The sequence below is a fragment of the Cutaneotrichosporon oleaginosum genome, assembly GCF_008065305.1.
Source record: "Cutaneotrichosporon oleaginosum strain ATCC 20508 chromosome Unknown ATCC20508_contig01, whole genome shotgun sequence".
NCBI lineage: Eukaryota > Fungi > Basidiomycota > Tremellomycetes > Trichosporonales > Trichosporonaceae > Cutaneotrichosporon > Cutaneotrichosporon oleaginosum.
Genome location: NW_027072170.1, coordinates 1651330 through 2545699, shown reverse-complemented (window position 1 = coordinate 2545699; position 894370 = coordinate 1651330). Strand labels below are relative to the sequence as shown.

Here is an 894370-nt window from a genome sequence, read left to right as displayed (position 1 = left end):
GAGCATCTCGTCGCGCTCAGCCGCGCCGACGGCAAAGCCAGCAAGGTCGTAGTCGCCGGCGTGGTACATGCCGGGCATCTCGGCGGTCTCACCGCCAATGAGGGCACAGCCCGACTCGAGGCAGCCCTGCGCGATACCGGTGACAACATCCGTGGCGATAGGCACATCGAGCTTCGAGGTGGCAAAGTAGTCGAGGAAGTAAAGAGGCTCGGCACCCTGGACAATGAGGTCGTTGACACACATGGCAACGAGGTCGATGCCGACAGAGTCGTGCTTGTTGTGCTGGAGCGCAATGCGGAGCTTGGTTCCAACACCGTCAGTGCCCGAGACGAGGACGGGGTCACGGAAGCCAGCGGCCTTCAGGTCAAAGGCGCCACCGAAGCCGCCGATCTCGCCGTCAGCACCTGGGCGGCGGGTAGCCTTGACGACAGGCTTGATGGCATCAACGAGGGCGTTGCCCGCGTCGACATCGACACCAGCAGCGGCATAGGTGAGACCCTGAGAGGGGGCGGGGGCCGACTGGTCGGCGGTAAGGGCGCGGTAGGCAATGTCGCGACGGATGGTCTTGCCCTTGAACTCAACGGCCTTGACGCCCTCGTACGCGAGGTCAACGGCAGCGCGGACAGTGGGGGCGGTGGCTGCGACGGCGAGAACACGACCACCCTCAGTAACAAGCTGGCCGTCCTTGAGACCAGTGCCGGCGTGGAAGACCTCGACACCCTCGGGGGTCTCGCCAATAGTCATCGGGACACCCTTGGGGTACTTGCCGGGGTAGCCCTCGGAGGCGCAGACGACCGAGACGGCAAAGCCCTCGCGGTAGCCGAGCTTGACCGAGTCAAGGCGGCGCTCAACACACGCGAGCATAACCTCAGCGAGGTCGGTCTCGTCGTCAAGGAGAAGCATGAGGGCCTGGGTCTCGGGGTCGCCAAAGCGGACGTTGTACTCGAGCACCTTGGGGCCGTCGGGGGTGATCATGAATCCAGTGAAGAGCATGCCGACGAAGGGGTGACCGTCCTGGCGCATACCCTTGAGGGTGGGCTCGAGAGACTCCTCGAGCACCTTCTTCATAATCTCGGGGGGTCGCGACAGGGGCCGGGGCGTACGCGCCCATGCCGCCGGTGTTGAGGCCAGTGTCACCCTCACCGATGCGCTTGTGGTCCTGCGCAGCAGGCATGGGGACAATGGTGTAGCCGTCCGAAAAGGCGAGCACGGAAATCTCCGGGCCGACGAGACACTCCTCGACGACAACCTCGTCGCCGGCGTCGCCAAACTCCTTGTCAACCATGACGGTCTTGAGAGCCTCAAGGGCCTCGGCATCGTCGGCCGGGATAAGCACACCCTTGCCAGCGGCAAGGCCCGAGGCCTTGATGACGCAGCGGCCGGACGAGAAAGGCGCCGACTTGATGTAGGCGACGGCGTCCTCGTACTGGTCCTTGGTGAACGTCTTGAAAGCGGCCGTGGGGATGTTGTGGCGAGCCATGAACTCCTTGGAGAGAGCCTTGGAGCCCTCAAGGAGCGCCGCGGCGGGCGAGGGGCCAAAGGTGGCAATGCCGGCTACCTATCAGCACTGAATAGCAGGTGACGCACCCTTGCGGAAAATAGCCTCAGCGCCGTCAACCAGCGGCTGCTCGGGACCAGGAACCACAAGGTCGACGCGCTCATCCTGCGCGTACTTGGCAATGGTGTCGTAGCCAGCCTTGCCGCCCCAAGGAACCTCGACGTTCTGGGCCTTGCCGCCGATAAGAGCGGTGCCAGCGTTGCCGGGAGCAATGAGGACACGCTTGACACGAGGGCTCTGGGCGAGCTTGAACGCAAGCGCGTGCTCGCGGCCGCCCGAGCCAAGGAGGAGGACGGTGAGGTCCGTGGCCGGGGCGGGGAAAGTGGTTGGCTCTGCCATTGCGGGTGCGCGGATGAGGATGGAGTTGTGGGTAGTGCCAAAGCCGTCCGAGAGGCCGAGTAGACTGGAAATCCTTGCCCCAGTGGGAAGCGGAGAGGCGGAGAAGCGGAGGCCGTTGCGGACACCTCCACTTGCCAAAAATCTAGTCCCTCAAATTCCTGGGTCCAATTCAACGTCACGTGCAGCCAATGACGGAAGCAAATTCGAACATGAGAGAGGCGACTGACTGACGTTCAGGGACGCGACGCGAGACGCGCCTCACACACAACCACAATCAGCAACAAGCCTTCCCCTCGCCAACTCATTCACTCTTGTCTCTCTCGCCCACTTGTCATCCACCTCATCCACCTCATCCACCTCGTTCTCTCCGACGTGGACTAGGCAGCTCCTCCTCTCCCTCTCCCGTTGCCTGCCCCGCCCCATTGTTCATAATGGCGACTCAGAACGTTGGCGTTCTTCCGGTTGCGACCATCGAGGTGCGTCTCACATCTCACGCGCCTTCCCATCTGCATCCATCGCTCACACCAGGTTGACTACGATGAGGAGATTCGTGCGTGCGAATGATGACCGTCTCCTTGCGCTGTCCCGAGACTCCAGCTGACATGCAGGGAAGATCTCAGAGTTCCTCACCAAGTTCGTCTCCGAACGCCGGCAAGCGAACGGCGGAGCCATCCCCGAGAATGATGACGCTGCCGCCGAGGACGAGACCGAGGACGAGTTGGATGATTTGGACGAGCTCCACATGGAGGAGGCGCGCAGCCCCAAATATATGCGCATCATGCGCAAGGTCGCCAACCGCCAGACTGCAGAGGTGGTTATCGACCTCAAAGACCTCCAAAACGTGAGTCACACCGTCGTCACGAGGAGCTGACAGTAGTATGGGACGGATCACTCCCTTCTCCACAACATTCTCAACAACACCCGCCGTTATATTCAGCTCTTCGCTGACGTGCTGGACAAGCTCATGCCTGAGCCAGACAACGACCTCGACACCTCTGACGACATCCTCGACATGGTAATGGCCTGGCGTCGAGAGCACAACGCGGCAGGCGAAGATGAGAACGAACTTGACAGGACCCAGTTCCCGCCCGAGCTCATGCGTCGCTACAACGTCTTCTTCCGCCCTCCACGCGGCACGGACGTTCTCGCCGTTCGCGCTGTACGAGCACAGCACCTTGGGCATCTCATCACTGTCCGCGGCATCGTGACCCGTGTGTCCGAGGTCAAGCCTCTCCTCCTCGTCAACGCGTACACATGTGACTCATGTGGTGACGAAATCTTCCAGGAGGTTGGCTCCAAGTCATTCACCCCCCTCGTTGTGTGCCCCTCGCAGACATGTCAGACAAACCAGACCAACGGCAACCTGCACATGCAGACGCGCGCCTCGCGCTTCCAGGCGTTCCAGGAGGTGAAGATCCAGGAGATGGCCGACCAGGTTCCCGTCGGCCACATCCCGCGCTCCATGACAGTGCATCTGTACGGCGCACTCACGCGCAAGATCAACCCGGGTGACGTGGTCAACATCTCGGGCATCTTCCTCCCCACCCCATACACCGGCTTCCGGGCAATGCGCGCTGGTCTGCTGCAAGACACCTTCCTTGAGGCTATGCACGTGCACCAGCTCAAGAAGCAATACGAGGACATGCGCATCACGCCTGAACTCGAGGCAGCAGTTGACGAGCTTAGCGTCGACCCAGGACTCTACTCTCGCATGGCTCGCTCGATTGCCCCAGAAATTTTCGGGCACGAGGATGTCAAGAAGGCTCTCCTTCTTCTCCTCATTGGAGGCGTGACGAAGAACGTCGGCGACGGCATGAAGATTCGCGGCGATCTCAACGTTTGTCTTATGGGTGACCCAGGTGTGGCAAAGTCGCAGCTCCTCAAGTATATCACAAAAATTGCTCCGCGTGGTGTCTATACCACCGGTCGCGGTTCGTCAGGCGTTGGTCTCACTGCCGCGGTCATGCGCGACCCTGTCACGGACGAAATGGTGCTCGAGGGCGGTGCGCTTGTTCTTGCAGACAACGGCATCTGCTGCATCGACGAGTTCGACAAGATGGACGACTCGGACCGCACGGCAATCCACGAAGTAATGGAGCAGCAGACCATCTCGATCTCGAAGGCAGGTATCTCGACGACCTTGAACGCGCGCACCTCGATCCTTGCCGCTGCCAATCCTCTGTACGGCCGTTACAACCCCAAGGTTTCGCCCGTTGAGAATATCAACCTGCCGGCCGCTCTCCTGTCGCGATTTGACATCCTCTTCCTCATCCTTGACACGCCGAGCCGCGAGAACGACGAGCTGCTCGCCCAGCACGTTACGTATGTGCACATGCACAACGAGGCGCCGGAGCTCGACTTTGAGGTCGTCGAGCCAACGCTCATGCGCCACTACATTGCCAGGTGCCGTACATTCCGCCCGGTTGTTCCTAGGGAGATGAGCGAGTACATCGTGTCGTCATACGTCACGATGCGCAAGGAGCAGAAGGAGGCCGAGGCTGAGGACAAGTCGTTCACCTATGTGTCGGCACGTACTCTGCTGGGCGTGCTGCGCCTTTCGCAGGCACTTGCGCGCCTCCGCTGGGACTCGACCGTTCGCCAGGAGGACGTCGACGAGGCTCTGCGTCTTATGGATGCGTCCAAGCAAAGCCTGATCGAGGACCGCGGTGAGATTGGTGTCGACCGCACCGACACGTCCAAGATCTTCCGGATCATCAAGGATATGGCGAGCGGGCGCGGTGCCGCCGCTCGTCGTCGTGCGCAGCGTGCGGCGGATGATGATTTCGAATCAGAGGAGGAGTCGCTCCAGGAGCTCGCGATGGTGGACGTGCGCGCGCGCGTGATCGCAAAGGGCTTCACCGAAAACCAGCTCATGGACACAATCGCCGAATACGAAAACATGGGCGTGCTCGTGCGTGAAGCCAACGACACACGCCTCCGCTTCGTCGACGAGTAGTTCTAGATGCCCATCTATACAGCTTATCGGGCAGCGGCCTCCGCCGCGCCCTGTAATACCCTCTCCCCCGACTTGCGACTTGTATTTTTGGTATGCATTGACTTGTGACAGTGACGAGGGAACGATCGATCGTGCCAATGCATCACATCATGTTGGGCCGAGAGCCCCAATACAACCCTGCCTGTGCCCCAGTGCCTTCGCAGGCTTCTATCTGCTCGCTCAGCGTGAAACCCGTGTCTCATCCTCCGTCTACCTCACGCTTGGCTTCTGCGTCTATCTCGGGAGGGAGTGAATAGGGTGCGCAGCACAGGCTCGGCGTCGAGCGAGTCTATGTGGGCGGGTGCTACACTTGTAGCATGTTTAGCCGCTGGCCTGCGACGCAAGCAACCCAATCTCCATCCTTGCTGAAGGCGAGGTTGTTGAGCTCGGCGTGTGCCGTCCATGCCTTGTGAGGCTGAATCTCGGCCGCGCGTGTGGAGCCTGGTGTTGGTGTGCGCCCCGCGTTGGGCGTCGCAGGCGGCGACATGCTGTACGGGACGTTGCTGCGCCGTGACTCGGGCTCGGAGGGTATGGGCGACGTGAGATCGTAGATGAGAAGCTGCGCGTCGTCACCTGACGTCAGCCCATCTCTCCAGCAGGTAGATGATGTTCTCAGTCTTCACTCACCACATGACGCGATGTACCCGCCGCCCGTCGCACCAGAGGTGGTACCTGTATTCCCGCCTGACCCCCATGCGATGGCGCCGAGCTGCGCCTTGTGACCTAGCAATTCTGCCACAGGCTGCCCGGGAGAGCGCATGTCAAGGATGAGCGTCTTCGAGTCACCCATACTAAAGCACGCAAGCATGTGTCTTGCATCAGCACGGCCGCATATACACTCACTGTTCGCGGTTGCTGAAGGCGATGCGCGCGAGTGGTGCCGAATTGGGCGTCTCGTACAAGATTGTCGAATGCTCAAGCTGGCGCAGGTCAAAGGCACGCAGCGAGCCGTCCGCGCCGACAGACACGAAAATATCGGGGCTTGATGGAAGCCATGAGAGATCGTACACCGCCCGGTCGTGGGCGATGAGCTGGGTGAGCGCCTGGGAAGTGTTGATGTCCCACAGTGTCGCAGTCGTGTCTGTCGAGCACGTCACAATGCTCTGTGGCGCCTGCGAGTTCCAACTAAAACTCGTGATGGGAGGAAGGTTGGATGGACTCTGCTTGCTCTGCATATCAGCGGACAAGCACACAATGCGAGACCCACGTTGGATAGGAAGGATCTCTGGTGCAGTTTCCAGCCCTCGGCGTCGTTATATCCATTACGCCCATACCCGATGCGGCCAGCGTCCTTGCTACTCCCATCCCATTTCATCTCCCAGATGCGCAGAACATCACCTGTTGTGGCGAGCAGCTCGCCGCGCCCACCATCACGGCTCAGAGACTCTTTCGGCTCCCACCCGAGCTTGGTAGCGGGATATGTGAGGCCAGCAGTCGCAAGCTGCTGGAAGTCTGAGGAGGCCGTGTACGACGAGTTGGGCTCGACGATGGTCAACTTGTTCTGTGGGCCTGTAAGGAACGACGAGAGCGCCACACGGTGAGGGTGCTGCGGATTGTTCGAGAACGCTACGCCGTACAGCGGGACTTGGATCAGCGTGACCCGCAGAGATAACGTACAGCTGGCATCGTACTGAAGCATGCTTGGGAGACCCATCGTTGCGGAGAGTAGGGGGAGCTGGTGCCGGGCCGGCGAGCACGCTGTTCGTCGGCCAGCAGCCCCAGGTGGTCGAGGGCGTTCCCGCGCGGGTGGTTAGCCGAGAGCCACCGAGCGTGGGGGCGGGATGGAGAAGGATGCCCCGCCGTGATGCCGATGGGGAGGAGACAAGTGAGTGAGATGAAGAAGAGACAACGTTGTGAGATGATGAAAGAGAGGTGAAAGGAGGGGGATGGCGGAGGAGGAAGGGGGAGAGGAGGGATGATGCGGTCGCTACCTGGACGCGGGAGGGAAGGCGAGGGCAGAGGCACAGGGTCTCCACCGCACGATCTCTCCACCGTAGCGATCACTCACCCAAGCCACAGGCACACCGAATCCATCAACGTGCCGCGGACAATCCCCTCCATCTCCGCAACTCCGCGCCGCTGCTGTTCGCCACAGGACGCTGAAACTACGCGCCTCCACTCGTGCTCATCCACCACCATCAACTTCCTCGAGCCCATTGTTGACACATCTTCTCGACTGCCCCGCTCAACGCCTGACCAGCGACAATGTCTACTGCAGACTATGTCGCAAAGTATCCTCGCAGGCGCGAGCTCCTCAAGACCGTGGACACGTACTGGATAGACGACCCCTACAGTCCGTCGTCCCCCTCTCGTCTGTCAGTGACTGACCACAGGGCCACCCGGACAGCTTGACTCTTCCCTCAAGAAACACACGACTTTGATTAATCGGCTCAAGGCGGCGCTGCTTATCGGGCCCTCAGATGCCATCATCAAGGAGATTGACGGTCTTGTGCTGTCAAAATACACGGCCGAAATAGTCGCTGCCGTCGTCGACGGCGCGAGCCGCGGGCGCGGTGACCCGGAGGTTGCCGTTGAGGTGTGTCTGTCATATACAAGGCTGACGGAAGATCATTGTACACCTGCACAAGCGGCTCGCGCCTGACTTCCTGCCGCAGCTACTTTCACCGCTGCTTGCCATCCTCGCTCCCGCACCTCCACCTGCCAAAGACGCAACTGAAAAGGACCGCGAGAAAGAGGATAAGGAGCGGATCGCCCGCCAGCGCCCCGTTCTCCGCATTGTTGCTGAGCTCGCCATGCTTATGGCCTGGCCGGAGGGAGCGCTCAAGGGCGCCGCCGAGGTCGGCAAAGTTCTCAAAACCCTCGTGTGTTGGGTGGCAATTTGACGCTGACTGGCAGATGAACAATGACCCGCAGTTTACAAACATTCCTCTTATGTCCACCTTTCTTAAGCACTTCAACCGGGCATATCTCGGGCCTTTGCCGCCCAAGGACGGCATCGCGCCTGAGGCGCTCCCCGAAGGCGTCGAGGAGCTTATCCCCGTCGAGGTGCAGAGGCAGATGCGCGACCTATTCGTCAAGTACTTTGACATGGCGAGCAAGACTCTTGTCAAGGGACAACTTGTGAGATCTGTAGGGAGACTGGGCTAACTCCAGAAACTCTTGGAACAAGATAAGCGTAATCACGAGGCATACATCAAGTCCGGCGAGATCTTCGAGGACCGTCAGCACGCATACGAACGTATGACACGGGCCGTGGAACGCCTTACCACCGGTGTACAGGGTCTCGCTGACCTCCTCGGGCTCGAGGCGCCGGTTCTTCCAACTGCCGCATCCTTGGGCAAGTCTGGGCTTCAGATTGTCAACACGACGTCATCGTTTGCCGTGCGCGATGATGGGGTTGTGCCCGGTGGTATCTGGGACGACGAGGAGGAGCGTCGGTTCTACGAAGATCTCCCTGACCTCTTAGATCTGGTTCCGCCCACTTTGCTGGGCGTGAAGGACAAGAAGCTGGAGAAGGAGGAGGACGAGAAAGGGAGGGCACCAGAGGGGGAAGTAGCGGAGGGCGATGTTTCGGCAGACGCCGAGGCCCGTAAGCGCGACGAAGAGGACATTCGCCGCCAGCTTGAGTTAATGGCGCTTGAGGGTGTCTCGAGTGAGGAAGAGGCTGTGCCCCTGGACCGGGTCGAGTCAACGGTCTCGGACGAGGCAGGCCCTGCGGAGCAAGAGGCTCACGAGGAGGAGCCGCAGCCTGCTGCGGACGCGGCAGCGGACGAGGAGATCCAATCTGGTCCTGCTGCTCGTCTTACTGCGCTTTTCGCCGCGCTTCCCGAGGCCGTCAACCGCGAAATGATCGACAAGCTCGCAGTCGAGTTTGCCTTCCTTAACTCCAAGGCTGCGCGTCGCCGTCTAGTCAGGGTAAGCCGCCGCCCACTCCATGCGCTGACTTCAGTTCATCGCGTCGGTGCCGAAGAGTCGCACTGATCTTCTCCCACACTACTCTCGCTTCGTTGCCATCCTCGACAAGTATATGCCTGACGTCGGCAAGGGCATTATCGAGACGCTCGACGAGGAAATGCGGTATCTTCAGCGGAAACGCACAATTCGCGAGCTCGACAGTATCCGGTTGAAGGTATAGTCCATATCCCAGCACGTGTGACTTACTTCAGAACGTTCGGTTTTATGGGGAGCTGGCGAAGTTCAAGGTTGCGCGACCGTACACCATCCTCCACGTCCTGAAGGTATTCGTTGATAACTTCAAGTTCAATGTTGAGAACATTGCGAATCTTCTTGAGACTTGTGGTCGCTTCCTGCTGCGCTCTGAGGGCACATCCGAGACGGCCAAGAGAATGGTGCGTGGCTTGCCCCGCCTGATATACTGACGCCAGATCGAGCTAATGCGTCGCAAGCAAAGTGTGACACACCTTGACCAGCGCCTCAACATCATGCTCGAGAATGCCTTCTACCAGGTAGGCACGGTTGATTAGAGCCTGCTCACGCAAGTGCAATCCACCAGAACGGGTCGCACGCGAGGTCGTGGAGCTCCCACCAATGCAGCTCTACATCCAGCATTTGCTGTACGACGCGCTCACAAAGCGCACGCAGGACAAGGTCCTGCTTCTTTTGCGCAAGATGCACTGGGAGGATCCGGAGACCGCAGACTTCCTTCTCAGAACATTCACGGAGGTATGGGAGGTCAAATACGAAAACATTGGTCGGATAGCGGCACTCGTATACGACCTGCAACGCTACCACGTTGACTTTGCCGTGGCTGTGGTCGACCAAGTCATGGAGGACATCCGCATTGGACTGGAGGTGGGATGCGCCGTCTTCTCTGCTGACCCACGCAGGAGAACATTTTCAAGTTTAACCAACGCCGTATCGCGAGCGTGAAGTTCCTTGCTGAGTTGTATATGTACCGCGTCGTCAACGCGGCGGTCATCTTTGAGGTGCTCTGGCAGCTTCTTTCTTTCGGACATCGTGAGTTCAGACCGTTTAGCCTTACGACTAACCGCAGCCGAGGGCTTCCCAGTTCCTGGGCGTGACAGCCCCATTGACTCGGTGCAGGACTTCTTCCGCGTGCGCTTGGCTTGCGTGATCCTCGACACATGCGGGAGCTGCTTCGGCAAGGGCTCTCTGCGGCGGAGATCAGACCACTACCTAGTTGTCCTCCAGGTAAACTACCTCGTCTCTCCACAACTGACGACAGCTCTATGCGGTTTGCAAGGCGGACATGCCAATGGACGTCGACTTTATGCTCGACGACCTGCTTGAGACCCTCCGTCCCAAGGGGCGGCCAAAGGGCGTTAAGGACGGCCCTGCCATCAACCGTTTACGCACATTCCAGGAGGCCGCTCAGGCCCTAGACGCGATGCTTGCAGCCAATGTCACTGGTAAGGTGTTTCGCTGATCAGCGCCTGACAGACAGACCAAGATGACGACGATGACGAGGAGGAGGGCGAGAGGAGCAACGAAGGCGCCCTCGAGCGCATCGACGACACTGATGATGAGGAAGAGGAAGAGGAGGAGGAGACAGAATTGCCCATGGCAGACGATGACGACGAGGACGACGTTGTGGTAATCCGCGAGCAACCCAAGGAGCTGGACGAGTTCGACGAGCGAGCACAGGATGAGTTTGAACGCGACTTTGCGCGGATGCTCGCCGACACGACCGTCGAGCGCAAGGCGGCGCCACCCGTGTTCGATCAGGCGGTGCCCATGTTCCGCAAGCGGCCACAGAACGGGGAGCCTGAGGCGGGCAAGATGCAGTTCATGCTGCTGTCCAAGAAGGGCAACAAGCCGCAAGTGCGCTCCGTGGACATTCCCATCGACTCGTCCATTGCTAGCAGCGTGCGCACGCATCAAGCTGAGTCACGCGCCGAACAGGAACAGTTGAAGCGTCTTGTGCTGCAGAATGAGAAGCGGCTCGAGCACGAGGACCTCAGCAACGTCGAGCAGAGCATGTCTCGCCGCGGCATCAAGGTGCGGATTACGAATTCGTAGCGGCACGGTGGCACTTGACCCTCCTCGCAAACCAACCAAGCAGACGGCCGGCTGCGCGCTGCACCCAGCGCCTTGTGGCGCCACATGCGACGGGAGCTAGATCGAATCAGGCTCCCCTCGGAAGCCATATGCCTCTGTGTACAGCGACACCCTTGTGAATTTGATCTATGCATGATAACTGCTGTGCTAAACTACGTCGTACCCTGCGGCCTTGAGGCGCGCGACGGCACGAGGCCCGCCCAGCTGCGCGGCTGTAGTGGCGCGGCGCCGCACCTCCTCCTCGCTAACAACTCCGGTCCCGTTGTCCTTGTCCACGTCATGTGCGAGCACGCGCCGAAGCACGGCATCGCTCCCCTGCGCCAACACGACGACAAGAAGCTGCACGCGCGGACTCGCTCGCTCTGTCTCTGTACCCTTCCACAACAGGCCTGCGAGGTGGTGCGTGGCCACGCGGCCAAGGAATCCCTCTTTGCCGCCCACGACCGCGCGCGCGTAAGCATGGAGGACGCCGCGGTCCGTCTCGAGGGGCGAGAAATACGCTGCAATGGTTCCGCACTCGAGCGGCACGCTGTCCGTCACGCGGAGCGAGCGGAGCGCGCCGCTCTCGGCCCACAGCAGGCGGCGGTAGTCCACGGCATAGTTCATCGCGAGAGGGGGGAGGAGGACGCGTGAGAACGACGCGTCGCCGAACGACACGGCCTCGTAGAGTGCCACGAGGTCCTGGTAGAACTGGAAGAAGGGGGTGTCGCCGAGGAAGCGGGCGGCTTCGAGCGGCGCGGGGGGCACGTCGGCGGGGGCAGGCGGGGACGAAGAAGGCACGGAGACGGCGTCGAGCAGCGCGGCGAGGGACGCCGCGACCGCGTCGTCCCGGAACACGTCTTTGACCGCGTTCGGGGCATCGTTCAGCCCGTGCTCGAGCATGAACACTTTCATGCATCCCAAGATGGCGTCGCTTCTGTTCCGGTAGCTAGGGGAGGTGAGGCGAGCGAGGCGGGCGAGGGCGAGGGTTGCGCGTGCGAGCTGCGGCTCGGACGCGTCCCAGTCTGTCGGGGCGAGGGAGAGGGCGTCGGACGCGCCCGAGCGCAGGAGCTCGTCGAGCGGCGAGAAGACCCAGTCGGGCGACAGCGGGAGGGCTTGCGGCCACGACGGGGGCGGTGCGCGCAGCGTCCCCGTCGCTTTGAGGTAGAGGTGGGAGGGGCGGGGGGCGAGGATGTCAGCGAGCGCGGGCAGGATCGTGGCGTGCAGCAGCGGGCGGAGGACCGTGAGGCCGTCATTGTGGTCGATGGACGCGATGGCGGCGAGGACGGGCGCGGGGTCGTCCTCCTCGTCAGAGTGTTCCGCGTGCTCGTCCGAGTGCTCGTCCGCGGACGCCAGCGGCGTCCAGTCCGTCCGGATGATGTCGTCTACGAGGCTCATGGCGAGCGGCTCATCGCCCGGGCCAAAGTTCAGCGCGAGGTCGAACGCCGAGCGCGCCCACATGCCCAGATCCACGACACCCCGCTTCGCAGTCTGCAGCACCGCGTGCCGCAGCTCGACGTCTTCGCTGCTCGTGGTGGCCAGCGTCCACCACACGAGGCGCTGGAGCGGCGGGCCGACGACGAGCTCGAACCCGAGCGCATTGTTCAGGCGGAACAGCTGCGCGAGCGCGGCGTTGAATCCCGGCCCGTCTTGGCTCGCCGCAGAGGGGATGTCGGCGAGCGCGCTCGGAATCGCCTCGAGGAGATTCATGCTCTGCAGGGAAGACAAGAGAGCAGCCTTCTCGGCTTCTCCCCCTCGCTGCCCGTTGATGCCCGCGCCGAGCGCGTACTCGGCGAGTACGGCGAGCGTGGCGGCAAGCTTGCCCCACTCTTTCTCCTCAGAGGAAATCAGCGTTTTGGTCGCCGCAAGCGTCTCTTCCACCACCCCCAGCGCCGTTAGCTGGGACCACGTCAGGTCGTGCTCCGGCGTGGTACGGTGCGGGTCGATTGCGCACACCACCCAGACCCTCAAGAGGTCGAAGTACGCCGCAAACGTCTTCTCCTCCTGCCCCAGCGCCCACGGACCCAAACGCGACCAGATCTCGCGCGCGCTGGCCGCGAGCCCCGCGGCCATGCCGTACCGCCCCAGGGCGTAGAGAATGCGCAGGACTTCGAGCACGACCTCCGTCCCGGATGAGGGGATGTCCGTCGCGAGGAACTTGAGCAGCGCCTCCGCAGTTGGCCGCAGTACGTCGGCTGACTCGCGGCTGCTCTCGACCGTCTCCCGCAGAAGCACAAGGGCGTCCATGTTCGGCAGCGCGTCTGGCCACGCGGGCCGGAGTACGAGCGCTTTCACGGCGTGTGGGACGATCGGGGTGATCAGCTCCGCCACTTGCGGGGCGGAGGTGGCCGCGCGGCGAAGGATGCGCAGGAGTTGGGCCCGAGTAGAGGCGGGCAGATCAGAGGAGATGAGTTCAGACAAGCGCGGGGCGAGGTCGTCCCAGGCGACAGCGGCGGTACCTGTCCCCTCGCCGTCTTTCGTGGGGTCTGGATGGAACGCGATGGGGGGGTTGTCCAAGTACGCCCATGGCCCGCCGAGGGCCGTGAAGAGGAGGTCAATGGCTGCGGAAACTACAGAGAGCGCGCGCGTCGGCGAGGAGAGGACGGACGAGGCGACAGAGAGAGCCTTGGATTCAATGTCGTCTTCACGGCAGGCGGCGAGCCAGTCAAGCTGCTCGTCGCCCTGTGCTCCAACCCCCTCCTCCGTTTCTGGCTCTCCTGCAACCTTCTTCGCGGGTTTCTCCTTGCCTACACTCTCGGCCCGTGTGTAATTTCGCAAAACCCTCCCCAACACCCCCATCATCGCGACCCGCTGGCTCGCGACCGTGGAGTAGCACAGATGCGTGATCTCTCCGATGGTATAGCCTGCCATATCAGGCGCGTCGCCGTGGTGGTGCAGGCCCAGGTGAGACGGGAGGCTGGCGGCCTGCTCGCGGCTGAGCGGGTTGCCCTGGAGATCGAAGCGAGGGGCATCCTCCTGCTCCTTCGCTGGAGGCTTGGGCTCGATAGGGGCAGAGGCGGAGTTAGTCATCCATTCTAGCTTGGGATCGTGCGCCGGTGCGTCGGGGAAGTACTGCCGCAGCTGTGAAGGTGTCGGCGCGTCGAAGCGTACCTCCTTGCTGGCGCGTGGAGATTTAAGTGGGCGCGGGTCAGGTGTCGGATGCTCGTGCACGGCCTTTGCAGGGGGTGCTGTCGTCAGCAAAGACACGGATAAGAGCTCACCTGGCTTTTCCTCCTTCGGCGTCGGGGAGGTGCGCTTCTGGAGCGTAGTCTTTAACCGGCCGAGAAGTGCCGCGCCGAAGCGCTCTTCCAGGTCGCGCATCTCGTCTTCACGCTCACCGGCGCTCATGCCGGCCACACGCGCGGCATTCTGTGCGCGCTCGTTAGCGTCGAGTTCGCCTGCTCCGCCCGCTTGCATCCTGCGTGCTCTTTCGAGACCGCCGGTCTCCAAGTTGCCCAGATCTGCTGCGGGCCCCCTCTGCGGCCGCTCCACCGCTCCGCCCTCAAACACGCCCATCCCTCTTTGGCTCCTTATGAGGCGCGGCCCGGCACTTGTCGTTGCATCCCTAGCGGCCGCGTCGCGCGCGGCCCGCCGACGACGCATGAGATCAACAATGTCATCGCCAAAGCGTTCTTTCAGTTCAGCGGCCTCCGCTTCCCGCTCAGCGTCGGACATGCTGGAAATACGCGCGAGGTTCTCCGCGTGCACCTGGCGGCGCAGTTGCTCAGCCTCCGTGAGGGCTGGGAGAGGGGCTGCGGGGCGCGGCGCCGCATCCTCCTGGAAGGATTGAGGCTGTGAAGAGGACCCGACGGCCGGCACCGCGTCCACGACCCGCCCTTCGCCCACAGTAAGACCACCGCCGGCGCGCACTTTGGCATCCTTGCGCGCACGGGCGAAGGCACTGCCGCTGCGGTGCGAGGCGATGGGAAACCCCTTGGATTGCGTGGCGGGCAGTTGAGGTGCGCTCGGCGGAGGCGCGTCGCGCTCGACGATGTCTTTGACGAACATGGTGATGTGAGTGATGCTGTGACCGAGACTGAGACCGATAGTAGTCATGCAACTGGGCGACCTCCACCGCAAGTTTATGCTTCCGTCATGACGCATTCGAACGGATTCCGCGTGAGACCGTGGAGGCACTTCCAGGTACCACTTGTTCGACGCATCGACAGACAGAGATACAGAAATCAAGGCGTGCTGCCAAAACTCGAGAGGATGAGATGCATTTCATACTAGAGTAGAATGTCGGTTCAACTGATTAGTCTCCGCGCAGTGGATGCGTATAGACGCGATGACATGCCCAGTTGAATAATTCTTCTTCGCTCGTCCAACCACTTAGGCCGGATATCCCCACCAACAGCATGGCTCGACGAAAGGTCTTACCGCTGTGACGGGGGACTGAGAGCGTGGGGAGGCAAAGCCAGCCCGCAATGACATGGAGGGGAAGGGGAGGGGGTCAGTAATGCTTCACTTCCGGACTCGCAAACGCAGTCGTTGTTCATACTTGCATACCTAAGTGTCAGCTCTTGCTCACATGCGCCGACGAGAGGTTCAGAAATGCGAAGTGAACTCGTGCCAGCCACAGCCTAGCAAGCTAGGAGCGTGGCTGTCGTACTGACGTGCAAATGTCGAAGTTTCATCAGGAGGGGGATGGAGGACTTACGATGGCCTACACCGTCTTGAGGGATGGAGAATGAACAAGGTCGCAGTCGAGTAACTTTCCACAGAGACTTTTGGCGCGATCGGTGAGTAAGTCACGAGATGCCACAACACGTGGTAGTCCACTAACCCCGCTCTTATTCGAGCCACTGGTAGTGCTGGGTGACGCCACAGAGGGGAGGGCGGCGGGCGGGAGGGCAATTGAGTGGAAAAGCTTCACTGGAACACGGAAGCAGATTCTTCCCACTCCACCCCAGGCGCTCCAGAGCGGGGCGCGGGCGCCACTGAAAGCACAGTTGCGTCGCCGCCATCAACAGATCCCTCCCCCTATTCTTCATCTTCACTCTACTCTCTCCCCCTCCTCTACACCCTCCTCTCCCATCTTCTTGAGACACATCCCGTCTCCCTCCTCTACACATTCACATCAAAACACAGGTCCGATACAGACCTCTTGTCATTCTCTTCGTCTTAACACCCTCAAACAACCCAGCAAAATGGTGAGTAACGAATTTCTTCGCCACTCAGGTGGAGCGTCAAGTCGTTATCTTCCCTTCCCTCTCTTCATCCCACAAGCGTCTAGCTAACATACAGTCTTACGGTGGCGGTTACGGCGGCGGTGGCGGCGGTGGCTACGGCGGTGGTGGTGGTGGTGGCTACGGTGGTGGCTACGGCGGCGGTGGTGGTGGCGGCGGCTACGGCGGCGGTTACGGCGGCGGCGGCGGTGGTCAGTTCTCTCGCGGCAGTTACGGTGGCGGCTTCGGCGGCGGCTTTAATGGCTCGTATCGACGATTTGCCTCGTCGCGTTCGGATCATGCTGACTCTGCAGGCGGCGACCGCATGGGCAACCTTGGCTCCGGCCTTCGCAACATCGACTGGCAGTCGACCGAGCTCATCAAGTTCGAGAAGAACTTCTACATCGAGGACAAGGCTGTCTCCGCGCGCTCCGAGGAGGAGATCGCCGCGTTCCGCAAGGAGAAGGACATGCGCATCCAGGGCACCAACGTTCCCCGCCCCATCACCAACTTCGAGGAGGCTGGCTTCCCCGAGTACTGCATGACCGAGATTCGCGCTATGGGCTTCGAGGCACCTACCCCTATTCAGTGCCAGGCCTGGCCTATGGCCCTCTCGGGTCGCGACGTCGTCGCCATTGCCGAGACCGGTTCCGGCAAGACCATTTCGTTCGCCCTTCCCGCCATGGTCCACATCAACGCCCAGCCGCTTCTCGCGCCCGGTGACGGCCCCATTGTTCTCATCCTTGCCCCCACCCGTGAGCTCGCAGTCCAGATCCAGGCCGAGTGCACCAAGTTCGGCAAGTCCTCCAGAATCCGCAACACCGCCATCTACGGTGGTGCGCCCAAGGGTCCCCAGATCCGCGACCTCCAGCGCGGCTGCGAGATCGTCGTTGCCACGCCCGGCCGTCTCATCGACATGCTCGAGTCTGGCAAGACTAACCTCCGTCGTGTTACTTACCTCGTCATGGACGAGGCCGACCGCATGCTCGACATGGGTTTCGAGCCCCAGATCCGCAAGATTGTGTCGCAGATTCGCCCCGACCGTCAGACTCTCCTCTTTTCGGCCACTTGGCCCAAGGATGTGCAGCGTCTCGCAACTGACTTCCTTCACGACTACATCCAGGTCAACATTGGCTCCATGGACCTCACTGCGAACCACAACGTCGCTCAGCACGTCACCGTCTGCTCCGACTTTGACAAGCGTCAGATGCTGCTGAAGCACCTCGACCAGATTTCGCGTGAGAACGCCAAGGTGCTGATCTTTGTTGGCACCAAGCGCGTCGCCGACGACCTTACCAAGTTTATGCGCCAGGACGGCTGGCCAGCACTCGCCATCCACGGCGACAAGCAGCAGGCCGAACGCGACTGGGTCCTTGCCGAGTTCAAGTCGGGCCGTAGCCCAATCATGCTCGCCACCGATGTCGCCTCGCGTGGTCTCGGTACGTACCCCTGCCATTCTAACTTGTCACAGGCGTCAGGCTCTTAGAACTCTGGGCACTGAAATCTCCAAACCGGTTGTGCGCGCAGGCGTCTGGCCGTGATCTCCTCGTCTTGGAAGTCTCTCTCGTTGAGCATTCTCTCTGAGCTCCAGATCACAGCAGCAGACAGACGCCATTGCCCTCCTCTGAGCAGTTAGTTCAAGCGAGGAGGGTAGCGCGCCCGTGACGCAGCAGACACACATCCCATCTGTTCGTCCGGCCCCTGTGTGGTCGGCTTACTGAGTGTCCGCAGCGTCCCCTTCCTGGAGATTCGGCCCTCATTCCGAGTCCCGTCGCGTGCAAGAGGGCACTCCCCGTGTGATTGTGTGTTGACCTTTCTTCTCGTTCCGGATTCTGCTTGTTCATTTTGAATTTGCTCACTGCTCCGTGATCCCATTCCTCTTACAGATGTCAAGGACATTTCGTGAGTACCCCCTCTTCAAGCACCTAGACTGACGCCAGTTACGTCATTAACTACGACTTCCCCAACAACTGCGAGGACTACATTCACCGCATTGGCCGTACCGGTCGTGCTGGCCGCAAGGGTACCTCGTACACCTACTTCACCACCGACAACTCGAAGCAGGCAAGGGAGCTCATTGGCATTCTCCGCGAGTCCAAGTCGGAGGTTCCCCCAGAGCTTGAGGAAATGGCTCGCTACGGTGGTGGTGGCGGCGGTGGCCGTGGCCGTGGTGGCCGCGGCTTTGGCGGAGGTCGTGGTGGCTTCCGCTCCGGCGCCAACTCTTTCGGCGGCGGCGGTGGCGGTGGCGGCGACCGCGGCTACGGCAGCAGGTGGTAAACCATTATCCTCCCCTTCTCATCGCCCTCTCCCTTCTTTGTTCCCTCTCCCCCCCTCCCCCTTCCCCACACTTGATCGGTTCGCGGCGCGGTATGGCCTGGCCCTCACTCGTTGCAATTGACCACATAGACTGTTCATCATTCATTGACTCCCCATCACACATGGATCTATAGAGCGGGGTAATCCGTATCGTACCCTGTGACATAGACATGATTATGCCAGGCCAACGTTACGCGTGCACACGCCTCGTTTTGGGGGAGCGCGTAGCGTCGCCTCGCCTCGCCCGTGTGGTGGAACTGACGAGTCTGTCTGTACCCTTTGAATCCTAGAAGAAACATGTTAGCCGTGGCAATATTGAGCGAGCAGTTCGAGTATGTGTGAATCCGTTAAGTACGCAAGTGCTTCGAGTGTGGACAAGGAGTGGTTGTGTTGGCATGTTGTAAGACCACACAGCGATCAAGAGTTCGCACACAAATACCCAGTTATTAGGCCAATTAGGCAAACACATCGTTCGAGCGGCGTAGGTCTTGATACGGGAATGGTGTGGCTCAGTTCGTGAGATATGCAACTAGGACAGGCCTTCGCTGAATAGCAGCCGGCGCGCCCCTTCTCGAGCTCTCGAGGTCGGTATGACAGCAGGAGGAAAACGTCGAGGTCGAGGCAAGGACTGATGGCGAAGCGTTTGATGTCGCCGCCTCAGGCGCAAAGACTGAGGCTCACTTCTGCAGAGGTCCCAGCCATATCAGAGCGAGGTGACAAGGTGGGGCCATTGTCGGTGCAGGTCGGTCCGCAAACCGCAGTAACCGGCGTCACCATTCCACGCCGGCGGCAGGGTCTCCGTATTCTCGGCGCAACATGCCTCGCTTAGCTACTCGACTGATCGGGGCGCGGTGTCGGGCGACCTGGGGCGGAGGGCGTTGATATAAAATGATGAAAAGCGGTGGTCGCTCAATTACACACGGCGGATTCCCTCCTAATGAAATGCGCATCACATCTCGCCAACTCGTTGCTCGCCATCCTCTGCTCATGGCTCACCACGCATAGGCCGGACGCGATGCACTGATCGTTGCACTGTTGCTCTGATGTGACGACGATGGGAAAGCAAAGCCTAGAGCGAGACAGACCCTGCGGGAGTGTTGGGCTCCATTGGGGTGGATGGGGTGGGGGGGTGGATGTGGAGGGTGGAGGCGGTCCGTGCCATTCCTGAAGTTGACAATAGACGCCTGCGCCGTCTGAGAACAATCCTTCCCTCGGCCTCATCCTCGTCCTCGTCGTCCTCGTCGCCCCCTCTCTCTCTCTCGCACACACCTCTTTCTCTCTCCTCCCCACTTCTCTCCACGCTCTCCACGCTCCTCTTCTCTTAACACTCCACAACTCCCCTCACTCGTTCCCCGTCCCCTCTTCGCCTTCGTGTTACTCCCTTCAGCCAGCCTTGCCTTGAACAACTACCTCCCTATCAGCACTTGGGACAGCCTCACCCTCTTCGCCCCCTCCGCACCTCCCTCATCCTCTCCCCTTCCCCCTTTCATCATGCCAACCACACTCCAGCCTGAGGATCAGCCCCGCCGGCATAACAAGAACAGCATGCACGAGCTCAAGCTTCGCCGCATCCTCGAGAACAACGCCCGTCTCAAGGAGGACCTGAGCCGGCCACGTATTCCAGTGTCGCAGGCTAGCTTAGGGTGAGTTCTAACGCCGAAGCAAAATGGTTGCCGGGCGGCCAGGCGGCAAGAACAGACGTCGGCGGGTACGAGATAGCTGCAAGGCCACGGTGGGAGCCGAGCAGGGCTTCGAGGAGGCCAAATCGAGGTTTCCGCTCCTGGGGCCTAGAGAGCCAGCATCGAGGACCATCTTGTGTCACGCCCCAAGGAAGGAAGCCTCAATTATGCGCCCTTCCATCAACGAGATCACACCCTCTCGCCGCACTTGACGCTGCGCAGCACTCAGCGACAGTGATGGCATGACCGCCCATCGCTAGATAAATTGAGGCCATGGCTGAGCTTGGACCGCCCCCCGTCAACCAGGGCATGCCAAAGTGGCGCATCCAGCGTCCTGGCGGCCATCGGCTGCGCCCGCGCCTCTCGCTGCATCACAATCAGGCTGGTTTTTCCAGCCTCACGCTGCTCGTCGCCCTCCGCATCCGCCTGGAAGCCTGGCAACCTGGCAACCTGGCAACCTGTCGCCGCTCGCTGCGCCCGCGGCTCGGCTGACCCCAGACTCATCCGGTACTGCCAGGACACACGCGACCCCATCCTCCCGAGCGTGTGGGGCGAGCTCAAGCGCGGCGAGGACCCGTACGCGCCCCCCGAGACCGGGTGCGGATGCACCAGTGCGTCGTCTCCAGCCCCCGTCGCTAATCCCAGTCATGTAACCTCGCGCTGGCACACTACCCATACCCCCCACACTCGTTATCCCCTGCTCGCAGGCTACCGCTCTTATAATCGCGGCGTGCCCTCATGTATCCGATCTAGACAGCTGGTGTAGGATGGGCCCACATCCGGGGTCCTCGCTGACAACATGGGGCCCAGGCGGCACAGCATGGTGGCCCATTCCCCTGCCCAGAAGGGCGTGTCCGTGCAACTGACTCACTGACCTGATCCTGACTCGTACCGCTCGTTGGGAACGTGCAACTTGTGGGCAAGAAGCTTCTACCGGAAGCCGGGCATCACGCCCTCTTCGCCGCAGCACGCAGCACGGAGTATGCGTGCGACGCGTCCGCCGGGCCTCTTCACGTCGTGTGTGATCGGATGCTTGCGGGGGGTGGCGCCGGGATGGCGTCGCCCCGAGCACATCAGGAAAGAGAAGACCGGGTGATCGGGAGAACTGCATACAACATGCTACATACATGGGATTCCACTAGATCCGGCAGAAGGCGATGGCTCGAAGTTACTTGGGAGCGAAGAAATCTGTGAGTGTGCGTTTGGGCGGTGGGCCGGCTGGTGCGGCGTGTCGTTTCGCGATGGACAGCTTGGGTGCGGGCGCTGGCGCTGGCGCTGGCGTGGGCGTAGGCTTGAGCGTTGTAGACACCGTTCCCCTCGCGGATGAGGTGGGGGGCTCTGTCGCCCTCGGCGTCGCTTTGACGAAGGCGAGGGGGTCTCTCCGTGCCGACACGTTGCGTTCGGTGTCCGCCTTGCCCTTCCCCTTGTCCAAGAACGCGAGCGGATCCCTCTTCGCACCAGCTTTGACGGATGCGGGGGGTTTCGGCTCTGTCGATGCCTGTGCCGGCGGCAGCTTGAGTACGCCGGATGCTGTTCGCGGCGCCGGCTTGGCTGCGAACGGGTTGCGCTTGGCCTGGCTCCCCTGGCTGCTTGGAGGAAGAGAGGCGGGTGGCGCGCGTGTAATCCACGGCCTCTTCTTGGCATCCTGCGAGCGTGGCGGACTCTGCGAGCTCTCCTGCGAGCACAATGGCGGCTGCGATTGCGACTGCGACTGCGACTGCGACTGCGACTGCGACGGCGGCGCGTCAATCGACACGAGCATGTCAGCGAGCTCATCGCGGCCCGCCGCGCGCCGCCGCACCGTCGGCTGCGCGACCACCTCCGCCCTGCGATACCGCAGCTGCGTCCACTGCGGGTGCACGAGGCGCACCAGCATAAGATCCGGCATGCCGCGCACCTCGCGGTCGACGGGCTCGGCCTCGCGCTTCTGGGGATAGTACGCGCGGCCGGCGACGTGGCTCGACTCGGCCGCGGCGCGGTAGCCGTGCGCGCGCCGCACGCCCTCGTAGAACTCGCGCCGCGCCTTCTTGACCTGCTCCGCCTCCTTCTCCCACCAGCTCTTGGGCGCGCGCCGCCCCACGGCCTTTGCGCGGTCTTGCGCCTCTTCGTGCGCTTGGAAGTTCAGCGCCCACCCCACCGCGTGCCGCCGCCGCTCGGCTTCGTGGTCGTTCACGTGTGCCGCGTTGCGGCCCCACACCGTGCCCGTGCCGCCGGCCACAAAGTGGCCGCGCCCCGTCGTCTTAAGCTCCGCGGACCACTGGGGGCGGTACGCGTCGTGCAGGTATTCGGGGGCTGGCGTGGACCCGGGAATTACGTGCAGTGAGAGATGCCGCCTCTTCTCTTCTTCTGTGTTCTCGTCGGTGCTTGTAGGAATGTCGGGCTTGAGCAGCGTCGCGGTGAGATTGTCGAGCACCTCCTCGGGATCGTACGTCGTCAAGAAGAGCTCCCTCAGCCCTTCGGTGCAGCGCTGGAATGGCGGCTGGTCATCGAAGAAGCCCGCGCTGGCCCTGTTGACGACTTGCAATGCGACTTCGGTGCAGCTCGTGTCCCGCACATCGAGCACGCTGAGCCCGGGCCAGCGCGCCAGCGCTTTCATGCTCTTGTCTCCGATGCGGCGGCATCCGGGGAGATAGAGCGCGCGGAGGCGCCAGCAGCCCCGCCCCTCCTCCCACTCCGAGAGCTCGAGCGAGGCAGCGAGCATGCGGATCCCGTCATCGGTAATCTTCCCGTTGTTACGAATCCAAAGGACAGTGAGGCTATCCGCCCACCGTAGCGACTGGATGCCCGCGTCGTCGACGCTGCCGTCCAGCGTCAGACTCGTGAGGAGGGCGTACCCCGGGTTGAGCGAGTGGAATGTACGCGGGAGGCTGACGAGCGGGTGTTCCTGGTCCTCCGTGCGCGTCGTCGACGTCGCGAGATTATGCAGCGTGTTGACGCACGGCAACGCGACCGTGTGCGAGGGCACCCAGCGCGCGGCGCCCTCGGGGTCGTGCACGGCCGTGAAGCCCCACAGCGTCGCCTCGTCTGGCCGCTCGTAGCTCTTCGCTTCCGAGTACCACCTGTCGTGGTTGACCACGGCCATGAGGCGGCGAAAGAGGAGCGGGGGGATGCGCAAGTCGCCGGGGCGGAACGCGTCAAAGTTCGCGCTGACGATGTTCATACACATCCCTGCGAGCGTGGCGCCGCGCGGCTGCACATTGTGCGCGGGGATCGGGAGCGGCTTGAGGAGCCATAGGGGGCGCGCGGAGCCCGAGCTGTCGTCAGTGGAGGAAGCGATGAAGGGCTTACAATAGCACCCGGTCTGTTACCTCGCCGCCGAGGCCAGAGGCGAGCGTCTCGTGCAGGCTGCGCTCTTGTTCCATGGATGGCGGTGATGAAGGACGCGTCGCGTCTAAAGTCATGGCATGTTCAGGTTCAAGTCAGTCGCGTGGATTTGCCTCCGACCATCCCTCCTGCCCCACTCCCACATTCACATAGGCATATATCACATCACTTGATTTTCTGATCCGACAACGTCCTGCCGAACTCCCAGGCGCCGATGGAATACATAGAATGTCCATATACATGTCCAAAGTGCCGAGAAAAGTGTGTTTCAAATAGCGGACAGAGATGTGGCCTCCTTTCCACCACTCCAACGCCAACGGGCGCCACAAATACTGGGATGCTCTAAGTATCCATCCTATCTGCTTCAGCTGTAGATTGCTGAACACTGAGCGAAATTCTTGACTTTGCAAAGCGGGGGGAATAATCCGTGGTATATATCTCGTCCGAGTGAGATGTACGTCAAGACCTACATCGAGGAGACTATTTTCAAAAACGCAGGTTATCCTTCATTTGCTGTGGAGGAAGGTATCTTCTCTGTTGGTCGGAGCGTTAAAAAGGAAAGCCTTGCGCCGAGACCTCAAATGTCCCGGGAGGCTGCTCGGCATGGTCAGTGCCATATCGTCCTTGCATCGAGAGGATGCAGGACCTCCCTCCACTCGAAACGGATGAGTGCACCAACAACCCGGGGTACGATGCTTCCGGCGAGGCCAGTACTATACTCCAACAAATGCTGAACCACCGGCAGCATGGCCGGCTCCAATAACAGAGCGAGCCCGGATTTCGAAGGGTGTTGCCGCCCACGGCGCCTTCGAGATCCGTCTTCGACAACCGTTGCTTGGGCACCGACAGTATGGGGTGTGGACAGGTCTCACACGGCCCAGAAGCTTGGCACCCGGGCTGATGGCTCTCGGTGCAAGATCCTCGCGACAGGCCTAACAGACGCTCTACATCTAACAGAGTTCACCGTAAACGCCCAAGCTGTGATGGGCGAAAGCCAGTGACAGTGACAAAGAATTGTCCGGTATTTACAACATCTCGCCCCTACACATGCAACGAGGCCAGCTGTCAGGTCCATCTATGAAGCCGCGCCTGTACGGCCCAAAGCCGGGGAGCGGCGGGACCATACTGGGTCTAGGTTAGCTGCAGCGGCGTTCCCTCTCCCAGACTGTTCGTTCATGGTGCCGCCATTGCCTCGAGCCCTCCCCCCTCCCCCCTCTCTCCCCGGAAAGGGCATGCACTGGCTCATCCTGTAAAGTAGGGCATTCGGCGGCTCTCCCCTGTCCCAGAATCTCGGCAAACCCCCTTTCTGCAACGTTCTCACCACGGAGCACGGAGCCAGTTAGACAAAGGAGCGGCAGAGCGTCACCTCCCAGGCACAACACATTCGGAGATTAGCGGAATCAAAGATTTCATTAGCGCCTTAATGATCGACGGATCGGCCTCCACACCCTCCCTCCGTGCTATCTTTTGCATCTCCCGGCGAAGAGCTTTTGTCTAAACACTCAGTGCTTGGGCGGGGCGTAGTAGATCTTGCGGTTCTTCAGGCCAGCCCACTTGGCGCGCTTGACGACAAGAGACAATGCGGTCAAGACGCTGATAATGATAACGGCCTTGGGAGTCAGCGAGGACGTCCAACAACTTCTGCAACACCGCAGGACTCACCTGCATGCCCATCTTCTTGCGCTCGTCGTGCTCCGGCTCGGCAGCCCAGTTGAGGAAGGTGGTGACGTCCTTGGCCATCTGCGAGGTGGTAGCGGGGGTGTTGTCGTCGTACTCGACGAGGCCGTCGAAGAGGGTACGGGCCATGGCGATGCCGCCACCGGGGAAGTAGGGGTTGTAGTTCATGCCCTCGGCAACGGTAACGCCAGGAGGGGGGTCAACGTAACCGGTGAGAAGCGAGTAGATGTAGTCCGAGCCGCCGTGACGGGCCTTGACGATGAGGGAAAGGTCGGGAGGAAGACCACCGTTGTTGGCCGCACGAGCGGCCTCCTCGTTAGGGTAGGGAGCGGGCATGTAGTCGGAAAGCTTTCCTCTGCATCGTCAGTAACACGTTCCGAACCTCGCCCGCCGGTGTGCTCCTTGCACACCGCTGCAATACTCACGGGCGGTCGAACATCTCGCCCTCGTCGTTGGGGCCGTCCTTGTACTCAAACTCGGCGGCCATGGCCTTGGCCTCGTCGGCAGTGTGCGAGACGCCGACAAGGTTGCGCCAGGCAATGCGGTCAAGGGAGTGGCAGGCAGCGCAGACCTCACGGTACACTGTCATGTCAGATAAGATCGCGGCTTTGGCTGCTCCAGCCATGGGGCAGCCGCATCGCGCACGCACCGAGGTAACCACGGCGGATCGAGGCGTGGTCAAAGGTCTCGAAGATACCCTTGTGAGGCCAAGGGTACTCGGCGGGGTGGAGACCGACCTCGGCAGCGGTGTTGGCGCTCGCCTCCTGGAGGCCCGGGATGCCAAAGAGGTGTGCGTACCACGCCGAGGTGCCGACGGCGATGGCAGCCGAGCCGTAGAGCGTTGCCCGGGACGCGAACGACTCAGCGGGCTTCGAGAAGGTCGAGTTGAAGCGGGCCTGCGCGCGTCAGCACACGATTCTGCGGAGTCGCCCCCCTCGGCTCCAGCTGCACGAGCTCCGTTTGCTCGCGCAGCCGAGCCAATGGGGCCGGGGTCGTTTGACGGACCTTGGCAAAGGCCTGGGCGGGCACCCGCGCCGAGGCCCTGGTGGCGAGCCGGGGGAGGGCCGAGGAGAACATCTCGGACAGAGGGAGTGGTGAGGAGGGGGAGTGATGAGAAGGCGGAGATGGGATTGGAGGTCAAACGTCGAGCAGCGAGGAGCAGGCTCGCCTGCGTACGGCCGGTGCGTCCCGACCCCTCGCCTGTGCTGCCTGCACCACCCAACCACCCAACCAGCCCAGGGCTCAATCTCACCCAGGCGGACTTTCGGCATTTCTTCCAGGTGGCTCATGGCTACACTTGACCAATCACCCTGGCGCTAAAGCTACTCATCTTGAGCAGCGACCTCCTCCGAACTTCCGATGTTCCACGTGCTTGCCACGATGTTTTCATGCCAGCTTAGGTAAACACCCCGCCAGTTCTGCCTCCGTGAATCATTGGGTGACATCTTGACATCTTGGCCTGTCTCGACCACAATCCATCACAGCTCCTACTAGTGTTATTGCAAACAATCACATCCTTCCCATCTCCTCTCTTGTCCTGGATCTCAATCACATCTTATCAGCCGACCGAGCTGCATCGTGTTTAAGGCGCAATAGGCGCCATGCACGCCCTCTACTCCTCCCTCCTCCCCGCCTCCGCCGTCCACCACTCGCTCTTCCTTCCTCACTTCACCCCCTCGACTATCTACCAGCTGCCCAAGCCGCATGCCGCCGTCGAGACACCAGATGTCAAGGTGCGCGGAAACCTCGTAGTCGCCGGAGGTGAAGACCTCCGCGTCTTCGAAGTCCGCGAGGAGACGGCGGCTGTGCCCGACCAAGGCGTGGTTGAGGACAGGCAGGACGGGGATGTGGACGTAGGAGACAGCTTCTTTGACTCGGCGCCAGCAGATGTAAGCGTAAATATGCATTTCGTGAAGCTCATGTTAGCGTGCGCCGGTGCGCTTCGAGACGACACTTCGGCTACACCTTCTCACGAAGCACACCTTGCATGGTGTGGTCACCGGACTTGCGCCGTTGCGTACCATCGAAAGTGGTGTGGATGGACTTGACCGCTTGCTGGTGTCGTTCAAGGACGCCAAAGTGAGCATGTGAGCCTGAGAGCTAGCTAACGGTAGATGGCTATCCTCGAGTGGTCGCGCGGCGACATCGCAACCGTTTCGTTGCATACCTATGAGCGATGTCAGCAGATGGTGAACGGCGACTTGCAGGGCTATGTCCCAATGCTCCGCAGTGACCCTCTGTCCCGTCTTGCTATCCTCACACTGCCGGAGGACTCACTCGCAATCCTCCCCATCTTGCAGGAACAATCCGAGTTGGACCACACACAGGATAGCCACTCTCAGTGAGTTCCACAGCGACTTCGCTCACCACAGCGATGTGCCATACTCTCCGTCCTTTGTGCTCGCCCTATCTGACGTCTCTCCGACGATTAAGAATCTGCAGGATCTTCTCTTCCTCCCGGGCTTCCACTCTCCGACGGTCGCGCTCCTCTTCGAACCTTCGCACACATGGGCGGGACGGTACAGATCCAACAAGGACACGTTCCGCCTCGAGATTCGCACGATCGACTTGAGTGCAGGTGGCTCATATCCTCTCTTGACGACTGTGTCCGGTCTTCCGGCGGACTGCCTGTATCTCGTGCCCTGCCCCACGGAGGTGGGCGGCATCGCGATCGTGGCCGGTAATGGCATTGTGCATGTCGACCAGGGCGGGCGCATTGTATCTGCAGCTGTCAACGGATGGTGGGATCTGTCAACGTCCCTCTCGACCAACCGCGACTCGGAGGGACGCAAGCTCACGCTTGATGGCTCCCGCGCGGAGTTTGTTGGCCCCAACGACATGCTTCTCGTGCTTGCAAATGGCCAGGCCCACCAGGTCCGCTTCGAGATGGACGGGCGGGCTGTTGGCGCAATCAAGGTAGACGAGGCCAGCAGCAATGTACCACCTCCATCAACAATGGTCACTGCTGGCGCACAGGGGCTCTTCGTTGGCTCGGCAGAAGGCGACTCGCTTCTCGCAAAGGTCGACCTCGTCCGCGAATACGTGGAGGAAGAGGCTAAGGAAGAACAGAAAAACGAAGACATGGAGGTGGACTGGGATGAGGGTGAGGCATATCCACCACAATCAGCTGATCGCAGACCTGTACGGAGAGAGTGCACCGGCCGCAAATGGCACCGCGAATGGCTCTGCGAAGGCTGTGCCTACGGGTCCCGCAAACGTCAATTTGATAAAGCAGGACGTTTTGAGCGGCGTAGGACGCATCTCAGCGATTGAGTTTGGCACAGCTGTCACGGATCAAAACGTTTGTCACCGAGCCGGAATCGGCTGACGTCAGGCAAGGACATATCCTCAGCTCGTGGCACTTGGTGGCGGCAGCGCCGGGTCCACTATCAACGTCTTTAGGGTGAGCGAGCGCATAATCCCACAGCTGACGACAAGCGAGGCATTCCAATCACCAAGAAGCGCCGTTTTGATCAGCTTGCCAACGCAAATGCTACGTGGTTCCTGCCAATCCAGCGACCGACTGCCCAGAAGTTCAAGGACATACCGGACAACGAGTTGTCAACCATCTTGGTGGCCACCGATACGGTACAGACAAGAGTGAGCTCGACGCGGCACGCAGCAGCTGACGTTAGATCTACGCCTTGTCAACGAAGACGACGCAGGAGCAGATAAAGCGGCTGGAGGAGCCTGCGATCAACGTGGGTGCATTCTTCCAGCGCTCCAGCATTCTTCACGTCTCGGCCACTAAGGTGTTGTTGCTTGACCAAGGTAAGATACTCAGTCATTCTGTCCCGTACTGACACATAGATGGTGAGGAACAACAAGTAGTATGTCCACCCTCTTCCGACCTGGCTCCGATAGTCGATGCCTCCATCTCTGATCCCTACGTCATTATTCGACGATCCGACGGTTCGGTGACACTGTTTGTCGGCGACTCTGTGGCGCGCACTGTGTCACAGGCCAGCGACCTTGGTCCTTTGCCAGAGTGCCAGGCCGCGGACGTGTTCTCGGACACGACGGGTGTTTTTAGGACATTCGAGGCCACGGAGCGCAAGGATGAACCGTCAGCTCCTGCTGCCGCGAGCGGGGGACAGCGCAATGCGCAGCGCGGGCGAACGCAGCTCACGGGCGAGCAGCTCAAGCGTCTGCAGGAGTCCAAGCCTGCCATCGCTTCGGAGGCTGAGACACGCGAGTCGGCGTTTATCGCCGCCCGTGGTACCCAGTGGCTTGCGTTGTTGACAACCAAGGGTGCGCTGCAGATTCGCCGCCTGCCAGACTTTACACTCGTGCTTGAGTCAAACGGTGTGTCGAACTCGGAACCATCTTTCACAGACGACATCGGGGGCGAGACCGACGCGGCAGACACCGAGGACGGTGTGCGGCAGATGATCATGTGCCCAATCGGCAAGCGCACCGTCCGCCCCCATCTGTTGGTAATGCACAACTCGGGACGCTTCAACATCTACGAGGCGCAACCGCGATTTACGCTCGATGCGCGCGATCAGTCACGTCGCTCGCTGGCCGTGCGCTTCCGCAAGGTATACACCCAGCTGTTGGCACAGAACGCCATCTCAAATCTGGGGTACAATATCGTTCCCTTCGCAGACCTCGAGGGCATGACAGGCGCATTCATTACAGGCGAGCGCCCACACTGGATCCTGGCTAGCGACGCGCACCCGGTACACGCGTACGGGTTGAAGCAGGCGGCGTACGCTTTCGGGCGTACCACACACCATGGTGGCACCGGCGAGTACTTCTTGCGCATCGAGGATGGTAGTTTCATCTGTTATCTTCCGCCAACGCTCAACACGGACTTCGCAATGCCGTGCGACCGCTACGCCATGGAGCGAACATACACTGCGATTGCGTTTGACCCGCCCTCAGGACATTACGTTGGCGCGTCCAATATCTCCGTGCCGTTCCAGGCGTACGACGAGGAGGGCGAGATTCAACTGGGCCCAGAGGGTGAAAATCTCATTCCGCCGCTGAACGAGCGCGCGACACTCGAGCTGTTTAGTGCAGGCAGCGATCCTTGGCGTGTCATCGACGGCTACGACTTCGACCAGAACGAGGCGATTTTGACAGTGCAGAGCGTCAACCTTGAAAGCGCGGCGAGCCCAACAGGCTTCCGCGACTTTATCGCTGTAGGCACGGGCAAGAACTTTGGCGAGGACCGGGCATCTCACGGCGCAGTCTACATTTTCGAGGTCGATGAGATCGTGGGGGCAACTCCTGGGCAACCAGGCTTCCGTCTTCGCTTCTGCACGAAGGATCCGACGCGCAATCCCGTCAGCGCGCTGGCCAACCTTGGGCCATATCTGATCCACTCAAACGGGCCAAAGGTAAGTCCATCTCTGTCTTTTCGGAAGCTGACAAGAGATTCTCGCGAAGGGTCTCGATTATGACGACCGCCTGATGGGCCTCGCGTTCCTCGACGTGTCGATGTATGTCACGTCCCTAGCTGTCTTCAAGAACCTCATTCTCGTTGGAGACTTTGTCAAATCGCTCGTGTTCTCGACATTTCAGGAGAACCCATACAAATTCACGACGGTCGCACGCGACCTCACGGACCGCTCGCTGGTCTCTGCCGACTTCCTCGTCATGGAGGGTGCGGCGGCGTTCGTCACCAGCGACAGGCATGGCGACCTGCGACTGTTGGCGTTTGACCCTGCCGATCCGGACAGCTTGAATGGGGAGAAGCTTATCCTCAAGACCGAGTTCCATTGCGCGTCGCCGCTCACGGCGAGCAAGACTATCGCGCGCCGACGCACAGCTGAGGAGGACGTCGCGCCGCAGACGCAGCTCATCTATGGTGAGTTGAGGACGATCGCCATATGCACTTTCTGAAACTGACCCCAGCCACCGCCGACGGCGCACTCACCACCCTCGTGGCGGTCAAGACGGCGCGTGCCAAGCGCCTCCAGCTCGTGCAGGACCAGTTGGTGCGCAACGCGCCCCACGTCGCGGGCTTGAACCCGCGCGCGTTCCGCAGTGTGCGCAACGACTTGGTACCCCGTCCACTAGTCAAGGGTATACTCGACGGTGGGTTGCTGGAGCACTTCGCGCTCCAACCCATTAAGCGACAAAACGAAATGATGCGCCAGATCGGCACGGACGTGGTGACAGTTGCGAGCGACTTGTATGCGTTGGGCGGGTTCTGGTAGACCTATGCATTATACTTTGTCCCCATGCGCTACAAGTCGGCGGGCACTCTACTGCTCAGTCCCAGACAAACCGGACCGTCGCGTCGCTCCGGCCCATTCCCTCGACACCCTCGCCATCGCTCTCCTCGTCCCATGGCATCTCCCCTGGTCGCCGCTCACGCAGGTGGATTTTGAGCTCAGTCAATGCCTGCGGCGTCCATTTCGTTGGGAGTCTGTACGCCGTCCCCCCAACACTGGCAGGGGCCGGCGACGGCCGGGCCGATCTTGACGCCTCACGCGGCGATACAGGGGAGGGCGAGTAGAGCTGGAGTGAGGGGTCGGTCGCGGGCGTGCTCAAGATCGTCGTGTACAAGTCGAGCAGAGCGTGTGCGACCTCGTCGACTGCGCCTGCGGTGGCCGCGTACTCGGTCTCCCACGGCCCCTCCTTGCCCAGAAGTTGGATAGTTGCGTCCTCCTTCGCGCCTTCTGCATGGGGCGTCGTACTTTCGCTACCCAGTAGCGCGGCAGCGTAAATGCTCCCTAGCGCAATCACGTGTGGCGGGAAGCTGAGGGGCGCGGGAGTGCGGTGCGCGTCGACGGCGACGCGCCACGCCGCCCTCACGCTGTCCGCGCCGAGGCCGAGGCGGCGCCCGATCTTGATCACGTAGGGGAAAGGCACGGCGACGCCAAACGCGAAACACAGCGTCTCGAGCACGAGCCGTTCCACTGACAGAACGCGCTTGCGCTCTGCTTCGAGCGTGGCCGGGTCTACGGCGGACACATCCACGGCCGTCTTGCGCACGAGGTGCGGGAACCGCAGCGCGTATGAGGCCAGGATGATGTCGCGCGGCTTCTTGAGCGTGTCGTGCAGCTTGCACGCGACGTATAGTGTCGTGAGGGAGACTTCCTGTGCGTCAGCAGAGCGGGGCCACGATCTCACGATGTAGTGGAACTCCGCGTAGGGGAAGAAGAGATGGAAGCGATGGTAGAGCGTCTGCGCGGTCGCGATCGTTCTACGTGGACTGAGGTTAGCTGCCTGCAGAGTCCGCGAAGCGGGCAGACTCACAATCCGCATCGCACCCCCACCGCGTCGATAAACGCGCACGCTTGCTGGCGCACACGCTCCTCGCGTGAGATGCTGAGTTTGCCTCGCTGTCGAGCGGTCATACGCTCGACCTCGCCGGGGCGGTAGTATGGTCGGTAACGCTTCAGGAGCGATGGCTGATCCATCGTGCGATTGTTGAGCGTCGAGGACGGACGAGAGATGTGTTGTTGAGAGATGCACGTAAAGCTGACTGGATCGACCTCCACTTCTCCCGTCCACCTCCACCCTGTGACTCAACCACCATCGATGACATCTCCACACCGTATCCACAATCCTCCAGAACATGGCAAGCCCTGCTGAGAACCTCCGCTCCCGTCTGGCGCAGTACGCATACGCGGGCGCGGGCGCGAGTCCGAGCCCACGCCGAAGTCCTCGCACGACAGCGCCGCCCACGGCCACCACGAGCGGGTATGTGAGCGATGACGAGGACTCGGGCCCCAGTACGCCGTCCAAGCCCGCCGCCATAAGTCCGAGAACGCCCAAGCGCAGACCCGACGGCAGCCTCGACAAGTTCGGGTGGAAGAAGGCGCGCGGGTACGCCAGTCCGGAGAAGTATGCGCATCTCCAGCCGATCGGGGACTGTCTCGCGCCCGAGTTGAAGCGTGCGTTGCACTCGGAGTCCACGGCATCCGCTGCTGACGACAGTGATATTCTGCGGCATAAACCCTGGCACTCGCTCGAGCAAGCGTGGGCACCACTTTGCGCATCCCACCAACAAGTTCTGGGTGCGCTGCATGCCTCGGCGGAGCTGACCGCAGCGGGCTTTGCATCTCTCTGGCTTGACACCCCGCCTCCTCTCTCCCGAAGAGGACAGCACGCTTCCCTCCGCGTACAGGTACGGACTGACCAACCTTGTTGACCGGCCCACGGCGGAGCAGAACGAGCTCTCGCCGGCAGAGATGCGTGCGGCTGTGCTCCCGCTCGTGCGGAAGTTCAGAGCCTACCGCCCACGAGTGGTGTGTTTCGTGGGCAAGAAGATCTGGGACATATTCGAGAGCGTCGCGGGTGCCGAGGGGCGGAGAAGAGAGAAGATCGAGAAGGCCGAGGAGATCAAGCGCGAGAAAGAGAGAGAGGCCGTGCGCCGCGATGTTGCGAAGCAAGAAGCCAGAGCCGCAACAGTCGTGCCATTCGCACTTGTTAACGGAGATGTCGTCAAAGTGGAAACCAAGCCGGGAACGGAGGAGGGGGAGGAGAAGCTGACCGAGGATGAAGAGGAGAAGGGTCAGCAAGAAGAAGCAGGGAAGGTGAAGGAGGAGTTAGATGAGCCGCTCGTCTCCATCGAGGACGAGCAGCAAACCCCGACCACGAGGCGGTACGTCCGCGCTGTTCCGCACTCCAGCTTTGCATTCGACGCGCCGCAGCGGCTCCGCCTGGTCCTTTCCCGCCATGAGCCAGCGACGGGGAAAGGGGAGTCGGACACTGTTGTAGAGGACCCGCCGTCGCCGTCTCCAGCGCCCAAGACCTCCTCCCCTCCCGCGCACCCCTCGTCACCACTCTCCGACCCACCTTCACCTTCACATTCACCCGCCGCTGCCTCTGGCCTGCCGCAGCCCTCGCCTGGTGTAGGGGTTCCCACGTACACTCACACGTACTTTTGGGTTGTGCCCAACACGTCGGGCCTAGAACGCACGCCGTTGGGCCATCAGGCAGAGCTCTTTGGACGACTCAGGGCCTTTGTAGAGAGCTTTGAGGTAGGAGAGCCTGAGGGCGACTTCGTCGACTTCACCCTCGAGGACGTGGAGGTGGCAGCGGCGGCGCTCAAGTCACCGAAGGCATCGCCTCGGCCACCTAAAACACCACCAAGCAAGCAACGCTAGTCGAGGTCGTCGCGTGGGACTGATTTATCACACTTCTTGTATTGCACATCTTGATAATCGTCGTGTACGTTGTGTATGTGAACGCAAACTGTTCCATCGGCGTCGCAGTGAATGACTAGTCGGAAAACAAATGAGTATGGAGTGGGGCGGCGAGGCTTTGCGAGTGGGGCAGGGTCCTTCCCAATGGGGAGGCAACAGATTTGGCTCCGCCAGCTTCACCCAACTTTTCCGTCCCAAACCTGTCAACCCGCTCTTCACATCTCTCACTCTTTTACCACAAACTGAACAGGTCGCGACATGCAGTCGATCACGCCCAACCGCGATGCTTCGTCTTAATCGAGTCGAGCTACTGACCAGTTTCACCCCTCCCCCTCTTCGCTATCATCCCACAGCCTCCCCTCAGCACCCCCCGGTCTGCCGGTGCTTGATGCACTGGCCCCTGCTTGCTTCCTAGCTGGCGGTACCCGGCCGGGGGGAAGAACAACCTGGCCTTGATATAAGCCGGAGGCCCCCCATGCGGCCTGCCAATCGGTAGTCCGCAGATTCGGGAGCCTTGACTCGGGCATCAGAACATCCGTATCGTACATAGTAATGCATACAACATCTACCCCATCATCTGTGCAATCGAGTCTGGCGGGCGCACCGTCTGCGCGAAGGTCATGAGACTGGTGTCAGACAAAGTCCGCACCCGCATCGCCCTTTTTGCACTCACCGCTTCACCGCCTGGATGTATTTGCGCGACACCTCGTCGTTGAGGACGTGCGCGACATTGTCCGAGATCTTGCCCTGGTTCGAGCGTTCGTGGATGCCGACGGACACGACGCCAATAGGCCACGCCGCGTTACCGATCGAGAGGCGAAGGTATGCGTCCTGCGCCTTTGAGTACAGCCGGCGTTGGCAGAAGTGGACTACCTCCGCAAGATGACGCACGACATCTTCAGCGAGATCGCGGTTCTTCAAACCGCGGAACAAGGGCTTCAGGTTCTGCGCACTCTGGGCGTGGTTTGCGACAGCGAGCTTGCCCTGCGCGGTTCTCTTCACTTCGTCTGCCATCAGCTCAGCGGCTGCCGAGACGCTACTAACCGTCGCGTGCCTCAAGATACTCCTCCCATTCCTTGAGAAGCGCCTTGAAATACCAGTAGATCAGCGGGTGTAGTGCCTTGAAGTCGGTCTTGATCAGATCGAGATCGATCGGCCCGCCCTCCGTGTACTTCTTCATCTTCTCCACATTCTTGTCCTCCGTCTTGACAACCTCACCGCGCGCGCGTCGTTCCGCTTCCTCGCGCTCACGTTCTGCTACAGCGCGTTTGAAGTCGTCCTGCCGCGACTTCTTCTTGTCCCCCCGATCCTCCTCTAGCTCGATCGCGCGCAGTCGTACTCGCCGGTCTCGGTCCGTCTCGCCAAATAGACGGATTGGCTGGCCGTACAATCGCAAACGCCGGATACACTCATCTGGAGAGAGGTTGTAGCGTTCCTTCTCTTCCTCGGGAGCTGGAGAGCCCGCCGTGGATGTAGGAGTTGGCTTGCGCGACTCGCGCAAGCGTGCGAGTGATGCGTTGCGTGCGGCGTCCGCCTTTGGTCAGTTCCGTGCATACTCAAAGTTCGGCTGGCCACTCACTTCCTTACGCAACTTCGACGCGCGTTCTGAGGACCCCGCGTCAGCTTCCTCAGCCCTACGTTTGCGGGCTTCCTCTCGCCGCCGCGCTTCCTCCTCTTCCTTTGCACGCTGGGCTTCGCCGCGGCGTAGGTACTTGTCGCCTGAGGAGAGGTCTTTCTTCTTGTTGTTGATCTCAGCGAGCAGGCCCTCCATGGTGTGTGCTCTATGATGAGGGGCAGCTGACGGTTAGGATGTTGTTGAATTGTGGATGGGCAGAGCGGCGATGGACGGAGGGCGAATGATGGAGAGGGGCAGGAGTATCACGTGAGTGGGGTTTATAATTGGTTCCGCTGGTGGGAGTGACGTGCACGATCGCGAGGTTACAATCGTCATACTCGTCCTCGCTTCCTCTCCCATCTCCATCTCCCATCTCCCCCTCCCTCCCCTCTCCACCTCACGCTCTTTAACTCTTCTCATCTCCTCTTCGTCCACTTGTTTTATATTATCGGAAGCGACCTAGCACAGTTATTCACGCGCCGCCCGTTTCTCGTCATCATGTCCAAATCAAAACCGAGGGCATCTGCTTCCCCTCGCCCTGTTACCAACATCCCAGAGCAGAAGGCCAAGTTCTACGTAAGCCTCACTCTTGGCCGTGGAGAATCACTGACGCCAGGATGGACCGACCGTTTCTGGAGCTGACAAGGCGCGGAGAAAGTCTGCCCCTTCGATTCAGCAGGACGCTTATAAGCCTGCTGTGTCGGCCGCCCCATCTGTTCCGATAAAGCGCACAACCAATATCCCGGAGAGCCAGGTTAGTGCCTTCAACGTCGCCGCAAGCACAACTAACAGCCAGCTCCAGGTGGTCAAGGTCAAGCGCAAGAAGCGCGGCGGGTGGTCGCTTTGGGGCCTTATTACCGTCCTGCCCTTCATCATCTTTGCATCCCTTTTCTCGACGGTCTTGTGCCCTCCGTCTTCCGCCCGGCCGTCTACTTTCTCTTCCATGGCCCTCGGCACTCTTGGTCTGAGAGTCCAGCCCACCGAATCGAGCCTTCACAAGGCGTTGTGCTACCCGGCGAATGTATACCACGACGAGGTCCTGGTGCCCTACATCTACCCTGCTATCGAGGACGCAAAGGTCAAGGTCGCCTCGACGCCCTTCTACCAGCACACTCTCGAACCAACGTTCCAGAAGACCAAGGGTCATCTTCTGAAGATCTGGAACGGCCCCGTGAAGCCGGTTGTTGACCGTACATGCCGGGGTGCCCGGATCGTCCACCGCACGTACGTCGCGCCGCACGTCCCTTACGTCAAGGCCAAGTTTATGGAGGCGACTGCCCCAATCAGGATGCGCCTCTGTGCCCTCTACAAGGCTCATCTTGCTCCCCACGTCAAGGTTGCCAAGAAGCACGGCTATGCCGCGATCAAGAGCTCCAAGGCAACCTACAATCAGGTTGTCGGCCATCCCACGACCAAGCAGGCTGGAAAGCACGCGCACAACGCCTACCTTTACAGCCGAAAGCAGGGTGCTCGTGCGTATGCGTACTCGAGGCCTCATGCGCTGTGGGCGTACAACGAGGGCAAGCGTCACACGCACCAGACTGTGATCCCCCGCACCATCCAGGGCCTGAACTACGCCGGAAAGCAGGCTTGCAACACTTGGGCCCTCATCAAGGCCGAGTGGTCCAAGTTCTACGCCCAGCACTTGGCCGTGCACTGCGACCCGTACCTTGCGAAGGCTCACCAGGTCCTTGCTCCCGTGTGCGCCACCGTCAACAAGCAGGTCTATGTCCCCTTCATTCAACCAGTGGTGCACACCGTCTTCCCGCCACAGGAGAAGCCTCGCACTTTCTGGTCCTACGTCTCCGAGTTCGTGCCAGTTGCTGGTTCGACTGTCGGCCAGCGCGGCGGGCAGACCGTCTTCGAGGCGCCCAAGAAGGGTGCCCGTGACGTCAAGGAGGGTGTGAAGCAGGCTGCTGCCGATGTCGGAGAGAAGGCTGCTGAAGTCAAGCGCGCCGCCGAGGAGAAGGCGGCTGCCGCAAAGAAGGCGACTGAGGCTAAGGCTGCTGCCGCCAAGAAGGCCGCAGCAGACAAGGCCGTTGAGGCCAAGCGTCTCGCCGAGGCCAAGCGCGCTGAGGCCGAGAAAGCCGCTGAGGAGAAGGCCGCTGCGGCCAAGAAGCAGGCTGAGGAGAAGGCCGCAGAGCAGGCTGCCATCGACGCCGAGATTGCCGCCAACGCGAAGGCGGCCTTCAAGAAGGCCGAGGCGTCGCGTGCCGCCGCCTCAGACCCCGAGGATCTCACTCGCCGGGCGTTCGTCGCTCCTACCGGCGACACCGCCGTCGCTGGGACCACCACTGTTGCGACCTCTGTCAGCGGCACCGCTACCGGATCTGCTGCCTGTGACTCGACGACTGGCGCCGAGGCTGCGAAGGACCACCTCGCTGATGCCCGCGCCGAGATCCAGCAGCTGAAGAAGAAGGTCGACTTCCAGGGCAAAGCTCTGTACGCCAAGGTCCAGTCTGAGGTGAGCCGTCCGTCCCGTGCAAGCGCTGATCGCAGACTGTGAAGCAGGCCGAGCATTTCATCAGCCTCCTTCCGGATATGAAGCAGATCGGAGACGAGAATCTCGATCGCGAGATTTCTCGCATGATGGGCGGCCTCGACCGTCTTTACTCCAACTCTCGCTCCCTTACCCGGGACCAGGTTGAGGAGAGCCAGCGCATGTCGGACTCCAAGGTTCTCAAGATTCTCGAGCAGGTCACCAATGGCGTCAAGACCAAGAAGAATCATATCTACGAGAAGACTCGCCCTGCTGTGGACAACGCTCAGGCCGAGATTGAGCGCGTTCTTGGTGACGACTACGCCGCCCTCGGCAAGCGCATGAGCATGATCGAGGGTGTCACATCCAAGGACTGGGCGGCCTACAAGGCACTGAAGAAGGATGTCGACTCGTGGAAGAGCAAACTTGCCGAGGCGCCCGAAAAGAACCCCTCCAAGAAGCTCAAGGACGCTATTCAGAAGGCTCAGGCTGGCGCCGCTGAGCTCATCACTGACTTCACTGACTCTTACGCGGGGTGGAAGACGCGTCAGGAGTACCTTCGCAACCAGGCTCTGGAGCGCATCGCTGCGCGTGAAGCTGTCAATGAGGAGTCAAAGGATGCGAAGCGCGCCACGCAGGCCACTATTGTCGTGCCCAAGAAGGCCGAGGACGTAAAGAAGGCGGGTGCCAAGGGCTCAATCCTCGACATCAAGGAGGAGAAGAAGGGCGCAGGTTCCCCACTTCTCGCCAAGGTTGACAAGCAGGCCGAGGAGGCTAAGGCTAAGTCGTCCAAGGACGAGCTGTAGGCCTCTTCTGTAGCCAGTACATGCATAGACACGCCAATCTTGCTTTGTGTGGCCCGAGATTGACCATAGGGAGGGGCGCCACATTGCAACTGCCACGGTGAAAGTTCCACGTGGTTTTGATTCCGTGATGGAGGGCTCCAGCGCGCCCCGTCACGTCGACATTCAACTCACCGCGCTCACCGACATCAGCCTCCTGCATACCACTTCCGACTCTCCACGCTCTCTCAAGCCCATCCCCCCTCCCCCTCTCCCTCTTTCGCATCTTCTGCGCACCTTTCGCTCCGCTTGACTCTTTCCTTAAAAGGAGCGGCCGGCAAGATGCAGATGCTCACCAAGGTACGCCGGAACGAGGGAAGCAGCGCGATCTGCAGTGACATGTCTCCGAGTCGTACCGAGACACGTCGCTCCGTAGGGGATGCGCTGACATTAGTTTGAGAGCAAAAGCCCACGCGTCAAGGGGATTGCCTTCCGTGAGTAGCGTGACTCCTCATTATGCGCAAGAGGTGCCCTCAGCTGACAACAGACCCCAAGACACCGCTCCTCGCTGCGTCGCTGCACAATGGCACAATCCAGCTGTGGAACTACCAGATGGGTACGCTTGTCGACCGGTATGACGAACACGACGGTCCCGTCCGCGGTATCTGCTTCCACCCGACGCAGCCTATCTTCTGCTCGGGCGGCGACGACTACAAGATTAAGGTGTGGAACTACAAGCAGCGCAAGTGCTTGTTTACTCTCACCGGACATCTCGACTATGTGCGCACCGTCTTCTTCCACCACGAGTACCCGTGGATCATCTCGGCGTCGGATGACCAGACGATCCGCATCTGGAACTGGCAGAGCCGCACCTGTATCGCCATCCTCACCGGCCACAACCATTACATCATGTGCGCCCAGTTCCACCCATGGGACGACCTCGTTGTGTCGGCATCCATGGACTTGACGGTGCGCGTGTGGGACATCTCTGGCCTGCGCAAGAAGAACCAGGCGAGCTCGGCGCCCATGAGCTTTGAGGAGCAGATGTCGCGGGCGAACCAGGGCCAGGCCGACCTGTTCGGCAACACAGATGCCGTCGTCAAATACGTGCTTGAGGGCCACGACCGCGGTGTCAACTGGGCTAGCTTCCACCCCACCCTGCCGCTTATCGTGTCGTGCGGTGACGATCGCCAGATCAAGCTGTGGCGCATGTCCGAGACCAAGGCGTGGGAGGTCGACAGCTGCCGCGGGCACTTCAACAACGTTTCGATGACGTTGTTCCACCCGCGTCACGAGCTTATTCTCTCGGCGTCGGAGGACAAGACGATCCGTGTCTGGGACATGACCAAGCGGACGGCTGTGCAGACGTTCCGCCGCGAGCACGACCGCTTCTGGGTATTGACCGCGCACCCCGAGCTCAACCTCTTTGCTGCTGGTCACGACAACGGTCTCATCGTGTTCAAGCTTGAGCGCGAGCGCCCCGCCTTCTCTCTGTCAGGCAACAGCCTCTTCTACATCAAGGACAAGGTTATTCGTATGGCAGATCTGTCGACTGGCACCAACCAGGGCATTTGCTCAGTCCGCAAGCTCGGCTCGCAGTACATCCAGCCGCGCACGCTCAGCTACAACCCTGCCGAGCGGGCTGTTGTCGTCACATCTACCTCCGACAACGGTGTGTACGAGCTCATTACACTGCCCAAGTCGAGCGCCCCAGTGTCTGGTGACGGCAAGGACACCCCATCTGACGGCCGCAAGGGCACTGGTATCGCTGCCCTCTTCGTGGCACGCAACCGCATGGCCGTGCTCGACAAGACCGCGCAGAACATCGAGATCCGTGACCTTTCCAACTCTCTTACCAAGACGGTTAAGTGCCCTGTCCAGACGAACGACATCTTCTACGGCGGTACTGGATGCCTGCTTCTCTCGTCGAGCAACTCGGTCGTGCTCTTCGACATTCAGCAGCAGAAGGTCCTCGGCGAGATCACTACGCCGCCCGTCAAGTACGTCATCTGGAGCAACGACGGCAACCAGGTCGCACTCCTGAGCAAGCACACGATCACCATCGCCAACAAGGCGCTCGAGCAGACGGCTCTTATCCACGAGACTATCCGCATCAAGTCGGCGGCGTGGGACGACAATGGTGTCCTTGTGTACACTACTCTTAACCACATCAAGTACGCCCTGCCCGGTGGTGACAACGGTATCATCAAGACTCTTGATCAGCCGGTCTACCTTACGCGCATCAAGGGCCAGGTCGTGCACTGCCTCGACCGTACCGCCAAGCCGCGCACCATCCCCATTGACCCCACCGAGTATCGCTTTAAGCTTGCGCTCATCCGCCAGAACTACGACGAAGTGCTGCAGATCATCCGCACTTCGAACCTTGTCGGGCAGAGCATCATTGCCTACCTCCAGAAGAAGGGCTACCCTGAGATTGCGCTGCACTTTATCCAGGACCCTCAGACGCGCTTCGACCTCGCGATCGAGTGCGGCAACCTGCAGGTCGCGCTTGAGATGGCTCGCTCGGTCGACCGTCCTGACGTGTGGGAGCGCCTTGGTGCCGCCGCGCTCAAGCAGGGCAACCACCAGATTGTCGAGACGGCGTACCAGAGGTCTCGCGCGTTTGACAAGCTCTCGTTCCTCTACCTCGTCACCGGAAACACGCAGAAGCTCAACCTGATGCAGACAATCGCCACCAAGCGCGGCGACCAGATGTCTCGCTTCCAGAACGCGCTCTACCTTGGCGACACTGAGGCTCGTGTTGCTGTCCTGCGCGAGACCGGGCAGTACCCGCTTGCGTACTACGCAGCCAAGACGGCTGGGCTCGATGAACTCGCGGAGGAGATCCTCGACGAGGCAGGCATGACCGAGGAGGACGTTCCCCCGCCGCCCCCGAACGCCGGCTCATCTAAACTCGCGCCCCCACCTGTTGTCTTCCCTCAGGCAGAGTCCAACTGGCCCATCAAGAACCTGGGCGAGAGCTTCTTCGACCGCGCGCTGGCCAATGGCGGTGTCGAGGGTCTCATGGCGGCTGGCGAGCAGGCCGACGCTGCTAATGGCGAGCAGCTTGACGCTTGGGCGAACGACGAGGATGTTGCCGACGAGGACGACGAGGAGTTGGACGAGGACGAGGGCTGGGACCTTGATGCCGAAGTGGTGGACACGGGGGCTGCTGCGGACGAGGGCGACGACATCTTGGAGGCGGGCGAGGCCGATTTGTCAGAAGGCGTCGCACCAGGAGTGGATGAGGACGAAATGTGGGTTCGCAATTCACCGCTGGCAGCAGACCACGCTGCTGCCGGCAACTTTGAGAGCGCCATGCAACTCCTCAACCGCCAGGTGGCCGCGGTCGACTTCAAGCCGCTCAAGCCTTTGTTCCTGCAGGCGTACCGCGCGGCGCACACATATGTGCCCGCGAACGCATCGCTCCCTCCCCTCGAGTTCCACGTTCGTCGCAACCCCGAGACAACTGAGCTGCGCGAGGTTCTGCCCGCCATCTCGCTCGACTTTGAGGATCTCAAGGAGAAGGAGCTTGCTGAAGCGTACAAGCTGTTCAGCCGCGGGAAGTTTGCCGACGCGCTCACGCTGTTCCGCGAGATCTTGCAGAAGTTGCTGCTTACCGTCGTCACGAGCGAGGAGGCCGCTGCCGAGGTCAAGGAGCTTGTCAAGACGGCACGCGAGTATGTCATCGGTCTGCGACTGGAGACGGAGAGGCGAACACTCGTGGCCCAGGACCCCGAAAACACTGTGCGCAACCTCGAGCTCGCGGCGTACTTTACCCACTGCGGGCTGCAGCCACAGCACGTGCAGCTCGCGCTGCGCAGTGCGATGAACACATTCTTCAAGGCCGGCAACGTCGCGACCGCCGCCGTGTTTGCCCGCCGTTTCATCGACACGAACCCGACAGACACGCGCGCTGTTACGCAGGTGAGTAGGCAATGCGTCCATCGCTTTAATGGGCTTCTACTGACCCCAGGCTCGCAGCATCCTCGCGCAGGGCGACCGCAACCCCCGCGACGCGCATGAGATTGCGTACGACCAGTTTACGACGTTCACGGTCTGCCCTGTGTCGCTCACCCCCATCTACCAGGGGTCGCCGGCGGCTGTGGCGGCATACACTGGCGCGCGGTACCTGCCCGAGTACCAGAACACTGTGTGTGTTGTCGACGGAGTGACGCAGGTTGGGCTGCCGGCCAGCGGTATGCGGAGTATGGTGTAGGTTTAGAGAATGAATTGTGCATCGAGCTGTGAGTGCGTGGGAGTGGTATGTCAGGAAGCGAAGGAGTGAGGACGTGAGTGTTGTGATGTCGTGCAAGAAGGCGAGTGAAGAACTGGGCACCGAGCGCCCAAAGGCTGTGCGGTAGTTGCATCCGAGCTGCGTAAGTCGTAGAACGCTGCAAGCTGCTGAGTTGCAACGTTGCACGTCGAGGGTGCCGCGCTGCAATTCAGATCGCATACAGTGGCTGCATTGTGAGAGTCATGTGTGAGACTGACGAGAGAAATTAGAACCAGGCACAAAACGGGCCGGACATGGGCGGAATGACGGTGGGGCCGATGACGGCGGGATCAAATTCGGCCCCCGCCCGGGCCTGCCACCGCAGCGCTCCCTGCCCAGCCCGCGACGACGAGTCCCCACTCGCCCTCACCGCCGCTTCGGCCGTCGTCCTCACCATCACTCTCCTCTCCCTCCCTCCCTCCCACTCTGGGACTTTTACATCCCCCTCCACCCCGACTCTCTCTTCCCCTCCCCCTCTCTCGCTCTACGCTCCCTGCCCTTATCGCGCGCTAGCCCGCCACCCCTTCGCACCGAGCCACCGAGCCACCGAGCCACCGAGCCCCAGCCACGAGCCAGCGCCCACTCGGCGCCCATCTCCGAGTCTGACAAACACGCCCCCCACGCCTCTCCACACGCACACGCGTGTACACAGCCACAAGCGATCAGCCTCCCCTCGCCTCCGCTCCATTCTTCACACCCTCCCACTCCCTCCCCATCACCCACTTGACGCCCGATCCCCTCCCGTCTTGACAATCCTCCCATCACCCACACCACCATGGCATACAACCACTACCTGCCAAAGAAGGTCGATCTGACGCCGCGGCGGCACCACGGCTTCAATGTCCTGCTCTTCATCTTCGGCATGCTCCTCCCGCCCCTTGGTGAGTCCGTCTGAGGCTGGCGCTGACAGCAGCCGTTGCGGTGCGCTTCGGAATCGGCAGGGATTTCTTCATCAACGTAAGTGTCGACGGGGAAGGTCGACAGGGGCTGCAGAGGACGGAGTGTAGTGCTGGCAATGCCGTGCGGTGGCTGTGCGCGGTGCATCAGACCTTTGGTTCCCGCAGCTGCCAAGCCTACACCGCCAGACATGGTAGTCTCAGCCTCGATCACTCCGCCTCAATCATCCTGCTGCGCCCTCCACGCCGCCTGGGTAATCACGCGCTGACCTCAGTGCATCCTAACACTCTGCGGCTACATCCCCGGGCACGGGCACAACTTCTACATCCAGAACATCCGTAACAACGCCAACAAAGCGCGGACGCCCAAGTGGGCTATCCGGTACGGACTAGTCAACGATGCGCAGTTCCGCCGCAAGGAGGCCAAGTCGCAGTGGGCCAAGCGCTACGACGAGCGTCTCCCCGAGTCAACGCTCGTGGGCCAGGACCTCGCCGACGGCGAGGAAGGTCCGAACTACGTCCCCCGCGACCCCGATGCCCGGCCAGAGCGCCGCGGCTCTGAAGGGCTGTGGGACCGCGAGGAGGAGCGCTTCTACAATGAAGGTGGGTGTGCATAAGGCAGCCTTGCCTCGGCTCGTCGGCAGACTGTGGATCGGAAGGGTCAATGAACTGGACGGCGCTGACCCCAGACGAGGCCCCCAACCAGCGCAACTGGCACTACCCCGCTAACTTCGAGGGCACCGTCGGTGCAGGCGGTCGCAAGAAGAAGAGCCGCGGCGCTGACCGGTGGGAGCGTACTCGCTCCGTGCGATCGGGCAGCAGCGACAGCTACGGCACATACCCGCCTGGTGGGACAGCCGCGACCGAGGACGACGTGCCCGAGTGGGGCCGCGATTACGGTTCTAAGCGGCGCAGCTCGCGCTCGTCGCGCGGACGCAAGGACTCTTCTGCCTCTGGTTCAAGTGCAGGCTGGGGCTCATCTAGCGCCTCGGGCGCGCAGGGCGGGGCATCGAACGCAGCGCCGAAGCGGAATAACCCGGACGATGTGTTCCGTCACGAGTTTTAAGCTCGTCATGACCGCGAGCTGCTGTGCGGCGAGTTGGCCAGTGAGGAGGTTTAGGCAAGGTGGAGGTGTGGGAGGTGGCGTGGAGTGTAGTAGAGCAGATGGCGGTGAAGAAGACGGAGCGTCTGCGAGGCGACCTTGAGCGTTCGATCAGGTCGATCAAGAGGGGCTCGCGGCTCCGTAAGTTTCGGCGGCTGCGCCGCAGTGCGCGGCAGCCAACGTACAGATTAGTCTGTATCTCGCCTGCACCACGCAGGTGCGCTCGGTAGATTAGTTCGGGCCTCGCCCTTGTATGTGATGTTCGTTTTGCCTAGTAAGACAAGTGATGGGGGATAGCGGACAGCGGGGTCGGAGATAAGCCCAAGATGGTCTGAGCGGTAGACCAAACATCAAGTCCCAAGTGTGACGAGATAGAGAGGCGCAATGCGCATGCGGCGCGCGATATGCAGCACGAACTAAATATATTCGAGCGGAGTGACATCTCTTCACGTTTCCTCGCCGGGCGAAATCGATACGGCTGTGGCGCTCCGCTCCCTCCGCTTTCCGTCTCCGCCCTGATCTGATCTGATCTCCTCCACACCGAATTCTGACTTTTGACTTTGCTCTCCTCTATCCGCCATCTTCCACCCCCATCCACCATGCCCGAAGGAACCTACAAGATCCATGTGCCCGCGACGTCGGCCAACATCGGTCCGGGCTTTGACGTGTGCGGCATCGCGCTGGGCCTATCGCTCGACCTGATCGTCACCGTCCCCGCGCAGTCGAACGCGGACTCTCTCGAGCGCGACCCCGTGATCACCTACACGGGCCTGGACAGCGCCAACGTCCCCCTCTCGCCGTACAAGAACCTGCTGACGCGCGTTGCGCTGTACGTGCTGCGCTCGCACGGCAAAGAGTTCCCCCGCGGCGTCTCGGTTGCGGCGCACAACGAGATTCCCTTCGGCCGGGGCCTCGGCTCGTCCGGCGCCGCCGTCATCGCCGGTGTCCTCCTCGGCGACTTGCTCGGCGACCTCGGCCTCGACACAGAGCGCCTCCTCGACTTTGCGCTCATGGTCGAGCGGCACCCGGACAACGTGACGGCCGCGCTCGTCGGCGGCTTCGTCGGCAGCTACCTCAAAGAGCTGGCGCCCAAGGACCTCGAGGCCGCAAGCGTGCCGCTCGCCGAGGTGCTGCCCGAGTTCCCGCCCGACGCCGGGCCGGACTGGGGCAAGGAGCCGCCCGTCGCCCCTAATGGTATCGGGCACTACGTGCGCTTCGGCTGGGCCAGGGAGATCAAGGCGATCGCCGTCATGCCTCGCTTCGAGCTCGCGACCGCCAAGGCGCGTGGCGTGCTGCCCAACGAATACAGCCGGAAGGATGTGGTGAGTTCCAGCGGAGCGGGAGCCTAGGCTACCGTGGCAGCTTGGCGGAGAGAAGGAGTGGCTGGGTCATTTGTCGAGCGGGCGGGGTGAGCGGACGAGAGAGATCGCGTGCTCGTCTGGAATTCCGCACCCACTGTCAGCCAGCACCAACCGTGCTCTCTTCAACCCCAATCGCGCCCAACCTGGGCAAGGGATTGGAGTCTTCGCCACACTCGCCGCTACGCTGAGCGCTGACCCCAGATCTTCAACCTCCAGCGCCTGGCCGTCCTCACCACCGCGCTCGCGCGCTCCCCGCCCGACCCGGAGCTCATCTACGAAGCGATGAAGGACCGCCTGCACCAGCCGTACCGTGTGCCGCTTGTGAGTGCCTTTTTATGTGTGGATCTATGTTCCGCTTGCGTGGAAGTCGTCGCGACGTCGCGCTTGCCGTCGCCCAGCAAACTCACATCAGATCCCCGGCCTCGACAAGATCATCTCGCTCAGCCCCCAGTCCAACCCCGGGCTGTGCGGCATCTGCCTGTCCGGCGCAGGGCCGACGATCCTCGCGCTCGCGACGGAGAACCACGAGGGCATCGCGCGCGACATCGAGCGGATATTCGCCGAGCACAACGTCGAGTGCGATTTCAAGGTGCTCGAGATTGACACCAAGGGGTCTTGGGTGGAGAAGCAGGCGTGAGTGGCGCGGGGAGGGGTGGGAGAGGGGTGTGAGAGAGAGGAAAAGAGCGATCGACTCCGACGGTCTACTTGGACGCTAGGATGGCTTCGCGACTGGGGGGGGGGGGGGGGGGGGGGATTGGAGATTGGTGCGGCCGATGGAGGGGAACTGAAGGGTAGCGAGAGCCAGAGCTGGTCGGACTGGCTGTGGAGCTGGTTCGGATACTAGCTGAAAAGGCGAGCAAGGAGCAAGGAGCAAGGAGGCAAGGAGGCAAGCGCACGGCGTAGACGCCGCAAGATGCAAAATGGCATCGGACGTCGAGCTGCCGATCGCGTTCGCATCGAGAGTCGATACTCATAGACACTTGCATCCCACCCATAGTGGGTGACTTTCACCCCAGCTATGCATGTATGTAGCGTGGAACTCGTCAGTAGGGGATGAAACTGCCAGTGGCTGCAGAGTTAAGAATACATACTATACATCAAGCCGACTGGGCCTCACGCGCCTGCGCTTCGCGCACCGCACCCTCGAACTGGGGTCAGCTCCAGCGCCGTGTGCTGCGCTGGGCGATGCGCCCCCGGATCACGCACCTGCTCAACTTCCCATAACAACCGCTCTTCGCGGCGGACCAGCACCTCCCGCTTCTTCTTCAACACACCCGCGCGTCGCGTCGCATACTCCGCGGCCTCTTTTGGCGGCAGGGCGAGATGCACGTCGAGCCCGAGGTCGAGGGTGATGGCGGCGGTGGATGGTCTAGGGTGAGCACATGTGCAAGGGAAGCGACGACAGACGAATGGGAAGAATGTGATGAAGGTGAACTGGGAGGAGTTGGATGGCGAGATTGCGGAAGGAAGGAACGCCGCCGGAGAAGCCACTCACACCACCGTGTCGACCCACACGCCGGCGCCGAGCTCGGAGGGTCCCGCGTGCGGCTTGCCGTCTAGCCGCTCCAGCCTGCGCGCGACTTGTTCACTGGTGTCAGTTCCCTTCCTAGGCGGCAGCGGCGAAGCCACCCGCCGTCGGCGCTCACTAATCGCGTATGTCGCCGTCTACCCGCGCAATCTCCTCGCGCACCGCCGCGAGGGCGGGCACGAGCGTATTCTGTATTTGGGCCGAGTACGCTGCCGAGCTCATCTCAATCCATCGTCAATACCCAGATGGATGGCCTCCACCGATCACTGAATTGCCACCCGCACACCGCGCCACACGCACCAACGCCGCAATCCCCGCCCCGCCCCCACTTCGCCAACCACGGCCGAGGCATATCACCACCACACCAACCATGCCCGTCAAGCAGCTCGAGACGCCGTACCCCGTCATCGACGTGGACCCGCACTTTGCGCGCGTCGTGCGCTACATGCGCCCGAACGACTACCTGCTCTGGGGCGGGGTGACGGCGTCCGGGCCCCTCCTCGTCAGCCTGTGGGACAAGATGGACCCGTCGAAGGCTACGCACGGCATCCGGCACGCGAGCCGCTTCGCGGGATGCATGGGCTTTGTTGCGGGGTTCATGCTCGCGTACCAGAACTCGTCTTGTGAGTTTGTCGGGGGCGGGGGTGGGGAGGAATTAGGAGGAAGAGGCTTCGGTGCAGGCCGGAGGTCGAGAGGCGGGAGTGGAGTGAAGGAGAAGGAGGGGAGAGGGAGGGAAGAGAGGGGCGGAGGGTGGAAGGGGAAGGGAGGCGGGGAGGATGGAGCACGGAAACAGCGAGAGCGGCGCCCGACGAGCTTGCGGCGGTCCCATCGATTCTGAGGTCGACAGCGGCGCCGGGCGGACCGCGCCGACTCAACTGCAACCGACCGACACGGACGCGGAGCCTGCGATGTCGGGCAGGGAGCACAGGCATCGAGTCTGACTGCGGAAACGTCGGCGACGTCCTTAGCGTCTGCACGACTCCACCTTTGCGCCTCCATCGCCTCTCTCGCGCTCACGCTCGCGCTCGCGCTCGTGCTCGCGACGCCGGCGTCCCGCTTCTCCACCCTCCCCGCTGCAACCCCTCTGTCCCCCTCCTTTTCCTTCATTCGACATTCTTGAACTGCCGCACTAACACCAGTCCGCTTCCTCGGCCTCAAGGAGAACAAGCAGGAGCAGGAGCGCGACTTTGAGGAGCTCTCGGCACTGGCAAAGGCCGGCAAGCCGCTGTACGGCGACTCGGACCTGTCGCCTTACCTCCAGGGTGTTGCGTCGCGCAACTCGACCTACTCGCAGTTCAAGCTGCAGACTATGCCTTGGTGCGTTGAGCGTGTGGGAGAGGGAGAGGGAGAGGGAGCAGCTGGGGCATGTGGCGATGCTTGAACCAACTTGCCAGCTCTCTCGCCCTTCCGGCAACCGCGCTATCTGACTCTGACCCCAGGTTCAACTTTGTCAACCACAACGACCACGGTGCCGACACCTCCAAGTACCAGAACTAGCTCGTACACCAGAACTAGACCCGATAGGGAATGTATAACATGCATGACGGACAAGTGCAACTGCAGCGGACAAACAGGACAGGAAGGGTACATACATGCATGACGGATATCAAGGACGGGGAAACTACTTCTATGCGACGGCATCAGCGTCCTCGACCTCCGGGGTGGTAGGGGTCGAGCCCTTTTCCACCGCTTCGGTGCGGCACGTGGGACACGAGTTGCGTCCCGACGACAGCCACTGGTCTACACATGGTTTGTGAAAGGCGTGCCGGCACTTGAGCACGCGGCAATCCTCGTCGTCCTCGTAGTCGCAAAGGCAAACCTGGGGTCAGCTGCAGTCAAGCGTGAGGAAGCTCACCATGCACCGCTCAGTGCTCGAATCGAGCACCTGGCCATCCTGGATGGCCTGCGCGAGAGTGTTCGCCTTGATGACTTTGAGACCCGACGCCTCAATCTCCTCCTGAGTGACAGTTGGGGGCTTGGCCGGGCCAAGGAGCTCGGCAAGGAGCTGCAAGTCCTCAGTGGTAAGCGGGCCACCTGAGACCAAGGACGGGATAGAAAGCACGGGGTGAGAGCTTGGGTAATTGCCACCGATAACGTAGATGAGGTACGTGTTAAGGGGCGGAGAGGCGCGCGGCTCACGGCGGGCTCCCAGGCGTTCAAGCACCCGGGTACGCAGGCTGCGGCGAGGACGGCTCTCAACAGTTGTGCCCCCAGCGGCGGGGGCGGCCGATAACTCCTGCTCGAGGTCGCGGTCAAAGTCGTGGTCATCGTCGGGCAGCGCCTGGGTGGTGGCGACAGGCGATGTGGCAGGCGACGATCCCGTAGCAGTCGGAGCGGCAGCGCCGGCATCCTCAGGCACCTGGCCGTCCATGAATGGGAACGAGGGGTGCGCCACTAGATCCTCGGTGGTCATGCTAGGATTGTGCGCAATGGAGCGCACACCTACAAAGATGGAAGGCACAATCGCCTCCTCCTGTCCATCGTTTGCGTTTGGCGTCACTACCGAGCCATCGGCATGGACGGTAGGGAATAGGTGAGCCCGGAAGAAGTTTAGTCGTCGTGGTTCGCCATCCGACCCCCCACTTACGCCAAGTGGTCGGTGAGCGCCCGGTAGGTTCTGCCCGAGCTGGCGGTGGAATGTGGGGATAGTGGAGTTGCTGGGGACATTGGGAGACGGGGGTTCAGCCACGCCCGAGGAGGTCGCATTTGTCGTGGCTGAGGCATCCAGGTCGCCAGTAGGACGCGTCCCTCCGGTTGATGTCTCCTCCACACTGGAAGAGGGCGCCGGAATATCGTCGTCACCTTCCTCGCCCGCCGCGTCGTGAACGGCATACGCCCGAACGGCCTGCATGAGATCTTGCTGTAGCGAGCCAAGGAAATCCTGGAACTCTGCCGGCACGTTTGCCGCGTTTGGAGCCACGGCTTCTGCAAAGCGGCGGTTGTCGCGTAGAACAGTGCGAAGGTACTCGCCAAGGGCAGCTTCGACGCTCTGATGTCGCTGGTTACGCTGGGGACGAAGACGCTCCATAATGGTCTGCATCGCGCTCTGGGCGGTCGACCGGGAAGGTTGAGACGACAAGCTCTCCGGCGATAGAAGGGTCGTGGCGGTGGCGGCTGCAGCAACACTGCTCGTCAGTACTACTGAGATGACTGCCTGCACCAAGAAGCAGCACACTCACGTCAAGAGGTTGCCAATCATACGGGCCTGCTGGTCAATGCTGGGCAAGTCGACCTGGCTATGTGACCCGCCGGTCTCGTCATGGTTGGCGCGTGTCTGTGCCAGACCCTGGATGACAAGCACGGCGCCCACCGGTATCCTTCCTTCCTCCTCGGCAGGTGGAGGCGCCTCAGTGGCGGGCGTGGGAGGCTGCTGGGAACTGGAGGATGGTATTGAGGAGTTGCTTGGGGAACGTTCTGGGGCGGCAAATCCCATGATGGCGCTGAGGCGATGCGATAGTGTGCGCGGTGGTGGTGGTGGTGGCGGGGCTGCGGAGGGTGGTGGGATGGCCGAGCTCGTGCTGGCAGCGCTGCTGACGGCGGGGCTGTCACGTCGACGAAGGCGAGATATGAGACCGGGCTGCGGTGTCCACTCTGGAGCGAGGCTGTCGCGTATTGTGGATACGGACCGCAGTCTATCGGACAGCAACTCATCAGTTGCGGGTGATGCGGGTGTGTCTGGTGATGTTGGAGTGCTGATGCCGCTGGAGGGCATTGTTCTAGGGAATGGGAGGCTGGGTCGAGTGGGGTACTGATGTGACGATGAGGGCCCGGCGATAGGTTCCGAGCTCATAGAATCATCTCCGTCGAGGGCTTCTGCGTCACCGTCTACCCTCCTGCGCTTTGGTCCGGGCGAGTTGATGCTGTTGTGGGCCGAGTTTGAGCGCTCGCGCTTGCTTGCATTCTGACTCTCGTGGTCGCGGCGGAGGAAGGTGGATATGCGGCGACGGAGTGTAGGACGAGGTTCGGCTTCCTCCTGCCGGCGTGCGGGGAGGCTCTGGTTTGCCCCCATGGCGGGAGGAGGGGGGAGGGGGGCTTGGGGGGATGAGGAGGAGGAGGAGGAGGAGGAGGAGAGGAGGAGGGGTGGAGATGGAGGGGGAGGAGGCGCTGCCTGCCTCTATTGTGAGAGGCGTGGGCAGGAGTGATGGGGTAGAGGGAGGAGGGAGAGTGGGACGAGGGAGGGGGATAAAGAGAAAGAGGAGGAGAGAGAGTTGTGGGTGAATGAGGATGTTAATGAGGAGGCGCGCAGTCGGAGGGATGCCAGTTGCCACCGGTGGAGGAGCAATGGGGAGAGGTCGCGTGGGTGGGGGGGTGTTGAGTGTGTGAGCGCAGGAAGTGATGGCGGAGTGTGCGTGAGAGAGAGAGAGTAAGAGAGAAAGAGATGAAAGAGAAAGATCGAGTGCGGAGTGAGAGTTGGAGATGTCGAGATCACTCGGAGGGGAGGGAGCAGTGGAGTAGGCGGCGGCCAGGCGGAGGCTGACTGAGCAGCAGCCAAATCGTCATCCATCCACACTCACTCAACAAGGAGTGGGGCAGCAAGTCACAGTAGGCCACGAGCACTGCAGCGGTCTATGCAGACCTCCTCTTCTCCTCCAGCCCTCCAGCCTCGAGCAGCCTCGAGCATTCTGTCTCACACACCGCATCAATCGCATCATTTCGTCGTCTCGTCGGCCTCCTTGTGGAATCCCACCGAGTAGAGTATCGATCACTCACTCCAGCGCCAGGCTCTGCTTGCTTACTCCCCTCCCAAGCAGTCACCCCACCACAATGACGTCGGCAGACTGTGGCCGTATCATGCTCTCTTAACAACAGTCGCGCTTGTCTCGTTCATCACGATCACTAGGGCATGCATACCACATCCTCACTCCATCCTCAGGAGCACCTCGAGCTTGGCCAGCTGCCACATTCCAGCACCGCGGGAATGATCCGGAACGAGCTCGGCCGCGAACAGCCTCGTGAGAAGAGCAAGACACGCGGAGACCCCATCTACTCCGCCCATCCCCGCACTCTGCCTGCAGATGCCGACGGTAACGTCGCCGTGATCGTCGGCCAGCGCCGGCAGCCGTCAAGTTGTCGACTATTGAGTGGGCATGCACTACGACTAAGACTAGAGCTAGTTGTGCATCGTCTCGTCGTCATCTACACGCCGCGTTACTCACCTCGGTGCCATGAGCGATCGCCCCTCACTCCTAATCACAAACGGCACGGTCATCAGCGGCGAGGAAGATGCGCAGCCCTATGCCGCGGACATCCTCATCATCGGCGGCGTGATCGACACCATCGCCGACCCAGGCTCCATCCACACCCACGCCGATGCGCGCATCATCGACGCATCGGGCCTATACATCTCGCCAGGCTTCATCGACATGCACGCGCACTCGGACCTCTACCTCCTCACGCACCCAGATCACGCCGCGAAGCTCACGCAGGGCGTGACGGCGAGTCCTCCTCTCTTTTGCGCTAACGCCAGACCGAAGTGATTGGGCAAGACGGCATCGCGTACGCGCCCGTGCGCACGGCGGCGCAGATGGACGCGATCCGCGCCCAAATCGCCGCCTGGAACGGCAACCCCTCGGACGAAGAGTGCGCGACGTCGCTCGCGCACCTCGGCCTATTCCAGTGGCGCTCAGTCGCGGAATACCTCGACACACTGGACCGCCACGCGCCCGCGACGAACGTCGCCTTCCTCGTGCCGCAAGGCAACCTCCGGCTGCTGGCCGTGGGGGCGGACGACGTGCCGGCGTCGGCTGCGCAGATCGCGGAGCAAGCCGCGCTGCTGCGCGCAGCCATGGCCGACGGCGCAGTCGGCATGTCCAGCGGCCTCACGTATACGCCGGGGATGTATGCGAGCACGAGCGAGCTGGCCGCGCTGTGCCGCGTCCTCTCCGAGTATCCGGGGGCATATTATGCGCCGCACCACCGCAGCTATGGCGCGCGGGCGATCGAGTCGTATGCGGAGATGTTGGGGCTCGCACAGGAGACTGGGTGTCCCGTACATCTCACGCATGCGACTCTCAACTACGCCGAGAATAAGGGACGGGCACCGGAACTCCTCGCTATGATCGATAGGGCGCGGCAGACCGCGGATATTACGCTCGACACGTACCCCTATCTTCCAGGCTGCACGACGCTGGCCGCGCTTCTCCCCAGCTGGGCGAGTGCGGGCGGGCCCGCGACAACCCTCAAACGGCTCGAAGACGCTGCGACGCGCGAAAAGATCCGCATCGCAGTCGAGGTGACGGGATGCGACGGCGGGCACGGTATCCCGACGAACTGGGACGAAATTGAAGTGCGCTGTCTGTGTGTTCGCTGACGGCAGATCGGGCCGACATCGCACCCCGACCTCGAAGGCTGGGCGGGGCGGCGCGTCGCGGACGTCGCGCGCAGCCTCCGGCGCGCGCCGATCGAGATATTCTTCGACGTCCTGCGGCGCGACCGCCTTGCGACCGCATGCTTAATGCACGTCGGGAACGAGGAGAATGTGCGCGCAATCATGCAGCACGCAACGCACATGGGCGGCTCGGACGGCATCTTGCCCGGCACCCACCCGCGCGCATGGGGCACCTTTCCCCGTTTCCTCGTCTACGGCCGCGAGCTCATGTCTCTCCCCGCGATGGTTGCGCACCTCACCACGCGCGCGGCGCGCCGCCTCGGCGTGTATCCCCGCCGCGGGGTGGTGCGCGCCGGCAGCGCGGCGGACCTCGTGCTCTTCGAGCCTGGGGTGCGGGACATGGCGACGCACGACGCGCCGCGCACCCCCGCGCGCGGCGTGCGCTACGTGCTTGTCAATGGGGAGGTGGCGTTGGCGGCGGAGGGAGAGGTCACGGGCGTGCGCGCGGGGAGGACGCTGCGGCGAGGCGGCGAGGTCGCGCCGCGAGGGGGACGAGATGTGTAGATGCGAATATAAACCGGGGGATGACGCCATCGGACATGGCCGGGCTGCGGATGGCGCCAGATAGCGAGAGGCGAGACGACAAGTGCCTCCGCACGGCCGCAAGAAGCTTGCCCCCCCCCCCCCGCATGAGCACCATGTGCTCGGCGTTGATCTTACTCCCCGCCGCTTGGCTGTGCCTTGTGTCGGTGCACCTACTTGGCGCTCGGTGACGCATGCCGCTTGCAGTCCGAGAGAAAGCGTGATGGAGCGCGCACGTCCGCCCATCCCGCGAGATAACCCCCGACGGACACGCGTGTTCCCTGAATACACGCAGCTCCGCACCACCGCCGATCGCCCGCCCTTCCGCTTGCCTCCGGCGCCGCGTACCGGCGTCGCGCTCGGCGTCTTGGCGGCGAGTTACTCGCAGTCCTTGCCCGGCCAGCGCTCGTGCCTGTTCTTTGTATTGTGTCTATTCACACGCGAACACGCCGCAAAAGTACCATAGTTGAGCGGTGCACGTGTCCGCCGCAAAACAGGTGACTCGTGCCGCACGTGCACGATCGCAAACGCGGCGGGCCCCCGTCGACATGTGCCGTCATGGGGTCGCTCGAAGCAGCGCGGCCGCGAGGCCACAGGGCATGAGCGTTGGATATGTGTTCTGGGATTGGTACAAGCTCTGTTGCAGGCACAGAGGCACAGTCATACGACGGGACGACTGTTCGGCAGCGCGCTGCGTCAGGTGTCTCCCTGACGGCGGCGCTCGGCAGTACTCTAGAAAGCCGAGGGTGGGAATGTGTGCATGGAAGAAAGAGATGAGATGCGGAGAGGAGAGTAGGAGATGGATTGAACAAGAGGGGATTGGAGGAGATCACGGACGACGAGGCAGAGGATATCGAATGTTGGGTGAGGAACACGTGCCTGAGATGCGATTTGCTCCCGCGGCAGAACCTGGAGGCCCAGCCTTTCAACTGAGCGCAGCCATCGCTACGGTAGCAGAAGGAGCGCACCTTCCCTCCCTCCTCCTCCTCCTCCTCTCTTCTCTTCTCCATCGCCTTGTCATCTCTCATCTCTCATCTCTCCTCATCTCTCACCACTCTCTTCTCCAACGCTCTCCCTCCTCCCCCCCTCCCCCCGTGGCATCCTCCCTACATGCGCTCACCATAGGCCATGTCAGCGATCCAGTCGCCGCCTCCTCTCCCAGCGCACATGCCATCCTCCCACACACATTCTCACAACCTCTCCCATTCCATCTCCCTCTCCAACGCCCTCCCCCCCGCTCCACATCAATCAAATGTCTCCTCCTCACTCTTCCAGCCCTCTGGCTCTCCCACAGAGTCTCGCCGCTCCCCTCACGCCCCACGACGCTCCCCCCTCGTCCATCCCGGCCAGATTACCCTCCCCCCCGCGCACATCCTCGCGCACCACCTAAGCATTCAGCTCCAGCAAGCCCAGACTGGCCGAAAACATTCAAAGAGTGCGCCAACATCCCCAATGTCTCGCCCAGCCCGCGACATGGCCCACGGCCTCGCCCCCATGTCCACAATCACGCCTATCGACCTGAACAATGCTGCTGCCAACGGCGCCAACGGTTATGCCAGGCTCAACGGACATGCCAATCACCCCGGTTATTCCCCTGCTGCAGGGCAGCATCTCTCTCTCCAGCCGCCGGCGCACATCGAAACCCGCTCACCTTCACACTCGCCTCGCACCCTGCATCCAAGATTGTCACCAGAGGCGGTTCTCAAGCCACTATCTCAGCTCGCACCGATCAACCCGAATGCCCATGCCCTCGCCAATCCACGACAGAAGGCCGCTCAGCGGGGCGCTACCATTCCTCCAGTGCAGCAGCAGCGCCCTGCCCTCTCGTACTACAATCTTCCAGATCCGGGGCCTTCGTCGGCCGCATCGTCTGGCTCGTCCCGGACTGTTCGTGCCGGCGCCAGGAGGCGAGCCGGCTCCAACCCCCGCCCGCCCTCTTCGACGTCATCAGAAGACACAGAGACAGAGGTCGACTCGGACTCGACGTTTGTGCCCGGCCGCGTGCGCCACCAGCATTCCAAGTCGCAACCCGATCTCACGGCATTACGGTCACGGCTTGCCGAAAGCTGGGCCAACCAGCAGCAGGAAGAACGGCGACTCCGAGAAGAGGCACAGGCCAACTCGATGCTGAGCCGGCGGCGGAGCCATGGGCGCAAGACGCCGCCGATCCGCCCCATGCCGCTCGCGAGCGGCGCACACCCGCACATCCACCCACACCGCCAATCGTCAGCGGGATTTGCAAGCGCAATTCCGCAGAGCGCATTGGGGCTGCGCCACTCGCCTCGCACGAGCACTGTGGCGCTCGCGCATCTGACTCCGATAACCAGTTCACCGCGCGCCGAGTCGAGCGCGGAGGACTCGCCATGGAGTCTGCGCGGCACCACCATTCCGCACGGGGGCATGACCGGTTCCGAGGATGCAGACGATGACCTCGAGTCGACCGACTCGCCTTCGTCCGGCTCGCTCTCGTTCTCGCCCAAGCTGCGCCGGCGACAGCGGCAAAGCAATAAGCGCGACGGGTCTGGCTCGGGCTCGGGATCTGGAGGGGCTGGACCCGTTCTTGGCCTGCTTCTTGAACCCAACTCGGCAGACGAGCGAAGCTCACAGGGCCTTGTTGACCTGCGGCCGGAGAGCATCGAGGCGCGTCTTCGCCGCTCATCCCTCCTCAACTTCCGACTATTAGCCGTGGTGCCGGCGTTATGGGGTATCAGTGTGCTCACGCACGCGCTCGTCACTGGAGCGCTCTGGCACGATGTGTGGCCATGGGGCGTCGACCTCTCGCGGGAGTCTGTCGAGAGACTGGTGCAGGGTCTGCACGTATACGAGGGCATTGAGCGACCGGTCCACCGCGGCGATATGGCGCTGGCGATCGCATGGGTGAGTTGTTTGTGCGCCGCAGAGCTAACTCCAGGCCATCGTCACTGCGCATTTCTGCTTTTGCCTCACGACGGGCCTCACCCACCGCTGGCGATCATACTACTCGCTCCCATCGACCGTGACGCGCCTCGTCTCGCTCCAATGCCTCTGCTGGCCAGCGACGTACACGACGCTTTGGGTCCTGGGCCCAACCCGCCCTCTCCTCGCATGGGTGGTCATCGGCGTAACGACGGGCTGGAGTCGCACCGTGCAGATGTGGGTGACGTCGAATGTGACGGTCGACGACGACGGGGGCGACGTGACGCCCGGCCCGCGCCGCTCGCCGCCGCTCCGCCCGCCGCCCCCGCCGTCGCATGTGACCGGCTGGCGCAAGTTCACGTACGGCCGGCGCTGGGACTGGGACGCGGTTGCGCGCGAGGTGGGTTGGAAGGTTGGGGGGCTGTTGCTCGTCACGTGCGCGTGGCTGTTCTGGAGACTGGACGAGATGTCGTATGGGAAGGTGTAAGCTCGAGGGTAAGTGAGGGACTTGTATGCAATAGTTATGGGCAGTATCTGCCATGTACACAGTGAGGGCGCGTGGGCGAGGGAGGAGACGGCGGGCAGGCAGCTGGGCGAGACGTGAGAGTGTGGTTTCACCTTGATGACGGGAAAGTGTCCCACAACCCACTCTGATGGCTATCACCCATGTATTGACCAAAGAAATGTCCATTTCCGAGAGTTGGATGGAATCAGTGACATCCTCGCACGATCGCACAGCGTGCTGCGACCGCGTCCCAACGATCACAGAACGCGCGCTCGATCTCGCCACAATGCCAGAAAGCCACACACTCGCCAACACAAAACACACCTTGACCTCGCTCCCACCATCCCAAGCATGCACATAACCCAACCAGAACCCCACCAGCCACCAGACGCACTAGCACAATGGCGCCCATCAAGGCCAAGACCTCCAAGCCGTTACGCAAGTACCCGCGCCTGCAAATCAACACGCAGCTCGCCCAGACGTGTCTTGTACGTCCTCTCCCCTCTTCCCCCCCCCCCCCCCACTCACACCAGACCCCCAACGAGCCCCGCGCCCCAACACGACCCACCATGCCCTGCATCCACATTCGCCCGACCACGCCCAAGCCCCCGCCCGCGCCATGGATCGCGCCGTGGAAGCCGGCTGCACGCTACGTGCCGGCCAACGCCGTCATAATCGGTGCGCCGCCGAAGGCTGTGCCGTGGAGGACTGCGACGGCGCCAGCCAACGCGGCCGAGGCCGAGGCCACACTCGCCGCCACACCCGCGCCTGCCGTACCCGAGGCCAAGTAGAGCAGGACAATCTGTCCGGATATCCGGTAGTTCATGCATGTGATGATCGGCAGATCAGGAGATTGACACGTGTGCTGCTTACGCGCTGATGAGATGATGGGATTGAGTGGCCGTGCAGCCAGAAGAGAAGAGCTGATAGAAAACAAGTGCAATCCCAGACACCAAGTGCAGTCAGAGAACAAGATGTGATGATACATGCGACGAAGCACGAGCTACTTGTCCCCACCTCCCTCGGCCTCTTCGCCACCCTCGCCGCCCTTGCTGCCCTCCCCTCCCTCCCCCGCAGCCTCCACCAAATCCCACCCCTCCCCGCGCCACAGCGACACCCGCCACAACGCCACAACAAGCGGCACACCCCCATCCCGCCCACTATCGATTTGAGGGATCTGGACCGCCACGAGCGCAGCCTCCTCCTCAGCCCGGTGCGCCTCGACTTCATCCGTCGGCGTCGTGACATGCCCACCTGCAGCCTCCGCGCATCGCCGCGCGAAAACCCGCTGCGCAGCCAACACGTCCTCCACCAGCGCGGCACACCGCGGCTCGGCACCCAACAACGCATGCAGCGGGAAGAGGGGCACGTCCCCTTCCTTCGTCGAGTTCGCGCCCTCGCGCCGCAGCATCCGCACGGTTGGGTGCTCGCGCTCCGCCTCCGTCAACCTGCTCCTCGCGCCGAACCGAACATCAAGCACGGCGATGGCGCTGCGGGGCGCCGCGCCGTGCGCCACGCCATCGACCTCCGCAGGCGACAGCGGGCGCAGCACGCGTGCTGCGTCCACGCCCTCCCCGGCCGGCGCCGCGGCGACGCGCGCGCGCAACAGCTCGAGCTCTTGCGCGACACGCGTCACAAGCTCCCCCTCGACTTGCTCGAGCAAGTTGTCAGGGATTTTCGGCGGGCCCTTGGTGATGTTCGCCAGCTGGCGCTTACTATGCCCGATGCCTGCGACGATGTCGCGCCGCAGCGCGACCCACGCGCCCAGCCCCGTCCGGCGGCCCGCGTAGCGCGGGTGCCGCAGCCCGTCCGGCGCGGCGATGACGCGCGGCGTCCCGCGCGTGTCACGCACCAACAGTGCGCGCAGGTTGAGCATGTACGCGGTGTGCAAGCTGCAGCGGGAGACGGCGCAGCGTCGCAGCGGCGTGTTCTGCATCACGGCTGGCGTCAGCGCGCCCGGGCACGACTCACCGACAGGGTCGTGGCGCCACGCCGTCGAGGCCGGCTTCGCGCGCCGCGCGGCGTAGTTGACTTTCGTGCGCGTCGGATACTGCCCAAAAAGGGCGGAGCGGGCGCGGCCCTCGCCCGACACTGCGGAGGTCGGGAGGTACGCGGGCTCGGGCGCCGCCGAGCGGCGCAAATGCGCGCCGGGGTCGCGCGCGGCTGCGGGCGCGAGCGCCGCGCCTACGGCCGCCTTCGACGACGCCGCGCGCGATAGCACGCAGCGCGATATCTTGAGCGTGGGGCGCATAGTGCAATGGCTCGTACGTCATGGGCCAAAAGCATCGAATAGCCGGGATTTGGTCCCGCGCGGCGACGGGGTGCCGACTCCCCGAGCGTCCGATACCCCGCACCATCACACTCTCTCCCACCATATTACCACCCCCGCCCGCGGACACTATGGCGGCGACGGGGTGCGTGTGGTCCCGGGCCTGCTGACGACAGGGGATATGACGGCGCCTGGACGCGCCGCGCGCGCACCGTCGACGACTGGCTCGCTGGTGAGTGGAGCGGAGCGCGTTGGGCGGCGCTGGGAAAGCGAAAGCGGGGGAGGGGGAGGGCGAGGATTGGACATGAGCATGGGCATGGGCCCACCGCGGTGTCTGTTGCAGTAGAGAGATCGCCACCGCCGATGCCGCAGCTCTCGACGCATGAGAGCTGCGGTGTTGGTCAGTTACACCTATCAGGAACAGCGCCGAGGATACCCGAGCCGCCGAGGCCGCGTCGCTGACGGACAGGCCACAAGGTCGTCGTGTCCGCCACCACTGCATCGATTGTCTCCACCTTTGCGGGCTTCCCGGTGAGTAGCCTGGGCGGATGGGGATGTTAGCGACTGTTCTTCTGTTGGCGGTCGGGCAGCCGGGGCCGGCCATTCCGCACCAGGCGGGAGCGCATGTTACCGTCAACTGTCACCTACATGCGGCGATGTCGCGGCGTCGTCGTCCATCGTCTAGCGGCGGCCGTCAGCGCAGCAAGGGCGCGGTCTGCAGCCCAGCCAATGCCGTTACCTCGCCGCACAGTACTAGCCGTCGCCTGTGGTTCGCCGCGGCCCGTGCTCAGCGTCACCGGCGACTAACGCCAGCTTGACTCGCTCAAGTCGCGCCTCCAGAGTTCGCGCGAGAACCTCTCCATGGCGCGCCTCGCCGCTGAGGTCGTCCGTGAAGAAGGCATCGGCGGGTAAGTGCGCCCAGGTGGCCCTGCTGACGATAGACTATGGCGCGGCTTTCCATTACCCCTCATCACAATTTCGATCGTCCGCACCATCTCTTTCACAATCTATACCAGCACCAAGCGCATTCTCAACAGTACGGCCGACTCGCCTACCTCCAATGAGGCGCCGTGGTTCGATCTCCATCTAGGCGTGCTGAACAAGAACCGCACCGCCGACGTTGCATTGACATCGCTCATTGCGGGCGGCGCGTCAGGCGCAGTTGTGTGTCTCGGGAGCGCACCATTCGAGCTCGTCAAGGTCCGCCGTCAGCTCGAGTATCAGATCTACCGTGACTCACATCCCGAGCTCTTCGCCCCCTCTCCACCTCCCCAGAAATCCGTCCCTCAACCACCCAAAGTGGTCCCTCTCACCCACACCACTCCCGCCGACGTCGCGGCCGAGGCGATCGAGTGCACCGTTGCCTCCGCCAAGCCCCGGCCGCCCCCCACACCCCAGTTCGTCCCGCCCACAACACTGCAAGCCGTGCGCATGATCGTGCGCTCTTTGGGCCCAATGGGCCTCTGGACCGGCTTCCCGCTCCACTTTGTACGCGACACTCTCGGCACAGCACTATACTTTGCCGAGTACGACGTGATGCGTTTCTGGCTCGGCGGCGGGAGAGGGGACGGCAAGCGCGAGGACAAGTTCGGCAGCACCACCACCCAAGCCGACCTGCCGGCGTGGGCGCGCGGATGGCTGCCTGCGCAACTCGTGCCGTTCCTCTGCGGCTCGCTGGCGGGCGTCACGTCTTGGGCGCTCATCTATCCCGTGGACGCGATCAAGACCAAGGCGCAGCAGCGCGCACTCTCAGGCCTCGCGCCGCGGACGCCGTACACTCAGCTTCGCCGCCTTGTGCGTGGGACAGACGGCACCAAACCCTGGCTCTCCGGCATCGGGCGGTTATACCGAGGGTACGTGAAGGCGCCGAGCAGGAGTTGACAGCAGACTCGGAGTGTCCATGGTGCGCTCTATGCTCACACACGGTCTCCTCTGGACCCTCGTCGACTGGACGAGCGGATACATTGACGGGCGGCCCGTTGAGCGCCTCGCCGAGCGGCTAGCGTAGCTTCGAAGCCACAGGCTTCTCGTACCCTCGCGCCTCACGTCGGCGCTTCCACAAGCACTCCTAGATCTAGCCACACCTACAATGTCAGACCATGCATACGCCACCTGGGCTCTACAGCATGCTGGATGCAGGGTATATACCAAGAATGTGGTGTGATATCTTCTGAGCTGCTCTTGTTTCTCTTTATTGCCGGGCCGCGGGGGGTTTTTTGCCGTTGGTCGGGTGCGCAAGCGCGCTCTCGTCTGCCCACTCCTTGGTCGCCATCTGCGTCAGGCGCGAGACACAGCGCGCGAACGCGAACAGCTCCTCGTCCGAGCTGAAGAGCGACGAGGACCCTACGACCTCGGTGTTGATGCCTAAATCCGTCATCGTCTGCTTGATGGTCTCATCGTCCATGGCCGACCCGTTCTCGTCGGAGAAAATGCTGTAGATCGGCCCGTTGGATGAGATAAACAATTTCGTCTGGCGTTAGCGCTCGACACAACTGCCAACCCACCTTGTTCTCGTAGCACGCGTCGATGAACGTGATGAAGCGACGCGCCTGGTCACGCTCGCTCAAGGTGAGCTTGGGCACCTCCTCAACGAATACAGTCGGGAACTTGGCCGTAATTTCAAGGTAGTCGGCCGCGCTGAGGGGGTGGTTACACAAATCGTCGAATGTGAAGCGCGCGACGTGGCCCGACGACTCGGGAACGGTGAGCTCTCGCCCCCACAGCGGAAGTTTGCGGTTGATCTTGATCTCCGGGTCCGGGTCGGCGCTCGCGAGGCCGTGGAAGAGCTTGTCCATCTCGGCCGACGTCTCCTCGTTCAACGGGTGGTAGTAGACGTGCGTGATCGTCCGCGGCATCTTGCGGTAGTCTGTGTGAGCACAGTCGGCAAAGATGGCACTCACCCGTGCCCGAATTGAGATCGACAATGTCGAAGCGTTCCTTGATAAGGTCAATAGCCGGGATGAATGACTCGCGCTGGATACCGTTGATGTACAGCTCATCCGGGTGGCGGCTATCGTCAGCTCGGACGCAATCTGCACCCACTTGGACGTGATGATGGCCACAACACCAAAGTCTGTCAGGCGCTCGAACAGGTTGCGCAGAAGCATGGCTGTCACAATGTCCGTGACCTGAAACTCGTCGAAGCAGAGCACGCGCCCATCGGCGGCAATGCTACGCGCCACCTCGGGAATGGCGTCGCGCTTTCCATCCCCTTCAGCGGTGTACCGCGCCGTGACCGCATGCTGACGCTGCAGCACCTCGATCATGAACGAATGGAAGTGGATGCGCGTGCTCCCGTACTTGCCGCCAGCCTGGAACTGGTGCGGCAGTGTCGAATGGAACAGGTCCATCAACATCGTCTTGCCCGTCCCCACCGAGCCATACAGATACAGGCCCTTGGGCACCTGGTCAAGCGGGATGATAGGCTCAAGGGTCGAGCTCTTGCGCGTGAAGAACTTGCCGAACTCATCGTTAGCTCAACGCCACAGAGCGACGTACGAAGGAAGGCTGCACCTCTGCCTCAGGCTCGGGGAGCGGTCCCGGGTCGTAGTCCTTCAGTTGCTCCCAGAGTGGCATTAGCTTCTTCACGATCTTTCGCTGGTGCTCGTCGGGTCTTAGGACGCCCTCGTTGACGAGGAACTCGTACCGCGTCATCGGGTCTGGTGTGAGCCACGCCGACGCCTAGCGCACCATGGAAAGACGCGGCTGCCTGCGAATCGTGGATTTTGTGCTCCAAGTCTTCGCGCTGGCCGGGCGAGAGGGCACTCCGCGACGTCGTGACGGTGCGGAATGCTGGCCGGAGATATACCGATGCGCGGGCGCGGGCAAGGGGCGCAAGAGAGCGAGCGGCGGGAATCGCGCCGACCCGGGCACGCTGGACGCCGGCGAGTAGGCGCGGATGCATGATATGAGGTGAGTGGTGAGTGGTGAACGGAGGAATGACAGCAAGCGCGATGAGATGAGCCTCGGAGTAGCAAGGGTCGGAACGTGCGCACGGCATAGCCGGCCCGATGATTCGCCACATCCATCTCGGCCGTGTCTGTTTAACCCCGCCATCCCCACTCTCAAAACGTAATCGCACGTGGCAAGAACAGGGATCAACAACGAGACTGACTTCTATCAACGCGCGATTCACAACAACAACTCTCCCTCTTTCTATCCATCCTCCACAATGTCTCGACGCGTCCCCTCCACCGGCGTGTCTCGAACAGTGAACCGTGCGCCGTCACTTGCTCCCTCCTCCCGCGTCTCTCGACCACCAAGCAGCGCTACGGCCTCGCGGCGTACGACTTCCGCACTTGCCGGCATGCGCGTGCCCTCCGATATCCCAGAATCAAATATCAACGTCGTAGTGCGATGTCGCGGGCGAACACCTCAAGAAATCGAGGAGAACTCACCACCTATCACCCAGACTGATGGTCCCGTGTCCGACGCAATCACAGTCACAACAACACCCGCGGCGTCGGCGACGAGTATCGTCGTCCCTACAGACGCAAACACCAAGACATACAAGTTTGACAAGGTGTTTGGCCCCGAGGCCGATCAGACAACTGTATTTAGCGAGGTCGCCGATGGTATGCTCAATGAGGTGCTGTCGGGGTACAACTGCACTATCTTCGCGTATGGGCAAACGGGAACAGGCAAGACGTGAGCCATTGTTTGGCTTATGCTTACGGCAGGTACACGATGCAAGGCGACATGACGCCTACACCACTACAGGCGCCGTCCATCGAGGCAGGAATCATCCCGCGCGTACTGCACCGCCTGTTCGCGCTGCTCGAGGCGCAGGAGAACAACGAGTACGCAGTCAAGTGCTCGTACCTTGAAATCTACAATGAGGAGCTGCGCGACCTCCTGTCCTACGACTACGGAAAGCCGGGCGCGACATCCAATATCAAGATCTTCGACGACACGTCCAAGAAGGGCGTGAATGTCCAGGGAGTCGAGGAGGCGGGGTTGCGCGACCTCAACGATGGTCTCGCCGTCCTCCGCAAGGGCAGTCAGCGACGGCAAGTCGCGGAGACCAAGCTCAACACGGAGAGCTCTCGCTCCCATTCAATCTTTACCCTCACTGTTCACGTCAAGGAGATGTCGGGGGACAAGACCGGGGAGGACATGCTAAGGATAGGCAAGTTCAATCTTGTTGATCTCGCGGGCTCTGAGGCCGTCGGGCGCTCAATGGCGCAGGGCGCCCAACGCCGCGAAGCTGGCATGATCAACCAGTCTCTCCTTTCACTAGGGCGCGTAATCAACGCCCTCGTGGACAAGTCGGCGCAGCACGTCCCGTACCGCGAGTCAAAACTCACGCGGTTGCTCCAAGACTCGCTGGGCGGGCGCACCAAGACCTGCATCATCGCGACCGTCTCCCCGACCAAGAGCAATATGGAGGAGACGTTGTCGACGCTCGAATACGCCAGCCGTGCCAAGAGCATCCGCAACAAGCCCGAAGTGAACGCGCATCTCACCAAAGCCGGGCTACTGCGCGAGTATCTCGGCGACATCGAACGCCTGAAGGCCGAGTTACATGCCGCGCGCGAGAAGAACGGCGTGTACATCCCTGACGAACAGTGGAAGGAGATGAGCGAGGAGCGCGTGCAACGCAAGCTCGACTACGACGAGGCCAAAACGCGCGTAACGACTGTCGAGGTTGAGCTGCGCACACGGCGCGCCGAGTTCGAGCAGCTTACGACGCGCTTCGTGACGACATCGAGCGAGCTCACTGAGGCACGCGAAGCGGAGCGCCAGCTCGGCGCAGAATTACTGGCTGCCAAGGCCGATCTCGAGGCAACACGGGCGGCGCTGGGCCACGAAAAGGCAATCGCGGACGCGTACGCTGCTGGCGAGGAGCGCCTCGACGGCGTAGCAGGCAAGCTGCACGCTGTGGCAAGCACAAGTATCCGGGACGCTGGCGGGCTCTTCGACAAGCTCGGGCGCGTGAACAACGTGCTCGACGCCAACTCTGCGTCGTCGCATCGGTACAGCGCCGCGGTGTCGTCGCTCTCTCAAGACCTGCAGACGCGCATGTCCAAGCTCCACAACGTGCAGGGGGAGTTTGGCGGCAGCCTGCGCGCCCACCTCGAAGCTTACGCGGCACGGGGCAAGACCGAGTCCGAGTCCCACATGGCCTCGCTGGACGCGAGCCTTGGCGCGCTCAACGCGCTCGCGGCGACCTTTACACACTCAGTCGCGGAAGACAAGACCGCGTTTGCCGAAGCAGGGGCGGCAATCCTCGCGGTCCGCGACGAAGTGCAGGGCGCCGCAAAGGGCTGGGCGCGGGCGATGGACTCGCGCTCATCCCGCATGGTCGAGGAGCTCGTGGCGCACCAGCGCGCGCACCTCTCGACCGTGCAGGGCGTGTTGGACACTACAAGCCAGCTCGTCGACGCGGTTATTGCGGCAGCGCAAGACCACGTCGCGGCGCAAGATGCGCAAGCGCAGCGCGTCGCCGCGCTCGCTTCACAAGCGGCGGCGGACGAGATCGGGCGGCTACGCGCCCAGAATCGCCATCTTGCCCAAGTCCTTGTAGAGGAGCGCAAGCATGGCGCGCAGGCACGCACGGACCTCCTTTCCGGTATCGCGGGGCTTGTCGAGCGCTTCTCGGAGCACCAGGACGCGCGGTTCGGGAGTGCACTTGCGAGCGTGCGCAGCGCCAACGACACGAGCGTGGATAGAATGGAGGCGTTTGCGGCGTCGCACGCAGAAGCTATCGGCAGCATGGCGGAGAACGCACGTACGTTCCGCACTGGTCTCGACGCCCGGGCGGGAGAGGCCGAGGCGCAGCGCGGGGCAGGGCCTGCGGCCGTGGAGGAAGTATCTATCGGCCTACAGAAGCGGCTGGAGGCGTACGGCGCCGATACGAGTCGCGAGGGCGCAGAGCGCGTCGGCGAGTTCAACGCGCTGTGCGGGCGGCTCGGGTCGGGCATCGCGGACTGTGAGTTACCTCGCCGGTGTCAACTGACCTCAGTCTCGAACAAGGCCTCGAAGAGCGCCGACGCGCACCTCGCCGCGCTGGCGGATGTGGCGACGGCCGCGCGCGGCCTCCACGACTCCTCGGCGAGGTTCACGCGCGCCGTGGCGCAAGATTCCGCGGACCTCACGACGACGTTGTTGCGCTCGCACACAGACGCGGCCGCGCAGAGCAGCAGGGCGCACTCGAGCGCCAAGCGCAAGCTGGACGCCATGCTCTCCGCCACGTCCGAGTACGTCGGCGGGCTCGCGGCCGACGAGCCGACGGGTGAGACACCGCGCAAGCGCGCATACCACCTGCCCAGCTGGGAGCGGACTGCGCCGCGCGGCGTCCTCCTCGAGCGGATACGGCGCGGGTCGCCGCTTGTGCTGCCGCGCGCGGAGACGCCCGACGTCGATGCCCCCGTGGCCTCCCCGGACGTGAGTGCCTCGACGTCAACTATCTCCGCCTCTGCCTCCGTAGAGGCTGTGATCACGCCGCCACCCGTCCCCTCAAGAATACCTTCGCGGAACAATAGCGTGTCGTCTTCGCAGGAGGCTGAGCGGCCTGTGGAGCGCGTCGAGCGCCCCACTCTCGAGCGCTCGGCGTCAGACCTTGTCCACATCTCCTCGCGGCGACGCCCGAAAAAGCTCGGGTCAGTGGACATCGATTCGCTCACTGCATCCACTGTGGGCGTGTTGAAAGAAGGGGGGAATATTCCGCGCCGAAGGCGCTAAGTGTACTAGTAGTATCCAATGGTCTAGACGAGGGGTGCATGCATGTATGTGTTAACAGGCTAATACTAGCTGGGGTGAAGTACCACACTACCACATGGCGGGGTCAAATCCGCCACGTCTCCGCCATTGAACCTCTGCCATCATCATCCCTGTTGCTCGCATCATCGCCGGCGTCGCCTTTGCGAGCCTCAAGAAAAACGCAGCATCTCCAGGAGACGTCAGCCTCGTTTGGGCCCCCGAACCCACGACCGAATGATCTGCCGGAAAGCCGTTAAGAGTCATTTAATCTACCGACTGATATAACGAGGCGTTGAAAGCCATGTTGAAGGCACCGACGGGCCCACTCTAGCGGCGAGCACCACTGTACTCGGGAGATAAGCGATGACGATGACGCCTTCATCACAACAGACGCGATGTCAGTTCACCCACTCTTCTGCATGATTATGTACATTCCAACTCCGACGCTACCATCACCTGTATATCTCACGATTTTCCAATGCTAAACTTGCGTGACCCACATCGATGCACACGACAGAAATGACGGATGGGGATACCAGCCTAGGCTGCGTAGGGGTTGCCTGCTTGTCAGTGACGGGCTTCGGGCACAATCAGACGCGGAGACTTACAGGCATAAACCACAAGAACGGGAGGGCTCTTGGACATGTCCGCGGTGACGATGACGGGGAGCGAGCTGAACTCCTTGATATCCTGGATGCGGTGACCGGCGTCCGTCTTGCGCAAGCCCTCAAACTCGAGCGGTGCCCGGCTCGTGCTCTTCTGAACCTGCGAGGAAAGGTTGCTGTCGTCGAGCAGAGCCGAGGCATCGGTGGTGCGCGTGGTGGACGCACCCGACGCGCGGCCATCGGTGTGCTGCTTGATCTTGAGCAGGTGCTCGTCATCGGCCGACTGGGTGAGGAACGAGAGCACGTCTTGTGTCTTCCAGTACAGCGAAAGCAGATTGGTGTGCTCGTCAAACACACTGGTCTCAAGCGGGAGCTTGTCGAGGTGCACGCGCTTCTCGAGGGAGAACTCGGGAATCACAACGTCGAAAGCCTGGTCGTACACGCCTGTGACGCGCGCATGGCGCACGACAGGCCCGTACTTGGCCGACAAGTTGCTGACAAGGATGCACAGGTGCAAGTGCGCCGACTGGTCTTCGGCGAGACGCGCGCTTTGACGCTTCATGTTGCACTGCTGGGCACACTTGGCCACCTGGTCGCGGTCCATGAGGAACTTGACGTCGTTGGGGGATGGGCTCGACAGGCAGGCGTCGAGCATGCGGTGGACCAAAACGTCGGCGTAGCGACGGATCGGCGAGGTGAAGTGCGTGTAAAGAGGCGCATTAAGGGCCCAGTGCGAGTACTTGGCAATGTCCAACATGCCGGTGCAGAAGTAGCGCGCGGGCTGCATGGTCTTCTTCTCAAGAAGGCTGAGACAGAAGACGGCCTCTTTGTCAGTAATCTTGTTGAACGACTTCTGCAAGGTGCCAGCGTTGGTTGGGTCGAGGTCGAAACCAAGACCCTTGGCGCGCTCGACAAACGCAGCGAGGCGTCTGTCGTTGGGAGCCTCCTGGCGGCGCAGCAGTGCCTGCTCGGAGAGACCGTTGGCGATAACTGCCGCGATGGAGGTGTTGGTGAGAACCGTAAACTCCTCGAGGAGCATGTTGGCGTCGTTCTTCTCCTGGACGGAGACATCAACAGGCTCGCCACTCTCGTCCAATGCAAACGTCAAGCGCGCTCTGGCAGAAAGCATCGCGCCGTTCTCGATGCGCTTGTTTCGCAGCTTGCCCGCGATGTCGTGGAGCAGACGGATGCTCTCGGCTACCTTGTCGGCAGAGTGCTTGCCAGTAACCTTGCTCGAGTCGAGCTTGCCGCCAGCAATGACCCCCGCAGCATCGGCGTAGGAAAGTCGGGCCGACGACTTGATAATCGAGCGACGGTAAGACTTCTCAACAGCGTTGCCGTCCTTGTCGATCACAAAGAAGGCCGAGAAAGCAAGCCTCTCAGAGTCAGGGATAAGCGAGCAAAGCTGCTCCGACAGGAGGGGCGGAAGCATGGGCACGGCGCGCTGCACAAGGTATACTGACGCAGCGCGCTTGCGAGCGTCGCGGTCAAGTGCCGTGTTCGCCTTCAGGAAGTACGAGACGTCCGCAATGTGGACACCGACGGTGTGCGTGCTATCGTCATTCGCCGTGATAGAGAGGGCGTCGTCCAGGTCGCGTGAGTTGGTTGGGTCGATAGTGAAAACGCAGTCCTCGCGGAGGTCCACACGCGTCTCGAATTCACGCTCCGGGATGGTCCAGGGCAAAGGAGGAAGGCACTTGAGCGCAACGTCACTGAACTCCTCAGTAGGGAAGTTGCAGTCCTTGAGGATAGCCGACGTCTCGACCTCGGAATCGCCGATGGGGCCGAGTTCCTCGACAAGAGTGCCAAAGGGGTGGAGCGAGGTGATCGGCCAGCGCTTGATCGTGGCAACGAAAAGCTTGTTGGCATGCGCCTCGGGGTTCTCGATGAAATCGGGCGGTGCCTGCTCGGTGGGAATGGCAATGAGCGGCACACGCTTGTCAGTCGGCTTGAACCAAACAATCTTCGGGCGAGGTTCCGGCTCCTTCTTCTCGTCTCTAGGCTTATCGCCTTCGCGCTCGCGGCGCTCGGCCTCTTGCTTCTCCTTGGTCGCGGCCGAAGAGGGGCGAAGAACGCCAAGCTGGCCGGAGAAGAGCTGGCCAGGCATGCGCTCCACAACGGCAACAACGTGACCAGCATATGTGGGCTTGGTTTCGTCATTCACCTCCTCGTCCTCGAACAGGGTGAGGCTTTGGCCCTCGACCTCTATGTCGTCCTTCTTCTTCTCAAGCTTCTTGGCCGTCGAGGGCTTGACGTCGTAGTTCTCCTCCTTCTTGCGCTTCTTCTCCTCCTTGTCCTTCTTTGTACCCCAGACCTCGTCCACGTCGAGGAGCTCAACAGCCACAATGTCTCCCTCCAAAGCACGGTTGCGATCCTTGGAGCCACAGATGTAGATGTCGGCATCAAGAACATCGGTCGCAACGTACGCATCCGAGCGGTTCTTCTTGTTGACACGAAGAATACCAACCACAAGCTTTCCAGCGCTCAGAAGTGGCGGAAGGGACGCCTGAGGAAGGTAGGGGGCGAACAGAGATTTGCGCTGCGGGCCCTGTTGGTTCTGCTGCAGCTGCATCTGGAAAGCCTGCTGTTGCTGCCAGAGCGAGGACTGACCCGCGGGGTTCTGAAGGGTTGTGGCAGCAAGGAGATTCGGAAGCATGTTAGGGAAGCTGAACGAGGCCATCTTCGCGTGGCCCGAGCCAGCAGCAGCACGGAACTGCGCAAGCGAGGCAAGCTGAGCCTGAGCAGAGGCGAGGTCAGCCGTAGCGTTGTGACCACCACCACCGCCATTCACGCGCCAGTTGCCAGACTCAAAGCCGCCGCGGCTGCCCGAGCGATGGTGCTGGAATCCACCAGGAGGAATGGAGATGGAGCCGCCGTCCTCGACGTAGTCGCCAAAGCCCATCCCCGTCCCGGCGCCCTTGGCCAGGACGTTCATGCTATGGCGACGGTTGTGGGGAAGCGAAGATGCCGAAGGGAGAGCGCTCTGGACCTCCTGAAGCGACCGGCCCAGTTTGTCGCCTTCCTCGCCCGGCGAAAGCATAAACTGCAGTTCCGCAGTGGGCGATGTTGACGACATCTGTGACTGGGTTCGGCGGTGACGCGCGGTGGCCTGACCCTTGAGCGCCTCAAGGTTCGGCTTGGAGATGGAGCCGCCACGGGTCATAAGCTCCTTCTGCTTTGCCTGTAGAGCCTCGATCTGGCGTTGAATCTCGAGCTGGCCATTAGTTACAAATGATCCGAGCCAACTCACCTGCTCAGGATCCTGCTGTGCCATGTCACTGCCGCTGCGCTTGTGAGCACGAGCGGCGAGACCAGCCAGCCCGGTTGCCGCAGCTCCTCCCACACCGGCGCTTCGGTCAACGACGACAGGAGGCTTGTCCGACTGGCTCTCCCGCCTCTTGCCAAATGTGAAGTTGGGGTTGAGCTGGGGGCGGCCGGTTGGGCCAACGGGGGAATGCTCGGGCGAGTCCTCCTCAAACACAGGCGCTGTCTCAGGTATGGGTTGCTGCTGAGCAAGAAGCATCTGCTGCTGCTGCAACTCAAACAGGCGCTGTGCCTCAGCCATTTGCGCCTGTTGCTGCTGCTGCTGTTGTTGGAGCGCTGCTCGCTGGGCAGCAAGTGCCTGGAACCGAGGAGCGATGAAACCCGTGTCTCGCTGCTGCTGCTGGCTGGCCATCTGCTGTTGTACCAGCTGCGCTTGCAAAAGCTGCAGTTGTAGCTGTTGAGCGGCAAGGAGCTGCTGCTGTTGTTGGAAGACTTCAGCGTGCTGACTGAACTGAGAAAAGTCGACGCTCTGGCCTGGTTGGACGTCGGCAAGGGGGAAGTGAGGCAGGCCGCCGCCTGGGAAGCCCGCAGGCCCAGCAAAGCTCTGACTGAAGCCGTACGAAACGGACTGCGATTGTCCGCGGCGATTCGTGTTGCCACCTGCTGATCTCGCCTGCGGAGGAGGGGGCTGCGATGTCGGCGCAGTCGGTGACTGACCCGTGCGGAGGGATCCGGGCGTAAAGCTCGGGGCGTCTGCCTTGAGCTTGGTCGATGTCGTTGCAGTGGGCGACGTTGCGCCGGGGATGGCGACGGGGGCTGCAGAGCCTGACGCAGGTGACTGAGGCGACTCGGACATCTTGCCGCTGACCTGGCGGGAGCCCGGGTTCGAGTTGGACGGAGAGATGGCCTTGAGGTCCGAGATCATGCGTTGCAGGCTGCTGAGAGCGTCTTGACCGTGGGTTTCGTGATGCTTCTTCGTGGCGGCTGTGACTGCAGCCTCCATAGCGTCGATGGGGGGACTAGTTGCTGCGTGCAGGGAGCGGACCTTTGGTTGGTCGCTCGGGGTCGCAGCGCGCTCCGGCTTATCGGCAGGCGACTTGTCCGCGGCGGCGCTAGTGGGACGCTGGGGTCCTTGCTTGGTCGACGAACGACGGGAGAGAGAGCGCGATCCAGCGTCGACTGCGCCACCCTTTGTGCGGGTGCGCTTGTGCTCGCCGCCGGTCTTTGCGCCTCCGCCCAACGATGTGCCGCCGCTAATGGTGGTGGTGTTGCCGCCCTTTCTAGGGGCGGTTGAGCCGTTGCCTTGCGATGAGTGAGAGTTGGAGCGGGATACCGAAGCGGATGAGCCGGGGGAGCGATGGCCGCGTCGTGAAGAGGTGTTACTGCGATTAGAGGCAGACGAGTTGCTGCGAGGAGGCTTGGGAGGGGGTGGAGCGAGCTTGTCGGCTTCAGTGGCGGCGGGAGCGTCAGACATGATGGATTCGAAATGCGCGCAGCGTGGAGAGAGCTTTGAGACTGGAGTTGGGACTGTCAGCAAAGCACGCTCGGACCTGGTAATAGGCATGGGCGTCGAGGGAAGGAGGCCTAGGCAGAGGATCGTGCGCGCGCCAGCGAAGGGATAATGACGAGCAGCAAGGGTGGGGCCAGCGTATGTGATTGGAGGAATGTGCAGCTCGAGAGGTCCACAGGCCACAGGGAGCACTCTGGACACGCACATGCATCTAGCGATGCAACACGGACACGAGCTCACCCCACTTGGGATCTCGTGAGCAGGCGCCAGACTTGGGAGTGGGAGGGTTTTGAAGGGAACGAGAACGCGTCGCCGTTGCAAGCTCCAAGCTCGTAGGCTTAGACTCACAGTTGCAATGTCGCACAGCCCCTCGGGGGGGGGATTGTGTGATGGAAGGCTTGTTGAATGCGATGACGAGTGCTGAATGGGTGAGGGAGAGGGAGAGGGGGAAAGGAGAGTAAAGGTAGCGAGTGTAGATAGCGAGCGAAGATGGAGTATGCAGATGAGAGAGGATGAGAGAGGATGAGAGATGATGAACGTCGATGGAGCTGGAGGCCTGGAGGCCGGAGGATGACTGCGGGGCCGGAGGGGTGGGTGAACAAGCGGGAGAGGCGTGGGATTGTGGGATGGGACGGCCGCCTGGATTGCCTGAGTGGGTGGGTGGCTTGGGTGGCCTGGGTGGCCTGGGTGCAACAGGCAGCACTGAGTGAGTGGCTCAGATAGGCAATCAAAGCATCACCTTTCGTCTCTTCCATTTCCTCAACTCGTTGGCCGTTGACCTTTGCTCTCCTTCTCTGCCTTCTCAGCAGCTCTCTGTTGATCCGTGTCAAAACAGTGGCGCACTCGGGGGCGTCAGAGGCGCTCCCATAACAATCCACCTCGACGGCTCGCTCATGATCGCTCACGCGATCGTACACTCGAACATAGCGGTAGAACACCCCCGTTACTCCCTTGTCCCTCTCATCGTGGCATCACTTGTCAAGTGCTCACTACACTCTTGGTATTTAGCTTGTCTCAGCGTTGAAGCGGTGACGCCGATAGCAGCGTGCCATCCTTTCTCCTGACCTCAATAGCACATCGAAGCACATCGAGGCATAATTCGAGTCGTATGACGCGCGGGTTGCCGTCATTCAAAGCGATCAACGCAATCCTAAATGCGCACCCATGTGATACACATCCAATCGTCCTGCGTGCTACATACAGGCATCCTCAATCTCAACACCACAAGCCTGATGTGTCGCGCGCGTGTTCCTCGATTGCATCTCGGTTTGAAGCTACCATTGCTGTGCAAGTGAGGAGATGACCCCTCGCTTGTCTCGGCGGGAGACGGACAGGAAGCGAGCTGTAGCAGGAGATGCCACCGATCCGACCTTGCCACCACCGAGGTAATGCCTAGGGTCCCAGCACTCCGTGGCTCATGTGGCTCAGGCCCTAATCGCATGATCGCAGGATCGCAGGTCCATGCGACTTGCATCCGGCGCTCCTCGCATCTCCTTATCTCGATCAATCGATCAGGCTGCATGCTGGCACATTCTGGTCCATCAACAAACGGTGCAACGGTGGCCTCGCACGCAACACGATCAGGCGCCATGCACATGACAGCCTGTTCGCAAACTATCACATATGTGAAATGTGAAACTTGATCTCACCGTACGAGAGCGCGCTTACATAGTTCAGGAACTCTTGTGTGGAACTCAGGGTTTTCCCTGATTTTCCCTGATTTTCCACAGAAAGCTGTTCGCAAACATTTGTAGAAGTTGTGTGAAACGCAAAAGTGATGTCATTAGCTTCCGCTTCTTCCACACGTCCTACAAACGACAGAATTGGCGCGAGAGCCGTTTTTCTTGTGTGAATGTCAGGGTCCGCGCGGTGATATGCAAGGGTAGTCTTTGACACATCATTTCTAACTTGTGAAGATCCCGTCTTGCCACTCGCTGATCAACTTGTGTACTCGATATCCCTCCTCGCCTTCCCTTCATCCTTCTATCGTACGCTTGACCATGTCGCTCGACGACTTCTCTCTGATTCTCTCTCAAGACGAGACTGTCTCGCCAGCTCAGCCCATGAGCTCTCAACACGACGCCTGGGCGCTTGTGGCGACCAATACCTCGTCCACACCGTTTACTTACCGGCGTCGCTCAACTTCAATCGCCGTCTCTCGAACTGACCGCGGAGACACTGCGCTATCCTGGTCTGCGTCTCCGGAGCCGCGCCTACGTGAGGTTAACTCCACTCTCCCTCCCGTATCACCGTCTTTGCAACTATTTTCCGGAGAGCTCGTCCAGGCCTCGCCCGCCCTCCCAAAGCGCCGACGCGATGCCGATTCAAGTGGCACAGACGCGAAAGGCAACGTGAGGTGGACACCAGAAGAGATAAGTGTCATGCTTGATATTTACGAAGAATTCTTCGTGTATGTTGCTAGCGTTGACCGCGCTGACCAAAGACAAGGTGCAACAGGCGACAATGGTGGCAAAGCGGCGCAATGGCGGCACATCGCCAAGAAATGCAGCGAGTTGTATCCTGACAGACCCGCGCGCAACGCTCAAAGCTGTATCAACAAGTTTGGCTCCACAAAACGCACCTACTTCGAGGTCAAGGAACTTCTTGACTGTTCAGGCTCCGGGTGGGACGAAGAGAAGTGTCTCGTCGCCGGTGACGACAATTTCTGGAACAACGTATGGCCGTGACCTCCCAATGCAGCCTAACGTTCAGGTTAAACCCAGCCTGCGAGCCTATAGACGTACTCCTTTCTTGCCGTACAGGCAGATGGAGCGCATCTGTGCTGACAATCGGGCAACAGGCAAGGGTGTCGTTAGACCTGGGGAGTGGCGTCACGTCCCGGAATCGGAGGCGTCATTCGAGACTTCGCTGATGGTACGTTGATCCTCCCACCTGTTGGCTCATCTCTCAGGAACCCTCTGCCGACGACTCCGGCGAGCAGAGTTCGGCAGCTCGCGCTCGGAAGAGGGTGTCTTCTCCTCGGCGGAAGGCATACGCGTCTGGCAAGATCACACACACGCAGAACCTCAGCGAGATCAATCAATCAATCCTGAGGCTGAGTGAGGCTCTCACCCCGAACATCAAACACTTGGAGCCCGACATGATCAACTGGATAATGTCGCAGGTCGACATCCCCTACTCTACGCGCGCCCAATTCTGCGTGGCGATCATGGATCACCCGGGTCAGTTGAAAGTGCTCGGTTTCCTAGCCGACGAGGCGAAACGAGTCGATATGTTCCATCACCTCCTTAACGAGCACCTCCGATCGACCAACCAGACCGAGCTTTTGTTCGACTGATCCTCCTCTTGCGTGTGTAAGTACACGAGGTGTGTGTCGAGCCGACAACGCAGAATTATCCCCCGAAATACTAGGAATTCCTGGCTGACTCTGCTTGCTGATGCAACGGTGTACGCAGTTCTTCCAACAGCAACTGAATGGGCGGCCTGCTGAGCCTGCTGTGCAGACCTGTCCGTCACCTGACTGCCTTGAGGGCGTCAATATCAAATGTGCTATTCGGTGTTATTGCGCCCTCCCTCGCTTGGGCTCACGCCGATGAGCGTCACTCATTGTTGCAGGCGCGGTTGCGAGGGCAACAGCGCCTGCTCTTGGATACTGACTCGATCCACTGACATGTCCGTCATCCTCATACCTCATTACAGATCGGTAGGCGTCATCACTTGGTGACGGGCGCGTTGCCCCTCGGCCAGCCGATCCCTCTAGGCCGAGGAGCTCGATCTGTCCGACAGCGCATATATATCATGTCTCAAGGCTCTGACACGTCCCCAACTTTCCCATCTCCCCCATCCCCTCATCACCATGGCCCAGCCCACCCCCAACTCCCAGCCACCCCCACCTCCCCGCCGCGATCCTCCTGCGCGCGACAACGACGGCGACGACGACGGCGAGCATGAGACTGAGGGCTTGCTGTTTCGCTGTGAGTGCCACTCTATGATACGACAACTTACTGACATCATAGTCCCCTTTCGCAATGTCGTTGAGCCGTGGCCCGAAGTCCGATACGCCCACGCGAACGTCAACGACGAGTTCGTCAATGAGTCTCGCAAGAACTCGATCATCATGAACAAAGCGGCTCCTTCGCACTGGCGACGCTACATCGCCCCCCCCCTCCCCCCTCTCCCCCTTCACCTCCAAGATCTCGGTCAGTATACTGATCTGATCGAGGAGGAGTGGAGCCTCGAGTATCTTGATTTCCTCCAACAAGATACCGCATACAAGGTGAGCCCGAACTGTGATAAGACTGACATGCAGAACTGCGAGCAGGCGTGGCGCGTGCGGAACGACAACCCAGTACCCCGCACCCACCCCTGCGAGAGCTGCGGCGAACGCCTGACACGCCGTCAAGCATTCCGCGTCGGCTGCCACGGTGTTCCCGGTACGTCGTGTGCCGAATGCGTCGCCCTCAAGACGGGTAGCAAGTGCAGTCTCCGTCGGGAGACTCTCACCAAACAGGCTGTGAGTACCTGATGACACCCAAGCTGACTTTGTACAGTGTCGTGAGATTGGGGGGGCAGACATGAAGGCGAAGGTGATCGACATTCTGTCGACATACGTCGACAGGGAGATCCGGGTCGCCGAGACGCTCCTCGAGCGATATCGTCCGAATGACCCCATGTACATGGTGTACTTCGAGAAGTACACCGCCAAGAAGTACGAGATGGAGGAGCTCATCAAGAAGGTCCGCGACGCCGAGCTGCCCGAGAACCCGGGCTTCAACAAGCAGCTTGGCAAGCGTCGCTGGCTCCGCTGATGGCGCTCCTTCTCCCTCCTTGTACCATACTGTACAGTATAATGCACATGTTCACATACCTAGTTCTATCTAGTCCGAGGTGCACGCCAGTTGTCCCACATGGATTGTGCAATCGCATCACGTCGTGCCACGGCCTCTTTGAACTGCCTCTTGGTCACCACGTCCCTCATCCCAAGGATACCGATACCCCGCGTGCGGCCGAACGCGTTTGAAGGCTCCAGCGGCTCGTCGTCGTCATCATTGTCATCATCGTCCCAGCCTGGATCACCCTCGGCAGGATCTTCAAGAGGCCTCATGGCCGCGGCCTCGTCTACATGTTTGGACCGCAGCATGTTGTGGAGGACACAGACAGAGAGAATCATGAACAGCTGAGTGCGTACGGGGTACTTCGTTCCGTGTGCAACAATTCGAAAGCGATTCTTCAGAACGCCGAAGATGCGTTCGATGACATTGCGGGCTGAAGCATGTCGAAGGTTGTAGAGCTCCTTTGGATTCAAGGGACTGGGGTGAGCCAACGTCGTTGACTTCTTTACTGACGCCTGCCTACCGCGCGCATACTCCTTTAGATGATAGCGCACTTGGCGATAGGGGGTGAGAAGATGGGGGCTCATGCCGAAACCTGCATCAGCGAGGAGAGACCTTCCCTCAGGTATGCGCAAGTCGGTGTTGAGGGCCTCCGCGAAGAGTGTTGAGTCGGCGGCAGATCCCTCAAAGCCGACGAGGAGGTAGATAAAGCGAAGGTCCATAGAGCATACGGCTAGGACATTGAAGCTCAGGTTGCCCTTGCGATCGCGGTATCGTTGGCGGTCCTCGTTCGGAACGTGGGCCGGGATATGGGTACCATCGATAGCGCCGATAACGTCTTTGAAGTAAGGGTGGAACTGATTGCTGTTCGCGAGCTGGCTGGGAACGGGAGTGTTGGCCTTTGGCATGGATATCCACCTCTCGTAGAAGCTCCGCTCGGTAAGTGCGTCGATAACCTGGTATACATGACTGTATGAGCGTTGAATAACGGCAAGAAACCTACTGGCTGATGGTTGAGATGGATTTTTGGAATGTCTCGGCCGCATGACGAAGACCTACGTTGGCGCGGCATATGTAGAGGAAGTGTGCGAGTTTTTCTCCACTCTGAATACCTCGCGTGGACCGGAGGGTAGAGCGGCTCTCAAGCTCGTGTAGAATGAAGCGGAAGGCGCTGGGCTCGACACCCAAGTGGGCGTGCATTGCGCCGGGATGGTCATGACGGAGCCACCACTGAAGTTGTTCGCGAGACCTATCAGGAAATATGATGAGAGGAACTGCTGTGAGCTGTGGAGTATTTCTCAAGGCAGCTTGGATTGCGGTCATGACGAGCACAACGGCAGCAAACTCTTCCGCTGAGTGGTGGGAGTCCGACATGATATGTAAAGCTGAGAAAGGCTGGATCAGATTAAAACCAGCAAGATCAGTATCGCGAGATCGACGACATCAGCAACATGGACGCGCCGCAGATCAGGCACGATTAGGCCCCGTGGAGCGTGGCAATACGTAACAACGCATTTCGCTCGTGGCGTGCATAGCTTTCACACAAAACCCTGATTTCCCTGAAAATACGAATTATTCCTCAATCACTAAGGGTCTGTGAATATTTCATTTTCACAAAAATATATGTGAAAGTTTGCGAACAGGCCATGAGGCGTGAGGACACCACACGTGAAGATTCTGGTCCATCTGTATCCGTATGGCAGCAGCCAACGTGGAGGGAGCTGCTGAAGCGGGTGAGGCGCCTGCGCGGCTAAAGATGGCGGACTTGAGCAGTAGCTGCAGATGGCTGTAAATGGCTATGGTATATGGTAAGATGGTACTGTCAACATGATTGCGCCAGCCAGCAGCCAGCAGCCAGCCGATCAGCCTATCCTTGTCGCCACTCAAGGCGACATCATGATACCACGAGACCATCGATATCTCGGGATTATTTGCGGAAAAAGAGTGGGCCAAAATAAATGCCACGAGGTTGGGGCGTTACCCTGCATACTCGCACCCATCGGTGCTGGCTGAGTAAAAACTCGTAGGCCCGACCGGGTTGCTGGAACTTTCAGTCCATTGTCAAAAGTGTGTGCATGCCTCTCTCCCGCATCGCACGCTCTGCTACACGCTCAACTCGTTCGCTCTCCTCTTTAGTAAAGGTCCACGCTCCTCCTCGCGCGCTCCTTCTCATCCCCTCCAACACCTACAGCTCTTCCCTCGTTGGCCAGAGCTCGTTCCACGTACGCCCCTTCCACTCCACCTCCCCCAGCCTCAAGAAGAAGATGCCACCCAAGAAGAAGGCCGTTGAGGAGAAGAAGGTCATTCTCGGCCGTCCCGGCAACAACCTCAAGGTATGTTTTTGGGTCCTCACGTCTTCAGTGGCCTCCGCTCAAATGCTGACGTGTTTCAGATCGGTATTGTCGGTGTACCCAACGTCGGCAAGTCGTCGTTCTTCAACACCCTCTCGAAGACCGACCTCGGCAAGGCTGCCAACTTCCCCTACGCTACCATCGACCCCGAGGAGGCTCGTATTCCCGTCCCCGATGACCGCTTCACTTGGCTTTGCGAGGTCTACAAGCCCAAGTCGGAGGTCCCCGCGTTCCTGACCTGCATTGACATTGCCGGTCTGACCGCCGGTGCGTCGACCGGTGCCGGTCTCGGCAACGCCTTCCTGTCGCACGTTCGTGCTGTCGACGGCATCTTCCAGATGGTCCGTGTGTTCGACGACGCCGAGGTCATTCACGTCGAGGGTGATGTCGACCCTGTCCGTGACATGGAGATCATCTCGACTGAGCTCCGTCTCAAGGACACCGAGTGGCTCGAGAAGGAGGTTGAGCGCCTGAGGAAGGTTGTTCGCTCGTGTGGCAGCGTCTCACTCGCCGACAAGGCGAAGAAGGAGGAGCTTGCGACCGTCGAGCGTGTGCTCAAGCACGTCGCCGAGGACAACCGTGACGTCCGCAAGGGTACCTGGACCAACAAGGAGGTGAGTTTCACTTTTTGCCCCACCTACCTTTTATCTACCGGATGAGAACGAGCGATACGCTCTACAAACCCAGCTCGTCGATGTGGGAGTAACGCCCCGTTATACACATGAGAAATTTCCTTTTACTGATTCCCCTTCCTTCCCATCACCACTTCCTCAACACAAAGAGTGCTAGTGCTGACATCCCTAGGTCGAGATCATCAACGGTCTTCACCTCCTCACGGCCAAGCCCATCACCTACCTTCTCAACCTTTCGGAGCGCGACTTTGTCCGGAAAAAGAACAAGTGGCTCGCCAAGATCAAGGCTTGGATTGACGAGAACAACCCAGGAGACCAGCTTATTCCCTTCTCGGTTGCCCTCGAGGAGCGCCTCGTGTCACTGTCCGAGGAGGAGGCCGCAGAGGAGGGCGAGAAGCTCGGCCTTGGCAAGAAGAACCCCTCGGTTCTCGGCAAGATCACCACCTCTGGCTACCAGTCGCTCCACCTCATCCGCTACTTCACTGCCGGCCCCGACGAGGTCCGTGCGTGGACCGTCCGCAAGGGCATCAAGGCGCCCCAGGCTGCCGGTGTCATCCACTCGGACTTTGAGAACAAGTTTGTGTGTGGTGAGATCATGTCGTTCGAGGACCTCAAGGAGCACGGCTCTGAGGCTGCCGTCAAGGCTGCCGGCAAGCTGCGCCAGCAAGGCAAGCCCTACGAGATTGTCGACGGTGACATCTGCCACTGGAAGTGCGGATAGACGTGCTTAGATCAAAAGTGTACGCTCGCGCGTTGGCCAGGTTGTGATTGATTGTCATAGCTAGGGCAGCGGAGGGAGTCGAGTTATAGTGTCCGTGTGCCAGCGCGTGCCGTGGACTAGCATCAGCAAACATGCATCTTGTACATTTGTAACGTAAACTACCGAGAGCTCCGGAATGATTGGGAAGCATCACAGGATACCGAGTTCGGCGAAGCTCTGGTGTTCAGAGGCTCGCGAAGGTTTGATAGTGGGGAAGAACTGATGTGGGGTCAGGGGTTGTGAGCGGAAAGCGGTGTCCGCTTGGACCCCTCTAATGACACGCCTGACACGACGGCGATCGGCGATCTCGCCGGCGACGCCGCCGCATTCCCGCTTGACTGACACAATTGCAGCCACCCTGCACCCTGCACCTTGCACCCAGACAGGTCTCACATCGTTCCGCGCCCGGCTGGTGTTGCACTGCGTTTTGCATGCAGCAAGCTTTGCGTGAATCACCTCGCGCGTTGCGGCGTTGACTGCCTGTTGAGGCTAGAGGCATGCGGCAGTGGGCGGCTCGATTGTGCCTGGACGCGCTTGCTCTGGCACCGGTGTGCTCCGACCTTTGACCTGGGGTTGCTTTGCGTATGTGCGGATCAACAATCTCTGCATGGGGTGCCTTCTCGAAGACGCCAGCCCGCCAGCCGACCGGGTGATGATTTTTCTTTTTTTCTTGGTCCCCATCGAAAGCTCTGGCCAGAAGCACCGAAGATACCGAACACGCACCGTTCCGTGCCGCGTGCCGTGAGCCGTGCGTGCCGCGACGCCATGCCTCGATGCCTCGATGCCTCGATGCCAGCAATAGCAAAACGTGCAGCGCGTGCAGAGTGGGCGATCCGAGCGGCGAGGAGGTGCTGCCACGCGCGATGCCGATCATGGTATCATGGTGATACCTTTACTCTGCCCCTTGCGCTTGGCCCATGGCCCTTGAGGCCTAGAGGCTACTGTAGAGGGCGGCTTCCAGCTGAGTGGTGCATAGCTTAAGATCATGTCGTTCCCACACTAGTGCGCGCTCCGGCTCCATGCTCCACCTCACCACCTCGAAATAATTTCACGAGAATGTCAGTGCTGTGACGAGGCATGCGGCATGGGCGGGCGGTGTCGGCACGCACGGCAGCGACACATGAAAATGTTGGCCCGGCCCGTCCCTCCGGCCTCCCCGGTAAAACTGGATGGGTGGTGCTGCCTCGCGGCCTCGCGGCCTCGCGGCCTCGCGCGCGCTACACGCGCCGCAATCCGCCCCTGATCCCCCCACCCCTAGGATGACATGGGGTGCGTGGGGTGAGAGCCTGAAAGCGCAAAGGGAATCCCCCATGCTCCCCCAATTATGATGACACCTCGGTCGCGCCTCCCAGCCTCACTCCTCTGCCGCACTCTGTGCCTCCAGCGTCCGTCGCCAGCCCCGCTCGCATCCTCCTCCATTGGGGCACATCATCCATCTCTCTTCTCTTCTTAATCATCATCATCCTCCTGCTCCTCCTCTCTCCTCCTTTTCTTTCCTCTCCCTCCCCATCAAAAACACTCTTTACAATGGCAACCCTCACCGCTCAGCAGTCGTCTCAGCGCCAGCGCGGCCACTCGTCCATCGTATGTCCCTTCCGCAACGCTGACACGTCATAGGACGTGCTCACCATTCCCGCTCACCTCCTTCCCGCCGTCCACCTTCCCCAAGAGTCCACTTGCTAACATGACCAGGACTTCAAGTCGGCGACGACTGGTGTCGCCGCCAAGGCCATGCGCAACGAGCTCAACCGCATGGTCCAGGGCGTCACTGACCCGGCCAAGAAGAAGGTGCGTATTTCTCACAACACGTGCTACCATCGCGGTGCGAGACGGCACTGCGGCGACTGCAACTGTTGGCACTCTTGGGTTGGGGCGGTTACGCGCCGGGCGCTCTCTTGCACTCTGCATGTGACTACCGCTCTGTGTGTTGAGCGTCTACACCCCGACATGCATCCCCGAGTCGCCGTGTCACGTCTGCGATCCGCTAGAACCCGGCGGAAATCTCGGAAACACGCCGCTGACGTTACAGATGTTCAACGCCGAGATGGAGTCGTTCTTCCTCCTGTTCAACCGCTACCTCACTGAAAAGGCCAAGGGCGAGAAGATGTGAGTGCATCGTGTGAGAAGGGTGGAGAGGTTGCAGCAAGTGCGACCACCCCAGATGTGCCAACGCGAACGTGTGTGGCTGCGGGGCTGTTTCGCGCCGCGTGTTGCGATCCGCGCCAAACATGCGCGTTGCGCATCCTGTGGTGGCAGGTACTTGGCGGGCGCTCTCCGGGCGCTCGCTCTCACTTTCGCCAATGCTTGTCTTGCACTCTGCCCTCGTTGCTGCACTGTACCCCCATATGCTGACTAGTCAGTGACTGGGAGAAGATCCAGCCTCCCAAGCCCGAGCAGGTCCGCCCCTACAAGGTTCTTGACAAGGTCGACCCCTCCATCCTCAACAAGCTTGCCGTCCTGAAGCTTAACGGTGGTCTCGGCACCACCATGGGCTGTGTCGGCCCCAAGTCGGTCATCGAGGTCCGTGAGGGCATGACCTTCCTCGACCTTTCGGTCCGCCAGATCGAGCACCTGAACGAGAAGTACAATGTCAACGTTCCCTTCATCCTCATGAACTCGTTCAACACGGACGACGACACTGCTCGCATCATCCAGAAGTACCAGAACCACAACATCAACATCCTCACCTTTAACCAGTCGCGCTACCCCCGTGTCAACAAGGAGTCGCTCCTTCCTTGCCCCGCCGACGCGACCTCGGACAAGGCCAACTGGTACCCTCCTGGACACGGCGACATTTACGATGCCATCAACAACTCGGGTCTCCTCGACCAGCTCATTGCCGCTGGCAAGGAGTACATCTTCATCTCCAACGTTGACAACCTCGGCGCTGTCGTCGACCTCAACATCTTCCAGACCATGATCGACGCCCAGGCCGAGTACGTCATGGAGGTCACCGACAAGACCAAGGCGGACATTAAGGGTGGTACTATCATCGACTACGAGGGCAAGCCCCGTCTTCTCGAGGTTGCTCAGGTCCCCAAGGACCACCTCGACGAGTTCTGCTCGACGCGCAAGTTCAAGATCTTCAACACCAACAACATTTGGTGCTCCCTGAAGGCGATCAAGCGCGTTGTCGACAACGACGAGCTTAACCTGGAGATCATTGTGAACAACAAGGTCACCGACAAGGGCGAGGCCGTCATCCAGCTCGAGACCGCCATTGGTGCCGCCATCAAGCACTTTGACTCGTCCATCGGCATCAACGTCCCTCGTTCCCGCTTCCTTCCCGTCAAGTCGTGCTCCGACCTCCTCCTCATCAAGTCGGGGCTGTACAACCTTCAGCACGGTGTCCTGACCATGGACAAGTCGCGCGAATTCGGCGGAACTCCCGTCGTCAAGCTCGGCGACCAGTTTAAGAAGGTGGCGGTGAGTGGCAGAGTGGCGTGTACAAGACCATGAGCCGTTTGCTGACATACAGAACTTTGAGAAGCGGTTCAAGTCGATCCCAAACATCACCGAACTCGACCACCTTACTGTCTCTGGAGATGTGTGGTTCGGCAAGCGCGTCCGCCTCGCCGGCACGTGTATCATTGTTGCGACCGAGGGCAACAAGATCATGATTCCCGACGGCACCGACCTCGAGAACAAGCTCATCACGGGCAACCTTTCCATCATCGACCACTAAAGCGCGCCATAATAGGAGGCGCGTTTGCATAGGTAACCATAAGTAGTCACGAACGCTGTTGAGGCGTCGCATTCCAGGGCATAATGCGCGGAGTTGTCATGCTTGCATGCATAGGCTTGGCGTACACGCAGGGGTCGATAAGATGTGCTTTGAGGAGCCTTGCCTTTCCATGAGCTTCTGTCGACGGAGTGATGAAGGCTTCGGCAAGTTGTGTATGGTCAGCGCGGTCAGCGTAATCCGACTAGGGCTCGATTCCAATGCCCACTGAATATTGATCGTACTAATCAAAGTATCAAGTACACCTGTAAATCAACTACACAAAAGGTGCCTGCCTTATTACGCAGTTCCTAACTACCTCTGTGCCTGCGCATAATGCTAGAGCCCACGCGCGCCCAGCGCCCAGGGCCTCGCACGCCGCCGCCGCCTCGCATCCCAACAACTCTCAACTCGTCTCTCTTCTCTCTTCGTCTCATCTCTCTCTAGACCATCGCGCATCGTCCCGGGCTCTTTTCGTTTCCTTCTTCTCGATTCCTATCTCTTCGTTTCGGGCTCTCGTGTTCGCATTGATCAACGCACTTCACTTCTCCAACCCTTACCCAGCAAGCAATTTCCCCCTCGCAACAACAGTCACTCCAACGCTCTCGATCGCACGCGACCAAGAACCTCACCACCCCCTCACACAAGTCCCCTTCTCCCCTTCCCCATCTCACTCCCATCCTCATGGCCGCGACCTTTGCGCCCTATGGCATGACGCCCGGCCAGCCCGCCGAGGCCCCCAAGAAACCTCACCTCTATATTGGCAACCTGAGTCCTCGCGTGACCGACCAGATGCTAGCCGAGATCTTCCAGGTCGCCGGCGACGTCGTCTCCGCCAAGATCATCCAGGACCGCAATTTCCAGCACGGGGGATACAACTACGGCTTTGTCGAATACGCCGATATGCGAAGTGCCGAGCAGGCGCTGGGCACCCTCAACGGCCGCAAGATTTTTGACGCGGAGATCCGTGTCAACTGGGCATACCAGGGACAGGGCAACCGCGAGGACACGCAGCACCACTTCCATGTGTTTGTGGGAGACTTGAGCCCCGAGGTCAACGACGACGTGCTCGGCAAGGCGTTCCACCAGTTCCCGACACTGTCGGAGGCGCGCGTCATGTGGGACATGAACTCTGGCAAGAGCAGGGGCTATGGCTTCCTCTCATTCCGGTGGGTAGCGAGCGAAGCTTTGAGGGGCACCGCGCGCACCGCGCGCGCACGCGCCGTGGGGCGCTCCACCTGACGAGGAGCGAGCCGGCCCGTGTGCAGGCAAAACGGCTGACATCAGGGACAAGGCCGACGCCGAGAAGGCCATCGCGACAATGAACGGCGAGTGGCTCGGCTCGCGCGCCATCCGCGTCAACTGGGCGAACCAGAAGACGCAGACGGGCGGGAGCCGTACGCTTGTGGGCGGCGCGCCGGCCATGGGCAACGGCTTCGCAGGCCAGCTGCCGTTTGAGCAAGTCCTCGCCCAGACACCAGAGTACAACACGACCGTGTACGTCGGCAACCTGATCCCATACACGACACAGGCCGACCTCATCCCCATCTTCCAGGCGTACGGCTACCTCGTCGAGATCCGAATGCAAGCCGACCGGGGTTTCGCGTTCGTGAAGCTCGACACGCACCACAACGCCGCGATGGCGATCACGAATCTGCAAAACACCCTCGTGCACGGGCGCCCCATCAAGTGCTCGTGGGGAAAGGACCGCCAAACAGACGCGCCGGGGTTCATGGTGCGTTGCAGAGCTCGCACGCGCTGACAGCAGATGTACAACCAGGGCAATTTCCAGTACCCGGGCTGGCCGGGGTACGGGGGCATCCCTGGCCAGCCTGGGTCGCTGCCCGTCGGCGGCACGCCCGAGACGAACGGTGACGGCTGGGACCCCGCCGCCGCGCACGCCGCGCCCCCGTTCTACCCCCAGTCGCAGACTTGGGGCGGATACTACAGTGAGTCGGTCGCATCCCCGAGTGGGGCAGGAGCGTGCGCCGAGAGGCATTACTAGTACCTAGTTGACACCAGGTCAAGAGGCTGTCCCCGTTATCCCGACGCCGCCGCCGCAGCCGACCCCGCCGAACGGGCACCCATCGGCGTAGATCGCACGGCGCTTGATCGACGAGCCACTTCTGCCACGTTAGCACGACGTAGACTCACATGCATGTCACGACTAGCACGAGTCTGGCCTACACTGACGGGCGGGGGACTAGGGTCAGAGGCTCAGAGGAAACCTCACACCGCTGACACGCCGTGTCCCTCAAGGAGGGGGACCAAAGGCCCTAGCTACATGTGCAAGGTGGAGTGAGTGCAAGTAAAGCCACGCCCTCGAGCTCGTGCTCCAGCACGACTTGGCATGCAGCTCCATGTTGCAAACGGCGCAGAGCAGGCGTGCCCGTCCCAGCCATGTACGAGGAGATGCGGGACTGATGGCTTCGATACGCCTTCGCTGACCTTGTCGGACGTGGTTCGCCGCTTGAGACGGGAACAGAGGCTTCACTTGTCAGAACAACTTACTGCCGGGTGACTGGTAGATATCACATGCCTCTCAACACAGCGCGTTTCGAGCGCTTTCAGCTGTTCATGTCGGGCCTTTCCCCTCCGTCCTTCCTCCTCCATCCTCGCCATAATCCGCAGTCTGAATGGTCCTAGAGCCCATGCGTGGATCGGGTTTGTGTCCGCCCGCACACTCAATTCAGAGGCGCAAACTGGCCTAGGAAGCCGGCACTGCCTATGTCGGCTTTGCCACACACCGGGTCCGTATGCTGCGCACAGTAATAAACGCGGCGAGTAAAGTGAATACTTCTCTACAGGTGAACCGATCAACCCAAATTGCTCACTCAACGGGGGCGTCCCCCGAGAGGTGAAGTGAGTCTGGTCGACTCAACCCATTTAGTACACCGTCACAGCCTGCGTGCGGACGACAACTCGTCACATTCCTCGATTCCAACGCCACCCATCACTCGACGAGTCAACGCGTCAGCGCACTTGCTGTGGACAACTATACAAAAATGATTTTCCGGTAGAACCGGGGCATCCGCCACTGTGCGTGCACGCACTGGAGCCAGCACAGCTCGGTTCGCCCACAAGCAAGGGGTCTTTGCCACAGCAGCCGCACGGGCCGCTTCCGGTGCCAATGTAATCGGGGGCGTGGTTGCGACTCGGCGCAGATGAAACTCGAGTAATAATGCTTTGAGTCAAGCCGGGGCGATGCATGAGATGAGATAGATGCCAAATATGTAACGGCCGTGCACGTCGGCTCGCGGCTCGGTGGTGCTCCTCACCTCCATGGGCGCAGCGATCGTCTCGGTGTTGACGCCTCGACTCTTTGTCCACCGTCTGCATTCCATCTCCTGGCGCCGCTCCGCCAGCTGGCCCTTGCTAGGCCTGAGCCTCCCCACCAAGTCTCCCCGACAGATGCACGTTCTGTGATGACCGCACTTGATCACAGGTGTCAAGATCACTATCGAGGTAGGATGAAACAAGGTGTCGTGGTCAGAGCTGGGTCACGCGCGGCGGCGCCGATCACGAGATTCCGGGAGCAACAGGGTCGTGCCGAAATTCTGGGCACAGCCGGGCGGCAGAGGCCGGAGTCGATCGAGGCGAGCGTAGGGACAGCTACGTATGAGAGGACAAAGAATGCAGGACGGGAGACGGAGAATGATGAGAAGAGACGAGGTCAGATGAGATTTGTGATGCAAGATGTGTGCCGTGTGGAGGGATTCGAGAGGGGCCCGACGGGGGGCAGATGAGTGCGATATGCCCTGAATGGGCACAGGGACGAGGTCGTTCACCCAACCATCAGGCACCACCAGACCGGCAGTTGGCCCAAAGTGAGACCAACAACACACTCATCCATCAACTCGACATTCGACTTTAATTCATTCTTTCTCCATCTCAGTCTCCGCCGAGTCTCCATCTTCTCATCGCGATACCCCCATCATCCACTTCTACATCTCTCTCCCTCTCATTCGGCCAACTCAAAGCGCTCCTCCACCCCGCACGCGCAGCTCGAGCCTGTACCCGACCGTCAACTAAATGGCGCGTCTGGGCAACGACTCTCCTGCCGTGGAGCCTGATGCCGGCCCCGCAGAGGACCTCTCAGGCGACGATGACCTGCTCAACCACATTCTCGTCAACACGATCGCGCAGAACAGCCCCAAAGGCATCGGGCTGCACCCCCAAACCGTCGGCTACGTCGGGCCCACAGTCGCGTACGACGAAGTCTTGGATATTCTACAGCGCGTAAGTTTATCCCCTTTCCGTCCTCCGCCAAAGCGTCCGCTGACCGCGCGTAGCACGTCATCGAGACCGGAAACATCGCCGCTGCGTCCGATGAGTTCTTGGTGTGCGTACAAGTCCGGTGTCCCGGGATACGCGCGCTGACTTGCAGATGGGGTCCCATCAAGGATCATCTCGAGACGCGGACAACCAATGTCCGCAAGGGACGCTTCATCAAGTGGACTTCCGTTAGACCAGCGCTGATGCCAGACACCTTCGCCGCTACCTCATGATCTACGGTCCCACGTCGCGCGTCGAAATCTTCAAGACAGACCGCTACAAGGAGGTCACACTCCACGACGAGCTGGGCGTATATGCGACGCGCAACCTCGAAGAAGGAGCTATTGTCGACGAGCTGCAGGGCTCGGTCGTCAAGTTCCCGAAGTCTTGGGAGGCCGACCTGGAGCGCGGTCGCTTCCGGGACGGCGCTGCGGACGATCTCGAGGAAGACGAGGACGAGGAAGGGAGCGAGGATGAAGAGGACGACGACGGCACGCGCAAACGTAACAGGAAACCGTCTGCTCCTCAACGGCGTAGTGAACGCACGGGTCGGCGCGACTTCTCCGTGCTGCGCTCGTCTCTCAAGAACTGTTTGCAGCTCTTTCTGGGTCCAGCGCGCTTTTTGAATGTGGGCCTGTCCACAAGCTTCCTCGGCTGACCTGCTAGCATGACTGTGACAATAACGTCGAGCTATATCGCAAAGAGGGCTACGTGACCTTCAAGGTCTTACGCCCCATCAAGATCGGGCAAGAGCTGACCACCTTCTAGTACGTCTGTCCCCTTTAAAAATGCCTGTGACGTGCTAACATCACAGCGGCCCCGATTACTGTACGTGTTTCCACACACCCTCATTGCTAACATCCTAGTCGGTAGAGCCAATCGAGAATGGTGAGTTATGATTGTTTACCAAGACTGACACTTCCAGTATGTGCCTGACATGCGAAATTAGCGGAAGCGGTTACTACAAGGATAACCCATCCAAGAGGACGCTGGCGGAGGCGGCAAAGCGCGCTGCGTCTGAGGGAGCTACGTCCCGTCGCGCTGCGGACTCGGACGACGAGGCTGCTGATACACCTCTATCGACACCACGCAAAACCCGCAGACATCCAGGTTCTGCCATGGACTCGATGGCGGCATCTGAAGACGAGGAGAACGAGGAGCCGGAGCGTCGCTGCCAGCCTAAGCGACGTGCGGTACTGAAAGCCAAAAAGATCGACTGGGGGCTTGGCATCCCCGGGCGTCGCCGCCAGGCTTACCAAGAGGAGACCGAAACGCAGGCTGGTGATTCCGATTCCGATGCTTCGGGTGACGCCACTGATGCAGGTCGCTGCCTCACGTGTGCAGCAAAGACCAAGTCATTATGGGTGCGTAATCAGGAGTTCCTGCTCTGCCAGCGTTGTTGCCGGCACGCCATGATCTTCTTGTTACCGTGGCCCGCCCATCGCAAGGCCGATGTCCGCGAATATCCTCCGCCACACCTTCTCCCTCGCAAATACTATCCGCCGCAGAAGGTATCGCAAGTCGAGCTACCCACCTATCTCCCCAAGCCCCGTGCTCTGCAGCGGGTGGAGCAAACTGCGGCCGCCGCCGCCGCCGCCGCGACCGCCCAGGCAAAGGCGCTACTGCGTGCTGCCTCGAGCGAGATTCCGGACACCAAAGAGCACCGCCTAGCGCGCCACCGAGCGACCGAGACCGCCCGCAACGAGTTCGATTTCGAGATGGCCGCCCGAAGCGCTTGGGACAAGGAAGACGCGAGACGCGAAGCCTTGGCGTCCGTTGCCAAAGCTCGCGAACGCGCCAAGGCCCAGCGTGCCGAGTCCAGGCGTAAGATGGATGAGGGCAAACAGAAGGGCGTTGGCCTCTGGAGCCGGTACACGACCGAGACGCACGAGCAGCGCGAGGAGCGCGAGCGCAAGAGGTTCCAATTTGTCACTGGCACGCGCTCTGGGCGCAAGATTCGTGCACCATCCGAGGGCGAGGCTGAGGTGGAACGGTTAGCTCGCGAGGCCTTGTTGAAGGAGCGCGAGCGCGAGCTCCTGCAGTCTGAGAAGCAGCGCGAATGGAGGGAGCGGGACAAATCGCGCAGGGTGAAGGCTTCGGGCCGCGCCTCAGACAGCGAGGTCGACTCAAATGACGATCTGGCCGAACTGGACGACCTGGACGATCTGGACGAGCTGAACGAGCTTGGAGCCAACGTGGCGCAGATCGAAGCAGCAAACGTAGCACAGATCGAGGCAACAACCACCGCGGTGGAAGCCGAGTTTCCTGAACCCGACCCCGGCATTATTCAGGACAAACTTCTGCTGGCCGGCGGCGAGGAGGGAGAGGAAGACGAAGACGCGGAGAATGAGGCGCTGGGTCGTGAGGCCGGCACTGCCCAGAATCCCTATTATATCGACGACGACGATGACGACGACGATTCCCCGATTCTTTTGTCTGACCCTCCTTCCTCTGTGAAGAATGAAACTTCGCGGAAATCGCCACAGCAGCGACGACGCCGGCGTTCATCTCGCCCGGTCGAGGATGATTCTGACTCCGACTCGTCCGTGAGGCCCGGGGCTAGTCGCCTTGTGACGTACCGGTCTCTCCATACCCCGCTACAGAATTTGTCGAGGGCTCCTCCCCACGACGTTAGCGCAACGAGAGACTCTGACTCCTCGAGCGCGGACGGCAACTCGCCACAGAAGGCGATCACGATCGAGGACAGCGACGATGAAGATTGGCCTGTGCGCCCTCCTAGGCAGAGTCGTCCGCTCATGTCCTCCCAGCACCGTCGGAACGGCCACCATAGTTTGCCCTTACGCGGGACACTCGGCGACACACTTCGGGCGCCAGCGTCCGGTCTGGAAGGAGCGCCAGCTACCTCGGTAGTTCTTGCCGCACTTTCAGAGCCTGCGGAGCCCGCACCCCGCTCGTATTATACTGCATTACAGCATAAGCAGCACGGTGGCACGCTCCGCCACGAGCGGCACAAGCAGGTCACTAGCAGCTCGAGTGCGGCGCGGCAATACGGCCTGACGCGGAACGGGGCACTCGCTCCATCTGGCAACCAGTTGCCCCGCCGTGACCTCTCCGAGATGAGCATCGACGAGGCTTCACCGCAGGACGGGGTGAGCGCTGACGACGACCACGAGGCGCGCTCGGCCGAGGGCGTGGAGCGCGTCGTCGAGTCCAGTTCGCGCTCCAATTGCGATGACTCTGCCTCTGGACCGTCGAATGGGCACAAGCATCACGCTCCACTCAGCAACAACCCGCCGAGCATCACGCCCGCTAAGCGTTCCCAGAAGCACGACCGCCTTTCCGTGAGTGGCCTCCACGGGCCTGTTAACATACAGAACGAGTCCCATAAACCGCGCAAGAAGAGTCGGACCTTCTTCCGAGTTCAACAAGGTACATCTCCCTCTTTTATCCCCTCCAGTATTGGAGAAGGCTCACGCAAACAGAGTTGAAACTTCCCCGAGTTCCCCCTACACTGCCTACCCCGATGACGTGGTCGGGCCGCGACGGTTTCCCCTTCTGAGTACGGACATGCGTTCTACACTGTATCCGTGACCTGGATGCCTGTATCATTATGCACACTTTGTAATTTGACGAGGTGGGAGTAGGCGAGAGCGGTGAGAGCGAGCCTTGCGTTCTAGTGCTGCATCGTTTCTACTGTGCGGGTTGCAACCTCCCCTTCTCCTCCAGCGCGGCCTTGGCAGCGACCTTGGCTTCGGCGACAGCGTTGGTTTCGGCGCGCGCCATGGCCGCGGCATCAGCGTCCGCCTTGGCTTCCGCGAGCTTGGCTTCACGCGCCGCCTCTCTCCTGGCACGGTGCTCGGCGCGCATCTCTCCGACCTTGGCCTTGGTCGCGGCCCACCCCTTCTGGGATTCACGGCGGATGTGGACCCATGCCCAAGCACCTCCTCTCCGCGCAAAAGCGCCGATAAGGCGTAACCCCGCACCAAGCGTGCGCACGCCAGCCACAAACAACGGCTTGGGCTTCCACGTCCCGCTCCGCGGGTCGAGCTGGACCGCGGGTGTGTCCGCCGTCCAGTCGGCCCACGCGGCGCGTGCCTGCGCAAGAGGGTTCAAGCGCGCCAACCCCGCGGGGTGGGTGCTGGGCGGCGGCGGCGGGTCGATCCGCACGAACGAGGCGAGGCTGCGCGCCTGCTCCGTATCCCCTGGTGCGAGGTAGTGCTCGAGCTTGCGGAGGGGGCGCACGTCCGCGGGCTGCGGGAGCGCGGTGGTGAGGATGGCGCTGGCGTGCGCGCCGTACAGCTCGAGGCGGCGCGCGAGGAGCACATCCGTGAACTGCCTGTCGCCGACGACGAGGACGCGCAGCGCCTCGTCTTCGGTCGCGGGCTTGGCTTCTTCGCCCTTCTTCTCCGTGTCGCGCTGCATCTCGGCGCGCGACTTGGTCTCCATCGCCGCGTCGATGCTCGCGTCCCACTCCGTCCCCGGCGGCGGGACGCGATACTGCGCCGCCACCATGCGCTCCTCCAGCGTGCCTTTGAGCAACCGTCCGGCGAGAGGACCCTCTTCCACGCTCCACCGCCATTTGGCGAGCAGCTCCTGCTCCGCCGTCTCCTCTTCGACAGCGGCGTGCGCGAGCTCGGGCACCGTGTCTCGTGTAAGCTTTGGCGCGCCTAGCCGGCCAGCGAAGTACGCTATCACGTCGGCCGCGCATGCCGGCTTGGGCTGGCGGTGTGCGAGAACGGGCACATGCAAGTTCATGGAGAGGGCTTCGGCGCCGATGCCCCCGCGGTCCTTTGCTGATCCAGCGCTGTTGGACACCATCAGCACGCGGCCGGGGAAGGTGGCTTTCAGGTTCGCCCATGCTGATGTGTAGGCTGGGAAGCAGGCGTCGGAGTGCGGGAGGGTCTGGTGTCAGCTGCCAGAGATGGAAAGGAGGGATAGGGGAGCACGCACAACGCAGTTGTCCTTGTCTATCACGACAGCATTGTACCCCGCGGCGCGCAGACCCGCCCAGTCAACTTGCGCTATGCCTGTCGTCAGCTTGATGGCTCGGATGCTGAGAACTCACTCGGAGCGCGCAGGTCGGGGCGGAGCAGGGCCGGCCGGAGCAGGCCCTGCAAGTATATCAAGGGCGCGGGGAGGCGGGCTGGCATGCCTGTATCCCGCGCCAGAAGTGTGAGAAGGGAGGTCGGTGAGGAGTAGACGGAGGAGAGAGGATGGGTAGAGTGGGAAATTCGGGTGGAGGCGCGATCAGGTGATGGACGGAATGGCACAAACACGTCCGTGTCACCGTCACTCCGTCTTCTGTCCGTTCTTCCAACAACTTCATCTTTATCCACTCTTTCATTTATCTCAGCGGTGTTCAGACGCGCAAGCAGTGCGGGTGATATTAGACTTACGCCTCTTCTGCCTTACTCTTCCCGCCCCTCTCCTTCTACACCTCCCCACCACCATGTCCTCCACCGCCGCCCTCGCCCCCGGCTCCAAGCGCCAGAGCATGCTCGTCCAGTCCACGCCTGGCTCGCCCGAGGTGGGCAAAGAGATTGATACTTCGACGACGACGACGGGCGCCGGAACAATCACGGCCAAGAACGTGGCCTCGCCGGGCGAGCTGTGCGGCTTTGTGAGTTTGAGCGTTGAGCAGGTGGCGCGGGCGTGAGGGATACGGAGCGCGGGAAACGAGATGAGGACCGAAATGCGCAGGGCCGTGGAATGGCGGGCGCTGGGAATCCGGGCAACTGGGCAACTGCGGGCGAACGAGACGCGAAGGAAGAAAGGCGTTGTGAAACGCGCTCTCTTAGAAGCTGAAGCAGATGAGACGCGTCCAGACAAATTCAATCACGCTAACATTAGGTCGACACGTTGCTCAACACTCTCGAGAGCCGGTTCGACGAGATGAGTGAACAGGTGCAGTACGTTTGCTGTGCGCTAGATTTGTATTCAAGCTGACAGCAGGTCGAGGAGTGAGTGTCCGCGAATTCAAAGACGCGGCCAACCTGCGCGGTGGCCCACCACATCGCATGCAGCCTGCTGCATTGCGCTACATCCAATCTAGCACATCGCGCCGCCTCTTTGCATCTCACCCGACAGTCGCTGACCACAGTGAACGAAATGGCGGCCCGCATTGACAATCTGGAAACAGCTATCGCGGATTTGATGAACAACGGCGCCGAGAGCCCAACAACCACACCCACGAAGAAGAAGTAGACATGAGTAGCGCTGTGGCACGCGTAAGGACAGTTGTATGCATATAGTTCAGCCCTAGAGTAGACCCATTGATGGCGATGGCATGACGCGCCACCACGATCTGCGCCGCTCTCAGACTACCCCGGCCCAACTGCTCATGCTGCTCAGCTGGAATCTCGCTTGGACATGGCACGTCATGGTCCATCCGAGCTAAGCGCGGTGTTAAGGTTGACATGTCATGGCAACAACATTCCAGCGTGGCATGTGTGGGATCCACTCGGCGTCTGTAGATCTATAAGACTTGTCAGGGCGCACGCAGCACATCCCCGTGCGCTCCGTGAGGCTTCAGCGCACAGCATCTCGGGGCCTCGGCGCAATATATGATGGTCTGATCGCTCGAGGAGCAGACTGGCGAAAGCGACAGGCTGGATGATCAGCAAGAAAGAGTATGAGGTGTTAAGTGGGCGGATGCAAAAGTGCCACATGTGAATGCCACGCCGATGGAATGATCGGCGACGTCACTGTTGGCTGGCTGGGGGTGGGGGGGGGGTCAAACGTCACTCCCCTTGCACCTGCAGCTGGAAGAATCCCCCCCTTCCCCCTGCCGCACCACTTCTCTCCGCACTTCCATCGTCCACTCGTCGTTACCTTTCTCTCTTTCATCCACCACCTCACATCCATCTACTCTACACATCGCCTACTCTCCGATACGACCGACACACCGCTCACCGCCCTCTCGCAGATCGTATCCATCACCCACAAACGCACGCGAGGCGCACACACCTTCTTTGAGATCTCACGATGGCCCCCGTTATTGATCCTCACTTCGTCTGGGCATTTGGGCACGTTACTGTGCTCATCAATGCTGGTGCGTTGTTGGCTGTCGCAGACAGCTCATGGGAGGGGAGGGCTAGGCCCAGTCGGAGCTGGAGGCCAGGTGCCGGATGCCGGATGCTGCATCGACTTGACACTGAACATGCTCACCGGTTACGATCACGCCTGGACTGGGCTGGGCTGGCTGGGCTTTTGCTGATCTCACCCTCCCTGCCCACTTGTCTTCATTGCCCCGCTGACACCAGCCTACATCATCGTCCAGACACTGCTGTTCCGTGGAACCCCAAACATCCCATACCGTCTCTTGTACATGGGAGCGCTTTTGAGCTACTCGATCGTCGTATTCAAGTCGCTCGGCAAGCCAACTGGCATGCCCTGGGTTCGCCGCGCGTTCGTTGACGAGAACGCTCAGTACGCTTTGCTGGCGTTCTACTGGTGAGTCACAGTGCTACCGAGTCTGCGATGCGGTGGAGGGTTACATCAACTCGGAAGAGGCGGGTCGCTGCGGTGAAACTGGCGCGACGGTGCCGGAACGACGGAGGCGAGGTTGCACACTTGCTCAGATGCGCGCAAACCGCCGCGGGTGGATGGATGGTGCCACCCAGACCTGCCAACATGCCGACATGGCGCTGCGCAAGCGTGTCGGCTCTTGCCGCATGACGCAGTTGCGTTATCTGCGGTTATCTTGAGGCGCCGGCTGTGACCCTCCACGCCAGCTTCCAGCACATCATGCGGCAGTCGCCACATGTTTGGCTGGCGGCCTAAGCTGTCCACCTGTCCAGAGCACAGAGCACACCACTAATTTCCAGGCTCATCTCCAAGGCCATCGGCATCACAATCCTCCCCTTTGCGACCTTCTCGCTCTTCCACTGCGCCACTTTCATTCGTACCAATGTCCTTCCCAAGTTTTCCCCGTAAGTTTTGGATGAGGGGATTGGGCTCTGGCAAAGATGGTCGCTGATCTTTCAGTAAAGTCACGGCTGGCCAGCAGCGCCCGCCTCCCAACTGGGCCGATAGCCTTGGACCCAAGATCCAGCAACTGGTCAAGGGCAACTACGACCAGGCGATGAACTTCGTCGCGTACTCCGAGCTCGTGATCCTCCTCCGCGTCTTCGTCGGTGCCATCACGTGGCGTTCGTCCTTCATCGCCCCGATTTTCCTTGCACACTTCATCCGCCTCCGTTACCACGCCTCGCTCTTCACCCGCCACGCCGTTAACACTGTCGGTGCCAAGATTGACGGTCTCGTTGCTGGCAAGGCCCCAGCCGTCCAGAATGGCTGGGCGACTGCCAAGCGTATCCTTGGCCAGTGGGGCGGCGGTCAGCTCGTCCCCGGCGCTCAGCCCGCGGCCCGGCCGGCCGCTGCTGGTGCCCGCGCTCCCGGTGCTGCTGGCACCGCCGCAGGTGCGTCGACGGGTACGGCAACCGGCGCTGCGCCGGCAGCAGGCGCGCCTGGCACGACCGGCGCGACGCGCCGCGCTTAAACGTGTGGCTGGCAATTTGAAGCAGCTAATACACACATACAGCAGAATACGCTGTACATTATGTATAGCCGGCGCAGTTAGCCTATGAATGTTCTGCGTCGAGCGGGGATGATGGCCTTGCACTGACCGAGTTCCCATGACGATCGTAAGGGATGGGAAGGTTAGAGCCGGCCGTTTCACCCATGGCTGGCGACGTGTGGTGATTCATGTCATGTACAAGCTTCAACTAACCATGTGCTATCTATCTAGCCTCCGTTGTCCCGTTACCCATGCAACAGGACGCCCTCAAGGTTCCAGCCCCGCAGCGCGCAGCTTGGCCTCGAGTTCAGCGATGCGCTCGTTCGCTGCATCGAGCTGGGTGCACAGCGAGGTGCTGGGCACATCCACCCACGTCCCGTCGGCCTGTACCCCAGTCCAGTCGACCTTGTCGAGGAACTGAGAGATCGGGTCGTCGTCGTCATCCTCATCTGCACTTTTGTCCTCCACCGCAGCCTTCCTCCCCCTCGACGCCCCGTTCTTGTCCGTGATAAGCTATGCATCAGTCTACGTTCTCGGCATCTAACATGATCTCCGCCCGCGCGCCGGCATGCTGCGGCAACTTTCGGCGCTCCCAGCATGCCATGCCCCGCCACTTACGCGCGCTGGCACCACGCCGGCGCATGCGCAGACTAGTACGGTTGGAAGCGCGCGCCGGGCCCGCCCCCCGATTGGAAGTCGCTCCTCACCCTTCCGCCGGCCGGCTCGTCGGCGTCGTCAAACTGGTCGTCCTCCCACTCATCATCGTCCTCCTCGTCCGCGAACCCGAAGAAGTTGCTGGGTTCGCCCGAGGGCAGCAGGCTGGCGTGCAGGGCGGAACAAGCCGAGAGGGCGTCAAACAGCGGTGTCACTGCGGTCAGCTCAATCTCAAGAGCGACGTGCATTGCTCGGGCGTGACGAATACTCTCATCTCGGCAAGCGAGCTGTACTCGTCCTCGTCGGTGGTCTCGCCCTCGTCGATTTGGCAGTAGATGTGCGCCGGGAGGAGGCCGGCGGGCGTGAGTGCGTGCAGCGTCAAGCTGGGGTATGAGAGCGCGAAGCCCTGCTGCTCGCGCGGAACGAACGCGACCGCCCTGCCGTCAGCGCGCCCCCCTCTCCCACTCACTGCTCAGTCACATACAGCCGCCCCGGCACGCGGTGGCTCACGCCGTGTCCGCTGTCATTGTTATCGCCGTTCGCGTCCCCGTTCGCTTCGTCTCCCGTCTTGGACCATGCGGTCCAGCTCGGCACGGCAAGGCTGACCTCGGCATCGCCCTCCCAGCGCAGAACGGGGGGGATGTCGTCAAAGCTCGCGGGCGTGGACGACGTCAGCTGGTCGTGCTCCTCAGCGCTGATCGAGTGGGGTGGCTGCGAGATCGGTGTGAGTGCTGGCATGGTGGTGAGTGGATGAAGTCGACGCGTGAACGGTGCAGGTCATGTGTGGATTGTGCCGGCCGGCGCTTGCTGGCAGCCTGGCGGCAAGCGGCTGGCGTCAACAAAGTTGGGACGGGCGACGTCACGTGAGCGAGTGTGGAGGTGGAGTCTCCACGTTTGTTCGGATCCGCGGCGTCGTGCCACGGACAGTGCTTCTTGTTGTGTTTGTGCAACTGCTGCTCTGGATCTGCTTCCCAGTGAGTGGGAAGCTGTGCATTGTGTTCAGAGTGGAAGATTCTGGCAGGACAAAACGCGGGAAGTGCCGACTCGAAACCGACTCGACTCCCGGGATGAGAGGGGTGCGAGCTTGGCGCTCCCTGTCATAAGCGGCATGCCTCCCGCCTCCAACGCTCCAGCTTTCTCAACATCGCTGCTCTCCGACTAGATGTCCGCAGAATACTAGCAGCTCGCGTCCGGCCTCCCGGACGTTAATCTCTTCGACGACTACATGCCCTGCACAGCAAACGATACCGGCGGGCGTTGTGCATCGCCATCTGGCGGTAAAACGAACCAGACGTCCCATCCGCGCAACAAGGAGAGTCATGCAAAGACGAAGCACAAGGCAGAGCTCAAAGTGTCGGAGGAGCGACTTACGCCTGCAGGCACGCGCTATCCTTCCGGCGATGAAGTACGACCCCATCCCAAGGGCGCCCTATCCAGGTCTGAGCGCCTCGCCGCTGACCGCGCAACGCTCGCTGCCACCGTCATGGGCCAGCGGCACGACGACGAGACCGCCGGTCTGACAGGGAAAGGTGGGCGCCTGTACGTCCCGCACCGTTGCTACGTCTGCAGCCACAAGTATACTGTTGTGCACGATCTTTACCACCACCTTTGCCCGCCATGCGCTTCGCACAACATTGCGAAACGTGCCGCGGGCGCCGACATGCGCGGACGCGTGGCGCTCGTGACGGGTGGCCGTGCCAAAATCGGGATGTACGTCGCGCTCCGGCTGCTGCGCGATGGCGCACGTGTCACGATCACAACCCGCTTCCCACGCGATGCGGCGCGACGCTTCGTCGCGCTCGCCCGCGCGGATGCTGAGCGGGTTGCCCACGCGGTTGACGACCCAGCGAATACCGCCGACTGGCTCGACCGCCTCACCATCGTGGGAATTGACCTCCGTGACCCACGACAGGTGCTTTCGCTCGCTGCAATGTTCCCCGTGCTCGATGTACTCGTCAACAATGCTGCCCAGACCATCCGCCGCAGCGCAGACGCGTACGCGCCCCTCGTCGAGGGCGAACGCCTCCCACTACACGGGCCAACACCCGAAATCCGCGTGCTTGGAGGGTATATTCAGAGCCTGCTGCCGGCGCTGGACGCGATTGCGCCCCCTTACAAGGTCGAGGCGAGCGAGAATGCTGCAGTCGTAAGGGCCGACGATGTCGTCAAGGACCGCCGCCTAGCATACGCCGTTGAGCCGACCTTGCGTGGAGTGTCAGGCCCGCCTCGCTTAGACGTGCTCGACGCCGCTGGCCTCCGCCCCGACGCTGGGGCAGCGAACACATGGTCCAATCCCATTGGGTCCGTTCCTGCCGCCGAAGTGCTCGAGGTGCAACTCTGCAACGCCGTTGCGCCGCTCCTCCTTCTCAACTCGCTGCGGCCGGCTTTGGTGGCGGCTGCGTGTGCGCCGCCAGTGTCGCCAACCGAGTCCACCTCCCGCCGTTACACTTATGTCGTGAATGTCACTGCTGCCGAAGGGCAGTTCAGCCACTTCAAGACACCGGGCCACGCACACACCAACATGGCCAAGGCGGGACTCAACATGCTCACCCGCACGGTGGGCGCAGAACTCGCCAAGCGCGGCGTGCTTGTGACCTCCGTTGATACCGGATGGGTGACCGACGAGCGGCCTTGGAAGGATAAACGTGCCGCAGCTGCTGCCGGTTTCGCTTGCCCACTAGATCTCGAAGACGGGGCCGCACGCGTGTACGATCCCATTGTGCGTGGCGAGTTGGGCGAGGCACTGCATAGCGTGCTGCTCAAAGACTACGGCGTCGCGTCGTGGTGAGCGGGTGCCTACTTCGGGACTCGCTCTTCGCGCGACAATCTTTCCGATTCCGAGTGCAGAGATGAATTGGCGAGATTACCGCCATGCTCATGGCGACAAGGGCAGTGGGCGACAGAGGCGGAGAGGATGGTTGAGATAACGGGGTCTGTTTTTTTTGCCAAGCACTCTAGTTTTCCAGCTCACGGCAACAGAATAGGAACTGCTGCGCATGAGCTGTGGAGCCGGGGATCGCACCGGCCAACGTGAAGTTTATATCCCGGAGATCGCGGCGTAAGCTCGCGCCGGTATGGACGCGAGCCACAAGGCCTGCGAGATGCCGGAGAGGCTCCGCGGGAACAGGACAACGGGAACAGCACGACGAGGCACCGACTTCGGCCACCACCATTCATCGCTGAAGTGATCTGATGTACGCTCACGTGGGTCACCATTCATCGCTGAAGTGATTGATGTACGCTCACGTGGATATGATGCGCGTACTGCAGATCCCATCGCCATCGAAACAGCCGTTCGGCGGGACACTCTGGTCCGAGGCACGCCATTCCCATCGCCGAACCGTGAAGCTTGCACAAATCTAATCGGCTGAAGTGCGGAATGCTAAGCTATAGCTTGCTAGTGCGACGGGGGACAACTGCAGATCATCATGACGCGGCACGCGACGCACTCTGCCCTGCGACACCCGACGACGAACCCTAAGCTAGTTTGTCGCCACTCTTCGCCGAGTCACCCAAGGTTCCAGTCTGATGTTCCCGGGATTGCTTCGGCGTCGTCCCATGGGGCCCGCAGCGGTCTCCAGTGGCTCGGCTTGCCCCCCCCCCCCCGCGTCATTTTCGTTGACATCACCAAAGACATATTCCACACCAGTCTTCGTCGTGAACGCCCAGCCACTCGTGCCGTCCGCAATGTTTGTGATGAAAAGCACGAGGTTGCTTAGAAACACATCCCGCTGGAGGCACTCACCTCTTGGCCATGAGACACCCAGCCGTCATCGCGATACTTTCTCTCGTCGCTAGTTTCGCGATGTGGCGGAGGTGTTGTGAGGGCATTCTAGAACGGGGTGCACCTCAGCGCGTCAAACACCGGTGACCATCGTCTGGGATCGTTCGATGTTTCCATGGCACTTACGAGCGGCGTGCTAGACTACAAAGATGGGCATTGGCGAGACATAAAAGGCGGCGCTCAGCTCGCTCAAAACCCAGCTTTGCTCAACACATCAGCTTGATCTTCCGCAACACAATCCACATCCAACTCATCCACACAAGACACCTAAGTTTCGCCTCGACATGAAGCTTTCAGCCCTCACCTTTATCCTGCCGCTTTTAGCGTTCGGCGCAGCGGCCCCGGCCCCGGCCCGCCCCGAGCCCGTTTTCGGCGACGACGCTCCGGCCGAGCTCAACGACGCCTTCCACATTGAGGACAACGTCCTTATCGGTCCCGGCGGCTGGTTCGGCTCAGACGGTTTCCATGCCGGCAAGTACGGCGGCAAGTACGGCGGCAAGTCTGGCGGCAAATCTGGCGGGACCAGAAGGTCCGGCTTCGGTGGCTTCGGTGGCTTCGGTGGCGGTGGGGGGGGCGGTGGGGCCGGTGGGGGCAAGGGCTTCGGCGGGGGGAAAGGCTTCGGTGGGGGCAAGGGCTTCGGCGGGGGCAAGGGCTTCGGTGGGGGCAAGGGCTTCGGCGGGGGCAAGGGCTTCGGTGGGGGCAAGTCCCGCGGCGGGAAGAAACGCAGCCTCGAGGAGCGCACCGTCTGCGTCTCCTGCAAGGGTCAAGGTTGGGCCATCCTCGGCAAGGACTGGCGGGTCGACCACGGCAGCCTCGTTGGCCCCCACGGTTGCTGGGGTCTTAACGGCTGGGGCCAGTGCCGTGGCGGCTGCTCGACCGGCCAGTGCGGTGGCCAGGGCGGCGGCCAAGGCGGCGGCGGCAATGGCGGTCAAGGCGGCGGCGGCAATGGCGGTCAAGGCGGCGGCGGCAATGGCGGTGGCAGCGGCGGCAACTCCGGTAATGGCGGAAACGCTGGCAACGGCGGAAACGCTGGTAACGGCGGAAACGCGGGCGACGGCGGAAACGCGGGCAACGGCGGAAACGCGGGCAACGGCGGAAACGCGGGCAACGGCGGCAATGGTGGCAACGGCGGTAACGGCGGCAACGGCGGCAATGGTGGAAACGGAGGCAACTCGGGCTCAGGCGGCGGCGGCCAAGGCGGCGGGAACGGTTCCCCGGGAGGCGGCGGATCAGGCGGGTCGGGTGGCGGCGGTGGAGGCGGCGGGAACGGCAGTGGCGGCAACAACGGAGGCAACGGAGGCAACGGAGGCAACGGAGGCAACAACGGAGGCAACAACGGAGGCAACAACGGAGGCAACAACGGGGGCAACAACGGAGGCAGCGGTGGCAGCGGCGGCAACAACGGAGGCAGCGGCGGAGGAGGAGGCGGTGGTGGTGGTGGTGGTGGTGGCGGTGGCGGGGGAGGGGGCGGCTCCTGCGTCGGCCCCAATTGCCCCGGCGGAAGTGGCAGTGGTGGGCACCACGGTGGAGGTCACGGTTGGGGTCACCACGGTGGTCACCACGGCGGCCACCACGGTGGAGGCCACGGCTGCAAGACAGGCAAGTGCCACGACAAGTGATGAGCCTTTTCCCGCTCGTGCGTTGCAAAACAGAAAAAATGAAGACCAATGTAGCCCGGTGTTTGTGAAAGGAGATGGCTCAGCTCACTGTCATGCTTACTATCATGCTGACTGAACGCTCGAGACTTTAATCGACTAGCGGCTTGCGTGCATTTATTGACTACCACAGCGCGAGACGGTTCACTGTATTCGGTCTCGGAACAACTCTCAAGTTGACTGTGATCTGCGTGGTAGCTTCAGTGCCTTGGGAGGAGGGGCGAGCCTGTCGTCGGTGTGCGTCAAGCAACGTGGAGAACGCCATGGGTATTGTCTCAAGGCGAACTGCGAACAAGGGGTGGAGCACTTCCACGTCACTCTTACCTTGTGTCAGTGTGAGTCATTGTCAGTGGCGAGGGAGTGGCGACGGGGTCGCACTATCTCTCAGCGGCACGATCATCCTCGGCCTGCATGCAATGCTGATGTGGACCTGACTGCGCGTGGCCATTTGCAACGCTGAGAGTCGCGGTTACAATCGGGCCCGATCTTGTGGAGGACTGCGCAGTCAGCACCGTTCCAGCACGAAGCAGCGAAACACATGGGGAACTGCAGGAACCGGGTGTCACGCGCTGTAATATCAACACTCGCTAGAGTGGCATGCCGGCAATGTATCGTACATGTTGTCACTCATCAGCTCCCGTTCCGCTCGGGAGCTAAACCCAGATATGCCAAGACGCTCATATCTGAACTTGTGATATCTCTGACCAAGCGATTGCCCAGGCGCACAATCGAACAACGCGGAAGATGGTGTGCGTATGCGACTATGAGCGACGAGCATCATCATGAACTCGGCGAGCACAGCTGCCGCCACTCTCCCCCTCCCGCCAGCCAGGCACTCGGCGGGACGGATTTGGGTCGGGGCAAGTGAGGCACTGCCATCACCATAGTTACTGGATCTCCCGGTACGTCAGTTCCTGGTTCCAGGCTCACGGGCGCGCCGACACACGGTATGCGCCACCCCACTTTAAGTCGTGTCGCCCAGAGTTGCGGGTGCATCTGCCGACACCCGGTGGCTCGGCACGTGTGGCACACATCATCAGCCGGCTGAGCAACACCCGTGGTCCCTTGGGGTCATGCAAGAAAATGTCGGGGGCCGCACGACGATCATGCGAGCTGATTGTGCAGTCCTGCGAGCCACTAACCCCCGCCTGCCCCCCTTTGTGGGATCCGGGGTACGGGGGAATACGCACTCCTGTTCCGCTCCGATCCGCCGGTCCGCAGCACAACATCGGCTGCTTGCGTCACTTGTAACCTCTCGGCAAGGGGCCTGTTGACATTACCTGTGTGTGTCAGATGCCCATGCCCATGCCCACGCGACCGTGGCCAGCCACTGTCATGTACTATAATTGTTTATTTTGCACGGCTCCAACGTCTCCAAGTAACAACCTCCCGACGGCAGAGGCACTTACATCACGCCAAGAGAGATGACCTTGTGCTTGATTATATTCGCTTTTCCCGAGGGTGGGAACGGGAATGTAACACGTTTCGGATCGTGCTCGCGTGCACGGCGCGCCATCGCGTAGAGCAGGGTAGTGGACGCGCCGCGCGGCAGTAGTGCTCACAACTCGCTCGTCACTGACACTTCTAGACGGGGGTTGTCATGGGCGTTGGGGCCGTCACGAGCGATGGGGACATCGTGGGCATCGTGGGCGTTGGGCCATCGTGGGCAGTGAGACCGGTGAGAGAATGGCCGCCGAGTCGGGGACTGTTGCCTCCCCGAGAGACATAAAAGGCGGCTCACGCACCCCCTTCTCCTCATCCGTCAAGACATCGACAAAGCACCAAACATGAAGTTCACCGCCCTTCTCCTCCCCCTCGTCGCCGTGGCCATGGCCGCCCCCGCCCCCAACTCGCAGGAGGCCCGCGCCCCCGACGTCGCCGACCAGTTCGACATCATCAACGGTGTCATCGTCGGCCCCGGCGGCTACTACGACGAGAACGGCTTCCACGAGGGCGAGTACCCCGGCAACAAGCGCGACCTCGCCGAGCGTGACGCCGACGTCTACGAGCGCACCCTCGGTCTCGAGGAGCGCACCTTCTTCCTCAAGGGCAAGCTCCTCGGCTTCCTTGGCAAGGGATGGAAGTGGGGCAAGGGCGGCCTCCACGGCCCCGGCGGTCAGTGCTGGGGCTCGGGCGGCATGGGCCCATGCAGCAGCTGCGCCGCTTGCCAGTAGAGTGTAACCCCATATACCCGACCGTATGAATCGGAGACCCTGTAGCGTTGCCGCGGTGCATTCTGTTGCTTGTTAGGCTTGGCTTGAACGGGTGTGAGCTACTGCAGTTTAGACGCATGTGTCTTCGGTCAATGCGGAGGATCTCGTCACCCCAAAACAAGGCCCCTGCAGCTGTCAGCCCAAATTTCTGTCGAGTTCGACTTGCACAACATGCTCGATGTTCTCCATATAACCAAGCGTGTGGGCGGATGCCTACTGCCTTGGCTTATGTGAAGGCGGCGGTAGACGGGGTAGTGGTAAATGGCATTCACACGGGTTCCTCTCGGGGAACGCGTCCGCCGCTTTTCCGCTCTGCCACCCTTCGCTCCTCCGGCTCTGTCGATCACCGCGTCTGGACACCTCCTGTGCTGTCAGCTGCTCAGCGCCGTGTCTGCCTTGACACTTCGACCGATATGCTGGGGTGACTTCTTCTGTCTACCGCTTGATGTTAGCCTGCGCAAGCAGTTGCCGCGGTTTCCGGCCTAGTTTGCTCGCCCCCCGTGCCGTTCTGGGAGGGCATTTCACGTCGCTCATTCGTTAACAATTATTTGAAGGTCTGGAGCCGCGAAATTGTCGGTACGCTTCCGCTTCGGACGGCAAGTAGACTCGGTTTCGACTTGACAAAACCATTGCCACACAGTGGGAGTTGTCACAGAGTGGAAAGTTCGAGGGAAGCTTTGGGACAAGGGTGGGGGATTATATATGAGCGTTCAGTAGTTATTTCCACAGCCCAGTGTGTTTTTGCACTCGTACGAGTGGTCTTGACCCGCCTACATCGTGCCATTTCTCACAAGGTGTGACCCCTGATGTCAGACGCCGCAAGTCTCACTCGGTAGTTGGGAGTTCCGAGATCGAGATACGTTGAGTGGTTCCCACGTGGCAATCGGTGATTGAAAGGCGAGTATGCGGATTGCAGGACCCAGAGCAGGTAGGTGGAGGTTGTCGATGACGGTGTCACAGTACACTGAACTGAAGTGTTCTCCCATGAGATTGTATTGGTCGTCTCGTGTGCACGCCCACTGTCATCAGCATTCGACGTACCTGTGGGCACCACAAGGGCTGCTGATTGTGGGCATCTTTTTCAAAAGCCTGATGTTCCTCTCAAAGTGTGGCAGAGGGCCGGATTCCCGCTCGGAAGCGCGCACAGACGTGTCGAGGGCTCCGGCGAGGCCAACATTTGAGATCAGCATCTCGAGATGGCGAGGTGGGCAGTGGGCGTGCACGTGAGTGTTCAAGCAGGTGTTACAGCACAGGTGTGCGGCGGGTGCCTTATCGTCAACGAGCCTTGTTGCAATCGCCGGCTCGATGCCGACGCGCACAGTCAAGCGCTGGATAAACATACCTCGGAGGCATAGAAGCGGATGTGCAGTGAGGCGGCGCGTCACCTCGCGTGACCGATAAACAACGGTAGCGATAATTAAGCCGCACAGCCTACGCCCTGAGTGAGATGGGGCGGCGTGGATCTTGGCGCGCGGTATGAAATGGCATGTCCTATCCGCCGGAGTCAGCTGGACGTGAGTGAGGGTTGAGTCTGGGGCGTGAGAGTTGAAGCGGGGCTCACGTCAGCATAAAGATCTGGGTCGAGGCACTTGGCGCCCATCACGCTGACGTATGTTAATCAGTCGCGTTCCGTCAATCTGAGGGTCGCGCGTCAGCATCATCAGCGCCAGCCTTGAAACTACGAGGAGATCTGGGTTAGCGACAGGCGTGACGCGCCATGGACGTGCAGTGGCTATCGAGCAACACTCAACGCGTCCGCGACGTGTGTCGGACGCGGCGTGACGTGGTCACGGTGACGCGGCGGCGTCGAGCGGCGGCCGCCCAAGGAAGGGGTGCGATGGGACTCAATAGACAACGGAGACCGTACCCCTTGCGCTGCATCCGTCCGGCAGTAATGCCTCACTGTCCAGGCCCGTCACGCACCCGTGGAATGATCACACGTCGACATTACCGCGCGCACGGGCAAGACCTTCGCGGGCCGCGTTTCCAGGTCACATGAGCATTGCGGAGGCTCATGAACACGCAGTCACCGTCACGCATCAGCTGATTATCAATGTTGTTATAGTCTCCGAAAGCTAGTCTTGGCTTGGCGCGCGTTGCGTGACAGGCGTCATTGACCAGGGTCGTTCGTGGACACGCTTGCGGTGAGTTTTATTCGGAATGCAGGGCAGGATTGATAGAATGCAGAGGACGGCTAGCGCCCAAAAGTACGGTAGGGAACGGTGGTTCGCTCAAAGGCGCAAGGACTGGATAATTGGGGATTACTGCTTCCTCTCAGAGAGGAGCGCGCAAGTAGTCGTGTGATCGGCAGAGTAGCTGCGCAACCATCGGGTCGTGAGGTCGTTTCGGGTCGTTTCAAAGTCATGCGCCAATGCAAGTTGATGTATTATTGCGGCGGGAAGAAGTCCAAGAGAGTGGGTGGGTGGGTATTGTAGGCAGTTGCGTGTAGATTTGCCATAGATGCAGGTCGGAAGAAAGATAACATGAGACGAGGACGCGGATCACTGAGCGCCAAGCTGGAGCATCTCGTCGCCCGGCTGGCGGTGCACGGGGGCTTGGGGCACACCTGCAGGAGGTATACCAGCGGGGCCATAGTACATCTGCACCCCAGGCATGCCGTGTTGGGGGTGGACGTTTGGCGCAAACGTGCGCGGTGCCGCCTGGGTAGGGGTCTGCTGGAAGACACCGGGCTGTACGGTGACAGGGCTGTGCAGCGCGGGCATTGGTGCGTTCGATGGCGCGTGAATCGGGGGCGGTGGAATTATGCCGGCCTTGCCGTCGGCCATCATCTGGCCAGGCATCGGCGGGGGGTATTGTTCGCGCCAACCGGCCTCGTACATGCGGGCCGTGTGTGCGGTCCACGTCTGATTGATGTCATGTGGGGGGAAAACGCCCTGATGAGAGACAGGGGTCTGCAGAGTGGGATGAGCGGGCGAGTTCGACGACGAGCCGCTGCCGATGTGCTGCTGGTGCTTGGGTGTTTGAGGCGGCCGGCCAGCGGACGCAACACTGATGGTGGGATTGGAGCTGGGTCTGTGGCTCAGCCCAGGCATGCTGTGGTGCGAGTTGTTAGAAGACGTCGACGGCGAGGCGGACGTATTGTCCTGGCCTACTCCTCGCGTGGAAGGCGTGGCGAACGGTTTAGGAGGCGACGCGGGCGATGGAGACACGCGGCCACCATTCGAGTCGAGGCTGCCTCTGCCCCTGTTCTGTTCGTAACGCCAGCGGTCATAGGTGGCTGCAAGGCCGGGACCCATGCTTTCGAGGTCGGCTCGGTCCATACCTAGACGGTTTTGGATCTCACCAGACCACTGAGTCTGAGATAGAGCCATGACGACCGTCGAAGCGAAGTAGTTGCCATCGCTGGACGGTGGCTGGCTGCCTTGCAAACCGTTGCTTCGAGTCCCCAGGGGAGGGGGCGTAGGTGAACGACGTGACTCTCCAGTCAAAGCCGGGTCGATGGGAATATTGTCCGTTGCAGATTCGGTACGACGAAGGTTCCGGCCTTGCCGCCATGCCTCATTGTCGCCAGCGCCATCCTGTTGCCCGAAGTTTACGCCTAGCCCGACTTGATGATCGCCGGCTTCCGATTTGCGACGCTTTGACGGGGACTGGACTGTCGAGTATCCGTGTACCTCGGCGCCAGAGTCTCTTCTCGAGCCAGCAATGCTGCTCAGCGCGGCGCTTTGACCTCGCGGCTTCGACGCGCGAACAGTAGCGTCGCCGCCTCCTGACAGAGTGAGGGTACTCAACATGGTGTTGTGTTCCCAAGACGAGTCGTCGGACGCAAAGCCGCCCATTGTAGGGGACAAATGGCCAGGCGACGACATATCCGACATCGAGCCGGAGCTCGACATTCCAAAGGAGTGAGACGGGGACGATATGGGGATGGCCATTGGAGGAAGGTTCGAGTAGGTAGTCGACACGGATGAAGGCCCCTCATAGGACGAGACAGAAGTGAACGAACTCCTGTCGCCAGCAGACCGGCCAAGCAATGTGGACGTGGAGGATCCCGGGGGATGATGCTGGTGCTCCAGAGCCTGATGGTTAGTTGGGTGTCTCTTGGCTTCGCGCGACTCACCTCTCGCTTAGCCTTGTCGCGCAAGCGTTTGCGACGTTGGCGCTCACGGCCCATCTCGCGCTTGCGCGCCTTTCTGGCCTCCTCTTCCTCGGCCGTCTTTCCGCGCAGCGAGCTCTTTGGCGGAATTGGGGGCATGGGAGGGATTCCAGGTGAGTACCTCGTTGGCGACATGCGTCCGTCCATGTTGTAGGGATGAACGGCCACCTCGAGGGAAGCGCGGTCTCCGGGACCGCGGCGAGCACGAAGCCTAGTGGGGGCGGAGCCTCCCATGTGGAAGTCGGAGGGGTTATTTGGGTCCATGGGATCGTTCATGGTGTAGTAGCCCTGGTACATGGCCGACTGCTGGGGCGGTGGCGGCGCGTCATAGGTGAAGGGCGCATACATGACCTGGTCAGCCTCTCCTGGCCGGCCATAGGCCATGTTGTGGTCGGGATACGATGGATTCATTCCGTGTCGCGTCGCTCTGCGAGCTCGAGGTGCAGGTCAATAAGAGGTGTCGCAGTCAAGTGTTTCGAAAGAGACGCCCGAGGTGACGTGCGTCGAGGGTCTTGTATGCGTGTGTGCGGTGCGTGTGCGGTGAGGGAGATTTGGTACACCCGTGTATGACTGACTGTTTGGAGAGGCGTAGCAGACGACGCGAGGGCGTTGGAATAAAAGCATGGTCGAGAATCCGCAAGCAATGTGAATACGAGGGAAGGTAATCATGTTCAAAGAGCGAGGTTGGTGGGCGGGCAGGCAAGACAACAGGCAGCCAGAAAGAAGTGTCAGCGAATGCTACCTTGCACCTTCAAGACAACGGTTCTCTTTGGTGGCGCCTCGAGGACGAGAGTCCAGCAGACTGTTGCCGTCGGTAGCACGAGAAGGTTACTCACGGACTGTCCAGATATCAGAACCTAAGGCGTTGACGAGTCCCGAGGTAGTCGCGTTGAGAAGAAAAGGAGGAAAGTGTCAAAGTGTCGCGCCGTGTGCGTGTTGTGCGAGGGTGCGCGACGTTACACTTGACACGAACAGTCGGGCGCGGGCAAGTTACTGGAGTGGCCAAGATTGAGACAGACGAGTTGAGAGCAAGAAGGAAGTGTGACGGTGAGGAAGGGAAGGGTTTGGAGGGGGCGTGTCGTTCAGAGGGCAGTGGGGGAGGGGGGGGGGGGGGGGGAAGGGGGAAAACGACGAGCGGGTGGCAATCAGTGGGCGGAGGCGCGCCGAGAGGCGTATCCTGATGAATGCCGGTGGTGACTTTGAGCAACTGTATTCTGTGTGCCCTTACTTGTCACTCTGTTTTTGATGATGACCAGAGTGTGTAGGTCGTGGGTGGTGATGGATGAGACTGGCGTCTTGCAATGCCGGCGGGTGTGCGGGAGGAGGGGAAGAGGGGAGGAGGGGAGGAGGGGAGGAGGATTGCGGAAAGGCGACGGTGAGTGACAAGGGGAGGGGTAAAGGAGTGTGACGGGTAGAGTTGTAATGCCAGAGTAGTTCCAGTAGTCGTCGAGACCTCTAGTTGAAATGAGCCAAAACCAAACGTCAAGCGGTGGCGCTCAAAGTACCAAAGGGTCGGGAGAGCGGGGTGTTACGGGCCACTGGTCACTGGATCACTGGGTCACTGGCCACTGGCCACTGGCAGGCAAGGGCTAATGCGGGGGGGGGGTGAACGGGCGGACGTGTCGAGGGTCGTGCACTTTGGTCGTTAAAAGGGAACGCTGTGATCGATTGTCGACAGGAGCAAGGATCGGAATAGAATGTACTGTAGAATGGAATGGCGAATGTTGGAGATGGGATTGGGATGAGTGTGGAGGAGAGTGGGGTGTCAACGCGACTTGGAGTGGGGAGTGAGGAGGCGGAGAGCAAGGAGGAAAGGGGGGGGGGATGAGCAAGACGAGTCGCGGACCGAGTAGGAGTAGTAGTGGGATGTATAAGAGAGCGAGAGAGAGAGTGAGAGTGAGAGAAGAGCCGTCGTGAGTGATCAAGACAGCCGCCATGAGCCCAAAGTGGTGGCCACAGGCTGCTGCACAGAGGCGGGAGAGAGACGGAGGAGCGCGAGGAGGCCGAGGGATCGCGAGAGAGAAAGGCGCCGAGGATGGACCGGGGAGGGGAGTGAGAGAGGGGAGAAGAGGGTCATGAGCCATGAGCCCAGGGTTCAGCTACATCTCAATCCAGGTCCATACAGGTCAGGTACGGTCCGAGCCGAGGCGGCGCAGGGGGCACAACAGGCCCAGACGGTCCAGCGCACAGGCAATAACCCCTATATCCCCCATACTTTGGACGAAAATGCGGGAGCACCGTCTAGGGTAATCATCCTCTCACATCCTATACTCAGGGCTTGAGTCTTTGCCCTGCTGCTAGTTGGAGAGAGGCCAAAGTCTACAGTATGCTGGCTGTCTGCCACTTGCAAGGTGCCAACGTGCCAAGGATGCAACTCGACATGCCAGAAGAGTCCTCATCCAACGCGATCCAACAACAACTGAAATTGGACGGCACAACGCGGGCGACGCGGGCAACACTGGCCACGGGGGAGCCGACACGGGCATTGGGGCTTCTGCACGTCGAAAGATCTCCTTTCCTCTTTCGGCCCTCCTCCCTCTGGCCCTCTGGCGCCGCCTCTGGCTTCGTGGCTCGTGGCTCATGGCTTATTAGGCTCGACATGCGACATATTCCATACCGCTCATCTTGCTCTCGCTCTCCGCTGTCTCCGTTGTCTCACCGGTCTCACCTGTCTCACCTCGGCTCCCTCGGCGCTCTCGGGCTGTCCTCTGATCCTCAATATCAAGCCACAATAATGAATCAATGCGTTTCAAACCTCAAACCCATCCCTTTCCCCCCGTCCAGGTCGCTGCAATGCACCTCGGTGCCACCTTCCACCATCACTCCCATCATCCATTCTCACCTCTCCCTCTCTTATCTCTGTACATCCTGCGCAGGCGCCAGACTTGTTCGTCTACACAGTACCCATGCGCACACCCGTCATATGCATCCCTGACCCGCGGCAGCTACGGCGTGGCGCTAACCCTACTCCCCATCTTGCACTATGCACTAGCCCGCGTCGCCGCATTCGGCGCTTTACCAGACGTCAGTTTCGGCCTTGGTCGCTTCCGCCCATACCTACGCGCTATCCCCGGACTCGGAGCCACCATGACGAGAGGATACTGTGTGGCGGCGTACATTGCTCGGATGAGCGGCATGCAACAGGGTCCGATCATCGAGTCGTCAGGCTGGAGGCCGGAGGATTGTCGGAATGGCAACGGCGCACATCAAGACTCTGGATGCCGGGCGGATGGCACATCAGTTGGAGAGTCGAGATCGTGAGTCGCGAGTCGCGAGTCGGACGTTTGCACATGCAATTGCACAGGAGCACGGCTCGCTCGTTGGCCGCAGGTGCGGATCGAGGGATCCAAAGAACGCAGGGATTCCAGCGGGACGCAGCAGGCGTCGTACTTGCGCCCCCAGGCCCAGTGGCCGCGACAGTAGACTGATCGCAGGCCCGCAGGATCGAGGGCCTGGCCCGACATCACGATGGATGTGGGTCCAGCGGCCCAGCGGGGCGAGGCACCGGCGCGACAGGGGCGAGGCAGTGCATGTGCTTGTGCGTCTCCTGCTCATCACACACGTCCTGTCCGTTCGGCCGTTGCTCATGTCACCGTGGCGAAAGCTGGCCGGCCAGCTGGCCAGCTGGGAATTGGCAGATGGACGCCGGCAGCCGAGGCATGCACGACACGACACGGCGGCACGGCGGCACGGCACCCGCAGCGAGGAATGCTCGAATGTCTGCGCACACCGGTGCAGGCGTCCATCCGACGTCGCGTGCTGCACCCGCCCCGGATTCCCGTCGCGTCTGCTCGTCCGATGCGCATTCTGACGCGGTGGCGCATGCCTCTCCTCTCCTACTGTACAATCGCCAGACTAGCCGGTGGCGCACGGGGAGCCGGCACGGGACCGGAAGCAACGGCACGGGAGCGAGGCATGATGCGACGCGAGTCTGCTCTGGCATACGCCGGAAGCCAGAGGCCAGAGAGGAGGGATCCAGAAGATCTCATCGCCATGAAGGCAAAAGGAGAAATGGGGTGCCGGGACATCTGGTGGGACGGATGTGCCTGGTCGTCGCCAGAGGCAGGCACGCGTCCGCATCGCTTTGGCGAGATGAGAATGTCGCGTCCGACATGACGGCGCGCGTCCGAGTCGCCAGGCGTGCCGTGGGCCCGGTGCCGCCGGGATCATGTGCGGGCCGGGCACGATGGCGAGGCGAGGGTCGCGCGAGGGGAAGAGGGTAAGGTGCTTGGAGGAGGCCAAGAATGCACCTGCCTTAAAGCATCAGCTGTCGTGCTATGGCGAGGAATTGCGACTTGCTCCTGCATAGCAGCCATTTCATGTGGCAATTCGCCGGCCGCCACGCCGCCACACTCGCCTGTCGCCGATAAGCATAAGGTTCTCAGTTCCTTCGCCCGCTCCGGCCTCGTGTTCTCGGAGACTAACTCGACCACGACGCCGCCCACGACGCCCGCGCCGAGATACTGGTCGACGTGACGGTCTGCAGTGATGTGAGTGGGTCTCGTGCGGCACCAGTATTCGTGACTTTGTCACGCGATAAGATGAGGTTGCAATCAGCCGGGTGCTTGTTGAGCATAAACAGAGCCTGGGATGACACGGCACTGCAAAACGTTGAGATAATGCCTGTGTATCGCAACAACACTTCCACTTTGCCCATGTCAGGCGAGATCACTCGGGGAAAGCGCCGGCTCACATATGGCCTGCTCCCACAATCTTGGACTTACCCAACATCATATTGAGCCTGACAGCTCTCATGCACTTTACCTAGAGCCTGACGCGCAGTGGACGCGTCGTGACCGCTCGGCCCATCGCACCCAGCTCACTCGGACCTACGGCCGTCACCCTCCATGTACCGCTATACGGGAACTCGCCAACGTCTGTGTGCTACAACACGAGACCGATCGATCACGTGCTGACCCTGCTGCCAGGAGCGCAGGATCAGTGGCAACCCTGCACGGACAATGGCAAGCACATGCTCATCCCCCACCCACTCGCCCAGTAAGGACGGAAGTGTGCCGGTCGGCGTCCAACTGCGTGCGCGCAAGTGGGAACGTGGGCGTGGTCGTGTGCCGAACTGATCGGAAGCTGCCGAGACGCGGATGATTTGTGTCACGCTTCAGGTGGATTGTGGTGACTCGCATTCAGGTGACTAGGGCCAGGGCCGCTCCGCACTCCAGCTGCGCGGTGGCAGCCAGCAAAGGATGGAGTGGACGTCGATAGGTGGTCTTTCACCGCCATTCTTTTGTTCGAAAGCTCGAGAAGAACCGTCCCTCGCAATACACCGTTCCCATACAGTACGGCTCACCCCTCGTCCTCATTTCGCTCGCACCCTTGACATCAGAAGGTCAAACCTGCCTGCCCATAAGCCAAGCCAAGACCAAGCGCTCATCCGCATTCACTGGTATCCTACCGGTTCGCAGGAACGCGCGTGACCGCGGCCCGCCCGTTCACATGCTCGAGGCACTGCAGATGTCCTAGACCGGGTGTAGCCCGATCGATCGCTCTGACGGATCTGACCTATGATTCCTACGCACCTACGACCCCGGCCTGCGGCATACGTGCTCACTGTTGCGCCAATTCCGTCCACTCGAATACCTCATGAACTCATGAAGACACGCCGCCCCGTGCCGCCTGACGTCAGATGGGATCGCGCTTCGTGGGTGCGTGGTCCAGTCTGTGGTCTGTGCGCACGCCCGGTCAACGGTCGGAGGACCCGACATCGCGTACTGGGGTTCAGGTTGCCGAAGCGCACAGCAGCGACTGTGGATCGCGGTACCCCAGCGTTGAGCGGGCGCCCCAAGCGCATCGGCGCCAGATCCAGCTGCCTGATCGCGACGGAGAAGCGGAGACGAGGGTGAGTCTGAGATCAAGGCACGGGAGTAGAAGTTCTGCCAAGAGGCAGGACATTGTGGCAGGAATAGAGTTTGCGGGTGTGCGGGACAAAGGAGCGCTATTTGGACGGCTCGGACTCTTGATGGATAGGGAGGCGAGGATGCATTCAAACTGTGTAAATTTCTCGCAGGATGGCGGACATGCTGGATGGGTAGCGAGCAGGAAGTAGCGACAAGTGGAGAAGAGAAAGAGGAGCATGCGATGAGGCATCGAGGCATGTGAGGTGGATCATTCCCCTGGGCGGTCTCACAGTGAATCCAAGTGGACGCGGGGGGTACGGGTATGCGGGGGAGCGGCCACGTGTAGCCGTAGGGGAGTGAGCTACGAGAGGAGAGGCGGAAGTAAATCTACAGACAGGGTGAATGTGAAGAGGGAAGGGGAACGCACCTGGACTGGCGCCTCACTGTCCCCGCTGCTGTACCACTCGAGGGCCGCACACGCCGTCGACGACACCTTGACCCATCATCCTCTCCACCTCCATCTTGCATCGGCCTCTCCACTCTCCTCTCTCCACTCCCCACCATCATCTTGCCCTCCCCACTCCTCTTCGCCGTCTCCGTCTCCGTCGCCGTCGTCACGCTCTCCCCCCACTCCCCTCCACGCAATACCCCCTCCCCTCCCCTCCCCTCCACACTCGCCATATTCCCCCGATCCCGGCATCGAGCATCGCTCGACCTCCACGCGTTCAGGCCCCTTCTCGACCGACACGACACGCGCCCTCGACGAACATTCACGCTCCCCGCCTTCTCCCTCACATCAATCCCCCATCAACACCGTCTTTGCTCCTTCCATCTCCTCCGGATTCCAACTCTCCTCCGTCCCCTCCAGCACTTACAAACGGCCCACTCTCCCACTGTCGGCCCAAAGCACGGACTCCCCTGTCTTCACCACCACCATCGCTTGGTGGCCACGCATTGCAATCTAGGCCACCATCACCATGGCCACCGCGCCCCCGAAGAGCATTAAATGTGCGTTGATCCCCAATCACGCGCGACATGTCCGCTAACACCTCAGGCGTCGTTGTAGGAGACGGTGCGGTCGGCAAGGTTAGCCTTCCTCACGCGGCGCGCGCTCACCCCAGACCTGCCTGCTCATCAGCTACACGACTAACGCCTTCCCCGGCGAATATGTCCCAACGGTGTTCGATAATTACTCCTCGCAGGTTATTGTCGACAACCAGACCGTCCAACTCGGCCTGTGGGACACGGCCGGTCAGGAAGACTACGAGTAAGTCAAAGTTCGCGCAGGTTCTCCTCGATCGCCTCTTGGCTTCGGAACGCTTCAGCGCTGCGCACCCGGGGCACGGGGAAGGAAAGAGCCTTTGTCTTCTGCTTCCTTGAGGCCTTGGGATCAGCTTTCCCGCGTTGCGGAACCTCGGCGGTGGATCGGCGCGCAGCTCGCGCCTTGTCGACTGTAGCAGCCCCTTGGTTGCCGGCGCTAACACTCAGCCGTCTCCGTCCACTCTCATACCCCCAGACCGACGTCTTTCTGCTATGCTTCTCGGTCGTCTCACCCGCATCCTTTGAGAACATCCGCACCAAGTGGTTCCCCGAGATCCAACATCACTGTGAGTTGCGCGTGTTAGACGAATGACTGACACCAGCGCCTGGAACGCCCATCATTCTCGTTGGCACCAAGCTCGACCTGAGAGATGACCCCGCGGCGCTGGAGCGCCTGCGCGAGCGGCGGTCGCAGCCCATCCAGTATACACAGGGCGCGGCCATGGCCAATGACATCCGCGCAGCCCGCTACCTCGAGTGCTCTGCGCTCACGCAGGTCGGGCTCAAGACGGTCTTTGACCAGGCGATCCGGACGGTCCGTGAGTGTTCAGCTACATGTACAATGCTGAGCGAAAACAGTCAATCCCAACCGTCGCAGTAATGGCCGCAGGAAGGGCAACAATTGCGTCCTCATGTAACGAACGACAAGCCGTGACCCTACATCTCTCTACACCAGCCACTACCACCCCCTCCTGATCTAATACTCTATATCTCTTTTGCTCATTTACGCGCGCTGAGCAATGATCCCATGCGCCAGGGCGCTCGTCCTGTCGCTGGCCCCCCCAATTTCGCGGGGACCACGATATCTCATGTTTCCGTTTGTACCACCAGACGTCCTGCATCACCCCGCCTTCGTGTTTATAGATTGGTCAGAGCGCGATGGAGTCGTGCTCGCGAGTCGCTAGACGGTAGACGGGATGTGACTGACTTGTGATGATGCAGAGGCAGCGAACGAAAAACCCAGTGCATGTACGGGACATTGTCAAGCCATGAAATGGGCACAAGGCTACGGTGCAGAGATGGAGTCTAGAGTGAAGGTGGTGAGTGCAAGCGCGCGTGTCTAGGTGGCAAACCTGGCTGTCAGCTGAAATCTCTTCTGTGCGACCCACACTCCCATCATCTTGAAAGGCGGCAGTTTGGCGCCCTCCTTGCCAAGTACGAGGCACTCGACATAGTGGTCGCCCGCCTCGACACCCTCGTTGATAGTAGTGAGCGTTGGGGTGGGCTGCCCAACGTTTTTGTTGATGCCGTTGAGCTCGACGCGGTTCCCAAAGTCGTCGTCGACCCAGCAAGCGACGCGCCCGCTCGCCGTGCTATCAGGGTGCTGGAGGTAGTAGATAGCGACGTCGCCGGCGGATGTCTTGATGGGCACACGCATGCGGCTCCCGCCGACTTCGGACCACCAGTAGGCCTTGACCTCTGGGCCCTCGTTGACGGGCTTGTACGTCTGCCATCCCGAGCCGAAGAAGTGGCTCGGCGGGATGGGGTTGACGATCTCGTTCGCGATGACGCAGTACGGCTCGGCCTCGCGGAACGTGAGGATGTCCGAGGGGCGGTTGGCGAGGCGCGCAGGCGGCACCCGCATCGCGCGCGCCTTGGCTGCGAGACCGCCGCCCTGCGCTTCGAGGTCGTCCGCGTCGACGTTCAGCAGGGGGTTGACGCCCGACGACTGCCCCGCGCCCATGTACGGCACGTCGAAGGCGTGGCCCATGGTCGTCGCCCAGCCCGCGCAGATCTGGCTCTGGAAGTAGCTGATGAGCAGATCGGCGAGCATGTCGTGGCCCGCCGGCGACGCCAGCACCATGTCCGAGTAGTATGCTTGGCGCGTGCCCTCCGGGTCGGACATGTAGTCGGCGTACAAGGCGCCCTTCATGGAGATGTGCGGGACGTCGTAGAACTGCGCGACGATGTCGTGCAGCATCTCGGGGCCGGTGAACTTGTTCTGCACGAGGACTTGGGGCGCAAAGTGGCCCAGGAGGATGACGGCGGGCTGCTCGGGACGCGTGAGGATCGAGCGCACAAGGAGCTCGAAGTGGTTCATCCACAGTGGGTCGTTCGGGTCCGAGGCGTCAAACTCGAGGATCACCAGATCGGCATGGTCCGGCATATGGTGCTTTGAGCAGTAGGCAAAGTAGGCCGAGTCGGTGAGGCGCGCGGCGCCGTTGTACAGCTGGCTGAGCGGGTGGGGGAATACACCGTTCCACCACTCGAAGAACTTTGACGGCCAGCAGCGCGGCGAGACCGGGTCGTCGCCGGCGCCGTGGCATGCCGTGATACTTCCCCCAAGCACGGACACGGTCACGGGCTGCCCCGTCATGGCCTTGTGGATCAGACGCTGGACGCGCGCACCCGTGCCGAGGTGCAGGCGCGACTTGAGGAGGGCGACCTGGCCGCGCTTGGCCGCGACAGCGTCGTCAGGCCCAAAGTCGGGGCAGAACGCAAAGGGGGCGGGCTCGGATGCGCTGGCATTCAGGTAGTCGGCCGCGGTGAGCAGGCCGCGCGACGTCGAGTAGTGCCCCGTGAGGGAGGAGGAGGAGGGTGCTGCTGTCAGATAAGAGTATCGACCAGCGACTCACGGAAGACGAGGCGCGAGAATATCATCAGGCCGAAACACCCTGCGAGGAGGTACCATACACGCCGGGACAGGCCTGGAGTCAGCGCCGGTGCCGGTGCCGGCCATCACATCGCTGGGCACCTACCGAATACTGGCCGCTCGGCGGGCACTGGCCGCGGGTCGTCACTCTTCTTCTCCATGGCAGATATGGCCGATATGGCAGTCCGAGGTCCGGTCTAATGTCGCGTTTGGAATTTCGTGCCGTCCGTTAGGCCTACTGTCTCACTCTCGAGCGTGCGTGTCAAAGCCGTGCTGTGCCGTCTCCCGTGCGTCTGCCGTGTCTGCCGTTTTTCGCTCCAGGCGGTCCGCTGCGCGTGCTTGTGCAGTCAAGTAGACGAGAAGAAAAAGATGCGGATGGGCGGGAAGAGTGATGTGCTGGACTCTTGGTGGCGGTCACGACGACCAACTCTATCTCGACCCTGACAGAGGATCGTCCGGAATCAATGCCGCCCGCACGTGGCATGCCCTGGCCGCGGCTGCTGTCAGGCAGGCGCAGGCAGGCGCGTCGGACGCGTTCCTGAGGCGTCGGGCTCATGTTGCATGTTGTACACTGCTCCTCGCTCGCTCTGTCTGGTATCTCTGGACAGTCCACTCCGTCGCCGTCTCCGCATGGCCCTCCCTAAACAGCTCCAGGCGGGGCTCACTCCCGACGAGCTCACCTTTCTCGCCGAGGAGGACGCCGTCGACATCGTCCCCCTCTTCTCCATGAGCCGCGTGCGATTACTCTCTGGTGTCTACGGCCCATTCACGCCCCCCGCGCGATCCCGCGTCCCCCTGTGGCTCGCGCTGAGTCTCAAGCGCAAGCGCAAGTGTCGGATTGTGCCTCCAGCATGGCTCTCTGTCGGTGCGTCCCACTTCTAACGCAAAGCGACTCCTACCCGTCCATCAACTCACACCAGAATCCCTCACAGCCGTCATCAAGGACGAACGCGAGGACGGGGAAGGTTTCGAACCACTGCCGAGGCGATTCTACGAGATCTCAAAGGTGCTGCTTGACGTCGCAGCCGACGACCTTACGGAACCGGGGCAGCTGCGCTCTCTGCTAAAAGACCTGCGCGAGATGCGACAAGGCAAGATCCGCATCGGATTGCAGAGCGAGGGCGTGATGCGCAGCAACTATCTCCAGGTAAGCTAGTTGGCTACATCACTGGCGCTGACAAAAGGTCACAAATCTCACGCCCATGGAACTATGCGAGCTCAAGCCGTTCCTCACAAAGGCCATGGGCATGATGCAGGGCCTCGAGCGCGACCCAGACGAATAATGTTGTACATGTACTATATGCCTACACCCTACATAATCACGCACCCCCTGTCGCGCTCGGTGGGGCGCACACCCGCCGCATCTTCGAGGCTTTCGCGCGCAATCTCCGCCGTGGCCTCGAGCTGTTTGGCGCGCACCTCGCGCGGGAACCAGTCTTTCATAAAGTTCATGAGTGTGACATCGAGGCAGCCTGTAGTTAGCACTTGCCTCTCGACATTTCAGAAGCACGTACCTCGATCAGCCAGCAACACAGTATTGCTCCGGCACAGCGGGCAGCTGTCGTTGCCCCGCTGCTGCATCTTAACAAGGCAGCGTACACAGAAAAGATGCCCGCACGTCAGGCGGATGGGTTTGAACGCAATCGACATGCAGATGAGGCACGCAAAGTCGTCGAGCGACGGCAAGATCGGCAACAGCGTCTCAGTCATACTGGCGAGCAGCACGTGCGGGAGCGACGTGTTGTAGAATGTCCACATGTTGACGTTACCGTGCTTGTCGACATGCGTCGCGAGTGTGCTGCGCACAAACGACGCCAGCCCCGTGCTGGCCGTGAGCGCCGTGCGTTTGTCGTGCTTCTTGAGAATCTTGCGCGCCGCGTTGATGTTGGCCAGCTGGAACCGCTTGAGATCCAAGAGGCGCACATTGAGTTTCAGAAAGTCGTCCCAGGCCTTGCGCGTCTTCTTGCCTCGGATCGTGCGCCGATCCCCGAGGCCGCGACGCACTACCTCCGCTGCAAACGCATGCAGCCGGCGCTCGGCCTCGTCCACGCTGCGCTCGCCTCGGTCCCGCTCGCTGCTGCTCTCGAAGATCTCGCTTTCAACCCATAACGCAAAGATGTCGCGCCAAGCGTACAGGTCCTTCTGGCTCGGTGTCGTGCTCTTATACTCGTACTTAGTCACCGTCCCTGGCCCGCCAGAGTTCAGGGGCGTCGGAAGCACCGTGACGCCGTCGCCTGGCGTGATGCTCTCGCCGATGGACCGGCAGAGAGCTTCAACATCGGCGTGAAATTGCGCCTGCTGGGCAGCATGGAACCTGGACAGAGACGTGAGCGCCGCCGTGAGCACACTGAAGAAGGCCATGTCCGACTGGAGGGGGATGATGAACTCGCGCGGCTCCGGCGACGTGCCATGCGACAGGTCATCAATTGGATCGATGGCGGCGTTCCCTATGTCAACAGAGACAGGTGCCGCGCCGCTGAATGGGCGCATCGTCGGTGTGGCATCGAGGTCCAACTCCACATCAGCGCGCCGTCGTGGCGCAGCCGCCTCCCCGAGGTTAAGCTCGGCCATGCCCTGCGCAGCTTGTCCTGCCGAAGCTAGCGTCCATATCGGCGACATGGCAGTGCGCATCTTGAGCAACGCGGGAGACGCAGGCAGCTCGGGCTCGTGCGGAATCTCCAAGATGTCGCTTTCCGCGTCCGTCTGGTCCGTGAGATCAGTGTCGCTGTCCCCATCCCGTGGCGAACTGGAGAGCGCAGTAGTCGACCTCGTCATCGGCAGCGACTCGGCCAGGACACTCAACCGGATCTGAGGGACGGGATTGCTCTCGTCCCCCGCGAGCACGTACTGTGCCGTCACGCCGTCCGCCTTGACCACGCGTCCCAGGTTGGACGGGCTTCCGACTCGCGCCGGCGACATAGAGATCGGCGACGATGCCCGGCCTCGCTCGCTTCGCAACATGAGATCCGCGACGCTTATCGGCGCAGGAGAAGTACCGAGGCTGGTGCCCTCGCTCTCCGACAGCATGCGCACGCGGAATCGGGGTGTCACGGGTGTTTCCTCATCGTCGCCGTCGAAGACTGGGTCAAGCAGCACCTCCTTCGGGCTCGATGGCCCCGCAGGATCAAACTCGAACTCGAAGAACTCCGGCTCGAACTCCGGCTCGGAGGTTGGGTCCGACGCGGCCGTGCTGCTTCGCGAAGGCCCCGGTGCTCCCGGTCCGGACGATGCATCGGTGACGAGGAGCTGGCGCAGAACGGCCGGAGAGAGGCCCATGCCCTCGAGCTCGGCTTGAACATTCTTAATGAGCTTCTTGAGCTTGGGGTCAGCGCGATCGGAGAACGCAAAAATTGCGGGGCAAGCGGGGCGCCCGCTTCCGGCTTACCTTGCGGTATTCGATGGCGCTCGTCTTCCAGTCGTCCGGAAAGTCGGAAGCGTCGAGGATGTGCTGAAACTCTTTGCCGTATTTCATGGCGGACGCGTATTAGGAAAAGATTTAACTGAAAAAAAAAAACAAAATACTGGGAGTGGCTACGGGCGGCGGCGCATGGTAGCGTTGAGAGTGGGCAGGAGCAGATGCAAAGGAGAGGAGTGGCGAGGCCGTGGAAATGGGCGACGAGTATGCCAAGCGGAAGATGGAGAGAGGACGGATCCGGCACGTGCGTTTGATATCCATACAGCATATAGGATATATAGGGCGTTATGAGATGGGCCGATACGAGACGTGGGGCCCATGTCAACCGTGGGAACTCTACCTCCACCAGTGTCCTCCACTTCCATCTCTTCGATCTCTCTCCGCAATCTCGTCTTGGCCCTCTCGCACCATGGACCCCGAGCAGCTGCACAACCTCATTACCCTTGCGTTCAAAAGTGCGCTGCAGGTTTGTTGAGCTGACAGTAGCGCGGGACCGCGCGTATGCACCGTACTCCAAGTTTCGGTGAGTCCCGCGCGTGACCGACGCGGTGTGACGGGCGCGGGTGACTTGACCACAGCCTTGGCCAGCTGACACCAGCGTCGGCGCTGCGCTCCTAACGGACATCGGGCCAGTGGGAGGGTGTAACGTCGAGAATGCGAGCTATGGTGAGCCTCATCTTTCTCAGCTGACAGCAGGCGGGGGCATTTGCGCCGAGCGAACGGCGGTGACCAAGATGATTGTGAGTGCTGGGTGTTGCTGGAGACCTTTATCCACCTTTTCCGCATCGGCCATCAGCCAGTTGTCGGATGTGCGCTGATCTGACCGCAGTCTGAGGGCGGGACCCGCGTCCTCGCCGTCGTCGTCGTCTCTGACGTGCCCGCTCCAACCACGAGCCCCTGCGGAATCTGCCGGCAGGTCCTGCGTGAGTTCTGCGCCCTCGAAGTGCCCGTGTACATTGTAAGCGCAGCGTACGAGGCCACAGGAGCGGGAACTATCACTGGTGGGGACAAGTGGCCAATCATGGACAAAGATATGGGTGTGCGCATGACGCTAGGCGAGCTGTTGCCCCTCAGCTTTGGGCCCGAGAATCTGCAGTGATGTATTCCTCGACAGCAATTCTTGATTATCGTGCTCAAGCCCAGTTCTGACACTACGCAACGCCTGTCTGTACTGACACCCTTATGTTGGCTTGGTGCACGGGCGCCGAAGGAGACCGGCTAGATGGTAAGGCGTGAAACCCGGTGAACACCCGGCGGACTGTCCACGACGTCGCCTTCGGCTTGAGAACTATCACAAACAGCAACGTGGGGGCGGAAGGGATAATAATTGAGAATTCGCACTCGGGAGCTGTCTTGGGGATGGCCGTGCCTTGACACAGTGCCTTCGGCACTCGGCGGCAACAACGTCCTCATGTCAGAACATCCACATGTAGTATGGATGATCTGACTGGGGCGGATATCTCTTTGGCAGCTAAGCCAGGCTCTCTCCAGGAGGGAGGGGCACAGTATCAAGAACCTCCGGTTCGAGGCCATGGCCGGGGGCCCACTGCACACAGCAGATCTCATATTATCGTGACACTGCTCGAGAGGAGGTCATCCATGATTACAGCAAGAGACACTGCCTCAGGCCCGACCACAGATCGATAGCTCTCTGTCCTGTCATCCTGCACTGGCTATGATGGCGTTTCTCACCGATGGCCGCTCCGCTCGGACGACGACTCGGTAGATGATCTCACCAAGTCCACATCTCCGTGTCGATGTCAACTCAAATCCCAGAACAATTCATGATACCCAACAAGGTGACCCAACATTTCAGCTGGTTCCTACGCCATGTCAAACATGACAACCGAACTGAGGCCGGCAGGGCTCACTCTTGGGACGGCCTACTGATAAGACAGCACGTTGCTCAGGCCATGGTGAGCATTCTCGTGCCATGAGTTGGGTGGGTATTTGATAATTGGCGCCAGTGGTCACCGAGTGCCGAGGTACTGAATGCGGAGGCGCGCAGGAGCCATGTTCTCCTCGTTCAGTTGCCTCGCTCCGTGTTCCAGTCCCCTACCAAGGTGCCAGTTCCCACTTCAGTCAGGTCCGAAAATGAAAACGGGCGCGTCGGACGCGTCGCATACCGCACCGGATGCGATTCCTCTGACACGTCAGGGGGCCGCCCTGCCCAAAGCCATCATCCGAGCCGAGGACTCTGACCACAAACAAGCACTTGCTCACTGCAGAGCACCGTCAGAATCGTCAGAAGGGCTTGTTGGCACAAGGCACTAGGCAACTAGGGGAGTCGTAGCGGGCGTCGTCAAGGCCCAGAGCTGATCTGGGCTGTTAAGCTTACGGCGAGCGCCAGATTGAGCACAAACATGGGAGCGAGAGAGTTCATGCATGGAGGCATATAATGAGCTGAGGGGTGCTGTCCTGCTATTCTTTACCTCAAGCTCGACACCGGCCTACTTACGCTCCTTCGACACACACTCCTTTGCATTCGCCTTCTTTCTCTCCTTTCTCCGTTGGCTAGGTTCCCATGTTCGTCACCCCCCTCTTAATTGCCCTGGCTGCCAGTGCCAATGCTCGCGAGCGCCCCGCCCGCCTCCCTCGCGCGGAAGTCAAGCCCGTCGATGTAGGCTTCACACTTAAAAAGGACGCATGGTGCATCTCCCCATCCGGCGGCCAAGCTGGCGACTTCGTAGTTGCCGAGAACTGCACCGAATCGGCTCAGTTTCCTGGATGGAATCTTGGCGGCTCGGCGATCGAAAAGGGACACCATCTGCGCGTCGCGAACACAACGCTGTGTCTCTCAGCTGGAACTGATTGTAAGTGTGGCTGGTGCCCTTATATTCTTTTTATTCTCAGCCTTGCCCGGTTCTTTTCCTCCACGCAAGAACTCGGTGTAGAGGGAAATACTGACCCCAGGGGCACAGTGGGACAACGGTCTCGCGCTTACCCTTGAGGAGTGCGTGTACGCAACAGCCAACGAGACGTGGCGCAACACCCAGGTCTGGCGAAAAGACATCGCCAATGGCCCCGGCTCCTATCGCCTCATGGATCAGGAGACGCTGAGCCCATACGACTACTACTCTTCCGAGTGGTGCATGGACGTACGCGATGGGTGGACGCCCAACGACGACAGCTCGTGGGACTTGCAAATCTGGAAATGGCGAGTGCAAACCCTTGGGCGATGTTGATGGCAGTGCGAGCACCACGAATACCAAACCCAACCCGAACCAGGTCTTCACCGACAACTGGAAGTCTGGGCCCGGCGCGTAAGCCGCGTTCAAGCACATAGGACAGTGTATCACAACCAGTCCAATGAGGGATAATAGCAATGTAGTACAACCGGGCGCTGGCGCCCGAGTAATTGTCCGATGATAGTCATCGCAGTCAGTTTGTCGAATTAGATAAGACGTCAGCAGAGCGGGGCAGAGCGCTGCTGACGCGACGGGAGGCGCGATATGCGTCACGCGACGTGTCCTGCAAATGCACAAGCGTGCCGAGCGGTGAGAGTGGGGGTGGTAGAAGACCAGCGCGGCAGCAGACACAGGTGTATTCGTTGGATTGCTGGCGATGGGCGGGTCCTGATGAAGCTTGTGATGTGGAGGGTCACAGCATTCGATGCCAGCGTCAGCTGCCGAGTCATCAGTCGGACCCGTAATAAGCCGAGACCGTTTAAGGTGTATCCCAAAGACCCACCGGCCTCGCCTCGACCATGTCACAGCTCGACTTTGGTGTTGGCGGGCATGTCGTTGTCGTGCTACCGCGATCGCCGACACATCTGGCTCAGCATCCAGACACTTCATGGGTATTGGTATCTGAGGGGGGCGAAGAAGAAGATTGGGTGAGGATTCCACAGCTGGATCCAAATAGGTTCCGCTACTCCACCACCAGCGTGGCAGCATCTCGGCCCGGCAATCATCTCGAGCTCGACACCTCAATACCACCAAACCATTCGTCCTCGACATCTCGCCATCGACGCGCACACGCGTCCCCTCATCCTCCCCCACCACTTGAAACGGGGCTACGGCCCCACGCCGCTCCTTACCACCCTTTCTCCATCCCCCTCCCGGCCAACATGAGCCACATCGACCTCTCCCCCGTCACGCTCCTCCTCCAGGAGGTGCAGACCGTCACGTCGGCCATGCGGCGCAACATGCGCTGGTCTTCGTCCGTGCCCGCATCAACGTTTGCCTCCTCCGGGCTTCCTTCCCAGCTCTCGCGCGACAGGCGCGCTGGCACCCCCATCGGCCGGCGGCGCGATGACGAGGGCGATCTCATGGGCAACTTCGTCGCGCTCCGACGCGCACTCACCGGCGTCTCTGGTGAGCCTGCCTTACCTGCATTGCTTACAACAGATGTAACGACGCTCGATCCACTCGCGATCGTCGAACCATTCCTTGCCATCATCCGGTCGCCCCTCACCTCGGGCCCGATCACCTCGCTCGCGCTCGTGAGCTTGCACGACCTCGTCCTCCATGTCCTTCCTCTCTACCTTCCTCCTACTCCACCGCCGGCACTCGGGGACGCATCGCCTCTTCAGCTCGCCCTGGTGCGCGTCACGCAGGCATTGGCTGCATGTCGCTTCCCCTCGTCTTCACCTCAGCAGGATGAGCTTGTCCTCCTTCGCCTCCTGCGTGTCATCGAAAGCATGACTGTACCCGTGTTGCAGGCGGGAAGCGGACGCGTACCACAGAGTATGCTTGACCACATTGGCGACGAAGGCGTGTGCGAGCTCCTTGAGGTCGGGCTCGGCATGCTGGCGCGCGGGCGACTCAGTGACGGCTTGCGAGGCACCGCCCAGCTCTGCGTGCAGGCCATAACGCGCGCGTGCTTCCTCCGCCTGCGGACACTGAGTCCCGAGGACGTAGAGCGCGCGCTGCGCAGTCGCATTAGCGTCGGCGTCAAGGACACGGTCAATGTGCCCAATACTGCTGCACCGCGATTGTCCGCAGAGCGCAGAAGCGTCGAGCGGGAGCAGCAACGTCGCAGCGTAGAAAGAATAGAGGAGCAGCGCCGCAGCGCCGAACGCGAACAGAAGGAACATGCTGACGAGGCGGAGGACAAGGCAACGCCTCGCACGTCGCTGGACGACACGGGCAAGTTTAGCAAAGAGTCGAAACCGGACGATGGTCCCCCGCAATTTGCCCCATACGGCCTGCCGACTATGCTCGAACTCCTCCGCGTCCTCATCGCCCTGCTGAATCCCAATGACAAGGCTCACACGGACACCATGCGACTTTCCGCGCTTGCCGTGCTCAACTCGGCTCTCGAGGTCGGCGGGTCTGGCATCGGACAATGGGCGGAGCTCCGTGAAGGAGTGCGCGATGAGGGGTGCCGCTATCTCTTCCAGCTCACGCGTTCTGACCAGGCCGTTATTCTGCAGTCCTCGCTTCGCACTACCTCCTCCCTTTTCGCCACCCTCCTTCCTCATCTCAAGCTACAGCTGGAGCTGTTCCTTTCCTACCTCGTTGACCGGCTCACGCCACCAGCCCCCATGCCTCTCCCGCCTCATCTGCGGGATCTTTCACGGCCCACCTCGCCCAGCCCATATGCCTCCGAAACCGCCTCCGACCACTCGGGTGCCGACACTCCCCCGACCTCGACGCCCAAGCCTTACTCACTTCTCCCCCCGATGACGTCCGAGAGCAAGGAGCTGTGGCTTGAAACTCTTACACAGATTGCCACTCGCCCGAGCTTTATGGTCGACTGCTGGGTCAATTTTGACTGCTCGACCGACTCTGAGGACATCTTTGAGCGTCTCATGGTCTTCCTCACCCGCGGAGTGTACCCTTCGGGGCCCGGCCCACGGGCTGATGGCTCGACTATGCTTGAGGGACTAGATAGCTCTCAGCTGCTCTGTCTCGAGATTCTGTTGACGTATGTCGACTCGATGGCGCAGCGTCTGGAGCAAGGCGATGAAGAGTGGCCAGCCGACGCACCGTCCGTCGAAGAATTGAAGATGAACAAGAGCCGCAAAGCTGTCCTTATCGCGGGCACGACGCAGTTCAACATCAAACCCAAGGTCGGCATTCAGCAGTTGATCGAGTCGGGCATCATTGTGCCCGACAATGGGCCTGGGACAGAGGAGGAGCGTAAGCTGCGCGGAATCGCGCGCTTCTTGCGCAACACTTCGCGATTGGATAAGAAGCTCGTCGGAGAGTACATCTCCCATCCGGAACGTCTGGATCTCCTCAAGGCTTTCATCGGCCTGTTCGACTTCACGGGCAAGTCGATTGCCGACGCACTGCGAGAGCTCCTTGAGACTTTCCGTCTGCCTGGAGAAGCTCAGCCTATCTCTCGCATCACTGAGACATTCTCTCAGCACTTCTTCTCTCTCGACCCGCCAGAAATTGCGACCGAGGACGCCGCCTACGTCCTCGCTTACTCGGTCATCATGCTAAACACGGATCAGCACAACCCGCAGAACCGTAAGCGCATGACTGTCGAGGACTACCGGCGCAACCTACGCGGCGTTAACGATGGCAAGGACTTCGATGCCGAGTACCTAGCCGGCATCCACGAGTCGATCAGGAAACACGAGATCATCTTGCCGGAGGAGCACGTTGGACAGCCCGGCTTCGACTATGCGTGGAAGTCGCTCATGCAGCGGACACGCCTCGCTGGCCCCACTATCTCTTGCAACACAGCTCAGTTCGACGAGGCCATGTTCCGCATCACATGGCAGCCTCTCATTGGTGCCATCGCGTACGCTTTCACCATGAACGCCGGAGATGAGCATGTCATTCAGCACGCTATTACTGGTTTCAGGCAGTGTGCAACGCTGGCAGGGCACTTCAACATGCCAGAGGTATTCGATCGCATCGTGCAGTCGCTAGCTCCTGCGACTGGACTCCTCGATGAGACCGAGGAGGGTTACCAGATGGGCAACTATCCTAAGGCGGAGCGTGACAACCTCTCCATCACTGTGTCACCGCTGGCTATCCGCTTTGGTCAGAGCTACCGCGCCCAGCTTGCGACCGTCGTCCTGTTCACCATCGCCAACGGCAATGGCAACGCAGTGCGGGCCGGCTGGACTCAGATCTTCGAAATGTTCCAGACCCTTTTCCTGCACTCGCTCTTGCCCGCGCCTATGTTGCAGATGGAGGACTTTTTGGCAGGCACCACCACCATCCCGCTCAAGCTCACGACCCCTGCCGCGGTTCCCGAGCGCCGTCCTGAGGGCGGGGGTCTACTCTCCACGCTCTCCTCGTACCTCCTCTCGCCTTACGGCGCGTCCAATGAGGCTATTCCTAGCGAAGTGTCAGACGAGGACATCGAGAATGCGCTCGTTGCGGTTGACTCGCTCGCGTCGTGCAAGCTGGAGGAACTTTACGCCGAGATCCTGTCATTGGATGTCGAAGCGCTCATCCCTGCCGTACGCGCGATCCGGTCGCTCGCCGAAGCTCGCACCACGCACCGCCTTGAGCCCCGTGAAAGCCCAGACGGACCGCAACGATTCGAGGGCCAACTGCCGTATGACCCTGCCTGCGTGTTCCTGCTCGAGATGATGGTGTCGCTCGCTGCGCGTGGCAAGGACCACATTGCTGAGACGTGGCCCATCATCTTCGAGTACATCTCGTCTCTGCTCAACAGCGCCCAATCGTACTCGGTGCTGCTGATCGAGCGGGCTGTGGTTGGGCTCCTCCGGCTCTGCCTCATCGTGTCGGAGCAGCCCACGCTGCGCGACCAGTTGTACCTGGCGCTCGATGTGCTGCGCTCGCTCCCCTCCAGCGTGCTAAACGCTGTCAGTGAGCAGCTCATGGCAGGCGTCGCCAGGATCCTCGAGAAGGACTCGGGTGTCGTCAAGAGCCAGACCGAGTGGGGTCTTATCATCGCGCTTTTCCGCGCAACTGTCGCCCACCCTGAGGCGTCCAAGGTCACGCTGGCCATCGTGCAGAAGATGGCCACTGGTGGTGAGCCTGGCCTCTCGCCCGACAACTTCGCGGGCGTTGTGGCGCTACTGGATGAGTTTGCCACGGCCGCTGGCGCGGCGGCAGCTGGCCGCCTGCAACCCAGTCGCCGTGGGACGAACCCCGTTGCCACAACCCTCGGCCCGACCGTTGAGCGCGGCCTTACCGCCCTCGACAGCCTGTACGAGCTGCGCAACCAGATCCCGGCCCTTATCGCAAGAAGCGGGAAGCCTCCCCGTGATGGTGAGCCACAAGGAATACAGCCTCCCCTGACCGCAGCCTTTGCCGCATTCTGGCTCCCTCCATTGCTCGTCATTTCGAAGCAATGCGTGAATGGCTACCGCGAGATCCGCCACCGCGCCATCTCGTATTTGCAGCGCCTCCTTCTTTCCCCTCAGTTGATGAGTGCGGACGGGACGACACTGCCAATCATCTTTGACCGAGTCCTTTTCCCTGTGCTCGATGAGCTGCTCAAGCCAGCACTGTACGAGCGTGACCACGCCGGCGCTGTCGAAATGCGCCTCCGCGCCGCGACGCTCCTCGTCAAGGTGTTCTTGCAGTACGTCGTGGGGCTTACTGAGCCTTGCGACGCTGTCGGGGTCCAGTTCGTCCGCGTGCTGGACAAGTTGGAGCGCTTCATGCAGGGCGACCGTGACATGCTGGTGTGTACACCCCCGAAGAATCTTGCTCACGTCAGAACGAGGTTTCCGAATCACTCAAAAACCTCGCACTCGTTATGTATTCGTCGCAACTGCTCATCCCGCCGCCGGCGGTGGGACAGCCTGACACGCGCACCCGCGAGCAGCAGGAACTCTGGGCAGCCAGTGCAGCACGCATTGAGCGGATGGTCCCAGGCTTCCTGGACGAGGCGCTCGCACCAGCTCCCGAGCCGCCGCGCTCACCTGCCAAGCCAACTGTGGGCTCAGGTGCAGGAGTTGAGTCGCCAGCACCGCTGGCGACAGTAGGAGAAGAGGCAACACAAGAGGAGCAGTAGATTGTAGACATATGCATTCGGAGCCATGGAGGGCAATTCAAGGCTCTGCCCATGCTCACTCGTCCACCAGCTGGAACTCACGTTTGAGCCTGTCCTGAAGATAGAGCACTCTTGCTCCAACTTTGATCTCCCTAAAGAGAGGGTTGGTCGCTCTGTGAAGCAGTATCTGACTAGCGTCACACTTGCTCTGAAAGCCTCGACTCACCAGATCGCACAGGCGTGTTTAGGTGGCGATTCGTTCCATCTGGTAGCCTCCGAATTACGAGCCTTGGCCCACTGAACCGCACATTCCTCATTTGGTCCGAGTTGTCGGACAAGAATGCTTCCCCTGCGCATCCCCACAAGCCCCCACAACCTCGTCTCGCACGTTTGCGCGATGCTGAGGAGTGATGGGCCGCTTCAGCAGGTGCCCTGACGTGCCAAAGCAGCATGCCTCACCTCGAAGCTGCATGACGGTCTCATCCGGAAGCGATGACAAATTCCACATGCAAGTCTCGGCCTCTAGCCAGGCACTGGCCAAAATGTGGGCCAAAAAGTGGCCATAATCTTGTTTGCATCTTATTATATCTGCCGTAGGTAGCACATCGGCTCGGAGCCTACTTGCCGCCAGCCAGCCGCCGCTCTCCCCGGCGTCTAGCCGGCCACATCAGCCTGCATCATGAACGTTCTGCGCGATCTGTGCATCCTTGTGAGATGCAGACGAACACGAGGATGCACGCAGGGACAGCGGCCGACAGCCAGAACGTTCCATTCGAAGCAAACTCTCCGCGCCGGATGTCTGACTCGAAAACATCGCCGAGGCCGGGTCAAGATTCGAGTCGGCACGGCCTCCCCACATCTCCGGCCCAGGGCCGAGCGATGCGATGCGTCCTTCACCGAGCTTTCACAATGCGCGTCTCATGCCTCATCACGCAGCGTGGACTAAGTCGCCGGTGTGCTGGGGCGCCAAGGGTCGGAAGTAGTTATGGCCAATCTGCGGCAAGATCCGTCACCTCACCCTGGCGTCACTCCACGCGCTCGCTTGTCACCAGATCACTAAGCCAGCCCTCCCGCCCCAGATGCGTGTGCTGCGCGACCCACGCGGCTGAGGCTGGCGGCTGGCATGTATATAACTCTCATGCACCATGCCCCCCAACCCAAGCACAGTGAACACTATGACAACTGCGAACAGCGACAGGACACCCGACATTTCTGCCGCCGTCGGCGGGCAGAAGAACGTTGAGCAGCTGCACAAGACCAGCCGCGATTTCAGGAGTGAGTCGCAATGTGTGTGGCTAAGGCACGACTTTGGGAGAAGCTCGCTCAGCCACTTTTGAACTCTCCTCTGCACTGTTGCAGGGCCGAGGCTTCGGATGGGCTGCTCGCTTGGGCGACTTGAACTGCTACAACAGTGTCTGAGACGCCCAGTGCTGCGGTGGCAAGGCCGTTCAACTGTCCCAGAGATGCAGACGGCGATGCGCGGGTTGTTGTTCAACACTGGGTGGCGTGGCGGCTAGCTCTTGACACATGACCACAATCGAACACATTCCACCTCCTGCACTGCTTCATGTCTTCCCGTCATGAAACGATTCTAGCCGCCATGGCTACACGACACCGCGTGAAAGTGGCCTGCATTGCAATGCGTAGCAGCTCGTTTCCATCACATCAGCCGCGTGCCACATGCAGAGCTCAGACCTCCTTTCAGGCATTGACCCCAGGCGACACCTTCACGATGCCCACGGACGCACAGCTCATGGCGGCGTTGACAGCCTCGCGCGGCGACGATGTCTACCACGAGGACAGCGACACGGCCGCCCTTGAAGCGCGTATCGCCCGCATGTGCGGCAAAGAAGCGTGTCTCTTCGGCGCCAGCGGGACCATGACGAACCAGCTCGCAATCCGGACACACATGAAGCAGCCACCTCACAGCATCATCACGGACCACCGCGCGCACGTGCACATGTTTGAGGCCGGCGGCATTGCGCTGTTCTCACAGGCGACCACGCACGGCATTGTTCCCGAGAACGGCATCCACCTCACCGCCGAGGACGTGCGCGGCGCGCTCCAGCTTGGCAACAACATCCACATCGCGCCGACCAAGCTCGTGTGCCTCGAGAACACGCTCAGCGGCATCGTGTTCCCCCAGGATGAGGTTGAGCGTATCTCGGACCTCGCTCGCGACCATGGCATCGGGATGCACCTCGATGGCGCGCGTCTGTGGAACGTCGCGGCGAAGGAGGTCGAAGCCCGCGGCCTCGATGCTTCCAAGGAGGCCGATGTCACTACCGTCCTCACCCACCTTCTTGAACCATTCGACACCGCCTCTCTTTGCCTTAGCAAGGGTATCGGCGCGCCGATCGGCTCGGCCATCGTGGGGCCAAAGGAGTTCATCGAGCGAGCTCGCTGGTTCCGCAAGGCTTTCGGCGGCGGCTGGCGCCAGTCTGGCCCGCTCGCTGCTATGGCCGACCACGCCCTTACCCACCACTTCCCCCGACTTGCGGGGACGCACGCCCTCGCGCGCCGCCTGGCCAACGGCCTCGAAGCGGCAGGCTTCGAAATCGCGGCCCCCGTCGACACCAACATGGTGTTTTTTGACGCGACGCCCCTTGGATTGACCACGAAGCAGGTCGTCGACGCTCTCGCAGCCCACCCTGACCCGATCACAATTAGCGCCAACCGCTGTGTCCTGCACCACCAAACGTCGCCGCAGGCTGTCGACGACTTTATCAAGGTCGTCACCCTTCTCGCCGAGGGGGTGCCTGTCGACAAGCGCTCACCTCGCGAAGTCGGTAACATTCGCAAGAGCATCCAAGTGCTCACTCCTCCGTCCGACCCCGTCCCGGAGAAGCCCCGCAAGCGCGTCAAGCTGGGCTACTAGACGCTGGGCGTGGCACCAAGAAGGGTGTCGGTGTATATAGACCGTAGAGTCCGGACAAGTCATAATCTGTACAACATGTATTCACTGCCTCAAAAAATTGGACATGGCGCCTCCGGTCACCGGGACGATCCCGACAACGTCCCCGGGACAGATGCAGTTCGAGCGGCTGTGCTCGTTGGCCTTTGGTGTACCCACGCAACCCAACGCCGAGTCACCATCCTGCGCGCGCCTCTGTTCTGCCGTCTGACTGTTGGAATATGTCACGTGATCCCTACCAAATCAGGGCTCGGAATCCGATCGGATAATCAGCCAACCCTTCAGGTACAATCTCCAAGTCACCTCCAATCGCCCGTCATCCGATCCGTCCTGCAGAAAACTTTCTCCTCATCTGCAAACCAGAAAAAGATTTACTCAGCTCACGCTGTGCTCTGTAGGTCACGACGGGGGTCGAACCCGCGATCTCCTGATTGATAACGATGTTAGTCGTAGTCAGACGCGATGCCATTTCGCCACGCGACCTTTGGATGATCTTACAACGGACAACTATGTCCAGCTCGAGAGCTGTTGTGGACATGAGGGTTGAAACCGGTCTGCTTGGCGGATGTGACAGGGGCATGTGTCGAGCAACCGCTCCGGTGCAGTCCCCGTCATCGCTCCTGGAAAAGCAATCTCCAGCTCAGAGCACTTGCTTCCTGCCTCCCTCCTCGCCACCTCAGACTGTCCGGCCCGCTGCCTATAAGGCAGCTTAGGCAATCGAGCAGCGCATCCGATACCTCAGATACAAGCACGTTCCTGCACGGTGTGTCGTGGCGCCACCTCCGGCACCAGCAACATCGACCATGTGACCCACACATGGTCTGCACCAACTAGTCATATGCCTGTGGAACCATGTAACTGCCCATGAGTACACTTCTGTACAATACAATCCATCCAAGGGGCTCATAGTATATATAGCACGGTCATTACCCAATGACAAGCTACGCATGTATCTTCCAGTCTTCTAGACTCGCCTGTCAGCAACGACGCTGACGACTGCCAGACTCGAGTACCTAGCCCCACTGGGTGTAGTCTCTCGCCACGACAGTGGTGGCGGCGGCGGCGGCGGCGGCGGGCGGGGAGGCCGGAGCTCGAGCTCTGCACAAGCTACCGTTCACGCCCCCTTGCGAGGCCGATACCAGTGGGTCAAAAACTCGCGGCGGGGACATAGGGCTGCACAAAGTCAGTAGCTCCAACGCGCTTCGTGTCTCGGTGCACGCGTTGTCGCCACGGAGTGGGCAGCCGTGCATGGGGCTTAGGCTAAGGTTCACCCATCTAACTCATCACACGCAACCAGCGCTGATTCGTCCGTTGTGTCTCGGCATTTGCATGATACATGAATTGTCGCTGCGTGTGCGGACGACAGGGGATGTCGTAAAATAGGGATGTCGTCCGCCACTCTAACAAGCTTGTCGCTCGGGAGCAGGGTTCCACATACAGAAGGGTTTGGGTTCCGCGTCCTGTTGGCGAGTCGTGTTATAAATCAAGTGACTTTCACAGCATTCTTCGCGCAGAGAGCACTGGTGAGACCTGGATATCATATCAGCCGGCGTTAGTCTTAAGGGAGGTCAATGGCGCAAACATCGCCACCCATAAGATCAGAAGCTGATGACCCTTGACGCCAGAGATCTCGAAAAGTGAAGGAGCGTTCTGCGCTCCCGTCGCCCTCGCCATGCACTGCGGTGCCGCGCTCGGCCCTTCAACCAATGTGACTATATTCGGCACCGCCCGGCGCCCTGTGCGTGGTGGAGGATTCGCGCTGAGTATCTCTCTCCACGACAGTCTTGCAGGACATATCATCCCACTCTCAAACTCTCAAACTCTCAACTCTCAGCTCGCACACCTCACAACCTCTTCGAGCAGCCCTTGGCACACCACCTCCGACAATGCGCAAGCTCGCCCTCTTCGCACTTCTCCTCGGGACCTTCGCGGCTCGCGCTGAACTGGTTCGTCGCGATCTCCACCTTGTCGTTCGTCGCCACTCTTCTCAGCTGCCGCTGACACCAGCCCTCTGCAGACCTCGACACCCAAATGCCCCATGCTTCTGAGTCGCGCGACGACTCCGTAGCAGGGTCCTTCAAGGGTAGCAGCGGCGGTGGCGGAGGCGGCGGCGGCGGCGGCGGCGGCGGACGTGGTGGAGGCGGCGGCTCCAGAGGCTCGTCAGGCAACAAGTCCGGCAGCGGTAGCAGCGACAAGGGCTCGTCCTCGAACACAGGTGGTGGCTCCCCCGCGCCGGCAGGCATTGTCGTAGTTGCCCCTCCTGGCAACGGGCGGGGCAGTGCCGCATCCGCCCTCACTCCGGGCGTGCTCAGTGCTGCGTGCGTCGTTGCCGCGGTGATCGCGACCGTGTAACCCTGTTAGTGGACTCTTGTATTACTCTTGTGTATCCCTCCGCTGTGTCTTAAGCGTCCTACCTTTTCGCTCTCACATGCCTGGCTAGAGGGATACGCGAGCATTCCGCGCCATGGCCCCCGCCACCGATCCTTGTCCGCCCAACTATGATCCATGACCTCCCGCACTGACGGCCCCCTCTAAGCTTCTGACCCATCCCAGGTTTCAACTCGCGATCCCATCCCCCTTCGCACGCGCTCACCGCGTGTCGTGACGTGCAGCAGACGCAGACGCAGTGGTGCAGTGGAGCATCGGGCAATCGGACGATGGAGCCGTGGATTCAGGGAACCAAACAACAATCGTCCCGCCCGCCAGCTATCGGCCGACATGGGCTATCAGATAACGTCCACCCAAGCCCCGCATGCCCCTGGCTCGTGTTTTGGTGCTTGGGTGGCGTGACCTCCCAACTTTTTGTGACCGTGTCAACATGGGACCACGGTGGGGCAGGCGCGCAGGCGCGTCGCTGTGACTACATCACACTGTTCACCGATCTGTGCATCGTTGTCTCATCTCCCAACGATTTCTTCCCATCACCAACACCATCACAGTCGGCATATCACGCTCGCTCTTCTTTCATTCCCTTCACCATAGCTCCACTATCCCTCCATCAGCCCCTTCGTAGCCACTATGCGCGCCGCCGTCCTTGCCCTCCTCCCCGTGGCGATGGCGTTTACGCCCATCGTCATCGACATCGAGTTTGACACGCTCGCTATTCCAGATTTCGAGCCAGCAGTCGCGACAGTGAGCCATCTCCTCTCGCCACCCCCCTCCATCCTCCCCATCGAACTCACATCAGCCCGCGACCCCCCTCACTCCGTTTCCCGCATCCTCGTCTCCCGCGCTTCGCGAAGAGGACGAGCTCCAGATCGATTGGACAGGCGAGGGCGACACCTTTGACCCCGTCGCCTACCTCGACGCGCAGGACGCGTTGCCTTCACATACGCGCCAGCGGGCATACACCCATCCCGCGGGGCGACTAGCCCCAGACGGGACACTCTCCGCCGCCGCCGGCGCAGTCATCGACATCCTCTAGCTCTCGCCTGGACATTGGCTGAAACGCTGCTGAAACTTGGCCCTGGGCGGAGATGAGATCTGCATCCCCGGCGCGTGCATGCGTGCACACACCGCCGATCCTACGTCGCAGGCGAGTTCGACCAACCGACGCGACTCCGTCTATGGAGGGCAACCACCACCACTTGAATAGACAGCATTAATCACCTCACTGTATGTATCACAAACACCACCATTGGTTTCGATATCCCAGAGCCTCCCTCCAGACATGCCCCGCCCGCCAGAATTGCCTGTTACGAAGTCAAGCCTACGGACACTCGCATTACAACGCGGTTGCCAGATATGCTGGGATCCATTAGCTGACCCTGCGCTGAGCTGTCCGTACTCTACTCAGATTTGAACCTCCCTTGCCAACGGTATGGGCCGAAGGCAATCCCCAGGCATGTCCACCCACCATACCTGTCTTTGCGGGATGACGATGCCGCGCATTCAGATCTGACTACCTTCGGCGCTCTCAAGACGCCGGCACCGAGGAGCGGAAGCCGATCTCGAAGCCAACGCTCATGAGCGCCAGCACAGCGACCGAACTGCCGTCAGAGAGCTTTGTCAGGACTCACGCGTGGAGGCTGATATTCACGATCATAGAGGAGGAGAATACATTCCGGTTGTGGAGAAGAATGGACAGGAGACCGATGCCGGATGCACCGCAGGCTGCGGCGCCAGCAGTCGTCCTGGTGATGTATGTCCGCCAGCGCAGGACGGGCGCTTCCCGCTCCTGGCGCCTCCAGGCTCTGCTCACCTCGAGGCCGAGCCAAACGAAGTACAAGTCGGGGATGGCGCAGATGGTCAGCGCGATGCCGACGGGCCACGCCGTCGAAGGCTCTAGGGTGCTGGCTGGCATTAGACTGCCGAGGTAAGGAGCTCAGACGCCCGGTAGGCACTGCACGCACGGAAGACCATGACTTGCAGGCCCCTAACGGCGCACTCGATGCCCACGAACTCGGCCACCATTAGCAGGAGTATTTGCAGCGCCAACCACAATTGAAGTATGGTCGCCGCGCAAGGAAAGCTTATTCGACAGCCCGACAGCACTACGACGTACCTTGGCAGGAGTGGGAGAGTCGAAGCCGGTATCGGGAGCCGGGGCGGAGCCGGATCCGGAGCCACATTGGCACCTGAAATCGCATTAGGGCATCCGTGAAGTCATCACAGCCAGTACATGCTATGTATAGGAAGCGCGTAGTGGAGCATGTCAGTCGGGCTTGAGCTTTGTAGATGTCGCATGACAAACTACGAGAGTACTCATACTAAACCATGGCAACAATGGCCGCGATGACAGCGACAGCGCCAGCAGGGCCCACGGCAGGCGCAAGCGCGGGGGCCGCCGCCGTGCTGTTACCGGTCGCCGTGGTATTGGTGCCCGCCGGGGTGGTGTAGGCGTTCGGGTAGGCACTCGCATTGGCGCTCGGGTAACTGGCGGCACTAGCGGCGCTGCCGACCACACTAGTGACAGAGGCGAAGGCGCTGGAGCCGGCCGAGACGGCTGAATCGACGATGCTGGCGGCCTCCGAGATGAGAGACGAGGCGGCCGCCGCAGCGTCCTGCATTCAGCATTCTGGTGTTGAAGCGGAAAATACCTGAGGAGCGGCGAGGGCCGAGGCAACGAAGAGGAGCAGGGCGGCGCGCATATTAGACTAAGGTGGGTCTGTGGAACGGGTAGGAGAGGTGGTGGGCGAATTGCTGGAGCAGATGGTGGTGGTTTGGAGCGGCCGGCAACCCCATTATATGAGCTCTTGCTCAGTGGACGAGCATGCCGCCGCTTCCAAAAGCTGTGCGCTGGTCTTTAGTCGAGGGTGGATCGGCCTGGTCTTGCCTGGCTTCTGAATGAGCGAGTGGTGTTGTCAGATGAGCGTGAGGGACAGTCCACGACAACAGCCGTATCGTGAGGCCGTGTGTCGCTGAACACGACAAAGAGCGGTGCGGTCGTCATCGTGTCCTGTGCAATCTGTGCTCCTGATGCGGGAAAGGAGATTGGCAGCAAGAGGACGACGCATGGTAGCCGTGGCGAGGAAGGTAGGAGAGGGAAGGTGGATGCGACAACAAAGAATGGTCAATCCACGTCCCAGTTTCAGCACGAGTTCTGCCGTTTCCATTCCACAGCATCGATCCGCCAAGGCTGCCGATCCGCCGATCCGTCCCCCTGTCGGAAGCGTATCTGGATCGAGAAGGAAGGCTAATGCTGTGCCAAGGACGGTGGATCGCGGAGGGCGCTCGTTAGATTGTCAGCGATTGGCATGCGACCACCGGCCCAACCCATCATCAGCTAGCTCATACCATCTCCGCTCATCGGCACTCGGCCGTCCTAGGTCTGGGAAAGCAGCGTACCAATTCCACCGGCAGGTAGAGGCGCCCGTCACGCTGAACACCCTTCTCCACCCCAAGATGCGGTAAGCGGAGCTGTCAGATTAGCTGGCATATCCCGTCCGGGGCGCATCCACATACTCCGTTCATGTCTCAGCGGTTTCGACTATCTACCCTACACCATGGCGACGATAGCCGCAACGGCAGCGGCGGCGCCGGCGGCAGGCGCAAGCGCCGTGGCGCCACTGCGGCGCACGAGGCCGTTCATCTGCTTGGGGTTGGGGCTGGGGCCGGGCGGGCGGTTGCCCGTGAGGCCCTTCATGAGGTTGGCGGCGGTGGGCGAGGGCGCCTGGCGCTGGGGTCAGCGGGGCGGACGTATACGCACCTTGTCCTCGGCGGGCGAGGCTTCAGGCGCGGGGGCCGCGAACGCGACGGCAGCGAGGAGGAGGACAGCGGCGCGCATTTCGGTGAGGTCAGAGTGGAATGGGTTGTGTGCGAGAAGGGTTGTGGTCGCCGTGAGCGTAGGGGTGGGGTGCTAATAACAGGAATAGCCGCCACCGCCAGATCCGTCGTCACGCCCACTATGACCGCCGTGCAGCTGGTTCGCGACGAGCTCGGTGCTCTGGCGGTCATAGCGCCCCGCGTCAGATCAGCATGACGGGTCAGTTAATCGTTAGCCGTGGTGAGAAGTCGAGGGGCAGCAGGCAGAATGGAAGGTCGTCGTCGAGAGGCGGCTAGTCACGCCCGGTTCGTTCAGAAACGTGGTGTGGACCTTCATGAGCGATGCCACCACATATCGCGGAGATGCCGGACTGCTTGATGCTGGCATTGCCTCCTGAGGTTCAACACAGAAGGTTTCTTCTGACTTGAGCCCCAGGGGTCGCGACTTTTGAAGGCGCCGGGAGTGGGGTGCAGCTGGACGAGAAGATTAGACACACGTCAATGGGTCACTGGGCAGGACGCGGCGTGTTGAAATGTTTTGATCAGCGATGTTCAAGGTACACGGTGACCAAACGATCACACGACCTCTGACCACTATAGCGTGAGGTTGTGACGCTGCTGCCGCACAAGGTATCAGATTGTGCATCTGCGTAAACACACGTAAGAGGATACGGAAGATCATCGTCAGCCCAGCCTTTAGGCTCAACAAGAAGAGGGGCGATGTGCGAGATGCGAGGCGTCCCGCTCAGTTCGATTTCCACTCGTCGTTTGTCGTTTGTTGTGTGTTTGTAGCAGATGCCGGCAAGCAAGATGTATCCGGGTGTCCCTGAGGCCTTGCCCGCACGGGGGCACAACATCGACAGAGCGGCAGAGCATCGGCCGCCAGGCGTAATATGCACCTCCCCTGACCTCCGCGCCGGCCACGGATATCGTCTGCTTTGGTGTAATTGCGCCACTGTGAGTGTTAAATGGAGAACAGCAGGCGGCCTGATTGACGACGTCGAGATATGAGCATGAGAGGGCGTGTCGACTGAATGGAAGAACTGAAAGAACAACCTTGATGCTGATTGACTCAATATACCCAATTCATTTATACATGGAAAAAAGCTTACTTGGCGCGCCTCCTGCAGATCCCTCGACCAAGTCCTGGAGCCTTAGGTTCACGGGTCTCGAGGCACTCTGTTCTCTTCTCCCGTATCCCGTATCCCGTATCCCGTATCCGACGTCTCGTCCTTACGCTTTCCGCCGCCTCCTCCTTCGCAACACTGCCGACCGCTTCTCCCTCGACCCTCCTCGAACCAGAACGCATTTCCTAATGGTCGTGTGATTAATTTACAGCCCCGCTACCCCGCAGCCTGACATGTTCGGGCGGCAGGGCTGAGGCGCCCTGCGCCACGGCCCCTCCCATTGAATTGACGGCGCAAGCTCCATGTGCTTCAGCCTCAAGGGCAAACCTCGACGCCTCACGAGCCTGCCATGCACACAGGATATTAGCTGTGGTCGTTCTTAACACTCGACTTCACTTCATTGCGCTTGGTCCTTGACACTTGACAATCCACCATGCGCGTATTCACCATCATGCTCGTGGCCGCTTGCGCCGCCGCCGCCGCTCCCGTCTCCATCCCCACTCCCAGCGCGTGCTCGCCAGTCCGCGCTCTCCTCGACTCCGCCGCCGCCCTCGTCGGCGTTACCCTCGACCTCTGCGCCTCCACCCCACCCGTCGAGGAGCGAGAGGCCGAGGAGGAGCCCAAGTCCGCCCAGGAGGAGGAGCTGCACGCTTACCAGCTTGAAGGATACTACCCGAACGGCGTGGATCTTGACGAGACCAACCTTGGCGACTACGACCCATTGCCTGACTTCCATGACGACGAGTACGCCCCATTGCCTGACTTCCATGACGAAGAGCACGCCCAATTCGTGAGTGTCCTGCCTCAGCCCGAGCTCACCGCAGATCTAGAGAGCCAGCTGAGGTAGATTAGAAGGAGGACTCGCGATCCGGCGTGGTCGCGACTGTATAGACTATGGCATTGTATTCCCGCGCCCCTTTGCGCCCCCGAGCGCTCGGCCTCCTTATCGGAATGTGGTATGGGTGCGCTGACCGACACCAAGGTGGAGGGCGTTGCGTTGGTCGCCTTGGAGAGAGCCAGACTGACTCAACCTGACCCTTGATCTCGAGGCCATGCAGCTCGCTCGCAATGCAGGGCAGCATTGGGGCTGGCCGGCGAACAGGTGTCTCCTCTTGAGAAGGAGTGGTCTTGCGTGCTCAACCAAGAAGGGGCAATAGACAGCATTTCGCGTGTGTGCCAGACGCTAGCCACCTCCATTACACAGGTTCGGAAGTCACCAGCACGGCATCCGCGCGCTGCCCACATCGCACATTATACCGCGTCAACCACTGCACTTCTTCTCCCTTCCAAGCAGCACCTCCAGGCCGCGGGAGATTGGCCTCGCTTCCGTGATCGCCAGCATCACCCTGCTCGTCCGGTCGGCCAGCCTCATCCCGTGTCTCAGATCTGGTATTGGATCTCGGACGGCAGCATCGTTCCCGGCCAGATCTAACGCCCGGCATGGTAGATGTCAGGCAACGCTCCCTCCACGGTCCATCATCACTACTTGCAGAACCCCCGCACCTCCCCCGACAGAAAGTGGGCAAAAGAATCGAAGGAGGGCTAGAGATCATGAGGTGCTGTCCCCATCACACAAAGGCTGGGATTTGGGAGGGGTGGCAGGCAGGGGAAGTGAGGAGGAGCGGTCCTAGCTTGCCACTGGTGGCCGTAGAGGCTGAAGTCGTGGTCCATAGTGCGGATCGCAGTACGTTTCACCACTGTACTTGCGCTGTGCTCCACCAAGCCGACAAGATGTGCTGCGTGGACTTCCGAGGCGATGGTTGAGGCAGTGTCGCAGATCGTTTGCTTGCGCTGCCATGCAGAGATGTCTGGGCGTCTATTCCGACCGCCGCCAGTGATGCGCAGGCTTCGAGCAGCCTCGCAGTCGAGTGATATCGCGCGCCAAGGCCCGCTCGAGGATTGATATTGTGGCATAAGTGCCGCATGATCAAGATCGTGGACACGCCCCACAATGCCCTCCACCGACATGACAGTCCCCCGGATACACGCCCGTCAGCGTTAGCCATTCGGTCAGCCTCCTAGTTCGCCAGTGGAGAGTGTACATGCTATGCTACGGGCCGATGCTGCGCTACCTTCTATGCCTTGGTCTTGCTCTTGGCGGCCGTGACCGCCGGTGGTGCGGCCAGCGTCCGCTGCAGCTCGTGGAGCTTCTCGAAGAGCTCGTTCCGCAGCGCGCGGCCCTGCGGTGTGAAGTGCTTCGACGGGCGGGAGAGCTGGGAGGGGGAAGCCAGTCGACGTTTGGAAGAGGTGAGGTACACAACGGAGAGTAAAGTCGGGGGATCAACGCACAGCGAAAAGCAACAGCACAAAAGACAGCGTCAGCACAACACTCCCTCGCCTGACAGCGTTTAAAACTCGGTCCACTTACCAGCAACCCCTCAATGCCACCGGCCTTGAGCACCTCCTTGGACTGTTGCCTGGTCATCTTGACCTTGTTGAGGCGAGGGTACAAATCGCGCTCGTGCACCTTGGCCGCAGGATTGGCATCGAGCGTCTCGCGTGCGGCCTTCGCAGTCTCTAGTGCGCCCGCGATAACGTTGACAGGCCAGGTGAAGCGAGCCGTGTTGGGCTTCCACACGCGCCGCGTCTTGTGCATCGAGTGCGGCACATTGTTACCGGCGCGGACGGCTGGAATGGGAAGAATCGGCGGGTTCGTAACCTTGCCGAGCGCGATGCGCGTGTATGCGCGGGCCACAGGCATGTTTGGTTGTGATGGGTATCTGTGCTTGGGTTCGACTTCGAGATCACGAGGTCAACTTGTCGAAATCGCCCGGCGGAGTGGAGGTGCCACCGGACGGAAATATCGGCGTTACAACAACGGCAGCGAAATCAACCAAAATTGAGCACTGGACCTGAGCTTCACTATCCATCAACTAACCCAAAAACGATGAGCAAGGTGAGCGCGATGGCGCGCGCGCACACTACGGCTCGACGCCAGTTGTGTGGCGCGCGATGCGTACGCAGCGAGCCCATGCTAACCCCCGCAGCTCCAGGCTTCTAGCGTGCGTTCGTCTATCAAGGTTCTCCTTAAGGAGTCCTCGCTCGAGGGCCAGAAGGAGGGCGTTGGCAAGAAGCGTAACTTCGTCGAGACCATCGAGCTCCAGATTGGCCTCAAGAACTACGACCCCCAGCGTGACAAGCGGTGAGTGTGAACGTGTGCGCCAGGAGGCATCGTCCCGCGGGAGATGTGATGTGAGGGAATGAATCTAACCCACTAGTTTCTCGGGCACTGTCAAGCTTCCCCACGTCCCCCGCCCCCGCATGCAGCTCTGCATTCTCGCCGACGCCATGGACGTCGACCGTGCTAAGCAGCTCGACGAGGAGCTCGCGTTCATGACCGTTGAGGACCTCAAGAAGCTCAACAAGAACAAGAAGCTCGTCAAGAAGCTCGCCCAGAAGTACGACGCCTTCCTCGCCTCGGAGGCTCTCATCAAGCAGATCCCTCGTCTCCTCGGCCCCGGTCTCTCCAAGGCGGGCAAGTTCCCTACCCCCGTCTCGCACTCCGAGGACCTTGGCCGCAAGGTCACCGAGGTCAAGAGCACCATCAAGTTCCAGCTTAAGAAGGTTCTCTGCCTCGGCGTCGCCGTCGGCCACGTCGACATGGAGGAGGACCAGATCATGCAGAACACCATGCTTTCGATCAACTTCCTCATCTCGCTTCTCAAGAAGCAGGTTAGTACCGATTTGCGTATCGCAGCTGACGATCCAGTGGCAGAACGTTGGCTCGCTTCACCTGAAGTCGACCATGGGCAAGCCCCAGCGCCTCTACTAAGCGTCTCGTATCTTAGGATCGAACGTCTTTGATTGCACGAGTTTGACCCGACAGAGCGGAGCGCACCAGCAACTGGAGCTGTCGCACGCTTATACCCAAGTCTTGTCTGACCCCTTAACTGGGATATCGGAGGCCGAGGGGAGCTGGAACCTTTGCTCTGTCGCTAGGATTCGTGTGAGAGGGGGCTTAGATATCTGATCATGCAGAGCTTGTACCACATATACAATACTGCGCACGTGTGTGCGCGGTCGACGATGGTGGGATCTTGCTGACTGAGAATGGTGTCATGATGAATGATGGGAGCCGAACTGTGGTGCGGTTCCCGCGTCAGTTATGACCCCGGTAGCTGAGTCGACCAGTGGTGCTGGCTGCGCTGGCCGGGAGATCCAACGCGCTCATGTTCCGCCCATTTTCAACAAGGATGGAGGAGATGATATCTGAACGGCTCATGCTGTTGGCTGACGCCGCGAAGGACCTGTTTTTGGGATGGATGTCGCGAGGCAGGTGCGGGCAAGCGGCTAATATCAGCGTCATATTATGGTCTTGTGACTCGGCAAATTCTGGGTCCAGAACCGTCCATCCATACAAAAGTAGGGTCCTGATTATCAAGCGTTTGGATTAGAACGACTCAACTTGGAGATTGCGACGGGCGTCATGCTGATTCATGTCGCGGCGCCAGCCAACGAACGCCCGGCATTCGCGATGTGCTCGAGCGGCGGGCGACAGCGCCGGGTGCGCTGGCTCTAGCGAGCTGGGCGGCAGATCGGTCGAGCGGCGACCAGTACGCGGCCCGGATGCTGCAATGCTGCCATGTGCTGCGAGTGCGGGAGGGTGAGTCAACCCGATCTCGCCTCCGCCTGCGGCCATCACCGGCCTGGGGCCGATAATGCATTTCCCTACATCTCTGTACCTGTTCAAATGCTCGACACCATGCAGCCTTCTTCCCACCTCGCCTCTTCTTGATCTCCTCTTTGCTGTCGTCGTCGTCATCGTCGTCGTCGTCGACAGAGCGCCCTTGGTCACTGACACTCTTCGCTTGAGCCTCTGCTTGCTGCGTGCGTCTCGGCCCTCGGCCTGCCTCGTGGGCGGCGATCTGCGACACATTGGCTCCGTGCACGCCGCACAGTTCTCGCCACGCGCCAAGCCCATGACTGCGGTGGGCCCAATCGCCTCCCCCATATTTCCCTGCGGCCCCGCCCCCGCGCACCGACTGAGTCCGTCCTCTCCTCTCCTCCTCGCCTTGCTCTCTACCTCTCCACTCGTCTCCACCCGTCACCTCGTTTAACGCACACCCTCCGCGCTCCGTCCTCGAGGCCCGGAGCTTTCCGTCTCTACCTCTCGACACTCGACAGAAACGTCAGTGCGACGGGCGACGCCGCGACATCGTTAGCCGGATTTCTTTTGTCTGTCCATCGGGTCATCAGACCATCACTTTCCCACTCCACTATCCGTGCCTCGATCACCCACTATCCATTATCGCCCTCACCCAGCACCGTCAGACTTTGAAACCTTGGACGGCGATACGTCCGAGCTAGTCCACCAGTCCAGCCCAGTCCGACGGTCCCCCCCTCACAAATGTCTCTCTGGCCAGGCCGACGCCGCGCCGTCTCCACAAGCCAGCAATCAGCCTCCTCGGCAGAACAGCCTCGCCGGACCGGAGGTTTCGGCACATCGTCATCCCCTGCCGCCCACAACAGGCGTCCGTCAAATAATGCTCTCGAGCAGTTACAGCAATTACGTGGCCGGGTGCGCGGCAGCTCGTCTGCATCGCTGAATAGCAACAATGTCCGCTCGTCGCAGTCGAACGGCACGAGATCGGCGCCCGCAGTCCATCTTCCCTCGCACAGCGAAGAGGGCGGAAGATCCAATACCCCTCCCCCATACGCCCACCACTCGCTCGACCGCTCCCCGCTTCCGAATCCCATGGCACTCGACGACCGCCCTCGTGTGCCCCCGCCCATTTATCTGCGGTCGTCGAGTACGCAGCCGCAGAGCAAGGCCGGGACACTCCACATACATGTGCCTGGATGGTGAGTGGCGAAGTGCGGAAGACGGAAGTGCCGGGGCGGACCGACCTGTCTCAGGCTCGCTCAGAGTCGCGGCCGGTCGCTTCCGGCGTCGGATCCTGTGTGGGCCGCTAACAGCAGGGGCATTGCGCTTGTGAGGCCACCTAGACAGTACGATCTGCACCCCCTCGACGTTGGTGGGACATCGCGGGAACCGCCAGCAGAGGACACAGTGCTAACCGGCACGCTGGAGGTAGTCATGAAAGAGAGGCGCCGCGTGCGCGCCATTAGCATTGGCGTACAAAGCGTGTGCCGTCTCAACATGATGGGATCCCGCGGCTGGGAAGAAGATGGCATATTTGAGCGAGGCGTTGAAATCCTCGGCGACGATGACGGGGAAGGCATTTGGCTCGAAAAAGGGAGCCAAAGGTAAGCACCGCCATTCGCGCCAGGCTCACACCAGCTTCACCTTCTCCATCCTGCTGCCTGCGACGCTGGCAACACACGACTACCATGCCTACGGGCGAGTCTCCTACATCCTCACCGCGCGGGTGGAAGGGATGCCAGCGACAGGCCGCCTCAACCAGATGTTCAAGAGCAGGGAGACGCCAATCCAGGGTGCGGTGCCGTTCCTCGCTGACTTCAACATGGTGATCGCTCGTTCTGATAAGATTGCTCTGGAACAGGCGGCGGCCCTCTCCGGTAGCGCGGCGCCGCATTTGAGCCGCGGATCGTCACACGATCGATCAGACTCGTTGTCCAGCAGCATGAGCGCTCTTGGGCTAGGTCTTGACACCCCACCCACACCTGGATCTGACGTGGCTATTGCCTTTGGCGACGAGAGCTCCTCACCGTCGACGCCATTGCGTGGGCTGTATCACCGTCGGCACAGCTCCAACATGCTCGATCCGCCGCAGATGAATGGGTCTAGCTCGCCGTCCGGTTCGCGACCCTCGCCCCTCCGCCGTGATACTGAAGACCAGGCTTCCATACGCTCAAGGAGTAGCAGCGTGGACCTGACTGCGATAAAGAGCGAAAAAGCCGAGAAAGCCGGGTGGTTAATCGGCGACATATGTGGCATCCGCGCTTTCAAGGTCCACGCCAATCCCGCACCGAGCGGCGGCGCGTATCAGCTTGATATCCGCAAGGAGGGTTATGTCGAAGGGCTAGGTCTGTGGCGCTTCAGCGCTACCTCGGACGCATTCAGCGTGGCGAGCGTCATGATGGTCAACCTGACTATACCCGCCCCGTCGCCCAAGTGCTCGATCTTCTTCGTCCGCCTCATCCTCTCGCAGAGCTACGTCATATACTCGCCGCGCACGCCCAACGATGCGCCCACTAAGGCCGAGGCGCCCAAGAACCACGTCGTGTACCAGGTTGGCCGGCCACACCGCCACGGCGAAGCGGTGCTGGGACACAGCGTAGAAGCGCTGTGGCGTGGGCCCGAGGCGGGGGGCAAGTCTACGTCAGCTGGATGGCGGACGCGTGCGGTCGCCCGTCTCCCGAACCACGAGAAGATCAGACCGTCAACCAATCCTGGCACTATCACGCCGATCCGGGTCGCACACGAGTTCCTCCTGCGTGTATTCTACTCGATCGAGGGCGAGAGCGTCGCAGGCAAACCGATCAAGGGGCCGGGCGAGGTACGCATGTGCCAGGTGCGCCTGCCTGTCATCGTGCCATCTTGCCTGTGCTCGACGGCGACTCTCAACCTGCCGACATGTAAGTGGGTGATGTAAGGTGGCTAACGGCAGACGAATGCGCGCGCGAAGCGAGCAAGGGCGAAAAGGAGCTGGATCCGAGCAAGATGTGCCAGTGCGGGACGTCGTTTGCCGAGCTCAGCGCCGCCGCACTGCGGCGGCCTGAAGCGGAAGCTCTGCCAGATGACTGGCAACCCAGCCCCGATCAGCCGTCTAGCCAGACGAACGGCAAAGTGCGGGAAGCGTCGCGTGAGCCACGGGGATCTTTGGGTGGGGGCTGAGTACTTGCTTGGGGACGTCATGGACATGGCTGGCCCGGCGCGATGAAGGTTGGTGTATATTGTACAGTATGCATTCATCATCCTGGGAATGGCTGTGCACCGATGACTGGTTCAAAAGAGAAAGAGATATATGAGGTGCTCTCAGACATGGATCAGCGTGTGTGTCGTAATCCACCTGCCAAGGGGGACGGCTTGCTCGTAACAGGCGCTGTATGGACCTCGACTTGTGCAAGACATTTGCAGTCGAAACGCCGATGTTTCCCCCATGCGCCTCATATACCATGCAAGGCCACCAGTGGTCATCGGTTGAATCGTATAACGGTCAGTACACAAGATTCTGATTTATCTCAGTTCTTGTAGCCTGGGTTCGACTCCCAGTTCGACCTGATGTGTGTGTGTATGAGTGTCTGTTTTTGCCACCTGCACCTTCAGTCTCCTTCCCTCCTTCCCTCCTTCCCTCCGCCCCCCCTCCCCCCATCTTCCCCTTTCGAGCGCAACACCACACCATTTCTCCCCAACTCATCCGCGAGCAGAGGCACGTCACGCTGTACGCGTGTGCCTGCCGTGCAGTACAGTACAACGCGATAGTCAAAGTCAGTCTTGGCGGACCGTGTGACAACCTCTCTTCGTGCCGACGCCGGCCCCCGGCCCTCGCCGCCCGACCGCCCCGATGACGTGAAGACGCAGTGAATCTGATCCTGGAGATTCTCCAAGTACCCAATCTGCATCACATGCCCGTCCGACGTCGCGGCAATGCGGCCGAATGCCAATTGGGAATCGCTCCATCGCTGAACTACTGACATCGTGGTGGAGGAAAGGCACGCCCCTGAGGTTTCCGCCGTGAAACCTGGGATCCGATCTGGCGTGTGCGTGTGCGTGCGGCGGCAGCGCGGCCCAATCACAGGCCCGAGGTCCGGCCCGATGCGGCGCGTCACGCCGAAAAAAAATCGAGACGCGCTTGGTTCAGGGACATCAGGAAATGATCGGCGGGCGACGGATCGAGAACTGGGGGGGGGGGGGGGGCGAGCGGGGCGAGCGGACTGCGGAGCCACGGAAAAGTGCACCGCCTCGTCCGAAATCTCACCACCCTCGAACACTGATCGCCGCCCCCTTTCGCCCTCTCCGCGCACTCCACACGCCCCAAACTCTTAGTCTACGCATGCCACACAATCTGCACACCATCCCTTGTGTAGATCACACGCCCCGCAATACAACGAGATGCCCAGCACATATGCACTGGAGCGCAAAGGGCGCGGGCACGCTGTTGCTATGACCAGAACAGCAGTTCCCAACTGACACGGGCTACCGAGACCTCTGAGGACACGTAACAACGTGGACGTGTACATGGAATGCGATGGGTGTCGTGTAGAAACACCGTCAAGTGCGAGGTGGTGTAAGAAGTTAGGAGTGTGGGGGTGTAAGGAATGTCTCTAGTATGGCCTAGCTAATGTTAAATGATGCGAAGGTCGCTTAGAGGAAGGCGGCAAGGAAGAGGGCAGCGGCGCCAACGAGGCCAGTCGAGGCGGCAATGCGGCCAGCCGACGAAGTGCCCGAAGGCGAGGCGGCAGCGGCAGCCGAGCCCGAAGCGGCGACAGAGGCCGAAGCGGGCCGGGCAGAGCCAGAGCTGGCGGCGGCGGCACCAGCCGACGAGCCGGCGGCAGCGGGGGAGCTGGCAGCGGCGGGCGAACCCGAAGCGGCAGCGGGAGACGAGGCAGCGGGCGAAGCGGCGCCAGAGCCAGCGGCGGCGCCGGCACCGGCACCGGTGCCGGCGTCAGCGCCAACCGAGTCAGAGCCCGAGGTGCTGATCAGTTAGCTGGGGCCTGCAAGGAAGGGAAGAGTAAAAACTCACCTAGAGGCGCCGTCGAGGCACTTGGTGTCGGAGCCGGCACGAACAGAGACGGCCTGGGCGTAGTTGATGGCACCGTTCGAGTCCTTGACCTGCATCGAGATCGAGGTGCCGGCGGGGAGGTCAACGGTCCAGGTGAGCTCGGTGCCGGTCTGCTGTCCCCAGTCCTTGAGGGGGACACCTCCGGGCTCGCCACCGGGGAGGGCCGAGACCCAGTAGGGGGGCTTGCCGCCGGTCCAAGTGATCTTGATGGGCTGGCACTGCGGGGGGTGTGAGCGGGGGGTTGACGGAGGGTGGGAAAGAAGCAAGGAAGGTCTGCGGGGTTTGGTGAACACTAGACTAGGACACTTACCTGGACGAGGGAGGTGGGGGTGTTGATCTGGGGCTCAGCACCCTGGGCGGCGACGCCGAGGGCAAAGATGGTAGCAGCGAGGACGGCCGACTTCATTGTGAAAGAGAGTGATTGGGTGGGTTGGTGGGTGGAGTCGGTTGTGAGGATGGAGGGGGAGATGGAGGAGGACAAGTGGATGCTGTTGAAAGAAAGGAAGAAAGAGAGAGAGAGAGAGAGATGTTAAAGAGGAGGGAGAGGGAGAGGGACACGTCCCAGTTATACCGCACGGGTTGAGAGACGAGTGTGGCAGTTGGGCCATGGACCATGGGCCATGGGCCAGTTGGGGCCAGGGCGGGGGACGAGCAAGGAGAAGAGTGGGCGTGTGGTGGGACGTGGTGGGAAGCAACGAGACACCGGCAGGTCTGTTGGCCTGTTGGCCTGTTGGGTGAGACCACTTTGATTATGATACAGGGACTCGGGAAAAAGGGATCATGCTCAAAGTGTGCGTCAACTGGCGTACGGGCGTATGGGCGTATGGGGCGCATGGAGGCCACCAGGCCATCGGGCAATCATCAGGTCATAATGAGGCAGGCCATCAGGGTGCAACTAGTGCTCTACGTGAGCCTCCCACCTCCTCCATCTCTGCGCCATCTGCCTCTCCTGCCAACTCCTTGTTCCTCTCTCCTCTCTCGTGTGTCCTATTCTCCTATCCTATCCTCATCCCTGGATCACAGACGCCACTCACCACCCGCAAATACTCCCCTTACAGCCCTGTAGCCCTGTCACGACGCGTATCTCTCCTCCAACGGTTCCTTCTTGTGCCAGATCGTTCCCGTTCAACTGCGAGATGTCATGCCTTCCCTCCCCCCCCCCCCTTTGTACCAGATGCAGATATGCAGATACACCTACACCTCTCCGCTCCACTCTGCGCCTCGTTGCTCTCTTATTTCTGATTTCTTAATCTCTCGGATCTCTGCAGATGAACTCTTGCATCTCGCAACAAGGTTTTTGTTCCTTCCATGCCCCATGCCCCCAGGCCAGGGACGGCCGCCGTCCATTATTCGGCCTGGACCCATGTCTCAAAAGCACCTCAGGTCCCATTCACCGTCGCGTTGAACGCGTCGCGTCGTTCGCGTTCTGGCGCAATTCAGTCATCCACTCGTGCGCACATCACAATTCACTTCTCGCCCATCGCCCAGGGCCCATATGCTACAATCTCATCCTCATCGCAGCTCGTCTCGTCGTCTCGTCAGCTCATCAGGCCACATCGGCAGCGTACCCGGCAGGCCTGGCATAACCTATCCCTTGCCCCGAGAGGGCCCTGCCGAGTCCCTCGACCGCCCACCCATTTACTCTATAAACCCACACGGTCAGGCCGGCCATGCCAAACTGGATAGGATCTCGCTTGCATCGCTTGCATCACGTCCCTGCCTAGTGCCTACAGTCCAAAAAGTAAAGTTAGTCATGTCGAGCCGCGATCAGCCGCGGTCAGGACCCCCCGCAGCAGGCCACGAACGGCGCGCGCAAGTGAATTGACAACCTGCGTAGCGTTCCAACGGCATGCGGCCATGCGGCCATGCGGCGGCGCGCGGCGCGGCGGTGTGGTGTACAAAGTGTCATAGTGTCATACTGTAGTGTGCTTCAGCTTCTGCCCGAGCTGCCCGATCGTAACAGCAAGGTGTGCCCAGGAGCGCGTTTCAATTCAGCGCCCTTGTCACTGCGTCAGGCTCGTCCAGCAGGCCCAGCAGCCCACAAAGGGCCGTGGCGGCCTATCGCGTCCCATCGCGCCAAGCTCGTACTGAACGCGACGAAATCGCATTCCGCCCTCCCGAGCGAGCTAGCTACATCATCCCGCGCCTCGAGCCGCTGCTACAGTGTACATGCTACAGACTTGCCCGTCAGGAGGCAGGGAGGCAGACGCGGTCTGTGATCTGTGAGGACTCGCACCTGCGCCGCGGCCCGCGGACGCAAGGCGCACTCCACTGCATACTGGTGAGCTGTGAGGCCGGTGAGGTCAACCTCCTTGCGGCTCCGCACAGACCTGGCGCCCTGGCATGGGGCGGGCGGGCGGGGCGGGCGGGGGGCGTCGGGCGGGCGGGGCGTCCAATTCCGCGCACCTTCACTGGCATCGAGGAGCGGCGTTCTACGACTCCTGCAGTATGTTCTCCCATATCTGGTAGACGGTATAGACGGCCAAACCGCCGGACACGGTACCATGACTTGTGTGATCTGTGATTAGCGCAAGATTTCCAGGGTCGAGGCGGACAAGCTCTCGTGGTAAAGTGATTGCGAGCGGACCACCAAAGGGAGAACGAAGAGGGTCACTTGGGTTGGACCACGGGTCTGGTGCGAGCTCCCCGAGGTCCTGGCTACCAAAGCGACATAACGTACAACGTGCAGTGCACCAGCGCACCAACGAGCTAACGTAGCCGATGTGACACCGATCGATAATGTTCACGCGGTTTCGTCATGCTGTCGTCGCCCGCGTCGCCCCCCCGCCCCCGCTAGCCCCGCTCATCTCTCGCTCATTTCTAATTTTCTGGGGTGGCACATCTGCTGCGACTGCGGATCAGTTCCAACATGCCAAAGAGCTATAGAGCTTCACCGTCGGCTCCGTTCCCGAGACACAAGACACAAGCATGCACGCTCACTCGGCCAATGCTTTAGGCGGCCCATCGGCCTCCGGCTTCCGGTATGGTCGCGCAAAGCGATACTTGATACAAAGACGACGCGATCGACGCGCGTCGCCGCGTTTCATCACCCACAGCCCAAGTCCATGCACCATACATGCGATACAGCATGTCCAAGTCCAAGTCTCCTTGCCTCCATACCCATGCACACACCTGCGCGATTCATCAGCATTGACACATGTATACAGGTTCCAAGTGGCCATGCAGCGCCACTGACGATTGTCTTGAACGGTCTGATTCCTAGGAGAAACCTGCATAAATTGGGCTCGGATAATGGCTCCACGTGCGCGACCAAACCTCCTCGCCTCCTCGCGGCGCAGTGCATTCGAGGTGGCGAGGCCTGTGCAGTTGTTGCTTGCGCACACTCCTCCTCCCTCCCTTATTACTCTACTCGACACAAATAATGGTAAGCACAAGCCAGCAGCGGCACGAGCCGCACCGTTGCTGGCATCTCCATCCCATCTCCCTGCACCTTGTCGCATCTCGTCTCATCATTCCCTCCATCCGCTGACCAAAGGACGAGTATCCTGCTGATCCCCGCGAGTCGTGGGCGCCCACCTCGACCTCTCCCCCTGCCGACCGCTACGCCGAGCGCCCCCCTCCCCCCGCCCACGACGTCGACATGGCTGACGCGCGCCGCGACGAGCGCCGTGACGACCGCGACGACCGCTACCGTGCCGATGCCCCGCCCCGCCGCGATGGCCCTCCTCCCTCCTTCAACCGGTGAGTACGCTGCTGTCTGGGGGAAGGGCGCGTAAAGGTGGATGGATCGGCTTTGGTCATCAATGTGTGCTGCGGACTGCGGGCGTTGCTGGATCGTTGGGGTGCAGTGTGCAGCATGTGCAGTGTGCAGTGTGCTTTTGTCTGCGGATCACGCAAACACGCAGATGCTGTGCGGTGTGCGTCAACTGCGTTGGCCTGGCTCCACAATCACACGGCACACAGATCAACGTTTCTTAGCTCGGGTGCCCTCGGCTTCACAGTCGAGGAAGGTAGTCCAGCGATCCATGGAGCCACGTTAAAGGAGTCGCCCAATTGCCCATGGTTTATTAGTGGCAAACATCGCCCCCAGTCCATCGCTGTTCATCATCCATTCACCACTACCACCCATGACATTCCACGGCTCTTATGACGATGTTCGCATGATCCCGGAGCCTCGCAGCTCCTGGGCTCGCAGCGAGCGTACACCTCCACGTCGTGTCCCTCGCCACGATGCGTATCTGGAAACATCTCTAACCCGTCGCAGTGGCCCTCCCCCTCGCCCCGCCAACGCTCCTCGCCCTGAGGCGAACAACGTCCTTGGCGTGTTCGGTCTCTCGATTCGCACCCGCGAGCGTGACCTCGAGGACGAGTTCATGCGCTTCGGCGACGTTGAGAAGGTCACCATTGTCTACGACCAGCGCGTAAGTTTCGGCGACCGGCCGAGAAGCTGACACTAGACTGACCGCTCGCGTGGCTTTGGCTTCATCACCATGCGTTCGACTGAGGATGCCACGCGCGCCATCGAGAAGCTGAACGGCATCGAGCTGCACGGCCGCAACATTCGTGTCGACTACTCGGCCACTACCAAGCCTCACGCCCCCACTCCTGGGGAGTACCGCGGCGAGAAGCGTCCGCTTGATGACCGTTGGGGAGGTGGCGGTGGTGGTGGCCGTGAGCGCGGAGGATGGGGCCGTGGTGGCGATCGCTATGGCGACCGCTGGGGTCCTGGCTCGGACCGTTACGACGACCGCCGTGGTGGCGGTGGTTACCGTGACCGCCCGTACGACCGTCCCTTTGGCCGTGACCGCGACCGGTATGTCAGTCCTTCTCGCACTACCTCTGACATAACAGTGATGGTCCTTATGGCCGTGGTGGCCGTGACCGTGACGATGACCCTTACGGTGGGCGTGCCCGTCGCGATGAGGACCGCGAGCGCCCTCCCTTCGCTGGCGGCGAGGACCGCGACCGCGAGCGCCGCCGCTCGCCGAGCCCCCGCCGTCGCTACTCGGCTTCGCCTGAGCGCCGTGCGCCCCCGCCCCCGGCCGACGACGCCCCGATCCGTTACTAATTTGTTTCAGCCGTCAAGACGAGACGAGGTAGTGGCAATCTCCTAGCTTGGTCCCTATGTGCAAAACGTCCATCGCAAGCTGCAAGGCTCCTCAGAAGCAATGCTGCGGGCTGGGATGAAGATCCATGAATCCGTTACCTTCCCTCAATGATGTCAACGCTTCAGTGCAACTTCAATACCAGTAGCGAGCGGGAGGGCGAGCAAGAGCAATTCCTTTCCCTGTGCAGCTGCAATCAGCTGTCCGAGCGGTCTCAGCAATGGCCTATAAGCGGCGCATGCGTGGATGCGAAGCATCACGCGAGATTTTAAGCTTCGGTGCGCGCATGCGTGCGTGCGTTTAGGGCACGGTGCGCTGTGCGCTGTGCGGCGCGCGCTTGGTGTCGTGCTCGAGCTCGTGCGTGAGAAGCTTCTTTCTCCTTGGGCGCATGTTCTCAGGCGCAGAGGTGAGTCTTGATGAGCGGGAAGGGGGGTGATGCGCGTGATTAGCGATTGTGCGACGCAGAGTTGGCCACAACGGCCTCAAATTTCATGCAAGCTGCCCGCAACCATGACCGAGCCGCGGTGAGTGCCCAAAAAATCACGATACAACCCATGCATGCCATGCCAATACCTCTCCCTACTCCACCCGCTCGCTGTCGAAGTACGGCAGCAGCCCTGTCTGCGGATGACAGTTGATATACTCGAACACCTGTCCTTCGGGGATGATGAAGACCTCGTGCCACGTGCGCAGCTGATTACTCGCCCCGTAGTGCTTATACCTTGCGACAGCCGCACCAAAGATAGCCGCGTGGGTGCGGTGTCCCTCTGCCCACGCCTCCATATGCCCGAGCGAAGCAAAGTATGCCGTCGCGTGCGCCTCCGGCCGCGGCGCGCCCCGCTCATCCGTGACGGTAAGCCAGCGGAGGGAGAGGCACCCGCTCTCCGGCGTGGACAGGTACGCCATGCCGCGATCGAGCGGCGGCCGCAAGCGGCGCTCGTAGTCCGCGCGCTGCTCCGCGTCCATGAACTGCCATGTATGCGCGGAGCGTATAACCGCGATGTTCTGTGGCACGCGCACGCGCCGCCGCCCGCGTGTGTCCCGCGTCGCGCCAGCGCCGGTGTCCAGCGCTGGGCCCGCGAGCGCGTCGTCCCCTGCAGCAGGCAAACGGTCCCGCATCGCCCCATAGTACCCGCAGTACGGGGTGGGGTAGAGCGGCGTGTCGGCGTCGCACATCAGCCCGCCGGGATAGTCGGGCCAGAAGATTGTTTCGGCGCGGTCGGCAGGCACGCTGAGGACTTCGCGATAGACACCCTCCCCCTCTTCTCTTGCTTCGGCCGCCGCGTCCCAAAACCCCTCGTGCGCCGCCGCCCAGCGCGCGTACGCCGCCGGATCGCGCCAGTACGCCACCACTACGTGGTGCGTGTACCCCGCTGCGTCGGTGTGGCGGGCGTGGTCGGACGTGCATGGCGCGTCGGCGGCGGAGGGGGCGAGGGCATCGCGCGCCCAGCCCAGAAAGGGGCTGTCGGGGACCAGCGAGCGCGCTTGTACCCCGAACGTACCGACTACTAGCGTCGGCGGGAGGAGGGCCGACCAGCGCTGCACGGCCGGCACGAAGCTCTCGGGCTTGCGCGGTTGGATGCGCGCCGTGGCGGGGCGGTAGGCCGATGGCGGGGGGTCGACGCGCGGGTTGGCGGACATCGCGAAGGAGGAGGAGGGGCGGACGCACACGCGGGCGCGGGTGCGGGTGAGCGATGTCGCTCGGAGTGTGCGCGTCAGCATGGCGAGGATGATGGATGCACGATCGCGATGGCCGACGAAGTGGGCCCCAGCTGGCGCACGGTCCGGCTAGCGGCTAGGGCCGGCTCGGTACCGGTACCGTGCCGGTGACGTCGATCGAGATCGGCATTGGACAGATGTTATGAGATTTAAGTACGTTACCGCTCCAATCGTCCAGTCACCAGCCGCCGTCACTTCGTCGCCAGTCACCAGCGTGCGTCGGCGAGACCCAAGGTGCGCGCTGTTGCGTCGCACATATCATGCTGAGGTCGCGGACACTCGCAGTTCTTGCTCGCCCATCACGACTGTTGTTCATCCCACCCACCGCCCGCGCATTCCACAAAACGTGAGTTGGCGGCGCCGACCTGCTTCTTTCGTTGCATCTGCGATCTCCAAGGGCGCAGCATACCTTTGACTCTCGACTCATCTTCGCCCCATCCCCCATCCCACCATTGCTCACACCAGTATCATGGAGCACCACCAAGGCGCCGCCGCCGCCAGCGTCGTTGGCAAGACCAACGTCCCGGGATCCAAGATCAATTCGCCTATCCCAGATTACCTCAACCTCGTGCTCCGCGAGATCGGCGCCGACAACCCGGGCCAGACGGCTGCCTACATCCCCGAGCTGAAGAATGCCGACCCAGACCGGCTCGCGATCGCCGTCTCGACTATGGATGGGTATGTGTACACGGCCGGCGACGCCGAACTCGAGTTCAGCATCCAGTCCATCTCCAAGGCGTTCGTGTATGCGCTCGCCCTGGAGGAGCATGGGCTCGAGTACGTGCTGAAGCGGATTGGCGTCGAGCCGTCCGGTGAGGCGTTCAACGAACTGAGTCTCGAGAAGGGGACTTGCCGGCCGCTCAACCCCATGATCAACGCCGGCGCCATCGCCGCGCACACGCTGGTCGGCGACGCCGAGCTCAGTGAGGGCGAGCGTTTCGAGAAGATCCGCAAGGGCTTGTCCGCGTTCGCAGGCCGCGAGCTCGGCCACGACGAGACTGTGTTCCAGAGCGAGATGAAGACGGCCTACCGCAACTTCGCCATTGCCAACATGCTGCGCAACTACAACATCATCTGCCAGCACCCCGAGGACGTCGTGACGGGCTACACGCGCCAGTGCGCGATCAACGTGACGACGCGTGACCTTGCGCTCATGGCTGCGACGCTGGCTAACGGCGGCATCCAGCCCGTGACCGGCGAGCGCGTCGTGGGCCGCCACGTCGTGCGCCAGGTCATGAGCGTCATGCTCACATGCGGAATGTACGACGAGGCGGGCGAGTGGCTCGCGAACATTGGTTTCCCATCCAAGTCTGGCGTGGCGGGCGGCATCATCGGATGCCTACCCAGCCAGGTGGGCATCGCGACGTGGTCGCCCCGCCTCGACACGCACGGCAACTCGGTGCGCGGCGTGCGCATGTGCAAGCGTCTCAGCGACGACATGGGCATGCACATTATGGACGCGCCTGAGCCCGCGCGCGCCGTCGTCCGCCGCGACTACCTCATCCACTCGCCCGAGGACCACGGGCACGGCGCGCACATCGCCGCCGTCATAAGTCTGCAGGGCACGATCAACTTTACGTCCGCGGAGCGCATTACGCGCATCATGGCCGCGCGCAGCATCGACACGCGTACCGTGCACATCGACTGTGTGATCCTCGACCTGCGGCCCGTGTTCAGCATGAACTCGGTCGCGCGGCGCATGGTGCGTGAGATCGTCCGCCGCCTCCGCAAGACCGGCATGCGCGTCAGCCTCGTCGACCCAGAACACATGCTTGAAATGTACAAGGTTGGCACGCCCGGCGTCGACGACGACATGGTGTGCGACGAAGTGTATGAGGACCTCTCGCACTTCGACCAGTGGGCCCGCAAGACGATCAACCCAGACGAGATGAAGCAGCTCGACTTGGACTAGGATGACAGTAGAGTAATGCAGACAAGGCTAAGCAGTGAAACGTGAGAACGGGATGGTTCTTAGGCGGCAAGACGAATAAGTGCAGGTAGGCACGGGGCCGCGTGGGGATTCCAGCCCAAAGGTGTCGAATTAGGCGCGGGGAGATACGTCAGTAATGACCGCGGCATGGCGGAGTGACTGACTCTCACTCCGCATCCTCTCATCCACCGAACTACGCAACCTCGCAGTTGCTCAACTTCCCAGTTACTCGTTAACTCACGTCTCCACCACTACCCACGTCGCCATGTCCCCCCTCCCGCCCAACACCCCCTCAGTTCCCGTCCTCTACACCTTCGAGGACAGCACCGAGCTCCAGTCGTCGCTCGCTGACTTCATCCTCTCGGCGCAGAACGACGCCATTGCCCAGCGCGGCAAGTTCACTATTGCCCTCTCTGGCGGTTCTCTTCCCAACAACCTCAAGCCTCTTGCCGCTCTTAAGGACGTCCAGTGGGACAAGTGGCAGGTCTTCTTTTCGGACGAGCGCATCGTCCCCCTCGACCACCCGGACAGCAACTATGCCGCTTGCGCAAAGGCCTTCCTCGACCACGTCCCCATCGCCCGCGAGCAGATCCATACTCTCAACACGGGGTTGTTCCGCGAGTCGACGCGCGTAGACCCCACCGCTACGCCGAGCGACGAGACTGACTCCGCCCGGGAGGCCTACGACGTTGCCTATGACTACGAACAGCAACTCGTTGATGTCTTCGCCAACCCCGACGCTGCGCGGTACCCCACCTTCGACCTCATTCTGCTCGGCATGGGACCAGATGGTCACACCTGCTCCCTCTTCCCTGGCCACCCTCTGCTCGCCGAGCAGGACGTCTGGGTCGCCCCCATCCTCGACAGCCCCAAGCCTCCCGCCCGTCGTGTGACTTTCACGTGAGTACCTTCCCTCTACTTGCGATCTGCATAGATTCCCTCTCGGAGCGAGACGTCTGTGTGATGCCGCGACTCCTTTCTGTCCACCAATTGCTCATCTTTCAGCTACCCTGTGCTCAACCACGCCATCCGCGCCGCGTTCGTTGCCACCGGAGAAGGCAAGCAGGAGATGCTGCACAAGATCCTCGACCAGCCCGAGCTCGGCCTTCCCTGTTCGCGCGTGCGGCCCGTCGCGTAAGATACCTTACCTTCGTTCGCTGACATCAGTCCTGGCCGCGTCTTCTGGTTCGTCGACAAGGCCGCCGCTGGACAGACCAAGTACGCGCCGCTGCCGTTCACGAGCTGAGAGTAGGCTGCGCCCAACCCAGCCGCTGAGATCGGCAATGTAGATGAGTTAGCTAGAGATCCGATACGGTGATGTACATGTGTGTGGAAGGCGTTCTTGAATGCTATGAAAGTCGATTGTTCAACGAGTCCAACTTAGGAAGCCGGTTGTGCCGGACCCAGGAAATGCCGAATGACGCCACTTATCTCGGCATCAACGCGAAGCACAACTCCATCAACGCGCCCCTCTTCTACCCTCTTGCTCATCTACATCTACTTCATCAATATCATCCTCTTGCATCTTGCAATCGACTTGCTCCACCAGCCCCAACACTATGGCGAGCGCGTGGAACGCCTGGCCCACGCCGCCCCTATCCCGCAGTCCGAGCAAGTACTGTCCTATGGCACCTCTCGCGACCTCTCCAGTCGACCGATCAGGCGTCCTCTCCGCGCGTTTCGCCACCACTCCTCCTCCGGATCGTGACCTCCCCATCCTCCCCCCAGAGATCCTGCGGCGCATCGTACGCGCTGCGCTGGCCCTCGCCCCGAGCATCCCCGATCCTATCCCACTCGAGTTCCCACCGCGCTCCGCGCTGCCGTCGACCGTGCCTTCCGCCCTCCCAAGCCCAGGGTTGCCCTCCATCTCGTCCCCCTCCTCATTCCCTTTCCACCCTTCACACCCACAGTACACGAACGTCATCAATGCTATCGATGACAACGACCGCCAGCTTCCCGTTGAATGGGACGCGTTCGCCGGGCGCGCCGCACGCCGCCAGCTTGAACGGCGCGTCGCCCTCCGCGCGGACGTCGCGCGTACTGCCCGCTCCATGATTGGCGTGTGCCGCGCCTGGAAGGTAAGCACTGTCATCACGCAAACTCGCCACCGTCGCTGACGCTATCGCATTGCGCTCGGACCGTGTGGCTTGCTTGACGCCCATCACTTCCCACGCTTCCTTTGCCTCGCACGCGCCCTGATACGCAGGCTCTCGTCACGAAGTACTTATACACCGAGCCAGTTGTCACAGCCGATAACATAGCAGCACTCGCCCGCGCCGTCGTAAACGGCGATCGCAAGTGGAGCGACATCAACCTCCACCCGCACTCATATCCTGGACGATGGTTGACCGTGCTCGACCTCTCAAACTTGGGCGGCGGATCGTATCTTGGCGCGGATCCACTCACTATCAGTGGCGCCCTTGGCGCACTGCTCGATCTCACTCCGGCACTCACCCACCTCCGCCTCCCACCGGCAGGGTGTGGGGTGCGCCTCACGGATCTCCGCCACGCCGCGTGTATCCGACGCCTCCGAGCACTTGAGGGCGTACACCTTGCAGGCCGAAAGGCGGAGGACGATGCTATTAGTTTGCTCCGAGTGACGCGCTCTCTCGAGCTCCTCGGACTGGTGTGGGTTGCGTCGGCGCTCGAGCCGGACGAAGAGCTCGAGCTGGAGGACCTTCCGGGCCCTCCAAGCCTTGCAGCTCTCCACACCCTAACCATTGTGGCTGGCGAAGCTGGTCCTCTTCTCGCTGCCCTCACCCGTGCCGAGCTTCCACGTCTCACACGTCTTGTCATGTCCCCTTACGACGAGGGGCTGAAGATGTGGGAGGACGATGCGCTGCGTGGCGGCCCGCGTGCTCTGCAGCTGGCGCACGGACGCAAGATCCGCTCCCTCACCTATGTCGCGACGCCCGGCTGGCCACACCGCGACACCCTTCCAACAGACGACACGCTTACGCTCCACCCCTCTCTTGCCCATGTCCACTTGGCGCTCCCACATGCAGTGCTGCACGATGCGCCCGACCTGGCGCGCACCTTCGCCGACCCGTTCCACCCTCTCACCGTGGTGACCCTGCCGCGCTGGCCACGGGTTTCGCGCCCTGACGCGAGCACCAGTCCGTCTGCGCATCATGCCGTCCCAGGCGGCCAAGGTGACTGGCCGCCCGGCAATCCGTTCCTCGCGACCTTGTTGTCACGACGCAGCCGCATCCGCACCGTCCGGATCGATGGTTTCACCTGGGTCTCGCCGAGTCTGGGACGATGGGCCGCCGAGAGCGGCGACAGCGGAATGATGCGTCGCTGGGCAGTTGCTATGGCGCGCAAGGGCGTCGAGCTGCGCGACATGGACGGCGGTGTGCCGCCCGTTATTGAGCGGGGCCGCCAGCGGTCGTTTGAAGGCGCCGGGATCAGCGCGATTCGGCGGAGCATTGACCAGGGCCGCCGGCCGAGCTTTGCGCGGCGCGGCTCAGACAGCGACGGAGGGTAGGCGCTTGCACACTATTCATCAACTTTGTCACCTTGTCATACTAGTACAACATTATTATATACGCTTTGACGCCCACTACTCATGCATTATCGGACATGGATTCGCTCTCGGCATCTTGCGATGTGGTCATCGGCCCCATGGGGATGTACGTCATAGCCGAGACATGACAACATGTGTCGGCCTCTTGTGCTGCACTGGCCTTGTCATGCCCAGCTCCCGTTCTCTGCATCGTACTACCCACGATGACAGACAAGGTCGCCGATAACGCTGACGCTGTGAGCAGAGTAACAAGGCAGCGCTGACGCCAGCACCGCGAACTCCTCCTCAGCCTCCAGGCGGTGGACTACGCGCCCCCCACCCTCGCGCAAGTGAAGAAGCAGCTCAGTACAAGCCAGACCGAGCTAGAGCAGGAGAAGCGCACCATCGCGTTGCTTGAGGCAAGCACGTGAGTTCTATCCTTTGCGCTTGCCGTCTGACCCCAGCAAGAAGGAGTTCAAGGACTGGAAGGACATCCAACAGCGCACGCACAAACGCGTCTGGACGCGGCTGAAGCATCCGTCGTCACACCGCGAGATCCTCAGCGCGCGCGAGGAAAAAGAGGAGCGGGAGTACGTCGACGCGCTCGCGAAGGAACAGGCGAGCAAGGCGCGCATCGAGACGCTCGAGGTACAGGTCACCGAGCTCGCGCAGCAGGTCAAGGATCTAGAACCGTATGCGCGTGAGCACGCGAATCTTACCCGCCAGCTCGCGCAGCTGTATGCGCGCGTGTTCGATGGGCCGACGCCGGGGTATCCCGAGGAAGACGCGGCGGAGCGCGCATTCCAGGAGGCCGCGCGGCGCTTCGACGGTGTAAGTGGCGGACGGGACCGTGCGGACGGCGTGCTGGAAGAGGAACTGACCCCAGCTACAAGGCGAGATTGCGAATGAGAAGCGGGCGCAGGAACTCCTCCGCGGCGCACTGCAGCGCATGGCTATGGCGGTGCGCGCGTGCGCGTCAGCCGAGAGCTACTCGCAGTGGGACATGTTCGGCGGCGGCACCATGTCGGATATGATGGAGCGGTCGGAGTTGGCCAACGCGCAGCGTGCGGCCGACCAGGCGCGTATGATGGTCATGCAGGCGCAGACGCTGCAGCCTGCCATCCGGGGCTTCGGGCCGATCAACATGCCGCAGGGGTGAGTAGAAGCTGAGCGAGCAATGAGGCCGCGTGGCGTGGCCTGGACCGGAGCATTGATGCTGACGGCAGCAACCTCATGTCCGACGTCTTCTTCGACAACATCTTCACGGACTACGCCTTCCATCAGAAGATCAAGGCCGCCGCAGTGCAGCTGCAGCGCGCATTCTTGCAGCTGCAGGATGTGACGCGGCAAAGCCAGGGACACCTTGAGGGCCTGCTGCGCGACGGGCGCGATCGAGCACACACGCTCGAGGGCGCGCGGAATACACTCGAGCTCACGCGAAGGCAGATTATGGAACGCGCGGGCGGGGTTGCGCCACCAACCTATGCGCCACCCAGCGCAGCGCCAGCGGGCCAGGCTCCGCCTTACCAACCTTAGTGGTGAAGCATCCGCAGAACATTGTAGACCCTCTAATATGCACTGGTCTAAGTCGCACACGTGCGGGGAGGAGGCACTCGAAAGAACGCGACTTCATTAGGTGTCGCGTCCGGCTTCAAGCTCCGTGAAAGGAGAAGAGTGCAGCATGAAATGGACGCTGCGATGCGAATCGCTTATCGCGATGTGATGAGCATATGGTCACGACTAAGGGAGAAAAGTCAAGCGGAGTGCGCAGGGCCCGCCTACAGTGGACCGTCGCGCTCGCCGCGCTCAAAGCGCCCCTCGTCAAAGTATCGCGCGTGCTGCTATCAGCTTACCTATTCGATACTCTGGAAATTGAAACTTACGATCGTCCGCCCGCCGAAGAACCGCCCTTCAAGCGCCTTGATAGCCCTCCACGCGCCAGCCATGCCGGAGAACACAATGAAAACGCGCAGGCATCCCTCTCCCTCGACCGGCGGTTCGGTCAAATGAAGCACAACACGCTCCACGATGCCGTGTTTGGCGGCCTCGACACCGATGTCGTCCGCCAGCGCCTCGTCTACATCCTCCTCAGATTCAGCCACGTTGAGGAGAAGCACGACGCGGCTCGCCTCACCGTGCTTCTCCACCTCAGCCTCGCGCGCCGCCGACGCCGAAGCATCCACGATCCGGCCGCGCGCGTTCGGCGCCTGCACCCACCGCCCGTTGGCTTTGGCGGCACGCGCCTTGGCCGCTGCACGCTTGCTGAGCTTCGAGGTTGGCGCGACGTGCTCGGCGGACAGCGCCTCGGTGATGCCATCGCCACGGGCGCCGAGACCCGAGCCCTCCTTGTGCCCCCACTTGCGCATCATGCGTTCTGCAAAGGTGCCTGAGGTGCTGCTGTCAGCTTAGTCCGCACATTTAAACATACTCTTCTTCTTCCGGCTCCTTTGGTGCTGGTGGCGCCATTCCAAACTTGGCAGCGATCGCCATCGCTGCGGCACGCTTCGCCTCCAGCTCCTTGGCATAATCGTCATCCGGCAGGGGTGGGGTCGAGGCAACCGGCGGAGCTGTTGCTGGTGGTCGGGCCGGGGGAGGGAAAGGCGGGGTTGGCAGCGGACCCGCCACTGGTGGTCGGGTAGGGTGCATCGGCGGCATGGGAGGCGGCGGGAATGACGGGGCGGTCTCTGGCCGCATCGGAGGGACGAATGGAGGTGCAGTGTCTGCCCGCACAGGAGGCGGAAATGGAGGCCGTGGCGGCGGAGCCGTGTGCGTCGGCAGACCTGGTGGAGGGGGAGGGAGACCAGCGGGAAGCGCAGGCAGCCCAACGGGAGGCAGAGGAGAACGAGAAGGGAAGCTGGGTGGTCGTGGCTGGGACATGGCCGCTCGCCTCGCATAGGCGTCGTCGCCTGTGGCGCTCATCGCTGCGCGCCGAGCGTAGGCGTCGTCCCCAGTCGTGCTCAGCGCCGCTCGCCGCGCGTACGCCTCGTCTCCAGTGACACTCATTGCCGCGCGGCTTGCGTGTGCGCTTTCTCCGCCTGGGGACGGCGTCCGCTCCCTCTTCACCCCGTAAGGATTCGCCGCAGCCGGGATGACAGTTTCGGCATACTCCTTTGGCGGGGCCCAGAGACGCGGGGCGTCGCGCCGCGGCGTATCGCTCTCACTGGAGGACTCCCCACGCTCGAGCCGCAGCCGCGCGCGATACGCTTGATACTCAGCGAGATCGTTGGGCCGCGAAGGGTCGTACGGCTCGTCGGGATCGAAGGCCTGATGGACGCGGCGTTTCTAGCATTAGCATTCATCGTCGGAACCGACGCAACCCTACCTTCTTCTTCTTCTTGCGCTGCCCGTCGGGGCGACGTTTAGGTGCCAGCGTCATGGCCGGCGCTCGCGGTTCGGCCTCCTTCGCTTCTGGCTTCACTTCTGGTGGAGGCTTGATGATCACGGGCGGCGCGGCGATGATGGGGGCTGCGGAGTAGACGGGCTTGGGCGCAGGCTTCTTGGCGCGTGGGGCGAACTGAAGCACGGCGCGGGCCTTGCTTGATGGCGGCGGCGCCGGTGATGTCTCAGCCTTTGCCTTAACCTGGGCTTTGGCTGGGGCTGAGGGCGGCGGTGGTGCTGGCGCCGCAGCTTGCGCCGCAGCTGCTGTGGAGGTGGATGGCCCAGCTTCTGCGGCGTCCCGGGCCGCCGACTCGGCCGCGAGGGCCTTGGCCTTGTCGCTCGTGAAGCTGATGCCCGCGAAGAGGGACATGTTGCGATTGCTTTGTTGTGGTGGAGGGATCCGGAAATTGGACGTCACCGATTAGGCGCCGACGCGGTCAGACAACGAAATCGGCTTCCGCCATCTCTTGACTCCTCACACTCCTCAATGCCACCGAAGCGCGCGCGCAAGTCGAACGCGTCGACGCCGGCACCAGCCGCCGACGAGCCGGTGCGTACGCCAGGGTCCTATCCAGCATGTACTGGCTCTCGGTCCTTTTGACTGCCCTTTCTAATCTAACATCAGCTGCCCGCCGACCGGCTCAACTACGCCGACGTCCCGCGCCCGTTCAAAGCCAAGAACTTCACCTCGAAGCTGCCGCTCAGGACGGCGTCGGCCGCGACGACGGGCTTCAAACGTACAGTGAAGCAGATCCTCACGCTTGAGCGGGAGCGCGTGGGAGGCGGTGACGGGTTTCTGAGCGCGGCGCAGACCGCGGCCAAGGCCCGCGGGGAGCCGATAGAACCAGCCAAGAAGAAGAAGAAGGAGAACCCTGTCGGCAAGAAGAAGGTGCCGCGCCGCAGTGGGGTCAGCACGCCGATGACGCTCGACGACGAGAGCGTCATGAGTGGGACCGTGACGCCGTTCGACGATGACGAGGAGATGGAGGTTGAGGCTGTTGAAGGGGGGAAGGAGATCATCACTTGTGAGTTGGAGACGGGAGAGGATCGGGTTAGGGAGAAGGTGGCGGCGGTGGGCTGAGGAGTGCGGAAGCTGCGACCAGACGATCTTCACTCGATGCTTGCGCGTTGCGCATCGGCATCAAGCCAGCCGCGTCGACACCGCTGACACCAGATCACACCCCGACAGCGCCACCCTCCCTCCTCCCCGCCAAGAAGTACTGCGACATCACAGGCCTGCATGCGGCGTACACCGATCCGCGGACAAAGCTGCGGTACAAGGGCCTCGAGGTGTGGGGCGTTGTGCGCAATCTGGTGAGCCTATGCGTACGTGGGAGCTGACAACAGGGTCCCGGCGTCGACCAGTCGTATCTGGCGCTGCGCGGCGCGCAGACGTCTCTCAAGTAGTGTCCGCGTGTATTAGTCGTCTCTCGCAGGGTATCCATTCCCGCATGCCATTGTATATCTAGTATCGGGCGTCCATCTCCGAGCCTCCAGGATGCGCAGTACAGAACATCTACTTGCCTCCAGCCTTCTTGGCGACTTCGGCGATTGCCTCACGGGCCTTCTCGTAGTTGGCCTCGGCGGCGGGCAGAACGGCGTCACGCGCAGCAATGGCCTGGTCGACGGCCGCCTCACGCAGGTCCTTGGCGGCGTCCTGGACCTTGGCGGCGGCGTCCTTGGCCGCATCGGCAGCCACCAGTTCGGGGTGCTTCCGCTCGCGCCCGCCCATGTACCAGTAGTTGGCCCAGCGGCCGACCTGCACTGTCTGCGCTGCCGAGTTTGTGGCGTGGCACGCGAAGAGGAGGTAGTTGCGCGGCTGGACGCGCCATGCGAAGCGCATGAAGATGGCACTGGGGTGAGCCGCATGTCCGACGAGTGCGGATGTGGGCATGCTTCGATGTCCAGTGCGGTGGTTGGTGATCAACGGGCGTGGTTCCCTTCAGAGACGCTGCAGAGGCGCACTGCAGCCACCGTCATAGCCGCACCGCCATGCCGGCGGCAAGCAAAATGGAGATGTGGAGATCGCGAGGCGGCCGCCGACGGCCGGAGCTCTCAACCTAATGTCCACTTCTTGCCGCTTTCCCCGACCTCTCTCCCGAGCACCAGCACTGCGGCACCTCACAAGTACTCACGAGTAGGCAGCGAGCGTAGGGCTCATCACGCCCGAGATGTACTCCTCATCCTTGTTGAAGACGTCGGACAGCGCAGCGAGCGGAAGACCCCAGTTCGCGACCTGACATCAGCATCGTCCGACGAACGCCCCCGAGTGCGCCTTCCAAATGACGCTGCACTTGGGCAGAACGACGAAGACTCACGGGTCCCCAGAAGTGGGTGCCTGCTGTCAGCCACTCTCATCCTATCAAGTCGAGATGGAGGCAGCAGCGCCGCCACTGAGGCAGTGCCGCCCGTCTCGACACACGACTGACTGAAGAAGTACTTGCGCCCCTCGGGCGACTTGATCCAGCTCGCGAATCGGTTAAAGGTGCTGCTGTCAGTGGTGCGGAGCCGTTGCCGGCGGCAATGGCACGACGTACCCGGCGGAGCTGGGGTCAGCCGCCGCCGCGCGCACACCTGCGCCGCGCATGCTCGCGCTGCACGGAGAGTGTACTCACGCCATGGTTGCTTTTCGGTGGTGGCAGGCGAGGTGGGTATGGGCAGTCACGGAATATCGAGATTGAACGAGTCGGTCACCTCCAAGTCAGGTGGGGAATGGACATCCGTCGTCCCTCCGCCGGGCCGCAATGGGGGTGCCACACGGCGAAACGCCGCTGCTGCGGTTTATCCGCTGGGCCCCACCTCCACCTCGCTCGTCCAGACGGGTAATGCAGAGGTGGTGTGTATGCATGGATCTCCCGCGAGGCTGGGAGCTTGGGGGATCATGGGGGAGACTATGCAGAGCAGAAAATTGGCGCTTGATGAGCGAGACATGCGAGACAGCGACAGGGATTGGCGTACGTTGGCGTGGCGGCATCGCAATGTAGTGGCGTGGCGGCAAGAGGATGGGGCGAGGCTCCAGAATTGCTTCTGCAAACCTGAAGACGCTGCACAGCTCACAGAGCATGCAGAGCACTTGCAGATATCAGATTAGATATCACAAAACAGAGACAATCTAAAAGCGCGGTAACAACCTCCCTCTCCTCCGATGTCGGACGTTGAGGGACGAGGGGCCGGAGTCATAGTCATCGGGAAGAGGATGGTACATTTCGAGTTGTGAATCACGGCCAACAACACGGGAATGATTGTGGCTCCTGTCACAAGCAGCAGGCAGCTTGGCAGCTTGGCAGCTTGGCAGGCAGTTTAGACGCTACACTGTACTGAGATACTTAAGCAGTGAAGCTTGTTGTTGCGGCGCCCATGACTGTGTGGGCAACGAGGCGAATGGGGATGGGTACGACATGGCATGGGCCTTCGGCGATCAGCCATCAGCTCGGCTGAGACCCAAGAGACGAGCAACAGGCTACTCCGGAGCGATCAGAGCTCAGTATCCTTCTACAGCGTGCGTGAATGTTGCTTGGACGCCGGGCAGATGATTATCTGCAGACGATCTGACCATACAACCGTGCAGAGGGGGTCAGTGTGAAGGGTGAAAACAGTCGCGACGCGTCACGCCCTGTGCGCCCACGCGCAGCGTCGCGCCCCCCTCCGCACCACTTCTGTGCCCCTCCTCTCCTTCAATACAGGACGTTGGGTCATGGGCAACCCCAACGCCCTTGCCATCAGTGACACCCACGCTCGCGCGCCCAACGCCTCCACGTATTCATCTCATTCTGCTGCTACCTTAGTTGATCTTGAGGAGCTCGACCTCGAACTTGAGGGTGGCCGAGGCCTAGGGTCAGCCATGATGTGCAGGCGTTACTCACGGGGATGATGGGGGGGTAGCCGCGGGCGCCGTAAGCGTAGTCGGGGGTGGCGGTGAGGATGGCCTTCTCGCCGACCGAGAGCTGGGGAACACCCTCGTCCCAGCCCTGGGGTTAGCTGGGTTCGTAGAGGGCTCCGAGACTCACCTTGATGACCTGGCCAACGCCGATGACACACTGGAACGGCTGGCCGCGGTCGCGCGACGAGTCGAACTGGGTGCCGTCGGTGAGGGTGCCGACGTCTGTGGTTAGGCGTGTTCGATGGGTCGTCGGCCTGCTCCTCTCCCCTCTACTCTCCCTGCCTTCTCCCCTCTCCACCTACGCAGACTCACAGTGGATGGTGACCTTGTCACCGGGCTTGGGGAAGGTCTTGCCGTCGCCGCCGCCGAGACGCTGTCGTCAGCTCGGTCTCATCCCTCCAATCCAAAATGTCCCATGCCACAGCACAACCCACCTGAATGTCAACACCCATGATGCGCGAAGTAGAGTGGAAGGTACGGAGAGAGGAGGAGAGAGGAGTGCGGAGGGCACGGAGGGAGAGCATATGGACAGATAAAAGACAGCAGCCCGCACGCCAGCACCACCACCCTCAATTTGGTTCGAGCCAGTCAAGACGAACCCTCAAACGTGGCCCTCCACCCTCCACCGCCGGCCTTTCACACCATGACGTTGTGGCGCCATCTAATCTGCGTCCTGCGTACCGTCCGTCCTCCCGGCCATCCTCTAGCCTGTCACGCTAGATGGAAACATGCAGCTGCAGCGCAACCAAGACTCAGACGCCAAGACCCCACTCCCCACGAAGACCCCAAAGCGTTTATTCCACGCGTCCGGGGTGGGCGAGCACACGCAGCAGGAACGTGGTTCCCATTCCCACCCGCGGTCACCCCGGCCACCGGAACGCTGGCACCCGATCGGCTCACCCGAACCCTGCGTCATACCGCAGTGCGTGCTTGGTGCTCATGCAAGACGGGGTCGACGTCGCCTGCCAGCCTGCCGGACGTCGCGAGTTTCGGGTCGCGCGGCGCGGTGCTCGTGACTCGCGACTCGCGTGGGTGACGAGTGCCCATGAGTTTCATGTGCTGCATCTTGTCTATCTCTAACCTACTCGACCGTGATCGACACCATGCGCACGTCGTCGAGCGGCTTGTCGTTCTTGTCCGTCGCGACGTTCTCGATGGCGTGGATGACTTCCAGGCCGCCCGTTGCGCGGCCAAAGACGCTGCTGTCAGCGCTGCCGTGTCCCTTGTTATACCCCCTACAGGCTTGTGACTCACGTATGCTTCCCGTCAAGATGCGGCGTCGCGACCGTCGTAATAAAGAATTGCGAGCCGTTGGTATTCGGCCCCGCGTTGGCCGACGAGAGCGTGTATGGCCGGTCGTGCTTGGCCAGCGGCGAGATTTCGTCTTCAAACTCAGAGCCCCAGATCGACTCGCCGCCCATGCCCGTCCCCGTCGGGTCGCCGCCCTGGAGCATCTGGAGTCAGCCATACTCTATTCTCAGCAGAGACGCGCCCGCGCCAATGCCGGCCGCCACTCACAAACTTCTTGATGATGCGGTGAAAAATGACGTTGTTGTAGTAGCCGTTCCGGGCATGCGTGGCAAAGTTCTCGACCGTCTTGGGCGCGAGGTGCGGGAACAGCTTGAGGTGGATGTCGCCCTTGTTTGTGTGTATCGTGGCCGCGGTCGGGAGGACCTTCTTCGCCGGCTTGTCGGGGACAACGGCGTGGTCCTCGGCCGTCGGGCGCTCGTTGTACACGTCGCGCTCGGCGTGTTCCTCCACCACACCCCGCCCAAACATGTAGAAGCGCGCCTTGTTGAGCGCCGTGCAGAACAGCGTGGGGTCCCGCGCAGCCTTCTCCTGCAGCAGCGGGTTTGCCGACGCCGCCATCGCGAGCGTCTGCACCTGCTTGCTGGGCGCGCCCTGGAAAAGCGCGAGGTTGAGGAACCGCAGGCTCTCGTCCTTGCCCACTACGCGCACGACCTTGTTCGTGACTGTGTTCACCACTGGCGTCAGCCCGGCCACCGCCTCACCCACCCTTGATGCCTAGCAGCGTCGCGTAGAGGAGCATGTTCCCGCTCTCGTCCCACACGGCATTAGCGGTGCGCAGAGCCCCGCCCGGTCCCGAGTGATCGCGGTCCAGCTCGCGCTCGATCGCCAACCGCCGCCCAAAGTCCATGTCCTCGAGCTTGAACACCGCCGTCCCGGCCTGCTGCATCTCGCTCGCGGCCTCGAGACTCTCGTCGTACGTCCGCGTCAGCTTGCCTGTAAGTGTGTTGAAGATGTGCACTTTGCGGTCGGGAAGCGCGATCGCGCTAAAGTGCCGCTGGTTCGGCGACAGCGTGATGGAGGCGGCGATGGTCCGCGTCTTCTTGAACTGGAACAGGTCCGTCGAGGACTTGTACTGCCACATTCCCGGGAGGGCGGGCACGCTCCACGGCTCAGAAGGCTGCCAGTACTCGACAAAGCCGGCCTCGTCGGCCGAGATCACTAAGTCAAATTTGGACGAGTACTGCTCTTAGCTTCGGTCACTGGAAAGGGGGCGCGACTCACCACCATGAGATGCACCGGCGCGCGATGCACCTTCTCCAACACATGCAGAGGCGTCACGCCGTCCCCGCGCCCGTCGTATATCCTGATCGCGGCGCTCTTCTCGTCGCTCACAGCCAGCAAGGCCTGGCCCGCGCCAGGCGCGTGCACCCAGCATGCGGCCTTTGGCGTGAACCCAAACTTGAGGATGTTGATCATGTCAAAGTTGACAACGTCGAAAACACGGCCTTCGCCGTTCGCGCTGATCGTCGCGCACAGCTTGCCGTCGTCGCTTGCGGCCAGCCCCACCACCGACGACAACGACGTCCGGAAGTGCTTGACGAACTCGATCCCGCTGTCCTGCTTCTTCCAGATCTTCATGTGTCCGTCAATCGACGTCGTGATCAAGTAGCCCGTCCTGCCGTTAACGATCGCTCATCGCAAGGCGCCCACTTCGTCATCACGACATAGTTGAGCGTGTCCCGGTGCATGAACGACTTGTAGTATCGGTCCGCGTCGGGAAGATGCTCGAGATACAGTCGCTCGTGTGGGAGCACCGCGCGGCGCTTCTTGCGCGCCGCCCCGTTCTCCGCTGCCGGCACCGGCATCGGACCTGTGGTCAGATGCTACCCAAAGTTCCGCAACACACCGATCTCGTCGTCCGAGTCGTCATCGCCTGGTGGAGCAGGACCTGGCGACGCCGACGCTGATGCCTCTTCGCGTGCGCGCTTTCCCAGAGTTGCGCGCTCGTCTTCAGACATGGTGGTGCAGTGGGAGGATGTGTTGAACTGAAGAGCTTAGGTTGGCACAACAACCGCCGACTTCTCATATCACGTGATATGTGATCCACCTCCACCAGCGAGGCCAAGCCACCTCCACCTCGCCCTCGACCTAACCCAATCTCCCAATCTCCTCAATGTTCTTTGGCAATGGGCAAGGCAAGACGTTGTCCCGTGAGATCGTAGGCCGCTGGACCGCTATAGGCCGAGTCTCACTCTGATCACAAACATCGGCTACCATTCGAAACAGTCCATACCCTCGGTTCTTCTAAATCGTACATTCCATTTCTCCCCTTGGATCCAAGATCCCCCCACACCTTTCCCCTATCGAGCACATGGGCGACTAGCCCCTACGCGAAGGAGGGCGTGAGAGGATGTAATGTTGTGAAAGTTGGTGTGTGGTGTGTGGTGTAGGAGGCGAAACGTTGCAAGCAAGCAGAGTGGAGGAAGGGAGGGAAACGGGTAGGACGCAGAAGACGACGAGGCGCCATGCTGCGCCGTGTGTACCGCGACCCTCGCGGTGGCGGGATGAATTGTGTGTCGGAGTGCAATACAGTGACGCCTAAAGGGCCGAAAATACAAGTCGCCAGTCCGACAAGCCGTCTAGTAGCTCTGCGCGGTGGGGTTGTTCGGTGGCGACTGGTGGTTCTGCAAGCTCCTCCGCTTGGATTTGGTCATCTCTTTCTTGAGCGCTGCGCCGTCGAGAGGCTTCAACAGCTCAAAGGAACACAACAGATCCTCAGACACGGACATGACCGCGCCGAAATTGTCAAACTCGCCACAGTAGCTGGGTGTCAGCAAGTGTATTGTAACTCGGGAGGAGGAATGAAGGTCGGGGTTTGGGATAGAGGGAGAGGGTGGGATGATGGAAGTTGCATTACGGTGCCCAGCTCGACTCACTTGGGGGCAGAGAACACTGTCACCAGTGTCCTGTCATTGTAGAACTCGTATCCGTCCTCGACTACCATATGGGCACGACAAATGAGGTCCATGTCGTGAGTGGCGAGGAAGGCGTTGATGACGCTCTTGCCATAACAGAATGACACGCCTCGCTCGTTGTCCTCCCAGTCCAGTGCCGTGTCCGATGGGTCGGACCACACCAGGTCGTTGAGCAAACCGTAGTCTGGGACGTCGGTAGGACGCTGAATGCGCCGAATGTCGTCCATAGACTGCAAGCTTGGGCTGAGGCCACCGTGCACGCAGAAGATCTTGCTGGCGACTATAGAGGCGATGGGGAGCGCATTGAAGACGTCGATAAACGTCTTCCAGGTCTTGATGTTGGTGCGACGTTTGCACTCGTCGTAGAAGCCGTACACACGGGTGACATTCGCGCACTCGTGGTTGCCGCGCAGAAGGAAGAAGTTCTCCGGGTACTTGATCTTGTAGCACAGGAGCAGTAGAATCGTTTCGAGCGATTGCTTGCCGCGGTCAACGTAATCGCCGAGGAAGAGGTAGTTGGCCTGCGGGGGGAAGCCGCACATCTCAAACATGCGGATAAGGTCGGCGTACTGCCCGTGCACGTCTCCAACAATTTTGACGGGCGGGCTCAGCTCAATGAGAGTTGGCTGAGAAAGGAAGATCTCGCGAGCAGCCGCGCAGACAGCGGCGATTTCGGCATTCTTGAGAGGAGGGGACTTTGTGACCTTGCCGCTGTAGCCAGCCTCGAGGAGGCGACTAATCATACTGTCGACATCGAGACCAGACGCTGGGACCGCGTTGATGCTCGTACGACTAACAGTCTGGGTCAAAGTGTCAACAGGAGACAGAGAGCCGCCCGAGTTGGTGTGCATGTGACCTGGAGGTGGGGATCCACGGCCGGGCATGGTAGCGGGGGAAGGGGAAGCGCCAAGATGCCCGGCACCACGAGCGGAGACAGGAGTCGTCGGGGTTGGGGTTGCACCGCCGTCGACGCCCGGTGCACTCGTGGTCCTGCTGATCGCTACGTCTGGTTGAGCTGCTCGGGCGCCGTTTGCACTGGGAAAAGAGTCAGCAACAAGGCACGCGCGTAAAGTGTCAGTGGCTAAGCGAAAAGTCGAACGACCGCGTTGTTCGCTTGGACGTGGGAGCGAGCGAGCGAGCGGGCGAGCAAGCCAGCAAGCAAGCAAGGTAGCAGAGCATTGTGAGAGATGGGGAGTGGAGACTAACCTCTTGCCATTCCTTGCATCGACTCCGGGACCCGAGAGCTTTGTGGCGGCGAGCGAGTCGGCGAGGTCATTTGCGGTGAGCTCTTTGGACCGGGTACGCCCCATCTTCTTGGACGGTGAGTTGCCCATGGTGACGGAGGGTTGTGGGGGAAGGTGTAGCCGTACTAGAGGGAGACTAGGGGGGAGGAGGCGGCGGCGAGAGGGGTAGGGGTAATCTCAAGGCGCGTGATGAGTTTGGGGGGGCCCGCGTAGGCTAGTGATGCAAGGGTATGAGGTTAGGTGAGCGAGAGTTGGATGATTGACGAGTGACACGAGTGGCACGAGTGGACAATGGTGAGAGTGGGGACAAAGGAGGCTTGGTGATGACGACGGGGGTACGGGGGTACGGGGGTACGGGGGACCGAGGAGGATTGGAGGTAGGTGCGAGTGAATCTGTGGATGAAGATGGAGGATGGTTGGATGGGCTGGGCTCGAGGGGAAGCTAGCGCGGGGGGGGGGAGGTGAGGTGAGGTCACGCAAGGGGTGGTGGTATCAAGGCGGGGGAATGACGCCTCTTTGGTCTTTGACGGGGCAGAGTGCGCAGAGTGCGAGCTAGTTGAGATGGCTGAGAGTGAGGTTGGCGATTGAGAGATTTGTAGAGAGCGTCCTGCGCGTGGAGGCAGAGGCTGGTGACAAGTAGTGGTGAAGAAGGGACGACGAAGAGACGACGAGGAAACGACGAGGAAACGACGACGAGTTGGGAGTGGGTGTGAGTGAGAGAGAGAGAGAGAGATGCCGGGGTTGGAGAATTGAGTAGTAGTGTGGATTGAAAGTAAGTGGATGGATGGATGTGTGATGTGTAAGGCTACTGGTCCAGTCGAGAGGCGATGAGAGGTGGGGAAGGGAGGAGGAGGAGTGAGGGTGGAGTGAGCGACTAGGGAGTGGGAGCGCGGGTGTAGGCTGACCGTGGCTGGCATCACCTCTCTCTCTCTCTCTCTCTCTCTCTCTCTGTCTCGCATGGCTGGGCCATGGCTGGACCTGCCTGTGGTTGGCTGGTCAGGATCATATAACCCTCGGCCTCTAGGCCACTTGAGAGCCGAGTGGCCACCCACCCAGGCCACCCAGGCCATCCAGCACCCCGCCCAGCACCCCACCCAGCGGTGGGTGTGAAACGACGGGCGGCGTAGCGGGCGCGAGGTCCCGGCCAACCGTGCCAGCCGCCCCTCCCATCTTCCACCGCATACCTCCCCCAACAACAGGGTCAGACGTAAGGGAATCATCTGCGCCGTCCCTTATCCCTCTCCTCCCTTCCTCCCCCTCCCCCCGTGCCATCAAACCCTCCCTCCCCCCTCTTTGATTGATCGACTTGCACTTATCTCATCAAATCTCTCATCCTATTCCGCCATTAGAAATACCGATATTACCCAAACAGGCACTTCAAGGGTGGCTCATAGTCTAAACCACAAACCTCCCTGACTGGCCGTTCTAGACATGGCTCTTCGTCCCGGCTATCACAATGTGGGTGCCTCTCCTCAAAGCTCGCAAGCCTCACGCCGCACTCGTCAGGCGCTCAACCGCGCGTCAAGTCATGTCGCGCCATGTCCGCCTTCCCGCAGTCATTCCGGGAATGGCGGTGCACCGTGTCCTGTGAGCTTGTGAGCTGCGAACCGCGCGTTCTATCTATCGCTGGCAGCAGGTGCGCTATATTCTCGCGTCGGGTGGTTGGCTCGTCTGATCGCCTCGCTCGCGATACCTGACCATTCCTGTCGAGGCTCGGTTCGAAGGTGGTTGCGTCATGTGACGGTGCGCTCAGGAGTGGTGCGCAGATTAGTCGGCACACGTACATCTCCCAGGTTCCTGAGGTCTCAGAGGATGCGACGTCTATGTAGAGAGGGGTTGTATGCAGGCCCATTGCTGCTCATCGCATGTTGCTTGACTGTGCATCAATCCATGACCATGGTTTGGGGGGGTTGGAGCGTCAGGACAGCCTGCTTGGAGTCGAGGCAGTGAGCAAGGGACGGAATCGTGGACATGATGATGATGATGTGACGAGATTTGAAGAACAGTTGCACTTTACACAGGTGGAGTTACGCGGTCTCATCCTGCCTGATACGGCGTCTGTCAGTGTCACCAAGCCTTGTCTTCAAGTTCTCTGCTGCGGACCGGTAGCCACCCATCGTTTCGTCCACACTGCAGAAGCGGCACACGACCGCTCCTCGCTCCTTGGCACCAGGTAGTCACGGGTTAGCGATCTACCGAGAGTCATTGCAGCCAGCATAACATGTATGGCAGATGAGCAGCGATCACCTCACGCTTGGCAGGCACATGGGTCGAGATCTCGCCGAGTCACCGCGATCATTGGTGTAAGCGAGATTGTACGGGGAGCGTCGTATCCCTCCTAGCTCATAGGCATCGCCTACTCACCTTCCGCATGAGGTGATGTCATTCCACATGGAGGAGCATCGAGGCACATGAGGACGCTGATCACTCTGCACACTCCAGTCGTCGCAGGAGTGTTTCAGGCCTGCTGGCCATCAGAGGGCGCATCCCAGTCCAAGTTGTGGGGCGCGGGGCGGCATGTCTGTCGCCTGATCGGCTATCGGATCGTCCACAAGTTCATGGTTCAGTGGATCGGTGGGTGTGCGCGTGCGCGGCGCGTGCGGGACGTGCGTCGCTCGCGTGTCGACCCCTCTCTCATGGCCTCTCGACTGCGTGAAGTTGGATACTCATCCAAGATAAACCGTACGAACCGGGCATGCACATGTGCTCGGATTACTCGGGTCAAATCTCATATAGTCTAGAACAGAATAGAGGCACATCTAGCTCCGTCGCTCTATCTCTGCCACCAACTGAACATCAAACGTTACGGCGACTTACGGCGACCTCGGGGTTGGCCGAGTGGCCGGGTTGACTGATAGGGCGAAGGATGCTATTCGCGCTATTCCGGCATTGCCTGTAATCGCCACCTTCCCCGCATTCCCCGCATCGCTCCCCACAGCATCGTATCGCCCGCCGCCACCATGTGCATGTTGTGCACGTTGTATCGTCCACTCACCACACCTCTCTACCCCTCATTCACTCACCCATCACAAACGCTACGCGTTTACTCTTTCTCTCTTCCCTCTTCTTTCCTCTTTGCTCACTCCTCAACGCCAGTGTCGCAGTCCCAGCCATGCCCGCCAAGGTCCACGTCTCGGACCACCCCCTCATCGCGACCCAGCTTACGCGGCTGCGGCTGCACGACCTTCCTCCTGCCGAGTTCCGCCATGGGATCAAGGCTGTCTCGTGAGTCCGGGTAGAGATGAAAGAGTAGCTATCAGCGATACTCGCTGCAGCGCCTCGTCACGTTGAAGCCAGAGAATGCACCATAGCGTCCTCATTAACCGTGGACGCGTTATCGCTGTTCGCGTTACGCTGTCTTCTCTCTGCCCTTCTGAACATTGCAACCTAACCACAGCTCAATGCTCATGTACGAAGCGGCGCGCGAGTTGCCCCTCGTCGACGTCCCAGATGTGAGTGTCGCTCACCCAAATACTTTCCTTCAAACGGGTTGGTCACCTGGAGCCCTCTCGCTCCCGTTATCACTACGGCGGGTTCGGAAGACGTACCTTCATTTCACCTTCTTGTTTCGCACCGCTCACACCAGCTGCGCTCCCCGGTGGCGGCATTCACCGGCAAAGCGATCGGCACGCGCATCGGCCTCTCCCCCATCCTCCGTGCGGGCATCGGCATGACCGACGCAGCCCTCGAGGTCTTCCCTGAGGCGACGGTGCTGCATCTCGGCCTCTTCCGTGATAAGGCGACGCTGCAGGCGATTGAGTGAGTTTGATGCCGATGGCGAGGAAGGTGCCGGCCAAACCACTCACGGAAGATACTACTCCAAGCTGCCCCGCGAACCGACCGCCGACATCGTCTACGTCCTCGATCGTGTGTCTTTCCTCAGGAAGGAGACCCAGCTAATGTCAGCCCTTATTGCGACAGGTGGCACAGCTGTGGCCGCGCTCGGCATGCTCACCGAGTGGGGTCTGCCTCCTTCGCAAATCAAGCTCGTCAGCGTCCTCGGTTCCAAGGTCGGCGTTGAGCATGTCACCGCCGAGTTCCCTGAAGTCGAGGTGGGCCGACAGCGCGTCCGATGACTGACGCTAGGTGTTTATCGGTGCAATTGACGCCGAGCTCACAAACAAGGGCTACATTTCGCCAGGCCTTGGTGACGCCGGCGACCGCATGTTCAACACTGTCTAGTTCTATTATGCACATATATCAGAGGCCCGTCTTGCGCCGGCGCAGGCCGCGCGCAAGATGATCGCGCGACACCTTCCACGGCTCGACGCGCTCGCTTTTGTTTTTCCCCTCAGTGTCGGAGGCGTCCGAGCCAAGCGGCGTGCCCGGCCTATCATACTGTCCGAGCGAGTGTGAGCGGCGCCCGCGCGTGAGCCAGCCCTGCCACCCGCGCGTGGAGCCTGTGCCGACATACATGACGACACGATCACGCGCCTCGCCGATCAGGCCGTCGCCATGCCCGGCATCAGCATCCCAATGGATACCTGTCGTGACGCCGCCTAGTGTGAGCTCCGCAACCGGTCTGTGCCACACGCGCACTCACTCCTCTCGAGGTATCGTCGCACACGCTCAGCGTCGACGATGATGTCCTTGCCGCCGAGGAAGAATGCCGAGCGGGTCACTTCGCGCGCATTCGGGATCTCCTCGACGAACAGCGTGTTATCGCACCAGTTGAAGTGGCGCTGGATATAGTTGGCTATGCCCACTTCTGACGCGACGAAGTAATACAGCGCGAGCTCGATTGCCTTGCGCGGCTTGCGATACACGAAGGAGAAACAGACATCTGGTGTCAACTGCCGCCGAAGTGCCCTACTCACCGCCCTCCCATAGACTGAACACAACGGGGTCGACAAAGCAGCTGCGCCGCACGAGCTCGGGCGCGTCCTTGAGAACCCAGCCATGGTGAACGCTACCGTTAGAGTGGCTTAGCAGGGAGATGCCTCCGCGGCCCTTTGGCCCGTCGTCGCCGTCCTCGAAGAATCCCCAGCGCGCACATGCGGCGCGCACCATCGCGACAAGCTGGGGACGCGTCCAGGGCCGGAGGTGGCGCGGGTCGAAGATCGCCTGCGCGGTGTGGTGCGCGATCGGGACCAGCAGCGGGTGCGTGGGCAGCGATTGTACGAGATGCTTGACCAGCAGGTGGTTCTGGAGGAGCCCGAAGCCGAGGCCGTGCAGGTACACGATAGGGTGGGCGTTGCGTTCTGTGCGCCCCTTTTCGGGCGTCCACCCCGGCGGGATGCGGAGGAGGTAGCTGGCGTAAGGAGGGCATGCTGTGGGCTTACTCGATGTCGCCCTCGCGATACAGATGCACGCCGCGGGAGGGGTACAGTTGACTGCGGAGAAACCAGTTGACGCTGTTGGCAACAGCGTAGATGAAGAACGGGCGGGACACCACGTTGACGGCATCGAGCGTTAGGCGGCAGATGGGGGCGGCAGAGCGACCGGGCGGAAATGTCGTACCGGTGCGCGCCTCGAGCATCGTGAACGTTCTGTCGAGGAAACGATTCTTCCTCGGCTGCGTACGAACCGCCTCGAGCGGCTCGTTAAATGTGCTCCATGCCAGCCAAGTGAGGACATCATCGGCGCGGATGCTGTCCCACGGCGCGTGATGAAACCTGGTGTCAGCACAAGGCCGAGGGGGCCAAGGGAGGAGGAAATGACAATGACCATGGAAGAAAGGGGTCGGAAAGTTGATCATAGCTGCTGCAAGAGCACTGCCATTCACCCTTGCCACACGTCAAGTCGCACCACTCACCATGTCCGCAGCTGCTCCCTAAACTCAACAGCGAGCGGATCCTCGGCTGCCAGAACGTGAGGATTCCCATTCTCATCGAACAAGGGATCCTCCTCCTCCCCAGGATCCATGTACTGCTCCGCAATACCCATCGTATCCGCCGCAGCAGAATACAGCCGTCCTCGCTTCCGCTGCCCCGCCGACGCGGGACCACCAGTAAGCGTCTCACCGGACGTCGCGCTCTCGCTCGGCGCTGCCAACCCATTGGGCGGCGCGGAGGCAGGTGCCACCCCGCTTATACGCTGCGCACGCTCCCGCACGTATCGGTCCCGTGGGGCACTGTAAGCCAGCCCCGCGTGCAAGACGCGCAAGAAGAGGTCGCTCAGGTCCTCGGGCTTGATGGCCGAGGGCGGAGCGACAGGCTGCACCCGCCGGGCGAGGATCTGGTAGTATATGCCAAAGGCGGCTTCGGCGAACGCCCATACTGCGCCTAGGGCGGCGAAGAGGGCCGGGACATCGGAGAGAAGGCGCCCGCGGAGCGCGTACCAGATTAGGTAGACACTGGGGTTAGCGGGCCCCGAGGCGACGCACTATGATAATGGCGTCACACTCCATACTGCTACACATATGATGAGGACGAGGTAGTACCCCACTGTCTTGTTGTAGCGGGGCGCGGGGCGCGGGTAGATTGTTGGTGGTAAGGGCGGGAGCTTGTCTCCGCTGTCCGAGAACATGGCTGGGACGGGGGAGGGGAGTAAACCGGGGTACGGAGAGGGATTTCACGGTGACCAAGACGTCCGAGATGTAATAAAGAGCGTGTAGACTGGGAGAAGCGGCAGAGAAGGAGGTGCCAGTAGAATGAAGAAGAGAAAAAGGAGCGACGCGCGCTCAGCTGGCGGAAATATCGCGACCGAGTACGGGGAGGAGGAGCCGATCACAACAGGCACCCCCTGGGTGATGTAATGCATCTCAAACCGACGCGTTCAGGACGTGTATCGACTACACGTGTTTCGGTCCGTGCACATTCCGCGCAGCTCTCCAGATCAGCCACTACTACGTACAAAAATATACAAACAATCTCGATGCCAAGCCTTGTCTATCACGTCTACACACCGGCGCGCACACGTGCCGTCGTCCAGTCCGGCACGATGCCTCCAACAACCCATCCGCGCTTCCGCTTACCCGCCAAAGCTCCACGAGCCATGCCCGGCCCCAGCTCGTCAATGTCCAAGCCCACCGCGGCCATCGCAATACCGAGCTCGTCGCGCTCCCGCTCGAGCGCAGCGCGGTATTCCTCTCCACGCGCAACAGACTCATTCACCCGCGCGTCGTAGTCTTCGCGCACGAGCTCAGGCGCCGACGTCTTGAGCGCACTACAGTTAGAATCGAGCACGACTTGAGGAAGCTCACCCAGACAACGATCCGCCAACCCATGCAACGAGGGACGGAGCCCATCTCGGTGCAGTACCACCACTTGCACTAGCGGCCCCGTCGAGCGGCGCGGGGTCGTTGATGATCGCAAGTCTCTTCGACAGACCGTATAACTCGGCATATGGCTCTTTGGAGCGCTGCCGCCACGAGGCGACCTCAGCGAGAGTGTCGGTGAAGTTAAGGGGTATGCCCTCGGCCGGGATGCAGCAGAGGAGCTGATTGCGAACGCGTGAGATGAAGCCCGGTAGGGCAGCAATGCCTCCTGTCACGAGGATGGAGGAGATCATGTCCGGGCGGAGGTCAACGGGAAGCTGAGGTCAGCTACCCAGTGTCGTCATGCAGCCTACCCTCTCAAGTGTGTGGAGGATAAGCTCGGGTACGGAGTCCTCTTCGTCTGGCCCATCGCCGAACAGCGTCTCGACAACGCGCTGCCGAAGCCAGCCCGGTACTACGAGACGCCCGCACGCGCCGGTCCCTCGGGGGGAGGGGATCGACAATGTCCAGTCTTCGGCCTGCGATGAGGCGTACCGCGCCGCCAGGATGTCGAGGAGGGCATCGTCCTCCAAGTCGGGTATCGGCAGTTTTGGCTCAGATCCCTCCAGGTCCATCGTCTGCGATGAGGGGGGCGGTGCTGTCTGTTCGGCAAAGCACGCCTCGGTGAGTACGCGTTCGACAAGCTGGTCAGATAATAAGGCAAGTGGGGGCGGTGTGGCGGGGGACGGTGTGCCCCCCCGTGGGGGGGCCGTGTACCGACCAAAGCGGCGGAGAAGGGCGCGGAGGCGCGAGAAAAGCGTCCGGCCAGCGACGGGACTTGAGCGAGCGTGAGTGTACAGCGGACGTGAGCAGAAGACCTGGAGTCAGATGCAAAAGACCGGGCAGTCTTACCGGGGTGATGGTGGTCTCCAGCCATCCAACGTCAACGACAAGGCCCGTGACTCTTCCGCTCGCCGCGAGTGCTAGGATAGAGCTCGGCGTGAAAGAAATACTGGGGCACTTCAAGTTGTCGAAGAGGGTTGCCGTGATGAGCTCCTTGACATACGTCGGAAGGAAGGTGTTCTCCACGACAATGACTTTGCGCTGCTTGCCATCCGTGAGGAGGTGTCTGGCGTCAGCACTGGCATTTGGGCATAGGCACGTACTTGTGGAACGTGTCGCGAAGGCGACGCTGAATGCGCACCTGGACGAGACGACGAGCCTCGGCGACGATACCGCGCGCGCCTGCTGTCGCAGAGAGGTCGAGGTCCCACACCTCCGATGCGCGGGTACGGTCGGCGAAGTCGGGTGCAAAGAAGCACGCGCGCGCGTCTGGCTCGCCGCTGAAGCCGACCTTCCACACTCGCGAGCCCGGGCTGGGATTAGATCCAACTAGCTAACCTATCTCACTCGATCACGATCCGGTCATCGTGGCCATAAAGAGACTGCCGACGAGCCGCCTGAAGTCAGCTTGATTGAGGGGCTACTGGTCGAAGGAGAAACTAACAGCATGTGCTGGTGAGCTCAGGCGTCGGCTTGGTCCCGGGTCAGCGCGTTTGGGGGTCTTGGAAGGTGAGGGTGGCCGCGGGGCCGCGTGCGTCGTTTGCGACATGCCTCGCGGTGTTGGAAGTTGAGGAATGGGCTCAGATCATGGAGATGCTACATGCTAGCTAGCTTGGGTGTGATCCCCCGAGATCGCGTCGGCCAGGCACGCGTGACTCTTTAGGTTCCGCAAGTGTGGCGCTTGAACACGTCGGTTTCGGCCTTGGACGAGTTGGTAGAGGTCACTGTTGCTCTGCGGCCAGCGAACATGCATACCGCCAGCTCCCCGAAGAGAGTGCGTATCCAACGCTTCGTCTCCCGCTCCACCCCTACCTTGCAGGGACAAAAACACTGCCGAGGGCACAGGGCAGCCGAAGAGCAGAGCAATCAACCTCTGAGACGGGCATTAGACGGTTGTTGCACGAGGTTGCTCTGTGCCTCGCGGGCCAGTCCGAGTCATTGGGAGGATTCGCAAGTCAACGTGACCTCTGAACAAGATTTCACCGCTCGATATGCATCGGTCGCTGCGCTTGTTCTGGTCTAAAGTCCCAGGCCCCAGGGCGCTGTGTCTTGCCTGGCTTGCCTTTGGGACAAACATCTCGTTACTCGTCCCGAAACCCCGAAGTGCCATGTGCCACCAGTTGAGCCGTGCAGGGAGCCACAGAGCGATGCGTCGTGCCGTGTGCCGTGGCTTTCGGGCCAGCGGCCTGTCACTCTCACTCTTGTTCCGATCGTTCACCACAAATAGTGGACAGTTATAAGTAGCGCTGCCCAAGTGTAGAACGAATGTAAAGACCTGGTGTCCTCGTAAGGAGCAAAGATGGGCACGGTGCGCGCGCTGGACCCACCCGAGTCTTCCAACGACGAATTCGACAGGATGTTGTCGCACTCGAGCGGCGAGATCAAGGAAGAGCGGGACGAGTATCCTCCCCAGCCCACCGTCGAGGCTGTGGAGCCTGCACCGAGTGGGGTGCTAACCGACGAAGACCGCCTTCGCATGCTGGGATACGATGTTTCGTTTGGCCGCCCGCTCGGCTTCTGGTCGAGCGCGGGCATGAACCTCTGCCATGTCTCCTTCGTGTACGAGTTCATCTCGCAGATCTCGCTCTACTCGTACGAAGGCCCCCTGTTGTTCGTGAGTCTTGACGAAGCCGCATCGAGGCGAGGCTCATCCACCCAGGTTATCGGCTTTCCGTTTCTCGCTCTCTTGCATTGTTGCCTGATCGGGCCGTTTGCGGAGCTCACGTCTACTTTCCCCGTTGCAGGCGGCATGTCTACCTGGGCATGGCAATGTGCCCGGCACGGCGTTGGCGGGGAGCGCTTCTGGGGATACTTTGTCGGCGGTTTTACTCTCGCCATGCACCTGGGCAAGGTGGGTAGAGCGCATCGGCGTAACGCTCACCCAGACCATCTCGAACATCTATGCTGTCGCGACGAGTATGGTCGTCGTCTACTACTCGACGGACCCCAGGGTCCGCAAGCTCCAAATCAAGAACATAGGTTTTGTGCCCCTCGATTACCAGAAGTGGTGGGAGCCCGTGTTCTATTTGGCTATCGTGACGTTTGTGGCGGTCCTCTGTCTCACCCGAGTGGCGCGAAACGGCACTTTTTGGATCGTTGCAGGCGCCTTCAACGTCGCCATAACGATTGCCGTTTATGGCCTCCTGATTGCATGTGCCGTTAGGCTCAAGTGAGTCTTCCGGTCTGCACTAACTTACATGCAGAACGACGCCGAGCCTGAGGAAGGACATCATGCCACTGAACTGGGGATTCCCAAGAAAGAAGATGTTTCCCTACAGCCTATCCCGCATGATATTTATGGGCATTCCAATCAAAGTGATGGCTGTCGACTGCCCTGTCCAGTGAGGTGCTTGGCGACGAGCGCTGACACTTTCAGCATGGCTGAGGAAACCCGTAACCCGTCGCGCACCGTTCCTCGCGTCCTTTGGACGACGACCATGTTCAACTTCATCAACATTTACATTTGCGTGACGCTGTTTATCGTCATCGTGGTCCCGTGGTCGCAGGGTGCGTATGGTCTATCTCCAATTGTGAGTAGTAGGACTGTCGCCTTCGCGGCTGACGTCGAGGTCCCCATCGGCATGATTCTCAACTTGAGCCCCGGGGCGACGGGGACTCTAGGCATCCTGGCCTCGCTCTGCGCTACGCTGCAGATCGTTGCATCGATCATGGCGACCTCGCGATTCATTTTTGCCTTGGCTCGTGACCATGGCATCCCATTCTCACGATTCCTGGTTAAGACGGACAAGCACAAGGAGCCCTGGGTGGCCATGGTGGTACTTATCGCTTCACTCTTCCTTAGCACCACCTGTTGGCTCGTCAATCGTCAACGTTACTGGGCTCTAAATCAAGCTTGGACCTTCTACTTCATCAACTTCCCTTACGTGCGTCTTGACGCCGAGGTACGGACACTGACGGCAGGTCATGCCCCTAATTCTCTACGTCTTCTCGCGCCTTGATCTTCGCCTCGTCGGCCGCGCAGAATTCTCCCTCGGAAAGCTGAGCAAGCCATTCGCGTGGGTCGCCATTCTCTGGCTCATCCTTGGGATCATACAAGGCAGCCTTCCTGGCACCTCATTCAATGGAAGCTTCTCGTTTGTGGATAGCAGTAAGTGAGCACTTACAGGCTTGCTGACTCGGAAGACGTGAGCAGGACAGTCCTCGCCTACCTGCCCATGATTTTCGGCGCCATGTGCGTCATCATGGTTGTCTCGTGGTTCATTTATGGTATGTTTAGCTTCGGTAGCACTAACGGCAGGCCGGCGCCACTACGTGGGTCCGATCCGCGCATTCACGATCTGGGCGACGGGTCAAGACGTGGACCCGCGCAACATTGACGCGGCCAATCCGCGGGGACAGGCGATCAAGCGCTTTATGGAACTGAAGACGGGCCGGAGCTCAGGCAACGGCTCACCACGTTCTAGTGTCGGGCCGCGCGTGACGATCGCATCGAGCCCGGGACGAGCAACGCGCCTCCCCCGCTTCAGCCGCAGCCCGACCACCCCCAGCCCTCTCTCCAGCCGCAACGAGTCCCATGGCCAAGTGTCAGCCAGTGTTCTCCCGGAGAGCGGCTTGCTCCGCAACACACAGATTGTCTCGGTGCTGCCCGAAAGTGGAATTTTCCCCGAGAGCGTACCCGACGACTCGATGACCGGACACACCACCTCTTACTCACAGATCACGACGGCCGCGCAAGCCGAGTCTCAGCTCCTACCGGAGACCGAGAGCTTCGCGCCCCGCGCGAGCCGCCGTATGGAGCCGCGCGCATCGACCGTCGTCATCGGTCGGGAATCATATTATCTCAATCAACGGTCGCCTTACGCTACACCCGCACCGCGGACCTCGCTGCCGCCGCCACCGCGGACGCGCAGCACCAAGGGCTTGATGACCCAAGGAGAGATGATGGAGCCCGCGCAAGAAGAGTCGCAGCTGGAGCCGCTTCCGCTTGACTCGGTGGGCCGTATTTGATCAAACTGCCACGGGAGCCACCACACTCCTCTTGAACTGTTGTGTGTAGGATCGTAGAAGATCAATAATTGTGCAATGCTAGACACCATGCATGTCATGAAACGCAAATATTGCTGCAACGCTTCGCATCAGCCGCACCTCACAGCTGAAATCAAGGACAGCACGATCGCAGAAGCTTGCCCGATCCGTCGTCAGGCGAAGCAACGCGTAACGAGACATGCCGTAACCTGCTGTTGATGATCGATCCGAGGCGCAAATTGGCTTCCTAGCTTCCATGCGTGGCATGTCCAAGCCGCAGCTGGGCGCCCATATGAAGGCACATTGCTTAGGCTCGCTTGAAACGCGCCTCGGCCGCCCGGGCGCGGCGCTCTCGCTCGATCTGCGCACGCATCTCGGGACTCAGACCCGCGAGACCAGACGACGCATCCAGCCGTCCCCCCAGCTTCTGCGGCCCAGAGGACGGGACGCCGAGCGACGCGAAGCTTGAAGGGAGTGGAGGCGCCTCCGGCTCGGGCTCGGGTTCAGCCTCCGCGCGGGCCCGCTCCCGCTCCTTCATCTTCTCGCGCAGCCCGCGGCGCCGCTCAGCCTTCTTCGCGCCCTGCCCTGCCTCGGCCTCCTCGCTCAGACCCGAGGGCACGTGCGCCGCCTGCCAGTCCCACAGCGTGGGGTGGTCGAATGCGATGCGGCGGAATACGTTGCGTACATTCTTGCTTGGCGCCATGTCGTAGGCGCGCTTGCCGCCCTCAAGCGGGGTGGTTGGGTCCAGCTTGGCTTCGAGAAGGAGGAAGCGGAGGACCTCCTCCTGAGCTGTCATGGCTGCCAATCCCAGCGTCGCAGGGGTAACTTCGGAGGGGTAGCGCATTGAGAAGGTACGCACAGCATCGACGCGGCCCTTCCGCACCATGTCTTCCAGGCGCTTGGCGCGGTCCTGGCGCGCCTCCTCTTCTGGCGAGAGCTTGGGCACGGGTGCGGGTGCAGGAGTGGGGGCAGGAACAGGCTTGGCGATGGCCTGCTTCTTCGGCTGCAGTGAAGCGATGTACGCCTCGTCTTGCGCCGCGAGCGCCTCAGCCGACAGATGCGACACCTTGACGCGCGTCAGTTCGTGCCAACACCGCAGAAGTTCCTGCTGCGTTGGACGGCGGGTCGGGAAAGGGAAGGAGCGGATGCGCGGGTCCGTCTTATCGAGCACAGCCCCATCATAGCCCCAGAAGCTCTTCTTGCCGTGGGTGCTCGCACGGATGAAGATCCGTTCGCACATCTCGAGGTCCTCTTCCCACTCGGACAGGAGCTCGCGGATCTCGTCCTGAAGAGCTTGCTCGCCGTAGCGACGCAACATTGCACCGGCGGACACAGCTTTCGACTTGGCATTGTCGTTCAAGCCCTGCGAGCCACCCTGCTTGCGACGGGCTAAAGTCAATTGCTGTTAGGCGTCACAGACTCACTCGTATAGCGATGGAATGTCTTGTGTTGAAGCACGCGTACGTCGCCCGCACCCTTGACTTCCTGTCGCTCGCTCTTTCCGCGAGGCCGCAGGCTGATGACCATACCCGCAAAGTGGCCGCCAGCAACCATGAAGAGGCCGATGCGCCGCTCCTCGTCCTCGGGCACAGGTGGGCCGAGCTGCAACCGCTTCAGTTCGTTGAGGTAGTCGCCTGCCGTATCATACGACGGGAATAGGCTACGGTAGACGCCGATCTGGGTGTCTGGCTCAATCCCCAGCGCTGGCGGTGTGTTCTTCGCCTGGAACCAAATCACGGCAGTGCGGAGGTGTGCGCGTCGGCGCATATCCGCGAGCTCGGCCTCCTCGTCCGAGTCTACTTGATCCTCCTTGTCCTCAACCTTTGTCTTCTTCAGGAGGCGAGTGATTCGATCTTCTGACGACGCTGATGATGCTGATGCCGAGCCAGATATAGAGGACACGCCTGATGTCAGCGCAGACCCATGTCCGTACACACCATCTACAACGTTGTCAAATTCGTCCGCAGTCACGGTCTTGCTGGCATTCAGTTTGGCCTTGGCATTGTATCGATGCCAATCGGTCTTGAAGTGCGCGCGATGATCTTCTGGGGTGTCGAAGGCGGCGCCTGGACATGTCTGGCACCCGAGCCCGGCGCTCGAAGCGGCTGCTAAGGGATGAGCCTCTGGCTGCGCGTCCGCATTATCCGCTCCAGCTGTGGCTTCTCCCTCGCTCTGGATCGAACGAACCGACAGAGCTTCGAGAAGTTCTGGCGGGATTGAGTAGACATTCAGTGATCGATTGGGATGGAACGATTGAGATGCCATGGTTGGAAGGAAAAGTAGGCGAAGAGATGCAGTGATGTGATAGTGAGATAAAGTGAGGGATGGAGCGAGAGTAGATGCTTTTGAACGTCTTACAGCTGCGCTGAGTGCGAGTCGAGTGGTTATGAGATGTCGGACCCGGACCTGTGGTGATCACAACATTTATTGATGCTCGCCGAGTCGTTGGAACCACGCGTACGTCACCACTGGTGGTGGATCTGCGACAACGTCACGTGATTCAGTGCAGGGGATAGATCTATTGAGCCATGTGGGAGCCATGCGTGTCGTGTCGTGGGATGAGAGAATGGACCGTTCGAAACCCTCGGACCGCCCCTCCCAATTTGCCTCCACTGCCCCTTCCCCTCCAGCACGCACCGCTGTCATCACTGCGCAGCCCTCGCTCCCTCCCCATCCCCGCCGCACCGCGCGCCGCCCCTATCTCACAACCTTCCATCCATTTCCTCTTCCTTTCTCACTTCTCTCTATACCTTACTTCTCACATCCGCATCTGTCGAGACATCGCACACAATGGCCGAGCAGCTGGTAAGCATCTCCGTCGCCCCTCCGCAAACATTGCGCTTCTCGTCGTTGCGTCCTTGTCTGGTGGCGGAATGTCGGACTTCTTCCTCCCCTCCGCGCTTGCACGCTGACCTGCAGACCAAGGGTGTGTAGACTTACTCTTTGTGTGGACACTGTACTGACCTCGCGCGTGATGCGCCGCGCCGACAGAGCAAATTGCTGGTAAGTACGCGCTGTGGCGCGTCGATGCAGGCTGCGTCGAGCGCGAGCCACAAATAGCTCCAGGTTGTGCTTACGTTTCTCAGAGTTCAAGGAGGCCTTCTCTCTCTTCGACAAGGGTGAGTGTAACTCTGCACCTGTTGTTGTTGTCTGGCTGACGCGTCCTGCTCCGATATATACGGCGTCAATGATCACACGGCGTTGCATGGTATCTTCTCTCTACCACTTTCCACCATTTCTACACCTTCCTTGCGTTGGCCGCGGTCTCCGGTGCAGATGGCGACGGAACCATCACTACCAAGGAGCTCGGCACCGTCATGCGCTCTCTTGGCCAGAACCCCACCCAGGCTGAGCTTGAGGACATGATCAACGAGGTACGCATCTCGGCATCGCCATGAACGTGCTTCGAGCTCACGGTTCGCAATTTCCTGGTACTGATGTATCCGACACGCGCCGACTTGCTTGAATCCTTCACCCTGCGCCCTCCTTGCTCATTCCGCTTGATCTCGGCGCCATCCCATCGCAGGTTGACGCGGACGGGAACAACTCCATTGACTTCGCCGAGTTCATGACCCTCATGGCGCGCAAGATGCACGACACTGACTCGGAGGAGGAGATCCGTGAGGCCTTCAAGGTGGGTTTCGCAGCGGGTTGGATGTAGCCAAGGTGGCCGGGCAGTGCTGAGCTGTGGAACACATGATCTGACATCAGGTCTTCGACAAGAACAACGATGGTCACATCTCTGCTGCGGAGCTCAAGCACGTTATGAGTAAGTGTTAGCGATCTCATGCCGCTCCCAGGGCACGTCCGAGCTCACCGGCTAATGCATAGCCAACCTGGGCGAGAAGCTCTCGGACGACGAGATCACCCAGATGATTCGCGAGGCCGACAAGGACGGTGATGGCATGATCGACTACAACGAGTTTGTCACCATGATGATGGCCAAGGTAAGTGGCTGCACGCTGGTTCTGAGTTTTTTGTCGTCGTAGACAAACATATGCGCTCAACTTGGCGCCCAACTTGGCGCCCATGTGCTGGACAGGTCCAAGCACTGGGAGGGCTGTGCCAAGTCATGCTGTGGTGTTATGGATGGCCGACTTTCGGACGGCGACCCTGAGTCATACGCTGACACCGCGCAGTAAACGTCGACCGGTAATGAGATATGTCCTGCCACCGGTGTGCGGGCGTATTAGCAGTATATGTAAACTTGGCAGACTTGCAGTGATATCTGGCAAGGCGGCAAGCTGGCGCTTCGTGATGCGTGACGATCGTGATGGGCTGTTGGAATATTGGAGTCGTTGCTGGTGAGCATTCCGCTGCCGCTAATCTCGAAGGGAGGTGGATGGCGATATGGCGAGGAATGCGAGGAACGGGTCTCGAACTGGATCAGCTCCGATGTGCAGGGCAGCTGGCCTATCCGCATGTGCATGGAGCGCATGCCATGTTCACCAATTCACCAATGCGTGCGCTACGCTGGAGCGCAATTGCGCAAGGTGGTACTGCGCAGCCACTCAGTTCGATCAGTCGCAGACGTGCTGCACAAGGCCCCTCTTTGCATCTTTCAAGTGCGTTTCAGGGGACACATGACGTCACTATGCGTTCCAATGCCCTCACCTGTCAAGTATGATTGATGGCTCTCACGCCCGCGGCGCTCTGACGGCTTACGTCCTCCGGTCTGCATGCTCATTCTTCTTCGCGGCGTGCCCGCCCTGACACCGGCGGCCCGAGCTCCGGCAATTGGGGCGGAAAAGTGAGAAGAGGCTAGGACGGACAGCTAGGAGAAGGAGAAATGTGTGACGTACCTGGGTCCGGCGGCAGATGGAGTGAACCCTGAACACACCCACCGATGAGATGAGAGATGAGGGAGATAACCCCACCATGCACACCAAGGCCACCCCACGCGCTCGCTCTCGTTCCTCGCGCCTCGGCTGACCGGTTGACGCTGGTCGGCTGGGCCCTGCCTCCATGGCCTTGGCTGCCTTTGCTCTACTGCTGTTCTGCTGTAGTGATGCAACAGTGATCCAGGCCAACCAGCTGCAGCGCTACAGCAACGCTCATCCCCTTTAAAAACCCAAGGTGATCGTCATCTTTCCACATCTCCTCAATCTCTTCACTACACACCTCATCTCCCCTTCACGTCCACCACCTCAACACATTTCACGTGAGTGGCCTCAGCCGTGCTGTGTCTGCAATTCTGCAAACAGAGGCTAAGCAGGCCTGTCTATCAGCTATCAAGTACCGACCTCGTCTTCATCGCTGTCATCGCTGTCATCGCTGTCATCGCTGTCAACGATGTTAGCGTCAACCTTCCTTGGCTTGGCTCACCATGGCCGTCCACTCACTTCTGCGCCAGTCGCTGACTCTCAGCAACATGTCCATCCCCAAGACCATGAAGGCCCTCGTCTACGACGAGCCCCGCAAGTTCTCCGTCAAGGAGGTCCCCGTCCCCGAGATTGGCGACAACGAGATCCTGCTCAAGGTCTCCATCTGCGGCTTCTGTGGCACTGATGTGAGTAATTCAAGTCGCCGGCAACGTTGGTCGAGTTGGAGGGCTCCGTCTCAGACATCTTCCTCGAGCAGCGCTGACCCCAGGGCCACATCCACGAGGGTGACTTCAACCCCAAGTTCCCCCTCATCCCCGGACACGAGGCGGTCGGAAGCATCGTCAAGATGGGCTCCAAGGTCGACCAGTCCAAGTTCAAGATCGGTGACCGTATCTGCGCCGATGTTGGCAGTGAGTACCTTCTCGCCGACTTCTGAGCCCTAGATAGGGGATATGCGGCATTTAGAGCCGGCAGAATGATTTCAGCTAACCGCCAGTTCAGTGCACCCGGTGCCACTACTGCCGGCGCGGCCAGACGCTCATGTGCGAGAACATGACCGCCGCCGGTGTGCAGACGGACGGTGGCTTTGCCGAGTACATCAAGTACCCACAGGAGAAGTGCTTCGTGATCCACAACCTGTCTGACGAGGACGCCACTCTACTCGAGCCTGCTTCGTGCGCCGTTCACGGCATGGACAAGCTCCAGATGCCGTTCGGCGCCAGCGTGCTTCTCATCGGTGCGGGCCCCACCGGTCTCATTCTCGCGCAGCTTATGAAGCTCGGCGGTGCGTCCAAGGTCACCATTGCTGCCAACAAGGGTATCAAGATGGACCTTGCACGCAAGATTGGAGCCGCGGACGAGTACATTGACTTGGACCGCGAGAACGCCGACGCGCAGTGGGAGCAGATCAAGAAGGACAACCCGTACGGCTTTGACGTTGTTGCCGAGTGCACGGGTGTGCAGAAGATTGTTGACATGGCCATCAACTATGTGGCGCGCTCGGGCACTCTTCTCGTGTACGGCGTGTACGAGGGCGACGCGAAGGTCAACTGGTCGCCGGGCAAGATCTTCGGTGATGAGATCCGCATCATCGGTTCGTTCTCGCAGGTATACTGCTTCCCGCGCGCGGTCGCGTTCCTCGACTCGGGCAAGGTCAACGTCAAGGGCATGGTGACGGACGTGTACACCATTGACCAGTGGCAGGAGGCGCTTGACAAGATGAACTCGCGCAAGGCGCTCAAGATCGCCATCCGCCCCAACTAGGCGGTAGGCGGCATCGGCCGAGAATCTAGTCGTGGCTAGCAGCAAAACGCATGGACGGAGGCATGTTTCGATAGGGTAGTTGTGCAACAGCAGATGTAGCATTGTCTGGCAGCTGGCAAGTTGGCGATTGGCGAGGGGGCAGGGGTGTGTGATGGAGGGAGGACAGAGAGGGCGAGCGGTGTCGGAGGTCAGTCGAGCCACTTTTGCCCGCCAAGTTCTGCCCGCTTATCACGGATCTCGGGCGCAGGCGGTGATCGAGCCGGCTGGCTGCGTGACGGAAGAGGGCGCGGCAGCACAAGTCAGTTCAGCAGAGAAGCATGTCCGATACCCAATGTGGCATGGAAGTACCAGTAGCGGAACACGACGGGCTGCGGGCCCGGACACCAACCGTCGCCTGTGCCGGGGCGTGCACTGCACAGCTAACGAGCGACGGCCACCGCTCCAACGATATGCGCGTCGTGCCGCTCTCCACCTTGGGGTCGCCCGCGATCGCCGAACCCGCCCATTACCCAGCCCACGGGGCACCGACCCACGCCGACCCGCCTGATCCTTCGAGTGCGTTTCGCCCCTAGCCCACCTGCCCCGTGATATTCGCACGGGGCGCCGAGATAAGCGGGGATGTGTAGACGTGTGCACGAGGGTGGGTGTGCTGTGCAAGTTGGGGGCCGGGGGTCTATGTGGGCAAGTCTTGAGACGCTGTCCGATCTGGGTGGAATGTTGATTTGGAATGTGGCATGTGGCAGCGAGAGGCAATGTAGGCAATTAGGCAATGGCGGCGCAGGCAGATGGCGGCGCAAGACAATGGCGCGAAGCAAATGGAAGGAAGGTCAACGCGCAGCGCGGTCGGTGGCGCGCACAGACGTCAAGCGCGTCCAGTACGCATGGCTGGGAGTATGGGAGTGGAAGTGGCATGTGGCATGTAGTTTGTGGCGGACGATGGACCGCGTTGCGTCTAAACCCCCCGTCTGGCTGCACCCCACCCGTCCAGCCTGCTCGCGGATGCTCCTCCCAAACGCCTACCTCGCTCAACTATGCATGCAATGATATCTAGGCAGCTTGCGCTGCTGATCTTGAAAGTCTATCGCCTCGCCGCCTCCTCGACGCTGAGCACAACTTCTTTGCCGCCGACCGTCCCCGTGCGGCCACTCACGCCGAACGTGAGCGCGTATCCCGGCGGCAACTCGGTGCCGGCGGGCGGGAGCTCGAGGAGCGGCCACGACGCCGCGACAGGCTTGATGAGCGTGATGTCGACCTTTGTGCCCAGGATCCGCGCGCGACACTTGTCCGGAACGATAGGCCCGTAGAGCGTTAGCGTGCGCTGCACGCGCTTGTTGCCGGGGAGGTAGAGGTCGAGTGTGATGCTCTGGCCGGCGAACGACACGCTCGAGCGCTCCTTGTCCGCGCTGTTGTCAGCCATGTCTCAAAGGAACCCACCCTTTCGCATACGCCGACACATGCACCTCCATCGGCGTCTGGTAGTGGTCGACGCGGCAGTCGACGAGCTCCTCGCCGCGCTCTTCGCTGGCAGGCGCGCCCACAAACAGGTGCCGCCCCGTCTTGCACCCGGGTATCTTGAGGAATTGGTCAAACTCGAGCACGCGCGGTTTGCAGCACAGGTATCCCTTCGAGCCTTCGTGGAACACGGGCTGGTGTGAGTGTGAACGTGAGGTCAACCCACCTTCTGCGGGTGGTATGTGCACACGGCGTCGGGCCCGTCGCCGCGGCTCGCGGCGGCGCCCCGCCACGCCGCGCCGCACCCGAAGCGCTTGCACTTCGCGCCGTCCGGCACGGGGAGGGACTCGTCGTCCTCTTCCTCGACGGGAGCTGGCGTCGGCGGCGCTGCTGGCGCGATCGCCGACTCGGGCACTTCAGCCGGCGCCGGCCGCGCCGATCCATACACCTCCACGCCGCCAGCCGTCGTTTTCGGTGCTTCGGCGACGGGTGCCGCCGGCGCCGGCACCTCGGCCTTCGAGTCCGTGTGCCGGCCACGTGCGCACGGCGGGATCGCCATAAACTGGTCGAACTCCATCACGGGCTTGCTTGTTTCATTGCAGCATGCTGGCTGTCAGCGGCGCGCGCGAAGAGACATACACCACGACTTGAGGCCCTCGTGGAATACCGGACCGCCGGGGTGATACGCGCACGCGTCGTCGGCGTTCGACGACTCGTCGTACTCTTTTCCGCATCCCTTGTTTGTGCAGCGCGGCATGGTTGAGTGTTGGAGAGACGGTGACGCTGGTGACGCACGAAGGTGGAGGAAGGTCGGAAGAGTGGAGGATGGAGGAGTGGAGGTCTGGAAATCTCCAGAAGAACACGTGTGCCACGTGGTTGTGGCACCCGTCACGCAACGCTGCGGCGATCGCGAGCCCCACCGCGCCGACAACGCCGGTCCACGCTCCGTAAACTAGGGGTCGTAGTTGTGGCATATGTATCATTCATCTCTGTCAATGGATGCGCTTATCGCCGCCTTGGGCGCCAGATCTCGCGTGTCCCGCCAGGCAGCTGATAACTCGTCCCGAGCCCATTCATGGCTCCAGACCAGAGGCCTCTCCCTCTCTCCCTCTCCTCTCCTGCCTCTCTCCTCCTCCCTACCCGCTCCCAGCACAAACAATGAGCCAAGAGGCCATGCCAGGAGCCAGGCCCCGGATCCCGGAGGCTTATCGCAGACGTCACGGGCACGGATGTGGCGCGCGTATCTCGGCGTCGTGGCTCCACACTGCTGCACGTCAGAGTGATATAAGAATGGCGTTGCGCGATGCAAACCGATCGCCTCGCCATCTTTCTGCACTCACTTGTCACGCACACAAAAATCCCCATATCTCGGTCCAATTCAGCACCTCGGCGTGCAGATAGGAGCACCCCACCGGCCCACTGCGCCGAGCGGCAGCGTGCCCCGGTGAGCGCGGACGCCGCCATGTGGGGCCTCCGAGGCGGATGGAATTTGGACTAGCGAGGGGCTGGCCAACCCCCGACTGGCAGTTGGCCCCCTGTTGCTGGTATTCGTGAGCATATGACTCGCCGCCACCTTTCCAGATCATGGCCCCCCGTTCCACCCACCCAGAATTGTCACCAGAACCCCTCGGAACCCCGCGTCGGCCGAGCACCCCTTATCGCGTGGATCCACGGTCTCTGGGTCGTCGAGAGCATCCATCGCACACCAATAAAACCCGATGATAATCGCCCTCGGGCCGGCGGCACCGCCCAACGTGACCATACCTCCTTCGCAACGCTGTCCCCGCTGTCGTACTCCCGTTCTCCGCGCCGACTCCACACCCTGCGGTTCCAATTCATCGCACGCGTCGGGCAACTGCATCATCACGCGTTATCGATGGAAATGCTGTGGAGACCCCGGATATCGGGCGATCTCCGAAGGCACGTGAGGGACCAGGAGGTGGGCCGGGGTCAACGTCAGCCAATTGTCCACGGGCCAATTAGATTCGCAGGCGGCATCGCGCTGATACGGCGGCGGCATCTGACTGGTGGAGGGCAAGACGGGGCGAGGCGGCGCATAGGCCCGCTCGCAGGGGCCTAATGACGAGAGCGTGCGATGCGAAGGGCGGAGGCGGAGGGCGGAGGGGGGGGGACGGATGTGGCCGGGCCGTTTGAACACCGCGATCCACCGACGGGAGGAGAGGCACGAGGTGGCATGTAGGAGAGCTAAAAGAGGCTAGAGGGGGGGAGAAAAGAGAGATGAGTGGCGCATCCAGGGGGATGGGAGGATGAGATGCAATGGAAACGAGGAACGGGGCCGGAGCGGGGGTGACGGAGAAGTGGAGTGGAGGGGTATGGAGGGGTGATGATTGGGTGGGGGATGTGGGCATGAGCCCCTCGGCGCGATGCCTCGATGGCCTCGAAGCTCGACGGCCTCCACCGCGATCTGACCGGAGTGGAGAGAACACAAATGGCATTTGGGCCGAGGCTCCACAATGGGATTGGCTATTCCTCCATCATCCCTCCATCTCATGCCAGCCAATACAACCTCCAGACGCAGGCAGACGTGCCGTTCTAATGCCCTGGGCGCTTGTGATAACACGGTTCCTCTCCTCCCATTGGCCCACCCCGCTAGCCCCGCTCCTGACTGTCACTATCTCTCGACACGCACAGGCCCGGAAAGAGCCGGCGTTGGCCCCTTTGGATGCCACTCTACCCACTCTCCACCACCCAAAGCGCTTCGGCCTCATCGGCGATCGCCCGCCCCGCCCAGCAAGCCCAGCCGCCCAGCAATCCCACCAACGCACGGCCGAGTCCATACAACCTTTCTTTCTCCCCCGGCTTTGGCCTTCCCTCTCCCCCCCCCCCGCCCCCGCCTCCCGCTCGCCCTCCTCGCTCCATCATATATAGACCTCGCGCAGACATCTCCCACTCCTCTTCTCCATCAGTCTCTCTCTCTTAGAAATCTAGTCTCCCCTTCCCCTCCCTCTCAACACCCAATCTAGCTAGCAACAATGTCCAACCTTCCCGTCGAGCCCGAGTTCGAGCAGGTGAGTCTTTCCTCTTCCGCTGCCTCATCACACGACTACTCCACACACCTTGGCAACATGGTTTTCTCCTCATCTCCCGATTCCGCTCCAACAGCCAGCTAACCCTCTCAGGCCGTCCACGAGATCGCCTCGACCATCGAGCCCTTCCTCGCCACCCACCCCGAGTACCGCAAGGCCTTCGAGGTCGTCCAGATCCCCGAGCGTATCATCCAGTTCCGTGTCACCTGGGAGCGCGACGACGGTTCGGTCGCCGTGAACCGCGCCTTCCGTGTCCAGTTCAACTCGGCTCTCGGCCCCTACAAGGGCGGTCTCCGTCTTCACCCCACCGTCAACCTCTCCGTCCTCAAGTTCCTCGGCTTTGAGCAGATCTTCAAGAACGCTCTCACCGGCCTCTCCATGGGTGGTGGTAAGGGTGGCTCCGACTTCGACCCCAAGGGCAAGTCGGACAACGAGATCCGTCGCTTCTGCTACGCCTTCATGCTCGAGCTCTCCCGCCACATTGGCGCCGACACCGACATTCCTGCCGGTGACATTGGTACCGGTGGTCGCGAGATCGGCTTCATGTTCGGTGCCTACAAGAAGTACCAGAACGAGTTCGCTGGTATCCTTACCGGCAAGGGTGACGACTGGGGAGGTTCGTTCATCCGTCCCGAGGCTACCGGTTTCGGTCTTGTCTACTACGTGACTGAGATGCTCCGCGACCTCGACAACACCGACTGGGTCGGCAAGAAGGTCCTTATCTCGGGCTCGGGCAACGTCGCTCAGTTTGCCGCCCTCAAGGTTATCGAGCTCGGTGGCCACGTTCTCTCGTTCTCGGACTCGACTGGTGCTCTCATCGCCACCGACGGCCAGGGCTTCACCCCCGCCGACATTGCCGCCATCGCCGACATCAAGCTCCGTCGCCAGGCCCTCACCGCCTTCCAGCACGACGGCCGCTTTGAGTGGCACGAGGGCAAGCGCCCCTGGACCCTCTTCGAGAACGCCGACGTTGCCCTTCCCTCGGCCACCCAGAACGAGGTCAACGAGGACGAGGCCAAGGCGCTCGTTGCTGCCGGTGTCCGCTACGTCGCTGAGGGCTCCAACATGGGCTGCACCCAGGAGGCCATTGACGTCTTTGAGGCTACCCGCAAGCAGTGCACCTCGCACGGCGACTCGGCCGGCGTCACCTGGTACGCTCCCGGCAAGGCCGCCAACTGTGGTGGTGTCGCCGTCTCGGGTCTCGAGATGGGCCAGAACTCGCAGCGTCTCAAGTGGTCGCACCAGGAGGTCGACGCCAAGCTCAAGGACATCATGATCACCTGCTACACCAACTGCCGCGAGACCGGCAAGACCTACGTCAAGGACTCGGCCATCCCCTCGCTCGTGGCCGGTGCCAACATTGCTGGCTTTGTCAAGGTCGCCAAGGCCATGCTGTGAGTATTCTTGTTTCTTTCTCACTGCAACGGAGCAAAGGCTGACTTTCAGTGACCAGGGTGACTGGTGGATCTCGGGCAAGTAAACTGCTCGCGAAGCAAAACTGGCAGCTGAGCTGCCCATAATTTAGCAACAATCACTGTAGAGCGCGAGTCACGGGTGTGACTCTGCGCGCATAGCATAGGGCCGCTGCATGATGCAGCATGTGTGTATACCTTACCGCAATACGCAGTGGAGCTGCTTCAGCTGGTGGAGCAAATCGGACTGATTATTCGGCGAACAAAATGGCATAATGGCCCGCCCATGTCAGCCAGGGGTGGCGGTGGCGCAAAGTTTATCCTCCGGATAATGAACCGTGATCGGCTGAGCTGTTCCTGGGCGTCACACGCAGCGCCACCTCCGCATCGGGCGCATTCGACCATCCGCATCTTTTCGCGATAACGACGCGCCCGAGCCACCACGATTTCCGAGTATGCGGGAAAGCGACGAGGAGCCTGCGTCGATCGATTCGATGTAACGGCCAGCGCGGCCAGTGCCAGGCATGGGCAATGTACCTTGCAAACAACCGTCACCAGCGAGGTCGACGGCGGCACGGCGGCCAAGACCTACGCAAACCGTGTCAGAAACCATGATCCAGTCAGGCCGTGGTAGGCCGTCGGAAGATCGCGGAGCAGACACGCCGCGGCCGCCGGGCGCCGCTGCGAGCGGACGCTAGCCCCGGTCATCCCGGCGGCACGTGGTTCCCCGCCTCCACCCGCCTCCACCTCCACTTCCACCCCGACCCTGCGTCGTCGGCCGACAGCCACGCCGATCTCGATGCCATGGCAATGGGAATATATGGACAGCTCCATTCCTTCGCTTTCGTCCTTGGCTGTCCTCGGCGATCCTACATGAAGGGGAGGCCGTGATGGCCTGCATGTATCTCACAGCTCTGCGGTCCTTGGATTACGAGGAGGCTAGTTGACGTGTCTTCCCGACGTGTATGGTCGTACTTGATTATGAAGTGGGCTCATCGTCACAAAAGTGGAGGTGTCGAGCTCACTTGCCATGCCATGCCACACGGTCAGTTCGACCCCTCGGATATGTGCTGCACACCTGACAGGTGTGGAGTTCGTCAGGGATGGTTCCAACTAGAAGCTGTAGCTCTGATTCGGCTGCGATACTCTCACAAACGGTTGGAAGAGGCCACCGGATTCGTGGTTGTGAGACAGCCACGAAGTGGTTGTGGACAAGGCTGCCACGGAACTACAGAGCTCCGCCTGTGGTGTAACTGTAATTTTGTGATCGATTTCTGCATCAAATTATCGAAAGCAGTGGTACTTGGCGTGGTGGTCCTGCGGTCAATGGGAACAGGTTTAAGCAGAGAGAGAGGTAGGCTGGCGCATATGGTCTATTTGTAGTTCACATTCCAGGGATTGGGACGCGTCGACGAAGCCTCATTTCACCTCGTACACTGGGCTCAAAGGCTCGATTAGGAGGCGCACGCCGCGTGCACTGCTCTTGACCATAGGACAGGCTGCACAGCAGATCAGGAAAGAACGCGTCTGGAATAGAGGCGGCATGACGCAGGCACGATGCGCTGGGTTAATTATGGAACTACGCGTGAAATGTGTGGCATGGCCCAACCTTGCTCGCGGCTCGCTTGATGGCTTGCTCCCTGCTCACCTCATCCAGCCATGCTCACGCATGCACGCAGCGTCTCCCAACGCGCACCGTTTCTCATACTGCGCTGCGTTAAAGTTGCTCCCAAAAATACCACGCCGTGGCACCCTGCTTTTGGATCCACAGGAGAATGGGGTCCATTGTGGGGGAGTTGCAGTCGACGCTCGTGTTTGGGTCTCACCAATGCTGCGCCCTCGTCTGTGATCCGCTTGGTTGCTGGTGTCGCGCGCTGGACTCGGATGTGCCATTTCCGTCAAGTCTGCATCGATCTACTAACGCTCTTCCTTTATTGCTTCACTCTTTTCCTCTCGTCAACTCTGGTGTCGCTTTCGTCTGGTACTCCTACATCCCACTCTCTTTTCCTCGCTCCTTACTCCCGACACCGGCCCTTGCCTCTGGACTAGGCTGACGACCACCACAGAACAGTGAGGCCCTCCCCACTCGGCGCCGCCTCTCAGCTAACCCAACAGCCCCGCTCTCCTTCAACATGTTCGCCCTCCTCCTCGCCGCCGTAACGGCCATCACCGTTGTCTCAGGCGCGCCCATCCAGAGCAGCGACTGCAAGCGCTACAACGTCGACAAACTCGAGGACTATGCCACGTACCACTTCCGCTACGTCGCCCTCGACTGCCGCACCCAGCACAACACCACCTTCTTCGACGACTGCTGCCGCCCCCTCCGCCAGGGCCAGAACCTCACCGAGATCCGCCCCGCCCAATGCATCCCCAACGACACCCAGATCGCGTCCGCTTCGTCCCACATAGCCTCTGCCACCGCGGCCCTCCCCACCCCCAGCGCATCTGGTACTGGCTACGACAGCTACGCTGGCCAGGCCAACTCGACCGAGGGTCAGAAGCACGACGACGGCGCCGCCGCCGCTTACTCGTCCGACGGCGCGTCCTGGTCTGCTCCTTCCCAACAGGCTACACCCACCCCCGATGCATCATCTGCTCCCTCGTCTTCTCCCTCGCCGTCGCCGTCGCCGTCGCCTGCAGTCAACGCTGAGCAGGCTGCAGCCCAGTACCAGCAGCCGCCTCAGGGCATTTCGTCCTCGGAGGACGCTACTACCTCGTCATCATCGTCTCAGCAGCCCCCCTCGCCGACCTCATCCTCGGAACAGCCCAAGGAGACCTCCACGGGCGACAACAACCAGGGCAACAGCGGCTCTTCTGACAACCAGAGCGGCGTCAACCAGGGCGGCGAAGCGACGTTCTACGCGCAGACCGACGGCGGCCTCACTGGTGCTTGCGGCGACGTGCACTCGGACAGCGATCTCGTCGTTGCTCTGTCGACCAAAGGGCAGTGGTACCCGAACACGGGCGAGAAGTCACCCTACTGTGGTCGCCAGGTGCAGATCTGGCCCGCGGGCAGCTTTGCCGGCCAAGGAAACGTAGTCACAGCGACTGTTGCCGACGCCTGCCCTACATGCTCAAACGGCAACAGCATCGACCTCTCGTACGGCACTTGGGACGCCATGGGTATTTCGCGCGACGTCGGTGTCGTCCCCATCGACTGGAAATTCATCTAAGGTTGTTCGTTACTAGGGCCGGCTGCGCCTGCCTTGTCTTCGTCACCCTTCTCTCTTATTTTATATCGCACTTTGACTCCTCCTTTCTGCAGGCTGGGCCTGCGCATCCCCCTTCATCTTTGTAGATGCTTGAATGCAGCGCGTTCTTGTGCGGTCAGTTCTTAATCTGATATTTCCGTTGTGAAACTGATCAAACCGGGTGGCGACGACATGAGCGTCATCTCAGTCACGTGCAAAGGAGCCGACGATCCCTTCAACCTCCATTTACTGTCCTCGCGCGTTCAAACGTCAATCCCATTCCCTCATCGCATGTTCGCTTCTCTCCGTCACCTCGTATACCGACGCCTTGTTATACCCACATCCAGCCTATCGCCCAGTGCACAAGCAGTGTTTGAAGGCCTCAACTTGTGCGTCGAGCTCAACGCGGTAGCTCGCGAACCAAACTCACCGAGGAAACGTACACTCTCCGAGGAACGCGACGAGATGTGGATCTAATCAGTCGCCACCGCGCTAACCCCAGGCCAAAGGCGGGCTACTACGCCGTCGCGGTCGGCCGTACGCCAGGCATCTACGGTACGTGGGCTGAGTGCCAGGCGCAGGTCACCGGATTCCGGGCGTGAGTCAACCTTCCTCCTACACGTCCCGTCCCCGGTGCTCGCGTAACTCCAGTGCACAGTTCAAGAAGTTCGGCTCTCAGAGGGAGGCGGAGGAGTTTGTGCGGCGGCATCGCGCTATCAAGTCTGATGCGGCGGTCCCACTCGCGGGGACATCATCCGGCGGTATGGTGTTGCCTAGTCGCGCCCAGTCCAAGCCGGACCGCGTCCCAGCCAAGAACAAGGGACGGACGCGTGGAAACTCTCCCATCGCGGAGTACGCGGCCGCTGACACACTACCGGAGCGGTTCGCCAAGCTCGCCGCGCAGGGATTCATGTTCACAGCGACAAGTCCCCCGCGCCTCGTCGTGTATACCGACGGCTCGGGATTATCAAATGGGACGAGGAGGGCCTGCGCCGGAGCGGGAGTGTACTGGGGGGACGGGGAGGCAGCGCAGCACAACATTGCGGAACGCGTCCCGGGAAAACTGCAGACGAACAACCGGGGCGAATTGCTGGTAGTTTACAATGGGGAGCTAGGCTAATGACAGTCTATCATCCTTGCACTCGAGAACTGTCCCTTCCCTGACATCGACCTCGAGGTCCGCACCGACTCGCAGTATTCGATTATGTGTGAGTACTCGGCAGTCTCTCGCCGTTTGGGCGTGTCTCGCCATTGACTCCAGCCATGACCGTCTTCCTACCCACCTGGATCAAGAACGGGTGGAGGACGCAGGCGGGGCCCGTAAAGAACGTGGACATGATCCGACACCTGCTCGTGCTTATGCGCCGGCGCCAGGCGCCCATGCGCTTCAAGCATGTCCGTGGACATAGTGGGCATGCGGGCAACGACCGCGCCGACGAGCTCGCGCGGAGCGGCGCAGCCATGCCCCCACTCCCAGATCGCAGGACGTGGCTCGATCCGGACGACGAGCCGGTCGATCACAAGTCGGCAACCGACGTGGCGGCTGACATCGACCCGGCATGGCTCATGAGCGAAGCGGAGATGGAGGAGTATGAGCGCTCCCTTGCGGAGGAGCAGTCGGAGTCGAGACAGGAGGCATGACACGAAGCTGAACTCAGACTTAAAGTGGCTTCAGCCGTATTAGATCGGCATACATGCAGCAGATGTGCCATACCGACGGCGGAGGTGCAGCGGTCAATGACAGACTGATACTGACTCGGCAAGCTGATCCTTCTCCCCAGATCGTCGGTTGACCACCGACGATCTACGTTCACGATGCGAATCTCGACACTTGACGGGACGAATATCGATCGCAGCCACGACTGCATGCCCATCAAGTCGCGTCGCCGGCTATGAGGAAAGGGAGACAAAGTACGTGCATGAATGACCAACACTAAATACGTCCATGGGAGGCACCAGGCCGTCGAAGGGCCACGGCGCTAAAAGCCTCACCAACCAAGGAGAGCGCCGACGATCCCGCCGTATCCGTGCTGGGGGGCGTGCGAGTCCTTCGTCTCAGCCGCGTCGTCCTCCTTAGCCTCGGGCGCACGACGCGCGTGCCCGCCCGCAGCCTTCACGCCGGCACACCCGCGTGCGTAATGCTTGTCGCGCCGCCATTTGGGCGGCCCGCCTCCCCTCGCCCTCTTGCCGCAGTGGGGCCCGTTCTGGTCGTTGGCAGGCCCGGCGTGCGCAGTGGGTGGAAGATTCTCGATGGAGGGTTCGCGGCGCCAGAGCGGAATGCCTGCCGCGACTGCGGCGTCTGACGAGGCAGTGGGGGCCGGCTTGCGCGTCGTCTTGGGGGCGGCCGCTGGCATTAGATGTGGGGGGAGGGGAGAGTGGTGGGAGGGACGCACCGGCCACTACGGCGAGGAGGAGGATGGCGAGGAGGCGCATGGAAAGGGAGGTGCAAGAGAGGTGAGGAGATGCAAGTTTAGGAGGAGGAGTGGGGAGGGCGGAGGAGAGGAGACAAGAGGTGTCGGTTGATTGATGGGGAGAGGTGCGACTTTTATAGAGCAAGATCACGCGTTACTGCGAAGCAATCCTGTTCTTCGCGCTCCGTCGTGAGGAGACCATCGCGCCGCGACGCAGCGCACTGACTGTGGATCCCGTGCTCGCCAGTCTCATCACGACCGCCCCTTTCCCTTCTATGCTATGCTGCATCCGCATGCTACAAATCTCACACACGCCCCTCTTTCCCAGGGCTAGATCAGACCGTCCATGGACTCGCGCTTCTCGAGCGCCAGGAGCTCCTTGGCGAGCGTGTCGACATCGACGCTGCTCCCCGCATACCCAATTAGCTTGTGCCACTTGGCGAGCAGCTCGTCGTCGCTGAGCGTGTTGCCTGGGTCGCCCTTTGGCGTCTCCATAAACTTCTCAAAGGTACGCCCGTCCGTCGTCGTGACCTTGACCTGCGCCGTCCACTTGGCGGGGTACGCCCCGTCGACCTTGGGGTCGAGGTACATGTGGACCTTCTTCTGGAAGTCGCGGACGGCCTGGTCCTTCAAGCGTGCGTCGGAGAAGTCGGCGAGCTGCGCGCTGCGCCCGTTCGCGATGGCGCCCAGCACGAAGCCCATGCTGAACTTGGACTGGTGGACGGACGCGGCGCCCTCGGCGGGGCCGAGCACGTCGAGCGCGCTCTGGTGCACGCCGCATTCGACGCGCGCGATGTCCGTGGGGGCGAGGTCGTTCTCGCTAATGATGTCCAGCAGCGCGTCCGCGGACGGGTGCGTGTGCCGGCACGACGCGTGGAACTTGAAGCTCGTCGCGTCGACCTCGTACTTGTCGTCGAAGGGGAGGACGGACGCGTCCGGCGTGCCCTTGCTCATGCCCGCAAACATGCCCTGTGGGCCGAGGAGGATGTCGTGCGCGCCCGTCACGCCGTGCTTGGCGAGGAACGCCGACTGCACGCCCGTGCCGGCAGCGTGCGCACAGTGCACCTGCTTCGAGTCGGCGGCGGTCGCGAGGAACTGCCACAGGCCGGCGGCCTGCGTGCCCGCGCTGCCCAGCGCGTCGAGCGTCTTGTCCGCATCCAAGCCGAGGATGCGCGCCGTCGCGGCGGCCGCGCCGAGCGTGCCCGCCGTCGCGGTCGAGTGGAAGATGCGGTAGTGCTCGCGCCCGAGCAGCCGCCCGACGCGGCACGCAACCTCGTATCCGACGACCGAGGCGGCGATGAAGTCGGCGCCGGACGCGCCGCGGCTCTGCGCGGCCGCCCACGCGGCCGGGAACACGACGGTCGCGGGGTGCACGACGGACGCATTGTGCAGGTCGTCCTGCTCAACGACGTGGCCGGCGCCCGCGTTGATGTAGGCTGCCCAGTATGGCGGGCGCTTGTCGCCCACGAACGTGCTGCAGGCGCCGGAGGCGGCGCCGCCCGTCTCGTCTGCCACGGCTTTCAAGCCGTCGATGGTGCGGTAGCCCGCGCCGGCGAACGCGCAGAACACCCAGTCGGCGAACAGGCGCTTCGTCTTCTCCACCGTCGCCGGAGGGATGTCGCTGTACTTGAGGCGCACGGCCCAGTCCACGAGCTTGCGTGTTTCGGCGACGGACATGGCGTTGGAGGGGGCGGGAGTGGAGTTGGATGGTGCGGCAGACATGGTGAGGTCGCAGAGGATATGTAGTGGTGGGCGATGGAGATGTGGATGTGTGGTTGCCGAGATGCCGAATGCCGAGTCGGACTTGAGCGGGGTTGCGGGGTGGACACCGCGCGCCAGTCATGTTGCAGCCAGCGAAGGGCGCATACAGAGTGAACAGCTCGGATCGGAAGTCCCGAGCATGTGGGAGTCCAGCGGACGAGGTCGAGCGAGGCCGTACATGTCCGAGGCCGACTTGCTCGATAACAAGGCAAGATGCCGACGCCCGAGCCGCCTGCGATTGGGTCAAGCCGCGAATCTCGCCGACAGCTTCTTACAACCTTTATGTCTTCAGATCTTCAGACTCTAAGTCTACAACTTGGCCTCGCGCTGCGCGCAGCACCCCCAGCGCCAGAACCACTTGGCGACTTGCGAAACCATCTCTGGCGTCACGACGTGTCCCATCCCGTCCTGGACGAAGACTTCAAGCGTGTCTGTCTCGCCGCGGATACGAGCAAACTCGTCTTTGGCCAGGCGCACGGGAATCGTCTCGTCGATTGCGCCGTGGACGCTGAGGATCTTCTTGTTTCTATACGACCCGGGCGGCGCCTTCATTTCGAACGCTGCACGTACGGCACTTGGGATGATGTTGTCTGGGTCGTCTGGGGGAGGGACGCGGAAGCGTCGCGTCAGAATGCCCGCGAGGAACTCGGGGGGAATTGAAACGATTGGCGCGCCAATGCGAATGCGGGGGTCTGGCGTCAGTGAGAAGTCAGACGTGACGACGTAAGGAAGGACGTACCGTCTCGCAGCATGCGCCAGGTGAGATGTCCTGCTGTCAGTCCTCTGTGCGGCGACCACAACCCACCGCCGAGCGAGACGCCCGAGTACATCCATTCCTCGATGCGCCGCTCATCTTTTGGCCAGAGGTACGAGGCCAAGCTGTCCATAACGAGCTCGAAGTCGTGGACGCCGCCTACCAGGGTAGCGTGTGCCTGCGAACTGCGGTCAGCGGCCCTCTTTCGTGACATACGTACAGCCTGAGCGGGTTGTCTGCAAACACAAGTCCGTTCGGGTTCCGCCTGCGCGGGCCGTGGTTGCGATGGTCCTGGTGTCAGCTGCACCTCGACGTCCCAGCCTCCTTCAGGCTGCTTCACTCACTAGCGTTACCGCGATCATGTCGCGCAACACCTTCCGACCGCCTTCCTTCTCGAGCCGCCTTGCCTCCCCAAGCACCCCGTATGCCATCTGTTCCATGTGCATGGCCTTGTTTGCCCATCCATGGGAAAGACAGGCGACTGCCACAGGCCGGTTCGACCCTCGGATTTCCTCAAGCCCGTAAACATAGACATCCATGTCCACGATTTGGATGACCGTCTTGGAGGAAGGCTTGTGCCCGAGGTGGAGGTTGGAGAAGTCCATAACATGCGCGGGGTCGAGGTTGCGCGCCGTGCGCGCATTGTTGGCCGACATGCTGCGGGTGCGCTGAGCTGTAAGCTAGTAGTGCAGAGGAGTGGGTGGAAGGAGACGGGGTAGATGTATGCGGGGCGGTCGGCGATGGCCGGTGCGGGGGCGGGGTGGCCGGCTACTTCTCTCGTCCGATAGTAGGCCGAATACCGTCAGCACTTACAGTAGGACGTCACGACATGCTGATAATCTAGACGAAGCTGGGGCAGACTGGGAGAGTACTTGGCGGACGTTCTAGATGCTTAGGCACGCATAGAGGCCAAAAGCACGGATGACAAAAGAGCACAGAGATTTGAGGAGAAGTGTTATCATGTGGAAGGACGAGTGATGAGCAGCAATCAGGGCACCTGCAGCTTCTCCGTTTCCAGATCTGTAGCATCTTCTCATCTTGCTCCAATCTGCCTCTCTCTGACAGCTGACAGGTAGTGAGCGTGTCCAGCAAGCAATGCCTTCTTGAACTGACATTCCCGCACAATGCAATGCTCTCCGCTCCGGAGTGTCCCAGCCGATGTTCCCCTCTCCCAGTAGGTTGCCACGATCGGGTCGCGATATCGACGCGATGGCAGTTGAAATACCACGTCTCTCATCTGACCTTTTCTCTCCCATATCTGACCTTTTGGCGCACAATTTGACCAAACAGCCCACAATCTGACCATGTTGCTGATTTAATCGTGACGTGCGTATCTGACTTGGCAGGTGGGCAGCTGTGGTGGTTCCTTGGCTCTACCTGGCCCAATCTGCCGCCAATAACGCAGCGGAATGTCATCAGCCCCCACCGGGCCGGGCCGAGACTCTGCTCACCTGGTCTGCGGCAACCTCCCTGGCTCCTCGAGATCTGGGGGCACCCTCAAGCGCGTCAGACAACTCGACCTCGTTGTCCTGTACATCTCGGTGATCAATTGTTACTATATCTAGCTCCACTTCTTCACTTCTTCGTCACTCTCCCAGTTTGGCAGCAGCACTCTCCCATCGCCCCAGTCACACTTGCTTTCTCGCCACCTCTCTGTCGCATCAGCAGCAGTCCACCTTAGCCCCTGCGATGCCCAACACAACGGTCGTCGACGAAGCCGGCCCCCTTGGTCTTAGCACGGCCACCCTCAGCGCCGGCATCCTGGGCGCGATCCTCTTCGCCCTCGTCCTCTTCCGTGCACGTCCCAATGTCCCGGCAGTGAAGGTGGCGGCCAAAGAAAAGGAGACGGAGTCCCAGACTGAGATCCAGTCTCTTGACGGCTTCGACTGGACCACCGTCCCGCGCAACGAGTTCCGCCCCTTCAAGCCCATCTACCACATCACCATGGGTGCGTCTTCCCCTCCCTCTCGCCTCTCCATTCTCCCATTCAGACTCTGCCAACGCCGCTTTGTTCCTCCTCCGTTGTACTCTACCATCCCTTCGGCTCTGTCAACCATCCCGCCCGGCGTTCCCTGCACCACTTCCCCCACCTCGGTGCACATCCCTGCCTCTCCCCCACCTAGAGTGACGCGGGGATCGCTTGCGGGGATGAGGTATGCCCATGATTGCCCGGGCGTTTATCCACCTCGATTCGGAGCTGCCGGCACGAGCCGCAGGTTACCGAACTACCTGGAAGTGGTGGCGGCGTCTGCCGATCATCCCGAGGATCACGAGTGCTGCTTTAGTGGCTTCGAACGAACTCTACATTTGGACTGGGGAGCATTGAGCATCACTTGCGGTTGCCCAAAGCTCTTCGTGCGGAGTGTGTGGGTGTGCGGAGCCGCTTTGAATGCCGAGATGTCGGGCCACCGGCGAGCTCCGGATGGCGCCACCGATGTGGCCGACTTCTCTCTCTCCCCCCCCCCCCCCCCCCCAAAAAGGCTAAACTAACACCAGCGCTCCGCAACGTCACGCAGTCCGAGCTCATTACGATTGATGAAGACTACTCCAAGCGCGTTGCTGAGAGGCGGCGTCTCTATGCCCTGCACGGCAAGAAGGTGCACGGTGTAATCCCCGACGGGCGAGGTGCTGCCGCAGTGCGGGAACTGTACGAGTACCTGCTGCGAGACCACCTCCCGCGACGCTTCCCAACGATGTTCAAGCTCTCCCCCGACGGGAAAGAGTTTACGAACCTCACGACTGGCAAGGTGCTCCCTACGTCCGTACCCGTGACGGGTGACGCAGAGGAGGATGACAAGGCTGCTGAGCATGCCCTGGGTGGCCTCACCGAGACGGTGGAGGAGGACCTCTTCTTCCTTCAGAAGGTGGGGGACTCGCACCAGTGTATTGCGTTCTCGTGCTGCTTCCCCTCTGGCTTCGACCCCTCCGAGAAGCTCGGTAAGGGCCTCAGTGCCATTCACGACCCCGTGCCGAACTACGACCGCATCGGGCCTTCTATGGAGCGATTCTTCTCCAAGATGGAGGCCGGCAAACCTGTCCGTCGTCTCAACGTGAGTACGCAGCTGTGGCTTTACTCCCTTCGACCAAGCTGAGACCAGTGGTCGGTGCAGACCCACAACGAGCTGTACAACACAGGCAGCAACCATATTCACGAGGACGAGGACATCGACGCGCTGCAGGATAAGGTTGACATCGACAAGACCAACCTCCGCGTCGAGATGCAGACCTTGAGCCGCCTGCCGGAGACCAACGCACTTCTGTTTAGCTTCAAGACGTACCTCACCCCAGTAACGGACGTGAAGGCGCAGGGCAGTGGGCCGGCATTTGCAGATGCCATTGAAGGCCTCGCGAAGGGCAACGCGCCCGGCATGTGGCGTTACAAGGCTGCGATCCGATGGGGCCCGCCCGTGTGCGAGTACTTGCGGTCGTAGATGCAGGCGATGAGGTGATGAGGCGAATCAGTAGGCAAGGATACTGTACGCAGTAGGTACAAGTAGTTAGAAGGGCCATAGACCGCTTCACAGCAAGCTTTAATGAAGACGTGCACAATTGATGATGCTCTTGGACGACGGATACCATGCGGTTCCACACGGCAATTTGTGCCTCGCATCTACCGGTCCGCATCCGGGCCGAAGATGGCCGACTACCATTCCGCCAACATCTAAACACCACCTCTCCTCACTCAAACACCTCACCGATGTCCGATCTCTCCGCGCCCCTCCCAACGTATGCCGACGTGCAGTCTGCAGCCACGCGCCTAGCGGGCGTAGCACACCGCACGCCGGTCCTCACCTCCTCGACGATCGACGGCGTCCTTGGCGCCCGCCTCTACTTCAAATGCGAGAACTACCAGCGCATGGGCGCGTTCAAGTTCCGTGGCGCATACAACGCCCTCTCACAGTTCACGCCGGCGCAGCGCGCCGCCGGCGTCCTCGCCTACAGCTCGGGGAATCACGCGCAGGCGATCGCCCTCTCCGCCCGCTTACTGGGTATGCCCGCCGTTATCGTCATGCCCTCCGACGCGCCGTCCGCCAAGCTGGCCGCGACGCGCGGCTACGGCGCTGAGGTGGTGCTGTACGACCGCTTTACGGAGGACCGCGAGGCGATCTCGCGTGACCTCGCGTGCGAACGCGGCCTCACCCTCATCCCGCCATACAACCACCCGCACGTCATGGCGGGGCAGGGCACGGCGGTGGCCGAGCTCCTCGAGGAGGTGCCAGACCTCGACGTCCTTTTCGTGCCTCTCGGCGGTGGGGGGCTGCTCTCGGGTTCCTTACTTGCTGCTAAGGCGCTCGCTCCTCAGTGCGAGGTGTACGGGGTCGAGCCAGACGCGGGGAACGACTTCCAGCAGTCTTTGAGGAGCGGGAAGATCGTCAAGATCGAGACGCCAAAGACTATCGCGGATGGCGCGCAGACGCAGGCAGCAGGGGACCTCACCTTTGCTGTTGTGCGTGAGCATGTGACCGATATTCTGACGGCCACGGACGCTCAGATAGTAGACGCGCTCCGCTTCTACGCCGAGCGCATGAAGATGGTGGTTGAACCGACCGGGGCGCTGTCTCTCGCTGCCGCTCAAAATGCCGGGATCAACATCAAGGGCAAGAAGGTTGGCATCTTCATCAGCGGCGGCAACGTTGACATTGCCAAGTACGGCGAGCTGCTGAGCCGGGGGTTGTAACTCGACAGTGCTCGACTAAGTCCAGGCTCAGCCCTCTCTCCAGCTGTATTAGATCATGCATCGCCTACAGACCCCAGCGCCGCGCTACAGACGCTCGCGGAGGTACTCGACAACCTTGTCCATGGAGACCTCCTCGCCGTTGTCGGCACCCGCGGCGCGCTCAACGCCCTGTTCCTTGATGCGCACGATACCCTTCTCGAGCTCGGCAGGCGCGAGAATCGCAACGTAGCGCACTTGGTCCGTGTCGGCCTGAGACCACTGTGCCGGCGCCTTCGGCTTGGCCTTGTACATGAACTCGGCCTGTTGTCAGCTCCGCGTGCCTCCGAACTCACCCGAATACCTGCGTCCCAGAGCTTCTTCGCAAACTTCATGCGCTCCTGCAGCAACCCCCCGCCGAGCGCCATGATGTACACGTCCGTCTCCTTAGACCGGGGCTTGGACTCCTGAGCGCGGCGACGCGCCTCGAGAATGGCGTACACGCGCTCGACGCCAATCGACACGCCCACGCATGGCACCTTCTCGCGCTTAGATCCCGCCGCTTCGGCAAACATGTTGACGAGGTTGTCGTATCGCCCACCAGCCGCGATCGAGCCGACACCAACCGCGCTCTCGTCGACACCATCCTCGTTGACAGTCGCCGCCTTCTTGCCCTTCTTGTCCTTCTTGTCCACCACTGCCGGTGCCGCGGCGTCCGCCAGGGGAGGGGCCGAGAGCTCAGTGATGGCCTCGTAGATGATGCCAGTGTAGTAGTCGAGGCCGCGCGCCAGCGACATGTCGAACGACATCTTGTCGGTGATGCCGAAGCAGTCAAGGTAGTCGAAGAGGACCGCCATGTCTGCCAGACCCTCCTTGGCTGACTTGACGCCGTTAAGCGCCTCGTCTGCCTGTAGCTTGTTGAGCACCTCACGGCCCTGGCCTTGCTGTCAGCTCATGTACAGCACCATCAAACGCACCCTTCAGACCAACATACTGGCCGATACGGTCGGCGACAGCCTCGTCCAGGCCTTTCTCGACAGTCATCTCCTTCTTCACATCAGCCCACGGAAGCTTGTCGAGCTTGTCGACGGCAGACGAGATCATGCGTGTCTTCTCCTCGGGGACGCCCGCGAGCTCGAAGATACCGTCCAGGATCTTGCGGTGGTTGAGCTTGATGGTGTACTCGCCGATCTCGAGCGCGTTCAGAGCTTCACACAGAATGTACAGGATCTCGGCATCTGGAACCATCGGGTCGTACGTGCCGGCAATGTCAAAGTCGCACTGGTAGAACTCGCGCATGCGACCCTTCGACATGACGGGCTGGTCGCGGCGGTACACCTTGGCGATGTGGTAGCGTTTCATGTTGGTGAGACCGTTCATCGCGACGTAACGCGCGAAAGGGACCGTGAGGTCGTAGCGGAGTGAGCACAGCTCGCCGCCCTGGTCTTGCAGGTCGTAGATGAGCTTCGAGTCCTCGCCGTACTTGCCGGCGAGGATGTCCTTGAGCTCAAAGACAGGCGTGTCGATCGTCTCGCCGCCGTGCTTGGCGAAGATGCGCTCGAGGGTAGCAAAGATCTTCTTACGCAGAAGCGCCGCCGCCGGCTTGTGGTCGATGGTGCCCTTGGGCACCTTGAGCTGGAATCCCGAGCCGTCCTTTTTCTCCTTGGACTGCTGCGCCTTGAGAGTCTTCATCTCCTCAACCTCCTTGGATGCATCCTGCTTGGCTACCTTGAGCTGCTTGATCTTATCTTGGAGCGCCTTGATGCGCGCGTCAACGTCCGCCATATTGGGTCGCAATGTTGTAGTGTGGAGGTTGTGGTAGAGGGGTTGGGTGACTTTGGGGATGGAGCGAAGGCAAACGGCTGATCTGGCTGTCCGCACAAGCATGCGCTCTTGTCGAGTCGAGAGCGCGAGAACGTCGAGGTTGTGAGAGTTGCAGAATCTGACTCGTTGAGTATCCGCATCTCGCCGTCATCACCATCCAAAAAGTCGGAGAGCTGGGACTGAACGAATTTGCTTCCGTCTTCAGCTCATCCGTCAAAAGTGTCTGCGCGCCACCAGTGGTGCTCTGCTGTCATTACTCTCTATCGCCACAACAATGGCGGCTCTCAGGACAGACATTGTGAGTTGGCAAGCGTTGCGGAGCTGACGGAAGCGCAAGACGTTCCCCGGAACGGACGAGGTGGTCGTCGATTACATCGCCGGACTGGTGGACGATGTGGACGAGGACGTGGACGACATTGTCGACCAGACGCGCGGGATGCTTCAAGCGGGCCCATCGAGCAGCGACAACAAGGCGCTGAACGACTTTATGGACCGTCTTGTGCAGTACCTCGACTCCCAGAGTTCCAAGCGCGTCCGCAAGGCCGCAACCGCGACCAAGCTGGCGAGCTCGGTGCAGATGCGCTCGCAGCAGATGTCGGCTACCATCGCGATGAGCGGGCGCGTCGATCTTGACTCGGTCAACAAGGGCCAGGCGTCGCGTGTGGACCTCACCAAGCTCGCTAAGGCCGAGGCCAAGCTCAAGGCCAAGCTTGAGAAGCGCAGCAAGCGCTCGCTGTACGAGGGCTCAAAGCTCATCGACAAGATGCAGCAGCAGCAGAGCTACGAGGAGATGTTCATGAAGGTCAACCCGCTCGACCTGTCCGGCGCAGCGAAGGGCAAGTCCAAGGATATCCACCTCACGAACATCGACGTCAGCTTCGCCTCCAACCGTATCCTCAGCGGCGCGACGCTCAACATGGCGTACGGACGGCGTTACGGTCTCATCGGTCGTAACGGTGTGGGTAAGTCGACGCTGCTGCGGCACATCGCACTTCGTGAGGTGGCGATTCCGACGCACATTTCCATCTTGTATGTGGAGCAAGAGATCATTGGCGACGACACCAAGGCCATCGACTCAGTGCTCAAGGCCGACGTTTGGCGCCACAAGCTCATCACGGATGAGAAGGAGATCAATGCCAAGCTCGAGAACATGGAGAAGAACCCCGTGCCAAGTGACGCGCCAGAGGGAGACAAGATTGCGGCTGAGCGGGAGAAGGACGAGCTCGCTGCCCGTCTCGGCGAGATTCAGCAGAACCTTATTGACATGGAGGCCGACACTGGCCCCGCTCGTGCCGCCCACCTCCTCGCCGGTCTCGGTTTCTCCGAAGCCGACCAGCAGAAGCCCACGCGCTCTTTCTCCGGTGGTTGGCGTATGCGTCTCGCCCTCGCCCGTGCGCTGTTCGTCAAACCAGACCTTCTCATGCTCGACGAGCCGTCCAACATGTTGGATCTCAACGCCATCGCATGGTTGGAAGACTACCTTCAGACATGGCCCGGTACTATCCTCGTCGTCTCGCACGACCGCTCGTTCCTCGACGCCGTCGCGACCGACATTGTGCACCAGCACTCGCAGCGTCTTGACTACTACAAGGGTAACTTCTCACAGTTCCACGCAACCAAGACGGACCGCGCGCTCCAGCAGAAGAAGGAGTACGAGGCCCAGCTTGCGTACCGCCAGCACCTGCAGGCGTACATCGACCGATGGCGCTACAACGCCAACCGTGCACCTCAGGCTCAGTCGCGTATCAAGATCCTGGAGAAGCTCCCCGAACTCGAGCCGCCCGAGGAGGAGGACCAGAGCGAGAAGTTCAAGTTCCCAGAGCCAGAGAAGATCTCGCCACCATTGCTACAGCTCGACGAGGCCGAGTTCGGATACACGCCGGACAAGCAGATTCTCAAGGGCGTCAACTTCGACGTGCAGATGGACAGCCGTATCGCCGTCATTGGCCCGAACGGTGCGGGCAAGTCGACGCTCATCAAGCTTCTCACTGGTGTGATCCAGCCCAACAAGGGCTCGCAGAACATCAACTCGCGTGTACGCATCGGTTACTTCACCCAGCACCACATGGACCAGCTCGACGTCACCCTGTCGCCTGTTGCGTTCCTGCAGCAGAAGTTCCCTGGCCAGACGGAGCAAGAGTACCGCGCGCACTTGGGTGCCTTCGGCATTACGGGTCTGACGGGTTTGCAGAAGATGGAGACGCTGTCAGGTGGTCAGAAGTCGCGTGTCGCCTTCGCCGTGCTTGCGTTTACGCGCCCACACATCCTCCTTCTCGACGAGCCGACCAACCACCTCGACGCAGAGGGTCTCGACGGTCTTGCGGCCGCCGTCAACGCGTTCAAGGGCGGATGCATTATCATCTCGCACGACTCGACGTTCATTCACACCGTCGCCGCACAGCTGTATGTGTGCGCCAACGGCCGCGTCGACAAGTTCAATGGCGACGTCACGGACTACAAGCGCCTCATCGTCGAGGAGATCAAGCACAAGAACAGCCCATAGTTTGCTGCATATGCGTGATGACATGAATCTAACGGCGATACAGTGGCGCCTCTACGTCGCTTTCGTCGCTGCTGGTCTCGTCAGAACTCTCCTCGTCCTCCTTAAACTCCTCAGGGTCGTACTCCGGAACAAAGTCGCGGCGCGGCTGCGCCGCGACGCCAATCTCGAGTACCGTCTCCTCTTCACTCTCCGTCTCTTCCTCACTGCCCTCATCTGATCCCTCTGAGTTGAGGAAATCGTCCAGGTCGCGGAACTTGGCGCGCGTTGTGTGAGGCACAGAACTGGCGGGCGAGCTCTCGAGTGGGGTAACTGGCGTTGACCGACGGGGCACAGCCAGCGCTGCGAGATTTGCGGCGGCAGCGGAGGGTTGAGAGCCAAAGTTTGGATGCGAGCTGAGGTTGGGCTGCGAACCGAAGGAGCGCGGGGGCGAGGATGGCTTGGGCCGCTCATACTCTGACTCGCGCAGAGATGCATCTGTCGGGTCGTCTGTCCACTCCGGGAGCGGCGCATACCCGCCAAGCTTGTGGTGAGCAACGCGGCTCATCGAGCCAACCTCCAGTTCGCTCGCTGCTGTCAGCCTGTGCACAAACGAGCAACGTACGCTCAGCCACGATGTCCTGGGTCACTTCCCGCTTCCCAAGGAGAACCACGCGCGCCTGTTCGCTGCGCAGTGTGACCCCACCGACATCCTCGTCCACACCCTCGCCCTCGACCTCCCGCACCCCGCGCAGAAGGGCTGCGAGGAAGCGCGCGCGGTCGCGCACATCATAGTCCGCATCCCACCGCGCAAGGGTGAAGAGGTACTGGCAGAAGAGGTCGAGCTTAGGTGCGTTGGGTGAGAGCACGATCAATTTGGCCGCGAGCGTCAGAATTTGCAGCTTCGCCGGCGCTTCCTCGCCCGTGAACCCCTTGAAACCTTTGCGCAGTATGTCTGGTACCCAAGGTGCCACGCCGTCCCACTTCAGCCCCAGAGTGTTGTCTGACCCGTCATCAGCCGCGTACTGCCCCACGAGCCAGAACACGCTCGCGCGAGCCGAGGCATTGGTGATGTTGTCGAGCTGGCGAGCGAGGCGCGCGACGAGTCGTTCTGGCGACGTTATGCCCTGCAGTATCACACCCTTTAATACGATAACCGCCTGCGCAACGAGGGCGCCTGCTGTAAGTGCAGCACATGCTGAGGTATGTAGACTCACTTCTCGTGCTTTTCAGTAGGCGCATGAGAGAACGCAGCCCCGTCTCGGCGACCGCTGGCTGCGATCTCACGCAGTGTCCGATCGCACGCACGGCTTCTTCGGCCACGCCGTCGGCGGGCAGCGCGGTGTATTGCTTAAACTCGCGAATAGCGGTCGTTGCGTTCTCCTCACCGACCATTGAAACCATAGCCCTAAGCTTGGCGGACATGACTGGCCCAGGGTCAGCTGTATGCAGGAAGAAGTGGCCGAAGCGGCTGGTGAAGAGCCACGGACGCTCTTCAGCCATGCTGGCGATGACGTCCCAAGTCACGACTGAGATCTCGGTCCCGCTGACCGTGTCTGCACCACTGGTCCCCGCAAGGCGGAGGAGTGGCGCGACAATGATCTCTTGGCCGACAGACGAGTGCCCAGGCGGCGCGAGGTTGTAGTACATCTTTGCGGCGGCGATAACAACAGCGCCATTGCGACTCCGCAGCAGCGGTTTGCTGAGGTCGAGCAGCATCGCAAGATCGATGTCGAGACCAGCGAACTCGTCGTCCGACTCCTTTCCGTTCGCCTGCCCGCTCGCTTCCGGCTTCTCGAGCATCGTGCGCGCGTACCGCATCAACACATCCAGTGCCACGACTTGTCCCCACTCGTCTGCATCGCCCAGCAACCGGCAGATGTGCCGGTAGTATGGGTGCAGAAGATCCAAGCGGTCTGGGCAGATCTCAGTGAAGGCCGTCAAAGTCGCGCCGAGCGTGAGCGGTGACGGTGAGGCGAGAAGCGTTTGCAGCAAAGGAAGGAGCTCGGGCTGCGTGCTGGCGTCCATTCTCCTGTCAGCTCTGCCATGTTGCACACTCACTCGTAGACCTTAGCGAGGCCGCCCGCAACCGTCTTGCGCACCCATGGATTCCGGTCGTTCACGAGCTTCTTGAGCCCTAGGGTAACGATGCCTGTCGTCAGCGTCCGAGGTAGCATCCACGTACCTTGGATGACGGGCAGACGCATGGACGTGAGCACGCGCAATGACATGGACCGAATGAGCGGAGACGGGTCGCTCAAATCCTTCTGAAATGTGTTTATGGAGAGCAACAGCAGGTCCGAATTTGTCGCCGCATAGCGCAAGAGGTAGATGTAGACAAGCTTGCGGATTTCGATCGAGCTCGCGACGACCTGCTTGACAACCTGGGCGAAGAAGGCTTCCATGTTGCGCCCCTTGGACATGGCAGCAATGATGCGCTTCATGCCCTCGAGACGCTCACTCTCAGCGCGGCTCTCGAGCAGCTTGGAGACCTCGACTACTTTGTCCTCGCTGACGTCGAAGTAGCCAGCCGCTCCGGAACCGCTCCCACCCGCGAGGAGGGAGAGGTCCCGAGTCGTTTCGTGGAAGTTTTCCTTGATCCTCTGCCCAAGGCGGTTAATCATGGTGGGCGAGAGGTGGTGAAGAGTGCGAGATCCCAAGTTGACGATGTCATGATCCAGCGACATGCGCTTCGCCGGATCGCCGGAATGATTACGGTTACATAGTCGTATGTCTCATTACGAACCGCCATTAGCGGAGGCAAACTTAGCACACACATTCCAAGATGTTACTCGTTGAGATCGACGACGTACGATTGTTGTGGTCTTCCTTGTCAGTCGCTCTTTCGCTTTTAATCCACTTTACAAGCACAACCTTAGCAAGACGCTGCTCGAGAGCTTCTCGGGCGTCTTCTGGACCAGTCACTTTCCTTCCGTGGCTGCCCATTTCGCGGGCGCACGCCTAGCTCAGCAAGATGGACTTGAGCAACGTGCCGTCCGCCTTCCCCCCAGCCCAGGAAGCCGTCGATTCCAACGCCATGGATGTTGACGCGCCGGCTGAGCCCTCCAACGCTGTTGCAAATGACGGCAATGCAGATGCCAGCGGCTCGCAGGCGAATGGCACTGGGTCCCCGTTGCAGCGCCTGCATTTGTCACGGCCGACACCACCGCTCGTAAATGTGGCCAACCCCAACCTCACCCTCTTCTTTGAAGATCCCGACAACGACAGCGACAGTGTTGTCGAGAAGGGGCGTATGGTGCGCACTGGCTACATCTTCGACCCCCTCATGATGCTCCACTGCGCCGACGGGTATACACCGACGGACGACATTCACGACTTGGGCGACGGTCATCCGGAGGAGCCGATGCGTATCAAGCGTATCTTCAACCGTCTCAAGCAGCAGGGACTGATTCGACGGATGAAGCGGCTAGACTTTGTGGAAGCACAGCGCGAGCAAATCCGCCTCGTTCACTCTGATGATCACTGGATGAAAGTGCAGGGGACTGAGAGTGAGCTACTAATCGACTGGGCGGTACTCACCTCAGCATTCACGGATGAATATATCCAGGAGACGAAGAGTTACTACGATCATTTGTCGCTCTACGTGTGTCGAGAAACAGGTCATTGCGCGCGCCTCTCGTGTGGTGGTGTCATTCAGGCTTGCCGCTCAGTCTGCGAGGGTGAGGTGCGGAACGCCTTCGCCATTGTGCGCCCGCCGGGCCACCACGCTGAACCGACGGAGCACATGGGCTTCTGTTTCTTCAACAATGTTGCCGTCGCGACGCGCGAAGTGCAGCGTCAGGGCTTGGCGAGGAAGGTCCTCATTCTCGACTGGGACGTACACCATGGCAACGGCACGCAGCGCGCATTTTGGGACGACCCGGATGTCCTGTACATCTCCATTCACCGTCACGATGGTGGCAGGTTCTACCCCTCCAGCGACTTCGGAGCGCTTGACATGGTTGGCGAAGGCGCGGGCGAGGGCAAGTCCGTCAACATTCCCTGGCCTGGCCCAGGCTTTGGCGATGGTGACTACATTTACGCCTTCCAGAAAATTGTGATGCCTATCGCGTATGAGTTTGCGCCAGACCTTGTAATCAGTGAGGTGCCAGGCCCAGAGACCATATCTAACGAATAGTTTCTGCCGGGTTCGATGCGGCAGACGGGGATCAGCTGGGCTGCTGTAACGTCACGCCCGCTGGGTACGGCCACATGACTCACATGCTGTGCGCACTCGCCGGAGGGAAGGTCGTCGTCGCTTTGGAAGTGAGGAGCACAGTTTGCCGACGCTGACGCGCAAGGGAGGGTATAATCTTCGTGCCATCTCTGACTCCTCTTTAGCCGTCGCCCAGGTTTTACTCGGCGAGACTCCTGCGGAGATCGGTGTCGTGCAGGCATCCGAGCTGGCCACTGAGGTCATGTACGAGGTTGCCAAAGTTCAGTCAAAATACTGGAAAAACATCAACGCGGCATCATTGGCACCACCAGAAATTGGCAAAGAGGAGGGCAACTTCGTAACATCTGTACCCGACCTCCTCAAGCAGCATCGGCTCCAGCACATGTACACTAAGCACAAGCTATTTCCTATCCCGCTTGCCAACACGGACCTCGACGACGCGTTTAGCAACCAAGTCCTTGTCAATATGGAGTTGTACGATTCCGAGCCCCGCACTCTGGTCATCTTCGCGCACGACTTCGGCAATTTGCGAGTGGAGACGGAAGGCGTGGCATCGATCGATGTCAATCTTGCCAACAGCTACCTGCTCGACACGTCGGACGTGATTGTGGACTGGGTACGCGGCAAGGGGTGGAATATTCTCGACATCAACGTGCTGCGCACTCTTCGGCTGCAGTTCGCAAAAGGACCTCGTATGGTGTCGAACAGCGGGGACAAGATGGATGGCCAGCTAATGCGCTACCTGTGGGATAACTACGTGGAGTGAGCGACATCTTTCCTGTGGCCAGAGGAAAGCTAACCGATAGATTGTCGGAGGCCCAGAACATTGTGCTCATCGGGCATGGCACAGCGTGCGGGGCAATCATGGAACTCGTCAATCACAGGGGTGAGCAGCTGAGCTGACTTCATTCATCTAACGGCAGATGTGCAGTCGAAGGTCAAGGCAATCGTGCAGGTCGCTGGCATGCACTCGATTGTGCGCCCAGATCCGACAAACGAGGGTCGTCGCGTGTGGTTTAGAGACGTTTGTCAAATCTACTTGCCGCACATCCACCCACTGCTTGGGGAAGAGCGCCTGCACCGACGTATCGGTGGACAGTTGAGGACAGTGCGAAAATCCAAGGTCGTCGAAGTCTTGGTCTCAGCGCTACCTGAGATCATGGAGTTTGTGGAGAGCAAGCTGGGTGCGTCTGAGGCGAATGGGCTTGCGCCAAAATTGGACGCGTAGATAGACAGGGGCATGTTGTATGGGATGCATCTGGCAGAGGCGTTTTGCGCAAGAACCACGTCGTTTCATGCAAACGCCCAAAGATGCCGGAGGTGGAGGTGTTGCGTCACCACTTCTCCGAGTGCTGTCTTGACACGTCCACCTTGCCCTCCACCTCTACTCCTCGAACAGCAATGAGCTACAAGACTGGTAAGCTGCTCAAGCTCATGTCTTAGCTGACAGAAGGAAAGCTGTACCCATGCAATCCTGCCACTGCGCGCGGCGAAAGCACCAAGCTTAGCGCAGACCCCAAGGGCGAGAAGATTGTGTACACGAATGGTCGCGCCGTGATCGTGAGTACCCACGAGATTCGGTGAGCTCATGTAAGATCCGCGATCTTAACAACCCTTCGAGCGCGCACGCATATACCCGTGAGTAACGGCTGCACAGCGCCCCTGCTTGGTGGTTTTTGCCATCGGGACGTGGTGTTTTGCCCTCTCGACTCCGAAGACTGTACTAATCGAGCAGAGCATACTCAGACGGCGACTGTCGCCCGTTTCTCCCCTTCAGGATTCTACATCGCCTCGGGTGATGTGGCCGGCAACGTGCGCGTGTGGGACACGACCAACCCGGCCGAGAACATCCTCAAGATCGCTGCCCGTCCCATCGCTGGCCGCATCAATGATCTGGCATGGGACTCGGAGAGCAAGCGCCTCATCGTTGGTGGCGAGGGCAAGGACAAGTTCGGTGCCGCCTTCTTCGTCGACTCGGGTAGCTCTTGCGGTGAGATCACTGGGCACTCGAAGGTGAGCACTGCGCCTGCGCCTGCGCAGCCGCACAGCCCCCCATTGCACTCTCAGTTATCCGACAGTGCTTCCATCCCGCACACACACTAACTCCAGCCCATCACCTCCCTTAGCATTCGTCAGCAGCGACCGTTCCGCGCAGTCAGCGGCTCGGACGACAACTCGATCGTGTTCCACACCGCTGTGCCGTTCAAATACGACCGGATCATTCAGACGCACACCAGATTTGTGCGCGACGTGGGCTTTTCCCCCAACGGTGACGTGTTCGCGTCCGTTGGCTCGGACGGCAAGCTCTTCCTTTACGATGGCAAGACTGGCGAGACCAAAACCGAAGCGGATGCTCCCGATGCCTCGCGCAGTCTGGTGAGTTTGGCTCCCTTCTTGTCCGCTGACAGCAGATGGCTCTGTCGTGGGCTCCTGACTCGTCGCACCTGGTTACTGCTGGCGCGGACGGAGTTGTGGCAATTTGGGACGCGTCTGCAGCACAGGTCAAGCAGACATGGTCTGTCGGATCGGCCGTCGAGGCTCAGCAGAATGGTGTCGTGTGGGCTAACCCCAACACCATTGCCAGTGTGTCGCTGAGCGGCACGCTGAACGTGTTTGACGTGCGTGAAGGCAAGACGTGGCGCAAGCTCTACGGGCCAACCAAGGCCATCACGTCGAGCGCACTGGCGCCCAGCGGCAACTCGCAGACGTTCTACACTGGCTCGTTCGACGGGACGGTCAAAAGCTTTGCGCTGGGCGCCTCGCTTGGCGAGCGTGAGGGCGAGTGCTCCGACGTGGAGGGTGCGGGCCACACTGCTCTTGTCGCGGCGATGGCGTCCGATGGCGCTGGTAAAGTCTGGACAGCTGGGTGGGACGACAAGGTTTCAACCATCTCAGGCCAGCAGTTCGCCTCTAGCTCCGTGCCGACCAAGGCGCAGCCGGCCGGCGTTGCGGCGACGCCCCAGGCCGTGTATATCGCTTCGCCAGCTGGCCTCGAGATCTCGACTGGCGGCTCTGCTTCCGTCGTTGGCGCCGCGTGCACCGCTGTCGCGGCCCATGGCGACCTTGTTGCCACAGGCTCGGGGAAGAAAGTGACGATCTCGCGCGCCTCCGGCTCGTCGCTTAGCGAGGTTGCGTCCTTCGAGGACAACAAGGGTGACGTGCTCTCGCTCGCATTCTCGCCTGACGGCGGGCTCCTCGCCGCCGGCGATGCCGCCGGACGCATTGTCCTCATCGACGCGAAGGCCAATAAAGTCCTCGTCACCAGCCGGTGGACATTTCACACTGGCCGCGTTGCAAGCCTCGCATTCTCGCCCTCGGGCAAGCGCCTCGCATCTGGCGGTGCCGACGAGAGCATCTACGTCTGGAACCCCGAAAAGGTGCTGCGCAACGTAGCTATCAAGAACGCCCACCCAGGGGGTGTCAGCGGCGTGGCCTGGGAGGACGAGACGCGTGTCGTCAGCGCCGGCGCTGACGGGTGCGTGCGCAACTGGGAGGTGCCCGCCTAGAGGTGAAGTGTAGATTGAAGGCGTAGATGGGGGTAACATATGCATGTCTTGCAGTCTAATGCAATCTACTAGTGTCATACTCTACAACAAGCCCTGGCGCTTGAGATCCTCGTACGTCTTCTTGTCGTAGACGTTGCCCTCGTCGTCTTCAAACTCCTCCGCCTTGTCCATGGCACTGAGCTCGGCGCGGCCCTCGGCCTTGAGCTTCTCCGCGAGGGCAAGGGCGTCGGCGATCTTAGTGATCTCGTGGAAGTGGCGTGTGTTGGGAAGGCCAAGCGCGCGCATTCCGAAGGCGTGTCGGCTCTCCTGGAAGTGTCGGTCAAACGCCTTGCGACCCATATACACGTGGTCCGAGCAGATCTCGCACTTGAACTCGACGCCGAGACCGTGCAGCTTGTACAGCCAGAACGGGATGGGTTTACCGTCCCAACCAAGCGGAAGGTTGAGGGGGTTGTAGACACGTGCGTCATCCTCATCGTCCTCCTCCTCTCCTGGTGGAGGGAGCACGATGGGCGGTGCCTCCTCCGTGTCATCGAGCTCGGCCTCGCGCTCACGCGCCGTCAACGCCGCGCGCCGCTCCACTTCTCCGCGGGAAGCGGTGATCTTCTCTGGGATCGGTGGGAACACGAGGAGCGCGCACACAAGCCACGTGAGGCGCGCCGCAGGCCGCAGCTTATCCCTCGTGGTCTCCTGCGTTGAGGAGGAGGCGGGCGCATTGCCCTGCTCGACCTTTACGCCAGCCGCCTCCTTCTTTTTGTGCTTCGCCGAGGAGAGGTGCGCGTCGTACACCGTCTGCTTAGCGTACGACTTTGCACAGTAGGGACACCAGATCCCACCACTCCCTGTGGACTCCGCCTTCTTCCCCTCGTCCCACCCCTTGACCTCGCCGGCAGCCCAAGCCTTGTCGAAGGCCTCCTCCTCCTCCTTCAGCTTCTTCTCTATGTCGATCAGCGGCAGTGCCCGCTCGAAGAACGACGTGAGGTACGAGTAGAGCGTCTGGACGTACCTGTTGTTAGCTCCTTCACGATCGTCGTGGGCTCACTGCAAGTACGCTGCGTGGCTCTTTTCCCGCACATCCAGCGTGCGCTCAACTCGGCCCGACTTGAGCATGTCAAGGTAGCCGATGTACGAAAGACGCGTTGAGCCCTTGAGGTTGAGGAACTGCGCGTGCGCCTCGTACAGGTCGAGATGGCGGCCGTACACCTCCTCACCGCTAAACACCGAGTCGAGGGGATCGATGATGACGGGCTCCTCTTCGCCTTCAACCTCAATGGTCTGCAACCCGTCCGAGTTCACCATTTCGTCGATCGCGGTGATGAGCGCGCGCGCGTTCAGCCCCTGGTTCTTGCGGTGAAAGTCCTTGACCTTCTCAAAGCGGGTGTAGAATTCGGCGAGCTCGTCGACACCTTCACCTGGGGGCGGCGCGGAAAGCGCGGCAAGCTCAGCAGGCCGCAATCCAGGCGCGTCCTCGTATAGCACCGCCAGGTTGTGCCGCAGCTCGCCGAGGCGCGCGAGGATCTCAGCCGCCTTGCGGTCTCTTCGTGTCAGGTTGCGTTGCTGCTGTTAGCTCCGCCGCGAGGGGTACTCACCCCGATAGGCTGCTGCATAAGCACGTCCGCGAGCGCCTGCTCATACCGCTCGATCTCCTCGTGGCATGCGCGCTGCGTCTCGATGACCGAGTCCATGGTGGGATGAGTGGTTGTTGTTGCGGTATTCAGCGGCGGACGCTGAAAGAATCGGTGGAGGTCTGTCGCCATGCCACGCGAGCGGAGATTCGGGATTAGTTGCCACCCAGCATTGCGAGTTTCAGAGTGCACGTCGTTGAGTGAAGTCTCGCATCCATCGCCACCAACAACAACAATAACAACTTCCAAAATGGCGGTAAGCAGCTCGCCTGGCAGATCCGACGCGGTACTGACACGCGTGCGCGCTGTGCAGCTCAATGCGTGAGTGGCAGGCTGATGGGAGAATGAGCTTACGGATAGCGGAGATGACAAGCTCGTGTTCGAGTCGTCCGAATCAGTCACTGTCGTACGTACCTCAAGCTGCCGAGGCGGGCAGCGCAGTCGAGAGGGGTGAGAGCGTGTATTGACACTGCGCTTTTGCTCCTCTCGAATACAGGCCCCTACTTGTGAGTTGCGCACTACATCTTGCGCCGGAGACATTTGCTGACGCCGAACTACAGTTGAAGCACTCAACCTCCGTGAAGACCTTCTCCGTGGCGTTTACGCATACAGTGAGGCTGAACGCTGCTTTCAGAACTGATGAAAGACTTCGAGAAGCCCTCGGCAATCCAGCAGCGCGCGATCATCCCCATCATCCGCGGACGCGATGTGATCGCTCAGGCCCAGTCTGGTACCGGTAAGACGGCGACTTTCGCGATCTCGGCGCTCCAGTCGCTCGACTTGAACATCCGCGAGACGCAGGTCCTCGTTCTTTCGCCCACACGTGAATTGGCCGTGCAGATTCAGACCGTTGTCCTCGCCCTCGGCGACTACATGAACGTCTCATGCCACGCCTGCATTGGTGGAACTAGCGTCGGCGAGGACATTCGCAAGCTCGAGGCTGGGCAGCAGGTCGTCAGCGGCACGCCGGGTCGTGTGTTCGACATGATCCGCCGCCGCAATCTCCGCACCAAGGACATCAAGATGCTTATCCTTGACGAGTCAGACGAGTTGCTCAACAAGGGTTTCAAGGACCAGATTTACGACATCTACCGCTACCTCCCGCCTGCGACGCAGGTCGTCATTGTCTCGGCGACGCTCCCTCACGACGTGCTCGAGATGACGACCAAGTTCATGACCGAGCCCATCCGCATCCTCGTCAAGCGTGACGAGCTGACCCTCGAGGGCATCAAGCAGTTCTTCGTCGCTGTGGAGAAGGAGGACTGGAAGTTTGACACGCTCTGCGACCTCTACGACACGTGAGCTCGCTGCACAGTTCCTCGTGACTAACCTCCAGCCTCACCATTACACAGGCGGTCATCTTCTGCAACACGCGTCGCAAGGTCGACTGGCTGACCGAGAAGATGCGCGAGGCCAACTTCACTGTGTCATCGATGCACGGCGAGATGGTGCAGAAGGAACGCGATGCCATTATGGCTGAATTCCGCGGCGGCCAGTCGCGCGTGCTCATCACCACAGACGTGTGGGCGCGTGGTATCGACGTGCAGCAGGTTTCGCTTGTTATCAACTACGACCTGCCGTCGAGCCGTGAGAACTACCTTCACCGTATCGGTCGTTCTGGCCGCTTCGGGCGCAAGGGTGTCGCCATCAACTTTGTCACTGTCGAGGACGTGCGCATCCTGCGAGACATCGAGCAGTACTACTCGACGCGTGAGTTCACCCATCCCGCACGGGACACGCTAACAGACAGAGATCGACGAGATGCCCGCGCAGGTGCAGGAGTTGGTGTGATTGTAGACTGTCTGGTATGTACTCTTAGACCGTGTACCGCTCCGCTTGAGAGCAGAGTATGAGACAATGCGCAGTGGAGGCCCATGTTTCCGCTCGAGACTGGCCGACAAAGCCCGACTGGATCAGTAACTGGATCAGTCGGTCGAGCGCGCGGAGACACCTTGTCCCGCCCCGCTCTCGTTGCGCAGGCCGCAGTGCGAGAAGTGCCTGGGCCCTGCAGGTCTGCCGAACACGACGATCTTGCATGTTGCGTTAGATCAGCCCGCCAGCCAATCAAATGACGAAGCGGGGATTGCAATTGATCTTGATCTTGATCTTGATCCCGCAGGCCATGCAGGCCATTCAGCTGAGCTGCGTGGCTGACGACAGCTGAGTGGGCTGTGGGCAGTGGGCTGACGACAACACACGCACACGCACACGCACCCCGCCCGAGGCCAGCGGGCCAGCGGGTCGGTGTCTCTCAGAGCCAAGATACCGGGGCCTGGCGCTGGAGCAGTGATGGCGGCATGTTTGTGGCACCGCCCTTGTGGCTGACAGCGTGCCGATCGAGCCGGACCTGGCCGGATGAGGCAGTCTCGCCAACCAATATGCCCCCGGCAAACCATCATATCATCCTTCTTCCCCACCATGTCGTCGCTCCATGCCACCGCGCCACCACCTGCCGTTACATGCAAAACATGGTTCAGATCCATCGCACAGTGCATTAGGTACCACGACACTAACGAAGGCTGCATCGATAACTATGGGCGCCAAGCGCCGGGCTACAAAGGAGAGCGAAAACGAAGATGGCGAAGTAAGAAGAGGGACGGCGAAGACGTGGGAAGGGGCTGTCGCTCTACAATGATGGTACACACACTGAAGGCCCGGATACCGATCCCAGCAAGGTCATAGGACGCTTACTTGGCGGCGGCGGTGGCCTTGGCCTTGGTAGCAGCCTTCTTCGGTGCGGCAGCCTTCTTCGCCGGGGCGGCCTTAGCCTTGGCTGGACGTCAGCTTCAATTTCTTTGCGACAGCTCGAGGTGGCTGCACTCACCAGCAGGGGCCTTCTTCGGTGCCGACGTCTTCTTCGCAGCTGGAGCCTTCTTGGTTGCGGAAGCGGTAGAGGTCTTCTTCGCAGCTGCGGGCTTGGGTGCAGAGGGCTTCTTGGTGGTGGTAGACACAGCCTTCTTCTTAGGTGCAGCGGCCTTCTTGGGGGCTACATTCTCCTTGCCAGTGGACGTGGCAGCAGGCGCAGCAGGGGCCTTCTTGGGCTGGATGTTAGCACCGCCAATATGATCAAACGCACCTTGGCAGCGAGCTTGACCTTGCCGCCGATGCCCTTGGGAAGGACGAGGACACCAGTGTCGGCACCACGCTTGATCGCGTTCGAAAGGTTGTTTACGTTCGCAGCGGAAGAGAGGTCAAGCTTGTACTGAGTGGCAAGGTACTTCTTGATCGTAGGCCGCGACACGCCAGAGCGGGCGTCCTCCGGGTTGGCACGAATGCATTCCTGTCCGTTAGTGGTGCCGAACGAGGCGGGCGGGCGGAGTGGCATGATCAAGCGACAAGCTTGGACGGGGGCAAAATCACCCGAATCGGCAATTCGAGGCGGGGCCGCCCTCCAGCCATGCATATACGCGGCGAGAGTGAGGCTCGACATGCATGTGGATGGCCGACCCATCCACCGCTATACCGATTCTCGCGGTGGTACGAGGCGTGGTGCGTGCGGGAAGTTGGCGGGGGTTGGGTTGACTCAACTGGCCAACCGCGAGCGAGGGCGTGCAGCGGGCAGTGTGAGAGCCGTGGTGACGCCGCCACCTGCCCGCCTTGACATGGCCACGTATGCACCTCGCGGAGGTAGCCCGACGTCGAACATGCACACAGTTGCCCGCTGTTGCATCTCAGAACGCGCTGTTGGCTTTGGGTCGTTCACACAAAGCAGACCCAATTGAAGTGGAGCGTGGGACTCAACCCTTCCCGGTGGCGTGGGCGATAGACGAGGACAACCTACCTGGATCATCGCCAGGAAAGTGGGGTGAGCAGCTGGCTTGCGGGGCGCGGCGGCCTTCTTCGCTGTGGTGGTGGCGACCATTGTGAACGGGCTGGGCAGAATCGGTGGGGGTGCTACGAGGTCAAAGATCAGGTCGTCAAGGAGGCATTGGGCACGGCGGCGGCGACCAAGCGGGAAGAGGCGTCAGCTCCGTGCACTGCATGCTTTGGGGGTCTCGCGGGGTCGCCGAGAGGCGATACCCAGCGAGTGGCGAGGGCTACTCACGAGGTCAAGGTGGAAGTTAACGCAAGTCGAGGATTGTTGGGCGAGTGGGGGGAAGAAGAGGAGATGATGGATGAGGGTCGCTTGTATATGTGAGGCGACGGGGGGGTCATGCCAAACATCCGACACCCCGATCATCTTCAATCCTTCATAGCACGCCAACCACATCACTTGAGGTCTTCATCTTTGGGATACAGATCAATGCATATGTTCTTCATGACCTCGCCATCAAATAAAGTGCATGCATGAAGTTCATGCTGGTAGATCATCGGATCAGTGTGAAGGTTGATCCTGGCACGTGATCCTGTGGTCCCGATTTTCGTCAGAGCCTGCTCGTCCACAAACCGGGCGTCCACGCCATCCAGCTTCAGCCTCAGCATCATTCAGTGTTGGGGTCGCTCCGCACAACCTCTTTGCTCACAACACCACCAAAACTGGAATGCATGACCTTCGCTGGCGGTGGTGGAGAGGCGATTCCTCTCTCGGGGTTATAACGCCGCGGCGTTGTCCTCTGCTCATCCGCCTTCAAGGTTAGCTCTATCACCGAGCGCCATGCACAACACCGTACGCGTCCAACGCGGGCTCGGTGGTGGTGCAAGCACCTTGTCCGCGACATCTGCGCACCAACTCGCGTCCGACGCGTGATGCGTGCCAACCGTACGCGATATTACAAGGGTTGGCAGGTCGGCTGGTTTTGCCCCACTGTAGGGCCGCCCGGTGTCCCGGAGCTGGTCGGACGGCAGGTGGACATGTACGCGCAGAAATAAGCACTCCGAGGGGCAATTGTGCAGACCAAAAATGCAGTGGCACAGTCTTGAGGCTCTGCGAGTAGTGTAGCGCAAGATATGGGATGAAACGCGGGTCAACCAATCTGGGGGCTGGATAAGTGGCATATCTGTTCGGCCGGTGGCCATTAGCGCCAGTCCTGACGTCCATATATAGCTGCTTTTGGTGAAATCAGCCAGCAATACCAGTGATACACCTCCCACATACAGCCTCAACTGTTCTGTGCCGCACATGCAGGTGTGGTTGTGGCAGTCTGGCGGGCTGAAGGTGTGGAGACTGGGTTTATTGGGGCCTTGGATGGACATGAAAGTGGAGGCGCGGGTGGAGGTGTAAACAACCAGACACGCGGCTTTGATTCCGTCATCTGTGCACATATAACTGCACCAACATTGCCACAAGAACGGTGACCGTTACCGAAACGTCAGCGCTGCGAGGGATGAGTGTTAGATCGAGTCCGTGTGTGGTGTGGCCTGGCATGTCTCGTAGCTCCAGAAAGTGAGTTGCAACCATGCTAGCACGTCAACACACTTCCGTAGTCGGAGGTGACTGCCCCACTTCATGAGCTGCCGAGTTCATCAATTCGGCTAGCGCCAATTTTCGCTGACGTGTGCATCTATTGAATTTCGCACTCATCGGTTGTCTCCACTCAGGTGTAACCACACGTCATCGAAGTCACAGTCCATGTCATCCAGCACCTCCGTTGAGCTGTTGATCCTTCGAGCTCCTACTCTTCCCCGCTGTCGACAGGTAGGAAGACTTGCTCATATCTCCATTGCATCGAGGAAGTGTTGGATTTGCAAGTTGGCCCAGCAGCAATTTGATTATTGCGAAGGCCGCCCGCCCATGGCAGACGATCGCTCAATCCGCGTGCGCCGACTCGCGCGGGGTGCCAGCGTCTCGTCGTCAGTGAACTCGACGCTAGTAAACTCCGGGAAGGTGCCACTCTCAGGAATGGCGGAAACTCCGCCGGTGTTGGGCTCACTCGACTGATGAAATTGGTTGTGGCTGTCAGCACGCGGACCGTCGTGGTCGTTATTGCCGCTGCCACTCGTTGAGCCCCGGCCCGTCTTGCGGGCTGCAATTTGCTGCAGAGCATCGTCGTGCCGGTTGGAACCGTCGATGGTCCTCAGGTCTATGTCTTGGCCCGTTGTCCATAGCGTGAGAGTTCGGATCGGGCCGACGTAGTGGCGCCGGCCTAGGGTCAGAGTTGAGCCGGAGGCGCAAACGTACCGTACAGGAACCACGTCGCGAGCATGACCACCAGCATGCCACCGAAAACCATGGGGAGGTAGGACAGGACCGCCTTGCTCGCGTCTTGGGTCAACGCTGCCTATATATGCGCACTCACCGCCATCGAAGAACTCAGCGCTGCCGTTGGATACAGTCCCGGGCATGCTTCCTTGAACTGTGCCCAGAGCGAGCCAGAGGATGGTGATCCACGCGCATGGGCGGCTGAGCCTTCCCAGCGAGAATGTCTCGCGCCCAATAAGGCTCAGGTCAAGGCGTGATAAAACATAAAGAATCAGTGGTATGATCTTGAGATCAGCGGGTCCAGCGCAGGACTCACGTAGAGGAAGTTGACGAAATAATAATTGAACGTCTGCAGTAGGCCATTGTAGTGCGTCTTGTTTACGAGCCAGCACATTGTGCTGAGAAGCAGAGAGGCTACAAGGGCCACCATAGCCACCCATGGTTCCTTACGCTTGTCGGTCTTGACAAGAAGCCTAGAAAGGGGAATGGCGCGATCGCGGGCGAGGGCGAAAATGAATCGCGAGGTGGCGACTACTGACGCGAGGACTTGAGTAATCGCAAGGAGCGAACTGATTATTCCCAGCGCACCTCCGATACCTTGCTCCGACCCCAATATAGCTCCCATCGGGACCTGGAGTTAGCGGCGAGCATAACGAAGTCGGCCTACAAGAGGGGAGAGCATATAGTCGCCTTGTGCCCAGGGAGTGACGACGACAATGTAGAGTGTGACAATCAAGTAGATATTGATGTAGTGGAACAGGCAAGTGTACCAGAGCACGCGAGGGACTGTCCGGGATGGGTCGCGTGTCTCCTCCGCCATGCTAGTGTCAGCGTAGCTTGCGCTGAAACTTACTGGGCTGGAGTGTCGACGGCCATGACAGCCAGCGGGAGCGCCATGAACGTCATGCGGGTCATGGAGAAGGGCAACATTGCCTTTCGGGGGAAACCCCGGTTCAGACGGCGGATATCAGCTTTAGCGCTGGGTGATGAACGAAGTTTTGCACCGCAGGCAATGATCAGAGCGTACACAACAACCATCATTGCGATGTTGAAGGCGCCAGCGAAGACCCAAAATGAACTCTTGCGCGTGGCACGAATAACCCACAGCAGTGCCACAAGGCAGATAATCGCAATGTAAAACACGGGCTCCCACCAGTCCTTTGGGTCGGTCGGAACGTAGCCTATACCGTCGACTTCGGTCTTTGGTGTTTTTGGGTCCGCCGAGTAGTAGATGATGGTGAGGCTGGATGTGACGCCGAAAAGGTACGACACAATCTTGCCGAGGTGCATGGCGAGCGTAAACCCCCCACCAGCCAGCCCCAGTATCGCTCACCGCCGAGACCGTGGCGGGCGCACTGCCACGCCCAGGTGGCCATGCCACCAGCCACGGGGAAGCTGGAGACGAGCTCTGCGAACACTCCGATCAGGCAGAGGTAGAGGCACGCGACGAGAGGAAACCCGATGATCTGTATCAGTACGGCATGTGCAAAACCTACGAAGACTGGTGGACCTTCGTGCGCATACAGCGAAACGAATTTTACAGACTCGTAAATGAATGATAGGTGGCAGATGTTCATGCCGCAGCTGCTCCAGAACCCAAGAGGCCGGCCGAGTGTGACGTCGTATCCGAGCATCCGCAGGCGCTCCTCGTCGGAAAGATGTTCATTAGGACGCAGTTCATCGACGCTCGGCTGGGTCGCGTACCCGTCGCCCTCATGGACCTTGATTCCGTTGACCCCGAGTTTTCCGCCAGCGCTAGTGGCGCTGCCCGAGTTATCCGCGTTCGAGTTGGCCAACATTGTACTGAAGAAGGCGTATGAGTGTTGTTGGGGGATGAGCCTCATCGACATTGTGGTGGGGCGTCTTAAGCACTTCCTCGACATATATGTCTTATGTCTAATCTTTTAGCATGCCCGGTGCTTGTGACGTTGCTTTGTGGATAGCACGACAAGGTGTGACCATCTGTAGCCTTGAAACGCCACGAAACACGGCACAGTGCCGTGGCACGGTACCACGGGCTCGAGCACCTGGGGAACGCTGCCAATTGACTCTCATAATCATCCGTCCCTTCACAATAGATCAATTCCCACAATCCTACTAGCCTCCGATCACACACACGACGCGCTGAGGCCCGCTGACATGTGCTGAAACTGTGATTGCCCCCCACCTTGGCCTTGGATCCGGCCAAGGTATCGGATTGACCGCTGAGAACGGGGGTGGAGACCCCCATTGATATTGATAGGAGAGCCCAGCAAGTGAGCTTCTGCGTTGGGTTGAAGGCACAGCACAGTCACAGAGGTTTAGAACATGAATCTGCAGGTATTGGCACGTCAAACAGGTACCCCAAGGAACAAGCAGGCACATGGTCGCGGCCTTCACCCGTGGTTCCCCATCTCGGGTCATGGCTAAGGAGTGGGTGGACCCTCTTCCTGGATACTCTACAGCAAAGCAAACAAGCGAAGGTGTTACAATGACCTCGGGACTTGTCTGAATGACTTGGGAGCCTTGCATCTTCTTGTCAGGCTGCCCTCATCAAACTGGGACACCCGTGCCTGGCTCCAGGCGAACCGCGATACAGGAACTGGGCAAGGCTGCATTAATCACCTGCCCCGAGGACAATTTTCGGCTTGACGATGACAGGAAGGAGGCGCTGACGGAGGCCGAGACATCGGGGCAGACGGCGAGGGGATGGGGCTGAGTCCAGCGGGTGTGGCAGTAATCGCCACACTCCCAAGCGCACTCTGAGGGTACACACACGTCAAGTCCTCCACATTCCTTATGGCTTTGAGCGATCTTCTAATGTCGCAGGCACGGCATATTTTGAGATTTGGTTTTTTTACTTCCGCTATTTCACTCAAGTTAGATACCTCCACATTTGCCGAGCTCCGCTCAACAGTCCTCGATCGACGACCATCATCGACTTGTTTCCATAACTCATTCATCTCCACCTACCGCAATGTTCAACCGCGGTGCACCCAAGCAGCTCACCGCAAACCGCGCGACGTCGAGTACGCGCTGCCAAGTGAGTCACAATGCCATTCTTTCCCTACTCGGCGATGTCGTCGGCTCAATGCTGGCGAGGGCGTGCAGGTTGCGGTGGAGTCGTCAACGGATCCTGCGCGGTACTTGCTATTTTATCTATGGCTCTTAGCCTGCTCACCATTTATTTGCTTCCCAAACATTTGCCCCATCTGCCCCTTTGCTCCACATGCCGTGGTTTGTTGACTCCGCTAATCCCAGAAATGCCTCAAGACCGGCCACTTCACTTACGAGTGCACCGGATCGCGTCCCTACGTTGCCCGTCCTTCGCGGACGAAACAGCTGCGCACTGGTGCCGGTCTCCCAGCCGGTGGGGGGCGCGACCAACCCAGCGTGGAGCTGCCGGACGAGTTCCGGTCCCGTGACGGCCTGGCCGACCGGATCTTGAAGGCGAAGCAGGAGGAGCGGGCCCGACTGCGGGCGCTGGAGGAGCGTGAGGCGCGGCGCGCCGCAAAGCGTGCCAAGAGAAGGTGAGGCTTGCATGGGAGAGCCAATGCTGACGCCAGACGCCGAAGTCCCAGCGACAGCGAGAGCGACGAGGAGCCCCGCCGTCGTCGTCGGTACACCTCAGAGAGCGACAGTGAGCCCAGCCGCGGCCGGAGCGTGTCCCGCACTCCGCCTATCCACCGGCGCTCGGCGAGCCCATCGCGTCCAAGGGAGGAGCGTACCCCGCGCGGCCGATACCCTTCTGACGACGAGGAGCCGACACGGGCTTCGCAGGAGAAGTCACCGCGCCGCCGGGGTTCCCGTTCTCCCCCCGTTCGTCGTCGTGACTCCCCTACTCCTCCGCCGCGTCGTCTGAACTCGCCTCTTGCTCGTTCTCGCGACTCCCCCTCCCCACCTCCGCGCCGGCGCGATTCCCTTCCTCCTTCCCCTCGCAGGCGTGAATCTCTTTCACCCCCACCTCGTCGGCGATACTCTGACTCGCGCTCTCCCTCCCCTCGCGCAAGGCATGACTCTCACGATTGATTGAGCCAAGCGCAATCATTCCCAGTACCTGCAATTTCCGGACGACCCGTGTGGCGACCTCACCTGTGCACATGCCGCTCCGGAAGAATGCCATTGCCGGGGCCATGTTTACGGTACAAGTCGACTGCGTTATTTACATTGATGTACACTACTGCTCTGCTCTACTAGAAACTAGAATTATTCAGCCTGTATAAGCGCGCCCCCTCTCAGAACCCACCGGCCCACGCGTCCGGCGGTGTAACATCGCCCTCCTGCTTGGAGAGGTCAACCGAGTGCGCGGTGAGCGCGACCTCGAGGGGCAGAGGAGGGGTCACTTCGTTGTAGAACTTCAGGAGGGCGCTGCGGTCCGCGCAGAAAGCCATGAAATCTAAGCGCAGAGCCTTCGCTTGCTCCTGTTTGCTCGCCATGGGCGTGATGCCCTGGTCGCCCTGCGCGGACTGGCTCCGGCCCCTCGTCGGGGCGGAGATGAAGGGTCGATTGTCAACCCACAGGAATCCTTCCTCTTTGCCGAGGCACTGCACGAGCGCGAGACCGGACCGGTGCACAAACTGCGAGTACTCGAACTTGGTTTTGGAGCGGTACGCGTAGTCGGCCTCTATCGTCTCGGGGTACCGATCGCTGGCCTCAACATCGAGGACGAAGCCGAACTTCTGCGTGAGGATCGCATACTCGAAAAACTGGGCGCATTGCGCCGGGCCTGTACTCTCGGCCAACCGCAGATGCAGGTCCGGGTAGATGGGTGGTGCAAGAGCGAGGCGGATCTGTAATGGCGCGCGGAAGGCACATTTTGAGCTGACGTCCTTGATCTGCTCGACAGGCGCCTCGACGAAGCGTAGGCCGTACCGCTCCGCCAGAGTGGAGCACTTGAAGCGTAGGTCGTCCAGCAAGCCGGCAGTCACACCAAGCCAGTTAAGCTCGAAGTGGAACGCGTTACGACTGTTGTGGATGATGTCCGCATGGAGCATGGCCACCTCGGCCCGGTCTGACTTGCGGTGGGGATCCAAGTCAATGACTATGCTCTGGGACATCTTGACCTTCTTCTTTTTGGCCGGTTTGTCCGTAAGCTTCAAAGAAGCGCGCGCCACCGGGGACGTGCCGGGGCCACTGGGCGCATCAGGCGCGCGAGGAACGGGCGCCTTGCTGAACCAGCTCTTGGCTGCGCGGCCCTTGACGTCCTTGTCGTACTGCGAACTCAAACGATAGAAGAACATCGTGTCCTGGAACGTATGCGTGCCATTCACGTGCTCAAATAGGCCTTTCTCCAGCAGCGACTGGCCCCACTCGACCGCCTGTTCGCGCGTCTGCACGTCCGAGAACGACGCAATCAGCCATTGGCAGAATTGATCGCCCGTGAACGAGTCCTCGTGCACCTTGACTGTTGTCAGCTGTGGTCTGTTGTGTGACTCACAGCCCCAGTATCGATCGCGAATAATCAATCCGTTATTGGGACGGTTCATCATGTCTGCGAGTGCAGGCAGTGTCATGCCCTCGAGAGTGTGGCCGGTCTCGATCTTCTCCTTGCCACTCGTCAAACGCTCCAGTTCTCCCAACAGTCCCTCATCGAGCACACAAGTGGACGGGTCAAAAGTCGTCGCGAGGAGCCGGAGAGGCGTCGGCTTCTCGCCCGGTCCCTTCCACTGGTACTTGCCCATGAGCTCGAGCAGTTTGACCGCGCCGGTTATCAGGATCTCGCTTGTGTTGTACTCCTCACCCTGACTGCCTCTGGGCATCAGCCCAGCGACAGAGGTTGGCTCGCGCCCCGAGGGGATCAAGAGATAGCGCGCCCGCCAGAAGCGTAAGTTCGACTGCAGGCGGTCCTCCTCTCCCGCGATGAGGCGGTCGAGGTAGTTGAAGTTGAGCTTGGCATCGATGTTGGGATACCGGAACATGGCCGTGGCCTCCTCGAACCCGGCGTGCTGGTATGGCCAGACGAGGGCTTTGTAGGCGTGCGGCCTCGTCGAGTGTCGGATCTTGCGTACGAAGCGCTGAACTGTGACGCTCTGCTTCTGGGGGTCGAATGTGAGGCGATGGATATGGTTCGACCAGGAAAGGTAAATTGCACCGTTAGCGTCCTTGAGCACCTCGGAGGCCCCGCCCACGCGGAGACCCGCCGTCGTGCTGTCCGCCAACAACAAATTCTTGAAGGCAAGACTTGTTGCGCTCTGTGCCTCTTCCGTGAGCACAGTGTTGTGAGGGAGGACGATAAACTGGAAATTCTGCGAGAGGCGCTGACTGGCCATCTCACGCATCACAGCCAGCGGAAGATTCATTGCCGCGGCATCAGTGCGAATCAGGAACGACACCTGGTCCGGGAAACAGGCAATGTCGTAGCTGTGCGCCTCGTAATACGTCGATATCTCCTCAGGGGTGGGCATGAAGTCGGTCGTGAGGGGCAAACACGCTGGCGCGCACAAGCTGCGCCACTTCACGACGTGCTGCTTGCCGGCGCTCATCCGTGGGCGAACGTGCTGCCACCGCCGCCCGTGCCCCCCTTCGATGCCACCATCAACGAAACGCTCGCGAGGGTTGCATGGGTTGATGGTGCGGTGTTGGCCTGTACGACCGAAGGCTGCGTTCGTCTTGTTCCGCCACGAGTCATCCAATGATCGGCCCAAACGGAGAGAGTTGTGCATTGAGCGCGGGATGGATCGAGGCATGGAGCGGGGCACGGAGCGAGCAATGGGATGCTCATCATCAAATAGACGTCCGCCGGCGGCCGAGAGGATGGGAAGCGGCTGAGTAGGACGCTGGGGCACAGGCTTGGGTTTGGCTGGCGAGGGGGCCAGATACGGCCGCTCTCGGGGTACCGGGTCGTTGATGGGAAGCGGAGAGGGGGCGAGGGCAGGAGAGGCGGGCAGCGGAAGATTGGGCTTCTTCAGCGCCGGCGATGACGGCAGACTGCCGTTGCCAACGTCGATGCGTGATGCCGAGACATCCTGTCGCTCAACGGTTTCGGTCGCTGCGGTCGCCTTGGACGGCGACGCTCGAGAACTGAAGGAGCCGAAAAGCCACGTGCTTGCAAAGCGGGAGGCGAAGGACCCGCGGCTGCTTTGATTCTTGAGCCTCTTGGCTGGCGTACCTTTCGGCGTGGAAGCGCCGGATGGGAGCGAGATAACGCTCTGGGACGGCGACGTGTCGATGGACGTCATGCTCGCAATGCGCATCTGGCGCGCCAGCGGAGTCTGCTCGTTTGACGGTCGGCGTCGGTCTGATCGCGGTCCCGGCGTAGGCACCGGTGCGGCTCGCGCATGCGGCACGTCCGGCATGTCCTCGGCAGTAATGTCTGGGAGGGAGGTGTGGTTGTAAGGCTCCTCGACAGCAGGGGAAAGACGCTTGGACAACAAAGACTCGCGAGACTCGCGCGCAATGCGCTCCCTGCTGCCTGTCCTCGAGCCAGTGGGCCGGTTGGGTGTCGATCCTTTGCTCTCGTCCCTGTGCAGCTTGCTAGACTGGTAACTCGTTCCCAAGGAGGTGCTGACACCGGAGCGTGTTGTGCTTGGCGGAGAGAGAGCTTCTTTGCCCCACTCAAGTTTGCCGCTTGAGAAGAGGCTCGCATCGTACTCGTCGTGCATGATCCGCCGGTCCTCCGGTGTGAGCTCCTTTTTGTCCACCGAGTGCGACTCGTCCCAGTCGAGCATGGGCACAATCACGGTTGTCAGGTTGTGGTCCAAAATGCCTAGCATCTGGATCTCGTACATCTTGCAACGGGGGACGAAGCGGTCTCTGCGGAATGGCTTGTCGTGCGTCTTGCTGTAGTATGAGCAGTACACCCAGAATGCGAGCGAGTAGCATTCCGCCATGTCGCGGTCCGACACCTGAGGTGCGTCGTAATACAGGGGATCGGGGGTGGCAGGCTTGTTCTTGATGATCTCGCCGCCATCGTCCATTGTTCGCTTGGGCCGCTCGCTCATGTAACTAAACAGCGGCACGGAGTGCAGCGGCATCTTGGTCATGCACACAAGATCGAGGGCTATTCCGTGGTCGATCATGCGCTCCGTTGTCATTCGGAGAAGATTCTTGTCTACCGAGAAATGCCCGGTGCCCGGCGTGAGGATCATAAGTGATAAACCGGTACGCGACAAGTCGCGGTCAATGTAGTGCTCGTCATATGGGTTGAGGGCCAGATTGATAGCCTCAAGGATCGGCGCCTCAAACGCATAGCTCCACCAACCTATCACTCGCTTGCACTCGCCGTCGTGGCCCTTGCCTGCCATCTGGCCGAGGTTGAACTCGAGAAACACCTCTCGCTCCGCCCGCTGGATAGCGCGCTTGACCTCTGGCAATGCCGTAAGCCAGTCGGAACGGCGCTCGAAGTCCATCACCACGCGGTAGAAATCCTTGCACCATCGCCCGCGGAAGTCCTTCATGAGCCCAAGGCAGGCTTCGTTCTTCTCCATGTACTTGACGTCCTCATCATCGTAGAACGCGCGGGCAAACAGCACCAGTGTCACGAGGTGGGATGCACCTATAGCAGTCCACCGCTGGAACAGCTCGGGAAGGAAGCCTGGACGGTCAGCCCATGACGCCCTCGGATTCCCCCAACGTACCATGCAGGATCTTCTCATAATATTGCTCGCCGTCCTCGTCAAACTCGTACGTCTCTTGGCAAATAGAAATGAAGATGTATGTCTGCGCACTCTTGGATCGATAGATCGTCTTCGTCTTGGATGTGACGATACCGCTTGAGTACCGGTGACGACCACGCCAGATTCCCTGGATATCGGCGCGCACCGCACCGCCAGCAAGCGTCACCTTCTCGCCCACGTGCACGGTCGTATTCTCGAGGCTCATGCCAAGTCGCCACATGTCCGCACGTCCAACATACTGCGAGAAGTGGAGCTCGATGAAGTCAATGTTAGCGCTGGCAGGGTCCGAGATTTTGAGCACTTCGACGTCCTGCCGATGTTGGAGGCGGTACGCGTTGGCGACAGAGTTCGGCACCAGGATCTGATTGAGGGGAACGGAAGGCATGTCCTCGCGGACCTGGAAGACATATCCGTCGCGCCCTTTGTTTGGCTTGACGCCCTCCACGGCTTCTCCATCCCCGGTGCGCAGTGGTGGACCTGCACGCGGTGCTCCGCCGGGGACTCGTCGAATCTCGAGGTAATCGCCGGCCTTCACTGGCCAAGGCAAACTCGCGTAGCTGAATTGAATTCGTGATGAAGCAAGGTTGGCCGCGGGGGCGGGCAACAGGCTGTTGTTCTGAGCAGCAGCTGCGGCCACGCTGACGTTCGGCGTGTACGTGTACAGGCTAAGCGTGGTGCGGTCTGCGGTGCTCGACAGCCCCACTGGCGGCCCGGCCACGCTACTCCGCCTCGATGTCTCAGGACTCGGGTCGCTGGGAAGCTTGCGAGTCGCCGTCAGCGGTGTGTGCGCTATTCCGCGCGAGTGGATGTGTGTCTCCCCAAAGTGGGATGTCTTGAAGCTGCTTCCACCCCGCCGCCGAGGGGAGAGGGGGGAAGGTGGCATATCGACACGGATGGGGTTGACCATCGTCGACGAGCGCACGCGCTGCGTACGTCGAGAGTCAGGCGGTTTGGCTGCGTAAGCGGACAGAAGGAGGGCGAGAGCCAGCTGGGAGAGAGGGATGGTCTCCTGCTTGCCAAGCTGGTTGATGCGAGCGGGACACTCACAAGTCATTCCATCGCCTATGTTGAGGTTACATATTGACCTCGCGGCGGTTGATGGACAGGAACGTCATGTGCATCGATTTGGTTCCGCAGCACCCTTATCTGCCATCCTATGACTACTGGTGCGAGGCGAGGCTGTTTTCCTCCTTTTCATCCTCCTTCTTGGCTCACATGGGCTATGCGGCCTGCCCTCCGGCTTCTCAGATGCAGCAGCCCCTCAGCCCTCCTCGCTAGGCTGGCGCGCAATCCCGAGCTTTCGGCTGCGGACGCGAAGGCCGAGCTTCGATGGATGCGGGCTGCCAAGGGGGACTTGGAAGACATGGTTGAGCGGCGCGCTCGCGGCGAGCCGCTCCAGTACATTCTCGGTAAGTCATTTCACGCAATCATGACATCCTTGCTCCCACGCATGAACCGCCTTTTTCATGGTCTGATAACAGGCGACACCGACTTTGGCCCCTTGACGCTTCTCTGTCGCCCCCCTGTCCTCATTCCACGTCCCGAGACGGCATATATCGTCGAGCATCTCGCGTCTCTCCTGCCTTCCCGCCCACTACGTGTACTAGACTTGTGCACGGGGAGCGGATGCATTCCGCTGCTCCTCGCTCATTTGCGGGCAGACCTCACAGCCGTGGGAGTCGACGTGTCACCTGATGCCGTCTCTTTGGCTAAGGAGAATATCGCGGCCATGGGCATGGAGGGGAGGGTAAGAACGGTGCAGGCGGACATACTCGCGCCCGATTTCTTGCAGAGAATCGAGAAAGAGGTGGGACCGGTCGATCTGGTGACGGCCAATCCCCCGTACATCCCGCAGGCCGAGTACGATGCTCTCCCGCCCTCTGTGCGAGCGTACGAGGACAGGGGTGCCCTCCTTGCGGGAGGGGAGGGCGGCACGGCGTTCTACGCCCACATCGCAGCCATCGCTCCATCCATGTTGAGGGAGGGTCCGGGGATAAAGATTGCGGTCGAAATTGGCGCTGGACAGGGACAGACTGTGGCTTCTCTCTTGCCCGGTCATACCGAAGTCGTGCAAGATCAGTATGGGCGCGACCGCATGGTCACGGCTGTGTTTTAGGTATCCGTCCTGCTCAATGGCTGGGGGGCTGGGTACTGACGCAATGTACTAACGTTTCCATCAGCGCTTGCGCGACCCGAGCTTAGACACGTCGGCAGTCTTCTTTCCCACTGCAGATGTCACAGCTATCGGAAGAACATTCCTACCTCGCAGTGCACTCCCTTCGCCTCAGATACGTCTGTGGCCGAGGTGGGGCGCACACGCTCACAGTCTGGTCCACAAGACTGTTCGAGCATCGCGAGAATGGTACATTTACCTCTCAGTAGTACATACATGCATGAAAATACGGGCCCTCTTCACTCACTCTGCATTACCTTTTGCCGATTTCCTCTTTCCTCGCCGCAGCGAGTAGTGCCCATTAAATGCGATACGTATAGCCAAGAACCGCACGTCCAAATCTGGATGTGAAGCAGCTTCTTTACACACGCTCCCCACAGCATCCTGAAAGCCGACGCCGCAGATGTCGATTCGTTGGCGGATGTCTTGCAGCTTCTTACGCGACGCTTCGCCTTCAGATTCGGCCACGCGTGCGTCGTCCGCGTTCAACCCACGCTCCGCACCCCTGATGCGGTCTAGCCGCGTTGCCTCTCCCAGGCTCCACTTAAACAGTTCCTCCATTGAGGCCGTGAAAGCCAGGATGTGGCCGAGCGCGGTCCTGACGAGATTAAGCAGAGTGTCCTCCTTGCGTGGGCCGAGGAGAAGGATTTTGCGCACCACCCGATCCAAATACGTCCGATGCGCGAAGATGAGCGCGTCCAAGTCGCCGTCTCGTCTGTCTGTTGTCTTTCGTAGGGCGGCCCACGAGCATTCAATCACCTCGAGTTGGCAGAACGCCTGCATGTTGCGCAGGAAGTGAACCATTTCTGCTTGAAGTCGGCGGGACATATGCCAAATTCCATCTACGGAGGGGAGGCTTTCGAATTGCCGGCTGGAGAATGTCGCGCGCTTCCAGCCTTTCGTGAGTGCTGTCTCCACACGCTTCAAGAGCCACAGGTGATTGAAAAGGCGCCCATACCCCTCCATTGCACGTGTGTCGAGAACCGCGTTAAGAGGCGCCTCGACCCGATACTCGAGCATGAAGCATTCCCAGCCAATTTCGCCGCGGTTGTAATGTTTTACGCGCGCGTCAAGGCGACGCAGCACGTCCGGTGAATCAAACTGGGCTGATGAGCCGCGGATCGCGCTCTCCAGGTCGGACGTCAGATGGTGTCGATACAGCGAGATCGCGGGACGGTCCAGGCGCAACGTCATGGAGTCCATCAGGAGGTCGACAAAGTCGCCCGCGCCCAGCATAAGGTACCTTTTGAGCGCCGTCAAGTGGTCCATAAGGTGGTATTTGTCGTAGAAGGTCTCAAGGAGGTGCTTACTCGCCTTGGAGTAAGCCACATCGATGGAATGCTCCAGCCCGTTCAAGTCAGAGTACTTAAGCGCGCTAGAGCCTGAGCCGGCCTGCTCTGCTACCCAGTCCGAGTCATAGCAATGGTAGCGAGTGAAGTTGAGAGAGCGGCCCGTAGAAAATATCTGCTGTCAGCTCTCCCCGTGAAATCCAGTTACCTTCTTGCCAAAGTCCTCGTTGATGAAGCCGGGCATCATGGCCTTGACGAAAATGTATCTCTTCTCCCAGACCTGGTGCGCATCACTTGTGTTCCCGTCGGAGTCCAGACCCTCCTCAAAGCCCAAGTCGGTGGTGAATGCGTTCACGTCGTTGCTCGTGATTTCCGGGTTAAGCTGGACAAAAAATTCGTTGAAAGGGTCGTGTAGTTCGCCTGAGATAATCCAGCGTTGGAGTGTCGAGAAGAAGGGCTTGGACACCTCCTCCAAGATTTGGTCTGTGAACCTGCGCACGAAGGGATCGCCATGCGCTGTGTGCTTGTGAATTTTGGATACCAGAGCGCCACCATGTGTGCTACGCGCGTCACTGACAACGCTGTCCATGAGGCGGAGTTTGAGGCGCATGTCCTCCGTCCACAGCCCCAATCGAATGAGAGTTAGGCCAGATTCTGCAGGGGTGCTCTCGTCGCCTCGGTTCATCTGCGACTCCAGCACCGCCAGCAGACGGTGGTACTCGCTCAGCTCGTGATGAAGAAAGTGACAAAGACTCTGCCCATCAGTGACATACATCGACAACCCGACTCACCTGCACGACCATGCCACTGCGTGAGCTCGGCCCAGCAGCCTGATGCTCCTGAACAAAGCTTGTGATCTGGCGGTACAAGACGCCCAGCTCAGACAGCTGCACAAGGATGTTCCTCGTCGGCTTAGCGATGTATCCTTCCTATCATTAGCTTTGGCCTGTAGACAGCGAAGCCAAGGTGACTCACCCTCGCCTCATCTGCAACTATGTCAATCCCCAAAACTTGCGGCTCAACGTCAGTCGGGATGGTGACGCCATTGGCGCCGAGGGGAAAGCCAGTACCGTTCCCTTCCCTCCCTCGCTCGGTGAGATAGGGATTCAGTTCAGGTGGCGGTGCCACAGCGAAGCGAACGTATCGGCCATCGATACCCTGCAGCAAGTACAATGCGTCACGGAGCAGCAGGGCCTCAGGAAAAGGTTTGCGGGCGCGCTCGGTGCGCCATTCGCGAAGGAGGGCAGCCTTGCTCCGTGCTGGCTTGGATGGCGAGGCGGCGGGGCGCGATGGTTCACCTGACGGCGCGGCGGCTCGTGGTGGGGCAGGAGCTCCGAATCCACGGGAGTCGACTCGATTGTGTGATCGGCGCGGAGAGGCAAAGGTAGATTCAGATGATCGGTTCAGAGCGGACAAAGCCACGAGGAACTGGAGTTGCTTGCTGGGCGCGGAAAGGGTACCCTGGAGTCAGCCGCAAGAATGGCTGAAGAGATGAGATGGGCGTTCATCGCGACGCACATTCCGCTCTATCGCACTCCACAGCGCGTTAAATCGCAGCGCGTCGCTGCTCTTAGGCAGCAGTCGACGTGCGGCATCGGGAAGTGCCCCTACGCCAAGGGGAACGGAGGATGGCAGGCGACTGGCGTTAGCATCAGCCGGCTTGTATCTCATACCTCGTGAGGATGGCTTCTGCATACTCGACGAGCTCATTTACGCGTTCCTGTCGTTGTCGTCCAGGAAGCTGGCTCAGTCCGGGCAGGACTGAGTAGACGAGACTCTCGAGAGGGCTTCCTCTCTCCATGGGTGTAAGAATGAGTGATCGCGACAAGACGCGTGAACGCGCCTGTTTGGTTGTGGATGGTGACGCGTGAGACACGTGGGGCTCACGTGATCTCCCCTGTGCGGAGGGCCAAGTTTCTGAATTCGGAGAAGGGCGCTTATGCAACCAACATCATCATAATCCAACGCCATGGGCAAGTCAGGCAAACCTAACAAGGAGCGCAGCGGCGCGGCGCCAAGAGGAGGAAGTGGACGTGGGCGGGCTCGTGGGCGCGGACGCGGCGCTGCGCGCGGGAGGATGACAAGGAGTGGGCCACGGGATGTGCAGGTGGTTGTGCAGGGTTCGTTGTGGCCACCCCATTAAACTGACAGCAGATGATTCCGACGACGACGAGGAAGAGGAGGACGGCTCTGAGGAAGTGTCTGGGGAGGAAAGTGAAGAGGAGTATTCCAATGAGGACTCCGAAGGCGAATCCGGCGGCAATGACGACGACGACTCCGATGAGGAGGAGCAGAAGGAAGTGCGCATTGCTGTCCCCGTCGCGATGTGGGACTTTGATCATTGCGATCCGAAGCGCTGCTCGGGCAAGAAGCTGGCGCGGCATGGGCTCTGCACCGCAATGCGGGTGGGGCAGCGCTTCCGCGGGGTAGTGTTGACGTACGTCCTAACCCGAAACCATTCAACTGACGCCAGGCCGAAAGGCAAGAAGCCGATCGCGCCCTGCGACGATGAGGTGGTTATGATCTCTGGGCTAGCGGTGGTCGAGTGCTCGTGGGCGCGGCTTGACGAGGTGCCATTCAACAAGATCAAAGGGCCGCACGAACGACTGCTGCCCTATTTGATTGCAACGAACCCGGTCAATTACGGCAAGCCATGGCGTCTCAACTGCGTAGAAGCGCTCGCGGCTGGCTTCTACATCACGGGCCACCCCGACTGGGCCGAGGCTCTTCTTGCCAAGTTCAGCTGGGGTCATGCGTTCTTCAAGATGAACGGTCACCTCATCGCGCGCTATCGGACATGCAAGACGCACGAGGAGGTTGCCGAGATGCAGGAGGTCATCCAGCGGGAGCTACAAGAGGAACGCGATCGGCAGAAGGCAGAGAAGATTGCGAACGCCGACGCCGACCTGCTCCGTGCTAATCCTAATCACGTTGGGGAGGGGTGGGAGGAGGAAAGTGAAGAGGAGGAGATCGAGCCGCCAAGGACAGATAAATTCGGCAACATTATCGAGGACGAGGTGGACAAGTTCGGCAACACCGTAGGCGGAGCCGTTGATGAGAAGTCCAACTCGGACGAGGAGCGAGACGACGTCGAGCAACTGGTGGCTGGTGTGAGAGCATTGTGAGCTATGCGATGTACATGCATGATGAGGAGGTCACTCCACTATTATGTCTCATGGCTGTGGTGACGCAATCTACATTTGCGTGTGCGCGCCTAAGCGGCTGTTGATGACCCATTCTGAACGCCGCGCATCGGTGGTGTAACGCCGGCAGCAGCCCACGCCTCAGGCTTTACTTTCCATGCCGAATCCTTACTTTTCCCCTCCCGAACAGCCACCTCACGGATCTTGGCCTCAATGGCGGCCTTGGTCGTCACTTTGTCGAAACGAATCTTGAGATGCGAGACGAGGTCTGTCATGATACGAGTATTGCCGTCAACAATGCGCAGGAACTCGGGCAGGAGCTTCTCCGGAAACGCGACCTTCGGGGTTCGGCCCTTGGGAGTGATTTTATTCGCAGAGGAAGACGCATCACCCAACGGCATCGACGGCAGGGGACGGGCAGGCGCATAGTGAGGCGTGTTGGTCGGTTGTGCGGACAAGAGACACCGTACGCGCAGCTGGTTGCCCACAGCCGTGTCGCTGAATGTGGTCTTGTACTGAGGCTGCACATCGCTCGACTGGTACTTGAACGGGTCGATGGACGAGGGTGTGTCTACTGTCAGCTTGGGATTGACCAACAACCCCACCGTTGAGCAGCTGGATGCGGTACTCGTCGTGTCCTTCAGCTGTCTCCGCGATAACATTCTCCCAGATCGGCCCTGTCCAGGTAGGTGTGAGCTTCGTAATGCGCTTAACGGGCACACGCTTTTTGGGAGAGGCTGGGTGAGTCGGGTCCGTCAAAGCGGTGTCTGCGTCCGCTCCGTTGAAGATGGGGTCCTCCGTATTGTCAAGCCAGTCATCAAACTCGCCCTCGTCCTCAGGCGGCACGTCGTCGTCTCCATCCTCAACTGGCTCGTCCACGTCGTCGCCACCCTCTTCCTCGTCCTCCTGCCAGTCATCCCCAGAGTCGTAGGAGTAGTCAAAAACGGGATCCTGAGCGAAAGGAGTTCGAGGTCCCACGGCCAGTGATCTCTTCGAGAAAGTGCCCACATAGGGCGGACGGGCCTGCTGGTCAAAGGCAAGCGTTTTCCACGGGAATTTGCGCTTATTTGTAAGCTCGTCCAGCACGGCTCGCGGTTCCTCGGCCCTCTGATACTCCGCCCACATCTCCGCCACAGAACCATACATCGGCTCTGACTTGAGGCCCTGTCCGCGTGCGGATCGTGGATTGCGGCGGCTCTGCTTATGGCGCTCGAGGTGGTCTCGGAGGAAATCTCTCAGTCAGATGTGATACTAGGGTAACTCACCATTCCTGGTCCAGGTCGCAACGTCGGTATGAGATTCAATTGAGGAGGAAAGACACGATTGGAAGCGGTTGATCGGCGCCCAGTGCACGTTCGCCCGCTGAGCTACAGGCGGGAATGCCCGCTCGAAGTCCGAAAGCTCCTTTTCTGGCGAGTCAGCTTCCCGCGCGTCTCCCTCCTGCGCAGACAGTGCGCTTGAACTCACTCGACGGCCCAGCTTCAGGAGCCTTGGCCGGCGACTTCGGAGGCGGCGGCGCCTTCTTGAAAAAATTGGAGAACATGCTCGCCTGCTTCGTCTTGACTTCCGCCTTCTTCTGCTCGGCACGCTCCTTCTCCCTTGGACATCAGCACTAGTCATTCGCTCAGACGTACGCCTTTTGCTCCTCACGGACTTGCCGCTTTTCCTCAAGCTCCTTCTTTTTCTCTTCTAACTCCTTTCGTTTCTCTTCTCGCTGTACCTCCTTCGCCTCCAGCTCTTTGCGTTTCTCCTCCTTCTTGATCTGCTTCTCTTCCTTGCGCTGCTTCACCTCTTCCTTCTGCAAATTAGCGCCCCGTCCAACTCCGGACAGTCACGGCCAGCCTTCTACTTACCTCGGCTGAAGTCAACTTCTTACCACGCCCTGATGGAGACGCGCTGCGATCTCTGGACGAAGTTGCTGAGGTCTCGCGTGTGGCACGATTTAGGCTACCAGAAGTCGATGCGGGGAAGGTGGACGGGCCAGCGGCAGGCGTGGCGACGAGAAGCTTGACTTCTTTGCCCTCCTTCTCGCCCCTCAACCAGTCGTTCCTCTCAATGCTGTCCATAGAGGCAAGCATGCGCTCGACTTCTTCACGTGCCCGCTCCCTTTCAGCGCGGCGCGCCTTCAGCTCAAGAACACGGTCAGCGGGGAAGTACTTGTCAAGGTCGTTGACCTCCCAGCAGCGGATCTGCATGCGCGTGGGAACTCGGAGGCCACTGAAATCAGAGGGTCGGAATCCGTATTGCTTGAAAGAGAACAGCTTCTCGACCAGCGGCGTAAGAAGCTCATTTCGTAAAGTGTCTAAGACATCAGTGACCATTACACGGTAGACTCACCTCTCGATTCCCCCTTCACAAGTTCCGCCTTGATGCTCTTCACCAGGCTGCTGACGGTGATCGCTGATTGCTCGTGTCCCGCCATGGCGACCAAATCGTGGAACTCATCCGGAATAGAAGTAAGCGGCGTCCCCGCCTCCTCGGCATCGAGCAGCCATCCTTCGAAGTTAAGGAGACCTGAGAGTGAGTCCACTGAACCGCAGTTGGCACCAGCACACTCACGTCGGCGCGGAAGGCTGCGCTGGTACGGATCCTGGGAGAGATGAATTGTGAAAGATTTGACCTCGAGGCCGTCTGCGGTTAGCGCGCACGATAACCACGCCGCCATCACGAACCGCTAAGCTTGGGCCTCTTGTCCATGTCATGTCCTATTTCGTCCTGGGCTGTTCCATCAGTGTGTGGCGCGAGATTGAACCCACCGTCCGCCTTGCGCTTGCTGCTTCCTGTCAAGCCTCCTGGTGGTGGTGGTGGGGAGCTGGGGGAGTCCGAGACTGGGCTCAACATGGAAAGATCGATCACGTTCATGTTGGACCCAAGCTTCGTCGATCGTCAACGCGTCGCGCGTTGAGTGCTTGCGCGTGTGGAGGGTCTAGGGTGGGGAGTGGAGAGCGACGGGAATGTTGATGGAGGATTGAAATGAAAAGACAGGAAGAAGAAGGAGAGCTCAGTGGCCAGTGGCGAGGAGTGCGGGGAGTGAGAGAGTGAGTCGCGTCAACCGCAGTGGGATGCGATTTGTGTGGTTCGCCGCGGACCACGAACGGCGCGCGACATGGGGGACAGACGCGTCGAGCCAATATGCGGAATCAAATTTCTCCACCTAATGGCGCCTGGTTTTCATGTCCCGAATCGTTTGAGAGAGGTCACATGCAATCGTGTCCTCCTTCGTACCTACGCACCAGAAGCGCAGAGCGCTTCAAGACAAAGTGCCAAAAATTCAGACTACTTCACGACAGCATGCAAGGATGGCCATTGCTATCGTTAGCGAAAGGCAGTTGGATCATTGGATTTCTCGCGGCCTCTCGGGAGCCTGTGATGCCACATCACTCTAAGCTCGCGTGGTTAACGTGAGCTGAAATAAGTTTTCAGAGTTGATTGAATTGTGTCATGTATTATACTCATTAGTTTACATGTGTGGTAGCATTTTTAGCGGATCCTAATTTCATTAGTAGGAACGACGTCAGAGGCAGTGAGCTCCAGCCCCACCGACCTCCGTGCCCATGTCCTAGCAACCCGGCGACGGCTCAGCGATACAGCTCTCAATCTCCTCCGGTCCTCCCTTCCATCACCTCAGCCCGCTGTCCGCGGTTTAGATCTTCTCTCGCGCATCTGCTATCCAATCCTCAGATTCAGACCGTATCGAGCTGTTCACCCAGCAAGCTACGACTCGCCCGATCGTCCGCAGGACAGCCCTCGTACAACCGCTCCTCCCATCATCCTCATATCCCCCATCGCTCCTCTCCTTCCCCTCCCTACCTCGAGCATCTACGCACCATCAGTCACTCATCTCCTGAGTGAAGTGCAAGTTGCGCGGCTATCCAGGTAGTTGTTTCAATCCAGCACTGGAACGCTACTGGCTTCACTTGTGCGCCAGTCCCGAATTGCCGTTGGCCTGACCTGCAACGCTGAGGTGTCTTCTCGCCGCGGCACCCCCACTTGCTCTCATCCTCCATCGCAGGGACGGGGAACGCGCCCCATCCCGTCTTCGTGGCCTCAACTCTGTCACAGCCCGACACCGACGTCGGCCCACTGTCATTATATCAATATCCCTCGAGCGTCACTGGTGCATCGGGAGAAGCTCCGAGGCGTGTTGCCACTGGCCCCCACCAAGATACGCCTACGATTGTGACGGCAGATACAAGTGTGAGTTGTGTGTTGGCCGCGCAGGTTCCACCCGCTCTGCCTCCCTTTTCTGTCCTTCACTCTCTCTTCTTTCTTCGCTCAACACCTTCCACGCGTCACCTCCACCCCAAACGCTGCAGTGCATGCTCTTTCCCCTCCTCTCTACGCGCTCCACGCAACCGACACCATCCACTACGCCCATACTCTTCCCCGATCCCTCCGTCGTCCCTCCCTAATCGCACTCGCGCACTCCCGCTCCATCCCAGACCGCCCATCGCTGACACCCCGCTCTCCCCCTCCCCCCTTCTTCTCTACGCTTTATTCTGATCCTCCCCTTATTCTTTCCGATTTCACGCCCACGAATCTCCTGGAATCTACCTTCTGCCATTGTCTGGACGCGGCGAAATGCAGCGAGGGACTGTTCGCCGCAGGTCTGTAAGCGATACTGAAGACTCTGCCCAACGCCCTTCTCAACGCCATCGCACGTCGGACACTGTTCCTCACACGTCCACCCCCTTCCCTTCATCCTTCACCACGACCCGTACAACCGAGGCCGCCTCACGCACCATGGGGCCCCCTGTGTCATCGAACGGCACAAGCAATGGTGTCTCTGATGGCTCTCCCTCTGCCCTCGCAGTCAACGGTGGTCCCTACAACCTCACTCCGTCAATCATTGAGCAAGTCCAGTCATACCGCCCCAGTGGCAATCTGGCCTACGCCGATGACAAGGATTGGTCCGCCACTCAAGATGCCGACTTCATGAGGGCGGACAGTTCGGTGGCAAATATCGTTGATTCGTCACGGGCTCGGGCCCTGCAGCGCAGTCAACCACTCGGGCGCCGCATGCCAATCGACCGTGAGGAGCTTGTCCGACTCATGCTCCAAGGCCTTCATGACATGGGATACCAGTGGGTTTCCTCACGTCATTTGAAGCTGACGAGATAGTCAAGCAGGAGAGGTTCTCGCCAAAGAATCAGGCTACACGCTCGCAACCCGCGCGGCGCGTGACTTTGAGGCCGCCATTTTGGGAGGGCGATGGGCTGAAGCCACCGCCCTCCTTCCAGCTGTGGGCATCGCCCCCGCCCCGGAGACCTCCGTCAACACATCTGAACCTGAGTCATCGCGCAACAGCATCTCTTCGAGCAAGACGAAGGCCACAACTCACGAGCACCCCATTGATCGCGCAAAGTACCTCATCGCGCGGCAGAAGTACCTCGAGTTCCTTGAAGCCGGGCATCAGAAGAAAGCGCTTTACGTGCTGAGAAATGAACTCGCGGCGTGTGCCGCTGACTCCTCCTCACTGCACGATCTCTCTGGGTGAGTCGCGAGCTTAGCGTCAACGACGAGTCAGCTGACACTTTAAGGTATATGATGTGTTCAGTAAACGATGACCTCTACGAACGAGCCAAGTGGGATGGTGCAGCTGGCATTTCGCGTCGACAGCTGCTCGAACGTCTCCAGGAAGACATTTCACCCAAGATCATGGTACCACAGCGGCGCTTGGCCACTCTGCTCGATCAAGCTCGACAGCACCAGCAGTTAACCTGCCTCTTCCACGACGACAACGAGCCCATATCTCTATACACCGACCACGTTTGCAGCAGCGGCTCGTTCCCATCGGTGACAACACATGTCCTCATGGACCACAAAGACGAAGTCTGGAGGATCGAGTGGAGCCCGGACGGCTACATGCTAGCGTCGGCAAGCAAGGATAAGACGGTCGTCATCTGGCAGCTCAAACCGCCCTCGGCGGAAAACGGTCAGCAGTATTCAATCAGCTTTTTACACCACCTCAAGGGCCATCGCGGGGCTGTTGACGCGATGGCTTGGTCACCCGACAGCCAGACCCTTGTGACTGCCTCGGACGAGCAGATCTTCATCTGGGACGTTAAGCAGGGTCGGCGGTCGGACGTGACACTCGAGGACACTCCCCACAAGGACGAAATTAGCGCAGTGCAGTGGCTTCCAGACGGGTCGCAGTTCGTCGTATGTTCTCTGGACCCCAGGGTCGTGTTCTATGACCGCTCAGGAACCATCACCCGCAATTGGAGCCTGGGAAACATGCAATTACGCGACTTTGCCATCACGCCCGACTGCTCTCGCATCGTTGCGGCCACGACCTGGCTCCGCCGCGTTCCTGTTCAGAATCAATTAACGCAGTCTAGCTCGCAGCGTCCAGAGGTGGACGTCACGCGTGCACGCCGCAATGACGACTCATTTGAGTATGGCAACATGGACCGCGGCGTTGTGGTCATCCGAATCGATAACCATGAGGTCATCGACTTCACCTCTGACACGAAGCAGGTCGATGTCACGAGTGTCAAGCTTTCGCATGATGGCAAGAGCGTACTCGTCAGCTGCATGCCCGACGAGTTACAGCTGTACTCTCTAGAGGGAAGACTGCAGCTCACTCGCACGTTCGTTGGGCATGTCCATGCACGGTTCCAGATGAAGAGCTGCTTCGGTGCGCCCAGAGACCGCTTCGTGCTCAGCGGAAGTGAGGGTAAGTTGACAGATTGAGCAGCAGTTGACGTCCAGATGGTTACGTGTATGTGTGGCAGAATAATAATACGACCCCCATTGAGGTCCTCTCAGGCCACACCGCGTCCGTCAACGCCGTTGCGTGGAACCCGATCCTCAGCCGCAAGCTCTTCGCGTCATGTAGTGACGACGGTACCATGTAAGATTGAAATGGCAAGTGGGAACTGACAGCGCAGCCGCATTTGGCAGCCGCCTCTGCCCGAGGGTGGGGCAACGGCCCCTTCAGATGGGGATGTTGGTATGGAGCTGTAGGCTGGCAGAGCGCACGTCATCACATGCATGTATTCTATGTTGTCAAGCGCTCGGCTGCGATCGGCGGCGCAACGTCAGGCCACGCACTGACAGGTACAGAGTGAACCGCCGGAAATTTTGCCCCCGCTTGGTGCCCCGCAAGTACCAGAGATTTTTGTGATGGCCACCAACATCTGCCAGTTTGACTCCTCTTAAACAACTCCGGCACGATCGACATCATGGCGTCTAACGTGCTACCCCTGTTCTGGGACTTGGCGTCATCTTCTCGTGAAAAGCGTTTGGGAGCGAGCGCCGACCTTGTCGCGGCTGCCCAGACATTCCAAGCAACCTACTCCGCACCCGAGAAGGCATCCGGAGACGAGGACGAAGACGACGACGATGAGGGCGATGACGGATCCGAATCGGGTATGGAGGTGGACGGAGACGATGAAGAAGAAGGGCCAAGCGCTGTTGACCCAGTTCTTGCCGCCAAGCTCGATGCAGCGCTGGCACGCAATAACGCTCCGGACGTGGTATACTGCATCAAGCGACTGGTCCGCGGATTGGGTTCGTCGCGTGAGCACAGCCGACTCGGCTTTGCTGTTGCCCTGACTGAAGTAAGCTAGTTCAAGGATATGGCTGACAACAGTTGCTTGCGCGCTCTCAGAACGTGACCGCAGCGCAAGTGCTTTCGCTCCTTCTGCGCGCGTCGCAGTGGAGCAAGGGGATGAAGGGGAGTGACGAGCGCGACATGATGTTTGCGCGCCTCTTCGGTGTAATGGCTGTCGTAGACTCAGGGCTGCTCTTCGCGCCATCTGCGACCCTTGACGACTTCTCGACAGTGCTCGAGAGCCTGCTGGCACTCGCAGACTCCAAGGCGTGGCTCGCCGAGGCTGCAGGCTGGGGACTGCTTCGGGCAGCCGAGGGGCTTCTCGCCGCCAGTGTCGAGTGGAAGGATGAGGCGCTCGAGCGCCTCACGGAGCGCGTGTACGCGGACCGCGCATGGTCGCCAGAAAAGGTTGCGCTCACACTCGCGCTGCAGCGGGGCGCACCGGATCTCGACTGGAAGGCGCTGCTCTCACCAACATTCAAGTCAACGCCGCTCCTTACGTCGCCGAACCTCGTTACTCTCGGTCGCATGCTTAAAGAGGGCGGCGAGGACGACGCACGCGCGGGCACGTACCAGCCCAAGCTGCACTTCGTGTGGGATGGCATCTTCGCTGAGTACTTCACGCACTCGGCGACAGGGATTGCGCCATTCGCCGAGCTGTTCCGCACCGTCGTTGATGAAGCACTCTTCGCCAACACCTCCTCCGCTGAGCGCAAATACTGGGGCTTCCAGGTGTTTGAGCGTGCTCTCCCCCTGCTGCCGGCGGACAACGTCCCCCTCGTCTTCACGCCCAACTTTATGCGCTCGTGGATGAACAACCTCTCTTCCACCGACCGCCACCTCCACAAAGCGGCTGTCCAGGTCGCTCGCAAAGTGAACGAGCACGTCAAGGCTGACCCAACCGCCGGTTTCACGCTCCTCTCTCAACTCGTTGGCAAGCACGGCCGCCCTGACTTTGACCGCGTCACGAAGACCAAGACGGTTGAGGGGATCATGAGCTCGCTCTCGGTCGACGGCGTTGAGAAGTACGTCGGGTACCTCGAGAATGTTCTCGTTAGCGAGGACGAGGGCGGCCTCGATGAGCGCCGCACCTGGGCGCTGGACCAGATGCTTGCCCTCGCGCGCAACGGCGCCGTGCCCCGCGCGGACAGCTGGATTACGCGCGTGCTGGAAGCGCTCCTCGTGCACGGATTTTTCCTGATTCGCAAGGCCGACAAGCGCTCGAAGATCGTCGCCCTCCGCGCCATGCCCAAGCCTCCCCTCTCGGACGTCGTCGCGGCGACCGCGCGCGCGCGCTTCTTCTCCGTCCTTGTTGAGGTCACCGCTCACAAGGAGGATGGGAAGGAGGGCACCGACAGCACGGGCAAGTTGTGGCTTACGCGTGCGCTCGACACAATGGCGACTCTCGAGAAGAGCTCGGCCGTCGAGCTCGTCACGGACGCCGACGACGAGATCAAGAAGATCCGCTCTGATGCTCTCGCGGCTCTTGCGCCGCTCGGTGACGAGCCGGCCGCGCGTGGTGCGCGTATTCTGGTCTCCTTCCTCGTCCTACAGACGTATGACGAGGCTGAGGACGCGCTCGACATGCTGGACGAGGCCGTGGGCGCTGTCCGCGCTCTGTTCCCCGCCAAGAAGCGCGGACGCAAAAAGGCCGAGCCTGTGGACGAGGACGCTCCGCCTCCCGTTGACGCCCTACTCGATGTCCTCGTTGCACTACTGGACAAGGGGAGTGCCGACCTCCGCACTCTCGCGAACCAGGTGTTCGGCATGCTTGTGCCCGCCATGACGGCGAGTGCTGTGGAGCATCTTGTGGCTCAGCTCGAGCAGTCGGGCGCGGCGGCTGCTGAGGGCGAGGATGACGACGAAGATGACGACGAGGAGCACGAACACGGCCCCGACTGCGACCACTCTGATGATGAGGACGAGGAGGAGTCGGATGACGAATCGGTCGCATCTGACGACACCGATGCCAACGCTGAGGTCGACCCCGAGTTCCGCCGCCGCGTGGCTGAGGCGCTCAAGGTGTCTGGCGTGCTTGACGAGAAGGAGGAGGGCGGTGAGGACGACAGCGACGACGAGAGCGTGTGGGACGACGAGCAGATGATGAAGGTCGATGAGCAGCTGGCCGCCGTGTTCAAGCAGCAAGCGAGCAGCAAGAAGGCGGACCTGAAGCACGCGGCGACCGAGGCGCTGCACTTCAAGAACCGGGTGCTCGACTTCTTTGACGTCTTCCTGCGCCGGCCGACACCGTTGGCACTCGCGCTCCTCCTGCCTCTGCTGCACGTGGTGCGCGGTGGGGGCGAGCTCGGCAACAAGGCCGCGGGCATTCTGCGCACGCGGCTGAAGAGCACTCTTTCTGCCTCGAGCGACGAGGCTGAGCTCGAGCGCGCAGGCAAGATCCTCTCCGAGATCCACTCTTTAGCGCGCCGCGCCCCCACCGCCGAGTTCTCGGGTCTCTGCAGCGCTGCGTCTCTCTTCGCCGCGCGTGTGGCGCCCGCCCAGGCGCTCGAGGAGTACAAGGCTACGCTGGCCGACTTCGTGACACGCAAGCACTCCGGCGTTCACCCTCCATTCCTGCAGGATTACGCCCGCCGGAACGCGGGCAAGGCATGGCCGCTCGCGAGCGAGATTATAACTCTCCTCAAGGACGGCAAGGCCGCGAACGCATATCGCCACGCCCAGTCATATGCGCTGCTCGGCGCGCTGCTCTCGCAAGCACCCGCATTGGTCAAGGCTGGCGAGATCACAGCAGCCGACGCCGAGGCGGTGGTCAAGGGCTCGATGAGCGACGTGTATACTGTGCTCGAGGCGGCGGCTGAGGGCGGCGAATGGAAGGCCGACCGGCTCAAGGACGCGGCCAAGTTCGCGCTCGTTGTCGCGCGCTCCGCGCGCGCTCTGGACATTGGGGACGCGTGTGATGCCCCACGTCTCGCGACAGTCCTCGAGAGCGTCAAGGCTGGACGGACAAAGGACATGAAGGGCGTGCATGCGCTTCTGCAGCAGCTAGGGGCTGTGCTGTCGAAGAAGGAGGGCAAGAGCAAGGAGGGGAAGGGGAAGGGGAAGAAGGCGGACGGGGCAAAGGCTGAGGTGAACGGTGCAGCGCAGGTGGAGGAGCCAAAACCTGTCACGGGCAAGCGGAAGGCAGTGAAGGAGAAACCGGCCAAGGGCAAGAAGAAGGCCAAGGCTGAGTAGGGCAGGGGGTTCATAGACATGCATTCGGTACATTAGTTGGATTTGTCGGAGGAGCGGACTCTTTGTGGGTTGCCGGGACGAGATGAAAGGTGACAGCTCGGGTAGGCGATATCTGGAGGTAGCACTTGTACGCAGAGTGGCATCACCATGCCGCCTTCGCACAACTGAAATCAATGTCTAACGGTCTGAGCGACGCGCACTGGGCGTAGCGTACTCACTCGTGGCTCTCGAGTGCACGCACCGGAAATCCGGCAGTACGGCTCTGGATCGAACTCCTGCCCTAAGCGCACTGAAAAACCAACTCCCCGTGTGCCCACTTGCTCTCTTCCGAGTTCTTGCGTTTCCACGTCCCGAGCATTGCTAGAGGAGACAGCAAAAGAGAGGCCTTTGCCCGATCCCTGTGCGACTTGAACACACGACCGTCAGGAAGCTCCTTGGAGCGGGTTATTCCACGTTGGAATCTGACACTCTACCAACTGAGTTAAGGGATCCTGCAGATCGCCGCCTCCTTCTCGCTCATTGCCTCGAGTTCTTGCGTTTCTACATCACGAAAACCTAGCAAGGTCAGAAGGCAGCAAAAGAGAGGCTGTTGCCCGATCCCTGTGCGACTTGAACACACGACCGTCAGGAAGCTCCTTGGAGCGGATTATTCCACATTGGAATCTGACACTCTACCAACTGAGTTAAGGGATCTGAAGATCGCGAAATTCCACGTCCCGAGCATTGCTAGAGGAGACAGCAAAAGAGAGGCCTTTGCCCGATCCCTGTGCGACTTGAACACACGACCGTCAGGAAGCTCCTTGGAGCGGGTTATTCCACGTTGGAATCTGACACTCTACCAACTGAGTTAAGGGATCTGAAGATCGCGAAATTTCGGTGGGTACAAGTCGCGCCGCGGGCCTCCAGTGTTCGAATGAACAGGTGGCCAAGAGTGATGACGAGGTCACGAAGGGAGGTCAAGAGGGAGGGTACAGTCTGGTAGAGTGGCAGCTGGCGTCATGGCGTAACAGGTCAACTTATTGTCTGTACAGGTGGGACGAGTGACTATCGATGTTGGAACATGGGCAACGCGTGCGACGGAGCTTCCTCGCTTCTGCGCGCTCGTTGTTACGTTCGTTGGCGGCCCTGGGTTTCTCACTCCGCTTCCAGCCATACCCCGCTTGTTGATAACACTGAGACAACGATGGAGACCACCACGGAAGTTCTTGACCTTACCCACAGTCGATTCAGTTTACCAATCGCGCGTCGCTTCCCAACTCTCTTCGGCCTCCCGCCGAGATCTTACAGGCCGCCTCCTGTACTCATGTTCTAAACCCTATTCGGAACTCTCGAGTGCATTTGTGCGACGCCAACGCTGCCGATCTCAACAGACCCGCTGCCCCACTTCCTAAGTCCATTTCTCTCGTGAACGACGGAGCACGTGATGCGGTGCCAGCCCGCCCCGCTTTGATCTCGACATGAACATGGCATATCCCCTCGCCACACTGCTTCATACAACTGCACGTCTGACCTCTTGACGAGCTGTATCACTCGCCGAGCGTGCCCATGGTGTTCACCGCTGGCCGCCCGCGAGACCCATCTGCTCTGGATCACTTTGACACGCGACCCTGTGCTCGGACAACCCCAGGGAAGGCGATCGCGACGATCATCTGCGATGCGTAGCAGGTGGGGTCGCGCAATCATGGATGACCTCGAGCAAGCCTGAGGGCCGGCCAACTGGGGGAGAGCTGGTCGGACTGTGTAGCTGTGTAGGTGTGGAGAATGAGAGAAGCGCAAACATCGCCTTGCGGCTGGGTGCAGAGAACAGTGCACCATCACAACCACGAACACGAGGACACAGAAGGTAGAGGAGGGCACGTGCAATGCGATGCTGTACCGCATTCGCACACGGGCACACACTTACACGCTTCGCGCCGCACATAGTGCCGACCGTTCTTCCGATCACTTTGACTCTCCTCTACCCATCACTCACACAACCTCAACCACTGACGACGACAAGCTGTAATCCTATCGCGACGATACGCTCTCGGCACTCTCACAACCTTTGCAGATAAAGTCATCACATATCTTTGGTCCGCCATGTCGGTCCAGATCGCACGCCAGATCCGACAGTTGACTGAGGTCGGCGCTCAGATCGAATCACCAGGTTTGATCTCCCTCTGGCACTTACGCTGACTACAGGCAGCATCGTATGTGCCCGCACTATGCATACGTTGACTGACTGCAGAGTCTCGCGGTCCTGACCACAACAGACCTCCCAACGACAATGCAGACATCGACGGCAACCGCCACCGGCTCGACTTCGGAGTCCAACACTTTGTGGGGGAGACCTTTAGCACTGCTGATCCCAGGCCCACTGGGGTGACCGTCGGACTCGCTTTAGTGAGTGCGCGCTGCCTCCGTCGCATATCAAAGCAGAGCGCTCGTGGCGAGCCCAACAGCTTCCTCCCGCCCATCAGCACACAAGCATGGCTTTCCTGCCCAGGGCCAACTATTCATACCCTCCCTCCACTTTCCACCTCTTCAAAACCCACTCTCCACTCCCAACTGCCCGCTGCTCATGGCCCCATGTCTCTTCCACCCGCCTGAAGCCGTACGTCGCGCTAAACCCAGGGTCTTATCGTCATCACTGCACTCGCGATCTTTGCTGTTTACCTCATCCTCCGACGGCGGCGCACCTCTCGCGGCCCCCGAATCGATCCGTACGCAGCCGAGGCAACCGCCATGGCCAACCTGCGGCCGCGGACGTCGATCCTTAAGCGCCCCGGCGGTGTCGGCGTGCTCTCCAGCGTCAACGACCGCGGCACGATGGCCGGGTACGGATGGGTGCGTCTTGACACAGACGATCGCGCGTCGTTTGAATCCACATACGAATATGCCGACTCGACCAACCCGCCAACTTATGGAGAGGCTAGCCACGGAGGTGCGCGAACCTGGACGGGTCCGAGCGATTCTTCTGGTGCGAGCGGAGGGGCGAGCACCCCTGCTCCAGGGGAAGGAGACGCGACTGCTTTTCGCGTCCACGGTACCATCCGCAACTCAGGCGGGTTTCGAAAGGTGCGCGGGGCGCGAGCCGACGCGCAGTCTGCAAGCCAGCCGGGGAGTGAAAGAGGCCATGTTTTGAAGCTGCGCCTCGACCCCGTCCTTACCAACCGCGCTGCACCTCTCTCGGCCGGGAGCCCGAGCACGCCCACGCCTCAGTCTCCGCCAACGCCGCGCGCAAGTCACATGAGTCACATGCCTTCCTTCCGTGGCGGCGAACTGCACCGGTATGACACGTTTGGGCGGAGACGGGAGGATACACCTAGCACGCTGTTCGATGTCGACGACGCAACGGTTCAGACGGCAATTGCGGGGCAGCGTGCCGGCTCCGCGTGGGCGCCGACCCGCGTGTAGCCAGCGGCATGGCGTTGCAAAGACGTCAGGCTGGACCAGGGAGAGTGTGTGTTCATGAGGCGCGGGCAGGTCTGGCCTGTACGCCCAAGCGTTAATGAGATGAAGAAGGTATGCAGCCGACGAAGAGGAGGGAGAGGAGGGAGACGCCGGCGTGACCAGAACATTATGCAGGTATTGCGATGAGCCGAGCGCAGGCACTAGGGAAGTGTGTGGCGGACATTGATGGGATGGGATGGTTGGAAGCTTCCTGGGAGCGGAGATCTGGCCGCTCCGACGTTCCTACGCGCGAGCCAGTCACGCTAGACAGGAGCGCACGAGTCGGGTGGCGGGCTCCGGGGCGTCCGGGAAGGGCTGGTGGCTGGCATGGCTGACCGTCGAAGGGCGTCGGGAGAAGGCGTGCCAAAGGCATGGTCAGAGCGCGCCGAGACACGCGAGGCACCACGACAGCGGCACAGCGGTATACCGGCCGCGGACTAGCGGGGGCGAGTGTCGGATGCGGAGCGAGGCCTCAGTGCTCGCTGGCGGGGGCGGGGCGAACGCCGGAATACGGACGCGTCGCGTGTTCCAAAGCGCGTGTTCGCCCCGTCAGTGGCGCGAAGCTCGACGCGAGACGCGCGGCGCGACGCGACGCATCGGTGCGAGCGGAACCCTCGGCGCACAGCCGGGCCGCGACTCGGCCGCGCAACGCTCCGATCGGGATGGGGTGGAGATCTGCCTCGCGCCGCGTTTCACGCACAGACGCGGGCATGTACCTGTGCCTGCGACATGCGGCACACAGCACTCGGGCCTTGGTTCTCCGCGCGGGCCGGGGGTCTGGAGCGCGTCCCGAGCGTGGGTGTGCGGCCTGCGGACGAGGCTGAAGCGCAGATAAGCGTCGGCGTCTTGCGGATTTGAGCTCTGAGCTTTGACGTTCAGATTGAGTAAGCTGTCACCTTGTTAGTAGAGGTGAGCGACAGTCAGTCACCACTGTCGGGTCGCATGTATGTCCAACTTTGAAACTGCCTTGTCCAAACAAGTTATTTTTCGTGGCCACCGGATCCGCGTTGAACTACCGGCTCCGTCTCGGCGACGGGTACGTACATGCCGAGACGAGCCAAGGAATGGCGCGAGGGGACGCCACTTAACCCGCCGCGTTGTTTGGATTCTGCCCATCGAGTGACGCCTCCGCCTCCGAACCAACGCCTCCGGTCCGCGCGGCATGCGCGCGGCAGGCTGCATGTTAGCGCCTCGCCCTGTTCAACAATGAGCGCGATGGACGCGATGAACAAGCTGTCAAGGCCGTCAAACTCCCCAGGCGTGATGACGACGGCCAAGGCCTGGCCATGTGGAGCGTAGGGCATGATGCAATGGCCACGGCCAGCAGGCGACGCTGCCGCGCACCCTGCAAAATGTGCCGGCAAGCGCTGGACGCTAGGTGTGGTGGTAATGTCCCGCGGTGCGGCACTGTTGATCTGGTGCATGCGAGGAATGGAATGGAGTGCAATGCGATGTCGCCTGTCGCCTGACGCATGTGGACTGGTGCGCTGGTGCATGGCTGTGCGCGGGTTTCAGCAGAAGGGCAGACGCCGCTTTCCGCGGGATCCGCGTGCCGACGTGAAACGGCCTGGCCATGGGGTGGGGACAGGGGGATCGGTGAGATCTGCAGTGCGGTCCGTCGCACATCACTTGCGCCCTCGTCTCGATGCTTCTCCGGAAACGTCGGCGCTCCCACGCTTCCGACTTCGCCTTCGGATCGCCTTCACCCCCATCACCTTCATGCTTCGCATCGCGCTTCAGGCTCGGTATCGCCGTCAGACGCTTCCGAGTGTACAGTATGGCTTACTGACATTGCTTCTGGCGTTACTCGGCCCGGCTGTCGCCGACGCGGCTAACTTTCAGTTTTGCGCAAGGGCGGTGAGGGCAAGCGGGGTGAGAAACAAATGAAAAATCAGGCGCGATGCTCAGCTGGAGGACAGATTGCCAGATTGTCAGAAGGCCATGGAAATTGCAGGATCCACCCTGGGCTTACGAGAGATGGCACTCGCAGCCCACGAATCGCTGGCTGGCGGCTGGCGCGGCTGGAAAGCGATTGAAGCCAATAATGCGTCTGGTATTCAGCGCTGGCAGGGCGTGGCGCGTACCAGTTCTCCGCAACTGCGGGCGGGTCACAAGGGACATGAGACCCATGGCCGGGTGCAAATTGTCACCACGAGGCGTCAATTCAGCCGCCCGTGCTTGACGGCCTCGTCTCCGGGGTTGCCGCACCTGTCGACGCCACCCCCCGTCGGGCAAGAATGCGATCTGATCACAACGGCACCTGACATGACCCAGTAAGCCGGCATGGCGGCGCGGAAGTGAGTACGTCTGCACGTTTGTAGACGTGCGTCATGCTCACTCGCGTCGGTTGTTGGTTTGGTGGGAGCGGTATGCAGAGCTTGTCGGACGCGTTGTTTGGCCAGCTCGGCGCGTCAAAAGCATGATGCGTAAGCGGCGTGCAAGGTGACGCCTGTAGCTTCTGTCACGCTGCACCGGCGTGATGTGGAGTGCAACTTCTGGACTACGGCTGGCGGCGATGACATCAAGCCACAGTGGAATGGGGAGGGGTCAGCTGGATAGCGTTTGCCTAGTAGCAGCGATTGCAGCATTGTATTGCATGACTGACAGACTGACAGACTGAAAGTAGCGCCGCAACGCTACCATGTCCTAGATCAGAGACGTCCCTGGCGATCAGTGAGGGCGTGACAGTGACACGGCGACTGTGGCCGAGATCGGGTGTGAGCTGGTGAGGCATGTGAGGCAGAGGAAGATGAGCGATGGGCGAGATGGGAAGGAGCATGGCATTGCAAAGAGGCTTGGCGCGAGGGTGAGGTACTGGGAGAGACAGCAAGGTTGGTGGCGTTGCCAGTCGCCGCAATGTTCGGAGGCTGGCGATTTCGCAAAGCGGGCGCAGAAGGTGAGAGCGGAATAATTGTGAGGAGTAATAATCCAGGCGAGGCGTGATGGCTAGCAGTGATCCAGCATGCAGATGAGAAGCGAGGAACGGGTGGACAGGCTGACGGGCGGCGCGGGCGAACAGGCGGACGGAAATGAATCCAAGTTCAGGTGTCGTCGGTAGTTGGGACCCTTTGACCTTTGACAAGAGCAAGAGGAGAAACTTGAGGCGAGAAAGCAGTCGCGTCGAGGTCCTCTGGTCTTTTGCCTGTCGAGCATTCTTGGCTGAAGGGAAAACAGCCGCGACCCTGTCGCCTCGCTCCTCTGTTCCCCCTCCCATGGCCCCCCTCCCCCCTTCGTCCTCCACCCTACCTACGTAACATGTCGACAAAACAAGCCCTCGCTCGCACACTCTTCTCCCTCCGCCGCTCCCCGCCGCCGCTCCCTCCGGCTCGTTCGGCTCCTCTCATCGCAGACCGCTACAGTGCGAGATACTGTCCTCTGCACAGTCTGAGAGCAAAGAGCCGGAAGCTGAGAGCTGTGGAAGAACAGACACGCCACGCACACCCTGGGGTGCGTCTCGTCCATTCTGTCCACTCTGCAACTCTGGCTCATCACCATCCGTATTCTGGACACCGCAACCGACACTGCGACACCCCGGCGACACCCCTCTTGGCCTCTTTGGACCCCTCACGACCCCCCCCCCCCCCCCTCCCCCCCCTACGCAGGCTCGCAATCAATCCCTTTCCCATCCTCCACTTCGCTCATCTGCAGTGCCCAACCCGTCTCGCAATATCGCAATCTCGCCCCGAGCTCCTCTCTCTCTCCACCTTCCCTAGCCCCTCACCGAGCGCCCCCCCACATCGCCCTCTTTCGCCCTACAGCTGGCAGCTGGCCCACACCCCCTCTGGCGTGATCGTCATTCTCGTCCTTCTTCTTTCTCCTCCTCCATCTTGACATCACTCTCTCGTCTCAACCTGGCGCATCGAGAACGACTCATCCATCACGCTCAACGGCCCGATCCTGTATAAGAAGGGTGAGTCTCGCACCGCCGCGGTTCGCCATCATCAAGCGCACGCCCGCCCCCTTCTTTTGCGCCTTGACCGGGGCTGAACATTTACCAGTTATCGACATCTGTCTCCATATCCGCGCACACGGTCTGTACCCCGCCCCGGCCCTCTGTCCCTCGTCCTCGCCCCACCACGCCCTCCGCCTCGGCCGCCCCCAAGCCCCGTCCCCCTCCCCGCCCCTCCGTCCTATCTTGTGCCCGCGGTCCGTCTCACCGGGCCGGTGGTGTGCGTTGAAAGCCAAAGGACTGCTCTGCAGCCATCCACGACATCCGCTTGCACATATCCACATTGGACGCTCCTGTACAACTCCTGGAGCCGCATGGTCCTTTTGTTCAACTAGAACACGACCACGACCCAAGAAGCCGACCCACAGACCTACCAATCCGCAACCCCGTCTCGACATTTCATCCTGTCTGCACGGGCGTCGCAACTCTTTGACTGTGCCGCATAGAATATCCCACGGCCCCCTCTCGATCCAGCCTCGGAAGGCGACAGCACTTGTGACACGCTGGTGCGCACCGCACCTCGGCTTCACTGGAGCGCAGAGAATCGATCTGGCGCTCGCACCTCTTTGACGGGCCCAGCCATTCATCGGCCCTGTGCATCTACTCCCAGTCGACCTACCAACTACTACCCCTCCTCCCCCTTTCCCTGGCTCATCATCTGGCTCGCTCGCACTGGCACTGGCACTGGCAACACTTTCATCTCGGCGAGACAGACAGACACCCACACACACTGCCTCCTCCACACACACCCCCTCTCGACACACACACCCCCTCCCATCTCATCCTCAATCCCCCTCCACACACACACCCCTCAAACCATCCCTCATCCGATCCCTCTGCTCTTCCATCATTCTCCCCTCTCCTCATTCTACCGCAACTCTCATCTCCTCGCCCTCCTCTTCTCTTAACACACTTGTGGTCAAGAGTCCACGCAACGCAGTGTCACCATCTCGTACGTTTTCAAGTTCACCATCCCTCCTATCCATCATCACATTTGTTGTCGCCGAGCTCACACACATTCCATCGTCACCCCTCCCTCGCTCGCATTCAATAAAACACAACAGGCCCCTGCGTTACCCCAAACAACCTCCCCCGTCAACGTCACCAAACATGTCTCTGGCAGGCTTGGTGGACGATGCCCTCCCCTCCTCCCCACTGGGCGATGCCTTCTTCATCAGCCGGCCAAGCTCGCCAGACGACTCCCCTGGTCCCTCACCAACCCGCACCGAGGTCGATCTCCCATTAGATGTCGACGAGTCCTTCAACTCGTCCATGTCATTCTCAGCATGCGACTCACCTCCCGCACCTTCGCCCTCGATGCACCTCGGCAAGGCCATGAGCATGGCGCCTTATTCGCCGACGCCCGCCGCCGGCCCCAGCAGCAGGCGTACATTGATGGCAACCAAGTCATTGTCGTCGGCCGTGATGGGCAATGGCTCGTCACGGACGACAGGGCACACCTTCTCGTTCGGACGCGAGCTGTCACTTAACGCGGCACGTCCCAGCACTTTTGGTCAGCCAAGCAAGGCTAAGGGACAGATGCGTCCGCCTTCAGTCCCAGAAGGCAGACTCATGTCGCCGAACCGTCTCCACGCAACCTCCTCGCAGGAGAATATGAGAGAGCCACAGCTCTTGATGTCCCGATGGGGTCGTCGCGAGGTAGGGAACCGTCCAATTGTGCGCTAACCTTGTTGCAGTCGGAACCTGCAGTTGAATCTCCGTACAAGCGCGAGGTGTCCTCGAGCATGGATATGGATATCGACTCGCCTGCGCCGGCTGGCCGTCTCAGCGCTTTCAACTCGCCCGCCCCGACCGATGCTGGCTCTCCAGACTTTGGAAGGTTCTTTGCCGAGTCACCGGCCATGCCCGCTGCCTCCAAGCGCCGTGCACCTCCCTCGCCCGGATCTCCGTCAAGCTCGCCCTCTACGCATCGCATGCGCACCGACAAGGCAATGTCATCGAATACCCTGTTTGGGACACGCAACACGGGCGGTCTCGGCCAGCGTCGATCGGGAGCCTTTGCGTCGCGTAGGCCACCACTGCAGCCCATCATCGCCGGCGATGCGCAGCGAAACATGGGCACCACATCAGCCAACCCCATCCTTTGCGGTCCGGCGTTGCCCACCCGCTCAAGCTTTATGCGCCGCGCCAACTCCATGTTCTGCGACCAAAACACCAGAGAGGGAAGTGACAACGACAATGAGTCCGAGTTTGAGACCTCCTTTGAGGCTTCTCCTTCAATCCCGGACATCCGACGGCGTTATGGCCGGCCCCCACTGCCCCGTGTCGACGGGTCACCCAACAAGGCACGTTCCTCGGCAACCTCGCTCCAGAACAACCTGCTGGCGGCCCGTCCACCAGTGAGAGCCGAGATCGGTGGCCTGGGCAGCTTTGGAGAGAACGAGCTCCAGGGTAAGATTCTTCCCTGTCACTCCATCAAAGACGACGGACTTGTACGCATCACTCCGGAGACGCTTCGCGATGTCCTCGATGGCCACTACGACAGTAAAATCAAACGGTTCCACATCATCGACTGCCGCTTCGATTACGAGTTCGAGGGTGGGCACATTGATGGTGCTATAAATATCCAAAACCCAGCCGAGCTGGACTCGCTTCTCCTGTCACCAAATGCTGGCATCAACGAAGCTGATGGAGCACTTCCAGCTCCCAGCACAAGTGGAGCGGTGGACGGCACCCAGCAGGTAGTCCTCATCTTCCACTGCGAGTTCAGCAAGAAGCGCGCCCCCGAGGTTGCGCGCGAGCTCCGCATGCGTGATCGCAGACGCAACGAGGGGCACTGGCCGCAGGTGCACTACCCGGAGCTATACATTCTCGAGGGCGGATACTGCAGCTTCTTCAAGCACTGCCCCACCAAGTGTGAACCCCAGGCGTATCGCGAGATGGAAGGTCATCAGCTGTGCGACTCCAAACTGAGCACATTCAAGAAGGACTTCCAGCGTACGCGTTCTATGCCCGCCGGCGAGATGCGGCCTCTGCGTGGCGAGATGCCCCCTCCTCCATGCGGTTCCTTCATCCGCCCCATGCCTCCTCTTGGGCGCAGACGTGGGATGGAAACGTCAAGATCTGTCGACCTTGACTCTTCACCCGTTCCCTCAGACGCGAGTCCGTGCGCACGCACCTTTGGCATGAGTCAGGCGCCACCTCGCTTTGCCACCGTTGCCACGAGAACGCATAATAGAGCAGGTTTCCAGCGCCACGCTTCGTTCGCAGGCGCCAGTGTGCGGCGGTAACACACTATATCAACACGACTGCAATCGCAACCGCGCCGCTTGTAGCGGCCGGCTTGCTACGACAACACGACCCAGACCGACCCTCAACACTCATTTGTACAGTAAAATTGCGCATTCCATACCCCGGTCCATGCCCGCCATGCCTTATCCCGTCGCCTAACGCACCGTCATCGCTCCTGCTTCACGACTTTTGTCATCGGCCTAGCCGACTGGGGTCTTTATATTGTTTTCTTTCCTCACACACGCAACAGCAACGTTTCTTTTGTCACCCTTCCAGCATCATAGCCACCTCCTCCACATCACACCTTATTGTCTTCCATCCCGTCTGGTTACTCCTCCGTGGGCTTGGGCCGACCGCGTCGGCTGCGCTGCGCGCCACCCCACAGCTGTATCATCATATGCTTTGTCATAATGCTGCATAGAGCGATAGATGCATGCGCCTTGAAGCAGAGTCAAGGGGCTGTCTGAGCTGCTGAATCTTTTGGGTGGCAATTGGGGACAAGTCGTCCAAGGCGCTCCATGACGTCACGACTCTTGTTCGACTCTCAGTGTGGACATGAAAAGTGGAGGTCGTGATGTGGCTGCAGATTCCCACGTGTCGCGGAATCAAATTGTTTTGGTCGATCTCCTTGCCCCTCCACCATGTCGTTCTGAAAGTTTGAGGGTTGAGCGACCAGTCCACATCATCGACACTATGGGCAAGAAGGACAAGAGCGATAAGAAGCGCAAGCACGACAAGGTGGAAGCGGCGTCTGAGGCCCCCGCATCCGGCTTTTCGCTGTTTGGCGGGTCCAAGGATGCCGAGCTCGACAGCATCTTCTCAAAGAGTGTAAGCTGTGTGTGGTGAGCGGGCTGACATGTAGGCAGCCTTTGCGCTCCCCACAGCATCAGCCCCGACGGCGACGGCGGCGGCATCCGAAGAGCCTGCGCGCAAGAAGGCCATGAAGGCAAAGGCCAAGGTCGAGGCCGAGGCCGATGCGGCCAAGAAAGCTGCGGAAAAGACCAAGGCTAAGGGCGCGGAGAAGGCCAAGGCTAAGGTGGCGGTGGAACCGGAGGAGGAAGACGCTGTTGCGGGCTCTGAATCTGAATTTGAGGGCGAGCTCGTGCATGAGGCGCTCAAGAGTCCTTCGGCACGGCGCGCGCGCGACAACAAGGGCCAGACGAGCAAGTACGTGCCGCCCGACGAGACTCAGGCGGACCGGGACCGTCGCACGTTGTTCATTGGCAACCTGCCTATCTCGGCGACAGAGAAGGCCGGTACGGCTGCGCTCAAGCGTCACCTTCTCTCGTTTGCGCCGTCGGCTAAGATCGAGAGCGTACGCTTCCGCTCCGTCGCGTTCAGCACGCCCACCTCTGCCGATCTAACGGGGGAGGCGAAGACGAAGGAGGACGAGGCGAAGGAGGCGAGCCGGCGCGAAGCGCGGGAGAAGGAGCGCGCTGCTGCGTGGAAGGCGTCGCAGGCTGGATCGAGTGTGGGCGGGCGCGGGAATAAGCGCGGCGACGACGAAGTTACGGACAAAAGCAAGAGTTTCCTCGACAAGAAGGGGAAGCGCAAGGTCGCGTTCATTAAGAAGGACGTGAGTGACTGGATCTGCATGCAGAGCTGACCACAGTTCCACTCCGAGGCGGACTCTTGCAATGCGTACGTTGTGTTTGCGCACCCGCACCCCGACAGGCCCAGGAATGTTGCGCCGATCCTCGACCCATACGAGGCGGCCGCTACCATCGGCCCCGCGGCTAACGGGAGCGAGGTGCTTGGCCGCGTGATTCGGGTGGACGCTGTGCGGCTCCCATCCGCCGTCGCACTCGCGAGCGCGCAGAACAATCTGGGCAAGCGCGATGCGTGGCTTCCCTCCGGCACCGACCCGAAGTGCTCCCTTTTCGTCGGTGGGCTCGACTACGCCGCCAAGGATGACGACGTGCGCGCTTTCTTCGAGTCACTTGTGGTCGCCGAGCGCGGAAGCCCCGAGTCCGGGTCATGGGTCACGGGCGTGCGCATTGTGCGTGACCGTGACACGCAGATGGGCAAGGGATTCGGCTACGTGCACTTCGTGGACCGCGAGAGTGTTGACGAGCTCATTTCCATGCCCTCTGCCAAACTCAAGTTCGCTAAGAAGCCTCTGCGCGTGCAGGCGTGCAAGACACTTCCACCAGCTGCGAAGCGCGCGGCCGCCGCCGCCAAGTCTGATGGCAAGGATGGCAAGGACGGCAAGGCCAAGAAGGAGAGGGCACCGAAGCGGACAGCACCCGCGACGTTGCCCAAGGGAGACCCGTCGCTCGGCGATCGCCTCAAGGGGCTGAGCAAGGACGAGCGTAAGGCCGCCAAGCATGCCGACGCGACGCGTCTTGCCCGCCGTATGGCCAAGAAGGCCAACAAGGTGGCCAGCGCGCACAAGGAGACGGGAGCAGTCAAGCTGGCCGCGACGAAGGCCGAGAAGGGGCTGCGCGCGAAGAAGGTCAAGGCGAAGAAGGGACGTGTGAGGAGTGCGCACGCGCTCACCAAGATGAAGGGAAAGCGGGAGTAGACGACGAGGCCGTGCAGAGTACGCGGTGGGGTTATACTAGATGCATGCACACTGTACTTCTACAGCTGGGAGCTCGTTGGTCACCGCCCCGTCACTTGTCCGGGGCCCCCACCGGCGACCTCCGGTTGACGCCGGTCCCAGCGCGTCGCGCATCGTTGTTATCGCCTCCTTTCCTCGTCACTCCCGCTCTTATCCTCACGACTCCACACTTAATCCTAATGACACCCACCTCAACGCTTGCCTACCTTCGTTCCCTCACTGCTGTGCGCGAGCGCAGCACCGAGGTCTTCAACCTCATCGAGTCTGGCAAGTCGGACCACTGGGACTGGCACGCAGATAAGCTGCCTGTGGTAGTTGACTTCTGCGCGAACCTGCTGAGCGTGAGTCTCTATTGCCTCACATCTGACGACAGCGCGACTTTGGCTCTGACTTCGCCAGTATTCCTCGTGGGTCAACCACCCGCTTCAACGCTGATGCCAGCCCACTGCCGCCGCAACCACTTCACCACTACATCGTCGGGCACGATCGACCGGATCGCTGCGCTGAAGGCGGATCCCCGCTTCCCCACCACGCCGGTGCAGCAGGCCCGCACTCTCATCGATCTCTATCTGGCCTCTGTCCTTCTCGACGCAGGTGCAGGCAATACCTGGACATACCGCGAGGTGCTCCAGGGTGTCGAGGTCTGGCACGGTGGGCGGAGCGAGGGACTGGCTGTCGCGAGCTTCCACATGTTCTGCGGCGGCGCGTTTTCTTCAGACCCCAATGATCCACTTCGTGTCGACTGTGCGTACCTTCCCTTCCCCCTCCCTCGAACACCTCGCTCATGCGCTCACCCCAGCCACCGCCCTCAAGGCACTCACAGCCGCCAAGCTCGCCCAGCACCTGCAGGTCTCGGAAGCGAACCCCATGTCCGGCCTTGAAGGCCGCGCCAACCTTCTCATCCAGCTTGGTGCGGCTCTCGACGCACGCCGCGACATTGTGCGCGACGGTCGCCCCGGAGACATCCTCTGTGAGTCACCTTCCCCCATCCCACTGACGCCAGTTTACCTCGAGCCGCAGCTCACAGACAACGTCCTCCCCCTCACGCTGTTCTGGGACACCCTCTTCGCCCTCCTCGCGCCCATTTGGCCGGCGCGTACAACCCTTCCCTCCGCACCCGGTGAGGTGCTCGGCGACGTGTGGCCATGCCCCTCGCTCGCGCGTGCCCGCACGCACCGCGAGGAAGGCGACGATCTCGTCCCCTTCCACAAGCTTACCCAGTGGCTGTGCTACTCCCTCCTGGAGCCAATTGAGAGCTCAGCCGGCTGGCGTGTCGACCGTGGTGCGGGTCAGACGGGTTTGCCGGAGGTACGTCTTTTGCAGTCCTGAATGCCCACAGCCGCTGACACCAGTATCGCAACGGCGGTCTGCTCGTCGATCACGGTCTGCTGACCGTACGCGATCTTCCTGACTCCGCGTATCCAAACGGTCGCGATGCACCGCCTGTGCTTGCGCCCTCGGACCCAGCTGTCGTCGAGTGGCGCGCAGCTACTGTTGTTGCTCTGTGAGTCGCCGTGAGGCTTTGGCTACCTTCGGAATACTCAGACGCCAGGGACAAGATCCACGAGGGAATTTGCACCAAGCTCGGCGTCACAACGCAGCAGCTCCAGCTGGCTCAGGTGCTCGAGGCGAGCACCTGGAAGGGTGGTCGCGAGATTGCGAAGGTCAAGCGCCCCGAGACTGGCGGTCGTGCGTAACGCCATAACACCAGCGACAGCGCTGACCGCAGCTCCTATCGAGATCATCAGCGACGGCACTGTGTTCTAGGCCATTCCGCACAAGTGCCAGATCGGCTAGAAGGAGACGAGTAGGACCCATCACGGATCGTCGTGCCCAGAATGCCGCATGAATTTGTACATTTGATCAAGATACATACAAGCTGTGGGTATGGTTGTGATGCTCATGTTGCGCGCAGGCATCCTCTTCCTATGCGGGCGTCACAGCTCCTGAACCACGCGGCGCAGCGCGCACAAATGCCAGCGCGCTGTCAAGCCTGCGCGCCGCACGCCCCACCTCTTCTGGGCTACTGTCCCCCTGTGCCACATCAAGAATGGCACGCAAGCGCGCCCCGACGGCCGTTACGCCGCGGTCGCGGGTGTCCGCCTTGAGCGCGTCGGCGCGCTCCTGTGCTCGCTGGAGGAGCGATGCCGGCAGGCCCGCTAGACGCGCACACCAAACGCCGAAACTCGCATCTGCCAACCCTCGCTCAAGACGGTATAAGAATGTAATCTCGTCGAAGCCATCGGATGCGGTGCGCTGCGAGAACGCCATATGCCAGTTACTCACGGCGGTGGGGAACTGGTGTCAGTCTGTACGAGTGTCTCAAGCTCACCTCCTGCGCGAGTTGCTCCGCGACCATCGGGTAGTGGGTCACGAAGAGCGTGTTCGCCCCCGTGCCCGCCAGGTGCGCAAGGGTTGCATACGCGATTGCGACGCCATCGTACGTGCTCGTGCCCCGACCAAGTCTGAGGTCAGCGCACAGTGGGTTATCGGTCAGCTCACTCGTCGAGAATGACCAGTGTGCGCGGCGTCACCGTTCGAAGGATGTCGCTTGTCTCGCTCAGCTCCACCATGAACGTGCTCTTCCCGCGGCCGAGGTCGTCTGCAGCGCCCATACGGCTACTGTCAGCCATAGCATTGGCAGTACTCACGTTTGCACAGCGTCGTGTAGACCCAGCACTGCCTTGGAGGCCGGGACGAACGAGCCAATCTGCGCCATGCATACGATGAGAGCGATTGCGCGGACGCAACTGCTCTTGCCAGCCATGTTCGGCCCGGTGATCACCTTGGCGTGCCCATCGGCGTCGCTGAACGACACGTCGAAAGGGACATACGGGTCGTCGCGCAGCGCCTCAACCATTGGATGACGCCCGCCCTCGATGGTAAGGCTGGGCTCGGCCACAAACTCAGGCTTGGTGTACCCGCCAGCGAGCGCGACATTGCCGAGCGAGAGAAGGCAATCGATAACCGCAATCTGTCGAGCAACAACAAGAAGTTCGTGCCTTTCAGCGATCTCGGCTTGGAAGGCCTGGAAGGCAGCCTTTGCAGCTTTGGCCAGCAACTCCTTTTGCTGCTCTCGGTCCTTCAAAAGACGCATGATCTCAGGAGTGTGGAAGCGGACCACACTCTTCGTCGAGCTGATCTTGACCCATTTCGGTGGCACACTCTTGGCATCGCGCACTGGCACTTCGACAAGATACTCGATCCCGCTGACAGTGATGTAGTTTAGCGCAGGACGGCGCACCACCTTGCGCACATCCTTCAAGTGGAAATCGAGTTCGCTCTCGGACACTGCAATGCACTGGTTTCAGTGACGACAAAGCACGTGCTCACATCTTTCGCGTCCTGGATGTCAGGATACTTGTTGGAGTCGGTCCATAGGTCTGCTTCGTTGTTTGCTTTGGCCGCCTTCATGTCAATGGCTGATATAAACTCCCTTGTGGTTTCCAATATTGTGGGCAAGCTCGCCAGAATGCTGTTCAACAATTCAGATTTGAACACCTTCCCTTCAGTTGCTCTGAACTCGCTCGCAACTCGCTGCAGACCGGTGAGAATAGTCGACAGTTCGCTCAGCGTCGCTTTGCCGTATTGAACTCGCGTGAGACCGCGCACCAGGTCGGGCATGTTTACGAGCAGACTGCGCAGCTTCTCCATGTAGTGCGTGTTGTTTGTCATGACCTCGTCGACAGCGTCGATTCGAGTGCGCAGCGCTTGAACGTCGAGCAGCGGACGCCCGATCCACTCCCGCATTAAGCGGCGGCCCATACGGGTCTTCGTACTGTCATCAGTCAACGCAATATAAGTCACGGACTGGTCAAGAACTGGTTTCAGCTTTGTCGAGGCCGCCAACTCACGCCATAAAAGACTACCAAGCACCCCACCATCCGTTTGGTTACGGTAGATCTCACTGGCATGAGCTGAAGATCCCTGCTGCAATGCCCACAGATTGACAAGGGTGTTGCTTGACAAGAGCATGTGCGCGCGATTGATGAACTGCTGTCAGCGCAAGCGGAAGGCTACCAACCTTGGTGAATGACGAGCGATTTCGGAACACATTCTGCAGGTTGAACGCTATTGTCAGCTCGGCGGTTGTTTGCACCTACTCGTCATGTACTGAACGCACATCGCGAGCGCGACGACCACTTGCTTCGGAAAATCGACGAGTGCGAGCACAGCGTCCTCACCTGAGGTGAGCAGATGAACTAGATCAAATCGTACGAGGCAGACCGCGAGCGAGGCCGATGTGATCCTCTCTTCGTTCCTGTTGATTTTTCTCGTGCATGAATATGTCGCCGTCTTCTTCCTCAGTCAGGTCGATTGGCCCCCTCTCCTTGTCCTTGCCCTTATTCTTGTAAAACTCGGTAAGATACTTGAATGCCTCGCTGTAATCTTGCACACTGACGCGTTCAGTGCGTACCGTCTCGCCGGGCGACGAACTTGTGATGTGCTTGAGTACCTTCTCCGTCGTCTTGCTGAGTTTGCATTTGGGGAGGATCAGCTCCGCGGGTTGGAGGTGCGTGAGGCGGGTCTCGAGCTCCGAACGCACAGGCGAGTCTGCGTTAAACGCGATATTTCCAGTAGGACTAACCGTCAAACTCGTCGTACACAACATCGCCAGTATTTGGAACCACGCTGACCAGCGCCACACGAGCGCGATCCCCCTGGTCCACTTCAACGATTGCAACGAGGGCGCTCGTCGGTGGTGGTGCTGCACCTGATAGCAGAGGGCCATCCCGCAGATTGCTTGAAAAGGTGGAGGACTCCTCGACGTACGTCGCCGCTGTATAGAGGTGCGTGAGCTCACGCACAAAAGGTGCGTTGCGATTGTCGCCGACCTTCTTGAGCGCCGCAGTCTCCATCTGCGACACTACCCCGACTTTGTATCCCAAGGAAATGAGCCTAGTGTCAGGTAATACAGCGCCGGCTCTCACTTCTTGACATGAATGTGGAGACGGTGCGTTGGGATTGATGCAGTATAGAAGTTGCGGTTGGGGAAGCTGGAGTGAGCTGGCGTCCTATAACGAACGCTCACGCCATGATACCAAGCTCCTTGGCAGCGGTCTTCGCGTCGTCTCCGTGAAACTTGTACTTGTAACCGACTGCACGTCAGCTGGTTGCACAGAAGCGCACCTCACCCTCGGTCATGAGCAGAACGTCAGGCCACTTAGCCTTGATCTCCATGAACTGCTTTTCGAGCGGAGTGTATGTCATCCCACTCGGCCCAATCTCCTCTTCCTTCTTTTTCCTTCCGCGCTTTGCAGGTGCGGCATACTTTGCGCGCAGCGTAGCAGCAGCTTCATCTACCTCTGGAGTGGCATCGGCTGATGGGTCGCTATCCTCTCCAGCGGCGCGGCGAGCCTCTGCTGCCGCAGCTTCGTCAAGAGCCAGCGAGCGACGGCGCTGAAACCCTGACCCTTCAACAACACGTAGAAATGCCTCGTGCCGCGCCTCTGCCTCCGCAGAGCGAGGTTGACGCTCGACCCGTTCCCCTAACCTGGACAGGCGATAGTGTTCAAAGGAGGCGGGTGGACCGGAAGGGGCGCGAGCCGGCTTCTTGAAATAACCAGAGCTAGTTGAGAGATTGGCGGTTGCTGCGCGCTTGTGTGGAGGAGCTGACCGAGGAGCCGATGGTGAAAGAGCGCGCGCGCGCTTCCGCGGTGGAGAGTTAGTCAGGTCGACCGCATCTGCAGCATTGCGTCCCGATTGTGTGGATTTGGGAGCAAAGAACGCGTGGAGGGACGACCTGCGTGAGTGGTAGAGCCAATAAGCGCTGCTCACTGAGTCGCCCCGCCTTTGTCGGTCATGATGCGCTTCACTGACTAGAAATCAGGCGAGTGGATGGAGGTGGACCAAAGGTGAACATGAAAGGTGGAGGTAGTTGACGCGACCCGCGATCCTTGTTTGCGTTTTCCACTTAAGCAGAGCGTCATTGGCGGCCGAATTGGCACAGGTTGGCACAGGGCCACAGGGACCAGAAGCCGCGAAGCCTGCGAACCTGTGAACTTCCCGCGTCCCAAGCTGGCCAGCTGGAGCGGCCAATGACGTCACGGCGCAACTTACAATCATCATGGTGAATGGCGGGCTCAGCGCTCAAGGGAGGCTGCGGGCAGGCTATAACTACGCGGCCCGCCGTGACCATCTGCCTTTGTTCGCCACAACTCAATCCACCATGCCAGCCAGTGCGTCCTCCTCTACAGCAACGACACTGCTTACACCTAGCCTGCTCTGATATTATCAAGATCATCCTTGGTGAGTACAGCCATCCCGCACTCAGGCAAAGCTAACCCTAGCGATCATCCTCCCGGTACGTTCCAGAAAACATCAGCGATAACGACGACAAACTAATGGCAGCCTCTTGGTGTTTTCCTCGAGCGCGGCTGCGGTGCCGACCTCCTCATCAACATCCTCCTGACGTGTCTGGGCTACATTCCCGGTGAGTATGTGTGGCGGTCGGACACGGAGATATCTGAGGCGCCGAGACGCCCGCCCGTGCTTCTCAACGTTCTAATGCGCCCACCCTCGCACCTTTCCTGGGACCTCAGGCCTTCTCTTCTCTTCACCTGAGCCCCTGCTTTCCGCAATGCAGATCGTCAACCTGGGCTTGCCCCTGGAGATCCTCCACCATTCTTCCACTCCGCCACTCCATTATGGCTACCGACATTGTCTACCAACTCATCCCGTCCGCTTCTACAGAGCTTGCGAGGACCCAGCTAACGCCAAAAGGAATTATTCACGCCCTATACATCATTCTGAAGTGAGTTTGACGCTCTTTTATCGCACGCTGGAGCTGGCTAATCCACAGATATTGATCGGGTGGCGCTCCAGGAAGACTGTGAGCGCGTGGTGTTAGTCGAGGAGCAGCAGTAGCGTAATGAGCAGTCGGAGATGTAAACAATGCGAGGCGCAGAATCCCTTCAGTGTCCGATATCTCCTTCGTATTCTTCGTCGGCCGCTGCGCAGACTGCACACTCCACAGCTGCGCAATGTTCCAAAATGCTGCAAAGACTATTCTCGGTTGCTCGCTCCAGCAAAACGTAACGCCGCCCCACTTCAGCTGGTAACTCTTTCGCACCGGCGGCCGCCTGCTCCACCCAGCGAATCATGAGCACATGACACTGCGCCAAGCAGTGCAAGGGGGGGTGGGCCAAAACGTCTGTCTTCCCGTCATACCCGTTACTCTTGGTTCTGTGTTTGGCGCGCCGTCCGTTCGACGAGCAGGCTTGGCTGACCCCTGCCATGCCACTTGGCGCCGGACGCCGAGCCCGTCGAGCCTCACCATTTTGACAAGTTTTCCATGACATCATATGTTTTGGCCCACGGTCTGCAGGAACGTGTGCCAGGTATGGACCGTAATTAGATATGGGTGAGGAATGTAATGATTTCTACCAGCGAATTAACTGCGCGACGACAACGATCACGATAGATGGCTGCAGACTTGGCGGAACAGTGGCCGCTGGTTATGTCCCGCGCAGAAGAGGTCGTCCATTCTTGGCGATCGGCGGGATAAGGTGATCAGTCAATTCTGAACAGCGGTGGACAGATCGCCAGGGGACACAGCGATCAGACTATTGGCGGACTGGAGAGTCTGACACCCTTCTAAATATGTTTCGGCGGAGGAGTCTAGTTGGCCAGCGCGACTCTCACTCCACAGACATAGCCCTTGTCGCCCTATCTTTCCTGGGCGGTGCGGAATCGCGGCAGTCATCGCCAAGGGCACAGGCGGGTCTGGCTCAAGAGCGTGGTGCCTTCCGTACCTAGGTGTACGTGGGTGGTGAGGAATGCGACGATGCAGTACGTGGACGCACAAGCAGCGGCGGGTATGTGATGTACGCGACCTCCACAGCTTCACAGCTTCACAGCTTCACAGGATGTGGGGCATGAGAAAGATCGCGCGGCGGACGCTTGGCCGCGGGCACTGTTCTTGTGTTCGGCCCCCGGAGTTTCGCGTGCTTCTGCCACCCTCGGGATTCGGTCCGCTCGGGCCCCGTCCAGCTCCGTTTCGCAGTGATCAGCAGGAACGTGTCGGACCGAAACACGCCATGAGGGATATGAGGGTCGGCGACAATCGGGTCGTTTATCAATGATCGACGCGCACGCGTCGGGGGTACCTGATGCGAACCTGAGTGAGCTTGTACGCTGGTACGCTAGTGTCCTCATCAGATCTAGCACGTGTTCGCCAAGCGAAACCACCGTCTGCTCTCCAAACGGCAGCGCGCACTCTTATGAGAGATCACTATCCATGTCCTGGGTCCATGCCCTAGGAATATCTGGACGACTACCCTATGCTGTATCATATGACTCGGAATCCAGCTCCGACCTGCACCCTGTGGTGCGCGCTGACTCCGACAGTGGCCTACTGGCCTGTTGCTCACGCAGATCTCTACAGCGGATGCGGCTGTGTCGCGTTCTCCTGCGCAGCCCGCTCCTCCGCCTTCTTCTTCTTGCGTTGCATCTTCATGTGGACGAGGCCCTGCTGTCAGATTCGGCATTCGCTCACACCTCACGCAAGCATTGCACAAAGTGCGGGGTCCTAGAGGTCCGCGGCGCCACTCCGGCGTCTCGGTTACGCCACAACCGCGACAGTACGTGTTCGCGCGACGCTTGGCGCCGGGGAACGTATGATCGGGCCGCTCGTGGGGCGGAGTGCGCTGGGGCGCAGGCGTCAGTTTCGGGGTCCTTCCCTCAAGTATGTCGGATGCAGTGTGCGCGATGTCCAGCAGTGAACGGAAGTCTTGACCTGTAGCGGGAGGACCCGGTCCATTTGCAGGGCGCATGTGGGGAAGAGCAGCTTGCAGATGCCGAAATATGGAGAGGGCCTAAGGTCAGCAGGGCTGCGATGGGGCGCACCTTGGTATACTCGGCCACTCCGACTTGCGCCGTCGTCTCACTGTCGGCGCGGCTGTTGGGGTCGCCGCTCATCGGGTTAGTGCTGTACCCGGGAAACAGGGAGGGCGGGTACGCGTCCGGGTTGGTCATCCACTGGAAGTCCATGTTGTTGCCTCCTGTACTGCTGCCGCCACCGTATTGCTCGGGCGGGAGGAAAGGAGCTGGGCCGGAAGAAGGGCCAGCCATCGCATCAGGCAGTAGGCCGTACAGGTGCTGCTGTGGGTCGCGAGTCGACTGCATCCTGGAAGAGTGTAGATTGGACGAGGATGAAGTCTGGCCGAGCTCGCGCGTGTCGCGCTCAAAGGGCCACTCGTAAGCCGAATTAGTCGTCCTAGGTTCGGGGTGGGGGGAGGCCAGATGGTGAGGGCTCGTTCTTTGTCTGGGAGGAGACAAGTTGTGCACGATTGGGGTAGGCGAGTGAAGAGTACGACGCAGCGTTCCAGCGGGGTCGCGCGGCTCGTAAAAAGACGCAGAAGACGGCCAGGACTGGTCGGCAGGACGCGCGGAACCCTGTTGGCGTGGTGCGGATCCGGACAACGCGGAGAGTTGACTAGAGGATGCAGAAGGGATGGACCGGGAGACGCTGCCCATCGGGTGGCTAAGATTATTGGATGTCGACGGCGCGAGGCCGCTCGGCTGGATGTCCGGGCCTAACAGTGGTTGAGTTGTGATGCGATGTGACAGCTCGTGAGAGTGTATGAGACGAGCGATGGAGATCGGGGACGTCGGTGGTGATGAGTGGCTTTTATGTGCCGCAGGATGTGTGGGAGGCTAAGAGGAATGATTCTCTGGATGGGTGTGGAAGTGCGGGATAAGAGGGCAGGTCGTGTGGATTATGCGCGAGTCGACAGTCGGAGTACGCGGCAACGATTTTGTGCAGGGACACGGGCGTCGGTGGCGCTGAGTGTGGTGTGGTGTGTCGTGAGTGGGTATGATGATGATGGGGAGGAGGAGGATGAGGGTGATGATGAGGAGGAGGAGGAGGAGGAGGATGATGAATGAATGGATGAATGTGAGGTGGGATCGGTGAAGAAATGCAGTGTCGTGGGATTGTTGTCGTTGAAGAGTGCAAGAGAGACGGCCCCGAGGTCAGAAGAAGAGTCTCCAAGCCATTCCTCACTTCGGCTCGAGGCTCACCCCAATTACCCCAACTTGCCTGCCTTGCATCCCACACTCCTTACCCGTATCACCCGCACCCACCCAGTCCACCGGCCACCCAATCCATCCAATCATTCCACTGCAACCGATCGACCGGTACAGCTGATCCGCATCCTGTCATTCTCTCACCCATGCCCTCATCCCTTGCACTCTTTCCCTCAGGCCTGGATGCTGGAAATACGTGGCGGCGTGTGGGGTGGGTGTGCGGGGCAGGTGGGGGTGGTGGGGGTGGTGGGAGAGGTGGGCGGCAACAGAGGCGCGAGCGGTGAGCTGTTCCGCTCCAGGGTTACCGAGGCAGTTGCAATTTGCACACAGGGCACCTACGCCCTCGACCGAAAGAGAACGGATCCTCCCGCCCTGAGTCGCACCAGCTGGCCTAATGCGAGCTGCTGCCTGCATGCACCTGCATGGCCTCTGGCCTGCTCGTAGGACTCGCAGAAATTCCAAGCCTCACATGCCTCCCGCCAGCTGACTCGCAGTCGTCAGCTGGCAAGCCATGCCCCGCTGCCCTCGAAGCAGCCAAAGCCTCGCCTCACCTCACATGCCTGGCGTCGGGGGCATGAACCTTGGTAACTGGGCACCTGCGCTCCTTCTGGAGCGTTGCATACGCACCTAGCCTTAATTGCCTTTATCTTTACCCTCGCGACGCCCACTTCTTCCGGGCCCTCGGCGCCTCGGGCCTCCCGCCTCGGCCCCCCTCTCGTCCGGACCCACGACTTCGGAGACCCCATGCCCTGTTCCTTCCACTCCTTCGGCTTGAAAGCCAGCAGGGTTTGTCTGCTCTTCATTCGTGGAGACTGTTACAAGGGCTGGATGACAAGCTGATTGTTTACAGCATTGCTGTGGCATCCGGGGCGGTGCTGGTCAACCGCCTTGCGTCTGGGGTTGTACAGCAAAGGAATGCCGGATGGCGGGAGCAATGGTAGTTGGCAGAGTCATAACGAACATCGTTACTCGACGACGATATTTTAGACATAACATCTATGCACCCTGAGGCCACTGTCGTGTGGTTCTTCGAGTTCGTTCGCGACCCATCTCGCTTCCAACCTCCTGCATGATCCTGCAGGCGCCAGCACAGCTGCAAAGCTTCGCCTGACACCTGCCGCCACCTGTTCTCTGATGCTTCTTTCTATGCGTCCACAACTTTGGTCCCTACTCATGCTACTCACGAGCTGACGGATCTTGCTTACTGTCAACGGATGTAGACACAATTTCATTTCGCGGTCATTCAACCCGAATCATGCTCCAGTGCGGTTGTTTATTTTGACCCCCCCCCCTTAAGTGACTGTGGCCACCTTTTACCTAATCCCACGTGCACACATCGTCACCGCCTCCTCGTCGCACCCCGCGGCTCAGTGTCTTGTCACTCTCCCATCTCGATTCATCTCACGCATCTCACACCCGAACGTCAATAAGCACCAGCGATGGAAGAGGACGGGTTCCACTCAATATCTTGGGACGACGCGCCCCCGCGCGCCGGCTTCGCTGATATGTCGGGCGTTGGCGAGGACGATGATGACGGCTTCGACAAGATCAACCCTTCCTCGCCTGACGAGCACTTTGGCGCTGCGAGCACGAGTACCGTGCGCCCCCAAGACACGCCGACGCGGCGCCTTGCATTCGAGCCGGGAGACTACGAATGGGACGGACGCTGGATGTCCATCGTTGTGAAGGACCCAGTTAAGGAGCATGAGGGCAGCAAGGACATGTTTGTGTCATATGCCGTGCAGACGAGGGTACGTCGTCTTCGCCCAGGAGCAAGATGACACAACTGACCGCAGACGAACCTCAAGACGTTCAAGGAGTCGCCCACGACTGTCCGCCGCCGATTCCAGGACTTTGCCTTCCTTCACGACCACCTTCTGAAGAGCTTCCCGGCTTGTGTCATTCCGCCCATCCCCGACAAGCATCGCTTGGGTGAGTTGGCTGACGCGCGATGCGCGAACTGTGTGAAAGAGTGCCGTGGCAGTCGTGGGAAGGGAGTGCGATTGGGAGAGAGGTGCGGTCGCTGGTAGGGGCGTCTGAGACGGCACAGCAGAGCAGCGCGAGGGCAACACTGTGGTCCGCAGCAGCATCACACGGGGTTGACTCGTCGTCGATCGTCGCCCAGCTTCTTATGAAGTTGATCCCCTTATTCTACGTCGCTGCGCCATCGCGTCAAACCGACCCATCTAACGAGATGTGACGTGGAGTGCACGCATGAGCAGCCGATGAGGTTCGAGCGCGCGGCGTCACCTTTCTCTGCCGAGACAGTGCTGTTTTTCCCACCTCCAGCTTTATGTGCTGACTTGTACAGAATACATCAAGGGTGACCGTTTCTCTCCCGAGTTTGTGGAAAAGCGCCGGATGGAGTATGTGTACAGCGCGCGGGCGTCCGAGCGTTTCTCGCTGACTGGCAGCCTGCAGCGCTTCGCAGACCGTATCGCCAATCACCCAACACTTCAACGCAGCCAACTCGTGGCCGACTTCCTCCAGAGTCACCAATGGGTGCGTGCTGTTTGAGGTTGATGTGACCATATTGACGACAGAACGTGGCCAAGCATTCCCATCTCGCTCACCCTCCGCCCGAGTCTCACACCTCGATGCTCGAGTCGCTCAGCGACTCGATTGTGAACGCCTTCACTCGCGTGCGCAAGCCGGACGCCCGTTTTGTCGAGATGAACGAAGAGCTGGAGCGCTTTGAGGAGGGCATGGGGCAGATCGAGAAACTCGTGGCACGAAGCAAGAATCGCGAGGAAGGTACACAAGGTGTCTGGCTGTCATATGCTGACGACCAGATCTGGCGAACGACTATCAGGACATGGCAGCGGCGTACCAGGGCTTGGGTTACCTCGAGTCGGGGATCACCGAGCCCCTCAACCGCTTCGCGGAGAAGATGCTCGACTTTTCAACATATCTGAAGCACCAGGTTAGAAGGACAGTTTTGACACTTTGTGCTCATCATTAGAACCAGGCGTCCGTCGATCCCTTCCTCATCCAAACACATTCGCTTCTGGCATATGCCGGCGCACATCGTCAAACCATAAAGCTGCGGGACCAAAAGCAGACAGACTTTGAGGAGCTGTCAGCTTACCTCTCGGCCGTTGTGGGCGAGCGCGACCGCCTCGCGGCTCTGAGCTCCGGATACGCGGGAGCCCCAGTCGGGCTCGGAACCTACCTCCGAGATCAGGTGGACAAGTTGCGCGGGACAGACGACATTCACACGCGACGCGAACGAATGCGCAAGCTCGACGGAAGGATCAAGGAGGTGAGTGGCTCTCCGGACGCGTCTGGCTTTGCTGCCTCGGGGTTGAGGAGGGCATGTGCAGTCGGATCGTGAGCGGCGTTGGATCCGCGTTGCTCAGCAAGAGCGGCGTCGGGCCGCATCACCGCTGCCCCATTGCGGATTGCCGTGGTGCCCGTGGTGATGATCGGATGTGCCTGAGATGCTTGGCATGATTCCATGGTCAGCCGGCGGTCGGACATTCGTTGGCGATCTTAGCCATGCCTTGGAAATCTCGGATCGACCGGAAGCCAGTTTGTCGCCTGCAATCCTAGTGATTTGGCGGTCTCGGGCGAGCGACTGTGCGTCTCGGGCAAAGCACCGGCGGAGCTTGGGCAAGCCCCACGGGGTCTCCAGGGCGTTTCGCGGAGTTAGCCTGCATACAATGACGGTGCCCACCGCCCGAGCAGAGCGGATGCAGCGCTCGATGGCCTCGAACACGGCCCTACTAGTTCTGGATGGCAGACTCCAGCATGCGCCTCGCGCATTCCTCTGGAAGATCTGCAGGGACAGGCGGGCAGATTTCATCCGGGCGATTAAGCGAGATGGCCTGTCGGAGACGGTTTCTCGTCATGTGCGGCGGTCTGGCTCCGCCTCGCGCAGTCTGTTCCTGCGTAGCTCGGCAGAGTTGGCGATCCGAGATAATCCGCAATATGGCACAAGGGTCGTCGGATTACAATCGTGGCGGTCCCACTGGCAATTGGTGCGGGGATGTTCCACAGACGTCTTCCGATGACTAGTACCATTTGACCCATCACCCGTCGCGCAACGCTCGAGGCCGCTTCCCGATTCATCCTAAGATGTGTGGGAGAGTGGCTTCGAGCTCTCCAGGCCATCATCGGAAGAATTGACACTTTTGTCCCCCCCTCTGCCTATTCTTCTGCGAGCTGAGCACGGAGCCTGAACCCCCCTTCATCTGACAATGCCCTCCGAGCGGAGTGCTAATGCCCAGCTTCAGGAGGCCGTCACTGCCGCTCACGAGACATCGACAGCATTCTCAGATGAGGTCATCAAAGAGCACACCGTGTTTGAGCTGTCCAAGCAGCAAGAAATGAAGGAGATGCTCGGCCGCTACGCCGATGGACAGGTGGAGATGCTTCAGCGCGCCATGGACGAGTGGGACCGGGTGAGTACGCTGGGGTTGGGGCGACGCTACGCCCGTCGGTAAAATCGGAAGCGTCCATGGCGTCGAGCGTGAGGATCTTCATTATTGACGTCAGATCATCCCCCTTCTCCAGCGCATTCGGGTCGATGTTTAGTCGCCGTCTCCGACGCTAGCCACGGACGTTGTAGACCGTCGCCGTGGGGACGCCGAGTAGTTCAGCCACAACCATCGTTTTTTTCGGCTAGAGAGCGGCGTTAAGCGCCGGCGGTAGCGCTCTGCAGTAGCATGCATGTTGTAGCTGTGCGGGGAAGCATGTGGAGGAGGCGACGAGTGCGTTGACGAGGAGTTGGGACATTGTCACTGCAGGCAGCACCGCGTTCCGGTCGGGCCAGACCAGGTACCCGGGGGGGAGGTGTGGCAGATATCTCGTGTGTAATACTGGGAGATCACCCACGCGTCACGTCGCCAGGTCTTGTTGCGACACAATGGCAGACCAGGTGCCGGAAGGGGTAGAGGTAGGCAAATGGAAGGGTCATCGGGATGCGGGTCACGAAGAGGATGAGAAGCAACATCAGATAGTGGGGCAGGGTGAGGTGCGTGACATGCCCATCACTTGCCGAAGCGGCACGGGAGGAACTCTGAAGTTTTCACTCTTTGACGATCGGGCGACAACGGCGGACCGCAGAGCCGAATCGTAAGGTCAATCGGCGGAAGAGCGCCGTCGCCGACCTGCCGTCACCGGCCCCCGTTTACATCGACGCCGAGATAACGATGTCGATCAAATTCACCCGTTCTAACACCGCGACAAACATGTCCCGCAAGTCTAAAAGTTGGTCTTTAGTCGCTATCGGGGTAGCATGGCGCTGCCACAATGGGCGCGCACAATGGGAGGTGTGCCACATTAGGAGCGTGCGAGAAGCCCGCCACGTTCGACACGCCATCTGTTATCTGTATTTTCATAGGTCGCGGTAATGACGCACGCTAGTTGCACGCGGCGACTGATGATACCAGATTTTTGGCGACTCGAGAAGTCGCTATTGGACTGAATGCGAGTCTTCGGGGTCGGTGGGCCGTCTATGACGTCGAGAGTCTGGACTCGGTCGCGGTCGGCGCGACCGTCGAATGACGCTGCACACCGCGCCGTGTTCCTCGCGCTCGTGCCAGTCCGTGACTGCAGGCGCTTGCAGTGACGTCCTCACGGCCTAACGGTCGTTTCAGTTTAGCAGATTTGGGTTTATCAGATAGATACCGATGGCCTGATGGGACCCTGCGTTAGCTCGGAAGGCTTAGGCTGCGGAACTTTGACCACCGTTGAGCGTTGGCCGCGATGTGCGGCTGTCGTTGACGCCATTTGGTCCTTGACTCTTGGACCATGAAACAGGGCCGAGAGCAAGATGGTATGAGCGACACGAGGAACAGTAGTCGGCCAAGTGGCTGGGCCCGTTACTTTCGCGGCATGGCAGCCTTTGAAGGGTCACTGTTGTACCGTTGAGACCATGGGCATCGCGGCTTGTCGGATGCCGTCATCTTCGGTCAAGACGCCTGCGCTCCGAGTGTGAAGGGTTGCTCGCTGCAACACGTCACTCTCGTATTTCCTGTGATCGTATGCAGCGTTGCTCTGCGATCTGCGAAGCCAACGTCCTTTGGGTGAAAATGCACGCTGCAGCACAACATGCCGTTGGGGGGAGGGACGAAGGATCGTCGTCGCTGATGTCACGGCTGACACGTGAAGGCACGAGGCTGGATCGCGATCGGCCAGATCTCGGAAGCAGAGTGGGGACGGTTGCTGGATCGCTGGATCGTGGGTTACGGGTCAGTCACAGTCCGTCCGTGTTCTCGTGGGGTCACGCTCGTCCGACAGGCCGACGACCGGCTGCGTCGGTGTATCAAAGGAGTCCGAGGGTCGACGTCGGCGCACGTCTATTGTTCGGCCTCGTGGGCCAGCGTGTCCGTGCGAACGCGAACAAAGGCACAGCGTTTCGGACTCGCTTCGCACCGCGACGAGGGTCACGGACAATGGCTGGCGGTCACCAGGGTGTCATGGTGACAAGCGGACTAGTGCGTCTTGCCTGATGGCTTGCATGGCAGGACCGCTTCTGAGAGGGCGACGGAGACAGCCTCCTGATCCGACAAAGAGTGCAGCTTTTCGACAAATAGTCAGGTCACCGAGACGGTGCGAGCGAGGCGGCGCCCTGTCCTCGGCCGACACCTTGAATGTCGGGCGTCGGACGTCGGGCGTGAGGCGCGAGGCGCGAGGCGTGAGGCATCAGCCGGCGTCGGGCGCTTACTCGTCTGTCGCGTAAGCCGCACTTCTTCGCGCTCGTATGCATCGATCGCGGATCGCTTGGTCGAAGCGAACATCGCAACCCCGATCTGCACAGGCCGTCCGCTAACCCAGCTTGCCCTTTTTCTCACGCGATCCGCGATCCGCACGCCACCGCAGTGGCATGTAACGCACACGACCTCATCCATCAGGCGATCAGGCGATCTGACCAGATCATGACATCCCTCCTCGCACGCTCGCACGGTTGTCGCGATCCGTTGGATGTCGCCGATCGACAATTTTCCATCACAGATGCGCCCACGCCACATGACGCCACATGCCGCGCACACGCCATGCAACCATGCCAGTTCCCCTCGCGTCAGAGTTCCAGAGTGTCCGACAGATGCGATGGGTTTTGGTCCGTACTCCGTGTGATCTGTCCGCCGGTGATCCGGTGAGTCTCACGGATCACGGATGACGGGCGGGCGCGGAGATTTGATCATTTTCCGGCGCAGCGCCGGAGGTTTGGAGAACCCAAGACCTGCGTGTCAATGATGGTTTTCCCACACACGTGCCCCGGTTCCATGTCGCCAGACGCCAGACGTCAGACGTCAGACGGCCAGACGGACAGACGGTTGGCGGCTGGCGGCTGGCGGCTGGCGAGGGTCGCGTCATGCGATGCTGGCTCGCACCAGCCAGCCTCGCAGCCTCGCAGCCTCTTGATCCCCAGATCCGGCGAACGTGTGCCAGCCGGATATCGGGATGTCCGCGGGCGATAAACGTGCGATGCACGTGTCAGGCTGGTCCAAACTCTTTGAGCATCAAGCGCATCCGACTTGTGCGACTCTGCTACACCAGTCAGTGCCCATGGCTTTGTGCTGCTTGGGCTATCAACGTGGGTGGGCGGGGCCCGGTGGAACCGTCTGGAATAGTGGCTGCGGCGCCGGCCAGCTGGAGGCCATAGTGGCCTGACTATAGAGACCTGCGGAGGCCTACTGAGGCCGAACCCGTGGCCGTGGGGAGGCTACCACGTCATGTGCATGTGACTGCTTGTCCTCGTCTATTGTCAGTCTCAGGCGTGCGTTGCATGCCGGAAGGCGTACGTGGGCTATGGGGGGACGTTCCTGCGGCACCGATTCCGCAGGTCGACAGATGCGGGGTGCAGGGGTGCGGACAGGATTGGCGCCCTCCTCGGCTGTGGAGCGCAGCTCTATGATGTAGTAGCAAGGACGTGCCCTCGTCATCTCGCACAAGGATGAGGCATGCTCGTCAGTAGCTTAGCAATGATTCCGCTTGTCCGCAGCGAAGGGAGGGATCGGAACGACGGAGAAGAGGACGCGAAAATAAACACCGTGTGAGGACTGGGGGACATGACGCCGAGTGGGCAAGTGGGGGAGTGGGGCATGTCATGCCGGACACGGATCTGCCAGAGTGTACCGCGCAAAGGTGAGGGGTATTCCGCACCGTGTGCGAAATAATGGTCAAACCCCATTCCTGAGGCGGGCATGTTCGCACTAGACCTCGACGAGGTGCAGCATGCCAAAGTCGTCGGACCCGCTTGCATCCGAGCGCACGCGCGATCACCTCGGCCGCTTGGGGTCGGGGTCGGGGATCGCCGGGGTCGAGGTGGGTATGCATTCTGCAACACGGACGACGAGCCGCGGCCTGACGAGACTGATCGGGGGATCCGGGGGTTAGGGGGGACAAGACGGGCGTGCGGGCGTGCGGGCGTGACGGTCACCCGGCGCCAGGAGGACGCGTAGAGTTATTGCCCGCACCCCTACTGTGCGGGGTCTCAAGCTCGCTTCGCTTGCGGATTGCAGGCCTGCAGAATCGCAGAAAGTCTGCTCGCTGGCACGGCGCAGCACGTTAGCACGTTGGCACGGTCGGGCACAGGCACGGTAAGAGGTCAAGTTGTCAGAGGATGAGCAAGGTTGCGGCATGTCGTGGATAGGTGTTTTGGTTGGTGGGGAGAATGAGGATCCAAGGAGGACAAGTCCCTCCCGGGTGAAATGAAGGCGGGTGGCGCGCGGGCGCGGGGGCGGGGGCGGGGAATAGAGGATTAAGCGGGCGGGTGCGGGATAGCGGCGACGGCTTCAGCATTGGAGGCGTGAGCTGTTGCTCATTCTAAGTTCTGTCTGCGCTGCATGAGCCGCTCGCGGATCGCGGAACGAGTAAGAAGGACGCCTGCCTGACATTGCTGCTTGCCACAAACACTGAGGGCTAAGAGCTAAGATGACTTGGCAAAGTCCGAGAGCACTACAGGATGGATTAGAAAATGTGTTGATGACGAGCTAAGGACACGGTAGTCAGGCTAATTGCAGGTTATTCAGGGAGTTATTAGTCCCAGTGACGTCGGACAACAAGTGGAGGGGCTCAACAAGGGGAGGAGGGCGCAGGAGGGCGCAGGGGGGAGGGCGCTCAGGTGGACAAGCGATACTCTCCGTCCTCTGCCGCCCTGGCAACCCAGCACCGGCAGCGGAAGTCTTTCCCTGGTACCTGAATCCTGGCCTGCAATCACTCGATGCCTCAACATTCTCGAGCACTCTGGCACTGTGATACTGTGACGCGCTCCATCCTCGGCTCCCGGCACCCCGCCGACGGGCAGAGGAGTGGGGGGGTAGGAAGGCCGAGGGGCTGTAGTAATCGATGAAGGGGCTACGCATGCAGACTGGCCCGCGACCCAGAAGATCGGAGGAAAGGAGGGCAGGGTTGCGACCGCGGGCACGACATTCTGACCGCACAGCGCAAGATCGGCATCGCCTTTTGGCCTCTTGGGTCTCGTCTCGTGCCTTGCTCGCTCGTCCGTCGCGCGCTGCCGCAAAGTCCATCTTTGATCTTTGAGGATTTCTCGGTCCCCGGTGGCCCGGTGGCCACGGCTGCAGCGGCAAAAGCTTTGCAAGAAAGACGACAACACGACTCGTGTCCCCCAGCCGCAGCACATCATTGCCGTGACTCATTGCGACAAAGTGCTCGTTCTAGTCCTCGTCTGACTCGACACTCGACCATCTTTTTTATCGATAGCACTATCTGCCTCCTCTCATCAATCTCAGCCTACCTCTTAATATTCCTATCGCCATTGCCCTGTCCTATACTGTGAGCAATCCTCAACGACTACTGGGTGAGTTTTGCCGTGCGCTCCAAATGCCCTCCACCTCCCCCTACCCCTCCCCCTCCCCAATTGAACTCTGGCTGGCGTGACACGTTCGCACGTTTTCGCCAAGCACGGGACCCGCGGGCTGCAAAAAGTATTGGACCATTCCAACCAGCACGCACGCTGCACCCTACGCACGGTCGAGCTCGCGCTTTGCAGCTTGCACGATCGAACGCGTGCATTCATGCCAGCATGGCAGCATTAGAGAAAGAGAAAAGAAAAAAAAGAAAAAAACCTCTGGACCCTGTGCATGTGTGTGACAACAGTCACAACCGAGTCACACACAGACACACACACACCGGTTTGGTAGGCATTACCGTCTACGGCCACCGTACACGGTCCTCGCCGAGGTTCGCTCGCGTCGTCCTTTCCTTCAGTAATATCACTAGAGCACTCTCGCTCCCACGCCCCAACCCACACACACATATCTCTCCGCACACTTTTTTTTCTACTCGCTCTCCATCTTCTTCGCACTCGCACTTTGCACTGCATCATAACTCGCCCCCCCCCCCCCTCTCCCCCTCCCTGCCGCCCCCGCCCCCGTCGACAAGGGACTGTGTTTGCTGACTCTGCCTCGCAGCAGCAGTGTCGTCACTTGAATTTTCCCAATCGCCAAGGAGAGTTTTCCTGAATATTCGCTCTCGGCCGACTTGCTGCTGGTACAAGAGTGAAATCGCTCAATCGCTCAATTGCTCAACCCACCTCGGCCACCTCTCCCACCTCTCCCACCCAAATCGACTCGGTCGTCCACCCCCTGCCCTGCCCTGCCCACCCACCCACCCACCCAGGCAGCAGCACGTAGGCCACTGAGCGCAATCACGACAACCCAGGCCATACTCTGGCTCTAGGTACATCTACTCGCTCTACTCAACCTTCCTTCCCCCTCCATCCCTCCCCTCGCCTCCATCACTTTTCTTTGCATCGCACCATCCATCATCACTCAACGCCACCACCCCACCACCCCACCACCCCACCACCCACCACCATCACCTAAAAACACTCTCTCCTCATCCACTACCGCCTTTCATCTCACAAACCACATCCCCTCCACGCGCTTCACGGTTGATCGAATCACTCTCGCCTCACCCTACGGTGCTGGGTTTACCGGTTCACTGTACGTGTCCTGAGTCTACTCAACCAAGCCCTCCACTTTGCTTGACCCCTCCCCTCCCTCCTTCCAATATTCAAGCTAACCTTGCAGCAATCCGCACTCCCCATTGTCTTTCATCTTCCACGCCAACATGTTCGAAGAAGACTTTGAGCGCTGCTTCATCTGCCAGGCTCCCTCCAAGGGCCTCTACTGCTCTCAAGAGTGCAGGCTACAGGACAAGGGTTCAGCCTCCCCGAACACAAAGTCCAACGGTCTCGCACCCGTTCGCCTCACTGCCCAACTTCCTGCTTCCCTCTCACCAGCGGTCCGCCCAACTCACACCATCACCCCGTCACCTATCTTTGGTCGTCCTCGAGGCACCTCGACCTCGTCGTCCTCGCTGTCAGAGTCACCCATCCAGAGCCCGCACACCCTCCCCTCTGGCGGCGACTCGCCGCAAAAGGAAGCTTTCAATCTTCCTCCTCCTGCATACCCTGGCTATGTCGGCAGCGTTCCCATGAAGATCCCAAGCGGTCTTCAAAATCGCGTCACCAGCAACGGATCAGGTAACGGCCACACCAACGGCACCACCACTCCTACAGGCTCTGTTGACACTCTGCGCTTCGGCCGCAAGTCGAGCGTGACAAATTCTGTGACCTCGCCTCTCGCACTCGCCCCACGATGTGGCTGTGGTCGCGCCCTGGGCCACAGGAATCGTAGCCTTCCTGGCGACGAGCTCAATTTTGCCTGCCTCAACGTTGGCCCCGGCGGTGCCCCCGATGCCGACGTCAATGTCCTCCGCCTCGTCTCCGATCCTATCCACCGTACACCCAACCTCGCCTGCCCACCGCTCCCAGAAGATCGTTCAATCTCACACGTTCTCGGCTCGTCTCTTCTGCTCTCGCGCTCGCGCTCCGACCCACACCACCCTCCGTCACCCCGCACAGCTCGTCCCCACGGAAACGAGAGCGCCAAGACGGGCGGCAGCATCCACCCCCGCCCTGCACTCGAAGTCTCGCTTGGCGCTACGCCCCCCGAGCGCGCACAGCTGCCTTCGGTCGCGCCCCTTCGTGGCGTCCGCAGTCGCTCTGCCGCACCCTCCGCCCAGTCGCGCCGTGAGCATGCGCCCGCCGCCGAGGACAGCCGTGGCCGCAGCCGCGAGCGTGTCGAGCGCATCGAAGTCAACCCAGAGCTCGTCCCCCAGCTCGGCATGTACCACGAGGAACGCGAGGTTGCTCCCACTCGCGTCGGTCGCTCTCGTGGCCGCGACATGAGCCGCTCTGGAGAACGTGAGGGCCGTTCGCGTTCGCGCCCGATGCGCGACGCCGTCTACCCTGCTCCAATGCGCGGTCGCACCGCCGGCATTGCTGCATAGCGATGAAGGCAGTGTTTTCTGCCTCAGCCAGCCGGCCAGCCAGCCAGGTAGCCATCCAGCCCACCCGCCCCTCGAAAGCCAGCGCCTCGTTGCCCGTGCACATCACTCCACCGCCAAGAATCGTCTCAAATTGCATGTCTCCACAACTGTCATAACATTCCATGTCCCATCATCCGTACCAATGTTCACATAGTCATCACACCACTGCATGCATCATTGCCGCATCCCCGAGTAGTCGAGCCGGTCACGGGTTACAAGTAGCGAAGAGCGAGGCGCGAGTGGCGAGGGAGGAGAACCGAAAGCACCCGCCCCAACTGCGCTGACCAACCTTGCTTGGCCTTCGCCTTCGGAGCGAGGAACCACTCGGTGTTCGCTGTGAGGCTCACGTATCATCCCATCGGGACATTGTGCAGCCGTCAGCCGTCACATGACAGCGCGTGGCGTCCGTGCGCGTGTATTCAGAGTCGTTGTTCGCCTCAATGCGCCCCTGGCCCGTGCGCCCTGCTTGCCCACCAGACGATCCGGGGAAGGGGCGGCCAACAGCGGTATGTAGCTCTGTGGCATTGTCAGGTTGTTCGCCCCACCGCCCACGATGTCAACAATGGATTGCACCGGGGCGAGCGCGCGCCGCGAAAGCAAGCTCTCCAGCCATCCAGCCATTGTTCCTCGGTTCCGCTTCTCTGCTTTGGTTATATGCCTTGTAGCCTTCTGGCCTTCTGTATGCTTCGACGGCGATCGTGTCGGCCCCCGATCAATCGAGACAAGGTCTTCGACCCAAGACCACACACCACACACCGCCTGAGACAAACTTTTCTCCATTTTTTTGCCGTGCGGAATGCTCCCACCAAACCATGCCAGCCTCAGGCCTGAGAGCTTGGCCTGGGGACCTCGGGGCCTCGGGGCCTCGGGGCCTCGGAGCATCAAGGCCTCTGAGACCGGCCATCATTAAGCCAAGCATCCCACGCGACGCTGCAAGAATTAACTGCTGTCTCAGAACCAGAGTACTGGCCGACACGCCCGATATCTCCTGCTGCGTTCCCACGCGGCGCTCTGCCTGATCACCTGGACACCTGATGGCCTGATGGACACTGGGAACTGGCATGAGGGGGGGCTGACGGGCTGGCTGACGTGCTTGTCTGCGGCCGCACCGCACAGCTCGTCCGTTTTTACGGCACTCGATAGTTCCTGGTCTCCCCCACTTATCAGATATTCGCGTCGCCGCACTACCCCCCGCCAGCCACGTCAGAGGTGTGGCACCGTTCCTGCGCCTCTTTTGCTTCTGCACGTGCCATCCACTGCCTCCGGCGCCGGCGGGCCTGCTCCCACAGCAGCGGGCCCGTTCCCATTGGCTGTCGTATTCGTGGAGCAGTGGAGCGGAACGCTTCCGCGGTCGTCCGTGATGCACTCGTACTTCCCCTTCCCAATTTTGAGAAGGACGTGCGACGCAGTGTGGGGCGGACAGCCGCTCGGCGACGCACAGTCCCAACCCGGGTCCGACGAGTCTGGACTGTGCCCTGCTGAAACTCGTGTCCGGGCCGCCGGCCCTGCGGACCTCGGACCTGGCCAGTTACGCACGGCCAACAATGAAACATGCGTATGGGAGGCACGGCGGTGCGACGTGGGAGACGGTCGCGTCCCATACGGCCATACGGCTGCAGTGGCGCACGCCATCCGACGCTCGTCGGATGCAAATCCGCTCGGATAATGCACGCTGCACAGCCAGTTGGCTGCTTCGCCTCTCGAGCGGGTATTCCACTCGCGATGCAGAGCTCCACATTGGGCGTTCGGCTGGGATCTTATTGTTCTCGGGCGCACCCGGTCCGCCAATGACCTCTGGCTGCGCCGAGCTGGTCGCGGGGCCGGAGACGGGTCGGAGCGCATCGGCGCCGCGTCGACGGACAATGCACGTTCGTCCCGATACATGTGCGTCAGCGATGGAGTGGAGTGTGGCGGGCATGAGGCGTGCGCAGTCATGTGGGCGGTGGATTGGGGGCGTGTGGCGGGGGCATGTGGCGGATCGCCGCATCATCATGACGATCGCTCTGGCGATCTCCGCGAGGGCAGATCGGCTCCAGTGACTCCGGATGGCATTAAATGTGCAGCTCTACGCACACGCAGCTGGACAGCCTATACAAGGACATTGGGCGTCTCGTTTGGCATGCAGATATTGCTGCAGACGTTGTCGGTGATCTGTGACGATGTACGTCACGTGACCGACGACTGAGTGAGAATGTTCTAGTTCACAATGCGATAATAAAGCAACAGAGGCAAGAAGCAACCACCCCGCCGACTTGGTCGAGCTGGTTACTTCTGAGAGACCGAGTGTGCTTGAGATTACGCGACCTTATCACCTGACGCTGGTATCAGTTGACGCGGGCCGCCATCACACGATAGGCGTAGGTGTCATCCTCCAGCGCCATCTTACATGATAGCCCAGTGTCATTCTCACGGGTGGCGTCGTTCTCTCTTAGCTGACAAAGACTTGCCGAGGTGTTTGCTCAAATAATTCGCCTCCGCCTATGCATGCGCGTCGTGTCAATAACATTGTGCGAACCTAGGTAGAGGTAAACACTTGACATGTTGTCATATGCAAGAGTGCCACGGTAAGACGAGATGTCTGCTGTGACTGACAGACAAGTGTTGGCCACAACCCCTGATTGCCCTGGAAGTCCTTGACTTGTCGTGGCACAAGTTGGGGTCATCGACTGGATGTGGCACTTGGCTCGCCCTGAATTCGTCGCTGAGAAATAACTCAGTTGCCGAGTATCTGAAGTCAGTTGCTGGGTATCTCGCGAAGCTCAAGACTTCTCTTGAATGCGCGGTACACGGATTGCGCTGGAGTCTGTCGCCGAGTAGTGTTCTGATGTTAGTCGCTGATTATCCGAAGTCAGTTGTAGGGGTACCTTGAAAGCTCAAGACTGCCGTCAAAACCGCCCGCTATTGTTACTACACTGCATTCTCAACTCAAGACTTCTGTATTATGAAAATAGGCCACTCATATGGGAGCGGGTCGAATTAATTATTATTACTGGCGTTTAGGCAGTAGGCGAAGCGGCGGGAGACATCGACGACGAGGTGTGGTCCGCGGTGTTCTCCCAGGCGCTGTTGAGGGCGAAGACGTGCGCCTCAACGTTGGTGCCCTCGGGAACGTCGGCCCAGAGACCAACCTGCGACAGCGAAGCGTTCGAGTAGAAGAGGTTGGTGGCAACAGCCTTGCCGCTGTCAACGTAGGTCTCGAGGATGGTGCGGTCGACAAGAGCGGCGACAGTCATGTGGTTGCCCTCGGGCTTGTACATGCCGGTGATGTCCTCGGTGTAGCCCTCGGTCTTGAAGGGGCCGACCTTGCCGCGGCGGATCCAGGCAGTGCCGTCGAACTTGTAGCCGCTCTCGAGCCACTCCTTCTTGTCGGCGCTGTAGAAGGTCCAGTTAACAGAGTGGTCGGGGGTGGCGCCCTCAATGTTGGTGATGTTGAGGAGGACCATCATGGCGCGGGAAGTAGCAGCGGTACCGTCGAAAGTGTAGTCGATCTTGCCCTTGTCGCTAACAACGGTGGCGACCTGCGAGCCGATGACGGGGGCGGGGTTAAGAGGCTCCTGAGCGAGAACGTGGCCGGCCGAAGAGTTGGACATGGAAAGAACACGGGGGACAGTCATAGTGCCGCGCCACCACTCGAGGTCACCGGTAGGAACCTTGTCGGCGTAGGCCCAGTTGGCAGCGAGAGTCATGTAAACCGTAGTGTTGCCGTCGACGAAAGCAGCGCCGCCGTAGCCGTCCGGTCCCCACTCCATGGGCTTGGGAGTAAGGCTCTCAGGAGCGAAGACAGTGCCGTTGAAGTCACCAGCCCAGTAAACGTTGGGGCCGGTCATGTTGGAGGCGATGAGGGCCCACTTGTCGTCGACCTTGGTGAGGAGGGGCGAAGTGACCTCGCCAGTAGGGATCTCCTGCGAGAGGGTCCAGGTCTTCAGGTCGGTAGAGGTGTGGATCTCAACCTTGCCGTTGTAGACAACCGACATGACCCACCAGTCCTGGTAGCGGACGACGCGGGGGTCGCGCCTCTCGGGGGCGACGGTGGTGCCCTGGGGAGTGAAGCGCTGGCCGTCGAGGCTGGTAGCGAGCTGAACACCGCTGGAGGTGCCGTAGACCGCGACGAGGTTCTCGCCAGTGCCGTTGCCGAAGAGGCCGGAAGAGTTGGAGGGGTCGCTCACGACGCAGCCGGTGCCGACAGAAGTCTCGCCCTCAGTGGGGAAGAGCGCAACCGGCTGGTTCTCCCACTTGTAGCCGTCCTTGGTGGTCGCGTGGCCCCAGTGCTCGCCGCCGGAGGAAGCGTTGGTTGGGTTGTCTGATGTCAGCCAAAGTCGCTTCTAAAAATGTAGAGAATACTCACACTGGTAGAACAGGTGCCAGGTGCCGGTGCTGTCCTTGATGAAGGCATTGGGCTCACCCATGTAACCCTGGTTGTCAGAGATGCTCCGACTGTGCGACTCACGATGGGGGGCGTGTAGTGGACCTGAGGGCGGTGGAAGCCAGTGTAGTCTCCCTGGATCGGAGTGTCGAGGGAGGTGGGGGTCGGGAATGGCTTGGCGCCAGAGTCAGTGCCGCTGGCAGCAGGCTGGGTGTGGGTGCCGTCAGCCGAGGGCTGGGCGCCGCCGGAGTGCGACTGGCTGTTGGGAGCAGGCGTCGCCATCACCTGAGGGAGGGTGACGGTCGCGACCGAACCGTCGGGGTTGGTGACCGTCGCCTCAACAGCCGTGACGCCGGAGGGAAGCTGGCGGCGCCAGGGAGCGGCGTCGGCGGGGAGGACCGCGATAGCGAGAAGGGCAGCGAAGAGATGCTTCATTGTTGGTGGGGGAGGGGGGGGCGGGGGACCGGTGGGGGTGAGTGGGGAGGGGCTGTGGGGAGGAGTGGTGGGAGTCGAGTGGCTGTTGCTGGATGGGGATGTCGAGCAGCGGCGAGCTGCTTATAAGTGTTCCGGGACCGTATGTCGCATCGTGGTCTAGGAAATTCGAGAGAAGGCCAAGTCAGTAGACAACAGTAGTCGCGACACCGCATGCTGCGCTAGGCTCCACTGTGGAGCAGCGTTTGGGTGGACAGATGGGCCCTCCACTGAACTCTAGGCTCGGCCATCGTCATAGGCGTTATTTTCCTTGAGTCTTCGGCGGGGGCTGGCCCCGAGCGCCGCTACCCGCATGCAAGGGCGGGATCTGCTCTCGGACCCCTGCGCAGCGCCGGTGTCCCTCGTCTGATCGCCTAGGCTGGACGTCATCGCAGCAAGTGCCGCCGCTGGGCGACTGGCTGTAGGGAGCGGAGTACTAGTAAAAACTCGTCATAATGAGGAATGCCTGATCGCAGCGACAGGCACGGCCCGCGCCTAGGCTGGGGGATGGGTGGTCGCAGCTACTTCCGACTCTTCCTCTGCCCTCATGGCAGGACATGCCCGCCGGCCTGCTGCGCCTGGTGATCTGCAGCAAGTTTCCAGCTCCCCTGGTGGCACACGACCCTGCCCAGCTGCCCAGCAGCCGGCAGCCTGCTGCGCTGGTAAACGAGGCGTTCCTAACGTCTCAAGACCAACCGGATCTGGTTCCGACAAGTTCATTGAGAAATCTCCGGACAACCTGAGACGGACCTGGCAAAAGTCAGATCTGCCTCCGCAGTCATTAGAATGAGCATCTGAGTGCATTCGCACCTCTTTCGTGTCGTCAGCATTTTAGCATGGTCTTGGCAAGTCATTTTGATGCTCGCTCCACTTGTCACGCCCTACGCCGGCAAAACTTGGCGCATGCACGTTCACCCACGCCCACACCCACACCCACACCTGCATCGTTCATCGTTCTCGGGGCAGTGGTGCCTACGTCGTGCCGCGCTCATCATGGATCGGCTTGCTGATCCTCCACCCTGATCCAGTCTCGGAGTGCATGCTAACACCTTGGGCCACGCTCCGCAAAAATAGTCCGCTGCCCTATTTTGCGACTGTCAATCGTAAGCTTGAGAGCCTCAGTAGCATGCAGCCTCGCGTGCTGCAGATGTCAGCTTGATCGGACCACGAGGCAGTGATCCGCAGCCCACGGAAACGTCTCGCGTGGCTTCTGTGAAGGTCCGCAGTCTCGTACGCCATGAGAGAATTACCCGTTGGTGCGAGGTGACTAGCCCAAAGCAGCTTCTCGCCGCTTACTCATGTCGCCGCTGTCCCAGCTCGCCCTGCGATCCTGCGGCGAAGCTCGCAGCCTGCTGACGGCGAATGGGGATGCACTACGCCGATGACATCGTGCAGCCACCCATGCGCGGATCACGGCTCTCGCGTGATGGGCATAGGCCGGCCTGGTCTCTGGGCCAAGACATCCTCCTGCCGTGGCTTGGCTGCGCGCCAGAAAAAGTCTGCGAGTAGGAATCCCGGCCAATCTGATAACATCGTGGTTTCCAGCCGGATGGCGCAGCTGTGCACCGCCACGGGGGACGGCTGCGGATGAGCCGTGCTGAGGGAAGTGCTCCCCTCGCGGCTGCCATCTGTGGCCCAGAGTTTATCGCCGAGTGGCTGATGACGCAAGACGGACCGCTAGCCCACCTGCGACTGAGGGGCGAGGTCGAGACCGGCGTCGTCCATCAGCATGCCTTCCGATCCAATGGCGGAACGGCATTCCCGGATCATCTGGGGATTGCCGAAGGGTAGCTGATGGGCAGGAGGACGCGGCGGTCGATGACATCGTGCCCACTGCGGATGGTGCCCTACCGTCCGCCGAGGTGACTGGCAAAGGAGGCCCGTTCCAGAAGCCGAGATTCCTGTGGTGGCGGCCGGCTGCGGACCGATACTTTGCGGCTTGGCGTAGCAGGTGGCTGATGACATCGTGCCCAGCATATCGCAGCTCCCAAATCGCACACTATAGGTCGGGGAAAACTCAAACTCGGCAACTTTCTTGGCGGCCAAGTTGAGCAGCCTAAGACTTTGTTTGGTATGATCATATCGCGCAAAAGGGCCGAATGCAATTGAGTCGGAGGCGAGTTGCAGCTGCGATGATCGCATGGAGACATGCCCGGCATGCATTTTGTGGTGGTACATGTGTACAACGGGTTGGAGGCGTGCTCGGATCCGTCCGATACAACCCAAAAAGAAGAGTCCAAGAGGTATGGCGTCGCGTCTCTATCCGACAAAGTCCGTCGATCCGTGGTCATCCTACAACGTCGGCTGCGTCTTATGCAGCCATCGCCGTCGCCAAGCTGCCGAAAGCTCACTGTTCACCGTGAGACGTGGCCATGTCCGTGGTGCCCAGGGCGCGAACCGCTCGCTGCGCGCTCCTCTACTTTGCGCGATTGACACTCGTGGTGCTAGCGTTCGCTGCGCGAAGTTTGGTGCGCAGCGCGTCGTTTTGTTCTTGCGCCAGGTTCATCTCGTCGAGGATGACCATGTGCTGCTCCTGGAAGCGCCGGCGCTCATCCTCATTCTCCTGCTCCATGCGCGAAGCCTGCGTGCGCAGGGTCTCAACTTCGGTCTGAAGATGCGTGAGAGCAGTCGTCTTGGCTGCAAGCTCGGCGGACAGCTGGCTCGTCCGCTGCTGCGCATCACGCAAGCCCGCCAGTGCTCGCTCGAGGTCGCTATTTTCTGACGCAGCAGTCGCTGACCTGTGCGCCATCTGGTCCTGTAGCTCGGCTACTTGATGCTGGTAAGACTCAAGGGCAAGCTGATTGGCGTCGAGCTGTTCTTCAAGGTGATCGACTTGGCGCTTGTACGTCTCGAGCGCCTGCTGGCTGTTCCCAACCAACTTGGCTGCTTTGCTGGCGTTTGCTTTGTGTCGCTCCTTGTCCTTCTCAAGGTTGGCCATTCGCTCCACGAGGATACGCCCGTCGCTCACGACACTACGGATGCGGTCCAGCAGCTGGTCGATCCCGGGGTACTTGTCACTGGCCGGAGGGCCGGCGTAAGCGCGCTGCAGCGCCGCAAAGTTGATGTACGAGTTGGGGGAAACAATGCGAGGGTCGCTCAGTCCGGCATCTCCGGCAGCGGCTGGGGCGGGGAGAACGCTCCATGCCTTGGCGAGGACTTCATTAACGGTAGCGAGCTCGGTTTCCAATTTGGCGACCTTGATTACAAGCTCCGGCGAGCTGATGGGGGTGCCTTCAGCACCAGTGAGCTCCAAGCGCTGCCTAAGCTCCGAAATCTCGGTGTTTTGAGTGCGCATTTTGCGAACAAGTTCCATGTGCTCGTCCTGGGTGCTGCGCTGCGCTGCCGTCGCGACAGCAGCCTCTCGCTTGGCAGTCTCCGCCACGCTCTTCCATTCGTCGCGCTCACTCGAAACCCTCTTGAAGTCGGCGTCGGCACCCTCGTTGGCCGCAACGATGTCCTCGATTTCCTCACGCAGTCTGGCGATATCACGATCGCGTCTGGCCATCTGAGCCGCTGCCTCGTCGATAGCAGAAGCCATGTCCTCCTCGGCAACTGGTGGACGGCCAAGAAGTGCACCAAGGCTGGCACCTATCCGCTCGTGCAAGGCGCGCGTGAGGGATGTTGAAGTCTCGTGCCGCGAAACGAATGACTGCTGCTCCAGGTCGCGGGCGTCCCGCTCCATAACAAAGCCCTCACGCTCTTTGGCAAGACTCTCACGTTCCTTGACGAGATTGTCGCGCTCCTTGAGCAGGCTATCGCACTTGTCGGCGAGCTGACTGCACTTCTTGATGAGGTCGTCACGTTGCATGGCGCTGTCGTCGCGCTCGGCAGCGAGGTCGTCGCGCTCCTGGAAAAGACCATCAAGCTCCAAATTATGCCGCTGCAACATCTCGTCGCGTTCGTTGAGCCACTCTTCGCGATCCTTGGAGAACTGAGCCACAGCACCGTCGAAAGTGGTCGCGTTTTGTTCGAGCGCCCGCTGGTTGCTTTCCAGGACCTGCTCGCGCCGACCGGCTTCCGCGAGCTGCTCTTCCAACGCGTCGATGCGGTCCGTTAGGCGACTGATCTCTTCCTCATGTCCGCGAGACAACGCGGTAAAACCGTCGCGGTCGGCTTCCGTGGTGCGCAGTTGTGCCATAACATTCGCCAACTGGCCCTGGAGAGACGCCAGCTGCTCGTTCTCGCCTCCGCTTTGCGTCTCGAAGACGCGTATCCTGTCGGCGTGAGCGTCCCGCTCAGTCTGAAGCTGGCGCGACCGCTGGGCGTGCGAATCGCGCTCAGACTCAAGGTGGCGGATGAGTTGCACTTGGTCGGCCAGCGATAACTCAAGGGCTTGCGCATGGTTGGCATGCTCGTCACGCTCGGCAGTGAGTTGCGATATACCCTTCGCTTGCGTGTCGCGCTCTGCCTCAACCACATGGAGTTGCTGGGAGAATCGCTGCCGCTGATCTTCCAGAGAGTGATTTTGATCGCGAATGTGAGCCTCAGCTTCTTCGAGACGCCGTGCAAGGTCCTGCTCGCGTCTCCGAAGCGCTTCAACGTCGGGAGTAGCCAGGGCATCGGCACCCAGGCTTCGAGTGCCACCAGTCGCGCCGCTTGCCGCGAGCCGTTGCTCGAGCTCTTGGATCCTCTGCGCGTAATGGAACTCGCGGGTCTGCGCTTCCTCCAGTGCACGCGCTGGTTCGCTTGGTTGCCTGCTCGTCTGGTTCTCACGCCTCTGAAGATGCCTCAATTCGCGTGCAAGCACGCCAGCGTAGTGCTCATTCAAGCGCCTTCGCAACGCAGCCTCACGCTCGCGCACTGGGTGCAATTCCTAGCCGTCAGAACATGAAACGGCGCCTCATACCTTTTCGGCCATATCTACGCGCTCCTGAAGTAATGCCAAGCTTTGAGACGTTGAGTCACGCTTGCTGGTTGTCGAGGAGTCGAGGTGTGCAACCTTTTGTGACATTGCAAGGAATTTGAGCTCACGGTTGTACTTGGCCTCGGCGGCGCGAAGATTGCCCATGACAACAGACAGCTCCTGATGCGTTAGCGTTAGCTTGTGATGCAACTCACCTTCTTCCACCTCTCAGCCTCGTCCCAGGAGACAACGGCCAGCCTCTCACAGTCCAGAGCGGCCTGAGTCGCTAGCAGAGACGTATTGATCTCGTCTGCGCCCATCGGCGGCGCAATGGGCATGTTGGGCAAATGGTGGGCTGTGACATGTGTTTCTCCTGTGCTCATCGGGGACTGACTAATGTCGAGTCCGAGCGAAGAAGCAGAGACACCTGTTTGTGGGCTAGTATTGTTTGTACCAGCGCCAAAGGCACTCTCATTGCTGCCACTCGCGGGATCGTCTGGCGCGCGCCGAATATGCGGTGGCGGGGAATCCAGCGCTTCACGCGCAACGCGCACCTCCTCTCCGAGACCCCGTTGTGACGGTCGTGATCGCAGCTTCCGACTTGGCCGTGGAATTGAGGTAAAGCGATCTTCAGAGGCCGTCGACGAGTATCCCCCATTCTCTCCATAGTCGCTCTCACTGGGAGGGACATTGGCACGTGCGGACCGGCCAAAGGTGTCGTGTATCCGTGAGGACGAATCCTGGGTGAGGACTTCGGATGGGCCCAATGGATCTGCGCCGCGCTGCGTCCTCTGTGGAGGTGGGCTGAAGGCGCTTTGGGGCGTGTGTGACATGCCAGCCGACGGTGTCCCAAAGACAGGGTGTGGGAGGCCGGCGGTCGACGGGCCCGAGGACGATGCGGCATAGGCAAGTCCGGCCGTCGAGGGCGCAGAAGACATGTCGTACGCAAGCTCGACTGTGGAAGTGGTTGGGGAGACGAGGTTGCCAGTACTTTTGGAGGTACTCATGCCCGGGCGCCCCCCAGGCATAGGAGGCAATGCTTTCTGATTTTCATCGGGGGACCGGACACCAAACCGCGCATCGCGAGGAGAAGGCGACGAGCGTGCGGAACTCGATATGCGCGAGAACATGGACTGATTGGGTGACTGCGCGCCCGCACCAACCGAGTCCGACGACATGTTGCGCTTTCGGTACAGTGCCGGGTCGGGAACGGTGACGGGTGGGGGCTTGGCGCCGCGCATGAGAGAGGAGAAGGACGTGCGTGGAGGCGATGGCTCGGTCGATGCTGATGCTGATGCTGATGAGCTAGAGGGCGCGCCGGTGGGGTGTGGAAAGGGAGTGATGACGGGGGGTGGAGACTGGGAGCGGCGCATGCGACTGAGAAAGCTGGCCTTGGGTATCTTTGTGGGCTGTCGCTGCTGCTGGGGCGGCTGAGGGAAGGCGACCTGCGCGCCCCCGCTTCCCCTCATGAGCGCGAAACCTGCCATGCGGGCGCGACGCGTGGGGACAGGAGGGTGGGACGGGGGCGCGGTGGTGGGGCGTGCGGCGCGCTGTTTAAGAACAGACAGTCGAGACGCCGGGGTGGTGCAAGTAGATAAGAAACGGGAAGTGACTGAAGAGAGAAAGTTGGAGTGGGAATGCGAGTGAGCGTGAACGCGTGACATGGACTGGGGGGTGGGGGTGGCAGAGAGGTCATGGCGCTGCGGTGGCAATTCGCGATACCCGTCGCGATTGCCCTGAAACTCCGTTTCCATCCCAGCCAGCACTCTCAACTTCTCAGGGTCATCCGGCTTTTACGCTCAAAACCTCACCCCAAATCAGCCAAGCTACACCCCTCTCCACCCAAGACAAGGCGCGTCCCTGACTCGGCTGGCTCGGCTCACCAGACCGCGTCGAGCAACCGTGTTGCATGCCTGTAGCTCTGCGTCCCGCTGCTTTCTGCACTGAAAAGTGAGAGACTCTTCGTGCAGGATCGTGAACATTTTCTTCCCAAAGTCTGTCAAGCGAGACACTATACTCATTACGACCGTTTCTGCGTTTCTGTGCCGTCGCTCTACCCGACAGCGGGAGTTTGTGAAAGTGCCAGGAAACTATTCATTGTCATCACGTGGAGGACAGGCACGCGGGAACACCAACGAGCCATCAGCTGCTCAACTGTGAATGATGAATAAATGATGGAAGACCCAAGTCATTAGAGTCATGTTCGCTATTTCATACTTGTCGTTGCCGCCTGTTGTCCGAGAACAACTTGTTGTGTAACATATTTTCACTCATCTGATGTGACGCTGATCAGTTGCGTAAGCACGTGTCCGTCCCATCTCAGGTCCACAACGTCCGCTAGACCGCTCCGCTCGTCCGATCAATGCAATCCCTCTCTACTATACGCTGCCGTATGATCTCCTGATCTACCCGATCTACATGTGGTCGTGGGGGTCCTCGCGGGGCTGCTCGGGAGTAACAGTGATGCTGTCGTCGATGCGGAGCAGCGACGTGGCTGCCTCCAGCGCCGACTTCAGACTCTTGATCTTGGACATTGTGGGCTCGAGAACGCCAGCGGCACGGTTGTCGATGACTTCGCCATTCAGCAAGTCGAGGCCATAGAACATGAGCTGGCGCTTGGGGTCACCCGGAGCCGACGACTGCGCAGCGTTGTGGTACGCGCGCAGCTTGGCGACGAGATCGGTCGAGTCTTTGGCCGCGTTCATGGCTAGCGTCTTGGGAATTGTCAAAAGCGCGGCAGCAAACTCGGCAATGGCGAGCTGCTCCCGAGACCCGAGAGTTGTGGCAAAGTTCTCCAAGTAAATGGAGAGGGCGGTCTCCACCGCACCACCGCCTGGCACGACACTACCGCTCTCAAGCGTGCGCTTGATAATGGAAAGTGCGTCGTGCAGGGCACGCTCCATCTCGTCGAGCATGTAGTCGTTCGCGCCGCGCAGGATAATCGAGGAAGAGTTGACCACCTTGGTGCCGCGCACGAGGATGAGCTCATCGTCACTAATGCGCTCCTGCACCACCTCTTCCGCGTAACCGAGAGACGACGCCTCAAACGTTTCCTCGCCCTCCAAGTTCGACAGCGAAGACACAAGCTGCGCTCCCGTTGCCTTGGCAATACGCCTCAGGTCCTCCTTGCGACACCGGCGCACGGCCATGGCTCCTGCCTCCACAAACTCCTTGAGCACAAGGTCGTCGATACCCTTCGTCGTGAGGATGACGTTGGCGCCGGACGCGAGAATCTTGCGGACACGCTCCAGCGTGATCTCGGACTCGCGGGCGCGGATAGCCTCAAGCTGAGATGGGTCGTCAATGGTGATGTGCACCCCCAGATGCATGCGCTGCTTGGCAAGGTTCATGTCGAGACATGCGATCTTGGCACCCTGGATGCGCGTCTTCATGGCTGGTGGGTCAGTCGGCAACGCGTGAGAGTAGCTCACCCTGGCTGGCAACGGTGCAGTTGAGGGCGTAGCCCTTGACCGCGAACGACTCCCGCGCGCTCTTGCCGTGGGCCTTGAGCACATTAACAGCCTTGACGGGATACTTCTTCTCGCCACGGCCGTTAATCGTCTGCACCGCGAGCATAGCGTCGACGGCGAGGGGCGCAAAGAAATCGTCATCGCTGCAGGTTAGTTCTGCGGACATATGCAATTGCTGCACTCACGCCGCAAGGATCTTGGAGCTCATTGACGTCTTAGCGACGTTGATGAGGGCCTCTCTGCCGAGCTTGTCGACCTTTGTAGACATCTGCTCGGCCATGAAGCGGCACGCCTCCTTGCATGCAAGACGGTACCCAGCAATGACAGTGGTGGGGTGAATCTTGTTGCGCACCAACTCGTTTGCTCGCCTCAGGAGCTCTGAAGCGAGGAGAACGACCGAAGTGGTACCGTCGCCAACCTCCTTGTCCTGCTGAGTCGCAAGAGAGACGAGGATGCGCGCCTGTCGTCAGCTGCTAATCGTTGAAATATAATCTCACCGAGGGGTGCGATACCTCGAGGAGGGAAAGGATGGTCGCGCCGTCATTTGTGATCGTAACGTCGCCGACATTGTCAACAAGCATCTTGTCAAGGCTGCTGTCAGTTCGAGGGAGGTCGTTCAACTAACCCGACAGGGCCGAGCGACGACTTCAAAATGTTTGAAACCGACTGGCACGACATGACTAGCCGTTAGTACAACGCGCGCAGACTACCCACCATTCTGGTCGCGCACCTCGGCGCCGCTCACTCGCGAGCCTCCGAGGAAGAGGCCCTAGCTCGTCAGCGCAGCTTCCCAGAATCGACTTACGGCGCGGGGGTCGCGCTGGTACATGGAGGCGGCCATCGCGCTGTATTTGTGTAAAGTGGGAGCGCGGTTTTAGTGTAGAGGAGGTGAGAGTTGTGATGGAAGCTGTAGGAATGTCCAGCTTCGTTGCGTCGTCGACGACGCGCGTGGCCAGCGTCGCGCTCGACTTTACGCCCGCCGGGAGCATTTGGTTTGATCCCGCCGACACCTCCACCTTCCACGTGTTGGTGACATGATGGACCCAGGCGCCAGGCGCAAGTGCAGCGCGGGCGGGAGTGCGGAGAGGACGGATTGACGCGCTGGAAGATGCAGCGCGTCTTCATCTTGCTTCAACCCACTTGGGACTCACACCGCACTCGGTCACATTAGCCATGGGACGGAATGGCTTTTTGGGCGCCTTCCAAGGGCTGGATGCCTTCGGCAAGGTGAGAACGCCGAGTGCGCCGCTGACAATCAGACAATGGAGGATGTCAGGATCCGCACGCGTACTGGTGCTTTGTGTAAGCTCATGAGACGCTCGCAGCTGACAGAAGTGACATTCATCTCGTTCTCGATTATCCTAACGTCCGTATTGCTCGAATTCATCGACTACAGGCGTATCCGGCTCGAGCCGTCGCTAGAGGTCGACCGGTCGCGTGGAGAGAAGCTGGTGATCGAGATGGATATTGAGTTCCCGCGCGTCCCCTGCTACATGCTGTCGCTGGACGTCATGGACCTCTCTGGGGAACGACAGCATGATGTCTCCCATGACATGTCGAAGCAGCGTATCTCGGCGGACGGAACGTATCTCGAAGAGAAGCGGATGGGGCAGCTCAAGGGCGACGTGGAGCGCGCGGCGCAGACCAAGGACCCCAACTACTGCGGCAGCTGCTACGGCGCGTCACCACCTCCAAACGGGTGCTGCAACTCGTGCGAGGATGTTCGCCAGGCTTACGTCCGCCAGGGGTGGAGCTTTGTCAACCCCGACGGCATCGAGCAATGTGTCGAGGAGGGATGGAGCGAGAAGATGGAGCAGCAGAACGAGGAGGGATGCCGCCTCAGCGGCCAGGTGCGCGTGAACAAGGTCATCGGTAATCTTCACTTCTCGTATGGCAGCACATTCATGCGCCACGGCATGAACATCGCGGAGCTCGTGCCCTACCTGAAGGACAAGAACCACCACGACTTTGGCCATCGCATCATCAAGTTCCACTTCGGCGCTGATGTCTTACCGACCGAAAAGGCGCGCATGGAACCCAAGGAGATGAAAACGCGCCGCGCGCTACACATCAGCGACCCGCTGCAGGGACGACAGAATCATAGGCATGAGGGTGAGTCATGGCGGAGAATTGAAGACGCATCTGTCATGCCAAGCAGACGTGCTGCCAGTGATCTCTTGCGCCTGCTCCCTCCTGTCACTGCGTGCCGGCTAACCCCAGACAACACCAACTACATGTACCAAATTTTCGTCAAAGTGGTCTCCACAACGTTTGTATACTTGAACGGCGACGAGATCCCGACAAACCAGTACTCCGTGACGTCTTATGAGCGTGACCTGGCTCAAGGCAATATGCCGAGCCGCGACGGTGACGGGCGTATCACAAGCCACCACACTCAGGCCATTCCGGGCGTCTTCATCAACTACGAAATCTCGCCGATGAAGATCATCCACACTGAGACGCGGCAGAGCTTCGCGCACTTTGTGACGAGGTAAGTCGAGTGCGAGGAGAGAAGGCGTGAGCTCCCCCGCTTACGCCAGCACATGTGCCATCGTAGGCGGAGTCCTCACAGTTGCGTCACTGATCGACGCGGCAATCTTCAACAGCCGCAAGCGTCTGGGCAAGGAGTACGAGGGCGGACAGTACGGTGGCATTAGCGGCAAGATGGTTAGTGCTCTTAAAAGATTCTTGCTAACAACAGATGTAGCCGTGATCATGCATTTGAATAGAAATTGCAAGCTGCTATAACTGACGAGCAACTCTGCGTTTATTCTCCCGGCTCCTGCCGCCCCAGCACATCACTCTCCTCTCCTTCGCCCATCTCCTCCCATCCCGCCGCATTGCGGTACACGCCCTCCTCTATCTGGGACGCGTGGACCAGGCGCTCACCTAGGGCCATCATGCCCTCCGGCTCATCGAAAGGATTGTCGTCCTCATCGTCTTGCTCCCTTGGTGCTACAGAGGGCAGTCGGAATCGGCCGTCTCGGAGCGCCTCCGCAAAGGCCTCGTGCTCCTCTTCGTCCTCCTCGTCATTGTCAAATGGCGTGTCACGGGGCATGAACAGTGGTGTCCTCGTGCGCCCTTGCCCACTCGCGAAGGGGGTGGCGCTCGCATCGCGGAGGTTGCGTGACCCACGCCACGATCCCCCAGTCTCTGCGACAGAGGCGGAGCGTGTCGCGTTTCGCATGTTCCTAACTTGAGGCGCTGGTGCGCGTGGGGCGACATCGAGCGCCAAAGACGTTGACGAGTATCGCGTCCCCTTCATGCCGGTGCGAGAGCGAGAGCGGGAGGTCATGACGGATACGGAGCGTGTCGAGAGGCGAGAGGCAGGAGGCGCGTACTCCTCTGGCGGGAGGGGCGGGTAGGGCTCGACGATGAGCACAAGTTGCACGGAAGAGGTTCCGAAGCCTGCAGTCAGCTCTGGCGACGGAGCTCTACTGCTGAACACAGGTTAAGCTCACCCTGGTACGCGAGCGTGACGTCCGGTTTCCAGTCCTTGATCTGCGTCTCGTTGTCTTCGTCGTCCAACGTAGAAGGTCGCGGGACATACTCCTCGTCATCCAGCGGCTCAGCCTTGACTTCCATCACCTCCTCTTGGAGCTCGGCATCATCTCTCGCAGCTTCCACGTCTGCGACCATGCTATCTGTGCGCGCGCGCCTAGAGCGCTTCCGCTTGCGACTCGGTTCCGGGGCAAGCTGGGGGGGTGCTGGAGACGGCGGGCGGAGCGAGAAGGTCTTTTTCTGCGGGTGAGCAAGGGCGAAGATCTCCGGAAGAACAAAATGAAAGTGCTGCGAGCTCTTGACCCTCACCTTGAGTAGCACAACCTCGGTGCGCGTTGTGTTCCTTAGAAAGTAGCAATACTGGTACCCCTCTGAAACGTCAGCTCAAAATCATGTCAACAGAACCCACCACCGCGCTCGACGTAGACCTTGTGTTTCTTCTCATATCGTGACACTGTCAGCAACTCCTTTATTCTAGGATCAGTTCTAGATCATTGAAAGGGACAGTACTTCGGGTGCAGCTTGCCAATGACTCCATCGAGTGTCTCGGTGCTCATCCAGTCGACATGGCGCTCGTCGAGGTAGAGAAAGAGCGGGATAACGCGGTAATTTGAAGCGCGGAGATAGAACGCGTTGCGGGTCGAGAAGCGCATTGCAACGGACTCCAGCCAGTAGTATCTTGCTGATGAGAGGGGGAAGAAGGATGAGATTGTAGATTACTGAGAATGCCAGTATCAAGTCGCGAGCACCTCCACATCCATCCAGTCAACCGACGTCAGGCCACGTGGTGGGTTATACCTGAGCACACAATTCACAATAGTGGAGTTAGTAATTTCTTGTGGGCGCTCCATTACAAAGCTATTGCAGGATGCAGTCGCCCGCTGACGAGTCGCCTTTTGATTCCGTCCCCTGTTGTCGCTCACGAAGCCATCATCAGCGCTGCTTGAAGCCCTCGTCTCCCTACAGCACTCCCTCACCATGTCCACGCCAGCATCAGATCCCCCTCCCCCGAACCCACCCCCGCAGGCCGACAAGCCTGCTGAAAGCTCTGCAGACGCCGAGACCGCTGCCGCCACCGGCGAGGACGTCCGGATGGAGGAGAGCCCAAAGCCTGTCGAGGAGACCTGGGATGACATCCCGGACCATGTCCTGAAGGTGGGACTCATTCTTGAGGCGATAACAACTATGCTAATGCCAGTCCGACGCGCAGGAGATTCGCATGCAGACGCGCATGATCGATAACGAGGTGAAGATGATGCGCCAGGAGAACGTACGCCTCAGTCATGAGCGCGACCAGATGATTGAGAAGATCAAAGACAATACGACCAAGATCAAGCAGAATAAGGTGCTGCCGTATCTTGTGTCCAAGGTGGTGGAGATCCTCGACGTTGATGCCGAACCGCAAGAGGGCGCGGCGCACAATGAGCACAACGCCAAGAAGTCGAAATGCGCCGTCATCAAGACGACAACTCGTCAGGTAAGCTTCAATGGCAATGTGACTTGTCGTTCTGTGCTCATGCCAGACCGTCTTCCTTCCCATTATCGGCCTCGTTCCCCACAATGAGCTACAGCCCGGAGACCTGATTGGCGTCAACAAGGACTCGTACTTGATTCTTGACAAGCTGCCTGAAGAGTACGACGCGCGTGTGAAGGCAATGGAGGTCGACGAGCGGCCTACGGAGAGCTATGCCGACATTGGTGGGCTGGACAAGCAGATCGAGGAGCTGGTCGAGGCCATGTAAGCTATCCTGCCTCTCGACTTGAGCTGACAACAGTGTGCTGCCGATGCAGCAGGCGGACAAGTTCAAGACGCTCGGTATCACGCCACCGAAGGGATGCCTGATGTACGGCCCCCCAGGTACAGGCAAGACGCTGCTAGCGCGTGCGTGTGCTGCGCAAACGAGCGCGTGTTACCTCAAGCTGGCTGGACCGGCGCTCGTGCAGATGTACATTGGTGATGGCGCCAAGCTCGTGCGCGACGCCTTTGAGCTCGCAAAGAAGAAGGCGCCCGCCATCATCTTCATCGACGAACTGGATGCTGTCGGTACCAAGCGCTTCGACAACAACAAGGCTGGTGACCGTGAAGTGCAGCGCACTATGCTTGAGCTCCTTAACCAGCTGGATGGATTCTCATCGGACTCGCGCATCAAGGTGATCGCTGCGACGAACCGTATCGACATTCTTGACCCCGCATTGCTTCGTTCCGGGCGGCTTGACCGCAAGATTGAGTTCCCTCTGCCAAACGAGGCGTCGCGCGAGCAGATTCTCCAAATTCATGCACGCAAGCTCAACCACTCTGGTGTCAAGTGAGTTATGCGCACGCACCTAATGCTGATCGCAGCTTCGAGGAACTCGCCCGCTCAACGGAGGACATGAACGGCGCCCAGTTGAAGGCCGTGTGTGTGGAAGCCGGCATGGTGCGTAGCCCTTTGCGAAGTGAGAAAATCGATTATCCGCTGACAACAGCTCGCGTTGAGGCAAAACGCAACGCAGCTGTCGCACGAGCACTTTATTGGAGGTATCCTCGAGGTGCAGGCCCGCAAGGCCAAGGAACACCACTACTTCGCGTAAGAGATTCATGCATTGGACGAGCTGTAGAGTACTATGTGATGATTGCAGTGAGGTTATGGTTGGGTGGCGCGGGATGTATGGGTCCTGGATTGTATGTATGACGTGGACGCGTGGGGTAGACGCGTCCGCCCACTTCCGAAATGACCGCATAAACAATCTCGTCCCACTCTTCAACGATCGTTCAACATATCATCATCATCCCTCCGCCTCTCACCATGTCGTGGCCTCCCCTCGCAGCGCTTTTTCTTACCCACTTCCACGATCTCACAGGCCAAGAGGTCGTCTACTACCGCTCTCTCTCAGATGGTATGTCCTCCGCGATGTGGGCACTCCACTCTGTCTCGTTCCGCCTTCACTCGTTCTTCGGGGCTCTCCATCTTGAGGACGAACCACAGTCGCAGTCCATGTTTGCGTTGCAGCCTCCTTGGCGCGCTACACTTTCTTTCGCTGTCATCTATCACGCGCTTCTACCCTGCGTTCGCTAATCTAAGATACCACTCTCCCCCCAGCGCTCATCGAGCACACCACCCTTCCTTCCGGGTTGCACACGCGCGGCTCTGACCTTGTGATCTTCACCCATCATGGACTCCCTGGAGCTGGTCTGTTCCGTTCACGTACACGCGAAGGTGTTGATGCTGGGCGCGGAAGACGCATGGCCACTCTAGGCGCAGTGCTTGGTGAGTTGCGCCGACCTGCCCTCACCTCACCTCCCTTCGCTTTCGTCAGCCTCTCATTATACCTTCTGCGCAACTCGGCTTGTGCCCCCTTATGTGCTGCTGCCTCCCGTCCTACTTGATCTCTCCCTCTGTCGCCCACGCTCTACCGTCCCTCGACAATGGCGGTCAGCCTCCACCTACCTTGCCAGCGAACTTTACTCACACTAGCTCCGCCCACACCATCGGATACTGCGTTTGACCTCGCTGCTCCGCTTGAACACTTGTATGACAGCCTCGAGGGACTAGGGGACCCATTCGCAAAGACCGCGCCAGCCTACGATGCCGCTATCGCGCTTCTGGACGCAACGTGGAACGCACATAAGGCGGAGGGTTTGACTGGGTCGGCGGCGCAAAGTGCGACCACGGTCGCGGCGCGATTGTCGCGTGGCGTCAGCGTGAGTACTCCAATGGACGGCAAGTGCGGCTTCTTCTGGAGGCGGCACGCTAGGAGCCCAGTGCATCTGTCACCCGCTGAAGATAGACGTCAAATCCGGTGACATACTTTCCCGCTCTGCTGTCCATGCTCGGCCCTTCAATCGTTACGGTGTACAAGGCATCGCTGTCTGGGCAACGAATTGTGCGGTTAAGGCGGAGTATTGGAACTGACGACAGCTGCTCTACTCGCCCCCACCGATCTTGCCACTAAGCGCATTCGCCTGGTGCGTATGGGCAATGGGTCTCCCACCGTCCTCTGCTGCCAACGCCGGGGCTCGCTCATCTGCCTTCCTCGGTAACATCGGGTTGATGGACATCGACTCTGTCAAAGCCCGAACAGGTGGCTGGATAGCAAGTGCGCTTGCGCATGATTAGGCACCTGGCTAACAACAGCGACAACCGACACCGTGTTCAAGTCACATACTGATGGGTACGACATGTTCATCGACCTTAGCAACTCGCTGCCACTTCTGGGCGACGAGGAAGATATTCGAGCACCTCGCGACAAGTCGCTGCCGTCCCCTGAGGTTCTCACTTGCTTCCCACGCAGCGGACAGAAGCCCGTTGCCACAAGTACCAGCTACGCTTTCGCAGACCTCGCGCTTTACCGGTCCCTCGTTCTTCTGGACCAGTCTCCGAGAGGCGTGCGAGCCGAGACTGTCGGCTTCAGTGCCACCAATCGGGCCGGAGGCATCTGGCTGGTCGTCTTCGAAATGCTGGAGCGCGTGTGGAACCTGTGTGTGGGTGTGTGCGAGTTTGCTATGGGGCGTGGGCATCTCAACGGTCCGATTGCCCTTCCCGAAGGCGAGGAAGACGCGCGTCGTCTCCTTGCAACGGACATGTCCGAGCTTATTGGCGACGAGGACGACGAGGAGGCCTTCGACGAGCCGTCAATTGTGCCCTCCAGTTCCATGCCGGACGATGTCGCACGCCGCGGCCGGCTGATCCTCGACCAGCTGCATCACAATGCGTATCACCTGTACGCGCGGCTAATCAGCGTCGCTGCTGGCGGGTGGGAGTTGACTGATGACCACCTCCGCTCCTTGACGGGCGCCTCGCGTCTGAACCCTTGGGGTGGACGGGGGTCCTCTGAGGCACAGTTCTGGTTGCGCCTCGCTCGGACGTGGAATGTGGAGCCCGAGGCTGAGGAATAACGGGCGTAGGCCGTGTCGATGAGACATCACAGCGGAATCAGAGGAGAATGTCGTGCGGGTGGCGCTGAGCGCCGCAGCGCGCTTGTCAAGAAGGGAAGCTCCAGTATGTCGCAATGATCTAGAACACTGCAGCCAACATGGTGTGATGCCCGTGAGCGTGGAGCATGTGATAGCATATAGCTGGACCTTTTCCGGCCTGGCCATCGACCATGTGCGGAGGTCGTGGAGCACGGGCCTGGACGCTAATAAACGGTCAGGCGTCATCTTGGCGATTCCCACCATCCTGGGCGCAGATCATGGCGGTAGGTTCAAGATGTCTGCGATGCGCAGCCTGCCAAGACAGGTCTTGCGGCTAGGATCTGTTGTGCCGTGCACTGCCACTGTTTTCTGCGCGCTGCGGATGGCCGGCAACTTTAAACTGGCACCGAGCATGACGAGGGGCCTGGTACCTGGCCTCACTTGTGTCGACCCCCTCCTAGCCTACCTCCCAAAGTCCTGCGTCATATCCATGTCAAGACAACTGTCCATCACTAAGCTTCTCCCGCCACGGGATGGAGTGAGGTGTTTCGTCGAGGTTTCGTGGAAACGTGACTAGCTTCTCACAGCCAGGTCGTCGCTCGTTAAGCGCCAGCGGGCGTTTCATCAATGTATGGTGTCCAAAGGTTGCAGCCAGCCGCGTGCTGGCCGCGTTTCACAGGTGTCTCGGCGTCAACTGCCGTCTAGAGTGCCGGTCGTCAAGGCGCGTGTAGGCCATTTAACTCTATTGCCGCGCAGGACATGTCGGCACTCATGACGCTGACATGTGGTCGGCGATCTTTTTAGTGGCGAGTCTCACAGAAGACATGGCTCGCAGTATCACAGGAGTGGCGCTTGCAGGGGAATAATTCAAAGGCCACAGGTCCCGAAGGTCCGGTCCATGCGGCATTGGCATTGCAGCAACAAGGGCGCCTCTGTGCGCTATCTCCGAGTGTCTGAGAAGTGGAGTGCATGTGATGTTGTACGAAATCTCCACGCAGAAGGCTCAAAGCCTCGCGCAGTGAGGCCGAGTTGAGGTGTGAGGACCGGAGGTGGTCTTCTGACTCCCAAGTGCATGTGTAGATCATGTTGCCGAGCACGCAAGAGATCTCGACGTCTCGTGTTCTCGAGCACAGTACGTGTCCCGATAAGGGGCTTGAGAAAGGTCGGAGGAGCAGCTTCCGGTGGTGGGCAGCCAACGTAAGCCGCGCAAGGCTTGGGCGTGACGGGGACGAGAGCGGTAGTGCCTATGATGGGGAATAAGTTTGGTGGGTGGGTGGGTGCTGCGATCGGGAGGCTTGCCGTACTCCGGGAACAACAGAGCGGCGGAAGTTGAAGCCGAGGGAAGCGGGGGAAGCAGCGTAGCGAAGCCCAGCCAGGGGAGGAGGGGGAGGAGGGGAGGAAGGGCGCGGAGAGATGGCGGAGAACAGCGAGGGACGCAGCTTGGAGGCGGCAGCTGAGGCGGATTACCACAGAGTCTTTTGCAAGTTGCATTCCGTGACGCGCGGTCTCTCTGCGTGTGCCTCTGCCACTGGGGGCCTTTGTGCCACCCCGCACATACCCACTTTGATTAGGATATCCAATAATGGCCGCTTGTAAAGGCGTTCAGGAACGTTATGCGGTGGACGTGGTAGGCTCAGCCCTGGAGTACAGTGGCTGGGGTGGGAGCCCTGTTGCGCTCCTCTCGCAGTGCTGCTGCGCGCGACTTGGTCGTCGCAACTCGCATCAACTCAATCTCACTGGCGCTCATTCATCTCCCACACTTCCTCCCTCTCTCTCCATCACAAACAACAACCCTCCCCTTTCTCACCATATCACCATCCCCCTCGGCCTCGCCATCACTCTATAGCCTCTCGCCACCTCCCCCCCCCCCCCCCCCCCCTCCCCCATCCCCTCCCCCCACAACCACCGAATCCTCCTCCCACCCTTTGCCGTCACCGCCGGCAGTTAACCGGCGGATACAGATACGAATACGGCACCTGGTCAACCTCAGCAGCCTGCCCCAGCCAGCCACTTCCGCACGCCAAACTTCCATCCACCTCGCGCATCATCTACACTACTAGCCACCCTCCCCCGCCGATGCTTTCCTAAACGCTTGCCTTCGCCGTCCTTACTATGTCCTGGCTCGGCGCGCCCTCGGCCACCTCGGCGTCGTCGCTGCGGCAACGCGCGAGCCAGCGCCCCGCCGCCGCCGAGAACGGCCACGGCCATGGCCCCCCACCCCGCGCCCGTAGACGCAAGCCCGCAGCGCCTCCACTCACCTTCCTCGGATACGTCCAGGAGGGCTTTCGTGTCTTTGGCGAGCACTGCGCCAGAAACCAAGTGCGCCCTCGCCGCTCTGGAGCTGACCTCAGGTCCGTACTCTTCTCATCGACTGTATCGTCATGACCACTCTCTTCTACCCTACCTTCTCCGCCTTTCTTGAGCGGCAGTTTGATGACGCCGCCGCGGGGCCTGCGCGTGCCCCAGCTCCGGGCACCATCGGCGCGTCCCGCTCCCCTCTCGCCATCTTTAGCACTCCACTCGGCGAGACGTTCTTCCCCGATCCGCCGCCACTCCTCCCAAACGTGCCGTGGGGCCCATGGTGGGCCAGCGACCCCAGAAGCGACACGGCCTGGGTGGCGGCCACCGGCCCCGCGCCCTCACCAGAAGGACGGATCGACGTCGATCTCCTTCGCGTAGCGTGGGCGGACGTCGGGCACGTCCTCGACGGTGTCGAGCGCGCCCCCTGGGGGCAGCGTGACGATGAGATTGCCGCTGCTATCCGCAGCATTGCCGAGGACGCATGGGATGGCGCCGCATGCGTTCGCCACCTCGTCGACGTCAATGGCACTGCGTCCGCAGTCGGGCCATGTTACCTTCTGGCCCCTGACGCCGTTTTCATCGAGGGCGCGACTCCCATGTCAGCGCTTTGGAACCTCACCGAAAGCGAGGACCAGGTCTACCGCGGGGTCGCCGTGCCGTTCCATGTATCGCGCACACGCTCCTCATTCGAGGCTGAGTGGTCCGCGCGTCTCGCCAAGGCTCTCAAACCTCTGGGTGCCGAGGTGTTCACCGAAACCTACCCCACCGGTTCCAATGTCGCCGATTCCGCACTGATTGCCGTGAGCTGAGAAATCGCCACCGCCTGCTGACCCCTAGTACTCGCCCGGAGCGCGCGACATCCCATTCGAGGTAGTTCCTCTCAAGCCGCCATTCTACGTATATGCGCTGTACTGCATATTCCTCGTCGTGCTCCTCGCCCAACTTTCCAATGCCTCCAAGGTCCACTCACGCTTCGGACTCGCGTTCACTGGCGTGGTGCAGCTCTGCTGCTCGGCTGTCATGTCGTTTAGCGTCCTCGCATTACTTGGCTGGAACGGCTGGGGCTGGAGCAAGGGCAAAACAGTTCTCCCGACCTACATGCTTCCTTTTGTCGTTATCATCGTCGGAGTGGAGAACATGTCAACCCTGACCAAGGCCGTTTTCTCCATCCCCTTCAGCCACTCGGTTCCCGTTCGCATCGGGTTGGGACTGCGCAAAGTCGGCACCACGATCGCAATCACATCTCTCACCGACCTGGCGGTACTTGGCATTACTTTCCTGGTGTTTCACATACAGCCGGTACGGGAGTTTTGCGTGTTCGCGGCCGTCGTTATCGTGACGGATTGGTTCATGTTGCACACCTTCTTCTTGACGGTACGTCGATGTTCATGATCTTTGCCACTAACAGCAGGTCCTGTCAATCGACGCCCAGCGCCTCGAGCTGGCCGACGTTCTTTCCTCGAACGGCGGCCTGTCTGCGGTGGAGGAAAAGAAGCGCGACGAGGAGGCAGCGCGCCGCAAGGCAAGCCGCCCGGCGCGTTTCCAGTGGCGCAGCTTCTTGAAGGGACGGAAGACGAAGGGCGTAAGCCTGATCGTGATCCTCCTCTTCATTTTCTCTCTCTACTACTGGAGCGATTCGTCGCGATCAGCAAGCACTGCGGCAGTATCCTTCTACGGCTATCAGCCAACCGCGACCACGACTTCGGCGTACGCAAGCCCCACCAAAACTGCGGGCCTCGAGCTTGCGACTCTGTCTCTGTCCGAGGCGTTTTGGCGCGCGCTCAATCCACGCGGCTTCCAGTCCATCCGCATTGGAATGTCGCCTTCCTCGATCGCCATTCTACCCCGCGCTGGACACTCGATGTTGCCAGCCGACATCCGCAGACTTACAGTGCCACCCTGGAACGTCCGCCTCCCCTCTTTCACGCCTGTCTGGAACTTCATCAAGCTGGTCATTATCCCTCAGACTGCGACCGCGTTGGCCTTGTACGGCCTTCTGCTCTACCTGCTCAAGGACTCTGACCTCTTGGCCTCGCAGCGAAATCGCCTGGGCCGCGGCGAATCTGCAAGTGATGACGAGAGCGACGACGGCGGCAGCTCGCCAGCCATGGAGATGCAATTCCTCAGTGGAAAGCAGCCACCCATGGCTACGCAGATTGGCGTGCACATGCTACCCGCGAGCCACGAATCCGACATCGACGTTATCGCTGCTAGTGCCGACGGGCGGCTGGCCGTCTCAGTGGGTGTGGACAACTCGATCTGCCTGTGGCGCTTCTCGGCCGATGATCAAGCTGCAGGCACACGCGAGATGGTTCCTACCGAACTCGGCAGCGGCGATCCGATCGTCGGCGCCGCAGTGAGCCGCGATCGCATGTGGGTGATGGTCGTTTCTCGGTGTGGGCGGTCCCAGTTCTGGAGAACCCCGGAAGACGACAAGACGGAGAGCGTGTCTTGTGTCAAGATCGGCTGCGGCAACGGCCGTGTTGCTTCCGTCCTCTTTGACGACGCACCCGTTCCTGTCGACGACCCGTTTACGTCCTCGCCAGTATCTGCTGCCAGTCCAGGACCTCTCCGGCGCCCAACCCTGCTCGTTGCAATCTCGGACGGTAGTGTGCGCGCACTCCGCGACGATGACACTGTCGTGGACCTTGTCCCTCCAGCGAAGGACGAAGGCCCACATACCACGGACATATTCGTAGAGGATGGCATCCTCGACATTATCGTGAGATCGCTCTCGACGACCACCCTTTGGAGCCGACAGCATGGTGAATGGTCTTCCATGCCTCTGATTTCGTCGCTTGACGAGTCGGATCGCGTCGTTGCCATCGGCCACGCTCCCGCACGCTGGCGAGGCCACAAAGTCCGCCTCATCGCATTGGGACATCGATCAGGAAACGTTGAAATCATCGACACGGACGGCGAGCTGGTAACATTGCTCGCGCTGTCTAACGATCCAATCCGAGCCGTTGACATTGGGGCGCCGCACTCGACTCGTTGTACATCGTGCGACATCCACTCAACCGAGGGCTTCTACGTTATCGCCTCGACATCGTCGACCGTGTACGTCGACCGCATCTTGTCTAGAACTGGAGGTCCGTTCTGCCGCTGCGCACCGGCGCGCCGCGCTCAAGCGCTCGAAGATGCCAAGGCATTGATTCGCGCGAGCGTCGTCTTCCCGCCGATGCCCGTGCGAAGCCGCTGCCTGTCAAATGGCTTCTCCAACCCCGCGGCTGCGACCATGGGCTTGTCTCCCAGCGCCATGGGTACGCCTGTCAAGTCATCCCTGGCACCGCCTGGTGACTTCCCCGTTTCCTCCCATGGAGCGCGGAGGTTGAGTGGGTGGCGGGAAGATAACCGACCACCCTCGCCGCTGGACAGATCAGGCTCATTCACGGGCCTGAACAACATGATCTTACCTGTCGAGGAGACGACAGCTCTGTCAGCAGACAGCCGGTGGATGGACGCCGGCATTCTGCCCCTTGGAGGAGTGGAAGCGTCGGAGGGAGGATGGGTGTTGGTCGACAACGTGGTTGTCGGCCTGTTGCGTAAAGGCAGCGGCATCGACGACTCGCAGTGGGAGCTGTGGGCGCTCGACCTCGCGAGCCCGTGGAACGGCTTCATCCTGATGGCTGAAGCAGTGTCATTGGACGCAATCCAGCGCAAGACGCGGGGCACGTCTCCACGGAACGCGCCCTCGACCTCGTCGGAGGGCGAGCTGTCGATGCGCGCGCGCCGTGCGGAGCGCATGCTCAGCATGAACGGCCGCGCCTCGTTCCCCTCGAGCGCAGGCAGCTTCACTGTCCCGACCCACCAGCCGCTGGGGTACGTCTCCGTGCGGCCGTTCACGGCGGGCGGCCGCGCCGTCCTCGCCGGCTTTGGCAACCGCGTTGGCGTCCTCACACTGCCGCCGTTTAAGCCGGCGCCGCCACCGACAGCCGCACCAAAACCCGCTATCGCGATAACCACCCCGCAGCGGAACGGCCTCCCTACCCCACCACCACAACAGCAGCTGCCCCCTCCACCCCCGCCGCAGCTCCAACTCGCCCTCCCGCCCCGCCCGCCACGGCGATCGCATGACCCCGCGTCGGGAAACGGGAACGGGAACGGCGCGAGTATAGTACACAGCCCGGCGAAGATTAATTAGAGATAGTCGATTGGGAACATGTTGTTTGTACTGTATTGAGTAGATGATGCAGTGGGCGCACAGCGTCGTCCTCAAAGTCCAGCAGGCGGGCCAGCGAAGCGATGGCTTATCGATGGGGCTGGAAAGGAGCCTGGTACAAATCAGCAGCGATGAGAAGCACAGAATGGATCATGATAGTACATGCCCCCAAGAGGGACCGGTATAGAAGCGTGTAAAATTAGGCACGAGAACTGCAAGGCGGCGCTACATGGCAAGCTCTGCCTGGAGCTGGCGGAGCTGTGCCTCCTCGTCGTCCTCTTCCTTGTTAGCCGTCTTGCTCTTATTGACAGCGACGGGCGAGGCGGGAGTGTGGACGGGCACGTGGTCGGCGCCAGCGAGGCGGCTGTCGAGCTCCTCCTGCTCGAGTGCGTCGAGCTCGGCCTGCAGGTCGTCCTCGTCGAGCTGTACACCCATGCCGACCGGGTTGGAGATGGCGTCCGAGATCTCGTTTGTGAGCTCCATCTGCTCGCGAATGTGGTCCATAGTCTCGTCGACCTTGTCGACCTTGCTGCAATGTTAGCTGGACCCACAACAAGACTAAGGCTTGGGATGCCCGGTACGCACAGTCCCGAGTGGATCGATTGGAGCGCCGCAGCACCCTGCCGCATCGCAACCATCGTCTCCGCGTTGAGATTGGCCGATTCGATCGCGTTGACCTATCGTCAGCAGCAATTCAACTCCGCAGCAACACCGTCCCATCGCCCGCTCAATGTCATAACGTCAAGCCACAATAGCCTAACGGCACGGTGTGGGCATCAACCGCTCTGTCTCGCTAGCCAGTCTGCCAGGCTGAGCACAGCGTCGACTCGGCGCAAGGCCAGCGCCGCGCTGGACTACCAGGGTGAGATAACGGATTGCCACCGGCATACCGTACCCGGCCTTCCCTCTGTCCTCTTGACCAGCACAGTCGAAGCCAGCACCGACAAATGCGACTTCTTTGCCATCCCCCCGATGGCCGCTCTTACTCACCTGCGTCTCCAATGTCATACGTGTTCCGGCGAGCCGGTCAAGCTCGTTCTCGAACGCCTTCTTCTGCCGCAGTGCGTTCATAGCGACTGTCATCAGCGCTGCGCTTATCCTCGGCCTCCTCGACCCGCATCTACTCACCGCGCTTGTTGGAAGTGGCGTTGGCCCGCGCCTTGCTCGTCTCATCCTCGATCTTCTTCTGCAGGTGTTCCTCTTTCTTCTCAATCATGAGCAACTGCTGGCGCAGCTTGACGATCGAGTCGCGCGCCTGCTCGCGCGTGTCCCTTCGCCCGCCGAACCAGCTCATCCAGCCTGACATGGTGTGTAGTGATGGAGATGGAGTGGAATGAGATGGAGAGTGGAGATGAAGGGGGAGTTGTCGGTGTTGGCCACCCAGCTTGGGGCCTGGCTTCATCATCGCCTTGCCAGCCTCTACTCTGTGTCAGCCTCATGATTTGATTCCGCTCCTCCGCCCCGCCCGTGACTTCTTTCGGATCTCGATCACAACAACCCTCCTCCACTATCTGATCACCATACACCAACCACCAACACGCGGAAAACACCATGGCCACAAAGCAGAGAACGCGCACAAACCAGGCTATCACGCTCAAGGGCTCGACTGCGCTTGTCACTGAGTTCTTCGAGTACAGCGTCAACTCGTGAGCTCCATACCTGAGCGAACTGACAGCAGCATTCTCTACCAGCGCGGCGTCTATCCTTCCGATGAGTTCCGGTACGTATATGCCGGCTTCGCTTGACTCCTCTTGACAATGACTGACGACAGAATGGTGAAGAAGTATGGCCTGCCGATGCTCGTTACTTCGGATGAAGGGCTCAAGGAATACATCCAGACAATCCTCAGCCAGGTGTCTGGTAAGTCGCAGGCGCCGGCCAACTAGCCCTTCCAAGCTAACACTAGATTGGCTCCTTTCGTCTACCCTCACGCGTCTGGTACTCGCCATCAAGTCGATTGAGACGGACGAGACGCTCGAGCGGTGGCAGTTTGACATCCACACGGAGGACGGGCCAACGACCGCCGGCGCGATCCCTGGTGCACCGAAGCCCACGAGGAAACCAAACAAGACGGAGAAGGAGGTGCAGGGCGAGATCCGCGACATCATGAAGCAGATCACGAGCAGTGTGACCTTCCTGCCCATCCTGGATGATGAGTGTGAGTGTGGAGGAGCGCCGCAGCTTGGCTACGTTCGCAAGGCCGGCTGAGTGCCCTGCGATGCTGACTCCAGGCACATTCACCATCCTTGCGTACACCAACGACTCTCCGGACGCGCCTATCCCCGCGACGTGGGGCGATGCCGACCCACACCTGATTGACCGCGGCAAGGTCGAGCAGGTCCGTCTACGCAGCTTTAGCACGAACGTTCACAGTCTCGAGGCCATGGTTGCGTACCGCGTTGGCGAGTAGTCCTAAAGAGAGGGTATATATAGGGGAATAGACCAGGAAGTAATAGACCACTGTACATCGCATCAACATGTTACGCTTGCTCATGAGAAGTCTCTACGTTGCGCGGCACACCGATGAGGCCCGCGACTACCCCGCAGAAATCACGGGAGACGGATAACAAGCACAATAACGCCAATCCGCCACCAACTTCTAGAGCGGACGAGCGTCATCCGCACTTTCTAGAAGGTCGATGGTTACACATCCTCATCAGCAAGAAACGCACGTAGGGGTTCGTGACTTCTGTCAGTCACAAATCCTCCGCATCACCGCAACCCTGCTCGCACTGCCACGCTCGTCGAACTATGAAACAATGCTGCATAACACACGGGAACATAATATGCTGCGAGATCGGAGCGACCGCTCTGGCACACTCCGCTACTGCCTGTCTACACTATCTTCTGCACGCTTAGTCGACCTCCTCCATCGAGCCGCCGGCCTCCTCGAGGGCGGGGGCCGAGTCCTCGGCGGCAGGGGCGGCCTCGACGGTGTCGTCGATGCTGAGGCCGAGCGAGATCATGCGGTTGATGCGCTGGGCAAAGTCCTGGGGGTTGTTGAGGGTGAAGCCCGAGGTGAGGAGCGAGGTCTCGAAGAGAAGGACGGTGAGGTCGCGCACGGTCTTGTCGGCCGAGTCGCCGGCGACCTTGATCTTGAGCTCCTTGATGATGGGGTGGTGGGGGTTGAGCTCGAGCGTCTTCTTCGAGGCCATGTACGACGACATGGACGAGTCACGGAGGGCCTGGGCCTTCATGATACGCTCCATGTTGGACGACCAGCCGAACTGGCCGGTGACGAGCACGCATGGCGAGTCCGAGATACGGTTCGAGACGACAACCTTCTCGACCTTGTCGCCGAGGATGTCCTTCATCGACTTGCAGAGGCCCTCGAACTCCTTCTCGTCCTTCTCACGCTCGGCCTTCTCCTCGTCGGTCTCCTCGAGCTCGAGGCCCTCCTTCGACACACAGACGAGCTTCTTGCCGTCGAACTCCTTGAGCTGGGTAACGGCGTACTCGTCGATGGGGTCAACAAGGAGGAGAACCTCGAAGCCCTTCTTCTTGAGAACCTCAAGGAACGGCGAGTCCCGGACGGCCTCGAGCGACTCGCCGGTGAGGTAGTAGATCGACTTCTGGACCTCGGGCATGCGGGTGATGTAGTCCTTGAACGAGGTCATCTCGTCAGCCGACTTGGTCGAGTAGAAGCGGAGGAACTCGGCAAGCTTGTTGCGGTTGGTGGCGTCCTCGTGGATGCCGAGCTTGAGGTTCTTCGAGAAGGCGGTGTAGAACTTGTCAAAGTTCTCCTTGTCCTCAGCGATCTCCGAGATGAGGTCAAGAGTCTTCTTGACGAGGTTCTTGCGGATAACCTTGAGAATCTTGTTCTGCTGGAGGGTCTCACGCGAGATGTTGAGGGGAAGGTCCTCGGAGTCGACGACACCGACGACGAAGTTGAGGTACTCGGGCATAAGCTCCTCGTTGTCCTCGGTGATGAAAACGCGGCGGACGTAGAGCTTGATGTTGTGGCGCTTCTTCTTAGTCTCGAAGAGGTCGAAGGGGGCGCGCTTGGGAATGAAGAGGATGGCCTTGAACTCGAGCTGGCCCTCAACCGAGAAGTGCTTGGTAGCGAGCTGGTCCTCCCAGTCGTTGGAGATCGCCTTGTAGAACGAGGCGTACTCCTCCTGGGTGACGTCTGAGGGGTTGCGAGTCCAGATGGGCTTCTGCTTGTTGAGCTCCTCGTTCTCGGTGGTGGTCTCCTTGATCGTCTTGGTCTTCTTCTTCTTGCCAGAGTCCTCGTCCTCGACCTCCTCGATCTTGTCGTCGCCCTCCTTCTTCTCCTCCTCCTCGTCGGGAACCTCCTTCTCGACCTCCTTGGTCACAACAAGCTGGATGGGGTACGAGATGAACTCGGAGTGCTTCTTGACGACCTCACGGATGCGCTTCTCCTCGAGGTACTCCTTAAGGTCGTCCTTGATGAAGAGCTTCATCGAGGTGCCGCGGCCAAGACGAGGGCCCGAGACGTCCTCGGTGATGGTGAAGGTGCCGCCGGCGGCCGACTCCCAGATGTACTGCTCGTCGTCGTTGTGCTTGGTGGTGACCTGCACCTTGTCGGCGACAAGGTAGGACGAGTAGAAACCGACACCGAACTGACCGATCATCGAGATGTCGGCACCCGACGAGAGAGCCTCCATGAACGCCTTGGTGCCCGACTTGGCGATTGTACCAAGGTTGTTGACGAGGTCGGCCTTGGTCATGCCGATACCAGTGTCACGGATGGTGAGGGTGCCCTCCTCCTTGTTGGGGGTGATGCGGATGTAGAGGTCCTTCTCCGAGTCGAGCTGCGAAGGGTCGGTAAGAGCGGCATAGCGGATCTTGTCAAGAGCGTCTGACGAGTTCGAGATAAGCTCGCGAAGGAACTGAGGTTAGCTGTGTGCCCGGGATCGGTGTAGCCGCCGAAGTCAAGAGAGGTGCAGTGGGAGGCCAAGAGGATCGCAAGGAGGTGCAGATGTCCCAAGAGATGAGCCGCTTCCTCCATCACTCCCCAAGCTTCCACCACATGCAGCTCCACCACTTGACCTTTGCGGCGCTCGAGATGACTTACGATCTCCTTGTTGCTGTAGAAGGTGTTGACAATAAGGTCCATAAGCTGAGAGATCTCAGCCTGGAAGCCGAAGACCTCCGGCGAAGGGTTGGCGTTCGACATTATGATGGGATTATGAGAGGGTAGACTGAAAAGTCAGCAACACCGTCAATGGACACATGGAGACAGCCGTTGCACAGCTGCATACTTGCTCCCGGCTGGTGGGAGCAAGCGCGCGTGTACTCACAGAGTAGAGATGTCTACGTTTTACTTGGAGAAATGGAGGAAACGAAGTGGATGAGTATTTGAAGTGATTGGGATGGGTGACGCGGAGAGGCGACGATGTGCTATGGAATCTCTAGGAGCCCCCTGGAAACTTCCACCCCTCAGCCAGCTCATCCAGAATTCACCGGTCCGCTCAGCGCGCTGTTATACCGGCTCAAGCTGATCAATTCGCCCAGCACGCCCTCCAGGGTTAGTTGCGAAAGCTCTCGAAGGTCGAGCCACGTGAGCCTCGCGTGGCAGCCTCGGTAGTCTGCCGCCTTATCTGCCCCACAACCTACGCTCACAAGAAGGCCTCATCACTATTTGTGGTTCATCGCTGAAGGCTTCTGATCTGCCTAGACACGTTTGCTCGTCAGTGTGCCGCCCACCTACGTTGTGCCTGCGTTTTGTAATGTTTTACGAGGTGACGCCCTCGTGTCATGGCGTCAGCATGGGCCGTGTTCTGGCGGAGGGCGTGGAGTAGTACGGTGGTCAGTGCTGAGATGCGGTGGGACTCACTGTATCTCGGGAATGACCACACCCTTGTCCCTCGAGCCCATTCCGGTGACCACAACCGCTTGCCACTGAATAGGCCACGATATTGTACCTCTGACGCGTCTTCGTTGGCATGCCACACGGCCGCTCCTCGCGTCTCAATCATCGCTCCGTCTTCGTACGTATCAGTTTCATCTTGTAAAGACTCTACGACAACGAATGGTCCCGCCTATTGGGCCGTTTGTGTGGTGCAGTTGCCTTGTCCGAGCGTTGCTCGACATTCTGGCTGCAGCTGAACGTCACGAGTCACTAACTCGGTGGTTCTCCTTTATTAAGACGGGTTTCTCATGAATAACTGAAAGACCCGGAAAGCGGCTGGAGCCCAAACTTCCACTGGTATGCTCGACGGGGTGCAGAACAAGTCTCAAGTGATGACCCCAGTGGGTCTACTTCGATGCCTGCCGTCACTCAAGCCCCGTCGACCATACAAGTGGGAGTCTTTCAAAGACACCCATGGGCAAGGTTCAATGTCGCGACGATAAAAGGTCCTGCAGAAATGCAAGGGCTGGTTTGGGCGAAGCGGGGTCGTGGGTGATCATTAGGACGCGTATTTCGCCTTCTCCAAGGCCGACGTCAAGACGCGCCGCTAAATAGCGCCGAGAGAGGTGGGTAAAGGCTCGTGTGTGATGGATCTGACAAATGGCGGATGGGCGTCTCGGCATGCGAGATATATGTATTGAGCCAGGGTTCGCAGACAGTATCGGCCCCTAATGACGTTACGAGAGCGCTCGTGGGCGTTGAGTTCCGTCTGCGCACGCCCCAACCCCCCACGATGGATACAAGGACACGTTGCGATCGTCTGGATATTCACGAGCTTTTGCCTCTAGCCATCGGTTGCTCCCACCCTCGCACGGCCTAAAGCACAGGCCAGAGCGCGACGCAGCCCCGACATGCCACCATAGGAGCCGAGAGGTATTCGTCGGTTTGCATCCATTGTGACGGAAAAGATGTGCCAACCCGCCATCGTGACGGAAAAGATGTGCCAACCCGCCACCAACATACACCGATGATGGGAGACAACTGACGCGCACTTCCGGTCCTCCTTTGAGAGATCCTCGACTGATGCTGCCTGGCGTGCTCCCCCCTCTCGACTCGTTCGGGCTCCCATCGTCCCCGAGTACAGCGTTGTAATGTGCGTCCACATAAGTCAGCCAATCTGTCGACTCCCGTCGGCGAGGTTGCCGGGATCTGCGCTTGCTAAATGCCCAAACTGGCTCTGCATCCACGCATGGTGAGCCGCGGGTGAGTGTCTGCCTCAGGTCGTCGTGCTGTTGTCGTTGCATTGGCACGATGTCGTTCCTTGGATCATAATGGGGAGGTGCTTCCAAACATGAGCGTTTCACGTGCCCAGCCTCGATATACGGCATACCTCTAGGCTCAACTCCCCTTGTCCGCCGCTCGTCGTTGACAAGTGAGGTGTCAGCATCTCTGTGGACGATGTGATCGACAGCGCGGCGTCGTCGGTGCGCCAATTGGCGCACCGCCACACACATCAGTTGTGGATGTTCGTGAGCTCGTTGAGGGCCGATGTGATCGGCATAGCCGCCGAACACGTGTCTCCCGACCGCTCGTGTGGGTGGACCGTAGAGCCCACCGAGAGAACGTACGTGTGTTGGCAACTTTTTTTTCGGACATGGGAGTTCGAGAGTTCCTGGTGTTGCAGATGTATTGTACGCACTGCCAGGTAGCCGCCTGCTGATGCAGCTAGATAGTTGATGAGGTTTGGGGCGTGAACTTGTGCGACGTGGCTGCCACAACGCACTTCTCTTCTCTTTGAAGCTCGGTAATCCGCTCGCCGGCGGCGCGCTCGGCTGGTATGAGCTGGTAATATGACCCGTTGGTGAGGAGCGGGGGGGCTGGAGAGGGATAAGGGGGAACAAGGCGGATGGTGGGAGAGAGTGATGCGAAGGATGCTGAGATGGGAGAGGGATGGGGATGACGGATGGCCACGTCAAGACTACATATAGCTGCGCTGACCACAGCTGCGAGTGACCGGCGATAGAGCCAGAAGCAGAGTCAAACGAGCAGAATTCCGACCTCATCGGCCGCCTCGGGAGTCGCACGATGCCAATCCCTCACGACGTCGCGGTGCGGGCGGCGATGTCGGCGCTCTCGTCGGGCTGTATTGAGAGAGCTGGAAATGCCGGGTACGGTTCTCATCGGATGATGGTCACGACGACACGCGGAGTCCAAGTCGATAGAAGAGGTGGTCCGCTTCGACGCCGCATGCCGACTAATCTCGAGAAACACCGATATTGCCACAAAAGCCCTGCCAGATCCCAGATGGGCCACAGACTGCCCCATAACATCGGATGGTCCACGGATCAGCAGAAGCCCGAAGCATACCATGGCAGGGATCTGCGTGTCGAGCGCTGCTGAGACGACTGAACAAGTGCATGCGGGCTTGACGGATGGCGGAAGCAGACTCCCGTCTCCGTGCCAGGGGTCACCGATGTAAGCATGTAGCGGTAGGTACAGCGAAGAAGGCGGCAGCTGCATCAGAGTACTTGCATGGCTCGAGTACCTGCTACCTCTTGAGTGCTGCTGGGCATGCCGTCTTCTTTTGCCACGTTGGCTTCGTTCTTGGCTTCACTTGTCATTCACCTCTGTACACTCCGCTTCTTTCTCTCGCGCACATTTCGCGCAACATGGCAAATCACAGGAGTCCCGAAGCACGCGCCAGTGTCATAGGACGACACTGGCCAAGTATGTCCCACGGAGGCGCCGTCTCGGCCGGCCGCGACACCTGCAAGCGCTGGGGGCCGGCTCAAGTCGTCCAAAAACCCGCACTCGCCACAGTCAGCCATCACCTCGAATCAGAATAAGATGCAGTCTAATCTACGGCCTACGGCTAGCTAGGGGTAGCTGTACAACAGGGAATTATCGATGCAGGTATTGCGGGGGCACAGGCAGCATTTTGCCCACGCCTCTATCACTATCATCTATGTCGCGTGCACGTGCCCAAAGGTGCGCCTAGCACGCGCAGCCGCCCAGCAGGCTGCCGTTGTCCTCGGACAGCGAGACGGCGCCGGGGGCGCGCACGGGCTGTGGCCCGCGCTGCCACAGGCTCGGCGTGTCGAGGATCTGGGTGAGCGGCGGCGCGGGGCGGACTTACGCGTCTGACGAGTTCTTGGAACGCCTCAGTTACGCCGACATTGGTCTTGGCCGAGCATTCTGGTGTCAGTGGGATTTCATGCTACGGGAAGAGACGCACCGACAAAGAGCGTGCCCATGCGCTCGGCGAACTTCTCGCCCTCTTCGCGAGTCACCTGCCGCTGGTACTCCTGCCGTCAGCCAGCCCTGGCACGCACTCGCCCTCGCTTACCTTGTCAACCTTGTTGCCGACGAGGATCTTGACGACGTCTTCGGCGCAGTACGTCTCAATCTCGCGGAACCACTTGACGAGCTCGTCAAAGGTCGGCCGCGACGACACATCGTAGACTACTGTCAGAGGCGACTAGTGACGGTGGCAAGCTCACCGAGTATGACGCCCTGCGCGCCGCGGTAGTAGCTGGATGTGAGGGTCCTGAAACGCTCCTGCCCCGCCGTGTCCTGTGCGTTAGGGCCGACCAAGGGCCGGGCCGTGTGCGCGCCACTCACCCAGATGGAGAGCTTGTAGCGGCGCCCGTTGAGCTCGATGCTCTTGACTTTGAAGTCGACGCCGATGGTGGCGGCCGTCTCCTCCTCGGATATGAAGTCGTCGTCTGTGAAGCGGAGGAGGAGAGACGACTTGCCTGGGGGTTAGGGTTGGGTGGCAATTGGATAAGGACGCACCGACGCTCGAGTTGCCGATGAGGAGGAGTTTGAGGTTGGAGGGTTGGGGTGCGTCGCTCATGATGCTAAAGAGCGGGAGCAAGGGAGGGGGTAAGGCGAGAGCAGAGGATGGGTAGGAGAAGTAGTGCGATCTGAGTAAATGGAGTTGAGACAAGGATTGAACCAGTCGATGGCCGGTATCGGTGGTGGCCGGGGTTGAACGTCGCGCCGTGCGTCTGACGCGTTACCAAGCCAATCTCGTGTCGTGTTTACTTCCGCTGCCACACGATTACCACGAGGAATTAAGGAAGTGGGGCAGCCTTTTGCGGAAGCAAACTAACGCGCGCACGCGAGTCGCGCCACGCTCACTCTCATCATTCACGGGGCGCAGACGGCGTAAGTCTGCGCCTCGGCGCCCATGGCCTCCGCCTCCGCCGCCCGCCTCCGCCTCCGCCCCCATCCCCGGCCTTGGCACTCGGCGTCGGCATTCGAGAACGGGGTCTTCCCTGCATGAACATGAGCGATAGAGGCACCCTCTTGGCGCCTCCTGACGCCACTGGAGGGAGGGAGAGCAATAGCATTGGGCCTTTCATAATTTTGTAATGAACATTGGGACCTCGTTTTAATGAGTCTGGGCCAAACAGGGTGAAGCTTGGCACATCGGAAATAAATACCCCCCTTCCAGGTGGACAGGGCGCACAGGGCACTCAGGGCTCAATAGGGTTAACATACAGGGCTTAGACCCTCCCGTCTCCCGCTAAAGCACGCGTCCCCCACGGCATGCATAGCAACCGACGCGACGGCCTCCAATCAGCATGCATCAGCGTGCAAAGTGCAAAGTGCTGAATCACCCGCTGTCTCATGCTGCAGCTCTAATTCCAGTGCCATTGCGACCTCGAGGCGTGCGAGGGGTGCAAGGTGGCAGGGTGAAGCATCAGAGCATTGAAGAGCGATCTAGAGCGAGCGGAATAGCACAACTAGGGGATCCGGCGGCAGGAGCAAAGGGAGGAGCTGCATCATCAGCTGTTCGGCGCCACCCAGGAAACACATCCGGCAAGAGAAGGGTCCTCTTCCCTCTGCTCTCCTCCCCCCCCCTCGCTCTTCCACCCCGCCAAACACTCCCTCCTCGCTTTTCTTCTCCTCATCATCAACTCAACTCTCTCAATCGCTCCGTTCATTCTCTCTTTCGCTCTTCCCCTCGCTCTCTGCCTCTCTCGCTACTCGGTGGCTCTAGCCTCTCGACCACACGTTCGTTGCACGAACTACATTCCTTAGTCCTACACAACTTTCATTCGTTTCCCGCTCAGTTTCGGTAAGTACGGCTAGGCCGCTGGGCCGCTGGGCCGTTGTGGCAGCATGGACCCATGGGCCCATGTTCCCAGGCCATCAGACCATCAGGCCATCAGATCGAGCCTCCATAAAATCGGCCACTGCATTGCCGCACAGCCCAATGCTAACCCCCACAGTTTCCTTTCTCTCTCTCTCTCTCTCTCTTTCACCTCACAATGCGTTTCCAGCTTCTTTCCGTTCTCGCCGTGCTCGCCTCGGCGTCCGTCGAGGCTTCGCAGCCCCAGGCTCGCGACATTGTCAACCAGGCTGGCCCTGGTGTCGCCCGCTCTTTCGACCGTCCCCACGGTATCCCCCGTCGCAGCCGCTCGCGCCACGGCAAGCGCAAGACCTGCCGTGCCCGTCCTGTCACTTCGGAGGCTGCCGCTGTTACTTCGGAGGCTGTCTCCACTACTTCCGAGGCTGTCCCCGCCACGACTTCTACTCCGGCCGACAGCAACTCGTTCGCCTCGGAGGAGGAGGAGGAAGGTGCCTCGTCGCCCTCGTCCGCTTCCTCCGCTCCCGCTTCCGCTTCCGCTTCGGCCTCGCCCTCGGCTTCCACCGACGGTGCCGCCAGCGAGGACGCTTTCGAGGAGGCCGAGGCTTCGTCCCCCGCGACCACGCCCGCCAAGCCCGCTGCTACTGCTCAGAGTGGCTCGGACGGCCAGGTTAACACTGCGACTAAGGTTCTCGCCGGCGGCGTTGACAAGTGGATCGGCACTCTTGCCCCTGAGCAGGGTCCTGTTGGATCTGCCATTCAGACCTTCACCACTGGTGGCGGTGACTCTGGCGTCACGCTCATTGACATTGGCGGTGGCCAGACCAAGCGCGGCTCGTTCGAGGACATGACGATCGAGGGCAACAACGACGGCCTCAAGGACGCCTACGGCCGCCTCCGCCGCAACGGTGACGGTTCGGTCACCTTCACCTACCGCCAGGGCCAGGTCAACGATCACGACTCGTGGTTCTACTACACCACCGCCGACCCCGGAAACTCGGGCATGGACCTCACTGCCGCCCGTACCGCTTCGTTCACCTACACTGTCAAGTTTCAGGAGGGCTTTGACTGGAAGCTTGGAGGCAAGCTCCCCGGCTGGTACGGTGGTGACTCGGCCGAGTCGGGCAAGCACTGCACCGGCCACGCCGCCAGCTCGTCGTGCTTCTCGTCGCGCCTCATGTGGCGCCCCGACGGTGTCGGCGAGGTTTACAACTACTACTGGGGCTCGCAGCAGGCGTACTGCTCCAACCCGGCGTCGTACAAGATCGGCACGGCCGCCATCATCTGCCACGGTGGCTCAGGCGACTCGCTCGGCCGCGGTGCCTTCAAGTTTGAGGCTGGCAAGGCTGTCACCATCACTAACACGATCACGCTCAACACCATGAACGGCAACTCGCCGAACGAGGACGGCAAGCAGGTCATCGTTGTTGACGGCGTCAAGGTTATCGAGGCCAACAACCTCGTCCTCCGTCACCACGACCAGGGCCGCATTCGCGGTCTCTTCTTCTCGACCTTCTTCGGTGGCAGCGGTAGCTCGTGGGCCAGCCCCAAGGACCAGGAGGCGACCTTCAGCGACTTCACGGTCTCGGTTCTCGAGAAGCTGTGAACACCCACCCCCCGGCTCTTAAACTTGCATGTGGACGGTTCTGGGAACCTGGGAAGCTGGCTTCCCACTTCGAATTCTACCCCTTTATTTGTCTCGAACACTTTTACTTCCGTAGTGCCACAGGACTGTGCTGAGCACGTTCCTGGGATGTGCTGAGCACGACTGCGTCCTACGGAAGCATGCAAGTTTTGCTGTGTGTGTGAGTGAGGCTACTTACTGGATTGTGGGTGTGGGCGTGCGCATGGGCAGAGACATGGGCACGCCTGGCCTCCAGGACATGACATGCCCGAAGGCGATCTTAAATCAGACGGGGCTTGGCTTGATGCTGACCACGGGCTTTGCATGCTTGCATCGTTCCATTCCATTCGGTTGCTTGGTTTCAGCACCTCCCGTGACATGTTGCAGCCGCCCGTATCAAGGCATTCTAGCTTCAGGCACCACCCGTCCAAGGCTTCCCGCCATCCATTCCGCCAACAACGCTCGGATAAAGACGTCACCTCAGCCTCATCGCAATATTGTGCCATATCTTTCATTCCCCGGACGCATCCTGCATCAGCTGCATCCAGCAGCGCTCACATCATGCGTTCCTGGTTCCGGTGGACCGTGCCATTGACGGGTTCACATGCCCAGCTCACTGTTCACTTGCTGCCTCGCTGACTACACCCAGTGATTTCCGCTCGGCGGCTCAGCAGCGAGCCTCACCCCCTGGCGACAGAGCAGCCAGTGGGACCTGGCCCGGCGCCGTCTGCCGGATCAATCGCCGCCATATCTCACCATGATCGTGCCATCACCCCCTTCTCACTGCCATATCATGCCGCTTGCTCACGACAAACCCCGATGCCCCCCTCCCTCTCACCATGACCCACTACTTGCTCGCGCGTGAATTGCGCGGCGACCCAAAGCTCTCAGGCGGCAACAGCCGCGCATACAACAACTCCAACACCCTCCCGCTCGGCCCACAGCGCGAAGAGCTCGTCCGCGTCCCCTCGATGGGCAGCTTTGCCGTCGCGCGCAGCCTGTCGTCCCAGCTCAAACTCGACCCTTTCGAGATACGCAGCATCAGCGACCGCGACAGCTGGTACGACCGCGGCAACAGCCCGAGACCGAGCATCAGCCCCAGCATCGCCAGCTCCGTGGAGCGTATCAACAGCCCACACAGGCCAGACAGCCCAGACAAGTTCTCGGAGAAGGCCTCGGTCGCGGATAGCGAGGGCGCGGCTGAGAATGGGGATGGGGCGGTGCCGGACGGCGTGCTTACGGGTGCGCGCCTCGCGCTCGTGTTCAGTGCCCTCTTGCTCTGCACCTTTGTGAGTCCTTGCTGACCTGCTGACCCCGCTAACCAGCAGATGTTCTCGCTTGACCAGTCGATCGTCGCGACCGCCATCCCCCGTATTGTCTCGGACTTCAACTCGTTCGCTGCCGTTGCCTGGCTCATCACGGCCTACTTCGTGCGTCTCCCCCGGCCATTGATACACCGCTAACCACCAGCTCACACAGTGCGGGTTCATCCTTCTCGTGGGGCAGCTCTTGACCGTCATCAAGGCCAAGTGGGTGCTGCTTGGCGCCGTATTCTTCTTTGAGCTCGGGTCTCTCCTCTGCGCCCTCGCGAACGGGATGACGTTTCTCATCGTTGCCCGAGCGATCCAAGGCATTGGCGCAGCCGGTCTCTTCGTAGCCATCATGGCGACGATTGCGGTCGTGACGACCGTCGAGAAACGCTCTGCGTTCATGGCCGGCTTCGGTTTCGCCTTCGTCGTCTCGTCCGTCATCGGCCCCCTCCTCGGCGGCATCTTCACCGAGCAGCTCAGCTGGCGCTGGTGCTTTTGGATCAACCTGCCCATCGGCGGCGTCGCAACGCTCCTCGTCATCTTCCTCCTGCCCGCCCGCCCGCCTGAGCGCACCCACGAGTTCCACCGCACCGGCTGGGCCGGCTTCGTCCGCATGGACTGGGTCGGGTGCGGCCTCTCGCTCACCATGGTCACATGCCTCCTCATCGCCCTGCAGTGGGGCGGCAACGACTACCCGTGGGGCAACTGGCGCATTATCCTTCTTTTCACACTCAGCGCCGTCCTCACCATCTCCTTCTTCGCGTGGGAGCACTGGCTCGGCGAGCGCGCCCTCATCCCGCCCGGAATTTTGCGCAACCGCACCGTCGTCGCTGCCTCCGGCACCAGCTGGATGATCATGATGGGCCTCCTCGGCGGCACGTACCAGCTGCCACTGTACTACCAGGCGTCTAAACTGCACTCTGCGCAGAAGTCGGGCATCGACATTATTCCGTTCATGGTGGTCGTGTGCGTGGGGATTTTTATTTCTTCAGGCTTCGTGACCAAGTTCGGGTACTACTACCCGTTCTTCTTTATCGGGCCGCCCATCGCCGCCGTTGGCTTCGGCATGCTGTTCACCGTGACCGAGACGACATCGAACAAGTTCTTGATCGGGTGGCAGGTCCTCTCCGGCCTCGGCATCGGCCTCACCTTCCAAAACATCATCCTCTCGGTGCAGGTGAGCCTCCCATCTGTGCGTTGCTAACCCCAGGCCGAGTACGCGCGCAAACCCGCGCTTCTCCCGCAAGCGACCGGCGTCCTCTCCTTCTTCCAGCTGACCGGCGCCGCCGTCGGCGTCGGCATCATCAACACTGTCCAAAGCATCTACCTCAACGAATACTTGCGCAAGTACGCGCCGCTCGCACCGTTCCAGATCGTGCGCCAGTCGACCACCGTCATCCCCATGCTGCCAGGGATCCTGCGCCCAGGCGTCATCAAAGCCTACACACTCGCCATCAGCAAGTCGTACCTGCCCATGATCGTGGCTATGGCGCTTGCGCTCTTCTTCGGCTCGTTCATCCGCTCACACAACATGCTCAAGGTCGGTTTGCCGGGCGCGGGGGGGTTGGCGTGAGATAGAGAGAGATGCAGTATCAGTTATTCTTGGTCTGCGGCGTGGCGTATGGGCTGAGCCCAACACCCAATTCCGCAGCTGACATCGAGTGCATTGGGCCATGCTGGACGTGCAGATGTCGCTCTTTGGCGCACTGACAGAGGATGCTGCGTTCGATTCCGTCTGTGTCCTTTTGCCGCGGCTATCGTACATTTCATGACGTCACGGCATGTATGCCGGTGTTGTTGCGGAGGGCGGAGCGGGGAGCGACGAGTGCGCCTCGGGGCCGAGCCTGCGAGCCTGGATCGTCGTCGCTCTTCTGGATCACCTGCGTCTCCGCTGTTCACTCTCTCATTCATTCATAAAGCGGCGCAGCTCCCCTCCGCTCCCCCTCCCCCTCGATGCCCGCCGTTAACATCTTGGCGCCGCCAGACACTCCTCGAGCAAGCCGCCCACTCAGCCGCTCCCCGTCCTGCACCTCGCTCCACCCCTACGAGATGTCTTGCCAACGTCCTGCTGAGCTCTACGACGCCGCTGGCCGTCGTATCTCTTCCATCGCTGTGCGTTTGCTCTCACCTTACTGCCTTCCTTCCCCCGCTGACCGCAGGACTATGCCCTCATCGGCAACCTTCGCGTAGGTTCATCTTCTACGCAACTCACCCCAGACCGCGGCGTGCGTGAGCATCGACGGCTCCATCGAGAGCATGTGCCTGCCGCACTTTGACTCGCCCAGTGTCTTTGCGCGCATCGTCGACGCCAACAAAGGCGGGCACTTCTTCATCACCCCCTGCTCCGAGTTCAGGCCGTGCGTTCCTCCTTCCCTCCACACCTAATGCCAGAAAGCAGTATTATGCGCCCAACACGAACATTCTCCACACAAAGTTCCTGTCCGAGGAGAGCGTGGGCCTCGTCACCGACTTCCTTGTGCCGAAGGGCGCGAACAAGAGCGGGGCGCAGGACCGCGCGCCGCTCCCCTGGCTCATCCGCAAAGTCGAGAGCATCCACGGCACGGTGAACTACCGTATGGAGTGCGCGCCTGCGTTCAACTACGCGCGGGACGAGCACACAGTCGAGATCGTCGAGGACGACTCGGCCGTCGGCGTGAGCGGGGAACACACCAAGGTCGTGTTCAAGTCGCGGGACCTCACCCTCGACCTGCGCCATGTGTGCACGCACACGTCGGACGCCAAGATGCCGCACCTCACGATCAGGAAGGAGACGCTCGCGGACCGCGACATGCTCGGCGAGGCCGCCGTCGCCGAGTTCACGCTTGGCGAGGGGCAGGTTGTGTATTTCGTGCTCCGCGAGATGCCGGCCGACGCGAACCGCGGGCGCGAGTGGATCGCGTCCCAAACCGCCATCGACGTCGAGAAGGCCAAGGCCCTCGGGATTACCGCCACGCAATTCAAGGAGGCCGCACACCTCCTCCGCCCGCGCGACAACCCCATCATGAGCGTCAAGCTCCTCGAGACCATCTGCAGCGACACGAACGATTATTGGAACCGCTGGATTTCCAAGTGCAAATACAGAGGGCGGTGGCGGGAGGCCGTGCGCCGCTCGGCGCTAACTCTGTGAGTGAGTGTGGAGTTGTAGCTGATGACAGCAAGATGCTCGTGTATGAGGAGACGGGAGCGATCGTCGCCGCGCCAACCTTCTCTCTCCCAGAGTACATCGGAGGCGTGCGGAACTGGTGAGTGTGAGCAAGGTGAATGCTGACGACAGGGACTACCGGTACACCTGGGTGCGCGATACGAGTTTCACGATCTACGCGTTCATCCGGCTTGGCTTCACCGAGGAGTGCGCATGGTCATGGCGTTGCTGACGGCAGGGCGGATGCGTTCGTCGGGTTCATTCTCGATCGCCTCAAGGATCGCAACCACGACGGGTCTTTGCAAATGTATGAGGCGAGGCGTCTCCGCTGACCGCAGCATGTACACCATTCACGGTGACAAGGACATCCCTGAGGTCGAGCTCAGCCATCTCGAGGGACACCGCGGCAGCAAGCCTGTGCGCATCGGCAACGGTGCTGTCGACCATCTGCAGCTCGTGAGCGACTCGCTTGGCTATGCTGACCACAGGACATCTACGGCGAGCTCATGGACAGCATTTACCTCGCCCAGAAGTTCTGCCGGCCTCTAGTGAGTTTCTCACGAAGGACGGCTCCTGACAGCAGTCGTGGGACTCGTGGGTCGCCGTTCGCCAGGTGGTTGAGTATGTCATCACCATGGTAGATAAGAAGGACCTCTCCATTTGGTACGGCACTCGACACCGGCCGGGACTGACATGCAGGGAACCGCGCGGGGAGGTTAAGAACTTCACCTACTCGAAGGTGATGATGTGGGTTGCACTGGACCGCGGCCTACGCCTCGCCGACAAGCGGAGCCTGCCCTGCCCCAATCGCGCGAAATGGTTGGAGACTCGCGACTGGTTGTATGAGGAGATCCAGAACAAGTCGTACAACAAGGAGCTGGGTATCTACGGCCAGTCGTACGAGGAGAACGATATCCTCGATTCTGCAGTCTGTGCGTATCTCCTCAAGCTTTCCGCTGACATCAGTGGTGATGCCCCTCGTGTTCTTCACGAGTGCTGCGGACCCTCGCTTCACATCAACTCTCGACCAGATCCTCAAGACGCCAGAGAAGGGCGGGCTGTGCGTCAACGCCAGCATCTTCCGGTACGACACGAACAAGACGGACGACGGCGTGGGCGGCGCCGAGGGCGCCTTCTCGCTCTGCACATTGTGGTGCATCGAGGCGCTGACGCGCGCGGGCGAGTACGACCCCAAGTACCTCTCGGCGGCCGTGAACATGTTCATCGAGTTCCTGGGGTACGGGAACCACGTCGACCTGTACTCTGAAGAGATTAGTCCGGGCGGCGAGGGCCTTGGCAACACGCCGCAGGCGTTTACGCATGTGACGCTGATCTCGGCGGCGTTCAACCTCGATCGCACGCTGGGGTAAGCGGAGGTAGTCAGAAGGAAAGAAGAGAAGTAAGATGGCCATTAGGACAAATGTACATTTATGTGGCTGGTTTGAGTGAATGATCGGGTGCATGGACCCGTGGCGACGTCATGCCCGACGGCTTCTCTTATCAGCCACATCCATCGTCCGACATTTCGACGGTGACTCCAACTTGCTCAACACTTCGCGCTCTCTCACATTCTCACTCCATCTCGGTGCACCATGCTAACTCCCACTCACGCCCCACCAGGGCGCTTCTACTCCCTTCTCCTAGCATACCACGTCTTCCCGCTACACGCTCCCATCACGCTGTGGCTGCTCGACGCGCCCTTCGGCCGCTTCTCCATCCCCTCGGTTCTGAACTTGCCAGGCAACATTTCCTGGGCGGCAATGGAGCTTGCAGCGGTGAGTCTTCGTCTCTACCCTCACCACCCTCACCGCCCTCCCCGCCCCACTAACACCAGCCGCTGACCTTTTACGCAACCCTCCCGCCGCTCGCCACGCTCACGCCCCGCGCGCGCCTCCTCGCAGCAGCATATCTCACGCACTACGCACATCGCGCAATTCTCAGCCCACTCGTTCTCGCGCCCCGCCGTGCGCCGCTGCACGTCGCGGTCGTGGCGTGCGCGCTCGCGTTCAATGTCCTCAATGCTAGTCTGCTCGCCCTGTCCCTTCCGGCCTTCCCGCCGCCGGGGGGCCTGACGTTTTGGGCAGGCATGGTGCTGTGGGCCGCGGGGTTCATTGGCAACAGTGAGTCCTCCCCCCTACACGCGGAGCGACGCTCACACAGTCTACCACGACGAGATCTTGCACGACCTCCGCCGGCCTGCAGCGCGCCGCCTCGTCTCGTCTCCGGCAGACGACGGACCAGCAAACAAGAGCGGAAAGTACCACGTGCCGCGCGGGGGATGGTTTGCGCTCGTCTCGTTCCCAAACTACCTGTGCGAGTGGTGAGTCGAGCCACGGAGGCAGCCAAGGTGGTAGCTCACGCCAGGCTCGAATGGACAGGCTTCGCGATCGCCGCTGCGCCGTCAGTGTTCGTCGCCGTGCCGCCCCTCGCGTCGCTCCAGCTCAGCGGGTGGATTGCCTCGGCTTCGGCCCTCCTCCCCGAGGCGGCGTGGCCGCGTGTCCTTCTCGCTGCGCCGTGGGCATTCGTCCTCGCCGAAGTCACGAGCATGCTGCCCCGCGCGCTTCGCGGGCACGCATGGTACCAGCGCACTTTTGCAGCATACCCCGCCGAGCGCAAAGCCGCCATCCCTTGGCTCCTGTAGAATCTAGATGCATTAAGTTCGGTCATGTACTAAGTCTCCACCACAACGGGGGCGTACTCGCCCTCCTCCTCGTCCTCCTCCTCGTCGCCCTGCGGCAGGGTGTCGATGCTCCATCCCCTCTTCGCCGCGACGGCGCGCAGCTGGCTCCACGCAGCCTGCGCGCGTTTCGCAAGCCCCCACCATCCGCGCACAGCGAGCGCGGCACCGAGTCCGCGGCGCAGCGCCTCGATCTCGCCCTCGAAAAACTCCTCGAGGTCCGGCACCTCGACGGCCGCGTGTTCCGGCAAGCTCCCAATCTGTGCGACAAGCAGCTCAACGAACGCGAGCGCAGTCTCGCGCGCGTCCTGTGCGTTCCCAGCCATATCGCCACTACCAAAAGCGTCCGCGAAGAGCTCGGGCTCAGCCAGCGCCGCGTGCGCGCGGCACTGCAGCGCCACAAGGCGGCGGTACGCGCCGAGCGCGGGCGCATTCCACACCTGCGCGAAGAGGATGTAGGCGAGCGCGGTGTGTCCGAGCAGCGCACGGGGACCTGGCGTCAGCTACCTTGTCAGCGGAACACAACGTACCGCCGTGAGCGCCGCACACGCGCGCCCACAGGTCGCTCTTGTCGCGCGACCACCGCGTCACGTCCTCTGCGGGCGCGCCGGCGCGCCACGACCGCTTGAGGTCGAAGACCGGGAGGCGGATTGTCTTTCGATGTCCTTCGGCCCCGCCCTCGCCCTCTCTCCCAACATCGCGCAACGCAGCCTCCACCTCGTCCTGCTCGCCCTCGACGGGCGTGAAGCTGTCCACGACGCCGGGGAGGACATCGGCGACCTCGCGTGAGATACACGCCGTGAGGCGCTTCCACTCGTCGAGCCCCGCGAACGGATACGACGCAAGCCGCGGATCGAGCGCGCGAAGCCCAGCCTCTTCGAGAGTCATGCTCTCCACCTCCCCCCCGCCTTCGGGGAGGGTGAGGACGACGCGCTCGCGCGATCCCCAGTGCTTGATGAGCGCGGAGCGGAGGGGAAGCGCCGCCGCCGCGCCCTCGCTGGAGCCCTCCCCCGCGCCCCACACGAGCGCGTGTAGGCCCGGCGGCACGAACTTGTATCCCGCGAACGCGCCGACCACATGCATCCTGCCGTCAGAGAGTACGTGGGGGGACATACGTGCCGTCGAGGCCGGCTTCGGCGCCGCGCGCGACGCCAAGGAGCACGGCAAAGCCGCCCGCGTCCCACAGCACGCGCGCCTGGTTCTGGGTGAGCGACATGGTGGTGCGAGATTCAGATTCGGTCCACCTCCACATTACTCATGGCGATCCCGCACGCACTATCCGTCCCGCACATGACTGCTGCGGCGCTGCGCGCGCACGTCGCGGCGGGCGGTGCGCCCCTCCGCCTCCCCGGCCTCGGGTGGCGCGTGCCGTGGGACGCGACGCTCACCGGCCTTCGGCACGCCGTGGGCGAGCATACCGCCGTGGACGTCGAGCTCGCGCCGCGCGGACGCGGATACACCGACCCGCGGTGGGAGCGGGTCACGATGGGTTTTGGTGCGCCTTCGTGCGATACAGCTGACGCCAGGCCTGTTCCTCGACGCGTTCGTGCTCCGCTCCATTCCGGCCGCCGACCCCGCCGCCCTCCCCGCCGGATACCTTGCGCAAGCGCCGCTCCTCGACCTCCCGGGACTCCGGGAGGCGCTGCCCCCCCTCGAGCATTATCGCGGGCCAAGGGGAGATGTGTATGGGCGCACGCTGTGGGTCGGGCCGCGCGGGAGCTTCACGCCCTTCCATCGCGACCCGAATGTCGGGCTATACTCACAGATCGTAGGGAGCAAGGTGTTCCACCTCCTCCCTCCACATGTCGAGATGGCGCGCAGCGCCGTCAGGGCGAACACTGCTACAGTGCCCGTTAGTGTGCGCAGGATATTGGAGGGAGCGGAAGTGAGTGGGGAGAGCGAAGGAGAGGGAGAGGGCGAGGAGCTGGAGCCGCAGGAGAGGATAAGATTCCGCGCGCTCTTAGAGGAGGCGTTTACGCACGACGGCGCATGTGAGGTCCGCCTTGGGCCGGGCGACTCCGTCCTCATCCCGCCTGGGTGGTGGCACTCGGCAGAGGGCGAGAGTATTGGTGTTGGAGTTAATGCGTGGTTCCGGTAGACTACATATGGCACATATCATGAGCACACCTAGTCCGCCCATATCTCGCACGCGCAGCCATGATCTCACACGACTCACACGACGCAGCCCCCATCTCACCTGTTCTTACTCGGCATCTTGGGCTCCTCTGTCACCTCTCTTTGTATCCTCTCCCTCACTCCCCCCGTGGCTTCATGTCGTCGCATATCCACTACCGTTACACTGTCTACCTTTTGGTTTACACGAAGAAGGCGAGGTAAATGGTCGAGACGGCCGTGGCAGCGAGAACGGCGTAGCCCGACTTGTAGACGCCCTTGATGGTGAGGCCTGGAGTTAGTGCTGGGGTGGGGTGGGGTGGGGGCGAAGGAACCAAAGGGGAGATATGAGGAGTGTTGGGGTGGGGGACGAGACTAGCCCAGAGGACTCGATGGAGGAGTATGAACAGCAACGTAGCCCACGCTCGTGCCGAGTAGACACCTCCAACAGAGCCACCAGCGCTGTCCCGAAGCGCACGAGTGCCCTATTACCGTCGACGCCCTCCAATACACAGCCCTCTGCGCCCGACCGTGGCGTCACTCACCCTTTCCAACATCCCACATCAGGTGGCGGATACCGTTGAACGAGTGGAACGTCGCCGGGGCGGCAATAGCGAGCTTGACGGTCGTCTTAAGCCACCCGGGAAGCGAGTGGATGAACTCGATGGCGTGAGTCGAGTCCATCGCCGGGAACCAGGGGTGGAGGGCGAACGCGAGCGCGCCGACGTAGAAGAGACCCGCGACGGCCACACCCGTCACACGGTGCAGACCCGAGAGGTACCATGTCAGCTGGGGCTGGTAGATGGCGAGCTCGGGGGAGCAGGGGCGGTTCGAGCGCTGCGCGTTCAGCCGCTGGATCTCCTGCAGCGGGGTGAGGCTGTCGGTGTGCACGCTGCGGCGGAGGGCGAGGGCGGTGCGGGCCACGCGCGGGGCGAGCCCGGTAGCGCGGAAGGCGGGGGCTGGGGTCAGCGGGGGGGAGGTGAAAGGGGGGGGTGGGGAGAGGGGGGGAAGAGGTGGGAAGGAAGGAAGGTGGGTTGGCCGAGGGAGGAGGATGGATGGCGGGGCGAGGGAGTGTCGATAACGAAGGAGTGGAGCGTTCAAGCACATCATCTACGCACCAGTGCCGACAGCGCGGAGGAGAGAGGGGCGGGCGACGAACATGGCGGCGGCGGATGAGTGGACGTCGTTGAGATCGTTGAGATCGTTGCTGGCTCCAACGACCTGGTCGGCGGGGGGCGGGCACAAGCTGGCCGGTGAGCGACGGTGGGAGACTTGGAATTGGCCGCTTCCTCATTGGCAGCTGGGCGCCGAAGCACGGTGGTGTAACTGGGGGGAGCCCGAGTTTGGCCGACGCCTCGCCCGAAACGGCCGACGTCGCGCGAGGGCCGCGTGGGTGTCACGTGACTGCCACTCAGTGCGAACCAAAGTCTCAGAGATCATCACTCTCTCCTCCAACATGTCACCAGCGCATCGACGAGGAGCTATGAAGGCGGAGGATTGTCGGGTAAGAAAGGTTGGTCATCCCCCAGACGTCGTCTTTGGCACAGACGCGGGCATGTTGATGCCAAATGATATTTCTGTTGTGCCACTCACGCACGGCTTCACGCCGTACTAACGCTTGTTTGTGTCAAAGGTCACGTGACACCAGGTAGCGAAAGCGAATGACGATCAATCAATCCTCTTTTCCACCTTCCGCTCCATCCCATTCCCAGTCGTCGTTCACAGTTGAGCAACCTACATTGCTCGACTTGACCTATTGTTGCGGCGCTTGTGCTCCCCCAGTCTCTCTGCACCGCGTGACGGCGAGCGGCCTCTCCTCTCCCTCGCACCCTCTCCTCAGCCTCACTCCTTTGTTGTACACTCCTTTGTCTCCACCATGTCTCGCCCATACCAACGTCTGGCCTGCATGCGCCACATTCCCATGATTCTGGCCGGATCCGTGGACGGATGACTTTGGACCCCTTCTGCACCGCCACCACCCCCTTCCTCAACGATCAATCACTTCATTCATTCTTGTCTATGTTCCCTTCTCTCACCCCTACGCGTTCACAAGCTCCGCGCGCTTAGTAGTTGTCGCGGCCCGAGCCGTACTGGTCGCGGTCAGCACCGCTGCCGCCGAACTGGTTGTCGTCGCTGCCGAAGCCGCCCTGCTGGCGGCCGCTGCCGTACTGGTTGTCGTTGTCGCGGCCGCTGGTGCGGCCCGAAGATCCAAAAGAGTTGTCATCGTCGCGACCACCGTAGCCACCTGCAGTGCGACCCGACGAGCCGAAAGAGTTGTCGTCGTCGCGGCCACCAGTGCGGCCGGAGGAGCCGAAAGAGTTGTCGTCGTCGCGGCCACCGGTGCGGCCCGACGAGCCGAAAGAGTTGTCGTCGTCGCGGCCACCAGTACGGCCGGATGAGCCGAACGAGTTGTCATCGTCGCGGCCGGTGCGGCCCGAGGAGCCGTACGAGTTGTCGTCGTCACGGCCAGTACGGCCCGACGAACCGTACGAGTTGTCATTGTCGCCGAAGCTGCCGGTCTGGCGGCCGGTGGTGCCCGAACCGAAAGAGTTGTCCGAGTCGCGGCCGCCGCTGCCGAAGCCGGAGCTGCCGGTGTTGCCCGAACCGTACTGGTTGTCCGAGTCACGGCCGCTGCCGAAGCCGCTGCTGCCAGTGTTTCCGGAGCCGTACTGGTTGTCCGAGTCGCGGCCGCTGCCGAAGCCGCTGCTGCCAGTGTTACCCGAACCGTACTGGTTGTCCGAGTCGCGGCCGCTGCCAGTGTTGGAGCCGTAGCTGTCGTTTCCGCCGTACTGGGGTTAGAGATGGACGGGCGGGAAGGCAAGTGGAGGGGGGCAAATAAGGGGGCAAGGGGGGGGGGGGGGGGGGGAGAGAACGGCAGCCGGCCAGACATGCCAGACCGAGGAGGGGAGAGGAAGAGGAAGAGCGGGAGGGCTTGGGGAGATGCAGAGACGGAGAGGAGACGCCGGGGATGGACAACTCACGCCCGAGCCTTGCTGGCCGTACTGGCCGCCGCTCTGGCCACTCTGGCCGCTCTGGAGCTGGCCCTCTACCGTGTTCTTGATCTTGTCGAGGAGCTGCTGTTGGCATGTGCCAGCAGTGTGTGAGTAGACTTACGCCGGACATGTTGTTTGTGGTTGTGTGTGGTGGAAGAGGGAGAGAGAAAGAGAGAGAGGGGGAGGGGGAGGAGAGAAGAATGATGTCCCAGGATCCCGGGTTATATGAGCTTGGCGAGGCGTGGCGAGGGGATGAGGCGGATGAGGCGGATGAGGTGCTCACATCGTGCTCGCCCATCCCATGCATCCCATGATCGGCTGCTGGCTGACACTGACGTGACGCGCAGCAGCCTAGCTACCCGCGGTACAGCATTCTGTCCCTTCCCCGTCGGCAGGCTGAGCCTGGAATAGCGCACTCTGAACGGTGACCGCGAGGTGAGGTGCGCGGGGTGGGCGGGGTGGGCGGGGTGGGCGGGGTGGGCGGGGTGCACGCATGCACGAGGGCACGACAAGAATGGATCTGATCGATCAGAGACTCGCCTTCGATGCACTCGGCCACGGCAACGTGTGTGCCATCAGTGACGTCGTCGATCGTCACTGCGTGACAGGGGACGCGCTTGTCGACTGCCGCGCTGCCACAGAGGGCAGAGGGCAGGGCGACCAAGCTTAGCGGAACGAGGCCAGCATGGACTTGTGATCTAATGAGCCTCGCCTCGCCTCGCCTCGTCTCGTCGTGCGTGCTTGCTGAGGATGTACAGTAAACGAGGCCATACCTATGACGCGTGTGACGACGGGAGGCACGTATTGTTGTCGCTGCAGCAAGCTAGCAGGCATGTTCAGTAAGTAGTAGCAGGGTCGTCGATCAACTGTGTTTCCGTGCGGCGTGTGCCGCATCCCCCAAGTACCCCAGGAATGAGTACCACGCTTCAAGCACGCGAAGCACGTTTGTGTCTGCAACGTGTTCACCCGACCTCACTTTCGCCTCGCTCGCTTCAACCAGCCTCACTCACTCAATCTAATCGCCAGCGTCAGCCTCGCTAGCTCGCTACCAGTGCGCGATAACGTCGCGACAAGGTTTGCTGCGTGTTCACCTGATCATCTGCCTGCTGCACCCGGAAAACCCAAGACATCAACAAGCACATGAACAAAACATTCTATAGAATATAATCTAGTGCCCGTTACAAACATGACACACTCCCAGTTATCAACAGACCAGGCCTGGCACGCCGGCCAGGTGTCATCCGGTCGCCCAAATATTGTACAAACAACAATGCACGCCTAATGGCGGCCACACATTCACCCACGCGCCCTCATGCGCCCACCCCTCGCGCTACACTCGGAAACGGGGAGATCTACGACGCTCGTCTCCTCCTCCCGCTCATTGTCAAGGGGACATGGCAAACATCGGCCCCGGAGACTTGGAACCCTCGGAAGTCGGAGGGGTCGGCGTCTGGATCACTGCGGGCTTCTTGTCGTGCGTAGAGCGGCGTTCTACCAAACGTGCCTCGGGATCTTCAAATCCGGCCTGGAACGCAAACTCGCACACTTCGGCGTTCCGCCACCTCTGTAATGTAAGCGGAATTCGGTGTGACACGGGCAGCTGGCAGCTGGCAGACGGGCGGAACATGTGACGCGTGTTCCGCGCCTCAATCCCGCCCAGACGCGACGCGACTCACCCGAGACGAGTGGTGCCCATCGACAATGTAGCGCAGAATGTCGCCGTGTGCAACCACTGCGCGTTAGCATGCTGCATTTCTTGGCGCCGAAAACCAAACGGCCAAACCACCCCAACAAACCCCAAACCAAACCGCCTCACTCGCATACCAAAACAGCATTTGGCAGGCGAATGGAAGGCATGCCAAATGAGCCAAAGGGCCAGCATCATGATCCTGAGCCGCACGCTCGCGGCCTGCCGACGATCATGCGCTCGGACGCCGCGTGATTGGCTCGTGCGGGCCACTGCCGCAGCCACCCTTTCCTCGCACCTCAGCCATTACAGAGCGGCCAGAGACCACAAAGGCCCAGAATTTTGCTACTCACAGACAATTTCCTGCTCGGGTCGTTCACGAAGCCATTTCCTCACGAGCTCTGCGCGCTCGGCGGCCCGTTCTGGGTCAAAAATGCCCTGCTTGGAAGCATAGTCGGGGGAGAGGCCAGTGAAATCGAGGTCAGAGAACATGCCGTCCATGGAAGACGCGAGCTCTTCGCGGGGGTGCAACGGAGTATCGCATGGAAGGCTAGTGTCAGCCAGCGTGTCTCTGATAATGATGGGTGGCTGCGGCGTGATGGAGATGCCGCGGCCGGTGGTGGGGAGGGGCCGGAGAAAAATTGTGGACGTTTGCCACGCTCGGGTTCCAGGCACGCGGAACCCCACCCGAGGGTCCCACCCGGTCACCCAGCCACCAGAGCACGCGATGACTCACTCCTCGACTTCTTGCGCAATGTCAAGTAGAACGACCTTTTTGCCCTCGGCCTCCAGCCTGCGCTTGAGCTCGGGGAACGCGATGAGGGTCGTCTCCATTGTGCGGCGGAGCTTGTGGTTAGCGAGGAGATGTGACTTGTTCGTACTGGGGAAGTAACCAAGAGCTGGGCAGTGCCCTGGAGACTGCCAATAGTCTCATCCTGGAGGCGGCCAGCCTGCCGCCTTCCAACGGGTGTCAATGATGGGTCGTGGACTGATGTCAGCGCGTGCGGGCGCGTAATGGATGCATGTGAGGTGCATGCCGACGTACTGGACCAGTCGCTGAACACACTGCCGTCAGTCCTGCGATTACGCGTTGGTGGAGGGAGTGGAGAGAAGGTGTGTACTACTGCGTGCGCGCCCCAATGGTGAATGGGTGGCGCGTGTCTGAGTGATTGGGGGAGATGGGAGATGGGGGACTCACTTGTGTTCAGCTTGTGCGTGTCGCACCAAGAAGATGCGTTTATCTGTCGGGCAGTGCGACATGGCTGGCAAAGGGGGGAGGGGGGGGGGAGGGGGGGGGGGGGGGGGGAAAGAAGAGCAGGCGGTGAGAGGAACAATGAGAGCGAGAGATTGGTGGATGGATAGATATTATTAGTGAAAGATCAAGAAGAGAGAGAGAGAGACAGAGGAGGGAGATGTCAAGAAGTGCAAGAAAGCGAGAGTCGAGAGATGGCAAGAGACGAAGGCGGCGGGGAGGAGTTTGTGCGTGTGTCGGGGTATGTATTGGAGCGGGTTGATCAGCGAGCGATGTGGTGTGGTGATGGCCCGACTCGCGACTCGGGCAACGGCCAGCGGCCATCACTCAGCGGAGCATGCCACCCAAAGATTCTCCCACCTTGCGTGATAGGCTAAGCTAAGGGATTCGTAACTGCCGATCTCACTAATCATCTCCTACTAAGGCCCTTAACCGGCCCCCCGGTCTTCGTATTGCCTTGACCCCGCTTGTCCGGTTCCATTCTTGCCGAGGTTGTACATGTACATAAACCCGCGCTATATTTACTCCCGTCGCTTATAACATATCAACGGCAGTTCCGCTCTCCCCTTGACCCCTTGACCCCTCGAACGGCTCTCCGATCTCATCGTATCGGGTCCATTATCCCGAGGACTTGACTCACCCTGTATAGCGGAATCAATTCTCAATCAACGTCTGCTCCGGCCCACTTCACTTCGCACCGGAGCCACACTCCAGCGATCCAGCGCTCTCTCCGTACATCCGCATTCCGACTCTCCGCGATCTCCGCCTCTCCGCCTCTCCGCCTCCCGACTCGACTCGTCATTTCGATCAATCACAAAACACCTACACCTGCCATCACTTCCACCTCCCCTGTCACCTCTCGGCACTTGCATCCCATCTCCGCCTCCGCCTCCGCCTCCCAAGCCCCCCCCCCCCCCCGGCAAGGCCTCATCATGCAATGCTCTCATCCGCAGACCACCCTTCCCTAGCCCACTTTGTCATCTTCAACCCCACTCTTGCACGCAAGCCTCCCAAAGTTACTCCAGATGCACATGCTCTTGCACATTCCTCACCTTCTCCAAAGGCCAAACACCACCCAGTCGCTGCCGCCGAACAAGACCGCGACCGCGACCGCGACCGCGATCTTGAGGATGACCTCCGCGAGGCAGCACAGATAGTCTTCTACACCGCCCGCGAAGCAGGCGGTGTAAGTCGCGATCGTATGCTCAGGCAGGTCGGCCTCGCCAAAGGTCTCATGGGGTTTGCCGAGTACGTTGATGCGGAAACCGCACACGGCCGGACTTAGTACTGACCCGCAGCATGGTTGCGGCCGAAGACAACGCGCCTTACTGGGCCATCCACGCCGCTCACCAGCGCCTCCTCGTCTACTCACCCGAGCCAAACTGGTTCATTTACATTGTATGCTATTCTGCATTCGAGGAACTGACGCAAGAATGTTGCTTTGCCTCGTGAGGTCAAGGACAAAGACAAGGAGGTTGCCAAAGACGCGCCACCTCCGCCGCCTCCGCCGTCCGACGGCATGTTGATCGAGGGCCTGCGGCGAGGATACGATGACTTTTGTGTATGTCTTACACCAAGCCTCCACCTTCCCTTCTTGCGTCAGCCCACTCATACGCAGCTCCTTCATGCCTCCCTCGAGTCCCACCTCCCACCCACTCCGGCGTTCGCGTCCCTTCTCGAGCGCTACTGGACGCGTTTCGCTTTCGCCCTTGAAGCAGCGTACATGAGCCCGGGGCCTTCAGATCCACTGCATATGTGGCTGGGCGGTTATCCGGCCGAGCTGGAAGATGTCGCGCTCCGTGAGGCGCTCAACTCGCTGGTCGAAGGCGAAGGGGAAGCCGGCGCGGGCCTCGTTTCCCCCAAGCGACCCCTCATGGTTGCTGGAGCTACCCCGCGCGGTTCAGAGGGCGAAGCGCTCGTCCGCTTCCTCCTCGCTCGTCTCGTCGCTCTTCCCCAGCCGCCTGCGCCCAAGCCAGAGCGCCACTCGCTAGGTTTCGGTTTCAGAAGAAAGCCGCCGCCACTGAAGAAGGACCTCCTCAAGGTGGTGGAGGCGGATACGCGGAGGACGTCGTGGGGCCTGGCTTCCCCGTTATCTTGGGTCGGCTTTGCTGCGTCCGCACCCGCGTCGAGGTCGGCGACGCCTGCGCCTGTGCCGACGCCCACGCCGACGGTCGGCCCGTCGGGGCTAAGCAAGAGCGTGGATGAGAGGGAGAAGCCGGAGCGATCAGCACCTAGACCGACCGGGGCGACACACAAGCCACGCTGGCCCAGCTTGGGTATCTCGTTCGGCGATGCCGTGGGCAATGTCGGTGCGGTGTTTGGCCTGAGCTCGTCGCCAAAGCCTGAGAGCAGACTCAGCCAGGAGATTGGACGAAGCGGGGCTGCGACACCTGCTCATAGCGATGTCAGTGACGCCAAGGCGGATTCAGTGGAAGAGGAGGCAAAGGAGCGGGACGATTTTAAGTTTTCGTCGGCTGAGCACGAAGGGGAAGTCGCGAAGGCTGAGAAGGGTGAAGAGGACGTCAAGGTGGAGGACGACAGGACGAACACCGCGGACGGCCAGACTTCAGCAATGCGTCCAGATAAACAGCAGGCGGATGCAGAAGGGGGAGCAACTCTTGGACCGACGGCTGCGGACGGCGAGCTCTCGTCCTCTTTGCAGCTTGCGTCTGCGGCCGAGGATCATCCCGCAGGTATAGCTGCGACGCCTCTGGAAACGACACCTGGCGATACCCAAAAACCAACACCCGTTCCGGCTTCGATCGAATTGCCCGCTGAGCCAGCCTCTGCCCCCGAAGAATCCACTCCAGCCTCCAGCGAGCACGCTGCTCACCTCGCAGCAGAGCCGCCATCTCCTACTCGACCCCGTTCGCTCGCCGCAAGCTTGGACGACGGGGCCTCCGTGACAGGCTCGCAACCATCCGTGGCCGACCTCGACGCCGCGATACACTCTGACGTCGAGATGGCATGGGAGAGCCGCGCGATCTATCTCGCGGGGCGGCGGCGGCGGCTATTCTGGGTGACAGTGAGCTCTCTTCGTGACATAGCTGACGACAGCGCGAATCCACGCTCCTGTTCTTCATCTGCCCGCACGGAGACGAGCATGATCTCCAGGATCACGACTCGCTTCCCACCGCCACGGCGGTGCTGCGCGTCTTTGCGGCCTACGCCCTCCTCGCGGACAAGGAGGAGGAGAGGAGGGAGACCAAGCCCGAGACGACGGTGTTCCACGCGGATAACATCACCGAGACCTGTGGGAGCATGGACACTGCGGAATCGGGCACGCTCGCGGCGCTGCGCGCGATGGTGCTGGGCGGCGTCGGCGAGGTGTTGGCGCAGACGGCTAGCGGGAAGTTTGCGATCGGGAAGCGCGGCGAAGAGGACGGGGAGATGTACGCGCTCACGGGGCGCAACGCGAGCCTGACAGATGCGGAGCGCGTCGTTCGCGAGTTTGCGCTGCTGCGTCCGGAGTTTACATAAATTTGTAGCAATCTGTAGCGATATGCACGCACGACTGTGTATTCGGGATGACGTCATTGGCCACTTGGGAGCCAAACTATCACGCGGCACGGCGATCAGACCGTGTCCATCTATCGCCGACCGTGCCAATGCGACCGCTTACATCGTAATGGTACAACTATGCGTCTAGAGGCGCCGCGCGCCTGTCTGCTGATCTCGCTCGACCCCGGCTACTTGTTGTGCCAGAGGAGCGTCTTGAGCGACGTCCACGTGTCCGACTCGTGGTAGATGTAGCCTGGGGTCAGTGGGTGCGGGTGGGGAGGTGATTGATGTGTGAGTGGATGGTGTGAAGGTGAGGACTTGAGGAAGAGTGATGCGGCCAATTGGCCATGGGGCCGTGCCCGTCACTGATGCGCTTCGCGCTGTACGGCTCGATCTCGCTGTCCGTCGATCTTCGGGCCTCCGGTCTAGCCTCTCGGGCGCCCCCCTCCGAGCTGCCCGGGCTCCTCGTGCACTCTCCACCTCTGCATGGAGCCGCTGGGGGCCGGCCTCGCTCCACGCGAGCTCACTGCACTCCCCCTCTCCCTCGCCTCGATCTCGCTCCACCCGCTCTCGCTCGACTCACGCATAGAATTCACAATGCCCGGCTGCAGCCGCTCGCCGCGGTGGCGGAACATGTACATGACCGCAGCCCAGGACAGGGACGCGACGATCGCGAAGGGGATATTGGCGGGGGGGATGGGGCGGGGGTTGGCCTCGGGGCTCGTGAGCGGCGGCAGGGGGTGGTCGAGCGGCTGCCACGGCGTCTTGGGCGGCGTGGGCGTGTTGCTGTACAGCCGCGGGATGAAGGAGAGGATCGCACGCGACATGATGTACAGCACGATTTGCTCGTTGATCTGGGGTTAGTGGGAGCGGAGCGGGGGTGCTATGACATTGTATTATACGCAAGCTGTGCAGATGCGGCTGCATGCAGCGCAACGACCTTGCAGCGACCACCACGGAGGAAAGATCCCCCCCGGCCCACTCACCGGTGTGCGATCCCCAAACACGGCATACCCGCCAATACCACCCGCAATAAACGTATCAAGGTCGCGCTCCTTGCCGCCATTGAGCCGCTTTTGGATGATGAGCATGACCTTGTAAATCGTCGCAAACTTTGCGAGGCTCATAGCGTGTGTCCGCGTGGCCGTGAGGATGCCGTGGATGCGCGTGCTCCACGGCTTGTGCGAGAACAGTGCAGCCATCACCAGCGCATGCGGGAACCGCACCTTGCAGCCGTACACGAGGCCGTTGCGCGCGCCCTTGACGACCGCGAGGAGGTCGTGGTGCGCAGGGCTGGCGTCAGCGTGCGCACGAGCACGATACAACAACGCACTCCATTATCCATTTCTGAATCGCGGCCGACATGGTGGGCGGGGAAGGAGGGTGGGACGAGAGAGAGTGAGCGAGATGATGGAGATGGAGATGAGATGGATCAGATGGTCTTCGGCGTCGGTGGTGCCGGCAAGAATGTGAGGATGTAGGTGGGTAAATCGTGCCCGGCACTCTGATTGCCGGGATCAGTGCGTGGGTGGACGAAGGGGAGGGAGAGTCGCCGCACTCCGCATACGGCCGAAGCCGACCGCCCACCTCGTGCGACCGACCGACATTGCGGCCGCCGTCATGTCATGTGAGTGATGCACGTGAGAGCGCACGTGCAGATCATGTGGTGACCACGCGAGATGCCATCATGGAAGATGAGCGACCGCCGTGCAATCGCTTGCCCCCATGACGTGCCTGCCTTGTATGACATTCCTCTCACCACGACTCACCTCTCCTTGACTAGCTCGCTGTCACTAACTCACTAGCTCGAGCGCCCACTAGCGCAACTCTATAGTTAGCGACTGCACCGCGTGGACACGACCCGTCGACCTCGTGCATCGTGGACTCCGCCTGTATAAAGTATAAAGCACTCATAAGCAACGTCGACCGCCCACCTGTTCTCGCTTCCAACCTCCAGCCACCATGCTCTTCCCCCTCCTCGCCCTCCTCGGGCTCGTGGCGGCCGAAAATGTCGACAAGGCAGGCCAGTTTACACCTGTCGACATGCTCACCACGCCACGGCCGCAGGCCGCCATTGCCGCGCCGGACGGGCGGCACGCCATCAGCGTTGTGGACCAGTGGAACGAGAAGGAGGATACGTGAGTGTGCATCGTAGATAGGCAGAGGAGTGAGAACGACGAGAGGGGAAGGTCATTACCACCGCCGTCTCTTCTGCAATCTTGTAACCCATCATCTCCGCCATGGTCCCCCTAACCTCAGCATGTCCCGCACCCTCTACATCCTCGACCTCGACGGTTTGGAGCAGCTCCAGCCTGCCGAGGAAATCAAGCACAAACGCGTCCGCAAACTGTGGACCGCGCCGACATCCCAGGCCCACGACTTCCTCTGGCTCTCCAACACCACTCTCGCATACGTCAACGGCTCAACGCTCCTCCACTTGTCCATCGACCCCAAGTACGCGGGGCGCACGATGAAGACGCTCGACTTCCCCGCCGGCACCGAGCCCAGTGGCCTGCAGTACGACAGCGACAGCAAGGTCCTCGTCTTCTCTGCCGCTGTGTGGGAGAAGGATCTCGATCTCGACAAGACGGCCGCGGGCGACAAGGCATACGAGGAGCGCGGGGATTCCGGGCTCGTTCTCGACGATCTCTTCGTGCGGCATTGGGACACTTGGCGCGTCCCGGGGCGTATTTACACACTTGGGATGACCAAGCTCAATCGCCGCCAGAAGAAGAGGGACGAGGACCGGGGCGGCGACAGCGCCGACGCTGAGGCCGAGTTTACCGGCGGACACAAGTTTGAGAACATCCTCAAGGGCACTGGCCTCTACTCGCAGATGGATGCAATCTCCGAGTTCTCCCTCAACGGTCACCGCGTCGCCGTGGCGCTCAAGCCTAACGACATCAGCGTCGCCACTCACACTCGCATGGAGGTTTACGTTGTAGACTTGGAGAAGCTGGGCTCCAAACCCTCGCAGCTTACGCCGGGCAAGCTCGGTGCTGTCAGCGGCGTCGAGTTCAGCCGTGATGGCTCAAAGCTCGCATGGTTCCAAATGGCCGAGGACGGGTACGAGAGCGACAAGCGCGTGGTGATGGTGCACACGTTCGACAGCGGCAAGACGGAGGCATGGACGCAGAACTGGGACCGCTCGCCCGACTCACTCGCCTGGGATGTCGACAGCCGCTCGCTCTACGGTACGGCAGAGTACAAGGGCCGCGTGCTGCCGTACCACTTCCCTGCGGCAGGTCGGCTTCCCGTACCCTTGCTCTTTAACGGGTCCACGTCGCGCATCTCCCCGCTGACTGACTCGACGTTCCTCATCTCCCGCTCGAGCCTGCAGCACCCGACGGAGATCTTCTTCCTCGACCTCGAGGAGGGCGACGAGCCAGGCCATGACCCGCACAAGCGCCCCGCGGAGCAGGTCATCCAGCTCACGCACTACTCGGAGGCGCACATCGGAGGCCGGCTCGACGCGCACGCCCCCGAGGAGATCTGGTTCGAGGGCGTCGACGGTTTCCGCGTCCACGCGTGGGTGCTCAAGCCGCGCGGCTGGAGCAAGGACGACGCCGCCGCATCGTACCCGCTTGGTGAGCCCAACACCCGGTTCAACTGACGCCAGCCTTCCTCATTCACGGCGGCCCGCAGGGCGCATGGGACGAAAGCTGGTCCACGCGCTGGAACCCCGCCGTGTACGCGTCGGCGGGGTACTTCGTCGTGGCAGTGAACCCCACCGGCTCGACGGGATATGGGCAGGAGTTCTGCGACCGGATCCAGAACCACTGGGGCGACCGTGCGTGACAGAAAAGTGCAGGCTGACGCCAGGGCCATACCAGGACCTGCTGGCCGGTTACAACGCCGCGCTCACCAAGTATCCGCAGATAGACCGTAACCGGACCGCTGCGCTCGGCGCGTCCTACGGCGGCTTCATGGTCAACTGGATTAACGGGCACAATGCGTTCGGCTTCAAGGCGCTAGTCTACCACGACGGCATGCTGAGCACGACGGGTGAGTGCGAGTGGTTGAGTGGCAAAGAGTTGCGCTGACGGCAGACACGTTCTACTCGACTGAGGAGCTTGTGCGTTCCCGAACAATGCTGATTACGAAACTCGCTGACTCCAGTGGTTCCCGCAGCGCGAGTTTCTTGGGTCGCCCGCGACCGCGCGCGACAACTACGAGCGCTGGAACCCCATGAACCACGTGTTGAACTGGCGTACGCCCACGCTCGTCGTGCAGGGCGGCCTCGACTTCCGGCTCAGCGAGAGCATGGGTATCGCGACCTTTACGGCGCTGCAGTACCACGGCGTGGCGAGCCGCTTCCTCTACTTCCCCGACGAGAACCACTGGGTGCTCAAGGCGCACAACTCGCGATGCTGGCACGCTGAGGTGCTGCGCTGGCTCGACCAGTGGGTCGGGCATGGGAAGAAGTAGGCGTGCGCTACAGTAGAACATGAGAAGCAATAGAAGAATGCGAGGTTGTTCGCAAACGAGCGGAAAGGCAGTATCGATACATCTAAACAACTGATTCTTGGCTTCTATATTTGGCGCTAGTCGATATCGTCGTTGAGACTTTCACCTGCAACGGCAGGAGCCGGCGCCTTCTCTCCGCCCACTCCAGGCTTGGCCTCTGCCAGCGCGGCCGTGCCGTCGGCCTTGTCCCCCTTATCTGCCCCCTTGACCGCCGAGTCCTTGACCTCGAGCGCGAGCACGCTCTTGCCCTTCTTCTCGAGCGCGGCCTTTGCGTCCTCGTCAACGATCTCGAACGCGATGGACCAATACATGCCCTCCGGCGAGACGGGGTTCTCGCCGGGCGCCGCGCGGCGGCGGCACACGTACGTGACCGGCTGCCCGTCCCAATAAGATAGGAGGGAGATGGAGAGCGGGAAGGGGTTGGGGAGCGTGACGGAGAGAGTGGAGAAGTCTGCGTGAGCGCGATAAGACACGGAACGCACCAAGCACACCGGCGCCGAACTCCATCTCGGCTTCGAGGCCGCTGTCGAACGTCACGCGCTCGCGGTTGCCTGGGTTTCCGAAGAACTTGCGGCGCGCGGCGACGCCGACCTCGGGCCGGTCGAGGATGTGGAGCGCGTCCTCCTCTACGGCGCGGAAGATGCCCATGGCCGTCGGGGCTTCGAGCGGTTCCGCCTTCGCGCCCGCCTTGTGCAGCGCCAACTGGTTCATCGTCGACAGCACGGGCGAAAGCGCCCACGGCTTGTCGGCGTACACGTCGAGTTCGAGGGTGGGGTCTACGAAGCTGGGGTTAGAGAGGGGGGGGGGGGGGGGGGGGGAGAGGGGGGCAGGGGGAAGGGGGGTAAAGGAGGAGTAGGTCGGGGAGGGAGGGAGGGAGGGGGAGGAAGAAGGAGAAGACCTACTACATGAATTTTGTCGCAATACTCGTTCCCCACGGCAAACTGTCGCGGATGGGCCGCTCGAACACGTTCCCGAAAACCAGGTCGTCGCCATTCACGCCGTCGAGGTATTTGCCGCGCACGACCATTGCGTACGTCAGCCCCGGGCGGTGGTCGAAGAACTCGTGGCCGTCGCCGGCCGCGCCTTCGCCCTCGAAACCTTTGATGAAGACGCTGATTTCGCCGTCGAAATTCGGCGTGCGCACGCGCACGGGGCCGCCGTTCACGGGGCAGAGCGTCGCGGGGGGGTATGCCGCGGAGGTGGAGATTAGGACGCGGAGCTTGGGCATGGTGAGGGGAGGGTGAGGAGGGTTAGTGGGAAATAGGAATGAGGAAGATGTGAGGTGAAGTGAGGTGGATGGCGACGACCAGCCGGCTGGATGACGTCGTGGATCCGCCGGGAGCGGGATGACGCAAGTCGCGAGATCGCGATATCAGGTTGATATTTCCGCTCCCTCCACAATCTAGATTTCTGCACTACACGATGCACCACGATGCACCTCTCCCTCACATGCAATAGATACATATACATGACAGCAACACAAAGACAGTATATCGTACCTGATCACGGCTCTTCGATGAGCATCGCTCGATGTGTGTGCGCGAGCTTACCATCTCTCTCCTCGCGATACAACACGAGCTCGGCGCCAGCGCTCGAGCAATCCTACACCTCAAGCGCAGGTTGCTTGTGCCCATTGTTCTTGAGCGCAGCCTCGCCATTTTGCTCCTTGCCAATTCCCTCATCCGCTTCCGCATCGTCAGGCTGGACACCCCATTTCGGGCCGAGCATAAAGTTGGCATCGCCCGTCGTCTCATCCGCCAGCATCTTGGCCGACTGATATCCGGCAACCGGGAGACGAAGACGGCCTTGCGGCGTCGGCACACTCTCCGGGAGGAAGCCAACCTGCTGGAGCGCACTCGCCTGGTCCCTGTTGTCAGCGGGCAACCTTCCCGCCCTCTTACCACCAGATGTGCTCGTGATACAACCGGTCGCCACGAATGTTGACTACCGCCATCATCGGCAGTTCGATTTTGTTCCCCGTCGCCGGTACACCTGGAAGAAGCCAGTCGATGACGCGGCTGTGCGTGCAGCTATAGATGAACTCGTCGACGACTCTGTCCGCGCCAACCGTGCGCGACACAACCAGCAGGTCCGCATCCTCTGGGTTGCTTACCCTGTCAGCAAGGTTTTGGTGAGAAACACACCTGAAGATGAAGTGGTCTCGGTAGAACTCGGTAAGCTGCTCGCGCCCCACACCGCCCGTCATTGTCGGCACGTGGTTGACATAAGGCTCGTCCTGTTGTCAGCTACTGCGAAATCACAAGCCCCAAGCCCCAAGCCCCAAGCCCAATGTCACTCACAACCATGGTCAGCATGGTCTTCTCAACGGAGCGGTCGATAAACTCGTAGTGCGTGTGCTCGTCCCAAATGGCCTCGAGATCGAAATACGGCCCTCCAAGCTGCTCGCGCAGAAACACGAGGGTGCGTGAATGCGCTAGAGCAGCATTGGGTGGCGAATATGCCTTGGGCCCAGAAGAGGGCACGACAAAGTATGGCGAGTCGACGTCGTACTCGTGCACGCGGCAATTTGGGGGAGGGTCGCGACCGGCATCGTGCACAATGCGCTCGGGAACATGGACAAGCATAGGGAGGTCGTCGCTGAACATTGCGGCGCCGTGGGACACGACTGCGACAATGCGTGGCATGGATGCCGAGCCAGCCAAGATGGAGGGCAGGGCGGAAGGGTCGTACACTGAGGGATTAGTTTTGGGTGGGGGAAGGTGGGGAGGGAGGGACATGTGGGGTAGTCACAGGGCTTGGCTCGGGCTCGTCCGTCATGGCTGTGGCGCGTGTGGCGATGAATGTGTCGAACGTGTCGCGCGTCGGGCAATCCAGTCCGCCGTGTACCCCATAGCCACTGCGCCCGCTAGTCACTCACCCAACACAGCATAGCCGCCCTTGTTCTCAACGAATGCAGCGCTCTCGAGTGCAGAGATGGCCGTGGTTAGTGCTTCGCTCACGTCCGTACCGCCGTTGATGCGGGTGCCGACGACGGCGAAACCTTCCTCAGCCCACTTCTTGACGGGCTCTGGGTCTAGCGGGGTCTTGAGTCCGAGTGTTTTATGGGGCCGCATGCTGAGGCGCGGAGGTGGGACGACAATGACACCTGGTCCTGTTCCGCGATGGGTGAGTGGAGGCTGGAGCTCGAGGCCGTCCATGAGGGGTATGGGAGGGGCGACGACGGGATAGCGGGTGGGAAGCTCGGTGGGGGCGGAAGATGGCGAGCTGCCTGGGGCCGGAGGACTTGACATGGGACTATTGGCCATGGTGAATGGAAGAGAGAGTGGTAAAGAGTGAGGAAGGAGAAAGAGAGATGAGTTGAGGGGTTGGGGATAAGAGAGTTGAAGGAATAGAGGAAGGGGGGGAGGGGAATGGCGGCGGCGGTTGCGGTTGCGGTGCTTGCGGCGTGGGAAACAAGGAGGAATGGGTTTGGGTGATAAGGATTATAGTAGGCGATGATGATGATGATGATGATGTGGGAGTAGAGGGAGGAGGCGAGGAGGAGATGTGGGAAAGAGGTTTGTGTAGTCCTTGGTGATTACGCTTGGCGCGTCATTGCAGTGTAGAGCAACGAGCAGTGGTTGATGCCGTGGTGTACTGGAGGCAGCTGACAGCTGACAGCTGACAGACAGCACCGAGGTCAGTGGCTTGCTGCTGAACTGGGTATAGCTGCCGAGTTTGATGACGGCGTGGGAGAGACCGGAGAGAGTGCTGGGAATAGGTTGGGAGCTTGAACAGCAACAGCACGTTGCAACTGGAGCATGCTCTGATCATATGCCTCACACCCGCCCACGCCCATGCGCCCATACATACGCCCATCCGCCCGCCGCCCATCTCCGCCAATTCCACCCCCATCATCACCCTCATTCTTTTTCCTCCCGAAATGGATTCCGAGATGCTGCCGCTGGCTGCCGGCTTCCCGACCACACTGCATGGGCGTGGTGGGCACGCACTGCACTCCGAGGTCCGGTCTTGGCTCTTCTGGGCACGCGTGCCTGTTCCTGCCCTGTCGTCCCTAGCCCTTGGGCCTCGCCGTCGCCATATGGACGTTCTGAAAATGCCGCCGGCATTGCCATGTGTCCCGCCATTCAAATTCCCTCATCGGAATTTCGTATTCTGGGTGGCGGGCCTCCTCCGCTGCCTGCCCCACTTTTAATCTATCACACGCCGCCCCCTCGACCCACTCCCATGACGCACAGATTAACTGCCCCACTTGTAAGTCTCGGCTACTTGACTCACCCTCCACCTGTGTGCGCTGGCCATCCTCGACGCTTCCTCCATCATCATCATCACTACCTTTCACTCATCACACACACGTCACTCACCCTCATTCCCCTCCTCCCCCCCTTTCATGCCGCCATGCACAATCCCCACATATATCTCGGCAGCCCCCTCATGGACCATCGCCGCGTCCCCAACTCCTCCTCCGCCTCCAGACCAACATCCCGCCCCGCCTCCCCCCCATCTGCTCCCAGAAAGAATCTGACCGTGCCGACTCCAATACGTCCCTCGCGCCTCAACCCCTCCCCTCCGCCACTCAGCCCCTCCCCTCTTCCCCCACTCCCCAATACCGCCCCAGCACCCGAATTCCCACTCAGCCGGGAGAGCTCGGAGGTTGGTGGCGCGTGTGCGCCTCTCCAAACTCCACTCCAACGCGGCGAGATCAGGCAGTGCGTCATTCTTCGGGGCGCGTGTGCTGACCCCAGTCCGCTGCAAGATCAGATAGACCGATTGGCCGCGCTATGTAAGGCGCACGAGCAGCGATTTCGGTCATCGAGGGTGGGTTCGGGCTGTTGCTAAGCCATGCCACGCGGTGGAATTGACCTCTGCCTGCGCTGGACGCAACCCCGCCTTCCCTCACCCCTACTGACCCCAGTCATCCTTTGAGCACCGTGTGTTCTCAGAGTTTCCCTCTGTTCTCGGTCGTCTAGGCGAACTCGATGCGCGGGCAGAGGTACGCGATTCCTTCAAAACCCGCCGCTGACGGCAGAAAGCGACAGCCGACCTGTACAGTACGATGAATACAGCCATTCCCACGCATCAGAAGCGACTGAAAGACCTGGTCGACGAGCACACACGGAATGTGGATGAGATGCACGAGCGCACGACGCCATGGGTAGGCTTTGACGACGTCAGTCTGCAGAAACGCACCCCGGCGCGAGTGCGGAACAGGGGAATCGGTAAAATCGAACGGATACGAAACTCTGTGGGCGAGGCGGATGACCTTGCTGCTCTGGCCAAGTTTGAGCAGATGGCAGACGAGGTCGAGGAGTATCTCCAGGACGAGCTGGCACGACTGGAGCGCAAAATAGATTCGGACAACTTTAAACGGGCAGTTGGGTTCTGGAGTAAGTGGCAGTGCAAGCGCAGTCCGCAGGTCGGAGTGCGCGTATGTCGCTGCGCCACGCAGCGGCTCCTCTGCTGACTTCAGCGATCATCAGTCTCCTCGCCCTCCTCCTCGTCTATCACGTAGGCCACACGCTGTGGCGCACCGCGTGCCGCATCACTGGCTGGTGCACAGTGTAACAAGAGTCCGATGGTGCAATGTCTAGAATCTACAAGGGGCCTACAAGGTCCAATTGCCTGTGCTGTGATATCCTGTGCAGGGTATGTATAATGTGTACAACTGCGACCGCAGCTGGTGCGTCATGCGTCGAGGAACTCGGCCCACAGCTGCGGCAGGGGTGCGCCGCAGAACTCGATCCACCAGCTCTCGTCGTAGGTCCGCAGGGCGCAGGCGCCGTCGAGCAGCTGGACGAGGTCGGGGAATGGCCCTCGGCGATACCTGGGCGGCGTATCCGTCTTCTCCAGCCGACCGGCATACCGCTCACCGTCACCGTCGCCGTCGCCGCCGCCGCCCTCGCCCATAAGCCACGCGAGGAACAAGCCACCTCCTCCCTCCTCCCACCCCCTCTCTCCCCGTCCCACGACCCACGCCGGATCCCCCAAATGTCCCCCAATCCGCACCGCATCCGCCACGGCATCGAGCAGCCATTCCGGTGCGGTCCCATTCGCCTACTATCAGCCACGCACAGCAAGCCTCGACTGTACTCACGTCGTATTGCAAACACCGCGCCGCCTGATGTAACACGTCATCAGCACGCCCGCACGCACACTCACAAACACCCTTGATCTCCGCGGCAATGTCATGCTGTGCGCGCCCGCCCGCCGCGTCGCCCATTAGCCCCCGCGCCCACTCGCGGGCAACCACGATCCGCCCGGCGCGCCAGTCAGCCGCACGCGCCGCGCCCTCACGCACCTCCACGATGATGCGGGACCGCCCCCACCCCGGGCTGGGGCGGAGGCGCGCGCGCGCATAGCACAGGAGATGGAATACGGCGCCCACGGGGTCCGGGAGGCAGTCGAGGACGAAGCGCGACTCGGCACACGGCGGGAGGCGGAGCACGAAGGCGAGCGCACCGCGCGCCACGGCCACGGGGGGCGCGCGGAGCGGCGTGAGTGCTGGCGAAGAGGGTGAACCGCCGCGCGCGAGATAGTGCGACTCGACGGACTCGGCGGACTCGACGCACTCGACGCACTCGGCGGACTCGACGCACTCGACGGACTTGACGGGCTCGACGCACTCGACGAACTCGGCGGACAGGGCGGACTCGACGGGTGGGGACATGACGGAGTGGGGTGCAAGACCGCGCAGCGCGAGATATATATGTCGCACGCGTGACGTTTCCGCTTTCAGCCACACCAGGAACATTCCTGTCTCGAGCCATGGAGCCATCGCAGCCATAAGCCAGCCAGCCGACGCCAGCCAAAGCCAGCCAGAGGCAGCAGCGCGCCAGTCCACGCACCGATATCCGAACTTCGCTGCTTTGATCCGGTGTACGCCGCCACGCAGAGCGGTGCCACAGCAGCTTGTTGCAGCTTGGCGAGCGGATCTGTACCGACATGGTTGCACCGCCTCATCGATCGTCTCCGGGGTCTCCGCATGCATCACGTGATCCCGGCCCGGTCGACCGAGCGTCTCCATTCTCGGTCGAGTCGATCACAACATCCTTCTCCGCGATGGCAGAACGGAGCGCCTCCCACTCCTCGGCGTCAGACATGAGCACGCCGAGCCCGCCTCCCTCCCCTCCCCCTCCCCCGCCCGCGCCGGCGGCGGCGGCGGCGGCCCGCGCCGGCCGGCCGCGCAAACCCTCCCCCCTCGGCGCGATACTGATCCTCGCGGCGCTCGGCGCATCATACTTCGCACTACAGGGCACGCCGCTCGCCCCCTTCCTTCCCGGCAACCAAGTGGCGATCGGCGGCGCCGAGATCCTGAACTGGCTGATGCGGCTGCTGGGCGCCGAGCGCGAGGTGCAAGGCCACGCGGACTTTGGGGACGGGCGCAAGCTCACGTGCCCGCCGGCGTTCGCGCGCCCGGCCTCGCAGGGGCTGTACCATGTCAACGTCAATCTCGGGAACGGGGGGTGCGTGCGCATGCGACGTGAGGCGCGTCAGGCGCTGACGGCAGGCCGGAGCCGGATCTCAGCGGCGGCATGATCCCGAACGTGGGGACGCCGTTCGGGATGACGCGGTGGACGGCGCAGACGCGCCTCAATTGTGGGTTTGGCGGGGACAGGCTGACCCAGACGTGTCGATGTGCCCGTACAACCAGACGGACAAGGTCGTGCACGGGTTCATTGGGACGCACCAGCCCGCGGTGTGGATGGGCGAGTCGGGGCCCGTGCAGGTCGGCGTGGGGCTCGGCGACGTCGTGACGGATTTCCAGAGGCGCGGCCTCAAGTTCCGCAGGAAGGACGAGTATGCGTCCCAGAACTACTACTCGAACGTGTTGCGGGGCAAGCACGGCCTGATCGAGGCCGAGCTCGCGGCGAGTGAGTGCGTCCTTCGGGCCTGCTGACGTAGCCTCTCGCGTCGGCCATATGCGCTTCACGTTCCGCCCGAACGGCACGGCAGCGCCGTTCGTCGTGCTCGACGCGTCGCGGGTCAGCGCGGTCACGAGCAACCCGCGCAATGTGTCGCTGCCGGTCGGACACGCCGAGGTGGACTTTGAGCGGCGCGAGATCAGCGGGTGGAACGACGAGCGGCAGGACCACATCCTCATGAGCGACGCGCTGCCCGCCAAGGGGTTTAAGGGGTACTTTGTCGCGCGGTTCTCGCGCCCCTTCGCGAGCGGCGGCATCTCGCATTCCGGCATGCTGCGCCGCGCGCACATCGGAGACGGCAAAGTGCTTTCTGCATATGTGACGTTCCCGCGCGGCACGCCGGACGTTGACGTGCGCGTCGGCGTGAGCTTCATCAGCGTAGACCAGGCGCGGCGGAACCTCGAGCACGAAGTGCCGGATGGGCAGAGCCTCGAGGCGACGTCAGTGGGTGCGCGCGCCGAGTGGGCCGCCAAGCTCGACCTGTTGAGCGTGCAGGGCGCAACGCCCTCCAACCTCACCGTCCTGTACACCGGCTTCGCGCGCACCCTCGTGTATCCGTACGAGGTGCACGAGAACGCGGGCACGCCCGCGTCCCCCGACTGGCACTACTACTCGGGGTATCTCGACGCGGTGGTGGCGGGCCAGAGCTACTCGGGCTACTCGATCTGGGACACGTTCCGGGCCACCACGGCGTGGCAGCTCCTCGTCGTGCCTGAGCGCGTGCCCGCCATGCTGACCAGCATGTTGCAGGACTACACCGAGGGCGGGTGGCTGCCGATGTGGAAGAACATTGTCGAGACGAACATCATGGTCGGCACGCACGCGGACAGCGTGCTCGCACAGGCGATGAGCGCGGGCGTGCCGTTCGACTGGGAGCTTGCGTGGGCCGCCGTGCGCAAAAACGCGTATACCCCGCCGGAGCGGGACACCAAGCTGCGCTACTTTGACCGCGAAGAGCACACGCCGCACGAAGTGCGTGCAGGCCTCACGGAATATATGAAGCGCGGGTGGGTCGCGGACGACTTGCACTCTGAGGCGGGGTCGCGCACGCTCGATTACGCGTACGACGACCACGCGGCGGCGATCGTCGCCGAGCACGTCGGCGCGACGAAGGATGCCAAGGCGTTGCGGAAACGCGCGCAGAATTACAGGAGTATTTGGAACAACGCGACGGGGTTCATGGAGGCGCGGCGCGCGGACGGGTCCTGGGCCGGCAGCTGGGCGGGGTGGACCGAGGGCGACCATTGGGCGTATTCGCTGACGGTGTTGGTGAGTGCGGGTGTCGCGCGAGGCTGATGCAGCACGATGTGCCGGGGCTTATCGAGCTCATGGGCGGCAACGCCAAGTTTGTGGACTTTATCGACAGGCATTTCGAGGGCGGGCATAATCTGCACACGAACGAGCCGAGTCATCATATTGTGAGTGCGCGAGCAGGCGGGCGGGCAAGCGAGCGAAAACAAGAGCGTGGAAGGCGGGCCGGGGGGGCGGGGTGGACAGGAGTCGAGGTGCCGAGGGGGGGGGAGGGAGTGGAGAGATGAATGTGGGAGGGCGGATCAGCGAGAGGACACAGGGCCACCATGACACCACTAACCCAGCCCTACCTCTACTCCTTCGCGCCCGGCGCCGCGCACAAGTCGCAGAAGTGGATCCGCGAGGTGGGCGAGAACGAGTACAACCACACGGCGACGGGCTTGAGCGGCAACGAAGACTGCGGACAAATGAGCGCATGGTACCTCTTCTCGGCGCTGGGGTTCTACCCCGTCGACCCGGCGTCCGCGACCTACGTCCTCGGCACGCCGTTCTTCGACCGCATCCAGCTGCGCCTGCCGGCGTCGGGCACGGACGGCGCGCGCGCCATCACGGTTGTCGCGCCGGGCGCGCGGCACAAGCGCTACGTCCGCGGCCTGCGCGTCGACGGCCGCGAGCACGACAGTATCCATATTACGCATGCGCAGATTGCCGACGGCGCGAGCTTCGAGTTCGAGATGGCGCGCGCGCCGCAGTCGTGGCCGCATTGATCTGTAAGTAGCGATTTGTCACAGTAGTGTCCTAGTACTTGCATGCAACATGACGACCAAGTGTTCATATCGCTCATAGTGTACCGTCCCCGTGATATCGTACACTGACATCTATGAAATACACATCTACTGGCGCGAGTACCCGCGGTTGTCGCGCGGGTCGTACTCGGTGCGCGGCACGCCCGCGTCGTACCGGTACTCGTGGCCCTGCTCGTAGTCGGCATCGCGGATATCGCGGCCGTTGTACCGCGTCTCGTCGACCCAGTCGGCGCGCGGCGCGCCATAGTTGGGCGCATACGGATCAGAGTACGCCGGGCGAACCTGCTGCCCCGGCCCCAACTCGTCAGAGTACGAGCCCGAGATGTCGCGCCTGTGCCCGTTCAACAGCGGCTGCGCGGGATACCCGTTCGTCGGGCTGCCGCCGGGCCCCGGGCCGCGCGCATTCGCCCCCGCATACCCCGGCTGTGGGTAGGGCGCCATCGCCACGCCGTTGTTGGCGTTCCATGTCGTCTGCTTCTTCGAAGACTTGCGCTTGCCGCCGCCGCGCGCGCACGCCGAGCAGCAGCACCGCGCGATCGAGTAGATGATCATGCCCACGACAATGGCCACCGCGATTGTGACTGGGATCGCAATCTGCAGGTTCTGCGTGTACATTGCGCTCAAGCGGTCCTGCCACGAACCGGGGTTGCAGGTGCCGTTATAGCAGTTGCCGCCGTAACCGCAGGGCGAGCCGTCGATGAGGACCGTCTGCAGAATCGTGCACTGGTTCGCGACGTTGGGGTCTTTGCAGGTGACAAAGCACGACTGGTCGTCGCGCGCGTCACACGCCTGCGTCAGGTTGAGCGACGCGCCAGCCTTGCGGCACTGCTCGTCGAGCGAGGTGCAGCGGCCGCTCGCACACTTCAGACCGTTGCCGCAGTTGGTGCCGTCCTTGGCCGTCACATCCTTCGGGCAGTCGCCAGAGTTGCCGGGGCAGACCTCCTCCGTGTCGCAGATAGGGTTGATCGAGGGCCGGCACACCGTTCCTGCCGACTTGAACGTGCACTGATCAGTGCAGCAGGCAGAGTTGGTGGGATCGCACACGGCGCCATTGATAAACTTGCAGGTGTTGGGGTCACAGCACGAGCTCGTGGCGTTCATTCCCGGGTCACACTCTTCGCCCTGCTCGACAATGCCGTTGCCGCACTGCTTGAGGCTGATGGTCGTACGGGACGGGTCGGGAGTGACAACGCAGTTCTTGGAGCCGGTGCCGAGGAAGGTGCACACGTTGCCCAGCGTGCATTGGGAGAATGTCGTTTCCTTCTCCGCCGTCGTGGGATTCATGATGAAGCCGCCGCCGGCCGCACAAGTGTCCTTCGAGTAAGGGCAGCACGCGCTCTGCAGCGTGCACCCATCAGTGCAGTCGTGGATGGCGCCAAAGTTGTGTCCGATCTCATGGGCGATAAGGTTCCACTCGGTCTTGGAGGCGCTCGACACACCGGTGCCCGAGACAAACTCGTTGCCGTCCTGCTCGTTGGCAGTGGTCTGGCAGAGCGTGCCCAGCCATGCGACACCGACCTCGGTGTCGGTCGAGCACGCCGTCATGAGGTGCCAAAGACCGGCACCGTCATCGCCCTTGCTGCCGCGCCATTGGGAGAACATGCTCAGCCGGTTGTCGAGAGTGACGCTCTGGGTGCAGTTCTGGTTCCACTGCTTGTCTGCAGGTGGGGTGCTGGGGCACTGCGCCTCCTCGACAGTGAGCTCGATGATGCCGAGCGAGACCCGGAACGTGGAGCGGTACAGGGCCGTGATCGCGTTCCAATTGTTGAGAACCTGCATCCGTGCGGTATCCTTGTTTCCTCCATAGGCAGACACATAGTTGCAGTCGACAGCAACACCCATGTACACAATCTGTTGGGAGGAGGGACAGCCCTGGTCTGACCCGATAGAATCGATGTAATTGGTCTTGGGAGTCATGCCACCCATGTCATCACGCGAGCCACGGCCCTCGAGCAACATGTTGGCGTCGCGCCGCCGGAGGACCGGGTGCGAAGGGTCGGTGTTGTAGCTGAGACGGTCGTGCATGCACCCGGTGCCGTTCGAGTGCTTCTGCCCGTCCTCGTACCCCATGTCGGTATCGCTGAAAATGACGAGGTCATTGCCGAAGGTGGCGACGTCGGCGTCGTCCAATGTTCGGGTGCGTTCATATCGCTCGCTCGTCATGACGTGGTAATTCGTCCCGTCGATTGTGAAAGTGCCCTCCCAGCGCGTGTTCTCACCAGCCTCGTGCACCATAACGCTTGCTCGCCCGAGGAAGGCGTCCGGGGAATGCTGTACGCCGGACACCTCCTCGGCCCACACGCGCTCGATCCATGATGGGCGCACAACCTCGCCCTGGTACAGGCGCCAATCCTCCGCACGCAGGGGCTCGGAGGTGGAGCTCCCGTCAGCGTGCTGGAAGGTCACCTTGGCGTCGGGGTGGAAGAGGTGTTCTGTTGGCCGGAGGAGAAGCGCAACCTCGTACGGCGCCATGCTAGGGACACTGGCGGTGAGGAGCAGCGAATCGTCATGCCTCAAGTTATGTGGGGCAGGCGAGATGGAGCGGCGCGATATGCTGCCACGCGGTACGATGCGGACTGTCGAGCGAGACGGGTGGTGGACGCGCCTCACTGGTGGTGGGTGGGCCGAGCGGGCTGGCGTTAGGGCACTGGGGGAAGGGTGGGTGGAGAAGGGTTTCGAGATTGTGCTGCTTACCGGTTGCGCTGCCGGCGAGGAGGAGGATGGCGAGGAGGAAAGTGAGCGCCGCTATGAGCGGACGCAGGGCGGATGGACCCGCCATGGTTGGTGGATGGAGATGGAGAAAGAAGATGGAAGATGATGACAAGGTCTTGGTAGATGCAGTCGCAGTCGAGGTGCCAAAGACAGGTGGAGGCGGTTCAGCCCCTGGCCCGATGTGCGTAGGTGCGGGTTGTCAAGGTTTCGTTGCTGCTCGCTGCGTGTGGGGTTCGCCGGTCGTCAAACTACTCTGAAGCGATGTCGAGAAATGCGGAGACGGGAAGAATGAAGCGACGAGACAAGAAGAGCGCGAGATGATGAAGAGATGAAGACGAGAAGAGGAATGATGGTGTTGCTTAGAGTGGGCGGCGGAGAGGGGCGTTGGGTACACCGCCTCATTCACCCTGCACAGTCGAAGCTGCCCGTTTTGCGACCCCCAAATGCTTGGCATCCAAATTTCGGTGCGCCAGTTCTTGTCGCCACCGCTCCCCGCGGGTACCGTCATGCGCCGCGCGCCGCTCCACGCTCTCTTCAGGCAGGCAGCCGCACCCCGGTGCATACAGCGTAGACGTTCAGATCGTCGCATCTCCGAGCGGTGCGTCGCCAGGCGCCAGACCCGGAGCCGTGGGACAGCATCGAGCGGTGCCTCGCCCCTCCTCCTCTTCGGTTCCAGCGTCGCGTCCAGGTCTTCTCAGTCGCTGTCACCACGCACCATGCGTCGATGTGCGTCCAAGCACTCGGTTCCACAACTAGACGTTGAGCTGTGCGAAATTGCGCAGCCGAGTAATCCAACATGCATAATCTTTCATACAGCCAAGCAAGTCGCCCGTCGCTGACGCATCATTTCCAGCTTCCAGGCGCCGCGCCAGGCGCAGCCGCAGTTCGGTGACTTGACTTGGCCATCATGACGTCGCTCATGGATCATGGTCATGACCCATGACCTTCGGGCACTGCGCAGCTCGCAGGATTGCAGGCCGCCTCGCGCTCGCAAGATCGCAATGTCTAGGGCAGCATGAGACTGAGATCCACTCCATGCATCCATGCCATACACCAAGCCCGCCACCGCAGCTCGCAGCTCGTACATGGCGGTGCCTCAGCCACTGACGCTTTGTTGCTCGCCGTCGCGACACCGCCCCTTTATCTCCTCCTTCTCCCCCTCGCTCCTCCCACTCCGCCTACTTTGATGCGATCACCTACGCGTCGGCGCGTCGGCTCGGGCACCCCCGCAAATGAGGCAGAGGGGTGTGTCGTGAAGGATATCGGATCAACTGGACTGTTCTGACCACCGATCTACGGAACCAGATCACCGCGATCATCCGGAGCCAAAATATACTCCCGCCTATCTATTCCACTGAATCCTCGGTGGCGGCAGTCCACTCATCTCAATTCATTCTCGCCATCTCTTACCCCGCGGTCGCCATCAACAGCCGCGGCTGCGGTCCAGTCCAGGCCAGGCCGGTCCCGTCAGCTCGAGTCAAGCTGCACCACATATCGGCGACATGGAAACGCCGGACGCCCTTCGCCCACATTAGTGTACTCTTCATCTTGTCGCGACCACCAAGCTGTCGCCGCCAGCGGGGTGCTGGCGGCCAAGATATATCTACACCCCCGTCTCATGAGGGCCCATCTCCTGTTGTATGACGATTTGGTTGTAATACTGTAACAACACAAAAATACCAGGCCTGGTATACAGTCTGCAGCTACAAATATTTTGTGTGCAGGCGTATTGCTGTGGTGGTGCGAGGGTGTGCGTGTGCTGTTGCGATGGTGTGCGTGTGCGTGGTGGATGTTCCTTCGGTCAGTGTGGCGACTTGAACCCGCCAGCATCCGGATCTGGCGTATGGCTTCCTTCCAGCGAGAGCCTCGAGCCGTGTAGAGCGGCGATACACTTTCACATCCGCATCCCTCCGGCCTGCATCCATCCGCCGCTGCCGGCCGCCAACGAGCAATTGCGCATGATAGTTATCAATCGAGTATCTCCTCGCCCTAGGAGATGTTGTCTCCTGCAGGCAATCAAGAATCGTAGGGTAGGAATTCCGTGCGGACAAAGCAAAGTCAGTCACGACAAAAATATCAACTCTGGACGAGTTAGGAATCGAACCAAAGACCTTTCCAAATCACTTATGCGAATGGAACGCTCTACCAACTGAGCTACACGCCCTGAGAGTTGCTGCTTGATCCTCGTCCCACTCCACTATTGCTCCACTTCATTATCCACTCACCCCTGTCCACACTGCGTTCATCCTGTATCCCGTGTCTCACATTTACAGCACTAACATGCTCACACACATCACTAATACGTCCGAACGCACGCTCGCCGCGCTTGTGGACAGCTACGCGCGTTCATTCGATGCGCGCGAGTTCTATCCTGTGCGCGTGCAGTTCGCGGGCTTGAGCGCGGGCGAGGTGGAGCGGTGGCATCGGCTCGGGATTGCGCAGAAGGTGTTTCGCGCGCTCCGGAATCCGGGGCATGAGGTGTGGGCTGTGAGGGTTGGGTTGGGTGGGGGGGCGGGGAAGATTGAGGAGGGGAGCAAGGAGGAGGGGGAGGAGGAGGAAGAGGGGGAGGAAGTCGCAGCAGTCATGATCCTCAAACATCCCAATGCTCCGTGCGTCTCGCTGATCGCTGAACTGATACAGACCCGATGGGCCGAGTCCGTACGACGCCGAGATGGAGCGTATGCCTGCGTCCGCGAAGGAGCGGCATGATGAGGTGCGTCGAAGGAAGGACGGGAGGCTGACGCCAGCTCCGCAGGCGCAGTGAGGCACTCAAGACGGCCGCGGGGGACGGGTATCATGTCTCGTGGTTGGGGACTGTCCCGGAACACCGGCGGAAGGGGTTCGGAGCGGCGCTGATTCGCTATGCTCTTGAGCGGGCGAGAGCTGACGGCGCGTGTTTGCGCCTCAGCACTAACAGTGCTGAGAATGTGCGTGCCACAGCCTAGACAGTGCTGACGATAGGTCGCCTACTACTCGCGCCTCGGGTTCGAGGTCGCCGGATACGATGAGTGGGAGATGGGCGGAGAGCCGTTTACATGGTGGGTCATGGTCGCGCAGTGACTTTCTCCGCACCCCCAAATATGCCACACAAAACATGTATCATTCTATTACATCCTGGCACCCGACATGGAGCACCAATGCATATGTCAGATACCCATGCAAATGCTCGTGCCGTCGCTGCCAGTAGTCCTCTACTCGTCGTCCTCCGAGTCCTCGTCGTCGTCCCCCGCAACGTCCATGTTCGCCTGCTCGAACTGTTCCATGAGAGCTTTGAGCTCGGCATCCTCAGTCTCCGAGACGACCTTGGGTGCCATCTTGATGGTGATGTCACCCTTCTCCTCGGCGATAGTGTTCCCGATCGCCTCGACGGCCTTCTCCATGATCTCGATGGCGGCGGTCTTGTCCGTGCTTGTCGTCGACATGACGTACAGTGGCGGCGCGACAAGGCGGACCTTGATTGGTACCTCCTCGGTAGAGCACGCCTCACCAGCGCGGAGCGCCTTGCGAATAGCCTCGATACCGCTGTACGCAAAGCACTTGACCTCAATGTCGGCGCGCACCTTGACAGGCTTGGGGGTCAGGCGACGGGCAATGTTGTGCTTGAGCTCGGCCAACGTCTCCTCGTCAATGTCGAGGCCGCCAAAGACGGCGTCGGGCTCCTGGATCGAGAGTTTGAACGCCTCGTACGAGTGGCCGTACTTGCGGTGCAGAGGCCAGGCAATCTTCTCGTACAACGACTCAGGAGTCACACCGCGGCGCTTGGCGACCTGCGTGAGGATCGAATCGACCGCCTTGCCCTTCTCGTACTGCTCCTCGCACTTGACAACCTCCTCGGCAGACACTCGGCGCTTGGACAGGTCAATGTAGCCTGCGCGTCAGTCAGATGTTTGCCACCCATGAGCAAAACCCACCCTTGTCGGGGTCCACACGCATGACAACGACGACCTCGTTACGGCCGACACGGATGTGCTTCTGCACGGAACGAATTCGCCGACGCGACAGCTCAGAGAGCAAAACCATTCCCTCGATGCCGTCGTACTCGAGCTGCAAGGTCAGTCTGCGCACGCGCCATGCGGGACATATAACGCACGAGCTTGACGTAGGCACCCATGTCCTCGATGGACTGGACCTGGACCATGACGAGCTGGTCCACCTGATGTGTTAGCTGCGCGCGCGCCTCATAGCGTACCTCGGGGTACTTGTTCTCATAGAAGCGGGGCATGGTGATTGTCGGAGTGGGGGGGGGGGGGAAGATGGGAAGGGAAGGAAGGTGCGCGGAAAGGCTGTAAGCGAGTCGGGGGTGGGACTCGGGATGCGCGCGGGGGAGGGTCGGAGATGAGCTCTGTTGCTAGAGCTTTCGGAGTCCGAGTTTTGTTGACGAGAGCAGACTGGGAGAAGTCGAGTGTATTTTGGGTGTAGTCAGACAAAGCAGTTGTCCTTGGAATGGCGGCCAGCGAGCACCAACCTTGCGATGGTGGAGGCGAGTCGAAATCCAATCCTGCCACTCGGGAGATATAAGGATAACTCCGACGGGAGAGGAAGCCACGTGCAATGGATGTTCCACGTGTGCGAGATAGCATGGGACTAATTGGCCCCCCTACTTAGTAAGAAGGTACCGGTGAGGTCGGCAGGAGGGATCGGCTGTCGGTGAGAGTATGATCCGAGCGCCGTTCCCCCCCAGGCCAGCATTCTCCGGCATTACGCGTTTTAGGCGAACCGAAGTGAGATTACATCCCACCCCCAATACCAATCACCTCGAGCACCTCCAGACACCCACGGCGCGGACCTTCGCACATCCTATAAAGCTAACCCCACGCCCATCACCCACGACTTGTTCATCGCTCTCCACTCCACCACCAAAAAAAACAGCAACCATGTTCACCGCTCTCCGCCCCGCTACCGTCGCCCGCTCGACCATGCGCCAGTATGTGCGCGCCATGTCCACCCAGGCCGAGCCCCTCGTCCTCGCCTCGCGCTCCGAGTCCGGCAAGGTTGCTATCCTCCAGCTCAACCGCCCCAAGGCTCTCAACGCCCTCTCGTCGCCCCTCTTCGACACCCTCAACGCTGAGATGGAGAAGGCCGACAACGACCCCGAGGTCCGCGCCATCGTCCTCACCGGCGGTGACAAGGTCTTCGCTGCCGGCGCCGACATCAAGGAGATGAAGGACAAGCAGTTCTCGGACGCTTACAAGAACAACTTCCTCGGCACCTGGGGCAAGGTTGCTTCCATCCGCAAGCCCATTGTCGGCGCCGTTGCCGGCTACGCCGTGAGTAATATGCGGGAAACTTGCAAACTTGCATCCAGACTGAGTGGTGCTAATGTGACAGCTTGGCGGTGGCTGTGAGCTCTCGATGATGGCCGACATCCTTATCTGCTCGGAGAAGGCCACTTTCGGCCAGCCCGAGATCACTCTCGGCATCATCCCCGGCGGTGGTGGCACCCAGCGCCTCACCCGTCTCATCGGCAAGAACCGCTCAATGGACGTCTGCCTCTCGAACCGCTTCATCTCGGGCAAGGAGGCCGGCGAGTGGGGCCTCGTTTCGCGTGTCGTCCCCGCCGACCAGTCGGTCACCGCCGAGGCCGTCAAGATCGCCGACAAGATCGCCTCGTTCGGCCTTGTCGCCGCCCAGGCCGTCAAGGAGACTGTCAACGCCTCGCAGGAGCTCCCTCTCGAGCAGGGCCTCCGCTTCGAGCGCCGCATCTTCCAGGCCTGCTTCGCCACTGCCGACCAGAAGGAGGGCATGGCCGCTTTCGCCGAGAAGCGCAAGCCCACCTGGTCCGACAACTAAACGGAGAGAGCAGTCGGAAGCACAACGATGCATGTAGCATTGCACTAGATGAGAGATTCGATTGAAGGGAGCTGCACGTGCGACTGATATTGACTAACGGCACAGTTGGCATTCCCGCACTGGTGACCGTCGGGGCGCATGAGGCACTGAGAGCGCCCAAAAGAGGTGGGCAAGCCTGCGGACTCGAGTTTGAGCTCCTGCTGGATACGAGGCTTCGGTGCCCCTTGGCGTTGCCGTCGTGTGTTGGTTAACCCGTCTCCGCGCAACACTCATGTGTACATGTGTGTCGCTTTCACCGCACGCCGTTGACTTCGCGCCGAGCATCCTGCGCTCGCGGTCCGAGCGCGCCAAGTGGTAGCGAGAAGGCGCGAAGCATGATCCCTCCTGAGCCAGCTGAGCATGCTGCAGCATGAGGTAGGCATTCCCACAGTGCACTACTCGAGTTCTGGAGCGTCATGTGAACGCCTCCGCCACAACCGACAACCCTCCTGTTTCCCTGCACGCAATGCTGTTATTATCCTTTTTCCTCACATGAGCGCTGATCTCTCATGTCTGCCGATCTGACGCATGACTACTCATCTTCGTGATCTCCCTCAACGCTCGACGCAAAACATGCCATCAATAACATCCATGCCGCCGCCCAAGCCTCTCCCCACACCTCTCCCTCCTCCATTTATTGTCTCCTCGCCCACTGACCCCCGCCATTGTCCTTTCCTGACCTCAGGCGAGCGCAGCCACCACCCACCACGCCTCTCTCGTGCTCTCTCGCTCAACTTTCGCGCCTCACCCGCCCCCGCTCGTGCCGTGCCTCTCTGCTCGACCCTCCCTAATCGCAAGCCACGGCGTGCGATAAGGCGGCAGCCTCCACGCCAGAACCACACCTTGTGACTCGCAGCTCATAGCGTGCTGCTGGCACCGCACAGACGATCCAGCCGCAAGACGGCCACAACATAATGCGGCACTGGCGTACGCAGGCTCATGCACCCCCCATCTCCCAGCCTACTCTGCGCTTCACTTCCGCAATGCCAGATAACATCAGCGTTCCGAAACCAGCAAGACCACCACAACCCAGTGCAATGGCGACAAGAATGTTCAACGCCGCGGCCATGAGACGCCTCGAAGGGCACGGCTTGCCGGTAGGTGTTGAAATCGAGGCCTCCGCGATGCTGACCGCAGTGCGCTTTCCCCGACGTCTTCTCCTCCGAACCCGCGCCCGATGAGTCGCCCACGATCAAGCGGTATCGCGAGCCGCGCGTCCTTGCGCCGGTGCACCGCACCCCCGCTGCCACTCAGCATGGTACGCCGAGGCGGAGAAAGTGCTCCGTGAACAACACACCGACTGCGTCTCCGCGGACATACAAGACACGGGGGCCACAGGGCGTCGAGCGTGCCCTCGAAGACCTGATGCAGAATCTCAAAGTCGCGACGGTCTCCCTGAGGCCGGAGAGGGGCATGAGGAGAGAGCCGCCGAGCGCATGGAGCGACAGCGATAGAGAGCGAGAATCCCGGCAGGCCAAGACGCCGGCGCCGCGCCGTTCCGAGTCAGTGCGACGCTTCGCCGCCTCGCTCCGCTCCAAATCCTCGCTCTCCCTCCGCTCCAAGCGCCCATGCACGCCCGCGATCGGCACCGTCGCATCAGCAAACAGCTCGACATGGTCATTCGCAGCCTCGCGCCCCGCCTCTCGCCCAACCACCCCTGCTGTACCGGCCGTGCCAGCCATGCCTGCGCTGCCGATGCTGCCAACCCCGACCAGCGCGGGACCCCGGTCAAAGAGCCTCAAGCTCCCGGGCTTTATGCAGCGGCTGAAGCGCAGCCGGTGAGTTTCTCCGCCCGTCCGGGGTCACGGAGTTGGACGCTATCCCCCGCGCTAACGCTAGCGGCCCCATACCCGACATGCTCATGGGCGCGGGCCACATTCCTCCCGCCCTGTCCATAGGAGGGCGGGGAACGACTTCGCCACTCTTGTCCACGCACTCGCCCCCGACTTCCAAACATGAGGGGTCGTCGCGTCCTGCCTCACCCATGCCCATCCCAGTCAACAATGGGCACGGCGCGTCTTTGTCGCGCTCCCTACCCAAGGCGAAAGCGACGTGGCGCGCGAAAAGCCGCGCGGGCGTGGGCGCGGCCGTGCCGGCCGGCCAGCTCGGTCAACTGGCGCAGACGAAAACGAAAACGAAAACGTCAACACCCCCTGCCGCCACCGCCACAAGCCCTATCGCGAACAAAGCCTCCGGCTCATTTCCGCGACCCTCCCTCACCTCCCTCACTTCGTTGACCTCCCTCGCCGGGTCCGATGACCGGGATGCAACTTTTATGACGCGGTCGGCTGAGCGCGAGGTCACCCCAACAAAGCACGAGGTCATAACATCGCAGACAGAGTTCTCAGTGCCAATAACCCCCACGCAACGAACGTCGTCGCTCAGCGCTTCAGCAAGTCTCAGACGGCGGTCGCTCGCCCTTCTCCACTCGCCCAAAGTGTCAAAGTCGCCTACATCGCCGACGTCGCCGGCGTCTCCCAGCTTCCCGAGTTTCGGCTTCAACGGCCAGCACTTCCCCAGTTTTAACCTCACATCGCCTCTGCGGCGGAGGAGCAAACACCCCCACCTCTCCATCGACACCCAGCCTGGCGACATGCTGCACGCACCCGTGGCATCGCCTCACGCCTCCCCAATGATGCCGTGCAACCGCCCGCTGTCCAAGGCGGAGGCAATTCTCGGCGTCCGTCTCGACTCCATCTCTCTCGACGGCGGCTCCTCTCCACTAAACTCAGGCTCGGACTCGTCCGACGACGAAGTCCTGTCCTTCTCCACTCCCCGCCGCGGCCGTCGTGCCCCCGCCGTCTCAGTACCCATCAGCATTAGCCCAGCACCCTCTCACCCCGCGTCTCCGAGCAAATGGCTCACCTCCCCCGCCCCCCCGAAACAGCCTACCACGCCCGACCTGTCGTTCGAATCACTTTCGGAGCTCTCCGAAACCACGCAGTTCGGCCACCCCACCACCCCGCCGAACTCGGCCCACCCCGAACTCACCTCCCGCTCCGCGCGGGCAGCCGTTATTGCCGTCGCCAACGACCCCCTCAAGCCGCGGCGACTACTGCACCATCTGGGGGCGCGGCGAAAGAGCCGCACACGCGAACAACGCGACCGCCTGTTGCGGGAGAAGGAGTGGGCGCCCCCCGTCCCCCCTCTCCCCACCGAGTTCGAGCCGTCCCACCTCTCGCCAGACCTCGACCTCGGCGTCCCCATCGCCCCCCCGCACACGCTCTACGCGCCGGGGCTGAACGACGTGATCTCGCGCAACTTCCGCCCGGCGCGCGCTCCACACACCCTCCCCCCTCCCCGGCGGCGGCCGGGGAGCACGCAGATCGCGGCCCCCGCGCCCGTACCTATTGCGCCCGAAGCCCGCCTGCCCCCCCACGGGCCCCGCGACGACGAGTACTGCGCCGAGCGCGAGATCCTGCCTCTCTTCCACTCTAATGCGAGCGTGCATACCTTCGGCACGGGCGCGTCGCATCGCTCGCGGCCAAGCGACGCGAGCTCATTTTTCGAGTTCGAGTTTACGCGGATGGACGTGGATGCAGACACAGACGAGTAGTAATGTAGCTATAGCAGTAATGCAATGTGTATCTGAGGACGAGGAAGAGCAAGATGTCGTCAGGCAGGGTGGTGGACAACCTCCACCGAACGTACATCCGGTCGGTTTCCGAACACCGGCGCGGAGGCAGTCTCGGGCCGAGCGCGGCGTGGGGCAGCTGGCGACAACTTGAGCCCAGCGCAAGCTTCGGCCTCGAAGCGTTCCCCATGCATTGCATGCGGACCTGGCAGATGTAGCGGCGTGGCCTCACCAGATACCGGTCATGTTAGAGATTAGCTTGCGCGATGCGTGGGCAGAGCCGCTCAGGTGCCCAACTGATGTTCGCTTCGTCCGGCCAACTTGCTTTCGTTTCGTACATATTCCATTACTCACCATGACCCGCCCAGTGGACTGGGCGGCCGAGGAGCGCAAGCTCCAGCCTGTCTTTGGTGCGTGTTTTTATGCCGGTGGGCACCGGTTACTGACTCACCAGACGACATCCATGAGGGACGCCTGAAGACAGCCCAGGCGGCCGTGGACCGCTGGCTCAAGAAACACCCAAAGTCGCAGACGGCGCTGGTGAGTGGCTCCAGGCGAGATCGGCGGCCGGGGCTTGAAGCGTGCTCAGAGCATACGCACGCCGGCTCGCCTCTCCTCGTCTTCACTGACGCCAGGTCGCGCGCATGATGCTCGCCGACCTCACCGGGCAGGGCCGCGCCGCGGTCCTAAAGGTCTACGAGGACGTGCAAGCGACTGCACCCCTCTCACCGCGCTCTATTTGGCGCGTCGCCGCCGTCCTCCGGAGCATCCGGTGCCGTACGTCCGCCCGCGTCCCCGCTGACCGCAGCCGAAATGGTGCTCGACATGTTCCAGGCGCTGTGGGAGCAGCGTCCCAGCGTCCCGGACCTGGGAGACCAGGTGTTCTTCGAAGCCGCGGCGATGGGCAAAACCGACTTGATGGCTAGCACGTCCCGCAAGACGTTCAACTTGCAGAAGATGCCTGCGCGGGCGCGCCTGGCCGCTTACGCCGCGTGGGCGGACGCGACTCCTAGCCCCACCGACGCCACGCCCTTCCCCCGCGCAGCGGAGAAGGTGCTCCTGCCCGCTCAACTCCTCATTCGCACTACAGGCAGCGAAGTGCCGACATCCGAGACACTGTGGCTGCGTCTCCAGGTCGCCTTAGGCGCGGGGGACCACGCCGAGGCGTGGCGCCTCGTCAAGGCGGAGCGGAAGGGTGCGCTCTCCCGCCGCTGGTTCGGGATGCAGGCTGCGCGCGAGCTCGCCGCGCGCGATGACCCCGCTGCCCCGGCCGACCAGGTGTGGGCGGACGAGTACGAGGCGACCGCCGAGCTACTGCGTAACGATGGCGAGGCGCAGCACAACTACGCATTCTACCGTCACCTCATGGAAGCGGCGCGGGATGCCGAGCGCCGGGAGAAGGCGGTGGCGCTGTTCCGTGACCTCGTGCCCAAGATCGGGGCGAAGGAGCGCGCGCCCCTCCTCGCCCTGCTCGAGCTCGACATGCGCGCACCTTCTCTCTCAGAGGAGGAGTGGGAGGCGACGGTACACGAATACCTCGCACGTTGGGGCGGGAAGTGGACGGCGCAGTCCGACCTCGCCGGCATCGTGGGGACACACGGCGACACGCTCAAGAAGGTGATGAAGGAGGCGGCGGGGTGCCCGCACACCGACGTGGGCAGCTTCGTGTCGCGCGCCGTGGCGGAGCTCTACCTCCTCTCTGTCGACCCGCCCACGCCGAGCGTGGACGAGGCTCGTCGCCTCTGGGAGCTCTACTCCGCGGGTCTGGCGTACGGCAAGAACCTGACCAGCATGGATCCGCAGCCCGCCGACCCCGTCGGCATGACTGCGGTCTCGATGTTGGGACGCCTCTGGCAGACGAACCCCGAAGGTGAGATCAGCGATGCTCTGGCTAATCGCAGACGAGGCGCCGCTGCAATACGCCGCTGAGTGTCTCGAGTCGATGGTGGCCGCCTCCCCGTCGTCATACTATGCCCGCTTTACGCTGTGCCGCGTCTATCGGCTGCTTGGCGCCCCGGGGCTGTACGCCCAGCACCTGAAGAAGATGAGTCTCTCTGAGATCCAGCTCGACAACCTGCTGCACATTGTGTCTGAGCGGGGCGGGATCGAGGCGGACGCAGCGGGCATCGCGCTGTGGACCGAACTCGAGGGCCGCGCGACGGACATGTACGGCCGCGCCGTCACTGATGTGAGTTTGCCTTGCGGGCACCGCTGACGCCAGCTGCCAAACTACATCAAGCAGGCATTGCAGAACGAGACGTACTCCAAGGTCCACGGGATGCGGGCGCTGATTCGTGCTCTGGAACGCAGCGTCGCACAGCGCGTCCTCGAGGTCGAGGAGCTGTCGGTTGCGCTCGCCAATGGCAGCTCGATGTCCGAGAGCACCGTAGAAAGCCTTTCCGCGGCCTTGAAGGACGACAGTGAGTTTTATCATGTGGCCTTAGCTCACCGCAGCGCCGTTTGTCGACAACCGCAACTTTGAACTTATGGCCGACGGCTTCGTCGGCGGGTCAGCGCCCCAACCCACGATGAGTGAGGAGGCGGTGCGCGTGCTGGCGGCTGCGCTGCTCGGCGTCGCGGCATACCTCTCCGGTAGACCTGATGCGCCCGCCCTCCCCGACCGCTCGGGGTTGTCAGCGACCGACAAGGCGTTCGTCGACGGCATCGAGACGCTTCTGGCCGCCGCGACGGCCGCGACGGCCGCGCCGACCTCCGTGTCTCCGACAACGCCGCCCGCGCCTGTCACCGCATCGCCTGTGGCTGAGCTGTACGACGCATCCATCGCGGCGGTCCGGTCGGCGCCCACGACCTGGGCGAGGGTCGACGCATACACCTCGCTAGCCCGCCTTGCCGGCGCCGCGCGTGCGGTCGAGAAGCGCGTGACGGAGCTCGCTGGGCCTGCGAAGAAGGGCAAGAAGCGCCCCGCAGGGTTAGTACAGCTCGGGGTGGGGCTGCGTACAACGCGCGAAGCGCTGCCCAAGCGCCTTGCGGAAGTCAACGCCGTCATGCGCAAGGAGGTTGCGTGGGCCAGTGGGGGACTGGTGGAGGACCTCAGCAAGGACATTAGTGCCAAGGTCGCGGAGGCGCGCGCGGACCTGTGCGCGGGCATCGCGCGCCTCATCACGCCCAAGTAGAATCATAGATGTGCATAGTGATACAGTGCTATTGTGGAACTTCGAGGCCTGCCGCGCGTGCGTACCTGCTGTCAGCGAAACTGCAGGCCGTCCAAACTCACTCGTGCATCCTCTCCAACTCGTCCTCGTCGAGATCGCTCGTCCCCTCCCACATCTGCTCGAACTCAACGTCGAGGGGCAGTCCACCGGGCGCGCGCGGCGGGGGCATGTCGTCCGCGCGTTTCCGCTTGGCCACTCTTTCCAGTGGGCGGGGCGACGCGGGCGTAAGTGCAAACGGGCTCGGGCTCGCGGGGCTCGGCAGCGCCGCCCGTAGCGGCGGGATGGGGAGGATCCACATACGCTCGCGCAGGCGCTTCTGCCGCTCCCGGTCCTCCTCGATGCGGCGGAGGACGTCTGTGCGCGCCATCTTCTTGTCTTCGTGCCGCTCGTCGGCGTGCGCGGCCGCCGTGCGCTCCGCGAGGATCTTGAGCGCCGCATCCACCGCGCTGGGGTCAAGGACGCGGCGCGCACGCCACGACTCGAGGATCAAGCGGGCGGAGCGCGCGTTCAACAGCCCGTCGCGCGTGCTCGGGACCACGGCGGAAACGAGGTCCGGGAGCGCCCGCTCGATAAGGGGAAGATACGGCGCGTCGGGCGCGCCCAGTGCCGCGGAAGTCTCTGCCAGCGAGTCGAGGAGATAGAGGATGTTGATGCGCGCGTTGAGCGAGCACTGGGTTAGCGGGGCGGAGGGGGCGTCACGTGGGGTGGGCGACCAGCCGAAGTGTCCACTCACCTTGCCTATCTCGTCGCCGACGCACTCCCACAGGTCTTCGCCGCACTTGGCACCGTACTTGACCGCAAAGGTCACGACTTTTTGAATGCTCTGCTGGGAGGCGTTGAGGGTGCGCACAAGCTTGAGGAACTGGAGGCGGGCTTCGAACGGGTCGAGCGACATGGCTGTTGGAGGGAGGGGAGAGGAAGGAGCGCGGCGAACCAGCGGGCGAGTCGCTCACGACGGCGTCGCGGTCATGCGGTGGAGTGGGATGGAGGTGAAGCGAGATGGATTGTTGACGGTCAAAAGATGAGTTCGACCTCCACTCTGGCTCTCTCTGACACACTTCTTGGCGTCATGACCCAGCCGGTGGCGTGGCCGGCGAAGCACCGCCGACGACCGCAACAGTGTACAGAGAGGGGCCATGCATACAGGAGAGATCACTACATCTACTTGCTTCCCAGGGCGGCGTCGGCGGGCGCGCCGCCGCGCTTCGCTTCGTCGCTCAGGTGGTTTCCGCGGAAGCGGCGGCGCATGTCGAGCTGGTGTGAGCGGGTTCTTCTGGCAGCAGCAACAAGGATGGGGCCCGTGCCACCATGGATCGCACTGTCGTGCCCGGTATGGGGTGGTGAGGAGGGGTGACGAAGTGAGGAGGACAGTTCCAGCTGGTCTCGGACCGCGCATCGCTGCGAGCGTCGACCCGCTCCGATTCTGCTCCCTACTCGTCTACATGCTCCTCTGCTCCTCCTGCCCGCCTATCCGCTCCTCTGCGTCCACGCTCCAAGCGCTCCTCTCGCCCCGCCTTCCAGCCCGCCCGGAGCCCGCACTCACCAATCCACGCTTGCAGTCCGAGAACGACGCGAGGAGGTGCTGGCACTGCAGTGGCAAGTTGTCCTTATTGCTGAGGCACTCTTTTGGCGACTTGCCTTGCTTGAGCACGCTGGGGTGAGCTGTCGTCGAACAGGCATCGCGCCAGAAAACCGGGTGCTGTCGAGGAGGCGACGAGCGGCCTCAGAGCGATGGAAACATCAGCGGGCGGCGCGGGCGCACGCCGATGACCACGGCAGCAGAGTAGGACGCGCCTTCACGCACGCACACCTTGCGGCTCTGCCAACTCCCTAACCCCCCGCGCTCACTCACCAGTCCGTCCGCAGAATACACTGTGCGAGCTCGTCGCGTTCGCGCTGGCACGCGAGAGGAGGCGACATTATGCTCCGGTGGTCATAGATGGGTGGAGGCGAAACAGAAAAGTCGAAAGTGCCGAGCGGATTCCGATTGTTGCTCTTCTACTCCCCGCCTCTATCCACCACCATGCTCGCACGCGCCGGTCTTCGAGTCGCGCGGACGCGACTCGTGAGCGCGAGGGCTCTGGCGACAGTCTCGCCTCCCCCCGCATCCATTTACTCTCCGCCCCATGCCCCGCCCCCACCCCCCGTCTCGGCCTCGTCCTTATCCTCTGCCCCTCCTGCACCTCCTGCGCGACCTGCGGAAGAAGACCTCCTCGCGCTCGGCATCACGCCCGAGCACTTCGGGCCGCGCCCCGAAGACATCCCGCCGATTTCGGAGCGCCTTAAGCCGCTCATCCCCTTCCTCGTGATCTGGACGATCATCACCAGCCTCGCGATGCACTTGCTGCGCGTGCGCAAGCAGGGCGAGGCAGAGCGGGAGCGCGGCGCCGCGCAGGAGTCGGTGTTGCGCGGCCTCATGGCGCGCTTTGGGGCTGGCGAGGTCGTGCCGGACCTCGAGATACGCCGCGAGCTCGAGATGGTCGGGTTGAGGGAACGGACGGCAGCGAGCGCAGGCGCGCAGATCGAGGAGATGCGCGACGTCAGCTGGTGGGAGGTGTTGCGGGGGCGGAGGGAACAGCGCGCCAAGCGCGATGAGAGAGAACAGGAGGTCGAGGAGGGCGGGGACGAGGCGGCTGCTGCTGAGTGGAGCAAGAGTGGGTATCGGGAGGGAAGGCGCTGACTCTAGTCGTCGCGGAGGCTACGGCCGCACCTGCGGATGCGCCCGTCGTCAGCGAAAAGGCCAAGGAGCGGACCGAGGGGACAGTCAGGCGCGCGAAGGGCGCCGACGCGTACTTGTAGCGAGTCGCGAGGCGAGCAACCTACACAGTCTGAGGCGACTTCTGTGGCCTTCCACCAATACGGGCGCGTCTCGGCACGATGCTACTAGATGCATACAACAGTACTCTACACTACCGCCGCTCGCTGACCATCACCTCCTAGCCGCTACCTCCGACGCCACTTCTTCTTCGGCCGGCCGTCGTCGCTGACGATGAGCATTTCTCCCAGTGTCTTGGGATCCATCAGTATTCCTTCTCTCCGCCCAGCGACGAGCGCACTCTCGCGCCACCACCCCTCAGCACGCAGGGGACACCAGGAGACGTGCGCAGCTCCCAGGTCCAGCGCACGCCCATGCTCCGGAGCGAAGGACCACAAGCCAACGCGACGGCGACAGATGCGGCACGCCACAATGTCGGTCGGCGTGCCGTGCGCCAGCACGTGGTCGGTCGGGAACGAGGGGTCGTACGGGAACCAGCCAAAAAGTGCAAGTGCGGAGGCGAGCAGCTCCTTCGGCTCGGGTGGTCGAGGGCCAGCAGTGCGGTTCTCCGACTCGGGATCTGGCCCGAGGGGCGGGAGGTGGCGGCGCAGCGCAATAGCAAGATGCTGGATCTCCTCGCCTGAAACTGGGCTGCTCCAGACGGGAGCAAGAGGGCCCGAGAGAGATTGTTGCGCGAGTGCGCGGGATAATGGCGCGAGGCTCGTTGCCGTCAGAGGGTGGAGGATGCGCCTGAGGTCGGATGGGAGTTCGGGCGGGGACGCGGTGATCCGCCACGCGCAGCCAGGAGCATGGCGGCTCGAAAGCGTTGACTTGAGGCGGCGGACAACGCCATCGCGCACTGCTGGTCGGAGATCGGACAGGCCGCCAACGCCCCATGTGGCGCCGCATGCGTGAGCGCAGGCAAGCGCGTCCCGCCCAGCACTAACCCAGCCGTGGAGAGCGCAGGCCAATGCCCCTATTTCGGGTGGCACGGTGGGCGAGAGGCCCGAGGCGCCGAAGGTACGCAGGCGCGCGAGCAGGGGCAGCGGCGAGAAGGGGAGGTAGGCTGTTGCTGGTGGGAGAGGGGGGATGGGCGAGGTCGAGGGGAAGACGGATGGCGCGCGGGTGCGAGGTGGAAAGAGACGGCGCTTCGTTCCCGCCTGTTGGGGGAATGAGATGAGGGCCGCGAGCTCGGAGAGGAGAGATGGCTGGCGTCAGTACAAGGGAATCGGTAGGACGCACGAGGTCGAAGCCATCTGTCGTGCGTTTCGGGTGCTGTTCCTGCTGTCAGCGCAAGTTCGGTGTTAAGCGCACCTCGTCGTCGCTGTCCCATTCGCTGCCGGCGTACATCATGCCAAAGGCGTCATGGAGGTCGGCGACGAGGTCCGCGTCGAACTCGTCTGCCGGTGCCTCGGGGGTACGGGTGGGAGTTGACGCCTCGAGCGCACCCTCGTCTCTAGGCGCTGAGGCAGCCTGCGCTGCCGGCGCGTCGGTGCTGGCCATATCGGAGTCACTTGACGGAGGTTGTGACATCGATCTCAGCGCAACGGGCGTCATTGTCGCTTCCTACAAGGGGGCGGGTGGAATAAAGAATGAACCTCCACCCCAGCCCAACATAAATTGCGGTTTGGCCTGTCGACTTTTCTCATCGCGCCTTCCCACCTCGACACGACTATTGTCTTGCCGACTCGGGCGCCTCAACCTCCCAGTTTCTGGGAGCAGCGGGCGACGGGCGCCAGAGCAAATTCGCTTTGTTTCGTTAACTCCAGACCTGTCACCCACGTCTGCGTTAGATAGTAGCATCGCGACATCGTCGACAGCCGAGCGTGGTTGGCTCGGCTGAAAGCGTCGTCAATACTCTGCATTCTATGATCTTTGCACTTGAGCGCGTGGCGGGACGCAAAAGGAGCATCGACTCGAGGCGTGGAGTTGAATGGCAGTGCGATGGCGTGGGTGTTTTTCTTCTTCCGTTGTCGTCGCCCCCATGTACTCTGCACCTGGGCTTCATGCACATGTCCGCCATCCGCGCGTCTAATACACTTCTGGCATCGTCGCATGCAAGATCCAAGACTAGGCATACATAGTAATACAGTCTACGTGGGCGGGGCCCACCGCAGCGCGCCCATCCCCAGCCCCAAAGCATCCAGCAGGTCAAACACATTCGCGCTCGGCGGCGCATGCTTCTCAAACGCCGCCAGCGACGCCGGCAAGCGCACGCCGACGGCGTACCCGGGCGCGAAGGGCCCGAAGGGGTCGCTGCGCGCCATGAACGCGCTGCTCGACGCGTACTCGAGCGTAACGCGGAACACAGCCCACAGCACAAGCAACTCGACGCAGAGGTATAGCAGCCAGAGGGTCCACGGGCGCGGGGCGGGCGCGAGGGCTTTTGGCTCTGGCTTGGGCTCTGGCTTGGGCATTGGCTCGGGCTCGGGATCGGGCGCGGAGCGTGTGGCTACTGCCGCGCGCCATGCGTTCTGCGCTGCGGAGACGCGCGAACGTGCCTTTTCGGACGCGCGAGAGGCCGTGTCCAGCGCATCTTGAGCTTCTGCGAGGCGCGTGCGCGACGCCGTGCGCGGCGTCATTGGCGTCGAGGGCATTAACGGCGTCGTTGGCCCGGGGGTGAACACACGCTTGATGCGCGCGGTCCACGACGTGTCCCCGTCCTCCGGCTCGTCCTTGGGCATCGCACCGGGTGGGTGTGGCGTGCGCGGCTCCGCCACCTGTGGCGTGCTCTGCGGGTTGATGCCTGGCGAGCGCGCGTTCGGCGTGGCCACCTCTGGCGAAGGCAGTTTCGGGTTGGTTGGCTCTTGGTCCGCTGAGGGGTTGACCTCAGAGCCTGCGTCCTCTTCTAAGATGGGCCGCTCAAGCTTGGCAGCCACCGGTGTCTCCGGGAGGAGCGGGCGCGGTGTGCGAGGCGAACCAAACTTTCGCCGCCGCTTGGGGCTGAACGACATTCGATGGACAGACACCTCACTGCTCGCAGTCGAGCTCTGGCTGTCGTCGAGAAGCACCTCGTTTCTGAGGCGCGACATGCGGGCCGGGGCGAAGCGCGCGGGCGAGTACCATGCGCCAGGAGCGCGTGGGGTCGGGAGACCAGGAGTTTGGAAGACAGCGGGCGGCGCAGCATTGGGCGGCCCGGGCGGCCCGTTGATGGGTGGCGCCGGGAGTGGCATGCTCGGTGGCAAGCCTGGGGGAGGCAATGGTGTGCCCCAAGCCCCTGGGGGACGAGGCGTGCGGACATTGGCTGGCGCGTGAACAGGTGTGGTGAACGCCTCCGGGTTGAGGGGTGCGTTAGGCGAGCTGTGCGGTTGTGGGGTGGTGAGATGCGGCGGCGGCGTGCTTGGCGGGGAGGTCGAGGGGCGGACTTGCGGCTCAGGCTCCATTTCCGGCTCAGGGATGGCCTCGAGGACTGACTCCTCGTCAGTCGTGGGGTCGTTGGCCAACACTTCCTCGCTCCAGCGCACTGACGGCGAAGCAGGCGCGTTGCGCTGGAATCGCGCCTCGAAGCGCCCGCCTTTTAGCGCACTGCGCAGCGGCGTCGGGGCGACAGGCGCCGGTGCTGGTGGCGCGGGAGTGGTCGCGGCGCGGAGGAGGGTGCGGTGGATGCCCTGGCGCTGGCGCGGCGGCGTGTCTGGAAGCGTGTCGCTGTCTGCGCGTGCGGGCGATTCCAGAGGTGGAGAGAGTCTGGAGGGTTCTGGCGAAGGAGGATTTAGCGCAGCTGCAGCATTGAGTTCGAGCCACGAGTCAGATGTCGTGTCCAAGGCTTCGGGACGCCACTCGCGGTCCGCGTCCGTTGCGCCCTCATCCGCAACTGCTTCGGGCTCGAGTTGGCTCTCACTTGGTTCGTCTCCTCGCAGGCCGAGCTCCAGCGACTGACGCAGTGTGAGAGGCTTGCCAATCGACTGGCGCAGCTTGTTGTTGGGTGAGCCGCGCGGCGGTGAGCTCTGCGGCAGGTCATCAAGGGCATCAAAGTCAGATTTGGCGAGAGAAATGTCCCGCGCCGCGGGACTCTCGTACTGAAGAGAGCCGCGATTCTCAGACCGCTCAAGTTGACGGGATGATCCGCTCTCCTCAGATCGCTCAAATCGGTGAGTGGACTCGTTCTCCTCGGACCTTTCCAACCGGCGAGTGGACTGGCTATCCTCGGACCGCTCAACCCGGTGAGTGGACTCGCTCTCCTCGCTCCACTTCCACACATGCCGCGGCTGAGAGTCGCGCGGCATCGCCGAGGCCATCAGCGTCGGGTCCACCTGCGTCGAGAGCTCCGCGAGCGTCGGCCGATCGTTCATGTCGAGGAACGACGAGTCGTCCCGCAACCCCGGTGGCAGGCCCTTCCACAGCGAGCCGAGGAGCGACGAGTCCTGCCTCGACTGCCCGGGGCGGATTCTGCCGTCCTCAGAGTCCGAGTCGGCGCCCATCGAGGCCTTGAGCGCTGCGTACCGGGTTTCTGACTCGCGGCGCGAGGCAGAGAGGCGGCGCTTGCCAGCGCGGGTTGGCTCGGGCTCGGGCGCGGGTGACTGGGGGTGGAACATGTTGCGCCGCGCCACGGCTGCCGAGGTCTCCGGCTCCTCGTCCGACGCCTCCGGCTGCACGAGCGACAGCGACGCGTCGACGCTGGGTCTGCGCTTGTGATCGACGCCTTTCCCTTTTGGCGACCGCTGCGTCTGCTGCTCTGTGGGTGACCGCTGCGTCTGCTGCTCCGAGGGTGAGCGCTCGAAGCTGCGCCCCTTCGACGGCCCCGCCGGGGTCGGGAGCGATGGCGACACCGTTGGCAGGCGCTCCGCAGTCGCGTACGACTTGGATGCGGATGCAGCCTCTGAGCGCGCCGTCCAGAAGGGCGAGCGCTCGGATATCGGGGTTCTGGAATGAGGCGTCGACCGCTCAGCGGTAACGTAAGAGCGAGGCGTTTTGGGCGAGCTCTCGGCTGACAACGACTTGCGCGATCGCGACATGCTCAGCTCCTCGGCCGCGACCATCCGCGCCGTAGGACCTCTGTTCATGTCTATTGGGACGGATGAGTCTGAACTCTCGACACTATCGTCTCTCCATTTCAATTCACTGTCCTCGAGATCCAGCACGGAGTTGTGCGCGTCGTTGAGCCCTGCCTCAAACGACGCGGATGTGTTGGGCGGCGTCGCAACGCGGCGGTCGCGCCGTCTCGGCGGCTCGGGTTCTTCAGGCTCCTCATCTCGGTAAGATGGCGCCTTGGCCTTTCGCGGAGAGGGCGACGGGGGCTGGCGGAGTTCGGAGGTGCGTCGCGGCGGAGAGGGAGTGTAGGATGACGAGGGGGCGCGAGGCGGAGTCGTCGCGCGCGGCGGGGAGTAGGGCGGGGTAGTTGGGCGTCGCGCGCGTGGCGTCGCTTCAGGTATTGACATGGACGTGGGCCGACGCGTCTCCCCGGAGAGGGAGAGGCGGTGGGGGGCCGCGTACGGCGTGGGCGGTGCGGCACTGGCGATAAAGTTCTCAAGCGGGGTCGGCGCGCTCTTCTCGCGGGTGTGGCGGGGCAGCGCCTCTTGCTCTTGTGCTTCCTGAGCAGCAGCAGCAGCCGCGGCAGCACGCAACGCAACGGCGCGGGAGGGCAAACGGCGAGGTGGGCTCGCGCGTTTGGGCAGCGCGGCAAGGCGACGGGGCGGAGACGGCTCCTCCGACTCTGCTGGTGGCTGCTGAGGTGTCTCGCGGCGTAGACGCGCGTAGTGTATTCTTGGGGGAGGACTGGGCGGGCTATCGTCCTCGCTCTCGATGCGCACTGGGGCCGGCGCTGACAGGGGTGGGGGAGGCCGTGGAGTGCTCTCACTCCCGTATCGTGAGCGCGCTGGGCTAGGGCCGTGCGCATCGGAATCCATCTGTCGCAGGAGAGCACGGAGCCTGTCTGTCGGATTGAGGGGTGTGGCATCGCAGAGAGGGCGGGCTGGAGTCTGGACGGGGTCGAGGGGGGGCGATGGGCGCCCATGGGACGGCATGGACGACGAGGTGGAGCTTGTGAGGGAGGATGTGAGGGAGGGTGTGGACTGTGGAGGGCGAAGAGTGTCCATCAGATTAGAACATGGCCGTGCGAAGAGACGGAGGTGAGTAGGAGTAGATGTGGTGACAAGTTGAATGGAATGAAGCGAGTATCGAACCAAACACGGAGGGGGTATGCGCAAGACGCGTTTGTTCTCTCTGTTTAGCTTGTTGATCAGGACATGAGACGCGGAGGCATTTTTGTCACGTGGCTCTAGTGTGAAAGTCACGTGATGTTGTTGACGTCCCAATTACCACCCGGAGATCGGCGCCGGCGCCGGCTCATTTCCGCTGTCGGACAAAGCGCCGCGCGGTCGAACATCCATCGTCACCGGCCAATACTTAATGCGCAGCATGTATCCCAGTTCCCCAACTTTCCCTCTCCTCTTCAGCCAAAATGACGTTCACTCTCCGCTGGGGCATCATCGCGACGGGCGGCATCAGCACAAAGTTCGCCGAGGTGGGTCGCAATCTCGGCTGGCCGGTAACTGACGGCAGGACCTCTTCATCGACCCAGCAACGCGCGAAAGCGACGTGGCGCACAAGATCGCCGCAGTTGGCTCGCGCTCCGTCGCGTCGGCACAGAAGTTTATCGACCGCCTCCAGAGCAACCCGAGCCCGAACCAGTGGGGCGAGGTCGGGTGGAATGCGTGGGGGCTGGAGCACGGCGTGCTGGACGGCGCCAAGGCGTACGGATCGTATGACGAGGTATTCGCGGACGCCAACGTCGACGCTGTGTACATCGGCACGCCGCACACGTTCCACCACGCCAACGCCAAGGCTGCCCTGCTTGCGGGCAAGCATGTGCTGTGCGAGAAGCCGTTCACGTTCGACCTGGAGGAGCTCGACGAGCTCATCAAGATCGCAAAGGAGAAGAACCTCTTCCTCATGGAGTGCGTCCCAGTGCTGAGTGTCGCTCACCCCAGGGCTGTCTGGACCCGCTTCCACCCCATCGCGTATGCCCTCCAGGACCTCCTCAAGTCCGGCCGTCTGGGCAAGATCAAGCGCATGTCCGCCGACTTCAGCATGAACTTTGAGCCCGACAGTGAGGCCTCCCCTTATGACAACCACAGTCCGCCAGCTTGCTAACGCCAGCCCGCCCCGACTCGAACCGCATGGTGGATCCCGAGCAGGGGGGCGGCAGCCTCCTCGACCAAGGCCCCTACCCTAGCGTGTGGGCTATGCTGGCCCTGCACCAGCACCCGGACAACACCGACTCCGACCCCCGCGTCGTCGCTTCGTACCAGAAGGTGTACGAGCGCTCCGGAGTAGACGCGGCAAGCACATGGGTCGTGAGCTGGAAGGACTTTGCAGACGCGACCCTCGTCACGGACATGACTGCGAGCGGGTTCAACGATGCGTGTGCTGTCATCACCTGCGAGGAGGCGGACGTTGCCTTGGCATGTGAGTTTCCTGAGGTGTGGACAGATAAATGGGCCGAGTTGTTGAGGAAATCTCCCGAGAGTCCACGAACACTTTTCCCAGCGCGGCTGACATCAGACCCGCCCTGGCGGCCGGAGCGCTTCACCATCGTGCCCCACGCCAGCTTCGAGCCCGGAAGCATCAAGGAGCGCGAGACCAACGAGTTCCCTGCAACCAAGGCCGGTGGGGGCATGCACTACGAGGCCGACGAGGTTGCACGGTGTATTCGCGACGGCAAGACTGAGAGTGAGCGCATGCCACTTGCCGAGAGCCGCATCACCCAGCGCTGGCTGGATGATGTGCGCAAGGCGGGCGGGACTGTGCTCAAGGACCGTAAATCGACGGTGGGACAGTAGGTGACGCCTTGATGGGTCGGGTTGAGTGTGTGAAGTGATTAGAAGTGTACTATGATGCAAAGATGTTTGATACTTCATGCTCGCTCCGCCCCACATGCTACAAACTCGCCATGAGCACCGCGCTCGGGGTCAGCCCGTTGTCCTTGAGCGATTTACGCATGTCTTCTGGAGCGAAGGTCTTACGCGGGAATGTGGTCGCGAACCGGACAGTGTCGACGGAGTATGCAAGATTCTCCGAGCTGACGAACTCGGCAACGTCAACGAGGGCTGATGTCAGTAGGGCGACGTTGCAAGGTGCTCACTGCTTGTGCTGGGGAACGTCTTGACAAGAGGAGCGCCGCCGACGTGCAGGCGAATCTGGAGGCGCGTCTCAGGTGCTTCACTGCTCTTGCCTGCCGCCATAGCTGCAGGCTTCGGCGGGGCCGCAACGGCCTCAGGTGGTGGCTTACCGTCGCGTGCCGCCTTCTCCGCAGCCGCCTTGGCGGCGCGCTCACGCTTGTCGGCCTAGCGTCAGCGTGGACAGGTGTTAGAAGCTCACCTCAATCTGCGCTTTCACGGCGGCACGCGCCTTCTGGTCGGCAATCTTCTCCTGGCGCTTGCGAGCAGCCTCACGCTCGAGTTCCTTGGCCTGCATCTCCTCCTTGATCCGGCCGCTGTCCTGGCCAGCCTTGCGACGAAGGGCCTGGTGTAAGTGCGTCTCACAATATTAATGTGCGGGCCAGACTCACCTCGTTGGCACGCGCAGCCTTCTCGTCCTCCTTGGATTGGGCAGCGCGCTTGGCGGCGAGCTTCTCCTTGAGCTCGATGAGCTTGGCCGCCTTCTCCTCAGCCGTGAGGGGTTTGATCTGGTGTCAGCGACGAGTGGGGTCGATGGGGAAGGGGCGTTTTGGGGTTGGTGGGGGGGGGGGGGGGGGGGGGGGGGTAGACTGCTGCTGTTGATCAAGCAACCGTGCGTCCTTCAACTGGCGAGAGCTGGGCGAGGAGAAGCTCGCACTCACCTCCTCGGTGCTCTCCTCGAAATCGGTGTGTCCGCTCTTCTCGGCGTGGAAGCTGGCCGTCGCCTGCGAACGGAAAGTCTTGCCACACTCGGAGCACTTGATGCTCTTCGCCTCGCCCACGTCGGGGATATTGGCCTCCTCGCCGAGCTCTTCGGCCAGCTCCTCAGCGGTTGGCACAGGTTCATCGTTGTGAGCGAGGATGTGGTCCATGGCCGGCTGGAGTCCTGCATTCTTGGTTGCGCGAAGGGCCCCTAAGGTTAGCCCCGACGAGAAACTGCTGCTAGGAAAAAGAAGCCAGCTGGTTACTAGTATCGTCTCGAACACCAAACCGTCCCCGACGCCTTTCCATCACTTTCCTCACTTCCACCACAGGAACTGCTTAGCCGCCGTGGCTTCGCAAGTCGCGGGCGAAAACAGAGCAACAAGAACTCACAGTCGATGCGCTCCGCATCAAACCCCATGGAAATGAGCGTCTCCTTGTCCGACATGGTGCTGGTGCTGATAGAGCGATGACAAGACCTACACTCAGCACGCCGCGCGTCATCAGTGCGAGTGGAGGCCACGTGCAACGGACATGATCTCCGCACCTCCACTCTCAATGTCTGAGCAGGCGAGTACGTCTCTGCATTCGACATATGCTCCGCGCGCTCCGACGAATGAGCACCCAGGCCAAGACGGAGGCGGCGGCGGCGGTGAGCGAGGCGCGAAAACCGACCGGCCTCGTGATGCAGATCGTCGTCCGGCGCGACTTGATGACAGTGAGTAACACCCCGGCTCCGCTCACTAGACGCACAACTGGCCCATCGGACCGCTCATGGCGCAGGCGGCTCACGCCGCTTCCGCTGTGCAGCACCTGCACGCTGAACATCCGGACATGAAGCGGTATTTGGCTGGCGATGACGGGCGAGGTTGGATGGACATGCGCAAGGCGTTGTTGGAGGTACCGGACGAAGAAGCGCTGCAGCGCCTCCACACCGCATTAGAGAAGGCTGGGATCCCGCACCACCTCTGGGTTGAAGAGCCGTGAGTTTCTCGGTGCCACAGGCGAAGAATGGGTCCTGATTGTAGTGAGCACTTCCCAACAGCTCTTGCGCTCGTCCCCAATAAGCGGGGCAAAGCAGTCAAGCGCGCTCTCGACGAAGCAGGCGCCTCACTGTGGAAGTGATGCGATGAGTGGTATGCATATGTACAGTCTACTTGGTGCGGCGCTTTCTTCCCCCGTTGTGGGGGTTGATCATGTGCTGCGCGCCGGCATCGTCGATCTTCGGGAAGAGCGGCGGCGCGCCGGCGAACGCCTGGATCCCTGCGCCTATCCCGTCCACAATAGCCTGGACATCGGGCTCTCCCAGTACCGCGCTGTCCCATGTCCGCTTGTCAGCGGGGACGGCGAGGCGGTCGAGTAGCTCCCCGCTTTTCTCCGGCAGGATCGGGGAGGTGAGGATGCCTGCGAGACGCAAGGCCTCGTGGGCGTACACTACGGCAGCCGTGCCGTCACCACGCCATGGTGCGGCATCCGTGAAGAACTTGTTCACGTCGCCGAGCATGGAGAGCACGGCCTCGCATGCCGCTGAGATATTGCACTCCTCGAAGCGCACCTCGACCTCATCCCGAAGCCCTCCAAGTGCGGCGTCGAGATGGGGGACGGACTTGCCCTCAAAGGAGCCGACATTCGCGAGCACCTTCGGCGAAGAAAGGCGCGAGACGAGATTACCCAACTGGTCCTGCAGCCTGCCGTAGCTCGCCTCAAGCTCGGACTCGGAGTAGTCACTGTCCCGCGGAAGCGAGCCACCGGCGCGCATGAGGTACCATCGCACGCCGTCCGCGCCGAACTTGTCCATCGCGGCCAAGGGGTCGGCAACATTGCCGCGTGACTTGGACATCTTGGCCTTGTGCATCGTCCAGTGGGCGTGGGCACGCACCCGCTTCGGCAAGGCTTCCCCAGCAGCGGCGAGCAAGGCAGGCCAGTGGAACGCGTGGAAACTGCCGTCAGCTGGCGTTGCTTTGTGATGCCACGCACCGAATAATGTCCTGCCCAACCACATGCATGTCTGCCGGCCAGGCGGCGTGCGCGTCAGGATATCCTGCCACAGTGAGGTAGTTGATGAGAGCGTCAACCCAGACATAGATCGTCTGGCTCTCGTCGCCGGGCACCGGGACGCCCCACTTGACGCGGGAGGAGGGGCGGGAGATGCTGAGCTCCCCAGCAGCCTCGACCTCCTTGGCGATAGCCGTGTGGAAATGCGTCGGCGTTACAGCTGCGGTCAGCTCCTCCCTGTCACGAGCTTACACTCGGGGTTCGCCAGCCATGCCTGGAGCTGCGGCTTGTACGCGTCGAGCCGGAACTTCCAGTTCTCCTCCGTCTCCCATGTCACCTCGTTGCCCGTCTCGGTAGCAATCATCTTGCCGTCGCGCTCCTCAACCTGCTTGGCGGAGAAGAAGCTCTCGTCCGAGACAGAGTACCAGCCCTCATGCGTGCCCTTGTACACGTTGCCAGTCGCGTAGAGCTTGGCCCAGAACGCCTCGACGGCGCGGTAGTGCCGTTCCTCGGAGGTACGGATGAAGTCCGTGTGGGAGATGTTGGCGCGCACTGCAAGGTCACGGAAGCGCTGAGAGACGTCGTCGCAGAACGCATGTTCTGAGATGCCGGCGCGCGCGGCCGCCTGCTGGATCTTGAGGCCGTGCTCGTCCGTCCCGGTCGAGAAGACGACGGGGCGGGAGGGATGCCGCAGCCGCGAGAAGCGCGCCAGGACGTCGGTGAGGACCACCGAGTGCAGGTGCCCAATGTGCGGGGAGGCGTTGACGTAGAAAATCGGTGTGGTGACGTAGAACGGCTTGGTCATCTCCGCCGCCGGGGGCGAGAAGAACGACGGCAGTGTCGGCGCCTCAGTGATAGTCTCCGTTGCTGGTGGCTCGGAGGAGCTGAAGCGCAAGCCGAGGGCACGGGCACGCACGAGGCCGAGACCGCGTCCACCCAATGGCCCGCACGCTGCCACGCGGGGCAGCAGTATTCTCCTCATGCTCGAGTGTTGGTGTCTTGTCGTCGTGCGGATCGCGCTCTTTGCTTTCCGCGGTTGGCCAACTTCAGAGAGTGGAGGAGGCTCACGTGACTCACCCGAAAGTTGGAATGCATGTGCCGCATGGACCACGACATTCAACTACTCCGACGGCATCTCCCACATGCTCCCCACACTGGTTCGGATGGCGCGCTCAAGAACCTACTCGGTGGGCGCGGCCGCGAGTGCGCTGACGCGAAGGAGGCGATCCGGCTGCTGAACACGTGCCAGAGCAATGCCGCGACGTGCGCACCCCGCCGGCGCTCGCTGACCGCAGCATCGAGGCGATCCGCAAGTCCGGCGGCCGCCTCAACGAGTGGGGCATCAAGGAGATGCTCGACTACCTCCGCCGCATCGGATACCAGCCGGACGACCTGAACAAGCTCAACGTCGTGCACATCACGGGCACGAAGGGCAAGGGCTCGACCTCGGCGTTCACCGAGCGCATCATCCGCTCGCAGCTGAGCGGTGGCAAGATCGGTGCGTGCTTCGAGGTAGGCGTAACTGAACGCAGGCCTCTATACCTCTCCGCATTTGTGCGCCGTGCGCGAGCGCATCCGCGTCAATGGTGAGCCGCTCTCTGAAGACGACTTTGCCAAGTACTTCTTCGAGGTGTGGGAGCGTCTCGAAGCCGATCAGAAGGTACGTTGACGCTCCTCCACAAGTTCTGACTCAGACAATCACGGAGCACACGCCCGTCTTCCCCATCTACTTCCGCTTCCTGACGCTCCTCGCGTTCCACGCCTTCCTCTCGATGGGCGTCGACGCGACCGTCCTGGAAGTCGGCATTGGCGGGACGTACGACAGCACCAACATCGTCCCGCGCCCAGTCGTGACGGGCGTGAGCGCACTGGGCCTGGACCACACGGCCGTGCTGGGGAACACGATCGAGGAGATCGCGACGAACAAGGGCGGGATCTACAAGGCGGGCGTGCCGGCGCTGAGCGTGCCGCAGGAGCAGGCGGCAGGCCTGGCGGTCCTGCGCGCGTGCGCGGACCGCGTCGGGGCGCCCTTCGAAGTCGTGCCGCCCCTGCCGGCGGGCGTGCTGCTCGGCCTGCGCGGCGAGCACCAGCGCGTGAACGCCGCGCTTGCGGTCGGGCTCGCCAAGCGCTTCCTCCAGGTCTCCGGGCGTAGCGTGGAGGACACAGATCTCCCGAAGGCGTTTGAGGCGCCGCTCGCGGCTACGCGCTGGCCCGGCCGCTGCCAGACGGCGCAGGACGAGACGGACCCGCACATCACCTGGCTCCTCGACGGCGCACACACGGTCGAGAGCTTGCGCTCGTGCGGCGAGTGGGCGTGGGGCGGCGCGCCGCGCCCGTCCGCCCTCATCTTCAACACATCGGGCGGGCGCCAAAGCGAGGTCCTCCTCGCTGCGCTGCTCGACGCCGGCGCTACGGCGGCCGGCACAGACCGCGCGGCGCTCGGCGCGAGGTTCAAGGACGTCATTTTCTGCACGAACGTTACGTACACCGACGGACACTTCAAGGGCGACTTGACCGCGGCGGCTATCGACCCCAACGACCTCGCTGCGCTCGCGACGCAGCGCGCCCTCGCGGACGCTTGGGGCAAGCTCGTCCCCGGGTTTGGGGGGCAGGTGCATGTCGTGCCGAGCATTGAGCATGCCGTCAACATTGTCCGTGCTGGAGAGGGGGAGCGCGCTGTCCTCGTCGCCGGCTCGCTGCACCTCGTCGGTGGTGTCATGGAGGTCGCGGGCCTGCAGAATGCCCTGTCCATGGAGTAAACAGTAGAAAAGACTTTAACAGTTGTCATAGGTTTGTATGATCTCAACATCTAATGCATAAGATCTCACTAGCTACTTCTTCTTGCCCTCGTCTTTGATCCAGCGGCGCGGAACTCCGCGTTCCGTGAGCGCCTCTGTCACCGCCTTGCCCTGGGAGCCCTGCACCATCACCTCCTTGAGGTTGAGCTTCGGGGACGAACCCGTCAGGGGCTGGACCGACGTGGAGCCGGCACAGCGGCGGCGAAGGTCGTCGGCGAAGTCGTCGGGGTCGATGCCAAAGCCCTCGAGCCCAGCTACGAGCGTGACCTGCTTACGCCCCTGGCGCGTTTTGACGACGATGCTGATTGGAGTGAGGGCGCCCTTCTTGACGTGGCCTCCGACTGAGACTGCCCAGCCAAGTCCCGATCGAAGACGCCGCATACATTCGTCCCGAATGAGCGTCTGCCCCTCCTTGCCGCCGACAGCGGAAGCCAGGGCCTTGTCAAGGTTCACGAGACGACGGTGCTCCTTATCCTCCAAACCGTTCCTCTCAATGTACGCGTCAACAAGTGGCTTGATAGCCGACGGCTGGTTGAGTGATCCCTTCTCGATGCCACATGCAGCCCAGAACTCGGCATTGGACCCCGCTGGCTTCCACAGCTCCTGGATGTCCATCTGTTTCGGCACAGCAGCTTCCTCCTCCCGCGCCGCGCGACGGGCCGCCTTCGCCTCATCTTCCGAAATGGTCTTGAACGATGCATGTCCGTCAATTGCTGGATGCTTCGGGTCGAATCTGTATCAGCAACGTCATGGGCAAACTTACGATGTGACTACCACCTCCCCCTTCGTCTCCTTCGTCTTGATAACACCGTCTTTCGCCACCTCCTTCATCCACTTGGCCAGTTTCTTCCACTCGCTGCGCCCGATGACCACGTCTTCACGCCGCTCTGGCGGAATGTAGGCGGGCCGGTTCGGCAGAATGTGTGCTGAGTAGAGCTGCGAGGCCGGGAGGGGCAAGGTGCCTGCTGGCAGGGTCGCGAGCGTCTGCAGCAGCGCGGCAGAAAGAAGGGTGGACACCTCGGCCGGAGCGAGGGGCTCGGATGCCTGAATCTGAGGTTCTTCCGCATTGTCGTCGAGGGACACCGCTGCGACGCCCTCGGCGGCCTCGTCCACATCTTTCGGTTCGTCCTGGGGCGGTGGCATAAGCGGATCCCGAGGCGCCGGGAGGGCAAAGGGCGCCAAAGTTGGCTTGGATCCCATCTCCCAGAGGCTGGATTCAGCGAAATCGCAAGCATAACTCACTGGTCGTCGATGATGCAGATGATGTCGGCGAACTTTCCCTCGTCCCGCTCAACTCCTTCGTTGCGGTGTTTCACGAGCCGTCCCAGCGCTCCCTCAAGCCCGTCCGCAGCGGCAACCCGCCCAACACCAACATACAAGACGTCGCCACTCCCGCCCGCCGCCAAGGCAACGATGGCGCCTGCAGGAAGAGCGGGTAGCCGCCACGGGGTGTGCAGGTGTCGTACAGCGGGGAGGAACAGCGCTGCGCCTGCTAGCAGCGGTGGAGGAAGAGGAGACGGGAGCTGTAGAACGGGGAAGGGGTGGACGTCGTGGGGGAGGCGAGCGAGCAGGGCGACTGGGGTCAGCGCTGCTAGACATGGACGTACGTGTCGGCACGAGCTCTTTGCTGCCGCGCCCGATGGATAGCCAGAGTGGGTCGCCGTCCGGAGAGAGATACATTGTCTACTGTCAGCTGGGTAGTGCTCATAGCTCACCCCTTCTATTCCGGCGCTCGTCTCGAAGTTGGAGCTGCGGACACCGTCGGGCACGAGCGCGCGCCCGAGGTCCTTCTCGCTCAGCATGCCCTCCTCCTCGCCGACATGCTCGGAGAGCGCAGGATATTGCGCAAAGATGGAGGTGACGAGCGCACGGCGCGCACTCGAGCGGATTGGCGTCGCGTTCGAGTGGTGCGCGAGCGCCTTCTTGAACATGGTGAAGTGAGGATTGAGAAGTTGCGAAATGTGAAGACGATGAGGTCACTGGGTGGCGGCGTTGACTTTTGCGACGCGTCCGGGGATCGATCGCGCGCGGATGTCCAGTTCTGTGTGCTGCGTGTATTGCGGCATCGTGATGCAGCGTGCGTAGCTCCCAACGTCGTGCTATGGTACATCTCTATGCTATCTGTACAGAACCCTCGACGTGCATATAGAACATTTGACGTGTCATCCTCCATGCAGCGTCGAGATGAACACGATTTCGTCACCATCTTGGAGCTCGTAGTCCAGCTCCCCCTCAAGCTCCCAATCGGCGTCGTTGATCAGCACGAGGATACCGGGGCGTCTGCGATTAGCCTTTCTTTCCTTCCACAAGATTGTGTCCTCTGAAGCGACACAGCGCCATCCAGACGGAAACTCACACGCTCTCGCCATCAATGAACATGTCCTCGCGCTCGCTGACGAGGTTCTTCGTCATCCACTGGATGAGGAACCGGATGTCAGCCGGCCGCCCCTCGTTCGTGCGGGGAACGTGCACGACGTGTCGTGGCTGCGCCGAGAAGAGGAGGTGCAGTCCGCCGCTATTGTCAGCTCGGCCGACCAGCCACGCACCCAAACTCGAGCTTGATCGTGAGGTCGTCCACGCCCTTGGTGCGCGTCGCAGCCGCGCCCCGCGCCGTCGTACCGGCCGCATACCCCAACCCGTTCGATGTTCCCAAGGCTGTTGCCGCTGTCGCCGCTGCCGCTGCCATGCTGGATTTGTTTTAGTTGGGTGGCAATCTCAACATTGTCGCCCTCCACTTAATCGCGCCCGCCACAGTCGTGCCTGGGCGTTTGTATGGGGAGTAACGCCGGATAGTTCCGGGTGCCGGCGAGGTCGAGTGACGTTCCGCCCGTCATCCAGCTCTCGACGACATCCACAAAACCACTCTCTGGAATCATGTACGCGCAGCTCAGGCTCCCCGCAAGGGGTACGAGGGCGCTTGCCCAGCGGCGAGTGAGTATACGGCGTGCGCGAGCCCGCGGGGTGCGCGGGCACCTCGGTCATCCCATTGGCCTCCTTGGCCCGATTCTTTCCCGCTCGCTGCTGTGTCCGCTAACCCCAGTTCATCTCGACTACGCCCGCGCGCCTCCAGCAGGTCACGCCGCCGCCTGTGGCGGCGGGCGCGGCGTCGGCGACGATCAACGCCCCGCCGCGCAAGTCGTTCGTGCGCCGCCTCGTCTTCTGGACGACGTTCGGCGCGCTCGTGTTCTACCCGACCTCGGCGCTCATCTCCACGCACAACGAGAAATACCGCGACCTGTTCGTGCAAGTGCCTGGCGGCGAGTTCCTCGCGGACTACGCGGACGAGAACGGCTGGGAGAACTTTGGGCCGGGCACGCTCGCGCAGATGGTGACCAAGCTGTCGAGCACGAGCAAGGACGACATCCAAGCGAAGCTGGAGCAGGCGAAACGGGCGGCGGAGGCCAAGGCGCACGAGGCTGCGGCACTTGCGCGCTCGTCGGCAGCGGACGCGCAGAAGCGGATGCACGACGCCGCGGAGGCGGCGCGCACCAAGGCCGGTGAGCTGACGAAGCAGGCGTCGGGCGCGGCGCACGACATCCGCGAGAAGGCGGAGAAGGCCGCCGCCGAGGCCAAGGAGAAGGCGGAGCGCGCGTCGCACGTCGTCGCGGAGAGCGCGAAGGAGGCCGCGCAAGCCACCAAGGGCGTTGGCAAGGCGATCGTGCAGGACACCAAGGAGGTGGCGGAGGTCGCGGCGGACAAGGCGAAGGAGGTGGCCAAGGACGCGGAGCGGGTGACGCAAGACGCCGTGTCGACCCACCGCTTCCCGGACACGGCTAAGCCGCGCCCACTCCGCCCCGAGACGGTGCAGCCGCAGACGCGCTCGTACGAGGGCCAGGAGCAGTACCCCGAGAAGCTGCCGATCGGGTTCGAGCCGCCTCCCGGCTTCTACGTGCCGCCGCCGCCTCCGAAGCCGAAGAGCGAGGAGGGCAAGCTACCGCTGCTCGCGCCCAAGGTCAAGGACTTTGGGGTTGAGGAGCCGATCATCGGGCAGCTTGCGTCGACGATCGACTCGCTCACCACGACGCTTGCGGGCGCGAAGGGCGCCCCGAGCGCGCAGGCCGCCGACATCCTCGGCAAGGCGCAGGCGGACCTCTCGGCGCTCAACGCACGCCTTGACGACGTCAAGAAGACGGAGCAGGCGCGCCTGCAGAGCACGGTGGATGCGAAGACGCGCGAGTTCGAAGCGCAGCTCGCGCGCAAGGAGCAGGAGTGGCTCGCGGGCGAGGACAAGCTCAAGACGACGTGGGAGGCGGAGCGGCAAAAGATGGTCGACGGGTGGCGCGACGTGCTGGACGCCGAGCTCGCCGCGCAGCGGCAGCACATCGAAGCGCGGCTCCGGGACGAAGTCGTGTCGCAGGGGATTGAGCTGCAGCGGCGCTGGCTGCGCAGCATCAAGTCGCAGGTCGAGACGGAGCGTGGGGGCCGGCTGGCCAAGCTCGACGCGCTGACGACGAGCTTGAAGCAGCTCGAGCGGATCACGCTCGACAACAGCGCGGTGCTCGACGACAACGTCAAGCTGCACAAGATCTGGTCGGCGCTGCGCGCCGTCCAAGCCAAGGCGGAGCGGGGCAACGTCGCGTTCGACGACGAAGTGCGTGTGCTGCGTGCGCTGTCGACGCCGACGGACCCCGACGGCGCAGACACGGACAGCGTGATGCGCGCCGCGCTCGCGCACCTCGACGCGTCCGGCATCCCGAGCACGGGCGTCAAGTCGTTCTCGGACCTCGCGGCGTGGTTCGCGGCGTCGGTCGCGCCGCGCATCCACGAGGCCGCGCTCGTCCCGGCGCCCGAGGACGCGACCGTCGCGTCCCACCTCGCGTCGGCCGTGCTCTCCAAGATCCTCTTCCGGCCAAAGGCCGGCCTCGTGGCCGGCACCGACGTCGGCGCCGTGCTTGCGCGCGCCGAGTACGCGCTCGGCGAGAAGGACCTCGACGCGGCGGCGCGCGAAGTCAACTCCCTTACGGGGTGGCCGCGCAAGCTCGCCGAAGACTGGCTCCGCGAGGCACGCCGCAAGCTCGAGGTCCAGCAGGCCCTTGATGTGTTCGCCACCGAGGCGACGCTGTCGTCCCTCCTCATGGTTTGAGTAGGGCATGGCGGGTTAAGTAAAGTAGAGCATGCAGAGTGCACAGCGCGGGGCGGCCGCAGCCGCCGCACAACGAGAGATCAGAGGACAGATTGCCAGTGTGTGGATCATGCTGGCCTCTCCGAGGACGGTTTGAGAGTCTCGGCGCCCGGACCAGGTGCGCCAGCGCTCGGCTTGGCGTGGTGGGCATAGTCCATGCGTGACATGTTGATCTGCTTCACTCATACAGCTCGCTACTCACCCGCCATCGCTGACATGCTCACTCCTTGCGTTCGCGCAACCTCTCCCATCCACTCTCACTGCTCGCCGCTGCTGGTCACAATATACAGACATGGCAGACAGGTACGGGTATATACGCGAACGGAAGGGGCCGGCCCGCCTGTCCGGGCATGGTCCGGGCGCGCGCACGCGCAAAGCAGAAATCGGGGGGAGAAAAGAGGGGGGGGGGGGGAGATGCAGGGGCAGGTGCAGGTAGGCAAGAGCAAGTGTGACAGCATGCGCGACAGATGCAAACAATGCAAATGCAAACCCAATGCAACGCAGAATCCACTGCAGCAGAAACGAAGCAAACGTGGAACAAATGCAAATGCTGAACACATGCACCGCACCACACCACAACACACCACACCCTCCTTAACCCATCGCGGCAAACGACGCGACGTTGAACTCGGGCTTTTTGCGCGCGGCACGCACGCGCTCCATGTACTCCGAGTTGAGGCCGACCTCGGACTGGTTGACGCCGTCGAGCTCGCTCATCTCGGTGTCGCCGCTCTCGCTTGCCTCGCGGATCTTGGGCTGGAGGCGCTGGGGCATGAATGCCGGGTTGATCTGGTGGGACTCAACATACGTCTCGGTCTGTACGTGGATGGTGGCGGGGCCGAGCGGCGCGCCGGTGCGGTTCCGGCCGCCCTTGAACGTGCTGAACGCCGGGCGGGCGTTGAGGTTGTTGGTCTCGTCGAGCTCGCGGCGCAGGAAGAAGCGCTGGTTGAGCACATAGATCATGCCGACAACGTAGACTTTGCCCTGGATCATCTCGAAGAAGACGCCGTAGAAGCTGTCCTGCTGCACACACCAGTCGATGAGGAGCGCAAGCGCACAGATCGTCGGCGGGAGCTGCGACTCGCAGGCGACGCGGATCAGGCGCTTCACGAGGATATCTGTCTGTTCCCAGGGCGAGCGAGAGCGCGTGAGGCCCCACAGCACGATGGTCGTGATGATGATGTCGGCGATGAAGCAGCCACCGATCCAAAACCACACGAAAATACGGTAGTTGGTCGTGATGATCCGGCTGACGAAGCCGCACACGGCGACACCGACACCGCCGACGAGCGATACGAACCTGGGGTTAGTTGGAGCTTGGCAGAGCACACCCAAGAGCTTACATCGGGAAGGCGACGGCAGGGATCAGCAGCTTGCTCCGGTTGGCGATCTTGTAGGCACGCTCGGCATAAAATACCTGAGGGTAATCAGCAAGTGTTCTAGCTTGCAGCATGGAATCAAGCCCGGCGCCACATTGGCACATAGGGTGCAACGCACCTGGACGACAAGGACCATGGAGGCGTCAACGATGGGGTAAAGCGAGAGCCCTGTGCGTCAGCCATGCAGCCAGTCTGCCATCGGCCAAATGCGGCATGTGGCATGCAACATGCAGCAACAGAGAAACGCACATCGGTAGTCTGTGAACGGGACCCAGCGGCCAAAGTTGTATCCGAAGAGGTAGATGATCCAGCCTGTGGACAGGAGGAAGACGGTGCAGCCCATGAACGAGCACCAAAACTGACGAGTTAGTGGACTGAAGTGCACACGGGGGGGCTGCCACTCTTGGTACGTGCCCAAACGTACCACAGCATATTGGTGCAGCTTGGACTCTTGTGACCGCTGGTGCGCAAACCAGTGGATGAGTTGCGATAGCATAATACCGAGCAAAGCTGCATCGATGATCATGCTGGTGTCAGCGACAGCACCCCGCGTTGAGAACCCACCCCATGAGGAGAGGGGTGATGGCGACACCAGGACCGGAGAAACCCTCGAGGATACGGTCCTTGGCCTCCTGCTCGACGGCGTCGAGAATGGGTGCCATGGTGGCGAGCGGTGGGGGTAAGGAGGAGGAGGAGGAGGAGGAGGAGGAGGAGGCGGAGAAGGGGAGGAGGGAGAAACGAGTGTGTAGAGGTCGGACGTGGCTCTTGGCCTCGCCTAGCAAACGCAGTTGGTGACTCTTGAACGAAGAAGCGGTGGACTGAGCAGAACAGACAATGCCGCGTGAACTAGCGCGAACAGTTGTGAGTGAGAGAGCAAGGCGAGCTCGTTTGGTCGCGGGTCGAAAGCGAAAGCGAGGAGCAATAGGGGGGGAGAACAAGCTGGGGCCTCGATACTGGATACTTCTACCAGTGCGCGAGCGACTCTTGGCTCGTCAGATGCATGCCGCTGCAGTCAGGATCAAGCGTAGCTATGAGCCCAAGTCTCCTGAGCGGAAAAAAGAGAGAGAGAGACTGTGACTCTGATCGATCTCATCCCACGCTCATCACCCCACGGACGCACCCCGGCTGCGAGTACGGCCGGGGTTGGCGGCTGGCTGGCGAGCGCCTCCCCGCCTGGCCGCCTGGTCGCCAATCGCCAAGGACGCGTCGGAGAGAGTATGTGGGCGGCGTGGGTTGAGCGGGGATGCGGGTGGAGTGGGTGGTGGGGCGTGTCTTGTCGACAATGGTGGTGGGTGGACAAGCCGACCTGAGCGTGGTCCGAGCGGAACGCCACCAGCCACCGGCACGACTTTGCTCGCTGCCGCCCGCCCATTCCGCCCATGCCGCGCGAGGCTACGTTTTGGCTGGATGCAGCCATGGATATCCCTGTACGCGCCGTCGTCCTTTGTCTTTTTGGCCGAACTGCACACCTTCCCTGCCGTCAGCAAAACGTTGAGGATGACCCACTAGGGCCGCCATTTGTATGTGCACGAGCCAGATCGCCAAAGAGCTTAATGAGCTTGGACGATCTGAATGCAGCATGTAGCGTGGAGTTGCAACAAGACCGCTTGTGAGGAGGGGGGACATGCGCTGTGAAGACCGACAAGTCTTGCCCACCACCGGCCACTGGTCCGCCTGCACGGCGTGATTGCCTCTGTTCAGATTCTGTTGATCTTTGGAAGGCACATCGAGCGCAGTGTTCTGGATGCGTGGACGCCATCAGTGTCATCTAGCGTTTAACCGCGTGTGAGGATGAGTTCATGAGGGATGGATGAGTTTGTAGCCGTGTAGGCGAGGTCATGAGGTCTGTGATGCCGGGGATTGCAGAGAGGATGCCAAGTAGGGTGAGTGATGTGAAGGTCAGTGCTGATCAAGGATCATTAGGGAGAGGGGTAGGAAAGAAGGCGCGTGCATCTGGGGCATGGGAGGTGGGCTCTGTCACCCATTCTCGTTGTCCTCTTGATCATGGTGGCCTGGTGATCCTGGGTGAAGGGTTCATGTGGGGCTCAGCTTGGCGATGAGCGAGAGCGAGAGAAAGAGAAAGAGAGAAAGAGAGAGAGAGAAAAGAGGAGAAAGAGACAGCCGAGAGAAAGAGAGAGAGATGCAGAGAGAGAGAGAGAGAGAGAGGAGAGAAGAGAGAAGAGAGAAGATTGAGTAGATGAGAGATGAAGAGAAAGAGGAAAGTGAAATGGGAGGGAGAAGGTGCGTTGCATTCATCCAATCGATCCAGTCAACCCCCGTCAACCCCAGTCATCCCTTCTCTCCTCATATCATTACCATGAAGCATGGAGGAGGCAGTGGATCAGTGGAGCGATGCACGAGCCATCCAGCCATCCCATTGACGCCAGGACGCCGTACGCCCGTACACCGGCCGGTAACCAGGACTCTCCCTCCAGCTCCTCAAGAGATCCATCCATCCTTCTCGTGCATCGTCTCCGACACGCATCCACCACGCGTCCAGCACGTGGCCTCTTGGAGAGGTGTCTTCGCCATCACTCCTTCATCATCCTTCACTCCGCCACTAGCGCACTCCCTCCAGGCCTCCATGCCCTCCAGCTGCCAGCGGCCAGCGGCCAGGGGGCAGATGGCCAGTACAAAGTCTAACCATCTCCCATGCTCCTGTCGCATCTCCCACCACAGGATGCCGTAACCCCTCTCCTCCTCGCCCACAATCACGGCATACGGCATGGGTGCAATGCAAGCTGGAAGGAACCGAGGCCTCGACGCTTGATGTGAGCGGGCAGCTGGCCAGCTGGGGAGTTGGGGGGGTCAGTCGCGTCTTTCCCTGGGCATTAAGCTCTGCCCTTGACGACACCCTTGTCCTTGCCAACTCTGAGGCAATTCAACTGCTCTAGAAGAGATAGGTACCCGTACTCCCTCAACCCTCAACCATCAACCCGTCACCTTCTACCTTTAATGTGCTCGAGAACGCCCCGCGACTGGTTGGCCACGCATCGAAATGCATCGAAGTGCATCCAGATTGCATGCAGCATGCAGAATGCTCTTGTCAAGGAATGAGCGCGACTTGCCTGCTGCTTGGACTGAAGGCCGTTCCTGAGAACGGAGGAGAGAGAGGAGGATCCTGAGTTTGCGCGCGTGCACGCTCTCTCGTTGCGTTGATGGTTGCCCCTCAACGCCTTGACATTACCCATTACGGCCATTACTATACAACCTCTACTCGCCATATCGCCATCGCCATCGCCATCATCATCATCACCACCATCGTCAATCTCCTCCATCTCCTCACTAACTTGGGGGGGACACGGCTACGGCTATTCGGGAAAATTCACAACGCGCGATACGACGCGACTACCTTGTGTCTCACTTGATCACTTGAGACAACGCGCGCGTCGAAACATCAAACGGCCATCACACAGCCAGCCGCCAACCGCCAACCGCCAGCCGCCAGATCCAGATCAGCGTTACACCTCGCAAAGTCACACCCACACGACGGCCCACAACACGCAACACGCTTCATTTGCTGTCACTACGATCACTACTGTACTCGTCACCACCGCTCTCTCTCCTCCAAACACACGACAGCAACTTTCCTGCTCTCCTCTTCTATCCCATTCTCTCTCTCTTTCTCTCTCTCTCTCTCTGCCGTCGTGTCCTTTCTCCCCCCCTTCCACGCCGCACCTTCCTCCAACTGGCACACGACTCCTTTCACCTTCTACCTCACGCACAGGCCCGCAACATGCGTCGTCTTGACCCCAGAGTCATAGACGACATGCTGGCCTTCGCCGCCCGCGGCGGTCTCGGCCAAGCCACAGCGTGAGTCACTCTCCTATATTCCCACCACTAACTCTCAGCCTCACAGACTGCATTGCCGAGGGACCCGACCAGCTCATGTACATCCAAGGCGACACTTTGATCCTTCTCAAGGACGAGGGCGACGAGTTCCTCGCTTGCTGCGAGGGCGAGGTCGGCTGGGTCAGGCGTCACAACGTTAGCCTTGACGCACTCGCCTCTGGGAGCGCTCCCAGCTCGCCCGAGCCCATCGCACCACCCTCACTCAGAGCCGAGTACGATGTCAACCACGACGACGACAGCACCGGCGACGAAGGTCGAGGTCACACCCCGGTCATGCACTCGGCAACGTGGGACGTCATGGGCGACAGCTCTGATGCCGATGACACGGATGCCTCACCGATCGCTGCTGACCGCGCTCGCAGCGAGACGCCGCGGCGCCGAGCAAGCCCAACCGCCAGCGGTAGCAGCCACTCATCTCAACAGCACAGCTCTAGTTCGGCGCCCACCCGGCCTAGACGCTCAAGTGGCAGACCACCTGCCGCTGCCGCTGCCGCTGCCGTCACGGCCTCGCCCCCGGCTGCTCCGGCACCCCTTGCACACTCTCGCACACACTCGGAGACCTCTTGGTCTACGCGCTCTAGCTCGAGCGCAAACGAGCCCATCGGCCGGCTCGTGTTGGGCGGGTTCGCCCAGCATAACAGCCCTTCATCTGGATCTAATGGTCAGTGAACAATCTAGCTTCATGCATGCTGATCCCAGCCACCGGCGTCGAGGATTTCGCGCCATCTCCTCCAACGCACGCGTCCGACAACTTGCCGCCCATCGGTGGGCTCTCCTCCCTGACCGCCTATTCGGCCCCACAGGCTCGGTCCGCACAAATGCATGAGGCGTCGATGCGCCTTGGCGGCCCGGGCGTCGGTGGCGTAACAGGGAATGTACGCTCGGTGAATCGTGTGGAATACGCTGCCGCCCCGCAGCGACAGTCTGTCATGGTCGAGACACAGAGATTCAGCGAGCTGTCGAGAAACAGCCAAGCGTCGCGATACAGCGAAGCTTCGCGTATCAGCGACGTCGGGACCGTTGGCACTGTCGACGAGGAGGAGTCCGAGTACAGCGAGGCCGAGACGGACCGTGCCGTGGCCGCGCCTTCCCCGACACCTTCCAATGGGCCCATCCCTCCGGCCCGCCCCCCTCGGCGCCGCCCTGTGGCGCTGGACCTCGACAACTGCGACTCGATGGCGGAAGACTCGGACTGCTCCACCGCCCGCATCGGCGAGTCGCCTATTCCACAGACTCCGATGTCGCATGCGACCTTTGGAGGCGAGGGCCTGCGCTCGCGAGAGCTGCTCCTGTCCCCGGACCGTCTTCCCCGGGGCAACGGCAACTCGGACAATAGAATGTCTCAGTTCAGCAACGCCGACTTTGCGGACGACGAAGGAGAGCCCCACGTTGAAGCACTGGTTTCGCCCCCATCCGAGGCCCAGGAGCAGATGCCACAGGTTCAGATGCCGGCATTCTTCTCGAGCCAGCGTCGGCCTTCGGAGCCGGTACGCGATGATGCCTCTGACGACGGCACCATCGGCCTCGCCTACAACGAGTCGCCGAGGTCATCACTGGACTCGTTGAGCCGCAGCTCGGCCACTTGCTCTACGACCAGGCGCCGCCGTTCGCCTGACGTTTCTGTGTCTGACGAGACCGTCCTTGACACTCCACAGAGCATGCCGGCACCCAGGTTCGGCCCGCCTATCCAGGCTCGCTCCTTCGGCAGCGGATCGTCTCACGATGGCTCGATGACCGGGCTCCAGCCGCCGCTCGTTATAGATGATAAGCCTCGGGTGGACCGCCTGAGCCCCGACAAAGGCTTGTCGCCGTCTGACGCTCGTGCGTCAGCTAACCTTGAGTTGCCCAACGGGGCGCAGGTAGCCTCGATCAACGACTCACCCACATCATTTGACTCGAGATGGTCGGTCGAGTCCAGAATCGCAGCCAAGAACGCCGCCCGTAACGGCTTCTACGCTCTGGGACACCACCCGCAGCTCACGGACGAGCAGCGCAAGTCAGCCAAAGACGCATCAGCCGCTTTGATGTCGCAGGTCAGCATCGCCCCGTCCACCCTCAGCACCATGCCTGAGCCCAGCACGTCGCCTGAACGCAGCCCGGAGTCCCGAACTGCGTGGGCCAACGCGAGGCCGCCGCTCGTAGGCCGCCTCCTTCCTACGACACTGGCGCCCGACGCCGGCTACCCACGCCAGCCGCATACCTCGAGCTCTCTGGACTCTCACTTGACCCCGCAGGCTCCATCCCGTCTCGACCCCAGCCCCATGATTGCGACGCCGCCCCAGAAGAGCTCCACCGCGCCCCATGTTATGTCCCCACCCCATGCCGAGTCGTCACGGTCGATTGCCCAAAACGCCACGATGTCTCCACAGTCTGAGGTTCAACGCCGTCATGGCGTGACCCTCGTTGGTCAGATGGAAACCGACCTCTCGCACTCGCGCTACCCAGTGCCGATCACCTTCCATTACGGCGATGATGCTCCGCGGCATGCAAGCCCCGGTGCGCAGGCTGGGCCGATGTCTCCCCCGCAGAATCAGCGCTACAATTCGCCGCGACCTGCTCCGCCGACTCCCGCGAAACCTGGATATTCGCCATCTCCGCCGTATAGAAAGCCATCGCTCGGATCCAGCGGCCATGGTGCCAGCGTTGCTCGATCCGACTCCGGCCACAGGCCGTCGACCGAGAGTGCCAGGCGGTACACCCCCGATGGCAGGCCGCACGCGCCGTCTGAGAGCAGCCACGGGCATGGCCACCAGGCAACACCCTCGCCTCTCAGTGGACCTCCCGTCAACCGCCTGGGACACGTGGATATGCCTGCCCGCCATTCCCCGCCAGTCGACTACGGGCGCTACGGCGCGCAATCATCGGAGAGCTCGTGCCACAGCACGCCGCCACACGAAACGGCTCGGCGGATGGCTTCGCCCCCCATGGCCAACAACCGGAGTGTCAGCGATGATCACCATATGCCAGCTTTCGCGGGGTCGTTCAAGCCTATCCTGCCGTCTGCTGCGGCGCGCGCCGCCGACACGCCCCAGACGATGACAGAGTTTCTTGGCGCTGGGCCAGTGGAGACGCCAAAGGCGTCCCGGTTCAATTACTCGGATGAGGTTGGCATAGCGACGCCCCCGGGCCGGCGCAACGAGTCTCCTCACCACATGTTGCCGGCCTTTGCGCGAGGAGGCGCCCCGGCGACTCCCAACTCCTTCGAGAGCAGCAACACGTCTTCGTCCAACGCATCATCGCTGCCCCAGCCGCCGCAAGGCCCTACACACCGTGCGCGGTCGCGATCCTTCTCGGCTGCCATCGCCAAGTCCTTCGGACGCAAGCAATCTCTCGACAACCCTCCGCCCATGCCTGCTGTGTCCGGAGGACGGAAGCCTTCGCTTGACTTTGGTTCTCGCAAACCAACTGTCACGGTCGGGCGCAAGCCGTCTCTGGATCTCGCACCGCGCTTCGCCAACGTCACGGCTGGTCGCAAGCAGTCCCTCGACATGCCGCCGCGACAGGCCTTCGTCTCGGCCGGGTCGTCCGCGTCGTCTAGCCCTAACCCTGGCAACCCCGCTGGGCAGCAGTATCTTCACTCCGACCCCAACCCGTCCAGCGGTGCAACGCTTGGTGTCGGCTCTTGGAAGGCGTCGTCGAGATTGTCAGCAAACTCCACCAAGGCTGTGCACCATATGAAGCTTGGCGAGTCAGTCCACCACATGTCGCTGGAGGATAAGCCCGTGCCCACAATTCCCAGCGATCTTCAGCGCAACCCATCGCTTCAGTTGGAGAGGTCGGCTCCTCTGTTCCTGCCTCCTGCCCAGCCATACACGGGCCACCAGCGTTCAGCGTCCGGGTCCGGCTCATGGGGAAGATCGCGGCCTCTCATCACGACTGGCATCTCTTCCAAGGACTATGCCGACCCTACCGTCAAGACGGACGGCATGGAGTTTGAAATCCTGCAGCCGCGCAAGGCATCCGCTCCAGTTGTCAAGCTGAACCTCGACGCGAGCGACCTGGGTCTCCTCCCGCCAGAGGAGTTGGCAAGAGATGGTTTGGAGCCGCTCGTGCCCGATACGCCGCCAGAAATGGACGAGTGGGGTTTCCTCCGCGACCGGAGCCCTACGCCCGCCATCTTCCAGTCGCGCAAGTCGGCCGGCGATATCCGCGCATTGGAGCAGAAATGGCGGGCCACCATTTCTTCACCCCTCTCCCGAGGAGCGGTCATCCCCAAGAAGGTCAAGCGCACGATCATAGAGCAGGGTGTCCCTGCAAGTTTGCGCGGGCGGATCTGGGGCTGGCTCATGTCCAATGGCACCTCTGGTCGTGTGCCAGGCCTGTTTCAGCGCTTGGTATCGAATGAGCCTGGTCCGTACGACACGCAAATCGACCTCGATGTGCCCAAGGTGTACGCGGACCACTCGGCGTTCTTCCGCCAGGGCTCGCCTGGACAGCAGGATCTACGCACCCTTCTGCGGGCGTTCTTGCACTTTATGCCCAATGGCTATCGCTCTGAACTCGCGTTGATCGCTGGGGCGATGCTCATTCACGCCGTGATCGAGGACGCCTTCTGGCTCATGGCGGGGCTGTTCAACAGCGTCCTCAAGACGTACTATGTCAAAGACCGATTCGCGTTCCGGGTGGACCTTCACGTCTTTGGCGGGATCCTGCAGGGCACCGATCCGCAGCTGGCGCGTCTTTTTGCGGACGTGGGCATCCTTCGTGAGTAACGGACAGCTTTTGATAGGACGCACGCGCTAACAGTTCAGCCCAAGATTATCTCCCGCGGTGGTGGATGGGAATGTTCATTCGCTCGCTGCCGTGGCCTACCGTCTTGCGCTTTTTTGACGCGGTGATATCCGAAGGCCCGCGCTATGTCTTCATCGCCTCGCTCGCCGTCCTCACCCTCAGCCGTGACCGCCTCCTCCGTCTCCCGCGCACGTCCCACGACGTGCTCAACTACCTGCACCGCTTGCCGCAGGACAACCTGCTGCTGCCGGACAACTTTATTCGCGCGTGTGACGCGGTCAAGCTTACGGATGCGGATCTGAAGAAGCTGCGGACGAGCGTGAAGGCGTCGCTAGGCGGTAATTCTGGTCGCCGATAGGGGGAAGGAGGCTATATTGGCTCATGTTGTATGACATGTCTCGCCTGTCTCACCGACAGCTGAGCTGAGCTGTTTTCCTGCATAAGACTGTCGATGCAGTGCGCAGTTGCATGTATTCCTGTTTCTTACCGTTTATATTAGCGTTGATGCGATGTCCATTGCCCTCATCGCCTGGCCTCTAATCGTACAACCTAAAAGTCAAGAGAACACACGTGCTTAGCACTGTCTGCCCAGACTTTATTTTGAGCGGCGCCGTTCCTGAACCGAGCAAACCTCATCCGACAGCCATCTCCCCCATCCATCTCCATCTCGATCCTCCATCCTCTTCATCACTTCCCATTTCATTCTCCCACCACAGACCCACTCCACTCGCGAGCTCGATGTGAGCTGCGCACTGATGACCGCCCCTGCCACCACCGCAAGGCCGTAACCATGGCCCCCTCGTCCCCCGTCCCTTCTCCACCCCTTCCGCCCGCCTTCTCCCCACACCTCACAGCATCGCCGCAGAGCATCGAGGAGCGCGACATCACCGACCTGCCTCTCGACGTGGAGGAACATGTGTGTATGCGCGACCCCGCTCCTCTGCCCGTCGTCGCTGCTGGCCCCTCCCCTTTGCACCCCCCAGAGCCAAGAGAGCCTCCCCGCAAGCACCCACGAGAGCCCGCCCCGCTTTACCCACGAGAGCCCACCAAAGCCCACCCCCTCCAGCCGCGGTCGCCTCACTTCGCCCCCCTTCCAGGCGGAACACATGTGGCACCATCTTCATCGACACCAGCGCGCTTGCACGTCTCAGCGACCCGTCCCCGCGTACCTCTTACCCCCATCCCCACCTATTCCACAACCGCGGGCACGGCGCCGCCCACCCCGATTCTGGCGCAGACGCCGGCCCCGCATTCCGCTGATCAGCCCGAGTTCGCTGAGCTTCTCACCCCCGCGCAGCTGCGGCGGCGGCGGCGTCCGCGAGCCGCACTCGCGGATGATGCGCCTGCCGGAATGGGCACTCTGGCCGGGCAGCCGCTGCTCGCTGGTCCCAGCCGGCACGGGTGGACCACGGACGACGGCGACCTATACCGTGGCGCAACGTCTGATCCTACGCCCGAACCTGCGCTGCCACTCGTCTCAAACGACGACGCCATCACGGTCTCGAGCGGGAGCAGTGGAAGTAGCAGCTGGAGTTGGGGCAGCGGCGGTGTTGCTGGAGCCACCAGGGCTGTAGTGCAGCGGATCGGCGGCGCCATTGGTGTGCGCCGCGGATCCACCTCCTCTATGGACACAGGGTCCAGCAGTTCCAGCTCTAGCTCCAGCTCCTCCGATGGCGCGGCTACGAGAGTGATCGGCCGCCTAGGGCGTGCTCTAACGCGCACTGTTTCCCGCGCGACGGTCGACAGCACCGAGGAGCGCCCACGCCGCATCCACGTTCCCCGCCGGCGCGAGTTTACACTGCTGCTACCAGACGAGAACTGGGCGCCGGGCGAGGGCACGCCGATGCCTACGCCGCCCCTTCCTGCTGGTGGGACACCGGCGCCAACCCCCAACCGCCTTATCACGACGCCAGTGCTGCAGCCCATCTTGGACGAGGTGCGCAAAGCCCGGCAGGCGGCGGGTATAACCTCCGACCTGGCTGTACGCCCTGCGCACACGCGTAAGGGTGTGGCGATGAAGCGCGGTGGGTCAGCACCAGGCCGCTCGCGCCAACCGCGCACATTCACTGCGCCACCACCGCGCCGCCCGATCGTACCCCGTACACTGACGAGGCTCGAGGCGCTGCGCGGCACGGCCTCGATACCCATCCCCGTGAGACCGAAGTCGGCTTCCGACCTGCTCGGCATGGTGGGCCCGCGCTCCGCGAGCGCCACCTCCCTCCGCGGACTGGTAGACGAACCTGAACCCCTCACCCCGTCTCCACAGATGAGCATCGACACTATGGCACCGAAGCCTCGTGCGGCATGGTGGCTCGACGTCTCCTGCCCCACATGGAAGGACCTGCGCGACATCGGCGAGCTCCTCTCCCTCCACCCGCTCACACTCGAGGACGTGCTGCACCAAGATCCGCGCGAGAAGCTCGACACGTTCGACGCGCTTGGCTACTACTTTGTGGCGGTGCGCGCCCTCGACGAGCAGTACTTCAAGTACACGCCGGGCAGCGTGGACGCGCCTCCCGGCGCTGAGATTACGACCCCAGGACACCATGTGGAGGAGCATGAGCACGCCGGGCCGGAGAAGAAGAAGGAGCGGCAGCGGCGCGGGTGGGGTTTTGGGCGGGCGACGGGGCGTACGGCCAGCAAGGCTGGCGAGAAGGTCGAGATCGTCGAGGACCATCCGGGCAAAGAAGGGCTGGAGGGCGTTGCCGTCGGCGGCATCAATCTCTACCTCGCCGTATTCGCTGACGGGATCGTGAGCGTAAGTACGCTGTCTGGTTCCCCTGCTGATCATAGTTCCACTACGGCGATGTCGCGAAACACACGGCGCGCGTGCGCGACCGCGTGCTCTCTGTGCCTACCCACGAGCCGACGGCGGACTGGATTGCGCATGGGCTGCTGGATTCAATCGTCGACGCGTTTTTCCCTCTCACGGGATATGTAGATGGCGCTGTGGACGACATGGACTCGCTGACGATCGACCCGACGCGGGATCCGCGCGACCACAGTCGTGCGTTCCACATTGACGCCGAGTCGCCGGCCGACGCGCCGTATGCCGACCACATCGAGAACTTTACGGGCGGGGACAAGGACGTGGAGTGGATTGCGATGGAGAACACTGGTCTGCGCGAACGGCGCAAGTCGCGGCGCGAGATGTTCGTCAAACAGATGAACCGGGCGCATACCAATGCCCGGCAGTCCGGCGCGAGCCGCTACATCAAGAAGATTGTCGTCAAGGCGTTCGCCCGCTCCCGCCTCGACGGGTACACGGCGACGTCGCCGCTCGCCAAGGGCGTGCTGTACGCGAAGCTCTTCTTCCTGCCCATCACGGAAGCCAGACCGAAGCAGTACATGCCCGCTGCGCCCGAGGTGTTCGACCGCACGACGGTGCTGAACAGCATGACGAACCTGCGGCGTCTCGTGACGGGCCTTTCGCGCCTCTTGGGCGGCAAACACATGGTCGTCGCGAGCCTGCTGAAGCGCGTCGAGAACCACGGCACGTCCGACGTGCAAGCCTACCTCTCGGACGTGCACGACCACATCCTCCTCCTCCAGACGTCGCTGTACCACTACGAGTATATCCTCGCCAACTGCCAGCCGGCATACATCTCCTACCTGCAAGTGTCGGGGAGCACGTCGCGCGGCAACATCTCGAACCTGGTGCTCGCGCTCTCGGTCGTGACCATCGGCATCCTGCCCATGCAGTTTGTGACGAGTAAGCCCGGTCGGAAGGGAGCTGACGCCAGGCTCGTTCTCGCTCAACGTGCACGTCCCGCACAACCATATCCCGGAGGAGAACGAGGAGGGCATCATGCCCCGCCACCCCCGCAACTACTACTTTGCGGGGGTGGTGATCGGGGTCTTCCTCGTCGCGTGCACCCTCGTCACCGTCATCCGGTGGTGGCGCTGGAAGGCGCGCGTCAAGTGGAGCCGCATACGCGGCGTCGAGGTGCCGCGCGCATGGGACGGGTTTTGGGGGTGGGAGTGAGACTTAGAAGTATAGATCTGTTGAATGGATGTATCATCTGACGCTTGCGGGCGAGTCGGATGCGGTGACTAGAACCGAGTGACGATTACCATTTATACACCGAGATCCCACCCACCCTACAAACCATGCACGACCTAACCCTCGTCACCGACACCTCGCCCGCGACAATCGACGCCCTCGCGGCCGCCTACGTGGCCAGCTTCTCCTTGCGCACATTCTACCCCGCAGCCGCGCAGTTCGTCGGGCTCGACGGCGAGAGGTGGCATGCGCTGCAGATGCGCCGCGTCGTGGCCGCCGCGCTCGCGAATCCCGCGCACGAGGTGTGGTGCGTGCTTGGAGATCGGGCGGGCGGGGCGGGCGGGGCGGGCGGGCGCGAGGTGGGTGCGGTGGTCGTGCTCAAGATGCCGGGGTGTCCGTGAGTCTCCCGAGGGGGGGAGGGGAGGACGGAGAGGGGGACGGAGAGGGGGACGGAGAGGGGGGAGAGGAGGAGAGGAGGAGAGGGGGAGAGGGGGAGAGGAGGAGAGGAGGAGAGGAGGAGAGGAGGAGAGGAGGAGAGGAGGAGAGGAGGAGAGGAGGAGAGGAGGAGAGGAGGAGTCACGCATCTCTCATCCCTCTCTGGTGCTACTTTCTGTGCCCCTCTCCATGTCCTCCGTCTCCTTGCCCTCGTTCTTCCCCTTGTCCCGGCCAAACAACCGCCACTTGCCCTTCCCCTTTCGCGCGCGCGCCTTGTCGCGCATATACCTCGCCTCCTCCACCCCCTCCTTCTCGCCAGTCGAGAACAGCTGCGCGAGTATAACCCACACACTGAGCAGGTTGAGCTCGCTGTCCCCCGGAGCGTCAATCCGGTCGGCTAGGAGCGCAAGCGCACGCCCCTCGGGCAGGTCGCGGCGCGACACGATAGCTGAAGGCGGCGGGCGCTCATCCTCCAGCGCCCAGCCCCACGCCCACGTCTCGTCCACCGCCACGAACCCTACGTCGTACAGATCCTCCTCCGAGCTCATGCTGCCACGCGGGGTGCCCTCCGGCGTGCTTTCGGGTGACGTACGCGGCGTGGCTTCCCGACTGGGACGGAGGTTTGACGGACTGCCCCTCCGCCATCGCTCCGCAATTTTTGGCGCGTCCTTGTCAGCCCGCTTCAGGTTGCGTGCGCGATGCCGCGCCACGCGCTTAAATGATCCTGCGAACTTGTGGTCCCACTTCGCCTGGCCTTCGAGATACCGCATCACAGCGGCCGTTTTGATCATCCCGATCTCCGCGGCCGGCATGGTCATTGCGCTGAGCTGAGACTCGGGCTCAAGAGGACGGCACGCCCCAACGCGATCCACACGCTCCCGGATCATATGGTCCGTGAAGGGCTGGGGTCAGCTCGACGTCAGAGCGAACATTACATTTGGACCGTCATATATTCCCGGCCATCCTGCTCGGCCTGGGCTGGCCTTCGGTAGACCGCCCCACGACATCTGCCTGCTTGGCCGCTTGGAACTGGACGGTGAAGTCGATGCCCCTTCGCCCTCGAGTCTCAACTCATGCAGACGGGCATCGACATAATCCATGGAGTTTGGCGTAGACCCCTCCTGCAATGGCGCCTCTGACACAATGTATCCGAGGCTGTGGCGATGATCCTCCCGGAGACGTTCTGTCCCATCCACCGGCGGGCCTTCCCGCGGCGTTCCGACAAGCGACAATCCGGCAACGGGCGACGGGTCGCTGCTGGACTCGCCAGACCCCGGCACACCGGTCCCGGCCGCAGTCGCTGGGAGCGAGCCGGGGGCATCCGGGGTCACCCAGCGCGCGAACGCGCCAATTGCGCGCACGGCACAGTGACCCGGCTTCGTCATGCAGAAGAGCGGGATGTCATGACCAACGCCTGTGGTCAGCGGTACTGAACGTACAAAACTCACCATCGTAGACCTGCAGATGCACGTCGGTGGGCTGGTGCCGCCCCTCTATCCCGTCCCAATGTGGCATCATTGCCCGCACATCCTCGCGAACTGGATATGCGCTTGGGTTGGCGGCCTTGTGTGCACTTCCGTCAGAGCGTACCGAGCATCGCTGAGCTTACAGGTAGATGACCTCGTCTCGCAGCACCTCACTGTCCCCCGCAATCACAAGCATCGGTGGTAGTCCGCCGAAGTAGCCCAGCACAGGGGAGACATATGGATGACACAGTTGCGCGTTCGTGGCGTAGAGCTGGATCTGCGTGTCGATCATGATATCCTTGTCGTCCAACTTCGTGCGTAGTGAGTTATCGCCGCTCGCCAGCGTCGTAGGGCCTAGCTGGCCTCGTGGTGCGAGCTGCGCAAACTTGTCTGCCGGGTTGATTATGCTCGTTTCGGCGCCCTTGCGCGCCGCAAAGTCCTCAAGGAACGGACGCAGCTTGGCGAGATCGCGCGGGTCAGAGGTACGGATTGCGGTCTCGCCCACCGGCGCTTGCGAACCGGGCCCATCAACGTTTTGCTCACGTTCGCCGTGAACGGCATGGCGCACTCTCGATACAATGCTCGTTTGCATTGAATGCGTCATGTCTGCTGGAGGAGGGGGCCACAGACTTGACGGTTTATGAATGAAGCTATACGGGGGAATGACGTCCTGTTGTCAGCTCCAGAGCGGTGTCATCAGCGAAGCTCACTGTCTTGGTGTTCGAGAGCACGCTTGGAAAACTATGGGTCAGGTCGCACCACTTCCGTCAGCTATCCCTGGTAGTGTCTGGGCTGAGGACGCACTGGGCTCATCAGGATCGACCCGCCCGGGAGCGGCAGGTTTAGGTCGCGCAGGATCTGGAGCAAGACAAGGGAGAGACCGCCGCCCGCCGAGTCGCCCGCTACTATAATATTCTTGGGATCAACCGGACGGTGTGCGGCGCCTTCTGGAGGGTCGATGAGGTACATGTAAGAAGCCAGGACGTCCTGGATCGCGCAAGGGAAAGGGTATTGCGGAGCCACTGGTCGTCAGCTACGACGGGATGAGATCCATCTGAGCCTCATGCTGAACATACTTCGGTAGTTAACGGCCAGCACGCGCCCGCGTATCTTCTTGGCCAGCCGCCAAATGAAGTAGTGATGTGTGTTTATGGAGCCGCAATAATACCCTCCGCCGTGCACTAGTGTGAGCTCCTACCACGTGACTCAGCCCACCGAACAGCATGCATCGCAAGCGGTCCATCTCCGGCACGACTGGTGTCAGTGGATAACGAGCGGTGATCTCACAGCCGCAGTCACCGTCGTCCGGTACTCGATCCTTCTTCTCCGTGTAATGCTTCTTCATTGCGAGCCACTCGCACTCGACACCGTTACCTGCGCGCACCTGCCACCACTTAGTTCCACCAGCGACCTTGAACGCCATCTCTGGCCCGCCAAGGGCGGTCACTAGCGCCTCTGCCGCTCGTTTCGAGGTGATTTGCGGAATGCAGACGCGGTGCATTGCCACCCATGGCGGGACCGGGGTGCGCTGCTGGCAGAGCTTCTGCAGTGAGTCGGCCGTGTGGCTGGCGTTAGCTGGATTGTGATACATGCCGCCCACAGAGTCGAGATGTAGAGGACCCGCTTTTGTCAGTCGCCGAAATATTCATGCAGCTCACTTGTACCAGCTCAAATACTGCTGTCAGCTTCCTCCCACCCCAGCAGCTCACCCTCGTCGTACATCAGCTGCATGCGCGCCGTATCCTTGCCGTCGGCATCTTCGCGGTTCTTGCCAGACGTGAGGTAGTGCTTGAAAAACGTGCCCAGTAGATTTGGCCCGGCTGAGGTTAGTGTCGCAATCCAGCGGTCGGGCTGAAGTAGGGGAGGAAGGCCGGAGCTCACCGGCCAGCACGACGTGCGTAGTGAGACCGTCCTTCATCTGGCTGAGACGAGATCAAGGTGCCTGTTCCCGCGGGTGAGTGTGATTATCAGTTTGAAAGATCAGCAGTAGTGTGAGAAATGTCGAGGTGTTGACGAAGGAGACGTATCTCGATGGTAGTGGGCAGCCTACGTCGGCGGACGGCATGATCGACAGAGAGAAAGGCCAAGATGAGCCGAGATCCAATTCAGTCCAAACAAATGACGTGAATATGTGGAGACCCCGCAAATACGCACGTGGCATACGATGACCCATCGCCCTCCACCGACACCCATGCGTGAGTTGTCGCCCACTCATCATCTAGCGCACCTCTCGCTCTTCCTCACACTCTCTCACTTTCCATACGTGATCTACACCATGGCCAAGCCCTACCAGCTGGCATTCACTCTCCACGGTCACTCCTCCGACGTGCGCGCCGTCACCGTCGCGGACGCCACAGCTCCCCACCTCCTCTCAGCCTCGCGCGACGGCTCGGCCATCCTCTGGGGTCCCTCGTCCAACGGCAAGGACTGGGACGCCAAGCTGCGCGTTGAGGAGCTCGAGCGTAACTATGTCTCCTGCGTCACGAGTGTGAAATGGCAGGGCGATGGTGAGCTTGCCAGGTAGCTGAGGCTAACCGCAGACTATCTTCTCATCGGCTCGTCGAAGGGCCTGCTGTCGTCGTACGTGATTCCGGGAACGGTCAACGACGCGCCGAGCGCAGACCCGCCAACTCTTGAGCCATTCCACACTCTTATTGAACACCAGCAGAATCTGTGCTGCATCGACGCGACCAAGAATGCTCTAGTTGCCACGGGCAGCTGGGACATGAGCGTCATCATCTGGAAGGACTTTAAGAAAGTCATCACGATTAAGGGACATAAGCAAGCTGTGTGGGCAGTCAAGTTTGTCGGGGAGGACCGCGTTCTGACCGCTTCCGCCGACAAGGAGATCATTCTTCACGCCATCGACGTCGCAAACGGGCGCTCAACTCCACTTCAAACGTACACTGGTCACACAGAGCCAGTCCGTGGATTGAGCCTGCGGCCCGATGGAAAGGGGTTCTGGAGCTGCGGTAACGACGGCCTTGTGAACCTTTACAGCTTCGATAAGCCCGCGCCAATTCGCTCGCTCTCGGGTCACACCTCGTTCGTGTACAGCGTTGCAGCACTGCCCGATGGCTCCGGGGCAATCAGTTCCGGCGAAGATGGCACCCTGCGTCTTTGGTCTGGTGCGTATTGCTTAGCCGTCTTGCGCTGACATCAGAAACGGAGCTTGTGCAGACCATCAACCACCCTTCCCTCTCCCTGTGGTCCTGCACGGTCGTCCCCCAAGCGAAGGAGTCCGGCTATTATCTCGTGTCCGCCGCCGCCGACTCCACCATTCGGTTTTTCACTCGCACCGACGACCTCAAGGCTGACGCGGAGACTCTAGCGCAATGGGACAAGGAGGTTGGCGAGCGCAAGCTGGACAAGTGTGTCAATCTGCGACGCGTGCGCTGACAGGCAGGAGCCAGGTTGGAGACGTGAAGCGCACCGATCTGCCAGGCATGGAGGCACTAGGCCGGGAGGGTGAGTCCTGGCGACGTCTGGACTAGCTGACGTTAGGCAAGAAGGATGGTCAGGTTATCATGATCAACAACAACGACAGTGTAGAGGCGTACCAGGTCGGTTAGCGTGTAAAATGCTCTAACTCGCAGTGGCAAGCAGCGAACTCAACATGGCAGCAGATTGGCCAGGTTGTTGACGCCGTCGGTTCGGGTCGTAAACAGCTCTACGAGGGGAAGGAATACGACTACGTCTTTGACGTTGATGTGTCCGAAGGCATGCCCCCCTTGAAACTACCCTACAACGTCTCTGGTGAGTCTACGCCGATGGCACGTTAGTTAACGTCCAGAGAACCCTTGGGTTGCTGCTCAGCGCTTCTTGGACCGCAACGACCTTCCTGGTGGATATGCCGAGCAGGTCGTCGACTTCATCCAGAAGAACACTGGAGGTGTCGAACTCGGAACCGGGAGCAGCAACTATGTCGACCCCTACACGGGTGCGACTCGCTACACTGGAGGAGGTGTGACAACAGGCAGTGGTTCCGGCAGTGCGGGTCAATCTGGAGACCCATTCACGGGTGGCTCGCGCTACACTGGCGGCGGAGTCACCCCGGGGAGCGCGGGTGGCTTTGGCGGTGCAGACCCCTTGACTGGCTCTTCGTCGTACCAGAGCACTCCGCCGGCCCCTACGAGCAAAATACTGCCTGTCAAGACGTATCTGACGTTTAAGAAGATCAATGCCAAGGCGGCGCAGGGCAAGCTGGAGCAGTTTGATGAAGAGCTCTCTACCTCAGCGGTAAGCTGTTGCGGCACTGTCGTTCCATGATTTCTAACATCCAGCCTGGACTCGTGATGGACAACGCTACCAAGGCCTGCCTCGACGAGGCGGTTGCTATCGTGGCTGCCGACAAGCCTGCTGGGCAGGAGAGCTATGACCCTGCCACACTGTTGGAGCTTGCGCTTCGTTGGAGGGCAAGTCACCGCTTCCCCCGTGAGTCTACCTGTGGTTCCGACAGCTGACCAGCAGTGGTAGACATTCTTCGCGTGCTAGCGCTATACTCGCCTGCCTTTGCGGGATGCGCGGAGGTGCCCAAATCCCTTCTGAGCATGGCAGGATGGGGCGGCACCGGGCCTGTGGACAAGCCAACAGCGACTAACACATTACTTGGCCTGCGTACGCTGGCCAACATGTTTAACAGCGGAGCGGGTCAGTCTACGATGGTCGCCGCTGCAGAGCACGGCATCCTTGCGGAGCTTATCAAGGGCCGATCATGGGCTGATCTCGGAAACGCGAAGCAGCCTTTCGCGACAATTGCGTTGAAGTGAGTTTAGCAGCTGGACCAGCTCCTGAGTCATGGCTGACGTCAGCTACTCGATCACCGCGTTGGACACAAAGCTTCCAGCTACGCAGGCGGGTCCTCTGTTGGATCTTATCGTTCACATCCTTAAGAGCGAGTCGACAGATAGCGAGACCCTTTACCGCGCGGGCGTAGCATTTGGCAACCTGCTGTCATCGCCGATCAAGGGTAGCCTTGCGGTTGGCTCAGTCAAGGAGGGCAAGCAGGTGCTTCTGACTCGCGCCAAGGGGCTCAACGAGAAGCGTGTCACGGAGCTCGCCCTTGAGGTCAACGCCATCGCAGCATAGAAGTAGACAGGCTAGAGCGCATGGCAGGAGATAAGTACATGCATGAAGTACATCTAAAGGGGAAGCAAGATCTAAGAACAACGACGTGTGACCGAACTAGGCCATGGCAGCGGCGACGGCGGCGTGCGCACTGCGCTCCATGCCGGTGGTGTACGCCTTGTCAGTGGCGAGCTTGTCGAGAGGGTTGAACTGGTCGGTGCTGTTCTCATACTCCCACATGTCGATAGCGACCTGGCAGCTCTCGCGCACGACCTGAGGCGCGTCCTCCTTCACAGCCCAGTCGCGGAGAATGGCGAGCACGCCGCCCTCGGGCAGGGGGTCGTCGCGGGGGTCGATCTCGGCGTCGGCGCCGTCGCTCGCAATGCCGCCGAGCGCCTCAGCCGCCTCGTGCCGCACCATCTCTTCCTCGGCGTCGTCACGCAGCACGCGCAGGAGCGACGGAATCGAGTGGGGCGAGCTCAGCTGCCCGAAGATGTACGCGATCTCGTGGCGGAACAGCGCGGAGCTGTCGCCGAAGCCCTCGGCCAGTGCGCGCACGGCGTCGCGCTCAGCACCACCGTAGTCGCGCAGCGCGAACATGGCGCGGTAGCGCTCGAAGAGAGGAAGCTTGGTGTTCAAGAGGGCGGCGCGGAGGTCCTCGACGGGCTCCTTGGTCGAGGAGGGGGCAGGGTCGATGGTGGGGAAGTCGGGGCTGGTGTCAGTGCGTGCGGCGTAAGAGGGGGTTGACGTGGCGGGGAGCCAGGCGAGCCTGGGCGCGGCTTGTATGCAACCAGGAAGCTCGCCCGTGCTCTGCCTCGGCAGTCCGAGCGCACATCGCACATGGACAGCCCAGCGGACTCACTTGGGCTTGCGGGCCTGCCCCTCCGGGGTGTGGTCGTACTCGATCTTGGCGACGGCGATCTCGCACGTCTCGCGCACCTCGCGCGCCGGGTCGTCAAGGTACTTGCGGAGGACGGGCAGGGAGCTCTGGCTCGAGATGGCGCCGAGCGCCTCGGCCGCCTCGTGGCGCACCATGGCGCAGTGCTTGCCCTCGGGGTTGACGAGCACGTCCTCGAGAATCGGGACGGCCGTCGTCGACTTGAGCTGGCCAAGGACGTACGCGAGCTCGTGCTTGAGCAGCGCCGAGTCGTCCTTGAGGCCCTCGGCGATGATGGCGATGACCTCGTCGCCGCCGACGGCCTTGAGCATGAAGAGGGCGCGGAAGCGCTCGTGCAGCGGCGTCGAGCCGCTCGTGTTCAACAGTGTCGCGCGGAGCGCGGCGAGCTGCTCGGGAGTCACGGAGACGCTCATTTTAGCGGGGAGGGGGAGATGGGTGAGGGGAAAGAGGCGTTGGAGGGTTATCTGATAATAATTGTTGACGGCCTGACGGGTAGAATTTGAGCTTGGCAAAATCCATCGGCCGCAGCCCGTGCCTGGGGGATTCCGCGTGGGGCAGTCTCCGCGGCAGCGGTTTCAAGTCGAAATGTGGAGGTCGAGATTGAGGTGGAGGTCGCCCAGGCCACGCCGTCAGCGTTTGCCATCTCACCTCGCAATCATGGCCGCACTCTTGGAAACCCGCGCGCCGACAGAGGCAGAGCTGGAAGCCTTTTTTTCTCGGCATGAGGAGCTGCTCGCCGCTGAGCGCGCAGAAGAAGAGGAGCAGACGCGCCTCCTCAACACGAACTGCTCGCCCAAGCTGCTGGAGTCAAAGGGTCTCGCCTTGGGTAGTCTCGGTGTGGCGAGTATCTCCGTTGGATTAGGGGGAAAGACGTAAGCTTTAGAGATGACTTCCACTGATGATAGGTTGGTCGAGCTGTGCCGCCCTATTGCATACAACGTCGACACGGAGCTGCCTCTGCACACGTTCCGCAATGGCGATCCGGCGCGTATCGAGGAGATCGTACCGGAGAAGAAGGGGAAGAAGGCAGAAGCAGCGGGCGTGGATGGTGTGGTGTACCGCGTGAGTCGGAGGCAATGCGCGTAAGGGCTGAGCTAATCGTAGGTCGGCCGTGATAAGATCGTGGTGGCCGTGAGCGAGGGCGATGTTGAGCTTCCCGAGCGACTCAGGCTGTGAGCGCACTGGCGGGCAAACTGACGGCAGACTCAAGCTGGCCAACTCGGCGACATACGACCGTATGCGCCGCACACTCGAGCACCTCCGCCGCCTAGTGCTCCCAGGCGAGTCGACTCCCAACGCAGCCAACTGGCCGCTTATCAACGCGTTGCTCGGGATATCGCCGCCAACCTGGTCGACCATTCCGCCACCCCTCAACGGCGATGGGATGCACTGGTACTCCTCTCGCCTCAACGACAGCCAGAAGGAGGCCATCGAGTTCTGCCTGCGCGCCGACACCCTGGCGTGCATCCATGGTCCACCAGGCGTGCGTCCTGCCACAACTACCGTAACGGGTAGCTGACGCCAGACCGGCAAGACACACACGTTGATCGAGGTTATCTTCCAGCTACTTGCGCGTCCCGCCGGGCCAGAGACCACACAACCCCCGCGCATTCTTGTGACGGCGCCGAGTAACCTGGCCCTCGACAATCTGCTATTGCGCCTGCACACGCTCGCCCAATTGCCCGATTACGCCGGTCTCCTCCCACCAGGCTCAATTCTGCGCCTGGGGCATCCCACGCGCGTGAACCGCGATCTGGTGCGTGAGACTCTGGACTGGCGTGCCGCCAACGGGGAGGAGGGCGCGCTCGTCCGCGATGTAGGCAAGGAAATCGAAGGCCACCTCTCCGATCTCGGGCGGAAGCGGGGCGAGAAAGGCGCCGTGAAGGGCCGGGAGCGCGGGAATAAGTGGCAGGAGGTGCGGGAGCTGCGCAAGGAGTGAGTGATCGCATGAGCAAGCTGACGCAGATATCGCCAGCGCGAGGCCAAGGTCGTCACGAACACCGTGCGCCGCGCGCGTGTCGTGCTCGCCACTTGCCACACTGCGGGTGCAAGGCAGCTGAATAACATGCAGTTTGACGTGGCCATTGTCGACGAGGCGACGCAGGCGGTCGAGGCGGTATGCTGGGTGCCGATTCTCAAATCCAAGAAGCTCATTCTTGCCGGCGACCCGCAGCAGCTGCCGCCGACGATTTTGAGCAAGGACACAAAGGGGAAGCGTAAGGAGAAGAAACAGAAGGTTGAGGGCGCGAAGAAGACGATGCCCGAAGCCAAAGAGACAGCGGTGGCATCGGAGGAGGACGGGCCTGTAAGCGAGGCGGATTCCAGCGATGGCGATGAACAGGTCGTCGAGGCCAGCAAGAAGCTCGCGGGTATCTCTGTCAAAGCCAAGTCGCTGCGCCCTCCACACACCCTCGAGACAACGCTGTTTGACCGCTTAGAGCGTCTTTATGGACCAGGCGTCAAGCGCGTCCTAAAAGTCCAGTATCGGTGAGCTTGGGATGTCTGTGGAGCTGATGGCAGGATGAACGAGCGCATCGCGGCCTTCCCGAGCGCCACGTTGTACGGCGGCGAATTAGTCTCGGACGAGTCCGTGGCGCATCGCACGCTTCTCGATCTCCCGACCGCTAGCGACAGCGATGACGCACGCGATGTGCTCGAGCACCCAGTGGTGTTCTTCGACACAGACGGGTGCGAGTTCTACGAGCGCTCCGAGGCGGACGACGTCAAGTCCCTCGGAGAGGGGAGCAAGGCGAACGAGAACGAAGCCGTCGTGGTCGCGGCGTGGGCTCGCAAATTGGTGCAGCACGGCGTAGCGCCGGCCGAGGTGGGCATCGTCGTGCCCTACCAGGCGCAGGTGAGCGTGCTGGCAGGCATGCTGCGCGACGAGTATCCCGAGATGACTATCGGCACCGTCGACGGGTTGCAGGGGCAGGAGCGGGACGCGGTGATTCTCAGCCTCGTGCGGTCGAACGAGAAGGGCGAGGTCGGGTTTCTCGGCGAGCACCGCCGCTTGAATGTCGCGATGACAAGGCCGCGCATGCAGCTGTGCGTCGTAGGCGACAGCAGTACCGTGGCCAAGGGGAGCGCGTACCTCAAGAAGTGGATGGCGTGGCTTGAGGAGAACGCGGATGTGCGGTATGCGGGCGACGAGGTGTAGGTGGGTGCTGGGGCGTGGGTGCTGTGACGTTTGCACGGCTGCGCTACTGCTGGCGATCAATCACATCAGCTGGACTCGGTTAGGTGTAATTATGGGCCAATTACTATAGTTTTACTCAACTGGTGCCACGGACGGAAGGAGGTGCCCAGCGGAATGCAATGCAGATGCCTAGATGCCTACACGATGTTGCGCACATCTCTCTCTTTTCTATCTATCTGTGACTTTTGACTCGGTTCTGGCTCTATCCCATCTCTCTCCTCCATCCCCCCCTCCCCCGCCCTCCGCTCTTCCCGCTTCCCGTCCCACTTGACACTCCTGCACGAGTCTGTACGGCACAGCTCATCCAAACCCGCTTTTTCCCCTGCGTCCGGCGCATACTCGGGCTCGAGCGCCTCGTCCTCGGCCGGCTGGGGCGCTTTGTCGGCACACTCGCTCCCCGACCCATCCTGGGGTCCAGAGGGCGCATACTTCGAGTGTCGGCGGAGATACGCGCCATACCGAAAGAAGAGGAAGGGCATGGGCGCGCACGCAAGCGAGAGAAACGCGACGACTGGGGTGAGCATGCTTAGACACTCTACTCACGGGTGCCGGCCCAGTTCACGCCGAGGCGGGTATACATCTTCTCCGTGAAGAGCGGGAACACGGCGCCGGCGAGGGCGCGGAGCACGGCGCTGCTCGCGAGCGCGCTGGCCGCGTACAGCTGGTACGCGTCGATGAGGAAGAGCTGCATGCCGGTAAAGATGAGCTGGAAGCCGAGGCCGAAGGGGACGGAGGCAATGATCGGCACGATCCAGTGCACGTTTGGTGTGCACGTCCACGCGAAGACGAAGAGGCCGATCGGGAGGGCGGTGGCGCCGACCGCGCACCCGGGGAGGCGGGCTTCGGGGGGCGTCTCGCGCCCCTGTGCCGCGGCGCGCGCCGCCGCGCGCGCGTACCGCCGGTCGAAGAGGGGCGTGGACGCGTTGCCGAGCAGCAGGCCTACACCCATGCCAAGGAACGAGAGGCCGACCATGGACAGGCTCCAGCCGCGCGCGCCGAAGACGATCGGGAACGCCTCGAAGAACAGGTACAGCGTGCCGTAGATCACCGCGCCGTAGATCGCCAGGCAGGCCGCGATGAGCTCGCGGAAGAGCAGCTGGAACGGGCGTACGAGGTTTGTGCGGAGGACCTGCGCAGGGGACTTTTTGATGCGGTCGTATTTCGCGATGTAGACCGCTGGGATGCCCGCGTCTTCCGAGGCGCGCTGCAGCCGCCGCGCTTTGCGGCGTAGTAGTGTCGGCGCGTATGTCTCGGGCACGAGGATGAGGGAGAGGAGACACATGGTGCTGATGTCAGCGGGTCGGCGGCGACAGTGGCAGTGCCACCGTCGATCGCACTCACAGCCCGAAGAAGAATTGGACCCAAAACACCCATCGCCAAGAGCGGTATTCTGCGACGAATCCGCCGACGATGGGCCCGATGACGGGGCCGAGAAAGGGCGCGAGGCTGAAGAAGCTCGTGGCGAGCGCTCGCTCGTGGCTTGCGTCAGCCGTGCCGTCAGCATGCTTACGCTGGAAACATGTCGCTGATTTGCCCGCCGGCGTTGGTGATGGGGCTCGCGCCAAACGTCCCCGCCACGAGGCGCGACGCGAGCACCGTCGCGATGTTGGGGCTGAGCGCGCCGACGAGGTTGAAGAGCACGAACACGGGATAGGAGAAGTAGAAGGCGATGTTGCGGCCGTACAGTTCTGAGAGAGGGGCCCAAACGAGCGGGCCGAGGCCGAAGCCTGGCGTCAGGGTGGGCGAGGAGAGACTCACCTATGACATAGAATGATAGGCCGGATACGACGAGCTCGTGGTCAGCGCCGAACTCGGCTACAATGCCGCGCACGGCGGTCGAGTATGCCGAGCTCGCGAAAGCGATACATAGCGTCGAGATGCCGATCACGGACGTGATGGCCCAGCGGTACGGCCGTGGCCAGTTGTACGGGTTCGCGCGCTCGCCCGGCGCCCAGTCAACGAGAAAGGGGTCGGCGGGCGTGCCCGCGCCCGGGAAGGTGTGGGGGTGTGCGTGGGGCGCGCCGGAGAGGATGCGCGCGAGTGGCCGCGAAGGTGAGAATCGCAGTTCGAGGCTTTGGAACGACGTCGGGAGTGGTGGATCTCGCGGCGTAGCCTCGCTTGGTTCTGTCATCACGGGGGAAACGGACGAGGGCGTTGACAAGAGATGGATGGGCGACGCATGTTCATGTCTGGCCGTCTGGCTAGTTTGGTCAGCTGCTAGCCGCCATTCCAATGTGACGGCGGCGGCTTAGGCCTGGGAATGTCATGCCGGACTTGACCGGCGACTCGGCCGTGGTTGCGGCGATCAGTACGTGCCGAGAAGCCGAGACACTATCGGCGCGCGCGAGGAGTCGCGCCACTCGGAGAATCGATTGCGATTGCGCTTTAAGTCTTCGGCCCCCGTCCGGCCTCCGAACTGCTATTCGACAAGAGACTGCAGTATCTTGGTTCATCCGTGCAGCTACTCCGCATACGCCGAGCGCTCGGAGGGACGGCCATCTTGGCGCAATCTCCTCCCGGAGCCCTCAGATCATGTGATCGGGCTTGGATGCCCATGTCAACATCGCGTGCTCGGCGTCTTTTCCACCCCGAGCAATTGAAAGAAGCGCGCGCCAAGCCTCGTCACGAACGACAAATCGATACCACCCTTGTCTCGCTGCTACTGATACAGGGCTTCATCGGCCTACACTTCTGCCGACTTCTCGTACTGCTGCTGCCTCATACCTGGCGCAACACCCATACACTAAGAGAAAAAGACGTCGGGTCGGCAACAGTCCTCTAAATCACTGTTCGTCAGCGCGTTCCGTTAGTTGACACTCTTACTCACACAAACGATCTCCAGGCGAGATCACATTAAACGTTACACCAAGCTGATTCTCGGCCTCGAGCGCGTCCAGCTCAATCTTGATAAGCTCCCGCGCACTGACGCCGCTCCTGTGAGGGACCAAGAACTCTTTAACGTGCGTGATAAAGATCTTGAGACCTTCGAGAGGACGGCTACTGGTTAACGGTGCCCTCACCAGTGTCGCTTACCTTTCTTTTCCAACGAACGAGGCCAGCGTCCTAAGCTCGTGCATGATGCCAGGAGGCGACAAGTGACCAAACATGATAGTCGCAGGGCGCGTCGAATCGTACGAGCACTCCAGCTGGCAGGTAAGCCTTTTCCATCCAGATATTAATGACTCACGAAGATCCCTGCAAGACGACCTTCTCCGAAGCTCATGGCCGCTTGCTCCCAGATAGCTCGGTTGTAGGCGCCGGCAGCAGCGGCGCCGTCTCTGTCCACCTCGGCCTCGTGATCCGCGCGCCACTCGCTCTCTACATCGCCAAAGAAGAGGAACTCCCTCCCAGCGGTGCCAAAGAGGCCGTTGGTCTCTGTGTCCATGTCCTCCTGGGGAGTTGAAATGGCGCTCTGACTGGCCCGACGCGACACTGGCCGCGACGCCATGAGAGAAGGGTCGTGGCGGATGAACGTGGCCGATGACGAGTATGGACCTTGCGAAGTGTGCCCATGAGCGACGGGGAAGACGAGCGTGCTGATCGGGAGGTGCGCGTTTAGGTGAGTATGCTTCCTTCCCTTGTCTGTCGCCAACCTGTAAGACTGTTAACCCACATCGACGCGGCGGCGGGCTGTCACCTGACTTACGGGTAAAACTTGGGTCCCACTCCGTTGAGCTCGTCTTGGGTCCGGCGGCGCTTGCGCCTGCCGGACTGCATGAGCTCTTCCGGTGTCGCCCAGGCACCCAATTCTGGCCATAAGCCGCCACCATAAGCGGCTGCCAAGTTGTCTAGGGTTTCCTGTGTGGCGTACACAGGAATGCGTGCGGGGACTGGGGGGACAGTCTCGTCCGCAGTGGCCTCAGATGCGTTTGAGTGTTCATTGAACATCTGTCGCGAAGTTCGGCGCTGCTTACAGGGGACGGAGCCGGACAGCAAGATCAAGGACACGGCATGGTCAAGATGGGCATGAGTAATGAGGTAACACCTAAGCGTTAGTCTTCTTCCGCACGCGCGTGCGTCACGCTGTCGCGGAGAGGTTCTCACGTGAGGAAGGAAAAGATGTACGCCGCCTTTAAAATGGGGGAATTGTGCGTCTCGGGGAAGTTTACGTTGGGGAAGAGCTCTTCGACTGGGTGCGTTTTGAGAAGGTTCGTGAGAGCACCTATGCCGGAGCCTACATGGTCAACCAAGTTCAAGACGGGTCACACCAGCGCCTAAGACACTCACCTCCTTCCAACGCGAGGATACCGTCTTCCCATCGACTTGATGCTGGCTTGAGGAGATAACTGTTGTGTGTCAGGAGACGTGCTTTCGCTGCGGCCTCTTGTCTGGGACCGTGTGTAGCCTACCCAGAGCAATCAGTCTCCAAGGGACCTCCACCTGACCCGAGGACGACCATTTCGAATACGGGGTCGGGGTCGGGACTGGGTCCTTGGGCAGCGTTGGGAGCGAGGGCTCCATTTGATCCGGATGAGTGCATGTGTCGAGTGTGAAGGGAGAGTGGGAGGAGAGAGAGAGAGAAAGAAAGAGAGAGAGAGAGAGAGAGAGAGGTTGTAGAAGGATGTGAAGGAAGGTGCCAAGGCAGTGGCGAGCTGTGTGAGTGTGTGGAGAGTTGGACGATAGGGGGATGGAGATGGGGTGTCGGTGTGTTGGTGCGAGATGGTATTGGATACTGAGGTGTGATGGGAGATGAGGTGGACGCGATGGGGTATGGCTGAGGGGTGAGGAGAGGTGGATGGGTGATGAGGAGCGATGGAGAGGTGACGGTGAGAAGAGAGAGAGAGATGAGTGAGGTATGTGGTCGAGCGGAGCAAGCATCATCCCACTGCATCCAATGGGCCATGCGGCCATGCTGAGGGCATGAGGGAGCGGAAGGTCCGAGGGGGGTCGAATGTAGATCAATCGGCGTCCCCACTCCAGTCCTCCCAGGCTTCAGGCGATCCAGGCTCCCCCTCCGGCCCTCCGGCCCTCCGGCCCCTTTCCTTTCGTGACCAATCATCCACATCCTCATCTCGACGCCACGAGGCGCCGCCTGCTGAGATGCTGCCCAGGTGCCCAGGTGTGCATGTTTCGCAGCATCAGGGCGGAGCGGTCTGGGTGATCGGTGGAGGGCAAAGAGCAGTCAGGCACACTGTGTGGGGAACAACCAAACAGTCACAGTGACGCACTTCCGCTCGTTCCTCCCTCATTCCTCCCTCTGGCCTCCGCTTCCTGGGCCGACTCCCCTTCGGTTCCTCGCTCCCTCTTCTCATCTCGTCCGCCTCACCGGCACAGCACACTGACGCACTCCTGGGGCTCCGTCAGCTTGCGAATCGAACCCCCAATGCATCCCTGCTCTAAGATTCTCTGGGCATGCTCGGCACCTGCAGATCGGCAGGGGCAGGCACGCATGGGGTAATGTGTCTTGTGTGTTGTCTGATCGTCCAACTAATAAACCTCACGCGTCTCAGCGCTGCTCTCATGCTCTCAGATGATGCAGGTGAGTCGCAGGATCCTACAATGCGTGCCTTGATCTTCGTCCCCTCCCTCGCAACAGGTACCGCTTGCGCCGCCGAAACTCTCTTCGATCTCATCGTTCCCCGCTCCGGTTCCCCGCTTTCAAGTATCGCGATGCTTGCAACTTGCAGTTGCAGAGTGGAGAGTGGCACGGGTCAGCGCTATTCGGGCCGTTTCTGTTTCCGTTTCAAATGCCAGGACGATGTGCGAGGAATGATGATCCCACACTCAGCTGCCATCAGCCGCTCAATTGCTCGTGGCTGCGTTTGATCTCATTCAAATGTTCATATTGCCCAGCACGAGCTGCCCATGCCCATTTTCCCCCATTCATCACAGCCGCGGATGTCAATCACGGTAACCATGCTGAGAACCTGCCTGACTTGATGGATTAGTAGCACCTGCAGCATCTCCTCCAGCTCTCCACCACGCTGACACGCGCCCATGGCGCAGTTCTCTCTCGACCCTTCAAGGGTGTCGAGGCGGGGGCTTGAAGGGCTGCGTGGCGTCGACCAAGCAACCCTCGATATGCGATATGCGGCCACGCGGATTTCGCCATCGCCGCAGAGCTTCGGGCCTGCAGCGCTGCAGGACGGGAGTGAACGGATCTGCGCGGCATCGCAGTGTTGCGATGGCGGCTGCTGCTTCTGATCGTCATCCAATCTCCCACGCACAACTAATCTATCGATCCTGTTAGGCCAGCATGACGTGGCTCTACGTCCCGCCCTCGGCGAGCGTAACGTGGACCATCGTGCTCTCCGCTGTGAGATTGACTCGCCCCATGGCTGACACTCCGCCGGGTCATGTCCCTCAGCTCTCAGCATCCCCAGCCGCCCAGTCGTACAAGTACACGAGGAGATGCATGTTGCCTACAAATGGTTCGCAATAAGAGTTTGTCTACTGTCCTCTCCTACAGTCTTGCACGGACGGCCTCGGCGTCCGCCGCCGAAGCGCGAGCGAGTCAAGCCTGCTTCGCACGAGCCTTGTCCAGAACCTCCTTGACGTTCTTGAGGATCTTGTCGACGTCGCCGCGCGACTTGTCGACGGCCGTCACGCCCATGTGGCCGACACGGAAGTATTCGGACGCAATGTCCTTGTGGAGGCCGCCCGCGACGACAATGTCGCGCTCGGCAAGCGGGCCCAGGACGTCCGCGGCCTTGATGCCCTGCGGGTAGCGCGCGGCAGTCATGCCGTTGGCCGAGTGGTCGCGCGAGAGCGGCACGAACCCGCAGCCCATCTTCTCCAGCTCGTCCTTGACGTACTTGGACACGTCCTTGTGGATCTGGAAGCGGTCCTGCAGCGACGGCGAGTCGTCGAGGATCTGCTTCAGGCCGACGTTGAGCGCCGTGACGAGCTGCACGGGCGGCGTGGCAAAGTACTTGGGCTGGCCGGCCTCGTAGGCCTCCATGATGGGCAGCCAGCGGCGCCACGACACGTAGTACGACGACACGGGCGCCTTGCGGGCGTTCAGGACGCCGAGCGCCTTCTTGGACGCCATGACGAGCGAGAGGCCGGGCGGCACGCCCAGGCCCTTCTGCGGCGCCGTGACCACCACGTCGATGCCCCAGTCGTCGAACCGGATCTCCTCAGAGCCGGCCGCGCACACCGCGTCAAGCGCGATGAGCGTGTCGGGCGACGCCTGGTGGATGAGCTCGGCGTAGCGCGCAGCGGGCGCAAGCACACCGGTGGACGTGTCAACGTGGGTGATGGTAACGAGCTTGAACTTCTTCTCCTTGAGAGCCTTGGTGAGCTCCTTCTCGTCGACAATGCCGCCGATAGCGGCCTTGAGCACGGTGACCTTGGCGCCATACGTCTCGAGGCAGTCGGCGAACGAGTCGCCAAAGTAGCCGTGGTTCAGGACAAGCTGCGTGTCAGCGTCGCGTCTCATGGAAGCGGAGAGATATCCGTGGATCCGAGCGCCGAGGGTTCGGCGATCATGATTTTCGAATCGGGGTTCTCCGAGACGGGATTCACCCGGTCTACGTGTGGAGGCCGTCAAAATGTTCGAGTGCGAGGGCCCACAGGCCACGCCGCTTAGGCGGGGGTGTGACAATCAAAGGCCTCGGGCGCTCGGGTAGAGAAAAGATGGCAGAGAGAGAGGGAGGTACTCACGCACTCCTCTCCGGGCTCGACGAGGTTGGCAGCGGTCTGGTCCCAGCCGAGAGTGCCGGAGCCAGCGATCATGAACGGCTGGCCGGTCTTCTCAGCGTACAGGACCTTGCGCAGCATGCGCAGGCAGTCGCCGAAAACCGAGATGAACGCGGGCGAGACGTGCGAGACCGAGGGGGAGGCGTTGGCGTACAGAATGCTGGGGTGTCAGCTACCGTGCTATCGGCGTGGCTGAAACTCTGCCCGGAACGTCCCGCTGAGCGCATGTATCTGCATGACGCATCGTGAGTGCCCCATGTAGCACACTAGGGCGACAAGGGCGGCGGAGGTGTGTTAGATTGTCGGAGCGAGCTGGCGCTCTTCACCCCCACAATCTCGTCATTTCGACTACTCGACCCCGGCGTAAAGATGTACTAACCTGTCTGAGCACTCGACAGGACCCGGGATGACCAGGAGCTTGTGAGGAGCCTGCTGGAACGACTGCGCGGACGACATTGTGGTGGTTTTGGGGGTGGGTGGGGACGAGGTTGAGCTCTGTCAAAGGTTGTGAGATGGGAGGTCTTAAGTGTTGTGGGTGGGTGGTAGAATTACGGGATTGGCGGCAGTCCGTGTCACTCTGACTGCCCACCTCCCCACCTCCACCTGTGCGATTTGGGCGGCTGGGCGGCTGGGCTAAACCTCCACCGCATTATTTCGATTATGATTGCCAACCGGGTCAAAGCTCCGGCTCGAGCGGGCCTCGGCGCGGCTCGTGTTCTCCTCGCCCCCTCCTCTGACATGGTACATGGTGGAGGTCGGCATCATCCTCCTCCCCCACTGCGGGATCTGGGCCATCTTGTCAACTTTGGTCGCCGAGGTTCTGCCAGCATATGCTCACACATAATGGCGAGATAGCCGGAGCATGGTGAGGAACAAGGTAGAGGACGTACTGTGCCGACACAATCGGATCAAACAACTAGCTGGGGCATTCCTGATACGACACGGGTGTATTCCAGAAGCGTACGGGGGTCCATGATCTACAGTACAAGCTCATTCAGAGATATCGACCTTTGCTGATCGAGAGGCATCCTCTGACTCAGTTGTCATCGATAGCTCTCCCACGGGTGGCATAACACACTTCACGTGTTACACGTGGCGCTGATCACGGAAGCAGACCATGTCCCTGATCAGCGGCTGTGCAATGGTCGTCCATGCGCCGCAGCAGGTCTCTCACGCCGCCCGCAGCAGCTTGGCAGCTGGCAGCTGGCAGGTTGCTGTTCGGCAGCCCCACCGGCTCAGCGCGGGCCAGCGCGGGCAAGTGGGCGTCTCAAGTGATCTGCATCGGCCTCAGCAATAGTCCTGACTCCGCAGCAGCTGGTTCCAGCTTCTATTCACAGCCGTACAGCCACGGCCTAGGAAGGAGCGAGGCCGGAGAGACCGCTCGCGCCGCTCGGCAGTTGCGGCGCAGCGCGCAGCAGAGGGTTGGATGTCGGCATGTCGGATGCCTCGGATGGCGGGTATTTTGAGGGCGGCGGCCAGGGGATGAGATTATGAGAAGCGCGTCATTGGACGCGGAACTCAGAGGACTACTGGCCTGAAGAAGTAGAGGGCTTTCTGGGTCGCGCTGGATCGGATCCATCCAGCGCGATGCAGGCCATGGGCCATGCAACCTGCATCTCTGCTCGGCTTGATGCACGGACCAGCTCGCTCGCGATCGTCCAATCAATGTCCTAGCGCTTCTCCTCGCGTCTCCGTTGCTGGCGCCGGCGTTGAGGTGCATCCCTTCGTGGGATCTTGGGACATGCATTCCGAGCAACGCCGCTGATTCCGTGAGATGTCATCAAGCTATCTTTGGCCCACCTCGCTACACTCCACTGATATCTGGGGATGCACTACGTATCTCCCACGTTGACCCACGTTCAGAACAACCCATCCACCACAGTCGATACGTCGCGCGTCGTTGCTCCGACACTTGACTCTGGACTGTAAGAAGCCACGAATCCCAGGGACGGAGCAGCGAGGTTCAAGCCTTGGTGCCAAGGTCGCGAAATCGACGTCAGCCCGATCAGCCCTCGTCGCCCCTCCGCCCTCCTCTCACCCCGTGTGGTCCCCCATCTCCTCCTGCCTCCGCCCCAGTGCAACCGCCGCGCGCCGCGCTCACCGCCTCTCGGTCCTTGACCCTACCTAAGCCAAAGCCGAGCCCTTGGCCTTGGCCCCCGTGCCCTCATATTCCCTCATCTCCATCATATCCCTCATATCCCCCGTCCTCCCAAGACATCTCCATCGTCACAACAATCAGCTTCCGCCAAGCCTGTCCCATCGCCGACCACCACCACTGCTCATCATTCTTGCATCTCCTCCTCCTCCTCCTCAACGTTGCAACACGGCTTGGTCTAGCTTGGTCTCGCTGTGGCTGCATTGCAAATGACCACAAGTGAGGTACTCAACGCTTGACTACCTACATAACCTCCTCCGACCACTTGTTTCTTGAACTCGAGAGACAACCGAACGACCACTCCATCCATCGCCTCAACTACATTGAACCTTCCCTCATTCCTCTCTCCGATCTCCGAACTGCGTTTCACTTCCAACACCACTCTCCCTTCCGTCTCTTTTACCTCTTCCACCCTCTTCTCTCCCTCCATCCCATCCTGCCCGTCTCCCGACATCAATCTCCACGAGCCCCATCTCCTCTCGCCTGCACGCCATGGACAGCCGCGAGCAGGCTCAAATCCCCCATCCGCCAGTGAGCATCCAGCCAATTACTCGCTCCAATGCCGATCACACGACCGCATCAGACGAGATGGTCTATCCTCCGACGATGAGAAGCGTCGCTGCTTCTTCGGCACACGACCACTCCACCGCCGATGCTCAGTCTGGATCACAGCACAAGACCGTACTTGATCCCCTTCCGCCTCCCAAGACAATAGCGGCGTACATGGCCGAGAATCCGGGCACGTCGGTCGCCAAAGCCATGGCCCATCTCTTCCCAAAGTCGCAGCCGTTTTCCCGCTTCATGGCAAGATTCCCGGGCAAACACTCGGTCATCAAGGGCTTGTCCGAGAAGGAGCTCGCGTTTCTCGAATCGCAAGGCCCAGAAATCCGGCGACGCGCAGGCTGGAAGCTACCGGGCGAGGAAGGTGACGGCGTCGAGGTCTCGGAGCTCTTTTGGAAGATCTACCTCTCATGTTTGCCGACCATCGAGAGAGACCCGCTCGCCGGCTACACCTCACCTGACCTGCTGGGAAGCACGACGACGATGCCCCTCAGCATCATCTCTCTAATTCCCGACATCATGAAGCACTACCGCGACGTCATCGTCCGAGCACAGCATGAAGTCTTCCTTGCGACCAACTACTGGCAGTGAGTGTCGCGTGACTTCCTGATGTTGACTTTCGCAGACCCTCCGATTCCGTCAACACCGTCTCTGAGGCTCTCAGGGAGCTCTCTGCTCGCGTGATGAAGGAGGGCCGCCCCAAGGTGGTCGTCAAGGTCATGTACGACCGTGGCAGCTGGGAGCAGCTCTGGAACGCCCATGCACCGGTGTCAACGGCCGTCTGGACCAAGCTCGACCTCCCTGATGCCAAGGACGTGCCCGGGCTTCATCTCGAAGTGATAGTAAGCCATCCCTGGTGCAAGGACGTACTAATCAATCTCAGAACTTCCACAAAGTGTTGCTTGGCACTTTCCATGTCAAATTCCTGATAGTCGACCGCAAGGTTGTCCTCATCAACAGTTGCAACATCCAAGATCGCCCAAACCTGGAGATGATGACTCACCTAGAGGGACCAGTCGTGGATTCATTCTACGACGTTGCGCTGCATTGTTGGCACAACAAGCTCGAACCGCCACTGCCCTGCATTTCTAAACCGTACGACCCTCCCCGAGACGCCGACGGAAACGTGCGATACTTATTCCGCGACTACAACCCCTACTTTCGAGACATTGAGGTGCTCAAGGCGGCACGCGCGGCGCGCAAGTTACTGCGCATGCAGACCGAGCAAATTGACGAAGAAAACCGGGAGTTGGACTCTCATCCAACTCGCGACCGTCTCGTCGAGTCGTTCCGCCAGGCGATGGCTGGCCCTCGACAGAGCTTCGCACACAACAAGGAGGAGCTCGCCAAAAGCTTTGCTCACGGCCGCGCGGAAGTCGCGCAGCGGGGTGCGACTGCCATGAAGGAGATGCGCGCTTACGGAGAGCGCATGGGGATGAACTTTAGCAGCCGCCCGGGCAGCAGGAGAACGAGTATGACCGACCCTGACATTCGTCGGCAGTACCACGACGAGGAGACCGCCGCGATCACGGCTGCAAACAAGCTTATCACAAAGCCAGCCCCCTCAGAAGCGCCGACGTCCCCAACGCTCAACGAGGTCCCCATCAGGTCGAACACATACCCTTTGCCCGGTCCCCACGCTCACTTCCACCATGACCATGACGACGACGACCCGTCTACAACTGTTAACAGCTCTCGTAGACAGAGCTTCCACTCGGCTAACGAGGCTCTCAGTCACGATGCCCATGGGCCGCCTATGACGGCTGACTACACCGAGGCCATCCTCACGGACCGGATGGTGGATAGCCCCACTGTTGCGATGAAAGACCTGGAAGAGCGACCTGTGATGGAGAAACGAGGACAGGAGATCCTGTCGCCCGTTCCCAACGGTCCTGTGACGTCCAAGTCGGCACATCCGAGCGGCCCGTCGGCACCGTTCCCGCCGTCGTCCCCGTTTGACGACGAGGCAGCACCGAGTACCGACGACTCTGGAGCGATGCCCCACGCGACTCGCAGACGCTCTTTCCAGTGGGCAGACGACGTCCCGTCCGGATCGCAGTCGCCTCTGTACATGCCCAGGATGTCGATGGACGAGGAGGTTCCGCCAGGGCGAGGCACGAAACGCATGTTCAAACTGTCAAAGCGCTTCAATGCCGGCGCGCTCAGCGAAGCATGGGCAACAGTCGAAGACTCGGACGACCTCGACAGTTTCCGGGCTCACCGCATTCACGCCCCGCACGACCCCTTCCCCGTGGCGATGGTATGTCGCCGCCCTCACGGTGTTCCGGGTCATCACGACATCTCAAATCCCCAGAACGCCGCTTGGCTCGCCGGTTGTCGCTACGCGAAGCGCAAGGTGTTCATCCAAACTCCTACTTTCAATGCGCGGCCTCTCGTGCGGGCTGTTAAGCACGCATGTCGCCGTGGCGTCGAAGTCGTCTTATTCCTCGATCTGGGCTTCAACGACATGGCTGAGAGTATCATGTTCCAGGTACGCAAGTGATGCTGAGCACATTACTGATAATCTAGGGTGGTACGAACGAGCAGGTTGTCGATCGCCTGTACAAGAAGCTCAAGAAGGAGGGCAAGTCCCAGTTCCTCAAGGTTTACTGGTACACAAGCAAGGACCAGATCCGCCCCCTTAACGCGATCATCAAACAGCGCAACTGCCACATCAAGTTTGCGGCCTACGATGACGAAGTCATGATCATGGGCAACGCCAACGGCGACACGCAGTCGGTGTTCCACTCTGGAGAGGTTAACATCATGATTGACAACAAGCAGGTTGTCGCCGAAGTGATGGACAGTGAGCCGACCTTCCGCCGGGTTAAGCTAACCTCAGCTCTTATTGCCAACCAAAACACGATGAAGTATGGCGGCGTGCAGGCAGATGGGGTGTGGCGCGACAGCGAGAACAAGACTCTTGCCGACTATGGCGCGACAGGCGGCGGTGGCTTCATTCAAGGCTTCAAAGCATTTGTCCGGTTTGCCAAGACGGCTGCCAAGTAGCATTAATATACAGTTCTATAGACCACGGCGGAGCGACCAGAGGAGATTACATTACACAAGTAGCATGTTGTTTTGCATAGGATGATGCGAGCATATGTGTAGCCTAAGAATTGGGCGGGCTAAAGGAAGTGGTCGACCTCCACCGACCACGATTGGGTCCGTGTTCTGACGACATTTCGCGATGTTCAAGATGAGATGAGCAGCTACTCTTATATCCTCCGTCACTTTCACTGACCTGATCTCGCCACGATGTCCTCTGCAGTGGTGGTGCACACTACACCTCCATTGACACCGCTTCCAGCTTCCGATGCCACCTCGATCCGACTCTTGGGCATCCTGCGCCTCGGCGGACTGTCTCCAGACGTGACCACCGCCGACTGGTCTGCGAACGGTAAGGCCACACCTTCCTCCAAGCTGACAGCAGGCAAGCCATTCATCACGCTCGACAACATCGCGATCCAGGAGCGATATCTTTCCTCCATCCCGGGCTGGTCGGACCCCGATCATGCGTTGAGCGCGGAGCAGTCCGCCGACAGTCTCGAATGGAAGGCCTTCGTCGATGGCCTCGTGACTGATCTCGTCGTGCGTCTGTCCGCGAACGCGCTGACCCAGAACCACACAATGTACTCTCTTCCACCGAACCACCCCTTCTTGGCCGGGGCACAGCTCGCCACCTGCCCGTTCCCTATGAACCACTATGTGCCGCACCGCATCCGCAGCATCCACCGCAACCGCCTGCGTGCTGCGGGGATGTGGGGCCTCGGCGGCGGCGAGGAAGGTAGGCTATGGCGCTTGAGTTTCTCTGAACGCAGGAGACGACAGCGACACGCAGCGCAAGAAGCTCGCGGACAGCGTAGTGGTCGCGCCTGGCGGCACCAAGGCCGAGCGCGCATGGTCGGGGTGGGGCTCTGGTCGCGAAGTGGCGGACCGGCAGCGCAAGTTCGGCGAGGAGGCTGTGAGTTGTTCGCTGAAGTCAACGGTGGTGCCGGGAGAAAGCTGGATAGGAGTGGCGCTGACCTCAGCTCCGTCAGCGGGCTCGCTCCGCGTTCGACCCTCTTGCGCGCAAGCTTGGGGAACACCGCTACTTCTACGGCAAACAGTGAGACGACTACGTTTCCCAGCTAATACCAGGCCCACGTCATTCGACATTGCGCTCTTTGCGCAGCTGACACTCGTGCTCTCGGTCGCCTGGCCAAACCCCCTGCTCGCCAACCTTTTGCGGGACAGTTACCCGACCCTAGTCGCCCATCATGATCGCGTTCTCAAAAAGCTATTTCCCGGCGGATGGGGAACTATCTCGCGCCTCGCACCTGCGCCGCACCCAACGCTCGTTGAGTCCGTGCGCCTGTATCTCCCCTCGTGGCTCGGCGGGCCGAGCGCGGAGGGAGAGAAGAAGAAGGAGGCCAAGGACCCCCGCGACATTGACACGCAAAAGCGGCTGCAGCGTGGCCGTTACCTCTGGTTCCTCGGTGCCGGCGCCGCGTTCATCTCGTATATCCTGTACAGCGGCCTCATTGAGGTTCACTTCGGCGACGACGACGACTTCGAGGAAGAGGAAGGGATGGACGAGTGGACGGTAAACGTTGAGGATGACGACCCATTCGCGTCATTGGTGTATGAGGACGACGACGAATAGAAGTCACAATGCATCCATCGGACATGATGGTCTTTCTTGGACTATTCGGAGCAGAGGGGCGTTGGACGCGTCGTGAGCGCGCCGCGAGATGAAGGGCGCGTCATCGGACCCGGCCACTGAGGATGGAGTATAGAGATGGGCAAGGCTGGCGTGATCGGGCATGTGCGATCAAAAGTAAGAAGGGCCGTCGGCTCGGCCGTGCCAAGATAACCGGCGACTTCCACCCCGCATTTAACATGGTGGGCTCCATCCCCACTACCCCAATCGTCTTGCACACTACCATGACAGTACAGAACGGCTCGAGGGCAGCTGGTAAGCTATGCGTACGTCTGGGCTGACTGGTAGGCCCTCTGCGCATTCTCGTAGCGAACCGCAACGAAATCGCGGTGCGAATCCAGTCGTCAATTCAGCATCTCGGGCACATCCCGCTCGGCATCTACACTGCGTCCGAGGGCGTGTACGCACCACACCTGCTGCACCTGCCGCTTGAGTCGCGCCTCCAGATCCCAGGCGACGGCGCGGCCGCGTACCTGGACATCGCGGGCGTGATCGGCGTGGCAAAGGAAGCCGGTGCCGACGCTGTCATTCCCGGGTACGGCTTCCTGTCCGAGTCGCCTGCCTTCGCTGCGGCAGTCCAGGAGGCGGGGCTTCTCTGGATCGGTCCTCGTCCCGAAACACTCGCGCTCTTCGGCGACAAGTACGCGTCCAAGCAGTTTGCGCAGAAGTGCCGTGTCCCTGTCCTGACGAGCACGTCGAGCAATGCCTCGCTGGACGAGATCCGCGCCTTCGCGGCCCAGCTGCCCCGTGGCACCAAGGTGCTCCTGAAAGCGCTGGAGGGTGGTGGCGGACGCGGTATCCGCATTGTTCACGACATGGCGGCGCTGCAGGAGGCATATGAGGGATGCAAGCGCGAAGCGCTGAGCTCGTTCGGGAGCGATAAAGTGTTCGCGGAGCCGTTCCTCGAGGGCGCGCGGCACATTGAGGTGCAGGTCGTGGGCGACGGGCTTGGGCAGGCCGTCGACGTCGGCGAGCGCGAGTGCACCCTCCAGCGGCGGCATCAGAAGCTGATCGAGCTGTGTCCGTCACCGACGCTCGCTACGCTCCCGAAGCTGCGCGCGGCCATCATCAAGTCCGCGCTCGACATCGCGCGCGCCGGCAAGCTCCTCTCGCTCTCGACGTTCGAGTTCCTCTTCGTGCCCCCGTCCAGGGGAAATGAGGGGCAGTTCTACTTCCTCGAGTGTAACCCACGCCTGCAGGTCGAGCATACGGTCACCGAGGAGGCGTACGGCGTTGACCTCGTTGCGACTCAGATCCGCCTCGCCCTTGGCGAGCCCCTCAAGAACGTGCTCCCGCCCACGCCGGCCGTTGCGCCCCGTGCCGCCCTCCAGCTCCGCATCAACGCTGAGAAGCTGCAGCCGGACGGCAGCGCCGTCGGCACGACCGGCGCGCTCACCGCTTTCCTGCCCCCGAGCGGCAAGGGCATCCGCGTCGACACCGCCGCGCACCCGCCCCTCGGCGGCGCCGTCGGCACGTACCGCCAGGGCCTGGCGTTCGACTCGCTGCTCGCTAAGATTATCATTGTCGGGCCCAACTACGGGTCAAATATTGCGCGGGCGAAGCGCGCGCTCGAGCAGCTCCGCGTCGCGGGCGTGCAGACTAACCGCGCCCTCCTCCTCGCGCTGGCTGAGGACGAGCGCGTGGTCACAAACCGCGACATCAGCACCCGCTTCGTCGAGCAGAATGCGGACGCGCTGTATGCCCGTGTGCAGGCTCTCGAGAAGCAGTGGGCGGAGGAGGCCGCTGCGGCTCCAGGCGCCTCCGTTGAGGTAGAGATGAAGAACTCGCTTCCGCCCGCGGGGCATGGTGAGACGTACGTCAAGGTCCATCTCCCCGGCCGCCTTGTCAGCTTTACGCTCAAGGACGGCGCGACGGTCCGGAAGGGCGACACGGTGGCGATCCTCGAGTCCATGAAGATGGAGCATACTGTGCGGTCCGAGGTGTCGGGCACTGTTATCCGGACACTCGCGAAGGAGGGCGACAACCTCGACGACGGCGCCGCCGTCGCGCTGCTGGCCATCAACGACGGGACGGACGATGGAGCGAGCGCGAACGACGCGGCGTCCAAGATCGACCTCGACTCGAAGCCGGAATCGCTGCTCGAGCTCGAGAAGCTGCGTGCCGATATGCAGGATGACAGCGCCGTACGCGCCAAGGCGACGAAGCGCCGCCGCGACCGGGGATACCGCACTGCGCGCGAGAACATGGCGCACCTCGTCGACTACGGCACCTTTTTGGAATACGGGGACTTCGCTCTCGCCGCGCAGCGCACCCGTCTCTCGCCAGAGGCCCTGGCCGCGACGCGCAACGACGGCGTCATCGTCGGCTGGGGTAAGGTTAACGGCCGCCGCACCGCCATCTGCATGTACGACTACGGTGTGTTGGCCGGCACGCAGGGATACTTCCACCACCAGAAGCTCGACCGCATGTTCAGCGCCGTGCTCGCCAACCCCGCGCCCTTGATTCTCTACGCCGAGGGTGGAGGCGGCCGGCCAGGCGACGTCGATCTCGTGCACCAGAAGGTTGCGGGTCTGCACGGCCCCTCGTTCACCCTCCTCGCGCACATGAATGCGCGCGGTATTCCCCTCATTGGCGTTGGCAACGGCTACCTCTTCGCTGGAAACGCTGCGCTGCTCGGGACATGCGACTTCATCATTGCCACGAGCAACAAGGGCACAAGCATCGGCATGGGCGGACCAGCCATGATTGAGGGTGGTGGCTTGGGCGTTGTCGCGCCCGAAGACGTCGGCCCAATCTCCTCGCACCTCGAGAACGGTAACATCGACATTGTCGTCAGGGACGAAGAGGAGGCGACGGACATGGCCAAGAGGCTCCTCGGCTTCTTCCAGGCGCGTCCGCCCGCCCCGCCCCGCTCAGGCGACTGGTACTGGACGCGTGACCCCAGACTGTTCCGCCACGCCATCCCGACCGACCGGAAACGCGCGTACGACATGCACGGTATTCTCGACCTTCTGAGCGACGACGACACGCCCTTCCTCGAGATCGGGCCTCACTGGGGCAACTCGATCATCACGGGCTTCATCCGCGTGCAGGGCCTGACGCTCGGCGTGGTGGCCAGCAACGTGCTGTCACCACTTGGAGGCGCGATCGACGCGCCGTCAGCTCGCAAGGCCACGCGCTTCATGAACATCCTTTCGAAGACGCGCGCCGGCCACCTCCTCGCGCTCTGCGACACCCCGGGCTTCATGGTCGGCCCGAAGGCCGAGCCCGAGGGCGGCCTGCGCGCTTTCGCCGACTACTTCGCCGCGGGCGCCCGCTTCGTCGACGAGGGCGGCCAGATTTTCGGCGTCACGATCCGCAAGGCGTACGGGCTCGGCGCACAGGCCTTGCTGGGCGGAAGCACGCACGTGCCCTTCCACTCTGTTGCATGGCCCAGTGGCGAGTTTGCCGGGATGGGCATCGAGGGCGCGGTGCGCCTCGGCATGAAGAAGGAGCTCGAGGCTATCGCGGACCCCGCCGAGCGCGCCAAGCAGGAGCTGGTGTTTATCGACGAGATGTATGCACGCGGGCGCGCCATCAACATGGCGCAAAGCACCGAAATCGACTCGGTTATCGACCCCGCCGAGACGCGCGACTGGGTCATCCGGTGTCTCGAGGCGGTGGAGCGCCGCTCCGGCTTCGACCCTAATACCGGCAAGCGGTCCAAGTTGTAGAAAGCTAGATCTGCAGATGATATGGATAGAAGTGTCTGAAGGAAGAATGCCCTTGTCCGTCACAACTACGTCCACAATGGTAGAATTTGTCCCTGTCTGAGATTTGGCTCCGAGATCTCACTTCGCCACAAGAGGCGAAATACTTCCGTTCACGAATGTCGCTCACCAACAGTCACCGCCTTCAACTGTCTCATTTCCGGCTTGACATCCCTTCACGAATACCGTCCACGCATCACGTCTGCCCAGCATGGGGAAAATGGCAGAGATGCAGCGCAAGCTGCTTGAGGTAGGTGGTCATTCGAGTCCTTCAGACCGGGCTGACAGCAGCAAATGATGGGCCCCGAGGCGATGGGCTTCAACCCGCCCAGTCTCGACTGGTGGAACGAGAAGGTGTGCCGTGACTACCTCTTTGGCACGTGTCTTCACGACACGTTTAGCAACACGGTAAGCCACGACGCGCATCTTGAGCTTACGGCAGAAAATGGACCTGGGGCCGTGTCCCAAGACCCACTCGGACCGCATTCTGAAGCAGTTCCAAGAGGCGCAGAAGGAACCCTCTCCGGATCCGCGCATCGCCGCGTTCAGGCAGGAGCACGAGAACAACATCTACCAGTTTGTGGACGAGTGCGACCGGCGCATCCGCGCGTCGCAGCGCAAGCTCGAGAAGACGCCAGAGGAGAACCGCAAGACGGTCGACCTGATGAAAGAAATCGGCGAGATCGAGCTTGCGATCCAAGGCGGGACGGACGAGATTGAGCAGCTCGGTGCAGAGGGCAAGGTCGACGAGAGTATGGAGAAGCTCGCGGCCGTCGACGCGCTCAAGCAGCTGAAGAATGACAAGGAGAAGGAACTGCAGCTGCTCAACGAGAACGCGGGCGCGAGCGGTCACCAGAAGCTGCGCGTGTGTGAGATCTGTGGCGCTATGCTCAGTGTTCTCGACTCGGACAAGCGTCTCGCCGACCACTTCGGCGGAAAGATGCACCTCGGCTTCCACGAACTGCGCAAGCTTATGGATGCATGGGCAGAGGAGCGCATGCGCGGCCCTCCCCCTCCGCCTCTCGGCGTGCCTCCACCCTCCGTCGCGCCCTCCGGTCCTCCACCACCCGGCCCCGGGCCAGGTGGAAGCCGACCGCCGGTTCCGCCCTTCCCGCTCTCCGACGAAAAGCGTGAGGCTGGTGAGATCGGGGAGGACGGAAGCGACCGCTCGCGCTCGCGAGACAGGCATGAGGAGCGCCGCGGGAGTGGGCGCTACGACGACCGCGACAGGTACGGTGGGCGCGACCGGTACGGGGACCGTGAGCGAGACCGCTATGGAGACGGGGGGCGTGACCGCTACGGCGACCGTGACAGGAGCCGGTACGAGGACCGCGACCGCAGGGATAAGTACGAGTGAGTTCACGTCCACAACTCAATCCTGATCCCAGTGATGACCGAAGGCGCGACCGCTCGCGCTCACCATCCAAGCGCCGTGTTGTGTAGCCGTGTAGTGTACGTCATGTGATACATTTCCATCGAGACTCTATTGCGATACATCATCTAACAGCTACGAGCTGCAGCTGCACTGGAAGCCGAGCATGCCGCGAGGGCCGAGGCCGCAGAGGCGTGCGCGCTCCGCTGTTGCGTCGTCGAGATCGTCGCGAACGCTGCCATCCTCGCGCTCGCCGTAAGTCTCGAAGGGGTTGCTCGCAAGGTCGAGCACGAGGGCAAGGGCGCGGCGTGCGGTCGGCACGTCGGCGTCCTTGAGCGCTTTGTCCATCGTGGCGATAACCTCCTCGAGGACCCACTGGCGCAGGATGAAGCGCGGGTTGACCTTGCGCATGGCGACGGTACGGGCCGCCTCCCACTTTCCATCGCCAGCCTCCTTGGTCCATGTCTTGACCTCGGCGTCTTCCGTTGCACGCGCAGCGTACACACGGAGCCAGGCGCCCGCATCCTCCTCGGCACGCATCACTGAGTCAGATGACAGGTCAGCCGTCGTCGCGGCAATGAATCTCTTGGCGAACTTGGGGATGTAGCCGTCCTCGGCGGCGCGGGAGGGCTCGAAAGCGGCGAGCAGGCGGAATGAGACGCCAAAGTCGGCCGAGCACGCCTTGAGCATGCTCTGGTAGTTGCGTACGATAGCGCGCTCGTCATCATCGCGGAACGTCTTGAGCCCAAAGCGCATCTTCCAACCGTCACTCTCAGCCTTCTCTTGCGTCTTGATGAACTCTTTGTTCCAACCGTCGATGGCCGCCAACCCGGCCTCTTCCCACTTGCGCACGTCGTCCGTGCTCGCATCCTCGCCCCACCCCGCAGGTGGTGGGGCTCCGTTCAGCTTCTCATAGCCGAGGATTGGGAGGAGGGAGGATGCCAGCGAGTCAAGCGCGAAAAGCACTCGGTTTGGCTGGTTGCGGTACGAGTACAGGCCCCCGGGATCCGAGTGGTTGCAGATATGCTGAGGGTCGAAGACATCCATGAACGCATACGGTCCATAGTCGATTGTCAGGCCCATGATCGAGATGTTGTCCGTGTTCTGTTGTCAGCTTCCTGTAAGCGTTGTGCGCTCACCAAGACACCATGCATGAAACCATAAACCTGCCAGGCGGCGACCGTGTCGGCGTTGCGGCGCACCACGTCAAAGAACCAGTCCTTGATGCTGCCCTTGGATTGCATGACCTCATCTTTCACCCAGAGTGTCAGGTCCCTCAGGCCGTCGAGGTTGCCATGACCACCTAGCGGCGATTTCTTGTCAGCCTCCTCATCACGCCCGTTGTTCCACGCTCCACCGAAGAAGATTTGATGCGTGTTCCGCCCTGCCTCGCCCGGGTTCATCGCTTCGAAGTGGCCAATCCGAATGAATGTTGGCGCCGTGCGGGCAACAAGCGAGCTCAGCTCCCGACCATTCTCACGGATCACGATGACCGGCGACGTCAGGATTGCGAGGGAGCGCGTCGTTGGGATGCCGAGGGCTGCGATCGCCTCACAACCGAGATACTCGCGCACGCCAGATCGCAGGACAGCCAAGCCGTCGGCAGAGCGAGAGAATGGCGTTCTACCCGCTCCCTTGACTTGGATTTCGGTGCGGCCGGCTTCGCTCACAGTCTCGATAAGGCTCACGGCTCGGCCATCGCCGAGCTGCCCTGCCCACTGCCCGAATTGATGTCCGCAGTACCGCGTCGCCCATGGTCCGTACTCAGCAGAAGACAAGATCTTCCGACCGGAGAGAACGTCGACCAGCGCCGCCCGGGCCGGTGAGGCGTCAGCTTCAGTGCCCGCCTCAAGGTCGGCCGCGTCGCCAACGTCGAGGTGTGGGAGCACTTCGGCTCGCGCAAACTCGCTTACACCGAGCAAGATTGGCTCGAGCTTGAGTCTGTGCACGCTGCTTCCGAGTGCAAGCCCATTATCGCCCTTCTCCTCCTTGTCGACCGGATCCCAGCGACGAAGTACGTCCTCGACATCCACACCATCGCCTTTGTCCACGTCGGCGCCGAGTTCGAGCGCTTCAGCCTTCGTCACGCGCAAAGGCCACTCGGTCCACAGTGGTTGCACGGGAGCCCACACGCCAGGTGTTGACGCCGGGAAGCTGGTACTGCGGCGCTGCGCCGAGGGCTCGCCGTCTACTTCGAGTCGTGTGAGGGCCTTTTGCAGCGTCTTGGAAGGCAGCGGCAGGCGGTGAATCGGGAGAAGCGTTTGAGTCATGTTTGATGTGTTTATTGTCCGTGTGAGAGCTGCTCTTTGTAGGCGAGATGTAACTCTGGAGAGCATGAGCGATGGAAATGAGGTGCCGGAGCGCTTGCGCTGGATTATTAAGCGGATGGAGTTATGGTGGCCACATCCGGGTGGTCGCAGAAGTGGAGGCTGAACCTGGCACAGACCAGGGGAGGTGACGTAACGATTTACACGTGAAGTGAGCGTGGAATTGCCTCCGCTGTCTCGATTCCCGCTTCCGCCTTGTACCTCCACTCATGTGCACGGCGACACGTCGAACGCGTCGATTATAGTTCTCGACCAGCTCGACACCTCCTCTCCATCATCGCCTGCCGCTGGAATGTACAGCCCCAACCAAAATGCGCGCCCGCGCAGCGGTCTGTCCTCTCCGCCTGAACAGGAGAAGGAGGGACTGCTCGCCGAGCTTGACAAGATCGCGCCCATCAAGAGCTTCGACGCATTCCCAAAGGTGCAGGCAACGTACACAGCTCACTCGCGACGAGGCGGCGTCCTCACCGTGATTGTTAGCCTGGCGATTTTCCTTCTCGTTCTCGTGAGTTGAACAACCTTTTCCTGGCACGCTGACAATTGAATGATCTGGGCGAGTTTCTGTATGGCGAGCCAGATTACTCCTTCTCCATTGACTCGGGCTTGGAAGACAACTTGCAACTAAATGTCGACCTGACTGTGGCGATGCCGTGCCAGGGTGCGTTTGACGACACCAAGGACGCCCTTCGCTGACGCCAGACCTATCCATCGACCTGCGTGACGCGGTCGGAGACCGCCTGCATTTGAGCAATGCCTTTGCGAAGGAAGGGGTGAGATCACGCGTCGTTTCACTCTGACATCTAGACCGTATTTGAGGTCGGCCGGGCAACACATCAGAAGTAAGCCTCAGTCCGTGGGTATCAGCTGACGGCAGGCTGTCCAAGGCATCCAAGACGCCATCTGCGTCCAAGATCATCTCGGATGCGCGCCGCTCGACCCCGAATCAGAAGAAGTCGCTGTCTGGTGTGCGCAAGTTCTTCTCCTCGAGCGGAGCACAGCAGAAGCACTTCCAGTACCGTCCCACTCATAATTTTGTCAAGGACGGACCCGCATGCCGCATCTACGGCAGTGTGTCCGTCAAGAAGGTGACCGGCAACTTGCACATCACGACACTTGGGCACGGATACATGAGCGGGCACCACACCGACCACGACCGTATGTTTTGACGACTCGGTGGATCTGACCACAGTCATGAACCTGACTCACGTTATTCACGAGTTCTCGTTCGGACCCTTCTTCCCCGCCATCGCCCAGCCGCTTGACATGAGTCTGGAGACTACGGATGCCGCATTCGCAGCTTTCCAGTACTTCCTCCGTATTGTCCCGACCACGTACATCGACGCGAACCGCCGGATGCTCAGCACCTCTCAGGTGAGCTTTATTAGCTCTTGAATTTAAGCTGACAACAGTATGCGGTAACGGAGGCGACGCGAGTGTTTGAACACGGGCGAGGCGTGCCTGGCATCTTCTTCAAGTACGACCTCGAGCCGATGACCATCACTATCCGTGAACGGACGACGACGCTGTATCAGTTCCTCATCCGCCTTGTCGGTGTGATTGGCGGCGTGTGGACGGTTGCCGCGTTCAGCTTGCGAGTGGCCAACCGCGCCCAGAAGGAGGTGACGAAGGCCGTTGCTGGGGAGAAGGAGGTGATCCCCTCCTCGTTTTCCAGACCATCATCGTCGTCTCGACGCAGCAGCTCGTTTTTGGGAATGGGCTCGCCTTCGCCAGGCGTTGCGCGGACGAACAGCTGGATTTCGGGAGATAACTCGGGGGACTGGAAACGTCGGTAGCTCTGTATACGATGTATCCAAGCTTGCATCTTTTGTGATGTTGTTTGGTGTTCAAATCTGATTACTGCTACGCGTCTCAATACAATGACTCCGTGTACAGTCGTGTACTCTAGCCACTCGAGTGGCAGCACAAGGCATCGGTCCGTGGCTGCTGCGATTTTGAGACCTCTTTCGCGTCAGCACAATTGGGACCCAACTGACTGACAACCTCGCAGCGCCCACATATCCTTGCTTCGTTACGCGCTAATTCTGACCTTCACGCAGAGTACCAGATGTTATTTGGGTACTGGGAGAATACCTTCGGCGCTTCAACAGATGTTACAAACAAGTAGATATTGCGACTTATCTCGTTTCTGATGGCGACAAACGTACTCCGGAAACACTTGATGCGAGGATGATAGGCCGTCCACTTGCGTGTTGCATCATCGCGTGAGGCATTCCCAGCTTGAGGAGACAACATAATCGGCCCGAGTGAATGACTTGGAGTTTACTCGTGGCCATTAGCAGGAACCAAATCTGCTGCTTATCATGGAGTATGTCTCTGGCGACTGGCACTGACTACGTGAAGCAGTGAGCAAGACTAGTCGGAACGACACCTCGGTCCCAGCCTCGACGCAGTGCACAGGTCAGTATTCAGGATGAATAAGAGGCAAACACCCGGACCCGAGGCACTTAACGTTCATATCTCCACCGCCGAGTATAACTGTCAACTCCACACGCCTAGTTGAGCTGGGTGTAGTTGCCCGGGAAGATGCCCTGGCGGCCATTGACCTTGCCTGTCCACCAGTCGTCGGCCGAGTCTGTGCGCTCGACGATCTCGATGCGGTCTCCGGCGCTGAACGACAAGTCGCCCTCTGCCTGGGCCTCGTAGTCGAAGATGGCGGTGCAGAACTGCTTTGGCGGGGCGCCCGGCTTGGGCTTGAGGGGCGGCGGGGGCGGGGGCGCCTTCTTGCCGCCCGCGAAGGACGCGCCCGAGGCCGTCGACGGCGAGTAGGGCGGCGGCGCGGCGGCGCCCGCGCCCGCGCCGGGGCGCGAGTACGATGACGCGCTCGACGTCTTGCGGTCCAGCCCGGCTTTGGAGGCGATCGAGCCGGCGCGCACCGGCGTCGAGCTGCCGCTGGCGGTGCGGTGCTGCTGGAGCATCTTGGCTAGATGTCAGCCATGTCACGCGTTGTCATGCCAAGGCGCCTCACCTGTGCTTTGCGTGCGCTTCGTGATCTGGAGCGCGTCGAGCCGCTCGGCGGCATCGCCACGCTGCTCGAGGTAGATGTCCTCGATGTCGCGGCGCTCGAGGTCGTACTTGCCGTCCGAGAAGCTCTGGATCTTCTCGAGCATGATGTAGTACACGTTGAGCTGCATGTAGTAGAAGCTGTGGAAGAGGGGGTCGATGAAGCGCGTGCCCATCGCGAGGAACGCAGGGAGCTCCGTCTTAAGCAGGTTGTTGAAGTGCTCGTACTCGCCGGACGCGAGCTCGAACGCCTCCTCGGTCTTGAAGAGGTTCTTCTCGTCGCTGAGGCTCTTCTCCTTCTTGGCGCGCAGCTTGTTGAGGCTGTTGTTGTGCCGGTCAAAGTCCTGCAGCTTGTGGTCACGCTTTACGATCGTCTTGCGGATCTTCTTGCAGATCTCGTGCAGTTCCAGCGACGGCTGCACGATACGCGACTCGATCAGCTCGAGCTCTGGCGCGAGCGTTTCCCGCAGCTCGTCCATCAGGCCCTGGTACGATGCAATGTTCTTGACCGTCACCTCGGCGTTGGGGAACTTGGAGGCAATGTCGTACTCGGCGCCGATGGGGGAGAAGAGCGTCGCGATCGAGCCCGAGAAGCTCGAGCCGGAGTCGAGGAGCGCTGGCGTCAGATAACGCACTACCACATCGCGCAGGTGACACATCTGGCGAGCCAGGCGCCACACAGCACATAGGATCAGTCAACTCACACGTCACGGCGTCGCGGAACACGATCGAGTCGCGGTGCATCTTCTCAGACGCGGCCTCGACGGCGCTGAACTTGCGCTCCCTGGGGGTCAGCACGGCCCGGCTTGGCGCCACGCATCCGTCGGCCTACGCACCAGTCATCAAACTCGGCGTCCGACGACTCTGTCCCGTCAGCGTACAGTCCCATCGGCGATGTCTACGCAGCCTGTGACTTACTCTTCGACATGCCCATGCGGCTGCCGAGGTTGTGCGGCGTGCTGGGAATCGTCAGCAGCGCGCCAAGCATTATTGGCATGCAGGACTCACCGCTGGAGGGCCTTGGTGAAGCCCTTCATGGTAGCAGCCTCGTTCGCGGAGTGGTGGGAACAGAGAGTAGGAGAGGCTGCGGTGACGATGCTCGCACGAGCCAGTGGTAGTGGTGAGGTGGCAGTTGTTGAGATCGACGGAGATGCTGAGGGGGTGAACTAAAGTGATGACGCTGTCCCTCATCGCCCTTCGGCCTATGCGCCCGCGTCGCTCATGGCTAATGGCCCACAGCCCCCCGCAGTTTGGTAATAACGGAACCAAACCATGGCCGCCTCGACGCCTCATTGCGCATCCATTCAAGCCTTGGCCTTGGCAAGGGGGGGGGGCAAGCAAGTGAACTCGATACATGGAACGCGGCGCGTCAATAATGTAAACCGGATGCATGTGCGATGCTGTACAAACAATGATATAATACACGTAACGGATGCTGCTTTACCTACTCCTCGTCTTCACGCCCACAACATGGTCATCGGGAGAATGCGGTGCTCCTGGAGGACCAGAAGCTCAGCACGCAGACGCGCGTACAACCGCTCATCCACGGGCGGGTGCTCGCCCCAGATGCGGGATACGTTATCGCCGTAGCCAACAAATAGGACATCCTGGAGCCACTCGGCAGCAGGCTGAGGAAGTCCAATCTTGGTCGGAAGGTTGCGGATGCGCTCGAGAGCTTCCTTGGGTACGGAAGTGAAAATCAAGGCGCGCGTCGGGACACGCTTGCAGGAGCCCTTCCAGTACTCCGTGTTGACAGCCAGGAGGTAGTGCTGGACAATAGTCACGCAAGCGGTCGGGGTGTAGTCTGGTGTGAGCCAAAGTTGCGACAAAGCTGCGGCCAAACTCACTGTCAAGGTTCCAGTCAATCTCCTCTACAGACCACTTGCGGAAGGCAAAGTCGAGGGCCTTGTTGGGGTTCATGAGGGTTGTGTCGGGACAGGTCGAGCTGGGGAAACCTCCCTGCAGGACAAGCTTGCGGAGCATGCCCTTCTCGGACCAGCGTTCACCAGCCTCGACAACAGCAGGGTGAACGAGGTGCGCCGTCGGAGAATAACCGCCGCTCGCCGTGTCGCTGAGCCTGGGTGTCAACGCTACTTCCGCACCGAGATGCATTTGCGCAGATTTACTCACCATTGGAATTCTAGGGGGCGGACGGCTTCGAGTACTTCGGCGAGATAGTCCATACGCTCGTCGTCGTCGTCGATCATATCGCCGCCTCGGAGGATGAGAACGGCTACCTTCGGAAGGAAGAGTGGCTCTTTTGAGGCGCCGGGTGCCTGAGGCTCAACATAGGTGATATCAATGTCAAGACGCTCGAGTTCGGCACCCTGGTTTGCGGGTGCTCGGAACACGCCATAGTTGTAGTTGAAGTAGTACTGCCACTCGGAGATGGAGGTGATTTTAACGTTCTTGGGGAGGGGCGGGGGGCCAGACGACGGGGCGGCCGTGAGCATCAACGGGGCGGCTAGAGGGATGAACATCGTGGCTGGCTAGTTGGGCTCGGAGGGTCGTAATTTCGTCGAGGGGCTACCGCGCAAGACGATTTACACGGTGAGCATTGGGGAATTGAGCGAGGTAGAAAGAGAGGAGACAAATGCGTTGCTGCAAGAGATGCAAACGTTGACCCGATGAACGTGCTGAAGAAAATGTCCGCCAGTGCCAGGGTAGGCAACGTGGGTGAGTTGGGTGAGTTGGGTGCTCGGGAGTGGAGTGTGGTGGGGTTTGAGCCGGCCGGATTATGTGACAGCAGTAGTGGCGCGGGGTAGGCGATGTGAGGGAGATGGCGACGTGAACAGAAATGCGAGTGCTGGTGGAATTGTGGGTGGCAAAGTGTGATCACGAAGGGCGGGGGTGAGGGGGGATAAGAGGTGCACGGCCCCGTCCGTGGATGATGATGATGATGTTGTTGTTGTGAACAGCAACAGATGAGTCAAGAGCGAGAGAGAGAATTCTAGAGAGATAGAGAGAGGGAGAGGGAGAGAAAGAGCGAGAAAGAGAACGGAAAAGAAAGAGATCAAGAAAAGGACTATCAAGCGCGCATCAACTCGACCCCGGGGTGAGAATTGCACCGTAGAGATGAGTGGAGAAGTGCCGCCGGCGGACTGGGTGCGGTGACGGACGCCCAAGGTGCGGTGAGGTGATGGGTGGCGTATGTCCCGATTACCTGAGGGGGAAGGGGGGGAAGTGAGGGGTGGCGTGGCCCTCGGCCTCGGGTCTTGTGCCGCGCTTGCCCCGAGGAGACCAAGAGTGGTGCCTCTGCGCCCCTCAGGGAGGCATCTATCGCACCCACCCAAAGGGCAAGTGAGCCATCCTTTGCTTTGTTTGAAGTGCCGGAGGGGTGTATGCTTCTACCGCCGGTAACACTCGTTGCCGCAAAAATCATCGCAATCCTCGGCCCTCGGCCAATCCACTTCCGCACTCGTCAACCCCGTTTGTCTCCGGCACCTGTACCGGGTGCCGAGCCTAGAGACCTTTGAGCTTGCGTTTACGGACTCTGGAGATCGCGCGACCCTCGGGCCTCGCACTACTCTGCCCTCCGAGGATACCGAAATCCCGAGCCCCAAGCTGCCTTGCCTAGTAAAGTCTTGCATCAGCATCAGCATCAGTAACGGACCCTCCGACCTGCGCTACAGCTTCGGCCACTCCATGCCTCGGACCATGCGTGGGACCATGCTGCTAGAGCACGGTCCTCGCTTGGTGCCGCCAACAACCTCATGTGCGCGTGTGCAGAACGCTCTATTGTGCCATGAGATATGTGCGCCGCGCGAGGCATGGATCGGGCAAGGGGTGAGCTCAAGGTGAGTGACCCGCCTCGGAACTTGACCCGCCGCCATACCGCCATACCGCCAAACCGCGCGCCGCGCCCAGCTCTATCCCGATGCGTGCCGCTGATTCCGACATTCTCCTTCCTCCCTCTCCACCCAGCTCCATCCCATGATGCCATGATGTATGTAGGCGCTCAGGGCAGACCCCGTTGGGCGGCGTTCCTTCTTCCACCCCGCTGTCGCTCGTTATTACATACATGTACATTGCCGCCACCTACCGGTTATCTTTGCCTCATCTTGCCTCATCTTGCCTCATCTTGGGCGCACTAAAGCGGCTCCACCTCCCCTCCTCTAGCTCGTCTGCTCATCTTCTCAATCTTCTGCCTATCCAGCCTCCCCCCTGACACTCCCGATCACGTCTCACCGCGCGTCACATGCGCGCACAATCTTGGAGCGGGTGCAGATCCTCCACTGATCCACTGACGTCTTCTGTTCTCATTGATATCACCATGAACATTCCATCATTCAGCCACAGCACTCGTAATGTCAGGCAGCTCCAGAGAAGAAACAGTAACAAGAGTCGTAGTGGGTTTATACATTAGGTGCAACTATATATGTATGTACGATGACCAAGCTCGACAAGGCCAATCAGACCTTACCAGAGCTTAGGGGGAGACGAATGACGCCTCAGAGAACATGTAGCCCGGAACAGGGACAATCTTGCCATCCAGCTCAACGTCCAGAGTTGCGTTGTTGTGGTACTGGAAAATGTAGGGCTTAGCACCCGTAACAGCGGTGACACCCTTGCGGATCACATAGGGGAGCTCGGCGAGCACATCCACCTTCTCCATCAGGCCAGCCCAGGCATCATTGACGATGACAGTGGCCTTGGCCTTGCCCTGGCCGTCAACGCGGTCGCCCGCCCACTCGAATGAGAGGCCGTGAGGGGCATCGTAGCCGGTGTCAGCATCCGGCAGGCACGCAAGGTGCTCGGCAATGCACACGTCGTCGCTGATCTTGGGGTACTGGTCAGGCTTGGCCGAGTACGTCTGACCAACGCCGAGGAGCACCGAATTGGGGAGTGACGAGGAGTAGACCGCACCAACGTTGACCTTGGTGTGGCCAGAGCCCTTGCCCGCGGATCCATAGTCGTCCTGAAGATGAGCAATCCACGCTTCTGACATGCCTCGACACGTACGGTGGTCTGGAACTCCATCTGGATCGCCCGGACAGAGCCCAGCTCAGACTTCGCGGCCGTTCCGCCGGTCGTGAAGTAGGTAAAGTTCCAGCGCCTGGCAATCTGTTGATGTCAACACAGCCCCTTCTTCGCCACTCACGGTGTTGGGGCGCATGCCAGACTGGATGGCGTGGATGAAGACGGCGTCGCCGGTGGCGTCAATCTCCTTGCCGTCGATGGTAACAGTGCCCTTGCTCCAAGCCATGGGGTGGAAGCGGCTGGACGTCAGCCACTATACTCATCCTGAGCCTCCGCCTCTGACGCACTGGAACACAAAGCCCTCGCGCTTGTCGATGTGCTTGTCCCGGCCAAAGATCGAGTAGCCGCCGTCCTCGCCCTGGCCGTACTTGAAGCCCAGAGCGTTGGCAGGCTTGGTGTAGGTCACGTTGAGCTGAACGTGCTTGTCAAGGTCGGCAGTGATCGTGTACGACTCCTCGCCGTTGGCGGAGCCAGAGTTCTGGACATTCTGGCGTTAGGCTCTGGGCGACACATAAACACCTCACGAAGTGGTCAGACTTGCAGCTCTTGCCCTCGTGCTTGAAGTTGGTGACATTGACCGACTTCCACACCTGCTGCTTGGTAGTGGGGTTGTAGTACTTGAACGTCATCTGCGCGGTGGCTGGGATGAGGAACATGCTTTTGTCAACGCCATCACTGCGCGCACACGCACCCGAGGAAGCTCCAGATGACCTGGACCATGAGGAAGCTGCCGTCTGGGAGGATCGAGTACCAGACCTGCGTCTCGGTCTGGAAGCCCTTATTACTGATGCACATCCACTGCGAGGTCAGTGCCATCTTCTGCCATCGCAATGGCGCCTTACCTCAGTGTCCTTGTCAGTGGGGACGGCATAGCCCTTGCTGTACGACGGAGCGGGCCAGAAGTTGGGCCCAGTCTCCTCCTTGGATTGCTTGCTGCCACTGGGCGCGTCAGATGCGGAACGTAAAGGAGGCGCGTGGCCACCAGCCGGAGTGTGGTCAATCAACTTACCCAAACCACGACATGATTAGATAATGATTACTGGGGAGAGAAAGGAGAGTAGATGATGTCGCAGTTGCCGGCGAGAAAGATAGATGAAGTGTTCTAGTGATGGGCGAGTGTGAGATTGTACGATGGAGAGATAGAGTGGACTACTTGTAGCCTGTGCCGCCCGACCGAGGTCCACGCAGTGCGAGTGGAAGGCGTCCGTGTTCGGCGCCCGTCGGTCACGGCACAGAGGCAGAGGTGGCCACAAGCCCTGACCATTTGAATCGCTGCACGAGCCCAACTCGTGGATCGTGGATCGTGGAGCCCATCACGTGATACACCTTTCCTCAATTCTGTGACGCGGTCTGTGCGTCATAATTTGACCCAGGCAGATTTCTATTTCCGAGGATCCGTGTTGAGACGAGGAGATAATCAATCCAAATATGGAGTTGGAATTTTCATTAGCCCTCTACCTATATAGCTATTGAGAGGACGTGCTTTGCCTCACTGGATGCTGGGCAACAGGAACCAAACATGCAAACACGCAATGCAAGACTGCGCGTACATGCAGACACAGCCCCACTGCATTTTTAATCACAAATGAGCGGTTACCACCACTGAGGTCATGCGATACTCAGCGGCGGGGAGAAACAGAGCGTGTGCGTGACTTGTAGTGCGACTTTTCTTCCCGGGAAGTGGAGCGATAGCGTCTCAAGTCGCCGTCCTCATCACGCTTACGATCGCGGCCGCTGTCGCGGTCGTGATCTGCCCGCCTACTGGAGCTCTCACCCCCGTCCCATCGGCGATCATTATGGTCATCTTTGCTGCGGCGCCGGCGGTCCACATCGTACCGGTCATCCCTGTCATCACGTCGGCGCCGGGAGTGTTCGCGGCTGTGAGATCGATTGCGACGACGATAGTGGTCATCGTTTTCATCGTCATGCCTTCGCGAGCGCCTGTGCTCCTCGCGATCACGATCGCGATCCTCTCGTCGACTCCCCGTTTCCTTACGACGAGCCTCGCGTTCAGCTCGTTTCAATGCGCGCTCTTCCCTCCGCTTCCTGCAGTTAGCTCAAAGCCTTGATGAGCCAGCTCACTCTTTCTCGGCCTTTCGGCGAGCCTTCTCCTCCGCATCGTCGCCTTCCCTGCGCTTCACGGGGACATTGTTTGCGCCTGTTCCAGCTCCATCGCCGTCCCGCTTGACAGGCACATAACCCAGAGCCGCAGCCAGAGCCTCCTCCTCCTGTTCTTTGATCTTCCGAATCTCCTCCCGCTTTCTTGCAGCTTCGGCCTCGGCATCGCCCTCCTTGTCACGCTGATACCAGTGAATATCCTTGTTGGCTTGCCACCGGCCGATGGGCGCGTTGACGGTGTGTCCGAGGTAGTTTTCTGCTATCAGCTTCTGCTTCAAAGTCCCTTATCGTTTACCCACCCCGATATTTGTCTTCCTTGACATCGGACCATCTGGAAGAGGTTAGCAAGAATTAAATCGCTCGAAGCGCAGATCAGACGCACTTGAAGTCACCGGCGCCGCCGCGAGTACCTGAGTGTCAGATCCATCGGGAGATGACTGCTTTGAATGCTCACCTCCACGAATCGGACCGTCGTGCATTTTGTGAGTGGGAGTGAAGCCAGCGGGGAGGAGGTGGTAATGCAGTCGGAGTGGAGGCCAAGAAGGAGAGATGAGGTTGAGGAATGCGTGAGACGGGATCAAATAGGTCGCCACACAACATGGGCATTGAGGGATAAGGGGAGACGCGCGTCACTGAGCGACCTCCGCCAGGCCGCCAGGCGCGCCCAGGCCTGCACTGGCTGGAAATGATCCTCCATCGTCTCCCCCCCCCCCCCCTTACAACCAACCAAAACACGCTCCCCGCCCGCCTAGCTCTACGCTGGACAACACGCCAGCCCCGCCTCCCACCGCGCCCTGCCTTTCAACTCCCCCTCCTCACCACCATTACATCCTCTCTCCCCATCGGCCTCGGCGACATCCCATCCCCGCTTTCGCTCACTGTCCTCCGCCCCCTCCCACCCCCTCCCATTCCCACGCGTCACCACCTCGTCTCTTTCCGTCTTCCGTCACCCGTGTCTTCCTTGCACAAACAGCCCCGCCTTTCGGTACTACACGCCCCCAAGCTCAATAATCCCCTCCTCGTGGGCTTGCTTGCTTGCTCGGCCTGAATCACAATGGGTGGTGTCTGCAGCACATGCTGCGGCCAGCGCCGCAAGAACAACTATGAGCCTCTCTTACTCGAAAACGAGCGCGAAGCCGTCGCAGACCTCCTTCAGTACCTTGAGAGTGAGTATCCCACACCTTCATCGCCGCCGCTTCAATCGCATTCTCTAACATACCCAGACCGCAGCACGACGAACTTCTTCACTGGGTCCCCACTCGCTGCCCTCACGACTCTTTCTTTCTCAGACAATGTCGACTTGCAGCGCTCGGCCGCGCTCGCGTTCGCGGAGATTACGGAGAAGGATGTGCGCGAAGTTGGGCGCGACACCCTGGACCCTGTGCTCTACCTTCTCACCAGCCACGATAGCGAGGTCCAGCGCGCCGCCAGCGCCGCTCTAGGCAATCTCGCCGTCAATGGTGCGCGCGCCACCCCCACATTTCTCTCGCTGACATCTAGCTGAGAACAAGCTTCTCATTGTGTCTCTTGGTGGTCTTGAGCCTTTGATCCGTCAGATGCTCAGCCCCAATGTCGAGGTGCAGTGCAACGCCGTCGGCTGTGTGACCAACCTAGCTACTCATGGTGAGAGTAACTGAGCCCCCTCAACTGACATTGAAGACGAGAACAAGACTCCTATCGCCAAGTCGGGCGCCCTAGTCCCCCTGACGCGGTTGGCCAAGTCGAAGGACATGCGTGTGCAGCGCAACGCCACTGGAGCTCTCCTCAACATGACGCACTCTGGTATGTCGCTTCAGGGGAACATTTCCACTGACCTTCAGATGAGAACCGACAGCAGCTGGTCAACGCAGGTGCTATTCCTGTCCTTGTCTCCCTCCTTAACAGCCCCGACACCGACGTGCAGTACTACTGCACTACCGCGCTCAGCAACATCGCCGTTGATGCCGCGAACCGTAAGAAGCTTGCCGCGACCGAGCCAAAGCTCGTCCAGAGCCTTGTCGCTCTCATGGACAGCCAGAGCCTCAAGGTCCAGTGCCAAGCCGCCCTTGCGCTGAGGAACCTGGCCAGTGACGGTACGCCAGCAAACCTCGCATCGCAGCTGACACGTCAGAGAAATATCAGGTCGACATTGTGAAGGCGGACGGTCTCAAGCCTCTTCTGCGTCTTCTTCACTCGTCCTACCTCCCTCTTGTCCTCTCAGCCGCCGCCTGCGTTCGCAACGTGTCGATCCACCCTGCCAATGAGTCGCCCATTATTGAAGCTGGCTTCCTGCAGCCTCTTATAGGCCTTCTCTCGTTTGATGAAAACGAGGAAGTCCAGTGCCACGCAATCTCAACACTCCGTAACCTTGCGGCCAGCAGCGAGAGCAACAAGGGCGCGATCGTTGAGGCTGGAGCTGTTGACCGCATCCAGGAGCTTGTTCTGCAGGTGCCGCTGGCTGTGCAGAGCGAGATGACTGCATGTGTGGCTGTGCTTGCTCTGAGCGGTAGGTTAGTATTGACTGCAGTCACTGACCGGCAGACAACCTCAAGCCACAGCTACTGGAGATGGGCATCTGCGAGGTCCTCATCCCGCTCACTAGCTCGCCGAGTGTTGAGGTGCAAGGGAACAGTGCAGCCGCTCTCGGCAACCTCTCCAGCAAGGGTGCGTGCTACCAAGACGATGTGACCCAGCTGACAGCAGCGGCAGAAGACTATGCTCCATTCAACGCAGTCTGGAACAAACCAGATGGCGGCCTCCACGCGTACCTTGTCCGCTTCTTGAGCAGCGCAGACACCACATTCCAGCACATTGCGGTTTGGGTGAGTTTACAACTAGTTTCGCATGCTGACCTTCGTAGACCATCGTCCAGTTGCTCGAGGCCAAGGACCCACAGCTCACCAGCAACATCCGAAACTCGACGATACTTGTCTCGTCGATTCGGCAGCTCGCAGAGTCAGCACCGTCGCCATCGCACGGTGGCCGCGGCGGCCACATCTCGGACGACGACTACGACGAGGACGGCATGTTCGAAGATGGCGAGGGCGAGATCTACGGTCTCGCCAAGCGTATTCTGGAGCTCATTGATGAGAGCGATGGGGCGGGTGGGAGGGACGGACATTTTAGCGGAGAGGAGAGCGCTGGAGAGCACAGCGAGGACCACGCAGCGCTGCGAGCCAGTGTTCACCAGGCACTGCGTGGTCAGTAATAGGGCGGCAGCAGTTCAGATGTAGGTGTATTGATATCCGCATGACGACTGAGGCGCCAATGTTCGCGTCGATACCGATGTTATGTTATTCTTTTAAGATGTGGAGATGTGGATAAGATTTTGGGATCAGATATGGATGGAGCTGGGTCGCTGGGTCGCTGGAAGGTCGCCTGGCGCCTGGAGTACTGGAACTGGAGCTCATGAGCCATGAGCTACTTGAGAGCTTGAGACTCGAGACCGTCTCATTGTCTCATTCCGGGAATCATTTCTCACGCATTACTCATTGGATCATTGGATCATTGGATCATTGTTATCTCGGCGCGCGCAGGTCTTCGTGGCCTAGTGGAAGAGCGGCCGTGGCCCTTGGGTCATGGGATTGATGAGGGGTGAGCACGCCAAGATTGGCAGTTGCCGCATTACGTATGGTGCCTGTTGTTGACATGTGGGGTGGGTTCAGGGTGAGAACCGGTTTACATACCCCTGTGCACGGCCCTCTGACCCAACTGGCTGGCTTGTCGTCTGCTCAGTTCAAAGGCCGCTTGTCTGGCTTCCCACCTCGTTCGCGTGTCGCGTGTCGTGTGCGAGCGACGCGACGCCCCGCGCTCCTACTCCATCGATAGCTCGATAGATCGCGATAGAATAATCAAATAACAAGTCAGACTAGTCGATTGCGAGGTGGGACGGCTCGGACTACGGCTTCGTGAGGTGCTGTTTCGACTACTGAGATCGTTCGTTGGATCGTTGGATAGATCAAAGAGGGAGAGTCACTCCTGACGTCAAACTGGGAGTGGGAGGGACTATGGGTCAGGACAGTGGCGTTCCGCTCCCTCGACGCCGCACCCTCTTTCCGACTGCAGGTTGGCATCTGCTTACTCTCGATCTCTCGATCTCTCGACAGTTTCCCATCTTCCTGTTCCATGGATCCGTATCTTGCGTTTCTCCATCATGCTCCATCAAATGCAGGCCCGCTCGTCTCATGCGGATATGCGGAGGGAGCTCTGAGCTGCTGATTGCTCTCGCCGCTCCTGCCGCCCCCTTACCACTTGTTCCGGCATCCCCTCGTTTCCTCGTGCGATCGTGCGTCGGCGCGTCCATCGATCCAACCGCCCCTCCCAAGCTCCAAGGAATCCTGCCGCACTGAGCGCACTGAGCTTATTCTCACACGCGTCTGCTCTGACCCTCTGGCCTTCCTTCGACAACTACTAACACATTCCACACACCCCACACTTGCTCTCGTCTCATTCTCGTGCGACCTCGAGCTCGCCATCACCGGCGTGCAAGAGGTCCTTCTCTCCGACCTTGTAACGACCTGCACGAACTGTCCCACCTGTCCGACCATGTCGCAACATAGCAACGCTCCTTCCATTAGCCTCCCCTCCCGCCCACCGCCCGTACACAGCGGCAGCTCCTTTGGACGCCGGACGCCACAGAGGTTGTCGCGGCCCGGCAGCACGGCGCCATGGGACGCCTTCGACCACGACAGCGACTTGGGGCATGACGAGCCCGGGGCCGTCCTTGAGAGCACGCCGCGGTGGAAGCAGAACGTCGCTGGCTGGAGGAGAGGCGTTCATCCAGACGCAAGCCCCACCGCCTCCACGTACACTTCCGTGTATCCCCTCTCAACCATGCCCTCCATGTCCCAGTCGTCATTCTTCGACTCCGAGTCGCCGCTCAGCGGCGAGAGCGTCCTCTACTCCGACGAAATGGGTTGCTCAGATACCTTCGGCGCCAGGGCCACGCCGGACTGGGCACCGTGGCTGAGCAACTCGCCTCCGTCCACTCCCCGACGATCACACATGCTCGAAGAAGCGCTGGTGCCCGCACTAGCCGCGCGGTCGCGCGCCTTCCGCGGACCCATTCTCAAGACAAGCACCACATTCTACCTTCCCCCACTCTACACGCAACAGCGACCAACATTCGCCACGCCACGCCGGCCTCCTCGGCCCTCATCCAGAGCGTCCACTTCCACGACGACGACCACCTCGTCCAAGGCCCGCGAGGGGTGCTTCGCCTTCTGCACCGGGAGAGGCAAGCCCACCGGTAGCGGCAAGACCACACCGCGCGACATGGAAGACAAGCGACCGCCGCAGCGACGCCCGCCGATGGCCACGCGCGGTAAGCACTACCGCATCTCGTTCGTGCAAGACCGCCAGTGGCGCGCCAATATTCTCAATCAGGCTGTCGAGGAGAGCCTTACGAGCGCACTCTTCCCCATGCCCCCTAAACCCAGCAAGTCCAAGTATGACCCCCACGCAACGCCCACTCACCGCACCCAAGGCACACACGGCATCGCAGCTCCGATTACAAGCCTCTCAAATGAGGTGCCGATGCCCGCGGCCGGCCGCGGGCCCAATCCCCTAGCGGGTCTTTCGTATGGCATGACTGACACGACCGCGGCCACGGTTGCAAAGACGGACACGGCGCACGAAGAAGAGCTAGAGCCAGAACGAAAAGGAGAGTCTGAACAGTATGACGGCGAGAAGATACTCAAGGAGAAGATAATCGAGAGCGCCGCCGCTGTGGGGAACCAGCAGCAAGAGGAGTCCGAGCCGTGGGTTAGCACGAGAGCCCACTGATGACAGACCCATACGTGAAGCGCCGAGCCCGTTTGTGTGCCCGAGTCTGCGCCACATCTATATGTTCCCCGAGGAAGCCATGGAGCGCCTCGAGCGCGGTCCTCCCTCCCCCACATCCCCTTCCTCATCTATGTCGCGATAGCCCATCTAGGCGTGCAGTGTATTCCGATCTAATGTAGTCGGCCGTGGACAGTCGGCCCCATGCATATGTAGTATTATCGGTGGCGCTGGCTCATGAGGAACTCATTGACGCGTTTCAGTGCCGTGCGTGGCGGATTGCCGTCGGGCCACAACGCCACAAGCTTGTGCAATGCGTCTGCGATGACGATCTTATCTACCTCCTCGTCCTCTTCGAGCTCCTCACCCAACTCGGGGATCGAGCACAACAAGGAGACAGCAATCGGCAGGATGAGCTTCTTAGCCGACGTCAGATCCGCCGTGGCCAAGTGCTCGGCGCTCGACAGCGTCACTACGGGTCGGCTGTCCGGGCCCGTGTTGTACTGGTCGAGAGCTGCTGCCAGCTCCTCCTCGCGCCCCGGACTAAGCAGGACCGCCCCCTCCTCCGCCGCAGGGGCGACGTGAGCACGCAACTCATCGAGCGCCAAAAGGAACTCTTTCCCCTTGGCCCGCGACGACGGAATGGCTGCCACGACTGTCGGCGCACCCGAAGTCGCGAGTGGGAGAACAAACGGTGCGTCCTTCAGCGGCTTCGCGATCTCAACGATCCGGACGACGGCCGTGACGGGATATGCGGCCTTCTCTCCTGATCGGATAGGCGGCCCAAGATCAAGCAAGAGCCCAGACGAGACGGCGGTGGCGCCTGCAAACCCGCCTCCGGCTCCATCGCTCCCGTCTTCCAATGTCGTTTTCTTCATCCCTGCCGAAAGGTCGTGCTCGTCGATGAGCTCGTCCACCGCATCGGGGAGTTCATCGCGCGGCGTGGCAAGCAGCCAGCTCTTCGCGGCGTGATACATGGCCGGCTTGAGTCCCTGCCATAAGCTTCAGTCACTTCCTCACCCACCCTGCCCCACAGCTCCTCGTCGTCCCCCGCACCCGGGACGTAGTCGAACGCGACCGTGCGCGCAAAGGGACCCTCGCCAACGCGCGTTGCGGCCGGAATGTCGTCGGTTCCGCCATTGACCCACCGCGACGCCGACAAGCAAATGATGGGCGTATAGCCCGGCTTAGCAGGGATGGAGGGCGGCACCGACGTGGACGGGTGCACGAAGAACGGCCGCAGCGGCCTCTGCAGCTCCGGGAGCGGCAGCACCGATGTCTCGAGAAGATCGGCCCACGCATCGAGCCGCGCCTCGATCTGGGCCCGCTCGGACGGCGACACAATCTGCGCGGGCACGTACAGTGCCGTGTCCCACTCTTTCTCGGCGCTGCCTTCGCGTACCCGCCGCAATGCGATCGCGCGGTTCACGACAGCGCACCAGATCGGCACTGTCTTCGAGAGACCGTCGGGCATGCGCTGCAATCAGATCTTGCACCTGAGGATGTGTGAGCTCACCTTGCCGCGGCGTGTCGAGTCGACGAGGATGAAGCCGCCCTTCTCTTCCGCGTGCGCAGCCAACGCGAGATTCGAGCGGCGCAGGTTGAAGTCCCAGTTCTGTATGAGCCTACCACCGACCCGTGCTCACCAAAGTATGCCCGTCCGTCGACTTGAAATACGCGTACGTATCCGAGCTCGTCTGCCGTCAGCGCAACCTTTGCAGGAATCGCAACTCACTCCGGGGTCACAATACCATGTCCCGCAGCGCTGGTTAGCTATTGTGAGCTCTAAGCATGGGAGGACGCACCGACTACCTCGAACCGCCCACCAAACCATTCCTCCGCGACGCGGCGCACGAACGCCTCGTCCGCCGCAATCGAGTGCAGCCGGTTGAACAGGTCGTGCTGCGCTGCATGTTTCTTGACTGCCTTCTCGGCGTTCATGACGGAGTGGACGATACGAAGTGGAGGTCTCAAAGATTTGGACTCAGGCACAAGATTTGTTGATCCATTCCGTTTGATCTCTCGTCTCGACTTTCGCACTGCCGCACTTCACTTTCTGCAATTTACCTCCGAAGATGGGACCGAAGCCACAGAGCAAACCCCCGCCGAGTGGGGGAAAAAAGCCGCTACGGGGCATCCAGAAGACCGAGGATATGCTCAAGTACAACCAGCATGCGAAGCGGCGCGGACAGGGGAAGGAGCGGGCCGTCCTCAAGGGCCTGCACGATCTCGTTAAAGGTATGTCCCCATTCTGGCGCAGCAACTGACAACAAGCGTCCAAGAACCTCCCCGGGTCGCTATCTGTCGAACGCTTCTCTGAGGTAAGCTCAACTTTCTGGAAAGGCTGACAGAAGACACGCGCGCTGGAGATCGCCGCACTGCAGAATGCCATCAAGGTCGCTGCGTGAGTCTTGATGCTTTGGGTGTCTGACGACAGTGCACAGAGCTCGTCGCGCGCCTTCCAGTCTCTTCCACGGCACCTGCGCCGTCGCGCAGCGAGCCACAACCCACGGCGTGTGCCTAAGCGTCTGCGGAGCCGCGCTGCCGCCGAGATCGACGCCGGGGACATGACAGTCAAGATGCACCGGAAGAAGGCGAAGCTGCGCGCGCGCGGCGACCTCCGCGGCCGCAGCCGCACGATGCAGTTGCGTGCTCGGCAAGGTGAGGTCTCATGTACACAAAGCTCACGCAGTGAACAAACGATGGCTCGGCTCCCACATCTTCCATGCCAAGCGCTCCCACATGGCCAACGTTTGGGGGTACCGCCTGGGCATGACGCCGACGCTCAAGAGCTTCCGGGCGTCGTATCGCGCTGCGCGCCGGCGTGCCATTTTGCAAGACACCAGCTTCTTGGGCGTAGTGGAACTGCAGGGCCCGCGAAGTCAAATCGTAGCCCTGCTCTCCAAGATCTCGGCGGGCGCGTTCGCCGGAAGCCGGTACGAGGATGGGACGCGGGTTGCGCACATCGCCGCATATCACTCCGGCACTTTCCCTCTAGGCCTCATCGGCCCGATGGAGGTGCTGTGGCAGCCGTGTGAAGACCAGAACCGCACGGTCTGGTTGCGCGTACACCCCTCGATATTCGAAGAGGTGTGGGAGACCGTCATGACCGCGATCTCCGTGTACCCGGAGGAGCTTGGGGCTCTGCTTGTACACGACTTGCGAGACTCGCTTGAGTCGTTCGAAATCACAGGGCCGTTGGCGGGTCAAGTGATTAGTCGCTCTCTGCAGCTCTGCAACTCCGAGTCAGCAGACAAGAAGCGCGCGCTTGCATCTCTCCTGCACGGCGACCCGGCTGAGTGCCCCGATGGGATGGTTGTCGGCTTCAAGGTGTATGATCCTCGCTTGGCGTGAGTTCTTTCTCCACTACAGACGTAGCTCACGTTAGATATCCTCCAGCCCGTGTACAGGAGGCGCCTACCCCGATCCAAGCGCCATGGGAGACACTTCAGACTCAGGATGGAGTCTCGACGGAGCTCTGGGACGCTGAGGTGCGCTCTCGGCTCTCCAAGCCGCGATGGAAGAAATCCGACCTCGACGCTCGCCGGCACCAGCAAGAGGTCCCAGGGACCCGCCTCTCCGCCTCCGTAAACGACGACAGAGTTCCCGTGATTCTAATGAAGAGCTCGGTGCAGAGTAAGACCCCTGGGCAAGAGAACGCGGGCTTTCACGGTTGGACGCTTCTTATCCCCCACGGCTGGTCCATGGCGTTCTTGTCATCGTTCATCTATTGCAATGCTCGGCTCGGAGGCATCATCGAGCGCCGCAACAGGTGCCGAGAGGCCGGGGTTCCATCATTCCCGGAGCACTACTCAAATGTCTGCCACGCTTCGGACGCGTGGGAAATGGAGAGGTCGCAGGAGGATCAAGTTCGTTGGCTGCGCAAACCGCCTGGAAAGCGTCCTGAGTTCTCGGTGTTGGGTACGCGCTGGCCATTCCGACCCGTTTGGAGCGAGGTGCTTACGGTGAGTTTTGGTGTGGTCAAACAGCTGTTAACTCGTAGATTGAGGCAGGAACGTCCGCTGAGGAAGCCGCCATCAATGGAGACGCTGAGTTCCGCACCTGGCTCTTCAACACCGCCCTCGCTCCATGCATCTCGACCCTCGTCGATGCCGAGGACCCCGCTGCGCGCTTGGTGAAAGCTGTAAATGTCGTTCGCCAGCGTCGTGGTCTGTCTCCGCTCCCGACGTCGACCAAGGACGAGCTCCTCACCACCGCCCTGTGCCAAGTGCAAGTCGAGATGATCGGGCGCGGTTCGCCCTCGGACATGGCCACGATCAGCGAGCTCGACGCGGCAGAGCGGACGACCTGGCTAGAGTCGTTCGCACACGACCAAGCCACCGGATTCCATCAAGAAGGCGCCAGCGAAATGCTGAAGCTGGGCGAGAAACGCAGCGACAAGGGCGTCATCGGTTTCGTGACGACCGGTAACATCTCGCTTACTCGTGGCGAAGGCCATGCGCTCGGCATGATTTCGCTCGCGGGTTATCTTCGCCTTTTGGCTGCTGCGCGCCAATCGACCCAGCCGGAGCTTGCGGTGGTCACTGTCAAGAATCGCGATGGGCATGTCTCGCGCCTTGCCTCGGTCACCTTGGTCCAGTAGTCGTCTAGTACCGTGGATCATTCTCCCAATTGGCGTGGTGCGGAGCTTGCAGTTTAGTTCATCCTCGCCGATCTCCTTGGACCTGTCCTTTTAATAAGTGCGTTATGATACAGTATTCCGGATTTTCTCTGCAAGGCGCATGGAGGGTCACAGATGTCGGAACAGACTCATTGGACTCAGCTCTTGAGTTTCTCGAGTTTGCTTTGGGCCCGCGCAGTATCTCGCAAAGTAGAAAAAAACATGTCGGGCAAGAGTAAAGTTGGCCCAGTCGTCTTCTGACAGCGAGATTGCATACCGTCCGTTGACAAGGAGAGTACCAGATTGAGCGAAGCTCGACGATCGTCACCTAGTGGCGGTGGCTGTAATTATCTTCGGTGGCAGGTCGAATGTCGTGAGCCAAAATGCCTCGGATTGCTCTCGTGAATGAGTATTTTGCAGAATTTACGTAGTGCTCAAGCCAAGCGAGGCCTATTGAGCTCGTCAGGCTTTGTCGGCTCCGAGCAATAGACCAGAGACGCTTGCTCAGATGATCATCCGTGATCTGCGAGAGAATCGAACGAAGGTCGCCAGAACACCGGAAAGCCGGAAGCAGATCGGTCTGCGCTTACGAGAGATCCTCTATTGTCTCATCCCACTTAAGAACTCCGCGTCTGCGACGCACGGATCACACTCGTATTCTTGTCAACAACAACATTACATCTCCATCCGCTGAATCACCATGAGTCACTTGCCCGTGATTGCGGTGGTTGACGACGAGCTCGTACGCGCGACGCACGGATTGACCGACTTGGTGTCGCGCCCCGCCATTGTAAGCATAGCGACAGAGCAGCTTGACAACGAGCTGACCCGCATAGGAACTCAAGGCATGTTATGGCGTGCCGGCTTCACCGAACGGTACGGACGCAGCCTGCGACGTGGCGATGAACGGGACACCACATCTGAACCGCGCAGAGGTGCTCGTAGGGGAGGCGCTCAACAAAGCGCTGGCAGAGAACCCCGACGGGGTTGAGGTCAGGTGGCCGTTCGCGCCCGCGGACACGATCGATTGGGAAGGCCGCGAGATCGTACTCCTGCAGATGTACGCGATGCTCAACATCAAGCCGAACAACAACACCCATCCACTCCTCCTCGTCCCACCTGCGTCATCCCCGACCCTCCCCCTGTCAGAACAGGAGCTTTACGCCCAGATGGTGTTCGAGAATCTGAATGCGCCGCAATTCGCACTGTTCCCTAACTCGATAGTCTCGCTGCTCGGGTTAAACGCGACGACAGGCATTGTCCTGCACATTGGTCGCAGCACGTCCACTGTGGCCATCGTCGTTGACTCGATCGTGCGGTGGGAGTGCGCCACGAGCGTTGACATTGGAGAACTCGACTGCGAGGCCTATCTCGAAAGCCTTCTGCTCGCAGATGACAGACTTGACAAGGAGCTGAAGAAGGCCGCTGGTGTTGAGTCCTTCGCGCCCAGGCAAAAGGAAAAGTACATCCGCGAGATCCAGGAGTTCATCTTCGCCGAGTGCACTGGGGACGACATTGAGGTGCCCTTGCCGAAGGGTGTCGGACAGAAGACCGTCGAGGTTGCAGGCAAGGCTGAAAAAGAGGACGAGGGTTTCGACGTCGCGAAGAAGTGAGGTCTTAACGAGAGAATGTGACTAACAATAGGCTAACTGCGGATGTAGTGCCCCCACCGCAGATTGCGAACTCGCACAAGTCTAAGAAGCAACAGGCGCAGATGCTGGCCGCAGCTCAGTCGAAGGCGCAGGCGGCAGCGGATGCGGCTATTGCAGCCGACATCATCACCATCTCGATCCCGTCTCTGCCTGAGAAGGAGATCATTATTGGACAGGTACGGCATCGTCTGGCTGACCCGTTACTTAAGGGCAAAACGCCCGGTGGTGACACTGTGTGGGAGGCAATCGGGCGCGCGGTGGAGAGCTCGGCGCTTAATGGCTTCGAGCGCGTGGCGGTATGGGACGGTCTCGCAGTGGTGGGCGACATGGCACGCTTCAAGTCGCTCCCCATCGCCGTCGCGACGTACGTCAGCCCATACCTCCTCTCATCATCCGACCTGCCATCAGACTCGCAGCCGGCGCGTGTTAAGCTGCTCTCCATACCGTGAGTCGACCGGCTGGTTCATCATCTGACATCCAGAGAGTACTTTGCCAACTACAAAGGAGCGACCGGCGACCTTGCGCCCTTCTTGGGCGCGAGCATGGTGGCCAAGCTCGCGTTTAACGAGAGCCAGGGCAAGCACTACGTGTCCAAACTTGACTACAATTCGCATGGCCCGTCGTGCATTCATGGCGTGTGGCCTGAGGCGTAGAAGGTAGTAGATTACAGATGTAACGGTTATTGTAGCGCAGGGGAAGGAGGTCTCGGCGGCGTTTTATCAGGCATGGTTGAGAGTGTCAGCCAACCAGTGTCGTGGCCTCAAATGCTTGCTTGCCTTAAGGACATAACATGGCCCAGCCTGTTCTCTGAGGCTTGTCAGCGCGTCCATATTCATTGGTCCCAACGTATCGAGGAGCCCAATACGAAATGCTCGTGATATATTTGGAGTGATTTCCTTCACTGGCTCCCTGCTGACAAAATTCGTAGATAAATGCGATCCATGAAGCTTTAGGAGTACAATGCGATTGACGTGGGCCACCCCTTACAATCTCTCTAGTAGTTGAGAGTCTCGACCATCTTGTCGAACACACGGATGACGTCTGGCTGGTAGAACTTCTCGTAGGCGAGGGGCACGGGCACATCCCACCCGCTGACGAGGCCGACAGGCGCCTCGAGGTAGTCGAAAGCGCGGCGCGAGACTTCGCCGGCGACATTGTTGCCAACACTGCCGCTCTTGCCGGCCTCGTGAACAACGACCATGCGGCCCGTCTTCTTGACGGCCTCGGTAAGCTCGCCGAGCGGCAGCGGGTTGATCGCGCGGAGGTCGATGAGCTGGATTGAAGGAGCCGGGTTAGGCGGGCGGAGACGCTCGGGCAGGAACTGCACCAGCTGGGGCGGGGGGTTGCGGAGGAGCTGGATCGCCCGGAGCGTCGTGTACAGTGGGGTACCGTACGAGACGACAGTCAAATCCGTGCCCTCGAGAATCGTGTCGGTGGTGCCAAGAGGAAGAGTGAAGTCGTCCACGGGAACCTCCTCGATAGCCGCACGGTACAGGACCTTGGGCTCGAAGACGATTGTGGGGTTGGGGTCGCGGAACGCGGCCAGAAGCACACCCTTGGCCTGGATTGGGGAGCGCACAACGGCGACCTTGAGACCGTGGGCACCAAGGAAGAAGCCCTGCGCAGTTAGTCATTATCTCTCGCAGATGCCAGACGTACCTCAGGACTCTGCGAGTGGTACAGACCACCGTGCCCGACACTCATGACGGGGGAGCGGACGGTGAACGAACCACCTTGGAGAGGGTAGTTGCCGCCAGAAGCGTAGCGCTGCTTGGCAGCCTCGTTGACGAGCTGGTCGAAAGCCGGGAAGATGTAGTCACCGAACTGGATCTCGGCGATGGCAGTAGCACCGACACTGGCCAAACCAATGCCAAAGCCAGCGATACCCTGCTCGGTGAGGGGAGTGTTGAACACACGCTTCTCGCCTGTTTGGGTCAGCACATAAGCCAGCAGCTAGTGGCAACTCGCTACTTACCAAACTCGTCAGCAAGGCCCTGCGTGCAGCGGCTGCGCGATTAGCGTGGACTTGTCAGGCCGCTGATTACTCACAAAACACCGTGCGCCTTGACGTCTTCTCCGAACACAAAGGATCGGGGGTTGGCGGCAAGCTCCGTGCGGATAGCGTCGCGCACCGCCTGATGCAAGTTCATCTTGCGAGTCTCACGGCCCTTTCCGGATGGACCGCGAAGACCGTGGCCGTCTGCAAAGCGCAGCCCCGGTGTCGCGAGAGCCTGGCGCGTCAGACGTTGACGCATGGCGAAATCTTACCTCCTCGGGAGTGCTCTTCAGCAGCTTGCTGCTGCCCAGCGAGGGCTCCAGCTCCTGAGCAGTCGCCTTGGAAGGAGCGCCGCGCGCCCGCTGGCCGTCGCGGTTCTTCTGCATGCGAGTGTCGGAGGGGTCGTCGACCGAGGTCGCTGCACCGCGGCGAGCAGCCACGATGGGGAGCCGGGGAAGCGCGCGAGCGGCGACAGCTGCGCGGCTTCCACGCACAAGGAACGGCATGCTGGGAGACATGCTGTACAACAATGAGTGGGCAAAGTTGAAGTTGGGAGAGACCACACGCGTCGCTGTTAGATCAATCGCACTCGGGGCGATGGTTATGTGCCGGGAGTCACCTGTCGGCGGGTCATGCATCATGCCTCCCAAGCTCCGGCCCGGCGCGGGGCTTGACATTACCGCTCGGCCAACTCGGCTTGCCCCGTTCCCCGCTCTCGGTGTTCAAGAATTGCGTCCGCAGTCTCCGTGGGGCACCGACGAAAACACGTGGCTTCCCACCTTGAGCGGACTGGCCGGCATGTCCGGCTCGGTTCCATTCCGCCACTTTTGCGTGTCTAGGATGATCGAGTAATGACGATATGCCGCTATGCCGCACAAATGCGGTTCATCTTGGAGGAAGCCAGGAAGACGGACCTCCTGCAATCGTTCTGTGGCATGTAGCAGACTGAAAGAGCTCGACGAGGTTTTCCAAGAAGCTCAGTCGTGAAGAAGTCTTTGTCATACCTTTCTACACGCTTAGTGACTAGTCGATCAGTAGACTAGTCGATAGGCAGCCAGCATACAGGCTGCGGAGGAAGGTGGGTCCTCAGATAGAGAGGGTTGCATGATCTTCAACGACTTCAAGATGGCGAATGGTCTGCTGGCAGCTGGCAGCCTCTCCCGTCTAACCAAGCGACAAGTGCAAAAACTCGATGATCTCCTGATCTGCTGAGGAGCTGACCTGCGTGCAACCGAACGGATATTCGGGCCATTGGTGGTATGCGAGGGCTTCCCTTGTAAATTTCCAGAATCAATGACCAAGAGAAACAGGAAGCCTCAGCGCATGGGTTTCCGAGCACCGCAAGAGGACGTTATTGCTGCCCACCAAGTCTTGTCGGCCCCACACGTGCCGTGGTAGAATGAGATGAAAGGGTGATTATGGAAGATGGAAGAGAGGATAAGAGGAGACTCGACAAGTTCGGTTGATCGGGTGACGACGAGGTTTGGGTACGTACGTGAGCGGGCGGAGGAGGCATTTCAGGCAGGCCGCATGTTGTCATTCTGCTGGCAGGTGGCAGCTCTGAGGTGGATCTTGCCAAAAGAGGAAAAAAGGGGAAGCGTGGGGTATGAGGGAGGGCGAGAGCAGGGAAGAAGCGGGCAGCGACTTGCAGCTGTTCGTTTCTCCGCTGGCCCACGGCGCGAGCGGCACGGCAGCTTGAGATTTCGAGTTCGTCATCTGATCAACCCTGGCGGCTCCCTTCCGGCCCCTTCCTCTTGCATCTTGCAGGCCTCTTGCAGGCGTTGCACGGCTTGGGCCTTGATGTGTGTGTGCCTGCTCATACCATGCAAGGGATCCAAGGGCCAAGGGAACCAAGCCAAAGGTCAATCGATCGTCATACCACCCTCACCTCCCCCCACTCATGCCTCTCGACGCCCCCACTGCCCATCCTCGTGTTAATCGTATCGAAACGTATCCTATAGCTCTTTCCTTGGCTAATGCTATTGGAATGGTAGTCCTGTGCCTCCAGTCTCCTTGGCTCCTTAATCCACCCACAAGCTCTCATACGTCTATCAAGCCATCTCTCTCCTCACTCGCCTCTCTCTCTCCGCGCTCGTTGCCGCAAGCCGCAAGCCGCCAGGCAGCCAGCAGCCCGCAGCTAGCCTGCCGCGCCAGCCAACACTCGCAGATCGCCAGATCGCCCAACCGCCCACTCATCCCCAAGCTCCCACCCACATCCAATCCGCCTGCGATCCCTCACTCCCCATACCCCGCCTACCTCATTGCCCACACTCTAGCCTCACTCGTCACTCGTCACTCACTCCCTCTTCACTCGTCCATCCTCATCCATCCCCATCTCGTCCACACCAACATCGCTGCCGCAGCAACCACCTCCCTCTCCTCCACAACCCCTCCCTCAACGTCTGCTCCTCCTTCTCCACTCTCCACACCTCCACACCACCTCATCGTCTCCCATCCCATTCCGCACCTCTTGCACCTCTTGCACCGTATCTCCTCCGCCTTCCCGGCCGCCGTCCATCTGTGAATACCCCGTCCGCCGTTCCGCCCTCCCATCCGATTCTCATCCCCAAGGTGGACAGACAGCCTCGTCTACTCGACAGACCCCTTGCACTAGTCCTAATAAATTCACCCTTGACGCTCTCCCCATCATGTTTGCCAAGGTGTCCGACAAGTTCCACCATCGCCGGCAGGCATCCAACAAGGGTGGTCCCCCTTCGCCCTCGGCCCAGACATCCAGTCTGGGACGTCAGACATCCAACCCCCCCATCCAGTCCCCGCCTCAGCAGATGCAGTCTCCACCTCCTCCAAGTGCTCCGGTGCAGCCGCCAAAGCCAGTTGCAGACACCTCGGTTCCCATGGACGTTGAAGGGTAAGTCCTGACTTATTCCTTCAAAGCGTCACAGTCGCTAATCTCCAGGCCGCAATCGGCGCCCATGTCGTCAGCCACCGGAACGCCCTTGTCAACCACTTCGGCCACCCCTCAATCTGGCATGGGCGGAGCTGCGCCCCCGCAGACTCAAGAGCAGATCCAGACCAACCGCAACAACAGCATAGAAATGGCCGACGTCTCAAACCTCTCCATTCAACCCGACGGGCGCCAGGGCAGCGCCGATGAGGATCGCATGCGTGAGAAGGCCCGCGAGGCCCACGAACAGGTGAGCTGGAGACTCAACTCTGTTGCTCATTATTTAGGCTGCCCATGCTCAAGCGAACCTTCATAATGCAACTCAACAGGCTCGAGTCGCTGCTATCAACGCTGCTGCATCCCAGGCGGCACTGGACGCTTCCAGCCAGACTCCGGGCTCCAGAACTCCGACCAACAACAAAGGAACGCCCCAGACCATAAAGAAGACTGCAGGTCGCTACGCTCTAGCGGACTTTGCCATTGAGCGAACGTGCGTGTACCAAGCTAAAAGCTATGCTCACACACAGCCTGGGCACTGGATCTTTCGGCCGTGTTCATCTCGTCCGCTCCAAGCACAATGGCCGCTTCTACGCGATCAAGGTCCTGAACAAAGAGAAGGTCGTCAAGATGAAGCAGGTGGAGCACACGAACTCTGAGCGTGAGATGCTTGTCCGCGTCCGACACCCATTCCTTGTCAACCTCTGGGGTACTTTCCAGGACGTCAACAATCTTTACATGGTCATGGACTTTGTTGCCGGCGGAGAGCTGTTCAGTCTGCTCAGGAAGAGCCAGGTGAGTGTGGATTGGTTGCTCCCCACTGATAACAGCGCTTCCCTAACTCGGTTGCCAAGTTCTACGCAGCCGAGGTCGCCTTAGCTCTTGACTATCTCCACTCCTTGGATATCATTTACCGTGACCTCAAGCCTGAGAACATCCTTCTCGGTGCTGATGGTCACGTCAAGGTGACTGACTTCGGCTTCGCTAAGCACGTTCCCGACATCACCTGGACCCTCTGTGGCACGCCGGACTACCGTGAGCCGAGTTTGATAAAGTTGATGCTGACAGGGTCAGTAGCTCCAGAAGTCGTTCAGTCCAAGGGCTACAACAAGAGTGTTGATTGGTACGCTCTGGGCGTTCTGATCTTTGAAATGCTGGTGAGCATTGCCCGTCCTCAATGCGCGTTTGTATGCTATGGCTAACAGTAGGCTGGTTACCCTCCGTTCTTCACAGAGGATGGCAACCCAATGAAGCTGTACGAAAAGGTATAGAACTAGCTGTGAAACTGCTCATACCACAGATCATCGCCGGGAAGGTCCGTTACCCGACATACTTTGACCCGCTGGCCAAGGAGCTTCTCAAGAACCTTCTCATCGGTGACCTTACGAAGCGCTACGGAAACCTCCACGCCGGATCCGGCGACATCTTCGGCCACGGCTGGTTTGCTGAAGTCGACTGGGACAAGCTGTACCGCCGCGAAATTCCCGCTCCTTACGTGCCCAAGATTGACGGAGAGGGCGATGCCAGCCAGTAAGTGCACCATGGCCCCGGGCCGGGTTCTATTAGTAATCCTAACATGTCAGGTTCGACCGCTACGCGGAGGCGGATGTCAGCTCGTACGGTAAGACGGGAACCAGCCAGTACGACCACTTGTTCGTGGATTTCTAGGCGGAGCCGCGTCGATTTCAGTTGGAGCAGAGATGGAATTAGCTTTGTATCGAGCCAGAGGGAATGTATGACGGTGAACAGGATCGAGGTCTAGTGACGGGAATGAGTCACTGGTGGAACCTCCACCTCCACTTCAACGGATGTAATTAGGGTGTGTTTGTTTGTGTTGCCTGGACCAACCCCTCAATCAACCAACTGTTGTTACGTCGTTACGATGGCTTCGAAGTCAAGGTCGACAGTCGCTGACGGCAATCATTCCTATCCGCCCTTCTATGCTTGCTACCTCCTCAAGTCGCTGGCCACCCCAAACTCACAGCGAACTTACGTGCGTCACCTTCCCGGGTTCCACTCACCTCTCTAAGGTCGGATCAACACCTAATCCGCCAAGGCGGCTCAGGCAACACAATGGAGAACTCACACAGGGAGCATGGAAAACCTCACGCTTTCGCCCATGGGTGAGGGCTTGTAGCGAGAAACACATGCTGATCATATAGGAGGTTCAGATGATCGTGTTTGGGTAAGCTAATGACGATTCCGTCTTCTAACATCATCAGCTTCCCCAGCAAGCTCACCGCGCTTCAGGTGGGACTGAGAGGGATACAAAACGGTGGTTCATGGTTGCTAAACATTTGCAGTTCGAATGGGCATGGCAGAACCCGGACAAGTCTCGACATCTCCGCAAGGAGGAGCAGGGTGGCGACGAGGCCCAATACATGTTCAAACGAGATACACGGCGGAACAGGGTGGAGCGGAAGGCTATGTATGTTTATAAGCTACAACTGCTGACACCAGTGTTGCGGCCGCTCTCGTGAGGGCTTCGCCCTTCGTGCACCTCCCCCTCCAGATCCGTTGCTTCTCAACAGCGACCTACGACATCACTTCTTCCCTCGTGCGACTCCGAGATTCGGACGTCCGCCTGGCGTGCGTATCTGAGAAGGCTAATCACGCTCTAGTGGAGCAAGTCGCCCACCTTCCTCCAGCCGACAGAAATCTGGAAGTCACGCTTGACCTCGGAGGGCTGTCCAATTCCGTCACGCCCAGCGATGAGACCGGCGAAGCGTTCTTGGACCTTAACGATGTCCAGTTTCGGACAGGCGAGGCTGTCGTGGGCAAGTGGGCACTTCTAAACGAGATAAACAGCTCCTCACACTGCAATCTCTGTAAGAGGGAGATCTGCTACGAGGTGAGCTGAGCATCTCGACGTTGCTCACACCGAGGACCAACTCTCATTTGCCATCTGTCCCGCTCCCATGCCCGATCTGGGAGAGCCGTGTCTCCATACAGCCCACCTCACATGCCTGGCGAAACACAGGGCCCTGCCGCGAGGCAGTGGAGCAGACGAAATTGTTCCGCGTCGCATCAAGTGTCCTTCATGTAACGTCAGCACTCCCTGGGGTGCAGTAGTGCGGTCCTGCTTCGGAAGGCGTGATGCTGTCGGAACATAAGCACGCACATGATTATCAGCCTCCTCTATACTAGCCGCGCTCCCCACTTTCGATCGCAGACACTGCGCCAACAGCGAACATGAACAATTCTGTATAATAGGTTTCAACATAGAACGAGGAGATACAGGCGGGATGCAAGGGATGTGCGATGTGCGATGGACGATGGGCGATGTGAGCTGGGACGAATGGCATGGACAACCTCTGCCGAAATAGGAAGGGCTCGCACGGTAAAGCTAGGGCCTGGGAGAACTGGCCGGCGAGGCAGCGGACGAGGTTGTAGGCTCAGTTGAACTGGCGATGTTGAGGCGCGCGACCGCGGACTCGAGCGCGGTTGGGTCTTTGGCGGAGGAAGAATCCTCAAGCAGTCGCGCTCCTGCACTCTCAGGTACAGACGCATCCGCCACCGGCTTCTCAGCAACGGGGGTCGGAGGGGTGGCGGTGGTGTCGGGAGTGTCATACTCTTCGCCTTCCGCATCCTCTTCATCCGACGTCTCGTAGTCCTCGTAGTCTAGCTGCGGTGGTCAGCTCTGCCAAAGATTCACACTCACGTAGTCATAGATAACTCGGACGATAAGGCTGCAGCTTGGGCAGGTGGCGATTTCCTCGCCATCTCGCAACTGAGCCTTCGAGATCTCGAAGCGGTCGCCACAGGGGCATGGATAGTGGTAGACTTTCGCCTCGTCGTCCCAGGCAAAGTCCTCAATCTCAAGCTCATCGTAGTAAGAGACCATTGCGAAAGGGAGCGCTTGCTGCTGTTGTGGCAAGCGTGCGCGCTGCGGGCAGTGTGTGGTAGCGTGGTAGAAAGCAAATTCCAAGTTGACATGAGAACCTCCACACACAATCTGAAAATCGGTGGCGGCCCGATATCACGTGACTGCCGCGGAGACCCCACATGGGATCACCCCCAACACATGCCGGCGGCTGTCACTGTCCGCCCTCCGCTCATACTGCTCATATGACCGGTGTGCCTAGATGGCCCCAACCGCCATTCAACGTCACACTCAAGCCACAAGACTTCCCCCTCATCTTCGCCAGGCTTATACCCCCACAACTTCTGCTCGCATTTCATCTTCCTTCCTTCCATTCTCTCATTCACTATGGCAACTCAGACGAACAACGGCTCCAAGACGTCGATGATGCCCGATGATGGTGAGTGTTTACCGCTCAGAACCTTGCGTGACTCCTGCCCCCTTCCTCTAGAGACTCTGGCTAACATCAGGTACTGGTGTCATTCAAACGGATCCTTGGTGCGTGGAGCTCCTGCTGGGCACAGCGTCCGCTGAGCAGCAAACAGTTGCGAGGAGAGGTAGCTAACCTACAGGCTTGAGCCTTTTGCACCCGCAATCCGCAACCGCTACGCCGGGTACAAGAAGGCTCTCGACTTCATCAATCAAAACGAGGGTGGCCTTGACAAGTTCAGCCAGGGCTATAAGACTCTCGGCTTCACTGTTGACGACAAGGGTGGTGTCACGTACCGCGAGTGGGCTCCAGGAGCCGCCGAGGCTCGCCTTATTGGCGAGTTCAGTGAGTCTAACAATCTGCAATGACAGCTAACGCGGCAGACGGCTGGTCGCACACCGCCAACCCTATGACCAAGTCTCAGTTCGGCGTGTGGGAGTGCTATGTTCCTCCTAAGAGCCCCGGTGTCCCGGCCATCCCTCATGATTCTATGGTCAAGATTTCCATGACCACTCCCAGCGGCGAGTCCCTCGATCGCCTGCCTGCGTGGATCACACGCGTCACTCAGGACCTCAACGTCTCTCCTATCTATGACGCGCGCTTCTGGAATCCGCCGGCCGCGGAGACGTACAAGTTCAAGCACGGGCACTCCACCAACCCTATCGAAGGTCTCAAGATCTACGAGGCGCACGGTATGTGCTTGGACCCACAGCGGCGCTAACAAGCTTAGTTGGCATTTCCAGTCCAGCCCAGCGTGTCACCACCTACAAGGAGTTTGAAGACGATGTCCTGCCACGCATCAAGGCGCTTGGATACAACACTATCCAGATGTGAGCTTTGGGTGGCTTGCACGTTGCTGACTTCAGGATGGCAGTCATGGAGCATGCATATTACGCTTGTAAGCCGCGATCCACCTTGACCTTCTAGTTTTTGCTCACCACGCCTAGCATTTGGATATCAGGTTACCAGCTTCTTCGCTGCCTCATCGCGCTACGGTATGTACTTTTCTTTCTGACGGAGACTAACATGTAGGCACTCCTGAAGAGCTCAAGAGCCTGATTGACAAGGCGCATGGAATGGGCATCACTGTGCTTCTCGACGTCGTGCACTCGCATGCCTGCAAGAACGTACTTGACGGGTAAGTGCGGTCAATTGTACACAGCTAATAGACAGACTGAACATGTTTGACGGCACCGATCACTGTTATTTCCATGAGGGAGCACGGGGTAGACACGACTTGTGGGACTCGCGCCTCTTCAACTATGGTCACCCGGAGGTCCAGCGTTTCCTGCTGTCAAACCTCCGCTACTGGATGGACGAATACAAGTTTGACGGCTTCCGCTTCGACGGTGTCACCAGCATGATGTACAAGCATCACGGCATGGGTGTCGGCTTCTCAGGTTGGTTTTGTCTTGATGCTCTTAGCTGATACAAGGTGGCTACCATGAATACTTCGGAGACGACGTGGACCTCGAGGCTATGACATACCTCATGCTCGTGAGTGCTCCGGGTGTAAGGAAAGCGTGAGCTAACTCCCCAGGCCAACAAGATGATCCATGACCTCTACCCCCAAGCTATCACTATTGCTGAGGATGTCTCGGGCATGCCGACTCTCTGTCGCCCGGTCGCTGAGGGTGGTGTTGGATTTGACTACCGCTTGTCCATGGCCATTCCTGATATGTGGATCAAGATACTCAAGGAGAAATCGGACGACGAGTGGGACATGGGCAACATTGTCCATACCCTCACTAATCGTCGCCACCAGGAGCGAAGCGTGGCTTACGCTGAAAGCCACGACCAGGCTCTCGTCGGCGACAAAACCTTGGCGTTCTGGCTTATGGACAAGGAGATGTGTACGTTGTCTATTTTGGGAGTGCGCTGACGCTTGCAGACGACTTCATGTCTGTTCTCTCGCCTCTTACCCCTATCATCGATCGCGGTCTGGCACTCCACAAAATGATTCGGTGCGTTCAATCTGCGTGGTAATGCTGATTTTTCAAGCTTTGTCACCCACGCCCTGGGTGGTGAGGCGTACCTCAACTTTGAGGGCAACGAATTCGGCCACCCGGAGTACGTTCGAAGAGCTTGTAAGGAGACGCGAGCCCCGCTGACGCCAGATGGATGGACTTCCCTCGTGAGGGCAATGGCAACTCATTTGCGCACGCCCGCCGGCAGTTCAATCTTGTCGATGACGATCTTCTCCGTTACAAGTTCCTCAACAACTTTGACGGCGCCATGAACAACCTCGAGAGCAAGTACCGGTGGCTGAGTGCCCCTCAGGTTTGTTGGCATCAGGTTCCTCCAGCTCATACCCAGGCTTACGTGTCGCTCAAGCACGAGGGCGACAAGGTTATCGTCTTTGAGCGAGCTGGTCTGCTGTTTATCTTTAACTGTGAGCAGACGGCGTGTTGCTGAATCTGACACCTCGCAGTCCACCCCACCAACTCCTTCACTGACTACCGTGTTGGTGTTGACCAGCCTGGCAAGTACCATGTCGTTCTAAACACGGATGATGAGGCCTTTGGTGGTCACGCGCGTGTTGCCAAGGAGGGCGAGTATTTCACTACCGACATGGAGTGGAACGGACGCAGGAACTTCCTGCAGGTCTACATTCCGTCGCGGACCGCTCTTGTTCTGAGCCTGTAGGTATTTAGCTTCATGACGACATGCGAATGATGCACAATGTTTTAGCCAGTGGACTTGTTCAAGCCTCCAAAGTATCTGTCTTCGAGCGAGGTTTCCTGACGAACACGTCCTGGTCATTAATCTGGACTCCAGGTATCGAATACTGAGGCTTAGAGAGAATCCTGTAAAGGAACTCGTTCGTGATGTGCTCGGCCGACCTACCAGTCGCACGGCTTTTTTCCACCTCCGTTCCATGCACTCTGAAGCGTCATCGCAGGGTGAACTCATTCGCTTGAAGGGAAGAGCGCACCCGCCAATATCGTCCGACGCAAGGCGTGGCGTCTGGTACCTCATATCTCTTAACACTGTGTGATGGAGGTTAGACTAGTCTCTCGGACATGTCCACATCGATCACCATAGCGAACCTTCATTCATGCCGTAGAAGGATCTGTACTTAATCTGGTCATCTTCAACCTGCAACTGCACGGGAGAGTGCAGATAGGGAGTGATGAGGTGATGGGGGTTTGCTCCATTGCTCTTGAGCAGCTGACCCTCGAGAGTTTCCAGACAGTCCATAAATGACGTCAAGGTCGCTAGAGTCCGTTCGCTTGGTCAATAGCGCCATCCGAGACCTCGGCGCATGAACCATGCGGTCCAACGTCGAGCTGGCTAAGACACCGGGTACGCATGTAATATAAGCCTAGCGCTGGGCAACATCTTTCCGTCTGTCCCCTTCTCTCGCTCTTACCTAGCAGGATGATGGGCGCTTTCGCACAACTTGCCCTCGCGCTTCTCGCGGGGACCGCACTGGCCACACCCGTTGGCACCCAGCGTCCAGGCCATCACAAACGTTGGGGGACTTGCTGGGGATCCAATCCCCAGGGATGTCCGTTTGGCGATGTTGGAAGCCATGGCGCTGTCGTGACGGTTAGTTTATCTCTGGATATTGACAGGTCAGGCTTAACCACTCAGGAAGTCGGGACTTGCTCAGCCATCGGCGTGGAGATCATGAAACAAGGCGGCAACGCTGCAGATGGTGGGTGCGAGTCGAACCTCAGAGCAGAGATGCGCGCCCAATGCTCATGGCTAGCAATCATCGCATCCGCGTTATGCGTTGGAGTCATCGGCGGTTTCCACTCAGGTCTCGGAGGTGTAAGTAGTCCTCAACATCATGAATGCTCACTCATGAGGGAGGCTTCATGGTAATCCGCTACAATAAGGATGATGGCACCCATGGCTATGAGCAAATCGACTTTCGTGAGACCATGCCCGCGGCCGGCAACGAGACGGTCAGTCGGTTCGCGGCCAGAATGTTAACAGCAGATGTACACCCAGTATGGTACGAACCAGACCAAGTCGACAGTTGGTGGGCTTGCAGTAGGGGTTCCCGGTGAACTTCGTGGTAAGCCTTTGATAACTACACAAGACTGACAGTTTCCTCAGCTTGGAAACTTCTCCACGATAGACATGGCTCACTTCCATGGGTGAAGCTCTTTGAGCCAACTATCAGCGTTGCGCGCAATGGTTACCCGGTCAACTATGATCTCGCTGGGTTCCTGGCAGGCCGTGACTGGATCCTCGACAACGAGCATTGGTCCAAGGTCTTCGCGCCCCAAGGCACGCTCCTCAAGGAGGGCGACACAGTGTATTGGCATTCGATTGCCAACACGCTCGAAAGAATCGCTCACGATGGCCCCGACATCTTCTATCAAAACTCCGACATCGCTGACAACATCATCTCGGCAATCCAATCGACAGGGGGAATTATGACCCACGAGGATCTTGCTAGCTACCAGCCTATTGTCCGCGAAGCTGCGAGCATCTCGTACCGGTAAGCGACAACTCCACGCAGCACATGCTGAAGAATGTGGCAAACGAATCTATTCAACCACAGCTCCAAGCTCGGGGGCAATCGTCCTGTCGACATTGAAGATATTTGAGGGACTGCAGCACGCTGAGCAATCTCACCAAGCAATCCAGGCACGTAGGTATCGATTCTCTCTTCTGAGTGCTCACACCCAGTTGTTGAGGCCAACAAATTCGGCTACGGCCAGCGCGCGACGCTTGGGGACCCCGCATTCACCACTAACGTTTCCTCTCTGGAGGCCTCCTACCTCACAGAGACAGTTGCTGGCGCTGCCCGGGCACTGATCTCGGGGAACTCGACACATCCTGGAACGTATTACAATCCCTCTAACTATGCTCCTGCGTCGAGGGAGGGTGGGACGAGCCACCTTGCAGCTGTTGATAGCGGCGGGATGGCAATTAGCCTGACCACCACGATCAATCTTATCTGGGGGTCGCGAGTTAGTGAGTAAACTGGTGGCATCAACTGACATATCTGTGACCGCGGACGGCATTATTCTGAACAATGAGATGGACGACTTCAGTTCCCCAGGCTCTGTCAACGCTTTCGGTTTCGCTGCGAATCCGATCAACTTTATCCAGCCCGGTAAGCGCCCACAGTCAAGCATCGCTTCCAGCCTTGTCGAAGACGAAAACGGGCGGCTGGTCATGGCGACCGGATCAGCAGGCGGTTCGCGAATCATCACCGCCACGTTGCAAGAGTTGTACAACCATATCGACCTCGGCCTGAATGCTTCCGAGTGCACGAGCCAGTGAGTCGAATCTGACTACAACCACTACTCTCTGACACCGTTAGCGCGCGGTGGCATGATCAGCTTTCAGGCATCACGTACTTCGACTGGCCCGACCCGGACAGACCCATCCCTCTAGCCGGGTACAGCAACGAAACGGTCGACTTCTTCAAAGACCTCGGCTACAATGTGTCATATCAAAGCCCCTATTCCACCTCGACCTCGCATGTCATCGCTCGTCTTCCCAGCGGGGAGTGGCTGGCTGCTACTGATCCTCGCAAGCCTGCTGGACGCGGCCAAGCCTATTAGATAACGCAGCCTTCTCGAAGAACAGTCTTTGGCTTGTGAAGTCCATAGTTGAGTCCATAGTTCAAAGGCTATTCCCGTCCATTGGATTTCCAAATAGTACCAGCCTGCTTTGCTACTGAATGGTCATAATGGCCCGAATGTGCCAAATGAAAGACGCTGTTTTCAGAAGCTGCTCAGACATGTGCATGTGTTAAGGTGCAACAGCTTCGGAAAACTGGAGTTGCTAGCAAAGACCAAGCTCATCTCGAGATATAGTTGAGATCAATGTCGGTCGAAGATCACCACTGCCAGTTGCAATGAGAGGATATGGTGATAGAGAGACAGACCCCAGACCAAGAAAGGTCGTAAGATCTGGACTCACAAACATTGTGTTGAAGGTATCGAGGGCCTTTCACGCTAGCACACCAGGATAACCAGCTTAAAGAGCGCGGACGATTGAGCAAAACAACAGTAAGATCAGGGCAGCGGCAATCAATACAGTGGATTGGAAGCCCTTTTGCTGACGCAGGGCAAGGCGGCATCATCTGCAATCACCTCAATGTTAGCTCTCGACTGACGTTGTGGATCGATGTCTTGCCTTTTTAAGTCCAGGCACTCATGTGAACCCTAGCCGCCCCCGCCGCACCCGCTTGCCTTCCCCCGCTTGCCGAATGTGTAGCTGTGAGATAATCCCACATCCGAGCGATCTGCTGTGCTCTATCCAATGCATGATGTGGCTGTAATACCCATTGAAAGTTGGAGAACTTCTATAGTAGAGATCTGTGGCACCAATGCGGCAATTTGCCGACCCAGAGCACTACCTTGTGGCTGCAAGTCTATCGTTACGTATAGGGAATGCTTTGCCCACCCGCCCAATGTCGAAAGACTGGCCATCCACGATGGCGGCCCAACAGAACGGCAAATTTGGTGAGTGAATCATGTGAACTTTCGGCGGGAGAAGATGGGTGGTCTTTGCATAAATACTTGTTTGGGTAATTCTCATGCTGGGGTAGTGAATTCCGCTATGGGTAGTTTTATGCGGTCAGTAAATTCTCTTACGGGTTGTCTTGGGCCTCAACCTCAATGTTCGCCAAATTAATGCACGCAGGCTAGCGTGAAAGCATTCGAATAGTGGCATTCCTAATACAACAACTAGCATGTGCAACTCCTTTCCATTGTCCCAAGCTCCCCCAGTGATCAGATCGTCACTCTTGCCACGAGCAGGAGTGACTGATATCGGGCCTGCTGCATCGATCCAAATATACAAACTACGGGAGCAACAAATCCTCTGCTGAGAAGAGAGCTTCGTGGCTCCAGATAGCCACTACCGAATTGCAAAGCGCCGCGACTTCCCGTCATCCGGAAAACAAGTATCGGCACCGATCACCTCAGGTTTGTTGTGCGCCTGGCTGCCATGTCATAATGGTACGGAGATGTGGCACTCTACCCCTTATTAGTGCAGTTCATACAATCACTCCTCATCCATTTGTGCGTTCGAATGATTGTTGACAAATTGCTGAGCAAAGTCAACTATAGCTACGCTACCCCTTCCCCACAATGATACTCAATGTTTTTATACATGGATAGTCGCAGTACAGCTCCATTGGGCCGCCTGGCCACTCGTGACAATGCAGCCTATTCACTGTAGACGGTCTTGATTAGTGTGTTCCCCAAGGTTTCCCAATCACCGCGTATTCTCGGCCACCTAATTGGCTGATATCTCTCTCTCTGGGACAGGGAGACTGCCTAATTGCACCTCTGACATACAACTACGGCTCAAGCCGTGCTCCCCGTTACAGACGAAGCTTCTGGGGTTAATGATTCGGTTAAAGTACATGACTAAATCAAAGTCTTACGCAGTACACAATGCTGGTCGAGCAATGACTCGAGAGTTTAGCACCATTCTCCACCCGAGGTTGTGGTTCATCGATGCTAACCAGCCTTTGTCACACCTGATTGCGGGGACGATTGTGATTATCGGCCAAGATGAAAGAAGTGCACCTTCTGTCGGCGCGCCAAAGAACCGATAGTGTAATAATAGCAGGGACGCAGTCACAGGGGTGTGTCAATCCCGGGAACAGCCCTGTGGACGTACGCTCTGTAACCTCGCAGTTGAGACCGAATTGGACCAGACGTTCCAATGGAGTGCTTCCTGTGTGTGTGGGTAGGTGCACCTTTTAGACAATCGCTGGCGAAGTGATGCAGCCTCGATAAGACGCCTAAGCCGCTTCAATGTGCGGTGAAGTTGGAGGGAGGCAATAGGGTCTCTGGACCCTTTCCAACTCTTCCGATGCTCGAGGCCCAGCACCAGGGTATTGGTGGGTTAACGGATAGGTGCGGCCAACGTCACAAAGGATGACAGGGCAGCGTCTTCAGCCATCGGATACAACTCTTCATATACCAATACTTGTTCGACTGAACAATTGTCGGTTTGGAAGCTCTTTCACACTGTCTGCTTGGATCAAGCAGTCGCCCAATCAACTGAATAATGGGAGAACACTTACGTTTCAAGGCCGTGCGTGAACACGTGAGGAGGGACGAACGGTCCAAGCTACTTGAACAGCATCAGCCATTTGGGCGGTACTCCAGCTGATGAAAAGCAAGATTGTCGTTGGTCGTGTACCATAGTGGTTCGAAAGGCTTTGGACTCAAGCACTGTGTACTGTACCTATCCAATCTGATGAGGTGACAGGACTTCGCCGATCTGCGCAAGTCTGATGACAATCCTTCGTGCATTGCTGCTTGTGTCCACCATCTCCTACCACTGCGTAATGATTAGAGTTATGTGTTGTCCATGGACAGAGAATGATGCCAGGCTTCATACGTGCAGGTTTGCATGGCAAGTTAGAAAACGTGAAGTAAAATCGTAGGTCATTCATCGCACGATGTGGGCATTGAGGAGAGATAGAAGCAAGGTTTGAGTCGGGAGCCTCACCAGCAACAGCGTTGTCTCAGTTCGGGCTTAACATGAGGTGTTCCGGGACACTTCCTACCGTGGAAACCTCGACACATTTCAGACATCCCCTTCCTCTTCAGATCCAAGGACCATATACGTCTGTCATAAGCATGCAGAATGACTAGCCTAGTCCCCGATGGGTACAGCACAGCTCCTTGTAGCCCAATGAGCTCGATCGCCCAATGACCTTTCGTTGAAACGACAATTCAGCGATGGTCTGCGAGGCCACCAGTGATTTTCAATAGTCACAACATTGTTACCTGTTCTGCTCACCAACAAATTCGCTGACAAGTCGTACGCTGATAACTAGTGTTTGAGTCCAAACAAAGCATTTCCGTTTGTGGCTTCCTCTTAAAATTGAGAGGCCTCCTTTTGAAAAGCTTCTAACCAGGGAGTACGTTTCTCAACAGAGTCTGTGCTCGTCATCATTATCTGTTGGTTGATTACACATTACCAACTATCGGACTGTCGACAGCACTGGTGAGTTAACGACCTGGCACCAATCTCACATCTACAAAATGAGGACAGGTATGAAGAACCAAGCTCGGCAGGGTTAAAGATGTACGTAAATTATTGAAGTGATGTTGAAAGCATTGGCATAGCAATGCTGTGGGAGTGATACAAGAGCGTATCAAGAACGATCCATCCACTGACAATATGCTTGGTAGTGACCACCAATGAATGCAGGACTGTGACTGACTCAAGCAGCTTGATGAAGATGTTTCCGCGGTTATCCTGAGTCTTGATTCAATTCTTCTCAATCCTGGAATCGATCGATCCATAAATCAATGGCTTGCCGTTGAACACACACATGCATGAACACACACACACACACACACACACACACACACACACACACACACACACACACACACACACACACACACACAGACAGACTTCGGAAACGTAACGTTCGTTGTGCAAGCCAATACATTGCAGCATTTTGTCCCCCGCTTGGCGCACACCGTGGTCCTCCAAAGCATTCTCAAAGCAATCGTTCAATATGCATTCGCTTTATTGCAGTACTTATAGGCAGATTGTTATTGTAGACATTTTGGTGGTGGTATTCATTTCAAATCCTGTAGACTTAGAGGTGTTGTTCTCGAGACGCCTTGAACATCATCAGACGCCTCTTGACGTCTGTTTGGATAATGCTCCTTACAGGTTGACAGTTTGCCTGATGGGCAACTTTTAGACCATATCGATCGATGAGGGTCAAGTTGAATAGGGAAACGTGATTTTGATCGAGATCCCATCCACGTTTCGAGTGAGGCATATGTTCTCCCAAGTGTAGTCAGAATGTATCTCATACCTTGGGACTGGGTCGGTTGTCGGTTTATTGAGTGAATGTGGGTTGTCCGGGCTCATTTCGTCTCTCCGACACCAGTGCATACAGATTCGCGATTCAAATTATGTTTACATTGCGACCTATGCACGCTGTTACTTCACCATCAAGTTACTTCAACATCAAAAGATGGTGAAGCATGTCGAGCCCCCACAAGTGCGACCGCGCCTCAACAGCTTGCAATGCAGAGGATCGTTCTCCGAAGGGACAGGATGCCCTCTGGTTTGTGCTTGCTGCACGCGAGGGTGTCTTTGGACAGGGGTGCGTGCACTTGCAGATGGAACAACCGATGATCCAATTCATTTGATACTGTTGTCTTCGAAATCCTTCACGGCCATCAACAGGCATCCTCTGCCAACGCACAAGTTTTCACTACTTTTAAAGCTTGAGCAATGGCGGCTCAGGGAGTTAGCGAAGAATTTGACAAGGAACATGCATCTCCACCGATGTGTTCGACGCCTTCCTGCGTCGTGATCAAATGCACCTGGTCTGCACGCTCGACGACTCCGCCACAAATTTTCCCTGATCGTGACGCCTGGGTTCAAAATCATTTACTCGCTACCGCACACATGCCAAGTTACACTACAATGCTCGTTCATGAATTACGAACCCTCGACTTCAACACCTCGATCGTAGCACGGGCATCCTCCGCCGAGCTGTGTCCACCGACGGAGTTTTCCTGGATGAAATAGCCTAAGTGCTCTTTCACCCTGTGGTAAGCTATACAAGTTCGACAACAGTGTACTCACAGGTCGCGCAGAGCTCGACGATACGGACGCCCATTAGGGTGGGGGTAAAGCTGGACGTCAGCAGCGGCCTATCTGCATTCATTACGATGGCGGTGTCAATGACACGATCGTGAAGAAGACGAAGAGCACGAAGGTCGTTCTCCAGCCTGCAAATGAGCTAGCTGTACTGTGAAGTTAAGGCTTACCCATGTCCAACGACGATTGTCTTTGGGCCTACAAAGGAACAGACGGCCTTGCGAACAGCTTCGAGGTCCATGGCGGCACGCTCCAAATCTTCTTTGACGACGCCAGAAAAGCGAGTGTTACAATCTCTGCACAAGTTAGCATCAGCAAGACCTCTCAGCTCACAGAACTCTGTGCCGCTGGCGCACAAGCTCGTCGAAGACTGTTGCTCCATCCTCATCTACAATCGTAACGCGAGCAAGTGAGGAGCCTCCGGTGGTGTCTTGAAGTCAAACATGACCTTCAATGACTCACAGATCATCTCACAGTCCATGCCCACGATCTCAAATGCACCGGACGCCAGAATGTCGTTCTGACTGTGTACTTGCTGCGTCGTTCGATAGGGTTCTAGGGCCGCGAGTTTTGCGTCGTCTTCCTTGAATGAGAAGACGTGAATGCCATCCTCACACCCGGGCGCACCGCGCTCCTTACCGCAGCACGAGTAGAGCCATACGCGGCGGCCTTCTCTTCGCTCTGGGCGAGGTCGACCGTAGTGAAATGTGCAGTCCCCTAACTCGTACTCGACGTTTGGGTCGAAATCCTTCTTACACCTGTCGCACACTTGTCTCTCCGTTATACTTGATATGATGACTGGAGGAGCCAGGAGCTCTTCGTTGTTGTAATCCGGGTAGCCCCACTGCACCAGAGTCTCAATGTCGTGGCAAAGGTTATCAACACGCTGAGTCGTCAATTTGCTCGCTTTGGCAATCTCTGCTGCCTCTGCCGCTGCGCGACACTGTTTCACGGTGCCAATGGAGATGTGCGGAACACGATCCGGCGGGGCTCGGCGGGAAATGGAAACAGCAGCTTGATGAATGGCCATTTTGTAAGCCTTTATGCTGCGGGTGTTGCGGGATGTCTCATCCTCTTGATTGAGGGCAGACTCCTGAGCAAGCTTGGGATGCTGGTCTAAGACGCGTGAGTACTGCCATAAGTGTACAAACGTCATGGAGGGCGCACGAGCTTCTCAAATTGAGCGTAGAGTGTGCCGACTGACGTGGTCAACTTAGACTCCGACAAGTGGACTTACGAGCCTTCTGCCGATCAGCGAGGGGTTGAGGGGAAAGCTTCGTGTATGGGAGTGCGGGAGGCCCAGATGGCGCTGATGTTGATGACAGGGAGGTGATCTAGATGAGCGATACGAGCAGTGGGCGGGCTCACCGCTGGCGACGAGCTCGCTGGCTGGGGAAGCAACGCTGCTGAAGAGGACTTCTTCTGGACAGGATGCTCAAGGGGTTTGGTGGCTGTGCGCTTCGTGGAGACCGCCACATCAACTTGCGGGGCTGCAGCAGTTGTTGACACCATACGACATCTCGACTTTGTTTCCTTCAGCTGATCAATACTGGATCGCGCCGTTCGAGCCGTTGAGTGCCTGAAAAGGCAGCTTGGACGATTACAATCCAAGTCCGGGCAGGTTTGCTGGGAAAAAAGGCCTAAGTTTGAGAACATGTCGCCCAAAGTGTGTTGTAGATGCGAGGTAATCGCGAGGTAAGAAGAAGTGGAAGGAAAAGCGATGACGGCCACGAAGTTGCCCATGTTGGGTGGCGAATGAATGCGCCACGTGGATCGACAGGGGTCTGGTGGAGGCGCGGCGCGGAGGCAGAGTGTGCACAGCACAAGATCGGCGCGAGAGACATGATTACGCTTACAACTACTGGTGGTACGGACGCCTCTACAAAGCTATGTCGTCAGACCCCATCCCAGTAGGTCGGGGAACGACCGCTTCGGCCTTTTCGCATGGCTCAGAACCCGCTCGTCTGGAACGAGTATTCCGCTTTGCTCGCGACACCAGACTCCATTCTCCCTCTTCCCCATCTTCCTCCTTCACTGCCTCTAGACTGGAACCCTTGCTTCCAACTTTAGCGGCCATAACCACGTCATCATCCGCGAGCTCGTACTTGAGGGCAAGCGGACTGCAGAAGTCAAAGCTCTTAAGAGTTGGAGCGGGACTGGGTGAGAACGGCGCGGTCTCGTCGCCAGAGGGTAGGACGCGTGGCGGGGTGTAGGTCGAACCGCGACGTGGGCTGAACTCGCCGAGTCCTGCTAGCGCGTTGTTTCGACGGCGATCCGCTCGACGAGGCGAGTTGGGGCGGAGGGGGACGGACAAGGCCGGACGGATGTATGATGACATAGGAGTTATACTCCTCGAGCTGTTCGACGCGCCGTGACCCGAAGACGGAGAACCATTCAATTCAGCAATGCGAAAGATTCCGCCACGCTGATTCGATTCGCTGTCGACCTTATGCACCGTTTTTGTGTTTGAGTAAGAAAAAGGCGGCAGTGATACCGAAACGCGACGCTTCCTGGACGCGCGGTCCTCCTCGACTTCCTCGGCGCATTCTTCCAGCGCCCCGTTCTGCAAGGTCTTGGCCACTTCCCGAAGACGTTTGTCTCGCTCTTCGCTGAGATTCCGCAACTTCTCGACTCGCCGCTCATTCATGAGCCAGTTGACGAACTTCTTCCAGCTGTCCTTTTCCGCGGCGATCTTAGCATCCGAGGACATATCGCCAGCTCCTGGATGAGTGCGAGCATATGCAGCAGCCTGCTCCTGATTTGCGGCCACGGCATCGAAAGTGGTTGGGTTGAGCGCATGGTTGTAGGCATTGATTAGCTCTGTTGAAGCCAAAAGAGGCGGCGAGGAGCGCAGCTGGAGGGGTATCATGCGCGACTTTACTGTCATCGTCCTGAAGTCAGTCATGTCGGCTGCGAGGAATTGTATTCCACGTGAATGGTACTCACGGTGCTATGTCCTCTGCGTAGACCCGGATGGGATAAAAGTTGTTCCCCCTAGGAATGGAGCTGCGTCCTTGGAAGAAAACTTTCTTATCAATAATCTAGTCGGTCAGCTGCAACTGCAACTTCTGAAATTGTCATTACCTTTGCAGGCCACACGGCGCCATCCTGCAGCTCTGCCAGAACCACATCGTTGACTCGGGGGCTCCAGCGACGCCAGTGAAGTTCTTCTTCGCCATCAAGCTCGAACGTCCTCACAGCTCCAGGGTGATGCGAGGTAGGCAAAGGTCGTGCGTAGAGAGCGGAGTCTACAGCATCAGCGACTCGTTGCTCAACCAGAACTTACCCCCACTGCGCTCTGCATCAGCCCCTTCATCCAGTACCATACTCCCGTCTAGCGCAGACTTAGCGCTGCAGGTGAGCTCGTCCATGCTCTTCATGACCAAATATCGCTTGGAGGCCTCCTCCCACCGGCGCATGACTTCTCCCTCGTTGAGTTTGACGCCCGCAGCCGCCTCAAACTTCGAAGTGAGAGACTCGAGCCGTCCGAACATTTCGCACGCTAAAAGATCCAAGGCAGCGTCCAAGGAGGAAAGTGAAGGGGTGGCGGTGCCACCCGCTTCATCAGACTTGCGCTTGGGCATGTTCACGATGACGCGCAGGTCGAAGGACTGGGTGGCAATAAGGTGGATGGGGGAAACGCGACTGTCGTATTGGATCAACAGGGCATAATTTGAGAGACGGATGTTGCCAACGTGATAAAGCAAGAAACAGACACCCTCTGCTCTGACTGGACAGGCAGACTCAGAGCTGTCGGGGGCGCAGATGGATGGTGAGGTGACGAAACGTAGTGAGCGAGTGAGTGGGTGGAGATGAAGCAGGTTTGTAATCGCGCTAATCAAGCATCTCTTTGCACCTGCTGACGGATCAATTCACGTCAGGCACGTGCGGAGACCCCACACTCTAATCTCATCCGGAGACACGACATCGAGCTCTCACTGAATTTAGTCCCTCGACCTCTCATCTCGTCTATATCTTTCACTCCTTTGGAGTCCACGTCGAGCTTGACAATACTTCTTGGCCCACCCGTAAGCATGGGCAAAAAGAAGCTTTCGCTCAAGCGTGAGTCACTCTTAATCACTCGAGGCTGCTTGACTGACCCCCAAGCGCTCAACCGTGGCTTTGCGACCACCTCAGTCCAGTCCAAGAAGGCCAAAGGACAGAAGATCACCACAGATGTCGATCAGCAGCCGGCAGAAGTAAATGAGGCCTCCCAGCCTTCAGAGCATGAATCAAGCAAGTCTGGCGGCAATGACGGCTCCCAGCAGCTCGCAGCGGCCACAACGTCTACTGAAACGGGTGATGACTGGGAGAGCGAACAGGCCATTGAGGATGGCATCTATCAAGCCCTTGTGGACCGGCTGCAAGAGAAGGCCGATAAGGAGGTCTCGCGAATTGTTAAGGTTCGTTTTATGATTCCGTGCGCGATGCTTATCGGCAGTCTCTTGAGCAGGAGAAACGGTGGGCAGCGTCGTTTCCACCTCTGCGCATTAACGACCACGTCCGCGATCAAGCATTGCAGTACGCCCGAGAGGACCTCGGAGGAGAGGATGCGGGCTCCAAATCTTTGTCTCCCTCTGCCAACACCAGCGATGGGGATAAAATCTTGCTGCGGACCTACGTGGCATCTGAAGTTCTCTCATGGATGGGCTTCTCAGAGCGTCGGATCGAGGAGTGCATACTCCGAGGGCTGGGTGACGGACAAGGCTGGGCCGAGGCCGAAGAATGGGTGAGTCTATGTCGTCCTCTCCATCTGACCTCTCCCCAGATGTGGCTCCACCTAAGCGACGACGAGTGCCATGGAGTTGGCGAGTTCACGAAGGCCGAAGCCTGCATCTCCATCGGAGACGACCCACTCATTGACGTGACGCAAGATAAGCTTTCTCTCAGCTCAAATACAACATCGAGCAATGATCCTCCGGTTCCGACTGTTCGAGTTGAGCCAACTTCTCTACCTGCGGAGCCCGGGTCATTGTTCCAGAGCTTGGAGGACAGCGGTTTAGAGTCATCATCCGAATCGGAGGATGAGTTGAATATGAACAAGACCAACGAGACTTGGGCCCAGCTCATGCTGGAGCTTGAGGCGCACAAGGCTGCTGCGGGGCCTGGGAAAGCCAGGGGCAAAAAGTCCAAGAATCTCGTGGTGATGGAGACCCCGGAGACTGTCAAGATCAAAAACAAAATCAACAGGCTCGAGAAGGAGTACATGTTCAGCAAGAAAGATGCTGGTGAGCGTTTAAGTCAAAGGAGTGAGCTGAATTGTAGACGTCTTGTTGAAAACCATGCGTACGAAGCGGGATATGGAACGGCTTGCCGTAAGGCTTCAAAACGCCGGGAAACTCGGCGATGCAGCCTCACCCGCCGAAACACCTCCAATCGCTTCGGTTCCTGACTCCTTAGTTTCAGACGACGAGGAAAGCGGTGGCCTCTTCGGAAATATGCTAGACGAGCCTGAGGACCCGGCAGGTATCAAAGAAGACGTCAACTCCCTCATCAAAGTGCGCTCAATGCCGGTTCCTAAGCAGTTCACTTTCGCCGGCAACACTGCAAAGGGGCTACTGCGCTCTGCGCTCTCGAAGACCGCTCGCCAGGCTGTGGTGTCTTATGTCAGGCTCTCCCCAAACCCACGCGTTGCCCGCTCTGGCTTGGAGATCCGGTGGTCCGCTGAGCAGCGACGGGCCTGGAGAATGGACGATATTGCATGCGAAAGCGTCGAGGAGGCGGATAACTATATCTCGACTGTTGCCCTCCACGATTTGGTCGCTGTAGGCAGCCTACCACCTGTGAACTGGCGATCAATGCCCCCGGCTTATCGAGATCTATGGGACGAGCTGGAGCGGACCCTGGCAGAGAAGAGGATGGCCACGAAGCGCCAGACTTGGAAAAACATCAAGCTACTGGTCGACCAGAAGATTGAGCTGAAGACGGCTACCTCAAGCGCTACTAATGCGAAACGCACACCTCTTTCGACTTCGGCTGTTGGCAGTCCGCCTCGCCCATCCACGCCGGTTTTTGTCGACAGGCTTCAGAACATGTATGAGAAACGGACCGCCTCTCCTGAATATCGAAAGATGCGGCAGGCGCGAGACCTGCTCCCCATTGCGCCGTTCCGCGAACAAATTCTCGAAACACTGGACAGCACACAAGTCCTTGTGTTCTCAGGCGAAACAGGGTGCGGCAAGTCAACACAGCTTCCAGCCTTCATTTTGGAGGATCAGCTATCGAAGGGAAAGCCGTGCAAGATCTTCGTCACGGAGCCGCGAAGGATCAGCGCTATCTCCCTAGCACAACGTGTGTCGACCGAATTGGGCGAGCCTCACGGTGCAATGGGCAACGCGTCATCCCTAGTCGGCTACTCCATTCGGCTTGAGGCGAAGATGTCTCTCAACACTCGTCTTGCCTTTGTCACGAATGGCATTGCACTCCGCATGCTGGAAGGGGGAGGGAGTTCGTTCGACGAGGTCACACACATTGTCGTTGATGAGGTACACGAGCGCTCCATCGAGTCAGACTTTCTTCTCATCGTCCTGAAACAGTTGCTCGAGGTACGGAAAGATTTGAAGGTAATTCTGATGTCGGCAACGGTGGACGCCGAGAAGATTTCCGGCTTCTTCGGCGGGTGCCCAGCGATGCAAGTGCCAGGCCGTACTTTTCCGGTCCAGGTCCAGTTCCTTGAAGACGCCGTTGAGCTGACGGGGTGGCAAATCGACGAAACGTCACCCTACGCTGTATGGGACCGCAACCGCAAGGCCGGGGCAAAAAAACTGGAATGGTCGGAAGAGGTGGCCGAGACCGCCGAGGATGCTGAAGAGGACAATGACGACGAGAAGCCGGCGGACCCGATGAAACTTTCGGCCTCGAAGTACTCGTCTCGCACAGTCTCCACGGTCAATCTCCTTGACTCGCGCAAGATTCCCTATGATCTCATAATCCGACTTTTGGAGCGAGTTTGCTTTGAGGAGACCCACCTTCAGATGTTCTCGGCCGCCACTCTCGTCTTTATGCCCGGATTGGCAGAAATCCGAAAACTACACGAGGAGCTGCAAAACCATCCGCACTTTGGGACAAAAGACTTTGTCATACATCCTCTGCATTCCTCAATCAGTTCTGAAGGACAGAGCTCAGTGTTTGATATCCCGCCAACGGGTGTGCGCAAGATCGTCATCTGTGAGTGGTTTTGTTGATCATGGCTTACTTCAAGCGACCAACATCGCTGAGACTGGTGTTACCATCCCTGATATTACGTGTGTCATTGACAGCGGCAAGCAACGCGAGATGCGGTAGGTACACCCGTCTTCCTGCCATTAGTAACACCAGCTATGATGAGAAGCGCCAGCTCTCACGTCTAGTCGAGACCCATATTGCGCGCAGCAACGCAAAACAGCGGCGCGGGCGCGCCGGTCGCGTCCAGGAAGGACTGGCCTTTCATCTGTTCACTAAAGCGCGACACGACAACCAATTGGCGGAGCATCCTATTCCCGAGATGCTGCGCCTCTCGCTCCAGGACCTTGCTCTCCGTATTAAGATTCTGAAGGTCAAGATGGGCAACACTGTTGAGGAGGTTCTTCTCAAGGCCCTCGACCCGCCGTCCACCGCCAATATCCAGCGCGCCGTATCAGCATTAGTCGAGGTGAAGGCTCTCACTGTAGATGAGGCAATCACCCCCATGGGCCGACTCTTGAGCAAGCTGCCGATGGATGTTCACCTTGGCAAGTTCCTCTTGCTAGCCGCCCTCTTCAAATGCCTCGATCCAGCGCTCACTATTGCGGCAACTCTCAACTCCAAAAGCCCTTTCATCACGCCGTTTGGGTTTGAAAGCCAGGCTACGGCGGCGAAGAGGAGCTTCTCCGAGGGTAACAGCGACTTCCTTACAATCGTCAAGGTGTTTGACACTTGGCGTCGCGCCCACGACAATCCCTCTTTTGTTCGGACCTTTTGCAAGCGGAACTACGTCTCTCATCAGACCTTGCAGCAGATTGAGGAGCTTCGCCAGCAGCTTTTGGCCTACCTTATCGACTCAGGCTTCGTCGAGGCAACCCTGGAACAAAAGCGAGAAATAGCACGGTGAGTTTGGTGAATGCTGCCTGAGCTAACAGTGAGCGCCCGATACTCTCGAGGCTTCAAGACCCGCTTCGTCGACGTACCTCCACACCTCAACAAGAACTCCGCTGACGAACGCATACTGGGCGCGGCTCTTACGTCCGGTCTCTACCCTAAGATCTTGACCATTGAGGCTTCTGGCAGCCTGCGCACCATCTCGAACCAGCAGCCAGTATCAATCGTGGGTGCACGCCTACCGGCAGCATCGCTGACACTCAGCATCCTAGCTCCATCAATTTCGGGCTACCAAAGAGCGAGTTTGGGACCAACAACCTTGTCTATTACACGCTCATGCAATCCAAGAAGCTGTATGCGTGGGAGACAGGACCAGTGGACGACCGGGCACTGGCGCTCCTTTGCGGCGACAATGTAGAGACAAAAGTGAGCCTTCCCCTCCGGACACAGCTGACAGCGCCAGCTCTCCGCTGCTTCCATGCAAATCGATCGCAAGCTACGCTTTCAGGTCGACCCGAAGTCAGCTCTTGCGCTTAAGTATTTGCGTGATCAGCTCGCTTCAGCAATGGCAGCCCGACTCCGCGGACGCTCCCTCACCCAACGCCAATCTCAGTGGTTTGAGCTGGCGCTTGAATGCCTTGCCACTGGGGTGTACGAGGAACAGCAGACTGTGATTGTTTCGTAGACTGCATGCTATAGAAGTCAACCACGTCACCGCTGTCGCAATGGACACATATACCAGATAAAGACTGATCGATCTCGCCAAGAACTGGAGCGAATGGCTTTGAACGATACGCACCCCGGGCAGCCGACTCACTGCATCGTACATATATCACGTCGTCTTATATGAGTTCCCCGTGGCATCACAGACAGAAGGACGGCCCTGCTCAGATCTGCGACATTGTGGCTAAGCCCGGCTCTGCTTCGGCGCCTTGGGATGCGAGTCATACTTATTGGCCTTGGAGTCATGGTGCTGGTGTGGCTTTCGCCTCAGCTTGCGCGCGGGCCTGCTATGTCAGCGGTGAAGAGTGCGGAGCAACTGACCTTGCGCGGCCATCTCCACCTCCGCCATCGCTCTCTGATTCCGAGCCTTGCTCGTAAACCTTGCCATTGCCGGGCTGTGACGATCTCTGTTGGCTGCCCCCCGGGGGTTGTGAGTCGTCGCAGCATGCGTCGTGGTCTGAGTCACACGAGTCGGATTCGGATGAGGATTCATCATACGCTCGCGGTTTGTGATAGATGCAGCAGACTGATGTTAGGCATAGAATACCATGAACTGCTGACTCTTTGACTTCTTCTTGCCCAGGCCTTCGTTATCGACCGTGTCCGATGTCCACATAACATGCTGTCGACGAGCCGGAGCTCCGCGAAGACGGAGCACGCCGACGGACGAGGGTGTCTCGGAGCGGCTAGTGGGTGGCGAGCCAGTTGAAGGCCCAGCCTCAGTGTCGGTCGTCGGAGTGATGGTTATGGTGCGCGACCCATGATTGTCCGGGCGGGCCTGCTGTGCAGTTGCTCTTGCGCTCATCTCGGCGTGTAAGATGTATGTGAGACAATAGAATCATGAGGAGAGACGAGCTATGTGCAAGGGTCGTGATGATGCGGAGATCTGCCGGGGCCAGATCGGCCACGTGGTCCCCGGCAGTGTCCGGCGTGGGTTCGACCATTCGTCACCATGGAAGGTAGAGGTGAAGACGAAGCTGCTGTTCAACCCCTCTCGTTGCTGGACACAAACATGTCTACCCAAGTACGTAACGGTCCTTCTCGGAGACGCTTCCTTCAGCTAATGACCCAGTTCCAGGCTCCTCCTCTCGAGGTCTCGTAAGCACTCATGAGGGAGAGCGGCATCGTATGTGGGCTAACTTGTAGCTCTGTCCTCCACGGCGGCTACCACCATCCTCTGGCGCGCAAGTGGCAGAACAATGGTCGCAATCTCATTAAGGAGATGTTCATGTACCCAATCTTTATTTCTGACGACCCGGAGGCTGAGCAGGTGATCGAGTCCCTTCCAGGCCAGAAGCGCTGGGGTATCAACAAGCTCGAAGGCTTCATTGGCCCTCTTGTTCGGAAGGGTCTCAAGAGCGTCATCCTTTTCGGTGTCCCCATGGAAATGAAGAAGGTGAGCTGAGTGCAACGCTTGTCTCACGGCAGGATGAACGTGGATCGCCCGCCGACGACCCAGAGACTCCCGTCATCAAGGCCCTTCAGCTTCTATCGGCGAAGTTCCCGCAACTTTATCTTGCCTGCGACGTCTGTCTCTGCGAATACACATCGCACGGTCACTGCGGCATCTTCTCCACGCTCCCTCCTCCGAATCATACCAGCATGCCAACACTCGATGCCGAGGCGTCTCAGCAGCGTATCGCTGAGGTCGCGCTTGCGTACGCGAAGGCCGGTGCCCACTGCGTTGCCCCAAGCGACATGATGGACGGCCGTATCAGGGCGATCAAGATTGCTCTTATGCAGAACGACTACGGGAACCGTGTCACCCTCATGAGCTACTCGGCCAAGTTTGCAAGCAGCCTCTACGGCCCGTTCCGGTGCGTCGCGGAGATGGAGAGCGAAGGCTGATTACCAGTGAGGCGGCGGGCAGCGCCCCGTCCATGGGTAACCGCAAGTGCTACCAACTTCCTCCTAACGCTCGTGGCTTGGCACGTCGTGCAATCGTGAGGTCCGCAGATTGAAGTTGCCTAACCATGCAGAAGCGAGACGCTGCGGAAGGTGCCGACATCCTGATGGTTAAGCCTACCCTCCCGTACCTGGACATCGTGTCAGACTGCGCCCAGCTCGAGCCTGACCATCCTACGGCCGTGTACCAGGTTTCCGGGGAATATGCCATGGTCGTTGCGGGTGCCGAGAAGGGCGTGTACGACCTCAAGGCTATGGCCTTCGAGACGTGCGAATCATTCGTTCGAGCAGGCGCCTCGATCATTCTCTCCTACTTTACTCCGCAGTTTCTGGACTGGCTCGATGAGGAGCGCTCTGAGTAGAGTTGAAATGCTATCTCGCCATCTCTCATCAAAGGGTTGTGTCTCTAAGTTTCACTTATGGATGTATGGGCAGACCTCAACTTGGCAGTCTCCCAATCTACTCTGACACAAGGCCAGCCCTCTCCCCCATCGGCTATCAACGCGCGCTCCTGTACCACGCGCATTTCTCGCACCCGCATACGCCGCGCTCTACGCTTTGGGTCAGACGGATTGAGTGGAGGGGCGTTATCCAGCTCCGTGTCGGAAGGGATGATCGAGTCCGCAGGAGGAGTGCCCTCCCGCAACGGTTTTGGAGTCGCAGTGCCAGACCCGGCAACATTCAAGGAAAACATGTGCGTTCTGAGGAGGATCTGCTGGACAGTGAGGAGAGCACGCGAGACAGCGAAAGCCAGCGGAGGAAGTGGAAGATCGGAAGACACGTTATCAGGCCGGAGGTAGTGGCCTAACACTAAGGCTGAGAAGAGATCGCCTACGCCACTGAAGTATCCGCGGATGGTGGGGAGGGCGAAAGCGTACGTTTCCAACTCGCCGTTAGTGCATGTGCTCGAGAAGCACACAAGGACCTCTTCGTTCCCTTCTGCAACGCCCACGGCGTCGTACCATGGTGGGTGGCTTTCGGGAAGCAGGCGCGTATACGATGTTGGAGGCGGAGGAACGCCCAGTGTCGACACCAGAGAGACGGGAAGAGGAATGGAGGACAGGGCGACGTGCTTCACGCCGTAGGTTGTATGAAGGGCAGTAAGAGCGTCACACAGTGTGGACATCGTCGTGATTTTGACGTCAGAGAGGAGTCTGTAGGGTCAGTCGATTCACAACGCTCTCTCACTCAGCCTCGAATTGGTTTGGTGTGATAATTGTGGCGATCTTGAGCAAATCCTTGTACACAGGTATGACGTCTGAGCTGACATACAGCCCCTTCCCGATGTCACCCATCACAGCTGCAGCGTTAGACTAGAGGATGAGGGCGGCGTTTCTTACGGTCCAGGAGATAAACTACCCCTTTCGACTCCATCAAGCGCCGCATCTCGTTGCCGACTACACCCAGCGCATCCGCTCCGGGAATATATCCAGTGAGGACTCGTGAGTAGTCTGCAAGCCCATTGGTCCTCAGCCCCTCAAAGATGGCGGTCAGCTCATCGGCGGTGGTCTTGCAGCCGTTGGTGTAGCCATAACCGGTGTGATTTGAGAATTGGACGGTGTTGATGACGTCCACATCGTATCCGAGCATTTGGAGCGGGAAGGTGGCCGCTCGGTTGCCTAGCAGCGATCAGCTAGGTGCACAAGCAGGCGTAGGCGTATACCCGTCTCAAACTGCTTCTCGGTGACTGCTGGGTCATATAGTGACTTACCTACGTAGCCAGACACGACATGAGACTGAATAGAAAGAATGCGGGTTGGATCAGGTACACCCATGATGACAGACGTTTGATGAAACGGGGATGGCCTGAGATTCACTCTCTACAACGCCCACCGCTTTACTAGACGCTGTTGAATAATGTCAAGGCGGTGTTGACTTGCTGTTGCTGTGGCTGTAGCTGTTGTGTTGCGGCGTTAATTCGAGTTACGTGCCGACTTTTGGGACAGAGTATCCTGTCGGCATGTCGGCCTGTCGGCACTGACCGCTGGCGGCTCAACGGCAACAATTGAGAGATGATACCATTACGTACTAGTTTCCCACGTGCTCAAGTGGCAATTTTTGCTGTCTCGAATGAAGCTTTGAAGCTTTGACACTTTACGCTCCAGCCTGTCGTTCTTAGACTTTGGCCTCCGGCGTCAGGCCTACTAAGCACGATGTTAAATGCTTTCTGCGTCTCTGTGACTAGCCTTTCTGTATTGATAGTACTCATTGAAGCGCAGAGACACAATGTGGATGCATTTGAAAGAACCGTACTCTATGGTGCTTCAAACGGCGTGGTGTGTGTGTGTCATGAATGTGAGGCTGGGCTGGCCTGGCGGGTCCTTTGGCGAAAAGAGCCAGGAACAGGATATGACGAAAGGCCATTGGTCGGGAGGGTTTTTCAGTAGGAGAACGCTCAACGGTGGCGTACGGTGAGAGGCGAGCGCAGATGCGCGAGGGGGCGCAGGCAAGAGGGACGGGGGAACTGGGGGAACTCGGGGGGTGAAGGGGAAGACACGACCGACAATGCAGAGGTTGCTTCCATCCATCGCAAGGACACTGACCACTACTTGGTGTGTCCGGCCTATCTCTCCATCCTCTTTCTCTTCTCTTCATCTCCTCTCCTCTCAAAAGCGTCCAACGCACAGAGACCTCCCTCGCCCTCCTCATCTAGAGGGTTCCCCAGGTCGATCCATCCGACCTCGCTACATCATCTACCGAAAAAGTTTGCCCCCATCCCCCACCCCTCGCGACTCTCGTGATCTCGTAGGGCTCCCTGCTGGCAAACATCCTTCTTCAATCTCTCGACAAGGATCTGTGGTAGATATCATCATCCTTCAAACTTCCATCGATTGTTGGTTCGATCTCCCTCTCGTTCGAGCCATTGACATCATCCACCGTCGCCGTTGTCGTTCCCAGGACAATTGACGCTCTATCTTCACGAGCGCCGCTTTGTCTATCCCTCGCGCACGACATCCTCCCATCGTCATTCCTCCTCTCGCAAACGTCGCCCACGAACATCTCCGTTCACGAGACCAGACACGCAAATGAGCAAGGCCTCGACCCCAAACAAGCCACTAGCCCAGTCCCCCGCTCCCAACGCGTCTGCCTGGTCCCGCGGTCCCCCTGCCGCGGCGTCCAACCCTTCTTCCAACGTGAATTCCACTGCTTCAACTCCTCCTCCGCCGCCCAACGGAGCGAGCGCCAATGAGCCCACCGGCTCCATCCCCGTTGCGATTGGCGGTGGCAACACGAGGAAGGGCAGCCTTATGGTCGGTGGCAACGGTGATGTGATGCCTCGTGGTAAGTCCCACCCACCCCTTATTTTGCACCGCTCCAGCCACTGACTTTACAGGCAACCTCGCCTTTGGCACCGTTGACTCGCCCAACCCGCTGCTTTCGTCCTCGCCAGCTGCTCCGTCCACCACTGGTGGCCACCTCGCTGACGCGGTCAAGTCGTTTGGATCTCTGGATGCTGAGACGACTGCTGCGGGCGCGTCTATGATTCGTCCCCCGCGTCGCACCAGCGGTGGCAACCCGGCTACGCCGACGCAGAAGAAGCAGTTGGACCCCCACAACATCCACTCGTTCTTTGTCGGCAAACCCCAGCATAGCTCCAACCCGGGCACGCCCCTGTCGCCCTCGCAAGTACCTGCCAGCGGTCCACAGGACCGCCGCCAGTCGGGCGGATCGTTCCCGGGCCCCAACGGCATGCCGCCTTACCAGCAGATGCCTGGCATGCCCAATCAGCCCCACTTGCGTTCGATGCCTGGCATGCCCGGGGGCCAGCGCTCGCCTGTTATGGGCGGCGCTCCTCAACCTCAGTATGCTTCCCAGCAGGTTGGGCAGCCTGGCTATCGTCCATCGCAGCCTCAGATGGCTGGGAACCCCGCCGTCCGCCCCAATGGTCCTATGATGGGCCGTCCTCCTATGGGCCAGGTCCCGTACGGTCTGCCTCCTGGCACTTCAGGATACATGATGTACGGCCAGCCCGGCGGTGGCTACTACGTAGGTCGCCCGTACGGGGCGGGGGACTCATCCCAGTATAACCCTTATGGCAGTGAGGGTTACGGCTGGCAGGGAGCTCCTCAGCATGCGCCCAATATGCCATTGTCGCCCCGCCAGGGGCAGGCGCAGCTTGCCTCACCTGTCCCTCCTAGCGCCACTCTGCCTCCCAGTGGCGGTGGGAGCCCCCTCCCTACGCCTCCGAGTCGGCCTCAGAGCCTCGTTGGCGGTCACCAGTCTGGCTCACCCATGCCGAGTACTCCTTCTCGTCCTCTGCAGCCATCCGCTCCTTTTACCCCGTCCACTCCTAGCTCAGCGAGTGCCCAAGCCTCCGCTGCACTGTCGGCTGGTGCGGCAACATTTACGCCGCGCGCACCAAAATCTACCATCAAGATCTCACGCCCTGATGGCACCACCGTCAATCTTGCGGAGGAGGCTGCTGCTGCCAAGGGACCCACCCCTTCGACAACTAGCGGTGTCGCTACGCCCGAGCAAAGTACTGAGGAAGCGCCCAAGCCACAGAAGAAGGTCCCAGGTCTCCCCGTTGTTGTTCGCCTCGAGTCGGAGGAGCAAAAGCGCCAGCGTCTCGAGGAGGAGGCCCGCATTGCCAAGATGAAGGAGCAGGAGAAGCGCGAAGAGGCCGAGCGGAAGGAGCGCCAGGAGCGTCGCGCAAAGGAGGAAGCCGAGTCTAAGGCTAAGGCTGAGGCTGAGAAGGCCGAGGCCAAGTCAAAGGCCGACGAGGAGACGAAGGCCAGAATCCAGGCCGAGGTCGCAAAGGCCAAAGAAGCAGCCGAGGCAAAGGCTAAGGAAGAGGCCGAGGCGACGACAAAGGAGATGATTGAGGTACGCCACGCCTCAAATTATGTGCTAACATGCAGGCTGCTGAGGCTACTAAAGCCGAGCGCTCCGCAACCCCCAAGTCTACTGACGTCGCTGAGGAGCCGGCCACCACCGCGACACCTGTCAACGAGAAGCAGGACGAACTGCGCCGCTCGGTCCTTACACCGACGACGCAGTCAGCTGCGCCCTCGCCGCTGGCATCCCCAGCTCTTGCGGCTGCCGGATTGCCGGCAAAGCCGGTCGCGGCCATCGGTGGCACTACGCCTCGGCGCCCCACTTCGTCGCTTGATTCCAAGCCAGCTGCGTCCACGACGAAGACTCCTTCATCAGGCCCGTCGGCCCTCTCGACGGCCAAGGCTATTGACGATCTCGGTGCAATCACTTACCCTTCCTCTGTCAAGCCACAGAGCGCTGAGCTCAACGCGAACGGCGACCCCGGCAAGTTCCGCTACGAGCGCGATTTCTTGATGCAGTTCCAGACCATCTGCAAGGATAAACCGGACTCCCTTCCCCCATTGGAGGAGATTGGGCTCGAGGCCGACTCGTCCAGCGGCTTTGGCTCGACTCGTCGTGCGGCCCGCCCATCCACCGGTCGTTCAATGACCACTCTCGCTTCGAGCCGCGGCTTCCAGATGGGGTCATTCGCCACAAGCAACAACAATTACCGTACCCCGGACGATCGCTACCCTCGTGGCGCTATGCAGGGCAGCGGAGGTCGTCCGAGCCGTACTGCCAGCCAGGGCAACAACCTCCCTCCCATGTCCGGCCTTCCTCACTTGACCCACTCGTCATCGGGTCGTGGCCGCCTGCGTGAAAGCAACCGTGGCCGCCCGCGGGCTGCCCATGACTCCCGCCACCCTGCAAACGACCCTGATGTTACCCCCCCTCGTCGTGTCGGAGAACGCTTGGGTCAACGCTCGTTCGGCGGGCTCTGACGATAAGTCACCTGCCTTCATCGAGCGCAAGGTGAAGGCTCTCCTCAACAAGCTCACCGAGGAAAAGTTCGAATCTATCTCGGAGCAGATTCTTGAGTGGGCGAACAAATCGCGTGATGAAACGGACGGCATGACGCTGAAGCTTGTCATCAAGCTCGTTTTCGAGAAGTCGACTGATGAGGCGCACTGGTCGGCCATGTATGCGAAGCTGTGCCGCAAGCTTCTCGACAAGCTCGACCCATCCGTCACCGAGGTTATCGACGGCAAGCCGTATACAGGTGGTAGTCTCTTCCGCAAGTACCTCCTGGGCCGTTGTCAGTCCGACTTTGAGTCGGGCTGGAAGGCCCGCGAGGAAGCCGCCCTTGCCGCCGTCGCCAAGAGTGACGAGGACAAGGAACGTCTCGCCAAGGCTGAGGAGACAAAGGAGGATGGCGCAAGTGAGGCCCCGATGATGAGCGAGGAATATTATGCTCTGCAGAAGGCCAAACGTCGTGGCCTCGGTCTCGTCCAGCTCATCGGTGAGCTGTACAAGCTGGACATGCTCTCCAAGGGTGTTATCCGGGAATGCCTGATCCGACTCCTTAGCAATGTCGACAATCCCGACGAAGAGGACCTCGAGTCCACTTGCAAGCTGCTCACCACCGTCGGGAAGCAGTTCGAGGCCGTCGCCCCGCCTTCGATGGACGTCGTGTTCGAACGCCTCGAGATTCTCACGAAGCTCGACTCTCTTTCATCTCGTATCCGTTTCATGATTATGGTGAGCGCAACGTCTTTCCCCTTTACTGACGTGTAGGACATTGTGGACCTCCGCAAGAACAAATGGCGCTCTCGCAAGGAAGTTGTTCCCACCACCATCGCACAGATTCACCAGCAGGCCGCCCGTGAGAATGCGGAGAAGGCCCAGGCTGCGCAGCAGGTGCGCGAGTCCATGTCGCGGGGAGGGTCGCGCTCAGGCCACAGTCGCCGCGAAGGCCCGGGCCCGCAGCCAGGCGAGTGGCAGTCTGTTTCGGCTACTTCGCGGCCGATGCAGCAGCGCCCTGTTGACTTTTCCAATATCGGTCGGGGCGTGAGCAGCAACCTCTCCAGTGGCCCCACTTTCGGGCCCTCAAGTGTCTTTGCTCGCGGCAAGAAGGGCGGTGCTGGCAACACGCCTCCTCTCTCGCGTCAAAACTCATCCGCCAATATGTTTGCAATGCTTAACGAAGCGGATCCAACGGCAGCAGAGCATGCTGAACCTGCTCCCCAGCGCAAGAAGTTACAGCTGAAGCCGCGAACCAAGCCAATTCCTGGCGAGGGTGAAAGCGATGGCGAGGGCGAGCAGAGCGGCGAGGAGGAGGGGCCTGAGGATGAGACTGTCGAGGTCAAGCCGGCCATGAGTGAGGAGGACGCCAAGACCAAAATCGCTACCGATCTCAAGGAGCTCTGGGGCGAGAAAGACGTTGGCGGGACACGAAGCGTTGAAGACATCGTCGAGTACTACCGTGCACTCCCAACGGAGCACCAGCACCTCCTGTCGGAGAACCTTACCGACGACGTCTTCCGCATCGCCAAGTATCGCGATGCTGAGGTCGTGGCCAAGGGCTGGGCTGCGGCCCTCAAGGCGGAGGTCGTGTCCGCTGACGATTTATCCAAGGGGTGAGTTGATTCCCACGCACCTGTACTGATATTACAGCATCGCTCATCGGATGGCCTCCCTTGACGACGAAGCCGTCGACTTCCCCCAGGCGTACAAGTCTATCGCGCTCCTCATGCGCACTATCTCTCTCAGCCAGGAGGACATCGATGCTCTCTTGGAGAAGGTTGACATCTACGGGACTCCAACCCTCACTCCTAAAATGAAGCTGGAGAAGGCTTTTGCCCAGCTCGACGAGGAGGCATCGGCCTAAGTGCCCACGAGCGGGCCATGCGGAGCCCTGGACGTTGACCCCAAGCATCCCTCCCAACATAGCAACCATACTCGCATAGCGCATTGCATGGACGGCACAATTTCGAGCATCGACCTGCGTGTACCTTCTTAATGATTACCGTGCAACCTCCCCCTCACTACATACCTGGTAGACTTCTCTACATGGCTTTCGTGGCTTGTCTTTCCGCATGTCAAACGGGGAAATGAGTAGCAGCTCGATCCATGGATAGCGCTCTGGAACCAAAACGCACGCATGTATAGAGTACGACGACTTGCATCAGTGGCGCGTGGGTGAGACGTTTGGTGTTGAAGAAGACTGCTTTTGATATTTAGATGTAAACCTCCACTTTCACCACGTGGTCATACATACACTCAGGTCGCTGATGAAGCCACGAGCATCCTCATGGATTGACCATACCTTCAACATGAGCACCGCTACTCGTGCTGCCCCTCTGGTGCCAGCACATTATCGTATAGCGGCTGTGCTGGCTGGTGGCGTGCTTGCTCGTCTTGCGTTGTTCGCAAGCCCCCTCCCAGGCATGCTTGAGCGCCGGCCAGAGCTCACATCCCCTATCACGAGTGTGCGGAGCTGTGAGTGACGCCATGGCGTTGCTAATGGCAGTGCGTGAAGGCACCTTTCTGTACAAGCACACATATGACCCGTACGCTGGCGGGGTTTTCTTTCATGTACGCGCTCCTTGACGAAGCTGACTCAGTCACCGCTGTATCTACTCTTCTTCGCATACGCAGTGCCAATCGAATCGGCCCTCCTGAGCGCCGGGCTGTGGACGCTTGTGGACGCAATCGGAGCAGTTACGCTTGTGCAGATCTGGCGCACGCGTCAGCCCGCTGCCTCCAAGTGGTCTGGCCGCGACCATATCGTTGCTCTTCTGTGAGCTCTATGCCTGCCGAGCCGCTGACAACAGGTATCTCTTCAATCCATACACGCTGTTGTCGTGCCTCGCACGATCCACAACGTCCCTCGACAATGCCATGGTCCTGTATGCCATCGCCAGCACCTACATGGGCAGGGGCGGGGGGGCGATGGCCGCCCTGGCCCTCGCGACACAGACGTCGCTGTATCCCGTCATCCTGCTCCCCCCTCTCCTCCTGGTGCTGAAGCAGCTTGGGGCACCCACGTCGAAACTGCTGTCCTACGCCCTCGTATACGCCGGCACACTCGGCGTCCTCGCCGGCCTCGCGACCGCGGCGTGCACCCCGTCCTGGGTGGCGCGTACGTGGGGTGTCATGTGAGACCGTCCCCAGCTCGCCCAGCTCGCCGCTGACGCCAGCCTCTCGGCCAGCGACCTCACCCCGAACGTCGGCATGTGGTGGTACTTCTTCACGGAGATGTTTGACCATTTCCGCACATTCTTCCGCGGCGTGTTCCAGCTCCACATGCTCATCTACATCGCGCCGTTGTGCCTCCGCCTCCCTGATCCAAGGCAGGCAGTCCTCATCCTCGTCGGAGCCATGGCGACGTGGAAGAGCTACCCCACCCTCGGGGACATGGCGCTCTGGGCCGGCCTCCTCAGCTGCTACCCCGACTACGTCTCCAGTATGCTTAGAATTGCAGTGATGCTGTGACCTGACACCAGATCTCAACCATCCTCTTTTCTCCCTTACGGTGCACCTCTACACAGCGATTCTGTTACCATTGTTGCACACTCTTTGGCTGCTCACAGGCGCGGGCAACGCCAACTTCTTCTACGCCGCCACCATGGTGTATGGGCTTAATGCGACGCTCGCGATCGCCGACGTGCTCGGTGCCATGATCAGTCTCGACACGAAGAGGCAACTCATGGACCTCATCCCCGGCAAGTACAAGCAGTACAACCCGCCGGCCGACTCGGGCGAAGTCATCCAGGTCGACTTCCCGCCCAACTGGACCGTTACCCAGCTTGCCAGCTTAGAATAGACATGGCGATGCAGATGGATATAGAGCACACTTTGACTATGACGATTACACCCTGGTGACATACGAAAAGAGAAAAATCCGAATTCTATCTATGAGAGGACCCAAGTAAAGAGAGGAGCAAGAACAGCGAGTGCAGGCAACACTGCGAAGCGCGGTTGAGTCGCACTGGCATTTTCTGCTTGCGCCGCGACGGAGACAAAGGTGGCGCCGCACTTGGCGTTGATTGTAGAGGCGGCACTGTTAATCATTGTTCCATTGAGTGTTGTTGTATTTGCGGACCACGTTGCCCAGTGGTTCATCACGAGTGCTGAGCACTTGGAGCATGTGGGTGTCGATGCAGCTGGAAGGCTGATGTCAGCTCAGTCTCCATAGTTGAAACTTACATGTTGCCCATCGGCAGCTGCCACAAATACGCATCGTCAGGACGCTCAGTAGCGACCGCCTCCAGGTAGCAGTACGACCCAGAGTCAGGGTTGACCAGGCCAACAGCAGTGCGGACGGCGGCATAGTTGCCGAGGCCCCGCCTTGCCTGTCGTGCGACCGGTATGCCGTTGTTGAGGTCGTTGCCGCAGTGAGCACGCTCCTTGACGGCCTCCGCATAGCCTGCGAAAACTCGGTCACATGTTTCCGCGTCAGGTGCGGGAGACGAGGCGTATGCGATGAGATCGTTTATGTAGGAAAAGTTGCCCGAGCCTACTGCGGCATTGAGCTGGCTGCGAAATGAATTTGACGTCTGAAGGAGGAGGGAGAACGGGAGGCATGAAAGGAAGGTCGAGTTGGAAAGGAGATTGGTGAGATACGACATGCACTCGCCCGAGAGCGAGCTAGAGATAGATGTATCGAGCGGTGTTGGGACGGGATTTGGCGCAGCAGGAGGTGAAGATGACGGTGGTTTCGGGAGGACAGAGGGAGCGGGAGCGCGAGACGAGGTCGCGATAATCGCCGAGGCGCCGACAATGACAGACGAGGCCGAAGGTGTTGCCAAAGCGATGTCTGTTGGCGCTGCGCTCGCCGCCTGCCTTTCGAGTAATGGATGCCCATGGTGCATGCGATTGGGGTGTACGGCCAACGCGCGCGCGGCCGCGACGACGGCAAGCGTCAAGACCGAGAGGGCGCGCATGGCGCCAGACGATAGTGTTCAAGATATAGAGAGTGAGAGGAGGGACCCCATGGCCGAGCGGCCAGAGAAGGTGAAGACGCAAAGGATGGACACGAAGTGGGCGATGGAGCAAAGGAGATGGCGGGTCGCGAGTTGCAGTTTCAATGTGGCCGGGCGGGGGGGGGGGCAGCGGGATAGGCTGTGAGAGATGATGAACAGGGAACAAGGACGGGGCGGGGTGACAATAAGCTCCAGCTAGGACCCGGCACGGCAAGAAAGAAATGTCGGATGGATGGGAAGCCGGACGGCCGGAGACGAGAGTGACAAGAGAGTGACAAGAGAGAGAGATTGAGAAGAGGACAAAAGTCGGTTGCGAGCTTCGGGCCTCGGGTTGCTTGGTGCTGCGGCGGTGCACGGGTGCGGAGGATGACGAGGTGGGGAACGAGCGGCCGATGCAAGGGGGGGGCTCAAGATCCATGCGCTGAATCAGAGAGTACGAGAGTACGGGAGTACGAGAGACGATGAGGGACAGTCGAACCGGTAAGGATGTCAAAGGGGGGAATGATAAAACGGCCAAAGAGTCCAAGCGGTGATCAGCGCTTCTGCCTTTGCCTTGCTGTGCCTCTGCCCTTTAGGCCTTTCAGACTTTCATGGCCCCTTTGATCCTTTGATACTTTGAGTAACTCGAGCATCACGAAGACGCAGGAGTGATGCAGGAGTGATGCCGTCCAATTTACGGCTTGCGGCTCACAGCGGTCACGGCTCGCAGCTTGATCACCATATACCCCATATTCTCGGCTCGGAGGTTAAGCCACTCGAGTTCCTGTCATGTTCCTGCAAGCTAAGGGCGCAAATGGAGCGCGTCGTAGCCGCAGCCCCGCATGACATGCTGTCAGCTGTGAGCCATCTCGCATCTGGACCATGGGCCAGGTACACATTTTACCTGTCGGGGGCTTCGGTGGCGGCATGACAGGCAAGATGTGCCGGATGGCGCGGATGAGCCGGAGAGCTGAGAGGCATGAGTGGATGGTTGAAGCCAAGAGGACCGAGGAGGCAAGAGAAGGGCAGGGGCCAGAGTACGACGAAGGCAAAAGGATATTCACAGTTGCGGGCACGCGGGAGGCTAAACGGGGGTTCGATCCGGTCGACCCGAGGTGCCGGCGCCGCGCCCTTGCCCCTTCCACCGATCCACCGACTCATTGATGCCAAGGGCACCAAGGCCGAGACACTCCCATTTCCCGTTCCGCATCCCCCGCTTCACCCTGTGCCACCCTGGGCGCTCTCTCTAAGCCCTCCCCCCCCCCCGCTCACGCCACCCCCGTCCCAGGAGCACACACCTCGCACCCTCCGCACAAGCCCATGCCGTCCAGTTTCACCCAAACAGCCCTGCCTGACTCTCTCACCCATCTCCCACCCTGCCGTTCTTATCCCTCCCGAGAGTCCGGACCAGGCCCAAACGGATCACAGGGCACCAAGTACGCTGCGGTTCCTGACCTTCGGTGGACATGCACACGACGCCCTGGCGTTCTGTGTTCTGTATCTGTCCTCGCGAATGCACGTAATAAGACTGGGTCTAGCTTCAAGGTCGGTACCAATACCGATCATACCGCCACCACTCCCACCGCTCAACATTGCAAGTGCACGTACGTACATTCCTGCACAGCTTCCGCTTCCGGTGGTGAACAAGACTTGCGACGGAGCTCACATCATGTGTGCTACGTTCCAAGTGTCAATATGTACCACTGTTATCCGACAGAACTGAGCAACCCTATCAAGCCCCCAGACGTCTACCAGGGCGATGCGATGCTGCCAGTCGGTTACGAGTGACCCTCAGAATCCGACTACAGCTCGTCAACATCCATGACTTCCGCCGGTGGAGCGACCTTGGCCTCGGCCAGCCATGCGTCGATCTGGGCTTTGAGCTCCGTATTAGGAACAACATCCTCGTATTTGAGGCTGGTGAGTCAGCTTATCCGTGCCGAAAAATTTCGGTACCACCCACGGGAGATTGTTGAATGGATCCAACTCCTTGGACAGCAACGATGCTCGAATGGTGCTGCGATCGACAGTGACGCGGGACACAGGAAGGATTACCGGGTCCTTCATGACTGGAGGTTAGCACGACAGGTTCTCACACAACACCCCAAATTAACGTACGCGTAGCCATGAGAGGGTCTGCATTGTCAGCTAACATCGACAAAAAAGATAACTCACCGAGGAACTCGTCGGGAATTTCACGCTCCTCCTCGGCCTCGATGGTGGCCTTGGCGTCCTCAACTCGCTGTGTGAAGGCCACAATGCCGGCCACCTCTCCATCCGTCATAATCGCGCGATTCTTCAGTACGCGAGCAAATCGCTCAAACAACTCTCTCGAGTAGCTGCGTCCGTCGATGGCGACCGCGTTGATAAAAGGACGCGAATCCCCCAAATTGAGGTAAATTTGCGCGATAGCGGCCAGCAGTTGCTTCGGTTTGAAGGAGAAACGCTCCGGGTCAACTAGCTTGAGTTCCTGCATCTTCGGGCCCACCAGGTTGGTGAGATTTTCGTCCAAAGACTGTGCTTGTTAGCGTTCTCTTCCGCCACTCCTGCAGCGACAACTTACTGCAGCTAAACGGTCGACAATTTCGCCCACCAGGAAGGGCTCTTTAGTTGTCGCGGTGAAGTCGCGCATCAGCTCCGCGTGGTCGCGCCCCATCGCTGTGTGGAAAGGAGCACTACTTTCTGACTGTCTAAGCTGGCTGTCGAGGTCGTTACGTTCATTTTCTGGCAGCGCGTTCCAGCTCTCAGCATCTTCCTTCCGAGCACGGAGGGAGTGGATCTTGGCCAACTGGGTCAAGGACTCCTCAAGGTGGAACGTCGTGTCACTCATCAACATGTTGACGAAGCGAATGAACTGATCCTCATCGTCCCTGATAGATCAGCTAAAACCCGGCTTCCAGCTTACCGAGCCGACTTAACAAACGCTTCACGGTGCAGAGGGTTAGACCACATACTCTTGATGATGCGGCTTATGTCGCGGCTGACAGTCAGCTTCGCCGATGAACATCCACGCACCGGAAGCTGAACTTGTCCCAAAACTGGGTGTGCCCTCCAGTCATTTCGACATCTGTTGGAGCGTTAGTACTCATAATATGCAGACTTCACCGATGAAAAAGCGAATAAGGGTCGGCATGAGATGCTCGGTAGACAGCGGGAGAACGCTTAGTTGGTCAAACAGAGGACCGCGACGCCAGTATCCCACTGGGTACAGACCGTTGGCGAGAGCCTGCAATCAGCAGCTATCGTAACGGAGGACGTACGTTGATCAACTTCGCCTTGAGGAAGGGGTTATTCACGTAGGTGGGCGACACGAATGTGAGGGCAAATGCAATGAGAATGTCCTTGTCCGCCTTATCAAGCGCGTCAGGGTTGTAGCTGTAGGTCAGCAAGGCTTGTATATGGCCGACGAACCGAGACAGGAAGAGGTAATATTCCACAATGTTCTCCAAAATGAACTCGGGCAGCATCTTGAACTGTATCGGCGCCTCCGCCGGCAGTGGCAAACTGATGGTCAATGACAGTTGTGCGCCTTCTTCTCACGAGATGGATGTCTGAGGATGTTGATGCTTGGGGTCAACGAGACGCAACATCCACGTCATGACGAAGCCGCAGAACGTCACATTCAGCCGAGTGAAAGCAGGGTCTAGGAGTTGCGTGTCATAGGCATGGATAGAGGCGTGCAGTGTAGCAATGTCCGCCTGCGGGTTAGTTCATTTCGTCCGCCACCACTCACTTTGAGCTTCGTGATGCCCGCCTCACCCTGAGCCCGAGCCGTTGGGTTCTGCGGTTACTCCAGCAATGAAGCTCACTCACGGTTACCACCGCGGCCTGCTGAGCCTCGAGCTTCTTCAGTTCGTCCTCCATCTGCTGGATGTTCTTCTCCGCCTTGGAGCGCGTGTCAATAGTCTTGCACAGACCCAGATGGAAAATGCTATTCAGAAGGTAGAAGAGGTCTGAGATGAAGTTGGCCTTCGTGTCGGTCTTCATGGCGCCATCGAAATATCGCTCGGCCTCCTCCTTAGTCGCACGGATCTTGGTCTCGTCAGAGATGTCAAGGCGATCGCTGTGAATATAGTAGTCGGTATCAACCTTGTCAATCTTGGAGTACTGAACGTCCATGACAGGTTCAAACAGCTTGAGAAGGACGGCATGGACATTGATCATGAATCCGTCTGTAGAAACGGTCCTGTAGTCGACCTGACGTTAGCAAAGGCTCCGAGACAGCTCTAACCCTCATGCCAGCACGCTTCTGGTTGACTTTGCAGACTAGGGTGAAGTAATTAAGCACCCCCTCGCGAGCCTCTGGAGAAGCCCGCACAATAGCGTTGTATATGTTGAACAAAGATGTCTGAGCATCAGCCGGGTACATGAGTCTGGCCTACCTGAAGCCCTCCGAGAGTGTGGCGGAGGTTAGCCTTGTTTGCATCGATGTCGGCGACCTTGCGATCTGTGGGGTTTGAGAAGTATGTCTTCCAAATTTCAGGCTTGTGTAAGCTGTGTACCACATAGTATGGAGGAGCAAGACTCACGAATTCACGAGGGAAGACGCTCAAGCGGGTAAGAGGGCCAAGCAAAGACTTCCACTCGAGTGTGCTGCCTTGTACATTCGGAGCGACCCACACAGGCAATGAAGGGAGCTAAAGCATGAGCAAGAACACATGGAGGTTGCTTACGAGCGCCGCAATGCCCTTGACCTGTACCAAGGTGCTCATGGCACCTATATACTTGCGCCAGTCATTGCCCAAGAGGTCCGGCTGAGGTGAAATCTGAAACCATTTCTGGAAGAACAGACTCAGCGTAGGCGTGATAACGTCGGCAAAGCTGCCGTCTGGAAATCCAGCAACAAGATCATTGAGAAAAGGCAGGAGATCGCTTGGCTGGAGGGCGCCTTGATGGATGACGAGCCTCTCGGCAGTAGACGACGTGTACGGGTCCCCGGGGTTGGAATCCTCGCTGTCGCCTACGCCTAGCAGCAGCGGAAGAAACTCAGCGGGACCCACATCACGGCGGCTGTAGGTTAGCTGGGATCAGCGAGGCAGGCTCACGCTGCGGGTTGGGGGAACATGCTGGGGTCCTCGAGAGTCATTCCCGCGTACGAGATGATCAACCGCTTGAGCTCGTCGAAGGCGTAGGCCCACTGTGCCTTCTCCGCTGCACTGTAGCTGAAACGCAACATCTCACGGTTGGCAGCATACAGACGTTTCCAGCATCCGGTGAGGTATTCGAAAACGGTCTCGTTCTGAGGCAAGCCAGCTAAAACTTGGAGTTGGTCTGGGTCATCACTGATGTCAGATGCAGGAATAGCATTGTACCCACGAAGTAGCCATGTCGTTAGGGTCCAAGGACAGACGCGCTATCAGCAGCCTGTCGCGAACATCAAGCGACGCCGTTAGTTTGCTAGCATCTCCTGGCCATAAGCGTCGCGGACCACGGAGAAACGAACCTGGGCTTTCCTCAGCAATCTCTTGTGCCAAGCTCTTGAGCCAGCAAAGCTTCCAGTCGCTCTTCTCGGCCGTAGCTTTCTTGCCGTCAGCTAAGATCTCCCGGTGGTAATACTAGCACCCACCTTCAGTGTAACGGAGAAGACGCTTGCAACTGTGTGCGACTCCCACTGCGAGTATGGCATCGACGGTGCCAATAGTGCCGCAGGTGAAGGTGCAGTAAAGCGACTCGACGGAGTGGCCGTACGTGAGATGGCAGGCGAGGACTTCTTAGGGACAGGAATTGCGGGCCTTTGGTGCGCGGGCTTGGGTTGTGCTCTGGGCGGCTGCGGGGGTGTACGTGGGGAGGAAGCCGGTGATGCACTACGAGGCGGCGCTCCCTCATTCAAGTTCGAAGAGGAGAGAAGGCGGGATGCAGACGACGAAGCACCCGCACCTTGCACCTGGTTGGCGGGGGAAACGGATGAGCTTGCAGAAGGTGGGGGCACAGCTGGTGCTGGGCCGCCCAGACGAGCGAGCCGCTTCAAGCGCATCTATACGTTGAGTTCCGCTCGCTCCGCGATGACTTAGTGACCAACCTTCTCAGCTTCCGAGAGCTCTTGATCGTTTCCGGACATGGTGCTGGCTGGGGTAGGAATTGACAGTGAGCTGGCAGTAGTGAAGAAGGAGAGATATATCGATCGGTGGATGACTAGAGTAATGACGCGTTCAAGACACGTCCCATGAAGTCTCCCACGGTCGCACTACAAGTGGAGGTCTCCCACGGCTGCGATGGAATCCCCAGTGTTGATCTCACAACCTTCCTCCACTTCTTGCAATTGAAGTAACTTCAGCACCGCGCACTTCCGCTTTCCCTATAGCCCTATAGGCCGCTAGCCCCTGCCCCCTAGGTCTGAAGGGCCTGATTACCAAGGATGTCGCACGTCGTCGCGCCGCTGGATCTACCCTCAAGCTACAAGGACAGCCAGTCCGAGGTGAGACGACTCCGATGACTCAATGTGCAGACCTAATCGCACTCAGCACGACCGCGAGACCGAACGGCGCCTCCTGGCAGAGTCAACCACTCTCTATGTTGGTAATCTCAGCTTCTACACCACTGAGGCACAAATTTACGAACGTCAGTGTAGACAGTCGCTCCGAGGCGCAATTAACGGTAGTCTTCTCAACATGCGCGAAGCCCGCCGAAGGTGGCGGGATCAAACGGTGAGCACCAGTTCAGCAATGTCTAATACTAGTGTGATTATGGGTCTTGATCGCCACAATAAGTACGCCGAATCCGCTGACAGGACTAACATTGAATAGGACTCCCTGCGGCTTCGCGTTCGTGGAATATTATCTGCACTCGGAGGCTGTGAACTGCCTACGCTACATCTCCGGCACAAAGCTCGATGAGCGAATCATTCGCTGCGATCTCGATCCCGGCTACAAAGAGGGTCGGCAGTTCGGGCGTGGCAAGAGCGGAGGGCAGGTACGCGACGAGTTCCGTCAGGAATACGATAGCGGGCGAGGAGGATGGGGTCACCAGCGCCTCGAACTGGAGCGCCGGCAGCAGGAACAGGACCGTCTGCGCCAGCAGGTACAATTCGATACATACGCAGCCATCGGCGGCCTCGGTCGAGCTGGCGCCGATGTGCCGTCCGGCGAAGCAGGGGAGCGCTCGAAGCGCGCACGAAGCGAGGATGACCGCCGCGATGAGGACGATGGGAAGAGGTTCCGCGGTGAGCGTGACGAAGAATGATGTCTGCACCGTATGCAGAGTAGGAAAGAGGTCGATAGGTGACTACTGTGTCTGGGGTTTCTGGCATACATACTTATAGAGAGGTTTCGATGATAAGATCATCGGGTTATGGCGGGGCCGAATAAGCATGAATGGAGCAGGCTGCTTGGCCTGTGTGATATGCGATCGCCCCTGATGTTAGGAGGGTCCGTATCACCCACTCGAACGCACGCACACACACACCACTTCGCCGCTTGCCACTTGACCCGCTTGATTACACCATTATCCCCGCTCTGCTCAGTTGCTCAACGATCTTAACACCTCCATCGATCCATCTCGATCTCGCCCCATCTCATTCAGCGCGAGGGCTTCGACACACTCAACAAGTCTCGGAGACGTTGTTGTAATCCTCCTCTGAGACCACTGTCAGCGCGACCTCAGCCCCCCCCCCCCCCCCCCGAATATGTCAACGCCGTCCTCCACAACCCCTTCAATAGGCGCCGATGGCCCGACGCGGATGCCCTCAGTATCACGAACTGGGCGGCGCTCTTCCCAGTCCGCGGCCGGCGCATCCGTAGTGCGCCGTCCCTCGCGAGCGACGCACCCACCAGTGGCGCCCTCCAAGCCCCTCTCTCACCAGGAGGCGTTGGAGGCCTTACGCGCCTTCCTCAAGGAGCGCTCCTCCTACGACGTCTTCCCCGTTTCCTTCCGCCTTATCGTGCTGGACAGCCAGCTCAAGGTCAAGAAAGCGCTAGATGTCATGCTGCTCTACGGTGCGCCATCTGATCAATGGTTCTGACATCCAGGCGTTGTCTCTGCACCCCTGTGGAACACGGCAACGGCCAAGTTCGCCGGCATGTTCACGGTTCAGGACGTCATACATCTGATTCAGTACTATTACCACACATCGAGCTGGGAAGGAGCCGCTGCTGAAGTTGAGCAGTTCCGGCTCCAAAGCCTCAGAGGTAATCTAAACCCCCTACGACGACACTTGCTGACAGCGTAGACATCGAACGAGAACTGCACGTTCCTCCGCCGCCGCTCCTTTACATCCACCCGCTGCGCCCTCTGTTTGACGCTTGCAAATATCTGATCCAGACGCATGCGCGTCGCCTGCCGCTCATCGATGAAGACTCGCAGACCAACGGAGACGTGGTCATCAGCGTGTTAACGCAGTACCGTGTCCTCAAGTTCATTGCCATGAACGTGCGATTCCTTGAGAAACAGGCTGACGACCAGTGTCGGGACATCACCCAATACCTCACCGCTGGTGTGCAGGAGCTCGGCATAGGATCGTACGTCAAGGATGTGACACCAGAGCGGCCGTACGGACCAATCGCCACGGCGACAATGCAGACCACCGTGTTTGACGTGGTGCATATGTTTTCCGAGCTTGGGATTAGTGCCGTACCCATCGTCGATGACGAGGGTAAGGTCTTGAATCTCTACGAGACTGTCGACGTTATTGTGAGCTTTATCAACAACGAAGTTGACATTTAGACGCTTGTGCGCCTAGGCGCGTACCAGTCCCTCGACTTCACTATCGCCCAGGCTCTGAAGCAGCGTTCCCACGACTTCCCCGGCGTCGTCACATGCCACCCCAATGACTCGCTTGGTGCCATCTTCTCGCTCATCAAGATTCGGCGCGTTCATCGCCTGGTCGTCGTAGCCGGAGCCAATGACCCGCAGCCAGGCAAATTGGTGGGCGTCATCAGCTTGAGCGATATCATGCGCCACCTCATTGTCAGTGGTCGAAAAGAATCGACTGACATCAGAACGAAACCGGCCCCATCCGCGAGCGCATGCCCCCACACGAAGAGGGTGACGAGTCGGCCATCGCGGACAACTGATGGCACTGTTGTTGGCATGGAGTGGTTATAACAATGCGGTTCATCTGGCGTTCTCCTGTTGGGGTTGAAATGACAATGCAAAGCCAGGTAGTTTGTAGAGAATGAGTTGCAAGCATCGCTTCGCGCTCGCCGCACAGTGTGGGCGTGCTGTATGAACATGTTGTTGCCAGCCCGGAGGACGTATGAAGTTCAGGCACGGGCACGAATGCCATGACGCGACGAGGCTGGCGGAGCCCACAAGTCGGGGCCACGCCGTAAGTCAGGGGAGGCAATGTTCCACCACATTCGCGGTTGCGCCAACATTGCCACCTCCCCCATCTTTCCTCTTCTCGTCACCTCCTACTCTAAACATCCACTACCATGGCTGACGCTCGCAAGAAGCAGCTGGCCTTCAACATGTTCGCAGAGGTGGTGCACTTAACCAGCTGACTCTAGCATCGAGTTCCTCCGCACTTCTCAGCGTGATGGCACTGTGAAGGAGGACGAGTCCGAGAGCGTGGATGTCGCTAGTGAGCACATCAGTCTTTCGCTGGCTAACGGACAGTCGATGTTATCTCGTCGGCCTTCGGAGTTGATCCTGAGTCGAACGAGGACGCTGCGCAGTACTCGATCAAACCCGCCTCCCTGCTCTCACTCCTCGACGTCCTGGCCAAGACGAAGAGCAAGGCCGGCGGCGCTTCCACCACCGCGGCGCCAGCAGCTACTGGTCCGAGCGACGAGGACAGGGCTAAGGCTGATGCCCTCAAGTCGAAGGGCAACTCCCTGATGTCTCAGAAGAAGTACGAAGACGCCATCCAGCAGTACACCGACGCCATCAAGCTGTGCCCAAACCCGGTGTACTACTCCAACCGGGCGGCCGCGTACGGCGCTCTCAACCAGCACTCGCTGGCTGCTGAGGACGCGATGCGCGCCATTGACCTTGACCCTAAGTTCACCAAGGGATACTCCCGCCTAGGCCATGCTCAGTTCTCGCTGGGTGAATACAAGAAGGCCATCGAAGCCTATGAAACGGGCCTCAAGCTCGACCCAACGAATAGCAACATGAAGAGCTCCCTCGCGACCGCAAAGGCCCGCCTTGGCGAGAGCGTTCCAGAGCGCTCCGACTCTCCCGCTACCCGCTCAGCTGGTGCTGGGGCTGGCAGTGGCGGAGGTATGCCCGACCTTTCGTCTTTGGCGAGCATGCTCGGGGGTGGCGGTGGGGGGGGCGGTATGCCTGACCTCGCCGAGATGATGCGCAACCCTCAGATGATGGCAATGTGGGTGATATGAACCAACATCAGCTGACGGCAGGGCGCAGCAGATGATGTCGAACGGTGGCCTTGAGCGACTCATGTCAAACCCTAACATCCGTCAGATGGCGGAGAACATGCAGAACGGTGGCGGCATGCCAGACCTCAACCAACTTGCCTCGGACCCCTCGCTGCGCGAGATGGCGCAGCAGTTTATGGGTGGACAAGGCGGTGCCGGTGGTGCCGGGGGTCGCTAGCGGAAGCGGCCATCATCCGAAAGCGTATGACGGCGGTCGGCCATTTGGGATGCACTTTGTGTTCTTACTGTTCTTACAAGATGTACGCAGAAGAGGGTATAGCGCGGTTGAGCGACATAGCTCACAAGCGCTGCAATTGGCCTAACTACAGCGTGTCAATTGACTTGGTTCCCTGATACCAACTTGGTGCGGTGCGACCCGGTGGATACTCACTTATCGTTTCTCAAACGTCCTGTGTATGATCTTCTCGATACCGAAGGCTAGCCCAGTCCCTCAGCTCTTCGTACCCGAGTGCTTACACAACTTCAATGCCTTCCACCGGAGCCCGGTGGCTTGAACGCGCAGCCTGTACAGGGACTAGGTGGCGTTGCGCACCCTCTCAGCACAGCCTTTTTTTTATTGTGCACTTGTCGCCGTTACTCTTCGAACGCTTCCTGACGATGCAACTGACCCATAACGCAACACTCTGGTGCTAACGATGAGCCGAAGGCTCTACGAGCTTGAGCTTGAAAGCGGTGAGGAGCCCTACCAGTCGGAGCGTCGGCGCCTGCCTCACTATTTTGTGCGGCCGCGCATGCTGGGAAGACTCCTCCTGGCCGGTATCTCGCTCACAATGCTCTGGTGTCTTCTCGCGTTGATGCGAGATGGGCTCTCAGAGCCTCTCCCTTCGCCAGATCTGCCGTCACCAACGTTGCCGCCCTCGCCCCCGCCCCCGCCACCTCGCTTCGCATTCAATCCGCCTCCGGATCCCCGATACGCCTCTGCGTTCGAGGAGGACACGCTCGCGCACGCCAGTTTACCCTCCAGTGTTTTCGCTCCCATGGTGGTGCGCGACTGCACGCACCTCACGCCGGCATGGTTCGCGCCCTGTGTGGCGCTCCGTGCCCCGTTCTCCGACCAAACATACGGCGAAGAGCTAGTGTACCCCGACTTCGGCCTCCCGGTTCCTCTCTTCGCAAAAGAAGAGCACGCGGAGCGCTGGCAGGAAGGGCTGAGATCCATCGCCGATCGGGCGATATACCGGGACGGCTATGTGGTGTACAAAAGCCAACACGGGCAGAACTTCGTGTGTCCCACATCGACTACAAGTTAACGCAAGGTGGTCAGCAACGTCGTATACACGCCCGAGGGCTATCTCGATACATGGAATGGCCACGCATGCACAGGTCCAAACGCAAGGCTTGGTGATCTCAAGCTAGACCCGGCCCCTCCGATGGTAAATACTACGCGAGGGACAGCGCTGGTCGTGAACTCCCCTGACTCGTGGTCATTCCAACATTGGCTCGACCGTGCCGCGCACGTTATAGCGCAAAGCGCACATCTTACCCGCGCCAGCGCCACCGCGCTCACGGGGAAACGTGGCAATGAGCTAGTGGAGGCACTCTGGCACCGCATTGGGTATAGTGATGTGGTGCACCGGCCTGAGACGCAAATGACATTCGACGCGCTCGTGTTCTCGTGCAAGGCCGTACTTATCCATCCCTTCCTGAGCTGGCGTGCACTCGAGCTATTGCAGCTTCCCTTCATTCGGGAGGTGCCGCCATCTCCACCGGCCAGCAAGACGACCGTGAGACACCCCCTTTAGCACCGCTGATGAAAGGTGTTGTACATGAGCCGCAGCGATGGAAGCACTGCGAATGCAGGGCGTAACGTGCTGAACGAGCCTGACGTGATCGCGGGAGTAGAGAGCCTTCTCCAGGTCCGAGATCGCGGCGAAACACTGGCACACTGGTCCAACATCCACGCGCTGTTCGAACATGACTTGGATGGCCTCATCAACTATATGTGGCGCAATGTCTCGGCTGTCATCGGTCCACATGGGGGCGCACTCATAAACCACCGCTTCGCTGGCCCCGGCACAATGGTACTTGGGTTTTTACCGACCACGCACATGTCATATCTCAACTATGAGGAGACAAGCATGCTCAACCAGACGTACGCAGCCATAGTGGTAGACCCCGCCGGTCAAAGCGTGGACGACATGATGATAGACCCGGCAGACGTCACGGTGCTGCTGAATGCGCATCTGGGGAAACCAAGACGAGAGAACCTAGTGTTGAGCTATCAGTGGGATCGAGAGTAGTTCACATAGATTACATGGACGCTTGCATGCTGTGAGAATGTCGCGTCTGAAGGTCATGAAATGGCACGAGCCTCGTCCCTTCCGTGACCTGTGGCTGGACTCAACGAGCATATGCAAGTCATCTGCATTACGACGGGAATGAAGAACACCATTTGCCCTAATTACAGTCTCTCTTCCGAATGACCATCGAGGATGTGCTTGCAGGCTCGATCTGTCAGCGCGACAAACGTCGGAGCTACTCAGCTCCGCTGGTGGAGGTCCAATCCAAAACATTGCGACCCAGCTCTCACTTCATCACATCATCATGCCACTTACATATGATGACGGCCCCATGGTCTGGGTGAGTGCGCTGTTGCCAAGTTGACAGCAGGTAGATTGTGAGATGACTGGTCTCGACGTTGCGAGTGATCGCATCATCGAGATCGCTGTCATCATTACAGACGGGCGCCTCAACCCGGTCGATGACGGCGTCAGCTGGGTGATCCAAACGCCCAAGCATGTGTTAGATGCGTGCGTTGTCCGCTCTGCTTTGAAAGTTTAAGAGCTGATAGAAGCATGGGCGAGTGGTGCACCGAGCAGCACGGCAAGTCAGGCCTCACAGCTGCCTGTCTCGCTTCTCCGCATACCTACGATGAGGTGGCCGCCAACGTGCTCGCCTACATCCAAAAGTGGATACCGGAGAAGGGCGCCGGCCTCTTGGCGGGAAGCAGCGTGCACGCTGACATGAGGTTAGCTTCTCTGACTCTTGAGCTCACGCAGGTTCCTCCTCGTCGGCATGCCTGCCGTTATGGCACACTTGTCATATCGCATCGTGGACGTATCTTCTATCAAGGCGAGCGGAGGTCTGACGTAGCTGACAACAGGAAATTGCCCGGCGATGGTACCCCACTCTCATCAAGCAGGAGAAGCGGGCGCGGAAGACTGAGTCCTCGCATCGGTGACTTCAAGCAGCCTGCCTTTGCTGACATTAGGGCCCTCGACGACATCCAGGCGAGTATCAACGAGCTCCGCTTCTACCAGAAGAACATCTTTGTACCAATCGAGCACGAGGCGCTTGTGCCTGAGGCGCGCGATGGACCCCTCAAAACCGCCATCTAGTGCATTACACAAAGCTCTTGTAGACGACCACCGCGTCCACATACTCCTCTGCTCCGTTGGGCCCAGTCCTCAGGCGCCCAGCCTTGGGGATGAGGCCGACACGCTGGAAGCCGAGCTTGTCCCACAACCGCAGCGATGCGACATTGTCTGTCATCAGCAATATTACAGGGGAGGACGCACTCTCGAACACGAGGTTGAAAACAGAGGAGCGGTACCCTAACGCCGGGGCATAGTACAGGAAGCTCTCTGCGAGTGCGCCGCCAATCTTCTTTCCGCGTTGCACAGGGGGAACAAGAAACCCAGCGTTGCAGTTCTGCCCGTCAGTCAGGCCTCTCAATACTAGCCAGCCTCCAGTCGTATCCAGATATGGAGGGTTGCTCCCGGACTCACGTGGCTTGAACGTCCGGGATAGTTCGGCTTGCTGCTGTCAGTCACAACAACAAGTACACACCAGCTTACATGTAGTAGCACCCCGCGATGGCCTCCTCGATGCTTCGCCCGCCCATTGCCTCCTTGAGGGTTGGGAACTGGGCTGCTGAGGCTTCTTTCTCGTGGAGCACGCCAACAATCGTCACCGAGTTAAAGAAGTAGGCCGCAAATTCGTCACGCGTCAGCGGCCCCTCTTGGGGGTACGTCTTGCCCTCTGCTGTCAGCTGCTGGCGCAGTTTCTGGCAACGCACCGGCGAGCTCCTGGTTGAACACCTTCCAGAAGTAGTCGATGATCGCCGAGTCGGTATCCGACCCATGCACGGGGTGTGTCGTCACACACAGCCCGTTGGGCATAGCGTAGCTTCGCGCTGTAAGCTGCTCCTTGGGAGTGGGGGTCGCGATGGAGCCGTAAGCAGACATGGTGGATAGTTGTTGTACAACAGTGGGCCCAGCGTCATCTTATACCGGCTGTCCCGGCTAATCCGCCTGATTTCCGTATTGCAAACTTGGCCGGAGTTGGCCGCGGCCAAGCCGGGCCGATGACCGGGTCTGATGCATCACTCTTGGCTATGGACAATTGTTGGGACGCTTATGGCGCGCGGAGCGTCTTGAGGGCATTGTTGCGTTCGCGGACGGCATTGCAAAGGGTCTTGAGGTCTACATCAGCCTTGTCCATCGCACTGCACGCACTGTTACAGCCTGAGGACGCCACGATGTTGTCTAGCGATGTGAGGACGCGGTTGAGCACGCCCTCCGCCTCAGCCGCAACGAACGCGTACTGTGCGGAAAGCTGGAGCGAGCTGGGATTAGAGCTGCCTCGTGTAGACTCACGTATATGCTACCATGAGATACCACCACGCGTATGTAGGGCGAGGCTTCCTGTCGCCGTTGCCAAGAGATGGCTCAAAGTTCTTGAGCGCGTCCTTCTGCTGATGGAACCAATACTGGACGCTTTCATTGTCTAGATCACCAACGTGCCCGCGTGCCGCAGTCACCCACTCTCGCGCCTGCCACAGGTACCTGCGCGAGCCGGAACACGGCGCTGAATCTAGCACTGGTAGCAGCTCCTTGGCCTGCTCGCAAACGAACATGCTGGGGTGTACTCCTGGAACATGATTGAGTGCTGTATGCCTTGGCTCAGCAATGATTTGTAGTTCGTCCTACCAGAGACGAATGGCTGCGCAGTAGAGCGACCATCCGTAAAGTTTTGGCGCCTTGCGATCAGCGTCAAATAGGTTGGGCGGAAAGAGCTCCGCGAACTGTTCGTCAGCTCCATGCTTTTGACGACGATCTACTTACTTTGGCTGGATCGGCCGACGCCAAGCAGAGGGGAGGCTGACGAGCAAGGTGTCGCCAAATCGTGGAGTTGGCGGCGAGGTGCGAGAGCGTCCAGCACATTTGGCGCATCTCCTCACGGCGGATGGCACATATGGCAGCTGCCGTGGGGGTGAGATGCGCAGTCGCCGGGGCGGACCAGTAGGGCAGACATGTCTTGGCACAACCCTCCATGAACCCCAAGGCGCTAACCACGCGTGACGGGTTCTGCCACGCATGTGGCTGGAACTCGAAAGCTACGAGGAGTAGGGCAGTCTGCGCGAGGCTTGGCTCGTAGTAGCCAGCTGTCAAGCTGTATGTCACCATCCTGTGCGCCTCGGTGGCGAAAGAAAGTGCTCGCTTGCGGCCGTCCTCGGTATGACCTTCTCGTAACAGCATCATATGTGCCATGACACCATATACGATATGAGCGCCCATGTCTTGCGCGAAGAACGACTTGAAGAAAAGACCACGATGGAAGAAGTTGAACCAGATGTCACAGTCTTTAAGGCTGTCGTGAGCAGAAGGGGAGAACATTCTCACAAATTGTCGCAGAGCTGCACAACACGGTCGCGGGGCATGTTGGCATAGAGTGCCTCCCACCACGATAACCGCTCCTGATCAAGATCGCCTGGGACACGGAGAAGTGAAGGAGGCACGACCGATGCGACCCGTGATACTCTTCTCAACATAGTTGTCGTTTCCGAGCTGAGGGTAAGTCATGCACGGGTCATAGCCTACCGAGCTTGATGTACTCTTAGGTTAAGCCCCATGGACCGTGGAGCTTGGCTTACGAAACCGCCGCGGGGCTTCAGGCGACCTGCCATGTTAGCCACGAAACGAGCAACAGCTCTTCACCTCCAGGCTCTTTATCTGGCCCGCGTCGCTTCACGACAGCGTCGTAGTGGCAGTGAAACGACCTCTTCACGCAATTGGCGCAGGTGGGACGCTCGCCAGTGCACTTGATCTTGCGCTCCCGGCAGTCATAAGCTCAGGTTCTATACCACGACTCACCAGCGCGTGCAGGAAATGAAAACGCACTTGGCACGGGGCTGGGGCTGTCTGAAAGGCTGGGTGCTAGCGTTGGGCATAGTGACCAAACCACAACACCGAGCGCGAGGGTAAGTTTGTGAATGAGAATTGAGAGAAGATGAGAGCGAAATGTACAGGCTAGCGGTCAATTGGGTCCCGTTGACGGCGGTATTGAAGAGGTGGTGTTGACGACGACGGATCGATCGTCGCCGCTCTTTGTTGCGCCTGGACCGTGGGGCATGAAGCTCGTGTGAATTTGGAAGCACCCAATCCCGGCCTGCTGATCCACGCCTCCATATCGATCCCACGTTATAAGCGCCGCATGAGCGCGACTAGCTGGGTCGAGGAGTCCGACGAAGACGCTCGGCGCTGATTTTCCCTCCGATCGCTGCTTGCATGCTTGGAGCGCTTCGAGGAGTGCGAATGTGAATTGTCAACTAACCCTGCAAGTCGGATGGACATGCCCTCATAACGCGATCATACGACCACGGAAGAACACAGACCATCAGCAAAGCGCCATATTACGGCGATCGGCGACGGCGTATACCCGCTTCGCACTGCCATCATCCTATGCTGGTCTTCTGTCCCTAACGACTGCGGAGGCGAAGCCAATCGCACGTTCAATAGCGGAGGTGAGGTGAATCTGTCGAAGCATCGAAATGAGCGGATAATCTTGGTGCGCGCGGGCACGAGAAATGGGGCGAGGGATGGGCGCTGTACTCGATCAGCACTAATAGCAGCTGTCATTTTGTTCGGCGACAAATCTGTCAGAGCAGCATCCGGAGCTCTGGAGGCGCCCGAGGCGATCCGAAAGTCAGAGATACATGCCGCAAGAATGGTGGACAAGTTGACAGAACGCGAACGAGAATGAGGGACAGATGAAGTGGGTGGAGGAGGGTGAGAAACGGAGATCGCTAGGATATGCGCTTCGGATTGTGGAAGTCAAGTTTGAGGTACATCCGGTATATCCGGAGTGGAGGAAGGGGGCTCCAAGTCGAGACGCGTGTGATCGGTGACAATCAGATACGCGTCACCATCACACAAAGTCCACACCCGTCTCCACGCTTGACCTCCTCCGTCCACTACCACAGCACATCGCATGTCAACTTCATAGCCGCCGTGTCTGTCATCTGTCAACGGTCTACACACTCCCGTCCGCCACACGCCCACGACCAAAGCGGCTCCCCAATGCCCTCAAAGGCTGCATCATCCTCATCAAGCGATCGGCGCAAATCTGAGCGCGTTCATACTTCGGTATGTACGTCCGCATTCGTTCATCGCCCGCCGCTGACCTACAAGATATCGGCCACGGCTGAAGACGTGTACCATGTCGAGGCCATCATTTGCCGCTCACTGCATCCCGCCAAAACTGCCACGGGAATAGAAGAATACTTCTACCTTGTGCGTTGGGAGGGTTACGACCCTTCCTTCGACACCTGGGAGCCGCGGTCCAACCTTGTGAACTCATCGCAGGCCATAAAAGAGTATGAGGTTAAAGGTGATCAAACCTCGAGAGCGACGTAGACTCACGGACAGAAACGCCGTTCACCGTGCTCGACGTGCGCGCCAACAACGAGTACCTCGTGAGATTTGGCATGGCAACGAGGTACATTGCCCCGTCACCCTACTATCCCAAAGTGTGGATGACGGTCGAGCAGATGAGGGAGTACTGCAATCCCCGACTGGTTAACTTGGCCATCAAGCACCTCCATCGCGCATTGGAGGATAAGGTCAAACCAAAACCCAAACAGCCCAACTCGTCGAAGAAGAAGGCACCCAAGAAGAGTTCCGGGCAGCGCAGTTCTGACGGATCCGGCCGAGCAGGTGGGTGTCGCGATCTTTCCGTGGGACTCACCCTCAGAGATAGTAATCCTTGCGGCGAAGCGGAAGAGCACGGGGAAACGTAAAGGATACAATTACCGAGTGCAGTGGCGAGAAAGGGGCCGCAAGATGGAGGACTGGTTCACTCGAAACAACGTTGTTGCCTGGTTCGGGGACGCTGGATTGCGTGCACTCGCAGAGTTCAACAGCGAGGAAAGCGCGTCTGAACCAGTGACTTCGAGCAACCCAGGTGAGAGCGCAGCAAAGAGAGAGAGCAAATTCCGTTCACTCCACTCACGCTGACCACCAGAGAGTGACTACGACCTTGAGCGGCATCGCAACATACAGGAGAACCAGCTCCTGATGCAGCAGCTGGGCTTATAGCGCATGTCGCCGCACGCCATCCGTGCATCCGCCTCGCCGCGCGCCGCATCGCCACCATGTCACCCACGCGATTGCGGAAATTCGCAAGGAAGGGTAAAGGGCCATAGTAGGGCTTCTGGTCAGGGTGATAGAGTGGGCAATGGGTCGCATGGGCCGGTTGTAGAATGGAGAGTGCCACAGAGATAACGCCGGACGGAGGTAGATTGCGCCGCTGCAACTTTTTCGAGATTCAGTGTCATGGGCGGGTGAGCCGTGTGGACCCGGCGCTTGCTGGGGGATTGGAGGGGGAGGCTGTACACAGGCAGGAGGCCAGAGGCACTAGGCCCGGGTGGACGGAGCTCCCTCGGTCCTGCTCCTCCTCCTCCCAGGTCGATTGCATTTGCTCCTCTCTCATCCTTCTCCAAAAGGCCAGTCACTAAGGTCAGTCTTCAGCATTCTCGTCTCGTTCTTCATCCTACTCCTCTTCTCAAGAGAGTACAAAACAGGTTGCTCACACCTAGCCACCAAAAAAATCTAGCCAACATGTCCACCGACGACGTTTACGAGGGTGCCATCGGTATCGGTAAGTCCAGGTCACCACACATTGGCGACCCAAGCCAGTTTGGCCGTATCTCTGGAGGACGGCGAGCGCACGAAGGACACTCGCTGACAGCCTTCAGACCTCGGCACCACCTACTCCTGTGTCGGTGTCTGGGCCAACGACCGCGTTGAGGTGAGTGACAAATTTGGCTGCCAGAGAACCTGTGCTAATACTCCTTCCAGATCATCGCGAACGGTGAATACTCCATCCATCCTTTGCGGGATGGTCGCTGAGCATACACTAACGTGCAGACCAGGGCAACCGCACCACCCCCTCGTATGTCGCCTTCACTGAGGGCGAGCGTCTCATCGGTGACGGTGCGTGATGATCCCGGCTCTCCGAGGATTTTTTTGCTGACGCCCGAAAAGCTGCCAAGAACCAGAGCGCCATGAACCCTCGCAACACCGTCTTCGACGCGAAGCGCCTCATCGGCCGTCGCTTCGACGACTCGGACGTTAAGAAGGACATGAAGGTGAGCAGCGGATGCATGGGAATTGGCGCGCTTTCCTTTGTAGTGCTGACCCATTTAGCACTGGCCTTTCACCGTCATTGACAAGGACGGCTCCCCTTACGTCGAGGTCGAGTACCTCGGTGAGAAGAAGACCTTCTCGCCCCAGGAGATCTCCGCCATGGTCCTTACCAAGATGAAGGAGATTGCCGAGGCCAAGATTGGCAAGACCGTTAAGAAGGCTGTCATCACGTAAGTCTCCTGCGCACAGTTTTTTTTGGCAAGCGTGTCATACTGACATCGCAGTGTCCCCGCCTACTTCAACGACTCGCAGCGTCTCGCTACCAAGGACGCTGGTGCCATTGCCGGCCTTGACGTTCTCCGTATCATCAACGAGCCCACTGCTGCTGCCATTGCCTACGGCCTCGACCAGAAGACCAAGGAGGAGAAGAACGTTCTCATCTTCGACCTTGGTGGTGGTACTTTCGATGTCTCGCTCCTCTCGATCACCGGTGGTGTCTTCGCCGTCAAGGCCACCGCTGGTGACACCCACCTGGGTGGCGAGGACTTCGACCAGACCCTCCTTGACCACTTCAAGACCGAGTTCAAGCGCAAGAACAAGCTTGACATCTCGGACGACCCCCGTGCTCTCCGCCGTCTCCGTTCGGCCTGTGAGCGTGCCAAGCGCACCCTCTCGTCGGTCACCCAGACCACCGTCGAGGTTGACTCGCTTTACCAGGGCGTCGACTTCTCGTCGAACATCACCCGTGCCCGTTTCGAGGAGATCAACGCCGTTGCGTTCAAGTCTACCCTCGAGCCCGTTGAGAAGGTCCTCAAGGACTCGAAGATCCCCGCTGCCAAGGTCGACGACATCGTCCTTGTTGGTGGCTCCACTCGTATCCCGAAGATCCAGTCGCTTGTCTCGGAGCACTTCGACGGCCGCCAGCTGAACAAGTCGATCAACCCCGACGAGGCCGTTGCCTACGGTGCCGCCGTCCAGGGTGCCGTCCTCACCAACCAGACCTCGGACAAGACCGCCGACCTCCTCCTCCTTGACGTCGCTCCTCTTTCGCTCGGTGTCGCCATGCAGGGTGACGTCTTCGGTGTCGTTCTCCCCCGCAACACCCCTATCCCCGCCAACAAGTCGCGTGTCTTCACCACCGTTGAGGACAACCAGACCACTGTTACCTTCCCCGTCTTCGAGGGTGAGCGCCTTGCCTGCAAGGACAACCGTTTGCTCGGCGAGTTCGAGCTTTCGGGCATTCCCCCCATGCCCCGTGGCCAGGCCGAGCTTCTCTGCACCTTTGAGGTTGACGCCAACGGTCTCCTCAAGGTCTCCGCTCAGGACAAGACCTCGGGCCGCAAGGCTCAGATCACCATCCAGAACTCGGTTGGCCGTCTCTCGTCGGAGGAGATCTCGCAGATGATCAAGGACGCCGAGATGTCCAAGGCCGCTGACCGCGACTTCGCCGCCCGCCACGAGGCCAAGTCGGAGCTCGAGTCGTACATCCACGTCGTTGAGCAGCAGATCACCTCGCCCGAGCTTGCTTCTAAGCTCAAGCGTGGTGCTAAGGGCGCCATCGAGTCGGAGCTCGGCAAGGCGATGGAGGTCCTCGAGGAGGAGAGCGCTACGACTGAGCAGTACAAGAAGTCGATGCTCTCGCTCAAGCGCCAGATGCAGAAGGCCATGGCCTCGGCCCGCTAAGGGTTGTCTACTTCATAGCTGTATCGCTGTGCCTTCATTGTACGCCTACGTCTTTGGACATGCATTCAGATAAATTGGTGTTTAGAACTACAATGGGGCGGTACTCGTTTTTGGGCCCTACTGAACAGCGAGCTCGGTACTTGCAGGTGAATGCAGTTGCCAACTGCTTCCAAGAAGTAGTAGGATTGAGCCGGAGTTTGCAGAAGTGACTAGTGGAGGATTCGGGTCACGAGACTGGCGCATGTCGCGTGTCGCACGTCGCACATTACTCCCCACTCTGCTAACCGACGATATGCACACAACCATTTGTTATCAAGCACTTACCACTTCTCTCCCACATGGTCTCTGGAATGGGCGAGAGGCCGCGCGAGTTTGAGAAGACGCATGGTACGCTCCCCTGCCCTTGCCTCCATGCATCCTTGCTGATGTCAGAGAATGAGGTTGGGCGGGACACTCACAAGGCACGCTACGACTTCGACACGATAAAACAGAGTGGGCTCTTCGGCCCCACTGACCCGCTGACTCAGTCATCGTCGAGGCGCACTTTGTCAATGTGGCCTTCGTCGACCTGGACGGCAACCCTGTACGTGCACATCACCTGATGCCCGCTTGAACTCCGTACTCCGATGCCCTTGAGTCACTCACGCCCTGCGCCACACTGACCCGCTAACACTGCCAGAGCTGCATCCCGATGGTTGCAGCCATCACGGACACCCCCTCGGGTTTGGAAGTGTACCTGCACGGCCACCACCGTGCGCGCCTCGTCCGGCTCCTCCCGCCCGAGACGCGGGTGTGCATCACGGCCACGCTGCTCGACGGCATCGTGTTGGCCCTGAGCGCGTTCAACAGCTCGATCAACCACCGCAGCGCCGTGCTGCACGGCGAGGTCGTGGAGTTTGGCATGAGAGACACTGACGGCGCGGAGCAATGGAATGCGGGAGAGCGGTGGGACGCGGCGCGCGCCATCGTCGAGAGCGTGCTCCCGGGGCGGTGGGACGGATGCCGCGCGCCAAGCCAGGCAGAGATGGCGACGACGGGATTTGTCAAGGTCAAAATACACAGTGCCAGCGCTAAGATTCGGAGTGGAGAGCCGGGTGAAGAGCGACGGGATGAAAAGGACGACAAGCTGCGGGACAAGGTGTGGGCAGGAGTCATCCCAGGTATGTTGGTAAACTCGTGACTGGTACAGGTTGAGGAGAGGCGAGGAAAGAGAGGCGAGGAGAGGCGAGGAAAAAGAGGCGAGGGAGTGAGAGGTGGCAATCTCGAGGAGCTGGAGGAGCTGGAGGAGCTGGAGGAGCTGGAGGAGCTGGAGGAGCTGGAGGAGCTGGAGGAGCTGGAGGAGCTGGAGGAGCTGGAGGAGCTCGGGGAGAGGGCGCGCCGGGCATGTATGGGCATGCGGAATGGCCAGCGTCGGATGCGGGAATCTGAGCTCGTTCTTTCGCACTCGGAGAGGGGCGTGCCGCCCGCATGCGCCGATCGGGCATACTGCGGCATTGGGGTGTAGATCTGTTCGGGTGCTCGCTGTGTTGGCATGCTGGTCGCGAGGGGAGGGTGGGGGAGGAGGGCGAGGAGCCGAGGCCAAACGCCGAGGGGCGGGCGTGCAGCTCCAGGCTTGGTTTGGCCAAAGCTCGATCATGCTTCAATGTTTCTCGACGTCTGGGCGTGCATGGCATGTGCGAGGCTCCTCCGTGTCTCGCACGCACGCCATACCGGGTGCAAGGACGGGCACCCGTGCGAGTGGCACTGGCCCAAACTCAAAAACGGACGACGACCAGGTCGCCCAACCGCCCTGCTCACGCGTCACGCCGTGTCTGGAACGGCTTACGCTGTCCGCATTCGCGAACGGACAGCACCTCGATCCTCGTCGATCGGTGTGGTTAGCTGACGGCGATTGTGGCGTGGGGCGTTGCCAGTGATTGTCTGGAAGGTGGTTGTTGGCGGGAGCCCGGTGTTGTTCATCTCCGCGTGCTCGGCACCGAGGCAAGAGACAAGGGCGTCAACGCAGCCTCGGGGGCGTCCGCCGTACTCCTCACATCTGTGGTGGCGGTGGTACGATGTTTGCAGGGCCAGCATGGCATGATGCCGGGAACTTGCTGTACGCAACGTTGCGCTCGTAACCGAAATCCGTTGACTCCAGTTCGCGCCGCGTACGGCACGCCCGAGCCGTCCAGTCTCAATCGCGTGCCCTTGCCCGACTATATCCATACGTTCGTCGACCACAGGGGGGCTCCGTCTCACTAAGCCGGGATATCGAAGAGCTGGACGCGTCAGACGACAGGAACAAGATGCTACATGTGTTTTTGTGAAGTGTGTACAACGACACCGAACATTCGGCACTTCTTTTGCTTCGCGGCTTCACCCCTCGCCGGGACCCTCCCCCTATTTGCGCTGCTCTTGCGTGTGGATTGCGTACAGCTTTGAGACGATATGAAGACATATTGAACGAACTCGTGACAAGAGATCTGACAGGTGTGGCCGCCGACGTCCCAACTTGATTGCAGCGAGCAGTTCAGTAGGGACTTCAGTTGCTAAGCGCATTCGGGTCTATGACGACCATGTCGACCGTGACCATGTTGAGGTCGTCTACGGTCAGTCGAGACCGCTACCTTTGCCCCACATGCGACATAGTCCTGAAGCCAATCCTTGCTGGGGTCGCCGTTACCGATAAAGCGCCTGTGCGTTTAATCTCTGTGAAGCTTTGGCACATACCACGCCACTGCTTGTCAGCGGGTCTCATATGTTACTTACTGTGCTCAATCATGGTGCCATTAGGCTATGGTCAGAGGTAGGTCTACCAAGGAACGGTCACACGAACGCCGAACCAAGGGGCTGATCGTACGCACCAGATAAAAGTCGTAATACTGCGGTCAATTAGAGCGACCAGAGCAACCAGCACCACTTGGCTTAACTCACTCGGTAACCACTGGACATCAGCATGTCAAGCTATCAGGGGCCGCTCAACACCTACTTTATTGGACCCCAGCGCGATGGCGCAAACATGTGAAGTGTATTGGCGCGACGGCCCAGCTCCGGAAAGTACCACACTGGATGATCAGGTCGCTCGCAGTACTGGCAGCTCACTTCCGTCGGTCCAAATGCACTCGTGGTGCATACACGAATGGAGGTGGTACTGACTGGCCGTCAGCACTGCTGAGGCGGCAACGAAGGGTCCAGGGTCCTAGGGAAGAGTTGCCGCTCGCCCCACTGTGCTGCGTACTGATAGTAGATGTCCCATCGTTCCGGGAGACTGCTAAGCTCCGACATGTCGTGCGCCCGGCTATGCCTGTATGGATGGTATCCGCTAGAGTGGTCAGCCCGGTCGCGAGACTCCCAACGTAAATGGAGCGTAGTGCGACTGAAGTAGGATGATTGAGCGCAAAAAGGACAGCGGGCGTGGAGGTTGAGGATGCCGCCCCGTTCGCTGGCATGACATATATGGTCTGCGTCGCCCGCTGAAGGGCGTGGCAGAGACGAATGGGGAGCTGTCACGAAACGCTCCCGCTGAGAGTGTGTGGAGAGAACGTATGGGAAGCAGAGTGCGCCATGGTCGTGGTGGAGGCTCAATGGCACGTCCAGGAGCACTGCCCCGGGGCGCGGGCGAAGAACAAATGGAGGAGAAGGAGTTAAACAAGGGCAACAAGCTCGATGCATCGTCGCCGTGCAAGGCACGTTGACAGCCGTGCAGTGGGAGCCAGCTGCTGTCGTTGTGTTGAGTGCGACGGGCGTCACTGGATGCAACTTCCCGAGGGCGGCGCCAGCTCGGGCGCTAGGAAGTAGATGGGGGAAAGTAGGGCGAGTGGGGGCACTCACTACATCTTGCCGGTGGCTTGGGGGGCTGAGGAATGGCCCGTGAACATGGAATTCGAGCGCCTTAGCACGCGTAAGCTCAACCGTGGAGGCCGCTTGGGGACACGCTTGGGTGGCGTCGGCGTTGCCCCGCCGGGCCGCCGGCAAAGCGAGCGGGCACGGGCACGGGCACGTGCACGCGCTCGTGCGAGTGGTGGCGGAAGCTTGATTTTGACGGGACTGGGCGCCGAGGCGCAGCCGATGGTGATGAATCAAGTGAAGGGGGAGGGGGCCGGGGCGGAGGTTAGGGAGGCGCGACGAAGATGGGAAAATCAAGACTTGAGTGTGAGGGGGGTGGGGGGGGGGGGGGGTGGGGGGCGAAACCAACGAGGGCATTTGGCGGAGACGAGTCATTGGCGAGATTTTATGTGGCGCTGAGCGACCACGACCCGTACTTGGTGATGAGTCTTCTCCGATAGTCCGAGGCTGCGACGTTGCTATGCTGAAGGCAAGATCGGCTGGGGTGCGCTTCGGGGGCGGAGTCTGGCCAGCGTTTGGTTTCTGGCTTCTGGGACGCCTGGAATGAAGATGAAAGAGGACGAGACAAAGAACTCGAACTCGATTGAGCAGGAGGCCGAGCAGGGGTGTGCGGAAGAAGGAGGAAGGTCGAGGCCTCAAGGGTGGATAGTGCGTGTGCATTGAGAGCGGTGGTGTCGTTGTGCTGTTGTATCGTCGTTGTGCGCGTCGTGGGGCCGGGGCGAGCGGTATTTGGGGACATGAAAAGGAAGCACAGCGCGACGCGATTGAACCAGAAGTAGTAGCTGTGCTAGCCGTGGCAGTCTGGCAGTTGTGGCGTGGATGGCGGGAGCGCAAAGTGTGGAATGAGCGAGGAGATCGAGGAGAGGGCACTGGTGGGCGCTGTAGTGGCGCGCTCTGTATGCTTCATGATTCATGATCCGTGATCCGTGATCTATAGACGTCTGACGCGCTGACGCCCCGGCGCCGGAGATCGAACGTGGGCGTTGGCGCACGGCACGTCGACGCCGTTCGAAAGATCGAAGGGTGGCCAATTGGTGAAGGCATGAGGGGGCCATGAGGGGTACAAGGCCATCAAGGGGGCCAGGGTGATGGATAGGGTGAGGGCGATCAATATCGGCACGTCGGTATGTCGGACGAGCCTTGGGTCCTTCTGCCTCCCAATTCTAGAGAGAAGCGATAGCGTTCAGTGTGGGTCCATGCGCATACGCCATCCCGCTTGCACACATAAGCCTTGGAATGTGACAGCTGACCAACGACAGAGCCTTGTAGACTTTCAGCGTTCATTCCACGGTTGTGAGGGGGTGAGGATGTTAGGGGCAAGACATGGAGGACGGGGGATGGGGGATGGAGGATGTGGAGGATGTGGAGGATGTGGAGGATGTCGGTGGAAGCTGATCAGCTGAGAAGCAGAGCCTTGGGGCGCAGACGCGTATCAGACGATCAGACAGCGTTGGGCGCAGCGGGCGCAGCAGGCGCAGCAAGCGTCCAACTTCTCGTGCTTGCAACCTGCTTCCTTTCACCCATCACTCATCACCCATCACCCATCGCTCATTGCTTCTGATCTCCATTCTGTCGAGGTGTCGATCTGTCGTACTGTCGTGACCATTCGCATTGTCGCGTCCATCGATCCCATCGATCCATCGATCCATCGATCCATCTCACCCGCGTATCACCCGCCCACAGCTCGCAGCAATCTTTTCGCCATGCTTCCTCAGTTTCTCAAACATCCTCCTGTAATCCTGTAGGATGTAGGATCCTGTGGGATCCTGTAGGATCATGTACGATCCTTACCGTTTCCGCCGCTGTCATGCCTGTCACGCTTGGATCCACTGCGCTCAAACCCAGCCTATCCACGCCACAGCGCTGCCATCCATTTCTGTCAGACTCTCTAGCATGACCCAGCATGATCCAGCATCATCCAGCAACGTCCGTGTCCCCCGCTCATTCCGCTCATACCACTCATAAACTCCCTTTTCTCCGCTACTCGGCTCGTTTCCCCCTTCGGCCCTTCGGCCTACTCACCAATGTTGTTGCTCAGTGTACCGGCGATCATTTGCGGCATGCTTCTCAGCTCTGATTGGCATGGACAACGATCCGCGATCCGACAATCCGACGAGCGATCTCGAGCGATCGAGCGACCGCGCGTGTGCGAATTTTGCCGCAGCAGGCGTGATCAGGAACCATCTGCTTCTGTTCCATATCACGACACGTTGCATATGCCCGGTCTCGAGGCCCGAGGTCTCCCTGTTCTCGCTTTCGCGAATTCGCGAACGCCAGCTCGCTAGTCTTGATGTGGAGCATGTAGATATGTAGAGGTCGCTGTGAGTTTGTAATAGGTTGAATAGGCAAGCAGAACACCCTGCGCACCCCGTTTCTCGACTCAGTTTCCATGTACTCACCGCTGCCCCATGCCCTATAACCCTACACGCGTACACGCGTAGCCACGAGTGGTCTTGGATGGTTCGTTGCCTGTTGTCATGCCCCCCCTCTCGGAGTCGTTGCAACGCGGCAACGGGCTTGTCGCCACGCGCCACGGTCACCGGTCAGTCACACGTCTCTCGTATCAGTCGTTAAGTCAATGCCAGCGCATCTGTAGCAATGACATGTCAGCTTCCTCGCTCCAGCTGGCCAGCTGATCATATCTGTCCGTGAATTGGGGGGGGGGGGGGCAGCGGCACAAGATGCCTCTGCCCTTCCCTATCACGTCGGGTCGCCGGTCGTCGCCCAAGAACGCGCAGCTAAGCCGCCCTACCGGCAGCATAGCCTGTGACCCGGAGTCGATGTGAGCTTCGCTATACGCCCCCTGTGCAGCAATCTCGAGCACGGAGGGCACCTTTAGCGAGCGGGCAATGTTGATGTTCAGAAGTCACGCTTGGCGAGAAAGCGAGATAGGCGGGAGCAAAACCACGTGATTGACATATGAGTGCCTGAGCGCGTACCTGACAATGGTTGACGGTACTCTCTGTCACAACAACAAACCACTCACCCCACCCCCGCGCATGCTCCTCCTACCATGGAATCCCCAAGCACGGCGGAGGAGCTGAGCCCGGGTGAAGAAATGACAGAGGAGGAGATTGCAGCGCTCGCGGCGGCTGAGGCTGCCGCGAAACGGCAACGTAGCTTCGAGCGATCTCTCGCCGGACCAAGCGTGGGCAAGGCAGGTGTGTGCGGAATTGCGGCGAACACTGACGGCAGGGCTCACGCGCGATCAGACAGGTTAGCTTAATCTTTTGCTGCCTAGTGCGTAGCTGAGGGCAGAAATCAATCGCATCATCGCCGAGGCGTCCAAGGGTTCTAAGTGAGTGGCGGTGGATTCGTAGAGAAGCTAGAGGCGGGAGCCACACGCCTGCAGGCTCTAAGGAAGGTGTTCTCTTAGCAACAACGACTTCATTGCTTCTGGTGTTCAGTTGCCTATCTCTGCGAACGACCAGCAATGCTTCGTTCGGGCTTGGCAAGCGCAGGCGGTTTGCTGATTGCAGATACTATTTGAACCAGGTGCGCAAAGACCAGGAACTCACCGAGAAGATCGAATGGTTCAAGGCGAAACGCGACGAGCTGGTGCGTGAATCGCCGATGGAACGTCTCGAGTCGGATGCGGACCGTATCGTGAGTAGAGCAAGCTTGACCTACACTCACAGCAGCTCCTCGAGGTCGAGGCACTGCGCGACCTGTCACAGACGATTGTGCATTGCGATTTAGACCAATTCTACGCATCCGTGGAACAGCAGCGCGATCCGTCGCTCAAGGGGAAGGCGTTTGGAGTGGGCCAGGGAGTGCTCACTACTGCATCAGTAAGCCAACTAGACGATCATAACTCACGCAGTACGAAGCGCGCAAGTTCGGATGCCGGAGTGGCATGGCGGGCTTCATCGCGAAGAAGTTGTGCCCACATATCATCCTGTAGGTTCGCGAGGCTCTTAAGCTTACACCAGCACCAACCTGCACTTTGATCTGTACACGGCTGCCTCCAATAAGGTGCGAGAGGTGCTACTACAATACGACGAGAATCTTATGATGGCGGGCCTCGATGAGGGGTATCTCAACATCACGTCTTACATGGCGACGCACAACATGACGGCCAGTGAGGTTGTATCCAAGCTGCGTGTGCAGGTCGAGGAGCGTACCGGCATGACCATCTCAGCAGGCATCGCGCCGAATCGCATGCTCGCGAAGGTAAGCCCGACGTGGATGCAGCTGACGCAGATCTGCTCGGACAAGAATAAGCCCAACGGGCAGTTCGAGATCCAGTTCGACCGCGCCGCGATCACCCGCTTTATGCGCGACCTGCCTATCCGGTAAGTGGGGGAAGTGTGACTTCTGCTGACAACTGCAACATTCCGGGCTTTGGACGCGTCACAGAGCGCTGTCTTGAAGGTCTCGGTGTAGAAACCTGCGGCGATATCTATAAGCGCCGCGCCGAACTGCTGGTCATGAACCATTGGTTCGGGTTTCGTGGCCTGTGCAAAGCGTACCTTGGCATTGCAGACAACAATGTCGAGCCGCACAAGCGAGGCGAGCGGAAGAGTGTGGGCGTCGAGCGGTGAGCTGGCATACCCAGGCGCGCAAACTGATAGCAGGACATTCCCCGACAAAACAGCAAACGACGACATCCTACGCGAGCTCGAGAGTATCGCCGAGGAACTGGAGAAGGACATGGCCACGCTTCAATATGCTGGCAAGACGATCACAGTCAAGTTCAAGTTACACACGTACGAGAGTGAGTTATTATTCGTCTGCGGATTCTTATGGAAGGCAAGTCGAGGGCGCTTAGCGTCAAGAAGTTCACTGCGAAGAAGGAGGACATACTGCCGGTCGCGGTCGACCTGATCCGCAAGGAGTTCCCACTGCGTATTCGCCTCCTGGGCATCAGGATGAGCAACCTCAAAGATTTGACGGTGCCAGACACTGGCATTCGAAATGTAAGCTCTCGGTGGCTCGATTTTTTGACTGATGAAAGTTCCTGAAACCCGGCACTTCCAGTTTCTCGCGTGATGCCACGCAAGAGAACTTCAATGAGGCGTTCCAGGGAGGAGAATCGGCTGGGCCAAGTCCTATCGCGCTTGACCCCAATCCCGACGCCGGACCGGTGTGTCCCATTTGCAGCCGGCGTCTTGGACCCGAAACGTCCAACGCCGACCTAAACGAGCACATTGATCTCTGTTTGAACCATGACGCGTTCGCCGAGATCGCTGAGGCGATGCCGCTGCCAAAGCGGGTCGCGCCAGTGGATACGCGTCCGCGGAAGAAGCGTAAAAGCTCGGGCTCGAGCTCTTCCAAAGTGGAGAGCAAGACAGGCAGGGGAAGTGTGCTCGAGTGGCTACGGCGTGGGTAATATTCCTGTAGGTCAAATAATCTGATACCATGCATGCAGCTATACCCTTTATACCCTCGGTTGTTGAGAATGACGCGTGGATTAGTGGACACACATCGCAGACCGCGGAGCTTTCTGGGGTGCGGCGTGATCGGATGCGGCGTCACGCGTATTGGCCGTCAACAACAATATAAATTGCCGACGCGTCGCTCCACCAACCACACTCTCTAACCTTCGTCTGCTGCCATCTCTTCCAAACCCATGCGGAGAACCCCCCTGTCATCACCCTCCATGACCTCAAACGCGTCGGCGCCAGCGCTGACAGCCGGCACGACAGCGCCCACATCGCCTTCCCCAGAGTCACCACTCAGCCCCGCGCCGGACCCCGGTAACTTCACTGCAACCAAGAAGCGCAAGGCGCCTGCCAGCGGCGCGATTCAGAAGAAAGCCAAGGCAGAGCCTAAGAACACACCAAAGACGCCCAAATGCAAGGCTAAGGCGAATGGCGAGAGCAAGGAGAAGCCCACCGAGAAGGGTACATACTGCCATCAGTGAGTCCCATCACACTTTGTGTGCGGCTTGGCTCAGCCAGTGGCATACATCACGCTTACACCAGATGTCGCACCAAAATCGAACCCGAGAACGTGCTTCGCTGCACCAAGCTGCGAAAGTACACCAAGTCAACGCCCGCGCGCGCGTGCAACTTGGCCTGGTGCGAGCGCGATTTGCGCAAGCGATATGAGGTCGATCCAGATGCCATCAAGGCGCGCGGACATAATGTTGACTCCTCCGTGATGGCCAAGCACGACGGCGAGAAGGAATACGTCTGGGCATGTCCCTGCTGCCTGGACGAGTGCCAGAACTCGACCTGTAAGTGGATATGGCTTACATTCCCCTGCACGCTACCCACCTTGCCTCTCACTTTACACGTCTATTCGAAACTGCTTGCGGCATGTCGTCTTGCTCGCTCCATCGCGATCCATCGCTGACTCGCAGGTCGAATTAAAAAGGGCCTGCAGCCTCTCGGTGACGTCGTCAGGCTCGCCGCCGAGCAAGGCGTGACTCCCCTCGAACTTGTCGCCCAAATCAATGCCGATGGGCCTGAACCTACCACAAAATCCCGCGTCGACATGTTTGACATGATTGACGGCGAGCTCAGTGACCTCGACGCACCTGAGCAGCCTGTATCAAGAAAGACCAAGAAGGAACCTGCAAGGAAGGCTGCAAAGAAGCCGACCAAAGAAACTAAGAAAGCTGCCCCCAAGCAGAAGGAGAAGTCAGTGCCGAAAAAGGCCGCCAAAAAGGAGACGCCGAAAGTCGCACCCCGGCCTCGCATCGTATGGCCCAAGTGCGACCCACCGGAGATTCCCAACATTGACACGCGGATGGGACGCGAGGAAGTCGAGCAACGCATGTACTTGCGCGAGTTTGTGTGCCGGTTTCGCGAGCTGCTCAAGTTGCCGGACCGCGGCCTTGGCGCACTTGACGACTTTGATCACCCACTTGGCGAGACAACAGTGCGGCAACTTGCAAGTGCGTTCCTGGGGCTCGTCGCGGATCCGGGCAGCGAGCATTATACTGGCGGCTACGAACCGGAACTCGACATCGACGTTGAAAACTTGCGCGAGGAGATGCGATACGCGGATCTTGCTCGATTTGCGTCCATTTACCAGGAGGCGTCGGACCTGCTGGGTCTCCAGATGCCACCTGACCCAACTGAGGCAGCACGCCGGCGCAACGAGAAGGCGATGCGCACGCTTCTCGACCTGGGAGCAGACGACGAGGCACCCGCGTGGGCGATGGAGGCGGGTCCTTCGAGCCGCCGCGGTGCCTCCCGTCTCCCCGCGCCGAGCGAGGTCGTGCGCATGCTCCTCGCGCTCGTGGAACACGTCACGCATTTGGACATTGTGCGGTTCCACATGGATCCCAATGTGCGGTACTCCGCAAGTGACGAGATCCGCAAGATGAGCGCCGCGCAAAAGGAAGAGGCGATGCGATGGGACGTTGAGAAGAAGCAGCTGAATGCGGCGCGGGTGCGCGCCAAGTCGGCGGCGGATACAAGAGCTGCGCGTGAGAAGGTGAGCACGACGGCGAACGTCAGCTGACAGCAGTTCAAGGAGCGGGAAGAGGAGCACCACAAGTTGAGCCGCATGGCGACGCTCAACTACCGTGCCGGGCTTGCGCGGAAGGCGATGCGCTTTGAGCCTCTTGGCACCGATCTCGACGGGCGGATATACTACACTCTCACGGCGCGTGAGATCGACCGGGAGCGCTACCGCCCAGGCTTCTGGGCGCGGGGCGTGCTCATCTGGGGCCGCGGGTGGGGCCAGGAGGAGGACGACATTCCTGCCTTGGTGGAGCGGTGGATGATTGTCAACTCTGGCGAGGATTTGCGCGCGCTCGCGAAGTACATTGCGTACAGATGGCGCACGAAGCACAGCGAGCTGGAGGCTGCGGAGGAGGAGGCAGCCAAGGCGAAGAAGAAGACGAAGGCTACCCCGAAGTCCACGCCTCGTCGGCCATCGCTCAAGCAGACGGCATCGGGCCGCAAGGCGGCGGTGAACGGCTACGACTCGGACGACTCGGAGCTTTCCTCTCCGCCCGACGACTTGCTCGAACTCCTCGACCCGCCAGGGTATGAGCCGAGCGCGGAGATACTGCAGGAGGAGCAATTCAAGCTCGAGTCGGGCATTGGGGAGGTGGCGATGTTGGTTGAGGCTCTAGAGTGGAAGGGTATCAGGCCGTAGTCCGTGACACAGGTCGAGTCTGAGAAGGCATACGAGGCGTATTTGGGTTGGGATGATGGCATTTGTACATTGATGCACGATACAGTGACGATACAATCTGTGTTGAGAGATATGGGAATGGCAGAGGGAGTGATGGTGGGGCATGTGATTGAGGGAGCTCTTGGAAGCTCTTGGATTGTCTCGGCCGCCACCTACTGATTCTTGGCGCGTTCAGCCGCAAGTTCCGCCTCGAGCGTCTTGACCCGCTCCTGGAGGTTCTGTATCGTCGTCCGCATCGAGCGCTTCATGCTCTCAGCAGCTCTCACCAGTCGCTCTTGGCGGGCGAGATGGTCCCCTACCTCGCCCATGGCCGTGAGCATGCTCCCGAGCGCGGGATGCTGTGCGCGACCCACGCCGACCTCGGATCCAGGCGTGCCAACAGAGAACGGGGAGTGCGTGGGGGTGCCGTGCTCGCGCGTCGGCGTCGCAAGGAAGGGGTTTCCCGTATGCGCAGCCTGGTGTCAGCTCGTCCGGCCCACGACGCACGCGCTTGGGCGTGCGCTCGCCGTCCTCTTCCGCCGACAGCTTGCGCTTCGCCACGAGCGGCGACACGGCCTCGAGGCGCGCCTGCACGGTCTGGCTGGAGCGGGGGGAGACGCGGGCCTCGGCGTCGCGCTCGAGGCCGTCGGCGTCGATGCTCTCCCAATCGATCTCGCCGTCGCTCTCGCGCCTCTGCGGCACGTGCGTGGGCGTGCGGCTTGCCGAGCTGAGGGCTGGCGCAGGGCTGTGTGGGTGCGCCTTCGCGGGCGTGTGCAGCGCGCTCCCCGTCGGGCGCATCAGGCGGCTCGGCGTCGTCGGCACCGTCGGCACCAGGCGCGCGGGCGACGCGCCCAGCGTCTGCCCTTGCGCCTCCGTGTCGTCCGCCCACTTGAAGAACTTGCAGCGCTGCGCGTCTTCCCGCGGCAGCGGGCATGTGTAGAACCACCGGCCTGGATTCTTGCTCGTCGGGCCCGCTTGGAACTTGCGCGCAGCGAGCTTGTGGCCCTTCCGTTAGCGCGGCGGGCAGGGCGCGTACGTCACACTTTATCCCCTCGGTGCCGGTTACGGTGCGCGTGGGAGCCGTGCGTGTTAGCGCCATGTGTGTGAGTGTCGGTGAGGAGCGTGGTGTATGCTGATGTGAGCAGTGTTTGCCGCTGAGTGGATCTGACTGCGCGCTGCGATCTGGAGGATCGACATTGTAAGGCCGATGACGTACATCACGTGCTTAACCTTCCCACGGTGGGAGTACGTGAACACCAACAGTCGGCTGCTGAGTGGTCGCTGGATGAAATGAGGAAAGCAGGCACGCCAAAGGTCGCGCGGCACAACTGACTTTGTGCTGGATGTTACATGCTCACGCGGTCCTCTCCACATACGCAGCTTGCTCGCGCTCGCGCCAACACCTACTCGCCTCCCCCGCCGCATTCCAGCACTGCATGACCGGATATGTTGTTGTGATGTGGCTGTTAACCTATTTTGGCCTCTCTATCTACCCTACCGCCTTTCTTCCCTTACAGGCCGAGCTCGTCGCTGGGTGTCAGCTGTATTCTTCAATGCGCGCGTAAGGTAGACTTACGCGTAAGGAAGGACGTGGGTGTTGCCGACGGCAACGACTGTTGGCTTGGCCTCGAAGAGGGCCTTGGCGGCCTTGGAGACGGCCGAGGTGGAAAGACCGTCGAAGGCAAGCGACTGCGACTGGATCGACTGGCCGCCGAAGAGGGCGGGCGCGGCGGCGTCAACGAGCGAAGCGTAGTGCTCAAGGGTAGTAGCGTCGGCGAACTTGGCCTTGGCGATGGCGCGCTTGAGCTCGTCCTCCTTAACACCCGACGAAACGGCCTTGATGGCGGCAGCGACGTCCTGGGCAACGGCACGAACGCCCTCGTTGGTGGGGGCCTGGACAACGACGTTAAGGAGCGAAGCGTCAGAGTACGAAGTCACAAACGAGCGGACGGTGGCACCGGGGACCTTGTCGGCCGCCTTGGACAGAGGGGTAGAGCCAGGCGACCACTTGAGCGCCGACTGGCCGCCGAGGATGTGGGGGATGATGGCGACCTCGGGGGCGGCAGCGCCGGTCTGGCCGTACGAGATGACGACGGTAGGCTGGGCAGAGGGGTTGGCGTGGGTGTCGAGGGGGATGCGAGCCTCGCCGCCGTAGTACTGCGACTTGGAGGTCTGGAGCGAGCCAGCGGACCCGGCGGCGCCAGCGAACGCAGAGCTGACGGCAGCGGCGAGGGCGTCGGTCGAGATGCCCTGGCCGACGACGGCAATGTTGGACTTGGCGAACGCGGCCTGCGCGAACGACTTGACGGTGTCAAGAGTCACGGGCGAATGGGGCGATGCGAAGATCGAGTTGCCGAGGCCACGGCGGAAAGCGACGGTGGCAGCGGTGTCAAGGGCAATGAGGGCGGGGTCGGCGGCAGCGGCCTCGGTCTCGCCACGGACGGTGGGGAGGACGAGCTCGGTGTACTCGTGCGGGGAGAACTGGGTCGACGAGAGCACCGACGCGAGGAGGGGAAGGAAGTGGCCCCTGGAAAACGGTTAGCACTAAAGCGAGCTATGCCACTCACTCGTCGCCGCGGAGGAACTCGGCGTTGATGTAGAGGTACTCGCGCGAGAGGCCAGCCGAGAGAACACCACCGTAAAGCTCCGTCTCACGGACAGTCTTGAGAGCCGAACCCGAGGCAGTCGACTGTGATGTCAGCGATTTCCGAGGCGGAAGACGCGATGCGGATTGCTTTACGGCTCCTCACGCATGCGTGCGCGACAGCGGCGCGCATGTCTCTAAAGCAGGGCAGAGGAAAATAATGCGCGGCGAGCGAGCGAGCAGCGTCTCTGAGGCGCGCTTGACCGAGCGCAACTTCCTCAACGCCTGACCCTCGGCTCCATCTCGCTCGCTCCGAGGCGATCCGCGCGAGCTCCATTTCATGCGCGCTGCACCATGTGTGCAAGGACATGCGCTTGCGCGCGGGCGCACACCCACCTTGAACACAAAGTTCTTGAGGACGTGGGCGACACCGGGTGCGGGCTCGTAGCGCGAGCCGGCCTTGACGATCACGGACACGCTCGAGGTCGCGGGGCGGAGGCCGTTGTCGATGCCGAGGACCTTGACGCCGGCTGCCTCCGAGACGTTGGCGGCGGTGGCGTAGGACCGGCGGAGAGCCGGAGCGGCGCGGGGGAGGCGGAGCAGAGACATGGGGGAGGGAGGGGTGGGAGAGAGGTGGTTGGAGGGACAGCTGTGGTAGAGAGCTCGACTTGCTCAATCGGCCGCTCCGTGGTTGGCCCTCCTACCCACACCTCGGAGCGACCCGCCCAGCGAAGGAGAATCGGTGTTTTCCTCGTGCCATCAACGTGTGGCACTTTTCGACATTGTCTGATTTTTGCAGGCTTCCGCTCAGATTCGAATCGCGACCGTCACTCCTGGATCTCCGATTTTTCGGAGGATATGAACGCACAGCACACCTTGGCACCTTTCGCTGCAGCCCCCATCCGGCTCTCCGTTACCCATCGCTCGAAGCCTTGAGGTGTTAACGAAGCGAGGGCGCGTCATGCGCATTGGGGACATTGTAGCAGTGTTGATTGAATATGTGCTGTGCAGCGGGGGAATTGGTGGCCAGCCGCTCGCTGCTTGCTGGGCCGCTACGTGCCGTCCGACATGTTGACTAACAGCTGCGGACTGACAGAAATGGCCGTCGACATCGCAACTGCGCAACTGAATGCCATGAATGCGAATTCCGCACTAGCGCACAATCAGAGTTGAGCCTGCGATCGGTCTGACTAGAGACTAGAATAACTATCTTGGGAGGGTACAGCAAGCGGAGGTACATTGCGGCCGATAACACATTACAGATCTGGGGGAGACTGCGCGGACACCAACGACGAGATGCAGCTATGCTGAGGGCACATGGCACAAACGCCCTCCGCCTTGAAGGCATATACGGCCTTGATAGTCTCCGTCTACTCCGTCCAACGGCCCCAAGTGTCTCAACGCTGTGCAAGTCTCAGATCCCCCCACCTCCGCGGGAACTGAACCGACGACGATGGCCGGCGGAAAATCATGTCGTACTCGGCGTGAAGGTTGACTGTGAAGTATTGACATGTACCAATTTCAGGGTAGATACAGTGATCTTCCCTGCGCATCCTGCACTTCACCCCCTTCACAGATCACAGATCGCAGAGCGACAGGCACTTGCGGGGGGGGGCCCTTTGCATCTGAGAGATCAGGGGCTAAGGGCAAGCCGGCCGCGCCACCCACAAGACAGGCACGCCGGCATCGAAAGTATCGACCCGAGCAACATGTTCGGGTGTCAGAGTAATCCAACTTTTGTAATGGACTTCTAATACCTTGTCAAGCTCTGATTAGCAGAAACAGTTGCTTGGCACCTGCCATTTCACCCCACACAACCTTCCACCGCTGTAGCCCATTCCTCACGTTCCTCGCAAGATCCCAAGTCGCCCAAACTCGTGTACAACTTGACCCATCTACTTCATTTCTCTCCTCTTCTCTCACTACTACCTCTCTCATCAATCCCTTCTCATCGCCGCAAGCCCAGCGCGTCGCAGCGCGTTCATTCATCGCGCCTGCTCCATCTCACACTCCTTTTCCCCCCTTCTGATCGCCTCGAGCACCCCATCGTCCCCCCCCCCCCCCCCCCCCAACCAACCACCCTCCCCTAACGGGCACTCTTCCTACTGTGATTCCGGCACTATGCCGCTCCTCACGCGGCGACCAGTAATGGCACTATGTGCCGTCGTCTTCATTTCTATCCTCCTCTTCGCCGGCTCCCACCATGAACCTACCACCATGAAGCTCGAGAAGTGGCTGCCAGAAATCGGGATCAACAACAAGGGCAACAAGAGCTTCCGCGCGACCCGTCGGCGCACGCGCGCTCTCCGGCAAAAGTGCACCCAGCCCGACCTCTTCGAAACCATGTACGGTCGCACCAACATTCGCATGTCGCGTGGTTACGAAGGTTCGTAACCCCCTCCACGGCGTGTCACTGACTTCAGGTTCGCTGTATCGCGTCGAGCAGTTCGTCAACAAAATCCTGCGCGGGGAGCCTGTCACTTTTAGTGCTATCGGCGGGAGTGGTAAGCTTTGCCGACCACGCAAGTGCCTGCTCATTGCTGACTTCAGTCACCGCGGGCCATCATGTAGTGGCGGAAGAGATCTGGGTCAAACTGCTTGGCGACTGGCTCCGCGACTGGTTCCCACACGATGGCTTCATCACCGTCATCAATGGAGCAGTCCCCGCGACTGGCTCGGGGTACTTCTCTTTCTGTTTTCCGCTGCACATTGCCGATGACTCGGATCTAGTCGTCATTGAACTTGGCGTCAATGACGAGCCCGATCCCGAGATGACTGACAACATGGAGGCTCTTCTGCGCGGTGTTCTCGGCATGAACAACAGCCCGGCCGTCATGCTTGCTGAGGCGATGGCTTTCAGCATGGGCCAGATGTCTGGCGGTGGTGGACGCTATCATCTCCCTGTTGCGCAGTACTACGGTGAGTTCCGCCACAAATGCACGGGCTCGAGGCTGACGTGCCGCAGATGTTCCAGTCATTAATCAACGCCACCCGCTTGCTAACCATTTTGCTCGGTTCCCGGAAGTGGTCCCGATGTATTTCTCGGAGGAGTACGTGCGCGCCCGAAAATAGTGCTCACACCCAGATGGGAACAGTCTGACCTGCGGCACTTCAACTGGCACGGCCACCGCGACCTCGCATACCTTGTGGCAAGCCTGATTCGTGATGTGGCCTGCGAGCTTGTGGCCGACCCCGATTACTTGCCACCACCACCCGATCACCATCCGCCTGGTGTTCAAGAGCACACTCCTGGCTCGCCTGGCGAAAGTTTCCACGATCAAGTGACTGCGCTGTACGGCGAGGACACCAGGCATGTTCTCCGTAAGATGGAAGCGGATTGGCCTGAGGAAGCGCGCTCCTGGCTATACCAGCCCCCGGCGCCGAAGCAACGCAGGCGCGACAATGTGGAGGGGCCACCGCCACCTGAGGGCGAAGAGGCGCCTCAGGAGGAGACCCGTGTTCCAGAAGAGCCCGCATTACCCCCTCGAGTGTGGATGCCTGGTTTCTGGTCACGGCCAGCGGAACTCGGCATGCTCCCCCGAATTAACGGCATGGAGGGCTGGAATGCGGACGTGAATCATCGCGTCCCCGAATTCCATCCGACTTGCAAGAGCACACACTCAGAGGATCCACAGTTCCAGCTCCTCCCTATAGAGAAAGACCCGGAGTGGGACTACTGGGTGCACCCTGAGCACTGGGATAAGCCGTACTACGTCTCCAAGGTTCCTGGTGCCAAGGTCAAGTTTGAGATTGAGACAAGCGTTGGCGTCGTGAAGGTCTACAGCTTGTTTGCGCACGACATGGGCCTCGGCAAGTGCAAGTGCTGGGTCGACGACGCGGTAGACGTCGGAAAGATCATTGATGGTCGCTGGGGCAATGCTGCGTGAGTGTGGCTCTGAGAGACGGATCTGACAGTAGCAACATTGGCCACCTTACGACGCTGAGCACGACCATCCCAGCCGGGACACACAATGTGACGTGTCAGATTTTGGAGGAGACGAACGATCCACATGGCGGTCATGAGTTCCGCCTCATTGGCGTTATGGGAGGATAGACACCGCTGAAGGACCATCATTCATAGCATTTCTGTACTATTAGATAGGAGAGGGCGCTTAACGTTACAGGCATTGTTTCTGCACGAAATCTGAATGCGCGCTCTGTAAAGGTGAGGTGCGACGATGCAGGAGTCACGTGATCAAGCACCTCCACCTGGAGCGAGCGATTCAACAACAATGACGGGCACGATGATCGTTCCTCCGCATCACTTCATTCATCTACATAACACATCCACGCACCTTTTGCCGCTCTGAGATCTGAGATCTATCAAGGGCTGGAGTTGGCATTTGTTTGTGACACGTCCTGAGGTTGGCTCATCGCCCATCGTTTCCACCTAGGACGACGGCAATCTTCACCATGCCCTCCTCTCCATCTCCGCCAAGCTACTCCCGCCCACCACCTAAGCGCACCTATGGCCGCCGCGGTCGCATCTCCAAACCTCGAGCCGAAACTCCGGAGCCCACAACCGATACTGATGTGGAAGACGAGCCACCTGCACCGACTGTAAAACGTCAGCGGATGCGGGGCGATCCATCACCTGCCTCACATACTGAACCCGGCTCTGGGCCTTTTCATCCTTCAACGCCCCCCGCCGAGTCGCCCTTCGCGTCGCCATGCGGCTCACCGTCTGCGTCTGTCGCACCCGCCAAGATCTCCTCCAGACTCGCTGCTCTGGTGACCGATGACGCCAACTCCCGCCCTCTCCTTTCCCGCTCTCAGACCGCACCCGAGGGGCCCTTGCAGTCCACGGCTTCAGCGTCCACTATTGCAAGAGTCGAAGGCAGACAAGGCAGTCAGGCACCGCGTCCTCGCAGGAAGATGCTGTCTCGTGCCGAGAGCATGGCCTCCCAGACCCTTCCTACTACCAACTCGGCCCCGTCGACGCCCCGCACTCCACGCCCACTCAAAATTACGCACTCTATGCCCACGCCTGGGAGCGGGCGCAGTCATACGAGCTATGATGGGGAGCCCGGCTCGCCGCTTATTGCGCCCCTTGTCCCCGTCGCGGTTGGTAGCCCATCCCCGGCCAAAGCCAAGCGCACGTACGGAGGCAATAGGAGCTTTCTCGCGTCTCGCCCGACCGATTTGGACACAGCATTGACCGAGGACGCGCAACCAAGCTACTCCGAGCTGCGCAAGGCATATGAGGTCGATACAGGGGACGACGACGGCATCCGTAACCTTGCGGAGGAGTTCAACCTGGCGCGCGCGCCCGAGCCAATCAACGACATGCGGAGCAAGGGCGAGAACCGGCTGTTCATGGACGACATCAGCTTGCTGCTTAGCGACATCAACAATCCCATGCAGAGCCTCGCATTGCGGCGGTCAAGGTTAGTCTGACTCGGCAGTCCGGGGGCTCATGGCAGCGCACTTGATGTTCTGCAGAAGATGCTGGAAGGAGAGTGGATGGCTAGACTGCGGGGCCATATCGAAACTGTATTCACAGCGCTATTCAGCGGCAGCCGCGAAGATTCGTTTCTTGGCGCCGCTTGCTTGTTGTTTCTCGCGCTGCTTGCGAAGGGTGGTGGGCTGCGACGATTGCTCGAGGGCGAAGAAAACAATGTCGTCGCGTTACTGGAGAGCCACATTGACTTGACTTCTGGGCCCCTCGACCAAGGATACAGAGGCAGGCCATCGCTATCCGTGAGTCTAGAGTCTGCACACACTCTTGACTAACCGCAGACGCAGAGACTTCGAGCCTTGGCCTCCAAGATTTTCGAAGAGCAGGAAGTCGGCGGAAGTCGCGGCATCGCATCCTACGTTCTAGCTGAGGCGTTTCAAGAGTCTACTTCCACACCACAGATGTTGGCAGCTGTTGCTCATGAAGGGCTAGCTCTCCGTGTTTTCAGGCGACTCAAGGAAGATGGTGCCCTGCTAAGAACACGGATGGAGCTATATCGCAGCAGTATCGTAAGCGTCATGCTGGATTGTCTGACTCCAGGATCTCCTTCCCAGGGATGGCACGATCGACCTCGACGCCATCGAGCAAAGCTTGCGGGCTCTGTCTCGCATTGTGGCGATGTCCATCACAGACCGCGAGCAAGCATCCACCGAGCGGGAGTGTATCAGCTCGTTGCTCCACCTACTAGTCTCTGCTGTTGCGATCGTCGTTGACGAGGAAGAAGAAGATGAGCACGTCCAGCGGCAAGGTATGTCATCCAGCGATTTCACAGCTGACCTCAGCCGCGCGATGCGCCGTTCTGTCCCTGCAGATACTTGCTCCGCTCGCCGATCCAGCTCACATGGCGGACAGCGCGAAAGAGGCATTTGACGCCGCGCACGAGGATGAGGCGACTTTGGCCGCGTTTGGCCGCCTCATGTTCCAACGCAATAGGTGGCCAGAGCTTTGCAAGTTCACCTCTCGCGAAAATAATACTAGCCCAACCTCGTCTCCCGTCAAGCCGAGCGAGAACCAGCGTATCGAGGACGGATCTGACAACTTGGAGGCCGTCGAGCTCTTGATCTTCCTGTCGCCCGTACTGGACCGCATCCTCCCCAAGTCGCGCAGTGCTGCGATGAAAGTAGCGACAACATGTACGCTTTAAACATTACCCCGCTAATATCAGCTGTCTCCGGATGTGGCAAACGCTCGTGCATCTTTGGCTGCCGTTGCGCAACATCCATCTCATTTGCCGCCCTCGTCGTCTCGCTCTACAACGAGCACCTGGGCGAGCAGGAGCACGGCCGTGCCCTCCTCCTCTCGATGTTCCTCACCGTCCTCCTCACCCGCCTGCTCGTTTCGGCGCCGAGCCAGGTCCGACCTCTCGTCGAGCGCGAGCTGGCCGGCTCGGGATGGCGTGAGCAGCTTGTGGGCCTGCGCGACCGCCTGAAGCACTTCGAGGGCATCTACGCTACGGTGAAGGAGCAAGTTGGCGCGGCGGGGATCGAGGACGGCGACAGCATGCTCGACGAAGCGCTGAAGGAGCTGCAGCCGCTCATCGCGGCCGCAAACGGATGATGAAGTGTCTCTGTAGTAATACATATACATACGAGCTGTGACACATGTATCATAGTACTTTAACACTACCATTGTCATGGAGGCGAGTGCTTCGGCGCACGGAGCGCCGTCGTTCCGTCTTCCGGGACCGCTACTAATGATCCATCGATGCCGCACCCCCGAGTCACCTCAGCCGCCTGACACGCGGTCCTCCCATTGCTCCCGCATGCTGTATAAATATACGCGATTCCGCTACGCCCTCATAACTTGACGTGACCCAACTGGAGCGCGCCACTTATCGTCGGAGATTTGTGCCAGTTGGTGGGGGTTCGAACCCGGTGGTGAGAAATCACTGTAAACGGTCGTACAGCCGCCGGGGCTGTGGTATTGAGAAATCAATAAGAAGGGCCGTACAGCCGCCACGACCAGCCTAGCATGTCCTGATTTTTTGCCACTTCGTGTCCCTCACGGTGCTCTAACTCTGACGACGTAAGACAAGGGCTAGTTGGATGCAAGCCCGTGATATATCTCAGATTCTGTTGATTCTGTTGATCGTTTCCCCTTCTATGTCAGAACGGCACGGTCACTAACCCCAGTCGCTTAGCACTTGTCGGCTGCATACGTGCAACTATGGTGGTCCGGGACATGAATCAGACGTAAAGGATAGCTTCGAGCCCGGCTTCTCATCGCTCACAGTTCTCGAACTCTGGCAGGCAAGAACACACAACAAATCCGAGGACGAGCTGGATCCACCTCACCCCATCACAGGCACCCACTAATCTCAACTTCTGAGCAGTGCGATTCATCACTGATACAAATGGATGCGTTACGCAGTTCCGCTGGGAACACGCGCCAATGCAGTGGTGAGGGTATACATATGGATTGTTGGACTATTAGCGGCGCGCTGCCGCTGCTAGACTAAAATAGTGCGTGGCAGATGAGGACCGAGAACCGAGACACAAGAAGAGGAGGCGCTTAGTCCTTCTTCTCGCCCTCAGTCGACGAGGACTGGCCCTCCTGGGCAGCGCCCTCGGCGTTGCGCTTCTCGTAGACCTTCTGGAAGAGGCCGAGCGAAGCCTGCTGGGCGGCGTCGAGGGCGGCCTTGATGTCCTCGGCCTTGACCGAGGCGTCGCCGGCGGCGCCCTTGGCGGCGATCTCGCGGAGCTCGTTGAGGAGCTTCTTGACCTTCTCGCGCTCCTCCTTCTCGAGCTGGGCCTCGAACTCGGCCATCGACTTCTCGGTGTCGGTGACGAACGACTCGCCCTTGTTGGCCTCCTCGATGACAGCGCGGCGCTGCTTGTCGGTCTCGGCGTAGCGCTCGGCGTCGGCAACCATGTTCTCGATCTCCGAGTCGGAAAGACCCGACGACGAGGCAATAGTCATGCTCTGCTCGCGGTTGGTCGCCTTGTCGACGGCCGAGACGTTGACGATACCGTCGGCGTCAATGTCGAAGGTGATCTGGATCTGGGGGACACCCTTGGGGGCAGGGGGAAGGCCGTTAAGCTGGAAGTTGCCAAGAAGCTTGTTGTCACGGACAAGCTCACGCTCGCCCTGGTAGACCTTGACCTCGATGGCGGTCTGGCCGTCGGCGGCGGTCGAGAAGGTCTGCGACTTCTTGGTGGGGATGGTGGTGTTACGGTTGATGAGACGGGTGAAGACACCGCCGAGGGTCTCGATACCGAGGGAGAGGGGGGTGACGTCGAGGAGGAGGATGTCGGTGACGTTGCCGGCAAGGACACCGGCCTGGATGGCGGCACCCATGGCGACGGCCTCGTCGGGGTTGACACCCTTCGAGGGCTCACGGCCGAAGAGGGCCTTGGCGGTCTCAACGACCTTGGGCATACGGGTCATGCCGCCGACGAGCAGGACGTCGTTGAGCTCGGCGGGCTTGACGCCGGCGTCGCGGAGAGCCTTCTGGCAGGGCTCCTGGGTGCGGTCGATCAGGGGCTTGACAATGGCCTCGAGCTTGGCACGGGTAAGAGTGAGGTTGATGTGCTTGGGGCCCTCGGCGGTAGCAGTGATGTAAGGAAGCGAAATGTCGGTCGACGAGGTCGACGAGAGCTCGATCTTGGCGCGCTCAGCGGCCTCACGGATACGCTGGATAGCCATGCGGTCGCCCGAGACGTCAATGCCCTCGGTCTTCTTGGCCTCCTCGAGGATGTAGTTAACGAGGGCAATGTCGAAGTCCTCGCCACCAAGGTGAGTGTCACCGTTGGTCGACTTGACCTCGAAGACACCCTTCTGCATCTCAAGGATGGAAATGTCGAAGGTACCACCACCAAGGTCGTAGACGGCGATGGTAGCCGAGTCGGTCTTGTCAAGACCGTAAGCGAGGGCGGCGGCGGTAGGCTCGTTGATGACACGGAGGACGTCAAGGCCCGCAATCTGACCGGCGTCCTTGGTGGCCTGACGCTGCGAGTCGTTGAAGTAGGCGGGGACGGTGATAACGGCGTGCTTGACGGGCTTGCCAAGGTAGGCCGAAGCAGTGTCCTTCATCTTGCCGACGACAAAGGCACCGATCTGGGCAGGCGAGTACTTTTCACCACGGGCCTCGACCCAAGCGTCACCGTTCGAGTGCGCAACAATCTTGTAGGGCACCTGCTTGATGTCGCGCTGGACCTCGGCGTCAGAGAACTTGCGGCCGATCAGACGCTTGGAAGCAAAGATCGTGTTCTCGGCGTTGACGACGGCCTGTCGCCGCGCGGGCTGGCCGACAAGGCGCTCACCATCTGATGGCGTCAGCGCTGGAAAAATAGGGAAGGGCTTGGAAAAAAAAGTGGCGAGCGAGGAAAAAAGTCCACCACTTTGACAGCAACGCCGCCCAAGCTAATACTCACCCTTGGTGAAGGCAACGAACGAAGGGGTAGTACGGGCACCCTCCGAGTTCTCGAGAACCTTGGCCTGGCCAGCCTCGAAGATGGACACACACGAGTTGGTGGTGCCCAGGTCAATGCCGACGACGGGGCCGGAGACCTTGGAGTTGTAGCGCTTCGACGCAACGAAGGGCGAGGCGCGCTGGGGGGTTAGCTATGTTGTTTCATACAGGTTCCATCGCCACTCGGCGACGCTCGGCGGATCTTGGTTTTTCTGTGGTTTCGCCTGCGTCGCCGAGATGGTGAAGGGCGGAGATGCTCACAGTGGCGGCGCGGAGGGCCGAGAAGGGGGTGGAGCGGATGGAGCGGGTGATACCGTACATGGTGGGTGCCGCTTTTTGGGAGGACTGCGGGGGGTAAGGATGAAGAGGAGGCAAGAAGTGACGGCGAGAGGGAAAGAAATAGTCGTGGGCGGGGGGAGGTGCGGCGGCAGATGGGTGGTGGTGGGGGGCCGCAAAACGGAGGATGGGTGTGCCCTGAGAGGCCTGACACTAGAACCGTGTGGTGACATGTCGCCGAAACCGCCTACTTTGTGGGCGTACGGTGAGCATCCGATGGCCGTACGGTGGCGGAATGCCGCTGACGCCCATCAACGGCCACTCAATTCCCGTCTAATTCCCTCGCCTAACTGACTTTTTCTCCATCACCCAGAGGCCATCGAGGCCATAGTAAAATCTAGAACAAAGTCGATTTCCGCCTCACTCCGGACTCCACTCACCCACCATCAGCTCCACCGCTCCCAGCTCCGGCCGGGCCAGCGGCCGAGAATACCCGACCGGGAAAAACCCCACGCGAACGCCGCGTGAGGCGGGACCAAATAGCCAAGACAATCCTTGCATTCTGTATGGCTGCAATTGGCTGACCGGTGCCAACTCGGATGTCCAACTTTGTCCTGGGTGGACAAGTGCAAGGACCGAGCTTCATCGCAGCTCTCCTCTCCCTCTCGTACTCGTCCTCAACACCCATCCGTCCAGTTCGTCACCTCGGTTCGCCTAGGCGCTGTCGCGCACCCGCACCCATGGCTCCCCTTCTCCTCACTCACTTCCGAGCGCGCCACCGCTCTGTTCTCACCACCCTCTTCGCCGCGACCTTCCTCGGCGCCGTCGTTGTCGTTGCTTTCCCCTGTCCCGCAAGGGTCGGAGTCAGTGATGGAGCGCGGATGAGATTGGACGGAGAGCAGCCGAGCGAGGTCGTTGCCATGATGAACAAGCGCGGCGGACGAAAACTCTTCATGGAGGAGTAGAGTTGGTGGTCTCGCCGACGACATGGGCTGGTTGTTGAGGATTGCTTTGTCTTTCACGCTGCCACTCCGAGTCTACACCCCTCTCACTCCTTCTCATGTGCGCCACTTGTGCTCGCGACTGGATGCCCCCGCCTTGCAAGGCGGGTAGCCGTTCCTCTCCCCACGTCGACTGAACGTCACACACCTCCGCGAGGAGCCGAAACCGGAATCGTATCGAGGCGCTCTGACGCCTCGACAAAAGCATCGTTGTATACTAGCCTCTTCAACAAGTGAGTTTACTGTCCCCTTTCTGAGACTCTGAACCTCCTTCCTCCTTCTACTGTACCATTCTCGAACGCCGGGCTGACAGCAGAACTCACTCAAGAGTCAAACCCACGAACCCCGGACGCAGCATACCCTGCACGCACGAACCACGGTACCACCACTATGCATTCTCTGAACTATCCACACGTCTGGCATGGGAAGGGCCCACATGACCTTCGCTCGAAGATGATGACAGGGGGCTTGGGCATACGTTGAGGCTGACGGAGATCGGAACTGGAGACACGGAGGAGCTTCTCGTCGGCGCCCGGAAGGAAGGGCGGGCCCTCGGTATGCCCCGGGGTCAGGGCTGTGGTTCGCGGCGCTGTCTAGTCCCCACAAGTGGCAAATGCTTCAAGATCGCGACGACTTCAGAACTCAGCGCTGAACATCGCCACGAAATGCATGTGTTTGTGGTACGCCGTTCTGCGGCCTGTTACTGCACTTCGGTAATGTTGCACCCCATTCGGTCATCGGCTAGTCTTTGCGGCATTCCAGCCAACCCAGTGCCGAGGCAGTTGTACCGGCACCAGAGTCTGCGTCCAGCAGGATCATATCTAACCCATCTCGCATCGGTTCTCCTCATTTGTGACTCCGGCCCCGGGCCTCTACTCTCCTCTCACTGTCCCTCGTCCCTTCGTGCATCGCCCATGCCTCCCCCTGCGCCAGACGACGAGTGCACCAACCACCAGCCTCATAATCAGCGTCCGTGCGGGACCCCACTCACGTGTGCACGGCCTCCACCCTCCCCAGAACTTTGTCTGCCTCGCACGCGACGACGTGTCTTCGCTTCCAACTCATGTCCGCATTGTAACTCTCTCACAATCTGGTCAGCATGGAAGCCCACACCAAGGGTGCCGCGCGCTCACCTATCCTCGTTGACTCGACACTCCTCGTCGGCGCCCGTATCCTCTTCTTCCTCCTCGCCCGCCGCTTCCTCCACTCTCTGTCGCCCACACTGCGCGAGCTACAGAAACCCGAAGTATCCCTTCCTACGACTCAGACCCGCACGAGACCACGCTCCGCTTCCGCGATGAGCGGGGTGAGCGTTCGGACAACTCGCTCCCCAGTAGAGCCCGCCTCTCCCCTCCCCGATACTGATGAGGATACATCACCAGCCTCCTCATACCCCGGCTCTCCGGGAAGCGCACGTTCCCTTCTCCCTGGGGCTTCCTCACCCACTCCAAACTCTCGGGGTGGGCCAAGCTCCGTCGAGATGCAATTCCTGGGCGCGAAGCTCCAGCCGCGTGTGATCCAGCTGTCGCACTCTGCCCCCCCACCTAGCGCTGTGGGAACGAAACGCGTCAAGCGTACGGCCAGGGGACTTTCCCGCATCGCTCGGTGAGCATTATGCAGATTAGACCTGACAAAAGTACTCTCTTTGCTGTCTGCTTCGCTGAGAGCTTGACGCTCATCGCCATTGTCGCTACGCACGCATTGGGGATACTGCACGCAAACGCTCGCCGCGTGAACTTCTCGGTATCGCTGCACATCTTGCTCGCACTGATTCTTCTCGTGGTCCCGCTTGTGCAATGCCTTCTGTGCACGTACAGGAGTCGGCGAGGTAAGTCTCCTCGCGACAAGGCTGATGTAGACTCCGTCTCCACGAAGCCCTCTATTGCGAGCCTCAGCTTGACAGCTCGTGTGCTCATCTCATTGATTCCCTTCGCCATCTACGTTTTCCTTTTCACCCGCATTCCGCCTTACATTACTGCCGTTAAGCCGGCGGACGACAGCTGGGCGGAAGGATGGGAGGGTGGCGGTTGGTTGGAGAGCAGCCTAGGCCGCGTAGTTGTGCTCGGAGTGGTGGTGATTGCAGGGCTCAGTGGGATCGGTGCGGTGGTCACCGCGTGGGATTATCTCGAGCAGGCTGCCGGCACAAGGTAAGCTTGCTCTCACCCCCCCTACGCTTACATCAGACGCGTGGTCACAGACGCAGACGTGCTCCAGGCTGAGCGTTCTCTCTACCGGGTGCGGCACGACGCCCAAGCGAAGCGTGACGAGATTGAGCGCATTGCTCGTAATGAGCCGGAGCCAAGCGGGTGGATGACGCGCGTGTTCGGGACAAAGGTTGGACAGGGTAGGTTTATGTCGTTCACATGCCCCTCACTAATGGACAGAGTTGTCCGCCCTCAACACCGAACTCAGGACGCTCGAGGTGATGGAGGCAGACATCGCCCGATCCGTCGCTACACTGAGGGCGCGGCACAAGGCACAAGGATTCCGCGCTACTCTCAAGGGGACAGTGTACAACATTCTGGGATACATCTTCGCGATTTACTGCGTTGCCCGTCTTCTTCTGTGCGCTGCCTCCCTCCTCTCCCCCTTCGCCACCAGCACGGCCACCACGGAACCCACCAAGGGCAACAGCAACGGCGACTGGATCTCCTTTGTGCTCGCCCTAGCCCTCAGCGGCCTCGATGCGGACGCGGATGTTGCGCGCTGGTCTCGCACCATCTCGCTTCTCTTTACCGGCGCCCTAGTGGTGTCGTCCCTAGCAATGGTGCTGCGCTGGCTCGCACGGGTCTTGAGGCTCACCTCCCGCACAGTGGGCGCGGGCTTCCTCCTCCTCACCCTGGGCCAGCTCTTCGCGATGTACGTCATCTCCCTGCTGGTCCAGCTGCGCTCGTCGCTCCCGCCATCACCGGCAGTTCCACCAGGACTACCAGCAAATGCAACCATTCCTGCCAACCGGACAGAGGCAAACTCCACAGATAGCCTCGCGGCGTCGGCTGTGGCAGTTGTCGCCGCGGCGGCCGCCAGCGCCGACGACTCGCTTCTTCGATCGCTCCCAGACTTCCGTGTGTTTGGGCGGCTGTTCGACGCCGTCTTCCTCCTGACGGCGCTGAGTACATTCGTGTATCGCTGGATTGCGGCCAAGGTGACGGATGACGGAGATCTGTATGAAGCGCTGGGGCGATAGATGGCCGTGGCTCGACTCTGCCAAGAGCTCCTTCATGCTCATGACATAGTACTGCTATGGGGCAGTTGTAACGTAGATTACTCGGTATACATAATGGTATGATTGTGCTGGGTATATCATAAACTCCGAGCGACATCCTCACGTCCGTGATTATATGAGCCGTCATCTCGCCATCCTGCATTGCCACTCACGCCCACTATCCGCACGCGCCCGCTTCCCGGGACATCCTCCTCCTCCGAACTCAACACCTCCTCTACATCGCTAGTGCTCCCCTCGTCTCCACCAGACGCACCGTGGCTCTCGAGCCTGTCGAGCCGCGGGCGTGGCGTCGGCGTGCCGCGATCTTCGGGATCCGCCTCGCTCGCGCTCCCGTCTCGCCGCCGCATAGCGTGCAGATGCGAGGATCTAGCAAGTCGCCGCGGGCGCGGGGTGATGGTCGAAATCCGCCCCCGCTGCAGTGGCCGCGGGGACTCGCGATCTTCGAACAACGCGCTCGGCTCAGCCGCGCTGATGCTCCGCGTGCCCGGCGTGCGCCGCTTCAGGCTCAGCGGCAGCGGTCTGCGCTTCATCCGCGGCGTCGTGGGGCTCGCGAGCTCCTCGGTTTCTTCCGCGCCCCCGACGTCGATCAACAGCCCTGCCAGTGGGCCCGTCGATAACCGCTTGCCTCTGTCCCGCGTCGCATCCCGTCTCCGCTTGACTGAGTCAGAGCTCAGCGGGCGCAGCAGCGCGTCGATCGCCTCGCCGCGGCTCAAGGCCCCGAGTACGATGATGGACACCAGCACGACCAATTGCGCGAGAGAGCGGCGGCGCTCAAAGCCCAACTCGTCCGCGAGCAGCTGGAGCTGCGTCTCAGTCGTGCGGCGCTCAGCGTCGAATGCAGTGCGCATCTGCTCCATCTGCACGAGGAGGCGACCGAGGCGGTCTTCTTGACGCATGCGCTGTAGTCAGCGACCCATACTGCAAAAACACCGGCCGGCGCCTACTCACGTCGACGTCGTACCGCGCTGCATCGCGGCCCCGCTCGTCTTCCCAGCGCTGCTCCGCCCTCTCGAGCGCAGCTCGTAGCGCCTTGGCCTGCTCGTCGATGTATCGAGCCACGAGCGTCGTATTCCCCTCCAGCGCGTTCAGACGGCGAGTGATGAATGCGTAGATCGACTCTGACGTGTCGGCTCGGCCTCTGTACGCTGTCGTGCCGGGCTCCGCAGAAGCCGGAGGTGTGCCCGCGACGTGAGATGAGTCGACAGCCACGCCGGGGGTGTCAGAGGGGCTCGGGGCCTCCTCAGCACCTCCAGAAGAAGCAGGCGCAACGCTTGATAACGATGAGGCCGAGCCGGCGCTCGGCGCACATTCGATAAGCGGCTCAAACATGTTCTCCACCCCGCTCACCCGCCTAGCTTGTTCCTGTACGAGGCGCTCGAGCTCGCACAGCTCGCGCTGTCTCCTCTCGTCATCCTCGCGCTCCTTGGCCTCCCGCTCCGCCACACGGGCAGCCTCCGCCGCGCGCTCCGCCTCCTGCTCGCTGTCCCTTGCCTTCTTTTCAGCGGCGCCGCTCGCTTCCGCCGCCCGGCGCTGCTCCATCTTGAACGCTTCCATCTGGTTCATGCCGTAGACCTTGAGTTGCGACACAGGGCAGTAGAACTCGCTCCCGTAGAATGAGGGGAAGTCGAGGCGCAGGAAGCGGTGGAACGACGTGGGCTCGGGGAGGGTAAACGTCTGGTGTCAGCGCACCTCTCGGACGTGGAGTCGAAAGAAGAGAACACTCACCTGCGCGCCCCGCACGTTCTTCCCCACGAACTCTGCGACAACTTCCCACTCGCCCTCGGCGTCGTCCGCGACGCTGACCTTCACAGACCGCACGATGCCGGAGAAGAACTCCCACACTGCGAGCTCGACCGCCTCCACCCGGATCTCATCGCACAGCTCCACGACGGCCCAGTGCTCTTCCGCGCGGCAGGGCGTGAGCATGTACCGGTCGCGAGATTTGTGCAGGAGCGAGCTCGCGTGCTGCGTGAGCGGCGAGGAGGCGAGCACGCGGGCAGAGCAGTCTGGAGACGCGTAGTTGTACCGGTGGCCCTTGTGACGTGGCGCGGCGCTGGGAGGAGGAGGAGGGGGTAGGGTCGTGTTGTGTTCCGTCGCGTTCACAGATGATGTGTGCGGAAGAGATGACTCCGAGGCGTTGTCCGACTGCGCGGGCTCAGCGGCTCGCGCCTCGCGGCTGCGCTTCCAGTCTTCAAAGGACTCGAAGGGGACCTCCGAGGCGTTGAGAATCTCGGACGCATTGTGGGTGTCGGAGGCGTTGAGAGCGTTCGGCGCCTTCTGGGTTAAGTTGCCAGCCTCGTGATCTGCTGGCCCCGTGGCCAGGCCAGTTGCTGGCCCGGAATCAGCCGACACATCCTCCGTACACACGCAAGGCACGTGCAGAGCCCGCCATGGGTCGTAGTAGCATATGTCCTCGCGCCGCTCCAGCTCCGGGAAGTACGCAGGTGACGCAGAGGATCTGGCCGCAGCGGCGGACGTGACCGCCGCTATCCGAGACAGCGCCGCCTCATACACGTCGAGACCCTCCAGTTCCTGCGCAGCGACAAAGAGAGAGGTGAGGAGGATCAAGAGTGTCCTCATGGCGCTGCGATGATGGTAACCATGAATGAATGAGAGTGCAGACATAAGTTGGGTGGCGTCTATGCGCGATGACATCGGTGCGGTAATTTCGGCGCGATGTGCCTGAAGGTTGCCTCTCGGCCTCTCGGGCCGGCTTTCCGTCAACCACAACCACAACAACGGCTTGTCGTTACAGCATACATCAAGTGAATCACTGGGTATAAGGAAACAGGAGAGTGGATCTACATGTGTCTCTAGTCGTCACTATCCAGGTCGGACAAGTCGACGTAGGTGGGGACCTTCTTCGCTGCCGCAGCTCGTCCTGCACGCGCCGTCGCTGGACGAGCGATAGGGACGTAGTCATCACTTCACGTTAGCACCGAAATTGCTTCAACACTCACGAGTCCTCCTCAAAGTCGGAGTCGGCCTTCTTCTTGCCCTTGACTGGCGCTTTCTTCCCGGCTGACTTGGCCTTCGTTTTGACTTCCACTTCGCTGCCTGAATCATTCCCTTTTGTCACCAACTGTTTCGCAGCTGCCTTCGCCTGGGGCGTGGGCTTCATCTCGACGTCGCTGTCCAAGTCGACCGCCTTGGTAGCTCTCTTTCTAGGCGCTGCCTTTAGAGTCGGCTTCACATCGGTGTCGCCGTCCGAGTCCATTCCATTGGGCTTCTTGGCTGGGGCTCTGGCCTTCGGCGCGGGTTTGGCTCTAGCCTTGGGTGCAGGCTTGGGCTTCACGAGCACCTCATCTTCGGAGTCCTCCAAGATCGGTGTGACCTTTGCAGAGGAAGCGGGCTTGGCGGTAGATGCTCGTGACGACGCCCTCGAAACTGGCTTTGATGCTGGCTCAGACATCACTGGGAATCAGCTGGATCTTATGCCACAAACTCACTGTCGAGGTCGGAGTCGTCCAGGCCTATAGTCAACGGCTTGGCCCGGGCGCGAGATGTAGCGGGTTTCTTTGTAACAGGCTTCACATCCTCATCACTGTCTGAAAACGTGGTGCTGCTGCGCTTCAGAGGTGAAGTGGTGTTGGACACGACAGCGGACACGCTAGCGGAGGCCGCGGCTGACGTCGAGTACGAGGCTTTGCCCTTTGGAAGCGCCCGTGGCTTAGCAGGCGCGCGGGCCTTTGCGGTGGGCTTGAAGTCATCCTCTGAGTCATCTGTGTCCTCGTCCTTGGCACGCCTGCGAGACGCAGCAGCCTTCTTGCCCTTCGTCTTGGGCTTGGTGGCACGGGCCAGCTCGAGGTCCCTGGCCAGACAGTTCTCCCACTCCTCCATGAACACGTCAAGGTCTCGGTTCCAAATATCTTGGGGGGAGAGCTTCAGGAGCTCGATGAGTTCCTGCTCCTTGCCGTCGCGCTCCTCAAGAAGCTTCTTGACCTTCTCCTCTGTGAGGCTCCAAATGGCCATGCCGAGCAGGTAGTCGTAGTCGTTGTCCTTGCCCTGGTCCTCCTCTTCTTCCAGTGCGTCCTCCTTCTCACCGGCGTCTGCAGGCTTCGTGCTGTTCTTGGGGAAAGGGCGGAACTTGAGGTCGCGCAGCTCCTGAACCACAACCGACTTCTTCTTGTTGGACACAACCAGCTCCTTCTTGATGATCATCGTCACGAAGCGGGCTTGGTTTGACAAGCGCTCGAACTGCTTGTTAAGCTCGTCTGCGAGGTGCTGTTTGCGTAGCCCGTAGTATTCGAGGCGCTTAGGGTAGAAGTCCAGTAGGATCTCCTCGGGCGATGCGTATTTCTTGATCTTGCCATTGAGATCGAAGCACACCATGTTGCTCGTGGCGATGGTAGTTGTGAGCTTGAAGCGGTTGTCGAAGCCCTCGGCCTCAGCCGCCTTCATGCCCTCAGGCTTCATGTGAAGCTTGAAGTGAACAGTGGTGTCCGTGTGGTGCTCCTCGTAGTCCTTGATCGTGGAGGGCACCTTGTCCGTGCCACTTGTCATCGCCTCAATCATTTCCTTGAAGTCTTGTGTCCACTTGCGCACGGGCAATTCGGTGATCTCGATCGTCTTGTCGTCGATTTTCTCAGCAATACCGGACACTTTGTAACGATCATTGTCGACACGCTCGATTGTGCCCTTGAAGCCTCGGAACCAGGGGGTCATCTGTACCAACTCTTCTCCCCGCATTAGACGCCGGAGGTTGTCAACGATGTCGACGGGGTTGTAGTTGGGAATTTGGGTGCTCCATCCAGTTCCAATGCCGTCGGCCCCGTTGATGAGGACTAGGGGCACGGTAGGAAGGTAGTACTCCGGCTCAATGCGCTGGCCGTCCTCCATGAGGTAGTTGAGAAGTGGGTCATCGTCGGGGTGGAACACAGCGCGCGTCATCGCAGATGTGGTGGTGAAAATGTAACGCGCGCTTGCCGCGTCCTTGCCGCCTTGCATGCGAGTACCAAACTGACCGTTGGGCTCAAGAAGATTGATGTTGTTGCTGCCGACAAAGTTCTGCGCAAGACCGACAATGGTCGCCGTCAAACTCTGTTCGCCGTGGTGATACGCCGAATTCTCGGCGACGTAACCACCGAGTTGAACAACCTTGATTTCGCCCTTCAGATTGCGCTTAAAGCAACCGAACATGACCTTGCGCTGACCCGGTTTGAGACCATCCGCAACTGATGGGATCGATCGTATGTTGTCCGCCATGGAGAAGAGGATGAGTTCCTTGTTGACAAAGTCCGAGATGGGAATCTGCTTGATGTCGTGGTCAAGGAAAGTCCCCGGCTGCAAGTTAGCTTTATTGGAAGATATCTTGGTCACCTTGAACTGGCGCAGCCACTCTTTGCGGTCGTCCGCTTTCTTCTTGTTGAAGGCCATGTCGATGAGGGACTTGTCGTCGGTGTCCATTACATCAAACGACAGGCGGTGTTTATCGAGGTCACTGAAGTACTTCACAGCGTCTTGGGCCCCGCTGGTACCGAGACCCTTGTAATACTTGGAATGCCAGCCGCGTCCGTCGTTGTTGGCTGCCTTCCACTCCTCATACTGAGGCATGGTGTAGAAGGTCCGCTCCTGCTTGCCTTTCCAGACCTTGACGATTGGAGTGATGAACTCAACGAGGAAGTTGGGCATCTTCAGGAGGGAGGGGTAGAAGTAGTCGAGGAAGTTGATGATGAGACCCTTGATATGTGAACCATCGTGGTCCTGGTCAGTCATGATCATGAGCTGACCGTAGCGAAGGCTGTCCAAAGAGGTATAGTTGTGATTGTGCTTCAGACCCAGGATCTGCTTGATGTTCTGAATCTCGACATTCTTCATGATCTGCTCGTGGCTGGCCTCACGGACATTGAGCAGCTTGCCGCGAAGAGGAAAGACACCGAAATTGTCGCGCCCCCCGATGGCACCGAGGCCGGACACAGCGAGTGCCTTGGCGGAATCACCTTCAGTGAGGATGAGGGTACACTGCTTGGCATTCCGACCACCAGCCCAGTTAGCATCCTCGAGTTTGGGGATACCCCCAACACTGCCGTCAGCGCAATCTTTTCTCGCGTGGCTCACCGAGCGCGCTTCGCTCCATCCGTCTTCTTCAGCTGCTGATCCTGTTTGAACCGTGCGTAACTGAGGACGTTGTCGATGACGCCTGACTTGGCGACTACAGCATCAGCAAAGAGCCGGTTTCGATAAGCGCACCCTTCTTTACAAATTCGTCGGAGAGCTCGCACTTGCTGCCAAAGGCAGAACTTTTAAGCGTGAGCGTCTCCTTCGTCTGCGAGTCGAAGGCTGGGTTCTCGATGAGAGCGTTGACGAAAAGCCACATATGACTCTTGATCTGGAAAGGCTTGATCGTAGTATTCTTGCTCTTCTTCTTGATCACGGCAAGGCTGCAAGTCAGGAAAGCGTCCTGCAATCAAACTCACAGCTTGTTGGCGAGTTGCGTGGCAATCATGTCGACGTGTGTGCCACCCTTGATGGTGGAAATAGCGTTGCAGAACGACACCTGCTTGAACTCTCCGTCTGAGACGGCGAACGCCACCTCCCAGCGCTTGCCCGCCGCTTCGTACACGATTGTAGGTTTTGGCTGAGCCGCGCCGTCCCCGCCTTGGGACTTTTGATTCGATTGCACGTACATCTCGACGTACTGCGCGCGTCAGTTCCGCCCTGGTCAACCAAGCTCACCTGTCGGAAGCCCTTGATCTTGGTGAGCCGCTCGCCATTCAGAAACACCTTCAAGTCCTTGACAGTACCGGCAACGTCATACACGCGCTTCATGAGGAGGGCGTATGTGTCGTCATCAATCTCCGTCATGTGGAAGCGCGTGAGTTCCGGAGTGAACGTGATCTTCGTGAATTCTTCGTTCTTCTTGTTTTCGACAATCTGGGACGAGTCAGCTTCTTGCATGCCTCTGAGCTCACCGTTGGCTTCGACTTCTTGGTCATGTTCTGCGAGAAGATCTGTTTGTACTTTTTCGAGTTGACCTTGTCAGCAGTCTCAACAATGAACTCGGTTGAGTAGATATTGGCGAGTTTGGCACCATAACCGTTACGTCCACCAGTGAGCTTCTTCTGATCATCGTCGTAATTGCTCGAAGTGAGTCTGCACTGTCAGCTGAGGTCGCAAGTGGCACTCACAGGTTGCCAAAGATGAGCTCTGGGATCATCATCTTCTCCTTAGAGTGCATCTCGACGGGAATGCCTTTGCCGTTGTTCCACACCGAGATCTGGTTCTTCTCGCGATTGATGTCAACCTTGATCGAGTCCATGGACGGGTCGTTGATCTTGTTATCGGCGGCGTTTACGAGAATCTCGTCAAAGATCTTGAAGAAGCCCGGAACGTAGGTGATCGAACTGGGGACGCATGAGCCCATGCCCAGTAGTGCGGGGGAGGTGTCGCCCGTGACTCACCGGTTGACCATCTGCTTCGTCTCGGGGTCGACGACCCACATGTCCTGGGTGATAGGCTCGACCGAGCCAATATATGTATCGGGACGTTTCAGGACGTGTTCAAGTTGCGAAAGCTAAGACGGCGTCAGTTTCCCAAAGCGCCCTCCAGCCTACCTTCTGGTACATCTCACTGGCAGACTTGGCTGGACCCTTTGGCCGCACATCTTCCTCGTCGTCTTCTTCAATGGCAGCCTTTGGCTTGGCTGGGGAGTCGTCCATGCTGAAATCATCTTCGGAGATGGATTCATTTGGCAGATTGCGTTTGGTGGCGAGTGGCAGCTTGGCGGAGGCCTTCTTGGCCGCTGGCTACGCGTGTCAGATCACACCACATTCGAGCGCGAGCATGACAGTGGTGACTTACTTTGGCAGCAGCCTTCGGAGCGGCCGCCTTCTTAGCGGGAGCCTTTTTTGCTGGGGCCTTCTTTGTAGCCTTCACTGGCTCTACAAACGCATCCGAGTCGCTGTCATCGAGGCGGAAGCCGGAAGACTCGGAGTCGGACATTGTGTACCACCGCCTATGATGAGGAGATGACGGTGGACGGGAGTGATGGGGAGGGCGGTGGAGGGGAGGGCCCGGCGGTTGAAGAGATGGACGGTGTTGAGAAGGAGCGAAGGAGTGAGACGAGATGGAAGAGAGGAGTCTGGACGAGATGGGTGATGCTCGCCTCGAGATGGAGAATAGGAACATTCACTTGCAACAGCAACAAGTCGACATCCAACTTGTTGTTGTCGCACCAGGGGCCGTAGGCGGAAGGGGGGGGCAAGGGCCGGGGAAGGTCACGCCAGGGGAGAGGGCTCGAGTGTGTGTTGACAAAATCACTCTCGCCCTGCGCCCCTGGCTGCCGCGGCGTCAAAACAAACAGTTGATGACGTGGCATTAGTCACTATCATTCCACGTGTATTACACGTGTTACAGAGCCAAAGCGTGGAGGCATGATCGCGCGCGCCAGAGGCGGAATGAGCGCCGACGTCGTGAACTGCGTGTGCGAGCCATCTTGCTGTGCACTCCTGCTTTCTCCACATATCCTTGCATCACACCAACCATTAGCGACTTGGCATTGTAGCGCATCATCGCTTGACACCCCTCCCCGAGTTCGACCTCTCGGTATATCTGTCCACTCCCCTCGCAAGCGGCCTGTATCGGCGCCCTACACTCCATCGCCCCTTGAGGGCTTCATCGCCGATTCACAATGTCGGGCAATAACCCATTTGATGACATTCTGGCGCCGCAACCACAGAAGGCGGCGAACCCTCTGGCCAATGACCCCTTCGGCGACGACAACGAGCCTGACCTCATCGGCGGCTCCAATCGGAGACACTCTCAAAGCGCCCAGAAGGCGGCGGGCACATCTCGTGACGATGGCAAGAGTGGTTACGCGCTGGATCCCTTCTTCGACGAGCAAGTGCGCACGGAAACAGGGCTGATATCAGTGACGACGACTACGGACACCCCGCGCAGACTTCGGGATATATGCAGCCGATCGCGAGCACATCTTCGCGCACTGGAGGGCAGTCGCTGTTTGACGCCGACCAACCTTTCGCGCACCGCGGCGCAGCGCCAGCCGGGTACGGCGGGTCATCAGCTGGTAAGAAGGACTACCTGGGTGGCACAAACGAAGACCCATTCGCCGATGATGAGGCCGCGGCTGCATACACGTTCTCTGCGCCTTCAGATGGCCCGTACGCTGTCCGCAAGCGACGAGGCCGGTGGCAACGCCTCAAGGACGACTACCTGACCGACATTGACTGGAGTTTCGGCGTCGATAAGCTTCTCAGGCGCAAGAATAAGTTTGATGGCATCCCACGAGAGGTGCTTCTGAATGATCCGGAAGGCAACCGAGTCAAGGGTTACGAGAACAACTCCGTGTCGACTGGCAAGTACGGCCCATTGACGTTCCTCCCAAAGTTCCTGTTCTGTGAGTGTTGCATTCGAGTATCCGTGTTGACCCCTCCAAGCCGAGTTCTCGCGATCCGCAAACTTGTTCTTCCTGTTCACGGCATGCATCCAGCAGGTGCCTGGGGTATCGCCGACCGGTCGCTGGACGACCATCGTACCTCTCGCCGTCGTCCTCATTGCGTCGGCCTTCAAAGAGATCAAGGAGGATCTGGTGGGTATCGTTTAATTCTCCAACGGACATGCTCACGCGACAGAAACGTCATGCGCAGGACCGCTCATTGAATTCAAGTCAAGCATTAGTTCTTGTCAACGGCCAGTTTGAGGCACGGCCATGGCGCCGCGTTCGCGTCGGCGACATTCTGCGCCTCGAAAGCGACGGTTTCATACCTGCCGACATGGTACTCATCAGCAGTTCTGAGCCCGAAGGCTTGGCGTACGTGGAGACAGCCAACCTCGACGGCGAGACCAACCTCAAGATCAAGCAAGCACATCCATCGACCGCGAACCTCACTACACCGCAAAGCGCCTCAATGCTACGAGGGCATCTTATGTCGGAGGCGCCCAACTCATCGCTCTACACGTACGACGGCACCTTTAACCTGTCGTCTGCACAGCCTGGCGCCGCTCCCACCAAGATTCCCGTTGGGCCGAACCAGGTTTTGCTTCGTGGGGCTCAGCTGCGCAATACGGGCTGGGCGTACGGAATTGTCGTTAATGCTGGGCACCAAACCAAGCTGATGCGCAACGCCACGGAGCCGCCCATCAAGCGCACGGCCGTTGAGAAGCAGGTTAATAAACAGATCCTCTACCTGTTTGCTCTGCTGCTCCTCATGTCTATCGTCTCTGCCATCGGCAACAGCATCCGGACATGGTTCTTCTCAGACCAGGACTGGTATCTCGGACTCGGTCAGGGCATGCCCAATAAGGCGCGCCAGTTTGTCGAGAACATCCTCACTTTCATCATTCTCTACAACAACTTGATTCCAATTTCGCTCATCATGACCATGGAGGTAGTCAAGTTCCAGCACGCTTCCTTCATCAATTCGGACCTTGACATGTACTACGCCAAGACGGACACACCCGCGGTGTGTCGCACCTCGTCACTTGTTGAGGAGCTCGGCCAAATCTCGTATATCTTCTCGGACAAGACGGGCACGCTCACGTGCAACGAAATGGAATTCCGCGAGTGCTCTATTTTCGGCGTGCCATACGCGCAGACCGTCGACGACAACAAGCGCGAGCAAGGGCAGAAGACCTTTGAGGTTCTCCGCCAGCGCTCTGAGGAGAACACTCAGGAGGGAGCCGTTATTCGCCAGTTCCTCAATCTTCTGGCCGTTTGCCACACTGTCATCCCCGAGGTCAAAGACGGCAAGATGGTTTACCAGGCTTCCAGTCCCGATGAAGCGGCCCTGGTTCAAGGTGCGGAGATCCTTGGCTATAGGTTCCACACACGCAAGCCCAAGTCCGTGTTTGTGGACGTCAATGGGCAGGATGAGGAGTACGAAGTCCTGAACGTCTGCGAGTTCAACTCTTCACGCAAGCGCATGTCCACCGTTGTGCGCTGCCCCGACGGTAGGATCCGTTTGTTCTGCAAGGGAGCGGACACGGTCATCTTCGAGCGTCTCGGGCCCAACCAGGAGTTCTCAGAGGCGACGCTCGTTCACCTTGAGGACTATGCAACTGAGGGCCTGCGCACTTTGTGCCTCGCCTATCGCGACATTCCCGACGCCGAGTACAACGAGTGGGCGCAGCTCTACGACAACGCCGCCGCGCAAATGCAAGGACGTGCCGAAGCACTTGACAAGGTTGCCGAGATTATCGAGCAGAACCTCGTGCTGCTCGGTGCGACGGCTATTGAGGATCGGCTGCAGGATGGCGTGCCCGACACAATTCACACGCTGCAGCAGGCCGGCATTAAGATCTGGATTTTGACTGGCGACCGCCAGGAGACTGCCATCAACATCGGCCTCTCGTGCCGCCTGATCTCCGAGTCAATGAACCTCGTCATCATCAACACGGAGACGCAGGCTGAAACGGTAGACTTGTTGAACAAGCGATTGTTCGCGATCAAGAATCAGCGTATGGGCGGCGGTGACGTTGAGGAGCTCGCACTTATTATCGACGGCAAGAGCCTGACTTTCGCACTCGAGAAGGAGTGCTCTGAGACTCTCCTCGAGCTGGCGGTCATGTGCAAAGCGGTTATCTGCTGCCGTGTTTCGCCATTGCAGAAAGCGCTCGTCGTTAAGCTTGTCAAGAAGTCGACCACCTCGCCGCTACTCGCCATCGGCGACGGCGCCAACGACGTGTCTATGATCCAGGCCGCGCACATTGGTGTAGGCATCTCTGGCGTCGAAGGCCTGCAGGCTGCGCGCTCGGCCGACGTCGCGATCTCTCAGTTCCGCTTCCTCCGCAAGTTGCTCCTCGTCCACGGATCGTGGAGCTACCAGCGCTTGTCCAAGCTCATCCTCTACTCGTTCTACAAGAACATCACTTTTGCTCTGTGTCTCTTCTGGGTAAGTTTTAGCAATCTTTCTGAGCTAACATCAGTACTCGTGGTGGAACGATTTCTCGGGACAGATCTCGTACGAGGGCTGGTCGATGTCATTCTACAACGTCATCTTCACCATCCTGCCGCCCCTCGTCATCGGTATTTTCGACCAGTTCGTCAGCGCACGCATGCTGGACCGGTATCCCCAGCTGTACCATCTGGGTCAGCGAAATGCCTTCTTCACACCCGTCAAGTTCTTCGAGTGGGTCGGCAACGCGCTGTACCACTCGGTCCTGCTGTTTGCGTTCACGTGCCTCGCTTTCACGGGCGACCTCATCTCGTCGGACGGCAAGGGCTCCGGTCTCTGGGTGTGGGGCACGACGCTGTACATGGTCGTCCTCCTCACCGTACTCGGCAAGGCGGCGCTGATCTCCGAGTACGTATTTTAGCTCTCACTGAAACAAACTAACATCAGTCTGTGGACCAAGTACACCGTTGCCGCGATCCCCGGCTCCTTCATCTTCACGATGATCGCGCTGCCACTGTACGCGTTTATTGCGCCGCTCCTCAATTTCTCAATCGCGTACAAGGGCGTCGTGCAGCGCCTGTGGTCCGACCCCATCTTCTGGTTCTCCCTCTTCCTCTTCCCGCCCCTGTGCCTGCTTCGAGACTACGCGTGGAAGTACTACCGCCGCACGTACTACCCACTCGACTACCACATCGTGCAAGAGATCCAGAAGTTCAACCTGTCCGACTACCGGCCGCGCCAGGAACAGTTCCAGAAGGCCATCAAAAAGGTGCGCGCCACACAGCGCATGCGCCGCCAGCGCGGTTTTGCGTTCTCGCAGACGGAGAACACAAGCCAGGACCAGACGCGCCTTATTCGCGCGTACGACACGAGCGTCGCCCGTCCCACTGGCCTATAGAGTGAAGGTAGTGTCATGCATCACAAGTACCTCAGGCCATCTCAGGGGTCGTTGTCCGTTGGTGGTGGCGGTATATCGCATGGGAGACCCGACGTCTGGTCTTGTCAGTCCTGCATGGGGTGCCAGACTCACGTCGATGTCAAAGGATGCCCATGGCGGGTCTTTGTTGCCCCTCCCCGTTGCCGAGGTCGTCGATGCGTGGGCGTATCGCAAGTCGTCCCCCGCCCGACCGCGGAACAGAGCAACTTGCACTGTTCGCTCCGTAGTCCATGCCTCACCTGTAATTTAGCGCCAATCATCTACAACGTCATCACTCACCAAGGGCGGGCATGAGCACTGCGCGTGCCGCCGTCTCGAAATTTGCGTTCTTGTTGTCCGCCGTGAGGAACTTGGTCGCCATCTGGCACGTCGCTACGACCTGGGATGAGTTCAACCCACTCCACCTCCTCCCGACGTACAGCACACCCGCGCACTGTGGCAGCCTTGCCGACCGCCTGCTTAATCCTGCTGTCAGCGGCTGACGGCAGTGCAGCCTCACAAGTCCATGATCCGCTTGCGTGCAGAAAGATCCATGCTTGGCTGCCGGAAGTGGTATGACAGCGTATCGATCACCAAGAGCTTGACCTGGAGTCAGCAGACGCCCGCGATATCGCGTACGACTGGATGTGCTTCGAGCCACGCGTCGAGCGTATGCAGCACCGCGACCATCTGGACCTGCGTCGCTACGCGCATCACATGGATCTTCTGCAATATATCTTCCACTCCCTTATCTGGTTCTGTGAGAGACTTCAGCAAAGAGGCCGCAGCCGCGCTTATCCTCTCAGGCGTGACGCCGCCCTCGGTATCTGCTTCAGCTGCCGTCGGAATTGGGTAGCCTACCGATCACCAAAACCTCCGCACCACCTAGTGCCCCACTCAGCGCCATGCTCAGCCCAACGGCGCTCTTCCCTGCCCCCGGTGGGCCAGAGAACTCGACCACCATCCCCGGAACCACGGCACCGCCGAGGACTCGTCCTTTCCCTTTGAGGTTGCGTGAGTGGGGGTCCGTATGTAGAGGCGAGTAGTGAGCAAGGAGATCATCTAGCGCGCCCGATAGGGTGGAAAAGACTGGCCCTGGCCCTGCGTGGAGGAGGTCAGAGGCGCGTTGGGGACGCGCAGGAGATTGATGGGCGGGAGCTGCCGCCTGAGAGGAGGGACCAGCTGAGATGAGCTTCAACATGGATGTCGGCTTACCAGCTAGCCCGGTGACTTGTTTCAGAACATCTTCTGCCTGTTGTATCCCAACACCCAGTTCTGCATTAGCGACCACCTTGAGTTGAAAGCTCACCAACAGCGAGATCTGACGCAGTCGCGCCCTCGAGGTCGGAGACGACGCGATATCCATTCTCCGCAAGGGCGAGGCGGACAGCGTGTCTGCCATCAGTTCTCCGTACATGAAATCTAGCTCACGGAACGGAAAGTTGAGACGTTGGCGCGCTCATGCCGATGTGATGCGGATCAGTTCGAAAGGGCAAGAGGTGGACGATGAAGGTGGAGGCGCGTCAACAAAGACAGCCGCGGGAGCATTTCCACGTGAATGTTCACGTGACCTGAGGCCGCGCGTCTGGCGTCGACGATGATGCGGTCATGTCCTCGATCCTCGAGACAACAACAGCGACAACTACATCTCAGCTCCCCGCCTACCTTCCTCCGCGATAGACAGCTCGTAGACAGCGAGAAAAGCGTCTTCTTAACCTCCCCTCCGGCTCTCCCCGCTTCAGATCTCGCCGCCATGGTGAGTTACGCCGAGCGAACCGGCCACCAGATTCAACCTGAGCCCCCTTCCGCCTGGCTCCGCGCAGCGCGTCTCTTGCTGCGCTCAACTCGCTTTGCATAGAATCGGCTTGCTAACACCTAGTCGATTATGGAGTACAACGGTGGCTCGGTCGTTGCCATGCTTGGCAAGGACTGCGTCGCGATCGCGTGTGACCTCCGCCTCGGCGCGCAGGCTACCGGCGTTGCCATGAACTTTGAGAAGGTGTTCCCAGTCAACGACACGCTTTACTACGGGCTGCCGGGTCTCGCAACGGACGTGTACACCCTGTACGTATTCTCCAGCCTCCCCGCGTCTCCGCACTGTTGAGGATCGTCCATAAGGCGCGAGCAGCATCTTCGCTGTTCCTGCCCGACTCGCTCCACCATATCCACACCCTCTCTTAGTGTCCCCGGGCTAACCTGCAGCAAGGAGCAGCTCCGCTTTCGTGTGAACATGTACCGCATGAAGGAGGAGCGCGAAATCACTCCTGAAACGTTCACGCACCTTGTCAGCAGCACACTGTACGAGAAGCGCTTCGGGCCATACTTCATTGAGCCTGTCGTGGCAGGAATCCCCAAGGCCACAGAGTCCAACCCCAACCCCAAGCCATTCATCTCTACCATGGACACGTGAGTCGAGCGCGCAGCTCTCCGGCGGATTTGTAATTGAGCCGTGACTGACCGCAGCATCGGGTGCATTACCACGCCCAAGGACTTTGCCGTGGCGGGAACAGCAACTGACAAGCTGTATGGTGCGGCTGAGGGCCTGTGGGAGCCTGATCTTGAACCCGAGGATCTGTTCGAGACCATCTCTCAAACGCTGCTGAACGCTGTCGACCGCGACGCTCTCAGCGGCTGGGGCGCCATCGTCCATGTTATGTGAGCTCGCAAGCGAAATCAAAGCTGACAACAGCACCAAGGATAAGGTGGTCACGCGGACACTGCGTTCGCGCATGGACTAAGAGAAGAGAGCAGCAGCACACGCATTAGACTCACTGGGATGCGACTAGATGACGATCAGTCTATTAATGCGGCGTTCACTGATAGCACACGGTTTGATCTTTACCTACCAACGTGATTCTACAGCATCATGACTTCTACTGAGCCCACTGCCTCTTAGCTTTCCCCGGCACTAACAGTGGCCATGTCGCTCGGGTTAGTCTCCTGCTCGATGCGCAGCGCGTCCTGAAGAATCTGGATGAGGTGTGTCTTCTTCTTGCGAAGATAGGCGATAGTTCCGGGGTCGTCACCACGTGCCGTCTCAAGCACATTGACAAGGTCAGAGTAGAGCTGGGGTGAGTGTTTCCAGTCGATCATACTTCCAGAATAGCCTTGCGACGCTTGGCGACAGCCCGTGCGAGCTCCTCGTTGCGATCTGATCAGTGCCGTCTATGGAAAGTTGGTCCTACTGCTGTCGTCAAAGTCAATGATCTTGGTCGACACCTCCCACGCCGTCGCGAGCACGTCGGGCGGAAGCGCCGCGAGCTTGGCGAGCTCGAGCCCTGGCGTCAGCCTGGCACAGGGCAGCGACACGACTTGCCATAATGCTCATCCTTGCACTTGCCGCCCTGAATCTTGTAGTGGAACGTGGTGGCGAACTCGCTCGACTCAGCCATGTGGCTGTTGCGTTGGACCTGGAGGTGAAGGTTTTGGACGCCGGCGGTCGTGCAAAGCGTCAGTGCAAGTTCGCGGAAATGCGTCGCGAAGAATGTAAAGCATTGAGTTTTAATGAGCTTCTCGGCAATAGCTTGCGACAGGCCAACACCTTCGATGGGTGACGTCCCGCGGCCAAGCTGATGTTAGCGCGCATGCGGGAGACCCACCTCGTCGATGAGCACGAGTGAGCGGCTCGTTGCCATGCCTGGTGTCAGTCGGAAGGTGTCGTGAACCCACGCAAAATCATGGCGGACGTCGCCATCTCGGCTGCGAAAGTTGACAGGGACTTCTGCATGTTGTCTGCCCGTCAGCTGAACACTGCATTTAGCAGGTCACCGTCGTTGGAGAGGCGGGAGAGCAGGCAATCCGGGAGCCAAATGATGGCTGACTCGGCAGGTAGGCTGGAGTCAACGGGAGCAGGAACAGCTCACAAGCACCCAACCATCGCCATGATAGTCAGTAAGGCAATCTGGCGCAGGTACGTGCTCTTGCCCGACATGCTGGCGTGAGCACAGTCACAATTGTGCGTACTTGGGCCCTTGGATAATCTGAAAGTGGCTGCTTCCGTGCGTAGCGAAGACATCGTTGGGAACGATATCCCCGGCCGGGAGCGTCGCCTCGAGGATGGCGTGGCGGCCGTTCTTGATCTGGGTGAATGAGTTTTGGCCCAGCACACCTACTTCAATAGCACACCTACTTCAATGGAACTGCCAAACTTGGGGCGACCTGTCCTCAGTTGCTGATGCGTTGGCAGCTCACAATACGATTGACCTGGGTCAGCTATGCAAGCTTTGAAACGCACTAGAGGAAATCCCTGCGAAACTGGTGATCACATCCACAAGCGCGATCTAATGTCAAATGTTCGTTGTGTACCCTCACTCACAGCATCCGATCCCGAGAACAGACTCGCTGGTGATCAGTTTGCAGGCCAAAGTTCGGACTCACGCAGGTAGGCCACGAGCTCGCGGACCATAGACGAGACAAACTTGTCGCTCATCACGAAGACTTCCTGCTGTGACTGCTTCATGCGGGCATTGCGCTTAAGCTAGTGTCAATTTGTGCCGGCGAAGAATCAAACAAGCTCATGTGTCGTAAACTTGATGTACTTCTTGCTGCGCTCGACGTTGAGCATGCCGCGCGGGAGATTACGTCGGTCCACGAGTTCTGTTGGTACGCTGAAGCGGTACCCAGCCTCGCTCCACTCCAGCATGGGCTCAAAGTCGTACTCTTCCTCAATTTGAGCTTTAACTAACGTCAGTCATGACGAGGTGGCACATACGGGCGTGGATGTCTGCCTCATTTTCCGCCAGTGTGGACCGTGCGACGTCAAGAAGAGAGTCGATACCATTCTTGACAGCATACAGCCTCGCGTGTTTCTGCAGCTGCCGCTTTGACGCCTTGATATTGGTCGTCACGTCTGAAGAAAGGCGTTCTAAGATCAGCCTGCTGTCCAGTACGCACCGTCGAGGATGTCTGCGATCACCACGAGCACCCTGTCGGAAAGCACCTATCGTCAATATTGCCGGCCTGAGCGTACCTTGGAGCTCAGCTCAAGCAGATGGGCCGATGAGCCTTGAAGCACAGCGGAGAGTTCAGCCATCTCCTTGACAACCTTGCGCAGACTGAGCAGGTTGCCGAGGCGAAACTCAGTCAACGATGGGTACTCGGAGCTTCCTATGTCCTGAGAGAGCTGTGGATGAGTCAGGCGCCAAAGGAAAGTGCGCACGTTCGCGATTAGTTTGTCTAGATCAATCTTATGTTAGACAAGAAACAAGACCATCATGAGATTGTTTACCTTGCTAATGGAACTGAGCGATTTGCGGACGAGACGAAGTTTGGTTGGGTTATCGATTAGTTCTGCAAATGTGAGAGACATATTGCGGCATAGATGGTGCATGGATATACCTTCCACCGCGTCAAGTCGGTTGTTGATCACGCTCCTGTCTAAATCGTTAAAATACTACCCGCGTGCACACTCGCCATTGGACGGCTGAAGCAGCGAGGCTCGCAGAGTGCGCGATCCCATGGGTGTGGAGCAAGAATTGAGGATGGCTCGACGTTGGCTGAGATTACATGTGGATGGTGCTCACAGAACAGAGTATTGGGCGTCTTCTTGCTGAGGTTGTTCTGTACGATCTCGAGGTTGCGAACACTCTCTGCGTCGATGAACATTTGACCTAGCGTCAGTACTTTCGAACCTCAGACTCACCGCGAACCGTCTCGTACTCGATCTTCAGAGAAGCACAGTTGAAGGACATGGAATGGCTGGTAGCCAGCCAGTGGAGCAGAGCAGCCGCGGCGCACTGCGCATAGTAGCGGTCAGAGAGAACCATCATGAAAGGTGTTTTGTACGGATCCTCGACGCAGTAGCGCTTGACCGCCTCGTAACCTTCTGTCAACCACGCGCCACACTGCGCCCACCCATCTCGGCATTCCACACGCTGCGCTGAAGATAGCTGCACTTGATGCCGATCTCCTTCTGGATCGCATCAACAAGTTTACTGGACGATTCGGCCTTGGCGTAGACATTGCCATAGCCAGCACTGTGAGAGGTTTCAGCCACCAACACGTCGCTGGGGTAGTGAAGGTGGAGATGCTGGATTGTACGGGCATAAACTAGGCATGCGTTAGCATCTTAGCAGACGCGCACTGGCCGCCTCACGCGATGTGTCAGCGACCTGTTGCGGGAGTGGTTAGCTCTGGTCGCACAAGCTGCAAACCTGCGTAAGTGTAATCTGAGGGAAGGTCAGTGGAGGTGAGTATGACTAGACGCACTCGTCCAGTGTCCCAATTGAATGCTGCGATCCCAAGTTCCACCCCGGCCGCTGCAAGGTAAGCATCCCCGGCGGGATGGGATCCCACCTTTGCCTTGAATGATTGTCACTGCATGCCTGCCACCATCTTCGACGAACGAGGTGCCCGGGCTGAAACGGGTGGACGCGGCTCGAGACGGTAGGACAGAAGCGCGAGCAGAGCTCATGGTTCGTAGGAGCGTTGGGGAGTGGAGTGACGAGGGATGTCCGTGTGGTACACGAGGCCTGTGCTTTGAAGGAAGATGATGCAAGTGCGTCGGAGCAGGCCAACGCGCCGCAGCAATGGTCTTCTGATGGCCGCGCAACCACTGGCGGTGGTCTCCGCTTGGAGAAGGGGCAGTGAGAGGGGGAAAGTTGAGAGAATAGCACAGCTCCACTGATTCACTGAGAGCCGCGGCTGTGTACGAGCTGCGAGGGAAGGTGCGGTGAGTGTCCAGTCCGGATGTGTGACGGCGATTGCGCAACGCTGGAACAGCGGCGTCGAGGGTTTCACGAGGTATGGATGGAGTGAGTGAGTCACTGGATCAGTAAACGGGAAAGCGTCGGACTTCGGAGTGGAGTGAGAAGACTAGGCCGAGGAATGCAGGTGGATAGGTGGAGAGATGGAGTGATGAAGAGGTGGAGAAGTGGGGAAGTGGAGATGCGGTGCAGACAAATCAGATGAACAGATGAGCGGTGGTTGAAACACATGTTGTATCAGATCTCGCAGTCCTCACATCATCCACCCCTGCCATGCCTTTTCCCCCCACACCCAGGCCCCTCTTCCCCATAGTTGCCCAATTCCCGCATGCCGCATATGCCGAGGGACGGGAAACAAGCGGGCACGGAGCACGAAGGCGCCAAGGCGTGCTCTCGGTGCTGGAGGCGTCGACGTATGTGGCGTCGGGGCGGGTCTGTGCGGAGCGGGGCGTACAAACGAGGCGCTTTTTATCTGGACACTGGGACGCGTTCGCGGCGTGCGCATGTCCCACAACGCCGGTGCGCAGGGCGGTACAGGTGACATTCCCCGACGTCATGCAAGATGAAGAGATCACCACAATCTTGATCCCGCATCCTGCATTCTCCACAATATCACAATAATGCCTCAAGCTGTAATGGATGGTCTCAGATATTTCAGACCCCATATTTGTGGAGCTTCGGGTTGGACGGAATGCAACAGTGCAACGGGCTTATCGACAACAAGCTCCTCCAGGTCCCAGGGGGGGAAGAACGACAAAAAATATAGCAGATCTCCCGTTCTTAGCGCTGCGTCAGGCTGGACAAAGTCGCCGCTCTGTTCCATGATCTGAAGGTCACATGTGGACTGGTGTCAGGCTGATCACTGCGAAGACAAGCCCTCGCGTGCAGCTTGACAAGGAACGGCGGCTGCGAAACTCAGATCATATGACCGGGTTATCGACCCATGCAACCGCGGCCCCTCGGCTCAGTGATCAGAAGATCAGATATTTTGACCAAGGTCCGTTGACCCAGGAAATCTGGTGAGGAGTGCGTACAATCGCGGGCTGCGCATGTTGTGCCTTGGATGCAAAGTGGTATGATGTTGTCATAGTGGAGTACGACGCGGTTTGAGGGTGCCCGTGATGTTAATGTCAGACAGAACGGACAGAGGCCAAGAGGACAATGACGCAGTGTCCGATGAGACGGAGGAGCGCGCGTCAGTTAGACAGGGGAAAGAGTCCCCTATCTTTTTTTCTTTTCTTTACCTTTACGCTGGTGGAAGACGCAGAGAAAATACTGGGCGCTGGGAGAATGGCGCACGATACATGTCGAGAGGTACCTCAAAGTGCCTGTGACGTAGAGTTCAGATTTCGCGACTTGAAACCCCGCGCCACGCACGCCGCGCCCAACGGCCATCCATCGTACTTTCTTTTTGTTGCTGATCTCCTGCGTGTTGCGTGGTATGCTTGCGCCGAACCTCGAAGCGGCCCTGGTACTCGGCTTGGCTCCTTGAACCCATCTTCATCCGCGCTGCCAGTGGTCGTATGACCACACGGCCAAAGTTGTGGTGGGATCTAGAAGCTGGAAGCGATCAAGTACAAGTCAGAAACAGAAGAATCGAGAGCGCTGAAAGGCCTCAAGGGCTCATGTGTGCACCCACGCGGCAAGCGGAAAGGCCCCTTGGCCCTTGGGTCCGGTCCAGACTCTGCTAGTGTTGTGTCGTCACGCCAATCGCATGTTGCTTTCAGGGCACAATGCGCCAGCATGGGGGGTTAAACTTGTAAACTAATCGATCCCTGCTCTGCTGCTGCTCGCCTGAAGACAACGGCAGACCTGGCAAGAGTGGGTGGCCTTGGTGGGACCTGAGAGGCCGGCAGTTGCCGTTTGTCTATAGCTGAAAGAGGGCAGATCGAGGGCCAGCGCGCGTGCTCCGAGGGGCGCGGGGAATGGAGAACACTATATTGGGTGTGTTGAGTTGCGGCAGAGGGGAGGCCACGACCGGCATTGATGAGCCCTTTAGCCATTAGCCACCCACCCGTCATCCTCGTCTCTGTCCGTCCTGAGCGTCTCCGCCCTCTCCGACCGACCTCTTGAGCGCGGCCGCGGTGGTTACGCCGTGGTGACCCAGCTTGCTGGTGAACTGACATGCCACGCTCCCAGGACAAGCATGCAAAAGTACACTGATGGCGGTAGGGTCGGAAACAAAGTCACCGCCATCTACGCACTGCCGGTGCGCCTGCCGTCGCCTGGCTGCCTGGCCACCCGCCGCCTGCCGTGTTTCCCATACCTTCGCTAAACTTCCCCCTTCCCACCGTTCCACCGGGTCACCGATCCACCGATCCACTGCGCACCCTCCGTAACCTCTCATATCCTTTCTTCGTCGTCCGTCGTCAACACTCATCTCTCCTCCTCCGCCGTCCGCCGTGAATCCGCTAGCCCTTTGATCCACACTCGTCTCTATCCCCGCATCCCTCTTTCTTTAGCTCTCTCTTCCCCTGTACTCACTCACCAGCAACGCAGTGGCGGCAACAGGTGGCTTGATTAAGCCTGATACACATTGCGGCCGCTGGCAGCCTCAACAGACGCTTACTTGGGCCGGCACACCTCGGCACCATCGTGGCAACTCTGTCCTCTTCATCTCTCCTCAACACATCCGTCGCCACCGACTGTCCAAGCGTCTGTACTTGCCGCCCACGCCCAGCCCAGTCGCGCATATACCACCACTACAAGCTGCAGCCATCGCAATCAGCGCGAATCGCTTCGTCCCACCTCACCGCTGCACATCGCATCGTCGTCCTTTTCTCCCTCGGCATTACCGGTTCGCCGCTGCTGCATCTGAAGCTTGTCTTGCAATACCGTCGCATGGCATTGCCCTCTGCTCTCAATACGCATTCCCGAGATTCGTGAGAACTGGTTGACTGCCAACATGTCGCCTGTCATCGCTCCCAGCCGCCTCCCAGACCCCCTTCCCAAACAGATCCTGTCGTGAGTACACACCTCTTTGACACACATTTCCTTCAAGGCCCTCATTCTGACTTGTAGTTCCCCCGTCGTGTCTCCAGACAAGTTGCGATTCAAGGCCGGAGAAGTGAGTACGCTCGAGGTCTATTCAGCAGCACGCATCCAGCAGTTCGCAGTCATGAGTGAGAGGCTTGTTTGGGCGCATTTCGCTAGGCCGATGGCTCGTGGCTCTTGTTCGGCCTGACCCTCATGACTGGCGTTGCTCGCCATCTGCCACCGCCGTGTATTTACGCCCCACCCTCCTCTGTGCACATCCGCACCTTTCGCACCTTCCCAGAACTGACACACAGTCTCGACGTCCTCTTCAGTCGCCGCCAGACGTAGGCCTTTCTACTCGCAACTATCAACCTCACCCCCTCTCCCGTCCCCCCATAACCGCATCCGCCGAACAATCTCTCTTAAATACGCCAGTGGAAGCTCCTTCGCCCCTACCCATTATCTCCGCCGCCCCTGCCCAAGTTGCAGCCATGAGACGTGGCCTGCACAGAAGGCGGTCGTCTTTCCCTCCTGCTGTTGGATCCACTGTCACGGGCGCAAACAACTATCCTTGGGTCGTTGGGGGCACGCCTCCAGCCTCCAAGATCGGGCCCCCGACTGGCGACGCTCTGTCTGGATATGGGAATGAGATTGGCCCCTTCTCGAACGGCATCTCGAGTCCCGCGGCGTGGGAGAGTCTCCTGAACTTCGACAACTTTGAGTCTGGCACCAAGTCTAATCCGCCCTTCGAGGCGACGTTTGCACTGGAAGGCGACACCGTTGTCTCCACCAGCCCCAAGAACAAGCTGTTGACCCCAAAGAAGGGCTTTGGACTGGAGCGTACTGCATCGAACTCGGAAGCGTGGCGGCTGGCGCTTAACCGCACAGTGGAAGTGGAGGGGGTAGGGCAAGTTGGCGTCGCACGGATCCTCTCCGAAGTTTGGAAGCGTGGCGGTCCGGCTGCTGTGAGTTTCATGAGACTGCTCGAGCTGACCCCAAAGGTGACGAGCCAAGGGCTATGGCCGAATGTCCTGATGTCCCTCTCCCTCGCTACCGGTGGATCAAACGTCCACGTAGGAACTCCGTCAGCATCAGCTGCTCTATCGTTGCAAGCGCTCTACAATGTTGCCGCTCGACCTCACGAGACCAACGTATTTGCTGGACTGCTCTCAAACTACGTGGCATCTACTGCTCCCCTCGTCGTCAATGCGTTCCAAGACGGACAAGTATACGGGGCATGGACGCCTACCAAGGGACTTAGCGAAGAGCTCTCGCAATGGACAACCTTCACCCCAGGAGAGGAATGGCCATCGCTTTCGACAACGTTGCCGTCTGGGTCCGGCTTGACGCCCAGACGCGAGTTCTCCCCCGCTCTCGGTTTGCCTCCCATCGACATCTCTGACCCTCTCGACACTGTGCCCCGTCCGGGATCTCGAGGGGCCGGGGACGCCATGACTGGCATCGATGCCATTTTGGCCGAAATGGAAGAAGACGAGAGGATTCGGGAGTCTCAAAGCGTGTCGTCCAGCGCTGGCCCCTCCCAACCAGAGTGGACCAAGTCTAACAGTACCGCGCAGGCCTCTACGCAGGCTTCGCCTGCGACAGTGGTGACACCCACCGAGAACGACCCATTTGTCACGCGCGCAGGCACATCAAGCAACGCGGAGGAGCCAGTGGAGTACATGATCTCCTCGCCCTTCGTGTCCGGCGGGTCCATGCTGTCGTCCGCGACCTCTGCGAGCACAAACATTCCCACCGTGTCTCCTGAAACAGCGCAGACTGCGGGCACGGTAATCGCGATGAGAGGGCCACGCCCTCGGGCGCCGACTTTGCAACTGCCATTACCCGATGTGCCCTTCATTCCGCCACCACCGATGTGCATGTTCTTCTCGCCCTCATTCCGAGATCTTCAGGAGGGCAAGGTGGCCGTGTGGAAGGGCGATCTCACAATCCGTGGGCGAGGGGGAGGACGTTTCAACGTTCTGATTATCGGAGAGGCCGCCTCGGGCCACTTGTGGTAAGTTTTCAGCATTGACCTAGAGCGACTGTGTACTGATACGTTCTTGCAGGAAATCGCACACCTGGCCAGAGGCCCTCACTTATCCTTCGGGACCCGCTATGACGGAGAGCTGCACTGCGACAATGATACCTGTCTCAACGCTGGCTCGTGAAGGCCTGCTCCCCGTGACCATGGGCATGGTCCTGTGCAACGATGAGAACATCGCTCCGTTTGTGAACATGGTCCAGGGACTCCATGCCGAGGGCGTGGTGAGTGTTCTTGATTCCTCATCTGTCTCGTCCACACACTGACGTCCAGGCATTCCACCTTCCCATGCCGGACACGACTCTGCCAATCGTCTTCTTGCCGGCCAAGTTCGACTCGGCGGACCCACTCCAACGTCTTGGCATAGCGTTCATGACAAAAGGTGGCGTGCCTCCCAACGCCCCGCCTGTGCCGCCGAGTCGCAAGTCCTCGACCGAGGATGACCTTGACTCGGCGCCCGAGAGGAAGCGTCGCAGAAAGAGTACCGTTTCGAATGGCGACTCCAAGTCCACTCCTCGGCGCAACGTGCCTGTGCGGCCAAAGGTCGCCAAGAACAAAAATTGATGTACATACGAGATTCTGGAACGGCTGCGCTAGGGCGGCCTGTAGCCATTGTGGTGTATTTTATGCAGTGATCCAAGACAGTATCACGGAAGGGAGCGTTGGTGATGAAAGTCGCGGTACAACCGGCCGGACGGCCGGAGATGCAGAGTGCCACACCGGAAATTTCCGCCACGTGGCGATTCCGCTGGTGGATGTCCGAGATCGACCGCCATGTCGGCTTGGGTGACTGAGGTCACTGAGATTCGGCTGGCTTGCCGGTCATTCATTGCTACTCACCACCATGGCGGCCTTCCAGCGTCTCTTCCGGGGATCTATTGGCCCTGCCGCCGCCGTCGGAGGCGCCGTGATTGCCTCCGCCACGACCGTTGCGTACGCCGACGACGGCGCCGTCGTCTTCGTGCACCCCGGCCGTGCGCCCAACGGCGAGAAGGTTGGTCCCACGCCGGCTGCCGGCGGACTGCTCGTGTGCGCGCGCCCGCTAACTTCCAGCTACCCATCTACGAAAACCCCAACGACGAGGGGACTGTGACGCTCGTAGTGCACCACAACCCGCTGTCCGAGCACATTGCGACTGCGCGCGAGGCGACGGCCGAGGCGGTCGGGAGCGTGCGCGGCGTGGTGCAGCAGGGTGTGTCGCGCTGGATCGACTTTGAGCGGAGCGTTGAGCGTGAGTGCGACTCTTATTTCTCGTCCTTCTCCACGGTCCGCATGTTAACCGCAGGCGAGGTCAAGTCCGTCGTTCCCAAGGACGAGAACTTGACACCGGGCATCATCTACGTCCTCGTCGCGGGCCTGACGGGCTCGGTGCTGATGCGCACGCGCTCGTTCCCCGTGCGCTTCCTTGCGCCGCCGACGTTCGCCCTCGCTGCTCTCCCATACTTCCTCCCGAAGACGGCACACAACCTCCGCGCGTACGTCTCTGACCTCGAGGACAAGCACGCGCCGGACTTTGCCGCGAAGCACGACGCCTTCAACCAGAACCTCGAGATGCACTGGCACATGGCTGTGGACCGCCTGCGCGGCGCGAGCCACGAGGCGGCGCAGTGGAGCTCCAAGGCCGCTGAGGGTGTCGAGAGCGCGACGGGCCTGCGTGTGGGCAACGCCCTCCGCCGTCCCGCTACACAGGTGGAGCAGGCGCGCGCCGCTCTTCGCGAGGAGATCGCCGCGCTGCCCGATGCGCCACCCCTCACGCCCCCTGCGCCCGTGACCGCGCCCGTCGTGCTTGAGAAGGTCGCGACGGTGGTGGAGCAGAAGCCGATTGCCGAGATTGTCGTCGCTGTCCCAGCAGAGGAGGCGGCCAAGGAGGCGCCCGCCGTCGAGGTGCCCGTCGCCGCCGCACCTGCCGTCGTCGCCGAGGCCAAGCCTGTGGCCAAGCCGGCCGACAGCGGGAAGCGCCTCGTCTAAGATAGATTAACATGCATATGCGCATGAACGATGTACAGAGGTCTGAGGTATGGAGAGTTAGGCTGGGAGGATGTGGCAGCCGAGCAGGCCGCGCCCGCTCCATGTGCGCGGCGTGAGGCGGAGCATCTTGCGCTCGGCGCCGCGGAGCACGAGGAGAGTGAGGGATTGCTGGTGTCAGCTGAGCAGGGGTGTGACTTACGCCTTCAGAACGCTGCACAACAGCCCCGATGGCTTGGATGCCGGCAGGCGCGGTGATGCCCGAGAACGAGTAGATGATGTCGCCCGCTTCCAGGCCCTGTTGTCAGCAAGCACCTGGAGCCAGCTCACAGCATCAGCAGCGGGGCTGGTAGCGGCAACGCTGTTGACGCGCGCAATGGGCGCGGCGGGCCATGCGTCGGGGATGCCGCCTCCCTCGCGGTATCCGTTCGCGTTCGTGTTCGCTGACGCGTTCGGCGGCGGGCGGGAAGGAGCGGGGGCCGGGGCGTTGGGGTCGACCTCGAACGCCGACTCGAGCGCGCTCGCCAGGCGGCGCATCACCTCCGCGCGATCATTGTAGAGCCGGACGAGGGCGGCACGCGCATGCCGAATCGAGTACTGGCGTCAGCTCCCTTCTTCGCAGAACGCACAATATCAATGTCCCCGCGCGGATACCCTTCGGGGTCTACGAGCGCCGTGTCCGCCGACGCGCCATGCTATCGTCAGTTCTGCAACGCCGCAGCGCACCGTAGCCAGCACGTCCTTGAGCCTGTCCTGCCGTCAGCGCCGCTGGCGTGTCGCGCACAATCTCCTTCTCGATCTCCTCTTTGCGCTGCATCAGCGCGCGCGCATACTCGCGCGGCTCGCCCGCGTACGCCTCGGGATGGGGCAGCGGGAGCGACAGCGCCGCGGAGTCGAAGTCGGGGGCCGGGATGCTCATCAGATCGAGCGAGCGTGTGCGTGAACGTGAGCGGAATGGGAATGTCAAGATGACGTGCCGCCGGCAAACCGCCGATTCCCGATTTCGATCCGGTTAGTTGTGCACCACCGTCAACAACGCCACAACTTGTTAATGCTCCATCTTGTGGCTCGCCGTCTCTCCCTCGCCCGCCCCCGCCCCCACATCAGGACTATTAGGACCATCACCATGTCCTCGCTCCCGTTCACCAAGCTCGCGGCCGAGGCCGAGCTCGCCATCCTCTCCGTCCTCCGCGGCTGTTCTCTGTGCGCTCTCTCTCGATGCGATGCTGACGCCAGCACGAAAAACGTGCAGGACACACTCGTGTCCAAGGACACCGTGATTAAGAAGGACAAGTCACCCGTCACTGGTGCGTAGGCGGTGGCATCGCTGCGCCAGGAGAAGGTGGTGGAGGAGGTGGGCACTGACGGCAGTCGCCGATCTCTCGGCACAAGCGCTCATCAGCCTGCATCTCCTCGCGCACTTCCCCAAGGACGAAATCATCGGCGAGGAGGACACGGGCGAGCTGCGCGCCAACGCGCCGCTGCGCGAGAAGGTCGTGGACCTCGTCAACGCCGGGTTCGGGCGCGAGGAGGGGTGGGGGAAGGGCAAGACGTTCTCTGAGGATGAGTGAGTGGGCGGTGGTGGGCGTGTGGGCAGGCGTGAGCGGGATGGAGGAGAAGAGGGAGGGGTACAGGATGATGGACGCAGAGGACGGCCCGGAAAGTGAGGAGAGAGCACGCTGACACCAGGATCCTCACCGCCATCGACGCCGGCTCGGCGACGGGCGGCGCATCTGGCCGGTTCTGGACTATCGACCCTGTCGACGGCACCTCCGGCTTCATCCGTCACCAGCAGTTCGCCGTGTGCCTCGCTCTGATTGTCGACGGCGCCGTCGAGCTCGGCGTCATCGGATGCCCCAACCTCGGCCCTGAGCCCGCCGCGATCGGCGAGGAGGTTGTGCCCAACGGAAAGGGCGTGTTGATGGTCGCCGTGCGCGGCGAGGGCTCGTGGTCTGTGAGTCGCCACGACACTCTGGACACAGCTAACTCCAGCGCCCCCTTGACAGCGCAAACTACACCAAGCTCACCCTTCCCCCAAGCCCGCCCGCCTCGAACCCCCTCACATTCCTCGAGTCGGTCGAGGCCGGACACTCGGCGCATGGGATCCAGCAGCGCATCGGCGCGCTCCTTGGCGTGCAGCGGCCATCGCTGCGCATGGACTCGCAGGCAAAGTACGCGTGCCTCGCGCGCGGCGAGGGCGGTGTTTACCTCCGCATCCCCACGAAGTACAGCGGCGGCAAGGACTACCAGGAGAAGATCTGGGACCACGCGTCGGGAGCCCTGCTCATCGCGGAGTCGGGCGGCGTGTGCTCGGACATGTGGGGCAAGCCACTGGACTTCTCGGTCGGCCGCACGCTCAAGGGCAACGAGGGTATTGTCGCGGCGGGCAAGGACATGCACACTCGCGCGGTGGAGGCTGTGAAGCAGGCGGTTGAGGAGGCCCAGAAGAGCAAAATCTAGAGGGTATAGATGCATGATATGAAGTTGTGAGATGGGGCATGTGATGATGATGAAAGCTCAGCTAGGGTTGAATGGCACAAGGCCATGTTCGTTCACGCCGAAAGCGAAGCGCGCGCCAGAAGGTGTCCCAACTGCGCCTGCACCGCCGGGTACGCGTACGAGGGCATGATACGTCCGCACGTCAGGTCTGCGGCGCTCGCGCAGCGCCTCGGCCAGGGTACACTCCGCTGGCAGTTGCAGGCCGCGCGAGGGACCGAGCAGCGTGATGTGGACATTGAGTGGCCATGGCTTACCCTCTTGATGAACGGGCGAGGGATATGGCGCCGGGAGGTGGGGCTTGAACAGCCCGCCGTGCGCTGCGGGACGCAATCCCTGGACTGTGACGACGACCACGGCGCCGAGCAGAGATCGCAGCGCCGTGAGCTGGTCCCAGACGTCGCGCATGCAGGCTTCCTCGGCCGTACGTGTTGCGCCAGGCTGGGGTTTGGAGGGCTTGTGAGTTTCCTCAGCCCAGCGTTCGGGCCAGAAGCCATCGCCCAGCCCGTCGACCACGACCAAGGCCGGCACGTCGCCCTTTAGTGAGAGAAGACGATGGAGCGCGATCGCCCAGCTCGCTGCGCGGGGACGAGGTCGGATGACGATGAGGCGGGCCAGCGACTCCTGCACAGCATCGTCGATGAGGTACCGGATTGAGGCGGGGGTGATACCGGCCGCAACGCAACAGCGCTCAATGTGGGCGCGCAGTGAGTCAGCCAGGCGGAGGGGTGGGTGGGATGGAGGCGCGAGGAAGGCGGCGGACGAGCCGCGGCCGCCGATAGGAATCGCCCCGTCGCGAGAGGTATCATCATCCACGGGGGCGTATGATGAGGTTTGGGTGGGGGAGGCCGTGCCCCGAGCATTTGGCAAATCGAGAGATGGCGGTAGAAGGGATGTCATGAGTAGAAACGTCGCGAGTGTCGTCTTGCCGCTCCCGCTGGCGCCAGTGAGCTCCACCAAATCCCCGCGCTGCAAAGACGAGCCGCCGACGTGTGGGCGAGCCGAGAGGAGTAGAGCGTCCAGCTCAGGCAAGAAAGTTGGGCCGGGGGGTGTGGCTTGGTTAGTCGTGTCGCGTAATTGGCTCACTGGTGTACGCGACACCCATAACGAGCTCGGCAGCGGTGCTGGTGCCAATCTCGGCAAGGAGGTCGGCTGTGCTCATCGTGACATCAGTGCGAAGATGGGAGAATGGAAGATGGATGGAGTAAGAGATGGCAGAATGAGCAGAGGCAAGATGCGGAAAGGAAGGCAGTCGCATCAATAATCCGTCGCAGGCGGTTGACGTCATCTGCGCTACACGCTTGAACGCGTCGTGATGTCGATGCATAAATCGCAATGTTGCTACAAAAGTGCCCCTTTCACCACGTCGTCTCCCTTCTTCCCTCGTGTCCGCACCAGACCCATCAACCGCGCCTCCTCCACGAAGCGGATGAAGCGGGCGTGTGCGCGCGCGTCTTCATCTTCGTTCAGTTCCAGCTTTTCCTCCTCATCTTCCTCTTCTCGCCTCCTCTTCGCCCTCTTGCTGGGCGTTGTGGGATCCGGCATTTCCTCCGCTCGCTTCTGCGAGAGAATCATCATGCGGAACCCTTCGAGCCAGTCCCACAGGTTCACGGTCTTGCCAGCAGATTCCCAGAGCGAGTGCAGCATTGCCGTCTCTTTGAGCGCGTCGTGGTCCTCTGATGGCGGGAGGAAGGCGTCCTGGTTGCTGAGAGCTTGTAGGAGAGCTAGCCGTGGAGCAGGGTTCTGTGTCTGTTGTCAGCTCTGTGCGCGGTAGACCAGCTCACATAGGAGAGATCTGGCGAGACGCCCAATGTGAGGAGCTCGTCGGCCTCCTCCGACGCCAGTGCTTCTCGCAGTGTTTGCAAAGCCGCCGGTCTGAAGTCAGCTCGTCCTCAAGGCAGCTTACTGATTCTCCTCGCTTGCATCTGACAGCGCCGCCAGCACAGAGTTTCGGCTGTGGCGCAGCACAAGCCACCGGAGTGACTTGAGGGTCGCCGCCGCGCCACCGCCAAGCCGGTCATCCTCGGCGCGCAGCTCGACTGCCAGCTCCTCGGAGATAGTGATGGGGGCAGCTGAGCGATCGCGTGCAGTCTAGTGTCAGTCGTGCCCTATATAGCGAGACGCACCTGCAAAACAGCACCGACAGCCCCACGGGGCCGCCTCGTGCTCCTCAAAACGGAGATATCAATCTCGCTGGGGTCGAGGGGCGTCCACCCCGCCAAGAATGTGGAGACGCTCGGCACGCCAAAGAGAAGGCGGATAGGTATGCTATGCAACCTGCAGTCAGCTTCCTCCTTCATCTCAGCTCACCCGACGATGTACACGAGCTCAGCCAGCACGGTGGTCGGGACAAGTTGTGCCTGCTCGACATGAACCAGCAGAGCTGGGCGTTCGCGCAGCTTCCCCCACCACCTTTCGACCTCGTCGAGCGGCGTGCGGCCCGCCTTCTTCGCGTCCAGCGCCTGGCGTCAGCTGCGTCGATCAAAAGCTCACCGCCTCGCCGAGGAATCCAACCGCGAGGGCACGCGTCGCGGTCCCGACGTCTGCGAGATCGCGCCCGCTGAGCGACGTTGCGCGCGTGAGATCCGGGAGCTGGCGCGGGATCTCGGGCGAGACGCCTGCCATCAGCCTAACCAGAAGGAGACTCACCTTGCATCAGCGCGACGGGCACGCGCCGGATCTTGAACGTCGGGCTGAGCACCGAAGGGGCATCACACCGCTCTAGCCACTCGCGGATGACGTCGAGCTGCTCCTCGGCGCGGTCTTCTTCGTAGTCCTGTGGTCAGGACTGTCGCGGAGCAGCGTACTTTGTGCGCCCGGGCGTAGGCCGCGTTAACGTTGTGGTACACTGCATCGAGAGGGCGGCTTGGGCCTGCGTCGCCGGCGCCCTTGAATGGAATCACGAAGACGCCCTGCGGTCAGAGGTGGAAGAGGGAGAGCTTACCTTGTTGAGCGAGTGGAAGTCTTCCTCGTCGTCCATGGTGATGTGGAGGAAGAGCTAGAGGGGATTGTTGACAAAGTGAGTTGATGCAACTTCTGAATCCCTGAAAGTGGAGGTCGACCACCTAGTGCACTCCTCTCCTCTACTCCACCTTTATGACTGTGAACAGCTCAGAACGGAGAAATGCATACAATCTACGCGCCCTCAAATGCGCTCTCCTTCGCCTCACATGCGATGCTCTCCTTCGTCTCCGATGCTAAGCTCTCCGTGGCCTCAGACGCCAATTTCGCCTTTGCTCGCTCGGCGTCCAACGCCGCTTTCCGCGCGAGCCCCTGCGCCTTCTGCATCGCGGTGAACTCCTCCCTGCTCATCCCCCCGTACTTCGTGTTTCTGGAGTTAGTTTGCAACTTCGCGCTTCGCTCTCACAATCTGTGAACCTTGGACTTGAGATGCATGCTCCAGTCCACTTCACGGACAGAGAACGGCTTGCCGGGCGCAGAGCAGTCCTCGCATATCCGCCTCGCGTTCAGAACTTGGCGGCTGGGGTCAGCTGCTCCGCGTCGCACTCACTCCGCTGTATCCGCTACGCGCGCCGGCTCCGCCGCGAGGATCTTCAGCAGCTCCGCGGCCTCCGGATGTCCCACCGTGGCAGGATCCGGCAAGGCCTCACCCCGCAAGAAACGTGCCATAATGTCCTGCGCCAGCGGTTCGCCCTGCGCGCCACCAGGTACGACGTAGATGTGCACGTCGCCGCCCCGCGAGCGCGCCTCATGGACGGCGGGGAGGAGCTGCTTCTTGATCCACTTGATCTGGCTCTTGGCGTACCGGTGCGTACTGATTTTCATGAGGTCAAGCATGCGCCTGAACTCGGGGTTCTCGAACGGTCGTTCTTGAGGAAGCGGCAGCCCCGCAAACTCCTTATATCCTGCCGTCAGCTTGGCCACACCAGGCCTCACCAATGGCCTGGAAGATGCCTTCGAACATGTCTGTCGCTTCCTCGCTCCCATACACGCGCCGCGCGATCTGTCGCAACTCCGCGATCTCGTCCAACAACCCGCTCTACTGTCAGCCACGCCCCCAACACACCTACTTCAACCATCTTATCCACGCGGGCGTCGAGCCGGTCCTTGAGATTCGCGAGTGGCTCGTACACCCAAAATATGAGGGTGCGGAAGCGTGCGCTCCGCCCACTCCCAGACTCCGCGGCCTCAACCTCCCCGCCCCCGCGCTCCCACCAGCGCTCGATGGAGCGGCGCACCTTCCGCCCATCGCGCCAATGCCAGCGCACAGAGTCGTTCGGGTCCACAGCCTCGAGCACGCGCCACAAGCTCAGCAGCTGGTGGTCTGTCTCGGCGACGGGGCGGGAGGTGAGGCGCTGAGAGCCGGAGGCCTCGGCCTCCCCTTCTGGCGGGTACACGGCGTCGTTGCGCCAGAAGGTCTCCAGAAGACGGAGGAGATCTGGGTCCATGTCCTCCGGCACGGGCGGCATGGCGCGCGGCGGCGTCCACCGGATCGCGAGGGCGTCGTTCTTCCGCTCTTCCTCCCGCTGGCGGTCGAGAACCAGCTCATCGGGCGGAAAGAGGAAGTGCTGGATGAAGTAGTGTGTGCCACCGCATATGACGGGGAGCGTGGACTCTGGCGTGTGTTCAAGCTGCCGTCAGTCGGGGATACGGTGGAGCTCACCTCACGGTCCGCGGCGTTGCACCACTTCCCGACCTCCCAGCTCCCGTCTTCGCCGGGCTGCACAACATCCAAGCCCCAGTGTTCTACACCGCCCTGCTCTTCCACGGTAACCTTGTTCGTGATTACGTCCATGCCCTTGTACAGCTGCATCGAGTCGGCGGAGAGGACCTTGCCCTTGCTCGGGAGAGGGCGGGTGGAGGAGGCAGAGAGCGAGGGGAGAGCATTGCACAGCGACACAGCGAGGTTCGACTTGCCCACGCCTGTGGTGCCCACGACCGCGATGACGGGCCGCTGAGGTACTGCTGTTGTCATTGCGATACGGCGGAGCGCTCGGAGCATGCGCCAGGCGAGGATGGATTTGTTGTTGATGCGTTGCGGAGGATGGAGACTTGGCCACCCAATTGCGCTGGAAATTGCTGATCTGATTTCGGCCACGAACGCAATCAGCCTCCGCTCCAACTCTGTAATCAGCTTCCGCTCGTGATATGCCATGCCGCCACTTCCACATGATCTGGAGTGGATCGCATGCAGAAGACATCCAGTACGATTGGACAAGCACGTCTGCCGCGCGATCTGCGCTCGGGACCGCTGCTAGATGCTCCTCTCTCTGCTCATGCTGCTCAGCGTCTGGCAAAACGCGGCGACTCGTCAGTGACGCCAGACTGCGGAGACTGGAAAGCTCGGCCAAGTGTGCGTACTGTGGAGCCGCAGAGAACCATCCTCGGACCTGATGCTGAATCATGGAGGATGATGGATCATGATGGAATAAATGATGGAACGATGGGATCGATGGAGGAAGGCGACGTCTCACCTGTACTTCTATTTGCGCCCTATGACGACTGGGCGCCCCAGACTGCAGATCATTTTTAGACTGCGCCGCAGAATCACACGATCACACGAGCCATTCCTTATTATCTGCGATCTGCCAGGAACCGCTTGACGCTTTGCATCAGCGTCCAGCGTACTGGCCGGAGCGAGCTGGGCAAAGTTATGCTCACGTTGTGCCCGCCGCGCTCTACTCCCACTGGCCGCGGTCCTTAGCCTGGGGGTTAGTTGTCACCTGGTACCAGAATAGATGAGCGTGGGACATGAAGCCATCGCGGGGCTGGTTACCTGGTAAGCGGGCGTGAAGAGCGTGATGGTGGTAGCCAGGATGGGCGGCCTACGCAGTCTTTGAGCCGGCATGCTAGCCACGATTCCCACTGATCCCACCGCCCCCACCGAATGCACCGAAGCTGCTCACTGCACGATGCTGCATGCTGGAGCGCGGAGCGAGCCCGGTGCGCAGCGGTCCGGCAATCCATTCCGTAGGGTGGTCTAGGGTATAGCCGTATAGCCAAGAGTCTGGACTCTTGTCACCTCGACGCTCGACAGCAGAGGTTGTTCTCATGAGACGGCCAGGACATGCAGGACATGCGGAGACATGCATGCAGGATGAGTGCAATGGTGACGAGGACACAGGCGCCAGGCTCGAGGCACGGCCTGAAACGAGTAGTTCGTTGTTGGGTCGGTTCGTCGAGCAAACTAGCTGTCGCTGCCGTCCATGCCGTTCCAGTCGGGCATGACAGACAGGGCAACCTTGTTTCGGTTAGCCACATTGAGCAGTCACGACGCGCCCGACCGCGCCCTCACAACCTTAGTAGAGTACGCGTCGCGTGTGCAGTACATGTGGTGGGGTGTTGGCAGATTCTTTAAACTCAATCATTTCCCGTGTGGCACTCTTGGCGTCCTCGCCTGTTTCATGGGTCTCATTGCTCAACAGGCCGGTCGCGCCGGTCGGACGTGGACATGGGTTGGCTTGGCGGGCGCGTCACCTCTGATTTGCAGGTGCATGTCGCACATGGCGCGTGCCGTGTAATCTGAGACACTGGGATAGGTGCTGCCAATGAGGAGAACAGCGGTTACTGACCACATGTACTGCTGTGCAATACTACAGTTCAACACGCATATGGACGCAACCCCACAAGATCATAAGAGAAAGAGGTGATCGTCAAAATTGGATGATGTGAGCGACAGTCGCGCTGACACACCAATCGGAGAGATGAAGGGAGACAACGAAGGGACGGGGATCAGGGCGATCATCGAATGCCTGAAGACTGCCTCCAGCTGTGTGCAGAGTTGTGCTGATGAGGGCGGCGTACGCAGGTACGCAAAAAGCCAAGAGATCAAGGAGCAATGAGAAGGCGAGGACGATATCTGGACAGTAGGTGTGATGGAAGAGGCTAATAGGAGATACAGGAGAGTTGAAGGATATGGAAGAGAGCGGGATTGAATATAGGATTGACTTGATCAACCTGTGGGTGTATGTCAGGGGCATCTTGCTGCTGGCTGGCTGGCCGCTGGAGAATGACACGCGCGTTGTGGGAGGACATGATGGAATGCCGCAGCTGACGCGCCTGCTTGGCTGCTATGCTAGCCTGGTCTCTATTCCCCCTTGTTGAGACCCCTGGATTAGTTGGAAGAGTGCACAGCCCGTTGTAATCACCTGAGACGCCTGTGACTTGGGACATGGGACAGAGGGGACAGATGGGACAGGGCGCCCTGCATTCACAAGGGGGCGTGAGACACACTGCACACACACACTCTCTCTCTCCCCTTCTCTCCTTCCCCCCCCATCGACAGTCACCACTCACCCACTACGAGTACAGGACGACCCACAACCCACGACCCACTCCGGTCACTCCTCTCCCCCCTCCTCCTCCACCCCGCGGCCACTCTCCTCGACTACTGGCCCACTCCTCCGATCCTCCGTCCGCTGCCTCCCCCTCCCTCCAGCCGTCGCCCCAGCCATCACATAGCTATCACACGCCATCCTTTTCCACCTCGTCAACAACTCCCTTACATCCCCTCCTCCCAACTCTCGCTTTCCCCTCTTCCACCCCCTCCCCCCCTCCCCTTCCCAAGCGGTCAATTGTCCCATTATCAACTTTCTCTCTCATTGCATTCGCCCGAGACATCCTAATTCATACCCCGACGCCCGCATCGCTCTCCCCTTCGGCCTCCTCCTCACATCCGCCTCATTCGTCCGTTTGCCCTTGCTCGTCGCCTAAACACGTTCCTTTTGCAACTGTCGCACCACGCACGCCCGCACTCTTGCGCCCCTCGCCTCCTCCGTTTACTGCAGGCAGGTCGTCCACGTCGCCCAGTGCGATCATCAAGACTCCTGTGCGCGCGCACCCTCCCCTTCCTTCCTTTTGACGACGCTCGCCTCTGCCATTCGTCATTCGTCATTCCTCTCCTCTGTGCTCTCTCTCACTCTTTCTCTCTCTCTCTCCCCCTTCCCCTCCCCTCGGGGTCTCGCTCTCCCACACCCACCCGCCCGCCCGCCCGAGGTCGTTGAGAGGTCAGTGCGGTCACCCTCATACGTTGCAGCCAAGACACACACTCCAGCTCACAACCCTGCCCGACGACGATCACCGGCAACTCATCTCAACTTGTTCGCTTCCGGAGTTCGTCTCCTCTTGACTCGTCGTCACCCTCCGTCTAATCTTCCCTCCGAACACTCTGCACGGCAATGGGAGACAACACTCGCTACGGCAACCCCGCCGAGTTCGAGATCGACCTACATTCCATTTATGCGGCGTACCTGTGAGTTGCCAAGTATCGCGATGCGCTGACAATTTAGAGGGGACTTTGACTCGCAGAACATTGACTGGTGGGACGCATCATGGGGAGGCTACTTTCGGTCGTTCAACGACTTTCTCGGGTTCGGATGGGAGGCGATGGGTGCGTATGACGCTTGCGCCCAGGCAAGGAAGGCAGCTGATCACAGTCGTCGTCGACAGCGCCACCGGAAGGGCGCACATCGCAGCGCGGAGAGAGCAGATTGCGCTGTTCGCCCGTATGATCAAAACGCGGTAAGTTGCGCATCTGTTAGAGGGACACCGAGATGTACTGACATCCCCAAGCTTTGGAGAAACGCTTGACAAGGACCCCCCGTCGATCATGCCGCTCGACCCAGCACCCGCCCGGTCCCGCACGTTGCATCGTATCATCAACATCACCGACTTGCAAGGCTACAAGAAGTTGTCAGGCTCGTTGGCTCCGGCAGAACTCTCACACTTGCGAGCACGCGTGCGCATTGGCGAGCCAGGGGTTGTGACTGCGCTCTTCAACGCCGGCGCAGAGGACGATGACTCGGCTGCGGCCGCCGGTGTACGCACCAACGGTCAGGGCTACACCTGGGCCTGCATTAAGACGACCTGGTGGGAGAAGGGTGGGCCACCGCAGGGCTTCGTGCCAGGCCATGGACGTACAGTCATGGCACGGCCTGGACAAGGTGGCAAGGGCCTCATGCTCGAGGTCGGCTTGGCTGCTCTCCGATGCGCCAACCTCCGTGCGGTCGTGAGTGTGGGCTTACGCGGATATCTGGGCCACTGCTGACGTCGCGAAAGGATGTCTGGCCACCTGTGCCAGACAAGAATTACCGCAAAGCGCACTATGTCATGGAGGAATGGGTTGACAAGGTGAGTTGCAGCTTCATCTGTCCCTCGCGCTTCTCGCTAACACCCCAGCGAACGAACACGGCGCCTCCCAACTTTCCGCGGGCGTATGGCTTCGGGCGCAGCCAGTTCACCTCGGAGAAGAGTGTCGAGCGCATCGTTGAGTGAGTACTGGGCGCTGTCGATGATCCCGCAACGGCTGTTCTAATCGTACCACAGGGCTTCACTGGGCGCCCTCGCATCACATGATACTGACGGCGGGGCCAACACCCTCATCCTGCTGTCGATCGGAGAACCGCAGCCAATCCCACTGCCGCACGCCACGACCTTCCCTCCGAACGTGCTGCAGCTCGATGTGCTGCAACTCGAGTTCGCCCTGCTGCAGCAGGCGCAGCGTATGGGTGTGCCGGGCGTCGGGGAGCGCAACCACCCGTTCGTGTCGCTGCGCCAGCTTCTCCATCACTTGCAGATTCCAGTTGCGCCCCACGCGCCACTGGGAAATGCTGGTAACGAGGCGTTCTACACAGTGTTGGCGTTCCAGAAGCTCCTCATGCGCGACACCCGCCTCCCGGACCAGCTGTTCCAGCAGGCTGCCTTTGCGCCTGGATATCCCCAGGGTGACTACTTCATGCACCCGGGTATGCCGGGCCCGATGGGAGCGCCGATGGGAGCGCCGATGGGCGGGCCGATGATGGGACCTCAGTACACCGGAGCGCCCTACTCGCCGTACAGTGGCCTGCCGATGCCACCACCCATCCGCGCAGATGGGGGTGCTCGCCGAGGCTCATCCTCGTCATTGAATCGCATGTCTTTACCGGCACTCGACTTTGAACCGCCGTCCTTTCCTGCCCCCCTCTCGCGCCAGGCCACCGGCGAGTCGGGCTACGGCGGGAGCAAGAGGCCACAGACCATCGCCATCAACTCGCCCGTTGGGGGAGTAACCACGCCGCAGGACGGCGGCAGGGATGAGGCCACTCCCCGTGCTAATGGCGGACGATCCTCCACGATGCCACGCTCTCAAACCGTGTATTGGGACGACGCGGAATACTCGGCCAACGATGGGCGCGGTCGCCAGCGTGTGCCTGGCCATGGCGAGCGGCGGGGCGGCTCAGCGCATCCACCGCCTAGCAGCTTGAGGCACTCTCAGATGCTCCCAACTCCGACAGGTATGAGCAGCAACTCACGAAGCGTGTCTTTCCACGAGGATCGCCGGCCTGCGACGGTGCATAGCGGTGGCTCCAGCAGCGGCTCGTTCGCGAACTCGCGCTCGAATAGCGGCACTGCCATAGGTCCCAGCGGCCTCTCCAACATCCACAGCAACTCGGGACCGAGCTCTGCTTCTGCTTCGGCCTCGGCCTCGTCCGGCCCGTCCGCATCAGATGCAAGCCTGTCCAAGCAGCGCGATGAGAACAACCCCGACATGATCAAGAACAGCAGAGACAAGGAGGCCAAAATGCGCAAGACGAAGAGCACCCACAGCGTCAAGCAGATATCCTCTGCTCTCCAGAAGTTCTGGGTCGACTAAGCGCTCGATGCGCTAGTGCTAGGACACTGCATATTCCCGGTTCCCATAGCTCGAGCTCGTGCATGAGTACTTGTGCGATTCCCCTGCACGATTAGTTTCCCTCTCATAGTCATGACCACCACACCCTATCTGACGTCCGATCATGCATTCATCGCACATGTGCAGCCCAGCGATCCAGCGATTTGAAGACTGGAGATTCAATCGTTAGCCTCACGCTCTCAATTTGGTTCCGACCGGTTCGTCACCGGTTGACTCACCCTGACAAAGTCATAATCACCTCAGCTGCTTCGACACTGGAGTTGCAGTTCTCCTCATCACACTTGAGCGTCTCCACCATGCCACCCCGCCGCGGTCGCCCTGTCGACGGCGCTGTTCGTGGTCCAACCTCGGCTCTAACCTCTTTCCTTGCTGTGAGCCTGCCTCCTTTCCCCTTCCCCACTCGCTCGCGCACCTCCACCCATGCTCGTCTCGTCTCTCAATGCCATCTCCCCACCTTCCTCTTCCATCCTTTGGTAGGCTGATGCTGACCCCAGGGCCTCGGCGTCGAAGCTCCTAACACAAACATCTACGCGCGGCGCGAGGAGCCTACCGATGAAGCGCCTCCACCGCCGCCTCCCGAAGACGAGGAGGTGGCCCGTCCGGGGAAGCGCCGCCGCGCCATCTCCGTAGACAGTGACGACCTCGACGACGCCCCTGGTGGTGACGATGACTCTGATGAGTTTACGCCCGCCGCTAGCGGGAGCGTGACGCCTGCCTCCGTTGGTGCCGCGCCCTCTATCCTCAAGGCTATCGGGGAGATGATGGAGTGCGGGGAGTGTGGGAGGCGGTTCCCGGTGGTGAGTGCAAGGAGGTGGGACGTGATGGAGAGTGCGCACTCTACAACTCCCACCTTTATCGTGTCCCCCGCTCACCTCAGACTCAGTACACCAAGGAACATCCTCGCAAGCCTCGAACTTGGCTCTGCACACCTTGCTGCCGACCCCTGGGCATCGATCCATACGCTAAGGCTAAGAAGCCCCGTGGAAAGGCAGCTGCAGCCCCAGCAAAGGCGAAGAAGGACGCGCGTAATAAGATTGTCCACTACGAGGTGACAAAAGGCGTTCCTGTGCTCTCTCAGATTTGCATCGAGGTACGTTGGCTTCGTGATTTCAGTTTCTGACCTCCAGATCATCGGCCGGTTCATTGAAGATGTTGAGGCGCTAGGCGAGATTGGGGCGGATAGAATGGACCATGTTTGCAAGGTCATCTCCAAAAGCCGCCGGCTCACGCCCGAGACGGCGAAGCTGTTCTTCTCAGCCGACCGCACTGAGCTGACGATGTACGACGTCACGAGTGAGTCAAGACCCCTTAATCAAGCTGACAACAGACCTTGATCACAATGCGTTTGTCACCCTTGGCCTCCTCTGTCCCAACCTCGAGAGCCTCAACCTGCAGTACTGCGGCCAGATGATGACGGATACTCTCGTGCACTGGGCGAAGCAGCTGCGCAAACTGAAGCACTTGGAGTTGTTTGGCCCCTTCCTTGTGCGCAAAGAAGGCTGGATCGAATTCTTCAAAGCGCGAGGCAAGGAGCTAGAATCGCTTAGCATTACTCAGTCGCCCCGCATTGATCTCGAGACAATAGAGGTGCTTGTCAAGCACTGCCCGAATCTGCGTGTGCTCAAACTCGCTGAGATAGGGCAGATGGACTCCGACTTCCTTGCGCCTCTTGCCAAGTTGAACAAGCTCGAATCATTGGCTATATCCTCACCGGGCACGGCGATCAGCGACGACGCGGTGGAAACACTCCTCACGGCGGTGGGGAAGAACCTCTCTTCTCTGGATCTGGGCCACAACACTGAGCTGAGCGACGAGATCCTCACCTCGATCGCTGGCTGCCCGAAACTCACCAGCCTCGCCCTCGCGGGCGTGGACCTTAGCGACGCCGGAGTCGGTCGGTACTTCCAAACCCTCAAGTCCAAGAAGCGTCCGGGCCTGGTGCACATTGACCTGGAGAAGGGTCACGACCTGGCACACGAAGCGTTGACCGCGCTGATCGCGCACTCTGGCAGCACTGTGTGCTGGCTCAGCCTCAAGGGATGGCGCAACGTGCCCGCCGACGACGTGGCTCTCCTCGCCGGATGCCCAAACCTGTCGTACCTCGACCTTGGGTGGTGCCGCCACATCACGGACTTTACGCTCAAAGACATTCTCGAGGGGTGTCCGGCGCTCAAGCACGTCCGTGTGTGGGGGTGCAACAATCTCACGGACCGCGTGCCGCGCAGGCGCGGCGTCAAGGTTGTCGGTATTGAGACGCATGCGATCTGAGCTCTGTGCGGATGGGCGTTAGCTTGTAGCGAGTGTGCATATATGTAAGCATGTACATTTATCTGTGATGGTAGGTGAGGCTCTTGCGGTAATTTTGCCACGGTCACTGAACGTACTAGGATTTCAGCAGAAGAAGCCGACGACAATGCTGGAAAGGTTGTGTCAGTTGCACGAATCGCTCTATGTGGCACTGCCACGACGCCCGCCTCTTCCTGCAGACGATACGCTCGCAATCACACTGGCATCACATATACAAGATCTAGAAATACAACGCGAACTTTGTTGAGCCCAGCTTTTCCTGATTTCTTTCCCTTTCTTCGCAGATCATCTATCCCCGACGCACAGAAGTGTGTCTAGACCCGACGCGCTCGGCGCGCGGCCGCGTGGGGCTGGGCGGCTCGTCCCTGTCGAACACGTTCTTGATCGAGCTCACGCGCCCGCCCTCCTGCAGGCGGTTTATGTCGTGCTCGAGGGTTACGCGCCGGTGCTTGCGCGAGTTGCTGAACTGGCTCGGGTGCATGGGCAGCGGCGACGGCGAGCCGGGCATGTACTGGTACGCGGACGGCGCGGTGGGCATGGCGAGGTTGCGCGCGGCGAAGCTCGAGCTTATGTGCCCGCGCGAGCGGGCGGACGCGTAGGCCGCCGGCGCGGGCGAGAGGTTCTCCTTCGACGGCGAGGGGACCGAGGACATGGAGAGGGACGCGCGGAGGTGGCCGCGCGAGTCGCGCTCGCGCTCACGCTCCCCGCACGTGCAGTTCTCGAGGTCGGCCGAGAGCAGGCGCACCGCCTCGTTCTGCTTGTCGAGCTCGAGCGCCCAGAAGCTGATCTTGGCACGCTGCTCTTCGATGACCGCCTTCTGCGCCTCCACGACCTTGTCGAGGCGCGAGAGCTCCACGGCCGCGGGGGACGACGCCCAGCCGCCGTTGACTGGGTGCATGCCGGCGCCCCGAAGCGCCGCCGAGCCGGCCGACGAGAGGAGGCTGGGAACCGAGCCTGAGGCGGAAAGCGAGGTGAAGCCACGTTTTGTGGGCGAGGAGTTGCCGTTGGCGTGCGCAGAGGCAGTGAGGAGCTCGTCGGCGAGGCGTTCACAGCGTGCCTTCATGGCATCGTACTCGCTGCGCGCAAGCGTGAGCTCTTTGTCGAGGGCGTCGGAGCGCTTCTCCTGAGCGAGCTTGGCCTTGATGGTGGCGATCTCGGCGGTAGCTTCCGACAGGCTTTGCTTTGCGGCTGCGAGGTCGGCGTTGGCCTTGGCCGCGGAGGCTTCCGCGGTCTTCTTCCCTGCCTTGACTGTGGCGAGGTCGGCTTTGAGCCCCTCCATGGCCTTGGACCGCTGGGCCTCGGCCGCCACCAGACTCTCCTTCATCCTAGCCGCCGCTGCTTTGTGCTCCCCAGGCTTGCGGGTCGCGTCCTCGGCCGAAGAACGAGCCTTGGCTACCTCCTCGGCAAGGTCAGAGTGCTTGAGCGTGCTGTCGGCGGTGAATGAGGCCAGGCGAATCTCTGCTGCCGCGACGGCGCGCTTGTGTGCTTCAGCCTCGGACATGAGGCGTTCACGTTCGGTGCGGTTCTCGGACTCGTTGGAAGCGGAGGAAGCGCGCGCGACGTCCAGATGACCTCTGACCTCGCCGAGATCTTTGTCCATTTTGTCGAGCTTGCCCTGTAATTCAGAGCTGTGGGTGGTGGCAGTCGTCAGCTGCGCCTTGATGTCGTCGCGTTCGGTCTTCGAGGCCGTAAGCTCCGCTGACAATGCCTCTCGCTCCTTCTTGGATGTGGCGAGCTCGGCCTCGAGCGCGGCGATACGCTCGTCACTCGCCTTGCGGGCCTCCCGCTCCACTGCCAGAGCTGCTTTGGTCTCCTCGACCTCCTTGACCAACGCCTCGCCGCGAGTTGTGGCTGAAGCATGAGCCTCAGCAAGCTTGGCCCGCTCCGCCTTCTCCGTTTCCAGGAGAGCGCGGTGCTCCTCCAGGTCAGTGCGGATAGAGGCGGCGATGTCCGCGCCGGCGCGCAGAGAGTCGATCTCGGCGGTCGCTGTGGCGAGCGACGCGGTCTTGTCCTCAAGTTCGGCATTAGTGATGCCGAGCTGGGCCTCGAACTCAGTGCGCGCCTTGGAAGTCGATGCAAGGTCCTCCATGAGCGACTTGGACGTGGCGGCCGCCTCCTCGAGAGCAGAGGACTTGCTGCTGAGCTCATCCATGGTGGTTGCAAGCTCGGCCTGGGTCTTGGCCAGAGCCTCGCGCTTCTCCTCAAGTTGCGCAGTGAGTGACTGCGAAGCAGTGGTAGCCTCTTTCAGAGCGGAGCTCTTGGTGGCCAGCTCAGCCTGAGTGGCTTCCAACGCAGCCTCCACTTCGGTGTGCGCAGCGGTCTTTGCCTCCAACTGCACCAGAATGTCCGCGAGCTCCTTGGCCCGCTCATTGTTCAGCGCCGTAGCCGCCTCAAGCTTGGTCTTAATGTCGTCGTGCGCCTTCGTGGCATCGTCCAAAACCTGTGCCTTGGAGTCCAGCTTGGTCTGCAGCGCCGCGAGTGTGGCAGAAACCTCGTCGTGTGCAGCAGTCTTGGCTTCCAGAGCGGCCTTGACCTCGTCACGCGCCCGGATAGTTTCCTCGAGGCGCGTGTTGAGATCGGCCGCGGCCATGTCATGAGCCGCCTTCGCCGCCTCCAGGGCGGCTTTGGCCTCATCCCGCTCCGCCAGAGCAGCCGCGAGCTCCGCGCCGCGCGCCTCTAGCGCCGCCTTGCTCTCCTCGAGGCCGCAAGAGATCTCGTCTGCGGACGCGATCTTGCTCTCCAATCGACCTTGAACGTCCGCAAGCTGACGCGCCAGAGTCTCGTGCTCGTCGCACTTCGCCTCCAGCTGTGCCGTGAGGGCGCCAAGTTGGACCTCGAGGTCCTGGCCTGCCTGGCGGTGCTCCTCGCCTTCCGCAGTGAGGGAGTTGACCTTGGCCGTGAGCTCGTCGTGACGAGCTGCGGCGTGCAGCGCTGCTTGCTTGGCAGCAGCGTCAGCATCGGCGATACGTGCTTCGACCTCGAGTTTAGCCTTGGTGGCCTCCTCAAGCCTAGCGCTGGCCTCGCCAAGCTCATTCTCGAGACGGGCTTTCTCCTCAGCCGCCTCGCTGGCTCTAGCATTAGCGGCCTTAGCGGCCTCCTCGAGAGCTATCTCGGCCTTGCTGCGGGCCTCGCGCTCCCCGTCAAGCTGGCTCTTGAATGACGCCATGGCCTCGCTTTCTCGCCCAGCCGAGGCGGTCTGGTAAGCCTCCAGATCTAGCTTGGCTTGCTCAGCCTCGCGTTGGACATTCGCATGGTCTGAGCGGACGGAATCGCGTTCCTCTTCGACAGCCTTGAGGCTCGACTGAAGCTGGGCTCGCACGTCCTCGAGCTCCGCGACGCGTGCGGCGTTCTCGTCCGCTTTAGCTCTCAGAGCCTTGATTGATTCCTTGATCTTGGTTATCTCGGCGCTGTGGGCGGCCTTGAGCTCGTCAATCTCCTTGAGCCGCTCATCGCGCTCCGAGGTAGCAGCCTGAAGCTCGGCTTGCACATTAGCTAGTTGTGCCTGCACCTCGGCGGAAGACTTGGCGTGCGATTGCGATAGCTCCACGATGTTGGCCTCCAGTTCTTCGACACGAGAACTCTTCTCTGCGAGTGTGGTCTCCAGAGCAAGTTGGGCGGTGCCAAAGCTCTCCTGCGCGTCGGCGAGTTTCCTCGTGTGCTCCACCGTCGCATCGTTCAACTCGGCCTTCGCCGCTGCGAGCTCATCTCTGATTTTGCTGAGTTCGCCTGCCTCAGCCAGAGCGGCCCTAAGGTCATGGGCTTGCTTGGCTATGTCGCCATCACGGGAAGCGATGGTACGACGTAGAGACGCGATCGTAATGTCGTGATCGAAGGCCTGAGATGAGACTTATGGTCAACCAGCCTGTGCTCACCTTGCTCGGGTCCAATGTTTCGATGGCGTTGTCAACGAAGCTCGAGTCTGAGTCATCGTCGTAGAGGCTGTCAGCGACGCGCACCATCGTGCTGACTGCGCGGCGGTCAATCTGCTTCTTGGGCGTCCCGGGCAAGCCGAGCCCAAGGCCTATCCCGCTGGATGCGGCAGTTAAAGATGTGAAGTCACTAATGCGGGGACGTCGCTTACGCGGCTGCTCCATCGGCAATCCCGCACGCGAGCGGGGTAGTTCAGAGGTAAGAATCTCGCTGTTAAGCTTGGATAGCTGCTCGGCGAGCTTGTCCTTGCGGGCCTGCATCGCAGCAAGCTCGTCGGCCAAGCCGGACATCTGGGGGTTTAAAATGCTGCCCTGGGGCGACCGCGCACTGCTCGCGAGGCTCTCGAGCTGGGCCTTGAGCTCAGCAATTTCGCGGTCTTTGGCACGAATGACCGCAAGGTCAGAGCCGTGAAGCTGCCGTCAGCGAGAAAGACACAATCATAGCTCACAATGTTCTTCTGCGCCTTGGTTTCGACTTGAGAGCAGCGGCCTGCGAACTTGAGCGTCTCGAGAGTCTCTGCGCAGTGTTCCTCCTCGGACGACATGGTGCAAATGACGCAGATATTCGAGTCACCGCCCAAGACATTCTCGAGGAGGTGGGTAAGCTTTGAGTTGCGGAACGGGATATGACCGCGCTTTCCGGTATCCGTCAGCTTGTGCACGACTTCGCGCAGGGCCAGCAAGCTGGCGTCAGAGATCTCAAGTCAAGAGGAGGGTCGGTCTCACCTCTGGTTGATATGCTTGCCTTCGCCGCGACGCTCCACGTTGGAGACGGCCTTCTCGGAACCGGCAAGGTCGATGAGAGTGAGACGGGAAACGCGGACCTCGTCATGACCGTCGCCGTCTCGTGGCCGGGACTCAATAGTGATGGTGAAGACGGCATGCGAGCGCGATGATCGCTCGTTCTGCTGTCAGCGGACGGTCAACGTAAGTAACTCACCCAGTCGGTAGCGCCAGTCTTGCGGTTGCGGTTCCCCAACGAGAGGATCTCGACCACATCCTGAGGTGTAGATACGATCTTCTCCTGGAGCGGATCAACGAAGACCTTGCCTTGCCCGTCTTTGCCCTGTGTGTAAGGTGCTACGCCGTATGACTTCAGCTTACCTTGGCCGTCTTGATTGTAGGCACTTTTGCTTCGTCGCCACGCTTGGGGCAAAGGAGGTCGCGAATGCCCTCGTTGTAGATTTCGAGATATGAGACACGGAGCAGGAAAGCGCGTTCGGGGTCCTGAACATTAGCGAGGCCGGCACAGGCACGCACGTCTGTGATGGCGTCAAAAATCCCGTCCACGGCACACGGGATGATGCCGAGCTCGGTCCGCGTGCCCGACTGATTATGGTCAGCTTTGCCCAGAGAGTTGGCTCACCATGGTGTGCGATTTGCCACTTCCTGTCTGACCGTATGCGAACACAGTGCTGTTGAAGCCATTCATGGCCTGCTGTACGAGGGGCGCGATCTTGTCCTTATAGAGCTCTGGTGTGCGCGTTGGGAACTGGACCAGAGTGTCTGGGGTCAGCTGGTGCCGCGTCGCGAGCTCACCAAAGTTGTACGTGTACTCGGCTTCGCGGCCAGCCTTGCCGCCGCGTCGCAGAACATTGGGGTGAGTGTCAGAGAGGGAGAGGGAGTTGGGCGTGACTTCGTAGGCATGGAGGGCGAAGGGTGAAGTTGTAGGCTTAATTCGTACACAGACGATCACCTTGTCACTGCTTTTGGAGAGCTCGCGGCTGGGTCCGGGCGTTGAAGGGATGGAGAGGGGCGTGCTGCCGGATGAAACAGAAGAGGAGGTGCAAGATGGCCGAGGGATCCTCGTCGCTCCCGCAGCCACACCCGCAAGGCGATCCTGCAACGTGGAACGCGCCTTCTTGGCGGAACGTGGCGCGGGAACCGCAATGGTATTGACGATCTTGCGGCGCGGCGTGGAGGGTGATTCGGACATGCTGGCAGTGCTAGAATTGAGGGAGTCGACCTCGCCGACGTGCGGCAGGAAGTCGCCGCTCGGGAAGCGGGTGGAGAACTTGGGCGGGCTGGTGGGCGTAAGAATGCCAGAGTCGGGAAGCGGAGCGGGAAGGCCCACGGCGTGAGCGAGCGAAGGCGATGATGGGGAACGGGCAAGCGACTGGGACGAAGACGAGGGTGTAAGGCTGTCGGGCATGAACCCTATGGTGTTGGTGTGAATGCTCTTACGAGCCAGAGAGGTGTCGCGTAGTGAATGGTGTCGATGGAGATATGAAGGGAAGGAGGAGAATGAAGAAGATGACCGAGTGTTTAGACGCGAGATGATGTTTGTAGGGCGAGGGGGGTTTGGGTGGCTTGTCATGTCCCACCCAGCGCTTGTTTACCAAAAGAAATGAGCCGCGCTAAGCAGGGCAGGGTGGACCCTGTAATGGCGTGTGATGGCTGCCCCACTTCATGTTTATCACGTGGCACTACGTCATCTCCTGCTGCCCCACTTGGGAATTGGGAAGCTGTGTTCTCTTCCGAAACGTGGGCTTATTTTGGGGCCCCTGCAGTGACGTTCGCTTGGCGGAAGGTGCACTGTCTTGTGTGATCGGCTCACCCAGGGCGAGGGCGCCCACTGAGCAACCGGATCGTTTCCCGTCGCGAAAGGGTTATCACCATCAAACGGTCGCAGCACGTAGCGAGCCTCCAACTTTTCTTCTTTTTGCTCATCTCCCTTGCTCTCATCGATACTCAGACATGATTCGGCCTCCCCTGGCGGCCGCGACACGGTGCGCCATTCCCCCCTCCCATCCCCTGCTATTCTGACCCCAGTGCGCTCGCCCTCCGCGCTCGCGCCCGCACCGCCCCCGTCCCGCGGTATCTGCACGCATCGGCGATGCGCTTCGATGTGCCCATGTGGCCGAACGCGCCGATGCCGCAACCGCCTGTCGGACCAGACGATGACTTTTCACAGATGATGAAAGACCATAGGAACAAGGACAAATCCGGCAAGAAGCCTCCCGAGGAGCGCGAGAGCTTCTGGAAGGAGTGGAGCCACAGTCCTGGTTTCCAGGCCGCACTCACCACGGTTGTGGGCTTGATCATGGTGTTTGGCGGTGGTATGGGTTACCTCCAGTGGTACAAGGCGCATGTGTTGCACCGTGTCGAGGGGGCGTTCGAGGGCGGATACGTGAGTTACCATCCGGGGAGAACTGACAGCAGGATCCCGCCCTCGAGCTCGGCTCAATCCACTCGCCCAAGGCTGAGCACATTCGCCGGCGCGAGCAGCCGCTTGTCAACGCCATCTTCCGCGGCGAGGAAGCTGGAGGCTACTATCTCATCCTCGGGCCTAGGGGGACCGGTAAGGGCACTATGGTCCTCGAGTTCGTGCTGCAGGTGAGGTGATACGCTGACTACCAGTGCCATGCGCGCAGTCCATGCCGAGGGTGCCTCAGTGTGCGAGGGTAAGTTGATACCTGTATCCAAGCTGACAGCAGCCCACCCCGACCTCGAGGTGTTCCGTTTGCGTCTGGGCAAGGCGCTTGACTTTGACTTCTTTGAAGACTGGCAGGGCTCACTCTTCTCGCGCGCCGACCCTCGCTCGGCCGGCCCGTCGCTCGACGTTGAGCGTGCCATGACTAAACTCGAAAAGGTGGCGCTGCGCTACTTCAAAAAGCATGGCCGCCCTCTGGTGCTGGCCTTCACGAGTTGGTGTGGAATGAAGGCGCATGGCTGACGTAAGATATTCATCAGTTCCCACAGAACGAGGAGGGCATTGCGATCGTTCATCAGCTTCAGCAGCGCGCTGAAGCGTGGGCTGAGGCGGTGAGCTCGTCGTGGCAGCCAAGTGACTGATGCCAGGGAATTATGACCATGGTCTTCACCTCGGACGACCACTGTTAGTCTGTCCAGCTTGTCAATCGCTGACCACCAGGGCCGCTCGACAAGATGAAGAAGAATGGATCGCGTATGCGCATCCTCTCGGTCTACGACCTCTCAGCTCGCGAATCGATTGACGCGTTGAAGCAAATGCGCCGTTACGAACTGCACATTGCTGAGAACAAGCCCCTCGACAAAGTCGAGATCGAGCCGGACGAGGTGCTGAGGCGAGTGTATGAGCTCGTTGGAGGCCGCACCAGCTACCTCTCGCGCATAGCCCGCGCCTCTGACATGATTGGTGCGTCGATGAGAGTTGAGGCTCCAAGCTAAACACGCAGATGAGGCCGAGCGTATGGTTCTGATGGAGAAGGGTTGGATGCTCTCCAAGTAAGCACGTCAGACATGGCAGTTTCAGTTCGAGCGTGACAAACTAACGCATCCAGGATTGGCCTCATCCCCGAGATGGATGACGATGTCATGTGAGAGGAACCGGGAGACACGCGCGCGCGCGCGCGCGCGCGCAATTCAGTCGCGTCGCGTCGCGTCTCCACGAGAGTTTGAGCTGACGAGCCAGGGACGAACAAAAGTGAAACGCCTCGACCGGAATGCAGTGTGTGTTGATTGCTAACGCCATGCAGGTGGGCGAGTTGCTCGTGGCTCTTGCTGCGTCACATGGCCCAGCGCGTGCCCAAGCTGGACCCCCCAATGCGTAATCCCAATCGCGCCGACGACGACGACGACGACGGTGATGACGAAATGCCTGACCCGGCTGAGGATAACGGAGGCATCAACCTCACGCCATCCACGATGGACGTAGTCGCTCTGCACGCTGCGAAACCCAGCGTGCCTCTGCGCAAGCTCACCGAGGAGGAACTGTACGCTGATATCGTGTTGCCCCGGGTGACATATGACGACGCGCGACGGCTGATGACGCGCACTGACTTTTTCGATGGGCTTGATCACGACAATGTAAGGCTGTGTGGTGAAACGCACGTTCAGGAAGCTAACCGGGACAGATTATTTCTATTGACGTAAGTTTTACCCCAACCAGCCCTCTCGCGCGCGGCTGCCAACCCGACGCGCGGGACCTAGGAGGCGGCGCGGAACTGCCATGTGGAATGTTGCCGTTATTGCCGGAGAGCGGTGGACAAGCGCAATGTTTGGTGCGTTTTGTGATGCTGACCCTTTGCAGCTGTACCACGACGTGCGCCCCGAGTCGGTCATGATACTGCGCGCAGCACAGCAGGTGACAGAGGACCCGGACTTTGACGACATGCTGGACCAGACGCGTGATCGCGTCGACGAGATTGAAGGTGAGTACGCGACGCGTCGCTTTGAATGGGAGAATTGGGTGGATGGATCAGGGGGCCAAAGCTTGTTCTGATGGCCCCGGCTGTGGGCCTCGTGCCTGTGTGTGCCTGAATATTTCTCGCACACTGCACGAAAGGAGTCACGCCACAACATTGGGTAATATCTGAGGCGTTCCCGGCTCCCTGAACCCGCGGCCCTAGCCTCGCCATGTTGTGTCCCGTCATCCAATTCCCCAGCGCGCCCAGCGGCCAGCGGCCTTGTTGCCAGCTTGAATCCCAGCACCGCAGTGACGGAACGCTGACGCTCGCAGGCCTGCACCGCCAGTCTGAACTAACGGTAAGTCTTGTCGTCGACGTCGGCAGCATCGCTAACGACAGGTCAAAGAGTGAGTCTTTAAACAGCAAAAGCGCACGCAAGCGCACAGAGCAACCCCCAAGCAATCAAATTTCTTCAGCGGGTGATGGCTTGCAGCCCGTGGCGGCGCGAGGGGCCGAGGGGGGACGCCATGACCGCTTTGAGCATGGGCGCATTCCCTACATTTCATCTTTGATCTGTGGATTTTTCATTGCTGACAATGTCGCACAGACCTCTACGCGCCACATTTGGTCACACGGAAGATGGGCGTGTCACAGTGGACGTTGTTGGGCTCGGTGGGAGCTTTGTGCCCGCCGAGGAGGACGACGACGGGGACGACGGGGGGGACGATGGGGACAAGGACACAGGTAAGGAGGACAAGTCGGCAGCCAAGGTGGTCGAGGTCAAACGACTTGTTTAGTGTGGCATCTGTAGAGAGGGCGGTATGGAGGAGGAGGAGGAGGAGGAGGAGGGCGAAGATGGGAGGTGGCGAGACGGGGAGGTCTATGCACAAGGAAACACGAGAGAATGGCCGACACGCGACATTGCAACATTACTCGTTCCAGAGTAAGGCCGGGAGGGTGCTAGGGTTGGGGGAGGCGAGGAAGGGGGGGGGGGGGGGGGGGGTTGAGGAATTGAGGATTGACAAGGTGAGGATCTGAGGAGCTGAAGAGGATCTGAGGAGACGAAGCGATCAAGCGATCAGGCAGCGAGCATCGAGCAGCGAGCAACGGGTAGCGAGTAGAAGGCTACAGTGTCAGCAAGATGGCTCGTCGATGCGAGAGTAGAGTAGTAGTAGTAGTAGCATAGCAGTATACCGCGTAGACAGACAGGAGAGAGAGAGAGAGCGCGTGCGTGGCCAGATGGACATTATTGATTGACAAGTTGAGAATTACCCTGAATGACAACTGTTGGCTAATTGGATTGTATATTGCATGATGGTGGTATGTCTTGTACCTGAATATTTGCTTACCCTGGGAGATTCACGTGGATTGGCGCGGTGCGATGAGCGCGTCGCGTGTTGGGGGCTGATGCGCTGATGCCAACCCTGGGAGAGGTCAAAGAGGTGGGTGGAGCCAGAGTCGGGTGACCCTGAAACCTGTAGGGGCCCAGGGCGGGGTGGAGATGAAGTATGGGGGGAAAAATGGACGATGGGATGAGCCGGATGAGAGTTGTCATATTGTGACGCCCTGGGATTTACCCCTGAGAAGAGATTCAAGAGGGTCAAAGTGTTCCATCCAATGCCACATTTCAAGGGACCCCCCGTTCACTCTTTCACCCTTCTCTCTCTGTCTCATCTCAGCTCCTCCAGAGTCGCGCAGCTCGCAGCGTCGCGCGCGCAGCCACAAGGATCCAAGGAAGGAAGGATCCTACACGTCTTCCCCCAACCAACCGACACACCACTCCACTCTACGCGCCGCGACACCCGCGCGTCCGAGTCACATTCAAACCAACATTCATCATCCTTCCTCCCTCTCACTCATCTCTCTTCTCCTCTCTCTTCCTCTCTCTCTCTCTTCATCATCATCATCATCATCATCATCCTCGACACTACTCATCTCACTACTCCTCCTCCTCCTCTTCTTCTTCTTCTCTTCTACAGAGCGCCCAACTAGCTCATTTCTCTCTTCACTCTTTCATTTCTGTCCTCTTCTGTACACACTCTTTCGACTTGCCTCGTCCTCGTCTCCTCTTAACCCACCACCACCACACCCATCCACACCCATGCCTTCCGTCGCGTCACCCAGGCGGCCAAACGACGAGAACTCGATCCCGACGCACAACCGCGACTCGCTCTTCAGCCAGCCCTCGTACAAGCTCCAGCCAACCCCCTCGCCTCGCCACCGTCAGCCCCTCGCGGCTCTTGACCAAAAGCCCAACCTGTATCCCGCACCTTACACTCCCGGCCACGCGTCGCGTCGAGTCAGCATGCCACCGCTGGGCGGCGGCGGCGGCGGCGGAGGCGCCTCTCAACCAGCAGCTGATGCCACCCCCGTGCGAGGGATCGCCACCAAAGTCGACCCCGACGCCCGAGAGCTTCCCCTCCCAAAGGGCTTGGTCTTCCCGCCCCCACCACCCCCGCCGACTTCCGGCTATCAGCCCATGCCAACGCCTACTCAGTCCCGCACTGCTGCTCGCAGCAACAATGGCCACATGCACCACCCTCCGCAGCCACTCAACTCGACCCCTCACCATCACCACTCGATGCAGCCCGCAATGAACCACACCCCCCGGTCCATGTTCCTGTCACACCCACAGAGCACGCCGGCGCGCTCTACCTCCATGTCTTACTCGTCGCCTTCCTCCATGTCACACATGCCTTCAACCCCCGATATTCGCTCCCCGTACCCACCGGGTCACCCGATCGACCTTCATGACTTGCTTCCTCCAGCAAAGTGGCATGGTCAGTTGCCACCTGCGTTCCTCAACCAGGGTGACATGCCAAGTGGAGGAGATGCCAATGACGACACTCCCAACGGCGGCGGCGGCGGCGGCGGCGGTGAGCCGACCCCCAGCAGCACATCTACGCGTCGCGCTCTGGTGTCGTGCAACCCATGGGATTACAAGGTCGAGGACCATGGCAAGAACAAGCCTCGTCGCCGTTTCTCGCCTGGAGAACTAGACATGCTCGAAATTTTGTGGAGCATTTCTCACAACCCCCACAAGTGGCAGAGACAGAAGCTTGCGCGCTGGTTCGGATGGTGCGTTACCCTCAGCCTCACTCTTGCCTCGCTTCCCTTTTATTTCCCACTTGCTGACCCATTCCACAGCACCACACGCCACCTCACGGTTTGGTTCCAAAATCGCCGCCAAGATCTCAAAAAGGCTGAAAGCTTGGCTGTAATGGCCGAGAGCAACCCGGACACTGCCTCGCGTGCGCTAGCTGCTCTCAGTCGCGCCAACCGCGGCGAGCAGCACAAGTTTAGCCCCGAGCAGTCGCAGGTGATCATGGACATTGTGTCGGACAGACTGCACCCTGACATGCTGCTGCAACAGCAGGCTTCTGGCTCGTCCCCTACCCCACACTCTCAGCACCTGCATCACCACCACCACCATCACCACCACCCCCACCATCACCACAACAACAATCGTGGAACGCCATCCCCGCCATCGCTCAGCCAGCATCTCTCCAACCGCTCTCACCTCGCCCCTTACACTCCAGCTCCACCGGCTATCGCTCCCAAGCCTCTGCACCACGGTCACATTCCTGGCCCAGCATTTGCTCTCAAGCCAGTTCGCCGCGGGTACTCGTTGGATGATGTCTGCGCCGACCGCGAGATGAGCATGAAACACCGCACCCCTCGCCCTCGCGCTCCTCTTGTCGAAGGATTCGAGCACATGAACAAGAATGACCCGCGTTACCGTGACGCACTCGTCAACATGCTTCCAAGCGAGCTCTCGTCGGACGCGATTGAGCCCACCGAGGACGACGACGAGTCGGCTTTGGATGTCGACTCGCCTACGCGCAAGCGCGCGCGTGGCAGCCTCGAGCTTTCCGCGCCTCGCCCAACTCTTCCGCCCATTGGACTTGGCCGCCCAGTTCACCAGCGTCACCGCTCGCGCTCAAGCTTTGGGCGTGCGTCTAGCTCGGACGTGCTGGCATGCTCCACGCGCGCTCGTAACCTCCTCAGCAGCAGTTCTCACCGGGCGGTGACGGACCCTGTGCCGTCGCGCAGCGCGTCTGCGGGCCCTACGCTCCCCACGGTCCCCGAGCATCAGCGCAACCAGGCGCGTCTTCCGCCCCTGGCCTCTGTCACCGACATGGGACGGAAGCGCAAACTTTCGCGTGGTGGCTCGTGGTCTCACATGCTCACGGTTAAGCACCAGGACTCGTTTGACCGTGCACGTGCAGAGTCCACGATTGAGGAGCGCCAGAGCACGTCGTCGCCTGTACCTGAGCAGACGCGCTCGCCCACCCCGACCGAGCGCGAGTCGGTTTCGCCCCGCAGCGAGGAGGCGAGCGTCAAGAGCCACAGTGTCGCGCCTTCGACCACTGTTACCAAGCTCGAACTCATTGCTCCCCAGGGCCGCAACATCTATTCGTTCTCCAAGGAGCTGGAGCCTGAGGCCAAGCGCGGTGCCACCGAGATGGACGAGAATGTTATCGAAGGCGCCCAGGCGCTTATGGAGCTGTTCCGTGGACGTTGAGCGAAAAACGAGGTCGACATCTCTGATCGAAGAAGTACCACAGTTGTCGGAGGCAGAAGACGACGACGACGACGACGACGACGACGAAAGGGACTGGAAGAAGAAGCAGCAACGAAGAAGCAACGAAACAAATGACTAGTACAGTAGATGGGTGTCTGGGTTATATACTGTTGTGGTCGATGCATACCCGAGTTTTAGCTGCTGATATTGCCGTGGGAGTGAGCGAGCTGTGCGAAAAGCGGCCAAGAAGACAGGCGCGGGCAAGGAAGTCGTTTGGCCTTAATGAACCCCTCCACTTTATCGTAATGTCTGTCTTTGCCACCCAACTCTCAGTCCAACTTGCGTATTGCCCTTGCTCCAACCCATTTCCTCTTAAACCCAACATGCCGCGCTCCCGTTCCGCCTCTCCGCGCCGCTCAGCCTCGCCCGACCGCAAGTCAAAGCAACAATGGAGCCAGCGCCGGCCGAAAGAGTTGAGCTTCTACAAACGCTCGGCACGGGACTACGGGCAGCCGTCGTCCGGCCGCGCCCTCGAGCCGGAGGAAGAGACGGCGAAGGAGCGCGCGCAGCGGCGCGAGCGCGGCGAAGTGCCGCGCCGGTTCGGCGGTACGCGCGACCAAGGCGTGCGCAACACGATGGGCAACGTGCAAGCTGCGGCGATGGGGAGCCTCAAGCGCACCGTTGACCCGCTGGACCGGATGGGCGTGAAAGGGAGTGGGGGCGGGAGTGGGCGTGGCGAAAGGGACAGAGAGAGGGAGCGCGACAGGGACAGGGACAGGGGACGCGACAGGCGCGACGAGCGGCAGTACGAGCGCGTCGATGATGGCGATTATCGCCGGCCGTCGGATAAGGCGGACATGCGGCATCCGGACCGGCGCGAGCGCGAGGATAACAAGGACAAGGAGAAGAAGGACGAGGGCGAGAAAAAGATCCAGCAGGTGTCGGGGAGCAAGGTGCGCGCGGGGCGCATGATTGAGGTTATTGCAAACGACCGGATGGGGCGGAAGGGTGAGTCGTGCCGAGGACGACGAGGAAGGGGCTGACGCCAGTACGCATCAAGTGCTTGCCGTCGGACACGGTCGGGGATCTCAAGAAGCTCATCGCCGCGCAGACGGGCACGAACGCCAGCAAGATCCAGCTCAAGAAGGCGTATATCATGTTCAAGGACCACGTCAAGCTCGAGGACTATGAGATCAACGACGGCATGGTGGGTCGCCCATGGATGCCGAGTCGCGCTGACCCCAGGGCCTGGAGATGTACTAAGCTTGCCTGCCTCTTCCCGTCTGTAGCCCCCAGCGTGCATGTACTTGTCATAGCTTGCCCTTACTCTCTGCCTCCTGGTACTGCCCAAACATGTCTTCGTACACCTCGCCCACGATGTCGACGAGGTCGTGCGTGACCATGGCGCGCTTCTTCCGCTCCCACCCCGTCCGGGACACGGTGCGGTTGAACGCACTTGCGCCATAGGCAGCAAGCAGCGCGACGTGCTGCGCGACAGCCTTGTCCTCGTCGCTGCGCGGCGCATGCCCCACATGCTCGTATGCGCCGCGCGCCCATTCGCGCCCCCACGCAAGCAGCGCTGCCGTCGTGCCCGACAAAATGTCGCCCTGTCCACCGACGCGCTTCAGCCCGCCCGGCACGGACACGGTCAGCATGTCCTTCCCGCTGCTGCCGCGGAGCGCGGCGGGGATCTGCGCGCCGTCCGAAATCGCGTCGCTCGGCCCCTTCTGCAGGATCGTGACGCCGCCGAGCGCGCGCGCAAGCTCGCCGCTCCGCGTCTCCGGCGCGTCCGTCGGCACATTCTGCCGTCAGCCCTCCTCTCGGCCTTGCCTCGCTGACGCACCATGGCCTCGCACAGCCGCTTAAACTCCATAACGTTCGGTGTGAGGACGACGCGCTTCGCCCCGCTCCAGTCGCGCACGAGCTCTGGCTCCGAGTTGAGCAACCACAACCCGTCGGCATCAACGACGACGCCGATATCGCGCTCGCGCGCGATGTGCAGCGCGCTGCGCGCACAGCCCTGCATGAAGGCGCTGCGGCCGAGCCCCGGGCCGATGACGAGCACGTGCAGCCGCTCCATGAGGCCCTCGAGCTCGCGGCGCGCCGCGCGCTCCGCGTCCTCCGCGGACGCGTCGAGCGTCGTGTGCACGATCAAGTCGGGCGCGCTGCATCAGCCTTCCACCGCTGGCCATGCGTACTCACTACGTCTTGATCACCGCGCCGGCGGCCGGCTCGCAGATGACGTGTGCGAGGTCGGCGCCGAACCGCATCGCGCCCATCGCCGCGAAGAACGGCGCGCCGGAGTAGTCCCCCGAGCCGCCCAATACCCCGATACGGCCTGCTGTCAGCGGGTGAGCGTCTCCAGGCTACGCACCCGCCTGCCCCTTGTGCAGCTTCGGCGAGAGGGGCGGGATCATGCGGCGCACCAGCGAGAGCAGGTGCTCGTGGTCGTGGTCGTGGTCGGACATGGCGAGTGTGTTGGCGTTGGCGTTGAGGCGGGAACGAGAAGAGGAGAAGTTTCGACGGGCGAGCGGGCGAGCGTAGCGAGTGGCGAGGACACGTTGCAAGCCGGCACGCATGAGCGAGAGTGTAGTTGGCGTTGTTAGTCTCGGAACAGAGGTGGCTTATGGCGTAGCTGGGGCTCCGGCGCGTCATACCGTACCTCTCCGGATGATTTCGAACATTATTACTGAAGCTTGCGTCCTGCGCCTTTCGCATTCAGTGCAGCTATCGCAAACATACATCGTCTAGCAGTCTACGCCGACGCCTACGCCTACGCCATCCCCAGCCCCACCTCCATGAGCTCCTCGCGCACCATCTTGCGCTCGTACCACCGCCGCGCTTCGTGCGCGCCCATGCTCGTCGCGGCGAGCCCGAGGAGCATGAACAGGTCGCGCGCGCCCAGCGCCTGCGTCTGGAACACGTGCTGCAGCAGCGGCACGTAGATGAGTGCGAGCTGGCACAGGAAACTGATCGAGACCGTGAGGAACAGCATGCGGTTGCCGAAGAGCGAGGTGGACACGCCGCGGTTCTGCAGCGCCGACACGAGGTCGAGGAACACGAAGACGGTGAATGTCTGGGGTCAGCGGGGTTCATGGGCACAGGAGAGACGCTGGCTCGCTTCGCTCGCCGCCTCGCTCGCCGCACTCACCATCGTCCGGTCCCGCCGGGACATGTTGCCGTCACTAATCTCGTTCGCGTAGACATACAGCGTGCCGAGGACGATCAGCGCAGCGCTAAACATAACGCGCAGCATGACCTGTCGACTGAGCACGCTCTGGTCCTTGCGCCGCGGGCGCAGAGACATAACCTCTCTGCGGGCCGGGTCGACGCCGAGCGCCTGCGCCGGCGGCCCGTCCATGAGGATGTTGATGAAGAGGATCTGCATGGCGTTGAGGGGGTTGGCGAGGCCCAGGAACGTCGAGAGGGTGATAAGCGATAGCGCGGCGACGGCGGTCGAGAGCTGGAACGAGAGGAAGTTCTGGATGTTGTAGAAGATCGAGCGTCCCTCCTCGACGGCTGGGAGGATCGAGCCAAAGTCGTCGTCGACGAGGATCACGTCAGCCGCCTCCTTAGCCACATCGGTGCCGCTCTTGCCCATAGACACGCCGATGTCCGCCATCTTGAGCGCGGGCGCGTCGTTCACACCATCGCCCGTCATGGCCACGACGGCGCCGCGCTGCTGCCACGCCTTGACGATCGCCATCTTGTGTCGCGGCGTCGTGCGCGCATACACTGTGATGCCGGGGACACGCTCGACGAGCTCGCGCTCCGTTAGCTGTTCGACCTGGCTGCCGAGCATGACGGACGACGCGATTCCCTCGCCAGTGGTGACCTTCATGCCGAGCTCACGTGCGATGGCAAGGGCCGTCGCCTCGGCATCGCCAGTGATCATAACCACCTGCACGCCAGCGCCGTGCAATGCCGTGATGGCATGCGCGACACCGCGGCGAGGTGGGTCCATCATCGCCTGGAAGCCGGCGAACACCAACCCCTCGTCCTCGCCCAATGTACCGCGAGCAAAGCCATACGCCATGGCGATGACGCGCAGCCCCTTCTTGCTGACCTCGAGCGCACGACCGTTGATCGCGGCTCGTGTGCTGTCATCCAATGCCGGCGTGCTGCTGTCCGTGACGTAGTAGTACTTGCAGCGCGCGAGCACTGCCTCCACCGCTCCCTTCATGTACACCATGTCGGTCCCGCCGTTCAGGCTCCCGCTCACGAACATGCACTTGCTCTCCGATGTGAAGGGAATCTCGCCGCGACGCTCGAAGCCCTTGCGCTCGTCCTCGGCTCTCAGTATGGGCAGGACGTTGAGCAGCGCAACCTCAGTGGCATTGCCGACATTCTTGCCCTCATTGTTTCTGAAGGCGTTGTTGCACAACGCACCGATCTGCGCCGTCTTGAGCAGCGCCGCGCTCGGCGAGTAGGCCGCCAGGTCTGGGTGCTTGGGTCCCATCGTAGATGCCGCCGCCAGCTGCGGGTTCAAGTCCGTGAGGTCGTCCACCGCGTACATGTGCGTCACGGTCATCTCATTCCTCGTGAGCGTGCCGGTCTTGTCGGAGCAAATGACAGACACGGAGCCGAGCGCCTCGACAGATGGCAGCTTCTTGACGATCGCCTTGCGCTTTGACATACGCAGCACGCCGAGAGCAAGCGTCACGGTCGTCACAATAGGAAGGCCCTCCGGAATCGCAGCGACAGCAAGGGACACGCCGATCGTAAACATGTCGAGCCACGAGCGGCGGTGGTAGATGCCGAGCAGGACGATGATCCCAATAACGCCGAACGAGAAGATGGACAGCTGCTTCGCTAGCTCGTCCATCGAGAGCTGCAGCGGCGTGCGCTTCTCCTCGACGTCCTGCATCATCGAGAAGACGACGCCGAACTCGGTGTCCTTGCCAGTGCCGACAACAATGCCAGAGCCGTGACCTACAGTCAGAGCGGTCCATCATCACGGCCGCGCGACTCACCACTTCGCACCAACGTCCCCATGAACGCCATGCAGTGCCGCTCACCGAGGGCCTTGCCGCCGCCCTCGCCGTGCGTGTCCTCGCCCTCGCCTCTCTCGCACATCTCGGTATTCTTCCGCGCCGGACGCGTCTCGCCAGTAAGGGCGCTCTCGTCGATCTCAAGCTGGATGGCAGATGTGAGTCGGATGTCGGCGGGCACACGGTCGCCGACGCCAAAGGTAACCAGGTCACCTGGAACAAGAGTGTTGGCGAGGGGCGAGTGAGGGCGCCCGTCGCGCACAAGGTTGCAGTAGTGCGGAACGAGCTTGTTCAGCGCCTCGAGCGACTTCTCTGACCGCTGTTCCTGCACGAATCCGACTGAAATCAGCAACATCCACGTAAGCACGTACCGGTGAGCACGATGGCAACGGCGACGACGACACACACGGCATCGTCATAGTTACCCATGAGGCCGGACACAACGGAGCTGCCGAGAAGCAGCAGGATGAGTGGATTCTCGTACACCTGCTTCGCGAACTTGAGCCACAGCGGCTCGTCGGGCGGCAGCTCGAACTCGTTCGGTCCGTACTGGCCTACAAGCGCAGCCACAGCCGAGTTGGGGAGACCCCTCTCGCCGTCGGTGTGAAAGTCTGCCACTGTCTCCTCGACGCTCTTGTGCGCGTAAATCGCACTGGGCGTCTCTCGTGTGCGCCGCTCTGCGCGCTCCCGCTGTTCCCTAGCCTCGGCCGCGACCTGCTCATACCCTCGGTGACCGGTAACGCGGCGCACAAAAGTCACAATCTTCGTGACAGTCGACTGGTCGTCAAACGCACTGGCGGCGTCCGCGGGCGGACCCCCGTCATAGGGATTCGCGAGGTCGTGCACGCTCAGGTTGGGCCGCAACGGGCGGGTCGGCGACGACATGCGCCGCAGCGTCGTGCTGTACGCGTAGCCCGCTGACGGAGTCGGGATGCCCCCGTCATCGTCGTCCCTTGGGGGCCGGGGCGAGCCGCGCTGCGACAGCGTCCCCGGCGCGGGGGAGGCGGAGCGGCCTCGTACGACGCCGTTGGGGCCGTTGGGCGGCGGAGTCGTCCGGCGCTTGTACGGCGCCGCGTAGGCGCGGAGGGACGGGTCCATCGGAGGTGAAAGGTGCAAAGAGGAGGAAAACGTGGAGGGGTGTGCGCGGTGGAGGCCGATAAAGTCGGGTGCCGAAAGCGAAATGCACGACCGCTCGTGTCTAGCGCCCAGATGCTGGGATGGGAGTGGGAGATGCGATGCGATGCAATGCGATGAGGATCAGGATCCGGAACGAAGATGGAAGATGAAATGAAATGTAACAACGGAATAGACTTGGGGTACTCGGGACACGAAAGGCCGGCCCTCGGCCAGTTCCAGCGATCCAGCTCCAGCACTTCGATCACTTTGAAACGCGCTTCCTGCTAGCATCACAGTTGATCTGATTCCGATCCCGATCGGCGCCACTTCGGCCGTGTGTATCCTCCGCACAACAGCTTCGTCCTGGCGTTGTCGTTCACACCTGGCTCCTGCTTGCGTGGTCCCGGCATGCTTCGGCCGCGAGGTCGAGGTCACCTAGCTTCCACCCCTCTTCGTGCGTCACCCAGGAGGATGATCCGAATTCTCGGCTTCGTGGCAGTCACGTGGTGGAGCCCCTTCTTTTAGCTCCCGCTCTACATCAAAAGTTCAGCAATCTTTGCGGCCACTGCTTGCTACCGCCAGCAGAGGGAGATTGCGCCTGGGGAAGCTCGCCACTACATATGCAAAAGAGTAGCCTCGTGTGGGGCTCGAACCCACGACCGAATGATCAACCGGACAAAGTCCACATTAAGAGTCATTTAATCTACCGACTGATATAACGAGGCAGCTAATGGAGATTGTTGAATGTCCGATGTGTGACTTCGTTATGAGTCGGCGGACAGCTAGAGTGGGAGAGGCGCGCAGCGCACCGCGATCCCAGCCGCCGCGGCGATGAGAGAGACGCGAAGGAGTAGTTGCACAACATAGGTAGAGGGATGACGGGATGCAAGGTCGAGGACGGGGAAACAAGTTGGCTCTTGTCAACCCCACCTGAGTGATGAACGGCGAGGTCCCGTGTGATCCCTTGTGAGAAACACATAGTGTAGCTCTCAGATCAGCTCTCAGATTTCAGAAATAATAGCAGGAAAAGCATGAAGCCTGAAATCCGTACTGCAGTGTGATGTCGGGCGCGAAGGGCGATGATAGTGGAGAGGGTGACAACCGTCCGAGCCGTTGCCCTTGCCCTGCCGAGCCAGCGGTTCTCTTCAGCGGTAGGTTGCAGTTGCTGAGTGGAAGACGCTGTTGCAAGTCCAGATCGATGACTTCTGACGAAGAGAAAGGATAAGTGTAAACGGAAGAGCAACAGCGGTCAACGCGTCGGCCGAATGGGGAACTGCGGGGAATGCACGTTCACGATCGCGATCTGGCACGCGTGCCGCCAGCCACGCCGTCACGACCCTTGCCAATCCCACCTCCACCACACGCCCTTCAGTCACTTCCCACACTTATCCGCATCTATCCACCACCTATATCCCGATCCGACGTGCGCCCGACATGTCTCCCGTGGCGTATTCGTCCGCGCCGCTTAAGCAGATGAAGCAGCCCGACCTGCATGCGCCGCCCCCGCAGATCGCGCTGGAGGACTTGACGCGCCGTGTGCGTGAGACGTCTGATCGGTAAGTAACCCTTCCTTGTCGGCCTCTCTACTCTGACCCATGATATCACCTGCCACGCCGACGGGGGATCAACTCGCTGACGCCAGCATCCAGCTCGCGCTGAGTCCATTTGCGGAGCGTGTCAAGACGTTCGCGGAGGCGCGGCCCGTTATCTTCGTGCGTTTCTCTCATCAACAAGGAAAAGTCTGACAACAGACGTTCACATCCATCTTCATTGCGCTCAGCTGCATTCCGGCCGTGTGTACTGCGTAGGTTTCTTGCATTGTCCCGTGGCCGCAACTGACAACAGCATATTCGTGCTGTGCGTCTCGGCGCTATTTACTGGCATCGCGATATTCCTCCTATGCCTCAGCATCGTGGGCACGATTGGACTTGCCAGTGAGCTTCCGCGGGGAAGGCGGCAATTGACAGCAGTGTTTTTCCTCATCCCCGTTCTGGTGATCATGGCGTCGCTCTCAGCGATGGCCGTCGGCGTTCTCCTTGCGCTCTTCCTCGCCCACCGACTTTACCTTCACATTCGCTCGGATTGCGAGTACACGCCTGGTCTTTCTGGCGTGCTCAGCGGCATCCAGAGCTGGGTCGACGAGACGCTGGGCCGCATCGGCGTCGGCGCGTCCGAATACGGACCCCACTTTGACGGGCGCAGCATCGACTACCACCGCCCGACTCACACCGTGTCCAAGGATGAGCATGACGGTCGCGAGCTTCCTCGCAGGCGCGAGCACACTCCAACCCAAAAGACTCCTGATCTATCACAAGCCCCCGAGGCGTGGCACGACGAGAACCGCTCCAAAGTCTCGCCCGCCCCGATGGCTAAGCAAGAGGTCAAGCACGAGCCTGAAGTGCATGACATGTTTTCCCCCGTGTCGGGCACCCCGAGTGGTCTGCGTTCCCGTTCATCGCAGGGCTACGACGACGAGTGGGTCACCGAAGAGGTGGCGCGGTGAAGCCTCCAGCTAGATATTATGATCTCTATGTTTCCATACCACCGAGCTGGCGCTCCTATATCCTGCTAATGTATCGTTGTAGATTTTGTAGATATGACGAGTGATGATGATTCATAATAGATTACTGGGGGAGGTGCAGAGGGACGTTGGAGTGTTGAGCGATAACCCGTGCAGGCAGAAGCTCCGTTGTAGGACGATGAGATTGAGAGCAAGATGGCAGCCTAGGTAACGCTCGGGAGCGGCCATCCACCTCCGCTTGTCAAGACGAGTGTCTCACGCAACGAGGCACGTAATCCGGAACGAGGCGACGCGACTGAGTTTCAGCAACTCCGCGACTTGGGCCGGGCCGCGCCCGTGCCTCCCTTGCCGTTCCGAGACTGTTTGTTTATGCTCGCTCTCAGCACCACTACAACGCCACTATCTGTGCCAGATCTACTGGAGCTCCCCGTATGCTTCTTTTCTCAACCGACGTGTTACTACAGTTCACAATACATTGCCATGAGTGCGTCCGGCGCACATTATAGAAGACAGGTGGGCGGTCGTGTGGGGTCGTATGAGATGCGAAGTGGGGAACTCTACACCTTTTCAGAAGGCGACGTCACGTCGAGATTTGATGTGCGTCTTTTTCGTGCGATGATACGCGTAGCCTAGTTGTTAGATTGCCCGAGAATAAACGGAGAACTCACGCCTAGAAGAATGGCGGATGCGGCGAGGGCGATATGCCACAACTCCCAAGAATAGGGCTCTGGGCTGATGTTAGCAGCGTCCTTTACAGTGGCGTTGTTCGCACCGGCCATCCTGCAGCACTCCCCCTCGCCCCGGCCACCCTCGCCCTATTCAGCGACCACCAGATCTCTTCCTCCGCCGCTTCCTCCCAGAAGCAGACTCACCCAATAGGTCCGTCGCCGACGACAACCTTGACGAGATCCATCCGCCCGCCGGCCATCTTGAACGAGACACGGTGGAAGCCTGGCTCCACCGTCGCGGCGTACACCTGCCCGTCGTCCTCGAGACGGGGCGGTGGGGCATGCCACCACGTGCTGTTGCCGTCGACGTCGATCCATGCTGCCGTGTCGCCGTCCCATGCGCCGTACACGGCGAAGTCTGTGCCGTCGAACGCGAAGGAGAAGCCGCCCTCGTCGGTGCTCGCGGTGTCAGGCACCCATGAGTGGTACGAGGCCATGGCCAGCCATGAGCCCGTGTAGGCGACGAAGGGGGAGCGGTGGGAGAGGTCCGAGTGGGCGGGTGCGGGGACGCGGGATGGTGGCATTGTGGTGGGTGCAAGTGGGACAGAGGAAAGAACGAGTGTGGGATGCACCAGGCGATCAAGCGATAGATACAAGTGTGGGGAGAAGAGAGAAGCGAAGATGAGAGATGGGGAGAAGAATGGATGGATCAGATCTAGTGGCCTGGTGAAGGGGCGCTATGGCTGCATGGCTCTACTGCAGTGCTCGCGGTCGTCGCCACCACCGAGGATTGCCGGCACCCGTCGCTGTGTACCACGCTCCAGTCGGCTTGCATGAGGTAAGGGCCAGGGGGTGTATGGCTATACTGTAAGGCTAGGGGCTTGTGAAGCATGTGGCCTGGTCGTGGGGGCTGCCAGTAGATTGGGTCGAGTGTCATAAGGGGAGGGGACTGTAGTCGAGTGCGACAAGTAGCGTCCAGTTGGCGTGTCAGAGGCGTCAGATTGCGCCAAGATGTCGGTGGGCAGGAGAGCGTTAGGGCGTTAGAGGAGAGAGCACAAGCAGGAGGGAGAGAGGAGAGAGCATGCAGCGGAGCAGAGCCGAGAACGGAGAGCATGCGGAGATGGAGAGAGAATGGAGAGATGAGACCAAACGCACTAACCCCTTGCAGGAATAGACTGTTTCGGCTCCTGCAAAGGGCGAATTGTATCAGGCTTACTCGTAAATGCTTGAATTGCCTTAATGGACGATCGCGTCAAACTCCCTCTCATCAACCGAGGGTACCTTGAATGCACCCCACAAGCACGAGGCTGGGGCCCTGCTCGCGCTTGATGCTTCTGGGGTGCTTTGATGCATCTGTGTTGCTTGAGCATCGTCTCGATGAATGCGATGAGGAAAAGGTTTGGTCAAGGTCTGGAGACTGTGATGGATGAGACGGCGTGTCCCTTTCTCTTACGGCTGCACGCGTCCAAACATGCGCGCAGGCACCAGCACGCGTCCAGTCGTCCACTTATCGCGCTGCTGAATGCAAGGCTCTGCAGCACAGCAGGCAGGCCGCTAAGCGATGGAACCTGTAGAGTATGAATCAGCTGACTTGGACGGCCACTTTGTGGAGCCAATCCACCAACGCATGCAGACACGCGATCCCAGACGCCTGGCATGTTTATAGAATGGGTAGTAGAGCCAGGCTCAGTCCTCACCTTGTCTCTGCTCACACTCTCTGCTCCATACGGCCCAGTTTGCCCTCTGTCACCATGCCCACTGCCCTTCAGCACTTCTCTGGCAGCTCCCCAAGCCTGCTAAATGTGCATGATGCCTCAACAAGGATATGATGCAACCGACTGCCCATCGGATATTCACTATCCAGGCCTGCCCGGGAGCCTGCAACCGTCCCGCCTTCGATGTATCTACGCGCGCAGTGTCACACATCGGCATTCCGCAACTCGGGCGGCACATATCTCAGCCCGAGAAAGCGGAAGATCTCGCGCTCACTGTCCAAGTTGATCTCGCGGTTCGTCGCAATCTCAACCAGCCCCGCTCGGAACTTGTACCCGCTGGAGTCAGCTATGCCTGCATGCGGCTCACCGGTCCTCGCACCATCGCCGCAGGTCTCGCTCAAACATCATGCTGCCTGACCACGAGAGCACGGCGGCGGCATACCGCGACGGCGGGGAACAAATGAGGTCGACACGGCGATGCAGCCGTCCTTTGCCGGGGAGGCGGAGGATGACGAACGCCTTGTCGAGGTTGTCGAAGTTCCCGCCGCCGTGATGAAGTGGGGTACCGGTCTCGCGCTCGGAGAGCTCTGCGGCGTCAGCGAGGAGCCATACCGTGCCGAGCGCGCCCCAGGTGCAGAGTAGACTCACGGAGTACATGTGTGATGATTCCGAAGCGCAGGAGCCGCCGCCTTAGTGCGTCGATGAGTGCGCCCGTCTCATTCTCATGTTGGCCGAACGGTGGGCGGAATACGACATCGACATCAGATGTCGTCTCCTTACCCCTCCTATATCCGCCCGTGATCGTCTGGCTGCACCCTGGCGCGAGCGCATCAAGATGCTCCGCCACAATATCTCCGATCTCTTGCACCTCGTCTCGGGGAATCGGCCTGTCCAGCTCATCCTTGAGTCCCAGCCACGCACCCACGACCTCCTCGCGCGTCATCTTGCCGTTCTCGCGCCGCCTGTTCTTTGCCCTCTCTTCCCGTGCAGTCGCTCGGTCCCACTCGTACCCGTGTCCCCACCCGCTGTCGTCCTCCTCCAGCTGCGGAGCGGGATCAGTACGCAAGAAGTATAGCCGCACATCCTCCAGGTCTCGGCATCCCTCGCGCCACAGTGCCGCCGCGGTGCTGTGGCCCACGCTCCAAACGGAAGAGAAGAGGCGAAGCGCCTGAAAGCGCGAAGAGGCCTTTATCTCTTCTGCCTCGGCAATCTGGCCAGTTTTGAGGTACTCGTCGATCTGGTGTCAGATGGTGCGAGCGTCATCCGTCCTCGAGTCGCGGCGCTGGTCGCATCCGTCGGCTCGCTCCTCCGCCTCCACGGCCTGCCCCCATTCACTTCTGACTCACGCGATTAGCAACCTTCGCTCCTACGTCGACAAGCTTCCGCGCCTCCTCCCCACTCCGTATCCGCCTCGGCACGCTCTTGAGGATGGCCATGCTCCGCCGATAACTCAACACATTGGTGTTGAGCTGGGCGAGTTCATCATACTCGCGCTCGAGGTATATCGATTTGATCGCTTCGAGGATGTCCTGATTGGGACACTTCAGCGGGCTGGGCCTCTCGATGGCGAGGCGCGGGATATCCCGCAGCCTGATGTCCTCGGGGTAGAGCGTCACGTCGGTGTCCAGATCCAGATTCGGAGAGGCGGGAGCGTCGTCGGTCGCAGGCTCGGTTCCGTGCGAGATCCGCGGCGTGCGAGGAGAGACCGTTTTGATGCGCTTCGAGGGCGGAGAGTCCGGTGATTTTGGAGGAGAGCGCTTGGTCCCAGCGTGGACAGGATGTATGGACGCCGGGGGTGTTGTCGGCGTCACGGGCTCGACGGACGCAGTCCGCCGCCTCAGTGGGACGCGGTACTCATCCCATTTCGGGAGAGAGGGAGGTATTTCATCCCCTACTGCCCTCTTCGCCAGCTCGTATGCGTCGGCTACGAACTCGGCGCGGAGGACGGCGACAGTGTCCTGCCATCAGCTCGGCCGGCTGGCCACGCAGAGACACATACCACTGCATCACCCAGCACCCTCGCGAGTCGCGGTCGACCTCGGAGAGCCGTGATCACCATCACAGCTTCCTCTGGACGCAGAGCACGCACGCCGCCGAGCGCCTCGATCTGGCTCACGACCTCGATCATGTCGAGTTTGGCTGGGACGACGAAGACGGGTATTTCAGCGAGGAGGGGGACGAGGGGCGGGCCCTCGAAGGACGGCTGTCGGCCAGAAGACGACGACGTCGCGTGGTGCGTGAGCGGGGGTCTATACATCGCAGGCGTGAAGGTGCGAAGCCGAAGGGAGAGGCGGAGTGCATGGAGAGGTTGACATTCATTATATGCAGCAGACGGAGCGCTATGACGCGCCGTGCCTGACAACCGCGGTGGAGGTTGTTTACAAGATCAGCCCGTGAGGCTGACGGAGTGGGACTACTGTCTTCCGTGAGATTTCGGAGATGGGGAGGCACAAATGCACCGCCGAACTCGGCGGCAGGTGTCGCATTCATTCAGACGCCCAAGGCTGCGGGTTGTATGAAGACACCATCACTTCGGACTCGCGACAATCGTCACACGTCTGGGCGACTGAGCACTCCACCCGCGCGCCGCCCGATAGTGTACAGTGTGGCGCGGCGCGTGCTGTTGTAGATCCACCCCAGACAGACCTTGGGATGCCATGAGAATCGACTCGGGTATGTCAATGCAAGGATGCGCAAACCCCCGAAAGTGGTAGCGTTTGGCTACTGGGCCTTGGTTTCAGCGCGGCCAAGGATTTGAATGAGCGAAGTGCGCGTTCAACGCCGACAGTGGAAGGGCGTATGCGTCGGACTAGCAAGCACGCAGATCTCTGGCCCGCCTCTTACAGGCGAGGGAGGCGACATGAACTGTCTTGGAGCGCAATGTATTCAGAGAGTTGGCACTCACATCACCACGTCGTGTTCGTCCGAGCTCCGTTTGGCACGCTCCTAGCCGGCAGTGCAAGCTTCATGCATCCAGCAGAACAGTTGATATGAGCATCGCGCCTCCAGCAGGGCGATAAGTAGACGTGAGCAACGTAAGTAACTCAAAGGAAGGCTTCGCCCGCTGGCCACCACGTCTCCAACCCCCCTACTCACGCCCATGAGTGATGAATATGCATGTCTATGCCGGGACCTTGTCCTTGCCCTCAGCCTTGCCCTCGGCTTCCTTGGCGCGGTTGGCCTTGCGGGCCTCGGCGCTCTGCGCCTTGCGCCGGCGCGCCAGCTCCTGGTCCCTCTTCTCCTTGGCCGCCTGCGCGGCCCGATGCGCCTCGACGGCCTCGGCCGCGGCCTTGGCAGCCTCAGCGCTCTTCTCGACGGCCGCCGCGCTCGACTTCTGAACGCGGCTCGCAATCTTGCTCAACGTCTTCTTGTCCGCCTCGAGCGCCTTGGCGACCTCGGCCTTGACCACCGCCCGCTCCGCGACGAGCGCCTCCTTGATGGGCCGCGCGCGCGCCCGCCGCGTGTTCAGGTGCTTGCGCTCCAGGCTCGTCGTAAACCCCACCGGGCGGTCGGCCCACGCCATAATGTCGCGCTCGGTACGCTCCTCCCGGCCCGAGTTGAAGGCCGCTTCGCGGCGCTTCACCGCGGCCTCCGCCTTCGCTGCGCGCTCCTCCGCTCCCAAGCGCCGCAGCGTGGGGAGCGTGAGCGACGGATCCGTGATCGCATCCCACCGCTCGGCCAGCTTGCCCTCCTCCTGGATCACCCACATCGCGTGCTTGCGCTGGTGGTGCGACATCTTGGCGAGTGACGAACCCGGCACCGCGTCAAGCCATGCCTTGCGCACAAGGTTCTGCGACTCAAGGACGGGAATGATGCGCTTCTTGAGGAATCTAGAGTAAGCGGGCGAGGGGGAGGGGGGAAGGAGGAAGGTAGCGCTGCCCCGCGCTGTTTGGCAGTACACGCTTCGGAGGAGGAAAAGGCACATGTCTCTCCATAACCCAACTCACGTCCCAGACATGAAGGGATGTCCCTCGGGCACGGCGATGGACTCGACCTCGGCCTTGCCCTTGCCCTTGGACTTCTTCATCTTGTACGCGACGGGCTTGTCATCGCCTTCCGGTGTCGTGCTCGCAATGCCGTCCGCGAGGATCTCGCGAAAATGCCGCGGACGCTCCTGGAGCATGCGGCGGACGATCGCGAACGCCTCGCCAGTGGGGTGCGCCTGCGCGACGGTCGGCGCGAACTTTTGCAGCAGGCCGAGCGTTGCGTGCATGATGGTGTGAGTGGAGTGCTGCAGTCGACGGAGTGTCTCGTGTGCCCAAGGCTCGAAATCTCAGGCAGAGGCACAAGATCGGCGATTCCGCTTTTTTCCGCCGGTGGCACACGGTTCATTTCCGACTTTTGAAACCAACCTCATCGCATCAACAGCAAGAGCGACAGCGACAGCGACAGCGAGCTCTCCGGCCCAGCTCCTCGACGCGCACGACAGCGTCCCCCTTTCCCTTCTCCTACTCCCCCCTCCGCCCCGATGCATCTTCTCGGCCACCACCTGCCCGAGCACAAGGCGCTCAAGGTCGCCCTCACCGCCTTCTACGGCATCAACCAGGCGATGGCGGCGCGCCTCCTCGCGCGCCTGCAGATCCCCGAGCGCGCCCGCGTCTCCTCCCTCACCGAGACGCAGGTGACTGCGCTGTCCGCGTACCTGTCTTCGCCGGCGACGTCGGCGCCACCAGGCGCGACGCCCGTGGACGTTGCGAGCGGCGCGCAGGCGCCGGACGCCCGCGGCAAGGGCGTGACCGACCCCCTCAACTCTCTCCTCATCGAGACCGACTTGCGCCGCCAGCGCCAGGCCGACATCCTCCACCACCGCCAGATCGGGACGTACCGCGGCCGTCGCCACGCTATGGGTCTGCCCGTCCGTGGACAGAACACGCGCAACAACGCGCAGACGGCGAAGAAGCTGAACTCGATCAACCGCAAGGCGTTCTCGTGAGTACAGGAGAAGGTGGAGGGTGAAGGGATGGGAGGGGGAATGCTTTGAGGAGTCGCGCAGAAGGATGACTGGGGGATGAGAGCAGAAGGTGCGGGGACGGCGAGAGACTTTCTCTCAGAACTGGAGTCTGAGGACGGCGGACTGCCACGGGCCGTTGTGGATGGCTCTCTGCACATCCTCTCCTCTTGACCCTTCTCGCTCGCAGCTTCCTCTGTCTCGCAGTTCCTTGTTTCCAGTTCCACTTTGCGCTTCGGTTCTACGCGCCGCTTTGGAGCACCGCTAACACGCAGCACCCAGATCTCCGCACCTCTCTTCAACGCCCCAGTGCCCCAGCCTCCCTCCAACATTCTTCGGTTGCTTGGGCGGCAATAGGCCAGCATTTTGTAGACTTAGCATGCACTCATCATACAGGCTGAGAGGGACTGACAGCAGCGCAAAGGCTGACCTTCTTCACCACGTCTTCGACTCTTCCACATGGCCAAAAGCACCCCATCGCACACCACGATTACAGCCGCACACTATACATGCCCTGTCGTGACGGTTTTCGTTTACGAAACGGAGAAGGAATACAGTACAGATCTAGGCGCTGAAGTCTACTTGCTCGCGCGCGAGGCGACGAAAACGCCCGCAATGACAACGCCCAGGAAGCCAATGGCTGCGGGCAGCGCCAAGTCCTTTGGCAGGACGCCAAGCACAAGGTCGTTGGGCTCGACAATGTTGCGCGCGTGTACGCCCGTCGCACCGTACGTAGGAACAACAGCGGGATCAGCCTTGGGGTCCTTCAGCGACTCGGCGGGGTCGCCAGCAGACACCTCGGGCACCTCGGGTATCGTTTCGATCTTCTCCTGCTGAACGACAGCAGGCTTGACCTCTTCCGCAGCCTCCTCAGCAGCGGCGGCGGCAGCAGCAGCCGCGCTCTGGCGAACAGCCTCCTCCCAGTTCTTGCCGCCGTGCACGGAGAGCACGACGCGAGACGACTTCTGCCCGCGAGCGACGCGGACCGCGTCAGCCACGTCACCGTCCGCGGTGATGTCTACGAGATCACCCTCGTCGTCAGTGTAGCTGAGGACGAAGCAAGTAGGGTCGGGGATGAAAGCGTTCGGGTCAGATGATGGCTCGAAGAAGGGGTCCACCTGGAGCTTGCCCAGCACAATGTCACGGAGAAGGTCGTAGCTGTCGTGACGAGCCTGGAAGCGGTGCGTCCGTCCAGATGGCGTCTTGAACTTGAAGACGTAGGTGCCGTCGTCCTCGGGGAGGCCGGGGGCAGCGACGGACGAGGCGGGGCCCTTGCTGATGCCGATGTCTGAGATGTCCTCGTTGACAGCCGATGCGGAGTCTCCAGGCATGAGCTCTGAGATGGGCGAGGTAACCGAGAGACCGCGCTGGTGGCTCTTCGAGGGCGTGTCATGCGACGAGTGGCGCGAAATGGCTGAAATAGAGTCATCGTCCGGCGCTCCCTGGTTAAGAGTGTCAAAGAACTTGCCCCACATGGGGCCACCACTCTCGCTGCCGGTCTCCTCGTTCATAGACTCGATCTGCTCGAGCGTCGCGTAGGTGAGCTTGAGCACATCGACAATGCCAATGAGCCGCCCCTCGTCCTCGGTGACGACAGGAAGATTGAGGTAATGCCCGTTGTGCATCTTCTTAAGAGCATCCTGGACGATCATGTAGGGCGGAGCTGTGTCGGGGTGCGGGGTCATGACGCGCACCACACTGCAGCGCGAAGCGTCAAGGCCGGCGGCAATGACGCGAAGGACAATGTCCTTGGAGGTGAAGATGCCAGCAATCTTGGGCGCGGCGCTGGGGTTGCTGACACCGGAAAGGGTGCTGGTGCCCGAGTTGGTCTCGAGGACGCAGACCGCCGTTGTTCTGCGGTCCTTCATGAGGCGGGCAGCTTCACGCACTGAAGTGCGCGGAGTGACGGTCGGCGGAGGAAGGCTAGTGTCAAGAACCGACATGAGGTCCGGCTGGGCCATCTTGTCACGCAGAGCATCAACGTAGGCGAGCATAGCAGCAGCCTGGGGGTTGTTGAGGCCAGGGCCAAGCTCGCTCTGGACGCCAGCAAGAGCGGCCGAGAGCTGGTTGGTGGCCGACGAGCTGCGCTCGACCTTGGCAAGAGCATCGTGGAAGACCTTGGTGATGTCAAGGAGACCGACCACGTCGCCATCCTCGTTACAGACAGGCTACAGTTAGTCAAGAACTTCAGGTTAGGAACTCACGAGGTGACGGAAATGGCGCGAGACCATAAGCTGCAGCGCCTCCGTCGCGCTGGTGGTGTCACGGGTGACCATGGGGTTACGAGTCATGATGCTCGAAACAGCGGTGAGGCGCGGGTCAAGACCCTCAGCAGTAACGCGGAATGCGAGGTCCTTAGCGGTGAAGATACCGCTGAGGCCTTCCTCATCGTCAACGACGAGGACACAGTCAGTGCGCTTGGCAGCGCACAGCTGGGCGGCGTCGGCAACGCTCATGCCCTCCGGAACGGTCAGCGCCGGGCTGGGGCGCAGGCCGGCAACGGTGCCCTTGATGTTGCGCTTGGACTGGCGCTTGAAGCCAGACGGGGTGCCCTCTTGCTGGCCGCGGCCACCGCCGGGACGCTTGCGCGAGAGCTCATTCTCAATCTTCTTACGCAGCGACTGGAATTTGTACGACATTTGACGAACAGTAGAGCCGCGTACGAGTTTACCGGAGGCCGTCACATCAGCCCGAGAGAGATTGGAGTGGTATTTGGTCGAGTTTTCGGTTGATTCGAGAGATTCCGCGAGGCGTTGTTCGTCCGTTGGGGGCGTAGGCATGGGCATGGTACGTTTGCGGCGTCGCGGTTTATCGGGGCCGTTTGGCAAGCCGGGATACGCGGGCGACGGCGTGGATTTGGAGGAAGGTAGGCCCGGAATATCGGAAGGCACATGGTCGAGATGTTGAGAGAGCCGACGTTCGCGATCAGAGGCGGGGAAAGGTTGGAAAGGAGTTTTGGGAGAGGTGGAGAGAGAGTGAGAGGAGGCGGGGGGAGTGTCGAGAGGTTTTTGCGTGGTGCGGCCGCCATCGAGAGGGATGTTGGTGTCGAGAGGTGACATTGGAAGTGACGCGGTTGGTTGTGGAGGAGAAGAGGGAAAAGTCTGAGCGCCGTTCCAAAAGAATGATGAGCCACGCAAGGGCTGTGGGGCACAAGAAGGGGGAGGAGGGCTAGGAGGGAGGAGAGGAGGGATGTGGGTTGGGGGAGACGGGAAAGTGACGCTGCTAGCAAGGGAGGACGAGCGAAGAGGTAGGTCCATAGGTGTTGGTTGTCTTCAACTGCAGAGACAACAACTGATGAGAGGAGCGAGAGAGAGTCACAAACTGTTGCGGGGTGAGGTTGGATCCGTGCACCAACAACCAGCGGTCGAGCCGCTTTATGGTCTTTGGCAGTGCAATCTCAACAACGCCACCCATCTTCGCATGTATGACTCGTACTCTTTTGCTCTCCCGTAGCCTGTCGTCCTTTCATCTCGAGGCTGGAGGACAAAGGACAAAGGGCTAGGGGTGATGGGTTATGTTCGGCACGCCTCGGTGCGAACGTGCCCGGACCCCGTCCACGTCCGACCCAAGATCACCGGAGGAGTTTTCCCACCGAGATGCTGATGGGACATGGATTGCAGCATGCGTCTTCGAGCCCCATAAAGGTAGCGAAGAGAATGTAGAAAGGAGGCGAGGGAAGCGTGGGGGGTGAGAGGGAGGACTTACCTCGTCACGACGATTCGTCTTCCTGCGAGGCTCAGAGGCTGGAGTGGACGGCATGCCTGGAGATGATGGAGCGTGCTGAAGTCCGCCGTTTGGAACGGGGATGCGGGACATGGAGAAGGAGAAAAGGAGAGGAGGGGAGGGGGGGTTAAATGAATGTGGTCTCGGAGATGGGTGGGTGTGAGGGTGTTTGTGTTTGTTGACGTCGAAAGTGCGATCGCACCAAGCTTTCGCTTGGGCGGGCAAAGCCTACGGTGGTGGTTGGTGGTGGGCGGAGGGGGCGGAGGCAGGCGGCCAGGCGGAGCGGCGGAGGCGGAGGGCGGCGGCCTGGGAGCTGGGAGAGAGTGGGTGGGGAATCGCACAAAGTGCTTGTGGCCTCATGGCCTTTGGGCTCGTGGGCTCACTGGGCGCGTGGGCCCAGGGGATGGTGGCCGTTTTCCAGCCGCCTCCGCCCTTTTGCACCCGTTGTCGCCGCCCAATCTCGTCATCTCTTCCACCCAACCAGCCACATACTCGTTCGCTTCTCCCTCCCCACTTCCTCCTTCGTCCCTTGGCCTGAGTCATTCATGAAGAGAACGCTTGCGTATATCGCGTACAGTAGACCTTGTTGCTTGAGCTCTTGGGCGCAAGTTTATCAACTGTGGGCGTCATGAGCGAGACCGGCGCGGGAGGTCGCAGTTGGATGGTGGAGATTGAGGGTGCCTTCCGCCCTGGTTTGGCGCTGCACGGTTCATCCGGTGGACACCTTCCATCGACCCTGACTGCGAACCCTAGACTTAGCCCTCTCTCCCATCACCAAAGAAATCAACTACGACCCCACGCAGGTACGCAGGATATCAAGACCGGGTTGTGTCGTGCGAGCGCCAACTCGCAGCCGGCAGCTTGTCCATTAGGCTCGCAGTTGCTGCCTATCGACTTGCCGAGATCAGTCGAGAACACCTGACCACTTCCAGCATATCCGGGGAGATGACTCGAGGGCTCCACTAACCAGCCATCGCAGAAGTAAACAACGAGCTTCCGCTTCATCAGGCCATCTGGCCGAGAACGCTGTCGCTCGACATTGCCCCATGTCCCCTCGTAAGTCTCTGCGTTTGCACTCCCCTCTTTCACGTACCAGAGTCCGAGGCCAAAAGTTAAGCCTCGTGTGGGGCTCGAACCCACGACCGAATGATCAACCAGCTAAAGCTGCATTTAAGAGTCATTTAATCTACCGACTGATATAACGAGGCAGTTATTAGACACAACAACGTTTCAGAGTGAGACATATATACTCCCATCACCCAATCATAAGGTACAGGGAGAAGGTGGGGGAGCCAAACAATTCGAGATATGTTGGTATCGCCCATCCACCATGGCCTCAGTCGCGTACATCTGGAGTCCAGAACTTCAGCGTGCCGCAGACGAGCTCCCAGCAAATGTGGGCCGCTCGAGTCTCGTTCACGGTCTTGTCCGCGCCCTTGGGTTGCTCGAAAACAGCCTCGAAACAGCCGGGGAGGTAAAGGACGGTGTGGATGGCGGAAGGGAAGCTTGCGGTAACGGAGAGGGCAACGGAGAAGGCAGCGGAGAAGGCAACGAGAACGGCAACGTAGACGGCGACGGCGAAGGCGATGGCGACGGAAACGGACACAGTGGCGTATGCCCCAGTTCGGCCGCATCCATGAGTCCGCGAAGCCATGACGAAGATACCGACGACGACGACCACGGGGAACCAGTGGAGCCACCAATACACGGCGTCCGTCTCGTTCCTCCGGATCCTTCGCTCGCCACACGCGCCGAACTAAGACGTTATCATGACCAGCGTTACCTCGGTAAGCTCAAATCCTCGTGCTTTGCTAATGCTTGCAGACTATGTGCTCCAGCCCTACGCCGCCTCCTCATCCTCCTCATCCTCCTCTTCCTCCGACTCTGATGCTTCCTCCGACAATGAGGACGGACCTCGTAAACGTCGCCGCGAAGCTATGGGCCTAGAAGACGTTTGTTTTGCATTACATTCTTTCTGACAACAGGATTGCCCACGCTTTCCCGCGCTGCGCGCCTACGTGCCTCTTGTCGCGGCCGCGACGCTCACCGCCTGCCGCCTCCTGGCCCGCGGAACGGCAAGGACAGCTATAGTATGGGACGGGGGCCGACACCACGCTCTACGCGCCAAAGCGAGTGGATTCTGCTACGTCGCAGATGCGGTGCTGGGTATCCTGCTCCTCGCACGGGAGGGCATGCCACGCTCACACCTCTCCGCCTCTGCCACTGCTATTCCACAGCGCACACGCCGCGCGCGCATCATGTATCTCGACATGGACCTGCACTATGGCGATGGCGTTGCCACGGCCTTTACCTCCCCCACGCACTATCCTTATCCGCTGCTAGGGCGACCTCGCGCGCCACAAGTCCTGACTTTGTCCATCCATCATCAAAGCCGCGTCTTCTTCCCTCCCGGGGCGCCAGGCCTAACATCCTCCAACACGCCGCATCCTTTCTCACTCTCTCTTCCGCTAGCGGCGTTTGCCCATGCTCCCTCCTATGCCCGTGCGTGGAAGTGCGTCGAGATGATCAAGGCCGCGTGGGACCCAGATTATGTGGTGTTGCAGCTTGGCGTGGACGGTCTGCCCGGTGACCGCATCGGACAGTGGGGCGCTTGGAGTCCTCATGGCGAGGGTGGAAGTACGTGGGTGGTCCAGAGGGTGATTGGGTGGGGCGTGCCGAGCGCCGTGTTGGGCGGTGGGGGTTACGAGCACGCCAACGCGGCACGGGCGTGGGCACTCGCCACGGGGGTGATAGTCGGCAAAGAGATCAGCCCGAAAATGGACGTGCCCGACCACGAGAACATCGAGGCGTTCGCGCCCGGGTTTACCCTCGAGGTGCCGGAGAGCAACGTGCCGGATGAGAACACAGAAGACGCGCTCGCCGCGGCAGAGAGTGCGTTCGAAGTGCTGGCCGAGCGCATTCGCGAGATCGTGGCGCTGTAGCTATGCATGCCTCGTTACCTATCCCTTTACCGCTCTACACCATCTACCGACCTCTACACCTACCACAACTCTACATCTACCTCTACTCCTGGCGCGCGACCTGGGTCTCGCACCATGCCCAAACCTTTTCCCCCGCGGCAGCATCCAAGTCGGCCCTCTCCCTCCCCTTGCACTGATAACACCACACATATGCGCCGCTAAGCTCTCGCGCGACAGGATCGGCGACTTCCGCCGCCCAAATCTGGTTGAGCGCCCCCGTCGCCGCCGTCGCCGAGACACAGCGCAGCGCCCACGTAAACTTGTGGCTGAGCCACTTGGCCCACGCATTGTGCATGAAGAGATTCGTCGCAACGATGCCGGGGTGTACCGCGACGCTGATGATCTCGCCGGTGCCGGGGGCTGGGACGCCGCACACGCCGTCGGCGCACGCCGGGCCCCACCGCGCATGCATGTACTTCGCGAGCGCGATGTTTGCCCACTTGCTTTCGCCGTACTCGAGCCACGCGTCGCGCGCGGCGCGCGCGTCCAGCGCCGCATAGTCGACGCCGCCCGGCGGCGCCGAAACGTGCGCAGCAGACGCGACGGTGATGATGCGCGCGGGGCGCGAGCGCGGCGTCCGAAGCTGCGGGAGGAGGAGGGCGATGAGGCGCTGGTGCCCCAGAACCTGGGGTCAGCTCTGCCTGTCCTAGTGCTAGCGCCGTACATTCGTCCCGAACTGCAGCGGGTATCCCTGCTTCGTGCGCCCGCGCATCGCCATGATACCCGCGTTTGCGAAGAGCACGTCGACGCGCTGCACGCGCGCGGCGATCGCGCGCGCCGCGGCAGCCACGCTGTCCAGGTCCGCGAGGTCGCAGGGGATGTGTTCGAGCGTGCCGGCGCGCGAAGTGTCGACGGGCGCATACTCCATCTCCGAGAGGACGTTGGCGACGCCGCCGCGCTGCAGGTCCGCGATGGCGGCGGCGGCGCGCTCAGCCGAGCGGCAGAGGAGGAGCACGCGCGCCCCGCGCGCATAGTATGCCGCGGCGGTTGCGTAGCCCGTCCCGCTGTTCCCGCCCGTGATGACTACGACCTGGGGTCAGCGGTGACGGCGAGGGACGCACGCGGCCGCGCTGGTCGGCCATCTGGTCCACCGTCCAGTGTGGGCGGATCCAGGGGAGGAAAACCCAGCCCGAGTGTACGAGGGTGAGGATGTTCCACCACGCCGCGGCGAAGAACGCGGCGATGGGGTTGGTGGTCGCGGCCATGGTGATGATGTTACGCAAAGATTAGAAGTCTACTGGCAGGGATCGCCGGGCCATGGTGTCGCATTCCGCACAGTCAGGCACCGACACGCAACTCGGCAGCTCGTCGTCGTCCGATATCGCATCCGGCTCCCACGTGCCCTTCCGCCGGCACCCGGCCGCACTTCCGTTTATGTATGCATATGTCACAGCTACTCTATCCCGGCACGCCTACCGCGCCAGGCTCCGCAGGCGGGTGCCCCCGCCCGCGCTACGCAATCATCGCCGACATCTCCCGTCGTCGCGCTTAAGCAGCGACGCGCACGCGCGACTTGGGCGCCCACGCCTGGGGTTTCCGCTGCTCAGGCTTAGACGCCTCCTTCTTCGCCTCGTCCTCCTTGCGACGGGGAGACGGAAGTGGGGCGGTGCGGATGGTGTTGTACACGCGCTGCGCGTGCTCGGCGTTGCGGATGAAGAAGCCCGCGAAGCGGCGGTGCGCCGTCGTCTCCTCAACGTGCACCATCGTGCCGTCGACGGTGAAGTCGAGGTTGTTGGTGACGATGCGGTCGCCGTCGAGAAGCGAGCCGCCGCCAGCGTGCTTGCCGTACGTGCGCGACGCGGCCTTGAGCACCATGAGCTGCTCGAGCACCTCCTCCTCGGCGTCGCCGGCGGTCAGGAAGGCTGCGAGCTTGGCCGCATCGATCGACGTGTACAGCTTCAAGAGGTTGCGGACGTTGCTGACGCCGCGGACGGCCGTCACGTCCGACAGGAACAGGTCGAGGTGGCGCTGCGTCGCCTCGGGCGGCGGCGCAGCCATGTACTCCTGCAGCGCGTCCTGGTCCTCGTACGGAGGCGGGTTCACGTTCAAGTACTTGGGGCACGCCTGCAGGAAGAGCTCCTTGTACACCTCGAGCGCCTCGTCGCCGCCGCGCTGGAGCGTCTGCAGCTGGTCGCCGTAGTGCTCCTTGACGTTGGACATGATCGAGTCGTCGGTCGGGCCGGGCGAGAGCGTCGTGCAGATCGCGAGGAGCGCGTACATGCGCTCGGACGTCTTCGTGATCGAGCCGTACTGGTAACTCCTGGTGTGGTACTGCTTCATGCGCAGGAAGAAGATGAGGACGCTGATGAACGTCTTGACGGCGTCCGGCCACCGGCCGAGCGCCATGTACGCACATCCGACGTGGTAGTAGGTCGTGACGTGGCACGCGGTGATGCGGGTAAGGAAAGCGTTGCTCGAGAGCTCGACGTTCTCCATCGTCTGGAGAGCCAGTGTCGGGTCGCCCAGAAGCACGTGCACGCGCAGCAGGCAGATGAGCGAGAAGTAGCCCAGGTTGCGGTAGAGCGGCTTGGAGCCGTACTCGCCCGCAATCTCGGCGACTTCCTCAGCACTCTTGCCCTCCTTCTCAGCCTGGAGCTGCTCGTTAATCTGTGACTTCTGCACAAGCGAGTACAGCACGTTGAGGACCGAGTAGCACGACCAGATCTGGCTCGCCTCCGCAAGCATGTCGAGCTCGTCCTCGTTCTTCGTCTTGGGGTTCGCGCGCCACTGCGCGAACGACTGGAACTGGTACACGAACTCATCGAGCATGTCCCACAGCCACTGGATTGGGAGGTCGAGCGGCACGGGGCCGTCCGAGTTCAACAAGTAGTTGAACAGCTCGCAGATGTTCTCGTACGACTGGAAGCGGTCGTCGATCGTAGGCTGCAGACGTGCGTAAACGTGGCGGAAGTACAGCTCGCGGTAGAGCGTAAGGAACACCTGGTCGTTCTGGACAAGAGGCGCGATGAGCTCGGCCTCAGGCCACTCGGCGTGCTGGTAGTACGCCTAGGGTTAGCTATGTCATCTCTCCAAACTCACCTGAGTGAGCTTGTTCCACCCGCTCTCGTACATGTTCGTGATGGTGGGGAGGTCGTTCTCGAGTATCGCCTGGTGGAAGAGCACGAGGAACTGTTGTTAGACTCGCGACGCGCTCGCGTTCATCAAACGTACGCGCTTGACATCCTCGGGGATCGCCTCGAGCGCCTGCGCCTGGTCCTTCTCGGCGGCAGCGAGCTGCTGCGCGTACGCGTGCTGCTCCAGCTCCTGAAGGCGGCGGTAGCTCTCCTCGTTAGTATAGCCCTGCTCGCCGCCGTACTGCGGCACGGCGAGGGACGAGAGGAGCTCATCCTCCTCGGGCTCGTAGAACGCGGTTGGGTCGGCCATCGTAGGGGAAGGGGAAAGTCGGTGGGCCGTACGCGTGTGCGGAGTGGCCTTTTGTGTCTGCGGGGGTGGCGGCGCAGACGGTGGGAACGGTGCTGGGTGCTACGGCGTCGGCGGCGAGGACAATGATGAGCGCAAAAGTCCACCGCTGCATGCATGGGCGGGTTTACGGAGAAAATTGAGTGTGGCGGCGTGGCTTTGGCGTGGCTTTGGCGTGGCTTTGGCGTGGCAAATGCCCTCATTAAGGTTGATTTGCAAGCTTGTGAATGCAATGCCATAACAAAATGCATACAACGAGATGCGTCCGCACTCTATGGAGCACTCGTATTCGGTGACTCGCCCGCCATCGTCCAAGTATAGTACACCCCCAAGGAGCGGTATGGCCGCCATGCATGTGTGAGCGCCTCCATCTCCTCCGGAAGGAGGTACGTGCCGCCCTTTGCCTTCTTGCCTGCCAGCCGGGAGCGGAGTGTGCTGACCGTAAGGCCTTCCGGCAGAGGCGCGGCGCGGCACGCGCATTGATGCGTCCAGTCGTGCGGCGTGGCCAGGATGGAGTCAGACATGGTCGGCGGCAGTTGGGGGTTGGTGCTTGCGCTCGGCGTAACAGGCGGTGGTCCGGGCGTGGATGGGAACTTGGAGGGGGTCTGCACGGCGCTCATAGACGACTTCAGAGGCGTAGCTGGCGCTTCGTTAAGGAGGGTGGCGGTAGAGTCGCTCGGTCCAAGCGGCGTGGGCTCGACCTTCGTTAGAGTGATCTCTGTCATGGTTGGTGTGGCTGGGGTAGTGCTTGCCGACTTCTTGGGCGTCTTGGGCGTTTTCGGTGTTTTGGGTGTGGGCGGAGGTAGCGCGCCATGCGCAGCTAAAACCCAGCGCAGTAAACCTTTCTGCACGCCGAGGTCACCGACGGGAAGTATGTCCGGGCGCCGTAATGTGAAGATAAGGAACATGTCGACGGTCCAGCGCCCGATGCCACGCACGGCGATGAGCGCCTCGGCTACCTCGGCGTCGGTCCCATTAATGAGGAGGTCGTCTGTGAGGCGGCCACTGACAAAGTCCTGTGCGAGGCCGATTACTTTCGTCAACTGGGCTCAATCCGTGCGGCGCTCGCTGCTTCCCCAGTCCCGTTCCTTCCCCGCGACCTGTTTCGCCTCCCTCGCTTCGTCACCCTCGAATGCACTCACAATACTCGGCCTTTCGCGTGCTACAGCCGACCCCCTTGAGGGCTGCCACGTCCGCCTTCGCGACTTGCTCTCGCGTCGGGAAAGGACCCTCTTCTTTGCGGCTTTGCACATCCTCGACAGGCCCGCAAAACAGCTCCACAAAACGCTTTGTAATACTCCTCGCCGCCATCCACGACACCTGCTGGCCGATAATCGACGTGACGAGGGTGCGGAAGGGGTCGACCGTGCGTTGAACCAGCTCTTCAGGGCCTCTGTCCTCTGCCCCGTTGACCGGAGCTTTTGCGCCGGCAGCGGTAGCAGCTGCAACAGCCGCGCCGGCACCAGCCGCTGGTTGCCCATCCGCAGCTTCCACAAAGGGGCGACAAGGGATGCGCTCGAAGAGTGTTGCGAATCGACGATCCACGGCGGAGAGGTGAGCGATCGCATCGGGCAGGTGGAAGGGAGGCGGTGTAGAACGTGTGGGCGCGATGGGGTCGAGAGCGAGGGTTGGAGCTGCAACTGGGGCGGCTGCTTTCTTGACGGTGCGACGCTTCTTGGGAGGAGGGGCCTCCACTTCGGTAGCAACCACGACTTGAGTGGTGGCCGTAGATGCTATTCGCGTCGAGGAGCGCGTGACGCGTGCGACAGATGTCGGTTTTGGTGGCATCAGTGGATGAGTGAGTTAGTGGTTGGTGGAGAAGGAGGACATTGTAGGCTTTGAAGATGATGATGACAAGCGAGATTCTGACAGCGGATGAGTCAACCGCTCGGCTGGCTCGGCAGAGGGAGGGCATCGGCGTCATACGCCCCAGAGTCGGCTAATTTTTATTTTAGAATGGGAGGAGTGGAGACCCCAGACGATGATCGGGGTTGAAAGCCGGAGGGGAACGTGCGGTGGACGAAACGACAGGCACACGAGGGGGAGGCACGGTGGCGGAAACGAAGATCCGACGGCTGCGGTTTTGCCACTATGAAGTGGATTTTGACGTTACCCGATTAACCGGCAAGTGTGTGGGACCGAGCAAGAGACAACGAGAGAGAGCGGAGAACAGTGCATCATCGCTCCAAATCACTTGTCCTCTCATTACTCCTCATCACTCGTCCTCACTCCTCTCTCGTTTCTCAGCCACCTCTCAACTGCAATATTGCCTGCTCTGTCGCCATCACCACTTTCATCCCCGCCACCACCCTCCCCTCGGTCCTCCTCCTCCTCATCCCCTTCCCGACATGCACCGTCCACTATGATCATGACGCGAGACCAGTACGAGGACGCTCTCCTTCATCCCCTCCAACACCCCCCTTTCGAGGTGTGCGCCCCGTCCCGCCCGCTCCGCCCGCTTAAGCGGACGCGAGCGGCGCGAATTGCTTCACCCATCACTCCCCCACGCTCTCCACCAAAGCCTAGAACTCCGCCGCCATTATCTCTCACCCTCCCCCCTCCTTCGCCCATCATTCCCGCACCCCTCGCCAGTCCACGCTCCCCCTTTCTTCCCACTGCGGCGTTGGGCAACACAACATGCCCTCACTGTGGTCTCAACTACCCAAATCCGGAGATCGACGCGTACACTCCTGACGAGTTGGAACAGCTCGACTTTCTGCACGCGCTGGGAAACTGGGCGTGGGATGCTAAATGTGTGAGTTGTGCCGCGGAGAGGGAGCAGAGAGAGGCAAGCGGAGAACAGGCGAGCGTATTGGGCGCGAGAAGCGCGCGACGAGGAGGCGGGGGTGCATAGGAGCAATGTGATATTGCATAAACGACACACAGAACGTGTGCTGATCAGCAGGCTCAGAAACTCATTCGTCTCCGTGCGCCCTTTGAGCGCCTGCATCGCCAACGGCCGACATACGCTGAGGCGATTGGGGCCGCGGCGCGCACCGGGATGAACGCGTTCGCGAGCCAGCTCGTCGCGCGCATGGACGCGCAGCAGTGTCGCATCAATGAGAATCTCAACAGCCTCAAGGTGAGTAGAGTTGGCGAGTGCGGCGAGGTTGTGGGCTGAGCCGGACGAGCCGGCGGGAGGGCCGAGCCGGCAGTTCCCGTGTGGACGGGAGAGGGATTATTAGTGGCGATAGCGGAATGCGCCAAGCGCATACATGGCCTGTGCTATAAGTGTGGCGGCGCGGTGCGAGCGTGAGAGAACGTGGGCGAGGCGCGAGTGTGGCATCGCCCGGCTAGCTGCTAGAGCGCAGCAAGAAGCGATAAGCTCAGGCGCGCGATAAGCTTACACCAGCTGCACATCATCTGCAACCTGCACGGGCACGATGGTCCGCGCGCATCCGAGGCTTGGGAGCGCTGGATCCGTGGCCGCACCCCCTGGGCGAGCGACACGCTGCGCGTGATGACAGTGAGTTTTCCGGCTATCTGGAACGCGAGACAATGCGAGTAGAGCACGCGTTGTAAGCGAGAGCTGGCACTGGCGAACAGCCAACCTCCGACGCCCAGATCCATCCTTGGCGTCAGGCACGTGCGGAAACACCCCACCTGTCCCCCACCCTTCCGCCGACTTCGTACTGATGGCCAGTCGAACGCGCTCGGCGACCCCGCGGCGATGGCGCTCGAGCTCTTCCGCGACGTGCTCCGCGACCTCGGCGAGGAGGAGGTCGGCGCGCCGCTATCGCCTTCTCCGCCTTCGCCCCCATCTAGCCGGTGATATTCCGATTCGGGCCCGGTTCGTCCGAGCCGGTTTCTGGCCAGCCAAACACCTCGTCATATCGTCACCGATCATATCATACCCGACATTGCATGCCTTCAACCGGCCCACCCATACCTGCATTAATGTGAGGAGCAGACATATTACATTGGCAATTGTTATCAACCATATTGTACAACAGAGTATGCTAGTGTTGAATCGACCACGCAGTGACATGTCTAGAGAGGAGAAAGATTGTCTCGTCGCACGCACACAATTGGGGCGCGCAATGGCGTCGATGGCGCCCAGCTCATCAGCCGACATGACGCTAACAACATCGGCAACGTCGGCACCCGCCGAATTTGGCGGCTAAAGCAGGGGCATATACGCCGGCTACTTGCCTCGAGCACTCTCAAGGTTGCGGCGCAGCGCGGCGCGCTCCTTGTCACGCACGCTGGGGCTTTCGCTCGCCTTGCGCAAGTACTGGAACGGGACGAGTGGAGAGCCTGGCCCCGGGCTCTTCTCGGGCGATAATGACGCAGCGCGTAGAGGCAGTGGGGTAGTAGCGTGCTCCGGCGTGAACTGAGCCGGGAGGCTAGCGCGGCTGGGCGTACTGGGCTGGAGTGATGTCAATGACGCAGGGGCGTTCTTTAGACTTGCACTCGTGACCGTGACCGGCGTCGTGTTCCACTCCGGCAGTGACGAAGTAGCTTCAATCTCGTCGGCAAAGTGCGAAAGGAGGTAGCGAGTGAGCTCGCACCAGCCCCCGCCAACGCGCACCATGACCGTTTTAGATTCCAAAATGCGGCAGAAGCACATACGGGCTCGGGCACCATGCCCGATCCAGTAGCGGCCGCTTTCTCCTTTCCACTCGTCTGGTGAGAGACGACCTGCGGGCACTATGGGTACCTTCATCTGCTGTCAGCTGTTACAGCACGAGGCTAGGCTCACGTCTAATTCTTTGAGGACATTCTGTACAGCCGCGTCGAGCGTGCTCTTCTCACGCGCAGGCATGAACTTGGGCTTGCGCCCGGAGGCCGAGATCGGCGGCTCGCTAGCGAATCTCGTGCGGGAGCGCGTCGGTGTTTCCGCAAGGCCGGCGAGGTTTGTGGAAGAGCTCGCGGAGCGCGACACGCGGCTAATCGAGCGTGAAGTAGAGAGTTTGAAGGGCACTGGCACAGTCGGCGTAATGGCTCGAGGTGTAGGTCTACCGGGCATACTGATGCTGCTCGGGAGGCTATTGCGTTGGCGCGTTGGCGTCTTTGGGGAAAACGGCACATTGTCCAGTGACGGGCGAGTGCGTCTAACGCGGGCTTGGGAGGTGTCTGACAAAACGCGGCTCGGTGTCGGCGTGCCCCTCTCAGGACCAGCGGTGAACATCGAGTTAGTCCGCATCCGCCTTGTAGCGGGGTGGGGAGCCAGGCGAGGCTTGGCCCGGCGCTCGGAGACGTTCGCTGAGCTGCCAGTAGTGGAGCTGCCTGCAGTGGAGTCCTCCTCGGCCACGGCACGTAGCTCCAGCCACGTGTTAAAGATACGCCGCTTCTCAAGAGCCACGCGTGAGTCACTAAGAAGTGGCTTGGATACGTGCTGCAGTGTCTCGACAGCCGCCTTGGCTTCCTTCTCAGCTTGCCGCCTTGTTTCACGCTCTGCCCCCGCGTCGACTGTGTCGAGCAGCCGACTGAAAGCGTCATCGCACACAGCTGCAGCGTCGGACACGTCCGCCAGTCCTGCGAGGTCGGGGACCAGCGATCCTTGGCTTGCGACCTTGTCTAGCAGCTTCTTGAGTTCCGGCGAATCGGGCTGCGCGCGAGCCATGGAGCGAGCCTTGTCTGCAATTGACGTGAAGGCCTTCGCGAGCTGCTTAGCCTCTGACGAGCTGGGCAGACGTCGTCGCTTTGGAGTTGCACGCAGCTGAGCGGGCGATGGGTGGACAATTGCCTCGAGGTCCAACGCGTCCAAGCCACCAGACAATGATTTAGCTTTCTTAGCCACCTGCTCCGGCGTACGTGGAACGTCGACACTCCGGCGCGCTACTGGCGTGGCGGACCGTGCCAACAATGACTGGGTGACAATGTCCTCTAGCTGCCGCTGCCATTTCTCGGCCTTGGTGATCTGCTCGAGCGCAGCCTCACGCGTCACGTCTGCCGACGAGAAGATGTCTGCAGCCTGACGCATGTCTATGCCTGCCGAGGCATCAGCGCCCAGGACATCGTTGAGTCTAGCCACTAGAGATTGAACGGTCGAGGCGTGCTTGCCTATGGCCTCGGCGCCCGTACGGATGCTCTCGACGGCGTGCTCGTGACGCGAGGCTTGGTTGTCGTCATTCATGTGACCAAGCTCCTGCATCAGGCGGCTGAGGGTGGTTTGGAGCTCATCTTTGGCAGCGTCCAGAGACTCGGTGGCGCAGCGCACGGGTGCCGCCCAGCGCTCGTATGAAAGCCGGTCGTGCACGCCCGTCAAGTGAGCCAATGAAGCCATTACACGCGCCGACTGGTGGTTGACCTCACTGCGCACGCGCCTATCGAGCTCCATGAGGTCAGGCATAGTCGACATGAGGCCCGATGACTCGTCCACGCGATCAACGGGCGTCAATGGCGGTGTCAAAGGGCCGCTTGTCGATCTCCTCTCACCATCCGGGGACCATGTCGACGATGATGGCTCGTGTCCAGACACAAGACCGACTCTAGAGATGATGTTATCGTTCCACTCGGTGACACGCCCGCGCAGGTCAGCAAGGATGGTGTCGGACGAATCGGGATTGGCATCGGCAAGCGACTCTGAGGCTAACTCGAGTTGCTCGACGAGGCGATTCGCCTCGTCCTGCAAATCGCGGACTGTCTGAGCCTGAGCAGAGACGCGCCGGAAGACGTCGAGGGCGCGGAGAGCTTCAGCCATGTTCTCCTTACTGTCCTCGGCTGCTGATTCCAGTGGAGGGATCGCGTCTGAGGAGAGGGGCACAGCACGGAGCCGGTCCAGGTCACTGTCACGCTTGTTGACGCGCTCTTCAATGACGGTAAGCTCGTCGCTGAGTGTCGTGGGAAGTGCCGAGTTTGATCTGGGGGACCAAGCAGCCAAGTTGATGGCACCCACAACATTGGCATGCAGTGTGGTCAGGTCCTCAGAAATATCTGCGTTCGCCTTCCGTATACTGAGAACAATGGGGATAATGTCGGCATCACTGCGTGCGCGCTTGGCTAGCGCTGCGCAACGCATGCCGAGCGCGACAAGATCTTGAGAATCATCGTCCACGAGAGGCCCAAGGTCGTCAGGGACACCGTCCGGAGGTAAGTGGGGCCTGACTGCCATGGAAGCGCTTGACAACGCCTTTCGATACTGCATGATGGCCAGGATGGTGGTCTCGTGGGCGTCGGTTGCAGCTCGCGACGCCATGTCGCCCTCGCTGGTCCATGATGAGATGTTGGACAACCACTCTGAGTGGTCACCACCATCAGAGGCCACACCATCGAGGGTTGGGCGAGGAGCGGTGCTTGAGCCCACGTCGAGTTGTCGGATTGCCTGGTTCAGGTGTTCGCGAAGTACTTGCACTCTAGCATGCTGAGCCTGCAAGGCCTCCCTGGCTCTAAGGAGCTGGCCGTAGTACGCAAGAAGTTTATCGCCCAAGTCGAGGTCAACCTCGGCATCACTACGTGCTTCATTGAGGGCAGCAACAACAGCCTCGTTGTGGTCGTCTTTGCTGGGGAAGGCGGGATGCGTTGGCATGGGCAAGGGCTCGGCGTCTAATGGCGGGGGAAGAGCCGAGCTAGCCTCAGCGAACATTTGCTGCAATTCTAAGTGTTTCTGGCTTGTGGGTGGCCTGCAAAGTGCGGCCTTAATATCAGACAAAAAGTCTAAGCCAGCCTTTCCAGCCCGCGCTGAGCGCGAGTAATGGTCGTGCCCTTTGCGACACTGCTGCTCAAACGAGCTGCACCACTTGACGCGGTCGCCAATGTCAGTAGCTCTAGCCTCGATCTCCTCCTGCAGATCGATGAGAGCGTCGGGAATGGCGTGCTGGCGCTGGCCATCCTCATCGAGCGGACCGTCGACGCCCCCAAGATCCTTGAGCTTCCCAGCCTGGTCGATCATCTTGTCAAGAATCTGGCCGCTGCGTCTAACCAGGCTGTATTGCAGGTTGTGATGACGAGTCTGAAGCCCGACGAGCTGCGAGCGCAAGATGGAGATGTGCAGTGCCGATCGGGGCACATTGTGTGGCTTTGTCGGAGATCCAGGAAGCTTGGTTGGTGAAGGGGTTCGGTTGGGGGAGCGAAGAATCTGTTTGGCTCCCAGGGGCGGTGTCGAGGGAGCCACTGCGTGCTCCGGGAGCGATTGCTCCGACAACGAGGGGCGAATGCTGGGTGAGGGCGGTAGCTGTGCCGAGCTGCGCCTGCGTCGCGGTTCCCATCGTGGGGCTGTCGGCGCACCGGGCAGCCAGGCTTGTGCCTCGGCTACCACATGTTCGATCTCCGCCGTGACGCTCTCGGTCTCGCGGCGGACTTCGTACCGCAGGTCGTCCCATTGCAGGCGGAGGGACGTCAGCTCGAGTATCGACCCACGGTTGCGAAGAACGGCGAGCAGCTGGTCAATGAGCAGGATGAGGTCGAGGGTGACCTCGACGAGGTCGGTGGATGGTTGCGTCAGAGGGACGCGGGTAATTTCTGGGCAGGTGTCAGTACGGCCGCTCCCCTTCGCACAGACGGCGAAATGAACTTACGTCGTGTCTTCTCCTTCATGCGCTCCATGTCTCCGTCGTCAAAGCGCTCGACCTCGTCGACGAGCGCTTTCCTCTCGTTGACCCATGCAGCGAGCTGTGCTTTGTTGGGCAGTCGCCATGGTGACGACTCTGCTCCGGCGCGGACATAACCTGCCGTGCTCGCTGGGTCGGGCACAAGGACGGGATGAACGAAGGGATATACGGGCGCTAGGGCCTTGAGAGACTACGAAGGCGTGAGTGGATAGCTCTGGGGGCAGACATACCTCAAGCTTGCCCTCAAACCACCTGCGCTTCTCGATGAACGCAAGCAGCTCCTGCTGATCGGCATAGGATAGGTCCTGTCGCCTGGGTTTGGTGGTGGATGACTCTCCGTTCATGTTGGGACAGAACGAGTGCGATGAAGATTAGATATCGAGCATCACAGGTGATGAGGCGCGGAGCGTGTCCTCGAGTCGAATAAGAGAGGAGGGGAGGGGAGGGGGGGGGGGGAGGGGTAGAGTATCGTGGGGAAAAGGAGCGTACGTGGTGGGTGGAAGTAGGAGTGTGGGAAGGTGAACGTGTGAGGGTGGGGAGTGTGTCGATGGTGTGCTGGATGTGCAGGCAGTGCGCGCAGGCCTTGTGTTGAACGCGGAAGTGAGTGGAGAGGAAAGAGTGAACCAGGAGAGGAGGAGGTTTAAAGAGAGGATAGAGAAAGATGAAGAGGAGTGATAGGAAGAGAAAGAGGGAGAATGACCAGCGCGAGAAGAGCGCGAAGAGCGACGTGTGTTGATGCTTGGATCACCTCGTCCATCGCCCAGTTCAATTGACGCGTCCTACGAATATATATTAAGGACTACGAGGTAATTGAATTGCGGATTTACGAAGGATTACTATGATTTACTAATAAATCTATGTCTAAATCGCAAGTCGAAATCTACATTGACGATACCGTAATAGTGTGCCTGTGGTGTCATAGCGTTTGTTGATGATGCGCGTCACATCCGCCCCTTGCAACATTCCCACGAGCACAGAGCTCTTGTGCAAGGGGCTCCAGTTCCAGTTCCTCCAGGCGCACAGGCACAACCTGCTGCCGGAGTCCGCGTGTTGTCGGGACCGATGCGGAGGCGGCCATACGCGGCCATACTCTCTGCCGCGCTGTCCATGTTGATCCATTCATCACTCTCTGTCTTACTCCAGCTCGTCATACACCTTGCCATGCTCACCTCATAGCTCCCCGCCATGCTCAGACATCTCAATCTCCCTCTCGCCGCATCCCTTCGGCACGCACGGCCCAACGCCATCGCCTCCTCGTCAACACGCCAGCTGTCCTCTGCGGCGCATCTTTCCTCGACTCCATCACCATCACGCTGCTCTTACACATTCTTGCGCAAAGGCAAGCTGAAAGCCGATGGTGCATGGGTGCACCCATCTCCCCAGCTTTCCCACCCGGCTTCCGTTGGCGTTAGCTCTATCACCTTTCCACAACATAGGAATAGTGGGGGAGCACCCCAGGTCACGCTGCTGCGGCCCGGCGCTTCATCAACATTGCGGTACCGAGGAAGGTTCAATGGGGCTCGAGGACAGATGTTGTTGAAAGCGCGCAACTTCCATGCTACATCACGTCGTCAAGCACTGCCCCTTGTACCGGCAATCGGTGCCCTCCTCAAGGTAAGCCACTGATGCCTGCATGCAGTCTCACGCGCCAGGGAACCTCGCTACTCGCCCTAACGACGGGCGTGTCAAGATTACTCTTGTCGTTCTTCCCGATCGGGACGCTTGCCATGTTCCGCTTCCGCCGTGGTGTGTCTTGGCTCGCCAAAGATAAGCGTATTCCTAAAGCTTCGCCTGAGGCGGAGGAGTTCTGGAAGATGTGGTGCGAAGGGGAGAAAGGTGTGTGGCTGTCGCAGGCCGACGCCATCTCTCTCGTCGAGGCCCCCGAAACACCAGGTGGCGACCTGATATCTCCTGACGGGCGGATTGCGTACGCCTTGCCGATGCGCCCCACTACCAAGGAGCGGTGGCGCGATAAGCAGCCTACCAAGCCCGAAGACATCGAGGAGCACACTGCCGCCCACGCCAAATGGGTCAAGAAGATGGCAGCGAGCCTGCGACGCGGCTATTTCTTTCTGCCGCCCTTGCCGCCTGTGAGCGTGCGGTACTACAACGAGCTCTCGACGCGGGAGCAGCACGAGGTTGACGCACTCCGGCAGTACTGGGTCAGCTTGCGCATGTTCAAGGACCGGCTTTACATGATGCGGTGGATCGTTACCTTGCTCTTCTTTATGCCCGTCCTCCTCCTCATGGGCGTATGGGCGACGGCGCTTGAACGCGTCCCTCTCACGGGGCGATGGCGGTTGATTCTTCTCACAGCCGATGAAGAGGACATAGTGGCCTCAAGTCTCGAGGGCGCCAGTTGGTACAAGAGTGTAATCAACCTCCTGACAACGCCGGAGAAACCTGCGCCCCCTATCGTGCCCCTAAATGACTGGCGGTGGGCCTGGGTTCAGAACACTCTGCGCCGGCTCGAGGCCGGTGTGCTCACAGCGGTGGAGCGTGTTGATGGCGGAGAGATGGGCCGCCCGATCGACGCCGAGGAGGACAGCCTCTGGCCCCCGCCGTCCAAGTATCCCCTCCGACCGAGGGTACGCGCTTCAGCACGCATGCACGCCGCCCTGCCTGGAAGTGTCAAGGACGCGGGATGGGAGCACATGGAACTGGGTCCGCCATACAACGTGATGCTCATGGACGCGCCTGACCGCAACGCCTTCTCCTATGGCTTCGGAGGTAAGGGCGCGGGCGGAATAGTAATCTTTACGGGTCTTCTCGACGAAATCCTAGCACACAATGGCACACCGCCAGCCTCGACGGAAACGCCCAAGTCCAGAGGCTTCTTTGACGGGCTGTTCTCGGCCACGCCTGTGCCGCCGAAGCACGCACCGCCGACCGAGGAGCAGACTTTACACCTCGCCATGGTGCTCGCGCACGAGATGGGCCACCTTCTTCTCTCGCACCACCTGGAGACGCTCTCGCATCAGCAGGTACTGTGGCCGAGCGTGCTAGGCCTGCAGATCGACATCATCCGAGCGATCATTTGGCCGTTCACAATCTTCTTCGGGCCGGCGGTGAACGACGCCCTTGCAAGTCTGGGACGTGCAACGGCCGAGGAGATGAAGGAGCACTTCGGGCACGTGGGCTTTGAACGTCGGCACGAGCACGAGGCGGACTTGGTTGGCATGCGGTGAGTGAGAGGGGAAGCCGGCGGAGCCAGCCCCCAGGGAGCCAGCGACGAGGCCTGGATGAGACGGCTGATATCAGGGTGCTCGCTCACGCGTACTTTGACCCCCGGCGGGCCGTGGAGAACTTTGCGGGCAGCGTTGCCTCGCTCGAGGAGATTGGACGGGGGGAAGGCTCGCTGTTGGACATGATCAAGCTGTGGAGCTGGTCGGGCCACCCGACGCCGAGTGAGCGCGCAGCGACGATGCGCGATGAGCTGGACAGGTGGGCTAAGCATGATGCGGAGGTGCTTGCTGCCGCGCGGCGGTTGCAGGGCGGACGCGCAGCGTGAGTTAGAGTGCATGGGTACGTGTGGTGAGCGAAGGGTAATGTAGACCGTCTATAGGTCTTTATTGTTGTCACTACTCCGTTGTTACATTGATCAATCTTGGTCGCGCGAGCAGTTGTCGGTGGTGGGAGCCCAGGCAAAATGCCACTTTATCCGCAAGAATCCCGATCCGACAGCAGCCGGAGTTTACCGAGCCAGACGATCACCATCGACATCTGTCGAAAACTGGAGGTTACGACCGATGAAGACGTCGGGATGCGGGGTCTGGTGTGGAGAAGGGAAGGAATGTCCGCGGAGCTCGACGGAGCGTCAGCGCTGCCGAGAGGAGGTGAGGTCCAGGGGGCTGGGTATCGCGCGTGCTGACACGGTGCGTCACCACGTTCAGGTAGTGACTCGAACTAGCAAAGTGAATTCCGGCGCGTCGCGGTCATGTCCTCCTCGGATTCTTGCATGCCGCGACCAGGAACACGATAGCGTCCACGATGTGGGGTAGGATTGTTGTGACGCTGACTGGCGCTTAGACGGAAATCGTGCACCGAGATTGAGCGTATCTGATGATCTGATGGCCGACGTCGCGGGTGCGCTGACGGCTGATGTGTCTGATGGACTGGAGCCTTCGGTGTGTTCCGCAGTCGCGCGCGATGTAGTGGGAACTGTGGGTCCTGAACACTGAGCATCCGACATTTGGCGTTGAGCACAACGACCGTGCTTCGGGCCGTCTAGAAACGTCTCGATTGTAGCTGATGCCTGCGGTGACGCACAACGTTATCGATTATACGGGACATGCAGCATACGCTGGCCAGACAAGACCAGAACAAAGACTGCGTATCGCTCAGGAATCACTGCTTCCCTGCCCAACGACCCAGATTGTTCTTATATGCATCGCCCCGTCCACTAACCATCGCGAAGACGCGGACTGTTTCTATGTACGTTTTCCTCGGAAATACTGCGCTCGCTCGGCATTGTCAGTCATGTCCCGGGTTAGTGCCTGAGATTGCGGGCAAGATCCAGTAAGCGCCCTTTGTGCGCACCTGTCTAGCCGCCTATCTCCCGTGGTCTGCCCTCCGGCGGCCCGGGCCAGACCAGCCGAGTCGTCGGGTCATAAGAGTATCCACAAGCATCTACGCCGCCGCTTTTCTGTCTAGCACACATACTCACCATGTCGCAGAAGGTCGTCATCATCGGTTCTGGTATGTCTGAGATTACGGGTGTGGCGCCGATCAACGGGGATCAGCGGAGCGACGATTTTTTCGCCCGCCGACGTCCGCCAGGAAGAGAATGAGGAGAATGAGAGTGAACTGACACCAGGCGTGTTTGGCATGTCCACCGCCCTCTGGATGCTCCAGACGGCCAAGGACAAGTACGACGTCACGATCCTCGAGAAGTGCGAGACTGTGCCGGCGCCGGATGCCGCGTCGACCGGTGAGTGCGAGTTTGAGCGGGGTGGCGGGTGCTCGCGTGGCCGAGCGTCGAGAGCCGGCGGTCGACGGCGGGACCTAGAGGAAAATGGCAGCGTGCAGCACGCGCTCTGTTTTGTATCTGAGGCCGCCGGCGCCGGCGCCGGAGCCAGCCGAGTGGACTAGAAGAGGTGACAACCCACTTCAACCCCTCGGCCAAACCTTTCCTGAGCGCCGCAGCACACCGCGCCCAGTCCACCTCCGCCGCTCCCTTCCAGCGTTGACTGACCCCAGACATCAACAAGATTATCCGCGCCGGCGACTACGCGGACCCCGAGCTGTCCGCGCTCTCCGTCGAGGCCGTGGAGATGTGGAAGCGCCCGGAGTGGGAGGGATGCTACCACGAGTCTGGCGTCATGTGCCTCTCGGGCTCGGACCCGCGCGGCACCAAGTACGTGCAGGAGAGCTACAAGAACTGCGAGGCGCTCAACCTTGAGCCGCGGGCGAAGCGGTCCTCGGAGGAGATCAAGGGCGTGTTCCCGCCCGAGCTCGAGACGGGCGCGTTCCCCGACCGCGTCGGCTACCACAACGTGACCGGCGGCTGGGCCGAGAGCGGGCGGTCGATTGAGATCGGCTTGCGCCGCGTGCAGGAGCTCGGGGGCAAGATCGTTGCCGGCGCCGAGGTCGTGGCCTTCACGAAGGCGGCGGACGGCAAGACGGTCACGGGTGTCGTGCTCAAGGACAAGAAGATCATCCCGGCCGACCTCGTCGTCGTCGCCGCGGGCGCGTGGACGCCCGCGCTCCTCCAGAGCCCCGCGGTCGCCGCCCGCCTCCCCCCCATCGTCGCGTCCGGCCAGACCGTCGCCATGATCCAGCTCACGCCCGAAGAGGCCGCGATCCAGTCCAAGGTCCCTGTCGTCTTCAACCTCGACAACGGCTTCTACATCTTCCCCCCCACCGCGGACGGCATGGTCAAGATGGCCATCCACAACAAGGGGTGGACGAGCTCGGTCGGCCCCTCGGCGTTCGGCGGCGCCGTCTCCGTCCCCCGCACCAAGCTCAGCAAGGACGCCGAGCTCGGCACCCTCCCCGCCGAGGCTGTGCGCACCATCCGCGCACACCTCCAGGACCACTACCCCCAGCTCGCGAAGAAGCCGTTCGCAGACGTCCGCATGTGCTGGTACTGCGACACCGTCACCGGCGACTGGCTCGTCGACTACCACCCCGACTTCAACAACCTCTTCGTCGCGACCGGATGCTCGGGCCACGCGTTCAAGTTTGCCCCTAACCTCGGCCGCGAGGTCCTCGCCCTCATTGAGCGCCGCCCCACCCAGTTCACCGACCGCTTCTCCTTCGCCCCCACCAACCCCCACGGCGCCGACTACCGTGGTGGCGTCATCCGCGAGATCGACCTCAAGGAGCTCGCCGGCCCTGCCGACCTCCTCCCCTTCGGCCGCCCCGCGCGCCTCTAAGCCGCGGCGTGGACATAGTTTGCATTGTTTCGGTTTCTTGTCTGTACGCTTCGGGTTCGGGATGCATTGCATGATGAATACGGGGTCGTGAGCGGAGGCGCTGGCGTGAGTGCGAATGTCAGCGTGAAGTGATGAGGCGCCCCGGGGAACATCAAGTGGACAAGGTTCTACGCGAAGCAAGACATATTAGCAAGCGAATTGGGCAGGAGGCAACCGATCAACTCGGTGACTGAGTGCACGAGATGCCCACTAAGTATGCGGGATGCCTCGTCGCACCGGAAATCACTTTCGCCACCTCCGCATCATTCCCTACCCCCACACCCCTCTAGTCTCAATCGATGCATGTCATGTCTTGCGTTTGTTGCCTTTGCGAGGAGTTGAACCTCTCCTGTACGACCTCTGCGCGAGCCAATGGCGCCGCGGGGCCGGGGGTATCCTTGCAGGGGGGTATTATGTGAAAGGTATGGGTTGAGCCGGGTACTGGGCGCCGGGTTGAACGGCTCGTCCGTTGAGGACGCTACAACGAATATGTAAAGTGTATGAGGGTGGGATGTACGAGCCGTGGGGTTGGATCCACTAAGGATTTTCTTCTCACGCCGCGGCGGGGGTTGGATCGCGCCGGGCGAGCGTTACGTGACTGAGACTATGATACAGCAGGGTTGGATCTGCAGCTAGGTTTTGTTGGCGGGGTTGGATCCGCATAATTACTCTTCTAATGGTTTAGACGCCGTTGGCGAGCGGCTGGTCGAGGAGGAAGGGCTCGAAGATGGCCATGCCGTCCTTGAAGTCGTTGGCGACAATGTTGACAAGGTAGCTCGTGTCCATGATGTTGCGGATGAGGGAGCGCGTGGGCGATCCCTCGGGGTAAAGGTTGGCCCACTGGCAACCGAGCTCGAACGCCTCGTCCTTCCATGCGATGAAGGAGACGGCCTCGACAATAGTAGGCTGGATGATCTCCTTGCCGGGGAAGACACCCCAAGTGACAGCGTTGGGGCCCTCCGAGTGCGTGTTGGTGCGCAGATCGCCCTGCTTGTTGACAGCGTAGTAGGTAATGCGCGGGTCCTTCTCGATGCGGCGAATGAGCGGGCTGAGAAGCTCGGGCGCCACGAAAAACTCGAGATACGCTTTCTGGTACACATATCCGCCGGTGGGACCCCAGCCGTGCACCTTGTCGTCCGAGCGCGCGCCATCGACCGCGGGCTGCGAGTTGATCGTCAGATATCCGCGCTCGTTCATCTTGGCGAGCTGATCCGTAATCACCGTCGTCTCGGACGATGCGCCGTTCTGCGACCAAGGAAGCTTCTTGACCTCAGCGCGGCAGAACTTGGCGAAGAGCTCGTTGATCTCGGCACGCGTCTGAGGAGCGCCCCAAAGCTCGAGCGCCTCCTTGGCCTGTTGACGTCAGCGTACAATCCATGCAGACCAGATCGCCAGATAACTCACAGTGGTGCCAATGGCAACAGGGTAACCGTCGAGGTCACCGTAAGCGGGCGAGCGAGAGTCACCCCAACGGCCGTTGGGGAACTCGTCCCAGTCGCTAGTGCGCGACAGGTAAGACTGCACACGATTGGCCCAGAAGATGGGACGGATGGTCTCGGAGCGGCGCGAAGGCGTAAGGGAGGGGCGCCAAGGGAGGGGCATGACCTGCTCGCGGCGGGGCGTCATGTCGAGCTCCTCAAGAAGCATGCGAGCACCCTTCTCGAGGTTGAGGGTGTAGACGTGCAGACCCTTGATACCGGCCTCCTGGTTATCGAGGATGGCGCGGCACATCTCGGCGACGAGCTTGGTGCCTCTAGCACGCACTTGCTCGTCGTCGCCCTGCACGGGAAGGAGGACATCGTACCACTCCTGGGGTACGACAATGTTCTCGCGCTTCACCCATGTCTGGAACTTCTGCCAGTTCTGAATGGGCATGATACCCGGCACAATGGGGACGGTAATGCCGTACGAGCGCACGTCCTTGACCCACTGGAAGAAAATGTCGACGTCATAGAACATCTGGGTAAAGATGAAGTCTGCGCCGGCATCAACCTTCTCCTTGAGCCACAGCATCTCCTGGTGCTTGCCATCGGGCGTGAGGGGCGTCTCCGGGTGGCCCTGGGGGAAGCCTGCAACGGCAACGCAGAAGTCTCCGGGGTAGTTCTTGTGGATATAGCGAACGAGGTCGATGGCGTGCATGAAGCCGCCGGGCGTGGGCTTCCAGACGTCCGAGCCAGCAACAGGGTCGCCGCGCATGGCGAGAATGTTCTGACAACCGGCAGACTTGGCCTGCTTGAGCGCCCATTCGACCTTCTCCTTGGGCACTGCGACGTCAGCACAACAACATCGAGATGGCACTCTGGATCTGTGGGGAGATGTAGTCGGCGCCGACGCAGGTCGACAGGTACCCCGCAGCCCCACATCCACCATGACAACGTGGCGGTTTATCGGCCATCTAACTCACTCTCGGTGCAAGTGAGGTGCATGCACGTCTCAATGCCGATGGTGCCCTGGCACACCTCGACGAGCGACGAGGTCAGGTCGGCATTCTTGCCGCCAGCGCCCCAAGTGATGTCGATGAACTCGGGGCCGAGATTGCGCATACGCTCGATACGGTCATAAAGGTTCTGGAGGCCCTGGACGTCAGCCAACTCCGAGATTGGGCGTCCGCTTCGCGCAGCGCGCTCGACATACCTGTGCAGTGCGCGGGGGGAAGTACTCGAAGCTCCAGAATGGACGTCCCTCGCGCTCGGCGGCGAGGAGCTTGTCCGTGATCTTCATGGTGGAATGAGTGGTTGGAGGTTCGGCGGATTAGGGAGAAACGTGGGTGCGGACCTCGTGGAGGGTAAAGCGGGGGGAAGGGGGACGTGTCAGTCGTTTGTCGTTTCCGACTATTTTGGTGCTGGACTTTTGACGTTTTCGAGATACAGAGTGAGCGTTGCGGCCAGGACGGAGAGACAGAGACGGCAGCAAGATGAGAGAGAAGAGGATGATGAGAGAGGAGAAGGAAGGAAGATGCACCGAGGATTGAATGAGATGCGGCGAGTGCGCACTAACGGACGACGGAGTGAGCGGCAGGAACGGCCAGCGCGTGGGTTCTTGGATACGAATGGAATATCCAAATTCGTTCGTATTAAGTTGATTGCCGCATCAGCCGCGCACATCATAATACGACTCGACTCATTCTTGTTCCTGGTTGGATAGTGTGGCCCCATCGACCCCATCATGCCCATCACAGGGACAGGGGCGGCATTCATGAGCATGAGCATGAGCATGAGCGTGCGATCGCGGCAAGCGGCGAGCGCGCTGCAAGAGCAGACGAGCCAACGAGATTCGTTCCACTCGATCCCAGCTCCCACGGTAATCCCATCCAAAGGCCGAACATGGAAAGCACGTGGAGTTGATTCCGGAAATCTTAAAAGAGGCGAGAATTACGTGTAGATGATAATTCACGAGACCTGCACGTGATCATGGCCCCGAGTCGGACCAGAGGTCCGTGCGCCGAGTGTGGCGAAATGGGTGGGATTGAGGGTACAGAACAACTTGTACCCTCGACCATGGCGTCGGCAGCAGGGTTTCTCGGCGCAGGGGTGTGCGTCAAGAAACCCGGGGCCGTACTCCACAGGCCACAGGACCAAACAGCTGGACAGGCGTGCCGAGGGTCTGTGCTGAGGCTGCCACCCAGACCACCGTGAGGGTCGAGCTGCGCCTAGGCCTTTCCGCCACGTCTGAAAGGCATGAAAGGCATGCCTCGCTGACATCTTGCGGGGTTGCAATTCGCCGTCACTCACTGCCAGCTGCCAGCGCGGCGTTGTTCCGGCGTCCGGTCCGTTCGGTCTCTTGATCTTGCGCGACGCCACACCGCAATACGAAATCCTCGCTGGCTGATTTTTTTATGCAGTGAACCCTCGTGCTTCGCGACGACCACGCAGTGTGCCACGAGGTGCGCATTGAGCTTCGAGCCTCGTCACCACGCGACCGCAGCCATTGCATGTGCATGCTGCTGCTGCAGGCAGCAGCGCGCTCAGTGGCGCAAGTGGATCGTGGAGCTGTGGAAGAAGCCAGGCCGGTTTCGGGGCTAATGAACGAGGCGGTGCAGTGTCAGTTACCCTGCAGGCACGATGCGCAGTCGCGTGTTTCTTGACCAGATCGCTTTGCGCCATTTGCGCCTGACGCGTCGGCTAGTTGCGAGCAATACTTCGCCAGGGTGGGCATGGTGTGAGTGGGTGGGGGGGCCTGCAGAGGCGGAATGGGGAGCCAAGATCACAAGAGTACGAAGGGCTAGAAAGCTAGAAGAGAGTGTGGAAGCCAAAGGAAGAGAGGTCAAGGCCATGAGGCACATGATAAGGGAGCCAGGGACAAGAGACTTGAACATATCGATATGGGATATGGGACACGCAGTGAGCGAAGTCCTTGAAATCAGGGTGTGGAGTAACCACCTTGGGCAAGGGAGCGACGGGGAGCAAGGGCAGGTCAGGGCCTGAGCAAAGAGCAGGTGTGTCATTGCGTCAACATGCCTGCAGCATTTTGATACCTACGATTACATCGTGTTGTCAACGTGGCCAGAGGTGTACTATCAAACGTCTGTGCATGCATCCACTCTCCTATGAGAACTGCCTCGTCGGCACATATTGGATGGACAGCAATGCGGAGCTGGGCTCGGAGGGGCCGAGGAGAGCGACGAGGCGAGGAGAGATGTGCCGCCGATGAGCGATGTCGGCATGCAAGGCCCAGGAACGTGGACCTCATGTTAATCCACGCCGCGTGGCGACTGTCGCCCTTGACCCCCTCGCCCCCTCATTGTGGTGCGCCCGACGTCAGCATACGCAGCACGCCCGCTGCCACTGACAATGTTCGACATCCCCATTTGCGAGGTGACAAGAACACACGACTCTCAAGTGCCATATGGAATGCTCTGCCAAGAACTTGTTAACCGGCATGACCCCGCTTGGGTGCCGTACATATCTCGCGGCTGTCGGCGGTCTGCGGTCAGTGGGACCCCCGGGACCTTTTGGCACTCTGCAGCCCTCTGCCCTTCTGCTCATACCCGCAAGGGAACCGGGCAGAGGCGTGAACAGGAGGACCGCCGCGCCGCCGCCGCCACCGCTGCAAGCGGGCCTCGTGAGCTAGCCAGCTAGTGAGCCACGAGCCAGGTGGCCAGGTGCCGGGGGCTAGCGAGGCAGGGAGAGAGGAGGGAGCAAGGGGTTTGGAACCTTGGAGCCGGACCTTTCGCTAATTCACCAACCACAATCCAGACATTCACCTGCGACAAACTCGTCCATCACCTTCCTCCTCACACTCCTCCTCCTCTATCCAACACCGCCCAGTCTTCTTTAACACCAACACCACCACCGCCGCCTTTCAAATCAAACGCGCGCGTACTCCTCCTCCCTTGGCTGGCGCACATACTGTCCTCTTCATCGCCATCTCCTCCGTCAACACCTCATCACTCGCACTTTCTCAATCTCCCTTTACGCCCAACACGGCCAGTCGTCGTCGTCTTTCCCCACAACACCCAAAACTCCTTCCCCCGCGCGAAATCAGGCATAACAGGAACGGCCCCGTCTTCCCACCGCCGTCCGCCTAACCCCTTGTCATTCCGTACATCCTCATTCAACCGCCATCATCGACCGCATCACTCTTCCATCCACTTGCGGCATGCCCACCACCCCGATCTCGCCGGTCGGGCGGTCTGGCCCTTTCCGCCGCTCCGGTGGGGGTCCCCCGCTCAGCGCATCAGGTCGCTATGGCGAAATCGAGACCGATGACGGCGCGCTCGTCATGGGCGGAAGCCGCGACTCGGAGGTCGTAGGCGTCTCTGGTGGACGTGAAATGGGCGTGACCCGTCCCAAACGCAGGTTGTCAAGGTGAGTACACTTGCAGGTCGTTGAGAAATGTGCGGGCATGGCCAGTTGTGTTGTTTGTGGGGTGAGCGGAGAAGGCGACGGGATGCTGTTGGGCGTCCACAGACCTACTGGGCTAGGTTTGTTGGGGGTCACGAGAGGAAGAGGCGATAGACATCCAGCGCCGGAACGGCATCTAGGAGCCGTACCCAGCTACCCAATTACCCAAGCCGTGTAGTCTCTCTTGGATTCAAACAGCCAAGACAGACCTTGACCAGCAGGCGTCATGGCCGCATCGATTGCAGAGCACACGTTATCAAACCTTGACTGCGCATCCCAATTCTCTTCCATCCATTCTCTCTCCCTCACCTACTCTGCCGGTGGGCACCTCCTCCCTCTCTTCATTACCGTCTGGTATCACCACTTGGTGACATGTCTCTTGACAGGGACGATGAGTGGGTCATGTTGTTGTGGTTTTGAACCTATCCCGAAACGAACGCGTCTCGTGTCTTGATGGCAACAGGGTGGAAGAGGGAGTGGAGGCCTTGGAGGTGGTCGGTTGTGGAAGAGGGGTCTGTGCACCTTTGATTCCCTCTGCACGGACTCCTTGAAATGCGCCTCGCGCGGTGAGAGTGCCACACAAAGCCCCGAGACCGACGCCCAACATGCATCCATGCGGGCCATGCGCTGCTGCGCAACCAACCTGCACATGAATCTGCGCTCCGGACTCTCTTCCCCTCCGGCCCCTCATGCCTTTCACCCTCTCCTCTCATCCCTTTCCTCCCGCCTCCCTTCCCCCCCCCCCACTCTTTACCCGTAACACGACGCGCTCGAGCCTCTTGCCCCTCTCTCGTTTTCTCTCTTGAAACCCTTGCGCTCTACGCGTGATTAGCCCTCATAATCTCACTCTCTCACCTGATCGTGATCCTCTTCTCAGCCTCTCAGCCCGCACGACACTTCTCAACAGCGACCTTGACTGTGTGCGGCGCTCACTGACATAGCCTTCCTTCATTACCCACTTCTCCTCTTCAACCCAACATGTCTTCATCACATTCCGAATATAGGGCGCTCAGCGCGACTTCATCTCCACCCGCCTCGCCCGGAGGTGCTGCGGCCTACGGCGCTCCCTCTCTCGATTCGATCGCACAGCAATCTAACAGCAACAACGCCGGACCCCACATCCCAGCGTTGGCACGGCTAGCGCCCACTGTGCGAATTGACGAGAAGGGTCCCACATATATGCCGGCGAGCACCCCGGCGTCACGCGACCAAGGTCCGCCCAAGCTGTTCGGCATTGAGCTCAAGTGGATCTCGTAAGTCGTGCTGTCAAGTGGTCTGAAACGTCCGCCCATCCCGGCAAGTTTTGCGGTATGCTAATCAGTTTAGCCTTATCACCCTCGCGCTTCAGAACGCATTCCTCACGATCATCATGCACTACTCGCGGATAGCGACCGCTCCGAACAAGACGTATTCTGCAGCCGCAGCTGTCTTGCTCAACGAGCTGCTGAAAGGCGCAATTTCGACCCTGGTTGCGCTCAAGCGCATCGACAACGACATGTCCGCGCAAGGGATGCAGAAGGAGTCAAGGACCCGCCCTGTGCAGGCAGGCTTCACCATGTTCAAGCCTAGCCGCCTGAGTGCGCTGCGCCGCGCGGTTCTATCGCCCGATTGCTACAAGCTCGCGGTCCCTGCTATCCTCTACGTCATCCAGAACAACCTTCAATATGTCGCCGCTTCGAACCTCGACGTCGCCACGTTCCAAGTCACGTACCAGATGAAGATTCTCACGACCGCCTTTTTCTCCGTTCTTATGCTGGGTAAGCGTCTGAGCCGCGCTAAGTGGTGTGCTCTGGTTATGCTGGCCCTTGGCGTCGGCATCGTTCAGCTTCAATCTACGACTGCCCCTGGCCATGCAGCACGCCCTTCGTCGCATAGCAAGCACTCGCTGCGGGACGAGCTCCCGGAGGAGGCCGAGAAGCTCGTCAAGCGCGCCGTCGATGCCGCCACTGCTACACTGCCTGCCACTATGCGTCCCTTCCGTGGCTTCGTGGCCGTCACCATGGCGTGCTTGACCTCTGGTCTCGCGGGTGTTTACTTCGAGCTTCTACTCAAGTCGGGATCAAGCTCTGGTGCGCCGGACCTCTGGGTTCGCAACACGCAGCTGTCTCTCTTCTCGCTCGTGCCGGCACTCGCTCCGATCCTCTTCGCCGGACACTCGCCTGACATGAGCTGGTTCAGCAACGTCACCTCAAAGTTCGCCAACTTCAATGGCTGGGCTATTGGCACCGTCCTGACCCAGACCTTTGGTGGTTTGATTACGGCCATCGTCATCCGTTACAGCGACAACATTATGTGAGTGGACGCGCGGGTAGCGCGGGTAGTCTGCCTTGACCGTTAATCCGTTTTTGCTGATCGTCCAGGAAGGGCTTTGCAACGTCATTGTCCATTATCATCTCGTTCCTCGCCTCGGTGGCTCTGTTCAACTACCCTATCACGTTCTCCTTCGTTGCCGGCGCTTTCATCGTGCTTGCCGCAACGTTCCTGTACAACTCGCCTTCAATGCCTGACGCCCCGCCTACGCGCACGGCCATGGCTGTCGCCCCTGGCTCGCCGATCCCGACAAACGCTCCCATTATTGGCGAGCCGCGCGCCCCGTCGCGCACATCGAGCGTTATCAACCTCCTTGCCGGTCTGGGCTCGCGCCCAGGCTCTCGGCGCGCCAGCGGGTCTGACACGCCCCGGCCCTTTGTCGCTGTGCCGCCTCTCTCTCGAGCAGGCTCGTACACGAGCAACACGGCAACGCCGTTCACGCAATCTGCGCAGAACTCCCATACCCAATTGAACGAGTTTGGGAGGATGTCGCCAGCGCCCTCGTCGTCCAAGCCCTCCCCGACCAAGGCAACCAGTGGCAAGGTGCGCCCCCAGCTTTCTCTCGACACAACTTCGCTCTAGCTGGGTCTAGACTTAGAGAGTGGGTAGTGGGACGCGCGGCGCGCTGGGCACCCACAGCCCCTTACAGATTCCGGGACGCGGCGCCATGGGCGCGCCGCCAGGCAGACTATGCCCTATATCAGCCGCAACGGCTTAATGTGTGACCTGATGCATCACGTATGTATGAGGGGCGTGCGCTGGATGAAGCACAGGGGCATGGTTGGGCTGTATATGCTGATCAACCATCAGCCGGTGCTGGCTTGCGGGCTGTTCGCGTCGGTTGGCATTTCTACAAGGAAGTGCTCCCAGGCGTGTAAGGCTACGCTATCCTGTCTTCTGGTTCGTTGGTAGCGCGTTAGCTGAAAGTATCAGAGACGCGAGGCCATTGTAGTTGTCTGGGGACTGGGAAGGCACGCGTAAAGCTTTGTAGGGCACCTACTCTACGCAAAGAGGGTGCCCAGGCAGAAGTGAGCTTCGGTTGCAGATCGTCAGCTATCCTCTTCGCTCTTCGGTTTCTACCGGTCGTTAGCATGTCGGATTTCTACACGTTCGTCCCTTCCGTTGAATCGCGCTGGTGAGCAAGAAAGATGGGGGGCGATATAGGTGCTGATTTGCGGATCAGAGCAGCCCCGCCGATTCCGCGTATCGGATTTCCTGACGCGTCATCCCTCCACCACACCTCTTCCGAAATCTCAACACCTCTCATCTCCCACACGACCACCATGGCCCGCCTAGACGCCATAAATGAGCCGCGCCAACGCAAAGGCAAAGGAAAGGGCAAGAAGCGCGACGATTTGGAGCCCTACATCCGCCCGTCGGAAATCACGGGCGGCGGCAAGCCGCTGGTCGACCTGAATCTGGATGACCTGCGCGCAGCCGGCGTGACCTTCACCGAGGATGCGGAGCTGCCGGTCCCGCAGTCCGCGCTGGATTCGGCGCTTGGCGAGGATGGGGATGTGGAGGTAGACGAGGAAGACGACCGCACGCCCGAGGAGCGCGCGATCGAGGCGTGGTGGGACGAGTTCTTCGACTCGATGATATACACCATCCCCTTCTCGTTCCTCTTCCTCCTCCTCGACATGTGCGCTGGCGAGGAAGGCAGACGCTGACGGCAGCCTGAGTAACCAGACGTATGCGGTGGAGCGGCGGCCAAGCTACTACTTCAAAAACTACGCGTATGCGCTGCTGAGTACGTGCATGCGCTGCGGAGCTGACGACAGCGCTTGGCGTCCTCGTGTTCTACAGTGCGTGGCGAGGGGAAGGGAGCTCACAACAGCCAACCGCCACATCGCCAGCTCCAAGCTGTGTCAGTTCTTCGCGACAGCCGCGTGCATCGGCGCGTCGACGCGCGTCATCTGGCTCATCAACAAGGAGTCCTACCTCAAAGTCATGCAGCAGGTGCGTGGGATGCGGAGCCAGCTGATGCCAGGGCCCGGCGTGCGGCACCATCTGGATCGCGGCAATCGTCATGCTTCCTCTGGGGCGCGCGCTGCTCGCCCTCGCGGTGTGGTACGGGTATGTGCGATACAACCAGTTCAGCTTCAGTCCATGACCTGGTTTGGACATGTATTCTCTTGCTGTGGCGTCGGTCATGCGGCATGGTTGACTGTGCTGCCAAGGAAGGTGGTCATTGGTTCTCCTCCATCTCAACGATCTCCCTTACTCCTTTTAACACCTCACCTCTTCTTCCACTCACTGACTACTCACAACTCATATGCTGGCTAGCTAGTCGCTGGATCATTGGCCGCTGACACGCCGACCTCATTGCTCCCACTGCTCCGTCATCGAGATGCTGCTCGGCTCCGAGTCCCCAACGCCCGTCACAGGACCCACGCACTGTCTCCTCGACTCGCCGCCTGGCCGCCTTCGCTCCGGGTTGAGTCGGAGCCCGAGCCGACCAACATGGCTCCACGCTGCAGACATCGGGCATCCCCTCGTGCGCTGCATCCCCAAGGTATCGCCGCTCCCCAACGCGCTAATCCCAGCGACCAGTCCGCCGAAACACACTCAACCTCCCACCTTCCTCGCCGATCCCTAACCTCCTCCCACGGTCCTCGCCCTGGCTCACCTCTTCGTACGCTGACGCACACGAGGACGTCGAGATGCCCCTCAACGACATCCCGCGCCCGATGTCGCGCATGCGTCCGCCGACGCCACACCCGCGCTCCAGCTCTACCGTCCATCCCCGGCCTGCACTCGATGCCTTCGACGACGACACGTTGCCTGATGACGAGATCGAGGTTGCGCGCTCGGGTTCTTCTCCCAAATGGTCACCAGGCGCCTGTGTTGTGCCTCCGCCTCTCGCTTTTCAAGGTCTTCTGATGAACGGCTTGGAGAGCCGAGAGTCTGGGAGTTCTCAGCCCCCTTCTCCATCGCACTGCAGCCCACCGCCTCCCATTCTCTTCCCAGACAACATCAGCGAAGGGTCACCAGAGCTTGCCACATGGGACCTCGCGCGGGATCAAGTCCTTCATCAAAATGGCGAGTCACTCTACGATCGATGGGGCTTTGCTATGATTCGAGGCATGACAAGTGGTGAGTTTCCGCCAAATAGAACTAAGCACAGGCTACGAGCCATATCACTACAGCAGCAACCCTTCGTCCGAGAGCGTCAGGCTTCAGCGTCGGCGGCTGCAACACGCAAGCCCCATCGAGTGGTCTCCAACTCCATCCCCACGGCCGTCAGCAAGCTCGAAGGCATCGCCCTTCTCCGGGCACAGTGACTCTAAGAGTGACACGCCGCAGCCATCTCTCCCAAAGCGGAACGCGTGGCGCGGCGGAGAGCTCTACAAGGCGTGGATTGGGGCTGAGCGGCGATGGCCCGCTCCTCGTCTACTGGACGACGACGATTCCGACATCGACGAGACCCATGAGGAGACGCGGAGGAAGGCGAAGCGCAAACGGAAGAGGACCAAAGGTTCACCGGCTGGTGAATCGCGCGAGCTGTCACCTGTGGGCGAATTTATTGGGGCTCAACTGATCCCAGGACTCCCTCCAGCAGCGCCAAGCTCGGATTCGCCGCTTTGAAGACATCGACAACAACTATCAGCTTCACGTGGAGCATGTGCTAGGATAGAGAGGACTATTAGGCTGGAGAGGGCCGCATTCGCTGTTGGGAGCTCGCGTGAGTTATGTATGTGAGAAGCGATACGAAGAAGCATCTCTTCCCCAGGCGGTTCTGGGATCAGAGGAGCGGAGCGATAGCTCTGCGATGCAGCTTCGCTGCGAGTTCACTCGCAGCGTCGAACATGCACCGCAACACTCGAGACACCTGGCGTACGGCCATTCTCGGCGCGATCTCGGCAACAACACCATCACCCTTGGCCTCAAACGCTGGAATTGGCCGACAAGCCGACAGGCCGAATCAACTTTTCCCTCCCCTCAGCCCGCGCTACGACCGACGAACCGCCGAGTCGATGAACCGGATTTCGGCCTCCGCCGACGGCTGCTCGCCATCAGAGCATCGACTGCGGACGGAGATGTGACTCGCTGATTCTCTCTTGACTAACAAGACGACCGACGCTAGGAAGGCGCTCGATAGGGGCCCTACAGAACTATACACCCCGCGCTTCTACGGGGATGGACGCCGCACCACAATGTCCAGCCCTTCCGACAACAAAGTTGCGCCGAGCGACGGCCCGCTCGTCCGAGCACCGTTGCGCGAGCGCCGCTCGCCCGAACCGCTGTACAAGGATATCGAGCCGATTCCGCTCGAGCCCATCCCATCGCACTTCACGCACATGTCCAGACACTCTCTGCACTGCCACTTTGAGCCTGAGGCCGATGCCGAACGCCGACCAGTTGTGGATATCGAGCACGCACCCGTCGACGACGATCCACGCGCATGGAGCAACCGCAAGAAGAACTTCGTCTTGACCCTCATGACGATCGCCGTTGTTGGACCCATGATCTCGCCGAGTATCTACAACCCCGTTCTGGACGACGTTGAGGTCGACTTGTCTGCGTCCCAAACCCAGATCGGTCTCTCCCTCTCCCTTTACATTCTGTACGCGGACGATTCTGACGTGGCTGACATCAGCTTCCAGGGGTGTATCCCACTCGTGTGGACGACGATTGCCGAGATCGTCGGGCGCAAGGTGAGTAACCCCGCCACAAGTCTGATCTTAGCCCGTATACATCACCTCTTTCGTGCTGTACACGGCGGGCAGTGCCGCGGGCTCGCGTGCCCCCAACATGCCCATCCTCATCGGAATGCGCATTCTGCAGGCCGTGGGCTCGAGCGCCGTCGTGTCCTCCGGCGCCGGCTCCCTCGCGGATATGTACGAGATCGAGGAGCGCGGCCGCCGCCTCGGCTGGTTCTACGGCATGCCGATGCTTGGTCCGACGCTGGGCCCGCTCATCGGTGGCGCACTAGGCAACGCCTACGGTTGGCGCTCGACGCTCTACTTCCTCGCCGTGTTTGCCTTCCTCATGACGGTCGCATTCTGCTTCTTCCCAGATACGTGGCGTCGCGAGCGCTCACGCAGCTATCAGAAGGCGATGGCTGCTGCGCTCCGGCGCCAGCTCAAAGCGCAGGCTGTTGCTGAGAAGCGCGAAGCTAAGCTGGAGCGCAAGCGCATCCGCGGTCTTGCGAGCACCGCCACGACGCCTGCGGCCACCCGCCCTCCTACGCCAGGCGCCCTGACTCCCCTCGAAGGCGAGTACGATCCAGAGACCGCTCGTATCAACGGACCGCCCTCGCTCGTCGCCCGCCTCCGTGCCCGCCTCGGAATAAAGCAGAGTGACGAGCTACACCCCTCGTTCGTCGACCTCAACCCGCTTCCCTCGACAATCAGCGTGTTCCGCGCACCAACGAACGCGGCCGTTCTGGTCGCCTCGGGCCTCCTCTTCGCCGTGCAATACACGACAACATACACTGCGGCCGTGACCTTTGCGCGTGCGCCGTACAACTACAACCCGCTGATCATCGGCGTCGTCCTCGTTGCCTTCGGCATGGGGAATGTGGTTGGCAGCGTCGTCGGCGGTCGCTGGAGCGACTATGCGATGCGCCGCCTGACATCGCGTAATGGGGGCACCACGGAGCCGGAAATGCGCCTCCAATGCACGCTGCCCGCCATGCCCGTCCTCCTCGTCGCGTACCTAATCTACGGCTGGACGGCCGAGTACAAAACCTCCATCGCGGGCCCCGTCGTCGGCCTCTTCCTCGCCGGCTTCGCCCTCCTCTTTGTCTACTCCTCCACGCTCGCATACCTCGTCGACTCGAATCCCGGGCGCTCCGCCCCCGCCGTCGCGTGCAACAGCTCGGTGCGCGGCATTGTCGCCTGCGTCATGTCCCAGGTCGCCATCCCCATCCAAAACGCCATCGGCGACGGCGGCCTCTATACCCTCTTCACGGGGATTCTCGCGCTCTCGTGCGCCATGATCGTCCTCGTGTCGTACCGCGGCAAGCGGTGGCGCGAGGCCAAGCAGGCACGGAAGGAGGCGCGGAGCGCCGCGACAAGCGGCGCAAATAGTGGTGTAGCGAGCGGCATGGCGAGTGGTGTGGCTAGTGGGAACGCGAGCAGGGCGCCTAGCATTAAAGAAAGCACGCCGTCGCCGACTTCTACGGCGGTGAGCGGGGAAGAGGGCCAAGTCGGGACATTCCAAGGAAGGGATGTCAAGGCGGACGCTAAGAACGCCGGGGCGGGGTCATAGCCTTCTGGGTTGTCTATGTCGAGCGCTTCCTGCTCCCAGCAGCTCCTGGACGGCGCGCCATGGTCCCCCCACTGTGGTTTCACATTGTCCGCGACAAAGTGGTATTGAAGACCACACCCTTTCACTCCAAGCTTCTTCTATAGTATAATCTATGTGACACTGTACAACAGGCCGAAGATGTTGTGTACGGTGCCGTGCACCTTCCGGCGATCCACGGCCTCGACCGTCCTCCGCTGGCCGGGTAATATTAACCGCACCGGTTAAAACCCAGCGGCAACTTGGCGGAGTGGTTAACGCGATTGACTAGAAGCCGAGCTCAGCTGGCAGCTATCAATTTCCTTCGGGAGCGCATGTTCGAATCATGCAGTTGTCGATTGTTTTTGCCCGTCGCACATGCGACCAAGGCTCCTCGAGTGTCTGGACGTGTGGTGTGGGCATCGGCGCGATGCGTGAGGGTGTCGGCAGGTCAACGGCCCATGAAGAGAGCAGGAGGTGGGCAGGCGGTAGGATCTAATGAACCTCGAGCGACGGATGCTGCTGACAGGGCCGGGTGCATGGTCTTGTACAGCTGCTACAGCAGTACTCTGGAGAACCGCGGCTGCCACTCATCTTAGTGCACGTCGCCGATCGCCGATCGCCGAGACCACGCCGTATGGCCGCGTGTGCCAGACAAGCATGCGATGCTCGATTGTTGCCACCTGTCTCAGGTTGGTACACCAACCTCCCCCGCCCAGTCCCCCCGTGCTCTCAACATATGCATACACGCGCTCTGCAGCCTACATGCTCCGACCTAGCGGGGCGGTACAACGCCGGCGAGCCTCACGCTTTGCTGTGTTTCTGATTTCCGGCTCGATCCTTGAGGGCTATACTTCATGCTTCATACTCGTGCTGCTTCTCTTCCTGTTTATTCTTCTGACTGAGACTCGGCTCGGCTGACGTCGATTGTGTTGTGTTGGGTTGGTTGGACTGGGTTGATGGTGGGCAATGGACAGTGGATGGATGCGTGGGATCCGGGGAAGGGGATCCGTGTGGACAAGAGATGTTGGAGGACAAGACGGGAGGAAAGGGTGCGATGGAGCGATAGCGTCCCCGCATACAACTAGGAGATGTGGAGCCTCTGAGGCGCGAGGTGTTCAGATGAGCGCGCTCAGAGGTGGTCACGCAAGATGCGCTCGCCCATCTGCTGTCAACGGGAATCCTCGGCAGCACAACCAAAGTGACACTCACGGGGCTTACGCCGCGGCGGCGGGCACCCGACTCGGAGAAACGGCGGCGGCCCTGCGAAACGCGGCGGTGCTCGGCCGGCGGCGGCGGAGGGGCAAGCATCGGCTCGGGCGGCGCGTGGGTGCTGATGGGGGTCGGGTTCGGGACAACCGGCTGGTTCTGCTGCGTCGGCATCGGAGTGGGCTAGTGTCAGCGGGATTGGTGGATGAGCGGTGGGTGGGAGTGGGGCCGCGTGCTGTCTCTTCTTCCCCGGCCGGGACCCCTGTTCGGCGCACGGCCGTGTGGATCCTCGCGATGGGGAAGATGTGGGAGAAGGTATGCGGTGCGACCCAGCTGGACTTACTCTACCGAAGCCGCCGAGGGAGAGGCGACGGAGGGCACCCTCGCCACGCGCAAGGTTGTCACGCAACGCGGTAGCCTGCGGCGGGCTCATAGCCGTGAACCCAGTAAGCGCGCTCGGACTAACGCTCATGCTCATGGCTCGGCGTGCGCCACGCTGCTGGGCGGCCGCCCAGCCCTTGGTGCGCAGGTCGCCGATGTCGCCGAACTCGTCGATGACGTGCTCGTGAGTATCCTTTGGCGGCGACTGGGTGCTGTTCATGCTAAACGCGTTCCACTTGCCAAAGAGACCACCAGCCGACTGGGAGAGCCCGGCGGACGCCGTGTTGCGCGGGGCCTCCTGGCCGATGGGGATGGGCTGAGACGGCATCTTGGTGGCGGGAGCGGTGGCGGAGGCCGAAGGCTGCGTGGGGGACGGTATGGTGGGCGTGTGTGGGCCGCGCGTGCCGATAAAAATGGCGGAGTGGCGAGGAGTGCTGACGAGCTGTCTGAAGCGGTGACGTTGGTTAATATGGGCTATGGGCGATGGGCGACGGGCGACGGGCGATGGGGGCGAGTGTGCGATTGTGAGAGGGGAGGGGGGAGATGGGGAAGGGCATGTGATCTGGGGTGGGGGGTTATAAGTAATCGCCCAAGGAAGGGGGCTGAGGAAGAGGAAGGTTGGAGCCTCTGGATAACGTGGACAGCATGGTGAGCCTGGTCAATAACGGCGGTCTAATCAAATCCTATTCGCGGCTGATTAGGGCTGAAGGAACAGTCGAGTGATGGCACGTCACCGGATCATCAGGAGATGCAGGGCACGAGACAATCAATCACCTGCTCCTCTCCTCCTCTCCCCTCGTGCCCCACTCGACTTGCCGCCTCACCACCCTGACACCCCTCCCTCTCACCCAATCACAGCGCTCGGCTATGCGGTTGCCGCAGCGTTTGGCCCTCGTGAGGCGTGGCCCCGGGATTGTAACCTCACCACCCCTGAACAGAGGGCCAATCATTATGTCAGGCGTATTTCGAATCTGTCTCTTTCGAATCCAGCCCCTGCATGACCCTGCACTGAGGTACCTTACACAGTTATTCTGTGCTGCCACTTGACGGATTGTGGATTACACAATTACATCTACAAACAAGCTTACGCACTCTCCACACGTCCACCCTCATGCTCACCGCGTGCGTGCGCGCTCAACCGTCGCCGCGTTGGGCGCGCCCGTGGCACCACGCGTGTGCGGATACGTCGTGTTTATCTCACTCGCGCGCCGCACTTGGCCGCCCATGATCCTGCAACGGATCAGACGCGCGACGCGTCGTGTGATCTCTCAGATCTCGCTCCGGTCCATTCGTACAAGATCACAAGATCGCCTCAAGCGGCCCCGTGCTAGCTCGTGGTCTGTGTGTTCACGGCTTGTGGCGCCAAATCTGGATAATAGTCTTCTCTATTCAGGCACACATGCCATGCCCACAAGTGACCGCCACAACTCTAGACAAACCACAACCTGGTGTGGAGAGGTGACCTCTTCAGCCTCTTCACATCAAGTAGTAAGACAGTTGCTGCTGAGACTCTCCTCCCGTTCCTTGCTAGCCACGCAGTGGCCCCTCGAGCTGCGCAGACACGGCAGACGGCGTGCTGAGCGCCGCCGCAGTCGAAAAGTCGTACTCGGACCTCACGAGATCGTGGAATTGCCGGTACGTGTCGACGATGCTGATCTGTGCAGGCGGGATGAGCACCCGCACAGTCTCCTCATCTTGAAGATACAGCATGAGGTCGCGACGCCATCGCAACAGCTCCTCTTCGGCAGTCTTGCGGAACTCATCGTGCACGGCCGCCACGGAAGCCGGCTTAGCCCATTCCTGCTCGGAGAGCACACCCCCCCTGCCCGAGAGGTGCGCAGTGCACCGATCGAGGAAGGCGCGCAGAGGCGCAGTGGCCGCCTGCGTGCATCGCTCAATGAGGTCCTCGCACGCCCGCTTCAGTTCCCTGTCGAGATCCTACCCGTCAGCCCCAGATTCGGCGTCAGCAAGCAACTCACCGTCTTTGCATCTGGCGCGAAGTCTCCACGCGTGGAGCGGCCATATCCGACCAAAGAGGAGACGTTCTCCATCAACGCGCGCAAGAAATCCGTCATGCCATGCCAGTCGCGGTGCCGGCTTGCCCGCCCGAGATCCAACCCCGCCGTCATCTCCTTCAGAATGAGGAGGTGGCGTACGAGGAATAAGCGCCCGTCCACTGCCTTGTCCTTCTTGGCGCCAATGATGTCGGCGGCTGCCGACAATGAGCGGCGACATGTCAACACTGCCTCCTGTGCTAGGTCCACAAAGACAGCCTCCTGCACGTGTCAGTCAACACCACAAAAACAAACTCACGTCAATGTACGTGTAGAGACACGACAACACAGCAAGCGTCGTGCGTAGTGTGGGGTACCACGTCTCTTGCGCCTCCGGAGGAGGCAATGACAAAAAGGCAGGTTCGTCGTCCTCGTCATCAAGTGACAGATCAACATGTCTCCGCACAAGCGGGCCAGCGGCTGGGCTATCAGCGTGGACGTCACCAGGCACTCACGCTCCGACTGAAGCTTCTCGGGATAGTCGAGATCGGATGGCTTGGCGGCGTAATATTGAACGTCGGATTGTACGAGGGCCTGGGCGCGGAAGACGAGGCGCGTCTGCGCGTCCTGCAGAACCATTTTAAGCAGGATTTCGGTGTGCAGCCGCACAAGTGGTTTCCTACGCTTGCGTGGCACGGGCGTCTGCGTCTGGGAGCTCCCTCGTGTGTCTGAGAGAATAGAGCTCTGGCGATGCAAGCTCAGTCTCGGGCTGTTGCGCGTGTAGGTTCCGAAGTAGTCGTCGCGTTCCATCATCGGCGATGCCGAGAACTCGGCAGACGACGGCGAGAATATCAGGACCTCGTCGGGATCCTCGTCGTCACCAACATCTTGCACCATAAGCGCTTGGAGCACAGTGCAAACCTCTTGAAGGACTGTGAGCGACGGCTCGTGGAGGATACGCGGGCGGATGTGGTCGTACAGGTGATCGCAGAGACCTTCCAGGAAGCCGTAGAGTTGCGCCTCGCCCGAGAGGAAGAACTGCTTGAACAGGTCAAATTCATCCTGGCAAGTCTGCTTCAGGTAGCTGCACCCGGCACGGGTGAGGTCGACGAGCTCGCTGTGCATGGGGTCAAGTCTTGCGATCTCCTCTGCAACACGAGCACCCATAAGAGCCTGTCGTACCGACACGTAGGCTGCGTGACAGTCGGCTAAGATCTGCGGAAGCTCGTCCTTGCTTGTGCTGATGCGTTGCTCGAGTTCGGCAATTAGAGGCCGCAACGACGCTGACAATGATGAGAAACGGTTATACAGGAGGCCGCGCATGACCGTCTCGGACAGCGACTTGTCTGTCACACGTTTCTGGATCTCCATCCCGAGGGCCTTGATCGCCGCAACAAAGTGGAGGCGAATGAGCGTCATGCTCCGAGTCATGCACTGCTGGTAGCGGATGAGGTAGAGCTCGGCGGCCTTAAAGTCGCGCTGATGTCAGCTTGCGCCCTGCTGCTCTGACCTACGTTTTCTCCCAAGTAGCTGATGCATTCGTCAAGCCGTCGCACCATGGGCAGGAAGTCGGGGTGCAGGACAAGGTCGTTGCCTGGGTTGTTGAGCATCCGCTGCGCTGTGTCAAGGAAGGTGAAGTATCCCAACCGGTGAGCAAGCTCCGACGTGTGTGTCAGAAGGTGGGTCTGGTGTTAAGTCGCGCCGCAGTCCCATCAGCTCACCTGCTCCTCTAGTAGGTCCTCGCAGGCCCCGCGCAGGCTCTCGCTGCGCTCCTCCACATACTCGAGCGCCTTGAGCATGTCACCAACCTCGCCCTCGCCTTCGCGAAGCAATTCTATCAGCTCGTCGCACTTCTCTCGCAGCCCCGAGATCTCGCCAAGGTGCTCGCGATAGAGAGAGTCCTGCTCGTGCTCAGCGCTCAGGGCAAGTGCAGCGAAGTGGTCGTGAAATTGTTGTGGAGTGACGATAGCCAGCGGGTGCAGAGTGTCCTGCGACAGGCCTGACGGCGCAGGGGAGCCCGGCGATGTCGGCGGCGCCGTCGATGACCCGGTACGCGAGTGCGCTATCCTCTCGACCTGCCGATTACGAGGGGTTCCCGGGCGCGATCCCTCCCCGTGTGTGAACTGGCGTAAGCCTGGCGCAGTTCGCTGAAGCGCGCACCTTCTCTGGCAATGAACGCTCGCCGAAGCGCTCCCTCACGAGACCAATGCTCTGTACCTCTTCATCGGAAAGTGGTGCGCGCGACTCCCAGTCCTCGAGACTGATTATTGGCTTGGCTGCGAGAGGCGTACCCGAGCGAGAAGCGGTGCCGCTTTGAGGCAGGGGAGTGCGGCGGAGGTTGAACCCGCCCGGAGTTGTGGGGCGGGACATAGTGATAGGGGGCGACTAGCGATAGCGACTTCCGACTCAATCAAGGGGATGAAGGAGCAAACTACGCCTTGATATTGGTGATGCGGGCTAGAAACGTCCTGGATTGTCCGGAGATGATGCAAGTAGAGTCGAGTCAATCGCGAGCAACGAGCAGCATCGAGATGACAGCGGAGCGTTCCTCGCGATGTGGAGGCCACGCGACGTGGGCGTGGCATGGAGAACCCTTTGTGGAGAGGGGTTGAATAAAAACGCGCTGAAGGTCAAACGGGACGTGGAGGCCAGGGGAAACGAGGTGTGTCGGCTGGTTTGGTCCCTGGAGTGCATGGACATGTCCTCCCCCCTTGTTACCTTTGGCTCTGACCACCCTGGCCCTCCCCTCCCTTCCCGCTCTCACTCTACTCACCTCTGCCATCCCACCGTGGTGCCTAATCGTCTCACCCCACTGCTCCCCAGACATCCACACGCCGGAAACGCCAGAAACGCCCGCGCGCCCGCGCGCCCGTCCATCCGGGCCATCCACTTGCACCACGTCTCACCCCTCCTCCCTCCCACTCCTGCCTCCAACTCCCAGCCCCACTCCTCCTCCCCTCCTTCGCAACCTCCCTCCTCCTCATCACTCGACCCTCCAACACTACCCAACTCTCCACCAGCGCTCACTCGCGACTGTTCATCTCCGCTGCCAACCTCCCCCTCCCCTCCCCCCTCCCTCCACTTCTACCCTCCCCATCCTCACACCGACGCTCACCCGCCGGACAGTGCCCCTCTCCCCGTCCATCACCTCCACGCGTCCTCTCATCAACCATGGCCTACCGCGCGTCGCGAGGAAGGAAGCAGGCCAAGAAGGGTGTCCAGCTCACCATCATGGTGGTTGGTGAGTGCTCCTTGCTGGCTGCGCGCCGCATCTGTTGCCGTGACGTGCGCGCAATTGAACGGCACTGCGCGGTGCACGGTCCTTCCATCGTGTCGATGGTGGCCGGTATCGTCTCAACGACCTTCCCTCCAACAACGGCTGACACCAGGCGCCTCCGGCACCGGCCGCACAACTTTTGTTAACACTCTCGTTGAGGAGCCGCTCCTCAAGCACCGATACCAGGAGCTCCTGCGTGACCCCGAGAACCCCCGCTCGGAGATCGACCCCGTGGTCGCCGACCAGGTCGCTGCCGAGGCTCACGTCGAGCGCCAGATTCAGATCAAGCCTGTCAACTATGAGCTCGAGGAAGACGGTGTCCGTATCGCCTTGACTGTTGTCGACACGCCCGGCTTTGGCGAGGGCATTGACAACGAGAACAAGTGAGTGTCAGTGCGCGACTCTTGCTGATACCCCCCTCCAGCTTCCAGGAGATTTGCTCTTACCTCGAGCGCCAGTACGACGACATTCTGGCCGAGGAGTCGCGCATCAAGCGTAACCCCCGCTTCCGTGACAACCGTGTTCACGCGCTTCTTTACTTTATCCAGCCCACTGGCCACGCGCTCCGTGAGATGGACATTGAGCTCATGCGCCGCCTCTCGCCGCGTGTCAACGTCATCCCGGTCATCGGCAAGGCCGACTCTCTCACTCCTTCGGAGCTCAAGTCGTTCAAGAAGCGCGTGAGTTGCACTCTCAGCGCACTTGCTGCAGATGGCGGAGACTGACGACAGATTATGGAGGACATCGAGTACTACAACATCCCCGTGTACAACTTCCCCTACGACCCGGAGGAGGATGACGAGGAGACCATTGCAGACAACCGCGAGCTCCGTGGTCTTCTTCCATTCGCCATTGTCGGCGCCGAGGAGGAGATTATGATCGGCGGCGAGGCTGTTCGTGGCCGCCGTTACCCGTGGGGTATTGTCGAGGTCGACAACCCGGACCACTCGGACTTCGGCCGCCTTCGCTCGGCCCTCCTTGGCTCGCACCTCACCGACCTCAAGGAAATCACTCACGACTTCCTCTACGAGAACTACCGTACCGAGAAGCTTTCTCGCTCGGTTGGTGGCGACGCGTAAGTACCAGCCTTCTCCCGTTGAATCTGACTGACAGCAGCGCTGCGGACACCGCCCTCCTTCCCGAGGATATGGCCAACCAGTCGGTCCGCCTCAAGGAGGAGCAGCTCCGCCGCGAGGAGGAGAAGCTCCGCGAGATCGAGCTCAAGGTCCAGCGCGAGATCCAGATCAAGCGCCAGGAGCTGCTTGCCAAGGAGGACAGCCTCAAGGTCCTCGAGGCTCGCCTTGCGCAGCAGAACGCTTCCGGCTACGAGTAGGCGGACGCTGCAAACGCACACCGAAACAAGTCCGTCTAGGAATGTCCATAATGCCCTCTCTCATGTCCCTCATGCCCCCACAGCGCCGGACAGCCTGCTATTTTATTTACCCCGTAACTACTTGCGTGTGGCGGCCAACTTTTCTTCCGGCGCTGCTCCGTCTATACCACTGAAGAGCGATGCGAACTGTTAGCGCGACTGTTTATCACTTGGCAGGCTGGGCTATGTCGCATCACGCGACCAGACATCGCACATTCCACTTCACATTATAGCTGATGTGATGCATTCTGCCGCGAGTACGGGATAGATGGTCCGTGCAGACGACGTGCTCATACGCTGCTGACCGACGCGAGGGATGTTAGAATGGTCGATGCTATTACTGGCTATGCAAGGCAGGCAGGCAGGCAGGCAGCGCTTGGGTGGAGTGAGATGAAGCTTGGAGGTTTGGTCGATGTGTGGCACCATGCCATCTGCACCAACGCCGACTCAGCAAGAGACAGCTGCTTAGCGCCCGCCGCCCATGCCGCCCATCATCTTCATCATCTGCGACATGTCAGGCATGCCGCCGCCGCCCATGCCGGGCAGCCCGCCCATGGACTTCATCGCCTCTGTGGCGTCAGCGCTTCTGTCATATCTCCCCGCGCGAACTCACCCTGCATCTCAGCCATGCTCGGCATGCCCCCTCCCCCTCCGCCCATCATGTTGCGCATCATAGCGCCCATGTCCATGCCTCCCGCGCCGCCCATGCCCCCGGCGCCGCCCATCATATCCTGCAGCATCTTCTGCGCACCCTGCGGCCCCGCGGCGCGCAGCTTGCGCATAAGCTCAGGCGGCATGGCCTTGCGCATGGCCTCGATCTGCGCCGGCGATGGCTGGCCGTTGGGACCCAGCGGCTTGCCCCCCATCGCGCCCTGCATCTTCTGCATCGCGCTCATCCACCCGTTCTTGCCGCCCGCTTGCCGCGCCATACCGGCCATCATGCGCGCCTGCGCCAGCAGCTCCTCCACCTCGCGCACAGAGGTGCCCGAGCCGCGGGCGACGCGGCGCGCCCGCTTGTTCAGCCCGGTCGGATTTCCCGCCTTGTCGAATGTGAACTAGGGTCAGCTTTGCTCCATTTCGCAGGCCTGGGGAGGACGTACGAAAATCAGCCCATCCGAATCCAGCTCGTCCGTCCGCATAGCATCTGTGATAAAGATCATGCGCTTGAGCTTGGCCGCTGCCTCGTCCTCGTTTCCCTCCATCATGCCCTGAGGCATACCAGGGATCATGCTCGCGATTTTGGAGAGAGACCCCATCCCCATAATCGTGGACAACTGCTCGCGCCAGTCGCGGATGCTGAACTTGCCCTGCTCGAGCTTCTTTGCCAGGTCCTTCTGCCGGTCGGGATTGGCGCGCGCCATGTCCTGCATGTGCTCCATCAGGCCCTGCAGGTCACCCATGCCGAGGAGCTTGGAGACGAACGGCTGCGGCGCGAAGCGCTCAAGGTCGTTGAGGTGCTCGCCGGTACCAAGGAAGATGATGGGCGTCTTGGTTGCCGCGACAGCGGAAATGGCACCACCGCCCTTGGCGTGACCGTCGAGCTTGGTCACGATGATCGCACCGAAGTCGGCACTCTCCTTAAACGCGCGGCTCTGACCCTCGGCGGCCTGACCGATACTGGCGTCGAGCACCATCACCGTCATGGAGGGCTTGACGGCAGCGGAGATCGCAACCATCTCCTCGAACAGCTCGCTCTCCTGCTTGTGTCGCCCGGACGTGTCCACGATGATCACGTCGAACCGCTCCTTCCGGAACTTCTCCACACCCAGGCTCGCGATGGCCACTGGATCCGTCTCGGTGTAGCTGCCGTAGAAGGGGATCTTGGCCTTGGTTGCGTTCTGCTTGAGCTGGTCAAACGCACCAGCACGGAACGTATCCGCGCACACCAAACACGTCCGGAATCCGCGCCGCTGGTAGTGCACCGCCAGCTTGGTACAGGTCGTCGTCTTACCGGCGCCCTGGATACCGACAGCCATGATCACGTTCACCTTGCCCTTGACGGGCTTGTAAGGCTCGATCCCGGGGTCAACAAGCGCAACGAGCTCATCGTAAACAGCCTGGGGTTAGTCTTTCAGCGCGGGGGAGGGGGGCATCAAAGAGCGGAAGGCGAGGAGAGGGAAGGCATGAAGCACACCCATATTGATGAAGCTCACCTTCTGCACGACATTCTTCTTGTTCACTTCACGACCGCCCGCCTTCTCCGCCTCTTCAAGACTCCGCTTGACCTTCGCCTTGACTTTACTCCGCAAGCTCGCAACGAGCTTGACATTGACATCGGATTCGAGGAGCGCGGCGCACAGCTCCTTGAGGAGCGCGTCGATGGCCTAATGTCAGCCCACAGGCGCCAAGCCAACCTACCGCCTCATCGATACTTGAAGACCGTGAAAACTGGTTGAGCGCGCCGTGCAGACGCGCCCCGAGGTCGGCGAGCACCATGGTGAGATAGAGGTGGCGATGGTTAAGCCGGCGTTGGTTGGAGACCAAGTGTCATGCGGTCGTGCCTTGAATCGGCCGACATGTTATTCGGCCCTCGCCTTAAGCGGACTCGTTCGAGTGTCGTCCACCTCCGCCGCGTTATTAGCATTTGCGGTATGTTGTACTGGCGTGCATGCCGTTGCGTCGTGCGTCGGCGCCGCAGCAGACTCTGCCGTGACAGCTTCGGGGGTCAAAACGCGCGTCGTTGCATGCATTTGTCACTGGACACTCGCCACCCAATGTCGGCCGACGCGTGTGAAGCGACCATAGCCAACGATTCCTCCTCTTCGCTTGTATCACCGTCCTGGCGAGCATGCATCTGGTTTGCTAAGGCGCACAGAAGGACGCCGACGATGCATTGAATTGGCAAGACGGTGCAAGTCCGCTGGAAGTGCGAACTGTGCGCGGCTCGAGCTATGCGCTCCAGATGGGAATCCGCCACAACCCCGCACCCGCCACGCGATCACTACTCGAGTAAGGCACCATCGGCCACAGTTGCATCACCGTGTGCCGCGCGTCCTCATCTTTATTCATCAACTTATCCTCTCGCCCGCTTTCTCTCTCTAACGTCTCATCTATACCCAGGTGCGCGACACCCGACTCCCGCTTCTAGATTGCTTCGCCTCCTAGAGCTATCGTCCTCAAATCCACCCACTTTTGCCTGCCCCACCTCGCCCGATCGCTGGCCGCTCCTCATCCCCCGTAAACCCCCTCGCCGCTTCATGCATGGCGCCCTTCGACCTCGATGCGTGCATCGACCGCTTGCGGGACAAGCAGCTTCTCGGAGAAGCACTGCTGCGCGAGATCTGCGAAAAGACTAAGGAGGTGCTCATGCGCGAGAGCAATGTCGTTCACGTCTCCTCTCCAGTGACTGTCGTCGGCGACATTCATGGCCAGTTCCACGACCTCATCGAGATCTTCCGCATTGGTGGTCCAGCACCCAACACCAACTACCTATTTCTCGGTAAGCTCACTCCGTGCAGCGCCCCTGCTCGCTTGCGAGCGCGCCGCCTCCCTCTGCCCCTCACACTCCCCTGGTCGAGCTGCGGCCCCAGGGGAGGTCCCACAGGCCTCGCCTTTGCCACTGATTTCTGACTCCAGGCGATTATGTCGACCGCGGGCTACACAGTGTTGAAACAATCTCGTTGCTCACCTGCCTCAAGTTGCGCTATCCCGAACGCATCCAGCTCATTCGTGGCAACCACGAGTCGCGTGCCGTCACGCAGGTACGTGCAAGATAGCAGAGCAAGGCGCGACGATGAGAATTTCCGAGGATTCTGAGACATGATGGGGGCTGGCGTACACTGTTCAGTCAGGAACACAGCTCAAGAACGGATTACTGAGCACCACCTGTCTAGCTGTCGGAACGCAGCTAATCCCAGACGTATGGGTTCTATCTCGAGTGCACGCGCAAGTACGGCTCGGCAAAGGTGTGGCAGTACTTCACAGACATGTTCGACTTCCTCACGCTCAGCGTCGTGATTGACGACGCAATCTTCTGCGTACATGGCGGGCTAAGTCCGAGTATCCACCACATCGACCAGATCAAGGTCATCGACCGCTTCCGCGAGATTCCACATGAAGGGCCAATGGCGGACTTGGTGTGGTCGGATCCTGACCCCGGCAAGGAAGACTTTGCCATCTCGCCGAGGTGAGTTGGACAGACTGCTCAGTCATTAACCCACCAGAGGAGCAGGGTATACGTTCGGCAGTTCCATTGTCAAGAAGTTCCTCACGCTCAACGGGATGAACCACGTGCTTCGCGCGCACCAGCTCTGCATGGAGGGTTACAGTGTGCAGTTTGACAACCAGCTGAGTACTGTGTGGAGCGCGCCAAACTACTGCTACCGGTGAGCGGGAAGCATCTTGTTTAGACGACTTACACCAGATGCGGGAACATGGCGAGCATCCTGGAGGTGTCGCCTGGAGGGCAACGGTTCTTCAACGTGTTCGATGCGGCGCCCGAGAACGAGCGCGACGGGCCAGCGCAGCAACAGCAGCAGGCAAAAGTGGGTCAACGTAGGGGCAGCGCTAATACAACAGCCAATAGAGTACTTCTTATAGATGCCACGACCAACCATGATATTACCCAGCATTGTAGGCTTATAGGCTTAATGTACTCATTGTAAATAGGCGAGGAGCGGGACGAGGAGTCGGCGAGTAGAGTGCAGGATCTAGTCGGCTTACAACGACAGCGAGGGAGTCTAGTCCCACTCCATTTCGGCAAAGAGGCTCTCAGCGAGCCCAAAGCTTCGCCCCACCACGACGCCCGGCGCGCCATTCATAACCCGCCCAATATCAGGGAGTGTCCACTCGTCCGTCACCCGCCACCGACGGCACAGGAATAGCTTGACGTCGCCCATCGGAGGGCCTGTGATGGGCTCCATGCGGAAGTAGCGTGCGAACGAGTCGAAGAAGGATTCTTCAAGGCCAAGCGAACGAGATTTCCCTGCGGTCAATGCATGCACATGGCATATGAGTGAGGGAAGATTCACGCGGCGAAGGTCCGGTCGTTGAGGAGTGGCAAGCTCCTCGGGGCAGCCTGGCGAAGCGAGGTGACACTTACATGCAAAGATGACCTCTGGCCCGAAGACGTCCGTGCTCACCTCCCCTTGTGGCTCTGTGACTTCCAGCAGCGTCCTGAGCAGAGGTGGATACAGGTGAGGGAAGTACACCTGTCGTCAGCATCTTGAGTGTAGTGACGACTCACTAGATCGCACATGAGTATGTGGGTGAATGGCCTAAACTCGTCGAGCTCGGCATGCTCACCCCAAGCAAGGGGGCGGGCTACTACGTGTGCGGGCCCACCCTCTCGCCCGGCCAGAGCTGACCCCTCACCCGACGCGGCCCATGTGTCGATGCTCGCCTGGCAGAGCGGGATGACGTTCGGGAGGTCGGTAAGAACGACAGTGTCGGTGGGACCGAGTCGCGCCGCGAGATGGAGCGAGGCAAGGGCCTGCCCAGACCCGAGCTCGAGAACACGGTGCGGCCCGGGGCCAAACAGGGAACATGGTGGATCGAACGCCGCTCCGCTCTTCTCACCGGCGCCAGGGGGTGTCGGCGGAGTGAGGTACGCCATCAACGGCCCACTTGCCTCCCACACCCGGCCGGCGATGCCGTAGCGCCCGATCGCAGCGGCCTGAGCGTGCGCATCCGCGCCCTCAGCTGCCGCTGTATTCGCGAGGTGCAGTGGCCGGATATCGAGCCATGCCGGGAAGTTGGGGTCGCGCGTTGGAGTGGAGGGATGGATCATGGTGCGGCGCGTGTTGAACGACACGGATGACGTCGCGCCGAAGCGGAGGAGGTCTGCTCAGGAACAGACGCTCAACAGGCACCAAACCCGTGTCGGGGATCGGACTTTAGCCACGTGAGCTGGTCGCGGTGGATTTGGGTTGGTGCCACGGGTCCGGAGAATTGCGAAACGCCGCAGCCCTTGCCGCCAGTTTCGTGGCTGCGTGCATGTCGAACAGCTCTGGAGCCTCTGTGAGCTGTAACCCTCAACAACACAAAAGTGCGCCGCGCCGCCGAACTCGCTGACGACAGATGGCCCGCTCTACCCCGATCTCGCGCCACGTCGGCCGTCTGTCGCGCTCGCAGGTCGCCGCCAAGCGCGGTCTCTACAAGGGTGCGTCGACCCGGAGTTGAGGAGCGGAGAGCACGATAGGGTGGCGTTTCGATGGCGAGGAAGGGGGGCCGGAAGGCGGGATATGGGGTCGCGAGGTGTGCGCGGGCGCGCGCGCAGATGGGACAGGAAAGGCGGCGGCGTCGAGTTCTGCGTGCACTTCCGAGTGTTGCACCTGCCTGCGCGGAGATCCGAGATGACTCGGCCTTGGAACGCAGGCCGCACGCAGACTGGCTCTTCGACATGCCCAGGCTGCCCTCCGTCCGCGCGCAGGCTGGGGGCCTCTCGTGTCCCGCGCGCGCTTTGCGACGACGCATCGCGTGCACCAATCCGTCCACCCATGTCGCACCCCTCAACTATGGCGATGATTTATGACAAGGATAGCGCTGACATGCAGGCAAGAAGACCGCCGCCCCCGCCAAGAAGGTCGAGACCCCCGCTACCACCGAGAAGACCGTTGGCGGCAAGGCCAACGGCCAGAAGCGCTCGATCCCCACCGCCAAGGCGTCGAAGTACTACCCCGCCGAGGACGTCCGCAAGCCCAAGCAGGCTCGCAAGCTCGCCGCCAAGGCCGGCCTCCGCGCCTCGATCACCCCCGGCACTGTCCTCATCCTCCTTGCCGGCCGCTTCTCGGGCCGCCGTGTCGTCTTCCTTAAGCAGCTCGACTCGGGTCTCCTCCTCGTGACCGGCCCCTTCAAGTGAGTGGTCCTGTGGCCCTGTGCGCCGCGCAGTAGCGAGTGCCGGCTAGCGACATGGAGGGAGATGGAAGCGGAGAAGTGCGACGGAGACAGTCTCCGGATGCCTCCACCGAATTCGTCCTCTGCCATCCAGTTCTGATGGAATTTCACTAACCCCAGGCTCAACGGTGTTCCCCTCCGCCGCGTCTCGCAGGCGTACGTTATCGCCACCTCGACCAAGGTCGACATCGCGGGCCTCAAGGTCCCTGAGTCGGTCAACGACGCCTACTTCGCCAAGGCCAAGTCGGCCAAGTCGACCAAGGAGGGCGAGTTCTTCGGCGAGAAGGGCGAGAAGAAGGCCTTCCCCGAGGACAAGAAGTCCGAGCAGAAGAGCGTCGACGCCCCCGTCCTCGAGGCCGTCAAGAAGGTCGACAACCTCGCCAAGTACCTCAAGGCGTCGTGGGGCCTCTCCAAGGGCGACCGCTTCCACGAGCTCAAGTTCTAAGTGCATTTGTTAGAGCTGGGGTCGGGCGCTGGGCATGGTAATGCATGCATGTACTACCTTCACGCATGGCGTGAGCGGGGATCTTGTGTTTACAGGCGCGGCAGGGGAGGACGGGCGATTGCAGGCGATGGAATGGTGTGCGCCGGCGAGCGGTAGCATGGCGAAGTCCACGTCCAGCACTGCCCGTTTCTGGCCCGTTTCTGGATCAAGTGTTGCGCAGAGCGCAGAGTGCGCACAGCGCGAACGGTACGGCCGACAGGAGCTGGTATCGTTCGTCAGCCGTCGCCACCCGTGGTGTAGAAGTCTGTCATGTGCAATCATCACAGCCTAATACGTCCTGCTGCAACGTTCTCCAGATGCTGACGGCCTCACCCGGTGCAGGGTCACTCTTGACGCGCCTACTCACCTCGCTTCACCATGACTCATTGTATATGCTACAATATTGTATACAGTTGGGTTAATCTACTGTCCTGTAACTTACAACCACGCCGCCCACCCGACATACATGAGCGCAAGGTTGTGTACGCTCGTCGCTTCCTTGATCAGCGCGTCGACCTGGTTCGGCACTGTTTGCTCTGTTTCGCCAACAACACCGCGGAGCTTGCGCTGAATCGGCGCCAAGTTCTTGTCGGCGGTGGTGCGCACATCGACAGTGCCCGACTTGTGCCGCGACCGCGTCCACTCGATGAGTGGGTCGTGGATGAACGCCTCAAGCACGCTCATCATGGAGTCGGCGTTGGCGCGGAGGATGCCCATTGTGATCTCAGCGGCTTTGCGGAAGACGCCCTCAACACCCGTGACGCCCAGCGCGTCTTCCATGTTCTGCGTGAGACGGAAGGGCACGCGCTCCGGCACTTCGAAAGACTTGGCGCGGTCGAAAAGACAGTTCAAATCGACGTGGACAGTGTCGCCCGTCAGACCGTCGAACAAGATGTTCTCGCCGTGCCGGTCGCCCAAGCCCAGCACAAAGCCGATCATGGACATAACTGCCAGTGTTCGCGCGTAATTTGTGCGCGCGGTGAGCCATGCCGACGGCTCGGGCCAATTGAGCATGAACCATTCGTGGAACACAGTTGGCTGGTATTGCTTGAGAATCTGTACGAAAGCCTTCTGCAAGGCTTGTGAGCTGTTATCGCTCTTACGCGCCGCGTCCAACTTGTTGTATAGTTCCCTTGAGTACACCTTCTTCTTGTGCCGATCGTACAGCTTCTCAAGGGTGGGCTTGAGCGCCTGGGTATTCGATACCCATTCGATCAGACCGCACTCCTCGTTCAGCGGCATGACCGCATACGTTCGGATGTACAAATGGCGGCGACGCGACTCGGAAGTCGACTTGAGGAACTTGTTGAGCATCGAGTTCATGTCCATCAGGCGCGCGTCCTTGCGGAGATCGTCGTGCGGCTTGCACAAGAATGGGTATCGCCTCCCGTCGCTGCCCTTGAACACAAGCTTCTTGGGCTGCTGCAAGGAAGGCATGATGTCGACCTTGTCCTCAACGCCTGCCTGTCAGCTTCTCCTTTCAAACATGCTAACCTTGGATCGTCACGGGCTCGTCTGGGAACGCATTGTGGGTCTTAAGCGAGGAGGATCTCGCGGAGGGAAGCACAACTGTGAGAGCATCTTGCAGCGGGAGGATCATCGTGGATGGGAAGGCTGCGCTCAAGTAAGGATAGTTGACGGACACGGATGTCTGCGCCACCCTAGTCGACTCAGGCTTGTCCTCTGAAAATCTCAGAAGTAGATCGCCTATGCGCTGGGCGTCCTTGATACGACGCGAGATGTCGTATTGGTCATGAGAGCCCTGGAGTCAGCATGTTGATGAAGCACCGCTGCTCACCTCTGCCCTCCGGAGAATGGCCTCGGTAAGCTCAATGCGATCCTTGCGTTTGGACAGCAGCGAGCCGACGATTGGCCACAGTGCCTGCTGCGAGTGCGCTCGTACAACGCGCGACAAGATCTTTACCATAGTGTCTCGCACCTTCGAGCTTGGATGCGTGATGCGAGAGATCATCTGTGGGAACGCCGTGAGGAACTGGAATGGCATTATTTTGTCCTTGGACTGAATCATAAGGTGGGTGATGACCTCGACGTTCCTCTGGACCGTGGAGCTGTGAGTTAGCAAACCGTATCAGGTCAGGTCTCACTTCTTCTTCCCCTCCTTGTTTTCAGCAAGGTCGAGCCACACAGTCAGTAGACGCGGCATCGTCTGGTAGATGTACTTGACACCACGCTGAAGGGCCTCATAGTAGTTGAGACACGTGAAATGGTTGAACTGCGACCTGTGAGCCAAGTCTTTCTCGCCTGTCGCAAGCATGTCATAATACCGGCCTAGGTGGAAGAATGGCGACTCCAGGGTCGATCCGAGCTCAGTCGCTTTCCTGAAGCGTCGCAGAATATCGTTCTTATCGAATCGGCCGCCCTCCTGCGACCAGCGCGCCTCAAGCAGCGTTGCCTTGGCTAAGCTGCGGTCGCGGCGTAAATCCTCGTCGGTCCGCGGCCCATGCTGTTTGTGTCCCGTGAGGTCGATCACGTCAGCCTTGTCTGCCTCACGGATAAGTTTGGCGATGGGTTGCTCCAACTCCCGCAGCGCTTTGAGGATACCACCGTGAGCACGCGTGAGCTTAGCTTGCTGGATGAATGCGAATGGTGCCTCGGCTTCGCGCGCCTGCAAAGCCGCGCTGTACGCAGTCTGGTCATAACCGGCCTTACGCGCAATCTTCGCGCTTTGGATCCAAGACTGGCCGAGCTCAGAGTTCAGATACGCAGTGTTGACAACACTGAAGGCTGCCCGCCGGCGACTAAGGATCTCCTCCCTCGCGTGGAATGAAGGCAGCGTTGTCTCGAAGCGTTCAGCGAGTGACGCGATCAGACCGTCCACGCGACGCAGATGAATGGCGTGGGTGTTGGTGAACTGGCCCGGCTTCGACAGCTCCACATGAGTGGAGTGAATCATCTCGACCTCGCGCAAGAGGTGTAGCTGGAGGATGGACTCATACGAGCGCGAGTAGTCGCCGGCGGCAATGGAAGAGCCAATATCACGACGCGCAATCTTGAGCGACTCGGGCACGTCCCCGCCAGCCTGGATGGCTGTGAAGACTTTGGCAATTGGAGGCGGATTACGAATCGACCTGACCGTCTCCCAGTCACCGATAGTCCACGCCGCCTCAGCCTGGAAGGGAGCGAGCTCCGCGCTCCACTCTGGGTTGCGGCTGAGCACTCCCCGGATGTGCGTTCGCAATGTGTCTCTAGTCAGCTGCTGTAATTGGTCTCGGACTCACCGTAGTGACCAAGGTTCTTTAGGCACTTCAGCAGGCCAACGTGCAGACGGAGGTCATGCGGCGACTGCTGGAGGCGCACTTCCCAGCAGCTCTGAGCCGATGTCCACCGCCCAGTGCTCTCGTGTTCGCGGATCTGCAGTTCGAGGGTAGGTGACACTACTGCCGTGGACACGCCCTCCATCCCGTCCGGCTCATCCAGTTCGGCGTAGATTTCGTGCAAACTCTCAAAGTACGGCTGCAGGTCGGAATCGCTCTGTTTGTTGCGCTGACGGAGATAAATGACCCGTTCTTCGAAGTTGCGAAGAGAACGAGCGTACGCGCGAGACTTCAGGGCCGCGTTGGCGGCCAGCTCGGTGTCTATTCCAGCGAGAAGCTTCTCGACCGGCAGGACATGACTTGTACGATGCTTGTCGCCACGAGCAAGTCGCAGCCACTTACTCAAGTGGTCCATGAGGTGAAATACGACGTGAGCGCTATTGGTACGCTTGTCGCCCAAGGTCTCCTTGTGCGAGCTAACAATGTCCGTCAGAACTGTGTCAATCTCGTGTCGAATATTGCTGCGAATCGAGTCATCCCCAGACAGAAGGACATGCAACACCAAATGGGGGAGAATATGGTTTGCGACGGCGACATCTTGCGAGTGCGCCTCAGTGTTGAAGGCTGCAAAAATGGTTTGGGCGTCGTTGCGGTCGCCCGTTCGGAAGTCCATGACGCGGCCGATGAGGTCGACCGTCCATGCTTGTATCCACTCGCGGTACGTTTTAGTGGTTTGGTAGATTGGATATTTGAACGAGCTCTTCTTGTCCTTGTTCAGCACGAATTGCGTGTCGAGGAATGGAGTGACCGTCTCCAGAACGTCCTTTGGCAGCGCCTCCCAGCGCTCTCGCACATTGCGGGACACCCGGGCCCCTCGGTTGACCAGCCCAACGTTGAACTCGCAGAACTTCAGCAGCTCCTGGAGGGCGAACGAGAGCGTCTTCTGGTGCTTAGTATCGTTCGTGGCGCGGAAAGCCGCGGTGAGGAGATCTCGGATGAGGTGGATAGCGAACTGGATCGACTCATCGCGGTCTGTGAAGTTGGACATGATAGTCATGGAGGACTCGTCCGAACGCGTGACAAACCGGTCCGGGTCAAGCGCACCCAGAATACCAAAACATTCGTAACTAAGGTCGCGCAGCTCCTGACCGTCACCGTCGGTGGAGGAGGTGCTGAGCAGCGACTGCACGAGCTGACCAATAATTGGATCGAAAGTGTCACCGCGAGCCAGCTCCAATACCTCGCTGCCCTTGGTCAGGAGCAACCACCGCAGCTCTCGCACTGACGCGGTAGCGATAGCGATGTTTTTGCTACTGGTACGCTCCAAAAGCTTGCCGAGATACTTCTTCGTCGACCACTTTTGTCGGTATGAGAGAAGATTCTTGTGAAACGGCTTGAGCTCCTCGATATGCGCGAAGTCCACGATGTCGTCCTTGAAAGCTTGCAAATGCCTGTGGTTGCCATCAATGACGCGGACGATGGAGGTCGCCAGCTCACGCTCCTCGGCGGTAAATTTCGACCACTCGGCCACGAAGGCAGCGACAGTGGCTCCGATGTACGGCCCTACGTCCGCGTACTTCATCAAGTCGACGAATCGATACCACGTGTGCAGCGCCTGCAGTCGTAGTTCAGGTTGACACAACGTGCTCTGGAGACTAGCAATAATCTTTGATCAGCTGCATATCGAGCCACCCAGCTCACCTGCGGAGAGAAGGAAGCCATCGAGTCGCCAACAAGGGAAATCAGTTCTCCCAAACTGCGAATGATCTTGCGCCGTATATCAGCACGGGAGCGGAGAAGTACTAGCTGCTCTGTCATTTCAGCGAGCGCCCCGACCATGTGTGGCTTTAGGTAGAAGCCGAGGTCGCCCGGGTCGCTCGGGCTGAGGATATCCCTCCGCTGGACAACCTTGAGAGCATCCTTGGCAGTTTCGCATCGTGCCGCATCCTCATCGCCAAGTTCGGTCACTAGCGCAGCGATTAGGTTGACGCGATAGGCTTGAATGTATCGCCCGATCGTTGTCGAATCGTCTGGATCGTGCGTGCTTTCACGGAGGACCTTAGCTAGGAAGGAAATGGAGGCATTAGTCTTGCTGGGTGTGAGGAAGACCTTGGCGAGGACGTCGGCAGCGTCATCGATGAGGATGAGGCCCAGCGCCTTGCCTAGGATAGTGGCGAGTATGTCGAGCGCTGCTCGATTTTGATTCAGAACGAGCGCGGGTACAACGGCTTTGCGGACCAGGTGGTGGCTGAAGAAAGGTTGGCGATTGTACCCGATAAGCTGCATGGTCTCCGCCACCACGGTTGGATGAGGAACCAAGCACTCAGCGAGTAAGACGCCAACACGGTCAAGATACGGTGCCAGAAGAGTGTACGGCTGCTTGCCGCGGTGGGTGGCAATGTCGACAAGCTGCGTGTACACTATCGCGCGAATAGGCTGGCTCGGTGATCCAAACTGCCGCAGCAGGAGTTCAAGAACATCGTACAAGTGGCTGTCGTGCACGTTGCGGCCCAGATCACCGAGGAGAAGGACTGCAGTCTCATGAGTGGCGGGTGATTGGCCGAGGAGGGACGAAATCCGCGTCAGCAGCTGATGCTTCGCGAGGTCAGCGTGCTTCTCTCCAAGCATGACAAGATATACGGCGGATAACAAGTTGCTGAAAATTAGTTGTAGTATGGTTCAAAACTTACCCAGCTGCAATGCGTGTGGATCGGTTGTGAGAGGCAAAAGCCCTCCACGCAGAGTTGAGAGACTCTTCCCACACAGTCGGCGTCACATCGCTCGGTGAACAATGGGCGAACAGCGTGCCAAGAGCGCGCATCAAGGCTTTCTCGTCCTCCTCCAGATGCCGCCATTCGCTGATCAACCTGCGGACAAACCCGGATGGCAGTGTGCCATGCCGATTGCCACACTTGCAGAGCGCACACGCGATCATCGGCCTCGAGATGAGGAGATTAAATGCCGTTGGGGCGGAGAGGTGGACGAGCGAGTGTCGCACACTGTCGACGGACTCGAAACTGAGCTCTGGGACCTTTGAGCGGAGGTAGGCAAACACACGGTCTTCGACGGGATTGAATACCTGCTTGCGCTTCCGTGATGTCGGAGGTGGAAGCTCAGTGTACCACCCAAGGCGATCGCGCAGCTCGGGATATGCCGAAGTGACATCTAGCGCCCATTGCTGAAGGACAGGCCTGGGGAGCATGTTGCGAATGAACTCGACAGAAGTGTGCGGGGTAGCCTCTTTGAGGAGGAGCATGACCTTGGCTCGACCCACGCGCGAAGTAAGCTTGACTGCGCTGCCCTCTGGCAACGTGAGTGAAGGGAGGAGAGCCAACCATACGTCCCGGTGAAGTGACGCGTCGCCGTCGCCCTCTACCATCTTCACGAGCCGCTCAACGGCCTTTTGCCATCCATCGTGCTCAATCTCCGGCCACAGTGCGACTGTCGAGATAGCTCGGGAGAGAACGTGTCGTACGGGTGCAAGAGGGATAGCGGAAGCAACAACAGAAGCGTAGCGCGCTTGTCTGTCGGGTGACAGAAGGGTGTATCTCCGACCGAGCTCGGAGAGCATGCGAGCTGCAGCGATCTGGACGTCGCTCGCAAACGGCGCCGGGGTTTGGAGGACGATGTTGAGCACAATCAGGTGAGCACCATCACCGGTGTGAATGTCATGCCCAAGCATCGAGTGGTCCTTCATCTCGTACGAGTCTGACGTTAGGTTCGCCAGGGTAGGATACACACCTTGAACGAAGCGAACCATTTCGCGGAGGGCGTTGGCCACGCGGGGTGGACCACGCATGTAAGTCTCTCCATGGTCCGAGACATCGTTGATCATAGTACTCAAAACACCTACGGCGGCCGCAACAAACGCTGTCACTAGCTCGTGCCTTGGTGTCTCAGCGGCCTCAGTCTGCGTTGCGGCGATCACGAGGCGCGTCAGAAGGAAGGCGTAGAATGGCTCCTCGGCCACGAGCAGTTCGGGGTTCTGACTGCTCTGGCGCGCGAGGATAGAAAGTGTAAGATGCGTTCGTTCGAGGGCTGTCTGGTCGACCTGCTCTGGTGGTCGGAGGACGCATTGGTTGAACAGGACAGTTAGGAGCTTGCGGGAGCGCTGGATCTCGGCGGCGTCATCGCCGCCGCATGACGAGAGTCCCTCGCGCAGCACCTGGTCCAGAAGATCATCCTGAACAGCTGTAGGGGCCTCGTTCTCACGAGGTGGCTGGGTCATGGTAATGGGAGGGGCATGAGCGGTGTGAGGGGGGAGGGAACTGATGGATGACGAGAAGCGGAAATCACAACAAAATGGCCATCTCGATATCTCTGGTCCACTAACCCGCGACGCGTTGTGGGGTCTCCACGTCCACGTGGGATTGATCCCGCGTCCTCGACTGAGCATCTCGAAGTCAGTCGAGCCTCAATACCACAAAGACAACAACCAATCCATCCGCCATGTCGAAGAAGCCCTCGTGCGTGTCCCGTATGCTATTTGGCTGACGACAGAAAGCTCGACCTTCTCGTGAGGGTGCGCTTTGAAAACCCGCTCCCCGACCCCCCCTTCCCGCCCAAGCTCCTCAAAGTCAAGACGGACATCTCGCGGCTTGGCGACCCCGCATATCTGGACCAGCTAGCGGGCTCCGCGCCCGCCCCCATGCTCCTGGATGCGGAGATGGGTATGCCAATCGACCTAAACACCTTCGACGGCGTGTGGGACGGCAATGACGCCTCGCTCAACCCTGCGCTCGAGAACGTCAAGCTGGAGCCTGCGGACGCGGCGCTCCTCGCGCCCCTCCGCATCCTCGCCAAGCCTAATGGTGCACCCGCGCCGAGCGCCATCAAGCCCGAGGTGTCCTGGATGCGTAACTCGTCGTATATCCAGCGTCGGGAGACGACGCGGCGGCGCGCGGCCGCAGAGGCCGTGCAGGAGGAAGAGGTGGATGCGAGTGAGGCCGCGCAGATCGTGGCGATTGAGAAGAGCTTCGAGGACCTGCGCAACCAGCAGGTTTCGGAGATTCGTCACCCCCACCCGAAGAGGAAGCACCTGCGTGTTGTGGAGGTGAGTTTATCACCATGTGGCCGCGCGCTTACACCAGTCTTACGATGTGCTGCCAGACGAGGACACGTGGAGCTCTTCGTATATCTTGCTCAAGTTCCCCGAGCGGCCGTCAGCCGCGACCGCGCTCAACCCATCTGCGAAGGCTTCGCGAGGGCGTCTGGATCGGGCGCTTCTCCGACCGGTCGTGGAGGAAGACCAGGCGTCCATCGACTTTTTCCTGCCCAAAGAAGACGACCTGTCCCGGCTTTCTTCGCTCGAGGAGCACCCGATCGACAGCGAGACGGCCGCGGAGGCTGTCAACATGTCGGCCGAGGGCAACGACGACAAGATCGACGAGCTGTTCCCCAACGTCACCTACGAAAGGATACGGACGTACGAGGTCGTGTCGCAAATGGTGCCAGACCGCGAGTTCCTGCTCACCATCTCGGAGGAGGCTGTCGCGAAGGAGGACGAGGAGGAGGACATGTTTGGCGAGGAAGAGCCAAAGCGCAAGAAGCGCAAGGGCGCTTACTACAAGCCTATTTCAATGCGGTCGCAGTTGCGCAAAACCGTCCAGAAGGTGCGATCCGATACGCCTTGGGACAAGGTCCGCTTTGGATTCCGTGAGCCGGCCGCCACAGAGATTGAGGAGCGCGAAAAGATGGCGCGCTCTGTCAGCGATTCAGCTTGGGTCGAGGATCAAACCGACGAGGGGCACGACACCTTTGCTGCCACGCTCGAGGAGGCCGACGCCGACATCAACTAGACGCGCGGGGCTGCCCGCCAACTGTATAGTGCGCTGTATGCATAGTTTATTGACTACACGCGATTACTCCAGGAAACAAGGGAGCTAAGGGAGGAGGTATGGCTCGGGCGACTGGGGGAACTGTTCTAGGATCAAGAGGCGAGAGGCACGAGAGGATCGAGAGGACGAGAGGACAAGAGGTGCTCAGCGGCACGTATTGGCGAGAGGGTACTTGTAGCTAGTGGGGTTGCGGGGAATGTAGCCAAGCTCGAGGCCGCGCTTGTACGACCAGTCGGCCGCCTCCTCGTTCTTCCAGCACCAGTAGAACCACCCCTGGCCGTGGTTCTCGTAGACCTGGACCTGCGTGTCGAAGAACTGGCGCATGAACTCCTTGTATTCGCTGATGTCAGCTGACTGAAGGGAATGAGCGGCGCACTTGGAGAAGTTTGAGCCGTTTCCAGTCTTGTCACTGCAGCTACCGCGGCGGGTCGACCCCTCCATGGTACCGTCATAGCGATGGCCACGGTGACGGGCGTTGAGATACTTGGCGCAGTCCGTTGACGCGAGGGACCACTCGCCCACGATGAGCCAGTTGGGCGAGGCACTGTAGGGGCCACGCTTGCTGCACACCTGCTGGAGGCGCTGAGGCCAGCTCCACGCAATCTCCTCGTTGCTGAATACCTGGTAGTAGTGCGTGTCGATGGCGACGGAGGTGTACTGGGGCTCGCTCATGAAGTTGTTCCAGTGCGAGAGGGGCTGGAAGCCATCGCTGATGACGATGAGAAGGTTAGACTGCGCTCCATTGCCCTCCTCTGCCCACGGCCAGCGGGTGGCGCCGTAGCCGTCGCGCCAGAACTGGGTAGTGTAGTCAAGAATTCCCTGGCCGTAGAAGGTGGCGGGTTCGTTCAGAAGACCAAGGGCAGTGACAGTTGGGTCGTCTGAGGTCAGTCGAAGAGTAAACGAGGTACGTACTGGCGTACTGCTTGGCGAGGCGATTGAGAACTTTCTTGAGCCGCAGAGCATTCTGCGGGTTCTCGTGGAAGTGGGGCGCACCGAACTGGCCGGAGTTGTCGAAGCCATTCTGCGAGCCAGGCGCACCGTGAATCTCGAGAAGAACCTTGAGGCCGTGGTTGCGAGCCCAGCCGACAGCCCGCTCAACGTACGGAGCCTGGCCCTGGTGATACGGCTCGCCAGCGGAGACATCGTAGGCCCAGTAGCCGACAGGAAGGCGAACGTGGTTGAGACCAGCGGCTAATCATCAGAAGAGATACGAGGAAGGTGACTCACCCGCGATCTGACGGAAGTCGTCTTCGGTGATCCAAGAGTCCCAATGGCGCTTGAGTGCGGCAGCAGCAGTCGCACGGCTCTGAAGCTGGCCGAAGGTCCACTCATCGATAATGGCGTTGTTGCCAGTTCGCTCGAAAAGGGAAGGCGTAATCCACGGCTCGAGCACCAGCCACTGGGTGTTAGCTCAGTGGATCGAGGGAGGGAAGGGGCCAACCGAGAGGGAAGGAGCGTGATGAGACTTACGCCACCGAGGTTGACGCCGCGGACCTTCTGCTGACCATACGGCCAGTTCATGGCAATTTTGGACATTACGCTGGGGGAATCGGCTGCGTCAGAGGTTGTGTTACTTTCGGGGAAGGGAGAGGAAGTGTCGGCAGCCTCGACCTCCTCAGGTCTCGGCACGTCGCGGTTCATAGTGGGCATGGCGGCCGCGCCGACGAGCAAGGCGAGCGCCAGAGTGAAGGGAGTCATAATGAGTGTAGGTGTAAATGTACAGAAGAACAGTGATGATGAGGAAGGAAAGGACAGTTCTGGTCAGTCGCGCTGCTATTATAGAAATCTCTGTGGGGGGGGGAAGGTCACGAGAGACAGAGGGAGTCAACCGTGTTCAGTGTCATACACCTAAACCTGTTTGCTATGCCTTCCTTGCCTCCCCTTGCACCTCTTGCCTCCGGAAGCTGCGCGATGGGAGGGCGAGCCGACAGACCGACAGGTCCGAGATAGTGGGGCACAACACTGGCCTGGCGGACGATGAAACTGGCACTCCAGCCCAGGCACTCCCTCCGAGATCGGCGGCGGGGTTGGCGGGAGAGCTACGACGAAGCGCTAGCTCCGAGCTGGTATGGGTCATATCTCAACGCCCAAGAGCCGAGGGACAAGGAGGACTGCGACGTGCTTGTGGTGAGTACACCACTGTATGGTGAGTGCGCCGAGTGCGCAGTAACTGATCGAAGTGCCTGTTACATCTCGCGGGCTGCCCATGCTGCTCACATGTTATTTTGCGACCTAGAGGCCTAGATCAGGGTGAGATAGTGTGTAAGCGCACTGCGACATCCAGACATGTGGTTCACAGTTGCGCGCCATAGGCAGAATTGGGGCGCGGATGTGACGGCGCGTCCAGCGCTTACAGCCTCTTCACGACAGGACGGCAGGAGCGATGAGCGATCACCTCGATTGACAGAGTCAAGCTTAGCGTCAAGAGGTAAGTCGAGAGCGCGGGTTGGAAGGCATGGATGGTGTGTGAATGGTCCGGATGAGAGAGCCATAGTTTGAGGAACGTGCCGTGTGGTGTCGACGCGTCGCGTTTGCATTCCTCGGTTCCGAGCACAAGGCTCCCAGACCCAAAGACAGTCAGTCGCGTCCCGGCACCGTGGTACCTGTCGGGATCTGGGTTTCTTCACCCTTCTCGGCCGTGATCCAGTGCCCAGATCGCTAAATAGAACGAGGCGCGAGACGTCGACGTGCCAAGGCGTTGTTTATCTCGTTCCCACGACGATTCCCACGAGCATGTACAAGCAAAGAGACGGCAGATGAGGAGACGATGGTTAAGCTCTGGCGCGTGACGCTGGGGCGTGCCCAGCGTAGGCGTAACACCTCCCCTGGACATTTCGGTGGATTGACCGCTGGGCACGACGAGCGTATTGGCGGATCGTCTGTCTACCGGCTTGGGGGAGCACTGGGGCGACAGGACGCGGACGCCCCGGTGCGCTGCCCCTGTAGTTGCCATGACGTGGCGCTGTTGACGCATCACCAGCAGCAGCCAGCAGGGAGAGGCACGGGTAGCACAGACAATACCCGATCCGCGGCCACCTTGCAGTCCATGTAATCCATGTGGCCATGCGGTTTGCGGATGGTTTGACCTCGTATTGGCTACGCAGGCAAAGCCAGGAGGTGGTGCCATTCGTAGTGGGGCAGGGCAAGGAGTGGGGCAGCATCCTGGTTGCGGTTTTCGATAATCCTCGGACGTTGATCTGTGAACACATAAATACAGTATTACTACAACTTTAGGCGCCTGAGCTCCCGATAACCATTTCGACACGATTAGCGAGAGGATGGGCCGGCTTCGTCAAACATGTCACACGAGCGATCCCATCACACGATACTGAAGTGAAACATCATGCGACGCAATAAACGACATTCAGTTCAGCTACGCCACACATAAGACATACCGCATACGCCATTGCTATTCGTACATGTTCTAGTAATCTACAGGGTCTAAAGTTGAATTAATTGTCCCGTTCGCTCTCCTCTAGCCCGAGCGCATTGCTGCTCTCCCACCCCTGCCATCCCAGCACAAGGAATGACCCCACGACGAGGCCTGCTCCGAGGAGCGTGAGCGACGTGATGCTGTCCGCGTGCGCCGAGGGCACGACAAGCGAGCCTATCAGCGCGAAGGGGATCGTCAACGACAGCCCGATGGTCACGACTGATTGTCAGCGAGAGTTACACGACTTCTACTCACGCAATGGCGTGGTCTTCAGCATTGCAAGCACGTAGAGGTAGTCGCTCGATAGCGTAATGAGCATGTTGATGCCGATGATGGTCCACGCAGCGCTTGTAGGCGGGAACTCAAACGTCTCGATACCCGAGTAGTGCAGCAAGGGGAACGCCGGGATCAAGAAAACGATATTGTAAAGACCAGCGAAACTGCCGTCAGCCGAGACTCTCGCAGTGGTAAGCTCTGCACTCACCCAAGCAGCAACTGTGTGTCCACGCGCGACTCGTCGCCGATGCGAACCTTGAGGAGGATGACGTAGATCGAGTACCATGCCGCGGACAACAGGGAGAGGACATCGCCCAGGATCGGGTGTGTGGGCAGGTTTGTGCCCGTCGCATCGATCCCTGCCGACTCCGAAGTTGAGTCCGAGCGTGTAACGAGGATGACGCCGATAAAGCTGGGGTAAGCCGCTGCTCGGAGCTTGTTCGCGTCGTCAATACTCACCTAGCCACAGCTGAAAACACCTTTGCGCGAGTGACGTCCTCGACGCCGAACATTCGCCCGAGTGTCAGGGTGAAGAAGCCTGGCGTTAGCTCCCGGCATGCCCGACACAGCCCCCACCGCTCGACGCCGACTTACTCGTCGTGCTGCTGAGGATGGTGACACTAGCCACGGAAGCCATGGCGAGCGCAGCATTCAAGCTCCAATTGGCCAGGAACCACACAGCACTCCACCACGCTGCGATCTCGGCCGTCTCGCGGATACTGAGCTTCTCAAGTGGTGGGTCGGCGACCGTTGTCCCGTCCTCGAGGTTCTGCACGGTCGTCGACGGCGAGCCATAGCTCAGCGTGCTCCGCGGGCTGACGTTGCCATTCTCCTCCTGCGGCAGTGGGCTGTATCCGCTGAACGTCAGCTGGTCACGCGACCGTTGCGTACCGGTCCTGTTTCCCGCGCTTGCGCCAGTACCGCCACGCCACGGGGATGAGGTAGAAAGCAAACGACGAGGTGTTGAGGTATGTGATGCTGCGGGTTAGAGATGCTCCGATGGCACCGCAATGTCAAAAACGCACAGGAATGGTTTGTTCCACCCGTGGTCCCCGGTCTCGAGGTCGTTTGTGATGAAGTTGGACGCGGTCCACAGCTGGCATTAGCATGGTACAGCAACGAAGGTACGCACGAGGACGACGCAGAGCAGCAGACCGACGCCGACGAGATAGCGACGCGTCGAGGGGAAGAGACCCCCGCGTGGCCGAAACTCTGAGGGCATCTTTGCGAGTAGCTCGTCGGTCTCCATTTGGGGCGTGGTGCCTCGACTTTAGGTCGAGGGGATGGCGGTGGAGCGCTGAGCGCGAAGCTGATAGACAACAAGAAGAGGAGGTCAAAGAGAATGGAAGGACGACGATTGACAAGGCAAGCAGTATCTCTCGGGCGGTCACCGGTGCTCGTCTGTGCGCTCACTCGGGGAGATCGGGGGGAAGGGAGCCAAGCCAAGGAGGGGGGCGCGTAAACCTCATACGACGATAGGGGCGGATTTGCCACAGTGAGGGCGAAATCACGCATGTTGGGTGATCACACCATCAAACCCTCCGTGCCTGATCACGCTCATCAATTTACTCCATTTGCTTCCGCCCTTCCGCAATCAGTGCAAGGTGGGGCCCACACCACGTGACCTCAACTTCAAGGTGGAGGTCGATCCAGTCAGCGCGAAATGTCATGTCAGTGACGCACCTCCAACAACGACGCATTCCCCAGCCATGGGCATCAAAGACCTCATGAAATGGGTCAAGAAGACCTAGTGAGCACGCACTTGATCAAGCGACTATCAGCTCACACTAGTCCCGAGGTCGTGACAGAGTATCCCCGACGCTGGGCCGCCCCCGAGCTCCGTGGCAAGCGGGTGGCCATGTGAGCTGCTTCCACCTTCCTTGCTTGACGCAGCTGACCGCAGCGATGCAACCCTTCTTACAAACCGCTTCCACTTTGGAGAGAAGAATGTGCATGCGCGCGCCGCCCGCGGCCTCTTGGGATGGTACACGTACGTCACCTGATTCTCTCCATCAACCTCAAGGGCACGACGGCCAATCTCTGACATGCAGGATGATACGGGAGATGCAGGCAAACGGCGTTAGCCCGATAGCAGTGTGGGACGAGCGCGGTGAGCGGCCATGGAAGGCACCAGAGGTACGTCCACCAAATACCTGAGCTCAAACAGGCGCGGCGACGGCTGGAAACACGCGCACGCAATCTTGCACGACAACTGCACGAGGAGCGGCGTGTATCGCGGGTCTCGCAGCTGCGTGAGGCGCTTGTGGCGCAAGCAGAGATGGGGGAGCGCGAGCGCACCGTCTTGGCTGCTGCCTGGGAGGAAGGCCTTCTCTCTACTTACCCATTACCCTCCTCCTCCACGCCGGTCGTGGAACTGAGCGACACACTCGTTGCCGCGGCGCTGGCTGTCGGGAGCATAGCGGCGCGTACCGCCGAGCTCGCGACGCTGTACGAGGACTACGTTGTGGACTCACAGCCCGTGCTCTCCCTGCCATTCAGCAATCATCCCGCGGCAGACGCGATTGAAGAAGAGGAGGAAGAGATCCTGCGTATAGCTGGCGACGAGTTGCCACATGCCAAGGCGGCGGTGGCGGCCGCCAGCCTTCTCGAGGACGAGGAAGGTGCAGCTGTGCTTGATGCACGACTCCGTTGCCTCCCAGCAGTTGAATACACTGAGACGCCAAAGCAGCGGGACCTGACGGAACGTGAGGGAGAGGTGTTCGGCCGAGCCTTCTCGGATGTGGCTTTGGCGCTTCGTGGTTTGACCGAAATAGAAGATCGCATGCCACGCGTCGCGGACATTTACGAGCGCGCACTGGCCATCCCGCGCGAGGAGAACCACGCTGCATGCCGTGAACTTCTGCGCCGCATGGGCGTGCCAACGATCTTCGCGCGTGTGCCATATGAGGCCGAGGGGCTTTGTGCCGCCATGGCGCTCTCCGGCATGGTGGACTTTGCGGGGACCGAGGACTCGGATGTCGTTGTATACGGCGGCCCACTGTTGCGCGGCCTTACCGCCACGAAGGAACCGCTCACGCTCGTCGACGGCGCGCAGCTACAGGACGCGGTGCCGCTAACGCCCGCGGCTTGGCGCGACTTCTGCATTCTCCTGGGGACGGACGCGAGCCCTCGCATTCCACTCGTCGGTCCCACGCGCGCGTACAAGCTCATCGAGAGGTGTGTCTCAAATGCTCTTTACTGAGTGGCTAACGGCAGGTGGGGGAGCATCGAGGATATACTCAAGCACAACCCGGAGCTTGCGGAGCGCGTCGAGCCCGATTTCATGGATCTCGTGGCGAATGCGCGGCGCGTCTTCACCGATCTGCCGCCGGTTGAGAGCGTGCCCGCGCTTAAAGCGCAGCCGGAGGAGGAGGTTGCCGGGTGGATCCGTGAGATGGGCGCGAGCGTTCCGCCACAGTGGTTGTGGGGAGCGGCGGACGAGCGACGCGAGATGGAGGTGTGGAATCGCGGGCTAGAGTGGCGGTCGCGCGACCGTGAGGGGGTCATGGCGGACGCGGGGGACTATGGTGCCTCCGAGTGGGAGGACAAAGAGATCGAGGAGCCCCCACCCGTGCCATCGTGGGAGGAGGTGCGGTGATACCCTGCATTCATGGCACAATCACAGTGCGTCCATGGCGCATTCATGGCACATATCTAGCAGCATGTCGAGGCGCGCAGGTATGCCAATCTCTACACGTTTACACGTTCTGGATATCCGGACGGTTTGGTGAGCTAGATCTGCGAACTTCTGCAAACGTGTAAAGCGAAGGGGAGTGTGGCCGGAGAAGACTGACAAAGGAAGGGCCAAGCTCCCTGACTATACCGTGCAGATTTACTAGCTGATGATCTTGTTGTACAAAACTGAGCAGTTGTATCCCGCGACGACAGTCTCCTCGGTCTTGACGCCGCGCTTGATAAGCTTGCCGAGCATGTCGTACGTGTCCGCCACAGCCGCGTGCAGCTGCAGACGGGTGAGGGGCAAGGGCGACGACTCTGCCTCGGGCGTCTGCGCGACGATCGCGTCGATAGCATGCGGAATCAGCGAGGGCAGGTGCTGCGGGACCGCGACGCCCGACTTCTTGCCGTTCCCGAGCTGGTAGTCGACTGCCATTAGCTGAGTACGAGCCGGGCTCACAGTTGCCGCCCCACACCATGACGTCGCGCCCATAGAGACCGTCCTTGAGGCCCTTGGCGTCGGCCTCGGACACAGTGTCGAGCACAGCGAAGACGTGCGTGTTGGGCGACGGCGAAATGGACACCTTGTGGATGTTGAGCCCGATTGCAGCCTGCAGCTTCTCCGAGTCTGGGTCAGCAAGTCTCGTCTCGTCTCGTCGCGGTCTCACATTCTTGGATGCCACTCAGCCTTGGCGTTAGCACTTCCAACGGAACACTCACGCTCTGATCCGCGTGGGCACGTAGCACGCCGAGCTCGTCGAGCTCGTGCCGAGCGAGCCGCTCTGCCCGTTGCCGCATGAAAGGAGGTCAAAAAGCTTGGGCCCGCCGATCGCTGCGCGCTCGACCGTGAACATGGTGGTGTACGCGCCGGCCGCGATGTTCGTGCACCGCAGCGTCGTGCCGGCGGGGTAAGCCTTGGCGAGGACGATTTCGACGGGCGTCGGCACGGTCGCGACCGTCGTGTTCGCTCCAAGGCCGATCTGGCCGTAGTCGTTGGCGCCGAAGCCAAGGACGCGCCCCTCGTCCGTCCGCACGAAGGATGAGCGCTCGCTCGCGGCCACCTGGTCGATCTTGATGCCTGCCAACGCCGGGATCTGCGTGAGGGTCGTGGCGAAGCGGGGATCGCTCTCGGGCGGCAGCGACGGCGAGTCCGCCAGCGCCTTCTCCGGCGACGCCGCGACAGCCGCGGGCAACGTCTGCTTGGTGCCGAGCTGGCGGTGGGTGTTGGCGCTCGGCGAGAGCGGCAGCGAGAACGTGCGCCCCCTGTTCGTCACCGCCAACAGGTGGTGGCGGCCCACAGACACGCTCTCCCACTTCTCACCCCAATGGAACTTCTCTGACGCCTGCAATTCCACAAAGTCGACGATGGGGTCGCGCGTCGTGAGCTTCTTCCAGTAGCCGCGCGGCTTGGCCTGGCCCTCTTGGAAAGCGCGGTCCACGCTGACGACGTACAGCCGCCCGTCCTTGCTCAGCCCGAACAGCTTACCTGGCCCGGCGGCGAGAGTTCGCAGTTTCTGGCATCAGTGTCCGCCGATCACGCGAGCTTACCTTTCCGCGCAGCGAGCGGCCAATCTCGCCCGTAGGGTCGTAGCCCTTGCCCCACATCCACACATCCCCCCTGGCGTCGATGGCCGCGCCATACTTCTCGTGAATTACAAGGTCGTGGAGGGGCGTGGCGCCGAGCGTGGCCATCGGCGTCGGCCGCTTGATGACCTTGACGGAGGGGTCGGGCGAGAGCGTGAGGTACTCGTTCGTGCCCCAAGCAATCGGTGTGAAGGGGGCGGCGGCGCCGAAGAGCGTGCTGGGGCGTGCCGCCGCTACTGCCTTCGGAAGGGGAGGAGGGGCCGAGTCGTCATTGCGGACGTTGAGCTTGCTTGCGTAGACTGCGACAGCGAGACCACCGACAAAGGGTGCCGCACGTCCGAGCGACCGGTACGTCGCGGACATGGTAGGCGGCGTTGGATGCGGGGGGCTGGTGGCAAGAAGGGGGTTGTTGAGGGAGAGTGGTGGCCAGTGACCAGACTGAGCAGCTGAGCAGCTCGAGCAGGTGATGCCGACTGTCTGCCTCATGACGTCCTCTGATCTGTGCCTCGCGCGCAGGACCACGCGACGACAAAGGGCCCCACATTGATTGGCGGATGCATATCGGATTGCACGTGGCTCTGGGACAAAAGCCGTGAAGAAATGCGGTCAAAATAATGACCAAGTCTCCGCCAACCGGGATGAGTGCAATGCCATGCATGTCGACAGGAGCCGCTGCATCGCTCGCGCCTCAGCGTCCGTCGTCCGTCGTCTCCGTCCACCCCTCCTCGGCACCCACCACCATGTCCCTCCGCTCGGTTATCGCCACGGCTTCGCGCGCCGCCGGCCGCAGGGCATTCACCACCTCGGCCGCCCGCCGCTCAGACAACCTCATGATGGTGCGTCTCGCCCACCCATCCGACATTTGACTCGTCACCTTCCTGCTCGCTCGCGCGCGCGCGCGCTCGCCCCCATGACCTGCCATGCTAACTGCAGCACCGCGACTCGGCGCACAACAACGCGTCGCTCCCCTTTGCGTGGACCGAAGAGAGCAAGAAGGAAATCGAGAAGACGGTCGCAAAGTACCCACCGCAGTACAAGAAGGCGGCGGTGATGCCGGTGCTGGACATTGCGCAGCGCCAGAACGGCGGCTGGGTGTCGCTGGCGGCCATGAACGAGGTCGCGCGCACTCTCGACATGCCCCCCATGCGCGTGTACGAGGTCGCCTCCTTCTACACCATGTACAACCGCGAGCCAGTCGGCAAGTACTTCGTGCAGCTGTGCACGACGACACCGTGTGTCCTTGGTGGCTGTGGTTCGGACAAGATCCTCGAGGCGATTGAGAAGCACCTCGGCATTAAGGCTGGCCAGTCGACCAAGGACAAGCAGTTCACGTTCATTGAGGTTGAGTGCCTCGGCGCTTGCTCCAACGCCCCGAGTGAGTCACACCGTTGGCTGCGGCCGGTGGGCAGTGCAGAAGGCTAGGTGCTAACACTCCCAGTGATGCAGATTAACGACGACTACTTCGAGGACCTGACGCCCGAGACCACGGTCAAGGTCCTCGAGCAGCTTGCGCGCGGCGAGAAGCCCAAAGTCGGGCCTCAATCCTCTCGTCTCGGCGCCGAGAACTCCGCCGGCCTCACCACATTGACCTCGAAGCCTTACGGCCCCGGCGACCACTGCATCCCCGAGTTCCAATAGATTAAGACGATATGCACATGTACAGGAGTACAGGGTGTAGACGATGACGAGGCCGGCTCTTGCCCCGCCCAGTACACCTTCATCTTTGTCAGACAAACCTACTATTGACTTCTGATCAGCGACAGTGACGATGCCTCGCATGTAAGAATTGGGAGCTGATGTTACTTCGCGGTCGTGGGTCATAGTCCACTGTCTTGCGGAACTCAGTTGTGTGCACGTACCCGTTGAATCCGCAATCTTCCCCACCTCCTCAATGTCCAGTCTGTCCAATGTCCCAAACTGGATGCATCGAGGGTATTTATGATAACAACAAAAGAGTATAGGATGACTTCTATGCACAAGCGTGAGGATAATGCTCGTTGCCAGTGCGGTGTCAGGTGTTTATGCACCGCTGTGCCACGAGTTGTGCAGGCCAACAATGTCCTGCGGGGAGGGCATCGAGTGGGGGCCGAGCTTGGGCGAGTGGTTGGGGAGGCCGATAAGCGAATCGGCGCCGTTCATCGGACCAGAGCAGCCGCCCTCGAACTCGAGCTCCGCCATTTCGACCTGGAGGCCCGCCTTCTTCGCCTTGGCCTTGTCGCTACGCAGTTTCTCGATGTGCTCAAGGTAGCGCTCGTCGACGCCGCCGGTGACATACTCGCCGGTGAACACGGAGCAGTCAAACTGCTTGATCTCAGGGTTGAACTGGCGGCACGCCTCGACCAGGTCCTCCAAGTTCTGGTAAATAACAAGGTCAGCGCCGATCGTCTGCGCGACCTCCTCGGTCGTGCGGCCGAACGCAACGAGCTCTTGGGGCGACGGCATGTCGATACCGTACACGTTCGAGAAGCGGATGGGCGGCGCAGCCGAGGCAAAGATGACCTTCTTCGCGCCAACGTCCTTGGCCATCTGCACAATCTCCTTCGAAGTTGTGCCACGCACAATCGAGTCGTCGACAAGCAGAACGGTCTTGTCCGCAAACTCCATGGGCATAGCATTGAGCTTGCGACGGACGTTCTTGCGGCGTTGAGTCTGGCCGGGCATAATAAAGGTGCGGCCGACGTAGCGGTTCTTGACAAAGCCCTCACGGTAAGGGATGCCGAGACGCTGCGACAGCTGCAGAGCCGAGACACGCGATGTGTCGGGGACGGGGATGACAACGTCGACCTTGACATTGTGCTTCTCAAGAACACGCTTGGTCTCCTCGGCCAGATACTCGCCCATGGCCATACGTGCGCGGTAGACCGAGATGCCGTCGATCGTCGAGTCGGGGCGGGCAAAGTAAACGTGCTCGAAAATGTCCGGAGCGAAGGGAACGGGGTCTGCAACAACACGGCGAGTCAGACCCTTGTCACGGGTTATGATGATGGCCTCTCCGGGCTTGATGTCCTCCCAGTTCTCAAAGGAGAGAGCCTGGGCGGCGACGCTCTCGGACGCGACAACGTAGTCGGTGCCGACTCTGGCACCCTTGCGGGTCGCGAAACCAGCGGGGCGGATACCGTTGGGGTCGCGGAAGGCGATCAAGCCGAAACCGGCGAGCATACCGACGCAAGCGTACGCGCCCTTGCACTGCTTCATGAGGTCGCGGATGGCAGTGAAGATATCCTCCTCGTTGATACGGAACTTGCCGGTCTTCTGGAGGTTGTTGGCGAGGATGTTAAGCATCATCTCCGAGTCCGAGTCCGTGTTGACGTGACGGTGAGCGTCGGCGTCCAGGAACTGGCGCAGCTCAACCGTGTTGATCAAGTTGCCGTTCTGCACGGGCGTCAGCGATGTGCATCTGTAATCTCTGGAACACAGAACTCCGCCACCCGCGCGACATAGGGCGCGTGCGCCGGGATCCCGGATGATCGTCCGAGCGCCTCCACAATTGTTGTGGACACTTCTGCGTTTACTTCAGAACTCACATGCGCGAAGGTGATACCGTACGGCGAGTTGACATAGAAGGGCTGGGCCTCGGCGTGTGCGGATGAACCCGCAGTCGGGTAGCGCACTGGTATTAGATTACGAAATGCTTAGATGAACCCAAAGCACGTATTACTCACCGTGGCCGACACCCATCCAGCCCTTGAGGCCGGCGATGCCCTGGGCGTCAAAGACGTCGCGGACCATGCCGTTCGCCTTGACCTGGTAGAAGCGACCTCCCGAGCCACAGGTCACGATACCCGCCGCATCCTGGCCACTGCAAGGTCAGACCGGGGTCTGTAGGAAGGAAGGCGCGCAGTTACTCACCGATGCTGAAGGAGCGAGAGACCGTCAGCGCTGGGATTAGTCATGGTAGTGGTGCGAGCGGCGACGTGCGCAGCTTACATTTCCGTGCCCGCCTGGACGGTCTGAGTCGCGAGGGGGTCGTGAAGGAGAAGACCAAGAATTCCACACACTTCGGTTAGTCATACAGCGAGGAGCAGCTTGGAGGAGCGGAGCGGCTCACTGTCTGGTGAGGAGGGAGAGTCCGTTCTCGTCTGACGAGGAGGGGAGCGGGAGGGGAGAGGAGAGGGTGGGGTGAGAGATTAAGAGAGCTTGAATGCTCGAGGATACATGACAAGTTCTAAGAACTGGATGAGCCAAGCGCTCTTCCAAAAATCCGTGGCCGAGGTCCTGCAGTCCTATCCTGGCCGCCGCCTCGTGCGCTGATGGGAGCTCAGTGAGTGGCCACCCCCGGCCCCCCGCATTTGGTACGAATTGTAATCCCTGGCATCCTGCAATAGAAACCAAATCCTGATATCCTGATGCTCAAAACTCGGCCGTCTCCGCCAATCCGCCACCCATCACCCAAATCCATCACCCAGCGCTTTGACACTGCAAAATTGAGTGGGCACCCTCTCCCAGCAAAATCACACGACATTTGCCACGCGTTATTTACGTTCCACACCGCCATGTGTCCTACACGTGGTGCTCTGTCACGTGATGCCACGCGATGATGAGGCGGAGCTAGCGGTGTACAGGTGTAACCGGAGGGGTCCAGCGCGTCGTCGGTATCCACTATACTCATCTTCAGATCACAATCGTCGCCTCACACACCAACCTCTTATCTTAATCAAGCTTGCAGCCACCCCAGCAACTTCCTCCCCGGCTCCATTCTATACCTCCTCTCCCACTGGCTTGCACGTGAGGTCCCGCCTACGGGGCCCTATCCCACCCACAACCATGTCCAAGCCGGCTCCCCAAGGCCTCAGCGCCCCCGCCGTTGGCTCATCGACAGCGGCCGCGGCCACGTCCGGTTCAACGCCGGTCCCCTCGTCGCCGCCCGCGTCCGAATCGTTCTTCTCCGAGTTCGATGGCACCGCCAGTGTTATGGACACGTCATACGGCGACGCGGCTGCATGGGAAGCACCAGCTGATGCGAGCTCGCTCAACATTGTATCCTGGAAGCTTGGCGTTGACGCGCATGTTGACGATGGGGTCGGGAAGCGTGGATTCAACGGTGAGCTTGGCGAGTTCGGCGCTGACGTGCAGCAATCTCGACGGTGCTGAATCACCCTACCAAGCGCGCCAATCCCTTGCGCGGCTCACGCAAGCCGCTGCCACCCCTTGGCGCACCCCCATTGCTACCCAAGCCGCAACCGCCAAGCTTCTACGATGGATACTTGAAATCTATCGCGCCGCTATACGAGCAGTTTGTGCAGTCGCAAGCTGCAGCCGCGTCGAGCTCGGGCAACAGCGCTAATGGCGCGCCGGAACTGGACATCAAAGTCCAGACACCGAAGGAGGACTTGCCATCACTGAACGCGATCCCCAACGTTTTCTTCGACTCGGCTTTTGACATCGCCAATCCGTCCACATGGGCCGAGATCATGGACAGCGCGGAGCCCTTCAAGGGCAAGACGCACGATGCCGCTGTGCAAGAAACGCTATCTACACATCTCGACAATCTCGAGCGCCACCTTGTGCATGAGATCACGCTGCGCTCATCGTCGTTCTTCTCGGCCCTCGGCAACCTGCAGGATCTCAACTCGGAGTCGAGCTCTTGTCTTTCTCGCATCACAAATCTAAAAACAGCACTCGGAGACATCGGGGGCAAGCAGGCACGCAAGGGCCTCGAGATTATCGACGCTCAGGCTCGCCTTAACTCACTACGCGTTACTGAGAGCGGCGTCAAGCGGGTGGCTGAGCTTGACGAGATGATCCGCCTAGCTAAGAATCTCGCCGACGCCGGAGACTGGGCTGGGGCACTGGGCTGCGTCGAGGACGTAATGAGATGGTGGGAGAGAAACGGTACGCAGGCTTTGGAAGGGGAGGGGGAAGATCGCCATCTTCCTCTCACCACTTTGCCTGCATTATCGTACCTCCCAACATCCATCGCGGTCCTTACTGCCAACATCGCGGGCCAGCTCGAGACTGCCCTCCAAGCCGTCCTGCAGTCGATTCTCTCCGAGGCTGAGCACACCGAGTTTGACTCGGACGAGTTGCGAACCACTGTCGGTCCCATGCTCGGCGGCCTCATTCGGTGCGGCAAGACAGACACGCTGGCCGGCGTCTGGCGAGAAGCAGTCACAACATCCATCCGAGATGGGCTACGAAGGGTAAGGACGAGTGACAGGCGGCCCCCTAAGACTCCGCTGACAAGCAGCATCTTCCTGTTCCGCAGGGAGAGGAGGACGACGTCGGGAATCGGGGAACTGAATCGAGCGGACAAGGTTTAGCGCAAAAGCTGCGAGCCATGTCCCACTCCGAATTTACCGAGCTGTGCAAGAAGATGTACTCCTCTATGTTGTCGCGCATCAAACTCATTGAGAAGATGGGCGAAGAGATGTCGTCGATGCTTGCGGACAACAGGTGGGCTCAATTTGTGCGCATCGCTGACGGCACAGGACCCTCACGGCTCTGTCCTTGACGCCTACATCCGACGGACCCCAACTTGCACCCAGAACACCAGAGGGCATCAAGTTTGAGCCCGGGGATGTTCTTACCTCTGCTTGCGAGCTGGCAAACACGCGTGCCTCGATCATTGTCTCTGCCCGTTCAGAACAACACGCGATGCTGTCGCTCAGTGATTTCTTGGAGATCTTCAACGAGACGATGGAGTTCGTCTCGGCGAGCGAGGCGTTAGCGAAACGGGTACTGGGAACATTACGAGGAGCGATACAGGCGCAAGCGCGCGCGTTCCTCCAAGCATACCACCAGCAGCGGTTGACGCGCTCGGCACGCTTGGTCGAAGAGGAGACATGGGTTCAAGTCGACGTGCCATCGGCAACTCAACACGCGGCAGACCTGCTCGTTGAGGCCGCTGTATCTGATCCGGGCGAGTGCTTCGTGCCTCCCCGCGACGCCAATGGGTCGAGCAACGGCGAGTCCTCAGGCACAACAAAGCTCATCTCGATTGAGGACAAGACGTTCTGTGTTGTCAAGGCAACGTCTGAAAGCCTGCAGCTGCTGAGCGAGTATCTCGCGATCGTGATCAACCTGGAGCTGGTCGCGACCGACGTCATGACGCGCATCATCGAATTTTTGCGATCTTTCAACTCGCGCATCTGCCAGCTTGTGCTGGGCGCGGGCGCGATGCGCTCGGCAGGCTTGAAGAACATCACAGCCAAGCACCTCGCGCTGGCATCACAATCGTTGTCTGTCATCATCGCACTGATTCCTTATGTGCGCGAGTTCATCCGTCGCCATGTTAATCCACGGCAAGCTGTCATGCTAGTAGAGTTTGACAAGCTCAAGCGCGACTACCAGGACCACCAAGAGGAGATCCACGCGAAGCTCGTGGCGATCATGTCTGATCGTCTGGCAGTGCACTGTGGCGAGCTGCGCGAGATCGACTGGGAGCAGCCATCGCCGCGCGATGCTCCTCATTCGTACGCCTTGATGCTCGTGAAGGAGACGGCGACACTGCACAAAGTGCTCAGCAAGTACCTTGCGCATGCGACGGTCGAGGCGGTCATGTCGCAGGTGATAGCGGCGTACGTCTCGCGCTTGGGCGACGAGTACACCAAGGTCGAGCTCAAGTCTGAGGATGCCAAGAAGCGGTGAGTTACTGCTGCGACGCACACTGACGGCAGGATGCAGCAGGATGCAGCGATCATTGCGGCGCGTCTCGCGCCATTGGCGGAGAGCGGGAGCTCGGCGGCCTCACTGGAGGCGCTCGTGCGTGAAAAGTCGCTGCCGCGTCGCGACGTCGGTGCCGCCATGCGCGGGCTGCTGCGCAAGTCGAGTAATGGGCCTGACGGGCCGGAGCCAGCTGCGACGCCGCTCAGCAACGGCGATGAGGAAGGCCTGATTGTGGAGAAGCGGAGCAGCTCGGAGAGCAAGGAGGGCAAGAGTGAGGAGGGTAAGGAGGCGAGTGGGGACGGAGCTGAGGATAAGGCGGCAAATAGTTCGCCGTCGCGAGGGTGGCGGGAGGTGGGCGATGATGAGGGGACGCCTGCCAGCCCCAGCCCGCCATTGACGAGCAAGTCGCCTGTAGACGAAGGCAAGAGCGAAGGCAAGAGTGAAGAGACGGAGGCAGAGGAGGCGGGTGTATCCGATGACCCCCCGCCACTCCCCTCTAAGCCGGCCTCGCGGCCAGCTTCGCCCGTCAAGCCTGAGCCTGAAGTCGAAAGGAAGACGTCCCCGCCCCCTCCCTCGCCCCCGCTCCCGCCAGAGAAAGACGCACCGCCCGCAACGCCCGCCAAAGACTCGCAGGCGACAGAGACGCCGACAGAGGAGGTATCAGAGGCACGGTCCGATACTCCCGAAACCGCAAAGGACGCCCCCTCCACCCCTGCAAAAGACGTACCAGCACCAGCCATCACCCCCGCCGATGCGGAAGACACACCCTCACCTGCCACGGATGCCAGCGCCACTGCCTAATCGTCATATGCAATGCATTCAGGCTGCTGCTTCCCTCGTATGATCACGCGGGCCTAGACGGATGTGTCGAGGGGTTGGAGTGAACGGACCTGCGGAGTTTTGGAGCGCAGCAACCCGTCATTGTGGGTCGGGGATGCGATTCCTAGCTTCTCAACAGCATCCCCATGTACTGCAGACTCTGTCCAGATGTTAGCGATATGTGCACATGGCAGCTCGCTTCGACAGCAGTAGGAGCCGAGGCGTCCGAAATCAACGAGTAACCAGTGAAACAAACAACGAAGGACCAGCAACTTCCGTTTCAGTGACGAGGCTCCAGGAAGGAAAGTCCATGTTGTTAGTATTGTGCGCTGCGCTTACGGGCAGGCCTTGAATAAATGCACGCTCTACCGAGCCTCCAGTACGACTATATCGGCCCGCGGGGTCTGATTGGCCTTGGAGCCATAGACGCTTGGCCCATGGAGACAAGGATGTGCATGGCCTAACGATCTCCGAACCTTGCCTGGATCTTGACACGCATACACTACATACATACATACATACACACACAAGCGCTGATCAGTACGGCGAGCGCGGCAGGAGAGGGGCGCCCAGATGTGCAACAGTTGGGTGGCGGGCTGAGCTCACGCAGGCCGACGTCGCTGCAGAGGGACGACGACCAAATTCGTTCCGGGGATGCGGCCTGTCTGCGCTCGCACAGGTGTGGCAAGGGGTAAGCCAGACAAGCCGGCCGGCAGGGGTTGAGCCTCCCCATACCGCTTCCGGTTCGCTGCGGCGCGACGCAGGATGTCACCCTCGCACGTATTGAGCGAAATCCGCCCCGTCACACGACGCATGCCGTACCGTTCGAGTTGCTCAGGCGTCGCGTCGTACTGCCCCAAAAAGGACACCGGGATCCTCTTGAGATGTCGGAGCGGGGGTAAAAACGAGTCGTCAAACAGCCATCTGCCGGCGTCCATGTCGCCACCGAAGGTCCAGAGGATGGCGGCGGTGCAGTAGTGCTTGCACTTGGAAAGCGTTATCTCCTGCATGACACCTTCAGGAACGACAGCTTGAGCCTGACGTCAGGACTGCAGAATGGATCCTCACCAGGCTGAAGATGCGCTCCATTTCAGCTTTACACTTGCGCCGCCACTGGGGGTACGTCAGGAACCCAGGCTCTGATGGATCGGTGGCGCTTCGAATTGACGCATAACACGTCTCAGTTCGAAGATGGTCACGGCTGAAATCAGCTTGGGTTGCGTGGGGAAGGAGAGAAAGCGCACCACTGCAGCATGAGATCAACGAGGGCCAGGTAGATGCCATTCGTCCCGACTTCAGACCATGGAGTCTCTCCGTCAAGTGCGCTCTGTACCGCCACACTTGCGAACTTGCCAGCAAGCTGGAAGACTTCCGGCGTGACGTAGTTTGCGGTCATGTTGGGTGGCGACCATACTGCTGTGCGCCAGTTGCGACGCGGGAATTGAGCCGGAGGAGGCCAAGAGAAGTTCCACCTCTCGGTGCCAGGTTCTGGGTGCCCATAGTCGTACGTTCGGACAATTAGTCCTTCTGCGCACTCTGAATTGTTGGTGGAAGGCGAGCTGTTGTTCGTAGACTGAGGAACAGGGGACGGTTGTATGCTCAGCGACGGCGGCTTAAGTGGGAGTTTCGCAACGGGTGAACCGGGGCGTTTGTTGGACATATGGTCGAAATGATGAAGCGTGGGCGAGCACTAATGTTGTTGAAGAAGTGAGAACGAGTGGATGGTGGATGCACGATTCTTTTCGTGGACAAGAGCCTCGGCTGAAAGGTTACGTGTGCTGAGGTGTTCTTGGAACCAAACATGTCACACGGTTCAAGTCGAGAGCTTACGTCATCTAGCACCCTACACCGCTTGTGGCACTCGCCAACAACTATCCATGCACACCCATCCTTGATTCATGGAGCCGTCGACTTCCTTTGCCTCCCTTCAGTGTCGAACGCTCCTACTCCCATCTTTCTTCAGTCACCTTTGCCTTTGCTCCTTGCTTTTCTCATGCTTGGCCCGCGCCTACCCAACGAGGTGACATTTGCCGTCTTTAGCGACATCTTCGACCCGTGACATTGGATCCCTTCCAAGACCTTGATATATCCCGCAACGCCCACTTCATTACATTCACCTCAAAGTCGGGTTTGGAGGCGATTCCACCGTCTAAGTGTTTCTGCGGCCAGATTACGCATCACCTAGACTGTAGTGGTGCCACGAACGGCGCCAATGACACTGACCACAAGACTGAATTGTAGTCACTGCAGGTAATTACAAGGATAAAGAACAAGACCGTCGAGTGACTCTTGTCAGTACTCAGTGTGATGAATATATTCCGATTAGCTCACAGTATATTTACGCCTGTCCTTACTGAGTGATGGCTACTGTCGCGCTCGAGTCCGGTGGGGCAAGCTCTGAGTCATGCTATTGGTAGGAAACGTATACCGATGAAACAATCGTTACAGTAAGTCTCTGACGTAGATGTCTCATACATTAGATGGTACATCTGGATATGATGCAGGACCGACACATGGCGAGGAGAATCAGAGTATTTTCCACTGCGACCATTGAAAGTGGGCATAAGGACGGGTACATTGGGAAACGCGATGGTTTTGAGCGGGGAACGAAGGCATGAGGGGTGATACGATGTTTCCACATAGCCATCCTGCCCGACATCGCCGGCGTAGGACACACTGCATATACAGCATGCAGCATGCAGCCCAAATTCGGTAATGATGCAATGAGCCCAGTCATCATTTTCTGGCACATGGGCAAGTCCCATCCGCTGGATCCCTCCCACCGGCTCGGCTCCACCCGCCCGCGGCTACTCCATCCCTCGAGTCTGTCAGCCCATCGTCGGCCCCATATGCGGCTGCCACACCTGTCACCCTTGCATCGCTCTGGCACCTACTTGAGCTCCCGCAAGATTGCAGCCTCCATGGCACGCACCGTCCCCTCGGGAGTAAACAGCGACGTCATGATGTACACGACATTGCCGAGCGGGCGCGAGTGGATGCGGAAGCCATCGACACGCTGCGCGCGCAGGCGATCCAGGAACGCCTGCGCGACATGCGACGCATAGTCAGCCTCCGCGTCCTGCAGCTCGATAGCGAGTACGGTACCCATGGCCATGGCGCCGCGCACGCCGTTGGCACGCGACACATCGTCGAGAAACGCCTTCCTCCAGAAGCTCCACCGCTCCGTCGCCCAGTCCGCTTTGGGCGCGGCCCATGTGTTTGCGTCCTCAGCGTCCGCAATCATTTCAAGCGCTTTGAGCGCGACAGCGCACCCGATAGGATTCGCAGTGTAACTGTGGCCATGCAGCAGTGCGTCGACCTTGCGCTCAGAAAGGAAGGCATCGAAAATCGATCTGCTCGCGAGCGTCGCGGACAGAGGGAGGAGGCCACCAGTGAGGATCTTGGCGTACACAGATATGTCTGGGGTCGTGCCGAGGACGGAGGCCGCGGAATGGTAGCCAAAGCGGTGGAGGCCCGAGAAAACTGTAAGCGTCAGCGGCGTCCGGGAGAGAGAGCTCACCCTCGTCGTAGATCACTGGCACGCCCTGCCACGCGGCCGAGTCCCGCTCCCCGAGATCTGCCAGCGCTGCATCGTACGCCTTGCCATCGGGCTCGCCTGAGAATAGATCCGCGCTCGCCCGGACCACATCTACGAGACAAGCCTGGAACAGGGGGTCCACGAACACCATGCCGCCTGCGCCGAGGCATGTCGGCTCAAGGACGAGGGCACCAAACTGATGTCCCTCAGAGACTAGGCGCTCAAGCGTGCTGCGGATGTGTTGGCAGTAATACGTCGCCATGGGAGACGCGCGGCGCGCAGTAAGGTCGTACACCGCGCCGAGGGATCCGAAGCTAAACTCCCAACCGTCCTTTGTAGGCGTGGAGGATGGGAGCGGCGCCCAGCTGTCTGGCGCGGTCGTAGATACAGTCGCAACGCCGTTCTGAACCAACACCGCAGGGGGTGAGAACCAGTGACCTCGACCTTTGTACCTTTCGTCAGTCTTCTCTCGCTCCCTGAGACTCACCAATCCACAGCGGTGTTGAACGTGCTCGCCGGTGTTGCGTCCATGGCTCCGATCGTGTCCCCATGGTAGCCACCCCGGAGCCCCAGGACACCAACATCGCCCCCAATTTCCCCTTCCCAGCCATATCGCCGCCCCGAGGCTCGGAGAGCCATTTTCAGTGCAACTTCAATTCCCGTACTTCCGTTGTCACTGTAAAACACACGATCGGCCCACCCCTTCCCGACCGTCGATCGGAGCTTCTCCGCCAGCTCCAGAGCGGGCGCGTGCGTGCCCGACGGGAAGAGTACGTGCCCGTATCGCCCCGCCGCCGCCGCCGCAGCGAGCGTCAAAGGCTCAGAAGCGTGCCCGTGCGACTGGGTAAACCAGGAGGCGGCGCCGTCGAAGTAGGGCTCGAGGAGACTCTCCTGCTCCCCACCCTCCGTTTCCGCAGAGGAATCTGGTGCCATTGAGGCCTGGGCATAGTACGCATCGAAGTGATCGCCATGCGCAGAGTCAATCACCATCACTTGGTCCTCGCGGTTCACGAGTCCGTGTTGCGTAAACGGCCACCACACAGTGTCGAGGGTACGCCGCGGCATCCCCTCGATTCTCTTGACCCTCGCGTCATGCGATTCCTCAAGGTGCTTTACAGCGCCGCCCACTCCACCACCTTCCTCCCCGTCCACCTCGGCTTCCACGGAAGCATACCATTCGCCCAGACGCGCGGCGTCCTCATCGACAGTCCCGCGCTTCTCTGGCGGCCGCGCGACGTCCCAAAACCCGATGCCGCGCTCGGTGAAATACGGTCGCAGAAAGTCGTCGTTACGATAATACGCATCATGCAGGCAGAGGACTGCGGCGACATCGTACCCGCGCAAGAGAAGCGACTCGTACGAGGAGAGAGTGGTGGAGATGCCGCCGAGGTGCGGGGAGGCGATGAGGATGGCTGGGAGGCGCAGCGCGCGCAGTGATGAAGCTTGCGTGTGTGGAGGATGCAGGGCGGGGGAGTGGACTCCGCCCGCCGTCTCCACGAAGACGTGGCCTGGGCCAGAGAGAGACGCGGCGCGGATGTAGTCCTGCACGCCGCGAGCGAGCACGTCGTTGCTCTTTGGAAAGGGAAGGTCGGGTGCAAGCTGGGCGGCTAGGTGCGGACTCATTGGCTCGCGGTACTGGTACAAGCATCGCGTGTTGACGATATGGGAATATGGCGAGGTGTGCCTCCGCACGAAGCTAGAGTCAGTTGGAGGCCGATTGATCACACACACGCCTCGTCCGAATCCGACTCGGGGCCAGTGGACACGGGTTTGAGGTAGAAGATCTTTCCATCGCCCTGCATGCGGCTGGCAGCGGAACGGATGAGGGCAGTGGTCAGCAGCGTCTTGCCGACCTGTTGTCATCAGTGAGGTCGGGAGGGAGGGGGCGGAGGGTAACGCACATCCGTGTTAGCGCCGAAGACTTGATGCACCGGCAGTTTTGGGAAGAGGAGAGGCATGGTGAAGTGGGCGATGGGAGAAGGGAGATGAGAGATGTCAGAGGGAGCCTACCTGTCTATGGCTTGACCATGACCCTCCTGTTGAGTTTAGCAGATGCAGGTGAGGGATGAGGGAAGGAGCGCTGATCGAGAGATCGAGAGAGAACGATGTCTGGGGATGTTGGGGGGTTTCCGGCGTTCCGGCGTTGACTCGCCCTTCTCGCGCTCCTCATAGCCGCGTATTCGCGCCTACGCGTCAGGCTGCAGGGAAGTCCGCGTCTACCACCGGCCATTCCGCTTTGGTTTGTACCCGGCTCTCTCCTCCCCTCCTGGTTAGATGAGCCTGATGACATGAGTGGAAACAGAAGCGGCGGCACTGGGCGCGCTAGGGGATTCCCTCGGTGTGTATACATAGCATGCACCATGTATGAGTTGTTGGTCGTCCTTGCCGGCGCAAGTTGAGCGGTGGGACCTCGCTGGGAATCTGGGGTGGGCCGAGATGCGGAATGCATATTCTCCCAGTAAAAATGACGTGTCAGTGGTCAAGTGGGGTTGTTTTGAACAAGGAAATGGTATCAAAATGACGACGTGTGGAGGGAGGCTAGGCACGGATCCTACCACAACATGGCACCCAGGGTCGGGGGAAGGACCCGCCGCCCTACACGCCCACAGCCACCCGCAAGCCCACAACATGCATCTCTTCCACTCTGAATCACTCCTCGGTCCACGCCGTCATCATTCATTCTCCTCCATCCCATCTCTATCCCGTCCATCTTGAGACTCCCACATCCCGACTCTTTCTCTTATTCTGCAGCAGCGGCAGGCGCTTGGACACACCCAAACCGCTTCACTCGCAGATCCACAATATATGCACATTCCCGGCGCCATGGCCGAGAGTCCTACTCCACCGGGACACGAGCGTTCACAATCCGCCGCCTCCCTTTCTCGCTTCTACCATGGGCAGAACGGCGAGGCTCACGAGGACGACCTCACCGACCCCTCGCTCGACTTCTGCAATGCCTTCTGGGGGCCAGGCGACCGAGGCTATGAGGTTATTATGACCCGTCTCCGCAGCGCCGCAAAGACAGTCGACGACCTCAAGGCATTCTGGAAGGAGCGGTACGTCTACAAATCGCTCTTTCTATCTGCAAACAGGTCCTGACAGCCAGCGCATCCATCGAGGAAGACTACGCAAAGCGCCTTAGCAAGCTTGCCAAGATGCCGCTGGGTAACAATGAGATCGGCGACCTGCATCACGCCCTGCAGACCGTTCAGATGGAGACGGCAGCGCAGGCTTCGTATCACCTTCAGATGAGCTCCGAGATTCACACAGCCGTCGAGCAGCCCACCGCCGAGTTTGGTAACCGCCTTGCGACTCTCAAGAAGGGGCCGCAAGCCTCCATCGAGAAGTCGTGGCGCAGCAAGGGCCTCCAGGAGGCTCATGTCGCAAAGGTGGGCCCAGAACATGGAGTGAGCTCACACTATCAGGCACGCGACCGGTACGAGAAGGACTGCCTCAAACTAAACTCGTACACGGCAAACATGCAGCTCGTACAGGGCCGCGAGCGCGACGAGCTCGAGAGCAAGATGGACAAGGTTCGTCGAAGCATTCAGAGCGAGGAGCAGGACTTCCGCAATTTTGTCAGAGTTCTAGAGGAAACAAGCGCAAAGTGGGAGACCGAGTGGCGCGGCTTTTGCGATGTTGTGCAAGACCTCGAGGAGGACCGCCTCAGCATGACCAAAGACGTCGTGTGGGCGTACGCCAACGCCGTGTCACAGGTTTGCGTCGAGGACGACAGCGTAAGTATAGTCACAAGTGGCGAGAAGACTGACAGCAGTCGTGCGAGCGTGTTCGTGAGAAGCTCGAGCAGTTTGAGCCCCCCAACGACATGGTCTTTTTCGTCAAGGGTTGGGGGACAGGCGGCCGGATCCCGGATCCTCCGCGCTTCATCAACTATGGCCTCGGCGATGCTCCCGCGCCGCCAGGCTTCCACCATGCCCAGTTTCGCCGCCAGTCCGACAGGCCGCCGCTTCAGCCCGTGCCGAGGCAGGTTCCCGAGTCAGAGCCGCAGTCGGCTGTGAGCGGGGCGCCAACCTCAGCTGCACCTTCTTCCGCCATCGAGACTGCTGTCAAGTCACCTGCGCCGGCTCCAGCTACCGCGCCGATGCCCGAAGAGCTCAACGCACCCCGCTCCGGAAACCAGGGCCAATACTCTCCGGAGCTTCCACCGGTTCCTCCGACCAAAGAAGACAAGTTCACGCCCCCAACCGTGCGCAGCTACCAGCTGACTGATAACCCCACGCCCTCCTCGGCGCCCGCCAAGGACACTGGGTATAGGCCGCCCTTCGGCATGCCTCTTCCCGGCATGGCCGCAGTCGGGGGGGCCGCGGCTGGCATCGGTGCTGTAACTGGGGCTGCGGCGTTTAGTAGAAGCAACGATACAGTCTCTCCCGCACCGTTCTCCGTCGATTCAGCCAAGTCGGGAGGCCCGCCCAGCCCAAGTGCCCGAGATGTGCAGGATCAGGAGGACCCGATGGCGCGAGCGTTGGCTGAGCTGCGCCACAACCCACCCGGGCCGAATAACGTGCGCCGTGCGCCGTCGCAGCGGCGTGCCGAATCAACCTACTCAGTCACCGGTCGCCCCGGGAGTGGCGTTGCAGGCAGCAGCGTGTCGCAGCATCGCGCCCCCTCCCCTGCACCAAGTAACCACGGTCGTCAGCAGTCGTATCAAGCTCCTGCCGGCAGCGCACAGGGTGGCATGGGTAGCAGCGGCCTGATCCCACCTCGGGAGGGCCACACTGCAGCCCAGCTCGCCAAGTCGATGGCGGAGTTTGAGAACCGATCCATCAACCGCCAGAGCGTCAATTATAACAACTACGCGGACGATGTGGTGGGGGCGCACCCGACATCGCGCCCGACATCGCCCGCGCCTAATCGCGCCCCCTCTCCGGCGTTCATGCAACCTCCGACCCAGCCCGCGACCCACATCGCCGACGACGTCCTCCCACGCTACGGCCAAGCATTCCCTGGCGAGCGTTCGCGCTCCCGCCCAGCATCGGTGTACTCTTCCCACTCGCGTGCAAACTCTGTTGTGGGCGTTCCGCCGCCGGGCCAACAGGAGGACGCTGTGCCACGTGAAGCATTCGCGGGCATCGGCGCCGGGAACGCTGCGCGCAGCCCTTCTCCGCGCCCGCACAGCTTCCGTTCACCGTCGCCCGGCCCCGGCGCGAATCCTCACAGCGCGTTGGGTCCTCCCAACCTCGGTATTGCGCTCGACGCGAGCGGTAGCGTCGCCCAAGATTCGATGGCTGAGCAGTACCGTCAGAGGTACCAGCAGTCGCAGCGGTTGTCGCAACAGCCTCAGCAGCAACCGCAGCAGCAGCAGCAGCAACGCCAGACATCTCTGGAGCAGCAGCAGTGGGGACAAGTGCCGAGCTTTGGCGCGCCTCAGACGCAGTCGCCACCGCCCGACAAGTCTTACCCGCCTCGCATGTCGGGCTCGTTCGGTCACGTCGCACCGTCGCAGAGCACTGGCTCTATCTCGCAGCAGGCGTACGCCGGCCTCCCCCAGCAGCAGCAGCCGCAGCCGCAGCAGTCACCAGAACCTCAGTATGAGCTGCAACCCTTGGGTACAGCCCCGCCATTGCGAGCGGAGCAGCTTTACGGTCAGCGGCAGTCGCAGTCTCAGTATGACCAGTACGCCCAGCAACCGCCGACCCAGCCAGCTCCGCAGACCATGCAACAGCAGCCGCAATACAACCAGTACGGCCAGCAGCCAGTTCAGCAGCAGCAGACGGCCCAACAGCAGTCGCCCTACCCACAGCACTCGTACTCGGGGTCAAATGCGTCGTATATGGGCTCCTACGGTGGTCGGCAGCAGCAGCAACAGCAGCCTCGGCAGGCTTCCCAGCAACAAAATGGCTATGACGGGGGATACCGCGTCCCGTCGCCTCAGCCCCAGCCACAGCAGTACCGCGCGCCGTCTCCGCAGCCTCAGCAGTACCGGGCTCCTTCGCCGCAGCCACAAGCGCAACTCCAGCAACAGCCGCAGCAGCAGATGTACCGTACGCCGTCGCCGCAGCCGGCGTACCATCAGCAGTCCCAGCAGTCCCAGCAGCCCCAGCAGATTCAGCAGCCCCAGCAGGCTCGGGGTACGCCGAGCCCGATTCCAGCTCAGCCGCCTTCGAACCCCGCGCCAACGGGGCAGTGGGCGACGGACGGGCGGCCAATCTTGTTCTGTGCGTGATTTGCCGATTCGCCGACCTTGCTGACTCCAGATGTGCGCGCGGTGTATGGGTACCAGGCACAGAGCCCCGTCGAGTTTGACTTCCAAGCGGACGACATTATCGCTGTCACGAGCACGCCCGAGGACGGGTGGTGGTCCGGCGAGCTGCTGGACGAGTCGCGCCGCATGCCGGGCCGCACCGACTTCCCCTCCAACTTGTGAGCTGCAAGATGTGGTTGGGGTGGGCTAACGCCAGTGTCGAGTTGTTCTAATTTGCGAGCGGGGCAGCTAAAGTTTGGCGGCGAGTCACGTACCGAAGGGAGGATAATGGGAGAGAGAGAGACACGAAAGTAAAGCCAGTCAGAGAGACGAGCAACGTAGCGAGGGAGGCAGAGAGATGGAGAGAGACGAAGACTTCCGGTTTAGAACGTTGTCTAGTTGTCCTAGATGGTCTAGTCTTGTCGAGTGCATGAAGGGGGGGCAATACTGGGTCTGCTGGGCAATCATCATTGAGCCAAGAGGCAAGGGCCGGGGCAGTAGGCCGAAAGTCCAAAGACTTCCTTGCTCAGGCGACAACGCTGTAGCGCACCCGCTCACCCGCTCGACCGGTCACCCGAGCAAGCACTGGTCACGCGCTCGGTAAGCCAGTCTACTGACGGGAGGAGCGGCCAAGCATCCGGTCGGGCGTGTCGGACGACCAAACATGCCGCACCGTGACCCAGAATTTTGGTTTCTCGATTGCTGCTGGTGGCCTTGTGGCCTGGGAGGGGAGGTGCGGAGTGGCGCGCAGTAGGATTCCGCATGCCCAAGGCCCAAACTGTCCATGTATGTCCGCCCGCTGAATGGCGTCCCTAGTGCGAAGCCGACGCCACCTCCGAGATCCAAGAAATGTGGCGTGGTAGGGCGTAGGGCCGATGAATTGAGTATTTTCCATTTTCCAGTTGCGCAACTCGATAATTCCATCACATCTGTGTAAGACTAGTGGTCGTAGCTGGTCGAGTCGTGCTATCAGAGAGCAGAAATTAGCCGCGCTTGACCGAGTTCCTCCGGTTCTCCGGCGGGCATATTGGGAGCCTGCGAGCTTGAGCGATTACGCGAGTGCGCGATCGCGCGCGAGTTTGTAGTGGACGGACCGGTGTCATCTGTGCCTCAGGCTTTCTTTCAGAGATGCCGGGGATCCGCCCAAGCAGCCCAAGTAACCCGAACTAATACTGTAAGTAGCCCCACCTCCATGGAATATGGAACAAATTCCATCACATGTCTAGGCATGTCTTGGAAAGCTGTAAAGCCAAGCACGACCTCGTCTCGGCCGTCTCGGCATCTGTACGTTGTGTGTCAGAAAATTCTGGTTGAACGCGCTCATACGAGCGCGTGCGTTCACGCGCTCGCTGTGCAGTTTGCCGCCGGCATGCCGTGCCTACCACATGCACGCGCATCGCTCACATGCTCTGCGGCGAGACCCGCCTTGTGCTCGCCGCTTGCCCCGATGCGTGATGCAACTGATGGCGTGCGGAAGTACGCGGAAGTACTGGATGGACGGGGTCGGCGTCGGCGATGCATAGTAAGGTGGGTGAGTTGGCCGGGTTCGCTCGATGGACACCCTTTGAGAGCCCTGGATAAGGCTGTGGTCTTGGTTGCCCCGCCCCCTGATGGGTTTGCCCCCGCTTGTAGCGCGCAGGGTGGCACCCCAATGTCGTCGAGGCACCCTGGATGCTCCCAGCTCCCAGCAAGCGCGCCATCCATCGCCCTCCGCTCTCCGTCGCTTGCATCCTCCTCCTCATCCATCCGCGTCTCCATATCTTGTTCTCATCTCTCTCTCCTCTCTCTCCCCTCTTCCATCCATCCCCCGCGACTCACACGACACCAACAACACCACCCTCGTTGCTTCTCGCACTCGGAAACCTCATCCCCCGGCGTCCCCATCCCTGCCCTCCGTCACTTGTCTTCAAGCAGCCGCGACCACTGCCACTCGCGGCCACCCTCCTTCCTTCCTTCACTCAATCACTCACTCACTCCTCCTCCTCCTCCTCCTCCTCTTCCTCCCTCCCCCGAGCCCCTCCAACACGCTCCGGACAATCACCCACTCACTCACACCGGAGCGCCTTCCGATGGAGACAAACGCCGCCGCGCTCTCGCCCACGTCGAGCAGCCAGGCCTACCTCTCCTCGCTCGACTTTTTCGCACTCGCCGGTCTCGACGGGACATCGTTAGATCACCACCACCACCACAGCCACCACGACTCGCCGCACGCACACACTTCAGCCCCTCACTCTCATCACCACCAAGGCTCACAGTCGCACGAGTACGACTCGCGCGCGCCCTCCCAAAAGGCGTCGCCAGAGTACGTACCCCTCGACGACCCCTCGCCCATTGCCCTCGAAGCCGCTCCCTCGCGCCCCTCGAGCAGGCAAGGCTACCGTCTCGCCACCCAAAGCCGAGACTCGGCCATGGACGTTGATCACTCGCCAAATGTTCACGGAAGCGGAAGCGGCGAGCAGCAGACTACCCACAGTCACCACCACCACCAACAACAACAACATCAGCACCAACACCACAGCCGTAGCCACAGCCATGCCGACGGACGCGAAGCGCCCCTTGACGCCCATGACTTTATGAACATGGACATGAGCAGCGCCGCATACGACGCCGTTCAGGCCGGAATACTTCAGCATCAGGTGCGCAGCTCCTAGCATCATGACGTTTGACCGACCCAACTGACCTTCCTTATAGCTCGAGTCCATTCACATGCAGTCGCCTTTTGTCGCCGCCACCAACCCCACCTCGCCGTATAATGCCATGGCCCAAATGTTCCTCACGTCACCTCCTGCCCAGTCCTCGGCGCAGGACAGCGGCTCGTCACAGGGTCAGTTGCCCGACGAGCGGCGCCCGATCCACCCGCGCACATATAGCGTGTCGAACGGCCCTTACGGCGTTCTCACGCCCGGTGCGTCTCACGAACAAGAACAAACCGAAAAGCTAACGCCCAGGCCCCAGCGGCGACATCCCAGCAGAGATGCGCATGGACTTGATGAGCCCAATGCAGCTCGGCGTCATGATCGAGGGCAAGGAAAACGTACGTGCACGACCCGCGACTGGGCTAACAATAGTTTAACGCTGTGCCCCTGCTTTCGCCTGCTCTCTCCCACCATAATCCGTCAAACTATGCGTCGCCGGTCGCCCAAGTCGCGTTTGGCGCGGGCGGCCGTGACGCTGCTCATAATGCTCATATCAACCGCGCCGCACTCGAGCAGCTTCAGCTTCAGCAGCGCCAGTTCCAGGAGCAGCTCGCTCTCCTTCAGGAGCAGCAGAGACAGCTTCAGGCTACGGCCGCTGCTGTTGCTGCTGCATCGGGGTCGCCATACCTTGCGCCGCAGCAGTCGCATCAGCACCCGCACTCCCAGGCCCCGTCTCACTCCCAGTCGCAGGGAAGGTCGGGTCTCACGCCAGGTGGCGTCAATGGCAACCATTCCACGGGGACTGTCTCCACACCTTCCCCCGGCAGTTACTTCTCACCGCTGACTTCTCCGGCGCTCGAGCCCGCTGTCAGTCGGTCCGCCGCTTTGCGCGCTGCTGCCCAGCACCTCTCGCCGCATCTGCACAGCCAGCAGCACCGAGCCCCGCACCCGCTCTCTGCGCTGTCGTCGCCTGCTCTGAACCCTGTGGGTTCGTCGGGTGGCGCGAACCAGACTCTTTCGCCTGCCCTCGGCCCGCAAAATCCCGACATGAACGATCCCGATTACCTCGATGCTCTGCAGGGAATTTTGGACGGCTCTGCGGGCTCGAGCGCGGATGTGAGTGCCAACGTGAGCACCAACGCCAGCGGCGGGTATCACAGCTCGCCGGTCATTGTGCCAAGCAACACGAACTCGTCGCCCGCCGTCGGATCGAGTGGTGCAGGTCCTCATCGATCCATGCCTGCCAAGTCGCGCCCTTCTCCCATGATGAAGCCGACAAACCACCGCTCGCACGTCCGCGGCGCGTCTACGTCAGTGCCAACTTCACCGATGGCGTTCAAGATGTCGAGCGGAAGCGGCGGCAGCGGTTTCCTACCGCCTGCTGCTATCGACAACCGTGGCGTCCAGCCTCAGATGCTTGGGGGCGCATCGTCCCAGGCTTCTACGCCCTCTCCAGTCGACCTTGCGCAGATCATGCCGCCGCCGCCCGTCCCTTCGCAAGGTAGACCAAAGATACCCATGACGCCAGCAAGCTTAATGAACTTGAGCAAGGAGGCGGCTGAGTCACCCGAGGAGCCCGTTGCTTCGACTTCTTCAACTTCGGCGCCACCACCGCCAAGAGCAGCAGCCAAGAAAGCCACAAGTGCCCTTGCGCCCCAGCCTCCCCGGCGCGGTAGCCGACTGGTGCCAGCCAGCGGGACGGCCGCGGCCAAGCGTTCCCTCGCGATCCGCCCGCCGGGCGTCGGTGTGCGCGCGGCAACAAAGGGCGCAGCCGCCGCAGCCGGGGCAATTGAGCCTGAGACGCGGCGAACATCACACAAGGCCGCAGAGCAGAAGCGCCGAGACTCGCTCAAGGCGGGCTTTGACGAATTACGTCTCCTCCTTCCGCCTATCAACACGGAGGCGTTGGATCCGGAGTCGGGAGAGCCAATTCCCGGATCATCTGCGCCGCGGCTGCTTCCCAAGTCATCTCTCGTGCCAGACGACAACCCCAACCGCGGCGTGAGCAAGGTCGCGCTCCTCAAGTTCTCAAACGAGTACATTGTCCGCCTGCACGACAAGGTCAACAAGCGCGACGAATACATCGACAAGCTGCGGGCCGAGGTAACGCGCCTGCGTCTTGGCGAGACGGAAGAGGTGCGGGGCGACGAGGACGAGGACCTGTTGGAAATGGACATGCTCGACGGCGAAGAAGACGACCTCGGCGACGAGGACGAGGAGATGGACATTGACACGAAGAAGAAGAGCGTGCAGAAAAGCCCCGCGCTCGGGCCTACAGGCCGGAGGCGGAGTACGGCTCGCAAAAAGGACGATTAGAGGCTAGGCGTGGACCAAGTCTAGTCGAGCTAGAGTGTAGGTAGATAGATGTAACTATAGATTAATGCGTGTGGCGCGCAACTGCGGCGGGGCAGTAAAGGCGAGGGGCTTCAGAAGCAAGTCGAGGCCGTTATTAGCGATGATCAACGAAGAAGACCGACCCGAAACGACATTAGCGCCAAGCCATCTCCATGTTAACGCATTGGCGGGCGAAGCGAGGCGGCCATGTCCGGCCTCACGACCTCGGTGGGCGTCAACAAACTAAAGCCGTCTCAGCGCACACAGCTCATGCATCGCCCATCATGTTCATCCGGCGCGTGACGTCCCTCTCGTCGCCCGACTTTGCGGCGGCGTGCGCCTCCCTCCCCCGCTCGTTCGGGGGGGACCATATCTCCGCAGCCATCAACGCAGGCGACAGTGTGCTCGAAGCCGCCCGCCTGCGCGCGAGCATCACGACGGCGGTGCTGGACCTCGAGTGCTATGTTGCGGGCGAGGAGGGGGACGTGCACGGCGTCATGCTCGTCAAGCCGCCTGGGATTGCGCACGGCGTTTCGTGAGTAAAGTGGGGGCGGTATGCAGCACACAGGGAATGGAGGGCGAGAGAAGTGGAATGAGACAGGACCGAGATGGACAGCTCGCTGACGCCAGTCCGAACGCCAAGGGCGCGCACACCGAGGCCGTGGACGCCATGATCAAGGACGACGCGCTGCGGGACGCTGCGAAGAAGGTGAGCCTCTCCCTCCCTCACGCTCTGGGCGCTCGCCCGCTCGCCCGCTCGCCCCGCTCGCGACTCTCGCGACTCTCGCGACTCTCGCGACGCCCGCGACGCTGACACAAGCTCTTCGCCATCTTCTACGACATTGAAGAACGCGCGTTCGGCCCACGCCGCGTCACGGACATGTACTATGTCTCGCACCTGGGCGTGGAGACGTGCGCACGCGGCCGGGGCGTGGGGAGCGCGCTGATACGCCATATCGTGGACAAGGCAAGGGCCGAGGGCGTGCCGGTTTGTCTGTTGACTATGACGGAGAAGAATGTGAGTTGGGGCGCGGGGGCGCCAGTACAGCCGAGGCCGTGGGGATTGGAAAGGGGAGGGGGGCGAGGAACGGAGGGCGGGAGGCAGCGACAGAAGGAGGATGAGCAGCGCTCAGTGTATAGGACCCGCTAGAGGAGGCGTTGAGCACGCCTTGCGCCTGCGATCGTCGCTCGCACGACCGCGCTTACAACAGGAAGCACTTTATCGCCATCTCGGGTTCATGTCGCATGCGTATCTCGAGGACGAGATACGAGGCATCCACACCCGCTGGTGGGCCATGAAGACCGACTTGCCGGTGCCGGTGCCGAAGTAGACTTGACGAATAGACAAGTAGATGCGATGTAGTGATGGGTGGTGTGTTGTTTTCCGCGTCATCTGCGTGTCTCCTCTTGTGCGCGCCACAAGGCTGCAATCCTACAGGCGCCGTCCTCAGCAACTCGACAGTCCTGCTACGCCTCCACTTCCCGCTCTCTCGCGCCGCGCACTTACCTCCTCCACGGCTCTGTTGATGACGCCGCCCGCCTGCTGTCGCAAACATGCATATGATCGGTGCTAGTGTAAAGTGCGCCTACTTGCCGAGACGCTTGCGGATGGCGCGTGTCGCCTTTCTGCGCTTCTTGTACTTGTGCTTGTTCATCTTCTTTTTGCGCTTGCGCTTCACGCTGTCCATCTCGACGACGATGTCCTCGGCGCTCTCAAGACGGGCAAGAAGACCGTTGAGCCCGGCAAGTGCGTCCGCGAGCTTAGGGTCGGCCGCGGCCTCCACTGGCGCTGGCGGGCGCTCGCCCAGCCGCGCGAGCGCGGCCTGCCACACGTCCTCGGCAGCACGCGCGTGCTTCGTGGCCGCAGCGTCGAGAGAGGAGGTGACGTGCTCGTCAAGTCCAAGGGCCGATAGGCTCGGCCCTCCGGGCGCCGCGAGATGGTGCCGGAGGGAAGGGTGCGCGAAGGCGCGCGACACGCGCAGGTGTTCTCCGACGGTCGAGGAGGTCGGCGCCTCCATCGCCTCAAGCGCCGAGAGCGCGCTAGGGGGTGCGGGCTTCTCGAAAAGCGCCTCGGGTGAGCGCGACGATGGGCTCGTGTACCCCTTGATGCCGAGGGGGAGGGGGAGGGGCATGTGCGCGGGCGTCAGCCCGAGGTGCAGCCCCGCCTGCAGCGGGTAGAGAGTGATGGGCTCGAATCGGGGACCCTGGGACGAAACGAGGTCGGTGCGTGCGAGCTGGCCGCGCCGCAGGCGGCGGCCGTGGGTGGCGGGCTCGGCGCGCGGTGAAGGCGCAACGATGCGCTTCGAAAGGCGTACGGGGCGCGGGGCGCGGCCGCGCGTCGGCGCGCGCGGCTTGGCCTCGGCGATGCGCTCCGGGATCGAGCTGTAAAGCCGCCGGAACATGAGGGGCGACAAGGCGATGTAGGTGCTCAGAAGTCGAATTCCGGCAAAGTCGATCCGCGATATCGCGACAAAGAAGTCGAGCTTCGGAGACGGAGGTTTCGACAGACAAAATGCCACGTGAAGTGTCACGTGATGCCCGAAAGTTCACTCCGCACCCTACCGCCTTCCTTGTGTCATGGCGCCGTCCACAACAATCCACACCATGTCCAAGCGCACACACGAGCAGATGGCCACGACTGAGGTGCTCCTCAAGGAGCCTCAAGTGCGTTGGCGCTAGGACGAACTGACGACAGAAACGGTTCTACCGGCAGCGCGCGCACGCGAACGTCTTCAATGACCATGTTCTGGACTAGTGGGTTCGTGGGCGCAACGAGGTAACTGACTCCAGCCCACAATCGCCAGACCAGATGGACTGGAGCGTGCACTACCCCAAATACTTTGAGCCGGGGGCGAGCAAAGGCGACAAGCTCGTCGAGTGGGCTGATGTGGGGTGTGGGTTCGGCGGACTGCTCATGGCGCTGGCGCCGCAGTTCCCGGACACGCTCATGCTTGGTGAGTCGCTGAGCAGGGATGGTGGTGCGGAAAGGCTTGTTCTCCTTGCTGTCTGAGCGTCTCTCTAGCTCACCCCCAACATTGACTCGCTGGCTGGTCGCTCACCCTAGGCATGGAGATCCGCGTCTCGGTGACGCAGTATGTGAGCGACCGCATTGCGCATGCGCGGCAGGTCGAGGCCACCCTTCCCCCCGATGCGCCAGACGCAAGACCTGGTGGCATGCAGAACGTGAGCGTGATCCGCGCAAACAGCATGAAGCACATGCCAAACTTTTTCGCCAAAGGCCAGCTGTCCAAGGTCTTCTTCCTCTTCCCCGACCCCCACTTCAAGACGCGCAAGCAGAAGGCGCGCATCGTCACCACCGCCCTCCTGGCAGAGTACGCCTACGTCCTCCGGCCAGGGGGTATCTGCTACACCGTGACGGACGTGAAGGGTGAGTTTTGCTCGACTCCTCCCGGTGCCCATACTCTTGCGGCCATGAGCTCACGCCAGACCTGCACGAGTGGATGGACTCGCACCTCCGCAAACACCCCTTGTTCGAGTACATCCCAACCGAGGAGATGGCAGGTGACCCCATCCTCGAGGCCGCGCGCACTGCAACCGAGGAGGGGCGCAAGGTCGAGCGCAACGGAGGGGACAAGTGGGTCTCGTGTTTCCGCCGCTTGCCCGATCCCGAGGAGGACTAGATGGTGTGTATTGTAATGCACGGCTCGTGTGCGCTGAGAGTCACGGGACGGGGCGTACATCTAAACTTCCCACGCCCTCTTTCTTTGGCCATCTTGCCATCATCACTACTAAAACGGACCTCTCGTTCACCACATCACTCATCACTCACTATCACCATGCCTCCTCATCGTCAACAGCGCAAATTCAGCGAGCTGTCCTGTGTAACGGCGCGAGACGGTTCGGTCGTCAAGCGTGGCACCATCGTGCGGGTTGACACGGCAGCGGGTCGCCGCGTCGCCCTTGTTCGCCGCCTGTTCACCCGCGACTGGGACCGCCCGCATGACCGGGGCCAAGCGCATGTGCAGTACGTCAAGCGTACAATTGCCACCTTCCTCGATTCATCATTATGTGACAACATCAGCACAAACTTCATCGTCGGCACCGTGCTGCGTCACACGGTGTCATTAGTCGCTGAGCCGGGTGGCGTGTGGCGAGATCCTTTACTAGCAGCCGCGCACTCTGCAAGGGGGAGGGCGGACCCGTTCTCCCCCACGTCCTGCGACTCGTGTTTAGGGGCGCAACGGAAGCGCGATGGTGACCCGAATGACGACGCCCGGACCCATCCCAGCGAGCGGAACATTGCCCGTGCAGCCCTCCACCGTCTCCGACCTCCTGCTGTGGATCTGTACGCTGGAGGTGGCGGCCTTCTCTTCGGTGTCAACAAACACTTTAACGTGCAGCACGCTGTTGAAATCAATCCAGCCGCCTGTCAGACGCTGCGGGACAACTTTCCTCATCTCACAGTTCACCGCTGCAAAGTTGATGACTACACGCGACGCCGTCGTCGCTATTCCGCACCTGGCAGCGTCGCACTCCTCGTCGCGGGCCCGCCTTGGTGAACGTTCAGCCGACATTGTGCTGACACTAGCCAAGGCTACACCCTCGGCAACACTTCCCGCGCGCTTGGTCACCCACTGAATACCGAGGTGTTTACGGTGCTCAAAGAGGTGGAGCATGTCAAGCCCGATGTGTGTCTCATTGAAAACGTGCCAGGCATTGCTACGCCTTTCCCCTGTGGCACTAACGTTTTGGAGCAGGTCGTGCAAAGGCTCCTCTCCTTAGGCTATCAAGTGCGTCTCGGCCAGCTCAACAGCCGTAACTATGGCTCTCCCCAAAACCGCCATCGCATCTTTATTCTCGCCGTACGCTCCGGACTTCCGCTTCCCGCTTGGCCAGCACCGACGCATGCCCACGGTCGCCGCAAACTCAACCTCTCGCTCGGTGGAGAGCCTATCGTCCTAGGCGGGAACAGCGGCGCAGACACCACACGCGCGCTCCGCCCGGCGGTGACCGCGCGCGACGCTATCGGCGACTTTCCTGAATGGGACTACTCCGTTCTCGACGATCGCGCGCCCAACACTGCCGCCCGTGGCTTCGACTTCGGTGATCGCGTTGGCCTGTCGGACGGCACACCCTACCGCTGCCGGCCTAAAACGAGTTACCAGCGTGCTGCACGGGGCGGCGAGCGCGGCGAGGAAACGGGAGTCAAAGACCATGTAACACAGATTCCGGCGGGGTCCTGCCTCGATCTGTATGCCTTTTTAACTTCCGTGAGCTGACCAGTGTCTTCTCCGCACCCAAGGCAAACGAGCCGTACATTGGTCCCGGTAACATTCTGCGCTGCAACCCGCACCGCGCGGTGCCCACGATCCAGAGCAACCCTTTCCCTGGGCGGAACAGCACTCTCACGATCCACTGGATGTCACACCGCGTGTTGAGCGTCGCCGAGCGCCGGCGCATTCAGGGCCTACCTGATAGCTACATCCTGCGTGGGCCTGTAAAGGAGGTGAGCCCCAGAAAAGGAGGTGCAAATGTTGATGTCAGAAAGACCGCATGTTGGGCAACATGGTGGATGTGCATGTTGCGGACGCGCTCGCGGCGCACATCAAGCGCGAGGTGTTTGCGCCGTCATGGTTGGCGTGGGGCCGTCCAGCAAGAGATGAGTTTTGGCGTATGTGGCGGGCGGCGCATCCTGTGTAGCATGTAGAACGTGCATTATCACTGCTATCATCTCAGCCTCGCGCAAGGACGGCTTCAACCTCCCGCAACGGCAAACCTGGTGGAGCACGGCGCTTCAATTCCTCCAGCTTTGCCTTGTCATTCCGCTCCTTGGCCGCCTCCGCCGCCTTGCTCCACTGCCCGCACAGCGCGTAAAGGTCAGGACGCAGCTTGACGTCGCACCGCGGGACGAAGGACGCGGCGTGCAGCATCTGCGGCGGCTCAAGCGAGAGGAGGTGGGTCTGGAGTAAGCTCTGTGCGTAGCAAGCAGTCAGCGACGTACGACAAACGGCTCGTATCCAATCGGGCTCTTCTTGCTCTTCGCAAATGCTTCCAAGCCCTCCCAGTTGTGCGTCGCCGCAAGCGCCTTGAGCTTGATCCACCAGAAGCGTTTGTCTGGCACCTTGAAGGTACTGCGCACGTGCTCGGCGCGCTTGCCCAGCCCTTCAACGAGTAGACGCGAAATCGTTTCTGAGACCGAGAGGCCCAAGAAGGCGAACTTGAACTCAAGCTCCTTCTCGTACTGCGCCTGCAGCGCGAGGAGCTTGGCAGCGTCGTCCGCTTGCTTAGCCTCGAAAGCGCGGTCCTTGTGCTCTCCGAAGCTTTTGGACGCCGCGCGCAGCAGCTCGACGCGCTCCCCTACCGTCTGCCGTCAGCCGAGTAAGTGGCACAACTCACCGTCGCCTGGCCCGCTTCCTCCATGTCGAGCACAGCCGTCTCGGTTCGCCGGTCGTCTTGGTAGTAAAAGTCGCGAAGGAGTTGTCGGTCGTTCTCGCGCGCGTATATCTGCAGGAGCCGCACTGCGGGGGCGAGCTGGGGCGACGCGCCGTCGTCTAGGAGCGCGAAGAAGTCTCCAGGAGACAAGGAAGCGTGGAGTCGTAGCAGAACATGGTAGACGAGGTCCGAGTCGCCCGAGTCGACGGCCTTCTCCAGCGCAATCTTGTCCTGCTTCATCTGGAGGAGGAGCGGCACCTGCTCCGCCGCGCGCGGCTCGTGGTCCAGCAGCTGCTGTCAGCGAACGTCAGAGGAGGAACTCACCATCGTCGCCAATCGGACGCGGCCGGCCTCCCACGCCTTCTTAGCGATTTCGGCATAGCTCACGCCCTTCTCGCCCTCGTTCTCAAACTTGTCCACAATGGCGTCGCACAACGCCGCGTCGCTCTCCACATCTCGTGGGTCCGCCTTGGAACGCATAATCCGCGCCGCGGCCCAGTGTTTTAGCACGGGGTCGGGCCGCAGGCCGAGATATTGCGATATCCTGAGAGCAAGGAGATGTTGGTTCCGCGTCAAGAGACGTGTAATCAGCGCCGGAGGCCCAGCTGTCGTGTATTGGTCATAGGTGATGGGGATGCCAACCTCGTAATACCGCACTGCGTTGAGCACCTTCAGCGTGTGCGCCATTGTGACAAAGTCGTTGGGATTGTAGAGGTCCAGGAACGCGCGGCCGAACTGGGCAGCCTCGCTGTCAGCTCTCCGGAATCACACAGGTGAAACTTACCTTGAGCAAGCGACGTTGCCATGTGACCTCCCACTCTTGTCCGGCTGCCTCGATGCAAGTGTCGACTGCGCGGGCGAGATCGGGTCGGATACTCCGAATCGCCTCGTCAGCTTTTGGCGACTTGCGCTCAAAGTGATCCAACGCGTCGTACAATACTGATGCGGGGTGATCTGAACCCGGCCGGAAGACAGCGAGGGAGGCGTCTGAAAGGTTAGAGCGTGGAACGCGTCATGTACTCACCCGGTACCTTCTGAAGCATCTCGCATACGTTGGAGGAGATGATGCGCAGCGCGTCCACCTCGCCTTTAATAACGACAGACGGCGGGTAGTCGTACTGGAGCGAGTCTCCTCCTGGCCCAACAATCACGACCTTGCCCCCAAATGTGAGGACAACGGCGTTATCGCCGCACCACTCGACACGATCAGGCAAGCTGGCCCCTTCGGGCGCGATCGACGAAATCTCGACCTCAGAGAGGTTGCGGGCAAAGTCCGCGGAGACTACCCAGAGCAGCCCTGTTGCAGTCACAAGGCCGTAGAAGCGGCCGTTGGGCGAGAGGGCGACGTGCGTGAAGGGACCCTTGGAAAGGTGCTGGTCGACACGCTCGAGCGCGTCAAGAGTGACAATGGTTGCGCCTGTCGACACGCACACCTCAACGTGCCCGCTTGTCGACTGTTCTGGTGGGACAATGGTCCATGTGCGAGGCGCCTCGGTGAGCCCACTGTCGGCCATCTGGCTGACCCTCGCCCCTTTCCAACCCCGCGCTTCCACGAACTGTAGACCGCCCGTAAGGACCACGAGGCCGTCGTCGTGCGCGTGCGCACTCACGATGCCCAGGTCGGCGACTTCTGAGCCGAGGGTGTACTGATTGTAGTCGCCAGGTGAGGAGAGGTCGTACAGCCGGTATGTGCCTTCGTCGGAGAGAACAACGAGATGACTCGGGGTGAAATGCAAGAGGATTGGCGGGGAGAGCTCCCACTGTCGTCAGCTTCCCAGCTCGGGAACTTGGTGACATACATTCAGAGACGCAATGAGCCGGCCAGAGGCTGTGAACACCTGGATCTTGGGCTTGCCCGACGTGTGCTTCCCCAGCAGCACAACCTTGCGCTCGTCCCGCATCAGTGCTTGCATTAGCTCGGAGGCGATGAGACAAACCAATTGGCCCGCCATTCTTGCCCACGGCAACGAGGTAGTCAGATAGATCGGGGACCTTCCAAGCCATCTGGTACACCTCCTCCTTGCGGTAGAAGACATCCTGGATCGTGTCCCACCTAGGTATCAGCTTGCAGTATAACACAGTGAGCTCACGTCGCCGTGGGGGCGATAGGAAGAGTCATAGTGGGGGGCTGGATGGGAGAGGTATCGGTGTAGGATCGACTTGAATCGACGTTCGTGCACGTCATACAGACACAGAGTGGGGCGGAGAGTGGGTGATCTCCGGTTGGACGATCGGGTGGCAACTCTCCATCGGTTCCTCGATCTCAGAGGAGCCCAGTTGCGTCCGCCCAACGCGATCGCGCACCTCTTAACCCTTCAGCTTGCCACCAAACACTTGTCCATCACCATCTCTTGATCCTTGTCGCCCACCAGATATCTGGTAGCCCGCGCTTTCTTGGAGCTAGAAGCATACCCTTCTCGCGCACGTCGGGAGACCGCTACGGGCATGAGCTCATAGGTGCATCGCTCGCCACCACCGCGATGTGGTTCCCCTCCTTCCTCACCTTTCCCGTCTCCTTCCCGTCCATCTCCCTCCCAGCCAACATACAACGCCGCTTTCTTTCCTATGTCTTGAAACGAGCTCTTGGCCGCTTCTTTCTCCCCTCTGGCTTCGACGTCGAGCGCATCCAGGCGCAGCTCAGCGAGGGCCGTGTCGACCTGGACAAACTTGAAGTCAACGTCGAGGTACGCTCTCTCTCTTTCAAACTAACGTCAGGAAATCAATGCTCTCATTCCTGAGGGCCTACCGTTCACTGTCATCGGTGGCGAGGTCGCCAAAGTTTCGGCGCGCGTTCCGTTCCCTAATCTTTGGAGCGACCCGCTGGCTCTCACCGTCGATTCAGTGACCCTCGATGTATCCCTGGCCGCGGCCAAGGGAAGGCGCGGGCCACTGGGGCCATCGGTGCCTCACATCGATCTGGCGAGTTCCGTTACTAGTGCAGCCGGCGACTTCCTCCACGATGAGCTCGATGCTTTCGAGGGCGCGGAACTTGACCGCACAATCCGAGAATCACTGATTCTGAACCCGCCAGGTGACGTTCCGGGCGCCTTTCCCCCTTTCACGTCCGACAATGGTGGCGGATCTCCCGCAGCGGTCGAGAGCACGACAGTACTCGCGTCTCTTGTCGAGCGTGTCCTCGCGCGACTGCAGTGCCGCATTTGCAAAATTCGTCTACGCGTGCGCTACGAGCATGAAGACATATTAGGCGTCCTCGAGCTGCGTATCGGCGAGGTGCGTTACGCGGACGAGACACCCGAGACCGTCACGGGCGCCACGAAGACCGTGCGCGCCGTTATAATCTCCAACGTCGGCGTGTATCTCCTTCCTATCCCGAAGGAAGACGAACCACACCAGGTTCCGCTGAGTCGCATGACGAGTGCCTCGTCGTACGAGTCGTCGCTGTCCGATGATGACGACTATCAAGACATGATCATGTCGCAAGCTGTCGCCGACCTCAGAGTGAGCTCTGCTCCTGCACCGCAGCCGCCAGCAGCGTCCTTCCGCAGCACACCGGGATCAATGTATCAGAGCGCTGCGGGCTCGGACGTATTTCAGAGCGCCCACGGGTCCGTGTTTCACAGTGCTCGCGGTTCGGGCATGTTCAAGAGCACCATGACGAGCGCATCGGGGCGAAGCGTGTATCAGAGCTTCGTGGAAGACCCAGCAGCCGAGCCGATCTCCGCCTCGCGTCAAGAGCTACCGGCTGACCCGTTTGGCTCGCCTCAAGCATCCCCAGAGGCTCGCAAGGGGCGCTCAATTGAGTCAGCTCCAGCAGATGAGCCGCCAACTGCGGGCTCGCAACGCACAAGCCGCTCCGCCACACCGGTGGCGTCCTACGAGCCGGAGGAGACACTTCTCATGTCTTTTGGAACGGAAGATATCATCTTGCGCATGACGACTGCGACCACGATGCCCCCAAGCTCCCGTGACTGGGCGCGGGATCCGGGTTCCCCAATGGCCATGCCTCGAGTTGTGGACACGCCTGTGGCACCCATTCCGTCAATACGCATCGATATGTCCGTGGGCATGATTGCTGTGGCCCTCCTTCCCTCACACGCGGGTTTCCTGCTCAGCTTGGCGCAAGCGGCGCTAGCTCACTCTGGCTCAACCGCACCCGTCCCGCAGGAGGTTAGCGTCGACCCACCCCTCTCCCAGCCGAAGTTTGACGCGGAACTTCGCATCAAGGGCGTTTACGTCTCGCTAGTGTACGACCTCAACAAGCCTTCTGACGAGTACAAGTCCATGGTGGAAAGTTATTTCTCGCGCCCTGCATCGGTATATCTCCCGATCGGGCATCTGCGTCTCAAGCTCGAAGACATGGGGGCGGCTTACAGTGTTCCGGCCGCGATCAATAAGGTCACGCGCAAGCTGACACGCCGCCGCTCCACGGCTGGAACCAAGGGCACGGTTGTTAGTATCACTGTCTCAACGATTGCGGTATTCGAGTATCTCGCATCGGCAGAAAGTGGGGGCGACGAGCCGCCGGGCGGCACCTTCCCTGTGCTCATCTTTGATGCTAACCTTCCCAAGCAGTATGACGTGCCGCCTGGCGCACCGTCGAGCTTACTATCATCTAATTCGCGAGCGCCCGCGAACCTCACCTCCTTTCCACAGTTTGACAGCATCGACTGGCGGAATGCGGGCCCGCAGAAGCCTGGCGCCGAGAAAGCGTGGCGAGTACGTCCCCGGAGTAAGGGAATACTACGCGGAGGGTTCGGGGCAAGTCCGGAGCCTGTCGTTGCAGCTGTCGTTATCCACAAGGACATGGATGACAACGAGCGTGAGTTTATGTCTTTCTGCAGGCATTTGACCCCAGCGGCGACGGTGGAACTGCTCCCTGTGCACGTCTTTCTCGACCTCTCGTTGGTCGAGCGGTTGCTCCCCCTCCTTCGCTCCCTCGCGCCAGCTGTGCAGTCGTCAAGCGAGCACCATACTCCGACCGCACCCCACGCAGCATCACGACCGCTTACCTCGCTCCGACCTGCCGAGGACCCACCACACTTCGGGCGAAGAGGCTCCATGGCAGCACCTCCTCGCGTGTTGTTGACTGTCCGCTGTCCGATGATACGTCTAGACATCCGTTGCCCTGCACCACTCAGCCGCCGCGGGTCGTGGGGTGACGGCGCTCATCTACGCTCCGGAATAGTAACACTCGACATCCATGACCTTAACATACGCGTCGCGGAGGACAAGCTTGATGCGCGTCGTCATCTCAGCCCCGATGTTTCTGGCGGCATCAATGTTGAGTTTCAGAAAGTCGTGCTGCTTTTCAGTCGCGTTCCAGGTAAGCATCACCGCTTAGCGTCCTCCGGACCGAAGCGCTGACAACCAGAGCAACGCTCATCCGCATTCCTGGTGATAGGGCCACTCGCGCCGGACGAAGGTGACGAGGGTGTGCTTCTTCCAACGGTGAATGTGCGCTCAGAACTGTCACCTTTAACTGGTGTCAAGACGCAGTCGGTGACCTGCAAGATTCCCTGCATCCAAGCCAAGATACGGCAGTCGACGGTGGAAGGTCTACAATTCTTCGCAGACGACATGACCCATTGGCTTGACGGAGCGTTTGGCGACGGATCAGCTCCCAAACCTCGCGATGATCTCAAAATGATTGGCAGCCGATTCTTTGGGTCCAAGTCATCGTCTTCAGCCTCAAGTACAGGTGACTACGACGATGAGGACGACTTTGGGTCTGCCACTTTGTTCCGCCTCGCTGTCAGTGAGGTCGAGGTCGCTTTACTGGTACCAAAAGTGAAGGGCGCGCTCGAGAGCTCTACCACCAGCGAGCGCATCGTCTCCCTCCGCGCCTCGGATATGGATGTCAAGTTGGAGTCGAACAGTACAAACAAGCAAGAAACGTCTGTGACACTTACAGCGATGGACGCGGACTTGTTCCACATGGCTGAGCCCGGATCCAAGCCGCACCGGCTCTTCGGCCGCACGACACCGCTGAACTACAGCACGCACACCCAGCCACTAGTCCATTTGCGCTTTTCGTCCCTCACGCGCGAGGACCGCTCCAAAGAGACCGGGATTCGACTTTCAGCCAACGCGTGCACGATTTACGTGACAAAGGATCTGGAGTGGGTGCACGATCTAGCCCTATATGCCAAGACGCCGGAGGGAGTGTTCGAGGACGTCGTGCCAAGCGAGGTGACGAAGGTTACACTGAGTGTATACGACTGCTCGGTGCACGTTGCGGCTCCGACGATGCCCGGAGCCCTGCTCGCTGTCATGACAGCGATAGAGGTGCGCACGGCCATGGAGAGCGAGTCCGACGACAATACCATCGATATCGGTCTCTCTGGCCTGTACTTGCTAGCGATTGACGACCGCGACTCGGCCACGCCGCTACAGCATCACGCCATGTCACTAGAAGCCTGGAAACGGTCAGGGTACGCCCAGCTCGTTGAGCTTGTTGTCCTCGACGGCCAGATCGTCACCTCGAGCATGCCTCATTCCACCTTGCTCGATATCCAGCATAGCCAGATGCGCGTGACCGCATGCGCAGACTCGTTCGCAACGTTAGGTGCGCTTGCAGGTGACCTCTCTAAACTCGCCCCCGCTTCGGGGGCACCGCCTGCGCCACGCAAGCGCACTATGGCGCTGGATAAGTCAATTGATGTGTTCGCGTCCGTGGACCTCGATGCCTTCGGCCAGGCGCCCGATGTCATCTCGGGCGCGGACATGATAGATGATGACCTTCCAACCAACCTCGACTATCTCGACCACGCTGCGGGTGCCAAGGCTCCGGCGGTTGACCGTCACACCGGCGAGACGCTCAGGTCGTGGGAGACGCCTGACGAGGCTCCACAGATTCAAAACGACCTCGGTGGTGGCACGATCAAGATCTTCTCCTCGGAACCGTTTGAGGAGGATCCTGACTACTGGAACAACCTGCCAGTCCTGAGCAATGGCATTGAGTGAGTTTTGGCACACTGAAGTCTCTGACGATAGAACTCGCATGGGCAAGATGCGCGTGCAGATTCAGGACTGCTCGCTATCGGTATACCTGCATGATGGTTATGACTGGCAGAAGACGCGCAAGGCGATCGAGGACGAGATCAAGGCGATGCGACGGCGTCTCGAGAAGATCCGTCAACTGCTTGCGTCTGGGCAGAAAGCGGATGCGTCGGTCGACATGACGAGCTCCGTTCTCTTTAACTCGGTATACATCGGTTTTGAAGGGCGCGAGGACATGGACACGACGCAGCTCATGGCCGCGATCGACGAGGAGCTGCTTGACCTAGAGCCAGCTGAGTCGGACGCGAGCAGCTGGCAGACGTTCCCGGATCCGGGCGCTGGAGCACAGCATGCGCCTGCATCGCGCAAATCGAACGTGCGGCTGCGTGGCAAACGCTTGTCGCGCTCCAAGAAGGGTCAGATTGAGTTCAGCGTCAACGGCCTGCGCGCCGACATCGATGTGTTCGGCGCGGACGACGCCACCGCCTCGCGCATTCACGCGACAGTGCAGAGCTTTGAGATTCTGGATCACATCAAGACGTCGACGTGGAAGAAGTTCCTGACGGAGATGAAGGCTGACTCGCGCGGTAATGTGCGCGAGACGGATGCGGACATGGTGCGGGTCGAAATTACGAATGTGCGCCCGAACCTCCCTTCGACGGAGGAGGAGATTCGTGTCCGTGCCAAGATTCTCCCGCTTCGCCTTCATGTGGACCAGGACGCGCTTGATTTCCTTAAGCATTTCTTCAGCTTCAAGGCGCCCGGCGAAGAGCCTGTTAACGACATGCCCAAGACGGAACCGTTCTTCCAACACGTCGAAATCTTCCCAGTAGAGCTCAAGCTCGATTACAAGCCTAAGCGCGTCGATTACTCGGCCCTGAGACAAGGACGCACGATCGAGCTCATGAACTTTTTCCACTTCGAGGGCGCCGAGATGACACTCCGCCACGTCACGCTATCCGGCGTCACGGGCGGAACGCGACTCGGGGACATGCTGCAGGACATTTGGACGCCGGACGTCAAGTCGAATCAGCTGGCGGACGTGATTTCTGGGGTCTCCCCTATCCGCTCGGTCGTGAATGTGGGTTCCGGAGTCGCAGACCTTATCTTGCTCCCGATTGAGCAGTATCGGAAGGATGGTCGGATCGCGCGCGGCGTACAACGAGGGACGAACAGCTTTGTGAGGTCCACGGCAATGGAAATGATGAAGCTCGGAGCCCGTCTAGCAACTGGCACACAAGTAGTGCTGGAGCGGGCCGAGGGCGTGCTGGGACCCAAGCTCGGGGACAGCGTGGTAGTGGAGGCTACGGACGAGTCGGACGAGGAAGGCCAGCACAGCCGATACCGCAATCAACCGTCCAACGTGCAGGAGGGCGTCAAGGCTGCGTACGCCAGTCTGTCGTCGAACATCAACTCGGCGGCGCAGACAATCTTGGCTGTTCCGATGGAGGTGTACGAGCGTGCTGGCGACGACGGACCACTACAGACGGTAGTGAGGGCGGTGCCGATTGCCGTGCTCAAGCCTATGATTGGGGCGAGTGAGGCAGTGAGCAAGACGCTGTGGGGATTGAGGAATAGTCTAGACCCGCAGGGGCGGCAGGAGCAGGGGGACAAGTACAAGTAGTGGGGGGTTAGTGCAGAGTTTAGGCATGTGTATGTATCGTTGTATGTGTGAGGTGTGTATGGTGGGGTGTATGGTGGGGGTTGGGGGTAGTATCATGGTGGGGGGGTGTGATGGTGAGTCGTATTGCCTGTGACAACTTTCCGCACCCACAATTTGTAGTGTCCAGTTCAGTCTATATGATTATGATCGGCGGCGGGCTTTGGTCATGCATAGTCGGCCGTAAGAGTGTGCACCGCACAGCGAGCCATGGCCATGCCATCGCCATGGCCATCATAATGAGCTAGAACTTTGACGATAATAAGCGAAGCGGAGGCCAGCTTGCCGACCAGACTACAGTAGACGTGTAGATCCATGGACCCTCTCCTTTAATAATAGGAATTAGTGACATGCGGAAAGTTGTTTGTGTGTGTGTTTTGGCGGCGGCTGGGTGGGTGCAGGTAGTAATAATTAATGGCGCAAGCCACCGCCTGCCAGTACCATCAACGTGCAAGCAAGATGCAAGACGTGGATAGAGGTAGGTACACATCACGTGAGACTTTTGGATATAGGAAGCAGCGGCAATGGTGCAATGGTGCGGGAGGCAAGGGAAGACATGTATTGTCATGTGACCTTGTGTTGGATTGGCTTGAGGGATATGACTAGAGCGCGTTTGGTTAGATCGGTTTGATCTCGGGCTCGACTCGAGCGTGGGCCATGGGGGAGCAACAAAACGACAGTGACGGAGGCGGGCCTGATCGCCTGGCGCGCATGATCGCTTGATCGCTGGCCCTCGAATCTCAAACTGCGCGGCGTTGGACGCGTTGGAGGCATGGAGGCCGGAGGTGGGACTTTTGGTGTATGGCGCACAGACTATTATCCGAATCCAGGCTCGCTAGGCAGGTTCTAGGACAACCCCAAAACGCGGCCTTATGAGCAGCATGAGCATATGAGCAGCGGGCCCTCTAGCGCCGCTCGACGCATGTATTGTTGACAGCGGTGCCCCTCTGCGGGGTATTGCTGTCTCGGGCTTCTGGGGCAGGCTCCAGCAGGTATGGCAGGCTCACAAGAGAAAAGAGAAGAGTGCGAGTGTGAGTGCGAGTGCGAGGATCAAGTGCCACAGTGGAAATTGCCGGTGGCATGTATCCCTGAGACCGAGGAAGAGGGAGTCAGAGGGATCAGAGGGGAGGATGAGGAGGAGGATTGTACCTCGCTGCACAGAGTCAGGTGGTCAGGATACATCCACAATCTTCCCTGAGACAGGCCAATCTCCATCCGCTGACCTCTGGCGCGCCGCCTGACGATGTCCCCGCGACCCAACAGAACATGCCCCCCCCCCTCCCCCTCCACCTTGCTCCCCCCCTCCTCCCCCCTCAGCCAACCAGCCGCGGCGCTGATTCGCCTCACTCTAGCACTCTCTCACCCATTCGCGACCTTCACCGTACACCAACACCCACCCAGGCGTCACTCCCCTCAGGCCCCCCCCCCTCAGCTGATCCCCCCCCCACCATCCATCTCCTCCTCCATTCCACCAAACCACTCTACCACACCATCCCCCTCTTTCACCGTCACCCATCCCACTTGCTCTCCTCACACTCCGTCAACTCCGCAGCCCATCTCCTCGTCCACCCCCGACACTCGGTCTACTTCACCTATTGTCCCTCCTCCCCGTCGTCTCCAGCCGCGACCAGCTCTCTCCCCTCCCGCTCCCCTGCCCCTGCCCTCTCCCCACCGTCGCCGCGCCTAGCACCACACGGTCCCAACGCACAACACGCGACCATCTCCTACGCCGACTGAATCCTCTCCACGCTCGCATCCAGCCAGCGTTTCCCATTCTCCCGACGCGTAGCATCCCCCCTCCTCTCCACTGACCTAGTCATCCCCTGCACAGGTACGTTCATCCTCCTGCTCCTCTCCATCCTGCTCCATCACTACCATCATCCACAACGTCACACCCTTCCCCCCTCCCTCCCTTCCGCAACTACCCAGTCAACCATCCACGGCTCAACGCCGCGCCGTTCCCCAACGCCCCCCCCCCCCCCGCCCCTCCCCCGCTCCGCAGCACCTCACGCCCGGGGCGTCCGGCCTCCGCTACGTTGGCTCCTTGATCCGGCAGCGGAACAGCGGAACACACACTTGGCCATCCCAGACCTGCGTCAGCGTCCTGGCCAAACCCGTCTGCGCCGCTCCGCATCGCCGCCCACCGCATTGCGATCTACTCCCACCCTCCTCTCCTCACTCTCCACGATCGCATCTGTCCCTTCACTCTTCCCCCTCCCCTCCATCCCACCTGCATACACATCACGCGTTGATCCGTTGCTGACATTGCCTCTGGTCCTGCCGTCCTCACCCGCTCTCCATCATTCCACCACACCTCCCTTACTTACCTCGACCCCCGCCCCGCCCCGCCCCGCCCCCGCCCCCGCCCTCACCTTCGTCCATCAACGTCGCTCGGCCGGCCACCTGACATTGACCTTCCGCCTCCCATTCCACACCCCTCTATTACACTCACTTCCCACCTTCCTCGCAACCTCTAATTCAACACGCTCCCATCACTCGGTTGCATTTTGTCTTTTGCTCCATTCCTCTTCACCTCGCCATTATAAACGCCCCTCACAACTGCTCCCCTCTGCGTCATCGCTCCCTTCCTCACGCGCTCTCACACCTCGCAACCTCTCGCCTCTTCCTCTCATCCCGCTTGCATCCGCGTATGCCTCCGCCCGGCCGTCCCTTCCCGCCCCTCCGTCCTCGTCCACGCACTCATCCTTACATTGCGCTCCCGCAGACTCCAACTCTTCCCAATATGAGCGGCCTCGTCAACGGGGTAAAGGTGTCGGGTGAGAATTCCATGTTCTAATCCCCGCCCACACGGGACCACTGACTCGACTCGCGTGCTGACCATTCACAGCCGATGACCCGAACCGTGTGGTTACCGTTACCGCCCACGAGGGAAAGACGGGCCAGGAGATGACTATTACCTACACCAACTACAAGGTTGTCGGTAACGGAAGCTTTGGTGTCGTGTTCGCCGCTAAGATGTTGCGTGCGTATCAACATAAACGCAGTGGCTGACTCGAACAGCTACAAAGTTGGCCGACGGAACCGATGTCCCAGAACAGGAGATTGCAATCAAGAAGGTCTTGCAGGACAAGCGGTTCAAAAACCGTGAGCTCCAGATCATGCGCCTCGTCTCCCACCCCAACGTTGTCGACCTCAAGGCCTTCTTCTACTCGAACGGTGACAAGGTGCGTTTGTCGTGCACAACTTCCGGGCTTTCCCCCAGCGCGCGATGCGAACTGTAGAGCTGACGACCAAGAAGAAGGACGAAGTCTACTTGAACCTCGTTCTCGAGTTTGTCCCCGAGACCGTGTACCGGTCGCTGCGCTACTACACCAAGCTCAAGCAGATTGTGCCGATGCTCCAGGTCAAGCTCTACATGTACCAGCTCCTGCGGTCGTTGGCCTACATCCACTCGGTCGGCATCTGCCACCGCGACATTAAGCCTCAGAACTTGCTTCTCAACCCCAACACTGGCATCTTGAAGCTGTGCGACTTTGGCTCGGCCAAGATCCTCGTTGGTGGCGAGCCAAACGTTAGCTACATCTGCTCGCGCTACTACCGCGCCCCCGAGCTCATCTTTGGTGCAACCAACTACACGACCAACATCGACATCTGGTCGACTGGATGCGTCATGGCCGAACTCATGCTGGGCCAGCCACTTTTCCCCGGAGAGTCTGGGATTGACCAGCTCGTTGAGATCATCAAGGTCCTCGGAACGCCGACCCGCGAGCAGATCAAGACGATGAACCCGAACGTGAGTAGAGATGGTTGCAACAGCTGGGTGGCATTGCCTTCCTTCCTTCCTCCACGCAACGTCACCACACAACACAGCCAGCATGGCGCCACCACGTGTATAAACCACCGCTAACCCCCGCAGTACATGGAGCACAAGTTCCCCCAGATCAAGGCTCACCCCTTCCACAAAGTGTTCCGTCCTCGCACCTCACCCGATGCCATTGACCTCATCTCCCACCTCCTCGAGTACACGCCCACTGCCCGTCTCACGTAAGTCATGCTTGTCTTGCTGTTAATCTTGCACTGCAACTGACAATTACAGCGCCCTCGAGGCCCTCGTGCACCAGTTCTTCGACGAGCTGCGAACGGAGGGCTCTCGTCTCCCGAATGGCAAGGAGATGCCTGCCCTCTTCAACTTTACGCGGGAGGAGCTGTCGACGCGGCCCGACCTCATCCACCGGCTGGTCCCCAAACACGCCGAGGCCGAGCTGCGTTCCCGTAACATCGACGTCGACAACTTTGTGCCCATTCCGTTGGAGCAGCTGCGCATCAGCCTCGACTGATAGTATCGCTGTAGCTGCTCTTCGTTGAGCTCTGATACCCTCCCTCCGACTCAGCATCCCCTGGCCCCTCCTGTCATGTTCCCTCTCTCGAACTACTCGCCTTTCCTCTGTTACGACCTACCGCGCGGCAATTGTCGCCTGTTCTCCGTAATGCCTATCCCCTTCTCCATCCTCCTTTCAAACATTTGTACATCCGCCGCTCCGTTCCGGGCTGTTTCCCCCTTTTCACCGGGGCCCAGCAACTGTCCTCTCCTGGGGAGAGGATGGCCGACACGGAGGTGGGTTGAGTGAGAGGAAGGCGTAGGTTGGTGAGAGAGTGGGTTCCCCTGTACGAATTGGATGAATGCATTGACTACTAAACCGGCGGAAGTGCGTCTGTGGATCTTTGGGTGCGCGCGGGGACGCGTCTATGGGATATGGGAAAGAGTGGTGATGGGATTGGCGTGGCTATGCTTTGTGCAGGGTATTGCGGGTTCGTGGAGGTGTCGAGTTGCGGTGCGGTTGAGAGCGCGAGAGCGCGAGAGCCAATGTAGTGATGCCTGTCTGCTCGATCGCGGGCTACGAGCTGGAGAGGACGAGACATGCCAGACATCGGAGTGGACGGCGATCAAACGAGCCGCTCGCCAGCGGCGCCAGCCACGCCGGGCACCGCAGGCCCGCCCTGCTCCTTGACAAGTCTCCTCGCGAGCCCCTTCTGCGCCTCGTACTCGTCGAGCCGCGCCTGCCTCTCGCGTGCGCGCTGCTCCGCGCTCTGCGCCTCGAGCAACTGCGGCGGGGGCGAGATGACGCACGTCGCGCACTCGTCGTCGAGCACCACCGCGGGCTGCTGGACCTTCTTCAACGCCTTCTCCCGTACTCGCTCCTCGTCCCGGATCACGCCGAGATACATTGCCTTGGGTTAGCGCGGTGTTCTTCAACTCCCCTCCCTCCTCTTGTCCTCCTTCATGCCCTCCCTCGCCTCCTCTCTTGGCCCCCCCCCCCCCCCCCCCCGAGCTTTACTCACATCAGACTCGCGCTGCTGCAGCCAGTGCACGCCCCAAATCGTGGCGCCCATAAACCCGACGGCGGTCGTGAAGAAAACCTTTGACGCGCGGGACATTGTATCGTGTAGAGGTTTGAGCCGAGATCGAGAGTGAAGATGAAGTTGGCGCCGGACCGGGGTCAGCAGGGAAAAGTCGGAGGCCGAGCGCCGAGGTCGGTTGAGATTAGGTCCGAGAATAAGATGGGGATTAGATTAGACTATAGGTAATTGAGACAAAGCCAAGTCACGTGGCGTAGTCGACGCGCTGGCCACAGCCACGAGGCACGACACGCCCAACACGTCCATGCGCGCTGCCATCTCCCGCCCATCCACCCGCCGCCGTTACCTCCAGCCTCCAGCTTCAGTGCCAGTCGCACTTGCATCTGCTCACACCCCGATCGTTCGCTATCCGGCGCGCGGCGCTCTCCTCAACACCACCCCGGCTCCACTCCCGCCCCACCACCCACCACCCGCCGCCACGGCTACAACCACCATGGCGTCCGGCAATAACATCAAGGTAGGACGTTGTGATGGCGCCGCTGACAGCAGGTTGTGTGTCGGTGCGTCTAAGCTTCTGGCGCGCTCGTCGCTGGCCCACCTCCCACCCCTCGCCGTTGGAGCCCATCTCCAGCCCACCTACCGGCTAACCACTCCTCACCCTCCCCGCGCCCCCGGCCCCGCCACCCAACTAACCCCAGATTCCGTCCGATGAATCGGATGGAAGTCGAGGCCAAGTCTGAACGAGTCGTGGCGATCACAGATGACTCGCTCACCGTGGCGATGAAGACGTCGGGGTCGCTCGGTGCGTGCTTGTGCGACAGTGGCTAACGCACAGCTGGCCCGGAGAAGGATGGTGCGCTCGGCCCACAGAGACTCACAGACGCCCCGCTGATACACAGGCTTCACGTTCGACCGTGTCTTCGACGAACAATCGCGGCAACAGGACATTTTCGACTTTGGCGTTAAGACCATCGTCGAGGACGTTATGACGGGCTTCAACGGCACGCTGTTCTGCTACGGCCAGACAGGTTCAGGCAAGACCTTCAGTACGTTTCACTGACGCCCAAGCTGACACGTAGCGATGATGGGCGCGGATATCGAGAACCCAGAGCTCAAGGGTCTCATTCCACGCATCACGGAGCAGATCTTCGCCTCGATCGTCGCAGCAGAGAGCAATATCGAGTACACCGTCAAGGTCAGCTACATGGAAATCTACATGGAGAAGATCAAGGACCTGCTCGCGCCGCACAACGACAACCTCTCGATCCACGAGGACAAGGCCCGCGGCGTGTACGTCAAGGGTTTGACGGACGTGTACGTCTCGTCCGAGGCCGAGGTGTTCGACGTCATGCGTGCCGGCGGCGCCAGCCGCGCCGTTTCGTCGACAAACATGAACGCCGAGTCGTCCCGCTCCCACTCGATTTTTGTGATTGGCGTGCACCAGCGCAACACCGAGACCGGCAGCCAGAAGTCGGGCAACCTCTACCTCGTTGATTTGGCAGGTTCCGAGAAGGTTGGCAAGACCGGCGCGTCGGGCCAGACGCTGGAGGAAGCCAAGAAGATCAACAAGAGTCTGTCGGCGCTCGGCATGGTCATCAACGCCCTGACGGACGGAAAGGTGAGCTTATGCGCCGTTAAAGCTGACAGCAGTCGACGCACATTCCGTACCGAGACTCTAAACTTACGCGTATTCTGCAAGAGTCGCTTGGTGGTAACTCGCGCACAACCCTAATCATCAACTGTTCGCCGGCGTCGTTTAATGAGCCAGAAACCCTCTCTACCCTCCGCTTTGGCATGCGTGCCAAGTCTATCAAGAACAAGGCCCGAGTCAACGTCGAGCTCTCGCCTGCCGAGCTCCGTGCAATGCTCAAGAAGCTTACTGCGGAGCTTGGCATGTCGCGCGAGTACGCCGCCATGCTCGAGGAGGAGGTCAAGGTGTGGCGGAATGGCGGCAAGGTCGAGCAGGACAAGTGGACGCCGTCGATGGTCAACAACAGCAGCTTGAGTGCCAGTGTCCGCAAGGCGACATCCACCAGCCCAACACCAACATCTCTCTCACGGCCAGACACACCTACCGCGTTCGGTGTCCTTGACAAGGACGAGAAGGAGGAGTTCCTGCGCCGCGAGAATGAGCTCAGCGATCAACTTGCCGAGCGTGAGAGTGCGCTTGCGGCTCGCGAGAAGGCACTCAATGAGCTCAAGGAGGAAGTCGCGTTCCTCAAGGAGCAGGAGGCTGCGCTGATGAAGGAGAACAAGGCCTCGACGGCCGATGCCTCCGAGCTGCGTATTCTCAACGCCCGCCTCGAGACCGAGATCAAGGACCAGACCATCTCGCTGGACACGTTCAAGGACCAGGTTGCCGAGCTCAAGCGCGAGATCGACGAGCAGAAGGCCGAGATCGAGGAGCGCAAGAAGGTCCAGTCGCGCGAGAAGGAGGAGGAGAAGGAGAAGCGCAAGCAGGAGATGCTCAACGAGATGATGGCCAAGATCGACATGGGCGGCGTCAACCTCGACGCGGCCGGGGAAAAACTCCGCCTACACATCAAGAAGGTGGAGGAGTCGAGCAGTGGCCAGGAGAAGATCTCGACCGAGCTGCGCGACCTCGTGCGCAACCACTTTGCCGAGAACCAGCAGATCATGCGCGACTACCAGGAGCGCTTGCGGCTGGCGCAGGACAATGCCGAGCTGCAGTCCAAGCGCAAGGCTGAGGTCGAGAAGCTTCTCGACCAGCGCAATCGCGAGTACGAGGACTTGCTTGCGCGGTCCACCGGGTCTAACGACCCTTTGGCGGTCGCAGAAGTCAAGGAACGCCTTGAGGCCAAGTGGGCTGCTCAGGAGGAGATGCTCAAGGGCGAGATCAAGGCGCTCACCGAGCACGCGGACAAGTCGGCGAGCGAGATCCGCCGCCTGCAGAGCACGATTGAGACGTACAAGCTCGGCAACGAGGAGCTGAACCGCGCACTCGAGGCGGCTTCGTCTGGGCACGAGGACGGTGAGAAGTTTGCCACGGCAGCGCGCGAGCTCGAGCGCCAGCGCAAGCAGTATGACATCCAGTACGCCGAGTTTGAGATTGTGCGCAAGAGCTTGATGAAGGATCTCCAGAACCGGTGTGAGAAGGTACGTCGGACGCCGGCTGGAGCTGACGACAGGTCGTGGAGCTCGAGATGCAGTTGGACGAGGTGCGCGAGCAGTACAAGGTGATCGCGCGCTCGGCGTCTTCGCGCAACCAGCAGAAGAAGCTCGAGTTCTTGGAGCACAACCTCGACGCGCTCAACCAGGTGCAGAAGCAGCTGGTGGACCAGAACACGCAGCTCAAGAAGGAGGTTGGCGTGGCGGAGCGCAAGCTCATCACGCGCAACGAGCGCATCCAGAACCTCGAGCAGCTGTTGAACGACGCGGACGCGCGCCTCGCCCAAAAGAACCAGCGGTACGAGCAGCAGATCGAGGGCTTCCGCGCACGCCTCGCGGAGATGCAGGCGCGCGAGCAGGCGAGCTTCAACCACGCGCGCATCGCCAAGCCGCTCCGAGGCGGTGGCGGCGTCCCCGCCGTCCCATCCAACCCCTTCGCCAACCCCATCACACGGGTGCAGCACGACGAAAGCCCGGCAAGCGCAAAACGCCAGTCCTGGTTCTTCTCCCCCTCCCGCTAATAGCACGACATAGATGGTACATGACATGAATGACCTTGACGCGGCTCACTCTCCGATCTCCCATGCAAGCTCTCCGCGCCCCCACGCGCCCTCGCCCCCAACGCCTTCGCCGTCGATCTCACGCACAACAACCCCCGCCCAGAGCCTGACGAGCTGCCGCTCCTCGTCGCCGATCCATACGCGCTCCTGCCCCTGGTCCTGACCAAGCCACCAGCCATCCACCGCCCACCCTTCGCGCCGGGGCGCGGCCGCGCGCGCCAAAATCTCCCCGAGCGGCGGCGGGCTGCCGCGCTCGAGCGTCGCGGCCGCCGCGGGGCGCGCGAGGCTCTCCCCGTCCACACCGAGGAGGCGGGCGAGCGCGTCGTGCCGCGCCCGCGCAGGCATGCCGTCCAGCACGGCGAGGATGCGCGTAAGCTTGTCTTCCGCGAGGAGGTCGCGGAGGGGCTGCGACGTGGCTGGCGTCAGCGAGAGCAAGGGGAGACGCACCGATGCGTTCAAGCTCGGCCGGGCGCAGCGGCTTCGGGTCGTCGCGCCGTAGCGGGTCTGTGAAGACCATTGGGTCTGGCTCTGGCGGCCATTTGAGGGACGTGAGGGGCCGAAGGGGGTGGGGCGGGGAAGGAGGGGGCTGGGACCGGGACTGGGGCTGGGATTGGGACTGAGATTGGGACGGAGATTGGGGTTCTGGGTCGGCGGGCGGGGCGGGCGGTTCGAGGGAGGGCGCGGGGCCCGTGTGCGCTGGCGTCGAGATGCATGATTCTGGCGTTAGACGTGCACGAGGCCCGCATACCTTTGTGTGTCTTGTAGCAGGCCACGGAGCAGCTGGCGTCAGAGGGCACGGCGCGGCGCTCACTATCGCACGGGGCAAGATGGGCAGCGATACTTCGACGGCTGGGCGCAGAGTGCGCAAGGCAAGATTTTGGGTCCCATCCTGGCGGCGGTCCCAGCAGAAGTTGGAGTCGACGAGATGAGATACGAGGTGAGACACTGAGCTGATCGATGCACCGTGCTCCCGACATCTGGTGGTCACCGAAGTGGAGGTTGAAAACAATCTCGCCCCGCGAAATTTGCTTCCGCTGCTTTTGCTCGTCACGACTGGAATGTGAGGCTGCGCTCATCCTCCTCACCATCCGCACCTAGGATGAACTTCAACGACTTTAGCGGCGGCGGATACGGCGGCGGCGGTGGCGGCGGCGGTGGCTACGGAGGCGGATACGGGGGTGGCGGATACGGTGGCGGCGGATATGGCGGCGGATACGGCGGAGGTGGCTACGGCGGTGGTCGTGGTCGTCGAAGTGAGTTTGTGCCGACAACACGGCTGACAGCAGATGACCGCGGACGCGGCCCGCGTGGCGGCGGCGGCGGGCGTACTGCCCCCGAGACGACGGCGGTGCGCATGCGCAAGATGATCATCAAGCATGCCGACGACGAAGACTTCGATGCCGTCGAGGATGCGCCGCGCCTGGCCAAGGTCCTGCGCCGGGGGTGGCGCGAGGGCGGGCCCGGCATCATGGACGGGTTTCGCTACGGGTGAGAGCCAGCCCCATTGGAGGCTTGCGTTAGCATTCGCGCTAATGCTGACCCCAGCGTCACGGAGATGCCCTTCAAGCAGGCCCATTACGCCACGCTCCTCTTGCACCTCACGTATCGCGTTGAGGGCGAGGAGGAGGAGGCCGAATGCGGGCGCGAGATCCTCGAGGAGCTTGCGCGCTCGTTTCGCGCCAGCGTCGAGGCGCGCGAGTGGCTCAATGCCCGTCTCTTGGTCAGTTGTACAGCGCCAGCGCTGACCCCAGCTCCAGTTCCTCTCCCTCCTCGTACCTGCCGGCCTCGTGGATGCGCGCTCGCTCGTAGACGCTTACAAGGGCCTTTTGAGTGTGTTGAACGAGGTTGGCGGCGGCGGCGAGCGCGCAGAGCGTGCCGTACGCGCGGTCGGAGAGGGCCTCATCCGCGTAAGTCCCGACTGTGGAGGCGCTCTAACCCCAAGTCCGCACACGCACTCGTGGGCACCTTCACCGAGGACATCGAGGGCATTGTCGACAGCATCGAGAAGTTTGTTCTGGGCCGCGATGACAAGCGCTCGTTCTTCAAGCCCCACGCGCAATTCCTCCCCAGGGGCGTGGAGCCGAAGCCTTACGCGGACGTAGGGTCACATATGTCTCTCAAGCTGACGCCAGCCTCTCGATGACCTCCTGAGCGCGCTCCGTGAACTGCGCGCCAGTGAGTGGCAGGCGCCAGCAGTCCTCCCCCGCCCATCTGAGGAAGCCGTCATCCCCGAGGGTGCCACTATGCCCGATCCCTACGCCATCTCGCCCGTCTACATGCCGCCTGAGATGTACGACATCGACGAGGAGAACCCGCAGGACTGCGAGGGGCGTACCGGCAACCTGGAGCTTTTCAGCGAGGGCGTTGTACCGCCGACCAACACCGTGCTCGGCTGGACGGTTCGCTCCCTTCTCCTCGACACGCTCAACATCTTCGAGGTCAACAGAAAGGAGTGTGCTCGTTTCCTCCTCAACATCCCCCGCTACCTTACGCCGGGCACTTTCAAGTCTGAGACCTCTGAGTCGACATACTCGCTTGAGTCTTCTGTCGTCAGCACCATTCTTTCGGCGCTATGCACGCTGCCCCACACGCCGCACTGCCCGCTCTACTATGGCTCGGTCATCACCGAGCTTTGCAAGCTGAGCCCGTCGACCGTCGCGCCGCCAGTCGGCCGCGCGGTGCGTCGTCTCTTCACTCAGCTCGGTGACGACGGCCTTGACGTGGAAATCGCTCGCCGCATCGCAGACTGGTTTGCGATCCATTTGTCCAACTTCGGCTTCCAGTGGATGTGGAAGGAGTGGATTCCCGACCTCGAGCTCCCTGTTACCCACCCACGGCGCGCATTCATGCGTCGCGTCGTCGAGCAAGAGATCCGTCTCGCGTACCACGACCGGATTCTGCAGACCCTTCCCGAGCCCATGCTCGCCAAGGAGGCCGAGGTCGTGCGCCCGGAGGCGCCAGACCCGGTTTGGCCTTACGAGTCGCTCGAACGTCTCGCCGAGGCTGAATCTCTTTCCAAGAGCATGACGAACAACGCGCCCTCGCACGAACGTCTCGCCGAGGCCGATAGTCTTCTCAAGCTCATGAAGAACAAGGCGCCCTCGCACGAGATCAAGAACTACATCACGGCTCTCCCTGATGCATTCACACGCGACGCTAAACCCAGCCTCAGGACAGATGTCGTGGCCATGGTCGCCTCGACAATCCTCAAGCTAGGTGACCGTTCCTTCTCCCACTTCCTCAACGCGACTGAGCGCTACCTCGAAGTACTGCGCTTCATTGGGAGCGAAGCGAGACTGCGCGCCGTCATCCTTGGCGCCATCGGAGACTTTTGGAAGCGCTCTTCCCAAATGCGCCTCATCACTATTGACAAATACCTGCAGTACGGTATTCTCGAGCCAGTCGACGTCGTCGAGTGGGTTTTCTCGTGGGACCAGTGGCGCGACAGCATGGCGGACGGAGGATGGACGGAGGGTACCCATTGGGAGGTTCTGCGCATGACGCTGGACAAGGTCGTGGGACGGGTGGTGCGTGAGCGGCGCCGTCTCCGGGCCGTCGACAAGGCGGACGAGGTAGCGCGCGCCCGGCGCGCCGCCGAGCGCCTGGAACGCGGCGAAGGCGTGGGCATGGATGACGAGGAGGACGACGCGCCGCGCTCGCGCGAGGCCGCCGAAGTCCAGGCTAACCTGGATGCAGTGACCGCGCGTCTCGGGGACGTCTTCGAGAGCGTTGTGGACGGCTTCATCCGCATCTTCTCCCCCTCGCACCGCAGCCAAGAAGGCATCTATGCCGTCCTCGCCTTCGTGGAGGAAGGATCTGCAGACGAAGGCTTCGAAGGAGGGTGGCCGATGCGCGCGCGCTGGGGGTGGTGGCGCGAGTTCCTGCGACGCTACAGGCAGTATCTCGAGCCTCTGGCTGACAAGATGGAGGCCGAATGGGAGTGGCTTGCCCACCCCCGGTCAGAAGAGGATGCTCCGGAGAAATTTGAGGAGCGTCAGACTCTAGAGATCTCTCGTGCATGGATGGAGGCGCTGGGCCGCGAAGTACGTAAACCGGCAGGAAGCCGAGAGTCATCCGCAGTAGCGTAGTTCGATGCACCATTTATGCTTCACCTGAGTGCCGAGCTGGGCAGTGTCGAAAGCCGGGGGCTCGCCAATGCACCATGCACCTGTGTGCTCACTACTGATTCAACCACCCACATTCAAGCATTCCCTCACCAGCGTTACGTGCATATCGCTTCAGTAGTGTATGCTGCACGGACTGTCTGCATTCCGCGAACGGAACGAACCGCCCCACGTCTAAGAGTTGTAAGGAACAGTCCACCAGCCATGTACGTGGGCGTCGCCTGGGCGCCCGGGAACCCCTTCTCCGCCCCTCGAGCTAGGGTGGGGCTCGATCGCGTGAAGCGGAGATACTGAGGCCAGCACGACAGCGAGGGGCGCTCCAATGGCTTTATTCTGGACTCGCTTGAACTTCAAACTACAGGACGTCCTTGCCGTCCTGAACCTGGTCCGGATAGAAAAGTCGCGTCGTGTTGTCGAACGCCGCACGCGCTACCTTCTCCACAGGTTCGCCACGGATGTTGGCGACGATGTGCGCGATAAGCACGACCTGGCCGTCAGCTTTTAAGAACTCGGAACTTACGTCAGCCGGCTCGTTCCGGCCCTTCACTCCCTTGCCCTCAACAAACTTCTCAGGCTTGACCCTCTCGACAACGACAAGGTCCTTGGGAAGATACTTGAACGACACGTGGCCGGTGGTCACGCTGCACCAGGGCGCGTCCGTCTCGAGCATGAGCCGGTCAAGCGGGATGGCCTTGACCACGTCGATGTTCTCCTGCGTCTTGAGCGAGCACCCGTTGACGCCGATGTACAGCCCCATGTCCAACTGTAGTCAATACGTCGCATCAACCCACTGCCACAGCCAGTTCAACTCACGAGCTCCTTCATCTCCTCCACCGTGCCTGTGAACGAGTGCACGACGCCGCCCGCCCAGTCCGGCCCGAATCCGACCTCCTTCATGATGCGCACAAGGTCTCTATGCGCCTCGGGATGACGGTCGTGCAGGAAAAGTGGGAGGTTGTACTCCTTGGACAGGAGCAGCAGCCGAGGAAGGTGCTTGAGCTGCGTCTCTTTCGGTGCAAAACGCAGGCGATCGTAGTCCAACCCGACTTCGCCGATCGAGACGATACGCTTGGTTTGCAGGTCGGACGCGATGAGCTCCTTGAGCGCGCTAAAATACGCTTCCTCGCCACCGCGGTACTTGTCGATCTCAGCAGTGGAAGTCGGATGACATCCAGCAGTCGAGTGCAGGTCTGTGGTCAACATCAGAGACCATCGTCGACTCACCATACTGCTCGGCGTAAGCGCGCATTTGTTGCGAGGTCTTCAGCGACGTCCCAGTCAAAATCTGGCGGGTCACGCCGGCATTCCGCGCGCGTGCGATCATATCATCTATGTCACCGCGGTGACGTTGCTTGCCGTGGTACTTGCCCTGGAACATGGCATCGCCCAGGTTTACCGCAATGTCTCATGCAGTCAGCATATGAGACGCGCTGTCTCCGAGCACCAGCTTACCCGTAAACTGCATTGTTGCTGCTGCGCGTCTAGGAAGTAGCCGTGGAATAGTGCACAACACAATGGCGAATCAGTCGGGGTAAATGAGTCTTGAGGTACTGGTGATGCCGTGGCGTTATTATAGCGCAACCACAGCTTTGTCTATCGCTTTATCGCGTTCTATACGTTCTGGGGGTATCGAGTCGTCGTCGGTGCCGAAACTACTGCAACAGCCAAGATATTCAGGAGTGCGGGATGCGGATGTGAGATGCGAACAGCAACTTCGAGTCAGCGATCACCGACTCATGTGGAGGTGGACACTCGAAGTGGAGGCCGATCAACGGAGCTTCCGGCAATTGCCATGTGGCGCCTGAAAGTACGTTGGCCACCTGTTTCCACCAACACACCGCGTTTCAACACAATAACATACCACCCCAGCATCCGCAACCATGGTCGACGCGCAGAGCTCGCTCCTCGCGGAGCTCGCGTCGCGGTTCCCGCTGACGGTGCCCATACCGACTCCCTTGACCAACCCCGAGCTCATCCGCACCTCGGACCTGGCTGTGGAGGAGGATCTCCTGCACAACCCGGACAACATGAGGCTGTGGCTCAACCACATCGCGTCTATCAAGGACCGGATTGGCAAGGCTATGCCCCCGAAGAACCATGATCCGTCGCCTGAAGAGAAGATGCTTGGCATCCTCGCGTATCCCGTTGCGCGTGATGGGCTGCGCGAGCTCGTCATGGTGTACGAGCGTGCCCTCGCAGTCTTCCCCACGAACTACAAGCTGTGGAAATCATACTTCCTCACTCGCCAGGAGTACGTGATGGGCTCACTCACTGCGGAAGCTGTCAAGGCCCGCGCGCACCAAGCGAAGCGCGGCGCCGCGTACAAGACGAACGTGAAGGAGTTGCTGGATGACGCCGAGGACACAAACTCGTGGGAGGGCGGCCTTGACGGTATCGTCGGCTTCGAGGAGTGGCGCGCCCTCTTTGCGACAGGCGAGCGTATGCTCCAATGGCTTAGCCACCTCCCGGTCCCTTGGCTGCTCCACTTGTCGATGGTTCTGCACCCCAAGTGCCCGCCCATGTTCCAGCGGACTTACGCGCGCCGCACGTTTGACCGCGCCCTTCGTACTCTCCCGCCCAGTTTGCATGGGCGTATCTGGGGCTTGTACCTCCGCTGGGCAGAGATCGTAGGCGGCGAGGCAGGCGAGCGTGTGTGGCGCCGCTTCTTGAAGGTGAGCCGGTACTGTTGGATACTGCTGACGGCAGATCGACTCCTCCCTCACAGAGCGCCATATCACGTATCTGCTCGAGTCGGAGCCACCTAGGCCCTTGGCTGCGGCCAAGTACCTGCTCCTACTGGCGCGCCGCGCTGCGCAGAACCTCTACTCGTCACTCGAGGGAAAATCACCTTACCAACTGTTTGTCGACTTCCTCGAGCTTGTCGAGAAGTACGCCGATGAGGTGGGCATGGACGAGGACCAAACGCTCGAGGTGCAAGAAACGAGGAGAGCAGTGGAAGATGCGGTGGACGGGGAGGGGGAGGAGGACGCACCCGCCCAATCAAAGTTTGGGGATCGCCTGGACCGGATTGCTGGGCCCGCAGCACCGACTTCGTCGAAAGCTATGCTGCACAAGCCACCACCAAACATCGGCGGTGAGAGCAAAAAGACCGACACCACGGTTCTCGAAGACGAGGACACTGATCCGTCCAACCCAAGGTTACTGGACGTGGAGGGCATCGTGCTCCGCGACGGTCTGAACGTGTACAATGACCAGGCGGGGCGACTGTGGACCGGTTTGGCGACGTATTGGATCAAGCGCGGCGAGCTGGACCGCGCAACGGCGACGTTTGAGCGAGGCCTGGCCGAGGTAGTCACAATCCGAGACTTCACGCAGATCTTCGACGCCTACTCTGAGTTTTCGGAGACTATCGTGTCGTCGCTCATGGACGCGCTGGCCGACGAGGAGAACCTCGAGGACGAGGACTTCGATGTCGAGGAGACCGAGGCTGAACTCGACGCGCGCATGAAGGCATTTGAGGAGCTCATGGACCGCCGTCCATTCCTCGTCAATGACGTGCTGCTGCGCCGTAACCCTAACGACGTTGTCGAGTGGGAGAAGCGCGTCGCGTTGCATGCTGGCGACGACGAGGCCATCGTGTCTACATACCTCAAGGCCATTGACACGATTAACCCTCGCAAAACCACCAGCCCGCTGTATCCCCTTTACGTTAACTTTGCCAAGTTCTACGAGGAGGGCGGATCTGTGGATCCCAGCACTGGCGAGCCAGGCAGCGAGCCAAACCTTGACGAGGCGCGCAAGATCTTCGAGAAGGCAACGCGCGTGTCGTTCAAGAGCGTGGACGAGTTGGCTGAGGTTTGGTGCGAATGGGCTGAGATGGAATTGCGGAATGAGTACGTCAGAAGGCCTGGGCATCCAGCTGACGGCAGGAACTACGAAGAGGCCATCCGGCTGATGCAGCGCGCGACTACGGTGCCGAAGAACACCAAGGTCGATTACTATAACGACAACCTCCTGCCGCAAACGCGCTTATTCAAGTCTCTCAAGCTATGGTCCTTCTACTCGGATCTCGAGGAGTCGATTGGGTCAGTCGAGTCGACCAAGGCGGTGTACGACAAGATCATGGAGCTCAAGATTGCGAATGCGCAGACCATTGTCAACTACGCGACTTTCCTCGAGGAGAACAAGTACTTCGAGGAGAGTTTCAAGGTTTACGAGCGTGGCATCGAGGTGTTCAACTTCCCAATCGCGTTCGAGATCTGGAACATCTACCTGTCCAAGTTCGTAAAGCGATTTGGCGGCAGCAAGCTCGAGCGTACACGCGATCTGTTCGAGCAGGCACTCGAGAACTGTCCGCCCAAGTTCTGCAAGCCGTTGTACCTCATGTACGCCAAGCTCGAGGAGGAGCACGGCCTCGCCAAGCGCGCCATGGGCATCTACGACCGCGCCGCCTCGACAGTCCAGGACTCGGACAAGTTCCAGATGTACACGATCTACATCGCCAAGGCGACGGCCAACTTCGGCTTGCCAGCCACACGGCCGATCTACGAGCGCGCGATCGGCGCGCTGCCCGACCGCGAGACGGCTATCATGTGCCGCCGCTTCGCGCAGATGGAGCGCAAGCTGGGCGAGATCGATCGTGCACGCGCAATCTACGCTCACGCGTCCCAGTTCTGCGACCCGCGCGTCGACAAAGCGTTCTGGACCGAGTGGAGCGAGTTCGAGATCGACACGGGCTCAGAGGAGACGTTCCGCGAGATGCTCCGCATCAAGCGCGCCGTCCAGGCCAGCTACAACACGAACGAGAGCTTCCTCGCGGCGCAGAAGGCCGCAGCCGTCAGCGGTACCGAGAAGCCTACGGATGCGGCCGACGAGGCTGCGCGCGAGGCCGCAGACCCTATGGCGGCCGTGGAGCGCGAGATGGGTGGCGGTGGCGCGCCTGCGTTCGTCGCGTCGACGCTCAAGCCCCAGACACAGCACGAGGAGATGCCTGCCGCAGAGAGCGCGGCTAACCCGGATGCGATTGACATCGCGGACGACGACTTCTAGACCATTAGAAGCATGTATCAGCTAGCATGGGACAAGACAACCTTTACATTTACTTCTGACAACTGTCCTTCTGTGCTCATTTGCCGTTCGCTGTGGGCGGCGTAACGGACACGTCGGCGTACAAATCGAAGCGACGCTGGGTGAGGAGGGGGATGCCTGCGCGCGTATTCGCAATAACCTCGGGGTCTGATATGAGCTCCATCTGGCGAGGTACTAACCGAAGGTGACGCGCACGATCGCCTCTTTCTCCTGTGCAGTGCCGATCACCTCGCCCATGGGCGATACTGCCATCGAGTGCCCGTAGATCTCGTATTTGGCGCCGGGGTCACGCGCCTGGCTACACGTCGCAACGTAGATCTGGTTATCAAGCGCACTGTCGTCAGCGGAGCAAGCGACTCTACATACCGTGCACGCTGCAGCAGTTCCCAGTGCATGGGGCCGGTGTGCGTGTTGAAGGCCGCGGGGTAGAACATGGCCGTGCACCCCTGCCGGGCCGCGATCGTCGCGATCTCGGGAAAGCGGATGTCGTAGCAGCTGATGTCAGTCTGTCTTGGTGCAAACTCACATGGCGATGCCGAAGCGGCCGAAAGCTAGTGTCAGGAGCGGACGAGGAGCGGACGGAGACGCAGAAGAGGGGAGGCACTCACGAGTGTCAAACGATGCTAGTCTGTCGCCGGCGCCGAACGTGTCGCTCTCCTTGTACGTCATCTTCTCGAGTGCGAGGTCGAAGAGGTGCGTCTTCCGGTACGTCTGCACAAGCGTGCCTGCCGTTAGCTAGTCCACAGCCCCTCTGAAAGAGACGCACCCTCGGGACTCCACACCGTCGCGCAGTTGTACAGCCGCCCATCCGCGGCCTCGGGTATGCTTCCGCCGAGCAGCCATACACCGCTCTCGCGCGCCGCATCCGCCATCTCGCGGCACGTTGTGGCCTCGGCAGGCCACGACGCCTCCGGCGCCCCGACGGCGGGAATCGGCTCGGCGTTCTTGACGAGCTCATCGTGGCTCTGGCGTCAGTACGCGATGTGCGAGGGCGCACAGGCTGGCCATTCCACATTTCCTGTCGTTAGCGCAGTAGACAACAGACGCACGCCCAAGACGACGAGGTCGACAGCCTCGCCGGCGTCCCGGCCCTGCGATACCGCGTCGCGCACCATCTCGCGCATCCGCGCCACCTGCGCCGCCTTTCCGCCCGGCATGGCGGCGGGGAGCTGGACGAGCGCGACGTGGACTTTGGGGCCCTTGGCTGCGTCGGGTGTGCGGGTTGACATCGTCATGGCGTGTGAGGGGATCACGGGGCGGAGGGCGGGGAGGGGCACAGTCGGGCGGACGGGGCGTGTGGTTGAGGTAGATAATGTGGATAACAGCAGGGGACGCGAGAGGGCGAGCAGTGGACGAGATAGCCTTGAGGTGCGTATGGACATGTGGCGCTTTCAAGTGACGACTCCGTTCTGTGGAGAGGTGGGCCGACACGGGTTCGGCAATGTCCGCGATAACGACGGATCGGCTGATTAGCGTCAGTCCGTGGCAGATCACTGCAGCAATATACCTGCGCCTTCCATCAGCGACAGATATGCTTATTGCTTGGTTCAGCGCTTGTCACTATTCGTGTGCATGCAAACTGGTGCAGTGCAGCCGTCCGATAACACATTGCATTATAGATGACGACTATACTGTTCTGGGGCCTCGGTAATCATCGGGCTTCAGCGCGTGAAGCAAGGCTAGCCTGCCTTGAGTGGAGTCTGTGAAAAGCGTCCTCGAGAGTGTGAGAAGGAGGAGCACACGGTTAAAGCTTACACTGAATACGTTCTTTCGCAAAGCAACTCCCGCTCCCCCTGTGCGGAGGTGTAAGCGGAGGCGATAATACAGCTGTGTGGCGTGTGGGGAAGTGCAGACAGCGTTCGCCACCCGGCCGTAGTTACCCCTGACTGTCATATGTCTCTCTCTTCACGTGTACAACAATGCATTTTGCTCTAGATTGGGACAGCGCCGATCATCTTCTGCAGGGTCCCAGAAGTGTTGTCCTTCTCCTCCTTGACGAGCTTGGAGAACTCACGGAAGCGGGGGTGGCTGGCGTCACCCATGAGCTGGAACAGCACGCTCTCAGAGGTGGCAACATCGACGCCCGAGTGGCGCATACGGTCTAGGCTGACGGCAATTTCTTGTGGGTTGATGCTCGAGACGGCATCAGCCAGCACAATAGGGCGAGGTCCGTTGCCGTTGTTCCGCCCCGCCGCATCCATCGCTGTTTGGAAGACGCAGACGTGCGACTCGATGCCGACGATGATCACGCGGTCAATCCCTTCAGGGTCGATGACAGCGCTCGCGTCGTGCCAGTTCGCGTAGCGGCCGCCAAGGGCCTTGCAGACCTCTGGCGTGAACATAGAGAACTGGAGTTAGCTGGACATCGACGGGGAAGCGTCGCTTAGAATTGGCCCTCTTGTCGGTGGTAACACTTCAGGAACTATCTCCTAGCGCCAAGAGTACGCAAGAGGCTGCAAGCTTACCAGAGTCTTCGAGTGTGTCCCGAGGTTGAGGTGTGCTGGGAGCTTGTCGATCCCAAGCTCGGGAACCGTTGCGCCAAGCGCCTTGGGGTTCTGTTCCGTCGTGATGACCTTCATCTCAAGGATCTGGCGTCAGTCTTGTTGTCATTCAGGTTGAGCTCTACAGAAGGAGCGGACATTTGACAAGCAAAACATTGAGCCGTCCAGCTCCTCAATCAACAACTCACCGCAGCCATCCTGACCATCCGCGCAACCGTCTTGGCAATGTTGTCAAAGCCGAAGATGGCGTTGCCTTACGTTAGTTCCCATTACCAAGTCAGCTCACGGAAGCGGTCCTGCATGTCGCAGACAAGGAGTGCTGTGCGTCGGGGGTTGAGAGCCATTGTTGTGGATGTGATGAACGATGTGCGATGGAGCAATGGAGAGTGCGAGATGTGGGAAGCATGGGTGGTGCAAGGGGGTTGTGGGGTTCCGAAAGTGGAGGCACGGTGGGCCTCCGCCCGGATCGGAGAGTCGATATCCATAAGTGTGGTGCCTGCAAGAATTGTCTTCATTGAAATGCTAATCACAATAGCACGTATATGAGCCGTGTATCTCGGAAATATCATCTGCGACAGTGCAGGCGGTCGCTCCCCGGAGTACAGCGAGCAGCTGAGCCTGGGGTTGGTATACAAATAATCTCCTGCATTGGTGGCCGTATGCTAGGACCTTTGGATGTATCACGGTCGCCGCAGGTTCGACTGGGCCCGCTCCTGCCGACACCTACGTGCCCGGAACCATCTGAGGCCTTTAGGGGATGCACAAGTACTATTTTGGATTCAATAAATCTTGAATAGATTCTAAAATTCTGGTTCACTCTACCAGTATCTATGGCATGTCGTGGCGGCAGGCAGATCGAGAACGAAGCAAAGGTATCTGGATGTGCCACTCGAAGTGGAGGTGGGGCCCATATGGTTTTGCTTCCGCTCCAGTGGACCCGGAATTTCAGTGGTGACGACCTCCCACAACGTCAACATCTCAAACCTATACACCAACATGTCTTCAGGTGGCAAGCGCGGCGGCAAGGCCAAGTTCTATCGGCACAAAAAGCCCTCGGGGCCTCCCAAGGGCGGCGACGGGCAAGGCGACTTCAAGGGCGGTGCCATGACGCAGTACCGCACGCAGCCACTGGTGAGTCAACGAGGAGCTAAAGCTCACAACAGCCGGAGATGCTCTGCTCGCCTGGCATCGTGGTTACGGCGGTGCAGAACAAGGAGATGATTGCGGAGCGGGAGATTATTGATGCCCTCGAGGAAGCGGCCGACGACCTCTACCCTGACACCGAGGGTGGCATGGACGACGGAGAGGAGAAAGGCGATATCGAGGACATGGTCAGGCGGGAGCTGGATGAATTGTCAGCGCAAAGTACGCGACAGTCTCAACGGTTCCGGGTGTGTAAGCGCGACACTGTATGCAGTGAGTTTAGCGTCCGAAGCTAAGCTGACAACAGTGCTCTACATCAACGTCTTGCCACCACTCGACCCCATCGCCCTGGTGCGGCATATCATCGAGCGCTGCGAACGGACTGGGCGCTGCTCCTTCCGATTCATTCAGCGCCTGACACCCGTCTCGGCGACAGCGCACGCGGACATTGAGTCCTTGCGACGGATCGCAGCCCAGGTGCTGCCGGGCCCTTTCTCCGGCGGTCCTAAGAAGGTGAGCGGGTAGGCTGAGCCCCGCTGACTCCAGTTCGGGATCCAGGTAGCGACGCGCAACTCGAACGCTCTCGAGCGGCTACAGATGATCAAGGCTGTTGCAGAGGAGGTGACCAAGCTCAGTCCCGAGCACACGGTCGACCTCAAGAACCCCGACCGGACGATCATGATTGAGCTGTTCAAGGTAGGTCACATGCCAATTCCGTGCTGACAACAGACGGTGCTGGGCATCTCGGTTGTGGAGAACTTTGAGAAGTACAAGAAGTTCAACCCCGCAGCAGTTGCGCGCGAGGCAGCCAAGGCTGCCGGTGCAGGCGACTCGCGCGTTGCCGCCGCGACCAACGTCTCAGGTGCCGCCGACTCTCGCGTCGCCGCGAGCAGGGTCGGGACGAGCGTCTCGCGCGTCGCCGCTGCGATTCAGAAGGGCGAGAAGGAGCGGTCGACGGGGCAGGCTCGCGCGGAGAATCGCGTTAGGCGGATGGAGGGCATCAAGGCTGCGCAGGAGGCTGAAGCCGCCGCAGCTGAGGCGAAGGCCCGGCCGCCAAAGCGCAAGGCCGAGGACGGGCCCGAAGACGGCCAGGTGGCGATCAAGCCCGACGACGTGGAGCAGGGGGAGGCGGTTGAGGACGAGTCGGCCGAGCTTGGCGACGACTTTGTCGAGGAAATCCAGGGCGGGCGCGTCGTCAAGGTCCGTCGTCACGAGTAGAACTGCTAGACCATGCATGTCTGTATTGTATGTACTGTATCTATTACAGCTCGTCACGCGTCTTCTTCCAGTCCTTAAAATCGACCCACGAGTCCTTGTCACCGGCCCACGACGCCTTGTCCTCGTCCGTGTAGAACTGCGCAAAGATGTCCTCCTCGGCCTCGGCCTCGTCCTTCTCGAGCTGGGCTTCCTCAAGTGGCGCGTCGGCCGTGGGGGGCGCGGGGCGCACAGTCTCGTCCGCCTTAGCCGAGAGCGAGACGCCAATCTCCCGGCGCAGAAGCGCCTCCACCCGCTCAAAGTAGGACACGGGGTCAGCCACGTTGAAGCCCGAGCGCACGAGCGTGGTGTCGAAAAGCACTTGCGCCAATTCGCGGAGCTCGGCTCCCTCGGCGGTCTCGCTATCATCGTCGGCCTCAGGCAGCTCGTTGACGCGCGCAAGCAGGCCCTCCATAAGCGGGCTCTTGGGGTTGATCTCGAGGACGCGCGGCAGGTTCTTGAGGATGTTGTACATGGGCTCGTCGGCGGCGTCGGCCTGCGCCGCCATGATACGCGCCATGTTAGCGCTCCAGCCTGCGTTGTCGACGACGATCGTGCACGGCGAGGTAACTAGGCGGTTGGTGAGGACGACGTCGGCGACCCGCGGCGAGAACTCCTTCTTGAACCAGTCGAGGAGGGGACGGTACGTCTTCTCCGCCTGAGCGAGTTCGCGGCGCTCGGCCTCGTCCTCGTCCTCGTCGCCGTAGATAAGACCCTTCTTGGCCACGTCCTGCGTGCGCATGCCCATAAACGTGTCGAGCGCGCCCATCATCGGCTCGTCCGATGGCAGGTTGAGCAGGAGCACCTCGTACCCGCGCGCCTTGAGCTTCTCGACGAAAGGCGAGCGCGCAAGGTCTGATGTGGTCTCGCCGGTCCCACAAAGGTAGAAGATCTGTTTCTGGCCCTCCTTGCGGCGCTCGACGTACTCCTCAAGCGAGGTGTAGTTCGTCGTCGTCGACTCGAAGCGAAGGAGCTTGGCGATCTTGACCTTGTCCTTGTGCGATTCTAGCATACCAATGCGGAGCGCGTTCCCGAACATCTTGGACATGCTCTTGTGGCGCTCGGGCTCAGTCTCGGCGATGCGCGTGAACAGATCAAGCGCCTTGCGGATTAGGATGCGCTGCAACTGCTTGAGGAAGCGGTGGTTCTGCAGCGTCTCGCGGTTGACATTGAGCCTGACCGTCAGCTTGCAATGACGCGTGAACTCACGGGAGGTCGTCGGCGTCCACAGTAACCTTGAGGAAGCTAAGCCAACGCGGCATATAGTCTTTGCCAAGCTCATCGGTGATGAACACACGCTTCACGTAAAGGCGAACGTTGTTGATGCCCGACTTCATGTTGGTCCAGAAGTCCTTGGGTAGCGTCTCCGGGATGTACATGATGGCGCGGTAGGCGACGCCCGACGCAGTGTCACCCTTGAAGTGCGACCAGCCGAGAGGCTCGGCCTTCGCGTCCTTCGAGATAGCGCGGTAAAACTCGATGTAGTCTTCCTTGGGTACCTGACTAGGCTCACTGCTGTTAGCTCCGGTGGAATGCTTGTCACTCACCGCATCCAGATGGGCGGCTGGCTGTTGACGTGAGTCCATGTGTAGTCCCACTCATCGGCGTCCTCAGCATCCTCGCTGTCCCCATCTTCGCTCTTCGTCTTGGCCGTTGCCTCACGAACGTAGATCGGGAAAGTTGTCGAGAACGTCGAGTGCTTCTCGATCAAGGCCTTGAGAGTGGTTGGCGAAAGGAACTCGCTGTCCTCTTCGCCAATGTCCAAGACGATCTCTGAACCACGGCCAAGTGTGTTGCCGCGCGGGTCGCGGAACACCTCGAACTTGTCACCCTTGGCTGACGATACAAAGGTGTACTGCACGGGCTCTGGGTCTTTCTCCGACACAGGCGGAATGGACGAGACCTGGACGGTGGGCGAGACAAGGAAGGACGAGTAGAAGCCGAGGCCTACTGTCAGCATGATCTTCACGATTTGGCTTACCAAACTGGCCGATGAAGTTGGTATCAGCCTTGCCGGTGCGCTCGGCATTGGCAAGGAACTCGTTGGTGCCCGACCTCGCAATTGTACCGAGGTTCTTTGCGAGCTCGGACCTGTTCATGCCGATGCCGGTGTCGCGCACGATCAACCGGCCGGTCTTGCCGTCCTCAGTCTCGACCGAGATGGTGATGTTCGGCTCGCCGGCGCTCAGCACGTCGCGATTGGTAAGCGACTCGAGGCGGAGCTTCTCAAGCGCATCGTTCGCATTCGACAGCAGCTCGCGCAAGAACACGTCCTTGTGCGAGTACAGGGAGTGGATTACGAGGGATCGCAAGCGCGCGATGTCACTCTGTCGTCAGCAGAGTCCCGACGTGCTACGCACCCGGTAGTTGAACGTCTCATGTTCGTCAACATCGGCGCCCTCCTGCGCCGCAGCGAAGGGGAGGAAGAACGCGGCCGCGCCAAGCAGCAGCTTCTGAAGCTTCATGGTGGGCTGAGCTGGTGGAATTCACTTGCAGGTCACAACATTGACTTTCTGACGTGGCTTGTTCCTGGATCTATGACGCGCGGGAGAGAGACGCGCCGAAGCGGAAGCAAATCGGCGGCTGAGGCCAGCAGTGCATGTGGCGCCGAAGACGTATAAGATGGCGAGCAGCGTCGAAATGGGCATCAAGCACGGAACGCGAACATCACGACACTGGCAGGTAGTGGTCGGTACAGCATTCATTGATGGCTGCAGAAGCTCACTATCGATCTCTGTAGCTGAGCGCGGCAATGTTCTTGTCGCTCTTCAGCACGCGCAACCGAACCCTGGCCGTCTACACCGCATAACGATGCCCAGCACCGTGTTCCCGAACTCGCCGGCTCACTGAGTCTCTGTTGAGTATGTTGCAAACGGAGAAGGAGTTGCTGAAGCGACGTCAACCGCAGCTCGATCGTTCTCAGAGACAGGCACGGTGCCACAAGCCAATTCTCCGCTCGCGCCGACTCACCGTAGGTCTGGCTGAGGATCACCCCGACGCTGGCTGGCTGCAGGCTCACCCGCTCGCGACCACCGACCGGCACCTCAACGGCTCCGCGACCTCGTTCGATACCTCTACTGCTCGCCATGTCCGGACCCCAGGCCTACACCGCTGCTCACCGGTACGCATCATGCGCTACGAACGGAATGCGATGCTGACCTCCCTCTGCTCATGCCGCGCAACGCCGCGACCACCTTCCGATTCGCTTTCCGATGCTGTTCTCCACTCTGTCGGCCCCGCGCCTCCTGTCTCCGTCTCCCTGTCACGCCGACCCCGCATCTACGTCTACTCCTCGTCGTCTATCCTCTGCGCCTAACTCAATGCTCCGACCGACCGCTATTGCTGATCGATCGCATACTGAAATGCGCGCACACCTTCCTCTCTGTGATCTGCTTCGTCTCGCAGGCTCTACGTCAAGTCGCTGTACCGGCGCTACCTTACAAACGCGCTCAACTGGTACATCCGGCGAGACCTCTGGCGCCAGAAGGCCATCGAGATCCGCGCCGAGTTTGAGCGTAACCGGTGCGTGTTGGAAGTGGGCGTACGCGGAACTGGGGGAGGTTGATGAGGGGAGTCGTGCGACGCCGTAGCGAGTTGGAGCGCACAGCTCCGTCTTCGTCACTCGTGATGCCGCGGCTGCGGCAGGGTTTGCGTGATTGACTCCGCTGGCTAGCTGCCGTTTGCATGACGAACGGCTGGACCCATGCTGTATGCCCCGGACTTGACCTGCGGTGTGAGATGCTGGGTTAGCTGGAGCAACGGAGGACTTAACACCTGCTGTTCTGCGCAACCTGAACCCGGCTGCGCGAGCCGTTGGCTGCCAGTCAATCGTCACAGTCTGTCTGCGACTCCTGCAAACTGTGCGACATCACTCCACTGCTTCCTTCACCCTCCCAAGTCCACCTCCACATCTTGTCCTCGATTTCACTTCTGACCAACAGCAACATCACGGACCCTCGTGCACTCGCCATTGTCCTTGAGCAGGCCGAGGCCCGTCTTGCGAAGGAGGCCCACCCCGACCCCTACCGGCGTGAGTCACTAGCTCATGTGTGCTTCCTGGATCCCGCTGACATTCAGCACCGCTCTTCCCCGACGGCACGAAGTGGGAGCGCAACATCCCCGTGAGTAACCATTTCCCGGCAGTGCTGACGCTCAGCCCAAGATGTTCGGGGACGCCGCCCACCACCACTAGACAAAAGGCATTATTTTGTATCAACAATGGGGAATGCATAGCGTAGCAAGACCCCCGTTGCAGTCACATATACAGTTTCTTGGCGAACTTCTGGTTCAAATCGTCCATGTTGGCGCGAACGCGGCGTGTTTCGATATCGGGCGTCTCGGGCGTGACTGGCGGTGAGGGTGTACGAGGGCTGGGAGTCTCAGAGCATCGGCCTTCGGGGTATCGGGGCGTGGAAATCGGCGGGGGGATCGCAGCCGACGTGTGAGTCAATCGCTCCCGTCGCCGACCGAGGCTGTAGTCTAGAGAGCCATCAAGCGCCTCGACTGGTGGGAGGCGCCGCGGGCCGAGGCTAGAGGGCGTGTATGGTGCGTGAAGGTGAGGTGGAGCCTGCGGTCGTGAAGGCAGTCTGCCTCTTTGCTCCTTGTGTTCCTCGGAGATCGGAGCGAGAGTTACACTTTGTCATCAGTGCTGCTCCGTGGGAACGGAAAGTCGCACTCAACTCACGATGCAGGATAGTGCGCACCGGCGGGCGGAGGGCGTGGCGGCCTCGAGCGTGGGTCGGTTGTCTCCTGCGTCCTGCTCGTCAGCACAGCTCTCGGCGTCGGATCCGGCGTATTCGGAGGCACCGCCACTGCTCGATTGCTCCGAGACCTCCACTGCACCTGCGTCGCTGCAATGTGCTCCGCTCGCCACTTGATACCCACCAGCTAAGTTCTCCCCATGCTGAGACCTGCACGGTCCGTGTCCTCCGGTGGTGGGAATAGGACTGCCCCGGCCGCCTGTCGTTTGTTGGGAAGGGTGTGAAGGCGAAGGAGCCGTCGCGGGCGAGGGGCGATGTGGGCGCGGACCGGGGTTGCGGAGACAGCATGCTCGCGATGTCTCTCTGTCTTTTCCGCCGAGTGAGAGTGTCGAAACCAGTGATAACAGTCAGTCAGAGTGAATGTACAACCAGATCATAGACAACATCGACGGCGTAAGGCGGTACGAGATTCTGTAGCTAGGGTTGTCCCACCAAGCCAAGCCGTCAGGCAGCATCTGCCTATCCTCGCTAGAGTAGAGTAGTGAGTCGCACGCCTCCAAGGCCTCCACCCTGATGGAAAGGTCAGGAGGGCATGGTATGCTCTGGGGGCCAGGGGCGTCCCGTGGTCGCCTGGCGACATCTGCTGGAGCTTGCCCAAGAGGGAGCAAACTCTAGCTGGACCACCAGGCCAAGGCCGCCGTCATGCAGCACCACCAGTCTTCAGATGCGGAGAATGCCTTGGCTAATTGGCTTGGAATTAAAGAAAGGCGGAGTGCCTACTGCCTCCTGCCGCATGCCCCCTGCCGCCTGACCGCCTGCCTCATTGGGAAACAGGCACCCGCCGCCTCAGCGCTGACCGCAAAGCGTTTTCTGCAGGCAGGCAATCTAACAGGCATGAGAGGGGAGGAAAACGGGGTGTGGCACACGGATGACGTTAAGCGACCCTTTCATTTTCCAGTTTCATTTCAACGCTCCGTCCCTGTCCTGTCTGATCTCTGATCTCGATGCCCCCCATTGCGCGAGCCCTTGCACGTTTTTGTCCTTGCACCCAGGATGAAAGCCCACCCCCCACTCACCCCTGTCCCGGCCGCACGGCATCCCCGAGGTCCTGGCCCAGCGCCGGGATCAAGGGAATGAGAAGCAAGCTGATCAGAGGGTGCAGAGTCTGTCCCGGAGTCTCGGCATGTGCCCTTCCACAGTGGTGAGACATGGCAGAGTTAGCGCGTCATCAGATATCGGCGTCATGCCTTCCATCCCCACACCCAAGATCTCGAGCCTGGCCATAGGCGCAAAGTGTGAGACATGGCGATCGTGAGGGCACCAATATAACATGCCAAGCGTCATGGACTACACAGCAACTCTCCGTGTGCTCCATGAGCTGGGCAAGATCCCGGGGCGCACGATACCAAAGCTAGCCATAATGTCATCTGCAAAAGCTGCCACTTGTGTGGGTGCGGACTGACAAGTTGGAGCGGAAAGCACCTCTTCATCAGGAACAGTGTTATGCTCATGAAGCAAAGCAGAACCGAACTGAATCGGCTGGTGCATTCTGATAGAGGGGCAACGCCACTCCATGTTCACCAGATCACTCAGTCCAGCCATCTTGAACCGACGGCGTAGCACGGCGTTGTGGGGGCATCGCCAAGCGCTGGTCTCCCTCCACCTTGTGGCTCCCACGATCGCTGAATGCAAGCGAGGAAGTGCTCGTCATCTATTTTCGGATGACTACTTGGTCAGCAGCTTGAGTCGCAGTATGAGTTTATGGTTCACACCCAACGTGGTAGCGAGGCGAAGTGTGGCCGAAGGCCGCAGGCAACACATTTCTTATCTCCCCGATCCCCGACCCCGTTTGTTGTGATACTGAGCATGCGAGATGTCGGATCAGCCTCAGTCCGCGTCTCTCGACGTCAAGCAATCTCTGGTTTCGCTTTACATATCCAAACACCTGCGCCATACGTTTGCTGTTCCGAAGTCCCCGCGGTTAAACTAACAGTCGACTGAACAGAACGGACTACAAGGTATGCTCGATCTCATGGTCGGTCCTCCAGCGAATAATTACCTGCTCGTTTCCCGTTGACTTCCATCTTTAAACCGAGCTTACCACACAACTTTACTCTATGCTTCGCAACTACGATACAATGCTATGCAGATAAACTATGCCCACACCTGATCTGGGGTTACGAGCGTATCGCGCCCGTTTGCTCGGACGTACCTCCCTCCCGTGTCTCGCGGCATCGACTTGCGCATATCGAAGCCGTCTAACTCGTCGCGCGACGCCCCCGCACCCTCCATCCGGTGATAATAGCTGATGGTCAGCCTTTACGCGAGGTAGCGAGTGGTATGTCGCAATAGAAGTGGTCCGACGACGGAGTGAGGGAAGTGGGCGGTGCGAAGAGAAGCGAAGGTTGCCGAGCGCATTTTGCATGGCGTGCCCGCAAGCATTGAGCTCGCAAAGCGGCCAGATGCATGGATGCCTTCGTTGCCACCTCCGTATCCGCCACACTCGCGCGCATCACTGTGTGGGCAGGATCGGCACTCCCAGTTGCTTCCTCCACCGACGACGGCCACGTCCCCACCGTTCCGCCAGTCCTTCCTTCCTCCCTCCATTCTCTCCGCAACACTACCTCACGCTCTCGGATCGACTTACTCTACTACTCGCCGGTACACGCTGTACCCGAACTTCTCGTACATGTCGATCGCGCGGTGGTTGTTGCACCGCACAAAGAGGTCCACGAACCAGGCATCCACGCAGTCTGTCGGGTCCTTTTCCGGGCTGGGCCAACCTTCCGAGCCGTCCGACGACAGGCGCTCGAGAATGGCCATGAATACGCGCGGGAGACCCGTTCCACGCATGCGCGGGCAGATCGACATGGCTGTCAAGTGCCCGTGATGTTGCGTGTCGGGTGGTGGGGGCTCGTGCTTGGCGATCACTACGCGTGAGTGAGCTCAACAAACACCGCCAACACCTCTCAGCGTCCCGTGCCGGCAACGCGAGCATACAGAAAGGTGTACTCACTGTAAGCGCCGACGTTGTCATCAAATGCGCCGCTCGCAGACACGCAAAAGTCGGGCCACTGCGCGACATAGCTCGCGTAGTATCCGTTGTGGTATGTGGCCGTCCACGGGTCTGCCTGCACGCTCGTGAAGCGGAGTACGTCTGTCGCCTCGAACGGGCGGATGACGGACATGGCGGGCGCGGGTGCGGTAGTTGATGGTCGAGGAGGTGGGTGTTTGTCAATGGATGTTGGGCGTTGCTCGATGGTCGATGGTCGTTGGCCGTTGGTCGGCTGACGCTTCGCTGGCGGGATTTTTCCGTCTTGGCCTCGTGACATGTGGGCCCCCGCCCACTTCTCACATGACGCCCATGCATCCATGTGCACGACGTCGACGCGACAGCACGAGCCGCGATCACGAACAAACGATCGCAACGAGCACGCAGAGGTGAGGCACCGTGCTGCTTCCGAGCGGCATGCAGAGGATCGGGAAATTGCATGACGCTATCTCCATCTCTGACTTGGACGCCAACCGCTACATCCACCCCCACCTACTCCACCGGTCATCAACATTGCCACCCCGATCCTCCATTGATCACCTGCCTTGTTGTCGGACGAGGCCTTGCATCGGCTTCTACCGCAGACAGCGGAAAGGGCATGGATTTGACTTCCAAACTGGTCCTCCCCTTTGCAGAAACTTGCTAACCCAATGTGTTTACACACATGCAGGTCCCCACCTTTGAGCATCACTCTGCAGGCACCGAGCTGGGGCTAGACATGCATTCGCCTCTGTGATGCAGTCATGACCAGTTTTGGCGCCATTCCCTGTATGCACCACACCAGGCCGAGCCAAACGAGCGCAGCGTCGTCGGCTTTGGCCGACTCCCGCTACCTAAAGCCAGCCCGGCGGCCGCCGGCCTTGCATGACCACCGACCCGCAGCTCAAACTGCTGAGCAATCGTATCCTGCTCCCACCATTGCTCTTATTCAAAGGCCAGCGCTCTCAGCGCTCTTGTTCCCGTTCTCACAACTCCTCGATACAGTCGACCGCCGTGCAGCCAAGTTGTCGAGTCAATACCCAGCGCTTGACAAGAAATTCGACGCAGCTCCACCCTCGCCACCTAACATCGGTTTTCCCGCTTAAGGCCCCGACTCACGGTAACTCTGAAGGTTGTAATCTCAAGTCGGCCCCGCACTTCCCCGGCGCCTTCCCCACGACACCAGCGCCCACTCGTTGCCAGCCGACAGCAACGGTCTCGGCCATGACGAGCAACACACGAGATCCTTCCCCATCGTCGACACTTATAACCGACGCGGCGCAGCCGACGCAGCCGAGCATCCCCGCCGTCAACCATCGGCCACGCCCAGCTGCTGGTGATCACTCAATGCAGGCCAGCATGGCCATCGACGAAAAGGCGGCTATGAGGGAGAAGGATTCGTCGTCGGCGTCATCGACATCCTCAAAAGAGTACGAGGAGCGCGGTGTCATTGAAGTCGACCATGATGGTATGAAGCGCAAGGTCAAGGTCGTTGTCGAAGACAAAACCGGTAAAGAACAGTTCAAGGATGCCGAGGGCGGACCATACTCTCAACCAAGATGGTGAGCCATGGCAAGGACCTCGCTGACGCCAGGCTGCACTCGCTCCCCTTCATGCGGCCAAAGTACCCCCCGCCTCCGCCGCCTCTGTCGCTCGATGATGCGAAGCTCACACCTGAGGTCAGCGCGAACTGGTTCTCGTTCCTCTACTTCAACTGGGTGTCGCCCATGATGGCGCTTGGCGACGCACGCCCGTTGGAGGCTACGGACCTGTGGCGGTTGGACGACAAGCGGAGCGCAGGGCGCTTGGCCCGCATCCTCTCACAAAAGTACGAGGAGCGCAAGGCTCGCGCCGAAGAATACAACGCCAAGCTCGCGGACCCGAGAACGCCGCTCCCTCGGCGCCAGCGTTGGACGTACCCGCTCATGCCCAACCGCGAGAAGCGCGAGGCCGATTTCCGCGCCAAGGGCGGTCAAAAGAAGCCCCAGCTCGCAATGGCCCTCCTCGACGTCTTCGGGTGGTGGTTCTGGATTGCAGGCTTCCTGAAGCTCATCGCCGACTGCTGTCTTGCCTGTTCCCCGCTCCTCATCCGCGCGCTCATCCGCTGGGCTACCCTGAACGAATACGCACGCAAGGGCCTCATTACCCAGGCCCCCAAGGTAGGCCAAGGCATCGGAATGGCTTTCGGCCTGCTTGCCATGCTTTGCGTCTCGTCTGTCGCCCTGCACCACTATTTCTACCGCACAATGGGAACGGGTGTGCTTGCGCGCTCGGCCCTTATCTCGGCAATCTATGAGCGTTCCCTCCGCCTCACGCAGAAGGCACGCGGCGAGCTACCAAATGGAAAGAGTACGTCCTCGGAGAGTTGATAAGTTCAGATCGCTGACCCCGCCTCCACCTTGCATCCCTCTCCACATTGCGCCACTCACCATGACGATCTTCCTCCACCTCATTGTGGCGTGTGGCACTTCCGACCAACAGTTGTGAACCACATCTCCACAGACACGGCTCGCATTGATTTCGCTGCAGGCTTCGTGCATATCCTGTGGACGGCACCGATCCAGTTCATTGTGATCGCGGTCATTCTTATCATCGAAGTGAGTGCATCTATGTTGGGAGATCCATAAATGCCTAAAGCCTGTCATATCGACGGCTATATCACCAAATGCTGACTTTAGCTCGGATACTCCTCCCTTCCAGGCATTATCTTCCTCCTCGTTATGACGCCCGGACAGGCGATCATCATGAAGAAGCTCTTCCTCGTTCGCAAGAAGTCGATGGTTTGGACCGACAAGCGTGCGAAGCTCCTCCAGGAGATCCTTGGCGGCATGAGACTCGTGAAGTTCTTCGCTTGGGAGGCGTCGTTCCTTGAGCGCATCAACGCGGTGCGCCGCATGGAGCTCGGCTACGTCCGCACGCTCCTCATTGTGCGTTCCGGCATGATGGCCTTTGCCATGTCGCTGCCAGTTCTAGCTACGATTCTCGCCTTCGTTACCTACTCCCTCACATCTCACAAGCTCGAGGCCGCAACCATTTTCACCTCCGTCACGCTTTTCAACTTGATGCGTATGCCGCTCATGATGTGGCCCATGACTCTCAGCGCCACTGCCGACGCCATCAACGCACTTGGTCGTCTCCAGGCTGTGTTTGATGCTGAGGTTACAACCGAAGAGCGCATGATCGACCCTGACCTCAAGGACGCTGTGGTGATCAAGGACGCGTCGTTCACATGGGACGCGGCCCCACCGGCTGAGGACGAGGTTACCAAGCTGGAGGCCAAGCTCGCCGCAGCCCAGAAGGGCGTCAAGCCAGCGGGCAAGTCGCCTAAGAAGTCTAAGGAGCCCAAGGAGAAGAAGTTTGGTGGTCAGACGCCAGCGGCTGGGCCACAAGGCAACTCGCAGGACGACGTCTTCCAGATCAAGAACATCAGCCTCACCATCCCGTCCGGTTCGCTGACTGCGATCGTCGGCCCCATCGGCTCGGGCAAGTCGTCGCTCCTCCAGGGCCTCATGGGCGAGATGCGCCGCACATCTGGTAGCATCAAGTTCCAGGGCACGACCGCTTTGTGCGCCCAGTCGCCCTGGATTCAGAACGCAACTGTGCGCGAGAACATTCTGTTCGGGCAGCCATGGAACGAGGAGAAGTACTGGGCAGCCGTGCGGGACGCATCGCTTGAGCCGGATCTCGTGCTTCTCGAGGATGGTGACGGCACTGAGATCGGTGAGAAGGGTATCACCCTTTCGGGTGGACAAAAGCAGCGCGTGAATATTGCGCGTGCGCTGTACTACGATGCCGGTAAGTCTTGCACTCCGTTTCCAGCCCTGATCATCAGACATTATCGCTTTGGACGATCCCCTTTCGGCACTCGACGCCGGCGTCGGCAAGCAGGTCTTTTTCAACGCGATCCTCGGTGCGCTTTCCGGCAAGACACGTATCCTTGTCACGCACGCGCTGCACTTCCTCCCGCACGTCGACCACATTATCGTGCTTGAAAACGGCCGCGTCTCGGAGACCGGAACGTACCAGGAGCTCAAGGATGCGGAAGGTCCCTTCTCCAAGCTCGTTCGCGAGTTCGGCTCTGAGGATGTGGAAGAGAAGGAGGCTGGCGACGAGGAGGAGGCAATCGAGGAGGACAACGCTCCGCACAAGCCGATCGACCGCTCCAAGATGACTACTCGCGGCCTCGGCCACGGCATGCTCATGCAGCTCGAGGAGCGCAACCAGGGCGGCCTGCAGAAGGGCACCTTCTCCGGGTACCTCCGCGCAGGCAAGGGCTACATCATGCTCCCGCTGCTAATCATCGCCACCGTCATCGGTCAAGGCTTCACCGTCATGTCTCAGTACTGGATGGTGTGGTGGCAGCAAGGCCAGTGGGGATTGAGCAACAACGCATTTATGGGTGCCTACGCCGCCCTCGGTGTCGGTCAGGCCCTCGGCGTCTTCGTCATTGGCTCGTTCATGTCGCTCATCAACTTCTTCGCCTCGGTCAACATCCACCGCGACGCAATTAAGAGTGTCATGTATGCGCCGCAGAGCTTCTTCGACACGACGCCGCTCGGGCGTATTATGAACCGGTTCAGCAAGGTGCGTTTCGTGCAGTGACTGTACTAACCCCAGGATGTTGAGTACGTATTCTGGCTGGTCGGGCCTTTGTGAAACTAACCTCAGCACGATTGACAACACGCTTTCCGACGCGGCCCGCATGTCGCTGAACATGATCGCCAACGTCATCGGCTCGGTCGTCCTGCTCGCAGTCATCTCGCCGTGGTTCCTGATCGCCGTGGCTGTCGTGCTCCTCCTCTACCTGCACTGCGCCCAGTACTACCGCGCCTCGTCGCGCGAGTTCAAGCGCGTCGACTCGATCCTCCGGTCCTCGCTGTACTCGCACTTTTCCGAGTCATTGTCAGGCATTTCCACTATTCGGGCGTACGGTGAAAGCGATAGATTCAACAAGGAGAACGTCAAGCGCATGGACGTGGAGAACCGGTAAGCTACCCCGCAAACTCAGTGCTGATTTCAGTGCTTATTACATGACTATCATCAGTGAGTATTGGAGTTCGGAAGGAAGCAGAGGCGAAACGTGGCAAAACAAGGACGAAACCCCGATTTATCCGGACTGTGCTGACATGCAGATCAACGCTGGCTCGGTATTCGCCTCGACATGCTCGGGTCGCTACTCACCTTTGCTGTCGCGCTTATCGTGGTCCTCAACAACAAGGTCTCGGCAGCGCATTCGGGCCTGGGCCTATCAACGATGCTCACGATTCAACAGGTCTTCTCGTGGCTTGTGCGCCAACTCGCCGAGGTCGAGAACGACATGGTCGGTGCTGAGCGCATTATGTACTACGCCAACAACCTGGAGCAGGAGCCGCCGCACGAGATTCCCGACCGCAAGCCCGCCGCAACGTGGCCAGCGCAGGGGGAGATCACGTTTGACCAAGTTGTGATGAAGTACCGCCCGGAGCTGCCGGATGTGCTCAAGGGCCTCACGATTCACGTCAAGCCGGCTGAGAAGATCGGTATCGTGGGCCGCACGGGTGCGGGCAAGAGTTCAATCATGGCGGCGCTGTTCCGCATGACTGAGCTTTCGTCTGGCTCGATCACGATCGACGGCGTCAACATCGCCACCATCGGCCTCGACGACCTGCGCTCCCGCATTAGCATCATCCCTCAGGACCCGCTTCTGTTCTCCGGTACGCTCCGCTCCAACATCGACCCGTTCAGCCGGCACTCGGACGCCGAGCTGTACGATGCGCTCAAGCGTGCCCACCTCATTCCCTCCACGACGTACGACGCGTCCAAGAGCGGCGAGGCGTCCCCCGTCTCGCGCTTCAACCTCGACTACATCGTCGAGGAGGAGGGCAACAACCTGTCGGTCGGCGAGCGCAGTCTTGTCTCTCTCGCGCGTGCGCTTGTCCGCGACCCGAAGGTGCTGGTGCTGGACGAGGCGACGGCGAGTGTCGACGTCGAGACGGACTCGAAGATCCAGGACACGATCCGACGCGAGTTTGGGCACAAGACACTGCTGTGTATCGCGCACCGCCTGCGCACTATTCTGTCGTACGACCGTATCCTTGTCATGTCCGACGGCGCGGTCGAGGAGTTCGACACGCCCGAAAACCTGTTCCTGGCCGGCGGCGCATTCACGTCCATGTGTACCAAGAGTGGTATCACATTGGAGGATATCCGCCACTACGCATCTATGCGGTTTACTGTCTGAAGCATCAACAATGATATAGAAGGTAGAGCATGCATTTTTCTGGACATCTGCCGTGGTCCTTCACCCACACTTCAGTACCACTCGAGCAGCTTGCCCCCGAGGATGGGGAACACGGCACCCTTAACGACATGAATGGCCATTTTGGAGGGCGAATACCCGGGCCGCGTTAGCAGGAACCCGATATCTACGACGCCCATGAGCGTGTAACACATCATCATGGTGCCGAGCGCGCGCTGCTGGCCGGTATACACGAACGCGAGCACGGTGGCGGCGAGCGAGAGGTTGCGCGCGCCGACGACGGTGTAGAACGTCGACTCCTCCTTCGTCGCCCGCAGGTCTCCGAAGATGTGGGTGGCTGGTGTTAGTAGAGGCGGGCGGGAGGCGCGCCTGTGTGCGGCTGCACGATGCCGATGACGCCCATCGAGTAGAAGAGGCCGACGGCGATGCACGCGGGCCGCCAGGGCATAGCGGGGAGGGACATAGTGGTAGTTTGTGAGCAGCGTGCAGGTACAAGGTGTCTGGAAGATGATTAGAGTATAGCTGCCGATCACGGATGAATATGCGATGCATGCATGTCCGAGAAGGGTCTGCATTGTTGTGACAGTCAGGTGATGGAGGCACGGGCTTGGCGTGCTGCCGAACACAGCGCGGATGCCAGAAGAAGCTTGCTCGGATGTCATACGCGGTGCTTGCACAGCCGCCAATTCATAGACGAGAGGTACATTCACACACTGTTTACACGATGATACACACACGCTGGAGGGAGCAACGGAGGCGAAAAGCCAACAACAGTAGCGAGAGAGCACGGGGCAATGATGAGCCCGGGTCAAGCGTTCCGTGACTCGGGTTGCCGGAGCCAGCGCGAGGTGGGCAGAGCAGCACGGTCAAATCCACTCGAGCATCTTAGCAGCCATGACTGGGAACAGAACCAGCTTGACCGCGTGCATCGCGATCTTCCCGCGCTGGACATTGTGGATGCGGAGGACGAACGCGAGGTCGACACCACACATGGCCGTGAAGCAGAGGAGGAGGGTGCCGAGCGCGCGCCGCTGCCCCGTGAGCGTGAATGCGAGTATGCAGAGGCCGAGGGAGACGTTGCGCGCCGAGACGACGGGATAGAACGCCGCTTGGGCGTCGGTGGCTTGCGTGAGACCAAAGATCTGGGCGCCTGGCGTCAGGGGGTGGCGAGGACGTGGGAAACGAGCGCGCCTTTGAGGGGCTGGAATACGCCCTTGAGGCCCAGGGTGAAGAAGAGGCCGAGGAGGCCGCACACGGGTCGCCACGGAACGGGGTTGCTCGAGGAGGGGAGCATGGTGAGTATGTGTGAGTGGGGAGTTCAGCTGGTGATGGCGGGGTATATGAAGTGCGCCGCTGCTTGCTCTTGGCATGGTAGCGAGCGCGAGCGAAGAGAGAGCGAGTGTTAGCGTCTTTATCTGGTGCAACGATGATCGCGGAATGGGATGAGAGAGAGCACTTTGTATCTGTGAGCACCGACAAGATGAAGCGCACACAGAGTGTTCGCGCCTGGAAATGTTGAACGAAGGACCCATGTGTCTCAGTCAATGATCCGTGATCGCGGTGCGTAGTGGAGAGACTACAGTGATGCCGGTGGCCGGTGATGCTTGGGACTATACCATGAGGACACAGATGAAGTGGGAGACTGTGGGCCTACACGTGGCGAGTCGGCAATGTAGTCGTTTGACCGCACGGCTGCGTCGAGCTCGTGACTTGTAGCAGCTGTGAGGCTGATCGGCCTGTTTAACTGATCGAGAACAGCGGATGCAGATCTACCTTCGGCTGGATCATTTAGATCATGGCGAGATCAAATCACGTGACACGTCTCTCGGTGATCAAGATCAAGAACAACAACAACGAGCGGAATCAAAGTGGGAACCCCGCAACGACTCTTCCCAGCGACGAGCGAAATGGGTGCAGCTCGCTGACATATAAAGGTCGCCATCTCCATCTCTCAATTGCTCCTCATCCCACAACACTACTTTCTCACTCTCCCACCAACGGTCACCTGCTACCACTCAGCGCTCCTCCCCCTCACGCCCATCACACCACCAACCACCTACATTCACAATGGCCCGTACCAAGCAGACCGCCCGCAAGTCCACCGGTGGCAAGGCTCCCCGTAAGCAGCTCGCCACCAAGGCTGCCCGCAAGTCGGCCCCCTCCACCGGCGGCGTCAAGAAGCCCCACCGCTACCGCCCCGGTACCGTCGCCCTTCGTGAGATTCGTCGCTACCAGAAGTGAGTGCCACACCTTGAGCCACGCGCCGAGACCCTCCCCGGTGAGAACTACGCTAACGCGCCAGGTCGACTGAGCTCCTTATTCGCAAGCTTCCCTTCCAGCGCCTTGTCCGTGAGATCGCGCAGGACTTCAAGACCGACCTCCGCTTCCAGTCGTCCGCCGTCCTCGCTCTTCAGGAGGCCTCGGAGGCCTACCTCGTCTCGCTGTTCGAGGACACCAACCTTGCCGCTATCCACGCCAAGCGTGTCACCATCCAGCCCAAGGACCTCCAGCTCGCACGTCGCCTCCGTGGTGAGCGCTCTTAAGCGTCTCATGTGACTGGCTCTGTTCTTCGTGCACAGTTGGCTCTAGGCCTGCTGAGCTCTCGTTATACTTCGTTTTGCCTTCTTCTGCTTTTTATAGACAGGTTGAGCACTTGATGCATCGAGCTCCCTGCTATTGGTGGTGGTGTTGATGTTGTGATTCTGTTCGGTGTGTCAATGTCAAAGTTGAGGTGTACGTGCCTAAGCCTTGATCAGCCAGCTGTCACACTATTGCACAAGCTGATGGTGTTGCCACCACCCCTTCCTCTTTCTCCTCATCACTCATGTCAATCATCGACTTCTGTATTGCTCGCTACACACTGACTAGCTGTTCTCAACGCAAGCGCCGTGTCTTTGAGCTTGGTTGTGAGTCCCACAACCATCATCACCATCGTAGCCACCGTTGCCATTACCTCCACTACCACGCCATTACGGCCGTCCATCCAGCTAAACCTCACATTCCACCGCCCTCGCTCTGGTCTCTTCGTCAACCTCTCCCACTCACTGCTTTCACCTCCTCCATGTTTTCCGTCGCCACACCTTACCTCAGCAAGCACCACATCCGCCGCCCGCTCTGCTGTGGCTCTCGACGCTCCCGCCTCCCACAGTTGCACCTTCCCCTCGCCCTAACACACACACACCTCCACCGTGGACGAGGCCAATCCCCTCCTCACGCAACCCCCTTCCCGCTTCGTCACACCTAAAGCAAGTCGTTCTGGAAGCGCTGCTCAATTTCAAAAGTGTAAGTGCATTGCACAAACATAAAGAAGAACCCCGCGCGGGGGTCGAACCCGCGATCTCTCGCTCGCTGTCGAAGCCCATGGGGCCCCGGAGGGATAGGAAACGAACGCCTTACCACTTGGCCAGCGGGGCGATAAAAGTTTTGTTTGCTGGCAATTTTATGTTCCCGCGGAATGAGCGTGCCTTGATCTTTTCATCACATCTCTTGTCTTTTGGCGCTTGACTCTCCGTTATCTCGCACACCACCACCACCTGCTCGTACTGCCGCAACACTGAGCCTGGGCTCTGAACGAGAGCGCCTACATGGCATGATCACACACACAGTATGCAAGCTGCTCGTCCGACTTCAGTCTGGCCCTGCAAACAACACACACCCGAGAGGATGTAATCCTTTGTTCTCGGTCCATGTCTCTGCGTCGGCTCACAACAGAATCGCTCGGCAGCAGCATCGCTAGCGCATATCAGGTAGCACAGACGTCTACTGAGGAGCTCTGAGTCGCTGGCCTCGCCGTTTCTCTGTCACTGGCCGCGCTTGCGGATGAAGAACGCATTCTGCGGCTCGTTGATGAAGGCGATGCTTTCCTCGCGGAAATCGTCCTGAATGACCTCGAGGCTGCCGATACTCATCTCAAGTGAGTTCTTGTTTGCCGGGAAGTCGTGCTTCGGCCAATGCGCCAGCTCAGACCCCTCGTCGCCATTAGGGTCCATGAAGTACACAAAGTTGATCCTGCCATCAGCCCTGCTGAGGCCTGACGCACCAATAATCCATCATTGCTTCGCCGAGCGCAACTTGGTCGGGACTGTAGCCGAGCTCGGCGACCGCGCGGCCGAAGACGTAAGGCTTCTCAGCCTCGTGCGAGCCTGCGTAAGCAGCTGTAAGGCCGTGCTACTCACTTCCCCAGAACGGCGGGTCGGGCGGGCTGTACCCCTTGAACTCGTACGACCAGGTCTTGTCGAAGCTGTGCTCATTGGTCGTGCGCGGCAGCCAGCGGCGGCGCGACTGCATCAGCAGATCGGTATATACCGCCGTGACCTGCTTCCACCTGGGCATCAGTGCCAACAAGCATCAACGCCCTGTGGCTCACGCAGGCGAGACAGAGTTGTTGAACAAGTTGGTCCCGGAACTGAAAGGGCTAGCGTCAGCCTGCACACGCCCACCAACTCACCATCCCGTCCTGTCACGCGGGTAGAACTCCTCAATGCGGTCGTAGAACTCCTGCGGGAGGGGATACGGGTACATGACCTCGATGGCGGTCGAGAGCGGCCACTCGGTGAGGTTCTGGCTCAGGCTGGCATAGATGAACGTTGTGCCCCTGCGGTTAGCCAGATCCGGCCAGCCTCACTCGTCGCTATTGCACCCGGTGATGAAGGGCACCCTGGAGAACGAGCCGTTCTTGATCATGTGGTACGGCGAGGTGGGGATAAGGTCGCCGTCGATCGCCGGCCCGAAAGGGTATCCCCACGAGTACTCAAACTCGGAGCCGGTCATCTCGACTTGCGCGGCGAGCAAGTCTTCTCCGGACAGAGCCTTGAGGCACGCAAACGAGCTCTCGGTGCCGTTGCACCCAGCGAACTCAACCAGCCGGTCGTACGGCTCTTGGTAAATGGTCTCATTGCCGAACCCGCCCAGCGACGTGACCGTGCCGGACTGCATGATCTCCCGTCAGCCCTGTACCTGAGCTGGAACGCACCGCGGCGCGGAACAGATCCTGGGTCTCATTCAGCATGAGCGTGCTGACGGACATGGCGCCGGCGGACTCGCCAAAGATCGTGACCTTGGATGGGTCGCCGCCAAAGCCCGCGATGTTGTCTTTCACCCATTGCAGAGCTAAAAGCTGATCACGCATGCCGAGGTTGAGCGCGTCGTTGGCCCGCATCTCCCGCCCGTGTCTGTCTACGCGCCGCCGCGAACCGTCTTACCCAAAGCCGAAGATGCCTACGCGGTAACCAAAGGTTACGAGCACGATGGGCTTGCCCTGCCGTCAGCGGGTCGCGGCCGGCACTTACCTTCTCGAGGGCACGGGACGAGAGCGACGGGCTGGTGTAGAGAATGGCCGAGCCGCCATAGTATCCTCCGCCATAGCTGCAGTTAGCTCTGCCGGTGCGTGGCTCGCCCCACGCCCTCGCCATCCCACTACAGCCGCGCTGCAGATCTCTCCCACAGCCACAGCCCCCCCCCACCCCCCCGGCCCTTGCCCCGCCTCGCCCGCCCCCCCTCGCTGCTCCGCCTCGCCCCTGCAGCTCCCTCTCAGCCAACAAGCGCTGTCCACTTACATCCACACGAGCACCGGCAGGTCCTTGAGCTCGCATCCCTCGCCGACAGCAGCTGCCGGCGTGATGACATTCACGAAGAGGCAGTCTTCGCTGATGCCGCTCACATTGGCTGCGACGGTCCCGAGCGGCTGGAGGCACGCCGGAGGGCGCTCAATCGCGGAGATATGCTCGCCATAGGTCGCGGGCACAGGGCGCTTGAACCGCAGGTCGCCAACGGCTGGCGTCAGCATGCCGGCGTGCTACTCACGGGGCTGCGCGAATGGGATGCCCAGGAAAATACCGAGGCCGTTCTGCAGCATGCCCGTCACCTTGACGGGGCCGGCGCCAGGCGGGTGGAAAACGGTGTCAATAGTCGCGCTCGTGTTGCCGAGGACTGAGGAGGGGCGGGTGGCCTCCGCATTGAAGGCGGACGAGGTCGCCGTCTGTGCCGCGGCTCCGGTGAGGAGGCCGAGGAGGAGGGTGATTAGCATGGCTGGTGGGGAGAGAACATCAGATGTGGAACCTGGCAGCTGATCAGATATACCAGCGCGCAGTGCCCGCTCACAATGTCGGGAGAAGCTTCCCGGAGATCAACGACGAATTAGCGCCGGACGTCGAGTTCATCAGATCGACGTGCCTCAGCGGTGCGAAGGATCGGGGCCAGGAGACTAGGCGTCGTCGAGCGTCCAGAGGAGGCGGCCATGGGCCGATCTTGCACACTCGGCTCGCTTGATCGCCTGATTATATCGCAGGCCGGAGCGAGGAGGCCTGCGTTCGACGCATGACGTCTCGGTGCTCTGGTCCTCTGAAAGTCCATTGTCGCAAATGCGTAACAGGCACAGGTATGCGACATGAAGGCACTCGCGGATGAAGTTGCAGGCACGGGGGACGTTTGTACTCGTAGGGTAGGCACCTGCGTTCACTTTCACTCTTGCGTCACCTTGTCATAAGTCAGAAGTGGACGTAAGTCAGAGGAGGCAATCATCGGGAGACGTTCAGTATTCCGCATTATGTGAAGAACATTCTTAGCGGTTTGACGCGCGGACTGTCTGTCTGAGGTGAGCCGCAGCGTGGCTCGTCACCTAACTTGCAAAGATCGCATGTTGAATGCCACGCGAGCCGAGGTGTGAGTAGACGCTAGATGTAGCCGATGCCATAGGGAACAAGGAGCAGTGGTATTGGCTCCCATACGAAAGGAGCTCATTAGAATACAAGGACATGTATGGCGGCGCCAGACGCACGCCTTGGGAGAAGTGAGCAGGGCCGTCATTTCAATGCACCACGTCTACCTGCAATACTCAACACGAAACGCCGTAGCACGACACGCCCAGGCCAGCAAGCAATCGACGCGCGGGGCAAAGCAAACAGCACAAGAGCAACAAAAGAACTGGAAACCACGATATCATGGCGATATCTAAATATCTGCGAGACCCTCCCGAGAGCGTCCCGGACGCTTCTACACCGCGTACAGACCAATCCCAATCGCATCGGCCGCGCACAACGGACGTCCGTCTTAGAGCTTGTCGTAGTAACTGTCTGTCAGCATGTACAATTGAGGGGGGGAAAAGCCGCCGCAGTGCAACACCGTCCGGGTGGAGGGCTTGTACTCTTGCAGCCGATAAGCGACTCACGTCTCGAGCAGGGGCACGTCCGGCTTGAGGCCCTTGCGGGTACGGATCTTGACGGCAAGCTACGGTTAGAAAGTTTCTTATAGCCCTGGAGCATGTACAGGGCAGTCGTTTTCGCTGTGAACAACTCACCTCGTTGACCTTCGAGCCCTTCTCCGAGGCGTCGCCGCCGAGCAGGGACCCTGGATATTAGCACAAACTCGAGCGAGATAAACGAACAGTGGTCGAAGACTGGGGTCAGCAAAGTTCTAAACGGTATGGTAGATTGGAAAGCATGGCACGAGAACTAAACGGCCCGCAAGTGTCGTAGGGAAAACTCACCAGCCTGGGGGAAGGCCTGGCCACCGGTAGCGGCACGGAGGTCGGCGTTGAAGCCGAAGGACTCGGCGACGGGGAGGTACGCCTTCATGGTGTACATGGGGGTACCGGGGCGCTGCTCGGCCGAGAAGACCTGGCCACGACGAACGTTGAGAACCGAGTAGACACCACCCTGAGCCGACTCCGGGCACGCGATCTCGACGAGGAACATGGGCTCCTGGAGACCGGGGGTCGAGAGGAGCTGAGCGGCGTAGGTGACGCGGCGGGCGGTGGGGATGATCTGACCGCCACCACGGTGGATAGCGTCGGTGTGGAGCGTGCAGTCGATGATGGCGAACTTGCATCCACGCATGGGCTCCTCGGCGATGGCACCCTCCTTGGTGGCCCACTGGAACGCGGCGACAACCGAGTCCTTGATCTCGTTCATGTACTGAACACCCTTGGAGGCGTCAAGGAAGATGTTGGGGCCGGTGGTGTCGGGGCCGAAGGCCCAGATCTTACGGGCGTCGGTGACGTCCCAGCCGTAGGTGTCGGCAAGGTAACGAGCACGGATCTTGGGGTCGTCACGGGGGGCAACCTTGCCGTCCTCAATGTCCTTGGTAAGCTCCTCACCGAGAGGCTCGGCCTTGACCCAAAGACGGTTGTGCTTGTTCTGCGACTTGGAGAGGGCGGTCATGGACGACTCGGCCTGGATGGTCTCACGGTAGCCGACGACGGGGTCCGACTTGCGGAGGGGAACACCGGCGTGGTCGTTCTCGAGGTCGTTGAGGCAGATCTCGAGGTGGAGCTCACCGGCACCAGCGACGATGATCTCACCGGTCTCACCCATCCAGGTCTTGACACAGGGGTCAGACTTGGAGAGACGCTTAAGACCCTCGACAAGCTTGGGGAGGTCGGCGGCGTTCTTGCACTCGACGGCGACCTGGACGACGGGGGAAACGGAGAACTTCATGACACGCATGTTGTGGGCAGTCTCCGAAGTGGTGATGGTACCCGACTTGAGGAGGAACTGGTCGATACCGACGAGACCGATAATGTTGCCGGCGGGGCAGTCCTCGATCGACTCGGTGGAGCGGCCCATCATGAGGACGGTACGCTGGATCGACTTGATAACCGAGTCGTCCTTCTTGCCGGGAACGAAGTTGGGGCCCTGGATGCGGACCTTGGGGCCCGAAGAGACAGTGCCCGAGAAGACACGGCCGAAGGCGTAGAAGCGGCCCTTGTCCGAGGTGGGAACCATCTTGGAGATGTAGACCATGAGGGGGCCCTTGGGGTCGCAGTCACGGATGGCAATGGCCGACTCGTCGTCCATGGGGCCCTCGTAGAGGGTCTCGACACGGTAGCGCTGGGCGGTGACGGGCGAGGGGAGGTTGATGACAATCATCTCAAGGAGGGTGTCGCCGGCGGGAAGGAACTTCTTCATGACGACCTTGAGGAGCTGCTTGCCCTCGAGGTCCTTCTCGTCCGACGAGAGCTTGATCTCGAGCTTCTCAAGGAGCTTGGGGATCTCGTCCTTCTTGAAGTTCATGATCGAGTCGAAGATGCGGAAGATGGGGTCAAGAACGAACATGTTGAAAGCACGCTCGAGGCCAGCGTCGGCCGACTTGGACCACTTCTTGGTCTTGGGGTTGAAGTAGTTGTCGCCCCAGAGCTTGGGCATGAGCTTAGCCTTGTCGACACCGAACTTCTTGGCATAACGGCCGGCGAACGAGCGGAGCGAGAAGGCCCAGCCGTGGAGACCGGAGCCGAAGGCGACGGTGCCCTGGTCGGGGTAGACCTGGACGTCGCCGAGGACGGGGTCGGCGTAAGTCGAGATGATGACGTTAACCGACTCGACGGTACGCGAGAAGGACTGGTAAAGGTCCTCCTTGGAAACCTGGAGCTCAAGGAGCGCACGGTCGACCTTGTTGATGACAAGGACGGGCTTGACACGCTCGGTGAGCGACTGACGAAGGACAGTCTCGGTCTGGACACAGACACCCTCGACGCAGTCAACAACGACAAGGGCACCGTCGGTGACACGGAGAGCGGCAGTAACCTCAGACGAGAAGTCAACGTGACCGGGCGAGTCGATCAGGTTGACCAGGAACTCGCCGCCTATCATGTCAGCAAGCCGCAATGAAAGGGAGTGGGGCGCAGAGGGGCGCAAGGGGCGCGAGGCCAAAGAATGATAATGAGTGTGGCACACGTGGTGTGGGGGATAATTAAAATTTCCGGTTCGGAGTAGCCCGAGGACCCCCTTGGGGCAAACTGAACGCTTACTCACCGTCGGTCTTCTGCTTAACATCCTCGAGGTCGTCCTTGGGGAGGGGGAAGTACATCGAGATAGCAGTCGACTTGATGGTGATACCACGGTCGATCTCGTCCTGACTGATACGTTAGGTGCAATTCGATCTCCATGTAACTCACCGAGTGTCCGTGAAACGGACCTCACCGGCCTTGGACGAGGCAATGATACCGGCCTTGGAAACGAGCGAGTCGGTAAGGGTGGACTTGCCGTGGTCGACGTGGGCAATGACCGACATGTTACGGATGTTGGTCGGCTTGTCCATGAGGGCACTAGATGGTTAGTAAGACTGGCCCACTGTACGCCATTGCCATCAAGGCGAACAGGCGCAAAGTGTTCAAACATACCGGATCTCGTCGATGGTGAAGCTGTCGTTAGCTGACGTGTCCATGGCGGAGAAGGAGGAAGAGAAGGAGGTAGGACTCGAGCATCTCGGGAGTTTGGGATATGAGGATGTCGGACACGCTGCCCTCGACTGGTTCACATCTCAAGCCCAACCACGGGCAAGTTCACTCGCCCCAACGGAGCATGGCTCCATTTGTTCGACGCTCCCGGGCCGACGTGAGATGGAGGAGATGGGGCCGAGCGGGAGCCTGGGCGGGGGGTCTCGGCAGCGAGGTCCGAGTGGCGCAAACCGCCGGATCCGAGCACATCAACTCGCTGTGCAACCCTCCGAGCCGCTCTCGCTGCGTATGCAGTGGCGTTTGCACTCGGAGATGTTGCAGAGCACTGTTGGAGTTGCAGAGGATGCCGCCTGTGCGCCTCCGAGACGCTTTGTCACCTATCGCAGGGTTGCTCGGCAATCGCACCACCGCAACTTCTGTTCTCGATGACGCCGCGCTCGCATCCCAATGTCCCTTCCCGGCACCGCATCAACCCTTTCCCTCTCCATCTTGAGCTTGCTCGCTGCCATCCAACTCAAACCCTCCAAGGGTGGCAAAGACTTACTTGACCTGGGCTGTCAGCGCCGTCCACGAGCAGATTTTTCGCGCCACTCTCCGGAACTCACCATCTTGAGTTTTTTGTTTTGTTAAGCGGAAAGAGAGACGAGGGGAGTCCGTAGACAAGAGAAGGAAACTTGGTACGCAAAGGCTGTTACCAAGTGCGAGGTTTGGAGGGAGATGGATAAGCAGATCGAGAACGAGACGCAGCGGCGGGGGGAGGGGTGGGGGCCGGGAGACAGGGCCTGTACGGTGGCTGAGCTCCGCTGGCATAGAGCGCAAATTCGTGCACATGGAAAAAAACGGGGTTTTTTGCTGTGGCACCTCGCGGAATCGAATGAGCGTCGACCTCTTGTTCCCACCTGACATCAACCTCCACCGTCGGCCCGCGGAGATTAGATGTAACTCCACCGAAGCGGACCACGCCGATGACTTCGCGCTTGCAACTCGCACCCACCAAATCAACATCACATCAAACACCATGAAGGAGTACACGACGGTCACGCAGGGCCGATCGCGCCGAAGCAATGCGGGTAATCGGTGAGCTGCTTGCCCATCCCAGCTAATAGTAGCATGCGCGAGCTCCTGGAGAAGGCCAAACAGGAAGACCAAGAGAAGGACGAACTGTTCGCTGAGGAGGCGGACGATGGCGAGTTCCAGGAACCAGCTCCCATTCGCGACGTGTTTCTGGACGAGTTTGCGGACACGGATGACGAGGTATCTGCCTCCGATGAAGATGAGGAGTCACGATTGCGACGCGAGGAGCGCAGAGCTAAGAAGGGCAAGGGTGTGTTCAACCCGTTCGTCAAGATCCACGGGCCTGGGCCTTCCGGCCCTCAACCTACAGCCGCCGAGCTAGCCTCCCTAGACCCAAGCATCGACGTGAGCAAGATGGCGCCCTCGACGCTCGTGCTGGAATTGCGCAAGCAGAGGCGAGAAGCGAAGCGTCTGCACCGTTCCGAGGCGCGACGCTCCAACTTGCGCGCGTCCACCCTGCGCACAGAGGAGGAGGTCATCGAGAGGGAAAAGGCCGAGAGGGTTGCCCTTGCTGCGAGTAGGAAAGGTCGCAAAGCGCAGCATGAGACAGGCGAGGTGCGCGGCGCACGACCTATGAGTCAAGCTGAGCTCATTGCCGCTGCGCTCGAGGAAGAGGAGCGAAATAAGGAGGCGCTCACGCAATGGCTCAGGCGCGAGGAGGAGAGGCGAGAACTTCGACGTGTGGGGCGAAAGCGTGTTCGCGGCCCAAGGTGGACGTTCGTTTCCCGCACTGTGGGCAAGCTCGTCGAGGTCGTTGAGGACACAGCAGCAAATACGCCGGGGGAGACGCCAGCAGAGACCCCAGCGGCAAACGAAACACCTGCCGAAACACCGGCAGTGACACCAGCAGCTGGTGAGGCAGCTGGCGAGAAGGACGTCGTAAAGGAAGCAAGTGGAGAAAAGGAAATGGACGTTGACCTGGCTGTGGACGAGCCGAGCGACGCCACATCTCATACCTCTGGGGCACCTGCACCAGCTCCGAACGCCGAAGATACGCCGTCGTCGGTTGCTCCGCCACCTCCGCTCGAAGGAGCCGCATCAGCTGCCGCTGAGGAGGCGCCCGCACCGGCAGGGCCATCGCAACCTCCAGCGCCGCCCTCCGGGATGCCAACACAGCCTGCCCACACCACCGGCTTGGCATCAGACGCTCGTCCCTCCGCGCCACAGCCCCCAGCCGCGACCATCCCAACCGTCGTTCCCCCCGTGCCGCTGACCAAGTCCATGACGCCATCCACATCTCTCGCCCCGGCTCCAAACACCGGCGGCGACGCCGACGCCGATGCCGACGCCGCCCCCACGGGGCCCTACGAGCGGAACTATCTCATCCTCTCGCAGGTGCCCGGCGGCCTTCCCGCTGAGCTCCGCCTCATCCTGGGCGACCACGTCGACTGGTCCGACGTCAGAGTCATTCCGGCCCGAAATCGGCCTATCAGTGAGTGGATCCGTGGTCTCGCGCTCGGTCGACGTAGGAGGCGGCCATGCGATACGATGCGAGCTCACGTCAGACCGCAAACCGCCGACCGACCCTCTCACGGGCCAGCCGGCGCGCTACCGCCACCCAGAGAGCATGGTGCCGTACGCGAGCGCGGAGAGCTATCAGGTCCTCCAGGCGATACTGGACAACCGCTACGTGTGGACCGAGGGCGGGTGGTGGGGCGGCGGAGAGGGAGACGTCGCTGCTGAGGGCGTGGAGGACATCCCGGGGTGGCGCGAGGCGTGTGTGCGTGGATGGGTTGCGGGGAAGCGGGTTGAGCGCGAGGCGATAGAGGTTGAGGTGGAGGAGACCGAGGAGGCCGAGGGTGAAGGCGAAGAGGAGGTTGAGGGGGAGGAGGAGGTCGAGGAGGAAGTCGAGGAGGAGGAAGAGGTCGTCGGGAAGGGGAAAGGCAAGGCGCGGAGACCGGCCAAGTCTAAGGCTAGAAGCAAGAAGAAGGCGGCACCTAAGAAAGCCGCGAGCAAGGCGAAGGCGACTGCGCCGGCCACCGCTAAGAAGGCGAAGAGTAAGCGCAGACGGTAGATGAGCATGGAGAGTGTCTTGTATCAACTTGTATCTGTTGTACATGTACATATTTACAACATCGATAAATGTATTGGCTACAGCTGAGGTCAACTGGGGCGCAGGGCCGAGAGTGGCGGCTCCGTGTGCTTGTGCTTCCATGCTGCCCAGTCGATTGCGCGGCGAGCAGGCGGTCGATATTGAGGAATGAGGCCGAGTGGAGCGAGGGTAGGCCGGCCGTGCGCACAGATCCATGGGTTGCGGGTCACGGCGAGTTGCGCGACAAGGCGCTCGCACTGGTCCCCTTGGAGGCGGTCTCCGAACATGATGGCACCGCGGCACGCTTTGGAGTTGGCAAGCTCGGCCATCTCGAGCGGCATCCGGCGCTGGACGCTCGCCCAGCCGTGTGAGCCGTCGCGAGAGCCACAGTCCAGAAGCGTGGTGAGCACTTGAATCTCCGGGAGGCTGTCGGCGAGCTCGGGAAGGTACAGGCGCAGTAGGCGCGTGAGTTCTGTCGCATTCTTGTGTCCTAGGCGGTCGAGAAGCTGGGGAACACAGAGAGCGTTCACTTGAGTATACTCTCCTTGCGCTGCTGTGTCGCCTAGGCCGATGCCCCAGCGTCGGAGCACCTCACGGACGCCAGGTAGCTCCAGCGTCGCCACCTCCTGCCGAGAGAGGACTACCCGGACGACACCATCCTCAAGCTCTGTGATGGCCATGTTGTTACGCGCAAAGCCTTCGTTCAGAGCGTCCAGGATTTGCTCTACAGCGACGCGCTCATCAGCCGCATGCTGGTCGATCACGACCAGCGCTTCAGACTTCTCCTCAGACGTGTCCTCGGCCATCATGACACAGGGGATGAACCTTCGGTCCACTTGGGGCAAGACAATGGCGGAGGCGATCGACGCATGTGTAAATTTCATGTCTGAGCGCACCGGCGGCAGCCACGAGGGTGCATATGTGGTCCGTTCGTCGTCCTGTCGTTCGTCAAACTTGCGCACGCGAGAGATGACCTGATCCGAAGCTTGCTGAAATGTCAGATGAAGACGAGGGATATTGCGTACCTTGATCAACTCCTCAACGGTGGATGGCTCTAGTTCTGGCGGCGATGGCGCGCTGATGCCAGCAGGGGGCACGTTGTCCCCGTTCCCACTGGCGATGGGAGACGGGGTGGCTGGAGACGGGGCGGCTAATGTACTCGGCGCCTCACTGCCGAGGCGATAGCTGTTGAAGAACAGCTGTCTGGCAGGGTTGGGAACAGTCTCCGGCTCTGCCTCGTCGGGCACGATGGTCGAGCTGAGGCCGGAAGGGCGTGGAGAAAACGGCTTGCTGGGGCTTGGCATCGGCAAGTTCTGTCTCGTAGGGGAGTCGGTCCCGCTCCTCGGCGCACCAAACCCGCTCTTACGCAGAAAATCATCGATGACAGCTATGACAAATGCGCGCGTCTTCCCCGGCTCCTGCCATCAGCCAGTTGAAGACAGGCAGGGCTTACCTTGCACCCGATCGTCAACTTACGCGCGTCGTAAGCAGCGTCGACATCTGCGGAAGGTAATGTGATGTTCAACACGTAAATGGGAAACCGTTCGAGACGTCGTGGTGATGATCGTTTCTGCGTCGGCGCAACGCTCTCTTCCGTCAAGTTGCTCGACTGCCAGTTAGAAATGCCATTGCCGGAAGACCCACCAACGCCGAGAAGCTGCTGGAGGCAAAGCGCCGCTCGATAAGCTTGTGCAGTTCCGAACCGGGGATCGCGTAGCCATTGATGTCTATGTCAGATCTCGCGAAATATGGACACTCACAGAGATGCTGGTGCGACTTGGTGAATGCGCCTTCGAGGCTGATGAAGCCGTCCATGCGCCGGTCCCCCGACGATACACGGATCTTCTGCACGCGCTCGACCCCTGCATGCCCATATAGCCCGCGGAACGCCTCGAGGCTGTTCTTACCCTTCCGTCAGCTCCGCCGCCTGGAAGTGCTTACACCAGCCCAGTGCAGGATTTTGCGCATGCCGCCGAGCCTGTCCTCCCACAGCACCCAGCGGATCTTGGGCGCGACGAGGACGAGTGCCTCCATCGCCTGCTTGCACGCGCTGATCGAGGGGGTTGAGGCTAGGGATGCGCGCCGCACGGGAATCGCGTTAAAGAGGTCGCGGACGGAGACTGTGGTGCCTCTCGCGCGGCCCAGCTCATGCCGCGCCTTGCCGAGGTATATCGTCTCGCCGTTCTGCCATGAGCTACGCCTCCGAAGGGTAGACCCACGCGGATGATCTTCGAGTGCGTCTCGGCCCCCGGCGCACGCGATGTGATCTCCATCAACGACAGCGCTGAGATAGATGCCAAAGCCTCTCCGCGGTACCCGTACGTGCCGTTGCCAGACCACCCCTCCGCCTCCTTGCTAGTTACTGGAGTCAGCCGGAGGAAGGTGAGAGCAAGATCGGCGAAGCGGAGAGATGGCTCGACTGACTGTATTGCTCTCCGATAAAACCGAGGTTCTCAAGCGTAATTCCATGCCCGTCGTCCTCCAGGCGCACGCTCTCGTCGCCGGGGACAAGTCTGACCCAGCATTCAATGCTGGTCGCGCCGGCGTCGAGAGCGTTATGCGCGAGCTCTGTTAGGATCTGCGGAAGCGAGGGGATGACGAGAGACGACCGCAGACGTGTTGCTGCTGGCCTGCTTAGGCGCTTGATACGCGCGCCGTTGTTCATGGTTGGCTGCTCATGATTGTGCGGAAGTGGGTAAAGCACAGTTCGAGTGGCGAACCTCCACTCCAAATTGGATGATGTCAACTTCCCTTGCCACGTCTTCCTTTTCGGCCTCATGACCGCTCGTGTCGCGCGTGTCAGTGACACGCGCTCGCCCGTACGCAGATACATAGAGATGCTACAGCACAGATGAATGCGCCCATCGCACAGGCAGCGGCGGCGCCGCGGTATGAGGACAAGGGTAGTAATTACGACGTTGGGTATGGTCCAAAGTCGTGGGTATCGGATAGCCAGCGATCTAGTGACTAGCGCGTGTTTTTGAGTGCCGTTGAGGCATGGCTCTCCAGCTTGGACGTTTTGCTCTTCGCGAGAGGCTTACTCGCTCCCCTCGGCGTCAGAGCGGGCCTTGGACCGGCTGCGGGTGACGCGCATGGGGCTGGCGGAGAGGGTTTCATTGGCGATGGCTGACTTGCGGCCGGCCGCGCGGCGGCGGGGCGTCGCCGCACCGTTTCCGGTCGCGGTGGGGGCAGCGGTAGCCGAAGTGGTGGTGGCGGCGGCCTCGGCGAGGCGCTCCGACTTGCGGGGCGGGGTGGACGGCGCCGGGGCTGGGACGGGAACGCCGGCCTCAGCGGCGCGCTTGGCCTTAGCCTCGGCAGCCTTCTCGTAGATCATGCCGGTGAAGGGGCCCTCGTACTTCAGGGCGATCGAGTAGACGACCCACACGAGCGCGGTCAGAGCCAGACCCGCAGCGCTCTCGCACCAAATGGCAGTGCCGAGGAAGGCGAGGGTGGACCCGACGTACATTGGGTCCTCGAGGACGTTGAAGGGGAAGCTGGTGACGCGGTGCGACATGAGGATGCCGCAGTAGTCGCCGAGGTAGGTGCCGGTGAGACCGAGGGCGTAGATCGACGTGACGACGAAGAGCTGACCGGCACCAAAGAGGGCAACAGCGAGCGCCTTGAACCCCGGATGAGCTAGGGGCGCCCAGTGGGGCTGCTCGGAGAGTGCGCGCTCGTAACTACTGTCAGCGGAACGTTCTCGCGGCCACGACGCAGGACTCACAGGTAGTCGCGGAGGATGCCGAGGGAGAAGATGGTCACGAAGAAGAAGTAGGTGGCGCCGAGCGAGCCGCCAAAGATCTTCTGCAGCGTTCCTTTGCGGTATTCTGACGATCAGCAGCTGAGGCAATGATAAGAGCCAGTGAGCAGCCTCACCATTACGCGCGAGAATGTTCCAGTAGAGGGGGTTGAAGACGATAGAGGCGGCGGAAATCCAGAGGCTGCGCTTGTTGAGGTTGATGAGGTCGGCGCCGGCGGCATAGACGTATGCCGACGTGTCAAGGCCCGGAATGTAGGCAGCGACCTTGGGGGGGATAAGTTCGAGGATAGCGTCCATGGCTGGGAGAGTAGCGCTGAAACTGAAACGACCAGAGCGGAGGAGAGATGGAGATCCGGAGCAATCCGAGAGCCGAGAAGAGACAGTGGGATGAGAGAAAGGCGTGAGGGCGACGGAGGGGCTATAGGCGCACTGGACGAGTGGATGGATGGTGATGGGGCAGGGTGAAGTGGTCGAAGTGGAGGTGGCGCTCGAGTTGTTTACATCCAATCAAGTCAGCAAACGCCACCCACAGTAAGGGGCGTCGCGTGGCAACCGGCACCAATTTGGTCCCGCCCGGTAGTGGCACATGTTCCCTGCGCTTTGTCCAAGTACGGATCCAGAGGGCCAAGCAGCATATGTCAGCTTGACGAGTTCACGAAGCACGCTGCAACTTCTGCATGTCGACGAAGCGCATTGTCGATCGCCGAGGACGAGTGATATATCCCAAACTACCCCAGCCTCTCCTGATTTTGTGTGCGACGGGCGACGGCCGATCCATCGCAGCTCGTACGGCTCAATATGGTACTCGCGACCGACAGAAAACTAACAGATACTCAAGATCTGCACTGAGCCGCGTCGCAGAGACACCTGCACACCTCGTCCCACCTCTTCTGCACACATCCGCCCATTCGCTGTACACACACGCCCACTCGTTGCACACACACGCCTCACGTCGGATCGAGCCATGCTATACATCGCATGAAGAGACCAACCAGAATGCACTAAACCTACAGATACCCGCACACTGCGTGGTCCGTTTAGGCAGTCTTGGTGGCGGCCTTGTGGGCGGCCTTGACGGCCTGTTGGTGCGCCTTCTTCTCGGCGACGTACTTGGCAACAGCGACCTCGTACTCGGCCTTCTGCTCCTTCTGGGCCTCCGAGCGGCGCTTCTTGAGCGAACGGAGGTGACGCTTGCGCTGGAGGCGCTGGGGGGTGACGAGGCGCTGGATCTTGGGCGCCTTGGTGTAGGTCTTGCCCGACTTGGTGGTCACCTCACGGCGAACAACGTACTGGCGCACGTCGTCCTCCTTGGAGAGGTTGAAGAAGCGGCGGATCTTGGTCGCGCGCTTGGGGGCAAGGCGCTTGGGGAGAACGACGTCGGTGAGGCCGGGGATCTCCTGCTCGCCCTGCTTGACAATGACGACCGAGAGGACCTGGATGTCCGAGCCGACAATGCAGCCACGGACGGACTTGCGCTTGCGCTCGCCGGTGCGGCGGGGGCGGTAGCACGAGTGGCCGGCCGAGAGGAGGAGGCGGGTACGGTGGTTAAGGAGGACACCCTGCTTCATGGGGAAACCCTGCTTGTCGTTGCCGCCTGCGGTTAGCGAATTTCATGGCGAGATTGATGGGCAAGAGGAATGGCCAAAGACGCGCGCAATCAACCCTCTCTCTCCCCGAGGCCGCCCTCCTTCAATATTTCTCCCCGTCTACCCAACACTCTGGTTGCCCGATCAGGTGTGTATCTCCCCAAGAACGCCTCTCCGTTTCTCGTTGCGCGCGTCTTTGGCCATCTCACGCGAGTCGAAAACGCACCAGTGATGCGGAAAACGTAGCCCTTCCACTCGTCACCGAGCGAGTCTGCAAAGTCAGCGAAAGTCCATCTTCAACGGGGACAAGAGCTACGGCTCCCTCCCGCGCACCGCGCGCAACGCACCAACAGCTACCTCCTGCGACATCTGCTTGTCGTAGAAGATGCGGACCTTGCGCTCGTCCTCGATGTCGACGAGCTTCTGGGCCCCAGTAGCGGGGTTGGCGATGTTGAGCTGCCGGTCAGCGGTGCTCCCACATTCTCCATCTCCGCGCGCAACGCAACCGACGATAGGGGATGGGCTAGCGGGGCCGTGCGCTGCCATGCGCTGTCATGCGCACAACAACGCCGAGGCGGCGTAGAATTTGAACACTACGCCGCCCCGCCCCGCACATGCCTCCGTTCCCCCGCCAATTCGTGTCGTCGGCGTCGCGCGCGGCCGCGATACTCGCCTTCATGGTCGGTTGAGGTGTCGAGCGCTGCTAGTGGCGAGCAGAAGCTAGACTTTTGGTTGAAGGATGAGGGCGACGACGAGGCAGCCAACACCATTCACCTCCCACCGGAGGGCCGGATTTGGACCCTGAATTTTGATGCATTTTGCCTCCGCCAAAAATCGTGGTCGGCGTTAAGAATTTGACACGTGCCTTGGCTGCCTGGCTGTGGCTGCCGCTGCTCGTCACCTTGATGCTTGCCGAGGCCGTCTTCTGCATCCATCAACCACACAACAAAAATGGGCCGTCTTCACTCCAAGGGGTGAGTCTACGCGCGCGCAACGACAAGGACACCGCTGACAGCGTAGCAAGGGTATCTCCGCTTCGGCTGTGCGTACAACCTCTCGTCCCCGGAGCTCGAAATGAGCTTGGACGCGTCGAGAATTCCTACTGACCCCAGCTCCCCTACCGCCGCTCGCAGCCGTCCTGGTCGAAGGCCACCCCCGAGGAGGTCCAGGACCAGATCTTCAAGCTCGCGCGTCGCGGCCTTTCGCCCTCGCAGATCGGCGTTGTCCTCCGTGACTCGCACGGCATCCCCCAGGTCAAGTCGGTCACCGGCAACAAGGTGCTCCGCATCCTGAAGACCAACGGCCTCGCCCCCTCGATCCCCGAGGACCTTTACCACCTCGTCAAGAAGGCCGTCTCGGTCCGCAAGCACCTCGAGCGCAACCGTGCCGACAAGGACGCCAAGTTCCGCATGATTCTCATCGAGTCGCGCATCCACCGTCTTGCCCGCTACTACATCAAGAAGCAGGCTCTCCCTCCTACCTTCAAGTACGAGGCCGCCACCGCTTCGACCCTCGTCGCCTAAGCGTCTCTCCGGATTTAGGGTGTGCATCCGATGCACTTGTATCATGCGCAGGGATGAACCTTCATCATCTGGCTTCGGCTGGACCTAGCGCGGGCTCTGCCCTCTAGTGGTAGCGAGTGATAGTGATACTTAGTACTGAACCGTGGTGATGCATCACGCACTAACTACTGACCTATGTAGTGAATGCATGTGTGTATAAGGCATTGTGCTGCTGTTGCTTCTGCCCGAGTTGTGCATCTTTGAGTGAAGATTTGGATTGTTGTGGAGGCGCCCTTCGTAGACTCTGCGCTGGTGCTGCACCGGCCTGCACACCCGCACATCTTAGGTCCCAAGAACCACTGATACATGTCTAGATTATTGTGTATGATAGCGTAAAGTTCCGTCCGACCAAAAAAGGAGGAGATATGGGGCATTAAGCCTTGAGCGCGGCGGGCTGGGCCTGCTGCGCGGCGAGCTCGCCAGCTCTGGCCGTTGCCGGCGTCTTCTCCGGCTCATCAAAGCGGCGCTGGAGCGCGCGTGTCGCCTCGCGCCGCTCGAGTAGCTCGACGAACGTCTTGCGCAAGAAGTAGTTTAGCGTAAGCAACGCATGCCGCCCCACAGTGTACTGATTGATGGTGCACAGCAAGTCGAGACAGTCATTGCGGACGCTTGCGAGCGGGTGGATGAGCCCGTTCGCGACGGGGATCAGCCCGCCGAAGTGCATCGGGAGGTAGGTGAGGAGCTCGACGACTTGGTCGTATGTGCGCACTTGCCGCACCATGGTCGAGTAGATCAGCTCGGCTTCCTTGTTGGACATGCTGCGCGTCATGCGCAAGCGCTTGACGTTGTGCAGCGCGTCGAAGCCGCGGATGGCCGCGTTCTCCTGCTCGCGTACCCAATCCTGTTGTTAGCTCGGCCTCTCCGCTTCGCCGGACACACCTTCTGCGCCAAGCGGTAGCTCTTAGTCTTGCGCCAGGCGTCGATGCGGTGCGCGTTGCCGCGCATCTCGCGCTGGCGCAGGTCGTCATCGATGAAAACAATGCCGCTGCCGAGGTGACCATCACGGAACGGCTGGTACTGCCACCCCAAGCGGGTAGAGCCGAGATGCAGCTGCTCCTGGTACGCAACCAGACGCACAAAGCGGGAGATGTAGTCGGTCCAGCGCACGCGGATGTGGCCCTCGCCGTAGTGCGCGCTCGACGCGGTGAGTATCTCCTCGACGAACTGGTTGTCCAAGCAGTCGGTCTTGGACACGCTGTGTGCCTTGCCGCCGGCCATGGCAGAGTCCTCGTCCTTGCCGCCCGTGTTCACGCTGCGGTCGCTTGTCAGGTCGCTCTTGGTGCCCTGGACTGTGCCGGGCATCTGCAGCTCCTTGCTGACGGTCACGCGCCCTGTCTCGAGGTTACACAGCACGTCCCAGGTCGAGGGGAGCTCCTCGAAGCGCGGGTTGCACACACCAGCCACGTAGCCGTCGAACTCTTCCAGAACGTCGAGCGAGGCCAGGTTGGCGTACGGGAACGCCGTTTCGGTGAAGCCGCGCAGCACTTGCCCACAACCTGACACCATCGCGCATGCCGCAAGCACCATGCGCGCGACCTGGTTTGCGGGACGCCCGTGTCCGAGGAAAATGATGCGCTTGTGCGCAAGCATCGCGTTGAAGATGAGGAAGACTGGGTGTGTGTATGCGCCGTTGGTGTGTAGTGCTGGGTGGAATGGCGGCGGGAACGGCTGCACGTTCTGCGAGAATGTCTGCACAAGCTCAATGATCGAGTAGTCGCCCACGTCCTCGTCAAAGACAGTCATCGGGATGCGGATAGGCACCGTTATCTTCTTGAACTTGGCCTCGGTCTCGAAAAAGTGCGTGTCGCGAGGCACGCCGTGTCGCTTTGGCATGTCGTTGTACGACATGTACACCTGCGAACTGGACGAGCTGTCCTTGCGCGTGACGGGTGGCCGGCTCGAGGAGATGCTCGGCGCGCGCGTGCTCGCCTCGGCGATGGACGAGACATCGGCGGTGTCGTCGTCAGCCGCCGTCTGAGGAGCGTGCTGCCCGAACCGGGCCTCGAACATGTCCTTGCGGTCACTCTGGCGCAGCAGAATCTGCTCGTGGCGGTTAAGCTTTGGCATGCCGACAACCGAGATGTTGTTGGCTGAGTCGTAGAGCTTGGCGAGCACCTCCGGGCTTGGGTTGTTGAAATACTCGTCGAGGGCGAGCAGGAGGAGCGGCTTGTATATGCCGATGTGAGGGTGAGGCGTAGCGATAGCCATAGCCTTGACCATGGCGCCGCGGCGCACGCTCTTGTCCTCCTTCATTCGCACACAGTTGAGAACGTACAGCAGGCCGCCCCCAGGAGTGCCGCGCCGCGGCCGCTCGCTGGGCGGCAGCATGCTCATCCGCTTGCTCATTCTAGCCTTATCCTCGTGGCTCAGCATTGGGGACACGGACATGCTTTCCGTCTGGCCGAGATAAAACACGGTCCAGTCCTCGCCGCGCAGGTGCGCGCCGTCGGGCAGCATGAGCTCGGCAAGGCGGCTTATATCAGCTTGAAACACAAGACAAGCTTACTGCTCCTCAGTGCCAGTCGGGTAAGGGTATTGATGGGCTAGTGTCGCGCCGGCGTCAATGTCGAACTCGGCAAGCAGACAGAAGTGGACCGCCTCCTCTTTGGGCGGGCCGTCCTCGACACCGGCGTCGGCCTCGAAATCATCGGACGCGGCGCCCTCAGGCACAGGCAGCGTTGGTGGTGGTGCGGACATGAGTGATGGGTGGGGATGGGGCGAAGGGTGGCGCGCCGTCCACTAGTGTAGGGTGGTAAGATGGGGATGGGAGGGATGGGATGGGATGTGAAGAGATGAGAAGAGCGAAGAGTAATGAAGAGCGGGAGACGACGAGGACAAGAGTGCGCCTTGAATCGCGTTGATCGTCCCGCGTCCTCCGTCCCTCATTCACCACTCCCGGCCACGCGACAAATATGGGGTCTCCAGACTTGCTGGCTCCCCCTCTACGTCTCCACGCCGTGCACTGCAATTCACTACAACTCCATCATCCATGCCAGAGGCAGACGCATACCCCTTACTCTCCAGCGCGGCCGGCTCGCGCGCAGCCTCGCGCCCCTCATCCAGGCCATCATCACGACCGACATCACGGCCTTCATCGCGCCTCTCGCGACCGACATCGCGTGGCGGATTTCGCGACGCGTCGCGGTCTCTTGATCTTGAGGCCGGCCCGAGCGACCCGGACATGCGAAGGAGTGGCGATGTGTGTGAGTAACCAAGACCACAGAACGGCGTGGTTGACTTCGTTCGCAACATGTTCTTCCGTCCACTTACCGCACATGCTTATGGCAGTGTTCAAAGCCCCAGACGATCACATCCATCACTCGGACGAGGAAGAAGACCACGACCAGGCACCTCTTCTCTCGCGCGAGGACCGGACGGTCGGTCGCCCCTCACTGGAAGACGAGATCGACACATTTGCGGATGCGCTAGGCGACGGGCCAGCGGCGCGCGCAACTGGCACGTTGTTGGATGGAATAGCGAATGTGAGTATGCTTACGCTCCGTGGCGGCCACAAGATGGCTCTGCGGCTCCGACCGCGCCACTCTAGCTCGCCTCCGCCCTCTCCTTTCTCGGCCCTCTTTCTTCCTTCTCCCGCTCACGTCAGATGGCCAACTCCATCCTCGGCGCTGGTATCATCGGCCTCCCCTACGCGATAAAGCAGGCTGGCTTCGTGACCGGCATTGTCTTGCTCATCGTCCTGGCGGCCGTGACGGACTGGACGATCCGGCTGGTGGTGTTGAACGCCAAGTTGTCCGGCCGCGACTCGTACATCGACGTGATGGCGCACACGTTCGGCCGCGCGGGCGCGGGCGCTGTGAGCTTTTTCCAGTTCGCGTTCGCATTCGGCGGGATGTGCGCGTTCAATGTGATCATCGGGGACAGCATCCCGCACGTGCTTGCGTTCGTCTTCCCTTTCCTGAAAGAACATGCGGGACTGCGGCTGCTCGTCGACCGCCGCTTCATCATCGTACTGTGCACGATTACGGTGTCGTTCCCGCTCAGCCTGCACAGAGACATCGTCAAGCTGAGCAAGAGCTCGGCGTTTGCGCTCGTTAGCATGGGCGTGATTGTGTGCGCAGTCGTGTTCCGCAGCGTCGGCGTGGACCCGGACCTGAAGGGCTCGACGGCTGGCGCCATCAGCTTGATGAAGCCGGGCGTCTTCGAGGCCATCGGCGTGATCTCGTTTGCTGTGAGTCACCTCTCTCGATTCCCCGCCCCTTTCATCACCCTCTAACGCTAGTTTGTCTGCCACCACAACACAATGTTCATCTACAAATCGATCTCCGTGCCGACACTGGATAGGTTCAACGCGGTCACGCACACGTCGACGTCGCTGTCGCTCGTCTGCTGCCTTCTGATGAGCGTGACCGGCTACCTGACATTCACAGACAAGACGGAGGGCAACATCCTGAACAACTTCTCCGCAGACGACTGGGTAATCAACATCGCCCGCTTCTGCTTCGGCGCCAACATGAGCACGACGATTCCCCTCGAGAACTACGTGTGCCGCGAGGTCCTCGAGGACTGCTTCTGGCGTGGGCAGCCGTACAACCGCACCCGCCATGTGCTGAGCACGTGCGCGATCGTGTTCAGCGCCATGTTCATCAGTTTGTTGACGTGCGATCTTGGCGTCGTGCTCGAGATCGCGGGCGGGTTGAGTGCCACAGCACTCGCGTTCATCGTAGGTCGCAAATGGAGTAGCGCTCACTCCAGTTCCCTGCAGGGGCGTTCTTCGTCCTCACCCGCGGGCCGTGGAACTCGAGACAAAAGCTCCCCGCCGTCATCTGCGTCGCCTTTGGCACAATAGTCTTGCTCATGAGCACGGGCATCGCCGTCACTAAGGCGTTCACCGGCAATGTGTCGCACAAGAAGTGCGATTAATGACTCGGCTTCTTATCACGACCAAAACGAACAGCTCATCCCGCATACCCCAGCTTCAACGCAAACCCATTGTATGCATATATTGCTGCGCGATCCCAAACCCAAACTACTGAAGCGACGTGCGTGTCCCCGTGTCCCGCGTGCCCTCGCCGTTTGGCAAGTTGCCGTCGCGGTCCGCGACAAACGAGTGGTAGATGCGCCCGAAGCGGGCGCGCTCCTGGGCACTCACGGACGGGCGCATGTTCATGAGCGCCATGCGCAGATGGCGCTCCTCGATCGCGGGCGTCTCCATCTTTTTCTTCTCCACGACCTCTTCCCCGTCGCCCTGTGCCTGGTTTGTAGACGACACGATGGTCTCAATCTGCTGTCAGCCTAGTCACGATGAACAACGTACCCGCTCAGTGAACGCCGCGCGCTGTGCGGATGTGATGGGCGTCTCCTCCGGTTGCAGCTGGTGGTAGGGCTTAGGCTTGGATGGCTCGGCCGAGCCGTTCGCCTCCTTGCCCTTGCCCTTGCCGCTGTCCTCGACGTCGACAGCCTTGCCCTTGCCCTTGCCCTTGTCAACCGCCTTGCCCTTGCTCTTGCCATTGTCCGTCGCCTTGCCCTTGCCCTTGGGCTCGTCCTCGGGCTTGTTGAGCACGGTGTGCACGACGTCGAGGTGAGCGTTGTACACCAATGCCTGCAAGTCGGCGCCCGAGAAGCCCTCCGTGTCCACAGCGAGCTGCTCAAAGTCGATTGACGGTGAGCATTCGAGCTTTTTGGTGAACGACTGGAGGATCTGGCGTTAGTCGTGCGCGCGGGCAAAGATCACCTCAAGACGGTCCTGGACAGACGGCATATCACACAGAATCGACTTGTCCAGACGACCGGGACGCAGGAGGGCGGGGTCGATCAGGTCAGGGCGCGACGTCGCGGCAAGCACGTAGACGCCGTCCAGACCCTGCGCACCGTCCATCTCCGTGAGCATCTGGTTGACCACACGGTCCGTGACGCCCGTGCTGTCGTGACCGCGCTTCGGTGCGATCGAGTCGAACTCGTCGAAGAACAGGACGCATGGCTTGGCGGCCGACGCGCGTTCAAAGAGGTCGCGCACCGACTGCTCAGAGGCACCAATGTACTTGTTGAGAATTTCGGGACCCTTGACACTGATGAAGTTGAGGCCGGTTTCCTTCGCGACGGCCGACGCCAGGAGTGTCTTGCCACAACCAGGGTATCCGTATAGCAAGAGACCGGAACGCAGACGGAGCGGGCACTTGGCGAAGATGCGCGCGTACTTTGTGGGCCACTCGAGTGTCTCGCGCAGGATCTGGCGCGCGTCGTGGAGGCCACCAATGTCCGCCCATCGCACGTCAGACTTTTGCAAGGAAATACCGCGCAGGCTGATAGGCGTAAACGCTTCCTGTGCAGCGATGAAATCGTCCATGTGGAGAGGAGCCTGATGTCAGCCAGAATTTACTCCTATGTCAGCAGTACTCACATCGACGTTGCCTTCCTTTGCGCCGCGAATCATCGACTGCTGCAGAGCACCGGTCACGAGGTCGTTCAGGTCCGACGCCGAATATCCCTCGGTGAGCTGCGCCAGTGTTACGTAGTCGAGTGCCTCCTCGTCTTCTGAGTGGGCGTGCACGGAGTCCTCCTGCTGCGACTTGACGATCGCCTCGAGAATCTCTCGCCGTGTCTCCTGCTTCGGCGGCGGCACCTTCATGCTTTCCCCAAAGATGTGCTTTGACGTGAGGAGCGGGTGAAGGCCGGCCGAGCCGGTCGCGGTAGCGAGAACGAGCATTCCTTTTGGCAGGGCGGACGCTGCGAAGAGCTTGGTGAAGTGCTCGGCGAGGATTGCGGCGTTTGATGAGGCGCCGCCTAGCTCGCTCTCTGGCCCCAGGATAAGGTCAAGGTTATCCAGCATGAGAATGCAAGGGCTTTGGCGGCGAGCGTCCTCGATCCACTTGCCCATCGTTTCCTTGAGCGAGTTGACACGAGCGTCCGAGTCGAGACGACCGACGTCGTCGTAGATGAGCTCGGCGAGCACGCTGCGGTCCGCCTGCAGAGTTTCAGCCACGGCCTTGGCGATCGCGGTCTTGCCAGAGCCCTTGGCGCCAGTAAGAAGGAGAGGGCGGGCGTGGCCAACGAATGCGCCACGGCGGAAGTAGCTGAGCGCCTTCTCGATGGTTTCGCCGACGCCCGCGAGGATCGGTTTCTTCTCCGCATCTACTTCGAGCACTGGTGCTGAGCGGTGACCGTTCGCCTTGGACTTTGACGACTTCTGCGTTGCCAATCCAAGCCTAGCGTTAGAGCGTTCCTCGGGTCAACTCACTTGGCCACACCCCAGCTCTTCCACTCGGGTTCCAGCTCGCCAGAGAGCGCCATACACCCCGCTGGCATCTCATCCCAGGCTGCCAGCCATGCCTCGAGCGGTGGCTCCTCCTCAGGCTGCTCCTGGCCCTCCGCCGCTGGCTCGGCGACCGCGGCCTCCTCCTCCTTCTTCTTCTCCTCGTCCCGCTTCACCCGCAGGTTGACAAGAAGCGGGGTGCCGTCCTGGTGCTCGCCTAGCCGGGCGCGGACCTTGTTCAGAGTCGCGGGTGCTACAAAGGCCACCTTGTCTGCGCCGACAGTGTGGGCGTCTTCAGCAGACAGCTCGGCCGGGCCCCACTGGGCCGCAACCTTCGGAGGAACGATGCGGAGAGTAGCGCCCTTGGTGGCCGCCGCACTGCCTTTGCCCGTGCCCGAGTTGGCGCGCGCAACAGGTGGCGGAGCCACGACCTTGGGAGCCTCCTTGGGAGCGTCCTGGCCGCGGGGCCGTGGGGCCACATAGATTTCCGTTTCAAAGTTGACGAGCACTGCCGAAGAAGCTGAAGTGGGCGGATTCGTCGCGTCTGGTGTCAATGTGCATCTTGGGAAGGAACGCACCGACTCGTATGCGAATCTTGGTGCGGCCCATAACCCAAACATCGATCTCTTGGCCCTTTTGTGCGGCGCGCAGTTGGCCCAGCAAGTTGTTCTCGAGATAATTGGCATTTTGTTCCTGGCGTTGTGAGCACATGACACTTTCCCCCCACTCACAAGAATCTCCCAGTCGTCAGTGGAGAGGGGAGTGACGCTGACGGAGCGCGCCTTGGTGGGGTTGTGGATGATGCTGATCTCGAGCTGGGCGTGAGAGAATGTTCGCGGAACGAGACATACAATGGTGCCCTCGGCCCAGCCGTAGTTGAGTGCGACTTCGGGGTCGACCTCGATAGTCTCGAGCTGGCTCCCTCCGATGCCGGAGAGTGAGGAGGCAGCTGCGAGTCCAGACCAGCCGAGGTACGCTGGCTGGGGAGCACGTCGCGAGCTCGAGGCGGGGACGAGGGGCGCGAGGTGGAGGATGAGTGACTGGGGACGCTGCACGTTAGTTCCGGAGGGTATAGCCGATGGGACTTGCCGTCTGGGACTGGGCGAGAGAGGCGTAGAGGGAGAGTGGGAGGTGGACGAGGTTGGACCGCAGAGAGCGGTACTTGACCGCTGCTTTCCTTGCCATGCTTGATGGAGAGGAGAAGAGGTGGAGCGGTGAGAGAGACAAGAAGCGATGGACTGGAGACGATGAAAGATGGAGAAGCAAGGAGGAGACGAGATGGAGGGGGGTGGGTGTTCGGGTCGCCGGCTAACGTCCAAGCCGTGCGCCGCGCACCCAGCCTGGCGGATTTGATCCCGTGGCTCATAGCTTGACCGAGCAAGGTGCGACTCCCGCTCGATCTCCTGGGTGGTATGGTGGGCATTCCACTCTTTTCTATGGCTGGCCAGTCACATCCGCCGCTCTCCCCGCTCTCAGCCCATCCTCGGTGTTGCCCAGCAAGTGCGGCTTGCTCTCCTCGGTCTACCCCACTCCGCTTCCGACCGTATAGAAATTGTCGGCCATGTGCGCCGGAGACAGCAGACTGACACCGGAAATCGGAAGTGTACTGCCGGGTCGCCGAGATTGAATTTTATTGTCATCGTCTCGGTACGCTTGCTACGCCCGCTACGCCTGAACTGCAAGTCGGAATATACTGTACGAGGCTCACTAACGAGCTACGGTATGCTGATAAAAGGAACAGATGGAGGGGAGGGGTGGAGTGGCGAGGCGTGGCGTGGCGTGGGCGGGATCATGATGGCACTCGCGGCTGAACACGGCGACGGCTGTGCAACTGCGGCTGCGACCGCAATCAGTGGAAAACTATGACTCACCGCTCCTCCACGGCCATGTCGCCCTTGCCGCTCTCCTCGCCCTCGCGACGCGATCCCTCGATGTCTCGGTGACATGCAGATGGCATCTCATCATGGCATCATGGGCCGACCCATGCTGCTCGCCGCATCGTCCAACCGCGCACACGCAATTCCATGGCACCACTGCGCCTCCGCAGCTCCCTGGCTAATAGCCAACTAACTGTCTCTCGCCCATCCGCCCGTCCACGTCGGCCAGATCCACTATCATGGATCGGTCGGTGCGCACAATAGCACAATAGCGCGGCAAGACATGCGCATGTTTGTGCGTTGGTGGGACCATGCATGCACCATGCACGACAGCATACGATGGAGCGCTGGAGCGGAAGTGTGGACGAAGCCCCACGTGCCAGGCACTGACCCAGAACATGGTCGCGTCCCGGGGTGGCCTCTCCCGAAGTGCCGGAAGAGGCACCTGAAGAGGCCCTCAATTTTGAAGGGTGCCCTACATGCCCTGCAGGCGCTGGGTGAACAATACTGGTGGGGGGCAGGGAAGGTGGCCAGGCAAGGCGATGGCACGACACTCGCTGCGAGGACAATAAACCCCGTCCGCGCCACGCGTCTCTCCGGTCTGTGTACAAATCTCGGTCCACTCGTCCTCCTCATCATCTACTCCTCCTCCGACCTCCCTCTCACTCACTCACTCACTCTCTCTCTCTCTCGACATCGACATCGACCCACTCTCGTCGAGCCAAGCTACTTATTGTCGAACGCGGCTCAACCCGGCGCTTCGACCCCCGCACCTCTCCTCTTCTCGCCCTTCCCTCCTCCCTCCTCCCATGACCACAGCTATGCACCCACCAGCTACGACCCTCCCGTCTCCCGTGAGTGGTGGCGGCGAAACTGACGCTGACCCCAGCTGCACGATCTGCAGCCTGAAGTCATCGTCATCGGCGGTGGCGTCGCAGGCTGTGCCCTCGCGTACTCGCTCTCCCATGCCGGCCGCAAGGTCCTTATGATCGAGCGTGACCTCAGCGAGCCCGACCGTATCGTCGGCGAGCTCCTCCAGCCCGGCGGTGTTGCTGCGCTGCACGAGCTCGGCCTCTCCTCCACTCTTGACGGCATCGACGCGACTCCCGTCGAGGGTTATTGCGTGATATCGGGTACGCGCGAAGTTGAGATCCCCTATCCCGACCTCGAGTCTGTCATCCCCGCCGAAGCCCTCAACGGCCACGCCAACGGACACGCCAACGGACACGCCAACGGACACGCCAACGGACACGCCAACGGACACGCGAATGGTCACGCCAACGGGCACGCCAACGGGAACGGACATGCCAACGGACACGCCAAGACCAACGGGCACACAGATGCCGAGGGCAGACTCGTCGTGCCATGGTCGATCGAGACGGCGAGCGGGCGCAAGGAAGGCCGGTCGTTCCACCACGGGCGCTTCATCCAGGCGCTGCGCGCCAAGGTGCTCAAGGACGCGCCGAACGCGTCCGTGCTTGAGGCGACGGCGCGCGACCTCGTCTACTGCCCACACACGTCGCACGTGATCGGCGTGACTGTTGCGCCCAAGGGCGGCGACGGCGTCCGCAACATCTACGCGCCGCTGACCATCATCGCGGACGGGTGTTTCTCCAAATTCCGCAATGCGCCGGGCACACGCACGCCTGCACCCGTTCTGCGCTCGCACTTCGTCGGCGTTGTCCTCAAGGACTGCGACCTGCCGCTGCAGAACCACGGCACGGTATGCCTCACGCCCTCGGGCCCCGTGCTGCTGTACCAGATCGGGCACGCCGCGCGGGAGACGCGCATGCTCGTCGATGTGAAGGGCAAGCTGCCGTCTGTCGGCGACGGGAGCCTCAAAGCCCACATTCTGCGCGAGTACGTCCCCTTCCTCCCGCCCAGCATCCAGGAGAGTGTGCGCAAAGCGCTCGACACGCAGCGCCTGCGCACCATGCCCAACTCGTTCCTCCCGCCGTCGATGCAAGGGCGGAGCAAGCAGATGGCGGGCGCGATCCTCGTCGGCGACGCGTGGAACATGCGCCACCCCCTCACGGGCGGCGGCATGACCGTCGCGTTCAACGACGCCGTCCTCCTCACGCAGTACCTCGCGCCATGCGACGCGCTGCCCGCCGGCCGCGAGGGTCTCGAGCGCTGGGACGTCATCTCGGACCGTCTCAAGGACTGGTTCTGGCGCCGCAAGAACCTCTCCGGCACAGTCAACGTCCTGTCCATTGCGCTGTACGACCTCTTCGGCGGCGCCAACCAGGACCTCGCCGTCCTGCGCGAAGGCTGCTTCAAGTACTTTGAGCGCGGGGGCGAGTGTATTTCCGGCCCCGTCGGCCTCCTCTCCGCCCTCACCCCGCGCCCATTCGTCCTCTTCTACCACTTCTTCTGCGTCGCCTTCTACAGCATGTACATACTCGTGTCGCAGGGCATGCCCAACGACGCCGGCAAACGGACACCACCGACATGGCTTGAGACGCCCGGCCTCATCTTGTACTGCTTCCAGGTCTTCTGGACTGCCTGCGTCGTCTTCGTTCCCGTCATGGTGAGCGAACTCAAGATCTAGTTCTATTGAACTTTACATCTCCCACCCTATCCCCACCCTCACCACCCCACCCACATCTCCACCCCTCCCCGTCATCTATCGGCTGCATTGGTATACCCCCGGCATAATTGTAGAGCATGTACATGTCATTTCCCCTATAAATAATCTCGTGACAAACAGCTCTGCTGCACAATAGGGGTTGCCCGCGCTCTGCTACAACCTGCCATATATAAACTCTACTGGCCGCCCTCGTGGAAGCGCCGCACGACATCCGCGACGGCGTTCTTGGCCGTCTGCGTCGCGCTTCTACTCCGGCCATGCGTGGGCGAAAATGTGCGCTGCCCGTGCTCGTTAAACCCCTTTGGAGGCGTGACATTGGAGGGGGACACGGAGGGGTTGCTGCCAGGTGTTGGCGGCTGCTGGGCGATGGTGGGGATGGTGAGCGGCGCCGGCGCGCCGAGAGCCGGTGCCCCCTCCGGCCGGCTGGGCATCGACGCCGTGATGGTCCCAGGCTGCCGCTTCTCCCGGTCGCGGTTGACGAGCGCGCGGATCGCCGCGATCCACTTGATCTCCTCCTCTTCGGACGGCGCGCAGAGGTCAAAGCGGCGCTTGTTGGTCACAATCCGGATGACGGGTTGGCCCGAGTGGGACGCCTGTACAGTCGCTTCGCGCTGCTTGCGCAGCGATGCGCCGCGCGTCGGCTGCGCGGGCCGGCTGTCGTCGGACGAGTCTTCCAAATCGTCATCGTCCGTGTCCTCCACAGAAAAGACGTCCAAAATGGTGTTGATCGGGACGAAATTGAGCGGGCGAACGTCCTGCATGTCAGCCTCGCGACAACCGACGACTAACCATGTGGCTTTTGGAATAGGTCATTCCTGCACTTGTCAAGTAGAACCACCGCTTGCGCCACACTTCGCGCGCCGTCTTTCTGCTCTTCTTCATCAGGTAGGTCGCGATGATGATCTTGTTAGGGTCCGACACAGCCATCGGGGGCTGTTGCGAATCAGACCACTGCGTGGGATCTGAAAAGTACGCATCCTCCTCATCCGAGCTGACGAATTGCGGTGTCGACTGTGGCGGACCGAGCGCGCCGGGCGCTGCAGATTCCACAGCCGTGAAGTCTCTTCGCTGCGGCCTGACAGGCGTCTGGATCGACTGGAGATTCGGTGGCGGGTGGATGATGGGGTTGGACAGGCGGCGGTTGATGGATGCCACGCTGGGTGGCATTGCGCTGGGTGGGGGCGCCTTTTGTGAAGGCGAGCGCGTCACTGACATACTGGCCATTTGGGAGGACAGCGTATTCGGGTTCGAGCTGGGGCTGTGCGCCCTTGGCTGGTGGCCAATTGGTGGTGGCTGAGCGAAAGTCGACTGAGATGGGGCGTTGCGGTGGAAGTACGACCCAGCTGTTGGAGACACAGATGCTGTCGTCGTAGCTGAGAATGTGCTCGTCCATGTCCCCTGGTGTGTTTCGACCTCGGGCTCTGGCTGCTGTGAACGTCCGGGGACAGGAACTGCCACCGACTTCGCGCGACGGCTCTTCTCCTCTTCCCTCTCGGACCCCTGCTTGCGAACGCTGTTGATCGTGCTGACCCAGTCTTCGCGCTCTTCTGCCGAGGAAGCCTCAAGGAAAAAGGTGCGGTCTGCAGTGACGACGGCGAAGGAGAACGGATGCTTGGCCTTCTCCTGCGTCACGGGCACAACCGAGTGAACGGCCGTGAGCTCAATGGAGCGAGAAAGAGAGTACTCCTGCAAGGTTAGCACGGCTCCAGTTTGCGTGCCTCTACCCACCTTATTGTCCTTGTAGTACGCAAGCGACGTCGTTCGGAGGACGAACCACTTCTTCTTCCAGGCCTGATATCAGGAGCCACTACAAAACCCAACTCACGGCACCCATCTTGCGACGCTCCTGCTTCTTGATAAGCCACCCCGACTTGTGAACGCGCTGTCCCTCAACATCTGCTTTGCTGAGCGCGACGTCATCGTCCGAGTCATCGACGTCCTCCAGATCGCCATCTTTGTCTTCGCCCATGCTCGATCCTTGGGTTTCGTCAATGGCAGAGAGGCCTGGCGGGTGAGGATGAGGTCCAATGCCTGGCGACGTCAACGGCGAGGTGGCGAAATGGGAAGCGGACAGAGGCGTCGTCGTGGGCATTGAGGAGGATGCAACCGAAGAATCGGATTCGTTACCGCTTGTGACGGGCGCTGCGGGCGGTGGGGCCTTGGAGAGTCAGACAGTGTCACGAACGAGTGCAAGGGGGTTGGGGCTGCCGAGGGAGTGGGGGGTGGTATGAAGCATGTGGGTTGGTTCCAACGCATGGGCATCGCGCTGTGCTCTGGCTCGGGCTCTCGCTTTGGCTTACCTGTGACTTTGAGCGGGTCGAGAGGCGACGCTGGACCTCTGCGCGGGTTGGAGGCGGAGCTGCGTGAGGCATTATAGGATGGTGTTGCGCCATAGACGCCCCTTCTGTTGCGCGCGCGTCAGTAGCCGGACGAGGGGTTGGGGTCGGACAATCGACTTACGAAGAGCCATGATCCTCACCCCCGATCAAGCCGGGAGGGATCAGCGAGATGGAAGCTTCGGAGAGATGGTGGAAGAGAGAGAGGAGGAGATGGACGGGGAGCGGGAGACAGATAATGTGAGAAAGAGCAATGACGAGGAGGAGATGAATGAGAGGATGAGTGTTGCGACGAGTGTTAGGGGGGTCAGGAGAGTGGCAGGAGGGGAGGAATGGGGGGGTTCTGCAGTTGGTGGATCCACCTTGCGGGGCCAGGCACATTGAACCACGTGCTCCGCTTAATCCAGCCTCCCAACTAACAAAGTTGGACTTTTGCCACCACTTGAGACGTCAACTTCGCCCATCATCATCCCGAGCACCTCTACACCGACACTCTTCTCTGTCCATGCTCACTGTGCGCCAGGCCGCCCTCAGGCGGTTACAAAACGTCCAGATTAGCAAGGCTGCGGCCCGTCCCGCTCGCTCCTTCGCTGTTACCGCCACGCAGCATGCTAAGCCCAGATCCAGTGGCGACCGGGCGGGTGGCAGGGCTGGCGGTAGGAGACAGCAGCAGCCCTTCGGCAAGCTGGAAGACAAGCAAGGCGGCAGGCCGTCTGGTTTCCGCTCGCAGCGGCCTGCCTCATCTCCTCAGCCCGTGCCCGTAAAGTTGCGGCCGGGCAGCTTGCCAGGCGTCATCTCCGGCCGGCTGGACGAATGGGTGGACTCGCAGCGCGTCAAGACGCGTCTCGAGGCTTTCGGTTTCGGCGCGGCCGATGCTACTGGTCTACTGCACAACTGGCGAGAAACGGTCCAGGAGGACCTGGCTGCCATGGACAAGGACGACGACGGCTTCTTGGATCGCATGAGCGCGATGGGCTGGGACGCGCAAACCCTCACCCTCGCGTATGAGTCTGGAGAGTGGAGCTCGGTGTTCGAGGCCGCCTTCCTCCGTCACTTCCTCACCTACGCCGCCGCAAAGGGCTCCGAGCACATGCGTCTGCACATCAACGCTCTGCTTCAGGCTACCGACATCTCCAATTACGCCGCGAGGCACCTCAACGCCCGTACAGTCAACCGCCAGTTCCACCTGCACATGGGACCCACGAACTCGGGCAAGACGTACAACGCGCTCAAGGCGCTAGCAAAATCTCCCACGGGTGTGTACGCCGGCCCTTTGCGACTCCTCGCCCACGAGGTGTGGGAGCGGCTCAACCTTGGCTCTGTCGGTGGTCTAGACGGCCGGCCGCGTCCTTGCTCGCTCATTACTGGCGAGGAGCGTCGCATTGTTCAGGACGGTCAGGACATGATCTCCTGCACTGTCGAGATGTTGCCGCTCTTCGGACATTCCTCTGGTAACCCCTGGGATGTGGTCGTCATCGACGAAATCCAAATGCTCGGTGACGCGCAGCGCGGCGGCGCTTGGACAGCGGCCGTGATGGGTGCCAACGCGAAGGAGATTCACCTCTGCGGCGATGAGACAACAGCCGACCTCCTCAAGTCGATTATTGGCACCTTCAAGGGCGACACTCTTACAGTCCACCGTTACGAGCGCCTGACGCCATTGAGTGTCGCCGACGAGTCTCTCAACGGCGATTGGAATAACATCCAACCCGGCGACTGTGTTGTCACATTCTCCCGCAACAACGTTTTCGCTGCGAAGAAGGCTATCGAGGGCACAGTAGGCAAGAAGTGTGCCGTTGTCTACGGTGCGCTTCCTCCAGAAACACGTGCGGAGCAGGCACGCGATTTCAACGAGGAGGCAGGTCGTGCTGAGATCATGGTAGCGAGTGACGCCGTCGGCATGGGCCTCAATCTGTGAGTTGGTTTGTCATGCACAGCTGACAGCAGTAAAATTGGGCGCATCGTTTTCGAGTCCCTCACCAAGTTTGACGGGAAACAGGAGGTGCCATTGTCACTCTCGCAGGTCAAGCAGATTGCTGGCCGCGCCGGCCGCTTTGGACAGCAACGCAAGGGCGAGGGCGAGGACGAGTCGTCGCCAGACGAGGTTGCTCACCCCGGCGGTGTCGTCACAACCCTGCATGAGGCCGACCTCCCTTTGCTGCGTGCGATGATGCCGCTATCATTGCCCTCTGTTTCGAGAGCAGTGATTGAACCTCCTTCGGGGGCACTGGCGGGGCTTGCGCCACTCCTCCCAGCTCAAACGTCCTTCAACGAGCTAATGGGACACTTCGAGGCTCTGGCTAAGCTTCCGCCTTTGACGGTGCTCGCGAGTCTCTCGCATCGCGCGCCTCTCGCCGAGATCGTCGGCAAGTACCGTGATGTTCTCACCCTCAGCGAGTGCGTCCAGTTCGGAGTGGCGCCCGTCAACTGGCGCGATGCCAAGGTCGCGGCCATTTTTGAGAGCATTCTCAAGTCGTACTCGGAGGAGATGAACGTGCGCCTCGAGCCGACGCTGGCGCCAACGACGCTCATCAAGACACTCAAGACTGTTGAGGAGACCCTTGCGGCGCTGCCACCCCTTCCCCCGCATCTCGGCATCTACCGCCCCTACCTCGTGCCTCCCATCACGGTTGCCGCCATTCCTCTCCTCGAGAGCCTGCACAAGGCGCTCGTGCTGTACATCTGGCTCTCGTTCCGCTTCGAGCTCGCCTTCCCCGACCGAGACCTTGCCGCCAAGTACAAGGAGCGGACGGAGAAGGCACTGGAGATTTGCCTCGAGCGTATGCCGGGCGTGCGCCAGAAGAAGCGTGAGGAGCGCACTGGAGAAATGGACAGGGAGCATGCGCTTTACCGCCGCAAGTACGTCGACAAGCACGGGCTTGTCAAACCTGAGATCGAGTGGGTGGCGGCGGAGCTTGCGAGCCGCAACCGCAAGCGTGAGCAGTGGGGCCAGGTCGAGTGGCGGGATATCAACTCGAAGGACTACCAGCGGATGCAGGAAATGGAGCGCCGGCCGGGGACCGGCGGCGAAGAGGACGAGCCTGCGTCGTTTGGCATTGCGTCCAAGCCGACGTACACACCAGCCGATCAACCTCAGTAGATAGACGGAGTCAAACATTGTAGCATCATCGTGTAGGCATAAAACATCTCGCACATGCACTTCTCATAGACACTTGGCTCACTCGAACAACCATGCTAGCATACCACTACAGACAAACGTCTACAACGCCTTTGCCTCTACTCTTTCGCCTCGACGACCACGCCTCAACAGCTCCGATTTCTGGTATTAGCCTCGCCCAACTCCTCACTTACAGTCAGACACCGACCCCTGCGAGCCCTCGGCCTCCTTCTCGTCGTCCTTCATGAACAGCAGCGCGTTGCTCTTAAGCCCAAACATGACGCTTGCGCCCTTCGGCGCCGCGCTCCGATGCGCCGTGCCGCGCGGCACGACGAACACGTCGCCCTTCCGGAGCCAGCGCGAGGTAGTGGGCGCGTCGGCCTCTTCGTCGATGTTCGTGCTCCCCTCGCGCGTCTCGACGAACACCTCGCCGTCGATGATGAGGAACATCTCGTCGCTGTCGTTGTGCACGTGCCAGTAGAACTGGCCTTCGAGGCGCATGATCGTGAGCTCCTGGTCGTTGAAGCGCACGTGTGGGTCCGTGCTCCAGATCTTGTTCTGCGCCGTCGCTTCAGCGCCGAGGTTTACGGGGGCTGCGATCGGCATCGTGCGTGGCTGCGAGAGATGAGGCGAGAAGTGGAAGAGTGACGATGGGGTCGTGGTGACTGCCCATATCAAGCGGTGGGAACGCCGTAGAATGCCGCGAGATTGCCGATCGGCCTACTCCGTCTCGGGGTCGGAAGGGAAGATGGGCGGCGCATCGTATCTTCGCCGAGGTGGGCACTGCACCGCTGCCTGAGTCGTTCAGGCTGGTAGATTGGCGTCTCGATAGTCAGTGAGCTGAGTGTTGAATCAGCGTCGCGTCTTGCAATGGAGAGTTACCTCAGCTGCATGGAGTCGCCGATGCTGTATGTGTTTAGCACGCCTTGTGCCTTCCATCTGCTCCAGTGATGCCAATCAAAGCAGCCAATCTGAGTCCGCGTAAGCCAGGTTGCTCGGGGCTCGAGATCGCCTCAGGTCAGCCGAACTCGCCGACGATTGCCGCATGCACAGATCACCATACCCGCGGAAAGGAACGCCGAGCAATGTTCTCGTGACGATCCTGATCTGAACCTGCGTGAACGGCGCTGCAAAGGGCTGTTTTCAATGGCTCTGCCACAGCGCCGTTCATGCACTCGCATCTTGTGGCCTTGTCAAATATCGAGCATCGTGGCTACCAGCTATCAGGTATCCGTTTGCACGCTGCAAGCGACTCAGTTGAGGCTGTTTGGCAATTCCGCAAAGTGATCGGCATGTCATGTTGACACAGCAATACTATGTGCGGCCAACACCGCCATTGCGACTGGCGTTCCCAACGCCAGCAGCGCCATATCCTCATCAAGTGATCCGAGGTAAACTCAATCTACTCCTAGTAACGCATGCCGTCTGGACGGCGGTGGCTGGCAATGTTGTTGGGTCGCTCAGAGCCACCACCACACGACACTGCCACCACCGCCCAGCCCAGCCCCCGCCACACCTTAGGTCCCACACACACTCACCCGCCGCCACACAAGCCTCACTGACTGTGACACACCCGAGCGTACCCCGGCGACTACCGGCTCGTAACATGCCCCGACCTCGGCGAGATGAGGATGTCGCGGGTGTCGCAGATGTTGCTGCCTCGTAGCTCGCGATACCTGGCCGATCAGATCGGGGCGACCATAGCGATCGACCCGCGGGATCCGCGGACCCACACATGAGGTTGAGATCCACGAGAGTGCACGCACGTTATTGTTGACGACTCCATGAAACAAAAACAAAGGTGAGCGGTCACTCGTCCAGCCCACTGTGACCCGAGATTTCGCCGCGCCGAGGCCAACCACTGCGCTTGCGCTTTCCGGACCCTCAAGGACGACAAACAATAGCGCGCCTCTGTACCGACGTCACTCGCAGCGTCCATCTCACTCATACAGAATTGGCAGCACTCAGCAGCCACGAGGGCGCGCCATTGTTCCCGTGCCTGTGTGGGGAACAAAGAGAGGCACCCCGGCCCGGCCCGTTCCGGCGTATATAGATCGCAATATACGTCCTGTAATTCGCCCAAGCTAATTCATCCGGCACGTCCCGGCGGCAGCGAGATCTGCCGCCCACGCTTGTGCGGGGTATCCCTGCCCCGCTTTTGTTCGCTGCATGACGAGGCGACCCTCAGCAGACAATGCTGGCCGGAGACAATGGCTGGGCAGCAAGCATGGGCTGGGCGTGGTGGTCAGACAATGCGGCGGATCCATGCAGCCACGCCATGGTGTGCACGATCTCCAGCGCACCGCTGCTATAAGAAGAGCGCATCGACACTGCTCAGACCCATCACCAACACCAACTACACTACTGCTTCTTTCTGTGCCCACTCTCTCTGGTTCTCGAACCCCCACCCCCACCCCCCCCCCAACACCCCACATCAACAACAATGTTCCGCGCCGCTACCCGTGCCCTCCCCGCCACCCGCGCCGTCCTCCAGCGCCGCACCATGGCCTCCGCCGCCAAGCCCAACCCGGAGGCTGGTTTCGTGAGTTTCCCCTCTCCTCTCGTAGCCTAGAGCCACGCTAACCGCCAGTGGAAGACCTGGGTCGTCGGCATGCCCGTTGACGTCTACCCCCTCGCCGGCATCGTCACCGTCGCCTGCAGCGGGTCCTTCTACAGTGAGTCTCTTCCACCGAGCGTCATCGACCAGTCCTGACGACCAGTGATCTACAAGCACCTCACCGAGGACTCGGCACGTGGCGAGCTCCGTCTCCTCCCCACCAGCATGCGCCAGTAGACGCTAGAGACTAGAGTCTGACAGGCTAGACCGGCGTTGTTCACTTAGCTGTGTATGTATTCGTATTAGCAGGGTACTGGTCGTTGAGGCCATTCAGGCGGGCAGATCGCTTTGCCTCAGCGCGATCGGGCGGGGTCAGTGCGCAGGGGCAAATGTCCGTGCGGCAAAATGTATGTGTACATGCTGGCTGATGCTGGGTTCAGATGCTTAGTTCTGCGCCTTTGCGCGGTCTGGGAGCAGGCGGAGGGTGTGGTCGGTCATCAAGTGATGTCCCAATGTGAAGACGCCGAGGACGCAGGCCCCCGATACGGCGAAGAGGAGGGGATAGCTGGGATCAGCGAGGTGGAATGGATTGGCGGTGTGGCATGTGGCACCGAGCCTATGCTCCATCCGCCACATTGGGACTTACACATCGACAGGCACCTGGGCCCAGAGCGCGCGGAGCTTGCCCTTCTGCGGCTGGTGTGGTGTGACGGACGACATTGCGCGGGCTTGCACATGCGGCAAGCGAGCCATGGCGGGCTGGAGGGGGATGCGAGCGGCACGGAACATGGTAGGATGCGTGTGATGTTACGAGTGGTTGAGCTGATGATACAGTTGCTTGGCGCTGGTGGCTAGGTGGTGTGGCGAGAGTGTGGGGTTGAGCTCGCCCATCCTTGAGCTCTTTATACCCTGCGTGAGTCTCGGCGACCGCTGCTCCGTAGACCACTGATACCGTACGCGCCCGATAACGCCAAACCACACCCTGCACGCCGAGACTACACGGTTCCACTACGAACGTTGTCAAAGTACTTACGAACGTTGGAGCAGACGCCGCGTCCACCACAGGCGACGTCACATGCGTCATAGTCATTCCGAACTACGAAATCGCCACTCAAATCACCACCAATCTAATCGCCGCCTAATCGCCCTGATGTCACTGAGTACAATGCATCATACGACATTGCCGCCGGTATCGCCCGCCATTCGTAGCAACGTAGTTCGGAGTGCGGCGAGCTATTTGTAGTCGCCGCATCCGTGCTCGATATACAGACCACTCGATATCTACAAATCCCCCTCAAATTGTGTGGCCCTTCGTGCCAGGGTGCTCGCCGTGATCCTGGCTCGGGCGGTATCTGGTGTCAGCTTCGGTCTCCGGGCCTGTGGGCTCCGAGTCAAACGCCGAGCCTCGCCTGTCCTCCTGGCTCGATATAGCGACATTCCCCGCTGCGCGCTCGATAGAGGGCGCTCGCAAGATGCGCGGTATGCCTCGCACTCGATATACGCCCATGCCAGATCTCAACGCTCCGCTGACCTCCATACCACCAAATCGACTGTTGCTCACCCGGTGCCTGCAGTTCCGCTCTGGCGGTGATTCTTGAGCACGCGCTCGATCGCGTCCAGCCCGCGGTCCAGCACTTCCATGCGTGGCCCGAACGAGAGGCGCACGAAATGGCGGCACGGCGAGTCAAGGAGGTTGCGGCGGTGCGATGGGTTAATGTCGAAGAAGATGCCCGGCACGACGATACACTTCTCCTTGAGCAACTCCTCGAAGAAGGTAAGGCCGTCGTGCAGCGGCGCCCCGAGGGCCTCGAGGTCGAGCCAAATGTAGAACGTCGCCTGCGGGGGCACCTTGACTTCGAGACCCATGGCGGCGAGTCGCGCGAGCACGTGGTCGCGCTTCTTCTTGAACGCGCGCTGCAGCGCTAGGCGGTCCTGCTTGACGCGCTCGGGGTCGAGCAGCGGGATGGCGGCCATCTGGAGAGGGTGGTTCGCGCCGCCATCCAGGAAAGAACCGGACTGGGAGATGGCGCTGATGAGCGGCTTCGGGCCGACGACCCAGCACACGCGCCAGCCCGGCAGGCGGAAGCCCTTCGTGAGCCCGTCGATGATCACCACCGAGTCCTGGCGTCAGCCCGCCCACAGCTTGGCGTACCTTGTTCACGTCATCGACGTACTGCGCCCCGCTGACACTCTTGCCCTCTTCCCCGTTGTATTGATACCACGAGTAGAACTCGTCGAGGACGATGGTCGTCTGCCCGTCGCCGAGGCGCACGAGTTCCTTGAGCTCCTCGCCGTCAATCACCTGGCCTGTCGGGTTTCGGGGGTTTGACGCGACAATGACATGCAACGACATGAGTCTAATGTCGTTCCGCAGCTGATCGATGTTGAGCCGGTAGTTGTCCTCGGCCTTGAGTGCCGAGGGCACGGGAATAAGGCGCTTGAACACACCGAGCACTTCGCTGTACGACGTGTACTCGGGGATCTGGTAGCCTGATTATCAGCTGCACCACGTTGACGACGCCTACCAGTGTACACATCCCCGATCACGGCCGCCACGCGCGACAGCCCGGCACGTCCACCAGGCACAATACAGACGTTCTCGAACGTGTACTTGCTCTCGCTATTCTGGCGGTACTCGACGTTATACAGGTTCTGCGATCAGGCGCGTCGAGGAAGGGACCCACGGCGACGGCCTCTCGGAGCTCCTTGACGCCTGTAGTCGGCGCGTACTCGTGGATATCAATGCCAAACTGCGTAAAGTCGATTCCCTTGGGTCGCTCCGGGCCGCCGGGAAGGTCGCCGACCTCCGGAGCGCCCTGTCCGAGGTTAGCCCACTCGGGGTCCTCGTTGTTGGTGAACCCGTTGGCGGCCGCGCGGTCCGAGCAGTAGATGACGCCTGTCGCGCCCGGCGCCTGCAAGCCTGGCCTACCGTCAGTGCTTGTCGGGACCGTCATCGACATACGTGACATCCTTCTTCTCGCCGGCGTGCTTGTGCTGGTTGCCGAGGAAGGAACGCAGGATCTTGTGCGCCTCCGAGTCGTCCTCGTGCCGGATCTTCGTAATGATCGTCTCAAACTCGTCCGACATTGCGGGGTGATTGGGTGGGGGAGGGGGGGGCTAGAGTCGCGGAGAGTGGCTGCTCAAAGGCAGTTGTGACGAGGAGGAAAGGTGTGGGTGGTGATCGTCGACGCAGGCATGGGGTGACGTCCTTGGTGGAGGTTGGTGGATGGGGTGACGTCACTTGATAACTTCAAGATTTCATGCTACGGTTAAAATAAGTCGCGAACCTGAATCAGTATGGAGGTGCTGTCGTCCGCTCTTGCATGCTCGAGTCGCGGGGCAGACAGACCCTGGTGAAGAAGAGGGTAGACTGTGGGCTATGAAGAATTTTCTGTCCCGGATATCTTGATCTTGCGTCAACAGGGGCAAGGTCTGTCAAGGGGGGTGTTAGGGCTGACAGTGTGCGGCATGTTGGCACCATCCGCATCCGGGACACTTGGGACCCGGTTAAGCGCTGGAGCACTCGGACAATGTAAAGAGTGCATAAGCCAAGAGCCGGCGTTCTCACGTGCTTGTCTCGGAGCTAAACTTTGGCCGAGCAAGGCATCGTAGAATCCATCCTCATTACAAATGTCCAGAGACATTCTCGCTGCTTCACAAACACCCACTCTCGCCCCGCCTTCAGGGGGCACTGCTCACGTGAGTGGAAATCACTCCTGCATCACCTCTGCCCACGGCAGCCGTATGCCGCGTCCAGCTTGTGCATTGTCGTAGAGCGGCGGGGTAGAGCATGTTCTAGCTCTAACTGCATTAACAGCCCCTGTCCAGCCGCCAGAATGCACCGTTCTTGCTCAGTGGTAACTTTAAGACAGTTGACATAGATGGCTGGGTAAATTCATTAAATTGGGCGAAATCTCGGAATATGTGACTCCGCTATTGAAGTCGGCTGCCGCACATCTGACTGAGGTATGATCCCAAGCAGTTCGCGACGGCGGTGCCACTTGAGAACGACAGCAAAAAAGCGGGGTAGATGCGAGAGGGTGTATTGTCCGGCTGGGTGCGCGGAGGGATAAGAGGTGGCAGTGGGTACTGGTTTATAACGGGGTGAATAAATCAGGTGAAGTAGTAAGGAGGCGAAGAGCATTGCTTTTCGAATCCTTGAGCGGCCTCTGGGTCTTTACAGGAGGATTGCCTTGATCCTTGCAAGAACGTTCGAGGCTGTGTTTGCTTAGAGTATCCTATCCCATCACCCAACCGAGTCGGTGCGACGCTCCGTGGCCGCGAGAGGCAGGGCCATGGATGCGCGATCTTCGTACGAACCTTCGGACAGAGGTTTCTCTCTGAGAACGCAGACGGCAGTCTTACGATGCGCGGGGGAAGGGACTCCCGGTGGGAGGAGCGATCTGAACGCGAAGGGGGAAAAGATGGCGAGCGCCGCTGTTGGTCTCTTGCGACATTGGCCTCGCTTAGACTCCAATACCTGTCGCCACTTGCGTGAGAGCCCACCACTCGTCGCTACCATGATGACCGCGTGTACAAAGTTGAGATCGCCCCACATGTGCGTGGAGCCGTGTGCTGTGCGGTGACGTCTGGCCAAGAAATGACGATCCCGATGGGAGCGCGATAGGCGTACGCCATCGGGCCGATACCAGCGCTTTCATCGTCGTTATCACGGCAATATCGCTGTATCGCTCCAACTCGAGCGCTCAGGTGTAGGCCCTGCCCAGATCCAGTTGTGCGGCCGCAGTAATCTTTAGTGTGGAGCGTGTTTCCCTGTGCCCATTGTTTGTGGCGATCCTGCCACTTTCGGACCAGGGCCGGCTCAACGCGACAATCATACGCGACAATCATACGTGGAATGCGCGTGTCCGAGCATCGGTGCCCGAAGAGCGCTCGTCGCGCGCTCGCGGCAAGATCCACCCTCCTCCCTGCCGATCCGCCGGTGGCTGGCTCCACCCGCTGAGCGCCGAGCCTGCGGCCTGCGGGCTTGACCTCGGGCTTGGGCCTGTAGCCGCGGCTGCGCACCCATGTGATACGGCCCATGCCCGTCGGGGCGCTTCGATTAACGGGTTCGGAGACTGGTGATCTGCTCCGGCGCCACCGGGCTGGGCGCGCTCGCCCGACTCCGCTTCTCGAGCACGCCATGGGATCGCCGAACTCGATGAGCTCGCTGCCGTCGCATTCTCTCACGGCCGCGCCGCTGACGTTACAGATAGCCGTCATTCGGCCGGGGCCTACGCCTGTCATGGCATGTCGGCGGCAGCCATGCATGTGGCCGGCAGCGCTGGCATGTGGCCGGCACGAGCCGTGCAGCCATTGTGGCATGGCATCTGCGTTCCAGACAGCCGTCTACGAGGCCGGCGAGATCTTGTTTGTCCGCTCCGCCGGAAGGTGGCGGCGCCACATGGTCGGACTGCGGTGCCGATCCGGAAGCAGTGCGGATGTGTCGAAGGCATGTTGGGGCGGGCATGTGACGCGCCCTGAGGGGCAGCCTGAAGATTCGGCGCCCTGAGCTAGAAGGAGCTTCAGGTCGGTGGCGGCGGCGGTACAAGGTTTGGATGCCTGGATCGGTCACATGAGACGCTGCCCGGCACGGAGAGTAGTCGGGAAAGGTGTCGGCAGATGGTGGGTCGGGCCGTTGGGCCGTGTTGGGATTGCGCGATGACATGGCGGGGGAGATGAACTGGAAAGCGAACGGTGGTCCTTGGGCGAGGTTAGTGAGCCTAACGACCACGCGGATTGGGGGTTAATGATGGACCATTAGCTATTCTGAAACACATTACAGTGTCCATTAGTATCAGCCCCAAGTCCACTCTCCCACGGCCTCCTCCGATACCGCTTATCGCAATCATCCACCGTCACTCGTTTCAGGTTGTCCACCTCCTCCCCCGCCCTCCCCACCTCCCGGCCGCGATGGCGCTCTCGCTCTCCGCGCTGCGCGACATGGCGCGCCTCCCGCGTCCGAGCTCCCTCCCGCCCTCCACGCTGCTCCTCGAAACGCCGGCCGCCATCGCCATCTTTGACAAGTATCCCAAGGCCGCATATCATGTGCTTGTGCTGCCGCGCCTGCCGCTGCCGCCGCCGCTGGAAGGCAGTGAGCGGGACCTGCATGACCTCGCGTCTCTGCTGCGCAGCCGCGCGCCGCGCGCCGTACTTGATGCGCTGGCCGAGGCCGCGGCGGAGGTCGAGGAGATGATCAAGGACGAGATGGTCAAGACCACGGGGAAGGCGTGGGGCGTGCATATGGGCTTTCATGCCGTGCCATCGATGCAGTGAGTAGTGGATCTAATTGAGTGTTCTGCAGACGTCCAGCCCTAGCGTCTTTTCTCTTGCCTGCCTCCTCTCCTCCCGATCCTCCCCCGTCCGTCGACCCCGCCAATCCCCTCCCTCCCCTTTCCACGCCCATTCCGGGGCTCGCTCTCGCTCCGCCCCCCTCGCCCCTCCGCCGGCACTCACCCAGCCACCTCCACCTCCACGTCATCTCCGACGACCTCTGCCACCCCTCCCTCAAAACGAAGAAGCACTACAACTCGTTCCGGCCCGACCTGGGGTTTCTCGTAAGCCTGCGCCAAGTGCGCGGCTGGATCGACGCGGGAGAAGCGCGTGCGCGCGCAGAAGTACGTGCCCATTCCATCCTCCCTCGCTAATCAGACCCTGCCAGCCAAAGAAGCCCTGCTCAAGGCGCCGCTCACATGCTTCAAATGCGGCAAGGCGGCGGCGTCAATGCCTGCACTGAAGGCGCATCTTGAGGCGGAGTTTGATGAGGAGAAGAAGAGATAGATGCAGACGTTAGACACAGATGTACATATGTACATCTGACATGCCTCAGTCCGCAGACCGAGGCCACAGGCCACCGTTCCTGTCCACGGGATGACAGAGAGCTCCGAGGATCTACCCTCTGATAGTTGACGCATTCCTTCGAGCTCTGTGATCTGTGAGGCACAGGTTCCCCGGCAGGCCTGCTCTTGTTCCAGCATCCTTACGTGCAGGGAGTTGGCGGTAGGCCGGTGCTCGTTCTCGAGAGGCGAGATTTGGGGGTCGCCGGGTCGCCGAAGGGCTGCGAGCGTCGTCCATGAACTCGCTGAAACGACGACCAGGAACAACCGAAACAGGGCCGTTTCCCCTTGTCCAGAGCATGTCAGCCAGGAGCCTGGAAGGCAGGACGACCGCCAGCAGCCAGCAGCCAGCAGCCAAGCCAACAGCCCAACAGCCAGCAGACGACGCCGACAGCCGAGCAGCCGGTGCACCCGGGAAACACTGGAATGGGCCGGGTGGGCGGGCCGAAGTGGGGCCGAGCTGGCCTTGTTCTTCCCCACGTTCGGCAGGGTAAAATCCCCGAGAACCCTGCGGTACCCTGCGGATCTAGACTCGTGCAGGCTCGTGGGCGCGCACGGCCACTGGCCCTGGGCTTTGCGTCGTGATCACGAGGCAGCACAGAGCAGGCACGCCTCACCGTCCGCCCTCTACCGCCACCCCCGCCTCGTGCCCCGCCGCCAGAGCCAGAGCCAGAGCCAGAGCCAGAGCCAGAGCCAGAGCCAGTCGCCACGCCGTCAGAGAGCCAGCCAGAGCGCCAGCCAGAGAGCCAGAGTGGACGCATCCGGGATATTGGGTGCCAGTATGCCAGGGTGTTTGATGACTGAGACTTGTGGGCAAAGGGCGGATGCTTGCGGATTACGGATCGTATCGGAAGGGCAAGCTGGTCAGCTGGCGCTGGGCGCTCGTAGGTGGCTCGGGACGAGTTTGAAGCGTGACGTGAGAATTCCGCACCACCACGCCACGAGCTCGCTCATGTTCCAGGGCGGGGGCAGAGGAGAGAGAGGGTCAGAGAGCCAGAAGTCTACGTAGAGGGGACATGCCACGCTGAGGTGCCTCTGTCCTCTGTGCCTCATAGCCTCATGGCCTCATGGCCTCATGGACGAAAGCGGCCGACTGTTTCCGCCCACCACTGCTCTTGTCTCGCTCGGCTCGAGTCTTCATTGGCTCGTGATCCGCCGACATTGTGTCCCTGACAAGTTGACGACAAGAGAAAGCGCCGCGACGCCGCAACGGCTAGATGAATCAGCTCGACGAGCGCTCGTCCATGCGTCCACTTCAGGCTTCCAGCTCGATCAGGGAGAAAAGAGGCAGCCAGCGACGTAAGCCCTGCCCTCTCTCCACATGCCCGCATGCCACATACCGCACCCCCTGACTCCACCGTTCATCTCGACGTTCGTTGGATCGTTTGGGTCGCTGCTAAACCTCGGTCTGATGCGTCTCTTGCCTGCAGCTCCAGCATTAGCTCCTCGGCCTCCTCTCGAGGTCGAGCTCGAGCTCCAGAGCCAGCCAGCCAGCCAGCCAGCCAGCGCCAACTCCAGGCACTCGCTCTCGTCCTGTCCCCGTGCCACGCCGTCGCCCCATGCCTCCCCTCCCGGCCATCTTGCGGATGCATATCGATGCCCTGGCTGGCCCTTCTTGCTCCCGACCCAAAGCCAACAACCCTTGTAGACAGCCAGTGCCTGTCTCTATCTTCAAGCACCTCTGCCAGGCCGCCAAGTCGCCCCGACGATGAGCGTCCGCCAACCACATGAGCGACGCCAGCGATACCTATCTTGGCCTAGCCTCGCTTTGCCTTGCCTTGTATGTACTTGTACTTGTACTTGCCACTCTGCTCTCTTTTGTACTTGTACAGCTGCTCAAGTCGTCCGGCATACAAATTCCTACAACTCCGCGTCACATCATCCCCCCCCCCCCCCCCAAAAAAATCCCCTCGTTGTCGACCATCTGCTAGCTTGCCAGCCTGCGTTGTCGAGTAAGATCTAGCATCCTCGGCCAAGCATACTCCGTCCGACCCGCCCGCCCGCCCGCCCGCTGGCTCGCCCGCCCTGCCGCCGCTCCCCCGGACCGAACTTCGGCTGCGTTGTCGATTGTCAAGGTCAAAGGTTGGTTGGTCTTGTCCCTTGCCAGCAAGTAACCTCGCGTGATTTGCTTGCTTGGAAAGACACTGACGGCTATAGCACCAACGCCACGCCACACGTACTGTACTGTACGGGTAAAGATCAAAGAACGAGCTGATCGACTGGGGCGGTTAGCGTAGAGGCATCGTCTAGATCAAGTGTGGATTATTAGCGTTTTACCCCGGACCGGGCCCTTTGCTCGGCAAGGATCCTCCGTGTTCTGCGTGGTGAACCCCAGTGTCACCCCCACATTAGCCACATACCCCTTTTCCTCAAGCCCCCCTTTGCTGCCTTTGGACGCGGCGCACGTCGGCCCAGGCCAGCTGCCAGCTGCCAGCCAGGTAATACCGGCTGATTGCACATCCTCCGCTCCTCCGCTCCTCCGCTCATCGCTCATAGCTCATCGCTCCTTCCTCCCTCCTCCCCATCGCTCATCGGGCGCTCATCACATCTCCCCCCTCCTCTCCTCCATCTCTCCACACACCCACACACAAGCCTTGACCCCCTCTTCCTCCTCCTCCTCGTCCTCCTCCTCCTCCTCCTCCCAAACCGCATTTACACTTGATAGCCCTGTTCCTCGCCGGACACGGCCATCCGCCATCACAAGACTCGTCCCCAACCCCCCACTGGCGGCCTAACCTTGAACGGCCCCATCCGTGCATCTGCAGCCACCCGCCCATCCACTCAATCATCCATCCAAACGCCCCTCCGCTCCACTCCTCTCCGCCCGAGCGTCCGCCGGCGATTAAGCAGCGCACAGACACCAAGAGGACAACGCCGTCGTTCCGCGTATCAATCAAGTAAGCGTCTAGCCTAATTGCCCAATACATTCCATCCCAAAACCCATTTAGTCCTTTGCCCTTGCCGCTTCCAGGCCGAGCTAGCTACCTGCCGGCTGCCGGCCAAGCAGCTCGCTCTGTGAGACACGCATCAACCCAGCCACCTTCCTCCCGCTCTCTCTCTTTCTCTCTCTCATTCTCATTCTCTCATTCTCTTTCATCCTCTTTCATCCTCTCTCTCTCTCTCTCTCTCTCTCTTTCATTCATTCATCCAACAACAATCGCACTCCTCCTCTTTCAACGTCACCTCTACTCTACTACACCTCTCTTGTCCGTCACTTGTCTGCACACTGCTCCTTTGCTTGCTCGGCTCCCTTGCATCCTCTCATCCTCCCAGTCCAATCCCCCCATCCCCGTCCCTACTGGCTGCGCGCGCGCGCGCATAATTCGAATCGCGCCCTTACGTTCGTTCATTCATCAACCTCCATCCCATTGCCCCTCGCACCACTCTTGGACACAGACAACTCTCCACACACTTGCTATTCTAAAGCGGTGCCCTGTCTGCGCTGCCTCCGCACCCCATCCGCGCTCTCTCTCTCTCTCTCCCACTCTCTCTCTCTGTCAAGCGCTCGGCATTGCCATTGCCCCCCTAGGCCCCTTTCCCCCGACCACACACGACCCCGCTCCCGAGCCGTAATGAGGCTATAGGGACGGCGCGCTTAGACATTGCACTCGCAGCCTCCTCTCTCTACCACGACTATTAATCCCTGCCCCGCTCCCATCTCCTCATCCAGCACTTGCACCCAAAAAGAAACGAGACTAGCCGTCGTCATCCGTCCCATCGCCATCCATCAACGCCCCGTCCTTCCACCCCATCCCTCTCCCCTCTCCCCTCCCCCCTCCTCCCTCTCCCTCACCCCCTCCCTCGGCATGGACGCCCCACTTGCCGACATTCTGCACTGTTAGCCTGATCCCTTCCCTCTCTCCAATCTGCTTGCAATCTTCGCTGACACTGCACAGCTAGTGTACCACAACCAATCTCGCTCAACGACTCTGGTCCATCATCATCTGACCCCTCACCACCGTCGTTTCCTCTCTCCATTCTTTCATCCACGTCTACCCCGGCGTTTTCGACGGCTCCTTCACCGGCGCAGAGACCCCAACCCCTTCATCTGCAACTGCATTCCGCCCAAGGGCCGTCAAGCGCCACCACCTTCCCCTCTGACCACTTCCTTCCAGGCCTCGTCCCAGGGATGTGGAGTAGCGCACAACAGCAGAACGGAGTGAGTTGCGCCTGATACTTGAACGGCTCGTCCTCGTCCTCGTCCTGCTCCCGGTCCCCATTGCTGACGCCCTCCCTCTCTCCCGTGTCCACCTCGCCCGCCCCTCCACGATCGTGTCGTGCAACAACCCTCTATCCCAATTTTCCATCACCTCGTCGTCCAACTCTTTACAACGTCCAGCCCGTCTCCTTTGCCACTCAGCCACAGATGGGCATGCAGCCCCGCACAGAGGAAGGCAATGGCCTCGGTCTCGATCCAGGGAACCCTGCCGATCTCGGCGCTATGCCAAGCGCTCTAGAACTGAACAACCTCGCGGCATCCATGGGGTTCGCGCCCAACCAGGCTTCCAACCCCGCATTCGGCTTCACCAACCAGGCGCAGTTCGGGCTTTCTCAGCACCAGCACCTTCAACAACAACAGCAGCAGCAGCAGCAGCAGCACCAACATCAGCAGCAGCAGCAGCAGCACTTGCAGCAGCAGCAGCACCACCACCACCACCACCACCATCAGCAACAGCACCTGCAGCAACACACTCCGTTCCAGCGCCCGTCGCTCAACCTCGACACGACTGGGCAAGTGTTCCAGATGCCTCAACAGTTCCAGCAACCTCCATCAGCCCTTTCCCAACCCCCATCAGCACTGTCTCAACCCCAGTCGGGGTTGGAATTGACTGGGATGGCCGGGATGGGAGGCTTTGAGAACTTTATGCAGCAGCAGAACATGTACTTCCCCACAGGATCATTCGACCTTGGCTCCATGGCGCCACCCAACATTACTCCTCCACTGTACCCGGGCACTATCTCACCATCGCAGCTCCCCCATCAGGCCCTCAAGCCGACGAAGAGTTTCAGCGACCTCTACAGCCGTCAATCCTCGGTCTCGGCTAGCTCGACCGAGCATGACTGGGGCAACGACATGGAAGTCAACATACGCGCCTTGGCCATCGAGAATCAGTCTCAAGCGCAGAATGGAGTCCACCATCAGGTCCCTCCACAGCTGCAGCATCTCAATCAGGCACAGCAACATCATCTGCCTGGTCATCACTTGCGCGCCACTCCGGACATTAAGCCAAACATTGAACGCGCTCCCCGCGACCCCAACACGCCGAACCTTGTCAGGCATGCTGTGCAGATGTACCAACAGTCTCCGAATCGCCTTGACTTTGGCGAGTGCAAGATTATCATCATGTCCCCCAAGGTTGGACAGAAGAGCTACGGCAACGAGAAGCGCTTCCTGTGTCCTCACCCCCAGGCCACTCTTGTGGGCAAGACCTGGTTCACGCCATCCAAGCAGGACGGATGCCAGGTTTCGCCACTAATGGCCCCGCGTGTAAACATCAGCCTCGAGGGTGAGACCCCCGCAAAGGATGGTCACGTTGCGTGGATCACGATGGACAACAAGCCCCTTGATGACAAGATCCACACCCAGATGATCACGGCCGAGGATCGTCCTTTCCTGGGTAACGTGCCCGGCAAGAACCTCCACATCTCGGACCTCGACAGCAAGCGTCGTGAAGTCAAGGCCGTGGTGACTGTCAAACCGCCTCTCAACCCCAACCATCACCACAACTGGTCGAGTAGATCTGCCGACAATGACGCTCCCCTCTACGTGTTCCACAGCAAGGAGATCAAGGTCATATCCAAGCCGAGCAAGAAGAAGTCGAACAGCAAGTCGGCTGACCGTGAGTTTTGGTCGAATACGAGACAGTCACTGATCAAACAGTCATTATCTCGCATGGCTCAACCATAGCCCTCTTCAATCGCGTCAAGTCACAGACCTCGTCTACGCGCTACCTCTCGGTTCCCGTGGACCTGACGACGTACAAGGGTTCTGACGGCAAACCCGCCACGGGAACGGTGCCTCCGTCCGTGACGAACGCGGACCCAACATTCCAGGGCTTCACTGTCACGGCTAGCAACTGGGAGTCGTTCATTATCTACCTTGTCGACCCCACCAAGAATGCTGGCTTGAGCAACATCGCGTCTCCCAACCCGGGATGGCCCAACTTGCCAGCAAATGCAATCCCGGTCCACCACGGGGCACCTCCGGTTCGCTACAACTCGACTATTGTGCTCCAGTCGCTTCAGACTGGAATCATCTCGCCCGTCCTCGTTATTCGTAGAGGGGACGACGGCTCGGACGTGGTTGGCATGGACGGGACATCGAATGAGGCCAACGTTGCGAGCCCGTACGGCGAGCTCGCCGGCCACCCCGTATCGCAGCTCCAAAAGGTCGCTTTCGAGGTGTACAACCCCAAGCAATTTGAGGAGTACGATCGCGATCACAGATGGGCGGGCAACTGGCTCTCGTGTGACCAGGAGACTGTGCGCTCGCAGCATGTCACGATGCCGAAGGACCGTCAGTGGAAAGCGGTTCCAGTGACGGGCCGCAACGGACGCGCGACCCCGAGCTCCTCGGCGCCCAACACACCATTCCGGACCCAGGCTGTGCTCCCGATGACTCCTCACAACACCACCATCGGATTGCCCTCCAACGATGCTAGCCCCAACTCGTCCCAGGGGTCGGCCGAGTACTTTGGCGCTCACAGCCGCAAAGCGTCGTCGTCGTCCCTGTTCTCGCCGCTGCAGAACGAGATTCAGCTTCCCTCGACTGGCGAGTCGGGTCCAGTGCGCCGCCAGCGTACCGGATCGTCCAGCAGCCGCGGGCCGCTCTCGCGCCCACCTGCGCACCGCAAGCGCTCGTCCCACGACATTTCGGCGTTGCACACCTCTCAGTCCTTCGACCACCTTGCCAACGCCCACATCGGTAGCAACGCGACCGCCGAGCGCTACTACTGGACAATCGACGTTGGGGACGTGTGCATCTGGAGTATTGTCTCGACCGAGCAGATCGAGTACACCTTCTACATCCCGCCGTACGCGAGTGAGCCCATTGGCCCGTACACGCCCTTCCCAGTCGTCAGCCGTGTCATTTCGCCGCATATGAGCGCCGAGAAGGTCCCCAACAAGTATAACCACCAGTATACTTCTATGACGAGTCTTCCGCTCGTTGTCATGTGAGTTGTCGCTTGTGTCCAAAGGCGAGCAGAATACCGCTAACATCAAGGTATGGCAAGCAGTTTGAGAAGCATCCAGACAATACTCCCCGGTTCGACGTGTATTACGGCGACCAGCCAGCGGCCCACAACGAAGTGCGCTGGTGAGTTGAATCATACGCCGTCAACATTAGCTGACATCCAGCAACGAGGTCATGGCTGCGTCTGAGCCAGTGCTCAGCGCGGGCGAACGCCGGGCCATCTTCTTGGCGCGCGATGACGGCCAAATCATCGTTCCCACGGGCTTGTTGTACCCACCGGGGCTATGACCGCCTCCATCTACAAACCCCACTACTCACTCGCACTTATCTCCGTCATCGCAGGCTCGACCTGATATCCAAGCCATCTACCACAGTATCACGCATTCAGAGTAGCATAATCGCCCAGTGTATTTTACCCGTCAAAAGTAGAAGGCGGTCGGCGTTGCCGCCACTCTCAGTCTCCCGTGTAAACATATGGGCTTATAGGGCATGCATCGGTTCCGTCGGCTGCTGATGAGAGGCTGCGGCGTCGGGATGTGACTCTGGCATAGGTGTTGTGACGAAGACGCGCGAGCTGGTGGCGAGCGAGACGGCCTTGTTGACCGTGCACAAGGCACTCGGCAGCACAAAGCGCAGTCAGCTCGTTCGGTATATTCCGTACTCGCATGCTCGTCGTCAGGCCCCCGTTGTGCTACGGCTCAGGCACATCGGCATTGCACGTCGACATCTGCACCTATTGTTACCATCTTGCATGACTCATGCTCCAGCAGGAACGCTGCGGCACGCGAGCGGCGTCGTACGTCTGGCGATCGGCTCCAGTCCGGGTCCAGGGAACACGGACCTGGCGGCCGTCGTGTATCAGATAGCCGGAGTCGTGCGTGTGCCGTGTGCCATCTTGAGCCACGGCGGGCCGCGAGCTGACCACGGACACCCAGTGAGACAAGCCACAACCGTGTCGTACGCACGTTACAGTGCGACGTGTGAAGCCGTGCGACAGGTAGGGGAGCCAGGGGTACCGTACACCTCGCGAGCATACATCTATACTGGATCTAAAGTACTCCTGTTATACCTGCACCTGCGGAATATCTACGCCGGGAAAGAGGAACGCACCCATTATCGCGACTTCAATCCCTTGGCGGCGGAGCGGCGCCACCTCCGCAGCAAGGCCAGCGCGAGCGCCAGCACCGCGCCGGCGGACAGCACGACACCGACGGACACGCTGGCGGCGTGGGTCGCCGGCGTCGCGCGCACCGGCACGGGATCTGGGCGCCGCCGCACAGCTTCGTACACGCTCTTGAGGACGGGGCTGCGCGCCTCCGCCGCCTCGCCGACGTTGCCTGTGAGCTTTGCCACCGCACGGTTGAGCTTCGCGAGCTCTTTGCGCAGCTCTTTGTCGCCGCGCTCGAGGGCTGACAGGCGCTCGTCGGTCGGCGACGCGTCCGTCCCCTCTGCCGGCTCTTCGGCCGTCACGTTCGAGATGCGCTCGAGCGCGTCCAGCAGCGCGTACTGGTACGCCACGAGGGAGTCGGCAACGCGCTCGCTCAGCTTCGAGTTCGGGTTGGCTTCCACCTCGGCAGCGGCGCGCGCCGCGATCGCCTCGGGCGCATCGCGCAGCCGCCATGGCTTGTATGTCCGCTCGCGATATGGCGGGGGGTTGATGCAGATGACTGGCGTTAGCTCTGCAGGGGAGGGAACTCACTGTGCTGCACTTCGCCATTAGCAAACTCGGGCTGGAAGGTGCCGTGCGCGCTTCCCCGGTTGATAAGGAAGGCTTGGGGCGGACCATTCTCTGGCGCGGTGGGGCACGTCACTCCGGGCACGCCGATGAACTCGGAGCCTGGCAAAACCGCGTTTCGCAACACAGTAAAATCCCGCGCGCTGCTGACTACCATGGCGTACCCGAAGCGCTGGCCGGAGAAAGTGTTGTCAACGACCGTACCGCCGAACACGCTCGTGTCGGTGTCATCGGACCAAGAGCTCGGGCCGATAACAATGCCGACTTTGAGGAAACCGCTAGGCGCCATAATCTTGTTATCGTGCACTCTGGTACCCGAGTAGTCGCCGTCCCACGGTTCATAATCAACGAGATTGATGCCTAGTGTAAGCACAGCTCCCCGGTAAACTCACCTCCGAGCACTACACGTGTTCGCGAGTACACATGATTCGAGTGGACCTCACTCCCCGCAGACCCGAAGATGACAATCGCACCGTCTGTCGTGTCGAACACGACATTGTGCTCCACCACGGACTCCTTGCACGCGAGGCTGATCCCGTCGGCGCGCGGGTTGCCCCACACGGGCTCCTTCTCCACGAAGCCGTCGTACTCCTCGTCCCACTCCTCGCCACAAGGTCCCTGTCGTCAGCACACCTCTGTCTTAACCAACTCACGATGACGTTGTTGTCGATGTGCGCACGCCGGCACTGTTTCCGGTCGCCTTCGCGGATGTGAAGTGCGCTCCAGCCTCGTGGCTCGTACAGCCTACACCCTGTGACGCGATGTCCATCGGCATTTCCCATCTCGATGAGCGCCTCGCCTTTTGGAATGCGCAGCAGTTGTGGGCGATTGCCGTCAATGATAACGTCAGAAACCGTCAAATAGTCGCAACCGGGACAATCGCCACTGCCATCAGCTTCGGGCCTGGATGAAGGAAGGTCCATAAGGCGGACTTACCAGATCGCAACGGACTGCTCCTCGCCCTGCACAATAATCATCGCGCGGTCGTGCCCCACCACCTGTCCGGACGTGGTGAGCGTCTGCCTCGGCGCGGTAAAGTGGATCGGCGCGTACAGGTGGTGCACCGAGCCGGGGCACAGTGTGACTGTTGCACCGGCACCGCCTGGTGTTAGCTGGCGACATCTCGAGACCTACCTCGCGACAAGGCCTCATTGATGGGCCGCTCGTCGCCAGAGGGCAGGCACTCGGACTTGCCTGCCGCCAGAGGGAGGAGGAGAAGTGGTGCCAAATGCAATCGCATGATGGCGCTTGCCGTGTCACAGGAGTCGGTCGTCTAAAGTGAGAAGAGTAATGAAGGGAGCTAGCAGCTGCATGCGCGCGTCCTAAGGGGGGAAAGTTGAGGGGAGATGGATTCGCGTCTGAATTGATCGTGCCTGGCGAGTGATTGCCCTCGCCACCCCATGTGTGCCGGTGGAGGTTGTGATTTGGTTCCGGTGTGGAGGCCCCAGACCGCCCCGACCGGTGCCACCGAGCGGTGTCGATGAAGTCAACGTCAACCTCCGTCATTCTCGCTTCTTCCTTTCACTCCATCTCCATTCTCGACACCATGTCCTCTGCAGCCGTCAAGCGCGCCCAGCGTGTACGTTCTATCCGGTCGCCTGCCTAACGTCAGGAACTTAGCGAGCTCCGCGCCAACCCCCTCACGAATATTGACATCGAGATCGAGGGCGACAACCTTCTCTTGTGGAACGTGACCATGGCTGGGCCAGTGAGTCTCCTCCACGTCACGTCACTCTAATGCAGCCCGGGCCATACTCTGGTGGCAAGTTCAGACTGAGCGTCAAGTTTGGATACGAGTTCCCGTTCAAGGCACCGACGGTTCGTGTTGTGGACAGGGCCAGACTGACAGCAGCTCAAGTTCGTCACAAAGATGTACCACCCGAACATCGATAGCGATGGCAAGTGAGTGTTTGTGTGCTACAATGGCTTACGCAGCATCTGCATCGGTGTCCTCAAGGCCGAGACATGGAAGCCTTCGACAAAGATGGCGTCTGGTGCGTCTCTCATAGCATCATCAGCTCACGTAGTTCTGCTCTCACTGTACGATCTCCTTGAGAACCCAAACCCGGAGGACCCGCTTGTTACCTCCATTGTGAGTCCGCGGTATTATGTCACGTCTAATGCCAGGCGGAGCAGTACGTCACCAACCGGCCCGCCTTCGACAAGAAGGCTGCCGAGTACACCAAGATGGTGAGCTGACGTTCGCTGGGGCCAAGCTGACAGAAGTATGCCGTGTAGACTGCTCGCCTGAGCTGGTTCCCCGGCCAGCCATATACCTCGGGGTCACATGCATACCTCAGTTAGCCCTCATGCCGCGATCAGCTGAGCGCACATGTGATAAACCGATGCCGTTTTGTGAGTTCGTGTGCATGTCACCTGTTTGAGCTTGGGCATTCTTCAACACTGCCTCGCGCACCCACCACACCCCTCTGTCTCCTGCCTCTTTGCATCAACTTCCCCGCCGCTATTTCCCTTTTCATCACCACTTACTCGGACCATGCGCCCTCCGGTCTCCGACCCCTGCCAACATCGGTGAACCCAACACAAATGCTCAACTGGTTGGCCGACACGTCTCTTCAACCCTCCACTGATTCAGTCCAGATCTACTGACGCAGCCTTGATGACTTACCAGCACGCTTTCGTTTTAGTCTGAGAGCACGTTCAAACGCGTCCTTCCACCAACCCGTCGGCAGTTTAATTGCTGTGTCTCCATGCCAAGCAAATTACATCATTATGTAGGATACAGTGCTAAGGACGATAGATGCGCACGGGCTGCTGCACGATTGCGACGTTGCATGCCGGACAGCGGGCACGTTCCGCCATGATGCGCCGCGCGCATCGAGAGCACATGCACAGGTGACCACACTCAACCACGGCGAACGCGGGCTGCCGATCTCTACACACTTTGCAAAGTTCTGTGACCGTCTGTTCTTCTGCCTTCGGAAATTCTGTGTCTCCGGCCGCAGCTGCTGCGACATGCGTGTTTGCCCGCTGCTTCCGCCTCTGCCTGCCGTTAATCATGATCCCGCCCTTACTTCCACACGCCGACACGTACCTCTGCCTACACCAGTACACCAGCGCCATTGCGAGCAGCACACCCTGCCATCAGCGCGCTCTTCAGGGAACCCACCATACCGACGCCCACTCCAATTCCAATGCCGAGGCTCAAATTGGACTTGGGCTTGGGGACGTACACCCAACTTTGCATTTGCCTCACGGCAGTTGTGTTGGAGCGGTGGGTAATCTCGACTGCGTACTTGATGTGAGGGTCGAGCTCGGCAGCATACAACAGGTCCGGTTTCCATCTGCCCGACATATCCACGTATCCGTTGTACGTGATCGCGCCGGCTGTCGAGTTGGGCGGCGTGGGCATGCACCGCACTTCGTAGGAACCAGAGTTCCACCCCTCAATCTCGACCCAGCTCGCGTTAGACGGCACCTGCATGAGCGCGCTCGCGCCGGGGTCACGCGTCACTGCGATTTTGCTGTCCGCTGTCGTCAGCGTTGGCGAGGGCCGGTCGTACTGATCAGCCAGGATCCCGTGAGCGTCGCCGTTATCGGTTTGTAGGAGCCCCAGCCCTCAAAGTGGCCTTCGAAGCAGCGATCGTGCGGCCCGGTTGAGCTCAAGCAGATCTCGCCGTTGCCTTGTCGATGACCGGAGATCGCGGACACGCTCGCGTTCCCCTTCACCGTCACCGAGACATTGTGCGGCCCCACCCCCCCCGGGACTTCTAGGGTGAGCCAGCGCACGTATATATTCTGCGTCTGGACGATGCTCGCGTCAGCCGGCTCGCCATCGACCGTGACGGCCGCCTCGCCGGAGAGGTCGCCGTACACCCACACGCTGACGCCAGCGGGCATGGAGAAGGAGACGGATGCGCCGCCGAATAGCCGCATCGGCATGTCCGACGAGCCTGTCCCATCCGTTATGTTCTCGATCGCGGTCCACTGGTCGGCGGTCGTGTTCTGCCCCGGAAGTGGAGAGTAGCGCAGCAGCGGGCTGAGGGCCGACAGATCGAGCAAGAGAAAGTAAGGATCTGCGGCGAGTGCGCCTGCCGCCAGCAGCAGAAGGGAAAGCATGGTGGCGAGAGGTGGTGGGCGGTTCCACACGTGTGAACATCGCCGCTCCGCTTATGTGCGGTGGCCCTGCGGCCATCGCGTCAAGGCACACCTAGGCAGGACACCCTTGAGTCAAGCCGGCTGCACCCGCCTCCTCCGATCCGCCCGGCACTGCTATTGCGCACCACCAGCCCAGGTGGATGACAGCAACCGCTATTGAACTTGAATGCCTTTGGCATTAGGCTCACTGACAAGCTTGCTCCCACGATCGATACCACGATGATGGGCTGCCGCTCAGTGTATGGGACGTAACCCCACGCCTCGAGCGCCAATTGACTCCAGTGAGCCACAATTCGCTGACAGGTGGCTTTTCGGCTGCGACGGGCTGGATATACACGGATCTTCGTAAGACCTTTATGAGATTCTCTGTGGACAAGAGCAGTAGTAGTGACGAGTCGGAGAGGTTCAAGGCTGCATCCCATTCATTCCAACGCATTTCAAGCTTACAATCAAGGTTATCAGGCACTACTGTCGAGCCCTGAGGAACGGGCGGGAGTGCCTCTCTCGCTGCCACACAACCGATATTAACACAGCCAGGGCGAACACACCTGATGACCAATCCCAACTATGGACAGTAGATGCGCATTAGCGGCAAGAGGATGGGCTTGCTGCATACGGGACACGTTTTCTGTCCAGCCACAATGCGGGCGGAGCACGCTCACGTCAGCACGGCGGACGGGGACGGACATACCTGCGCACATGCAGAAGTGGCCGCACTCGACCGCGGCATACTCTGGCGGTTCGCTGAGACACACCACGCAATCGGGAGACGGCTGGGCGTCGTTGACGTCGTCGTTGTCTTTTACCTCGGGCTGGCGGATGGCGAACTCGACCGCGGCCTTCTCCATGCGCGCCTTCTCCGCTCGCTGCCCCCTTCTCTTCTTCCTGATATCAGCGCGCACGGCACGTCGACGCACCTGGCATAGAAGAAAACACACAATGCAACCGCGATTAGGAGGGGCAAACCCAACCCGAGGCCGAGTCCCAGCGCGAGACGAAGGTGGGAGGTGCCCTGTGGGCGGTAACCGTACTGGAACGTGTAGAATGGGATAAGGCCCAACGTACCGTCCCAGTTTGTCACATGGAGAGTGTACTGCTGCGCCGGGTCGAGCGGGCCGTGGTACAATGTGCCTTCCGCGCGTCCATGATACCCCGTGTACGTGGTGCCAAGGTCGTAGGGCGGAGGCGGATCGCAGCGGACGGTATAGGTCCCGTTCGAATATCCGCTGAGGTTGACCCACGATGAGTTCGGATGAAGAGTGAGGGACATTGTAGCACCCTCTTCGCTCGTCTCGCGATTAAGGTGGGATTCAAATTGATATCGCGTGGAGTTGGTCCATACACCTGTCCTGGTGACGTTGTCGGACCCCCGCGCCTCCAATAAGGCTCTCGTGTATCTGAGTCAGCGGTGTCGTCACGTACTCACTTCCAGTACGATCCGTCTGGGTAGCCAAAGCGAGTGCCCTCGAGCTCGACCGAAGTAACATTCATTCGCCCCTCGCGAAGCGTAACCGAGAGTTTTTGCACCCCCGAGCCATTGAGAGGACTCCTCACTGTCAACCACCGACCGGTCACGGTCGGCGTGAGGTCAAAGTCGCGCGAACTCAACTGGATCCCGTCGTAGTCGACATCCACCTGTGCCCCTTCGGTCTCGCCTGATACCTCCATCCGGTAGGTGCCGGCCGGAAGATGGAGCGTGAATCTATCTCCCTTGGCTTCAGTGGCGAAACCGTGCCAATAGAGAAGGCCACGCCAGCCATCTCTGTACCGATCCACACCCATCCATCCTGCTTGGCGATACGGCTGCAGGGCCTCGTCTCTGAGCGGGGGAAGCGGTATCCTGACGCCTGGGCTGATGATCGGTGGGTTGGCGCGATCGTTCTCCGAAGAGTTGGCACCCTGGGTATAAGCGATGCGAAGCGCGTCGACCCAGACCGGGCGAGGAGAGTAGTGGATGACGGGCGATACTGCCTCTAGAGAGGTTGAGTGAACATAAAGCGGTGCGGAGGCGGCGACAACGCTTGCGGCGAGCAAGAGGATCAGCATGGTTGAGGGAGTGGGCAATGCAACGAAGAGAGATGCAGCGGATGCTGTGAGGCGGGCCGCATTCTGCAGGCACATTAGTTGCGCGAGCTGTTTCTTGGCATTTGCATGGATATTGGTGGACGCGGGGAAGTGGAGGCGGGGAAGATGATCGCCATTTGCTTCCGCCCGAATATTTGGATGTTGTGACATGGCTCCAGTTGCCTCCACCCACTTACCATGGCAGCGCAATCCAAGAAGCAGCAGAAGGCGGCGGCGTTCCGTGCGCGCCAGAAGGCCAAGGCCGACGCTATCCCCGACGTGCCCGAGGCCGACGACGAGGAGGTCGACGAGGCGCCCGTTGCGCCGGAGCCTGAGGGCAAGCGGAAGCGGAAGCGCGCCGAGGACGCCGACGAGGAGGACGAGGAGAAGGGCCAGGACAAGGACAAGGGGAAGACGAAGGCTGAGGAGGAGAAGGAGAAGCCGAAAAAGACCAAGGAGTCGAAGCAGCGCTTCATCTTGTTCATCGGTGAGTCATTGACGGCGGTGGCGACAGTGCTGACTGCAGGCAACTTGGGCTTCAAGACAACGCGCGAGGACGTCGCGGCGCACTTCTCCAAGGAGCTCGGTAGGGTTTCGGTACTGCATGGCTGACGCCAGGCCGGACACCCTCGGTCCGCCTCCTCACGGAGAAGGCGACGGGCCGCGCACCGCCTAAGTCGCGCGGCATCGCGTTCCTCGAGCTCGCGAGCAGCGCCGAGCTCCAGACCTGTCTGCGCCTGCACCACTCGCAGCTCGCCGGGCGGCGGATTAACGTGGAGTTGACGGCGGGAGGCGGCGGGAAGGGGGAGACGCGCCGCGCCAAGCTCGCGGAGCGGAACAAGCGCGTCGGCGGGCAGCGGGAGCGGCGTGCTGAGCGTGAGAAGGAGGCTGGCGGGGAGGAGGCGGAGCCGGGGATCGGTGAGGGACGGGCCGCGTGGGACGAGCCGAAGGAGGAGGAGGCTCCGGCCGGGTACAAGATGCGCGGAGGGAGGCGGGTCAAGGTCAAGGGCAAGGTGCGTTGCTGGGGAGCTGGGGAGTGCGCTGACGACAGGACGAGCGGCCTGCGAAGCGCGCACGCGGCGACGAAGTGTCGGGGTGGGCGGCGCGCGGGGCGTCGGGAGGATCAGCGGCGCGCGGGCGGAAGAAGTGGGAGCCGACGGGCGCGAATGCCGTCGCGGTGGGATAGAGATGGGATATGTGTGTCTGAGCGGTGGGTGGGGTGGGGTGATGTGCGAGTTGTGGGGGTGAGAGTGCGGGCGAGCGGAGTGGGAGCGGCGGCGGGACTGACACTGACGCGGATGAGCTGACACTTACTCGGCGGCGACTCCCCCGCAACTGACGCAGTTATGGCGCTGACCTGGCGACACGCAAAGTGCGCCGTATCTGACCTGGCGACACGCAAAGTCGACACGCAGGCGGACCAACCTTCGCCACCGCACATCACCGGCATCCGCCCAATGGCGGCCGGCACCGATGCACCGCACGCTGCCATATGCTGCCAACACTGGCTTCAGACTCAGCACGCGGCCGGTTGGGCACTCCTTCGTCCAACTCGCACCGACACCTCCACACCTTGGATCCATGAGGCCTCTTACAGCTCACCCTCCACACTTGGCCGCGGCGAACTCACACCCCGCTGGCCTACCTCCGCACGCCAGCCGCCAAGCCCGCCTGCCCCTCTCAGCCGATCTGGGCCTGGCCGTGGCGCCGCTTAATCTGTTCAGTTGCGGCGAGCAGACGCGCGAACAGACGGACGCAGACGCGGGACGCAGGCGAGCAGAATGTTCCGAACAAGGCCCGACCACGTGCGCCGAGCCGAGCATGTCGGGGCTTGTGGTCCGTGCGATGTGAACTGAGACCGCAGCGAATTGCTTCTCGAATCCGAAGCGGCGGAGAGGAATTAGTAATGTCGAGTGCGGGCGGGCGGGGCGGATGGGCGGATGACATGTACATCCCAAAAACTATAGTATATGCAGTGTGCGTGGATGCCGAGGGCCGGCAATGATGGATGTCGATGATGGTGGCGTTGTGGGGCTCAGAATCGCGTGTGGTCGCCTGAGGAACACTGCGGTCAGCGCCCGGGAGAGTGTGCGGCGGTTGGAACATCCCCCACACGCACACGCATACACACGCACGCGCCCACGCCGCGACTCACCAGTGTGCATACAGGCAGCACGGTCATGACCTTGCATTTGCATCCGGGGGCCGTGCAGCCGCATATGTGCTCTTCGCCGCAGCACACGGGCTGGGACGGGCGTGGGTCGCGCGCGCGTGGCGAGCTCCAGTCGTACCCGAAGTCGAGGAGCTGACGAGTTGCGCGCCGGGCGAGCAATGGAAGCATGGTGGAAGGGGAGGGGGGAGGAAGGAGGGGATGAGATGTTGAGGCGGAAAGTGGCGGCGGGACGCCGGAGCGCGGTGCGGAACGCGGGGTGGTCGGTGAGGAAAGGCGGGGGTGGGGGTCGAGTGTCAACAACAAGCTGCGCGGGCGCGCGGTGAAGCGCGGCGCTCTGGTGGGTTGAGTTGGTGGCCCCGGTGGGTTGTTGATGACGAGGGCTAGCTGAACTGTGGTACTGTGGCGAATGGCAGGGCAGTGGCAAGGATGATCAACAAAACTTGTGACGGGCGGTTCTGGAAAAACAGAGTCAACACCTTTAATCATGGATTTATACCGTCCCGCATTCCAGCTCGTGCTAGCTCAGCCAGTCGTCAAGGGATCAAGGGAGGCGCGACAGACCAGAGGGGCCAGCCAGATGCCAAAGGGGGGAACAGGGGCAAGGCCGGGGCGCATGGGCATGGACATGTCGGGAGTGAAGGGGCGGGCGACGACATGCAGCGTGCAGCGTGCCAGGGGAGGTGCGGCTGATTACAGGCAACAGGCGGCGACATACGTGCGCGTGCGCAGGTGCCGTACGCCGGCCGCGAGCTCATGAGCACGCCACGGCACTGACGGCCTGGCGCATGGGCCGCTGCACTGTGCCGAGCTTGCCAAATACTGGCTGATTCGCCCTCACACCCGCATTCCTCCTGCACTCACGTTTTCCAGCTGTCAGTGCTTGTCCTAATCGTCCTGAATGGCCAATGGCCTCGGCGCGGTAAGGGAGGCGATCAGGCGCGATCGGTGCGAGGTGGGGTCGAGCGTGTGGCGGCGCGCGCTGTGTGCGGGGCGTGTGCGTGGGTGTTGCTGTGAGCCAAGGGCCAAGCCGATGAGAGAGAGAGAGAGAGAGAGAGAGAGAGGCGCGTGGGCAGTTTGTAATCTGCCTCGGGACAGTGTGGAGGCCGTGGAGGAGGGGCTGGAACTGGCGCCTCAGACGGGCATGCGTGCGTTGACAGGATCAGAGTGCCTGAGCCGAGCTGTGCTCGTGGCGCGGGCGAGGAACGATGGTCCGAGCGGAGGTACGACCTGGCCGAGGACGGGGTGGTGGTTATGAGGCGTAGCAGTGGGTGTGGCACGTCTGTATTTGCGTGTGGCGGGTGGCGGAGTCAGCACCGACCGGGATGTGTCGCGACGCAACGACGTTGCAAGGCTGCTGAAGCGGAACACGGTTGGAGAAGGAGAAGGAGACGAGCAGTTGGAACAAGTGGCGAGTCCCCCGCTGCCGGGTGGCGGGGGACGAATGGCCTGTGCGCAAACAGGGCGGGAGCTAGATGCCTGGGCCTAGGCTGGGGAGTGGCTGTCTGGTCGCGACCACGGTTGCGGCCTGCGTGGGGCTTGGGCTGACGGCCGTCGAGGAATGGGCAATGACGAGCTTGGCCGGGGGCGAGGGCGAGGGATGTGAGAGGAGGAGGAGGAGGAGGAGGAGGAGGAGGAGGAGGACAGCAGCGAAGAGCCAAGAGACGAGACTGGGCGCAGTGAGATCTGTCAGTGTCAGCCGCCAGTCGCAGTCGGCAAGAAGATGGGTGTCGGCCGTTTCGGGTCGGGAGTTGGAAGAGGGTGAGTGGGCCGAAGGGGGCGAGCGGGGCGACTACCGCGGACAAGTGGACAGCGGCCGTGCAGTGCGCGTGAGCAGATGGGTAGTGTGTGATGGGTAGTTGCTTGATCCAAGCGTTGATGAGGGAGGGATGAGGGGTGTGCACGGAGAGCGTGATGAGCAAGGGGGAGGAAGGGAGGAGGTGTGTCACGGCAAGCGTGGTGAAGGGGAGGGATGTGGGTTGCGGGTTGTGGGATAAGATGGAGAGTAGAATGGATGGTGAAGAGAAGAAGAGGAGGAGGAGGAGGAGGTGAAAGAGACAGAGAACAAGAGTGCATGACGACGCGTCGAGGCGACCGTCAGCTGTCGTCGAGGATGCATGGATGGATCGCATGGGATGAGATGGCGACGCTGTGCGGCACTCGGCCCTCGGCACCCCTCGGCTCTCTCCATGTCGATCAGTCCAGACTCTCCACACTCGCCCACGTTCCTGACGGCTGGACGACCACAGACTAAAACAGACTGGCCCCATGTGCTCCGCATGTCCGCAACCTGTCCGTCTCAAGCGTCCCTCCGTCTCAGTACCCCGTGTCAGTGACGACTAACCGCCGCCCTCCTGATCGCGGCCTGATCGCCTGACCGCTGCATGCTCGGCTCGCGGCTCTGGGCGGCATGCGCGGAATGAACAAGACTCGAACCCTCAAGCCTCAAGCCTCTAGCCAAAGTCTCGACCCATTCCCGACGCGCGCGACAAGACAGCTGATGGCCTCGGCCCGCCTGTTCATTTCCGACCGACGCGGTCTGGCCCCTCCGTAGACTATGCGCGGTGCCTCATGCCTGCGAAACATGCTGCGCTGCGAAACATGCTACGTTCTATTTGACGGTTATCGGCGGGCGCGGCGGGGCGTGGCATGCTTTGCATGGTCGCGCGCTTGGCTGTGGCTGTCGCCTTAGCCGTGGCCGTGGCTTGGCGCTAGATTATGACCGCTGACCGCAATATGTACCAGGAAGGCCAGGAAGATGAGATCTGGGCCTCATGATATCTCCCTGCATGGCGCCAGACACAAGTACAACTGGATCTAGGTTGCAGGAATCGCAGGCAATCTTCAAGCGAATACAAGCAAAGGCGCCACAGCCAAAGTCGACCTCCTAGCTCCCACCATTTTCCGCTGGAAACAACACGGTGCCTGCCGTCTGCGGGTCTGCGGTGATTCACACCGTCGGCATATCGGCCGTCGCCGATTCCTTCTCGGAGGGCGCCACCAGTCTCCCGGTTCCGCACCGAACTTGGGCGGCAAGCTGACATTATCCCACAACTCCACATACAGTCCACACGTGCATTGTCTACAGATGGACGCGCGTGGGCATGTTACATGGATATAGGATAGAGCGGGCAAAGGTGAACGATCCGGAAGAAAGAGGGGGGACAGGCGAAAAAAACGAGAAGCAGTAGCGGCCGGGTGGAGCCGATGCGCTGCGATAGACCGGATGCGAGTGATGCTAGCTAGGACAATGATGTGGGGTCGGGTCGGGTGTCGAGGTGGATGTCGGGGCAGGGTGTCGAGGCCGATCAAGGCAGATAGGGGCGGGGTCGAGAGGTCGAGGCAAGGTATCGAGGCCAAGGTCGGGAATGAGTCGTATCAAGGCCATATTTGACCGCCTACGCCTTCAGCGCAACGGGCGGGGTCTCAATCACAGCGGCAAAGGACACGGGCGCAGCGGTAAGCTTGGCCTTGGCCGCCTCAGCAGCCTCAGGTGTCGGCGTCGTGGACACAGACACGATGACAGCGTCGGCCTCAGAGTCCGAGTCCATCGTCACGTGCGACTTGAATCAGCTCGGCTTAGCGCTGCCATCTTGCCGCAGACTCACCTCGGTCTTGCCCTCGTTGGCCTCCTTGACCTCCTTCATCTCCTTGTTCTCCTCCTTGTTCTCCTCCTTGGCCTCCTCGCCCTCCTGTACTGCCTCAGGTTTGATTGGCGCAGGCTCGCTGAGCACCTGCGCCGCAGTCTTGCTCCACGAAGGCTCGCGACGCTCACTGCCAGGCGTGGGCGAGCCGCCCATGCTCAGCGCAGGGAACTCGTCAGCGCGCGGGATGCGCTGCGGCGCGACCTTCTTGTCTCCGTTAGACGACGACCGCGACGCCTGCCCATGCGCGTGCCCATTCGCACCGCCCGCGCCAGCACCATACCGTGGGCCGCCGCGGCGGCTGGGCGAGTGCGCGCGCGAGCCCATGCGCGCGTGCCCCGGCTGCGAGCCGGCGCGCGAAGTCGGGAGAGAGCCCGACGCCGGCTTGGGCGGCAGACCCGCCGAGGTCGCCGAGCCCTTGTCGCTGCCGCTCTCGTCCTCGGCCGCCGCGTCGTTAGCCGCAGCCTGCGCCTGCTTCGCAGCAAGCATCTGCTGGTGCTGCGGGTACGAGCGGCCGTGCATCATGTTGAGCACACGGGGTGGCCGCGTGGGCATAGGGGGAATGATGCCCCGGATGACGTCGGGGTGGCGGCAGTCATTGCCATCCGCGTCGAGGTGCGGGAATTTGCAGAACTCGCCGTTTCTGCACTTGCCCTCGCGGAAGAAGGCGCAGGGAGGCGGGTGGCCATCCTTCCACTGACCGAGGTGAGACGAGCCGCCAGGCCGCCCGCCGGGTCCCCAAGGCTTAGGGCCGCCCGAGAACGAAGGCTTCTTGCCGTGGTACGGCTTGGGACCGCCGTGCATGCCGCCGTTGTTAAACCCGAAGCTTTGCCTCCTGCCGTGCCCTCCGTATGCACTGGGGAGGAAGGGCTGGAACTGGGGAGGCGAGGTGGCGTAAAACGCAGCGGCGTCCTGTGCGGGCAGAAGAGGAGGCGACATGAACGCGGCGGGAGGCGAGCCAACAAAGCCGTTCATCATCTCCTGCGGCATCGGGACACCGGGAACGAATGCGGGGGCGCCCGCCGATGGGACGTGAGCCTGAGCCTGCGCCGCAGCCTCCTGGGGCGCAGCTTCTCCATTCTCCTCTGATGGCGCAGAGATAGCGCCGTCGACGGAAGCGGGCGCCGCCTCAGCGGTGCCATTCGCCTGCTGATGCTGCTGCTGAGGGACAAACTCCTGCGCACCAGGGAAGAACGGAGCGCCGTGGGGGTAGGGGACAAATCCGCCCTCATAGTAGGCCTGAGGAGGGAAGAAACCGAGCTGAGGGTGGGGGTGGTAGAACATGCACGACGTGCCGTACTTGCAGTTGGGGAAGTTGCGGCACGGGATCGTCTTGGCGACCTCGGCCGGAGGGAGGTTGGGGTTGTTGTTGGCGCTGCCGTTGGCCGACCCATTGGCGTGTCCGTTGGCCGAGCCGCCTTCCTTGCGAGGGTTGAAATGTGCGGGCCCTCCGTAGTACGCTGACTGGAAGAACTGGGGCATGGCAAACGGCGGGGGCACGCCGTACATTGCCTGTGGGTGGGGATAGAGGATGGAAAGCATGGTGGGGTCCATCGTCAGACCTGGGGGTGGGACAATCGCGCCCGCTGTGAGAAGCTCGCGGACGATATCGGCGTGGCCGTGCGTCACGGCGAGCACTATAGGGGTGCATCCAGTCGCAATGTCTGTGGGGTGTTAGCTCATGGAAACGACGGCCCGCGCCGATGACGGAGACATGCGTCTCTCATCGATGTTCCGAAAAAAAAAAAAAGTTGGGACACCGGATTGCAGGGATCGACCCGTGCCCACCGCCCATCGCAACGGCACGAAAAGAGGAAAAAAAAGTAGATGCAAACTCACCAAGCGATTCGAGAGTGTCAAGGCCGCGGCCAAGAATAGCGCGGACGTCCTCGATGCGCCCCTCGGCACAAGCACGGTGCAGCTCAGACTGAGGCTGCGGGGCATTTCCGAGGGCGAGGCCGGCGACTCCGGCCTCGAGGGCAGCGACGCCGTCCTCATTGCCAGCAGTTGCCTCGGTGGTGTCCGCGACGTCGGCAGGGGGCACCTCAGCGGCGGGCGCTGGAACTGGGGAGGGCGCCGCGGGCTGCGTCGTGGTCATGATGGCCGTCGGGTGGGGGAGGTGGGCGAAGGCGACGGCGGGCAAAAGCTAGCTGCTGGACTGCTGCGGCCGGCGTCCGCTGCAGCTCGTGGATGCTGATGGGAGAGGGGAGGGGGAGGGGGAGGTGGTGGGGTGGTCGAATGGACCGATGGATGCGATGGAGACAGAAGATGGGTGAAGAGAAAGCAAAGCTAAAGGGTTAGATGGATTGGAGGCGGGAGGTTGGACGTTGGCCGTAAGCCTGGGTCGTGGGGGTAAAGGGGGGAATCGGGGAAGGGCTATGGGATGTTGGCGGAGGCGAAGCGGAGCGAGGCAGGAGACAGGAGACAGGGATAGACGTACTCAGAAGAGCCAGAGAGCTGGAGCGCGGGGTAGTAGAGGAACAGGACGAGGAGGGTGTGGGAGAGGGCGCGGCGGGGCGGAGATGAGGGAGGAGAGGGCGAGATGAGAGGATCGCGAGATGCAAAGGGCGTTGGTACGTCGGCAGTTAGCAACTCTTTGTGTCCTCTTCTCTTACAGCACGGCCAAGCCGAGGCACGCTCGAAACAACGTCAAAATCAGCCCTTATGCCCCTCCCTCTCCCTCCCCCTCGTCCACTCCTCGACATGACCCGGCTCCACTCGACGCTAGTCTCGTCACTACTCATCATAACCTGCGCCCTGTCGATGCACTGATGCAGATTGGCACGCTCGCCGGCAGATTGCATGGCGACGCGATGCAATGCATGCGTTGGAACTCGGTGGGCGGTACCGGTTGTGTGTCCTCGAAAACATCGGCTTTGACGGCTTGGGGCGCGGGTCTCCGGGCTCCGGGCGGACGGAAGCGCTACAGGGGTGCGATGTGGTTTGGGGTCCAAAGTTGAAGCTGGTGGTAGGTGGCCTCGGTGCGGGGCAAAGCCTTGCTCCCGGTTTGGTCAGCCATGAGCAGAGGCCCAGCGGCCAGCGGCCAGCAAGCATGCACCCAGTACCCTCGGCCAAAATCGTCCTCATTCGGGATAACCAGGCCTGCAGGCTAATTGCTGACCGGCAAGGCCGCCAGGCCAAGACGCCTCGAGCCTCGTACGGCCCCGGGGCTGATCGCCTTAGACATGCGACATATCTTCCAGCCCTACCGCTCCCCGCCCCACTCTCCGAATGGAGGCATTATTGCTCGCCTAATTAGCGCACGCCCAGCTTCAGCCAGCTGGACCTGGAGCTAGCATCATGGCATCTTGATCATGACTCGTCTCGCTTCCAGTCGTAGATCTCTGCGTGACGCTCCACGCAAACGCAAGCCGTGCAGATTCGGAAGCTGCGGCGCCCCACCTAAGCTCGAGCCTTGTCGCTGTGCCATGGAGCCAGCCGGCACGCATCTAGTCCGCCCGCAACGATCCCCGTCCTAGAGCCGGCGACCACTTGGCGACGTGCACTTGCGCTCAGACAGCGCTCAACGACTGTCGTGTCGAGTCAGTGACATGAGGAGGGAGGGACTTGTCAGGTCCAAGAACCTTGCAACGCCTTTCCGAGGGGTGCCTTATCTGTACCCTTTGTCTTGACGTTTCTGCTTCAGTGCTGCTTTGCGTGGTGGTTGCCAGCGTGCCGAGAGGCTTCATTTGCGGACCCTGGGTGATCTTACGCCCTGGCACTTGCACTCTGGCTCACTCACCACGACTGCCCACCCGACCACGACGACTGATTTTTCCTCTACCCACTCTCACCCACTCCCCTTTCGCCCCGCCCCCGGTCTTGCGAGCCGCACTTGCCAAGACAACCCCGGCCTGGGCTTGTGTATATCCGCGCCCGTGCCCCGCGTCATTTTGCGACTCCTCTTGAAGCCTCACGTGTCGATTCATTTGGTGTCGTGTAATACCTCGACTCTCATCGCTCCTCATCAAAGTCCGTCGATCGCTGAGTGGAACTGTCGCGAGCACACAATGATGCTCATTGGGCGGCGCGCACACGCATCCTCTAACGCCCTGCGACACCTGTCGACGTCGGCGACCACGTCTGCCCCGAGACCGAGACCGGGCCCCGTCTTGCCCATCTGCGCACGAACACGGGTTTCGGGCGCAGAGCGCACGGCGCCCGTCCGTGTTCCAGCCGTCCTGACCCGAATTCGAACCATGTCAACCTCCACCGAGACCTCCACTCCGCGTGTCCGCCGCCCCTCACCCTACCGCCTACCCACTTTACCAGCCTTCCTCGCGTCATTTGCGCCGTTGCACGCTGCCGGGTGGCGATTGGATGTGCTCTCTGCCAGCGACACTAGCGGGGCGCGCGCGACGTCCCACAGTGCGGCGGAGGATATGATATCGGGCGCGGATCTGCAAGGGCGTCGGCTGGTGCGGGCGTACTCGTTTCCGCGGGATCGAGATGGATGGCGCGCACTGATGACTTTGATGGGATGTATCGGCGAGGCCGTGGAGGAATTAGATGTGAGTGAGGCATGGGGCGCGGAGTGGGCGTGATGACAGCTAGCGGTGTGAACTTACGAGATGAGGAGGAAGGTGGGAGTCGCGCTGAGATAGACTCGTCGGGCGAGGGTGATAAGGGCGGGGTGTGCGTGGTCGTGAACACGTCGGGAGGAGGGTATGAGGGCGGCCGGTGTAGCGGGGGCGCTACGGAAGATGTCGTGAGAGACGTCGCGGACGTCGGGTGTTGAGTGTTGAAGAGATGGAGAGAACAAGATACGTAACGGGCCGCAAGCTGAAGGACGAGCAAGCGCCGATCCAGTTGCGAGGAAGATTGCGCTTCTGCGCTCCTCTGTACTCCTCTCTTCTCTGTTCTCTCTTCCATTGCCCTCCCATCCTCAGTACTCTGTCCATGTCTGTTCTCATTTCGTGCTTCACCTCAAGAACGCGTCGCAGAGAGGACTGACAGCAGCACCACCCACTCCTCCTCGCCGCGCCGGCATCCGACCTCCCGCCCGACGTCGTCGCCCTCACCACGGGCGAAGGATATGTGCTTCACATCGCGACGCACACGCACACGCCCATGCCGCCGCTGGGCGTGCAGATGGAGGGCAAGCCAGCGCCTGGCGTGACGGGGAAAGATATCGCTCTGGCAGAGCGCGTCGAGCGGGCGTTCGGTGGGCTGCGCGACGCCGGTGAGTAGAGCGCTGGGACCGACATGGGAAGAAGTGAGAAAGCGTGGTCCGCTGTGAATGTGTGAGTCGAGTGAGCAAGACCACGCAATGCATCATAGTGTACAGTGTGACATGCCAGTGGGCAGACAGTCTATAATCTAGGGCTCGAGCCTGAGCCTGCGGGCTACGAGCCTAGGGGAGGCGATAGCTCGCCTTGGCCCGGTCGAGCTGGTGCAGGCGATGCAGCTCGAGGAGGAGACGGTACATCTGGGGTCAGTCGTGGTGAGGGTTCAACCAGCTGTGCTGGTTGTGGCCTAAATCTGCGCTACTCACATATGCCTGCATGTCGACCCAGCGCCAGTGCTGGAGGGCAAAGTCTTGGCCTGCCTGGCCGATCTTCTTGCCGAGATAGTCGTGCCCGTGCCCATGGTCAACGGTACCGTCTTCACGAACCGGGCCAATGAAGAACGCCAGCACATCATACAGGTCCGAGTAGTCGGGCTGGATGGGGATATAGTGGTACCACGGGATAAGGCGGTCCTGGGTGTCAGTGTACGCGCAGTCGGGATAGCTCACCATGTGCCAGTCGGCAAAGATTGTCATTTTGAGAACGGGCGACGCGCTCGAGAGCAGGCGGTGGAAGCGCTCGCTCCACCCGTTGCCGTCAACGTCGAGCATGTACCTGAACATCCACGTGTTCTTCGCCGGCAGCATGGGCGACGTCTCGATCTCGCCCTTGATCTCCTCGCACAGGGCTTCGGTTGGACACCCGATGATCTTGCCGCTCAGCTTGACGTCGCCATAGGCCTTGGCAAGCGCGGCACCGTGCTGGTCCGTGCGAATGTATCCGCCGCGCCCGTCCGGCATCATGACGTTGGTCACGGCGTCCTCCCACGCGCTGTCGTTGCCTTTGCGCCCGTTGAACATCAGGTGCAGGCGGTAGCGGTGCTGGTCGCGCCAGTCGCTCTGGGTCGAGAGGCCACCTGTGGTGCCCCCGCGCCAGTGCACGCGTGGGTCCACCTTGTCCTCCCACTTGCCAATATCCGCGATCGCCTTGTCTGTCAAATTCACAAAGCCTTCGATTGGGGGGAGCAGGAAGCTCGCATCGCCGGGCAGCTTGGAGTGCACGAGCCACGGCTTGAGCATGCTCGGTGAGCGGTCTTCACGGTCCACCTGCAGCGCGCCGTGCAGGCGCTTGAGGTTGGGGAACTCGCAGAAGTCCATCGTCGCGACGTGGTCGTGGATGAACGCCTTTTCTGTCTTCTCGCCATACTCGGCCCCGGCGCGCATGTTGGCCGGCGAGTCGAGCGGGCACGCCTTGAACCAGCCCCAAGCGGTCGTGCGCCGAGGGCTCTCGTAATGCCGCAATTCCTCGTTTGTGAAGTGTTCGCCAGCGCTCACGAGCTCTTTGGCGCGCTTCCGCTGATCCTTGCCCAGCACCACACCGGACACATCGTGATCACTCCCCGTCAATGCGAGGTTGAGATTGGCTGGGAGGGCGCTGCGGAACAAGTCGATCATGGCGGCGAGCTTCTTCGGCCGACCTGCGTTCGCGCGCTCTCCGCTCAACTTGACGCTCTCGCGCGAAATGTTGATCTGGTACGCGTGCTTTTCCGTCGTTGCGAGAGCCTGCGAGCGCGCAATAAACGTTGCGGGCTCGAGGGCGTGGTGTGCGAGAATGTCGCGCATCATCAAGTCGTACTCGTCGACGAGCTCGACGCCGCGCTCCCGCGCCCACTCGAACCATTTGTCAAACCCCTCGGGCGGATCCAATCCATACCGCCGTTTGTACTCCCTCGCGGCCTGCTCGACGGTCTTGCTCTGCCGGTCACGCACAAGACGCCACGTCTCCTCCCCGCGTTCCATCAGCTCGTAGAACGGATGGTCCGGCTGCGGCGCACCGCGCCGTAACGGGTTTAGCGTCGCCATGCCGTTCCGCGTGAACGTCATGGTACGTGGTCGTCGCCGGTGCCCGTGCTCGGGCGCAAAGCCGAGCGGGAGCGGCTCTTGGACTTCGGACCCGAGGTTGTGCCGGATGCCAAACCAGTAGAGGAGGCCGAGGACGACGACAACGTAGAGTATTTTGCGGGGGCGGCGAATGGGTCGGGGCACGCTCATGCTCCCCGGTTGGGGGAGGGCGCGCTGGTTGAAGGCGAGCATGAGCGCAGGTGGGGAGCGCTGTGGTCCGAGGCGAGGCGAGGCGTCGGGGGTGTGTTGAGCAATGTAGAAAGCTCGTTTTGGCGGCATGGGGGGAGCACCGTGGCCAGCGGACTCGCACGGCGGCGCGGGGGGAGCGAGAGATGTGTGAGGGTGTGAGGGGTGCGGGACGGATGGGGTGAGGGTGTGGGGGTGGGGAGATGGGGTGCAGGGCGTAGAGTTTCGAACAGGGCGTGGGCGAGAGCCGTCGGAGGCAGGTGAAGGAGACAGAAGATGACAAGAACAGAAGAGGAGAAGTGGATGGACGCGGCGCGCGTCGAGTGCGTTGCTTTGGGTGGTGAGCGTGAGCTTGAATGGTAGTCGAGGCAACTGTAAACCCAGCAGCGCGGCAGCGTGTGAGGCCAATCCTGTCACGTGGCAATTGGTGGCGGCTGTACGGGATCAGGGACCTGAACCCGGTATAAGCGGTCAAGCGGGACGATCGCTCGGATCGTCTGGCCTGGCCCCGGGCCTTGCGCCCTTCGGTACGCCAGGCTCAAGCTCGGTAACTTGTACCTGACGTAGCTCCCCACGTGCATCGCGTGGTTGATGGGCGGACATCATCATTATCTCCATCACGGCGTCCAAGCTGGGTCGCCGGCCCCGCTTGCCGGCCGCATGCCGAGGCCTTGTTGAAATCCAGGATCACCGCGACTCGTTCTCATTCGCCCATTCATCTACGCACATGGAGGTGTCTCACATGCCGGCGGCGATCGGGGAACGCGCAACGAGACTGGTTGGAATGGGGGACGGGATTGGAGAGGAGATCGAGGGGATGAAGTGACATGAGGAGGTGAGTTGCCGAGTGGGGGAGGCGCGTCGGTGGCTGCCTGGAATTCCCGTTCCACACACCGGCCCGCGCCTCCGTCCACCTCTGTTTGCATATCTCCATCTCAACTTCCTATCCATATATCATCGCCCTTTTTCTCTGTCCCCCTCGACGCTACTCACCACATCACTCACCGCCGCTCATTTCTCCGCCCGCAGTACCTCGTCACCGCCGACGCCGCACCCCGAAACGTCACGTGCGCCGGCACCCCGCTTCTGCGTCATCGTTCCTGGTCACCTGCCGCTAGCCGCCAGCTACCAGTGACAAACCTGATCCGCACACACCTAGTGTCGCCGGCCCTCAGAATCCGCATCTCTCATCCGCAAACACCACCATGTCCCACTACAACGAGTCGGCCGTCGAGTCGCCCAGCTCGACCCCCGCCTCATCGCGGCGGCCCAGCATCGCCATGCCCCGCCCTTCGTACACGTCGGGAGGTAGCGGCGGACTAAGTCGTCGCTCATCGTACGCGAGTGGCCCTCGGCCCATTACGCGTAACGAATACTCTGGCCCGCCGACACCATCCCTGCTCTCGCGCGCGGGATCGCCCACGCAACCGCTCGCGAACGAGAAGGTCGCAAGCCGCAAGAGCTCTTTCGCGAGCGATGCCGGTCTACCTCACCCCGTCCTGGGCAAGCTGGGTGGTCTAGGGGGCTTTAGTACCATCGACCCCAATGCAGGCAAGGAGCTGAAGCGTGGCGAGTTTATCGCCTCGCTCGACTGCGGTACAACGTGAGTTTCGCTTAGCCGCGGTTGCATGTAATGGAGAGGCTGCCCACCCTGTCTCAGATGTCCTGGACACAACAGCCGCCCCACGAGCCACACGCTGACCCCAGCTCGACGCGCTTCATCGTCTTCGACGAGCATGCCAAGATCATCACCGAGCACCAGACAGAGTTTGACCAGATCCTGCCGCATGCAGGCTGGCACGAGCATGACCCGGAGGCGCTAGTCGAGGCTATGCGGGAATGCATGAACCGCGCAATGTACAAGCTCGAGTTTCTGGGCTGGCACCGGGACAGCGTGAAGGGAATTGGAATCACGAATCAGCGCGAGACGACGCTGTGCTGGAGCCGCAAGACGGGCGCGCCGCTGTGCAACGCTATTGTGTGGGACGACACGCGCACGGTCGCTGTCGTCCGCCAGTTCGAGGACAAGCTCGACGCCGAGGGCTTCGAGCTCGACGGCGCGTTTGTCAAGGGCAAGGACGCGTTGGTCAGCCTAACAGGTCTTCCGCTCTCGACCTATTTCTCGGCCATCAAGCTCCGCTGGATGCTCGACCACCACCAGGCGGTGCGCGATGCCGACGACGCGGGTGATCTGTGCTTCGGCACTGTCGACTCGTGGCTCGTCTACGTGAGCTCTTTGACATCGGCTTGGCTGACGGCAGAACCTCACTGGCGCGGCTGACGGCGGCCTGCACATCATAGATGCAACAAACGCGTCGCGCACTCTCCTTATCAGCCTCAAGACTCTGAACTGGCACACTGGCCTCCTCGCGTTCTTCGGCATCAGCGACAAGGTACTCCCGAAGATCGTGTCCAGTGCAGAGGTGTACGGCAAGGTCGCGGCGAGCATGGGCGTCGAGGCGCTCACGGGCGTGCCTATTGCCGGCATTGTCGGTGACCAGCAGGCCGCGCTCGTGGGCAACAAGTGCCTGCAGCGCGGCGACGCCAAGAACACATACGGCACGGGCGCGTTTATGCTCTTCAACACGGGCGACGAGATCGTCAAGTCCGACAACGGGCTGCTCACAACCGTCGCTTACCAGCCCGGACCGGGCGCCAAACCTGTGTATGCACTCGAGGGGTCCATCGCCGTCGCGGGTTCGGCGATCAAGTGGTAAGTGTGCATCCAAGGGTCGCGTGGCGAAATGGCATCGCGTCTGACTACGATTATGTCTTCGGACACATCGTAACTCAATCAGGAGATCGCGGGTTCGACCCCCGTCGTGACCTTGGCTGCGCAGTGCGAGCTGTGGAAGCTTTTATCTTTGCACATGAGGAGGGTTTTAGGGTTTTGGAGACGTTGGTGACGCTCGGAGTTGATTGGTTGATATGGCAGGAAGCGCTGACATCACTAGGCTGCGAGACCAGGTTAACCTGATCGAGGAGTCGAGGGAGATGGACATGCTCGCAGGCTCGGTCGAGGACACAGGCGGCGTCTACTTCGTCACGGCCTTTGCAGGCCTCCTCGCGCCCTACTGGGACCGGAGTGCCGTGAGTGCAGAACCCCACATCGCTGACCTCAGACGGGCACCATCATCGGCCTGACATCGTACTCGACCTCGGCACACATTGCGCGCGCGACGCTCGAGGCCGTGTGCTTCCAATCGCGTGCCGTGCTGGACGTGATTGAGCGTGAGGTCGGCGTCAAGCTCGACACGCTGAAGGTGGACGGCGGCGTAACGAACTCGGATCTGGCAATGCAGCTGCAAGCGGACATCGGGGGCTTCAAGGTCGTGCGGCCGTCGATGCGCGAGTCGACGGCGCTCGGCTCGGCGCTGCTGGCGGGCCACGCGCTGGGTCTGTTCGGGTGGGACGTGAACAACCCCGAGACGCTGCGCGCGGTGAACACGGCCGACACGCAGCTGTTCACGCCGGCGATCAGCGAGCGCAAGCGCGCCAAGATGCGGCGCGGGTGGGAGCGGGCTGTGAGCCGCGCGCGCGCGTGGCACGAGGGCGACGACGAGCTCGAGCTCGAGGAGCGCGAGCTGCTCATCGAGCGCAATGTGGGGTTGGAGGCGCTGTCGCTCGGCGCTGCGGTGGCGGAGAACGTCGATGAGAGCACGCTGGATCGCGAGGAGGCCGCCGCGCTCCGCAAGGCCGTCGAGGGCGTCACGGGCGAGCGCGAGTGGGGCCAGGACAATAGGGTGTAGGGCTAGATGATACATACAGATGCGGGGTTGGGAGGGGATGAGGTTATCAGAACGCCTGGCCGGCAGATGGGGAGGCGTGGTGCGCTCGGGGCGGGGGCGGGAGGCTTGCGGTGGTGGATTCGCTGGACGCATGTCGGGCGACGGAGACGGGATGCGCATCGCGTTGGGGCGATAAGCCGGCACGGGCGACGACGGTACTCTCGACTCCGGGGCGCGCCTCGACGCCTGCTCTCAGCTCTGCTGCTTACACACTCACGAAACAGCACCAGCTGCTCGACTGCTCTTCGAACGACCAGATCGACACGTCGTCGGACTTGCGGGGCGCTGGGTAAGCTGTGGTGAGCGAGTGCGTGCTGGCTGGGCCAGGACGTACCCATTATGGATGGTGAGCGTTCACGACAGCCCTGCGGTCTATATAGAAGCGGTGAGACAGCGGGCCGTGCGCGCGCCTCCTCGGCTCGCTTCCCCCGTTGTTGCGAAAAGGCTCCAGATGACCGGAGCAGCAGCACGACGCAGTTCTTGGGCGGTGTGGGTCGATCTGGCCAAGCCCGATTAAGCATACAGGAACAAATCCCGCGGCCCGAAAGTGAAACGCAAGCGTGTTTCGCATCGTGAGGTTGTTCGCGTCAGCAACATCCCGCGTCTCCGACGAATATAGCACAGGCAGTGCCTCGATACTTGGCCGGCAGTGCCCGCAACGCAACCGTGCCATGCATGCATCACTACAACTTTGCGCTCATGCTCTCGGTCTTCTCGCCGTCGACCATGGCCTTGTACGCCATGCGGCCGAAGAAGTCGAAGCGCTCGCGGCTGGGGCTGGCCGTGGCGCTGCTTGCCTGCCCGAGGGCTGCGCGCGCCGCGATGCCCTGCGCGATGATGGCGAGCCGCCAGATCATCCACGCGCGCACCCACTCGAGGCCCGCGATGGGGTGCGTCCACGGCGCCGGCGCCTTCTTGCCCCGCATGCTTGGGCTGTGCGCCGCGTGCCATGCATAGCCCTTGTTCATCTCCTCCACCCACCACTGCTCGAACTGCTGCACCTGCGGGATGCCTGTCTCGGACGACGGCAGGCCCTTGAGCCCAATCATGAGGTTCGTGAGCCCGTCGGGCTTCAGGCCGAGGCGCGACATGTCGGACGCAGTGACAGGCGCGAAGGAGAAGGGCATCAGCACGTTGCCGAGGTCCGCAAGCGGCGAGCCCAGCGTGCACAGTTCCCAGTCGAGAATGCCGATGACGCGGGGTTCAGTGGGGTGGAAGATCTTGTGTCAGCGGGGGACTTGGAGCGCCCTTGAGCAGAATGAAAGGGGAACCACAGTCCGCATGCCACGAACGCGGGAGCCCACCGTCCACCCTCACTACACACACACCCGACGAAACTCACAACATTGTCAATCTTGTAGTCTCCGTGAACAATGGATGCTCCGTGGACGAGCTCAGCACGCGCAACGACCTGCGCCCCCTTCTCAAAGTACGGCCGGAGGTCCTGGGCGTGCTCGATCTCGCCGAGGGGCTTCCCGCCCTCGGTCTTGACGGGCGTGGCGCCCTGCGCATCCGACACCTTCATGAGCGACTTGACCTGGCGGGGGAAGTATGGCTTGGCGAGCGGGTCGGCGGCGAACGACTTGTCGAGCTGCAAGTCGGCGATGGGGACGGTTGCGAGCTTTGCGAGCGTCGCGATCGCCGAGTGCCAGCTGCGGGTCAGGTGTGGCGGAATGCGCGACTTACCACGCATCGCGCTCCTCGCGCGGCAGGCTCTGCATGCGCACGTCGGTGAAGATGCGTCCCTTGATGAACTCCATCACGTAGAAGGGTGCGCCGGCGACCGCGGGGTCCATGCACAGGCAGTACACTTCCGGGACGGGGACGCGGCGCTCGGCCGCGCTTGCGGGCAGCCTGTCGTTGTACCCGTTCAAAGCCTTGAGAATGAGGAACTCGCGGTCGACACGGTGTGCCGTTGCTGACAGGAGCTTGCCGAGCGGCGCGCGGCGCAGCACGTACTTCTTGCTGGGCGTTTCGAGGAGGTACGTCGGGTTGGACTGGCCGAACTGGGGTCAGCGCGGGCCATGGGTGGGCCGAGAGCGAAGAGGGCGAGGAGGGCGAGGAGTGGGAGGGTAGAGGAGAAAGAGCGGATAGCGCGAGAAGAATGGAGAGGGACTCACACCAAACTGCTTGGGCTCGACGGGGCCCTTGAAGCCCTTCACGTTCTGCTCGAGGTAGGGGACGAGCTTGTCGAGGTCGAGTGGCGCCCTGATGGCGCCGACAACAGTGCCGTCGCTCATGGTGATGGTGAGATGCGGCTGGGAAGTAGAGAGAGTGGGAGGAGCGAAGACCGAGATGCGGCGTCGCAGAGATGTGAGACTGGAGCAACGAGAGTGAGACTGGAGCAACGAAGTGCAGTTAAACGGAAACGTACACCGGCTCCCCACAGCCGGCAACCCGCGAAATGTAACCGGCGCCCACCGTGAAGCGAGATCGGCATCCTCCGAGCTACCCCTCGCATTCTACTTAGCGGATACATATACATGTGAATGCATGCAGACTACAGGAAGCCCACGATCTGGCCATTGGCGGTGCGGATCAGGCGGTCTTCGTACGCAAACTCGTGGATGGCCTAATGTGAGCGCTGTACGGACGAGGTGAGACCACCTCGGCGACCTCGACGGCAATAGGCCCTTCCCCCGGCAGGCCGTGAGCTACCGCCGGCTTCAAGCTTCCGCACCCCCAACTCACCTGCGTCATGGTACGGCTCATGAGCGGCCACGCCCCGCTCTCCAGCGGGCGGCGGTACGCGCACGGCGGCGGCGGCGGGCACCAGAATCCCGGTGTTGTGGTCTCGACTGTGGTGCACTGCTTTACGGCTCTGATGTAAGCGATTTCTCCGCATTTCTCGGTATATCGCTGCGCAGCACGCACCTCCGACTGTCTTTGAGGGCTTGGGCGTACGCTTTCTCTGCCACTTTACGCTTGCGCGCTTCCTCCTTCTCCGCTGCGCGCCGCTCGCGCTCGCGCTCCTTGTCGCGTATCCGAGCCAGCGCGGCGGCCTTGCGCGCGCGCTCCACCTCGGCCTTCTGCGCCTCCCGGATGCGGCTCTTCATCCGCGCGCGCTCCAGGTCAATCTGCCGTCGCCCCCATACGTCCAGCGACGAGTAGTTTGATGGGCGCGGCGCGACCTTGAGGCCCATAATGGCTGGGTCGGGGGTGGGTGGCCCGGGGTCGCCGAGTGCGCCAGGCTGGGTGGGAATGCCGGCCGTGGCGAACGCAGGTGGGTAGGCGCCACAGAGTGGGGAGGGAGAAGAGGTAGAGGAAGAGTGCAGGGCGGAGTGGAAATATCTGCTCAATGGTGGGGCGACGGCGGTCGAGTAGGCGGGCTCGGCGTAGTCTACGCCGGTCTTCGAGCGGAAGAGCGCGAGGTGCGTCGGTTCATACATCTTCGTGTCGTCGAGTGTGGCGGGAGGGTTGTGGATGCGCGGCAGTGACAGGGGCGCGCGTTTGAGTAGCAAGGGGTTATTGGGCGTCGGCGCCGGCTGCGGGCTGATGAACTCAATGTCGGACCAGGAGCAGATGTTGGGCATGGGGGATAGGATATGTTGTACGGCGGTTGAGGAGAGCGGGGGGGGGGGGGGGAGGTAGGAGGGCGAGATTTGGAGGAGACGGGCAGCGGCGGTGGCGCCGCTGGTGGTGGTGGGGATGAGGGGAGGGGAAGCAAGGTGCTGCGGTCGATAAGGGGTGACGGTGGCGGTGGCGGAGGCCGGTCGACGGTCTTAATGAGTAGCGTGGGGGCCGGAGAACGGCGTAGTTGACTCAAAGAGGGCGAACACGCACTAAGCACATGTCGAAGAGTCAAAGATGAGGATTGAGACGACGACGAAGGCCGATGGCTTGGGACGGGGCCGTGAAGAAGAGGAGGGACAATGGCAGATCTGTGCGCAGGGCGGTGTGGGCCCGAGCATAGATGCTTCTGATGGCAATCTGCAGTTCTTCGCTGTCACTCATGAGGTGCGTGTGCTCACCGTCGAGTGCCCGCTCACCGGCACAGCACTGTGCGACCAGCAGAGGTGGCGGCAACGGTGCGCTTCGACATGCCCTCGACTTCCTCGCTTGTGGCCTGCAGGCACTTGACCTCGCACTTCGCGCACGGCCAACTGGCCTGCGCCACAAAAGTCAGTCACGCTTCACTCTCGTCCTTGCCTCCCCCAGACACCTTACACCGATATAAGACAGCAGTCCCATGCACTCTAACAAATGATGACGATCCCTCGCCCTATCGCCCAGACATGACCAGAACTACGTTACTCGGACTTGACTGCACCAACAGTTGGCGGGAGGCCCTCGGCCGCCGCAGCCGCCCGCTCGCGGTTGCGATCGCCGCCACGGTGACCCCCACGGCCGCGGTGGCCACCACGGCCACGACCACCGCGTCCACCACGACCTCCACGACCACGGCCGCCCTTGAACTCGTCGCGGCGCGAGTCCCGCGCCTCACGATGCTTGACACCCGCCTGGTAGTTGGCGCGCTTGAGCCAGAACGCGCGCTGCTCCTCCTCTGCCTGTTAGCGCAGCCCACAGGAAAAATGACTCACCGCTCATGCGCTCCCAGTTAACTGGGTTGCCGCCGTACTCGAAGCCGGCGTTGGCAAGCTTCTCAAACTCCTCGTCGGTGATCTTGGCAGACGACTGGTGCGCAATCGTGCCCACAGTCGAGCCACCGGGAAGGGCCATGAAGACGTCGGGGATAACCTCGACGATCTTGGCCTTGAGGTCCTTCCAGTCACCCTCGCCCTGGACAGTGAACTTGACAGCGCAACCCTCCTCAAAGGGCACCTCGGAAGGCTCCTTGATCTGTCCAGCCTCGTTGATCTCCAGGCGCACACCCTTGTACTCAAAGAAAAGAGGAGAGCGCTCCTTCTTCTCGCGAGGGCCCGCGTTGTCGCCGTCCTCACGCTTGCGCTTGCCACCGTCGTGGTGGACCTTGGGGGCCTGGCCAACAATGGCGACGTCCTTGGGAATGCTGGCGAGGTTGCCGGCCCTGCCCTCCTGAAGCGACTTCATCTCGCGGAAGGCGTTAAACTTGCGGGGCGCGTTGCGGTCCGGGCGGCTGCGGTGGACCTCGCTCTCGGGGATGCCCTTCTCCTTGCACTTGCGCTTGACGTAGTCGTCCTTGGCCTCAATCACCAACTCCTCGCCTTCAATAAACTTGGGGTGGCTGTCCTTGTTCGCAAGGAACTTTGCCATGTCGGACGCGTACGCAAACTCAGCGAAGACGGAGCCCTTGGAATGTCAGTCGCGTCCAAACTGGTCTGTGCGCTCCTCCGAGCGGGAGACATACCTTGAAAGCACCCTTGCCCTTGCCAGCCGGGCCCTTGCCCTCGAGGTCCTCACGGCGGCGACGAACGGCGTTGATCTTTCCGAACTGCTCGAACCACTGCTCAATCTTCTCCTGTGTGTTGTTCTCGTTGTCACCCTCACCGAAGCCCTTCTGCACGCGTTAGAAGGATCCCCCCTCTGTGTGGCACGAAGTAGACTTACCACGTAGACGGAGCGCTCCCACGCGTCGGTGACGGGCTCAAGGGGGCGGGCGCGGCGGACGTTCTCGTCATCCTCGGAAACAGCGACAAGGGGGTCGCTGCCCTCAGCGGCCGCGGCCTGGCGAAGGGCCTTGGCGACAACGGGAACACCAAACGGCTGGAACTCGCGCATACGCTTGAAAGTGAGGATGGTCTTGATGGGGACCCATCCCTGCTCGTTGCAAGCGGTAAGGGAGAAGAAGAACTTGTCCACGGGGAGGTTCGAGTCCGAGAAGTAGAAGTAGACTTTGGGTCAGCCAGTTCGTTTGCGGAGACGTACTCTGCTTAGCGGCCTTCTCCATGGCGGACTGAACCTCTTCAGGGGTCTTGCCCTCAACGGCGGGGATATCGGCGCCAACCTCGACGGTGGCCTTGACGTCGGCCTCGGGCTTGACAACGGCCTCGGCGGACATTGTGGGAAGTGGGTGGGTGGAGGTGGAGGTGTAGAGGGGAAGGGGACGAAATTTGATGTTCACAAGAGGGAGAGAGCGGGTTTGACGAGTGGCAAGAAGATGTGGAAGTGGATAGATATAACAAAGACGACGAGAACGTAGTGTTTGTCGACGAGTATGAAAGGATGCGGTGGATGAGAGCGAGTAGAGAATGAGTAGAGAATGAGCCCGCCAGCGAGCACGACTCACCACAGCCTTGCTTGTCCTGACGCTGAACTTTTGCGGTCACACGGTGGCAACTGCCGCACGTGGCTTCCACACGAAGGCGAGTCAACAAATGACACACCATTCACGGAATTTTGATCTAATTTGGCCCCGCTCTCGTCAGCCACCCACCCCACGGCCGGCTTGGCCCTTGGCGAGCGCCACATTGACCTGCCATCTCCACGCGCCTGACTTTTGTTTCCTCCTCCCCGACCACCTCTGATCTCGCGCCGTGCTCATGGCTGACATGCGCCATTCATTGCGCTATAAACCCTGAACACATCATGAACAATCCCCGACTGACCAATCACGACCCCGGGGGACCGTCGGCAAATGACAGCAGAGGGCAACACTCGCCGCCCGCGCCCGTACATATGGCAGCAGTCTTTCCTCCCCGTCACCTCCCTCTTCCCACTCCCCACATCCCACTTCTCACCACTCGAGCTGCTGGCCAGCTCATCGCACATCGCACACAGACCCAAGGCTTCTTGACGAGGCCGTCGACTGGTTCGACTAATTCTTCTTCGACTTCTTTAATCCCCTCCCCCCTATCATGCTCCACCTCCTCTTCCTCCCCTCGGCGTCGGCGCTCACCCCCGCCGCGCGCTGGGGCCACCGCGCGGCATACGTCGACTCAAAGCAGGCGATGTACGTCGTCGGCGGCTCGGTCTCTGGCGCTGGCACGCAGATCACGAACGAGGTCCTCGTGCTCCCTCTGAACGCCTCGTCCGCATCCTGGGCCAACGGGCCCAACACCGGCCTGCCGGCGCACGCGTTCGCCTCGCTCGCAATGGCGGATGACACCCTCGTAGTCGTGGGTGGCATGACGCAGTCATGCGCCTCGGACGGCGTCGCGCACGCCCTCGACATCGCCAGCGACGAGTGGACTTCAGCCTCCCCCACCTCCCTGCGGCGGCGGCACGGCGCGGGCGCCGCGCCCGCCCCCGGCGGCATCATGGTCGTCGGCGGCATCGCGGACAAGAGCACGTGCTACAACGCTGCGGCCGCATACACAGGCGTAGACACGGTGCGGGTGCCGCTCTCGAACGCGAGCGTGACGACCGCGACTCTCCCGTCCACTCTGACAGGCACCAAGCTCGCCGTGTCCGACTTTGCGATCGCGGCGTCCGCCGACACCGTCTTCCTCGCGGGCGGACAGGCGGCGGACGGCTCCCTCGTCCCGCTGGACACGGTGGGCGTGTGGACGTCCTCGGGCGGCTGGCAGGCGCAGAAGCTGCGCGGCGCCATCCCTGCCGGCCGCCTCGGCGCAACGCTGGTCGCGCACCCCTCGCGCGACATGCTCATCCTGCACGGCGGAAGCGAGTACGACGCCAGCACCAAAGCCTTCGCGCCCTCCGTGATGCTCGCGACGCTCGACACAAAGACGTGGGAGTGGAGCCAGCCGGCGGCGCTGCAGCCGTCCGCGGGGCTCGCGTACCACACGAGCGTAGTCACGCCCTCGGGCGTGATGATCACGGCGTTCGGGATGGGTGCGGGCGGCGCGCCAACGTCGGACGTGCACTATCTCGACATGCGCGCGGCCGACGCCTCGCAGTGGAGCTGGACGCAGAACTGGTCCAGCACGCTTCTGTCCGGCGAGACGGAGGCGCCCGCCGCCGCCGCCGCCTCGTCCAAGAGCAACCGCACCGCCGCAATTGCCGCCCCGATCGTCATCCTCGCCGTCCTCCTCCCGCTCGCGATCTGGCTCTTCCGGCGGCACCAGCGGAACCGGCGCAAGCGCCGGCTCGCGTCCCACTTCTCCTTCTCGACGCAGGAGGACAACGGCGGCTTCCGGAACTACAGCCGGGCCGCGCGCTCGCCCTTCGCCGACAACAGCTGGAGCAGCAACATGCGGTCGGCGATCGACCGCGTCTTCCGGCGCGGCAGCAGCGCCGGCGTCGGCGACGACGGCACGCTCGCGTCCCGCGAGCCCGAGAAGAACTGGGAAGAGATCGACTTTGGGCTCGGGCGCGTCGACGAGGCCCGCCGCGAAGCGACGTACACGGACATGCCGCGGCGCGGGTCGCCGCGCCGCTCGTCGTTCGAGCACCCCGGCGAGGGCGTCGCGTTCCCCATGCCCGTCGCGTCGACGCTGTACGACGACGACGCGGTGCTCGTCGACATCGACACGTCGCCGCGCCTCGGATCGCCCCGCAGCGACGGCCAGGTCCTCCTGTCGCCCAACCACGAGCAGTCGCCGTTCCGCGACCCCGACTCGGGCATGGCGGACGCGGCGGCCGACGCCGCATCCGTCGACGACTGGAACGCCCTCGCCCGCAGCATGGAGAGCCGCCCCGCATTCCGCCCCCTCTCGCCCACCGCTACCCTCGGCAGCCACCAGCATGCGGGTGCGCCGTCCCTCCCGCCCATGGAGTTCAGCGGCTCGCCCGTCCTCCCCGCGTCTGGCACGCGCCTGCCCCACCAGCGCGTCTCGTCCGTGAGCTCGGTGAGCTCCAGCGGCTCTCCCCCCTCCGTGTCCCGCCACCTCGCGGGAGGCCGGCGCTCCTCCGTTAACGGCGTGCGCAGCATCAGCGCCGGCTCGTTCAACCGGAACCCTAACCGCCTCTCGCCTCTGCGCGTCGTCAACGCCGACCAGCAGTAGGCTTTACTAACCATGTCGCCCGCTGGCCGGGCGGCTCTAACTAGCTACAGTATATTAGTCGAAGGGTCATGCATCTGTTGTTGCGCGTGGCGAGGATGCTTTAAACCCTTTCCGGGATTGACTATCTATACATGGACCGCAGTGCGACGGGTGCCAACACCAATGCAACCCGCTACCGCTTACTCGATCGACGCCGCGCCCTCTGTGCCGCCTTCTCCTCGATCGCCTTCGCATGCACCACCTCAACGAGCTCCCTCGATAAACCTGGCACGGACAGCGCAGTCAGATCCGGCTTGTATCCTGGGAGAACCAGCTGCACGGCCTCCGCGATAGACAAAGGTGCAGGAAGGGTCGACTTGGTGATAGTCGCTGGCACACGCTGACCCGGTGGCGGCTCCCATGAGCTCTTCACAGGCGTCTTCATCTCCGCCTTCTCCTCGGCATCCGCTTGAGTGGCCGGCCGCTTCAAGGGCCGCCCAAGGCTGGCCTCGTCGTCGGCTTCGCCGCTTGCGGTGGTTGCGCCTGAAGCACGCGGCCGTTTGCGAGGCATGTCTGGCGTGGGAAGCTGGATCACGGGCTCAGGTGGGGACAGGACTTCATCCCCTTGGCCTGTCGGCATGCTCTCGTCCGTGGTCGTCGGCACTAAGACACGGGTAGCGGCTATTGGCGCCGAAGACGATACCTGCGGCACCGAGCCGAGGGCATGGGGTGACGAGGGTGCGAGCGGTGCCGATTGCGCACAGCGTGCAAGGTTGAAGCTCCCCGAGTCTTGCGATTTAGAGACGGATTCTTCCGAGATGCCCAACGACTCGGCTGCCTGAGATGCTGACTGCGGCGGTGCCGGCTGCTTCTGCCCTCGCCGACGCTCCCTCTCATAGTCTGAGAGATCCTCCTCGTCGGTTTCGCCTGTAGGTTGTGACGAGGGATGCGGGACAGGAGGCGAAGAAGCGAAAAGCTTGGCGCGAGAAAGAGGCTTGGATCGTCGTGCTTTGTGCTTGTAGACAACAGGAACCGCGTCATCCTCCTCGCTGTCGTCTGACGGGGTTTTGAAGCGCTTGGCGGGAGCTCGGTGGGGTGGTGATGCGCTCTTGGGCAAAACGACTAGGGGAAGAATCGAAGTGGGGGTCGGCTGTAATGAACGCTGCCCAGACTCAAACGGCGAGCTAGCAAAGGACGCCGATGGCTCAGGCTCTATTGGCTCAGGTAGCTGTGCCCGAGGTGACTCCGTGGGCGGGTACTGGGTGTGGCCGTTCGACTGATGCGACTCCTCCGTGTGGCCGTCGATCACACGCAACTCATCAGAGTGCACGTTAGATGGCCCTCTCGTGGAGTGGGCATTCGACGCGAGCGACGGCTGGACGGCCTGCACGTCTGGCGACGCGAGGAGGGCATCACTGAAATCCGCATAGGGATCGGCGCCCAGGACCCGGATCGAGTCGAGCTCTGTGCGCTGGGCATCTGAGGGTGGGGTGAAGAACCATACGGGCAGGCCTTTGCCCGCCGCCTTAAGCTCCTCGACCATGTCACTGGCGAGCTTGAGCGTGTCTCGCTCAATGCCCCCCAACAAGTCGGAGGGCTTGGCTGAGCTCTGATGTAAGCTTGGCCAGAGGCAGTCTTACTTGGCGCGGCCGAGATGGCCCAGCGGATGCGTTTGCGACCGTCATCCTCTGCTCAACTACGACCTTCCCTCCTGGGTCGTCTGGGTCTCTCTCAACGGATATGGGGGACGGCTGTATCTTCTGCGAGCTGGATTCAGCTGCTGTCCCGCCCACGCGAGCTCACTTTCCCAGCCACCACTTCTGCAGCACGCGATTGACGGCCTCGTCTTGTGTGGTTTGGCCTCGCCCGAGGTGCTTCGCGTCGGGGAAGTATATTGGATCCTGTCGGTCGCCCGTAACGACTTCCCAACGGTGTACGACGATGAGGACGCGGGGAATTTGGTGCTTGTTACGATACGATGGGGGAAGGAGGGTGATCGAGTATTGTCTCAGTCGAAGGACGGAGCGGAGTAAGCTCGTTAAGCGTTCTGGCTCCTCGCCAGCTTTAGACCTGGGGATCAGCGGCGCCGCGCGATGGCTCACAATTCGTACGAGTCGGCGGCGTGCTGGTCGAATGCTACGTTAACGCGATGCGTCTGGTCTGAGATGACGGCCGTAATCTGCCCATCGGCCTGCGAGCCGCGGAGGGTCGTGAACTGCTGTCAGGGGGAACGGTGGCTCGCATGGCTCGACGCACCTTGATGAGCTGGCAGAGGACGGGGGTGGTTAGGAATGGGCCAAGGTCGGCGCCGTACTGCGCGTCGTGATTGATGATTGTGGATTCGATCCACGAGCGGAGGAGTGCTGCCATCACGCTGTGGACTGAAGATGAAGACACAGAGAAGGCCGTCCGCCAAGCCGAGCCAAACATCTCCTGCCAACAACTTGTCAGGCGACACACGTCATCTGCGGCCTCGGATTTGGTTCCGCACTCTCGTGGCATGACGTAAGAGCGGGTGTGACGGCTATTTGCGGAATGAGAATGGTGGGCAAGAGCGATGGCGATGGGGAGGAATATGCATCTCGCGCGCTAGTGACACTATCCCGAGCTAGTGGACTCTTGGGGTCGCTCCACGAGGCCAAGAGACTGGGCCTGGTGTACACGCGTCGTGGAGGCATGCAAGTGGGGGAGGCATACGTTGATGCATGTGCAGATTGAGGAGTACGCAAGGAGAGATAAGCCGTACAGCCGTGCAGCCGTGTGATGCCGGGTGGGCGCGAAGGGGGCGTTAGTGGAGATGAGCGGCATGAGCGGATGTGCAACGGCGTGCCCGAGGAGCCCGTTTGCAGCTCGGAACCTCGTGCATGCAGGCAGGCACCCGAGGATGACCCAGCTCCATTAGATCCATATGGTGTGAATAGGGCGAGACAGCCTGTAGCTAATATCAATCTCCGATGAAATAGTAGGCGAGGCTGGAACGTGCGGGCGATCTCCGAGATCGCCAAATTACACCCAGGATATGGCGGCCGAGACTTGTGGCCCTCGAGCCCTTGAGCGAATCGCATAGCGTTGGAGCGCACCACCTCAGATCACCGATGACAGATGGCAGTGGCTGCGGTGGGTGGCGGCGGCGGCGGGCTCGCTTCTGTTCTCGACGCTTCGTAAGCTGATCAAACTGCCGCATATAGCTGCGTATGCGTTCGCTTGGCAGTTTGGTCCCAAGTTATGTAGGCGGCGCAAAGATGGGCCGCACAAGCGGCAAAAGGTGCTGCGGGCCACGGGCTGATGCGACAGCTGTCGGGCCGTTTGGCCGGGTGACGTCTGTTGACGCTCCGCCAGGCATCCGCCATTCGCCATATCGCCATCCGTGGGCCCTCCCCACGCCCACCCCACCCCCACTCCCGTTCCCCGCGTGTGGTCGTGAGACATTACCCCAGCTCCAACGCCGGCGCCAATGCATGACATCTGATTCCAAGTCGGGCTCACATATCTGTATATCATCCTCCCCACTCCATAGATTGAGGTACGATGAGGCGCCGCAGATAGACGATGCTGACAATGCTGACGAGCTGACGAAGAGATGGAAGACGCCGCGTACGCCGCCACGCCGTCAGTGTCACCTTTGCTTCTCCCCCCAAATTCCACTTCCCTGCCATCATCTCGGACCGTGCTTGAAAGCTTGAACTTGGGACCTGTGGTCTGTGCATAACGTCGCTTGGCTCGCGGAGAGGCATATCTCCCTTGTCGTCGGAGGCAGCAGTTTGGCCGGTCCCCGCCCTCCGGCGCCCGTTGAGCCGTCGAGTGAGTGGCGCGAGTGCATGAATGTCAGACGATGAGGGAGAGAGGGCATCGCTTGAGGGCGCGTGCGGCGGCGGCGGCGGCGGCGGCGGCAGCGGCAGGAGGCAGGAGGATTAGTACCACCCTGGACAGCGGCGCTAAATACATGCACCCCCCACGCAGTACCTGTTGAGGTTCCTGCGTGTTCCTAATAGTTCCTAATAGTTCCTAATAGTAGTACCCCCTCGCACATCGCCCACATCGCATCGCACACATTGCACACCCTTCCCTCCCTCTTCCCCACCACGCTCCATCGCTCATCTCTCCTTGATCATCACTCATCCTCTTTCCTCCTCATCCTCCATCTCCCAATCCTCCCATCACACACCACTTCCACGCCCCTCCCCACACCCACGACTCTCTCCGTCGCTCTCTCTTCCACCCTCCGCTACTGTCGCCTGGACCCCGCCTAGCGCCTGACTCTACCCGCAATCCACGCGACTTGGCCCGCGCCAGGGCTCCATCGCACCCACACATACCACATCCTTGTCGACTTTCCTCCACCCATCTCTAGGCAATCACCACTCTCAAGTCATGGACAAGTGGCGCCGCTTCGGCATCGGCGGTGGCAACGCCGCAGGTGCCAACGGTACCACTGCGCCAGCCCCTCCAGAATCCCCTCCTCCCGAGCCTAAGGGCAAGGAGCGCGCTCTCGACGAAAGTCTCTGGGGCCTCGAGAACGTGAGTTTGTCCACCTTTTCCCCCGCCCACCACCTCGCTGACTCGCAAGTTCGGTAACACATGTTACTGCAACTCGATCCTCCAGGCGCTCTACGCGTCAGAGCCATTCCGCGCCTTCATCGAATCCTACCCCGACGTCGCTAAACCGTATAATGCTCTCGGCGGCGCAATAGCTACCGAGCCCATCCCTTCCCCCAGCCCAGACGTAGCCAAGCCTAACCCAATGGAGTCGCCCACTGCCAACCCTTCTGCGAAGGAGAAGCGCGGAGGTCTCCTCGGCCTTGGCAAGTCTAAAGACAAGGCGCAGCCACCGAAAGCTGTCCCGGCGCCTGCCCAGCCTCCGCAGCAGCTTCCACCTCCCATCATCCTTCCGGCGGACCCGTCCTTCCCAGAAATGACCCTTCTGGCGACCATTCAGACGCTCTTCCATCACATGAGCACATCCCTCCCGCATCACCCAGCGGTTCCGAAGACTGCTCCCCCGTCGCAGCCGAACGGCGCATCGCCTTCACCCGCCGGAGCCGCTTCACCAAACTCAGCGACGACTGTAGTACAACTCGGCCCGAATGGTCAGCCCATGGGCCCCTCGCTCTTGGCATCATTGCCGCCTCCTTCTTGTGCTCGCGGTGGAGGACCGTACCATGCGGGCACTCTAGGCCGGGGTGTTGTCCGACCCGAGGATGTGTTGCGAACCGCGCGTCGGCATAACAACATGTTCGGCGGGCAGCAGCAGCAGGACGCCCACGAGTTCCTGGGTTTCGTGCTGAATCAGCTGGCCGAAGAGGTGGAGCGTCTTGACTCGGAGCTCAAGGAGCGTGGGCAAGAAGTCACCAACTTCAAAGAGCGCGGTATGACTTTCATCCACTCGTTGTTCCACGGCGTCCTCGTCAACGAGACGCGGTGTCTCAATTGCGAGACGACCAGTTCGCGCGAGGAATCGTTCCTCGATCTCTCAATCGACATTGAGCAGCACTCGTCGCTCACAGCATGTCTGCGCCAGTTTTCGCACTCGGAAATGCTCTGCAGCACAAACAAGTTCTACTGCGAGACCTGTTGCGGTCTCGTGGAGGCTGAGCGACGCATGCGCATCAAGAGCTTGCCCAACATCCTCGGCCTGCACCTTAAGCGGTTCCGCCAGGACGACATGGGTCGGTTGCACAAGCTCTTCTACCGAGTCACCTTCCCTCTGTCCCTGCGAGTGCCGTGCACAACCGAGGACACGGAAAAGGCCGAGAGGCTGTATGAGCTCTTCGCGGTTGTTGTCCACATTGGAAAGTACGTCTGTGGTGCAGACCCCAGGAATGAACGCTGACGGGTTAGCGGCCCCACTCACGGCCACTACGTGACTGTTGTCCGGTCCGAGGATGGCGGGTGGGTCATGTGCGACGACGAAAACATCGAGCCTATCAGTGTGGACGACCTCGCCAACTACTTCGGTGACAACATCACCGGAGCAGGTTACGTGCTCTTCTACCAAGCGGCTGAGCTCGACCTCTTGTCCCTGGGCCTCAAGAAGCTTCCTCAACCAAAGGTCCGCCCACAGTTGCCCATGCAACTCGTCGAAGAAGCGAAGAAGGTGCTGGCCCCCGTCGCTGAGGTCTCAGCTACGCCGGTGGCTACCGCGCCCGCGAGCCCGGCTGCGAACGCTGCCTCAGTTCACCTGCCCTCGCCGGCGGCGCCCACTACCCCAGCGATGCCCGCGGCCCCTGTTGTGCCGGTGGCTGTGCCCACCGTGCAGGTTGCCGCGGCTGCCCCTGCCTCGTCGCACCCGTCGACGCCCTCCAACCCGTCGTCGTCTGGCACGCCGAACGGGAGCATGCGGAGGGAGCCGTCGTCTTCGACAAACTTCCTTGCCTCGGCGTTCATGGAGCACAATTCGCCTGCGCGACGCAGAGAGCCGTCGATGTCGCGCCCGGCGGGCGACAAGGCGAACCGCTGGTCCATTCTCAAACGCAAGGACGACCCGGCCCACCGCCAGCCGCTGCAGCGGCAAGGCACAGCCACGACGCTCGGCACGCTCGGGACGGACAGCACGAGCACGAGCAGCATGCACCACGACAATGCTGTCGAGCATGCTGCGCATCACAACCACGACCTGAGCTCGTCGATGATGTCATCTCAGTCAGCGACGAGCGCTGCCCCGTCGTCCGGGACAGGCCGCTCTTCTCCGCCCGGCCCCGCCAGCGCGCCCCCGTCGGCCATGCCAAGCCACAGCAACCTGGGGCGCAACGCGTCGTCAGCGCGCGCAGATCGCGTGAGCGGCATGTCGACATCGAATGGGTACGGCGGCGGCACGTCTCTGGGCCGCAAGCTGAGCGACCGTACCGGTCTCGGCAAACTGTCGCGCACGACGAGCTCTGGCTGGAAGATGGGCTTTGGGAAGAAGGGCAAGGTCGACGAGTAGTTGTAGCGTCTTGGCCATGTAGTAACAACGTATGCATATGCGTACCCGCAAGCCCTTTTTGAATAATACACTATCACCTGGTGCCGTACACCTCGCCTGCGCGCGTCTCGAACGCCTCGACCATCTTGTCTGCCACCTTGGGGAGGACGGCCTGGCTCGCGATGCGGTGCAGCGGGTTGGCGAAGGAGAAGGTCAGGTCGATGGTGAGGAGGGTGGAAGAGGCGGTGGGGCCGCCGGCGCCGGCTGGCGCGAAAGACCAGGTCGTCACGAGGTTCTTGAAAAGCGGGGTGCGCTTGGATGCCGTTGCCTGCAGTCAGCGGGAGGCCGAGGGGAATGTGCAGGTCGGTAAAGGCATGCCCACAACATTACGATCATACCCCACTCGGCTGACAGTGCCGCGGTCACTGCGACTGGTGGGGTAGCCGTGGCCACCCTCTCTGCCGTCTCCAGCTCATCGCCTCGACCGGTCCTCAGTGCGCTCTGCCGCTGCGCTGTGACGCTCGCTGCTCTCGCTCTCCTCGGGTTCAGGCACACTCACCGAAACACTCTCAAATGGTGTCCCCACCACGCGCGAGACATATCTCTCCTCGAGCCCGCCGAACCCGACGGCCAGCTCGGCGTCGACAACAAACGGCTCAGGTCCGGGCTTCCATGATGTCGGATATCCCTGGGCGTCGAGGACGGTGGACGCGGTGCAGAAGGGGATGAAGTCGACGTAGGCAGGCACGTCGGAAACGAGCTCATACAGCTGCGCCGGGGAGTAACTGGGGTCAGCGGATGAACGGAGCGTGTGCGGAACGCGGGTAAAGGGGGTGGCTGTTGCGAAAAGGGAGAGACGACAGGAAGGAGTAGAGCGGTAGAGGGAAAGGCTTGCCTGCGAGAGCAATGCGGCGATCGCGAGCGTGATCGACACGGGCAAGTCAATGGCAACGTATGCCTACCTCGGGCATACGATGCTTGACACTACTATCGCCACTCAATGCTATCCTCCTCCCAACCGCCACACTCCCTCTCACGGCACGCTGACTCACGGGAGGATCTTGCGCGCATGGAACCGCTGGTCGTCGCCCGAGGTCTCGATCTCGGCCCCCGGCACAAGGTTGGCCAGCTTGGTAATGTCCGGGAGGGAGAAGAAGGTGCGCGCCTGCGCCTGCGCCTGCTGCACGGGCTGTGTCCGTGGTCGGATCACGGGGCTGATAGCGGAGGATGCGGGGGCGGCAGAGATGGCGGGGAGGAGGGGACGGAGTGCTGGGCGGAGCGGGCGGGTGAGGGATGGCCCGGCGCGGGCGAGGAACGTCGGCTTCATAATGCTCGGAAGGGGATGTGGATTGGGGGGGGGGGGGAGGAGAGTAAGGAGGGGAGGGAGGGGAGCAAGATATGTATGAAGATGATACGGAGATGATATGGAGATGATGTCGAGATGGATCAGATGGGTGGCAAGTTGCGACGACGGCCTGGGCGGGAGAAAATGCTCACCGAGCCGCCGGCGGTTCGGTTCGGGCGGTCGGGCGATCAGGTCCGAGGCCTTCCGTCAAATGCCGTTCAAATGCCATTACAAAATGAGTGAGCCCCACAACCTCTCTTTCCCCCTCCTCCCCACAAGACAAGAACAGGCGCGTCGCAACGTCTGGGGGAGTCTCTCCGAGCCAACCTGCACTTCTCCATCGCTCATCGCTCATCGCTCATATCCGCTCACTAGGAACACCACTCTCCTCCCCTCCTCCCCTCCTCCCCGCCCCACCCCCTTACCACCCCACTGTCATCGCGCGCTGCTGCCGTTTCGCATGATGCTGTCGCTGGATAATGCTGCGTACCGCGTCCGCGAGGGTCACGTCCAGCGAGCGCATATCGCGGCGGAGCACGTTGCGACACTCGAAAGCGCATGCACGCTCAGCCAGCGCCGCGCGGTAGTCCGGGTCGGGGTTGCCGCGCTGCAGCGATGGATGCTTGAGAAAGCGGTGAACGGCCTGGTGTCAATCGATGACTGTCTGTCCACGCCGTTCTGACCCGCCCTCATTCCTCCCCTCACCCCAGCCAGCTTCTCTCACATACTGACGTCGCGCCTGCACCCATTCAGTCTCACAACTCACTAGAGCCATGTCGTTGCCAAACAGCGGCCCGGCGGAGAGCACCACACGCTCCCCGCCCGCCTCTTCGATTGCAAGCGCCCGCACAACATACGCCGCGAGGTCACGGACATCCAGCACGTTACCGTAAGGCGTCTCGATATCCTCCGGACAGGGGCGCATCCACCGCTCGAGCTCGCCGGGCAGCCCGGGGCCGAGCGGCTCGCCTGTCGCCAACGAGACGGGATCGTACCGGCGCCGTTCACGAAAGTGGTCCCAGAACACGTGCTCGGCGCGCGTCACCGCCGCTGCGCACGTCAGCACCGACCTCGCGACACCCACCGAGCTGCGCGATCTGCGTGTCTACCCCCTTGAGCGCCTCGTTCCACTCGTGCACCTCAAGCGCCGCCGTGTTCCACTCGTCGGACGAGTGTGTGCCCGCCGCGGTGGAGATGGCGCCTGTCGACGAAATTGCCACGATACGCTTCAGTCGCGCAGGCAGCGTCGAGAGGAGCGCGCGTACCTGGCTCTCGGCGAAGGCCGTGGCGCCGAGCGGCAGGACGATGCCGTCCACGTCGGTCGTGGCCGCGCGATACGCGCCCGCCTAGGTTAGCTAGGATGAAGGGAGACGCACAACCGTCCAGTCGCCGACGGGGGCGACTTCCACGCTGGAAGGCAGGTCGGGAATGTCAGGAGACGCGCTGGCAACACGCACGCGGAAGCCGTACGAGGCGAGGGCAGAGACAATGTGTGCGCCAGTGACGCCGGAGGCGTCCGTCAGCAGCACGAGGTCGCCGGGGTCGAGCGCGGGCATGGTGAGTGTGCGAAGCCAAAGCGGCGAGCGCAGACCTCAGTGCTTCGCGGCTGCGCGGGGGGCGTGCGGTGCGCGGGCGCATGATCACTCGCCTCCTGCTTCTACAAGTTGCGTTGCGGCCGCATCGCCAAGGCGACCAGACGACGACGCCACATGACATGCATGCCACTGCATGCCGCTGGCGCTCATACCACACACAATATGGCTCCGGCGAGTTATGTCACTGCTTCCATACCGTCCATCGCGGCCTAAGCGGCGTTGCGTTGCGTTCCAAGTCTGATGCACGCTTGGCTGTTCCCACCGACGCATGATCTACCCCGACCCTCGACAAGACAATCGCCGTGTGCCTCGGGCTGGCGTCTGCCTCGGGGAGGCGTCGATGAAACTGACTCTTCGGCGGCTGATGTTCACACCGTCTTGCTCGCATGCATACATATACTCCCAATCTCTTGAAACCTCCCTACTCTCGTCCTCTCCAATCACTAACATGCCCGCCCTCACACCTCCCGCCCTCATCCTCGTCACCGGCGCTTCGGGCTTCCTGGGCCCGTACGTGCCCCGTGAGCGAGCTAACAAAGACACATCATCAAGGCGCTTCTCGCGGCCGGCTTCACTGTGCGCGGCACCGCCCGTGACGAAGTCAAGGCCGCGTACCTGACCAACACGTTCGGCATCGACGTCGCCATCGTGCCCGACGGCGCGGCCGTAAGCCCCTTTTCGTACCCACTGACTGTAGCCGGGCGCATACGATGTGGCCGTCAAGGGCGTCGCTGGCGTCGTGCACGCCGCCTCGCCCCTCGACGTCACGAACACGGGCGACCCGGACCTCGTCATCCTCCCCGCCAAGAACGGCACAATCAGCCTCCTTGCGTCCTGCGCCACGTCGACGGTACAGCGCGTCGTGCAGATTAGGTACGCCCCTTCCGGATGTGCTAAACCAGCTCCCTTGCGGCCGTGACCAACTCGAACTGGGCCGAGGGCCGCGTTACGCTCACGGAGGACGGTGAGTCGGGACGCAGCACGGCTGACGGGAGCGTGGAACGACGAGGCGCCGGCGATCTGCGCGGCGCAGGGCGCCGCCACCCATCCGTTCATCAAGTATATCGCGAGCAAGGCTGTGGCGGAGCGCGCGTTCTGGCAGTTTTTCGAGAAGCCGCGTGCGTTCGACGGCATCGCCCTCGATTGCGCACTTGTGAGCTTTGTCACGTACACGCTGACCAGATTTTCGGCGAGCCGCTCGGCTATGCGGCGAGCAAGGGCCGCCTCGAGGGCTCGAACGGTACGTCCCCCTCTTGGAGTGCTCACACAGCCCTCCTCCTGCCCTACATGACGAGCACGCACACCGAGGCCGAGCTGCGCGCACAGACGGCGCCGTGCGTCGGCGCTGATGAGGTCGCAGCCACCGTCGTGCGCGCCCTCACGGTGCCCGAGGCGAGCGGGCGCTTCCTTGTCTCCTCGGGGCCCGTGTACTTCAACGACTATGCGATTGTGCGTTTTGCGCGAGCGTGCTGACGCAGGCCGCGGCGGTACTCGACAACCCCAACCTCACGCCCGGCCACACCGACGACGCGTACCGCACCGGGCTGGGCGAGCAGGCCGTCACGTGCGACACGGGCAAGGCTCAGCGCGTGCTCGGCATCACGTACAAGCACAAGGACGTTGTGCTGGCGGACGCGATGCGTGCCATCAAGCCTTTCCTGACCAAGTAGGGATGTAAACGATGGAACTGGGTAGATCCCGTAGTCGAAGAATGGATGCCGAGATTTCCGGCTACCAAAAGGCTCTCGACGTCGACATTGCAAGAGCCAGACGACTGTCCGCACCGACGCTGACGAGGGTGATAATGGCGATGCCCGACGGTCCATGCATTTGTCAGCCCTCGCCGCATCGTCCCGCATCACTTCGCTCCTCGACGTTGGTCGCCATCACAAGTACGCCCGACGGCTTGGCGTGCCGGGCCTGCCGGCGACCTCGGCCGGCGGATGAGGCCGAGGTGACGTTTCTCGCTTATCACTTGCACTTGTCAACATGCATACTTAATCCGCCTGTGCTGTCATCCTCACCTTCACATCTCCGACCAACATCAACATGCCAGCCGTCCAGCCGCCAGCACTCATCCTTGTCACCGGCGCCTCCGGCTTCTTGGGCGGGTACGTCTCCTCCGCCATGTAGCTGATGCAGGCACATCGTCCGCGCCCTCCTCGCCGCAGGGTTTAGGGTGCGCGCGACCGCGCGCGACGACACCAAGGCCGCGTATCTTACGTCGGCATTCAAGGGGATCGAGGTGGCCATCGTGCCCGACGGAGCAGCGGTAGGTGGAACATAGCACAACGGACCCCTCCTCCCCCTCCTCATGTCACCACCATCTAACCCCAGCCCGGCGCATACGACGCAGCCGTCGTCGGCGTAGCCGGCGTAGTGCACGCCGCCTCGCCGCTCGACACCCAGAACACTGGACACCCAAACCTTGTCATCGAGCCAGCCGTCAAGAACGTCACCGAGCTCATGTCCTCCGTGAAGGACGTGAAGCGCGTCGTGCAGATCTCTTCCATCGCGGCCGTCAGCACCTCCTTTATCAAGGGCGGCGGCGTCCTCAGTGAGGCAGGTGAGCTCCCCCCTCGGCCGCGCTGATACAGACTGGAACGACGAGGCGCCTGCGCTGTGCGAGAAGCTCGGCGCGGCCGCGCCCCCTTTCCTCAAGTACGTCGCGAGCAAGGCGGTCGCCGAGCGTGTGTTCTGGGACTGCTTCAAAGAGAAGCGCAACTTTGACGGCGTCGCGCTCAACTGTGCCCTCGTATGTCCCCCCTTCTTTTCTAGCGCTCACGCAAGGTCTACGGCGAGCCACTCGGCTACGCGGCAAGCCAAGGACGGCTGGAGGGCTCCAACGGCGTCCTCATCCCGTGGATGACCGCGAAGCACACTGACGACGAGCTGCGCGCGCAGGCGCTCCCCGGCGTCTCTGCTACAGACGGTGCGTCCCTTCTCAGCTCAGCCGGGCTAACAACAGTGGCGGACGCCGTCGTGCGCGCACTCACGACCGAAGCGGCGGGCGGCGAGCGCTTCCTCGTCACCTCGGAGGCCGTGTACGGCAACGACTATGCACTCGCCGCCGCCGGCCTCGGCAAGGACCTCACGCCCGGCAACCCCGGCCCCGCATATCGCGCCGGCCTCGAGACGGAGGCGACGCGCTTTGACACGGCCAAGGCTGAGAAGATCTTGGGCATCCGGTTCCAGGGCAAGGACGAGATGCTGGCGCAGTCGATGCGTTCCATCCAAGATTTCCTCGAGCACACAAAGTCGCGGATGTGATTAGAGTTCTATGAATACACGCTGGTGTGTATTGTGAGAGGATGCCGAGATTTCCTGTTCGGCTACTAATCGGCCGGCGCAATCGGGTGACAGTTCGGTCGCTTGTTCCGACGCAGCATCTTTGATAGCGATCATCGGAATGATATATGCTGCGATGCTTGACATCTCTTTCCCCCGCACTGACATGCTCTCTCCACTAGACTACTCGGCTCACCCACACATAGTTGAGCGGATCATTGCTTTGTCCGACACTCACGCCCTTCTCCCCCTCCGCCACCTGAATCGCGCTCTCAAACGCACCATCGACCGCAGCCTATGTAACCACCTGATCGTGTCGCAGCCTGAGGCCGGACGGTGGCTGGAGTGGCACGTCTCCTCTCCCTCCTCCACCCCACTCCGCCTTCCGACTTCGCACGCCCGCCGCGTCGCCGCGCAAATTGTCGATCCCGCGTTGCTCCTACAACGGTCGTTCTCCGGCATGCTGTTCCGCCTGGCGCCGGGCGACGTCTCCTGGCTCGAATCCACCCTCGCGTACACGCACACAGTCAGCATCCGTGGGGACATATGGTACGGCAACCGGACGCTGCCGTTCGGCGCGCTCTCGAGCGTGTTCGCGCGCGCCGTGCCACGCCTCCGTCTCCTCCCTGCCCCCACTGGAGCCTACCCCTCCCTGCACCCCTTCACGGCGCGCTGCGTCGAAGTATGTGCGGAAATACGTGCGGACACGCGCTGCGACCGCGCCTGGGTTGGCACCGGCACGCTGCTCCCGCCCGGCGTGGAGGATCTGCGGATTCAACTGCGGGTGGAAAGGCAGGACTGGGCGGGCGAGCGCGCCCGCCCCCTCGTATATCCCCTTAGCGTGAGGCGTGTGCGGGTCGACCTCGACGTTGCGCCGGGCGAGGCGGTGCGCGTCGTCGGCGACAAGCTCTTCCGCCACTTCCGGGCAGACATCGCGTGGACCGTCACGGGCCTCGACGCCGGCATCGTGCTGGCGCTCGTTGCGGCCGCATCCAGCGCGGAGACAAAGGAGGTGCGCGCGGCCATGTCATTCGGTGCCTCCGGCACCTAGGCTCTACTGCCATGCATATAGTGTACACTACTATACAATGCTCGGACTCTAGTGTAATTTTAGCGCGCCAGCGGGGCCATGACGTCGCCGCCGAGGCTTCTGCACACCTCGTAAGCGACCATCAGCAGGAGCTGCGCGACGAAGTCGACGATGGCGCTGTGGATCGGCAGCGTATAGCTATCCGGATCTAGGTTGCGGTGCCAGCAGAACAGGGTGAACAGCTGTGCGCAGATGAGGGAGAAGGCCACGCCGAGCGCGTACGCGACCCACCCCACCCAGCCGAGGTGGACATCGATCCAGCCTGTTGCGTTTACGAAGAGCAGGAACGCGCCCTGGCATGGGAAGGAGAGCACGAAGAGCACGGCGATACTCTGCGTGGGCGTGAGCCCGTCGTAAGCCGCCTGCAGGCGACCCACGACGCCCGTGTGGCTCCGCTGCGAGTGCCCACCCCCGCCCCCCGAGCCGGGGTGCAGACGTCTGTGCAGCTGCGTGCTCAGGCGATTCGCGTGGATCGCCCCGATTGCGCCCGTTAGGCCCGTCATGGAGATGGCGAGCAGAGCAAAGCCACGGTACTTGCCCACGCCGGACTCGAGGACCATGCCCGTGCCGCTCGAGATAAGCATGGCGCTGATAAGCGGGATCCAGGAGCCGCGCGCTATGTCCTTGACCCACGTGTCGCGCATGACGCGGCGAGTGAACCACAGCGCGGCGATGCCCATGATGATCACGCTGATCAGGGGCACGGGCGTGTCCATCGCGCCGACGAGCAGCGTGCCAGCCAGCGCGAGAATGAAGAGGGTGAGGAGGTCCCCGAGGCAGGCAGCGATGGGTGGGGTGATGTTGTCCGGGTCCACGTTGACCCAGCGGCATAGGACGATCAGCGCGCACATGAAGCAGCCTAGGACGAGTGCAGAGATGCCTGCAGCCGCCATGCCCGTCGCGAGAACCATGACGAGCTGCGCTGGCCCGGGCCGCGTGTATCCCTCCCGCCAAGGGTCATCGATGCTCGGGTCGGCGACGGTGCCGGGTACCGGGGCGCCGTTGGCTGGCACATCACCGAGACGATGAGTCGTGACAAGACCCAGGAGGAAGGAGAGCAGGGCTGCGAGTGACGAAATAAGGAGTGCCTGCAGGCCCAACAAAGTGAGGTTGGCGGTGATGAGGGAGCGTCGAACGCGGCGGGTGTCGAGCTCGCCAAGAGTCGCAGAGGTGCCCAACCGCGCAGATAGACACATCTCAAGGTTGCCCTTGAGGTTGCCTATCATGGGGACGAGGATGAAGAGCTCGTCAACACGACGGAACACGCGCCAACGCGCGCAATGTTCCAGCAGCTGGCCGCAGAAGACCAAGCCAACAAGAGAGAAGAGCAGCGAGGGCGTTGACTGGGGTAAGCTGGGTCTCAGAGAGGAAGGAAAGCTGCGACAGTCACACGACCACTCACCGAGAACAACAACCCACGCAGATCGGCCCACTTGCCTATTCCATCCATTCCCAAGTCGTCACCGCCGAGCAAACGGCCCTCCTCGGCAATCTCGGCCATCTCAATGCTATCGCGCTCGGCCTCGAAGCTCGCGCTGGGTCTTGCGAACGGGTGCGCAGACGACAGGCTGGCCCGGCGTCCCCTTTCTTCCCGCATGGCGTCGTCTTGTGGTGCTATTGACGTGTCCGGCCTTGTAGTGGTGAGTGAGAGGACGGGGGATGTGATCCCGTGCGAGACGCTCGACACGGAAGCACGGCGCTCGTGCTTGTCGGCGCTATTTCTTTCTTCCCAATCCCACTCGTCCGTGTTGGACGGACGCGATGCGCCCGTCGCGTTCAGCTCGTACTCGTACTCGTCGTACTCCTTGAGCCCTGCTGCTGCTGCGAGGCGGCGCGCCTGACGCACGGTTTCGGCCACGTCGCGCTTCAGGATGGGGGACATGGGCCAGGACAGCGCGAGGGGGTTGAGCGCGACGTCTGGCTTGCGGTGAATGTGTGAGTCCCAGTTGATGGAGATGGCGGTGGGTGCTTGAGCGAAGGATTGCGCGCAGTTGGTAACAAGGTTTGCGGAGCAGATGTGGTTGCGTATCTAGGTCTTGGCGGGCTCTAAGGTGTGTGGACGATATAATGGCGCAGGCGTGGCGATATGATGCTGTAGACGTATGATACAGTGCTTGACGTGAGGGAATTAAAACACGAGGCTAGCAGACGAGCAACCGAGCAGATAAATGATGATGAAGACCGAGTGGAGAGGATGGAGCACGACGAGGATGGACGCGATCGAGCGGGTGAGTATCGGAGATGGTCGGCGTCCCGTCTCACCCTGCAGCTGGAGGCGTGCGGAGCCAGCCGGGGTGGTTGTACGGTGGAGGCACTTGGCGGTGACGCCAAGGTGACTGCATTTTCGAATTCCGTCTCCACCTCAGTCGTTAGTGAAATCGCGCTCTGCTCATCCTCTCCGGCGTCCTGCGCTCTGACCACGTCGATAACGCGCGTGAGAGTGCGTTGCGGATGCACGCACCTGGTGATGAACGCTGTTGATTCGACTATAAACGCGCTGGGCGCTCGGTGGCGGCGTGATATCAAGCATTTGCCACCCAGGGCCAGATATGCCAGGCTCAGCGGGTGCATTTGCCACTCTGGGGGGCTGAGGCGGGTACATGGATCCGGGCCACAATCTCGGTTACATCTCGCGACTGCTGATGCCATGCCTGCTGTCGCCTTCAAATGTCATTGCACGCCGGCCAAGATAATAATGCAAAGGCAGCACGGCTGTTTGTAATAAGTGGCACCGCCTATCCTAGCCACCCTGTAACATGCGAATGTCCGGCAAAGTGCAGATCCACTCTCCTGTTTGTTTCTGAGAAAGCCTGGCTCCTGAGATTGACCGGGCGCGATTCAACTGGGCAGGCGCCGCGCCTCATCTGGCCTGAAGGCGGCAGCCTGGATGCACTTGCCCAGTACGGATGGTCCCAGGTACGCTCTCCACAGCCTTGTCAGCGCAGGTAGAGGTGATCTCGAAGCAAGTGACCTCGTGCATGAAGTGGCCTAGGTTCGCGACGTTGTCGGGGCGGTCGAGTATTATTTGACACTGGAAACTGGCCTTGCTGCGCGGATCTTAGGCTTCTAGGGCTTTTCTGATCGATGCCGTGGAGTGCGTTTTGTGGTGACCCAGGATATATGATTTCGTTGCGTTCCTACCTGCTGATGCTTTGACAGAATTGTGCTATCAGGCGATCGATAAGGCCGGATTGCTGACAGGAACACCGGCGCCCAGGCCGTTCAGAATGTTGCTTTGGTGCTTGGGTTGCATCTGCGACAGCCTCGCCTCATTCTGCGGTCATAACGAAGGGAGCCGCCTATGCATGAAGAGACCCCGCGACTTACTCGGTAAAGTCTAAGCGTTCAACGCCTTTCAACCAGCTACACCCACAAAGGCCTTAGCCATCCGGGAATGCTCTGGCTTCTTTTTCGGACTGTTAGGACATGCACGGGGCCATGAGCGGCCGAAGCGGAACTCGATGTGCCGGAGGCGAGCGACGTTGTCTGAGATATTCTGTTCCGCTTGCGCTAACCCACCCTTCTTGTTTCACTTCGTGTGAGCACTCCTCCTCTCTGTGCGCTGATGTCTCTCACGTGCCTTCCCCACCCCAACCTCCACCCTCGCTCTCCACTTCCGCTCGTGCAAGCCTGCTCGCGCGCAGGGGGGCCGGCTGATGTCAACAGAAAAAGATATGCGGCTGTAGGATCAACGACTCAGGAAAACGTGCATACGGTTTGCTATCCAGTAATCACCTGGCAAAACCGTGTGAGGCAGTTCGAGGAAACATCATTGCCACGATTGAGGTGATACCATGGACTGTCTATTGTCTGTTTTACCTAAGTAGAATCGTTCTCTGGCTGCTCTTTTGACAGCTCACTTCACCATGCATTGGGAGCGCATAGCTTCGGCGACGACACGGACGTAGACATCGAGAAAGTATCTATGAAGCTTCGAGGCATGGCTGTGTAGACTGCACCGCACGCCGCCATGAAACGAGCTTTCTGAATGGGGGCGGCTGTTATGTGTCGCAGTGCCGATCCCTAGGATGCGAGGGGGCGACGGCAGTCTTGCCCCATGCTGCTTGATCAGGCCGTGGCCTACCCCTTCAACCGTGAATTATGGACGTACGTTGTATGCATGCAGCTCGTGGAAGTTAGCGCTCAACTGGGAGGCAGGTTGCAGTGGCACCACCCATACATCGTGACCCGCATCCGCTCCAACCGCCGTCCCCAGGCGGTTGTGAAAGCGGATCTCGCGTGCGCCGGAAGGCGACTGGTGTCATGATCCTGTTGCTGTCACAGACACAAACTCCTCTATCTACAATGCATCTGTTGTTGTCGTGGCTTGTCTTTCGCAAGCGATTCTGTCCCCACTTGCTGCACACTTCAGGCGAGCATTCCCACGACGCTCTCACGTGGTCATCTGGCGAGCGTCTCGTTTGAAGCATCCGCAGACACCCAACGTGTCCTTAAAGGGCGCGCGTCCAAACCAGCTGAACGCATCGCGAGGCATTCGGGTCCATATCGGCAACGCACTACATCGGAATGAATGAAGCCAAGGTGGTCGCATGGATCACACATCTGCAAATGCCGATCGACATGACACAGGCAGTCGGTAGCTGATCCGAATGTCACATACGAGAAGGGCCGCTAGAGCTCATGGGAATGCTGCAGCTATAAGGGGAACGCACCCATGCATGTAGGCAACCTTGAGACCTCCGAGGTGGTCGAGATGTCGCCGGGTTCTGAGCGTAACTTGACAG

General features: G+C 60.6%; 344 protein-coding genes across 344 annotated transcripts, besides 1 other annotated feature; 181 read left to right on the top strand and 163 right to left on the bottom strand.

Moving 5' to 3' along the window:
- Positions 1–2328: 2328 nt before the first annotated feature.
- Positions 2329–4853, top strand: COLE_01018 (uncharacterized protein; the record flags this gene model as incomplete). Its single annotated transcript, XM_018421163.2, has 4 exons — positions 2329–2373; positions 2426–2447; positions 2506–2738; positions 2775–4853. The coding sequence occupies 4 exons, from the start codon at positions 2329–2331 to the stop codon at positions 4851–4853; spliced, it is 2379 nt and encodes a 792-aa protein (XP_018281841.1).
- A 343-nt stretch (positions 4854–5196) lies between these two features.
- COLE_01017 (uncharacterized protein) lies at positions 5197–6546 on the bottom strand (the record flags this gene model as incomplete). Its single annotated transcript, XM_018422126.2, has 5 exons — positions 5197–5465; positions 5520–5704; positions 5736–6061; positions 6100–6476; positions 6510–6546. 5 exons carry the CDS (start codon positions 6544–6546, stop codon positions 5197–5199), a joined length of 1194 nt encoding a protein of 397 aa, XP_018281842.1.
- A 551-nt stretch (positions 6547–7097) lies between these two features.
- COLE_01016 (uncharacterized protein) lies at positions 7098–10853 on the top strand (the record flags this gene model as incomplete). The annotated part of the gene is made up of 13 exons (XM_018425714.2): positions 7098–7185; positions 7226–7428; positions 7460–7714; positions 7749–7973; positions 8007–8768; positions 8803–8982; positions 9020–9202; positions 9239–9319; positions 9354–9665; positions 9701–9830; positions 9868–10025; positions 10060–10243; positions 10279–10853. The coding sequence occupies 13 exons, from the start codon at positions 7098–7100 to the stop codon at positions 10851–10853; spliced, it is 3336 nt and encodes a 1111-aa protein (XP_018281843.1).
- Positions 10854–11039: 186 nt separating this feature from the next.
- On the bottom strand, positions 11040–14879 carry COLE_01015 (uncharacterized protein; the record flags this gene model as incomplete). Its single annotated transcript, XM_018426377.2, has 2 exons — positions 11040–14059; positions 14093–14879. The coding sequence occupies 2 exons, from the start codon at positions 14877–14879 to the stop codon at positions 11040–11042; spliced, it is 3807 nt and encodes a 1268-aa protein (XP_018281844.1).
- A 1764-nt stretch (positions 14880–16643) lies between these two features.
- COLE_01014 (uncharacterized protein) lies at positions 16644–17968 on the top strand (the record flags this gene model as incomplete). Its single annotated transcript, XM_065626116.1, has 2 exons — positions 16644–17478; positions 17961–17968. The coding sequence occupies 2 exons, from the start codon at positions 16644–16646 to the stop codon at positions 17966–17968; spliced, it is 843 nt and encodes a 280-aa protein (XP_065482610.1).
- A 1878-nt stretch (positions 17969–19846) lies between these two features.
- Positions 19847–20800, top strand: COLE_01013 (uncharacterized protein; the record flags this gene model as incomplete). The annotated part of the gene is made up of 2 exons (XM_065626115.1): positions 19847–19998; positions 20533–20800. The coding sequence occupies 2 exons, from the start codon at positions 19847–19849 to the stop codon at positions 20798–20800; spliced, it is 420 nt and encodes a 139-aa protein (XP_065482609.1).
- Positions 20801–21202: 402 nt separating this feature from the next.
- On the bottom strand, positions 21203–23396 carry COLE_01012 (uncharacterized protein; the record flags this gene model as incomplete). Its single annotated transcript, XM_018426379.2, has 2 exons — positions 21203–23288; positions 23323–23396. The coding sequence occupies 2 exons, from the start codon at positions 23394–23396 to the stop codon at positions 21203–21205; spliced, it is 2160 nt and encodes a 719-aa protein (XP_018281847.1).
- A 1464-nt stretch (positions 23397–24860) lies between these two features.
- COLE_01011 (uncharacterized protein) lies at positions 24861–26112 on the bottom strand (the record flags this gene model as incomplete). Its single annotated transcript, XM_018421164.2, has 5 exons — positions 24861–24968; positions 25021–25390; positions 25461–25617; positions 25685–25931; positions 26041–26112. The coding sequence occupies 5 exons, from the start codon at positions 26110–26112 to the stop codon at positions 24861–24863; spliced, it is 954 nt and encodes a 317-aa protein (XP_018281848.1).
- A 524-nt stretch (positions 26113–26636) lies between these two features.
- On the top strand, positions 26637–31202 carry COLE_01010 (uncharacterized protein; the record flags this gene model as incomplete). The annotated part of the gene is made up of 11 exons (XM_018421165.2): positions 26637–26924; positions 26962–27114; positions 27150–27376; positions 27408–28138; positions 28173–28336; positions 28370–28438; positions 28474–28635; positions 28671–28806; positions 28846–30380; positions 30418–30850; positions 30898–31202. The coding sequence occupies 11 exons, from the start codon at positions 26637–26639 to the stop codon at positions 31200–31202; spliced, it is 4203 nt and encodes a 1400-aa protein (XP_018281849.1).
- Positions 31203–31257: 55 nt separating this feature from the next.
- Positions 31258–32411, bottom strand: COLE_01009 (uncharacterized protein; the record flags this gene model as incomplete). Its single annotated transcript, XM_018420692.2, has 3 exons — positions 31258–32088; positions 32122–32203; positions 32248–32411. 3 exons carry the CDS (start codon positions 32409–32411, stop codon positions 31258–31260), a joined length of 1077 nt encoding a protein of 358 aa, XP_018281850.1.
- A 158-nt stretch (positions 32412–32569) lies between these two features.
- Positions 32570–34103, top strand: COLE_01008 (uncharacterized protein; the record flags this gene model as incomplete). The annotated part of the gene is made up of 3 exons (XM_018420196.2): positions 32570–32888; positions 32932–33011; positions 33045–34103. 3 exons carry the CDS (start codon positions 32570–32572, stop codon positions 34101–34103), a joined length of 1458 nt encoding a protein of 485 aa, XP_018281851.2.
- A 604-nt stretch (positions 34104–34707) lies between these two features.
- On the bottom strand, positions 34708–35913 carry COLE_01007 (uncharacterized protein; the record flags this gene model as incomplete). Its single annotated transcript, XM_018422128.2, has 4 exons — positions 34708–34768; positions 34816–35149; positions 35187–35676; positions 35722–35913. The coding sequence occupies 4 exons, from the start codon at positions 35911–35913 to the stop codon at positions 34708–34710; spliced, it is 1077 nt and encodes a 358-aa protein (XP_018281852.1).
- A 342-nt stretch (positions 35914–36255) lies between these two features.
- On the top strand, positions 36256–39042 carry COLE_01006 (uncharacterized protein; the record flags this gene model as incomplete). Its single annotated transcript, XM_018422129.2, has 4 exons — positions 36256–36333; positions 36374–36511; positions 36554–38221; positions 38257–39042. The coding sequence occupies 4 exons, from the start codon at positions 36256–36258 to the stop codon at positions 39040–39042; spliced, it is 2670 nt and encodes an 889-aa protein (XP_018281853.1).
- A 5027-nt stretch (positions 39043–44069) lies between these two features.
- On the top strand, positions 44070–45256 carry COLE_01005 (uncharacterized protein; the record flags this gene model as incomplete). The annotated part of the gene is made up of 4 exons (XM_018422131.2): positions 44070–44175; positions 44208–44251; positions 44466–44793; positions 44880–45256. 4 exons carry the CDS (start codon positions 44070–44072, stop codon positions 45254–45256), a joined length of 855 nt encoding a protein of 284 aa, XP_018281855.1.
- A 635-nt stretch (positions 45257–45891) lies between these two features.
- COLE_01004 (uncharacterized protein) lies at positions 45892–47290 on the top strand (the record flags this gene model as incomplete). Its single annotated transcript, XM_018422132.2, has 3 exons — positions 45892–46614; positions 46855–46974; positions 47066–47290. The coding sequence occupies 3 exons, from the start codon at positions 45892–45894 to the stop codon at positions 47288–47290; spliced, it is 1068 nt and encodes a 355-aa protein (XP_018281856.1).
- Positions 47291–47750: 460 nt separating this feature from the next.
- Positions 47751–48403, bottom strand: COLE_01003 (uncharacterized protein; the record flags this gene model as incomplete). Its single annotated transcript, XM_018422133.2, has 4 exons — positions 47751–47801; positions 47860–48022; positions 48149–48241; positions 48300–48403. The coding sequence occupies 4 exons, from the start codon at positions 48401–48403 to the stop codon at positions 47751–47753; spliced, it is 411 nt and encodes a 136-aa protein (XP_018281857.1).
- Positions 48404–48551: 148 nt separating this feature from the next.
- On the top strand, positions 48552–49678 carry COLE_01002 (uncharacterized protein; the record flags this gene model as incomplete). The annotated part of the gene is made up of 3 exons (XM_018425715.1): positions 48552–48804; positions 49321–49498; positions 49621–49678. The coding sequence occupies 3 exons, from the start codon at positions 48552–48554 to the stop codon at positions 49676–49678; spliced, it is 489 nt and encodes a 162-aa protein (XP_018281858.1).
- A 130-nt stretch (positions 49679–49808) lies between these two features.
- COLE_01001 (uncharacterized protein) lies at positions 49809–52190 on the bottom strand (the record flags this gene model as incomplete). Its single annotated transcript, XM_018422134.2, has 3 exons — positions 49809–50000; positions 50037–51306; positions 51361–52190. The coding sequence occupies 3 exons, from the start codon at positions 52188–52190 to the stop codon at positions 49809–49811; spliced, it is 2292 nt and encodes a 763-aa protein (XP_018281859.1).
- A 1156-nt stretch (positions 52191–53346) lies between these two features.
- On the top strand, positions 53347–55073 carry COLE_01000 (uncharacterized protein; the record flags this gene model as incomplete). Its single annotated transcript, XM_018424928.1, has 3 exons — positions 53347–53616; positions 53649–54467; positions 54498–55073. The coding sequence occupies 3 exons, from the start codon at positions 53347–53349 to the stop codon at positions 55071–55073; spliced, it is 1665 nt and encodes a 554-aa protein (XP_018281860.1).
- Positions 55074–55314: 241 nt separating this feature from the next.
- Positions 55315–55557, top strand: COLE_00999 (uncharacterized protein; the record flags this gene model as incomplete). Its single annotated transcript, XM_018422135.2, has 1 exon — positions 55315–55557. One exon carries the CDS (start codon positions 55315–55317, stop codon positions 55555–55557), a length of 243 nt encoding a protein of 80 aa, XP_018281861.1.
- A 986-nt stretch (positions 55558–56543) lies between these two features.
- Positions 56544–58473, top strand: COLE_00998 (uncharacterized protein; the record flags this gene model as incomplete). The annotated part of the gene is made up of 2 exons (XM_018425138.1): positions 56544–57968; positions 58003–58473. 2 exons carry the CDS (start codon positions 56544–56546, stop codon positions 58471–58473), a joined length of 1896 nt encoding a protein of 631 aa, XP_018281862.1.
- Positions 58474–58892: 419 nt separating this feature from the next.
- COLE_00997 (uncharacterized protein) lies at positions 58893–59282 on the top strand (the record flags this gene model as incomplete). The annotated part of the gene is made up of 2 exons (XM_018425139.1): positions 58893–58979; positions 59025–59282. 2 exons carry the CDS (start codon positions 58893–58895, stop codon positions 59280–59282), a joined length of 345 nt encoding a protein of 114 aa, XP_018281863.1.
- A 212-nt stretch (positions 59283–59494) lies between these two features.
- Positions 59495–60742, bottom strand: COLE_00996 (uncharacterized protein; the record flags this gene model as incomplete). Its single annotated transcript, XM_018426380.1, has 2 exons — positions 59495–60432; positions 60463–60742. The coding sequence occupies 2 exons, from the start codon at positions 60740–60742 to the stop codon at positions 59495–59497; spliced, it is 1218 nt and encodes a 405-aa protein (XP_018281864.1).
- Positions 60743–62951: 2209 nt separating this feature from the next.
- COLE_00995 (uncharacterized protein) lies at positions 62952–64664 on the bottom strand (the record flags this gene model as incomplete). The annotated part of the gene is made up of 6 exons (XM_018422137.2): positions 62952–63230; positions 63265–63626; positions 63661–63770; positions 63803–64224; positions 64259–64419; positions 64451–64664. The coding sequence occupies 6 exons, from the start codon at positions 64662–64664 to the stop codon at positions 62952–62954; spliced, it is 1548 nt and encodes a 515-aa protein (XP_018281866.1).
- Positions 64665–64931: 267 nt separating this feature from the next.
- Positions 64932–68443, top strand: COLE_00994 (uncharacterized protein; the record flags this gene model as incomplete). The annotated part of the gene is made up of 3 exons (XM_018426381.2): positions 64932–65407; positions 65440–67691; positions 67725–68443. The coding sequence occupies 3 exons, from the start codon at positions 64932–64934 to the stop codon at positions 68441–68443; spliced, it is 3447 nt and encodes a 1148-aa protein (XP_018281867.1).
- A 585-nt stretch (positions 68444–69028) lies between these two features.
- On the bottom strand, positions 69029–73804 carry COLE_00993 (uncharacterized protein; the record flags this gene model as incomplete). Its single annotated transcript, XM_018425140.2, has 2 exons — positions 69029–72280; positions 72317–73804. 2 exons carry the CDS (start codon positions 73802–73804, stop codon positions 69029–69031), a joined length of 4740 nt encoding a protein of 1579 aa, XP_018281868.2.
- Positions 73805–80708: 6904 nt separating this feature from the next.
- Positions 80709–82337, top strand: COLE_00992 (uncharacterized protein; the record flags this gene model as incomplete). The annotated part of the gene is made up of 3 exons (XM_018423396.2): positions 80709–80966; positions 81026–81598; positions 81789–82337. 3 exons carry the CDS (start codon positions 80709–80711, stop codon positions 82335–82337), a joined length of 1380 nt encoding a protein of 459 aa, XP_018278372.1.
- Positions 82338–83903: 1566 nt separating this feature from the next.
- COLE_00991 (uncharacterized protein) lies at positions 83904–86061 on the top strand (the record flags this gene model as incomplete). The annotated part of the gene is made up of 5 exons (XM_018423395.2): positions 83904–83960; positions 84069–84164; positions 84406–84482; positions 84737–85802; positions 85855–86061. 5 exons carry the CDS (start codon positions 83904–83906, stop codon positions 86059–86061), a joined length of 1503 nt encoding a protein of 500 aa, XP_018278371.1.
- Positions 86062–86781: 720 nt separating this feature from the next.
- Positions 86782–88193, top strand: COLE_00990 (uncharacterized protein; the record flags this gene model as incomplete). Its single annotated transcript, XM_018425789.2, has 4 exons — positions 86782–87266; positions 87385–87832; positions 87866–88046; positions 88120–88193. 4 exons carry the CDS (start codon positions 86782–86784, stop codon positions 88191–88193), a joined length of 1188 nt encoding a protein of 395 aa, XP_018278370.1.
- Positions 88194–90129: 1936 nt separating this feature from the next.
- COLE_00989 (uncharacterized protein) lies at positions 90130–93892 on the top strand (the record flags this gene model as incomplete). The annotated part of the gene is made up of 9 exons (XM_065626114.1): positions 90130–90336; positions 90390–90439; positions 90485–90550; positions 90583–91000; positions 91039–91139; positions 91225–91260; positions 91298–93674; positions 93708–93762; positions 93816–93892. The coding sequence occupies 9 exons, from the start codon at positions 90130–90132 to the stop codon at positions 93890–93892; spliced, it is 3387 nt and encodes a 1128-aa protein (XP_065482608.1).
- A 131-nt stretch (positions 93893–94023) lies between these two features.
- COLE_00988 (uncharacterized protein) lies at positions 94024–95483 on the bottom strand (the record flags this gene model as incomplete). Its single annotated transcript, XM_018426022.2, has 3 exons — positions 94024–95235; positions 95284–95360; positions 95399–95483. 3 exons carry the CDS (start codon positions 95481–95483, stop codon positions 94024–94026), a joined length of 1374 nt encoding a protein of 457 aa, XP_018278368.1.
- Positions 95484–95782: 299 nt separating this feature from the next.
- On the top strand, positions 95783–96537 carry COLE_00987 (uncharacterized protein; the record flags this gene model as incomplete). The annotated part of the gene is made up of 3 exons (XM_065626113.1): positions 95783–95953; positions 96184–96237; positions 96421–96537. 3 exons carry the CDS (start codon positions 95783–95785, stop codon positions 96535–96537), a joined length of 342 nt encoding a protein of 113 aa, XP_065482607.1.
- Positions 96538–97317: 780 nt separating this feature from the next.
- COLE_00986 (uncharacterized protein) lies at positions 97318–98833 on the top strand (the record flags this gene model as incomplete). Its single annotated transcript, XM_018423393.2, has 4 exons — positions 97318–97384; positions 97596–97785; positions 98160–98264; positions 98320–98833. The coding sequence occupies 4 exons, from the start codon at positions 97318–97320 to the stop codon at positions 98831–98833; spliced, it is 876 nt and encodes a 291-aa protein (XP_018278366.1).
- A 668-nt stretch (positions 98834–99501) lies between these two features.
- COLE_00985 (uncharacterized protein) lies at positions 99502–100243 on the bottom strand (the record flags this gene model as incomplete). The annotated part of the gene is made up of 3 exons (XM_018423392.2): positions 99502–99719; positions 99752–99942; positions 99975–100243. The coding sequence occupies 3 exons, from the start codon at positions 100241–100243 to the stop codon at positions 99502–99504; spliced, it is 678 nt and encodes a 225-aa protein (XP_018278365.1).
- Positions 100244–100730: 487 nt separating this feature from the next.
- COLE_00984 (uncharacterized protein) lies at positions 100731–102293 on the top strand (the record flags this gene model as incomplete). Its single annotated transcript, XM_018419288.2, has 1 exon — positions 100731–102293. One exon carries the CDS (start codon positions 100731–100733, stop codon positions 102291–102293), a length of 1563 nt encoding a protein of 520 aa, XP_018278364.1.
- A 179-nt stretch (positions 102294–102472) lies between these two features.
- COLE_00983 (uncharacterized protein) lies at positions 102473–102721 on the bottom strand (the record flags this gene model as incomplete). Its single annotated transcript, XM_018419287.2, has 1 exon — positions 102473–102721. One exon carries the CDS (start codon positions 102719–102721, stop codon positions 102473–102475), a length of 249 nt encoding a protein of 82 aa, XP_018278363.1.
- A 1033-nt stretch (positions 102722–103754) lies between these two features.
- Positions 103755–105023, top strand: COLE_00982 (uncharacterized protein; the record flags this gene model as incomplete). The annotated part of the gene is made up of 2 exons (XM_065626112.1): positions 103755–103970; positions 104199–105023. 2 exons carry the CDS (start codon positions 103755–103757, stop codon positions 105021–105023), a joined length of 1041 nt encoding a protein of 346 aa, XP_065482606.1.
- A 1708-nt stretch (positions 105024–106731) lies between these two features.
- Positions 106732–107582, top strand: COLE_00981 (uncharacterized protein; the record flags this gene model as incomplete). The annotated part of the gene is made up of 2 exons (XM_018424818.1): positions 106732–107059; positions 107155–107582. 2 exons carry the CDS (start codon positions 106732–106734, stop codon positions 107580–107582), a joined length of 756 nt encoding a protein of 251 aa, XP_018278361.1.
- Positions 107583–109658: 2076 nt separating this feature from the next.
- Positions 109659–111685, bottom strand: COLE_00980 (uncharacterized protein; the record flags this gene model as incomplete). The annotated part of the gene is made up of 2 exons (XM_018419286.2): positions 109659–111197; positions 111239–111685. 2 exons carry the CDS (start codon positions 111683–111685, stop codon positions 109659–109661), a joined length of 1986 nt encoding a protein of 661 aa, XP_018278360.1.
- Positions 111686–118103: 6418 nt separating this feature from the next.
- Positions 118104–119084, top strand: COLE_00979 (uncharacterized protein; the record flags this gene model as incomplete). Its single annotated transcript, XM_018419285.2, has 6 exons — positions 118104–118134; positions 118181–118212; positions 118248–118393; positions 118615–118733; positions 118770–118985; positions 119026–119084. The coding sequence occupies 6 exons, from the start codon at positions 118104–118106 to the stop codon at positions 119082–119084; spliced, it is 603 nt and encodes a 200-aa protein (XP_018278359.1).
- A 422-nt stretch (positions 119085–119506) lies between these two features.
- On the bottom strand, positions 119507–121200 carry COLE_00978 (uncharacterized protein; the record flags this gene model as incomplete). Its single annotated transcript, XM_065626111.1, has 3 exons — positions 119507–120987; positions 121023–121094; positions 121146–121200. 3 exons carry the CDS (start codon positions 121198–121200, stop codon positions 119507–119509), a joined length of 1608 nt encoding a protein of 535 aa, XP_065482605.1.
- A 469-nt stretch (positions 121201–121669) lies between these two features.
- Positions 121670–122322, top strand: COLE_00977 (uncharacterized protein; the record flags this gene model as incomplete). Its single annotated transcript, XM_018423390.2, has 3 exons — positions 121670–121904; positions 121960–122186; positions 122224–122322. The coding sequence occupies 3 exons, from the start codon at positions 121670–121672 to the stop codon at positions 122320–122322; spliced, it is 561 nt and encodes a 186-aa protein (XP_018278357.1).
- A 28-nt stretch (positions 122323–122350) lies between these two features.
- Positions 122351–124511, bottom strand: COLE_00976 (uncharacterized protein; the record flags this gene model as incomplete). The annotated part of the gene is made up of 3 exons (XM_018419284.2): positions 122351–122511; positions 122554–124357; positions 124425–124511. The coding sequence occupies 3 exons, from the start codon at positions 124509–124511 to the stop codon at positions 122351–122353; spliced, it is 2052 nt and encodes a 683-aa protein (XP_018278356.1).
- A 352-nt stretch (positions 124512–124863) lies between these two features.
- Positions 124864–125553, top strand: COLE_00975 (uncharacterized protein; the record flags this gene model as incomplete). Its single annotated transcript, XM_018421406.2, has 4 exons — positions 124864–124909; positions 124941–124977; positions 125053–125194; positions 125284–125553. The coding sequence occupies 4 exons, from the start codon at positions 124864–124866 to the stop codon at positions 125551–125553; spliced, it is 495 nt and encodes a 164-aa protein (XP_018278355.1).
- A 1425-nt stretch (positions 125554–126978) lies between these two features.
- COLE_00974 (uncharacterized protein) lies at positions 126979–127721 on the top strand (the record flags this gene model as incomplete). The annotated part of the gene is made up of 3 exons (XM_018426725.2): positions 126979–127267; positions 127368–127587; positions 127646–127721. 3 exons carry the CDS (start codon positions 126979–126981, stop codon positions 127719–127721), a joined length of 585 nt encoding a protein of 194 aa, XP_018278354.1.
- Positions 127722–128523: 802 nt separating this feature from the next.
- On the top strand, positions 128524–133352 carry COLE_00973 (uncharacterized protein; the record flags this gene model as incomplete). Its single annotated transcript, XM_018423389.2, has 4 exons — positions 128524–128770; positions 128804–132601; positions 132638–133020; positions 133056–133352. The coding sequence occupies 4 exons, from the start codon at positions 128524–128526 to the stop codon at positions 133350–133352; spliced, it is 4725 nt and encodes a 1574-aa protein (XP_018278353.1).
- A 693-nt stretch (positions 133353–134045) lies between these two features.
- Positions 134046–134501, top strand: COLE_00972 (uncharacterized protein; the record flags this gene model as incomplete). Its single annotated transcript, XM_018419283.2, has 1 exon — positions 134046–134501. The coding sequence occupies one exon, from the start codon at positions 134046–134048 to the stop codon at positions 134499–134501; it is 456 nt and encodes a 151-aa protein (XP_018278352.1).
- A 5-nt stretch (positions 134502–134506) lies between these two features.
- Positions 134507–136209, top strand: COLE_00971 (uncharacterized protein; the record flags this gene model as incomplete). Its single annotated transcript, XM_018423388.2, has 2 exons — positions 134507–134606; positions 135050–136209. 2 exons carry the CDS (start codon positions 134507–134509, stop codon positions 136207–136209), a joined length of 1260 nt encoding a protein of 419 aa, XP_018278351.1.
- A 1922-nt stretch (positions 136210–138131) lies between these two features.
- Positions 138132–138597, top strand: COLE_00970 (uncharacterized protein; the record flags this gene model as incomplete). The annotated part of the gene is made up of 2 exons (XM_018425421.1): positions 138132–138215; positions 138253–138597. The coding sequence occupies 2 exons, from the start codon at positions 138132–138134 to the stop codon at positions 138595–138597; spliced, it is 429 nt and encodes a 142-aa protein (XP_018278350.1).
- Positions 138598–139263: 666 nt separating this feature from the next.
- Positions 139264–139669, top strand: COLE_00969 (uncharacterized protein; the record flags this gene model as incomplete). The annotated part of the gene is made up of 2 exons (XM_018423387.2): positions 139264–139377; positions 139433–139669. 2 exons carry the CDS (start codon positions 139264–139266, stop codon positions 139667–139669), a joined length of 351 nt encoding a protein of 116 aa, XP_018278349.1.
- Positions 139670–140161: 492 nt separating this feature from the next.
- Positions 140162–141254, bottom strand: COLE_00968 (uncharacterized protein; the record flags this gene model as incomplete). Its single annotated transcript, XM_018424817.2, has 4 exons — positions 140162–140234; positions 140265–140541; positions 140750–140822; positions 141009–141254. The coding sequence occupies 4 exons, from the start codon at positions 141252–141254 to the stop codon at positions 140162–140164; spliced, it is 669 nt and encodes a 222-aa protein (XP_018278348.2).
- Positions 141255–142183: 929 nt separating this feature from the next.
- Positions 142184–142471, bottom strand: COLE_00967 (uncharacterized protein; the record flags this gene model as incomplete). The annotated part of the gene is made up of 2 exons (XM_018423386.2): positions 142184–142363; positions 142394–142471. The coding sequence occupies 2 exons, from the start codon at positions 142469–142471 to the stop codon at positions 142184–142186; spliced, it is 258 nt and encodes an 85-aa protein (XP_018278347.1).
- A 1538-nt stretch (positions 142472–144009) lies between these two features.
- COLE_00966 (uncharacterized protein) lies at positions 144010–144423 on the top strand (the record flags this gene model as incomplete). Its single annotated transcript, XM_065626110.1, has 1 exon — positions 144010–144423. One exon carries the CDS (start codon positions 144010–144012, stop codon positions 144421–144423), a length of 414 nt encoding a protein of 137 aa, XP_065482604.1.
- A 1228-nt stretch (positions 144424–145651) lies between these two features.
- On the bottom strand, positions 145652–146277 carry COLE_00965 (uncharacterized protein; the record flags this gene model as incomplete). Its single annotated transcript, XM_018421405.2, has 2 exons — positions 145652–145789; positions 145945–146277. The coding sequence occupies 2 exons, from the start codon at positions 146275–146277 to the stop codon at positions 145652–145654; spliced, it is 471 nt and encodes a 156-aa protein (XP_018278345.1).
- Positions 146278–149271: 2994 nt separating this feature from the next.
- Positions 149272–151335, top strand: COLE_00964 (uncharacterized protein; the record flags this gene model as incomplete). Its single annotated transcript, XM_018424816.1, has 4 exons — positions 149272–149378; positions 149496–149783; positions 149818–151076; positions 151109–151335. 4 exons carry the CDS (start codon positions 149272–149274, stop codon positions 151333–151335), a joined length of 1881 nt encoding a protein of 626 aa, XP_018278343.1.
- Positions 151336–152805: 1470 nt separating this feature from the next.
- Positions 152806–153629, bottom strand: COLE_00963 (uncharacterized protein; the record flags this gene model as incomplete). Its single annotated transcript, XM_018420395.2, has 3 exons — positions 152806–153103; positions 153185–153441; positions 153534–153629. 3 exons carry the CDS (start codon positions 153627–153629, stop codon positions 152806–152808), a joined length of 651 nt encoding a protein of 216 aa, XP_018278341.2.
- Positions 153630–157311: 3682 nt separating this feature from the next.
- Positions 157312–158252, top strand: COLE_00962 (uncharacterized protein; the record flags this gene model as incomplete). The annotated part of the gene is made up of 3 exons (XM_018419281.2): positions 157312–157605; positions 157642–157997; positions 158036–158252. 3 exons carry the CDS (start codon positions 157312–157314, stop codon positions 158250–158252), a joined length of 867 nt encoding a protein of 288 aa, XP_018278340.1.
- A 616-nt stretch (positions 158253–158868) lies between these two features.
- COLE_00961 (uncharacterized protein) lies at positions 158869–159930 on the bottom strand (the record flags this gene model as incomplete). The annotated part of the gene is made up of 1 exon (XM_018425420.1): positions 158869–159930. One exon carries the CDS (start codon positions 159928–159930, stop codon positions 158869–158871), a length of 1062 nt encoding a protein of 353 aa, XP_018278339.1.
- A 338-nt stretch (positions 159931–160268) lies between these two features.
- On the top strand, positions 160269–161920 carry COLE_00960 (uncharacterized protein; the record flags this gene model as incomplete). The annotated part of the gene is made up of 2 exons (XM_018424815.1): positions 160269–160354; positions 160474–161920. The coding sequence occupies 2 exons, from the start codon at positions 160269–160271 to the stop codon at positions 161918–161920; spliced, it is 1533 nt and encodes a 510-aa protein (XP_018278338.1).
- Positions 161921–162203: 283 nt separating this feature from the next.
- On the top strand, positions 162204–163184 carry COLE_00959 (uncharacterized protein; the record flags this gene model as incomplete). The annotated part of the gene is made up of 4 exons (XM_065626109.1): positions 162204–162560; positions 162618–162838; positions 162944–163072; positions 163106–163184. The coding sequence occupies 4 exons, from the start codon at positions 162204–162206 to the stop codon at positions 163182–163184; spliced, it is 786 nt and encodes a 261-aa protein (XP_065482603.1).
- A 313-nt stretch (positions 163185–163497) lies between these two features.
- COLE_00958 (uncharacterized protein) lies at positions 163498–165425 on the top strand (the record flags this gene model as incomplete). Its single annotated transcript, XM_018423383.2, has 2 exons — positions 163498–164016; positions 164145–165425. 2 exons carry the CDS (start codon positions 163498–163500, stop codon positions 165423–165425), a joined length of 1800 nt encoding a protein of 599 aa, XP_018278336.1.
- Positions 165426–165667: 242 nt separating this feature from the next.
- On the top strand, positions 165668–166979 carry COLE_00957 (uncharacterized protein; the record flags this gene model as incomplete). The annotated part of the gene is made up of 5 exons (XM_018423382.2): positions 165668–165700; positions 165734–165870; positions 165908–166274; positions 166330–166598; positions 166670–166979. 5 exons carry the CDS (start codon positions 165668–165670, stop codon positions 166977–166979), a joined length of 1116 nt encoding a protein of 371 aa, XP_018278335.1.
- Positions 166980–167221: 242 nt separating this feature from the next.
- COLE_00956 (uncharacterized protein) lies at positions 167222–169191 on the bottom strand (the record flags this gene model as incomplete). The annotated part of the gene is made up of 4 exons (XM_018419280.2): positions 167222–167281; positions 167327–167837; positions 167872–168725; positions 168766–169191. 4 exons carry the CDS (start codon positions 169189–169191, stop codon positions 167222–167224), a joined length of 1851 nt encoding a protein of 616 aa, XP_018278334.1.
- A 117-nt stretch (positions 169192–169308) lies between these two features.
- COLE_00955 (uncharacterized protein) lies at positions 169309–170228 on the top strand (the record flags this gene model as incomplete). Its single annotated transcript, XM_018423381.2, has 4 exons — positions 169309–169371; positions 169447–169846; positions 169996–170135; positions 170169–170228. The coding sequence occupies 4 exons, from the start codon at positions 169309–169311 to the stop codon at positions 170226–170228; spliced, it is 663 nt and encodes a 220-aa protein (XP_018278333.1).
- Positions 170229–172602: 2374 nt separating this feature from the next.
- On the bottom strand, positions 172603–173153 carry COLE_00954 (uncharacterized protein; the record flags this gene model as incomplete). The annotated part of the gene is made up of 5 exons (XM_018423379.2): positions 172603–172650; positions 172685–172789; positions 172829–172923; positions 173014–173074; positions 173136–173153. The coding sequence occupies 5 exons, from the start codon at positions 173151–173153 to the stop codon at positions 172603–172605; spliced, it is 327 nt and encodes a 108-aa protein (XP_018278331.1).
- A 629-nt stretch (positions 173154–173782) lies between these two features.
- COLE_00953 (uncharacterized protein) lies at positions 173783–175970 on the bottom strand (the record flags this gene model as incomplete). Its single annotated transcript, XM_018425788.2, has 7 exons — positions 173783–173900; positions 173956–174155; positions 174220–174686; positions 174718–175192; positions 175234–175627; positions 175663–175822; positions 175859–175970. The coding sequence occupies 7 exons, from the start codon at positions 175968–175970 to the stop codon at positions 173783–173785; spliced, it is 1926 nt and encodes a 641-aa protein (XP_018278330.1).
- A 621-nt stretch (positions 175971–176591) lies between these two features.
- COLE_00952 (uncharacterized protein) lies at positions 176592–177670 on the bottom strand (the record flags this gene model as incomplete). Its single annotated transcript, XM_065626108.1, has 2 exons — positions 176592–176775; positions 176889–177670. 2 exons carry the CDS (start codon positions 177668–177670, stop codon positions 176592–176594), a joined length of 966 nt encoding a protein of 321 aa, XP_065482602.1.
- Positions 177671–181283: 3613 nt separating this feature from the next.
- On the top strand, positions 181284–182353 carry COLE_00951 (uncharacterized protein; the record flags this gene model as incomplete). The annotated part of the gene is made up of 6 exons (XM_018423378.2): positions 181284–181396; positions 181569–181623; positions 181758–181930; positions 181983–182038; positions 182078–182223; positions 182258–182353. 6 exons carry the CDS (start codon positions 181284–181286, stop codon positions 182351–182353), a joined length of 639 nt encoding a protein of 212 aa, XP_018278329.1.
- Positions 182354–182371: 18 nt separating this feature from the next.
- Positions 182372–184639, bottom strand: COLE_00950 (uncharacterized protein; the record flags this gene model as incomplete). Its single annotated transcript, XM_018426724.2, has 6 exons — positions 182372–182670; positions 182715–182954; positions 182989–183422; positions 183454–183786; positions 183927–184466; positions 184497–184639. The coding sequence occupies 6 exons, from the start codon at positions 184637–184639 to the stop codon at positions 182372–182374; spliced, it is 1989 nt and encodes a 662-aa protein (XP_018278328.1).
- A 371-nt stretch (positions 184640–185010) lies between these two features.
- On the bottom strand, positions 185011–186921 carry COLE_00949 (uncharacterized protein; the record flags this gene model as incomplete). The annotated part of the gene is made up of 7 exons (XM_018426723.2): positions 185011–185278; positions 185316–185647; positions 185684–186187; positions 186222–186438; positions 186476–186685; positions 186720–186769; positions 186817–186921. 7 exons carry the CDS (start codon positions 186919–186921, stop codon positions 185011–185013), a joined length of 1686 nt encoding a protein of 561 aa, XP_018278327.1.
- A 750-nt stretch (positions 186922–187671) lies between these two features.
- Positions 187672–190023, top strand: COLE_00948 (uncharacterized protein; the record flags this gene model as incomplete). Its single annotated transcript, XM_018424814.1, has 10 exons — positions 187672–187986; positions 188032–188223; positions 188258–188541; positions 188576–188713; positions 188749–188902; positions 188942–189256; positions 189294–189480; positions 189516–189599; positions 189631–189916; positions 189963–190023. The coding sequence occupies 10 exons, from the start codon at positions 187672–187674 to the stop codon at positions 190021–190023; spliced, it is 2016 nt and encodes a 671-aa protein (XP_018278326.1).
- A 642-nt stretch (positions 190024–190665) lies between these two features.
- On the bottom strand, positions 190666–192623 carry COLE_00947 (uncharacterized protein; the record flags this gene model as incomplete). The annotated part of the gene is made up of 3 exons (XM_018423377.2): positions 190666–191747; positions 191783–192262; positions 192296–192623. 3 exons carry the CDS (start codon positions 192621–192623, stop codon positions 190666–190668), a joined length of 1890 nt encoding a protein of 629 aa, XP_018278325.1.
- Positions 192624–195019: 2396 nt separating this feature from the next.
- Positions 195020–195325, bottom strand: COLE_00946 (uncharacterized protein; the record flags this gene model as incomplete). The annotated part of the gene is made up of 1 exon (XM_018419279.2): positions 195020–195325. One exon carries the CDS (start codon positions 195323–195325, stop codon positions 195020–195022), a length of 306 nt encoding a protein of 101 aa, XP_018278323.1.
- Positions 195326–195650: 325 nt separating this feature from the next.
- On the top strand, positions 195651–195866 carry COLE_00945 (uncharacterized protein; the record flags this gene model as incomplete). The annotated part of the gene is made up of 1 exon (XM_018419278.2): positions 195651–195866. One exon carries the CDS (start codon positions 195651–195653, stop codon positions 195864–195866), a length of 216 nt encoding a protein of 71 aa, XP_018278322.1.
- Positions 195867–196028: 162 nt separating this feature from the next.
- Positions 196029–196945, top strand: COLE_00944 (uncharacterized protein; the record flags this gene model as incomplete). Its single annotated transcript, XM_018423376.2, has 2 exons — positions 196029–196092; positions 196179–196945. 2 exons carry the CDS (start codon positions 196029–196031, stop codon positions 196943–196945), a joined length of 831 nt encoding a protein of 276 aa, XP_018278321.1.
- Positions 196946–198023: 1078 nt separating this feature from the next.
- Positions 198024–199154, bottom strand: COLE_00943 (uncharacterized protein; the record flags this gene model as incomplete). The annotated part of the gene is made up of 4 exons (XM_018423375.2): positions 198024–198348; positions 198380–198591; positions 198624–199003; positions 199037–199154. 4 exons carry the CDS (start codon positions 199152–199154, stop codon positions 198024–198026), a joined length of 1035 nt encoding a protein of 344 aa, XP_018278320.1.
- Positions 199155–201390: 2236 nt separating this feature from the next.
- Positions 201391–202924, top strand: COLE_00942 (uncharacterized protein; the record flags this gene model as incomplete). Its single annotated transcript, XM_018423374.2, has 3 exons — positions 201391–201426; positions 201538–202838; positions 202891–202924. The coding sequence occupies 3 exons, from the start codon at positions 201391–201393 to the stop codon at positions 202922–202924; spliced, it is 1371 nt and encodes a 456-aa protein (XP_018278319.1).
- A 296-nt stretch (positions 202925–203220) lies between these two features.
- Positions 203221–203469, bottom strand: COLE_00941 (uncharacterized protein; the record flags this gene model as incomplete). Its single annotated transcript, XM_018423373.2, has 1 exon — positions 203221–203469. The coding sequence occupies one exon, from the start codon at positions 203467–203469 to the stop codon at positions 203221–203223; it is 249 nt and encodes an 82-aa protein (XP_018278318.1).
- A 930-nt stretch (positions 203470–204399) lies between these two features.
- COLE_00940 (uncharacterized protein) lies at positions 204400–204705 on the top strand (the record flags this gene model as incomplete). The annotated part of the gene is made up of 1 exon (XM_018419277.2): positions 204400–204705. The coding sequence occupies one exon, from the start codon at positions 204400–204402 to the stop codon at positions 204703–204705; it is 306 nt and encodes a 101-aa protein (XP_018278317.1).
- Positions 204706–204988: 283 nt separating this feature from the next.
- Positions 204989–206029, top strand: COLE_00939 (uncharacterized protein; the record flags this gene model as incomplete). Its single annotated transcript, XM_018420865.2, has 1 exon — positions 204989–206029. The coding sequence occupies one exon, from the start codon at positions 204989–204991 to the stop codon at positions 206027–206029; it is 1041 nt and encodes a 346-aa protein (XP_018278316.1).
- Positions 206030–208035: 2006 nt separating this feature from the next.
- On the bottom strand, positions 208036–208480 carry COLE_00938 (uncharacterized protein; the record flags this gene model as incomplete). The annotated part of the gene is made up of 2 exons (XM_018425419.1): positions 208036–208394; positions 208441–208480. The coding sequence occupies 2 exons, from the start codon at positions 208478–208480 to the stop codon at positions 208036–208038; spliced, it is 399 nt and encodes a 132-aa protein (XP_018278314.1).
- Positions 208481–208788: 308 nt separating this feature from the next.
- Positions 208789–210180, bottom strand: COLE_00937 (uncharacterized protein; the record flags this gene model as incomplete). Its single annotated transcript, XM_018423371.2, has 1 exon — positions 208789–210180. One exon carries the CDS (start codon positions 210178–210180, stop codon positions 208789–208791), a length of 1392 nt encoding a protein of 463 aa, XP_018278313.1.
- Positions 210181–210528: 348 nt separating this feature from the next.
- On the bottom strand, positions 210529–211578 carry COLE_00936 (uncharacterized protein; the record flags this gene model as incomplete). Its single annotated transcript, XM_065626107.1, has 5 exons — positions 210529–210911; positions 210959–210988; positions 211025–211158; positions 211194–211264; positions 211318–211578. The coding sequence occupies 5 exons, from the start codon at positions 211576–211578 to the stop codon at positions 210529–210531; spliced, it is 879 nt and encodes a 292-aa protein (XP_065482601.1).
- A 1084-nt stretch (positions 211579–212662) lies between these two features.
- On the top strand, positions 212663–214404 carry COLE_00935 (uncharacterized protein; the record flags this gene model as incomplete). The annotated part of the gene is made up of 3 exons (XM_018420864.2): positions 212663–212921; positions 213470–214023; positions 214072–214404. The coding sequence occupies 3 exons, from the start codon at positions 212663–212665 to the stop codon at positions 214402–214404; spliced, it is 1146 nt and encodes a 381-aa protein (XP_018278311.1).
- A 266-nt stretch (positions 214405–214670) lies between these two features.
- On the top strand, positions 214671–215651 carry COLE_00934 (uncharacterized protein; the record flags this gene model as incomplete). Its single annotated transcript, XM_018423370.2, has 1 exon — positions 214671–215651. One exon carries the CDS (start codon positions 214671–214673, stop codon positions 215649–215651), a length of 981 nt encoding a protein of 326 aa, XP_018278310.1.
- An 84-nt stretch (positions 215652–215735) lies between these two features.
- Positions 215736–217412, bottom strand: COLE_00933 (uncharacterized protein; the record flags this gene model as incomplete). Its single annotated transcript, XM_018423369.2, has 3 exons — positions 215736–215951; positions 215984–216567; positions 216605–217412. The coding sequence occupies 3 exons, from the start codon at positions 217410–217412 to the stop codon at positions 215736–215738; spliced, it is 1608 nt and encodes a 535-aa protein (XP_018278309.1).
- A 313-nt stretch (positions 217413–217725) lies between these two features.
- Positions 217726–219954, top strand: COLE_00932 (uncharacterized protein; the record flags this gene model as incomplete). Its single annotated transcript, XM_018426722.2, has 2 exons — positions 217726–217749; positions 217783–219954. The coding sequence occupies 2 exons, from the start codon at positions 217726–217728 to the stop codon at positions 219952–219954; spliced, it is 2196 nt and encodes a 731-aa protein (XP_018278308.1).
- A 28-nt stretch (positions 219955–219982) lies between these two features.
- COLE_00931 (uncharacterized protein) lies at positions 219983–222554 on the bottom strand (the record flags this gene model as incomplete). Its single annotated transcript, XM_018423368.2, has 5 exons — positions 219983–220521; positions 220556–221107; positions 221148–221959; positions 221992–222082; positions 222116–222554. 5 exons carry the CDS (start codon positions 222552–222554, stop codon positions 219983–219985), a joined length of 2433 nt encoding a protein of 810 aa, XP_018278307.1.
- A 350-nt stretch (positions 222555–222904) lies between these two features.
- On the top strand, positions 222905–225335 carry COLE_00930 (uncharacterized protein; the record flags this gene model as incomplete). Its single annotated transcript, XM_018423367.2, has 6 exons — positions 222905–223439; positions 223476–224030; positions 224069–224196; positions 224232–224869; positions 224914–224993; positions 225031–225335. 6 exons carry the CDS (start codon positions 222905–222907, stop codon positions 225333–225335), a joined length of 2241 nt encoding a protein of 746 aa, XP_018278306.1.
- Positions 225336–225508: 173 nt separating this feature from the next.
- On the top strand, positions 225509–227613 carry COLE_00929 (uncharacterized protein; the record flags this gene model as incomplete). The annotated part of the gene is made up of 6 exons (XM_018426183.2): positions 225509–225524; positions 225561–225667; positions 225703–225745; positions 225843–226120; positions 226217–226483; positions 226519–227613. The coding sequence occupies 6 exons, from the start codon at positions 225509–225511 to the stop codon at positions 227611–227613; spliced, it is 1806 nt and encodes a 601-aa protein (XP_018278305.1).
- Positions 227614–227694: 81 nt separating this feature from the next.
- Positions 227695–229298, bottom strand: COLE_00928 (uncharacterized protein; the record flags this gene model as incomplete). The annotated part of the gene is made up of 3 exons (XM_018425787.2): positions 227695–228619; positions 228656–229170; positions 229203–229298. The coding sequence occupies 3 exons, from the start codon at positions 229296–229298 to the stop codon at positions 227695–227697; spliced, it is 1536 nt and encodes a 511-aa protein (XP_018278304.1).
- A 3131-nt stretch (positions 229299–232429) lies between these two features.
- Positions 232430–232516: a sequence feature (Short protein (COLE_00927, TXT14734.1) was converted to a misc_feature.).
- A 2408-nt stretch (positions 232517–234924) lies between these two features.
- COLE_00926 (uncharacterized protein) lies at positions 234925–237167 on the bottom strand (the record flags this gene model as incomplete). Its single annotated transcript, XM_018426721.2, has 9 exons — positions 234925–234962; positions 235049–235261; positions 235297–235380; positions 235415–235601; positions 235634–235948; positions 235985–236138; positions 236171–236592; positions 236628–236783; positions 236814–237167. The coding sequence occupies 9 exons, from the start codon at positions 237165–237167 to the stop codon at positions 234925–234927; spliced, it is 1923 nt and encodes a 640-aa protein (XP_018278301.1).
- Positions 237168–238559: 1392 nt separating this feature from the next.
- COLE_00925 (uncharacterized protein) lies at positions 238560–238721 on the top strand (the record flags this gene model as incomplete). The annotated part of the gene is made up of 1 exon (XM_018419996.2): positions 238560–238721. The coding sequence occupies one exon, from the start codon at positions 238560–238562 to the stop codon at positions 238719–238721; it is 162 nt and encodes a 53-aa protein (XP_018278300.2).
- An 810-nt stretch (positions 238722–239531) lies between these two features.
- On the bottom strand, positions 239532–244818 carry COLE_00924 (uncharacterized protein; the record flags this gene model as incomplete). Its single annotated transcript, XM_018423365.2, has 3 exons — positions 239532–240700; positions 240734–243829; positions 243873–244818. 3 exons carry the CDS (start codon positions 244816–244818, stop codon positions 239532–239534), a joined length of 5211 nt encoding a protein of 1736 aa, XP_018278299.2.
- Positions 244819–245133: 315 nt separating this feature from the next.
- COLE_00923 (uncharacterized protein) lies at positions 245134–246027 on the top strand (the record flags this gene model as incomplete). The annotated part of the gene is made up of 2 exons (XM_018421404.2): positions 245134–245320; positions 245393–246027. The coding sequence occupies 2 exons, from the start codon at positions 245134–245136 to the stop codon at positions 246025–246027; spliced, it is 822 nt and encodes a 273-aa protein (XP_018278298.1).
- A 300-nt stretch (positions 246028–246327) lies between these two features.
- Positions 246328–249174, bottom strand: COLE_00922 (uncharacterized protein; the record flags this gene model as incomplete). The annotated part of the gene is made up of 6 exons (XM_018423364.2): positions 246328–247548; positions 247582–248127; positions 248165–248302; positions 248349–248834; positions 248892–249012; positions 249047–249174. 6 exons carry the CDS (start codon positions 249172–249174, stop codon positions 246328–246330), a joined length of 2640 nt encoding a protein of 879 aa, XP_018278297.1.
- A 523-nt stretch (positions 249175–249697) lies between these two features.
- COLE_00921 (uncharacterized protein) lies at positions 249698–250498 on the top strand (the record flags this gene model as incomplete). The annotated part of the gene is made up of 2 exons (XM_018420109.2): positions 249698–249810; positions 249847–250498. 2 exons carry the CDS (start codon positions 249698–249700, stop codon positions 250496–250498), a joined length of 765 nt encoding a protein of 254 aa, XP_018278296.2.
- An 89-nt stretch (positions 250499–250587) lies between these two features.
- COLE_00920 (uncharacterized protein) lies at positions 250588–253378 on the bottom strand (the record flags this gene model as incomplete). Its single annotated transcript, XM_018423363.2, has 10 exons — positions 250588–251087; positions 251122–251748; positions 251782–251925; positions 251984–252114; positions 252151–252314; positions 252370–252818; positions 252854–253030; positions 253076–253147; positions 253189–253236; positions 253273–253378. The coding sequence occupies 10 exons, from the start codon at positions 253376–253378 to the stop codon at positions 250588–250590; spliced, it is 2418 nt and encodes an 805-aa protein (XP_018278295.1).
- Positions 253379–255259: 1881 nt separating this feature from the next.
- Positions 255260–257485, top strand: COLE_00919 (uncharacterized protein; the record flags this gene model as incomplete). The annotated part of the gene is made up of 5 exons (XM_018423362.2): positions 255260–255600; positions 255638–256009; positions 256057–257195; positions 257231–257372; positions 257410–257485. The coding sequence occupies 5 exons, from the start codon at positions 255260–255262 to the stop codon at positions 257483–257485; spliced, it is 2070 nt and encodes a 689-aa protein (XP_018278294.1).
- A 218-nt stretch (positions 257486–257703) lies between these two features.
- On the top strand, positions 257704–261266 carry COLE_00918 (uncharacterized protein; the record flags this gene model as incomplete). The annotated part of the gene is made up of 2 exons (XM_018421403.2): positions 257704–258081; positions 258114–261266. The coding sequence occupies 2 exons, from the start codon at positions 257704–257706 to the stop codon at positions 261264–261266; spliced, it is 3531 nt and encodes a 1176-aa protein (XP_018278293.1).
- A 2724-nt stretch (positions 261267–263990) lies between these two features.
- Positions 263991–264662, top strand: COLE_00917 (uncharacterized protein; the record flags this gene model as incomplete). The annotated part of the gene is made up of 1 exon (XM_018424481.2): positions 263991–264662. One exon carries the CDS (start codon positions 263991–263993, stop codon positions 264660–264662), a length of 672 nt encoding a protein of 223 aa, XP_018275403.1.
- A 3906-nt stretch (positions 264663–268568) lies between these two features.
- Positions 268569–269234, bottom strand: COLE_00916 (uncharacterized protein; the record flags this gene model as incomplete). Its single annotated transcript, XM_018419299.2, has 1 exon — positions 268569–269234. The coding sequence occupies one exon, from the start codon at positions 269232–269234 to the stop codon at positions 268569–268571; it is 666 nt and encodes a 221-aa protein (XP_018275404.1).
- Positions 269235–269757: 523 nt separating this feature from the next.
- COLE_00915 (uncharacterized protein) lies at positions 269758–271898 on the top strand (the record flags this gene model as incomplete). Its single annotated transcript, XM_018419298.2, has 2 exons — positions 269758–270306; positions 270345–271898. 2 exons carry the CDS (start codon positions 269758–269760, stop codon positions 271896–271898), a joined length of 2103 nt encoding a protein of 700 aa, XP_018275405.1.
- Positions 271899–272592: 694 nt separating this feature from the next.
- Positions 272593–274423, top strand: COLE_00914 (uncharacterized protein; the record flags this gene model as incomplete). Its single annotated transcript, XM_018421024.2, has 3 exons — positions 272593–272727; positions 272762–273475; positions 273512–274423. The coding sequence occupies 3 exons, from the start codon at positions 272593–272595 to the stop codon at positions 274421–274423; spliced, it is 1761 nt and encodes a 586-aa protein (XP_018275406.1).
- Positions 274424–274641: 218 nt separating this feature from the next.
- On the top strand, positions 274642–276229 carry COLE_00913 (uncharacterized protein; the record flags this gene model as incomplete). Its single annotated transcript, XM_018424482.2, has 8 exons — positions 274642–274803; positions 274836–274869; positions 274904–275206; positions 275262–275432; positions 275466–275770; positions 275815–275966; positions 276015–276151; positions 276192–276229. 8 exons carry the CDS (start codon positions 274642–274644, stop codon positions 276227–276229), a joined length of 1302 nt encoding a protein of 433 aa, XP_018275407.1.
- A 159-nt stretch (positions 276230–276388) lies between these two features.
- COLE_00912 (uncharacterized protein) lies at positions 276389–280266 on the bottom strand (the record flags this gene model as incomplete). The annotated part of the gene is made up of 15 exons (XM_065626106.1): positions 276389–276760; positions 276795–276927; positions 276965–277081; positions 277114–277763; positions 277796–278247; positions 278317–278369; positions 278406–278455; positions 278487–278533; positions 278566–278646; positions 278681–279016; positions 279051–279361; positions 279394–279459; positions 279495–279561; positions 279598–280205; positions 280241–280266. 15 exons carry the CDS (start codon positions 280264–280266, stop codon positions 276389–276391), a joined length of 3369 nt encoding a protein of 1122 aa, XP_065482600.1.
- Positions 280267–280536: 270 nt separating this feature from the next.
- Positions 280537–281220, top strand: COLE_00911 (uncharacterized protein; the record flags this gene model as incomplete). The annotated part of the gene is made up of 4 exons (XM_065626105.1): positions 280537–280711; positions 280753–280766; positions 280814–280895; positions 281186–281220. The coding sequence occupies 4 exons, from the start codon at positions 280537–280539 to the stop codon at positions 281218–281220; spliced, it is 306 nt and encodes a 101-aa protein (XP_065482599.1).
- A 156-nt stretch (positions 281221–281376) lies between these two features.
- COLE_00910 (uncharacterized protein) lies at positions 281377–281766 on the bottom strand (the record flags this gene model as incomplete). The annotated part of the gene is made up of 1 exon (XM_018424484.2): positions 281377–281766. The coding sequence occupies one exon, from the start codon at positions 281764–281766 to the stop codon at positions 281377–281379; it is 390 nt and encodes a 129-aa protein (XP_018275410.1).
- A 1076-nt stretch (positions 281767–282842) lies between these two features.
- Positions 282843–283939, bottom strand: COLE_00909 (uncharacterized protein; the record flags this gene model as incomplete). The annotated part of the gene is made up of 3 exons (XM_018427019.2): positions 282843–282932; positions 282967–283278; positions 283310–283939. The coding sequence occupies 3 exons, from the start codon at positions 283937–283939 to the stop codon at positions 282843–282845; spliced, it is 1032 nt and encodes a 343-aa protein (XP_018275411.1).
- A 1991-nt stretch (positions 283940–285930) lies between these two features.
- Positions 285931–289027, top strand: COLE_00908 (uncharacterized protein; the record flags this gene model as incomplete). The annotated part of the gene is made up of 9 exons (XM_018424485.2): positions 285931–286242; positions 286288–286423; positions 286803–286857; positions 286906–286993; positions 287035–287245; positions 287284–287414; positions 287454–287753; positions 288721–288894; positions 288989–289027. The coding sequence occupies 9 exons, from the start codon at positions 285931–285933 to the stop codon at positions 289025–289027; spliced, it is 1446 nt and encodes a 481-aa protein (XP_018275412.1).
- Positions 289028–290478: 1451 nt separating this feature from the next.
- On the top strand, positions 290479–290946 carry COLE_00907 (uncharacterized protein; the record flags this gene model as incomplete). Its single annotated transcript, XM_018419334.2, has 1 exon — positions 290479–290946. The coding sequence occupies one exon, from the start codon at positions 290479–290481 to the stop codon at positions 290944–290946; it is 468 nt and encodes a 155-aa protein (XP_018275413.1).
- Positions 290947–291030: 84 nt separating this feature from the next.
- COLE_00906 (uncharacterized protein) lies at positions 291031–291234 on the bottom strand (the record flags this gene model as incomplete). The annotated part of the gene is made up of 1 exon (XM_065626104.1): positions 291031–291234. One exon carries the CDS (start codon positions 291232–291234, stop codon positions 291031–291033), a length of 204 nt encoding a protein of 67 aa, XP_065482598.1.
- Positions 291235–291898: 664 nt separating this feature from the next.
- On the top strand, positions 291899–292108 carry COLE_00905 (uncharacterized protein; the record flags this gene model as incomplete). Its single annotated transcript, XM_018424487.2, has 1 exon — positions 291899–292108. One exon carries the CDS (start codon positions 291899–291901, stop codon positions 292106–292108), a length of 210 nt encoding a protein of 69 aa, XP_018275415.1.
- A 3423-nt stretch (positions 292109–295531) lies between these two features.
- COLE_00904 (uncharacterized protein) lies at positions 295532–296755 on the top strand (the record flags this gene model as incomplete). The annotated part of the gene is made up of 1 exon (XM_018419338.2): positions 295532–296755. One exon carries the CDS (start codon positions 295532–295534, stop codon positions 296753–296755), a length of 1224 nt encoding a protein of 407 aa, XP_018275416.1.
- Positions 296756–299790: 3035 nt separating this feature from the next.
- On the bottom strand, positions 299791–301439 carry COLE_00903 (uncharacterized protein; the record flags this gene model as incomplete). Its single annotated transcript, XM_018420558.1, has 3 exons — positions 299791–301094; positions 301140–301206; positions 301242–301439. The coding sequence occupies 3 exons, from the start codon at positions 301437–301439 to the stop codon at positions 299791–299793; spliced, it is 1569 nt and encodes a 522-aa protein (XP_018275417.1).
- Positions 301440–303305: 1866 nt separating this feature from the next.
- Positions 303306–303806, bottom strand: COLE_00902 (uncharacterized protein; the record flags this gene model as incomplete). Its single annotated transcript, XM_018419340.2, has 1 exon — positions 303306–303806. One exon carries the CDS (start codon positions 303804–303806, stop codon positions 303306–303308), a length of 501 nt encoding a protein of 166 aa, XP_018275418.1.
- Positions 303807–304044: 238 nt separating this feature from the next.
- On the bottom strand, positions 304045–306791 carry COLE_00901 (uncharacterized protein; the record flags this gene model as incomplete). The annotated part of the gene is made up of 5 exons (XM_065626103.1): positions 304045–305380; positions 305516–305707; positions 306293–306441; positions 306475–306651; positions 306687–306791. The coding sequence occupies 5 exons, from the start codon at positions 306789–306791 to the stop codon at positions 304045–304047; spliced, it is 1959 nt and encodes a 652-aa protein (XP_065482597.1).
- Positions 306792–308885: 2094 nt separating this feature from the next.
- COLE_00900 (uncharacterized protein) lies at positions 308886–310782 on the bottom strand (the record flags this gene model as incomplete). Its single annotated transcript, XM_018424488.2, has 7 exons — positions 308886–309865; positions 309903–310084; positions 310127–310401; positions 310439–310532; positions 310567–310621; positions 310656–310710; positions 310747–310782. 7 exons carry the CDS (start codon positions 310780–310782, stop codon positions 308886–308888), a joined length of 1677 nt encoding a protein of 558 aa, XP_018275420.1.
- A 332-nt stretch (positions 310783–311114) lies between these two features.
- On the top strand, positions 311115–312689 carry COLE_00899 (uncharacterized protein; the record flags this gene model as incomplete). The annotated part of the gene is made up of 5 exons (XM_065626102.1): positions 311115–311168; positions 311201–311243; positions 311277–312053; positions 312162–312432; positions 312482–312689. 5 exons carry the CDS (start codon positions 311115–311117, stop codon positions 312687–312689), a joined length of 1353 nt encoding a protein of 450 aa, XP_065482596.1.
- Positions 312690–312708: 19 nt separating this feature from the next.
- On the bottom strand, positions 312709–314095 carry COLE_00898 (uncharacterized protein; the record flags this gene model as incomplete). The annotated part of the gene is made up of 5 exons (XM_018424489.2): positions 312709–313349; positions 313403–313682; positions 313752–313813; positions 313852–313916; positions 313953–314095. 5 exons carry the CDS (start codon positions 314093–314095, stop codon positions 312709–312711), a joined length of 1191 nt encoding a protein of 396 aa, XP_018275422.1.
- Positions 314096–314534: 439 nt separating this feature from the next.
- On the top strand, positions 314535–316013 carry COLE_00897 (uncharacterized protein; the record flags this gene model as incomplete). The annotated part of the gene is made up of 6 exons (XM_018424490.2): positions 314535–314597; positions 314641–314919; positions 314966–315180; positions 315218–315748; positions 315784–315859; positions 315909–316013. The coding sequence occupies 6 exons, from the start codon at positions 314535–314537 to the stop codon at positions 316011–316013; spliced, it is 1269 nt and encodes a 422-aa protein (XP_018275423.1).
- Positions 316014–316228: 215 nt separating this feature from the next.
- Positions 316229–317226, top strand: COLE_00896 (uncharacterized protein; the record flags this gene model as incomplete). The annotated part of the gene is made up of 3 exons (XM_065626101.1): positions 316229–316319; positions 316505–316690; positions 316898–317226. The coding sequence occupies 3 exons, from the start codon at positions 316229–316231 to the stop codon at positions 317224–317226; spliced, it is 606 nt and encodes a 201-aa protein (XP_065482595.1).
- Positions 317227–317249: 23 nt separating this feature from the next.
- On the top strand, positions 317250–318318 carry COLE_00895 (uncharacterized protein; the record flags this gene model as incomplete). Its single annotated transcript, XM_018419346.2, has 3 exons — positions 317250–317306; positions 317342–317519; positions 317558–318318. 3 exons carry the CDS (start codon positions 317250–317252, stop codon positions 318316–318318), a joined length of 996 nt encoding a protein of 331 aa, XP_018275425.1.
- A 2130-nt stretch (positions 318319–320448) lies between these two features.
- COLE_00894 (uncharacterized protein) lies at positions 320449–324781 on the top strand (the record flags this gene model as incomplete). Its single annotated transcript, XM_018427064.2, has 4 exons — positions 320449–320655; positions 320688–321437; positions 321475–322011; positions 322049–324781. 4 exons carry the CDS (start codon positions 320449–320451, stop codon positions 324779–324781), a joined length of 4227 nt encoding a protein of 1408 aa, XP_018275011.1.
- A 243-nt stretch (positions 324782–325024) lies between these two features.
- Positions 325025–326105, bottom strand: COLE_00893 (uncharacterized protein; the record flags this gene model as incomplete). Its single annotated transcript, XM_018424638.2, has 4 exons — positions 325025–325328; positions 325385–325476; positions 325790–325875; positions 325928–326105. 4 exons carry the CDS (start codon positions 326103–326105, stop codon positions 325025–325027), a joined length of 660 nt encoding a protein of 219 aa, XP_018275012.1.
- Positions 326106–326350: 245 nt separating this feature from the next.
- COLE_00892 (uncharacterized protein) lies at positions 326351–327209 on the top strand (the record flags this gene model as incomplete). The annotated part of the gene is made up of 5 exons (XM_018424639.2): positions 326351–326445; positions 326478–326519; positions 326571–326659; positions 326706–326957; positions 327031–327209. 5 exons carry the CDS (start codon positions 326351–326353, stop codon positions 327207–327209), a joined length of 657 nt encoding a protein of 218 aa, XP_018275013.1.
- A 445-nt stretch (positions 327210–327654) lies between these two features.
- COLE_00891 (uncharacterized protein) lies at positions 327655–329939 on the bottom strand (the record flags this gene model as incomplete). Its single annotated transcript, XM_018427065.2, has 2 exons — positions 327655–329652; positions 329838–329939. 2 exons carry the CDS (start codon positions 329937–329939, stop codon positions 327655–327657), a joined length of 2100 nt encoding a protein of 699 aa, XP_018275014.1.
- A 3669-nt stretch (positions 329940–333608) lies between these two features.
- On the bottom strand, positions 333609–334470 carry COLE_00890 (uncharacterized protein; the record flags this gene model as incomplete). Its single annotated transcript, XM_018424640.2, has 7 exons — positions 333609–333719; positions 333751–333809; positions 333850–333919; positions 333961–334076; positions 334115–334187; positions 334236–334369; positions 334410–334470. The coding sequence occupies 7 exons, from the start codon at positions 334468–334470 to the stop codon at positions 333609–333611; spliced, it is 624 nt and encodes a 207-aa protein (XP_018275015.1).
- Positions 334471–335893: 1423 nt separating this feature from the next.
- COLE_00889 (uncharacterized protein) lies at positions 335894–337318 on the top strand (the record flags this gene model as incomplete). The annotated part of the gene is made up of 1 exon (XM_018424641.2): positions 335894–337318. One exon carries the CDS (start codon positions 335894–335896, stop codon positions 337316–337318), a length of 1425 nt encoding a protein of 474 aa, XP_018275016.1.
- A 989-nt stretch (positions 337319–338307) lies between these two features.
- COLE_00888 (uncharacterized protein) lies at positions 338308–340219 on the top strand (the record flags this gene model as incomplete). The annotated part of the gene is made up of 4 exons (XM_018420579.1): positions 338308–338625; positions 338665–338766; positions 338807–339823; positions 339857–340219. The coding sequence occupies 4 exons, from the start codon at positions 338308–338310 to the stop codon at positions 340217–340219; spliced, it is 1800 nt and encodes a 599-aa protein (XP_018275017.1).
- A 380-nt stretch (positions 340220–340599) lies between these two features.
- Positions 340600–343158, top strand: COLE_00887 (uncharacterized protein; the record flags this gene model as incomplete). The annotated part of the gene is made up of 11 exons (XM_018421606.2): positions 340600–340758; positions 340806–340832; positions 340864–341003; positions 341038–341769; positions 341802–341888; positions 341921–341995; positions 342027–342095; positions 342127–342244; positions 342277–342336; positions 342372–342720; positions 342755–343158. The coding sequence occupies 11 exons, from the start codon at positions 340600–340602 to the stop codon at positions 343156–343158; spliced, it is 2220 nt and encodes a 739-aa protein (XP_018275018.1).
- Positions 343159–343380: 222 nt separating this feature from the next.
- Positions 343381–344429, top strand: COLE_00886 (uncharacterized protein; the record flags this gene model as incomplete). Its single annotated transcript, XM_018424642.2, has 4 exons — positions 343381–343563; positions 343623–343908; positions 343949–344108; positions 344153–344429. 4 exons carry the CDS (start codon positions 343381–343383, stop codon positions 344427–344429), a joined length of 906 nt encoding a protein of 301 aa, XP_018275019.1.
- A 29-nt stretch (positions 344430–344458) lies between these two features.
- On the bottom strand, positions 344459–345681 carry COLE_00885 (uncharacterized protein; the record flags this gene model as incomplete). The annotated part of the gene is made up of 3 exons (XM_018425650.1): positions 344459–344958; positions 344996–345549; positions 345581–345681. The coding sequence occupies 3 exons, from the start codon at positions 345679–345681 to the stop codon at positions 344459–344461; spliced, it is 1155 nt and encodes a 384-aa protein (XP_018275020.1).
- Positions 345682–345755: 74 nt separating this feature from the next.
- On the top strand, positions 345756–346563 carry COLE_00884 (uncharacterized protein; the record flags this gene model as incomplete). Its single annotated transcript, XM_018424643.2, has 2 exons — positions 345756–345960; positions 345992–346563. The coding sequence occupies 2 exons, from the start codon at positions 345756–345758 to the stop codon at positions 346561–346563; spliced, it is 777 nt and encodes a 258-aa protein (XP_018275021.1).
- A 217-nt stretch (positions 346564–346780) lies between these two features.
- COLE_00883 (uncharacterized protein) lies at positions 346781–347738 on the bottom strand (the record flags this gene model as incomplete). The annotated part of the gene is made up of 3 exons (XM_018421607.2): positions 346781–346869; positions 347123–347536; positions 347696–347738. The coding sequence occupies 3 exons, from the start codon at positions 347736–347738 to the stop codon at positions 346781–346783; spliced, it is 546 nt and encodes a 181-aa protein (XP_018275022.1).
- A 3216-nt stretch (positions 347739–350954) lies between these two features.
- Positions 350955–352517, bottom strand: COLE_00882 (uncharacterized protein; the record flags this gene model as incomplete). The annotated part of the gene is made up of 7 exons (XM_018424644.2): positions 350955–351134; positions 351247–351302; positions 351611–351807; positions 351994–352103; positions 352139–352245; positions 352303–352322; positions 352456–352517. The coding sequence occupies 7 exons, from the start codon at positions 352515–352517 to the stop codon at positions 350955–350957; spliced, it is 732 nt and encodes a 243-aa protein (XP_018275024.1).
- A 929-nt stretch (positions 352518–353446) lies between these two features.
- COLE_00881 (uncharacterized protein) lies at positions 353447–355989 on the top strand (the record flags this gene model as incomplete). Its single annotated transcript, XM_018424714.2, has 5 exons — positions 353447–353757; positions 353808–353907; positions 353942–354070; positions 354128–355534; positions 355567–355989. The coding sequence occupies 5 exons, from the start codon at positions 353447–353449 to the stop codon at positions 355987–355989; spliced, it is 2370 nt and encodes a 789-aa protein (XP_018274789.1).
- A 209-nt stretch (positions 355990–356198) lies between these two features.
- Positions 356199–357375, bottom strand: COLE_00880 (uncharacterized protein; the record flags this gene model as incomplete). The annotated part of the gene is made up of 4 exons (XM_018427154.2): positions 356199–356263; positions 356594–356864; positions 356997–357303; positions 357344–357375. 4 exons carry the CDS (start codon positions 357373–357375, stop codon positions 356199–356201), a joined length of 675 nt encoding a protein of 224 aa, XP_018274790.1.
- A 597-nt stretch (positions 357376–357972) lies between these two features.
- Positions 357973–360438, top strand: COLE_00879 (uncharacterized protein; the record flags this gene model as incomplete). Its single annotated transcript, XM_018426152.2, has 6 exons — positions 357973–358148; positions 358270–359597; positions 359630–359800; positions 359833–360015; positions 360060–360085; positions 360130–360438. The coding sequence occupies 6 exons, from the start codon at positions 357973–357975 to the stop codon at positions 360436–360438; spliced, it is 2193 nt and encodes a 730-aa protein (XP_018274791.1).
- Positions 360439–361378: 940 nt separating this feature from the next.
- On the bottom strand, positions 361379–361705 carry COLE_00878 (uncharacterized protein; the record flags this gene model as incomplete). The annotated part of the gene is made up of 1 exon (XM_018425615.1): positions 361379–361705. The coding sequence occupies one exon, from the start codon at positions 361703–361705 to the stop codon at positions 361379–361381; it is 327 nt and encodes a 108-aa protein (XP_018275452.1).
- Positions 361706–362374: 669 nt separating this feature from the next.
- COLE_00877 (uncharacterized protein) lies at positions 362375–363743 on the bottom strand (the record flags this gene model as incomplete). The annotated part of the gene is made up of 4 exons (XM_018424463.2): positions 362375–362585; positions 362622–362713; positions 362778–363169; positions 363356–363743. The coding sequence occupies 4 exons, from the start codon at positions 363741–363743 to the stop codon at positions 362375–362377; spliced, it is 1083 nt and encodes a 360-aa protein (XP_018275453.1).
- Positions 363744–364836: 1093 nt separating this feature from the next.
- Positions 364837–366003, top strand: COLE_00876 (uncharacterized protein; the record flags this gene model as incomplete). Its single annotated transcript, XM_018425616.1, has 5 exons — positions 364837–365147; positions 365184–365256; positions 365354–365431; positions 365468–365825; positions 365909–366003. The coding sequence occupies 5 exons, from the start codon at positions 364837–364839 to the stop codon at positions 366001–366003; spliced, it is 915 nt and encodes a 304-aa protein (XP_018275454.1).
- A 120-nt stretch (positions 366004–366123) lies between these two features.
- Positions 366124–367222, bottom strand: COLE_00875 (uncharacterized protein; the record flags this gene model as incomplete). The annotated part of the gene is made up of 2 exons (XM_018424464.2): positions 366124–366492; positions 366533–367222. 2 exons carry the CDS (start codon positions 367220–367222, stop codon positions 366124–366126), a joined length of 1059 nt encoding a protein of 352 aa, XP_018275455.1.
- Positions 367223–368071: 849 nt separating this feature from the next.
- COLE_00874 (uncharacterized protein) lies at positions 368072–370378 on the top strand (the record flags this gene model as incomplete). The annotated part of the gene is made up of 4 exons (XM_018421020.2): positions 368072–368309; positions 368341–369629; positions 369662–369778; positions 369956–370378. The coding sequence occupies 4 exons, from the start codon at positions 368072–368074 to the stop codon at positions 370376–370378; spliced, it is 2067 nt and encodes a 688-aa protein (XP_018275456.2).
- A 126-nt stretch (positions 370379–370504) lies between these two features.
- COLE_00873 (uncharacterized protein) lies at positions 370505–373196 on the bottom strand (the record flags this gene model as incomplete). The annotated part of the gene is made up of 2 exons (XM_018419955.2): positions 370505–373050; positions 373112–373196. 2 exons carry the CDS (start codon positions 373194–373196, stop codon positions 370505–370507), a joined length of 2631 nt encoding a protein of 876 aa, XP_018275457.1.
- A 948-nt stretch (positions 373197–374144) lies between these two features.
- On the top strand, positions 374145–374414 carry COLE_00872 (uncharacterized protein; the record flags this gene model as incomplete). Its single annotated transcript, XM_018419954.2, has 1 exon — positions 374145–374414. The coding sequence occupies one exon, from the start codon at positions 374145–374147 to the stop codon at positions 374412–374414; it is 270 nt and encodes an 89-aa protein (XP_018275458.1).
- Positions 374415–375409: 995 nt separating this feature from the next.
- On the top strand, positions 375410–376189 carry COLE_00871 (uncharacterized protein; the record flags this gene model as incomplete). Its single annotated transcript, XM_018427008.2, has 4 exons — positions 375410–375738; positions 375770–375842; positions 375877–376056; positions 376091–376189. 4 exons carry the CDS (start codon positions 375410–375412, stop codon positions 376187–376189), a joined length of 681 nt encoding a protein of 226 aa, XP_018275459.1.
- A 131-nt stretch (positions 376190–376320) lies between these two features.
- Positions 376321–377351, bottom strand: COLE_00870 (uncharacterized protein; the record flags this gene model as incomplete). Its single annotated transcript, XM_018426100.2, has 4 exons — positions 376321–376997; positions 377041–377173; positions 377220–377282; positions 377319–377351. 4 exons carry the CDS (start codon positions 377349–377351, stop codon positions 376321–376323), a joined length of 906 nt encoding a protein of 301 aa, XP_018275460.1.
- Positions 377352–378003: 652 nt separating this feature from the next.
- Positions 378004–378919, top strand: COLE_00869 (uncharacterized protein; the record flags this gene model as incomplete). Its single annotated transcript, XM_018424465.2, has 2 exons — positions 378004–378396; positions 378458–378919. 2 exons carry the CDS (start codon positions 378004–378006, stop codon positions 378917–378919), a joined length of 855 nt encoding a protein of 284 aa, XP_018275461.1.
- A 1088-nt stretch (positions 378920–380007) lies between these two features.
- On the top strand, positions 380008–382514 carry COLE_00868 (uncharacterized protein; the record flags this gene model as incomplete). The annotated part of the gene is made up of 3 exons (XM_018427009.2): positions 380008–380055; positions 380096–380736; positions 380798–382514. The coding sequence occupies 3 exons, from the start codon at positions 380008–380010 to the stop codon at positions 382512–382514; spliced, it is 2406 nt and encodes an 801-aa protein (XP_018275462.1).
- Positions 382515–382887: 373 nt separating this feature from the next.
- COLE_00867 (uncharacterized protein) lies at positions 382888–385666 on the top strand (the record flags this gene model as incomplete). Its single annotated transcript, XM_018427010.2, has 7 exons — positions 382888–382942; positions 382987–383072; positions 383168–383309; positions 383341–384402; positions 384434–384720; positions 384754–384952; positions 384987–385666. 7 exons carry the CDS (start codon positions 382888–382890, stop codon positions 385664–385666), a joined length of 2511 nt encoding a protein of 836 aa, XP_018275463.1.
- Positions 385667–385694: 28 nt separating this feature from the next.
- On the bottom strand, positions 385695–386600 carry COLE_00866 (uncharacterized protein; the record flags this gene model as incomplete). The annotated part of the gene is made up of 3 exons (XM_018424466.2): positions 385695–385731; positions 385768–386375; positions 386439–386600. 3 exons carry the CDS (start codon positions 386598–386600, stop codon positions 385695–385697), a joined length of 807 nt encoding a protein of 268 aa, XP_018275464.1.
- A 266-nt stretch (positions 386601–386866) lies between these two features.
- On the bottom strand, positions 386867–387625 carry COLE_00865 (uncharacterized protein; the record flags this gene model as incomplete). The annotated part of the gene is made up of 3 exons (XM_018424467.2): positions 386867–386959; positions 387249–387357; positions 387558–387625. 3 exons carry the CDS (start codon positions 387623–387625, stop codon positions 386867–386869), a joined length of 270 nt encoding a protein of 89 aa, XP_018275465.1.
- Positions 387626–387728: 103 nt separating this feature from the next.
- Positions 387729–388504, top strand: COLE_00864 (uncharacterized protein; the record flags this gene model as incomplete). The annotated part of the gene is made up of 2 exons (XM_018425617.1): positions 387729–388359; positions 388392–388504. 2 exons carry the CDS (start codon positions 387729–387731, stop codon positions 388502–388504), a joined length of 744 nt encoding a protein of 247 aa, XP_018275466.1.
- A 144-nt stretch (positions 388505–388648) lies between these two features.
- On the bottom strand, positions 388649–389963 carry COLE_00863 (uncharacterized protein; the record flags this gene model as incomplete). The annotated part of the gene is made up of 3 exons (XM_018424468.2): positions 388649–389668; positions 389703–389741; positions 389775–389963. The coding sequence occupies 3 exons, from the start codon at positions 389961–389963 to the stop codon at positions 388649–388651; spliced, it is 1248 nt and encodes a 415-aa protein (XP_018275467.1).
- Positions 389964–390553: 590 nt separating this feature from the next.
- COLE_00862 (uncharacterized protein) lies at positions 390554–394492 on the bottom strand (the record flags this gene model as incomplete). The annotated part of the gene is made up of 1 exon (XM_018426101.2): positions 390554–394492. The coding sequence occupies one exon, from the start codon at positions 394490–394492 to the stop codon at positions 390554–390556; it is 3939 nt and encodes a 1312-aa protein (XP_018275468.1).
- A 365-nt stretch (positions 394493–394857) lies between these two features.
- COLE_00861 (uncharacterized protein) lies at positions 394858–396238 on the top strand (the record flags this gene model as incomplete). Its single annotated transcript, XM_018424469.2, has 5 exons — positions 394858–394920; positions 394959–395353; positions 395387–395505; positions 395556–395864; positions 395961–396238. The coding sequence occupies 5 exons, from the start codon at positions 394858–394860 to the stop codon at positions 396236–396238; spliced, it is 1164 nt and encodes a 387-aa protein (XP_018275469.1).
- A 97-nt stretch (positions 396239–396335) lies between these two features.
- Positions 396336–397724, bottom strand: COLE_00860 (uncharacterized protein; the record flags this gene model as incomplete). The annotated part of the gene is made up of 6 exons (XM_018424470.2): positions 396336–396505; positions 396541–396742; positions 396777–396920; positions 396967–397083; positions 397237–397487; positions 397670–397724. 6 exons carry the CDS (start codon positions 397722–397724, stop codon positions 396336–396338), a joined length of 939 nt encoding a protein of 312 aa, XP_018275470.1.
- Positions 397725–397871: 147 nt separating this feature from the next.
- Positions 397872–398401, top strand: COLE_00859 (uncharacterized protein; the record flags this gene model as incomplete). Its single annotated transcript, XM_065626100.1, has 3 exons — positions 397872–397994; positions 398027–398259; positions 398305–398401. The coding sequence occupies 3 exons, from the start codon at positions 397872–397874 to the stop codon at positions 398399–398401; spliced, it is 453 nt and encodes a 150-aa protein (XP_065482594.1).
- A 28-nt stretch (positions 398402–398429) lies between these two features.
- On the bottom strand, positions 398430–400253 carry COLE_00858 (uncharacterized protein; the record flags this gene model as incomplete). Its single annotated transcript, XM_018427011.2, has 3 exons — positions 398430–399216; positions 399254–399491; positions 399524–400253. 3 exons carry the CDS (start codon positions 400251–400253, stop codon positions 398430–398432), a joined length of 1755 nt encoding a protein of 584 aa, XP_018275472.1.
- Positions 400254–400413: 160 nt separating this feature from the next.
- On the top strand, positions 400414–402030 carry COLE_00857 (uncharacterized protein; the record flags this gene model as incomplete). Its single annotated transcript, XM_018421579.2, has 5 exons — positions 400414–400458; positions 400491–400534; positions 400567–400769; positions 400804–400931; positions 400966–402030. The coding sequence occupies 5 exons, from the start codon at positions 400414–400416 to the stop codon at positions 402028–402030; spliced, it is 1485 nt and encodes a 494-aa protein (XP_018275473.1).
- Positions 402031–402102: 72 nt separating this feature from the next.
- COLE_00856 (uncharacterized protein) lies at positions 402103–404000 on the bottom strand (the record flags this gene model as incomplete). The annotated part of the gene is made up of 5 exons (XM_018424472.2): positions 402103–402802; positions 402833–403279; positions 403312–403645; positions 403677–403752; positions 403785–404000. 5 exons carry the CDS (start codon positions 403998–404000, stop codon positions 402103–402105), a joined length of 1773 nt encoding a protein of 590 aa, XP_018275474.1.
- A 231-nt stretch (positions 404001–404231) lies between these two features.
- Positions 404232–404755, bottom strand: COLE_00855 (uncharacterized protein; the record flags this gene model as incomplete). Its single annotated transcript, XM_018424473.2, has 3 exons — positions 404232–404349; positions 404426–404584; positions 404616–404755. The coding sequence occupies 3 exons, from the start codon at positions 404753–404755 to the stop codon at positions 404232–404234; spliced, it is 417 nt and encodes a 138-aa protein (XP_018275475.1).
- A 188-nt stretch (positions 404756–404943) lies between these two features.
- Positions 404944–407152, top strand: COLE_00854 (uncharacterized protein; the record flags this gene model as incomplete). The annotated part of the gene is made up of 2 exons (XM_018425853.2): positions 404944–405000; positions 405143–407152. 2 exons carry the CDS (start codon positions 404944–404946, stop codon positions 407150–407152), a joined length of 2067 nt encoding a protein of 688 aa, XP_018275476.1.
- A 633-nt stretch (positions 407153–407785) lies between these two features.
- Positions 407786–409232, bottom strand: COLE_00853 (uncharacterized protein; the record flags this gene model as incomplete). The annotated part of the gene is made up of 6 exons (XM_018419956.2): positions 407786–408491; positions 408535–408608; positions 408689–408738; positions 408820–408928; positions 408995–409097; positions 409135–409232. The coding sequence occupies 6 exons, from the start codon at positions 409230–409232 to the stop codon at positions 407786–407788; spliced, it is 1140 nt and encodes a 379-aa protein (XP_018275477.1).
- Positions 409233–412306: 3074 nt separating this feature from the next.
- Positions 412307–417511, top strand: COLE_00852 (uncharacterized protein; the record flags this gene model as incomplete). Its single annotated transcript, XM_018427012.2, has 4 exons — positions 412307–412383; positions 412422–413083; positions 413122–417126; positions 417174–417511. 4 exons carry the CDS (start codon positions 412307–412309, stop codon positions 417509–417511), a joined length of 5082 nt encoding a protein of 1693 aa, XP_018275478.1.
- Positions 417512–417943: 432 nt separating this feature from the next.
- COLE_00851 (uncharacterized protein) lies at positions 417944–421138 on the top strand (the record flags this gene model as incomplete). The annotated part of the gene is made up of 3 exons (XM_018421021.2): positions 417944–419911; positions 419947–420865; positions 420897–421138. The coding sequence occupies 3 exons, from the start codon at positions 417944–417946 to the stop codon at positions 421136–421138; spliced, it is 3129 nt and encodes a 1042-aa protein (XP_018275479.1).
- A 125-nt stretch (positions 421139–421263) lies between these two features.
- On the top strand, positions 421264–421557 carry COLE_00850 (uncharacterized protein; the record flags this gene model as incomplete). Its single annotated transcript, XM_018425618.2, has 1 exon — positions 421264–421557. One exon carries the CDS (start codon positions 421264–421266, stop codon positions 421555–421557), a length of 294 nt encoding a protein of 97 aa, XP_018275480.1.
- Positions 421558–421743: 186 nt separating this feature from the next.
- Positions 421744–424975, bottom strand: COLE_00849 (uncharacterized protein; the record flags this gene model as incomplete). Its single annotated transcript, XM_065626099.1, has 12 exons — positions 421744–422493; positions 422527–423005; positions 423040–423164; positions 423201–423727; positions 423768–423818; positions 423862–424079; positions 424134–424238; positions 424273–424311; positions 424345–424622; positions 424658–424687; positions 424754–424877; positions 424939–424975. 12 exons carry the CDS (start codon positions 424973–424975, stop codon positions 421744–421746), a joined length of 2763 nt encoding a protein of 920 aa, XP_065482593.1.
- Positions 424976–425332: 357 nt separating this feature from the next.
- COLE_00848 (uncharacterized protein) lies at positions 425333–428145 on the top strand (the record flags this gene model as incomplete). The annotated part of the gene is made up of 10 exons (XM_018421990.2): positions 425333–425564; positions 425598–426185; positions 426221–426428; positions 426464–426525; positions 426562–426620; positions 426654–426813; positions 426851–427296; positions 427341–427491; positions 427528–427822; positions 427869–428145. The coding sequence occupies 10 exons, from the start codon at positions 425333–425335 to the stop codon at positions 428143–428145; spliced, it is 2478 nt and encodes an 825-aa protein (XP_018281871.1).
- A 96-nt stretch (positions 428146–428241) lies between these two features.
- On the bottom strand, positions 428242–429435 carry COLE_00847 (uncharacterized protein; the record flags this gene model as incomplete). Its single annotated transcript, XM_018421132.2, has 2 exons — positions 428242–428836; positions 428987–429435. The coding sequence occupies 2 exons, from the start codon at positions 429433–429435 to the stop codon at positions 428242–428244; spliced, it is 1044 nt and encodes a 347-aa protein (XP_018281872.1).
- A 244-nt stretch (positions 429436–429679) lies between these two features.
- Positions 429680–432179, top strand: COLE_00846 (uncharacterized protein; the record flags this gene model as incomplete). Its single annotated transcript, XM_018420664.2, has 7 exons — positions 429680–429894; positions 429928–430084; positions 430127–430194; positions 430226–430505; positions 430548–430957; positions 430988–431509; positions 431543–432179. The coding sequence occupies 7 exons, from the start codon at positions 429680–429682 to the stop codon at positions 432177–432179; spliced, it is 2289 nt and encodes a 762-aa protein (XP_018281873.1).
- A 176-nt stretch (positions 432180–432355) lies between these two features.
- Positions 432356–434349, bottom strand: COLE_00845 (uncharacterized protein; the record flags this gene model as incomplete). The annotated part of the gene is made up of 5 exons (XM_018426342.2): positions 432356–432729; positions 432762–433504; positions 433560–433697; positions 433729–433945; positions 433977–434349. 5 exons carry the CDS (start codon positions 434347–434349, stop codon positions 432356–432358), a joined length of 1845 nt encoding a protein of 614 aa, XP_018281874.2.
- A 688-nt stretch (positions 434350–435037) lies between these two features.
- Positions 435038–436617, bottom strand: COLE_00844 (uncharacterized protein; the record flags this gene model as incomplete). Its single annotated transcript, XM_018420053.2, has 7 exons — positions 435038–435218; positions 435252–435364; positions 435406–435790; positions 435865–436203; positions 436263–436392; positions 436446–436504; positions 436568–436617. The coding sequence occupies 7 exons, from the start codon at positions 436615–436617 to the stop codon at positions 435038–435040; spliced, it is 1257 nt and encodes a 418-aa protein (XP_018281875.2).
- A 1381-nt stretch (positions 436618–437998) lies between these two features.
- COLE_00843 (uncharacterized protein) lies at positions 437999–438535 on the bottom strand (the record flags this gene model as incomplete). Its single annotated transcript, XM_018419470.2, has 1 exon — positions 437999–438535. One exon carries the CDS (start codon positions 438533–438535, stop codon positions 437999–438001), a length of 537 nt encoding a protein of 178 aa, XP_018281876.1.
- Positions 438536–438672: 137 nt separating this feature from the next.
- On the bottom strand, positions 438673–440315 carry COLE_00842 (uncharacterized protein; the record flags this gene model as incomplete). The annotated part of the gene is made up of 3 exons (XM_018421991.2): positions 438673–439575; positions 439824–440019; positions 440239–440315. 3 exons carry the CDS (start codon positions 440313–440315, stop codon positions 438673–438675), a joined length of 1176 nt encoding a protein of 391 aa, XP_018281877.1.
- A 2191-nt stretch (positions 440316–442506) lies between these two features.
- Positions 442507–445584, top strand: COLE_00841 (uncharacterized protein; the record flags this gene model as incomplete). Its single annotated transcript, XM_018425700.1, has 7 exons — positions 442507–442545; positions 442687–443162; positions 443201–443417; positions 443459–444603; positions 444655–445066; positions 445105–445381; positions 445418–445584. 7 exons carry the CDS (start codon positions 442507–442509, stop codon positions 445582–445584), a joined length of 2733 nt encoding a protein of 910 aa, XP_018281878.1.
- Positions 445585–445833: 249 nt separating this feature from the next.
- Positions 445834–447220, top strand: COLE_00840 (uncharacterized protein; the record flags this gene model as incomplete). The annotated part of the gene is made up of 6 exons (XM_018421133.2): positions 445834–445975; positions 446009–446166; positions 446197–446362; positions 446397–446539; positions 446607–446683; positions 446716–447220. 6 exons carry the CDS (start codon positions 445834–445836, stop codon positions 447218–447220), a joined length of 1191 nt encoding a protein of 396 aa, XP_018281879.1.
- A 281-nt stretch (positions 447221–447501) lies between these two features.
- Positions 447502–450951, top strand: COLE_00839 (uncharacterized protein; the record flags this gene model as incomplete). The annotated part of the gene is made up of 2 exons (XM_018426343.2): positions 447502–447532; positions 447566–450951. The coding sequence occupies 2 exons, from the start codon at positions 447502–447504 to the stop codon at positions 450949–450951; spliced, it is 3417 nt and encodes a 1138-aa protein (XP_018281880.1).
- A 256-nt stretch (positions 450952–451207) lies between these two features.
- COLE_00838 (uncharacterized protein) lies at positions 451208–452430 on the top strand (the record flags this gene model as incomplete). Its single annotated transcript, XM_018421992.2, has 4 exons — positions 451208–451237; positions 451279–451395; positions 451430–452340; positions 452376–452430. 4 exons carry the CDS (start codon positions 451208–451210, stop codon positions 452428–452430), a joined length of 1113 nt encoding a protein of 370 aa, XP_018281881.1.
- Positions 452431–452494: 64 nt separating this feature from the next.
- Positions 452495–454629, bottom strand: COLE_00837 (uncharacterized protein; the record flags this gene model as incomplete). Its single annotated transcript, XM_018421993.2, has 2 exons — positions 452495–453463; positions 453499–454629. The coding sequence occupies 2 exons, from the start codon at positions 454627–454629 to the stop codon at positions 452495–452497; spliced, it is 2100 nt and encodes a 699-aa protein (XP_018281882.1).
- Positions 454630–454978: 349 nt separating this feature from the next.
- Positions 454979–456479, top strand: COLE_00836 (uncharacterized protein; the record flags this gene model as incomplete). Its single annotated transcript, XM_018424739.1, has 7 exons — positions 454979–455191; positions 455260–455344; positions 455386–455456; positions 455491–455525; positions 455561–455841; positions 455876–456057; positions 456096–456479. The coding sequence occupies 7 exons, from the start codon at positions 454979–454981 to the stop codon at positions 456477–456479; spliced, it is 1251 nt and encodes a 416-aa protein (XP_018281883.1).
- Positions 456480–457199: 720 nt separating this feature from the next.
- On the bottom strand, positions 457200–458744 carry COLE_00835 (uncharacterized protein; the record flags this gene model as incomplete). The annotated part of the gene is made up of 6 exons (XM_018425113.1): positions 457200–457627; positions 457673–458323; positions 458412–458491; positions 458544–458571; positions 458626–458666; positions 458716–458744. The coding sequence occupies 6 exons, from the start codon at positions 458742–458744 to the stop codon at positions 457200–457202; spliced, it is 1257 nt and encodes a 418-aa protein (XP_018281884.1).
- Positions 458745–459164: 420 nt separating this feature from the next.
- On the bottom strand, positions 459165–460187 carry COLE_00834 (uncharacterized protein; the record flags this gene model as incomplete). Its single annotated transcript, XM_018425114.1, has 3 exons — positions 459165–459511; positions 459555–459784; positions 459838–460187. The coding sequence occupies 3 exons, from the start codon at positions 460185–460187 to the stop codon at positions 459165–459167; spliced, it is 927 nt and encodes a 308-aa protein (XP_018281885.1).
- A 4119-nt stretch (positions 460188–464306) lies between these two features.
- COLE_00833 (uncharacterized protein) lies at positions 464307–465284 on the bottom strand (the record flags this gene model as incomplete). The annotated part of the gene is made up of 5 exons (XM_018425701.2): positions 464307–464733; positions 464770–465061; positions 465105–465136; positions 465188–465215; positions 465260–465284. The coding sequence occupies 5 exons, from the start codon at positions 465282–465284 to the stop codon at positions 464307–464309; spliced, it is 804 nt and encodes a 267-aa protein (XP_018281887.1).
- Positions 465285–465859: 575 nt separating this feature from the next.
- COLE_00832 (uncharacterized protein) lies at positions 465860–467992 on the top strand (the record flags this gene model as incomplete). Its single annotated transcript, XM_018421134.2, has 9 exons — positions 465860–465971; positions 466029–466265; positions 466306–466428; positions 466465–466587; positions 466626–466877; positions 466916–467290; positions 467326–467448; positions 467488–467606; positions 467645–467992. The coding sequence occupies 9 exons, from the start codon at positions 465860–465862 to the stop codon at positions 467990–467992; spliced, it is 1812 nt and encodes a 603-aa protein (XP_018281888.1).
- Positions 467993–469329: 1337 nt separating this feature from the next.
- Positions 469330–470312, top strand: COLE_00831 (uncharacterized protein; the record flags this gene model as incomplete). Its single annotated transcript, XM_018421994.2, has 2 exons — positions 469330–470231; positions 470270–470312. The coding sequence occupies 2 exons, from the start codon at positions 469330–469332 to the stop codon at positions 470310–470312; spliced, it is 945 nt and encodes a 314-aa protein (XP_018281889.1).
- Positions 470313–470783: 471 nt separating this feature from the next.
- Positions 470784–472506, bottom strand: COLE_00830 (uncharacterized protein; the record flags this gene model as incomplete). Its single annotated transcript, XM_018426344.2, has 6 exons — positions 470784–471557; positions 471590–472042; positions 472082–472180; positions 472212–472262; positions 472301–472338; positions 472371–472506. 6 exons carry the CDS (start codon positions 472504–472506, stop codon positions 470784–470786), a joined length of 1551 nt encoding a protein of 516 aa, XP_018281890.1.
- A 134-nt stretch (positions 472507–472640) lies between these two features.
- On the top strand, positions 472641–475168 carry COLE_00829 (uncharacterized protein; the record flags this gene model as incomplete). Its single annotated transcript, XM_018421995.2, has 7 exons — positions 472641–472803; positions 472840–472886; positions 472920–472969; positions 473003–473226; positions 473258–473915; positions 473954–474530; positions 474569–475168. 7 exons carry the CDS (start codon positions 472641–472643, stop codon positions 475166–475168), a joined length of 2319 nt encoding a protein of 772 aa, XP_018281891.1.
- A 718-nt stretch (positions 475169–475886) lies between these two features.
- On the top strand, positions 475887–477491 carry COLE_00828 (uncharacterized protein; the record flags this gene model as incomplete). Its single annotated transcript, XM_018421996.2, has 4 exons — positions 475887–475976; positions 476023–476795; positions 476831–477283; positions 477320–477491. 4 exons carry the CDS (start codon positions 475887–475889, stop codon positions 477489–477491), a joined length of 1488 nt encoding a protein of 495 aa, XP_018281892.1.
- A 341-nt stretch (positions 477492–477832) lies between these two features.
- COLE_00827 (uncharacterized protein) lies at positions 477833–479093 on the bottom strand (the record flags this gene model as incomplete). The annotated part of the gene is made up of 4 exons (XM_018420187.1): positions 477833–478456; positions 478498–478763; positions 478814–478845; positions 478888–479093. 4 exons carry the CDS (start codon positions 479091–479093, stop codon positions 477833–477835), a joined length of 1128 nt encoding a protein of 375 aa, XP_018281893.1.
- Positions 479094–481482: 2389 nt separating this feature from the next.
- Positions 481483–483404, top strand: COLE_00826 (uncharacterized protein; the record flags this gene model as incomplete). The annotated part of the gene is made up of 9 exons (XM_018424921.1): positions 481483–481703; positions 481752–481989; positions 482027–482229; positions 482267–482531; positions 482567–482771; positions 482811–482893; positions 482945–483001; positions 483037–483266; positions 483320–483404. 9 exons carry the CDS (start codon positions 481483–481485, stop codon positions 483402–483404), a joined length of 1587 nt encoding a protein of 528 aa, XP_018281894.1.
- Positions 483405–483618: 214 nt separating this feature from the next.
- Positions 483619–484849, top strand: COLE_00825 (uncharacterized protein; the record flags this gene model as incomplete). The annotated part of the gene is made up of 7 exons (XM_018421135.2): positions 483619–483746; positions 483802–483859; positions 483899–483921; positions 483959–483986; positions 484040–484164; positions 484197–484587; positions 484622–484849. 7 exons carry the CDS (start codon positions 483619–483621, stop codon positions 484847–484849), a joined length of 981 nt encoding a protein of 326 aa, XP_018281895.1.
- A 233-nt stretch (positions 484850–485082) lies between these two features.
- COLE_00824 (uncharacterized protein) lies at positions 485083–485580 on the bottom strand (the record flags this gene model as incomplete). Its single annotated transcript, XM_018420072.2, has 2 exons — positions 485083–485361; positions 485398–485580. 2 exons carry the CDS (start codon positions 485578–485580, stop codon positions 485083–485085), a joined length of 462 nt encoding a protein of 153 aa, XP_018281896.2.
- Positions 485581–485946: 366 nt separating this feature from the next.
- COLE_00823 (uncharacterized protein) lies at positions 485947–488674 on the top strand (the record flags this gene model as incomplete). The annotated part of the gene is made up of 16 exons (XM_018425702.1): positions 485947–485998; positions 486069–486096; positions 486171–486373; positions 486412–486720; positions 486759–486858; positions 486895–486926; positions 486976–487023; positions 487061–487166; positions 487202–487428; positions 487464–487525; positions 487569–487881; positions 487920–487992; positions 488030–488098; positions 488146–488308; positions 488345–488420; positions 488460–488674. The coding sequence occupies 16 exons, from the start codon at positions 485947–485949 to the stop codon at positions 488672–488674; spliced, it is 2076 nt and encodes a 691-aa protein (XP_018281897.1).
- A 735-nt stretch (positions 488675–489409) lies between these two features.
- COLE_00822 (uncharacterized protein) lies at positions 489410–491559 on the top strand (the record flags this gene model as incomplete). The annotated part of the gene is made up of 10 exons (XM_018421997.2): positions 489410–489580; positions 489626–489689; positions 489744–489805; positions 489844–489942; positions 489977–490055; positions 490097–490484; positions 490522–490637; positions 490676–490963; positions 490998–491271; positions 491316–491559. The coding sequence occupies 10 exons, from the start codon at positions 489410–489412 to the stop codon at positions 491557–491559; spliced, it is 1785 nt and encodes a 594-aa protein (XP_018281898.1).
- Positions 491560–496434: 4875 nt separating this feature from the next.
- Positions 496435–498259, bottom strand: COLE_00821 (uncharacterized protein; the record flags this gene model as incomplete). The annotated part of the gene is made up of 9 exons (XM_018425703.2): positions 496435–496549; positions 496589–496638; positions 496674–496734; positions 496774–496899; positions 496937–497033; positions 497066–497735; positions 497771–497802; positions 497841–497937; positions 497972–498259. 9 exons carry the CDS (start codon positions 498257–498259, stop codon positions 496435–496437), a joined length of 1536 nt encoding a protein of 511 aa, XP_018281899.1.
- Positions 498260–498482: 223 nt separating this feature from the next.
- On the bottom strand, positions 498483–500187 carry COLE_00820 (uncharacterized protein; the record flags this gene model as incomplete). The annotated part of the gene is made up of 4 exons (XM_018421136.2): positions 498483–499494; positions 499550–499644; positions 499688–499851; positions 499890–500187. The coding sequence occupies 4 exons, from the start codon at positions 500185–500187 to the stop codon at positions 498483–498485; spliced, it is 1569 nt and encodes a 522-aa protein (XP_018281900.1).
- Positions 500188–500637: 450 nt separating this feature from the next.
- Positions 500638–505343, top strand: COLE_00819 (uncharacterized protein; the record flags this gene model as incomplete). Its single annotated transcript, XM_018421998.2, has 10 exons — positions 500638–500665; positions 500711–501006; positions 501045–501332; positions 501372–501831; positions 501869–503770; positions 503805–503883; positions 503921–504667; positions 504704–504884; positions 504923–505084; positions 505122–505343. 10 exons carry the CDS (start codon positions 500638–500640, stop codon positions 505341–505343), a joined length of 4365 nt encoding a protein of 1454 aa, XP_018281901.1.
- A 222-nt stretch (positions 505344–505565) lies between these two features.
- COLE_00818 (uncharacterized protein) lies at positions 505566–506186 on the bottom strand (the record flags this gene model as incomplete). Its single annotated transcript, XM_018421999.2, has 3 exons — positions 505566–505665; positions 505703–505907; positions 505943–506186. 3 exons carry the CDS (start codon positions 506184–506186, stop codon positions 505566–505568), a joined length of 549 nt encoding a protein of 182 aa, XP_018281902.1.
- Positions 506187–506444: 258 nt separating this feature from the next.
- Positions 506445–507648, top strand: COLE_00817 (uncharacterized protein; the record flags this gene model as incomplete). Its single annotated transcript, XM_018422000.2, has 5 exons — positions 506445–506479; positions 506528–506777; positions 506810–507198; positions 507237–507324; positions 507361–507648. 5 exons carry the CDS (start codon positions 506445–506447, stop codon positions 507646–507648), a joined length of 1050 nt encoding a protein of 349 aa, XP_018281903.2.
- Positions 507649–507692: 44 nt separating this feature from the next.
- Positions 507693–509061, bottom strand: COLE_00816 (uncharacterized protein; the record flags this gene model as incomplete). The annotated part of the gene is made up of 4 exons (XM_018422001.2): positions 507693–508440; positions 508475–508586; positions 508627–508905; positions 508998–509061. The coding sequence occupies 4 exons, from the start codon at positions 509059–509061 to the stop codon at positions 507693–507695; spliced, it is 1203 nt and encodes a 400-aa protein (XP_018281904.1).
- A 6315-nt stretch (positions 509062–515376) lies between these two features.
- COLE_00815 (uncharacterized protein) lies at positions 515377–516869 on the top strand (the record flags this gene model as incomplete). Its single annotated transcript, XM_065626098.1, has 6 exons — positions 515377–515542; positions 515574–515638; positions 515674–515843; positions 515878–516201; positions 516244–516509; positions 516550–516869. 6 exons carry the CDS (start codon positions 515377–515379, stop codon positions 516867–516869), a joined length of 1311 nt encoding a protein of 436 aa, XP_065482592.1.
- Positions 516870–516958: 89 nt separating this feature from the next.
- On the bottom strand, positions 516959–517989 carry COLE_00814 (uncharacterized protein; the record flags this gene model as incomplete). Its single annotated transcript, XM_018422003.2, has 2 exons — positions 516959–517217; positions 517253–517989. The coding sequence occupies 2 exons, from the start codon at positions 517987–517989 to the stop codon at positions 516959–516961; spliced, it is 996 nt and encodes a 331-aa protein (XP_018281907.1).
- A 2110-nt stretch (positions 517990–520099) lies between these two features.
- Positions 520100–524065, bottom strand: COLE_00813 (uncharacterized protein; the record flags this gene model as incomplete). The annotated part of the gene is made up of 20 exons (XM_018422004.2): positions 520100–520143; positions 520183–520522; positions 520571–520877; positions 520913–520987; positions 521023–521074; positions 521113–521233; positions 521268–521382; positions 521419–521511; positions 521548–521705; positions 521741–521788; positions 521821–522204; positions 522239–522355; positions 522390–522491; positions 522537–522644; positions 522681–523017; positions 523053–523289; positions 523324–523414; positions 523451–523529; positions 523574–523981; positions 524027–524065. The coding sequence occupies 20 exons, from the start codon at positions 524063–524065 to the stop codon at positions 520100–520102; spliced, it is 3255 nt and encodes a 1084-aa protein (XP_018281908.1).
- A 297-nt stretch (positions 524066–524362) lies between these two features.
- On the top strand, positions 524363–525186 carry COLE_00812 (uncharacterized protein; the record flags this gene model as incomplete). The annotated part of the gene is made up of 5 exons (XM_018421137.2): positions 524363–524422; positions 524469–524565; positions 524606–524651; positions 524684–524713; positions 524751–525186. The coding sequence occupies 5 exons, from the start codon at positions 524363–524365 to the stop codon at positions 525184–525186; spliced, it is 669 nt and encodes a 222-aa protein (XP_018281910.1).
- Positions 525187–525682: 496 nt separating this feature from the next.
- Positions 525683–527015, top strand: COLE_00811 (uncharacterized protein; the record flags this gene model as incomplete). The annotated part of the gene is made up of 5 exons (XM_018422006.2): positions 525683–525938; positions 525972–526130; positions 526172–526632; positions 526666–526908; positions 526941–527015. The coding sequence occupies 5 exons, from the start codon at positions 525683–525685 to the stop codon at positions 527013–527015; spliced, it is 1194 nt and encodes a 397-aa protein (XP_018281911.1).
- A 2060-nt stretch (positions 527016–529075) lies between these two features.
- Positions 529076–530584, top strand: COLE_00810 (uncharacterized protein; the record flags this gene model as incomplete). Its single annotated transcript, XM_018422007.2, has 3 exons — positions 529076–529567; positions 529601–530068; positions 530102–530584. 3 exons carry the CDS (start codon positions 529076–529078, stop codon positions 530582–530584), a joined length of 1443 nt encoding a protein of 480 aa, XP_018281912.1.
- A 304-nt stretch (positions 530585–530888) lies between these two features.
- On the top strand, positions 530889–531682 carry COLE_00809 (uncharacterized protein; the record flags this gene model as incomplete). Its single annotated transcript, XM_018422008.2, has 6 exons — positions 530889–530924; positions 530955–531094; positions 531139–531312; positions 531344–531416; positions 531448–531521; positions 531556–531682. The coding sequence occupies 6 exons, from the start codon at positions 530889–530891 to the stop codon at positions 531680–531682; spliced, it is 624 nt and encodes a 207-aa protein (XP_018281913.1).
- A 4-nt stretch (positions 531683–531686) lies between these two features.
- Positions 531687–532531, bottom strand: COLE_00808 (uncharacterized protein; the record flags this gene model as incomplete). The annotated part of the gene is made up of 5 exons (XM_018422009.2): positions 531687–531829; positions 531863–531995; positions 532073–532103; positions 532142–532325; positions 532363–532531. 5 exons carry the CDS (start codon positions 532529–532531, stop codon positions 531687–531689), a joined length of 660 nt encoding a protein of 219 aa, XP_018281914.1.
- Positions 532532–532700: 169 nt separating this feature from the next.
- Positions 532701–534516, bottom strand: COLE_00807 (uncharacterized protein; the record flags this gene model as incomplete). The annotated part of the gene is made up of 9 exons (XM_018419472.2): positions 532701–532768; positions 532802–532911; positions 532943–533242; positions 533276–533370; positions 533411–533936; positions 533969–534133; positions 534167–534245; positions 534284–534405; positions 534467–534516. The coding sequence occupies 9 exons, from the start codon at positions 534514–534516 to the stop codon at positions 532701–532703; spliced, it is 1515 nt and encodes a 504-aa protein (XP_018281915.1).
- Positions 534517–535645: 1129 nt separating this feature from the next.
- On the top strand, positions 535646–536662 carry COLE_00806 (uncharacterized protein; the record flags this gene model as incomplete). Its single annotated transcript, XM_018426346.2, has 5 exons — positions 535646–535711; positions 535757–535955; positions 535994–536281; positions 536319–536528; positions 536589–536662. 5 exons carry the CDS (start codon positions 535646–535648, stop codon positions 536660–536662), a joined length of 837 nt encoding a protein of 278 aa, XP_018281916.1.
- Positions 536663–537630: 968 nt separating this feature from the next.
- On the top strand, positions 537631–539395 carry COLE_00805 (uncharacterized protein; the record flags this gene model as incomplete). The annotated part of the gene is made up of 3 exons (XM_018420665.2): positions 537631–537714; positions 537773–537942; positions 537997–539395. The coding sequence occupies 3 exons, from the start codon at positions 537631–537633 to the stop codon at positions 539393–539395; spliced, it is 1653 nt and encodes a 550-aa protein (XP_018281917.2).
- Positions 539396–539733: 338 nt separating this feature from the next.
- On the top strand, positions 539734–541636 carry COLE_00804 (uncharacterized protein; the record flags this gene model as incomplete). Its single annotated transcript, XM_018422010.2, has 5 exons — positions 539734–539782; positions 539828–539887; positions 539923–539978; positions 540075–540555; positions 541533–541636. The coding sequence occupies 5 exons, from the start codon at positions 539734–539736 to the stop codon at positions 541634–541636; spliced, it is 750 nt and encodes a 249-aa protein (XP_018281918.1).
- Positions 541637–548822: 7186 nt separating this feature from the next.
- COLE_00803 (uncharacterized protein) lies at positions 548823–551278 on the top strand (the record flags this gene model as incomplete). The annotated part of the gene is made up of 4 exons (XM_018422011.2): positions 548823–549082; positions 549148–549401; positions 549528–550609; positions 550643–551278. 4 exons carry the CDS (start codon positions 548823–548825, stop codon positions 551276–551278), a joined length of 2232 nt encoding a protein of 743 aa, XP_018281920.1.
- Positions 551279–551469: 191 nt separating this feature from the next.
- Positions 551470–552395, bottom strand: COLE_00802 (uncharacterized protein; the record flags this gene model as incomplete). The annotated part of the gene is made up of 3 exons (XM_018422012.2): positions 551470–551772; positions 551804–552301; positions 552333–552395. 3 exons carry the CDS (start codon positions 552393–552395, stop codon positions 551470–551472), a joined length of 864 nt encoding a protein of 287 aa, XP_018281921.1.
- A 473-nt stretch (positions 552396–552868) lies between these two features.
- Positions 552869–554489, bottom strand: COLE_00801 (uncharacterized protein; the record flags this gene model as incomplete). The annotated part of the gene is made up of 3 exons (XM_018422013.2): positions 552869–553823; positions 553864–553985; positions 554277–554489. The coding sequence occupies 3 exons, from the start codon at positions 554487–554489 to the stop codon at positions 552869–552871; spliced, it is 1290 nt and encodes a 429-aa protein (XP_018281922.2).
- Positions 554490–556097: 1608 nt separating this feature from the next.
- Positions 556098–557934, top strand: COLE_00800 (uncharacterized protein; the record flags this gene model as incomplete). The annotated part of the gene is made up of 6 exons (XM_018425115.1): positions 556098–556266; positions 556304–556384; positions 556431–556799; positions 556846–556930; positions 556966–557763; positions 557799–557934. The coding sequence occupies 6 exons, from the start codon at positions 556098–556100 to the stop codon at positions 557932–557934; spliced, it is 1638 nt and encodes a 545-aa protein (XP_018281923.1).
- Positions 557935–558293: 359 nt separating this feature from the next.
- On the top strand, positions 558294–560895 carry COLE_00799 (uncharacterized protein; the record flags this gene model as incomplete). The annotated part of the gene is made up of 6 exons (XM_018422014.2): positions 558294–559267; positions 559304–559580; positions 559620–559847; positions 559879–560086; positions 560121–560471; positions 560504–560895. 6 exons carry the CDS (start codon positions 558294–558296, stop codon positions 560893–560895), a joined length of 2430 nt encoding a protein of 809 aa, XP_018281924.1.
- A 954-nt stretch (positions 560896–561849) lies between these two features.
- Positions 561850–564070, bottom strand: COLE_00798 (uncharacterized protein; the record flags this gene model as incomplete). Its single annotated transcript, XM_018420666.2, has 3 exons — positions 561850–563603; positions 563712–563889; positions 564011–564070. 3 exons carry the CDS (start codon positions 564068–564070, stop codon positions 561850–561852), a joined length of 1992 nt encoding a protein of 663 aa, XP_018281925.1.
- A 2055-nt stretch (positions 564071–566125) lies between these two features.
- On the top strand, positions 566126–568213 carry COLE_00797 (uncharacterized protein; the record flags this gene model as incomplete). Its single annotated transcript, XM_018419473.2, has 5 exons — positions 566126–566631; positions 566664–566854; positions 566885–567173; positions 567210–567370; positions 567411–568213. 5 exons carry the CDS (start codon positions 566126–566128, stop codon positions 568211–568213), a joined length of 1950 nt encoding a protein of 649 aa, XP_018281926.1.
- A 116-nt stretch (positions 568214–568329) lies between these two features.
- Positions 568330–570832, bottom strand: COLE_00796 (uncharacterized protein; the record flags this gene model as incomplete). Its single annotated transcript, XM_018422015.2, has 3 exons — positions 568330–569151; positions 569201–569926; positions 569978–570832. The coding sequence occupies 3 exons, from the start codon at positions 570830–570832 to the stop codon at positions 568330–568332; spliced, it is 2403 nt and encodes an 800-aa protein (XP_018281927.1).
- Positions 570833–571065: 233 nt separating this feature from the next.
- On the bottom strand, positions 571066–571664 carry COLE_00795 (uncharacterized protein; the record flags this gene model as incomplete). The annotated part of the gene is made up of 2 exons (XM_018419474.2): positions 571066–571177; positions 571213–571664. The coding sequence occupies 2 exons, from the start codon at positions 571662–571664 to the stop codon at positions 571066–571068; spliced, it is 564 nt and encodes a 187-aa protein (XP_018281928.1).
- Positions 571665–571684: 20 nt separating this feature from the next.
- On the bottom strand, positions 571685–576193 carry COLE_00794 (uncharacterized protein; the record flags this gene model as incomplete). Its single annotated transcript, XM_018420181.1, has 11 exons — positions 571685–573535; positions 573572–574274; positions 574310–574403; positions 574442–574632; positions 574669–574889; positions 574928–575125; positions 575164–575344; positions 575380–575595; positions 575653–575765; positions 575806–575985; positions 576053–576193. The coding sequence occupies 11 exons, from the start codon at positions 576191–576193 to the stop codon at positions 571685–571687; spliced, it is 4089 nt and encodes a 1362-aa protein (XP_018281929.1).
- A 688-nt stretch (positions 576194–576881) lies between these two features.
- Positions 576882–581002, top strand: COLE_00793 (uncharacterized protein; the record flags this gene model as incomplete). Its single annotated transcript, XM_018422016.2, has 6 exons — positions 576882–577090; positions 577123–577607; positions 577648–577799; positions 577843–580101; positions 580136–580512; positions 580552–581002. 6 exons carry the CDS (start codon positions 576882–576884, stop codon positions 581000–581002), a joined length of 3933 nt encoding a protein of 1310 aa, XP_018281930.1.
- Positions 581003–581043: 41 nt separating this feature from the next.
- COLE_00792 (uncharacterized protein) lies at positions 581044–582483 on the bottom strand (the record flags this gene model as incomplete). Its single annotated transcript, XM_018426347.2, has 10 exons — positions 581044–581097; positions 581135–581280; positions 581321–581420; positions 581461–581506; positions 581541–581626; positions 581660–581847; positions 581882–582202; positions 582236–582295; positions 582330–582415; positions 582452–582483. 10 exons carry the CDS (start codon positions 582481–582483, stop codon positions 581044–581046), a joined length of 1119 nt encoding a protein of 372 aa, XP_018281931.1.
- A 422-nt stretch (positions 582484–582905) lies between these two features.
- On the top strand, positions 582906–583758 carry COLE_00791 (uncharacterized protein; the record flags this gene model as incomplete). Its single annotated transcript, XM_018422017.2, has 4 exons — positions 582906–583084; positions 583223–583426; positions 583484–583675; positions 583710–583758. 4 exons carry the CDS (start codon positions 582906–582908, stop codon positions 583756–583758), a joined length of 624 nt encoding a protein of 207 aa, XP_018281932.2.
- Positions 583759–590629: 6871 nt separating this feature from the next.
- Positions 590630–593308, top strand: COLE_00790 (uncharacterized protein; the record flags this gene model as incomplete). The annotated part of the gene is made up of 6 exons (XM_018419475.2): positions 590630–590688; positions 590746–590791; positions 591015–591665; positions 591702–592717; positions 592770–592968; positions 593018–593308. 6 exons carry the CDS (start codon positions 590630–590632, stop codon positions 593306–593308), a joined length of 2262 nt encoding a protein of 753 aa, XP_018281934.1.
- A 280-nt stretch (positions 593309–593588) lies between these two features.
- COLE_00789 (uncharacterized protein) lies at positions 593589–594712 on the top strand (the record flags this gene model as incomplete). Its single annotated transcript, XM_018419975.2, has 3 exons — positions 593589–593738; positions 593798–593975; positions 594030–594712. 3 exons carry the CDS (start codon positions 593589–593591, stop codon positions 594710–594712), a joined length of 1011 nt encoding a protein of 336 aa, XP_018281935.2.
- Positions 594713–594769: 57 nt separating this feature from the next.
- On the bottom strand, positions 594770–595628 carry COLE_00788 (uncharacterized protein; the record flags this gene model as incomplete). The annotated part of the gene is made up of 6 exons (XM_018419476.2): positions 594770–594880; positions 594912–595007; positions 595040–595306; positions 595339–595404; positions 595436–595462; positions 595494–595628. The coding sequence occupies 6 exons, from the start codon at positions 595626–595628 to the stop codon at positions 594770–594772; spliced, it is 702 nt and encodes a 233-aa protein (XP_018281936.1).
- A 207-nt stretch (positions 595629–595835) lies between these two features.
- Positions 595836–597169, top strand: COLE_00787 (uncharacterized protein; the record flags this gene model as incomplete). The annotated part of the gene is made up of 5 exons (XM_018424740.1): positions 595836–595912; positions 595946–596016; positions 596081–596276; positions 596399–596663; positions 596702–597169. 5 exons carry the CDS (start codon positions 595836–595838, stop codon positions 597167–597169), a joined length of 1077 nt encoding a protein of 358 aa, XP_018281937.1.
- A 1377-nt stretch (positions 597170–598546) lies between these two features.
- On the bottom strand, positions 598547–600185 carry COLE_00786 (uncharacterized protein; the record flags this gene model as incomplete). Its single annotated transcript, XM_018420667.2, has 9 exons — positions 598547–598954; positions 598990–599080; positions 599112–599296; positions 599332–599482; positions 599516–599667; positions 599699–599823; positions 599855–599981; positions 600013–600117; positions 600150–600185. 9 exons carry the CDS (start codon positions 600183–600185, stop codon positions 598547–598549), a joined length of 1380 nt encoding a protein of 459 aa, XP_018281939.1.
- Positions 600186–600340: 155 nt separating this feature from the next.
- On the bottom strand, positions 600341–602141 carry COLE_00785 (uncharacterized protein; the record flags this gene model as incomplete). The annotated part of the gene is made up of 6 exons (XM_018422018.2): positions 600341–600536; positions 600573–600686; positions 600717–601071; positions 601103–601205; positions 601237–601797; positions 601830–602141. The coding sequence occupies 6 exons, from the start codon at positions 602139–602141 to the stop codon at positions 600341–600343; spliced, it is 1641 nt and encodes a 546-aa protein (XP_018281940.1).
- Positions 602142–603372: 1231 nt separating this feature from the next.
- COLE_00784 (uncharacterized protein) lies at positions 603373–603687 on the top strand (the record flags this gene model as incomplete). Its single annotated transcript, XM_018419477.2, has 1 exon — positions 603373–603687. The coding sequence occupies one exon, from the start codon at positions 603373–603375 to the stop codon at positions 603685–603687; it is 315 nt and encodes a 104-aa protein (XP_018281941.1).
- Positions 603688–603819: 132 nt separating this feature from the next.
- On the bottom strand, positions 603820–604146 carry COLE_00783 (uncharacterized protein; the record flags this gene model as incomplete). The annotated part of the gene is made up of 1 exon (XM_018422019.2): positions 603820–604146. One exon carries the CDS (start codon positions 604144–604146, stop codon positions 603820–603822), a length of 327 nt encoding a protein of 108 aa, XP_018281942.1.
- A 1197-nt stretch (positions 604147–605343) lies between these two features.
- On the top strand, positions 605344–607796 carry COLE_00782 (uncharacterized protein; the record flags this gene model as incomplete). Its single annotated transcript, XM_018420186.1, has 7 exons — positions 605344–605417; positions 605455–605555; positions 605602–605686; positions 605738–606173; positions 606224–606295; positions 606344–606435; positions 606491–607796. 7 exons carry the CDS (start codon positions 605344–605346, stop codon positions 607794–607796), a joined length of 2166 nt encoding a protein of 721 aa, XP_018281943.1.
- A 335-nt stretch (positions 607797–608131) lies between these two features.
- COLE_00781 (uncharacterized protein) lies at positions 608132–610103 on the top strand (the record flags this gene model as incomplete). Its single annotated transcript, XM_018426348.2, has 5 exons — positions 608132–608206; positions 608330–608632; positions 608713–608925; positions 608963–609128; positions 609163–610103. The coding sequence occupies 5 exons, from the start codon at positions 608132–608134 to the stop codon at positions 610101–610103; spliced, it is 1698 nt and encodes a 565-aa protein (XP_018281944.1).
- An 11177-nt stretch (positions 610104–621280) lies between these two features.
- Positions 621281–623704, top strand: COLE_00780 (uncharacterized protein; the record flags this gene model as incomplete). Its single annotated transcript, XM_018422021.2, has 2 exons — positions 621281–622257; positions 622327–623704. The coding sequence occupies 2 exons, from the start codon at positions 621281–621283 to the stop codon at positions 623702–623704; spliced, it is 2355 nt and encodes a 784-aa protein (XP_018281947.1).
- A 1310-nt stretch (positions 623705–625014) lies between these two features.
- Positions 625015–626283, bottom strand: COLE_00779 (uncharacterized protein; the record flags this gene model as incomplete). Its single annotated transcript, XM_018422022.2, has 4 exons — positions 625015–625506; positions 625548–625869; positions 625907–626042; positions 626079–626283. 4 exons carry the CDS (start codon positions 626281–626283, stop codon positions 625015–625017), a joined length of 1155 nt encoding a protein of 384 aa, XP_018281949.1.
- A 194-nt stretch (positions 626284–626477) lies between these two features.
- Positions 626478–629793, bottom strand: COLE_00778 (uncharacterized protein; the record flags this gene model as incomplete). Its single annotated transcript, XM_018421139.2, has 4 exons — positions 626478–626780; positions 626856–628636; positions 628678–629034; positions 629067–629793. The coding sequence occupies 4 exons, from the start codon at positions 629791–629793 to the stop codon at positions 626478–626480; spliced, it is 3168 nt and encodes a 1055-aa protein (XP_018281950.1).
- Positions 629794–631245: 1452 nt separating this feature from the next.
- On the top strand, positions 631246–632314 carry COLE_00777 (uncharacterized protein; the record flags this gene model as incomplete). The annotated part of the gene is made up of 5 exons (XM_018425909.2): positions 631246–631367; positions 631454–631523; positions 631563–631615; positions 631657–631745; positions 631782–632314. The coding sequence occupies 5 exons, from the start codon at positions 631246–631248 to the stop codon at positions 632312–632314; spliced, it is 867 nt and encodes a 288-aa protein (XP_018281951.1).
- Positions 632315–632889: 575 nt separating this feature from the next.
- Positions 632890–633584, bottom strand: COLE_00776 (uncharacterized protein; the record flags this gene model as incomplete). The annotated part of the gene is made up of 3 exons (XM_018419478.2): positions 632890–632961; positions 633001–633064; positions 633205–633584. 3 exons carry the CDS (start codon positions 633582–633584, stop codon positions 632890–632892), a joined length of 516 nt encoding a protein of 171 aa, XP_018281952.1.
- Positions 633585–634918: 1334 nt separating this feature from the next.
- Positions 634919–636972, bottom strand: COLE_00775 (uncharacterized protein; the record flags this gene model as incomplete). Its single annotated transcript, XM_018421140.2, has 5 exons — positions 634919–635051; positions 635083–635302; positions 635364–635952; positions 636062–636673; positions 636715–636972. The coding sequence occupies 5 exons, from the start codon at positions 636970–636972 to the stop codon at positions 634919–634921; spliced, it is 1812 nt and encodes a 603-aa protein (XP_018281953.2).
- An 864-nt stretch (positions 636973–637836) lies between these two features.
- COLE_00774 (uncharacterized protein) lies at positions 637837–638928 on the bottom strand (the record flags this gene model as incomplete). The annotated part of the gene is made up of 2 exons (XM_018422023.2): positions 637837–638545; positions 638663–638928. The coding sequence occupies 2 exons, from the start codon at positions 638926–638928 to the stop codon at positions 637837–637839; spliced, it is 975 nt and encodes a 324-aa protein (XP_018281954.1).
- A 255-nt stretch (positions 638929–639183) lies between these two features.
- COLE_00773 (mitochondrial 37S ribosomal protein uS13m) lies at positions 639184–640020 on the top strand (the record flags this gene model as incomplete). Its single annotated transcript, XM_018425116.1, has 2 exons — positions 639184–639644; positions 639939–640020. 2 exons carry the CDS (start codon positions 639184–639186, stop codon positions 640018–640020), a joined length of 543 nt encoding a protein of 180 aa, XP_018281955.1.
- Positions 640021–640241: 221 nt separating this feature from the next.
- COLE_00772 (uncharacterized protein) lies at positions 640242–642449 on the bottom strand (the record flags this gene model as incomplete). The annotated part of the gene is made up of 2 exons (XM_018425117.1): positions 640242–641831; positions 641868–642449. 2 exons carry the CDS (start codon positions 642447–642449, stop codon positions 640242–640244), a joined length of 2172 nt encoding a protein of 723 aa, XP_018281956.1.
- A 2267-nt stretch (positions 642450–644716) lies between these two features.
- Positions 644717–646328, top strand: COLE_00771 (uncharacterized protein; the record flags this gene model as incomplete). Its single annotated transcript, XM_018425118.1, has 3 exons — positions 644717–645173; positions 645211–645338; positions 645372–646328. 3 exons carry the CDS (start codon positions 644717–644719, stop codon positions 646326–646328), a joined length of 1542 nt encoding a protein of 513 aa, XP_018281957.1.
- Positions 646329–646346: 18 nt separating this feature from the next.
- Positions 646347–647339, bottom strand: COLE_00770 (uncharacterized protein; the record flags this gene model as incomplete). The annotated part of the gene is made up of 3 exons (XM_065626097.1): positions 646347–646715; positions 646746–646992; positions 647032–647339. The coding sequence occupies 3 exons, from the start codon at positions 647337–647339 to the stop codon at positions 646347–646349; spliced, it is 924 nt and encodes a 307-aa protein (XP_065482591.1).
- Positions 647340–647855: 516 nt separating this feature from the next.
- COLE_00769 (uncharacterized protein) lies at positions 647856–649751 on the bottom strand (the record flags this gene model as incomplete). Its single annotated transcript, XM_018422024.2, has 3 exons — positions 647856–649373; positions 649407–649496; positions 649539–649751. The coding sequence occupies 3 exons, from the start codon at positions 649749–649751 to the stop codon at positions 647856–647858; spliced, it is 1821 nt and encodes a 606-aa protein (XP_018281959.1).
- A 308-nt stretch (positions 649752–650059) lies between these two features.
- On the bottom strand, positions 650060–651575 carry COLE_00768 (uncharacterized protein; the record flags this gene model as incomplete). The annotated part of the gene is made up of 2 exons (XM_018422025.2): positions 650060–650820; positions 650930–651575. 2 exons carry the CDS (start codon positions 651573–651575, stop codon positions 650060–650062), a joined length of 1407 nt encoding a protein of 468 aa, XP_018281960.1.
- A 574-nt stretch (positions 651576–652149) lies between these two features.
- COLE_00767 (uncharacterized protein) lies at positions 652150–653559 on the top strand (the record flags this gene model as incomplete). Its single annotated transcript, XM_018422026.2, has 4 exons — positions 652150–652542; positions 652693–652869; positions 653140–653253; positions 653431–653559. The coding sequence occupies 4 exons, from the start codon at positions 652150–652152 to the stop codon at positions 653557–653559; spliced, it is 813 nt and encodes a 270-aa protein (XP_018281961.1).
- A 372-nt stretch (positions 653560–653931) lies between these two features.
- Positions 653932–658623, bottom strand: COLE_00766 (uncharacterized protein; the record flags this gene model as incomplete). Its single annotated transcript, XM_018426349.2, has 4 exons — positions 653932–654453; positions 654490–658190; positions 658247–658469; positions 658510–658623. 4 exons carry the CDS (start codon positions 658621–658623, stop codon positions 653932–653934), a joined length of 4560 nt encoding a protein of 1519 aa, XP_018281962.1.
- Positions 658624–659464: 841 nt separating this feature from the next.
- Positions 659465–661790, top strand: COLE_00765 (uncharacterized protein; the record flags this gene model as incomplete). The annotated part of the gene is made up of 3 exons (XM_018420188.1): positions 659465–659893; positions 659932–661463; positions 661541–661790. 3 exons carry the CDS (start codon positions 659465–659467, stop codon positions 661788–661790), a joined length of 2211 nt encoding a protein of 736 aa, XP_018281963.1.
- A 1156-nt stretch (positions 661791–662946) lies between these two features.
- On the top strand, positions 662947–664656 carry COLE_00764 (uncharacterized protein; the record flags this gene model as incomplete). Its single annotated transcript, XM_018420668.2, has 3 exons — positions 662947–662977; positions 663096–663209; positions 663479–664656. The coding sequence occupies 3 exons, from the start codon at positions 662947–662949 to the stop codon at positions 664654–664656; spliced, it is 1323 nt and encodes a 440-aa protein (XP_018281964.1).
- A 720-nt stretch (positions 664657–665376) lies between these two features.
- Positions 665377–667416, bottom strand: COLE_00763 (uncharacterized protein; the record flags this gene model as incomplete). The annotated part of the gene is made up of 4 exons (XM_018422027.2): positions 665377–666048; positions 666100–666959; positions 667100–667271; positions 667330–667416. 4 exons carry the CDS (start codon positions 667414–667416, stop codon positions 665377–665379), a joined length of 1791 nt encoding a protein of 596 aa, XP_018281965.1.
- Positions 667417–668084: 668 nt separating this feature from the next.
- Positions 668085–668396, bottom strand: COLE_00762 (uncharacterized protein; the record flags this gene model as incomplete). Its single annotated transcript, XM_018419479.2, has 1 exon — positions 668085–668396. One exon carries the CDS (start codon positions 668394–668396, stop codon positions 668085–668087), a length of 312 nt encoding a protein of 103 aa, XP_018281966.1.
- Positions 668397–670293: 1897 nt separating this feature from the next.
- COLE_00761 (uncharacterized protein) lies at positions 670294–673430 on the top strand (the record flags this gene model as incomplete). The annotated part of the gene is made up of 4 exons (XM_018422028.2): positions 670294–670502; positions 671480–671791; positions 671865–672830; positions 672899–673430. The coding sequence occupies 4 exons, from the start codon at positions 670294–670296 to the stop codon at positions 673428–673430; spliced, it is 2019 nt and encodes a 672-aa protein (XP_018281967.1).
- A 1013-nt stretch (positions 673431–674443) lies between these two features.
- Positions 674444–674961, top strand: COLE_00760 (uncharacterized protein; the record flags this gene model as incomplete). The annotated part of the gene is made up of 3 exons (XM_018420074.3): positions 674444–674490; positions 674630–674807; positions 674839–674961. 3 exons carry the CDS (start codon positions 674444–674446, stop codon positions 674959–674961), a joined length of 348 nt encoding a protein of 115 aa, XP_018281968.2.
- A 237-nt stretch (positions 674962–675198) lies between these two features.
- COLE_00759 (uncharacterized protein) lies at positions 675199–676485 on the top strand (the record flags this gene model as incomplete). Its single annotated transcript, XM_018426350.2, has 4 exons — positions 675199–675363; positions 675395–675944; positions 675976–676361; positions 676396–676485. 4 exons carry the CDS (start codon positions 675199–675201, stop codon positions 676483–676485), a joined length of 1191 nt encoding a protein of 396 aa, XP_018281969.1.
- A 520-nt stretch (positions 676486–677005) lies between these two features.
- Positions 677006–679064, top strand: COLE_00758 (uncharacterized protein; the record flags this gene model as incomplete). Its single annotated transcript, XM_018426351.2, has 3 exons — positions 677006–677415; positions 677449–677506; positions 677538–679064. 3 exons carry the CDS (start codon positions 677006–677008, stop codon positions 679062–679064), a joined length of 1995 nt encoding a protein of 664 aa, XP_018281970.1.
- A 1147-nt stretch (positions 679065–680211) lies between these two features.
- COLE_00757 (uncharacterized protein) lies at positions 680212–680997 on the bottom strand (the record flags this gene model as incomplete). The annotated part of the gene is made up of 3 exons (XM_018426352.2): positions 680212–680244; positions 680292–680471; positions 680632–680997. 3 exons carry the CDS (start codon positions 680995–680997, stop codon positions 680212–680214), a joined length of 579 nt encoding a protein of 192 aa, XP_018281971.1.
- Positions 680998–682196: 1199 nt separating this feature from the next.
- Positions 682197–685033, bottom strand: COLE_00756 (uncharacterized protein; the record flags this gene model as incomplete). The annotated part of the gene is made up of 7 exons (XM_018422029.2): positions 682197–682607; positions 682649–682945; positions 682983–683143; positions 683179–684142; positions 684178–684348; positions 684385–684786; positions 684824–685033. 7 exons carry the CDS (start codon positions 685031–685033, stop codon positions 682197–682199), a joined length of 2616 nt encoding a protein of 871 aa, XP_018281972.1.
- An 801-nt stretch (positions 685034–685834) lies between these two features.
- Positions 685835–687273, top strand: COLE_00755 (uncharacterized protein; the record flags this gene model as incomplete). The annotated part of the gene is made up of 5 exons (XM_018421141.2): positions 685835–685904; positions 686053–686323; positions 686365–686620; positions 686672–687015; positions 687057–687273. The coding sequence occupies 5 exons, from the start codon at positions 685835–685837 to the stop codon at positions 687271–687273; spliced, it is 1158 nt and encodes a 385-aa protein (XP_018281973.1).
- Positions 687274–687777: 504 nt separating this feature from the next.
- COLE_00754 (uncharacterized protein) lies at positions 687778–689748 on the bottom strand (the record flags this gene model as incomplete). The annotated part of the gene is made up of 5 exons (XM_018422030.2): positions 687778–687881; positions 687926–688367; positions 688413–689369; positions 689466–689636; positions 689671–689748. The coding sequence occupies 5 exons, from the start codon at positions 689746–689748 to the stop codon at positions 687778–687780; spliced, it is 1752 nt and encodes a 583-aa protein (XP_018281974.1).
- A 765-nt stretch (positions 689749–690513) lies between these two features.
- COLE_00753 (uncharacterized protein) lies at positions 690514–691851 on the top strand (the record flags this gene model as incomplete). Its single annotated transcript, XM_018426353.2, has 6 exons — positions 690514–690751; positions 690889–691013; positions 691170–691438; positions 691476–691637; positions 691676–691796; positions 691831–691851. 6 exons carry the CDS (start codon positions 690514–690516, stop codon positions 691849–691851), a joined length of 936 nt encoding a protein of 311 aa, XP_018281975.1.
- Positions 691852–691991: 140 nt separating this feature from the next.
- Positions 691992–693040, bottom strand: COLE_00752 (uncharacterized protein; the record flags this gene model as incomplete). Its single annotated transcript, XM_018422031.2, has 3 exons — positions 691992–692236; positions 692354–692462; positions 692498–693040. The coding sequence occupies 3 exons, from the start codon at positions 693038–693040 to the stop codon at positions 691992–691994; spliced, it is 897 nt and encodes a 298-aa protein (XP_018281976.1).
- A 290-nt stretch (positions 693041–693330) lies between these two features.
- On the top strand, positions 693331–694591 carry COLE_00751 (60S ribosomal protein eL6; the record flags this gene model as incomplete). Its single annotated transcript, XM_018419480.2, has 3 exons — positions 693331–693412; positions 693807–694107; positions 694267–694591. 3 exons carry the CDS (start codon positions 693331–693333, stop codon positions 694589–694591), a joined length of 708 nt encoding a protein of 235 aa, XP_018281977.1.
- Positions 694592–695068: 477 nt separating this feature from the next.
- On the bottom strand, positions 695069–700726 carry COLE_00750 (uncharacterized protein; the record flags this gene model as incomplete). The annotated part of the gene is made up of 7 exons (XM_018424741.1): positions 695069–696090; positions 696125–696392; positions 696429–696699; positions 696736–697834; positions 697870–699571; positions 699607–700561; positions 700596–700726. The coding sequence occupies 7 exons, from the start codon at positions 700724–700726 to the stop codon at positions 695069–695071; spliced, it is 5448 nt and encodes a 1815-aa protein (XP_018281978.1).
- Positions 700727–702354: 1628 nt separating this feature from the next.
- On the top strand, positions 702355–703703 carry COLE_00749 (uncharacterized protein; the record flags this gene model as incomplete). Its single annotated transcript, XM_018420669.2, has 3 exons — positions 702355–702371; positions 702406–702958; positions 702996–703703. 3 exons carry the CDS (start codon positions 702355–702357, stop codon positions 703701–703703), a joined length of 1278 nt encoding a protein of 425 aa, XP_018281979.1.
- A 183-nt stretch (positions 703704–703886) lies between these two features.
- Positions 703887–705278, bottom strand: COLE_00748 (uncharacterized protein; the record flags this gene model as incomplete). Its single annotated transcript, XM_018420175.1, has 5 exons — positions 703887–704082; positions 704119–704620; positions 704655–704933; positions 704970–705141; positions 705213–705278. 5 exons carry the CDS (start codon positions 705276–705278, stop codon positions 703887–703889), a joined length of 1215 nt encoding a protein of 404 aa, XP_018281980.1.
- Positions 705279–707194: 1916 nt separating this feature from the next.
- On the bottom strand, positions 707195–708700 carry COLE_00747 (uncharacterized protein; the record flags this gene model as incomplete). The annotated part of the gene is made up of 8 exons (XM_018422032.2): positions 707195–707394; positions 707431–707615; positions 707660–707863; positions 707911–707989; positions 708046–708308; positions 708343–708429; positions 708477–708547; positions 708584–708700. The coding sequence occupies 8 exons, from the start codon at positions 708698–708700 to the stop codon at positions 707195–707197; spliced, it is 1206 nt and encodes a 401-aa protein (XP_018281981.1).
- Positions 708701–709160: 460 nt separating this feature from the next.
- On the top strand, positions 709161–711049 carry COLE_00746 (uncharacterized protein; the record flags this gene model as incomplete). Its single annotated transcript, XM_018426354.2, has 6 exons — positions 709161–709201; positions 709243–709311; positions 709355–709441; positions 709503–709587; positions 709619–710628; positions 710668–711049. 6 exons carry the CDS (start codon positions 709161–709163, stop codon positions 711047–711049), a joined length of 1674 nt encoding a protein of 557 aa, XP_018281982.1.
- A 237-nt stretch (positions 711050–711286) lies between these two features.
- COLE_00745 (uncharacterized protein) lies at positions 711287–713073 on the bottom strand (the record flags this gene model as incomplete). The annotated part of the gene is made up of 4 exons (XM_065626096.1): positions 711287–711555; positions 711587–711774; positions 711847–712640; positions 712675–713073. 4 exons carry the CDS (start codon positions 713071–713073, stop codon positions 711287–711289), a joined length of 1650 nt encoding a protein of 549 aa, XP_065482590.1.
- Positions 713074–713450: 377 nt separating this feature from the next.
- Positions 713451–714348, top strand: COLE_00744 (uncharacterized protein; the record flags this gene model as incomplete). The annotated part of the gene is made up of 3 exons (XM_018420670.2): positions 713451–713546; positions 713644–714085; positions 714149–714348. 3 exons carry the CDS (start codon positions 713451–713453, stop codon positions 714346–714348), a joined length of 738 nt encoding a protein of 245 aa, XP_018281984.1.
- Positions 714349–717474: 3126 nt separating this feature from the next.
- On the top strand, positions 717475–721116 carry COLE_00743 (uncharacterized protein; the record flags this gene model as incomplete). The annotated part of the gene is made up of 5 exons (XM_018425910.2): positions 717475–717751; positions 717784–718850; positions 718898–719103; positions 719139–720293; positions 720327–721116. The coding sequence occupies 5 exons, from the start codon at positions 717475–717477 to the stop codon at positions 721114–721116; spliced, it is 3495 nt and encodes a 1164-aa protein (XP_018281986.1).
- Positions 721117–721736: 620 nt separating this feature from the next.
- COLE_00742 (uncharacterized protein) lies at positions 721737–722794 on the bottom strand (the record flags this gene model as incomplete). Its single annotated transcript, XM_018422034.2, has 3 exons — positions 721737–722171; positions 722203–722335; positions 722379–722794. The coding sequence occupies 3 exons, from the start codon at positions 722792–722794 to the stop codon at positions 721737–721739; spliced, it is 984 nt and encodes a 327-aa protein (XP_018281987.1).
- Positions 722795–724024: 1230 nt separating this feature from the next.
- COLE_00741 (uncharacterized protein) lies at positions 724025–726630 on the bottom strand (the record flags this gene model as incomplete). The annotated part of the gene is made up of 5 exons (XM_018422035.2): positions 724025–724617; positions 724655–725124; positions 725160–726368; positions 726404–726525; positions 726574–726630. 5 exons carry the CDS (start codon positions 726628–726630, stop codon positions 724025–724027), a joined length of 2451 nt encoding a protein of 816 aa, XP_018281988.1.
- Positions 726631–727477: 847 nt separating this feature from the next.
- Positions 727478–731057, top strand: COLE_00740 (uncharacterized protein; the record flags this gene model as incomplete). The annotated part of the gene is made up of 5 exons (XM_018425706.2): positions 727478–727728; positions 727779–728061; positions 728098–728409; positions 728448–730848; positions 730888–731057. The coding sequence occupies 5 exons, from the start codon at positions 727478–727480 to the stop codon at positions 731055–731057; spliced, it is 3417 nt and encodes a 1138-aa protein (XP_018281989.2).
- Positions 731058–732943: 1886 nt separating this feature from the next.
- On the top strand, positions 732944–735826 carry COLE_00739 (uncharacterized protein; the record flags this gene model as incomplete). The annotated part of the gene is made up of 4 exons (XM_018425119.1): positions 732944–733510; positions 733566–733779; positions 733823–733908; positions 733943–735826. The coding sequence occupies 4 exons, from the start codon at positions 732944–732946 to the stop codon at positions 735824–735826; spliced, it is 2751 nt and encodes a 916-aa protein (XP_018281990.1).
- A 302-nt stretch (positions 735827–736128) lies between these two features.
- On the top strand, positions 736129–737175 carry COLE_00738 (uncharacterized protein; the record flags this gene model as incomplete). Its single annotated transcript, XM_018425911.2, has 4 exons — positions 736129–736379; positions 736475–736553; positions 736665–736862; positions 737056–737175. 4 exons carry the CDS (start codon positions 736129–736131, stop codon positions 737173–737175), a joined length of 648 nt encoding a protein of 215 aa, XP_018281991.1.
- Positions 737176–737430: 255 nt separating this feature from the next.
- On the bottom strand, positions 737431–738246 carry COLE_00737 (mitochondrial 37S ribosomal protein mS38; the record flags this gene model as incomplete). Its single annotated transcript, XM_018422036.2, has 1 exon — positions 737431–738246. The coding sequence occupies one exon, from the start codon at positions 738244–738246 to the stop codon at positions 737431–737433; it is 816 nt and encodes a 271-aa protein (XP_018281992.1).
- A 407-nt stretch (positions 738247–738653) lies between these two features.
- Positions 738654–739485, top strand: COLE_00736 (uncharacterized protein; the record flags this gene model as incomplete). The annotated part of the gene is made up of 3 exons (XM_018422037.2): positions 738654–738798; positions 738909–739232; positions 739292–739485. 3 exons carry the CDS (start codon positions 738654–738656, stop codon positions 739483–739485), a joined length of 663 nt encoding a protein of 220 aa, XP_018281993.1.
- Positions 739486–739641: 156 nt separating this feature from the next.
- COLE_00735 (uncharacterized protein) lies at positions 739642–741505 on the top strand (the record flags this gene model as incomplete). The annotated part of the gene is made up of 4 exons (XM_018425120.1): positions 739642–739829; positions 740394–741021; positions 741081–741311; positions 741350–741505. The coding sequence occupies 4 exons, from the start codon at positions 739642–739644 to the stop codon at positions 741503–741505; spliced, it is 1203 nt and encodes a 400-aa protein (XP_018281994.1).
- A 32-nt stretch (positions 741506–741537) lies between these two features.
- Positions 741538–744356, bottom strand: COLE_00734 (uncharacterized protein; the record flags this gene model as incomplete). The annotated part of the gene is made up of 9 exons (XM_018422038.2): positions 741538–741765; positions 741807–742169; positions 742202–742528; positions 742562–742981; positions 743022–743224; positions 743262–743997; positions 744037–744143; positions 744175–744290; positions 744328–744356. 9 exons carry the CDS (start codon positions 744354–744356, stop codon positions 741538–741540), a joined length of 2529 nt encoding a protein of 842 aa, XP_018281995.1.
- A 361-nt stretch (positions 744357–744717) lies between these two features.
- On the top strand, positions 744718–750821 carry COLE_00733 (uncharacterized protein; the record flags this gene model as incomplete). Its single annotated transcript, XM_018421142.2, has 5 exons — positions 744718–744921; positions 744953–747017; positions 747054–747521; positions 747570–749157; positions 749192–750821. The coding sequence occupies 5 exons, from the start codon at positions 744718–744720 to the stop codon at positions 750819–750821; spliced, it is 5955 nt and encodes a 1984-aa protein (XP_018281996.1).
- Positions 750822–753600: 2779 nt separating this feature from the next.
- Positions 753601–755155, top strand: COLE_00732 (uncharacterized protein; the record flags this gene model as incomplete). The annotated part of the gene is made up of 6 exons (XM_018424922.1): positions 753601–753634; positions 753706–753840; positions 753879–754042; positions 754117–754611; positions 754735–754862; positions 754915–755155. 6 exons carry the CDS (start codon positions 753601–753603, stop codon positions 755153–755155), a joined length of 1197 nt encoding a protein of 398 aa, XP_018281997.1.
- A 607-nt stretch (positions 755156–755762) lies between these two features.
- On the bottom strand, positions 755763–756254 carry COLE_00731 (uncharacterized protein; the record flags this gene model as incomplete). The annotated part of the gene is made up of 2 exons (XM_018420183.1): positions 755763–756047; positions 756159–756254. The coding sequence occupies 2 exons, from the start codon at positions 756252–756254 to the stop codon at positions 755763–755765; spliced, it is 381 nt and encodes a 126-aa protein (XP_018281998.1).
- A 415-nt stretch (positions 756255–756669) lies between these two features.
- COLE_00730 (uncharacterized protein) lies at positions 756670–759826 on the top strand (the record flags this gene model as incomplete). The annotated part of the gene is made up of 7 exons (XM_065626095.1): positions 756670–756693; positions 756864–756978; positions 757012–757029; positions 757076–757222; positions 757256–757794; positions 757827–759293; positions 759326–759826. 7 exons carry the CDS (start codon positions 756670–756672, stop codon positions 759824–759826), a joined length of 2811 nt encoding a protein of 936 aa, XP_065482589.1.
- A 45-nt stretch (positions 759827–759871) lies between these two features.
- COLE_00729 (uncharacterized protein) lies at positions 759872–760382 on the bottom strand (the record flags this gene model as incomplete). The annotated part of the gene is made up of 2 exons (XM_018425121.1): positions 759872–760281; positions 760313–760382. 2 exons carry the CDS (start codon positions 760380–760382, stop codon positions 759872–759874), a joined length of 480 nt encoding a protein of 159 aa, XP_018282000.1.
- Positions 760383–761219: 837 nt separating this feature from the next.
- COLE_00728 (uncharacterized protein) lies at positions 761220–763953 on the top strand (the record flags this gene model as incomplete). Its single annotated transcript, XM_018421143.2, has 5 exons — positions 761220–761353; positions 761411–761585; positions 761617–761772; positions 761808–761963; positions 761998–763953. The coding sequence occupies 5 exons, from the start codon at positions 761220–761222 to the stop codon at positions 763951–763953; spliced, it is 2577 nt and encodes an 858-aa protein (XP_018282001.2).
- A 391-nt stretch (positions 763954–764344) lies between these two features.
- Positions 764345–765367, bottom strand: COLE_00727 (uncharacterized protein; the record flags this gene model as incomplete). Its single annotated transcript, XM_018419481.2, has 3 exons — positions 764345–764752; positions 764803–765179; positions 765214–765367. The coding sequence occupies 3 exons, from the start codon at positions 765365–765367 to the stop codon at positions 764345–764347; spliced, it is 939 nt and encodes a 312-aa protein (XP_018282002.2).
- Positions 765368–765869: 502 nt separating this feature from the next.
- COLE_00726 (uncharacterized protein) lies at positions 765870–768999 on the top strand (the record flags this gene model as incomplete). Its single annotated transcript, XM_018426356.2, has 3 exons — positions 765870–766661; positions 766696–767843; positions 767880–768999. 3 exons carry the CDS (start codon positions 765870–765872, stop codon positions 768997–768999), a joined length of 3060 nt encoding a protein of 1019 aa, XP_018282003.1.
- Positions 769000–769075: 76 nt separating this feature from the next.
- On the bottom strand, positions 769076–770420 carry COLE_00725 (uncharacterized protein; the record flags this gene model as incomplete). The annotated part of the gene is made up of 8 exons (XM_018422039.2): positions 769076–769185; positions 769218–769372; positions 769405–769533; positions 769565–769589; positions 769647–769763; positions 769805–770003; positions 770036–770056; positions 770088–770420. The coding sequence occupies 8 exons, from the start codon at positions 770418–770420 to the stop codon at positions 769076–769078; spliced, it is 1089 nt and encodes a 362-aa protein (XP_018282004.1).
- Positions 770421–770969: 549 nt separating this feature from the next.
- On the bottom strand, positions 770970–771617 carry COLE_00724 (uncharacterized protein; the record flags this gene model as incomplete). Its single annotated transcript, XM_018422040.2, has 2 exons — positions 770970–771386; positions 771504–771617. The coding sequence occupies 2 exons, from the start codon at positions 771615–771617 to the stop codon at positions 770970–770972; spliced, it is 531 nt and encodes a 176-aa protein (XP_018282005.2).
- A 918-nt stretch (positions 771618–772535) lies between these two features.
- COLE_00723 (uncharacterized protein) lies at positions 772536–773900 on the top strand (the record flags this gene model as incomplete). Its single annotated transcript, XM_018425707.2, has 5 exons — positions 772536–772670; positions 772703–772955; positions 772990–773195; positions 773229–773378; positions 773412–773900. 5 exons carry the CDS (start codon positions 772536–772538, stop codon positions 773898–773900), a joined length of 1233 nt encoding a protein of 410 aa, XP_018282006.1.
- Positions 773901–773943: 43 nt separating this feature from the next.
- Positions 773944–776401, bottom strand: COLE_00722 (uncharacterized protein; the record flags this gene model as incomplete). The annotated part of the gene is made up of 5 exons (XM_018421144.2): positions 773944–775111; positions 775146–775448; positions 775484–775883; positions 775918–776263; positions 776297–776401. The coding sequence occupies 5 exons, from the start codon at positions 776399–776401 to the stop codon at positions 773944–773946; spliced, it is 2322 nt and encodes a 773-aa protein (XP_018282007.1).
- A 621-nt stretch (positions 776402–777022) lies between these two features.
- Positions 777023–778128, top strand: COLE_00721 (uncharacterized protein; the record flags this gene model as incomplete). The annotated part of the gene is made up of 5 exons (XM_018422041.2): positions 777023–777057; positions 777342–777458; positions 777878–777966; positions 778014–778057; positions 778093–778128. The coding sequence occupies 5 exons, from the start codon at positions 777023–777025 to the stop codon at positions 778126–778128; spliced, it is 321 nt and encodes a 106-aa protein (XP_018282008.1).
- Positions 778129–778191: 63 nt separating this feature from the next.
- On the bottom strand, positions 778192–778984 carry COLE_00720 (uncharacterized protein; the record flags this gene model as incomplete). Its single annotated transcript, XM_018422042.2, has 3 exons — positions 778192–778570; positions 778621–778692; positions 778821–778984. The coding sequence occupies 3 exons, from the start codon at positions 778982–778984 to the stop codon at positions 778192–778194; spliced, it is 615 nt and encodes a 204-aa protein (XP_018282009.1).
- A 656-nt stretch (positions 778985–779640) lies between these two features.
- COLE_00719 (uncharacterized protein) lies at positions 779641–779841 on the top strand (the record flags this gene model as incomplete). The annotated part of the gene is made up of 1 exon (XM_018419482.2): positions 779641–779841. One exon carries the CDS (start codon positions 779641–779643, stop codon positions 779839–779841), a length of 201 nt encoding a protein of 66 aa, XP_018282010.1.
- Positions 779842–780790: 949 nt separating this feature from the next.
- COLE_00718 (uncharacterized protein) lies at positions 780791–781824 on the bottom strand (the record flags this gene model as incomplete). Its single annotated transcript, XM_018422043.2, has 3 exons — positions 780791–780941; positions 781284–781566; positions 781653–781824. The coding sequence occupies 3 exons, from the start codon at positions 781822–781824 to the stop codon at positions 780791–780793; spliced, it is 606 nt and encodes a 201-aa protein (XP_018282011.1).
- Positions 781825–782891: 1067 nt separating this feature from the next.
- Positions 782892–787887, top strand: COLE_00717 (uncharacterized protein; the record flags this gene model as incomplete). The annotated part of the gene is made up of 8 exons (XM_065626094.1): positions 782892–783229; positions 783262–784016; positions 784149–784264; positions 784346–785462; positions 785500–786251; positions 786328–786653; positions 786688–786710; positions 786800–787887. 8 exons carry the CDS (start codon positions 782892–782894, stop codon positions 787885–787887), a joined length of 4515 nt encoding a protein of 1504 aa, XP_065482588.1.
- Positions 787888–787958: 71 nt separating this feature from the next.
- COLE_00716 (uncharacterized protein) lies at positions 787959–788353 on the bottom strand (the record flags this gene model as incomplete). Its single annotated transcript, XM_018422045.2, has 2 exons — positions 787959–788242; positions 788275–788353. 2 exons carry the CDS (start codon positions 788351–788353, stop codon positions 787959–787961), a joined length of 363 nt encoding a protein of 120 aa, XP_018282013.2.
- A 418-nt stretch (positions 788354–788771) lies between these two features.
- Positions 788772–789199, bottom strand: COLE_00715 (uncharacterized protein; the record flags this gene model as incomplete). Its single annotated transcript, XM_018422046.2, has 2 exons — positions 788772–789055; positions 789097–789199. The coding sequence occupies 2 exons, from the start codon at positions 789197–789199 to the stop codon at positions 788772–788774; spliced, it is 387 nt and encodes a 128-aa protein (XP_018282014.1).
- A 773-nt stretch (positions 789200–789972) lies between these two features.
- COLE_00714 (uncharacterized protein) lies at positions 789973–790448 on the top strand (the record flags this gene model as incomplete). Its single annotated transcript, XM_065626093.1, has 3 exons — positions 789973–790024; positions 790055–790142; positions 790208–790448. The coding sequence occupies 3 exons, from the start codon at positions 789973–789975 to the stop codon at positions 790446–790448; spliced, it is 381 nt and encodes a 126-aa protein (XP_065482587.1).
- Positions 790449–794978: 4530 nt separating this feature from the next.
- Positions 794979–798063, bottom strand: COLE_00713 (uncharacterized protein; the record flags this gene model as incomplete). The annotated part of the gene is made up of 6 exons (XM_065626092.1): positions 794979–795129; positions 795200–795266; positions 795389–797482; positions 797652–797755; positions 797795–797944; positions 798020–798063. The coding sequence occupies 6 exons, from the start codon at positions 798061–798063 to the stop codon at positions 794979–794981; spliced, it is 2610 nt and encodes an 869-aa protein (XP_065482586.1).
- A 1031-nt stretch (positions 798064–799094) lies between these two features.
- COLE_00712 (uncharacterized protein) lies at positions 799095–801164 on the top strand (the record flags this gene model as incomplete). The annotated part of the gene is made up of 3 exons (XM_018422047.2): positions 799095–799153; positions 799186–800582; positions 800656–801164. 3 exons carry the CDS (start codon positions 799095–799097, stop codon positions 801162–801164), a joined length of 1965 nt encoding a protein of 654 aa, XP_018282018.1.
- Positions 801165–801253: 89 nt separating this feature from the next.
- On the bottom strand, positions 801254–803847 carry COLE_00711 (uncharacterized protein; the record flags this gene model as incomplete). Its single annotated transcript, XM_018426357.2, has 8 exons — positions 801254–802171; positions 802208–802600; positions 802636–802791; positions 802827–802909; positions 802943–803090; positions 803124–803366; positions 803402–803544; positions 803607–803847. The coding sequence occupies 8 exons, from the start codon at positions 803845–803847 to the stop codon at positions 801254–801256; spliced, it is 2325 nt and encodes a 774-aa protein (XP_018282019.1).
- Positions 803848–804219: 372 nt separating this feature from the next.
- COLE_00710 (uncharacterized protein) lies at positions 804220–805239 on the bottom strand (the record flags this gene model as incomplete). The annotated part of the gene is made up of 3 exons (XM_018420672.2): positions 804220–804862; positions 804907–805009; positions 805059–805239. 3 exons carry the CDS (start codon positions 805237–805239, stop codon positions 804220–804222), a joined length of 927 nt encoding a protein of 308 aa, XP_018282020.1.
- A 740-nt stretch (positions 805240–805979) lies between these two features.
- On the bottom strand, positions 805980–806897 carry COLE_00709 (40S ribosomal protein eS6; the record flags this gene model as incomplete). Its single annotated transcript, XM_018422048.2, has 3 exons — positions 805980–806536; positions 806755–806799; positions 806876–806897. 3 exons carry the CDS (start codon positions 806895–806897, stop codon positions 805980–805982), a joined length of 624 nt encoding a protein of 207 aa, XP_018282021.2.
- A 582-nt stretch (positions 806898–807479) lies between these two features.
- On the top strand, positions 807480–808051 carry COLE_00708 (40S ribosomal protein uS15; the record flags this gene model as incomplete). The annotated part of the gene is made up of 3 exons (XM_018421145.2): positions 807480–807502; positions 807549–807570; positions 807641–808051. 3 exons carry the CDS (start codon positions 807480–807482, stop codon positions 808049–808051), a joined length of 456 nt encoding a protein of 151 aa, XP_018282022.1.
- Positions 808052–808463: 412 nt separating this feature from the next.
- Positions 808464–810787, bottom strand: COLE_00707 (uncharacterized protein; the record flags this gene model as incomplete). Its single annotated transcript, XM_018420673.2, has 3 exons — positions 808464–808931; positions 808970–810563; positions 810597–810787. The coding sequence occupies 3 exons, from the start codon at positions 810785–810787 to the stop codon at positions 808464–808466; spliced, it is 2253 nt and encodes a 750-aa protein (XP_018282023.1).
- A 907-nt stretch (positions 810788–811694) lies between these two features.
- Positions 811695–812971, top strand: COLE_00706 (uncharacterized protein; the record flags this gene model as incomplete). Its single annotated transcript, XM_018419485.2, has 3 exons — positions 811695–812279; positions 812331–812771; positions 812804–812971. The coding sequence occupies 3 exons, from the start codon at positions 811695–811697 to the stop codon at positions 812969–812971; spliced, it is 1194 nt and encodes a 397-aa protein (XP_018282024.1).
- Positions 812972–813077: 106 nt separating this feature from the next.
- Positions 813078–816485, bottom strand: COLE_00705 (uncharacterized protein; the record flags this gene model as incomplete). The annotated part of the gene is made up of 9 exons (XM_018422049.2): positions 813078–813332; positions 813366–813749; positions 813783–814406; positions 814449–815253; positions 815286–815844; positions 815879–815993; positions 816032–816115; positions 816152–816349; positions 816390–816485. 9 exons carry the CDS (start codon positions 816483–816485, stop codon positions 813078–813080), a joined length of 3120 nt encoding a protein of 1039 aa, XP_018282025.1.
- Positions 816486–817414: 929 nt separating this feature from the next.
- Positions 817415–817816, bottom strand: COLE_00704 (uncharacterized protein; the record flags this gene model as incomplete). Its single annotated transcript, XM_018419486.2, has 1 exon — positions 817415–817816. The coding sequence occupies one exon, from the start codon at positions 817814–817816 to the stop codon at positions 817415–817417; it is 402 nt and encodes a 133-aa protein (XP_018282026.1).
- Positions 817817–817986: 170 nt separating this feature from the next.
- COLE_00703 (uncharacterized protein) lies at positions 817987–819728 on the top strand (the record flags this gene model as incomplete). The annotated part of the gene is made up of 2 exons (XM_018425913.2): positions 817987–818031; positions 818067–819728. The coding sequence occupies 2 exons, from the start codon at positions 817987–817989 to the stop codon at positions 819726–819728; spliced, it is 1707 nt and encodes a 568-aa protein (XP_018282027.1).
- Positions 819729–819943: 215 nt separating this feature from the next.
- COLE_00702 (uncharacterized protein) lies at positions 819944–822139 on the bottom strand (the record flags this gene model as incomplete). Its single annotated transcript, XM_018422050.2, has 5 exons — positions 819944–820522; positions 820557–821453; positions 821496–821558; positions 821593–821925; positions 822068–822139. The coding sequence occupies 5 exons, from the start codon at positions 822137–822139 to the stop codon at positions 819944–819946; spliced, it is 1944 nt and encodes a 647-aa protein (XP_018282028.1).
- Positions 822140–822608: 469 nt separating this feature from the next.
- Positions 822609–825203, top strand: COLE_00701 (uncharacterized protein; the record flags this gene model as incomplete). Its single annotated transcript, XM_018421146.2, has 2 exons — positions 822609–824017; positions 824051–825203. The coding sequence occupies 2 exons, from the start codon at positions 822609–822611 to the stop codon at positions 825201–825203; spliced, it is 2562 nt and encodes an 853-aa protein (XP_018282029.1).
- A 204-nt stretch (positions 825204–825407) lies between these two features.
- COLE_00700 (uncharacterized protein) lies at positions 825408–825827 on the bottom strand (the record flags this gene model as incomplete). Its single annotated transcript, XM_018419487.2, has 1 exon — positions 825408–825827. One exon carries the CDS (start codon positions 825825–825827, stop codon positions 825408–825410), a length of 420 nt encoding a protein of 139 aa, XP_018282030.2.
- Positions 825828–827664: 1837 nt separating this feature from the next.
- COLE_00699 (uncharacterized protein) lies at positions 827665–828015 on the top strand (the record flags this gene model as incomplete). The annotated part of the gene is made up of 3 exons (XM_018425122.1): positions 827665–827763; positions 827812–827896; positions 827942–828015. 3 exons carry the CDS (start codon positions 827665–827667, stop codon positions 828013–828015), a joined length of 258 nt encoding a protein of 85 aa, XP_018282031.1.
- Positions 828016–828214: 199 nt separating this feature from the next.
- Positions 828215–828868, bottom strand: COLE_00698 (uncharacterized protein; the record flags this gene model as incomplete). The annotated part of the gene is made up of 2 exons (XM_018419488.2): positions 828215–828343; positions 828425–828868. 2 exons carry the CDS (start codon positions 828866–828868, stop codon positions 828215–828217), a joined length of 573 nt encoding a protein of 190 aa, XP_018282032.1.
- A 467-nt stretch (positions 828869–829335) lies between these two features.
- COLE_00697 (uncharacterized protein) lies at positions 829336–830865 on the bottom strand (the record flags this gene model as incomplete). Its single annotated transcript, XM_018420179.1, has 5 exons — positions 829336–829899; positions 829931–830268; positions 830304–830430; positions 830463–830703; positions 830741–830865. The coding sequence occupies 5 exons, from the start codon at positions 830863–830865 to the stop codon at positions 829336–829338; spliced, it is 1395 nt and encodes a 464-aa protein (XP_018282033.1).
- Positions 830866–833691: 2826 nt separating this feature from the next.
- On the top strand, positions 833692–834558 carry COLE_00696 (uncharacterized protein; the record flags this gene model as incomplete). The annotated part of the gene is made up of 3 exons (XM_018422051.2): positions 833692–834050; positions 834239–834395; positions 834430–834558. 3 exons carry the CDS (start codon positions 833692–833694, stop codon positions 834556–834558), a joined length of 645 nt encoding a protein of 214 aa, XP_018282034.1.
- A 4899-nt stretch (positions 834559–839457) lies between these two features.
- COLE_00695 (uncharacterized protein) lies at positions 839458–842097 on the top strand (the record flags this gene model as incomplete). The annotated part of the gene is made up of 4 exons (XM_018420180.1): positions 839458–840454; positions 840496–841789; positions 841840–841932; positions 841974–842097. The coding sequence occupies 4 exons, from the start codon at positions 839458–839460 to the stop codon at positions 842095–842097; spliced, it is 2508 nt and encodes an 835-aa protein (XP_018282035.1).
- An 825-nt stretch (positions 842098–842922) lies between these two features.
- COLE_00694 (uncharacterized protein) lies at positions 842923–844784 on the bottom strand (the record flags this gene model as incomplete). Its single annotated transcript, XM_018421147.2, has 6 exons — positions 842923–843476; positions 843509–843904; positions 843937–844162; positions 844198–844429; positions 844481–844646; positions 844679–844784. 6 exons carry the CDS (start codon positions 844782–844784, stop codon positions 842923–842925), a joined length of 1680 nt encoding a protein of 559 aa, XP_018282036.1.
- Positions 844785–845090: 306 nt separating this feature from the next.
- Positions 845091–845743, top strand: COLE_00693 (uncharacterized protein; the record flags this gene model as incomplete). The annotated part of the gene is made up of 7 exons (XM_018425914.2): positions 845091–845123; positions 845157–845252; positions 845288–845362; positions 845397–845446; positions 845480–845538; positions 845572–845636; positions 845672–845743. The coding sequence occupies 7 exons, from the start codon at positions 845091–845093 to the stop codon at positions 845741–845743; spliced, it is 450 nt and encodes a 149-aa protein (XP_018282037.2).
- A 549-nt stretch (positions 845744–846292) lies between these two features.
- Positions 846293–847624, bottom strand: COLE_00692 (uncharacterized protein; the record flags this gene model as incomplete). Its single annotated transcript, XM_018426198.2, has 4 exons — positions 846293–846551; positions 846600–846643; positions 846675–847036; positions 847069–847624. The coding sequence occupies 4 exons, from the start codon at positions 847622–847624 to the stop codon at positions 846293–846295; spliced, it is 1221 nt and encodes a 406-aa protein (XP_018282038.1).
- A 604-nt stretch (positions 847625–848228) lies between these two features.
- On the bottom strand, positions 848229–849709 carry COLE_00691 (uncharacterized protein; the record flags this gene model as incomplete). Its single annotated transcript, XM_018425915.2, has 4 exons — positions 848229–848320; positions 848355–848548; positions 848581–849051; positions 849090–849709. The coding sequence occupies 4 exons, from the start codon at positions 849707–849709 to the stop codon at positions 848229–848231; spliced, it is 1377 nt and encodes a 458-aa protein (XP_018282039.1).
- A 5757-nt stretch (positions 849710–855466) lies between these two features.
- On the bottom strand, positions 855467–857639 carry COLE_00690 (uncharacterized protein; the record flags this gene model as incomplete). The annotated part of the gene is made up of 2 exons (XM_018419490.2): positions 855467–857205; positions 857381–857639. 2 exons carry the CDS (start codon positions 857637–857639, stop codon positions 855467–855469), a joined length of 1998 nt encoding a protein of 665 aa, XP_018282040.1.
- Positions 857640–857919: 280 nt separating this feature from the next.
- COLE_00689 (uncharacterized protein) lies at positions 857920–858087 on the top strand (the record flags this gene model as incomplete). Its single annotated transcript, XM_018419489.2, has 1 exon — positions 857920–858087. One exon carries the CDS (start codon positions 857920–857922, stop codon positions 858085–858087), a length of 168 nt encoding a protein of 55 aa, XP_018282041.1.
- Positions 858088–859740: 1653 nt separating this feature from the next.
- Positions 859741–860731, top strand: COLE_00688 (uncharacterized protein; the record flags this gene model as incomplete). The annotated part of the gene is made up of 2 exons (XM_018420177.1): positions 859741–860052; positions 860501–860731. 2 exons carry the CDS (start codon positions 859741–859743, stop codon positions 860729–860731), a joined length of 543 nt encoding a protein of 180 aa, XP_018282042.1.
- Positions 860732–860894: 163 nt separating this feature from the next.
- Positions 860895–862820, bottom strand: COLE_00687 (uncharacterized protein; the record flags this gene model as incomplete). The annotated part of the gene is made up of 3 exons (XM_018424923.1): positions 860895–860969; positions 861036–861242; positions 861279–862820. 3 exons carry the CDS (start codon positions 862818–862820, stop codon positions 860895–860897), a joined length of 1824 nt encoding a protein of 607 aa, XP_018282043.1.
- A 1241-nt stretch (positions 862821–864061) lies between these two features.
- COLE_00686 (uncharacterized protein) lies at positions 864062–866605 on the top strand (the record flags this gene model as incomplete). The annotated part of the gene is made up of 5 exons (XM_018422052.2): positions 864062–864459; positions 864564–865083; positions 865118–865569; positions 865811–865946; positions 865979–866605. 5 exons carry the CDS (start codon positions 864062–864064, stop codon positions 866603–866605), a joined length of 2133 nt encoding a protein of 710 aa, XP_018282044.1.
- A 722-nt stretch (positions 866606–867327) lies between these two features.
- On the bottom strand, positions 867328–868884 carry COLE_00685 (uncharacterized protein; the record flags this gene model as incomplete). The annotated part of the gene is made up of 4 exons (XM_018421148.2): positions 867328–867864; positions 867987–868296; positions 868331–868650; positions 868765–868884. The coding sequence occupies 4 exons, from the start codon at positions 868882–868884 to the stop codon at positions 867328–867330; spliced, it is 1287 nt and encodes a 428-aa protein (XP_018282045.1).
- A 2010-nt stretch (positions 868885–870894) lies between these two features.
- On the bottom strand, positions 870895–872582 carry COLE_00684 (uncharacterized protein; the record flags this gene model as incomplete). Its single annotated transcript, XM_018422053.2, has 5 exons — positions 870895–871148; positions 871186–871873; positions 871932–872081; positions 872132–872415; positions 872450–872582. The coding sequence occupies 5 exons, from the start codon at positions 872580–872582 to the stop codon at positions 870895–870897; spliced, it is 1509 nt and encodes a 502-aa protein (XP_018282046.1).
- Positions 872583–873378: 796 nt separating this feature from the next.
- COLE_00683 (uncharacterized protein) lies at positions 873379–875427 on the top strand (the record flags this gene model as incomplete). The annotated part of the gene is made up of 1 exon (XM_018422054.2): positions 873379–875427. One exon carries the CDS (start codon positions 873379–873381, stop codon positions 875425–875427), a length of 2049 nt encoding a protein of 682 aa, XP_018282047.1.
- Positions 875428–875599: 172 nt separating this feature from the next.
- On the bottom strand, positions 875600–876949 carry COLE_00682 (uncharacterized protein; the record flags this gene model as incomplete). Its single annotated transcript, XM_018419491.2, has 1 exon — positions 875600–876949. One exon carries the CDS (start codon positions 876947–876949, stop codon positions 875600–875602), a length of 1350 nt encoding a protein of 449 aa, XP_018282048.1.
- A 28-nt stretch (positions 876950–876977) lies between these two features.
- On the bottom strand, positions 876978–877908 carry COLE_00681 (uncharacterized protein; the record flags this gene model as incomplete). Its single annotated transcript, XM_018426199.1, has 4 exons — positions 876978–877173; positions 877210–877476; positions 877509–877621; positions 877663–877908. 4 exons carry the CDS (start codon positions 877906–877908, stop codon positions 876978–876980), a joined length of 822 nt encoding a protein of 273 aa, XP_018282049.1.
- Positions 877909–879777: 1869 nt separating this feature from the next.
- Positions 879778–882328, top strand: COLE_00680 (uncharacterized protein; the record flags this gene model as incomplete). The annotated part of the gene is made up of 3 exons (XM_018422055.2): positions 879778–879924; positions 879974–881199; positions 881245–882328. 3 exons carry the CDS (start codon positions 879778–879780, stop codon positions 882326–882328), a joined length of 2457 nt encoding a protein of 818 aa, XP_018282050.1.
- A 73-nt stretch (positions 882329–882401) lies between these two features.
- Positions 882402–883634, bottom strand: COLE_00679 (uncharacterized protein; the record flags this gene model as incomplete). Its single annotated transcript, XM_018422056.2, has 3 exons — positions 882402–882635; positions 882867–883092; positions 883360–883634. 3 exons carry the CDS (start codon positions 883632–883634, stop codon positions 882402–882404), a joined length of 735 nt encoding a protein of 244 aa, XP_018282051.1.
- Positions 883635–884073: 439 nt separating this feature from the next.
- Positions 884074–885208, bottom strand: COLE_00678 (uncharacterized protein; the record flags this gene model as incomplete). The annotated part of the gene is made up of 5 exons (XM_018426358.2): positions 884074–884100; positions 884143–884295; positions 884419–884702; positions 884737–884998; positions 885029–885208. 5 exons carry the CDS (start codon positions 885206–885208, stop codon positions 884074–884076), a joined length of 906 nt encoding a protein of 301 aa, XP_018282052.1.
- A 2088-nt stretch (positions 885209–887296) lies between these two features.
- On the top strand, positions 887297–888517 carry COLE_00677 (uncharacterized protein; the record flags this gene model as incomplete). The annotated part of the gene is made up of 6 exons (XM_018419492.2): positions 887297–887358; positions 887390–887519; positions 887585–887813; positions 887845–888002; positions 888038–888179; positions 888216–888517. 6 exons carry the CDS (start codon positions 887297–887299, stop codon positions 888515–888517), a joined length of 1023 nt encoding a protein of 340 aa, XP_018282054.1.
- Positions 888518–888701: 184 nt separating this feature from the next.
- Positions 888702–889586, top strand: COLE_00676 (uncharacterized protein; the record flags this gene model as incomplete). The annotated part of the gene is made up of 1 exon (XM_018425123.1): positions 888702–889586. One exon carries the CDS (start codon positions 888702–888704, stop codon positions 889584–889586), a length of 885 nt encoding a protein of 294 aa, XP_018282055.1.
- A 59-nt stretch (positions 889587–889645) lies between these two features.
- On the bottom strand, positions 889646–891075 carry COLE_00675 (uncharacterized protein; the record flags this gene model as incomplete). The annotated part of the gene is made up of 2 exons (XM_018420185.1): positions 889646–890968; positions 891028–891075. 2 exons carry the CDS (start codon positions 891073–891075, stop codon positions 889646–889648), a joined length of 1371 nt encoding a protein of 456 aa, XP_018282056.1.
- Positions 891076–891671: 596 nt separating this feature from the next.
- COLE_00674 (uncharacterized protein) lies at positions 891672–892274 on the bottom strand (the record flags this gene model as incomplete). Its single annotated transcript, XM_018419493.2, has 1 exon — positions 891672–892274. One exon carries the CDS (start codon positions 892272–892274, stop codon positions 891672–891674), a length of 603 nt encoding a protein of 200 aa, XP_018282057.1.
- Between the last annotated feature and the right edge of the window lie 2096 nt (positions 892275–894370).